The following is a 1,153,433-nucleotide window of genomic DNA, read 5'->3' as shown; positions in this document are numbered from 1 at the left end:
TTTTCTATTTAATCTTTTTTGTTTTAAAATCTTTTGTTCGACACACACACACACATATTAGCCTAGGTCCACGCAGGGTCAGGATCATCAATATCATTGTCTTTCACCTCTACATCTTGTCCCACTGGAAGGTCTTAAGAGGCAATAACACATGAGGAACTATCATCTTCTATGAAAACAATGCTTTCTTCTGAAATATCTCCTCTTGAAGACCTGCCTAAGGCTGTTTTACAATTAACTTTTTTTTAATAAGGAAAAGGAGTACACTTTTAAATGATTAAAAGTATAGTACAGTAAATATCTAAACCAGTAATAGTTGTTTATTATCATTATCAAGTAATATATACTGTACATAATTGGATGTGTTATACTTTGATGCAACTGGAAGCATGGTAGGTTTATTTACACCAGCATTACCACAAACGTGAGCAATGCATTGCATTATCACCTTGTAATGGCTACAGTGTCACTAGGTGATAGGACTTTTTCAGCTCCATTAGAATTTATGGGAACACCCATGTATATGTAATCTGTCAACTGAAACGTCATTGTGATGTTCATGACTGTACTAACAGTGAACTATGCCAAAAAAAACTTAAACCCATGTATTAAACAAAAATACTGAGGAATAATTTAATCGACATGAAAGATCTGTACATTAACAACTATAAAACATTAATGAAAGGAATTGAAGACACAGAAATGGAAAGACAATCCATGTTCATGGATTAGAATAATTAATATTGTTAAAATTTCTATACTACCCAAAGTGATCTACAAATTCAATGCAATCACAATTTCTTTTCTTTTTTTTTTTTTGAGACAGAATCTTGCTCTGTCGCCAGGTGCCAGACTGGAGTGCAGTGGCGTGATCTTGGCTCACTGCAACCTCCACCTCCCAGGTTCAGGTTCTCCTGCCTCAGCCTCCAAGGTAGCTGGGACTACAGGCACGCACCACCATGCCCAGCTAATTTTTTTGTATTTTTAGTAGAGACGGGGTTTCACCATGTTGGCCAGGATGGTCTCGATCTCTTGACCTCGTGATCCACCCACCTCGGGCTCCCAAAGTGCTGGGATTACAGGCTTGAGCCACCGCGCCCAGCCTGCAATCACAATTTCAATGGCATTTTTCTCACAGAGATAGAAAAAATAATTCTAAAATTCACAAGAACCACAAAATAACCCAAATAGCCAAAGCAATCTTGAGCAAAAGTAACAAAGCTGGAGGCCTCATACTACCTGATTTCAACATATACAGCTGTCCCTTGATATCTATGAGGGATTGGCTTCAGGACTTCCAAGGATGCCAAACTCTGAGAATGCTCAAGTCCCTTCTATAAAATGGCACGGTATTCGCATATAACCTATGTGTATTCACCTGCATACTTTAAGTCAAAACAAATTCCCAGGAACATGCAATGGAGAAAGAACAGTTCTTCAATAAATGATGCTGGGAAAATGTGGTATCCACATGAAGAAGAATGAAATTGGACCTATGTCACACTACGGGTCAATTCAAAGTGGATTAAAAACTCAAACATAAGGCCTGAAACTGTAAAATGACTAGAAGAAAACGCATGGAAAGTTTCTTGACGTTGGTCTAGGCCAAGATTTTTTGAATATGACCCCTAAAGCACAGGCAACAAGGACAAAACTAGACAAATAGGTTTGCATCAAACTATAAAGCTCTGGAACAAAGTGACAGAGAATCCATCAAATGGGAGAAGACATTTGCAAACCATATCTGATGACTTCATATCCAAAATAGGTAATAAACTCATACAACTTAATAACTAAAAAATCTGATTTCAAAATGGGCAAAGAACATGAATAGACGTTTTTCTTTTCTTTTGAGACAGGGTCTTGGTCTGTGGCCCAGGCTGGAGTGCAGTGGTGTGATCTTGGCTCACTGCAACATCCACCTTCCAGATTCAAGTGATTCTCATGCCTCACCTCCCCACTAGCTAGGATTACGGGTACATGCCACCATGCCCAGCTAATTTCTTATTTTTAGTAGAGACGGGATTTTATCATGTTAGCCAGGCTGGTCTCAAATTCCTGACCTCAAGTGATCTGCCTGCGTCGGCTCCCAAAATGCTGAGATTACAGGCATGAGCCACTGCGCCAGGCCGAATAGACGTTTTTCAAATGAAGACATAAAAATGGCCAACAGGATATGAAAAGGTGTTCAACATCACTAATATCAGGGGGACGCAAATGAACACCACTATGAGATGTCACCTCACATCTGGCTATTATCAAAAAAGATAAAAGATAACGGGTGTTGGCAAGGATGTAAGAAAAAGAGAACCCTTGGCCAGGTGCAGTAGCTCACACCTGTAATCAATCCTAGCACTTTGGGAGGCTGAGACAGGCAGGTCACCTGAGGTCAGGAGATATAGACCATCCTGGCCAAAATGGTGAAACCTCATCTCTACTAAAAATACAAAAATAGCCAGGTGTGGTGGTGGGTGCCTGTAATCCCAGCTACTTGGGAGGCTGAGGCAGGAGAATCGCTTGAACCCGGGAGGTGGCGGTTGCAGTGAGCTGAGATTGTGCCACTGCACTCCAGCCTGGCAACAGAGCAAGACTCTGTCTCAAAAAGAAAAGAGAAAGAGAGAGACAGAGAGAGAGAGACAGAGAGAGAGAGAAAGGAGAGAGAGAGAGAGAGAGAGAGAGAAAGAACCCTCATACACTGTTAGTAGGGATGTAAATTTGTATAGCCATTATAGAAAACAGTATAGAGGTTTCTCAAAAAATTAAAAATAGAACCATTATATACATAACCCAGCAATCTTACTTCTTCCTGTATAGTCAAAGGAAATGAAATCAATATTTTGAAGAGATACCTGCACCTCCATGTTCATTGCAACATTATTTGCAATAGCCAAAATGTGAAATCAACCCAACTGTCTATTGGCAAATGAATGGATTTTTAAATGTAGTATATACATACAATCAATATTATTCAGCCTTAAAAAGGAAATAAATCCTGTCATTTGCCACAACATAAATGAACCTGGAGGATATTATGCTAAGGGAAATAAGCCAGGCAGAGAGAGACAAAAACTGCATGATCTCACGTATAAGAGAGATCTAAAAAAGCCAAAACTCAAAAAACCCAGAGTAGGATGTTGGTTGCCAGGGCCTGGGGAGAATACAGGAATGGGGAATGTCAATCAAAGGATACAAAGTTTCAATCAGACAGAATTAGTTCTGGAGATCTACTGTAGAGCATGGTGACTATAGTTAATAATAACATATATTTGAAAATTGCTAAGAGAGATCTTAAATGCGCTCACTACCAAAAAAAAAAAAATCCAAACCTTTGTGAGGTGATTTTAAAAATGGTTAAAAAGTAAATTTTATGTTATATATATAATTTGACACAATTTTTAAAATCAGTGGTATTTTTATACAATAGCAACAAACGACTGGAAAATGAAATGATACTTTAAAAAACTATTTCCAGAGGGCAAGGTAGGCAGATCACTTGAAGTCTGGAGACCAGCCTGGCCAACATGGTGAAACCCCATCTCTACTAAAAATACAAAAATTAGCCAGGTGTGGTGGCAGGTGCCTGTAGTCCGAGCTGCTCAGGAGGCTAAGGCAGGAGAATCACTTGAACCCAGGAGGCAGAGGTTGCAATGAGCTGAGATCGTGCCACTGCACTCCAGCCTGGGGTACAAAGCCAGACTCCGTCTCAAAAAAAAAAAAATTTACTATAAAGCTATAGTAATTAAGACAATGTGGCGTTTATTGGATAAACAAATAGATTGACAAACCACAACAGAATCCAGAAATAGACTCACCCACTTATGGTCAACCAATTTAAAGCAAGGGTGCCAGTATAATTTAGTGGGAGGAAAGAGAGTTTTCAGCAAACAATACTGGAACAACAAAATATCTATATGGGTAAAAATACTGACCCCTATCTCACCCACAAAAATTAATTTGAGAAGTACCAAAGACCTAAATCTAAAAACTATAATGTTTCTTTAAAAAATCAGGGCCAGGCTTAGTGGCTCATGGCTGTAATATCAACAGTTCAGGAGGCCAAGGCAGGAGGATCACTTGAGGCTGGGAGTTTGAGGCTGCAGTGAGCCATGATATTGCTGCTGCACTCCTACCTGGGAAACAGAGCAAGACTCTGTCTCTATATTAAAAAGACAGAAAGAAGGAAGGAAAGAAGGGAGGAAGGAAGGGAGGAAGAAAAGAAGGGAAGAGAGAGAGAAAGAAAGAAAAAAAGAAAGGGAGAGAAAGGAAGGGAGGGAGGGAGGGAGGTAGAAAGAGGAGAGGGGAGGGGAGGGGAGGGAAGCGAAAGAGAAAGACTCAGGAGAGAAGTAACATCCATGATAGTGACAGAGTAGGCAGCTTCAAAGACCCACCCCTCCCCAGGCATGCTTAAGTATGGTATCTGCCTGGTTCCCATTGTTGAGTGTGGCTGCCGTGCATGGATGACGGGCATGCAGTCCACATCCCCGGATTAGGAGCAGTGTGCATCGGACCTGCTTGGGCCAGCAGACCCCGGCTTTCCCCAGGAGATGACTCCTTCCATTCACATTGCAAGAAGGTTGACAACACAGGTCTAACTCTCCTCTGATCCCCTGAGACTGAAGGAATGTTTACCTGTGAATGTCACTCCATCCCTTTTCTTAAACTTAGAAGGATCTTTCAAGGAGGAAAAATATCTCGTGGTGCATAAATGTGGAGTTCAAGAATTTCTTGTTTTACTTCTGATTCATTTTCTTCAATTAGAGTCAAGTAAAATTAAATCTTCGCTAAAAAAATAGACATATGGTATGATCCCATTTTTATAAAAGTATTTCTATCTCTCCTTCTATCTGTAAAAAGCATAGAAATATGTTGAGGATGCTGTACCAGAAATGTTAATGATGGTTATATTTGAATGGTAAAACTTGAGGTAATACTTTTATTTTCTTTTTGTACTTTTCTGCAATGCTTAAACATACATTGTTTTCACAGAAAAAATAATTTTTTAAAAAAGAAAAAACTGACCCCCTGGCAGGAGGCCTCAAGTTTTAACACATCCCTATTTTAATTTCCTCCTTCTGCTCCTCGATTCCTGTCCCTCACCCTCAGTCCCCTCCATTTCCCTCTTCTCTTTCTGATTTCTCACACACGTGCACACACACATGCACACACACGTGCACACACATGCGTGCACACACCCTTTTCTCCTTCCCCTGCTTTCCCCACATCTAGCCTCTCCCACAGGCTGAGAAGTCCCATCTCTCAGTGCTTAGCTCCCTGCTGGCTCATGGGGATAGGAGCAATGGGCTCCATTCCTTTTTCTGCTGGAACTTCAGGTGGAGACATCTTGAGGGGGTCTTGAGCCCCTCAGTGGTTCCTCCTTTCCCCTCTGCCTCCCACGACCCCCCAGTCTAGGAGAGGAAAGTGAGCAGCCAGGCCAGGCTGGGAGAACAAGGGAGAGCACTGGCCTGATTCACGTTGCGAAAAGGTTGGTAATACAGGTCTAACTGCAGCTCTGGGCAATGTCTGGCCCCAGGGCTCTGGGGTACAGAGGATTCTGAATCTCATTCCCAGCTCCATGTCATCCCTCAGCTTCACTTTTTGTTCCCAGCCCCTTTGCCCAATGTATCCACTTCCTCTTGGATTTTGGTGTTCTGTCTCAAGGGTCTGCTGCTGGACAGGGCTCAAGTGTGGGAAGGCGGCCATCATCAGACTGCCCTTGTAACATGACTCTTCCCCTCTCCCTTTCCCATGTCAGGACTGGGGGAGCCAAGAGCAGCATGGCCTGAAGCACCCTTGCCCAAGCAAGCTCCCACAGGAGCTCATGGTTCAGTAAGAGTGAGCCAGGCCCACCCAGACAGGGCAAGGGCTACCCTGCAGTCTTACAGGACCAATGCAAGGGACAGGGGAAAGTATAAAAGTGGGCCTGGGAGAGCTTTCAAACACAGCCATGGGAGAAACACCCATGTCCTAGTATAAGCTCTGGCTACCCAAGCAAAGCAACCTGGTAGTTATATGCACGGACAATGAATTTACCTTGATGGGTGGCTCCCTAGGGTGGAAAAGAACCCAAAATGCTGGGCGTCTCTGGCCCTCAGTCCCCAGAAGGGGGAGAGCTTCCTTTGAGGAGTCCAAGTCTGATACAAGCAGAGGGGTCAGTGTTTGTAGGACATGGACTATGGTATTGGAGAGGAAGAGATTCAGAGACATAAAGCCAGACCACTCCATATCCCAGGACTCTCAGCCTTGGGATGGGAAAGCTGGTGGGTCTTCGTAATGGTGCTAAGGACTGAGAGCTGAGGCATGAAGTCAGAGCAGCATCAGACCCAGACCATTCGCTGCCCACAACACGATAAGAATGGGTGCAAGGGATCTGTAATTCAGGGGTGTGGGTCATGGACTGAGGGGCAAAGCCATTGACATAACGGGACAAAAAATAAGGAGGCCACTCTCACAGATGCAGGAGGGGGATATGAGGGGGCGGGTGGAAGAAAAGAGGTGGTAGGCAGATGTGAGGACTGGTCCTTGGGAATTCTTCCTGGGCTTCTTCCCTGGCCCACAGGCCTCTGGCTTTCCCTGCTGGATGGGTGGCAGGGATAGAAGGAGATTCTTCACTGGACGCCCTTTGTACCTTTTTAGCTGTGAACCACGTTCATAAATACTTGTTTTGTTGTTGCTGTTCTTATTTTACATTTTAAGGAAAATACTGCTGAGCCATGTGAAGAAGGGTTGCTTTTTGGGCACAAGGGGTTCAGCACCCTGTCATTGTCTGTCTGGACACTGGGGATGGTGGGCAAATGTCCTCAGAGTCTGGTTTGGCAGGAAGACCCAGAAAAGGCCATACTGGAAGTGTGGGCTGGGGTTGTGGGTACCATGGGGTGCATTTCCCTGGTAACCAGCCACTGGGAGCAGCACCCAGGCCTGAGTTATTAGGGGATCTAGAATACAGACCAGCCCAAAAGGGTTGCAGAAGAAAATACAGGATGTCTAGTTAAAGTTCAATGTCAGACAAACAACAAAAATTTTTAGTGTATGTCTCAAATGTTGTGTGGGACATATTTATACAAAGAGTATTCAGTGTTCATGACATTCAAATGTAACTGCCTGGTCTGTATTTTATCAATCGTACGTCCCAGATGTTGGCTGGAGAGGAGAAGCCATTTCTGCAATTTTCTTTGTTTTTGTTTCTGTTTTTTAAATTGTTTACCCAAATTTCCACAGCCTTGCCAGCCTGTGGATGCAAATGAGCTCACGTAGAAATAACAAACGCCCTGGGCTGCCAGCTAATGTGGGACTTTGTCCCTCTGCGCTATGCAGTCTGGGGACACCCCAGAAGCTGCTGTTTTCTGGTTCGGTGCCCACTGCCTTCTAGGCCACAGGAGGGTAGCGGTTGCCCGGCCAGAGCCATGTACCTTGGCGCCCTCTGCTGGTGAGCCCAGACAGCAAATTCTGGAGATGCCCAAGGGCTCTGGGCTCCTCAACGGGCCCACCAGGCCAGAGCTCCCCCCGGGACTGGAGAAAGGCTTCCTTCTGGGCCTGACAGCAGATGGTGTCTCCAGCTGCTCCGCCTCTGCCCTCCCCGCTTCACCCACCCCCTCTCCCCACAAGCTCATTCTGCCTTTGTAAGTGCCATGTGAACAGGCGACGATCAGTCCATGCCTCCTTTTGGTTCCCTTTGCACCAAATGCTCGGCGTGGTTTCATGCATTTGGAGGAGCCTGTGCCAGGCTGGCCAGCCGTGGAAAAGCCCACCATTCCCGGAGGCCACAGCCAGCTGCCCCTCCTGCTCCACTGCCCACACCATCCTGGAGGCTGGGTCCCCAGGGAAAGCCCTAGACTGCCAGATGAGCCTGTTCATTCATGTCTATCCATTTAAATCCCCAACCCTGACCCCAGGATGCCTGGGCCAGTCTGCAGAGGCTCCTTTTAAGGGAGGATGGCTCATTCATTTTCCATCTTCCCACCAGGCAGGGCTGGGTCTGTCTCGGTGGCAGACAGGTCCTAACATCAGGCAGAGCAGAGCTGACGTTTAAACACTAGCAGAATGATGGCTGCGAGGCTGTGGAGGGTGTGAGGGGCCTAGCTGAGTCAAAGGCAAAGAGTGATTTTTTTAAAATAAAGACACTTTATTTATAGGTAATACAAAATAAACCACAGGACAAACTACTATGCAGGGGGAGGGGCAGCCCCCATGATAACCACCCTCCCCATCCCAGAGTAACTTATATAAAAAATAAAAAAGGCCCTAGATGGGGGAGAGGGGAGGGGCTGGGCTGGAAGCACTTTTGCTGGTTAGGATTGGGGCCTGCCGTCCTCAGCCACTCTGGTCCAGGGCAGAGTGAACCCTGGCTTGCTCCTCTCCACGTCCTGGGCCTGGCCAGGAGGAAACACAGCTACAAGGGCAGTTGGTGGCCACTGCAGAGGCTCCTGGCCAAGGCCCCTGACTTCTGAGTCTGAAGAGTTGGGGTAAGGAGGTGGCTAAGTGACTTTGGGGGCAGACATGGGGTGGGCAATAAATTATTGCAGTGCTCCAGCCAACTTCCTCCTGACCCTGGACACGGGTCTGCGTTGGGTTCTGGCGAGCAGCCGTGTCAGAGCGGGAGTATGGGGTCTTCAAAGCGATGATGTTGTCGAGTCCACCACCTCACGGCCATTGCAAACAGTGGGGACAAACTGGGAGCCAGACCCTAAGAAAAGGAAGCCAGAGGTTGGGGCCAACCCCAAGGTCCTCCATGGAGGGCAAGCAGTGGGTAAGCAGGGCTATGAGGGAAGCCTCCCCTCCCCTCTCTCATCCTCTCCTGCCAGTGTCATTTGGGGGGCACCTCAGCCCCAGATAAGAGAGCTCAGCAACCCAAGGAGCTGGGCAGGGAGAGGGTAACAGGCAGAGATGGCTGCTTAGGACACTGACCTTGGCCAAGGCTGGAGCCGGCCCTGGCAGCGGCACTGCCAAAGCGGCTGGTGGGCGCCCGGTGGCTAACCACGTTCTTCTGCGGCTGGAAGAGGATGATGTGCAGCTTGGGCGCAAAGAGGCAGCCAAGCACCACGGAGCCACTGAGACTGACCGACACGCACATGGTGGTGGTCTGTACCTGAGATGGGTGAGTGGGTGGGCAGGCACAGGTCAAGACCCGGGCCTAACCCCAGGACCCCCTGCCTGGGCTATGGGGGAGGAAGTGGGGGAGATTAAGCATCCAACACTGGGCTATGATCCATTTGCCAGGTCCCAAAGCATTGCTAGAAAAGTTGGGCACAGTCTCAGCATCAGATCCAGACCATTTTCCCAGGGAGACCAGAGTTCCAGCTGAAGGGGAGAACATGCAAGGGTGTGTGTATGCACAAGAGGGTGTGCATTTGAGGGGGGTGCAGGTATGGAGTACATGCATGTAGGTGTGTGTGTATCTGTGTAGGTGCATGTATGTGGGGTGGTGAATTTCTGCAGGCATCTGCGTGAGTGTATGTGAGTGTAGGGTGCATGGCTATGGATTCGTTTGTTGGCAGGAAGAAGTGTGTATGTGTGCCAGTTGTGCCCGGGAATGTGTGTATGTAGGATATGTGTATGTGCATGCATACACGTGCCTAGTGTGTGTGTACAAGTGTGTGTGTCCATGCACGTGTGGGTATGTTGTGTGCCCCAGGTAAGTCCTTAGCTGCCTATGATTGGCATGCAAATGCAAATCATATGCAAATGCAGGCTGAGTCAGAGCAGAGTCCCTCCCCAGCCCTGGCCTCTTCCACCCAAGCAGGTGGCCCAGCAGGTGCAAGCAGAGCAGCCAAACCCGCAGCCCCTGGCCCCCAGCACTGTGCCACCACACCTCTGTCCTGGGAAAGGGGCTTTCGCCTCAATTTTCCTGCAGTTTAGACCCTGCTCTGCACTCCAAAGCTGAGTGACCTTGGGCAAGGGATTGAACCTCCCTGAGTCTCTGTTTCTTCATCTGTAAAACCAGAGAGCCATGGAGCTTACTCAAGTCGTGAAGATTAACCAAGATGATCCTCTTATTCAGAACACAGCTTATCTGTCACTTCCTCAGAGGGAGCTTCCCTGACCACCCTGGCCAAGGCCCCTGACCAAGGCCCCTGACTGCTGAGTCTGAAGAGTTGGGGTAAGGAGGTGGCTAAGTGACTTTGGGGGCAGACATGGGGTGGGCAATAAATTATTGCAGTGCTCCAGCCAACTTCCTCCTGACCCTGGACACGGGTCTGTGTTGGGTTCTGGTGAACAGCCATGTCAGAGCGGGAGCATGGGGTCTTCAAAGCGATGATGTTGTCGAGTCCACCACCTCACGGCCATTGCAAACAGTGGGGACAAGTAGCCATTGCCCCTTGGGGCTGGGGAGACCCATTGAGACACAGTGCCAGTTGGAACCAAATTTGCTCAGAAGCCACCAATGGGGGAACAATTTTCACCTGTTTTAGCTTTTCTCAACTCTTCGTCCTGGACCTCCTCCCCTGCCCACCTTGCTTTATCTTTCCTGGCTTCCCTGGCTTCATCTCTCAACCTCTTCTGCAGCTGACCCCTCAGTGGAGCGGGGCAGAACCCTGTTCATCTGAACATATTTCTGCCCCTCATCTCCTCCCAGGATAGAGGATGACATGCAAGTCCTGAAATCTCAGCTCTCTCTAATTCGAGTTCCCCATCTCCCTGGGCATTTCCCTAGGCCCTATTCAGCCCTCCCACCTTCCTCTTGAGATCCACACAAGCTGTTGTCCCCTGAGTGGCCATTTAACCTCTTGGAGCCCCGGAGCTACCAGTAGATTAAATAAGATATCAGGAAACAGAGGGTCTGGTGTCCCACCTCCCTCCACCTCTATGGCAGGTAGCTCACCCGGTAGTCACTGGAGGTGACATAGAAGATGGGCAGGAATGCCAGCCAGATGATGCAGGTGGTGTACATGGTGAAGCCAATGAACTTGGCCTCATTGAAGTTTTCGGGGCACTTGCGAGTCTTGAAGGCATAAAGTGTGCAGAGCGCGATGAGAAGCACGTTGTAGGCCAGTGAGCCCAACATACTTGCATCGCGGTGGTTGCAACGCAGCATCACCACCTCCCGCCGTTCGGGAGCGGTCTCCTTGCCTGTGCCCGGCGCCTCCACCACCAGCCAGGCGACCACAATAAGCAGCTGGCCCGAGATAAGGGCCAGGCAGATGGCCACCTGTGAGGCAGGACTGATGAAGCGTGGCCGCTGGGCACCCTCCCGGGCCCCACCAAAGATGCGTGCAATGCGGTTGGTCTTGGTGAGCAGGGCTGAGTAGCAGACAGAGAAGGCAGTGCCCAAACCGAGACGCCGTAAGGTACACACTGCCGTGGATGGCTTGGCAATGAAGATGAAGGTCATGCAGTAGCAGAGGAAAACACCACCCAGCAGGATGTAGCAGAGCTCCCGACCTGAGGCCTTGACCACTGGTGTGGCATTGTGCCGCACGAAGACACCCAGCACAAAGAGGGTGGCCAAGGCACCCAGGCAGGCGATGGTGACAGGACCCACGGCCCAGGCATCGCCCCAGTGGATGTACTCCTGGGGCAGTTCGAAGCAGCCAGTCAGGCTGGCATTGGGCCAGTAGCCCAGGCCACAATCGGCGCAGGTGAACTCATCTAATCGGTACTCATAGGGCTGGCACGGGATGCAGAGCCAGCAGCAGACCTCGCCCGGCTGCACACTCTTCACCTCATTCTGGAGACAGGGCTCACTGCAGCGAGAGGCAGGCAGGGGGCCGGCTGAGGGTGAGGCCCATGGGATGAGGCTGGTGTCCAGAGTCAAGCCTTCTGCCCAGTAGCCCACCTTCTGGTAGCGATAGCGCCCACCGCCTGCACGTAGATAGGTGAAGATGTTGTAGCGGCCAATACCATCACCAAAGTGGTCAAAGCGAACCTCGTTGTGGGTGTCAGCTGGACGAAAGGGGGCTAGGATGGGGAGGGAAGGAAGAGACGGTTGGACTGGCGTGCTACCCTGATGTGACCTCAACATCCACCCTAACATAAAACCCAACCACCAGAGCTAAGGCCACCATTAGTCCTTCCAATCCTTAACCCAAAACTAAATCCTGTCTTGACCCCAGTCATTTTTCTAACCGAGAGATGACAACAAAGTCTTACCCCTAAACTCCAACCTCAAACCCCAACCCTAAATGACAAGTGTAATCCCAGCCTTAAAGCCCAGACATCTCCAGAAACCTAAGGTCCACATCAGTTCCAACCGTGACTCCCCAAATTCAACTTTAGTGCTATCGAACACTTTCCAACCCCGGCCCCAAATCCCAACTTCATCAAAACATACACCACAGCGCTCTCCCCAGACTCAGTGCTAAGGCTAAACCCAGTCTCAGTTCCAATCCTGTCCCCACTAACCCTAACAACAACTCCAGCTCCAGCACCCCCAGTTCTTTTTATTTTTAATTTACTTAATTTATTTTAAAAGTTTTTTCTTTTTAAAGATTAAAATACTATACCTAATCCTAGTTATATAGAATAGTATTACTAATGCAGCATTATAGTATTAGGTAGTGAGGAGTTCTACTAAGTTTTCTTTTTTAATTTTACTTTAGGTGTATACTACATCCAGCATTTCTCCCCACGTTATCCCTTCCCACGCCCCCACCCTCCCCAACCCCCGCTGTCCCTCCCCTACCCCCCCCACAACTGCCCCCAGTGTGTGATGCTCCTCTCCCTGAGTTCACATGTTCTCATTGTTCAACACCCACCTATGAGTGAGAACATGGGGCAGCACCCCCAGTTCTAACAGCCACTCTGGTGCAAACTGAATCCCAACCTCAGTGGTCATCACCTGCAACCACTGCCATTCACCAGAATGTGCTCAGTGGCTGGAATATCACTTCCTCTCTCCACCCGCGCTTCATCCCATGAACCCCACATCTCCCAGCCAGGCTCTAGCCAGGATTTACAACCATCCCCAGCCCCAGTGAGAAATCAGAGTTCAAGAAAACAGAAGACGTGCTGAAGGACCAGCCTAGATTCAAACCCAGGTCCCCTCAAGCACCTACTCTTTCTACTCAGCCTCAAAGTTCTCAAAATCCAACTCTAGCCCTACTGTAAATTCCACCCAAGCCAAACAGGCTGAATTTAGCCCTGCTCCAACAACCCAATCAGACCCGAGTCCAACCCTAACCCCTACCCTGATTGTAGCATAAGTCTGAATGTCAGTTCTATTGGAATTGCTCTTCATCTTAACCCTGGGCCAGGGCTTCCAAGCTTTGTCTCCCACTGTTCCCACGGTGATTCTTCCTGAAGCATCATGATGATCTACAGCACTCATTTCTCTTAAAGCTGGTACTTTTGTTAAAATAACTTTTGATTTTGGGAGACTTTCAGGCCACATTGAGTGGAAAACCAAGACTAGGAATAGAAATTTTCCCTGAAGCTAGGCGCAGTGTTACATGCCTGTCATCCTAGCTACTCAGGAGGCTGAGGCAAGAGGATTGCTTGAGCCCAGGAGTTGGAGGCGGTATTGTGCCTGTGAATCTGTCAATAGCCACTGCACTGCAACCTGGGCAATATAGTGAGACCCCATTGAAAGAGAAAGAAAGGGGGGGGAAGGAAGGAAGGAAAGAAGGAAGGAAGGAAGGAAGGAAGGAAGGAAGGAAGGAGAGGGAGAGAGGGAAGGAGGGAGAGAAAGAAAAAAGAGAGAGAGAAAGGGAGAAAGAGACAGAAAGGGTGGGAGGGAAAAGAGAGAGAAAGAGAGAAAGGAAGGAAGGAAATAGAGAGGGAGGAAGGAGAGAAAGAGAAAGAGAAAGAATGGGTGGGAGAGAAAGAGAGAGGAGAAATAGAAAGAAAAAAGAGAAAGAAAGAAAGCAAGAAGGAGGGAGGGAGGGAGGGAAGAAGGAAAGAAGGAAAGAGGGAGGGAGGAAGGAGGGAAAGAGAGAGAGAAAGGGAGAAAGAGAGAAAGAGTGGGAGGGAGAGGGGAAAGAGAGAGAGAAAGAAAAAAGAAAGAAGGAAAGAGGAAAGAAAGAAAGAAAGAGACATTTTCCCTGAATAGAGAGTGTCATCCTGATGCTCACCCTCAAGCCAGACCGATTCTGACTCTCACTGCTGCCTGAGAATGGGCTGCTTGAGGTCTCCTGGTCTCCACCCCTGGCAAGATAATGAGACAGAAGGTAGAAGGCAAGGCCCAGGGAGGAGCCAGAGACCCTCAAAATGGCAGGACCAGGCCAGAGGTCTACTCTGGAAGAAAGTGAACCCTCAGCCCCTGCTTCAGTTGGAGTCTTCTCTGCCTAGCATCCTTGCTCTGGCTCTGATGCCAGCCGCCCCTGGGTGAGTCCTTTACTTTCACTATACTGTTTCCTTAGCAAAGGAATGGAACCTGAAGACCTGCTTCCCCTCATCCTCTGACAGCCAGCAGACCAGTGGACACTGGCCAGCACCATTACCATCAAACTTGACGTTGAGCACAAAGTCCTTGTAGAGGCGGCGCCCATTGACTGGCCGCATGGCGTCACAGAGCCAGGTGGTGTTGGGGCAGAGGGCACGGTGCATGTTGTGCAGCGCATGGGCCATGGCGTACACTGCATTGACCACAAACATGATCTTGGACTCCTGCTCAAAGGGCACAGCCCGTAGAGAGTGGGCTGCACAGTCTCGCTGCCGGAAGCTGCAGCGGAACCTCTGCTCCCAGAATTCACGGAACCAGGGGTTACGGCTGTTGTTCCAAGGGTCCAGGCTCTGGAAGTAGGAGGCAAAGTCACTGATGGGGTAAGAGGCCAGCTCGATGGTGATGGCACCCTCGGCAGCCCTCTCACTGCCGGCCACCACACTCTCCAGGGCCCCCCAGCCATCACTGGCTACCCAGGTGAAGCTGGCATTGAGGCGCTGGCTGGCAGCAAGCAGCTCCCGGGCATCCTCAGAACGGGTGAACAGGACAGCCACGCGGGCACTGGGCTTCTGCAACAGGGCTCGCACCACGCCCTCAAAGGCCGCACGGCTCATGGCACGGCCCACTTTCTCCGAGGTGGCCACGCAGATGTTGCGGGCACGAGCCTCTAGCTCAAAGGCCTCAATGCCTGTCTCACCATAGTCACCCTCAGATGCCACAGTGGATACATAGGTCCAGTTGAAGAAGCGGAGAATCTCAGCCATGGCCTTGGCTTGGAAGAAGTCAGGGGGCACTGTGCGGGCAAAGTAGTCATAGCGTGACTTGTCACTCAGCTTGGCACTGGTGGAGGCATAGCTGATCTGCGGGATCTGAAATAGCCGCAAGAGGTTGGCCACCTGGGGGAGGAGTAGAGAAGGCAAAGATCAGAGGTTGGATTGAAAGCTAGAGACAGGTGCACCCCACACAGCTAGCAGGTCTTGTGTCAAGTGTCTGCAGGCTCAGCCCTAAGGGCTCCCTCTCTACAGGCTGCACCCTAACTTGACAGTCTTCTTTCTGGGGCAGGGAGTTTTTTCTCTCTTCCGAAGGGCTGAGAGAGAGAAGACCCAGGGCTGAGACACCAGGGTCATGAGCCACAGCTGATCCCCTCTGCCAACCCCTTTTAAACACGTGGCAGGGGGGCTGAGGGAAGGCCTGGGTGGAAGGAGATTGGCACCTGTCTACACTGGGGCAGAAGGAGGCGTGAGATGGTGTCTGGCTGCTCAGGGCTCCTCTGCTCTCTACCTATTTGAGGGTAGGTAGTGCTTCCCCAGAATCAATCTGATGGAATGATACAGAAAGAAGAAAAAGGTTCTGCCAAGAAGAAAGACCCAGATCTCAGGGTCCCATAACCCTAATAGTCCAAGGCTTGGTCTCCACTGGATACCCGAGTCTTAAATAAACAAGGTTCCTGATCTACCACTGACTGCCCGGCACCCCATTGCCCACCCTCAGGTCCCACAGGAGTGGGATCTAGCCAAGGGCCTGGTAGAGGGTGGGCAGGCGAAAGCAGAGCATGGCCCAGATTCAGATGGCACATGGCTCATCCCTGTGCCAGGCAAAAGCAGAGCATGGCACAGGGATGAGTCCTGTGTTGCAACTGGATACAGGCTATGGCTCTGACAGGCTAGGGCTCAACGTCTCCCCCTCTCCCACACGTTCTACCTTTGGGCCCCTGGAGTTGGCAAATCTCCCTGAGCCTCAGTTTCATATCCCTGCCCTACAAGGCTGCTGAGAGGATAAAAATGATCATGCATGGGAGGCCACAGTGCCTGGCAAAGGGAAGATGATAGGGACATGGGCAAGAGAGAAGGAGTAGTCATGAGGGGAAATATTAACAGGCAGGTGCAGCCTATGGGTGATGGGCTAGCCTTGTGTTGATCAGGACAAGGGAGAAGCAGACCGTTGCAGAGGCGTGGGCCCTGCTCCAGGAGGCAGGCTGCTCAGGGTGTCAAGGAGATAACTGGACTCCTGGAGATAAATGCATGGGCCCTAAAGAGGTCTGTGGAGAAGACATCAGCAGAGGCCCTGGAAGACAGTAGTAGGTAGGAGGCCACCCACTCATCCCTGCCCCCACCCAGGGCTGCAGATGTAGATGCTAGCATAACCACATCTTCCCAGGCTGCTACCTAGCCATCTCTGGTGACTGGGACTAGCAGGACAGATAATCTACTTCCAGCAGTGGATGGAGCCGCCAGGCCTCCCCAACCCCAGGCCAGAAGCTGACTCCAGTATTCTGATTCCTCCTTTTGCTCCATTTCTCCTGAACAACTGCTGCAGGACAGGGGGCCTGTCCCTCTCCCTGATGGCAATGGCATCAGTCACTCTCCTAAAGGAAGCTGAGGCCCAGCCAAGACCTACCTTATGTCCCCCAGCCCTGATTCTAGTTCCAGCCACATCTTCCAGCAGCCTGTGCTGGGCACTTGGAAAGTGGGAATCTGAGTGAGAGCTAGGACCCAGTCAGAGAGTAAGAGGATCAGAGCTGGGCACAGCCCTGGGAGCAACAGAGGGGTGCCAGTGGGGCCAGCAGCCTCTGCTGAAGCTGAGCCACAGGGCACCCTCTTCTGGTACCTGTGGGAGAGTAGGAGGCAGAGGGCAGGGGAGCTGGCTCCCCACCCTTCCCACACCCTCAAATCCTGTGCCCCTGAAGACTCTCCAGTACCCTCCCCCGACACACATTCTGTTTATCTTCCTCCTGACTCCCCTACCCTGAATTTCTCCTCTGGCCACTCCTGGCTTCTATCTGGCCACCCTTCTCCCTTTCAGGAAGAGATGATTTGACAAACCAGGAGAGGCCCTTGGCCCAGAGCTGATTCCACAGCTCCCCTCCACCAGTGCCTTGAATGTGGCCCCACCTCTCTCTCTCTCTGAGCCTTGGTTTCCTCATCTATAAAATGAGTTAAAAATAATAGCAGCTAATATCAACTGTGCCCTTATGACTTGCCAGGCCCCCTGATACATATTGTGCACGGATCAACTCATTAAATTTCCACGGTAAACCTAAAAGTAGAAAGCGTTATGGGCCAGGCACAATGGCACATGCCTGTAATCCCAGCACTTTAGGAGGCTGAGTGGGTAGATCACCTGGAGTCAGGAGTTTGAGACCAGCCTGACCAACATGGTGAAACCCCCTCTCTACTAAAAATACAAAAATTAGCTGGGCGTGGTGGCATTTGCCTATAATCCCAGCTATTTGGCAGGCTGAGGCAGGAGAATCACTTGAACCCACGAGGCGGAGGTTGCAGTGAGCCAAGATCACGCCATTGCACTCCAACCTGGGAGACAGTGATACTCTGTCTCAAAAAAAAAAGTGTTGTGAATCCAATTTCATAAGGAAGGAACTATGACATGGAAAAGAGAAATAACATGCCTAGGGTCAGGCAGTTAGTAACTGGGAGAGCCAGGATTCAAACCCAGAAGTCTGACTCCAGAGACCTGGCTATAAGGCCCCTCAGGGCTGTTTAACATCAAGGATAAGGGTGTGTGTGTGTGTGTGTGTGTGTAGTGGGAGTGGGAGTAAGATGTTCTCTCTTGCACAGTCTCTAAAAATCAACTGCCATTATGTGATTGGGGCACTTTCTTAGCTTCTGTAAAAGCTACTGCAAGGAAGCTTCTAGTTTCCCTTCCAATGCACAGCAGCCCTGAATCCCTTTTCAGCAGGAATTCTGGGTCACCACCTCTGGCCTCCCTCCCTAGCCCCCACTTGGGGGACCTCCACATACCTGGATGGAGACATCACTGTAGGAGCCACCAATCACACCAGTGATGGCAGTAGGAGCATCACCATGGGTGGCGTAAGAGCCATCGGGGCAGATGTGGCGTGAGCCATCGACACCACGGCTAAGTGAGGCACGCACAAAGTCCAGTGCCTGCTCCAGGGCGTGTGTGTCCTTGGAGCAACTGTCGAGGATATGCGCACCCAGGCGCACGCCAGGCAGCAGGTGCGGGTCACGGTTGATGTGGTCCAGTGCAAAAAGCATGGCCTCCAGGCGCTGGATGCCACGGTGCTCATTGACAGGACCGCAGTCCTCAGCCGGGCCACCCTTCTGGTGCACTGGGAACAGCCCACCCAGCACCAAGTCTCCCTCCATGGTCAGCACCTTCTTGGCTGGGCCCTCAGCCACAGCACCCCACAGTCGCAGCAGTGCCAGGAGCCCAAGCAGCGATCCCATGGCCCCAGAGGGGATGGATGGGTCCAGCAGACCTGGATCTCCAGGGGATGAGATTAGAGGCAGCAAAGGCAAAGAGCGGAGGAAACAGGGACCAAGAAAGGACAGACAAGAAGAGAGATGAGAAGGGACCCAGCTCCTGCAGAGATAGAAACATAGACAAACAGACCAGGAAAAGTGGAACCTGAGAGCAGCTGCCCCTTCTGACTCCACTTCCCCCCAATTGCCTTTCCTAGGTACTCAGGAGCCAGGGACAGGGTGGTTTCATTAACTAGGCTGAGAAGCTCCTGGGACTCCCCTGGGCCTGTCTCTCAGCCCTGGTCTCAGCTGGGCAAGAGATGGGCCCTAGTCCCCTACCAAAACCAGCAGTGGGGAGGGATGCAAAGAGTGAAGGCCCAGGCAGATGACAGGAGACCCCAGGATCACGAAGCCAATACCTTTGGAACAGTCTATGTCAGAGTTACAAACTCAGAGGTCTCCATCCTGAGCCTTGGATTTCCAGACAGAAGGACCCATCAGGGAAGAATCTCTAAGGGACAGTCTCCAACCCATGGGGAGACGAGCCTATGTGAACACCCAAGAGTCCTAGCCTTTGGTTCTTAAAAAGCCATGCCCACAGTGTCCTAACTGAGGAAGGGATAGAGACCCTAAGCCCTGGGAATGAGACAGCAACATAGAAAGGCTGGCCCTAGGGAGGGTACCCAAGTGGTCAAAGGTCATAAGTCAGCAGGGCAAGCAGAGTGTGTGTCAGAGTTGGGGGATAGAGTCTCCAAACAGTGCTGAGGGTGAGAGTGTGCGACTCCCTAGCTCTATGTAGAATGCTGTTTGAGACTTTGTGCCTTTGTTTTCTCTTCACTCCAAACCCAGCAGAGAAAGTCACCATTTCCAATCTCCCCATCCTCAGCTTCAGGGACCTGCCCACCCTAGCCATGACCCTCAGAAACCCCCTCCCTGTCTCTTCCCCCCTGCAGCCTATCATGTGTACTCCAGTTGCCTTCCCAAACACACCCCACAAAGGCTCTCACAATCACACAGGCTTGGAAAGGCTGGGAGAGGGCTACACCTCTTTCCTCAGAACAGGAAAGGAAACTGAGTTTGAAGAAGGGCAGCAACTAATTCAAGGACCCCATGTGCTGGCCACAGAGGCTGAGGCTCCTCACTTTGCTCCCTCAGCTCCCAGGGCAGGGGCACTGGGCTCCTCTGGGGATCAGGAAAGAAGCAGCTCACACAGGCAAGCGAAGGAGAAGCAGGAAGGAAGACCAGCGCAGATGGGGACAGGGACCCAGGTGGGGGCTGAGGCCAAAACTGGTCAAGTCGCAAGCCTCCCACAGGAGAGGCCCAGACGGAAGCTCAGAGGAAGGAAAGGGACAGAAACCCGGAGTCAGGCAGGCAGGGACCTGGGCCACAAAATCTGGGCAGGGACAGAACGAGCCTGAGAGGTTGAGACAAAGACGGAGACACAGACAGAAAGAAGGACCAGAGGACGTTGGAGCAGGAGGAACAGGGAAGCGCTATTCGGAGCGTGCGTTTTCTGGGGAAGAAAGGCGGGACGCCCAGGGCTGTCTTCCCGCTTCCCGGAGCTCCCAGGGAGCGCTGTCTGGACATCCCGGCGTGGGCGCCCCACAACTCAAGGGCCTGCAGGGCCTTGGGACGTGAGGTCAGGGCCAAAAAGGTTAGCAGCGGTAGCGGCACCACCGGCTCACCCTACCTGGTGCGCTCGGCTCTGGCGCGGAGAGAATCGGAGTGGAGCGGGCGGGGGACGCGGGGCTCTGGCTACCGCTCGCTCGCTTGCTAGCTGGCTCTGCACTCTCCGCCAGCTCGCTCGCCCAGCCGCTTTCAATCGCGGCCCGCCCCGCTCCCGGCCCAGGCCCGCCCCCAGCCCCTCCTCCATTCTTCCCGACTCTGACTCCAGGTCTCCAGCTCCCAACCCTGCCTCCGCCAGCCTCTGGACCCTCCACGCTCCAGCTCTTCTTGGGACCTCTGGGTCTGGAGCTGTCCACATCCTGGTGCTGAATCTCCGAGCGCTCTCCCTCTGTGCTGGAGCAAGTGCTTGGTGGCCCACTCCGCCCCATTATCAGACTACCACCTGCAGAGTACAGGTGGGGGAAGGGGGAATGCCATGGGGCAAGGTGTGAGGAAGGTCACTGCGCCCCAACAGGTGCACATAGTGCTACTGCAGAGTGGAGGAGCTGGCCCTAGCATCAAGGGGTACCTCTGGGGAATAGGTAAATGGGCACGTGGGAAACAGGTGGAGTCTATTCTCCCCACCCAATGACCAGCTGGGTCTACATCCCAGGCCTGAGCTGGTGGCATGTGTCCTCGGCCCCTTCTGAGAGCTGGGGCCTGAGCTGGAGCCTCATTAGGAGGAAAAGATTGGGGAAAGGGGAGGTCAGAGGAGAGTGGGGGTCCCCTTCCTTCCTGCAGATGCCCTTTAAACCTGCCACCTTTTTACTCCCATGTAAAAAGGGTATTTAAGCAAGGAGATAGCAACCTGCAGAACCAAGTACTAGGGTCAACCCTTAGGGAGTGTTATGGATGGCAGGGGGATTTGGAAGGGGAGGGGCCTGGGGAAAGACTTCTGGAATTGGCTGCTGCGTAGGAGGGAGTGAAAGCTGGAGCCCAAGCAGAGGGAGGACAGCTCTGAGAAGATGCTCTTGACTCTTCCCTCCCACAGCAGTATGGGGAAGGACACCCCTGGTTAGAGGGTAGTGGGTAAGCTGTAGTGCCAGACTGTGCTGAAGGAATGGGGATTAAAGGGCCTGTGCTATCTGCCCTAACATGTACACATACTAACAAGTGCCAAGGGGCATGGCATCCCTACACACATTCCCCTGACACTGCCCTTTCCTCCACAGGTGTCGGTGGAAGCAAGGCCAGCTCAGATACATGATAAAGAACATGCCAAGCCCAGACCCCACAGGGACACACCCCCACATATGCAAGTGGCAGTCCGTAGGGGGGGCAGGGATGATCACCAAGGACAAGTATTTTCCCTGGACACAGAAACCCAGTGTCCCACTGCTGTGGAAAGAATACAGTTTTGAAACAAAACAGACACATCAAACCCAAATAAACACAAGCCCCATCACTAACAGGAGACAAGGTGGTAGCGAGAGACAGACATGCTGTCTTCCACCTCCAACTCTGCCACCGGCTGCTCTCACCCTCTCTGGCTGCCTCAGAGCAACCACTCCCTGGGGTAGGTGAGCGATGGGCCAGGCCTCTGTAGAGGAGGGGTTGACAGCAGGAGGGCGCTGAGGTGAGGAGTCACACACTCCTCCCAGCCACACTCCCACTAGCCACACTCCCAGCCCGCTCAACACATCAGCCTCACAAAAGGCATGGGGCTGTATACACAGATATGGCTATGTACAGCACCAGCCCAAAAAGCCCATGATGTGGCCTGCAGCAAACAAGCTGCACAATCACAGCACCTGGACATGCAGTTACACACAGCTAGACAGCCACCACTCCCAGCTGTGCACACAGATGAGGACGTAACACTCAGCCTTACACACAGTTGTACATGTAGACATAGCCACATATATAGCACACATAAACATGCAACCACACACAGCTATACTTGCAAACAGCCATAATACAAATGGGCAAACCCTTGCCCCTATGAACATGCCTACACACCACTGCACATGTGGACACAGCCACATATATACAGCTGCTCACATAGACATGCCACAGATAGCTGTAGACCAAGACATGGCCACACGTGCACAGCCATAATCATGGATACACAGCTGCACAGAGCCCCATAGCCTTTATACGCAGACACATAGCAAAACACATAGCTTTTTACATGAACATCATGAACATCACCATACACACAGCTGTACAGGCACCGCCACACACAGCTGTATATGGACAAAGCCCCCACAGAGATGCTGTTAGCCAGCCTCACACACTCCTATAATTCAACCATACACAGACACAAAGCACAGTCATCCACACAGACACAGCCATGCTCAGCTACAAGCACACCCTGAGGCTCACCTGGGCACAGCTTCACCCAAGCAGCCCCATCCGTGGTTACAGAGCCAAATGCATGAGCATGGGTGCACATGCATACAGGTACACAGGCACTGGCAGGCACAATGAGACAGCCTTGCCTGCTAGGGAGGTACCACGTGCAGGCACACTAGAGCCACAGACAGAGAGGCATCCCCTGGAGGCAGACGAAGACAGGCTGTGAGCTCCCCACTCCTGAGTTCTGGAGGGTACCCCGTGCTCAGCTCTCACACAAGCCAGGCTCCGCTTGCTCTCTGGCAGCTGCAATGGAGGGGTAGTTGACCACTGGGGTCACAAAGCAGGACATGGAGGATTTCTAACACCCCAGGGTACCTGCCATGTTCCCTCCATTCCTTGTCCTGGGGAGGGGAGGCTCCTGCCCAATCCCAGCCTATCTGTACGGGGACCCCCCTGCCCACCAAGGCAGAACTAACAAACAAATACACAACCCAAATCTAGGTTAAACAAGTAAATCATTGGCTTTATTCTGGGTCCTGGAAGCTCCAATGTGAGTCTGAAAAAAAGACACAACAGGGGCAGCAGCCCTGGGGGCTGGTGCAGAAAACAGTCCCTGACTTCTTTGGCCCTGGGAGCCAAAAGAGCAGTGAGGAGAAGGCTTAGCAAGAGGCCTGGTACAGGGGAAGTCAGGTCCCTCAGGAACCCCTCCTCCCCCAGGAGAAGGAGGAAGAGGGCTGGAGAGTGCTGGAGAGTCTGCTCAGTTCCTCAGCAATGGCACTGCAGGAGGGTGCAGGCCACAGGTTACTCCTTGCCCTTCTCAGGGGTACTGGCCTGCCAGGGCCACTTGGTAGTCCCCAGGGGCTCAGTCTCAGGGTCCAGCTGTGGCTCCCCCAAGGGCCCCTCGCCCTCCAGGTCCAGCTCCTCAAAAGAGGAGCCGCTGGCACCTGACTCGCTGTAACTGTGCTCGCTGCGGGTGTCACCATCATCCCAGCCACGGCTGCTCGCCCCCGGTGACAGTGTGGCAACTGAAGTCTCCCGGCTGCCAGGGCTCACCTCCAAGCTTACAGAACTCGTGTCACTCATCGTGTCAGCTCCTGTGGCCAGGAAAAGGGAGCACAGGTTAGCCAGGACCACCCCACCCCCTCGTCCAGGGAGAGGCAACTCAGCACACACAGCACACTCATGAATAATGTAGCCTCCTGGGCTCAGGGGGCTCGTTCCTGCTGCCCTCTGCCCTCTGCCCTGACTGGGGCTACACAGACAGGGCAGAGGAAAAGAGTGGCAAGGGAGACAGGGAAGGAAGGAGGGAAGGAAGGAGGGAGAAAGCAGGCAGCTGTGCACTCCTCTCCCCACCCTGAATTAGCCTCAGCTCCCTGTACTTCCACAAAGCCTGCCCTCCCCCCACATTTATTAAGGGCCACTCAGCCCTGAGGTGAGGAGCTGAAGTAGAATAAAGAGACCCAAGTAGTGTCCCCTCCACCTCCCCCACCCCCATTTCAAGCTTGGAGAGAGATGTGTCCAGGGCCAGCTAGAGAACATCGCCCACAGGGCATGAGGACTGCAGAATGCAGCAGGAGGCCCCTCTCCTGCCCTCCCCCACACAGAGCTCCCAGGAGCAGCATCCAGGGAGTCAGCAGGCCCCTGCCTCTGGCCCACACCCAAGTCCCCACTTGAGGAGGGAGCTGAAGTGCCAGTAGGATAAAGAAGGCCTAAGAAACACTCAACCAGCTGCAAGGAGGAGGGTGCTGGGATGAAACAGGTTAAGGGATTTCTCCCCCTATGCCTGGGTCGACTCTGAGAAACCCTTACCCACCCACCCTCAATGACTGGGGCTTCCTGAGACACAAGATGGCAAAAGGGGACCATGAGAGCACTCTGCTGGTGGGTGGGGTGCCCCAAACCAGTGCTGAGCCAGGCTGGGGGCCCAAACCCCTTCTAACCTGCTCCTTCCACCCACAATACATCCTCCAAGTAAGGAGCCTCTTCATCTGTCCTGTTCAGGAGCAACCCCTGGGTTCATCTCCCTGGATCAGAGGCACAGAAAGCAGGTCGGGGTGGTAAGGAGGAACACAGGGCTCAGGCCCGCCGTGTGCAGGAATCCAGACTGGGAGAAAGAGGATCTGCTACCCTTCCTGTGTGAGAGGGAGAGGGGCAACTGTCAAACATCACGGAAGGTGAGGGGTTGGCCAGCTTCCCCAGCTGCTGTCTCCATAGTGATAGAGCCAAGCCAGGTGCAGTTGGGGTCTGCTTGGCACTTGGACTCAGCCTGGGGCTTTCCTTGAGCCTCAACTGGGGCCTAGGTTGTGGGTGGGAGAATTAGGAGGTGGGGGAATTTGGAGTCTCTCCCTATCCCCACCACCCGCTCAGCCCCCAGAATATGCCCTCTGGGCACTACTGGCAAAGGTGAGGTCAGCTGTGGAAGCCCAGCTCTTGCTAAGGCCCCGGGTGTGGTTCCCAGGGCAGAGGCCTGTGAGTGAGGTGGTGGGGGATTTGGGGTAGTTTCTTCTGAGCAGGGGGCAGGATCCCAGGCCCTCACTGCTCTTTAAATGATGATCAGTGCCCCAGGGACTACAGGCCTGAAAAGAGCAAAGGAGGGAGACAGTTTCTTCCTGGCCCTACTAAACTGTATGTTCTGTCTGCTCACCCATCCAATGGCTCTCTTGGGACCCCAGGTACAGAAATGTGCCTGTTTCCCAGCATGCTACCTCCTACCACCCAGCTCCTAGGCTAGGAGTATTCAGAGGAAGGAGCCTAGAAGTGCCTCTTTCCAGCCAGTACAGCCTGCTGAGATGAAGACAGCCCCTGGGGACATATATACACTTCAAGCAAGGGAATCCAGCCAGAGGCCAGCGCAGTGGCTCACACCTGCAATCCTAGCACTTTGGGAGGCTGAGGCAGGTTGATCACCTGAGGTCAGGAGTCTGAGATCAGCCTGGCCAACATGCAGAAACCCTGCCTCTACTAAAAATTCAAAAAATAGTCAGGTGTGGGGACAGGTGTCTATAATCCCAGCTACTCAGGAAGCTGAGGCAGGAGAATCACTTGAACCCAGGAGGCTGAAGTTGCAGTGAGCCGAGATTATGCCACTTCACTTCAGCCTGAGAGAAGGAGCAAAATGCCATTAAAAAAAAGGAATCCAGCTGGGCATGGTGGCTCATGCCTGTAATCCCAACACTTTGGGAGGCTGAGGCAGGAGGATCATTTGAGCTAAGTTCAAGGCCAGACTGGGCAATATGGCAAAACACCATCTCTACAAAAAATATAAAAATTAGCCAGGCGTGGTGGTGCACGCCTGTTGTCCCAACTACTCAGGAGGCTGAGGTGGGAGGACAGCTTAAGCCTGAGAGGCAAAGGTTGCAGTGAGCTGAGATCTCGCCACTGCACCACTCCAGCCTGGGCAATAGAGCCAGACCTTGCCTCAGAATTAAAAAAAAAAAAAAAAAAAAGAGTGCAATGCAGGGAAGTGGCATCCCTATAGCCCCACCAAGATCTACATAGGATGAGGCTCCAGAGTCTCATGCCTGCATCCCTAGGGAGAATATACCAGGTAAGGCAGGGCCCTACCTAAATCCCCATGGCTGCTGAGGCAGGGGATGTGAAGCCACCCCCTTCACCCCAATCCCTCCCTCCCGCTCTGCCCATAGCCAGTGCAAGACGATCAAATATTCATTGCCTCTCTGGAGCTAAATAATACATCAATGTAATAACAGGCACAAGGCAGCTAATCACCCCCTTTCACCTCCCAGCCCAAGCTGAGACCACAGCAGGGAGGCAGGCAGGGACAGGCCAAGCCTTGGGCAGTCAGACCCCCTCCATACATCCACCACCAACTGCTGTGTCAATGGCATGCACCTGGCAGGCAAACACCCAGAGTCCTCCTGGAGTGTCAGGACGGGCCCTGTGAGAAGTGGGCAGACCCCTTGGCCTCAACACCAGGGAGTGGGTGGGGGGCTGGAGGGGAGGAAAATAGGCTGAGGAGCTGGGGAATGTGGGAACTGTGGCTGCAGCCAGCTGTAACGGATGCCAAGCAGTCCTTCAATGCCCCTGGCAGGCAGTGTTTGGGAGGGAAGGAAGCCGGGTGGGTGGGTCAAGGAGGGGGAGACAGGCAGCAGCGGGAGGTCACAGGAAAGTGAATACGCTCTGTCTTCCTGCCCTGGAGGCTGCCTGAGCCTGCTGACCTTGTGCCATGTCCTGTGCCCACAGTGGGGGCACTGAAGAGTGTCTGCCGGGCACTACCAGGCAGAAGGGAGCTGTACCCCATGGAGGTAATTAAGTGGCAGATGAAGTTAACTGTGTTGGACACAGGCCCCTAGGGAGTAGAGACTGCTCCCAGTACCCTCCTGCCCAGCCCCAGCTGACACGTCTCCCTAGGGTGACCTTGACTGCTGAAGACTGGATGGGCAGAGCGTCTGCTAAAGAAGGAGGAGAAGAGGGAGAGTTCCTCTACCCAGAGCCCTGTACCACTCCTAGAAGTCATGGACTCCACATGGTTGGCCAAAGTTATAAGGTCCCCTGGGACCATCTGGGATGTAACCAGCAGACCTCATTGTGCCTGGGACAGCCCAGGGTCACAGAGATCATTGCAGAGAGTTGAGCAACCTGGACCTGGAGCCTTGAGGCTGCCAGCAGGAATGTAGGCTGGCCCTGGAGGAAGGTCCAGGGACTGATCTACTGGCTCCCCTCTGCATGCTCCCTGGTTGCTCCCAGGCAGGGAGAAAGCAGCTGGCTCTGGGCGGGGCCCATACTGAGAGACAAGAGAACTCTTTGCTCCTCTCCTTACTTTCCAGATCCAGTGCCAATCTTACTTCCTGCTGAGCCCCACCCAAGGGACTCCTTTCCTGAGCAGCCTCAGCCCCCTCCCATGAGCACTGAGCTATCTGTGATCTTTGTTTCCAAGGGTACTCCTGCTGCATCTGGAAGGAATCCGGGCAGGGTCTTTGTATCTGTGTTGCCAGGAGGTAATGTGTGTGAATCCACATCTATGTAGATCCACATGTCTGGGAACAGGAAACTCCACATGGGTCCTCAGGTAGGTGGGTCTGCTTCCTCCCTCTGCCAAGCATAGACTGACACCCACAGTGCCAACCCAGAGAGGAAGGAGCCTCCTCAACCAAGCCCCTGAAATCCAGAAGTGAAGAGCTCCAGGAGGGCCCCACACTCATACCCCACCTTCTGTACCTGTGCCATCCACCTGGGCATCAATGGCCTCTGCAAGCCCCCGCCATTTCTGCTCTGTCTCCTTCACCTCAGGAACATAGAAATCTCCCTGCCGTGCCAGTGGGCACATGAAATGGATCTGGTCTTGCTGGTAAATCTCCAGCCGAGGATGGGCACACAGCTTCCGCTCCTAGTAAGAGAGTTGCAAAAGGCAGAATGAGCCCTACAGGGCCCCTGACTCACTTGTCCTTGGGTGGCCCCCGGAACTGGCTATTACCTATTCTGTCCCAGGGGCTGACTCTGCCTCTCAATCTCTTCCAAGTTCCAAAGCCCTGCTGAGGGAGGCATACATAGAGCACCCTAACAGCAGGGCCCCAGACTCCAGAGTGCAATAATAGTCTTAAGACCCAGGATGACACCCTAGGGCAGGTGATAAAAGAACCCAGGAGCCTGGCACTGCTCTCCTATGTGTACAACTGAGACCAAAAGGCTGTTCCAGAAGGCACTGGTCTCACAGAGCCATGAAGCTTGGCACCCCTGGATGACCCCCAGGATAGGGACCCCATGTGCCTAAGCCAAGGTATTCTCACCTGCCAGACTTTCCATCCCAGGACCCCCTGGCCCTGACCTTTGGTCTACCCTGGACGATGCTGACTGATCCACAGATATCAGAAGGCCAGTACCCCCAATCCTTAGGCCTCCATCTCCTGCTCTTGCAGACATGCCTCTACAGACCCTGGACAGGGGTCAAGGCCAGCTAAACCCCACTTCCACTCCCATTTATTCCCCTGCTAGTCTATGTCAACCTCTGAGACTATCAGGTGTAGTTCCCATACCTCCTCACCTATGGGCTCAGGGTTTTTGCTGATGGGGAGGAGGGAGGCCCTATACTGAAAGGGCAGGCAGGACAAGTAGATCTAGCACAGGACATTACCCAATGGGCTGATGTACCACCTTTTTTTTGGGCCCCAAGTTTCTTTTTTTTTTTTTTTTTTGGAAGGGCGGCCGCGCCGGACCCACCTGTCTGACCCCGGCCGCGAGGACGGGAGAGGACTGGAACCCCAGTGGCCGCCCCCTGCCAACCCCTAGGCCACGGGGAGTAAGGCCGTGAGGGAGACGGAAGGGTGGATGGAACACGCCCGCTCTGCCGGGCCCCGGCTCACGCAGACAAACCTTTGTGTCGAGGGCTGATTTTCAATATATCGCAGCAAGGGAGTTGCTCTGCTACGTTCGAAAACCCGACCCAGAAGCAGGTCGTCTACGAATGGTTTAGCGCCAGGTTCCCCATGAACGTGCGTTGCGTGACGGGCGAGGGGGCGGCCGCCTTTCCGGTCGCACCCCGTTTCCCAGGACTAGGAGCACTTTTCACCGGACCCCGGTCCCGGCCCGCGGCGGGAGACGCCCCGCGCGAGGCGGAGCAGCCCGCCAGTGGGCCCCAAGTTTCAACAGGCACTTCACCTCCCTCTGCCTAGACATAGAATCCAATGCTTCCCATCCCCCAATGTATATGGAGGGGCACAGACATGCCTGAGGCAGGCAGGGACAGCCAGAAGAGGGGTCAAGTGCCTCTCGCTCAGAGCCTGCCCCCGTCTTTCCTGCAATGGATGGAGCACAAATACCCACTAAGATGACTGCAAGGCCGCTGCCCTGTCACTGCTCACCGGCCAACCTTCACAACACGGCTATTTATAGCACCTGCCCTGCTCTCACCACAGCTCTGAAATGAGCCTTCCACTTAGCAGTAATGAGAGACTTAACTGCCTTGCAGAGAGAAACCACTCCAGGACTCCACTTGTCTGCCTGCCTGATCAAGCCTAGGGTTGAGGAACCTCCTTCAACTAAAGCAAACAAGCAAAGAAGGGTTAAACACAAGCCTACAGATGATAAAGGGAAACAGAAGTGAGCCTGAAAGGTCTATCTAACTAGGACCCTCAGCAGCCAGCTGAAGGGAGGATGCATCTAGGAGGCCATACAGGAGGTGGTTGGCCTGGCCCAGGTCTGGTTGCGGCTCAGCCTCTAACTCCATGAGCAATCTAGGCAAAGCCTTTCATCCCAAGTCTCCATGTGCTCAACGTCAAGTAGAACACTCCAGCCCTCATGATTCCAAGGTCAGTGAAGGAAAGTCATTATTTTTTAATAGCTGGAGTCAAATCTTCTTTGCCAACCTGGGTGCCCTCTGAGCTTTCTCCATCTCAAGAGTCCATGACCCCAACACCTCCCATTTCTAAACACACAGATGGCTGTCTTTGCTTCCCTACCCACTGACATACCCACTCCAGCCCTGGTCTCCAGGAGGAGGCTAAACAAGATCACAGTGTCAGGAATCAGAAGCTGTCAGGATCTGGGGTCCCTCCAATGCCAGCACTTAGAGGCAGGCATCTGCCGAACCTGAGACCCACTCAGCAAACTGGGCCAGGTCACTGAAGCCAAGGGCAAGGAAGCCCCTGAGGAAGGTCCAGGTCCTTCCCCGGTAGCTAGATGGAAGAAAAGGATTCCCGAATCTAGTCAGGGCATGGCCTTCACCAACATCCTCACACTCTGGGAAAAGGGTCCAAAGGGTAGCAGCTGAGTAGCCATCACAAGAGCAGCAGATATTTGGCTTTTGAAGAATATCCCAAAGGCCAGAGCCTGTGTCCACCCAGAGATTCCAGGGACAATGGGGATCCTAACCCAACCCCTCTCAACACTCAGGCTACTTCCCTACCTTATCTTCTGGAGGAACTTGGCAGCAACAAGATAATAAGAGGGAGTACTGCTCTTTCCACCCTCTCCTCTAGGCTGGGCAGCACCAGGCTGCCACCCTGTGCCACCTGCTCTGCCAGCCCCCTCGTTGGCAGGCAGGAGGTAGCTCTGCGGCTGCTCTGTGCATCTGCCTCCTCCAGAGAGCCCCGCTCTGAAGTTGCCTGGCTGTGGACAGCTCCGTTGCCATGGAAACTGCATCCTCCATCCTTGCCGTCGCCTTCATCTCAAAGCCATTGGGGAGAACAGAGGAACAAGGGAGACAGAGGATGAAGAGAAAACTGTGGCCCTGCCACACAGCCCTTCTTTCTCTGTGCAGCTCTCCCTCCTCACAGCATCCCACACAAGGAGCACCAGCTTCCAGAGCCTGTTTCCAGACCCCTGGAGGCAAAACTAGCCTGGTCCTACCCACTGTTACCTGGGGGCTCTGATCCTCCATACTAGAGGGAGGCATGGAGCTAATTAAAATGCCATGACTGTTCAGCGCCAAATCATTGTAACACATGCACCAGGTACTACCAAAATTCAGACTTGGGCAGAGAAGAGGCAGGAAGAAGGCAAAGGAGCAAACTTCCAAGCCAGGCCCACAGGCAGAGAAGGGTATTGCAGTTGCCCTTTGGCCCTTCCTGGGAGACTGCTCTACCTTCCATGCTCTGCCCACTGAGAAAGAATGAGTCTAGTGAAGGCTGGGGATGGAGGGTGAGGGGCAGGACAAGCTACATGCTCTGTCCCTGAGTGATCAGGCAGAGGACAAACCCTTTCCCTCCCAACCAGGTGCAGCCTCAGAGGGAAGAGAAGGTGACCATGGGCTGGCTCTCAGGTCCTTGCTGCACGGTAGGAATCATGGCCCGGGCAATATGTCAATGAGCCAGTAAATATTGGAAAATGATTGGAGGAAGGTGAGGCCAGCTGCCTCTCCCTCAGCTAGCCCCAGGGAGCCCTTGGAGAGCAGACTGCCAGTGGCCAAGGACACCAGCTCAAGGTCACACTGGGCTGGTCCTGCTGGTGAAGAGCCTGGGTGGGCCTGGAGTCCTCCTAGCCCTGGCACACCCTCTTCCACAGCCCGGACAGCCAGAGGTGTATGGAAGCACTGCCAGGACATGAGAACATGCTCTGTCACTGACACCACTGGCCATCTGACAAACCCACAGCCCAGAGCAGCTCACTCCCACACACAGACCCAAGGAGACTATAAAGCCTCTTTCCAAGATGGGAGAGTTGCAGATGTTCATATTCCTCTCCACCTAACAGGCAAAAGTCAGTGAATCATGCCAAGGTAGCACCAGGGACTGCAAGAAACTGGATGTGGAGTTCCAGTCCCTCAGACATACCTCCAGGCCTTCCGTCCCACCTGGGTCTTCCACATGCAGAAACAAGATGGGGACTGGGGACACCGCCTATGATGCAGGAACTTCTAGGAGACCTCAGTCACCAGCACTTCCCTACCACCATCCCACCCTGACTAACACCTGCTCACCCACTCAGGAGTGCTGGCAAAAAAAGGGAAGCTCGCCCACTCACACAGGCAGCCACAGTGCCTCAGCTACCTTGAGGACACACCACACATTCCCACCTCACCTCAGTCTAAGTTCATCTCCTGGGCAAGGTGCAGGCATTTAGCCCATTCAGCTCAGGGCTCCCATAACAAAAGCAAGACTGATACACCAGGCCAAGGTTTCCCACGGGACCCACAGTGCCTCCCCAGCAGGTCTTTCTGAATCAGGGGAGAGAAAGAAAAGAGGTAAGAGAGAGGATCTGAACTATCCCCATTTAGTGCTTTGCACTCACGACATCGCCCTGTGCCCTGGCTTCAGCCAGGGGTGAGGCGTAAACAGAAGACAGAAGAGGTCAGGCCCAGGATGGAAGTTGACAATGGGTCCCACTCCCAGGCTACCCAGAGGCCGGAGGTTTGCTTAGAGCTAGGTGGTGGCAAATGCCAAAAAGGAGGAGGCAATGTGTGGGCCAAGGACTGGGTCACATCTCCTACATGAGCTCTAGGCCCAGAAAGGGATGAGGTCTGGCTGAGGGGCCCTGGGCCTTGCCTTACTATTCACCCTGAGCTACCCAGTCCTATCCAGCCTTCTATGCCAGGCTGGACACCCAGGCAGCTGCACAGCCAGCAAGCAGCTGTTGCATCCCACCCGAGGTGGTGGCATCTCCTCGCTGGGTGAAGTGATGCGTGCTCATTTTTAATTACAGACACCGAAATGCACCCTCCTGCACACAGTAGTCCCTGCAAGTGGGGGCTCAGACCCTGGAGGCCCCTCAGGCAGCTGGTCTTCATGGCATGTGCGTGCTTGGGGGAGGCATAGCAGGAGGCTGCAGCTAGAAGGTAGCACGTTATTATTCTGCCCAGAAACTTTCCTCTCACCCACACCAGGCTGCCCAAAAGCCCCCAGCCTAGAAGCTAAACCTGTCTGTTGGTGCTTTGGTGGCCTTGCCACAACAGCAGGGAGAGCCTGCAGAAGGGCTGGTGAGCACGTTTCCTTCTCTCTACTCTCCTCTCACACCAGGAGAGCCCAAAACTCTGAAAATGGCAGGGAAAAGAGACAGGGAGTAAGACAGGACTGCAAGGAGAGGAAAGAGGAAGCAGGAAGTGGCAGAGAGCACCCAGGCAAGAACCCAGAGCATTGGCTTGGCTAGACAAACGGGTGGCTTCCCTCTTGACCAAGTATGAAATAAAGGGTCTCCAGCCATACCACCCTGAATGTGCCTGACCTCATCTGATCTCAGAAGCTAAGCAGGGTTGGGTGTAGTTAGTACTTGGATGGGAGACTACCTGGGAGTACCGAGTGCTGTAGGCTTTTGGCCTATCGCTCTCTCCCTCTTTCACTCTTTGGCTAGGCGTGGTGGCTCACGCCTATAATCCCGTCACTTTGGGAGGCTAAGGCAGGTGGATCACTTGAGGTTAGGAGTTTGAGACCAGCTTGGCCAACATGGTGAAACCCCGTCTCTACTAAAAATACAAAAGTTAGCTGGGTGTGGTGTGGGCGCCTGTGATCCCAGCTACTCAGGAGGCTGAGGTAGAATTACTTGAACATGGGAGATGAAGGCTGCAGTGAGCCAAGATCACACCACTGCACTCTAACCTAGGCAACAGAGCAAAACTGTCTCAAAAAAGAGAGAGAGAAAGAAACAAAGGAATTAGAATAGATGATCTCAAAAGAAGTGAGGAACTGGAAAGGATGATTAAAACACCATTATTTGAAGATAAGAAAACTGTATACTCAGAAAACCCAAAAAGAATCAATGGAGGGACTACCACAAACATTAAGTCACAAAGGTAACTCAAGCGCAGCCCATTTTTCTGTACAACAGATCAGCCAAATAGTAAACATAATGGAAATGAGATATAACAGTCCTCTTGGGGTCAGATCCAGCCCAGGGCCAGTCTGGAAGCCCCTGGCTGAAAGGCAGGGAATGGCAGAGGAGCCAGGAAGGCAGGTCCAGGCCTGAGTGGGAACCTGGGGAAGACTGCAGAAGGGGGAAGGTGTGAGAGGTAGTGGGGTGGGAGACGGTATGCTGTGCCTGGCACCCCAGCCTGCTGCGCCTGCTGCCACCACTGCCTGAAGACTTTTCATTTTCACCTCAGAGCCGGCAGCTTGCCACACAATTTACACCTCTGCTCATCTCCCTGGCACGGATGCAGGCCCTGGCTTCCTGGGTGGCCCATGGAGGAGGGCCTAGGCAGCAGTCAAGCACCAGGACAGGCTGCGGTATTGAGGAGTGGGGAAACAATGCTTCCCTCTAAGCAGGCACATGGGACACAGGCTCTTAAGCACCTTAGTGTCCAGATGGACTGGGAAGCCCCTAATCCTGTAGCCATACACAGGCTTGCCTTTCTCTAGGCCCAGAGGGCCAAGATACAACACTGGCTCAGCCCTGCTCTAGCCTTCTCAGGAACAGAGGGTTGGGGAGTGTGGGAGGGAGTACCCCAAGGGGAACACAGCTAGAGTGCTTGGTGAGTCAGCCCTGAGATCCCACCACTCTCCCTTACAAATCTGGGAGGAGAGCCATGGCCTTCCAGATGATGGCCCCACCATCACAGGTGGGGCCTCCCACCCCCTCTCCAAGATCCAGTGCTCTTAGCAGCTTGTCTGTGTAGTCAAGGACCTTGAGCCCTGTCCTGCTCACAAGCTGACAAACTGGTTGCTGATGATTATCCAGCAGCAGGAAGGCTGCTCTGTACAGATGGAGCTGTGAAGCCAAGCACCTGAGAGCCAGAGGAGTCAGGAATTGCCAGAGGGGAAGGACAAGTGGGCAAAAGGAGATGGAGAGGAGACAAGGGACAGAAGAGAGGGAGGGAAAGAGAAGGGCCTGAATTTCTCATCTCCAACTGGTACCTCTGACCTCTGCTCCACTCCTCAGGAAGTCCTTTTCTTCCCACCTGCATAACTAGACAGTTAGCCTCTCTTCATCTGAGGGCTCAGCTGAAGGAGATGTTTTCTGCTGGGGGAAGAGGGATGCACCATGAGTTCTCTCCTTGGAATCTCTTTCCCCTCCCTAATCCCAATCCTAAACTTCCTGGAGAAGAGCAACAGAATTCTTCCTTGCTAAGTAAATTCCATCTGCCTGGGGAAGAAGGCTCCCTCTGGATTGGTGACAGCCCAACCCCACAGCACCAACCAGACAAGCTTCAGCCCCCAGGGTCCTGCAGGGCTGCCAAGCTACAATATCCGAGCTGATTATTTTGAGAGTGGTGGCTCCCACGCCGCCCCAGCAAAGGCTGGCTTTGTGCTTTCATTCCTGGGGGAGGGGCGGGAGGTAGGGTAAAGGCAGAGAGAATAAGGAGCAGGTTCCAGTGCCTAGGCCAACAAAGAGGTGAGGCCTGGCCCCCAACACCTAAGGGGAGCCAGGGAAGCCAAGCCCTGGTGTGGTGGGAGAATCGCCTCTTGGCTTGGGGGCATCTGGGAATGAAAAGTCACTGCTACCTTCAGCTAACTTGCATTATCCTCCTGCAGAATTTGGCTATGGTCTCTGGCTCTTCCTACCCATCTCCCAGGTACTCAAGAGACTTGATCTGAATCCCAGCCTGGATACTGTCACTCATCTGCTCAGAGGCCATCAGTGTCTCCCTAGCACCTGTGGGACCCAGCCTAATCTCTTAGGCCCAAACTTTTGCTCCTCCCCCTGCACTCCAGCCTCAGTGGATACACAAGCCATAACTGCCACCAAGCCAGTACCTCTCCCTGACCTGCCCTTCCCACCTGGGGAATGCTGCCCACCTTATAGGTGCAGCCCAAATGCCACCACCCAACAAGGGTTGTTTTGCCTTTCCCAGCAAATCTATCTCTCCCCTCCCAACCCCCAGGCCTGGCTAGGCTCTGTGGCTGGAGGAGAGGGAGGAGGAAAGAGTGCTGGAGGATTATCACTCAGCTCCAGGTCCTGATGCTGCCAAAAGTGCCCTCCTCCCTGAGCCTGAGCAGGCCACTTAGCAGGTGGCAGCAACAGCAGGTGAACCAGCCCTTGAGATCCAGGGAGAGAAGCCTGGGAATGGAACTGCCTCTGCCTCATTGAGGGTGTGGACATGAGGCCTGATAAGGCGCCTGCAGCAGCTGCTTCCTGTGCCCAGAGCAGTTGCCAAGGCCTGTCTTAATGAGCGCCTGCTGGGCAAGCCAGTACATACCCTCTTCCTGTGCTTGCCTCTGGCTCCCCCAGCAGTCTCCTAGACCTGAAGCCTCAGCCCTCATCTGTGACTACCAGGGTTGGAGAAAGAAGATCAAGTGGGTGTTGGGCCACTGTGCTAGCATCCCAGGCCCACCCTGGGGCACCATCCCAAGTGTACCCCAAATTGATAACAAGTTCTCAGCCTCTTGGTTCCAGCCCCACTTATATACAGGACAGAGTAGCAAAAAGCATGTAGCCATCAGAATGATCCTCAGCCTAGGAGACCCAGTCTGGACTCAGCCACTGCTCCATCCCTTGTCCTTGGGGCACCTTCCTTCCCTAGGCCTCAGTCTCCCCATCTATAAAACAATGGGGATGCTGGCTTTGATTAGGACTCTATGATGCCTCCTAGCTGGTTCCTCCATGCAACAGAACAATGACACACACAAAAGACCTCAGTAAATAACTGCTGAGTAAGTGACTGAGCTAAGATGCCAAGAGGGCCTCCCTTGTTAAAAATAAAGTTTGGAAACCTCCCACGTTAGCTTGGCAAAGGTGACAGGCAGGAAGAGAGAAATGACCACAGATTTCACATTCCTGTTGGGGCTCCCTCACCTGCATTTTTTTTTTTTGAGACAGAGTCTTGCTCCATCACCCAGGCTGGAAGGCAGTGGCATGATCTAAGCTCACTGCAACCTCTGCCTCCTGAGTTTAAGCTATTCTCGTGCCTCAGCCTCCTGAGTAGCTGGGACTACAGGCATATGTCATCATGCCCGGCTGATGTTTGTATTTTTAGTAGAGACAGGGTTTCACCATGTTGGCCAGGCCGGTCTTGAACTCCTGACCTCAGGTGATTCACCCACCTCAGCTTCCCAAAGTGTTGGGATTACAGGCATGAGGCACCGTCCCCCGGCCTCCTCACCTGCATTTTCCCTGCCGTGGCCTTGTTGCTCTGCACTGGTGTTTTGGCACCATTGTGGACTCAGACCCACCCACTGACTCCCTCAGGGTCACTAAGGCAGGCTAAGGGGAAACAAACACAAGGGGTTCTGCAGCTACTGGACAGAATACAGGCTGTTACCAGGCTGCTTTGAGCTTCCTCCCAGTCCACAACTCAACAGGCTTACCCACCTCCACAGGCACCCTGCTTGGGCCCATAGGCCTTAGCTCCAAGCTGGCTGCTCCATGATGCTATCACCCACCACTCAGGAGTTTGGTCACCACAACCCCAGGAGACTTCCAACCTGCTGCTCCCCAGGGTCCCTCCAGGTCCAGCTTCCAATCAATCAGTCATGCTCCCCTCAAAACAAGTGCCTCTCCTTGGAGCCCCTGCCCTACCTGCACAAGAGCTGGGCCCTGGTGCCTCCCAGCTCCATTCACACTACAGTTACAGCATCCTCAGGATGGAGAACAGACATGCAGTGGGCAGGACCGGAGGTGGCACCTCTCTTAGGACAGAGGTTTTCAAACCAGTTGAGCTTCAGAAGCCCCCTTCCAAACAAAAGCTCAAGACACCTGGTTTGTAAAACTTACTGGCAGAACTACTCCAGGTGAAGCAGGTAAGGGTCTGAGTATAGTCCCCCATCCCAGGCCAATAGCCCTAGGGCACCTCAGCACAGCCAGAACAGTCTGAGAACTGTGGTCTGGGGTTCCTGCCTTACTTCCTTCCTTTTACTTCCTTCCTTCTTTTTTTTTTTTTTTTTTAAGTTTCACTTTTATTTTTTTGAGACAGAGTTTCACTCCTGTTGCCCAAGCTGATGTGCAATGGCGTGATCTGGGCTCACTGCAACCTCTGCCTCCTGGACTCATGCAATTCTCCTGTCTCAGCCTCCCAAGCAGCTGGGACCACGGATACACACCACCATGCCCAGTGAAGTTTTTGGGTTTTTTTTCTGTAGAGACGAGGTTTCACCATGTTGTCCAGGCTGGTCTCAAACTTCTGAGCTGGAGTAATCCACCTGCCTCAGCCTCCCAAAGTGTTGGGATTACAGGCATTAGCCACCACACCTAGCTTTGTCCCCTGTAAGCCCCTGGTAAGACAGTCCCAGTCAACCCAGCTGTCCCAGAATTCGGCCACCAAGATTCCCCTCACAGGCACACTATATCCCTCGGTGACCCTTCCCCACATGCTATACTCCAATTTGATGGAGGATGGGCTAACTTCTGAACTCCAGGGCCTACCTGCACTCCCCAGCCAGTCACCACATGAACAATGCCCTGTATAACCCTAAACTTAGGAGAAGAAGCTCAAACCATTTTACAAAGACCCTTCCCTAAAACTCCCTGAAATCAGAGACCACGGGGAAGGAAACTTATGAAAAAGATTCTGGACAGGTCTGAGAGAAGACAGGCATGGGGGCTTAGCTGGACCAGTCTAACACTCTCAATGCCCTTCCTTGCCACGTGTGACAGACAGATATGAGCAAACTGCACTAGGGACCTTACACACACAATCCCATACATGGAATTCCCAGGCCCATCCCTCAGTCCTGGTCTGCCCCATGTGTCCAAAGCCTTCCCTGGACACTCATTATGACTGTGGTGAATTTGGGGGCCTCTGCCCATTGCTCTGGGGTCACATCTGGGCCCCATCTCTCTTCTGCAGGTTTGCAATTTCAAGCAAGCTTTATTCCATCCTGCAGCTGCCAGAAGACACCCCCACTCTCCCCGATGATGGCCAAGCCCACACAAGCATACCTCACAGTCTCCTTCCTGGGACTTGGCAAGTGGTCTCCTCCTCTACTAGAGGCTACCTCCTTGGACTCCAGTGGAGCACCCTGACAAAGCTGAGGCATCTCCCATATGGAGTGATGGTCACACAGTACCCATGGATTCCTGGGGAATGAGTGTTAAGCCTGGGGGCTCTTAACAGTTTATATGGAGAAAGGCAAGAGTTCCAGCCCCTATAGTAGTTTGCCAGGCTGCCAAGCTGAGGAAGGCTGGCCAGAGAGCCAGAGGTTGCCATGCAAACCAGGAAAGCTGAGATGAGCCATCCCTTCCAGAATCCCGAGAGTCTTGACAAGTGCTCTCCTTGGGCCTCTCGCAGTGAACTTCAGGTCCCTCTGTCCCATGGGACTAATCTTGTCCCAGGCTCAGGGACATCTGCAACGGCCAGGACAGCAGCTGCTCTCTACCTCCCAAACCCAAAGCTAAGATCCATTCAACCCTGCCCCTCACCCAGCCTCTGGGGAGGCTGGTGAGCCTGCCAAGTCCTCCCCCAACAACTCCTGGCAGCAAGGCTCCTGGCCTCCCTCACCCCTGCCAAAACAGAAAGCTGACGGCTGCTGTCATTTCATTTGAAGAATCTTTACAGCAGTCCCAGATCCAGAGAGAAAAGCAAGGTGTACACACACGCATGCACACACAGTTAAAGGCAGTCAGCTGTCAGTGCTGCAAGAGTCAGAGGCACCCAGTCTCATTAGTAATCTCCTTTCTCTGACCCCAGGGCAGTGGAGATAAAGGCAGGGATGAAGGGAGCCTTATACTCTCTCCCTGCTGTCTCCTGGGTTGAGAGAGGCACAGGGCCACCCCTGTCCACTACAGGCTGTGACCAGCAAACAGAGATAGCCCTTTCCTCATCTCTCCCCTGGATTTGTTCCCCAAGATTAAAGGTCAAGCTAAACACAGGAGCAGAGGCAACCCCCACACCCTGCTGTCAAAACAAGCCCAGGACCTTGTGCCATGCCTCCTCGGTGGGCAACCGGCCTCTCTCTGACTCTCCCCGCTGATGGCCAAGCCCATACAAGCATGCCTCACAGATGTCTCTGAGAGAAGCCCCTTGCTCTCCCCCATATCCCTGGCTTCCTTGTCTCAACCCCCACTCCAGGAGCACAGCTGACAGGCTCCCATGGGAGGGGGAGGAGGGAGGAAGGGCTTCATCAAAGAGGTGACGTCAAAACCAGGCAACTTGTGAAGCTGTCAGGGGCCGGGAAATTTGGACAAAGGTGTCTAAAAATAAACCCCTGAAGCCAGGAAAAGGCTTTGGTGGCTGAGTTGCTCGCCACCATACCACATGCCACACACCCTGTTCTGAGGGCTGAAATCCAAGAAATCTCTTCCCAGGGGTGCCCCTCCAGATGGGCCCATGAGGTTGAGGATGGCGCAGACAGGACTGGAGAGCCCTTCCTTAGATGAAAAGGACTTCCCAGAGATGGTACACTAAGCAGGCCTATGCACTTGTATCTTCCTTCCTGCCTTCACATCTAGCCAACCTGCCGCCACCTCCAATCCAACCACAGCCAGGCAAGCACATTCTGCCCAGCACTCCTTCTGGCCACCACCCTCCAGCTCTCAAAGAAAACTCCCCTCTATCCTCCCTGTGCCCCTGCCCTACCACCGTGACAGCCCTCCCCTTTCCAGGTCTTCTCACTCCTGATTGTTCAAACCTGTCCTTGACCACCAAGGCCACAGCTGGTGACCCAGGGCCTCATTTATTCATTTCTCAGCCCGACATGAGACTCCAGGGACGTCTGAGGTCCCATTTCCATCATCAATGACCTGTCCCTTTCCCCAAGCTGCTCTGGTGAACAAAGTTGCAAGGATCCTCCAAGTGTACCAAGCTCTCTTGACCCTGGCCACACTGGCCACGTGCTCTGTGCAGCCCTTGCTGCCACAGGCTGTTCATTGCCTACCTGGCCCCACAGAAGCTGGGAGGCACAGGGCAACCTCCCAGGTCAAATACTGCCAACTAGCTGATGTCCTTAAATATATCCACCAGCCTAGCTTTTTCTCAACCCTAGACCACACATACCATTGTTGACTCCACACCCCCCAACTCATATATCTCTCAGGTAGCTCCCCTGACACAGCCCAAAAAGCTACCTTCCCCCTAAAACCAGGGCCTCCTTCAGTTTCCCACGTCAGTGAAATGCATCACTACACTACATGCTTACCCGCCTGCCCAGGCCAGAGGGGAGCAGAGCCCTCTATGACTCCCTCACTGCCTCTCCTTCCCCAACAGCCAATCCACCCGAAGTCCATCAGTTCTATCCCAAAAGTGATTCTAAATCTCCATCCCTGTCCAAATCTCTATAGCCACTGGGCCTCCCCAAGCTGCCACCACTCATACTGGGATTCATGACAGCCTCCTAAGCACCTTCACCTGGCCCCAGATCTGTGGTCCAGTCCTACCCTGCCCAGGGATGGGACAGCCCATGTTGTACAGATGTGGCTCCAACTGCTTTATTTTCCTGGTTGGAATATTGCAGTGTCTTCCTGCCACATTTAGACCAAAGCTCTGCCTAGAATGTTCTCATCTCCTCTCCAAAGGCTCTTCTAGGACTCTGCCTTGAGGTTATCTCCTCTGAGAGGCTATCACTGACCATTCTGTCCATGCCAGTTCCCTGACTTTTCTCACCCTCTTCTTCTTTAGCACATGTCCCATATTTGTCTGACATTTATTATCTATCTTTGCCACCTCACTGTGAATGTCTGTTTCATGCACCGATGACATTTCATACACATTGTGCCCATTATAGCACCTGGCACACAGACAATAAATACAAGTTAAATGAATGAACAATTACTTCCAAGTCTAAACTGGGACCATTTTCCTAGTACCCAAGTTTACAAAATGTTTAGAGGAGATATGTGTAACAGGGCAAGTTTTTTTTGTTGTTTGTTTTAGATGGGGTATCACTCTGTAGCCCAAGCTGGAGTGCAGTGGCACAGTCTTGGCTCACTGCAACCTCCACCTCCAGGGCTCAAGTGATTCTCGTGCCTCAGCCTCCTGAGTAGCTGGGACTACAGGTAAATGCCACCACACCCAGCTAATTTTTTGTATTTTTGGGGTTTCAACATGTTTCCCAGGGTGGTCTCAAACTCCTGAGCTCACATGTCTGCCCACTTCAGCCTTCCAAAGTGCTGGGATTACAGGCATGAGCCACTGCACCCAGCCCAGAGCAAGTTTTAAAATATCTCTATAGACACAGAAACCCCTCTTAGACGAACTGGTGGCTAGCTCTTCTTTCTCCAGGAAGGTTGGGCTGCCAGCATTGCCAGTGACCAAGTCAGGAAGTAAAGGAGACAGAGCCTGCCACTGCTGCCCCAGCTCTGGGCTCAGGGAGCAGGTGTATAACCCCATGCAGAGGCAGGGCCACGGGCAACACGTGATTACCTGGGGCTTACCCAGACACTGGGAGCCTCAGGTCCTTGCTTTGCAGGCCTGCAGCAGTATGAGAATAAAGTGGCCTGTCCATCCATCTGAGCCAGGAGTGTGGGATAAGCACTAAGGATGTCTTTGGTCAAAGCCAGAACCAAACTAACCAGACCAGGTTTATGAACAAATTCTCCATGCTCTTGGGAGATGCTCTGGCTCCCACAAGATCTTGGACATCTGAAAAAGATGCCAACAACCTCTGCCCATCTTCCTATCTCCACAGGTACCTGTTCCATGGGGGTCCCAGGGTGCTGCTCTCCCAAAACCACCTCTTCCTCCCATTCTAGGCAGTCCTCCTCAGCACCATCCAAGGGGCCTGGCTGTCCCCAAAACACACACCCCAGGCCTGTACCTTACCTTGATGTAGGTGTCCAAGGCAGGATGGACACGGCGGGTAGCCAGCCAGATGGACAGGATGGTGGTGTAGGGGAAGGTGGCTGTCACCACATGGCTGGGTGCCGGGAAGGAGAACACCTTGAAACCAAATTTCTGGTAGAGGTCGATGAGCTCAGGGGAGGGTGATTCCTCACCTTCACTCAGGATGCTGCCCACAGCACAACGACACTTATCAGGAGGCACCTGGGGAAGCAAAGCATGGGTGTGAGAATTAGGCAAAGGAAGGAGGCCCTAGATCTCCTTCCTCCTGGGGCTATGCCAGATCAGGCCTGAAAGAACCACCAGCTCTGACAAGCCATGCAGCCCCAGATACCAGGACAGAGCTAGCTATTTCCTCCTAGAACCCACCTATGGCCCCTGCCTGTGGCATCGTACTGCAGGACTCTCATCCATTCCTTCAACAACATGCCATGCCCTGTGGAAACCCAGGGATCATAGTCAGGAGTTAGACTTCTGCCCTCCAGGAGGCCAAGAGAGGGAAGGCCAGAGAAAACCTCTGAACCATCACCCTCCACATGGCTCCACTGAGGAGGCCCTTCTCACCTCCTGATGAGACCCTCTGTCAGCCCCCACTCCCCAGAGCCACCAGCAGGACTGTACAGTGGCTGATCCTGCAGCCTAGGTCCAGTACATCCCTATTAGCTCATTTCCCTCTTATCTCCTGGAGAAGAACAGGCTTCACAAGCAGAGAAATTATGGCAGGCAAGGGAGCAAAAGTGAGGAGTAGGAATAAAGAGCTCAGAGCCCTCCAAGGTCATGCTCTAGGAAAGCAAGAACATGTGTATGTGTGTTTACATACATGCTTGCAGGTCCAGGACCTGGCAAGTGGCTGTGGAGGGGATACAGGAAGCACCTGTCAAGACATAGGATCTGGATCACTGACCTCTGTGTTGCTGATGAGATTCTGTGAAGAGATCATCCTCCCCATCCCTCTGGGAGGGCCAGCTACCATCACCAAAGCCTCTAGACTTCTCCAACCCATGGCTCATCCAGGGACCTATCCCACTTCCCAAGTCCTTTCCTGGCCAATGCCAAGAACCACTGGTTCCCCTCCAAGTCTCCGTAGGTTGCTAGTGTCTGCGTTTCCCATTCTGCTCCCCTCCCTACCAAACTTCCCTCCTCTGGCTCCCAGAAAACTTAGCCAGGTAAGGCTCCTGTGTGAGCCTCCAACACTTCCTAGGGCTGACACAAGGCTGCAAGACCCAGTACTCATTTCTCCTCCTGGCATCCAGGGGCCTCACTTTGTCTCACCTACTGCTACCTGTTTCCCATGTCAGCTTTCCAAGTGCCTAAGTCTATACCAGCCTTCAGGCTGCGCCCTCGGAGGCATATGATCTTGAATCAAAGAGATTCAGCACAGACCTTGTACCCCAATCCTGGGTGTTGCTCAACTCTAAAGCCTCCTTTCTCCCCTTATTGAGGGCCTACTGACTCCTAAGTTTATTTTTTTCTTTTAAAAATAATTTTTGCTAGCAGTTCATGTTCACAGGGATGACCCCTAAGTTTAAACAGGCTACTCCCTCTACCTCCACTTACTCCTCTCTCCAGCCCTCCTTTCCAGCACTGTGAAATCATTATTACCTGTTCTCACCTCTACCTCCCATTACAGCCCTTTCCAAGCCCTCTCCAAAATTCCCTGGGGGTTTCTTAGCCCTGAATGGCCTCCTCTACTCAGGCCAACCTGGCCCTTCCTTTTAGTCACAATTTGCCTGGGACTTTGGCACCTAATCCAGGCTCTCACTTCTAAGCAGACCCTAATGGTCACCCTCAACTGTCTGCAGCTCTGGTCCCCTTGTGGCCCCCTTGAATCCTATGGCATCAAAAACTGAGCTTTAGTAGCAGGCAACAGGGTGTAGTGGTCAGAAACACAGCTTGAGAGAGACAGGCCAGGGTGTGAATCTGAGTTGTGTGATTCTAGACAAGTCCCTTGCGTTCTAGGAGCCCCAGTTTCTTAGTATCTAGTTAAAGAACTGTCATATTAAACAAGCAGCTTCATGAGAGCTTATCCCGGGTCCAGCATTCAGCAAGTGCTCCATAATTGTTGGTTACTGTAGCTATGACACAATCCAAACAACTTTCTGTGGCCTAGAATGCCCAACCAATCAACCTCTGAATGTGCAGCTCCTCCCGCTTGTCCTTCAGGTTCAAATGCCCTCTTGGAGAGCCTTTCAGAATGGCTCAGTAGCACTCTCTTCTCCACCAATATTTTGCTGTAAACTCTCTTGCCCTCCACAAGTCTACGTCGCAGTCACTTCTCTTGGCCTGAAACTCCTCCCACTCCACTCAGAGGCGAAGGAGAGCACTGCAATACCACCTCTTGTCTCTAGATGGTGTAAATGCACTACTTCACACACCAAGACTTGACCAGACATGTAGGAAGTTCTCTGGTGGACCTCCTGCTGACGAGCCAAGGGACAGTGCCTGCCACAAAGCCTATCTTCATGTCCCTAACCCTAGCAACCTGTGCTGTGTAAAAGAAACATCTATATAAATCACATGGAGAAAGAGGTGGACGGTCACTTGATCTCTTCCTTTCTACCCCTGGCTTGCCTGGGTTTGAGTCCCAGAGTCTTTCCTGGGAACACTTCAGCAGCCCTCATTGGACTTGCAGCTCAACATCCTCTTCAGTCACCAAAAGGCACCAGAACACATGTGGTCATATTGCTTAGAACCTCTCTATGGCTCCCAATTTACCTCTAGGATGAAACTAAATTCACAAGCCCAGTAGGCAAGGCTCTTTCAGAGTGGCCCACATAATACTGCATAAATCTGCCCACACACTCACCTTGCACTCCCTTTTTGCAGCCTCAGGCCCCAGCAGGGGCCAGAACCCAAATGGGCAGGCACCAATTGAGTGTCTGCATGGCAGAGGGAGGAACAAATCCAGGCTCTGGCCCAGCCCGCCTTGCCAGCCTCCTCACCCGCCACACCCCCACACACGCCCACAGGAAACTATTTGCAGCTCCCCAAACATGCCATGTCCTCCCATGCTTCCTGCCTTTGCGTAAGCTACTTCCTCTGCCTGAAATGTCCTTCACCCTATTCCAGAGTCCCTTCTGCCTGGGAAACTCCTGCCTATGCTGCAAGACTCAGTTCAACTTTTCCCTTCAAAGCCTTCTGCTGCTTTCCACCAAGCAGCACCTCCTCTCTAATCCCAAGTACCTACCAGGGAGCGAGTCTTCTGCTGCACTGTAATTGACGGCCTCCCCATCTCTCCCCTCCTCTAGACAAAAAGATCGAGGATCCTGTGCACACTTGGGGCATGCTCAGTAACAGCAGATGCATGCACACACAAGCCCTGCACCATAACAAACTTCCTCTCCTTCCACCTGGAGAAAAGGCAGAGCTCTTATCACAGTGGAAGAAGGAAGCTAAGGAGACAGGGCTTCCGGGATCCAGGAGGTGTGTGGGGCACAGCGGCTCCTTTCCTGGCTGAGCAACTCCCTAATTCCACAAATAAGAACATTTCCTACTCCCTCCCCCTGCCCTGGCCTAAGAGGCAGGCTAGAAGGTCCCTCAGCAAGCCTCCTACCCATTAAGCGACCCCATGCAAAGTTGAAGCTGGGAAGCAGCTTAACAAGGCACCAGCAAGGAGGAGATGGCATAGGCTCTGAAATAACTCAGGGAGTGGCAAGGCTGGTTCAGTAGCAGAGGAAGGCTTTCCTGGCCTCCCAGTAAAGCCCAGACCTACCTCCAGGGGAAAGGCCTACTAAGGTTGTCAAGGGCTCAGAAGGTTGGGATGTCCTGATGAGCAAGAGACCCCATCAACCTTGGCTCAAGGCACTATCTTTATTTGGGCCTAACCCTAGGACATAGGCCTGGGCCTCCCAGCTCTACCTGCCTCCTCCTCTTCCTCCCCATATCAGCTATTTCTCTGGGTACCTCTGCCCAGAATAAAAATTGGACTCAGAACTGGCACCTACAAGGGATCACACCCAGGAAACAGGGCAGTGGCCAGAGCCACCACTACTACTTGGGGTACAGACAAGCCCATTCAGGATCTGTCCTCAAAGCAAGAGTACCAGGAAAACTGGTACTCTTGAGGCATGCCAGGCCCCAGAGCATTTCCTTTGGGCTGAGAAGCCTCCTGAGTCCCATCATTGGGAGAAGAGGACAGTCTGCTTGGAACCCGAAGCTTCCAGGTATGAGCTAGTCCTAAAGCTGGCCCCATTGCCTCTTCCTGAGCAGTGTCACAGTGCCCTGCTGACCCTGTTGTGTGAGGCTACCATGAAGACAGCCACCTTAGGGCTGTTGGTGAGCCAAGACCTTGCTGAGTCTGGGAACTGGACAAGACCGATTATCTTCCAGGATGCAGGAAAGAGAAATGGTACAGCTGGCCCACCAAATGTAGTCACTGGGTTCAGGATTAATAGAAACAGCCAACTCCAGGCCCACAACCTACATAACCTGCCAGGGACAGTGCTACCATCTCTCAAACCCAGGCACAGAGGGCTGCCCTTACTCCTCCCATACCAGCCCACTGACCCAGGGCTACCCAAGGTATGGGGGAAAGTAGAGGCAGGGACCTTCATTTGCATTGGTACTTCCAAGGGAATAGAGCAGCTGCACTGGCCCATGACTAGAGGGCTGATATGGGACCTCGTTTGCCCTCCTGGGTGCTGCAGGTCAACACACCAACCCCAACTTCCCTGGGCAGCTTATGCCCAAAGGCACGCAGAGACAGGTAGCAGTCAGGACCTGAGCTGATGCAGATAGCCAGGCCAGAGGACAGGACCCATTCTTCAGGCTCAGGAGGAAACAGAGGAGTCAACAAGATACCAGCCCTCAAAAGTGAGTTTACTTAGAAACCTTTCAGGAACCTTCCTCTATACCCCTATACCATCAAACAGAATCCTAACAACAGACTCACCACTTTCCTTAGTCGCTGCCTTCCAAGCATAAGCTCGTTAAATGCAAATGGCCCTCGTGGTTGGTACTGTTTTCAGCCCTGTTCCTGAGGCCCAAACAGGGCCAAACCCAAGCAGACCAGCTTCAGAGCTGTACCACAAAACCCATAGGCATCCGGGAGTCCGAGAAATTGGCCCTGGTGAGGAGTGGGCTACACAATGGTTTTTCCCTGCACTGTGCCTTTTCACATGGCCCAAACAACCTGCAAGAGGCTGGGACTAGACCAGAGGCAGGCAGGGTCCCTAAAAGTACAAAGTCCCAGTGGCATGAGGTTCTCAGGAAGGACTGGATGTCAAGTGTGACACTCACCTATTAAGGCTGGGTATTGGGCCACATCCTTATTATTTAGCCCCCACAAAACAAAAATCCTGAGGTAGGGATTCTTTTATACTCATGTGACAGATGAGGAGACAGACTCAGGCCAAGTGACTCACCTAAAGTCACAAAGTGGTTAGCAGTGGAGCCCTGATTCAACCTCAGAAGGGCAAATCCAAAGCCCCCTCCTCTCACACCTCATCTCACCTCACCTCAAGGACAGTTCTAGTGGGAAGAGAGAACCTGGTGCTTCCAGACCTGTCCCACACAGTTAACCTGCTACACAGCAAAAGTGCGGACTCCACCTGGCAGAAAATAACTATGGAGTAACTGGGATAGGGGGCGGCCTCCCAGCCCACATTCCCATTGCCCTTGTTGAGGAGATCAGTCCTGGGATATCCTACTGCCTCACTCCTTCCCAGGCTCCATCCAACCTAAGTGCCTCCAGGGAGGGCAGGGAGCCCCATCTCCACACACACTGAGGGAAGAGGGAGTATGACACAGGCCTACACCAGAACTCTCACCACTTCAGCCCTTACAGACTTGGTAGGCCTGGGCATTGGTTCTCATTGGATTAAGAGAAAAGGGGCTTCAGTGGCAGTCTAGCTTACTAAAGGCAGAACCAAGTACCACCAGTTCCCCAACCCACTTCATCCCTGGAGCAAACACCACCTCCTAGGTGCTAGATGTAAGCAGCAAATACCCACTTGGGCCAGGTAAATTGAACCAGCTGTCACACCCCTCTTGCCTCAGTCAGCCTCTCCACACAAGCAAGCAGGCAGGTTGCTTAAGCTCCAAACACAGCAGCGCAGGTGGTGGTGGCACAGGGTGGGGCAGGAGGTAGAGGGCCAACTTGGCAGACAGGATAGGTCCTCAGGCACAGTGACAGCAGCCCAACCACTAGGAACTGTCCACAGGCCAGAGCTGGCCAGGATCAAGTAAGGCACTCAGGGTCATCTCAGCTCCTCCCTTTCCTTCCAACACTGAAGGCTCCCAGAGGGACCAAGCCCAAAAAGGGAGCCTGAAGTCACTTTCCAAGCCCCCAGCACTCACCCCAGAAGTAGGGCTGAGGGCAGAGCAGTTTTTCTAGCCAAGACCCTTCCCCAGCCATGCAAGGGCAGTATGGACCAGTGTGTGTAGGGGAGCAGATCTGTGACTGATATCCACCTACACCTGACCCTTATCTCTGAACTCATCCTGTCTCCCTTGCATACCTTGAAGAGGAATGGCCCAAACTCCATGAATGCTGGGCTCTGACGCAGGTGAGGGCACCCATGAGCCCCTGCCAAGGTCTGTCCAGTTTCCAACAGACTCCTTCCCCACCTTCCCATCCCCAACTATGCCAAGGCCTTCAGGGATGGAGAATGAAATCCTTCCTCCTGCCTCACAGGAATCACTCACCCAGACCTGCTGCCTCTTCCCATACAGGACTCCAGAGCACAGGGCTAACAGCTCCAGCAGCATCTACTGTGAACAGGTCCACAGCAACTGCCACTGTCCCACCTTAGTGGTACCCTCTCTTGTGCTACTTCCTGCGTCCACACCCAGCCCAGGTAGAACCAGCCTCCTCCCTGCCCAGCTGAGGACAGGAAGAGGCATGGCTAGGGAGCAGTCTGTCACACCTCATGGGGACAGGCAACATCTAAAGCCAGGTGGCACCTCTCACCTGGTAACTCACCACCCCACTCACAGAGCCTGACAAAGCCTTACTGCCTCCCCACACTCACAGAGAAGCAGATTCTGGCTCCTGTTGCTCTGGGCTGGGGAAGAAGGACTGAGGAAGAAGGACTGAGGGAGGGACATTCAACAGGTCTGCCTCTATTCGCTTTCTCTAAGAACCAGAGCATGCCCCAGGCTGCGCACGGCTCGTGGAGGAAGCCTAAGGGGCAAAAAGCTTGGGTTCTCAGCCCACTCCAGGACCAGGATGGGGCCTTTTCTCTAGGCTCCTAATACCCACACACTGGGAGGTCCTGATCTCCATGGTACCCCAGTGCCCAACACAGAGCCTGGTACAGAGGAGGTGCTCAAGTATTTGTTAAATGAAAACAACAAAGTATGAAATCAGTACCTTACTCCTACTATCTGAACCTGTTTTCCCCTCCAGAATATGGAGTGAGGACCAGAAGGCTTCAGGTCCTTCTGGACCAGACAGTCTGTGATAGCCATGAGCACCTGAAGCCTGGGGGTCCATGGTTCCCTGAATCTATTACAATCTCTGTCAGGCAGAGAATGCACTGACCAGCTCCCAGAGTAGATGGGGACCCAAGCGTCTCTGAGCCATCCCAGGTGCCAGAGTGTAACCTAGCTCTAAATGGAGACACAGGTGCCTTCTGGACAGACCAAGGACTGGGAAAGGCAGGATCAGAAGGGCCACTTTGACCTGTCCACTCATCCTCTGTGTCAGCCAAATGTCCACAGCCAGACCAAGGGTCTAGGTTTGCTCAGTCTGACCTCTCAGCACATTAGCACAAATGGTTTTCCCACCCATCTTTGTTGTTGTTAAGCATCTGTTGAGGTCTAAGTGCTGGGGTAAATACCTCACCTATATCCCTTATCTCTTCTCAGTCTAACTATGAAGCAGGTATTTTATCATTACTCTGCAGACAAGGAAATAGAGGCTCAGAAAGATTATGTGATATGCCTAATTTCATGCAGCAGGACAGTGATGGGACAGAATCAGAACTCAGGCCTGCTAGCCTCAAAGCTGTGTTCCCAGGTCACAGTCCCCAGACAAGCACCCAAGTCAGACTATGCCCAGCTAACCATGGAGCCCCACCCCATGGGGTCCACCACATCTCTGGGAAAGCTACATGAGGCAGTGGCCATGCCAGAATATCCCATACCAGTGTTCTTTCATCTCATTCCTAGACCAGCCTCTAGCACTGACCCCAAGGTACCCTGCTGCCTTAGCTCTTTCCCATCCAGGAATTAGCACCTTCAACCCAAGAGGCAACATGTTGATTCCAGAACAGGCAGACATGCCAATGAGGAGAGAGGCAGCTGCAAGGACTCTCCTACTTCCCACTGGGGACTTGCAGAAGGCTCTGACTGGGCCAGGTGCAGAAGGAGGGGCAGAAGAAAGTAGAGAGGCAGGGGCTTACACAACAGAGCCCTTGCAGGGATGAGGGTCACACATCTGATCTACGAGCTCCCAAAGCCCACTGTCTATCCCATCCCACTCAGGCTCGTGTGCTCCCACCTTCAGTTAGTACCACCTCCTGGCCATGTGACTGCAAAACCTCAAACTATGTCGACTCATCCCTCAACCAACCCATGGTACCTCTCACCTGGGCCCAGCCCGATCTCTTTTATAGTCTCCTGCCTTATCTCCTTCCGTCCTCCACCTGCCCTTCAGCTAACTTCCTAAAACAAAGGTAGCAAATTGTGCCACACCATTCTTCCCAAGCTGCTGTACCTTCCCACCACCTGGCTAGGCAAACCCTTTGCCTTTCTCCACCCACCACATGTCTATTAGCCACAATTCTCCAGTCATCCCATGTCTCCAGGCTCTTGCTGTTGTAGTTTTCTTAGCCAAGTAACCCTTCCCAACAGAGCAAAACTCTACTTACGTGAGAAGGCCCAGCTGAAATCTACCCCTTCTCTGGGCCTCCCCAGCAGACTCATGGCATCCTCCCTGAACCCACAGCTCACAGTTCTGTGGACATCAAGCACATTTTCTTTTTGGAGAATCACTTGTGTGTGGCTGATGTGTCAGCCACACAGAGCTTCCTGAGGGCAAAGCCAGGTCTGATTCATCTCCAGAGTGTAGGTGTAGAGCAGAACCTGGCACAGAGAGGGAACCAGCACACCCTGTTTCAATTAGTGCCCCAGTGAGCCCAGTCAGCAGACACAGGGTAGGCTGCATGGCTTATCCACTTGAGCTCTCCAGGCAAGGAAATCAGAACTGGGGATTTCAAATGCTTGGTTTGGCATGGCTCAGTATTAGAGGCTGAAGAACCCTTAACAGAACTGCCAGCCCATCCAGCTGTGGGCAGCACAACCCCATAACATAGCAGGAGGCTACATTGGCAAGCTCTGACTCACCATAGGTTGTAAGAACAGCCAGACACCCACATGGTGCTGGTGATGCTGGATTAGTCTTTGACTTGAGCATTCTGAACATTCTAAGTAGTTCATCTGGCTCTACTAGCCCCCCACGCCCTCTCCCAACTAGAAAGCTTGAGGTCTAAGGAAATGCCATATCACTGGGTTGGGGAGCATCAGAATGGCTGAAGAGGAACAATTCCCAGCCCCTCTCACGCCAAGGGGCTGCCCTCTCAACCCTCAAGGGTCTAACACTATGGCAGGAGAGCTGAGGGATGGAAAGCACAGAAACACCAAGATGTAACCCCAAAGAGTGGGCAGAATCTGAATGGCCTGGCCTTAGAGCACCGTCCCCAAATGGAGATGGAAGGAGGGGATGAGAAGAGGCAGCAGGGGACCAAAGTCCTGGCAGAAAGTAGGGACCCAAAGTGGTATAGCTCACTGCATTTGGAAATCCACGAGTAGCCATGGGCACGGGAACCAGAGGTGGGCAAGTAGAAAGCCCAAAAATGGATGCCCAGGGAAGTCCAGGCTAAATCTGGAAGGTGCTTCAAGCTCACAGAGGAGGGGTCTGTAGGACCTGCTCAAAGATTTTCCCACCCTTTCCTCAGCAACCAAAACTACCCTCCCCAAAGAAGCCCTGGCCCACCAGGTCCATCCATGGGACAGAACCCCATGGAGGCTCCTTACCATGTGGGGGTTGTCATAGTAGACAGCGATGGAGCGGAGCTTGGGGGAGATGCTGCAGCTCTCGGTGAAAAGCCGCCCAGTCTCACCATAGGGCCCCATGTGGAACTTGTAGGCTACAGTGATGTTGAGGATGGGGGGTGAGCCGGCACTCACTGCCACCCCAGCCAGCAGCCCTGAGTACCCGGCAAAGGCCAGCAGCGTCAGCAGCAGTAAGAGAGTCAGGCCCCCAATCAGGCCCAGTAGTAGCAGGTCCGACATGGCTCTGGACCCCCCACACTGTACCCCAAGGCAGCTGCAAAGGAGAAAGAAGGGAGAGAAGGCTGGTAGCCTGCTCTGACAATGTGCCCACCTGCCCGCCAACCAGTTCTGGCCCAACCTCCTTGGCCCTGCCTTGAGTGCTCTGACCCAGAAAGGGGAGGGGCCAGAGGTGTTTACACATAGAGTGACCTAGAAGGGAGCTACAAAGGATGACTGAAGCCACAAGCCTCTTCATTTCTTAATCACTGTTGGTGAAGACATCAGAGCAGCTCCACCTGTCAGCTGGCAGCCCTGGTCCCACCTGGGGAAACTGAGTCACAGAGGGGCACAGGAGTGAGTTAGCCAAGGACATACTCCTGGCCCTGACGAGGCTCCCCCAAATAAGCCAGACACCCGCCAACCTGCCTTTCCTTAACATTACCTCTTCTCACCACTGCTAAGCCATGCCAACAGCCCAGCCTCCTCCTCAGTGACTACTGCCAGAGGAAGGACCAGGAATGCCAGGGTCCCAACACTTATTAATAAACAGGAAAACCATAAGGAAAAAAAATTCCTGAGGGAAAATATGCCTCAGGAAAAGAATTTCATAAGAAACTCTACTTTGCAAAGTATACCTGGCCTGCCAGGACCTTGCTATCCAGCAAGCTCACCCATCCAGAACCAGAAGAAAGACCAGAGCAAAACAGCCTGAGCAGCTAGAACAAAGTCCAACACTAAGCTCCCCAGACTTGAACCACCAATGTTAACAAGCTTCATCCCAATTTTCCAGCCATAGAAGAAACAGTGAGGAGTAAGAGGAAAAGCCTGCTGAAAGGGGAATTGCACAGCAGGAAGAAGTAACAATTACCCATAAGGGGAAGAGAAACTGTTCAAGAGCAGGCCCAGGAACATGTATCATAGAAGCCAGTGTGTGAGCTATTCAAGGTAGACTGCCTAGGTCTTCAGGCAGCTTGGGGCCAGAGGCCTAACCCTCTTCCACAGAGGGCTTGACCTGAGTTGCCCGGGGCGGGCGGGAAAAATCACAGCCTATCCCAGCACTTTGGGAGGCCGAGGTGGGTGGATCACAAGGTCAAGAGATCAAGACCATCCTGGTCAACATGGTGACACCCCGTCTCTACTAAAAATACAAAAAATTAGCTGGGCATAGTGGCGCGTGCCTGTAATCCCAGCTGCTCAGGAGGCTGAGGCAGGAGAATTGCCTGAACCCAGGAGGCAGAGGTGGCGGTGAGCCAAGATCGCGCCATTGCACTCCAGCCTGGGTAACAAGAGCGAAACTCCATCTCAAAAAAAAAAAAAAAAAATCACAGCCCAGAGAAAACTACTGTTTAAATAGAAAGGGAAGCATGTGACCCAGTGGGGAAACATTCCCACCCAAATAAAGTATATTTGAAGTTTAAATATACTTTTAAAAAGTATACTTAATAATATATTTAATAATAGTATACTTAAATAATAATATTTATTATTTAAAAGTAATATTTAACATTTAAAAGATTTTGAAGCTGAAAAGGCCATGCTGCAGCTTTGTGGAAAACTTAGCTCTGTACAATTATTTCTTCCCTGTGGGTGCTGGGTGTTGATTTTACGCTAAAAAATTATCTTTGGAGTCAATGAGCACACAGTATTTGCTCACAAAGAGGCAAAGTTAATTTTCTAAACTTTTAGTGTCAGGAAATTGAGGTGCTGCCCACTAGTCTTACCCATTTGTGCTCCTATCCATCAGTATCTCTCTTTTCTGCCTGTTCTACTCATCTTGTCTCCAGTTAATTTCATTCCTATTTTCTTTGATGATGAGAAATCTTCCACTGAACACTTACTATATGCCAGGAACTGTCTAAATGTTGAAACACAGCTTCATTAATCCTCAAAGCAATCCAACGAGGTAGGTATGGCTAAGGGTACAAGTGGTTAGAGGTTAAGAGACTTGTCCAAGGTCACACAGGTATTAAACAGAGCCACGTGGACCAAAATGCAGGCAACACAAGCCCAGAAAGTCTGACTCCAGGCCCCCATTTCCACTTTCTCTCTCTTCTCTGGTGACTGGCTTCCAGAAAGGCTCAAGCATTTAATCCCTTTTGGACATCCCTGAGCCTAAAGCTGGAAAACTCCCAGAATCTAGGTCTACACTTGCCTTGGGAACGACAAGCCTTCACCTTGATCTGCCATCCCAGTTGAACACTTTCTGCCCCCTCAGGGAAACTTAGTATCCACCTTTCTCTTCCTCTCACTTCCCAAACTGCTCAGAAAAGGGGGGTAAAAATGCACCTGTGGGTCCCAGAGTTTTGGTCAGCACCGGGAGGGGCAACGTAAATTTCCCCTATATTCAGGAGAAAAGGAAGAGGGTCTGGGAGCTCACCTGAAATGCCAGGCTCACTTTTAGTAACTCCTGGCATCCAGTGCGGCAGGGGCCGAGCGCTCCAGTGCTGGGAGCTGAAAGAACAGTCACCCCTGCCCAGGAATAACCACTGAGCCAAGCATCGTGCCCTGACTACCCTCTTCAGGGAAAGCCCACCGGGGCCTCTAAAGCACCCTCGTCCCATTCTCAAACCCCTTGGGGAAATCAGAAGCCAAACCTAGCTTTACAATGTCAGGGCTCCTCACTAGAGCCGTGGTCATGCCCCTCTTCTTGGAGGGCTCCAGCCACACCTGGCGCCCAGAAACTGCCGCTGCTGCTGACCTCCGGCAGACTGCACCCTCTCGAGCCTCAGTTTCCTCTACGCTCAGAGGCCCGGGATGGACGCGTGCGGCCGGTGCCGGCGAGCGCCGGGAAAGACTGCCCCCAGCCGGCTTCCTGGTGCTGCTCACGTGCGCGGCGGCAGAGGGCTGGGCCCTTAAAGGGCCCCTGTCACGAGCTAAACTTCGGTTCCAGAGGGTGGGAGGACCCCAGGGGGAGGGGGGGCCGCCGTCTCCCACTCTCGGATTCCAGCCCCTGCTCAACCCAGACCTCGCCTATTTACTCAGAGCCTTTCTCTTCGCCTACCTCCTCTCGGAGCCCCAAGCACATCTGTAACTTAAGGGACGCTAAAGTTTGCAGCCCGGGCTCCGAGGAGCGGCCTTGAGGAACGGGGGCGGAGTTAAAACGTGACTCGCGCCTCTTTCCCCCAGCTCCACGGCCTCGGGGCGTGCCCCGCACCCGTGGCCGCGGCAGTGGACTGCCCGGAAGGGTGGGGGCTGCCCCCAAGGTCGCATCCAGGCCCTCGGACCCGGCCGGGGACAGCTGTGGGCGAGACGAGATGCAAAGAGCGGCCCGGGCCGCGGGGATCACAGAGGGGACACGGAGAGCCCTGAGGTCGCGCCAGAGCGGACAGGGGTCCCAGACCTACGCCCCGGCGGGTAGGCCTCTCCTCTGGCCCGGCCCTCACCTCAGCAGCCGCCCGCTGCGGACGCCGAACCGCGCAGGCGGCTCAGGGCTCGGTCGCCGAGCCTGCGCGCGCCCGCCGCGCACGCTCGCTCCGCCCCATCTCGCGGCGGGACGTGGCCGTGGCCGTGGGCGCTTGCGCGCGGGACCCTGAAGGCGGAGGACTGCCCCGCCCCGTTTCCATGGCAACCGGCGTGCGCCTGGCCCCAGCACCGGCTGGGCAGGAACCTACGGCATACCTTCCTGCCTCCAACAAACTATCCGGTTGCTGAGGTTGATTTAGCAACACCCCAGGGCATCTAGATTGGCAGGAGCACTACAATGACAGCCTGGCCCAAGCTCTGGGACGGGAGGCAGCCCAGTGGCCCGCAGTAGAGGGCCAGGCTGGGGGCCAGGGAGCTGGGGGCTGAGAATTTGTACAGACTAGGGAGGTGCAGCACAGCAGTATCAGCATCTGACATTTGTACTACCTTTAGTCTTGCCACTTTTTCTCACTGGCTTCGCAACAGACTTGGGAACCAAGCAAGGCATAGCTGAGGAAGCTGAAGCCCAGTCTGGGTTCGCAGAAGAAACTGGTGGATCCAACCTTTGCATAGCGCAAATATCTGCTTCCTGCCTCCACCCACCCATCCCTACTTCCGTGAGTACATTCATCCATCAAACATTATCACTCCTTGCCAGGACAGTTTTAGGGGCTGGGGATAGAATGAACAAAACCAAGGATCGGCTTCCTGGAGTCACGTTCCATGGGAATGTCCTTCTTCCACGCTCCTCCCTCAGTGTCCTGGTTGTGGCTGGGGGAGGCTGGTCTACCTTTCTGGTTTAGTGATAATTTACGTGATTCCCACATCAGCTGTAAGCTCCTTGATGATCGGTTCAATCTTCACCTTAAATTTCTGAGGACCTACAAACTACAAAGCACTCTTCTAAGGGCCCAAAGATAAAACGCTCCCCTCTCAACAATGAGTGCTGGACTTCTGGTGGGAGGTGGGGAAGGTGACAACTATGCTCATAAGCTTGGAAACAAGACCAGAGAGGCCAAGAGCTACTTTGGTATCCTGACAAGGACTGATGTTTGGGAGGGGATCGCACAGATGGGAACAGCATGAAGGTGGTGGTGAGAAAAGTCAGCAGTCATAGGATGGTTCATCTTGTGGATCCCACTACTGCATTAGCAGAGAGCAGGCTGGGCACAGAAGCAGTCATAATCCCAGCTTCCTTTCCATCTGCTTCACATTCTCCTTCCGCAGGCAGGGGGAAATTGAACCTCGTCCACAGGGCCAAGCCTGCCCCAGCACTCTAGGCAGACTGGCAGAATAGGCAGCTGGCCCCTCACAGGCACTCTAGGCTGGGCCAGTGCAGGTCGTGGCAGTTGTTGTGAACATCAAGCACATGGTCAAACCCTCAGCTCAGGTGCCCCAAGCAGGCGGGCTATACACTTGGAAGCATGTCCTTTGACACAAGGAGCGGCCATGGCACGGGCCCAGAGACTGCCAACCTCTGCCTGCAGGGTCAGGAGAACTGACCAGTTCTCCTGCTTCTCAGAAGGTGGTAAGCTTTTCCCAGGAAACCATTATAAGAAGGTGCCCATTCTTCATCTTGTCCTCTCTGCTCATTTCCCTTAGCCTGGTTGGGGAACTCTAGAGCCTCACATCAGAGTTCAGCATGTGCCTCTGGAGCTCCAGCACCTCTTTTGTGGAGGGAGAGTCTGCTGGTGACTGGGGCTGCAGGTCATCACATCAGTCAGCCCAGCTTCATCTCAGGCTGCTTCCAACAGTGCCAAATGAAGTCTCTTGGCAGGATCTCTGCAAGGCAGCGGTTCGCCACCAGGAGGCAGCAGCCTACTCTGCAAGGCACTTTATTCCAACCCCCAAACTTTTAACAGGTCTGAGGAAACCTGCTAGCCTAGCCAACTGCCGCAGCCACCCTCCACTCCCAAGCCTATCTCTCAATTGCACAGATTTCCCTATCGCGAGTCCAGACTTGGCCTTCGTCTACTCTTGCCTTCTTTTGTCCAAGGAATCACCACAGAAATTCTTTCTCTACCCTCCTTTGAAAATTTCCAGAGAATTGTTTCCCCAGGGCTCCTCCCCTTGAATAAATTAAACAGAAAGCTGGAGTAGACTGTCCCTTCTTTTCCCCACCTCTCACACTCCAAAGCTCTGGTTAGCTCTGTGGGCCGGTAGCTAGATTCCCCAACACGGATGATGATCAGAGAATACATATGCAATGTAAGACTCTTTCGCTACCACTAGCCACTCACAGACACACTATCTTCCACCCTCTAAAGACACTGTACCCAATCCCCAGCCACTCACGAACACACCATCTCCCACCCTCTAAAGACACTGTACCCAATCCCCAGCCACTCAGTCTAGTCAGGGCTGCCCCTGCAGGACTCACCTTGGCTGAGGACCAGCTAGCTTCAAGCCACTCTGAAATCAGCTTACTGTTTCCCCTGGAGCGTGGTAATACATCCCTCTTCAGGTGAACAAGAGCAGAAAAAGCCCAGTAAACCCCACTGCTACAAAGAGCCTGCCAGAAGTCTTCCTTCTGTTCCTGCCTATCTCTCCACCCAAGGGCCATCCCAGAGCCCACTATATTCTAAGATTTATTCCTTTCACCACCACCCAGCCAAACAGCTATCCAGACAATTCCTTGATCAAACAACACTGCCTTCTTGAGTTTAAATTTTATTTTACAAAAAGAGAAATAAAGAAAACTGATAGGCAGTTATATTGACTTACAATTGTTCTGTTTGCTTTTTTTTTTAAAAAAGTGACATGAAACACAAGTAAAAATAAATACGTCATAGAAACAGCCAGTTGCCCAGTCTCTGGGGCAGGAGCGCCTGCCCTGCTGAGAGGAGGGAAGCCCATGATCACACCAGCAGCTGGATCACCCAGCCACAGATGCTCCTCAAAGTCAGGCACAGGTCCCAGGCCTCAGGGGCATCCTGAGGAAAGAAGACGGAAAACCAAAGCCAGGTGCCAGGACCCTGGGGCCACCTCGTTATCCCCCACTCCTCCTGGCAGCAGTCTGGCCTTAGTGGTTATCCATAGCGACCCCCCTTAACCCACCTGGACCCTCTTCCCCTGACCTCTCTGAAGACGGTACAAGGGAAAAACCTGTCTTGGGCAGGCTGGGGGGGATTCTTCCGATGAGTCCCCAGCCCACCCTGAGTAACAACCAGATAACAGTCATTTTACATCCAGGTGCACATGAGCACAGCATACACATACTGTCTCTCTCTCTCTCTCACACACACACACACAAACACACACACGCACACACACAGCTCTCTTCCAGGGAGGGTCCTGGGTCCAGTCACAGTATGAGGTCCTCTCTCTTCTGAATATCATCCCAGTAGTGGCAGCAGAGAGTACCCAAACCTCCCCAAGCCCTCTGCATTGCAGACTCTGCAGACTGCCTGGCTACCCCTCCCCAATGCACACTAGATTACTGTCAAACAGAACTTCGAAAGGGGAAGGTGCACACTCAGGTCCCTGAAGAGCAAAGAAGTTGGACACTGCCTGCTCAAGAAGTTCATCATCGTAAGACTCAGGTATTCATAAAAGGACTAGGGCCAAGCTAGTAGCACAGAACAGATGTTAAGGGGGTCACAGAATACACAGAGCAGAAGAGAAGAGTTGACAGCAGGGAATGCAGTCTGAAGGTGACCAATGGAGAGCGCAGCATTCTCATATAGTCCTTGAGGTGCTGATTCCTGGGAGCAGTCAGCAGAGGGCCAGAACATCTTGTGGGGGTCCTTTTGGGGAAGGATGACTTCTCTTAGGAATTTTGGTGGGGAAAGAGCCACTGAGCTGTGTGCACAGAAGGCCATGGCTCAGAAGGGAAAGACTGGTCTTCTGAGGAATCAAAAGCAAGTGGGGGCTGGGTGCAGTGGCTCACACCTGTAATCCCAACACTTCGGGAGGCCAAGGTGGGTAGATCACTTGAGGTCATGAGTTCGAGACCAGCCTGGCCAATGTGGTGAAACCCCATCTCTACTAAAAAATACAAAAATTAGCTGGGCATGGTCGTGTGCGCCTGTAATCCCAGCTACTCAGGAGGCTGAGGCAGGAGAATTGCTTGAACCCAGAAGGCAGAGGTTGCGGTGAGCCGAGATCGCGCCATTGCACTCCAGCCTGGGTAACAAGAGCGAAACTCCATCTCAAAAAAATAAATAAATAAATAAACGAAGTGGGAAGCAGGAGGTCATATCCAGAGGAATGTAAAGCCCCCAGAAGACCTTCTCCACAGAAGACTATGTCAGTCTATTCAAGCCTGGCATTGCTCTGAAACTGAGTCCTTATCAGTTTCAGAGCAATGCCAGGCTTGAATAGACTGACACAGAGGGCCCTTCTCTGCTGACAACTTTCGGAGAGAACCAAGCCACTTAAGTTTGGCTAAGTGTTTCAACCAATGTGCAAAACTTTACCCTGCACTTTGCTTCCTGCTTCTGGATTGAGAAAGTTCATATTTAGTTGTGAATCACAGGTATATAGAGACTTCACACACTAATTCCTTGGGAAGAGAGCTCCAAGGACCAGATAGAATTATCCTTAAATTAGGAGATGATGAAATAGATGCTTAAGGAGCATAACTCAAAGCAGTGTGGATTTCATAGATATCCAACCTAAAGAAAATGATATAACCCAACATGGTTCACTTCCTTTCTTAAATAGCTACTTTGTCCCTGTTCAATTTTATCTACAAATATATTAAAAAAATCAAGCATCACTATAAATGGTAAACCTGAATCACTAAATAGTACTGTGTTCCCCAGGCTGAGAACTTGGCTAAACCAGATGGATGGGGCTTGAGAGGCCCCTGAAAACATTCCATGGAAGACAATAAACAGTAAGGGAAAATACCTAGGCCTGATTTTCTGCCCTTCCTCTTATCAGCAGCCCTCCCCTACTCAGGCCTGGATGGTGGGTGAAAGATACCACCAAGTGTTTATGATCAAATAAACTGTAAAACATGGTTCTTACTTCCTTCTTCCCTCTCAAACATGCTCATGCACATTTGCCTACCAGCACACATAAAGAGACAGCGGAAAAGTCAGAAGTGTTTTCAGGTTCTTTAAAAAAAAAAAAAAAACAAAAAACCATGGACCTGGTAGCACTCCAATTTCCCATGATCCCACCCCCACCCCTCTACACAATAGAAACTGCACATGTAAGAGAAAGCCTTCTCTAGTCAGGTCAGCCTCCCAGAATGATGGTCTCTGCTGAGTAGAAGTAAGACCCAGCCCTGGAACACTGGGTAGAGTAGGCATGTGCTACCTCTCAGAATACCCATTTACTTTCTGGCAACTTCAAAAGCCCATCCCTCCAGCAACTGGTTTCAGTTCCCTGCTGGGAAAGTTCCCAGATTCGTGAAGGCTGCTACAGTGATTTCCTAGAAGTGAATACAGAAATACCCCCTTCCCCAACAACAACACACACACACACACACACACACACACACGCATGCACGCATCTCTGGGATCCCAGTGCTCCAGGGCCTAAAAGGCATCAGTGTAACCCAGTTTCTGAGTGTATCCTATAAACTGGAGATTCAGTCTAGCTGACTCCTACTGCACCAGCCTCAACCTGAAAGCCCACTCCAACTAAGTCCCTTCACCATCCATTCTTGGGATGCATCTGAAAGAGAAAGCACTGGTTGGAACTGCTATTTTTAAATTATTAAAATAATTTGCATAGCTAAATTGTAGATCTAAGGCTTCCATGAGAAGAGTTAAGTGTCTGGCAGGGTGCTTATGAAAACACAAAGCTTCTTAAGTTCCACTTTTGGTGTTATTGGACAGCAGACAAACACACATATACACATGCACCCCATCCAACATCTCCGTGTCTCTTCTCTGAGGCAATACCCCAGAGTCTGCTAAGGGCCTCCAAAGATGGAAATGGGCTGGTCAGAAGAGCTGCAGAAGCTCCTACTGGGATGATCTGACTAAGCTGCCTTCTGGGCTGGGAAGAGGCAGGTACAGCACCTGCCCAGTATGGAGGGAGCCATGCGTAGGTGGTAAAGCTCTAAAGCCAAAGTTTGTTCATTATAAAGAACCATGTGAAAAGTCTTGGGCTGGGGGATGCAGAGGGGGTAAGGACACAAATAGGAAGACAGCCAGTGTTCGGGGTTAAGGACTAGATGACCCTCCCCTGGCAGTGGCAATAAGAGGAGACCCAGAATGATTGGCGAGTTTTGTTTTTGTTTTTGTTTTTTTGAGATGTAGTCTCACTCTGTCGCCCAGGCTAGAGTGCAGTGGTGTGATCTTGGCTAACTGCAACCTCCACCTCCCAGGTTCAAGCGATTCTCCGGCCTCAGCCTCCCAAGTAGCTGGGGCTACAGGCGTGTGCCACCACGCCAGGCTAATTTTTTGTATTTTTAATGGAGATGGGGTTTCACCATATTAGCCAGGATGGTCTCAATCTCCTGACCTTGTGATCCACCCGCCTCGGCGCCCCCCCACAAAGTGCTGGGTTTACAGGTGTGAGCCACCATGTCACTGGCGTGCTCTTTTAAGAAAAAGTCCAGACTTAGGGCTCCTACACACAAAGGGCTCCTCCATGTTCCCTCAAAGATGGAGGCAGCAGACACCAGGCCTACATGGAGCACCTAAAGACATTTCCTAACAAGAAATCAATAGTGCCTCAACCCAGCAACCACCTATCCACAGCTTCACTGTTCAGCATAGAGAGCCAGCCTCTAAGGTCATCCCAGGACACAGCTCCAAATCAGGGATCTCTTACTTCCCAGTTACAAACTCCATGATCACAACTTTGAATTTCTGTGGAATGAGTCTCACCCCTCACTAACTATCCAGTCTCAGGATTCCCTGATCTTCCCAAAAATTTTTTCCATCTCTTGAAAATACAGTTGTTTAATCCAAATCTTGGTCAAAACTAACTCTTTCCCTGGTCAATTTACCATCCACCCATGATTGTTTCACCAGTGGCTATGGGGTCTGGGATATCTTAAAACTTCCGTATCTCTAACTCTCCTTATCCCTAACCTCCCCCCCACCCCACCCCTAAAGAAACAAGACGTATGAAAAGTCCAAGTAATAAATAGTTGCCCATAAGAAATAAATTAACATGGAGCTCTCTAAAGGGGAAGGAAAGGAACAGAAAAGACTACCAGGATAGGCAGCTGGGGGCTCAGTTCTACTCACGAAAAATGTCTTTTCCAGCCACAGCTTTCACTCACATACTGCAGTGCTTCTCCCTTCCAGCCTCTGCACACAAACAACCTTCCATGCTGGAAAGGGAGAGCTGCTCAGAGATAACCACCAGGGTTAAGAGACATAGATTGGTAATGCCCATTTTCTCTCATGAATTCCCCCAAATTCTCAAACAAATGTGGCTCTGAAAATCAGGGACTTGAGTCAGCTGGGCCTTCTCTTCACCCAACCAGAAGGAAACTTGTGATCTCCATGGCTCTTCTGGGCTCACCCTGATGTTCAAACTAATAGGTGCCATGAACCACCAAACTCTGATTTCCATTTAAAGAAAGATAAATTCATTTTTCAGTTTCCCTCTTAATTCTTCCCTCCCTCCCTCCCCTCCCACCTTCACCCCTGCTCTGTTCCATACATGTACATACATACATAAACATACATACATACTCACAAACACACATACCTGGTCAGCTTCCTTCCCACCCCCTAAAAACCCCACTTCACATGGGATCACAGTCTGCTCCCCTGCCCACCTCCTTTTCTCACTCATTCTCCCTTCCTTCCCTACCCTCCCCAGGCCAAGCTAAGTCATCCAGTAAGGCAGCTCTCTTGGGAGAGAATGTTCCCAAAGACAGAAATGGGATGTGCGCTTCTACACTCAGGTGGGCGAGCAAGCAAGCAGACAGCATAAGCAAGGCAGGAAGGAAAAGAGGCTGCACTGCCCCTCCATCCCTGTTTTGGGTCCCTGATTTCCTGCTATTGCTGCTCTGTTGGACTTTTTTTTTTTTTTGCCTCTTTTGTTAAACAGCAATAGAGCTCTGCCACTATGGCTAACCACCCTCCTTTATTCTCTTCCTTTTCCCTCCTGCCAAGTGTCCTTTTCTCAAAAAGTCCAAATCACTGCCTTCCAGCTTGGTGGGCAACCTGCTGGGGGCCCCGAGTGAGGTGGGGAGGGGCTCCCCGGCTATTTCCCAGTGACCTCTATCACATCATCATCCTTATCATCATCATCATTGGAGCTGAACCCCACCTCAGCAACCTCATGAGAGTCAAATGGAGGCACCTGGGACCGAAGGAGGCCACCAGCTGGGTAGCCTGCATGTGGGGACATGTAGCCTGGATAGATAGACATGCCCCGCGAAAGGTTGCTGGGCAAGACAGGGGAAGGAAAAGGCGCAAACATCCTTGGCTCGGACAGGAGTGGCTGTGAGAATGGGAGTGAATAGCTGGGTAGTATCCCTGGCACAGAAGGGTTGAGCATGAAGGAGGGGTTGCTGGCAGTGACTGAGGTAGCCGTGGAAGAGGAACTGACGGGGCCTGCTGGCACCAGAGGGTCAGTAGTCACTGGAAACACCAGGCGGGCATCTGCCAGCAAATTGGAGAGCTGGTAGTAGGAGGGGGTACTGCCCATAAACAGGGAGTTCTCCCCAGCCTGGGAGGTGAAGGGGGTGGTGAGGTTATGGTTTAAGGAGACGGGTGGCATGGCAAACCCGCCAGACACTGGATACCCATGTTCATACGGCTGCACAGGGGCTGGCAGATGACCCTTCCTGGACCGCCGGCGGGATGACTCCTGGGCAGCAGGTGGTGTGGCCAACTTTCGCTTGTGGCCCCTTAAGTCTAGCACTGGGTGCCTATCACCACAGGGCTGGCCAGTCACCAAGAGGGAACTATTGAGGCAATGACCCCCTAGTCGAGGCTCAGTTCCAAGAGCTGTCCCAGGAACAGCACTGCTATCCACAAGTTGGGCTGGTTGGCCAGGCAGGGTGGCATTGATGCTTGGGGAGCTCTGACGGGATTCTCGGGCAGCAGCCACATCTGCATACTGCTGAAGCTCACTGATGATCTCTGGGCTGTCAGGAGAGACGGGCCTGGCCAGCCCCTCAGGGTCGGGGGCTTTGGGTGATGAGGCACTGTGTCTGCCGTTGCTTGTGGACTCGCGAGAAGGTCCCTGGGAACCTGGGGACAAAATGTAGGTAACTGAGAACCAGAGTGGCCAGGGACAGAAGAAGGGTAGAGGAGAAAACTTCATTAAAAAAAAAAATCCTATCTTGTAGTCCCCAAAATTCTATTGTTTGATGTCTAAACAACATCACCCAGTCAACCTTTTCCAGTCACAAAGAAAGAAATTCTTTGATCCCAGAAACGAGTCTATCCATGACAAGGAATATAATTTTTCTGTACCCCAGTTCCCCAAACTATAAAACTATACCAAAGTGAATCCTGGCCGGGTGCAGTGACTCACACCAGTAATCCCAGCAATTTGGGAAGACGAGGTAGGCAGATCATGAGGTCAGGAGATCAAGACCATCCTGGCCAACATGGTAAAACCCCATCTCTACTAAAAATACAAAAATTAGCTGGGCATGGTGACACACGCCTGTAGTCCCAGCTACTCAGGAGGCTGAGGCAGGAGAATTGCTGGAACTCAGGGGGCGGAGGCTGCAGTGAGCTGAGATCGCGCCACTGCACTCCAGCCTGTGTGACAGAGCAAGACTCCATCTCCAAAAAAAAAAAAAAAAAAAAAAAGAACCCCCCCCTGCCCAAAATAACCCCAAAGTAAATCCTATGCGATAAGGGATATGAAATGCTAAGAGATTATTCTTAAAACTAATCAGGCATTTTCTGACAGTAAGAGAAAGTGATCAGTGTGGGAGGAAGAGGAAAATAAAGCTAAAAAGCAGTTCATTCTGATTTAAAAAGAAAACAAAATCCATAGCTATGAAAGACAACTGGGACAAATGGGAAATCTCAATTTGGCCTGAATACTAGGTCATTTTATGGAACTGTTAGCGCTTTTCTTTTAGTGTAATAATGATATTGTGGGTAAAAAACAGAATATCTTTCATCTGAACAGATGCATGTTGAAATATTTAGAGAGAAAATGACATGATGAAAGAGATGACATGATGTCTTCAACTTATGAATGACTCAATAGAAAGGGAGGAAGAGAAAGAAGGTTTATGAAAACTAACAATCATTAAATCTAGGTGCAGGGTATATGGGTGCTCATGGTGATATTTTTCAACTTTTCTGTAAGTATGGAAATTTAAAGTTTCCATAATACAAAGCTGGGAACAAGAGCATTCTAGCCCTCTAACATTCTAGCTCATGAGTGGGAGGATAATTGAGAACTACTCCCACTGAGGGGAACTTAGCAAGAGTTCTTAACATTGTTCATGTGCCACACATATACCCTTTGACCTGGCAATCCCACTTTAAGGAACATATCCTATTATAACCACCTTTGTGAAAAAGCACTGTCAGTGATGGTAGAGTAGAATCATCAAAATGTATGTTGACAGGGAACTAGTTGATACATTGTGTTATATAGCTCATCCTGTGAAAACCTTCAATGGAACATTTCTAGAAGAAATCATAAGGAATAAGCTATTACTGCTAAGTGAAAAAAGGAGTAAGTAATATTTTATAGTATGTTAGCATTTGTTTTAAAAAGGAAAAGAAAAGGCCGGGCGTCTTGGCTCACGCCTATAATCCCAGCACTTTGGGAAGCTGAGGCGGGTGGATCACGAGATCAAGAGATCGAGACCATCCTGGTCAACATGGTGAAACCCCATCTCTACTAAAAATAGAAAAATTAGCTGGGCATGGTGGCGTGAGCCTGTAGTCCCAGCTACTCGGGAGGCTGAGGCAGGGGAATTGCTTGAACCCAGGAGGCGGAGGTTGTGGTGAGCCAAGATCGTGCCTTTGCACTCCAGCCTGGGTAACAAGAGTGAAACTCCATCTCAAAAAAAAAGAAGAAAAGAAAATTGGCCGGACACAGTGGCTCACACCTGTAATTGCAGCACTTTGGGAGGCCGAGGTAGGTGGATCACTTGAGGTCAGGAGTTTGAGACCAGCCCGGCCAACATGGTGAAACCCCATGTCTACTAAAAATACAAAAATTAGCTGGGCGTAGTGGCACGCACCTGTAATCCCAGCTAATCAGGAGGCTGAGGCAGGAGAATCATTTGAACCAGGGAGGCAGAGGCTGCAGTGAGCTGAGATTGCACCACTGGACTCCAGCCTGGATGACAGAGCAAGATTTTGTCTCAATTAAAAAAAAAAATACAAAGAAAATGTATGTACCTATTATATATATGCATTGTGCATGTGCGGGTGTGCGGGCGCGCGCACACACACACACACACACACTCATGCACACACAATCCTGTACAATGTAGAAAATATCTCTGAAAAACCAATGAGAACACCACCCACAAGGAGGAGCAATGAATGGTTGCAACCATGATGGAGGAAAAACTTACTTTTCACTTTACCCCTTTCTGTACATTTTGAATTGTGAACCATGTACATATTATCTATTCACAATACCTAACCAAAACAAAGAAAACAAATATTATTTGGAAAGTGAAAGCTATCCTACCTGAGGCAGCCATTCGACCATCTTCAGGAACCTTTGGTTTGCCAGTTGCCCGGACAGCAAAGATCCGTCCATCACTGGTACGGATGTACGTCCCTAAGTACAGACATAAGGAAGACAGTTAGAAGCAGAAATGCAATACAGTCAACCCTGGGAAACTCCAGGCTACATGCCAGGGGCTTGTACATAGCTAAACAATTAGGTAATATACCATCTCCCAAGAACCCTGAAATAAGGAGTGGGGTGACTGAGCTATGGACTCATAATTATTCATTTACTTCACAAATATCAGTTACATGACAACCATGTGCCAGGCACTGTTCTAGACAATAGAATGCACAAGGCAGAAAAAGGCCCCGTCTCATGGAGCTTAGTCTCTTGAGAGGGAGACAGACTTACACCAGAAAATATCAGGAAGGGTTAAATGCAATGGAGAAATAAATAAGAGAAGAAGCTGGCATCCTATGTTCCCAGGTACTCTGGCCCAGGTCCTCCTCTTGATCTGGGAGGAAGTAGCCTTATTGCTTCAATATACTCTCTTCCCTAGTAGGAATAATCCAAGAAAGACCTGCATTCTATTCCCACAAGGCACTAATCTATCTTCTCTCCAGCCTTGGGTATGTCATTTGATCAACCTCCTTGAATGTCAGTGCTGCCTTTAGGCCAGGAGTTGGCAAACTTTTTTACAAGAGCCAGATAGTTTTCATAAGGGCTTTGTAAGCCATATGGTCTCTGTTGTAACTCCTCAATTCTGCTGCTATAACACAAAAATAGCTAGACATGACTGTGCTCCAATAAATCTTTATGGACACTGAAATGCGAAATTCATATAATTTCATATGTCACAAAATATTACTCTTTTGACTTTTTTTCCCAACCAATTGAAAATGTAAAACTCATTCTTATCTTGCAGGTATTACAACAGGTAGCAGGTTGGATTTGGCACATGGGACAGTTTGCTGACCCCTGCTATACACTAGGAAAAGAGCAGTAAAGGGGACTGGGTTTAGACTAGGATGAATCCAGTGAGGAGGCTGGGAATGGTGTTCTCTGTGATTCTGGGTATTTCATGGCACTTTTTCACTAACCTCAAAGGTACTCTAAACCCAATAGAGGCTAGGGCAAAATCTCCTTACTGAATAAAAAGCCTCAAAAAGCCTCACACAATGATGGGGCTTAGAGGCTAATATGTAAAACAGGCTTGGTTAGATATGGGTACAGAAAAGAGGTGGAAAAAACAAGCTTAGACTGTGTCTCAACACTGTTTAGCCCAGATTGTTTATTCCACCAACCTCATATCCCTCTATAAGGAGGACAGAGGCAGATGTGAACGTTTAAAATTACCATATGCAAAAATTCTACCATGCAACCCATGTGTAATTCATCCACATAATATATTTCCTATCAGAGGACCCCCACCCTGCTTCAAGCAAGTGGGTAAATATATGTAGGCTTATAACCCATTCTACCGCTCTTTCCCTCCAATTTTGGTCTCCTTGTATCTACTTGTCCCAAGATTCTCATAAAAATGACAGCAGGATACAGTAATGTAGGGATGCTAATTTCCTTCTTTTAAACCACTGACTAATATCCTATTGGGCTCAACCCAACTCTACTAAGCTCCTACAGATGCTATTTTCTCATTCAGTTCCCAAATGTGATATCCTAATGGGATGATTCCTGTGCCCCGTGTAGCTCAAGCCATATACATTTATTCTTCTTCTCAGCTCAGCACTCTCAACCAAAGGCAGGGGAAAAGTCCTTGGTCAAGCTCTCACCTTTTGTCCCACGGATGATGTGGATGCTCTCACCAGCATTAATTCTTGCCTGTACATCTGTGGTGCTGTTGAGTCCAGGAATAACAATATCTAAGAAAAACACAGATCTTAAATTCAGATTAAACAGGACCTGACTTTAGGAGAAGGGGAAAACTGTGAAGTCCCACATCTACCCCAGTTCTTCATTGGTTTCCCTACAGCCTCTCAGTGGGACAGAGATCCAGAACCAAGGAAGGTGAAGCAAGCAGGGTCTTTCACAATCATCTAAACAAAGGATGCCATGAAAACAGGAACCTTGTCAGAAATCTGAGCTGATCATCTTTGCAATCAATTTCCCTTGATTTAATTAGAAATTCATAGTTTTTGGTGTGAAAAATGTTTTGGTTCAGATAGTTGTTTCTATATATTTTTTTTCCTCCTCCCCAAACTATTTGCATATATCTGCTCCACATCACTTTAGGCTCCAAAAATGGCCTCATCTTTTTCCTGGCTGGCATTATCCCACACCTGGGAAAGAGTATTTTCCCAGAAAGAAAGGGGCTCTTTCATTTGTTTCAATTTTTTTACTTAGAAAAATCAATTAAGACATTTTCATTAAAATTTATGTATTGGCCAGGCACAGTGGCTCACGCCTATAATCCCAGCATTTTGGGAGGCAGAGGTGGGCAAACTGCCTGAGCTCAGGAGTTCAAAACCACCCTGGGCAAAATGGTAAAACCCCATCTCTACTAAAATAAAAAAAAAAAAATTATTCGGGCATGGTGGCGCATGCCTGAATCCCAGCTACTTGGGAGGCTGAGGCCAGAGAATCACTTGAGCCACCCTAGGCAACATTGTGAAATCCCATCTCTACTAAAATAAAAAAAAATTAGCTGGGGTATGGTGGTGCACTCCTGTAATCCTAGCTACTTGGGAGGCTGAGGTGGGAGAATTGCTTGAGCCCGGGAGGCAAAGGTTGCAGTGAGCCAAGATAGTGCCATTGTACTCCAGCCTGAGCAAGAGTCCATCTCAAAAAAAAAAAAGGAAAATTTTATATATTATAAATGTTGCTAAATAACCAGATAAAAACAGGATCACAAAATGTTTTCCTTCCTAATCATACTGAATCACAGAAACAACTCCTGGAGTGGATGGGTTGGCTACCTCCCACCACTGCTGACTAGCTCACATGCTCAATTTATATCAAACTCGAAAAGGAAGAGGCAAGTGACAATTCAGGTCTTCTAATTATGTACAAAGGTTGACAGCTGTCTTTTATACTCAGATGGCTCTACAGTCAGGCAGGGCTCAGCATATTCACACCTCTATAAGAACCTGAGACCAATCCTGAGTTCCAGTGACATTTCAACAATTCCTGCAGTGCTCAGAGTCTATACCACCGACCAAATCCAAGAAAACCCAGTTCTGTGTTGTTATTCTTAAGATATTTCACTAGAATCCAAATTCCTTAAGACCAGCAACTGTTGTCTTCCCTGTTTTTACCAACAGTGCCAAGATAGCAAGGCCAAAAATACAAAAGGTGTTTAATACATTATTTTCTAAATGAACAAAGTAATTTTAAATGGGACAGCACCTCTGCCACAGAACCTAGGAGTTCCCACCTGTTGTGGTGACCACCTTCTGCACAAGGACTCCCGCACGCTGCAAGTAGTTGATTGGAAAGTTCATGGATGGATTTGTGCTGGAAGCAGAGCTTACGCTGCCTCCGAGTGGGACATGCCGGGGCATCATAGGGATGGGGGTGGACTGTACAGGACGAACACTGGCCACAGGCTTTTCATCACCCTTCAAAGTTGGCTGCCTATAAGAGAAAGATAAGGACACTAAGAGAATTTGGCAGAACAACTCTTGCCTCTCTCCAAAGGCTACAGAGCCTCTTCAGACTGCCCCATTCTATACCACCAGTTGCTGCTCAGAGAAGGATCAGAAGAACTTGCAGGGTCTGGTCAACTCAAAAGGAGACTAGAAGGCAGGACTCAGTTGCAGCAAAAGAGACAGAGGGAAAAAGTCTGTCAAAGTCTAAGGAGAATCAGATGTAGGTGGAATAATGCTTTCTGGAGATGGGAGACAATATTTGCTCCTCTAGAATCTGGACTACCTACATTAAAATTTAGTCCCTGAAGGGAAGTCAGGAAGCTGTCAAGATGCAATAAGGCAGGAAAAGCTCTCCAGACCACAGCATATGCTAAGTTGAGATGGGCAGAATTTCCCCCACTCACCCTGGAAAAGGGGGCCATGTAATGCCACAACTTTAACCTCTTTACTTTCTCCCAGAAAAAATAGTCTGTCCCAAATTTAACCATCCTTACTCTCTCCCTGAAACCTTGAGTCTCAATAATAATACAGACACCTCTCTCTCTTCTGCATTACTTTTCATTGAGTTCCTCCTAGCTCCTGCCTGGCCCAACCTCCAAAGTGCCCCTCCAGTCATGATGACAAAAAAGCAGCAGCAGCCAAAGCACTGTGTACAAAAGACAGGCTTTTACTGATTTAAGATTTTTGAAAAGTCCCTGTCTACAAGCTTTCTGAAGTCCGAATCTTTGGTCTTTGGGCCTGGCAGGTGGGGGGGCGGGCAACCCTTGGACTGGTATGTTCTTCCTCATCTGACTAAAGATTGGCACATAAAATAACACTTTTATACCACTCTGCTGTTGGAGCTGGTCTGCAAGACTCCTCAATCACATTTCTCTTAGGTTTTTGAGGGCCCCATTGAGCAGCCCTTGGTCCCTGTGGACCTCCAAGTTCCCAGATGGGCCTCAGACTTGTGCTATCTGGCCTGTTTCCCCAATGTCTTCCTAGAATGGCTTGGCAGGAGTCAGAGGCCCTGGTCAAGTATCAGTGTGACAGAAACCCAGACCATGTCCCATTCCCTACAGGGGCTAAGACTAAGAATTTGGGTAGGAAGTATTCCTTGCATGTACCCATGTGGATAAAAAACTCAGCAGGGAGGCGGAAGAATCACTTGAACCCAGGAGGCGGAGGTTGCCGTGAGCCGAGATTGCGCCACTGCACTCCAGCCTGGCGACAGAGCAAGACTCCGTCTCAAAAAAAAAAAAACTCAGCAGGATCATGATACAACTCATCAAATGCTAGGAGAAGCTGGTGCCTCCATAGGGCCAGAGCTAAGCCAGAAACAAAGCTGACATCTCCTTAAAGCCAGCCTGAACTATTTGTCACATCTTCTCTTCATGTGGCTTTTCTCTCACTAGGCTCAGGTTTAGTCTACTCCTGATGTTACACAGAAAAGCTCAAGAGAAAGAGAGAGAAAAAAAAGGAAGGGTGGAGAAAAAGAGAAGAGACCATTCCCAAGCAATACTATCTTGGGAAATGACAGAAATGAAGTATGAAAGTTTTAAAAGAGAGTGACTTTCTCTTTTGAGATTGTGTCCCACTATGTTGTCAAAGCTGGTCTCCAATTCCTGGACTCAAGCAATTCTCCCACCTCATCCTCCCAAGAGGCTGGGAATATAGGCATGTGCTACCATGTCTAGCAAAACATTGACTTTCTACTTGAAAGCATCTTCAATTTGCTATTAAAAAAGAAAAAAAAAAGCAACAAATGGCTGGGTGTGGTGGCTCACGCCGGCAATCCCAGCACTTTGGGAGGCTGAGGCAGGTGGATCACCGGAGTTCAGGAGACCAGCCTGGCCAACGTAGTGAAACCCCATCCCTACTACAAATACAAAAAAATTGCCAGGCATTGTGGTGTGCACCTGTAATCCCAGCTACTTGGGTGGCTAAGGCACGAGAATCACTTGAACCTGGGATGTGGAGGTTGCAGTGAGCTGGGATTGCACCACTGCACTCCAGCCTGGGCAACAGAGTGAGACTCCATCCCCGAAAAATAAAAAAAAAAAAGGCAACAAATCCACTCATTAAAAATCAGTGTCTTATCTAAAACTTTACATGAGACTAGTGGGCAGAACCTCATTTGGCAAGTTTTCAAAAACTTGCAAAATTTCATTTCCTCTAGAACCAAATTTGTCAAGTTTTTTTGTTTATTTTTAACATGAGGATCTTTTCTTTTTCCCCTCTAAACGTTGGGTATTCATGGAGAGGATCTTAATAAGAAAAAAAAATTTAGGCTGGGCACAGTGGCTCGTGCCTATAATGACAACATTTTGGGAGGCTGATATGGAAAGTTCACTTGAGCCCAGGAGTTCAAGACCAGTCTGGGCAACATAGTAGACATCTCTACCAAAAAAAAAATTTTTTTTAATTAGCCAGGCCTGGTGATGGCACACCTGTAGTCCCAGCTACTCAGAACGCTGAGCAGGGAGGATCGCTTGAGCCCAGTAGGTCAAGGCTGCAGGGAGCTGTGATCACACCACTGCACTCCAGCCTGGGCAACAAAGTGACACCCTGTCTCAAAAAAGAAAAAGAAAATTTAAATCTGTTCCCATCAAGTAAAATAATTATTTTTAATCAAGATAATCAAATAATTAAAAATAGAAAGTATTGAATTAGGTAGCTGATCTGATAAGTAAATGAAGGGTGAGAGCTGTGAGGCACTGTCTTAAAATTAAAAAAAAATTAAACCTAGCTAACTGTTCTGTACTATCTTACAAGGAGCCTCTCTCTCTGCTTAGCAGTTGGCTTCTATTCTGTTAATATTCTGAACAAGTCTAGATGTTGTACTCAAAACAGAAATTTTTTGTTCCGATCACGACACAGTCACTCCATTTAAGAATGAAATCCCCGGGGTCCGAAGTAGCTCCCGCTGGAGGTCATGGCGCTCGCGAAGGCGAGGTCATCAGTTCAAGGCTAACCTGAGCAACCTCATAAGCTCAAACTGATTGGCCAAAAAAAAAAGAATGAAATCCCCTTAGGAGCAGCAGGATTCCCTGACTGTAATCGAGAGAACAGAGTCTTCATCCTTGAACATCACTGCTAAGTGAAGCCGAGGACTAATGTGCTAGGGGTAAGATGCACCTGTGTGGAATGGCTGGGCCTGTGTTTTGGGAAGCTTTATCCCCGACTCCTATCCAGGTGTCCAGAAGGACTCTCCTGGGTCACAAGGCTAGCAGCTCACTCTTCCAGCCAGGGCAGTCAAAACCAGAACCATTTAAAACACCAGGGCTACTGAACTGCTTTCACACCCACCCTAGAGCAGAGCCTGTCAATTCACAGCAGCCAAGGAACAAGTTGTAGGCTCTGCCTTTGTTTAAAATATGAACAAGTTGAAAGGTATTTGTGCCTGGCCCAGCAGTAAACCCTCCCCTTTCAGTGACTCACCAGTTTCTCTGGCTGAAGGCGGGGATGCTGGTCAGGCTCTGATCGCTGGCAGGGTAATACTGCGCATACGATGGGCGGGTATAGGGGACTGATGTGCGTTTGTCTTCCTCATAGCTTTTCTTTGCTGCTTTTTTCTCAGCCTTGGTCAGCTTGTGATCCTTTCGGTTGAGGAGCAATGACTCATGCTCAAAAGGCTCCTAGGGACACAGGAGGATGCTGATTTAGTTATGAATATGGCTGATGGATAATGAGCCTTACTTTAAAACCAATAAAAGAGCTGGTTGTCTCCAGTGCTAGTCAAGAGACTGCTCAGAAATACACAGGAGGGTTTATTATCTTTCTGTCAAGAGTATAATTTATAACTCTAACCTAGTACCAGCTTTAGACATCTAAGCCTGCCTTCCATATCAAAGGAATGCGGGAGTTCAGAGAATTAACAGACTACATTTTCGGAACTTTCCCCCTCTTTCTGCTAAGAAGACTCACACTGGCCAAATTATTACACATGGCTAACCTTAGCATTCCCAGGACCAGATTAGGGGAGGGGGTAAGTGGTTGGGGGCAGGGAGGGGCACTGAATGGGGCAAGAAAGAGAAGCCCTTGAGTCCAAGTCACCTGCATGAAACATCACCTCAGATGAAGAAAACAAGCTTACAAGACAAGCCTCCCTTGACAGAGAGACTGCCATTCTGGGGACTGCATGAATGCCAAGTTCTTACCTTGGTGATGAGGTGAGGGTACTTCAGACAAGCCAGTTGCAGGACTGACTCCTTGATTCCCTTTATGTTCAAGGAAACTTGGGGAGCTGGCTCCTTCTCAACAAAGTGCAGTAGGTTTTCCACCTCCTTCCGGGTGAAGTTCAGCATTGGATTTAGATCATCCACCACCCGATCTAGATAAAGTCATGGAGAAAGTCAAAGTCAGCACATGGCATTAAAAACTGTAAAGGTCAACAGACAGAAGTGGCATAACTGTCAATAATAATGAAAAGTCATCCCATATCTGAAAGTCAAAGACTAAGTCTGAGGTCCTGGTGACATTGGAAACATCATATAAGAGAAACTTGTATAATGAGCTTGGCTGTTATCATTAAACTCATATTCGATTAGTTGAGGTCAATCACCTTTTAAACAATTACTTGAATCAGAATGAGATAGGAGGAAATGTTGGCTTTCTATAATTCGAAGCCTGCCTTTGTTCACATATCCTGTTCCTCCTCTCCCCTCCTTGATACTAAAAGGATGGTAGCCTGTATAGATGTGCCTCTCTGAAGTCTGGAAGATGGCCCACCTGACATGCCCTGCTTGGAAATCTGACGGTCATAGATCTTCTTTTCAAGAGTGTAATCAGCCACAAGTCGATAGATGTAACAGGGCTTTTTCTGACCATAACGGTATACCCGACATACTGCCTGGGCATCATGGCAAGGGTTCCAGGAAGCATCAAACACCACCACTCTGTTGGCACCAATCAGATTCACACCCAGGCATCCAGCCCTTTAAAAGACAAGCAAACAATCACAGAGCCTTTAATCTTAAAAAAGGTTTTCAAATCAGTTTTGCCGTCTATGACTTCTACCCCAATATTACTCTGTCCTAAGCCCTAAGCACAACATACTCAAGGATTTTACTGTCCTGCTGATAAACAGTACATTCCTCAAGCACTGAAAATTGTGCCCTGAAATCTAACATGAAAGTGTCTACCAGCTCAGAAAGAAAACTCACTCTCCTCTTCTCTGTAACAAATAAGGCCTCACATCCTGGCCTTGGAGTGATGTTCCCTGATGAGGGGAAACTTCTGCACACAGATGTTTCCACTATTTTTAGTGTAACAGCTTAGGAAAATGACTGGCTCACACTGTCCCAAGGGCATTATGATGGCAGAAGGCAGCACAGACTTCAAGCTGCTTGGCATGAGACAATGACATCAGCCTTTTACAGTTACCTTACACTTTCTACTTTTTAAAGCACTTTCACATTCATCACATCATCTAAGCCTCAGAACACTCCTGAGAGAAAAGCCAATTAAACCCTTGGGTTTTTTAATTGATGTTGTTTGCTTGTTTTTTTAAAATGAGACAGGGTCTCACTCTGTCACTTAGGCTGGAGTGTAGTGGCTCGATCACAGCTCACTACAGCTATGACCTCTCAGGCTCAGGCCATCCTCCCTCCTCTGCCTCCCAAGTAGCTGGGACCACAGGCACATGCCACCACACTCAGCTAATTGTTTGATGATTTTGTAGAGACAAGACTGTGTTGCCCAGGCTGGTCTTGAACCCCTGGGATCAAGCAATCCTCCCATCTTGGCCTCCCAAAGTGCGGGGATTACAGGCATCAGCCACAACCATTGTTAATGAAGGTCTCAAAGAATTTTATGACTCTATCACAACTGCCCTGCTAACCTAATTTCCTTGTGAAGTCCCCTCTCTGACCCCAAAAACAAGTTACAAACCTGAGCTGATCTCTTCTGATGGAACTTGGATGAAGTTTTGGGGGACCAGCACAGGTGGCCAACTGCCTGAACAGACTCCTTTGACCTCCCCTCTCAGGATCCACTCACCTTGTAGAGAGAAGGAACAGCCAGGTGGTGAGGTTGCTGGGATCATTGAACTGATTAATGAGTCGCTCCCTCTCAAAGGCAGGGGTGCTACCATCTAGCCCTAGGAAGGAAGGAAACCCATAAGTGGATATATTAGAGAAAGGATACACAGCCAAATCACTGGGCAAATGTGTTTTAAAGAGCAAAACAAACAGAAACACAACAGCGCTCAGATCCGACCCCTTGGACATATCATAGGTCTACAGTGAGGCCCAGGCATCTATAATTTGAAAATATCCCCAGGTGATTCTCACATGCACCATGGATTATAAACTGTATTTCTTCCCTTTAGTATCTTAAGTCAATTCTAAAGCCAAGGATCCTAGACCCTGGAGTGTATATTAATCACCTAGGGACTTTGTAAAATACTGGCTCAGGGTGACTTCTCTGCCTCAGCCCTGTGAGTCCTGGTGAGTGAAGAAGGACTAAGGGTTTTGTGTTTTGATACAGATGATGTTCCTCCACCAGGAATCTGCATTTTTAACAAGCTCCTGAGGCTAAGAACTTGCTATAAGGAGATATAAAGAAAATACATCTAGAACAGTAGGATGGAACACATGAATAAAAGGAGGAAACCTCAAAAGAGGGGGAAAAAATAGCCTTCAGGACCAGGCATGTGGCTCATGCCTGTAGTCCCAGCACTTTGGGAGGCGGGTGGATCATGAGGTCAAGAGATTGAGACCATCTGGCCAACAGGGTGAAACCCGGTCTCAACCAAAAATACAAAAATTAGCTGGGTGTGGTGGCACACACCTGTAGTCTCAGCTACTCAGGAGGCTTAGGCAGAAGAATCACTTGAACCTGGGATATGGAGGCTGCAGTGAGCTGAGATCCTGTCACTACACTCCAGCCTGGTCACAGAGTGTGACTCCATCTCAAAAAAAAATAGCCTTCAGTTAAGAAGAAGCATAAATGGTGAGTAAGGGCAACACTTGTCATCTTGAGCAAAGGGCAAAACTAAGGGCATGAAATACCACATGGAAAACTGGTTGTAGGAAGCAATAGTTTAATTGCCTGCTACTGGGGTTCTATGTCAGGACCCCAACCTACCTTTCCAACCTGAGTTCCAACATTTCCAAGCACAGCCTCACCACTGATTCATAGGGCAAGCTCTAAGCCAGACCTTGTGTTGTGGGTCTTCTTGCTACTCCCTGAACCTCCAATTCTCTAAATCCTTCCATCAGGGCAGTGGTTCTCAATTACGGTGATTTCTCCACACACCCACTCCCCACAGGACATTTGGCAATGTCTGGAGATATTTTTGGTTGTCAAAACTGAGAGATACTACTGCCATCTAGTGAGTAGAAACCAGGGATGCTACTAAATGTCCTACAATGTACAGGACAGCCCCTTAAACAACAAAGAATTATCTGGCCCAAATGTCAACAGTGCTGAGGTCTATACTTCTCAACTTTTTTTTCATTACCACCCCACTAAGGAATAATTTTTTCCCCCAATGACACTATGTCCTCCATGAAATTTAATACCACAGATATACTGTATATCTGTTAATATATATCTGTGACTTACACATTTTAAAAATTAAGATTTTCATCCCCACCAAAAAAAAAAAAAAAAAAAAAAAACAAAAAAAAACACCACACACATACAATGTTCATCCCCTTCAAGTATTATCTCCCCCACAGAGAATGCATAATCTAGGCTTGTGCTCACTCTGATCTTTCAGCCTGGAATGATCTTCAGGCCACACTAGACCTGTATATTCAAATCCTCCCCATTTCTGAGAAGCCTTCTCCAATCATCCTTACCACAGTGATTCTATCCTCCTTAGAACCCCAGTTAGAGCATTAAATTGTTCTTGAATTGTCACATTTCAGATGAAGAGAAGGCCTATGCCTTCTATATCTCTATACTCTCCCATCTCTCTCAATCCTCCCAACCCCTAGTACTACAGTACCTTGTACACAACAACTGGTTCTTAGTATCCCCCTGCTCCTTGGCTAATCACAAATATTCCTATGCATTTGATGGAGTGTAGAAAGACAGAGAAGAAAAGGAGATCCTTAAGCAGACCTTGCTTAGGCTTCAAGAACAATGCAGCAATGAACTCACGGAAGTAGCTGACATTTCGAACCCACTTCTGTGCTCCTTGCCCCTCAGCACCAGGTGGACTGGGTACTTCTCGTTTTCCAAGGAATTCCTCAATGAGAGCCAAGGTGGAAAGGCTCTGGCTAAAACAGAAAACGTTTGGTTCAGATGTCTCCCACAATCAAGGGAACATTGTTCCCAATAGTTCCATACTCTTGTGCAACCTTCTGACAATGTGATCTCCCACAACCTACCACTGATAAGAGAAGATAAGAGTCAGCTGTTGGTTGGGCTCGGTGGGCAGATCATCTGAAGTCAGAAGTTCAAGACCAGCCTGGCCAACATGATGAAACCCCATCTCTACTAAAAATCCAAAAATAATTAGCCTGGCATAGTGGCATGTGCCTATAGTCCCAGCTATTCAAGAGGCTGAAACAGGAAAATCGCTTGAACCTGGGAGGTGGAGGATGCAGTGAGCCAAGATTGTGCCACTACATTCCAGCTTGAGCAACAAGAGCAAAACTCTATCTCAAAAAAAAAAAGAGGTAACTTTGCCAAGAACAACCAAGGGTATCCTTCCTAGCACATAATGGGAGCACAGTCATCCACATACTTACTACTACCACCACATTGAAAAAATGCTCTCTTCATTCTTCACTTCTACAATTCAAAATTTCTGGGGTTTAGTTCAATGCAAAGTAACAAATAGCATTCAGCATTAAGTACTACCACTGCATGAATATACATCAGATATGACTGAGTTTTACTAGAGAGACAAAATCACTCAACTGCTTCCAAGATATGCAGAGAGCCAGTGTCCTTAGAAGTGATCCATAAAATCGGCTGGGCACGCAGTGGCTCACACCTATAATCCCAGCACTTTGGGAGGCAGGCAGATCAGGAGTTCAAGATCAGCCTGACCAACATGGTGAAACCACATCTCTACTAAAAATACAAAAATTAGCCAGGCATGGTGGCACAGACCTGTAATCTCAGCTACTCGGGAGGCTGAGGCAGGAAAATCGGTTGAACCCAGGAGTCAGAGGTTGCAGTGAGCTGAGATCCCACCACTCCACTGCAGCCTGGGCAACAGAGCGAGACTCTGTCTCAACAAAACAAAACAAAACAAAACAAAGAAGTGATTCATAAAATCAACACTAGGCTCTCCCCAAGCCAGAATCACTGCTGTCCTCTCAAAGTGTGTCAGATGTGGAAGCCCTCACTCTGAGGTTCCTGAGCCAGGCTTCTGCCACTTGGCTCTTCTTGGAGCATAATCTGGTTAGAATAAAGGAGGAGAAGCAATCAACTTTGTTTTCCTGGGAAGTCAAACCTTAATGAGACTCAAAGTTCTTGCTAGACTGAGAATGTAACTCTGGAGCAAACCACATCACTTATTTGGTCTTAGGGACAAAGCTTAAAACTAAAATAAAAGATTGGGGAGGGACAGAAGCAGATTAGACCAAGGTTCAGCAATCATTTTCTGTAAAAAGATAGACAGCAAATATTTCTTGACCATGTAGTGTCTCTGGTGCATATTCTCTGTATGTTTTCTATAAGCCTTTAAAAATGTAAAAACTGGCCGGGCACAGTGCCTCATGCCTGTAATCTCAGCACTTTGGAAGGCCAAGGAGGGCAGATCACCTGGGGTCGAGAGTTCAAGACCAGCCTGACCAACATAAAAAAAACCCCTTCTCTACTAAAAATGCAAAATTAGCCAGGCATGGTGACTCATGCCTGTGGTCCCAGCTACTCAGGAGGCTGAGGCAGGAGAATTGCTTGAACTCAGGAGGCAGAGGTTGTGGTGAGTCAAGATCATGCCATTGCACTCCAGCCTGGACAACAGCAGCAAAACTCCGTCTCAAAATAATAATAATAATAATAAAACAAAAATAAAAATGTAAAAACTATTCTTAGCTCTCAAAGTGAAGAAAAATAGGCCAGAGTTTGAAGGATTTAACTCCAATGCTAACCTAAGGTTCTAAATTGTTCTCTGTGGAGAAATCAAATTGGGCAATGAAAGGAACTCCAAAGACAGACCTAACATGCAAGAAGGTCCTCACAATAAGCACTTGGTGAGGGCTGGTGGGCCTTAATTGGTCTTGTTCTATGGTGGTTTGTCATTCTTTACCATAGACACACAGAATCAACTGGAAGTTTCTCATCCTACCTAAACACAAGGATCTTGTCCCCAAGCTTTACACTTTCCTCAATCAGGTGGAAAAGCAGTACCATCTTGGGAGAGTTTTCTAAGACTCCAGTCTGGTAATTAGTCAGAAGGTCCTTGGCCTGCAAGAGAAAAACAAGGCAGCTTGGAGCCAGTCCAAGGCCAGATCACTAGAAATAAAATTCTTCCCTTCCAAGGCAGCAGCTCACTGGTACCCTTATAATTACATACAGAGACCCTAGCCATGCATCCCTACCCTCTCCCCAGGTAGGGCTTGTACCATCCCTTCTCTTCAGTAGTTTATGGTTCCTGAAGGATCTGTTTGACTCACCCACTCATATGTGACGATGTTGTTGCCTCGCTCCTGGAAAGGGTTGAAGCCAACACCCTGTAGGAACTTGCTATTGGTTGCCTCTCCCATTGAGGAAGCCAAGGTGCTATCCTCTCCCTTGCCTTTTGTTCCCTGTGTTGGACAGCGGGCACTGGTCCCCGCAGAGCCAAGCTCTTCCACGTCTAGGTCCTGCTCATTGGCCAAGCTCTCCTTCTGAAGGGCTTCATACAGCACATCAGGGTGATTCCAGATCTGAGGTTCAAGGAAAGGGAGGGGAGCCACAGGACAAAGAATACTCTAAGGGTGTCCCAGGGAATCTGGAAACACATACTTGCTTAAATACACACCTCCCACAGCACACACTGTCACATCAAAAATTAGTCAGAGCCCTTCACAGCCAAGGAGCCTGCATATTTGCTTTGATTACCAGTTATGATCACCATGACACATGAATGGGAGCATTCATACCAGGAGCCAGACCAGTAAGTATGTTTGCTACATAATCAAAAAAGCTGTCACAAACCTTTTTGACATTCTTATTCAAATAAGAGCAAGAATGTTCCAGTTTCACAGTGTGGCTACAATCTGCTACTGTATAAAACTATAGACAAAATCCATCTGACTTAAGGCAAACCAATCACATATCATTTCAGGGAGTATTCCTAGCAAGAGTTGAGAACTCCCAGGAGAAGAGAGGAAAGGAATAGGAAGGATGCAGTGACACCAAAGCATCATCACAGACCTCATTTGCCTTAGTTTCCTGGTCCTGATCCAGGACTTTGGCTACAAAAGAAATATTTGGAAACCTCCTGTCCCCAGACACATAACCTCCTGCTGACTTTTTAAAGAAATGGTCAATTAAGAATAATACCTAATAGGTCTGCTGAAGAGTAGCCAGAGGTAGAGGTATAAAGTCAATGAAACAGACAACTGTGTGTACAAATCTCAACAAAAGAATGAGAGGTCTCTATCTGATTAAGTATGGAATGCAATGGAAGGTACCCCTAATAACTTGTCTAAGCTATATATCTCTTTGATTCTGATTATGCTAGCAGTCAAAAATGCTGCCCTACAATACTCTTCCATCAACCCCCTTTTCTAAGTGAAAAAAATCAGTGATAAAGGAACTGATTTTTCAAATTTGGTATAACATGTTATTCAGCTGCAGTGCACACGGCAGGGAGCATCAGTTATATTACACTGTGTGAATGGCACCTCTAGGAGTTGTGTGGTACACCACCAGCACCTCTCTCCTTGGAGCCCCTAAACCTCCAGTGCAGTGAACTGAGGTGGCCCCCTCTCACTTTAGTCTTCCTTTATTGAAGACTCTTAGTAGGAGTAACTCACTTGGGACCATGTGCATCCTTAATCCCCATCTCAATCTTCCCTGAGGCCCCAATGCACCTTGCAACACACGCAGAAAGCCTTAAGGGGGTTCAGCCCCAGCCAGCCACTGGTACCACAGTCCCGAAAGCGATCCATGAACTGTGTGTACAAATCTCGCTGGATCTTGGAGAGCCGCACAAGGATCACGTTTTCTTCCTTGGCAGGGAGATGAATCTTCAGCACAGTGTGGCCTCTCCTACGGAGGCAAACACATCAGAAGTGGCAAGGTAGTGTGACCAGGATGGGTCAGCACAAAATAAAAACAGAGCCCTTTGCACTCCTACCACAGCTCCCTCTTGAGGATCTCAACATGCACTGCAGCCGTGCAACAATGCAGCGAAGTTCAACCACTACCAAGAAGAAACTCACCTGAAGGATGAAAACTAACACTAAGAGGCAGAATGACCTGTCCCAGGTCATGTCTGACTGCATGACAGAGACAGGGGAACTTGAGGTTCTTATTCGAATTTGGGCTGCCTCTCTGAGCTTTTGCAACATATGCCATCTCAAGAAGGGAAAATTAGGGGACTGCTTTAAACTAGCCTAAGGCATACCTACTGAGATACCAAAACTGGTAAGGCCATACCCCTAGAACCACTTCTAGTCTTCCACCCAAGTCAGCAGAATGGTAGCTTTTTCTTGCTTTTCTCAGCAAGTAAGAAAGGTATCTCCAAGACCTTTAAAGATAACTTTTGAGAGAAGCACTTCTCTGCCAAACTTTCAGATAACTGAAACAGTGGATATCCACCATCTGCTAGCTTGTCGCAGGAAGCAAAGTTTTACTACTGCCCCTAGGAAGGGGCCCTCCTATTCCAACACCCCATCCTGTAAAACAGGCTTGGCATGCCTTTGGCAACAGGGCCCTCTGAAAATTCAGGAAGCAAGACCCCGAGGATGGCTCACCTCTGCACAAAGCCCTCCAGAAGACTGTGCAAGACATGGCTCCGGTACCGCATGAGGCGCACATCCTGAGGTGTGCTGTCAATACACTGCCCATTCAGGATAGGGCGTTCAAACATGTTGCTGAACTCCTGCCGAGTGCCAAGGAAGTCTGGGCGCACAAAGTCCACCATGCACCAGTACTCAATGAGGTTGTTCTGCAGAGGGTACCCAGTCAGCACCACCCGGCGGCGAGAGCGGATATTCTTCAGAGCCTGTGAGGTGCTGGCCTGGCAGTTTTTGATGCGGTGTCCCTCATCACAGATTACTACATCAGGGCCAGGGCGGCATAAAGCCTTCTCAAACTCTAGGGAGGGAAGAGGATCCAGAGTCAGAGGGTGACAGGGCCTGCTCTTAGTCAATAATATGAGAAATAGGGGTGCACCCTGGAGGAGACAGAAGAAATGAAGGAAGCAGGAAAGCAAGAGTCAGCCCCCTTGGTGAGAGGGAGCCAGCTATTCAAGCTCCTGCACACTTGGTATGACACTAATCTGGCTGCTGACTCTTGCAATAAATATCGCTTTCCCCTATTCCTTTCCTTATTTTATTTTTCTTTATGTGAAAAGTATAACTGACTTGCATTCCTAGGGCTTAGACTAACTGCGCAGCAGAGAGGGACCTTTCAGAGTGCCAGCCTAGGATTAAAAATGCACCTAGATGAAACCAATGGGAATAGTCCAGACACTTTAGTGGACTCTCACCATTGCCAGCATCTTGACTCCATCTGAGGGCTGGCTGGTAGGAGCTAGCTAAAGGGCAGGGTCTTCCTGAAGTTATTCTCTAGTCATTGCTAAATGGCAAATTCATCCCAGCTCTACCATAGAAGCAAACCTAGAACAAACATAATCTCATAGATGAAGAGACTTATAAAATGAAATGGCCGCTGAACCCTTAAAAACTTTCTTCCCCAAATAAGCAAAGGCCCCTGAGAAGATGGAGTAAAATTAGAACTATGAGAGGAAGGAATGGTTTTCACTAAAAGAAACGGGGATAAATTCTTTTTTATAAATTTACAAACAATAGTATTACTACTTTGCCTTTATATTAGTGATTTAAACACTTTATATTTTCTCAATGCTTTCTCAGAACATCTCTAGAAAGTGGTAAAGGAAATGGTTACTCTTCTAACTGTTCTGTGAGAGAAACGGACAGATGAACAGAGGAATCTCCCTCAAGCCGGTGTGTGGCCTGGCCTCGCCTAACTAGAACTGCATGGCTTGCAGAGAAAGCAGTACCTTCTAAGAGCCAAAGTCATTCTACTCATCTTGGGAACCAGGATTTTCGGTTCATGATAACAATTCACATCAATAATGCACTTTATATCTGACTAGGTGCTATTAGCAGACACAATTACTTTTTTCCTGAAACATCACCAAGAGTATTCCTAGGACAGGCTACCCACCTCTCCGAAACTCCTGCTGCCGATCTTCCTCATCCAGATCAATGATGACTGGGTGAGAACGTTTCTTGGTTTTCTTCGGTCTACCTGTGGCAAATGATTTCTTCAGAGTGAGGAGTCTGTACATTTCATACCCCATCAGCAGCACCCCACCCTCTGACACCCAATCAGCCATCACTTTAGCACGAGATGCCATCGTCCTGTAAGATAAACAAAGAAAACTGTGTGAGCTGTGAATTATATCTAAAGAGTTATTGTTTCTGCTGCTCCCCAAAAAGAATTGCTCACTATCAAAGTCGTGTTGATATACATTCAGAACTTATTACCAAGGATTTCATGTGGCAGCAAGCACAGGGCTGGCCTACTGCCCAAGGACCTCCCATCATCCCAGAGAACTAACTTCACTGAGGATGAACTGGATCATTGATGGCAGTTAAACAGCAAGAAACATAGCAATTCAACTACATAAGGTGAGAGAAAATGACCACCCCCTTGGATATTCAGGCATGACTACAATTCAACATTTGAAAGAGCATTTAATCCCATGATAAATACAAGGTGACAGAAGGAAGGGCAACATTCTGCAGTTCACTTGCCTGTGCTCAAGTGAATAAAGAGCTACAAACAGTAAAGAGGAAAGAGCAGAACAGATCAGATGACCCTCAGTGCAGTCACTCCACTTCCAAACACCCGAGCCCTCACTGTATTTCACTGACCGCATGTGGACTAAAAGTCCTGAAATCTAAGAAAGCAGAGTTGGAGATCAACCGCCTGTGAAGTCAACTCATCATCTCCTCATTTTTATGTGTGCATCCAAACATCACAAAAGGCATCCTTTACAGAAAATACAGTAAAGTCTACTTTCTCAATTATCTACACCAATGAGAGGAAAGGTCAGCATGTAGAGCTGGCTTGTTTGATCAAGAAATAGCTTTAGACTTTTGGAAATCAGGTTGACTTTATGGCATACATATACAAATAATTTTATTTAAATCGTAAATACAGCAAGGCTTACACCTTTCAAAGCTTTGGGAGTTGTACCATTAAAGGTCAAATGCAGACCAGTGCTTAAAAGAAGAGACTGGTTAGGCATGGTGGCGCACGTCTGTAATCCCAGCACTTTGGGAGGCTGAGGCAGGTGGATCACCTTAGGTCAGGAGTTCGAGACCAGCCTGGCCAACATGGTGAAACCCTGTCACTACTAAAAATACAAAAATTAGCTGGGTGTGGTGGCAGATGCCTGTAATCCCAGCTACTTGGGAGGCTGAGGCAGGAGAATTGTTTGAACTGGGGAGGCAGAGGTTGCAGTGAGCTGAGATCATACCACTGCACTCCAGCCTGGGCAACAGAGCGAGACTTTGCCTCCAAAAAAAAGATAAAAATAGACAGTGGAAAGATCCATTTTTTCATGTTGAATTTTACTACTTTAGGCCTGGGAAATACAACCATGCCCACTTATTTTTCAAGATATAAAAGCCTCCTCTGCATTGGAACCGAATCATTTTCTGTGTTACCAGAAAAAAAAAAAGCTTTCTGGCATGGTGGCTCACACCTGTAATCCCAGCACTTTGGGAGGCCGAGGTGGGCAGATCACCTGAGGTCAGGAGTTCAAGATCTGCCTGACAAACAAGAAGAAACCCTGTCTCTACTAAAAATACAAAAGTAGCTGGGCATGGTGGCACATGCCTATAGTCCCAACTACTCAGGAGGGTGAAGCAGAAGAATCACTTGAACCCAGAAGGCAGAGGTTGCAGTGAGTCAAGATCATGCCATTGCACTCCAGCCTGGGCAACAGGAGCAAAACTCTATCTCAAAAAAGAAAAAAAAAGCCTCCTAAAGCAGAACACAAGATATTTATCAAGCTACTTAACTCTGGCTTACCTGAAAAGCTAGGTAGAGAAAAAAATGAGTAGCAAGAACAGAGAAAGTGACACATCAAGAAACCAAAACGAATCTGGGCACACAGGCTACATACTCAAATAGCCTGCCTTAACATCAGATCCCAGGCAGAAGTCTAAAAGGAAAGGGGCAGAGAGGAAAGGGCAGGCCACCTACTTGTGCTCATCATTCAAGATGTGAACTTTAAAGAACCGAGGCTGGACTTCTTCAGGCTTGTTGTCAGCCGGAAGGGCTTCAGGAGGTGGAAGCCACATGTTGAACTCTGCCAGCCAATTCTGAAGAGTATTAACCTATTAGAAAGCCAAGTCCAAAAAGAGTTTTATTGGAACAAACTCAGAGCTAAACTCATCAAGCTTTTTAGTGCCCTGTAAAGGCATCAACCCAGAGCTCTTCAGGAGTGACTTAAGTGGAGCCTTTCCAAAAACTCTTACCGGCACAATGGCAAGGACTGTTTTGGCTGGCGTGTGGCGGAAGAGGACGTCGATAAAAGAGATCACTTGCAAAGTTTTCCCCAGACCCATGCTGTGGGCCAGAATACAGCCAAAGCCACTGCTAGTCTTAAATCTCTCCAAGGACTCCACTAGATTATCGTAAAGGAACCGGATCCCACCAATCTGACAAGGGACAAAGACAAATGTCAGAGTGATTCACAAAGATGAGGGCTCCCGTTTTCACTCACTCTGAAATTAGTAAGAATTAGGTAAATAGGAACGCATTATAATAGACAGCAGGTGTGGATGGCCATAATAGTTTCCCTATACCTTGACTGGTCTATTTGCTGGTGACAGTCCTCTTGGAGAAAACACAGAAAAGCTTTCACTAGTACAATATAATGCCTCATGTAATGCATGAATTGGTAGTGTCAAATTCCTGACAGGATCTTACAATCAGCCTGGCTTCCTTCAGCCTTGGGAAGCTCACCCTCTTAAGGCAGCCCATTTCATAGGAGTAGTTTTGTTGTTGTTGTTTTGTTTTTTCGAGATGGATTCTTGCTCTGTCACCCAGGCTGAAGTGCAGTGGTGCTGTCTCGGCTCACTGCAACCTCCACCTCCTGGGTTTAAGCAATTCTTCTGCCTCAGCCTCCAGAGTAACTGGGACTATAGGCATGTGCCACTATGCCCGGCTAATTTTTGTATTTTCAGTGGAGACAGGGTTTCACCATTTTGGCCAGACTGGTCTTGAACTCCTGACCTGAGGTCATCTGCCTGCCTTGGTCTCCCAAAGTGCTAGGATTATAGGCATGAGCCACTGTACCTAGCCACATAGGAGGAGTCCTTATTGTTAGGAGTTCTTAGGCCTGGGAGTTCAAGATCAACTTGGGCAACATGGTGAAACCTCATCTCTATAAATTAAAAAAAAAAGGACAAAAAATTAGCTGGGTGTGGTGGTGTGGTGGTATAGTCCCAGCTACCTGGAAGGCTGAGGTGGGAGGATCACTTGAGCCAGGGAAGTCAAGGCTGCAATGAGCAGACATCATGCCACTGAACTCCAGCATGAGCAACAGAACAAGAACCTGTCTCAGGAAAAAAAAAAGAGTTCTTAAGCTGAGTCAATGCCTGTCTTCATGGAACTTTTACTCACTAGTCCTGGCTCCAGGCTCTGGATCAACACAAACTACTCTGCTCCCTCCTATCAGAAAGTCCCTCCGTCTTCTGACTCTCACATCTCTTCTAGATCCAGACCTTCCTAATCAAACTGCTGCTTTCCAGAGAGCACCTCAGTCATGGAATCCCACAGAAAGAGACTCAAATTATTAGGTCAAGAGACCCAGTGCTTTCTATGGGGTAGGGCAAACCTAAGGCTTGTTACTTCCCTTTCCCCATCCCTTCCTACTCATCAGGAATCCCGAAGCATCAACTGCTAGAAGGAACTATGAGGTCTTTTCAATAGCTGAACAAGCTGCTCTTGGTACCAAACAAGTACTTCATGGGCTATGACGCTAATAAACACCAGCAGTTAATGTTCACAGCAAGGAAACAGAAAGGAAGAAGAGAAAAGAATCAAGTTTTGCTGTACCTGATGAGGTTTCACAGCCCGTGCCAACTGTGGGGCAAGGAAGACATTTTCCTCCTCTGGAGGGTGGTTTAAGTTGACAAGGACCCGCCCAAGGGTGTCACGCTGGTTTAAGACATCATTGACGTGGGTGCCACCCTTCTCTTCTTCCTCATCCTCTTCACTGACAGACTCACTGCTGTCCACAATGTGCAGAGTGTCCTCCTCTCCAGAGCTCAGTTCAATCACCTCTGAGACAGCAAAACAAAAGTAAAACCAAATATCTAGGGAGTGAAGATAATTAACTACATCCAGTCAGACGAGAAGACTATAGAAACTTAAAGTTAGAACTTGTCATCACTTATTAAAATTTTGATTTTTACTATTTCTCTCTTCCAGCTTCAAGTTAAGACAAGCAAAAAACTTATATTTACCAAGGTGAAACAGGGAAATTTGTCAAAGCCACACCCCAAACTGAATGAGGAAGGACTGGACTCTTCAAAGTACAGCCAATCTCAGGACGAACACCAGGTCAGGAAAAAGGGAGGCACCTCTGGCTTGATCTTACCATCTCGACTGCTTTTTTCATCCTCACTGCCACTGCTACTGTCCAAACAAATGACTTCCTGGGCCAAGACCCGAGGAGGCAGTTGGTGACCATCACTTGCTCTTAAAGCAATTTCCTCTAGAAATGCAAAATGAAAGGGAATGACATCAAGACCACATTTAGCTCTAAAAATATTTTTCCCAAAACAATTTACCGCCCCTTTTCTCTTCTAGTTCTCATGGGGAGTATCCACTGAGAAGAGAAGAAGAGCCCATTCTCAAAAACCTCAGCCCTCCTTCCAAATTCCCTTTCTCTACTGGTTTTTACTTCCTGCTATTCACCTGACCACTAGAAAAGGTCCCAACCACTTGGCAAGTTAAAATCACAGTTATGAGGAAAAAATCTAAATAAAATCTATTTAAAGAGTACATTTTTATTCATTTTAACTTTTTAAATAATCTTCTGATTGTGTGCTCTGAAGAAGCTGAATGACTTTAAAGGATTCCTGAGAGGCCACAGTCTTATTCCAGATCTGTTTTTGACCACTGTGTGCACCTTGGGATTCTTCCTGCTTCAGGAGAGCCTGAAGCACAGGGCCTTCCCTGCCACGTCCACTGCTTACCAGGGAGGAACTCTAGCGGGACAGTAGGAATAGGGGCTGCATAATCTTTCCTCTGCTGCTCCAGGCGCTTCCTTCTTTCCAACTCTTCTTGCTGTGCTGCTTTGGTAACAGGCTCCAGTTGATCTTCCCGGAGTAGCTTTCTAAACATTCACATAAGAGACAGCACTTGGGTTCAATTAATATTTGGGCAATGTAATGATAAGCTAAAGAGAGAAATAGCCATTGCTTATCTCAGAGAGTTGAAATGGGAGAAGGAGAAGCAACATCAGCCCCACCACACCCATGAAAGGAGCAGCATTCAAAAAATAGGACATCAAGCTAGATGGTTCTAGGCTAACATACCTTCCATATTATTTAACTCCCTGACAGATGCCCCTACCAACTCATCTCTCCACATAATAAATCAAGAATAAACTAGAGTAATATTTGATTCACAAAGCTTTTTAAAAGCAGTATAAAAATAGTGTTGTTGGCCAGGTGTAGTGGCTCACGCCTGCAATCCCAGCACTTTGGGAGGCCAAGGCAGATGGATCACCTGAGGTCAGGAGTTTGAGACTAGCCTGGCCAACGTGGTAAAACCCCATCTCTACTAAAAACACAAGAATTAGCCAGGCGTGGTGGTGTACACCTGTAGTCCCAACTACTCAAAAGGCTGAGGCAGGAGAATCCTTTGAACCTAGGAGGCAGAGGTTGTAGTGAGCCAAAATTGTGCTACTGCACTCCAGTCAAGGTGAAAGAATGAGACTTCATCTCAAGGAAAAAAGTGTTGTCATGTAGAAAAGAAACTAGGATTGGCCGGGCACACTGGTCCACACCTGAAATCCCAGCACTTTGGGAGGCAAAGGTGGGTAGATCACTTGAGACCAGGAGTTTGAGACCAGCCCAGCCAACATGGCAAAAGCCTGTCTCTACTACAAATACAAAAATTAGCCAGGCGTGGTGGCAGGCACCTATGGTTCTAGCTACTCAGGAGGCTGAAGCACTAGAATTGCTTGAACCCAGGAGGTGGGGCTTGCAGTGAGCCAAGATCGAACCACTTGTACTCCAGCCTGGGCAACAGAGACTTTATCTAAAAATAAATAAATAAATAAATAAATAAGATATAAAAAAAGAAAAGAAACTACATTTACAGGGATTCTATATTATTTCCAAACTTAGAGTAATACTTTAAGTTGTCATTATTTAAAAAAAAAAAAAGTGGAGGCAGGAGGAGAAAAAGATATCCATTTCCTTTCAATGGCACACACTGTTATCTGATAGAAGGAAGAACAATTGGGGATTCGGATAGTTAAAGCAGTTCACATTTTTGCTCATCTCTTAGGAGTCTTGCTTTCGGTCAGACAGTCCTCTACCATTTGAAGTTGACATCTAAGAAGATGAGAACTCAACTTTGTAAAGTCTCCTCTTGTTTTGAGACATAAAGAAAAATAAAGAAAAAAAAAACGAAAAACCCAGTTCAAAGCACCCTATCATCTTTGGGCTGCCACCTGGGACCTCTAGAGAGTAAAACACCCCCAAGCAGTGGTCAAGGCCTTTCTCATCCTCCCTACAGTCCTCTGAAAGCCCAGATCCAGTGGTCCTGAGCTGCACCTCCACTATTAATGGAGACACACAGCTGGTACTTTTCTCCTTTGGAAAGAGAGAACTCTCCTTCCCAAATCAATCTTTTTGCTATTAATAGCCTTAGGATGAAGGTAAAACCTCTGTTCCCTCCCCTCTCCTCTTACACAGAGCATGGCTCACCGTATGTTTCTTCTCATGTGGGAGGGCTTCTGAGCTCTCTTCTTTTTGGGGTCCTCAGAGGCTAGATTGTTGCCTTGGTGGCGCCTAAGCTTCTCTGAAGGCTCAGACTGAGATGAGGTAGTTGAAGTGCACCGCGGCGGCTGCTGCCCATCTTCTCCCAGCTGGGCATGCTCAGTGCCACACATGCCTTCCAGGGATGGGTCTGAAAAACAAGGGGAAAGACATTGCTTTACAGGGGTAGGGGAATGAATTTTGATGCCAGACACACCTGGGTTCAAATCTCAGCTCAGCAATTTATTAGCTAGTAATCTAAGGCAAATTATTGATACCTCTCTGAACATCAGTGGATGTATCTACAAATGAGGACAGCAAGGCCCACACCTCAGAGCTATTATGAGGACTAAATGTGTGCATGCCTAGACCCAAGCCTGGCCCAAAGTAAGCCCACAATGAATGATCGCCATCACTCTTACTAGAGTTTAGTGCTATGATCAGAGTGAGGAAGTTTCCTGGCCTCAGAATGCTTAGAAAGGGACAGTCTGAGAAGCTAGGTTCCAAATATAGCTCACACTCAGTTGTGTGACTCTAAGCAAGTCCTTTTACCTCTCATCTGCCAACAGGGAGTATATTCCTCCTTTCAGTATCTTAAAGCATTCACTCATTTAACTTGCCAACCATGTAATGAGGGCCTACAATATGGCAAGCCCTGTCCTAGATATTTCAAGAGATATTTGTAAGACTCCTTCCCTTCAAGTAGTTTGTGTTCTGCTTATAGAGACAGGGTATGTACAAATACAGACTCACTATGGCAAGGTGTGCTAAATATCACAGGAAGGGCAGATCAACAGATATAAAGAACTTCAAGGTTGAAGACATCACAGGAATATGAAAGATACTAATTCATGTGATGATCACAGAGGAACCATGGAAGGTAAAATACGAGTCAGGCCTTGAAAGATTTCTAAAGATAATGTCTTAAAAGATAGTTGGGGTTCAGGCACAGTGGCTCATGCCTGTAATCTAGCACTTTGAGAGGCCAAAGTGGGTGGATCACCTGAGGTCAGGAGTTCGAGACCAAACTGGCCAAAATGGCGAAACCTCATCTCTAGTAAAGATACAAAAATCAGCCAGGCATGGTGGCAGGTACCTATAATCCCAGCTAGTGGGGAGGCTGAGGCAGGAGAATTGCTTGAACCCAGGAGGCGGAGGTAGCAGTGAGCCATGACTATGCCACTGCACTCCAGCCTGGGCAACAGAGCAAGACATCTCTCAAAAAAAAAAGGAAAAAAGAAAAGAAAATGAAGAACAAGCAAACTAAAACAATGTCTGGCATACAATAAACATTATATTTTTTAAAAAGAAAAAAACAGCTACTGCTTTTACTATGATTACTATTATTCCAGGCATAAGGTATGGATTTAGTTTTTTACATTGCCTCTTTTCTTCCTTATAATAACTCTAAAATAGTTTTGCTCCCCTAATTCTAAATATGAGGCATTTTTGCTCTCCTAATTCTAAATATGAGACACTGAAGCCCTGAAAAGTTAAAAATACTTGCCCATGGGTATATAAGAAATAAGTAGAAAAACAGGAGTAGGCAGTTAAAAGTATGAGCTTTGCTGGGCGTGGTGGCTCATGCCTGTAATCCCAGCACTTTGGGAGGCCAAGGCGGGGAGATCACCTGAGGTCTGGAGTTCAACACTAGCCTGACCAACATGGAGAAACGCCGTCTCTACTAAAAATACAAAATTGGTGAGGCATGGTGGCACATGCCTGTAATTCCAGCTATTCAGGAGGCTGAGCCAGGAGAATCACTTGAACCCAGGAGGTGGAGGTTGCAATGAGCCGAGATTGTGCCACTGTACTCCAGCCTGGGCAACAAGAGCAAAACTCCATCTCAAATTAAAAAAAAAAAAAAGTATGAGCTTTGCAGTCAGGCAGTGCTGGCTTTAAATCCTGTAGCTCTATGTTTACAGAAGTAACTTCTCTGAGCCATAGTTCCCCACATCTGCAAAACAGGTATGTCAATGGTTCTCTTGTGGAAGACATTATTCTCCAAATCCTTGTTTGCCTAATTCCATGGAACTCCATACTCCCAACCACATTGAACAGTCTGGGAGCATGCAGATCTCTGGGGCCTTAGTCAGCCATGCTGAGTGGCGATAATTGTGTGGAGAACTCAAATCTCAACTACATATTCTAATCAAAGATCAGAAATAAGAAAGCAAAGGGGGAAGCAGAAATGATATCTGCAAACTGTATCTTGTTTTAAAAAAATGAATGTTTCTTACACACACATACCTCCTCCATGAAATTTGTAGACTATACTTTCATGTTAAACCTCTCCATGTGAGACTACTACAAACCTGTCACTGTCGCCTCTCTTGCTCCCTGCTTTCAGTTTAGCCTAACACATATATGAGCATCTGCTAGGTATCAGGCCCTGTGCCAAGGCACAGTGGAATAGACCACATGGGGAAACACATATGCAATGCAGAAAGTGCCTAAGAGCATTAACACTGAAAAAAAAAAGACACCAAATCCAGCTTGACCTAGGGCTGGGCATGGGGGTGCTTCCTTGGGAAGAGTGAGATCCGGGTTTGGTCTCACGGAATGGGTAGGCACCAGCTAAAAGGAAGGAAGTAAAGCAGCAACAAGAAGGACCTTCCAACCTAACAACCACTTCCCTTTCTCTTTCCTGGAGCTCCTCATCCAAGGCAGAATTAGGTGAGAATCCAAGATCCTTCTCTGGATGCTGGTACAGAAGTCAACCCCTGTCCTGAGGAAGATTACTCCCAAACCTCTCCTTCCCAGCACTCTACTTTCCACTGTCCTGGTGTTTGAATGGAGAGGAGAGGCTAATGTGGTTACTGTAAAAATGGACAGATGAGTGGGTCTCACATGTGGATGCCCAGGATGATTCACTACCCCGCAGCAGCACTGGCAGCAACTTCCTTGGCCCTCAACTGAGGTTTGGGTAGACAGATTTCACTTTTTGAAAAGCAAAGGGGAAATGGTCAAGAAAGGCAGCAGACAAGAACTGTTCATGATGGGACACTGCAATACCATTAACATGAGCAAGAGGTTAAAACGTCACACTTCCTTCTCCATTACCAACAGTCTATAGTAGGCCTTTTACGAAAGGCTTCCCAAAGAAAGCAGAGCCCAGGGTGGCAAGAAGCACTAGGAATGTACTGTGTGTGTGTGAGCACTGGCTCATGGACATGTTCTACCTGTTGAGGAAACAAGGTGCCATAGCTTATGTGTCCAGTCAGACATGAGAACTAATAGAGAAGTTTCAAAGAAGAGTTCCAAGTCTGACTAAGCTGCCCTCCCAAATTCACCAGCCTCTTCAAACAGTGCTCTCCAATTTCCATCTGAAACATCATAGGAGCAACTTCAGCAATTCTGTTTTCCTTTAAAAGAACTGTCATTCCTTCAAGCCCCATATCCCTCCAAAGAACTAATACTTCCACAGTATTTTCATTTAATACTGCTGTCAATTTCTTCCTGCTTCACAGCCCTGAATTACTCCCTCCTAAAAGGTGAGGCCATCAAATTCCTCCTCCCAAAGAGTTGGCTGGGCAGCAGACTCCCCAAGAGGGGATACCCACTGCTAAATGACTACTTCCACCAATACTGCAGTTTGGTCTACAACACACCAACTATACTTGGGACTGGGTTGGCACACTTCAATTTAGTGTTTTGCTGGGTCCTCTGGCCTGGTTCTGATAATGACCTCTGATGCTCTCCTGGTCTTTTTTGTTTTGTTTCTATTTCACAAGCAAATTTGTTGAGCAATCACTTGGAGAAGCAGTTGGAGGCAAGGTTAGAGAGTAGGCAGATAGGACAGAGTCAGAAAATAGAGGGCAAGTCCAAGGGGTTTGAAATTGATCTGCTGGGCAGAGGTAACTTTTTGTCAACTGTTGTATTTCCTTGTTCTGGCGTCTGCTTGTGAAGTAGGCTGTTCCTGGGAGGAGAAAGAATAGAACCTGCTGACCTTGCACTATCACCAGCAGATTTATTATCAAACATTCAACCCAAGTTATAAGGCTTGGCTATGAACTCCTGTCTGGCATGGGGCTGAATGTGGCCAAGTGCAGTAACAATTTTCAAATCATCAGGCACAATATATATAATTCTCATGATACAGGTCTAAACCAGCTCCTTATCACCCCTTATTCTTTGAGTGAATCCTCAGCTTCTGGGTTCAACTACTTTTAGTTTATTAAAGAAATTTAGTTTAATAATATTTATTTTATTTAATTTAGTGCTAATAATATACATTTAAAGTTCATTTTCATGTAAACCAATGTCTTTCAAATGCTTCATTTTTGCTGTTTCATGATGATTATGGTTTTTACATAACATTGTAACAAATGCTATACATTTAATAAACCATTCTTAATAATAAATCTGTTATTTCAAAAATTATAAAATTAAATTTCCCTAAGTCAAAATGTAACTTTTCACTGTGTATTCTTGTTTTACCTTCTGAACACTGAATCATGTCAATTCACAACCTAAGCAAAGTAATTTAACTTCCAAAAAATAGCCCTCCCCCAGATTCTAAAATGTAACCTGCCAATAGCTACTGAGAGAAAAGAAAAAAGTTCAGTAAGGAGGTAAAGAGATATGTGCTTTGACAGACAACAAATGTAAGTTAAATTAGTATCTGCATGGCTTAAAAGTCAATGACTATTACCACCATAGTTCAGGATCACAGAATCAGGCCTAGTTGCAAATACCCCTGAACTTTCTCCTTCATGTGAGCCAGCTGTGAGCAGTAACCACAAGAGTTATATAAACACCAAAGAACACTTATATAAGATTCTTGGGAATGAATTATGAACACCACCACTACAAATTTGAATAGGCAAATGAGTAGCTTTGAAAGAAAAACTCCTACATTACGTTCAATGAAGGCACAAACACTTCCAGGGCTCTTTCTCCAGGGGTTCCATCTCTTCTCCTTCCTTTCATATAAAAAAGACCAACCAAACTCCCAAGACATGCAATTTACCTATATAACAAACTTACACATGTACCCTTGAATCTAAAATAAAAGTTTAAAAAGGAAAAAAAAAAAAAGAGAGAGATTACTAGGACTATGCCTGGTGGCTCATGCCTGTAATGTCAGCACTCTGGGAGGCTGGGGTGGATCACTTGACACCAGGAGTTCAAGACCAGCCTGGGCAACATAGGGAGACCCCCATCTCTACAAAAACAAAAATAAAAATTAGCTGAGCATAGTGGTGCAGGCCTACAGCAACCCAGGAGGCTGAGGTGGGAAGATCGCTTAAGCACAGGAGGTTGAGGCTATAGTGAGCCAAGGTCACACCACTGCACTGCACTCTAGTCTGGGCAATAGAGCAAGACTCTATTAAAATTTAAAAAATAATAAAAATTAAAAAATAAAAAAGTCCAGCAGACTCAAAAGTATCACCATATTTCTCTTGATGTGATACAACTAGATGTACACATCACAACCTATAATGTGTGTGTCAAAAACTCTGCACTGGAACCTGAACACATCTTAAGATCTCACTCTTAGTTTATAAAAATACAGAAGACAAGAGCAGAATGCAGTCTCTACAATCCATAATGCACAGAGACCATTATTTAGTCAAAATTAAGTAGATATGCAAAGAAACAGAAAAATATGATCCATAGCCCAGAAAATTTAGTAAAGAGCAATGAAGATAGACTAGCTGTTAGACTGCCAGCCAGGCCCTTTCTGAATTGCTTACTTTCAGAAGCCAAGAGAAATAATAAACATTGTTTTAAGCCACTAAGTTTCGGGGTGATTTATGACACAACAGCAGTAATCGAAATAGAAATTTGGTACATGAGTCCTGCTACACAATAAAAAATGAAACCATGGCATTGTATTTGAGATAAGGTGGTGAATAGAAAACTGGAAAGGCCATGAGAAGACTAGTAGAAAAAGCCTACAGGTCATCAAGGGCATTATTGGTGAAAGTGTTACAGGAAGCTAGGAAAAAAAAAAAAAGAGAGACACACTGCACTGTGTCAGAAACTTTGGCAACTCTGTCGCCTGCAATAACATGAAAAACAGAAATTGAATCCAGAACAGGCCTGTGAGGCCTTCTGTTACAGTCTCAGAAATATTTAAGATAGTGCCTCTTAGACCTTTCAAACAGACAATAGCCCTCCTGAAAATCTTAAAGGCATACCTAGCAGACCTTCTTTATTAAACAGAACTTAGAAAAATAAGTAATCTTAGAGTGTTATCCCACAGTAGCGCCAGGAATTTCTTTCCCACTCACATTCCAGGGAAAATTAGAATCCATCTCTCAATAGGAGGTAGTATCAAGGTCAACTCTAGAAAAGCATGTGGGATAGAAGATATTCTTGTATTCATCTATGTAAAAAAGTCATATTCCACTCTCTGGCCACAGTAATTCACATTCTTTCCATATGCAAAATACACTTCCCTCTCTCAAGACCCCCTGAAGTCATTAGAGCATCAGCTCAAAGTCTAAGATCTTATTGTCTAACTCAAACTGATGTATGGATGTGGCTCTCCACTATAGATTCTTGGATATACTTCTTAAGTATAGTTTCTCTTTCCTTCTTTATTTTTATTTTTTCTTTTTTTTGAGACGGAGTTTTGCTCGTTACCCAGGCTGGAGTGCAACGGCACGATCTCGGCTCACCGCAACCTCCGCCTCCTGGGTTCAAGCAATTCTCCTGCCTCAGCCTCCCGAGTAGCTGGGACTACAGGCGCACACCACCATGCCCACTAATTTTTGTATTTTTAGTAGAGAGGGGGTTTCACCTTGTTGACCAGGATGGTCTCGATCTCTTGACCTCATGATCCACCTGCCTTGGCCTCCCAAAGTGTTGGGATTATAGGAGTGAGCCACCGCGCCTGGCCCCCTTATTTTTTGCTCTGTCACCCAGTCTGGAGTACGGTGGCACAATTACGGCTCACTGTAGCCACCACCTCCAGGATTCAAGTGATCGATCCTCCCACCTCAGCCCCCTTAGGAGCTGGACCACAGGCACATACCATCATATCTGGAAAATTTTATCATAAAGATTTAATAAGTAAGACACAAAAAGCTCAAATCACACACAAAAAAACCCCTGATAAAATGTGCTTCATCAAAATTTAAAATTTCTACTCTTGAAAAGACACCCATAGAAAAAGGAAAATCAAGTCGCAACCTTAGCAAATATATCAGCAATATATATCTGACAAAAGACTTACATATCTAGAAACATACATGTATTAAATACACATTATTTATTATGTACTTAAACTGTGGTGTGTGTGTGTGTGTGTGTGTGTGTGTGTGTATTTATATTTTAGAGATAGGATCTTGCTCTGTTAGGAGAGTTGAAGTGGAGTGACACGATCATGGCTCAGCAGCCTGAAACTCTCAAGAATCAAGTGACACTCCTGCTCAAGTAGTTCTCCTGAGTAGGCAAGCACATCTAGTTAATTTTTAAATTTTTTATACAGACAAGGTCTCACTATATTGCCCAAGCTGATCTTGAACTCTTAGCCTCAAGTAATCCTCCCACCTCAGCCTCCCAAAGTTCTGGGATTACAAGTTACAATTCAGTAAGACTACATGGAATCCAATAAAAAGGGTCAAATAAGGAGAAACCGCCACTTTACAAAAAAAGACATACAAATAGCAAATGAACATGTGAAAAGATGTTCAATATCATTAGAAAAATGCAAATTTACATGAGATGACATATGACACTCACTAGAATGACTAAAACTAATAAGACTGATAATACCAACTGCTAACAAAGATGTGGAGCACCTGCAACTCTCATACACTGCTGGCAGGAGTTAAGAGTGGCATAATCAGGCCGGGCATGGTGGCTCAAGCCTGTAATCCCAGCACTTTGAGAGGCCGACAAGGGTGGATCACGAGGTCAAGAGATCGAGACCATCCTGGTCAACTTGGTGAAACCCCGTCTCTACTAAAAATACAAAAAATTAGCTGGGCATGGTGGCGCATGCCTGTAATCCCAGCTACTCAGGAGGCTGAGGCAGGAGAATTGCCTGAACCCAGGAGGCAGAGGTTGTGGTGAGCCGAGATCGCGCCATTGCACTCCAGCCTGGGTAACAAGAGCAAAACTCCGTCTCAAAAAAAAAAAAAAAAAGAGTGGCATAATCACTTTGGGAAACACTTTGACAGTTTCTTATCAAGATAAACACATCTATTACACAACCCAGCAATTCACTTCTTGGTATTTTATCTAAGAGAAATGAAAACATAGCTATAATTTTGAAAAAAATACCAAACCATCTCTAGATGAATGTTCAGAGCAGCTTTATTCATATGAGTCAAATGTCCATCAACAGGTGAATGGATAAACAAGTTTCAGTACAGTCCTACAGTTGGAATACTATTCAACAATAAAAAGGAACAAACTACGGACACATGTAACAACACAGATGAATCTCACAGACATTATGCTGAGCAAAAGAGACCATACACAAAAGAATATGTATTGTACAATTTCATTTATGTCAAATTCTAGAATAGGCAAAGCTAATCTATAATGACAGAAATCAGTTCAGTGGTTTCCCAGAAAATTAAAGTTCCCAGAAAAAGAAATTTCTGGGACAATGGATGTTTTCTTTTCATTTTTTTCTTTCTTGAGATGAAGTCTTGCTCCATCACCAGGCTGGAGTGCAGTGAGTGGTGTGATCCTGGCTGACTGCAACCTCCACCTTCCAGGTTTAAGCGATTCTCTTGGCTCAGCCTCCTGAGTAGCTGGGACCACAGATGCGTGCCACCACATCCAGCTAATTTTTATATTTTTTAGTAAAGCTGGGCTTTCATCATGTTGGCAAAGATGGTCTCAATCTCTTGACCTTGTGATCCACCCACCTTGGCCTCCCAAAGTGCTGGGATTACAGGTGTGCGCCACGGCGCCTGGCCTTTTTTTTTTTTTTTTTTTTGAGATGAAGTCTCCCTCTGTCACCCAAGCTGGAGTGCAGTGGCATGATCTCCACTCACTGCAACCTCCAACTCCCAGGTTCAAGCAATTCTCCTGCCTCAGACTCCTGAGTGTCTGGGATTACAGGTGCCCACCACTACGCCCAGCTATTTTTTATTATTAGTAGAGACAGGGTTTCACCTTGTTGGCCAGGCTGGTCTTGAACTCCAGAACTCAGGTGATCCACCCGCCTCAGCCTCCCAAAGTGCTGGGATTACAGGCATGAGCCATTGCACCTGGCCAACAGTGGATATTTTCTTTACCTTGATTAGGGTGGTGATTACCTGGATGTATACAACAACCAATAGTCATGTACATGTGAAATATGTGAATTTTATTGCATTTAAATTACACAATAATGCTAATAAAAAAAAAAAACTTTTGATATTGCTAAAGTTATGCTTAGCGGGAAATAGCCTTAAATGAACATGTTTAAAAAGAATAAAAGGTAAAAATCTATGATACAAATTTTCTTCTCAAGAAATTAGAGATACCAGATGCTGGAAGGGTAGGGGAGAGAGGAGGATGAAGAGAGGCTGATTAATGGGCATAAATATACAGTATAATAGAAGAAATAAGATCTAATGGGGATTTTTGGGTTGTTTGTTTGTTTGTTTTGAGACAGAGTTTTGCTCTCGTTGCCCAGGCTGGAGTGCAATGGCGCAATCTTGGCTCATCGCAACCTCCGCCTCCCAGTTCAAGTGATTCTCCTGCCTCAGCCTCTCGAGTAGCTGGGATTACAGGCATGCACCACCACGCTGGGCTAATTTTGTATTTTTAGTAGAGATGGGGTTTCTCCATGTTGGTCAGGCTGTCCTCCAAATCCCGACCTCAGGTGATCTGCCCGCTTCGGCTTCTCTAAGTGCTGGGATTACAGGAATGAGCCTGATAGATCAGTAGGATGATTATACTTTATAATACTCTATTGTATATTTCAAAATAGCTAGAAAGGAATAATTTAAATGTTTCTAGCATAAAGACAAATATTGAAGTTTATGGATACCCCAATTACACTGATTTGATCTTTAAAAATTACATGAATGCGGCCGGGTGTGGTGGCTCATGCCTGTAATCCAAGCATTTTGAAGGCCAAGGCGGGCGGATCACCTGAGGTTAGGAGTTCAAGACCAGCCTGACCAACATGGTGAAACCCCATCTTTAAAAAAAAAGTTAAAAAAAATACATAAATGTATTAAATTATCAGGTGTAATTATCAGGTGTGCCTCCCAAATATGTACATCTATTACGCATCAGTAAAAAAGCTTTCTTTAAAAAAGAAAGAAAGAATTAGAGAAAGAACAGGAAATTAACCCCCAAAATAGTAATAGGAAGAAAACAAAAAGCAGATTAATAAAATAGAAAAATGAAAAATAATGTTAAGAACAAAAACATTATAATATTCTTTAGAAAACAGACATAAGTCTAAAAAAAGAACAAAACCAAAACCAAAAGTTGACTTTTTTGAAAAAACAAGCACAAATGCTGCGTCCTCAGAAGACTCCTGACCATTCTAGCTGAAATAGGCCCTTCCTCCCTACTGCTGGGGCTTAATCCTTATTGTCTACATGGTTCTTACCAAGAGCTTATCAATTTTAGTAATTTGATCAAACACTTGTCATCTGTCTACCCTTCTAGAATGTAGCTCCTTGAGGGCAGGGATTATGCCCATCTCATTCACCACTGTATCTCTAATGCCTGACAAAAATGCCTGTCACAAACAAAAAATAATAATAATAAATGCCTGTCACGGCCAGGCATGGTGGCTCACGCCTGTAATCCCAACACTTTGGGAGGCCGAGGAGAGTGGATCATGAGGTCAGGAGTTCAAGACCAGCCTGCCAAGATGGTGAAATCCCGTCTCTATTAAAAATAGAAAAATTAGCTAGGCATGGTGGCTGGCACCTGTAATCCCAGCTTCTCAGGAGGCTGAGGCACAGAATTGCTTGAAAGTGGGAGGCAGAGGTTGCAGTGAGTTGAGATCATGCCACTGCATCTCAAAAAAGAAATAAGGTTTTCACGTAACAGACATTCAATAAATAATTTTAAATGAGCTTAGTTTTAAAAATTTGCCACTAGAGTAAAATATGTATGAATAAAAACATCCACTGATGTTTTTATATATCAGATCTGAGGTATATCAGAGGTATATTAGATCTTATTTAATATGTTTCTTTATCATCCACAATCACATGTTGATATTCTCTGTGGACTACACTTTCCCTAATTCTACATGTAGATATTCTCTGTGGACCACACTTTCCCTAATTCTACATGTAGATATTCTCTGTGGACCACACTTTCCCTAATTCTTCATGTCATACAAAGCCAATATATTTTCCAAGAGGCCTGAATAAATTAAAAACTCGGCTGAGCACAGTGGCTCACACCTGTAATCCCAGCACTTTGGGAGGTCGAGGCAGGTGGATCCCCTGAGGTGAGGAGTTCAAGATCAGCCTGGCCAACATGGTTAAATCCCATATATACTAAAAACACAAAAAATTAGCCAGGCATGTTGGTGGGCACCTGCAATCCCAGCTATTTGGGAGGCTGAGACAAGAAAATCACTTGAACCCAAGTGGCAGAGGTTGCAGTGAGCCAAGATTACGCCATTGCACTCCAGCCTGGACAACAAGAGCAAAACTCCATCTCAAACAATAAAATAAAATAAAAAAAAATTAATCAATTAACTAAAAACTCATGCAAACCAAAATGTGATTCACCTTCAAAGAGTCATGAAACCAATTTGAGAGAAAAAAAAAAATTCCTCATCATAGTTATACCCTGGGAAGAAAAAAATCATCACAGCATTAACATTGAAGACCATTAGGGGATTCTAAATTAAATACATATTTAAAAATGAGATTAGAGGCCAGCCGTCAGTAGCTCCCACCTATAATTCCAGAACTTTGGAAGACCAAGAGAGGAAGATTGCTTGAGCCCAGGAGTTCAAGACCAGCCTAGGTAACATAGTGATACCTTGTCTCTACTAAAATTTAAAAAATTAGCCAGATATGGTGGCACATGCCTATAGTTCCAGCTACCAGAAGGCCAACATAGAAGGTTCACTTAAGCCAAGGAGTTCGAGGTTACAGTGAGCTATAACTGGACCACTGCACTCCAACTTGGGCAAGATCTTGTCTCAAAAAAAAAAAAAAAAAAAGAAAGAAAGAGAGACTGAAATCTGAGAGGAAGGGGACCAAGATCATTCTGACTGCTCAAGAAACAACTTAAGCCAGGTGTGGTGGCTCAAGCCTGTAATCCCAGCACTTTGGGAGGTCGAGGCAGGAGTATTGCTTGAGGTCAGGAGTTCAAGACCAGCCTGAAGAACATAGCAAAAGCCCATATTTACAAAAAAAATTTTTTTAATTGAGAAAACATTTTTATTATTTCTTACTAATACTACATGAAATCTTATTCAAGAGAGAAAATCAGTTGCATCACTGTATTACTATTAATGCAAACCTTTTAAACAGATCCATCCAATCTCAATCAGCTTTGACACACAGGATTTCCATAAATCTTTTATAACCTCTTATAATTTTCCCATTCACTCCCTTTTTCCAACTTTCTATATCCATTTTCCATCTTTTTTATCTTCATCTTTTTTAAATTGCATTTTAGGTTTTGGGGTACATGTGAAGAACATGCAAGATTGTTGCATTGGTACACACATGGCAGTGTGATTTGCTGCCTTCCTCCCCATCACCTATATCTGGCATTTCTCCCCATGCTATCTCTCCCCAACTCCCCACCCCCAGCTGTCCCTCCCCTATTTCCTCCCGACAGACCCCAGTGTGTGATGCTCCCCTCCCTGGGTCCATGTGTTCTCACTGTTCAACACCCACCTATGAGTGAGAACATGCGGCGTTTGATTTTCTGGTCTTGTGTCAGTTTGCTGAGAATGATGGTTTCCAGGTTCATCCATGTCCCTACAAAGGACACGAACTCATCGTGTTTTTATGGCTGCATAGTATTCCATGATGTGTATGTGCCACATTTTCCCCGTCCAGTCTATCATTGATGGGCATTTGGGTTGGTTCCAGGTCTTTGCTATTGTAAACAGTGCTGCAATGAACATTCCCATGCATGTGTCCTTATAGCAGAATGATTTACAATCCTTTGGATATATACCCAGTAACGGAATTGCTGGGTCAAATGGAATTTCTATTTCTAGGTCCTTGAGGAATCACCACACTGTCTTCCACAATGGTTAAACTAATTTACACTCCCATACAAAAAAATTTTTTAAAAAACTAGCTGGGCATGGTGGAGCATGCCTGTAGTCCTAGCTACTTGGGAGGGTGACATGAGAGGATTTTTTCTTTCTAGAGACAAAAAAAGAAACAAACAAAACATGAAGAAATGGCCTTCCCACTCAGCTCTCACAAGGGATAGGACCAACTACAAACCATTTTTAAAAGATAGCAAGTCTACACAGGGTTTCTCAACCTCAGCACTACTAACATTTGGGATTAGATAATGCTGTGATGGGAGAAGCTATCTTGTGTGCTGTAGGATGTTTAGCAGCAGCCCTGACCTCTATCCACTGGAATCCACTAGATTCCAGTAGCACTAACCTGATTGTGACAACCAAAAATATCCTTAGACTGTCAAATGTCCCCTTGAGGGCAAAAATCACTCTCAGTTGCAAATCACCGCTTTAACAGAATTAAGGCTAAAAAAAATAGTAACGAAACAATCATTCTTAAACACAACTACATGCCTGTTTAACCATCTTAAATTCTATTCCTGTACTGAAGTCAGAATTAATTTTGACTCTGTTTAGCATCATAATGATTTTTGGCCACTGCTGCAATCATAGGCACGAATTACCATGTTCTCAGCAAACCAGCCACAAAGTGGGAATTTCTCAGCTACAGGTAAAAGAAGAAAGACTAAGTCTGATAACTTGAAGAATTCTACTTTAATTTCCAAATAATACAGAGTTATGAAAACATATAGAAGTACATGCCTGGTTCTACTAAAACCTTATCAAGAGTAGTATCAAGAAAAATGTCAAAAAGTCCAAAATTTTAAAATCCAAATTAAAACTGAAGACCATGAAAACTATATTCCCACCTTTAAAGTAAGCCTCTTCTATGTCCTCTTACTTTTTCACTCATGAAATAAATGACTATGAAACAATGAAAAAGATTGCTTAAACTAACTACAATAAAATTACAGGTTTTTTTTTTTTACAACAAAGAATATCATGAACAAAGTTAAAAGATAAGCCACAAACTAGCTGTTACTAACATTGTAAGTAACAAAGGGTTAGTATATCTAGAATACAACAAAGAATACTTACAAACATGTAAAACACTGTTTTCTATCTCACATATCCAAACCTAACATCATTGCTTCAGAAATTTGAGCTGATTTTTTTTTTCTTTTTGGTTTTGTTTTGAGACAGAGTCTTGCTTCGTCACCCAGGCTGGAGTGCAGTGGTGCAATCTCAGCTCACTGCAACCTCTGTCTCCTGGGTTCAAGCGATTATCCTGTGTCAGCCTCCCAAGTAGCTGAGATTATAGGCATCCACCATGCCCAGCTAATTTTTGTGTTTTTAGTAGAGATGGGGTTTCACCATGTCGGCCATGCTTGTCTCAAGCTTCTGACCTCAGGTGATCCACCCGCCTCGGTCTCCCAAACTGCTGGGATTACAGGCATGATACACCTTGCCTGGCCTTGAGCTGATTCTTAAAAGTACTCGCCACTTTCTCCAATCACTCAACTTCATTATTCCATCAGCTATGAGAAAATATCTACTAATTTTATCTCTCTTTAACCAAAATCCTTACATCAAACATATATCCTAAATCACATATTTAGTTTATTTCCCCCATTCCTTCCATCTCCCAGAATTCCAGAAGCAATCTTATACATAGCCATCACCACAAACTAGGGAAAGTAAACTCTACTGCCCAGGGATCAGAGAACATAGAGAGAGCTAGGTACTACTGGAAAATGGCTGCAGCTCATACAAGAGTGTTGTATGAAAGGATAGGTTAACACTCCCCTTGACAAGGATGAAAGAGGCCCTCTGCCTGACAATACACATACAGTTTAAGGCATAGCCATCTACTTTGAGGCATCCAACTATAGTGTTTTTTTGTTTGTTTGTTTTCAGATAGAGTCTTGCTCTGTTGCCCAGGTTGGAGTGCAATGTTCCAGTTTCAGCTCACTGCAACCTCTGCCTCCTGGGTTCAAGCGATTCTCCTGCCTCAGCCTCCTGAGAAGTTGGGACTACAAGCACACATCACCACGCCCAGCTAATTTTTGCATTTTTAGTTTCACCATGTGGGCCAGGATGGTCTCGATCTCTTGAATTCATGATCTGCCTGCCTGATTGATCACACCTGGTCTCCAACCATAGTTTTTATAACTAAAAGAATATAATTGGGCCAGGCACAGTGGCTCACACCTGTAAACCCAGCACTTTGGGAGGCCGAGGCGGGCAGATCACCTGAGATTAGGAGTTCAAGACCAGCCTGACCAACATGGAGAAACCCCATCTCCATTAAAAATCCAAAATTATGTACTCACAAAAATTAAAAAAAAAAAAAAAAGGCAACAGGCAATCCTTGGCCCGTTGACCCATCTGAACCCTTCCTTCCGGTACTGCCAAAGGACTCAAGTGACATAGGTTGACCATTCAAGAACTCCTCTTACAATTTTGCCTCCAAGGGTCTCTCATCTCTCTAAGAAAAAAAAAAAAATCTATTAAAGGAATGGGCTATGTATCTGAATGGGAGAACAGAGGTGATAAAACATGTTCTTGCTTACTTCCCAAAGTATGAGTGACTAAAACATGGGAAAAAAAAAACAGAATTAAAGACTTAAGCATGGGCCAGGCATGGTGGCTCACGCCTATAATCCCAGCACTTTGGGAGGCCGAGGTGGGTGGATCATGAGGTCAGCAGTTCAAGACCAGCCTGGCCAAAATAGTAAAACCCTGTGTCTACTAAAAATACAAAAATTAGCCAGGTGTTGTAGCAGGCGTCTATAATCCCAGCTACTTGGGAAGCTGAGGCAGGAGAATCGCTTGAACCTGGGAGGCAGAGGTTGCAGTGAGCTGAGATCGCAGCACTGCGCACCAGCCTGGCGACAGAACAAAACTCCAACTCAAAAAAAAAAAAAAAAAAAGACTTAAGCATATTATTCTTGGAAACTTCAGAATCACTAACAGGCCAGTGATTCCTCTACCTCCCATTATGCACTAGAAGGAGTAAAATGGTTCCAGACGCTGCAGTTGCCTAATGTGTTGGATCTAGAACTGGTATAAGGGTCATTTCAATCGGTGCTGGGCTTCCTTCCCTTCTTAGAGGCTCTACTTGACAGTCTCTCTCAAGGAGATCCAGAAAGCTCTCTCTTAACATCTCCAGAGAGCCAGAGAGCTAAGAGTTGGAAAAGCAAAAGGAATCTTTTTTTTTTTTTAATAGAGATGGGGTTTTACCATGTTGGCCAGGCTAGTCTTGAATTCCTGACCTCAGGTGATCCAGCTGCCTCAGCCTCCCAAAGTGCTGGGATTACAAGCGTGAACTACCAGATCTTTATATCCCAAAAGGGAATAGTATTTAGGAAGAGTCATTCTTTTTTTTTGAGATGGAGTCTTGCTTTTGTTGCCCAGGCTGGAGTGCAGTGGTTCAATCTTGGCTAACTGCAACCTCCACCTCCCAGGTTCAAGTGTTTCTCCTGCCTCAGCCTCCTGAGTAGCTGGGATTATAGGCACCTGCCACCATGCCCTGCTAATTTTCATATTTTTAGTAGAGATGGGGTTTCACCATGTTGGCTGGGCTGATTTCAAACTCCTGACCTCAAGTGATCCGCCTACCTCAGACTCCTAAAGTGCTGGGATTACAGGCATGAGCCACCATGCCCAGCCCCAAAGATTCATTCTTTAATAATGAATGAGATATAGTAATAATAATGAGAACAAGTCTCTTGATAGCCTTGGGGGATTATGATCCTTCCCTATGGGCTCAGACAGATAAAGCTTCATGTTATAGTGCAGAATCACCATTCTCCCTCCCCAAAATCCATTTTAAATGGTGACGGAGGTATGGAATAGTATACAAATCTCTCCATAACATACAAACTCCTCTAAGCCCCCATGTAGAGGTGGCCATGTCAAGTGAGAAGAAACTAGGAGAGAAAACTACTGTTCCTTTTAAGAAGGAATAGGCAAAAAGGACAACAATAGCTCATTCTGCTTCTTTTATTTGAGAAAGGGCTTGGGTATATACAAACTAAAGCAATAATCATCTCGAATTTGTTACTATTATGTCTGTTACCCTAAGAGAGAAAAAGACAATAAAATTGATCCTACCAACAAACAAAAGCATGCTAGTAAACTGTGGTGTTGAACTCAGTTTACTATTCTATTCTACTGGTAAACACTTTGAACCACACACACACGCGCGCGCACACACACACACACACACACACAGAGAATGATTTGGTAGTTGAGAAAAAAGGACTGAACAAAGACGGGTTTCACAAGCAGAGCATCGGATGTCACAGCAGACATCATGCTGGGAAAGCACAAGAGGCAAGGAAGAATCAAGAAACCTTTACAAAATCCCAAATTAAAGAATATTACGGCCAGCCAGGCATGGTGGCTCACGCCCATATTCCCTGAACTTTGGGAGGCTGAGGTGGGCGGATCACAGGGTCAGGAGTTTGAGACTAGTCTGGTCAACACAATAAAATCCTATCTCTACTAAAAATACAAAAAACTTAGCCAGGTGTGGTGGTGTGGGCCTGTAATCCCAGCTACCCCAGAGGCTGAGGCAGGAGAATCATGTGAATCCAGGAGGCAGAGGTTGCAGTGAGCTGAGATCATACTATTGTACTCCAGCCTGGATGATAGTACTCCAGCCTCTGTCTCAGGAAAAAAAAAAAAAAAAAAAAAAAAAAAAGCCGGGCACAGTGGCTCACGCCTGTAATCCCAGCACTTTGGGAGGCTGAGGCGGGTGGATCACAAGGTCAAGAGATCGAGACCATCCTGGCCAACATGGTGAAACCCTGTCTCTACTAAATACAAAAAAAATTAGCCTGGCATGGTAGCACATGCCTGTAACCCCAGCTATCTGGGAGGCTGAGGCAGGAGAATCGTTTGAACCTTGGAGGTGGAGGTTGTAAAGCTGAGATTGTGCCACTGCACTCCAGCATGTGTGACAAAGCTAGACTCTGTCTCAAAAAAAAATTTTTTTTAATAATAATAAATAAAACAATAGACCAGGTGCGACGGCTCATGCCAGTAATCCCAGCACTTTGGGAGGCTGAGGTAGAAGCATCACATGAGGTCAGGAGTTTGAGACCAGCCTGGCCAACATGATGAAACCCCATCTCCACTAAAAATACAAAAATTAGCCAGGTGTGATGGCAGGCACCTGTAATCCCAGCTACTTGAGAGGGTGAGGCCAGAGAATAGTGAACCCGGGAGGTGGAGGTTGCAGTGAGCCAAGACTGCACCATTGCGCTCCAGACTGGGCCACACAGCAAGACTCCATCTCAAAATAAATAAATACAGGCCGGGCGCGGTGGCTCAAGCCTGTAATCCCAGCACTTTGGGAGGCTGAGGTGGGTGGATTACGAGGTCAAGAAATTGAGACCATCCCGGTCGACAAGGTGAAACCCCGTCTCTACTTAAAAAAAAAATACAAAAAAATTAGCTGGGCATAGTGCCTGTAATCCCAGCTACTCCGGAGGCTGAGCAGGAGAATTGCCTGAACACAGGTGGCGGAGGTTGCGGTGAGCCAAGATCGCACCATTGCACTCCAGCCTGGGTAATAAGAAAGAAACTCCATCTCAAAAATAAATAAATAAATAAAACAAATACATACATACATACAGGCCAGACACGGTGACACATGCCTGTAATTCCAGCACTCTGGGAGGCCGAAGCAGGCAGATCATGAGGTCAAGAGATCGAGACAATTCTGACCAGCATGGTGAAACCCCATCGCTACTAAAAATACAAAAATTAGCTAGGCATGGTGGCGTGTGCCTCCAGTCCCAGCTACTTGGAAGGCTTGACACAGGAGAATCGCTTGAACGTGGGAGGCAGAGGTTGCAGAGAGCCAAGATTTCACCACTGCACTCTAGCCTGGCAACAGGTGACAGAGTGAGCGAGACTCCATCTCAAAATAAATAAATACATACATACATACATACAAAATAAACCAAACTTTTTCCATAGGGTCATAGAAAATTCTAAGAAAATATGTATCTATCTGGGACCACGCTGTAATGTTGCTTCTTGATGGGTGAAAAGAAAGGAACAATGAGGCCAGGTGTGGTGGCTCAGGCCTGTAATCCTAGTGCTTTGGGAGGCCAAGGCAGGCAGATCACCTGAGATCGGGAGTTTGAGACCAGCCTGACCAACATGGAGAAACCCTGTCTCTACTAAACATACAAACTTAGCCAGACAAGGTGGCGCATGCCTGTAATCCAAGCTACTCGGGAGGCTGAGGCAGGAGAATTGCTTGAACCCGGGACAGGGAGGATGCAGTGAGCCAAGATTGCGTGTTACACTTCAGCCTGGGCAACAAGAACAAAACTCTGTCTCAAAAAAAAAAAAAAGGAACAATTTAAAAAGTTGCTAAAACATAGTACAAAGTCTCTAAGCCAGAAGAGCATTCGGCAGTGGCTCTCCCAAGGCCCTACATTCCACAATGTCACCATCAAGGAAAAAAATATCTCATCCTTGTCTTTTCTCTTCTCATGTCCATCACGGACTCTGTACCTAAAGAGTTTACCTTAAAAAAAAAAAAAAAAAAAAAAAAAGAGTATACCTAAGTATCCCAGGCCACTCCTCTCCATATCATTGCTACTATCTGGTCTGGATTCCTACACCAACCTCCACAGAGTCTCCCTGCCTCCTAACTTGCTTCCTCTCCAACCCACAATGCAGAAAGCGTAAGCGGGTGGGTGAAGTGTAAGCGTAAGTGGGTGAAAGCGTAAGCGTAAGTGGGTGAAGTATGTCAGTCTTCACCCACTCAGGATCTTTTAAGACACTAAACCTATCCCTTTTGTGCTTAGGATAAAATCTAAAATGCTTAAGGACTCTTTTGATTGCTCACCTCTAGCCCTCTCTCTCACCACCAACTACCTACCTCCAACCACTTCCACCCACACAGCTTCTGCTCCATGATTTCCAGCCTCAAAAATCACAGTGCTCTCACTGGTCTCTGGGCCCTTGCTGATGCTGTGTCCTTCTTTCCCCACCTCTTTATCCAACAGTTAGATTCGAATGACTTAATTCATGTTCTCATGTTTCAGTTTAATGGTTATTCCTCCAGAAAGCCTTCTCTAGGTTCCTTCCTCTTTATTCATGTTTGCCCAACATTGCCACACTGTAGTGCCTATCAGTAAAACTGAAGAGAGAAAGTCAATAGTTGCTGCTGTCTCTAATTATAAATTACTGTTTGAGAAACTAGATGTATTTAAAACACATAAAATTCAGGCTGGGCACAGTGACTCATGCCTGTAATCCGAGAACTTTGGGAGGTCGAGGTGGGTGGATCACCTGAGGTCAGGAGCTTAAGACTAGCCTGACCAACATTGTGAAATCTCATCTCTACTAACACTACAAAATTAGCTGGGTGTGGTGGCAGGCGCCTGTAATCCCAGGTACTCAGGAGGCTGAGGCAGGAGAATCCCTGGAACATGGGAGGCAGAGGCTGCACTGATGCAAGATCATGCTACTGCACTCCAGCCTGGGCAATAAGAGCAAAACTCCATCTCAAAAAAAAACAAAAATCAAATTAAAGCAAATATAAATTCAAAGCAAATACATCCGTTTCTGCATTCTAAATTGTATCAAAAGCCTCTGCAAGGCCAGGCGCAGTGGCTCATGCCTGTAATCTCAGCACTTTGGGAGGTTGAGGCAGGTGGATCACTTGAGGTCAGAAGTTTGAGACCAGCCTGGCCAACATGGTGTAACCCCATCTCTACTAAAAATACAAAAATTAGCTGGGCTTGGTGGTGGTGCCTGTAATCTCAGCTACTGAGGCAGGAGAATCACTTGAACCTGGGAGGCAGAGGTTGTAGTGGGTAGAGATTGTGCCTCTGCACTCCAGCCTGGGCAACACAGCAAGACTCAGTCTCCAAAAAAAAAAAAAATTAGCCAGGCATGGTGGCTCACGCCTGTAATCCCAGCTACTCAGGAGGCTGAGGCAGGAAAATCACTTTAACCTGGGAGGTGGAGGTTGCAATGAGCCAAGATCATGCCACTGCACTCCAGCCTGGGCAGTGATACTCCACTTCAAAAAGAAAAAGGAAAACCACTGGAAGACTTCAGAAGATAACAATTCAAAAAATACTTAACCAATTTCCCTTCAGGAGGGTTGGCATAACAACTATTGCCTGTAGTCCCAGTCCCAAGTCTGCGGTGAGCCCTGCTAGAGAGGAACCCCACTGTATCCCCAGTCATGTCCAAGGCCATCCAACAACTACTCCAGTCACTTCTACAGGAGCACAGGGTCCAGCCCATGAACAATGCTTATTATCCTTCTTCAGCTATTTAGTCACATTAGGAACATTAACTAATTCAGTCATCAAACAACCCTATTAAGGAGATCATGCTTCAATTGTTTCCATTTTACAGATGCTGACATTTACCTCACAAAGCCCTAAGGAGTAAAGATAGGATTTGATTCCAGGTGGTCAATTTGTCTACATAGTCCATGCTCTAAGCCACCACACTGCACTATCTCCCCTCTATTCATATTTCCCTGAAAGCTATGTGGGAACAAAATAGAGAGTTCAGATCCACACATGGACTACACCTTGGTTTACAAAGGGTACAACAAAAATGCAATGCGAGTGCTGGATCAATTAGATAACCAAATGGGGGCAAAGGAAGATGAACCTCGATCCCTATCTCATATCATAAAAATCAATTCTAGATGGATTACAAACCTAAACGATAAATTCCAAAACCAAACTCCTATCTGCTCCCCATCTGTACCTCCCCAACAATCTTTCCAAGCTCAGAAAATGGCATCTTCCAGCTTATCAGTCCAAATACCATGGAATTCATCCTTCATTTCTCTCATACAATCTATATCCATTTGACCAACAAATCCTATCATCTCTACCTTCAAAACATATCCAGAATCCAACTACTTTCACCACCTCCACCAAGCTATCATCACCACCTGCTTAGATTTCTGCAACATCTTCCTAGCTGGTCTCCCTGCTTTATCCCTTATCCTATACAGGCAGTAATCTCTATATCAGCCAGAATAATCTTTTAAAAGTCAGATTATGTCACTCCTCTCTGCCCAAACTCTCCAATAGCTCTTGCTATTCCACTTGCCTACAATATCTTTTCCCTAGACAACCACCTGGCTAGTCCACTTACTTCCCTCAGATGTAGTGGCTCATGCCTATAATTTGGAAGGCTGAGGTGGCTTAAGGCCAGGAGTTTAAGACTAGCCTGGGCAACAAAGCAAGATCCCACCTCTACCCAAAAAATTATTTAAGTATTATTTATATACTTATTTATTTTTTGGGCAGTCTTCCAAGCCAGGGTAGACTCAGAGACTCCCTATTATTTATTTATTTTGAGGCAGAGTCTCGCTCTGTCGCCCAAGCAGGAGTACAATGGCACAATCTTGGCTTACTGCAACCTCTGCTCCCAAGTTCAAGTGATTTTCCTGCCTCAGCCTCTCGAGTAGCTGGAATTACAGATGCCTACCACCACTAGCGGCTAATTTTTTTAGTAGAGATGGGGTTTCACCTTGTTGGCCAGGCTGATCTCAAACTCCTGACTTCAAGTGATCCACCTGCCTCGGCCTCCCAGACTGTCGGGATTACAGGTGTGAGTGAGCCACTGGGCCCAGCCTATTTATTTTTTGAGACAAAGTCTCACTTTGTCAGTCAGGCTGGAGTACAGTGGCACAAAGATGACTCACTGCAGCCTCAACCTCCTAAGTCAAGTGATCCTTCCACTTCAGCCTCCTAAGCAACTAGGACTATAAGTACTTGACACCATGCCTGGCTCTTTTTTGATAGTAGTAGTACTAGTAATGAGGTCTCACTATGTTGCCTAGACTGGTCTCAAACTCCTGCCCTCAAGCAATCCTCCTGCCTCAGTGTCCCAAAGTGCTTGGATTACAGGCATAAGCCACTAGGCCCAGCCTCTCTACTAAAAATTTTTTTAAATTAGCTATAGTGGTGGTATGCACCTGTAGTCCTAGGCACTTGGAAGCTAAGTACTTGGTACTTGGAAGCTAAAGCAGATGGGCTCCTTTGAGCCCAGGAGTTCAAGGCTGCAGTGAGCTCTGTCTCAAAAAAAAAAAAAAAAGCACCACCACAGACATTATCAAGTCTCCCTTTCTTCATAACACTTACGCCTTCTAGCATATTGTTTATATACTTGTTTACCATCTATCTCTATCCACTAAAATAAAAATCCCATGAGGAGAGGCATTTTTGTTCCCCATTCCCAATGCCCATGTCAATGTGTGGCAAAGAGTAGGTGCTCAATAATTACTACTGAATGACTGAATGAATGTATCTCTTTCCTCTGATGGTCTCACACACTGTTACTACTTTCCTAATGCCCCCTGGTCTGTGAGACACGCCATTTCTCTTTTCGCTCTGTTGCCCAAACTGGAGTGCAGTGGTGTCACCTCGGGTCACTGCAACCTCAGCCTCCCGGGTTCAAGTGATTCTCCTGCCTCAGCCACTTGTGTAGCTGAGATTACAGGTGCACACCACCACACCCAGCTAATTTTTGTATTTTTTTTAGTAGAAATGGGGTTTCACCATGTTGGCCAGGCTGGTCTCGAACTCCTGACCTGGTGATTCGCCCAACTCAACCTCCCAAAATGCTGGGATTATAGGAGTGAGCCACCACAGCTGGCCGAGACATGTCATTGTTTTAGGCAGTGATACATGGCTTTTTAAACAACTATGACCCCAAGCAGACTCTTAACTACCAGGTACCTACCTAACAAGAACTTAATTTAAACTAACACATTTGACAAAGTCAGTTCTGATAGTCCAATACATCATGGTGATCTGTGGGCTGGAGAGTAGTCACGTACATTCACAGACAGATGAATAACCTTATTCACTGAATGATAATGGTTCATCTAAAGAGAGATCTCTAGCAAAGTGCCACTAACATCTATTCTCAGTTTCATCCTATTCCATTTTTTTCCCCATGATGTAGTCAGTCGTGTGACAGAATCCATTATCTAAGCATAACGAAAGCACATGCCCCACAAAGATTTGTACATGAATGTTCATAGTGGTTTTATTTGTAATAGAAAACAAAGAAAAAAAAAAAAACTCCTGGCCAAAAAAAGAAAAAAGAAAACAAGGCTAGGTGCAGTGGCTCACACCTGGAATCCCAGAACTTTGGGATGCCAAGAAGGGAGGATCACTTGAGGTCAGGAGTTCAAGACCAGCCTGGCCAACATAGTAAAACTCCATCTCTATTAAAAATACAAAAGATTGGCCGGGCGCGGTGGCTCACGCCTGTAATCCCAGCACTTTGGGAGGACGAGGTGGGTGAATCACGAGGTCCAAAAATCGAGACCATCCTGGTCAACACGGTGAAACCCCGTCTCTAATAAAAATACAAAAAATTAGCTGGGCATGGTGGCGCGTGCCTGTAATCCCAGTTACTCAGGAGGCTGAGGCAGGAAAATTGCCTGAACCCAGGAAGGCGGAGGTTGCGGTGAGCCGAGATTGCGCCACTGCACTCTAGCCTGGGTAACAAGAGCGAAACTCCGTCTCAAAAAAAAAAAATACAAAAGATTAGCCAGGTGTGGTGGCAGGTGCCTATAATCCCAGCTACTCGGGAGGCTGAGGCAGAGGTTGCAGTAAACTGAGATTACACCACTGCACGCCATCCTGGGTGACAGAGCAAGACTGTGTCTCAAAAAAAAAATAAATAAAGAAAGAAATGGATAAACAAATTGGAAATATATATCCATAAAGTGGAATACTACTAAGTAATGAAAGGGGATGACCTATTCAAACATACAAGAATGAATCTCAAAATAATTACACTGCGTGAAAGCCAGAACTCCTGAGAGAAAGAAAAAGAGCAAGAGAATGAGAGAAAGAATAAGAAAAAGTGTGGTATTATGCCTAAAATATCCATGATGTATATATAGCCATATATATATATATAGGTACTCCTCCACAGTTCTTGGCTTTTGACTCCCACAGTATTTGTTACCGTCTTTTGTTATAATGGTACATGTGTTAGGTCTTGGGGCAGACCTCCGGAAATCTCTCTGACCTACTCCTGCCATCCTTTCACCTGCCCCAGGGCAGGACTCTAATATTCCAAGCCCCCTTTCTAATTGTGGGTCATAAGACCATACACTGGGGGAAGTAATACTGATGTGAAGCTTCCATAAAAACCCTAGAGAAGATAGGCAAGGTGTCACGCCTGTAATGCCAGCACTTTGGGAGGCCCAGTCGGGTGCATCACCTGAGGCCAGGGGGTCAAGACCACCTTGGCCAAGATGGTCTTGTACTAAAAACACAAAAATTAGCTGGGTGTGGTGGCATGCGCCTGTAATCCCAGCTACTTGGGAGGCTGAGGCAGATAACTGCTTAAACCCAGGAGGTGGAGGTTGCAGTGAGCCAAGATCATCAGGCCACTGCACTCCAGCCTGGGCAACAGAGCAAGACTCTGTCTCGAAAAAAAAAAAAAAAACAACCCTAGAAGGGATGGCTCACACCTGTAACCCCAACACTTTGGGAGGCCGAGGAGGGTAGATCAACTGAGACCAGGAGGCCAAGACCAGCCTGGCCAACATGGTAAAACCCCATCTCTATCTACTAAAAAATACAAAAATTAGCTGGGCGTGGTGGCGCACACCTGCAATCTCAGCTACTCAGGAGGCTGAGGCAGGAGAACTGGTTAAATCCAGGGGAGAGAGACTACAGTGAGCCAAGATTGCACCACTGCACTGTAGCCTGGATGGCAGGGTGAGACTCTGTTTCAAATAAACAAACAAACAAACAAACAACAACAAACCCTAGAGGACTGGGTTTGGAGAGTTTATGGAGAGCTGAACACGCCGAGGCTTCTGCAGGGTGTCACACAAAGGGAAGGTATAGAAGCTCTGCATCCCTTCCCTCACCCCTTATCCTAGCATCTCCTCATCTGTATCCTTTGTAATATCCTTTATAATAAACCAGTAAACGTGTTTCTCTGAATTCTGTGAGTGGTTCCAGCAAATTAACTGAACCCAAAAAGGGGTTCATGAGAACTCCCAGCACTTTGGGAGGCCAAGGCAGGAGGATCCCTTGAGCCCAGGAGTTCAAGACCAGCCTGAGCAAAATAATGAGACGCCATCACTACAAAAAATTTAAAAATTAGCCAAGTTGGGCACAGTGGCTCATGCCTGTAAAGTCTAATCATGAGGAACAAATCAGGCAAATCCAAATTGAGGAATATTCTAGGGGGAAAAATACTGGGAAATGTTCTAAAGAAAAAATTTTTCAAAAAATATTAATGTCATGAGAGAGGGAAAACATGCTTTTGAATCATTCTGGAATAAGGGTTGGAACACTTATTCTTTAAGGACCAGATGGGCCAGGCGCCTGTAATCTCAGCACTTTGGGAGGCCAGTGGATCACCTGAGGTCAGGAGTTCATGACCAACCTGACCAACATGGTGAAACCCTGTCTCTACTAAATACAAAAAATTAGCCAGGCATGGTGGAGCATGCCTGTAATCCCAGCTACTTGGGAGGCCGAGGCAAGAGAATCACTTGAACCGTGGAGGCAGAGGTCGCAGTGAGCCAAGATTGTGGGATTGTGCCACTGCACTCCAGCCTCCAACTCAAAGCGATACTCCATCTCAACAAGAGCAATACTCCATCTCAAATAAATAAAATAAAATAAAGTCCTGGTGCAGTGGCTCACACCTGTAATCCCAACACTTTGGGAGGCTGAGCCAGGCGGATCACCTGAGGTTGGGAGTTCAAGACCAGCCTGACCAACATGGAGAAACCCCATCTCTACTAAAAATACACAATTAGTTGGGTTTGGTGGCACATGCCTGTAATCCCAGCTACTCAGCAGGCTGAGGCAGGAGAACTGCTTGAATCTGGGAGGTGGAGGTTGCAGTGACCTGAGATCATACCACTGCACTCCAGCCTGGGCAACAAGAGTGAAACTCCATCTCAAAAAAAAAAAAGGATCAGATGGTAAATATTTCAGGCTTTGTAGGCAAACAATCTCTGTCACACTACCTAACTTTGTCACTGCAGCACAAAAGTAGCCACAGGCAATTAAGTAAATGAATGGGTATGGCTGTGTTCTACTAAAATTCTATCAAAACAAGTGACTAGTACATGGGTTATAGTTTGTCAGTCCTTGTTCTAGAGCAAAACAAACTAAAGAGATGTAACAAATATAACAGCTAAGCATAACAGTGATCCCTGACTACATCTTGGGTCAGACACACAAAAAAAGACATTATTGGGACAACTGATAAAAAATTTGAATGTATATGACATAATACAAGGAAATATATTCCCTCGTATACCAATAAAAAATTGAAAAATTTCCTTGATGAAATAATTGTACTATAATTACAAAGAAAAATGCCTTTCTTCTTAGGAAAGACAAGCTGAAATATTTAGGGGTAAAAAGCTTGATGTCTACAATTAACTCTCAAATGGGTCAGAAAAAAAGTATCTCTGAGGGATAGCCTGGGGAGAGGTGCCAAATGTGGGTGAAGGGGAGAAGGAAAGAAAAGCACACTGCCATGTGTGTTCCTACGCAACTGTCTTGCATGCTCTGCTGATGTACTCCAAAACCTAAAATCCAATAAAAAATTAAAAAAAAAAAAAGTATCTCTGTACCTGTACATGTACATGTATGTATGCATATGGGAGAAGGGAGGGATAAAGCACATGTGGTTAATGTCAACTGGTGGTTGTAAATGATGATATAAGTGTTCATTATACTATTCTTGTAATTTTACTGTAATAAGCACATATTACTCATATTCAGCAAGTGATTGTTATACTACAGGCTCAAATCTGTAATCCCAGCACTTGGAGAGGCTGAGGCAGGCAGATCACTTGAGTTCAAGACCAGCCTGTGCAATATAATGAGACTTTATCGCTACAAAAAATGAAAACAAAGTAGTTGGGCATGGTGGCTTGTACCTGTGGTCCCAGCTACTTAGGAAGCCGAGGCAGGAGAATCGCTTGAACCCAGGAGGTGAAGGCTGCAGTGAGCCATGAATGTACCACTGCACTCCAGCCTAAGAGACAGCGTGAGACTCTGTCCCCAAAAAGAGTGGGAGGACAGGGTCAATAAGGAGTTTGGTATTATAAATTTTGAAATACTATCCCAACTCCAGACATATTTTCCAAAGAATGATCTAAGACATTAGAATATCACAGGGTTTATAACATTTATTTGAAGCTATTCTTAAGAAAATCTGGGTTCAAAACAGGAATGCTTAATATGACAGGCCATAATAAATGGTAAAAACTATAATCTCCATGACCTATGCTGCCTTGTGTTGGGCCCTGGGTTTCCACAGGAGGGAGGAAAATATTGGCTAGGATTCCAACTGGATTCCTGAAACTACTCCTCTCAGAGGCAATTCTTTATGAAACAAAAAACTATCTATTCCAATCTTAGCTAAAACTCTGGGGGTTCCCCTATACTTTTACTGCTTCCAGCTACTCAGAAAGCGTGACTTTTCCTGCAGACTGTTGTTATTTTCTGATATGTCCAGAACTCACACTGAGAGTCTCAAATAACACCTGTTAGAACAAATAACACCTGTTAGAACAAGCAAATAAAACCAGGGTTCTGCTAGACAACTAACTCTCTATACTCTAAGCCACAATGGCCTCGAATTTCCTGATTTTTTTCCTTTTCTTCGTGTGTGTGTGTGTGTGTGTGTGTGTACGCATATACATGTATATGTATATATATATATATACGTATATATGTATTTTTTATCTATTTACCTATCTATCTATTTATTTAGAGATGGAGCCTCACTCTGTCACCCAGGCTTGAGTCTGTCTGTCTGTCTGTCTCCCTATCTATCTATATATTTAAGTAGAGATGGAGCCTCACTCTGTCATCTATCTACTTATTTATTTAGAGATGGAGCCTCACTCTGTCACCCAGGCTTGAGTCAGTCAGTCAGTGTGTCTGTCTGTCTGTCTGTCTGTCTACCTATCTATTTATTTAGAGATGGAGCCTCACTCTGTCACCCAGGCAGGTAAGATCTTGGCTCACTGCAACCTCAACCTCCCGGGTTCAAGCAATTCTCCTGCCTCAGCCTCCCAAGTAGATGGGACCACAGGCGTGTATCACCATGTCCAGCTAAATTTTGTATTTTTAGTTGAGATGCAGTTTCACCATGTTGGCCAGGTTGGTCTCAAACTCCTGACCTCAAGTAATCCACCTACCTTGGTCTCCCAAAGTGCTGGGATTACAGGCGTGAGCCACTGCACCCAGCATTTTTTTTTTTTTTTTTTTGAGATAGGGTCTCACTTTGTCACACAGGCTGGAGTACAGTGGTGGGATCACAACTTACTGCAGCCTCAACCTCCTGGATTCAAACAATCCTCCCACCTCAGCCTCCCAAGTAGTTGGGACTACAGTAAAACATCACCACGCCCAGCTAATTTTTTTGTATTTTTTTTAAGAGATGAGGTCTCACTATGTTGCTGAGGCTGGTCCCAAACTCCTGGACTCAAATGATTTGCCTGCCTCATCCTCCAAAAGTGCCGGGGTTACAGGATTACCTAACCTAATTTCCTGGTTTTTAAACAAGCAAATTTATTCTCACGTAAGGCCTTTGCTTAGAACAATTTACCCGATTCTTCAAATTGCAAGCAAAGAGAACAGAAGGGGGTCAGAGAAAAAACAAAAGCAAACTCCCTACAGGAGAATCAGAAGCCCAGGGTTTGAGAAGGAAACCAGCTTTTCTTACCTAGTGGTCCATGATTAAGGGGGTCAGCCTGAGGCCAAAGTTAACAAAAAAACTAGCTTTTTGTGAGGCAAGTTCTAGAAAGGACTAATCATGCCATGTAACTAGCTGCAATTACATGATCCTAGTATCCTGATATGCCATGCAAAATACACAAGAATAAAATGAAGAAAAGAAGATCTATATGTTCTAAAGATATACCCGACAAGTCAGTCTGGTGACCAGACCTTGATTAACTTAAACTAGTGCTTTTCAAACTTTTCCACCCAAGGAGTCCTAAAAAATGCCAAGAGAAAAGTTCTCTTCCCTTTGAAACTCTTGGGGTACCACCCAAAGCACTCAAATCTTACTCCAATGTTTATTTGAAAAAAATCTTCTTTTTTTTTTTTTTTGAGAGAGAGTCTTGCTCTCTCACCCAAGCTGGAGTGCAATGGCATGATCTCAGCTCATTGCAACCTCTGCCTCTCAGGTTCAAGGGACTCTCGTTCTTCAGCCTCCCAAGTAGCTGGGACTACAGGTACCCATCACCACACCCAGCTAATTTTTGTATTTTTAATTAGAGATGGGCTTTCGCCATGTTGGCCAGGCTGGTTTCTAACTCCTGACCTCAGGTAAACCACCTGCCTCGGCCTCCAAAGGTGCTGGAATTATAGGCGTGAGCCACCACACCTGGATAAAATATTTTACTTCATCTTTAAAAATGTATGTGAATTCTGATTTCTATGTCATAATTTTCATTATAAAAATCATTTAAGGTCAGGTACAGTGGCTCACTCCTGTAATCCCAGAGCTTTGGAAGGCTAAGGTTGGTGGATCACAAGGTCAGGAGTTTGAGATCAGCCTGACCAACATGGTGAAACCCTGTCTCTACTAAAAATACAAAAATTAGCTAGACGTGGTGGCATGCACCTGTAATCCTACCTACTCAGGAGGCTGAGGCAGGACAATCGCTTGAACCCGGGAGGCAGAGGTTTCGGTGAGCCAAGATCGTACCACTGCACTCCAGCCTGGGTAACAGAGCAAGACTAAAAAAAAAAAAAAACCACTTAAATTCTTTACCAATTAAAGTACCGAACCTCCTAACCTTGACACCACTTCACCAATCTTCCAATAAAACTGACATTCCAACAAGTTTGTCAAGTTCATCCTAAAGCTCCATAAATTCCCAGTTACCCCCAACCACAAATGCAGAAACTAAGTTGGGAAATAGCAATCATTCTTAGAATAACCAATAAGTCACTTATGTCTGTAGTTTCTGGCCTGGGCTTTGATTTGTTTTACAATAAAATTCTTGAGAAAAGCCCTACTCTTGTCTTAGCCAAACGTGGCTATCCACAATGCAGGCCAAACAGTTTCGATGAGCAGTGTGTTCTCAGAAGAAAAGAATTGTGGTGGCCCAGAATAACTTCTTAGAGAACCAAAGACCAAATAAACCAGCACAGGTAAGAAAGTAAAAGCACTGGAGGAAAAGAATTGGGACATCTGGCTTTTCCTTGCAAATATCAATGTAAGTAAAAGGGTAGCCTAAAAGAAATGCAAGAGGTAGTGGAGAGGGGAATCTACATTATTAACTATGATTTGATATATATCTGGAAAATAACTGAAAATCTGGAGTGAAACTAGGAACTAGATCCATAAATCTGAATAAATAAGACACATGAAGTTCTTTTTAAACAAAGAAAACATAATAAATTCTTAGAGTCTCCTTTACTCTCCAACCTTTAGTACATATTCAAGCCCAAGTTTCTTCTGGTTATTTTTCTCCCATATTTCCCTGTTGCAGAAGGATAAGAAACTACTTTGGAGAAATAATGTTAGGATTGTTGCCATTTGTACAGACTGACAGACCCTTGGACATCTCTCTTGGTCTGGGCTCCCTATCACAGACAGTTGACAGAGCCATCAACCATTAAGGAAGAGTCTATTGCAGGCTTAAAGAGTGAAGTGAGGCCAGGTACTGTGGCTCAGGCCTGTAATCCCAGTGCTTTGGGAGGCCAAGATGGGTGGATCACTTCAGGTCAGGAGTTTGAGACCAGCCCAGCCGTTTGAGACCAGCCCAGCCAACATGAAACCCTGTCTCTACTAAAAATACAAAAAATTAGCTGGGTATGGTGGTGTGCATCTGTAATCCCAGCTCAGGAGGTTCAGGCAGGAGAATTGCTTGAATTGGGGAGGCGGAGCTTGCAGTGAGCCAAGATTGTGCCCCTGTACTCCAGCCTGGATGACAGAATGAGACTATCTCAAAAAAGAAAACAAAACAAAAAACAGTGAAGTGACATCAAGAAAATAAATGTCACAATGAACCAGCAATACACTGGAAAATCCCTTTACAAAGCCACAAAAACATATGACTCTACCTGCGACATGTATCAACCATTCAGACTTTCATATCCACTGGAACATACATTAAGCAGCAACTGGAAACAAACTTTTTAAAATAAAGGCTGGGACGGGCACGGTGGCTCATGCCTAATCCCAGCACTTTGGCAGGCCAAGGCAGGAGGATCACAAGGTCAGGAGTTTGAGATCAGCCTGGCCAACATGGTGAAAACCCATCTCTACTATAAATATTAAAATTAGCTGGGCGTGGTGGCAGGCTTCTGCAATCCCAGCTATTCAGGAGGCTGAAACCGGAAAGCAGAAGTTGCAGTGAGCTGAGATCACACCACTGCACTCTAGCCTGGGCAAAAGAGTGAGACTCTGCCAGGCGCAGTGGCTCACTCCTATAATCCCAGCACTTTGGGAGGCCGAGCGGGGTGGATCACGAGGTCAAGAGATCGAGACTATCCTGGTCAACAAGGTGAAACCCCGTCTCTACTAAAAATACAAAAGTTAGCTGGGCATGGTAGTGCGTGCCTGTAGTCCCAGCTACTCAGGAGGCTGAGGCAGGAGAATTGCTTGAACCCAGAAGGCAGAGGTTACAGTGAGCCAAGATCGTGCCATTGCACTCCAGTCTGGGTAACAAGAGCAAAACTTCATCTCAAAAAAAAAAAAGAGTGAGATTCCATCTCAAATAAATAAAATAAGTAAATAAATGAGGCCAGGAGTTTGGAGACCAGCCTGGACAACATGGTAAAACCCTGTCTCTGCACAAAAAAAAAATTAGCTAGGCCAGGCTTGGGCTCACACCTGTAATCCTAGCACTTTGGGAGGTCAAGCTAAAAGGACTGCTTGAGCCCAGGAGTTCAAGAGCAGCCTGGGCAACATAGAGAGACCCTATCTCCATTTAAAAAAAATGTTTAAAAAGCCTGTAATTCCAGCACTTTGGGAGGCTGAGGTGGGTAGATTATTTGCTGTCAGAAGTTCAAGACCAGCCTGGCCAACATGGTAAAACCCAGTCTCTACTGAAAAAAAAAAAAGACCCACAAAAATTAGCCAAGTATGGTGACACATGCCTGTAATCACAGCTACTCAGGAGACTGAGGCAGGAGAATCACTTGAACCAGGAGGTAGAGGTTGCAGTGAGCCGAGATCACCACTCTACTCCACTCCAGCCTGGGCAAATGAGTGAGAATCCGTATCAAAATAAAATAAAGTAAATAAATAAAATAATTTTTTCTTTTAATTTTAAAAATTAGCTGGGCATGGTGACGCACCCCTGTTCTCTCAGCTACCTGAGAGGCTAAGGTGGAAGGATCACCTGAACCTGGGGTGCTTCAGTGAGTCATGATCACACCACTAAACTCCAGTCTAGGCAACCCTGGGTGAGACACTGTCTCAAAGAAAAAGAATGAATGAGTGAAAGAAAGAAAAACCACTACATAAGGAAAACCAATCCCAGAGGCATCGAATTTTGAACCTCTATCCTTAATAACAGACCCCAAAGGTGTTAACACCCAATATTCCCTACCATTCCAAAAGAACAGAGAAAGCTAAGCACAGATATCAGGAGAAAAGAAAAAGAGGGGGATGAAAAACCAAATCTAAAATGTCTCACAACATGTCATGGGGTCCTCTAACATGTTATAAACAAAAAAGCACTAGCTTCTCCTCACTTGCAGTTTGGTTTGAAGACAAAGTCATGGAGCTGTTTTCCAACTGCCAAACCTCAGTGTTCTATACGAATCAGTTCTTGCACTCATATCCCACTATTCAACATAAAAAGGTCAGTATCAAGGAGGATACAATGCCCTGATTTATTGTAGCAAAGCCAAAAATAGCTTTAACTCCCCCATCCACTCCCTACCCTGTTAATCTCACCTTTGTAAAAGATCTCATCCTCTTCCTAGGCTTTTTTTTACCTATCCCTCTTCCATCTGCCTACAAATCCAGTAAATCACCAAGTCCTATAAAATCAGATGCAACAGGTCTGACCATTTACTCCTCCTGTGTGGTTAACTGACCCAAACAGTTCCAATCCTCATTACCATTTCCCATAAAGTTCTACTACAGATCTAGTTGATCCTCCCTGTCTATAGGTCATGTCTTTGACACGGTGCTAGAGTAACATTCCTAAAGTCAAAGGTCTGATGGATGCTCCTCAGTAAAAGCACCATCAATTCCGTGTTGCCTATAAAACAAATTCTAAACTACTCCACCCTCTGACCACAGGTCATCTCTCCAGTCTCACTCTGGTGATCCCCCTAATGTGTCCAGTGCTTTAACGAATAAGACAGCTCTTCACTCCTTAGCATTTGCCATACTTTCCCTTCTACTTTGACTTATTCATGCTGTTACTTCTATTTGTCCTTCCATCTCTTCTCAACAAAATCAGCAATCACCTTCTTCCCTCAAAGCACAAACCAGGAAGGAAAGCAAACATATCACAAGAAAGGGAATTAGAAGAATCTATGGTCTCAGAAACAGCATCGGTTTGAAAAAGGAGCACTGCCTTGAAGACCCAAAGTCCAGCTTTGCCACTTTCTTGCTGAGTAAGCCATTCACCTTTATGGGCCTCAGTTTCCCCATCTGTAAAATGTATCTACCCTACCTAACATATAAGATTATCCAGACAATTAAGTATGGGCCGGGCACGGTGGCTCACACCTGTAATCCCAGCACTTTGGGAGTCTGAGGTGGGCAGATCACCTGATATCAGGAGTTTGAGACCAGCCTGGCCAACATAGTAAAACCCTGTCTCTACTAAATACAAAAAATTAACCAGGCATGGTGGTACACGCCTGTAATCCCAGCTACTACTCGGGAGGCTGAGGTGGAAGAATTGCTTGAACTTGGGAGGCAGAGGTTGCAGAGTCGAGATCATACCACTGCACTCCAGCCTCGGTGACAGAGCAAGACTCTGTCTCAAAAAAAAGAAAGAAAGACAATTAAGCATGATAAAGTATGTCAAAATGCTTGTGGGGGAATGGAGCTGAAGCTTATAGGGAAAATTATACCTTTAAATGCTTATATAGGAAAAAATCTAAAAATTAATGAGCTATACACATTCTTAAGAAGTTTGGGCTGGGCGCAGTGGCTCACGCCTGTAATCCCAGCACTTTGGGAGGCCGAGGCGGGTGGATCACAAGGTCAAGAGATCGAGACCATCCTGGTCAACATGGTGAAACCCTGTCTCTACTAAAAATACAAAAAATTAGCTGGGCATGGTGGCGCGTGCCTGTAATCCCAGCTACTCAGGAGGCTGAGGCAGGAGAATTGCCTGAACCCAGGAGGCGGAGATTGCGGTGAGCCGAGATCATGCCATTGCACTTCAGCCTGGGTAACAAGAGCGAAACTCCGTCTCAAAAAAAAAAAAAAAAAAAGAAGAAGTTTGAAAGAAAGCTTTAAATGCTTACATAGAAAAACATCTGAAAATTAATGAGCTATGCACATTCTTAAAAAATCTGAGACCGGGCGCGGCGGCTCACACCTATAATCCCAGCACTTTGGGAGGCCAAGGCGGGTGGATCACGAGGTCAAGAGATCGAGACCATCCTGGTCAACAAGGCGGAGGTTGCGGTGAGCCGAGATAGTGCCATTGCACTCCAGTCTGGGTAACCACAGCGAAACTCCATCTCAAAAAAAAAAAAAAAAAAAAGAAATCTGAAAGGCAAAATAAACCCAAAAGAAATAGAAAATTTTAAAGTAGAAATTACAAAGAAAACAAGCACAATACACCAAAGCCAAAAGACAGTTTGTGAAAAGAACAGGATTGTTCACATGCATGTGTAAACTATGACAAACAATATAAGAGTAAGCTATGGTTATCCAATACAGTTGAAACTTCAAATAGAAAAGACTGAAGCAAGTTTACTTTGTGAAATGGTTTTTCAGAACTCAGTACTATCGACATTGGGGCCAGATAATTGTTGGGGTGGTCTGGGGGCTGTTCTATGCATTGTAGGGTGCTTAGTTGCATCCTCAGCCTCATTCCACTAGATGACAGTAGCATCCCCACCCTAACCCCAAGAATCCTGACAACCAATGTCTTCACACATTATAAACTGTCCCCTAAGAAGCAAAATCATACCAAGTTGAGAACCACTGCTCTAAGAAAACAAAAGGGCCACACCACACGACACCAACTAAGACTAGATTATTCATTGCTATTTTTTTTGTTTTCTTTTGTTCTGAGACGGAGTTTGCTCGTTGCCCAGGCTGACGTACAATGGTGTGATCTCGGCTCACCACAACCTCCGCCTCTCAGGTTCAAGTGATTCTCCTGCCTCAGCCTCCAGAGTAGCTGGGATTACAGGCATGCACCACCACACCTAACTAATTTTGTATTTTCAGTAGAGACGAAATTTCTCCGTGTTGGTCAGGCTGGTCTCGACCTCAGGTGATCCACCCACCTCAGTCTCCCAAAGGGCTAGAATTACAGGTGTGAGCCACCACACCCAGCCTTCATTGCTATTCTTAATGGTAAAATAGCTGGTTGCTTTGTCCATGACTGTGGGATAGCAGCAAGGACAAGATTAAAGAAATAGGAAGGTCTGGGATTTTTCAGGAAAATTGCATAGAGTGCTCAACATGAGAGGAAAAGAAAAGCTTTAAGAGGTAAAATAGGGTCAAAGTTACCATAAGTAACAGAAGTATCATTTTTACTTTTGTGGCTCTTTACACTGTAGTGAAATATAAAAAATGGTCCTTGAGTCGAATTCCAAGAAGTCAGTTAACCTAGCAGAGCACAGCAGGACATAGTTTCTAATGGAATGTTTATCACTCTGAACTTTAATAAAAATAGGTCATTTGAAAAATTTTAAAAAGTATTAATGTGATAATTGCATAAATATTATTTTTAAAAACCCAAATTTAATCTGTCACAGGAGTAATATTTTTAAAAACCAGTTGCACAGCTACACTATTCTGAAACAAATCATAATTAAATTATTGCCATTTCTAAATAAATAATCAAGTCCGTAGAAGCCTACATATAATTTTTGAATAATTAAGAATTTTACAAGGAAAATAGAATACCAAGAAGCCAACAAGAAAGATAGTGGGTATATATCCATTATACTCACCAGAAGTATCTAAAATCCAATCTAAACCTGATGGGAGTTCTAGGGGTATCTGTAAATAAAATTATGAGAACCCAAATGATGAAAAGCAAAAAGTGATGCTGACACCTAGGGACTCTAACATCATTTCAGGAACAGTAAGAGCCAAGTAAACATTACTGTCTTCTATTACTTCCATTCATTCTACTTTCTAGAAATGAGACTCCAACTGAATAAGCTAGCAATGGACAGCAAATGCTATTAAAGGGGATAAAAGTGAATGGTCATTTCCCTGCAGAAATGGAGCAGAGATTTCTGGACAGTATAAAAGAGGGCAAATGGACTCCCAAGTCATATGACAGCTGTTAGGATGAATGAGAAATGAAGATAGTAAACATCAGCAAAGACAGAGGATCAGTGCTCATTCTCCTGGAATCTGGAGAATGGTAGGAGTACATTTTCCTACATTTCTTCAGATTCAAGTAATTAGATAATCTAATGCAACGTTCAGTTCCACTAGGGGGTCTGCTATGAACAGACAAAAACCCTATTCCTCAGTGAGTAGGAAGCTTACAAACAACTAAATCCTATGCCATAAAAGGCTGGAATTAATTGAGAAGCCCTGTAGCTGGTCAAATGACCTAACATTAGAATGAACATTAAAAGAAAAAGTCCAATGCCTTTCAAGAAGCTGAGGGAAAAGGAGGAGTGAGCTGAGCAAACCAAATAGAAGGCATCAAAAGGGGGCCTACCAGTTATGGTGATGTGGTGCCCTCCCAGTAGAAGCAGTTTATGGTCACTGGAATGGCCAAGAGGTGGAGCAGCACTGCAGAAAATGCAGTGAGCTTTCTGAAATTGTGAACCTGTATGAGAATCTCTGCCCATACAATTCCCTCACATACACACAAGCAGAATTGTAACGTATAATTTCAGAAAACTTACAGACCACTCACAGTTACCCTCATGTCTACCTGAAGAGCCCATGGCCTCCTGACTGCAAAGTCTTACCACAGAGACTCTGACACTGACTACTCCATGACCTGGGCAAGTATGCAACATTCTATGATCTCTGGACCTGAGTCCATACATCCGTCAAAGACGAGCTAATGGATAAAGGTTCTTCCAGCAATAAAACAAAGCTTATCTGGAGGAACAATAATCCATTTCCTAGGAACAAACATCTAAATTCATTGCAACTCAGTTCCTGGTCTATGTCTTCTTACTATGGATGGCCTAAGAAATCCAACTGGAAACACCAAGCTTTCCCAGCAAAAATTCCATTGGAGGAAAATATAAGGCAACCTCTGTCACTCAATAGAGCTCACTTACCATCCAGCAGGTCTTCTTCATCATCCCTGTCACATTCCTCCACTGCCACCTCCTCCTCCTCCTCCTCCTCTTCCGCATCCTCCAGCTCCACATCCGGGTCCAGGTCTGGATCGCTCCCTGAGGCAGATTCGTCTGACATGGCTCCCAGAGGTCCTCAGTGGGCATTACCAACTCATGGTCCACTGCAGGGGTGCTAGGAGAGGACAAGAGGCATTAGAATCACCAAGGGTTTTGCTTAGGAGCACAAGTCTTTCAAAGGAAAAAATGCCGGCTGGGCACAGTGGCTCACACCTGTAACCCCAGCACTTTGGGAGGCCAACACAGGTGGATCACTTGAGGTCAGGAGTTTGAGACCAGCCTGGCCAACATGGCAAAACCCCGTCTCTTCTAAAAATATGAGTTAGCAACGCATGGTGGCACACACCTGTAATCCCAGCTACTTGGGTGGCTGCAGCATGCGAATTGCTTAAACGGGGGAGGCAGAGGTTGCAGTAAGCCAAGATGGTGCTGCTGCACTGCAGCCTGAGCAATAAAGTGAGACTCTGACTCCAAAAGAAAAACAAAGAAAAAAAAATGCTGAACATGAATTCCCTGGAACTTCTCTAAGCAAGGCAAGCTAACCATACCCAAATCACAATCTTCCCTATGAGTATACTGGCCCTGAGACAAGTTTTCACGACTCTGTGCAGCTTAAACATCTCTTGGCTATTTTGACAAGAAAATACCTTAAACTAACAATAACAGTAAAACTATAAACCTTGGAATTCCCATTTGTTTATTCCTTCCTGCATCAACTATGTCCTGAGCACCAACTCTCTATATCTATCTATATATATAAATATATATGTATACAGAGAGTCCCCAACCTGCGATGGTTTACCTTACACTTGTGCGAAAATGACACACAATTCAGTAGAAACTGTACTTCAAATTTTAAATGTTTCCCAGGCTAGTGACATGCAGAACTATACTCTCTGGCAATGCTGAGCAGTAGCAACGAGCTGAGGTTCCCAGCCCGCCATGCTATCATGAAGTGTGCAGTTTATTGTGCTGCCAGATGATTTTGACTGTAGACAATGTAAGTGTTCTTTATTTTATTTATTTATTTTTAGGCAAGGTCCAGCTCTGTTGGCCAGGCTGGAGTGTGGGTGGAATGCAGTGGCACAATCATAGTTAGTTCACTGCAGCCTCAAATTCCTGGGTTCAAGCAATCCTTCGGCCTAAAATCTCCTGAGTAGCTAGGATGACAGGCACATATAACCATGCCTGGCTAAGACAGTGTTAAGTGTTCTAAGCACCTTTAAGGTAGTGTAGGCCAAGCTATGATGCTGAGTAGGTTAGGTGCATTAAACAGACTTTCAACTTACAATATTTTCAACGTACAATGCATTTATCAGGTTGTAACCGCAGTGTACATGAAGGAGTAGCTGTATATAATTGCAGGTGCTAGTCTAGGGTTTGGGGACACAGCAGGAAGCAGAACAAAGCATGCAAGGAGTGCTCAGGGCTGGTGTGTGCCAGGAGGAGCTGCTAATTTATATAGGGAGGTCAGTGAAATTCTCACTGAGCAGAAACCAAAAGGAAGAAAGGAAGCCATACAGACATCTGGAGGGAGTGTGTTCCAGGTAGAGTGAGCACCAGCGACAGAGCAGGAGTGGATGGGAGTACTCAGGAGCTAGAAGTATGTTTTACTCAAGTTATTCATTCATTGACATTCAGTCCTTCATTTGCCAACCTGCCATACTATGTCGACCATGTGTCAGGCACTGTGCATGTCTGTCTGTCTCTCTTATCACTTTACTATTAGCTATAAAGGCCATTCCTTCTTGAGGGTAAAATAAAATAAAATTATGGTAAAGAGATGGCTAGTTGGGTAGCTCTGCGATAAAGTACATACAGGAAAATGTTAACTTGCGAATTCACTGACCAATTTTTCTGTATATTTCTAATTTTCTTTCTTTCTTTTTTTTTTTTGAGATACAATCTCACTCTGTCACCCAGGCTGGCATGCAGTGGCGCAATCTCAGCTCACTGCAACCTCCACCTCCTGGGTTCAAATGATTCTCCTGCCTCAGCCTCTCGAGTAGCTGTTATAGGTATGCATCACCACACCCAGCTAATTTTTATATTTTTAATATAAAAACGGGGTTTCACCATGTTTGCCAGGCTGGTTTCAAACTCCTGACCTCAGGTAATCCTCCCGCCTTGGCCTCCCAACGTGCTGGAATTACAGGCATGAGCCACTGTGCCCAGCCTCCAATTTTCATAGTAAAATCACAGAAGAGGTAAATAATCTTTTATAAGACAAACTGCTGCAGATAAATACATCAACAATCAGACCATCCTCAAATTCCTATCTCCCAAAATAAAAACTGAGATACGAGTCTCTAATTATTTAATATAAAATATACTGCAGAACTGCAATCTCTTATCAAGCTTCAGATAATTTGAAACATAACATCCATCTTCTCCTGAACAGAACAGAAAAGAAAAAAAGGAAAGCAAATTAGATTTAGAGTTTTAGAAAACTAGAACTTAGGACTGTTTAGAGTTAGAAATAACAGGAATCAAGAGTGTGTGGCCGGATGTGGTGGCTCACGCCTGTAATCCCAGCACTTTGGGAGGCCAAGGTGGGCGGATCACCTGAGGTCAGGAGTTCGAGACCAGCCTGGCCAACATGGTGAAACCCTGTCTCTACTAAATTATAAAAATTAGCCAGGCATGGTGACTGGCACCTATAGTCCCAGCTACTTGGGAGGCTGAGGCAGGAAAATTGCTTAAAGCTGGGAGGTGGAGGTTGCAGTGAGCCAAGATCATGCCATTACACCCCAGCCTGGGGGACAACAGCAAGACTCCATCTCGAAAAACAGTATGTGTGTCCAGATAGTTCATGTACTTAGCCTCTCAAGACAAAATAAAAAACAGCTGTGAAATGATCTTATAATAAAATTAAAATTTTTGTATTAATAACTCACTTCCAAAAACATCTGCAAAGGGCATTAAGGGACAGGAGAGAAATGTGATTGGCAAATACAAACTCATATAACTAATGCTGAGCTACCATTCACTTAGTAACCTGGCAGATTTCAAATCTTTGTAAAAATGACTATCCTGAAAAAAAAAAAAAAAAAGAAATGACTATCCTGTGTCACTGGTGCATTTAATAGGTTTTAGAAAGGAAGTAGAAAATCAATTAGATATCAACAACTTTGGAAGTAAAATTTACTTTTTAATATTTGTAGCGAAATTTATTTCTGAATGTTAGTATATTCATTAGTAACTACTATGTATTTGGAAGTCAATGATTGTAATCAGCATAACCCCTCGCTTTCATCCTAGACTCCTTGAGATAAGAGTGTTTTAGCCAGGCATGGTGGCTCACACCTGTAATACCAGCAATTTGGGAGGCCTAAGTGGGCGGATCATCTAAGGTCAGGAGTTCGAGACCAGCCTGACCAACATGGTGAAACCCCCATCTGTACTAAAAATACAAAATTACCCAGGCGCACTGGCACATGCCTGTAATCCCAGCTACTTGGGAGGCTGAGGCAGGAGAATCGCCTGAACCAGGAGGCAGAGGTTCTAGTGACCTGAGACCAAACCATTGCACTCCAGCCTAGGCAACAAGAGTGAAACTCCATCTCAAAAAAAAAGACTATTTTCTCTGCAGTATGCTTAGCTGATTTTAGAGAACCATTTTTAATTAGCGAGTACTTTTAGGTAACCTGAATGCCTGTCATCCTAGAGAAGAAATTGTATGGTGGCAATAGAGACTCCTCAAAAAAAGAAAAAACAGACAACAGAGCCTGGTGTGGTGGTTCACACTTGTAATCCCAGCACTTTGGGAGTTCAAGATAGGAGGACTGTTTGGCCCAAGAGTTCAAGACCCAGCCTGGGCAACACAGCACGCCCCACATCTACAAGATACATAAAAACTAGCTGGGCATGGTGGTGTGCAACTGTAGTCCCAGCTATTTGGGAGACGGGGGTGGGAGGATCACTCGAGTGCAGGCAACAAGTGAAAATCGCAGGGGAAAAGCTGGCCTTGGGGGGCAGCAGTCAACTGTATTCTGTCTCTAAGGGGCTCCACCCTCACACACACATACCTCCATGTGGGCATAGCCTTTCAGAACACAAGGCAGCCTTGATTCAGTACTCGGCTCTTAGTAGAACTGTTAGACACACACGGTTGGTGACATGGGGGGAGGGGGGAGTGATAAAGAAAATAATCCGTCTCCCTCATTTGCTCCTCATTCTATGCAAAACACTGCTTCAGTCTCCAGTGACAAGGGGCTCTGTCTCTAATACCAGAAACCAGAAGAGCAATAATGGGTATGTTGCACCTTAATGAGGACCCATGTTCCTACAGAGCAAATTCTGGGAATCAAATTATATTTCAATGAAACTGGAGAACTATTATTTAAAGGAACTCTAAAGAAGACCACTCTGAAAAGCAAATATTCAACCCCTAAGTATTGTACTAAGTCTACAGTTCAATATATTGGGTTTGTTAAAAGGAGGCTATAATTATGAAGAAACCCATAGCCAATCCTAGCCTAGCACCTCATAGCAATCTTGAGAGTAAAGGAAAACACTGTTCTGCCCTGCTAAGTTCAAAGACAACAACACCTGTCAATAGAGTGGTACCTGGCCAAAAATCAGCAGAGTTAATCATGCAGGCACAGCCCTTAAGAGACATGAGGCATGGCAAGGTGGGGATATTAGGGTACACACAGGAGGAAACACACACACACACACACACACACACACAAAGCCTTTGTTCACAAAGCAGACCAGCAGGCTTGCAGAGTTCACACTGGAATCACAAAACTCTGAGCACACACACTGCCTCATCACTGTGAGGCAGCTCATAAAATTTCAAAGACGTCATTATGGTTCTTGAAAGCATCAGGATTATTCCTTTTAAATAAAACGATCCTTCCCAGACTGCCATGTCCTCATTAATTTTGGTGACCCTGAGTAGTACTAAATTCTGCCAAATGGTCTCAAAGCAAGTCCATAGCAAGTGCAAATGACTTGTTTTCTTCTTGAAGAAAATATAAATAAAACACTGTATTTGAGCTAATTTACAAGGAGAAGAAATTCTTTTAAGAGTAGAAAAGCAGGCCAGGCATGCTGGCTCACTCCTGTAACCCCAGCACTTTGGGAGACTAAGGCAGGAGAATCATTTGAGCTCAGGAGTTTGAGATCAGACTGGGCAACATAGGAAGTACTCCATCTCTACAAAATAATACACACACACACACACACACACAAATCAGCCAGACATAGTGGCGTGCACCTGTAATCCCAGCTACTTGGGAGGCTGAGGTGGGAGGATCACCTGAACCCAGGAGGTTGAGGCTGCAGTGAGCCATGACTGGGCCACTGCACTCCAGCCTGGGTAATAGAGCCAGTCTCAAAAAACAAGTAAATAAATATAATTTTTTTAAAAAGAACAGCAGGAAAACATTCAGTCCAAAGCTTTGGTCAATACCCTTTAAAAAAAATTAGTCAAGGAATTTACATAATTCAAAGACAAAAAAAAAAAGAGATCAGTTCACTGTTGTATAGTACTCACTGGGAACTCACAGAATTCTTCCAGTCTGCTTAGAGATCCACTGTGGATTATCAAATTTCTTTCCAAATACCTTCCTACGTAAAACAGTCACACCCAATGCATACCTTCAAACCACCATTTAGCTCAATGCTTTTTGAGTGTCTATCAGTTACTTACATTTAGAAACACATGAAGCAGCCACAGAGCTACACTGACACAATAGCTCAACATTTTACTTGGAAATATAATGTGAATTTTGGCAATTTGAAACTTAAGAGAAAAAAAGAAACAAAAGGTGAACAAATGCATTCAAGACTCGAAGGACCAGGACCACAGGAGACAACTTTCTCCACAGGAGACAACTATCTCCAAAAGATAGTACAACGGAGCCTGGCCCAGGGAATCAGAACCTATCATAGCACTAGAGGCATGTTTACGCAATCACTCAAGAAACCTAATTCCAGCCACAGCTCTATGAGTAACTAGCTAGCTGCATGATTTGGGGCAAGTCAATTCTCCCCTTAGCTTCAATCACTCCTCTTATTCCAACCGAGAGGAGAAATGGGCCTGAGTTAATCTTCAAGATCTCGTCCAGATTCTAAAACAGCAATTCTCAAAGGGTGCTCCGGGAACCCCTGGGAGTCCCCAAGACCCTTTCAATGGAACCACAATGTCAAAATTATGGTTTAAAGAACCTTTCAGGGAGTCTCTGAGCCCACTCTGGCTCAAGAGGCTGCCCCAAATAAGCGGGGAGGGGAAGAGTATAAGAAGGTCCTGAGAGCAAAAAGTTTAAGAACTGCTGTTCTAACACTGTAAGATTTTAAGATCTGTGAAATTTTCAGGGGTCACAAAAAAAGAATTTTACATTTTTAAAATATAATATGCAGAGGACCAAATTACAGTGAACATCATAAAATATTTGAACTGTTCTACACTGTCTTCAAAAAGGCCGGGCACAGAAGCTCACACCCATAATTGCAGCACTTTAGGAATGCTTGAGAACAGAAGTTTGAGACTAGCCTGGGAAGCCCGTGTTTGAGACTGCAGTAAGCTGTGATAGTGCCACTGCCCTCCAGCCTGGGAAACATAGTGAGACCTTCTCTCAGAACAACAACAACAAAACCTAAGATTTATCTGATATAAAAGTGATACATATTTTACAAATTTATTATTAATAGCTTATTTTATTTATTTATTTATTTTTTGGAGATGGGAGTTTCACTCTTGTTGCCCAGGCTGGAGTACAGTGGCACAATCTTGGCTCACCACAACCTCTCCGCCTCCTGGGTTCAAGTGATTCTCCTACCTCAGCATCCTGAAGAGCTGGGATTATAGGCACCCGCCACCCATGCCCAGCGAATTTTTGTATTTTTAGTAGTGACAAGGTTTCACTGTGTTCGCCAGACTGGTCTCGAACTCCTGACCTCGTGATCCGCCTGCCTTAGCCTCCCAAAGTTCTGGGAATTAGGCATGTGCCACCATGCCTGGACTGATAGATTATTTTATAAATGTAAGTAGCCATCAAAGGCAAGCTTTCTCAATAACTTAATGCTGCATTTGCAAAATCAAATTTTTACTTTTACCATTCAATCTCTGCTATCCACACTGGTTTAAAATGGACAAGAGCTGAGGTTCTCTGTGTTCCCCCTCAAGACTTCCCTGGCTTAGGCCCTTCATGTAAAAAGTCATTGAATAGTACATCCCTACAGGATTATTCCCAGATGTTTTGAGTAAATGGAAGTAAAGTTCCAGAAGGTCTCTCTGAGGGGAGCAAATAAAAGGTTCATTTGCTTCTCCATGGAATCATGGCCAGCAGGGAAAAAAAGTTGTTGGGGGTAAAGAGTGGAAAACAATTTGGAAGAGATGAGCTAAAGCAGGGATGACAGTTTAAGCTATGAGAAGCCTGTGTAATACACTGCTCCACCATCTAGAAATCTGAGCTCTGAAAAAGGCACACACGCACACACATACACACACACACACACATACACACACACACACACAAAACAACAACATCAGACCAGTATAATATGAAGGCGATAAAAAGAAGACAAAAATAAGATCTCTGGATACAAAGGATGAGACAAGAATGAGAAAGAAGAGAGGCCGAGGCAGGCAGATCACCTGAGGTTGGGAGTTTGAGAGCAGCCTAACATGGAGATACCCTGTCTACTAAAAATACAAAATTAGCCAGGCATGGTAGCTCATGCCTGTAATCCCAACTACTTGGGAGGCTGAGGCAGAAGAATCACTTGAACCCAGGAGGCAGAGGTTGCAGTGAGCTGAGATCATGCCATTGCACTCCAGCCTGGGTAATAAGAGCAAAGCTCCATCTCAAGAAAAAAAAAAAGAATGAGAAACAAATTCTTTGCTTTGCTTGTGAACAAGGCTTTGCGTGCTGTTACCTTCTGTATATGCAGTATGTTACCATTCGACCTGTGAGTGCTATATCTCTTTCCACACAGCTCTAACTTCTTAAGATTGTGATCACAGGCCAGGTGCAGTGGCTCCTGTCTATTATCTCAGAAATCTGAGAGGCCAAGGTGGGAAGACCGTTTGAATCCAGGAGTTTGAGACCAGCCTGGATAACATAGTGAGACCCCATCTCTACAAAACATTTTAAAATTAGCTGGCATGCTAGTGCACACCTATAGTTCCAGCTTCTTGGGAGGCTGAGGCCAGGGGATCATTTGAGCTTAGGTGTTCAAGGTTCCAGTGAGTCATGACCATACAACTGCACTTCAGCCTGGGTGACAGAGTAAGACTTTGACTCAAAAAAAAACAAAAAAGAAAAAAGAATGGAGACTACAGAAACAAGAGCCCACATGGCAGGGATATGGAGGGCCCACTTTCCTCAGACTTCCCAAAGCCTAAGTCAGCCGAGTTCAGAACAGTTTAAAAGCAGATCAGAACAGACTTAAAGAGAGCCAAATCAAGAACGAACTGCCATTCACAATTGCTACAGAACGAACTGCCATTCACAATTGCTACAAAGAGAATAAAATACCTAGGAATACAACTAACAAGGAACGTAAAGGACCTCCTCTAGGAGAACTACAAAACACTGCTCAAGGAAATAAGAGAAGACACAAACAGATGGAGAAACATTCCATGTTCGTGGTTAGGAAGAATCAATATCATGAAAATGGCCATACTGCCCAAAGTAATTTACAGATTCATCACTATCCCCATCAAGCTACCAATGACTTTCTTCACAGAACTGAAAAAAACCACCTTAAACTTCATATGGAACCAAAAGAGAGCCCGCATAGCCAAGTCAATTCTAAGCAAAAAGAACACAGTGGGAGGCATCACACTTCCAGACTTCAAACTATACTACAAGGCTACAGTAATCAAAAGAGCATGGTACTGGTGCCAAAACAGAGATATCAACCAATGGAACAGAACAGAGGCCTCAGAGGCAACACAACATATCTACAACCATCCGATCTTTGATAAACCTGACAAAAACAAGTCATGGGGAAAGGATTCCCTGTTTAATAAATGGTGTTGGGAAAATTGGCTAGCTATGTGGAGAAAGCAGAAACTGGACCTCTTCCTGACACTTTACACTAAAATTAACTCCAGATGTATTAAAGACTTAAACATAAGACCTAACACCATAAAAACCCTAGAAGAAAATCTAGGCAAAACCATTCAGGACATAGGAGTAGGCAAGGACTTCATGACCAAAACACCAAGAGCATTGGCAATGAAAGCCAAAATAGACAAATGGGACCTAATCAAACTCCACAGCTTCTGCACGGCAAAAGAAACAGTCACTAGAGTGAATCGGCAACCAACAGAATGGGAAAAAATTTTTGCAGTTTACCCATCTGACAAAGGGCTGATACCCAGAATTTACAAAGAACTAAATCAGATTTACAAGAAAAAAACAAACAAGCCCATTCAAAAGTGGGCAAAGAATATGAACAGACACTTTACAAAAGAAGATATACATTAGGCCAACAAACATATGAAAAAATGCTCATCATCACTGGTCATTCAAGAAATGCAAATCAGGGAACGATCCAAGATGGCCGATCGATAACAGCTCGGGATTGCAGCTCTCAGTCAAAGCGCAGAGAACTAGAGGGCACCACACTTTCAGACAAATTCTGGTCGCTCACGGAGCAGATGATCCCCAGTGGAGGAACCACATGGGTCGCCAGCGCGACTCTTGTGGCCGGCGCACCGGTTTCGCCGGCACCTCGGCGCGGCAGCTCTCGGAGCAGAGTAAACAGGGCTGGCTCCCCTTCTGACGGAGGCTTGGAGGACCCACACGGGCCGCCAGCGCAACTCTTGTAGCCGGCACAGTGGCTTCGCTGGCACCTCGGCACAGCAGCTCTCGGAGCAAATAGGGCCAGCTCCTCTTCTGACCCAGGTTTGGAGGACCCACATGGGTCCCCAGCACGACTCCTAAGACCAGCGCAGCGGCTGTGACAGCACTTCAGCATGGCAGCTCTCGGCGAAGAGTAAACGAGACTGGTTCCCCTTCTGACCGAGGTTTGGAACCCGGGAAGGCAGAGTCACCCATTATGGACACAAGAAGGAAGCCAGACAGGAGAATCCTGGGCAGAAAAGCACCATCAGTTTTAACGCCGCCGTTCTGGCCCTGGGAACTAACAACTTGGACGTCCAATCAAGAGACCTAATCTGAAAGTTGCTAATTTCAAAGACGACAGGAGGATAAATTTACAATGATGGGAAGAAACCAGCGTAAAAAGGCTGAGAATACTCAAAATCAGAACACCTCTCCCTCTAAAGATGATCACAGTTCCACATCAACAATGGAACAAGGCTTGATTCAAGGAATGGATAATAAGAAACTTCTGTGAGTTAAAAGAACATGTTGTAGCCCAATGTAAAGAAACTAGGAACTTTGAAAAAAGGTTTGACGAAATCCTATTGAGAATAGACAACTTAGAAAGGAATATAAGTGAATTAATGGAACTGAAGAATACAATACGGGAACTCCAAGAAGTATGCACAGGTTTAAAGACTCAATTGTTTAAGCAGAAGAAAGGATAACAGAGGTCAAAGTCCAACTTAATGAAAGAAAACAAGAAGACAAGATTAGAGATAAAAGGATAAAAAGGAATGAGCAAAGTCTCCAAGAAATGTGGGACTATGTGAAAAGACCAAATTTACGTTTGATAGGTGTACCTGAATGCGACAGAGAGAATGAATCCACACTGGAAAATACCCTTCAGGATATTATTCAGGAAAATTTTCCTGAACTAGCAAAGCAGGTCAATATTCAACCCCAGGTAATACAGAGAACCCCACAAAGATATTCCTCAAGAAGAGCAACCCCAAGGCACATAGTCGTTAAGATTCACCACGGTTGAAACGAAGGAGAAAATACTAAGGGCAGCCAGAGAGAAAGGTCAGGTTACCCACAAAGGCAAGCCTATCAGACTTACAGCAGATCTCTCAGCAGAAACTCTACAAGCCAGAAGAGAGTGGGGGCCAATATTCAACATCCTCAAAGAATAGAACCTTCAGCCCAGAATTTCATATCCAGCCAAACTAAGCTTCACAACTGAAGGAAAAATAAAATCTTTTATGAACAAGCAAGTACTCAGAGATTTTATTACCACCAGGCCTGCTTTACAAGAGCTTCTGAAAGAGGCATTACACACAGAAAGAAACAACCAGTATTAGCCTTTCTAAAAATATACCAAAAAGTAAAGAGCAGCAATATAAAGAAGAATTTTCATCAATGAATGAATCAAACAGCCAGTCAACATCAAATGGCAGTAACCCTAAATTTAAATCGACTAAATCCCCCAATCAAAAGACACAGCCAAAACCCAACGACATGTTACATCCAGACCTGTTTCACATGCAAGGATACACAAAGACTCAAAACAAAGGAATGGAGAAAGATTAACCAACCAAATGGAGAGCAAAAATAAATAAATAAATAAATAAAAAGCAGGAGTTGCAATTCTCGTAGCGGATAAAATAGATTTTAAAGCAATAAAGATATAGTGGTAAAAGGATCAATACAACAACAAGAGCTAATGATCCTAACACCCAGATACATAGAGACTTAGATTCAATGAGGCAGAAAATTAATAAGGATATCAAGGACTCGAACCAGATCCAGAACAAGTAAACTTAATAAATATTTATAGAGCTCTCCACTTCAAATACATAAAATATACATTCTTGTCAATACCACATCACACCTACTCATAGGTTTAAATGAAACATTGATTGGCCATTATTAATACCCATTTTTTTTCAGAATAAAGCAATATTTCCGTTCACCCTCCCTCTCTCTCTTCCTCTTTCTTTCTCTCCTTTACTCATTTTTTTTTCTTTCCTTCTCTCAAAAAAAGAAATCAACTTGTAAACCTCTAGATCCAGGTCGGCAATGTCTCTCTCATTGCTTGAATTCCTTCCTTCCTTCCCTTCCCTTCCCTTCCCTCCCTCCCTCCCTCCCTCCCTCCCTCCCTCCCCCCCTTCCTCCCTTCCTTCCTTCACCCCTTCCTTCCTCCCTCCCTTCCTCCTTCCCTCCCTTCTTGCCTTCCTTCCTTCCTCCTTCCCTCCCTAAAAAAAAAAAAAGAAAAAAAGAAGAAAAGAGAAATGCAAATCAAAACTACATTGAGATGCCATCTCATGCCAGTTAGAATGGCGATCATTAAAAAATCTGGAGACAACAGATGCTGGAGAGGATGTGGAGAAATAGGAACACTTTTACACTGCTGGTGGAAGTGTAAATTAGTTCAACCATTGTGGAAGACAGTGTGGCGCATCCTCAAGGACCTAGAAATAGAAATTCCATTTGACCCAGCAATCCCATTACTGGGTATATATCCAAAGGATTGTAAATCGTTCTACTATAAGGACACGAATGTTCATTGCAGCACTGTTTACAATAGCAAAGACCTGGAACCAACCCAAATGCCCATCGATAATAGACTGGACAGGGAAAATGTGGCACATATACACCATGGAATATTATGCAACCATCAAAAACAATGAGTTCGTGTCCTCTGTAGGGACATGGATGAACCTGGAAACCATCATTCTCAGCAAACTGACACAAGAACAGAAAATGAAATACCACATGTTCTCACTCATAGGTGGGTGTTGAACAATGAAAACACATGGACACAGGGAGGGGAGCACTACACACTGGGGTCTACTGGGGGGAATAGGGGAGGGACAGCAGGGGGTGGGGAGTTGGGGAGAGATAGCATGGGGAGAAATGCCAGATATAGGTGAAGGGGAGGAAGGCAGCAAATCACACTGCCATGTGTGTACCTATGCAACTATCTTACATGTTCTTCACATGTACCCCAAAACCTAAAATGCAATAAAAAAAAATAAAAATAAAAGCAGATCAGGTTTATCTGCTAGAGAGTGAGACTGAGAGGCTTGAAGAAAAGCCAAGTCATGCTCAGTGTCTCATCCTTCCAACTCCTCAGTCACTACTGCCTCCATTCTCCCTTACCAGTCTCAAAGTACAAGTCCTCTGAGGATCCTCCCTCTCCTGAGAGCTCTATCACAGAGCCACAGATCTCAGTCTGGGTGCTTTTATGCCCAGACCAATACAAGCTGTGCACAGAGGAGATTTTGCCCTTTATCACCGCACAAACATTCAGTATGAACTGTGACAAAGACTATATCTAGTCAAACTACTCACCAGACATGATCCCGAAAAGCTCTGTGGAAGTAGCATTTCAACAAAGTCCTTTTAAAGAAACTGTGGCAGGAATCCTATATGAATCCTTTTACAATCCAAATAACCACTGGGCTGGGCACGTTGCCTGATGCCTATAATCCCAGCACTTTGGGAGGCCAAGGTCGGTGGATTACTTGAGGCCAGGAGTTCAAGACCTACCTGGCCAACCTGTCTGTACTAAAAAAACAAAAATTAGCCCGGTGTGGTGGTGCGTGCCTGCAGTCCCAGCTACTTGGGAAGCTGAGGCAGAAGAATTGCTTAAACCCAGAAGACACAGGCTGCAGTGAGCCCAGATTGCGCCACTGTACTCCAGCCTGGGTGACAAGAGTGAGACCCTGTCTCAATAATAATCACCACCAATTTTTCTGAGCTGACACTGGTCACTTAGATTTTCAATTACCAATTCTTTTAAAATAGCTACATTTACATGGTATATAGGTTGTTTCTAGACTACAGTTTTTCCTTATTTGGTATCTACTACAAATAAAAGTTTTAATGAAATCTACATTGTGATATATACTTTTGTATTTTCAAATATTCTACAGAAAATAACATACTATATTGCATTTGTATGGTTATTAATGCTTTTCCACTCTGACTTTGCCAGTGACTTGCACTTAGCTTCAAGACAAGTAAACTCTTTTGGCTCTGCTTCTCACAGTTCTACAATGAATGGTAATGTTAGTCAGCAGCAGGCCCTTTGTGGTGCTTGGGGTATAATACAAAACATTTGGTCTCCGTCCCAGGTTCCTAGCACAGAACTCCTAAAACCTTTGGAATTTCCTAAGTGATAGGAGTGTCTTTTATTATTCACAATCAGCCCATTTTGATCACACGCGTTTATGCTAATAAAGAAACTTAGGGTGGGGCCTCTAGATAGCCTCAGAGTGGGACTGTAAAGACCTAGAAAGACCTGGTCCCTAGAATGACCAGGGACTAGAGGGTGGAACTTTCAGCCCCACCCACTGAACTCTAGGAAGTAGGATGGTGGGGGCTAGAAACTGGGCTCTATAAAAATTCTTTAACAATGAGATTCAGAGCACTCCCAGGTTGGAGAATACATCCAAGTGCTAGGAGGGTGACACCAGAAAAGGGCACAGAAACTCTGCGCTCCACTCCCTCCATATCTTGTCCTTTGCATCTCTTCCACTTCACTGTTCCTGAATTGTTTCCTTTATAAGAAACAGGTAAACCTAAGTAAAGTGTGTTCCTAAGTTCAATGGGCCATTCAGGCAAATTATTAAACCTGAGGCGGGGTCTTGGGAATGCCCTATTCACAGCTGGTGGGCCAAGGCTTAAGACTGGTGTTTAAAGTGAGGGTGTTATCGTAAGACCGAGCCCTTATCCTGTGGTGTCTGCGCCAACTCCTGGCAGTGTCAGAATTGAACACTGTTGAACATCTAGTTGGTGTCCAGAGAATCGGAAAATTGGTTGTCAGTGTTGGAAACACCATGTGCTGTTTGGAGATGTGGTTGTTGGTGTTGGAAATCTAGCCTGGAACCATGGCCCAAAGTGAGAACTTACTTCCTTTTCCCACTCAAATGTTGCCTTTTCCAAAACCACCCATGGCCCATCCTGCCCCACATAAAAACGCCAGGCTCAGCCAGCAGAGAGGGGAAGCAGGTGTGTATCAGAGACTACGGCTGGATGTCAGAGAAAAGTGGCTTGACTTTAGAGGGACAGTTTGATGGTATAGCTTTGGAGAGGAGTCTGGCCGTCCCTGGAAGGAACGGTTCCAGTCCCTGGAAGGAAGATTACAGTCCTGATGGTCTGCTTTTCAGCTCCCCTTCTGGCTGAGAGCCATTTTCATCAGCAATAAAATCCCCACCTTCAATTTGTTCATGTGATCTCATTCCTTCTGGACGCCAAACAAGAACTCAGGTGCAACGAGGGTTGCTATAAAAGGCTGTCACACTGACCCTCCATTGAGCTCTTAACACTTAAGCTATCCACAGATTGCAAACCTAAAAGGGCACTGTAACACTTCCTCTGGGGCTTCAGGGCTCACAGGCACCCTCCCCACTAGATCCTGCCACAAGGCCAATGAAGAGTTTGCTTTGCCAGAACCCAAATGCACTTTCCCTAGCTCCTGTACCCACTCACTTGTGCTCCCCCTCCCACAATGAGTAGAGCTCTGAGTAAGTGGAGTTCACCCCTCCTGGCCCCCATGCACTCCAGTTCCCACCCATGAGGGGGTCAGGGAAATATTCTGCTTCAAAACTAGCAGAACCAATGAAGATCATTAGTGTCTAAGCAGTTCAAAATACATGCACAGTCTAACCATCAGCAGTCTATCTCCTCTCCCTCGGTCAACATACCCCCTGGGGCTACCAAACTTATACTAAAATGCAAAGGAATGAAATTACACAAATGAGTTACATTCAAATATAATCCTTTTCCTCTCAAGGAAGCAGCAACTTTCCCTAGAATGCCATAAGGAAGTCAGGATCAGAGTGAAAATTAGAAGACAAGGATCCTGGGACTAACTGTGTATACCTCAACATATATGTGAAATAATCCTCCAAAAACTGTTTCAGATTAGAAGAGACTAAATGCAATGTGGGATCCTGGGTTAGATCCTGGCCGGGGGTGTGGAGCAGGGAGGAGTGTGGGTGAAAAAACAGGACCGTGGGGGGGAAAAAATAGCTGGGGACAATTGATGCCACTGAGTATAGACTATGAATCAGAAAATAGTATTGTATCAATATTAAATTTCCTGATTTTGAGAATTGGTCTGTGGTTCCATAACAGAAGGTCCTTAGGAAATACATAATAATGTATCTTTGAATATTATAATAATGTATTTAGTGGTAAAAATAAATAACTTTCTAAAAGACAATTACAAGAAAGAAGATAAATATATCTGTTCCTAGTTCTCCAAAGATTTAAACACTTAACAAGTCCCAAAGTATCTCATTTCAAAGTATAGATTTGGGCCGGGTGAGGTAGCTCACATCTCTAATGCCAGCATTTTGGGAGGCCCAGATGGGTGGATCACCTGAGGTCAGGAATTCAACGCCAGCCTGGCCAACATGGTGAAACCTCATCTCTACTAAAAATACAAAAATTAGGGCCGGGCACAGTGGCTCATGCCTGTAATCCCAGCACTTTGGGAGGCTGAGGTGGGTGGATCACGAGGTCAAGAGATCGAGACCATCCTGGTCAACATGGTGAAACCCCGTCTCTGCTAAAAACGCAAAAAATTAGCTGGGCACGGTGGCGCGTGCCTGTAATCCTAGCTATTCAGGAGGCTGAGGCAGGAGAATTAACTGAACCCAGGAGGCAGAGGTTGCAGTGAGCCGAGATCGCGCCATTGCACTCCAGCCTGGGTAACAAGAGCGAAACTCCATCTCAAAAAAAAAAAAAAAATACAAAAATTAGCCAGATCCAGTAGTGGTACGCGCCTGTAATCCCAGCTACTTGGAGGATGAAGCAGGAGAATCACTTGAACCCAGGAGGTGGAGGTTGCAGTGAACCAAGATTATGCCATTGCACTTCAGCCTGGGGAACAGAGCAAGGCTCCATCTCAAAACAAAAGGGACAGATTTGAAATATAACCTAACTGACTATTCTCTATAGTTAGTTAGTAACAAAGTTCCTTTCCTTTAAAACACAATGACTTAGGGTTAAAAAGCATCCCTTCTAAAGGGGTGGGTCTCTTTCCTTCTTCCTCTGAGCCTAGCTGGAACCATCTCTGAGGCAAAAGTCTCACTTGGCCTCTCTCTGGAAGGCTCTAGGCATGATCAATGACATAAATAAATGGCACCCCACAAGGAGGCAGACATTGGACTCACCAGCTTCACCTCCTTCTGTGTGTGGATGTGGCCCAGTTGTGAAGAATCTTGTAAAGAGACTTATGCATCCATCTAGATTACATATTTCACTATTACTTCACAGCCAAAGTTATTCTAACCTGTGCCCACTTTTTCCATTTTAGGCTCCTACACACACACATTATGGAAATACCAGAGCTTAAGATTTGTATCATCTTTTTGTTGTTGTTGTTTTTTGAGACAGAGTCTTGTTCTGTTGCCCAGGCTGAAGTGCAGTGGCGCAATCATAGCTTACTGCAACCTCCGCCTCCCAGGTTCAAGTAATTCATGTGCCTCAGCCTCCCAAGTAGCTGGGATTACACGGGTAAACTACCGCACCCAGCCTTCTTTTTTTTTTTTAAGACTCCAGCTGGGCACAGTGGTTCATGCTTGTAATCCCAGCACTTTGGGAGGCCAAGGCGGGTGGATCATGAGGTCCAGAGTTCAATCAAGACCAGCCTGGCCAATATGGTGAAACTCCTTCTCTACTGAAAATACAAAAATTAGCCAGGTGTGGTGGTGTGCACCTGTAGTCCCAGTTACTCGGGAGGCTGAGGCAGAAGAATCACTCCACCCAGGCTGGAGTGCAATGGCGCAAGCTCAGCTCACTGCAGGCTCCTTCTCCCAAGTTCAGGCAATTTTCCTGTCTCAGCCTCCTGAGTAGCTAGGATTACAGGTGTCCACCACAACGCCTGGCTAGTTTTATATTTATAGTAAAGACAGGGTTTCACCACGATGGCCAGGATGGTATCGAACTACTGACCTCAAGTGATCCACCTGCCTCGGCCTCCCAAAGTGCTCAGATTATAGGCCTGAGCTACCATGCTTGGCCAGATTTATACCACTTCTAACCAGTCACAGTTACTTTTGTATAGCACCCTGTAAATCTCTCTCTAGTCTAATGCTGGGTCATAAATACTGAAGAAAATAGTGATATGTGAATATTAGCAGAGATTAGAAAGAAAGTGTACACTTCACCTAAAACCAAAATAGCAAAGTAGAAAAAAGGCTTTTTTTTTTTTTCGAGATGGAGTTTCATTCTTTTACCCAGGCTGGAGTGCAGTGGTGTAATCTCGGCTCATTGCAACCTCCAAAAAAGGCTTCTTTTAAACTAATACTTCTATAATTTCTCTGGGGAAAAGCATATGGATTCTGGACAAAACACAGACTATAGATTTTGCAAATAAGAAGACCTGCATGGCCGGGCGTGGTGGCTCACGCCTGTAATCCCAGCACTTTGGGAGGCCCAGGTGTGTAGATCAGCTGAGGTCAGGAGTTTGAGACCAGCCTGGCCAACACAGTGAAATCCCATCTGTACTAAAAATATAAAAATTAGCCTGGCGTGGTGGTGCACCTACAGTCCGGTGACTTGGGAGGCTGAGGCAGGAGAATCTCTTGAACCCAGGTGGCAGAGGTTACAGTGAGCCCAGATTGCACCACTGTACTCCAGCCTGAACAACAGAGTAAGACTCTGTCTTTTAAAAAAAAGCAGCTATTCCACAGAGACAACGCCAAATTTATTAGACACCACATAAGAAGTACAAAGACCAAAATAATTCATACATGAACTTTATGGTCAGGAAATATTGTCACAGTAGAGGGAACGAGGGACAAAGTCTGGGATAAAGCTTGAGAAAAAAAATGTTTTCTTGAGATGGAGTCTCACTCGTCACCCAGGTTGGAGTGCAGTGGTGCAATCTCAGGTCACTGCAACCTCTGCCTCCCAGGATCAGCAATTCTCGTGCCTCAGCCTCCTGAGTAGCTGGGATTACAGGTGCCTGCCATCACACCAGGCTAATTTTTGTGTTTTTAGTAGAGATGGGGTTTTGCCATGTTGGCTAGGCTGGTCTCAATCTCCTGACCTTATAATCTGCCCGCCTCAGCCTCCCAAAGTGCTGGGATTACAGGTGTGAGCCACTGCGTCCCGCAGAGAAAATATTTTAATGGAAAAGCAGCTGGCCTTTATTTTGGAGGGAAAAAAAATGATGATCAAAGGGAAAGGCAGAAAGGCTATTTAGTTCAAAGCCTACACATTTTCTGGCAAAGCACGACGGCTTACACCTGTAATCCCAACACTTTGGTAGGCCAAGGTAGGTGTATCACCAGGGATCAGAAGTTCAAGACCAGCCTGGGCAATATGGTAAAACGCTATCTCTTCTAAAAATACAAAAAATAGCTGGGCATGAAGGCACACATCTGTAATCCCAGCTACTCAGGAGGCTCCGGCAGGAGAATTACTTGAACCCAGGAGGTGGAGGTTGTAGCAATCGTGAGTCAAGATTGTGCCACTGCACTCCAGCCTAGGCGACAAAGCAAGAGTCCAACTCAAAAAAAAAACTACAGAAAGTAGCCAGGAGTGGTGGCAGGTGCCTCTAATCCCAGCTACTCAGGAGGCTGAGGCAGGAAAATCCACTTGAACCTCAGAGGCGGAGATTATAGTGGGCCAAGATCATGCCATTGCACTCCAGTCTGGGTGACAAGAGCAAAACTGTCTCAAAAAGAAATAAACAAAAGCCTATGCATTTTCTGCATAAAGACACCATGCCAATGACAAAACATTGATTCTTAAAAATAAAATTTTGCCAGGTGTGGTAGCTCACGCCTGTAATCCCAGCACTTCGGGAGGCTGAGGTGGGCAGATTATGAGGTCAGGAGTTCATGATCAGCCTGGCCAACATGGTGAAACCCCATCTCCCCTAAAAATACAAAAATTACCCAGGCGTAGTGGCAGGCACCTGTACTCCCAGCTATTCGGGAGGCAGAGGCAGGAGAATCATTTGAGCCTGGGAGGCAAAGGTTGCAATGAGTTGAGACCAAGCTACTGCACTCCAGCCTGGGCAACAGAGAAAGATTCCGTCTCAAAAAAAAAAAAATTAAAAAGGCTGGACACAGTGGCTCATGCCTATAATCCCAGCACTTTGGAGGATCACTTGAAGCCAGGAGTTTGAGAACAGCCTGGGCAACATAGTGAGATCCTGTCTTTATAAAAAAACTAAAAAATCATCTGGGCATGGTGGTACAAGTCTGTAGACCCAGCTACTCAGGAAAGTGAAGTGGAAGTATTTTGAGACCAGGAGGTCAAAAGCTTCAGTGAACTGTGATCACATCACTGCACTCCAGCCAACAGAGCGAGACTGTGTCTTGAAAATACAGTAAGATGGGTGTGGCGGCTCATGCCTGTAATCCCAGCACTTTGGAAGGCCAAGGCGGATGGATCACGAGGTCAAGAGATGGAGACCATCCTGGCCAACATGGTGAAACCCCATCTCTACTAAAAATACAAAAATTAGCTGGATGTGGCAGCATATGCCTATAGTCCCAGCTTCTCGGGAGGCTGGACAAGAGAATCTTGCTTTAACCTGGGAGGGGGAGGTTGCAGTGAGCCAAGATCACACCACTGCACTCCAGCCTAGGTGACAGAGTGAGATTCTGTCTCAAAAAAAAAAAAAAAAAGAAAGAAAGAAAGAAAATACAACAAAAGAAATAATAAAACTTTAGCATATTAAAAAAATAATTAATTTAAAAGACACTGTGCCAGGCACTGTGATGTACAACTATATGCATCAAAGAAAAGAACTCAGATACGAACAAAAAGTAGTAAGACTATTTGACTCAAAAATAGAGAGAATCAACAAAAATATCATTTTTGGCATCAAAGAAGTCTACATCATTTTGTAAAAATAAATAAACTTAAAGCTGTCAGAACTTTAAATTATTCTGAGCCTTGAGAGGAATGTGGTTATGATGCCTGAGTGACATAGCATGCAGCTATAACTTCTGGATGTTTTCTATAAATAATTAGGAAGACCAGTGGCACTAGAGCTAACACCTTTCAGATCCCTGCACCTCCTTATGGAGTAATAAAGTAATCTTGCTTGAAATGTAACAATCTGTAACAAATCAAATGGCTGTGGATATGCCCTGGTCCAGTAGGAAGTACCGGAAAATGTTATAAACCTGCTAGAACTTCTTTGTCTCTGCCTATGTAAGTGGAACCTTAACTCCTCCACTTTGGAATGCTGACCCCATTTGTTTGGACTGTTTCCAGGTGGTCATCCTCAAGCTTCGCACTCAAATATTTAACTCCATACTTAATCATATCCCCTGAAATGCATTATTTAAGGTTGACAAGTTGAATAAACACCAAATTAAATCTAATCATAATATAAAATTACATCCCTAATACAAAAATGAAAGATAGCACTACAGTCCCCACCAGGAAATTTACAATGCATTTTCTTCCCTAATTACATGAAACATTCTGCCTGAACACTCCTACACTCTTCAACCTGGTACCCTGCTGCCCAAGGATACTCATTCATCCTGGGGCAGTTAAGAGTACCATATAGGTCTGCATGGTTTCTAACCATGGGGCCGCAGCCTGGAATTAAACCCCAAATCCCTGCCTTACCAGCGCTCACTGTGTCAACCCATAGCAGCTGGCAACTACTGTCTCAGGCAGTCTAGTTGACTGAGAATAAAGAATAAAAGTGGAACACCTAGAGAAAACTGCCAAATCTCAAGCACAGAGACTCTAGGCCTGCATTTACGCAGGAGGGTTAATTAAGTAAAATTTTCTGGTCATTCAGTCAACAAGCAGTTATTAAACATTCTTGTGACCAAGTCTCAGTAGACATTTCACCAGCACTGCAGCCAAAATAAAAATGTCCATCCAAAAAAAGGAAGAGGAGTGAATGACAGAAAAAGGACAGGATGAGGAGCTAATCCTCCCTCCTGCTCACCACAGTATACAAGAATGAGGAGTGCAACTCACTGTTACATAACAGTGAAGCTGAACAAAAGGCTCAACTAAGTCAATGGTGACAGCTGCAGAACACTATAAACCAGGGCTGGAGGCTGCCACTCAGCCATACTAAGTAATTAACTACAAATGCCCCCACACCACAGCCACTTCCATTTCTAGAATCTCATCATCTCTCCCACTAACTAAAGATAAAAAACATGAGATACCATAACAATTTTGAGAGGAGTGCACCATCACATCCAAATGTCCTCATTTTTAAGACAGTCCTGTTCTTTTTTTTGTTTTCGCGACAGGGTCTTGCTCTGTCACCCAGGCTCAAGTGCAGTGGCAGCAGATAGCTCACTGCAGCCTCAACCTACTAGACTCAAGGGATTCTCCTGCCTTATTCCTGCACTAAATTATTTTTTGTGCTAGCTTGGATATGATGTACTAAACAGGGCTCTACTTAGATTTCTGACTACATATTAATACAATACCAACTGGACTTGACTCTTTTTTTTTTTTTTTTTGAGACAGACTTTCGCTGTTGTTACCCAGACTGGAGTGCAAGGGCACGATCTCGGCTCACCGCAACCTCCGCCTTCTGGGTTCAAGCAATTCTCCCGCCTCAGCCTCCCGAGTAGCTGGGACTACAGGCGCGCACCACCATGCCCAGCTAATTTTTGTATTTTTAGTAGAGATGGGGTTTCACCTCGTTGGCCAGGATGGTCTCAATCTCTTGACCTCGTGATTCACCCGCCTCAACCTCCTAAAGTGCTGGGATTATAGGCGTGAGCCACTGCGCCCAGCCTGACTCTTTACAATAAATAAAATGTTAAAATTAAAAAAATAATTACATATTTTGAGCTTGGACAGATTCTGAAAACCACCACTCACATAAAAGGATGAAAAGGGCCCATGCCATTTTACAAACACCTTTAGTGTTGCTACTATCATGATCAATAACTATGAAATATGTGATTTCAAATTTCAGAATTAACACAAACCAAGATTAAGTATGTCATTTTATAGCTTCCCTACTCATTTTTTGCAGCAAACACCTGAAAATTATTATCTGCAAAAACAAAAAATTTGATAAGTTAACAAAAAAAAGTACTGAGAGGAAGTACTTGAATAACTGGTACAAACCAACAAGATAACATAATGAAAAAGATATATCTAACAAGTTGGACAAGAACTTCCTACTTGACACTTTGGCAGTTAAAAGACCCTGCAAATTATCCCACTGCAAAACACCTAGAAATGTGGATAAAATTGTAATAACCATCCTTTTTAAATGATTCACAGCTATGCTTATGAAAAGGTAATATAAACCCCCAAGGACCAAGAATGAAAAACAAACTGAAAACACAGACTAATACTCTTGAGAGCTGACACTGCAGCAGTTCTCCGAGCAGAGGTTTCCAATCTTGGGGAAAAAAATAAAAGATAAGAGATAATGCCTTGGGCTCAAAAAAGCTAAAAAGGAGAAACTATGACCTCTACCTAAAGCCAGCACCTTAAGGAGTTAGACTCTCATGAAAGAGTGAGCTAGAAAAAAAATCTGCCAACCAATACAGAAGACAACATAAAAACCTGGGTTGGAAGATGGAGAAAAATGGGAGCCTGTAACCGTCAGTCAGCCCTCAAACCAGTTTGAGGTTTAAATACATACTTACCTACGCTGTCCAAGAAATTAACCAAAGTTAAAGTGGTCCTAGGCAAATGATACATCCTAGTTGCCTAGAAGTAAATGCAAAACAGTTCAGGTACATATCTCAACCCAGGTCATGTGAGATTCCCACAGATAAAGCCTTGATCACAAAGTACAAACACACGAGGAACTAATCAAGCAGAAGAAAGAGCCAACAGAGTTAGACTCCTGAAATCTTCTAATAATAGACCTACCAGATTAAAGAAAATAATCTACATAACTACCTCTAAAAAATGCAGAAAAGATGGTGGTGCATGCCTATAGTCACAGCTGCTCGGGAAAGCTTGAGCCTGGGAGTTTGAGGCTGCAGTGAGCTGTGATGGCGCCACTACACTCCATCCTGGGTGACAGAGTGAGACTGTCATTAAAAAAAAAATGCAGAAAAGGCTGTGACAAACTTCAGAACCTATTCATGATTACAAAAGCAAACAAACTCTTAGCAAACTTGAGGAAAACTTTCACTGGATAAAGAGAGTCTACTAGAAACAAGCTCCACACAGTATGACTAGGAGCATACCCTTTTTCAGAACAAGATAAGGCTGCGGACTATCAGTCAGTATTTCTCTCAACATTAAATTGGAGCGTCTACAATAAGTAAGATGGAAAAAAAAGGGCAAAGGGACTGAACAAAGAAAGAAAACTGTAGAGTAAAAGATTACATTGTTTCAACATAGAAAATCTATAGTCAAGCTATTAAACATAAAGGGAGCTCATAAAGGTAGCTAGATGAAAGATCAATATAGAAAAATCTATTTTAGGCTGGGCATGGTGGCTCATGCCTATAATCCCAACACTTTGCGGGGCCGAGGTGGGTGGATCACCTGAGGTCAGGAGTTCAAGACTAGCCTGGCCAACATGGTGAAACCCCATCTGTACCAAAAATACAAAAAAATTAGCTGGGCATGGTGGTGTGCACCTGTAGTCCCAGCTACTCGGAAGGCTGAGGCAAGAGAATCACTGAACCCATGAGGCAGAGGTTGCAGTCAGCCAAGATCAGGCCACTGCACTCCAGCCTGGGCAACAGAGTAAGACTGTCTCACCAAAAAAAAAAAAAAAAAAGACATGGAATTTCATGAACAATGATTCAGAGACAAGAAAACAGAATGTTTTTAAGGAAATCCAAAAAGTTTGTATTACTGAAGCACAAAGTAGGAAGTACAGGAAAAGAGTAGAAAATGAGTCTGGAGAAGTAACAGGGCCAAGAACGTAAAGCAACCCCGAGACCTGCTAAGGAGATAGGATTTAGCCTCCAAGCAAGAGCAGAATGATATAAGCAGATCTGTCTTTCATAAAGATCACTCTATAACATAAAATGTTAAGGCTTAAAAGCACAGTTTCAAACTGAAAACAAGTCCCAGCTCATTTTGCTAAACTTCGGGAAGCTACTTAAATTCTTTGGACCAGCTGGGCATAGTGGTTCACACCTGTAATCCCAGCACTTTGGGAGGCTGAGGCAGGCAGATCACAAGGTCAGGACTTCAAGACCAGCCTAACCAACATGATAAAACCCCCTTTCTACTAAAACTACAAAAAAATTAGCTGGATGTGGTGGCACACACCTGTAACCCCAGCTACTCAGGAGGCTGAGGCAGAAGATTCACTTGAACCCGGGAGGCAGAGATTGCAGTGAGCTCAGATTGCGCCACTGCACTCCAGCCTGGACTACAGAGAAAGACTCTATCTCAAAAAACAAACAAACAAAATTCTTCTTTGGACCACAGTTTGTTTTTTAACTTGTAAAATGAAGATATACCCTACCTTCAATTTTTCTTAAGAGGATCAATGGGTGAACACATATAAATTGTACAATGAAGATTTGGCATCAGTATTTGGTGCAGTATATTCAAAACATGGTCTAGAAGAAAAATTTGCTGGAAGAAATGTGGAAGGCAGAATAAAAAGGGGATTGAAAATAGAAGGCCAGTTAAAAAGCCAGAAGAAAGGCCAGATTTGAAAACTATTTGAAAGGTAAAATAAACTACACTAGTAAAGTATTGCTCTTCAACCCTCAATAAAAGAGTAAAAGACACATGAAGTTTATTTTCCAGGTCAAGAGTTCAAGACCAGCCCTACCAACATGATGAAACCCCAGTCTCTACTAAAAATACAAAATTAGCTGGATGTGGTGACACATGCCTGTAATCCCAGCTCCTCAGGATTCTGAGGCGGGGGAATCACACGACCGGGAGGCGGAGGTTGCAGTGAGCCGAGATTGTGTCATTGCACTCCAGCCTGGGCAACAAAATCAAAACTCCGTCTCAAAAACAAAAGATTAATAAACAAATCTACCAATACATGAAATAGATGGCTCTGCCAAAGAGGTTTATGACCTACTGAGATATAGTAGAGCAAATTTGAGAAAGATTTTCACAATATGTTATGTAAGAAGCACAGAAAAACTTACTAACATTTAGACCAAAAAAAAATTTTTTTCTGAGACAGAGTCTCACTTTGTCACCCAGGCTGGAGTGCAGTGGTGCAGTCTTGTCTCACTGCAACCTCCTCCTCCCAGGTTCAAGCAATTCTCTACTTCAGCCTCCCAAGCAGCTGGGATTACAGGTGTGAGCCACCATGCCTGGCTAATTGTTGTATTTTTAGTAGAGATGGGGTTTCACGATGTTGGCCAGGCTGGTCTTGAACTCCCAACCTCAAATGATCTGCCTGCCTCGGCCTCTCAAAGTACTGGGAATATAGGTGTAAGCCACTGACTGCGTCCAGTCTGGTATCATGATTTTAAAAACAAAATTATACATGTGCAAGTATTTATATGTGAATAGGAAAAAAAACACAAGATGGAAACGCATGAAAAGGTTAACCATTTTTATCCATGATTGGAGGTTACAGATAATTTTTTATTTTTTTGCTTTATAATAGATATTACTTTATAAAATCAACATTTTATCTTTATTCTTTCTGTGTAAACTCAAGTCATCAATGAACAAATCCTCCCAGACTAAAATCTAGGTTGGCCTCACCCCCACCCTTAGTAAGCATATTTTTTAGGCTGTGGCTGCACCTGTCCATACCAACACCCGGTAATCAACCCAGGGCAAGTTTGGATACCACCAACAAAGGTTCCTTGCATGTTTGCTATACTACACAGGCCCCATGTCAGCCAGTGCTCACTGGGGGCTTAAAGTCAGCATATGAAAAAAAGATTATTCATAAAGTTATTGTTAAAGCCCGCTTGTTTTTTTATTTGCCTATAAACAGCCCCAGGAGGCCCTGAGAATATGTGCCCCTTGAAAAGCCTTTTGAATTGCTCATATACAGTATAGTTTTATATATGTATCCCTATAGGTATATAAGTACAAAAAATAAATCCAAAATGGTATAATATTTAGAAATTAAGCTCTTTGAGTGCTTTGCTAATTGGATCACTCCAGTGATTTTATAAAGATTCCAGCTTACGGGCTCTCCCTTGCAGGCATTGGAGACTCAACTTCATTATTTCCAACAAATCAACAACTCTTTGTGAGTCAAAAATTCTCTGTAGCCCTCAATTCTTTTCTTTTCTTTCTTTCTTTTTCTTTTTTTTTAACGGAGTCTTGCTCTGTCACCAGGCTGGAGTACAGTGGCAAGATCTTGGCTCACTGCAACCTCTGCCTCCCAGGTTCAAGCAATTCTCCTGCCTCAGCCTCCTGAGTTGCTGGGACTACAAGCACACACCACCGTGCCCAGCTAATTTTTGTATTTTTAATAGAGACAGGGTTTCACCATGTTGGCCAGGTGGTCTCAATCTCTTCACCCGCCTCGGCACCCAAAGTGCGGGGATTACAGGCATGAGTCACCCTGCCCGGCCCCTCCCTTTTAGTTTTCTACCTAAAGACTACTAACCACCCATCACCATCCCCCACTTAACCACCTAAACAATTTTTTGTTAATGGTCAAGAATTCGTTAAATGTATAGGTTTTATCAGTCATATAAACTGTAATGGAATTAAGTGCATTGACTACTTGTGGGGATTCACTCACTGAGTGAAATGGTACCTAAGAATTACCTCATTGCCAGGCGTGGTGGCTCACTCCTGTAATCCTAGCACTTTGGGAGGTTGAGGCGGGTGGATCACCTGAGGTCAGGAGTTCAAGACCAGCCTAACCAATATGGTGAAACCCAGTCTTTAAAAACAAAAAAAAGAATTACCTCATTGTTTAAATCATCTCACTCTCTCCCTCCCTCCCCCTAATTTTTCCCTCCCTTCCTCTTCCTGTCTTTCCTTTTGCAAAGTATATAGTTGAATTTAAGTAACCTGTTAGATGTAATTCCATTATACAGTTACAGCACCTTTGTATGGGGGTATACAAAGAGAGTCTTAGTATTGAAGGGTTTACCATCAATCTACTTAAGGAGACAGTATCAGGCTATATTTATTAAGTGACTAATGAATGATAGAGACCCTAAGTACAACAGAGTTCAGAGAAGGAGGCAATAGAGCTTTAGGATTGGATGCTGTTGGAAGGATTCCTGGAAAAGGCAGTCTTTGAGACAACACCTGAAGCAGGGCAGAATTAGACAAGTAAGAAGAGGAGAGGACATTCCACATAAGGAATCATGGCTTGGATCTGTGAAGTGCTTTTTAAAAAAAAAAAAGCAAGGCCAGGTACAGTGGCTCACGCCTGTAATCCTAGCACTTTGGGAGGCTGAGGCAGGTGAATCACGAGGCCAAGAGATCGAGACCATCCTGGCCAACACGGTGAAACCCTGTCTCTACTAAAAATACAAAAATTAGCTGGGCGTGGTGGTTCATGCTTGTAGTCTCAGCTAATCGAGAGGCTGAGGCAGGAGAATTGCTTGAACGCAGGAGGCGGAGGTTGCAATGAGCCGAGATGGTGTCACTGCACTCCTGCATGGTGATAGAGCAAGACTCCATCTCAAAAAGTAAGTCCAAAAAAAAAAAAGCAGAAGGTATCAGATTTTCTGGAAAATGAGAAAAAATATTCATAATAAAATACTGATTAAGCATTTACAATTAACCAGTACTGTAGGCATTGAAGATACACAGATGAGTCACAAAGTCACAGACCATCACAGAGTGATGATTGAAGCCCTCCAGCAATCACCCAGTCAACACACACAAATATATAAACATATACAGTGAATAATCTGATAAGTACAACAATAATACAAATAATAATATAAACGACTAAGGTTCTGCTTTTTCCAACTGATAAGTAGATAAACAAAATGTACTATATTCATGGAATGAAATGTTATTCAGCAATAAAAAAGAAATGAAATCCTGAGGCCAGGTACAGTGGCTTACACCTGTAATCCCAGCACTTCTAGCACTTTGGGAGGCTGAGGCAGGTGGATCACTCGAGGTCAGGAGTTCAAAACCAGCCTGGCTAAGATTGTGAAACCTCGTCTCTACTGAAAACACAAAAATTAGCTAGGTGTGGCACACACTTCCCAGCTACTTGGAAAGCTGAGGCAGGAGAATAATTTGAACTCAGGAGGCAGAGGATACAGTGAGCCAAGATCTCGCCACTGCACTCTAGCCTAGTTGACAGAGCAAGTCTCTATCTCAAAAAAAAAGAAAGAGAAAGAAATGAAATGAAATCCTGGCCAGACACAGTGGCTCATGCCTATAATCCTAGCACATTAGAAAGCAAAGGTGAGAGGATTATTTGAGCCTAGCTAGGGGTTTGAGGTCAGCCTAGACAACACATCCAGGTGTGGTAGATAATGTTTAAATTTTTTATAGAAATGGAGTCTCACTATGTTGACCCCCTGCAGTCCTCACAGTCCTAACTACTCAGGAGGCTAAGGTGGGAGGATCACTTGAGCCTGGTAGGTGGAGGCTGCAGTGAGCTATGATCGCACCACTCCACCCCAGCCTGAGTAATCAAGCCAGACCCTGTTTCAAAACGAAAGGGAAAGAAAAGAAATGATGTCCTGATATATGCTACAACATGAATGAACCTTGAAAGCATTATGCTAGATAAAACAAATCAGTTGCAAAATGCCACATATTATATGGCATGTCTGGTATAGGCAAATCTATAGAAACAGATAGTAGATTCGTGGTTACCAGGGGATAAGGAGGAGAAGGGAACTAGAAAGTGACTGCTTAATGGGTATGGGTTTCTTTCTGTACTAAGAAAATGTTCTAGAATTAGTGGTGATGGTTGCATATCTTGTGAATATACTAAAAACCACTGAATCAAACAATTTAAAATGGTGAATGTTGTGGTAGGTGAATTATATTTCAGAAAGGAAGGAAGAAAAGAGGGAAGGGGAAGGAAGGAGAAAAACAGACTAAGGTTCCACAGGAAGACAGAGTAGTTAGTAATTTTGCCTGAAAGGCTGATAAAAGCTTCCCAGAGGAGGCAACAGATCTAAGTGTTAAAAGATAAACAGGCCAGGTATGGTGGCTCAAAGCTGTAATCCCAGTACTTTGGGAGGCCAAGGCAGGAGGATCACCTAAGGTCAGGAGTTTGAGACCAGCCTGGCCAACGTGGTGAAATCCTGTCTCTACTAAAAACACAAAAATTAGCCAGGCATGGTGGCATGCACCTATAATCTCACCTACTCAGGAGGCTGAGGCAGGGGAATCACTTGAACCCAGGAGGCAGGTTACGGTGAGCCAAGATCATGCCAACACACTCCAGCCTAAGCAACAAGAGTGAGACTCCATCTCAAAAAATTTTTAGAAAGCCAGCATGGTGGCTCACACCTGTAATCCCATCACTCTGGGAGGCCAAAGCAGGTAAATCACCTGTGGTCAGGAGTTCGAGACTGGCCTGGCCAACATGTTGAAACCCCGTCTCTACCAAAATATGAAAACGAGCTGGGTGTGGTGGTGGGCACTGTAGTCCCAGCTACAAGGGAGGCTGAGGCAGAAGAATCGCTTGAACCTGGGAAGCAGATGTTGCAGTGAGCTGAGATCTCACCACAGCACTATCTGGGGCAACAGAGCAAGACACCACCTCAAAAAAAAACTTAAAAAAAAAATAAACAGAGTTTTCCTTAAGCAGAAAAGAAATCATTCAGGGATAGGGAATGGTATCTGCAGAAGTACAGTTGCATTGGGCTAGAGGCTCAGGTGAGGGGTGGATGGGGAGACCGCAAGAGATGAGAAGTGGACAGGCCAGATCTTGATCCTGCAGTGTCCCGGGGATCTGCTAAGGAATCTGAACTTTGTCCCATATAAGAATTGGAACCCCATGCTGGGCATGGTGGCTCACACCTGTAATCCCAGCACTTCGGGAGGCCAATGAGGGCGGATTGCTTGAGCTCAGGAGTTCTTGACCAGCCTGGGTAATGTGGCAAAATCCTATCTCTATTAAAAAAAAAAAAAAAAATTTCACTTTGGGAGGCCAAGGTGGGCAGATCACCTGAGGTCAGGAGTTCAAGACCAGCCTGGCCAACATGGTGAAACTCTACCTCTACTAAAAAATATATACATATAAAAATTAGCCAGGCACCTGTAATCCTAGCTACTTAGGAGGCTAAGAAAAGAGAATCACTTGAACCCGGGAGGTGGAGGTTGTACTGAGCCAATATCGCACCACTGTACTCCAGCCTAGGTGACAGAGCAAGACTTCATCTCAAAAAAAAAAAAAAAAGAAAGAAAGAAAGAGAGAAAAAGAAAGACTGGCATCTCAAAGATAGCGTGTAAAAAATAATAATCAAAAAAAATAGCAAGACTGGGCGAGGTAGCTCATGCCTATAATCCCAGCACTTTGAGAGGGCAAGGCAGGTGGATCATCTAAGGTCAGGAGTTTGAGACCAGCCTGGCCAACATGGTGAAACCCCATCTCTACTAAAACTACAAAAAATCAGCAGAGCTTGGTGGTGGGTGCCTGTAATCCCAGCTACTCAGGAGGCTGACGCAGTAGAATCACTTGAACTTGGGAGGCGGAGGTTGCAGTGAGCTGAGATCATCCCATTACACTCCAGCCTGGGAAACAAAAATGAAACTCTGTCTCAAAAAAACAAAAAATGAGCAAATACGTGGCACTTACCACCACTTTCCTATCTGCATCTCTGACAGCAGAGATAACTATTATGCCACTGAGTGCTGCTAAGCTCTGAAATGGCTGCCATTATCTGTCCCCATGCAATATCCCCATAACCCGCCTTCCCTCAGTGGATGCCACTGAAGGAGCTCAAGGAGGGAAAAGGCATCATCAGAATTCCCAATTTAAAAAGAAACTGGGGTGCAGTGGCGCACAACTGTAAAAATCCAGCACCTTGGGAGGCTGAGGTGGAAGAATCGCTTGAGCCCAGGAGTTTGAGACCAGCCTGGGCAACATGGCGAGAACTCTTCTCTACCAAAAAAATTAAGAAAAAGAAGCCCAGTGGCTGTGCAGGTACAAAGAGATTAGGTAGGAAGCTGTTCTAACAGTCTGGGCAAGAGGTGAAAAGACCCTGATTTATATTTATGGTACTGGCAATGACAAGGGGAAAAGAAGAAAATATTAAAGACTAAAGAGTTTGGCTGCACGCAGTACCTCATGCCTATAATCCCAGTATTTTGGGAGGCCAAGGCGGATGGATCAACTGAGGCCAGACTTCCAGACCAAGCTGGCCATCATGGCAAAAACCTCATCTCTATTAAAAATACAAAAATCTGGCAAGGCGCAGCGCCTGACGCCTCTAATCCCAACAATTTGGGAGGATTAGGCAGGCAAATCACCTGGGAAACCAACGCAGGAGAATCGCTTGAACTCAGGAGGCGGAGGCTGTAGTAAGCTGAGATCGCGCCACTGCACATCAGCCTGGGTAACAGAGCAAAGCTCCATCTCAAAAAAAAATGTATACAGGCAGGGCACGGTGGTTCATGCCTGTAATCCCAGCACTTGGGAGGCTGAGGCGGGCAGATCACCTGAGATCAGGAGTTCGAGATCAGACTGACCAACATGGAGAAACCCCATCTCTATTACAAATACAAAATTAGCCGGGCGTGGTGGTCCATGCCTGTAATCCCAGCTACTCGGGTGACAGAGGCAGAAGAATCACTTGCCTGGGAGGTAGAGGTTGCGGTGAGCCTCGAGATTGCATCATTGCACTCCAGCCTAGGCAACAAGAGCAAAACTCTGTCTCAAACAAACAAACAAAAAAAAACGTATACAAAAATTAAGGCCAGGCGAGGTGGCTCATGCCTATAATCCCAGAACTTTGGGAGGTCGAGGCAGGTGGATCACCTGAGGTCAGGGGTTTGAGACCAGCCTGACCAATATAGAGAAACTCCATCTCTACTAAAAATACAAAAGTAGCCAGGCATGGTAGTACATGCCTGTAATCCTAGCTACTCGGGAGGCTGAGGCAGGAGAATCACTTGAACCTGGGAGGCGGAGGTTGTGGTGAGCCAAGATCACACCATTGCACTCCAGCCTGGGCAACAAGAGTGAAACTGTCTCAAAAAAAAAAATGTATATAAAAATCAGCTGGGCATGGTGGCACACACCTGCAATCTCAGCTTCTGGAGAGGTTGAGGCACGACAATTGCTTGAATCTAGAAGGCAGAGGTTACAGTGAGCTGTGATTGCACCACTATACTCCAGCCTGGGTGACAAGAGCAAAACTCCGTCTCAAAAATAAAATAAAATAAAATAAAAATAGACCGGTACAGTGGCTCAGGCCTGTAATTCCAGCACTTTGGGAGGCCAAGGTGGGCAGATCACCAGAGGTCAGGAGTTTGAAACCAGCCTGACCAACATGGTGAAACCTCATCTCAATTAATCAATTAATATAAATTCCAGCCAGGCATGCTGGCCCATGCTTGCGATCCCAGCACTTTGGAATGCCAAGGCAGGAGGATTACATGAGCCCCAGTAGTTTAAGACCAGCCTAGGCTACACAGCAAGACACCATTTCCATAAAAATGTATTAAAAAAAAAATATATATATATACATATATTACACACAAATCCTCAGTTCTCACCAATAGTGATTGCTATGGACTGTACTAGGTTATGACAGTGGAGCCTGAATGGGTGGAGGGTAAAGCCTTCATGAGATGGGATTAGTACCCTTAGATGAAACACAAGAGAGATGATCTCTCTATCTGCCACATGAAGAAACAGCAAGAAGCCATCCATCTGTAAATCAGGAAGACTGCCATTACCAAGAACTGAAATAGCCTTCATCTTGAACTTAATCAGCCTCCAGAACTATGAGAAATAAATTTCTGATATTTGAGCCACCTTGTCTATTTTCCTTTCACAATATTTTGTTATTTCAGCCTCAAGTAAGACAGTGACATTGTGTAAGTGACCGTCACCACTTAACTGAAATAATAGCTTCACCCTCATAGTGCTATTGTAAGGGCTTTACATATGCTTTAAAGACACTCTCCAAGTGACTGTGATACTATTAGAAACCTAGCTTTTAGGAACCCCAGCTACAGGAATCATGGAAGGATCTTTAGCTAGAGAAGGATTTCAGAGATGAGAGAATAGAGGAAGGAAAATCAGTTGTCCTAAGTCAGGACTAGGCTGGAAAGCCTGGGTTAAGGTGAAGGCAAAAAAAAAAAAAAAAAAAAAAAACAGAAAGAATAAAGCAGGCATAAGACATCACCAAGGAAAACCCAACAGAAGTTTCTGCATAGGAAGGAAAGAGAGGAATTAAAAATAAGGGTGAAGGCTGAGTAACTGTAAAAATGACAGCCTGCCCTTCACCAAAATCAGGAAGAACAGCAGACAGTTTTGGGAGAATAGAGGAAAAGGGGAGAATAAAGAATTCCATGAAAAATATTTAGAGGGATAAGTGGCCAGGCGCAGTGGCTCATGCCTGTAATCCCAGCACTCTGGGAGGCCGACACAGGCAATCATGAGGTCAGGAGTTCAAGACCAGCCTCACCAATATGGTGAAACCCTGTCTCTACTAAAAATATAAAAATTGGCCAGGCGCAGTGGCACACGCCTGTAATCCCAGCTACTTGAGGCTGAGGCAGGAGAATAGCTTGAACCCAGGAGGCAGAGGTTGTAGTGAGCCAAGATCATGCCACTGCACTCCAGCCTGGGTGACAAGTGAGACTCCGTCTCAAGAAAAAAAAAAAAATTTTTTTTTTATTAAAATTTTAAAAAAATAGACTGGGTGCGGTGGCTCTCATCTACAATCCCAGCACTTTGGGAGGCTGAGGCAGGTGAATCACCCGAGGTCAGGAGTTCTAGACCAGCCTGACCAATGTGGAGAAATCCCGTCTCTACTAAAAATACAAAATTAGCCAGGCATGGTGGTACACACCTCTAATCCCGGCTACTGGGGAGACTGAGGCAGGAGAATTGCTTGAATTTGGGAGGCAGAGGTTGCAGTGAACAGAGATTGCACCATTGCACTCCAGCCTGGGCAACAAGAATGAAACTCCGCCTCAAAAAAAATTAATTAATTAATTTAATGAGGGATAAGTGCTAGAAAATCAATGTATCAATGAGCTAATGAGCAGTAGACATGTTTTCGACAGGAAGGCAGTACACTAGTTATGAGTACAAGCTTTAGGATGAGATGGCCTGGTTCAGAATCCCAGCATTGCCACTTTGTATGTACCAAACATGAAATAAGTTACATAATTTCCCTAAACCTTAGTTCCCTCATTTATAAAATGAGAATAATAATAGTACATATCTCATAAAATTGTTTTATAAACTAAGTTTAAAAAAAACAACAAAGCATTTATGATAGTCCTTAGCACACGGTAAATTAGCTTTCAATAAATGCTAGAGATTTCCTTTAGCTATCCCATGATAAGACTTTTACTAGCTATGCCTTGGAGAAGCAGAGAAGCTAAATAATTTTATCCTAAAGAGTCAGAAAATTTTCTTTGAGTAAACTAGGAGACCAAAGAACTCCTTGAATTTTGAAATCAAGGAATTTGTATCTGAACTAAGACAATTAACATCCCATTTCATATCCTAGGCCTTCTTCATTCCTGTGTATGGAACCATCATGTCCTTAGGACAATTGGCTTTAAAAACATTTGCAGCTGGGCACAATGACTCACGCCTGTAATCCCAGAACTCTGGGAGGCCAGGTGGGTGGATCTCGAGGTCAGGAGATGAGACCATACTAGACAACATGGTGAAACCCCATCTCTACTAAAATACAAAAAATTAGCCAGGCATGCACCACCATGCCTGTAGTCCCAGCTATTGAGGAGGCTGAGGCAGGGGAATCACTTGAACCTGGGAGGCGAAGGTTGCAGAGCCAAGATAACACCACTGCACTCCAGCCTAATGACAGAGCAAGTCTCCATCCAAAAAAAAAAAAAAAACTTGCATAAATGTTCTTACTTAAAACAAAGTCTATTTTTATTTTAGTTCACTCACTTATTGAACTAGTATTTATTGTAAAACTATCAGTACAAAAAATTGTGGGCAAGACATGGTAACTCACGCCTGTAGTCCTAAACACTTGGGAAGCTGAGGAAGGAGGGTCACTTCAGCCCAGGAGTTTGAGGCTGTAGTGAGCAAGGATCATGCCACTGCACTGCAGCCTGAATGACAGAGCAAGACCCAGTCTCAAACAAACAAAACAACTAAAAATTGTGCTAAACGTTATAGACGAAAAAAAAATTTTTTCGTCGACCAGGCTGGGATGAGGTGGCGTAATCTTGGCTCAATGAAACCGCCTCCTCCTAGGTTCAAGCAATTCTCCTGCCTCAGCCTCCCAAGTAGCTGGGAATACAACCTGCACCACCATGCTTGGCTAAATTTTGTATATTTTGCTCAAGCCATGCAGTTGGTGTCAGAGACTGAGCTGCAGCCCATCACCTTTGCTGATCTCGGTGTCCTCAGCAAGAAGCGTGAAAGTGCTAGACTAGAGTCTGAAGTCCTATCCAGCTTTATTTAAAAGCCTGTCAGCTGCAATAAGATGGTTTTAGAAATGTCTTATTCAGCATATCCTGAATAACATCTATCATCCTGCCCCACAGACCACTTTCTAACTCCCCAGCCTGTCCTCTCCTGGGAAATCCAGGGTTCACCTCTATGGTTCTTTCTTCTCTTTTGTCTTCTACATAGGGCCAGTTATTCATGACTAGTTCTTCAGTTAATTCCAATTCCTAGCTCATCCCAGAATACTCTTTTGCCCCCTTTCATCTTTGCATCTGTATTCACATACAAGTAATTTCTTTTGGCTGTATTCAGGGTGTTTCTTCTGATCCTATGTTCTGAGAGACCAGCCTGGGAAATAGGCAAAACCCTGCTCTACAAAATATACAAAAATTAGCTGTGCAGGGTGGCATGCGCCTGTGGTCCCAGCTACTCCTGGGGCTGAGGTGGGAAGATCACTTGAGCCTCGGCAGGTGAAGGTTGCAATGAGCAGGGATTGTACCATTGCACTCCAGCCTGGGCAACAGAACAAGACCCTGTTTAAAAAAAATAAAATAGAATGTTCTTATTAATTAAAGATAAACACTCAGTGTCAATGTCTAGGATCTAGCTTTAAAATATGCCAACAGGCCGGGCAATGGTGGCTCACACCTATAATCCCAGCACTTTGGGAGGCCAAGGAGAACAATCACTTCAGGTCGGGAGTTCTAGACCAGGCTGACCAACATGCAAAAACCCTGTCTCTACTAAAAATACAAAAATTAGCTGGGCGTGGTGGTGCATGCCTGTAATCTCAGCTACTGGGGAGGCTGAAGCAGGAGAATTGCTTGAACCCGTGAGGTGGAGCTTGCAGTGAGCCGAGATTATGCCATTGCACTCCAGCCTGGGCAACAAGAGCAAAAATCCATCTAAAAAAAAAAAAATATATATATATATATATATATGCCAACAACAGCCTGGTGCAGTGGCTTACACCCTGTAATCCCAGCACTTTGGGAGGCTGAGGCAGGATGATGACTTCAGCCCAAGAGTTTAAGACCAGCCTGGGCAATGTGGTGAGACCCCATCTCTCTACAAAAATATAAAAATTAGCTGGGCATGGTGGTGTTCACTTGTAGTCCCAACTATTCGGGAGACTGAGGTTGGAGAATCCTTTGAGCTGGGAGGTCGAAGCTGCAGCAAGCCATGCCACCGCATACCAGCCTAGGCAACAGAGTGAGACCCTGTCTGGAAAAAAAAAAAAGAAAAAAAAGCCAAAAACAACAAAAATTAGGAAATACATTGAAAAAATGGGGCAGTATTGATAACTGTTGAAACTGGGTGACAGATATATGAGGGTTCATGATGCTATACTCTCCACAGTTGTACATGTATGCTACCATATGCGCCAGCCCTCCCAGCAAGGATGATGAGAAAGGGGGAGTTAGTCAGAACAAGAGAGAATAAACAACAGAAAAAGAATCTTTGGTCCAAGCAACTAGGAACTGACCTCAGAGATATTGCCCAGGAGGAATGTAGGACCAGAAGCCAAACAACAAAGGCTTAAGAGATGTATAGATAAAGCACTTGGCTGGCACTGAGCAAGGTGGTCCACACCTGTAATCCCAGCATTATGTGAACCCAAGGTGGGAGGATCACTTGAGGACAGGAGTTTGAGACCAGCCTGGGCAACATAGGGATACACTGTCTCTACAAAATAAAAAAAAAAAAGTAAAACCTAGCCAGCCAAGGTGGCAGCCACCTAAAACAATAGCATGGGCCTGGGAGGTTGAGGCCACAGGGAACAGATCGCACCACTGCACCTATAGCCTGGGTGAAAGAGTGAATCCCTGTATCAGAAAAAAAAAAAAAAAACAACAGTTGGTAAGGAAATGGTAGTAAAACTTAATAAGAAAATGATAAAAATAAACCAAAGGAGGATAGGAAGGAAAAGGCTAGAAGGCACAGAGCTAAGAAATTACTGAGGTCCATGGCCTGGCACAGTGGCTTACACCTGTAATCCCAGCACTTTGGGAGGCCAAGGCAGGTGGATCACAAGGTCAGGAGTTTAAGATCAGCCTGGCCAATATGGTGAAACCTCTTCTCTAAAAATAAATAAATAAATAATTTTTTCAAAAAAATTAAGAAATTATTGTGGTCCTACTGTTTGCATAGGAAAACACAAAAGGGGAGGGGATCAAGGCTAGAAAAGACTATAAGAAGACCTTAGAAAGGATATAATAGATAAATCAAGGTTACAGAAGAAACAGGAATAGATAAAATTCAATTGGGTCTGAGTCACGGCACCAGAAAAAAATTTTTTAAAAAATTCAATTGGAAGTGGTTAGATCAAGAAAAAAAAAAAAATAAAGACCATCTCTTCTGGGAGAATGAACATAAAGAAAGGTAACATTCTGAAACTAGAATGCAAAAGGGGCCACGTAATATCACAGTTAAGGGAGGAGACTGACATTCAACAATTTGACTTTAATCTCAGCTTGTCACTATTATTGAAGGTGACATAAGTAAAGTACTTGTGTCTGGGGGTAAATACAGGCATATGCTGTTTCATTATTGTCAATGAAATAAGTCTAACTGGAAAAGATTTAAGGCCGGGCACGGTGGCTCACGCCTGTAATCCTAGCACTTTGGGAGGCCAAGGTGGGTGGATCACCTGAGGTCAGGAGTTCAAGACCAGCCTGGCCATCATGAGGAAACCCCATCTTAAAAAAAAAAAAGAAAAAAAAATTTAAAGAGATATATTTTGAGACAAAAAAGAATGACCATGGCCTAAGGCATGGTTTCAACAGGTCCTGCTAACATGTGCCAAAGGTGGTTGAGTTACAGTTTGGTTTTATACTATTTTTTTTATTTTGGGAAATGGAGTCTCACTCTGTCACCCAGGCTGGAGTGCAGGGGTGCAATTTCAGCTCATTGCAATCTCCACCTCCCCTGGGTTCAAGCAATTCTCCCGTCTCAGCCTCCAAGTAGCTGAGATTACATGTATGCATCATCACCATGCCTGGCTAATTTTTGTATTTTTAGTAGAGACAAGGTTTTACCATGTTGGCTATGCTGGTCTCCAACTCCTGACCTCAGGTGATCCGCCCACCTCAGCCTCCCAAAGTGCTGGGATTACAGGCATGAGCACCATGCCCAGCCAGTTTTATATATTTTAGGGAAACATACAACATCAATCAATATCTGTGAAGTATACATCAGTTCTGTCCAGAAAGGTAGGACAACTACAGTGGGGGAGGGGAGAGGCATTACAGATCATAGATTAAAAGATTTTCTGGGGCCAGGCACGGTGGCTCACTCCTGTAATCCCAGCACTTTGGGAGGCCAAGGCAGGTGGATCACGAGGTCAGGAGATCGAGACCAGCCTGGCCAAGACGGTGAAACCCCATCTCTACTAAAAATACAAAAATCAGGTGGGCGCAGTGGTGGGTGGCTGTAATCCCAGCTATTCAGGAGGCTGAGGCAGGAGCATCCCTTAAACCCAGGAGGCAGAGGTTGCAGTGAGCCGAGATCGCGCCACTGTACTCCAGCCTGGGCAACAGAGCAAGACTCAGTCTCAATTAAAAAAAAATGATAAAGGCTTTTCTGATTGGCAATTGGTTGAAAGAGTTGTCATCTAAAAACTTGGAATCAATACAAAGGAGTGTCTAGGATTGCCAAAATGGCTCACATCTGTAATCCCAGCACTTTGGGAGGCTGAAGCGGGCAGAACACTTGACGTACATGAATCACTTGAGGCCAGGAGTTTGAGACCACCCTGACGAACATGGCAAAACCCTGTCTCTAAAAAAAATCACAGAAGTTAGCCAGGCATGGTGGTACATACCTTTCATCCCAATAAAGCATTTTAAAATTAAGATACGCACACTTGGAAGGCTGAGGCAAGAGAATCACTCGAAACTGGGAGTTCAAGGAACCTGCCTGTGGGAGGCAGAGGCTGCAACGAGCAGAGATCCTACCAAGAGGCTGGGCGTGGTGGCTCAGGCCTGTAATCCCAGCACTTTGGGAGGCAAAGGCCAAGGTTTAAGCGATTCTCTTGCCTCAGTCTTCTGAGTAGCTGGAATGAAAGGTGTGTGCCACCATGTCTGGCTAACTTTTGTATTATTTTTAGGGACAGGGTTTCGCCACATTGGCCAGGGTGCTCTCGACCTCCTGGCCTCAAGGTGGATCACGAGGTCAGGAGTTCAAGACCAGCCTGACCAGATGGTGAAACCCCACCTCTACTAAAAATAAAAAAATAAAAAATAAATAGCTGGGCGTGGTGGTATGCACCTGTATTCCCAGCTATTGGAGAGTCTGAGACAGAATTGCTTGAACCTGGGAGGCAGAGTTGCAATAGGCCCAGATGGTACCACTGCACTCAAGCCTGGGTGACAGAGCAAGACTCTGTCTCAAAAAAAAAGAAAAGAAATGAGTGTCTGAGTTAAGACCAGGGATAGTGGAGACCAAGGTTCTTATTATGTAGATGAAGTCTTAAAGGTGGCGCCCTTAGAGACAACAGATGGTAAATGTTTCCTATTCAGACCTTTTTTTTTGAGACAGAGTTTCACTCTTGTTACCCAGGCTGGAGTGCAATGGCACGATCTCGGCTCAACCGCAACCTCCACCTCCTGGGTTCAGGCAATTCTCCTGCCTCAGCCTCCTGAGTAGCAGGGATTATAGGCACGCGCTACCATGCCCAGCTAATTTTTTTTGTATTTTTAGTAGAGACGGGGTTTCACCATGTTGACCATGATGGTCTCGATCTCTTGACCTCGTGATCCCAGCCTCCCAAAGTGCTGGGATTACAGGCTTGAGCCACCGCACCTGGCCTATTCAGACCTTTAAAAGGTACTAGACTCAGGTAATCTCTTCAGGACTAGGAGGGCCTGGAAGGGAAAAGATCTAGTTGTGTTCATAGAGATTTTTTTACAGATGCAAATTTTCCACCACAAAAGATGGTTTTGCACATTTCAAAATACTGCATAGAAATATATTTTGGGGTAAAATATTTTGATTTCTTCATCTTTCTTTTTTTTTTTTTTTTTTGAGACGGAGTTTCGCTCTTGTTGCCCAGGCTGGAGTGCAATGGCACCATCTTGGCTCACTGCAACATTCGCTGCCCAGGTTCAAGGGATTCTCCTGCATCCCAAGTAGCTAGGATTACATGCGTACGCCACCACACCCAGCTAATTTTGTATTTTTAGTAGATAGGGTTTCTTCATGTTGGCCAGGCTGGTCTTGAACTCCTGACCTCAGGTGATCCACCTCCCAAAGTGCTGCAATTACAGGTATGAGCCACCACGCCCAGCCTACAGAGATACCTTTCATGAGAGGAAAAGCTGATCAATGCAGCAAACTTCACTGTTGTCTTATTTTTAGAAATTGCCACAGCTACTCCAACTTTCAGCAATCACCACCCTGATCAGTCAGCAGCCATCAATGTCTAGGCAAGACTCTCAACCAGCAAAAAGATTACAAGTCCCGAAGGCTAAGGTGACTGTTAACATTTTTTGGCAATAAAGCATTTTAAAATTAAGGTATGAACACTGCTTTTTTTAGACATAATGCTATTAGGCTCTTAATAGACTATAGCATGGTGTTAACATAATTTTTTTTTCCTCTAAGATGGGATCTTGGTCTGTTGCCCAGGCCGTGCCCATCCCCAAGAGTGCAGTGGTGCAATCATAACATACTGCTGCCTTGAACTCCTGGGCTGGCAAGTGATTCTTCCACCTCAGCCTCCAGAGTAGCTAGGACTAAACAGGTGTACACTGCAACACGCAGATACTTTTTAAAATCTTTTTTGTAGAGACAGGGTCTTGTTATGCTGCCCAAACTGGCCTCAAGTGATCCTCCCTTCTCTACCTCCCAAAGTACTGGGATTACAGGCATAAGCCACTATGCCAAGCCTGTAAACATATGTAAACGTAACTTACATATGTACTGGGAAACCAAAAAATGTGTTTAACAGGCTTTATTGCACTATATGCTTTATTGCAATGGTCTAGAACTAAACCTGCAATATCTGCAAAGCATGCCTATATACAGTATGTGAGCTGCTATAATAATTATTATTAAAGCCAAAGTTAAAATTCCTAACAGTCAAAAAATTCTCACAAATCAACAAAATAAACCAGCCAAAAAGTTGACAAAGGACAAGAAATGAATACATACATGAAATAAACACATGAAAAGATGTTCATCCTCTTCAATAAGGAAATTTAAATAAAAATTAGTTACCTAGGCTTCAAACTGGCAATGATTCAAAATATTGATTCCCAGCCAGGCATGGTAGCTCACACCTATAATCCCAACACTCCAGGAGGACAAGTGGGATCATTTGAGCCCAGAGGTTCAAGACCAGCCTGGGCAATATAGTGAGACTTCATCTCTACAAAAAATGGACATGATGGTGAGCACCTGTAATCCCAGCTACTCAGGAGGCTGAGGTGCGACGATCACTAGAACCCAGGAGACAGAGGTTGTACTGAGCCGTGATTGTGCCACTGCACTGCAGCCTGGGAAACAGAGTCAGATCCTGTCTTTAAAACAAAAATAAATAAATAAATTGATTCCCATTCTAGCAAGTATAGCTAGATACCTAGGTTAATTAATTAATTAATTAAAATATTAAAGTTCAGTGCTAGGTGAGAAATATAAATTGATACAAGCTGTTGAAAGTAATTTCATAATATCTAACAAAATTTTAAACATGCATAACATTGGACACAGAAATTCTACTTATAGAAATGTATCCTACAGGCCAGGCATGGTGGCACAAGCCTGTAATCCCCGGACTGTGAGAGGCTGGCCAACATGGAGAAAACCTGTCTCTACTAAAAATACAAAAGTAGCCAGGCATGATGGCATGCGCTCAGTCCCAGCTACTTGGGAGGCTGAGGCAGGAGAATAGCTTGAACCCAGGAGATGGAGGTTGCAGTGAGCCTAGATCATGCCATTGCATTCCAGCCAGGGCAACAAAGCAAGACATCTCCAATCAATCATTCAATCAATCATTACCCATTCCCAGCAGGTGGCAGCTTACCAGCAGTTGTCTGGATACCCTGTAGCCCAGGCTAACTAGATACTTCTCTACATATGAGGACAAAGCACTCAGAGCAGTCAATGGCCTGTAGAAGCGCAGATAATACCAATGAAGAATTGTCACATTTTTCTCCCAAAGAAAATGTTTGCAAGACATTTTCTCCCAATGAAAATGTTTGCAAGACATTTTCTCCCAATGAAAATGTTTGCAAGACATTTTCTTGTAAAAAAAAAAATAGCAAGTAATAGCCTCCAGCTTCAAAATTATGAACAAATGAATAAGCAACACATTTTCATAACAAAGTGTTGCCTTTAACTACCTGGAAATACAAAGGCAGAGGTACTACTTCAGCCAGGATCAGATGCAGTCATGAAGTCAGAACTCTCATCACACCACTAGCTCCACAACGAATGGTTTCCTGTTATTTCATAAGCAGGGGTCATTCACTTGTTCACTCAACAAACATTTGCCAAGTAGCTACCCTGTGCCAGAAATGGTCAGGTGCTGGGATATAAACAAGACAAGGTCCTGCCTTCAAGTAGATAATAAACTAGGCATGGGAAACACACAAAAATACCAAAACATGGTAAAAAGGAATTTGAGGAAAAAAATAAAAATAATTTTTAAAAAATACCAAAACTTAGCAGGACAGTGTGATTATAAAAGCTTGCATAGACTGCAATGTCATACAGAAGAGAGGCATTCTGCTGAACCTGGAGGGAATCAAGGAAGCCTTTTATTAAGAGAAGGTGGTGCCTAAACTCCTGGTTCAAGCCTTAGAGTCAGCCAAGCTGTAGAATGAAGAGCAAAATTAGCAGAAGAAATAGCCTGAGAATGCTGGGACCTTTAAGGAGGTCAGTAAAACTGAGCCTTAAGTGCCAGAGGAACTGTGGCAGAGAAAAAACTAGAAAGGAAGATAAAGGGGCAAGGTCATAAAGGTCCTTATGAGATGCTGAAGCAGAGACAGAACAGGGTCTAGATGTTTGAGACCCAGAAGTATATTATTTACTCTTAACTGGAATTAAACACCACGGGAATGGAGGGGGCATTTGACTAAGGCAAGACTGGAAAAGCTTAAGGACCAGTTATTTCAAATCACTTCTGGCCTCCACTTATTTTTCTCTTGAATATTAGTGGGACTTTTTTCCCTTTCTTATTGGGAAAAAATAAAACTGAACAATTCTATAACAAAGTCTGTGAGCCGTCTGTTCATCAAAAACATGTCTGAACAGAGTGCTAGATTCTACCAAAGTAGCCCCAATTAAAAAAGATGACAAATCTCTCCTGCATCTGGAGAATTCCTGGCAAAAACACCAAAGCCAGGTCTCTGGTGCTGGCAGAAGAAAGCTAGAGAAATGTCCTGATCAGGGGCAATATAGAACACAATGATGCCTGGTATACACCAGTGTTCTGTCAATGGGAATGCCCATTGTTCCCAAACGAGAACATGCCACACAGTTACCTCCTGGCTTCTCCATACAAACTGTCAGGAAAAAACCTTCTACTGCCAGGAATGACCTTGGACTTTATAGTACGGACTCCTGCCTACCAGCACTGAATAAAGACATCCTCAAAATTCCCTCACCTGTCCAGAGCACCAGGAGGTGCAGACAGTTGCCTTCATCACCTGACATGGAAACTGAGCCCCTGAACCCTGCACAGCACCAAAGCACTCAGCCACATTCCTACTACTACTAATACTACTAAGATTAGAGGTCCTATATAATAATACACATTACTACTAACAGCCAGCACTGACCACCCTCAAAGCTCGAGACCCTCATCTCCATGCCTCAATGCAACCTGCAAAGAACATTATATTAGGCCCATTTTACAGATGGAAAAACAAAACAAAACCAAAGCTCAGAGAGGTTAACAGCTTATCCAGGGTCAAAAATTGAGCAAGAAAAAGTAGGATAACTCCAAAAACCAAGTTCTTCCCAATGGACTAGGCACTTCTCTCAGACTTTTTCTAAAGAAATAGAAAACTCTAAGCCTTATTTCCAAGAGTTTCTGAAGTTGATCCATTTAACTAAGAGGTGGCCAAAAATGTGTCTTTACGCAATCACCTTGCCTACAAGGCAACAAATAAACAAGTTTTTATTTTCTTTGATAAAGTGAAGAGTCCAGATGGAAAATGAGGGATATTTTGAAGAATTTATTTATAATCTAAATACCTTGATTTTACATTTCTTCATTTATTTTTACCCAAGATATATATAGAGAAATAGAGAAGACAGCAAAAGGCAGAATTTCATTTTACTAGATCTTGAATGAAGAGTAATAAAGCAAAAAAAATTCAGATTTATATTATATTTTATGCAGTAAAACTTAAGAGGCAAGTGACTTCAAAAAGACTGAGCCTTACCTCAATCCTTACTCCTTCTTTTCCAAGGGACAGCACTCCAAGTGATCAGCAGACACTCCCAGCCTACATACAGTGAACCAGACATAGGGGATAAGCAACGCCTTCATGCTCCCAAAACCACAGTAGGAAGGAGTGTGATGGCTTCCTGGGGAACCTGAACACATACAGTATTTATAAATCACTGCTCATTGAGACACACACCAAAACAAAATGTTTGAACAAAATGTTCAAACACACTGTGGTTTGTCTACAGGAGTACTTAAATTTAACAGGTGTAAAAAATAATGCAAAAATAATCCCATACTAAAATGAACTCACGGTGATAGCTAAACTTATTCCATGGAAATGTTAGGATAATTGTCACATTAATGTTAACATTAAATGTTAAGATAATTGTTTATAATTAATACATCATAAAAACTTTATTCAATGGTTTTAATGATTAAAAGTTTGATATACCTGAATCACTTCTTTCTTCATAGACCTATAGCAACCTCTAAACCAGGAACTACCACTACCAAAATGTTAAAAATATCATCAGCATTGTGAAGGTGCCCAAAGCAGTGCCTGGCATAATGCAATAAATGTTGGTTTATGAAAGAATGAATGTAGAGAGAGAAAGAATACTACTTTTTTTTTTTCTTGAGTCAAGAGTCTTGCTTCATCACCCAGGCTTGGTGTAGTGACACAGCTCACTGTAACCTCTGCTTCCCAGGTTCAAGTGATTCTTGTGCCTCCCTCAGCCTCCCGAGTAGCTGGGACTACAGGCATGTGCCACCACATCCAACTACTTTTTTTATTTTTAATAGAGACAGGGTTTCACCATGCAGGCTTGAACTCCTGACCTCATGTGATCCACCTGCCTTGGCCTCCCGAAGTGCTGGGATTACAGGTGTTAGCCACGACACCCAGCCAAGAGAGAAAGAATACTACTGAAGAAAAATAATCATTTAAAACTTAAGGAAAAAAAAATGTTTACAGTAATAAGAACTATCAGTCCAACTACAAACAGAATTACCTAACATCACACTTGAAAATTTTTACTAGACTACAGTTAGGCTATACTTCCTACAACTCTAAACTCAGAAGGTACAATGATTCCGATACTGTTTTTGTTTATGTAGCATTCCCTTTAACATCTCACCTACAGATAACCCACCAACTTTTGCCTGAATAATACATACAGAGCTCTGGCCCACAGCTGCAACCCTCAGAGATGGAGTTTGCACACTGTCTTTCAATGATACAGATTGTCACAGGGAGACAGTGTACATCCATTGAAGGTGGATAATACTTCTAGTGAAGACAATGTCCTGTGAGAGTAAACAAGGATGCTGAAACGAGAGTCACTAAGTTTGAGCAGAGTTAACATACTCACTTCATGGCAGTAAGAGAAAATGAAATTTCAAGGATTTAAGGATGGACAGAGCATTTAATAACATAAATGTTAGGGTTATTGTATCCTTCTTTAGTGTTGCATACATTAAACAATGGCTCACAAATTAGTGAAAACAAGCTTTTAAATTAATTTAGATTTATAAGAATTGGACTGAAAATGCCTGGAACTTACATGTATGATGAAGTCTAAGTCTGTCTATCATTACAAACAATAGCCACAGTGCTGAAAAGAAAGTATGAGTCACAATTCAAAAACAACGGAAGAAAGAAAAAACTGAAGAACAGAGAAAAGCTTTGGATCCAAATGCCACAGAGAAATTTCCTTACTTAAAATGTTGTCAATGACAGCCACTATTCAGACTTGGAGTAAGAAAGGTCCACACTGTCCTCTGCATGGGAACAAACTCATCCAGCCTCACATAACCCTTCCAGTTGTATCCACCTCAATGTTCAGCCACCAGTATAGTCAGCCACATTCCCTAGCAAGCAACAGGAATCCTAACAGATCTGAGTCACCCACTCCCACGCAGTAAGAGGTCATTCTCCATCAGGAAGCCCACTGTGCAAAGTTTCCTTGTTCATCTCCTCAGGCTGCCACCACCATGGCCCACATAAAGCTGATTCTCCAATCTTAGTCGACTATCAAGTCTCCTCTACACTCCCCAAACCACAACTCCCACCGGCCTCACCCTAACGACAAGACAGCTAGCACTACTCACCGTGCGTCACTACTCACTCCTGTGATAAGTTCCCTGTCTAGAACCACTCCTCGTCAGGGTGCATCAGAGCCCCGGAGGATCCAGCTCTCTGCTTAACTCTCCTGTGCCCAGCAGAGCTCCTGCCTTTCCAGGAACTAATCACCAGTTACCTCAGAGAAGCTAAACTCTCAATGCCTCTTCTACCCCAGCCCGACCCCTATCTGCCAAATTCCCAGACCTCAGGAGAGGGGGTGGGGGAGACGCAATCCAGATGCGCCTTAGGGATTAGATACACAGAGGCCCCTAAAAATCCATATACTTCCCCTACCCCACACCGCGCTCTGGTCATCCACCCGGCCGCCAGCATCCAGCGCCATGAATGCACAGCGACCACAGTTAAGTCCCCGTGTCCCTATGACTCCCTTCCCCGGCTACGAAATCCTCAAATATCAAGGCACTGAGGCCCCGGGTCGATGCCCAAGACCCCCGCCAAGCCTCCGGCCACTGGAGTTTCCCGGGTTGGACCCCGTGCCCCGAAGGCCCAGGCAGCTGGGTCCATCTAGCTGCCCAGAGCCACTGCATGCCAGGAGCCCAGGCCGCGTCCCCAGTCGGTCCCCATTGTTGCGGGACCCTGCGGCCCTGGCCGGGAACGAGGGACCGGCACCGGCTCTCACCTCCTGCGCCGCGACTCCGGGCCGCGCCGGACCGCACAGGGCCGAGGAACCTCACGTTCCGCTGCGCCCGCCAAGGCAGAGTCTGCGGCGGCGGGGGCGGGGGCGGCGGCTGAGGCGGGAAGCAGCCGGCCAGGCCCGGGCGCCGCGGGCTGGCTCTGGCCAAGCGTCGGTCTCCACCGGCGGCGGCGCTCGCCAGCCTCCGCTCGCGGTCCGCGCCAGAAAGTGTCCCCCTCCCGGCCCGCGCGCCCGACCGCACGGACGGGAACAAGCGCCGCGGAGAGGAAAGTTCCGCTGAGAGCCGACTGAAGGCCGTTCCGCTACGCGGGGTGTAAGGCGATTCCAGACTGGATAGGACAGTTTCTGGAGTGAATGCCGTATGGGAATCCCAAGCTAGAAGCTGCCTGAGAGTGGTTCTACGGTTGGGTCCAACGGAATGGTTTTGCAACTCGCCTGCCATTGAGCGTCTCAATTGAGCCTCAGCTTCTCCTCATTTCTCATTGGGAATAATCTAGGCGGTTTGTTAGGATTGAATGAAGTGATGCAAATACCTGGCGCAGAGATAGGGAGCTCTCACTGAGGTACGATCGTTACTGATGCTGCCAAGGCTCCTACTACTATTGCCTCCAACTTAGGTTGTGCTCAGTCCACAAGGACCCCTGAAATTATGCGCACCATGTAGCTCTTCCTTTTCCACCCTTGGTCCTGTTGGAAACCATCCCGTTTCCTGTTAACTGAAGCGGTCTTCAGAATACTCTGGAAGACAAGCAGAGGAAAAGGGGGGCTTTCTTCATTGTTGACACTCAAGTGGAGGTTAATGATGCAGGTTCTCCTTCCTCAAGCTGGGAATTACTGCCATGTTGGCTCCAGTTACTGTATCAGCTGTCTCCGCTATAGCCTCAGGTTCTCTTCTCCTCCTCCCAAGAAGTGAATATTGACAAAATGATTTTAATTACGAAAGTGTATCTTTCTTTGAAGGTTTTGTATTTTACTCATAAAATCAAGAGGATAACAATTCCTTTCTCGTCCCCACTTCCCTTTTCTTCTAGGCCTTCAACACCTCTAAGATACCAGATGCAGTTATTTTTGGAGCAAACTATAGATGGGAATTTAGATCTGCAGAAGGTGTTTTTTTGTTGTTTATTTTGTTGTTGTTATTTTTTGAGACAGAGTTTCACTGTTGTTACCCAGACTGGAGTGCAATGGCACGATCTCGGCTCACCGCAACCTCCGCCTCCTGGGTTCAAGCAATTCTCCTGCCTCAGCCTCCCGAGTAGCTGGGACTACAGGCGCGCACCACCATGCCCAGCTAATTTTTGTATTTTTAGTAGAGACGGGGTTTCACCTCGTTGACCAGAATGGTCTCGAGCTCTTGACCTCGTGATCCACCGGCCTCGGCCTCCCAAAGTTCTGGGATTATAGGCGTGAGCCACCGCGCCTGGCCCTGCAGAAGGTGTTTAAAAAAAAAAATCATAGTTGGCCGGGTAACTATGCATTCCAGCCTGGGTAACAAGAGCGAAACTCCGTCTAAAAAAAAAAATCATAGTTTTCAGGTGTTCTCAAATTTCCCATTTTTACATATCCCCTTGGCTTCTGAGATACATATATGCCTGAATTTCCATTTATATTATTATTATTTTGCAGAAAGTGATTTATTTAAGTAGAGAAAGAGAAAAAGGAGAGGAAGAGGAAAAGCTTCTGGGAGAGAGGTGGGGGAAGGGGACCCCAGAGGGGAAATCCCTCCATTTATATTATTTTCTGGAGGTAATGAAAGGGCTCTGCCTGTTGAAAGGCACTTTGCTATCTGATATGGATCTGTACCCCCACTCAGATCTCATGTTGAATTGTAATCCCCAGTGTTGGAGATGGGGTCTGGTGGGAGGTGATGGGATCTTGGGGTTAGATCCTTCATGAATGGTTTAGCACCGTCCCTTTGGTTCTCTTCTAGTGATGGTGAGTTCTTACAAGATCCGGTTGTTTAAAAATGTATGGCACTGGCCAGGCACGGTGGCTCACACCTATAATCCCAGCACTTTGGAAGGTTAAGGCCAGTGGATCACCTGAGGTTAAGAGTTTGAGACCAGCCTGGCCAACATGGCAAAACTCTATCTCTACTAAAAATACAAAAATTCGCCAGGCATGGTGGTGCATGCCTATAATCCCAGCTACTTGGGAGGCTGAGGCAGGAGAATCACTTGAACCCAGGAGGCAGAGGTTGCAGTGAGCCGAGATCGTGCCACTGCACTCCAGCCTGGGCAGCAGTGAGACTGTCTGGGAAAAAAAAAAAAAAAGTATATGGCACCTCTCCCCACTTCTCTTTTCCTCCTACTCCAGCCTTGTGAGGTGATCATTCCCCTTTTGCCTTCCACCATAAATGTAAGTTTCCTGAGTCCTCCCCTTAAGCCCAGTGGATGCCAGCATCATGCTTTCTGTACAGCCTGTGGAACCATGAGCCAATTAAACCTCTTCTTTATAAATTACCCAGTGTCGGGCATTTCTTTATAGCAGTGTGAGAGCAGACTAATAGGGTGTCCCTTCTGGAAGCAGCAGGCTCATGGGTTAGAAAGCAGCACAGTCAAAGCCTCTAGACGCTCTCTGCTTCCTCAAGTAAGAGGAACTTCATCCTAGATTCTTCAAAGGCAAAGGGTACCTCAAAAGCTGGTTCCAGCCAAGGGCAGTGGCACATTTCCATAGTCCCAGCTTCTCAGAAAGCTGACGCAAGAGCCAGGCTCACTTGAGCCCAGAATTCAAGTTCAGCTTGAACAATATAGCAAGGCACTGTCTCTTAAAAAAATAAATAAAAATTTTAAAAAGCTGTTTAACTTCTCTCAAGGAACCCGAGGTCAGATTAGCATTCTGACCCCTTCCTGCTTCATGTTTTGTATTTCATCCATTTGGACTCTTAGCTGGGACTCCCTGGGTGACACATAGAGCAGATTTGGCCTCAGCAGTTGAAACAGGTTCACATAAGAGCCCCAGAGACTACCAAAGAGAGGAGAAAGAAACCAGTAAGGTCAGCCAGATATTTTAAAAATATAGTCCTAAAGCCGGGCGTGGTGGCTCACGCCTGTAATCCCAGCACTTTGGGAGGCCAAGGTGGGTGGATCACAAGGTCAAGAGATCGAGACCATCCTGGTCAACATGGTGAAACCCCGTCTCTACTAAAAATACAAAAAAAAAAAAAAATTAGCTGGGCATGGTGGCGCGTGCCTGTAATCCCAGCTACTCAGGAGGCTGAGGCAGGAGAATTGCCTGAACCCAGGAGGCGGAGGTTGCAGTGAGCCGAGATCGCACCATTGCACTTCAGCCTGGGTAACAAGAGTGAAACTCCATCTCAAAAAAAAAAAATATATATATATACAGTCCTATTGTTAATCCCCCCTATGCTCTTCCCCACCCCCTGCCCAATAAAAGACTTAAGGCACAACTACCAAAACATCAGCACTTACCTTTCTCATGTCACTAACTTTGGAGCAACAAAGGCCAGAGCTAGCTCCTCTGGTGATGGAAGCCTGTTCCATTCCCTCCTCTCAGGATGCCATTGCCCTCCTGTAACATCTGTTTCCTTACCCTCCCAGAGTTTCCCTGACTACTTGGATGATGTTGTGCCCTCACAACAACCTCTGAGATTCATGGTACCCCCTAATTCATCTGTAGAAAGATGAGTTCTATTAGCGGGGAAGTCCCAAGAATGATTTATGCATATAACTGCCTATTGACGGCTATACCTTTAAGTGAGTTTAAAAGATCTGGGACTGTCCGTCTGGGATTAGGCAAAACTCACCAGGGACTTGTTGATTAATCAGAAACTAGAACAAGGCTTTCTTCATCACCATGAAAACACACATGAAAAAAACACCATCTTCATTTTATCTTTTCCACCTCCTCTTGATTCCATGAGAGTTAGCTCAATCCTGCATCCACCAGCCACACTTATGGCCCTCTCATACTTCTGAATGCCAAAGCCATGATCACTCTGAACCAGATTCCAAGGTAACAAAGAGTTGTATTGCTTTCTTCAACAGTCATCCCATTCTTGGGACTTTTTTTTACTTTTGCTTGTATACCACTCATCACCCAGTTTATAATGTCCTGGGAGATGTTTTTAAAAATTGACCCCAGTATCTAATGAAGGCCTAGCTTAATTGCTACACCATAAAAGTCCCCATTTAGCAACTATTCACTGGGTATTAATATGTACCAGGCATTGTACCCAATGCTGGGGAATAGTAATAAGACAAGACAGGCATGACCATAGGCATTTTACAGTTTAATCCTCACATTAGCATTCCACTTCAAAGGTAGAAAAATAGGCTGGCGAGTAAGAAGAGGGCTGGGGTTTGAGTGCAGACCATCTAGGTCCAGAGCTCATGTGTATAACCATGCCCAACATGAATGAAGAAGCATGTTCAAAGTTGAGCCTGGAAGAGTGTGGTCTGTAAAGTGTGACTAATAGAAACCCATCCTGGGTGGATGTTCATTCAGATGAACAGATGTTTATTGCTCCCCCGTTATATTTCAGATGCTGATATGCCCTGGGGAACACAGCACTGAACAGGAAGGAACAGGTCTCTGTCCTCAAGTAGCTTACCTTCTAAACAGGGGAGAAAGACAGTACAAAATAATTGCAAACTCTAATAAGTGCTGAAAACACAAAACAGAGACCAGTATGGGAGAGAGGCTGTTGGAAGAGGGAAGGCATTGGGTAAAACCAACCTCATGAGGTGACCTGTGAGCTGAATCCTGAATGCCAAGAATGCAAGAGGGAACCACATAAAGGCTCAGGGAAGAAGAATTATAGGCAGCGGGACCAGAGCTTGGGGGCAACCTGGTGTGTAGGCGTAACCTAGATAACTGCCCTGGGGGGTGGAAAAGTGTTTTGTAGCTCTGCCCAGATTCTACACTTTTGGGGAGATGACAGGGATGACACTGGGGAAGATATGAAAGATGCTATTGATCAAGTATTCTAGGGAAGCAGCACACATTACTGTGATTGATAAATAACCAAGTGTATTTGCCAAGTCATTAGTCAAATGGCATAGAAACATGGGCTTTAAAAAAAATCCTATGGAGGATGGCTGGGTGCGGTGGCTCAGACCTGTAATCCCAGCACTTTGGGAGGCCGAGGCAATCAGATCATGAGTTCAGGAGTTCGATATCAGCCTGGCTAACACTGTGAAACCTCATCTCTACTAAAAGTACAAAAATTAGCCGGGTGTTTGGCATGTGCCTGTAGTCCCAGCTACTTGGGAGACTGAGGCGGAAGAATCGCTTCAACCCGGGAGGCTGAGGTTGCAGTGAGCTAAGACTGCGCCACTGTGCTCCAGCCTGGCAACAGAGCAAGACTCTGTCTCAAAAATAAATAAATAAATAAATAAAAATACAAAAAATTAGCAGGGTGTTGTGCCACCCACCTGTAGTCCCAGCTAGTCAGGAGGGTGAGGCAGGAGAATGGCTTGAATGCAGGAGGCAGAGGTTGCAGTGATCCGAGATTGTACCACTGTACTCCAGCCTTGAAGACAGAACCAGACTCCATCTAAAAAAAAAAAAAAAAAGACCTTATGTTATATTAGTTTTACCACAGTTTTGAAGAAAAGGAAACTGAAGCTCAGAGTGATTGAGTTACATGAGATCTTACAGCCAGTAACTGGTGGAACCAGAAATTGAACCCAGTTCTGTGAATTCAAATAAAGCATATGTTATACAGTGAGAAAGTAGGTGCATTTCTTTACTTACTTCAGGAGTAAATGACTGTTATGCTGGTGCCTTCTCTCTCTCTCTCTCTCTCACTCTCTCTCTCTCTCTCTCTCTCTCTCTCACTCTCCCCATCTCTCTCTCTTTTTTTTTACTTCTTTCTTTCTTTCAAAGACAGGGTCTTCATCACCCAAGCTGGAGTACAGTGGCATGATCATAGCTCACTGCAAGCTTGACTTCTTGGGTTCAAGTGATCCTCTCACCTCAACCTCCTGTGTACCTGGAACTACAGGTGTACAGCACTACATCCAGCTAATTTTTTAATTTTTTGTGGAGACAAGTTCTCATTATGCTGGTGCTGGTGTTTTTCTAAGAGCAGGTGTTTGTAAGGGAGGAGGAAGGATGACTTCTGCATAGTAGGTACACAGTTTCTGTTTTTCTGAGGAAGGAAGGAGCATTGATTCCCACTGGTAAGGCTCTGAGGCCTGGAGAGAACCTAGGATGCTTAGGAGGAGACATAACTCCCTCAAAGCAATGAAAGGATCTTCCTTAGGGATGGTAGGGAGAAACTAGCTCCTTTCACATGTTGTGTGACCTTGGTCAAATTACTTCAGCTCCCTGAGGTAGGTTCTTCATCTGTAAAATGGAATAACATGTTTGCAGTGGTGAAAAATGGGGAAATGCCTATAAACCCTTTTTGTTTTTTAAGATGTAGTCTCACTCTGTCACCCAGGCTGGAGTGCAGTGGCACGATCTCAGCTCACTGCAACCTCCACCTCCCAGGTTCAAGCAATTCTTCTGCCTCAGTTTCCCAAGGAGCTGGGATTACAGGCATGTGCCACCATGCCCAGCTAATTTTTTTGTATTTTTAATAGAGACAGGGTTTCACCATATTGACCAGGCTGGTCTCAAACTCCTGACCTTGTGATCTGCCTGCCTCAGCCTCCCAAAGTGCTGGGATTACAGGTGTGAGCCACCACACCCGCCTATAAACACTTTTTAAAGTGCTAAATGGGCCAAGTATGGTGGCTCATGCTTATAATCCCACCACTCTGGGAGGCTGAGGCAGGAAAATCCCTTGAGCCCAGAAGTTCAAGACCAGCCTGGGCAACATAGCGAGACCCTATCTCTACAAAAAATAAAAATAATAGCTGGGCATGGTGGTGCACACCTGTAGCCCCAGCTACTTGGGGGCTGAGGAGGGAGGATTGCTTGAGCCAAGAAGTTTGGGGCTGAAGTGAGCTTTGATCATGCCACTGCACTCTGAGCAACAGAGCAAGACACTGTCTCAAAAAAGAAAAAAATTACAGATGATAAGCTGGGATTCTCCAGACTCAGCTGTACTTTTGCAGTTATCTAGATTGCAGCATCCCATTCTTACAAGAATTGCCCTAGATGGGACCAGGTAAATCTATCACAGTAGCCCTCAAGTCTGGACAAGTGTTGGCTTCTGTGAGCATGTATTGAAGAGGATAGTAAGGTTGCTACTGCCCACACATTTGCCATCTGGGGATTCAGTTTCATCCAACAGACCCAGGGGATTTGTTATAAAAAGAAGAAAACCTCACAGTCCCTAAGGCCCCTCGGAGAAACAGGTACACAAACGTAATTTTATTTTTTAAGCTGGATTCTAACTCCATTCCCCAGGCTACAGTGCAGTGGCATGATCTCGGTTCACTGCAACCTCTACCTCCTGAGTTCAAGTGATTCTCCTGCCTCAGCCTCCTGAGTAGCTGGGATTACAGGCACTCACCATCATACCTGGCTAATTTTTGTATTTTTATAGAGACAGAGTTTCACCATATTGGCCAGACTGCTCTCGAACTCCTGAGCTCAAATGATTCACCTGCCTCAGTCTTCCCAAGTGCTAGGATTACAGGTGTGAGCCACCATGGCTGGCCAACAAACACAATTATAATACAGACTTAACTCGTATGAGAACAGAGCTATTAGCAGGGGTGTTCAGAAAAGGAAATATTTGGCTCACACACTTAGGAGTCTAATCCCTCCTTTGGCCACTCCTCACCCATTTCCAGGCCTTATCCTACTCCCACAGCAGTCACTCAATGGGTTGGATGCCCAGTAATGTGTGACTGGTCCAGTTCAAGCCAGAGGGTCATCCATCTCTCTTGCTAAACCTCCATTCCCAGCTAATAAATCTACTCCCTCTAAAGCTCAGCCCAAATTTCACCTGTTTTGTGATAGCTCCAAGAACCCGAAGGCCAACTCTTTTTCTGTACTTTCTTTGCACTTCATTCCACAAATACTTACGGAGTAAATTTCATTTTGGACCTGGAGACAGATTTATACAACTTGGCTTCTTTCCTAAGCTTGTATGTCCACTGAAGGAGGTTAAACAGTAGCAGGCAGTGGTAGTTACACCACTGCAAGAGGGGAGCACAGGGTAAATTCTCCCTGAGGGAGCTATAGGAGACATCTTCGGGGTCTTTTAGCCCATCTTCCCCTCTAGACTGCCTACCCACTCAGGATCGAGGCCTGAACACCCTATGTGTCTTATGAGTCTTAGTTCCCTACCAGTAGCTAATTGGCCCAGGGAGATTACCTCATTATAGGTGGGCCAATTAGATTCTATATTCCAGGATTTGGAGTCAAGTTTCAAAGATGCAGAGCTATGAAGCAACCAGACAGAAAGCACTGGGCTAAGAGCCCCAGAGGAGGGAGGGAGGGAAGGACTAGGGGTTCTTGCCTGTGGAGTCTAAAGAACACCCCCATACAATCAGTTCTTTACAATCCTTACAATCAGTTCCTTGTTTTGCCTAAAGGAGTTTCAAGCATTTTGGATACCATCACAATGGTCCTTATTGAGGCAAGAGTAGCCAGGCAGGCTCCCAACCTATGCTGAGGTAAAGGACAGAAGGGAGCAGGCAGGACAGACCAGGGCCAGAAGTTGGGGATGGGTGAAAGACACAGGAGAGGATTCTGAGCAAGGGGAACAGCATAGGCAAAAACCAAGGGATGGGAACTCCAGGAGTAAGATGCAAAGAGACAAGGCTGGAGACATGATCAGGGCCAGGACAACACAGGAACTTGTAAGCTGCATGAAAGTCTAAGACAACTTGCAATTTAAATGGGCCAGAAGGGCACCAAAAGTAGAAGCCTGGGGATGGGGAAATTCTACAATGGCCCCTTCAGGAAGATGGAGGTGGACTAAACTGAAAGTGGGAGGACCGGGCCGGGTGTGGTGGCTCATGCCTGTAATCCTAGCACTTTGGGAAGCCTAGGCAGGCAGATCGCTTGAGTCCAGGAGTTCAAGACCAGCCTGGGCAACATGGCAAAACTCTGTTTCCACAAAGAAGGGAAAAAATTGGCCAAGCATGGTGGCTCATGCCTGCAGTCCTAGTCCCAGCTACCTGGGAGACTGAGGTAGGAGGATCACTTGAAGCCGGGAGATGGAGGTTGCCAGAGGTTGCAGTGAGCCGAGATCTCACCACAGCACTCCAGCCTAGGTGAGAGAGACCCTGTCTCCAAATAAATTAAATTAAATTAAATAATTTTTTAAAGGGGCTGGGCATGATATCTCACGCCTGTTATCCCAGCACTTTGGGAGGCTGAGGTGGGTGGATTACCTGAGGTCAGGAGTTTGAAACCAGCCTGGCCAACATGATGAAACCCTGTTTCTACTAAAAATACAAAAATTAGTTGGGCATGATGGCACATGTCTGTAATCCCAGCTACTCGGGAGGCTGAGACAGGAGAATCACTTGAACCTGGGAGGCAGAGGTTGCAGCAAACCAAGATGGCACCATTTCACTCCAGCCTGGGTGACAGAGTGGGTGTCTCAAAAAATCTATAATAATAATAATAATTTTTAAAACTAAGATGAAGGGAAAAAAAGGAAAGTGGGAGGGCTGGGCACAGTGGCTCAAGCCTGTAATCCAAGCAGTTTGGGAGGCTGAAGTGGGAGGCTTACTTGAGCCCGGGAGTTTGAGGTCAGACTGCAGGACGTAGAGAGGCCCCGTCACTACAAAAAATTACAAAAGTTGGCCAGGCACAGTGGCTCATGCTTATAATCCCAGCACTTTGGGAGGCCGAGGTGGGTGGATCACCTGAGGTCAAGAGTGTGAGACCAGCCTGGTCAAAACATGGTCAAACCCCGTCTCTGCTAAAAAAATACAAAAATTAGCCCGGCATGGTGGCACACGCATGTAGTCCCAGCTACTTGGAAGGCTGAGGCAGGAGAATCAGTTGAACCCAGAAGGTGGAGATTTCAGTGAGCTGAGATCCTGCTGCTGCACTCCAGCCTGGGTGACATACCAAGACTCCATCCCCAACCAAAAATAAAAGAACAAAAGTTAGTTGGGTGTGGTTGTGATGCCTGTATTCCCAGCTACTCAGGAGGCTGAGGTGGGAAGATCGCTTGAGCCCAGAAGGTGGAGGCTGCAATGAGATGTGATTGTGCCACAACACTCTAGCCTATGTAACAAAGCAAGATCCTGTCTCAAAAAAGAAAGAATGAGAGAGAAGAAAGAAAGAAAAAGAAAGAAGGAAGGAAGGAAGGAAGGAAGGAAGGAAGGAAGGAAGGGAGAGAGAGAGAAAGCAGCAAGCAAGCTGGGCATGGTGGCTCACACCTGTAATCCTAGCACTTTGGGAGGCAGAGGTGGATGGATCACCTGAGGTCAGGAGTTCAAGACCAGCCTGGCCATCATGGTGAAACTCCATCTTTAAAAAAAAAAAAAGAAAGGGGCCAGGCATAGTGGCTCACGCCTGTAATCCCAGCACTTTGGGAGGCCAAGGCGGGTGGATCACGAGGTCAAGAGATCGAGACCATCCTGGTCAACATGGTGAAACCCCGTCTCTACTAAAAATACAAAAAATTAGCTGGACACAGTGGCATGTGCCTGTAATCCCAGCTACTCAGGAGGCTGAGGCAGGAGAATTGCCTGAAACCAGGAGGTGGAGGTTGCGGTGAGCCGAGATCGCGCCATTGCACTCCAGCCTGGATAACAAGAGTGAAACTCCGTCTCAAAAAAAGAAAAGAAAAAAGAAAAAAAAGAAAGAAAGAGAAAAAAGAATGGAAGGAAAGAAGAAAGGAAGGGAAAGAAAGTGGGAGACACAAATGGACAAATAAGAGTCAGAGCTGTTCAGAAAGTGGCACTGTGGCATTGTCAGTTCTTGCTAACTGAAAATGAGGATATGGGAAGGAAGGAGTCAAGGGTAATACCTACCTAGCTAATGGTGCCTGTTGCTGAGAGGGGGACTAATCTGAGAAGCAGAGAAGTGAAGCTAGAGAGGGTAAAGCTGTATGGAGCCTCATTGCTCAAAGTGTGAACCAGAACCAACAGTTCTGGAATGGCCTGGGACCTTGTTAGAAATGCAGACACATGCTATACTGTCCACAGGGGGCAAAATGGTTGAAACTATGTTGTCCATAAGAAAAAAAAAAATGTGAGGCCAGGTGCTGTGGCTCACACCTGTAATCCCAGAACTTTGAGAGGCTGAGGTGGGTGGATCACCTGAGGTCAGGAGTTCAAGACCAGCCTAGCCAACATGGCAAAATCCCATCTCTACTGAAAACACAAAAATTAGCCTGGTGTGATGGCAGGCACCTGTAATCCCAGCTACTCAGGAGGGTGAGGCAGGAGAATTGCTTGAACCTGGGAGGCAAATGTTGCAGTGAGCTGAGATCATACCACTGCACTCCAGACTGGGCGACAGAGCTAGACTCCATCAAAAAAACAAACAAACAAAGAAAAAGGAAAAACAATGCAGATACTCAGGGCCCAGTTCAACCTACACATTACATGGCGAGAGGCTCTCACTGACTTATTGCACTGTGAGTTGTGTCTGCCCGTTCCTTCCCTGGCCATACTCTCCACCCAGTTTAACCTTTTAAGATCATTGGGAATTTTAAGTACTTCAGCACCAAAATTTATAAACTGAGATTCTGGGTTTCAGGAACCCATGAAGGTCCTGAAAATATGTATGGCAGTTTCATGGGGAGAGGAAACACAAGATGGTAAGGACCTATAAACATTCATAACCGCTGGGATCCAGTAAAATGTTTTCCCAGTTGGATATGAGGCTTACAAACACAGGACTGGGGCATTCAATACTGTTTAAGAGCAAAGCAAACATTTTCCCCCCATAAAAAGCATTTGCCTCCTATTTAAGTACACCTGGAGTTTAAAAACATTTGGGAGGCCAAGGCAGGAGGGTCTTTTGAGCCCAGGAGTTTGAGACCAGCCTGGGCAAGATGGTAAGACCTGGTCTCTACAAGAAAATTAAAAAATTAGCCAGGCATGGTAGCAGGAATCTGTAGTGGCAGTTACTTGGGAGGCTGAGGCAGGAGGATCTCTTGAGCTCAGGAATTTGAAGCAGCAGTGAGCTATGATTGTGCTGCCGCATTCCAGCCCAGATGACAGAACAAGACCCTGTCTCAAAAATAATAATGGCAGACTGGCTGGGCATGGTGGCTCACACCCGTAATTCCAGCACTTTGGGAGTCCAAACAGGTGGATCACCTGAGATCAGGAGTTTAAAACCAGCCTGACCAACATGGTGAAACCCTGTCTCCACTAAAAATACAAAAAGAAAAATTAGCCAGGCATGGTGACATGCATCTGTAATCCCAGCTACTTAAGAGACGGAGGCAGGAGAATCGCTTGAACCCAGGAGGCAGAGGTTGCAGTGAGCCAAGATCACACCACTGCACTCCAGCCTGGGTGACAGAGTGAGACTCCATCTCAAATAAATAAATAAATAATAGGCTAGGCACAGTGGCTCATGTCTATAATCCTAGCACTTTGGGAGGCCGTGGTGGGCAGATCACCTGAGATCAGGAGTTTGAGACCAGCCTGGCCAACATGCTGAAACCCTGTCTCTACTAAAAATGCAAAAAAGGCAGGGCGCGAAGACTCACCACTATAATCCCAGCACTCTGGGAGGCCGAGGAGGGTGGATCACGAGGTCAAGAGATCGAGACCATCCTGGTCAACAAGATGAAACCCCATCTCTACTAAAAATACAAAAATTAGCTGGGCAAGGTGGTGCGTGCCTGTAGTCCCAGCTACTCGGGAGGCTGAGGCAGAATTGCTTGAACCCAGAAGGCAGAGGTTGCGGTGAGCCGAGATCATGCCATTGCACTCTAGTCTGGGTAACAACAGCAAAACTCTGTCTCAAAAAAAAAAAAAATGCAAAAAAGAAAAAAAATTAGCTAGATATGGTGGCACGTGCCTGTAATCCCAGCTACTCAGGAGGCTGAGGCAGGAGAATCACTTGAAACTGGGAGGCAGAGGTTGCAGTGAGCCAAGATCACACCACTGTACTCCAGCCTGGGTGACAGAGTGGGACTCCATCTCAAAAACAAAGCAATAGTAATAGCACAAAGGGAACCAAGCAAGAAAAGCTAAAAAAAAAAAAAAAAGAAAAAAAAGGAAAACTGAATATGACTAGATGGAGGAGCAGGGGAGAGATCAGGGGAAGAAACCTGTTATAGTCTATGGAGAATCAGGCCTTCTGCTCCAGTAGCTCCAGTCCCAGCCCCAGGCCCCTAAGGAGAGGGTTGAGACATTTTCTTTTTTCTTTTTTTTTTTGTGATGGAGTCTCACTCTGTGGCCCAGACTGGAGTGCAGTGGTGTGATCTCAGCTCACTGCGACCTATGCCTCTCAGGTTCAAGCAATTCTCCTGCCTCCTCCTGAGTAGCTGGGACTATAGGCACATGCTGCTATGCCCAGCTAATTTTTTGTGTTTTAGTAGAGATGGGGTTTCACTGTGTTGCCCACGCTGGTTGCAAACTCCTGAGCTCAGGCAATCCACCTGCCTAGGCCTCCCAAAGTGCTGAGATTACTGGTGTGAACCACCATGACTAGCCTCTTTTTTTTTTGTTTGTTTGTTTTTTTATGACAGAGTCTTGCTCTGTCACCTAGGCTGGAGTGCAGTGATGCGATTTCATCTCACTGCAACCTCCACCTCTGTGGTTCAAGCAATTCTCCTGCCTCAGCCTTCCAAGTAGCTGGAATTACAGGTGTGTGCCATTGCGCCAGGCTTTTTGTATTTTTACTGGCGACTGGGTTTCACCATGTTGTTCAGGCTGGTCTTGAACTCCTGACATCAAGTGATCTGCCCACCTCAGCCTCCCAAAGTGCTGGGATTACTGGTGTGAGCCATGGCACCTGGCTGATACTTTCTCATTCTTACCCAGGGCAAGTGTCCCAACAGACCTGGTGGGAGCCACCAGGATACTCCAGCCCCCCGGGAAGAAGAGGCTGTCCTCTAAGGTGGCCTTTTCATTAGGCTGCTGAAGATGTGGGGTGGGAGAGTGTCCCTGAAATGCTGGTGGAATGTTCACTTCTGTGCCTCCTTCCTGATGGAGGAGAGCAGGAACTCTGCCTGGACTGTTCTTGTAGCTGAGTAGCCTTGGATGTGTAATTCAACTTTTCTGGGTCTCATCTTACTTATCTGTTTAAAACAGAGCATAAAGTCTACCCACCTTGTTGGACTGTCAAGAGAATACTTTGAAGGCTGAACATAGGACCTGACACAAAGTAGGTGCTTACTTCCACTCAGGAGTCCAGGCTGAGTGCAGAATTCTGGCCCCAACAGGGATTTGACAGTCACCAGAGGCCTGGCTTATAGCATCACCAGTTAAGCCATGTGCCTGAGCTAGTAACTCTGATGCTTCAGCATACTGAGATAAAGGGCAAGAGGGACCTGTTCCCACCATCTCCCTCCCATGAATGGCAGCTGAGAGGGAACCATGGGACAGAGACGGCAATAAAAGAAAAAGCCAACTCATATTGAACACTCATCTGGACTAAGCTAAGCTCTTCACATCTCTTAGCTCATGTAATCCTTGCAAACCCTGTGGGATGGATACTATTCTCTGCATGTGTAAGTATTTATTTATAAATATACAGATGACCGTTGCACAACACAACACAGATTTGAACTGTGAGGATTGGCTGGGCACGGTGGCTCATGCCTATAATCCCAGTACTTTGGGAGGCTGAGGTGAGAAGACAGCTTGAGGAAGAAGTTTGAGACCAGCCTGGACAACACAGTGAGACCCCATCTCTACCAAGAAAAAAATTTTTTTTTGAGACAGGGTCTGGCTCTGTCACCCAGGCTAGAGTGCAATGGCGCAATCTAAGCCCACTGCAACCTCCACCACCCATGCTCAAACAATCTGCCTGCCTCAGTCTCCCAAGTAGATGGGACTACAGGTATGTGCCATGACACTGGCTAATTTTGCCATGTTGCCCAGAGTAGTCTCAAACTCCTGGGGTCAAGTCATCTACCCACCTTTGCCTCCCAAAATGCTGGGATTACAGGCATGAGCCACCATGCCCGACCTCTACAGTTGTTTTTTTTTTTTAATGAATTGTGCCAGGCGAGATGTCTCATGCTTGTAATCCCAGCACTTTGGGAGGCTGAGGTGGGTGGATCACCTGAGGTCAGGAGTTGAAGACCAGCCTGACCAACATGGTGAAACCCCGTCTCTACTAAAAATACAAAAATGAGCTGGGCATAGTGACACACACCTGTAGTCCCACCTACTTCGGTGGCTATAGAAGGAGAATGACTTGAACCAGGAGGCAGAGATTGCAGTGAGTGGAGATTGCGCCATTGCACTCCAGTCTGGGAGACAAGAGCAAAACTCTGTCTCAATAAATTAAAAAAAAAAATGAATTGTGCAGGTCCACTTATACAAAAATGTTTTTCAATAAATATGTTGAAAAAATTTTTGGTACAACAATTTTAAAAACTTGCATATAAACCTTACAGGTTAGAAATATTTTTTTTCCTTTTTCCTTTTTTTTTTTTTTATTTTAAAAGAGACAAGTTTTCACCATGTTGGCCAGATGGTCTCAAACTCCTGACCTCAAGTGATCCAGCCCGCCTTGGTCTCCCAAAGTGCTGGGATTGCAGGTGTGAGACACGCCCGGCCCTTTTCCTTTTTTTTTTTTTTTTTTAAAAGATGGGGTTTTACCAAGATGGCCAGGCTGGTCTTGAACTCCTGACCTCAGGTGATCCACCCACCTTGGCCTCCCAAAGTGCTAGGATTACAGGCGTGAGCCACCATACCCAGCAGGTTAGAAATATTTTTAAAAATTAAGAAAAAGGTATGTTATGAATGCATAAAATATATGTAGATACTAGTTTATTTTTTTTATTTACCACCATAACATATTCACAAATCTGTTATAAAAGTTAAAATTTTTAGCCAGGCGTGGTGGTGCACACCTGTGATCCGAGCTACCCCAAAGGCTGAGGCAGGAGAATCACTGGTATCTGGGAGGTGGAGCTTGCAGTGAGCCAAGCAAGACTCCATCTCAAAAATATAAAAAATAAATAAAATTAGGCCGGGCGCGGTGGCTCAAGCCTGTAATCCCAGCACTTTGGGAGGCCGAGGCTGGTGGATCACGAGGTCAAGAGATTGAGACCATCCTGGTCAACATGGTGAAACCCCGTCTCTACTAAAAATACAAAAAATTAGCTGGGTATGGTGGCGCGTGCCTTTAATCCCAGCTACTCAGGAGGCTGAGGCAGGAGAATTGCCTGAACCCAGGAGGCGGAGGTTGCGGTGAGCCGAGATTGCGCCATTGCACTCCAGCCTAGGTAACAAGAGCAAAACTCTGTCTCAAAAAATAAATAAATAAATAAATTAATTAATTAATTAATTAAATTAAAAAACAAAGTTAATGTTTATCAAAACTTACACATACAAGCCTGGGCACGGTGGCTCACGCCTGTAATCCCAGCACTTTGGCAGGCCAAGGCAGGCAGATCACCTGAGGTTAGGAGTTCAAGACAAACCTGGCCAAAGCGGTGAAACCCTGACTCTACTAAAAATACAAAAATTAGCTGGGCATGGTGGTACATGTCTGTAATCCCATCTACTTGGGAGGCTGAGGCACATGAATCACTTGAACCTGGGAGACAAAGGTTGCAGTGAGCCCAGATCACACCATTGAACTCCAGCCTGGGCAGCAGACTGAGACTCCATCTCAAAAAAACAAAACAAAACGAAAATCTTACACGTATACCAACACTTAAAGACTGTACATAGCACCATTTACAGCCAAGATAAATGTGACCCAATGTAAAGATGCAGTGTTAAATCATAATTGGCTGGGTGCAGTGGCTCACGTCTGTAATGCCAACACTGTGAGAGACTAAGGTGGGACGATCACTTGAGCCTAGGAATTTGAGACCAGCCTGGGCAATGTTGACAGACCCCATCTCTACACAGACACACACACACACACATGCGCACACACACACGCACATACAGGCTGGGCTACAGTAACATTGGCTGAGACCTATAGTCTCAGTTACTAGGGAGGCTGAGGCGAGAAGATTGAGTAAGCTCGAAAGATCAAGGCTGCAATAAGCCATAGTTGCACTACTGTACTCCAGCTTGGGTGATAGAGATCCGCTCTCAAATAATTAAATAATAAATAAATAAATCATAACTCCATAAAATTAACTGTAGTCTATACTGTACTACTGTAATAAATTCCTAGCCACTTCCTGTTGCTGTTGTGAGTGGAAGCTTGAAACATCATGTGCTGCTAATCATCAAATGAGCAATTCATCTCTCCAGTAAATTGTGTATAGCACTAAAAAGTGACCTCTCCGGTTCTCTTGTATTTTTCATCCTGTTAAGTGCAATACTATAAACTTCGAATAACGCTATGGGACCCGTATGAAGTGCCACCAGTGATGCTGGAAGTGCTCTCAAGAAGCAGAAAGAAGTCATGACATTACAGGAAAAAGTTGAATTGCTTGCTTGAGGTTTGCAGCTGTGGTTACCCGCCATTTCAGTCAGACATCATTGTAAACAGATAATGTAAACTTAGGGTATTCGTCAATAGAGTACTGTAAATGCATTTTCTCTTATGATTTTCCTCCTTTACTTTTTTTTTTTTTTTTTTTTTTTTGAGACAAAGTCTCGCTGTATCGCCAGGCTGGAGTGCAGTGGTGCAATTCCGGCTCACTGCAACCTCCGGCTCCCAGGTTCAACCAATTCTCCAGCCTGAGCCTCCCGAGTAGCTGGGACTATAGGCTGGTCATCATGCCCAGCTTAATTTTCTTAATATTTTCTTTCTTTCTTTTTGTAGAGACAGGGTCTTGCTATGTTGTCCAGATTGGTTCAAACTTTTGGCCTCAAGGGATCCCCTGCTTCAGCCTCCCAGAGCTCCCATTTTCTTTTCCTTCGTTTTTTTTTTTTTTTTTTGAGATGGAGTCTTGCTCTATTGCTCAGGCTTGAGTGCAGTGGGTTGATCTCTGATCACTGCAAGCTTCACCTCCCGGGTTCAAGCAATTCTCCTGCCTCCACCTCCCAAGTAGCTGGGGTTATGGGCACCCGCCACCATGCCAGGCTAATTTTCGTGCTTTTTGTAGAGACGGGGTTTCGCCATGTTAGCCAGGCTTATCTCAAACTCCTGATCTCGGGTGATCTGCTTGCCTTAGCCTCCCAAAGTGCTAGGATTACAGCACTTTGAGCCACCACGCTCGGCCCCAGCCAGCATTTTGTTTTTTTTTTTTTGAGACGGAGTTTCACTGTTGTTACCCAGACTAGAGTGCAATGGCACCATCTCAGCTCACTGCAACTTCCGCCTCCTGGGTTCAAGCAGTTCTCCTCCCTCAGCCTCCTAAGTAGCTGGGACTACAGGGGCGCACCACCATGCCCAGCTACTTTTTGTATTTTTAGTAGAGATGGGGTTTCATCTTGTTGACCATGATGGTCTCGATCTCTTGACCTCGTGATCCACCCGCCTCGGCCTCCCAAAGTGCTGGGATTATAGGCATGAACCACCACGCCCGGCCCAGCATTTTCTTTTCACTACTTTATTGTAACACTACAGTATACAGGCCAGATGCAGTGGCTCATGCTTGTAATTCCAGCACTTTGGGAGGCTGAGGCAAGTGGAATACCTGAGGTCAGGAGTTCAAGACTATCCTTGCTGACATGGAGAAATCCCGTCTCCACTAAAATTTCAGGCCGGGCTCAGTGGCTCACACCTGTAATTCTAGCATTCTGGAAGGCTGAGGTGGGTGGGTGATCTGAGGTCAGAAGCTCAAGACCAGCCTGACCAACATGGAGAAACCCCATCTCTAAAAAATTAGCTGGGCGTGGTAGCGCATACCTGTAATCCCAGCTACTCAGGAAGCTGAGGCAGGAGAATCACCTAAACCTGGGAGGCAGAGGTTGCGGTGAGCCAAGATTGCACCATTGCACTCCAGCCTGGGCAATGAGAGCAAAACTCCATCTCAAAACAAAAACAAAAACAAAAAACAAAAATTAGCCAGATGTGGTGGCATGTGCCTGTAATCCCAGCTACTAGGGAGGCTGAGGCAGGAGAATTGCTTGAACCTGGGAGACGGAGGTTGCAGTAAACTGAGATCACGTCACTGCATTCTAGCCTGGGTAATAAGAGCAAAGTTCTGTCTCACAAAAAAAAAAAACAACAAAACAGAATATAATACATATAACACAAAAAATATATGTTAACTGATTGTTTATGACATCAGTAAGTCTTCTCGTCAAAAGTAATTGATCAGTAGTTAAGTTTTGAGGGAATCAAAAGTTATACATGGGATCAGGCACAGTGGATCATGTCTGTAATCCCAGCATTTTGGGAGGCCGAGGCAGGCAGATCACCTGAGGTCAGGAGTTCAAGACTAGCCTGGCCAACATGGAGAAACCCTGTCTCTACTAAACATACAAAAATTAGCCAGGCATCGTGGTAGGCGCCAGTAATCCCAGCTACTTGGGAGGCTGAGGCAGGAGAACTGCTTGAGCCTAGGAGGTGGAGATTGCAGTGAGCTGAGACTGCCAATGCACTCCAGCCTGGGCAACAGAGTGAGACTCTGTCTCTAAAAAAAAAAAAAAAAAAAAAAAAAAAAGGTGGCCAGGCGCGGTGGCTCACGCCTATAATCCCAGCACTTTGGGAGGCCAAGGCGGGTGAATCACAAGGTCAAGAGATAGAGACCATCCTGGTCAACATGGTGAAACCACGTCTCTACTAAAATTACAAAAATTAGATGGGCATGGTGGCGTGCGCCTGTAGTCCCAGCTACTTGGGAGGCTGAGGCAGCAGAATTGCTTGAATCCAGGAGGTGGAGGTTGCTGTGAGCCGAGATCGCGCCATTGCACTCCAGCCTGGATAACAAGAGCGAAACTCCACCTCAAAAAAAAAAAAGGTTATATGTGGATTTTCTACTGTGGCAGGGGCTCAGCACCCCAACCCCCACACAACAGTCAACTGTATTCCTTTTTTTTCTTTTTTTTGAGACAGAGTCTCGCTCTGTCACTAGGTACCAGGCTAAAGTGGAGTGGCATGATTTCAGCTCACTGCAACCTCCGACTCCCAGGTTCAAGCAATTCTCCTGCCTCAGCCCCCCAAGTAGCTGGGACTACAGGCATGCACCACCACGCCCAGCTAATTTTTGTATTTTAGTAGAGACGGGGTTTCACCACGTTGGCCAGGATGGTCTCAATCTCTTGACCTTGTGATCTGCCTGCCTCGGCCTCCCAAAGTGCTAGGATTACAGGTGTGAGCCACTGTGCCCGACCAACTGTACTACTTTTTTAGAGCAATCTTAATGGCAAAATTGAACAGAAACTAGAGAGTTGCCATATGCTCCTGCTCCCACATATGCACATCCTCCTCCATTATCAATATCCTACAACAGAATGGTACATTTTTTACAATCAATGAACCCACATTGATATATCATTATCGGCCAAAATCCATAGTCTATAATTAGGGTTCACTCTTGGTGTTTTATATTCTATGGGTTTTGACAAATGTATAGGAACATATATAGGTTTACTTTACTTTTTTTTTTTTTTTTTGGAGACAGAGTCTCACTTTATCCCCCAGGCTAGAGTGCAGTGGCTCGATATCAGCTCATTGCAAACTCTGCTTCCCAGGTTCAAGAGATTCTCATGCCTCAGGCTCCCAAGTAGCTGGGATTACAGGAGCCTGCCACCACACCTGACTAATTTTTGTATTTTTAGTAGAGATGGGGTTTTGCCATGTTGGCCAGGCTGGCCTCAAGCTCCTGACCTCAGGTGATCCACCTACCTCGGCTTCCCAAAGTGCTGGGATTACAGGCGTGAGCCACCATGCCCAGTCTATAGCTTTACTTTTTAGTATAATTTTATTTTTATTAAATTGGTACATGCTCAGCCAGATGCAGTGGCTCATGCCTGTAATCCCAGCACTTTGGGAGACTGAGGCAGGAGGATTGCTTGAGCCCAGGAGCTCGAGATCAGCCTATGCAACACAGTGAAACTTTGCATCCACAAAAAAATACAAAATTATCTGGGCATGGTGGAATGCATCTGTATTCCCAGGTACTTGGGTGGTTGAGATGTGAGGATCTCTTGAGTATGGAGGTTGAGGCTGCAGTGAACTGCAGTTGTGCCATGCACATCACCCTGGGTGACAGAGTGAGACCCTGTCTCAAAAAAGGAAAAAAAACCCATGCATACTCAATGGCTTAAAAGTCAAAGAATACACGGGCATGGGGCTCACACCTGTAATCCCAGCACTTTGGGAGGTCGAGGCAGGTGGATCACCCGAGGTCGGGAGTTCGAGACCAACTTGACCAACATGGAGAAACCTACTACAAATACAAAATTAGCCAGGTGTGGTAATGCATGCCTGTAATCCCAGCTATTCCAAAGGGTGAGGCAGGAGAATCACTTGAATCCAGGAGGTGGAGGTTGTGGTGAGCCAAGATCGCGCCACGGCACTCCAACCTGGGCAACAAGAGCGAAATTGCATCTAAAAAAAAGTCAAAGAATACAAAAAAGGTTTATATGGAAAGCCCAGATTCTCTCTTCCCTGCCCACTCCACCCACTTCTTAACCTCAGCCCAGGCAGAGTGACATCTGCTTATCTAATCATCAGCCTTGGGGTGGCCACACCCTGGCCATCAAGGTAATGAACCTTCTCTGTATCAGGAACATCAAAGGGAACTGAAGCCAAGTTGCCAGACCGGCTGAACACACTTTCTACTTTAAAGATCAATCAGGCATCTCAGATAAGATATCTTATCATCTCAGATAAGATAAGATTTTTAAATTTTATTTATTTATTTTTAAAGACAGGGTTTCACCATGTTGGTCAGGCTGATCTTGAACTCCCGACCTCAGGTGATCCACCTGTATTGGCCTCCAAATTGCTTGGATTACAGGCGTGAGCCACTGCGCCTGGCCTGATAAGATATCCTAAAGGTATTTTTAAATCCCTGCTTGCTGCTTTAGAAGCCCCAGTAGTCTGGTTAGGGTGGCTCACACTGTATTCCGAGCAACACAGTGGGACCCTGTCTCTACATAAAATAAAAAACAACAAAAAACTAGCTGGGCATGGTGGCGTGTGCCTGTAGTTCTAGCTACTTGGGAGGCTAAGGTTGAAGATCTGCCTAAGCCTGGGAGGTTGAGACTGTAGCGAGCTGTGACCGTGCCACTGCAGTCCAGCCTGGGTGACAGAGTAAAACCCTGTCTGGAAAAAAAAAAAGAAAAAAAAGAAGGCCAGGCGCAGTGGCTCATGCCTGTAATCTCAGCACTTTGGGAGGCTGAAGCGGGCAGATAACGAGGTCAGGAGTTTGAGACTAGCCTGACCAACATTGGGAAACCCCATCTCTACTAAAAATACAAAAATTAGCCGGGTGTGGTGGTGCTCGCCTGTAATCCCAGCTAATCATGAGACAGAGGCAGGACAATTGCTTGAACCCGGGAGGCAGATGTTGCAGTGAGCCAAGATCGTGCCATTGCACTCCGGCCTGGGCAACAGAGTAAGACTCCCGTCTCAGAGAGACAGAGAGAGAGAGAGAGAGAGAGCGCCCCTACCCTGTAACTTTAGGAGTTTTGCCAAAAGAGGAAAGCTAAAGTTCAATACAAAAAGACCGCTGTGATTCAAGCCGCTTGAGAGGCAGGAGATTCTCACAGGCTGTGTGTCTGGAGCAAACTTCTCTCCTTTGGATGTTGAGGTCTTCAGGTGAAAAACAAAGGGATTGCGTGGATGTTCATTAGAGCTTTGTCCGAGCTGACAGATGGAGCTGGGGCTGTGGCTGCTGCTGCTAGCAGCTTCATATCTGGAGCACTTCCTGTGATCCAGTGCTTCCCGTTGCCCTCCTTGCAACCACCTCAAAGCAGGTATTACTACCTCCATTTTTTTTTTTTTAATGTTTAGACAGAGTTTCACTCTGTCACACAGACGAGTGCAGTGATGTGATCTCGGCTCACATCAACCTCTACCTCCTGGGTTCAAGCAACTCTCCTGCCTCAGCCTCCCAAGTATCCGAGATTACAGGCACATGCCACCACATCTGACTAATTTTCGTATTTTTAGTAGAGACAGGGTTTCACCATGTTGGCCAGGCTGGTTTCAATCTCCTGACCTTAAGTAATCCAGCTGCCTCGGCCTCCCAAAGTGCTAGGATTACAGATGTGAGCTACTGCACCAGGCCTACTACCTTCACTTTACAGAGAAGGAATTGAGGGTCAAAGGATTGCCAGGGCCACACAACTAGAAGGTTCAGGGTCATCATTTTAATCTAGAGTGCATGCTTCTTCCCCTCCCTGGGGCTGGGTTCCTGAGCCTTCTGTTTTGCTTTCCTACAATAGGTGCTCAGTGTGTGTGTGGGATGTGTGTGGCGGATGTGCAGGTAGATAAGAGGGGGCCCTGTGGCCTCCAGGGGCCCCTCTTATCTGCTCCAGGAGCAGAAGGGTCCAGCTTACTAGACTCCTAACATTTTAGGCCTTGAGGCCCTACCTCAGGGTAAAGGTCATCATGCCCACATCCTGTTTAATGCCAGTCTTTCCTCCTAGACCAGAGGTTCTCTGCCTTAGTGGAGTATTTGTTATCTGGGAGCTTTGGAAAACACTGCTGCCTGTACCCTAGAGATTCTGACTTAATTGATCTGGGGTAGGGTCTTGACCCTAGGGGTTTATAAGGGCACTGTAGGTGATTAGAATTGCAGCCAAGGTTGAGAACCTTGTACTAGCCTGTCAGCTTTTAGTCTCGTTTGTTTACCAAGCCTGGCTCTAGGGAATGTCTGCTCTTCTTTGCCCTGCGTTCCTAGCCACAAGGGGAAGAGCAGCCTTGCTTTCAGCTATAATGCAGCTCCCTACTCACAGCACCATAACTCTGCTCTCTTGACTTGCTTTTAGAATGAGCCAAGGCCATGATGCTTCTCATAAATTCTTTGGAACAAAAGCTCATAGAATTCAGCCATGCATGCCTTGTGGGGTAGCAAGCCCACCTTGCCTGCCTTCCCTGTTTCTTAGGAGAAAAAAAATGGAGAGGGAAGGTTTTGTACTGTACCCTGGCTGTCCTGAGCATCTTCCAGCAGGTGAGATTGGCAGCCCCAGAAAATCAAATATGCCCTGAATCCAAAAAAGGACCAGGACAATTCCAGAGGCTAAAAGGATCTCGGAAGAGAGTTAGGCAAAGATGAATGTTACCTGGAGAAAGCCTCCTGTCTCCTGCCTATTGGATTCAGGTACAGAGAGGTGACTGTTGTACTCCTGACTTAGAACTCACGTGGGCTTTGAGCCCCTAAGGCCTAGATGCTGATTTCAGAGCCTTCAAGAGAGGAGCAAAGGTAGGAGCAGAGGGCAAGGTGAGTGGTGGGCTGGGGACATGCTGGTGGCTGAAAGCAAGCTGAACTGGAACCACAAATGAGAAGTAGTCGTGGGGGAAATAGAGCAGGACTCTTGAGGTGGCCACTATTCTTTGTCCTGTTTCATCTTTCAAAAAGCTGGGGCTTAGCAGTCACAGAGTCACAGCATCTGAAAGGGTCTGGAGCCATGTGGTACATGGTTTTATGGTTTTGTTTTGTTTTTTTTCTTTGAGGCAGAGTTTCTCTCTTGTTGCCCAGACTAGAGTGCAATGGTGCGATCTCAGCTCACTGCAACCTCCGCCTCCTGGGTTCAAGCGATTCTCCTGCCTCAGCCTCCCGAGTAGCTAGGACTACAGGTGCGCACCACCATGCCCGACTAATTTTTTGTATTTCAGTGGAGACAGTGTTTCACCATGTTGGCTAGGATGGTCTCGATCTCCTGACTTCATGATCCGCCCGCCTCGGCTTCCCAAAGTGCTAGGATTACAGGCGTGAGCCACTGCACTCAGTCTGGTGCATGGTTTTTAAACAGCATTCCTTGTAACACTAGGAATTCCTCTGCCACATTATGTCCTAGAATTTCTTGCATCATTCCTTTTCTCTACTTAATGAAGAGGTGTACAAGATTTCACTGGGACCGAAAGGACTCTGTGGCAAAATCATAATACTAATATAATTTGAAAATCATAGATCTAGGCCGGGCATGGTGGTTCACACCTGTATTCTCAGCACTTTGGGAGGCCAAGGCAGATGGATCACCTGAGGTCAGGAGTTCAAGACCAGCCTGGCCAACATGGCGAAACCCTATCTCTACTAAAGATACAAAAATTAGCCAGGTCTGGTGTTGCGCTCCTGTAATCCCAGCTACTCGGGAGGCTGAGACAGGAGAATCACTTGAACCTGGGAGGCGGAGGTTGCAGTGAGCCGAGATGGCGCCACTGCACCGTAGCCTGGGTGACAGAGCAGGACTCTGTCTCAAAAAAAAAAAAAAAAAAATCATAGATCTAGTAAAGCCCTCCTTATGGGGGATGGATGAGGATACTTGCCCAGGGTCACTTGTAGTCTCCTATACCTCAGACCAGGCCTGTTCCACAGGATGTCTGCTGGCTCCATAGAGAAGTTGGCAGAAACCCTTGATGGAGGCATGGCTTGAACTCAAAATGGCCAAGAGGTCTCCTTGGTCTGGAAGAGACACATGGTGGTGAGCAACTCTCCCCGCCTTTTTTTTTTTTTGAGACAGAGTCTTGCTCTGTCACCCAGGCTTGAGTGCTGTGGTGCGATCTCGGCTCACTGCAACCTTTGCCTCTTGGGTCCAAGTGATTCTCCTGCCTCAGCCTCCTGAGTAGCTGGAACTACAGGCACCTGCCACCACACCCGGCTAATTTTTTGTATTTTTAGTAGAGATGGGGTTTCACCATGTTAGTCAGGATGGTCTCCATCTACTTACCTCGTGATCCACCTGCCTCAGCCTCCCAAAGTGCTGGGATTACAGGTGTGAGCCACCATGCTTGGCAATGAGCAACTCTCAACAGAATTAATCACCAAGACCCAGACCTGCAGACCCTGAGAGGCAGTGGGATGCTGTCTTAGCTTAACTGCCAAAGTCAACAGGACTTGGTCTGTTTTAGCCTTCATGAAATGGAGTGCCCTGGACAGGGATAAAAGGCTCTTGGGTTCAAGGCTACCCCTGACTTCTGGGAATAGTAGCCTTCATTTTAAGGGAAGGAGCTGGGCATGGTCAATCACGCCCTAGACTGTGAGCCTTGAGGGCAGGGCCTGTGCTGCATTCTCCTCAACACTGGAGACATAGGGCACAGGGCGAGGGCTCAGGAATCCTAACTGAAAACAGAGGTTTGTTCACTTGTTTTTTTTTTAAATATCTCTGTCCCCCAGGCTGGAGTGCAGTGGCATGATCTCTGCCCACGGCAACCTCTGCCTCTCGGTTTCAAGGGATTCTCCTGCCTTAGCCTCCCGAGTAGCTGGGTTTACAGGAGCATCCAGCTGATTTTTGTATTTTTAGTAGAGACAGGGTTTCACCATGTTGGCCAGGCTTGTCTTGAAATCCTGACCTCAGGTGATCTGCCCACCTCGGTCTCCCAAAGTGCTGTGATTACAGGCGTGAGCCACCCTTGCCCCGCCTTCTGTTTTTAGACAAAGCTTCCATCCAGTGGCTGATCCCAAGCCCCACTTACAAAGTGTGACCTTCCGAGGCAGTAACTGAGTTTCCACATTTTATGGAATGACCCTTTCTTCCCTGAGTGGTTTTCTGTTTTCTCCCCTGGATTGGCTCTTCAGTAGGTGGGATTCTCTACCCTTTGGAGAGAGTAGGCACTGAGCACTCTAGTTTCTTCTGACACTCTTCTTCCTCTGTGTAATCCAGCAGTTAGGGGTTCCAGGCTACCAAGGCTACCAGGGTTGCTTTTCTTCTTTTTTTTTGAGACAGAGTCTGGCTCTGACACCAGGCTGGAGTGCAGTGGCACAATCTCGGCTCACTGCCTCCCAGTTCACCACCTCTGCCTCCCAGTTCAAGTGATTATTCTGCCTCAGCCTCCCAAGTAGCTGGGGCTACAGGTGTGTGCTACCACACCCAGTTAATTTTTGTATTTTTCAGTAGAGATGACCATGTTGGTCAGGATGGTCTCGATCTCTTGAACTCGTGATCTGCCCACATCGGCCTCCCAAAGTGCTGGAATTACAGGTGTGAGCCACCTCGCCCAGCCCAGGGCTGCTTTGCAGCCGAGTTTGGTCTATGTGCTTGCCCAGGAAACAGGTAGGAATGGATAGTCAGGCATGGCTCATACATGTAATCCCAGCACTTTGGGAGGCCGAGGTAGGTGGATCATCTGAGGTTAGGAGTTCGACACCAGCCTGGCCAACATGTTGAAACCCTGTCTCTACTAAAAATACAAAATTTACAGGTGTGGTGGCAGGCACCTGTAATCCCAACTACTTGAGAGGCTGAGGCATGAAAATCGCTTGAACCCGGAAAATGTACATCTCAGTGAGCCAAGATTATGCCACTGCACTCCAGCCTGGGCAACAAGAGTGAAACTTCATCTCAAAAAAGGAAAAAAAAAAAAAAAAAAAAAAAAAAAAAAAGATAGTCATAGAGGGATGGCACTGAGGAGAATATCTGGTCCCTGGATCAGGGGCCTTAACCTCCTCTTTCAATAGATCACCCAGAACATCAGTGATCAGGACACTTATATGTACTCAGCTGGGTCAAGGGTCCTCCTCCTGCCCTAGGGTCTCAAAGGACAGGACAATGGTTAAGGAATACAGGCTCAGACCCCAACCATTCTCATCTTTTGGTGATGACTGAGACCAGAGAAACTGACCCCATCTGGAGTCTCCAACAACCCTTCTCACCCACTAGAGCCTGAGGCTGGTCTGGTGAGCTCCTCCAGACTCTACACCTCTCTCCAGAGTCTACAGGCTGCTTATGAAGTCCTTTCTCCCCCAAAGTCATGCCCACTAGTCCCTGGTTGCCCTGGTCCCTGGTCCTGTGGTGGGGCAGCCAGCTTTGTGACTTCATAGAAGGCTATCTTGTGACAAGTCTGGGCCTGGTGAAGCAGGAGCAGGGCAAAGGGGGCTCCCCTTAGGAATATCATGTGACTTTTCATAGAGAGACATCTCCATCTCTAAGGGATGAAGAAGAGCTTCCCCACAGTAAGAGCCCATGACACCCTCTACACCTAGAAACTCCTCTCCTTGAGGATTTTGGCTCCCAGGCCTAACTGGGTACTCCAGGCTGTATCTGGCAACATCTCCAAGAGGGCCAGGCCCACGGTAGAGGTATTTACTTCAGGTGATGGGTGGATCTCTAACCTCTGAATTTGTCCCATTTGACAAAGCCATTTTTCTCTAGGCCCCCCCTCTCTTTTCTTTAATTTCAAATATTATTATTATTATCATTTTTTTATTTTATTTTGAGACAGAGTCTTGCTCTGTCACCTAGGCTGGAGTGCAGTGGAGCAATCTCGGCTCACTGGGTTCAAGCAATTCTTGTGCCTCAGGACTCTGAGTAGCTGGGATACAGGCGCACAGCCGGATAAATTTTGTACCTTTTTAGTAGAGATAGGGTTTTGCTATCTTGGCCAGGCTGGTCTAGAACTCCCAACCTTAGGTGATCCATCAGCCTCGGCCTCCCAAAGTGCTGGGATTATGGCGTGAGCCACCACGCCTAGCCATAAGAATGATTTTTATTTTTATTTTAAAATTATTTATTTGTTTATTTTTTTTAGATGGAGTCTTGCTCCATAGCCCAGGCTGGAGTGCAGTGGCGTGACCTTGGCCCACTGCAGCTTCCACCTCCAGGGTGCCAGTTCAAGCAATTCTGTGTCAGCCTCCTGAGTAGCTAAAGATCATTCTGGGCCGGGCACAGTGGCTCACACCTGTAATCCCAGCACTTTGGGAGGCCAAGGTGGGTGGATCACTTGAGGTCAGGAGTTCCAGACCAGCCTGGGCAACATGATGAAACCCCATCTCTACTAAAAATACAAAAAACTAGCCAGGTGTGGTGGTGTGCACCTGTAATCCCAGCTACTCAGGAGGCTGAGACAGGAAAATCACTTGAACCCAGGAGGCAGAGGTTGCAGTGAGAAGAGACTGCTTTATTGCCTTTTAGCCTGGGGACAGAGCGAGACTCCGTCTCAAGAAAATACAGAAATAAAAAACAAATACAGGGGTTTCTGAGAGCTTGGAGGCCAGGCCAACACAGACCCTCTCCCCAATGTTAATTCCACTCTTCTTCCTCCTGGAAGGATTTCCAACCCCAGGAACCTGAGGCAAAAGAGGCTGGGTGTGCTTGCTTTTTTATCTCCCCAGTACTTGTGCCCATGGACCATGTGGGCACTTACATTGTTGACTTTGTGGCATCTGTTTCTTTCTCTGTAAAGTGAGAGTGGTGGATGTGAATGTAATCAGACATAATTACACACCCTTTGGGAAATGGAGTGGCATTCCCTCTCCTCATTTTCTCTGGGGGGCTATCAGGGCCACGAGGCAGGAGCAGGGCACCCAGTGAATGACTGGGATTTCCTCTTTGTCTAGGCTGGTGTTCTCAAGGATGGTAACCTTGAGCCTCTAATTGGTAGCTTCTGTGACACTCCTGGACACTTGCAGTAGCAGTCTTGTCTAGCCTAAAGGAGAGCAGGGGTGGATATGGGACAGCTGGCCTCACTTCCCAGCCCTAGGGAAGGGCATTGCTGGAGGAAGCACAGGAATTGTGGGGTGACACCAGGGTAAGGATGAGCTGGTGGGTGCACCTGGGTAAGCCTAGAAGGTGCTGGGAGTGAAAAGCTCGTAGAAGGATGGGAGCAGGAGAGGGAGGAGAGTGAAGGAGAAGACTGAGGCCCAGAGAACCTGCTGCTGTCCACTTTCCTACCCAGGTAGTGGGTGTGCTTGGACGTGGGAGTAGGTAGAGCATGCCTATCTGTAGGCCTTGGTCCTGGGGCCAGGGCTGGGCTCTTCTTGCATTTTCTCTGCTTCTGGGCAGCTCCAAAAGCACTCCTCGCTCTTTCAGATGAGGCTTCTTCTTTCTCAGGCACACTACAGAGCAGGGGGTGGAAGAGGCAGGGCAGGGTAAGACAGAGTCCAAAGATGTCCCACCAAAGATGCCAATAAATCTCCTTCCAGTGATGCAGGACCCATGTGCCAGAACCAAGCCAGGATGTGGCCCTGGATTGTCTGTAGCTTTGTGTGTTCATATGCTTAGATGTGAAAGTATTTGTTGTGAGGACTGGGTGCCTAATGCATGCTTGTGTATCTGGCAAATGTAATACTTGAACAGTGAAATGTGTCACCAAGCACACTTGGAATGTGTGTGCAGTTGGGAAAGCCTGGGTGCTCCCCCTTCTCCTTCCCAGAGGTGGGAAGGAGGTGTTTAGGGGTGTCTGTAGGTGCATGGCTGTGTGCATGTCAGGGAGGGGGAGGTGTTGGCAGGGGTAGAGGAGGCTACAGGAGTTACAGAGTGCAGATTCCTGAGGGTGTGGCTGCTGGACAGGCCCTGCTCATCTTCTGCTCTGCTTCCCCAGCCTCTTAGGCCCTGGGTTCTCCAAAGCCCCTCCTTAATGCTTCTTGCTCCCATCATCAACCCAGGACCCCAGGCTGAGTTTCTGCTTTTTTAAAGAAAATAAAAATAAAAAATTTATTTTGGGTGGCTCATGCCTGTAATCCCAGCACTTTGGGAGGCCGAGGCTGGGGGATCACCTGACGTTGGGAGTTCGAGATCAGACTGACCAACACGGAGAAACCCCTTCTCTACGAAAAATACAAAATTAGCCAGGTGTGGTGGCATGTGCCTGTAATCCCAGCTACTAGGGAGGCTGAGGCAGGAGAATCGCTTGAACCCGGGAGGTGGAGGTTATGGTTGCAGTCCAGCCTGGGCAACAAGAGTGAAACTCTGTCTCAAATAAATAAATAAATAAATAAATTAAATAAATAAAAATAAAATATTTTGTAGAGACAGTGGAGTGGGGGTGGGGGTGAGGGTGTTCCTCTATGTTGCCCAGGCTGGTCTTGATCTCTTGGGGGATCAAGATATTCTCAGCCTCTCAAAGTGCTGGGATTACAGGCCTGAAACACTGAGTGCCAGGTTGCATTTCTGAAAGGAAGCAGTGCCATCTGGTGGTAGGCTGAGGCAGTGCCAGGAGCTGGTGAGCTGGGCCTTGAGCTCCCCTAAGGGCTCTCTGCCTTTTAGGACCCCAGCCAGTGGGGAAGTAACCTGAAGGAGTGTCGGAGGAGAGGCATGTGGTTTCCATTCCTTGATCTATCCCTCTGGGTCCAGATTTCTCATCTGTAAAGGTGATTAGCCATATCTTCCCTGTGTGTGTAGTGAAGTAGTGAGGATTAAATGAGTGTGTGGCAAGAACACTTAGCTCAGAGCCCAACATGCTCTAAAGTTGAAAGAAATGATAGTGGCAATTACTGACAGAGGCAAAGTTCCAGAAGCACAGAGAAGAGAGCTGTGTGTTGTGGCAGGAGAAAGAAGTGAAGAGAGGTGACATGTCTGTGGCACTCCTAGCACACATTCGAGAATCTTTGCTTTGAGCAGCAGCTCCAAGTTGCACATTTAAGAGGAGGATGGTCTCTTTTCTGGAAAGAGGGAAATGGATCTAGTGGGGAATGAAACCAAGGGACCCAGCATTCAGGCTCCTTACTGACTGTGGAACCTGAACACGGCAGCAGGCTTGCTGTGTCTTCTGTTCATGTGACACATTGGCCATGAAAACTCATGGAAATGTACAGAGACTTGCTCAGGATTCCCAGAGAGATAATGAGCTGCTTAAGGCCTTGAAGGTTGGGTAGGATCTTGTCCAGTCAAGATTCTGCTCAATTGTGGAGTCATGTTTATCCTCTATGTCCTCCAAAGGGGACCGCTGGTCAGTGTAAGGAGACTTCTGGTTCTGCTGTTAATTGGTTGTGTGATGTTGGGCAAGTTGCTCACTCCTTCTGGGCCTCATTTTCACCAACAACATGAAGAAATTGAATTAAGTGACCTGTGACGTTAGTCCTGCCTTAATCTACAAGCTTTTGATTTTCACTACTTTTTATCTCCCCCCATGGCCAAGTGCACACTTGAGAATTTTTTTTTTTTTTTTGAGATGGAGTCTCACTGTTACCCAGGCTGGAGTGCAGTGGCGCAATCTCAACCTTGGCCCACTGCAACCTCCACCTCCTGGGTTCAAGTGATTCTTCTGCCTCAGCCTCCCAAGTAGCTGGGATTACAGGCACCGTGCCTGGCCTGATTTTTCATTTCTCTGCCTCATGTATAATACCTGGCAATAATATCTATTGATTCATACAGGCTAGGTCTTGAACAACAACAACAAAAAAAACAGAGGCTGCCAGGTATGGTGGCTCACCCCTGTAATCCCAGCACTTTGGAAGGCTGAGGCGGGCAGATCACCTGAGGTCGGGAGTTCAAGAGCAGCCTGGCCAATATGGCAAAACCGCATCTTTACTGAAAACACAAAATTAGCTGGGTGTGGTGGCACATGCCTGTAATCCCAGCTACTTGGGAGGCTGAGGTAAGAGAATCACTTGAACCTGAGAGGCGGAGATTGTGGTGAGCTGAGATTGCACCATTGCACTCCAGCCTGGGCAACAAGAGCAAAACTTTGTCTCAAAAAACAAAACAAAACAGAGACTGGGTGTGGTGGCTCATGTCCGTAATCCCAACAGTTTTGGGTGGCCGAGGCAGGAGAATTGCTTGAGCCCAGGAGTTCAAGACTAATCTGGACAACACAGTGGATTCCGTCTCTACCAAAAATTTAAAAAATTAGCTGGGTGTGGTGGTGCACACCCATAGTCTCACTTATTTGGGAGGTTGAGATGCGACGATAGCTTGAGCGTAGGAGGTTGAGGCTTTAGTGAGCTGAGATGGAGCCAATGCACTCCAGCATAGGTGACAGAGTGAGGCTGCGTCTCAAAAATAAAAATAAAAATAAAAAATAATAAAAAATAAAATAAAAAGAAGGCCAGGTGTGGTGGCTCAAGCCTGTAATCCTAGCACTTTGGGAGACCCAGGCTGGTGGATCACGAGGTCAAGAGATCGAGACTATCCTGGTCAACATGGTGAAACCTCGTCTCTACTAAAAATACGAAAAATTAGCTGGGTATGGTGGCGTGTGCCTGTAATCCCAGCTACTCAGGAGGCTGAGGCAGGAGAATTGCCTGAACCCAGGAGGCGGAGGTTGCGGTGAGCCGAGATTGCGCCATTGCACTCCAGCCTGGGTAACAAGAGCGAAACTCCGTCTCAAAAAAAAAAAAAATAAATAAATAAAAATAAAAGAAAAAAAAGAAGTGGGGTTCCAAGCACTTTGGGAGGCCAAGGTGGGTGGACCGCTTCTGCCCAGGAGTTCGAGAACAGCCTGGCCAACACGGAGAAACCATGTCTCTATCAAACACACAAAACAAAAACAAAAATTAGCTGGGTGTGGTAGCGTGCACCTGTAGTCTCAACTGGAGGCTGAGGTGGAAGGACTGTTTGATCCTGGGAGGCGGTGGTTGCAGTGAGCTGAGATCTTCACCGTATTCCAGCCTGGGTAACAGAGCAAGACCCTGTCACAAAAAACAAAAAACAAACAAACAAAGGAAAAACTAGTGCCTTCTGTTTAATGAGTGCTGTGATTTCTGATAAGTTTATGAGAAATATTTTCTTAGGTCACTGTATGTTCTAGGTAAGATGGGGCAAATGGTAGAATAAAACAGAGGCTCTTTGCGCACACAGGTCAGAAAAAGATACTAAAAAAGCATCAGGCAACTATACCACTGTCTTGAAAGGACTGGCTCCCTCACTTTTCACTTCCGCCTTCCTAAGCAGCCAATGAGTACTCAGCAGTTCGCATCTATCAAAAAAAAACTACAAATCCCAAAAGTCAATGCGCGGGACGAGGGGCTCATGCATTAATTGGGACTGGTGGGCCCGCCCCTAGACGCGGAACTTCATTTCCCAGGCATCCCCGGGACTCTTCAATTTTCCTCCAATCGCGCGGTCATTCTCCTCCCGCCCCTTGCTCGCGGTCCTCGCGCCAAGTCGGCGCGCGCGCGCGCGCGCGCGGTGCACGTAGCGCGCGAGTGACGCATAATATGTGGGCCGCTGTGGGGCCGTGGTCGCGTTGTGTGTGTGTGTGAGTGGAGCGTGAGTGCGGGACCCGAGGCTGTGTGTGTGTGAACTGTGGCCGCTGGCGGGGTCGGGGGGTGGGCAGCGGCGGAGCCGCCTGGGAAGGTGAGTGGGAAATGGAGGGAGGCGGCGCTCCGGGAGGGGCTCAAGGAAGCGGGGCTCGCGGCCGGCTGGGCGGCAGAGTGGGCGCCGAGCTGGGGGAGGGGCGGCACCTGCTTGGGCCGCTGGCGAGGAGGGGGCGGGCCGGTCTGCCAGGAGGCTGGGCCCCGGGCCTTACAGGACTTTTCCTCCTCTTGATTCTTGTCCTGGGGGCGGGGCCTCCACGTTCTTCCTCCACTCCCCAAGAGAAGCTTCCCGAGAGTAACTCTTCCGCCCGGAGTGGGGGGCGGGGTGTGTCCGCCCCTACCTGGAGGAGGGGCACGGTTTATTTCTCTTGTCATATTGTTCCTTCCAATCCTCTTAGTCTTCGTTCCGTACCGGCCGGGGGGGCTCCATCTTCCGTACTATACGGCGGCCCCCTTCCCGGACTGTGTCTCCGCCTCCAGTTCCAGTCACCTGGGCGGGCTCTCTCTTCTCTCGGCTGTGTGCCACCTTTCCCAGCACCCGGCCGGCTCTTGGACCGTGCGACGGGGGCGGAGCTTTCCGGCCACTCCTCCCATCCCGATGAAGGAGGGAAGCGTTGGGGAGAGAGGTGTGTGGGTGCGGCAGCCTGGAGCCAAACCCCAGAGTGCCCCCCCCAAGCTTCCCGGGAGTCTGTTTCCGAGGGTTATAGTATTTTTCAACTGGGGTGTCAGAAGCGTTTGCTTAACAACTTCTCTTCCTAGACGGTTTTTGTCTGGCTTTCTCTTACTGCAGTGGCAGCGCTCTGGCTTTCCATTTGTTGAGGAAATAGTTTTGGAGTGTTTGTATTAGTTATTTTTTGAGTCACAAATGACTCGTCCTTGGCCATGTCATGTTGGTCTCGGTTTTTCCTTACCCTGTCTTTTCTATGAAGCCTTTTAATTAGTCTACATGTTTTAATATTTTGTTAGCAGCATCTTCCTGTTTAAAATGCATTAACATACAAAATGAGAGATTAATTGGTAATGTCATTTTGCATTTTCTTTTTCCAGCTTACTGGAATTTACCTTTAGTGTTTATGCAGTGTGTCTATTTAGACTTAAGGAATCGATTTAGTATTTTTCTTCTTGATGATGTGAAGATTTGGATTTTTTATATAGCAGTTATTCATTACTCATTTTTGAATGGGGATATATTTTTGGATGTTAAAGAGATAATAGAGAATTTGGGAAATGTTGGGAAATAATTTTGTGCTCAGTATTTCTTGGGGAGTTGCTGAGTACAGTGTTTTACTATTCTGCCTATTATACAGTTTTTAAATTACTTTTTTCACTTTTTTGTAGAGACAGTGGTCTCACTATGTTGCCCAAGCTGGTCTTAAACTCCAGGCATGAGCTACTATACCTGGCCTAAAAGTTGTTTTAGATACAGGATCTTGCTCTGTAGCCTAGGCTGGAGTGCAGTGGTGTGATCATAACTCATTGCAGCCTCCAACTCCTAGACTCAAAGGATCTTGCCTCAGCCTCCTGGGTAACTAGGACCATACGCACAGGCTACCATGACTGGCTGATTTTAAAATTTTTGTGTACACTATATCTCGAACTGTTGCCCAACTGACCTCAAGCAATCCTCCTGACTTGGCCTCCCAAAGTGCTGGGATTACAGGCTTCAGCCAGTGTGCCGGGCAAGTTTTTAAATTTAGTGGACCAGGAATCTCATAGAATGAACCACATATTAGTTTGAAGTGATTGGACTGCTTTATTACCAATTGTCTCTTTTTTTTTTTTTTTTAAATTGTTTTGAGACAGAGTCTTGCACTGTTGCCCAGGCTTGGGAGCAGTGGTGTGATCTTGGCTTACTACCACCTCCACCTCCTGGGTTAAAGTAATTCTCCTGCCTCAGCCTCCCAAGTAGCTGGGATTATAGGCCCACACCACCATGCATGGCTAATTTTTGTATTTTAGTGGAGATGGGGTTTCACCATGTTGGCCAGGCTGGTCTTGAACTCCTGACCTTGTGATCTGCCTGCCTTGGCCTCCCAAAGTGTTGGGATTACAGTCATGAGCCACTGTGCCCAGCCTCTTGTGTTGTTTTAGTTAAGAATGTGATCAAGGAAAGTAATTGAAAGTTATTACAATTAGCTGGGCATGGTGGTGGGTTGAGGCAGGAGAATCGCTTGAACCTGGGAGGCAGAGGTTGCAGTGAGCTGAGATGGCGCCATTGCACTCCAGCCTGGGTGACAGAGTGAGACTCTCGCAAAAAAAAAAAAAAGTTATGGCTGGGCGTGGTGGCTCACGCCTGTAATCCAGGTACTTTGGAGGCCAAGGCAGGTGGATCACCTGAGGTCGGGAGTTCAAGACCAGCCTGACCAACATGGTGAAACGCCGTCTTTAATTAAAAAAAAAATGTTGGCCAGGTGTGGTGGCTCAAGCCTGTATCCCAGCTCTTGGGGAGGCCAAGGCGGTGGATCACGAGGTCAAGACATCGAGACCATCCTGGCCAACATGGTGAAACCCCGTCTCTACTAAAAATACAAAAAATTAGCTGGGCGTGGTGGCGCATGCCTGTAATCCCAGCTACTCAGGAGGCTGAGGCAGGAGAATTGCCTGAACCCAGGAGGCGGAGGTTGCGGTGAGCTGAGATTGCGCCATTGCACTCCAACCTGGGTAACGAGCGAAACTCTGTCTCAAAAAAATTTTTTTTTAATATTTAAAAAAAAAATTATTACAGTATACATGATCTCATATGTCGTAGTAATTATTGAGCAAATTTTTACTTAAAGCTCTAACCTTGGGTTTAAAAGATTTTCTCTGGAAGGCTGGGCACAGCAGCTCACGCCTGTAATCCCAGCACTTTGGGAAGCTGAGGCGGCTGGATCACGAGGTCAGGAGTTCGATACCAGCCTGACCAACATGGTAAAACCCCGTCTACACTAAAAATACAAAAATTAGCTGGGCATGATGGTGTAAGCCTGTAATTCCAGCTACTCGGGAGGCAGAGATTGCAGTGAACTGAAACCGCTCGACAGAGTGAGACTCTGTCTCAAAAATAAACAAATTTTCTTTGATAAGAATACTTAAAGATGTTTGCTTTAGAATTATAACTATAAGCATCTTTTTTTTAGGGGGACGGGGTCTTGCTTTGTCACCAAGCTGGAGCGCAGTGGTGCTATCTTGGCTTACTGCAACCTCCGCCACCTGGGTTCAAGCTATTCGCCTGGCTCAGCCTCCTGAGTAGTTGGGACTACAGGCACGTGCCACCATGCCTGGCTAATTTATTTTTCATATTTTAGTAGAAATGGGGTTTCACTATATTGGCCAGGATGGTCTTCATCTCTGGACCTCGTGATCCGCCCACCTTGGCCTCCCAAAGTGCTAGGATTACAGGCGTGAACCACCGAACCTGGCCAGGATCTGGTTTTTGACATGGACTTTATTTTAGGTTTGGGATAATTTCTGCTTTCTAGGCCACTTAGTATTGTGTATTAAAAGAGGACATATTTTATGACATTTAACAATTTCAGTAGATTACAAAATAGTGGAAAAATGGTAGACCCAGGGTAAAAAAGTATAGTGAGAAATCTCTGTTCTACCTTTATCCTATACCTATAGTAAGTCAGTACTTGCTGTTTATAATAATCTGTTTCTTGTGTATTCTTCCAGGGATATTTTATTCAAGGGGGATTCACACATCATCCTTTTTAATTCTACACTAAGTTCTGCCCTTAGCTTTTCTCACTTGACAGTATATTTCAGAGTTGGTCCAAATTAGGAAAGGAAATGCTTCTCAATTTTTCCAACTTTTTATTATGAAAACTTTCAAGCAAAAGTCAAAAGAATAGTAAAATGAACACTCATTTATTAAGATTAAGCAATTTTTTTTTTTTTTTTTTTTTTTTTTGAGAAGGAGTCTCTGTTGCCCAGGCTGGAGTGCAGTGGCACAGTCTTAGCTTACTAGTTTCCACCTCCCAGGTTCAAGCAATTCTCCTGCCTCAGCCTCCCGAATAGCTGGAATTACAGGCACCCACTACCACGCCCGGCTAAATTTTTGTATTTTTGGTAGAGATGGGGTTTCACCATGTTGGTCAGGGTAGTCTCAAACTCACGACATTAAGTGATCTGCCTGCCTTGGCCTCCCAAAGTGCTGGGATTACAGGTGTGAACCACTGCGCCTGGCTTTTTTTTTTTTTTTTTTTGAGACAGTTCTTCCTGTGTCACCTAACCTGGAGTGCAGTAGTGTGATCTCTGCCCACTGCATCCTCTGCCTCCTGAGTTCAAGCAATTCTCATACCTCAGCCTCTGGAGTAGCTAGGATTACAGGTTTGTGCCACCACGCCTGGCTAATTTTTGTATTTTTGGTAGAGATGGGGTTTTGCCATGTTGGCCAGGCTGGTCTCAAATGTCTGACTTCAAGTGATCCACCTGCTTCAGTCTAACAAAGTGCTGGGATTACAGGCATGAGCCATTGTGCCCGGCCAACAGTTGTTAATATTATGGCGTATTTTCTCTATTTTTGTGTGTGTTATCTATTTATTTATTTTGTGGAATCATTGGAAAATGAGTTGCAGGCGTGTTACTCCTAAATACTCTAGCAGACCCTTGTTAGGATAAGGAAATTTTACATATGTATTTCTTGAGGCTTTATATTATTTCATTATGGGGACAATATTGTCATTTAACCCTGCAAAAGAACTGTTTCCATCTTACAGAAAAGGAAATTGAGATTTGGAGAAGTTAAATAACCAAGACTTCACAGGTATGTCAGCAGAGTTGAGATTTGAATCCTTGAAACCTTTTCTACCTAGTACCAACTGCTTGGTCTTGGGGACCTCTCTGAGCTTGTTTCCTCATGTGTAAAAAAGGGCAAAATAGGCCAGGCACGGTGGCTCATGCCTGTAATCCCAGCACTTTGACAGGCTGAGGCGGGTGGATCACAAGGTCAAGAGATCAAATCCATCCTGGCCAATGTGGTGAAACCCTGTCTCTACTAAAAATACAAAAAGCTGGGCAGGTCAAGAGATCAAGACCATCTGGCCAATATGGTGAAACCCTGTCTCTACTAAAAATACAAAAAGGTGGGTATGGTGGCGTGTGCCTGTAGTTTGTTCCAGCTCCTTGGGAGGCTGAGGCAGGAGAATTGCTTGAACCTGGGAGGCAGACATTGTAGTGAGCTGAGATCATGCCACTGCACTCCAGCCTGGCAACAGAGGGAGATTCCATCTAAAAAAAAAAAAGGCAGGGGGCAGGATGGCTGTGAAAATTCAGAATAATATAAGTATAGTAAATTATTTAGCTCAATGTCTGTCAAATACTAGATATTCACTAATTGGTAACTATTGTGTCATTGGACAAACCATCGTTTCTTCATAGCACTTGAACTCACTTAAGAACTTGAGTAATGCACCCTCACTGTCTTGGGCATAACAAGATAAAGATGACTTTTTTTTTTTCCTTGTGACAGAGTCTCACACTTTTGCTCAGGCTGGAGTACAGTGGTACAATCATGGCTCACTTCAGCCTCTACCTTCTGGGCTCAAGCAGTTCTTTTGCTTCAGCCTCCCTCAGTAGTAATGGTGACATCTTGGCTCACTGAAACCTCTGCCTCCCGGGTTCAAGCAATTCTCCTGCCTCAGCCTTTTGAGTAGCTGGGATTACAGGTGCCTGTCACCATGCCTGGCTAATTTTTTGTATTTTTAGTAGAGATGGGGTTTGACCATGTTGGCTAGGCTGGTCTCAAACTCCTGAAACTTGTGATCTGCCCACCTCGGCCTCCCAAAGTGCTGGGATTACAGGCGTGAGCCACTGTGCCTGGCCTATTCTTTTTTTTTTTTTTTTTTTGAGACAGAGTTTTGCTCTTGTCACCCAGGCTGGAGTGCGAGCTGCGCGCGGTTTCAGCTCCCTGCAACCTCTGCCTCCTGGGTTCAAGCAATTCTCCTGCCTCAGCCTCCCGAGTAGCTGGGACTACAGGTGTGCACCACCGCACCTGGCTAATTTTTGTATTTTTAGTAGAGACAGCGTTTCTCCATGTTGGCCAGGCTGGTCTCGAACTCCTGACTTCATAATCCCGCTGCCTCAGCCTCCCAAAGTGGTGGGATAACAGGGTTAGCTACCACACCCAACCCTCATTGTGGTTTTGATTTGCAGTTCTTTGGTGACTGATGTTGAGTATCATTCCTGTGTTTCTTGGCTTTTTTTTTTTTTTTTTTTTTTTGAGTTGTAGTCTCTTTTGCCCAGGCTGGTGTGCAGTGGCATAATCTCGTCTCACTGCAACCTCTGCTCCCTCTGAGTAGCTGGGATTACAGGTGCCTACCACCATGCCCTGCTATTTTTTGTATTTTTAATAGAGATGGGGTTTCACCTTGTTGGCCAGGTTTGTCTTGAACTCCTGACCTCAGCTCATCTGCCTTAAGTGTTGGGATTACAGGCATGAGCTGCGGTACTCTGCCAATTTTTGCATATACTGTGAGGCAAGGTTCCAACTTCATTCTTTTGCATGATAATATCCAGTTTTCTCAACACTACTGTTTTTGCTTTTTTTTTTTTGAGATGGAGTCTTGCTCTGTTGCCAGACTGGAGTGCGGTGGTGTGATCTTGGCTTACTGCACCCTCTGCCTCCCAGGTTTAAGTGATTCCCCTGCCTCAGCCTCCTGAGTAGAGAAACTGCAGGTGTGTACCTCCATACCCACCTAAGTTTTTATATTTTAGTAGAGATGGGATTTCACCATGTTGGCTAGGATGGTCTTGATCTCCTGACCTTGTGATCTGCCTGCCTCAGCCTCCCAAAGTGCTGGGATTACAGGTGTGAGCCACCGAGTCTGGCCTCGGCACTACTTTTTTTGTTTCATTTTGTTTTGTTGTTTTGAGACAGAGTCTTGCTCTGTTGATCAGGCTGGAGGACAGTAGTGCTGTCTCAGCTCACTGTAACCTCTGCCTCTTGGATTCAAGCAGTTCTCCTGCCTCAGCCTCCCAAGTAGCTGGGATTATAGGCACACACCACCACACACGGCTAATTTTTGTATTTTAGTAGAGATAGGGTTTCACCACGTTTTCCAGTCTGGTCTTGAACTCCTCACCTCAAGTGATCTGTCTTTCTTGGCCTCCTAAAGTGCTGGGATTACAGGTATGAGCCACTGAGCCCAGGCAGCACTACTTATTGAGAATACTTTTTTTCCTATTGAATGGTCTTGGTACCATTCTGGTCTTGTTCATGGCTAGTGTATATGTTTGTTGAAAATTGATCATAAATGTGAGTGCTGATTGCTGGATTATCAGTTCTGTTGTATTTGTCTATATGTTGACCCTTATGTCAGTGTTACGCTGTTCCAGTTACTGTAGTTTTATAGCAGGTTTTGAAATCCCAAGTGTGATTTTTTTCAACTTTGTTTTTTTTTCCCCCCAGTATTGTTGTGGCTATTCAGGGTCCCTTGCAATTACATACAAATTTTAGAATTAACATGTCCCTTTCTGCAAAATATGTCATTGAGACTTTTTTTTTTTTTTGAGACAGAGTCTCACTCTGTAACCCAGGCTTGGAGTGCAAGTACAATGATCTTGGCCCACTGCAACTTCACCTCCTTGGGTTCAGGCGATTCTTGTGCCTCAGTCTCCTGATGAGCTGGGACTACAGGTGCTTGCCACCATGCCCAGCTAACTTTTTTGTATTTTATTTTATTTTTTAAATTGCATTTTAGGTTTTGGGGTACATGTGAAGAACATGCAAGATTGTTGCATAGGTACACACGTGGCGGTGTGATTTGCTGCCTTCCTCCCCATCACCTATATCTGGCATTGTATTTTCAATTGCTAAGGGGTTTCACCATGTTGGCCAGGCTGGTCTCAAACTCTTGACCTCAGGTGATTGACCTGCCTTGGCCTCCCAAAGTTTTGGTATTACAGGTATGAGCCACTGCACCCAGCACCCCCCTCCTTTTTTTTTTTTTTTTTTGAAACAGAGTCTGTCTCTGTCGCTCCCAGGCTGGAGTGCAGGGGCATGATCTCTGCTTACTGCAACCTCCACCTCTCGGATTCAGGCGATTGGCCCACCTCAGTCTCCCAGGTAGCTGGGATTACAGGCGTCCGCCACCTTGGTTGGCTGCTAATGTTTTATATTTTTAGTAGAGACGGGGTTTCACCATATTGGCCAGGCTGGTCTTGAGCTCCGAAACTCAGGTGATCTGCCCACCTCAGCCTCCCAAAGTGCTGGGATTACAGGGTGAGCTGCCGAGCCCCGTCAGTCATTGGGATATTTATTTTTTTTTTTTTTTTCACCCTTGGTGCTAAACCAATCATTGAGATTTTTATAGCGATTGTATTGAATTTGTAGACCATGTTGGAGAGTATTACCTATTACCATCTTGATACTAAGCCTTCTAATCCGTGAACACAGAATATCTTTTTGTTTACTTAGGTTATTTAAAATTTCGGTAATCTTTAATTGACTCCAGCAATGTTTTGTAGTTTTCAGTCTACAAGTCTTATATTTGTGCCTTTCTTGTTGTTGAGACAGGGTTCCACTAACTCTTCCAGGCTAGAGTGCAGTGGTGTGATCTCGGCTCACTGCAGCCTCAACTTTCTGGGTTCAGGTAATTCTCCCACCTCAGCCTCCTGAGTAGCTGGGAGTACAGGTGCACACCACCACGCCTGGCTAATTTTTGCATTTTTTTTAAGACTAAATTTTGCCATGTTGCCCCAGCTGGACTTGAATTCCTGAGCTAAAGCAATCTTTACCCACTTTGGCCTTCCAAAGTTCTGGGATTACAGGCGTGAACCACCCTTCCCGGCCTTGTGCCTTTTAAGTTAAATTTATTTCTAGTGCTATTGTAAATTGTTCTCTTCATTTACTTTCATATGTTTATTGCTAGTGTATAGCAGTACAACTGATTTTTGTGTGCTGCTCTTCTACCCTGCAACTTTGCTGAATTCATTTGTTCTAATAATTTTTATGTGGATTATTTAGGCTTTTCTATATGTAGGATTATGTCATCTGGGAATAAATTTTACTTCTTCCTTTTCAACTTGGATACTTTATATTTCTTTTTCTTGTCTACTTACTCTGGCTAGGACTCCAGTACAGTGTGGTTTTTTTGTTTTGTTTTTTGAGACAGTCTCACTCTGTTGTCCAGGCTGGACTGCAGTGGCGCAATCTTGGCTCATTGCAACCTCTGCCTCTTCAGTTCAAGCAATTCTCATGCCTCAGCCTCCTGAGTAGCTGGGATTACAGGCACGTGCCACCACACCTGGCTGATTTTTATATTTTTAGTAGAGATGGGGTTTCACCATGTTGGCCAGGCCAATCTCTAACTTCTGGCCTTGTGATCCATCTGCCTTGGCCTCCCAAAGTGGTGGGATTACAGGCGTGAGCCACCGTCCCTGGCCGGTTTTATGGTAGATATCTTTAGAAGAGTTCATTTTAGATCAGCTAGTAGTTCGTTTATGGTATGAAACTCTTTTTATGGAATGGTTGCTGTTTCTGAGAAGATACACATTTTGCGTGGCAGAATATGACATTTTGATTTTAAGGCTACTTTTATAAGGAAGTTGATGCTATAAACTGTCAAAAACATTTGCATCTCCTTTATCCCTTTTGGATCTCCTTATAAGCCTCTCTTATGTGGGTGTCTTACATGGTCCTCCAAAGCTCACCTCAGCTCCCTGCCCTACTGCATCCCTGGTTTGACCTCTCAACGCAGCCAACCTTCTCTGCCTCTCTTCTGGCCCCTTCCTGTCAGGAAGTCAGCTGTGGAGAGAGGTTAGGAAACTTGAAGGATAGATGAGGTTATAGTGTTTCTTCTCAACTTTCATGCGGGCAATAGTGTCCATATTTTTTCTTGGCCTTCTCTTAATAATTAACAGGGTTGGGCGCTGTGGCTCACGAGTTTAATCCCAGCACTTTGGGAAACTGAAGTGGGCAGATCACCTGAGGTCATGCGTTCGAGACCAGCCTTACCAACATGGAGAAACCCCATCTCTACTAAAAATACAAAAATTAGCTGGGCGTAGTGGTGCATGCCTGCAATCCCAGCTACTTGGGAGGCTGAGGCAGGAGAATTGCTTGAACATGGGAGGTGGAGATAGCAGTGAGCTGAGATCTGGCCATTGCACTCCAGCCTGGGCAACAACAGTGAAACCCAGTGTCCAAAAAAAAAAAAAAAAAGGAATTTGAGACCAGCCTGGCCAACATGGTGAAACCTCGTCTGTACTAAAAATGTAAAAATTAGCCAGGTGTGGTGGTGGGTGCCTATAATCCCAGCTACTTGGGAGGCTGAGGTAGTAGAATTGCTTGAACCCGGGAGGCGGAGGTTTCTGTGAGCTGAGATCGTGCCGCTGTACTCCAGCCTGGGTGATAGAGTAACACTCCACCTCAAAAAAAAAAAGGAATTAACAGGAGCATGCCGTTTCTTTTTCGTAGAACTTACCTCAAAGGACTAACAAGAGCAAAGTATTTTTGGGAGTAGTTCTGGCCACATTTTGTATTAAAAAAAGTAAGCATTTTCTGGTGGTCGTGGTCTAGGAAAAAAAAAAAGCACAAAGTTTTAGACCTCAGAGATCTAGGCCTGGGATTATTGTATGTATTACAGGTAGGCATTAGGTAAATCTATTTTTTTTTCTTTTTTTTGAGACAGAGTATCGCTCTATCACCCAGGCTGGAATGCAGTGGCGAGATCTCGGCTCAAAGCAGTCTCCGCCTCCCAGGTTCAAGCAATTCTCCTGCCTCAGCCTCCCAAGTAGCTGGGATTACAGGCACCTGTCACCATGCCCAGCTAAATTTTGTATTTTTAGTAGAGATGGTTTCACCATGTTGGCCAGGCTGGTCTCAAACTCCTGACCGAAAGTGATCAGCCTGCCCCAGCCTCCCAAAGTGCTGGGATTATAGGCATGAGCCACCGTGCCTGGCGGTAAATTCATTTTGATGACCGAAAGATACAACTTTTGTCTGATTTTCAACGGGGCTCCTAGAAAGCTTAAGAGTCACCATTTTGATCCAGCTTCTTGCCTCAGTTGAAGCTGAGGCAGAGAAAGGTGAAAGTACTTGTTCATCATGACTGGATGGATGTCTAGGCTTGATGAGTATCCCAGGTTTTCCACTGCACCACAAATAATTCTGAAGGGTCCAAGGTGTTAAATTTCCCTTTTTAATTATTTTTCTTGCTTTCTTATCCCTTTTCTACCCCTTCTTCACTTTTATTTGCTTGTTTTCATTTATTGTTTTTCTTTTTTCTTTTTTTTTTTTTTTTTTTTTTTTGCTTCTTTAGGCAAAGCCATGACTACAGTAGTGGTACATGTGGACTCCAAAGCTGAGCTCACTACCCTGCTGGAGCAGTGGGAAAAGGAACATGGCAGTGGGCAGGACATGGTACCTATCCTTACCAGGTATGAATAATTTCTTTAAAACCTAGTTTAATAAAAAACCTCAGACACAACTCATACACTAGATTTCTTCATACACACACAAACACAAACTAGGTTAAAAACAAGCAAAAAATTGGTGTGGAGAATAGCATAGGAACATTTTTACCTTGACTGTAAATTCTAAATAAGTTCTTTTCTTTCCTCAGATTTAGTGTTTATCTCCCTACTTCCTGAAGCTCTTTAATTTTCTTATTAAAAAAAAAATTTTTTTTTTTGAGATGGAGTTTCGCTCTTGTTGCCTAGGCTGGAGTACAATGGCGTGATCTCAGTTCACTGCAACCTCCGCCTCCTGGGTTAAAGCAATTCTTCTGCCTCAGCCTCCTGAGTAGCTGGGATTACTTGTACCTGCCACCACGCCCAGCTAATTTTTGTTTTTTGTTTTTTTTTTAAGACGGAGTTTCGCTCTTGTTACCCAGGCTGGAGTGCAATGGCATGATCTCGACTCACCGCAACCTCCACCTCCTGGGTTCAGGCGATTCTCCTGCCTCAGCCTCCTGAATAGCTGGGATTACAGGCATGCGCCACTATGCCCAGCTAATTTTTTGTATTTTTAGTAGAGACGGGGTTTCACCATGTTGACCAGGATGGTCTCGATCTCTTGACCTCGTGATCCACCCGTCTCGGCCTCCCAAAGTGCTGGGATTACAGGCTTGAGCCACTGTGCCTGGTTCTAACTTTTGTATTTTTTTAATAGAGACGGGGTCTCACCATGTTGGCCATACTGGTCTTGAACTCTTGAGCTCAGGTGATCCACTTGCCTCAGGCTCCCAAAGTGCCGGGATTACAGGTGTGAGCCACCATGCCTGGCCTATTTAAATTAAATAAATAAATAAAAATTTGACTCATTTCTCAACCGCTTGGTGAATATATCTTTTCCTGGCTCTTCTGGCATTTTTCTTTTTTTTGGAAACAGGGTCTCACACTGTCACCAGGCTGTAGTGGTGTGATCTCAGCTCACTGTAGCCTGGATCTCCTGGGCTCAAGCTGTCTTCCTACCTCAGCCTCCCTACTAGTTGAGACCACTGGTGTGCACCACCACATCTGGCTAATTTTTAAGTTGTTTGTAGAGGAAGAGTCTCCCTGCGTTACCCAGGCTGGTCTTGAACATCTGAGCTCAAGCAGTCCTTCTGCCTCAGCCTCCCAAAGTGCTGGGATTACAGGTGAAACCACTGTGCCAGCCTAGTTGGCCCTTCCACAGACACCTGAAACAGATCACGTCCAAAACAGAGCTTATCCTCATTTCTGTGTCTCTCCCCATTTATTCATAACTTGACACTTTTTCATTCCCTATTTTGGTTTTAAACTAAATGGTTTTAAACTGAAAAGCTTTTGAAATTTTTTTGGGGGAATGGAGTCTCGCTCTGTTGCCCAGGCTGGAGTGTAGTGGCACAATCTTGGTTCACCACAACCTCCACCTCCCAGGTTCAAGCAGTTCTCCCTGCCTCAGTCTCCTGAGTAGCTAGAATTATAAGTGCCTGCCACCATGCCTGGCTAATTTTTGTATTTTTAGTAAAGATGGGGTTTTGCCGTTTTGGCCAGGCTAGTCTTGAACTCTTGATTTCAAGTGATCCACCTGCTTGGGCCTCCCAAAGTGCTGGGATTACAGGCACGAGCCACTGCACCTGGCCTCTTATTTTATTTATTTTTTGAGATGGAGTCTTGTTCTCTCCCCCAGGCTGCAGTGCAGTGGTGTGATCTCAGTTCACTGCAACTCTCACCTCCCGGGTTCAAGTGATTCTCCTGCCTCAGCCTCCTGAGTAGCTGGGATTATAGGTGTGAGCCACCATGCCTGGCTAATTTTAAAATTTTTTTTAGTAGAGACAGGGTTGTGGTATGTTGGCCAGGTTGGTCTTGAATGAACTCCTCACCTCAGGTGATACACTTACCTCGGTCTCCCAAAGTGCTGGAATTACAGGTGTGAGCCACTGTGCCTGGCCTTCATTAGGTATTGATCATGTCTTGACTGGCCCATTAAGCAGTGTGCCTTAAAACTTTGTCTTCCATTTACCCTCTTTTAATACATCCTCCCCCTTGCTGAAAGATTCTTCATTCTCATACACAAATATGATTTTTATATTTCCTACTTGCATTCATAATACTTTTCTGGCTTTCTTTTTCCTACAGAGTAAAATGTAAAGTTTTTAGTGTGGCCTATGAGGTCATTTATGATGTGGCTCACTTTCATAATATTGTAGTTCTTTCTGTATAAAAGTAAGTAGTCAGTGCATAAACAAAAAGTTTTCACGGCTATGATATTGAGGATGGGATGTTGAGGGTTCTCACGTTCTAGTGATCTTAGAAAACCCACGAGCACCTCTCCCTAGCCTTTACTTTTCATTCTCTGTACCTTAACAGATTTTTTTCAATAAAATTGTATACACATAGTTTTTATGTATCAAGCAGTGGGTATATCATTATTTGAGGAAACATCAGTAAAAAGACATGATCTTGGTCGGGCAAGGTGGCTTAACGCCTGTAATCCAGCACTTTGCAATGCTGGGGTGGGCAGATCAAAAGGTCAGGAGATCGAGACCATCCTGGCTAACACGGTGAAACCCCGACTCTACTAAAAATACAAAAAATTAGCTGGGCGTGGTGGCACACGCCTGTAGTCCCAGCTACTCGGGAAGCTGAGGCAGGAGAATCGCTTGAACCTGGAGGTAGCGGTTACAATGAGCTGAGGCCTGGGTGGAGGTTGCATTGAGCTGAGACTGTATCACTGCACTCCAGCCTGGGCGACAGAGCGAGAGACTTTGCCTCAAAAAAAAAAAAAAAAAAAAAGACAGTTTTTACGTTCAAGAAGCTTACAATTTAGTGAGAAAACACGTAAATAAAAACAGTTATAGTACAGTGTGGTATAATGGCAGAAAATTAAAATACATACATATGAATGATAAGAGTATTAAAGAAATCAAGGGGTGCTAAGTGTGGCGGCTCACACCTGTAATCCCAGCTCATCATGAATGGTCTCATATAAATGGCCCCATAGGATGAGAAAAAGGAGGATGGCCTCTTTTTTCTGCCTAATAGTATTAGTCTCTTTCTGTAAGGAGTAACATTTTTTTTTTTTTTTGAGACGGAGTTTCGCTCTTGTTACCCAGGCTGGAGTACAATGGCGCGATCTCAGCTCACCGCAACCTCCGCCTCCTGGTTTCAGGCAATTCTCCTGCCTCAGCCTCCTGAGTAGCTGGGATTACAGGCACGTGCCACCATGCCCAGCTAATTTTTTGTATTTTTAGTAGAGACGGGGTTTCACCATGTTGACCAGGATGGTCTCGACCTCTTGACCTTGTGATCCACCCACCTCAGCCTCCCAAACTGCTGGGATTACAGGCGTGAGCCACCGCACCCAGCCTGAAACCCCATCTTTTTTTTTTAAAAAAGAAAAAAAGAATCATGTTTGTAAAACCTTCACTGATAGGTTTAGGCTCCCCACCATTAAAAAAAAAAAAATTTTTTTTTTTTTTTTTTTTAAAAGAGACTGTCTTACTCTGTCATGCAGGATAGAGTGCAGTGGTATGATTATAGCTCACTGCTAAATTTTTAGTTTTTAATTTTTTTTGGTAGAGATAGGGTCTCACCATGTTGCTTACACTATTCTCATACTCCTCGCCTCAAACGTTCCTTCCATGTTGGCCCCCCAAAGTACTGGGATTACAGGTTCGAACCACCATGCTGGCCACCACTTTAATACTATCATTAATATGTATGTATTTTAATTTTCCCCCATTATAGCACATTGTATTACTATTGTTTTCTTTTTACATGTCTCTTTACTAAAGTGTAAGCATCTTTAAGGCAGAGACTATGTCTTTTTTTGAGACAGAATTTTCCTCTGTTGCCCAGCCTGGAGTGTAGTGTCGTGATCTTGATTTACTGCAACCTCAACTTCCTGGGCTCAAGTGATTCTCCCATCTCAGCTTCCTGAGTAGCAGGGACTACAGGCACATGTCACCCTTCCTGGCTAATTTTTTGTATTTTTAGTAGAGATAGGGTTTTGCCATGTTGCCCGGGCTAGTCTTAAACTCCTGGACTCAAGCAGTCCACCTGCCTCGGCCTCCCAGAGTGCTGAGATTACAGGCATGAGCCACTATGCCTGGCCTATGACTGTCTTTTTTTTTTTTTTTTTTTGAAATAGAGTTTTGCTCTTGTTGTCCAGGCTGGAGTGCAATGGCGCCATCTCAGCTCACTGCAACCTCCACCTCCTGGGTTCAAGCGATTCCCCTGCCTCAGCCTCCTGAGTTGCTGGGATTGCAGGCATTCAGCACTATGTATGCCCAGCTAATTTTGTATTTTTAGTAGAGACTGGGTTTCTCCGTATTGCTTAGCCTGCCTCAAACTCCTGACCTAAGGTGATCTGCCTGCCTCGGCCTCCCAAAGTGCTGGGATTACAGGTGTGAGCCATTGCGCCGGGTCAATATCATAGTTTATAAAAAATATTTTTGTTATGCTGGGCGTGGTGGCTCACGGCTGTAATCCCAGAACTGTGGGAGCCCAAGGTGAGTGGATCACGAGGTCAGGAGTTCAAGACCATCCTGGCTAACATGGTGAAACCCCATCTCTACTAAAAATACAAAAAAATTAGCCGGGAGTGGTGATGGGTGCCTGTAATCCCAGCTATTTAGGAGGCTGAGGCAGGAGAATCACTTGAACCTGGGAGACGGAGGTTGCAGCGAGCTGAGATCGCACCACTGCACTCCAGCCTGGGCAACAGAGCGAGAATCTGTCTAAAAGAAATCTTTTTCTTTGTGCGGTGATCTCTTTTTATGGGGAAAAAACTATAATATTGTGAAAGTTTAAATGGGGATAAATGCACTGTTCCTAACTGCTCTTTTTAAAATATTTTTTAAAGATGGGGTTTCACCGTGATGGCCAGGCTGGTCTTGAACTCCCAACCTCAGGTGATCCACCCACTTCGGCCTCCTAAAGTGCTAGGATTACAGGTGTGAGCCATTGTGCCCAGCCCTCACTGCTCTTAATACATGGGGAATATGTGACAGTACTGAGTTTTGTGTTTTTTTGAGGCAGAATCTCCCTCTGTCATGCAGACTGGAGTGCAGTGGTGCTATCTCGGCTCACTGCAGCCTCCGTCTCCCAGGCTCAGGTGAGTCTCCTGCCTCAGCCTCCTGAGTAGCTTGGATTACAGGTGCCCACCACCATGCCCAGCTAATTTTTGTTTTTTTTTTTTTGAGACGGGATTTCGCTGTTGTTACCCAGACTGGAGTGCAATGGCACGATCTCGGCTCACTGCAACCTCCATCTCCCAGGCTCAAGTGAGTCTCCTGCCTCAGCCTCCTGAGTAGCTTGGATTACAGGTGCCCACCACCATGCCTGGCTAATTTTTTTTCTTTTTTTGGAGACGGAATTTCACTGTTGTTACCCAGACTGGAGTGCAATGGCACGATCTTGGCTCACTGCAGCCTCCGACTTCTGGGTTCAAGCAATTCTCCTGCCTCAGCCTACCAAGTAGCTGGGACTACAGGCGCACACCACCATGCCCAGCTAATTTTTGTATTTTTAGTAGAGACGGGGTTTCACCTTGTTGACCAAAATGGTCTTGATCTCTTGACCTCGTGATTCACCTGCCTCGGCCTCCCAAAGTGCTGGGATTATAGGTGTGAGCCACCGCTCCTGGCTCTTTTTTTGTTTTGTTTCGTTTTGTTGAGTCTCGCTCTGTTGCCAGGCTTGAGTGCAGTGGTGCATTCTCAGCTCACTGCAGCCTCCCCCTCAAGCAATCCTTCTACTTCAGTCTTCCGAATAGCTGGGACTGCAGGCATGCACCACTATGCCCAGCTAACTTTTTGTGTTTTTTCTTTCCTTTTTTTTGAGACAGAGTCTAGCTCTGTTGCTCATGCTGGAGTGCAGTGGTGCGATTTCGGCTCACTGCAACCTCCCCCTCAAGCAGTCCTTCTGCTTCAGCCTCCTGAGTGCCTTGGACTGCAGGTTGGTGCCACCACACCCAGCTAATTTTTTGTATTTTTTTCTTTTCTTTTTTTTTTTTGTCTGTGAGTCTGTAAAGTCAAAAGCAATCTTTTCTTTTTTTGAGATGGAGTCTAGTTCTGTTGCTCAGGCTGGAGTGCAGTGGTGCGATCTTGGCTCACTGCAACTCCACCTTCTGGGTTCAAACAATTCTCCTGCCTATGCCTCCTTAATTTTTTGTATTTTTTTAAATAATCTTTTTTGTTTTTTGTGATGGAGTCTTGCTCTGTTGCCCAGGCTGGAGTGCATTGGCATGATCTCAGCTCATTGCAACCTCTGCTTCCCAGGTTCAGGTGATTCTCTTGCCTCAGCCTGCTGAGTAGCTGAGACTATAGGTGTGTGCTACCGTGCCCAGCTAATTTTTTTATTTTTAATAGAGACGAGGTTTCACCATGTTGGTCAGGCTGGTCTCAAACTCTTGACCTCGTGATCTGCCCACCTTAGCTTCCCAAAGTGCTAGGATTATTATAGGTGTGAGCCATTGTGCTTGGCCAATTTTTTTTTTTTTTTTTAGTTTAAAAGACGGGTTTCACATGTTGGCCAGGCTGGTCTTGAACTCCTGACCTTGTGATCCACCCGCCTTGGCCTCCCAAAGTGCTGGGCTTACAGGTGTGAGCCACAGCTCCTGGCCCAATTGTCAGCTTTTATAATGACAATTAACATTTTTGGAAAATGAGAAGAGAAGGCTGAAAAGAAGAAAAAAAAACCCCACAATTAACACCTAACAAGCTCTCACTTGTCAGGTTTTGTTCTAATTAATTTAAACCCAGGGAAACTCTGTAATGTAGGGACTATTATATTGAGGCACAGAGAGGTTAAATACCCAAACTGTCTCTGTGGAAGAGCTCAGATATGAACCCTGAAAACGTGGCTCTAAAAGCCACTTTTTTTTTTTTGGAGACATGTTATTCTGTCACCCAGACTGGAGTGTACTGTTATCATAGCTCATTGCAGCCTTGAATTTCTGGGCTCAAGTCATCACCCAGTCTCAGCTTCTTGAGTAGCTGGGACTTCAGGGTGTGTTGCCACCATGCCTAACTAATTTTTTAATTTTTAGTAGAGATGGGGGGATTTCACTATACTTCACTATATTTGTTTTGTTGAGTCTTGCTCTCTTGCCAGGCTTGAGTGCAGTGGTGCGATCTCAGCTCACTGCAGCCTCCCCACCTCAAGCAATCCTTCTACTTCAGTCTCCCGAATAGCTGGGACTGCAGGTGTGCACCACTATGCCCAGCTAACTTTTTTTAGGACAGACTGGTCTCTAACTCTTGTCCTCTAGTGATTCTCCTATCTTGGCCTCCCAAAGTGCTGGGATTATAGGCAAGAAACACTGCCTGGCCCAGAGGCTGTATATATGTATGTATATGTATTTATGCATATATACATACATATATATATACAAACACACACATACATATATACACATATATGTATATCACACACAAACATACATATATATATGTGTATATATATATATGTATATATATGAGACTGAGTCTTGCTCTGTCGCCCAGACTCTAGAGTGTACTGGCACGATCTCAGATCACTGCAGCCTCTGCCTCCTGGGTTCACGTGATTCTCCTGCCTCAGCCTCCTGAGTAGCTGGAATTACAGGTGCCTGCCACCACGCCTGGCTAATTTTCATATTTTTAGTAGAGACAGGGTTTCATAATCTTGGTCAGGCTGATCTTGAACTCCTGAGCTCATGATGTGCCTGCCTCGACCTCCCAAAGTGCTGGGATTATAGGCGTGAGCCAACATGCCCAGCCCACATATATATATATTTGAAAACGTAGTCTTTGTTGTCCCTGCTGTTATTTTTAACTTCTCTGCTATATTGCCTAGTTTTAACTGAAGATACTAGTAGATCTTTTTTTTTTGATACTAGTAGATCTTATAATAGTAATTCTACGTATATTTTGTGAAGCTGAGGTGGAAATATTGCTTGAGTCCAGGAGTTCAAGACCAGCTTGGGCAACACAGCAAGACACTGTCTATATAAAAAATTTTAAAAATAGCCAAGTATGAGGCTGGGCGCTGTGGCTCATACCTATAATCTCAGCACTTTGGGAGGCCAAGATGGGCATGTTGTGAGGTCAGGAATTCGAGACCAGCCTGACCAACTTGGTGAAACCCTGTCTCTACTAAAAATATAAAAATTCACTGGGTGGTGGCGTACACGTATAATCCCAGCTACTCAGGGAGCTGAGGCAGGAGAATCACTTGAACTTGGGAGGCAGAGGTTGCAGTGAGCTGAGATTGTGCCACTGCACTTCAGAATGGGCAACAGAGCAAGACTCCGTCTCAAAAAAAAATAGCCAGGTATGCTGGTGCACATCTGTAGTCCCACCTACCTGGGAAGCTGACACAGGAGGATTGTTTGAGCCCAGGAGTTTGAGGCTGCAGTAAGGTACGATTGTCCCGCTACACCATTGCAGTTTAGCCTGAGAGACAGTGAGACCCTGTCTCTTAAAAAAAAAAAAAAAAAAAAAAGGTCTGAGCGCAGTGGCTCACACCTATTATCCCAGCACTTTGTGAGGCTGAGGCAGGCGGATCATGAGATCAAGATCATCCAGGCCAACATGGTAAAACCTCATCTCTACTAAAAATACAAAAATTAGCTGGGCGTGGTGGCATGCACCTATAGGCCCAGCTATTTGGGAGGCTGAGGCAGGAGAATCACTTAAACTTGGGAGGCAGAGGTTATGATGAGCCGAGATTGTATCACTGCACTCCAGCCTGGTGACAGAGTGAGGCTCCATGTCAAGAAAAAATATAAATAAATAAAAATTAATTTAAAAAACCACTAACAAAAAAATATGTATGCATACATTATTTTGTGTGATTGCCCTTTGTGTCAAAGAGAGTTTTCAGAGTTTAGAGGGAAAAGAAGAAAAAGCAGAAATGCTTTTGAAGCTTGATCAGATTGGACCAGTAATTTTTGCAGCGAGTTTAACTCTTAAGGCTAGAAAGGGCCTGGCACAGTGGCTCATGCCTATAATCCCAGCACTTTGGGAGGCCAAGGTGGGCAGATCACCTGAGGTCAGTAGTTCGAGATCAGCTTGGCTAAGGTGGTAAGACCTCGTTTTTACTGAAAATGCAAAAAAATTTGCCATGTGTGGGGGCATGTGCCTTATAATCCTAGCTACTTGGGATATTCAGGCAGGAGAATTGCTTGAACTCCGGAGGGGAAGGTTGCAGTGAGCCAAGTTCGCACCATTGCACTCCAGCTTGGGCAAATTCCCAAGAGCAAAACTCCATTTCAAAAAAAAAATACTAGAAAGGCTGGGTGTGGTGGCTCGTTTCTATAATCCCAGAACTTTGGTAGGCCAAGGTGGACTTGAGCCCAGGACAAGATCAGCCTGGGGAACAAATTTTCCATCTACAAAAAAAATTTAAAAACTAGCTGGGCATGGTGGTGTGCCTGTAGTCCCAGCCATTCAGGAGACTGAAGTGGGAGGATTACTTAAGCCTGGGACATTGAGGTTTCAGTGAGCCATGAGTTGTGCTGCTGTACTCCAGCCTGAGCAACAGAGTGGGACTTCGTTTCCTTTTTTTTTTTTTTTGAGGTGAAGTCTCATTCTGTCACCCATGCTGGGCCCTGTTTATTTAAAAAAAAAAAAAAAGACTAGAAAGTGTAGTGTTCTGGAAATAAGCACATTGGAGAGTTTGACTTAGGACAGAGCGTGTTAGATGGAGAGTATGGTAGACTTGTATTGGTTCTTCATTATAGTAAAGTGTCAGGGCACTCAAATTAGTAATTTTTTTTTTTTTTTTTTTTTGAGAGACGGGAGTTTAGCTCTTATTGTCCAGGCTGGAGTGCAATGGTGTCATCTCAGCTCCCTGCAGCCTCCATCTCCTGGGTTAAAGTGATTCTCCTCCTGAGTTATAGGCTTGCACCACCATACCCAGCTGATGTTGTATTTTTAGTAGAGATGGGGTTTCTCTGTGTTGGTCAGGCTGGTCTGGAACTCCCGACCTCATGGCCTGGCAAAGTGCTGGGATTACGGGCGTGAGCCGCCATTTTTTGTTTCATAAAGAATGCATGAATAAAATAGAACTGTTACATTCAGCAACATGTATTGTTCAAAACATGTTAGGTGAAAGTCAGATGTAAAAGGACTTATATATGATTCCATTTATGTGAAAGTATGGAGCAAACCAAACGTGGTGTTGCATGCCTGTAGACCCAGTTACTTGGGAGACTGAGGCAGGAGGATTGCTTGAACCCAAGAGTTTGAAGCTGTAGTGTGCTATGTTTATGCTTATAAATAGCCACTACACTCCAGCCTGGGCAGTAACATAGCAAGACCCCATCTCTACAAGAAAAAAAGGAAAAAAATTCTGAATCAGGCAAAACTTACCTGTAGTGAGAGAAAGTAGATGGATGGTTACTTAGGGCAGGGGTAGAAGCTTAGATGCTGGGAAGAATATTACAAGCTAAGGTAATAGCACTGTAACCCTGAAATAGGAGTGATCTTGGGCTTTTTGAAGAACAGTGACTGAAGCTTAGTGAAGGAGGGTGGAGGATTGGAAGAAGTGGTCAGGAAGCAGCAGGCAGAAGCCAGATAATTGCAGGCCATGGTAGTACTTGGATTTAATTCAGGGTATTGTGGTAAGTCTTTGTAAGTTGGAGAATGAATTATGTCAGGTCAGACATGGAAGCAGGAAGCAAGGAGACTATTAAGAAGGCCATTGGAAGTAATCCAGGTGGTTGATGGCGGTCTGGATAAGGATAGGAGTGGTCAAGGATCAGAGAAGTGATGTGAGTCTGGAAGTACCTTGTAGTAGAGTAACAAATTGTTGTGGGAGAGGGAGGAAAAAAGGAAGATTTTAAAGATGACTCCTAGATTCTTGCCTTCTGAGGTGAAAGTAATGTTATTTTTTGAGGTAGGGAAAGTTTATATAAGAATGAGTTTGGAAGTGGAAACTGTTTTATGAGATAATAGTTTAAATTTCTTTTTTTTTTTTTGAGATGGAGTTTCGCTCTTGTTACCCAAGCAATGGTGTGATTTCAGCTCACCACAACCTCCGCCTCCTGCGTTCAAGCAATTCTCCTGCCTCAGCCTCCTGAGTGGCTGGGACTATAGGCGCACGCCACCATGCCCAGCTAATTTTTGTATTTTCAGTGGAGACAGGGTTTCACCATGTTGACCAGGATGGGCTTGATCTCTCGACCTCGTGATCCACCTGCCTCGGCCTCCCAAAATGCTGGGATTATAGGCATGAGCCACCGCGCCCTACCAATTGTTTAGATTTCTATGTTCATCAAAAGAAGTAGCCTTTTTCTAACTTTGCTTTTATTTTGTACCTTGACTGTTGAGTTGACTGTTATAGGTGATGTTGCATTTTTTGTATGCTTGTCCAGAGTTGACCTCTTGTTCCCTTTGTGCTAGGATGTCTGAATTGATTGAAAAAGAAACTGAAGAATATCGTAAAGGGGATCCAGACCCATTTGATGATCGACATCCTGGTAAGGCTTGTGCTCTTAAGCGTGGATCTTTTTTTTTTTTAAAGACACTTCTAATAAGTGGTCTTTTTTTTTTTTTTTTAAAGAAAAATTACTTATGGGAATATTTTTGAATTGAAATAGCATCTTTGGTAAGTTTTAAGACCTTTTATTTGTTAAAATGCTGCTCAAGGTGGAGGCAGTGAGGAAAAATAAATTTCTGGAAAAAAATGGAAATATTACTGATCAAATATCACATTACCTAAAGTAACAAAAGTAGGTGTATTTTAGTTAACTCAGTTGGTGTGATGACAAAAAATTAAAAAGAAAAATGGTCTTCCTTTCTGACTTTTTCTTTTTTGGAGACAGGTACTCTGTTGCTCAGATTGCAGTGCAGTGTCATGATCATAGCTCACTACAGCCAGAATAGCCTGGCTTAAGCGATCCTACCATCTCAGCCTCCTGAGTAGCTGGGACTACAGACAATGTGCCATCATGCCCAGCTAATTTTTTAATTTTTTTGTAGAGATTGGGTCTTGCTTTGCTGCCTAGGCTGGTCTGGAACTCATGGACACAAGCTGTCCTCCCTGGGCCTCCCAGAAGTGCTGGGATTGTAGGCATGAGCCACTGTGCCCAGCCAAACTTTTTTTTTTTTTTTTTGAGACAGAGTCTTGGTCTGTTGCCAGGCTGGAGTGCAGTGGCACAGTCTTGGCTCACTGCAACCTCCTTCTCCCAGTTCAAGTGATTCTCCTGCCTCAGCCTCCCAAGTAGCTGGGACTACAGGTGCATGCCACCACGCCCAGCTAATTTTTGTATTTTTAGTAGAGATGGGGTTTCACCATATTGGCCAGGATGGTCTTGATCTCCTGACCTTGTGATCTACCCATCTTGGCCTCCCAAAGTGCTGGGATTACAGGCATGAGCCACTGTGCCTGTCTGCCCAGCCAACTTTTTTAAACCATAAAAGCAAAAGGTGTTCTTTTCTGTGCCTTCATTGTTCTAATAATAATTATCCTTTTACTGTTGGGGAAATCGAGTTGAGAAAACATTCAGTGTCTTGCTTTTAGTTAGGAAGTTGATACTTGGAACCTTGACCTTGATGTCTGCTTTGGTGTCCTGAGAGCTAACGTATGCCTTCTCCTGTTATACATACATACATACATACATACACACACACACACACACACATACATATATACACACGTGTGTGTGTGTGTGTGTGTGTGTGTGTGTATACACATATGTATTTATATATTGAGATGGAGTCTTGCTCTGTCACCCAGCCTGGAATGCAGTAGCATGATCTTGGCTCACTGCAGCCACTGCTTCTTGGGTTCAATCGATTGTTGTGCCTTAGTGTCATGCGTAGCTGGGATTACAAGCATGCACCACCATGCTTGTCTAAGTTTTATATTTTTAGTAGAGATGGGGTTTCACGGTGTTGGCCAAGGTGGTCTCAAACTCCCGACCTGAAGTGATCCACCTGCCTCCGCCACCCAAAGCGCTGGGATTACAGGCATGAATCATTGTGCCTGGCCAATTTTGGGCTAATTTAAATAAAGCCATGCCAGCACCTGCTTTGGCATGAAATTTGCTACAGTGATACACAATTATGAGGGACTTGAGGCTGCCATTTTATGTTTTCTGTAAGGTAGATCACCAGTGGGCAAAACTTAAGTCATACATGGGCCCACAGTGCATGTAAGCTCTATAGCCGGAAGCAATCTTTCGTGGAGAGGAGTCTGAAATTTTGGCCGGGCACAGCGGCTCACACCTATAATCCCAGTACTTTGGGAGGCCGAGGCAGGTGGATCACCTGAGGTTGGGAGTTCGAGACCAGCTTGGCCAACATGGAAAAACCCTGTCTCTACTAAAAATACAAAATTAGTGGGGTATGGTGGTGCATGCCTGTAATCCCAGTTACTCAGGAGGCTGAGGCAGGAGAATCGTTTGAACCCGGAAGGCAGAGTTTGTGGTGAGCTCATTGCTTATTGTGGTGAGATCGCGCCATTGCACTCCAGCCTGGCAACAAGAACGAAACTCAAAAAAAAGAAAGAAATTGTGTGTGTGTGGAAAGAGAGTGTGAATGAATGGGAGTTATAAAAATAAGGACATTGTATATTCACCTGAATGTTCCAGAGTTTATTGCTGTTTCTTATACTTTTGCTCTCACATGTTAGTAAGCTAGGCATTTCAAATTGAGAGTCTAGTTGCTTTATGTGATGTTACCTGCTGCTCTTGTCCTAGACATTCCTACTTGTGACTGCAGAGCAATATTAATCATTAACCCACATCTTTAGTAAAGCAATCAGAGCATGAAGAAGTATGAAAGTGAATTTGAAATTAGAAATGAAGTTAATGCATAGGATTATGAAAAGCATTAAAAGATAGATGATCATGCTCAGTGTCATTGCCTGGAGAAGGATTAAATGGTAGTGAGGAAGAAGGGTGAGATAAAGATATGCCATTTTTCAGTAGAGCTTACAAAGCAGTTTTTTTCTCTCTAACTCTTAATGTTAAGCAGTATTTATCAGTGGCATTATTTCTTCTATTAAAAATAAGGATTTCAGTTTCATGATTTATAAACAGCTAACATTAGGTAATCTAAGGTCCTCGTTTTTATGCTACTTTTCTCTAATATTTCTTGTTGTGAATTACTTTGAGATCTAATTAACAGCTGGGTAAAAACATAGCAGCTCACATCTTGTCTTCATCCTCTATGTTATGACTAAATTTGCCTCTTTAAATGCTCAGAAAGGAAGTGAAATAAAATAGAGGTTTCTGTTTTAAAAACAAACCAGGCCCAGCATGGTGGCTAACGCTTGTAATCTCAGCACTTTGGGAGGCCGGGTTGGGCAGATCACTTAAGATCAGGAGTTGGAGACCAGCCTGGCCAAGATGGTGAAACCCCATCTCTACTAAAAATACAAACATTAGCTGGAGATGGTGGCAGTCACCTGTAATCCCAGCTACTTGGGAGGCTGAGGCAGGAGAATTGCTTAAATCCAGGAGGTGGAGGTTGCAATGAGCTGAGATCAAGCCACTGTACTCTAGCCTGGGCGACAGAGCAAGACTCCGTCTCAAAAAACATCAACAATAACAACAAACCAATAATTCTCCCTTTCATAAACTAATTCTTTTATCATTAGGCTGTGCATTGAGTCGATTACAGGCCCCTGGTCTCCTTTCTTTCCACAAGAGCTAGGAAGTTAAGATGGCCAAGATTACTGTATCTTTTTTTTTTTTTGAGGCGGAGTTTCGCTCTTGTTACCCAGGCTGGAGTGCAATGGCGTGATCTCGGCTCACCGCAACCTCCGCCTCCTGGGTTCAAGCAATTCTCCTGCCTCAGCCTCCCAAGTAGCTGGGACCACAGGCGTGCACCACCATGCCCAGCTAATTTTTGTATTTTTAGTAGAGACGGGGTTTCACCATGTTGACCAGGATGGTCTCGATCTCTTGACCTTGTGATCCACCTGCCTTGGCCTCCCAAAGTGCTGGGATTATAGGCATGAGCCACCGCGCCCGGCCGGTTACTGTATCTTTAGGGTTGGTGATTGCTTGGTGGAATTCACCCTGTTCACCCTGACTCAGGGTATCCTTACGTGTTTGAGGATGCATCTCTGCTGCTGTTGTCATTGTAGTAGAAGGAGAGGTTGGATTTGGAACCTGTCTTCTCCAGGCCACCCATCAATAGAAGCATGCTTCCTACCTTTTTATGGATGGGAAGTCAGAAGTTTCTTTCTCTTAGGTTCCTTTATGATTCTTTTGTAGACATTTTATACTCTTCATGATGCTGGTCTGGATCTAGTGCTCATTTGTTTAATTCAGCAGTGCTGTATAGGTAGTATGCTAGGAGATGGGAAGGCTAGAGAGCAGTGTCTCAAGTTTTTACATTGGGATCTTCAAAGCATGTTTCTTTTTAAATTTTTGTTAATTTTCAAGACAGAGTCTTGCTCTGTCACTCAGGCTGGCGTGCGTTGCGCAGTATCTGCTCGTTACAACCTCTGCCTTCTGAGTTCAAGCAATTCTCCTGCCTCAGCCTCGTGAGTAGCTGGGATTACAGGTGCCTGCCACCAAGCCTGGCTAATTTTTGTGTTTTTAGTAGAGATGGGGTTTCACCATGTTGGCCAGGCTGGTCTCAAACTCCTGACCTGGTGATCTGCCCACCTTGGCTTCCCAAAGTGCTGGGATTACGGTACAGACTGTACCCGGTCTAAAGCAAGTTCTTACGAACTCTAATTTAGCACAGTAATCTTTTGTTTCTGTTTATTTTTGCTGGCATTTTATTAGTACTTATAACAACCCAGGTGCCTTTCCAGAGGTCTAAGTTGCTTGATTGGGATGACTTACTCATTCCTTTGTTTGTTCTTTCCCTCTTCTCTTGGTAGGTCGAGCTGATCCAGAGTGTATGCTGGGCCACTTGCTGAGAATACTCTTCAAGAATGATGATTTCATGAATGCAGTAGGTTTGCTTTTTACTTTTCTCCAGCCATTTTCACCTGTAGATGCTGTATCTTTATTATTTTTTGTAAATAGTTTGCTTTCTCCTAAGGCCTCGACAATGTTGGGAGTAGTGTTTTTTGCCAAAGTCCTGGTTGTGGCCATGATGCTTTCTCTTTGGTGTGTACGTTGAGATTGGTAGGGCCTCCCAAGGTGTCTATGCTCATTCTTGGGCAAGATGATTTTGAATTTGAGAATATAGGGGTCCTCTTGAGTTTTTAAGTGGAAAACTAAGAGCAATGCATACAGCATGATTCTGCACTGACACTGTGGTATACGCATTGGGCATGTAGAGGGATAGAAGGGTGCTTTGCTCTATCTCGAAGATGTTGTGAAGAGTAAATGAGAATATAGGTACATATTTTACTCACCTCCTGAACATAGTAATTACTCAACAAATTGTGGCTGTTTTGTTTTTGGAGGTGGGATGGCATGATGCTTGAGAACATGTGCTTTGGGGGTATCTGTTTTGGATTTAAATCCAACTTTATCGTTAATTGACAGACTTAAGCCCATTTAAGCTTTATTTTCTCCCAGCCTTCTTTTTCTTTTCTTTTTCATTTGAGACAGCGTCGGGCCCTGTCACTCAGGCTGGAATGCAGTGGCACAATCTTGGCTCACTGCAACCTCTGCCTCCCAGGCTCAAGCGATTTTTCTGCCTCGGTCTTCTGAGTAGCCAGGACCACAGGTGCCTGCCACCACACCTGGCTTATTTTTTGTTTTTTGTATGTTTAGTAGAGATGGGCTTTCACCATATTGGCTGGTTTAGTCTCAATCTCCTGACCTCAAGTAATCCACCCGCCTTACCCTCCAAAATTGTTGGGATTACAGATGTGAACCATGGTGCCCAGCTTCAGCATTATTTTTTAAGTCTATATAATGGAGATAATAGTGTTTAAAACCTTTCTTGTAATCCTTGAATGAAGTTAAGCATGAAGGTGCTTGGCAGAGAGCCTGGCACACAATAAAGGCCCGGTAGGTATTAGCTTTTATTTATTTATTTTGAAACAGAGTTTTGCTCTTGTTGCCCAGGCTGGAGTGCAATGGTGGGATCTCGGCTCACCGCAACCTCTGCCTCCCGGGTTCAAGTGATTCTCCTGATTCAGCCTCTCGAGTAGCTGGGACTACAGGGATGCACCACTATGCCCAGCTAATTTTTTTTATTTTTAATAGAGACGGGGTTTCTCCATGTTGGCCAGGCTGGTTTCAAACTCCTGACCTCAGTTGATTTATCTGCCTCAGCTTCCCAAAGTGCTGGGATTACAGGCATGAACCACTGCACCCAGCCAGTATTAGCTGTATTAGTATTATATTGACCCCTAGATCACCAGTGCCTCTTTCTTAGTTTCAGATCACTTTCACCTGCTTTCTAGACATTTCCTTCTGGATATCTCCCATGTATACCTTGAATTTTACATGTCTAACTATTTGCTCCATAATCCATTTCTCTTGTTTTCTAGCTCAGTAATGGTGTCCTTGTCTAGTCAGCTAGAAAGTATTCTTTGCTCCTCCAAGCTCTCTTATACAGTGAATTTACAGATGTTATTATTCCCTTCATCTTAAACTTCACAGATCCCTCTAGTTCTGTCCTTGCACCAGACCCCAGTTTAGCTACACCACAGTTCAACCATTTCTCAGTTGGTTACTGAAATAACCTCTTCACTGGTTTCTTCTTGCCTTGTCCTCCTCTAATTCAGTCTTCATTTTATAGCCCAGAAATTATGGTACCCTCTTGCTTAAAATCCATTAATGGCTTTCTGTTACCTTCAGGTTTAATTTTAAATTCCTTAGTTTGTTATAAAAACCGAATCTGTCTCTGGACTTTGTTCTCTGCAGTAGCATTTCTTGCCTTCTGACCCTCCTCTCCTCCCACATTTCCTTAGATACTTCCTTCTCGTCTTTTACGTCCTGGCTTGGAATCCCTTCTCTGAAGCCTTCTCTGATTTCTCTGCAGGGGTTTTGTGGCCTCCTAGCGGCTTCTGTAGCATCCTGTACTCATGGTACCTGTTTTCCCAATGGTCACCTCTATTGTTCTATTGGATTATAAATCTTTTTTTTTTTTTTAAGATAGATCTTGCTCTGCCACCCAGGCTGGAGTGCATTAGTAAGATCACAGCTCACTGCAGCCTTGACCTCCCATGCTCAAGCGATTCTCCTGCCTCAGCCTCCTGAGTAGCTGAGACCACAGGCATGTGCTACCATGCCTGGCTAATTTTTTAATTTTTTTGTAGAGATGAGATTTCACTACGTTGCCCAAGCTGGTCTTGAACTGCCGGGCTCAAGCAATCCTTAGATGTTGACCACCCAATGTGTTTGGATTATAGGAGTGAGCCACTGCACCCAGCCTGGATTATGAATCTTTGGATGGTGGGACTGTGTCAATAATTATTTACTGTTATATGCCCAGCACAGAACATAGTATTGCCTAATATTAGAGATTCAGTAAATATTAAATAAGTGCTAAATGAAGACTTTTGTTAATACATATTATTAATATATTATATAATTTATTATAAAATTTGAGTTTTTCATTAACCATTGTCAAGATTCTGGGGTTCGTATTGCCCTGCTTATGCTTTTAAAAAAGTGTATATGCAATGGTGTGGGGGCCAGATTTGATGGCTCATGCCTATAATCCGAGCAGTTTGGGAGGCTGAGATGGGAAGATCACTTTAAGCCAGGAGTTAGAGGCTTGCTTTGGCAACATAGTGAGACCCGTCTCTACTCAAGTTTAAAAATTAGCTGGACATGGTGGTGTGCACCTGTGGTCCCAGCTACTTGGGAGGCTGAGTCTGGAGGATCACTTGAGACTGGGAGGTTGAGACTGCAGTGAGCCCTGCTTGTGCCACTGCACTCCAGCCTAAGTGACAGAGTGAGATCCTGTCCTAAAAAAAAAATCAATCAGTCAATCAATCAATAAAAATAAAGTGCATATGGAAGGGGATTGGTTTCTTTGTGGCTTTTTTCTTTTTTGGAGACAGGGTCTCACTGTTGTCCAGCCTGGAGTGCAGTGGTGATTAGGGCTCACTGCAGCCTTTACTTCACTGGGTTCAGGTCATCCTCCCACCTCAGCCTCCCATGTAGCTGGGACTATAGGCATGTACCACTATGCTTGGCTAATATTTGTATTTTTGGTATAGATGGAATTTCACCATGTTGTTCCATTGGTTTCGAACTCCTGAGCTCAAGTGATCCTCCTGCCTTGGCCTCCCAAAGTGCTGGGTTTACAAGTGTGCATTACTGGCACCAGCCTTTGAGCTTTAATTTCTATGATTGCTGAGTTGTTTGGGGGGGATTTGGCTTTAAAACTGTAGAAGCAGCTATGTATGATATCATCATGGCTCAGCAGGATCATAATTTATGTTTATAATAATTAAAGGTTTAATTGGGAAAAGTTTAATTAGTTTCTTACAGTCTTCTTTCATACCCTTAAAGAAAGTAATGGGAATATGTTGAGGTTTTAGTAGATGTCCTTAATTTGACTGGGTTGAATTTTAGATGAACAATATTTCTTTTTTTCTTTATAGCTGGTAAACGCATACGTGATGACAAGCCGAGAGCCCCCTTTAAACACTGCAGCTTGCAGACTCCTACTAGACATCATGCCAGGGCTGGAAACTGCTGTTGTCTTTCAAGAAAAGGTACTAAGTGAAAGGAAAAGTCTTACTTTTATTTTGCAGTTGAATTATGATCTATTTAATGTGTCTTTGTGGTTAAAATCATTGTTATAGTTGTTGTTATTCATATACTAATATATATCATAAAAATTTAAGAAATCCTGATAGGCATTAATAAAAATACTTATTTATTATTATAATTATTATTTATTTATTTTTTTGAGACAGAATCTCGCTCTGTTGCCCAGGCTGGAGTGTAGTGGGGCACTATCTTGGCTCACTGCAACCTCTGCCTCCCAGGTTCAAGCAGTTCTCTGCCTCAGCCTCCCAGGTAGCTGGGATTATAGGTGCCTGACACCACGCCTGGCTAATTTTTGTATTTTTAGTAGAGACAGGGTTTCACCATCTTGGCCAGGCTGGTCTTGAGCTCCTGACCTCGTGATTCACCTCCTGTGGCCTCCCAAAGCACTGGAATTATAGGCCTGAGCCTATAATCATCGTTCCTGGCTTGTTATTATTTTTTAAATTGAAATGGGATCTCACTGTGTTGCCCAGGCTGGTCTTGAACTCCTGGGCTCAAGCAGTCCTCCTACTTCAGTATTTCAGATGGCTGGGATTACAGGTGTGAGCCACTGCGCCCAGCCAAAAATTTAACAATAGTTAATTTTGATGAATACTTGTAGCTTGGGTGCTATAGTATTTATTTATTTTTTTGAAATGGAGTCTCACTTTGTCACCCACGCTGGAGTGCAATGGCACAATCTTGGCTCACTGCAACCTTTGCCTCCTGGGTTCAAGTGATTCTTCTGCCTCACCTTCTCAAGTAGCTGGGATTATAGATGGCCCACCATTGTGCCCAGCTAATTTTTGTATTTTTAGTAGAGACGGGGTTTTACCATGTCAGTCAGGTTGGTCTCAAACTCCTGACCTCAGGTTATCTACCTGCCTCAGCCTCCCAAAGTGCTGGGATTACAGGTGTGAGCCACTGCACCTGGCCAGTATTTTAAATTTTATTTTATTTCCTTTTTTGTTTTTTAGAATGAGTCTCGCTCATTGCCCAGGCTGGAGTACAGTGGTGCAGTCTCAACTCACTGCAACTTCCGCCTGGGTTGAAGCAATTCTTAGGCCTCAGCCTCCTGAGTAGCTGGGATTACAGGTGTGTGCCACCATGCCTGGCCAATTTTTGTATGTTTAGTAGAGGACCGGCTTTCACCATGTTGGCCAGGCTGGTCTCAAACCACTGAAGTGCTGGAATTACAGGCATGAGCTGCCGTGCCTGGCCATTACTGTATTTTTTTAAATTTTTTTTTTTTTTTTTAAAGATGGGATTTCACCATGATGGCCAGGCTGGTCTTGAACTCCTGACTTCAGGTGATCCATCCACCTTGGCCTCCCAAAGTGCTGGGATTACAGGTGTGAGCCACCATACTCAGCCCATGTGTTTCTGGAATGGATTTATGATCTCAGCCAAACTTACTTTTGATGAGTGTTCTTTCCAGTGGTGAAGAGCTTTGTATTTGAGAAAGCCTTTCCTATTCTTCGTGGTATTTAGTATTCACGTAGCTAATATTCGAACACCTCTTTTGTGCTGTGTTTTGGGGTAGGGTTTGGGAATATTTTGTCAGTAACATGAGAGCTTTACATTCATGTAGGAGTTTAGGGGTGGGCATACAAAAGTAAATGATAATTTCAAATCAGAATAAGTATTAGGAAGACAAGCAAATGTTAATTTGATAGTGACTATGCATGTATACTTCAACTATCAAAAATTAGGGACTGGGCATGGTGGCTCATGCCTGTAATCCCAGCACTTTGGGAGGCTAAGGTGGGTGGATCACTTGAGGCCAGGAGTTCGAAACCAGTCTGGCCAACATGGCGAAACCCCATCTCTACAAAAAAATACAAAAATTAGCCAGGCGTGGTGGTGTGCACCTGTAGTCCCGGCTACTTGGGAGGCTGAGGCACGAGAATTGCTTGAACCAGGAAGTGGAAGTAGCAGTGAGGCTAGGTCATGCCACTACACTTTAGCCTGAGTGACAGAGGGAGACTCCATCTAAAAAAGAAAAAGAAAAAAAAATTAGGGCCAGGTGAGGTGACTCATGCTTGTAATCCCAGGAGTTTGTGAGCCTAAGGCAGGAGGATTGCTTGAGCCTGGGAATTCAAGACTGGCAATTTAGCCTGGCAATATAACGAGACTATGTCTCTACAAAAATAAATCATTAGCTGGGTATGGTAGCTCATGCCTGTAGTCCCAGATACTTGGAATGCTGAGACAGGAGGATCACTTCAACTCAGAAAGTAGAGGCTATGATGAGCCCTGATTGTGCTACTGCACTCCAGCCCTGACAAGAGAGTGAGACCCTGTCTGAGAAAGAAAAAAGTATTAGTTGCTCAAGTTTTAGAAGTAATGTAAATATTTCGTCTCTTAGCTTTAAGAATCTATTGTGTGAGTTAGATATGCCCCATAGCTTGCTTTGTTTTTTTTTTTTTTTTTTTGAGATGGACTTGCTGCGTCCATCTCAAAAATGGACATTGGATCGCCCAGGCTGGAATACAGTGGCACAATCTTGGCTCACTTCAACCTCTGCCACCCAGATTCAAGCGATTCTCCTGCCTCAGCCTCCTGAGTAGCTGGGATTACAGGCACGCAACACCTTGCCTGGCTAATTTTTGTATTTTTATTAGAGATGGGGCTTCACCATGTTGGTCAAGCTGGTCATGAATGCCTGACCTTGTGATCTGCCTGCCTTGGACTCCCAGAGTGCTGGGATTACAGGCATGAGCCACCTTGCATGGCCATTTGCTTAATTTTTTTTTCTTTTTTCTTAAAAATGAGAGGGGGTTTCACCATGTTGGCCAGGCTGGTCTTGAACTCCTGACCTCAGGAGATCCACCTGCCTTGGCCCCCCAAAGTGTTGGGATTACAGGCATTAGCCACTGCGCCTGGCCTAGTTTTAAAGCTATTAAAGTTTTAATCTTCTTAAACACTCTGGAAATCTTTTTTTTTTTCTTCTCTTTTGAGACAAGATCTCACTATGTTGCCCAGGCTGGAGTGCAGTGGTACAATCATGGCTCACTGCAGCCTCCTCAGGGTCTCAAACCATCCTTTTGCCTTAGCCTCCCAAGTAGCTAAGGCAAGTGCCACCATGCCCGGCTAATTTTTAAAAAATTTCTTGTAGCAATGGGGTCTCCCTATGTGCCCAGGCTGGTCTTAATTAAACTCTTGGGCTCAAGCAATCCTCTTGGCTTAGCCTCCCAAAGAGCTGGGATTATAGGAATGAATGAGCCACCACACCCATCCTGGAAGTTTTATTATAGTTAAGTATATGACCCAGATGAAAGATCTAGATTTTTATTTAGCTTTTAAGAAGATTCATATTAACTTTTATTACAGAATAATTGTGTCACCTAAAGTATTTTAAAGAATGACATTGTGGGCTGGGCATGGTGGCTCACGCTTGTAATCCTAGCACTATGGGAGGCCGAGGTGGGTGAATCATGAGGTCAGGAGTTCAAGACCAGCCTGGCCAACATGGTGAAACCCCTTCTCTACTAAAAATACAAAAAGTAGCTGGGCACGGTGGCAGGAGCCTGTAATCCCAGTTGCTTGGGAGGCTGAGGCAGGAGAATCGCTTGAACCAGGGTGGCAGAGGTTGCAGTGAGCTGAGATTGAGCTACTTCACTCCAGCCTGGGTGACAAAGTGTCTGAAAAAAAAAAAAAATGATCTTGTGATTAACATTTGCAGTATTGCTTTTCGACTAGATTTTAAAATCTCCAGTTTAACAACCCCTGTGTGAGACTAGAAGAATCTATACCTTTGTAAAAAGAAAAAGCTTTAATACAGATATTTTTGAAAAATCAGGATGATAACATTTATGACAATATATTTAGGTATACAAGGTTTATCTAACATTATAGATTTTTTTTTTTTTTTTTTGAGATGGAGTTTTGCTCTTGTTACCCAGGCTGGGGTGCAATGGCACGATCTCGGCTTACCACAACTTTCACCTCCTGGGTTCAGGCAACTCTCCTGCCTCAGCCTCCCGTGTAGCTGGGATTACAGGCACGCACCAACATGCCTAATTTTTTGTATTTTTAGTAGAGACAGGGTTTCACTATGTTGACCAGGATGGTGTCAATCTCTTGACCTCGTGATCCACCCACCTCGGCCTCCCAAAGTGCTAGGATTACAGGCGTGAGCCACCGCGCCCAGCGATTTTTTTCTTTTAAGATGGGGTCTCACTCTTGCCGCCCACGCTGGAGTGCAATGGCACGATCTCAGCTCACTGCAACCACTACCTCCCAGTTTCAAACAATTCTCCTGCGTCATCCTCCCAAGCAGCTGGGATTATATGTGCCTGCCACCATGCCTGGCTAATTTTTTTGTATTTTTGGTAGAAATGGGATTTTACCATGTTAGCCAGGCTGGTCTCAAACCCCTGACCTCAGGTTGATCTACCTGCCTTGGCCTCCCACATTGCTGCAATTACAGGCGTGTGCCATGGCACCTGGCCCAAAATCTATTTATCTTTATTCATTTTTTAAATTTATTTTTATTTTTATTTATTTTATTTTTTTAAAGATGGGGTTTCACCATGTTGGTCAGGCTGGTCCTGAACTCCTGACCTCAGGTGATATGCCTACCTTGGCCTCCGAAGTGCTTGGATTACAGGCGTGAGCCACCACACCCGGCCCTATTTTTCATTTTTATGTTTTAAATATTGTATGAAAAAATGGAGACAGAGTCTCCTGATGTAGCCCAGGCTGGTCTCCAACTCATAAACTCAAGTGGTCCTCCCTGCTTTTGTTTCCCAAGGTGCTGGCATTATAGCCAGAGCCACTCTGCCTGGCCTAAAATGTATTTTTACTTAAAATTATCTGGCTGCAGACTGCACAACATGGCGAGACCCCATCTCTAAAATATGTGTGTGTGTGTGTGTGTGTGTGTGTGTGTATGTATATATATATGTGTGTGTGTGTGTGTGTGTATATATATAGGCTGAGTGTGGTGGTACATGGCTATAGTCCTGGCTAGTCGGGAGATTGAGGCAGGAGAATTGCTTCAGCCCAGGAGTTCGAGGTTGCAGTGAGTTATGATTATGTCACTGCATTCTGACCTGGGTGACAGGGTGAGACCCTGTTGCTAAAAAAAAAAAAAAAAATTTCCTTTTGTTCATTGCTAGTGTATAGAAATGCAACTGATTTTCGTATGTTGATTTTGTATCCTATACCTTTGCTGAATGTGTTTCTTAACTGACAGTTTTTTTTGATGTATGGGGGCTTTAGGGTTTTATACATATAAGATCATGTCAGCTGCCAAGAGCAGTAATCTTACTTCTTGCTCTCTAATCTGGATTTCTTTAATTTCATTTTTTATGTTTAATTGCAATCACTAGAATTTTCAGTACTATGTTTAATAGAAGTGGCAAAAGTAGATACCTTGACCAGGCGTGGTGGCTCATGCCTGTAATCCCAGTACTTTGGGAGACCGAGGTGGGAAGATTGCTTGTGCTCAGGAGTTTTGAGACCAGATGGCCAACATAGTGAGACCTTGTCTCTTAAAAAAAAAAAAAAAAAAAAAAAGTGGATGTCTTTTTCTTGATCTTAAGGGAAAGCTCTTTTTCTTGATCTTTCATTCTTTTATTGTTGAGTAGATATTAGCTGTGGGTTTTTTATAAATGACCCTTATTATGTTGATGTTTCCTTCTATTCTAGTTTATTGTTTTTTCATTGTAAGATATTGACTTGTCACCATTATTTTGATGTAAGTTGTAGTGATCATGTGAACTGTCTTTGAATTCCTGAGATAGAGTTTATTTAATCATGATGTATAATCCCCTTATTAGGCTGCTGAATTCCTAGTCTTTTGTTGAGTGTTTTTATAACTATAGTCATAAGTGATATTGATATGTTGTTTTCTTTTCTCATAGTATCTTTACCTTTGGTAATGCTGGCATTATAAAATGAGTTAGGAAATGTTACCTCTTAGTCAATTTTTGGGAAGAGTTTTGAGAAGGACTGGTGTTAATTCTTCATTATTTAATTATTTAAAGAGATGGGTCGGGTTTTGTTGCTCAGGTTCATCTCGAACTCCTAGCCTCAAGTGATCCTCCTGCCTCAGCCTCTCAAATTGTTGGAATTACAGGCATAAACCACCATACCTGGCTTTAATTCTTCTTTAAATGTTTCGTAGAATTTACTGGTGAAGTCATCTCGTCCCGGGTTTTTCTGTTTTGGGGAGTTTTTAATTATTGATTCAATTTTCTTACTACTTACAGACCTATTTAGTTTTTCTGTTTCTTTATGAGCCGTTTGGTAGATTTGTTCATTTTTATCTTGATTATCCAATTTGTTGGTGTACAGTTGTTTATGGTATTCTCTTATAAATCTTTTTATTTCTATAAAGTTGGTAGTAATGAGGGCTATTTTGTTTCTGATTCTAGTAATTTTTAAAAAAGTTTTTTGTGTCTTCGTTGAAAGATTCTAGTAATTTGAGTCCTCTCGTTCTTGACCTGTCTTGCTAAAAGTTTGTTAATTTTGTTGATCTTGGCAAAGCACTTTTAGTTTCATTGGCTTTCTGTATTTTTCTATTCTCTATTTCATTTATCTCTACTATAATCTTCATTATTTCTTTACTTTTGCTGGCTTTGAGTGTCTTTTTCTAGCGGCATATGGCATAAGGCATAGGCCTAGTTTCTAATTTGACTTGAGATCTTTCTTCTTTTTTAATTGCATGTGTTTGCAGCTATAAATTTCATTCTGGTTGGGCACAGTGGCTCACATCTATAATCCCAGCCCTTTGGGAGGCTGAGGTGGGTGGACCATCTGAGGTCAGGAGTTTGAGACCAGCCTGGGCAACATGGTGAAACTCTATCTGTACCAAAAATGCGAAATTAGCCAGGTGTGGTGGTGTGTGCCTGTAGTTCCAGCTACTTGAGAGGCTGAGGCAGGAGAATCACTTGAACCAAGAAGGCAGAGGTTGCAGTGAGCTGAGATTGCGCCATTGCACTCCAGCCTGGGCAATAAGAGCAAAACTCCATTTCAAAATAAAACAAAATAAAAATAAATAAATAAATAAATTTCATTTTAACCACTGCCTTTGCTGCATTCCATAGGTTTTGGAATGGTTGTGTTTTCATTTTCATTTGTCTAAAGTGACTTCCTAATTTCCCTTGTGATTTCTTTGACTCCTTAGTTATTCAAGAGTGATGTTTAATTTCCATGTATTTGTGAATATTCTAGTTTTCTGGTATGCTGATTTCTAGTTTTATTCCACTGTGACTAGAAAAGATTCTTTGTGAGATTTCAATCTTCTTAAATTTATTAAGACTTGTACCCTAACATATGGTCTACTCTGGAAAAAAGAAAACTTATGGTCCACTCTGAAAAAGTTCTTTGTGTACTGGAGAAGACTGTAATCTACTCTTGTTGGGTGGAATTTTCTGTGTACATCTTTTAGGTTGAATGGCTTATAGTATTGTTCAAGTCCTCTATTTCCTTATTGATCTTCTGTCTTATTGTCTTAATCATAATTGAAAATGAGGGGTGCTGGGCGCAGTGGCTCACAGCTGTAATCCCAGCACTTTAGGAGGCTAAGGTGGGCAGATCACAAGGTCAGGAGTGCGAGACCAGCCTGGCCATGGCCAATATGGTGAAAACTTGTCTATACTAAAAATACAAAAATTACCTGGGTATGGTGCTTGTGCCTGTAGTCCAGCTACTTGAGACGCTGAGGCAGAAGAATCACTTGAACCCAGGAGGCAGAGGGTGCAGTGAGCCAAGATTGTGCCACTGCACTTCAGTCTGGGTGACAAAAAAAGTTTGGATAATACAGAAGTTCTGAAAATAGATATTATACCTCTATTAGTTATTCAAACCTGTGAATGTACTTAATCTTAATGAATTATACTCTTAAAAGTGGTTGGCTGGGCATGGTGGCTCATACCTGTAATCCCAACACTTTGGGAGGTTGAGATGGGTGGATTACCTGAGGTTGGGAGTTCGAGACCAGACTGACCAACATGGAGAAACCCCATCTTTACTAAAAATAAAAAATTAACTGGGCATGGTGGTGCATGCCTGTAATCCCAGCTACTCAGGAGGTTGAGGCAGGAGAATTGCTTGCACTCTAGCCTGGGCAACAAGAGCTAAACTTTGTTTCCAAAAAAAAAAAAATGTTAAACTACTGGATGTAAAATAAGGAATCAGAACTCTAAGAAAAGTCTTAAGACTCTATGAAAAAACAAAACTTATATTACGGAATTTAAAAACTTAGTAAATGGACTGGGTATAGGGATGCATGCCTGTACTCCTAGCTGCTCAGGAGGCTGAGGCAGGAGGATCCTTTGAGGCCAGGAGTTCAAGATCAGCCTGGACAACAAAGTGAGACCTAAAAACAAAGTGAGACTTTTTTGTCTCTAAAAAAACAAACAAAAGGAAATTAAATAAATTAAAAAAAAAATAAATGAGTTACAGTGAAGTTTAGAGACAGCTAAAGATACAGTTAATGAACTGGAAGATCTGACAGATAACTAATAATGAAGCTCCTAGAAACAAGAGATGAAAAATATAAAATAAGTTGATTTCGTTGTAGGATTGAGGAAAAAAAAAAGACAACAGAAAAAGAAGTTGAAACATGGACTAGAATTAGAAAGTTCAGAATATCTAAACAGAGTTTCAGGTGGAGAGAATAGAGAGATGAGAAAGGACAAAGGCATATTCAAAGAGATGACAGCATTCAGAGAGATGACAATGGGATTTTACAAATTAATGAAAGACGTCACCATTCAGATTCAGAAGTGCAGTGAAGATAACCAAAGACGAAAGATCTTAAAGCCAACTAGAATAAAAAAAACCCTGCAAATAATCAAACAGAGCAAACTGCCACAGTGGCAACAGAGGTCAGAAGAGAGTAGAAAATGTCTTCAGTGTCCTTCTGTAAACCTAGAACTATTTTTTAAATTGAATCAGAGTCTTGCTGTGTTGCCCAGGCTGGAGTGCAGTGGTGTGATGTTGGCTCACTGCAACTCTGCCTCCTAGGTTCAAGCGATTCTCCTGCTTCAGCCTCCTGAGTAGCTGGGATTACAGGCACATAGCACCACATCCAGCTAATTTTTGTATTTTTGGTAGAAACGGGGTTTTACCATGTTGACCAGGCTGGTCTTGAACTCCTGACCTCAGGTGGTACACCTGACTTGGCTTCCCAAAGTGCTGGGATTACAGGGGTGAGCCACCATTCCTGGCCAGTATGTTTTTTTTTTTTTTAATTTAAATTTAAATTTTTTATTTTATTTTATTTTTGAGATTGAGTCATACTTTGTTGCCCAGGATGGAGTGCAGTGGTGTGTTCTTGGCTAACTGCAACCTCTGCCTCTTGGGGTCAAGCGATTCTTCTGCTTCAGCCTACCGAGTAGCTGGAATTACAGGCCCCTACCATTGTGCCTGGCTAATTTTTGTTTTTTCGATTAAGACGGGGTTTTGCCATGTTGGCCAGGCTGGTTTCGAACTCCTGACCTCAGGTGATCTGCCCACCTTGGCGTCCTAAAGTGGTGGGGTTACAGACATGAGCCACTGTATCAGGCCTTTTGTTGTTAATTTTTAAATTTATTTTTAGTTTTATTCTTTTTAGGGATAAGGTCTCACTTTGTCACTCTAGGCTGGAATGCAATGGTGCAGTCCTAGCTCACTGCAGCCTTGAACTTTTGGGCTCAAGTGATCTTCCTGCCTCAGCCTCCCAAGTAGCTTGGACTATAGGCATCCACCAGCACACCTAGCTAATTTTTTTTTTTTTTTGAGACAGAGTCTCACTCTGTCGCCAGGCACCAGGCTGGAGTGCAGTGGCAACAATCTTGGCTCACTGCAACCTCCGCCTCCCGGGTTCAACCAATTTTCCTGCCTCAGCCTCCTGAGTAGGTGGGACTACAGGTGTGCGCCACCACGCCCAGCTACTTTTTGTATTTTTAGTAGAGACGGGGTTTTACCATGTTGACCAGGATGGTCTCGATCTCTTGACCTCGTGATCTGCCTGCCTCGGCCTCCCAAAGTGCTGGGATTACAGGCTTGAGCCACCATGACCGGCCACACCTAGGTAATTTAAAAAAAAATTTTTGTGGAGGTGGGGTCTTGCTGTGTTGCTTAGGCTGGTCTCTAACTCCTGACTTCAAGTGATCCTCCTGCATTGGTCTCCGAAAGTGTTAGGATTACAGGCAGGAGCTACTGCTCCCAGCCTTAAGTATGTCTATATAAAAATTAAGAACTTGGTTGGGTGCGGTTGCTCACGCCTGTAACCCCAGCACTTCAGGAGGCAGAGGCAGGTGGATCACCTGAGGTTAGGAGTTCAAGACCAGCATGGCTAACATGGTGAAACCCCACCTCTACTAAAAATACAAAAATTAGCTGGGCGTGGTGGTGTGGGCCTATAATCCCAGCTACTGGGGAGGCCAAGGCAGGAGAAACACTTGAACCCGGAAGGCAGAGGTTGCAGTGAGGAGATTGTGACACTGCACTCCAGCCTGGGTGACAGAGCAAGACTCCATCTCAAAATAATAATAATAATAATAATTTAAAGAACTTGTATTTAGCAAAAGACAGTGTCAAAAGCAAGAGCCTGAATGGTCAACACAGTAAAGAAAAAATGCTACACTTAATAAGCAAGCAAATTCAAATTAAATGAAATGCTATTTTTACACTTATCAGACTGATAGTGGTAGTGTTGGCAAAGATAGGGAAAAAGGAAGAGAAATTTAATTCACTATTGGTGGAAATGTGAATTGTTGCAATCACTTTGGAAAAGTTTGGCCTTGTCTAGTAAAACTGAGCATGCACATACTCTGTGACCTAGCAGTTCTATTCCTAGGTTTATATGTTAGGTACTTCGCTAGCACAAACATAGTTTATATCATCATTGTTGGTCAAGCCAATAAGATAGCAGTGTATGGCAGTGAAGAGTATTTGTAGGTATACTGTTTAGGTTCATATCCTACCTCCACCACTATCTAGTTTTGTAACTTTTGGTTCATTACTTAGCCTCATTGTGACTCATTTTTCTCATCTGCAAATGTACCCGCCCAATCATAGAGGGTTGATATGAGGATGAGATACATTAATATTTGCAGCCTTTCTTGAGTGCTATTTAAGTGTGCTACATGCAGCAATATAAACGAATCTAAAATACATGTGTTGAGTAAAATATAAGTTGCAGCAAAGTATATACACTATCAAGATTTATCAAAAGCATGTAACACTTAACAAAATTTAACAAGAAAAATCTTAAAATTTAGGTGTGTTTAAAACTCCTTGCAGTAGGTGGTATAAGGAGGGGCACAAGGGAGGTTTCTGTTTCTTTTTTCTTTCTTTAATTTTTATTTTATTTATATATTTATTTTTATTTTCTCTTTTCTTTAACTTCCTGTTGATTTGCATCTATTTCTTTAAAATTTTTTTTTTTAATCTGTGATTTGGAAAATGTAAAAAAAAATCTAATGTATTATTTATTTTTATTTCATGTTTTTATCAAGCTTGGCCTACAAAAGGTTTCTATTTCTTAAGCTGGGTAGTAGGACATAGGTGATTTTGAAGGACCATGCATGTTTATATGTATTATATTTCATAATAAAAGGTAATTAAAAATAATTTGGGGGGCCAGCCATGGTGGCTTATGCCTGAAATCCCAGCACTTTGGGAGGCTGAGATGGGTGGATCACTTGAAGTGAGGAGTTCAAGACCAGCCTGGCCAACATGGTGAAACCCCGTATGTACTAAAAAATACAAAAATTAGCTGGCTGTGGTGGTACATGCCTTTAGTCCCAGCTACTTGAAAGGCTGAGGTGGGAGAATTGCTTGAACCTGGGAGACAGAGGTTGCAGTGAGCCAAGATTTACACCATTGCGCTCTATTGTGGGCAACAGCGAGAGACTTTGTTTAAAAAATAAAATAAATAAATAAATAAATAAATAAATAAATAAATAAATAAATAAAAAGGGCCGGGTGCGGTGGCTCACGCCTGTAATCCTAGCACTTTAGGAGGCCAAGGTGGGTGGATCACCTGAGGTCAGGAGTTCAAGACCAGCCTGGCCATCATGGTGAAACCCCATCTTTAAAATATATATATATTAAATTTTTTTTTATGGGGCTGAAATCTTTGCTTATATTGTTAATCATGAACGTGGGCTTTTTCCAAAATGTACTATTTAATTTCTTTTACTATAGGAAGGAATTGTTGAAAATCTTTTCAAGTGGGCCCAAGAGGCTGATCAACCATTGAGGACATATTCTACTGGTCTGTTAGGAGGTGCTATGGAAAATCAAGACATTGCTGCCAACTACAGAGATGAAAATTCACAGCTGGTAAGGACTGTGTTAGAGTATTAGAGTAAATTTTTGTATAAGATGGGAGAGAATTCACAAGTTCTTTCTTGTTACCTTAATCTGAATGGGTAGATCGTATTGATTACCTTGTACTGGAGTATGGCTATAATTTCAAGATTAGTTTCCATAAGAGTTTTTAAAAATTATTTTAAAAACAGCTATTTTTTTCTTTTTGAGACAGAGTCTCACTCTGTTGCCAAGGCTGGAGTGCAGTGGCGCGATCTTGGCTCATTGTAACCTCTGCCTCCTGGGTTCAGGCAGTTTTCCTGTCCTCAGCCTCCTGAGTAGCTGAGATTATAGGCTTGTGCCACCACTTTGCTAATTTTTGTAGTTTAGTAGGGACGGGGTTTCACCATGTTGGTCAGACTGGTCTCGAACTCCTGACGTTGTGATCTGCCCACTTCGACCTCCCGAAGTGCTGAGATTACAGGTGTGAGCCACCACGCCCTGGCCAAAACTAGCTAGTTTTAATCTTGTCAAGAATAATGACATTGTCTACCAATAAAGAATAGTAACATTCCCTGTTTCCCTTTCTAGCATTTGTGTTATGAAAATTTTCAGGCCAGGCACAGTGGCTCACGCCTATAATCCCAGCACTTTGGGAGGCTGAGGTGGGTGGATAACGAGGTCAAGAGATCGAGACCATCTTGGTCAACAAGGTGAAACCCCGGCTCTACTAAAAATACAAAAAAGCTGGGCATGGTGGTGCGCGCCTGTAGTCCCAGCTACTCGGGAGGCTAAGGCAGGAGAATTGCTTGAACCCAGGAGGCGGAGGTTGTGGTGAGCTGAGTTCATGCCATTGTACTCCAGTCTGGGTAACAATAGCGAAACTCCGTCTCAAAAAAAAAGAAAGAAAATTTTCAAACGTAGTAAAATCGAAAACATTTTATAGTGAACAGTTACATATATACATCACTGAATTGATTGTGAACATTTATAATATCCATCCATCTGCCCTTCCTTTTTTTTCCCCCATCAGCTTTTATTTTAAGTTCTGGGAGTACCTGTGCAGGATGTACAGGTTTATTACAATAGATAAACATGTGCCATGGTGATTTGCTGCATAGATCAACCCATCACCTAAGTATTAGGCCCAGCATCAATTAGCTATTCTTCCTGCCACCACCCCCCCCGCCCCACCAGTGTGTTCATGTGTTCTCATCATTCATTTCCCACTTATAAGTGAGAACATATGATGTTTAGTTTTTTATTCCTGTGTTAGTTTGCCAGGGATAACAGCTTCCAGGTGCCCTTCCTTTTTATGTATCCACTATTCTAATTTAAAAAAATGGAATTCAACTAGAGTGTACACATAATCCCTCTCTTTTTAAAATGAAGCACAGTACCACTTTATAGGGATGGCCCAAAAAATAAGTAATTCAGAAGTTAAAAAAAAAAGACAAAAAACCTTGAAAAGTGATAATACAGTTATGTATAATATAGATGGCAGTATGTAATGGAATATGATCTATAATAGATAAAAGTTCGAGAAACTTTCATGTTTGATTTTCAAAGACACTTTAGAATAATCATGAATATATCTAATTTCTGCCTCTTCAGGTGTGATGGTCCAGCTCAACTTCACCCAGACAGATCAGTTGTCAATGATGTATTTTATGTGCAAATCTTCTGGTTTGGGTTCACTGGAATATTTTATGGGAAACAATATTTAGCTGTTACTTATTTCATCAAGTTATAGGACTGAAAGCAACATATATATCAGATTATTGCTGTTACCAGGCATTGGGCATGAGTCTCCAGTTCTTATCTGGAAATAAGAATTGTTAAGGATTATTTAATCCTTAACCCCCTTTTACTTCAATTATCTGTTGATAGGTAGCAATAGTGCTTCAAAGACTGAGGGAGCTACAGCTACAGGAGGTGGCTTTGCGGCAGGAAAACAAGCGTCCCAGTCCACGGAAGCTCTCTTCTGAACCCCTTTTGCCTCTGGATGAGGAAGCTGTAGATATGGACTATGGTGACATGGCTGTAGATGTAGTGGATGGACACCAAGAGGAACCTTCTGGAGACATGGAGATCTCGTTTCATCTTGATTCAGGCCACAAGACCAGTAGCAGAGTGAATTCAACAACCAAACCTGAGGATGCAGGTTTAAAGAAAAACAAGTCAGCCAAACCGGGTGACAGAGAGAGCTTTAGGAAAGCCAAGCAAAAGTTGGGTTTCTCATCTTCTGATCCAGATCGCATGTTTGTTGAGCTGTCAAATAGCAGCTGGTCAGAAATGTCCCCCTGGGTGATTGGCACCAATTATACCCTTTATCCTATGACTCCTGCTATCGAGCAGCGACTCATTCTCCAATATTTGACCCCTCTAGGAGAATACCAGGAGGTAAGCTCATTGGGAAGAGTACTGTTCATATGTAGGAAATATTGGTATTTTATGGGAGCATTTTATACAATGATATATTCTGACTGCTACAAACAAGGCTTTGCATGAAACTGGTAAAGTCTTATGCAGGTCATTCCTGATATGGTCTGTTCGATTAAGTGCATTTATACGTTTATCTTCATAGGGAGGGAGGAAGAGGTGCTTCTTTTCTTTAGGCTTCTATCCTCAAAGAGTGGAATAGGCAATGCATGAAAATAAAGCCAAAATTTAAGACTTGTATTTGGTCTTCATTTCAGCTACTTCCTATATTCATGCGACACGGATCACGGGAGCTAATGATGTTCTATATTGACCTGAAGCAAACTAATGATGTCCTGCTTACATTTGAGGCACTAAAGGTAAAATACTCACAAATAAATATTAGGTCACTGGGCATTTTTTTAAAACTTTTTTTTTTTAATTTATTTTTTTAAGACAGAATCTCACTGTCACTGAGTGAAAGGGCGAGACCCTGTCTCTGAAAAAAAACAAGCAGACTCAAACTCAGTAAAGGGAAATGATATCCAAGATTGAAAAGAGGCTAAACGTAGAAGGGCAAGTAAGTCTAATTCACAAGGTCCACATTTTTTCAAGATGACTAAGCTGATCTGAATGGAGAGAGTTGAATGAATAATAGTGTAGCTATCATACAGTTCTCCTCAACAGGTAACTACTGAGAGATGAGGTCATTAAGATTACTTTTTTTTTTTTTTTTTTTTTGAGACGGAGCGTCGCTGTCACCGAGGCTGTGGTGCAATGTTGACTCACTGTAACCTCTGCCCCCGCCAGGTTCAAGCAATTCTCCTGCCTCAGCCTCCTGAGTAGCTGGGATTACAGGTACATGCCACTACGCCTGGCTAATTTTTGTATTTTTAATAGAGACAGGGTTTCACCATGTTGGTCAGGCTGGTCTCAAACTCCTGATGCCATGATCTGCTGGCCTTGGCCTCCCAAAGTACTGGGATTACAGGCTTGAGCCACCAGCCTGGCCTAAGATTACTTTTTAAAAAAATGTGTAGTATGAACAATATTGTAACAATTCTGGAAACCCAAAATAAAATAATATTCACAATCTCACAATAAAATAACATTTTATTTTTGCGCTTCATTCTAATCTTTATTAATAGACACAGTTGCTTTAAAAATAATTGTTAGCTAGACTTTACAATTAAACTTCAGTTGTATCCTAAGAATGTTTACATGTGGCTATATAGTTATCCTGTACAAATTAGATGCTCTATGATTTTCTTTAGTTTTGTGAGATTCCTATGCTGTTTCCATTTTTTTGGTTACAAAGGACACTGCAGTGAACATTTTATCATAATTTTAAGGTTATTTTCTTTGAATTTCCACTGCTTAGAACAGGGACTGATATGTGGTAAGCAATCAACAAATAGTAGTCACTTAGTAAGTGAATGAATTCCCTTAATGTTTGTTTCTTGAACCGTGGAAATAAGGATTTTCATGAAAAACTGAAGTTACCCTGCTGGGCTAAAGTTTAATTTTAAAATGAAATTACAGTTAAAGCATAACCAGGCCAAACTTTCAGTGAAATCCTGGGCATGAAGAAGTCAGAAAAGAATGAGTGAATATGTAACAAGTAAAATTTTAAGATGAACCTATAACAGGTATAAAATTAACCAAGATTTGAATGGAACACAAAGATGATAAGTTACTTTGTTATAAGTGAGACTGAATATTACTTTTGTTTGGGTTTCCAGGATTCTGGGATTGTTACAGTGTTTGTGTTTTCTTTCTTGTTTTTTTTTTTTTCATAGTGACTGGATTGGCAACAATGTTGTTTGTGTTATACATTTTATTGTTGTTTTTTATTTTTTGAGAACAGAGTCTTACTCTATCCAGGCTGGAGTTCAGTGGTTTGATCTTGGCTCTGTGCAACCTCCCTGGCCCAAACAATCCTCCTCCCTCAGCCTCCTGAGTAGCAGGGACCACACATGTACATCACCCTGCCCAGCTAATGTTTTGTATTTTTGATAGAGAGTGGGTTTCACTGTGTTGCCCAAGCTGATCTCAAACTCCTGGGCTCAGGCTCTCCATCTGCCACCTTCCCAAAATCCTGTGATTACAGATGCCAGCAACCGTGCCTAGCCCCATTATATATTTTTTTAAAAAGTAATTTTAATGACCTCATCTCTCAGTAGTACCTGTTGAGGAGAATTGTGTGGTAGCCACATTGTTATTCATTCAACTCTCTTGCTTCTTTCAGATCAGCTTAGTCATCATGGATAAGTGAGGACCCTGTGAGTTAGTCTTACTTGCCTTCCCATGTTCAGCTCCCTTGCAACCTAGAAAATAATCTCCTTTTACTGAGTTTGGGGTCTTGCTCTTTTTTTTTTTTTTGAGATGGAGTCTCTGTGACCCAGGCTGGAGTGCAGTGGCGTTATCTCCGCTCACCACAACCTCTGCCTCCTGGATTTAAGCAGTTTTCCTATCTCAGCCTCCCGAGTAGCTGGGGCTACAAGCATGAGCCACTACAGCTAATTTTTGTATTTTTAGTAGAGATGGGGTTTCACCATGTTTGCCAGGCTGTTCTAGAACTCCTGACCTTAGGTGATCTGCCTGCCTCGGCCTCCCAAAGTGCTGGGATTACAGATGTGAGCCACCACGCCTAGCCATTTTGTTTGTTTTTTTTTTTTTGAGAGGGAGTCTCACTCTGTTGCCCAGGCTGGAGTGCTGTGGAGCAGTCTTGGCTTACTGCAACCTCTGCCTTCCGGTTTTAAGTAATTCTCCTGCCTCAGCCTCCTGAATAGCTGAGATTACAGGCATGTGCCTGCCCACCCTGCTGATTTTAGTATTTTTTTGTGGAGATGGGGTTTCACCATGTTGGCTAGGCTGGTCTTGAACTCCTGACCTCAAGTGATCTGCTTGCCTCAGCCTCCCAAAGTGCTGGGATTACAGTCATGAGCCACCACACCTGGTTCTTTCTTTTCTTTTTTTTTTTTTTTAAAGGGACTGATATGTCAACTTTACTGTTTCTCTATACATACCTTTATTTGTACTGAAAATTGTAAAAATAGCACAAAGTTTCCTCTTATTGCAGTCCAAATTTTTTGAAAGCCAGAAAATATGCTGTAGCCAAACTACCCAATGCTCTCTTTATATTCTTTCCCAAGTGACTTTGCTTCAAATTTTTAATGTTGGGTTTCATCTCACTGACTTTAGGCTTCTAAAACACATGGGAATACTTTTGTCCTTCTGGTGCTTCTTTGGGTTGAAGCAAATAGAGCTAAAGTATGTTGAAGTTATTCAAGTATATTCAAACTACACAGATCCTTTATAAATTATTAGTGTCATGGTAGGAAGGAAAAGATACAAGAAGAAAAATACATCCTAGAACTCATTATCAAAATTATTGATAAACTGTCTATCCAAGCATAGGGTAACTTTTTCAACCTGCTACATAAAATTACCAGCAAGAAAGAAAAGTACAAGAAGGTTTATGGCTGAAGTGGCTCGTGTCATATTTTCCTATTCTAGCATTCTCAGAAGGATCCTATTGGTTATACATGCAGAAACTATTCTGAACTCCCTTAAGCCCAGTGTTTGTTAGTTCTCTTTCAAGCCTAGGAACTCTGCCAAGTAACATGTATCTCGATTTTGCCATCCTTTTCTTTCTGCATAGACAGCAATGTTCTTACCCCTTTCCTGTAGAGCAAGTCATCTCCGATTTCCCCGAGGATCATTGCTCCTGTATACTGTTGTTGGGGTGAACCTTCTGGTAGATGGGAAGGGAAATTCGGTACTAGGGTTGATAGTCAAGTTACTAAGGTTCTTTATCAACATCTCGAAGCAGAAGTTTTGAGAGGCCCCTGAATCATCCTGGGAATTTTCTTCAGTGAGCATTTGTAAAGGCTCTGTGACCAAGGTTGGATCAAACTTTTGTGATGTGCCCATTGGCGATCTTGACACAGCTCTCTCTATTTTTGGAGACAGAGTCTCACTCTCTCCAGGCTGGAGTACAGTGGTGTGATCTTGGCTCGCTGCAGCTTCTACCTCCCAGGTTCAGGGGAGTCCCTTGCCTCAGCCTCCTGAGTAACTGGGAGTTGCAGGCGCACACTGCCATGCCTGGCTAATTTTTGAATTTTTAGTAGAGATGGGGTTTTATCATTTTGGCCAAAAGGTTTCTCTTGACCTTTTGATCCACCCGCCTCGGCCTCCCAAAGTGCTGGGATTACAGGTGTGAGCCACCATACCCGCCTTGTTTTTTTCTTTAATCATCCTCTAGTTTATTTTCCCTTTGCTGAACTGATTATTTTACTGACACTTGGCAACTTTGCCGAACATTTATTGACTGCTTTTTATGGGCCAGATATAAGGTTCAGGTACAAGGGATACAAAGAAGCCAATGAATAAATAAATCAGGTCTTTGCCCTTTATGGTTTGGTTAAGAGAGACAGACATATAAACCTATTAATTTTTTTTTTTCTTTTTCGAGTCAGTTTCGCTCTTGTCATCCAGGCTGGAATGCAGTGGTACAATCTCAGTTCACTGTAACCTCCGCCTCCTGGATTCAAGCAATTCTCCTGTCTCAGCCTCCTGAGTAGCTGGGATTACAGGCGTGCACCACCATGCCTGGCTAATTTTTGTATTATTAGTAGGGACTGGGTTTTATCATGTTGGCCAAGCTGGTATGGAACTCTGGTGATCCATCCGCCTTGGCTTCCCAGAGTGCTAGGATTACAGGCATGAGCCATCAAGCCTGGCCTATAATCCTTGTAAATATTACGGATGTTGAGATAATAGTGTGGGGACACAAAGAAGGGAATGGTCTGCTTTTCCTGAGAGATGGCAATTTCCAGAAAATACCTCATAGAAGAGATGATACTTTCATTGAGTCTTAAAGTCAGAATTTCATTATTGATATTACAGAGCTACACTGTCCAATAAAACTTTCTATGATGATGAAAATATTCTATATCTGTGCAGTTCAATACTGAGGCACTAGCCATATATGATTTTTGAGCATTTGAAATGTAGCTAGTGCTACTCAGGCACTGAATTTTTAATCTTACTTAATTTTAATTAGCCACATGTGGCTAGCGACTACTGCATTGGCAAGTATAGTTCCAAAGTATTTTGAAATGGAATAGAAATGAGGAAATTTGCCCTTCAACTTTCAGAAATTTTAAGTTTGGGGGCTGTCAGACATAGAGTATCATGTCTGACTTGGTATGTGTGTATACAAAGTGTGTAAACTCATGGTTATACTTTGCACAGTGGGATGAGGCTGGAGGTAAAAGTTGTCTCCAGTGGCCTATCGATATTGCTTTCAGTTGCAGTTTCTGGTTTTCAACAGGATGCAGTGGAAGAACGGATTGGGCAGTTTCTATTTTTAGGTTTTTGTGTGGAGAATTATAATGGGTGTCACAGTTTAGCTGTGTCTTGAGGGAAGGAGTGGGTAGAAGTGTGATAAGAGTATTGTGTAACAAACAAAAAATAGGGTAATGATAGAAGGGATTTGTCTATATGTGGGTTAGCCTGAGCCCCCTCGTTGAGAGAACTTCTGAAGAGGGCACATCCCTGTTTTTCCGTTGACCTTGGTGAAGTTTGTGCAGATAGCAAATCATGTAATTACCAATCTGTGTGTTGGTACCTGGAAGACACCTTGGCATGGGAAACAGGAGGGGGAGCTCTAGTTTTCCCAAGGCCCTGTCGATGTTGGCCTAAGTTCAGAGACATCAAACAGCCTGCTGCTTGCATTATACTCCCTGCCTGTAACCTTGTCCACCTAGAGAGGCTAGTGGGAATTGAATAGGAAGTTAACCTTAAAAGATAAGAAACACTTTAAGCCATCTATTTAAAATGCATGTGATTAATTCTAAAAATATACTTGTTTCGATGATTTGCTCAAGATTCTTCTTTTGGGGATATATTGAGCAATTTAAAGGAAAGCAGATTTTGGGACTTCATTAGTTGATGAGTCAGTGACTGAGTAAAAGTTAAGACATAGAGCTGTTTATATTAAAAGGATTAAAATGGCAAGGTTAGCAAAAGTCCTTTAGGGAAACTATTAAGTTGATACAAAAGTAATTACGGTGTTTGCTGTTGCTTTCAATGGCAAAAACTGCAGTTTCTTTTGCACCAACCTAAATATATAATAGTAAAATGGTTGTAGGGTTACTGATTGATTGATTGACTGGCAGGGTCTTACTTTGTCACCCAGGCTGGAGTGCAGCATTGCAGTTGATTCTAGCTCACTACAGCTTTGAACTCCCTGGCTCAAGCGATCCTCTTACCACTGCCTCCCTGTAGTAACTGGGACCACAGGCATGCGCCACTGCATCTGGTTAACTTCTTTTTTTTTGAGACGGAGTCTTGCTCTGTCACCAGGCTGGAGTGCAGTGGCGCAATCTCGGCTCACTGCAACCTCCTCTGCCTCCCGGGGTCAAGCGATTCTTCTGCCTCAGCCTCCCAAGTAGCTGGGACCACAGGCGCATGCCAGCACCCCCAGCTAATTTTTTTGTATTCTTAGTAGAGATGGGGTTTCACCGTGTTGGCCAGGATGGTCTTGATCTCTTGACCTTGTGATCCGCCTGCCTTGGCCTCCCATAGTGCTGGGATTACAGGCGTGAGCCACCGCGCCTGGCCTCTGGTTAACTTTTAAATTTTTTGTAGAGATGGGGTTGTGCTGTGTTGCCCAGGCTGGCCCTGAACTTCTGGTTTCCAGCGGTCTTTTCACCTTGGCCTCTCAAAGTACAAGGATTACAAGTGTGAGCCATCCCACCCACCCTTATAGCAATATTTTTCACCTTTATAGAAAAAAATATCAGGCTGGGCGTGGTGGTTCACACTTGTAATCCCAGCACCTTGGGAGGCCGAGGTGGGTGGATGACTTGAGGTCAGGAGTTTGAGACCAGCCTGGCCAACATGGTGAAATTCTGTCTCTACTAAAAAATACAAAAATTAGCTGGGGGTGGTGGCAGGTGCCTGTAATCTCAGCTACTCAGGAGGCTGAGGTAGGAGGATCACTTGTACCCGGGAGGCGGATTTGCAGTGAGCTGAGATCTGCCACACTGCACTCCAGCCTGGGCAACAAGAGTGAAACACCATCTCAAAAAAAAAAAAAAAAAAAAAAATCCTTGATGTTAAGAAGGAAAAGAGGAATGTTAAGGAATCTTAATCTTTTTGTTTGCTTTAAATAGTATTGGGTGTTCTTTTGTGAGGGGTTGGTTTCCTTAGAGGACTTTTGTATTTAACAGCTTAACTGAATATTAAGTCAAAAGATTTTATTAATTTTCTAGATTATTTTGTGGTGATTTGTGTCCTCATTTTTTAGCACCTAGCATCTCTCCTGCTCCATAACAAATTTGCCACAGAATTTGTGGCGCACGATGGAGTACAGAAATTACTGGAAATTCCTCGTCCTTCTATGGCTGCAACCGGTGTATCTATGTGTTTGTATTACCTATCCTACAATCAGGATGCCATGGAAAGAGTAAGTCTCATCTATACAGGTTTGTGGGTTGGGATTAGGTTGGGGACAGCCTCTTGAAAAGATCACATTTGCAGAATGACTTTTGGATAAGAAAAAAATGAATAGTTGAAGGAATACATTTTAATGAAAGAAGCAAGGAGTATAAATGTCTAGTCTTTACAAAGCATTCTAAAAATGTAAAATTGTTTAGAAAGGGTTCTATTTTTTTCTACTGGGAAAATACTGGGTGGATTGGAGTCTGGGAGCTTTATTTAGTTTTTGCCCTTTCTGTGGCATTAAGATTAGTGTTCAGGCACTTTTCCAATGTCTGAGTAGAGTGACATTTATGAGTTACTGTAAAAACAACAGTCTGGCTGCGGTAGCTCATGCCTTTAATCTCAGCACTTAGGGAGGCTGAGGCAGGTGGCTCACCTAAGGTCAGGAGTTCGAGACTGGCCTGGCCAACATGGTCTGTACTAAAAATAAAAAATCTCTACTAAAAATACAAAAATTAGCCAGACATGGTGGCGGGTGCCTGTAATCCAGGTACTTTGGAGGCTGAGGCAGGAGAATCACTTGAACCTGGGAGGTGGAGGTTGCAGTGAGCCGAGACTGCGCCATTGCACTCCAGCCTGGACTACAGAGTGAGATTCTGTCTTAAAAAAAAAAAAAAAAAAAGAAATTCATTGTTTTTGTGCCCACAGGAGCCTTAAAAAAAAAAAAAAGAAGGAAAAAAAAAAACACAACAGACTAGGCCGGGTGCGGTGGCTCAAGCCTGTAATCCCAGCACTTTGGGAGGCCGAGGCAGGTGGATCACCTTGGCCTCCCAAGAGGTCGAGACCATCCTGGTCAATATGGTGAAACCTCGTCTCTACTAAAAGTACAAAAAATTAGCTGGGCGTGGTGGTGCACGCTTCTAATCCCAGCTACTTGGGAGGCTGAGGCAGGAGAATTGCCTGAATCCAGGAGGCGGAGGTTGCGGTGAGCCGAGATCGTGCCATTGCACTCCAGCCTGGGTAACAGTAGCGAAACTCCGTCTCAAAAAAAAAAAAAACACAACAGACCTATTCTTTTACTGATTCATTCACACACACATATTTGTATTGTATAAAAGGATGTGTGTGTATTTTCAGAGAAAAGGTCTCGCCCTATTGCCCAAGCACTCAGCCTGCCAGATAGCTAGGACTACAGGCTTGTGCCACCATGCCTGGCTGATTTTCATACTTTATTTTTTTTTTTTTTTGAGACAGAATCTTGCTCTGTCGCCCAGGTTGGAGTGCAGTGATGTGATCTTGGCTCACTGCAGTCTCTACCTCCCTGCCTCAGCCTCCTGAGTAGCTGGGATTACAGGTGCCCACTACTGTGCCTGGCTAATTTTTGTATCCTTAGTAAAGACAGGGTTTTACCATGTTGGCCGGGCTGGTTTTGAACTCCTGACCTTGTGATCCATCTGCCTTGGCCTCCCAAAGTGCTGGGATTTACAGGCATGAGCCACACAGCCAGCCTTTTTTTTTTTTTTTTTTGGAGACAGGGTCTCGCTCTGTTGTCCAGGAGATAGGCTGCTGTAGTGCAGTGATATGCTTACAGCCCACTGTAACCTTGAACTCCTGGGCTCAAGTCATCTTCCCACTTCAGCCTCGCAAGTAGCTGGGACCACAGACATGCACCACCACACCCAGCTAATTTTTATACTTTTTGTAGAGATTGGGTTTCACCATGTTGTCCAGGCTGGTCTCGAATGCCTGGACTCAAGTACTCCTCCTGCCATGGCCTCCCAAAGTGCTGAGATACAGGCATTAGCTACCACACTCAGCTGATGCTTCTTTTATATTAATAAATAGTTTGTTATGGAGATAATAAAATGATCCCAACTGTTCTTAGGGCTGCAGAGAGGTTTTCCATTTGGTTCTACTGTTCTTTTAGTTAAGATTCTTTAATATATAATAATTATTGTTATTTTTTCAGACATAATCTTGCTTTGTCTCCTAGTCTGGAGTGCAGTGGCAGGATCTGGACTCACTGCAACCTCCACCTCCCAGGTTCAAGTGATTTCCCTACCTCAGCTTCCTGAGTAGCTGGGATTATAGGTACATTTGCCAGCACGCCCAGCTAATTTTTGTTTTTTGTTTTTTAAAATAGAGACAGGGTTTTACCATGTTGGCTAGGCTGGTCCTGAACTCCTCACCTCAAGAGATCCACCCGCCTCAGCCTCCCAAAGTACTGGGATTATAGGTGTGAGACACTGTGCCTGGCCTTGAGATATTTTAGAATTGTGGGTGGGGTTATACATATGTATTGGTTTTTTTGTTTTTGTTTTGAGGCAGGGTCTGGCTCTGTGGCTTATGCTGGAGTGTAGTGGCATGATCTTGGCTCACCGCAGCCTCCGCCTCCTGGGTTCAAACCATCCTCCCAAGTAGCTAGGAAGACAGGGACACACCACCACACCTGGCTAATGTTTGCATTTTTCGTAGAGACAGGGTTTTGCCACGTTGCCCAGGCTGTGGGTTGTACATTTGAAAAGTGATTGGGCCCCTGGCAACCCTTAGGCGAGCAAAGCTCTTGTTACTTCTATGCCTAGAACATTTTTCTAATATTCTTATTTGCTGTGTCTTTTCTGGTAGAGTGAAATGGGTAATTTCTTCTTGAGTATGACAGTATTCATCTATGCTTACTTATTAATAAGATAATCAGTTTTAATTTTTTTTTTTTTGGTGTTTACCTTATGCAAGATAGGCAGGCTTTTGAGAGGAATAAACTAATCTGTGTGTGTACCTACAAAATTACTTAAGGCTAAGATAGAGAAAAAAATATGAAGGAAACCTGGGGATGCTTTACAGTTTCATTTTCTGATCCATAGTAGACATCAAAGTTGTGTGAGTGAATCAGAGAACAAATACTAAACTCCTAGACTTAGGATCAGAAATCTCAGCCACTTTTATTATGTTGGAGAAGTTCCTTATCACGTCCTCTTCTTTTAAATGGAAATCCTAATACCTATATAACAGAGCCCTCGTGAGCATTAAATGATGTAACTATTTCTTGGCACTCACTAAGTATAGGTTGTGTTTACATATTTTTCTAAATTTCGGTCGTTTTAAGGTTTGGAATGGATTGTGTTCTAAAATTGCTATTGTATTACAATTTGAACTTTGTACTAAGAATGACTTGATTGGGCATGGTCATTGTATTCTGCAGATACCTATACTGGTGAATTTTCCATCCTGTTCAGGTCTCCTTTGCCCACAAATTTAAAAGCATTGTTTTATTTTATTTTATTTTTTTGCAGGTTTGCGTGCATCCCCACAATGTTCTGTCTGATGTGGTGAAGTATACCCTGTGGTTAATGGAGTGTTCTCATGCTTCAGGATGCTGCCATGCTACCATGTTTTTTTCAATTTGCTTCTCATTCCGGGCCGTCTTGGAGCTCTTTGACCGCTATGATGGTCTTCGTCGTCTGGTGAACTTGGTGAGGTTCTTTCATTGCTTTTCTCACTAGGATTAAAGGTCCTGCTTGTCTTGGCTGCCCTTTAACAGCACACCTTTGAAGAAGGGAAGCTTCTGATTAAGTAGTTTTGCTGCTATTCCTTTTGTGAAGTCTCTTTTTTCCCTTCATTCATAAATTTCTTTTTTTCTTTAGTAGCTAGAGGACACAGTGCCATTGTAGACTTGCCTTGGATATGGTAATCTTATAAGGGGAGTTGGTGGTTGATGATTTTGATCTTCTTATAAGCAATAGTTATATGCCTGTATATTTTTCAATATGATTAAAAGCTTGTTCATTTTTTGGTATGGGTTTAATGTTTTGCTTTCATATAGCTACTGTTAGCATGTTATATACATAGATATACGTAAATATGCTTTGATATTTGTCGGTCTTGTTAAGCATAAAAAGTTTACTGTTACATAAGCAGAATATGTATGGAGAGGAAAAAAGTTTACTAAAATATTTTATTTTAAAAATCTTTTTATTTAACTCTTACTGCCTTATCTCTTTTGCCCCAATATTTTGCATCTTAATAGATCAGTACTTTGGAGATTCTAAATCTGGAAGATCAGGGTGCACTTCTGAGTGATGATGAAATATTTGCTAGCCGTCAGACTGGGAAACATACCTGCATGGCCTTGCGCAAATACTTTGAGGCTCACCTGGCCATTAAATTGGAGGAAGTTAAGCAGTCACTTCAGAGGACTGAGGGTGGCATTCTTGTCCACCCGCAACCCCCATACAAGGTGAGAGAACCTTGCCTTGAAAGGGAAAATTCTGTTAGCCCTCTCTGTAGCATCTCAGTCCAAAGTCACATTCAGATCAGTGGAATCCCTGTGCTATGTTCATTGTTGGAGTATACTTCCCTGTATGAATGCAGAACAATTGGAAAATGGATATAATAGGTGAATTTCAGGGAATTATTTCGCTTTTAGTTGTAAGTTGCTGGGATACTAAAACTAAAAGATTAACTGAAGTGTGTATAAAAAAATCCTTCTTTTTTTCTTATTGAAATAGTCTCCCTCTGTCACCCAGGCTGGAGTGCAGTGATGTGACCATAGCTCACTCTAACGTTAACCTCCCAGGCTCAAGTGATCCTCCCACCTCAGCCTCCTTAGTAGCTAGGGGACTGTAGGCATACACCACCACACCCAGCTAACTTTTAATTTTTTTGTGGAGACTCCTGGGCTCAAGCAGTCCTCCCACCTCAACCTCCCAAAATACTAGGATTATATGTGTGAGCCATTGCACCTGGCAAAGAGTTTTTTGTTTTTGTTTTTAAATGAAAAGTACTAGATGATTTGCCTTCTGTGCAGAATTTCTTGTCTGAAAATGTGTGTTTATAAATCCACTTCTCTGTCATTTTGGAATTTGATATGTTTTGGGATAAAGATGGGTAGCTGCATGTTTTTTAAAAAATCACAAACTGATCTCTTGAGGCCAGTAGCCTGAGACTAGCCTGGGCAACATAGTGAGACCCTGTCTTTACAAAAGTTAAAAAAATTGGCTGGGCCCTGGGGTGTGCATCTGTAGTTCTAGCTACTTGGGAGGCAGAGGTGGGAGGATCATTTCAACCCAGGAGTCCAAGGCTGCAGTGAGCTATGATGACACCACTGCACTCCAGTCTGGGTGACAGAGCAGAGACTGTCTCAATAAAAAAAAAAGGGGCATAGCAGTAGGCCTGTGGCAGCTACTTGGGAGGCTGAGGTGGGAGAATCACTTAAGTCCAGGAGTTTGAGGCTACATGTGATCGTGCTATGGCGCTCCAGTCTGGGCAACAGAGTGAGGCCCTGTCTCAAGAAAAAAGAAAAGGTCACAAAGTAAAAAGAAATCAGTCACATTATGGTTCTTTTTCTTGAACTGTAACATGCACAAAGGAAACTTGTTATCTTTTTGGGCAAATTGTATTGTGAGTCTAGTTATAAATAAGATAAAAGATTAAGCAATACATTGTCATTATTTCACATATGGGCTTTTGACTCAAGAATTGTGGAATTTGAAAGGTATTATTACTTACTTTATTATTTAAACCTCAGTCAAGCATGGTGGCTCATACTTGCAATTGTAGCACTTTGGGAGGCTGAGGTGGGAGGAGCTCTTGAGTCTAGGAGTTCAGGGCTACAGTGAGCTATGATCATGCCACCGCATTCCAGCTTGGGCAGCAAAGTGAGATGCTGTCTCTATGAAAAATAAAATAATTTTCTGGGCATGGTGGTACACACCTGTGGTTCTAACTATGTGGGAGGCTGAGACAGGAGGATGGCTTGAGCTTGCGAGATTGAGGCTGCAGTGAGCCGTGATCAAGCCACTGCTCTCCAGCCTGGGCAACAAAGTGAGACCCTGTCTCGAAATAAATAAGTAAATAAAATAAAATCTCTTGACCAGTGAGCTGTGCTTGAGAAGGTAGTAGGTAGATGTAGAGTTATATATAATAATAATATATATCTCTCCTTATAGGCATGTTCCTATACTCATGAACAGATTGTGGAAATGATGGAATTTTTGATAGAATATGGCCCAGCGCAACTATATTGGGAACCAGCTGAAGTCTTCCTCAAACTTTCTTGTGTGCAGCTCTTGTTGCAGCTTATTTCTATTGCCTGCAATTGGAAGACCTATTATGCAAGGTGGGACCAGAGAGAGATTTTAGATGAAGTTTGATGCATCTTTTTACTAAAGTTGATGTTGGTTTGCACATGGCTTATGCTTAGCAAAGATTTGTTGAATTGAATTAAAATTTTGAACTTGAATCTGAGAAATTAAGCATGAAAATATGATTTTAATTTATAGCATGCTTATTTATATATACAATCTTGGTGATTGTAAATATTGAATAATAGGCAAGAATCAGCATCTGTCCTGTCAGAGAAGATACACGATTTATATAGCCACAGCTGCAGAGCTGGAGTTAAAGTCGTCTTGAGGCTGGAATCTAGGATTCTTCAGTACTTAGACTTTTAAGTGTCTTGCTACTATTTGGCAGTCATATATAATGTTTATATTGCGTTCATATAAAATTGTACTTTTAGGCCGGTTGTGGTGGCTCATGCCTGTAATCCCAGCACTTTGGGAGGCCGAGGCAGGCAGATCATGGGGTTAGGAGATCGAGACCATCCTGGCTAACACAGTGAAACCCTATCTCTACTAAAAATACACACACACACACACACACACACACACACACACACACACAATTAGCTGAGTGTGGTGGCACTTGCCTATAGTCCCTGCTACTCGGGAGGCTGAGGCAGGAGAATGGCTTGAACCAGGGAGGTGGAGGTTGCAGTGAGCCAAGATGATGCCACTGTACTCCAGTCTAGGTGACAGAGCAAGACTGTCTCAAAACAAAAAAAAAACAAAAAAAAACTGTCCTTTTACTCTTGGAATTCAATACACTGTTAGGATTTTCACAAATTAGTTGAAGGCAGAGCAGGACAAGGCCCAGAAAAGGGTGGCTGATGTAATCAGGAAACTGGGTGGGTTTTATTTGAAGATAATGTAAAAAATAAAACTTCATTTTGAAAAATATGGGGTCTTAAGAGAAGATAGTAACAAAGTTAATAAACAGAGTGCTTGACCTTCTTTTCCTGTTCACTCACTGCCATAAAGATAAGAGAGGGGCTTATTTATTTAGGGAGAATATAGCTTGTTTGTTAAATCCCAGGATTTAAATATAGTGAGGTACTCTTGGAGCAGATGTTACTAAACTTTTTGGTTTAGGATACCTTTACCATATTAATAATTACTGAGAACTCTAAAGGGCTTTTGTTTTTGTGTTGTATCTATCGATGTTTACTGTATTAGAAATTAAAAATGTAAAAACATTTATGTATTAAAAAAAGTGTGGGCCATGTGTGATGGTGGCTCCGCCTGTAATCTCAGCACTTTGGAAGGACGAGGTGGGCTGATCACTTGAGGTCTGGAGTTTGACACCAGCCTGGGCAATGTGGTGAAACCCCATCTCTACTGAAAATACAAAAATTGGCCAGGTCTGCTGGCTCATGCCTGCTGGCTCATGCCTGCAATCCCAGCACTTTGGGAGGTTGAGGTGGGTGGATAACAAGGTCAGGAGTTCGAGACCAGCCTGGCCAATATGGTGAAACCCTATCTCTAATAAAAATACAAAGAAATTAGCTGGATGTGGTGGTGCATGCCTGTAACCCCAGCTACTCAGGAGACTGAGGCAGGAGAGTCACTTGAACCCAAGAGGTGGAGGTTGCAGTGAGCTGAGATCATGCCATTGCACTCCAGCCTGGGGGAACAGAGCAGGACGTTGTCTCAAAAAAAAAAAAATAAATAACGAAAATTAACTGGGTGTGTTGGCGTCTGCCCATAGTCTCAGCTACTAGGGAGCTGAGTTGGAGGATTGCTTGAGCCCAGGAGGTGGAGGATGCAGTGAGCCAAGATTGTGCCACTGCACTCCAGCCTTGGCGACAGAGGGAGACTCTGTCTTCAAAATAAAAAGATGATGACAGCTCACAAGATAACCAGGAAGGGTATAAATACTTTTTTTTTTTTTTTGAGATGGAGTTTTGCTCTTGTTACCCAGGCTGGAGTGCAATGGTGCGATCTCGGCTCACCGCAACCTCCGCCTCCTGGGTTCAGGCAATTCTCCTGCCTCAGCCTCCTGAGTAGCTGGGATTACAGGCACGCGCCACCATGCCCAGCTAATTTTTTTGTATTTTTTTAGTAGCGACAGGGTTTCACCATGTTGACCAGGATGGTCTCGATCTCTTGACCTCGTGGTCCACCCGCCTCGGCCTCCCAAAGTGCTGGGATTACAGGCGTGAGCCACCACGCCTGACTAAATACATTTTTTAACTGGTACATCTGTATTTGTTTTTTGTTGGCTTTGGAGACAGAGTCCCAGGTGGAGTGCAATGTCACGATTGTGGCTTACTGCCACCTCCAGCTCCCAGGTTCAAGTGATTTCTCATAGCTTAGCCTCTGAAGTACCAGGGATTACAGGCGCGCACCACCAAGCCCAGCTAATTTTTGTATTTTTAGTAGAGACACAGGGTTTTGCCATGTTGGCCAGGTTAGTCTCGAACTCCTGGCCTTGAGTGATCTGCCCACCTTAGCCTCTCAAACTGCTGGATTATAGGTGTGAAACACTGTCTGGGCCTGTATTTGGATTATTTTTTTAAAAATCCTTGATTTTAAAAGTTTATTTTTATAAAAGTTAACAAATGTTTCTGCTTTTCAATAGGCAGAATCTTTTAAAGAGAAAAGAAAATTACTCTTAGCCACTGTTAAATTCCTTCCAGTCTTTTTAATATTTGTAAATACACATAATTGATATTAAACTTTTTAATCAAATTCATCTTTTTAATGACTATTCTCAATATATAGAAAGGTACGGAGAATAGTATAACAACTGCTCCAGCATTAACCAGGATTGGCATGTTGTTGTATTTGCTTTCCCTCAATACTTTTTCTGCCTCCCTAGAGTGACCCATCTTCTGAATTTGAACCATATTCTCCCCACTCATGTTTTTATACTGTATGTATCTGTGTTCATAAACAATAACATAGTACTGCTTTACATGTTTTAAAATTATATATTTTCCTAAATTCATCTTTTGCAGCTTGCTTTTTTTACTCTTATATTCTTGAGATTTCTATATGTTCATATTTATTTAAAATGCTGTTGTTTCTATACTGCACTTTATTCTGCCATTGATGGCTAATTTATTGTTTTTGTTTGCTAGTTTATTTGCTATTAAATGGTATCATGAACCTCTTTTTGGAGGCTCTCTTGAGGATATGATGTCTAGCATCTGGTTTGTCGGGTGTCTTGTGTTTTTACCTTTATTGGATATTGCCAAATTGCTTCTAAAAATGTTCATACCATTTTCATCCCCCAGCAACATACAGGATTTTTCATTTCTCTACTTTTTTTTTTTTTTTTTTTGAGGTGGAGTCTTGCCCTGTCACCCAAGCTGAGTGCAGTGGCGCAATCTCAGCTTACGGTAACCTCCACCTCCTGGGTTCAAGTGATTCTCCTGCGTCAGCCTTCTGAGTAACTGGGACTACAGGCATGTGCCACCACATCTCGCTAATTTTTATACTTTTTTTATTTTTGTATTTTTTGTTGTTGTATTTTTTATTTTTGTATTTTTATAGAGACAGGGTTTTACCATATTGACCAGGCTGGTCTTGAACTCCTAATCTTGCGATCTGCCCACCTTGGCCTCCCAAAGTGCTGGGATTACAGATGTAAGACACCACATCCAGCCTTTTTTCCTTTTTAATTACAAAAGACATCCAACATTTCTCTAGTTTCTTGCAAGTACTTGGTATTTTCCGATTTTGAATTTTATATCTTTCATTTTTAATATAATTAATGTTGTATTTTGAACCCTTTCCTTCATTCTTTAGGGTTCTTTGAAAATGATTGTCGGCCAGGCGTGGTGGCTCGCGCTTGTAATCCCAGCACTTTGGGAGGCGGAGGCGGGCGGATCACCTGTGGTCAGGAGTTCGAGACCAGCCTGACCAACATGGAGAAACCCCGTCTCTACTAAAAATACAAAAAATTAGCCAGGCTTGGTGGTGCATGCCTGTAATCCCAGCTACACAGGAGGCCGAGGCAGCAGAATCGCTTGAACCTGGGAGGTGGAGATTGCAGTGAGCTGAAATCACGCCATTACACTAAAAAGAAAAGATTGTCAATGGCTATAGTTTATGAGTGTACTATACTGTAACACATGTGTTGCTCTTGTCTATGTGGGTTGTCTCATTCTTTTGCTACTTTAATAATGTGGCTAATGGACATCTTAATACATAAATGCTTCTGATTATTATTATCGGTTTTTGGTTTTTTTTTTTTTGAGACAGAGTCTTCTGTGTTGCCTAGGCTGGAGTGCAGTGGTGCAATCTTGGCTCACTGCAACCTCTGCCTCCTGGGTTCAAGCAGTTTTCTGTGCCTCAGCATCCCAAGTAGTTGGGATTACAGGTGCCCACCACCACACCTGGCTGGTTTTTGCATTTTTTTAGTAGATATGGAGTTTTGCCATTTTGGCCAGGCTGGTCTTGAACTTCTGACCTCCGCTGATCCCCCTGCCTCGGCCTCTGAAAGTGTTGGGATTACAGGTGTGAGCCACTGCACCTGGCCTGATTATTTCTTTAGGACAGATTGTTAGAGGTGAAATTCCTACCTAGGACAGGTTTATGAATATTTTAAGAATCTTGTTTCATATTTCTAGATTGCTTCCTTTTTTCCTTTTTTTGTTTTTGGAGACAGGCTCGTACTCTTTTACCCAGGCTGGAATGCAGTGGTATAATCACGGCTCACTGCAGCTGCAACTTCCTGGCCACAGATTGTCCTCCCACCTCAGCCTCCTGAGAAGCTGGGACTACAGGCACATGCCACCACACCTGGCTGAGTTTTTAATTTTTTTTTTTTTTTTTGTGTAGAGACAGGGCTTCACCATGTTGCCCAGTCTGGTCTCAAACTTCTGGGCTCAAGTGATCCTTCCACCTTGGCTTCCTAAAGTGTTGGGATTATAGGCATGAGCCACCGTGCCTGACCTCCAGATTACTTTCCAGAAAGAATGTGGTAATTTCTACTCTCACCAAAACTTTGAGAGCATGTGTCTCTATATATTTTCACTAGGACGAAAGGATTATTCTGTTTTTTTATCTTAGAAATTTGATAGGTAAAAATTCCATTGCTTAATTATTGGAAGTAATGTCATGGTGACTATAAAATCCTCTCTCTATGCCACAGCTTGAGATACAGCCACACTGGTAGCGGTTTTGATCTAGTGTGTGTGCGTGCATGTGTGTGTGTGTGTGTGTGTGTGTGTGTGTGTCTGTTTCTCTCTCTGTTTCTCTTGTTTCTTGTGGCTTTATTCTAGTTTCCCTTTGACTAATTATTCTTCCTGTCCAGGAATGATACTGTGCGCTTTGCTTTGGATGTCCTGGCTATTCTTACTGTGGTGCCAAAAATCCAGCTCCAGTTAGCAGAGTCAGTGGATGTGTTGGATGAGGCTGGATCTACAGTCTCTACTGTAGGTAGGTTGTACTTTGTCATTTTTGTTGTTTCTTGGTCTGGATTTTTTTTTCTTTTTTTCTTTTTTGCTACTCTGGTCATGGTTACTTGCCTGACCTAATTTGGGGATTTTAGAACAAAAAGTAGTAGAGGGGGGCGGATTGTCTGTCCTTTGTAAGGAGTACCATTCAGCAGAATACGAACTAATTAAAAAAAAATACAGGCGGGTGGATCACGAGGTCAAGAGATTGAGACCATCCTGGTCAACATGGTGAAACCCCGTCTCTACTAAAAAAATACAAAAAATTAGCTGGGCATGGTGGCGCGTGCCTGTAATCTCAGCTACTCAGGAGGCTGAGGCAGGAGAATTGCCTGAACCCAGGAGGCGGAGGTTGCAGTGAGCCGAGATCGCGCCATTGCACTCCAGCCTGGGTAACAAGAGCGAAACTTCGTCTCAAAAAAAAAAAAAAATACAAATGTAGTACCACACAGATTCATGTAAGAGAGTCATGCTGGTAAACTTAGGTTTTCTGAGTAGTACTGGCATTTCTGCTATACTGGTACATTATAGCTTTCCTGAAAGCTTACATTCTGAACAGTTTTGCACTAAAAATATGTGGGAAACATGAGTTGAGGCAGATAGTAAAAACTTAACAGCTTTCCAGGAATAAAAGGGAGAAAATAACAAAGTAAGCAATTTTGTAACCTGAATCAGTAATTGGCAAGTAGCTCAAAATGGGTAGAAACCATCATACATTTAAAAAAAGGAAAATATACTTTGATAATATGCTTTATTAAGAGCAAGGCTGATCAGGGCACTGCTGGGGTGAGCATGGGAAGTCATGTGACTGGAGACAAGATGCAGAATAGAACTAAGACACAGGCATTTGTATTTAATTTTATTAAAATATAGTGGAAAGGATTCTGCTTCCACAGTAGCAGCCCAACTGAGGGCTTTCTCCTTTCCTAAAGTTTTAGTTTATTAAAATTAATCAACCAGAAAGGCCAGGTGCAGCGGCTCTCACCTGTAATCCCAGCACTTTGTGAGACCAAGACAGATGGATCACCTGAGGTCAGGAGTTTGAGACCAGCCTGGCCAACATGGCAAAACCCTGTCTCTACTAAAAATACAAAATTAGCCAGGCATAGTGGCGGTTGCCTGTAATCCCAGCTACTCAGAAGGCCGACGCAAGAGACTCACTGGAACCTGGGAGGCGGAGGTTGCAGTGAGCCAAGATCGCTCCACTGCACTCCAGCCTGGGTGACAGAGTGAGACTCTGCCTCAAAGTAAATAAATAACCAGAAAAAATTGCACATGAAGCTTGATGACTTTTCCATAATTATGACATCATTTTCCTATTTAATAACTGCATATGAGATATTATATCATAAAAATACATTGTAGTAGAACTAATTGTACTTTAAACAATTCCTTGCAGTTTTTACAAAAGTAATATTTTTTTTTTAAGTAAAACAAAGTGAATGGAACACCAAATTTTGACTTTGGAACAACTATTGAAGTTGGCCATTAGTTTTATGATGAGTGTACATAATTTTTTTCCCCATTAGGTATCAGCATTATTTTGGGAGTGGCTGAGGGTGAGTTCTTCATCCATGATGCTGAAATTCAGAAGTCAGCACTTCAGATTATCATCAATTGTGTGTGTGGCCCGGATAACCGAATATCCAGTATTGGCAAATTTATCTCTGGTACTCCTCGGAGAAAGCTGCCTCAGAACCCCAAAAACAGTGAGCACACCCTGGCCAAGATGTGGAATGTGGTTCAGTCCAACAACGGCATCAAGGTGCTTCTGTCCTTACTGTCCATTAAGATGCCCATCACAGATGCAGACCAGATTCGGGCCCTGGCCTGCAAGGCCCTTGTGGGCCTGTCTCGCAGTAGCACTGTCCGGCAGATCATCAGTAAACTGCCCCTTTTCAGCAGCTGCCAGATCCAGCAGCTGATGAAGGAGCCTGTGCTGCAGGACAAGCGTAGTGACCATGTCAAGTTCTGCAAGTATGCTGCTGAACTCATTGAACGGGTGTCAGGAAAACCACTGCTGATTGGCACTGATGTTTCTCTAGCACGACTGCAGAAAGCAGATGTTGTTGCACAGTCAAGGATCTCCTTCCCTGAGAAAGAGCTGCTTTTGTTGATACGAAACCATCTTATTTCTAAAGGGCTTGGAGAAACAGCAACTGTGCTAACGAAAGAGGCTGACCTGCCCATGACTGCTGCCTCCCATTCTTCTGCCTTTACCCCAGTCACTGCTGCTGCTTCTCCTGTCTCTCTTCCCCGAACCCCTCGTATTGCTAATGGCATTGCAACTCGACTAGGCACCCATGCTGCCGTGGGTCCCTCTGCCCCTTCTGCCCCCACTGCCCATCCTCAGTCACGACCCCCCCAGGGTCCACTAGCTCTGCCTGGCCCATCTTATGCAGGCAACTCCCCTTTGATTGGTAGGATCAGTTTTATCAGAGAGAGGCCATCACCCTGCAATGGCAGGAAAATCAGAGTGTTGCGGCAGAAGTCGGACCATGGTGCCTACGGCCAAAGCCCAGCCATAAAAAAGCAGCTGGACAGACATCTTCCTTCCCCACCTAAGCTGGACAGTATAATCACAGAATATCTTAGAGAACAACATGCTCGCTGCAAGAATCCAGTTGCTACCTGCCCACCTTTCTCTCTCTTTACTCCTCACCAATGTCCTGAGCCAAAACAGAGGCGGCAAGCGCCAATAAACTTTACCTCAAGGCTAAACCGCAGGGCATCGTTTCCAAAGTATGGAGGGGTGGATGGTGGATGCTTTGATAGGCACCTTATCTTTAGCAGGTAAGAAGAGGCCACTTCTTACTCCCTGGGAATTGGAATGATTCTTTTATGTAAATCAAACTATTTGGGCCCTATCAGCATAGTTGGCCTGAAATACCACTGATTGTCACTTTGTATATAATACAGGAACAATGTAGTTGTATCACCTTTTATCGACCACGGGTTCCTTGTGTGCTTGTTGGCAGTATATTGATACAATCCTGTATATCAATATCTTTCTCCTCTCAACTAGTGTATTTTCTAGAATCTAGAAATTACTGTCCATAAGGAGGCTTCCAAACTTGTGCTGGTACAGATTGCTTCCTGTTCTGATTCTTGACAAATCTTACATAAAGGTTATGGGATCTCAGGTTTTAAACATGGGAAGGAATTTTTTTCTTATTTTCAAGACAGAGTCTCTGTTGCCTAGGCTGGAGTACAGTGGTGTGATACTGGCTCACTTCAACCTCTGCCTCCCAGGTTCAAGTGATTCTCCTGCCTCAGCCTCCTGAGTAGCTGGGATTATAGGTGGGCACCACCACATCTAGCTAATTTTTGCGTTTTTAGTAGAGACGGAGTTTTACCATGTTGGCCAGGCTGGTCTTGAATTCCTGACTACCACTCACATCCGCCTCCTAACGTGCTGGGATTACAGGCGTGAGCCACTGCATCTGGCTTAAACATGGGAATTTTTGTTATTTAAATTTGTAAATGGAAATCTTTTTCTTATTTCAAATAAAAAGCAGTGAAAGTCACTGTGATTTTGGAAGAACCCATTTGAAATATTACTGCTTTGTGCTTTTTCTTCCATCCCAGCAGTTTGCTTTTTCTGAGCCCCTGCATATTCTTTGCCTCTGATTCTGTCTTTTTTTGCTTAGATTCCGTCCTATTTCAGTGTTCCGGGAAGCCAATGAAGATGAGAGTGGCTTCACCTGCTGTGCATTCTCAGCACGGGAGCGGTTCCTGATGCTCGGCACCTGCACAGGGCAGCTGAAGCTCTATAACGTGTTTAGTGGACAAGAGGAGGCCAGCTATAACTGTCACAACTCAGCCATTACACATCTTGAACCTTCCAGGGTAAGGGTTCAGTCATTCTTCTAAGATGAATTGATGGACTAGAGTAAAGGAGGCTTACCCTTTATTGAGCTCTCTATTTTAAATGAGTCCTCAACTAGAAAGTCTAGTTGAGGTTGGCTCATATTTCAGATGGAGACTGAGGAATATGGCAGAGTTATTAGGAAGAAAGGAACCATCTTTGGCATCTTCTCATTTTCCCCCCCCTCCCTTTTAACTATTCTATTTTTGTGGCTAGTTCAGTAGAATTTAACATTCTCTGTAGTTATTTTCTAGGAGGACACTATAGTTATATGCATTCAAATCCTAGTGGCCTCTGACCATTTCTTGGTTTCTGGGTGTTTTAAAATTTTCTCTTTAATTCAACAACATTTTTATGCATATATTTAAAAATGCTAATGATAGGTAGTGATATCTACATGTATGTAAATGCATGGTTACCCACCTTGGACCTGCTTCTTTTAGGATGGGTCCCTGCTGCTGACGTCTGCTTCTTGGAGCCAGCCTTTGTCTGCACTTTGGGGAATGAAATCAGTATTTGATATGAAGTATGTATCTGCTTTTGGATCCTGATCTATGCTTTATTTACCTAGTTTATATCCCCTTCATTTGGTTCTTAGACTGGAAGCCTTTTGAGGAAAGAGGAATGCTGTCAGTTATTGTTAACTTCTCTCTTCCTCATCTGAGACTCATGTTTAATAATAAGATGTTATCTTTCTTAATTCCTAGGTTATTTTATGAGGTATGTACATTATTATGCAGCAGACCCTGACCCAGAATTTATGTATTTTCCCTTGTTCACATAGGACATTGTCTTCTTTCTTTCTTTCTCTTTTTGAGACGGCATCTCACTTTGTCAGGTTGGAGTGCAGTGGCACAAGCATGACCCATTGCAACCTCTGCCTCCCAGGCTTAAGTGATCCTTTCACCTCAGCCTGCTGAATAGCTGGGGCCACAGTCGTGTGCCGCCACACCTGGCTAATGTTTTGCATTTTGGTAGAGATAGGGTTTCAACATGTTGCCCAGGGTGGTCTTGAACTCTTGAGCTCAGACGACCCACTTGGCTCAGCCTCCCAAAATGCTGGGATTATAGGAGTAAGCTACCATGCCTGGCCCCTTTACTTCATGTTTCAAAGACACACGTGTGCTATTTGTCATTTCTCTAAGGAATTCCCATTCATTTTATTGTGTCTGTTTGGACAAACTGATAGAAGGAATTTTCTTTTTAATCTAAGTGTATGATTATTTCCTCTTTGGGAGTCCAGGATCTTTAGGTTAGTGTGATTGTGCAAGAGTCTGGGAGTCACCCATATTTCAGTTGGTTGCCAGGAGTATGTCCTGAAGGTCTGTCACTTCAGTGCTCCTGTTGTTTGTCCATAGGCATTCCTTCACAGAAGATCACTATGTTGAGTTCAGCAAGCACTCCCAGGATCGGGTCATCGGCACAAAAGGTGACATCGCCCACGTAAGTACTTAAGAACCACTGTTTTCAAGCTGATTATGCCCATTTGTTCATACTGAAGTCTTCTTGCTAGAATGTGGGGGCCTAAGTCCTTTGGGCAAATAGAAGTTATTCAATTATATTCCTTCCAGTTACAATCTAAAAGTATGATAATATAGTTCTGAGCTGTATGGGAAAAATGTATAAGGGCTAAATGTGACATTGAGAAGGATGTCATTAGCACTGCATATACTTTTTAAATCTTAGTTTTAGATTAGAAATGAAGTCCTGCCTTTATAGACCCTCATTGGGGAGATAATGAACCAAATATATGGTAAATTTAGGTGGTAAGTATTGCAGAGAAAATGAAAGCAGGGTAAGAGTTAGGAAATGCTTGTTGGTGGTGTGGGTAGACTTCTCTTTTATCTGGGATAGACAGCATCACTGATGGGATAATGTTTAAGCAGAGCCTTGAAGGAAATGTGAGGTTCAGGAAGATACCTGGAGGAACAGTGTAAGGTACAGGAAATGGCAAGGGAAAAGCCCTCACTTGGGAGGTAGGAGGAGAGGAGGGTAAGAGCTGAGGTCAGTGAGGGGCCCATATCCAGTAGCATCTTGCAGGTTAGGGCATTTAGCTTTTCTTTTGAGTGAGATGAAGACACTGGAGGGTGAGTAGAGGATACATGAGTGGATATAAAGTTCCTAAAGTATGACTCAAGTTTTTGTGAGAGAAGCAAGAGCAGCCTTCCAGGTTGGAGGGTGATGTACCACCTGACACATGAGAGGAGCTCTGGGTTTGGGCCTGGGTAGGCATGATAGAGGCTGGGAGAAATGAGGGGCCTTGGCCCAGGGATTTTCAACACATGAAGTTTGACATTCTGTTAGACATTCAAGCAGAGAATAGGGTTTGAATACAAAAGTTGGGAGTTGCAGGCATAGTGGCTTGTGTCTGTAATCTTAGCATTTTGGGAGGCTGAGGTGGGAGGATCGCTTGAGGCCAGGAGTTCAAGACCAGCCTGGGCAACGAAGAGAGACTTTCCCCATCTCTACACAAAATAAACAAAATTGGCTGGGCTTGGTGGCACATGCCTGTGGTCCCAGCTACTCAGGAAGCTGAGGTGGGAGGGCTGCTTGAGCCCATGAGTTGGAGGCTGCCATGAGCTATGATTATGTCAGTGTACTCCAGCCTGAGTAACTGAGTGAGACCCTGTCTCTGAAAACAAAAACAACAAAAAATTGGGAATTCAGAAGAGAGGTTTGGGTTGAGAAATATAAATATGAGACTTGTTCACATATTAATAGTATTTATTTATTTGTTTTTGAGATGGGTCTTGCTCTGTTGCCCAGGCTGCAGTGCAGTGGCAGGATCACAGCTCACCACAGCCTTGACTGCCTAGACTCAAGCAATCCTCTTAGCTCAGCTTTCTGAGTAGCTGGGACTACAGGTGTGCACCATCACACCTGGCTATATTTTTTTTGTATTTTTGTAGAGACAGGGTCTTCCTACGTTGCCCAGGCTGGTCTTGAACTCCTGGATTCAAGTGATCCACCTTTCTTGGTTTCCCAAAGTGTTGGGATTACAGGCATGAGTTACTGTCCCCAACTGATTGAATTTAGAGCCACGAACTTATATGAGATCATCAAGGAGACTAGAGAAAAGTTGTAGGTACAGAACCCTGGCATGTGCCAGTATTCAGGAGTTGCCATATGAGGAACTTGGGAAGGAAATCAAATATAGTGACCAGTAAGGCAGAATGGAACCCTGAGAAAAAGAGGTGCCCGGCTGGGAGTTTGGTGGCTCACGCCAGTAATCCCAGCACTTTGTGAGTAGAAGCTGTTTTGGAAGGATGCTAAGAGAAAGCTATTACATTAGCCCTAACCATTGAGCATGATTTGTCAAAAAGTAGGGGAGGGATGAGGATGAGGGCAAGAGAGCTGTGGCAATGCAAACTGAGGTAAGTGTACTTCCCCTGGTCCTGTGATGCCATTGCTCTTCATCCAGAGCATCTCTGTGCTCTTAAAGAGGAGATAATGCTGGCTGGGCATGGTAACTCACGCCTGTAATCCCAGCACTTTGGGAGGCTGAGGCAGGTGGATCACAAGGTCAGGAATTTGAGACTCTCCTGGCCATTATGGTGAAACCCTGTCTCTACTAAAAATACAAAAATTAGCTGGGCGTGGTGGCGTATGCCTGTAGTCCGAGCTACTCAGGAAGCTGAGGCAGAAGAATCACTTGAACTTGGGAAGTGGAGGTTGCAGTGAGCTGAGATCACGCCACTGCCCTCCAGCCTAGGCGACAGAGCAAGACTGTGTCTCAAAAAAAAAAGTGTCCTAGAAGCCAAGGGAAGACTGTGCTTCAAGGAAGGTTTGATCAGCTGGATCAGAAACTGCTAATGAGTTGCATAAGCTGAGAACTGAGAGGTGACCTTTGATTGAACAATGTGTTAACCATGTCAAGAAATAGTTTGGAGGTTGAGATGGGAGTCTGAGACCAGCCTGGGCAACAGAGTGAGACCCCTGCCTCTACAAAAAAAAAAAAAAAAAAAAAAAAAAAATTAGCCGAGTGCGATGATGCGAACCTGTAGTCTTAGGTACTTGGGAAGCTGAGGTGGGAGGATCACTTTGAGCCCAGAAGGTTGAGACTGTGGTGAACTGTGATCATAGCATTGCGCTGCAGCCTGGGTGACAGAGAGAGAGAGGTGTGGGGGGAGAGAGAGAGAGAGAGAGACACGGACTCAAAAACAACAACAAAAACTCTGTACACTGGTGGGGCAATAACCTTGTTAGAATTGTTCATGAGAACAAGGGAGAAATGGACACACAATATGGACAATTTTTTTTAAACTGTTTTACTGAAAAATGAAGCAGAAAAGTAGGGTACTAGCTTGAGGGAGGGATATGAAGTGGTAAAGGGCAGGTTTCCTCTCTGAAAAACCAGACAAACACAAGCAATGGGGAAAGGATTCCCTTTTTAATAAATGATGTTGGGAAAACTGGCTAGCCATATGCAGAAAACAAACTGGATGCCTTCCTTACACCTTATATACAAATTAACTCAAGACAGATTAAAGACTTAAATGTAAAACCCAAAACCATAAAAATCCTAGAAGAAAACCTAGGCAATACCATTTAGGACATAGACATGGGCAAAGACTTCATGATGAAAACATCAAAAGCAATTGCAACAAAAGCCAAAATTGACAACTGGGATCTAATTAAAGAGCTTCTGCACAGCAAAAGAAACTATCATGAGAGTGAACAGGTAGCCTATAGAATGGGAGAAAATTTTTGCAGTCTATCCATCTGACAAAAGTCTAATATCCACAGTCTTAAACAAATTTACAAGAACAAAACAACTCCATCAAAAAAATGGGGAAAGGATATGAACAGACTATTCTCAAAAGACATTTATGTGACCAAAAAACATGAAAAAAGCTCAACATCACTGATCATTGGAATAATGCAAATGAGAACCACATCGAGGGTGGGGTGCAGTGGCTCATGCCTGTAATCCCAGTACTTTGGAGGTTGAGGCAGGCGGATCACCTGAGGTCAGGAGTTCGAGACAAGCCTGGCCGACATGGTGAAACCCCATCTTTACTAAAAATAAAAAAATTAGCTGGGCATGGTGCCGTGGGCCTGTAGTCCCAGCTACTTAGGAGGCCGAGGCAGGAGAATCACTTGAACCCAGGAGGTGGAGGTTGTAGTGAACTGAGATCATGCCACTTGCTGCACTCCATACCGGGTGACAGAGTGAGATTGTCTCAAAAAACAAAAACAAAAAACCACCAATGAGATACTATCTCATACCAGTCAGAATGGCAATTATTAAAAGTCAAGAATAGATGCTGGTAAGGCTGTGGAGAAATAGGAATGTTTTTACACTGTTGATGGGAATGTAAATTAGTTCAACCATTATGGAAGACAGTATGGTGATTACTCAACGATCTAGAACCAGAAATACCATTTGACCCAGCAATCCCATTACTGGGTATATACCCAAAGGAATATAAATCATTCTACTTTAAAGACACATGCATATGTATGTTTATTGCAGCACTATTTACAATAGCAAAGACATGGAACCAACCCAAATGCTTATCAGTGATAGACTAGATAAAGAAAATGTGGTGCATATAAACCATAGAATACTATGCAGTCATCAAAAGGAATAAGGTCATGTCCTTTGCAGGGACATGGATGAAGCTAGAAGATGTCATCCTCAGCAAACTAACACAGAAACAGAAAACCAAACACCATATGTTCTCACTCATAAGTGGGAGTTGAACAATGAGAACACATGGACACAGGGAGGGGAACATCACACACCGGGGCCAGTTGGAGGGTGGCGGGCTAGGGGAGGAGAGCATTAGGACAAATACCTAATGTATGCGGGGCTTAAAACCTAGATGACGGGTTGATAGGTGCAGCAGACCACCATGGCATATGCATACCTGTGCAACAAACCTGCACATTCTGCACATGTATCCTGGAACTTAAAGTAAAAATAAAAAAGTCAACAAGGTCAAGAAATAAAGAAGGCACCTTGCAATCTCTACTTCTGCAACAGGAATTCAGGCTCAGTCAATACTTTTTCCTATTACCAAATGTAATTAAGGTATAAGGCTCTCCCTGATAAAATAAATGATTAAACCTATCAGTAAATAACTTCCCATAGGTCTGGAAGGAAAAAAAAGTGTGTTGGGGGGAGATTTACCCCTTCAACATTTCATTTGAAAATGTTCAAATATACAAAGAAATGAAAAGAATAGTTCATATACCTACTACCTAGATTTATCAATTTGATATTTCGCCCTATTTTCTATGTAAATGTGTTTTTCTGAACCATTTGAAAATTGCAAGCGTCATGACATTTTACGGCTGTCATACAGCATGTGTCTCCTAACAGTGACATTTATTTCACAATCACACTGTTATTAAATCTAAGAAAATTTGTAATCCCCTAAATAATCATCTAATATCCAGTCCATACTCACTCAGTTTTCTCAATTATTCCTGATGTGTTTAGTTTCAGTTTTTCAGTCAATCAGGATTCAGCCAAGATTCACATATTACATTTGGTTGTTAGGACTTACTAGTGTTTTAAAGCCAAGAACCATTTTTCCAGTTTTCATGACAATGACTTTTGAAGAGACCAGGACAGATTTCTTTTCTCATGATCTGGATTTGTTTGATTGTTTCCTCGTGGTGTCTCCTTATTTGTTCCTGTATTAACAGAGAATTTTTTTTTTTTTTAAAGATTGGAAATATTACAGCATGCCTGTCTATAAGCTGATGAGAAAGATCTGGTCTCTGCATGGATTGTACATTATATAGACTTTGGAAACTTTTAATATGGCGGGGCTAAAATATGTACATTGGGAGATTTTTAAGGAGAAAAGGATATTTCATTGATGCCTTTCTCCGAAAAGTAACCCTTCAGGAGTATTCTGTGGTAATCATTGATCCATATGAAGAATTTCTGTGTTAATCTTAGAAACTACTTTGCACATTTTCTCGCTAAATTTGTAAATGGATGGATTGGTCTGATTTTTCTCTTCCTACCCCTTCTTCTCTAAAGATTTATGATATTCAGACTGGCAACAAGCTGTTGACTCTGTTTAACCCAGATCTTGCCAACAACTACAAGAGGAACTGTGCCACCTTTAATCCTACAGATGATCTTGTCTTAAATGATGGCGTCCTCTGGGATGTCCGCTCTGCACAGGCCATCCACAAGTTTGACAAGTTTAACATGAACATCAGTGGTGTTTTCCATCCGAATGGATTGGAGGTGATCATTAATACTGAGATTGTATCCTTTACACTCGTGTCTTACCTTCTTGTCTGGTTTGTTGTGCAGAAATAATTTGTTTTATCTCTCCACCAATACCTGGTTTAAGTATCCACACTGGTAATAATATGGTGCCTGTCCTTTGATTTGAAATGTTAGTGAAATCTCCAAAGCACTGTCGCCAAAGTTAGTAACTACTTACAACTTTCAGTAGCATGTTTTCTATGTATTTGGTAAGAGTGACCAGTTTTCTACTTCCCAATTCTCCAGTTGAATTAGCTTTTAACTGTCTTCAGAAGGATTTTACTTTTGCTCTATAAAAATCAATTGCCTGCTGTGCGCGGTAGCTCACGCCTGTTATCCCAGCACTTTGGGAGGCGAAGGCAGGAGATCGAGACCATCCTGGCCAACATAGTGAAACCCTGTCTCTACTAAAATACAAAATAATTAGCTGGGCGTGGTGGCTGGTGCCTGTAGTCCCAGCTACTCAGGAGGCTGAGGCAGGGGAATCGCTTGAACCTGGGTGGCAGAGGATGCCATGAGCCGAGATCATGCCACTGCGCTGTAGCCTGGGTGACAGAGCAAGACTCCGTCTCAAAAAAAAAAAAAAAAATCAGTTGCCACATAAGAGGAAAATGAAATACTACTGTTGGGAAGAAAAGAGCTCATAAAGCCTTCATGTATATGAGGATACCCTAGGGTATTTTCGGAGACATCATTCAATAATATGCATTCTACATGTATTTGTTTCACTTTGATCTCATCGACTTTTAAAGTATACCTGGCAGAGGGAAAAAAGTGATGTTTTAGAATTTCCTTCCATGAGATTAGATAAGTTTTATGTAAAATAGTTTTCCTTGACCATTCCACTCCTAGTGGGACCTTCGAACTTTTCATCTTTTGCATACTGTTCCTGCTCTGGATCAGTGTCGCGTGGTGTTCAATCACACAGGAACAGTGATGTATGGAGGTAATAAACCTTATACTTCATTCTCTTTCCCTCTCCTCTACCCCTTCACTTAATTTAATACTTCCTTTTTGGAACCATCTCTCACTTGTGAATTAGAAAGCATTTGAAAGTTGTAACATAAAAGATAAAAAATTTATAGTACAAATTGTGACAAAGGAGATGAAAATAAGGTTGATTTAGGGTGAAAGGCAACCGACTTTGAAGATAACGAGGAAATCTTATATGGAAAGAAACTTCATGCAATATTTTCCAGTGTATCATTACGAACTTAAGACCTTGTGCACTTGTCCTCTTGTGGTGTTGTAAGCCTTGTAAGTACTGTAACACTTCTTGGGGGTAGATGAGAAGCTGAGGATATTTGTAATAATAGATGGGATATGCAAGGAAGATGCTCTGAAAGGAGCTAACTAGATGCAGAGTAGATTTATGTACAAGGGAATTTGTATGTACACCTATATACAAGTAGATTGTCTTTATTGGCCATTAACATTTTCTGCATTTCTGAAGAGGGGATGTTTATGATTCTTAATAGTGCTTTCTCCTCCTCTCCCCCCTCAAGCTATGTTGCAGGCAGATGATGAAGATGACTTAATGGAAGAGAGGATGAAAAGCCCCTTTGGGTCATCTTTCCGAACATTTAATGCAACTGACTACAAACCTATAGGTAAGCAGGAAGGGACAGACATTGTTCGTTTTGTCATGTTTTGGTGTTTCTTATTTACGAGCCTTCATTTTCTGGGAGGCTTGTACTTTTCTATTGAAAAACAGAGGAGTTATGGAAATAATTTTGAGCAATCATCCTGAATTCCTTTAGAGGAAAAGCAGGTTTTTTTGTTTTTTTTTTTGTTTTTGATGCCATGACTCGGAAAAGTAGGTTTTAAGATCACCGCAATAATCCAATCCCAAACCTTCTCACATTCTATTTTATAGCAACCATTGATGTGAAACGGAACATCTTTGACCTCTGTACAGACACCAAAGACTGCTATCTTGCTGTCATTGAGGTAAAGGGAGCTTGCAGAGGCCCTGCTCTGTTGTTCTGATGTTTAGGATAATTTTCAAGTTGTACTACAGACATTTAGTCTGATATAAGATGTAAAGTCAATACATTCCTGAAGGTAGATTATTAATAACCTATTCATTTGATTGGTCTTGGGAGATGTACAGTACAAAGAGAATAAGAAAATCCCAATATAACACAGCTTAGAGTGTCCTCTCTCTGTTTTTTCTGGACTCATACTGTCATCCCTTTCTCAGAGGAATCTGGATCTCTCACTAGAGCAAGACTGGTTTGTTCCAAGGATGCTGATCCCTCACTGCCTGAGTCTTTTCATTCTGTTTTTCTTTCCTTTTGTGTCCTCGGTATAACATTTTCAGAGTCAGCTCAAGAATTTGGGGTATCGGAAGCTTTGATAATTACTGGGTCAGGGTCATGGACACCAGTCAGGGCTGAGGTGTGGATGTGGGCCTTCTGAAAACTAACTGCTCTTTGTGCACTGGGTGTTCTATTCCAGAATCAAGGCAGCATGGATGCCCTGAACATGGACACAGTATGCAGGCTGTATGAAGTGGGCAGGCAGCGTCTGGCAGAGGATGAGGATGAAGAGGAGGACCAGGTCAGTGGTCTTTGAGATTTCTTTCTGCTGAACAGTGCTTAATAGAGATTAGGCTCTGCTTTTTGCTATAGAAGGTTTTAAAGGTCTAGTCAACCTTTGCTACCTGTTGCCATACTCATAAGGCCTGTCATGTACCTCTGATCACTGAAACTCAGAAGTTTTATTACAGGATTTTCACCAGTACATGATGATCCTGTAAATTCTGTTTGTGGATCAATTTAAAGCTTAGCAATCTCTGATTTTTGAGAACGAAGTTTCCCTCTTGTCGCCCAGGGTGGAGTGCAATGGCGCAGTCTGGCTCACTGCAGCCTCTGCCTCCTAGGTTCAAGTGATGCTTCTGCCTCAGCCTCCCAAGTAGCTGGGATTACAGGTACCTGCCACCATGCCTATTTTTTTTTTTAAGTTTTATTTTTAGTAGAGACGGGGTTTTACCATGTTGGCCAGGTTGGTGTTGAACTCCTGACCTCAGGTGATCTGCCCACCTTAGCCTCTCAAAGTACTGGGAGTATAGAGTATAGGTGTGAGCCATCACACGCATCCTAGCAGTCTCTGATTTTCATTCAGAGATTTCTTTGTGCCCTGTTCTGGTTTCAGATAAGCATCCCTTTGTATTCCCAATGTCAATAAAAAACAGAACAGTCACTTTGCTGAGATGGATTGTAGAAATGGCTTAACCTGTATAAAATTCTGGTTTGCATTTTCTCAGTTTTATGGCAGTCTATTATTAAGGTAAGAGTTGAACTTATAGGTAAAGATAAGATTTTGATGCTTTTGAGAAATTAAACATACATAAAATGTCGGTAGATAGTATTATGTCCCTCAGTCTTTGCATTTTGTTTTCATAGGGAATTTCAATTTGTGGTTGTATTATGCTAGGCACTCACCTGTGTGATATGTCAGTATGGGTTCTGAAGAGTTTCTTAAACTTTTGAGTTTCAGCAGATTTCTTCCAGTCTACAGGGCTCACACCACCTTTTCTTTCCAAGAGTATGTTTCCAGGGCCGATTCTTTTGTCTTATCTTCTGAGAAATATTTATTGCTGAGTGAGTACTGTAAAGTTGAAAATGAATGACTGGGTTTTGACTTTCTCTTGTTGCAGATATTAAAACCTCTAAAAATGTTTTCTTTCCTGGATCTTGGGTTCATTTCTGTTTGTTCCCCTACTATCTTATTGTTTAGTCTTGGTGTTTTGTTGTTGTTGTTGTTTTTTGAAATGAAATTTTCCTCCTGTTGCCCAGGCTGGATGGAGTGCAATGGCACGATCTCGGCTCACTGTAACCTCCACCTCCCAGGTTCAAGTGATTTTCCTGTGTCAGACTCCTGAGTAGCTGGGATTACAGGCACATGCCACCACACCCACTAATTTTTAAATTTTTTTTTAGTAGAGATGGGGTTTCACCACCTGCCTCGGCCTCCCAAAGTGCTGGGATTACAGGTGTGAGTCACTGCGCCCAGCAAGCATTGTCTCCTCTTTAAGAGCACAGAGTTGCTCTTGATGAAGAGCAGTGGCATCACAGGACCAGGGGAAGTACACTTACCTCAGTTCGCATTGCCACAGGTCTCTTGCCCTCATCCCTCCCCTACTTTTTGACAAATCATGCTCAATGGTTAGGGTTAATGTAATAGCTTTCTCTTAGCATCCTTCCAAAACAGCTTCTACGTAATTTAAAATATTTCTTTAATTGCAAGAATTTTTGAAAATGATTATTTTTGCAAAAGGTAATTTTATAAGGATGCAAGTCTAATACTAGGGCAAAGGACCCACAAGTCCTTTCTCTAATAGGACTTAGTGCTAACTAAGCAAGAGTGTTTTGTTATACTAGTTTGAGATTTTGCTATGTGTTTTACTGTTGGGCTTTACAGGTTATGAGCATATCATTTGTTCTGTAAATCAAATCCTTTGAATACTGTATCACCTGTACATCAAAAGTGACACAGTATACCTAGATCAAATATACCTGGGTAAAAAAGCTAGAACAGAGACTCAACCTGCAATCCTGTGTGTTTGCTCTCTTGGTCTTCAGTGTTCTGACTGCCTAAGCATGTATTTATTTTATTAGAGCTCAGAGATGATTAATGATCTGAAGAAATGGGCTTATGAGCAGAATGAGGAGACTCTTGTGTGAGGGCAGCTGGTGACCACTGTGGGATCAGAACAAAGCCTTCCTCAGGGCCTGGTAAAGGATAAATAGGCTGTAGAGTTTGAAACAACTTCACCAATTGCTGCCAAGCATTTTCTAGTGTAGAAAGGCCTTCCTTTACTGCTTTCTAGCTATATGGGCTCTATAGGAACCTTGGTTTCATGAGTAAGAGGAGCCAGCAGTATCTAAAAGCTCATGTGAGTTATGAGAGATGGGTAGAAGGGAGAGATTTCTTCCCACTACCTCTCGTGCACAGTGTGCCAGCTTGAATTTTTTAAAAACTCTGTTTGTAGGAAAACCAGTCTCTAGTTTTACTTTGCTTTGTAAGCTTCATCTGATTTAAAACTAGAGGCTTTTCATTTTCCTATGAATCATTTGCTATTCAAACTTTTGTCCTAGTCTGGATATCTGTTCTCAGGTCTTCTCAGATGTTCCAGGTATGACTTACACGGCTCAGGGATATAGGCACCTGTGACCAACACCTTTGAATTTGCCTTTTTACCATCGCAAAATAAATTCAGCAGCCTGAATGGTCAGCCACCATCCAATAAAATGGTCTAGCATAAAGAACTTTATTGAGATATAATTGACATGCCATAAGATAGTTGTTCTTTGTCCTTAGGCTAAAATAAGTTGGGAAATTAAGAGGAAAGGATGAAAGGTACAGCTGTATCGATGAATGAAAACCTACACAATGTATGGGACAGCCATAAATATTTGGTTCCCAAGGCTGCTAGTCTGCCTGTCTTCAGGCATTTGATGAAAGCAGAGATAAGCCAGCCACCTATCAACGCTCATTATTATCCATTAGAACTTTGGTATCTGTGTTTTGCACTTTTTTTTTTTTTTGAAATGGAGTCTCACTCTGTCATCCAGGCTGGAGTGCAGTGGTGTGATCTCAGCTCACTGCAACCTCCACCTCCCAGGTTCAAGCAATTCTTCTGCCTCAGCCTCCTGAGTAGTTGGAATTATAGGCATGCATCACCACACCTTGCTAATTCTGTATTTTTAGTAGAGATGGGGTTTTACCTGGTTAGCCAGGTTGGTCTTGAACTCCTGACCTCAGGTGATCCATCTGCCTTGGCCTCCTAAAGTGCTGGGATTACAGGCATGAGCCCTGTGCCTGGCCTGGTGTCTGTGGTTTTAGAAATCAGTTCATCTTTGATTTGGCTTTTAGGAAAATTATCAAACCAAAGATGAGTAATTGATTATTGTTCCTAGATTTTGACAAGCCAATACATTTTAGCTAATTATAGTTAACCTTAAATTTATAAGAAAAAACTCAACAAAAGAATAATGCTCTCTTTTCTCCTCCATTTTGAAATCTGGGACACACTGTGTGCTGTGCTTCCTGTGTGTTCTCCACTGCCTAGAAACGGATGGTAAGAGTCTTTACTGATTACACATACCTGGTCAGGGCTGAATGTGATGATTCCTGAAACGTTCTTTTCCCTAAAGAATTAATATGTAACTTGAGTTAGATTCTGCAAGTGAGGAAATAAAAACACAAGCATTTATGACCCTGAAGTGAACCTGTAGCTTTTAGGGACAGAAAAAGTATTTTTTAAAATGTAGACATTTATACATTTAGCAAAATATGACTTGTTTCATAAATTGTCAAATTATTAGGATCAGATTTGAATGGCTTTTTTTTTATTTTTGAGACGGAGTCTCGCTCTGTCTTGCCTAGGCTTAAGTGCAGTGGTATGATCTCGGCTCACTGCAGCCTCCGCCTTCTGGGTTCAAATGATTCTCCTGTCTCAACCTCCTGAGTAGCTAGGACTACAGATGTGTGCCACCATGCCAGCGAATTTTGTATTTTTAGTAGAGACGGAGTTTCATTGGCCAGGCTGGTCTCGAACTCCTGACCTCAGGTGATCTGCCCACCTCAGCCTCCCAGAGTGCTAGGATTACAGGTGTGAGCCATCGTACCCTGCCAGAATGACTCTCTTAAAAAGCTATAGGGACAGACAGAGCAAGCAAACAAGTGAGCCTGTCATCAAGTGGCAGCTGAGTACCTGGAGGCCAGGAATAGGGTTAGGTCACCCTTTCCAAAAAGTCTATAGGTAGAAGGCATCTGAAGCCTTTATAGATTAAGAGCTTGTTAGGTTTTGGAGAACTGAACCTCTCGGAATAGAAGGTGAGAAGCCAGTGTAAAGGTGGTGGGAGGGTGGGGATGAGAAAAGCATCTGTGGTAACAGGGTCTCAGGGTTGGCTGAGATCCAGAGCAGGAGTGGGCAGCATGCTTCCTCCTTAGACCAGGGCTGAAGGCAGGTTTTGATGTGGAGGGGACCAGAGAGCAGCAGAGGGAGCTTATGCCAGTTGACCTATTCTCTGTAAAGGAGAGGGGTGGGTTGTTTATCTGCAGGGTTTGGGGGCTTTGGGTAACTGTGAAATTGATGTAGGAACTGAGGAGAGAACAGTTTTAGAATTCTTTCTGTAGGGGAATTTATTAGTACCTTAATTTAAAATGGCCTGGCCTTGAATTCCTCTAAGCCCTAAAAGAAGTCTTAGAAAATTGCAAAAAAACCCCCAATATCCCTGGATCCAAAACATTATCTAAATGTTGTCAGAGTTGAGTCAGGATTCTAGCAAGATTTCCTTTTTTTTTTAAAAGACGGGGTCTCGGACAGGCATGGTGGCTCACACCTGTAATCCAAGCATTTTGGAGGCCAAGGTGGGCAGATCACCTGAGGTTGGGAGTTCAAGACTAGCCTGACCAACATGGTAAAACCCCGTCTATTAAAAAAAAAAAAAAAAAAGATGGGGTCTCGCTATGTTGCCCAGTCTGGAGTGCAGTGGCTATTCACAGGCGGGATCCCACTACTAATCAGCACGGGAGTTTTGACCTGCTCCATTTCTGACTTGGGCCAGTTCACCCCTTAGGCAACCTGGTGGTCCCCTGCTCCCGGGAGGTCACCATATTGATGCTGAACTTAGTGCGTACACTTGATTGGCATAGCACACTACAGCCCAGAACTTCTGGACCCAAGCGATCCTCCAGCCTCAGCCTCCCAAGTAGTTGGGACTACACACGTGCCATTGCGCCTGGCTGTTGTTTTTTTTTTTTTTTTTTTTTAAGAGATGGGATCTCGCTCTGTCACGCAGGCTGGAGTGCAGTGGTGCAATCATAGCTCAATGCAGCCTTGAACTCCTGGGTTCAAGCAGTCCTCCTGCCTCAGCTTCCTGAGTAACTAGGTATACAGGTGCATCCCGCTTTGCCCGGCTAAGCTTTGCTTTTCCATTAAATAATTATTTTTCGTTTTTACTTTTTTGGACCTGGTAATTACTGGAAGCTTTATTCATTTTTTTTTTTGAGATGAAATCTCTGTCGCCCAGGCTGGAGTGCAGTGGCGTGAACTTGGCTCACTGCAGCCTCTGCCTCCTGGGTTCAAGCAGTTCTGCCTCAGCCTCCCGGGTAGCTGGGATTACAGGTGTGTGCCACCACGCCCAGGTAATTTTTTGTATTTTTAGTAGAGATGGGGTTTCACCGTGTTAGCCAGGATGGCCTCAATTTCTTGACCTTATGATCTGCTCGTCTCAGCCTCCCAAAATGCTGGGATTATAGGCGTGAGCCACTGTGCCCAGCTGGAAGCTTGCTTCTTTAGCTGAAGGAGAGGGGCTCATGCCACCAACCAGTTACTTGACCAGCAGAGAATGCTCCTAAAATTGCTTCCTAGAATCTCTTTTGGGTTCTACCACAGCATTTTGGATGGGTCTTGTGAGCCTCTGCTTCATGATCCTGGTTGCAGATTTAAAATTTGGAAAGTTAGTTTATGGCCATGTCCATGTACGACAAAATAATGGTGAAAAATCAGCATTGGCCATTAATTACAAAGTATAGACAACAAAGTGAGGTACTCAACTTGAGATTCAGGTAGATCTCTTTCCTACTAATTTCCCCTCCTCTGTCATGGTCACATAGGATGTCCTCGTGGCCTTCTGGGATGAATATATATACATCTGTTTCTTTTGCTATAAAATTAAGTAAAATTTTGGTTTGTGTGCTGCTGAGAGTTTGGAATGGTATATGTAGCTCAGAGCTTAGATCTGCTTGAAATTTTTCCATGATTGCTCATGATTTGGAAGCTTTTTGCTCAGTTCTTCTGGATCAGCTAAGCCTCGATGTTCTTCAAAATGAAAGAGAATTGTCTTCATGAATTTTCTTGCTAGCTCATGCCTATTCGAGCAGTTTACCCTAACCTTTCATGTACCCAACTGTGGACCTTAAAAGTTGTGCTATCTTAAATTTTAAATGTAAGTGTTCTGTCCACAAAGCCTTATGAGATACAGGACCCTGGATACTTTTTTTACTGTACTTTTTTTTAACTGTGACACTTTGTTAGTGGATTAGCTAATTTTGGTCAAGTCTGAAAATATGCCTGGAAGGCCGGGTGCGGTACAGTGGCTCACGCCTGAAATCCCAGCACTTTGGGAGGCTGAGGCTGGCAGATGACGAGTTCAGAAGTTTGAGACCAGCCTGGCCAGGATGGTGAAACCCCATCTCTACTAAAAACACAAAAAAATTGGCCGGGCATGGTGGCACGTGCCTGTAGTCCCAGTTACTCTGGAGGCTGAGGCAGAAGAAGAATCGCCTGAACCCAGGAGGTGGAGGTTGCAGTGAGCCAAGATCGAGCCACTGCACTCCAGCCTGGGTGACAGAGTGAGACTTCTCAAAAAAAAAAAAAAAATGTCTGGGAAAAAAGAGGCAGAAGTTGTAATCTGGTAAGCACTTGGATGATCTGGATGATTTCTCCTGAATTTTGACCCTCCTCTCCTTTCCCAATTATTTGTATGAGCTGATGTGCTTGTAGGGGCTGAGAGCCTGTCTGGGTTTCAGTATCATTGTTGCCTCTAGACACTCACAGCTCCTTTGATTTGAGGGGGGTGAATGCTTAGTAGTTATTCATTCACTCACCTCTGGAGAGGATGTGTGGCCAAGGCTATGGAGTAGTCTCAGGCCTTTTATGTGTGTGTGTTGGCACATACACATACGCTCCCACAAAATCTGGTACAGACCATATACACACTTGCACAAATATAGGATTACTAGGTATTTAAAAGGGGTCAGTTTTTCTAACATAGCTGGCAGAAATTTTGAAGAGTCTAAGTTACTGTATTACACAGTTTATCAAAAAGTCATTAGTGGTGGTTCCAAAATTACCAGAAGTCCAAAAAGCAGAGCTTTCCTGCTGAGTGATCTTAGCTTATGTTACACGCTGGTTACGAGTGGCTGAGTAGGCACAAAATGCTTGTTTTTAAGTGCTTGGCAGGTAGTAACCCCTTTAAAATGAAAAAAGATATAACCATTTGGTATAATTCTTAACATAAAAACCAAAAAAAAAATTTATGCTTATGTTGGACTTACTCTGTCTTGACTGTCATTAGGTTGATGTATATTAAATGAATTTTGCGTTTTCTTATTGTAAGAATTAGAATCCTTTGCTATTGGAAAAGCTGTTTGAGCAGAAAGATAAGTGTCTTGAGTGGCAGCTTCATTTACTTGGGAATGCTTGTCATCCCTGTCCAAGCAAAGCCGTATCTTTGTGTCTTCTCCCTTTTGAAGGGAAACAGTTGGGATTCTGTTGCAAATCTGAAATCTGTGGCAGATGTCAGAATGTACCATTTACAAAGCCCAGGGTCCCTAGAGCAAAGTGTTTCACTGGTTTTCTGGTAATTTTCTTGCCTTTGGGAAGTTCTCATAAGAATGGGAAGAAAGTTTGTCTAGCATACTACTTCTTTTTGGCTTATAGCAGGAAATATGGGTATCTGTTAGTGTTCTGTATTTTAAGTCTTGTGTTGCAATGTTCTGATCAAATGTTTATGATAGCATGGGCTCCTAGAATATTGATGGCAGGGACTTCTGTGAAGCCAGTTGTCTGTTTTCTTGTATAAGGGCTGTGTGACCATTAATCCTTGTCTGAGGGGTACTTTGACAGTCTTGGGGGACATGTGTGCCTATCTCAGCCATCAGTGACAAGTCTGACTGGCTCATCAAGTTGTGCTCGTCCTGGTCTACTGACAGTTTCCTACCCTAACCCTTTGGTTGACTCGCCATGTGGCTCACATGGGTCAAGCCTCTGTGTACTGATGAAGCTTATGCTTTCTCACCAGGAAGAAGAAGAACAGGAGGAAGAAGATGATGATGAAGATGATGATGACACTGATGATTTAGATGAACTTGACACCGACCAGTTGCTGGAGGCAGAGTTGGAAGAGGACGACAATAATGAGAACGCAGGGGAAGATGGGGACAATGACTTCTCACCCTCTGATGAGGAGCTAGCAAACCTTCTAGAGGAGGGAGAGGACGGGGAGGACGAAGATTCTGATGCAGATGAGGAAGTGGAACTGATCCTGGGGGACAGTAAGTATAGGGCAGAGTTCAGGCTGCACCTTGGCACCCAGGGCAAGATCCCTTCTTTTGTGCCCGTACAACTTAGAGAGCAAGCCATACCACAGTTCTGTGCCCCATAACTTGACTTACTTCTCTGGTCTCTTAAGGCAAAGCACCTTTGCATCTCTGTTCTCCTACTCTCCTGTCAGACTGTGGAACCCAATCAAATGGCTGTTATCTCTTATCTTTCAAGTAGAAATTGGCAGACTTTTTCAGTAAAACCAGACGGTACATATTTTATGCAGCCAGGCGTGGTAGCTCATGCCTGTAATCCCAGCTTTGGGAGGCTTAGGTGGGTGAATCACCTGAGGTCAGGAGTTTGAGACCAGCTTGGCCAACATGGTGAAACCCCATCTCTAGTAAAAATACAAAAATTAGCTGGACATGGTGGCACACACCTGTAGTCCCAGCTACTCGGGAGACTGAGGCAGGAGAATTGCTTGAACTCAGGAGGCGGAGGTTGCGGTGAGCCGAGATCGCGCCATTGCACTCTAGCCTGGGTAACAACAGCAAAACTCCGTCTCAAAAAAGAAGAAAAAAAGAAAAAGAAAAAGTAAAAATACAAAATTAGCCGGATGTGGTGGTGCATGCCTGTAATCCCAGCTACTTGGGAAGCTGAGACAGGAGAATCACTTGGAAGGCGGAGGTTGCAGTGAGCTGAGACAGTGCCACTGCACTCCAGCCTGGGCTAATAGAGTGAGACTCCATCTCAAAAAAAATTTTTTTCTTAATGCTATGTAGGCCATATGGTCTTTGTTTCAGCTCTTCAGCTCTGCTGTTGTAGTGAGAAAGCAGTCATAGACAATATGTAAATGAATGATTGTGGCTGTGTTCTAATAAAACTTTTATTTGCAAAAATAGGTGGTGGATTTGTAGTTTGTCAAGTCCTGCTTTAGAGGATTAGCCCTAGAATGTAAGACCAAAGTGTAGCTCTCTTCCGAGAGGCAGGGCTAGAATTGGTCAGAAGCAGCCCCTCATGGGGTGCTGTTCTTTTCAGCGTGAATTATAAAGAAATGCAGGCCCCCTTGTGGAGGAGCCCTTTCCTGTCTCCCTTTGGCTAATCCCTCCTAAAGGTCAAGGGACAAATATTTCCCTTCGGTTTCTGTTTTATTCACTTCCTTTTCTTTACCTTTCTTTCTTAATCCAATTTTGAGGAACGAACTTCAATTTTTCTAGTTCATTCCCATTAGGTTTCTGAAGTCAAGTGTGTCCCCTGACTATGGTAATGAACCCTGCAAAAATCAGCGAATAGTTCAAAGAGCCTACTAGCTCTGTAGCTGTACATGAATCTTCTTACCAAGGCTGTGTGTGTGTGTTTTTTTTTTTTTTTAATGAGACGGAGTCTCACTTTGTCACCAGGTGCCAGGCTGGAGTGCAGTGGCACGATCTCGGCTCACTGCAACCTCCGCCTCCTGGGTTCAGGCAATTCTCCTGCCTCAGCCTCCCAGGTAGCTGGGATTACAGGCACGCGCCACCATGCCCAGCTAATTTTTGTATTTTTAGTAGAGACGGGGTTTCACCATGTTGGCCAGGATGGTCTCAATCTCTTGACCTTGTGATCCAGCTGCCTCGGCCTCCCAAAGTGCTGGGATTACAGGCTTGAGCCACTGCACTCAGCCTTACCAAGGCTGTATTTTGAGGAAGGTTGGGGGTGGGAGGGTAGGGGAGTGTCTTCTGTCTGTTCATCTGCTGTTGATCAGCTTGTTTTTTCATACTTGGAGGCTGAGGTGGTTCAATGGAGCAAGCCCAAGCCATGGTCAGACACAGGGCGAGTTTTAATGAACATTTTTGTCATATGTGAATAGTGAGATGTGGGAAACAAGTTATACCTCCTTTCGATTACAAGTAGTTAGCAAAGCAGGTTCGCAGGGTCAGCAAACAGCAAGCCAGCTGATGGTGGTGCTCCCAGAATAAGAGAGGATCACTTTCATTTTCCACTTTTAATTTGAATATAAAGCCACTCAGTTAATATTCTGTCTGTACAATTACTGCCTTTTTTAGCTGTTTAGGAAATTTCTTCTTTCAAGCTAAAGGTAATCTGGAAAACTTTAACTCGATCCATTGTGAGAATGTTGTTACTTTTTGAGAATACTGTGTGAAAATAATGGATCACAACTTGAGGATGTCTCAGAGTGGACTTCAGAACTGTGATGGAGATGCAGAGGTGGTGTCTGGTGCACACTCCCTTGCTCTTTCTGTGTTTCACAGAAGATCCCAGCTGCTGTCAGCAAGCAGAGCTTTCTTAGCACCCATGGTTTTCCTCACATGAATCCTTTAGAGCAGTAGCTCTAAGAAGAGCCCTTTTAGGATGGGGTGAAAGCCATAGAAACTATAGAAAATCACACCCATGTACCCCTATGTACCTTTACATAGGCCCTGGAGCCTGCAGGGACTCCATGATTCCAGATGCAGAGCCCTGAGCCTAGGAAGAGGCCCATCCTCCAAAACCTGTATGTTGTAGAGCAATAGGTTAAACATTACAGGGATTAATTATATCTAGATTGCCTTTACCTTTGAGACTTTTCAGAATGGGAGATCCCAACCAGGGTTTGGAATTGGGTCACTTCAACACTTGGAGAATGGGGAAAGGCTAAGGAAGGTAGAGAAAGTTGGTGTCTAAGCCCTGGAGGTTTTCTTTCAAACCCTGAGCCTGACAGTTATTTGCTTTAAGAATATTGTGCTGTGATCTTGTTAAGCTGCATTTATAGTCCTTAGATGTGCTACAGCTTAAGATTCTTAGTTCTTAAAAGCTGCACAGCTGCTGGGCAGAAGGGTCTGGCATCGTTGGCTTGCGGAGAACATGAGTCCTGGGGGATGCTGTGGATGCTGCCATGGGGACCAGGCAAGTTTGTGTTGTGGGGGTGTGGACACGGTGCTGGGCTTGGCTCTGAGGAGGACGCCCTACACCCTCCTGTGACACTTCCTCTTGGAGCTCTTACAGCAGAGGAGCTGAGGCTTGCTTTGTTCAGGTGTGTTAGGTAATAGTTCTTTGCCATCTCCATCTTGTTTTCCTATTCACCAATTAAGTCAGGCCACTCTCCTGCACAGTTAGGTCCAGAAACACTGGTTTTGTCAGCCATTTCTTTTGGTTACTTCAAGACTTTCTTGTATAATTGCCATGCTTTTCTTGGTTTTCCTTTGTCTACTTCAGTTTTCTTCCTAAAGGAAATTGTGTTTGGAGATGCTGAATGAAGGAAGCTTTGGGAACATGAATTCTCTGTCCAGGAGTTGATTCTCTTAGGCACTGGAAAAGGCTTCTGAGGGATTCTTTGCATCTAGTAGCTGTCCCTTTCCACATGGGACATTTGCAGGGCTCCAGCTCAGGCTTTGTCTACTTGTCTGGGGACCTGGTTAAAATAGTTTCATAGCCTCCTGAGCTAATAGTAATCAAATTGGGCACTGAGAACTTTCCTTTTCTTTTACTCAGCAAATATTAGAGTCCCTACGGGCTAGTTACCATGTTTCTCTCTGATTTTGATCAGTCAGACATGGTGTATCTACCTTATCTTGAGGGTCCTTTTTGCTGCCACTTAAGTTTCACCCCTTAATAGATCCAGAAGTGTTAATGTGTCCGTGTGCTGCCAGAGAAGGCAGATTGTGAAGCAGAGAGGGGCCTCATCAGAGACAGTGCCGTCTTCCAGGGCATCACATTGTTTCCGCTGGCCTCTGGATGTAGCTGCTTCTCCTATATTGCTGTAAACTGGCCTGCACCTTTTTGGGAATATAATTTGCAGATCATATTCTGAAATGAATCTAGGTTGACTATGTCTGCCTTGGTGCAGTTGGTCTTCTAAGGATTGAGGGGAGTGACTAAGGTGTTTAAGAAAAGATAAATCTCTCACTTTTGCCTGGTCTTAGCTTGCCTTTCTAGTGGTCTCTTGGGGTCAGGCAGGCCTGTGCCCATTTTGGAAGGACACCAGAGGCCAAGGGCCATGGAGGCTCACTTACTGCTCTCCTCAGCTCTGCCCCTTTGCAGCCATTTAAAGTGACATGGGGGGAAGCTTCAGATGGCACTTGCTCGATCCCTTCACTGCCTCCCAGGCAGGAAGCAGGGGTACTTTGTCCAGGCCCATAGGAGAGCAAAAGGTCCCAGGGAGAATACAGTTGCCAGGCAGCAGGAGTGTTCTCCAGAGCCAGCTCCAAGGAGTTAATTGGTGTGTTTTCTTCTTTCTAGAAACTGGTAGTTAACCTTACTTGGGCATAATACATTGTGAGTGCAGGTGCGTGCTTCCTGAAAGCTTCCTATAAGCCTAGCGGGTAATCTTGTCTCTCCCTTTTCTTCCCTTTCAGCTGATAGCTCTGACAACTCTGATTTGGAAGATGACATCATCTTATCTCTGAATGAGTGAGGAGCCATCACTACTTGGAAGAGATTCTTGGCAGGCGAGAAACTGAGTCAAATGAATTCAGAACATATTCCCTTCCCTTTCTCTCAGGGCTGTCTTTTAAGGAACTGCATGCCCTGCATTCAGAGGATTATGACTTAGAAAGTCTCAGTGGCACCTGAGAGTCCTTCCAGAAACAATAACAATCACAAAAATAACAACAGGGACTAGGCCCTCCTCTGTACCCGCCCCCCCATTTCCTAGGATGGACACATCTTTCAAGGGGAAAAAAACATGTCTCTGGGGTATTTCACAATATATTTTCTTTGTATAATGTTCTTTACTTAAAGAACAAGAAATAGTTTTTTATAAAACTTTAAAAAGGAAAAAAAAAAAACACAGGCATTTATAACTGAGGGTATGAACTTATATCCACCAGGTCTCTTGTCCCTACACTTCATTTTCTTTGGAAGAAAATGATGTCTAAAGAACAATATAGAGGCATTTTTACATACGTATTTAAATGAAAAAGGAAAATCGTGGTTTCTTAAATTGATAAGGATTAAGAATATTTTATTATAAATATAATATATGATTTTTTAACCTGTTTTGTTGCCTCATATGCTGTCTGGTTAATTTGTTTTCCTTCGTGCCAGAGGTGGGAACGAAGGCTCTTTATCTGCTGAGTATGCCTGAATTCACCCACCTTCATGGTTTGGGGGCAGCATGGTCATTGTGGATATTGGTTTTGTGGAGTTGAGGGAACTTAAGATACAAGTTCACTCCCTCTATTTTTCTTTGTGATTCAGTTTTTCAAAAAGCTTTTTTTCTTCCCTTTCTCCCCAATGTGGAAATTATAAATCAAAGGCCTTTTTCTTTAATGTAAAGTGTATTTATTTTAAAAAAATACAAAATAAACTACAAGTCTGTCTTTGTTTATGGTCTTTCCCTATTTTCTTTTACCCAAGGGGTGTGTCCCTTTTTTGCAGATCTAGTGAGGCCATAAGGAAGATACCTTCCAGGAGAGGCAGATCAGGATGGTGGGAGAGCATGTTCTGCCTACAGAGACCACTCCAGGGAGGAAAGTAGCTTTGTCACAGTGTCTGCTCCTGTCCTGTAGCTCTCTCACAGGGAGGACCTGTCTTTGTAAGGGTAATGTGGAGAGAGGAGAGCTCAGGGCCTTGGCCACTGTTGTCACAGCTCTCTATCCTTATGTTCTGGATCCAGCAGGCTGCTCCCAAGTATAGATTTGGTGGAGCTGGAACGGGAGGTGTTCTGGGAAGTTTTGGAGGAAGGAGCTGCAAAGCTAAAGAGTGAAAGCATTTCGGCCGTCTGTGTAGCTGGGGCGACGGCCACTAATGGTTTCTGAAAGGGACTGTGACAGTAGACTTGAGCAGTCCTGGCAAGTTAGGGGTAGTGGGAATTGGTCTGTGTTTGTAGAAAGATACTTCAGAGGCCCCTAAAATTGGCCTGTGGTTAAACTGTGTAACCACCAGGCAGAGTACCAGCGGCTTCAACCTTACCGCTTACCCACCCCACCCTGTTTTCCTTCCCACAATAAATATAAGACCATAGTCTCTTTTTTCCTTTGATTTTGCCCAAATAACAGCTGCTCAGTTTCTGTTACGTAGATATTATCCAGCTAAAGTGATGTTTCTCCCTTAACAGAGAGAAGAGGGGACAAATGTGGTTGTGAAGTAAACAAGAAACACAAGATGGCTAAAACTCTCCAGGGGCAGGTAAAGCCCTACTGGGCTCAGAAGCACTGTAGAATATGCTGTACACACTGAGTGGGTCTGTGTCACACAGGTATTTCTTAATCCTCTGGAGAGCAGAGGACTTGGCTCTTTTGCTTCATGCCTTGATTTAATGGTAGTTAACACACCAGTGGAATAGTCTGACTGTTGGTACTGACTGCATCAGAAAACAGGTTAACAACCAAGAAGTAGTGAAAGCACTATATTCTAGTCATTAACTCAGTGGAGCCAGTCTCAACTCTGCTGGGAGCACCCACAGTTCTCTAAGAGGGAGATGGGGACTATAGTAGGGTGGCAGAATTCGGGTTGGCTTGACAACATACCCTTAGGAACATGCCCTAAGGGGCTAAGGAAGCATCAGCCCTCTTCCTCATTCTACCAGGCCTGAAAGTCACCTAGGAGGCAGCACAAGAACAGTGGCACACCACCAGTGAGGCACATTTTGCCTTCTTGTCTTTAAGCAACACCTTAGACAGGACCCAAAGGGCACTGGATGCCTGAAGTAAGAGTTTTCTCATTAGGGCAGGGCATTGACCACCTGAGCTCCCCTTACTAGTACTGGCCAAGGCCTTTCTGAGAGTTCACAGAACCTGCTAGATCTTAAGAACCAAAGGAAGGAAGTGGTTGACCAGGAAAGAGAGGGAAGGTCATGCTAGGGTGTTACTCCTCACCAAAACTTGACAGTTCTTTTTGGGGCCATGGGGCACCTTTCTCTGAAGAGGGGTGGACAAGGCAAAGGTTGAAGTGTCTTCTCCAGGCACGTTTTCTAGCATGTTTCCTTTACTTGGTTCTGTCTCAGAAAGCTGGGAGATAGATTCCGGGTCCTGAGCACCTCCTCCATGAAGGAAGATAGGTAGCCCAGAGAAGTTCTGGACTCACATACCAAGGCAGCTCTGGCCTGTGACTCAGGCTGAAGATCTGCAGGAAAAACCCTGCAGTGTGCCTTCAACAAGACAAGACCCACTCCTGTTTCGGCAGTACCAGCTATCCTGGAATGGTGGCGTGTCCTGCTGTACCTTGCAGCTGTGACCACAGCTCAAAAACAGGCAAATAAATAAGCATGTTTAACATGTCCTTGTGTTGCTGTTTTGTCATCAATGTGCTTTTTCTCTCGTGAGGCACTTTCCTGTCCATTCATCACCCAGGTGTCTACGAGAGCACTGCCAAGTGTTCCTGTGGACTAGCGTGGCCTCTCCACAACCTACACTGAGCCCCAGCCTCTGCACAAGCACCTGCCTCAAATCTCAGCTGTCACTTATGCTGCCTCATCCCAGCTTGGGTAAGAGACCAGACCTGGAGAGGATGCCACGGCCAGCAGAACCCAGAGTTCCTGGTTATCTGGGTGCTCATTCGCTTACCAGAGCTTCCGTTTGCCTCAGCCCTGACAATGATCCCTGTTGGAACATCCAAGCTGCCACACTGACACTCTGAAGAATGGCATTTGGGGTGTTCTATGGTGACAACTGTGTGCTCTGGTTTTCCTCCCCAGCCTGCACTGTCTGTACTACCTTACTGAAACAATGAAGGCAGAATCTCACCCTCCCAGCTAGGGGGTATCTCCTCGTCCCTTTCCTCCCCACCTGGCTTGAGTGGCTTCAAGAGCTCGCACTACCCAACACCTCAGTGACTTGTGACCTTCCCCCGCAAGAAGAATGTTTCCCAATGGTCTCCAACTCAGTAGTAGGGCATAAGGTGTAGGCACATGCTCTGACCTTGCACCTATGGAACTGTCATGTCAGTTACCAAGGACCTCCCCTAGTCTACTGTGTTTCTCTGAGGCTTTGTAAAAGTATTTCAGTCTAGAGGTTCAGTGTCCCCCACAAAGCTCTAGGTACGACTGGGCAGCCTCCTCTATCACCCAACAGCCCTGAATGACCAGAGAAAGCCAGAAATCACATTAAGTTCATGAGTAAATTGAGTAAATCCAGAGAAGGCTGCATCCAACCCTCCATTCCAGTATTTGGACTCCTGGGCCCCTGGGAATCTTAGGCAACTGTTCCAACAGACATGGGATATCCCTGGCTGAGTGAGGCTATAAAGGAGGCTGAATGAGAGGGAGGCCGGACAGATCTGGGGCACTGAGACCCCTTGGCATCAACGTTGCACTGCTTCTCCGTGTACAAGACTACACAGCTGCTGAAGGCTACCTGCTGCCACACAGGCTGAGTGGGCACTCTGTCCAACAGCCACAGCTCAAACTGATGATGGACACATGGTTTAGGGCAGAAAAACAGAAGCCATCACTAGCTGTTGGCCACAGGCCTTGGGCTCATCCCCTCCCTCCCTTTGCAAGGGCTCTACTCAGGCTTTTGTGGCAGGGTCCAGAGCCCAAACTGAAGCTTGCCTGCTGTCGGCCAAGATAAAAATGAACGCGAGTAGAGTCCAGACTCAAGCCTGCAGAAGTGAGGGGCCAAGAGCGACCCCTGCAGCAGTGGTGCTGGAAAGACGACATAGGGCATTTGTGTACATGCACTAGGGAAGTCTTTGATTCGTAGCTTGATTAAACCAGGACTCTGAACAGGTTTAAAAATCCATCCTCTGACAAAGGCTTTACTGACAACTTTCCATACAGTTGGTCAAAAAATAAAAAAATACAGAACCACAGCAGACAGTATCTTGTACACTAGAAATCAACAACCGGAGTCCCTTCTCATTGTTTAAAAAAAAAAAAATCCCCCAAACCTAAGAACTTAGTTTTGGTGGCGGAAAGGACTTTGATCCCCACCCAAATGAACCAAAATAACCCAGGAGAGAATTCAAACCAAACTGGTAGGGTAGAGAGGGGTTCAGATTTTAAAATAACTGCTTTTGTGACACAAACATGACGCTGGAAAAAACAGGCTTGGGCTAGGCAGTGTCTCTGACAATGACTATCACCATGTGTTCTTCTTCTAGCTTGCCCAATGTTCTTAGTGCTGACTGGAGGTACTGCTGGGAAAACTCGCAGGGCGGAAAGGCATAGAGCATGCCTGTGCCATCTCTGCCCTTGGACCCCCCCACTGGCAGGCTGATCACCCCTGCAGCCTGCTTCTGTTTCAAGTAGGAGACCAGGTTCCTGAGAAGTCGCCTCTGCAGACCTGGCTCCACTGTGGGCATCCCCTCAGTGCCAAGCCCACTGGGGGTTGCCTGGGTGGCTAAAAGGACTGCATAGCCGTTGGGGCTCCCCTGCTTGATGCGTCGTGTGACCTCGTCGAGCTTGGGCTGGTCCAGTCGAAGGCGCTGGGCGATCTTCAGCTGGGTCAGCTTGCTCCCAGAAGTGTGGTCTTTGAGGAGACTGCTGATCACTCCCTGATCCCCCTCTAGGATGTGCATAGATGTGGGGAAGCAGCTGTTTTTCAACACCAAAAGCCCATTCCAACCCAGCTGTAATGTCTGAGCGTAATCTGAAAGATTCTTCAGCTTTTTGGTCTCATGTTTTGGCTCTTCAAGAGGCTTGGGCTCAGCCTCCGTGGTCCGGTGATTGCGCTCGCTGTCTCTTGCCTTCTTCCCATGGGAAGAGTCTGCAGCCTCGTGGTGGTGGTGATGGTGGCCCCGTTCCTCGGCCCCATGTCTGCTGTTGCTGAGGGAGTTGCTGCTGGACTCCTTGGTCCCTTCACTGGAGTGGTTCTCCTTGCGGCTGCGCTCAGGGGTGCGGTCCGAGCCCCGCTCTGACTGCTGCCCACTGCCCTTGGTCCTGCTCCGTTCCTCATACGGGGAGTGAGTTGTCCTCCCACGGTCACTGGAAAGGCTCCTCCGTTTCCGCCTCTCTTCCCAGGGCTTGGGTAAACCACGGTCCCCATCTCCCCCCCAACGCTCACCACTCCGGCTGCGCACTGAGCGACTGTAGCCCTCAAGGCTATTTCGGCGGTCGGAGCTTTTACTGGGGCTGGTCCAGTCCCCTTCCAAAAAGGTCCGGTCTCGGTCTGAGTACAAGAGGTGTGGGGGCGTCCTGTCCCGCACCAGGTCGGCGTCCAAGTTGCGGTGCCGGGTATATCCATCTGTTAGCAGCTCATAATGCACAGGGAGCGGTGAGGGCTGGTACTGCTGGGGGTACCGTGTCTCCTCTGCTTTGGCAAAATCCACGCGGAGCCTGCGGTCTGGTCCACCCAAGGGAAAGCCCCTCATTTTAGCACAGGCGGCCTGGGCTGCGTCCAAGCTCTCGTACTGGATATAGGCAAAGCTATCTCCTTTGACATGATCAATGGTCCGAATGCTCCCAAAGCGGTCAAACTCCCGGGCCAGAGCCGCCAGTGAGGTGTTAGGTCCCAGGCCGCCCACCCAGAGACGAGTGGTAGGGTTGGCCTTGCCATAACCTATCTTAATGGGGTTGCGACCAATCACTCGGCCTGACATGGCCACCTTAGCCCTATGGGCCATGTCCAGGTTCTGGAACTTGAGAAAGGCATAGGCACCACCCTGGCCACGGGCAGGCCTCTTGATAACCACCTCCTCGATGATGCCGTATTTCTCAAAGGCGCGTCGCAGCTCCACCTCAGATACGCTGTGGTCCAGGTTCCCGATGAAGAGGTTTCTCGTGGCCCGCTGGTCGTCCTCGGGCATCAGGTCCTCCTCGCACACAGCCGGGTAGCCATAGGGGCGCCCACGATCGTCATACAGCCCGTAGTAGTCCAGGGCCCGCTCGCGGGACAGTCCCACGGCGGCGGCGGCAGCATCCAGGGCGAAGGCTGCGGCGGCGTGGCGGGCGCGGGGCTCTCGCAGGGGCGGGGCAGCGACGGGGGACAGCGAGCGCTGCTTGTACTGGTAGCCTCCGTGCAGCGGCAGGTAGCCGAGCGGGTCGGCGGGAGCGGGCGGTCCTGGGGGAGGCGTGGAAGCGGCGGCGCTGCTGCTGCTGCTTCGCCGGCTGCTCCCGCCGCCGCCGCGCAGGTACACGGGCTCTACCTTAAGCGGGCGATCGTAGAGCAGCAGCTGGCGGGCCAGGGCGTGCTGGCGGGCCTCGCGCGCGTCCTGTGGATGCCGAAAGTTCACGTAGGCCACACGGCCCAGCTCAGGCGTGTGCGACAGGCGGAGGCTGATCTCGCCAAAGCGCTTGAACTGGTGGAAGAGCCGGTCCTCGAGGTGCTCGGCGGGCAGCGCTGGGCTCAGGCTGCTGATGAGGAGCGTCTTGTACTCAGGCGCAGCCGCGGAAGAGCCGGGACCCGTGGGCTCGGCCCCAGGCGGCGGCGGCGGCGGCGGCAGCGGAGACGTGCGGGGCGACAAGCCGGAGGCGCCCGGATCCCCCGAGGCCTTGCCGCCGCGTCCCCCGCCGCCAGCGCCGGAGCTCGAGGAGCGGCCACTGCTCGCACGGTGATTAGCGTCCCCGGCGCCGCGGCTGTCGCGATGCCCGCCCCCGCCGCTTCCGCTGCCGCGGGGTTTGTCGCGGGCCCGCGCTGGAACCGGGTGCTTGGCGCCGCCAGAGGCCTTGTGCGCCGCCCGCCGCCCGCCCGCCTCCGCCTCCCGTTCGCGTTCCCGCGGACGCTTGGCCGACGATGACGAGCCGCGCCCGCTCGGGCTAGAGTCTCGCTCGCTCTGCCGCTTCATGGCGCTGGCGCGGCGGGCGGGCGGCCCGTAGGTTTCTCACAGCGGCGGCGGCGGCGGCGGCGGCGGCCGAGGAGGCAGCGCCCCCGGCGCCGCCATCTTGGACAAAAGGACTCGGCGCGGCGGCGGCGGCGGGGCGGGGCGGGAGCGGCGCCGAGGGGCCTGGCATTGCGTTATCAAGCTGCGCCGACCGTGCCACGTGACTCTGTGGCGGGCGGAGCGAGACACGCGTCGGGCTGCGTCATCGTGCTGCATCGCCCAGTGCCACGTGACCCCCGTGAGCGCCGGGTGAGTGGGCCTGGGCCTCGCGCTCTAGCGCCACCGCGCGGCCCACATGGGCGATGCTTGAGGCTACGCGAAGTGAAGGGAACCCTGAGAGGTACGCAGGACGACCTAACGCTTTGTGCTCCCAGGCGTGCTTTGCCGCTCTGGGTTCAGCTATCTCCTCCCGCAGGAGCTGGAGCCCGCGCTGACTGGAACAGGAAGGAGTGGCGGCTTCCGTGGGCTGTCGGGGTCTGGGGCATTGACCCAGTCAGTGGTGTGTATGTAGTACCCCTCAGCCCCAGGACTAGGCTTTAGCAAACTCCCGTATCACCCTCCTTGGCATCTTCTGCCTGGGATCTGGGGTAACTGCCCCAAGGACAAATGCATGCCCATCTCTAGGCCCTGTCTAGGACCCAAGGCCCACATTCTGGGCATCTTCCACATGTAAGTTCACCTGCTGCAGTCCCCAAAAAGGCCATGAGGACCATGGCTGTGCATGTAGGTAATAACCAAAAGCAGTGACAAGCCTGCAGTTGAAGTTGATGGAGTTGGAATAGACTCTTTAACGCCACTCTTTGGTCCCACCCTCTTCTTTGGCATCTGGGCAGAGAGCAGGCTGGAAAAGTAGAACCACAAGAGCCAAGGATGAAGAGGTCAAATGCATAGATAGTAATGACAGTTAACACAGCTTGCCACACTGACCCCTCACTGGCCAGTACCCTCCTGTTCACCTTCAGGAGGACCTCTTCTCTCCATGTGAGGTGAAGGAAAGGGTGCCCGAGCCCACTGAGGGAGCTTTCATTCATGACAGTTGCTAGAGCCATGGTAGAACCTGATCCAATTTCTGGCACAGAATCCTCGCGATGGGGAAGAGCACACTAAGTCTTCCCCTCTTCCCACAGTGAGAAAGCAGCTCAGGCAGGTGCAGGGGGAAAGGTCTTGGAAGAAAGCAACAAGCTCCATGGCAGCCTGTAAGGCCTCCTACAGGCAAGCTGAGCTTAGGAGACACAGTGAAGCGCTCTGAAGCAAGAGCAGTTCCTTGGAAAGCATTGGGTCTTAGTCCTTCCTTTCAGGTGGTGTCTACAGGCATCTTCACTGAGCCAAGGCTCACACCAACACCTGGGGTTCCTAAGCACCAATGCCACAGAGAGCGGCTTCAGAAGCAGACTCCAGAAAAGACCTGGACCTCAACAATTAATTTAGGGTAAACAAAGGCAAAAAGCAGCTTCCCACCCCCTCTTTTTTACCAGTCTTGTAAAAACTGGAACAGACATCAGAAGTTTGGGATGGACACTAGACCATGAGCCTGAAAGAGCAAGTAGGTGGCCAGGCCAACAGCATCTTTAGAGATGTCAGCACTGACATGCAGTGATCGAAGCCATCCTTGCAAGAAACCCCACTTCACAAACCCTGTCTTGCTTGTACTGAGCCCCAATGTAAGGCCCTCTAGGAGGAGTGTATCCCAGACTCACTCCTCCTAGAGTGTGTGGCCTCCAGCTCTCCTCCGTTAAGGTAGGCACTCTATCAAGGGGCAGGTTATCAAGCCCAGCCCTGCCTCAGGCTCCTTTCTGCTGAGGTGCTTGCTGCCCTCTAGTGGCAGACACCCATGCACATCAGCTGGCCTCGGCCCCCATGTCTTGCACCTGGTATTTTCAGCACTGGTGGGTTGAGGGACAAATGGGAATGAATATCCCCCAAAACCCTGCAACTGGAAAGCATAAACTGGTAGGATCCTCATGGAGCAAAACCCTATTTCAGTACTCACTTTAATTCTTCAAGGACAGCTAGAAATTTTTTTTCCTTTAATAAAAAAATCCCAGACACACTTTGAAGTCCTTGAGTATACCAGCAACAGAAGGAAGGGAAGCCCCTCATTAGGGTACTGTAGAGCCAGCATCATCAGGAAAGCTCCAGGCTTCACATCTGATACAGTATTGTCAGGAGCCCACTTAAAAAATAAATTACAAAAAGGCTGTTTTGGGAACAAACAGTTGAACTGTTTTTTCCCCCTCAGGTGCAACAGAGATTTAGCAGACTACAAATCAGTCCGTGCACTGGCTGCCTTGGGGGCATATTTAGGCATCAGTTCATTTATCTTCCGGATGTAGTCAGACTTTTCTGCACAGCCTTTGCACGTCTCCCCCCAGTCATCCAGAATCTTCTTCAGCTCTTTAACTCGGAGCTTCTTCAGGTCCACTGTGCTCAGGTCGATCTGCTTGTCTGGAGGAGAGAGCAGGGAGTCACTGACTCAGTGGGAGTAGCCACAGTCCCCCAGTCGTCTCAGAATAGATCATTCCCTGCACGGCCAAATTGGCCCTACTGGTTGTAGAGGAAGAGACATTTCCAGACAAATTTACAGGCATGTCAATGCCTACTGCCCCTGAAAGAGAGAACTAACCTCTTCACCAGGAAGGCTGGCCTCATGTTGTCAGTTTCCACTATAGATAGGCAGTGTGGACAAGGATAGGGACAGAGGCCACACTGTCTTTACAGGAGAAATGTGGTTTCCATCTTCCAAGTGCCTCTGACGTAGTCACCACAGACTAACAGTGCCAGGCTGGTGACAGAGTGGCCCTGCTCAGGTCCTTGAGTTAGGAACTTACTCTCCATGATCACAGTAACTTGGAGCCAACTGGACCTGTACCAGGATGACTCTCAGAAGACACAAGTGGGCGAACACAGGTCCTTGGCCATTCAAGTCATAATAAAACATCAATACTGTTAAGTTTTAGAGGCCCTGACTGCTTCTGGACTGGGATTAAGTACAACCAGAGTCTGAGTCAGCAAGAGCGATGCTAGAGTTCCCAACTCCTGGGCTTGCATGCTTGGACACAGCATTTCTTTTCAGAATCATGAAGATCACTGGGCCTTCAGAGCTTGCAGCCAGGACCAGCCTGTTAAACCCAAGTCATACCATGTGCTGTCTCTGCTCAAAAACTCCTAATGCTCCTAACTTCACTAAGACTAAAAGCCCTCACCAACTTGCAAGGCTCTCTGACTTGCCAAGCCACTGCCCACCTTTATCCTGCCTGTATCCTCTGCTTGGAATGCTCTTCCATTAGCTGCCCTCTTGGCTAATTCTCACCTCCTTCAAAGTTTGCTGAAATGTCACATCCTCAATGAGGCCTATTCTCACCTCCACCCACTTCCATGCCTGAGCCCTCCAGCATTTAGCACCACCTGTCATATGTTACGATCCACTCATGACTAGCTCACCGCCTTCCTCTCCCAGATGGGAAATAAACCCAGAAGGTGCACAACATGTGTTAAATAAGGACTGGCCATACTCACCATACTTGAGCTCACAGATCTGGCTGTCCTTCTTCTTAAGCTTCTCACAGATCTTCTCCACAGGGATGTGGTGGGCCAGAGGCTTTGATACCTCATTGATTATTTTGGTGGCTGCATCGTCTGTGGCCCCAATATAGTAGCACTGCAGCAAGAAAGGACAATGCCTTCAGGAGGTGCTGCTTGAGAGCCATCTCCTCCAAAACACACTGACACCTTCAAACATCATCTCCCTGCCAGGGCCTTACTTTTTTTTTTGAGACAGGGTCTTACTGTCACCCAGGCTGGAATGCAGTGGTACCATCACGGCTTCCTGCCGCTTCGACCTGCTGGGTGGTGATCCTCCCCACTCAGCCACCCTGTTGGCTGGGTTTACACGTGTGGGCCACCACAACCAGCTAATCAAAAAAATTTTTTTTTCTAGTTTTGCTGTCACGTAGGCTGGAGTGCAGCAGCGTGATCTTGGCTCACTGCAACCTCCGCCTCCCAGGTTTAAGCAATTCTCCTGCCTTAGCCTCCCAAGTAGCTGGGATTATAGGTGCCCGCCACCACGCCTGGCTAATTTTTGAATTTTTCAGAGATGGGGTTTTGCCATATTGGCCAGGCTGACTGCCCTAAGCTCAAGCAATCCTTCCACCTTGTCCTCCCAAGATGCCTAGGATGACAGGCATGTGCCACTGCACCTGGCCCACAGCCTCAGTTTTTGGTGCCCTGCCTGTATTGGTAGTCAGATTCAGTCAGTGTAAACCCTGGATTCTTTTTTTTTTTTTTGAGACAGAGTTTTGCACTGTCACCCAAGCTGTACTCAGTGGCGCGATCTCAGCTCACTGCAATCTCCTCCTCCTGGGTACAAGCAATTCTCCTGCCTCAGTCACCTGAATAGCTGGGACTACAGGCATGAGCCGTCACGCCCAGCTAATTTTTTTGTATTTTAGTAGAGACAGGGTTTCCCCATGTTGGCCAGGATGGTCTTGATCTCCTGACCTCGTGATCTGCCCGCCTTGGCCTCCCAAAGTGCCGTGATTACAGGCGTGAGTCATCACGCCCAGCCAACCCTGGACTCTCAACACATGCTCAGACTGAGTTGACAGCCACCAAATGAGTTTAACTGTCATCAGGCTTCAAACCTTTAACAGAGAGAGAAACCAGAGACTGTCAGGGAAATTAAAGTTAGAAAACCCATTGCTTCACTAGGGCTCATCTTGGATTTGGCCCTTGCCTATCCTGCGGGCACCCTGTCACCTTCTCCTGTCCGCATACATGCCAAACTCTTTCTGGTCTCTGGGCACTCACCCTGCTGTTTCTCCTCTGTCTGGGATGCTCTTACCCCACTTCAATAACCCTTCCTCAGAGAGACTTCTTGGCCACTCTAATTCAGCACCTGCTGGTCTATTTTCTTCATGACACCCAGCCACTGCATTATTTGTTTGCCCGATTGTCACTTTTTCCTCTGATATTCCCAATGCCCAGCACATATTAGGTGCTTAAAAAATACTAACAGGATTAAAAAAAAAAATCAGTTGCAGAATATATGCCCGCTTGGGGAAGGACGTAAAAGCACTTCAGTCTCACATTAGTTTATGGAGAGAGCAGTTAGCTTCCTGAATAGAGAGGTGGGCAAGGCCTTTTATCTGAAGGCTGATGAAGCCAAGGGTTAACATGAGCCAGGGCCACTTGGGGGGTAACCAGCTACTCACCAACCGATTCTCTTTGCCTCTTGCTTCCCGGCAGAACTTTATAAGTTCATTTTCAATAGTGGCTGGTGAGAATGTGACAACTCTGTCTTTGAGGTCCTGGTAAAATCTTCCCAGGTAAGAAATACAAACTGAAAAAGAGGGACAGGAGATGCTCAGCAATCACCAAGCTGTCCCAATCCACCAGGAAGGAACTCCATCAGCAATTTTACTAGGAGACCCAGAGATGAATCATTAGAGGTGAGCTTTTCCATCACTGATTTTTCTCAGGTGCCTACAGGTAGACAGAATCCGGTTCCAGGTGGCGGGGGTCCCCTGGTACACCCAAAGCATCCAGGGACCAAGCATCACCCAAGTGACCTATAAAAGACCATTCCCTGCTCCTTTCATCAAGTTTAAGACCATGGTGAACACGTGTCCTTGAGAGGGGACTCACTGTGACCTCATAAATGGAAAGACTACAAGGTGAAGAGAAAAACGATCAAAATACTGCTGCTAATTTCCAAATACAAGAGCGGAACGAGAGGTTCGGCTTCGTGATCCCAACAGACCGGGCGCAGCACCCACGGCTAGCCCTGGGGTTTCCGACGGCGGACGGGGCTGCTCCCGGTAACCTCTGGATGGTGGTGGGGACAATAACTCAGGCGTGATGGAGATTTCAGGTCAAGTTTTCAACGGGATCTAGTCTTAACTTCTCCTCGTCGGACCAATGTTTTCTAGAACTGGGAAAGATTTACTAGGGCCGGCGTCGGAGCCTCCTCATGCAGGCTCGGCCGGGACCTGCCGTCGCCGTCGCCCCCGCCCCCGCTCCCGCCCGCTTGGCTCCGGCAGTCAGTGGTTTTGTGGGGTTCAGCGCCGCCGCTAGAACGGCTACGGAGCGCGGACCCCGGTCCCCCGCACCTTCGCAGTCGCCCGGCCGCAGCGCCCGGCTGCCCGGCAGCACGCTCAAAGCCAGCGCCACCGCCAGCCCCTGCGTGGCCCACATCCTACTCCTCCGCCTCCGCCGCCGCCGCCGCCGCCGCCGCCGCCGCCGCCGCCGCCGCCGCCGCCGATCGACTGAACCGCACCCGCCGCGCCGCACCGCCTCCAAGTCCCGGCCGCGCGCCGTAGCTCCTCATTGGCGGAGGGTCCTCCGCGCCCTCCCACATGCCACTAACCCATTGGTCCACGAGCCGCGGAGCCCAGACGGGCGGTTCCACGCTGCCCTCCCTCATTGGCTGGTGGTGTCTCAGCCCTAGATAGTTGTCGGCCGCTGATTGAACCCGGGCCGGCCGCAGGAAGCGGCTACAGCTGCGACGGAAGCGGTGTGGGACGCCATCTTGGGTAAGGGCAGCGACTCTGGTTGAGGCAGAGTGCCGCTGGCTGTTCACCCGACCGCCTTACGTCTGTTGAGTTGGCCCGCTGAGTTGGCCCGCGTACTCCTCGCCCTGGGCCCCAAACTCGCCCGAAAAACCCTGTGGATCTCCTCGCCCGGACCCCGACTCCTGGTGCAGGAGTTCTGGGGTCAGCCAAGACAACAGGTTCGGCAGGCAGGGCCGGCGGCCGCAAGCAGGGCTCAAGAGGTTCTTTTCTTTTTTTGAGACGGAGTTCCGCTGTTGTTACCCAGGCTGGAGTGCAATGGCGCGATCTCGGCTCACCGCAACCTCCGCCTCCTGGGATCAGGCAATTCTGCCTCAGCCTCCTGCGTAGCTGGGTTCCTTTTCTTTTTTCTTTCATTCACGGGGCAGCAGGCCCAACCTTTGGGAGCCCACCTGCTGAACCTCCACCAGACCGGAGCCCGCCGTGTATAGGCTGACAGGCGAGGTGCGAGGTGGACGGCCTGCGGGCCTCCGGAGGAAGGGCTCAAGGCGCGCCAAGCTCAAGGCTGGGCCGCCACTATAGACCGCCAGGGGAAGCGCCAGGGCCGGATTTTCGGTCGAGGATTTGGGGTAGAGTGGGGAGGTGAGGTCGCCCTCACCTCCGCGGACTCTGGCGTCCTTACAAGCTCCGAGGCGTGGCTATGTGGCTGGCCTGCCTCCTGCCTCCCCGCTAGGCCCTCGGGTTATCCCGCTGCCGAGGGGCCTCCTGAGTGGAGTCCCGGGGATCAGCAGAGAAGCACTGGAGGAGGTATCCTTTTCGACTGCCCGCCTTTCAAGTGCCTCCTGGCTGCCTGCCTTAAAGGCAGGACGCGGGAAGGGTTGGCTCTACTCAGCGCAAAAAGGACATGTCTATGGGGCTAAAAAGGGCTTGGAGCCCGGCGACAAGGGTTGGAGAGGGGCACATTCTCTGCACCCATTCAGTGAATTCAGTGGATCAGTATCAGGTATTCATCTTTAATTCACATCACAGCAGTCAAGTAAGTGGGGAAAGGGGGAAAAAATCAAATGGCAGATATTTACATCTAAAATTCACATTACTTGTTGGATTTTGAACATGCTACCACAATATATACAGTAAAATACCTCTTGGGACAATGGTACAAATTTTTTTTCCTTTAACTTTGCTTTTCTGGTACAGGTAAGATCATTTTTAAATTACTTTTCTTTAAACATGAATACACAAAAGAAATGGTTAGAAGTTTTCTTGTTTTAAATAAGCACAGAATGCCAGAGGTTAAAAACACATTTATAGTGCTGAATACCAATTGGACATCACACTCTATACATTTTTTGCTCAAATTCCTGTACAAATACACAGCATTCAAATAGGTATTTACAAATAAGCTTGAAAGAATGAAAATCAGTATTTTACAATCTTTTCAAAGGGTTCTCATCTCTGGCCTCCCATTTCCCCTCAGACTGACTGATTTTCCAACAAAAAGGATTTCAGAATGTGTCCTTTTCATTCAGTTAGGAAAAATGGAGAGGGAAAACAAACGATTACACCTTGCATAAAGTGAAGCGAAATGAACCCATACTCCCCTCCCTACCTTTTGTGCCACCAAGTGGAGAAGGTAGCTTCTTCTGTGATGGCTGCCTTGTCCAGGGATTGAGGTTCAGAAGTGCTTTAGAATCTAAAAAACGCCCTCTTACCTATGAATTAAATCCAAAGCTCACCCTGACTCTCTAACACCTCTGGACACCAAATGGTCCAGAGATTGAAGCTTGCAAATGAATGTACGCTGAGAAGCAGAGGACTGACTCACATCCTCAGCAGCCTTCTGCCCCACTGCCTGGAGTGAGCCTGATGGTATCAGAAGGGACCCACACTGGTGTAAACCCCCAGAAAAACCCTGGAGGTGATTTAGACCTCCATCTTTCTCAGTAGGTTGTTAGCATTTCTGTTAAACAAGTTGGGGTTTGTTTACAAGAGAAAAACACCCTGACCATGGCATTCACTGTCTGGAAAGATTGACATTGGAGAAGGGACAAGGGGCTCGGGCCCAGAGCCTGGCTGTGGAGGTCACACAGGCGAGCAGAAGAGGAACTGGGGGTAACATGCCTGCTTAACAAGGCAGCCTAGTGACCATCATTAAGGTGAACTCAAGCAAATAAAAGAAAAAAAAAATATTTTGTAGGCTTTTTTTCTTTTTTTAAAGTAACTTAAAAGCACCCTGGTAAAGTACTACTATACCCACCTGACCCTATCCCCCCAAATAATAAACTGAGAGGAAACTCGGTGCCCTGACTTGAATGAGTTTCCTCTAAAGACACCACTGCTCTGCTTTACAGACACCAACAGACTGGGGAGAGTAGAGAAACTGCCCTCCTGCCAGTCCCGAACCCTGAGTGGTGGTCCCCAGCCTGGAGCGGGTTGCTGTATGTGGCCACTTGGGAGATGACAGTTCTACCTGCATGGCTATCTGCTTCCAAAAGGAGAAGCCCCTTCCCACCTTCTTTACCCAGGAGCCTGCTGAATCCGACCACATGTCCTCAGGGCCTGGAAGCCTGGCTGGGGAGCCAACCCCATGGCTCAGAGGTAGTGCTGAAAATCCCTGATTCAGGCTGATGGTAGGCATTCTGGATGCTTCTGAAAGCTTTGAGGATTTCCGGTGCCTGCCACACCCCAGACTCACTTTAACAAGTCTCTCTACCACACAGGAAGGGGACCAGCTCCCCCTAGGAGGAAGGTAGCTGGGATAGCCCCTCTAGCTCCACACCTCCACTCAAACCCCAGAGTGTGGGAGATAATCCTTGCAGATCCAGTCACCACTGGGGCTCCTGTGGGGCATGAGGTGTTTCCAAGAATGGAAGGGAGCAAATGGTCAGAAATAATGTGATGCAGAGAAAAATCCAAGGTGGAGTAGGAGACGGCTGGCCCATTGAAGCCTGGCAGTACCCTGGCCATGCATTTAGGCCTGTCACATGCCTGAGCCAGCAGGTTGGTCCAGCCAGCCCCTCAGTAGCACACTCCTGGATGGAAGAGGGGCAGGTGGGCAGGCATTTGTGCAAAATAGGTGGCCCCTTTTTCCACCTGTGATATATCTATGTGGTCCTTGCAATCCCTGAATGCAACCATGAACTCTTCTGTCCACACAGCAAAGGAAGAAGTCCTTAGTGCAATTTCCATTCTGTGCATCTCTACCCTGGAGGGAGGGCCTGGGCTCCTGCTCCTGGGCCCTGCAGTGCGGCAAAGTGATTCTGTCTGTGCAGTTTCTCCATATAGCTCCACATGGTCCAGAACTGCAGGAGGAAGAAAGCATCTACTGCATAAAGGAAAGAAAGGAAAACCCATAGAAATGGAAATGTAAAAAAAATGAAATAAAAAGGGAAGCCACAACCCTTCATGCTGCTGTGGCCTCTACATGGCAACACATGAGTTCACGGCAGTAGAACGGAGACTTGGGGGTGGTTCTCTCCTGAGCGCCAAGCCTCTCTGGCTCCCTGGGGTGGGGCTGGGGGACTTGCTCTTCAGACCTGGAGTGGTTGGCAAGCTGCTTACTGAGGGTGGCATCCCAGCTGCCTCCTTGCCCCTCACTGCTCCCCTCGGCCGTGCTCCCAGGCCATGCGGGCCTGCTCCTCCTTAGTGCTCCCAGGAGGCAATGAAGCCTTGCGGTGCAGGCCTCGAGGCCTCTCAGTCTCTTCACGCAGCAGCACCCCCTCATCGTGCTCCAGGGCTGGCAGGCGGGGGTGGTAGGGCTTGGGTGGCAGCGCAGGCGGGTCCATGGGGTCCTGAGGGATGACGCACCCCGGGGCTGAGTGGCTTCGGCATGGCTGGGCCTTGATGGAGTCCAGGACGGCAGACTCAGAGAGGCTGTAGTGGACAGGGAGGTAGGGTGGCTCAAGATCTTCATCAGCATTCCAGGCCTGGCTTGGCATGGAGTCCATGGTGTCAGTGCGAGGTGGGGCCTCTGAGGAGTGCCCAAAGTTACTCTCACTCAAGGAGGACACGCCGCTGCTGGCACTGCCGGACAGCGTAGAGTTGCTGCCGTCCAGGCCTGACTGGGGGCTTGTGGGGGAGGCTGGGATAGGGTGGAGAGGAGACTGCGAAGGAAAGGGTGGGCATGTTAGAATCCCTCTCTTCAGACAGGCTGACTTGCCTGCCATGGAAAGACCAAAAGCCTCCTTATGAATGAAACTTAAAATAACCCTCATCAACAGCATGTTTCTTGTTTCTTCAGCAACAAGCTCCCAGCTCCTCCCACCACCCTCAAGTAATCCAGTGGAACTCCAGAATCATCTGGATTTCTGTGGCCAAAAAATGGCCTTGCCCTGGCTGCTGGGCATTGGCACCCCCTGGTCTCAGGTCCCAGGCTGCTGTCTGCTGTCTGTTGAGGGGGCAGAAAGAACCCTGGTGGTCCATGGACCAGAGGAATGTGTTCGGCTGCTAAAATCTGTGATAGACTTAGTCTTTTCCAATTTGCAGACAAATTAACAGGAAATTTTACTCTCGTGAGTTTTTCATAAAGTTCTTGCTTTTACTGAATTCTAGTTTGAAATGCTCTCTGATCCACCACAGGAATGTTTGTTTAGCTAGTGAACTATGGTGTGTTGATACCGTGGTGCTGGCTGAGAGCCCCCAGCTTTCCCAGAGCTCACTGCCCACACACTCTTGGTACTGTGTGTTGTTTCCAGGACCCTCTCATCTCCCTGCCCCACCGCATTTGCTGCAGGACCCAAGTGTGCACCTGCAGCTCAAGTGTGGCTCTGGCCACCCTCAGCTTCTGCCAGGCTGGGGAGAGAGGTGAAGGGGAGAGCTCCAGTTCCTCTTGTAGACCCCAAGGGTGGTTCTAGAGCAGACGAGATGACTCATCTCACAGCCTGGTGGGGCTGCTGCTTCAGTACATTACCTTGCGCAGGGTCCGGGCAGGGAGGGCTGGGGGGGTATCACCCAGAGGGTGGTGGAAGGCGTCAAAGTGTAGGGAGTAATGACCTGCAAAGGGAAAAGAACCAGAGCCTCAGCTGGGGGTCCTACACAGGCTTCATGCCAGCACCATCTTGCTGGGCCAACTGGGCAGGCATGAGGAGTCTCCTGGGGACCCCTCAGCGCTGAGGGCTATGGAAAAACCTCTCTTTACATTGGCCTTCTCCAAAACACAGGCTGCTGGGGTAAAAGAAACCCATTCCACACAGGAATTCAGGAACGTTGAGTGCTTCAGAGTCTGTGGAACAGGCTTCAGGCAGCAGCAGCTCTAGCCCACTGCTAGGCGATGACAGTCTGGTGAGCAGTGTACCTGGCACAGTCAATTCCGTTGTCTTCAGCCTCCTGGTTGGGATAGCCTTCCTGAGCTAACCTGCTGTACTCAGAAACCTCACTGACCCCAAAGCCCAGCAGGATCCTTCCTGTGGTGGGAGTGTTTTTGCTTTGGCAGAGTCGACCCAGAGAACGGCCCATCTTCTCAGCTTACATGGCTGTTGCTTTGGCCCTTGAGCAGAGTCTGAGACCAGGGACTATTTGGGGTACCCGCTGGAGGTCTTCTTACCATGCAGCAGGCTTCGGGGAGGCACTGGGGGGACCATGATGCGCCCCATATGGGCAGACAGGAAGGGCTGGGCCTCTTGGGCTCCGCTATCCAGACTCCAGCTGCTGGGGGCTGCTGGCACAGCTGAAGGGTGGAAACAGATGGCATGAAGGGAGGTTACTTCTTGAGCCACCCCGTGGGAGAAGTACAGCTTGTGGCTTCTCCATTGTACACCATGTATCCAGCACATGGGTGGGGCATGCCAGCACTTGGAACTAAAAACACTGGCCAAGCAAGGCACTGTGGTCCACAGGAGAGAGTGGCCAGGGATTGAAGCTGCTTAAGAGGAGGGCAACAGAGTGAGCTTTTGTCTAGAGTATTCAGGATGGGATAGCTGAATGTGCAGCAAGGAGTGAACATCCGCAGCCTCTGGGATCTTCCAGGAAGAGAAAACAGAGAACAGAAGAGAAGAGTAGAGATGAGAATACGGGAATACAGAAAGAGCACAGGACATAGAGCTCCTTGCCAACGTCTAGAGTCAGCTCTCCTACTGCACAGGCTCAGTGGGAAAAGCAGGGAACAAGGACAGGTACCTGTTGGAAGAAAGGAGAAAGCCCAGGAACTGCATCCCAGATCCAGCTAGACCGACTACTTCCTAAGAGAAGGAGGGAGGGCTGTGGAGCCCATGAATGCCCTTGGGCATATAGAGAAGCCCAGTTCCTAGCAACCACATGCCATGGGTTCAGGGTACAGTGGGCCCAAGATAAAGAGAAGCACAGAGTGCCCTTCTATGTTAAAGGAGTCCGTTGCCAGAATACTGTCCCCTCAGCCACAGTTGAGATGCTAGACTTTTAAGGAGGAGAGAGGAATGATGGCTGGACCTTGGGGTCTGAGGATACCACTCTGCAGGAGCAGCAGGGGACATGTGAATTCTCTCAGTCAGCTCTTCCTAGAGAATAAATACCAGCAAAGAGAAATATGCCCTTTCTCTGTTGGAGCCAGGCAACCCCACTCCCCTCTTTGGACTACTAGCAGCAGAGAAGCAGCTCACAATCCAGGTGCTGTCACTGGATTTGTTCTAAGGTCGTGGTAGCTACATTGAGCCTGAGGTGGCTGAGGTTTGGGTTCTTCCTGGTATCAACACAGAGATGGGAACTTCAGGGACTAATGGGAGCTGAGAGGATTTGGAAGGGAAGGAGCTAGAGTCTGTCCTTTGAAAAGGCCAGAGGGTCTGGGCCCCCTCAGCTGTTCAGGAATAAGATTGTGACATCCATCACCCTCTTCTTCCTCATTGCTCAGGAACTGGCGTGGACTTGCAGCAGAACACAGGGTAAAACTCCACTGTCTAAACAGCCTCAGTTCTGAGGAGGACTGCCCAGTCTCTTGGTACAGTTGATGGCTGGTGGCAGGAAGGAGGGGTGTGCCAGTGACTGAGCTATGGGCAGGCACTTAGCTGTTGCCTGAAAGGAGGAAAGAATTCTGCATCTGATGTGCATCAGGTGGATTTCACCAAATGACCTCCTCGGCCTGAGCCATCCCAAGAACAGGTCCACTCACCCACACTCTACAAGATGTAGCATGAGCTTTTTGGTCCTCATCACTGACGTTCTTTGTACCTTCCCCACTCTGCCAAAAAAGCACCTTCTCCATAAAAGCCACCAAAGAAATATCAGAAAATAGGAAGTTTGGAAATGTGTCTGGGCAGCTTCCCTAAAGGGGTTCTGACAGTCCAGGATCTCAGATGCACCCCTAGCCCTGAAGAATTATGGGGCTGTAGATATTCACCCACAAGGGCTCAAAGGACTTCTAGGGCAGGAAGGCTATGGGAGAAGAAAGCTGACAAGGCTGTAATGGTTTACAAAAGGGTGCTTGCCTGAGTAACTCCACGTAAACCAGAGCTCATCAGGTTTGCCCTGCAGCCTGATGTCTGTGAGCAATGGGGCCAGTAGATCTTTGCCATGTACTGCAAGTGCACCGGGGCTGGAGGGAAAGCTAAGATAGAATGACTTATCCTAGGAGAAGAGGGGTGATCCCCACTGTATCCTGTTGCCTCCCTCTCTCATCATTAACAACTGTCCAGCACTGGCCTGAGGGTGCCAGTGCATAGCTCATGGTCCTGAGGGCAGGCTTGCCTGATCTGGGAGTCACTGCCTGGCAAAGAGAGATACCTGTAAGTGAGAGATGTTGTTTTCACAGGACTCAGAACCCTGAATGACAAGAGAATGATGACAAGTATATATACTTCCTGCCTTGGAGGATCCAGGTAGACTTAGGGAGCTACACTCTAGCCTGAGTGTTGCCACTGGGTGGACGTCTGATTAGCTGCCTACTAAGTGCTGGCCTTGTGGTATGGATATGCTTGCTCTGGGCTCAGCCTCTGTTCTGAGACAACCCTCCTTCTGCACCTATGGTTGGCATGTCCAGCTCTTTGATGTTGTCTGGCCTTGGCCTGAGGCCTGAAACGCTCACCTGTCTGGATGGTGTAGGCTTCTGGTCTGGCCACCAGTACCTGTTTGAGCTCTAAGTCTGTCTAGACTCTTGGCTACTTCTGGGATTGCTCTGCATCTCAGCTGAAGAAATGCCACTGTGGATTCTAGCCCTCCAGGCAAAAGGGCACTCTGTTTTGGGTCATAGATGAAGAAGTCCAAAAAGTTGCATGTTTTGGGGATGTATGACCTTGAAGCTATGAAGGCATCTTCAGCCAGTCTCCAGGCTCTTTGTGGCGGGGCACCCAGCTTCAGTGCCCACCAGTGTTTTGTCTCTTTAAAGAGGACACAGAGCTATGTCCTCCATGATGAGCAAAGGAAGACTAGTAACAGTTGGGGACAGCACATAGCACTCGATGAACAGGTACAATGACAATGTGATGATGGCAGCTTTGGAGGGACATGTTCTGATGGAACAGGGGATGACAGGTTGTATTGATGGGAACTGAATGCGCCCTAAACTCCAATAGATGGAGCAGCTAGGCAGAGAACCTTTGAGGAGAGGGGCGGAGATGAGACTAGGTTCTGGGTGGCAGGAAGGCTCAGCACTGTCCCCAATTAGTATTGCTCTCTGTTAAAATTAACTCAGATCTCCATGTCTGGGGTCTGAGTCTGCTTCTTCCATCAGCTTGCAGAGGTGGAACACAGGGTAAAATGCCCACTCTCTAAACAGCCTCAGGTTTGAGGAGGATTGCTCAGTCTTACAGTATGGTTGGTGGCCTTGCAATAAAAGATGGATTCACAGCAGCTGCTGGCCAGAGTGGCTACAGGAGGACTGGACTGCTTTGGGGCACCCTGGGCTTCACTTGGAGAAGCCTGTCTTTGGGAAATCGCATGTCCTTCCCATTCCTTTTGGGGCTTATTTGGCCACAAGCCTGTTCTGAGCTCCACAAAGAGATCCCTGAGGGCCTAAGCTTAGAGGGACCAAAGGGGCCACAAGGCCTGCTGAATTCTGGGGGTGGTTGGGAGGAGTCTTGGGAAGTAGTCCACAGTTTGCATACAGAAACCCAAGTTTCCACAAAGGTGGGCTCAGGGCAGGAGGCAGATGGGGCCTCTTTGAGGGTAGGCCTTGGGGAAGGAGAAATACAGGATGTAAACCTTAGCATAAAGCCAGACAGGTTAAACAGTGAGCACAATAATTGATCAGAATTCTGGATAGACAGACAGACCTGAGTGTTGAAGTATGGTTTAGCCCTGGCCAGCTGTTGCTCAGGGACCAGAGTCAGATACTCAGGATGGGGACAGACATGGGGGGAAGGCACCTGGAGAAGGGGAACAATACCTTTTTCAGCCACAGACAGATTGGGATCACTGCAGGGTTTGCAGGCTCCAACCACTTGCTGGAACAGGGCTCGCTGGAAATTTGGTGGCTGAAGGAAGGAGAAAAACATTATAGAGAGTGAAAACAACCAGTTATATCTTTGGAGGCAGTGTTGTGGGCCACAAGATATAGGACACTCCAAGATCAGACAGGGAAAACAAAGCAATGGTACATCTCACATTTGAGATATGCTGAGAACTCCAGGCCAGCCCTAGGAAAGTCTGCCCAGGGTGTCTGATTCTCAATGCTTCTATACACAATATTTGTGGTACCATCCTCCAGTATCTGGCTGGGACCCAGGCTGTCTTATGTAGGGCCCAAGAAACAAAACATAGCTACCTAGGAGCATCTGTTTGCATCCTTTTGTCTGGTCAGGGAGATTTCCACTTCCCCAGGACCACTGACAGGTTTAGCCTCCTGGAGAGGCCCTGCACAGTCCCATGTTAGCACCAAAGATAGAGGAAAGGACAGCATCAAGCCTCGAGTCACAAACAGGACTTGCTGTTTTGATGGGCAGCTGCCAAGCAGACATCTTCCCTCTACCTGGCAAAGGTGATCAGGCACAGGGAGGTAGCACTAAGAAACTCCTAGCATTCTGAGGCTAGGTAATGGTCACTGGGAGGTAAATTTTACGGACCCTGATAGAAGGGCAGAGGAAGACTGCCCAGGGGAGGGAGTTAATCCCTGCAGCTTCTTAATCAAGGTCCCCAGGCAGAGCATTTGGAGAGCTGTGCAAGTGGTATGTAGAGCAGCCCCAGGAGGTAGTGAGAGACTTCAGTTGGGTGGATGAATAAAAGAGGCAGAGTTTGTTCTAGTGAGGATGCCTCACAAAAGGAGGAAGAACATCTTCCAGACCAATGTGTCCACCACTGCCTTCTCAGGACAGGCTGCAAAGAACCAATTACCTCTGCTAGGCTGTTTAGGGATGAAGAGTCCAGGAATCTGGCCAGAAGGACAGAGAGCTACATGAGCAATGCTGGTTCCAACCCTGTCACCTTTCTACTCAGACCCCACTCTGTCTGGATTGCTGGTCCTCAGGTTCACCGCAGTCCACATCCAGGAGCCAAGCGGCCTTTTGAGGGATCTTACAGCAGAATGAGAGTCATGCAGGACAATGCAGAAGGCCCAGCAAATGCAAGGAGGGAAGCACAGGCTAACTTGCTTGCAGCAGAGGGCAGTCAGTGCGGTGGGTCTATTACCTGTCCATTCTCCAGGATGGCTGCTGGATACATGGCACTGCTTGGGCGGTCCCGGTATGTGGGCAGCAACAACATCATTTCACGGGCATGGCGGTACTTATCTGGCAGAGAGGGAGAGCCTGTAACCAAGTGAGAACAATCAAGCACAGATGACAAGCCACAGATGGAGGGTCTGGCAGTCAAGCATCCTCAGGACTGGGGAACCAGGGTAGGTGTCCCTTGCAGTTGGGGTGAGGATGAGCTCAGCAAGCACAGGAGGAATGAAGCAAAGCCTGGTGGTTAGATGGTGGCAGTGGATGCACCTCATGTCCCAGCCAAGGCTGACACACTGTAGGCTGGGGAAACGCCGATCCGCTGACAGAGTCCCCACCATGCTCAGAAGCAGAGCATGAGGAGAGTCAAGAACTGGAGCAGGGTAGCTAGGGGCTCCCTGCATCCAGCACGCTTAGGAAATGGGCGTGGCCTGTACGCTGGGCTCTCCTGGGATCCAGGCATGGGAATAGGCCAGCTTGCAATGGAGACACTCACAGAGACAGAGACACTCTGATAACGTAGCCACACATTTATTATTTGACATACTGTGTCCTTATGCACTTACCTTCTCCTGACACCACTGGCCCTGTTCTCACCTGGCCCCTACCACCCTTTCTCAGAGGCTTCTCCCTCCCAGATTATAGGCCCCCAGCACCTGGCTTCTGCCTTCCTGCCAGTCCTACTGCAGCTCTAGAGCCAGGCTGGCTGAGGGCCAGGCCTCTGCACACGATTTGCTCTCCAGGGTTTCTGTGAGACTTGCCCTTCTGTGAACCCAGGGTTCATGGAACAATGTGGAAATCATGGAGCTTTAACTCGGGCTCTTTAGTTGACTTGATTCATGTTCTTCTCCTGTGAGGGCTCTGCAGTGACTTCCCCTAGCCTGTTATGGACGGACTGTTATGGAGGCCACACCATGCCACACGTGATGTGACTCAGTCCCCATGGATTCAGGCCATAGCTATAGGTCCAGGAACTTGTCAACCGTGGCCCTTGAGAAGATCTTCCACAGAAGCAGGAAGAATAACTTGCTGGCTTTCCTGGGGGAATGGGTAATTTGGAAGGCCCTCCACATGTGCTCACTGTGCCAGATACTAGCATATCCATGAGAAATCACTGGGGGAATCAGATCCCTCACAGGAGGATCACCTGGACCTCAAGCCTCTGGCTGGCTCTTATGGTTGAAACTACTCTCTGGGGTGTTCTCTGAGTGAAGTTGGGTAGTTTGGACCAACCCATGGGCTCCAGCTGAATTTGCAGCTCCTAGAGGCTCTGTGTCCCTGGAACTCAGGGTCTCTGGGGCTTTCCTTTGAGTGTGCAGTGCCAGCACTGTCAGGACACAGCTAAAAAAAGGTCTTCTTCAGCCAGCTTGCTGCAGGAGTCCTTGAATTCCTCATGGACTCATTTCAGTCTAAGAAGATGAGCCTAGAATACTTTGAAGAAGTTAGCATAATAAATACCAGTAATGTAACTTTTTCCACAGTTGGTCTGAGTGATCCTGTTTGTAGCTGGCTTAAGACCTAGTCTTTTAAAATGTCACTTCACTAGTAAGGGAATGACTAAAGTATGATTTTTTAAACTCAACTTGAATTGCTATTTTGTGATTTTACTGGTTTCTATGTTCTCTTTTAGAGCTTGTATTCTTAGGCAATCTCAAGAAGATGGGCTATGTAAAGAGAAATGAAAAAAGCACCTATTCTCACTGATTGATATAGTGCTTTCCCAGCAAGATACTCAGAATGCTTCTTGAGTCCTGCAGGCCACAGCTCTAGACAGGACTACTCTTTGCTCAGTATGCACAGAAAAACACATAGCACCTTTATACCAACTCAGTAACATCAAACCCATATCTAATGCCCATTCCACACCAAGCATGTGATTGGAACCTGGTATACTGTCTTGCTCAGATTGTCCATGGTCTCTCACCTCATGGAGCTCATACAGAGCCTGGCTCATAAAGAAAACCCCACATCTGCATATTCAATATCCTGACTGGTGTTAGGGAGTTAGCATGGAGAGACAAGCAGCCTGAAGGCCACAGCCAGAGCTCAGGGGCTTTGCTGAAGATTCAGATTCGTGTTATGGTGGCCTCTCTGGGCTATGGTGGCCACAAAGGGGTGCTTGAGCTACTACTAGATGTTTTAACTCTACAAGTCCACTTTCCTCCCCCTGCCCCCTGCCCTGGGCAGCCAATCCCATGGTAGGAGAAGGTGATGGTTACTTTTCATGAAAGCATTTGAACACCACAAGGGTTTCTGCGTTCATGGGACTTCTGAATTCTGTGAATTGTAGTCTAGTAAACCCCAATGTCGCTGAATTAATTATTCAAGGATTATTCAAAATCTGTTTCCTAGCTCCAATCAGCCTTTTGATCAGCAGGGGGAGCTGTCAGTTTACAAGAGTTTAGACTGTACCTTGCAGGCCATTCCTCTCACAGGTTTCCAAAGCAACAGGAATCACAGCAGTATCCATGGGTATGGCAAGGAAGGCCACTGGCCTCATGATCACCCTTGAGAGTAGGGGAAGTAACCCCAGTGCAACTTCCCTCAAGATCACCTTCTTTATGAAAGCTTTCCCTTCCCTGGTAATACCAAAAACAAACCTCAAATTGAGTAGATTCTTACCTCCCTTCTTTGCCCAGAGTGCATCTACTACAACATCTACCACATGCATTTGAAAATATCAGTCTTTCTCTCTGATGCCATGTTTCACAGAGCCTTCTATTTTGTCTCCCAGGGCCTAACACCTTGCTTAACAGACCTGCAACTTTCTCCAGATGAGCCTGCACATGGTTTGTATGGAAGCTGTGGTCTACAAGGAACTTCCTTTCTTTCTCACTACCTCTGATCTTGTCACTATTTAACCATTTTGTTTACTTTTACACTTAATGTTTACCCCCGAAAGGGAAGGGGCCTATCTCAGCCTTCCTTTGTGTGATATTCTGGAGTTTGGCCATAGTGACAACTTAAGACCAACAATGCCTTCCCTTCCAAAACACACATGCCATTCCTTACAACATGAGGTGGAATCTCATTCCCTTCTCTGGTATCTGGGTTGACATTAGTGATTTGACGAGCCGATAGAAAAGTGGGGACTTCCAAGGCTGGATAAAAAGGAGCCTTGCGGCTTCTTCCTGGGTCTCTTGGAATGCTTGTTCTGGGGAAAATCAGCTGCCATGCTGTGAGAAGCCTAAGTCACATGGAAAGGTCATATATAGGGGCTCAAGTTGACAGCCCAGGTACACCAGCTGACCACCAGCATCAATTGCCAGCCATGTATGTGAGCCATGTCGAATATCCAGCCCAGCTGAGCCTTTAGATGACTCCTACCAGTGACATCTGACTCCAAGTGAGAGTTGCTCAGTGAGCCCTGTAAACCCACAGAATGGTAAGAGATGATAATAGGTTGTTTTAAGAAGTTTTGGGGGTGGTGTATTATGTAGCAACAGATAACCAAGCCATTTGAAGTAAAGAGGAGTTATATCTAAACAAGGAGAAAAATATTTTCTCTCTATTCAGCACTGAAGTAGTGCACCACCAGCTGCCCCAGGCAAGAGCCATGCGGATTCTTCACTGAGCATTCAGTAAAAGCTTGGCTAAGTGAACAATAAGTCAATAGCTAGAAGGAAAAGGTGGTAACTGCCAGCCTGTCAGGTCCCGGATAGCAGGGCCTGCTTATTCCCTTTCTTTGTTCTCTTCAGGACACTGAGTATCTATAACAGCCTAGAGGAAGTGTCTGACCAATGTCAAAGAGCAACTGAGTTCAAATGTCCGTCCTTTGTTGCCTTCTGTGTTTATCAAGCATCATGATTCAGAGATCTGTCTTCAGCAAGAATACCAGATAAAGTCTTGGATATGTCTGAGCATACCTTAGAGATGCTTTAGGTTAGGGAAAAGAACAAAACCAGAAGGGATTACAAAATATGTTTCTGCAGCTCTGTTCAGGACTATTTACCTTAAGACACTGTAAATGCTGACCTCCACTGCAGCACTCATGGCCCAGGGTTTCTTTTCTTTTTATTCTGAAAGCCATTTTTCAGTGTGCCTTCTAGATTACACATATCACTGCTCCTTCTTGATTACACATATCACTGCTCCTTCTCTATGTCTGCAGCCTTCACATACTGAAATCTTCAGTATGCACCAATCTTTTGGTTCATTTTTCCTATTTAGTACTAGAAATGTCTGCTTTCAAAGGCTGGCTCCCCTTTTCTGAACCTCAGAGTCCATGTTAGGAAGGCAATATGCACAGTGGAACGGGCATGAGAGTGAGGGCTGGTGAGTGTAAAGATCTGTGCTTCAAACTGGCCATGAACTGGCTAGATGGCCTTTACCCCCTTGCTCTGGAAATGAGGGCTTGGTTTGAATACTTCAGGTGGAAGTCTGACTGTGCCTGCTGCAACCATACACCACTTCCCTCTACAATCTGCCAACGCTTTTCCCAGGTGGTCACTGCCTCTTCACTGTGCCACAAGCCGTCACTCCTGCTGTGGGCTTCATAGGTTTGTGTGCTTTGGAGAGATTCTTTCCTTAACAACTTCCTATGTCATACATTTGTACTATTTTTCTTTGTTTTCAGAATAATGAGAAGAACGAAGAGACTCCCTCCCTCGGAAGCCTGGGAAACAAGAGCCAGTGACTGGCTGGCAAGCTCAGACCACCGTCACTATCCTGCATAGCCAACCCTGGGAAGCACTAGATCTTATTTACCCCAGCTCATTTCCATTCCACTGCAAATGTTTCTATCTGCAAGGACAGAATCATCTTTCACTTGGGAACTAGGATTAGAATGTGAAAAAGATGCTGGCTCTCAAAGAACAATATTTATTCAACTAAACAAAAAATCAAGCAATAATTGGCAAAGTAAATAGGTTTTTACAGAGCCATCTCTCCCGAGAAAGCCTTTCCCAACTGAAGAAAAATTTTTTGGTTGCTGTTACTGTTTTAGAGTAACATTTTTCAGGGTTAATTTGAGCCTCCAGATTTACTTCTCATACTTTGTCATCATGCCTGATTCCTCAAGACAAAAGACTCACTTTTGCCTTGACTTTTTCATCTTTGTTCTAGCACAAATTTCAATGGGAAAGAAGTTAGCTTTCTTCTAAGCTGTGTGTCCTTTCACTGAGGTAGAAATGCGATGGCTGTCTACCTAGGGGCTGCACAGCAGCTCAGAGCAGAATCTAAAGCCAGCCAGAGAAGAGGCCTGGAGGCAGGAACTCTCGAGTCCTTAGTGGTAAAAGCACAGATGAGTATTCTCTAAATCACAGGGCTTCTCTCAGAGACATAGCCACGGACAAAAGGAAGCCGAGTGGGGTTCACGAAGTCCTCTCTTCTCCATTCTGTGAGTAGCAACCTGCCATCCTTACCTCGGGCACTGGAAGGGGCAGAGGTAATCATCTGGGATGGTGCTGAGTGAGTGGAACTCAGGCTGGAGGAAGAAGGGCTTGCCTGGGACGAGGACAGAACAGAGACGTTGGTGATTGAGCCCTGGTACCTGGGGTTGGGATACGCAAGCTGCAAAGGAAGAAAAATCAGCAGGATAGAGGTCTGAATGGCCAGGACTTTAGGGCTGGCATAGAGTTGCTTTTTCATGACGTGCTCTGCCCCAGTGCCTTATGTTATACCCTGAGCCCTGATGGAGGCTAGGCTAATGGCTAGGGACTAGGGGTCACCCACACCACCCATATGGAACAAGGTTGTTGGACTGGCCATACTATAGTGACAATGCAGGACTAAGCAAACAGGAATGCCAGGCAAGGGGGCAATCTGGCAGAGGATGTTTCCCATGGGATATCTGAAAGCAACCAGAACTGAAGCTGGATTTTCTTCTTGGGAAATAAGGCCTGGGAACTGAGACCTAGGATGGTGTGTGGAGGAAAGGTGGCTTTCTAGCTCTGGTGAGGGGTGTTCTGAATTCAGGAGCTACAGAATTAGGCAGGGTTGCCAGCCCTCAGACCAACATTCCAACAGCAAGGTGAATCCTGTAGGCATGGTACCCTGGCCCACTCTCCCTGGACAGCTCTGGTACCTGCATGTGGTGGTACAGGTCCTCGGGAGCATCGCCCATGGAGCCATCGCCCAGCATCACCATGTTTCCTGCTTCACTAGACGCATGTGAGGAGAGAGAGGATGATGAATGGCGGCCTGTGCCCATCAAGTTCATGGGGCTGTGAGAAAGAGTGGGAAACAGGGAGGAGTCAGTCTGATGGTAGGTGGCAGGGGGACAGTAGAGCGGAATGTGTGACACAGTCATCCCTAGTCTCAGCTACCACCAATTTGCAGGGTTCCACAGATAATGCTTATACCCATCTGAGGTTTGGAAGAGTCCTGAGCTATACCCTGCTACTCAGGAGCTCTTGGTCTGGAAGGGACTATGGTGTAGTACACTGGACAAGCCTCTATGTACAGCCACATAGCTTATGGCCACTCAGTTTGATGACATTAGCAGTTTCTTAGGAGAAATACAAGGGAGATATGCCAAATCAGGTCAAAGATCTCAGGTCCCCCTTTCTCTGGGGTATTAGTCTGGGCCAGTGCCCACCACCTGCCCACACCATGATGGCATCTGGTCCTTGGTCCGAGGCTTCTTCCCAGTGTGGAAGAAGCCTAACAGCGGGCTGTGAACTATCTGTGGGCTTCCTTCCACATCTGTGGCCAAAGGTTTGTCAACAGCTCTCCTCTAGAAATACCAGGAAAGCCTCTCATTCCTTTGTTCCTTATTGAGTGCCCACTCTGTGCCGAGTTGCCACTCACACTGGAAAACAAGCCTAAGTGAGGGTCTGTCTCACTGGTCTCCTCTTTGAACCTGGCCTTCCTGCCCTGGAGGCTTTCAGTATTCTCAGTTGAGCCCAGGAAAACCAGTCTTTGAAGTTCACGTCACTATGCTGTTTCTTCCTTAAAACTGATCTGGTGATCCTTAATCTCCTTGGGATCAAGTCCAAAGGCCTGCATGAACAAAAACTGGTCCCAGCCCCTTTCCATGCCCTGGAATCCAACACTCCAGCCACTTAGCTCTACTTAGAGCGCTGACCAGGCTGGCTTGTTTATATCTTGAGGCTTCTGCATGTGTCAGTCAATTTGCCTGGATCTTGCCCTGTTACCCTCCTAACCCCTAGCAAAAATCTACTTATCCTTCAAGACTTACCCCAAATGCCTCCTCCTCCACACTCCCACAATACCATGTATATACTTCTCTTACACAGGACAGTGACTGACTGAATGCAGGGTATGGGCCCTGTGGCAGGAGCCATGTAAGTGTTTGCTGTGTGCATGGGTAAGAGGGAATGTGAATATACACAAGGACTCTTTTCTCTGACCCTTAACAATTTAGACTTACCTCTCTGGAGGGAACTCCCGCCCCCTAAACCCTAAGGCCATACCTGTGCCGGTGGGTCATCTTGATGCTCTCTGGACTCATGGGGCTATGGGATGCCAGGACATTTCCCCGTGGGGTGCTGGTGCCTGAACATGCAGGACTTAGCTTATCCAAACCTGGAAACTCCTGTTGAGAAATGAATGCCCTTTCATAGAGAGTAAAGAATAAATAAGTAACTAAGGGATGGGAGGGAAGAACTGCCTGGTGATCAAAAATGTAAAAGAAACAAGGTTTCAGGTTGGCTGCACCTGAACTGCTAACTTCCTCTGGGCAATGCTCCCTTCACGACTAAACACCCTCCTAACTGCACTGGAACCTAGACCAAAGGCCATGTGTGAGGCCCCAGGTTGACTCCACAATAAGAGAAGCACATCTGGAATGGGCTGAAGTTGGTCTGAGCTCATAGGAGTGTGTTAACAGGTTTTCTCACTATGGAATAAGTAGAACAAGAACTAGGAAGAAGGAGAGAAAGAGCTTATTGTTAGTTGTCAGTCAGTGGGCACTGACTATATAAGGACTGGTGCCAGCTTTTATTAGACTGCTAAATGGCTCAGGTCTTAGTGACCTGGGTTGTCCATGACACAGTCTATGGGGAGACAGGACACAAAGTCCTGATGTATGTAACCGAAAAATAGCACAGCTCTCTTTTAGCTTAATTAATTCATATTAAATATGTAGATTTCTTGGCAGACATGTCTGATCTCAAATGCTGCTGGGTAATAGCATGTTGGTTTGTGTCCCAGTGTGGAACTCAGAGGAAACAACTGTTCAGGTTTCCCCAAGTCCTTCAAAATCTGTAGTGAACCGGGGCCGTAAGTCCACTGGGGATATTTCTGAGCTTGGCCTGAAGAAGCACCAGCGTTTCTACTCGCTTCTTCTAAAGCATGCAGAGGGCTAAAATGTATTTCTGTAGCTGGAGAGAGGATATATGTGCACATGGAATAATTTGAAGTTTATGGGAAAGTGTTTTGTGCTTTCTGCTGCAACCCACATGGCAGAGAACTTCCCTATTGACCAGGCTCTTGCCTGCCTGGGTCATCTGCTGTGATGGGGAAGTTGGCACATAGCAGAGACCAGTCAGACAGGAGACCCTGGAATGAGCGGTAGTGGAATGAATACCCACCAGACTCAGCAACACTGCCCGAGTTCTTAACTAAATGGACACTCCAATTTTAAGGCAGAGATTTAAAAGAGCTTCTCTGCATGTTTCACCTTGAAATGCCATGGGAGAATCATAACAGAAGGGAGAAATTTCAGGATCTCCAGGCTTTCCTCTGGAAAATGTGCCGCCACCTCTCAAACTACAACAAGTTTCTTTTTCTCTTTTCATGCTGTCCACACTTATCCACACAGGCTGAGACCTGCACTGGGAGCCTGGAGGGACAGAGATGACCAGAACCTGCAGCATCCAAGAACAAAGCAGATCCACTCCAAATGGGTCAGGCCCACTAAGTCTAAGTAGTTCAACCTCCCTCAGGGCTCCTGTGGCCATGGTTATTCCTATAACCTTGTACAGCATTGAACAGCTCTACTTCTTGTCTCTCTGCCACTTCTATCCAGTGGTCCTGGGTGATGAGAAGAGAACTTGGCTTGGGTGCCAGGTAGCAGCAGGTAATTGGGCTAATACCCCTTAAGATCTGGGAGCCAGCCTGTTTAGCAGGAAGGCATCTCTAGAAAATATTTGGAGTCAGCCCCACAATTGAAAATGAGGTCTGAATATGTGCATAGGGGGCTCTATCCTCAGCCAATCAGCATTATCTCTAAGGCCCTGCCAAGGAAAACTGGTCCTGGAATATAAGTCCTGTTTGTGTGTATAAATCCTTGGGCTAAACGCTACTGTAGAGGTTGAAGAGCTGGGCCAGAGTTAGGGAGATTTTCAGGAGCCTGGTCCAGCTTAAACAGGAGGGAGATGGGGAGAGAAGGCTGGCTCAGGCCATGCCTGTCTCTTTAGGTTCTTGGGATGAAAAATATCTCCAAAAAGATCCCTACGAAAGGGCCACATACTTTAGCTTTTTTCCTCCACATATCAAAACCTGTTCACTAGCATACTGCCTTGAAAATTGTTCTCTGCCCTTGAATCTGGCTCCTCCTTTGAGAGTGAGTGAGTGAAGGATCCTCAGCATCCTTCCCCTAGATATGGCATCCATCCTTGTCCCCCGTCCCTCTGTAGTGAGGACAGCTTCTCTTCCCGACCCGACCCCTGCCCATGCTCCCTCCCTCCTATTTTCCTTTAGCTTGTGGCATAGGTCTGGAGGAAGTAACACCTGGTTCTACTGCAGCAGGGGCCAGGCAGGACAGGGATCAACTTACGTGGTAGAGACTAGCCCGCATCATCTGGAACTGATCAATTAGCTTCTTATGCAGAGGCCGCATTTCTGGGTGCACAAACTTTTCATGAACTGCTAGTCCAACTCCAAGGACATGAACCTATCAAAGTCACAAACAAGGCCACTCTGTGAAGCATTAGCAGCCCCTGAGAACTGAAGTCATCTTGTAGTGCATGGCTTTTCTTACCTGGCTGCTGGCCCCTAAGCCCTCCAGCACATACCTGCTCCTGCATAAGCTCCTTGAGCTGGGTGATCTTCTCAGCATCTCCTGGGTGCTTGTTGATGTAATCTTTATCAAAGAAGGCCTGTGAAAGGAAAAGCCAGGTCAGGAAGACTCTTCCCAGGACTGCTACTTAGGTGGGGCCCAGGAGACTTGAGTCCACTGATGCCACCTAAAAAGCAGCCAGGCTGTCTCCTTATAGGTACAAACACCAGTCTGACCTGTTTGAACTTCTGGCAATTAGAGGTGTATTTTTTGTCTGAGAAGGATTGAATATAGCCAAGCCATCTAAGACTGGATGCTGGCCCCAGTCCTTCATGGAGCCTGGATGGCCTAGGTGAGGCAGGCAGGACAGATGGGTGGACTGGGAATAGGAGCTAGCCTCTTATCCAGCCTATGACTCACTTTTTATGAAGGGCTGGGCTGCACTCTTGGAGGGCACTTAACATTGTCCCATAATCAGGATTACAGGTTACCCATCTCAGAGTTCAGAGAATGAAAATGAAGAAAAGGCCCTATGAGAACTATGCCAAAGAAATAGTGAGTAATAGGTAGTGTAGGGCCTCATTCCAGGACCATCCCAAGTTAGTTTAGCCAGGAGACAGCATGTGGGGAAGACTACCTAAGGAGATTACAATATTGAGAAGAGAAGCCTGTGAGCCTCCTTCCCAGCCAGGCTACCTGCATGGGTTTGGTCTGTGGCCACAGCTTACCTCCTGATAGCGTGCAACGCCTCCATTGACAGCCGCATCAATGACACCATTCAGGCACATGCTTAGCAGGTTGATGTTGCCATGCACCTGCTTGTGTTGATACTGGCTGATCAGGGAGCGTAGCTCCTGGTTCTTATTCTCAACCACTTGGATGGCATTCTCCAGAGGGCTCACCTCCACCTAGGGGCACACAGCACACAGCACACAGAGTCATCCCAGAAATGATGATAACCCTTCATCATACTTCTGAGAGCTGGAGTCTAAGATCTGTGATATTGATTCCCCTTCCTTGTTCCTGTGAACTTGAGACTCCCATAGTCTTTTCTGATTTATAGGCACTTGGACACTTCTGTTTTCTGATTTATAGGCACTTGGAAGTACAGCAAATGATGAAGAACGTTAGTTCTGAAATCAGAGCACTCTGGTTTCTTGAATCTCAGAGAATAGTTTTCTCATATGTGAAGTGGGAGGCTGAAAATACCTGCTGCTCAGGGGTGTTGTATGGATTAGATGAGAGAAGGTACACAAAGATCCTAGCACAGAGTCGACCTGTGGGAGCCTAGGCCAGGCAGGTGGCCAAAGCTCTCTTTTTCTTCGGTCCTTAGAGAAAGGCCCCCAGAGCTAGAGCTGAGGGAGCAGTTGTGAAGCTCAGCTTCATCTGAGGCATGTCTTACCAGTTCCCTCCTCTCCACTTCAAACCACCGAGAGATGCCAGGCAAGCTGTGGGTCAGAGTCAGCGTGGTACGTTCAATCCACAGGCTCTGCAGGGAGGGAAGAGGCAGGTGTTAGGCAAGTTTTGCCACACTCTGCCTACCTGAGGGATAAAACTGGTGAGTTCCCAAGAAAGTTGGGCTTGCCCCCCCTGTTTTCCTAGATTTGTTCACCTTGAATTCATTCTCCTTGTCCTTGGGGCCTTTGTGAAAAGGCCTGTCGTACCGGAACTTCCTCACATTGTTGACACGATAGAAGCTCTTGACACGATCTGGAACTCTATCCATCTGCAGAACATCCACATAATCTGGAATGGGCGTCACTGCATAGATCTGCAAGTCTGGGCAGGAAGTGAAGGAGAAACCCAGATTTGCCGAAATTAACCTGGGCGGCTGACCCCTGTTATCTCCTCAAATGGGAGAAGAGTACCATAGCCCCTGCTCCTTACTGACAGCCCAGTGGTGAAGGCAGTGGCATCTCTAGGGGCAGATCAGACCCAAGCACAGTTAGGTAAATCTCTATCTGCTCTCTCCCCATCCCTGCTCCAGTAGTGAGTCTCATGAGCACTCAGCCAAGGTGAGATGTCAACAGCCAAGTGTTCTCTGGTGACCCTTTAAGAAACAAAGGGAAAGAGGGGGATGTAGGTATGCACCTCACAGGAGTGAGAGAAGGCTGCAAGGGTCTGGCCTTCCTCCCCATAGGTAAAGTATATTTACTGAAGAACAACTTTTAAATAAAATACCGTTTGAAAGTCTTTTCACATAGTCATGGCAACTGTCATGTGGTCTCCAAGGAAGCTGTGTGTGAAAGGTGAGGGGTAGGGCAGTGTTGGCATTCAGACTTCCAAGTGCCACCAAACCAAAGGAACTCCCCATCCCTTCTCACTCCTCACATCTTTGGGACCCTACCTCAGTCCACCTGACGATGACAAGGGACAATAACAGTACACATGGGAGTGGAGCATGGCACAGTACAGGTGGTATCCCTGTGACAAGAGCCCTGATAGGGCCCCAAGTCACCTTGTACAGTGATTGGCACCTGGCTGCCTGGGCAGACTCCTCATAGGGCAGGATGGGGATATTAAGCTGTTGGAGGAAGCTAGCCTGAGGGATAAAGGCCCTCCTGAAGCCCCACTGATGACTAGGTCACCCATGGGTACAGGCGTACCACTGCTTCCTCTGTGAGGTATTAGTGCCTTGCTAAGTGTGTGCTAAGCAATGAGGACACACTCAGATTTAGAACTATGGGATACCTAACCTGTATAATTGGCAATGTGGTAGGGGCAGCTTACTGGGTGGACCTCACCTCCCAGGGCCCCTGTCCTCCTCCTCCCACCTAGTGTCAAAAGATACACTGGGCATCGCACTGTAGGATGGCATCATCAGGATGGTTGGGGTGCTGCATAGCGACAGCCTGCGGGAACTCGCTGAGCATCCTCTGCTGGAAGGCCTCCAGCCTCTCGTAGTCATGGCCACGGCACACGTATTCTTTGTTCTGCCACAAACATAAGAGCACACTCTATGTATGCCTTGCGTGTAGCCCCCACTTCCACACTGGAGTCAGGAGCTGCATATAGGACAAACATATCTTAGGAGCCTTCTCTGTATCAGGCCCTGGGGCAGGCACAGGGCACTGTACTCAGTCCCCAGACAATCAAGGAGGGAGAAGAAAGATGAAGGGAAAATTACACTGCGGTGTGGCAGCCCCAAGGGAAGGGACAGGCTGCAAGAAGCTTGAAAGAAGGAGAAAAACCTTACCCAGAAAAGAGAGTAATGTGGGAGATGGGATTTTAGAAAAAGCTATGTTTAAAAAAAGTCCTGAAAGGTCCACCTAGGGCCGGGCACGGTGGCTCAGGCCTGTAATCCTAGCACATTGGGAGGCCAAGGCAGGCGGATCACAAGGTCAAGAGATCAAGACCATCCTGGCCAACATGGTGAAACCCTGTCTCTCCTAAAAACAGAAAAATTAGCTGGGTGTGGTGGTGCATGCCTATAGTCCCAGCTACCCAGGAGGCTGAGGCAGAAGAATCACTTGAACCTGGGAGGTGGAGGTTGCAGTGAGCCGAGACTGCACCACTGCACTGCAGCCTGGCGACAGAGCAAGACTCCATCTCAAAAAAAAAAAAGAAGGAAGGTCCATCTAGGTCAGCCTGGTATGGTACGATATGAGTGGGGAAGGGCAATCTATGTGAATACTGTGACAACCAGGGCAACAACAGTCAAGACTGGAAAAGGCAGAGCTGGAAAGAAGATGTTTGTGTAGAGAACTGGTAGAAGGGTGGCTGAGGAGGCTGGCAATGCTACCAAACAGTGATTGCTATGGGTGCCACCAAATAATTTTAAATGAGGGGGTGATCAAGTGTGTGATTTTGAAGGATAACTTTTATTAGTTGAGAGAAACAGTCTAAATGTTGCCCAGTGCCCAGTAGGTATGCAGTAACTGTTTATTGCATTAATAACCCTTTGGCAGCAAATTCTTTTGCAAAGATGTTAGCAGAACAAATACACATAATTTTAACTACATGGTTCTTAAAACTTTATGTTATGTCACATTTAGTTTGGGTTAGGTCTCAGTTTTTCTCTTTGTGGACCGAAGTCTTTTTGTGGACAAGGTACCCCCAACTCTGCTTGCTCTGCCTACTTTATAGCTGGTCATGAGTGGGTGGCTGGAGGAAGACAGTCTGCCCACCCAACTGCCTAACCAGACCCATTTCAACAAAATGGTATTGGGCACTGACAGCCCTTCCTGGCATGTCTTCAAAGGAAGAAAGAGAGAGAGAGGCTTCACAGGGCCAGCCATATGCTTCCCAGGGCAGGGTTAATCACAGGGCAGGCCTTGGAAGATCCTGACCTTCTTGAAATAGGATTTCTGTCACCTTTTTATTTTCTCTCACTATGGGAGAAATTGGCTAAGGCTGGGCCATGTGTCTGTATTGTTTTTTATTTGTTTGTTTATTTATTTATTTTTGAGATAGAGTCTCACTTTCTTGCTCAGGCTGGAGTGCAGTGGTGCAATCTTGGCTCACTAGAATCCCTGCCTTATGGGTTCAAGTGATTCTCCCACCACAGCCTCCCAAATAACTGGGATTGCAGGCATCTGCCACCAAGTCTGGCTAATTTTTGTATTTTTAGTAGAGATGGGTTTTGCCATGTTGGCCAGGCTAGTCTTGAACTCCTGATCTCAGGTGATCCACCCACCTCAGCTTCCCAAAGTGCTGAGATTTTAGGTGTGAGACACCGGCCTGGGCCATGTGTCTGGATGAATCAGAATGGAAGGGCACACTAGAAGTGAAGTGAAGATCAGGAGGAACAGGTTGGCCTCTCCAGTGGAACAGACCAGTAGTCAAAGAACAGAAACATTTCTAAGTCTTTTGCTTGATAAATAAAACTGGCAAAGAAAGTGCTTGTGAAGAACTGGCCTTTTCATATCATTCATATGTACAGCCCTCACCAGTGTCTGTTCATGGGTCAAATGAAGAAAAATAGAAATTCCATCAAGAAGGGAGGGTTGGATGTTTTCCTGACTCTTTGCAGATTAGTAGATAATCACATTTGTGAGGCAAGGCAGGCAGATGGTCCAGAGAAACCAAGCTGACAGAGCCAAAGTAATAGATGGCCTGTGCATTCAGGGATGGTAGGAGAGTAGACTAGCCTTCTGGGGAAGGCCTAGCAGAAAGAATGCACACAGTATTGACCTTGAGGCTGACTGTTGGTTTCATGTTCGCTTGGGTGAGAGCCCCAGCATCCCCACAAAAGACAGATCTGGCGGCCACTGCTTTGTACCTTGTTCTCGCCATCTGCAAGGCAAAGAGCTACCTCCATTGGGACTTATTATGTCTGCCACAGACAAAGCAGCTGAAATAAGGGACAGTAGCATGTGAGTTGGCCAATGAAATTTGTATGCATGAATTATACATGCATTATACCTCTCCTTGAGATTTCATCTTGTGTGGAGATGGGGATGGATTGATGGGTGATATTTCCTAACACCCCTTGTTATTCTTCCTCCATTACCAGGGTCTTTGAAACCACATTCGAACATTTGGACTGTTACTTGTGACCATGACTCGGATGGTTTAGATGCAGGTTTTATGCCAGTTCCTGCTTGTTAGAAAGCTCCAAGAACCCTGAGACACTAATGTGTCCTGTGACATGAGCATGAAAAGGTAGGAAAGAGGGTGGACTGTGATGGAGCATTCCTGCTTGGCAGCAACAGAAACAGGGGACACCAGGGCCTGATTCTGTAATATCCAAAATAATGATGTTTTACAGTGAAATCTCATTTTTGATGTACAAATTGTGGATCTATACAAGAGGAAGAAAATGACAAGAAAGCACAATTTGCAAAGATAAAATGAGAAAAAGGCAAGTTACAAGGCCAGAATCATTAGTTTGTCAAAGGACTGTCTGGAAATGGTTTTGGTTTCTAATTCTTGTACAATAACTTCTACTTCTTTTGCTGACCTCCACCACCTCCATCGTTCCTTTTTTTTGAGGTGGAATCTCACCCTGTCACCCAGGCTGGAGTGCAATGGCGCGATCTCAGCTCTCTGCGACCTCCGCCTCCCAGGTTCAAGTGATTCTCCTGCCTCAGCCTCCTGAGTAGCTGGAATTACAGGCACACACTACCATGCCTGGCTAATTCTTTGTATTTTTAGTAGAGACAGGGTTTCACCATGTTGGCCAGGCTGGTCTCGAGCTCCTGACACCGTAATCCACCCGGCTTAGCCTCCCAAAGTGCTGGGATTACAGGCATGAGCCACTGCACCTGGCCCCAACTCCATTGTTCTTATATGATCTATACTGATGGGGATAGCAAATATGCCACTTCTGAAATGCCTGGGCTGGATGGTCTCTAGAGATGAAGGAGGCCTAGTCCTCTTAAGGAAGCCTCTCTATTCATTTCCATTCTGCTACTAGAAACATTCCTGCAGAATAGAGTTAGAGCCCTCCTGGGGATCACAATTAGGAAGAGTGAGCTTGCTGTCCCTGTCATATTATCAGTGCTCACACAGATCATTTTTCCTTCTAGCCTAGAATCATTACTGCCCAATAAAAGTACAAGTTGACCTGCCTTACTTCTGCAATGTGATTAGCCTGGACTCTGCTGCTAGCATAGTAGCTTTTTTTTTTTTTTTTTTTTAAAGGAGCTATTAATCTCGGTTGACCCTTGATGTGATAACAAGCTTGTTAGGGCTCACTGGCTAAACCAATTTCTCCACGAAGACAGGATCCCTAACATAGCAAAGGGAATTTTCCTAGCTACTTGCTGAGGCTTTGGAGAGTGAACTTTAGTTAAAGATATTGGAACTGGGGGTGATCAGAGATTACGTCTCAACTGCTCCAGGGCCCATGCATTAGGGCAGCTTCATTTAGATCATCTGAGAGCACATCTCTATCGGACTCAGCCTACAGTGTACGTTGACTACTCCTGGAGCCTCTGAATTGTGCTGAATAAATGAGAAAATCACCACTGGTGTCAGTAGATCTAAGCTCAGTCATCCTTTCCATTCTTTTTATATTCCAGCTCAGCCTTCCAGGGAACAATAGAGAGAAAGGGCTGTTGTTATCCTGGGTCAGAGAACTGGCTGCCTAGCAGAGGCCAAACCCAGTGCTTGGCAGCTCCCTCAGGATCCCAGGAGCCAAGTGCTGCGTCCTCCAGGTTCTCTCAAACCAGCAGTTCTCTATCCTGGCTGCAGCCTACTGTTAAGGTCAGGGGTTTATTGGTGCCCAGACTTAGAAGAGTCACAGTGAAGGTTCCAGGCACTGGAAGCAGAAGTTGGAAGGTACCTATGGGACACTCTTAGGCCCTGGTCACTTCCTGAAGAAACTCCAGTGATTTGGTAAGAAAGCCTCCCTCACACATTCCTGGTAGCTACAGAATAACAGAGCAGACTGAAACAGAGTCTGAAGTTGGCAGCCAGTCCAGTCAAATAAAGCCAAATGCCAGTTGTTAACTGGTCCATCCTCTGTAAAGAAGTATTCAGTAGAAGAGGCAAAAAGGGGAAGAAAAGAATACAGGTTTTAAGTGAATTATGTGTAAAATATGTAAGTTCTTGTGAACACATGAATGGACTCACCCGAAGAAAGAAAGGAAACTTCCTTCCATAGAAGCCAACCCGAAAGAACTCAGGCTCCAGGCGTTGCTGCTCCATGATGTTGTCATAGTAGCTGGCCTCCATTTTCTGTGAATGAGAAAGGCTTTCTGGTTGGCTTGACTGCTGTTGGTATCCAAAACAAGTTCTCCCAAGCCCAACTGGACAGTGTCTTCTGGAAAGGGATCATGGCAACTGAATCTAGATAAGATGTATGTGAGCCTCTGGACATGATCAGCCTCTCTCCAGGGAGATGCATCATGGAATAGAAAGCACTCCATCACCACTGTCTGATGGTGGGATGGGGACAGGCCTGCCCACTGCAGTCCTGTGTAGCTGCTCTGAATGTCCTTCCCAGGGAGTAGTCTCAGCCCTGTAGAGATCTGGGCTTCATACTTGGGAGGAACACTTTTAACATGGACTTTTTCTGCCCGGGGATTTCTGGTTTTGACTGATACTTACCACACAAGTTGACCCCTGACTACGTTGCTTATAGCTGGCTCCAAGCAATTCTCACCACTATTTTGCATCAGTCCAACTCTTGTTCATTTCTCATCTGACTAAAGATGCTAACAACTATAGTGAGGAAGGCTCAGATGCCAACAGCACTGGTACTCATTCCAAGTTAGGATATTTTAAATCTGAAAAGATAACTAATATCCGTGATGTCTAGCATTACCAAGGTCTATAACTTTTTCAGGTGTGGCTGACCTGGCTTCACATTCAGAAAAAACTCACTGAAACTTTGATTGGGAAGATAGCTCTAAAGCATTCAATCAAGACAGCCTGCCAGAACTGGTCAAGAGTCACTGCTAGAGGAATAGGCCCAAACACCAATCTGGATCAGGGAACAGGAGAGTCAGACACGAGGATGAGGATGCAGAAAGGGTGAGGTGAGACTTCTAGCCTCTTTTCTGTTGATGAAATCAGCAGCTATTATGATTCAGAACCCAGCACCAGCAACCAAAAAAAATTTGGTGCAGACCTTCAAAGCCCATCAGGCATTTGACTTAATTTTTGAATATTCTGCTTCAAAGAAGGCAGCAAGTACAACATGCTTAAAAGTGACCATAAGCAAAGTGGGGAAAGTTCTTATAAAGATTTTGGATGAAGCATCCATAAACAAAACCATTCCAGGAAAAGCTTCTCTGTGAAGTTGACCTGCCACCTCCTTCTTGAAACCGTCATCCTATCCTGCCTATGCCTGCTTCTCCCTTCTCAGAGCACCAGTGGCTCTTGTGGTCCAGATCATACAATTATTTGTCAGGTGTGTGTTTGGTTTCCTAGTCAGACTGCAAGTGTCTTGAGGGAAGGAGTCTTGGCTTTTTTTTTTCTCTTCTACTGTCCACAGCACTAAACCATAAACCAAGGGCAGGGCCCATAGAGAATGCTTATTTAGAAACTGATGCCAGTCAGGGATGGGGTAGGGGGAGGGGCACAGCTCACCCGAATCCAGCTGAGGCTCTGGTAATCATAGAGGCTCTCATACTGACATGCCAGCTCCCTGCACAGTGGGATCCCAAACTCCCAGCTCTGTGTTAGAAACAGAAACAGGGTTTCAGCACCTCATCCTCGGAATGGCCTAAGCCCACATTAAACACATCACAGGACACAACAAAAGGCCTCCCACCAGCAACAACTCATGTGTCACAAAGTACATTATGCCTCAAAACCAATTTGGGAGCATGACACAGCAGTGTGGCTTTCTAGCTCAAGCATAGTTTTTAGGTCTCAGCTCAAATGTCTCCACCTCCCAGAGGCCTTCCCTGACTACTTTGCAAGAATAGGCACTTCCCTGTCCATTTCTGTCCTGTTACTATGAAGTTATCTTAATTTTTAAAAAATTACTTACTTTTTTCTTCTATTAGTCTCAATTGGATGATAAACAGAATGAGGGAAGGGGCCCTGTTTATTTTATTCTCAGAGACTAGAACAATGCCAGGCATGTATCAGGTACTCAACACAGATTTTTGATGAGTTAATAAAACACTGGTTTTTAGATTAAGATTGTTTAAGCTCAGAAACAAGTATAGAAACTGAAAAGAAAATGCCTACTCAAGGACTTGGCAGTAGATCTGACAATTTCCTTTATGGAACGATTTGACCTTAAATTAGGATTCAGCTGATCCTTGCGTAGTTAGATCCCAGGCTTTCTGTGGTATGGCTCCTGCTATGGCAACATGCCCATGCAACAGCCTGAGGGAAGGCTGCAGTGGCCTTCATTAAGAGGCAATATTATCCCTTTCCTCCTTTAAAAACATATACACCTCTTTTGATTAGCCTGAGAATCATTAGTTTACTTGATATTTTACCCAGGATCCCCAAGTCTCAATACTAATTACAATTTTTTATTATAGGAAATTTCAGCATATAGACAAGTAGAGAGACTAGAAGAATAAACCCCTATCCATCATCCAGCTTCAACAATGACCAACTCACAGCCAATCTTGCATTATTCATACTCCATTCACTTATTCCTCCCCATAGTATTTGAAGAAATCTCAGATATAATTTCACCAGTACTTATTTCAGTAAAAATCATTAAACATAATGACTGCATTTGTAAGAATACTCTTCAAAATAGCATCAGTGAGAAGAAAAACAGTTTCATTTGGGATTGTGTTTCTCAAAAGAGGGTATTTTTCTATCCTTCAAAGAAATTAACGCTATACAGATTGAAGCTGCAGGACCAATTAAAAAGATTAAAACAAACCAAAGAGGGTTTTTGTTGTTGTTGTTGTTTGTTTGTTTGTTTGTTTGTGAAGCAAGCTCTTGCTCTGTTACCCAGGCTAGAAGGTACTGGCATGATCATAGTTCATTGAAACCTTGAACGCTTGGGCTCAAGAGATTCTCCTGCCTCAGCCTCCCGAGTAGCTACAACTACAGGTGGGCTAGGTGTGTGCCACCAAGCCTGGCCAGTTTTTAAAATATTTGATAGAGATGGGGTTTTGCTATGTTACCTTGGTTGATCTCAAATTCCTAATCTCAAGCCATCCTCCCACCTTGGCCTCTCAAAGTGCTGACATTACAGGCATAAGCCACCACACCTAGCCGAAGAGAATTTTAAATAGACCCTGACTTGTTGCTTTCACACAATGCCTGTGCCTCAGTGAGCTAGAAAACCTCTTGTACCCCCATATTACAGCTTTCAAGGGGACATATATCAGTCCTCTCCAAGTGCTGCTTGGGCAGATTTCAGCAATGGACCCACAACAGGGTCTACCTGGCTGGCAGCTTCATGGGGGGTAGCTAAGCAGCTGAGTTGTCTACAGACTTTTGGCATGCCTGCCAAGAGCCACTTCATGGGAGACTGCTCATTTAGGTGATAATAGCTGTATGTGGGGCTAAAGACGCCGTCTGCTAACAGTAGCTTCCAGTAAAAACAGTAGCTCCCAGGTCTTCTCCTCCATTGGGATCAATGCTCATCTTTCTTACTGGCATCTCTGCCCTAGATTGTAACCCTGATGTTCCAAGGCACCTCTCTCCACCACGATTATCCCTAGAATAACCAGGACCAATAATTTTAAGACACTCTGCAAAGCTTGAGGGGTATGCTGGAACACTGGTGAGTCTGGGGGCTTTGAGAGCTGCCTCTGCGCAGAGTTAGTAAATATACTACAGGTGCAATGCATCCCCATCTACATCTTTCACTCTGGTTTCCCTCCTTCAAGCAGGAAGCAAAGCTAACTCTAAAACTCCCTCCCAGTGTCTGAAATCCAGTCACTTCTACCAGCTCCTGCAGATTTGTGCTTTTGTTTGTTTTGTTTTGAGACAAAGTCTCACTCTGTCACTCATGCTGGAATGCAGTGGTGCAATCTTGGCTCACTGCAACCTCTGCCTCCCAGGTTCAAGTGATTCTCGTGCCTCAGCCACCCAAGTAGCTGGGACTACAGGTGAGTGCCACCCTGCCTGGCTAAATTTTGTATTTTTAGTAGAGACAAGGTTTCACCATGTTGGCCAGACTGGTCTTGAACTCCTGACCTCAAGTGATCCCCCCACCTTGGCCTCCCAAAGTGTTGGGATTACAGGTGTGAGCCACCTTGCCTGGCCTGGTATGTGCTTTTATGCATCCTTGTTGCTCCCTGTCAGGAACAGCACAAAAAGTTGTACTGACTTAGGGCTCATTTTACTCAAATTGCAAAGGAAGGGAAAGGCATGGGCTACCAGTCTGGTAGTCTTTGTACCTCTGTTTACACATTACATATTAAAAGTAACAGTCATTCCTTTAAAATGAGAGTGGACCATGGTAAACCCTCAAGCAGGAGAGCCCAAGCCCACTCACACAAAGAAGGCTGGTCTAGCCCTGATGGTCTATTAGCCTCTGTCCAGCTTCCCCTCCTGTCTGCTCCCTCCACCTAGAGATGAAGGACCAGCTCTGATGTTCACACCACCCGTTCCTTCTCTCAACTCTCACCCTGCCACATCCTGAATCTTTGGAGTTTTTCTCTCTCCTTGTCTGGACTGGGAGAGCTGACTCTCTGTGGCCCAGAGCCCAGTCCAACTTAGAGCAGGTTTGTAGGTCAACCACTTCACTATTGGAGAGAATGGCCCAGGGCTAGGCTATGGCCATGTGATTAGTCGTGGCTAATCCTCTTGGGTACCCAGGAAATAAACATGGGACCAAGGGAGACTATATTCTCTAAGGCAGACACCAGAGAGCATGTGCCAGCTTTGAGGGATGTACTGGAACAACGGTGGGTCTAGGGGCTTTGAGAGCTACCTTTGCACAGAGGCAATGAATATACTACAGGTGCAATGTATCACCATCTGCATTTTTTCCCTTGGTTTCCCTCCTTCAGGCAGAAGGTAAAGCTACTCTAAAATGCCTTACCAGTCTCTGAAATCCAATCATTTCTCTTCTACTACTCTTTGTCCTCCTTCATTCTAAAGATAATTGAAGTAAAGGCCTTGGAGTGAGTGCCTTGGAGCAGCAGGGTTACAAACTAGGGCAGAGATGACAGGAAGACAGATGAGCCTTGATCCCAATGGAGGACATCTGTTTCACTGGAAGCTACTGTCAGCAGGCAGGGAGTTTTTAGCCCTACATAGGGCCATCATCACCTAAATGAGCAGTCCCCATGGGGCAGCTCGTGGAGTAGTGTGTGAAAGAAGTCAGGAGGAGCTTGCCTTGTGAGGCAGGTGTGCTGGCAGTGTTGAGGGCTAGAAGCTCACCGCCTGCTCTTCCTTTCTTTCTTTTCCCTTCTCTTGTTGCCAAGATGGCTTTTCTCTTGGTGCCAAACATCCCTGCCCTACAGGAGCATTTTTCCCCCACAGCATCTGGGTTTTGCTTTTCTAGAGCCACAGTTTTCTTCTTGAAAACCCTGAATATTTTCAAGATGAACTGGTTAATCTCAAATAATGGTTTCATCAGGAGCTGAGGCACAGGAACAGATAAGGTAGGCCTTCTGTGTGAGCCTCAGAGAGTGGGTCTGATGACTGCCCCTTTGAGGATGAGTTCATGAGAAGGCTTACTGAGTGGTCTCTATTCAGCATAGACTCTTAGGAGATTCCTAAGAAGGTGGTCTATGGAGCCTCCTGGTCCTTCTTGTACATCTATACTACCCAGGCACGCTTTGTGTTTTACTCCCTAGTCCATGTTAAAGTTTAATCCTGCTTTTATATGGACTACTATAATGTGGGATGAAGACAGGATGCTCATGCGTCCCGCTGGTAAACTCAGTCAGAAGAGGATAACTCTCTGTACTCTGTGCCCATGGAAAAGAAATGAAGAGAATGAACGCACTAAAAGCATACATGCATACTCATACCATGCTTATGTCATTCCCTCTGAGCTAGGAGGGCTGGCTGGGCATGTGGGTGAGGGGCACTCCAGGTTAGCCAGGTATCAGGAAAACAGGTCTAAAACTGCACATGAGGGGCTCTAAGTCAGGCCCTGGATCAGCAAGAAGCAGAGGCTTTGGGTCAGCATTGTGGATCAGTTGCATGGGCTGGCTGAGAGCTGAGCATGGGCAACCTTTCTGGGCTAGGTTACATAAGAGTTTCTGTGCTTTTGGAAAGGTTCTTGCTTACCAGTGCATTCTGTGTATGGGTAAATGTTTTCTGAGTGAATATTTTTGACAAACACAGAAGTCTCTCATGTTATGTAAAACTGAAGAATGTTTTCTGATTTATAGGCAAAAGCCATTAATGTTTAGATCTTTCTTTTTGGTGAAAAAAATCCATCTCAAAAAACCAATTTCCATTCAAGTCAGGGGCTCAGCTACTACAGTTCCCTGAATGACCCTATTTCAGCTTTCTAAAATGTGCTCAAAGATTAGTAATAAGAAAATGGCTTCAACAAGTTTTTCCAGCACATGGGCCACATCCAATAATAAGTAATCAGAGGGAGAGCCCACGTAGAGCTCTTCCAGAGATGGGAGCAGAATGGCTGGGAAACCCCAAGGAAACCTAAAACAGTGCTGACAATGCTGCCAATCCCATAGATGCTCCTTTGATGGAGAATAACCCCAATATGAGAGGAGCCCAGGCTGTGCGGTGGGGAAGGGAAATCCAAGAAAAGAACACATACCAGTAAGAGGCAGTTTAGCCCTCCTTTGGCTATGGTTAAAATCCATTCATTTCTCCCATTCATATTATCTTTTCTTTCTTTTTTTTTTTTTTTTTTGAGAAGGCATCTTGCTCCATTGCCAGGCAGGAATGTAGTGGTATGATCTTAGTTCACGCAACCTCCACCTCCTGGGTTCAAGTAGTTCTCCTGCTTCAGCTTCCTGAGTAGCTGGGATTACAGGCATGCACCACCATGCCTGGCTAATTTTTATATTTTTAGTAGAGCCAGGGTTTCACCACGTTGGCCAGGATAGTCTCAATCTCTTGACCTCATGATCTGCCTGCCTCAGCCTCCCAAAGTGCTGAGACTACAGGCGTGAGACACCACACCTGGCCTCAACCACTCATATTTTCTATGGCAGCTGATTAGAAAGCTGTATCAGTTCTTTTAAGTAAATCCAGTAAAAACAAACAGGGTTCCAGAAGCCCCTGCTGTAGAAGCATTTGTATTTATAGATATGCAAAGCTGGTATGTGGGGTGGTCTCTAACATCTACAATCTGGATATGGCTTTCAAGCCACAGAATTAAGCTGTTGTCTTTTTCTCCTTCAGAGAAAATCATGGTGCCTCCAAATCTCAGGCACATAGATAGGTACTCGACACGCACCACCACCACCACATAGATAGGCATTCACCACACCCACTCACCACACACCACACCCTGCAGCTGCTGTTAACCTTATGGTGTCAAGATGCCATGCGTCACAGCAGAAACTAAGAGGCTAAAAGGCTTGCCTAATGACACATACCTTGCCTTTGTTGAAGTAGTGAATGATCTTCCGGCACAGTCCCTCCTTCCGCTGCCACTCTGTCTGCGATGGGTAGTGGAGGAACTCCCGCAGTGGCCGGTCCTCCCACTGCAGCAGCTCACAGTAAAGGAGCAGGGTAAATGCAGCCTCTGTGGAGACAGGCAGCATGGAGGTCCAGGGGCTTCCCTTGCTCAGGGGCCCAGGAGGAGCCTGGTGTCAGAGGACTATGCTGGGCAGAATGCCAGCACAAGTAATGTGCAGCCCAGGTAAGGGACACTGGATACCAAAGATGACACAGTGGGGCTGCTTAGCAAACCAATAACCCTTGTCCATAGCATGAAGGAGCCAAATACCTTGGTAGACACCTTTCTTCCATGGCCTGGTCACCTGTTCTGGGTTCCAGATAAATAATAAAAAATGGCTCAGTTACCAGAAAGTCTGTGCACAGGTTGCCTTGCTCTGGGAGGTGTTGACACATCAGAGAGAGCTCTTGGGATCCTTTTTGCTCAACTGACTACAGCTTCCTTTCCAACCTTCTCAGAGCTGGCTCTTAGGGCTTCATTACCAGAGCAACCTAAATTGATGCTGGACCCAGAGTGAAGGCCTGGCAACATCTTATTCTATGTGTGGAACAATTAGAGAGGGTTATATAAAACAATAGCAGTGAAATACCATGGCTCCTGACATTCCAAGGGATGAGTCACACTGAATCACAGCCACTGCTCAGGGGCCTCATTACACAGTCTTCTCTCTTCTATTTGTTCATTTTTAGTGGGCATCTCCTACTGGCAAGTTAGTTAGTTCTAGCTTCTGTGCTTCTGCCTGGCTTTCAAGCTTCTACTCAAAACTACTCCCTAATGCTATGAAGAATCTCATTTCTAACCATTTATTGACCCACTTCCAGTTTTAGCTAGGCCCACTCGCCTATGTCCATTCTTTAGGTTCCTCTTCATCTTTGCCTCTTTGCCTGTGCCCTTGCCACTGGAACTGATGTACACACCTCCTCATGGGATTAGGAAGGCTTTTCTCTCTAGGGACAAGCCCTGTGGAACTCAGGGCCTCCCTCTGGAGCTTAGAAAACCATGGAAAGTCTTTCTTTCTTGCCTATTTTCTTTTTGGATGCCATTCCTGAGCCATCGGAGACAAGGCTTAGCACTCTTTCTCTGTTCAAATCCCTGACCAAGCCTCTCAGTCATGGCCCAGTTCTCTAGGAGTTTAGCAAATGCTTCTACTGACACATAACATTTATCAAAGTCTTTTTCACTGCCTTCTCAGAGGGTTGCTGGGATCATGGGTGCAAGTGGATGCAGAGAAGGGCAGACTCAGCCCAGTCATTTTATTTTATTTTATTAGCTGAATTTAAGATTCAAAACCCAGTCATTTTAGATTTAATTCTTGCCAAGCTGTGCTATCAGGTAAGACAGCATCTATGCCAATCACCCTCTAATAGCTAGAGATAAAGAAGGAGGATTCTCTGTTTCTACAAATCTATCTAATTGCAATAGTGTTTGTGGACAAGAATAGCTTAAATTTCCTGGTCTATAACACAAATTCAAGTACTATAGCCTAAGAGCTAAGACATAATGGCTGGTCACCACAGTGGAAAAAATGGCTCTTTTCGGGGAACGCTGGCATAAGGCAATCAGACAGGACACATGTGCATGCATCCAACCTTCTGCTTCAGCATGGTTCTCAGTAAAGAGAGTTGTGACAGCCACTTTGGAATGCTTTAAATTTCTTCTAGTTAGAAAAGGCCTTCTTGTTGGATTAAATTATAGCTACAATGAAAGGAGCCCTGTCTGGCCTATCAAGAAGTCAGATGAACACTCTTCATACGTTACACTGAGAGCTCAAGGTGAGGCTGCTATGCAGTTGCAGGGTCTGAACAGCCTAGCCTGCAAAGAAGGTTGCTAGTGAGTTCTGGAAGTTCCAGAGTTAGGTAGATATTCCTTTGCTGTAGCCTTAGCTCCAGCTTCGAAAGTCCTAAAAAAGGCATTCATAAGGAATGACAGCTTAGGATGCTATGAACCAGTGCACCAGAATTTGGAGGTCACCCTAAAGACTACAGAGCAGTGGACAGTAGGAAAGAAAAGTGAAATGGCTTAAAGTAGTGGAGGACATGGCATAAATGCACAAGTGGAAGTTCTGCCTGGTTTCTTTCCACCATGTGCCACAAAGGAGTTGAGGCAAAGGAATGAGGTGAGGGGATAGCACAAACCCCAACATTCTGCTGAGATCTGAAGCCTTTCTCTGCCAGTTGTATGAATCCCTTCAGTTTGTCCTCATGGTCAGGCATGGCTCTCTCCTCTCCCCACTTACCTGTGTAGTTTTCGGCCTGCAAATGCATGTCACAAAGCTTATGGATGTAGCGGATATACATTTCTTCCTTGTTAATCTCAGATTTGTAAAAATTCTATAATAAAGAGAAGGAAACACACATGAAGACGAGAGAGTCAACTACCTGTGGAAGCCATAGCCAAGCTCTGGGAAGCTGGCGAAAGCCATGGGTGTGCTGGGCAGGAGGGGGACGGCAGGCCCTGGAGGCAGACAGCACCAGAAAGAGAAAGCACCAGCCAGAAGGAACACCTGCTATGGGTGGAACCACTGGTAGGTCTATGGGAGCCCTGGGTAATGTGAAAAAGGAAAAGCATCAGGGCAGATCAGGAGTCAGGGCTGACTGTGAATTGGGGTATGTCAGGGTTGGTGGGTCCTTGCCAAGAGGTCAGGCTAGAGTTCTGTCGAAAGAGAAGCTGATTTCATTCCTTCCCCAAGTAGGACTGTGTTTGGGGAGGTGCAGGCCTTTAAGAAATGTGTTTGGGGAGGTGCAGGCCTTTAAGGAATGTGTTTGGGAGGTGCAGGGCCAAGCCAATCACAGTGCAGGACAGAAACCATTTCAGTAGGCAGAGAGAAGGCAGGGCCCATGTCCTCTCACCATCAGGTTAACAGTGCAGCCGATCTTCTTATTCTCTGTTTCCTCTCCTTTCATGCAGTCCCTGGAAGAGAGAGCACAGATGAGCACCAGATATTAAGTGGTGGTCTTGAGACAACACACAGAACTGTAGTATCACTGGGGCATTAGGATGACCAAATCCCAGATGGAGATATCCTCCAACAGGAACTGCTTCCATAGATGAGGACTCTACTGTGAGCTCCTTCAGCTTTGGACCCACTCTCAGGGCTCAAAGATCTCTGTTCAACTGAACCTCTTATTCTGGTGGCAGAGTACAGAGAGAGCCCAGAGCTATATCAAGTATTAAGTGGCACCGACTAATGTCTTTGGCACAAATCCTTAATTTCCCATAAAGGGAGGAACAGAATTCTCCTTAAAGCGTAGGTTTCATTTTGTAGGCCTGGTAAATAGAAGCCAAGATCCTCCACTTCGGGGCCCTAGCTTCAGGGCTCTGTACGTGTTCACCACCTAGTTGACATTTCTCCCTAGTTTCCTTCCTGTGTGCTAGTCTTTGGAACCATCTCTCACCAGAAGCAGCAGGTCTGGTGCTTAAAGTGTCAGCCAGGACTGAGCTGCATTCGTACCTAGCAGACTCTGGGTATAGGAGGGGTCAGGGATGACCTGTGAGAGACAGGACAATAGGAACACTGAGAATGTATCCTTTCCAAGATAGGGAGAGGGCTGGTGTCAAAGCCAAGGCCCTCTGGAAGGGAGCAGAAGCCTAGCACAAGGAGATAAAGGAGAATGAGAACCAGACTGGTGAATCAAGCAAGAAGTCTTCTATGCACACAGTCAGCCAGAGTGCCATCTGCCTGATGTATCTTCTTCTATAGCAGCCCACACTACTCAAGAGATCTAGTTTCTTGTGCAGCTGTGTATTAGCAGCTCTGGGGAAAAGCTACAGAAAGGGGTTTATATAGCTTTCTAGGGTAAGGTTGGAGAGTGTCTTTGGCTTTGCTCCACTGACAGGCACAGGGCCCAGTGAAGAGCAGTACAGCTGGGAGACAGGGGCCCTAGGCGAAGTCACTGAGCCTCTGGATGGTCATTTGACAAACCTAGTTCTCCCCACCATCCCATCATGCAGAGGACGAGCCCTGAGGTGACTTCTCTGAAAGAAAGGAATGTTGAAAATCCATACTCCTCTCATAGAATTCTGCAAAGCCAAATGTCCTTTCTGTGGAAGTCTCCTGTCAGAGTTGACAGGTTTGTGAGGTTGGGAACCAAGGCCCTCCTTTCTGGGAGGGGTTGACCTATCAGCACATTTCCCACGTAAGACATTTGGTTCCTATGTAGCCAGACATGAGGGTCCTGAACATCCCTCTGCAGAACCTGTCTCTTTAGTGCTAGCAGGGCCAGGAAACTGCTTGACTTTTCAAGAGGAGTGAGCCTGAGGTCAGATGACCAAGTTGTTCCAAGCAACCCACACAATGGTAGAAGGCATCTTGTCTCCCCAGTAAGTTGGCCCCATGAAGGGAAGTAAGACCTTATGTAGCCACTTTGGCAATTAGTGATTTGTATTTTCCATAAAGCAACTGAAATGTTTACCAAGCACTAACTTCTGTTAATAACCAGATCTTTATAGCTAAGTCCATTAAACAGAAAGGGACTGGCCTTAAGACTGTGATATCAGGGGCATTCTACACACTTCTGTGCTCTATGACCACCTCTCCTCTGTACTGCTAACAGCAGGCTCTTCTGTGTCGCTCTGCATCACTTCTGTGTGGCTACTTAATGGTGGATGCCTTTTACAGTCTGACTTAGGTGCAGCTGTTGCTTTCCCTCTTGCTCTTTCTCTGAAGGGTGAGCAGGGAAGACTCCTGAAAGAAGCTTCTGAAGCATCTGGCTCACCTGGGTAGTGGGCTGGCTGGAGACTACATCAGCGACCAGGTGGTCCTCACTGCAACTGGAGGGGCCTGGGAAATGCAGGCTTCATAACCCTCAGTCACCCATTCCAGGTAGAGGTTCTACTTTGAGCTGCAAAGGCTTGGCAACTCTAGCTCTGTTCCTGTCTGTTCCAGGCACAAAGAAAACCCTTTGAGACCTCTGCTTCCTAACTTGGGAGATATAGTTACTACCAATGAGCATCTTCATATCTGACAGAGTGTCTGAGATTCACAAGACATTGATATAAAAGTTGAAGAGGTATTCATTCGAGTATCTAAAGTTTTGCCAATCCAAAATTGAGTCTTACATGACAGGTTCAGGTAATTCTAGAGTACACTCTATTTATTATTTATTTAATCAATGTGTGTGTGTGTGTGTGTGTGTGTGTGTATGTATTTATTTTATTTTAGACAGAGTCTGGCTCTGTTGCCTAGGCTGGAGTGCAGTGGCACGATCTTGGTTCACTGCAACCTCCACCTCCTGGGTTCAAGTGATTCTCCTGCCTCAGCCTCCCGAGTAGCTGTGACTACAGATACGTACCACCTAACCTGGCTATTCTGTATTTTTAGTAGTGACAGGGTTTCACCATGTTGGCCAGGCTGGTCTTGAACTCCTGACCTCAGGTGATTGGCCTGCTGTGGTCTCCCAAAGTGCTAGGATTACAGGCGTGAACCACCGTGCCCAGCCTCAATGTATATATTTTAAAACTTTGAACAATTATTTTTTTCCTTTTTGATGTCCTTTCCTTGAGTCATATCAACAACTATTTTCTTTTATTTTTTGAGACAGGGTCTCACTTTGTCACCCAGGCTGGAGTGCAGTGGCACAATCTCAGCTTACTGCAGCCTCGACCTCCCTGGCTAAAGTAATTCGCCCACTGCAGCCTCTAAAGTAGCTGGGACCACAGGTGCACACCACCACCACACCCAGCTATTTTTGCAATTTTTTCTAGAGATGGGGTTTCGCCATGTTGCCCAGGCTGGTCTTGAACTACTGAGCTCAAGCAATTTGCCTGCCTCAGTTTTCCACAGCGCTGGCTGAGATTACAGGCAGGTGCCACTGTGCCCAGCCAACAACTCTTTAGTTAGTAAGTTCTTGAACTAACTGCATTGAGGCAGAGGAAAATAGTTGCTTGGTTCCTGCATGGTCTTTCCAGCAAGTTTTAACACTCATTATTCACTATGCATCTGCCAGGAGCCAGCCCCCATACAGAGGAACATGGAGATTAAAAACAAGGTTCCTATCCTCAAGGAGCTGGCCCTCTTTTGTAAGGTAAGACAGAAAGATGGTAAATGATCATCATTCATTGTATGCACAGAAAGGTAAGCTCTTGGCTTGGGAAAGCTTCCTTGATAGGGGTGAGCTGGAAGACCACTCTTGGGAGAGTACACAGCATATAGAGAAACCTGAAGGGAAAATACAAGTGGTTAAGTGGTGACAACATGGACAAAGAGATAGGGCATGGTTCTTGAGTCAGCTAGATCTGGCTTCAAATTCTGGCAGTGGTACTTCTTAGCGGTCTTCTTGTGGATAAAAAACATGAGGATGCTTATGGAATTAGAGAAAATGTATGTAGGACCACTCATGTCGTAGATTTTCAATAGAAAGGTGCCATCATAAACATCATGCTGTTTCCTTTCACCTTAGCAAGGAGCAACATTGGGAGGCTGGGGTGAAGGGCATAAGTACCATGGGGACTAGCAGAAGATAGGTCTGGAGAAGTGAGCAAAGGTCACTGAGGCCATATTAAAGACTATGGATTTTTGTAGATACCACCACTGAGACAAAAAATAGAGAATCAAGTTGGTTTGGGGCATGAGTTTGAGCTGCTTGCAGAGGGTGGCTAAAGAAATCAAACAGGCAGCTAGAACAAGCACTGGAGCCTAGGAAATTAATTTCTGCTCCTTCTGTTAGGCCATGGTGAATAAAGCCAAACTTTAGAAAATGTTTTGGTGAGGAGGAGGTGCAGAGCTTTGACCACCTCTCTTCCCTGCCGAATTGCAGCTGCAGGAAAAGCTAGGGACCAGGTGTGAACAAAGAATTCTCCTGCTGTTAAAGGGGCCCCAAGGCCAGCTTTGAACTTGAAAGGCCCAGGAAAAATGGGCTAAAGTTCACACAAGCATAGCTGTGCCACAGAAAGGGTGGATGCTTAAGACATGACCACATTTCTCAGGAATTCCATTTCTGTATCCAGGCCAGTCCATTGGACACCTGAGTCTTTTACATAGCAGCATCTTCTACTTTAGCAGCAACTAGAGGCAGGCTTAACTCTCCCATTTCCTGATCCATGAGCTGAAAATGTTCCCCTTGTTTGGCATTTGCACAGCTTATTGCACAGAGAAGGCAACCATTGCATGGAGCTGGGTTTCATTTATCATTTCTCCTCATCGTTCTCCAGGCTCCCAAAAGGCACCCTTAGCCATCACCTGAACCCTGCTGAGAGAATTAAGGCTGCAGTTCTGGTTTCATTGTCAAGTTTGGAGTAGTTCAAAGCCATGATACAACTGAGAAGGCAGACTTTCATTAAAAAATTCTAATTCTGACTGGGTGCAGCAGCTCAGCCCTGTAATCTCAGCAATTTGGGAGGTCGAGGCAGGAGGATCACTTGAGCCCAGGAATTTGAGACCAGCCTGGGCAACACAGTTGGACCCTATCTCTACAAAAACAAAAAACAAAAACCTAACAAAAAACTAGCTGGGCATGGTGGTGTGTGTTTGTAGCCACAGCTACTCAGGAGGCTGAGGTGGGAGGACTGCTTGAGCCTAGGACTTCAAGGCTACAGTGAGCCATGACTGCACTCCAGCCTGGGTGACAGGGCAAGACTGTCTTATAAAAAAAAAAAAAGAAAAGAAAAAGGAAAAAGAGGTTGGGCACAGTGGCTCACACCTATAATCCCAGTACTTTGGGAGGTTGAGGCGGGCAGATCATGAGGTCAAGAGATCGAGCTGCTCCTGGCCAACATGGCAAAATGCCGTCTCTACTAAAAATACAAAAATTAGCTGGGTGTGGTGGCATGTGCCTGTAGTCCCCACTACTTGGGAGGCTGAGGCAGGAGAATCACTTAAACCTGGGAGGTGGAGGCTGCAGTGAGCCAAAATTGCGTCACTGTACTTCAGCCTGGCAACAGAGTGAGACTCCGTTTCAAAAAAAAGAAAAAATCTAATTCCATATGAACTCCCAGACTGAACATAATATGAAGATCTCTGAGCTCACAGGCTGTTTCCTTTAATCTATTCTAGCAATGACCACGGGACAGAAATAAAGACTTCAGACAAAGAATATAGGCATTGAGAAGTTGGGGTCCCTAGTCCCTGGAAAGGCCAACTTCAAGTCTTCCAGGTGATAACATCTCTGCTCATCTGCCATATGGTTCTGAGGAAGGTCTGCACTAAGGACGTATAGCTGTTCCCTGTCCTGCTCTGAAGATAGCTTTACTCTTTACCTCTTGCTGTGCCCATTCCTCTGAGCCTTGATTTTTCTGGGTGGAAAGCCAGATGACTACATGTCCCCAAGAGGCCTCCTGGGTAAGTGTGCCCATATTGCAGTGGGGAATCCCAGGAGGCCCTAGCCTACCCCTGGGAAAAATCTCTGACTCTCTCTCCTTGGTCATCAGCAGACTCATATTGACTGGTGATAGTACCCAATATCACAACAGTCCTCCTCATGAAGGGGACATGGTCTCAGTTTTCAGGTCAGGGGGATTCCCTTGCTAGAGAGAGTATCCTGAGAAGAGAAGAGGTGGGCAGGTGGCTGAGAAGATACCTGTAGTCAAGAAGACGTTCCATGAGGCGGGTGACTGAGGTCACAAAGGAAATGCCGGTTTCACGCCATGTTTCTTGTTCAACCTTCTCCAGCAGGCTATTGGTGGAGGGGTGGGGGAAGGAAACACAATTCATGAGCCTTCCCTTGGGCATAAGAGTAAAGTCCAAGAGCCCACGGAGGCTGGGATGGATCTGGAGACAGCAGACTTACCACACTGCAGTCTTACCTGGGGTAGGGCCCAAACAGCTGGGTTCTACTCCATGCAGCAGAAAGCAAAGACAAGGAGGTTATTGAACCGGTAGCACAAATGAAAACATCTCCTATTTCCATGTACAAGTTCCTCAGGATGCCACTGAGGTGCAGGGGAAGAGGGGTTTGGCCCCAGCCCCTTAGGCATATTCTGTGAGGTATGTTCTGAACAAGTAGTTGAAGAAGAGCCCACTGAGGGATAAGCCTGGCTTTGCCAATGGCTGGCTGCCTTTATCATTGCTCAGAGCCATCCTCAGCAAACATACAAACCAATCTCTGTTTTTCAAAATTTTAATTTTTTTCTTTTTTTTTTTCAATTTGCCCTTCTTTTATTTCTTTTGCTTCTTAACCACCAGTTCATTGAATTATTATCACCTAACCAACTTCTCTTTGTTCAAGTATCAAACCCTATCTGACAACTGGCATAATTCTTTTTTTTTTGAAAATATTAATATAATTTTATTTTCTTTTTTATTCTCCAATTTTTTTATTGCATTTTAGGTTTTGGGGTACATGTGAAGAACATGCAAGATTGTTGCATAGGTACACACATGGCAGTGTGATGTGCTGCCTTCCTCCCCATCACCTGTATCTGGCATTTCTCCCCATGCTATCTCTCCCCAACTCCCCACCCCCCACTGTCTTCTTTTTCTTTTTAAAGATGGGGTCTTGCTATGTGGCCCAGTCTGGCCTTGAACTCCTAGCCTCAAGTGATTCTCCTGCTTTAGCCTCCCAAAGTGCCTAGATTATGGGCATGAGCCACCATGCCCAGCCTAAACCAATCATCTTCATGGAAACTAAGGGAAAGATTCCCACTAGTCTTGGGGTCCTAACACAGGAAAAAGTGAGCAAGACCAAGAGCTATACTCGGCCATCCTACTGTCACAGGGAATGCTCCCAAGCAAAATGTGCCAGGAGCTAAATGCCCAGATTTTTTTTCTTACTTGACAAACCCATGCTCCTGGTTTGTCAGGGCAGCCACTGGCTTCTCCAAAAGCCTGACTTCTGAGATCCTCTGCCATCCCATAGGTCTCTTCTAGGAGACAATGACTTGAACTCTTTCTGCTTGTTCCAGTGATGAGCCCAGGTCCAGTCTTCACTCCATACAACTCTATTCTTGATTCCTTTCCACACTGTTCCTTGCTTTCTAAGGTCATGAGAGTCTCCTGGAGTGGTAGACCCAGCTAGGGGTCTAGAACTGGAAACTGAAAGCCACAGCCTGGCTGCTGTTAATGCTGCTGCTACAATGATGACTGTCTCCCTGCACAGAGCATACTGCCTAGGCCAGGCTTCTGGGAAAATGAGCGTTTTCCAGGTGACTCCTGTTGTTAGAGAAGGTAAGAACATTGAATCTGACTTCTGTGGCTTTGTCCATTGAGAAATGTACCAGCATTTTTCAATTGTGTCCTACAGAAGTCTCTGTCCTAGAGGACAGGTGGAAATGTTCTGTGAGCACATAAGCATGAGAAATTGGGAAATGCTGATCACTATCCCCTCCTTTTGGAGATTTTTCATATCTTTTTTTTTTTTTTTAGATGGGGTTTTGCTATGTTGCTCAGGGTAGTGTCAAACTCCTGGGCTCAAGCAATCCTCCCACCTTAGCCTCCCAAGTAGCGGGGATTACAGGTGCATACCACTGCACCCAGCTCATATCCCTTTCCCAACAAAGGCTTTGAGAAGTCCTACAATAAAGAGGCTTGTTCAATTTTGATTAGTTGAATCTTTTCTAAACTAACTCACTCATGATTTACTTTTTGTTTTATATAGCATACCTACAAACATCTGAAAGCACAAATTGGAAAATGCTGCTCCATATTATCAGTGGTTCTCAGTTCTTAGACTGATTTTAAAAGAGCTTATAAACATGATTTGGTCAGGTAATTAGTAATTGCAGCTTATTTTTATACTTTTTCCTTTGTAGTAGTCATTTGTTAGTGGCCAAGGAAAGATTTCACTCCCTTGTTTCCACAATTAGAAAACTCTTTGGCAAAAAAAGAAATACTAAAGGACGGACTCATTTTTACAAATTATAATTATTTAAATTTAAAATAAATTTACATTTTACCTCATGACTCCTCAAGAAACAAATGGCATGGTATAGTGGAAAGACTTCCCCATCTTGAAATTGGAAGATCTGGGCCCTCCTTCCAGAGCTACGTCTTACTGATAATGCAACCGAGGGCATGCTGGCACTTCCCTGAGCCAAGTTCTTTACCTCTCCAGTGGGAGGAAGATAATTTCTACTCTGCACACCTGGCACACATGTTGTGAGGATCAAATAAGGTAAGAAATGCCAATACATTTTGTACATTGGAAAGTTCTGATCAAATAAGGTAAGAAATGCCAATACATTTTGTACACTGGAAAGTTCTGATCAAATAAGATAAGGAATGCCAATACATTTTGTACACTGGAAAGTTCTAAGCAAATGTATAGTATTATTACTGAAAAATATGCTAGAGGTTTGTCTTCAAAATGGTACTAAAGCAAAGAACATTTCAAAATTGGAAATAATAAATAAGATGGGGTGGGTACTCTAGAACTGTAAATATCTTACGATTTCATTTTTTAGGAAGATAAAATAGCAACATCACTGTCTACTTGGGAGGGCCATAGTTCCCCTGGGTCTCTCTTTAGGACTCTTGGCCTCCATCAGCTAAAGCCAGAAACCATGGAATAGAGGACCCAGAAGAACCCTGACATCATTCAGTACAACCATCTCATTCCACAAGCATGAAAACTGGCCTGGAAAGCGTGTTGCGGCTTATTCAAGAGCTCACTGCAATGTGTTTCAAGCTGATAGTACTATCTTACAAAGCAGGGCAAATAGGAGCCTGTCTTTCAAAGGGGGATTTATCCCCTCCCTTGAAATGCCAGCATTGAGCCCAGAAATGAGTCTCCATGAACTGTCTGCCCATCCAGATGCAGTGCATGCTATGAAAACATACAATGATCCTTTTCCTGTCAGCAAATCTAGGAGCTCAGAGATTACCTGTTCTCTAACTTTTCAGTCAACTACGGGAATCCCTGAAAGAGCCTGCTTTCTTGTTGACAGAAATTGAGCATTGCTACCGTCAGGAACAACCCAGGTCTTTCTTGATAACCAACCTCTAAAGCCTGCCAGTGCAATTGCAACCTCTACTTTTCATTGGCCCACTTCATCCCATCCCCCAGAGTGATGCGCCTGGGGCTGGAGCAGCTTACAGTAGGCTGAAGAGCTCCCTGTAGCTCTCGTCACCTTTCCCTTCTGACACCATGCTGTCCAGCTTGTCAATCAACTCGGCCTCCACCTAGAAGGAAGCAGATACTTCATAAACCTGAGATAATCTCTGAGGAAAAATTGGAAATCCAGTTCCTGTGGTAGGTGAAGATGGTGGGAAACTACTTCCTGATTTTGTCCTTGCTCCAAAGAAATCCCAGGGAAGATAATATCTTACCTATATTATCTTACCTATAGCACAAGAAACCACTCTGCCTCCCCAAATCAAGAAGGCCTCCCACTCTAGTGGTTTGAATAAGAGGTAAGACTTGAAAGTCTCAGGTACTCTTTCCAATCTAAGGGCAAAAGGCAAGGATTCCCTAAAGAGCAAAGTATTTTGGATTAAAAAAAGGCCTTTTTGGATTTTTTTCCCCTTATAAATATTAATTCAAAAGAATCTGTATGCATAAAATACATTTGATTAGAACCTTACCCTCTAGTCAGCCAGTCCAAAAGGATGCTTTATGGGAGCTTGTCCTCTCTCTAATGGGTGGCATTAAATGGAACTGAATGAGATCTGAGTGTTTCCTCCAGAGATTTTCCTTCAGGATAACAGCCTCCACTGTTTGTACCCACAGAACCTAGAGCCCTCACGGCTGCTGTTCCTATCACTGGACCATCTCTGGGCCCCTGCATTTGTTATTGGATACCTAAATCATAAGGAGCAAGGCTACACTCGTTCCTCCCCTGTGGATTTGCAAGAGCATTCAGCAGTACTCAGTCACTCTTCTTTTTTCTTTCAAGTCTGGGGATACCTGTGCTGGATTGTTTGACTGTTGATTAACTGTTGGATACCTGTGCCAGGTTTGTTACGTGGGTAAACATGGGCCATGGTGGTTTGCTGCACCTATCAACCCATCACCTAGGTATTAAGCCCCAGATGCATTGGCTATTTATCCTGATCTCAGCCATTTTTCTAATAGGCCTCACTGGATTTACTCTGAGGTGAGAAACTGGTTGTAAGTTGTATGATGTAAAATTGTTTTAATTCTTTATTAACCTTTATTTATTTATTTATTTTGAGACAGAGTCTCATTCTGTCATCCAGGCTGCAGTGCACAGGTGCAATCTTGACTCATTGCAACCTCAAGCAATTCTCCTGACTCAGCCTCCTGAGTAGCTGGGATTATAAGCGTGCACCACCATGCCCAGCTAATTTTTTTTTAAATTTTTAGTAGAGAGGGGGTTTCACCATGTTGCCCAGGCTGGTCTTGAACTCCTGACCTCAGGTGATCCACCCTCATCCACTCCCATGCCTATGTTGGGATTATAGGCATGAACTGCCACGCACAGCCCCTTTATTAACCTTTAAACTGTGGCACTGTGATATTATTTATTTAGTATTTCATATAAACAAAAAAGCCACAGCACAGCTGCATGAAATAACGTGCTACAAACAGAAACCTTTCTCACTCCACAGAGGACAAAGAATCCTAAGGCAAAAAAATAATAAAAGAATAACTGAATTAGTAAATTCATTGAAGGCAATTAGGGCCTCTGAAGTTTGATGACCAGAAAATGAGGACAGATCTATAAATATGGCCTTTTTTATAGTGGTCTGCTACATGGCTAAGGCAGGGGTGAGTGAATTGTTTGAATATACATTTCAGAAGAAACAGAAAGTCTGAGACCTGGGGTCCTTAGGGATTGAAGCCATCGCACTCTGTGTAGTGAAGAGGCATAAGCAGGGGCTTGCCTGGGGTCATATGAAGTCAGGACAAGCTGCATCTAGAAGCCAAGGTATATTAGTCCCAGTTCAGAGCATTTCTTGCCTCACTGAGTCAACTTGCTGGCCACGAGGCCCCCAAGAGAAGGACCTGATTATAACAAGGAATCTCTCTTCATACATGATGGTATAGATAGATTGTGACTTCAGAACAGACCAAAAAGGTGGGGAGGGGACCTGGAGCAGCAGAGAGTACAACAATGTAAACAGGGTACAACAGTCCACTAGAATCTAAATGGTTCTCAAAAGGGGTCTCTGGGTGAGCAGCAGCAGTCTCACCAAAGATAGTGTTAGAAATTCAAATTCTCAGGCCTCTTATACTTTGTTGGATCAGAGACTCAGGGTTGGAGTGCACAAGCTGTGCTTTAATGAGTCTTCCATGTGCTTCTGATGCCTATTCAAGCATTTGAACTTTTGTATTGGGCAAAGAAGCTGGTGATGGGGCTGGGTGTGGTGGCTCATGCCTGTAATCCCAGCACTTTGGGAGGTTGAGACAGACAGATCACCTCAGATCAGGAGTTTAAGACTAGCCTGACCAACATGGTGAAAATGTGTCTCTACTACAAATACAAAAAAATTAGCCAGGCGTGGTGGCACCTGCCTGTAGTCCTGGCTATTCGGGAGGCTGAGGCAGGAGAATCACTTGAACCCAGGAGGTGGAGGTTGTAGTGAGCTGAGATCATGCCACTGAACTCCAGCCTCAGCAACAGACCAAAACTCCAACTCAAAAAAAAAAAAAAAAAAGCTGATGATGCAAGAATATGGGGGACATTACTTTATCATCCCTACAGAGCTCATAAAGGAAGAAGTTATTAGGAGAAATCTAGAAATCTAAAACATGGGACACTGAATATCAATGCGTGCAAAATCAACATCTCTAAGTCAAACAAAATAATAAGTTCTTCAAATATACTATGTTGTAATTAGTGACAATGACCATCAGGTTTGCAGAGTTACTTTTATTCCATAGAACCAATATTCCTGAATTGACATCTTTCTTCAACAAATATTTGTCCTGTGACATAATGAGCTGCATAGTTCTGATATTTACCTCTCTAACCCCAAGTTTCTATGTTTGTGAAACAGGAATGGTGGTAACATTCCTCTTTGGTGTCACTGTACCCTGGATCTTGGGAAATAGTAAGTGCTAGTTTTGATTTTCATCTCTATGAGCCTACCAGGTCCCAGGCACCATGGTGGGTTCTGAGAAATAAAATGCACAAGAAATAATCCTGGTCCCTAAGAGTCCATCATCTGGCAGGGGAGGCAGGTAAGACAGCTGACACAGCTCAGCATGGTAACTGCTTAGACAAAACACACACAGAAAAGGTGGTCTGGATTTCAAAAAATCATGCTATAAAAACTTAAATGATTTGCTCCAGTGACTACAGGTTGAGAAATTTACCTAAGAAAATAGGAATAAATGTTTTTATATTAACAACAAAAATTAGGAACAAACATAAGTTTCTAAAATTAGGGGCTGGGTGCAGTGGTTCATGCCTGTAATCCCAGCATTTTGGGATACCAAGGTGGTGGATCACATGAGGTCAGGTGTTCGAGACCAGCCTGACCAACATGGTGAAAACCCATCTCTTCTAGAAAAAAAAAAAAAAAAAAAAAAAAAAAAAAAATTAGCTAGGTATGGTGGCGCATGCCTGTAATCCCAGCTACTTTTAAAGCTGAGGCAGGAGAATTGCTTGAATTTGGGAGGAGGAGGAGGAGGATCTTGCAGTGAGCCAAGATCATCCCACTGCACTCCAGCCTGAGCAACAAGAGCAAAACTTTTGAAAAAAAAATTAAATTAAAATTAAATAAAATTAGGAGCTTAACAAAATATATTACGGTCCAGCCATACGATGGAATGCCATGTAGCCTCTAAACTGACAGGGTGGTATAGGGAAACATTAATTCACATGAAGAGGTAGTCATAACAAGTTACTACCAAAAAAGGGAAATTACAAACCAATATATACAACAATTTCATTTTTTAAGTTAAAAAAGTCTATGTATTGGGAAGAAAAAGTCTAAAAAAGACATTAAAAAAAACCCCTCCTCTTCAAGTTACTAACATGGTACGATTATGGGTTAAAATTTTTCATTATAGTTATTGCATTTTTTTATTATACTTTAAGTTCTGGGGTACATGTGCAGATTGTGCAGGACTGTTACATAGGTATACACATGCTATGATGGTTAGCTATATCCATCCCCCCATCACCAACTTTAGGTATTTCTCCTAATGTTATCCTTCCCCAATCCCCCTACCCCTGCTGTCCCTCCCTTAGCCTCCCTACCCCCAAAAGGCCCCAATGTATGATGTTCCCCTCCCTGTGTCCATGTGTTCTCATTGTTCAACACCCACTTCTGAGTGAGAACATGTGGTGTTTGGTTTTCTGTTCTGGTGTCAGTTTGCTGAGAATGATGATTTCCAGCTTCATCCATGTCCCTACCTGGATGTCCCAGCTTTACCTATGTCCTTTTTTATGGCTGCATAGTATTCCATGGTGTGTATGTGCCACATTTTCTTTATCCAGTCTTCCATTGATGGGCATTTGGGCTGGTTCCGAGTCTTTGCTAAATAGTACCTCAATGAACATATGTGTGCATGTGTCTTTATAATAGAACAATTTATAATCCTTTGGGTATATACCCAGTAGTGGGATTGCTGGGTCAAATGGTATTTCTAGTTCTAGATCCTTGAGGAATTGCCACACTGTCTTCCACAATGGTTGACCTGATTTACATTCCCACCAACAGTGTAAAAGCATTTCTATTTCTCCACATCCTCTCCAGCATCTGTTGTCTCCTGATTTTTTAATGATCACCATTCTAACTGGCATGAGATGGCATCTCATTATGGTTTTGATTTGCATTTCTCTAATGACCAGTGATGATGCCTTTTTTTCATATGGTGTTGGTTGCTGGTTACATACATGTCTCCTTTTGAGAAGTACCTGTTCATATCATTTGCCCACTTTTTGATAGGGTTCCTTCTTTTTCCTGTAAATTTCTTTAAGTTCTTTATAGATTCTGGATATTAGCCCTTTGTCAGATGGGTAGATTGCAAAAATTTTTTCTCATTCTGTAGATTGCTTGTTCACTCTGATGGTAGTTTCTTTTGCTGTGCAGAAGCTCTTTAATTAGATCCCATTTGTCTATTTTGGCTTCTGTTGCCATTGCTTTTGGTGTTTTAGCCATGAAGTCCTTGCCCATGCCTATGTCCTGAATGGTATTACCTAGGTTTTCTTCTAGGGTTTTTATGGTTTTAGGTCTTATATTTAAATCTTTAATCCGTCTTGATTAATTTTCATATAAGGTGTCAGGAAGGGATCCAGTTTCAGTGTTCTGCATATGGCTAGCCAGTTTTCCCAACACCATTTACTAAATAGAGAATCCTTTACCCATTGCTTGTTTTTGTCAGGTTTGTTAAAGATGTGATGGTTGTAGATATGTGGTGCCATTTCTGAGGCCTCTATTTTGTTTCATTGGTCTATTTCTCTGTTTTTATATCAATACCATGCTGTTTTGATTACTGTAGCCTTGTAGTATAGTTTGAAGTCAGATAGTGTGATGACTCCAGCTTTGTGTTTTTTGCTTAGGATTGTCTTGGCTATATGGGCTCTTTTTGGGTCCATATGAAATTTAAAGTAGCTTTTATTTTTCTAATTCCATGCAGAGAGTCAATGGTAGTTTAATGGTGATAGCATTAAATCTATAAATTACTCTGGGCAGTATGGCCATTTTCATGATACTGATTTTTCCTAACCATGAGCATGGAATGTTTTTCCACTTGTTTGTGTTTTCTCTTATTTCCTTGAGCAGTGGCTTGTAGGTCTCCTTGAAGAGGTCCTTTACACCTTTGTTAGTTGTATTCCTAGGTATTTTATTCTGTTTGTAGCAATTGTGAATGGGAGTCCACTCATGATTTGGCTCTCTGTCTGTTATTGGTATATAGGAATGCTTGCACATTCATTTTGTATCCTGAGACTCTGCTGAAGTTGCTTATCAGCTTAAGGAGATTTTGGGCTGAGACAGTGGGGTCTTCTAAATATACAATCATGTCATCTGCAAGTAGAGACAATTTGACTTCCTCCTTTCCTAGTTTCCCTTTATTTCTGGTATGATTGGCCAGAACTTCCAATACTATGTTGAATAAGAGTGGTAAGAGAGGGCATCCTTGTCTTGTACCAGTTTTCAAAGGGAATGCTTCCAGTTTTTGCCCATTCAGTATGATATCGTCTGTGGGTCTGTCATGAAAAGCTCTTGTTATTTTGAGATACATTCCATCAACACCTAGTTTATCGAGAGTTTTTAGCATAAAGGGCTGTTAAATTTTGTTGAAGGCCATAGCATGGATGGTCTTTACAATTTGGTATGTTTTTGCAGCAGCTGGTACTGGTTGTTTCTTTCCAGGTTTATTGCTTCCTTCAGGAGCTCTTGTAAGACAGGCCTGGTGGTGACAAAATCTCTCAGCATTTGCTTGTCTGTAAAGGATTTTATTTCTCCTGTGCTTATGAAGCTTAGTTTGGCTGGATATGAAATTCTGGGTTGAAATTCTTTTCTTTAAGAATGTTGCATATTGCCCCCCGCCCACCTGCACTTTTGGCTTGTAGGGTTTCTGCAGAAAGATCTGCTGTTATTCTAATGGGCTTTCCTTTGTGGGTAACATGTCCTTTCTCTTTGGCTGCCCTTAACATTTTTTCTTTCATTTCAACCGCAGTGAATCTGATGATTATGTGTCTTGGGGTTGCTCTTCTCAAGGAGTATCTTTGTGATGTTCTCTGTATTTCCTGAATTTGAATGTTAGCCTGCCTTGCTAGGTTGGGGAAATTCTTCTGGATAATATCCTGAAGAGTGTTTTCCAACTTGGTTTCATTCTCCGTGAAAGTGACAGGTACACTGATAGGTTGGGGAAATTCTTCTGGATAATATCCTGAAGAGTGTTTTCCAACTTGGTTTCATTCTCCCTGAAAGTGACAGGTACACTGATCAAATGTAGATATGATCTTTTCACATAACCTCATATTTCTTGAGGGCTTTGTTCATTTCTTTTCACTCATTTTTTCTCTAATCTTGTCTTCCCGCTTTTTCTTTCTTACTTTTTTTCTTTTTTTGAGACAGAGTCTTGCTCTGTCACCCAGGCTGGAGTGCAATAGCGTGATCTTCACTCACCACAACCTCCACCTCCTGGGTTCAAGTGATTCTCCTGGCTTAGCCTCCCGAGTAGCTGGATTACAGGTGTGTGCCTCCACATCCAGCTAATTTTTTGTGTTTTTAGTAGAGACAGGGTTTCACCATGTTGGCCAGGCTGGTCTTGAACTCCTGACCTTGTGATCCACCTGCCACAACCTCCCAAAGTGCTGGGATTACAGGTGTGAGCCACCAAGCCTGGCCTGTCTTCTCACTTTATATTGTGCTGATCTTCTGTCTCTGATATCCTTTCTTCTGGTTGATGGATTTGGCTACTGAAACGTGTATGCTTCATGAAGTTCTTATGCTGTGTTTTTAAGTTCCATCGGGTCATTTATGTTCTTCTCTAAATTGAGTATTCTAGTTAGCATTTCATCTAATATTTTTTCAAGGTTCTTAGCTTGTTGCATTAGGTTAGAACATGCTCCTTTAGCTCAGAGAAATTTGTTATTACCCACCTTCTGAAGCCCGCTTCTGTCAATTTGCCAAACTCATTCTCCATCCAGGTTTGTTCCCTTGTTGGTGAGCAGTTGTGATGCTCACCATCACTGTGAGCAGAGATTGCTGCCTGTTCTATCCTCTGGTAGCTTCATCCCAGAGGGGTACCTGCCAGATGCCAGCCAGAGCTTTCCTGCATGAGGTGTCTGTCAGCCCTTACTGGGAGGTATCTCCCAGTCAGGATACATAGGGATCAGGGAGCCACTTGAGGAGGCAGTCTGTCTCTTATCAGAGCTTGAACGCTTGCTGGAAGATCTGCTGGTTTCCTCAGAGCCACCAGGCAGGAATGTTTAAGTCTGCTGAAGCTGTATCCACAACAGCCCCTTTCCCAGGTGCTCTGTCCTAGGAAAGTGGGGTTTTATTTTTAAGTCCCTGATGGTCTGCTTCCTTTTTTCAGAGATGTCCTGCCCAGTGAGGAGGGAGTCTAGTGACACAGTCTGCCTGCAGAGGCTTGCTGAGCTGCCATGGGTTCCACCCAGTTTGAACTTCTTGGTGATTTCATTTACACCGTGATGTTAAAACCGCCTACTTGAGCCTCAGCAATGGCAGATGCCCCTCCCCCCACCGAGCTTGAATGTCCCAAGTTGAGCACAAACTGCTGTGCTGGCTGTGAGAATTTCAAGCCAGTGGATCTTAGCTTGCTGGTCTTCGTAGGGGTGGGACCTACCAAGCCAGATCACTTGGCTTCTGGCTTCAAACCCCTTTCCAGGGTAGTGAATGGTTCTGTCTTGCTGGTGTTCCAGGCACCACTGGGGTATGAAAAAAAAAAAAAAAAAACTGCTGCGGCTAGTTTGTCTTCTCAAACAGCTATCCAGTTTTGTGCTGAAAACCCAGGGTCCTGGTGTTGGGAATCTCTGGTCTGTGGATTGTGAAGACTATAGGAAAAGCACAGTGTCTTGGCCAAAATGCAGGGGCCAGTCCCTAATGGCTTCCCTTGGCAAGGAGAGGGAGTTCCCTGGCCTCTTGTGCTTCCAGGCTGAGGTGACACCCCACCCTGCTTCAGCTCACCTTCCTTGGGCTGTACCCACTGTCCAACCAGTCCTAATGAGATGAAATTGATTTCTTAAGTAGTTGTAAGTGACAATAGTTATATGTATTTATGAAGTATACATTGTAAAATGATTAAATCAAGCTAACATATCTGTCGCCTCACCTACTTTTATTTTGCAGTGAGAAAACTCCATGTCTACTCTTTTAGCAATTTTGAAATACACAATACATTATTATTATTATTTTGAGAGAAGTCTTGCTCTGTTGCCCAGGCTGGAGTGCTGTGGCTCACTACAACCTCCGCCTCCCAGGTTCAAGTGATTCTCCTGCTTCAGCTTCTTGAGTAGCTGGGATTACAGGCACAAATGCCGCCATGACTGGCTAATTTTTGCACAATACATTATTATTAACTATAGTCACTATGTGGTGCAGCAGCCCACTAAAGCTTATTCCTCCTAACTTTGAAACTTTGTATCCTTTGATGGTCAGTTGATTTTTTTCTTTTCTTTTTCTTAAGCGTCTCATTGTCCAAACCTACTTGTTTTTCTTCTGTTACCTGATTTTTGACCAAGGCAGAAAGACAATTGAAGAAAGTATACTCTTTTCAACAAAAGGTGCTGGAATAATTGGATATCTTGTTGCAAAATAAAAAAAGAACCTGAACTATCCTTCATAACTTGTACAAAAATCAACTCAGAACAGATCATAGATGTAAATTTAAAATATAAAATTATAAAATGACTAGAAGAAAACATAGGAGACAAATTTCTGTGGTCCTATGTTAAGAAACAGTTCTTGGAGTATGACCCCAAAAGCATGATCTATAAAAGAAAAACATTTTAAATGATCTATAAAAGAAAAACAAATTGGACTTCACAAAAATGAAAAACTTCCATTCTAAGAAATGCATTGTTCAGTAAATGAAAAGATAAGCTAAAGATATACAGAAAATATCTGTAAATCATATACTCAATAAAAGACTTACATACAGAATATATAAAGAACCCTAAAACTCAATGATAAGGAAAGCAACAACTCAAATGAAAATGAACAAAATCTTTGAACCCATTCACCAAAGAAATATAAGGATGGTAAATAAGCACATGAAAAGATGCTCAAAATCATTAGTCACTAGGGAAATGGAAATGAAAACCACAATGATATACAACTACACTTCAATTAGAATAGCTAAAACAAACAAGCAAACAAACAGATAATACAAAGTGCTGGTTACTATGTGGAACAACTGATTACATACTGCTGCTGGGACTTCAAAATGGCATAGCTATTTTAGAAAAGAGTTTGAGAACTTCTTATAAAGCTAACCACATACTTGTCACAAGACCAACAATCCTATTCCTGGGTATTCACTCAAGAAAAATGAAAGTTTATATGCATAAAAATGAAAGCTTATACGCATACATTTCTGCAAAGAAAATGTTTCTAGTAGCTTTATTTATGTCTTTCAAATGGTGAACGAATGAACTAGATACTACTCAGCATAGAAAAACTACTGATACATGCAGTAACGTGGATGAATTTCTCAAAACATTATGCTAAGTGCAAGGGGCCAGTCTCAAAAGGCTGTACTTTGCTTGATTCCATTTATATGACATTCTAGAAAAGGCACAACTATAGTGATGAAGAACAGACCTATGGTTGCATTCGTTAAGTATAGGGAAAGGGTTTGACTACAAATAGACAGCAAGATCAAATTTTTAAGTGTTCAAAAACTCTTGATTGTGGGGGTGGTTACACGACTATGCATTTGCCAAACACATAGAACTGTAACTCAAAAAGAATAAATTTTACTCTATGTAAATTTAAAAATAAATACCTATTTAAAAATTGCTGTTTGCCTGGTCTGCTTCTCACTGTTACTGTTACCTATTCTAAGACCACTGGTTCATCCCAGAATCACAGGCTTGGAAGGAGCTTAGTGGGGAACTGGTACAATTCCCAAGCCAATGCAGAAAATTCCCCTAGAGGTTTCCTGGGAGCTTCTGCTTGAAGATCATCAGCAAAGACAGAAAATCTCTATCTCCCAAGGCAGGCCTGCTTACAGTGGGCAGTTTTTGCTGTTAGCAAGTTATTTCTTTTATTAGCTAAAATCGGCTTATTCACCATTAGCCCCATTGGCCCTAGTACTATTCCCTGGAACTACAGATACAAAGGCAGAGGCCATCTCTGACACCTTAGTGGTGGCAGAAGTACTGCATGGGAGGACAGCCTGAAGTCACTCCGAAGCCAAGGGGCTTGTATCTCCTGGACCAATCCCTCTGTGCAGTAGTCTGTAAAATGCTGGGTGACCCTGAGCCATGAGAAGTCATCTGGTTTGGGTTGCAGCCCTAGAAATTCCTGGACTGTACAGTGAAAATTCTCTGTAAAGGAAGGATACCAACACTCTCAGGGCCCTTTCCTGAATGAAACTGGGAGGCAACAGTCTCACTCATTCTCTTCTTGATCAGAAAGTTACAATGATGTTCATTCCTTTCCTGGCCTCATTATTTTCTGACCTCTAACTTCATGAAGAAAATCCACAAATCAATTTCGGCTTGCAAGTAAGGGAAAACCCCTGAACAGGATTCAACTTAGACAAGCTGAATCCCCACTAGAATCATGGTTTGGTCATCTAGGCCACCTGCCTAAGCAGAAGGGATCAATTCCAGAGAATACCCCAAACACTGCCAAGTGTCTTACCTGTTTGAAGTTGCCATTTTTTCTCTGCTCCCAGTCCATCATATCATGAAAGATGGGAATCATGATATTCCGCACTTCTGGCTGTGGGACAAGTGTCACACCCAGAAAAGGACCGATCATTCCCGGAATAAAGTGGATCTTATGTTCACCTGAACAACAAAACCCAACAGATATTAGTTTATGCCTTCTTTGCTCTTTCCATAGAAGATTCCCAAGTGGGGCCACAGCACACGCTATAATCTATACTGCAAGCTTCCAAGAGCAAAGCAACCTTTCCCCTATGGTTTTCTGAGACACTCCCTCTCAACTTTTTAGAGTTCATAGATAAAACTGGCCTAGCCCAGTTAAAGCAAATGCACGATAATCACAAAACTGCTTTTCCAAAGAATTTCCTGAAAGGTCCCGAACTACCTGAAAATCTCCCAGAGATGAAGGAACAGAGTTTGCTACTCTAAACAGAATGGGTTTCTAAGTAACTTATGAGTTTCTGAGTAACACTGTGGTCTATTCACAGTGTTTATTTAACAAGAAAATCCTATACGTTTCTGCTTAAATACAATGCACTCTCCTTGGAGTTTCTAGCTGTAGCCCAGAGACATTTAAGTGATAAGGATATGCAGTCCCTGGTCTAGCCAGCAGAGATCCAAAGTCCATGGGCCTTTTCACTGCCTATGTTCATGTATGCCAAATAAGTCCTCCTCCTGAGCTAGCAGGAGCCTCCTGCACAGCCCTACCCTAACAGGCTAGCTTAGAGATTCTGTCTTTACCCACCTTGAACTCCTTTTGTGTTCATATTGCATTTCTGATAGTACCACTACACCTATATGGCTCAGCTCAACACTCAACTTCCTTAATGAGGCATATCCATTCCAAGAGAGTGATGTGGGTTTTCCTCTCATTGGCCTGCCAATGAGAAGCCAGAGCCAGCCCTGTGGATGATGGACTAGGATATTTCTTTTTCCTTGCAATGGTGAAACAGAATGAACCATCTTTCAGAGTTCTGCTCCCAGTCCGTCAGAGACTAAGGAGGAGATAAACTGTGGGTCTTTGCAACAATTGCTACAGCCAAGTAAACCCATTTCTTGGGGACCAGAGAATGTCATTTCCACCAAAAGCAATGAGGCAGAAAAGGCTTTATCAGGCATTTAAAATATTTTCCATTTTGAAAACCTGTCTAAGAAGCAAATGTTAGCCCTGAGGCTGGTTCTTCATATTCCAGTTTTGGTACTTGGTGCAGCTGCCAGTCTCTTGCCTTCCTAGGAATTTCAGAATGAACTTCAGGGTTAAAATCCATATCCAAACTCTGCTGGATATAGGGAACCAGAGTGCTGGAAAGTCTGCTTGGGGAAATGCATGCCTACTCATGAATAGAAGGCCCTCCTGCTGGCAGAAATACCTCACATCTTGCTTGCTGCCTGTAGGTTAGTGGTGGAGGTAGTTAACAGAGGACTGAAGATTTTATGACCATAATTCCTACAGCTTCAGAGCCACTATAACAATAGTCGCTTCTCTAGCATCCTGACAGGTCACTCAGAACTCTACAATATCACGGGATGGCCCACTCAGTCACCAGGACAACCCAGAAATTCTACCAAAACACTGATCGGACAAATTTAGATTGAAAGTAGTGGCTATTTTCAAAGCATTCGAGGCAGAAGCTGTGCAAGGAAGGGAAGCCAAAACCGATCTCACTCAGAGGTTGCAGTTCTCTTCTCGTATGTTATTCCATGCAGTTGGTGGCAAGTATCTGATCTGGATGCATGAATACCAGAGATCTAAGAAATGTTTCAGTCTTTATTAAAATTAATAGCCACCTTTGCTCATGTACTGGGCATCTCAGATCTAAGCTTTTGAGCCTGCAACATCCAGACAGGGAAGTGAAGAGCATGGAGGATCTTACAGGCATGGGTTCTCAAACTGGAAAAAAATACTAGAGCCCTCCTCCTTTCTTCCTTTTGATTTTAGTTCCTAAAAAAAGGGATTGTGCATATGTATTACTGAGGTCTTATTTCTTAGCCAAACTCTCCTTGCCAAGGGCTTTATGCACATGTGCTACACCATCCATCTGAGGTGTTATGTGAAAGATATGTAAGGCTCTCTTGGGTCTGAATTAACATTCATAAAGCCTGGGAGACATTATTAGTCTTGTTACTTTCTATTTGGCTATGCAATATGTAGAAGGGAAGAACAGGGAGAAAAAAACCTACCCAAATTCTGCCACATGCTGAACAGTTCATAGGCCATCATTACACGCATGTCCCCATACCTAAGAATAGCAACACAGGAGCCAACCGTTAGTGGGAGAAGGTTCAGGAACAAAGGGCTGCAAACTCATGAGGCCAGTACTTCAGCACTGTTTGTTTCTAATGCTTCCCAACGTGCTAAGCCGTTAGGCTCTCAACTGAACTCCCACACTTGGCCCCCTGGGAAACCACCCAGCTGAGAACCTCGTGGACTTCTAAAGGAGCTGCTCATGGAAACATAGCCCTATTTGGCCAAGTGGTAGGGAGATGAACAGAAGACATTTATCTTACTTATCTAGAATCTTCTTCCTTTTGGCTGAGGTGATAATTTCTAGCTGAAGGCTTGGCTGATTTATGAATAGAACTGCCAGGCTAAAATAAGAATTCCACACCTAGAGAGACAGAGAAAGACAAAACGTGACAGTCTAAGAACTTAATCTTGTCAGGAGAGGTACTAAATACATGCATGTAGCACAGAACCCATTTTATGATCTTAAGATCCTCATTTTTTCCCCTTTTAAATATCTTTGCAAACAGGAATTTGTTTTTCCTTTTTTCCCTCTTGACTCCTTCTGAAGCCAATCATGTTGATTCTGGACTAGAAAGCATACTCATGGAAGTTTGGCTACCAACACTTTCAACAGGGGTATCCCAAGCCATATTCTAATCATCATCAGGCTTGGAAGCTGTTTGATATTATGAATATACTAATAAAGCAAAAACAAGTGAGCTTGGTTTTCGTTTTCTAAGGTTATTGCAATAATAGTGATGGATTTCAGGAGTGCCTACCTTAAAGTCAAAGTCAGTCTCTGTGAAATTCTTGTGCAGTGCAGAGGACAGGTACTGGACGGTAGTGACTATAATACTGCAGTAAGGAAACAAGGCATTGGCAGAATTAAGACTAACAATCGCATATGATGGCTTAGCATCAGTTGTTTATATCCTGTGTGCAAAATTCTTGAGTACAACGTGTTCCCATTTAAAATGTGACTATAAAGGAAAGAGAAAATGGGACAAACTCTTTAGAAAAAAAACTCCATAGAAAACCAGTCTTGGAAAAGTACCCCATAGTTGGCAGGACAGCATAGGACATCAGTGGGTTCTAGACCTAGTTCTGCCATTACCTGGCCTTCATACTTCTCTCTGGGTTTTATTTTCCCTGCCTACAAAAGGTGGTAGGAGTTCAATGGTTCTCCCAGTTCAGAATAGTTCTAGTATTTTGGGTACCTCTGGGTTATCAACAAATATTATGATAACTTTGTAGGACTTAGAACATAATTTTATTACATTTGATAATAGGAGTTTATATAGTTAGTAACTCTTTGCTTTTGTCATACACTATTATTTTCATCTTTGTGTCATTTGAATTCAGCTCGTTTGGTCTAGCTATAGTAATCACTCTCAGTCTTGGCCCGGGCACATAGAAGGGACAATAGGAGGCTGTCCTGCTGGAAGAAGAGAATAAAGTGGAGAGGAAGTCTAGTGGGATAGTCCGTTTGATTACACAGGGCCTTGGCTACCTGGCAAGAGACTTATGGCTAACAGTGGCCGCCTGTGTTTAGATGCAGATGAATGTGACAAAAACAGTACATTAGAAAGACTAGTCTACCAGTAGAGGGGGTGAAAAATCTAGGGTAATAGCTCTGAAAGAAAAGTCTGCTCATGATTTGGAGACTGGCAAGATTACTGATTCATCAGATTTGACACTGTTAACCTGTGTATGGTGACTGGAGGTGCTAACGTGGGAATAATTGGTGTGATTACCAACAGAGAGAGGCAACCTGGGTCTTTTGATGTGGTTCATGTGAAATATGGCGACAGCTTTGCCACTCAACTTTCCAACATTTTTGTTATTGGCAAGGGCAATAAACCACGAATTTCTCTTCCCTGAGGAAAGGGTATCCACCTCACCATTGCTGAAGAGAGACACAAAAGACTGGTGGCCAAACAGAGCAGTGGGTGAAACGGTCCCTGGGTCACATATTAGATCTTTGTACATAATCAAAAATAATGTGGTATTATGATTAATAGCAAAAAAAGAAAGAAAGAAAAGCCGGCTCCTGCAGGACAGGCTGGGGAGCTTGAAGTGCTCTGAATGGAGCTAAGAGATAGAAACAAGAAGGATTCAAATGGAAAAGTCACTATTTGAGGAAGTATCTGTGCAACTTTGTTCATAAACATTCTTCTGTTCTTTATAAAACATGTGTATTTTGGGGAAAGTTACAGTGCTCTATAAAAAGCATAAAGTGGAAAGACCATGCTATTATCTTGCTAATATATCTAACAAAATTTTCACTACATTTTCTCTGTCAATATAAATGGCAGATCAGTGGGAGGAGGCAATGGGTTAGAGTGTGGAGGCCAAGCAGCCTTCTCCTGAGTAGAGGGAGACTAGACGAGCCAGCCCCTTACCCATGTATCATTTGTCTGATTTGCCAGGAGGAAGCATAGGCTAGAAATAGGAATGATGCAGTCAGGTTAGGGTTATCTTTAGAGTAAATTCTGTCAGTAATCAGAATTGGTCAGAGCCTTAAAACCAGGTCTCGGGTGGGTAACTGGCACTGTCTGTGGGAGGTAAGCACTACCTGGTAGACAACATAATTCAAGTTGAGAGGAAGGCTTGGGACAATTCCTAAACCTACAGAGCAGCAGAGGCCAGTGGGCCACTGAGCAGACCATCCTTAAGGAAAAATCCTTCTCTGAATATTGTATTTCACATCCTAAAAATTTCCTTCTCTATCCTTACTGTGCCATCATCTACCAAGCACAAAAATGTTTTTCCCATTTGCCCTCTCCTCTCTGTTCCCATGGCCCTGGACTTCATTTGTTTTGCCTATGTGCTCCCTGTCTGAAACACACATACTCTTCTTATTCTGAGACCAGCTCAGTGATGCTGATGCAGAGCCCTTCCATACTCACTTGCTTGTGAGCAGTCTCATTACCATCCAGTCCCGAGGGAAGACACTCATCTTCATCAGGTTCCGGAACACACAAAAAATCTTCAGCAGAAATTCCTGACAGCAGAAAAAAGCTGACGTGAGATACCACCATCACAATATGCATCTCCTCAATAGGCCTCTCCTGGCCACTTGATCATGAGAATAGGTGCGACCAGTGAGTTAAATCTCGTTCTCTCTGTGAGTTGTTTCTCTCTTAGATGGCTACATAAGAGTGAGTTCTCGGTACTCTCACAGGCCAGATGGAAGCAGACCTAAACTGAGCAGAACAGAGGCAGCTCTATACCCACAGTGCCCAAAGTAGCTCTATACCCACAAAGCCCAAAGCATGGGACAGACTAAGGTCTGGCCAAACTGGTATCTGACTGAGTCCATGGGCTTCATTTTCTGGGGCATGGCCCCTGGGCGGTTTGATTGTAAGAACATGCTTTTTTGGTTATTAAGAACACAATGATGAGAAGCACTTTAGGCCTGGCAAAGAAAAGACCTCTGAAAATCTGCTTGTCCCTGGAAGCAGTGGGGTGCCTAATACTGGTTAACGAAAGGCTTGCAACAATCCAAGAAGTGTTTACTCAAGAAAAATGGATGAATAAGAACAATGAGTTTTGTTGCATTTTAACTTGCACTATTCCCACCCCCTCTAATCTAGACAGTAGCCTTAAAAACAAGCTGCTGTAGAATCATGAAAGTCATGAAAACCAGTCCCCCCACTAGAAGGGACAGAATGGTTTTGAACTCCTTAAAAAAAACCCCCAACCCCTAGAATTGTTATTATTTGACCTGTTTGGCAGCTTCCTAGAAAAGCTGCATTCATAGGGCTTGTCTTAATTTAACCTGACTCAGAGCTCACTCAATGAGGAAAGCTCTATACCCAAGGCATTTGTTGAAACAAACAAACAAACAAAAAACCAACCATATAATTTAACATCCCAGCTGCATGAAGCAGCCATGTCATTTAAGGCAAACAAGAGAATGGCTAAAAAAAATTAACAAGAAAATCAGAGGAATGAAAATATCCATAGGGGGCCCTGAAAAGCTCTGACATATTCCTGGGAATCTAGAAGGTCCCACATGTGTGCAGGGTTGTATACATTCCTAGGGAAGGCCTGAGAAGGCTTAATCTCTCACCTGTGACTGACCTTGAGGCTCTAGGAAAGCAGGAAGTGAAGGCTAAAGCCGAACTGAAAAGTGCTGGAGCAATGACAGTGAGCCCCAACACATACATATAAAAAAAAAAAAAACAACTTAACAAAATGTGGAGAGTTATTGATTTAAGGCATTTAAGAAAATTTCTGTTTAGTTATTAGCTGACCACTAATCTAACTGAATGGAGACTTTAGTGACTGCATATAATAAAAAAATACAGATATTAAAGAATAGGGTCAGGCATGGTAGCTCACACCTGTAATCCCACTGCTTTGGGAGGCTGAGGCAAGAGGAACACTTGAGGCCAGGAGTTTGACACCAGTCTGGGAAATGCAGTACGATCCCCATTTTTACAAAAAATTAAAAAGTTATCTGCATGTGGTGGCACATGCCTGTAGTCCAGGCTATTCAGGAGGTTGAGATGGGAGGATCTCTTGAGCCCAGGCAAGGTTGTAGTGAGCTAGGGTGACATCACTGAACTCCAGCCTGAGGAATACAGCAAGACCCTGTCTAAAAATAAACAATCCAAAAAACAGAGAGTCCAGTAATGACACTAAAAAAAAAAAAAGCATCATCAACAACATGAAGCACAAAAAGCAACAATAACAAGCCCTGGGGATGTGAGGAAGGGATCTGATGTCCAGGGTTGCCAAGTTATTTAAAATGTCCAGTTTTCAACAAAAGATTATAAGATATAAAAAAAATAGCAAAGTACGGCCCATAGACAGGCAAAAGGAAGTAAATAAAAACTTTTCCTGAGGTAGCTCAAACATTGGACTTGCTTGGGAAAAACTTTAAACAAAGAACTGAAGGAAATCACACTTAAAGAACTAAAAGAAAGTATAAGAACAATGACTAACCAAATAGAGGACATCAACAAAAAAGGTAGAAATTACTTAAAGTACACCAAATATAAATCCTAGAGTTGAAAAATACAATAACTGAAATGAAAAATTCACTAAAGGGACTTAGCAGCAGATCTGAGCTAGCAGAAGAATTAGAATATTTAAAGCCAAGTAAACTGAGATTATCTCAAGTAGGAAGAACAAAAAGAAAAAAGAATAAAGACAAATGAACAGAGCCTCAGATACCCGTGGGACATCATTAAGGGTATAAACATACGCACAGTGGTAGTGCCAGAAGGAAAAGAGAAAGAGAAATGGGAAGAAATAATGGCCAAAAACGTTCCACATTTGATGAAAAAATCTACACAGCCAAGAAGCTCAAAAAACTCTAAATGGGATAAAATCAAAGAGATTCACATACAGCCACATTAGAATCAAACTGTCAAAAGCCAAAAAATAAAGAGAATCTTGAAAGCAACAATATAAAAACAACAAATAACCCTCAATAATATTAACAGGTGTCACCATCAGATATAGTGGAGGCCAGAAGGCAGATAGAAAAAATATGCAAAGTCTGAAATGAAAGCCCATCAACAAAGAATCCAGCAAACCTACCATTCAAAATGAAAGAAACTGCGAAGCACAGTGGCTAATGCCTCTAATAGTAGCACTGTGAGAGGCTGAGGCAGGAGGTCAGCTTGAGCCCAGGAGCTTGACACTGGCCTGAGCAACACAGCAAGACCCCATCTTTACAACAAATAAATTAAAAACAAACAAACAAACAAACAAACAAACAAACTAGCTGGTCTGGTGGTGTGCACATGTGTCCCAGTTACTTGGGAGGCTGAGGTGGGAGAATCACTTGACCCTGGGAAGACTAAAGTGGCAGTGAGTTATGATTATGCCACAGCACCCTAGCCTGTGTGACAGAGCAAGACCCTGTGTCCAAAAAAAAAAAAAAAAAAAAAATCAAGACATTCTAGGGTAAAAACTGAGAGAATTTTCTACTTGTAGACCTGCCCTATAACAAACACACACAAAAAATGAGGGAATTAAAATGGCGTACTAAATACATTTAACACAAAAGAAGGCAGTAATGAAGGAAAAGAGGAACAAAGGTGACATAAGACCTATCTATATAAAGCACACAGCAAAACGGCAGGTGCAAAACCTACCAATAACCTTTATCGGCAATTACAGTACACATAAATGAACTAAACACTCCAACTAAAAGGTTTGGGAAAAATTAATTTTAAATGTGATCCAACTATGTCTACAAGGTACACACTTTAGATTCAAAGGCACACATACGTTGAAAGTAAAAGAATGGAAAAATATATACCATGAAAATAGTACCCAAACAAGAACTGGTATGGCTATACTAACATCAGACAACATAGACATTAAGACAAAAATTTTTGTTACAGATACAAAAGGGCTTTTTATACTGATAAAGGGGTCAATCTGTCAGGAAGATGTAATTTTTTTGTAGTCTTTTTTATTGCATTTTAGGTTTTGGGGTACATGTGAAGAACATGCAAGATAGTTGCATAGGTACACAAGTTGCAGTGTGATTTGCTGCCTTCCTCCCCTTCACCTATATCTGGCATTTCTCCCCATGCTATCTTTCCCCAACTACCCCACCCTCCACTGTCCCTCCCCTATTCCCCCCAACAGACCCAAGTGTGTAGTGCTCCCCTCCCTGTGTCCATGTGTTCTCATTGTTCAACACCCGCCTATGAGTGAGAACATGCAGTATTTCATTTTCTGTTCTTGTGTCAGTTTGCTGAGAATGATGGTCTCCAGGTTCATCCATGTCCCTACAAAGGACATGAACACATTGTTTTTGATTGCTGCATAATATTCCATGGTGTATATGTGCCACATTTTCCCTGTCCAGTCTATCATTGATGGGCATTTGGGTTGGTTCCAAATCTTTGCTATTGTAAACTGTGCTGCAATGAACATTCGTTGCATGTGTCCTTATAGCAGAACGATTTATTGTCCTTTGGATATATACCCAGTAATGGGATTGCTGGGTCAAATGGAATTTCTATTTCTAGGTCCTTGAGGAATCGCCACACTGTCTTCCACAATGGTTGAACTAATTTATACTCCCACCAGCAGTGTAAAAGTGTTCCTATTTCTCCACATCCTCTCCAGCATCTGTTGTCTCCAGATTTTTTAATGATCGGCATTCTAACTGGCGTGAGATGGTATCTCAATGAGGTTTTGATTTGCATCTCTCTGATGACCAGTGATGATGAGTATTTTTTCATGTTTGTTGGCCTCATGTATGTCTTCTTTTGTAGAGTGTCTGTTCATATCCTTTACCCACTTTTGAATGGGCTTGTTTGTTTTTTTCTTGTAAATCTGTTTGAGTTCTTTGTAAATTCTGGATATCAGCCCTTTGTCAGATGGGTAAACTGCAAACATTTTTTCCCATTCTGTTGGTTGCCGATTCACTCTAATGACTGTTTCTTTTGCTGTGCAGAAGCTGTGGAGTTTCATTAGGTCCCATTTGTCTATTTTGGCTTTTGTTGCCAAAGCTTTTGGTGTTTTGGTCATGAAGTCCTTGCCTACTCCTATGTCCTGAATGGTTTTGCCTAGATTTTCTTCTAGGGTGTTTATGGTGTTAGGTCTTATGTTTAAGTCTTTAATCTATCTGGAGTTAATTTTAGTGTCAGATGTCAGGAAGGAGTCCAGTTTCTGCTTTCTGCACATAGCTAGTCAGTTTTCCCAACACCATTTATTAAACAGGGAATTCTTTCCCCATTGCTTATTTTTGTCAGGTTTATCAAAGATCGTATGGTTGTAGATATTTTGTGTTGCCTCTGAGGCCTCTGTTCTGTTCCATTCGTCTATATCTCTGTTTTGGTGCCAGTACCATGCTGTTTTGATTACTGTAGCCTTGTAGTATAGTTTGAAGTCCAGTAGTGTGATACCTCCCAGAAAGACATAATTGTAAACACATATGCAACCTAAAAACACAGCCTCAAAATATATAACGCAAAAATTGACAGAATGGAAAGCAAAAGTAGACAATTCAGCAATAGTTGGGGATTTTGATATACCACTAACAGCCAAACAACTAGACAGAAGATCAGCAAAGAAATAAAAAACTTGAGCAATATTATGAACTATCTAGCTCTAACAGACATCTATAGAATACTCCATCTAACAACAGTAGAATACACAGGTTTTCCTCAAATGCACACAGAAGGAAAAATACGTGCATTCTCTTCTCTAGGATAGATCATATGTTAGGCCATAAAGAAAGTCCCAATACATTTAAAAGAAATAAAATCAGAGGGGTGAAGATGGCCAATGAAAAAGAACTGCAGTCAGGGGCTCCCACCAAGAAGAACCAAAACTGTGAGTGAAACTGCAGCAGCAACCAAGGCATCCAGGTTCTCTCACTGGACTGACTAGGCAGTTGGCATGACCCATGGAAGGTGAGGAAAAGCAGGGTGGTGCAATGGCCCACCTGGGAGCCACATGGGGTTAGAGGGCCCCCACCCCCAGTCAAGGGAGGTGGTGAAGGATCATGCTACCCTGCCTGGGAAACCATGTTTTTTCCACAGATCTGTGCAACCCATAGATCAGGAGATTCAACTCAAGAGCCCACACCAACAGGGCCTTGGATCCCAAGCACAGAGCTGTGCAGATTCTCAGTGGCCACTCAGCTGGAGGCTGCCTAAAACTACTAAGTTCCTAGGAAGAGGGGCAGCCATCATCACTGTGTTTGCCTGCTGCCTAAGAAAACTGAGCTCCCTGGGAGAGGGGTGGCAGCTATCACTGAAACTGTCTGCTGTCTAAGACAATTGAGCTCCTGAGGGAGGGGAGGCCACCATCACTATGGCTGCCTGCTGCCTAAGAGGTCTGAGCTCCCCAGGGGAGGGGTGGCAGGCATCACTATGGCAGCCTGCTGCCTAAGATTACTAGCTCCCTAGGGGAGGGGTGGCAGCCATCACTGTGGCTCCAGTCTGTTGTCTCCCCCTGCTGGTGTTGAGGAGACTGGATGGTTTAGACCCAAACTGCCACACTGGCTGTGGCAGATTGTGGCCAGACTGCCACTTTAGGCTGGACCCTGAACCATTCCTCTTCCCTACCTGGGGCCTCCCTGCAGGTATTTCAGCAACTCCAGCCAGGGTTTTAGGGACAGAACTTTGATCTCCCTGGGACTGAGGGCAGCCATAATCTCCAGGGACTGGCAGACCTAGTCTTTCCCCTGCTTGCTCTGAGGAATCCAGGCAGCCCAGACAAGTGGGATTCTCCGCAGCACAGCACACTCCCTCTGCCAAGGGGCAGCCCGAGTGCTTCATTAAGTGGGTCCCAGATCCTGTGTCCCCTGACTGGGTGAGACACTCAAACAGGGGATGCCAGACACCTTATACAGGAACATTCCCACTGGCATCAGGTCAGTGGTCCTTGGGGACAGAGGAGGAAGGAGCAGGCACCCATCTTTGCTGTAATGCAGCCTCCTCAGGTGACACCTCCAGGTGTGGGAGGAACCCAGGTGAATAGGATCTGGAGTGAACCCCTAGCAAACCACAGCAGCCCTACAGAAGAGGGGCCTGATTGTTAAAAGAAAAACAAACAGAAAACAACAACAACAGCATCAACAAAAAAGTCCCCACAAAAACCCCATCCAAATGTCAGCAGCCTCAAAGATTGAAGCTAGACGGACTCATGAAGATGAGAAAGAATCAGTGAAAAAACACTGAAAACTCAAAAAGGCATAGTGCCTCTTCTCTAAATGATTGCCACAACTCTCCAGCAATGGCAAAGAACTGGGCAGAGGCTGAGATGAATGAACAGAAGTAGGCTTCAGAAGGTGGGTAATAACTAACTTCACTGGGCTAAAAGAGCATGTTCCATCTCAGTGCAAAGAAGCAAAGAACCATGATAAAACATTACAAGAGCTGTTACCAGAATAACCAGTTTTAGAGAGGAATATAAATTACCTCACGGAGCTGAAAAACACAACATGAGAACTTCGCAATGCAACCACAAGTACCAATAACTGCATAGACCAAGCAGAGAAAAGAATTTCAGAGCTTGAAGACTATCTTTCTGAAATAAGGCAGACAAGATCAGAGAAAAAAAAATGAAAAGGAACAAACAAAACCTATGAGAACTATGAGAATGTGTAAAAAGACCAAACCTATGACTTATGACTGATTGGGATACCTGAAAGAGACAGGGAGAACAGAGCCAAGTTGGAAAGCATACTTCAGGGTATCATTCAGGAACTTCCCCAACCTAACAAGACAGGCCATCATTCAAATTCAGGAAATCCGGAGAACCCCAGTAAGATGCTCCATGAGAAGATCAACCCCAAGACACATATTCATCAGATTCTCCAAGGTCAAAATGAAGGAAAAAATGTTAAGGGCAGCCATAGGGAAAGGCCAGGTCACCTACAAAGGGAAGCCCATCAGACTAACAGCAGACTTCTCAGCAGAAACCCTATAAGCCAGAACAGATTGGGGACCAATACTCAACATTCTTTTTTTTTTTAATGTTTTATTGGATTTTAGGTTTTGGGGTACATGGGCAGAGCATGCAAGACAGTTGCGTAGAAACACACATGGCAGTGCGCTTTTCTTTCCTTTTCCCCTTCACCCACATTTGGCACTTCTCCCCAGGCTATCCCTCCCCACCTCCCCCTCCCACTGGCCCTCCCCTTTTCCCCCCAATAGACCCCAGTGTTTAGTACTCCCCTTTTCCCCCCAATAGACCCCAGTGTTTAGTACTCCCCTTTCTGTGTCCATGTGTTCTCATTTTTCATCACCTGCCTATGAGTGAGAATATGCGGTGTTTCATTTTCTGTTCTTGTGTCAGTTTGCTGAGGATGACGTTCTCCGGATTCATCCATGTCCCTACAAATGACACAAACTCATCATTTCTGATTGCTGCATAATATTCCATGGTGTATATGTGCCACATTTTTCCAATCCAGTCTATTATCAATGGGCATTTTGGTTGATTCCAGGTCTTTGCTATTGTAAACAGTGCTGCAATGAACATTCGTGTACATGTGTCCTTATACTAGAACAATTTATAGTCTTTTGGATATATACCCAGTAATGGGATTGCTGGGTCAAATGGAATTTCTATTTCTAAGGCCTTGAGGAATCGCCACACTGTCTTCCACAATGGTTGAACTAATTTACACTCCCACCAACAGTGTAAAAGTGTTCCTTTTTCTCCACAGCCTCTCCAGCATCTGTTGTCTCCAGATTTTTTAATGATCGCCATTCTAACTGGCGTGAGATGGTATCTCAATGTGGTTTTGATTTGCATCTCTCTGATGATCAGTGACGATGAGCATTTTTTCATATGATTGTTGGCCTCATATATGTCTTCTTTCGTAAAGTGTCTGTTCATATCCTTTGCCCACTTTTGAATGGGCTTGTTTGTTTTTTTCCTGTAAATCCGTTTGAGTTCTTTGTCAATTCTGGATATCAGCCCTTTGTCAGATGGGTAAACTGCAAAAATTTTTTCCCATTCTGTTGGTTGCCGATCAACTCTAGTGACTGTTTCTTTTGCCGTGCAGAAGCTGTGGAGTTTCATTAGGTCCCATTTGTCTATTTTGGCTTTTGTTGCCAATGCTTTTGGTGTTTTGTTCATGAAGTCCTTGCCTACTCCTATGTCCTGGATAGTTTTGTCTAGATTTCCTTCTAGGGTTTTTATCGTGCCAGGTCTTATGTTTAATTCTTTAATCCATCTGGAGTTAATTTTAGTGTAAGGTGTCAGGAAGGGGTCCAGTTTCTGCTTTCTGCACATGGCTAGCCAGTTTTCCCAACACCATTTGTTAAACAGGGAATCCTTTCCCCCTTGCTTGTTTTTGTCAGGTTTATCAAAGATTGTATAGTTGTAGATATGTTGTGTTGCCTTTGATGCCTCTGTTTTGTTCCATTGGTCTATATCTCTGTTTTGGTACCAGTACCATGCTGTTTTGATTACTGTAGCCTTGTAGTATAGTTTGAAATCCGGTAGTGTGATGCCCCCCGCTGTGTTCTTTTTGCTTAGAAATGACTTGGCTATGCGGGCTCTCTTTTGGTTCCATATGAAGTTCATGGTGGTTTTTTCCAGTTCTGTGAAGAAAGTCGATGGTAGCTTGATGGGGATAGTGTTGATTCTGTAAATTACTTTGGGCAGTATGGCCATTTTCACAATGTTAATTCTTCCTAACCATGAACATGGAATGTTTCTCCATCTGCTTGTGTCCTCTCTGATTTCGTTGAGCAGTGGTTTGTAGTTCTCCTTGAATAGGTCCCTTACGTTCCTTGTGAGTTGTATTCCAAGGTATTTTATTCTTTTTGTAGCAATTGTGAATGGCAGTTCGTTCTTGATTTGGCTCTCTTTAAGTCTGTTATTGGTGTAGACGAATGCTTGTGATTTTTGCACATTGATTTTATATCCTGAGACTTTGCTGAAGTTGCTTATCAGTTTCAGGAGTTTTTGGGCTGAGGTGATGGGGTCTTCTAGGTATACTATCATGTCGTCTGCAAATAGAGACAATTTGGCTTCCACCTTTCCTATTTGAATACCCTTTATTTCTTTTTCTTGCCTGATTGCTCTGGCTAGAACTTCCAGAACTATATTGAATAGGAGTGGTGAAAGAGGGCATCCTTGTCTAGTGCCAGATTTCAAAGGGAATGCTTCCAGTTTTTGCCCATTCAGTATGATATTGGCTGTTGGTTTGTCATAAATAGCTTTTATTACTTTGAGATACGTTCCATCGATACCGAGTTTATTGAGGGTTTTTAGCATAAAGGGCTGTTGAATTTTGTCAAATGCCTTCTCTGCGTCAATTGAGATAATCATGTGGTTTTTGTTTTTGGTTCTGTTTATGTGATGAATTATGTTTATAGACTTGCGTATGTTGAACCAGCCTTGCATCCCCGGGATGAATCCTACTTGATCATGGTGAATAAGTTTTTTGATTTGCTGTTGCATTCGGCTTGCCAATATTTTATGGAAGATTTTTGCATCTATGTTCATCATGGATATTGGCCTGAAGTTTTCTTTTCTTGTTGGGTCTCTGCCGGGTTTTGGTATCAGAATGATGTTGGTCTCGTAAAATGATTTGGGAAGTATTCCTTCTTTTTGGATTGTTTGAAATAGTTTTAGAAGGAATGGTACCAGCTCCTCTTTGTGTGTCTGGTAGAATTCGGCTGTGAACCCGTCTGGACCTGGGCTTTTTTTGTGTGGTAGGCTCTTAATTGCTGTCTCGACTTCTGACCTTGTTATTGGTCTATTCATAGTTTCAGCTTCCTCCTGGTTTAGGTTTGGGAGGACACAGGAGTCCAGGAATTTATCCATTTCTTCCAGGTTTACTAGTTTATGTGCATAGAGTTGTTTGTAATATTCTCTGATGATGGTTTGAATTTCTGTGGAATCTGTGGTGATTTCCCCTTTATCATTTTTTATTGCATCTATTTGGTTGTTCTCTCTTTTCTTTTTAATCAATCTGGCTAGTGGTCTGTCTATTTAGTTGATCTTTTCAAAACACCAGCTCTTGGATTTATTGATTTTTTGAAGGGTTTTTCGTGTCTCAATCTCCTTCAGTTCAGCTCTGATCTTAGTTATTTCTTGTCTTCTGCTGGGTTTTGAGTTTTTTTGATCTTGCTCCTCTAGCTCTTTCAATTTTGATGATAGGGTGTCAATTTTGGATCTCTCCATTCTCCTCATATGGGCACTTATTGCTATATACTTTCCTCTAGAGACTGCTTTAAATGTGTCCCAGAGATTCTGGCATGTTGTGTCTTCGTTCTCATTGGTTTCGAAGAACTTCTTTATTTCTGACTTCATTTCATTGTTTACCCAGTCAACATTCAAGAGCCAGTTCTTCAGTTTCCATGAAGTTGTGCGGTTCTGGGTTGGTTTCTGTATTCTGAGTTCTAACTTGATTGCACTATGGTCTGAGAGGCTGTTTGTTATGATTTCAGTTGTTTTGCATTTGTTGAGCAGTGCTTTACTTCCAATTATGTGGTCAATTTTTGAGTAGGTGTAATGTGGTGCTGAGAAGAATGTATATTCTGTGGATTTGGGGTGGAGAGTTCTGTAAATGTCTATCAGGTTTGCTTGCTCTAGGTCTGAGTTCAAGCCCTGGATATCCTTGTTGATTTTCTGTCTGGTTGATCTGTCTAATATTGACAGTGGAGTGTTAAAGTCTCCCACTATTATTGTGTGGGAGTCTAAGTCTCTTTGTAAGTCATTAAGAACTTGCCTTATGTATCTGGGTGCTCCTGCATTGGGTCCATATATGTTTAGGATCGTTAGCTCTTCTTGTTTTATCGATCCTTTTACCATTATGTAATGGCCTTCTTTGTCTCTTTTGATCTTTGTTGCTTTAAAGTCTATTTTATCAGAGATGAGAATTGCAACTCCTGCTTTTTTTTGCTTTCCATTAGCTTGGTAAATCTTCCTCCATCCCTTTATTTTGAGCCTTTGTGTATCCTTGCATGTGAGATGGGTTTCCTGGATACAGCACACTGATGGGTTTTGGATTTTTATCCAATTTGCCAGTCTGTGTCTTTTGATTGGTGCATTTAGTCCATTTACATTTAGGGTTAATATTGTTATGTGTGAATTTGATACTGCCATTTTGATGCTAAGTGGCTGTTTTGCCTGTTAGTTGTTGTAGATTCTTCATTATGTTGATGCTCTTTAGCATTTAGTGTGATTTTGGAATGGCTGGTACTGGTTGTTCCTTTCTGTGTGTAGTGCCTCTTTTAGGAGCTCTTGTAAAGCAGGCCTGGTGGTGACAAAATCTCTGAGTACTTGCTTGTTCGCAAAGGATTTTATTTTTCCTTCACTTCTGAAGCTCAGTTTGGCTGGATATGAAATTCTGGGTTGAAAGTTCTTTTCTTTAAGAATGTTGAATATTGGCCCCCACTCTCTTCTGGCTTGTAGTGTTTCTGCCGCGAGATCTGCTGTGAGTCTGATGGGCTTCCCTTTGTGGGTAACTCGACCTTTCTCTCTGGCTGCCCTTAGTATTTTCTCCTTTATTTCAACCTTGTTGAATCTGACAATTATGTGCCTTGGGGTTGCTCTTCTTGCAGAATATCTTTGTGGTGTTCTCTGTATTTCCTGCATTTGAGTGTTGGCCTGTCTTGCTAGGTGGGGGAAGTTTTCCTGGATGATGTCCCGAAGAGTATTTTTCAGCTTGGATTCATTCTCTTCGTCCCCTTCTGGTACACCTATCAAACGTAGGTTAGGTCTTTTCACATAGTCCCACATTTCTTGGAGACTTTGTTCATTCCTTTTTGCGCTTTTTTCTCTAATCTTGGTTTCTCGTTTTATTTCATTGAGTTGGTCTTCGACTTCAGATATTCTTTCTTCTGCTTGGTCAATTCGGCTATTGAAACTTGTGCATGCTTCACAAAGTTCTCGTATTGTGTTTTTCAGCTCCTTTAATTCATTCATATTCCTAAGTTATCCATTCTTGTTATCATTTCCTCATATCTTTTTTTAAGTTCCTTAGTTTGTTTGCATTGATTTAATACATGTTCTTTTAGCTCACAAAAGTTTCTCATTATCCACCTTCTGAAGTCTAATTCCGTCATTTCGTCACAGTCATTCTCCGTCCAGCTTTGTTCCCTTGCTGGTGAGGAGTTTTGGTCCTTTCTAGGAGGCGAGGTGTTCTGGTTTCGGGTGTTTTCCTCCTTTTTTCGCTGGTTTCTTCCCATCTTTGTGGGTTTATCCACTTGTCATCTGCGTAGTTGCTGACTTTTCGATTGGGTCTCTGAGTGGACACCCAGATTGTTGATGATGAAGTATTTCTGTTACTTGGTTTTCCTTCTACCAGCCTAGCCCCTTCGCTGTATGACTGCTGAGGTCCACTCCAGGCCCTGCTTGTCTGGGGTGCACCTCTAGCAGCTGTGGCACAGTGAGGGATGCTACCCGTTTCTTTTTCTGCTATCTTTGTCCCAGGATGATGCCTGCCAAATGTCAGTCTTTTGGATATAGAGGGGTCAGGGAGCTGCTTGAGGAGACAGTCTGTTCTTTTTAGGAGCTCAATTTCTGAGCTGTGAGCTCTGTTGTTCATTCAGGGCTGTTAGGCTGCTATGTTTGATTCTGCTGCAACAGAGCTCATTAAAAAAACCCTTTTTTTCTCAAATGCTCTGTGTTGGGGGGTTTGGGCTTTATTTTTCAATGTCCGTTGAGGTGTCCTGCCCAGCTAGGAGGCAGACTAGCCACTGTTTGCCTGCCGAGTCTCCGCCCTGCTGTTGTGTGATTAGCCCTGTTCCTGCAGGCTCTGCTGTGGTCTCCGCCACGCCCTGCGGCGGAGTCTCTTCCTTGTAGCGTGTTGCCTCGGCAACGGCAGGCTGCGTCAGCAGAGGGCGTGTATCTCAGTAGGGACGGGTTGCCTCGGCAACGGGAGGCTGCGTCCGCAGTGGGCGTGTATCTCAGTAGGGATGGGTTGCCTCGGCAATGCCTGGCTGCGTCAGCAGTGGGCGTGTATCTCAATTGGGGCGGGTTGCCTCGGTAGTGGTGGACTCAACATTCTTAAAGAAAAGAATTTCCAGCCTACAGTTTCATATCTGGCCAAACTAAGCTTCATAAGTGAAGAAGTAAAATCCTTTTCAGACAACCCAATGAGGAGGGAATTTGTCACTGCCAGACCTGCCTTGCAAGAACTCCTGAAGGAAGCATTAAATATGGGAAGGAAAAACCATTACTAGCCAGTTCAAAAACACACTGAAGTATAAACGCCAAAGACACTATGAAGCAACTACATCAAGTTTGAAAAATAGTCAACTAGCATTATGATAACAGAATCAAATTTATACATAACAATATTAACCTTAAATGTGAATAGGCTAAATGCCTCAATTAAAAGACACAGAATGGCAAACTGTACAAAAAGTCAAGACCCATCAGTGTGCTGTATTCAAGAGACCCATCTCACATGCAAAGACACACATAGGCTCAAAATAAAGGGATGGAAGAAAATTTAACAAGCAAACGGAAAACAGAAAAAAAGCCAGGGTTACAATCCTAGTTTCTGACAAAACAGACTTTAAACCAACAAAAATAAAAAAGACAAAGGTCATTTCATAGGGATCAATTCAACAAGAAAAGCTAACTATCCTAAATATATATGTACCCAATACAGAAGCACCCAGATTCATAAAACAACTTCTTAAAGACCTATAAAGAGACTTAAGACTACCACATAATAGTGGGGGACTTTAACACTCCACTGTCAATATTAGACAGATCATTGAGACAGAAAATTAACAAGGATATTCAGGATTTGAACTCAGCTCTGGATCAACTAGACCTGATAGATATCTACAGAACTCTTCACCCAAAAATAAAAGAATATACATTCTTCTCAGCACCACATGCCACTTACTCTAAAGTCAATCACACAACTGGAAGTAAAACACTTCTCAGTGAATGCAAAAGAACTGAAATCATAACAAGCAGGATCTCAGACCACAGTGCAATCAAATTAGAACTCAAAATGAAGAAACTCACTCAGAACGACACAACTACAGGGAAATTGAACAACCTGCTCTTGAATGATTCCTGGGTAAATAATGAAATTAAGGCAGAAATCAAGAAGTTATCTGAAACCAATAGGAACAAAGAGATAATGTACCAGATTCTCTGGGATGCAGCTAAAAAAGTGTTAAGAGGGAAATTTATAGCACTAAATGCCCACATCAAAAAGCTAGCAATATCTCAAATAAATCTTTCTAATGTCACAACTAAAAGAGCTAGAGAACCAAGAGCAAACAAACCCAAAAGTTAGCAGTAGACAAAAAATCACCAAGATGAGAGCAGAACTGAAGGAGACAGAGACATGAAAAACCATTCAAAAAAAAAAAAATCACTGAATCCAGGAGCTGGTTTTTAAAAAAATTAATAAAATAGACTGCTAGCTAGATTAATAAAGAAGAAAGAGAGAAGAATCAAATAGGCACAACAAAAATGATAAAGGGGATACCACCACTGACCCTATAGGAACACAAACAACCATCAGAGAATACTATAAACACCTATATGCACATAAACTAGAAAATCTAGAAAAAATAAATAAATTCCTGGACATGTATAGCCTCCCAGGAAGAAGTTGAATCCCTGAACAGACAAATAACAAGTTCTGAAATTGAGGCAGTAATAAATAGCCTACCAAACAAAAAAAGCCCAGGACCAGACAAATTCACAGCTGAATTCTACCAGAGGTACAAAGAGGAGCTGGTACCATTTCTTCTGAAATTATTCCAAACAATTGAAAAGGAGGGACTTCTCCCTAACTCATTTTATTAGGTTAGTATCATCCTGTTACCAAAACCTGGCAGATATACCACAATAAAAAAGAAAACTTCAGGCCATTATCCCTGATGAACATTGGTGTAAAAATCCCCAATAAAACACCAGCAAACCAAATCCAGCAGCACATCAAATAGCTCATCCACCATGATGAAGTGGGCTTCACCCTTGGGATGCAAGGCTGGTTCAACATACGCAAATTAATAAATGTAATTCATTTACTGATGAACAGAACTAAACATAAACAGAATTAAAGACAAACACTTGATTATCTCAGTAGATACAGAAAGGCCTTTGATAAAATTCAATATCCCTTTATGTTAAAAACTCTCAATAAACTAGGTATTGATGGAACATATTTCAATATAATAAGAGCCATTTATGACAAACCCACAGCCAATATCATACTGAATGGGCAAAAGCTAGAAGCATTTCCCTTGAAAATTGGCACAAGACAAGGATACCCTCTCTCACCACCCCTATTCAACACAGTATTGGAAGTTCTGGTCAGGGAAATCAGGCAAGAGAAAGAAATAAAGAGTATTCAAATAGGAAGTGAGGAAGTCAAACTGTTTCTGTTTGCAGATGACATGATCCTATATCTAGAATATCCCATCATCTCAGCCCAAAAGTTGATTGAGCTGATAAGCAACTTCAGCAAAGTCTCAGGATACAAAATAAATGTGCAAAAATCACAAGCATTCTTTTTTTTTTTTGAGATGGAGTCTCGGGTTGTAGTACAATGGCACGGTCTTGGCTCACTGCATCTTCTGCCTCCTGGGTTCAAGCAATTCTCCTGCCTCAGCCTCCCACGTAGCTGGGATTACAGGTGCACACCACCACACCTGGCTAATTTTTTGTATTTTTAGTAGAGACAGGGTTTCACAAGAGAGGGCACCCTTGTCTTGTGCTGGTTTTCAAAGAGCCAGACTAGTCTCAAATTTCTGACCTCGTGATCTGCCTGCCTCAGCCTCCCAAAGTGCTGAGATCACAGGCGTGAGCCACCACGCCCGGCCCCTTACACCTTATATAAAAATTAACTGGGCTGGGTGCGGTGGCTCAAGCCTTTAATTCCAGCACTTTGGGAGGCCGAGGCGGGTGGATCACGAGGTCAACAGATTGAGACCATCCTGGTCAACATGATGAAACCCTGTCTCTACTAAAAATACAAAAACTTAGCTGGGCATGGTGGCACATGCCTGTAATCCCAGCTACTCAGGAGGCTGAGGCAGGAGAATTGCCTGAACCCAGGAGGTGGAGGTTGCGGTGAGCCGAGATCACGCCATTGCACTCCAGCCTGGATAACAAGAGCGAAACTCCATCTCAAAAAAAAAAAAAAAAAATTAACTGAAGATGGTTTAAAGACTTAAAGGTCAAACCCAAAACTATAATAACCCTAGAAGAAAATCTAGGCAATACTACTCAGGACATAGGCACTGGCAAAGACTTCATGATAAAAACATCAAAAGCAATTTCAAAAAAAGCAAAAATAGACAAATGGGATCTAATTAAACTAAAGAGCTTATGCACAGCAAAAGAAATTAGATCGGAATAAACAGACAACCTACAGAATGGGAGAAAAGTTTTACAATCTATCCACCTGACAAAGATCTAATATCCAGAATCTACAAATAACTTAAACAAATTTATAAGAAAAAAACAACCACATTAAAAAGTAGGCAAAGGATATGAACAGATACTTTTCAAAAGAAGACATTTAAGCAGCCAATAAACATATGAAAAAAGCTCAACATCACTGCATTAGTGAAATGCAAATCAAAACCACAATGATAAAACATCTCACACCAGTCAGAATGTCAATTATTAAAAGGCAAGAAACAACAGATGCTGGTGAGGCTGTGGAAAAATGGGAACACTTTTACACTATTGGTGGGAATGTAAATTAGTTCAATCATGTGGAAGATAGTGTGGCAATTCCTCAAAGACCTAGAAGCAGAAATACCATTTGGTCCAGCAATCCCATTACTGGATATATGCCCAAAGGAATACAAATCATTCTATTACAAAGATACATGCCTGTGTATGTTCACTGCAGCACTACTCACAATAGCAAACACATGAAATCAACCCAAATGTCCATCGATGTTAGACTGGATAAAGAAAATGGGGTACATATACACCATGTAATACTATGGAGCCATAAAAAGGAATAAAATCATGTCCTTTGTGGGGACATGGATAGAGCAGGAAGCCATTATTCTCAGCAAACTAACACAGGAACAGAAAACCAAATACTGTATGCTCTCACTTATAAGTGGGAGCTGAACAATGAGATCACATGGACACAGGAAGGAAAACAACACAGACTGGGTCTTGTTGGGGAGTGAGGTGAGGGGAGGGAGAGCATTAGGAAAAATAGCTAATGCATGCTAGGCTTAATGCCTAGGTGATGAGGTGATAGGTGCAGGAAACCACCATGGCACACATTTACATATGTAACAAACCTGCACATCCTGCACATAACCCTATAACTTAAAATCAAAATTGAAATTTAAAAAATTGATTCTTTGAAAAGATCAACAAGATAGACAAACTTTTAGTTACATTGACCAAGAAAGAAAAAGAGAACTCACATTAATAAAATTAGGAACAAAAGAAGTGACATAATTACCGATGTTATAAAATCAGAAAGGATTACATGGTTCTACTATGAACAAATGCATGCCAACAAATTATAGAACCTAGATGAAATTGACAAATTCTTAGGAAGTTACAAGCTACCAAAGTTCATTCATGCAGAAAATCTGAGTATACCTATTCACAAGCGAAAGATCAAATAATTAAAAAGCTTTTCACAAAGAAAATTCTAGGACAAGATGGTTTCACTACTAAATTCTATGAAATGTTTAAAGAATTAATTCCAATATTTGTCTTCTTCATTGTATCTACTTTTTATGTTTTTGAGATGGGGTCTCACTCTGTTGCCCAGGCTGCAGTGCAGTGGCACAATCATAGCTCACTGCTGCATTGGCTCCTGAACCCAAGGGATCCTCCTGCCTCAGTCTCCTGAATGAAGAAAGTCTCAATAAATTTAGCTGGGACTAAGCTGGGGCCACAGGCATGCACCACTACACTCACCTAATTACATTTTTTTTTTTTTTGGTAAAGATAGAATCTTGTTCTATTGTCCAGGCTTGTCCCAACTCCTGACTTAATGCCTCCTGACTTAACCTCCCAAAGTGCTAGGATTACAGGCATGAGCCACGATGCCTGGCCTATTAAATCTCCTGTCAGTGTGAAGTGCTATCTTGTGGATTTAATTTGCTCCACATTATTACTCTAATGAGTAATAATGTGGAGTATCTTTTCTCGTGCTTATTGGCTATGTGTCTGTCAAATCCTTTGACCATTTTTAAATTGGGTTTTCTATCTTTGAGTGGTAGGTGTATTTTTGAATATATTCTAGACCACAAGTCATTTACTAGATGTATGACTTGCAAATATTTCCTCCCATTCTGTGGGTTATCTTTCACTTTTTTGATGGCATCCTTTGAGGCAAAAACATTTTTAACTTCGATGAAGTCTAACTTACCTATTTTTTTCTTTTGTTGTTAGCACTTTGGTTTCATATCTATGAAATCTCTGCTTAATGTGACAAGATACACTACTATGTTTTCCTCCAAGAGTTTCATAGTTTTAGCTCTTACATTTAGGTCTTAAATCCATTCCAAGTTAATTCTGTATATAGTATAAGGTAGAGATGCAAATTCATTCTTTCATGTGTAGATTTTTTTTTTTTCTGAGACAGAGTCTTGCTCTATCCTTCAGGTTGGAGTGCAGTAGTGCAATCTTGGCTCACTCTAACCTTTGCCTCCTGAGTTCAAGCGATTCTCATGCCTCAGCCTCCTGAGTAGCTGGTATTATAGGTGCCTGTCACAATGCCTGGCTAATTTTTGTATTTTTAGTAGAGATGGGGTTTCCCCATGTTGACCAGGCTGGTCTTGAACTCTTGACCTCAGGTGATCTGCCCACCTCGGCCTCCCAAAGTGCTGGGATTACAGGCAAGAGCCACTGTGCCCAGCCGGAAGTTTTAAATTATTAACTTGATGTCACTATTTGTGATAAGTCTTTTTAAGATGGATATAATCAGAAACATTAAATTGTACACTTTTAAAAGTATAAATTTTATGGTATGATAATTATATCTCAATAATGCTGTCATAAAAAAAGAAAACACATACAAAGCTTCATATTCAGTGTGGCAGACAGAATATGTTCCCTATCATGGCTTCTCCTCAAATTGTCTAAAATAATAGTCAAGAAAGAGAAATGCACAGACCCACACAGACAGAGAAAACAGGAGGGGAGAAGACAGTAAGCAAATGCAGTCAACAAATACTGAAAACTTAAAAAAAAAGGAGAAATTGTGGTAATTGACTTAAGAGACCTGGGAACACCAATAGCCAAGGGCCTTTGGGAATGAGAACAATAAGAAGCCAGGCACACAAATTGAAGCACCACTAGTCACTTCCCATAATCTAAGGTGTGAGGGCTAAGAATAGGAAGCTTAAAGTCTAATATCCCCTCTGCCAACTCATGTCACTAGCTAATAAGCCTCTGCTTACCCTGCCAGAGTACTGAGGGCTACTGTCTGGAGGAGTTGATCACTGAGGATCTGTCCTCAAGGATACATTAACAGCTGAGGGCTGAGGTGCCAAAATGAAAAAAAGCATTTAGAGAAAGTTTACCTGAAGAACTGAAGACTCACAGTCTCTTTTTGCTATTTGGTTCCTAAAATATTGGCAGGTTACTCCATTTCCAGGAGGTGTGAAAGACTCCTCTCTGGGGAATGTACAAGTCCAATTCCTCCAGATATAGGAATCAGGGAACGCTCTGATCAAAAGGCCAGATCCTCTTTGGCCATCTACAAGGAAGCCTGCTAGAGAAAGCCCTGCCTATACATAGAATTTGTAATCAGCACAAAAGAACTTCATTTTTAGATACACACTGTCATCTAGGAGTCTCTACAGGAAAGTCTGTAGGAGGAGAGTCTCCAACACAAAAGACAGATACTGAAATAAATAAAAGCAGTAGGGGAGAAAATCTCCAGGAAAAAAAGTGACCTGACATCTGACAGATTTGCCCATAAGGCAAGCTGGAAGAAGAGGGATATTAGAAAGAAGATAGCAAGAGTGGGAAATGCTTGCCAATATGAAGACCAAAACATAAGGAAATTAAAAAAAGAGGCAATTTTTACAAAAACAGTAAGTTGTATAACAAGCTTGTCTAACTCATGGCCCATGGGCTGCATGCAGCCCAGTATGGCTTTGAATGCAGCCCAACACAAATTTGTAAACTTTCTCAAAACATTATTTGTATGTGTGCGTGTTTGTGTATTTTTTTTTTTAGCCCATCAGATATTGTTAGTGTATTTAATGTGTGACCCAAGACAATTCTTCCAATGTGGCCTAGGGAAGTCAAAAGACTGGACATTACTGTTCTACAAGAAAAATATAATCCCAGGACAGTCTTGGCTCACAAGAGTTCTTATTTAGCTGTAATAAAGAAAAGATAACAAATGTAAACAAAAATATGTGAAAACAACATTGAGAGGATGGAAGGAAGGATGTGTGTGTCAGAGAGGATTGATTCTGGAGAATCGTCCTTATTTTCCATAGAAAGAGGAAAATAGATAATAACTAACAACAGCTAAAAAATAGAAGAAGCTTCCTGAAGAATAGCAAATAAATTGAAAATGGCTGCCTTTGCGGAGTAGGGACTGGATCTGAGTCAGGCTGAGTCAGATAAAACATTGAATTTAAAAGAAAAATTACTCCTAGGCTCAATCGGTCCTCTCACTTCAGCCTCAAGACTATCTAGGACTACAGTTTTATATTATGAATTTAGTAGTATGCTTTGGCTTTTTAAATTATGTATAGCAACCTGTGAAAAAAATAAGCCCCTCAGTGCTCCAGACCCAGTGTTTGGCAGCAAATGAGCAGTGTATACCCTTGCTTTCTAAAGGTATCTTCCACAAATATATTTACATGAAAAAGTTGTCATCATCATTATTATTAAAGGTATTAAAACAGCAAATCCTAATTTGCAGGTAGAAAATATAAGGGTAACTGCCAATTTCCTAAGAAAGGAAGGAGTCCTGGTTTTCTGACAACCAGTGTGGGTCAGAGTAGCCTCTAATAGAGGCACATGATCACAGGGTCGCTAATAGTCAAGAAAAACTTGTCTGTTACCAGGGTCCAGCTATGTCAGGACACTGCTGGCTTTCAGCTTCTGGAGGCCAATACTTAGCTGTAAAGTAGGACTGGTGAATCCTACACTAGTAGTCACTTGCACTCATCTCCCTGACAGGGAAAAGCTCTTGGGGAGTGTTGGCTGCATACTTACTCTCCCAGATGAAAGGTGTTCTACTGCCTACCTTGAGTTCATCTTTGCTCTGGAAGTTGTCCAGGAGGTGTTGGAAATGCGTGTCACACATCTGGCGGAGCAGTGAGAGAAGGCAGGACACATACTCACCCTAGGAAACAACCCAAAAAAACACTTAGCATGGTCAATTGCAAGGGCTGTGTTCCCCCAATCCACATAGGGCAAGGAGAGAAGGGTGGGTCTGAGATGGCCCCAGTGATCATGGAAGAAAGATGACAAGTCCGGCCTTCAAAAGCTTTCTTTTCTGCTGAGGAAAGCCTGGAGGGAATGTGGGGAATAAGGCCTCTGCAGCATGGGGCTATTAAAAAACCTTAAACTATAATAAAATAATACAGCAAAGTGAGACAAATATTATCCCTTTTTTTTTCCTAGGTAAGTTTTGGCTAAATAGCTTTTTGTTGCAAAGGCACTGTACAGAAGTCTATAGAAGATACTTGGAACAGGGGAGAGCTTGACCTTCTCTGGATAGAATTTGTACTCTTCCCATTCTGCTGGGCTAGAGCAGCCCTTCTACAATGATTTCTTTGGAACTTCCTAGAATTTACACAGGGTTATTGGACTGGGGAAACAAAACACAGCAGATCAATATGCCTGTCTGAAAGGCAGAGGAGCTAAAACTGACCTTTTTGAGGGGACAAGCTATGGGCTTTAAGACAAGTGGAAATTAAAGGACAAGTATCAATGTTGACATGTCTTCAAGTTTCAACTGGGATTCATGGTATAAAATCCTGCTTTAAGGACTTCAAAAACTATCTTACAGCAACTTTGGCATGGGGCAGACAAGCATGGCCTCCTCTTAAATGCCTCCTTAAAAAGGAGGGGAGAACATTTACTTCAGTTGGGCAATGTTTATAAACTCATGAGAAAGTGACAACAGTTTTTAGTCTCTCAAACCCTTTCTAGGTTGTCTGAAATTATTGTTGCCCAGTCTAGAGTGCAATGGCATGATCTCAACTCACTGCAACCTATGCCTCCTACGTATAAGCAATTCTCCTGTCTCAGCCTCCAGAGTAGCTGGGATTATAGGCACCCACCACCAAGCCTGGCTAATTTTTTTTGTATTTTTAGTAGAGGGGGTTTTGCCATGTTGGCCAGGCTGGTCTCAAACTCCTGACCTCAGGTGATCTGCCAGCTTGACCTCCCAAAATGTTGGGATTACAGGTAAGAGCCACTGTGCCCACACTGAAATTATTAAAAATACATGCATGTAAAATATATATGTACATGAATCTCATTTTTATCTGAAAAATGGGCATGATAAGCTATAATTTGTCATGAGGGTCAGATGGGTTAATGTACATAAAGCATTTAAGAACACAGTCCATTATGTAAAAAGGTACTGAATAAATTGCAATTATCATCATCCTCATCATAATCTATATAAAATGAATCACTTCCTTAGTACTGCCAAATGAGCTAATACTGGACAAGTGCTTAAAGCAGGGTCTGGCAGACAGCAGGCACTGTGTAAATGTTGGTTAGAAGGCTGGGTTACCAGGAAACGCCAGGGATTTCCTGGTAAATACATATATATTTAAAGAAAAGGAATAAAGAATGGCTTCCATAGGCAGAGCGGCCCAGATGTTTTTTACTTACAGTGAGAATGCCTTCAACAGAGGCTCCTAAAGGAGCAGACACTCTTTCCAAGCCCAGTGCTCCAGAACACATAGGCCTGTTCCCTGAGTGCTCCCTGCTTTTCCTAGCACACTGTAGCTTGGCTTGCTCCCACAGAGGGTTTTCTTCAGAGAGATCACTGTAATCTCCCATCTGCCAATGGAAAGATTCTGTGAAAACTGTTTATCATGTCCTCACCTCAGGGCTGTGAAGTCTACTCTGGGTACAGGAGCTGGGAGGGCATGAGAGGTCCAAGGCATTGTCTCTCTAACCCTCCTGAGAAGCCTTTCCAGTTTGTTTTTCTTCTAATTAGATCACAGAAAAATCATTATTCAGTAATGCCGGTGAAATTTACCTCATCGCACTTTCCCAAATGCTAAAAATTTAGATCCAAAAAAAATTTAGATACAAACACAATGGGCAAAAACAGCTAATCTGTAGATAGAAGCCAATTCTAAGAAAATTATTCTGCTCTGTGCATCATTTAGGAGAACCTGTATCAGGGGGTTCCTAGAAGAAATAGTTTGTTTTTCACCTTCAACCTCTTACTACCTCTTTCATACATCCCTGCTTCATACCACAATATAGAGAATGACTTGGCTCAAAGTATGGAGGAAAATAGGACAAGAAACATTCCCTGGATCTGCCCTAAGGAAGACTCCTGGGAATATGAATCTAGAGCTTTCAGAGTGGAGAGGAGAGTCAGATTCAAGATGGGAAAAGGGAGCATGCTGACAACCATGCAGGAGGGGAGGCTGAGATGAAGGTGGTGGGATGGTAAGATGGAGGGGGAGTGCTGTGGAGAAGCCCCAGGTTAGAAAAGAAGGCAAGAAAACCTGGATGTTAGTTACTAACAGTGATCTCGGCTGTGCACTGCGGGCACCGCTGCCCTCTTACCGCCTCCTGAGCGTGCGATTTGCTCATGATGGTGAGCAGAGTCTGCAAGAGCACGTCCAGGAGGCTCTCCACCATCATCTCTACTTCCTCCATGACATCTGCCTCCTGGAGTGAGCAGCAAGAGAGCACACCATTAGCACCAGGCCAGGCTGATGTACAGCTGGCAGCACTTACTAGGTCAGCCACGGCAGCAGTAGTCTTCTGGATTCCCAACACCAAGCTCAGTCTCACCAACATGCAGTGTCAAGGAACCCAGGACAATGGCTTTCAGAGGAGGTGAGGCACAACTGCCACAGCTGCCCAGGCATGGTAGCTGGGGCCTTACCCTAACTCAACACCACCTGAAACTTTGAATCTTAAGCAGATACATTAATTTTGATATACAGGGCAGAAGCAAAGATCCTGAGTTAAATGTTTTCTTTGATTTCCTTAGACTTGTCAGGAGAAAGCACAACTCTGCTGACACTTTCGGAAATGATAAAGTTTGAGAAATGGTGATGAATTCACACAACAGGGTGTGGCAGTGGCACCTTCACTAGTACACAGCACTAATGCACATAGAAGTAGCTCATCTTTTTGAGTGCCCGGTTTTCTCCTCAGGGTTTTCTTATTGGGTGCCTTCAATTTTTGCCAGCCCTGACTGCTGCCTAGCTATGCCTGAGCCCATTTCTAGCAGCTCTCTTGCTTCTGTTACAGGGTCTATTTGAAGGACTCCAGCCTTTCTCTGGCTGCATCTTTCTCTGGCTATCTCACAAAAACAATGAACCATGTGTTCTCACTGAGGGCCATTTCCTAATTTTGGAAGAGCCTGTTAACCTATTATAGACCTCTCACATTCATCTCAAATTCTGTAGCATGATTTTAATTACCTCACAAAGAGATTCCTGTTGACCCTTGTCTAAGATCTTTACACTATCACTGGTCCTAATGTCTATCCTTTACCCATCCATCAGTCTGTCATTCACTAAACATTTACCATGTGCCAGTCACTGTTTGAGAACCTGAATATATAGAGGTGAACAAGAAAGATAGTATCTCTGCTCTCATTGGGCTTAAATTTCATCTTCCCTTTTCCCATCCATCAAATATAATTATACTCTGCCCCATTCCACATGAAGAATTTGAGCAGCTCTTGAGACCAAAGTCATCTTTCCTATCTGTCAAACTGATGATAACACTTATCAGTGATGTATCTTTGAGTGGTTACAAGCAATTAATGACACTGACTCTAGCCCCACAAACACAACCAAATCATCACCTCCAGGTTTTTACTGGTTCCATTCCTATTCCATTTCTCTTTCTTTTTTTGCTTCAATTTTTCTCCTTCCTTTAGCAATAAGCTGCCCACCCCCTCAAATATGGCCTTGGGCTACAAGTAGATCTTATGTGCTTGGTGTGGCTTCTCTGAGGCCTGGTGGGAAGAAGAGCTGCCAAGTCTTACCTGGAGCCAAGAGCAAATGTTAGGGCCATTATCACCATCACAGTCACTCTCTGCCAAGTTAGACCCCTGTCACCAGATGGTACTTTAAGTCTGAACATTAGAGTATCCTACTGACTCCCTGTCCCTGCTCAAACAAAATATATTCTTTTTTTTAGGTCCTCTCCCACTCCATGTGGATAGCCTATCCTTATATATTCTTATCACCTGACCACTGCCCTTCATTTTAAATGCATGTAAAGTTCTATTCTCTAGCAGCTTAATAACATGGTATAATTTAAAAATCCATTTTGTTCTACATTTCTTTCCTTACACTTTCCTATAGTTTCCAAATTTCCTGTAATATGCCTTTCTTCTATTGTCAAAAGTACATGATACAAGTATCATTAAAATAAATTCCTACCCTCACCCATGACTGATTCATGTCTTTCCTTCTCTCTTTCCCTGCCTCAATTCATCCCCTCCCACCACTGATCTCTTTTAAAAAGAAAATATAAGGAGTAAAGAAAATGGGTCAAAGCAGTGTCAGTTGAAACCTGATCCCTATCTGTCACAATTCTACCATCTTCTGAGGCTCAGAGCTCTGATGGGCAACATTAACCTCTTGTATACCCTGACCTAATCTGGCACAGTATAGATATGGGTGGAATCAAGCTATCAGAAGAGCCTGAATAAGCAAGCTACCTCTCAAGTCTGGGTCTGCCTCCCTGTGCTCATGCCTGAATATTCTCAGAAAACTCCTAAGAATCTAGAATTAAAACCTTTTGATGGAAACAGCATGACACAGAATTGGGCTTTGTGGTACTATAGATAACTATATTTCTGGGTAGATTTATGGTGGTGCAACCTTTAAAAATAGCAAGAGTGTGTTGTATTGAGAAACCTGCTGGGAACACACAGGCCTCCAATCACTTGGGCACCTTCCTGTCACTGATGAAAGCATCTATGACTGAAAAGTGTACAAAGCCATCTTTGTTGGTCTGCCCCTTGCTAAAGTAACACAAGACTCGGGAAGAGCTGAGCAGGGTGGAGTGGGTGTGGGGCCACTACCAGAGAGCTGGTCTTGACGATGGAGAAGATGCTGCCGAGAATCCCTGAGCAAATCAGCAGCTCTTTCTGCTGCCTCAGGTGAAGGTGAATGTGATGGAGAACCACAGGAAGCAGGATGCGGCGGGATTCTGGGAGAGAAAACACAAAGGTGAAGAAGCCTTTAGAGAAGAACTAGCTACTGTGGGAAGCCAGTGGAATTGTGGGACTTAGTTATTCTCAAAGCAGGTGGGGTTGAGACTAGAGCAAAAGTGAAGGTGATCTCCAGCTGGGTGTGATGGCTCACACCTGAAATCCCAGCACTCTGGGAGGCCAAGGTGGGTGAATCACAAGGTCAAGAGATCGAGACTATCCTGACCAACATGGTGAAACCCTGTGTCTACTAAAAATACAAAAATTAGCTGGGTGTGGCGGTACATGCCTGTAGTCCCAGCTGCTCGGGAGGCTGAGGCAGGAGAATCATTTGAACCAGGGTGGCAGAGGTTACAGTGAGCTGAGATTATACCACTGCACTCCAGCCTGGTGACTGAGTGAGACTCCATCTCAAAAAAAAAAAAGTGAGGGTAATCTCCTTTCCTTACAAGGGCCTAAAAGCCCACTGCCTGGAGTATAAAAGCCATCACATGACATTATTCTTCCATCTTTCTTTCCTTTGTTTTCAAGACCAAGCATCCATGGCATTTCGTGCAGGATGAATGTTAGGAGTCTGCTTCCAAATGAAGTCTCTTTTTTTGGTAACAGGGTCTCTCTCAGGCTAGAGTGGAGTGGCATAATCATGGCTCCCTACAGCTTAAACCTTCTAGGATTGCCAAAACAATCCTTCTACCTCAGCCTCCCATGCAGATAGGACCACAGGTGTATGCTACCACACTCAGATAAGTTTTTAATTTTTTGTAGAGATGAGGTCTCACTATGCTGCCCAGCTAGTCTTAAACTCCTGGGCTCAAGCAATTCTTTTTCCTTGGCCTCCCCAAATGCTAAGATTACAGGTTTGAGTCACCACACCTGGTCCCAAATGAAATCTCTCTAATGATTAGATTCCATATTAAAAGCACAGTTTACAGTGACAATTCCATTTAAATGGTATACTTAGTATGAACTACACTGACCGAACTTGCAGACTTGCAATGGATTATAGATCGTCCCTCTTCATGCCCTGGCTAGGTAGGTAGTCTGACACTTCCACTCCTGTGAGCATTTACCTTGCCACAGCCATCAGGCCTATTCCCTCTCTCCCATAGGCTTGTTAAATTGCTTCTCAGTCGTACACAGCAATGAACAGAATTGAAGCATGACCTTTGTCTTGTCATAAAACTTTGATAATTAGCCAACATCTACCACCAATCCTACTGTACACTTCAAATGATTTCCTTTTCTTTTCTCCCAATGTTACCGGAATAGCACTTTCATCAAGAGGTGACTATATTTAGAATCCTAAATTCAGGAAGGCTGAGTCCTACATCAAGCTCCCTTTTTAACTCAATCTGAGACCTCAGGCAAGTTGACTCCTCTCATGAGCTTTATTTTCCTCATCTGTAGAATGAGGTTTAATGGCCTCTTCTATAATACATGTACTTCACAAAGGTGGTTAGGAGACAAAGTGAAATACAAGTGTGAATGCATTTCTGGCACCCTGTACTCCTACGTGGTCAGTGATTGTGTACTCTGCAGGTCCCATCATATCTGGCCAGCATGATATAGTCACAAAAAAGCTGTGGCATTTGGGATTGATCATTCATATCTGTCCTTAGTTAAGATTTCCACCTGAAATTCAGACAGAAAATCTTTTTCAGTCAAAGACAAATTACATGACATATAAGAGATTTGGGCACTACCTTGTCAAATACTTAGAATATGTTCAAACAGAATGGAATACTAGCTAGTCTAGATTTAAAAGGCTGCTTGGAAAAAAACATTGATACTACACTGTATAGACAAAATACCAACATACTTAGTATTTGTAACAACCAATAGCTCCTTACAGAAGGAACCCGTAGTTCGTTATTAGAACCTGATGAAGAAGAGACCAAACTTATATTTTGAGAATATTAGTGCTGGTTAAAGGACAACACTGGTAAAGAACTTTTTGCTTCAGAGAAGATGCTGCAACTCAGGCATTCAATGAAAGTGAGATGCAAATGAAATTTTGGTGGTGTTTGTCATCTTAAATCCAATTATGTAGTCCAATGCCACATAAATATTAAGAAAATTTTTCTGAAGTATTTGTGTGAAGCAGCAAGTACATGCAGAAATATTAGAAATAAAGTATGTCAGTGAAAGCAGTCTGCTACTCCCCTTCCCACATATTTTGAAAGCATTTTCTTTAGGCAGTGCACAAAGCTCGAGTGTGTACAGTGGCTTCAGTGACAGTGTGCCCAAACCATTAATAAAATCTTCAGTGTAGGAGCTGGAGAAGATAGAACTATTTACCAGCATAAACAGTTCCTGGTGGAAAAAAGATTACTTTCCTAGTGGCAGCTTTACTTTTAGCAATACTATACATTGGCAGAGCTAAGTCAAAGGGAACATCTATTTAGTATTACAAATGTGTGTGGCACTGGGCTGAGAAATTTTTGTTCTTATACTTTAAAAGTCAAACCTAAAAAAATTAGCCATCAAAAATTATAATTATAAAAATTCTAATAATTGTTTTGCTGGTGTTTCAGATTTATGTGTGTGCCTCAGAAGTTTATGCTAGCACACTGATATTATACTGAAAGGATCAGGCTCATATTGATCTTAATATATGGCCATTGAGTATCTGGTTGTCCCTTCAAGGCAGAACTTGATCATATATGATGTGGCTTCAGGAATGAAACGAGAAGTTCTTTGTGAAAGGCAGACTAGTTATATTATATTATATTATAATCTAATATATTAGTTAGATTGTTCTGACCCTGTGGAGAGAATAAAGAGCTCTCTGTCCATTTCTCTCTCTAATCCTTAGTTGGTTCTCCAAAGACTAGAAAAAGAATCGACTGGTATGGCAAAGAAACAAGAAAGCATAGGGTCCTCAGGGCCCCCTTTCAGGGCCTCTTTTATTTTCTTGGCTTATCTTTATCCCCTTGAGATAGTCCCTCCTTTTTTCCTCTCCTGAGGGTATTCTTCTGTTCTTGGAAGCTGTGAGCCTGGAGGCAGGGCCCTCGTCAATGGGATTAGTGCCCTTTTAAAAAAGAGACCCCAGAGAGCTGCCCTGCCCCTTCTGCCATGTGGAAGTGGGCCTCACCAGACACTGAATCTGCTGGTGCTTTGATCTTAGACTTCCCAACCTCCAGAACTGTGAGAAAGTTTGTTGTTTACATGCCACCCAGTCCATGGCATTTGTTACAGTAGTCTGAATGGACTGACACCACCCCAGAGACATGCCTCCATGTGTGGATTCCTAGGAATAAACTGTAAGGCAGCATGTGTAGGTCTTCCCTATTATAGCTTACCAAAAATTCTGCATCTTAAGGGTCACTGGTTTCTTGCATAATGGTTGAGGAAACTGATCTTCTGATTACCACCTGGCTACCACTCCTGGAAGGGAGGAAATATGAGTCTGACTCTCATCCCAACTTAATTTACCTGAGAAAGAAAACAGGCGGCTGTCCACTGTCCTGGCAATGGACTGAAGCTTGACCACGTCCATTGACTGCCCAATGTGCACAGTGCTGGGCATACTCCCCAGTGTCCCTCTCACAAACTCTGCTACCTCTTGCACGGTGAACATTTGAAGCAGCTCGTCAAAGATGGTTGGGAAAGAATTGAGGAGTGCAGCCTGCAGAAGCAAATGAAGCTGTGGTTAGCACAGAGTTAGGGTGTGTGTCAGGGTGTATGTCTATCTTTCATGCTCAATAATACAAGGTGGTGAGAGGCTGAAAGGGCATTGTAGCATTTCTGCCTTGGGTAGGCTCCTCCCTGGCCATTGACTGTGCACTCAGGCATGGAACAAGAAGAACCAAAAAGGAAACCAAACAAAGATAATTTACTGGGGTCCAGGGAATTTGAGGCTTTTGTAACTTGCATTTGGCATTTGCTGGCAAGAGAATGGGGTATCAAGAGAAATCTGCTCAACGTGGCTTAAGATCCACAACTGTTTTCATTCATAAAATGGGTTTATATTTTTTATTTGTCTCTATGATCAAGTTCTTGACTTTCCAATTTTGGTTCCAAACTCAGGAAAGTATGGTGAGAGAGCTGAGTTCCTTCAAGCAGCACCAGTTGAAATTTGCTCACAGCCCTGCAGCCAGTGACCCAGTTCTGAGAGCTGTACCATTTCCCCAGAACAGAGAGCTCATTTGCAACCATGAAATCTGAAGACTTCATAATTATTTTCTTCATAAGTGGTGTCTGGTAGTCTCAAGAGTAAATTTAAGAGGATGGGAAATGTGTGTATTTAGTTAGCCATAAACTCTTGAGGACCGTTGATGTGGGCTTAGAGTTCGGCAACCTAGACACCCAAGCAAGGGCAGTGGGAGTGTGTGTGTTAGGCTTTTCTTCCAGGATGTAAGCTCTGGCAGGACCATAAGGTAGTGTCTTGAGAACAATCTGATAACAGTACGCAGAGCACTGCAGGAGAAAGAGAATGGGTTTTGGAATTAGATACAAGTTCAAACTCAAGCTTTAAGGCTTACCTGCCACATAAACTTTGGCAAGTTACTGCCTAATTCTCTGTTTCCAAATCTAAAAAATGGGGACGACACTATTACTTATTTCTTAATTCTGGTATGAGGGAAAATTTAGGTACTTTACGTAAAGTTTCCAATGGAGTTCCTGGAACACAATAGGCCTTTGATACATGCTGATTCTCATTATTTTCTCTTGTCTAAGTGGAAGCAGCATGAGGACTTGTTTCACTTATTACTCTCTTTATGCCATTAACTCAAGATTTACAAAGAAAAATGAAGTGCTATCTTGAGACAAAAAGATGAGAACGCACCCTTCCCAAATGGCAGATTGGGGAGGAAAGGCTGTTTTCTTGACGCTACGTCAGGCAAAAGACACTGGCTTAGAGTGAGTGAAAATTTATGCCATGGGAAACAGGCTTGTGCTGTGGTCTTTGTTCAGGCCAGGCCCAAGTGCAGAACTTATATGATTTCTATCTATCTATCTATCTATCTATCTATCTATCTATCCATCCATCCATCCATCTATCTATCTGAATTCTATCAGGGATTTATAACTCCCTGGAATATAAAAAAATACTGTTTTGGAGTAATTAAAACCAGAACAAAACATATTGTTAGCAGCTTGGGAGTGGTGAAGTAGGTGCTTTATAATCAATAACTCATTTGCTCTCTTAAGTAGTAAAATTTCCTGTACTTAGATATCAGGACAGAAAAACTCTCACACCCTGATGTCTTCTAGTGGTCATAATCAAAGATATAAAGTCTAACTGAATAATATATATATTGAGAGTTGTGAAACTCAGGAAGCATGAGCCTTGCACCAAGAAGGTCTGATCTTCACACAGGTCTTAGCTGAGGCCAGATGTAAGCTATTTATCTTGATATGGTAGGAATGTGTCACTCAGTACAGAACATTACTGTGTTACCAAATTTCCAGAAAGCATATCTGCATTGCTTTGCTAGCTACCTCTAATCTCTCCATATTTTGGCTGTAGGAAGGGAATGGAAGAGGAAAATGAATGGCTTAAGGTACTTAGGAGGGGAGATTACAGAAGGAGTCTTCCTTACAGAGGCACCTGGAAGCCCTGAGGTACTCCCTTATAGAGTCTCTTATCAAGGAAGCCTTGAGGTACTCCCAATTGATCACCTGTCCTCTGGGCTGAGAAACCTACAGGCAACTGGTATCAAAAGGCAACACAGAGGCAAGTGGAAAACAAAAAGTAGACTATTTTAAACTTAAATAAGACAGAGTTTAAATATATACTTGGGCTAACAATATACTTGGCAGTGCCTGAATGACGGGGCATGAGAGAGGCTGTCTGATCTTTGCTGACAGGTTGGCATAATATTTAGCTTCAAAAAGTTGAAGAACTATAATCCATTAGATAAAAACTCTGACACTCATCTTGTAAGAAAAAATGCCTCCCTTTTAACTGGGGAAATGAATTCTTGATTTATTCTAGGGGAAGGCTGGGTGGAAAGGTAATGATTAGCTGGCCCAGGCAGTTTTATTTGTTTTTGAGACAGGGTCTCACTCTGTGACCCAGGCTGAAGTGCAGTAGTGTAATCACAGCTCACTGTAGCCTACTTCTGTCAATTCATCAAACTCATTCTCTGTCCAGTTTTGTTCCCTTGCTGGCAAAGAGTTGTCATCCTTTGGAGGAGAAGAGGCGTTCTGGTTTTTGGAATTTTCAGTCTTTTTGCACTGGTTTTTCCGCATTTTCATGGATTTATCTATTTTTGGACTTTGATATCTTTGAAGTTAGTGGCAAAAGGATGGTGACCTTTGGATGGGGTTTCTGTGTGGATGTCCTTTTTGTTGATGTTGATGCTATTCCCTTCTGTTTGTTAGTTTTCCTTCTAATAGGCCCCTCTGCTGCAGGTCTGCTGGGGTTTGCTGGAGGTCTACTCCAGACCCTGCTTGCCTGGGAATCACCAGCAGGGGCTGAAGAACAGCTAAGATTGCTGCCTGTTCCTTCCTCTGGAAGCTTCATCCCAGAGAAGACACCTCCCAGCCAGAGCTCTCCTGTATGAGGTGTCTGTTGCCCCCTGCTGGGAGGTGTCTCTCAGTCAGGAGGCATGGGGGTCAGGGACCCACTTGAGGAAGCAGTCTGTCCCTTAGCAGAGCTTGAGGGCTGTGCTGGGAGATCTGCTGCTAGAGAGTTGGCAGGCAGGAACATTTAAGTCTGCTGAAGCTGTGACCACAGCCGCCCCTTCTTCCAGGTGCTCTTTCCCAGGGTGATGGGAGTTTCAGCTATAAGCCCTTGACTGAGGTTGCTGCCTTTCTTTCAGAGATGACCTGCTTGTAGAGGAGGAATCTAGAGAGGCAGTCTGGTTACAGCGGCTTTGCAGCCCTGCAGTCCTAACCTCCTGGTGGCTTTTTTTATACTGTGAGCAGGGAAAACTGCCTACTCAAGCCTCAGTAATGGCAGATGCTCCTCCCTCCACCAAGCTCAAGCGTCCCATGTTGACTTCAGACTGGTGTGCTGGCATAAGAATTTCAAGCCTGTGGATCTTAGTCTGTTGGGCTCCATGAAAGTGGAATCTGCTGAACTAGACCACTTGGCTCCCTGCCTTCAGCCCCCCTTCCAGGGGAGTGAATGGTTGTCTCACGGGCATTCCAGGTTCCACTGGGCTATGAAAAAAATCTCCTGTAGCTAGCTTGGTGTTTGCCCAAATGGTTGCCCCATTTTCTGGTTGAAACCCAGGGCCCTGGTGGTGTAGGCACCTGGGAGAATCTCCTGGTCTGTGGGTTGCAAAGACTGTGGGCAAAGCATAGTATCTGGGCCTGAATGCACTGCTCCTCATGGCACAATCCCTCATGGCTTCCCTTGGCTTGGGGAGGGAGATCCCCAACCCCTTGTGCTTCCCAGATGAGGCGACACCCCACCCTGCTTCAGCTCATCCTCCGTGGGCTGCACCCACTGTCCAGCCAGTCCCAATGAGATGAGCCGGGTACCTCAGTTGGAAATGCAGAAATCACCCACCTTCTGTGTTGATCTCGCTGGGAGCTGCTGACCGGAGCTGTTCCTATTCTGCCATTTTACCAGCCCTCTGATCCTAATCTAATCTTAATTCTTAGCCAAAGCTTCCTAGTTATTCCTACTGTTTTTCAAATTATTTCACTCAATTTCTGAAATGAACAAATACTAATCTAAATTTTCTTTTTTGTTTGTTTGTTTGAGATGGAGTCTTGCTCTGTTGCCCAGGCTGGAGTGCAGTGGTGTGATCTTGGCTCACAGTAACCTCCGCCTCCTGGGTTCTGGAAATTCTCCTGTCTCAGCCTCCCTAGTAGCTGGGACTACAGGTGCATGCTGTATAATGGGAGGCTGAGACAGACCGTACCATGCCCAGCTAATTTTTTGTATTTTTAGTAGAGATGAGGTTTCATCATGTTGCCCGGTCTGGTCTTGAACTCCTGAGCTCAAGCAATCTGCCTGCCTTGGCCTCCCAAAATGCTAGGATTATAGGAGTGAGCCACTGTACCTGACCAATTTTCTTTAATACAATGATTAATCAGGAAATAAAATTCCCTATACATTCTGAATATCTCCTGTGAATAGGATGTTCATGAAAAACTAAGTAGTGGTAGCTAAGTAAATTTGGTTTAAAGGCTGTTCACAAGAACAAATTGGTGCTGCTTCTCCAACATAAAGCCACTGAGCTGTTTTACATCTGGCAGCTGTGGCACAGCCAGCTTTGCAGTAAAAGTAGCATTTTGTTGTATCAAGTATTTCCTTGTAAATCACCCCTTACCCAATACACACGATCCTGGCAAGGCTTCTTCAACGCTGAAAACCAGAGGACAAAGAAATTATGGCTAAGAAAAAGAAACCCAGGAGCAAAGCTTCCCTGAAGCATACGAACCTGAGTAAAAAGGAGTGTTTCTGAGTTTCTGCTGTCCAGACTTAGCACAAACCGGATGGACTGGAAAAGTTCTTGGATACTGGATCTAAACTGTTCCTCTTCCATTCCACAAGTAGCTCGTGAGTATAGGATTCGTGACTGCACAATGAACTTGAAAAGGTACTCCAAGGCCTGGAAAGTGCACAAGAAAAAGTGATGGAGAGGTGTTGAACATGCCTAGGAACTCACAAACAGAAAACAAAGGGCAAAGTAACAGTAGTTTCTACAATAAAATCAGGTGATGGGCAATTCTAACTATGGAGATAGGCACTTTATTTTTTAAAACTTTTCCCCAAATATCCAAATTGTCACCAAGCAGCAGCTATCTTCTTATTGAAAGAATCATCAAATAATTTCACAACTGTTTTCTGAGATTCTGGAATTAAGGAGCCACAGACTGTTTTAGAAATAGTTGAATTCAAGAACATTCAGAATTAAAAAAAAGTTTATCTGTATTTTTTTTCAGGTTTGGAAATAAAAGGATCAAAAGACAAGGATGTAAGAAACATTCAGGTTTATTGCAAGAAGTAAGGGTCCTAAAGGACTCAGGAGTCCTCAGCCTTAGGAGTCTCCTGCATCTTTAAGATATAGCTGGGGCTTGACGCAGTTTCTTCTTTTTCACCAGGGATCACAGAAATCTGACTAAAACTTGTCCCAAGCTGCACAGCAGCTGACAGGCCTGATATACCCACTATCTACTGTCTTCTCACCAAGACATCTGCCATAGACAGTTCATAAATAGTACAAGATGAAGCTTCTGCAAAAGTCTGGGAGCAGAATCTGATTCTGAGGAGTTCCTGCTACTTGGCCCATGCTTACAGAGTAATTCTCTTTTAAGAGAACAAATTCAAGACCCAAGACTATGTTTTCTAATCAAAGAAATGCCACAAATTCCCCACACACTGAAAAGGCAGGCATAATGAAGAGAAACTCATGCTAGGATAAAACGAACAGATGTTAGGTACTTGAAATATAAAACAGAAAACAATTCCCAAACTACCTTTCGTGATCTATCCATCTGTTAGAAGGTTTGGAAAAGCAGAAGAACTTAATATTTTGGGGCACATACAGAATTCAGGTGGCACTGGGGAATGCCAGTTTAGAATAATGTATCTTCCAGGGCTTATACCAGAAGACTCTGTAGAAGAAATTACTGTGCAGAAGAAATTACTCATTTCCATAAATGCTACACCCTCTGTTCTAGTAGCTTTTTAATGCCTAGTCTATAAAGAGCTTGAAAGATCTGTTAATTTCTAAACCCAGACACTTGCAGGCCAGACTCTGCCCTGCTCTAATATGTCTATACTGTGGTGACATTCTAGAGCAGGGGCAGAGTCAGGCCTGCAAGTGTCTTCAGGCCCATGAAGCAGAAAGTATACACTTCTGAGCCAGCTTCAGTTGTTAGGTTATTCCAGTTTGAAGTCACTGAAGTAGGAGGTATTTTCTATCAGAACAAAGAAAATAAACATTTGCATTTCCCAAACCAAATGGCTCGGTAGCATGTCTGACCTTCCCCTTTAGGTATTTTGGTTTTGTATGATTAAGATGGCTTGCTGGGCTCAGCAGAGGACAAAAGAGGGACAGGGTCAAGACTGAAACCCTAGAATCCTTATAGATAGGGATTAGAATCCTTGTAGGTAAAGAACAGAATAGATCTCCTTGGAGCAACCTAAAACAGCCAGGATGGCTTCCTCAGTCAAGTCATACAGAAAATGAAAAGTATGCTAAGACCTGGAAAGATTCATGAAAAATGGATTATGCATAGAATTAGAACATGAACTTGTTGAGCATCTTATTGTCATATGCCCAAGCCCAGAAAGATGCAGGAAGGATCAGCAATTACGTGGAGCACTGAAATAAAGACAGGAAAATAAACTAGATTTTTTTTGAAAAAGTGAAATCTTAGGACACCTGTGAGGTAGGCAAATCTAATTATGTGCTCCATACTACTCCTCTAATTTTAAAAAGGTATTTTTTGTTTGTTTTTTAAGTTTGAAACAGCTACCACAAGAGATGTAATGAGTGGCATGAAACATCCACCAGTTTCAGGGAGGCGGAACCAGACAGCCAACTGACTTGCACCTTTTGGGCATGAGAGCTTGGTTCCTCTATTAAATGGTCACATAATATAAGACAACTAGCATAGGAGCACAGGGCTGGTGTCAGAGAAGTCTCCACGCAAACCTAGATAAGGACATGGAAAATAAGCCCACTTCCAGTCATCTCTCAGTACCTGACTTCCCTCTTCACCACTCCTCTTGATTTTTTGGATCAGCACCATCTTGGTCAGGACCAGATGATGCTGGCCACCTCTGACAGATTCAACTGGGGAAGGAGAGTGGGGCAGAAGAGTGTAATAGAAGGTGAGGGGTAGAGCCTGTGGAATTTGTTCAAGGTTTAAAGGTGCTCCTAATACTGTGTAGAGACAATGGAGCACTTAACTGTGGCTGAAGCAGTTGCCCTGTCCATTTTTGCTTAAGTTAATAAATCTGTAAAAAGAAGAGATCCTAAAAGTTATTACCATGTTTGTATCAACAAGAAGATCCACCGTGCCCTCTCTTTCCTCCTTGTGGCTACTTGATAAGGAACTGATACAGCTCAGCATTGTAAGGTGTGCTGTTGTTCTAGGTGTGATGAGCCACCCTAAAACCCGTAATGACACCTCCTAGATGCCTCTCACATTGTGAACAAACAATATAACCAAGAAAGAAATAATGAACTTTTTATTTTCACCTTCTTTAATAGAACTTGTTTTAAGGTTATGATTCTGAAGGTGAAAGGAAGAGATAAGATTATGAGTGACAAGATTATAGTGAATCAAAGGTATTAAAGAAGTTTCCTGGTCCATAGTTTTTGATATTGGAATAAGAAGTATCAGGCCAGGAGCATGTATCCTATGAAGAAGGGGGTAAACAGGATTAGATGGAAACTTACTATTTGGATGAAGGAGACTTGTAAACTGCAATCTGATGAAGAAGGGGAAATGGCCTGATAGAACCTTAGTGTTGGATGTATTAGAGAATAAGTTTGAAGTGGTGAGAATACATATGAAAACACCTCAGAAAAATGCTCACCCAAAAATGGCCTGATAGAACCTTAGTGTTGGATGTATTAGAGAATAAGTTTGAAGTGGTGAGAATACATATGAAAACACCTCAGAAAAATGATCACCCAAAGGGAATTCTTCCTTCTCCCCACCCAAACCTTATATTTCCCAGAATTCTGTACCTCCATAAATGGCCCTGTCATCAACTCAGCTGATTTAGCAAGACCCTTTGGAAATAGGCTCAGTTCTCCCTTATTATCTTCTTCTACATCCAATCTAGCATTTGAAAGCTCCTGCTTTAGTCCTATCAGTTGCCTTTTGGTTCCTTAAAAACCCAAGCTCTTGGGGCTAGCGTGGTGGCTCATGCCTGTAATCCTAGCGCTTTGGGAGGTGGAGGCGGGTGGATCACCTGAGGTCAGGAGATTGAGATTAGCCTGGCCAACATGGTGAAACCCTGTCTCCATTAAAAACACAAAAAATTAGCCAGGTATGGTGGCACACACCTGTAATCCCAGCACTTTGGGAGGCCAAAGCAAGCAGATCACCTGAGGTCAGGGGTTCGAGACCAGCCTGGCCAAAACGGTGAAAGCTCATCTCCAAAAAAAAACTACAAAAATTAGCTGCATGGTGGTACATGCCTGTAATCCCAGCTGCTCAGGAGGCTGAGGCAGGATAATTTCACTTGAACCCAGGAGGCAGATGTTGCTCTGAGCAGATATCGGACCACTGCACTCCGGCCTGGGCGGCGGAGTAAGTGAGACTCACAAAAAACAAAACAAAACAAAACAAAACAAAACAAAACAAAACCCAAGCTCTTTCCCATTTAGGCTTTTAAACATTCTGTTTCCTCACCCTGGAGTGCTCATTCTCCAACTCTTAATACTGACTTCAGCTCAGAGATCACATCTTTAAAGAAGCTTTCCCAAATCCTTGATCTGAAGTAAACCCTCCTTTCCAGCCAGTCTGTTCCATGATCTTGTTTATTTCCTTCATAGTACTCATCAAGTTGTTTTGTTGTTGTTGCTGTTTTTCTTGAGATGAAGTTTTGCTCTGTCACCCAAGCTGAAGTGCAGTGGCACCATCTCAGTTCACTGCAACCTCTGCCTCCCAAGTTCAAGCAATTCTTGTGCTCAGCCTCCCGAGTAGCTGGGATTACAGGCGCATGCCACCATGCCCGGTTAATTTTTGTATTTTCAGTAGAGATGGGGTTTCGTCATGTTGGCCAGGATGATCGTGAATTCCTGAACTCAGGTGATCTTCCTGCCTCAGCCTCCCAGAGTGCTGAGATTATAGGTGTGAGATGCCATGGCCAGCCCAGTTTTTTTATTTTTTTTAAATTGATTTGCAAACCAATGTTGGTGGCAACATTAGAATTAGGATAAATACATGTATTTATCTGTTTTACATATATTGTATGTCTTTCCCCACTTGAATGAAAGTACTATGAAGCCCTAACCATTTATGTTTGGGCCCCTGCTGAATCTCCAGTGGTTAGTACAGTGTCTGAAGTATGTTAAGTATCAAGCAACATTGACTGAATGAATGAATAAATGAATGATTTTTAGGAGAAAATAACTTCTGTGTTGCTTTCTCCAGTATGCTTAGGCAATTATTTTTTAGACTCATATAGAATCTTTTGCATTTAACTCAACTTTTATCCCTTCAAATATTGTGTTAGGCACCTGACAGGTGCTAGGGTTCTGAGAAGAGAACCCAGGCCCTTTCCTCACATGCCTCAGCACCCTGCTCTACACTTGTGTTTGTGCCTGCCTCCCCTTAGGACACTGCAGATGTGTTCTTCAAGAAGATGGGCTGGTCTTATTCATCACTGCATCTTAGCCCCAGGACAGATAGTAGTGCTCAGTAGACATTTGTATGAAAGAAGACAGAATGAGCCTTGTAGCCTCAGATTTTTTACAGAATGTGCAAAGAATAGGCAGAGTAAATGCAAATCTATGATTTGATTTTGCTCCTTCAGTTTTATAATGCTTGAGAAAACATTCTGTTATGCTAACGATGTGAAGAATACAAAAACACAGGTCCAGTACTTTGTGCAGATGACGTGATATTAAAAGAGGACAGAAATAAAGCAAAACTACTTTGCTTTTCTTTACAGCAGAAGCAATAGCCATGAAAAGACGTTACCAGACAGTGGGGTTAACCCACAATGAGAACAGTTCCCTGTCAATTGGAGCTATGTAGCAATGCAAAGGGCTGCCTTGTCAGGGAACCTGTCCAAGCAGGGATGCTGGCAATGGTCACGACCACGGAAGACCAGAGGTTCTTCCTAAGGCCACAATTTTAAGATTGTATTGTTCGAAACAAATCCACATACAGTGCATCCGCTCAGCTCTTTTTGCATAAAACAGTTCAAAAAATTAATGCTTAGTAACTACCAAAAAAGATAATACTATTAGAATATCCTAATTTAATCAATGTTGCCACCAACATGGGCTTAGAAGGAGTTACAATATTTTAGCCAGTGGAAGGAAGGACTGACACTATGGGTAAAAAATCAGGCAGGGGAGGATGGACAGGAGCCATGCGCACATCATCCCTTCCTCCTTCTTCAAGATAAAATTATCAGGAATAAAGGCTTTCTGGGACAAAATCAAGGTGAGGAAAGAGAAATTATGTGGATCAAGATAGTTGTTCCTGAAAGCAGGCCAGTGTACTGTGATGTAGACATTTGTCCTGCACATTATATCACTGAGATTACTCACAAATAATTGCAGAAGTGGGCCTCTTATGCATGTAGAGTTTAGTACATTACCCGCATAGCTTCTTGAATGTGGTCCTGCCGAATCAGTTCTGCTGAGCAGTCCATATACCACTTCAAACAGCGGATGAGCTCCCTGGGAAAGAGAAAAGTTCCAGAAACCCCACTTTAATTCAAAAGTAATGCAGCTTGAAATGTCTGTAGCCCTGAATTAGGCAAATAGGAAGTAATATTCTGCTGATGAGCTACAAAGGAGTGATAGGTCCATTACAGCTTTGGAATATTCAGGTCACCTGAGACCAAACAACACTCTTTGCCCATAGGAGTTGCCACATTTTAATTAGCAACTAAAATCACTGGTGGCATGTGCTGGTAGTCCCAGCTCATCAGGAGGCTGAGTCAGGTGGATCAATTGAGTCCAGGAGATAAAGGCTGCAGTGAGCCATGATTGTGCCACTGCACTCCAGCCTGGGCAACAAAACAAGACCCTGTCTGAAGAAAAAAAGTTTTCCTAAAGACCTGAACTGGATGTATATTTTTGTCTTGTCTTAAATTGCTAGGGTTTCAGAACATCCAACACCAGATAGTTAATAGTAGACTCTGAATAAAAGTATGCAGTCCCAACCCCTGCTCTAGCCCATCTATCTTATTTCCTTAGGACTAAGTCATCTGAATGGAATGGGATTACTGGGTCAGAAGTAACATTTATATGGCAACCGAGCACAGAGGTCAGGAGTATAGGCCATGGTCACATCTGGGGCCTATCAATATCTAGTTTTATATCCGTGAATGAGTTATTTAATCCCTCTCTGTCTTGTTCTCTTCAATTAAAATACGGGGGAACAGTATATCTCAAAGTTATTGTAAATACTAATAGAATGATGCATATAAAGCACATAGAACATTTTGCTCTCCAAAGTGACATCAAAGTATCAGATTTCCAGTGACACCACAGACTTGCCACCACTGGGTTTTATTTATATTTTCAATAATTATGTAAATTCCATATAAGAAAATGGTGATTTCTGGTTGGGTGCAGTGGCTCACGCCTGTAATCCCAGCACTTTGGGAGGCTGAGGCAGGTGGATCATGAGGTCAGGAGTTCAAGATCAGTCTGGCCAACACAGTGAAACTCTGTCTCTACTAAAAATACAAAAAATTATCTGGGTGTGGTGGTGTGTGCCTGTAATCTCAGCTACTTAGGAAGCTGAGGCAGAAGAATCGCATGAACCTGGGTGGCAAAGGTTGTAGTAAACTGAGATTGCACCATTGCACTCCAGCCTGGGTAATGAGCAAAACTCCGTCTCAAAAAACAAAAACAAAAACAAAAACAAAAAACAGTGATTTCTTATTGCTTTAATGGTCTTATTTGTTTTTTCTTTTCTTTCTTTCTTTTTTTTTTTTTTTTTTTGAGACAGACACTTGCTCCATCGCCCAGGCTGGAGTGCAATGGTGCAATCTTGGTTCATTGTAACTTCCACCTCCAGGGTCCAATCAATTCTCGTGTCTCAGCCTCCCAAGCAGCTGGGATTACAGGAGTGCACCATCATGCTTGCCTGATTTTTGTATTTTTAGTAGAGACGGGGTTTCACCATATTGGCCATGCTGGTTTCGAACTTCTGGCTGCAAGGGATCCACCCACCTCAGCCTCCTCAAGTGCTGGGATTACAGGCATGAGCCACCATGCCTGGCTTGCTTTAATGGTCTTAGATAACCTGTGTTTCTCATATTTGTTTGCTAGTTATATAATCTCTTATGAATTGTCTTTCAATATTCTTCGACTTTTTTGTGGGTGCTATTTTAGCTATTCAAATGTTTCTCATGGAAAAAGCGAGACATTTTTAGCAGCTTTACCATCATTTCCTAGAAGTACAAGTATGGCAACTATGTAACAAACTATAGTTTGAAATATCAGCTGAAAGCCCATAGCTAACATCAAACAGAATGGTAAAAGACTGAAAGCTTTTCCTCTAAGATCAGAAACAGCACAAGAATGCTCACTTTTGGCACTTTTATTCAACATAGTACTGAAAGTCCTAACCAGTGAAATTAGGCAAGAAAAAGAAATAAAAGACATTTAAATAGAAAAGGAAGAAGTAAAATGGTCTGTTTTCAGATGACATAATCTTATATGTAGAAAATCCTAAAGAATCCCTCCAAAAGCCTGTTGGAACTAATAAATAAATTCAGTAAAGTTGCAGAACACAAAATCAACACAAAAAATTGAATGCATTTCTAATGCATTTTTACACACTAACAATGAACAATCTGAAATTAAGACAATTCCATTTACAATAGCATCAAAAAGAATAAAATATTTAGGATACATTTAACTAAGGAGACAAAAAAGACTTTTATACATGTTACTGAAAGAAATAAAAGATACCGATAAGGGGAAATACATCTTGTATTTATGAGTTAGAAGGCTTAATATTGTTATTAAAGATGTAAATGCTACCCAAAGTGATCTACAGATTCAATGCAATCCCTAACAAAATTCTAATGGCATTTTTTTGCAGAAAAGAAAATCCATCCTAAGATTAATATGGAATCACAAGTGAGCTGGAATAGCCAAAAACATCTTGAAAAAGAGGAATAAAATTGCAGGTCTCATACTTGCTGATTTCAAAACTTACCACAAAGCTACAGCAATCAAAACAATGTTGAATTAGTATAAAAACAGATTTATAAAACAATGGAATAAAATAGGCCAGAAATAAAGCCTCACATTTATGGTCAAGAGGCCAAGGTGCCATCCTCTTGACAAGAATGCCAAGACCATTCAGTGGGGAAAAGGCAGCTTCAATAAACAGAACTGGGCAATTAGATATCCACATGCAAAAGATAAGTGTCTGAAGTAGACACTTATCTTACACAATATAAAAAAATCAACTCAAAATGGATCAAAGACCTAAATATAAGGGCCAGAATAATAACACATTTAAAAGAAAAGATAGGAGAAAGCTTTGTGACATTAGGCAATGATTTCTTGAAAATGACACCAAAAGCATAGGCAACAACAAAAAGTAGATAAGGTAGACTACATCAAAATTTTAAAAACTTCTGTTCCTCAAAGGACACAATAAACAGAGTGAAAAGGCAACCCAGTGACTGGGAAAAATATTTATAAATCATATAACTGATAAAGGGTTAATATCCAGAATATATAAAGAACTTCTACAACTCAACAATAACCTCTTTTAAAAAAATGGGTGAAAGACTTCAATAGACATTTCTCCAAGGAAGATAATTAAGGAAACACAGATAGAAAACATAAAACAATAGCACTTTACACCCATTGGGGTGGCTATTTTAAAAAAAATAATGACAGAAAATAACCTGGCCCTCAATTGCTCTGGAGGAAAGGTGAGTTGAACTATTAAGAAGCAACTTGCTCTTACCAATGGCCTCTAGAACCCTGGCAGAAGGAGAGCCCTTGACCTGGCAGGGAGAGCTGCTCAGAGAAGTCATAGGGGTGGCAAGCCGGCTGATGTGGAGCCCAGGGGGTTTGGTGTGGGAGCGTCTGTAGTGGTGCACAGCCAGGGATGGCCATTCCCATGCTCCCATGGGAGACTTCAGTCCTAGGGGAATTGTTGATCCTGAACTCTGCAGGGTGGTCTTGCCCATCAGATGGGGCTGGTCTAACTTGAGCACCCCTTGGTCAGCTGGCCTCTCCTGGGGCCCGAGTGTGGCCATGCCCGTTTGCAAGGTCATGAGGCTTCAGGTGACCTGGGGGCCCCACACCATAGTTTCTACACAGATTGTGCTTGACTTGGGGAGAGCTCCACTGGGGCAACCCTATGCCATGCACCAGCCCACATGCTCCCTCCCCTTACTTCAGCTTTACCAGGACCCATGGCAACTCCCCACAATGCTTTACTGGCTTGTGTCTGCATTGGAAGGTTTTGCTTTCATTTTTTCATTAAAAAGGGCTAGGATGTGGGAGGGCAGGTGGCCCCCTGCTCCCACTGCCATTGCAGATGGGAGCCTTGGCAGTCACAGAGCCAGCCAGCCCTGCCCTGCCAGTGCCCCACCCTTACCCTGACACTGTGCAGAGAACAGCAGATCCTCCTCTATCCTGAGTGATCACTTCTGCTGGCAGGACACAGAGAAAGCACCCAGGCCTGTGCCCACCAGTGTCCCAACCCAGCACTAACACTATCTCCACTGTGACTGTACAAAAGTTACCAGCAGGGGCCATAGCCCTGCCCAGCTGTGTTGCCTCTGTCATGCTGGTGAACACCTGCAGGGAGGCAGGTTCCTGCCACCTGCTTGCACTCTGGCACAGCTACGGTACCCACTGCTACTGGCACATGTGAATGGGGACAGATCCTGCTGTCACTGCACTATGAAACCCTTTGGCTTACAGCACCCAGACAAAGTGGAGTGGCCAGCAGTCTGGGAGCATCTCCCGCTACCCAGTACAGTGGATTCCTAACCTTGAGGAGCCAGAGAACAAAGTTGGGGCCCAATACAAGTCCCCAAGTTGTGTTAGAATGCACAGTCCAGAAATTGGGAGCTGAGCACTGTCCCCTAAAATGTTCCAGAAATTAATCCAGTTGGCTGAATCCACCTTATATTACAATCAAACACTCAAGGCCATCAAATAGGATAAAGGGGAAAAAAACCCATCCAAAGGGCAGCAACATCAAACATTGAAGAGTAACAAGCCTGTAAAGATGAGAAAGAACGAGCACAAGAACGCTGACAACTCAAAAAGCCAGAGTGCCTCCTTTCCTCCAAATGACTGCATCACCTCTCCAGCAAGGATTCTAAACAGGGTCGAAAAGGCTGAAATGACAGAAATAGAATTCAGAATATGGATAGGAATGATGATCATTGAGCTACAGAAATATGCTGAAAGCGAGTCCAAGGAAGCTAAAAATCATGATAAACAATGCAGGAGCTGACAGACAAAATAGCTAGTATAGAAAAGAATGTAACTGACCTGATAGAGCTGAAAAACACTCTATAGAAATTTCAGAATGCAATTGCAAGTATTAACAGTAGAACAGACCAAGTTCAGGAAAGAATCTCAGAGCGTGAAGACTGGCCTTCTGAAATATGACACTCAGACAAGAACAGATAAAAAAGAATGAAAATAAATGAACAAAACCACTGAGGAATATGGGATTATGAAAAGAGACCAAATCTACAACTCACTGGTGTCCCTGGAAGAGACAGGGAGAAAGGAGCCAACTTACAAAACATATTTCAGGATATCATCCATGAAGACTTCCCCAGTCTAGCTAGAAAGGCCAACGTTTAAATTGAGGAAATGCAGAGAACCCCAGAAAAATACTTTGCAAGAAGATCATCTCCAAGACACATAATCATCAGATTCTCCAAGATCAAAATGAAAGAAAAAAATGTTAAAGGCCATTAGAGAGAAGGATCAGGTCACCTACAAAGGGAAGCCCATGAGACTAAAAGCATACCTCTCAGCAGAAACCCTACAAGCAAGAAGAGATTGGGGGCCAATATTCAACATTCTTAAAGAAAAGAAATTCCAACAAAGAATTTTTAAAATTAATTTATTTTACTTTAGGTGCATACGATATCTGGCATTTCTCCCCATGTTATCCCTCCCCACCCTCCACTCCCTCCCTACCCCTGCTGTCTCTCCCCTACCCCCCCAACTGCCCCCAGTGTGTGACACTCCTCTCCTTGAGTCCACGTGTTCTCATTGTTCAACACCCACCTATGAGTGAGAACATGTGGTGTTTGGGTTTCTGTTCTTATGTCAGTTTGCTGAGAATTATGGTTTCCAGATTCATCCAAGTCCCTACAAAGGACACGAACCAATTGTTTTTTATGGCTGCGTAGTATTCCATGGTGTATATGTGCCACATTTTCTTTGTACAGTCTATCATTGATGGGCATTTGGGTTGATTCCAGGTCTTTGCCATTGTACACAGGGCTGCAATGAACATATGTGTGCATGTGTCTTTATATTAGAATGATTTATAGTTCTTTGGGTATATACCCAGTAGTTGAATTGCTGGGTCAAATGGCATTTCTATTTCTAGGTCCTTGAGAAATTGCCACACTGTCTTCCACAATGGTTGAACTAATTTACACTCCCACCAACTGTGTAACAGTGTTCCTATTTCTTCACATCCTCTCATCCTCTCCAGCATCTGCTGTCTCCAGATTTTTTTTTTTTTTTGAGACAGAGTTTCACTCTTGTTATGCAGGCTGGAGTGCAATGGCTCAATCTTGGCTTACCACAACCTCTGCCTCCTGGGTTCAGGCAATTCTCCTGCCTCAGCCTCCTGAATAGCTGGGATTACAGGCATGTGCCACTATGCCCAGCTAATTTTTTTGTATTTTTAGTAGAGACGGGGTTTCATCATGTTGACCAGGATGGTCTCGTTCTCTTGACCTCGTGATCCACCCGCCTTGGCCTCCCAAAGTGCTGGGATTACAGGCTTGAGCCACCGCACCCGGCTGTCTCCAGATTTTTTAATGATCGCCATTCTAACTGGCATGAGATGATATCTCAGTGTGGTTTTGATTTGCATTTCTCTGATGACCAGTGATGATGAGCATTTTTTCATGTTTGTTGGCCTCATATATGTCCTCTTTTGAAAAGTGTCTGTTCATATCCTTCGCTCACTTTTGAAGGTTTTTTTTTTTTTCCTTGTAAATCTGTTTTAGTTCTTTGTAGATTCTGGATATTAGCCCTTTGTAAGATCAGTAGATTGCAAATTTTTTTCCCATTCTGTTGGTTGCTGATTTATTCTAATGATGGTGTCTTTTGCTGTACAGAAGCTCTGGAGTTTAATTAGATCCCATTTGTCTATCTTGGCTTTTATTGCCATTGCTTTTGGTGTTTTAGTCATGAAGTCCTTGCCTATGCCTATGTCCTGGATGGTTTTGCCTATGTTTTCTTCTAGTGTTTTTATGGTGTTAGGTGTTATGTTTAAATTTTTGATGTATCTGGAGTTAATTTTAGTGTAAGGTGACAGGTAGGGGTCCAGTTTCTGCTGTCTGCACATTGCTAGCCAGTTTTCCTAACACCATTTATTAAACATGGAGTCCTTACCTCACTGCTTGTTTTTGCTGGGCTTGTCAAAGATCAGATGGTTGTAGATGTGTGGTGTTTCTTCTGGGGTCTCTGTTCTGTTCCATTGGTCTATGTATCTGTTTTGGTACCAGTACCATGCTGTTTTGATTACTGTAGCCTTGTAGTATAGTTTGAAGTCCAGCAGTGTGATGCCTCCAGCTTTGTTCTTTTTGCTTAGGATTTTCTTGGCTATGCAGGGTCTTTTGTGATTCCATATGAAGTTTAAAGTGGTTTTTTCCAGTTCTGTGAAGAAGGTCATAGGTAGATTTATGGGGATAGCATTGAATCCATACGTTACTTTGGGCAGTATGGCCATTTTCACGATATTAATTCTTCCTATCCTTAAGCATGGAATTTTTTCCATCTGTTTGTGTCCACTCTTGTTTCATTGAGCAGTGGTTTGCAGTTCTCCTTGAAGAGGTCCTTTACATCCTTTGCTAGTTGTATTCCTAGGTATTTTATTCTCTTTGTAGCAATTGTGAATGGAAGTTAATTCTTGATTTGACCCTCTGTTTGTCTATTATTGGTATATAGGTATATGTGCTTATGATTTCTGCACATTGATTTTGTATCTTGAGACTTTGCTGAAGTTGCTTATCAGTTTGAGAAGATATTGGGCTGAGACAATGGGGTCTTCTAGATATACAATCATGTCATCTGCAAATAGAGACAGTTTGACTTCCTCCTTTCCTAACTGAATACCTTTTATTTCTTTTTCTTGCCTGATTGCTCTGGCTAGAATTTCCAATACTATGTTGAATAGGAGTGGTGAGAGAGGGCATCCTAGTCTAGTTCCTGATTTCAAAGGGAATTCTTCCAGCTTTTGCCATTCAGTATGATATTGGCTGCAGGTCTGTCATATATATAGCTTTTATCATTTTATGATATGTCTGCCAATACCTAGTTTATTGAGAGCTTTTAGCATGAAGGGCTGTTGAATTATATCGAGGGCCTTCTCTGCATCTATTGAGATAATCATGTGGTTTTTGTCTTTGGTTCTGTTTATGTGATGGATTACATTTATGGATTTGCATATGTTGAACCAGCCTTGCATTGCCAGGATGAAGCCTATTTGGTCGTGATGAATAAGCTTCTTGATATGCTGTTGCAATCTGTTTGCCAGTATTTTATTGAAGATTTTTGCGTTGATGTTCATCATGGATATTGGCCTGAAGTTTTCTTTTTTTAGTTGAGACTCTGCCTGGTTTTGGTATCAGGATGATGTTGGTCTCATAAAATGAGTTAGGGAGGATTCCCTCCTTTTTTATTGTCTGATACAGCTTCAGAAGGAATGGAACCAGCTCCTCTTTGTACGTCTGGTAGAATTCGGCTGTGAACCCGTCTGGACCTGGACTTTTTTTGGTTGGTAGGCTATTGATTGCTGCCTCTACTTCAGCCCTTGTTATTGGTGTATTTAGGGTTTCAACTTCCTCCTGGTTTAGTCTTGGTAGAGTATAAGTGTCTAGGAATTTATCCATTTCTTCTTGGTTTACTGGTTTATGTGAGTAGAGCTGTTTGTAGTAATCTCTGACAGTAGTTGGTATTTCTGTGGGATCAGTGGTGACATTCCCTTTATTGTTTTTTATTGCATCTATTTGATTCTTCTTCCTTTTCTTTTTTATTAATCTGCCTAGTGGTCTATATTGTTGATCTTTTCAAAAAACCAGCTCTTGGATTTATTGATATGTTGAAGGATTTTTTTGTGTCTCTATCTCCTTCAGTTCTGCTCTGATCGTAGTTATTTCTTGTCTTCTGCTAGGTTTTGAGTTTTTTTGATCTTGCTCCTCTAGCTCTTTCAATTTTGATGATAGGGTGTCGATTTTAGATCCTTCCTCTCTTCCCTGGCAGGCCTTTATTGCTATAATTTTCCCTCTTGACACACTTTAAAGGTGTCCCAGAGATCCTGGTAAGTTGTGTCTTCATTCTGGTTGGTTTGAAAGAACATCTTTATTTCTGCCTTCATTTCATTGTTTATCCAGTTGACATGCAGAAGCAAGTTGTTCAGTTTCCAAGTGGTTGTGTGGGTTTCAGTGTGTTTCTTGATCCTGAGTTCTAGTCTGATTGTGCTGTGGTCTGATAGACTGTTATGATTTCTGTTCTTTCACATTTGCTGAGGAGTGATTTGCTTTCAATGATGTGGTCATTTTAGAGTAAGTGCAATGTGGTGCCAAGAAAAATGTATATTCTGTAGATTTGGGGTGGAGCATTCTGTATATGTCTATTAGGTCTGCTTGTTCCAGCTCTGCATTCAAGTCCTGAATGTCCTTGTTAATTTTCTGTCTTGTTGATCTGTCTAATATTGACAGTGGAGTGTTGAAGTCTCCCACTATTATTGTGTGAGAGTCTAAATCTCGTTTTAGGTCGTTAAGAACTTGCTTTATGTATCTGGGTGCTCCTGTGTTGGTGGCGTATATATTTAAGATAGTTAGCTCTTCCTGTTGGATTGATACTTTTACCATTATGTAGTGTCCTTCTTTGTCTCTTTTGATCTTTGTTGAAGTCCATTTTATCTGAGACTAGGATTGCAACCCCTGCTTTTTTTTGTTCTCCATTTGCTTGGTAAATCTTCTTCCATCCCTTTATTTTGAGTCTATGTGTGTCTCTGTATGTGAGAGGGGTTTCCTGAATACAGCACATTGATGGGTTCTGACTTTTTATACAGTTTGCCAGTCTGTGCCTTTTGATTGGGGCGTTTAAGCCACTTACATTCCATGTTAATACTGTTTTGTGTGAATTTGATCCTGCCATTTTGTTACTGGCTGGTTTTCTTTCCCATTAGTTGACTCATTTTCTTCACTGCAGTTTTGGTCTTTGCCAACTGGTTTGGTTTTGCAGTATCTGGTATTTGTTCCTTTCCATGTTTAGTGTTTTGCAGGTCTGGTGGTGACAAAATATCTCAATAATAGCTTGTCCGTAAAGGATTTTATTTCTCCTTCACTTATGAAGCTTAGTTTGGCTAAATATGAGATTCTGGGTTGAAAGTTCTTTTCTTTAAGGATGTTGAATATTGGACCCCACTCTCTTCTGGCTTGTAGGGCCTCTGCTGAGAGATCTGCTCTGGGTCTGATTGGCTTCCCTCTGTGGGTGACCTGACCTTTCTCTCTGACTGCCCTTAGCATTTTTTTTCCTTCATTTTGACCCTGGTGAATCTGATGATTATGTGCCTTGGGGTTGGTCTTCTTGTGGAAAATCTTTGTGGAGTTCTCTGTATTTCCTGAATTTGAAATTTGGACTGCCTTGCTAGGCTTGGGAAGTTCTCCTGGATAATACCCTGGAGCGTGTTTTCCAGCTTGGATTCATTCTCTCCATCATATTTGGGTACACTGATCAAGTGCAGATTAGGTCTTTTCACATAATCCCATATTTCTTGGAGTCTTTGTTCATTTCTTTTCACTGTTTTTTCTCTTGTCTTGCCTTCTTTTTATTTCATTGAGTTGATCTTCAATCTCTGATATCCTTTCTTCTGGTTGATCGATTCAGCTATTGAAACTTGTTTTTGCTTCATATAGTTCTCATGCTGTTTTTCAACTCCATCAAGTTGTTTATGTGCTTCTCTAAGCTGGTTATTCTAGTTAGAATTTTGTCTAACCTTTTTTCAAGGTTTTTGGTTTTTTTTTGCTTTGAGTTAGAACGTGTTCCTTTAGCTCAGAAAAGTTTGTTATTATCCACCTTCTGAAGCCTGTTTCTGTCCATTCGTTGCACTCCTCAGTCAAGTTGTGATCCTGTGTTGTTGAGGAGTTGTGATCCCTTGAAGGAGAATAGGTGGTCTGGTCTTTGATGGTTTCATCTTTTTTTTTTTTTTTTTTGATGGTTTCATCTTTTTTTGCACTGTTTCTTTTCCCATCTTTGTGGATTTACCTGGCTGTGGTGTCAGGGAGTTACCTGATGAGGTCGCTTGTCCGCCTGTGGAGGCCCTACTGGGTTTCTAGGGACTCCTTCAGGTTACTAGGGAAACTTTTTTCTTTATACTCAGAGATTAGGCCCGCCTCTTCTGCTGACCTGTAGGCACTGCTGGGTTGTCATGAAGGCTGTCCCGTTGCTACATAGGCTTCCCATGTTTTTTATTAAAACATGTAGCCCAGTCCCACCCCTCTAGTAGTAGGTTGTGCCCTTCCTCCACTGGGCTGGATCATTCTGGGTCCATCTCAGACTGTGGCACAGGCTATGCAACCCACTAGAGTCAGAGCTTCAGCCCTCTGGGGTTTATGGGGGAGGGTAGGGATCCGCCCAACCACACCCTGCCATCTCCCCCTTTCAGCTTCTTCTCTCTCTGATCATGGGCTAGGGGCCTGCCCAGCTGCTCCTGCTTACAGCTCCCTCTCTCTCCGGGTCGGGGGGAGAGGGTAATAGCTCAGTCTGCAGGCTCTTATTCAACTCAGTGCTTGTAATTCCTGGTGCTTGACTGGCGAAGATCCCCTGTTCTGTGTATTGCTGAGGCTTTGGGGGAAGCGCTGTATCTGGACCAGAGTGCCAGAGGGGGAGCCTCCAACTCACCGGTCAGATGCACTTTCTGAATGAAGCAGCACCCCTCCCTGCCTTGGTCTGCCCTGAGTAGGCTTTGCTCACGATCGGACCAGACCCATTGAAATGCACCTGGTACCTTGGTTGGAGCTAGGAGATCTCTGAATTTCTGCATCTCTCTCGCTGAGTGTTGTATGCTGCAGTTGTGTCTAATTGGCCATCTTGTATCTCTATATCCCAACAAAGAATTTAATATCCAGCCAAACTAAGCTTCATAAGCAAAAGAGAAATAAGACCCTTTAAGAAAACCAAATGCTGAAAGAATCTGTTACCACGAGACCTGCCTTATGAGAGCTCCTGAAGGAAGCACTAAATACAGAAAGAAAAGACCATTCCCAGCCATGACAAAAACACACAAGTACACAGACCAATGACATTATAAAGCAATTACATAAACAAGTGTGCAAAATAACCAGCTAACAGCATGATAAAGGATCAAATCAACACATATCAATACTAACTTTGTAAATGGGCAAAAATTCAAAATTAAAAGGCACAGAGTGGCAAGCTGGATAAAAAACCAAGACCCATTGGTATGCTGTCTTCAAAGAGACCCATCTCACATGCAGTGACACATATAGGCTCAAAATAAAGGGATGGAGAAAAATCTACCAAGCAAACGGAAAATGGAAAAAAAGTAGGGCTTGCAATCCTGATTTCAGACAAAACAGATTTCAAACCAAAAAAGATTAAAAAAGACAAAGGGCATTACAGTATACATGCACCCAACACAGAAACACCCAGATTCATAAAGCAAATTCTCATAGACTTTCAAAGAGACTTAGACCCCTACACAACAATAGAGGGAGACTTCAACACCAACACTGACAGTATTAGACAAATCATCAAGGCAGAAAATTAACAAAGATATTCAGGACCTGAACTCAGCACTAGATCAAATGGACCTGATAGACATCTACAGAACTCTCCATTCAAAAGCAACAGAATATACATTTGTCTCATTGCCACATGCCACACAGTCTAAAACTGACCACACAATTGGGACAGAAAACACTCCTCATCAAAATAACTGAAATCATACTCTCTCAGACCAGAGCACAATCAAATTAGAAATCAAGACTAAGAAATTCACTCAAAACCATAAAATTACATGGAGATGGAATAACCTGCTCCTGAATAACTTCTGAATAAATAATGAAATTAAGGCAGGGCAGAAATCAACAAGTTCTTTGAAACTAATGAAAATAAAAATACAACAAACCAGAATCTCTGGGACGCAGGTAAGGCAGTGTTAAGAGGGAAATTTATAGCACTAAATGCCAAATCAAAAAGTTTGAAAGATCTCAATTTAACAACCTAATATCACAACCAAAAGAACTAGAAAATGAAGAGCAAACCAATTCCCAAAGTAGCAGAAGACATAAAATAACCAAAATCAGAATTGAACCAAAGGAGACTGAGACACACACACACAAAAACATTTAAAATATCAATAAATCCAGGAGGGTTTTGTGAAAAAATTAACAAAATAGATAGACTGCTAGCTAGACTAATAAAGAATAAAAAGAGAAGATTCTAATAAATACAATCAGAAATGAAAGGGGGATACTCCCTTTGACCCCACAGGGATACAAATAACCATCAGAGAATATTATGAACACCTTTATGCATATAAACTAGAAAATCTAGAATAAATAAATAAATTCATGGATACAAACACCCTCCCAAATGGGAACTCAGAAGAAATATAATCCCTGAACAGACCAGTTATAAGCTCTGAATTTGAGTCAGTAACAGCCTACCAAAAAAAAAAAAAAAAAAAAAGCCCAGGACCAGACAGATTCACACCCGAATTGTACCAAACACACAAAGAAATGAGGCCAGCATCATTCTGATACCAAAACCTGGCACAGATACAACAACAACCAACAACAACACAAAGCTTCAGGCCAATATCCTTGATGAACATTGATGCAAAAATCCTCAACAAAATACTGGTAAACCAAATCCAGCAGCACATCAAAAAGCTTTTCCACCACAATCAAGTAGGCTTTATCACCCAGCTGTGGTGGCTTTCGCCTGTAATCCCAGCACTTTGGGAAGCTGAGGCGGGTGGATCACTTGATGTCAACAGGTCGAGACCAGCCTGGCAAACATGGTGAAACCCCTCCGTCTCTACTAAAAATACAAAAATTAGCCAGGCCTGTAGTCCCAGCTACTCGGGAGGCTGAGGCAGAAGAATCCTTTCGAACCAGGAGGCAGAGGTTGCAGAGTGCCAAGATTGTGCCACTCCACTCCAGCCTGATTCTATAGCTAGAAAACCCCACAGTCTCAGCCCAAAAGCTCCTTAATCTGATAAACAACTTCAGCAAAGTCTCAGGATACAAAATTAACATGCAAAAATCACCAACATTCCTATATACCAACAACACTCAAGCCAAGAGCCAAATCAGGAATGCAATCCCATTCACAATTGCCCCTCTCCCCTCAACACACAATACCTAGGAATACAGCTAACCAGAAGGTGAAAGAGCTCCACAAGGAGAACTACAAAACACTGTTCAAAGAAATCAGAGATGACACAAATGGTAAAACATCCCACACTCATTGATAGAAAGATTCAATATCTTTAAAGTTGCCATCCTGCCCAAAGCAATTTATATATTCAAATGCTGTTCCTATTAAAATACCAATGACATTCTTCACATAACTGGAAAAAAACTATTTTAAAATTCATATGGAACCAAAAAGGAGCCTGAATAGCCAAGGCAATCCTAAGCAAAAAGAACAAAGATAGAGGCATCACCCTACCTGACTTCAAGCTATACTACAAAGCTACAGTAACCAAAACAGCATGGTGCTGGTACAAAAACAGACACATAGACAAGCAGAACAGAATAGAAAGCCTAGAAATAAGGCTGCATACCTACAACTATCTGATCTTCAACAAAGCTGACAAAAACAAGCAATGGAGAAAGGACTCCTTATTCAATAAATGGTGCTGGAATAACTGGCTAGCCACATACTGAACATTGAAACTGGACCTCTTCCTTATGTCACATACAAAAATCAACTCAAGGTGGATTGAAGACTTAAACATGAAACCCAAAACTATAAAATCCTGGCAGACAACCTAGGCAATACCATTCTGGATGTAGGAATGGGCAAAAGTTTCGTAACAAAGACACCAAAAGTAATTGCGACAAAAGCAAACATTGACAAATCAAATCTAATTAAGCTAAAGAGCTTCTGCATAGCAAAAGAAACTGTCAACGGAGTAAGCAGACAACCTATAGAATTGGAGAACATTTTTGCAAATTACACATCTGACAAAGCAACTAAAAGGTACTTAAATTTATTTTTAAAAAAACTCAAATGTGGGAGGACTCAAGATGGTGCTGTGAGAACAACCCAGGATTGAAGCTCTTGGTGAATGCGTGGAGAGGTGAGTCAGGGCCGCATTTCCAGACTGATCTTTGTTGCCCACAGAACGGGGAAATTCCCAGGTATAAAGGAGACGCGGGACGCCAGGCAGAGGTTTTGGCTGGTGCAGCCAGCAGCCGGGGTGGTGGCGGCTGGCCCTACACAGTGCTCCGCACAGGGCACGCTTGTCTGGATGCCCTGTTGAACCGGCAACCTGAGACTTGAGAGGGCTGAACTTGAGACTGAATGGGACTTGGACAGTGGGCCAGCCCAGGGGATTGCAGGGACACAGCGTTTGGGGTACTGCAGTAGGACAGACAAAACGGCGATTCCAAACGCTCCTGGTGGAGACGGTCCCTGAAAGCGCAGCTCCGTGGGGGGGGGCGTCCACCATTACCGAGGCAATCCGCCCCTACTGAGATACACGCCCATTGTGACGCAGCCTGCCATTGCCGAGGCAACCTGATACAACAGACAGACTCCGCCGCAGGGCGTAGCCCATGGCAGCAGGGTGGAGACCGCAGCAAAAGGGCAGAGCCTGCAGCAACAGGACGAACCTCACACCAGCAGGGCGGAGCCTCGGCAGGCAAATAGTGACTAGACTGCCTCCTAGCTGGGCAGGACAGTGCAACGGACATTCAAAAATAAAGCCCCAAACCCCGCAGACAGAGCATCTGAGAAAAAAAGGGTTTTTTTATGAGTTCTGTTGCAGCAGAATTAAACATAGCAGCCTAACAGCCCTGAATGAACAACAGAGCTCACAGCTCAGCACTTGAGCTCCTATAAAGTACAGACTGTCTCCTCAAGCAGCTCCCTGACCCTTCTATATCCAAAAGACTGACATTTGGCAGGCATCATCCTGGGACAAAGATAGCAGAAAAAGAAACTGGTAGCATCCCTCACTGTTCCGCAGCTGCTATAGGTACACCCCAGACAAGCAGGGCCTGGAGTGGACCTCAGCAGTCATAGAGCGAAGGAGCTAGACTGGTAGAAGGAAAACCAAGTAACAAAAATACTTCATCATCAACAACCTGGGTGTCCACTCAGAGACCCAATCGAAAAGTCAGCAACTACACAGACGACAGGTGGATAAATCCACAAAGATGGGAAGAAACCAGCGCAAAAAGGAGGAAAACACCCGAAACCAGAACACCTCGCCTCCTAGAAAGGACCAAAACTCCTCACCAGCAAGGGAACAAAGCTGGACAAAGAATGACTGTGATGAAATGACGGAATTAGACTTCAGAAGGTGGATAATGAGAAACTTTTGTGAGCTAAAAGAACATGTATTAAATCAATGCAAAGAAACTAAGAACCTTGAAAAAAGATTCGAGGACATAATAATAAGAATGGATAACTTAGAGAGGAATATGAATGAATTAAAGGAGCTGAAAAACACAATACGAGAACTTCGCGAAGCATGCACAAGTTTCAATAGCCGAACTGACCAAGCAGAAGAAAGAATATCTGAAGTCGAAGATCAACACAATGAAATAAAATGAGAAACCAATATCAGAGAAAAAAGCACAAAAAGGAATGAACAAAGTCTGCAAGAAATGTGGGACTATGTGAAGAGACCTAACCTACGTCTGATAGGCGTACCAGAATGTGACGAAGAGAATGAATCCAAGCTGGAAAATACTCTTCAGGACATTATCCAGGAAAATTTCCCCCACCTAGCAAGACAGGCAAACATTCAAATGCAGGAAATACAGAGAACACCACAAAGATATTCCGCAAGAAGAGCAACCCCAAGGCACATAATCATCATATTCAACAAGGTTGAAATAAAGGAGAAAATTCTAAAGGCAGCCAGAGAGAAAGGTCGGGTCACCCACAAAGGGAAGCCCACCAGGTTCACAGCAGATCTCTCGGCAGAAATACTACAAGCCAGAAGAGAGTGGGGGACAATATTCAACATTCTTAAAGAAAAGAACTTTCAACCCAGAATTTCATATCCAGCCAAACTGAGATTCAGAAGTGAAGGAAAAATAAAATCCTTTGCAAACAAGCAAGTACTCAGAGATTTTGTCACCACCAGGCCTGCTTTACAAGAGCTCCTGAAAGAGGCACTACACATAGAAAGGACCAACCAGTACCAGCCATTCCAAAATCACACTAAATGCTAAAGAGCATCAACATAATGAAGAATCTACAACAACTAATGGGCAAAACAGTCAGCGAGCATCAAAATGGCAGTATCAAATTCACACATAACAATATTAACCCTAAATGTAAATGGACTAAATGCACCAATCAAAAGACACAGACTGGCAAATTGGATAAAAATCCAAAACCCATCAGTGTGCTGTATCCAGGAAACCAATCTCACATGCAAGGATACACAAAGGCTCAAAATAAAGGGATGGAGAAAGATTTACCAAGCAAATGGAGAGCAAATAAAAGCAGGAGTTGCAATTCTCATCTCTGATAAAATAGACTTTAAAGCAACAAAGATCAAAAGAGACAAAGAAGGCCATTACATAATGGTAAAAGGATTGATACAACAAGAAGAGCTAACAATCCTAAACATATATGGACCCAATACAGGAGCACCCAGATACATAAGGCAAGTTCTTAATGACTTACAAAGAGACTTAGACTCCCACACAATAATAGTGGGAGACTTTAACACTCCAATGTCAATATTAGACAGATCAACCAGACAGAAAATCAACAAGGATATCCAGGGCTTGAACTCAGACCTGGAGCAAGCAAACCTGATAGACATTTACAGAACTCTCCACCCCAAATCCACAGAATATACATTCTTCTCAGCACCACATCACACCTAATCTAAAATTGACCACATAATTGAAAGTAAAGCACTGCTCAGCAAATGCAAAACAACTGAAATCATAACAAACAGCCTCACAGACCATAGTGCAATCAAGTTAGAACTCAGAATTCAGAAACCAACCCAGAACCGCACAGCTTCATGGAAACTGAACAACTGGCTCTTGAATGTTGACTCGATAAACAACGAAATGAAGGCAGAAATAAAGAAGTTCTTCGAAACCAATGAGAACGAAGACAGAACATGCCAGAATCTCTGGGACACATTTAAAGCAGTCTCTAGAGGAAAGTATATAGCAATAACTGCCCATATGAGGAGAATGGAGAGATCCAAAATTGACACCCTATCGTCAAAATTGAAAGAGCTAGAGGAGCAAGATCAAAAAAACTCAAAATCCAGCAGAAGACAAGAAATAACTAAGATCAGAGCTGAACTGAAGGAGATTGAGACACGAAAAACCCTTCAAAATATCAATAAATCCAAGAGCTGTTTTTTTGAAAAGATCAACAAAATAGACAGACCAGTAGTCAGATTGATTAAAAATAAAAGAGAGAACAACCAAATAGATGCAATAAACAATGATAAAGGGGAAATCACGACAGATTCCACAGAAATTCAAACCATCATCAGAGAGTATTACAGACAACTCTATGCACATAAACTAGTAAACCTGGAAGAAATGGATAAATTCCTGGACTCCTGTGTCCTCCCAAGCCTAAACCAGGAGGAAGCTGAAACTATGAATAGACTAATAACAAGGTCAGAAGTCGAGACAGCAATTAAGAGCCTACCACTCAAAAAAAGCCCAGGTCCAGACGGGTTCACAGCCGAATTCTACCAGACACACAAAGAGGAGCTGGTACCATTCCTTCTAAAACTATTCCAAATAATCCAAAAAGAGGGAATCCTTCCCAAATCATTTTATAAGACCAACATCATCCTGATACCAAAACCCGGCAGAGACTCAACAAGAAGAGAAAACTTCAGGCCAATATCCATGATGAACATAGATGCAAAAATCTTCAATAAAATATGGGCAAGCCGATTGCAACAGCAAATCAAAAAACTTATTCATCATGATCAAGTAGGATTCATCCCAGGGATGCAAGGCTGGTTCAACATACCCAAGTCTATAAACGTAATTCACCACATAAACAGAACCAAAAACAAAAACCACATGATTATCTCAATTGACGCAGAGAAGGCATTTGACAAAATTCAACAACCCTTTATGCTAAAAACCCTCAATAAACTTGGTATCGACGGAACGTATCTCAAAGTAATAAAAGCTATTTATGACAAACCAACAGCCAATATCATACTGAATGGGCAAAAACTGGAAGCATTCCCTTTGAAATCCGGCACTAGACAAGGATGCCCTCTTTCACCACTCCTATTCAATATAGTACTGGAAGTTCTAGCCAGAGCAATCAGGCAAGAAAAAGAAATAAAGGGTATTCAAATAGGAAAGGTGGAAGCCAAATTGTCTCTATTTGCAGACGACATGATAGTATACTTAGAAGACCCCATCGCCTCAGCCCAAAAACTCCTGAAACTGATAAGCAACTTCAGCAAAGTCTCAGGATGATGTAAAAACAATGTGCAAAAATCACAGGCATTCGTCTACACCAATAACAGCCTTAAAGAAAGCAAAATCAAGAATGAACTGCCATTCACAATTGCTACAAAAAGAATAAAATACCTTGGAATACAACTCACAAGGAACGTAAGGGACCTATTCAAGGAAAACTACAAACCACTGCTCAATGAAATAAGAGAGGAAACAAACAGATGGAGAAACATTCCATGTTCATGGTTAGGAAGAATTAATATCATGAAAATGGCTATACTGCCCAAAGTAATTTACAGAATCAATGCTATCCCCATCAAGCTACCATTGACTTACTTCACGGAACTGGAAAAAACCACCATGAACTTCATATGGAACCAAAAGAGAGCCCGCATAGCCAAGTCAATTCTAAGCAAAAAGAACACAGCGGGGGGAATCACACTACCGGATTTCAAACTATACTACAAGGCTACAGTAATCAAAACAGCATGGTACTGGTACCAAAACAGAGATATAGACCAATGGAACAAAACAGAGGCACCGGAGGCAACACAACATATCTACAACCATACAATCTTTGATAAACCTGACAAAAACAAGCAATGGGGAAAGGATTCCCTGTTTAACCAATGGTGTTGGGAAAACTGGCTAGCCATGTGCAGAAAGCAGAAACTGGACCCCTTCCTGACACCTTACACTAAAATTAACTCCAGATGGATTAAAGACTTAAACATAAGACCTGGCACCATAAAAACCCTAGAAGGAAATCTAGGCAAAACTATCCAGGACATAGGAGTAGGCAAGGACTTCATGAACAAACCACCAAAAGCATTGGCAACAAAAGCCAAAATAGACAAATGGGACCTAATGAAACTCCACAGCTTCTGCACGGCAAAAGAAACAGTCACTAAAGTGAATTGGCAACCAACAGAATGGAAAAAATTTTTGCAGTTTACCCATCTGACAAAGGGCTGATATGCAGAATTGACAAAGAACTCAAACAGATATACAGGAAAAAAAACAAACAAGCCCATTCAAAAGTGGGCAAAGGATATGAACAGACATTTTACAAAAGAAGACATATATGAGGCCAACAATCATATGAAAAAATGCTCATCGTCACTGGTCATCGGAGAGATGCAAATCAAAACCACATTGAGATACCATCTCACGCCAGTTAGAATGGCGATCATTAAAAAATCTGGAGACAACAGATGCTGGAGAGGATGTGGAGAAAAAGGAACACTCTTACACTGTTGGTGGGAGTGTACATTAGTTCAACCATTGTGGAAGACAGTGTGGCGATTCCTCAAGACCTTAGAAATAGAAATTCCATTTGACCCAGCAATCCCATTACTGGGTATATATCCAAAGGACTATAAATCATTCTACTATAAGGACACATGTACACGAATGTTCATTGCAGCACTGTTTACAATAGCAAAGACCTGGAATCAACCCAAATGTCCATTGATGATAGACCGGATTGGAAAAATGTGGCACATATACACCATGGAATATTATGCAGCAATCAGAAATGATGAGTTTGTGTCGTTTGTAGGACATGGATGAATCTGGAGAACATCATTCTCAGCAAACTGACACAAGAACAGAAAATGAAACACTGCATATTCTCACTCATAGGCGGGTGATGAAAAATGAGAACACATGGACACAGGGAGGGGAATACTAAACACTGGGGTCTATTGGGGGGAAAAGGGGAGGGCCAGTGGGAGGGGGAGGTGGGGAGGGACAGCCTAGGGAGAAATGCCAAATGTGGGTGAAGGGGAGAAAGGAAGCAAAACACACTGCCATGTGTTTACCTACGCAACTGTCTTGCATGTTCTGCTCATGTACCCCAAAACCTAAAATGCAATAAAAAATAAAAAAAAAACCCAAATGACCCCATAAAAAAATGGACAAGGGACCTGAGTTTTCAAAGGCCAACAATCGTATGAGAAAAGGCTCAACATCACTGATTATTAGAGAAATGCAAATCAAAACCAGAAAATACCATCTCGCACCAGCCAGAATAGCCATGATTAAAATGTCAAAAAAATAACAGACGCTGGCGAGGTTGCAGAGAAAAAGGAATGCTTATATACTGTTGATGGGAGTATAAGTTAGTTCAACCATTGTGGAAAGGAGTCAAAGATGTAAAAACACAACTACCATGTGACCCAGCTATCCGAATACTGCATATAAACTCTAAGGAATATAAATCATTCTATCATAAAGACACATGCGCTCATAGGTTCAATGCAGCACTGTTCACAATACCGAGACATAGAATCAAGCTAAATCCCTATCAATGATAGACTGGATAAAGAAAATGCGGCACATATACACCATAGAATACTATGCAGCCATAACAAAGAGTGAGATCATGTATTTTGCAGGAACATGGATGAATCTGGAGACCATTATCCTTAGCAAACTAACAAAGCAACAGCAAACCAAATGCCACATGTTCTCACTTTAAAGTGGGAGCTACAAGATGAGAACACATGGACACATAGAGGGGAACAAAACACACTGAGGCCTATCAGAGGGTGGAGGACACGAGGAGGCAGAGGATCAGGAAAAATAACTAATGGGTACTAGGCTTAATACTTGGTGATGAAATAATCTGTACAACAAACCTCCATGATACAAGTTTACCTATGCAACAAACTTGCACAGGTACCCCTGAACTTAAAATAAAATTAAAAAACAAATTAAAAAACAAAAAAACAAAATAGGCTGGGTGTGGTGGCTCAATACCTATACTCTCAACACCTTGGAAGGCTGGAGCAGGAGGACTGCTTGAGGCCAGGAGTTTGAGACCTGCCTGGGAAACATAGCAAGGCCCCTTCTCTGCAAAAAAATGTTAAAAAAAATTAGGTAAGCAGGTGGCATGTACCTATAGTCTCAGCTACTCAGGAGGCTGAGACATGAGACAGGACGATTACTTTATTCTAGAAGTTTGAGGCTGCATTGAACTAAGATCATGCCACTGCACTCCAACCTGGGTGACAGAGTGAGACTGTCTCAAAAAAAAAAAAAAAAGAAAAAACCCCAGAAAATAACAGCCAGTGTTGGTGACATATGGAGAAATTAGAACCCTTATGCACTGTCGGGATGTAAAACAATGCAACTGCTATGAAAAATACTATGATGTTTCTTCAAAAAGTTAAACATAGAATGACTATATGATCCAGCCATGTCACATCTCTGTATATACCCAAAAGAAGTGAAAGCAGGATCTTGAAGAGATATTTGTATGCCAATATTCATAGCAGTATTTACAATGGTTAAAAAGTAGAAGTAACTCCAAGTGTCCACAGATGGGTGAATGGATGAATTAAAAAATGTGGTAAACATATACAATGGAACATTATTCAGTTTTACAAAGGAATGAAATTCTGACCCATGCTAAAACATGGATAAGCCTGGAAGACATTATGCTGAGTAAAATAAGCTACTTACGAAAGGACAAATACTGTGATCACACTTAAATGAGGTTATCTAGAGTAGTCAAATTCATAGAGACAGAAAGTAGAATAGTGGTGGGTGCCAGAGGATGGGAAGGGGAGAATGGGGAGTTATTATTATTTTTTATTGCATTTTAGGTTTTGGGGGGAGTTATTTTTAACAATTAACAATGTTTCAGTTTTGCAACATGAAAAGAGTTCTGGAGATGAATAGAGTTCTGGTGATGGTTGTACAATGATGTGAATATACTTAATGTCACTGAACCCTACACTCAGAAAATAGTTAAGATTGTCAGTTTTATGTTATGTGTATTTTATCACAATTAAAAATATAAAGTTTAAAAAGAGTTAGCTGAATTTTTTAAATGGTGGTTGCAGCTAAACTTTTTAAAAGCCTGTATTTCTGCTCAAACACAAGATTTAATGATGATAAAAGAAACTTACTTGTATGCTAGAGCTCCAGCAAAGTGCTTCTGGATATATGTGTCCATCACAGGTCGAAAGTGAAAATACTTGATGTCTCGGAGCAGGTTGATGATGAACACCTGGGAGATATGGAGAGCAAGTCATCAGGGTTCACTGGAGGCCTCAGATCTATTCCCAGTAAGAAACAGAGTCTTCCTTCTTCAAAGAATGGCAAATTGTCAGTGTTTTTTTTTAACATTCCCTACAGGTAGTGAATGTAAGATTTCCATTCTATGTCTGTATTTCTGTCTTGTCTTTTCTCTTTCAAACACCCCAGCCTCCTAATTCAGACCCGGGCTCATCAGTTACTTTCTGTGTTTACTGTGAGCCTCTCCCTTCACAATAACGTTGGGTGGTACAATATAGATCAGGGAAAGGCAAAGTAACATGTGTGTAGATGGCATAAACAATAAAGTATCCCCAAAAACTTGGAAAAGAGAGGAAAAAAAGCTTGTTCTCTGAGCCAAATCAGACTATGAAAGGCTGTGGCCTTCAGAAATGGGGCTGGTAGACAGGGAAATTAGGAAGAAGAGCTGGAGGGGCAAACTATGCAAGTACCCATTGCAACTCTCACCTCTGCTCCCTATCTATCAGGCCAACTGGAGTATCTAACTCTCCTTGAATGTATGGCTTTCCGTGGGACTGGATATATTAACAAAACGCACCATCTATTTTCATTAACCAATCTTCTGAGACTGGTTCTGAAGCAACTGCATAGACTCTGGAACTCTCTTCATGATGGTTATATCCTACTTTGTAAGAGAAAAAAATGGGGCATTTGATTTCTTCTATTACTCTCTGGGTTTCTGACCTCATGGAAGTCACCATTTCAGGGGCCAGGCAATACTGCAATAGTGATGAGACTGAAGATCCAGAAACTACAAAGCCAAGGTCTGGACTTGATTATGCTAGATTTTTCAAATTTGATTTGCCTGGTAGGTTGGTTTGTCTTCCTGGGGCAACAACACTCATTCCCTTTTCTATTAGAAATATCTATATCTTGTGCTGATTCACTCTAATAAATTGCTTCCCTTAAGTTTTCTGAAATATATGACAGGAATAATTAATAAAAATAAAGAGTCAGGAAAGTGACTTACCAGTGACTGAAAAACCAACAGGCCATATTTCTCTGTATTATCATCCAAAATGACAAAGAGTGTATCTAAGATGTCCTGCAGAAACTGAAACAACATAAAAAGCAGAGGGCTCAGGTCTCAGGACCCTATATGCACAGTCAAACTTCCACAAACCAAAGAATTTAACTTCCAATAAAAAGGTAAAAGATCTCTTAGGATCTCAAAATACCACTTAAAAATCATCTAGTACCCAGAGCCTCCACCTAGCTAAGTGATAACTAGGTGGACTTGAGGTGTTGGCTTATAGCCCAAAGGGCCCCAATAAAGACTTCAAGCTGAGAGCCAAATCAAGAATGCAACTGCATTTACAATAGCCACACCCACAAAATACTTAGGAATACATCTAACCAAGGTGGTGAAAGAAACTACAAGCATAGCTACAGAATACTGCTGAAGGAAATAATAAATGACACAAACAAATGGAAAAATGTTCAATGCCCATGAGTTGGAAGAATCAATATTGTTAAAATGCCTATACTGCCCAAAGCAATCTACAGATTCAACATATTCCTATCAGACTACCAACATTACTTTTAACATTATTAGAAGAAACTATTCTAAAATTAATACAGAACCAAAAAAGAGCCCAAATAACCAAAGCAATCCTAGGCAAAAAGAACAAAGCTGGAGGTTTCACATCACCCACTATATTACAAGGCTACATAGCAAAAATAAATCATACAGGTACAAAAACAGACACACAGACCAATGGAACACAACAGAGAGCCTCAAAATAAAATGGCCTACCTACAGCCATCTGATCTTTGACGAAGTCAACAAAAATAAGCAACAGAGACAGGATTCCGTATTCAATAGATGGTGCTGGCAGCAAAAGAGATATCAGCAGAGTAAACAGACAACCCTCAGAGTATGATAAAATATTTGAAAACCATGCATCCAACAAAGGACTAGACCCTAGAATCTATGAGGATCTCAAACGAATCAGCAAAAATCCTAAATAATCCCATGAAAAAGTGGACAAAGGAAATGAAAAGACATTTCTCAAAAAGAAGATATATGAATACACCTAACCAAGGTGGTGAACCAATAAATGTATGAACAAAATGTTCACCATCATTAATCATCAGGAAAATGCAAATTAAAACCACAATGAGATACCAGCTTACTCCTACAAGAATGGCCGTAATTGAAGAGTCAAAACGCAACAGATGTTGGTGTGAATATGGTGAAAAGAGAACACTTTTATACGGCTGGTGGGGATGTAAATTAGTACAACCACTATGGAAAACAGTATGGTGACTCCTTAAAGAACTAAAAGTAGATCTGCCATTCGGGCAATCCCACTACCAGGTATCTACCCAAAGGGAAAGAAGTCATTATATGAAAAAGATACATGCACGTTCATGTTTATGGCAGCACAATTAGCATTTGCAAGGACAGAGAACCAACCTAAGTGTGCCCACCAACCAATAAGTGGATAAAAAAAGTGGTATATATATATATATATTCCATGGAATACTGCTCAGCCATAAAAAGGAAATAAAAAACCAAATACTGTATTTTTTCACTTATAAGGGGGAACTAAGCTATGAGGATGCAAAAACATACAAAGTGATATAATGGACTGTGGGGACCTGAGAGGGAATGTTAGGAAGGTGATGTGGGATAAAAGACAACATACTGGGTACAGTGTACACTGCTTGGGTGATGGGTGCACCAAAACCTCAGAATTCCCTATGAAAGAGCTCATCCATGTAACCAAAAACCACCTGCATCCCAATAACTATTAAAATAAAAAAAAACATGAAAGAGAGTGTGATAACTGGCAAAACAATAAATGGTGCTGAGATAGCTGGCTAGAAGCAGTTAAGGTGAAAGTAAGAAACATTCTTCCTCAGGCAGTATATTTACATTGTGTGGAAGTGAACAATTTCCTTCCCACTGATATGCTGCAGCTAGTACATTATTCATGCTGAAGAATAAAACTGGACCCCTACTTTCACCATTAACAGAGATGAACTCAAGACAGATTAAAGATTTAAATGTAAGATCTCAAATTATAAGAATTCTAGAAGAAAACCTAGAAAACACCCTTCTGGACATTGGCCTTAGGAAATAATTTATCACTAAGTCCTCAAAAGCAATTCCAACAAAAACAATTGACAAATGGAATTTAATTAAACTAAAGAGTTTCTGTCCAGCAAAAGAAACTAACAACAGAGTAAACAGACAACCTACAGAATGGGAGAAAATATTTGCAAACTATGCATCTGACAAAGGACTAATATCCAGAATATATAAGAAACTCAACTCAACAAGCAAAAAACAATTCCATTAAAAAGTGAACAGAAGACATGAACAGACACTTCTCAAAAGAAGATATACAATAAAGTGGCCAATAAATATGTAAAAAATGCTCATTATTACTAATAATCAGTGAAATGCAAATTAAAGCCACAATGAGATACTATCTCGCACTGGTCAGAATGACTATTATTAAAAAGTCAAAAAGGCTGGGCACAGTGGCTCACGCCTATAATCCCAGCACTTTGGGAGGCTGAGGCAGGCGGATCACTTGAGATCAGGAGTTTAAGACCAGCCTGGCCAACACGGCGAAACCCCGTCTCTAGTAAAAATACAAAAATTAGCCAGGCATTGTGGCTCACACCTGTAATCCCAGCTATCTGGGAGGCTGAGGTAGGAGAACCGCTTGAACCCAGGAGGCAGAAGTTGCAGTGAGCTGAAATAGCACCACTGCACTCCAGCCCAAGTGACAGAGCAAGACTCCATCTCAAAAAACAAACAAAAAAGTCAAATAACAGATGCTGGCGAAAACTGCAGAGAAAAGGGAACTCTTACATCTTGTTGGTGGGAATGTAAATTAGTTTAGCTCCTTTAGGAAGCAGTTTGGAGATTTATTTTAAAAACTTAGAACTACCATTCGATCCAGCGATCTTATTACTATGTATGTATCTGAAAGAAAAAAAAAATCGTTCTATCAAAAAGACCATGCACTCATATATTCATCCCAGTACTATTCACAATAACATAAGACATGGAGTCAATCTAGTCCCCATCAATAGTGAACTGGATAAAGAAAATGTACATAGGCCGGGTGTGGTGGCTCATTCCTGTAATCCCAGCACTTTGGGAGGCCGAGGGGGATGGATCACGAGGTCAACAGATCGAGACCATCCTGGTCACCATGGTGAAACCCCGTCTCTACTAAAATTACAAAAAATTAGCTGGGCATGGTGGCACGTGCCTGTAATCCCAGCTGCTCGGGAGGCTGAGGCAGGAGAATTGCCTGAACCCAGGAGGCGGAGATTGTGGTGAGCCGAGATCGATCACGCCATTGCACTCCAGCCTGGGTAACAAGAGTGAAACTCCATCTCAAAAAAAACAAAAACAAAAACAAAAATTAGCCAGACATGGTGGCACACACCTTTAGTCCTAGCTACTCAGGAGGCTGAGGAGGAGAATCACTTGAACCCAGGAGGGGGAGGTTGTAGTGAGTGGAGATAGCGCCACTGGACTCCAGCCTCAGTGACAGAGCAAGACTGTCTCAAAAAAAAAAAAAAAGAAAAGAAAAGAAAAGAAAAGAAAATGCGGTACATATATACCATGGAATACCATGCAGATAAGAAAGAGGAAAATCATATCCTTTGCAGTAACATGGATGCAGCTGGAGGCCATTACCGGAACAGAAAACCAAATACTGCATGTTCTCACTTTTACGTGGGAGCTAAACATTGGGTACTAATGGACATAAAAATGGTAACAGTAGACACTGTGGACTACTAGACTGGGGAGGGATGGGGGCAAGGGTTGAAAAACTCTTAGGTACTATGCTCGCTATTTCAGCGATGGGATTATTCATATCTCAAACCTCAGCATCACGTAATATATCTATGTAACGAACCTGCACATGTACCCACTAAATCTAAAATAAAAGTTGAAAACATAAAATAAAAAAAGAAAACATGGCATATATACATGATGGAATGGTATTCAGCCTTACAAAGAGAGATCCTGTAATTTGTGACAACATGAATAGAACTGGAGGACATTAAGCTAAGTGAAATTAGTCAGGCATAGAAAGACCACATGATTATACTTATATGCAGAATATAGAAAATTGAACATATAGAAGCAGAAAATACAATGAGGAATACCAGAGGCTGAGGAAAGGTTGTGGTTGGAGAAAGGGGAGATGTTGTTCAAAGGGTACAATGTCTCAGTTACATGGGAAAAACAAAAAGCTTTAGCGATCTATTGCACAGTATGGTGATATAATAAATGCATTGTATACTTCAAAATTGCTAAGAGTATATTTTAAATATTTTCACCACAAAAAAATGATAAGAATGATAAGAATGAAAATGATTGATATATTTGCTAATTAGCCTGATTCAATCATTCTGCATTGTGAACATATATTCTACATTGTTAAAATGTCACATCGTATCCCATAAAGATAAAAAATTATTATTTGTCAGTTAAAAATAAAAGTATTCAAAAAGAGGAAAAGGAAGCTAACAACAACAACAACAACAACAACAACACTCTGTTGAAACAGTCTCAGAGGGTTACTGGCAAAAATCATGATGAATGAAGTAGGATCTTCTGCCCAGATTCTTCCTCGTTCAGTATGTTTAAATTATGTGGAAGACATACCTTAACAATTTCCTCCCCACTGACATGCCGTAGCCGCCCTAGTACATCCATGATCCGGTCTGGGAAGGCCTTCCACTTCAGCAGAGCTAGGAGGTCCACTAGAAAGCAAGCCCAAAAGATGATGAACCCTGGCTACTCTTCTTTTTTTCTTCCTTTGAAACAGAGTCTCACTCTGTTGCCAAGGCTGGAGTGCAGCTGTGTAACCTCGACTCACTGAAACCTCCATCTCCCAAATTCAAGTGATTCTCTTGACTCAGCCTTCTGAGTAGCTGGGATTACAGGCATGCACCATCATGTCTGGCTAATTTTTGTATTTTTAGTAGAGATGTTATCTCATCATGTTGGCCAGGCTGGTCTGAAACTCCTGACCTCAAGTGGTCCACCAGCTTCAGCCTCCCAAAGTGCTGGGATTACAGGCATGAGCCACTGCACCTCACCGTACCCTGGCTATTCCGAGGTCAAGCAAGGCCCAGACTCTCCCAGTCAAGGACAGGTGGAATCTAGAGGGACAGAATTAGCTGCAAGCATCAACACAGACTGAGATCAAGGCCAAAGACACATCTACGATGTGTACTGTGAAGCTACTAAAACCGTGGGAAATCTTGTAGGCTGCTGTTGCTGAGTGAATCCTTCAACTTCAAATGAAAAGAAGCCCATTATTATGGCATGAAAAAAGAATGATTTCTGACTCCCTTCACACGCACTAGTAATGTGGAGTGAACAACGGAGGAAGGTGGAGGGCACCACCCTGCAGGCACTATCACCTACCATTCTGCGTGAGTTTGGTAGAGGAGAGCTGAGTGGAGATGAAGAAAGATTCTTTGGTGCTGCGCTGGAAGATGAGGCTAGAAGGGATATTAGGACAGCCATTGTAGTCCTCCTTGCAGCAGGGCAGGCCGAGGTACAGAGCATGGTTATTAAATGTGCTATTCTCATCACACTGTAGGCAAAAATGTAGAAAAAAATGTCCCCTGAGCCATGCAACATGCAAAAACCAGGTCCTAGGGAATTTCTGGGCTGATATTTGCTCTCATCTTCCTAAGGCTTAATGTTGGGCTTCAGGTCCTCTTGGAAGAGTGCTTTCTATTCAGAAACTCCCTAGAACAGCTCATGTGCCTTTTAAACACAATATGGTGGGGCAATGTGGTTGCCACCTGATGTGCAAGTAATCTTGAGTGGTAGCTATGCTGTGACAGCTGACAGTACCATGATCTCAAACAGCAGGTCTAAGAATATACTAAACAAGACCACAATGGCAATGAGGGGTTGGTGATGGATTTCCATCCAGTAAGTGAGAAGTAGAAAACAAAGAACTTGCTGACATTACTTGCGGGAGGAAGGCCACTGCTCTTAGAAGACCTGCCCACAGATGTCCCAATGTCACCCATCAGTGCACTTCCCTGGGTTCTTTGGCCTGCCCAGTGAAAACCACCTAACTGAGAACCATGTGAGAGAGTGGCCTCAGTGGGGGTGAGGGGTGGGGATAAAAGACAGCCAGGCCTCATACCTTGTACACATAAAGCTCGTGAATATCATCTGAGAGGGTGGTGCCATCATCACGCATCAGGGGTGAGAATGCAAAGCCAAAGAGTTTCTTTTCCCCCTTGTCCTTTGCTGCAATCAGAGCCAAGTATTAATTGTTTTTTGCCTTCCACTCTGTTTCCTCATTGAAATTCTCCTTGTGCTTATTACCTATGCTCTTTTGTCCCTCACCTCTTTCATTAACTAGGTGGAAACCTGACTGCAGGAATGATAAGAAATGCACTGAAATGAGCTTCTATTCATACTCATGGCATATAGGCTACCTAGACCCAAAAAGAAGCTAAATTGCTGGTCTTGATGACGAGGGTCTCTTTAATAAGCAGTTTAATCATGGTACAAAAGGATATTCAAAGGAGAATGACAATGGGCAATAATCTCAGACACTAGGAAGGGCCAATACAACACTTTGTGGTTTTGAATCACTGCTTTTACAGTCCCAAAAATAGCCTCTGGTGACATCCCATCTCTGAATATCTGTTTATTCCCAACTCCTCATTTTCTTGCCCAAAGAAGAATCCACTTAATTCTGTTCCAGAGAGGAGAGACTTATATTAATATTCTCAAGGGAATGTCGGGGGAAGTCTAACTTACTGGAACAATGTCTGAACTCGAAGCGCAGGTGGGAGCCCCGGAACCGGTCAATGGGGATGGGCAATTTGATAATTTCTCCCCAGCGAGGACTATTACTGTGGTAGAGGACAAAGGAATGGTAGGAACTCCTATTTGTCTCTCCTGAACCTAAGCTGATGCAATCCTGGAAAAAAGAAACAAAATAAGATGTCATCTTCCTGGTAGCAATGTCTGGATTTCTGTGTTACTAGGACACTTTTCTTTCTCCTGTTTAAAGGTCTCATTTTTGCACTAAGCAAAATCTATGAGATGAGAAAATGCATTTTACTTAAATTCAGTACTTTTTGAAGCAGTTATGTGGATGGTATATGAAATCAGCAGTCACGATTCTCCTTGTTTTCTTTGGGGTGAAAGTAACTACACGTACTCCTCAACAAAATGGGAGAGAAGCAGGGTGGTGCATTAAATCACTAAGGTAGGCTCTTCATCCTCACTAAGAAGAGAAACAACAAGCTACATGAGAGAAGTCAACTGTATGTAACATTTTACCAGATCAGAAGAAAAATTGAATTACAAAGTGGAGAGAGCCTGTTTTCTAACTGTCCTGAGTCCTACACTTGGACTGGCATTTTAGGTCACTCCTGGCTGAATTTCTTTGGATATAAACAAGTTAGGCCAGATTTAACTTAACCCATCTCCCAAATATTGCCATGAAGATGAAGTCTCAGTACTACCCATGCCCTTGTCTGGACAACAGGAAGCTTTGGGCCACATAATCAGGAGTAGGTCCCAGTCCACACAGGAGTGACGTGATCAGCTGACCATTCTCCTGTCACTGGCACTCTCCTTGCAAATAGTGAACAGACTTAAGTTCTTGAGTTTTTTAAATGGCACACAAATCACTGTTTCTACTGCTGTTTCAACATTCTCCTCTATTTTTGTCTTGATTTGGGAAATGATTTTGACTAATTTTACCTTTTTCTGTCAAATGGGAATGATCATTCCTGTTCTATCTCACAGGGTGGTGACCAACACACAGAAGCAAGGTTTGCACAACACTGACTTGCCTTCTACCAAGTGGGAGGCAAATGATGCCTTGTTATTCACTGCAGACTTTACCATGACATGACTGAAGAGAAAACTCACATGCAACAGGAAAACAGCACTCCAAGTCTTCACTTTCGGTGGAGAATAACAGAGGATACTTGTACTACATTGGCTCTAATCTTCTAGGGCCTGAGTCTGCTGTTCTTTGTCTTATAACTTGGTACCAGAAAGTGACTAAGTTCCACCCTTGACCAAAGTGTAAATATAACTTTCTGTATTAGCTCAAGGAATAAAAAGGCGGAATGGGACCTAATAAGTTACCAAAAGTAGGCAGCTCTATGCTAGGTGGAATGGCAGGAGAGGCAACATGTAGGACAGAACTAGAGGGAATAGGTCTAAAATGGAGCAAGAGGGATTCGGGTCAGATAATAGGATAAATTTCTGCAATGGCTGTACAACACTGGAAGTCATTATCAAAGCACACTTTAGGGTTTCCTAAAGAAAGAAAAAGGCAGAGAAAAAGACATATGGGGCGATTTTAATCCTGCTTGAAGAGAATGGGCCTCTGGATAAAGTCCACAGAGAATTATCATAGGATTATCCTCCAGCCCAGTTGACTGACTGGCAAGCCTTACCTTCAAGATTTCCCCATCTGCATAAAGCACATACATGGTCACTTCAATATTCTTTTGTACACTCTTTCCTCCTCTCTCGAAATCTCCCTTCTCCAGGGTTAGGTACAGGTCATTGCGGATATCACCTATGGAGAAAGAAATGCCACATCCTTATGACTCTAGAAGCCATACTGCCCCATTTTCACAGAGAACTAGGCTAGCATTTGGATCTTCTGGGGTGGGTGGGTGCTCAGGGCATTCCAAGCTTGGTTAATAATGATGGACATTTTACCATTATCAGTGCAGCAGCACTCAGGTTGGTTAGTCAAGTGTTCTCGAAGTCCGAATTCTAAAGATGTTCACCACACCCTGTCAAGGGTGGAGAATCTTTCAGATTGTAGACGCTCAGACCATTCAGTCTGTCTCCCTCCAGGAGAATGGCTGTAATCTAAGCCTCCCAAAGAGGGAAGATTCTAGAATCAACAGGAATAACATTTTAACATGCCTGTGTCTTAACTACTAATCCTTCTTCTTTTTCCTCAAGAAGGGGTTCTCTTTGATAGATTTATACTTTTTTTATGTTTTCTTTTTGCACTCCCCATCCTTTCTGAGTCTGACTAGAGGATACTACTTTTCCTTCCAAAGATTTGGAGACTTTGTTCCAAATCTCATTCCCTGCTGGAGTGACACGTACAGGTCACTGGACTACTTGTTGCTTTTTCTTCTTTTTGTTTGCAAGTGTGCTGGGAGATCACTTTCCAGAAGCATAGGTAGTAAGGCAATGAGGTAACATGTGCTTTTTTGCTTCCCTGTGCTCTGACTCCAGCCCATTTTGCCTATCTCTTTCTCTCTTTCTTTTTTTTTTGAGACAGAGTTTCACTCTTGTTACCCAGGCTGGAGTGCAATGGCGCGATCTCGGCTCACCGCAACCTCCGCCTCCTGGGTTCAGGCAATTCTCCTGCCTCAGCCTCCCGAGTAGCTGGGATTACAGGCGTGCGCCACCATGCCCAGCTAATTTTTGTATTTTTAGTAGAGACGGGGTTTCACCATGTTGACCAGGATGGTCTCGATCTCTTGACCTCGTGATCCACCCGCCTCGGCCTCCCAAAGTGCTGGGATTACAGGCTTGAGCCACCGCGCCCGGCCTAAGAAGGGCTTTTGACTTTCAAAAAAAAATAATAAAAGCTGTGGGAGCAACAAACTTCAAAGGAAGAAAATGGCAAAGGGAAATAGGAAAGACCAAAGTGAAGATGTGTTAGCAGTCTGAAGAAACCAAATGAGAGATAATGAGACAACTTGCAAAACATGCCAGTTCAGAAACTAGGTATTTTTTTCTACTTCAGTTCTTGGAAAAACTGGGACATTAAAACATGTTATTACTTGGAATCACAGTGATAGAGGCAGGGTTTGCTTTCGGTTAGCATGTGGGCTTTCTGGTTTGGTCAGAGATAAATGACAATGCTCTCTTTTTTGCACTGACTACCTCTCTAATAATGGAAGCATCTGAGTTTCTCTCATGCATGAAACAGGAATAGACCAGGACTAGCATATACTTGAGGATTTCAGGGTCTTTGTGACTAGTCCTTCCATTATTCAGGTCATTTTCCTATCCCAGGTACAACATCTTGAAATCATGGTATTTGGCTGCATAATGAAGGTTCTTAAAATACTATGGCTAAAGTGGGGAAGAAAAGTCATGACAAACAATTAACTATTTCTTGAGAGCCCTGAGATCTTTCCCTAATGTGTGAAAGCCATCTTCTTTCCCAAACAAGCAACCTTGATGTTACCATGAAGGAAGAAGAAAATGTATCTTGAAAGTCATATTAGAATGTCACTGTTGCATATGTGGGATGGCCTGGAGGACCACATCTACACAGCCCCTTGGGTTAGGAAGTGCCTCTGCTTTGAATTCTAATGTCTAGAATCTTAGTCCGCTTCCTTTGGATGTTGCTGCTTGGGGCCTCCTAGTACACTATTTAGAGCGCTCAGGTGTACAGGGTAGGTTTGGGTGGGGAAGACAGGTAGAACAAGAAAGGAAGCTCAAATTTATCAGTTTGCTACTGTCAGGACAAAGGTTGAATAAAGTCAGTCCTGAAAGGAAAAACCAAACTTAACGGAGAACTTTACTATGGCTCATTGCTATTTTTCTTCATTTTAACTTTCTCCTTTAAAATCAGATTATTGCTATTACAGTGGGATAAATCAGAGTTAGCTATACCTGAATTTTAAACAATTGAAACAGGCTTCTTAGAAAAGTCTTAACTGCATATTAGTTTTTCTGTGGAATTTAAGTAATACTTAAATTTAAATTAGCACAAAGTGAATAGTCTAGAATTTTTAAATTAATTTTTAAATGTTTATTTTTATCCTTTTCTGAGTCAAATAGTTTAGAAAATTTTAATGCTTAATCTAAGAATAGGTGCTTGGCTGCATGTTCTCACTCATCGGTGGGCGTTGAACAATGAGAGCACATGGGCACAGGGAGGGAAACATCACACACTGAGGTCTGTTGGGGGGTGGGGGACTAGGGGAGGGACAGCAGGGGTTGGGGAGGGATAACATTGGGAGAAATGCCTGATGTAGGTGATAGGGGCATGGAGATAGCAAACCACCATAGCATGTGTGTACCTATAAATGGTCCTGCAAGATCTACATGTGTACCCCAGTACTTAAAGTATTAAAAATAAAAAAAAGAATATCTCATCCAATAAATGGTTACAATTTTTGTTTAAAAAAGAATAGGTGCTTGGTTTAAATATCACCCTAGTTTGAACTCTCTGGAAGTCATTCTCAAAATAATCTATGTGGCTTTTAAAATGTTACCTGTTGGCTACCAGAAACATTATTCTAGGTTGTACAAACATTTTTAATCTCTGTGGCTCTATATACAGGTTAACCAATAACATGTCCTTCAAATGAAACATTTTTGAATTTTCCTAGTTTTATACATATATAGAATACTAATAAAAAACTAGGAGCTGGGCATGGTAGCTTATGCCTGTAATTCCTGCCTTGGATTATAAGGAGGCTGAAGTGGGGAGACTCTTTGAGGCTAAGAGTTCTAGACTAGCTGGGCAACACAGTGAGGCTCTACAAAAAAATTTTTTTTTAATTAGCTAAACATGGCAGTGTGCACCTATAGTCCTAGCTAGTCAGGAGGCTAAGGAGGGAGTATCACTTGAGCCCAGGAGTTTGAGGCTGCAATGAGCTATGATCATGCCAGTGTACTTAAACCTAGCTGACGGAGTGAGACACTGTCTTTTAAAAATAAACAAATAAATAAAATTAGACAGTGTCTTGGAGATTACTAATGAAAGAATTTGATCTGTGTTGATTATACAGAGTATGCTCACAGTTTCTGGGCAGGGCACTTTAAGGTAAAATGCCAGTTTCAAGAATGGAAGGATTAAGTTATATATTCCTATAGTTTTCATTTTTTTAAAAAAACAGAATGCACTTGGTGATCATCTAGCTGAAAAAATTTATCAACACAAGTAATTGTACCCTCTGAGTTACAGACTGAAGTAGTTTATTTTTGTCAGGTCTTTAGCTGCTCTTTATTTGGAGAACAGGCCTGCCTAGACTATTCTAGAACTATTCTCAGCCAGGTTAGGTATTAGGCTATTGGGCTTATGGGTTGCAATTATGCAATTACGGTTTTAATTTCAAGAATGGCAATTTGTGAAAATTAATGTTTCTGAGATGGAGAGGCTTCCTGTCAAAATCTCTCTGGGGGATCATTTCAATTAAGCTCTCCACTAATTCTCTTGGAACTAGAAGAAAACATAAGCAGCAGCAAATGTGAAAAGCTCCAGGGATCTAATGACCCAGGCCTACCTGTCTGCCTGCCTTACAGATAGACTTCCGTGGTTCCCCGGCTCCTCAGCTGTCCCTATTGCATGTTACGAGTTCATAAAACCTATCAGTTGGATCATGCCTTTGGGTTAAGGCTCTGTTTCCGAGAGACTCCTGTAAACTTTGGCACCAACTTCCAGGAAATATTATCAGGAGAGAAAGGCATGAGGGCAGGCACATTACAATGAAGATGAGAAAGAAAAAGCTGGAGCAGTGGATGTTAGTTTGCAGACCACTGCCTGGCTGGTTGTATTCGAACCACCTGGGGAATTTGTTGAAAACAGTTTTCTAGCATTCACACCTTGAGATTCCAGTGGGTCTTGTGTACATCTATTTTTTAAAAAATCACCAAGTGATTCTGATGTTCTTCATTGTTTAACACTAGGAGGTCTGCTGGGAGGACACTGATGGAGTTTGGCTAGGGGCGGGGGACTGGGCAGCTCTTAGGCAGCATGGAGGAGTGCTGAGAGGGAGAGTCTCTTGGGCAAGAAGTAGGAGTAGGTATTTCTGAGGGTAGCCCTGATGATGGATCTCCTTTTTAGGAAGGGAGGACCTTGGGCAGCCCTGACTCCCTTTGTTAAGTGCCCTCTGCTTCCTAAGGTTGGCAGAGCACCTTACAGCATCAGTAATGCCTTACATTGAGTGCTTAGTGCTTGGGGGACATCCAACGGAATTTCTTGAATGAAGTGGAATGATTTGAGTTTTTCTTATAAAAGGGCCTCAGAATAAAATATCTACCCCTTTCACATGCTCACAGGATCTGTTGGTACAGCTGCACGCAGGAAACTGGGCACTTAAGTTTCTAGCAGTTAAGAAACCTTTTCTGTAAAAGACTAAATAATAAATGTTTTAGGTTCTGTGGGCTATATGTGTGTCTGGCAGGTATTCTTTCTTTTTACAACACTTTTAAAATGTAAAAAAAATTCTTAGCTAGCAAGAAGTACCAAAAGAGACTGTTGGCTGGATTTGACCCACAGGCTATAGTTTACTGATACCTGGCTTGGATGTTTATGTGTGAAGAACAGCTGCACTACACATCAAAAATACAGATTCCTGTGTGCCTAAATAGCTACTGGGACAAAGCAAGGTAAGGAACCTAAGGCTATCTTATTATGATAGGGATTGGCCTGAATACTCTGAGGTCCTTATGATGTGTGTGGTCTTAAGAGTAAATAGTGCTGTTCAGCCACCAGAAATCTTAGTGGGATAGATTAGGGAGCACTGTGACAGACAGTGACAGGTCTGACCCTCTGAAGGCCTGCTTACTAGTGACTCTGGAGAAAGAGGGTTCATGATGTGTTTGAAAGTTTCTTTTGAGAGCAGTCTCAGAGGTCTCCCAACCTCTGAAGTCCAGCCAGGCATCAGAACATTTGTTAGCAAGAGAGTCTCAAGCACTACTTGGAATTTGGGGCCAAACGTTTCATTAGTGCTAGCCTATGTGGAATTCCATCCCAGCAGAAATAATCTGGGAAGGCCCAAACAAGTTTGGCCAGTCAAAATCTGACTTGGCCTCTTTATTATATTCACATTCCTTCTGTATAAATTACTCACATTTCATATTAGGAGGCTCTGGGTTCAAGTATAAAAATATATATGTGTGTGTATATATATATATATATATATATATATATATTTTTTTTTTTTTTATGAGATGGGAGTCTTGCTCTGTTGCCCAGGCTGGAGTGCAGTGGTGCAATCTCAGCTCACTGCAACCTCTGCCTCCTGGGTTTTAAGTGATTCTCTAGCCTCAGCCTTCCAAATGGCTGGGATTACAGGCACCCCCGACCATGCCGAACTAATTTTTTGTATTTTTAGTAGAGATGGAGTTTCACCATATTGGCCAGGCTGGTCTGGAACTCCTGACCTCAGGTGATCTGCCTCCCAAAGTGCTGGGATTACACATGTGAGCCACCATGCCCTGCCCAATAATACTTAATACTATATTATTTATACCTTGTCTACTTCTAGACAGGATTAGGAGAGGCTTCTACAGATATGCTTTCTCTTCCTCTCATTTTTTTTTTTTTTGAGACATAGTCTCACTCCGTTGTTCAGGCTGTAGCATAGTGGTGCAATCTTGGCTCACTACAACCTCCGCCTCCCAGGTTAAAGCTATTCTCCTGCCTCAGCCTCCGGAGTAGCTGGGATTACTGGCACCCGCCACCACACCTGGCTAAATTTGTATTTTTAGTAGAGACGGGATTTCACTATGTTGCCTAGGATGACTTCAGTGATCTGTCTGCCTTGGCCTCCCAAACTGTTGGGATTACAGGCATGAGCCATCGTGCCTGGCCACTTCCATAAGATCATGTAAGATAAGAACCTTTCTTTCCGTACAATTGGAATGAGGCCAAGCCTATCTCTTGGAAGAATAGAAGGAAGTCTCCTAACAGTATACATGGAAATGTAGAGATGTTAGAGATGTTAGCTACCATTCAACCTGGATGGTGTTAGGTATGTGACCAATGGAGTTCTTATTTTCTTGAGGAAGAGACTAAAAGAAAAAAAAAGACTCTTGAGAGGAGTTCTTTAGAGTACACAAAAAAGAAGGATTCTTTCTTTTTCTCATCATGTCTTTGGTGTCACACTTCTGGTTTCTACTGCAACAAAGTCAGCTCTAATAGGATGAGAGGTATGGGCATAGTGTGACATCACTATATATAGTTTTTCCTTTCTTGAGTCAGGGATGTGATGATCTTCCAATGTCTTTTGGGACTAGATGTGATAATTCTTAAACCATCCTTTAGATACAATGCCATAGCTTCATCTGACACTCAGATTGACCAGTGCTGTTAACCCACTTGTGGTAAATAATGTCATTACTCTCCTTGAGGAAAGCTTTCTTCCAAAAACCATGTCTCTCTTTGTTTGTCTTTTCATGAGAACTGTGTCCCAAGAAAGCCAAAAAGGGAAGCTTTCTGCCTTTCTGATTCCTTGTGGCTTGGAGTAAGCATGATTCCTTTTCTTTTCAATGAATGTAACTGATCAGTCTCATAAAAAATCTTTTCCTATATCTATACACCTTAAGCTTGTTAAGATATTCTAAACATTCCAATATGTCCCAAGTTTCTCCAGATCTTAAGTGAATATTCAAAGTAATACACAGTGTTATTGATGGGCTGGTAGCCTTTCTTTTAATGTCTTGTCAGTTACCCAAGAAGGTGAGGCTGATGAGGATTATTAATATGTACATGATACCCCACCCCAGTATCGCAACATTCCATGAAACAAATGAAGATGAGAACAAAGCAGGCAATAAGCAGACAGAACACACAAAAGCGAACTTACACCCAACTATCTTCATCTCTGCATCAGAAAGAAAGGGGCGAAAATGAAGGGACAGCACAGAGAAAAACAAGAACAATTAAGACCAACAGGAAAAGAAAGAAACATCACTTGAAGGCCAGTGATGAAACATGCACATTTTTTGTCAGGTGTCAAAGAAAAGGACAGAGCACAAGGGCAAGAGTTAGAGGGTCCTCTAAAAGGATGCTATGCTTGCATAGCTGCCTTCTAATAGATATGTTCGGGGTAATCCAGAGGGGAGCAGTAATTGAGAAAAGGGAATCAAGAAGGGGAAAAACATCCATAAGCAGAGAACTTTCTTGGACCTGGTTCCCAAAGGGGGTCCCAGAACAGCAGCATCACCATCACTTGGAAGCTTGTGAGAGATGCAAATTGCTGGGTTCCACTACAATTTTACTGAATTAGAAACTCTTAGGGTGGGCCAGAAATCTGTGTTTTATAGGCCTTGCCAGTGATTCTGAAGCACACTAAGGTTAGAGAACCACTGCTTTAGGAAAAACCTTAGTCATCTGTTAAAACAACATTATAAATCATAGATGGGCTTTTGATGACAAGACAGAAGACCATTTAATATGAAATTTGGCTCATATCACCTACAGTCAATGATAACCTTAGAAATTCAAGGCTTAGAAAATGGGTTAAACCATTGTACTACCCAAAGAACCATGACAAAGCCCTTTATTTGCACTGACTACAGGGTACAGACTTTCCAGGAAAGCAAAGAAAGAGAGCCATAGCAGGTGGTGGCACATCTCTGCTGGTTTAGACATGGTCTGAAGAAGGGTACAGTCCCTTCTTGAGCAAGAGGTTTTTTGTTTTGTTTTGTTTTTGTTTTTGAGACAGAGTCTGCTCTGTCACACAGGCTGGAGTACAGTGGTACGATCTTGGCTCACTGCAACTTCCACCTCCTGGGTTTAAGCAATTCTCACGTGTCAGCCTCTCGAATATCTGGGACTACAGATGTGTGCCACCATGCTCTGTTAATTTTTGTATTTTTTTTAGAGATGGGGGTCTCACCATATTGGCTAGGCTGGACTTGAAAGTCTGGCCTCAGGTGATCTGCCTGCCTTGGCCTCCCAAAGTGCTAGGATTACAGGTGTGAGCCACCATGCCCAGCTGAGTGAGAGGTTTTATTTTATTTTATTTTTTTTGAGACAGGGTCTCTCTGTGTCACCCAGGCTGGAGGGCAGTGGTGCCATCTTGGCACACTGCAACCTCTACCTCCCAGGTTCAAGCGATTTTCCTGCCTCAGTCTCCTGAGTAGCTGGGATTACATGTGTGCACCACCGCACCCGGCTAATTTTTGTGTTTTTAATAGAGATGGGGTTTCACCATGTTGGGCAGGCTGGTCTCGAATTCCTGACCTCAAGTGATCTGCCTGCCTTGGCCTCCCAAAGTGCTGGGATTACAGACATAAGCCTCTGCACCTGACTTGAGCTGCTAGAGGTTTTAAATCATTCCTTTCATGTTATACTCTTTGGCTAATGGCTTTCTTTAAAGTTTTGTCATAGTTAATTCTGACACAGGAGTCACAGGAAACAATGTTAACATCAATTTGTTTACCTGTAACACTTGTCCTTGTCTTTCTTGCCCATCTTCTTAAAAAAAAAATCTAGGAAAAAACTAAAAATGTGCCATAGAGTTATTTTAGCTTTTGTACTTTACTAAAATAAGTTTAGAAGGAAAGAAAAAGTATCCACAGAAATATGGTGATCAACTAACAAATGTTCAGTTTTTAAAAAAAGGCTAAATTTCCCATATTTATTTGTTCTTCTATAATCTAAGATGGCATTTCCTGGGTTGCTCCCAAAACACCAGCAATATCACTGTTGCCTCTTGCTCATTACCATGGGTCATGAGCAGAACTCATGTGTAGTCATGGCCTCAGTTATGGCAGAGCAGAATATCTCATGCTGACAGCGCCCCTATGTTATGTATGTACACTCCCATGGAAAGCAATGGTAGAATGCCAAAAAGATCTTTTTAGAAACTGCATGTCAGTTACTGGTGTGGCTAGAGCCTGTCTGAACTCTCCCTTACAGCTCTGCCAGTATGCTTTGACAAGGACCTATCTGGGCCACCCTGACCAAAAAAACAAAGACTTTTCCAAATGAGTGCTTGATAGTTTCTGAAAAAATGCTGGATAGTTTTAAAATAAGGATCACAGTTTATGAATACTTCTAATTTTTCAATTTACTTTATCAGACTTATCACACTGTCATGGTCACAGTTACTGACATTTCTTTCCTTGTTATTTCTCCACATGTTCATGGGTCAAGAAGATGAAGTTGCCATTTCTTATAACTTGGTCACACCAGCACTGTGAGAGCTGAGGGACTGCTGCAACTCAAGTAGCCTAGCTGCAGGTAGAGGTGTGGCCAAGGTTTGAGAAAGACTCCCCAAAGGGCTTCTTAACACAGTCACTGTTTCCCAAGATAGGCTGACCAAAATGTAAAACATTCCTGCATACTTTTCCTGTTGCTCCAATAGGACCTGCAGGTACAGTCCTATCACTTTGCCCAGGGACTGAAAACCTATTCTGACAGTATATTGGGGCATATTTAGGGGGAATGCCAGTTGTTAACTGCTCACAACGCTGAGAGTGGCCATCGGTGCAAGAGCTCTTTCCTCAGGAAAAGAAAGGGTGGAAGAGGGGGCAGATTATGCAAAAGGGCTGCTCTGCCTATGAATCAGTCTTTACTTTCAGCTATGGCACTTTGTACTTTAAAAGCAGGCTCACAGCCCCATCGTGGGCCTGCCAGGAATGCCCATATTTCTGCCTTGTGGGGAAAATCATATGATGGTCCCTTAGCTGACCACGGGAGGGAAAACACCCTCAACCTCAGCTTGCTTCACCAATGCTTGAAATTGCGTATTTCCACAGTCATGTCCAGCTGTGTGCCAATAATATGAAGAGATGCAGAGTACCCTAAAAAGATTTTTTTCCATAGATGAGGTTTTGACAATGTAACTTAAAATCACATTTTGCTGAAATACATTTCTGACTGAAGCCTGTTCCTTTCTAGTCTCTGATCACTTGGTTTTAATCCAATGAGTATGTGAAGACTATCAGGAAGGTAATAATCAAATCTTGGAAAAGTTCTTAAGGAAGTACTTTAAGTATATCTTTTGGAATATACTCCACCACATGAGCCTAAATATCTAATTTTTAAAAGATTACCAGGTCAATTTTGGTAACAATTTATTCTTTTTCAATTTTGTAACTTCTTTTTTTCATGATCAAGAAGCCTGACTATGCTTGGGCTCATTTCCTAATTACCAGCACAGAAAGAGCTAAGAAGCATGTCATAACAGGGAGGTAGAAGCATCCTGTGGTGGTCATTACCCCTGCAACAGCTTTCATAAGCATGAAGTCTTCCTAGCATTTAGAGAAAAACATAATTGATCCTACTATCCTATGTTTCCAATCCAAAAGACTCTCCTGTGTGCCTGAGTAGAAGAGGAAGGCTGTGCATAGCAGCTTCCTCTGCATTTATATATATGCCTCCCATATACTTGGAGGCTTTGTTCTCTGTGGGGAGAGAATGAAGGTGACAGAAAATAAATCTGGGCATAGCCTGGAAAGTTGGAAGGCAGCTGGAGCCCATCACATAGACCTCTATGCCCAGGCTACCCAACCCTTTGTGTATGTGCTGGCAAATGCTTTCAATGAGAGAATTTAGTGAACCACCATGAAGAACTCCAAATAAGTGATATTTAAAGTGATCATCATCAGTTCGGTCTAGCCTGGCCTGGCCTGGCCCTTTACAACGAAAGCAAATAAGCTTTTAACAGAGCATTAAAATTCAACTGAGGCCAGGCACAGTGGCTCAAGCCTGTAATCCCAGCACTTTGGAAGGCTGAGGTCAGGAGTTCAAGACCAGTATGCCAGTACTGGGTCACCTGAGGTCAGGAGTTCACGACCAGCCTGGCCAGAGTGGTGAAACCCTATCTCTACAAAAATTAGCCAGGTGTGGTGGTATAAACATGTAGTCCCAGCTACTTGGGAGGCTGAGGCAGGAGAATCACTTGAACCTAGTGGGTGGAGTTTGTAGTGAGCCAAGATCACGCCACTGCACTCCATTATGGGCAACAGAGTGAAACTCTGTCTCAAAACAAACAAACAAATGAGATGGGTTTCCTGAATACAGCACACTGATGTGTCTTGACTCTTTATCCAATTTGCCAGTCTGGGTCTTTTGATTGGGGCATTTAGCCAGTTTACATTTAAGGTTAATATTGTTATCTTTGAATTTGATCCTGCCATTTTGATGCTAGCTGGTTGTTTTGCCCATTAGTTGATACAGTTTCTTCACAGTGTTGATGGTCTTTACAATTTGGTATGTTTTTGCAGTGGCTGGTACTGGTTGTTCTTTTCTATGTTTAGTGCTTCCTTCAGGAGCTCTTGTAAGGCAGGCCTGGTGGTGACAAAATCTCTCAGCATTTGCTTGTCCATAAAGGATTTTATTTCTCCTCTGCTTATGAAGCTTAGTTTGACTGGATATGAAATTCTGGGTTGAAAATTTTTTTCTTTTTCGAGACAGAGTCTCGTTCTATTGCCCAGGCTGGACTACTGTGGCATGATCTCAGCTCACTGCAACCTCCACTTCCTGGGTTCAAGTGATTCTTCTGCTTCAGCCTCCTCAGTAGCTGGAGAGTATAGGCATGTGCCACCACACCCAGCTATTCTTTTGTGTTTTTAGTAGAGATGGTATTTCACTATGTTGGCTAGGATGATCTTGATCTCTTGACCTCATGATCTGCTTGCCTTGGCCTCCCAAAGTGCTAGGATTACAGGCATAAGCCACCACACCCAGCTGAAAATTTTTTTCTTTAAGGATGTTGAATATTGACCCCCTTCTGGCTTGGAGGGTTTCTGCTGAGAGATCTGCTGTGAGTCTGATGGGCTTCCCTTTGTGGGTATCCTGACCTTTCTCTCTGGCTGCCCTTGGCATTTTCTCCTTCATTTCAACTCTGGTGAATCCAATGATTATGTGTCTTGGGGTTGCTCTTCTTGAGGAATATCTTTGTGGTGTTCTCTGTATTTCCTGAATTTGAATGTTGGCCTGCCTTGCTAGGGTGGGGAAATTCTCCTGGATAATATCCTGAAGAGTATTTTCCAACTTGGTTCCATTCTCCCCATCACTTTTGGGTACACTGATCAAATGTAGATTTGGTATTTTCACATAATTCCATATATCTTGGAGGCTTTGTTCATTTCTTTTCACTTTTTTCTCTCATCTTGCCTTCTCACTTTATTTCACTGAGATGATCTTCAATCTCTGATATCCTTTCTTCTGCTTGATCGATTCAGCTATTGAAACTTGTGTATGATTCATGAAGTTCTTGTGCTGTGTTTTTCAGCTCCATCAAGTTGTTTATGTTCTTATCTACATTGGTTATTCTAGCTAGCATTTCATCTATACTTTTTCAAGGTTCTTAGCTTCCTTGCATTGGGTTAGAACATGCTCCTTTAGCTCAGAGAAGTTTGTTATTACCCACTTTCTAAAGCCTGCTTCTGCTAATTTGTCAAACTCATTCTCCATCCAGTTTTGTTCTCTTGCTGGTAAGGAGTTGTAATCCCTTGGATGAGAAGAGGTGTGCTGGTTTTTGGAGATTTCAGCCTTTTTGCACTGGTTTCTTCCCATCTTTGTAGATTTATCTACCTTTGGTCTTTGAAGTTGGTGACCTTTGGATGGGTTCTCTGAGTGGATGTCCTTTCTGTTGATGTTGAAACTATTTTTTTTCTGTTTGTTAGTTTTCCTTCTAACAGTCAGGCTGCTGCAGGTCTGTTGGAGTTTGCTGGAGGTCCACTCCAGACCCTGCTTGCCTGGGAATCGCCAGTGGGGGCTGCAGAATAGCAAAGACTGCTGCCTGTCCCTTCCTCTGGTAGCTTCGTCCCAAAACGGTACCTGCCAGGTCCTAGCCAGAGCTCTCCTGTATGAGGTGTCTGTCAGCCCCTACTGGGAGGTATCTCCCAGTCAGGATACATGGGGGTCAGGGAGCCACTTGAGAAGGCAGTCTGTCCCTTATCAGAGCTTGAATGCTAACAAACAAAAAACTCAACTGAGAGGGTAGGTCCACTCATCCTAGAATCTATCCAGACAACCAGACATTTGCCTTTTCTAATCTCCTTCTCCTTATTTGCATCTTCTCTGGTTTTAGACCACCTACCATCCATCTGAACCATGCCTCTACCCCTTCTTCACTCCCAATAGTCCCCTTGGCTCTGATGCCCCATCTGGATTCACTTTTCCAGCCCTACCCATGTCTGCCTAATTAGGAAACATAAACCTAATATTGACCTACTGGGACCACAGTTGAGGGTCAACACATTCCCAATTTATGCCCTGGCTCACCACTGGGCCTTAGGTGAAATGGATGAGACAATTCCTGAGAAGCTTTTGGCCAGGTAGTGCTATATTCACAATGTCTAATTTATACCATTTATCTGATCTACTTTTCTGATACATAAAATTGGAAATGTATCTGCTATTCCTACACAATTGGGATTCACTGATACTATAGGCATATATTTTGATATATTCTTTCCCTTAAGCAGGAAGTTGTTGTGAGATATTTATCTTCTAAGAAATGTGATGGAAGAATAGAGTATAAAAATCTCTCCATGAAGGGTTCCATATTCTCTCCTACCATTCAGCCTTCATAGGAGACAATAAAGCCTCTGCTGGATTGTCACGTTGCACTGGTGAATGTAATGTAGGGGTTTCTAGAAAAGAACAAATGCCTATAAGAGCCAAAGAACCATTGGCTTCAGACTGCAGTAAGCAGCCTGACTTGGTATGTGGAAGATTTTAATAGCTGTAGGTCTCCTCTATAACACAGTTCACCTCCTGTTCAGGAGAGGAACACTAGATTCCATCCTAACCCATTTTCCTTCCCAGCCCCAAGAAGTTCTGCATACCTGGCATAATAACATCAGGAAATCCCAATTTTCTTGTAATTGCCAATCCCCTATTAAATACCATGGGATTTTCTCTCCGAATCTGTTCCATGTCTCCACGAAGAAGCTGCAGAGATATGATAAGACCTGCAAAAACAAAAGCATTTTCTTAGAACCACAGTTCTACCCTGTTACATAGTACTAGAAAAGATATAGTCACATTTTCCATAAGAAAATGTGCCAAGGGAGGGAGGGAAGAAAAAAAAGTGCCAAGTTCAGCAATTTCTTGAGAAAAACCTTGATGCAGAAAGTATAAGTTATTTTGAAGAAACATTTGGGAAAGCTAAAGAAATGTAAGTCAAAGTGACCCTAATAACCGAGAGAACTAGTCTATTAAAGACAGACTGAAGTCTGGGAGATTGAGTTGTCTTTCCCTCTGTTCCCCAGCATCCAACTCAGGTCCAGCTGACTCTTTGGTGAATACTGAATAAGAGGGTTGAACTATGTAATTTGTATATTTAAGAATCTAGAGAAGTCTATAGACTAGAAACAAACATGGCCAAAGAAGACCTTCAGTCAGGGCATCCCACATATGAGAGATGAGCAAGCTAAGATGTGCTGTGTTTTATGCTAGGAGTATGCCAAAGTATGTGAAGTAACTTTCTGGTTCATCTTTGCACTGGCTTGCAACAGAGGAGACATTCTGCAAAGAAAAGAGTGTGCTTTGTGGGACTAGCTAAGCCTTAAAGACTTCATGAGGATTTCAGATCCTTCACATATCTTCAATCAAAACTTGGGAATATTTGTAATATTCCCTCAGATGAGCTGCTTTCTGGCTCACTACTTACACACTTGGAGTTTTGCACAAAGTTAGAATCTCCTGAAATTTCCCCCTCCACACTACTTCCCTGAGGGTCCCCACTGCAGCTACTGGCTAGAAGGCTCTAACAGTCAAGCCTCTATGGAATTAGGAAGTGTTACCTCTATAACTGTGAATGGGTTTAACTATTAACAGGATGAATAATTTAGATGCTAATCTATGGGTTGACAGGAGGCACCCTCAGTGGTCTATAAACTTGTAGCAGATGAACAATTATAGAAACGAGGGAATAAGGTGTTATGATAATAAATACAATTAAAAGAGTAGTAGCTGGAAGGGAAACGGTAGCAATAATTGTAAAATAAGAATGGCCTAGGAATGGGAAGGCAGGAGGAATGGAGGAGACAAAGACAGAAGTCAGAAGAGTTACAGATATTTTATCTGGCAAGTAAAAGTATGCCAGTACCAGGAATATGTACTCTTAGAGCTGGGCCAAGGGAGGAAATACGGTTCTATTACAGCCTGGACAGACCTCAAGATTAACTCACTGCTTCTACTGAACTCATGCTTCCCAAGAAACCTTGGTATCTTAAGTGTCATTAACACCAGGATCATAGTGTCCTGAAAAGGCAAACATAGGGTATTCCAGTTGGCATTCTGGTTAGATAATCAGTGTTTGGGATTTCAACCACACTAAAGTAATTATTTTACAGCCTAATCACTGGTGGACTAAACTGCAATTAGTTTATGAACCTGAAAAGCTGGGGGCCAGAACCAAAACCACAATAATCTTTGTAGAGAACAGCTTGGGATATATCTGCTCTCACTTCGTAACCCTAACTTACTCATCTTTGTTGTCTTTACGTAGCTAAGAGACATCCACTGACTTAGGAGATAGCCCAGCATGAAGCAAATAGGATGAAAGTCTCTATAATTTGAGGGGGTTGTGGTTGGTGGGCAAAAGCAAAAAAAAAAAAAAAAAAAAATCAGTAGGTATACTTTAACCATTCTGCATTGACAAGGATTGATTTAAGTATTCACTGACTGCCTTTTGTCTATGCATTTTCTGAGCAACCAAAATGGCCTACAGATGCAAAGTGATACTCATGAAGATGTTGAATAAAGGTGCTGAGAGAGTTACAGTTAGTTTTTGAGCTACCCAAAGGAATCCTAAATAGCTGCTCTCTACCTCTAAACATAACAAATAAGAGAAAAACTTCAAGTTAATGCAAGATATCAAATGAAAAGACATGCAAAGAATAAAATCAATCACCAATGGAGGCTATAAAAACCATCTCCTTTTGTAGGGTTGGGATCCTGGAACTTCTGGGTTTCCGTTCTAGTTCTGAAACTCTGGGTGACTGAAGCACATACCAAATAATGCTAAGGCATGGTTCTAAGCACAAGAGAGCCTTCATGAATAGTTCAGAAAAGTGACCCACTTGCTCACCCAGTATGCAACCAGTCCCTTGGCAACACTTGATGTTCTACGGGCCTATCATCTCAATGGAGCCCTCAAATCAAAGAATTTGAAAGTAGCAAAGTTTATACAATTTCTGCTAATCTGGTCCTGCTGATTACCTAACACAAGAAAACCATTTTCTTACTGAACCTCTTATCAGATTAAAGAGTGACCCATAAATAAGTAACTGGACAAATTAAGACCTATGTAAAATATCAGACGCACCAACTTCACTCTGTTCTTGTGTCCCACCTCCCCTACCCTTCCTTGTGGAAATGCTGGATGAGGATTAATTATATAAATTAATGGCAGCCTAAGATGTGGAAATAAATTGTAGTTAACAGTCATTTTAAAATAAATAGAAAACTTGTATGTCAACTGCTTTATCTTCACTTGTCCTTATGCTCTTCATACTACTGGAACTGTTAAAAGTTCAGTTTGTATCTAAGAGGCCAAAAATGGAAACGAAGAGCCACATCTATTAAAGTTAACATAAATGAGTTACTGCTGGATGATACATTTACTCTCAGCACTCAAACCCAATGTAGCAATTGCTTCTGCATTTTTAAATTATGTGACTTGAAGGAAAAGCACTAGTGACTTCTGAAACAGAACTGGCAAGGCAATGAACTGCCCATGACATTTAACAAAGATGGGTAAAAGTTTATAGCAAAGTAAAGTAATTTTTAATAAAGATGTGACCGGGTGTGGTGGCTCACGCCTGTAATCCCAGCACTTTGGGAGGCTGAGGCGGGTGGATCAGTTGCAGTCAGGAGTTCTAAACCAGCCTGTCCAACATGGTGAAACCTGGTCTCTACTGAAAATACAAAATTAGCCAGGCATGGTGGTACATGCCTGTAATTTCAGCTACTCAGAAGGCTGAGGTAGGAGAATCGCTTGAACCTGGGAGGCAGAGGTTGTAGTGAGCCAAGATCGTGCCACTGTACTCCAGCCTGGGCAACAAGAGCAAAACTCCATCTCAAAAAAATAAAAATAAAAGAAATAAATAAAGATGTATCTTTAATTAAGCAGATTAATAACCACCTAAAATATTCCTTGAGCAATCTATAAAATTCTCTGACACAAAGACCCCAGAGTCCAGCAGAAGAAAACCCATGCTCAGAAGCTTGGCAACTGAGTAGAAAGGCCAAGGCCTGGAGTCTGGAGACCGGGTTCTACCCTTGTTTAGTCACGAAGTCTTTTTGTTGAGCTTCAGTTTCCTCATTTATTTAATGAGAGTGTTGAAACAGGTAATTTCCAAGGTCTCAATCAGCTTCTAACAAACTTCAAAAAGAAGCAGCCTATTCCTCATACTGACTTTTCCACAACTACACAGAGACCTCTTTTCACTAGACCCATCCTAACTGAAGCTTTCTGAAGTCTGTGGTGCCTTACAGAAATGTCTTTCTAACACTGTTTAAATGGCAAGTGTCTGTGAGTTCTAGACAAAAATCAGACACGAAATAGGGCACAGTTCCTGCTTGTTCTGGGGAGCAAGACAAAACTCATCATCTTAACCTGGTGAGGCAATGATAGAAATTGCTCTTTCATGAATTGGTACTACCATCTCTCTTTTTAAATATTTTCTATATGTTTTAATCATATTATGCCCCAAAACGTGTGTCAAGGGCACCTCTTTATAAATCAAATAATAAAGCAAAGGACATAAATATTGATGTGAGCGGTAGTTTCCCAAACTGCTAGTAACTTTCCTGTATTTTCAAAACAAAATTTTCTTTGTCTCTTGCTTTAGCCTAGATTTAGTGCACTGCATGGAACTACATGGCATCCAGGCACATGGATAAGGGAAAACTGTCCTTTAAAAATAGTGAGAGGCTCTCAGATCTCCCCTAAACCTCCATTAGAGTTTTAGAGGAATCAAGTTGTTACAGTTAAAGGTCTCAATCTTGGCAGCCTCTGTTGTGGATCTCCTCTAAGGATCTTCCTAGTTGAGTATCTGCTCACCCCAATAGAGAAAAAACAATGTTCTTTACAACATGTACTATTCTTTAGAAACTGCTTGCCTCTCAGTGACTTAATGCTGTCACTTAAAGACAACTTATAATTTCCAACAAGGTCTATGAAAATTAAAACAAAGAGGATTATGTAAAAGAGGTTATAAAACAATTTAGTGGTAAAAATTGTCAGGAGTAACATGGTTCTGTGTACATTAGATAGCTATCTGTAAGGGTCTATAAAGGCATACAGGCTTTTAAATAATGCTTCTAATTTAATCAAGCATTAATATTTAACTTAGAAAACAATTTAACATGTAGAACTGAACTGAGATTTATAGAAATTATTTACACAAAGTTGTTAAAGAAAGGAAGGGAAAAGGAAAAGGAGAAGTTCAGCTAAGATGATGCTTCTTTGAAATAAAGATTTTCCATTCTAATTTCAGAATGACTGATACTGGCGACTAATCACTGATTCTCATTATGATCAGTCTTTCAGGAATAAAAAGAGAAGTGTGTGATGTCTGTATCTATGTTGATATCTATCTGTATACATACAGAGATATTTATTTGGCTGAGTATAATCTTTGTTTAGGCAAACAGACTTTTTTTTTTGTTACATTACAATGTAACAAACCCTGCAATACTTTTGCTCACTCTGGATTTGAAATGGAACTCAATTTACCTATCAAAGAATATGGAACTGATCATAGAAAAAACAGAAAATGTATTTTGGTCAGTAGATATTAGGGAAGGCCTCAAATTATTACAAAAATAATTAGTAGGAAATGCCTGGGCAGAAGCATAAATGTCCGTAGGGAATACAGCAGCCAATCTGCACCAACCAACTGAAGTGCTGTATGATTAGAAACTACAAATGCAACACAAAATGTTCTAGCCAGAGAGGTACCTCACCATGGCTGGCGCTGGGGGCAGAGTACTTGGCACTGGACTTTCGGATGATGTTCTCGTGGATCTGGGACCACTCACTCTCGTTGTTGCACCTGTAACAGAAGGACAGGTGTTATGGCACTCAAGTATTTTAAACACTTGGTCTGATATTACAATGTGTAACACTTAAGTTCAAAGGGAAAAGGATCTCTCACTTTTCTAAAGAAATAGTGTTATATTTTACTAAATTAAACAAGGCTCATTTCCTATTAAGCAGAAAAGACATACTTGGGCAAAGGGTAGAAACTCTAAAATGAATTTATACATATTTTAATTGGCAAAATTCTTCCTCTCAGAAGTAGCACTATCCCACATGAAAAGTTGTTTTTTCTCTAGTACTACACTGCACACGTGTACACACACATATACAAAGGCCACAGAGGAAAGTTCCTGATAGAAGAAAAACATTTCCTCTCAACAAGTACTACTGTTTACAACGGCTATATCATTGGCTTTTTACTGTCATACAACTGTCATTATTACTGGCCCAAAAGGAAAGCCCTGCTAAGCTAAGGGCCATGTAGATACCATTGCATTTAGCTATGTTTTAACCAACCAAGTAAAGAAGAAAAGCATGGGAGAGCAGTGGGCTTGATTTACCATGAAGTCTTCTGTGGTCAGGGAGAAGTTAGCAGAGAAAGCTGGAGGCCTAAATGTGTAAGCATAAAGTTCCTACCTACGAATAAAGCTCCTTCCTAGGAACTATGGGATGGAGACAAAAGAATGGAGACAGAACAGTGCACTTCTGTCAAATTCTGATGTCTTATTGTCTTCCTTCTAAAGGTCAATTCCTGGAGAACTGCTACCACATAACCATTTGGAACACAGTTTAGGAACAGAGACTAGGAATTCCTTATCCTAGTACAGATACCTTGACAAAACAATTGAAAAAAGATGAGGGTAGTCTCTTGAAAGTTCCATTTGACACTCAGAGAGTCCCCACAGTCCTGGTTCTACCCTCTCCCCTATTGGTTAGGAAAGTATAAATCTACCTGTTTCAGAAAACAGGACCCATGCAAAAAGGAATAACCCATGGAACTCTCCATGTGTTACTCAGAAGTGTCCAGTTCAGCATGGCTACTTCCAGGAGGAGACCCCAATAAGTTATAGAATGTGCCATCCAATAGTATGAAGCATTTCAGATCTCTAAATAAAAGGGTTGGAATAGAGTCTACTCAGAGATAAGGGGGGTCAGTTACTAGCTTAATTAATTCTGCTAATTAATTACCCAGTCAGTGACATTTTGGATTCCTTAGCCATACAAATAAGCCTCATTTACTCAGAGCTGTTGTGATGAATTGTTAAAGGAAGTTCTCCCAGTTCAGGGCTCTAAGAATAACTTTCTGCCTATAGAATTCCTTCTAAACAAGGAAAGAGGGAAGAGTAATCTTTAAAACAATCACTTGTGATTAAGCAACTCAGCAGGAAATTAAAAGCCTTGAAAATTACCTTCCCTACTGTATGGGGCAATTTCAGTTTTTCTCTAATAAAATACTCACTGGTCCCTTGGTGGTATAGCAAAGCTGAAGCTTTGTCAGTCATACCAACAGTGGCAATCTTATTATTTCACTCACATCTACCCCTCCACCCAACACATACAATTCAGATGCTAGACAACTGACAGTCTATTCCTGACATTCCTTTCCCCTTACATGTCCTTACCTATATTGGTGACCTTCATAATTCTGCCTTCAGCCAATTTCCTTCTTACCATACAAACCTTCCTGCGCAATCTCATCCATTCCCATAGCTTCAACCACTACCAGAGGTTGCCAAGCTCCAAAGCCTTGTCTCCAGCCCAGACTCATCATAAGCTCCTGATCTATATGGCCAAGAAGATTCATTTCTCCCCAACCTGTCTGTTCTCAGAGATGCCCTCTCACTGAGAGAAACTCTCTTACTCTTCCATTATTTTAACAGCTTCCTTGTGTTATACCTGATGTAGTTATTAAAGGCATGTTTAGGTAAAATTGCTTTCTAAACCCTTAAACCTCATTCTGTGGTGATAGATGTGCACCTTCTTCCTTTTTCCTTTTTTTTGCATCAGGGTCTCACTCTGTCATCCAGACTGGAGTGCAGTGGCACAAATTTGAATCATTGCAACCTCCACCTCCCTGGTTCAAGTGATTCTTGTGCCTCAGCCTCCCAAGTAGCTGGAATTGCAGACACCCACCACCATGCCTGCTAATTTTTGTATGTTTAGTAAAGACAGGGTTTCACTATGTTGGCCAGGCTGGTCTCAAACTCCTGACCTCAAGTGATCCGCCCACCTCAGCCTCCCAAAGTGCTAGAATTACAGGTGTGAGCTATCACGCACAGCCTAGATGTGCACCTTCTAAGGCTATTCTTACTAGTCTTTAGTTTGAATTAGTATAAAAAGCAAGTGGGTTTTCAAACCCACAGAAATGCACAAGGATTGTATTAGTCACAGTTTCACTAGTTCCATTCCTCCGCTTCCCTGTTTTGTTTTGTTTTTTTTTTCCTGTAAGGCTACAAACGACCTCTCTGTCAGTGAATGATAGATAATACTACATTCGAAAGAAACTTTTGAATGTCATCACTGAACATCAAGAAAAAATATATTTCTGCAAGCTCATGATGGAAATAAAATCCAAGTCAGCCTTTGTCTCTGGCCTGTTCACTGAGCTGGGGGAACTACCTCACTGTTCTGTATCCTCTGTTCTAAGAGGCCCAAGTGGTGCTGTTATAGTCTCTGTCACTCTTTGACTTGAAGTTAGTGGGAGATCCCTAGAAAGATGTTGGGACACCCTGGAAGCTGGGAAATGAGGCCAGACATGTCTGCTCTTCCCTGCTGGGCTTTGTCACTTTGCAAACAATGTCCAGAGCATTTTCCCCGAATCTCAGAACAAGGAGGCAAAGAGAACAGAGTAAAAAGCACCCATGGTTAAGCAGCTCCACAGGTGTGCAAGGTGAAGAAGCAGGTTCACCAAGAGGCAGAGAACTTTCCTGGGTCTGTGTGCTTCTCCAACCTCCCCTGACATCTCGGCTCTGAAATGTCTGAGGAGCAAGGCATCATTTTCAAACCTAGCCTTTGACAGACTGTGTGCTGTCCTGCAGCCCAGCAGTGCCAGAACTGAGTCATGACAGAAACTTGAGCTGTTGCCACTGGGACTGAGGAGTATGCTGGAAGCATATCTACAGGCAGAGCTAAGAAGAAAGTAAGGCATGGGCTGCAGCTGCTGGTGCTGAGAAATGAGTGCCACCAGGATGGAGACTGGGATGCAAGTGGGATAAAAGTTGCTACTGGGACTTGATCACTACTGGTTGGGGCTCCTGCAGCTGGGGTGGGATCACAAGCTGGGCGTGGGTTACCACTGCCAGGGCAAGGGAGCAAGCCCTTTTGGCACTAGGGTGTGAGGAATGTGCATTCCCACCCACTTGCCCAGGCTCTGGTCACTGAGGATGACCTCACCCTCTATTGTGACAGGGTGTTAGCAAAGCTGCTAACACCCCTCACCTGAACACTCCACCTGGGGCCTCAGGAGTGCCTTGTCCACCATAGCTGGTGCCTGTTCTCACCATTTGAAGGTCTGAGCACAAGCCTACCTAGTCCAGCTTCACTCTCTGCTCTGTGACAGAGAACTCAGCCCAGGGTCCTGGCAAATACTCAAACCAACTACTTTGGGCACCTGGGTACTTCTTCTGGGAACCTAAACTCCTGGCTGCTATCACCTCACCTGGCACCTACCTGCATGTGCCACCTAAGTTCCTGGAGATTGGACTACCCAACCCATCAGGGCCACCACCAACATCATTGCACATCACTTGGGACCCAGAGAGTTGTCCCACTAGTGTTATTGCTATCACTCATGCCATGCAGTTGCCCAGGAACCTGAGAACCTACCCACCTGTACGATCCAACACTGCCACTACCATCATTTGAGCAAGTTGGTGAAGGCCCATCAACTGACCCACCAATAATTGCCAACATGACTTCCAGCATACACTGCCCAGTGACACTATCACTACTAAGGCCTGAAGACTGGCCCACCTGGCGTCCTACTCCCAGAACACAACTTCTCCACAGCTACTAATGCTGTTTGTAGCCAAGGAAATCATACAGAGATGACACTACTGCACACATCACAGTCAAAGCCAAAGCACCCTACCCAACCAACACCACAGATACACCTTTAGGAAAAGGTCTTCCCCTACTAAATTCAAAAACAGGAAGAAGTGACTGTTACTCCAGATGCAGAGATTTCAACATAGTGACACAGGAAACATGAAAAAGCAAGGAAATATAACATTTCCAAAGGAATTTAAGTCTCCAAAAATAGATTTTAATCAAAAAAATTTTTCTGAAATCCCAGATAAAGAATTCAAAATTTTGATATCACAGAAGCTCAGTGAGATACAAGAGAATTCAGAAAAACAATTCAGGATATGAATGAGAAGTTTACCAAAGACATAGTCTTTAAAAGTACCAGATAGAAATTCTGCAATTGGGAGGAGGACTCAAGATGGCGCTGTGAGAACAACCCAGGATTGAAGCTCGCGGTCAATGTGCAGAGGGGGTGAGTCGGGGCCGCATTTCCAGATGGATCTTTGTTGCCCACAGAATGGAAAAAATCCTAGGTATAGAGGAGATGTGGGACGCCAGGCAGAGGTTTTGGCTGGTGCAGCCAGCGGCTGGTGCGGCGGCGGCCCGCGCTGTGGCGGCGCTCCACAGCGCTCCCCACAAAGCGCGCTCATCCGGGTGCCCTGTTGAGCTGGCAACCTGAGACTTGGGAGGGCTGAACTTGAGACTGAATGGGACTTGGGCAGTGAGCCAGCCCAGGAGATTCCAGAGTCACAGCATTTGGGATAGCACAGTGGGACAAACAAAATGGCGATTCCAAATGCTCCCCGTGGAGGGGTTCCCTGAGGCCGCAGCTCCGTGAGGGAGGGGCGTCCGCCATTACCGAGGCAAACCACCCCTGCTGAGGTACACACCCATTGCTGACGCAGCCTGCCGTTGCCAAGGCCACCCGCTACAACAGAGAGACTCCATCGCAGGGCGTAGCCCATGGCAGCAGGGTGGAGATCGCAGCAGAAGGGCAGAGCCTGCAGCAACAGGGCGAACCTCACACCAGCAGAACAGAGCCTCGGCAGGCAAATAGTGACTAGACAGACTCCTAGCTGGGCAGGATAGCGTGGCGGACACTCACAAGGAAAGCCCCAATCCCCCTCAGACAGAGCATCTGAGAAAAAAAGGGTTTTTTATGAGTTATGTTGCAGCAGAATTAAACATAGCAGCCTAACAGCCCTGAATGAACAACAGAGCTCACAGCTCAGCACTTGAGCTCCTATAAAGTACAGACTATCTCCTCAAACAGCTCCCTGACCCTTCTATATCAAAAAGACTGACATTTAGCAGGCATCATTCTGGGACAAAGATAGCAGAAAAAGAAACTGGTAGCATCCCTTACTGTTCCGCAGCTGCTATAGGTGCACCCCAGACAAGCAGGGCCTGGAGTGGACCTCAGCAGCCGTACAGTAAAGGGGCTAGACTGGTAGAAGGAAAACCAAGTAACAAAAATACTTCATCATCAACAATCTGGGTGTCCACTCAGAGACCCAATCGAAAAGTCAGCAACTACACAGATGACAGGTGGATAAATCCACAAAGATGGGAAAAAACCGGCGCAAAAAGGAGAAAAACACCCGAAACCAGAACACCTCGCCTCCTAGAAAGGACCAAAACTCCTCACCAGCAAGGGAACAAAGCTGGATGGAGAATGACTGTGACGAAATGACGGAATTAGACTTCAGAAGGTGGATAATGAGAAACTTTTGTGGGCTAAAAGAACATGCTTTAAATCAATGCAAAGAAACTAAGAACCTTGAAAAAAGATATGAAAAAAGATTCGAGGACATAATAACAAGAATGGATAACTTAGAGAGGAATAGGAATGAATTAAAGGAGCTGAAAAACACAATATGAGAACTTCGCGAAGCATGCACAAGTTTCAATAGCCGAATTGACCAAGCAGAAGAAAGAATATCAGAAGTCGAAGATCAACTCAATGAAATAAAATGAGAAACCAAGATCAGAGAAAAAAGCGCAAAAAGGAATGAACAAAGTCTCCAAGAAATGTGGGACTATGTGAAGAGACCTAACCTACGTCTGACAGGCGTACCAGAATGTGATGAAGAGAATGAATCCAAGCTGGAAAATACTCTACAGGACATTATCCAGGAAAATTTCCCCCACCTAGCAAGATAGCCCAACTCTCAAATCCAGGAAATACAGAGAACACCACAAAGATATTCCGCAAGAAGAGCAACCCCAAGGCACATAATCGTCAGATTCAACAAGGTTGAAATAAAAGAGAAAATACTAAGGGCAGCCAGAGAGAAAGGTCGGGTCACCCACAAAGGGAAGCCCATCAGACTCACAGCAGATCTCTCGGCAGAAATTCTACAAGCCAGAAGAGAGTGGGGGCAAATATTCAACATCCTTAAAGAAAAGAACTTTCAACCCAGAATTTCATATCCAGCCAAACTGAGATTCAGAAGTGAAGGAAAAATAAAATCCTTTGTGAACAAGCAAGTACTCAGAGATTTTGTCACCACCAGGACTGCTTTACAAGAGCTCCTGAAAGAGGCACTACACATAGAAAGAAACAACCAGTACCAGCCATTCCAAAATCACACTAAATGCTAAACAGCATCAACATAATGATAAATCTACAACAACTAATGGGCAAAACAGCCAGCTAGCATCAAAATGGCAGTATCAAATTCACACATAACAATATTAACCCTAAATGTAAATGGACTAAATGCACCAATCAAAAGACACAGACTGGCAAATTGGATAAAAATTCAAAACCCATCAGTGTGCTGTATCCAGGAAACCCATCTCACATGCAAGGATACACAAAGGCTCAAAATAAACGGATGGAGGAAGATTTACCAAGCAAATGGAGAGCAAATAAAAGCAGGAGTTGCAATTCTCATCTCTGATAAAACAGACTTTAAAGCAACAAAGATCAAAAGAGACAAAGAAGGCCGTTACATAATGGTAAAAGAATCGATACAACAAGAAGAGCTAACGATCCTAAACATATATGGACCCAATACAGGAGCACCCACATACATAAGACAAGTTCTTAAAGACCTACAAAGAGACTTAGACTCCCACACAATAATAGTGGGAGACTTTAACACTCCACTGTCAATATTAGACAGATCAACCAGACAGAAAATCAACAAGGATATTCAGGGCTTGAACTCAGACCTGGAGCAAGCAAACCTGATAGACATTTACAGAACTCTCCACCCCAAATCCACAGAATATACATTCTTCTCAGCACCACATCACACCTACTCTAAAATTCACCACATAATTGGAAGTAAAGCACTGCTCTGCAAATGCAAAACAACTGAAATCATAACAAACAGCCTCTCAGTGCAATCAAGTTAGAACTCGGAATTCAGAAACCAACCCAGAATCGCACAGCTTCATGGAAACTGAACAACTGGCTCTTGAATGTTGACTGGATAAACAATGAAATGAAGGCAGAAATAAAGAAGTTCTTCGAAACCAATGAGAACGAAGACACAACATGCCAGAATCTCTGGGACACATTTAAAGCAGTCTCTAGAGGAAAGTATATAGCAATAAGTGCCCATATGAGGAGAATGGAGAGATCCAAAATTGACACCCTATCATCAAAATTGAAAGAGCTAGAGGAGCAAGATCAAAAAAACTCAAAACCCAGCAGAAGACAAGAAATAACTAAGATCAGAGCTGAACTGAAGGAGATTGAGACACGAAAAACCCTCCAAAAAATCAATAAATCAAAGAGCTTGTTTTTTGAAAAGATCAACAAAATAGACAGACCACTAGCCAGATTGATTAAAAAGAAAAGAGCGAACAACCAAATAAATGCAATAAAAAATGATAAGGGGAAATCACGACAGATTCCACAGAAATTCAAACCATCATCAGAGAATATTACAAACAACTCTATGCACATAAACTAGTAAACCTGGAAGAAATGGATAAATTCCTGGATTCCTGTGTCCTCCCAAGCCTAAACCAGGAGGAAGCTGAAACTATGAATAGACCAATAACATGGTCAGAAGTCGAGGCAGCAATTAAGAGCCTACCACACAAAATAAGCCCAGGTCCAGACGGGTTCACAGCCGAATTCTACCAGACACACAAAGAGGAGCTGGTACCATTTCTTCTGAAACTATTCCAAATAATCCAAAAAGAAGGAATCCTACCCAAATCATTCTACGAGGCCAACATCATCCTGATACCAAAACCCGGCAGAGACCCAACAAGAAAAGAAAACTTCAGGCCAATATCCACGATGAACATAGATGCAAAAATCTTCAATAAAATATTGGCAAGCTGATTGCAACAGCAAATCAAAAAACTTATTCATCACGATCAAGTAGGATTTATCCCGGGGATGCAAGGCTGGTTCAACATACGCAAGTCTATCAACGTAATTCACCACATAAACAGAACCAAAAACAAAAACCACATGATTATCTCAATTGACGCAGAGAAGGCATTTGACAAAATTCAACAACCCTTTATGCTAAAAACCCTCAATAAACTCGGTATCGAGGGAACGTATCTCAAAGTAATAAAAGCTATTTATGACAAACCAACAGCCAATATCATACTGAATGGGCAAAAACTGGAAGCATTCCCTTTGAAATCCAGCACTAGACAAGGATGTCCTCTTTCACCACTCCTATTCAATATAGTACTGGAAGTTCTAGCCAGAGCAATCAGGCAAGAAAAAGAAATAAAGGGTATTCAAATAGGAAAGGTGGAAGCCAAATTGTCTCTATTTGCAGACGACATGATAATATACCTAGAAGACCCCATCGCCTCAGCCCAAAAACTCCTGAAACTGATACGCAACTTCAGCAAAGTCTCAGGATATAAAATCAATGTGCAAAAATCACAAGCCTTCCTCTACACCAATAACAGACTTAAAGAAAGCCAAATCAAGAACGAAATGCCATTCACAATTGCTACAAAAAGAATAAAATACCTTGGAATACAACTCACAAGGAATGTAAGGGACCTCTTCAAGGAAACCTACAAACCACTGCTCAGCAAAATCAGAGAGGACACAAACAGATGGAGAAACATTCCATGTTCATGGTTAGGAAGAATTAATATCGTAAAAATGGCTATACTGACCAAAGTAATTTACAGAATCAATGCTATACCCATCAAGCTACCATTGACTTTCTTCACAGAACTGGAAAAAACCACCATGAACTTCATATGGAACCAAAAGAGAGCCCACATAGCCAAGTCAATTCTAAGCAAAAAGAGCACAGTGGGGGGCATCACACTACCGGATTTCAAACTATACTACAAGGCTACAGTAATCAAAACAGCATGGTACTGGTACCAAAACAGAGATATAGACCAATGGAACAGAACAGAGGCATTGGAGGCAACACAACATATCTATAACCATACAATCTTTGATAAACCCGACAAAAACAAGCAATGGGGAAAGGATTCCCTGTTTAACAAATGGTGTTGGGAAAACTGGCTAGCCATGTGCAGAAAGCAGAAACTGGACCCCTTCCTGACACCTTACACCAAAATTAATTCCAGATGGATTAAAGACTTAAACATAAGACCTGGCACCATAAAAACCCTAGAGGAAAATCTAGGCAAAACCATCCAGGACATAGGAGTAGGCAAGGACTTCATGAACAAAACACCAAAAGCATTGGCAACAAAAGCCAAAATAGACAAATGGGACCTAATGAAACTCCACAGCTTCTGCACAGCAAAAGAAACCATCACTAGAGTGAATCGGCAACCAACAGAATGGAAAAAAATGTTTGCAGTTTACCCATCTGAGAAAGGGCTGATATCCAGAATTTACAAAGAACTCAAACAGATTTACAGGAGAAAAACAAACAAGCCCATTCAAAATTGGGCAAAGGATATGAACAGACACTTTACAAAAGAAGACATATATGAGGCCAACAATCATATGAAAAAATGCTCATCGTCACTGGCCATCAGAGAGATTCAAATCAAAACCACATTGAGATACCATGTCACACCAGTTAGAATGGCGATCATTAAAAAATCTGGAGACAACAGATGCTGGAGAGGATGTGGAGAAAAAGGAACACTCTTACACTGTTGGTGGGAGTGTAAATTAGTTCAACCATTGTGGAAGACAGTGTGGCGATTCCTCAAGACCTTAGAAATAGAAATTCCATTTGACCCAGCAATCCCATTACTGGGTATATAGCCAAAGGACTATAAATCATTCTACTACAAGGACACATGCACATGAATGTTCATTGCAGCACTGTTTACAATAGCAAAGAGCTGGAATCAACCAAAATGCCCATTGATGATAGACTGGATTGGGAAAATGTGGCACATATACACCATGGAACATTATGCAGCAATCAGAAACGATGAGTTTGTGTCGTTTGTAGGTACATGGATGAATCTGGAGAACATCATTCTCAGCAAACTGACACAAGAACAGAAAATGAAACACCGCATATTCTCACTCATAGGCGGGTGATGAAAAATGAGAACACATGGACACAGGGAGGGGAGTACTAAACACTGGGGTCTATTGGGGGGAAAAGGGGAGGGCCAGCGGGAGGGGAAGGTGGGGAGGGATAGCCTGGGGAGAAATGCCAAATGTGGGTGAAGGGGAGAAAGGAAGCAAAACACACTGCCATATGTGTACCTATGCAACTGTCTTGCATGTTCTGCACATGTACCCCCAAACCTAAAATGCAATTAAAAATTAAAAAGAAAAAGAAAAAAAAAAGAAATTCTGCTATTGAAGAATTCACCGTAGGAACTACAAATTACAGTTGAAAGCTTCTGCAATAGACTAGCATAGCAGAAGAATCTCACAACATGAATACAAATCTTTTGACATAATCTCATCAGAGTAAAGAATAAAGAAAAAGAAATAAAAAAGAATGAACAAAGCCTTTGTGATGATTAAACATTAAAATTGTTGATATCCACCAGGTCAAAGAGACAAAGACAGGATTGGAAAACACATTTAACCTAATAATAAATGAAAATATCTCCAGTCTAGCAAGAGATTTAGACATTTCGGATAATAGAGGCTCAGCAATCCCCAGGAAAATATAATGCAAAAAGGTCTCTATAGCACATTATAGTCAGACTGCTTAAAGTCAAACATAAAAAGTAAACGCTAAAAATAGCAAGAGATAATCATCTATTCAGATATTCACAGGCCAGAATAGAATGGGATAATATATTTAAATAACAAAAGAAAAAAAAATCTGGTGAATACAGTGGCTCACGTCTGTAATCACAGCACTTTGAAAGGCTAAGGCAGGTGGACTACTTGAGTCCAGGAGTTTGAGACCAGCCTAGGCAGCATGACAAGAATCAATCTCTGAAAAAGAAAATATTAGCCGAGCATGGTGAAGTGTGCCTGAAGTCCCAGCCATATGGGAGGCTGAGGCAGGAAGATTACTTGAGCCTGGGAGGTTGAAGCTGCAGTGAGCTGTATTTATACCACTGCACTCCAGCCTGGGTGACAGAGTGAAACACTTTTTTTTTTAATTGTACTTTAGGTTCTGGGGCACATGACAGATCATGCAAACACTAATAGGATTCATTGCCACTGGATTGGATCTACAAAAAAATTCTCATGAGAGTCTAAACCTGGAAGTGAAAGGATAACATTTACCAAAATGAAAACACACAAAATGGCCAGGCACCGTGGCTCATGCCTGTAATCCCATCACTTTGGGAGGCTGAGGTGGGAGGATCACCTGTTAGGAGTTTGAGACCAGCCTGGCCAACATGGTGAAACCCCATCGCTACTAAAAACACACAAAAAATAGCTGAGCATGATGGCACACATCTGTAATTCCAGCTACTTGGGAGGCTATGTCAGGAGAATCACTTGAACCCGGGAGGCGGAGGCTGTCATGAGCTAAGATCACACCATTGCACTCCAGCCTGTGACAGAGTGAGACTCCATCTCAAAAAGAAAAGAAAAGAAAAGAAAACACACACAAGGATAAATTTATTTGGTAAAGTAATCACACAGAGGAAATAAAGAACTCGAATGGTACCACTGCAGAAATCAGGCAAACCACAACAAACTACAAAAGAAAAAGGAACCAAAACTATATTAAACAATCAGAAAACAATTAAAAAATGATGGAAATAAGGCACCACATATCAACAGTAACACAAATAAATTTTCCACTTCAAAAATACAGAATGGCTGCATGGATTTTTAAAAACCCACAATCCAACTATATGCTGTTTACAAGAAACTCACTTTAGCAGTAAAGACACATAAAGACTGAAAATAAAGAAATGAAAAAAGATATTCCTTGCAAATGGAAACCAAAAGCGAACAGGGATGGCCACATTTATAGCAGAGAAAACAGACTTTCAGTCAAGAACTGTAAACAGAAAAAAAGAATATCTTTATATAATGATAAAGAGATCAATCCAGCAAGATAATATAAAAATTCTAAATATATATGTATCCAACATTGGAACACCTGGATTCATAAAGCAAATATTAGAACTAAAGAGAGAGATAAACTGCAAAATAATAGTGGGGGACTTCAACACTCCACTCTCAGCATTACACAGATAATCTAGACAAAAAAAATCAACAAAGAAACAATGGATTTAAGTTGTACTTTAGACCAAATGAAGCTAACTGACATTTCAGAACATTCTATCCAACAACTGCAGACTATACATTCCTTTCATCAGCACAAAGAACATCCTTCAGGATAGACCAAATGTTAGCCCACAAAAAAGTCTCAACACATTTAAAAAATTCAAAATCACATCAAGCATCTTCTTGAACCACAATGGAATAAAACCAGAAATCAAAGCCAAGAGGAACTTTGGAAACTATATAAATACATGGAAGTTAAACAACATACTCCTGAATGGGTTAACAAAGACGTTAAGATGGAAATAAAAAATATTGAAACAAATGAAAATGGGAACACAACATACAAAAACCTGTAGGACATAGTAAAAGCAGTGCTAAGAGGGAATTTTATAGTAATAAATGCCTACATAAAATAGTTGACAGAGTATAAATTAACAGTCTAACAATGTATCTCAATGAAACAAAAAAGCAAGAATAAACCAAACCCAAAACCAGCAGAAGAAAAGAGCAAAATGAGATAGAGACTGAAAAGAAACAAAACAAAGTATCAACAAAATGAAAAGTTGGTTCCTCAAAAAGATAAAAAAAAGCTGATAAACTTCTAGCTAGACTAACCAAGAAAAAAAAAAAAAAACAAAAAAAGAGAGAAGTCCCAAATAAAATCAGAAAGAACAAAGAAGACATTACCATTGATACTACAGAAATACAAGGAATCATTAGAGACTATTATAAACACCTATATGCTGACAAACTGAAAAACCTAGAGAAAATAAATAAATTCCTGGAAACATACAATCTACCAAGATTGAATCGGAAAGAAAGAAAAACCTTGAAAAGACCGATAATGCATAGCAAGATTGGATCAGTAATAAAAAAGTCTCCTGACAAAGAAAAGGCCAAATTCTTGATAAATACACAGCCAAATTCTACCAAATGTAAAAAGAACTAATAACAATTCTCTTGAAACAACTCCAAAAAATTGAAGAGGACAGAATTCTCTCTAATTCATTCTACAAGATCATAACCACTCTGATACCAAAACCAAAACCAGGCAAGAATACAACAAAAAAAGAAAACTACACACCAGTATCCCTGGTAAACACAGATGCAAACATCCTAAATGAATTACTAGCAAACCTAAACTAAGAACTAATCAAAAAGTTAATACACCACAATCAAGTGGTATTTATACCAGGGATGAAAAAATGGTTCAACATAAGTAAATCAATAAACATGATACATCACACCAACAGAATAAAGGAAAAAAATACGATTATCACAGCAAACGAAGAACTGATAAAATTGAACGTTCCTTCATAATAAAAACTCTTCCAAAACTAGGCATAGAAAGAGCATATTAGAAAATAATAAAGGCCATATACAACAAATCCATAACTACCATCACACTAAATGGGGAAAATCTGAAAGCCTGTCCTCTAAGAACTGGAACAAGACAAAATTGTCCACCTTCACCTTCCTATTCAATGCTGTACTGAAAGTCCTAGTCAGAGCAATCAGGCAAGAGAAAAAAACTAACAGGCATCCAAGTTGGATGAGTTAGCCTGAGTCAGCTAGTAGACTTCCGTGAAGTCCCCTGGGATGTAGAATCAGGAATAGTTTCCTTGGTCCAAGCTGGAGACTAAGAGTGACCACAAGGCTGTGCACCTGGCTCCTGCACTTGTAGTTACAGCACACTTCCCACTTTCCCCCTGGTTCTGGCCAAGAGAGTTCACCCCACTCAACACTATATCACAAATTTCAGTTGGGAGCTTCTCTAAACCTGTGACTGCTGCCTAAGTTAACTAGCAGACTTCCATGAGGTTCCCTGTGACATAGAATGAGGAATGGCTTCCCTAGGCCCAAGCTGAAGACTGGGAATGCTCCCAAAGTTATTCCCCTGCTGCTCCTACTTTTATATTCTTCACCACTCCCTAAATAGTTCTAGTGCTGGGTGGGGTTAAGGCCTTCCTCTGTGGGCTGAATTGTGAGGCATTAGCATCTGTGTTTATCAGGGATATTAACCTGTAGTTTTCTTTTTTTGAGATGGAGTCTCACTCTGTCACCCAGGCTGGTGTGCAGTGGCACAATCTCAGCTCACTGCAACCTCTGCTTTCTGGGTTCAAGTGATTCTCCTGCCTTAGCCTCCTGAGTAGCTGAGATTATGGGCGTGCACCCCATGCCTGGCTAGTTTTTGTATTTTTAGGTGAGATGGGGTTTCACCATGTTAGTCAGGCTGGTCTGTAACTCCTGACCTCATCCACTTACCTCAGCCTCCCAAAGTGCCGGGATTACAGGCATCAGCCACCATGCCCGGCCTCTTTTTTTCTTGTTGAGTTATTGCCTGGTTTTGATATCAGGGTGGTGATAATCTTGTAGAATGAGTTAGAGAAAGTTCTGTCCTCTTCGATTTTTTTGGAACAAGCAGAAGAATGCAACTGGACCGCTATCTCTCACCATATACAAACAAATTCAACTCATAATGGATTAAAGACTTAAAAATAACACCTGAAACTATAAACATACTAGAAGAAAACCTAGGGAAAACACTGCTGGACTTTGGTCTAAGCAAAAAGTTTATGACTAAGATTTCAAAAGCATAGGCAACAAAAACAAAAATAGACAACTGGTAATATATTGAACTAAAAAGCTTCTGCACAGTAAAAATGTCATGTAAGTGGTTTGGAAATACTTTTTCCCTTTCAACAGATTGTCTGTTTACTCTAGCAAACCAGAAGCAAACTTGAGTAAACAGACAACCTGTTGAATGGGAAAAATATTTCCAAACTACTTATATAACAAGGAACTAATACTTCCAAACTACTTATACAACAAGGGACCAATATTCAGAGTATAAAAGAAACTCAAACAACTCAGCAGAAAAAATAAACTAACAATCCCATAAAATGTGGGCAAAGGGTTTTTGTGTGCTTTTCTTCCCCCAAAAGGGCAGACTGGAGGTAGTGTCAGCATGTCTCTTCTACTTGGAAAGACAATAGTGTGTAGAGATTCACAATGTGAACTTTTTCTCAAGCAGCAACATAGGAACTGAACAGGAAAACTTAAAGAAAGCACAGACCCCTTCAAAGTGGCAACCTGCAAATTATATCATGAGCCAGGCATAATTGATGCCAAATCCCCAGAGTGTGAGGGGGACACACTGCCTTCAGGATATACAACACCACTAGGAACCTGGCAATTCAGCCCACAGGGGAAGGCTTTAACCCTACACAGCACTGGAACTGACTTAGGGAGTGGTGAAGAATATAAAAGTAGGAACAGCAAGGAAAGAGCCTTCTGAGCATTCCCAGTCTCCTGTTTGGACCAAGGGAAGCCATTCCTTATTCTACATGACAGGGAACCTCACAGAAGTCTGCTAGCTAACTCAGGCAGTAAGCTCAGGTTAAGAGAAGCTCCCCACTGAAATCTGTGATATAATCTTTAGTGGGCATAAACTCCCTTGTCCAGAACCAGGGGACAAGTGGGAAGTTTGCTGTAGCTATGAGTGCAGGAGCCAGGTGCCTCAGCTTTGTGGGAGTGGACTGGGAGGGGTGTAACGTGAAGGCTCCAATTGCTGTCTCCATGCGGAAGACTTATAGCCCTGGACAGTTTTGAATTCTGAATGTAGGCTGCCTGGAACTTAGCTAGCTACTGCTAATGGATCACTGCAGGTGTGAGACCTGCCTTGCCAACTGTGTGAGAGCTGGGTAAGGCTTACTCCCACCTACTACTTTCCACTTCCTCTGCAAACTCTTCTGTGCAGCAGAGGCAGCTACGCTCCTCCATGAAACATTACCTTAGTGTCTAGTAAATCACCCATAGAGGTGGTGATCTCCACAGGGGCCAGTGCTTGCCCTGCAAGTGAAGAGCCAGAATGTGGACCTACTTGACCCAGCTTACAGCTGGCTTTGTCCTTCCACCCGCTCTGGTAGCATAACATAAAAGACAGAAACTTCTGGGAGCTCTCTAGCCCCACCCATCACCTGAGAAACCAGAATACCTCTCCTGGGCAATATGAGGCAAGCACAAATCCCACTGCTACTACAGCAGGTGGTGTTCTTTTCCTAGTGCCATCTCCTAGCTGGGAGGCCAAATGACAGTTCATTGCAGCATCTGCAGCTAGAATACTGTGTCCAGAAAGGAGAAAACCTGTATAAGACCTCAGCTATCACCACTGCCTGCACCACCCTGGCTAACCAGAAGGTCATGAATCTGCCCAGGTGATCAGTTCATTACTATTATAACTGGAATCTGAGAAGGTCAACATATGAAGGCGATTTATAACTAAGGAATCTCACAGAGTCTACATCACTCCTCTGCCACTCCTATCAGAGTTAGTGCTGATAGTTGCTGATGGGAGACTTGAGTACAGGTCATATCACTGGATCTCTTGAAGATGTTCACCAGCACCAGCCTGCAGTGTGGCAGCCAGACATAGAAAAGCAGTAGCATTCACAGCAATCTGGCTCTAGAGGACTCCTACTCCTAAGGAAAGGGGGAATGCATCACATCAAGAGAACATCCCATGGGACAAAAAAATTGAGATGGCAGGCCTTGAGTCTTAGATCTTTACAATGGTGAGAAGTTTCCTTTAGCACAGGCAAAAGCTTTAGTGCTGGGCTTGGTAGGGAAATTCTGTGGCTGTACCCCAACAGTCAGAAAGCCCTTGCACTTGTGAAGGGCCCTGGAGAAGGGTACATCGTTTCCCCCTCATCACCACTGCAGACACCGCTGAAGCTTCTCCCTTAGGAGCTCAGTGTGGGTGCACCTACTGAAAGCCTTTCTGGAACATTTCAGGGTACCACATCTCCACAGTAGGAGCACCCTCCAAGTGCAGGTTTGCATGAGAGTTAGAGTCACAATTTCTCTCTACTTGGAACATCAATATTCCTGCAGATGAAAAGAGGTGCCTGCATGATCTGGGTAGCCAGAACATTGGGTCAGGAGTGCATTGGAAGTGGACTGCTTTCTTACTGGCCTGGCAGGGGAGCTGAGGTGGCTCCCACCTTTCCCCTGATAAGACATCAGTGTGTTTCACTGAGAGCTCCCCCAGCCACCTCTCTTAAGACTGGAACCTCTGCCCACCACTGAATGTTACATTTACCTACCTGTATTAGCCACAACTGGTTTCTACCAAGGGAAACCTCCTCCCTTGATGACCTGAAGCCTGAACTGTTAACCCAGTAAATAGAATACTGAGGAAAAAGAAATGAAAAAGTACACACCAAGGGGGAATAAGATAAGCTTTAAGAGATCTCTGCTAGTCCAACCCCATAGAGACAGTGAACTTGCTCACACACCTTGCACACTGCTACTACAACCAGGATCTGAGAAAGCTATCATACAAAGATTCTCTATAACCAAAAAAACTCATATAGAGTATTCACCCCTGAAAGAACCAAGAGCTGAATAGGGTACAACAAACTACAGACTTTAAAGTAACATCCTTAAGGGGGAGACAAAGGAAAAAAACCCAGTTATATCAAAAGTAAATCCAAGAATAATTAGAAAAAATTGTCTATCCAAATGAGAAGAAACCAGAAAAAAATAATTCTGGTAATATGACAAAACAGGATTATATAACACCCCCAAAAGATCATGCTAGCCCTCCAGTGATGGATCCAAACCAAGATGAAATTTTTGAAGCACTAGATGAATTCAGAAGGTTGATTATTAAGCTACTCAAGGAGATACCAGAGAAAGGTAAAAACATAAATAAATTTAAAAAACAAGTTAGGATATGAATGAAAAATTATGTAAAGAGATAGATAGTTTAAAGAAAAAACAATCAGAACTTCTGGAAATGGAAGACACATTTAGGGAATTACAAAATGCAGTACAGAATTTTAACAATAGACTAGAATAGGTAGAAAAAATTCAGAGCTCAAGACTAGGCTTTTAAATTAATCCAACCAGATAAAAAATTTTTTAAAATAAGGATCAAAAGAAAGGAACAGAGTCTAATAAATATGAGATTAGGTAAAATGGCCAAAACTAAGAATAACTGGTGTTCCTGAGGGAAAAGAGAAAGGAAAATGTTTGGGAAACTTATTTGAGAAAATAACTAAAGAAAAATGCCCTGGCCTTGCTAGAGATTTAGATATTCAAATACAAGGAGCTCAAAAAACTTCTGCTGAGAGTTTCACTGCAGAAAGGACACTACCAAGGCATATAGTCAGCAAGCTATCTAAAGTTAATATACAAAAATTCTAAGAGCAGTGAGACAAAACCATCAGGCAACCTATGCAAGAAGAGCTATACAGACTAAAAGCAGGCTTCTTAGCAGAAACTTTACAAGCCAGAAGAAACTAAGGTCCCATCTTCAGCCTCCTTAAACAGAGTAACTGTTAGTCAAGAATTTTGGATCCTGCAAAACTTCGTTTCATAAATGAAGGAGAAATAAAGGCATTTTCCAACAAACGAACACTGAGGAAATTTGTCACTAAGGAAATTTGTCACTACCAGACCAGCCCTACAAGAAATGCGAATAGGAGCTCTAAATCTTGAAACAAAAGGTCAATATGCACCAGAATAGAACCTCTTGAAAGTATAAAACTCACAGGGTTGATAAAACAATAACACAATAAAGAAAACAAAGTATCTAGGTAACAATTAACATGATGACTGAAAGAGTACCCTGTACCTCAATATTAACACTGGCCATAAATGGCGTCAATGCTCCACTTAAAAGATAGATTGGCAGAATGAATTTAAAAAAAAAACAACAAAACAAACTAAATACCTGCTGGCTGCTATCTTTAAGAGTCACCTAACATGTAAGAATTCATATAAACTCAAGATAAAGCGGTTTAAAAATGATATTCCATGAAAATGTAAACCAAAAACAAGCAGGAGTAGCTATTCTTGTATCATATAAAACAGATTTTAAAGCAACAACAATAAAAAAGGACATTATATAATAATAAAAAGATCAGTCGAACAGGAAGATATTACAATCCTAACACTTGAACTTCAAGATTCATGAAAAAATTACTACTAGATCTAAGAAATGAGATAAATAGCCACAAAATAATAGTGTGAGACTTCAACACACCACAGAGAACACTAGACAGATCACTGAGACAGTAAGTCAACGGAGAAACAACAGACTTAAACTACACAGAACAAATGGAAGAAATATTTACAGAGCATTCTACTTAAGAACTGCAGAATATACATTGTTCTCATCAGCACATAGAACATTCTGCAAGACAGATCACGTGACAGGCCACAAATTAAGTCTCAATAAGTTTAAAAAATCAAAACGATATCAAGTATCTTCTCAGAACACAGTGGAATAAAACTAGAAATCAACTCCAAAAGAAACCCTCAAAACTATACAAATACATGCAAATTATACAATCTTTTCCTGAATGATTTCTGGGTTAACAATGAAATCCAGATGGAAATTTTAAAATTCCTTGAAATTAATGACAATAGTGACACAAATTATCAAAACCTCTGAGACACAGCAAAAGTAATGCTAAGAAGAAACTTTATAGTGCTAAATGCCTACATCAAAAAGTCTAGGCTGGGGGCAGTGGCTCATGCCTGTAATTTCAGCACTCTGGGAGGCCATATCAGGTGGATCACTTGAGCTCTGGAGTTTAAGACCAGCTTGAGCAACATGGTGAAACTCTGTTTCTACAAAAAATAAAAAAAATTCCTGGGCATGGTGGTGTGTGCCTGTAGTTCCAGCTACTCAAGAGGATGAGGTGGGAGGCTCTCTTAAGCCCAGGTGGTGGAGGTTGCAGTGAACTGAGATTGCACCAATGCACTCCAGCCTGGGTGATAGAGTGACACCTTGTCTTAAGAAAAAAAAAGTCTGAAAGATCAGTAGAGAAACAAACTAAACCTAAAGCTAACAGAAGAAAAGAAATAACAAAAATTAGAGCAGAACTAAATGAATTTGAAACAAAAAAATACATTATGATCAATGAAACACAAAGTTGCTTCTTTGAAAAGATAAACAAGAACAAAAAATCAAACACTGCATGTTCTCACTCAGAGGTGGGTGTTGAACAATGAGAACACATGGACACAGGGAGGGGAGCATCATACACTGGGATCTGTGGGGGAGAACTAGGGGAGGGAAAGCAGGGTGGGGGAGTTGGGGAGGGATAACATGGGGAGAAAGCCAGATATAGGTGATGAGGAGGAAGGCAGCAAACCACATTGCCATGTATGTACCTATGCAACAATCTTGCATGTTCTTCACACATACCCCAAAACCTCAAATGCAATTATATATATGTACATATATATAATTGCATTTTATATTTATATTTTATCTTTTCTTTCATATGAAAGAAAAGATAAACAAAATTGATAGACCATTAGGTAGATTAACCAAGAAAATAAGAAAGATTCAAATAAGCTCAGTTAGAAATAATAGTGGAAACATTACAACTGATGCCACTGGAAAAAAAAGATCAGTTGAGACTACTATTAACACCTTCATGTATACAAACTAGAAAATTTAGAGGAAATAGCAAAATACCTAAAAACATGCAACCTTCGAGATTAAACCTGAAAGAAACAAAAACCCTGAACAGACCAATACAAGCAGTGGGGCTGAATGAGTAATTAAGAAAAAAAAAATCATTCTCAGCAAACTGACACAAGAACAGAAAATCAAACACCACATGTTCTCACTCATAGGTGGGTGTTGAACAATGAGAACACATGGACACAGGGAGGGGAGCATCACACACTGGGGTCTGTTGGGGGGCCGAGGGAGGGACAGCAGAGGGGTGGGGAGTTGGGGAGAGATAGCATGGGGAGAAATGCCAGATATAGGTGAAGGGAAGGAAGGCAGCAAATCACACTACCATGTGTGTACCTATGCAACAATCTTGCATGTTCTTCACATGCACCCCAAAACCTAAAATCCAATAAAAAAAGAAACAACCATTTAAAAAATGCCAACAACAACAACAACAAAAAGCCCAGGACCAGATAAATTCAAAGCCGAATTCTACCAAAGATTCAAAGAAGAATTGGTACCAATCTTAGTGAAACTATTCCAAAAGATTGATGAAGAGGGAATCCTCCCAACTCATTCTATGAAGCCAGTATCACCCTGCTACAAAATAAAAAGAACAAGAACTACAGACCACTATTCCTGATGAACAGAGATGTCAAAATCCTAAACAAAATATAAGTAACTGAATCCAATAGCATATCAAAAAGATAATACACAATGATCAAATGGGTTTCATCCCAGGAATGCAGGGACGGTTTAACATACATCAGTCGATAAATGTGATACATCATACAAACAGAATTAAAAATAAAAGCCATATGATCATCTCAATAAGTGCAGAAAAAGCATTAGATAAAATCCAGCACTGCTTTATGATAAAAATCCATAATGAATGAAGTGCAGAAGGGACTTAATCTCAAAATAATAAAAGCCAAATGTGACAGCTAATAGCCAATATCATACTGAGTAAAAAGAAAAGTTGAAAGCATTCTCCCTGAGAAAAAGACAAGGATGTCCAATTTCACCACTTCTATCAGTACCAGAAGTCCTAGCCAGAGCAATCAGGCAAGAAAAAAAAATAAAGGGCAACCAAATTAAAAAAAAAAAAAGAGGAAGTCAGACTTGCTGTTCACTGATGACATGATCATATGCCTTGAAAACCCTAAAGCGTCCTCCAAAAGACTCCTAGATTTGATCAATGAATTCAGTAAAGCCTCAGATGACAAAATCAATGTATAAAAACAGTATCACTGCTATATATTAACAATAACCAAGCTGAGAATCAAATTAAGAACTCAATCTGTTTTTTAACAGCTGTAAAAAAATTATGTGCTTAAGTTATTAATATACTTAACCAAGGAACTAAAAGATCTCTACAAGGAGAACTATAAAATGCTGATAAAAGAAATCACAGATGACAGAAACAAATGAAACATATCCCATGCTCATGGATGGAAAGAATCAATATTGTGAAAATGACCATACTGTCCATAGCAATCTACGGGTTCCTGCAATTCCTATCAAAATTCCAACATCATTTTTCACAGAATTAGAAAAAAAATCCTAAAATTCTTATAAAACCAAAAAAGGCCTTGAATGGCCAAAGCAATACTACACAAAAACAAACAAAGAAAAAAAAAAACACTACAACAAATCTGGAGGCATCACATTACCAGACTTCAAATTATACTACAAGGCTATCATTACCAAAACATCATGGTACTGGTATAAAAGCAGACATGTAGACCAACTGAAGAGAATAGAGAACCCAGATTTAAAGTCAAATACTTACAGCCAACTTATCTTGGACAAATCATACAAAAACAAACTGGAGAAAGGACACCTTATTCAATAAGGTGCTAGGAAAACTGAATAGCCAAATACAGTAGAATAAAACAGAATCCCTATCTCTCACCGTAAACAAAAGACAATTCAAGATGGATCAAAGACTTAAATCTATGACCTGAAACCATAAAAATTGTAGAAGATAATCTAGGAAAAACTCTTCTGGCCATTGAACTATGTAAAGAATTCATGACTAAGACCCCAAAAGCAAATGCAACTAAAACAAAAATAAATATATGGAACCTAATTAAACTAAAATGTTTCTAAAAAGCAAAATAAATAATCATCAGAGTAAACAGACAACCCATAGAACAGAAGAAAATATCTGAAAGTATGCATTTAACAAAGGACTAATAGCAAGAATCTACAAGAAACTCAAACAAATCACGAAGAAAAAATTACATTAAAAAGTAAGCAAATGACATAGAGATTTCTCAAAAGATCTACAAATGACCAAAAAACATGAAAAAATACTCAACATCACTAATAATTTGGGAAATGCAAACTAAAACCACAAAGAGATACCACCTTACTTCTGCAGCAAGAATGGCCATTATTAGAAAGTAAAAAAAAAAAAAAAAAATAGACATTGGCATGGATGTGGTGAAAAGGGAATGCTTACACACTGCTGGTAGTATTGTACAACTTCTATGGAAAACAGTATGGAGATTTCTTGAAGAACTAAAAGTAGATCTACCATTTGATCAAGAAATTCCACAACTGGGTATTTACCCAGAGGAAAATAAGTCAATATACCAAAAAGATACCTGCATATGTGAGTTTACTAAAGTACAATTCACAACTGTAAAGATATGGAACCGACCTAAGGGCCCATAACCCAATGAGCGGGTAAAGAAAATGTATATATATGCCAAGGACTACTACTCAGATATAAAGAAATGAAATAATGTCTTTTGCAGCAACTTGGATGGAGTTAAAGCCCTTATTGTAAATGAAGGAACTCAGGAATGAGAAACCAAATACTGTATGTCCTTACATTTTTTTTTTTTAATTTTTATTGCATTTTAGGTTTGGGGATACATGTGCAGAACATGCAAGACAGTTGCATAGGTACACACATGGCAGTGTGTTTTGCTTCCTTTCTCCCCTTCACCCACATTTGGCATTTCTCCCCAGGCTATCCCTCCCCACCTCCCCCTCCTGCTGGCCCTTCCCTTTTCCCCCCAATAGACCCCAGTGTTTAGTACTCCCCTCCCTGTGTCCATGTGTTCTCATTTTTCATCACCCGCCTATGAGTGAGACTATGCGGTATTTCATTTTCTGTTCTTGTGTCAGTTTGCTGAGGATGATGTTCTCCAGATTCATCCACGTCCCTACAAATGACACAAACTCATCATTTCTGATTGCTGCATAATATTCCATGGTGTATATGTGCCACATTTTCCCAATCCGGTCTATCATCGATGGGCATTTGGGTTGATTCCAGGTCTTTGCTATTGTAAACAGTGCTGCAATGAACATTCCTGTGCATGTGTCCTTATAGTAAAATGATTTATAGTCCTTTGGATATATACCCAGTAATGGGATTGCTGGGTCAAATGGAATTTCTATTTCCAAGGCCTTGAGGAATCGCCACACTGTCTTCCACAATGGTTGAATTAATTTACACTCCCACCAACAGTGTAAAAGTTTTCCTTTTTCTCCACATCCTCTCCAGCATCTGTTGTCTCCAGATTTTTTAATGATCGCAATTCTAACTGGCGTGAGATGGTATCTCAACATGGTTTTGATTTGCATCTTTCTGATGACCAGTGACGATGAGCATTTTTTCATATGATTGTTGGCCTCATATATGTCTTCTTTCATAAAGTGTCCGTTCATATCCTTTGCCCACTTTTGAATGGGCTTGTTTGTTTTTTCCTTGTAAATCTGTTTTAGTTCTTTGTAAATTCTGGATATCAGCCCTTTGTCAGATGGGTAAACTGCAAACATTTTTTCCCATTCTGTTGGTTGCCAATTCACTCTAGTGACTGTTTCTTTCACTGTGCAGAAGCTGTGGAGTTTGATTAGGTCCCATTTGTATATTTTGGATTTCGTTGCCAATGCTTTCGGTGTTTTGGTCATGAAGTCCTTGCCTACTCCTATGTCCTGGATGGTTTTGCCTAGATTTCCTTCTAGGGTTTTTATGGTGCCAGGTCTTATGTTTAAGTCTTTAATCCAACTGGAGTTAATTTTAGTGTAAGGTGTCAGGAAGGGGTCCAGTTTCTGCTTTCTGCACATGGCTAGCCAGTTTTCCCAACACCATTTGTTAAACAGAAAATCCTTTCCCCATTGCTTGTTTTTGTCAGGTTTATCCAAGATTGTATGGTTGTAGATATGTTGTGTTGCCTCCGATGCCTCTGTTTTGTTCCATTGGTCTATATCTCTGTTTTGGTACCAGTACCATGCTGTTTTGATTACTGTAGCCTGTAGTATAGTTTGAAATCCGGTAGTGTGATGCCCCCCACTGTGTTCTTTTTGCTTAGAATTGACTTGGCTATGCGGGCTCTCTTTTGGTTCCATACCAAGTTCATGGTGGTTTTTTACAGTTCTGTGAAGAAAGTCAATGGTAGCTTGATGGGGATAGCGTTGATTCTGTAAATTACTTTGGGTAGTATAGCCATTTTCATGATATTAATTCTTCCTAACCATGAACATGGAATGTTTCTCCATCTGTTTGTGTCCCCTCTTATTTCGTTGAGCAGTGGTTTGTAGTTTTCCTTGAAGAGGTCCCTTACGTTCCTTGTGAGTTGTATTCCAAGGTATTTTATTCTTTTTGTAGCAATTGTGAATGGCAGTTCGTTCTTGATTTGGCTTTCTTTAAGTCTGTTATTGGTGTAGACGAATGATTGTGATTTTTGCACATTGATTTTATATCATCCTGAGACTTTGCTGAAGTTGCTTATCAGTTTCAGGAGTTTTTGGGCTGAGGCGATGGGGTCTTCTAGGTATACTATCATGTCATCTGCAAATAGAGACAATTTGGCTTCCACCTTTCCTATTTGAATACCCTTTATTTCTTTTTCTTGCCTGATTGCTCTGGCTAGAACTTCCAGTACTATATTGAATAGGAGTGGTGAAAGAGGGCATACTTGTCTAGTGCCGGATTTCAAAGGAAATGCTTCCAGTTTTTGCCCATTCAGTATGATATTGGCTGTTGGTTTGTCATAAATAGCTTTTATTACTTTGAGATACATTCCATCGATACCGAGTGTATTGAGGGTTTTTAGCATAAAGGGCCGTTGAATTTTGTTGAATGCCTTCTCTGCATCAATTGAGATAATCATGTGGTTTTTGTCTTTGGTTCTGCTTATATGGTGAATTACATTTATAGACTTGCGTATGTTGAACCAGCCTTGCATCCCCGGGATGAATCCTACTTGATCATGATGGATAAGTTTTTTGATGTGCTGTTGCAATCAGCTTGCCCATATTTTAATGAAGATTTTTGCATCTATGTTCATCATGGATATTGGCCTGAAGTTTTCTTTTCTTGTTGGGTCTCTGCCGGGTTTTGGTATCAGGATGATGTGGGTCTCATAAAATGATTTGGGAAGGTTTCCTTCTTTTTGGATTATTTGGAATAGTTTCAGAAGGAATGGTACCAGCTCCTCTTTGTGTGTCTGATAGAATTCGGCTGTGAACCCATGTGGACCTGGGCTTTTTTTGTGTGGTAGGCTCTTAGTTGCTGCCTCGACTTCTGACCTTCTTATTGGTCTATTCATAGTTTCAGCTTCCTCCTGGTTTAGGCTTGGGAGGACACAGGAGTCCAGGAATTTATCCATTTCTTCCAGGTTTACTAGTTTATGTGCATAGAGTTGTTTGTAATATTCTCTGATGATGGTTTGAATTTCTGTGGAATCTGTGGTGATTTCCCCTTTATCATTTTTTATTGCATCTATTTGGTTGTTCTCTCTTTTATTTTTAATCAATCTGGCTAGTGGTCTATTTTGTTGATCCTTTCAAAAAACCAGCTCTTGGATTTATTGATTTTTTGGACGGTTTTTCGTGTCTCAATCTCCTTCAGTTCAGCTCTGATCTTAGTTATTTCTTGTCTTCTGCTGGGTTTTGAGTTTTTTTGATCTTGCTCCTCTAGCTCTTTCAATTTTGATGATAGGGTGTCAATTTTGGATCTCTCCATTCTTCTCATATGGGCACTTATTGCTATATACTTTCCTCTAGAGACTGCTTTAAATGTGTCCCAGAGATTCTGGCATGTTGTGTCTTCGTTCTCATTGGTTTCGAAGAACTTCTTTATTTCTGCCTTCATTTCATTGTTTATCCAGTCAGCATTCAAGAGCCAGTTGTTCAGTTTCCATGAAGCTGTGAGATTCTGGGTTGGTTTCTGAATTCCGAGTTCTAACTTGATTGCACTATGGTCTGAGAGGCTGTTTGTTATGATTTCAGTTGTTTTGCATTTGCAGAGCAGTGCTTTACTTCCAATTATGTGGTGAATTTTAGAGTAGGTGTGATGTGGTGCTGAGAAGAATGTATATTCTGTGGATTTGGGGTGGAGAGTTCTGTAAATGTCTATCAGGTTTGCTTGCTCCAGGTCTGAGTTCAAGCCCTGAATATCCTTGTTGATTTTCTGTCTGGTTGATCTGTCTAATATTGACAGTGGAGTGTTAAAGTCTCCCACTATTATTGTGCGGGAGTCTAAGTCTCTTTGTAAGTCGTTAAGAACTTGTCTTATGTATGTGGGTGTTCCTGTCTTGGGTCCATATATGTTTAGGATCGTTAGCTCTTCTTGTTGTATCGATTCTTTTACCATTATATAATGGCCTTCTTTGTCTCTTTTGACCTTTTTTGCTTTAAAGTCTATTTTATCAGAGATGAGAATTGCAACTCCTGCTTTTATTTGCTCTCCATTTGCTTGGTAAATCTTTCTCCATCCCTTTATTTTGAGCCTTTGTGTATCCTTGCATGTGAGATGGGTTTCCTGGATACAGCACACTGATGGGTTTTGGATTTTTATCCAATTTGCCAGTCTGTGTCTTTTGATTGGTGCATTTAGTCCATTTACATTTAGGGTTAATATTGTTATTTGTGAATTTGCTACTACCATTTTGATGCTAGCTGGCTGTTTTGCCCGTTAGTTGTTATAGATTTATCATTATGTTGATGCTCTTTAGCATTTAGTGTGATTTTGGAATGGCTGGTACTGGTTGTTCCTTTCTATGTGTAGTGCCTCTTTCAGGAGCTCTTTTAAAGCAGTCCTGGTGGTGACAAAATCTCTGAGTACTTGCTTGTTCGCAAAGGATTTTATTTTTCCTTCACTTATGAAGCTCAGTTTGGTTGGATATGAAATTCTGGGTTGAAAGTTCTTTTCTTTAAGGATGTTGAATATTGGCTCCCACTCTCTTCTGGCTTGTAGTGTTTCTGCCAAGAGATCTGCTGTGAGTCTGATGGGTTTCCCTTTGTGGGTGACCCGACCTTTCTCTCTGGCTGCCCTTAGTATTTTCTCCTTTATTTCAACCTTGTTGAATCTGATGATTATGTGCCTTGGGGTTGCTCTTCTTGCAGAATATCTTTGCGGTGTTCTCTGTATTTTCTGCATTTGAGTGTTGACCTGTCTTGCTAGGTGGGGGAAATTTTCCTGGATAATGTCCTGAAGAGTATTTTCCAGCTTGGATTCATTCTCTTCGTCACATTCTGGTACACCTATCAAACCTAGGTTAGGTCTCTTCACATGGTCCCACATTTCTTGGAGACTTTGTTCATTCCTTTTTGCACTTTTTTCTCTCATCTTTGTTTCTCATTTTATTTCATTGAGTTGATCTTCGACTTCTGATATTCTTTCTTCTGCTTGGTCAGTTCGGCTTTGAAAGTTGTGCCTGCTTCACGAAGTTCTCGTGTTGTGTTTTTCAGCTCCTCAATTCATTCATATTCCTCTCTAAGTTATCCATTCTTGTTATCATTTCCTCGAATCTTTTTTCATGGTTCTTAGTTTCTTTGCATTGATTTAATACATGTTCTTTTAGCTCACAAAAGTTTCTCATTATCCAGCTTCTGAAGTCTAATTCCATCATTTCATCACAGTCATTCTCCATCCAGCTTTGTTCCCTTGTTGGTGAGGAGTTTTGGTCCTTTGTAGGAGGCGAGGTGTTCTGGTTTCAGGTGTTTTCCTCCTTTTTGCGCTGGGTTCTTCCCATATTTGTGGATTTATCCACCTGTCATCCGTGTAGTTGCTGACTATTCGATTGGGTCTCTGAGTGGACACCCAGATTGTTGATGATGAAGTATTTCTGTTACTTGGTTTTCCTTCTACCATTGTGGCCCCTCCACTGTACAACTGCTGAGGTCCACTCCAGACCCTGCTTGTCTGGGGTGCACCTATAGCAGCTGCAGAACAGTGAGGGATGCTACCAGTTTCTTTTTCTGCTATCTTTGTCCCAGAATGATGCCTGCCAAATGTCAGTCTTTTGGATATAGAGGGGTCAGGGTGCTGCTTGAGGAGACAGTCTGTACTTTATAGGAGCTCAAGTGCTGAGCTGTGAGCTCTATTGTTCATTCAGGGCTGTTAGGCTGCTATGTTTAATTCTGCTGCAGCAGAGCTCATAAAAAAACCCCTTTTTTCTCAGATGCTCTGTCTCAGGGGGGTTGTGGCTTTCTTTGTGAGTGTCTGTTGTGCTGTCCTGCCCAGCTAGGAGGCAGACTAGTCACTATTTGCCTGCCACAGCTCTGCCCTGCTGGTGTGAGGTTCGCCCTGTTGCTGCAGGCTCTGCCCTTCTGCTGCGGTCTCCGCCCTGCTGCCATGGGCTATGCCCTGCGGCAGAGTCCCTCTGTTGTAGCGGGTTGCCTCGGCAACGGCAGGCTGCATCAGCAATGGGCGTGTACCTCAGTAGGGGCGGATTGCCGCGGTAATGGCGGACGCCCCTCCCCCATGGAGCTGCACCATCCTGGGTTCAGCTGTGCCCTCAGGCATCCTCTCCACCCAGAGTGTTTGGAATCATTGTTTTGTTTGTCCCACTGCGCTACCCCAAACGCTGTTTCCCTGGAATCTCCTGGCATGGCTCACTGTCGAAGTCCCGTTCAGTCTCAAGTTCATCCCTCTCAAGTCTCAGATTGCCGGTTCAACAGGGCACCCGGACCAGTGCCCTTTGTGCGGAGCGCTGTGTAGCACCACTGTGCTGCAGCACCGGCCGCTGGCTGCACCAGCCAAAACCTCTGCCTGGCGTCCCGCGTCTCTTTTATACCTGGGAATTTCCCCATTCTGTGGGCAACAAAGATCCATCTGGAAATGCAGCCCTGACTCACCCTCTTTGCGCATTCACTGAGAGCTTCAATCCTGGGTTGTTCTCACCGTGCCATCTTGAGTCCCCCCTCCCTGTTCTTACTTATAAGTGGGACCTAAGCTATGGGTATGCAAAGGCATAAAAAGTGATATAATGAACTTTGGAGACTCAGAAAGGGGAGGGTGGGAGAGAGATGAGGACTAAAAATCTACATATTGGGTACAATATACACTACTCAGGTGATGGATGCACTAAAATCTGAGACTTTACCATTATACAATTTATCCATGTAACCCCAAACAACCCCTACTCCAAAAGCTATTGAAATAAAAAAAATTAAAAGTGGGTAAAGAATCTCAACAGAATTTCTCAAAAGAAGACATCCAAATGGCCAACAGATAAATATAAAAATGTTCAACATCACTAATCATCAGGCAAATGCAAATGAAAACCACAATGAGCTATCACCTTATCCCAGTCAGAAAAAAGAAAAAACTAACATATGTTGGCATGGATGCAAAGAAAAGGAAACTCTTATACATTATTGGTGGGTATGTAAACCAGTACAGCAACTATGGAAAGCAGTATGGAGATTTCTCAAAAAACTAAAAATAGAATTACCATTTGATTCAGCAATCCTACTACTGTCTACCCAAATAAAAAGATATCAATATATCAAAGGGATATCTGAACTCACACGTTTATTGCAGTACTATTCATAATAGTGAAGATATGGAATCAATCTAAGTGTTCAATGGATGAACAGATAAGAAAATGTGATACACCCCCCAACACACATACACCCACACACCCACAAAATACAGCCATTAAAAAGAATAAAATATTGTCATCTTTAGTAACATGGATAGAACCAGGCATCATTGTTTTAAATGAAATTAGGCATGAAAAAACATTCTCACTAAAATGTGGGAACTCAAAAATGTGATCACATGGATGTAGAGAATGGATAAAACAGAAGCTGGGAAGAGTAAGTAGCAGGAAAAAAGCTGATGAAGAAAACTGTGTTAAAGGATATAAACACACAGTGAGGAAAATAAAATTCAATGTCTCAAAGTTGAGTAGGTTCCCTATACTTAACAAAAATGTACTGTACTTGGGTGGTGGACACCCTACATACCTGACTTGACCACTTATGCATTATATACATGTAACAAAATTCCTTATATACCTCATACATTTGTAGAAAATAAAACCTACATAATTTTAAAAAACAATTACTATGTTTAACCTATGCCATCTTCAGTGAAATCTAGTTAAATAATATTGTTTTAGCCTTACAATGTTTAGCATAATTAATATATTTCATTTACTCTTAGAATAACATTAATTTTCTGCTTTCCACTTGGTACTAATGTGCCTCCAAGATATGAGGGCATCTCATGAAGGAATTTTAAAAATGAAAATAATTTAAAATACACATGAGAAAAAAGGAGCACAAAATACTTTGTTGAGCATTTCTCTAAGGAATAGATAAAGAAAGGCTTCATTGTTCATCCTGAGTCTCCCTCTTTCCTCCCATAGTCTATTAAGTCACTAATGTACACTCTGGTATGTTCTCTACCACAATCATATTACATGAAAGCACATCTTGAGAAATCGTTCTGTATTATAGTCAGTATATTTGTCAATTTTCACACGATTGATAAAGACACCCGAAACTGGGCAATTTACAAAAGAAAGAGGTTAAATTAGACTCACAGTTCCATGTGGCTGAGGAGGCTCCACAATCATGGTGGAAGGCAAGGAGAAGCAAGTCACATTTTACATGTATGGTAGCAGGCAGAAAAAAGAGAGCTTGCGCAGAGAAACTCCCGTCTTTTAAAAGCATTAGATTTCAAGGGACCCATTCACTATCATGAGAACAGCACTGAAAGACCCACCACCACGATTCGATCATTTCCCACTTGGTCCCTCTCACAATACATGAGGATTATGGGAGCTACAAGAAGAGATCTGGGTGGGAACACAGAGCCAAACCTTATCGTTCTACCCCTAGCTCCTCCCAAATCGCATGTCTTCACATTTCAAAACCAATCATGCCTTCCCAACAGTCCCCCAAAGTCTCATTTCAGCATTAACTCAAAAGTCCACAGTGCAAAGTCTCTTCTGTCACAAGGCCAATGAGCCTATAAAATCACAAGCCCTTATGCCAATGAGCCTATAAAATCACAAACAAGTTAGTTACTTCCTAGATATAATGGAAGTACAGACATTGGGTAAATACAGCCATTCCAAATTGGAAACATCGGCCAAAACAAGGGGCTACAGGCCCCATGCAAGTCAGAAATCCAGAGAGGCAGTCAAATCTTACAGTTCCAAAATGATCTCCTTTAACTTCATGTTTCACATCCAGGTCATTCTGATGTGAGAGGTAGGTTTCCATGGTCTTGGGCAGCTCCACCTCTGTGGCTTTACAGGGTATAGCCCCTTGCCTAGGTACTTTCACAGGCTGACATTGAGTGTCTGTGGCTTTTCCAGGTGCTGGATGCAAGCTGTCTGTGGATCTACCATTCTGGGATCTGGAGGATGGTCGCCCCCTCCTAACAGCTCCACTAGGTGGTGCCCCAGCAGGGACTCTGTGTGGTGGCTTCAATCCCACATTTCCCTTCTGCACTGTACTAGCGGAGTTCTCCATTACAGCCCTGCCCCTGAAGCAAACTTCTGCCTGGACATCCAGGCATTTCCATACATTCTCTGAAATCTAGGAGAGAATAAAATACCTAGGAATTCAACTAACAAAGGATTTAAAGGACCTCTTCAAGGAGAACTATAAACCACTGCTCAATGAAACAAGAGAGGACACAAACAGATGGAAAAAAATTCCATGCTTAAGGATAGGAAGAATTAACACCTAACACCATAAAAACACTAGAAGAAAATGTAGGCAAAACCATTCAGGAAATAGGCAAAGGCAGGGATTTCATGACTAAAACACCGAAAGCAGTGGCAACAAAAGCCAAATAGACAAATGAAATCTAATTGAACTCCAGAGCTACTGTACAGCAAAAGAAACCATCATTAGAGCAAACTGGCAACCAACAGAATGGGAAACAATTTTTGTAGTCTACCCATATGATAAAGGGATAACATTCAGAATCTACAAAAAACTAAAACAGATGTAAAAGAAAAAACCAATAACCCCATTCAAAAATGGGCAAAGGATATGAATAGACACTTTATAAAAGAAGACATATATGAGGCCAACAAACATATGAAAAAATGCTCATCATCACTTGTCATTAGAGAAATGAAAATCAAAACTACATTTAGATACCATCTCACACCAGTTAGAATGGTGATCATTAAAATATCTGGATACAACAGATGCTGGAGAGGATGTGGAGAAATGGGAACACTTTTACACTGTTGGTGGGAGTGTAAATTAGTTCAACCATTGTGGAAGACAGTGTGGCGATTCCTCAAGGACCTAGAAATAGAAATACAATTTGACCCAGCAATCCCATTACTGAGTATATATCCAAAGGATTATAAATCATTCTACCATAAAGACACACGCACATGTATGTTCATTGCAGCCCTATGTACAATAGCAAAGACCTGAAACTAACCTAAATGCCCATCGATGATAGACTGGACAAAGAAAATGTGGTACATATACATCATGGAATACATATGTATTCCATGCATATGCAGCCATAAAAAACGATGAATTCCTGTCCTTTGTAGGGACTTGGATGAATCTGAAAGCCATCATTCTCAGCAAACTGACACAAGAACAGAAAACCAAACACCACATGTTCTTATTCATAGGTGGATGTTGAACAATGAGAACACATGGACTCAGGGAGAGGAGCATTACACACTGGGGGAAGTTGTGGGGGGGTAGGGGAGAGACAGTGGAGGTTGGGGAAGTTGGGAAGGCTGGGGGAAATAGCATGGGGAGAAATGCTGGATATAGTATACACCTAAAGTAAAGTAATTTAAAAAAATAAAACAAAAAAAGAAATAGAGAAGCTCACTATATGGAAATGTGGAAAAGCAAGCTATATAGTTAAGTAAAAAATATAATTTGTTATACAGTATATAAAATATAATAAAATAATGCAAAAATGTCTAATAAAAAGAATACTTATTGCTATAATAATTTGTTAATGGTTACAATGTGTCAATATGTAAACAGTGACATAAAAATATAAACTGTGGGTGGGGGAACTAAAAGTGTAGAGTTTTCATGAACAGTTGCTATTTTATCAACTGAAATTGTCATAACTATAAAATGTTTTATGTAAACCTCATGGTAAACAAAACACCCAGTAGTTACACAAAAGGTAGAGAAAATAAATGAAAGCATATCAGTATAAAAATTCAACAAATTTCAAAGAAAGGGAAGCAAGAGAGGAAGGAAAAAAAACTACCAAACTACCAAAAAAATCATAAATTAGTGAACAGAATGGCAATAGTAACTTTTACCTATTAATTACTTTAAGTAGAATTGGACTAAATTCTCCATTTTATGACTGAATACATAGAAATGCAAGATCCATCAATATGCTGCCTACAAAAGATTCACTTTAGCTTTAAGGATATATATAGGCTAAAGGTGAAGTGATGAAAAAAGATATTCCACTCAAATATAACCAAAAGAGAGTAGGAGTGGCAATACTTATATTAGACAAAATAGATTTTCAGTCAAAATCTCTCACAAGACAAATAAGGTCTCTCTGTAATGATAAAGAGCAAATTCATCCAAGTATATAAGTTACAAATATTTGTACCTATTAGAACATATAAACATATAAAGCAAATATTAGTAGTTCTAAAAGGAGTAATATAGAACAATACAATAATAGTAGGGGACTCCAGGATCTCAGTTTGAACAACCAAGATATCATCCAAACAGAAAATCAATAAGGAAATAGCAGACTTGAGTTACACTGTAAACCAACTGGACCTAATAGACATATACAGAATATTTCATCCAAGAGCAACAGAATACACATTTCTCTCAAGCACACATGGAACATTTTCCAGTATACAGAAATACAGCATACATTAGGCCACAAAACAAATCTTAACAAATTTAAGAATTAAATCTCAACTATCTTTTCTGACTACAATGGTATGAAACTAGACATCAATAACATGAGGAAAACTGAAAATTTCACAAATATGTGGAAAATAAACAACATTCTCTTGAACAACCAATGAGTCAAAGAAGGAAAATCATGATATACCTTGAGACAAATGAAAATGAAAACAAAACCTATCAGGACTTATGGCATGCAGAAAAAACAGTTCTCAGAGGGACATTTACTACAATAAATGCCTACATGCAAAAAAAAGATCTCAAATAATGCAATGTTACAGCTCAAGGAACTAAAAAATAGCAAACTAAGCTCAAAGTTAAAAGGATGAAAATAATGAACGTTAGGGCAAAAATAAATGAAATAAAGACCAGAAAGACAACAGAAAAGATCAATATAACTAACAGTTGGTTTCCTGAAAAGCTAAATGAGCTTGACAAATCTATTATTATTTTTTGAGATGGAGTGTCACTCTGTTGCCAGGCTTGAGGGCAGCTGAGTTCAAGCCATTCTCCCATGTCAGCCTCCCAAGTAGCAGGGATTACAGGCATGTGCCACCAAACCCAGCTAATTTTTGCATTCTTGGTAGAGACAGGGTTTCACTATGTTGGCCAGAGTGGTCCTCACCTCCTGACCTCATGATCCGCCCCCTCGGCCTCCCAAAGTGCTGGGATTACATGTGTGAGCCACTGCACCCAGCCAACAAATCTTTAGTTGAATTGACAAATAATAAAAAGTGAAAAGACTCAAACAAATAGAATTATAAATGAAAGAAGAAACATTACAACTGATACTATAAAAATACAAAGTTATAACAAAGGTATATAAACAATTATATATTAAGAAATTGGATAACCTAAGAAAATGGATAAATTTCTAGAAACATACAACTTACCAAGATTGAATCATAAAGCATAAAAAAAAGATCAATAATAAGAATACTGAGGTAGTACTCAAAAATCTCCCAACAAAGAAATTACCACAACCAAAAGCTGAAAATACTTTTCAAACTTCTCCAAATAAATGAAGAGGAAGGAGCATTTTCTTTCTCCTTCTTCTTCTTCTTCTTCTCCTCCTCCTCCTCCTCCTCCTCCTCCTCCTCCTCCTTCTTCTTCTTCTTCCTCCTTCTTTCTTCTTCTCCTTCTCCTTCCTTCTTTCTTCTTCTCCTTCTCCTTCTTCTTCTTCTTTTTCTTCTTCTTCTTTCTTCTTTCTTCCCAGAATTTGATATCCAGCCAAACTGAGCTTCATAAGTGAAGGAAAAATAAAATCCTTTGTGAACAAGCAAGTAGTTAGAGATTTTGTCACCACCAGGACTGCTTTACAAGAGCTCCTGAAAGAGGCACTACACATAGAAAGGAACAACCAGTACCAGCCATTCCAAAAACATACCAAATGCTAAAGAGCATCAACAAAATGAAGAATCTGTATCAACTAACAGGCAAAACAGCCAGCTAGCATAAAAATGACAGTATCAAATTCACACATAACAATATTAACCCTAAATGTAAATGGACTAAATGCCCCAATCAAAAGACACAGACTGGCAAATTGGATAAAAAGCCAAAACCCATTGGTGTGCTGTATCCAGGAAACCCATCTCACATGCAAGGATACACAGAGGCTCAAAATAAAGGGATGGAGGAAGATTTACCAAGCAAATAGAGAGCAAAAAAAAGCAGGAGTTGCAATTCTCGTCTCTGATAAAATTGACTTTAAAACAACAAAGATCAAAAGAGACAAAGAAGGACATCACATAATGGTAAAAGGATCGATACAACAAGAAGAGCTAAGGATCCTAAATATATATGGACCCAATACAGGATCACCCAGATATATAAGGCAAATTCTTAATGACTTACAAAGAGACTTAAAGACTCCCACACAATAATAGTGGGAGACTTTAACACTCCACTGTCAATATTAGACAGATCAACCAGACAGAAAATTAACAAGGATATCCAGGACTTGAACTCAGACCTACAACAAGAAAACCTGATAGACATTTACAGAACTCTCCACCCCAAATCCAAAGAATATACATTCTTCTCAGCACCACATCACACCTACTCTAAAATTGACCACATAATTGGAAGTAAAGCACTGCTCTGCAAATGCAAAACAACTGAAATCATAACAAACAGTCTCTCAGACCACAGTGCAATCAACTTAGAACTCAGAATTCAGAAACTAACTCAGAACCACACAGCTTCATAGAAACTGAACAACTGGCTCTTGAATGTTGACGGGATAAACAATGAAATGAAAACAGAAATAAAGAAGTTCTTTGAAACCAATGAGACGGAAGACACAACATACCAGAATTTCTGAGACACATTTAAAGCAGTCTCTAGAGAAAAATATATAGCAATAAGTACCCACATGAGAAGAGTGGAGAGATCCAAAATTGACACCCTATCATCAAAATTGAAAGAGCTAGAGGAGCAAGATCAAAAAAACTCAAAACCTAGCAGAAGACAAGAAATAACTAAGATCAGAGGAGAACTGAAGGAGATAGGGACAAGAAAAACCCTTCAAAAAATCAGTAAATCCAAGAGATGGTTTTTTGAAAAGACCAACAAAATAGACAGACCACTAGCTAGACTGATAAAAAACAAAGAATAACCAAATAGATGCAATAAAAAATGATAAAGGGGAAATCACCACAGATTCCATAGAAATTCAAACCATCATCAGAGAATATTACAAACAACTCTATGCACATAAACTAGTAAACCTGGAAGAAATGGATAAATTCCTGGACTCCTGTGTCCTCCGAAGCCTAAACCAGGAGGAAGCCGAAACTATGAAAAGACCAATAATAAGGTCTGAAGTTGAGACAGCCATTTATAGCCTACCACACAAAAATAGCCCAGGTCCAGATGGGTTCACAGCCAAATTCTACCAGACACACAAAGAGGAGCTGGTACCATTCCTTCTGAAATTATTCCAAATAATCCAAAAAGAGGGAATCCTTCCGAAATCATTTTATGAGACCAACATCATCCTGATACCAAAACCCGGCAGAGACTCAACAAGAAAAGAAAACATCAGGCCAATATCCATGATGAACATAGATGTAAAAATCTTCAATAAAATACTGGCAAGCTGATTGCAACAGCAGATCAAAAAGCTTATCCACCACGATCAAGTAGGATTCATTCCGGGGATGCAAGGCTGGTTCACCATATGCAAGTCTATAAACGTAATTCACCACATAAACAGAACCAAAAACAAAAACCACATGATTATCTCAATTGGTGCAAAGAAGGCCTTTCACGAAATTCAACAGCCCTTTATGCTAACAACCCTCAATAAACTCGGTATTGATGGAATGTATCTCAAAGTAATAAAAGCTATTTACGACAAACCAACAGCCAATATCATACTGAATGGGCAAAAACTGGAAGCATTCTCTTTGAAATCTGGCACCAGACAAGGATGCCCTCTCTCACCACTCCTATTCGATATAGTACTGGAAGTTCTAGCCAGAGCAATCAGGCAAGAAAAAGAAATAAAGGGTATTCAAATAGGAAAGGAAAAAGCCAGGTTGTCTCTATTTGCAGATGACCTGATAGTATATCTAGAAGACCCCGTCGTCTCAGCCCAAAAATTCCTGAAACAGGTAAGCAACTTCAGCAAAGTCTCAGGATACAAAATCAATGTGCAAAAATCACAAGCATTCCTATACACCAATAGTAGACTTAAAGAGAGCCAAATCAAGAACGAACTGCCATTCACAATTGCTACAAAAACAATAAAATACCTAGAAATACAACTAATGAAAAACATAAAGGACCTCTTCAAGGAGAACTACAAACCACTGCTCAATGAAATAAGAAAGGACACAAACAGATGGAGAAACATTCCATGTTCATGGTTAGGAATAATCAATATCGTGAAAATGGCCACACTGCCCAAAGTAATTTACAGACTCAACACTATCCCCATGAAGCTACCAATGACCTTCTTCACAGAACTGGAAAAAACTACCTTAAACTTCATATGAAACCAAAAGAGAGCCCGCATAACCAATCAATTCTAAGCAAAAAGAACACAGCAGGAGTCATCACACTACTGGACTTCAAATTATACTACAAGGATACAGTAATCAAAACAGCATGGTACTGGTACCAAAACAGAGACACACATCAATGGAACAGAACAGAGGCACTGGAGACAATACAACATATCTACTACCATACAATCTTTGATAAACCTGACAAAAACAAGCAATGGGGAAACGAGTCCCTGTTTAATAAATGGTGTTGGGAAAACTGGCTAGCCATGTGCAGAAAGCAGAAACTGAACCCCTTCCTGACACCTTACACTAAAATTAACTCCAGATGGATTAAAGACTTAAACATAAGACCTGGCACCATAAAAACCCTAGAAGAAAATCTAGGCAAAACCATTCAGGACATAGGAGTAGGCAAGGACTTCATGACCAAAACACCAAAAGCATTGGCAACAAAACCCAAAATAGACAAATGGGACCTAATCAAACTCCACAGCTTCTGCACGGCAAAAGAAACAGTCACTAGAGTGAATCGGCGACCAACAGAATGGGAAAAAATTGTTTCAGTTTATACATCTGACAAAGGGCTGATATCCAGAATTTATAAAGAACTAAAACAGATTTACAAGAAAAAAACAAGCCCATTCAAAAATGGGCAAAGGATATGAACAGACACTTTACAAAAGAAGACATACACAAGGCCAACAAACATAGGAAAAAATGCTCATCATCACTGGTCACTAGAGAAATGCAAATCAAAACTACATTGAGATAACATCTCATGCCAGTTAGAATGGCGATCATTAAAAAATCTGGAGACAACAGATGCTGGAGACGATGTGGAGAAATAGGAACACTTTTACACTGCTGGTGGGAGTGTAAATTAGTTCAACCATTGTGGAAGACAGTGTGGCGATTCCTCAAGGACCTGGAAATAGAACTTCCATTTGACCCAGCAATCCCATTACTGGGTATATATCCAAAGGACTATAAATGGTTCTACTATAAGATCACATGCACACGAATGTTCATTGCAGCACTGTTTACAATAGCAAAGACCTGGAACCAACCCAAATGCCCATCAATGATAGACTGGACTGGGAAAATGTGGCACATATACACCATGGAATATTATGCAGCCATCAAAAATGATGAGTTTGTGTCCTTTGTAGGGACATGGATGAATTTGGAGAACATCATTCTCAGCAAACTGACACAAGATCAGAAAATGAAATACTGCATGTTCTCACTCATAGGTGGGTAATGAACAATGAGAACACTTAGACACAGGGAGGGGAGCACTACACACTGGGGTCTATTGGAGGGAATAGGGGAGGGACAGTGTGGGGGGGAGCTTGGGAGGGATAGCATGGGGAGAAATGCCAGATGTGGGTGAAGGGGAGGAAGGCAGCAAATCACACTGCCACGTGTGTACCTATGCAACTATCTTGCATGTTCTGCACATGTACCCCAAAACCTAAAATGCAATAAACAAAAAGAATATATATAGTTCTTTGAATAATAAAGAATATATAATTATGTATAATAAAGAATATATACAATTACAATGAGAATTGACAGATGAATTAGGAATTATATATTTTCTTTATTATTCATCTGTCAATTCCCATTGTAATTATATTTACTTATGATGACCTTTGAGATAAATACATCCATTTTATCTTTTGAAATGTAATAAATAATAGTATAAAATTAAAAAATATATATCTGTTATACATATAACAGATTATTCAAACATAATAAAAAAGAGAATCCTGCTTTTGTGTCAACATAGACAAGCCTGGGGGCTTTAGGCTAAGTAAAATAAGGCAGACATGGAAAGACAAATATGTAATCGCTCACTTATATGAGGAATCTAAAAAAGCCATTCATAGAAACAGAGTAGAACGGTGGTTGCCAAGGGCTAGAAGATAGTGTAAAGATGTTCATCTTAGGATACACACTTTCAGTTTTAAGATAAATAACTTCTGGAGATTTATGTACAGCACGGTAGGTATAGTTAATAATACTACATTATATATTTGCTAAGATGTTAGATCTTAAGTAAATAAGAAAAGTACATCTGTTTATTTTTCACCACAAGAAAAGTAAATATGTGAAGTGATGGATATATTATTTAGCTTGAATGTGGTTATCATCTAACAATGTTTATGTATATCAAATCATCATGTTGTACAATTTAAATGTGTATAATTTTTTATTTGTCAGTTATACCTCAATAAGGCGGGGGGATAAAAAGAGGATGGCCCTATGGGCCTCTACCCATTTAAGAACATTCTTCCATTTAAGAATGGCTCCCGGCTAGGTGCAGTGGCTCACGCCCATAATCCCAGCACTTTGGGAGGCTGAGGCAGGTGGATCACAATCCCAAGAGATCCGGACCATCCTGGCCAACATAGTGAACCCTGTGTCTTCTAAAAATACAAAAATTAGCAGGGTGTGCCAGCACGTGCCTATAGTCCCAGCTACTCAGGAAGCTGAGGCAGGAGAACTGCTTGAACCCAGGAGGCAGAGGTTGCAGTGAGCTGAGATCGCACCACTTGCTACACTCCAGCACAGGCAAAAGAGGGAGTAATAATCTATCTCAAAAAAAGAAAAAAATGGCTCCTAAACAAGTACCCTTAAGGCAGTTTCATGGATAAGGTAGCTCTGAAGCAAAGAATCCAAAGACGGTATTCTCAAAAAATGCCTGATTAGGCCTAGTGTCTATCCCAAGAATGAGGAACAGTTCCCTTCTAGTCATTACTCATAGAAGAGGTTGCCACCTAATATTGCTTTAATTAAAAAACTGTTCATTTCTTTAAATGTTTAATTTTTGTGAGTACAGAGCAGGTATACGCCACCTGATATTCCTGTTCTCATAAAGCCTTTCACGATAAGGGGCATTTTCTGAATCTCTTCATTTTGAACATCACAGCACTGTCTAGGTAAATTGTATTAACCTGAAATTACCTCCAGTTGTTAGATGCTTATGAAGGCTATCTGGCAGAATTGGTTGAAATACATTTTTTTTAAAAGGAGCAAAGCTACACAGATTTAGTAATTACGGTTGGGGTATGATCACCAAATTGAAGTGTTAAATGCTATTGTGAATATCACCATAAAAGTAGCATAGTAAGTGGCTGTATCATCTTATGCCTCCAGATAAATTTCCAGTGTGAAAGCATCAGGAAAGAGTCAAAGAATGATGCCTCAAAGCCAATCTGATGAAGTAAAAATAATGTGCCTTGGAAAACTGTGTCAGATAATTCAGAAAGTGGCTCAAGTGATGACAAAGACCTGATGGCATGGCTGCATATGAATAATTTGAATAATTTTTTTCATGAAATTTGAGAATCAAGAATAAGTAATATATCTAAATTTTACATAATATGTGATTGGTACATAATTTATAATAAGTATTTTATAATATAAAATATATTGTAACCCAAATTAAAAATTTAATATTCAAAACACATATTTATCTGTTTCACTAAGGTTGGCCTAAATATGTTTATTTGGATATTTTTCATTGTAAAATTGGACAGCGATCATCACATATTCAAAGCCGTCTTGTATTTGGTTACATGCATTATTTATGGACATCCACCCCCTCCAGTATTGGCTTTGGTTCCTGGCACTCCTCTCCTTTTGTGTCCTGGGTTCTAAGTACAGTGTGCCCTGTGCCTGCTTGAGACCCCTTGTCCTTCTGGCCAAGAAAAATATGCTATCTGTATCAGACTGAAATGCACATATGGTTATTTATTTGTGAGTTTTAAGGCATATGACTCATTTGGAAGTGACCTAGTTTTCATGCCTCAACTTCTTATGGCAATTTTCTTAAAAGAATGTGGTGCCTTTTAAGAAAATTAACAAACATATAAAAACATAATACAGCAGAGTAGTGGCCTTGGCAGAGACAGACAGGAGTTTGAATCTTCTCTGGTTAGGGCTAACAATGAACAATGAAAGAAATAATGAGAATGTGAAGAACTAATCAGATATTTGCCAACTCATTGATTAAAACTGTGTAAGAGGTTTTTATCATTGTAAAATCCTGTCCTAGCAAAGGCTAAAGCACTATCAATAGCAATTAGTAAACTCTTTAAGCTTCCAATTCAATCTAACCAACAAAAACATTGCCTGAAATTTACTGGAAAATATTGCTTCTCCTGAGGGCTAGATTCACTGTGCTGATGTGGATTAAAATGACTAATCCTAGATACTGCACACAAAATCAATTTTACAAACATGCATTTGAGAGTCTATCTGAAAGTATGGTAATGTTTTCCAGTAGAAAAATTATTGTACATTTTACCTCTGTTAATCTTTCAAAACAAATTCTGAAAAAACTATCTTCTCTATAAACATATTTTTCTTCAGTTTTTTAGAACTGTTATATTAGATACAGCCCATAAGAAGGAGCTAAGAAAAACATATATGTGAATCTCATTTCGCACAGAAAGCTGTTGCTTTAAAAGCAATTAGGCCAATTAAGCCTGACAGCATGATTTCAGGAGAAATGCTGTGCAAGCTCCTATGTGTAATGAAAATTTGCACTGAAACAAGGAAGAGATAATACATGCAAAGAGATAACAATTCTAGAGCGCTATCTATAAATCCCTTACCCTTGAAAAAAATTCAGTGGAGTAAGATGATAATAATGATGATTCTGGATTTCTGTTTAGTTCTTTTCAAAGAAAGGAAGGCATACAAGCAGGTTCCACCACCCATCAATGTGGGGATTTGGTAAATGGAGAAAGCCTATGATTGATGCATGGAAGGTGGAGAAAACCAGCCAAAATTTTCTTTGTAAGTTATGATTCCAAAGGAAGATCCTCATCCCATTAAGTATACAACTCTGAATAGAACAAAGCTGAAGAGAAAATAGGTAATGAGGATATTTGGGTTTTATTTTGAAATTAATCAAATGTAGCTTAATAGAAATTGTGAATTAAGTTTATTTCATGCCCAAGTTAGACAGCAACAGATAATGCAGAAAAATCTCTATACAATATTATGGTAAAGATACATTAACATGGTGATTGGCAGTATTTGATTTAATTTGGATAAACAATATTGGGTTAAACTGAAAGATGAGTTTCAAAAAATTCTCACAATTTTAAGTATACTTGCTTTAAAAACTTACTAAACTCACCACTTATTTTTTAGCACTACTCTGTGTGTGTAAGCCTATATGACCAAAGATGGTGTACATGACTGAATTCTACATTTGTTTTCATTATGTTTTTCCTATTGTTTAAAAAGCTAGAAAGAGATGGACTGCTTATCGAGGACAATATCCCTTGGCTGAAGAACACTACAAATAATGCCATGCCTGGTTGGATGTGACTTATTGATCTCTGGTGGCACAAGTGAAGAATGATATCTCAGTTCCTCAGAGAAACTGGCTTTCTTTCAAAGATAAAGAAACTTGACTCGTGATCATTCTTTTCAACAATCTTGATCATTAGCAGCTCAGTTAATAATAACTTGTGGGCAAGCACTAGACACACAAGACTCTCATAGCCAAGAAACATGAGAAGTGTATGGTTAGCTTTTCTGCAAATATGTAAGACTGGTTAATTCTGGAGAGAAATGGAAATGTATACTACCAGATTTTCATTTTAGGATAGAAGGTCCCAAATGAAGCTGTTTCAGAATTACCTGGGAACCTTATTAAAAATAATACTGTGTGGGCTCCACCCCAAATCTTAGATCAATCTTCTGCATTTTCAAGAACGTCCCTATCCTACATCCTGGTGATTCTGTGTCCATAAGGCTTTTTTTTTTTTTTTTGAGATGGAGTCTTGCTCTGTCGCCCAGGCTAGAGTGCAGTGGTGTGATGTTGGCTCACTGCAACCTCTGCCTTCCGGGTCTCAAGCCACTCTCCTGACTCAGCATCCCGAGTAGCTGGGACTACAGTGCGTGCCACCATGTCTGGCTAATTTTTTGTATTTTTAGTAAAGACGGGGTTTCACCATGTTAGCCAGGATGGTCTCCATCTCCTGACATCATGATTCACCTGCCTCAGCCTCCCAATGTGCTGGGATTACAGGCATGAGCCACTGTGGCTGACCCATGTCCACAAGGTTTGAGCACCGCTGCTCTCAAGGGCAGTGCTAAGATGTCTTATGCTACACGACATTAATATTCCTGATGTCCATTACTCACGTGTAAACCTTAAGAACAAAATCCTTTTCTTCCTTTACTTCTGTGAGTGACTGTAGGACATCCAAGATGCTTAGGACTGCACAGCCATATGGTCGCCTGTAGTGCAGGTGAGGAGGACCTTTCTTTGAGTCATTCAGGAGCATCCGGCCTTGGGCACAGCAGAAAACACCAATCAGACTGAGAAAAGCATACTTCCTCTCCAGTATCACCTAATTGTCATAAAAGGATGCCTGAGCTATAGGCACTTAGGAAATCTTCTAAGTTGGAAGACTACAGGACTGAAGGGAGTCATCCAAGGATATTTATCTGGAAAATCACCAAACAGGCCTCTAGCCAGAGCTCTTCCCCTTACTGCATTCAATCAATCATTCTTATTGTCCTCTAAACCAATATCAACAGTCCATTTAATAATCACATAAGAATAAAAGTGATTTTATGAATTTCTTAGAAAAACCAACGTGCTAATAATAGTTTTAAACTTGTCAGGTATATTATAGATACAAAGTTTAGTATTTAGGTGCCAGGTATAAACTACATATGCAGAGACAAGAAGGATGCTGTGTTCTTTCAACCAAATTCTGCTGTCAAAGGTCATCCTGAACAATTGTGGGACCATAAGTAGTCTTAGTAAGTGGATGAGTGTTTACTTTTCCTGCTTTCCAAAGCTGTGCGTACAGTGGCAAAAATACTTGCAAATGCTGTAACCTTAAAAAACACTTTATTAAGCACAGCAAAATAGCTCTTTTGTTGGCAAGGGATTAAAAAATATTCTTTGATAAAAATGTACATGATATGCCAGAACTCAAACCTATAAAGGAGGCCTTGGTTCACCATAGCCCCAAAAGTTATGTCATAAACCTGAAATAAGTTCTGAGCAAACCAACGACAGAACAGTAGCAAAAATCACTTTTTCATCTTGGGTGGGGTTGAAGTGAAATGCCATCCGTCTTCTGGAGTGACGACAATAACTCTAATTTTGTGGAGAGTACCGCAGATACATAATCTCAAACACAAACAATTGGTGGTGAATAGCCTTTGCTGTGAAGTTGGCACCCCTGGAAACTTGCTATAAAATCTCTGAGTGTAGGGTGGGTATAGAGGCAACGTCAATAAGCAGATCATTTGAAATAAAAAGTTTGGGTCTAAAAACAGATAGGGAGCAGAAGGTTTTAAGTGATAAAAAACACAAACAAAAGGACCCCTCTGAATCCATTTATATCAAACCAAGCTACCATAGCAGTTAAGTTTAGGTATAGCTTTAATTCAAGCTGGACTCTAATCCCAAGACCTGAAATTACAGGTAAGATCTAGGGAGAAAACAAAGGTCATGCACAAGACAGACTTATCCCAAGGTGGGTCAGTCTTAGTCATGTGAATAGGTAAGATGAACAGTACCTATTCGGATCACATGGGCAACAATATACAAATCTCTCTTCATATCTTTGCTGCTCAGATCCTGAGAAAAGAGAAAAAACAAGTAAATTCAGGCAAAGAATACATAGAAAATAATTAAAAATTCATTTTGAAGCTCTACTCATTTGCTTCTATTATGTGTTACAGGTAGGGGAAGGGAGACTACAGCACATAGCACTTCAGTGTTTATAAGATGCTTCAATGTTTATAAACATAGCACTTCAATGTTTATAAGATGCCTGCAGAGAAAGTCTGGTTATCTTATATGCCTTTGGATGTTTATTTTATTGACAATATTTTTCCAACTCCCATTTAGATCAATTAACAAATAAAAAGTCTATAAAAGTTCTCACATCAGAAATATTCATGATATTGCCTTATTCCATGTCCACTCTAACATCATGTAAAAACATTCTGTACAGAAGGAATAAATGTTCAATACAGAAAAAAATTGGGAAAACACCAAAAAGCTCAGTAACTGAAATCCTAAAAGTTTGCTTTCCACTAATTTTACATTGATTTCTCTGTTCACAAATGATTATTACACATGAAGTATGTTCCACATAAAAGAGATTAATTTGGTATCAGTGAAACCTCAATCATTTGATTTCCATTTCTAAATTCTGATATTTATCATTTATACTAAATTATAAAGTTGAAAATAATCTTATTTTAAAAAAATTAAGGATTTCCTTTAAGTAAACAGATATGATCTAGAATCAGAAAATTTCCAAACCAAAGCATTGTGAAAATCATTCCTTTTTCTTTCTTTTATTTAAAAAATAAGGTCTTGCTCTGACACCAGGATGGAGTGAGGTGGCGCAATCACAGCTCACTGCAGGTTTGTCTTCTGTGCCAAGCCATCCTCCTAACTGAGCCTCCCAAGTAACTGGTACTACAAATATGCACCATCATGCCCAGCTATTTTTAAAATTATTTGTAGAAATGGGGTATTGTTATGTTGTCAGAGCTGGTCTCGAACCTCTAGGCTCAAGCAGTCTTCCTGCCTCAGCCTCCCAAAGTGTTGAGATTACAGGTATTACCATGCCCAGCCTGATAATCATTCTATTTGTGTTTAGAACACATGTTGAAATGTTTGTTAATGAATATGCATTATGCTTTTTAAATGCCTTGTACTTGAAATAACAAAAATTCATTTAATATATATTCTGTTTCAGATTTTTCACCAGGCTGTCAACTTGCTGCTCACTCTGTCATTATTGTGAGTTAATAATACTTGATGAATGACCTTTGTCCTTAATGTGACAGGTTTTCTGTGATCTTTCTAGGAAAGGTTCCCTTAGTTCTAGATCCTTTTCCTCTTTTATCTTTTGATTGATCCCAGATGCCTGTCTTTCTTCAATTAAAAAAAAAAAGGTATAATCAAATGGCAGTCATGATTTGGAATGAGCTTTGAGATTCAGAGTGTAAGGTCTGATCCCGCCTTGAATGGCATGGCCTCTGGTTACCAGGCTTTGCCCTCCTAACCAAACCACTTTATAAACCTACAAAAGGAAACTTAGCTGACCTCATAGGCCAAAAATCCTTCCTTCACTCTTCCTTCCGTTCTCTAAAAAAGACCTTCGGGACTGCTCCTACTTTAGCACTCCCCAACTCCTCTCAACCCTTCTCTACCTACTCAGCAGAAATAAAAGGCTGTGCCATTGGCACCCTTATTCAGGATCCAGGCCCATGACCTGTGGCATTTTTATCCAAACAACTTAACCTCACAGTCCCGGGCTGGCCCTCATGCCTATGCGCGGCAACAGCTGCCACCCTGATACTCTCAAAATCACAGGCTATGCCCCATCTACCCTCTATGGCTCTCACAAACTCCAAAGTTTAGTTTCCTCTTTATACCTCACACACTTACTTTCAGCCCCTTGCCTTCTTCAGCTTTATGCACTCTTTATTGAAACCCCCAAAGTAACCATTGCTCTTGGACCTGACTTCAACTCAGTCTCTCACAAAATACCTAACAAAAACCTGAACCTCATGACTATATCTCCCATCCTCTTTGTGTTCCTTTACACTTCACCTCAAGAGCCCTGCTACCCACATTAGAGCCCTGCTACCCACATTAACCAAAAAATAGGAGCATACGAACTGCACATTACAGAAAGGCCCTTCTTTATTGCTAGCAGTCTTAAAACGTCAATAGCAGATTTTGCCTAGGTAAGCATTTATCCTGTCTCTCACTCTACCCTTGGCTACCCTACCCTTGCTCCTCAGACTCTCCTCTAGACCCCTATTCCTGTCTGCTCATACCCAATCTTGTTAATAAAAGTGTATGGTTACTTAAAGATATCACATGCTTCCTCATATACCATGAAAAAAAAAGCTCTCTCTCCACACAGTTTACCCTATCAAACCCCGCTACAACTTTTAACAGCTGCAGTCCAAGACCACAACACTGCCTCAGACCACTTTCTTACTTTTTCAGTTTACACTTCCAGTTCTGTCTAAGCCAAGGACTTTTTCTCCTCTGTGGTTCTTCTTCTTACATCTGCCTTTCTACCAACTGGACAGGCACTTGTACCCTTAGTTTTCCTTACTCCCAAAATTCAGTTTGCCAATGGAGACGAAAGCTTCCCTTTGTGGTCCCGACACGACACAAGTGGGTCATTCCATTAATCCCCTTACTTGTAGGGTTAGGAATTACTACTGCACTTGGCACAGGCATAGCAGGCCTTACCACTTCAGTGGGCACCTTCCCTAGCCTCTCTAATGATTTCTCTGCTAGCATTGCAGAATCAACGCAATCACTATCCTTTCTTCAATTTCAAGTAAATTTCCTAGCTGCAGTTATCCTCCAAAACTGCAGAGGTCTTGATTTACTGACTGCTGAAAAAGGAGGTATTTGCCTATTCCTAAATGAAGAATGTTGTTTTTATGTAAACCAGTCTAGGCTCGTATATGATGCCATCAACAAATTAAAAGAGCCCAAAAGCCCGCTAATCAGGCAAATGTTTGTTCTGGACCTGGCTGGACTGGCTGGACACTCTCTAACTGGAAGTCATGGCTTCTTCCAATCCTTCGTCCTCTCACACTAGCTTTATCCTTCTGTTATTTGGACCCTGTGTTTTCTGATTAATCTCTCAATTCCTACAAAATTGTATGCAAGTTATAACTGATCAGTCAATACGACAAATGCTTCTTCTAACAACCCCACAGTATCACCCCTTGCTCCAAGATCTCCCAGCAGTCCAAATTGCTTTCCATTTTAGGTTTTCATGCCACCCCCAATCCCACTCGAAGAAGCCCTGAGAAACATCGCCCCATCACCCTCTCTTGCCAGCCTTCCTAACATTCCACTGCCCTCCACTCTTCATTTTTCCTTTATATTACTATTATGAAAAGACAGAAATGTAAGGTCTCACTATGCCTTGGATGGCATGGCAACCCCCATGAACTGCACATACACCTCTGGAGGGCCTTCCAGAATTAGAAAACCTAAAGTAGCTGGAAGGAAGAACCATCAACCCCTGCAGGGCCTAACTAACCTGAGACATTCTTTTATTGTTTCTTATTCTGGCTTCAATTGACAAGGCCATTTGTAACTGACCTTGGCCCAACCTCCTGACTCCCCACCCTATGATCCCCTCCCAGCTTGCAAAAAGCCACCAACTGTAACTTCTGTAACTTTCCATTTTTCACCCCAAATCTATAAAACCCAACTTATATCACACCCCCCTTTGCTGATGCCCTTTTTGGCCTCAGCCTGCCGGCACCCAGGTGAATAAACAGCCATGTTGCTCACACAAAGCCCGTTTGGGGTGTCTCTTCATTCAGAGCACACGTTTTAACAGAGTCTCTTTGTTTCTTAATTTGCAAACGCTATTGCAGGGTTAGCACTAGGGTGAGGCAAGAAAGGCACCTAGGTGCAAAATTTAAGGACACACTCACTCTCAGGATCCTGTGCTTTGCTTGTCTTAGCCTAGTCCCAGCCCTGCCCTGGGACTAATGGGATAATGATAAATGGCCCTGAACATATGAAAGAAAATGAGACATAAAGTAATATGTGGGCCAGGTGTGGTGGCTTATGCCTGTAATCCCAGAATGTTGGGATGCTGAGGTTGGAGGATTACTTGAGGTCAGGAGTTCAAGACCAGCCTGGCTAACATGGTGAAACCTATTCTCTACCAAAAATACAAAAATTAGCTGAGTGTGTAATCCCAGCTACTCGAGAGGCTGAGGCAGGAGAATGGCTTGAACCTGGGAGGTGGAGACTGTAGTGAGCTGAGATCATGCCACTGCACTCCAGCCTGGGCAACAGGGTGACAATCTGTCTCAAAAAAAAAAAAAAAGAAGTAATATGAAATGATGAAACTGAAGCTTTTAGATGGTTGTTAATATTTTGTCAAGTTCTTATAGTAATAAAGTATGTTTATAATTAAATAGGTTATAAAATAAACATAAATTGATATCTGGAATCACAAAGATATGTTTTCACATGAAAGTCGTGTTTGATATTGAAAAAGGGTGTTTCAGGCCCCATTTCATGAATTCTTTCCATTAAAAATGGAATTTAAAATATTATTATTAATATAGTGCTATATTTTGACACTAAACAAAACTAAAAACCATGTTACCATTTTAAAATACTTTTTAGATTAAAAGATGTTGATTACTGAAGAATACAGAAATGTCCAACACATTTCAAAGTAAAATGGTTCCTCCTATACAGCCTAGATTGTGTATATCCAAACTATCAAATGACTAGTATAATCACTGACTCCAATATGCCTATAGAATTTAAGCCAGTTTCCAAAGATGTCCAAATAATAATTAGATGGGTTGTACACAAGAATACTAAATGTTTTCCTTGGCTCTGCTGAGTGAATAAAAGAAGACTTAAGTATAATTTATGGTATTTTCCAAGTGGTTGAGTAGGGGCTCTTTTTGATCATCATGTACATAGCACCCAGAACTCTCAGTGGTATTTATTTAACATAAATACAAATAAGACAATAATAATTAGTGCAAAAATATTTTAAGCAAAATTATTATTTGTGAATTCCACAGAATTTATATATAAAAGCTATCCTATTAAATGTAAGTGCATGGCTAAACACAGTTACCCACAGGGTTTGTTAAACATATATTCTTTAAGACTAAGCACCAAGGTTATCTATGTTATATTACTCACATGACCTGTAAAAGCAAGATGAGAAGAAGGGTGATGTACCTACCATTCATCTGGTGAGCAGGATTTCAATCCTGATCACATGGCAGGAATTAGATTTGTTCACTGGTCTCTCTAATCCTACTTAACTAGGAAGCTGGTCCCAACTAAACAGAGTGTAGAAGAGACAACTGAGGACAGTGACTTAGGGTCCAGCATTTTAAACTCACTCATTTGAAACGTGAAAAAGTTAATTAACTTCCCTGTGTCTGGGATTCTCTTTTCCTATAGAGATAATGGGATTCACGAATTCAAAATAAAACCAGCTTATTGATACTTAAGTTGCAGAAAAGAAGGTAGTATTTTAATGCATGATGTTATTATAGTAATAAGTTTGAACTCTAAGAAATCACTACTTAAAATTCTATCTTGGAATGTAGAAGAGTATAAATACATATATAAAAATGCCAACGAATGCATGGATAACTGCACAAATTCATTCTCTCAGTTGGTCATTTGAATATGACAGCAAATAAACATATACATATATTCATTTGTTTATATAACAAAACATTACTGACATATTGCCAGGCAGTGTGTATGAGGTCCTGAATATCTAGGAATGAGTACATACAAATAGACATACTTTCATACATTTGTACACACAGCCATTGTTTAGCATGAAAGTCAGCAAAATCATCATTGTTATGGCCATCCACATAACTATAAAACACATTCTCCTTGGATAAAACTTTTCCTTTGTAGGAAACCCTAAAATCTAACCAAGTCAGAAAAAATAAGCCCTCAAAGAGAATAAGGCTGTGCCAAATAATGTGACTTTAATGTGGCTCTGAAGTGTGCTGAGGAACCTTGTAATATGCTCAGTTTGTATGAGCATATTCCCTATTCTAAGGTAAGCTAACAGGTCAGCATTGACCATAGTTGTGGCTATATTTTCTGGCATTTACTCTGAGACTCTGTAGCACATACACCAATCTAGGAAACTCCTTTAGCTCATAGGAGAAACTCAAGTCTTAGATAATGAGAAAACAGGTCCCACATATATAATTTCATATAGCTTAAAGTACAACATAACAATCCTGGCTAAGATAATCTTGTTGAGAAATCTTGTATGCTTTGTAAAAATTCCTCAAATCATGTTTGGGACCTTTTTAAAAAATCTAGGGCTGGGCTGGGTGTGGTGACTCATGCCTGTAATCCCAGCACTTTGGGAGGCTAAGGTGGGATGGTTGTTTGAGGCCAGGAGTTCAAGACTCGCCTGGGCAAAATAGCAGGACATCATATATTAAAAATAAAAATCACCTAGAGCCCAGGGGTTCAAGGTTTCTATGTGAGCTATGATCAGGCCATTGGACTGAAGGGTGGGCCACAGAGAACCTGACTCCATAAAAAAAAAATCTAGGGCTGTACTGCAAATACAATTATGAATTATGAAGTATTAATAGGATATTTAATACCCTGTACCCTCCCACTGTGGCAGAACAAGTGCACATCTTGAGTGTTATGTGCAATAAAGTTGGAGCTACAGTTTTGGCCTCTGGGCTCATATGAATAATTAACATGCTAAATGAAAATTATGATTTACTGTAATTACATTAAAATACCACACTAATTAAGTTCATTTTTCAAAAGACAAGGACTGTACTCATCATATTTAAGAATTCAAGGAAAGTATATGCATGCAGCTCTGTTCCCACAAATCCAAGAAACAAGGAATCAACAATTTCTTTTGATGCTTTACCAGGTAATATCAGAGAATCAGAATTTAGAAAAACCTCCTAAGGTTACTGAGATATTCTAGAAGGTGGGTGTCTCTTACTAATTCTGTTTCAGAAAGGAGGTCCTACAAAACCACCTCAGTGTTCAGGCACTCTCACTTCAGAAGCTCTCACTCAATAGACTAACCTAAATCCCATTTATTAAAATTTAGATCGTTTCTTCTGTTCTTTTACAATTGAAGAAAGAGTGCTGATCTTCCTAGACAAAGACATCTCAACTCCTTTAAGTGCCATCATGGGTCTGCTTTTCCTGTTCTTTCTCCTTGCATTATCTCCTAAGCCTTGACTGCTAAGTTCAAAGATGGACAAAATATTATTTTAGCTTAGCTAGATTTATAAATCTTTCTGTACATCTGGAGCATTACCAATAAAAGTGATCCCTGTGAAAGTGGCTTCTGATTCTGTAGTAACATCAAATAATGTTTTGAAAGATAAAGTTGCAGTAAATGAACTAAAAAGTGAGGTAAATAAATATAATTGTTTCTTTCAGAGAAAGTCACATATCAGATCTCCAGATAAATCTCATTTGCATTTAAGAGGCACAATGTAAGCTTTAAGGTATCTATCATCTGTCAATCACACACCATAAGCAAGGTCAGTGACACTGTGAAACTATCACAATAGGTTTTGATGTATCTCAGGATCACTGAAACAGATCAAAGAATCAACAATAATCAAAACTGGTTTAAAATGGTGACAGTCTTGTCTTCTTCTACAGTAAATAAACTATCAAATAAAGACAGTTGGAGAGTGTTTTTAACTAGGTAAAAATGAATTAGTAAATCAGAATAAACTTAAAGAACATACATGGCAAGATGGCATTGTGAGGTTTGGTATTTTCTAAAAGGCAGATTACCAAACCTTTTTTTAAGTTGATTCGTCCATGGTTGTAGAGACCATGAACAACAGTATAGTTTTTCAGAAAAAACTGTAATATAGATCGTAGTAGAAATAGATCCTCCATTTGGTATTTAGAAGAAGACCATTTAGTCTGTCTTGCTGTATATGAACTCACTAACAAACCACAGAGCTGTAAACGTGGATATCTTTAAAATAAATTATGCATCAGAAATTGTCCACCTCAGAGAAATTCTTAGTAGTCTTGGATAAGAACAGTAAGAAAGACCTACATCAGATTTTTTTTTTTTTTTTTTTCAGATAGGGTCTCACTTTGTCACTTAGGCTGGAGTTAAGTGGTGTGACCTTAGCTCACTGCAGCCTCAACCTCCTGGGCTCAAAGGGTCCTCCCGCTTCAGACCCCCAAGTAGCTGTGATTACATACACATGCCACACCTGGCTTATTTTTGTATTCTTTGTAGAGATGGGGTTTTGGCAGGTTGTCCAGGCTGGTTCTGTAAGATTTTAAGTGTCTGTTATGCAATAGCTTATAAAACCTACATCAGTGAAAGGTACTTTATATTTCTTTAATAAAAATTCAGTTTAAAACTGTATATAATTTCAGTTTTCTACGTATATTTCATTAATACCTAACAGAACCATAAATCAAGTCCTATTCTCCCCAGTTTGTGTGAAAATAAGAATAAATGTTTGTTTCCAGGGTGACAATATCCACATAGCAGGCCACTGGTTAGAGTCAACAGCAAAGAAGGAAAAGATAATTTATACATACTGTAAAAAGGGCACACATTCGTTCTATCTTCTCTGGGTTCCTTGGCCCACCATTCTTGTTCAGTCTTACCAGAAACCGTTCACTGAAATGTAGGATAGAAAGATACAGAGAAATGTGAGTAACACACTCCAGAACAAAGAAAAAGGGCAGATATAGAGAAACAATAAACATATTTACATAACAGCTTGCAGTGACAAGCAAGGACAAAAACACATGTCTAGTGGCAGGACATCCTCTTTTTCCTGCCAAGTAACATAAAAAGAATACTACAAACTGCCTAATAGGTGCTGCTGTTTACCTGCTGGTTGTAGCTGTGTATTTTATCTGTTTGAAGATGTGTGCTCCCTGAGGGCAGTAAGGAGAACTGTATTTTATATTTCCCCCAGATAACCCCAAAGTACCAGCATAATGCTAAATTCATAACAAGCATATAAGTTCTTTAATGTGAGCACTCAGATCCTCTTAAAAATGTTCCTGATATTAGATCCAAATGAATCTATATCACTCAATTTACATCTTCTATATCAACCCACAGGCTGCAGACTGGTATAGGCCTGTGGCCTGAGAGGAACTGGGCTGCACAGCAGGTGATCAGCAGATGGACAAGCATTACCACCTGAGCTCTGCCTTCTGACAGATCAGCAGCAGCATTAGATTTTCACAGGAGCACAAACCTTATTGTGAACGGAACGTGAAGGGATCTAGGTTATGTGCTCCTTATGAGAATCTAATGCCCGAAGATCTGAGGTAAAACAGTTTCATCCCCAAACCATCCCACGCCACAAGCTCCACCCCCCAGTCCATGGAAAAATTGGCTTCCACGAAATTGGTCCCTGATGCCAAAAACATTGGGGAGTGCTGTTCTATACAGCTCTTGAGAATCACTCAAGGGCAGTGGTATCCAATCTTTTGGCTTTGCTGGATCACATTGGAAAAAGAATAATTATCTGAAAGAGGGGATCCTAGATGGCCGAGTAGGAGCAGCTCTGGATTGCAGCTCCCAGCGAGTGCACAGAGGATAAGTGGTTGCTGCATTTCCAGATGGATTTTTACCACACACAGACCAGAAGATTCCTGGGCGGAGGAGCCCCACAGGTCACCAGTGTGGCTGTTTTGGCCAGTGCAGCTGGTCTGCACACAAGAAGCTTACACGGGTCTGGACACTGTTTCAGCTGGTGACTGGAGCACCTGGGAGACAGAGTCACCCATTCAACTGATAAAAAGGGGACTGAAATAGGGAGCTAAGCCAGGAGATTCCTGGGTGAAAAAGTGCCACGCGTCTCCAGCATGGCTGTTTCAGGTGGCACAGCAGGTCTCCACACAAAATCTCATACAAATCTGGATGCCTTTCTAATAGGCTACTGGAACGCCTGGGAGACAGAGTTGCCCATTCAACTGATAAAAGGGGGATGGAAACAGGGAGCCAGGCCAGGGGATTCCCAGGTGGAAAAGTGCCTCCAGCATGGCTGTTTCAGTTGGTGCAGTGGGTCTCTGCACAAAATCTCACAAATCCGGGTGCCTTTTCAACTGGCAACTGGAATACCTGGGAGAAAGAGTCACCCATTCAACTGAAAAAAAGGGGACTGAAATAGGGAGCCAGGCCAGGAGATTCCCGGGTGAAAAAGCACCACGAGCCCCCAGCATGACTGTTTCAGCCAGTGTAGGACGTCTCCACACAAGAACTTACATAAATCCGGGCACAATTTCAACAGGTGACTGGAATGCCTGGGAAACAGAGACACCCACTCAACTGAAAGAAAAGGGGTCTGAGGCAGGGAGCCAGGGAGCCAGGTGATGAGGCATGGCTGGTCCCACCCCCACAAATACCAGCAATCTAAAATGCTCTGGATTCAGAGATTCATAGCAAGCACAGGTGAAGCCAGGACAGTACAGCTCTGTGAAGGAGTGGCATCCACCATTACCGAGGCAGTCCACCACTGAGGTAGTCTGCCCTTGCTGAGGTGGTCCGCCATTGCCAAGGCAGTCCGCCATTACTGAGGCAGCCCACCATTGCCAAGACAGTCCGCCATTACAGAGGGAGTCCACAATTACAGAGGTAGGATGCCAATACAGAGGCAGTTCTAACTATACCCCTATAAACAGGACTGCAGGTAAGTTCACACAGCAACTGGGCAGACCCCACAGCAGATCAGCAATATCTCTGCTGGCAGACTGTGACCAGGCTGCCACCTCGCTGGACAGGGCATCCCTGAAAAAAGCATGACAGAAACTTATAAATAAAGCCCTATATTTCCGGGACAGAGCACCTGGGAAAAAAGGCTCTTATGAGTTCTGCTGCAGCAGACTTAAACGTACCTGCCCAGCAGCTCTGAATGGAACAATGGAGCTCACACCTCAGCAGTTGAGCTCCTGTAAAGGACAGACTGTCTCCTCAAGCAGCTCCCCGACCCTCATATATCCAAAGAGTCACCTCATAAAGGAGACCTCAAACTGACATCTGGCAGGTATCCTGGGACAAAGATAGCAGAAGAAGAAACTGGCAGCAACCCTTACTGTTCTGCAGCTGCTGCAGGTGAGCCCCAGGCAATCAGGTCTGGAGTGGAACTCAAGCAGTTCTACAGCAGAGGGGCCTGACTGTTAGAAGGAAAACTAAGAAACAGAACGAAATAACTTCATCATCAACAAATGGGATGTCCTCTCAGAGACACCATCTGAAAGTCACCAACTAGAAAGATGACAGCTATTAAATAAATCCACAAAGATGGGAAGAAACAAGTGCAAAAAGGGTGAAAACACCCCAAACCAGAACACCTTTCCTCCTCCAAGGGATCACAACTCCTCACCAGCAAGAAAACAAGGCTGGATGGAGAATGAGTCTGATGAATTGACAGAAACAGGATTCAGAAGATGGGTAATAAGAAACTTCTTTGAGCTAAAAGAACATGTTCTAACCCAATGCAAAGAAACTAGGAACCTTGAACAAAGGTTTGATGAAATGCTAACAAGAATAAACAGCTTAGAGAGGAACATAAATGAATTGATGGAGATGAAAAACATGACATGAGAGCTTCATGAAGCATACTCAAGTTTCAATAGCCTAATCAACCAAGCAGAAGAAAGGATATCAAATCAACTCAATGAAAGAAAATGATAAGGCAAGATTAGAGAAAAAAAGAGTAAAAAAAAAAAATCCCTCCAAGAAATATGGGATTATGTGAAAAGACCTAATCTATGTTTGATAGGTGTACCTGAATGTGATGGAGAGAACAAATTTGCATGTTCTTCACTTGTACCCCGAAACCTAAAATGCAATAAAATATATATTTAAAAAAATTATCTTGAGCCACACATAACACTAATGGTATCTAATGAGCAAAAAAGAAAACAGAAAAAGAAAAAGATCTCACCATGTTTTAAGAAAGTTTATAAATTTGTGTTTGGCCATATTCAAAGCCATTGTGGGCTGCATGCAGCCTGTGGACCATGGGTTGAACAAGTTTGCTTTTAGGTCTTAAAAAATATTAAAGCAACTTATAAAAACTCTGGTGGAAATTAAAAAAAAATGTGTTATAGCTAAAGCTACAATCAGAACTTAATAGAGCCACTAAATATTTTATTCTCCAAATAATATAGGTAAATTTCAGAAGGAAATTACAATTACTGGAATAAAAAACCTTAGAAACAGTGTTTGTAACATTTGAAGAAATGTCTCTTTACTCTTGCATCTCCTTCCTGCCCCTGCACAGAATCTTATTCCCATCTCTTTATCCTAAGATTCACTACCAACAGTAAAAGAAAACTGTGGCATGGTGAACACAAAGTATGTGATTCCAAAAGTAATTTACTTCTTTTGTGTCTCCAGTCATGTACTCACTGAATATGTGTGGTATCAGTTTAGTTTGTTCATGTATTCATTTGATCATCTAGTCTACAAATTATTAAGTTCTGTGTGCTAAGCTTGTGAATACAAATGTAAACAAGACATATATAAGGTCCTTCTTCCTCATACAGCTACAGTCCTGGTAGGCAGTTGGATATGCAAAAATGAATCTCAGAAAGATCTGGGTCAGATGTAAATTTGAGATTCTTCAGCCAGGGGAACAAATGGGAATAAGCAGAGAACATGCAAATAATAAAGAGAAAAATGGGCTTTGGACAGAATGCTGAAGGACCATGACATTTAATAGATGGGCAAAAGAAAAACTATCAAAGTAGGCACATGAAGCAGATGGAAAAACAAGAAAAATATAAAGGATGGTGGGATGCTACATTGGTCAAGTGAAGAGTGTCTGAAAGAGGGAGGGGTCAACAAAGTCCAAGGCCATTGAGAGTCACATGAAACAAGGACAAACCTCTCTACCTAAATCAATGGTGATTCTGGAAAGAACTGTTTGAAATGGTAGAGAAAGATGCCAGTGTGAGGAGTAAGAAAAAAATGATGAGGCACAGTCTAATAGCACTTCAACGCATGGTGGTGAACAATCCATATCAGAAAACTGAGTCTTGACCCTTGCTTATAAATTAACTCGAATGTAACACAGTCTCAAATATAAGAGCTAAAACTATAAATGAAGAAAACTCAGGAAATAATGAAATCAAGTGTCTTGTATATCTTGTTAACCTTTGTTTCCACATTTAGCACATAGCAGAAAACTTTCTGTGGCCTTAGATTATTAAGCATAGATCAAAAATCACAACAAAATGATAAATTAGATTTTAATGAAATCAAAAGTTCTCTTTTCAAAAGGCACTGGTAAGAAAATGAAAGGAAAAGCTATAGACTGAGATAAAATAATTACAAAACACTCACCTAAGAAAAAATTTTATTGAAAATATATAAAATGCCCAATATGATAAACACTCAAATAAAAAATGGATACAAGATTTGAACAGACCCTTTACCAAAAAATGTACAAAAATAACAAATAAGCCCAATAAAATATCATTAATCACTAGAGAAATGTAAATTAAAAACACAGTGAGGGCTGGGTGTTTTTAATTTACATTTCTGTAATCCCAAGCACTTTGGGAGGCTGAGGAGGGTGGATCACCAGAGGTCAGGAGTTTGAGAGCAGCCTGGCTAACATGGTGAAACTCCCTCTCTACAAAAAATATAAAAATTAGCTGGGGATGGTGGCATGTGCCTGTAATTCCAGCTGCTCTGGAGGCTGAGGCAGAAATATCACTTGAACTGGGGAGGCAGAGGCTGCGGTGAGCTAAGATTGTGCCAATGCACTCTGCCTGGGCAACAAGAGAGAAACTCCATCTCAAATAAAAATAAATAAATAAGTAAATGAATATACCAAAGGTTGTTAAGAATGTCAAGCAACTAGAACTAGAACTCTCATTAACTGGTGGTAAGAATACAAAATGGTACATCCATTTTGGAAAAAAGCTTGACAGTTTCTTATAAACATATACATATTAAATGACCCAGTAATTCTCCTCCTAGGTGTTTACTAAGGAGAAATGAAAAAATATACCAATGGAGGGAAATCCAAGATGGCCAAATAGAAACACCTCTGGAGTGCAGCTCCCAGTGAGAAGAATGCAGAGGGTGAGTGATCACTGCATTTCCAAACTAGTTTTTACTGCCCACAGACCAGGAGATTCCCAGGCTGAAAAGAGCCACAAGTTTCCACCATGGCTGTTTCAGCTGGAACTGTGGGTCTCTGCACAAAAACTCTCAAAATTCCGGGCGGCTGTTTCAACTGGTGCCTGGAATGCCTGAAATACAGAGCTGCCATTCAATGAAAAAAACAAAAAACAAAAAACGGGGCTGAAAGAGGGAGCCAGGTGATCTGGCTCAGTGGGTCTCACCCCTGACAATGACTGACAATCTGAAATGCTCTGGATTGAGAGTTTCCCAGCAAGCACAGCTGAACCCAGGATGGTCCAGCTTGGTGGGGGGAAGGGCATCACCCATTACCAAGGTAGTCTGCTATTACCAAGGCAGTCCACCATTACCAGACCAAGGCAGTGAACCATTACTGAGGCAATCCACCTTTACTAAGGCAGTCTGCCATTACTGAGGCAGACCACCATTACCGAGGCAGTTCTAACTGCACCTATGTAAACAAAATCACAAGGAAGTGCATACAGCACCTGGGCAGAGTCTACAGCAGCTCAGCAATGCTTCTGCTGGCAGACTGTGACTAGACTACCTCCTTGCTGGGCAGGGCATCTCTGAAAAAAGGCAGCAGCATATCAGGAGCTTATAAATAAAGCCCCACATTCCCAGGACAGAGCACATCGGAAAAAAGGTGGTTATGAGCTCCACTGTAGCAGACTTATACATACCTCTCCAGCACCTCTTAACAGAACAAAGGAGCTCACAGCTTAGCACTTCAGCTCCTATAAGGGACAGACTGTCTCTTCAAGCAGCTCCCAAACCCCTATATATCTAAAGAAACACCTCAAATATGAGAGCTCAGGCTGACATCATACAGGTACCCTCCTGGGACAAAGACGACAGAAGAAGAAACCAGCAGTATCCCTTAATGTTCTGCAGCTGCCACAGGTGATCCCCAGGCAAGGAGGGTCTGTAGGAACCTCCAATAGTCCTACAGCAGAGGGGCCTGACTGTTAGAAAAAAAAAACTAAAAAACACAAAGAAATAACTTCAACATCAACAAAAAGGACATCCACTCAGAGATCCCAACTGAAAGTCACCAACTACAAAGACCACAGGTAGATAAATCCATAAAGATGGGAAGAAACCAGCACAAAAAGGATGAAAACACCCAGAACCAGAATGCCTCTCCTCCAAGACATCACAACTCTTCACTAGCAAGGGAAGAAGGCTGGATGGAGAATGAGTCTGATGAATTGGCAGAAATAGGCTTCAGAAGGTGGGTAATAACAAACTTCTTTAAGCTAAAAGAAAATGTTCTAACCCAATGTAAGGAAACTAAGAACCTTGAAAAAAGGTAGATGAAATGCTAACCAGAATAAACTGCTTAAAGAACAATATAAATGACTTTATGGAGCTGAAAAACAAAACAGGAGAACTTCACAAAGCATACAAAAGTTTCAATAGCCAAATCGACCAAGCAGAAGTAAAAATATGAGATTGAAGATCAACTCAATGAAAGAAAATGAGAAGGCTAGATTAGAGAAAAAAGAGTGAAAAGAAATGAACAAGCCTCCAAGAAATATGGGTTTATGTGAAAAGATGTAATCTACGTTTGATAGGTGTACCTGAATGTGACGAATAGAATGAATCCAAGCTGGAAAACACTCTTCAGGATATTATCCAGGAGAACATCCCCAACCTAGCAAGGCAGGCCAATATTCAAGTCCGGGAAATACAGAGAACACCACTAATATATTCCTCAAGAAGAGCAACCACAAGGCACATAATCAGCAGATTCACCAGGGTTGAAATGAAGGAGAAAATGCCAAGGGCAGCCAGAGAGAAAGGTCGGGTTACCCACAGAGGGAAGCACATCAGACTCATAGTGGACCTCTCAGCAGAAACCATACAAGCCAGAAAATAGTGGGGGCCAATATTCATCATCCTTAAAGAAAGGACTTTCAACCTAGACTTTCATATCCAGCCAAACTAAGTTTCATAAGAAAAGGAGAAATAAAATATTTTATGAACAAGCAATTCATCAGAGATTTCCTCACCACCAGGACTGCCTTACAAGAGCTCCGGAAAGGAGCACTAAACATAGAAAGGAACAACAAGTACCAGCCACTTCAAAAACATGCCAAATGTTAAAGAGCATTGACACAATGAAGAAACTGCATTAACTAACGGGCAAAGCAACCAGCCAACATCAAAATGGCAGGATCAAATTCACACAAAACAATATTAACCTTAAATGTAAATGGACGAAATGCCCCAATCAAAAGATACTGACTAGCAAAATGGGCAAAAATTCAAAACCCATCGGTGTGCTGTATCCAGAAAACCCATCTCAGGTGCAAGGACATACATAGGTTCAAAATAAAGGGACAGAGGAAGATTTGCCAAGCACATTAAGCACAAAAAAAAAGTAGGAGTTGCAATCCTAGTCTCTGATAAAATAGACTTTAAACCAACAAAGATCAAAAGAGACAAAGAAGGGCATTACATAATGGTAAAAGGATCAATTCAACAAGAAGAGCTAACAATCCTAAATATACACGCACCCAATACAGGAGCACCCCAGATACATAAACCAAGTTCTTAACAACCTACAAAGAGACTTAGACTCCCACACAATAATAGTGGGAGACTTTAACACCCCATTGTCAATATTAGACAGATCAGCCAGACAGAAAATTAATAAGGATATCCAGGACTTGAACTCAGACCTGGAACAAGCAAACCTAATAGACATTTATAGAACTCTCCACACCAAATCCAAAGAATATACATTCTTCTCAGCATCATATCACATCTACTCTAAAATTGATCACATAATTGGAAGTAAATCACTCCTCAGAAAATGCAAAAGAATGGAAATCATAACAAACAGTCTCTCAGACCACAGCGCAATCAAATCAGAACTCAGGATTAAGAAACTAACTCAGAGCTGCACAACTTCATGGAAACTGAACAACTGGCTCTTGAATGTTGACTGGATAAACAATTAAATGAAGGCAGAAATTAAGCTGTTCTTCAAAAGCAACAAGAATGAAGACACAAAGTACCAGAATCTCTGGGACACATTTAAAGAAGTATCTGGAGAAAATATATAGCAATAAATGCCTACATGAGAGGCAAGGAAAGATCTAAAATCAACACCCTATCATCAAAATTAAAAAAGCTAGAGGAGCAAGATAAAAAAAAAACTCAAAAGCTAGCAGAAGACAAGAAATAACTGAGATCAGAGCAGAAATGAAAAAGATGGAGACACAAAAAAACCCTTCAAAAAAATCAATAAATCCAGGAGCTGGTTTTTTTTGAAAAGATCAACAAAATAAACAAACCATTAGCCAGATTAATAAAAAAGAAAAAAGAGAATAATCAAACAGATGCAATAAAAAACGATAAAGGGGAGATCACCACTGATTACACAGAAATACAAACCATAATCAGAGATTATTACAAACAACTCTATGCACATAAACTAGTAAACCTGGAAGAAATGGATAAATTCCTGGACACCTGTGTTCTCCCAAGCCTAAACCAGGAGGAAGCTGAAACTATGAATAGACCAATAACAAGGTCTGAAGTTGAGGCAGCCATTAATAGCCTACCAACCAAAAAAAGCCCAGGTCCAGATGGGTTCACAGCCGAATTCTACAAGACACACAAAGAGGAGCTGGTACCATGCCTTCTGAAACTTCCAAACAGTCAAAAAATAGGGAATCCTTCCAAATCATTTTATGAGACCAACATCATCCTGATACCAAAACCCGACAGAGACTGAACAAGAAAAGAACTTCAGGCCAATATCCATGATGAACATAGATGCGAAAATCTCCAATAAAATATTGGCAAACAGATTGCAAGAGCACATCAAAAAGTTAATCCATCACGATCAAGTAGGCTTCATCCTGGGGAGGAAAGGCTGGTTCAACATATGAAAGTCTATAAACTTAATCCACCCCATAAACAAAACCAAAGACAAAAACCACACGACTATCTCAATAGATGCAGAGAAGGCCTTCGACAAAATTCAACAGCACTTTAGGCTAAAAACTCCCAATAAACGAGGTATCAAAGAAATGTATCTCAAAATAATAAAAGCTATTTATGACAAACCCACAGCCAGTATCATACTGAATGGCCCAAAACTGGAAGCATTCCCTTTGAAATCTGGCACTAGACAAGGATACCTTCTCTCTCCACTCCTATTAAAGAGCATTGGAAGTTCTAGCCAGAACAATCAGGCAAAAAAAAGATATAAAGGGTATTCAATTAGGAAAGCAGAAGTTAAATTGTCTCTATTCACAGATGACATAATTGTATATTTAGAAGACCCCATCATCTCAGTCCCAAATCTTCTGAAACAGATAAGCAACTTTAGCAAAGTCTCAGAATACAAAATCAATGTGCAGAAATCACAAGCATTCCTATACACCAATAACAGACTTAAAGAGAGCCAAATCAAGAACGAACTGCCGTTCCCAGTAAAAGAATAAAATACCTAGGAATACAACTAACAAAAAATGTGAAGGACCTCTTCAAAAAGAACTACATATCACTGCTCAGGGAACTAAGACAGGACATAAACAGATGAAAAAACATTCCATGCTCATGGTTAGGAAGAATCAATATCATGAAAATGGCCATACTGCCCAAAGTAATTTACAAATTCAATGCTATCCCCATCAAGCTACCTATGACCCTCTGCACAGAACTGGAAAAAACCACCTTAAACTTCATATGGAACCAAAAGAGAGCTCGTATAGCCAAGTCCATTCTTAGCAAAAAGAACAAAGCTGGAGGTATCACGCTACCTGACTTCAAACTATACTGCAAGACTACAGTAATCAAAACAGCATGATATTGGTACCAAAACAGAGATACAGACCAATGGAACAGAACAGAGGCCTTGGAGGCAATGTTACACATGTACAATCATCTGATCTTTGACATAAACAAACCATGGGGAAAAGATTCCCTGTTTAATAAATGGTGTTGGGAAAACTGGCTAGCCATGTACAGAAAGCAGAAACTGGATTCCTTCCTGACACCTTACACTAAAATTAACTCCAGATGGATTAAAGACTTAAACATAAGACCCAATACCATAAAAACCCTAGAAGAAAACCTAGTCAAAACCATTCAGGACATAGGCATAGGCAAAGATTTCATGACTAAAATATCAAAAGCATTGGCAATAAAAGCCAAAAGAAACACATGGGATCTAATTAAACTCCAGAGCTTCTGCACAGCAAAAGAAACAATCACTAGAGTGAACCGGCAATCAACAGAATGGAAAAAAATTTTGCAAACTACCCATCCGAGAAAGGGCTAATATCCAAAATCTATAAAGAACTAAAAGAATTTACAAGAAAAAAAGAAAACAAAGAAACCCATTCAAAAGTGGGCAAAGGACATGAACAGACACTTTTCAAAAGAAGACATATATGAGGCCAAGAAACATATGAAAAAATGGTCATCATCACTGGTCATTAGAGAAATGCAAATCAAAACCACACTGAGATATCATTTCATGCCAGTTAGCATGGCGATTCTAAAAAAATCTGGAGACAACAAATGCTGGAGAGGGTGTGGAAAAATAGGAACACTTTTACACTGTTGGTGGGAGTGTAAATTAGTTCAACCATTGTGGAAGACAGTGTGGAAACTCCTCAAGGACCTAGAAAGAGAAATTCCATTTGATCCAGCAATCCCATTACTGGGTATATATCCAAAGGATTACAAATAGTTCTATTATAAAGACACATGCACACGTATGTTCATTTAGGCACTGTTTACAATAGCAAAGGCCTGGAAGCAACCCAAATGCCCATCCATGATAGACTGGACAAAGAAAATATGGTACATATACACCATGAAATACTATGCAGTCATAAGAAATTATGAGTTCATGTTCTTTGTAGGGACATGGATGAATCTGGAAATTGTCATTCTCAGCAAACTGACAGAAGAACAGAAAATCAAACACCACGTGTTCTCACTCATATGCAGGTATTGAACAATGAGAACACATGGACACAGGGAGGGGAGCATCACACACCAGGGACTGTTGGGGGATTAGGGGAGGAACAGCAGGAGGCAGTGAGTTGGGGAGGGATGACATGGGGAGAAATGCCAGATATAGGTGATGGGAATAGAGGTAGCAAACCACATTGCCATGTATGTACCTATGCAACAATCCTGCATATTCTGCACATGTACCGCAGAACCTAAAGTGCAACACATGATTTTAAAAAATAACTATTTTCATATAAAGTGATTTTACTGCCAGAACTGGTCCAAACCAAATTTCTCCAGCTATGACTATATTAGTCTCCCTACTGGTCTCCCTGTTTTTGCCTGCATTTCCCACAATCCACGTAAACATGGCTACTATGGTGAACAGAATAAAACCCAAGTCAGAATGTGTCTGTCTTCTGAGAAATCTTCAATAGTCCCAATTTCACTTAGAGTAAAATCCAAGCATTACAATGGCCTTAAAAACCCACAGTTCTCTACTACTCCCTTGCCAAGGCCAGACATTTTTTTCTCTGACTTCATGGTCTACTTTGTTCTATGTCCTTGCTCACTTTGTTTCAATGACGCTGGCCTCCTTGCTGTCCTCCTTGCTGTCCTCAAGCTCATTCTTCAGCCTAAAGCTTCTGCATTTGCTGTGGTTCCCCGAACTTGGAAACTTCTTTTCCAAAATATTCACCTGATTGTTGTCCCAATTCTTTTAGGTCTTTACTCAATTGTCATTTTCTGAGTGTCATTTTGCCTCCTCATTTATCCTATCAAAAATTCCTCTTTTTCCATGTTGTGGCTCCTTTTCTGCTTTACTTTTCTCCTAATACATACAATATCTGAATATAAACAATTGAACACACTGCATATTTTACTTACTCATCTTTTTTTTAATCTGCTTCTCCCTCATCTCTCATGATAGGTAGAAATATTGCTCTCTAGCTCCCTAGTATATCCCCAGGACCTTAGAATAGGGCTTATCCCATTGTATAGTTGGATAAGTGAATATCCTCCCAGCTTTTTTTCTTGAAGGACGAACATAGCTCAGGAAGCTCACAGGGTCCAACTTGGCCAAAGAAATGTATCCTTCCTTTATATACAAAAAGCAATAGATTCTGCAGGAGCATGTCACCTACTTTGCTCTGTAGTCTCATTCTAGCACAGGCTCCAGCTCTTGGGCCTATACCATCAAGGTTTAGTGCATCTGCTATATATTTCTCTCTGTTCTATGTCTTGGGTGCCGAAATATTTATAGGTTCCATTAAAGGCCCTTGAAAGAAAAGGATATCTTTTCTTATTTAGGTTCAAAATTTAATAGCAACAATCAGGTAGACATTTACTAAAGAGTGTTACAATTTTGATTCGAATAGTCTATATAAAGTATATTGTGGCTTTCCTGCAGTAGGAGGGGAATAGCAGTTTTAATGATAATTGAGTTCAAGGTAAACAACTGGCAGAATCTATTTCCAAGGGAGTCTCTGTTCTAAATGTGCTCAGAGGGAAAGCTATTTGGAGTGCCCCTTCTCAGAAAGCAGCAGCCATATCTCTAGATGCCATTAAAAATTTATACATAGGCACAATATTCTTCCTTTTCTAAACAATAACTGATTTTTAAAAACTCATAATTGTATATGTTTTACATTTGAAATTTCCTATTTTTCTCTCATACCATTTAACTTTTTCTAATGAGTCATAATTATTGGACTCCTGGTTCCCATGCACGGCAAACAATCCATCCAGTCTCAGGGCTACCTTTTGTTTGTGGTATTTCTATATCACTATTTCTTCCGTTCTTTTGTAGCTAATTTCTAGTTACCCTAACAACAGCCACCCTGCTTACTCCATGGACAACAAGTGTACATATATGTCACTCAATTTTCCATTCTCTCTCATGAGTCTCCAGACTTTGTTTTTAAACACCACTTAGCACATTCGTCAAAATATAAATCCTGATGTACTGATCCAGACTTTGTTTCTAAATGCCATTTAGCATATTCCTCAAAATACAAATCCTGATATGCTGGTTGATTTGCTGACAGGATCCAGTACCTTGTGTTATTCCATTTCCATGTGAAGATTAAAATGTCCAGTTTTTAAAATCTTGCTCTGTTTTGGGATGATCTTTAATAAATCCTGATTCACAGCCAGGCAGATGTTTTACATTGCTTTGTGAAGGTAGAGAGAATAATCCTGTTTATGAAGAAATGCCTCTGGCTCTGACAGAAACACCTCCAGTCACTAGAAATGTGTGTGAGAAAACAAAACCTCACAGACACTCAATGATTGTGACTCCAAAGACACCAGCCACAGGCCTTGCAGTTAATTTGTTTCTCCAAGTACCATGTTTTCAGAGAAACACAAGTTAGTTAAAATTTCCCCAGCTAAATATATTTTAACAATAACAAAACGTTTTAAAAGAAGCGCAGGAAATGTAGTGAACTTCAGTCTTGTATTTTCTTCTATTTCTTTATATTTTCCTTTATCCCAACCCTGGAAAAGCTTTAGTGGTATTTTGCAAAGTTGGGATTTAGCCAGTTGGATGCTGGGATCACAGTGGAAGTGATTGTGTAAATCACCATCTCTGTGAGCCTGGCTTTGAGGCAAGAGTAGAAGTGGGAGAAAGCATAGAATGCCTTAACCTGAATTCAGCTAGATTCTACATAAAGTCTTTTTTGCAACTATAGACTTAATGCTGGAACCCCATCTTGTGAGTTTATTTTATTTATTTATTTTTTCAATATCATTCCTTGGAAGGATTTTATTTTTTTAATTGACAGTCACTCAATTTTCCTGGGTAACTCATTTCAGGAATTTACCATTATTTAATTATATTTACAAATGAAATAATTTAAACATAAATTTAACTAACATCACAAACACACCATTCAAAAGAGATCCTTATTTTTATTTGGAGCTCCTAAAAAATAATTGACCTTCATAAAACGTGTTCTTTTTTTTTCCCCTCAAACTTGAAACTACTACAACTTTTGTTTTGACAGGGTCTACATTGTGAAGGTTTTTGTTGTTGTTCATCTGGTTTTCTTTTCTTTTCTTTTTAACTTATAAAAGGGACAATTTAATTTTTTAGAACAAATTTTATATTTTATTTATTTTTTAAATTTTTATTTTTTTTATTGCATGTTAGGTTTTGGTGTACATGTGAAAAACATGCAAGATTGTTGCATAGGTACACATGTGGCAATGTGATTTGCTGCCTTCCTCCCCATAACCTATATCTGGCATTTCTCCCCTTGCTATCTCTCCCCAGCTCCCCGCCCGCTGCTGTACCTCCCCTATTTCCCCCAATAAACCCCAGTGTGTAGTACTCCCCTCCCTGTGTCCATGTGTTCTCATTGTTCAACACCTGCCTATGAGTGACAACATGTGGTGTTTGATTTTCTGCTCTTGTGTCAGTTTGCTGAGAATGATGGTTTCCAGGTTCATCCATGTCCCTACAAAGGACACAAACTCATCGTTTTTGATGGCTGCATAATATTCCATGGTGTATGTGTGCCACATTTTCCCTGTCCAGTCTATCATTGATGGGCATTTGGGTTGGTTCCAGATCTTTGCCATTGAAAACTGTGCTGGAATGAACATTCGTGTGCATGTGTCCTTATAGTAGAATAATCTTTTGTATATATACCCAGTAATGGGATTGCTGGGTCAAATGGAATTTCTATTTCTAGGTCCTTGAGAAATCACCACACTGTCTTCCACAAAGGTTGAACTAATTTACACTCCCACCAACAGTGTAAAAGTGTTCCTATTTCTCCACATCCTCTCCAGCATCTGTGGTCTCCAGATTTTTTTTTTTTTTGAGACAGAGTTTCACTCTTGTTACGCAGGCTGGAGTGCAATGGGGCAATCTTGGCTCACCGCAACCTCCGTCTCCTGGGTTCAGGCAATTCTCTTGCCTCAGCATCCTGAGTAGCTGGGATTACAGGCATGCGCCACCATGCCCAGCTAATTTTTGTATTTTTAGTAGAGACGGGGTTTTGCCATGTTGACCAGGATGGTCTCAATCTCTTTACCTCATGATCCACCTGCGTTGGCCTCCCAAAGTGCTGGGATTACAGGCGTGAGCCACTGTGCCCGGCGCCTCCAGGTTTTTTAATGATCGCCATTCTAACTGGTGTGAGATGGTATCTCAATGTAGTTTCGATTTGCATTCCTCTGATGACCAGTGATGATGAGCATTTTTTCATCTGTTTGTTGGCCTCAGGTATGTCTTCTTTTGTAAAGTGTCTGTTCGTATCCTTTGCCCATTTTTGAATGGGCTTGTTTTTTTCTTGTAAATCTGTTTTAGTTCTTTGTAAATTCTGGATATCAGCCCTTTGTCAGATGGGTAAACTGCAAACATTTTTTCCCACTCTGTTGGTTGCCGATTCACTCTAATGACTGTTTCTTTTGCCGTGCAGAAGCTGTGGAGTTTGATTAGGTCCTATTTGTCTATTTTGGGTTTTGTTGCCAATGCTTTTGGTGTTTTGGTCATGAAGTCCTTGCCTACTCCTATGTCCTGAATGGTTTTGCCTAGATTTTCTTCTAGGGTTTTTATGGTGCCAGGTCTTATGTTTAGGTCTTTAATCCATCTGGAGTTAATTTTAGTGTAAGGGGTCAGGAAGGGGTCCAGATTCTGCTTTCTGCACATGACTAGCCAGTTTTCCCAACACCATTTATTAAACTGGAAATCCTTTCCCCATTGCTTGTTTTTGTCAGGTTTGTCAAAGATCTGACGGTTGTAGGTATGTTGTGTTGCCTCCGATGCCTCTGTTTTGTTCCATTGGTCTATATCTCTGTTTTGGTACAAATTTTATATTTTAAACTCACATACAAGATTATATATTGCATTTTATATTTCTCTAGAAGTAGAAGGCCCCATTTAGCTGTATTACCTTGGGTATACTAGAAAATTCTGTACCCATCATAGAAATACAATAGTGTCCTTAACAGAGCACGTTATAGTCATTCAGTCTGTATCATGAAGAATAATAATCATTTATATGATTTGTGAGAAAGCACACTCTTGTGTCATTTAAAATCATTTCCTTTCTTTCCTCGCCAACTTTTATTCTAGAGTCAATGAGTACTTTTACTTCATGGATTAATGAGGGAAATTTTTTTAACATTCTTCTGCTGGTTTCGCCACTAACATGACACTCTGACTTTTAAAATTAATTTATTATTTTTAAAATTAATGATGTGTTTGTCACTCAGTCAGATACAGGATTTTGATCTGCTAAGTAATAATGAACATGAAAGATTTTGTTAGAGCAAAGGTCAAAGTGGCTAGGCAAATGTTGCCTTGAAGTTGTAACTATAATTTTTTGTGTTTCAACTTTCATTTTTTTAAATTTCATTTGAGGTTTTGGGGTACATGTGCAGGACATGCAAGATAGTTGCATAGGTACACACATGGCAGTGTGATTGGCTGCCTTCCTCCCCTTCACCCACATTTGGCATTTCTCCCCAGACTATCCCTCCCCGGTTTCCCCCCACTGTCCCTCCCCTATTCCCCCCAATAGACCCAAGTGTGTAGTGCTCCCCTCCCTGTGTCTATGTGTTCTCATTGTTCATCATCTGCCTATAAGTGAGAACATGCAGTATTTCATTTTCTGTTCTTGTATCAGTTTGCTGAGAATGATGTTCTCCAGATTCATCCATGTCCCTACAAAGGACACAAACTCATCATTATTGATTGCTGCATAATATTCCATGGTGTATATGTGCCACGTTTTCCCTGTCCAGTCTATCATCGATGGGCATTTGGGTTGGTTCCAGGTCTTTGCTATCGTAAACAGGGCTGCAGTGAACATTCGTGTGCATGTGTCCTTATAGTAGAACCATTTATAGTCCTTTGGATATATACCCAGTAATGGGATTGCTGGGTCAAATGGAATTTCTATTTCCAGGTCCTTGAGGAATCGCCACACTGTCTTCCACAATGGTTGAACTAATTTACACTCCCACCAGCAGTGTAAAAGTGTTCCTATTTCTCCACATCCTCTCCAGCATCTGTTGTCTCCAGATATTTTAATGAACACCATTCTAACTGGTGTAAGATGGTATCTCAATGTCGTTTTGATTTGCATTTCTCTAATGTGACCAGTGATGATGAGCATTTTTTCATATGTTTGTTGGCCTCAGGTATGTCTTCTTTTGCAAAGTGTCTGTTCACATCCTTTGCCCATTTTTGAATGGGCTTGTTTGTTTTTTTCTTGTAAATCTGTTTTAGTTCTTTGTAAATTCTGGATATCAGCCCTTTGTCAGATGGGTAAACTGCAAAAATTTTTTCCCACTCTGTTGGTTGCCGATTCACTCTAGTGACTGTTTCTTTTGCCGTGCAGAAGCTGTGGAGTTTGATTAGGTCCTATTTGTCTATTTTGGGTTTTGTTGCCAATGCTTTTGGTGTTTTGGTCATGAAGTCCTTGCCTACTCCTATGTCCTGGATGGTTTTGCCTAGATTTTCTTCTCGGGTTTTTATGGTGCCAGGTCTTGTGTTTAAGTCTTTAATCCATCTGGAGTTAATTTTAGTGTAAGGTGTCAGGAAGGGGTCCAGTTTCTGCTTTCTGCACATGGCTTGCCAGTTTTCCCAACACCATTTATTAAACAGGGAATCCTTTCCCCATTGCTTGTTTTTGTCAGGTTTATTAAAGATTGTATGGTAGTAGATATGTTGTGTTGCCTTCGATGCCTCTTCTTGTGAGTTTATAACAAGCCATTTGTTCATTGGATAAATGTTACCAACTAACTTCAGGCTTTGTAGCATGTTTGCTTATACAAGTAATATTTGAAGGAAAAGGAACAGAGTGAGGAATTAGTGTGTAATACTATGGCAATTTTCTAGTTTTCACGGTAAGTTGAAAAACATGTTCAAAAGTTTACCATCACTTTATTCACAATGGAGTATCATTCTACCACAAGTTACCTATTTTCTTTTTCAGCATGCTGATGATCTCTACTGCCCTGCAATTTTCTAAAAAAGACTGAGCTGGGCGTGGTAACTCATGCCTGTAATCCCAGCATTTTGAAAGGCAGAGGTGCAAGAATCACTTGAGGCCAAGAGTTTGAGACCAGCCTGGACAACATAGCAAGACATTATCGCTATGAAAAAAAAAATTAGCCAAGCACGGTGGCATGCACCTGTAGTCCAAGCAATTCAGCAGGCTGAGGTAGGAGAATCACTGGAGCCCAGAAAATCGAGGCTGCAGTGAGCCATGATTGTGCCACTGCACTCCAATCAACCTGTGCAAAAGAGCAAGATCCTGTCAAAAAAAATTAATTAAATGCAGCTATTGGCTTTGTTGAAGTAACTAATTATTCTGGTTATCCCATAACTTGTGGATTTTATCCTGGACCTTGTAAATGTTATGTTGTAGAGAATCTCAAATCTGTTATGTTCTGAAGCAGGTTAGTATTTTTGTTTTAATGGGGAAATAACTTGATTAGACTTAATCTATAATCTCTCTTTCTCCCGTGTTGGGTCAAATTACAGTTTTCTTTTAGACTTAGTTGCTAGCTGCTTTGAATCCACCTTGGATATGCATGGTTCAGAGGTGAGCCAGTGACATGGGCAGAGTTCATACACAGAATTTGAGATTCTCATTTCCTGCTCTCTTCTCTCCAGAACTCCCTCTAGGGGCCATACTTGCCCCAGGCTCCATCTCTTGGTTCCTCAGGCTAAAAATATGTCAGGTTTTCTAATGGAGTTTTAGACACTCTATACTATGCTAGGACTACAGCTCACTTTCAAATCAAAACCACAAAAATGGAAAATTCACCCTATGTTGGTCCTTTTCTCCAACTTTTACTGCCTTACAATATCTGCCTGGTTTATTCATTTGGCAGAACTGTCAGGTAGTTTTTGGATTTTGCCCAGTATTAACTGCAGGAGGGCCAGACTGTCAGGGGTTTACTCCACCATACCAGAAATAAAATAAGCATAGTTCTACTTTTAAAAGATAGCCAGAATCCAAGCCATCATAGTCTGTCATGTGGTCACTGCAAGTCTTTCTATCTAGTTTATTTATTTATCCTTAAGTAACTAAGAGTGACATGGCTGCCTGTAATTTGATCCTTTGGTTCCACCTCATTAATTTGGAAATCATTTAGAGATCAAAGGATGAGAGGATGGGAGAAATGAGGTCTCTTTCCTGGAAAGTAGCCCCATTGTAGGTTTACCTTCTCTGTAAGGCCTACCCTGACAATCTTATTTAGCATAGCAAATCTCCCTTATACTGTACTTTTTCTATTCCTTAACACTTATCCCTTCAAATATAATATAATTTACAAATTTTTATTTACTGTCTCTTCCTATTATGTAAGTGTCATGAGAACATGAATTTTTGTGTGTTTTATCACTGGAGCCCATAACAGCACAAGCAAATAGCAGGTATAAAAATAAACATTTGGTGCATAAATAAGTGACTTTACTAAACACGATAACTTCTACCTCTGATCTCATTTAACTCTCCACATTCCTCTCCTGACAGAGGATTTTTTGATATATCAGAAGTATCAGTCATTCTACTCTGTTTTGTCCTATGTATTATGCTTTAGGCAGAGAGGAAGTCAAATTTCTTGTAAACAATGTGAAACTTTCTAAAGAACCTGATCATTTCTTTCATTGTTTTTCCCAGACTGTAGGACAATACATTAAAAATTTTCTACAGCCTAACAGCTAGACTCAGAATATAATGAGAGATGGCATAAATAGAACAGCAGTTTCTGATCTTATTCTCAGATGAAAAAGGCAGATTTGATCACAGGCCAAAGTATATATCTAAAATAAAAGTTTCACCTTGTCATCTCTCAAAAGACTTTCACTTTAATGCTTCCGAGTAAGAATTGATGTGTTGGGCATATATGTAGAAGCATGTCAAGATAGCTTGACCAATAGTATGAAATATTCATTCTATCTATATTTTCAGTTTTGAGTTATGTAAGAAAATATACTGATGAAAAACTTTTCAGGGCAACAGGATTATGAAGTTTCACTTAAGCATCCATTTGTTGGTCTCCTTATCCATAGGTCACAGAAATCGTTAGCTTTCTTTGTGAACATGTGAGAAACAGAAAAGAAGAAAGAACACTAATCTTTAATTTCTCTAGACCCTTGCAATATTCAGGGAATGTATGTATACTGATAATGACAGACCAGAGAGCAGGGTAGAAAGAGAAAAAGATAGTGATGTTAACAGTCACCAGAGATAAGGTACTAGCTCCTCTCTTATTTCTGCTGAGACTCACAGAAAATCCTTGTGAAAATGTTGGTTGGTGAGCTGGAGTCTATATCCTGGACCAAGTTAAGACAGGCTAGACTATATCATGGAGTCTTGCTTCAAAGGACTATTAGTGGACTGCTTAAGCTCCTGCAGGTAAGCTCCAGCTGCATTACATACATAACCACTCTTGCAGAGGGACACAAAACTCATTGCTCTAATAAAAAAGTGCTCACTCATCCTTTTAAAATGAAATTTATCTCCAGGGCCCCTGAGATTTTCACAGAGGCAGATTATCTCATTTGGGTAGAATGCTTGACTCTCAGGTAGAGCCCTCTATTTCAATTATAGAAGCAGCTGAGTTTCAAGAAAAAGTTTATTTTAAACAATGGTATATTGAATGCTGAATAAATTCCAAGAGAATAAGAATGGGAGTTTGGCCGGGCATGGTGGCTCACGACTGAAATCCCAGCACTTTGGCCAAGGTGGGTGGATTATGAGGTCAGGAGTTCGAGAACAGCCTGGCCAACAAGGTAAAACCCCATCTCTACTAAAAATACAAAAATAAGCTGGCCATAGTGCCAGGCACCTGTAATCCCAGCTACTTGGGAGGCTAAGGCAGGATAATCGCTTGAAACCAGAAGGCGGAGGTTGCAGTGAGCTGAGATCTCACCACAGCACACCAACCTGGGCAAAAGAGCAAAACTCTGTCTCAAACAAAAAAGGAATGGGACTTTGTAAGCTTGCTCTGCATATCCATGCAAATAAAATTGTGTTGGCTAAATAGTGTTTTTATGTGATAATCAAGAAAAGTAAGTTTTTGAGGACAACTTTGTACCCTCAAGACATAGCAGAAAAAAGCCTGGCATAGAAGAGACTACGTGGGGAAAGTTAGTTGAATGCTGAAATCAATCATCAGAGCCCTGAGGCTTTAGAAGTCTGCTAAACTTGTAGTGGTCCAGAGAGAAAGCCATATACATTAGCAGGCACACCAGTGGTATAGAGAAAATAAGTTAGTTACACAATATTCCTTTTGTGAATAAGAAGATTCACATAATAGAACAGAGGTCCTGGAAGGCAGCACATGAAGCCAAAGAGGATTATTCTCAACTTTTAAAGATCTCATGGAGTTTGCCTTGCTAGGTTTTGGTCTTGCTTCAGAGACCTCCCACCCCTTCTTTCTTTTCTATTTCTCCCTTTTGGAATGAAAATGTCTATTCTGTTGCCTGTCTCACCATTTTATTTATTTTTTTTTTGAGATGGAGTTTTGCTCTTGTTACCAAGGCTGGAGTGCAATGGTGCGATCTCGGCTCACTGCAACCTCTGCCTCCTGGGTTCAGGCAATTCTCCTGCCTCAGCCTCCTGAGTAGCTGGGATTACAGGCACGCACCACCGTGCCAAGCTAATTTTTTGTATTTTTAGTAGAGATGAGGTTTCATCACGTTGACCATGATGGTCTTGATCTCTTGACCTTGTGATCCACCCGCCTCGGCCTCCCAAAGTGCTGGGATTACAGGCATGAGCCACCGCGCCCGCCCGGCCTGTCTCACCATTTTTGAAGCATATAACTTATTTAGTTTCATGGGTTCACAGCTGGAGGAGAATTTTTGCCTGAGTAAGAACTGCATTTCGAATCTCACCTACAAGTGAATATAGATTATATTTAGATAAGACTTTGGACTTTAGACTACTGAGTTGACACTGGAAAACATAAGACTTCTGGGGTTCTTGAGATAAAATGAATGTATTTTTTATTGAGAAGGACATGAATTTTGGGAGGCCAGTGGGAGAATGATGAGGGACTGAATGTTTGTGTCCTTCCCATATGCTGAAATCCTAACCTCCAAAGTATTAGGAGGTAGGGTCTTTGGAAGGTAATAACATCATGAGAATGTGACCCTCATGAATAAGATCATAACTCTTACAAGAAGAAACATGAGAGAGATTATTTCTCTCTTAGCCATGTAAAAATACAATGAGAAGATGGCCATATGAAAACCAGGAAGAATGCCCTCACCAGACACCATTTCTGCTAGCACCTTAACCTTGAACTTCCCAGCCTCTTGAACTGTGAGAAATAAATGCTTGTTGTTATGCAGTCTATGATATTCTGTTTTAACAGCCTAAACTATGACACTAATAAATGTCATTTAAAAAAACTATTTGCCTAGAAAGTACTCCAATAGTTCAACTCTACACATTCCTTTGGTCACGTAAATTTCCTCTCCTTTCAATACATCTAAACAAACCAGGTGTTCTACCAGTTTCATCTTCTCAAAAAAATATTTTCCAGTGCATTTTAACCCTGTTCAAATATTGACCAGTCAATCCCAAGGTATGGTACTCAGCAGAAATCTTTGAGATTTCTTTTCACCATCATCCTGACATATCTTTTTTCCTGGATCTCAAGTCTTTTCTATTTCTTAATTTATTCCTTTACTATTGGAAGATCACATCCTCCAGCAACTCCCTGAGAAGGAATATTTGAGAAATAAACTTTTAAAAGCTTTGTGTGTCTGAAAATGTCTTTATTTTACCTTTACACTGATATGATAGATAGTAAAGAATTCTAGGTTAGAAAAATTTTTCATCAGGATTTTAATTGATCTCCTATCATTTGCTATTGCTGTGTAAAAGTTTGATAGTGTTTTGATTATTGATGCTTTGTATAAAACCTGGGTTTTCTTTTTTTCTAAGTTTTGAAGCCTATAGTATTTGTCATCAGTGATTTAAAATTTTATGCTACATGCCTTGATGTGGATGTATTTTTATCCAATGTCTGCATACTCAATGAGTCTTTAGAACTGAAAATCTGCATCTTAAAAGTCTAGAAAAAACTTTTTAAATTTTTATTTTATATATATTTATTTATTTTTTATTGTATTTTGGGCTCTGGTGTACATGTGCACATCCTGCATCCTGCAGGGTTGTTGCAAAGGTACATACGTGCCATGGTGGTTTGCTGTATCCATTCCCCCTGCCCACCCCCAACTCCATGGTCTACATCAGGGATTTCTCCTGGTGTTATCCCTCCACACCCTTCCAGCCCCACTCCCCGCTGTCCCTCCCCTCTCCTCCACTCCCCCACCTAGCCCAGTGAGTGTTGTTCTCTTCCCTGTGCCCAAGTGTTTTCATTGTTCATCACCTGCCTATGAGTGAAAACGTGGTGTTTAGTTTTCTGCTGTGTATCAGTTTGCTGAGAATGATGGTTTCTAGATTCATCCATGTCTCTACAAAGAACACAAACTTGTCATTTTTATGGCTGCCTAGTATTCCATGGTGTATATGTGCCAAAATTTCTTTGTCCAGTCTATCACTGATAGGTATTTGGGTTGGTTCCAGGTCTTTGCTATCCAGAACAGCACTGCAACAAACATACTTGTGCATGTGTCTTTATAATAGAGCAATTTATAATCCTTTGGGTATATACCCAGTAACGGGATTGCTGGGTCAAATGGAATTTCTATTTCTAGGTCCTTAACGAATTGCCACACTGCTTTCCACAATGGTTGAACTAATTTACATTCTCATCAACAGTGTAAAAGTGTTCCTTTATCTCCACATCCTCTTTGGCATCTGTTGTCTCCAGATTTTTTAATGACCACCATTCTAACTGGCGTGAGATGGTATCTCAATGTGGTTTTGATTTGTAGTTCTCTAATGACCAATGATGATGAGCATTTTTTCATATGTTTGTTGACTGCATATATGTCTTCTTTTGAAAACTGTCTGTTCATATCTTTTACCCACTTTTGAATTGGTTTGTTTTTTTCTTGTAAATCTGCTTTAGATCTTTGTAGATTCTGGATATTATCCTGGATATATATCCTTCAGGATATATATCCTTTGTCAGACGGATAGATTGCAAAAAATTTTTCCCATTCTGTTGGTTGCCGGTTCACTCTAGTGATTGTTTCTTTTGCTGTGCAGAAGCTCTGGAGTTTAATTAGATCCCATTTGTCTATTTTGGCTCTTGTTGCCATTGCTTTTGGTGTTTAGTCATAAAGTCCTTGCCTGTGTCTATGTCATGGATGGTGTTACCTATGTTTTCTTCTAGGGTTTTTATGGTGTTAGGTCTTATGTTTAAATCTTTAATCTGTTTAGAGTTAATTTTTGTATAAGGTGTAAGGAAAGGGTCCAGTTTCAGCTTCCTGCAGATCGCTAGCTAGTTTTTCCAACACCATTTATTAAACAGGGAATCCTTTCCCCATTGCTTGTTTTGTCAGGTTTGTCAAAGATCAGTTGGTTGTAGATGTGTGGCAATGCCTCCGAGGCCTCTGTTCTGTTCCATTGGTCTATAGCTCTGTTTTGGCACAAGTACCATGCTGTTTTGATTACAGTAGCCTTGTAGTATAGTTTGAAGTCAGGTAGCATGATGCCTCCAGCTTTGTTCTTTTTGCCTAGAATTGTCTTGGCTATGCAGGCTCTCTTTTGGTTCCAAATGAAGTTTAAGGTGGTTTTTTCCAGTTCTGTGAAGAGGGTCATAGGTAGCTTGATGGGGATAGCATTGAATCTATACATTATTTTGGACAGTATGGCCATTTTCATAATATTGATTCTTCCTAACCATGAGCATGGAATGTTTCTCCATCTGTTTGTGTCCTCTCTTATTTCCTTGAGCAGTGGTTTGTAGTTCTCCTTGAAGAGGTCCTTTACATCCTTTGTTAGTTGTATTCCTACTTGTTTTATTCTCTTTGTAGCAATTGTAAATGAGAGTTTGCTCATGATTTGGCTCTCTGTCTGTTGGTGTATAGGAATGCTTGTGATTTCTGCACACTGATTTTGTATCCTGAGACTTTGCCAAAGTTGCTTATCAGCTAAGGAGATTTTGAGCTGAGATTATGGGGTTTTCTAAATATACAATCACGTAATATGCAAATTGGGACAATTTGACTTCTTCCTTTCCTAATTGAATGCCCTTTCTTTTTCTTGCCTACTTACTCTGGCTAGAACTTCCAATACTATATTGAATAGGAGTGGTGAGAGAGGACATCCTTGTCTAGTGCCAGTTTTTAAAGGGAATGCTTCTAGTTTTTGCCCATTTAGCATAATATTGACTGTGGGTTTATCATAAACAGCTTTTATTATTTTGAGATACATTCCATTGATACCTAGTTTATTGAATTTTTAGCATAAAGCGCTGTTGAATTTTGTCGAAGGCCTTCTCTGCATCTATTGAGATAATCATGTGGTTTTTGTCTTTGGTTCTGTTTATGTGGTGGATTACGTTTATAGATTTGTGTATGCTGAACAACCCTTGCATCCCCGGGATGAAGCTTACTTTATTGTGTTGGATAAGCTTTTTGATGGGCTGTTGTATTCGGTTTGCAAGTATTTTATTGAAGATTTTTGCATCAGTGTTCATCATGGATATTGGCCTGTAGTTTCCTTTTTTAGTTGTGTCTCTGCCAGGTTTTGGTATCGGGATAATATTGGTCTCACAGAAAGAGTTAGGGAGGATTCCCTCATTTTGTTTGTATTGTTTGGAATAGTTTCAACAGGAATAGTCCCAGATCTTCTTTGTAAGTCTGGTAGAATTCAGCTATGAACCCAACTGGACCCAGACTTTTTTTGGTTGGTAGGCTATTAACCGCTGCCTCAACTTCAGACCTTGTTATTGGACTACTCAGGGTTTCAACTTCTTCCTGGCTTAGTCTTGGGAGTATGCAAGTGTCCAGGAATTTATCCATTATTTCAAGATTTACTGGTTTATGTGCATAGAGCTGTTTGTAGTAATCTCTGATGGTAGTTTGTATTTCTGAGGAATTGGTGTTGATCTCCCCATTATCATTTTTTATTGCATCTATTTGATTCTTCTCTCTTTTTTTTTAGTCTAGTTAGCAGTCTATTTTGTTGATCTTTTCAAAACACCAGCTTCTGTATTTATTTATTTTTTGAAGGGTTTTTCGTGTCTCTATCTCCTTCATTTCTGCTCTGACCTTAGTTATTTCCTGTCTTCTGCTTGCTTTTGAGTTTTTAAAATCTTGCTCCTCTAGCTCTTTCAATTTTGATGATAGTGTAGATGTTAGATCTTTCCTTGTTTCTCATGTGGGCATTTGTTGCTATAAATTTTCCTCTAGACACTGCTTTAAATGTGTCCCAGAGATTCTGGTACATGGTGTCTTCATTCTCATTGGTTTCAAAGAACATCTTTATTTCTGCCTTCATTTCCCTGTTTATCCATTCGTCATTCAGGAGCAAGTTGTTCAGTTTCCATGTGATTTTGTAGTTTTGAGTGCTTTTCTTAATTCTGAGTTCTAATTTGATTGCTCTATGATCTGAGAGACTGTTTGTTATGATTTCTGTTCTTTTGCATTTGCTGAGGAGTAATTTACTTCCAATTATGTGGTCAATTTTAGAATAAGTGTGATGTGGTGCTGAGAAGAATTTGTATTTTGTGGATTTGGGGTGGAGCATTCTGCAAATGTCTATTAGGTCTGCTTGGTTCAGATCTGTGTTTAAGTCCCGGATATCCTTGTTGACTTTCTGTCTTGTTGATCTGTCTAATATTGACAGTGGAGTGTTAAAGTCTCCCACTATGATTGTGCGGGAGTCTAAGTCTCTTTGTAGGTTGTTAAGAACTTGCTCTATATATCTGGGTGCTCCTGCTTTGGGTGCATGTATAGTTAGGATAGCTCTTCTTGTTGCATTGATCCTTTTACCATTATGTAATGCTATTCTTTGCCTTTTTTGATCTTTGTTGGTTTAAAGTACATTTTATCAGAGACTAGGATTGCTACCCCTGCTTTTTTTTTTTTTTTTGCTTTCTATTTGCTTCGTAGATCTTCTTCCATCCCTTTGATTCTATGTGAATCTTTGCAGGTGAGATGGGTCTCCTGAATACAGCACACGATTGGGTCTTGACTGTTCATCCAGTTTGCCAGTCTGTGTCTTTGAATTGGGGCATTTAGGCCATTTACATTCAACATTAATATTGTTATGTTTCAATTTGATCCTGCCATTTTGAGAAAAAACTTCTTAAATCATTTCATTGACAATATCTTTTATTTTCCATGTACCCCAAAACCTAAAATGCAATAAAAAATTAAAAAAACTTTTATTTTCTTTGTTGTCAACCTCTAAACTATTATTCAAGGCTAGATCTCCTACACTGTTTCTCCAATTACCTAGTTTTCCTTATTATTTTGTTCCATTTTCTGCTACATTTATTCAATTTACCTACTAACTCTCAAACTGAAATTTTCATTTCAACCACCACATGTATTCATATCAAAAAGCTCTTTTTTGTTGTTCTTCTCTGCATGGTTCATTTTATGTATGACAGACATCCTATTCTTTCTTTGTGAATGTAGAATTGAGTTATCTGATGTCATTTCATTTCAGGTTGAAGAGGCTTCCTTTAGTATTTCTTGTAAAAGAGGACTGCTAGAAATACAATTGCTGCACCATCCTTCTTTTAATTCTGATAAAATATACATAACAAAAAATTCACCATCTAACCATTTTTAAATGTGGGTCAGCAGTGTTAAACAAATTCACATTATTGTGCACCAAATCTCCAGAACTGTTTTCTAAGATGAACTCTTTTCATCTTAGAAAAGTGAATATCTATACCCATTAAACAATAACTTTTCTTTCCTTTCCCCCTTCCTCAAACCTTGGCAACCATAGCAACCACCACTCTCCCTCCCTCAAACTGTGGCAACCATGGCAACCACCATTCTTTTATTGAGGGGTGGGGTGAGGTGGGAACAGGGCCTTGCTCTGTCATCCATGCTAGAGTGCAGTGGTGCAATCTCAGCTAACTGTAATCTCTAACTCCCAAGTACAAGCGATTTTCCTGTTTCAGCCTCCTGAGTAGCTGGGATTACAGGCACGTGCCACCACATCTGGCTATTTTTTTTGTATTTTCAGTAGAGATGGGTTTTTGCCATGTTGACCAGGCTGGTCTTGAACTCCTAACCTCAAGTGATTACAGGGGTGAGCCACTGCGCCTGGACTTTTTTTTTTTTTTTAAAGATAATGAATTTTATTTTGTAAATGATCTTTTTATTTTGGAATGATTTTAGATTTATGGAACATTTGCAAAGACAATACAGACAGTCCCCATATGATAATGAGTTTTTTTACACAGTCATTGCTTCAAGTCCGAGTTCTGCCATTTATCTACTTTGTGTCCTTGGACCAGTTATTTAAACATTCATATTCTTAGATGTGGTTTCCTTGATTGCAATATGGCACAATAACACTTGCTTTAGAGGATTGTAGGAAAGAAAAAAAATGAGAGAATGTGTGTTAAGTGCTTGCATATGCTTAAGCTACCTAAAAAACATACATATTTGTGTGATAATGCTGATTACATACCTAATATTTTTATTTTTATCATATTTATATTTTTATGAATAGATATTTTAAAATAAAAATATTTATTTTATATTTTATAAAACATACTTTTAAAAAATAACAAAAATGTTACAATACCTTTAAATGGCCAATGTCTCCTATTAATAACTACAGACATGCACTCCTCTCTCCTTTTCTCTCTCTCTCACAGAGAGAAGTAACAGTAAGTCACAGAGTTGTGACTCTAGGTCAAAAGCAGTTGCTTTTTTTTTTTCATGTTTCTTCAACTTTCATTTTAAGTTCTGGGGTACATATGCAGGATGTGCAGGTCTGTTAAACAGATAAATGTGTGCTATGGTTGTTTGGTGCACAGATCATTCCATCACCTAGGTACTAAGCCCACCATTCATGAGGTATCATTCCTGATGCTCTCCCTACCCCAAACCCTGACAAGTGTGTGTTGTGTTGTTCTCCCCCATGTGTTCAAGGGTTCTCATCGTTCAGCTCCCACTTATAAGTGAGAACATTTGATGTTTGGTTTTCTGTTCCTGCATTAATTCGCTGAAGGTAACAGCTACCAGCTCCATCCATGTCCCTTCAAAGGACATGATCTCATTTCCTTTTATGGTTGTATATATATCCTGTGCTGCATGTGTACCACACTTTCTTTATCCAGCTATCACTGATGGGCATTTGGGTTGATCCCATGTCTTTGCTATTGTGAATAGTGCTGCAGTGAACATACATGTGCATGTATCTTTTTAATAGGATGATTTATATTCCTTTGGGTATATACCCAGTAATGGGGTTGCTGGGTCAAATTGTATTTCTGCTTCTATATCTTCAAGGAATTGCCACGCTGTCTTCCACAATGGTTGAACTAATTTACTCCCACCAAATTAGAGTGTAGAGTGTTCTTTTTTCTCCAAAACCTTGCCAGCATCTATTGTTGACTTTTTAATGATCACCATTCTGACGGGCATGAGACAGTATCTCCTTGCAGTTTTGATTTGGCATTTCTCTAATGATCAGAGATGATGAGTTTTTTTTTTCATATGTTTGTTGGCTGCATGTATCTCTTCTTTTGAAAAGTGTCAGATTCTGTTTTTGCCCACAACGGGGTTGCTTTTTTCTTGTAAGTTTTTTTAAGTTCTTTGTAGACTCAATATTAGATCTTTGTCAGATGGACAGATTGCAAAAATTTTCTCCCATTTTGTAGGCTGTACACTCTGATGATAATTTCTTTTGCTGTGCAGAAGCTCTTAAGTTTAATTAGATGACATCTGTCAATTTTTGCTTTTGTTGCAAAGGCTTCTGGCGTTTTCGTCATGAAATCTTTGCCCGTGCCTATGTCCCAAATAGTATTGCCTAGATTTTCTACAAGGGTTTTTATAGTGTTGGCTTTTGCATTTAAGTCTTTAAGCCATCTTGAGTTAATTTTTGTATATGGTATAAAGAAGGGGTCCAGTCTCAATTTTCTGCATATAGTTAGCCAGTTCTCCTAGTACCACTTATTAAATAGGGAATCTTTCCCCCATTGCTTGTTTTTGTCATATTTGTCAAAGATCAAATGGTTATAGGTGTGTGGTCTTATTTCTGAGCTCTCTATTGTGTTCCATGGGTCTGTGCGTCTGTTTCTGTACGAATACTGTGCTGTTTTGGCTTCTGTAGCCTTGTAGTATAGTTTGAAGTCTGGTAGCATGATGCCTCCAGCTTTGTTCTTTTGCTTACAGCTGTCTTCGCTATTCGGGCTCTTTCTTGGTTCCATATGAATTTTTAAATAGTTTCTTCTGGCCGGGTGTGGTGGCTCACATCTGTAATTCCAGGACTTTGAGAGGCTGAGGTGGGCAGTTCACCTGAGCTCAGGAGTTCAAAACCACCCAGGTCAACATGGTCAAATCTCGTCTCTACTTAAAACACAAAAAGTTCACTGGATGAGGTGGTGTGAGCATGTAGTCCCAGTTACTTGGTAGGCTGAGGCAGGGGAATTGCTTGAGCCTGGGAGGCAGAGGTTGCAGAGAGCCAAGATTGTGCCATTGCACTCTGGCCTGGGTGTCACAGCAAGACCTTGTCTCAAAAAATAAATAAAATAAGATGAAATAGTGTCTTCCAATTCTGTGAAGAATGGCAATGGTAGTTTAATGGGAGTAGCACTGAATCTATAAATTACTTTGGTCAGCATGGACATTTTCATGATACTGATTCTTCCTATCCATGAGCATGGAATGTTTTTCCATTTGTTTATGCCCTGTCTGATTTCCTTGAGCAGTGGGGCAACCACCATTGTACTTTCTGGCTCTATGAATCAGACTACCCCAGGTACCTTATATAAGCAGAATCATATAGCATTTGTATTTTTGTAACTGGCTGCTTTCATTCAGCATAATGTCCTCAAGGTTCATCCATATTGTAGCATGTCAGAATTTCCCTCCTTTTTAACACTGAATAGATTTCATTATATCTATGTATGTACATGTGTGCCTAGATACACACATGTATATAGATATGTATATATACACACATGTGTATATGTATACACAGATATCACATATATGTGTATATGTATATATATACACAGACACGTGTATAATTTTTTTTTTTTTTCAGATGAAGTTGCCAGGGCTTGAGTGCAATGGTGCAATCTTGGCTCACTGCAACTTTTGCCTCCCAGGTTCCAGCAATTCTCCTGCCTCAGCTTCCTGAGTAGCTGAGATTACAGGTGCCCACTACCACACCTGGCGAATTTTTGTATCTTTTTTTTTTTTTTTTTGAGACTGAGTTTCGCTCTTGTTACCCAGGCTGGAGTGCAATGGCGCGATCTTGGCTCACCGCAACCTCCGCCTCCTGGGTTCAGGCAATTCTCCTGCCTCAGCCTCCTGAGTAGCTGGGATTACAGGCACGCGCCACCGTGCCCAGCTAATTTTTTGTATTTTTTTAGTAGAGATGGGGTTTCACCATGTTGACCAGGATGGTCTTGATCTCTTGACCTCGTGATCCACCCGTCTCGGCCTCCCAAAGTGCTGGGATTACAGGCTTGAGCCACTGCACCCGGCCGAATTTTTGTATCTTAAGTAGAGATAGGGTTTCACCATGTTGGCCAGGCTGGTCTCGAACTCCTGATCTCAGGTCATCCACCTGCCTTGGCCTCCCAAAGTGCTGGGATTACAGGCATGAACCACTGTGCCTGGCCAATAATTCTTTATATATATTATGAATACTAGATTCTTATATATCAAATATATTATTTACATATATTTTTTATAATTTTGTGTTTTGTTTTTTCACTTTCTTAATTGTTTAATAAATTTCAACTTTGATGAAATCCAACTTACCTTTTGTTGTTGTTGCTTATGTTTGATATCATATCTAAGAATCTTTCACCAGATCCAAATGAGGAGGAGTCCATGAGGAGGATTCAAACAGGAGGAATGAAGATTTATTCCTTTGTTTATTTCTAAGCATTTTATAGCTTTCACTCTTACATTCAGATATTTGATTCATTTTGAGTTAATTTTGTATTTGGTGTGAGGGAAGGGGTACCATAATTTTTTTAAAAAACTTTTATTTGATGGGGTGTTGTTATGTTGACCAGGCTGATCTCAAACTCCTGGCCTCAAACAATTCACCCACCTCCGCCTCCCAAAGTACTAGGATTACAGGTGAGTCACCATACCCAGTACACCCATTTTTTTAGGCTGAAGTGCAATGGTGTGATCTCAGCTCACTGCAACCTTCACTTCCTAGGCGCAAGTGGTTCTCCTGTTTCAACTTCATAAGTAGCTAGAACTATAGGTTCCACGGCACCTGGCACCTTCATTTTTTAAAAAAACTTTAATTATTTTTTTATAGACATGGGGTTTTGCCATGTTGCCCAGGCTAGTCTCAAACTCTTTAGCTCAAGTGATCCACCTACCTTGGCCTCCCAAAGTGCTGAAACTACAGGCATGAGCCACCATGCCTGGTCCACCTTCATTTTTGTAGGTAACAGTTTTACTGACTACAGGATTCTTTGTTGACAGTTCTTTTCTTGCAGCCTGTTGTATATAATCATTATATTTCCTTATGTTTTCCATTGCTTCTTATAAGACATCAGGCATTAATTGTATTGTTCTCCTGCACATGATAAGTCATTTTTCTCTTGCTGTTTTGAAGAATTTCTGGTTTTGGCTTTTGAGAGTTTGACTATGATGTGTCTAGGTATTGATACTTTTGTATTTATCCTACTTGAGGATCACTGAATTTCTTGGATATATAATATTTTTCAACAAACTGGAGAAGTTTTCAGTTATTATTTATGAAAATATTTGTTAAACTCCTTTGTATCTCTTTTCTTTTTCTGGTCCTAGATTCCTACATTTGTACTCCTAGGCCTATGAAGCTGTCTCTAGCTTTTGTTTTATGATCAAATATTTACTGAGCTCTTTGTGTATTCAAGGGACTGTGAGCAGTCAAACATAGATAAGAAACAGATTCAGGCCCTGAAGTCTATTGTTAACACATTTTCCTAGCTCCAGTAGCCTCTCCTATTTTTTGATACACATATATTGCTGTCCTTACTGTTTATGACTCCTGCTTTGCTTTTGCTACTTCTCATGTTTGAGTATCTTCTCTTCTTGAACTTACAATAAAATTCAAAATTCTTCAATGGCTATAGAGACTTGCATAATCTAGGTCCTGCGTATCAATTGCCTTTGGGACATACTAGCCTTCTCTCATTTACAACATCCCAGCTACACTGACTTCCTCTATGTTTTCTGTATGTATCAAGTTTTTCCCTGCCTCTAGACCTTCTTCTGCCTAGTTCACATTATCTACTCTTTTTGCTTACTCATAATTTAGGACTTAGCTTGAACACCAGAACAACATTCCCTCACTCCACTCTACATAAGGTCTTCACAGAACCCTTGAGAATTTTCCTTTATAACACTTATCATAATTTTTAATCTACATACTTATTTATGTGATCAGGTATTTAATATTGGTCTTTCTACTAGCCCATGAAACTCCAGGAAGATAAGAAGATATGTCTCTTTCTCACCTCATTATCCCTGGCATCTATCACAATACCTGGTAGATATTTAATAAATATTTGTTGAACAAGAGATTTAATACCCCATCTATCCTGGCCACTCATTAACTCAGCTTTTATTTTCTTTATAAGTCTTTTCTGGCTTTTTTGTCCCTTAATGAGTCTTTTTCTTCCCTGACTTCTCATTGTGCTTAAAGCCTGGTCACATGTTAACAAGGCATCTTCCTCTTTGACTTTTGAACTCAACTTGTTTGATACTTAAATACAGGAATATGTTTCCCATCTTTTGGGACCTCCTGTTAGACCTCCTCAGGGACAGGGGTATTTCTTTTTAATCTCTAGATTCCTAGCAGCTATTGAAGAGGCCGACAAACAAGAGAATTTCAGTAAATACTTGTAAATTATTAAATTAAATGAAAATGTCTTCATTCACAGGTGATTGATTGGTATTTATTTGATAGATGTACTTACTTAATGTTCCAATATCCCAGGTCCTGTGCTTAGTACTGGGAAGAAAACAGTACAAACAACAAACAAGGAAGTTCCCATTCTAGTAGGAGAAATCTTTAAGCATGTACACAATCATAATACGATACCTAGTAATGGGATATAGTTAGGAATAGTGTGTCTTAATGGGCACAGTGAAGTCCCAGGGCTTGATTCTACTCATGAATATTCAAGGAGGTTTTTCATAAAGTTGAATTTTAAAGAATGCACAGGAGTTTATCAAATCAAAAAGGGTAGGGAAGCATGAAAGAGCAAGGCATGTTTAGGAAAAGCCAAATTAGTCACTGGGATAAAGTAAGATGCATAAAACAAGGTTGGAGAAATAGGCAGAATCATATACCAGTTCAGGCTTTTTATGCCATGCTAAGTAGCACGTGCTTTGGGATAAGTGGGAGCTGCCCCTAACAGTTTGCCTTTTTTAAAAAAAGTATAATGGTGGTATAGATAGTAATGTAGGGTGAGAAGACAGTAGATTCTGGAAGTCTGTGTTTGAGGAGAAAAGTGAAGGACCTGGGGGTACAGTGGAGATGGAGTGAGAGTGGTAATTGATAATTAGGAGGTAGAAGTTGTCAGGACACAGTGCTCAATGCAGAGGAGAAGGAGAAAGTATAAAAAAGGATGTGAAACCTGAAGCTCAGGGAAAAGGTCTCAGTTGTAGATATTTAGATTTCATGGCTAAATATTTATGATACTGTTCTGAATGATAAAATGTCAAAAAAGCTAGTCAGAGCTACAAAGACTCTGCCAGCTGCTGCTTCCCTCCTTGTAGATCATTTAATACTCACCAGTCAACATATATCAGGATGCACTATGTAGGCTTGCAATATGTCATTCATTTTAGCCCCTCTAGATATCCCTGTGGAATCAGCAAGGAGACTTTAAGTGGAGGAATATCTGCTCTTTCTTTTAACATGCTCCCCCTGCTCACAAGCACTCTTTGGCATGAGATGAGAGTGTCTTAGCAATACTGAATACTAGACTAGCACCATTTAATTTGGAGATTGGACTAGCAATGTTTGATTAGAAAGACAGTCACTCTAGGAGACGTTTTGATGAGAAAACACAGTGAAACCAATTGCTCTGTGTCAATACTCTGCACACATGATATAATACCTCCCTAACCTTTGGTGATATCTGATAACTTCTTCAAGAAAGTAATATATATCCTGGTAGTATAGTGATTAGGAAAAAAGAAAAAGAATAAAGTAATACCTGACAATTTAATACCTAATCATAATAAAAGCAGAATTCTCTGGTGATTCAATGACTGAAAATTTTTGAGGGTTTATATAACTACACAAATTCTAATAGAAAGAATAAAAAACATTTATCAATTTTAGATCTAGAGTTTAAAAAAATTATCAATTTTAGATCTAGATCTAAAATCTTCTTATTAGTTTACTCTTTAAAGAAAGTAGATATTTTCAACTAAAAAACTTATAGCTTTCTTATCTGAATGGAAAGACCATACAGTTCTCTTTAATATCTAGGAATTTTTAAATGTCCTAAACATTTTCAGAAACTCTACAAATAAAATGTTTTTTACACTTTTTAAAAAATGCTTTATAGTTTTTTGAGGCTAAAGTCTAAAGACAAAATAGTTGGTGAACTGATGATCTCCTGACAGATTCCAAACCAGAGCAGTGAGGTGGTTATGCTGGTGCTGGATCTTTTCTATTCAGCAAGCCTGATAAAGTATGTACTGGGCACAGGTACTGTATTAGGTGCTGGGATTATGGAGGGAGAAGACACAGTCCCTGCATTCAAAGGTGACAAAGCAGTATGCTCTGGTTTTCAAACAACAACCCACAGACTTTCAGTGGTCCCACATACTGGGTGGGTGTAGGAAGACAGTGACATTCCTGTTATCTTTCCTCCCCCCTCAATAATGGAACAGTTTTATCTGTTTCATATATTGGACTTTCTCATAAAATTTAGCTTGAGGAAAGGATTCTTACACACACATACACACACACTTGTACACACACATGCATACAAATAAAGTTTATAAACCTCTGGCTAGGAGGAAAGTAAGAGCAGCCAGAATCTATATTCACACACCCCTGGGCTGTAATCTTGTCTATGTGCAACAGTTTTAGCTGTCATCAATACCACTACTACCTTCTCTACAATAACTTTCCCAAAGGCACATACTAGGAGCTATTGGTGATAAGAAAAATCCATATGTGTATCATTTTATTCCTATGCCAAAGTAAAGCATAGTGTATTAATATTTTTGTCAAGATAAGAGGCACTGTGGGGCATGCAAATTAACTGTTTTTCTTTTGCATTCTGTTGTAACTTCCATTTTTAATTTTCCCACATGGAATGTATAATTGAAAAGTGAAAAAGCTGCTTTCAAATTTTAAGTATTAAAATGAAGCAAGTAAAAGCCATAAAGCACTCCTAACACAAGAAGTTCCCAAGTAATATAAAAGAAACCCAATATTTATTTTTCTTTCTGCCCCAATTAGAAGATCACAGAGAAATATTTGGACTCTAAAATTCCATGTTGGCCACAAAAATCATCCGGCATGATCAGAGCCTTGCTGACAGGGAGGTAAGCCTAGAGTCTCTTTAATTCCTCCCCTCCTCTAGAAAGGAGAAAGCACTGCTGAAGTTGCTTATGCTTAAGAGCTTTACTGTTCTGCCAAGATACACTGCCTACTCCATGTTAGCCCCTTCTGTTGCCTCTCTTCCAATCCAAGGCAAAGAGACAAGACAAAGGCAGCCCAGCCTTCCCTTCTGCCTATAAGATGCTCTCCTTTCATGGGCTGCCCAGACAAGACACCATCAGCCCCTTTCTCTGCAAACCTTCTCTTCCATATGCAGCAAGCCAAGGCCCAGGACTTTCTGCACTCTGGAGCTGGGTGTCTCTGCTGCATTTGCTTGGGTCTATGTTTTTTCCTATGCCTTTTCTGTGGCATTAAATAGATGCATCCTTTTCTTTGTGAGGTGGTGATAACCAAGACTCAGTTTTGAGCTTTTATGTGGAAAAGGCATAAAAAAGGGGGCCACCCATTCATTGTATGGTTTAGATGACTTAAGGGCACACTGGAAAATGGGGCCAAACTCTTAGCTAATGAGATGAAGTTACTTTATCTTATTTTGCCTCCTTCTCTACCTTCTCTGACGGCCACAGATACCTATGATCCATATCATCCTAACAGAATCACATTCACCAGAATTTCTAGTGACTCTCACCTGATCTGCTTGCCTTCCCTCATGTCATATAAGGAAAAGAAGACGTCAGTATCTTCCCCAATAGTATTGTAAGTGAAACTCTTCAGGCTGAGGAAGAAGTGATGTGGCACTGGCATCCGACAGGTTTCCCCATGACGTGGGCGCATTGTATCTACCTAATGAGGAAGAAAAAAGACCCAGTGATTTCTATGTTAGTTATTTTCGATATTGATCATTAAAAGGTGGAAACTAAATTACAAACTCTTTTCACACTACTGAAGGAAACTTTGAGAAACTCAGATGTTTTCTCTGCTTGTATGTGATGCTGCATCATCAGACTTGGGTTGAGGTGGGCAAGCAAGCAGCTGGGAGTAAACAGGGACATTAATTCCAACTTACAAGTGAACTAAAAATTCAGATAAGAGCCTGTATTATCTTTATTTGTCTCACCAGGTCAGACAAACATCTTAATTCTCTAAGAAACCATGTTCTTTTTTCTTTTTCTTTTCTTTTTTTTTTTTGGGAAAGACTCTCACTCTGCTACCTAGGCTGGAGTGCAGTGCCGTGATCTCAGCTCACTGCAACCTCTGACTCTGGGTTCAAGCAATTCTCCTCCCTCAGCGTCCCAAGTAGCTGAGATTACAAGCACCTGTGACCATGCCCAGCTACTTTTTTGTATTTTTAGTAGAGATGGGGTTTTACCATGTTGGCTAGGCTGGTCTCATACTCCTGTCCTCAGGTTATCTGCCCACGTTGGCCTCCCAAAGTGCTGGGATTACAGGCATTAGCCACCATGCCTAGTCCAGGAAACCATTTTCAAACTCATTTTTAAGAAATGCCATCATGACCCCAATGCACTTGGTTTACACTGTTACCTGGTAATAGTTACCATTCTAAATAATATTTTTATTTTCTTCCAGACTGATTCATTTTAGTCTCAGTCTGCTTTAACTGTGCTTATGCAAATTTACACAGAAGTACAGTCTGGCCAAATCTGTTTAGAGGTCAAGGTTCCTCAGATAAAGACACCACACAGTAAAGAAGTAAGTAGTGTCTGTCATTTCCTGGTGTATTCATATGTCATAATCTCTTAATAGAAAAAGTTGAGAGGAAAGACTGGAAGGCCCAGGAAAGCCACTTACCTGGGATGTGCTTTGTTGTACACTCTGCCGGCTAGATAAATGCTATGGAAAGAAGGAAAGAAAAATAAACTCTTCCGGGAAAGAAACTAAATTTTATTAAGAACTTTCTATATGCTGGGCAGTCTGCTATGCCTTTTGTATTCATGATCTCATTTGATTCTGATAACTTTGTAAAGTAAGTGTTATTCACATTTGGTGGAGACAACTAAGACTTAGAGTAAGGAAGTGATTTGCTGAAGGTCAGATAGCAAGAAAGTGGCAAAGTCCAGATTTAAACCAGAGCCCTTCCAGATCTGACTAACAGACAAGCCACAAATGGGTGCCTGCTACTAAATTTCTGCTTTGCCACTGTCCTTTCCACATACTATACCACTTTCTGAGCTGCCTGATCCAGCTTCTTCAGACTTTCCACACTGATGCCTTTTAACAATAAAGGGCTCCCTCCAAACACCTCTCCATGCTGTTCCTTTGCTGCTGACTGGCTGAAATTAGAAGAAGCAGATTCTAATTCAAGCTATCCCACTCAAAGATTGTGAAATTTCAAATAAATTACTTAATCTTTCTAAGAGATACTCTCCTGAATGTAAAATTCAGATAAGCGCCTGTATTATCTTTATTACAAAGTTATTGTAAGGCTCAAATTACATAATGAGCATCAGTATGATATAGAAGTTAGGGACCTGAGTGCAGAAATGAGGATACCAGATTTCTGAATTTTAAAAAAATGGTTAAATTAATACATATTTTGAAATATTTATGAAGCATATGTGATATTCTGATACATGCATACAATGTATAATTTTCAAATCAGGGTATGTAGGATAGTCATTGCCTCAAACATTTATCATTTCTTTCTGTTGGGAACATTTCAAATCTCTTCTAGCTACTCTGAAATGTACAATAAATTACTGTTAACTACACTCACCCTACTGTGCTATCAAACACTAGAAGTTATTCCTTCTAACTGTATGTTGTACTCACTGACCAACCTCTCTTCAACCCCATCATTCTCAACCTTTGGTAACTATTATTCTATTCTCTATCTCCAAGATATCCACGGGTTTTTTCTTTTATTCTGTTTTTGTTTTTAGTTCCTATATATGAGAACATGAGATATTTGTCTGTGACTGGCTTATTTCACTTAACATATTGACCTCTAGTTCATTCTTTTTATGGCAGAATAGTATTCCATTGGCATATACGCCACATTTTGTTTATCCCTTCATCTATGAATGATCAGTTAGATTAATTCTATAGTTTGGCTACTGTGAACTGTGCTGCAATAAACACAAGGGTGCTGGTGTCTCACTGATACACTGATTTTTCTTTCTTTTTTATAAATATCCATTGGTAGGATTGCTAGATTGAAAGGTGGTTCTTTTTTGTTTTTTTGGGAAGTCTCATACTGTCTTCCATAATGGCTGTACTAATTTACATTCCCACCAACAATGTATAAGGATTGCCTTTTCTCCACTCTTTGTCAGCATTTCTTATTTTTTGTCTCTTTGATAATAGCCATACTAACTGCGGTTTTGATTTGCATTTCCTTGATGATCAGTGATATTGAGCATTTGTGCATTTTTTCATATAGCTGTTGGCCATTTGTATGTCTTCTTTGGAGAAATGTCTATTCAGGTCCCTGGCCCACTTTTTTACTTTTTTTTTGAGATAGTCTTGCTCTGTCTTCAGGTTGGAGTGCAGTGGTGTGGTCTCAGCTCACTGCAACCTCTGCCTCCTGGGTTCAAGCATTTCCTCTACCCTTTTCCAAGTAGCTGAGCCTACAGGCACACACCACCACACCTGGCTTTTTTTTTTTTTTTTTTTGGTATTTTAGTAGAGATGAGGATTCACCATGTTAGCCAGGATGGTCTCAATCTCCTGACCTCATGAACCGCCTGCCTCGGCCTCCGAAAGTGTCAGGATTACAGGCGTGAGCCACGACAACTGGCCCCTTTGCCCACTTTTTAATGGAATAATTTGGTGTTCTGCTGTTGAGTAGTGTGAGTTCCTTATATACACTGGATATCAGTCCCATGTTAAATGAATAGTTTGCAAATGTTTTTTCCCATGCTACAGATTATCTCTTTATTCTGTTATTTCCTTTGCTGTGCAGAGCTTTTAATTTAATATGGTCCTCTTTGTCTATTTTTTTGTTGCCTGTGCATTTGATGTCTTAGCCATAAAATCTTTGCTTCGACCAATGTCTTGAAGCTTTTCTCCTATGTTTTCTTCTAGTACTTTTATAGTTTTGTGTTTTATGTTTAAGTCTTTAATCCATTTTGAGTTGACTTTGGTACACAGTGAGAGATAGGGGTCTAGTTTCATTCTTCTGGATATGGGTATCCAATTTTCTCAGCATCACTTATTGAAGAGGGTGTCTGTATGTTCTTGGTACATTTGTCAAAAATCAGTTGGCTGTAAACAGTTGGATATATTTCTCATTATTCTGTTCCATTGGTCTATGTGTCTTTTTACACCAATACCACGCTGTTTTCATTAATCTGAATTTGTAGTATGTTTTGAAGTTAGGTAGTACAATGCTTCCAGCTTTGTTCATTTTGCTCAGTATTGCTGTGGCTAGTTAGGGTCTTTTGTGGTTCCATACAAATTTTAGGGTTTTTCGATTTTTGTGAAGATTGTCATTGGTATTTGGATAGGAGTTGAACTGAATCTGTAGATTTCTTTCTGTAGTATGGTCATTTTAACAGTATTAATTATTCCAATCCATGAGCATCAAATGTCTTTATGTTTGTGTCCTCTCTAATTTCTTTCAATAATGTTTGATAACTTTTGTTGTAGGGGTCTTTTATCTTCTTGCTTAAGTTTATTCCAAAGTATTTTGTTTTTCTGTAGCTATTGCAAATGGGATTGCTCTCTTGATTTCTTTTTCTGCTACTTCATTTTTGCTGTATAGAGACACTACTGATTTTTGTATGTTGACTTTGTATGCTACAACTTTCCTGAATGCATGTATCAGTTCTAAGTCTTTTGGCAGAGTCTTTAGGTTTTTCTATATATAATATTATGTCATCTATGAAGATGAACAATTTGACTTCCTCCTTTCCAATTTAGATGCTTTTATTTCTTTCTCCTGTTTGCTTGTTTTGGCTGGGACTTCAAGTACTATGTTGAATAGGAGAATTAAAAGTGGTATCTTTTTCTTGTTCCAGTCTTAGAGGAAAGTATTTCAGCTTTTCCCCATTCAGTGTGATGTCAGCTCTGGGTGTGTCATGCATAGCATTTATTTGAGGTATTGTCCCTTTATGCCTAACTTGTTTAGAGATTTTTAACAAGAAAAGATGTTAAATTTCATCAAATGCTTTTCCTGTGCCTATTAAAATGATCATATGGTTTTTGTTCTTAATTCTGCCAATGTGATGTATCACGCTGATTGATTTGCACATGTTGAACCATGCTTGCATCACTGGGATAAATCCCACTTGATTATGGTTCATATCTTTTTGACATGTTGTTGGATTCAATTTACTAGTATTTTTTGCTGAGGATTTTTGTGTCTGTGTTGTATTTATCAAGGATACTGGCCCATAGGTTTTTTTGTTTTTGTTTTTGTTTTTTTCCTGTGCCCTTGTCTGACTTAGTATCAGTGTAATGTGTAATGCTGGTCTTGGAGAATGAGTTAGGATGAATTCTCTCCGCCTCAACTTTTTTTTGAATAGTTTGAGAAGAACTCATGTTAGTTCTTCCTTATAAGTTTGGTAGAATTCAGCAGTAGAGCCATATAGTTCTGGGTTTCTCTTCACTGAAAGACTTTTTATTACTGATTTGATCTCTTTGCTTGTTATTGGTCTATTCAAGCATTTCTTTCTGGTTCAATCTTGGTAGACTGTGTGTGTCTAGCAATTAATCCATTTCCTCTAGGTTCTCCAACATGTTTGCATATAATTGCTTATAGTCTCTAATGATCTTTTGTATATTATTATTATTATTATCCAAGACACAGTCTCACTGTCTTGCTCAGGCTGGAGTACAGTGGCAGAATCTTGGCTCACTGCAACCTCCACCTCCTGGGTTCAAGTGATTCTCCCACCTCAGCCTCCTGAGTAGCTGGGATTACAGGTGTGTGCCACCATGCCCAGCTAATTTTTGTAGTTTTAGTAGAGATGGGATTTCCCCATATTTGCCAGGCTGGTCTTGAACTCCTGACCTCAGGTGATCCACCTGTGTTGGCCTCCTAAAGTGCCGGGACTACAGGTGTGAGCCAGAATACCAGGCTTATACTGTGTATTTCTGTGGCATCAGCCATAATGTATCCTTCTTTGTTTCTGACTTTATTTGGATCTTTCCTCTTTTTTCTTGATTATTCTAGTAGTTTATCAATTTTATCTTTTCAGAAAACCAACTTTTTCTTTTGCTGATCCTTTGTATTGTTTTTTCAGCTCTATTTTGTTTAGCTCTGCTCTGATCTTTATTATTTATTTCTACTAACTTTAGGTTTAGTTTGTTTTTCATATTTTGGCTCCTTAAGGCACATAATTAGGTCATTTATTTGAAATCTTTCCAATTTTTATGTAGGCATTTATTGCTGTAAACTTCCCTCTTAGTACTGCTTTTTCCATATCCCATAGGATTTTGATATGTTGTGTTTCCATTTTCATTTGTTTCAAGCATGTTTTTATTTCCTTTTTAATTTGTTCACTGACTCATTGCTCACTCAGGAGCATGCTGTTTAATTTCCATGTATTTGTACAGTTTCCAAAGTTCCTCTTTTTATTGTTTCTAGTTTTATTTCCCTGTGGTCCAAGAAGATACCTGACATAATTTCGATTTTTCAAAATATGTTGAGACTTGTTTGTGGCCTAATATGTGCTGTACCCTGGAGTCTGTTCCATGTGCTGATGAGAAAAATATGTACTCTGTAACTGTTGAATAAAATGTTTTGTAATGTCTTTTAAATACATTTGTTCTATAGTGCAGAGTAAGTCTAATGTTTATTGATTTCCTGTCTGAATAATCTCTCCAATGCTGCAAGGGTGATCCTGAAGTCCCCAACTATTAATGTATTGGGGCCTATTGAACTCTTTTGCTCTAATAATATTTGCTTATATGTCTTGGTGTTTCAGTATTGGATGCATGTATATTTGCAATTGTTATATCCTCTTGTTGAATTGATCCCTTTATCATTACAAATGACTTTCTTTATCTATTTTTATGTTTTTCAATATAAAGTCTATTTTCTCTAAGTATAGCTATTCTTGTATGCTTTAGGTTTCTATTTGCATGAAATATTTTTTCTATCCCTTCATTTTCAGTCTGTATGTATCTTTACAGGTAAACTGAGTTTCTTGCAGAGAACATAAAGTTGGGTCTTGATTTTTAAAATCAATTCAGCCAGTCTATATTTTTTAATTGGCGAATTTAAACAGTTCACATTCAAGGTTGTTACTGATAGGTAAGGACTTATTCCTGTCATTTTGTTAATTATTTTGTGATTGTTTAATACATTCTTCCTTTCTTCTTTCCTCATTTGTTGTTTACCTTTAGGATTTCATGGGTTTTTTTGTGGTGGTAATGTTTAAGTCCTTTCTCATTTGTGTATGTACTGTTACCAGTAAGCTTTATACTTTTGTGTGTTTTCATGATGGTAGACATTGCCTTTCCATTTCTAGATGTAGAAGTCCCTTAGACATTTCTTGTAGGACTGGTGTAGAGATGAACTCCCTCAGTTTTTGCTTGTCTAAGAAAGATTTTATGTCACTTCCATTTAAGAAGGATAGCTTTGCTGGGTATGGTATTCTTGGCCCCCAACTAACCCCTCATTCCAGAACTATGAATATGTCATGCCACTCTCTCCTGGTCTAGAAGCTTTCTGCTGAGAAATGTGTTGTTAGTCTGGTGTAGATTCCCTTATATGTGATATGATGCTTTTAAACTGTTTTTTAGAATTCTTTGTCTTTGACTCTAATAGTTTGACTATAATGTGCCTTTAAAATCTTATTAGATTAAATCTATTTGGGGATATTTGAGTTTTTTGTACTTGGATGTTTTTATTTCTTGCAAGACTTGGGAAACTTTTAGGTATTATCTCATTAACCAGGTTTTCCATATCTTTGCCCATCCCTTCTTCTTGTGAAACTCCCCAAATTTGAATATTTATTTGCTTCTGGTATCCCGTACATCACATAAGCTTTTTTTACTTTTTTTCTTTTCATCTGATTGATATAAAAAAAAAACTGTCTTCAGATTCAGAAAGTCTTTTTTTTTTTTTTTTTTTTTTTTTCTGAGATGGGAGTCTCGCTCTGTTGCCCAGGCTGGAGTGCAGTGGCATGATCTCAGCTCACTGCAACCTTCACATCTCAGGTTCAAGTGATTCTCCTGCTTCAGTGTCCCAGGTAGCTGAGACTATAGGCACACATCACCATGCCTGGCTAATTTTTTTTATTTTTTAGTAGAGACAAAGTTTAAGAATGTTGGTCAGATTGGTCTTGAACTCCTGGCCTCAGGTGATCCACCTGCCTTGGCCTCCTAAAGTGCTGGCATTACAGTCATGAGCCACTGTGGTTGGCTGGAAAGTCTTTCTTTTGCTTTGATTTAGTCTACTGTCAAAGCTCTTGATCATATTTTTAATTTAATTCATTAAATCTTCAGTTCTAGGATTTCTGTTTGGTTCTTTGCTATGATGCATATCTCTTTGTTAAACTTCAGCTCATGAATTGCTTTTCTGATTTTTAATTGTTTATCTGTGTTCTCTTGCATCTCACTGAGATTCTTTAATATTATTATTTTGAATTATTTTTCAGAAGTTGCATACATTTTCTTTTCTCTGGGATCTGTTACTGGAGAATTATTGTCTTCCTTTGGAAGTGTCATATAGCCTTGCTTTTTTATGTTTCTTGTGTCCTTACCCTGATATCTGGACATCCAGTGTAACAGTTGCTTGTTCTAATTTTATAGACTGGTTAACATAGGGAAAGACTTTTTCCTATAGACATATATTTAGTGTTAGGTAGGGTGCTTTGGGTTTGATTCTAGGTGAGTGCAGTAGTGGACTCTCCATATAATTTCTTTAGCTATAATCAGTGTCAGTGGTGTTTGTGAGTTTTCTAGTGACTTAGACTGTGGTTGTTATTGGAGGCTGTGGTAAGGCTAAGCTAGGAACAAGAATGCCAGGTGGATTGGTCCTCAGGTCCCCAGGTGGTATATGTGGGCCCCCATGGTGGGAGGTCAGTCCTTGGGCCTCCAGGCAGCACACTTGGGTGCTAGTAATAATAAGCAAGTAAGTACTCAGGCCCCCAGGTGGTACATGTGGCACTGGTAATGGCAGTAGCAGTGGTGTGCTACCTCTCAGTGCATAAGCAACAAACAGCTACGGCTGTTTCATCAGGCTGATCACCAGGCCCCTGAATGGCCCATGTGGACAACAGCTGTGGGTAGGATAGTTTGTCCTCTGGTTCCCAGGTGGTAAACACAGGTGTGATGGCAGGGGAAATGCTAGTCAATACCCAGGTCCTGAAAGGCATGTGTGGGTACTGGTAGTGATAGGTGAGGTGAATCAATCTTCAGTTCCTTGGATTATGCACTTATGTGTCTGTGGCAGTGTATGGGGCAGACTTGTCCTCAGGCCCCAGGACAATGCACACAGGTGAACCAGTCCGAGGACGCTTGAATGTGCTGAATGTGTGTGCAAGTATGCAGTGGCTCTGCCACTGGAGGAGGCAGGGTTGCTATCAGTGGCATTGGCCCCAGACATGCAGCTCTCAGGCTCTGGGGAGCACAAGCTTTAGCTTTCTTTGTCATAGGGGCAGTCTCCTAGGTGTGCTGCACTACCCATTCCTCAGGGTATAAGTCACTGTGTGGGCTAAAGTACTGGAGACCCAGGTACAATGCTGAGTCCAATATGTATTGTGATGCTTCAGCCCTTTGAATTGACATAGGAGGATGTCAGCAGGGCTCCAGGGATGTGGAAATTTGCGTGTGTTGGACCCAAGGGCAGAAGAATGTAGTCTGGTAGGAGCTAGGCTCTCAAAATGACACTGTGCTGTAGTTGCTTCAATGTAAGAGGTGGTGTGAGGACCAGCGCAAACTCTCTCTCTGGAACAATGCCTTTTCCCCACAATGGGGAGTACCTTCTGGCTCCAAGCTTATCCTGGTTGGGATGGCTGCTTTGCTTCCCTCTCCTTCCAGGACTCTGAAATTTCTTGTCACTTTCCTGATGAATTCCAGTATACTCTCTTAGATGCTCTATTCAATATGTATTTACTCACTGTTTTGGTCCTTCTTTGTGTAGAAGGCAAGTGCCAGGTCCTTCTGCTAAGCCAACCTGATGCCACCCCCTGCAACCTCTAGTTTTGAATCTTGACTCACACTTTTATCTGTGTATCTGAAAAGTAAGTATACAATTTTATGCCTAACTCAACTTCTCAGAGTTTGAGCAGATTGACTCAACATATTACCTATCATACTGTAAGTGGCTGATAATTATTATCCATAATTGGTATTTTTATTAGTATAATTGTTATTCTTTTTTATAATTAGTTATTATAGAAAGTCATTCACATTTAGAAGTAAGCCCTGGCCAGGAATAATGGTGAATTTACAAATGTTCAGTGCCTGGTGTTGTTAAACTCAGCAGTGAGAGATTTCATCCTGCTTCCTTTTGGACCCTAGAGGTATGGTACCACACTCATTTGTTGAATTGCTCCACATCACAAGGGTAAGAAGAATTGTTGTGGCAGTGAAAGAGTTTCTACTTATTTTGTAAACACATATATTTAATCCTACATAAAAAACAGTAAAATTAAATATTAATTTAAATGTGTCTGACCAGCTATATTTGCTTATTATTAAATATCCATGTGTATTATTAGCAATATTACTAATTGAGTATTGATGTTCATTCATAGGAATATATGTTCCCATGATATATATGAAATACAAAAAAATCAAGTCTCCACCAGCTGGGCAAAATATCATATAGAACGTATATGCACAAAAGAAAAATTCACATATAAAACAGGTTTTAAAAAAAATAAAAAAAAATTTCAAGCATTCAGAAACAAATCAGGTTTCCTGTGGTTTACTGACCATATCTCACTGGAAGGTTACTAGACTGAAATAAATTCCACTGGTTTATTTTACATCTAGGAGCTGCACTAAGCCATTTTTCTCAAGTAGAGTTGCTCTTAACCCATTAAAAGGACTACCAATCTTGGTAGTCATAAATTTTCAGTTAGAAATATATACGGAAGAAGTTTATAAAACAGCTAATTTCAGTATGAAACATCCCTGTTGACAATAACAAAACTCATTTTTTATTTCAGTCATTAAATTTTGAGACAACTATTTACTCTGAAAGCACATCACATGGGCAGCCAGAGAAAGGCATTGGAACTGGGATTCTGAAATCTCTTTCATGGCACTCTTATCAATTAGCCTTCAGCTGGCCAGCCAACATCTCGCTTTTCAGTGCAATCATCACCTCTGTTAGGGTTATAATGCATTATTTCCATGTTTGCCACCTAGCTCTAGACTTTGCACTTCCAGGGAGCAAAGTACTGCCTTATTTATCTTTATATTCCAAGTGCCTAGCAATGTACATCAAAAATATAAATTAATTAAGAAATGCATGGAACATATTACTGCCTCTACCAATTTTTCCCCAGGAGAGAAGTCATTTTTAACCCTATAAAGTCTCTTGTTCATTTAGTCTACAGAAGTCTAGCAATATGGAAAGAAACTATGCAGCTTTGGATATGCTAGCCAACTGAATAAAAAAATTAATTGCCCGCTACATATGTTGGGTATTGTGTTAAGTATTGTGAGTCTTACAAGGAAATAAAGGAATATTTAGTCAGAATCTATGAAAGGATGAAGCTATAAAATTAGTCTTGATTTTTAGCAAATAGTCTAATTGACTGATTTATTACAGAAATGAATGTATAAACATTGAGCTACTAAAAATACTAACTAACACAAGAAGACAACAGGCAAACACAATTCCCAATACATGCTAATGTGGACACATAATAACGAAGGAGGGGGCTGTAATGCGAGCATTCTGTTAGAGCTTGCCACAATTTAGAAACTCTCATGTAATTTTTGAGTGTCACATTTCACAAAGACGCATGACTAATTAAGATTAACAAAACTAGTCTGTGGTACCTTTTGAAATACTTTTTATTTTCAGCAGCACCAATTCTCTATTGTTTAAAATGGATATAGCGTTATTATGATACAGAACTGAAGAGCACTAAGGACTTCCTCTGGTTTTCATAATCAAGAACTTAGCAAAATCCTGCTAAGTGCAGTGGCTCATGCCTGTAATCCTAGCATTTTGGGAGGCCAAGGTGGGAGGATCACTTGAGCCCAGGCGTTGAAGACTAGCCTGGGCAACATGGCGAAATCTCGTCTCTAACAAAATAATAATAATAATAATAAAATAAAAATGAGCTGAGTGTGGTGGCACACACCTGTACTCCCAGCTACTTGGGAGCTTTAGATGGAAAGACTGCTGGAGCCTAGGAGGTGGAGGTTGCAGTGAGCCCGGATCAAACCACTGCACTCCAGCTATGACAACAGAGAAAGACTCTGTCTCAAAACAAACAAACAAAATGCAAAATCCAACTATATTTAAAGGGACTTTTATAAATCATTATTATTTAACATTTGCATGGAGGCTTCATTTTTTATTAAAAAAATGCTATGAGTGCCAACTTTAAGTATAATCTTATTCACATAGGATTTTTTCCCTAAAATCAATGTCAAGGAGTATTACAATCAGAAAGTTTCATATAAAGTCTTTATAATTTCCAGTAATATGTTAATACAAAAATGTTTGAAAAGGATTATTTCTTTGAATCTTGAACTTTAAGATTTAACCAAAACATTTACTGTGCAATTTAACATATGAATCCTAAGTGTTTTTTAATAAATTTGTAGACTCTTGTAATTGTTTATCATATCTAATTCTTTGTATAAAAAAGCAAATACATGAGACAAAAAGGAACTTTAGCAGAAAATAAAATAAAGAGGGCTTTCATTGAGACAGAATCCCTTTCCCAGATGACAATCAGTAGACCTTTTAGTTTACTCCTTCATTTTAAAAGGAATAACTTACTCTTCAGTAGTTTCCTGAAAAGAAGTTACAGAGCATTGTAATTATTGTTGTTTTGAGACTCTGAGTGACCAAAATTCTCTTTAGGTGACTCTCCCACTTGATTTATAATGTGACTGAGTAAATACAGGATTCTGGGTTGAATTTTATATTCCCTCAGAATTTTTAAGATAATGCTCTTGTGTTCTCTATTTTTAATGCTGCTATCAGGAAGCCAAATGTTTTTCTTACAACAAATCCTTTGTATGTGATCCTTTTGTTCTTTGGAAGTTTTCATCTCTATCTCTAGTGAACTGAAATTTCATAATTACATTAGGCCCTTTAAATCTGGAGACTCATATCCATGTTCTGAGAAAGTTTTGAATATGATTCCTTCAGTAATTTTATTTCTTTGTTTCTTTATTCTATCTTCTGAATACTGGGCTTCTTAAATTGAATCTCTAAATTTTTATACCTGTTCTCTCCTACTGTTATTTAATTTGTTGTTGTTCTGTTTTCAGGGAGATTTTTCTCTATCTTCTAATTTTTATTCCAAATATATTCCCATTATCTGATTTTTAATTTTGTAACACTCTTTGGATTGTTGTACTCTGTTTCGTAACTGTTTCCTCATTTATCTCTGCAGACAGCAATCATCATTTTCTTCTGCTGGGCTGTCTCCTTCTTCCAAGTTCCTTCCATATGTTGTTCATTTTGGTTCCTCTCTGTCTCTGTTTCTCTTTTCTCTCTGTCTGCCTCTCTCTCTTTTTTTAAGATTCAGATTTGTTGTATGGATATTGCAAAATTGTGAGGTCTGGGCTTCTAGTGTACCCATCACCCAAATAGTAAACATTATGTGAGAGTTTTGTCTATTGATGCTTGGTTGTCTGGAAGTGCTGTGTGGCCACTGGGTTTTACCATATGAAAGTCTGGGCAAGGAGGTGGTCATCTAATTCAGTCCTATAGCTTTATATACCATATGTAACATGGTGACTCTAAATCTGTTTTATCTGAAGTTCACTGATGAGCTCCAGACTTTCAACATCTCTGGTGGAATGTCTAAAAGGCATCTCAAATGTGAAAAGAAAATCAGAACTACAGATCCTTATTGCTTCACTCCTCAAACTGCTTCTTCCACAATGTTTCCCATTTTGCTTTTATTCAATTGGGCAGGTCAAAAACATAGGTGTAATTCTTTTCTGGCCTTTCTCTTTCTTGTACACACATATGCCAATTTAATCTATTAATGACTACAGTTCTACCTTCAAAATATGTTCAGAATCTAAAAACTTCTTACTGGTTTCACTCTTCCAGCTATGGCTCAAGCTACCAAAATTAAGATCTCCTGCTTGAATGACTGCTCTCTACTTCTATTCTTGGTCCAGTCCTTTTTCCACACAGCAATCAGAGCTATCTTTTAAAAAAGAAGCCAGATCATGTGATTCTTCTGCCCAATTACCTTCACAAGCTTACTGTCACACTAAGAATAAAATCCAAAACCCTTACCAAGAAAACAGCATCCTCCAAGCCACTATTCCAAAGAGAATTCTTAGTTTCAAACTCTCATTCTCTCTTCACTTTCCATATCTAATTGATCATCAAAATTTATCAATTTTAAATCTAAACATCTACATTCTTACTATATTTCTTCTCCATTGCTGCCTAGCCATTTCTTACCTGAATTACTACTGTGGGTCTCTTTTCTCCCTCATTCTAGTCTTTTGCATTTTATATTCTCTATAGACAGAGTCAATGTTTGAAACTAATATCTGCTATGTAACTTTCATGCTTCTTCCAGACTACTGGATAGAGTCCAATTTGAGACATAAAAAGCTCTTCATGGTCTGACTTTTGCCTCCTTCTTGGCCTCACTCCCACTCACTAACATGAGTTAGTGGTACTACATGCCAAAGTTATGAAATATCTTAGTCTCCTGGAACAGCCACTTCCATAGGCTGTGTGCCTTCCTGGGATGTCTTTCCTTCTCTTTTCCTACTTCCAGGAAAAAGTCACTACCTCTAAGAGCATCAGTGTATACTTTAATTATGTTATGCAGCACATATATGGCAACTGTTTGACTGTGGTCTATTGATTCCACCAGAGTAGAGTTTCTAACATAGGGTCCATGCATGGCCTTTAGTGCAAGCATCAGGAGAAACTATCCATCAATTCTCTAAAACTGATTATAAAACTTTGTATGCAAAGCATACTTACATTGTCCTAGGAAAAGTTTCACCTGATCTTCTATGTCCCAAAAGGCATTAGGAACCAATACCCTAGATAGTGAGATTCTTTAGGGAATATAAAAGTCTTGTTCATACTTTCTGTTTTTTAAAGAGACAGGTCTCACTATGTTGTCCAAGCTGCTGTCAAAATTCTGAGCTCCAGTGATCCTACCACTTCAGCCTTCCAAGTAGCTGGCTGTATTTACAGGTGCATGCCTCCACATCCAGCTATCTTTAATCTTTATATCTCACACTTAACCTATTGTACTAGGTAGAGCATAAAGCAACTTTATACAATTGCTTGGGTATATCAGTAAATACACATAAGCAAATATGTAGAAGCAATTGAAATGTTATTTGTTTATTACTTAGGCAAATTTCCTTAAGTCCTTGTCCAGGCAACATACTTGGTACCCTCTAGGTTCCCTAAAGATATTATGTTTTCTTAAATAGACTCAAAAACTTATAAATACCACCAATATATACTCATCAAATACATACTCTTCGAAATGAGTTCTTACCCAGTCTGTTAGTCTAAGCATAACTGTCACCACCTAAGCTTTTTTCTGTTTATTTATTTTACTTTAAAATATTGTACCCTTCAATTTTTTACTGTGCATCTAGACTATAAAATGTAATCTTGATTAGTTGACCCAACAGATTTTTATAATAACTAACAGATAGCTAAGTATCTATCAGGCTCTGTCTCTCTAGAAAGACTGGTACATTATTTCCAGGTTCAATTTCTGTAATACCTAATAATTGGCTATTTTCAGCTTTAACTACTTTTTCCTTTAAAAGGTGAGAGTAAAGATACATTTACTTTAGTTATGCTGCAGGCTGAAGGAGCTCTGATTCACCAGGAAAATCAACAAAGAAGTAACACTTAGATAGTTTAGTAAGCCCAGAATCCCATTTGGAAAGCTAGTGTGATAGATATAGATAAGACCAGAATCAGAAATATCACTTAAATACACTGGGAAAGAGGCAAAAAAATTTTTTAGCAATGTAGTTTTATAACATTAGAGAAAATAAGCAAAAGAAAATAAATGAGGTATGCAGGAACAAACTACCTCAGGTTAGATTTCTTACCATCTTATAGAGATCTGAGACACTAATCTGGTCTGAGTCCACTACTTCAAAGTCCTTCCGAGGTACCAGGTCCAGGCCCAAATGTCTAATAAAGAGAGAGACCACACTCAGTATGTTATGTATTCAGATTACCTATCTCTCTTTATGTGCCTGAGAACCCCTATCTGCCGCATCTTGTGGACAGAGGATCAGATACCGTCCCACAGGAACATGTCTTTATATAGCAACATCTCATTGTGTTCACTTTTGGTTAAATAAATGAGACTAGGGATTTTAAAGTCGACATGATTCCAGTTCAGGCAGATCTACTCGTGATGGTAAGTCATTCAGTATCACACTGTATCAGCATGCTTGAGTTCCTTAAGGATAGGTTTTCTTTAGATCATTAATAAGTCATGTTTATTTTTCTATTTCTCCCCATCTGACAAGTATGCTCAAGGTAAAATTCACCTCTTAAAAGTTACTAAACTCAAAGAGATGTATCTTTTTTCTTTATTCATTTATTTTATTTTTTATTTTTATTTTAAGTTCTAGGATACATGTGCAGGATGTGCAGGTTTGTTACACAGGTGAATGAGTGCCATGGTGGTTTGCTGTACCTAACAACTCACCACTTAGATATTAAGCCCAGAATGCATTAGCTATTTTTCCTAATTCTCTCTCTCCCTCAACTCTACCCCCAAAGAGGCCCCAATGTGTGTTGTTCCCCTCTGGGTGACCATGTGTTTAAAAAGATGTATATTTTGGCTAAGTTTTATCTCATTTGCAATTTAATTAATACTGAACTGGTAAAGACCTAGCTATGTATTAGCACCAATACTTTAAGAAACATTAGATAGAAGTTTAATCAGTGAGTACTACTACTCAAGAAAACAGTATTTGGAGGATCGTTGGGGCAGGAAGAAGAAATGATGGCAATTAATGATTGACTGGGTGGCAGTATTAGGCAGTAGAAATAACTCCGGACACCGTCAGAACTTAGGTTCAAAATGGCATGTAATTTATGGTCAATAAATGTTATCTCCTTTCTCACACTCTAAGACAACAGCTCTAAACCAGGAATTCAATGAAATTTACAGGGTTGTTGACCTCAAAAATTGCTTATGACACTGTATGAGTGTGTGTGGGTTCATTATACATTTTTTCTGAGGAGAGGGTCTATAACTCTCATCAGAATTTTGAAGATGCTCTGTGATTACCCTACTCCAAAACAAGGGTTATGAATTACTGTGTCTGGCAAAAGCATTTCAAGGGATTATAGAAGAAATTTTTTTTCTCTTCAACTAGACTATGAACTATTTTAGAACATGTGAGCACAGCTAAATCTGTAAGCTCTTTCTTTACATAAAACTCGTCACTGAAAATGAAATCAGGTGCACATCCAAAATTCAGATTCATTTATAATTTACACCCTGTTTATAGCAAAATATCTGATAAAATTATACTGCAATAAGATTGATAAAATAAAAATGGAAAATCAAACTTATATGGAGAAGGTATTATAGAAGCAAAAAATGGAAAATCAAACATATGGAGAAGGTATTATAGAAGCAGTGTACTAATAGTATATGTTAAAATGATTACTAGGATTGAGAATTAAAATTTAGATGTATACTTTCTAGCAGGCAAGAAAAAAACATTTTCCTATTAAAGGATAAAAACATGTTTTTCTATTAGTGTTTTTTTCTATTATCTACTAATTTTAAAAAACCACAAGTTTTTAAAGAGAAAAAATTTTTTGAATCAAATGCTAAAAATAACCCACAGTTTGGCATAATGAGAAGATCAGTAATAAACTTGGCCTTTTCCACAATGGTTTATACTTTAATGATAAAACTATGGCAATTGAAACGAATGCATTTTAATCTATGAAATTTTACTTTTCTACCATTGGTATCCTGACTTCTTATGTCACAGAAACACTCCGTTCCATCCCCTCTTATTAGTTATTCTTTATTTACCTGAAACAATTTCAGGCCTCTGGCTTCTAACACTTACAGCATGTAAAGGCAGTAGTGTTCATAAACTGCAAGAGAGAGGTACAGTACATCCCTTCTACTACCCCTCTTCTTAAAAAAAGTAACTGACATTATAAAGACAATTTTGTAGATACAATCTCAAATATTTAAAATACTTTTATAGGGTGTGGAAAAACAGTAGAAAGATCACAAGAACGATATTAGCATTTGTATTAGAAAACTAAAATAGTGATCTTTAAAACACTTTCCAAATTTTCTGTAGTCACACTATTTAAACTTTTTAGAATAATAAAAAATGAAGAGACAACATTTCATACATATTCTTTAATCATCTGAGGTCTCAGAATATACGTGGAATAGTCTATAATTACGAAACAACAAAAAACAACAACAAATGAGTAAATAATATAATCAAAATAGATGTTTTTATGGCCAGGTGCAGTAGCTCATGCCTATAATCCCAGAGCTTTAGGAGGTCAGGAAGAGAGGACTGCTTGAGACCAGGAGTCTGACACCAGCCTGGGCAACTCAGTGAGACTCCATCTCTAATAAATAAATAAATTAGCCAGGTATGTTGGCATGTGACTGTAGTCCCAGCTACTCAGGAGGCTGAGGTGGGAGGATCACTTGAGCCCAGGAGTTTGAGGCTGCAGCGCATTATTATTGTGTCACTGCACTGAGGCCTCAGTGACAGAGTGAGACCCTGTCTCAAAAAAAAAAAAATTTTTTTTTTCAGCTGGGCCTGCTGGCTCACGCCTATAATCCTAGCACTTTGGGAGGTTGAAGTGGGTGGATCACCTGAGGTTGGAGTTCAAGACTGGCTTGGCCATCAAGGTGAAACCTGGCTCCACTAAAAATACATAAATTAGCTGGGCATTGTGGGGTGTGTGCCCATAATCCCTGCTACTCAGGAGGCTGAGGCATGAGAATTACTTGAACCTGGGAGGAGGTGGTTGCCATGAGCTCAGATCATGCCACCACACTCCAGTCTGGGCAACAGGGCAAAAATCTGTCTCAAAAAAAAATGTATCAGATACAATAGTTTAAAAAATATCCAGATGGCACCTAGGTCATTAGGTCTGGAATTGAGTGTATGTGTTCCTCTGTGGTAGTGCACCACACAGTGATGGCCGTGTCTGGAGACCAGCATTATTAGAACTCTATTTTAGCATCATGGCACAACTAGCTTGCTTGTACAGTCAGCTGCCCACCCATATAAAGATCCATCCACACCACAGAACTTTCTGAGGACCTATCATGTATCCTACCAACGGTGTTAGACATAGAGAATACAGTAGCTTTGAATCATGCAAATGCTCATATTCTTCATGCTAATCCTCTTGAGAGCAGAGTGCTTTCTCCCTCCTAGAAGTAACTAGAGCACAGTAGCTTTCAGTTTTGTAATTTATCTTGAGAAATAAGAGAATAATTAATGGGTGATCTAGTAAAAACCAAAAAGAGTTCCTCCTACTAAGACCATCTTTTTTTTTTGAAATGTAGTCTCACTCTGTCGCCCAGGCGGGGAGTACAGTGGTGTGATCTTGGCTCACCACAACTTCCACTTTCCGTGTTCAAGTGATTCTCCGGCCTCAGCCTCCTAAGTAGCTGCGACTACAGGTATGCGCTACCATGCCAGGCTAATTTTTTTTTTTTTTTGTATTAGTTGAGATGGGGTTTCACCATGTAAGCCAGGAAGGTCTCAATCTCCTGACCTTGTGACCTGCCTGCCTCAGTCTCCCACAGTACTGGGATTACAGGCATGAGTCACTACACCTGGCCTAAGCTACCATGTCTGGCCCTAAGATCATCTTTAATGGAGAAAGGATAGTTTGCAAAAGTTATATTAGTGACTGTCTTCATTTCAAAAAGGTAGAGATGTTGCAGAGTGAGGAGCAAACCTGCTCACTACAAACTTCACTCTCAAAAAGAGGCTACTGGCAATTTTTTTCTATGGTTTACTCCAAGAATAGTGAACAATGAGTGTAGGGAATGGTCAACATGATCTACATCTTCACAGCAAAAGATGCATTGCATTATATTATTCAGGAGCATGGGTTCTGATGTCAGATCACCTGGTATGTATCTTGGCTACTCCACCAAGCCACATTGTCTAAAATCTACTATGATAGGCTGTTGTAAGGATTAATCCACATAAAGGACCTGGCACAGTACCTGGCATTGTAAATTGCTACTGTTGTTTTATTTATTATCCCTATGTTACATTTTTAGCCAAAATATGGCTTAAAGTATAGGGATCGTGATCAAAGAAGTATGATGTCTGAATAAGAAACTTTTTAAACAGATGAACACAAGCAGGGGGCAAACGAGCTAAGTTTTCAGAAATGGTCTTACCAATTGTTTAGGTAAATAGTCTTCACAAAAATACTTGGTCTTCTCTCACCTATCATTGATAATTCATTCATTAATTCCAATAATTCAACAAATATATATTAGAACCTACTCTGTGCTAAGCTCATGTTGAACCTAGGGACATAGCAGCTAGTAAGGGACATAATCCTGACCCAATATTCTTTCAGGTGGAGCTCTCTGAGGCCCTGAATCTCTATTTCTTTTAAATGCTCTATATTCTATTCTATGTTATATTTTATCTTCTTCTTCTCCTCTTCTGAACCACAGAATATAGAAAATAATCTGAAGTTAACTAATTATATACAATGGACACTCTAAGGCAGTGGTCCCCAATCTTTTTGGTACCAGGGACTGATTTCAGGGAAGACAGTTTTACCATAGATGGGGGAGCAGCGTAGGGGTAGGATGGTTTCAGGATGAAATTGTTCCACCTCAGATCATCAGGCATTAGATTCTCATAAGGAGGGTATAATCTAGATCTCCTGCATGCACAGTTCACTCTAATAGGGTTCACACTGATTTGAGAGGAGGTGGACCTCAGGTGGTAATACTGGCTCATCCACAACTCACCTCCTGATGTGTGGCCTAGTTCCTAACAGGGGTCTGCAGCCCAGGGGATGGGGACCCAGTATTAGTTGAGAAGCGATGGAGATGTTAAGATCTCTTGTGGGGCAGTGCCCTTTTCTAATGCTTACAGTAAAAACAGCATACAGATAAGAACTGTACTAATGAAAACCTAGCATATTTATATTTATATAACATATATAAATATATAATTAGTAATTACTACCCTTTATCAAACATTTACTTGGGCTAGGCACTTTACATCATCTCTAAGCACTTCGGGAAGTAGATAGTTTTAGACTCATTTTATAACTGAGGAAGCTGAGGTTAACTAAGTGGCCTATTAAAGGAATGGAGCTGGGTTTGTCTCAAGCTGGGTTGTTCTCATTCTGAACCTATGGTATTTCCATTATACCTGCTGTCTTTTTACAAATAACTTTGAAAGTTATAATAACTACTAATAACTACAAGTGATTGTAAAATCAATTTAGTCATAATTGTTTGAAAGATGATTCTGTATCAAACATCAATCCAGAAGGAAACAAATATCAATTGGTTAATGAGTGTCCACCAGGCATGAAAACAAACCCACTTTATTACTCAATACATTTACATAGTGCCTACCAAGTGCTGAGTGCAGGTTATAATGATAAGCAAAAATGCTGAAAGAGTGTCAGTGTGAGTGTAAGTGTGCGTGTAAGTCAGTCAATTGAACATAAACTTGACAGGACTTTGACCATACATACTTTAAATGTAGCCAAGCTATCCCAAACTGTGAACAGGGCAAGACACAGTGAGCATACCACCAGGTATGGGAAGAACCCTAACTGATAAATCATTGAAAATTTCTGCTAATTTCAGGTGTCCTAAAGCTGGAAAATATCCATATGTCCTTAAGGGTAAAGTACTAAGCCATGAACCTTTCTGGATCCTGGCTAAAAATCTACTTAGAGGAAATTCACTGGGGGATATTTTCTGCATATAACAAACTAACCTACTGCTTGTGTATCTTACTCCAAAAGCAATTCCCTTAATGAGAGACATATACTACATAGGAAGAAAGAGATATAGATGGGTCAGAATATGTAAAAAGATAATAAAGCAGAAAAGGGGAGGAGTAAGAAAAAAATGACAGAGGGAGAGAAGAAAATGAAAGAACCATAATGATATAAAAGTGATTTGTGTTAACTTATTGCTCTAAGAATAAAATATTTCTTAGGTATTTTTCTAAGGCAGAGATCAATTAGGCTACGTGAGTTCTGGGTTAATGCAATTTTAACTTAGCTACTGTAGTGATGAAATCAGAGACAGAAGAAACTTTAGCATCTTTAGAGAAGATGTTGAAACTATTAAATTAAATTAAAATTATATCACTAGACAAATTATTTTAAAACCTTTGGGGTAGATATAATTAACTGACTTATTCTCTATGTAAGACACTTGAGCAGAGATGATGACTAATTTGGATACAACTTTATGCCCTTACTGTATTGCAGTCCCTAAAAGTATAAGAACACAATGTAGTAAGTGCTGGTTTCTATCTGATATAATTTAATAATTTTTACTTATGGAGTGTCTACATATAGGCCAGTAAATTTAAGTCACATAAGTTTAATATCTGAATATTTAAATGTTGGGCCAAATAAATAATTCCTAATCTCAGGAAACAAAATAAAAAATGGTTATGTAGATGTGGAGAGTTCCTCACTAAATTAAAAATCTAAATGAAAGATTACAGGACCAGTTCAGTTTCTGTCCTTTCAAGTTCTAACTGAATGTTACTCAGATATGCATCACAGTATATAACAGTATTCAAACTTGCAGAACAGAACAAAGATCAAATAGCCCAATGACCAGAAATACTGGCAATAATGTACCCGGTTTTAAGACTCGCAAATAATTAGAGAGATCGTAAGGTTCTGCATAAAGCACATGGGCTTTGGGATCAGTTCTAGGTACAAATGCCAGCTCTATCCACCCACCATACAACACTGGAAAGAAGTGTCTTTGAGCCTTGGTTTCCACACTGGGTAAACAGAGCTCTTAACCTGGAAAGGCATAGCAGCATTTCACTATAACAGTGCATGAAGTGAGTCCATATACTTGCCACAGTGATGCAGACATATATAATCAATACACTATTAATAACTATATTAGTTCCTAAAATTGATTTTGAAAAGGCAGAGCTATACTGTTTGTGTATAGAAAAGGCATAAGAATTTAAAATCATATATTTAATTACATCAATTAAAACATTAAAATACATTTAGCAAACACTGATTGTGAATCTACCACGTGTTAACATGTGCTAAACTTCAATATTTAATGGCATTTATAAAATTGTGGTGGAACAAGAAGTGTGGAACTATCAGAATAAAATGGGAACAATGGATATGGTCATCTGTTCCTATCTTTTGTGTGGAATAGCCTGTTTTACATAACCTAATGTGATGAAATGACTTTGTTTTTACAATATACCATCTTTTCTTTCAAAATAGGAAGAAAAATGTTAAGAGTGAGCTCAAGGAAGAACCAGAAAGAACAGTCCTATCAGTTTTGGTGCAACATGTCTTTTCCTTTTAATAATGACAGACCTGCAAAGTTCTTATTTACATTTTTAAGTGACTATATTTTCCCCTGAAGGAAAGGAGAAAAAAAAAAAGGAAGAGAAGGGTGGAGGGAAAAAAGTGCAAGGCGGGGAAGAAAGGAGAAAAAAAGAAAAGAAGGAAGAAAAAAAGGAGAAATAGAAAACCATTTTTTTGGCCGGGCGCTGTGGCTCACGCCTGTAATCCCAGCACTTTGGGAGGCCGAGGCGGGTGGATCACGAGGTCAACAGATCGAGACCATTCTGGTCAACATGGTGAAACCCAGTCTCTACTAAAATACAAAAAATTAGCTGGGCATGGTGGCACATGCCTGTAATCCCAGCTACTCAGGAGGCTGAGGCAGGAGAATTGCCTGAACCCAGGAGGCGGAGGTTGCGGTGAGCCGAGACCGTGCCATTGCACTCCAGCCTGGGTAACAAGAGTGAAACTCCGTCTCAAAAAAAAAAAGAAAACCATTTTTTTAAATAGAAAAAAGAAGAAAAAAAGAGAAACAGGAAAGAGGGAGAAGAGAAGTAGGGAAGGGAGAACTGTGTTTCTTACTTTTGCTTATTAAAATATGCATATACATACCCCTCCAACACACACACACACACACACACACACACACACACACTCTTCAATGAGAAGAAGTTAGTAACGTAGTTGGAATAGCTCTGTAAATTACTGACAGGTATTTATAATGCTCTGAGCCTTTTTCAAGTACAATTTGAACTTGTTTCTAACCTATCATTTATATATTTTCAGATTTGATTGTAATATCAGATTCATTTGTTTTTCAAAGTTTTATAATAAAGAGGTTTAAGTACTGATAGCTCAGAAATAATTCTATTTACTAGAATCTATACAGTTGCGCTTAAACTGCAACATAATGAATTACACATTTATTAGTATCTTCAGTTCAAGTGTGACCAATTTGCTTGGCACACAATAATGTTATATTTGCAATTACTGTATTTCTATCATTGACTTAAAAATAAAAACAGTGATACCATTTTATAACATTAAAATGTTTGGGTTTGAAGAGGTAGAATCAGTAGTTATGCTATACATTAACGTATTGTATTTTACTAAGTTTTTACTGTCCAAAGTTAGATTTAGAGAACACTGATCTATGGTACACCGAAATTCATGCTAAACACTATTATAGAAGGTAGTCTGTGGTATGTTCCAAGCAGTCCTACTAACAGTCAGTCATGAGAGGGTGCAGTTAAACAAAACAAATGAGGATGGGATGTTGTGGCTTTAAAAAGGTCACAAATAACCAATTTAGGGTTATATTTTCCCTTTTCTACTGATGAACAATGCCACTTTGGGTTTGATCCACTGTTTATTAGATTTCTTGTTGTCTCTTTCTGATTTATTCTTCTACTTTGCAGGAACACATCCTCAAGTCCTTTCTTAAGAAAGGGGTCATGAGAGGTAACTTTTGTGCATCCCTGAATACCTAAAAATGGCTTATGATTTTATTTGCCCTCTCACTTAATTAGATGGGTAGGTTTTTTTTTTTTTTAAATAAAACTCTGGCTGGCAAATCATTTCACCACAGAACTCTTGAAGATATTATTTCATTATCTTCTAGTACCCAGTGTTAATGATAGAACTTTTGAGGATAGTATGATTCTTATTCTTTTGTGAGAGGAACTGTTTTTCTGTCCAAAACCGTTAAATGGTCTTCTATTCATTACTAGAATATTAAAATATCTTACTATGCCTCGGTGTGAGGCTGTTTGTTTGTTTTGTTTTCCTGTTCATTGTAAGTATTTGATGGGGCCCTTTGAATCTTAAGATTCCTGTTCTTTGGCTCTGATAAATTCTCTATTATTCCTTTAGAATTTCCTCTGTTCTTTTTCTGGAAGGCATAATGTTTAATATCAGACCTCCCTGGGTAGAGCCTTTGTATTGAACTTCATTCCTCAAGTTTTTCCTATATATTTGTTTTATTTTCCTAGAGATTACATAAAATTTATCTTCTCTGAGTATTTTATTTTGGAAGTTACATTTTCCATTTCTTTTTATATGGTATCTTATTCTACATAATGGGTCTTCTAGATTCTATTTGAGGATATTAAAATGTTTTTGTTTTGTTTCGTTTTCAAGTACTTTATCAATCTCAATTTGCTCTAAGGACAGGTTACTTTCTTTGGGTCCAGGTGTTTTGTTCATCTTGATCTCTCTCTTTCCTATAGAAGGGTTTCTTCAAACATCTGGTGATATTTGATTGTCCATTCAAACTTAAAAGATAGCAGAAGAAATGCAGAATTTTTTTGTACATAGGTAGGTGACTGGCAAGTTCCCCCCTTTCTGGTAAGTGGGAGAAATCTGCTCATTATGCTTTAAAGTCCTTAAATGCCAGAATGCAGAGGGTTTTGCAAGAAAGTCCCAGTTCACAATCCTATTGCCCAGTTTCCCCCCAGATAGCTGTTTTTTTGTATTTGTTTATCTAAAGAGGAAATACCTCGCCAGGCTTTCTCCTCATTGACTGGGGTAGGCTGTTCCTTAGTCACTCTTTTAAACCAAGTCATTTTTTTTTTAATTTTTAATTGCATTTTAGGTTTTGGGGTACATGAGCAGAACATGCAAGACAGTTGCGTAGGTACACACATGGCAGTGTGTTTTGCTTTCTTTCTCCCCTTCACCCACATTTGGCATTTCTCCCCAGGCTATCCCTCCCCAGCTCCCCCTCCCACTGGCCCTCCCCTTTTCCTCCCAATAGACCCCAGTGTTTAGTACTCCCCTCCCTGTGTCCATGTGTTCTCATTTTTCATCACCCGCCTATGAGTGAGAATATGTGGTCATTTTTAAAGCTTTGAGGCCTATTCCACCTTCCATGATTCTGGGAGCTGTCGGGCAGACTGACTTTCTCATTAAATAAGGTTTCTTTCACATATACTGGGCTTCCTAATCTTTAACCTCCTTTCCGGCTTCCAGAAATGGGCTCATAGGTCTCATTTATTGATGGGCCTCTCCCATTCTTTTTGATTTCTATCATTTCACTGATGTGTTAAAAGGAAAAGGAACTAAAGACACATACTTAAATATACTTAAGGTATTTGTATATTTTAAGTAGGAGGCAACCTGGTTACTTAAAAGTTCAATGGACCCAATTTTAAAAGAATGAGACAAAAGCACCTGAAATTTCTATCAATTATAAAATTATATCAATTATTATATCATTTATATAATTATATCAAGAATTGATATAATCTATCAATTATATATATTCTTGATATATCAATTACATCACTTATTAAATTGAGGAAGAAAGAAATTCAAATACTATCTACCATAACTTCGCATACCAAAGTCTTCAAATTGTACTTGTATGGCAATAGCAAATCATAGTCACTACATAAATGTAAGACTATTACTGAATTATAAGGTAGTTAAAATATTCTGAAGTACAAATGTAGCCAGTTTCCATTTGTAGGTTATGCTCATTCAGATTCCATTGGATGGCTATAAAATGTAAAGGACAACAAATTCACATCTGAAGAGAGCACAAAGATTTTTTTTAAGTATATTGTGATTAGTAGGAGTATAATCAAGAAATCTGAGGTCAAAGAAATTTAACTTCATCGGATAATCTAGTCCTATTATTTAGCTCTTCTTTCCAGGAGCAAAAACAGAGGCTGAAAGAGGTTCAGCAACTAGAACCAGTGAATATCCTTTGCTAACTAGGACAAATAACTGTTCCCAGCAAAAATGATGAAAGCTTAGTGAAGAATATAACATTGTCTTTGAATCATTAAAGAGAAGCTTTATATAGGTGTGAACCCCTGAGGACTGAGTTATCATAAATGAAACTGAGAGATACGCAGTTTTCATACTTACTCATTACCCCAGTCCAGGCGCACGGTGATATGCCGCTTAACCTCCCGCACCTGATCCTGAGTCAGGTGACCAGACAGTAGCTGCCTTCGCAGGTCAATAAGTTCATTCATCACATGGCGTAGTTTGTAGAAAAGATCTACTTTGTGTTTCTGAAAGGGCATTTTTGGTGTTGGGTGAAATACAAAAGAGATATGAAAAAGGAATAAAAAGAAAATGATAAATAGTTAAACTACGAAAGTACTCATTTCTCTGAACAACTAAGGCAATATAAAGAGGACCTTAATTTGAAAGTCTGAAAGTCATTACCTCCTTCTATCCAAAAATCACTACATAGTGACATCTAACAAAGTAACATAATTGATCTGGATCATGCAGAAGTCTACTCATCCTAGGTTATTCATTTCTTTAGTAAATCAAAGTTAGTAAACTTAGAACAGAATGTTACACAGGAGCCCAGAGCTGTCTTCTCTCACAAAAGTTGCAGTTCACATAGAAACAAAAATTTCAGCAATAACTCTGGTTTCTCCAGGAGGGATATCCAAGTTGGGAGAGGAAGAATCATTTGCCCTATTTTGAAGCAACTAAAGTTTCAATATAAAGCCATAGTCCCTGGAGTTAAATTCACTCCTGATTTCTAAGCCTCATCTAATTTTCTAATCAGCTTTTCTAAACAGTGTGTTGTCCCCTACCTCCCTCTGGTACAACAGATTTCCAGTCTTTTCAGTTTAGTAAAAATTGTCACCTTTGTAAGAGTTAAATGGAAACATCTTAACAAACTTAATTAAGACCATTATAGTGGTTTTAACCTTAAAAGTAGAAAAATGTAAGTGTCATGAGAATAGATGCTTCAGAAAAAAGATGTAGTTAAAAATATTGTATAAATTAAAAAACAGAAGTGCTATTTGCTGATATGTGAAATTTTGATTTTTAGAATCTAGGTTTCTGTATAATAATGAAAATTCTTAGGATGTAACCTATCTATAAATAATGCTTCTAGAGGCAGATTAAGATGTTAGTAAAATATCTATAGGAGATTTACCCTAAAAAATATGTTTGCCAAAATAAGCTCAAGTCAAAGTAAAATAAAATTAGGTATCCAGCAAATCACAAAACAGTAGAATCAGCTAGTGTTTTGAGGTAGTAGTGATCTTATGGTTAAAACATTTGGAACATCATAGTACTTAGAAATTATCTAATGTGACTTTTTTCTATTAAGAAACAAGATCTCACTCTGTCTCCCAGGCTGGGGTGCAGTAGTATAAACATAGCTTACTGCAGTCTCCACCTCCTGGGCTTGAGCAATCCTTCCAACAGCCTCCTGAGTGGCTGGGATTATAGGCCTGGCTAATTTTTTAAAAAATTATTTTTATTTTTTTAGAGACAGGGTCTCAATATGTTTCCCAGGCTGGTCTCAAACTCCCAGGCCCAAGTAATCCTCTTGTCTTGGCCTCCCAAAGTGCTGGGATTGGAGGCATGAGCCACCATGCCTGGCCCCATTAGACTTTTAAAGATCCACCTTAAAGATAAATTATTTTTAACTAGAAGATGTTAGGAATCGTACACTCTAACTTCTTCTTCTTCCCCTTTTTTTAGTTGATGAACCAAAGAAGAAAAGTTAAGTGTCTTGATGGTACACAATGCTGGCAAAAGCTGAGAACTCACGAATTCCTGCCAGCTCAAAAACCAGCAAAGCCTAAGCAAACTATACCGTCTGGAAAATTAGATCTTAAAGATTAAGCAATAAAGGCAATGTGATATTTGTTTCCAACACTTACATTTCTTATTGCTAAAACAAAGCCACCTGTTTAAGTGTAAAACAGAAAGTCTGAATTATTATTTTCCCATCAAAGCCTATATGATAGTTTATTGCATGTATACATCCACAAGCATTCATTCATCCAATTAACAAATGCTTGTGCAGCACCTGCTGAGTGCTAACACTTTGCTGTGATCAAAAGTCCCTGCTCTCATTTGTTCTAGAGAGCAGGCAATAGGCAAATCATTAATAATGGTAATATATTATAAAAAAAAAAAAAAGAAAAATCAGAGTGGCCAAGGGCAGGCTGGCTAGGGCATTGGGGAAGGTACCGCTTTAGGTGGAGTGGTCAGGGAAAGACTTTTTGGGAGCTGAACTCTGAGAGTACACCTAAGTGAAGTAAGTTGGCAAAATTTAAGAAAACCTGGGAAGTTTTTCAGGCATGAGAAACAAGTGCAAAGGCCTTGAGGTGGAAGTAAACTTGGCATGTTCAGGAAGAATAGAATCAGTGTGCCGTGAGGAAAGTGATGCAGAGGAGGCAGCAGGGACCATATTAAACAGAGATCTTGTAAACCACCTTTAGGACTTTGGCTTTTATTCTAAACAAGATGGGAAGTCACTGGAGATTTGGAGCAGAAGAGTGATGTGATATGACTTAAGTCTTGAAAGCATCACTCTGAGTGCTGTTGAAGAAAAACCATAAAAAGGCAAAGAGGAGGGCAGGGATTCCAATCAGGAGGCTATTTAGTGCAAGAATTCATAGCATAACGGCTGCTTGGATGAAGCTAAGAATGGTGATATTAAGAAGGGCATGGAGTTTTGGCTAGGTGCAGTGGCTCATGCCTGTAATTCCAGCACTTTGGGAGGCCGAGGCGGGTGGATCACAAGGTCAGGAGATTGAGACCATCCTGGCCAATATGGTGAAACCCGGTGTCTACTAAAAATACAAAAATTAGCTGGGCATGGTGGCGCGTGCCTGTAGTCCCAGCTATCAGAGGCTGAGGCAGGAGAACAGCTTGAACCCAGGAGACAGAGGTTGCAGTGAGCTGAGATCATGCCACTGCACTCTAGCCTGGGTGACAGAGCAAGACTCTATCTCAAAAAACAAACAAACAAAAAACTCAACAACAACAACAACAACAAAAGCTTTGAAATGTTTTATAGATAGAGGTGCCAGAATTTGCCAATAGACTAGATGTGGGTTATAAACAGAGTAAAGTATCACTCTTATTTTGTGGCCTGGAAGGCATGTCCAGAAGAAGAAACTAAGTTTAATTTTGCACATGCTAAGTCTGACACTGATTTCCAACATTCAGAGGTTAGGAAAGTGAGAAGTATTTAGCAAAGGAAACTAAGGAGTAAGCAGTGAGGCGAGAGGAAAAGCAGGAGAGTATGTGTTATGAAAGCCAAATGAAAATTGGATTCTAAGGACTTTGTCAAATGCATTGGGGGGGTATTAAATAAATATGGACTGAGAATTGGCCAGGAGATTTGGCATTGTGGTGGTTGTCACTGACCTCTACAGGAATAGTTTCAATAAAATCATTGGAGTGAGTTTCAGTGAGACTGTGAGAGGATAAAGTAGAAAAGCAAACAGACAACTCTCTTGAAGAATCTACAGTAACTAAAAGCAGAGAAATGAGGTAGCAGAATACAACTGTGTGGTTAAAGGAGGGTTTTTATAAAAAATATTTGATAAAATTTCAAACTATATTTTGAAGGGAGTAATTTAGTGGAGGGAGAAAATTTGATGATGTAGGTATTAAATCCTTGAGTAGCCATGAAGAGACAGATCCTGGGAAAAAAGGGGAGGGTTTCATTTAGGTAAGAGGCTTGATACTCTGTATCACCTATCTATTTCCTCACAGAGAGGAAAGGTACAGAATATGGGTAATGATGCAGGTAGCTGGTAGATGTGGCAATAAGAGAACGAAAATTTTCCTCTGCTCTATTCTCAGAGAAATAAAAAGCAACATGATCTGCTGAGTGAATAGAGCTGGAAGGGGTATTTGAGGTTTGAGAACAGAGAAAACAACATATAACCATCTCTTACAGTGCTGGTGATTCGAATTGACTGGAAAGTTAGTTCCATTGCTAGGTAGTTTTGAGATTTGTGAAAACTAATTAAAAGTGATGTGTGTGTGTGTGTGTGTGTTTTGCAGCCAAGTCTAAGGAAGTGTACTGATATTGAATCATCATGTGTATTTATATACATGTGTGCTATGGTCCAAATGTCTGCACTTCCCCCCACACACAAATTCATATGCTGAAATCCTAACCCTCAAGGCAGTGGTATTAGGAAGTGAAACTATCTGGGAGATGATTAGGTCATAAGGGCTGAGAATGGGATTAGTGCCCTTATACAGCCAGCTCAAGGCCATTAACCTAAGAAAATTAATGCAGAAACAGAAAACCAAACACTGTATGTTCTCATTTACTAGTGGGAGCTAAACACTGGGTACTCATGAACATAAAGATGACGATAGACACTGGGGACTATTAGAGAGTGGAGGGAGGGTGGGATACAAGGGTTGAAAAATTACCTGTTGGGTACTATGTTGACTACCTGTGTGATGGGATTATTCATATACTAAATGTCAGAATCATGCAATATACCCATGTAACAAACCTACACATGTGCTCTCAGATCTAAAATAAAAGTTGAAATTATTTTACACATATGTATGTATACACACACACACAGCCAAATTTCCTATTAAGCCTTAATTAAATATTTGTATTCATTACCTTAAAAAATAAAATAGGCCCAAGGGGAAGGTCCTTTCATCCCTTCTCCCATGTGAAGCCATAGCAAGAAGGTGCAAACTATGAGGACCTGGACCCTCACCAGACCTGAATCTGCCAATTGCTTGATCCTGGACTTCTCAGCCTCCAGAAAAGTGATAAATTTCTGTTGTTTATAAACTGTTCAACTTATGAAACTTTGTTATAGCAGCCCAACAAACTAAGATGGTATATATGTATTATGTATGCATATATTTATACATATATATGTACATGCGTATGCCACACATGCACACATGTACATGTATACACATGAACACATAATATATAGATAAATGTACAATACACATATAGGGTATCTGTGCCATACACACACACTCACAGTATCTATGCAAGATTATACAAATGTAGTTTTTTAAGGCATTGTACATGTTTTTTTTAAATTACAAGTTTCACAGATTGCGTTTTCCAAAGATAACTATAATATCTCTGATGCCAAGTTGTCTTTTGCAATAATCTGACTTTGATACTCCTCCAGCACGACGTAGAGTCTATTTCTCCATAGTTTGAATCTGTGCAGGCCCTGAGAATGCTCTGACGAACAGACATGACAGCAGTGAACTAGGCCAGCTCTCAGCCTTTAACTAGTCTGGCTATATCTGCTTCCTGCATTTTGGAATGCATGTTATTGGGAGCTACATGCTGAGGCCATAAGTATGGAGTCTCAATGGTGTGAGTGAGCAATCTTGGATACCTAGCCCAGCTAAGCCTTCAGAGGGCTACAGCCCCTACCAATATCCAATTGCAAAAGAATAAAAAGTGCCTGAGTTCACTCTATCCAGGAAAGAATGAAATATATAGTTATTTTAAGCCACTAAGCTTTCGATGGTTTGTTATATAGGTAATTGAAACAATTACATAATTTTTTTCAATAGAAAATCAGTTGTTTCCAAATATATAAAAATGAAATTACTTACCCTACACCAATTATAGTAGCACCAAGTAAAGCATCACTGTTATTATAATCAATGTGGCGTTAATTTATTTTTCCAGGCCAGGCTAATGACCTCTCTGACCAGAGACCCTAGCAGTAGAGGCTCCACCAACATTGCTCTGACACCACACTGTGCTCTTGGGTTTAGTGTAAGGCAGCATTGTGTAAGACACCACTCAAGGTGACCAATCTGGGTGACTGGTACCAGAGCACACAATTCACCTAGAATCATTTGATACCACAAAACAGCTGAATACCTGACTTAGGAAAAATAATCCATTTCAACTTAGAGACCTGCTCCTTGGTGGATTAAAATAACAGTATAATCAGGTTGGCACTACAGGTTTTGTTTTCTGGCACAATCATCCCTATTTCCTGGCAGTGCTAAAAGGAAAATTCCATGAGGAGGAGGGTGGGTAGAAGAAACCTCTATAGTTCATCTTAGCAACACATCCAGCCTCTCCAAAAGCTCTACAGGCTAATATGTGTCAGGATCAGTCACAGATTATTTGGAAAGTACACTGAAGAGTCAGCAGAAACCATACATTTAGAATGATTAAACTACGTTACAAACATGCCAAGTAAAATTTGCCTCATTGTTGTGAAACAATTCTTGAAACTTTGGAGAAAAATAGAATAAATTTTAGTACTCCTGTTTTAAATATAATTTTTGCTAAATTATTTTTAACCCAGTAAGGAAAGAAAGGTTGTGCCACAGTGATGCCTCTAAGTTAGTAAATGAGAAAAGTTGTAGGGCATTCACCAGAAAGTATATTACCTTTCTTTCAAAACTATATATGCTTAAAGACCAATTAATATAAGCTAACACAGCATCATAAAAATCTGATTAAGGGAAAATTACCTCAGAAATACTGCTCTCCTCTAAGAGAATAATGTGCTGCCATGAGTACTAAAAGCTTTACATCAAAATCATTTCATGGAAGTTAAACATTCCATTTAAATATCAAGTTGTGAGAAGATTACCAGATCTCCCCTATTTTACATCTTCTTTTTGAATATTCCTTTATTTATACATATGTACATGATTTTTTTCTCACTTTCTTTCTAACAAATTAACCATTAAAAACTTGAGTTTATTCAAAACTCCCAAAACAGTATTCTTTTTGCCATTAATACTAATAATCAAGTCTCTTCCCATGAAGTAACGTCTAATCCTATTCTAAATGTTTTCTTATATTCCCAAACTCATCCCAATATAATGAAAAAATTACAGTACTTGCAACCCTAATGACCTTTAGGTCAAAAATACCTTTAAACCCAGGAATCTAAACTTTATTTTAGGTTGCTGAACAACATAGTTAGCAATGGAGTACAAAAGATAGAAATTTTTGTGGAAAAAAACAGTATCTAAACCAAAGCTAATTCACACTGATTTGAACACACGAAATGCAAAGAAGCAATATGAAAATTCTTTTTCTCTTCACTAATATGAGGAAGTGCCTATACAATATCTATTTCCTTGGCACATGCATCTAACACTTCCACCTCTCAAGGGAGACAATGCCATCCTCACTCTACCCCTAACCCCAATACATCCTCTATTACAAACTTGATATTCCAAATAACAAAGACCTTTATAGCTCTAATCCTCTCTTACAACACACATATTTGCAGGAGAAAGATCTGTAAAAGTCTTTCTATTCCATAGAGCACATCTTCATAAGAAGGGAATGAAGGTAGAAAAGTAGAAAAAATATTAGAGCTATGAAAATGGAGGCTGTAGTTGCTGAAGTCATCCATTCATAGATGAATAGATGCCAAGTGAAGGGCATCCCTTCACAATTCTGAACAAGGTAGACTTACCTACCAGTGGGCAATGGACAGCTGAGGCATTCTCAGGCCACAGACACTCCTACTACACAAGACACATCAACTCTCTACTTAAAGTCAGTCCTTAATGTGTCCATAGGCATCTCTTCTTAGGGAGACTAATAAAAAGCCAACCTCAATCCTTCCCATGTATATTTACCCCTTCCACCAAACATTAAACGTGAAAGCTGGAAAGTAGATGACTTGTCAGAGAATGGAAAACTGAAAAGCCTTATGGGTAGGGTGGAGGAAGGTAAGTCAGGAGAGTGGGAAATAGGGAAGAAATCAGTATGAAGCAAGCCTCTGCAGAAAGGCTCTAGGATTGGAGGTACCAGAAACCTTTGAAGCATAGAGGTATTCTCCCCTTTTACCCCAAACACCTGCCCAGTGCCCTTTCCACACTGAGATCTCCAAATGTTAACAACCAGGCTGATATCTTCATATTAAAAAGAATGGAGAAGATCCCTTTTTAGGAAAACTCAGCCTAAGGGAAAGGATCCAGAAATATTAACAGCTGCTCTACTTTTTCCATGGAAAGCTATATTAATATTAAATGTAAATGGGCTAAATGCCCCAATCAAAAGGCACACACTGGCAAATTGGATAAAGAGTCAAGACCCATTGGTGTGCTGTATTCAGGAGACCTATCTCACATGCAAAGACACACATAGGCTCAAAATAAAGAGATGGAGGAAGATTTACCAAGCAAATGGAGAGCAAAATAAAGGAGAAGTTGCAATCCTAGTCTCTGATAAAATAGACTTTAAACCAACAAAGAACAAAAGAGACAAAGAAGGGCATTACATAATGGTAAAGGGATCAATGTAACAAGAAGAGCTATCCTAAATATATATGCACCCAATACAGGAGCACCCAGATACACAGGGAAAGTTCTTAATGACTTACAAAGAGACTTAGACTCCCACACAATAATAGTGGGAAACTTTAACACTCCACTGTCAATATTAGATAGATCAATGAGACAGAAAATTAACAAGGATATCCAGGACTTGAATTCAGATCTGGACCAAGTGGACCTAATAGATATCTATAGAACTCTCCACCCAAATCCAGAGAATATACATTCTTCTCAGCACCACAACACACTTATTCTAAAATTGAGCACGTAATTAGAAATAAATCACTCCTCAGCAAATGCAAAAGAACAGAAATGATAACAACCAAATGATCAGACGACAGTGCAATCAAATTAGAACTCAGGATTAAGAAACTTACTCAAAAAACTGAAAAACCTGATCCTGAATGACTATCGGAAAAATAATGAAATGAAGGCAGAAAAAGAGATGTTCTTCGAAACCAATAAAAACAAAGACACAACATACCAGTATCTCTGGGACACATTTAAAGCAGTGTCTAGAGGGAAATTTATAGCAATAAATGCCCACATGAGAAACAAGGAAAGATCTAAAATTGATACCTTAATGTCAAAATTAGAAGAACTAGAGGAGCAAGATAAAACACATTCAAAAGCTAGCAGAAGATGTGAAGTAACCAAGATCAGAGCAGTACTGAGGAGACAGAGACAGAAAATACCCTTCAAAAAAATTAATGAATCCAGGAGTTGGTTTTTTGAAAATACCAACAAAATAGATAGATTGCTAGTCAGACTAATAAAAAAGAAAAGAGAGAAGAATCAAATATATGCAATAAAAAATAATAAAGGGGATATCACCACCAATTCCACAGAAATACAAACTACCATCAGAGATTACTACAAACACCTCTTTGCACATAAACCAGTAAATCTAGAAGAAATGGATAAATTCCTGGACACTTACATCCTCCCAAGACTAAACCAGGGAGAAGTCGAATCCCTGAATAGATCAATAACAAGGTGTGAAGTTGAGGCAGCAATTAATAGCCTACCAACCAAAAAAAGTCCAGGTTCAGATGGTTTCACAGCCGAATTCCACCAGACATACAAAGAGGAGCTGGTACCATTCCTTCTGAAACTATTTCAAACAATACAAAAAGAGGGAATCCTTCCTAACTCATTTTATGAGACTAACATCATCCTGATACCAAAAACTGGTAGAGACACAACTAAAAAAGAAAACTTCAGGCCAATATCCATGATGAACACTGATGAGAAAATCTTCAATAAAATACTGGCAAACTGAATCCAACAGCACATCAAAAAGCTTATCCATCATGATCAAGTCGGCTTCATCCCAGGGATGAAAGGCTGATTTGACATATACAAATCTATACACGTAATCCATCACATAAACAGAACCAAGGACAAAAACCATATGATTATCTCAACAGATGCAGAGAAGGCCTTCAACAAAATTCAACAGCCCTTTATGCTAAAAATTCACAATAAACTAGGTATTGATGGAACGTATCTCAAAATAATAAAAGGTATTTATGATAAACCCACAGCCAGTATCATACAGAATGGGAAAAAAACTGGAAGCATCCCCTTTGAAAACTGGCAGAAGATAAGGGTGCCCTCTCTCACCATTCCTATTCAACATAGTATTGGAAATTCTGGCCACAGCAATCAGGCAAGAAAAATAAATAAAGGGTATTCAATTAGGAAAATAGGAAGTCAAATTGTCTCTATTTGAAGATGACACGACTGTATATTTAGAATACCCATTGTCTCAGCCCAAAATCTCTTAAGATGATAAGCAACTTCAACAAAGTCTCAGGATAAAATAATAAATGTTCAAAAGTCACAAGCATTCCTATACACCAACAACAGACAGAGAGCCAAATCATGAGCAAACTCCCATTTACAATTGCTACAAAGAGAACAAAATATCCAGGAATATAACTAACAAGGGACATGAAGGACCTCTTCAAGGAGAACTACAAACCACTGCTCAAGGAAATAAGATAGGACATAAACAGATGGAAAAACCATTCCATGCCTATGGTTAGGAAGAATTAATATCATGAAAATGGCCATACAGCCCACAGTAATTTATAGATTCAATGCTATCCCCATCAAGCTACCATTCACTTTCTTCACAGAAGTGAAAAAAACAACCTTAAACTTCATATGAAACCAAACAAGAGTCCGCATAGTCAAGACAATCCTAAGGAAAACAAAAAACAAAGCAGGAGGCATCATGCTACCTGACTTCAAACTATAATACAAGGCTACAGTAATCAAAACAGCATGGTACTGGTACCAAAACAGAGATAAAACCAATGCAACAGAACAGAGACCTCAGAAATAACACCATACGTCTACAACCATCTGATCTTTGACAAACCTGACAAAAATAAGCAATGGGGAAAGGATTCCCCTTTTAATAAATGGTGTTGGGAAAACTAGCTAGCCATGTGAAGAAAGCTGAAACTGGACCCCCTCCTTACAGTTTATATAAAAATTAACTCCAGATGGATTAAAGACTTAAACATAAGACCTAATACCCTAAAAACCCTAGAAGAAAACCTAGGCAATACAGCAACCAGCAGAATGGGAAAAAAATTTTGCAATCTACCCATCTGACAAAAGGCTAATATCCAGTATGTACAAAGAAATTAAACAAATTTACAAGAAAAAAACCAAACAAGCCCATTCAAAAGTGGGCAAAGGATATGAACTTTTCAAAGAAGACACTTTTCAAAAGAAGACATTAACGTAGCCAACAAACATATGAAAAAATGCTCATCACCACTGGTCATTAGAGAAATACAAATCAAATCCACACTGAGATACCACCTCATGCCAGTTAGAATGGCGATCATTAAAAAATCTGGAGACAATAGATGCTGGAGAGGATGTGGAGAAATTCGAACGCTTTTACACTGTCAGTGGGAGTGTAAATTAGTTCAACCATTGTGGAAAACAGTGTGGTGATTCCTCAAGGATCTACAAATAGAAATACCATTTGACCCAGCAATCCCATTACTGGGTTTTTACCCATAGGATTATAAATCATTCTATTATAAAGACACATGCACACATATGTTCATTGTGGCACTGTTTATGATAGCAAAGACTTGGAACCAACCCAAATGCACATCAATGATAGACTGGATAAAGAATATGTGGCACATATATACCATGCAGCCATAAAATGGATGAGTTCATGTCCTTTGCAGGGACATGGATGAAGCTAGAAACAATCATTCAGCAAACTGACACAAGAACAGAAAACCAAACACCGCATGTTCTCACTCATAAGTGGTTGTTGAACAACGAGAACACATGGACACAGGGAGGGCCACATCACACACTGGGGCCCATTGGGGGTAGGAGAGCTAGGGGAGGAATAGTAGGGCGTGGGGTGATTGGGGATGGATGACATTAGGAGAAATATTTAATGTAGATGGTGAGGGGATGGATGCAGCAAACCATCATGGCATGTGTATACCTATGTAACAATCTTGTACAATCTGCATATGTACCCCAGAACTTAAAAGTATAATTTAAAAATAAGGAAAATAAAAATAAAAGAACTAGAAAAAAAAGTTATGCCCTCTTCTAATCACTCTATAGTAATGCTCACCAATTGATATATACTAGCCCATTTCGCAGAGCTTTGTTTCAACATTTTAATGGCTCATTCTTAAATATGAATGGACAAAGAACACCATTTAATAAGGAAAGCTTCCAACATGAAGGAAAGAGACCAAAACATTCAGAAAAACAGATATTGGGAGAAATGAACAGAACAACAGGAATAAAAGAAAATTTCAAAGAAACAATAATTAATATTTTACAAGAGCCAAGAAATTATAGCACATCTATCCAAAGAAGAATAGGGCAAAATAGAGGGCTAACCCAAAAGGGCTTTTGGAAGATAAAAGCAAGATAGTTGTAATCTAATATAAAAAAAACAGTAAAATAATAGAACACAAAATTGAGGAATCCTCCCTAAAATTAGATTCAAAAGGTAACGCAATGCAATGGATAAATGGGATAGAAATGTAAGAAAATCAGTGAATCATTCAAAGATGTCCAACTCTAATCAAACGGTTCTAGGAAGAGAGAACTGTGAAAACAAAGAGGAGGAAACCATCAAAAAACAAAATACAAATAAAATGTCCCAGAATTGAAAGAAATTAGTTTTTAGGCTAAAAAATTTGATTGATTAGCCAGCATTATCAATGACAACATATATAACTATAGCAAATCACTGTAAAATTTCAGAATACTGGGGATAAAGAGATAATATTACATTTTTCATAAAAAATAACTTGTCAATAAAAGGATCAGGAACTAGAAGGGCACTGGGACAGGACATGGAATATCTCAACAACACTGGAAGTGACAAAATAATGAACCAATGCTTTTATAACAGTCTTCATCTTATTTGTAACAAAGAGGTATATATCCAGCCAAACTATCAATCAAGGATAAGGGTAAACTAAATACATTTTAAATATATAAAACCTCAAAAATAAAAATTCTCCACATATTTTTTTTTCAGGAAGCTGCAGGGCAAGTGCTTCACCAAATGAAGTTAACCAAGAATTAAGGCAACACTGACTTAACCTAAGAGACAAAGGGACGTAGGAGAGAAGCAAAGAAAATTCTCAGTTAGATTAACAAAGAAGGTGGCAGGGTTCAATGCAGGATACAATTGAGAAAAAAAAATCAACTGATAAAATACCTGAAATGCTTGAACATACTGAAAGATTTTCATTTATGCCACAAGACTGAAATGTAGAAAACAGAGGAAATAAAGGAAATTAAAAAGGAGAAACAATTATTAACTATAAGAAAAATAAAGTTACACAAAAAAAGAAATGCAACCTTAATTCACTATATGTGAAAGTGGCTACACAGACAAAGTAACAACTAGACATTGATTCAAATGGTGATACAACTAGCTTGGAAGTATTGAAAAAGGGGTACCTATGGAGGAATAAGAGCATTTGGAGCTTAATTCTTATCTTCTATAATAAGGAGATAACTAAACTATAACTTAAGTAGAAAAAATCAAGGTATTAATTAAAATAACATTATTTAGAAATATAAAATACCAGAAGAAACAGCTAAAGGGCTTTAAAAAAATGTGGAGTGAGAATCAGGAATGGGGAGAGATAGGGCCAGGAATTTAAAGCTACTTTTTTGTTCAATGCCCAGTCGTCTTTAGTATATGATTTAAAAATCCATATACACACATATCTTTGACGTTTTTAAAAGATGAAACTGAATAATCCTTACTATAAAGGGCCCTCCTCCATCCTCCACACCAACTGGGTTGCTATGGGTCACAAAGTTAAGCAGAGTCTCAATTTAGCCCTCACAGCTATTTATTACTTTAAATAAATAGAACCAGCGAAACATGTACTAGTGCAATGATCCCTCTCAGAATCAACACAAAAGCTAGACAGTTTATGTATCTCATTCCTAAAGTGGATGAGAAATGAAACACATTCTACAACAAAAGAATGCCGTAGGGAAAGCTCCGTCTCTTGATTACATATAGCATCTGTCCCTTCACAGCTTTCACACTGGTGACAGTGCATACAAGGCAGAAATTATAGTAGCTACCCTGCCAACTAAGCCCCTTCAGGGTCTGAGTCACCCTGCTAAGGCAAAGAAAGGAAAAAAGCAGAAGAAGCACATTGGCATGCAAACTGTCTAGAGACGCAGCAGGCTCAGTCCTTTCACATTGTAAGAGCTGAAATGGCAAGGGCATCCAGGAATTCTCTATTAAAGGCATTATGTTGCATTAACTACTACCTCTAGTTTACTCTAGTCCATTCAATCATTCATTTTTGAGACAGGGTCTTGCTCTGTTTCCTAGGTTGGAATACAGTGGTGCAATCATGGCTCACTGCGGCCTTAACTTCCCAGGCTCCAGTGATGCTGCCACCTCAGCCTCCCGAGTAGCTGGGACTATAGACACACACCACCATGCCCAGCTAATTTTTCACATTTTGTAGAGACCAGGTATTGCCATGTTGCCCAGGCTGGACTTGAACTCCTAAGCTCAGCCTATGCACCAGCCTTGGTCTTTTAAAGTGCTTGGATTACAGGCATGAGCCACTGCACCCAGCCTACCATAATCCTTTTGAATGACTCTGTCTTACCTATTGGAATAAAAAAAGCTGAGAATTAAAAAAAAAAAAATCTGTGAAATTTATCCAGATAATTTCCTGCCTTCCTACTATTCATCCTTCCTCTGGAGTTTTATAATTCTTTAATATAGGGATAATACAGCATAGTGGGTGATATAATTAAAATGCCCCCTCCAAATCTCATGTTGAAATGTAATCCCTAGTATTGGAGGTAAGGACTGGTGAGAGGTGTTTGGATCATGGGTGTATCCCACATGAATGGCTTAGCCCTACCTCCTTGGAGATGAGTGAGTTCACACAAGATCTGGTTGTTTAAAAGTGTATGGCATCTCCCCACCCCTTGCTCCCACTCTTGTCATGTGATGTGTCTGTTCCCACTTTGCCTTCTGACATGAGTAAAAGCTCTGAGGCCTCCCCAGAAGCTGAGCAAATACAAGGCCATGCTTGTACAACCTGCAGAATTGTGAGCCAATTAAACTTCTTTTCTTTATAAATTACCCAGTCTCAGATATTCCTTTATAGCCGCACAAGAATGGCCTAACACAATGGGAAAGGGTATTGGCTTTAGAGTCAGAATAGTTGGTTTTCCATCTCAACTCTGCCACCTATAGTACCTTAGGAAAATTTACTAACTGCTTATGTGCCTCAATTTGCTCATCCTTTTACAAAAAGAAAAAAGAATAAGGTAATCTGCCAAGGATTATTACAGGGTTTAGCTGTGCCTGGTACCTAGTAAGGGCTCTGGGATTGTAACTGTTACCAGAGCACATTCATTGCCTTCCCTCTAAAAGACACTCTGCTCTGATCCTGGCTCCCAAACATCATCAAGTCTTCTAGTTATGTTTCCAAACAATGACCAAGGCACCTCTGCCAGGACACCATATCTGGCCATTGCTCTTGAGTCTTATGTGTACCTCTGTAATAATAATCCTTTTCAACCTCCCACAGGTAACCGTGTTTTTAATTTGTATCCTTTTGTTCCTTTAAATTTAACTACTTATATATCTCTTTTAAAAGTACTGTTTGGTTTTATCTATTTTTAAAAGCTTTATATGAAGAAATTCTGTATCTCTTGACTAAGTTAATCCTACTTATCTATTTTTTAAAAACTTCATATGAAGAAATTCTGTATCCTCTTGACTAAGTCAGTCTCTACTTTTGAAGAACGAATTACTCTGAATAAGGTAGACAGAAACCACTTACAATATTTTTTCTCAAAAGTGAGACACATAAATTGAGCATTTCTTTTTTTTTTTTTTTGAGATGGAGTTTCGCTCTTGTTACCCAGGCTGGAGTGCAATGCGCGATCTTGGCTCACCGCAACCTCTGCCTCCTGGGTTCAGGCAATTCTCCTGCCTCAGCCTCCTGAGTAGCTGGGATTACAGGCACACGCCACCATGCCCAGCTAAGTTTTTTGTATTTTTAGTAGAGACGGGGTTTCACCATGTTGACCAGGATGGTCTTGATCTCTTGACCTCATGATCCACTAGGCCTCCCAAAGTGCTGGGATTACAGGCGTGAGCCACCGTGCCCGGCCCTAAATTGAGCATTTCTAAGTCCTAGACCTGAACCCAATGAACTGACATCAAACTGTTATATCACGAAGTGTAAAATCAAAAATTTAATAAAAGTCAAAATATTTTTCACTTGTTATCTTCATTAAAATACATGTGCTTACCTATAATCATATAATGCTATCTGTGATCGTTAATATGTTAACTTGACTGGGCTAATGAATGCACAAATATCTAGTAAAACATTATTTCTGGGTACCTCTGGAAGAGATCAGCATTTGAACCAGTAGACTGATAAAGAAGAACTAATATGGATATTACACAACATGCTGAAGGCCTGAGAAGAATAAAAAGGCAGAGGAAGGTCAATTCACTCTCTGCTTCAGCTGAGCCATTTATGTTCTACTGCCTTCCATTTGCCTCTCAATTCTCAGGTTCCGACTCAGACTGAATTATATTACCAGCCTTCCTTGTTTTCCAACTCACAAATAGCAGATCATGGGACTTCCGGCCCTCTATAACAGTGTGGGACAATTTCTAGAATAAATCTTCTTTTATGCATATATCTATATATGTCCTATTGATTCTATTTCTCTGGAGAACCCTAATGTGCTATAATTCTATAAATCTCATATATCGATTGACCTGCTGACATTCACTGAACAGAATATTAGTTTTAGGCCATGTAAAAATATTACTACTTAATCTAGACTGGACTGTAGTGGTTCACAGTACACTGTAGCCTCAAACTCTTAAGCTCAAGTGATCTTCCCAGCACCGCCTCCTGAGTAGCTAGCACTACAGGTGGGTACAACAATGTCTGGGTAATTTTGTTTTTGTTTTTGGTAGAGACAGGATCTAGCTAGCTGTGTTTCCCAGACTAGTCTCAAACTCCTGGCCTCAAGTAATCCTCCCACCTCAGCCTCCTGAGTAGCAGGGATTACAGGTATAAGCTACCACACCCAGCCAATTTTGTCAATCCATTAACATGAAATGTCTTTCAATTTCTTTAAATTTTTTTCATCAACGTTTTCTGTATGTATATATTTTATTGTAGAGATCTTCAATTTCCTTGGTTAATTTCACTCCTAAATATTTTTTGATGCTATTGTAAATGGGATTTTCTTAATTTCAAATAGTTCTTTGTTAATACACACATGTACAAGTGATATTTGTGTGTTGATTTTCTACCCTGCAACTTTATGGAATTTGTTTATAGTTCTAATAGTGTTTTCTTGGTGTGCATCATTGTGGACACATTAGGGCTTTCTACACATAAAGTTATGTTTTCTGAAAACAGGACATAATTTTTCTTCTTCCTCTCTGATGTGAATACTTTTTATTCTTTTTCTTGTCTATTTTTTCTGGCTAGGACTTTCAGTATAGGTTGAGCATCCTTAATCCAAAAATCCAAAATGCTCCAAAATTCTAAAATTTTGAGTGCCAATATGACATTACAAGTGAAAAATTCCACACCTAATCCCATATGAGGGGTCACTGGCAAAACACTCAACCAGAACAGTTTATTTAGTGTCTCCAAAAGTAAACTGACCCATAAAGTTAGAAAAAAAAAAAAGAAACCAGCATAATGCCTCATCATTGCTAGAGGACCAACCTCCAGGTCCCTCAACAGCTTCTGATATTTCTTCTCACAAAATAATTTAAAATACACTGTAATTTTTTTTTTTTTTTTTGAGATAAGGTTTCCCTCTTTCACCCAGGCTGGAGTGCAGTGGTATAATCTCAGCTCACTGCAATCTCTGCCTCCCAGGCTCAGGCTCAAGTGATCCTCCTGCCTCAACCTTCCAAGTAGCTGGGACTATAGGCGTGCACCACCATGCCTGGCTAATTTTTGAATTTTTTGTAAAGACAAGATTTTGCCATGTTGCCCAGACTGGTCTTGACTTCCTGAGCTCAAGCAATCTGCCTGCCTGGCCTCCCAAAGTGCTGGGATTACAGGTGTGAGCCACTGCACCTGGCCTGCAGTAAACTTTTAATCAAAACACAGTATTGTGTAGAGACTAAAAGCCTGCCACTGTTTGCTGTTGCTGTTGTTTAAAAGCTGATCCAGGTATTCTGATCTGTGCTGATCAGTTACCCTGAACATACTATTTTCCATTGTATTAACAGCATGTCATATTTTTTGCTGTTAAATACTTATGTGTGAATAAGTTTAAGAAAATAATTGCTTATTGCCAGCATATAATCAGAGTCAGGAATGATGATGACACCAAACAATCACAGACTACCCACATGGGTGGCTGAGATAATGGCACTTTCACTTCATGATGGTTTGATGTACAAAAACTTTGTTTAATGCATGAAATTATATAAAATATTATACAAAGTTACCTACAGGCTATTTGTATAAAGTGTATACTAAACATCGATGAATTTCATGTTTAGAAATTCTAAAATTTCTTGAGGTCCTATCCCCAAGATATCTCATTACATATATGCAAGTATTTTGAAGTCCAAAAAATTCCGAAACACTTGTAGTCTCAAGCATTTCAGATAAGGGATATTCAACCTGCGCTGTGTTGAATAGTGGCAAGAGTAGACATCCTTGTCTTATTCCTGATCTTAGAAGAAAACTATCAGCTTTTCACCACTGAGTATGATGTAAGCTGTGAGGAGGTTATACACGTAGCCTTTATTATGTTGAAGTACATTCACTGTATACTTAATTTGTTGAAAGTTTTTTTAATCATAAAGGGATGCCAGATTTTGTCAAATGCTTTTCCCCATCTATTGAGATGATCATATGATTTTTATCATTAATTCTGCTATTGTGGTATATCACATCAATTAATTTGTGTATGTTGAACCATATTTGCATCCCAGGATTACTTGGTTTGATGTATGATCCTTTTGGTGTGCTGCTGAATTGTTTGTGAATATTTTGTTGAGGGTTTCTGCAACTATGTTCTTGGAAATAGTGGCCGGAAGGTTATCTTTTCTTGTAGTGTCTTTGTCTTGCTTTGGTATCATGTTGATGCTGGCCTCATAAAATAAGTTGGAAGTGCTCCTCCTCCTGTTTTTTGTAAGCATTAACAAGGACTGGATTAATTCTCTAAATATCTTGTGTAATTCAGCTGTTAAGCCATCTGGTCCTGGGATTTCCTTTGGTAGGAGATTTTTAATTACTTATTGAATCTCCTTATTTGTCATTGGTCTGTTCAGTCTTTATCTTTCTTCTTTATTAGTCTTGGGAAGTTGAATATTTCTAGTAATTTATCCATTTCTTCTAGGTTGTCAATTTACTGGTATGTAATTATTAATAACAGTCCTTATGTCATTTCTGTGGTATCAGCTATGTTTCCTCTTTCAGTTCTGAATTTATTTATATAAATCTTTTTTCTTAGTCTACCTAATAGTTCATTGACTTTATTTTTCTTTTCAAAAAACCATCTTTATTTTTTCTATTGTTTTCCATTATCTATCTCTGCTCTAATTTTTATTATTTCCTTCCTTCTGCTAACTTTAGGCTTAGTTCTTCTTTTTCTAGTTTCTTGAGGCATAAAGTTATACTATTATTTAAGACATTTTTAAAGTGCAGATATTTATCACCATAAATTTATCTCTTTGTACTGATTCTTCTGCATCCTATAAACTTTGGTATGCTTTTATCCATTTTCATTTACCTTGAGATACTTTCTAATTTCCCTTTTAATTTGCTCTTTGACCTAATAATTATTCAAAAGTGTTGTTTAATTTTTGTGTATTATAAATTTTCCTGTTTTGTCTCTATTATAAATTTTCATTTTCATTCAACTATTATTAGAAAATATATTTAAAATGATTTCAAACTTCTTAAGTTTGTTAAGACTTATTTTGTGATCTAGCACATGATCTATCCTGGAGAATGAACTTGGAAAAAGATTGATTCTGTTGCTATTGGGTGGAATGTTCTTTATATGACTATTGGGTCATTTGGTCTACAGTGTTGCTCAGGACTGCTGTCTCATTGATTTTCTGTCTGATCTATCCATTATTGAGAGTGGGGTACTGAAGTTTCATACTATTATTGTATTGCCGTCTATTTCTCTCTTCAGATATGCCAATGTCTGCTTTATATATTTAGGTGTCAAGATGAGAGCACATGTATTTATAATTGTTCCATTTTCCTGTTGAATTGACTCTATCATTATGCAACAATCTTCTCTGTCTCTCACAACACTTTTTGACTTAATATCTATTTTGTCTGATACACAGATAGCTACCCTTGTCCTCTGTAGGTTACCATTTTTATGGAATATTTTTTCCATCCCTTCACTTTTAGCCTATGTGTCTCCTAAAGCTAAATGAATCTCTTATAAACAACATATTGTCAGATCTTGCTTTTAAAATCCATTCAGCCACTCTATATATTTTGCTTAATGAGTTCAATGTCTTTACATATAAAATATTCCTTGAGTTAAAGACTATTAACAATTTGTTAACGACTCTCTCTGTTTTGTATTTATGTTGTTCTTCCTCCCTTCCTTTGTGATTTAATAATTTTTTGTAGTGATATAATTTCATTCTTTTCTCCATATGTTTAAAAAAATCTATGACAGGTTGTTTTTCTTTGTGGTTACCATTAGGCTTTTGTAAAACTTCTTATAACAGTCTTGTTTAAGCTGATAACATGTTACTCCAATTGCATATGAAAACTACAGTGCTGCAGGCCTGCTGTCAGGGTCCATGAGCAGGAGAGCTGCTGCCCACCTGCACTGATTATTAAACTGCTTGGAAATCTGTACTTATCTCAAAATAAAAAGTATAACCTAAAAAATGTAAGACAATAAAATAAAATGCTCATGGTAAGAATGACTTGATATTTTAAATAAATTAAATATCTCCAAATTAATCCTTAATTTCAATGTGATTCCACTATAAATTCCAGCAGGTTTTTTTAAATAAAGAAATTCTATAAACCAAAGTATGAATTAAGACCATGAATAGCTACATCAACTTTGCAAAAGAAGAGAAATAAAAGTAGACCTGCCCTACTAAATACAGGCATACCTAGTTTTATTGTATTTCACTTTATTGAGCTTCACAGATACTGCATTACTTACAAACCGCAAAACTGGGCAACCCCGTGCCAAGTGAGTCTGTCAGCTCCATTTTTCCAAGGGCACGTACTTATTTTGTGTCTCTGGTAATTTCGGTAATTCTCATAATATTCTGACGGCATGTATTCTCTTTGTGTCTCTGGAATTTTGGTAATTCTTGCAATATTTCAAATGTTTTCATTATTATATCTGTGAGGATGAACTGTGTGTGATCAGTAATCTTTGATGTTATTATTGTAATTGTTCTGGGGCATCATATACCATACCCATATAAGATGAAGAAATTAATCATAAATATGTGTGTTGTCACCACTCTACCAATCAGGCATTCTATCTCTTTCTTTCTCCTCAGGCCTGCCTATTCTCTGAGACAAATAATATTGAAATTAGGCCAACTAATAACTCTACAATGGCCTCGAAGTGTTAAAGGGGAAAGAAAGAGTCATGCATTTGTCACTTCAAATCAAAAGCTAGAAACGATTAAGTTTAGTGGAAAAGGCATGTTGAAAGCTGAGACAGCCCAAAAGCGAGGCCCGTTGCACCAAACAGCCAAGTTGTGAATGCAAAGAAAAATTTTCTTGGGGGAAATTTAAAGTTGTACTCCATTTGTAGGGACATGGATGAATCTGGAGAACATCATTCTCAGAAAACTGACACAAAAACAGAAAATGAAATACCGCATATTCTCACTCATAGGCGGGTGATGAAAAATGAGAACACATGGACACAGGGAAGGGAGTACTAAACACTGGGGTCTATTGGGGAGAATAGGGGAGGGACAGTGGGGTGGGGAGCTGGGGAGAGATAGCCTGGGGAGAAATGCCAAATGTGGGTGAAGGAGAGGAAGGCAGCAAAACACACTGCCATGTGTGTACCTATGCAACTGTCTTGCATGTTCTGCACATGTACCCCAAAACCTAAAATGAAAAATATAATAAATAAATAAATAAAAAGTTCTACTCCAGTGAACACAAAAATGATAAGACCGCAAAACATCCTCATTACTGATATAAAAAAACATTTGAGTGGTCTGGGTAGTTCATCAAAATGACCACAATATTCCCTTATGCCAAAGTCAAATCTAGCACAAGGCACTAATTCTCCTTAATTCTATGAAGGCTAAGAGAGGTGAGGAAGTTGCTGAAGAAAAGTCTGAAGCCAACAGAGGTTGGTTCATAAGATTTAAAGAAAGATGCTATCTCCACACTTAAAAAATGCAAGGTGAAATAGCAAGTGCTGATTGAGAAGCTGCAGTAAGTTATTTAGAAGACCTAGCTAAGATTACTGATGAAAGTGGGTACAGTAAACAACAGATTTTCCCAGAGCAGCCTTCTAACAGCATTCTATTAAAAGAAGATAAGAAGATGCCATTTACAGCTTTCTTTTTTTTAAAGTTTTTTATTTTATTATTATACTTTAAGCTCTATAATACATGTGTAGATCTTGCAGGATTGTTGCATAGGTACACACATGCCATGGTGGTTTGCTGCCTCCATCCCCCTGTCCCCTACATCAGGCATTTCTCCCCATGTTGTCCCTCCCCAGCCTTCCTACCACTGCTATCCCTCACCTAGCCCCCACTCTGCAACAGACCCCAGTATGTGATGTTCCCCTTCCTGTGTCCCTGTATTCTCATTGTTCAACACCCACCTATGAGTGAGAACATGTAATGTTTGGTTTTCTGTTCTTGTGTCAGTTTGCTGAGAATGATGGCTTCCAGATTCATAAATTAGGTATCGATAGAACACATCTCAAAATAATAAAAGCTATTTATGACAAACCCACAGCCAATATCATACTGAATGGGCAAAAACTGAAAGCATTCCCCTTGAAAACTGCCACTAGACAAGGGTGCCCTCTCTTACCATTCCTATTTAACACAGTATTGGAAATTCTCTCTCACCACTCCTATTTTACACTGTATTAAAAATTCTAGCCAGAGCAATCAGACAAGAAAAAGAAACAAAGAGTATTCAATTAGGTAGAGAGGAAGTCCAATTGTCTCTATTTGCAGATGACACGATTGTATATTTAGAAGACCCCATCATCTCAGCCCAAAATCTCCTTAAGATGCTAAGCAACTTCAGCAAAGTCTCAGGATAAAAAATCAATGTGCAAAAATCACAAGCATTCTTTAAATTTTTTTAAACTTTTAAGATCAGGAGTACAAGTGCAGCTTGTGACATAGGTAAATTTGTGTCATGGAGGTTTGTTGTACAGATTATTTCATCATCCAGGTATTAAGTATAGTACCCATTAGTTGCTTTTCCTGATCCTCTCCCTCCTCCTACCCTTGACCCTCTGAAAGACCCCGGCATGTATTGCTCCCCTCTATGTGTTCATGTGCTCTCATCATTTAGCTTCCACTTATAAGTGAGAATGTATGGTATTTGGTTTTCTGTTTCTGTGTTAGTTTGCTAAGGATAATGGCCTCCAGCTCCATCCACGTCCCTAAAAATTACATGACCTCATTCTTTTGTATGGCTGCATAGTATTCCATGATGCATATGTACCACATTTTCTTCCTCCAGCCTATCACTGATGGACATTTAGAATGATCCCATGTCTTTGCTACTGTGAATAGTGCTACAATGAACATATGCATGCATGTGTCTTAATCATAAAATGATTTATATTCCTTTGGGTGTATACAAAATATTGGGATTGCTGGGTCAAACAGTATTTCTGTTTTTAGGTTTTTTAGGAATTGCCACACTGTCTTCCATAATAGCCAAATTAACTTACACTTCCAACAACAGTCTATAAACATTTCTTTTTCTCCACAACCTTGCCAGCATCTGTTATTTTTTAACTTTTTAGTATTAGCCATTCTGACTGGTGTTAGATGGTGTCTTGCTGTGGTTTTGATTTGCATTTCTCTAATGATCAGTGATGCTGGGCTTTTTTGCATGTGATTATCGGCCGCATGTATGTCTTCTTTTGAAAAGTATCTGTTCATGTCCTTTCCCCACTTTTTAAGGGGATTTCTTTTTCTTGTAAATTTGTTTGAATTCCTTATAGATACTAGACATTAGGTTTTCGTTGGATGCATAGAATGCAAAATTCTTCTTCCATTCTGTGGATTGTCTGTTTAACCTGTTGATAGTTTCTTTTGCTGTGCAGCTCTTTAGTTTAATTAGATCCCATTTGTCAAATTTTGCTTTTGTTGCAATTGCTTTCGAGGTCTTCATCGTGAAACCTTTGCCCGTGCCTATGTTCTGAATGGTATTGCCTAGGTTGTCTTTCATGGTTTTTGTAGTTTGGGGTTTTACATTTAAGTCCCTTATCTATCTTGAGTTAACTTTTGAATATGGTGTAAGGAAGGGGTACAGTTTCAATCTTCTGCCTATGGCTAGCCAGTTATCCCAGCACCAGATATTGAAAAGGGAAACCTTTCTCCATTGCTTGTTTTTGTCTGTTTTGTTGAAGATCAGATAGTTGTATATATGCAGTCTTATTTCTGGGTTCTTTGTTCTGTTCCATTGGTCTGTGTGTCTGTTCTCATACCCTGTTTTGGCTACTGTAGCCCTGTAGCAGTTTGAAGTCGGGTAGCGTGATACTTACAGCTCTTTTTTTTTTTTTTTCTTATTTTTTTTATTGCATTTTAGGTTTTGGGGTACATGTGCAGAGCATGCAATACAGTTGTATAGGTACACACATGGAAGTGTGTTCTGTTTGCTTTCACTTCTTCACCCACATTTGGCGTTTCTCCCCAGGCTATCCCTCCCCACCTCCCCCTTCCACTGGCCCTCCCGTTTTCCCCCCAATAGACCCCAGTGTTTAGTACTCCCCTCTCTGTGTCCATGTGTTCTCATTTTTCATCACCCACCTATGAGTAAGACTATGCGGTGTTTCATTTTCTGTTCTTGTGTCAGTTTGCTGAGAATGATGTTCTCCAGATTCATCCATGTCCCTACAAACGACACAAACTCATCATTTCTGATTGCTGCATAATATTCCATGGTGTATATGTGCCACATTTTTCCAATCCAGTCTATCATCAATGGGCATTTGGGTTGCTTCCAGGTCTTTGCTATTGTAAATAATGCTGCAATAAACATTCATGTGCATGTGTCCTTATAGTAGAATAATTTATACTCCTTTGGGTATATACCCAGTAATGGGATTGCTGGGTCAAATGGAATTTCTATTTCTAAGGCCTTGAGGTATCGCCACACTGTCTTCCACGATGGTTGGACTAATTTACACTCCCACCAACAGTGTAAAAGTGTTCCTTTTTCTCCACATCCTCTCCAACATCTGTTGTCTCCAGATTTTCTAATGATCGCCATTCTAACTGGTGTGAGATGGTATCTCAATGTGGTTTTGATTTGCATCTCTCTGATGACCAGTGACAATGAGCATTTTTTCATATGATTGTTGGCCTCATATATGTCTTCTTTCGTAAAGTGTCGGTTCATATCCTTTGCCCACTATTGAATGGGCTTGTTTGTTTTTTTCTTGTAAATCTGTTTGAGTTCTTTGTAAATTCTGGATATCAGCCCTTTGTCAGATGGGTAAACTGCAAAAATTTTTTCCCATTCTGTTGGTTGCTGATTCACTCTAGTGACTGTTTCTTTTGCCATGCAGAAGCTGTGGAGTTTGATTAGGTCCCATTTGTCTATTTTGGCTTTTGTTGCCAATGCTTTTGGTGTTTTGTTCATGAAGTCCTTGCCTACTCCTTTGTCCTGGATAGTTTTGCCTAGATTTCCTTCTAGGGTTTTTATGGTGCCAGGTCTTATGTTTAAGTCTTTAATCCATCTGGAGTTAATTTTAGTGTAAGGTGTCAGGAAGGGGTCCAGTTTCTGCTTTCTGCACATGGCTAGCCAGTTTTCCCAACACCATTTGTTAAATAGGGAATCCTTTCCCCATTGCTTGTTTTTGTCAGGTTTATCAAAGATTGTATAGTTGTAGATATGTTGTGTTGCCTCCGATGCCTCTGTTTTGTTCCATTGGTCTATATCTCTGTTTTGGTACCAGTACCATGCTGTTTTGATTACTGTAGCCTTGTAGTATAGTTTGAAATCTGGTAGTGTGATGCCCCCCGCTGTGTTCTTTTTGCTTAGAATTGATTTGGCTATGCGGGCTCTCTTTTGGTTCCATATGAAGTTCATGGTGGTTTTTTCCAGTTCTGTGAAGAAAGTCAATGGTAGCTTGATGGGGATAGCATTCATTCTGTGAATTACTTTGGGCAGTATACCCATTTTCATGATATTAATTCTTCCTAACCATGAAAATGGAATGTTTCTCCATCTGTTTCTGTCCTCTATGATTTCGTTGAGCAGTGGCTTATAGTTCGCCTTGAAGAGGTCTCTTACATTCCTTGTTAGTTGTATTCCAAGGTATTTTATTCTTTTTGTAGCAATTGTGAATGGCAGTTCGTTCTTGATTTGGCTTTCTTTAAGACTGTTATTGGTGTAGACGAATGCTTGTGATTTTTGCACATTGATTTTATATCCTGAGACTTTGCTGAAGTTGCTTATCAGTTTCAGGGGTTTTTGGGCTGAGGCGATGGGGTCTTCTAGGTATACTATCATGTCGTCTGCAAATAGAGACAATTTGGCTTCCACCCTTCCTATTTGAATACCCTTTATTTCTTTTCCTTGCCTGATTGCTCTGGCTAGAACTTCCAGTACTATATTGAATAGGAGTGGTGAGAGAGGGCATCCTTGTCTAGTGCCAGATTTCAGAGGGAATGCTTCCAGTTTTTGCCCATTCAGTATGATATTGGCTGTTGGTTTGTCATAAATAGCTTTTATTACTTTGAGATACGTTCCATCGATACCGAGTTCATTGAGGGTTTTTAGCATAAAGGGCTGTTGTATTTTGTCAAACACCTTCTCTGCGTAAATTGAGATAATCATGTGGTTTTTGTTTTTGGTTCTGTTTATGTGGTGAATTACGTTGAAAGACTTGCGTATGTTGAACCAGCCTTGCATCCCCAGGATGAATCCTACTTGATCGTGATGAATACGTTTTTTGATTTGCTGTTGCAATCAGCTTGCCCATATTTTAATGAAGATTTTTGCATCTATGTTCATCATGGATATTGGCCTGAAGTTTTCTTTTCTTGTTGGGTCTCTGCCGGGTTTTGGTATCAGGATGATGTGGGTCTCATAAAATGATTTGGGAAGGATTCCCTCTTTTGGGATTATTTGGAATCGTTTTAGAAGGAATGGTACCCGCTCCTCTTTGTGTGTCTGGTAGAATTCGGCTGTGAACCCGTCTGGACCTGGGCTTTTTCTGTGTGGTAGGCTCTTAACTGCTGCCTCGACTTCTGACCTTGTTATTCATCTATTCATAGTTTCAGCTTCCTCCTGGTTTAGGCTTTGGAGGACACAGGAGTCCAGGAATTTATCCATTTCTTCCAGGTTTACTAGTTTATCTGCATAGAGTTGTTTGTAATATTCTCTGATGATGGTTTGAATTTCTGTGGAGTCTTTGGTGATTTCCCCTTTATCATTTTTTATTGCATCTATTTGGTTGTTCTCTCTTTTATTTTTAATCAATCTGGCTAGTGGTCTGTCTATTTTGTTAATCTTTTCAAAAAAACAGCTCTTGGATTTATTGATTTTTTGAAGGGTTTTTTTGTGTCTCAATCTCCTTCAGTTCAGCTCTGATCTTAGTTATTTCTTGTCTTCTGCTGGGTTTTGAGTCTTTTTGATCTTGCTCCTCTAGCACTTTCAATTTTGACGATAGAGTGTCAATTTTGAATCTCTCCATTCTCCTCATATGGGCACTCATTGCTATATACTTTCCTCTAGAGAATGCTTTAAATGTGTCCCAGAGATTCTGGCATGTTGTGTCTTCGTTCTCATTGCTTTCGAAGAACTTCTTTATTTCTGACTTCATTTCATTGTTTACCCAGTCAACATTCAAGAGCCAGTTGTTCAGTTTCCATGAAGCTGTGCGGTTCTGGGTTGGTTTCTGAATTCTGAGTTCTAACTTGATTGCACTATGGTCTGAGAGGCTGTGTGTTATGATTTCAGTTGTTTTGCATTTGCTTAGGAGTGCTTTACTTCCAATTATGTGGTCAATTTTAGAGTAGGTGTAATGTGGTGCTGAGAAGAATGTATATTCTGTGGATTTGGGGTGGAGAGGTCTGCAAATGTCTATCAGGTTTGCTTGCTCCAGGTCTGAGTTCAAGCCCTGGATATCCTTGTTAATTTTCTGTCTGGTTGATCTGTCTAATATTGACATTGGAGTGTTAAAGTCTCCCACTATTATTGTGTGGGAGTCTAAGTCTCTTTGTAAGTCGTTAAGAACTTGCCTTATGTATCTGGGTGCTCCTGTATTGGGTCCATATATGTTTAGGATCGTTAGCTCTTCTTGTTGTATCGATCCTTTTACCATTATGTAATGGCCTTCTTTGTCTCTTTTGATCTTTGTTGCTTTAAAGTCTATTTTATCAGAGATGACAATTGCAACTCCTGCTTTTTTTTTGCTCTCCATTTGCTTGGTAAATCTTCCTTCATCCCTTTATTTTGAGCCTTTGTGTATCCTTGCATGTGAGATGGGTTTCCTGAATACAGAACACTGATGGGTTTTGGATTTTTATCCAATTTGCCAGTCTGTGTCTTTTGATTGGTGCATTTAGTCCATTTACATTTAGGGTTAATATTGTTATGTGTGAATTTGATACTGCCATTTTGATGCTAAGTGGCCGTTTTGCCCGTTGGTTGTTGTAGATTCTTTATTATGTTGATGCTCTTTAGCATTTAGTGCGATTTTGCAATGGCTAGTACTGGTTGTTCCGTTCTATGTGTAGTGCCTCTTTCAGGAGCTCTTGTAAAGCAGGCCTGGTGGTGACAAAATCTCTGAGTACTTGCTTGTTCGCAAAGGATTTTATTTTTCCTTCACTTCTGAAGCTCAGTTTGGCTGGATATGAAATTCTGGGTTGAAAGTTCTTTTCTTTAATAATGTTGAATATTTTCCCCCACTCTCTTCTGGCTTGTAGTGTTTCTGCTGAGAGATCTGCTGTGAGTCTGATGGGCTTCCCTTTGTGGGTGACCCGACTTTTCTCTCTGGCTGCCCTTAGTATTTTCTCCTTCATTTCAACCTTGTTGAATCTGACGATTATGTGCCTTGGGGTTGCTCTTCTTGAAGAATATCTTTGTGGTGTTCTCTGTATTTCCTGCATTTGAGTGTTGGCCTGTCTTGCTAGGTGGGGAAATTTTCCTGGATAATGTCCTGAAGAGTATTTTCCAGCTTGGATTCATTCTCTTCCTCCCCTTCTGGTACACCTATCAAATGTAGGTTAGGTCTTTTCACATAGTCCCACATTTCTTGGAGACTTTGTTCATTCCTTTTTGCGCTTTTTTCTCTGATCTTGGTTTCTCGCTTTATTTCATTGAGTTGATCTTCGACTTCAGATATTCTTTCTTCTGCTTGGTCAACTCGGCTATTGAAACTTGTGCGTGCTTTGCAAAGTTCTCGTATTGTGTTTTTCAGCTCCTTTAGTTCATTCATATTCCTCTCTAAGTTATCCATTCTTGTCATCATTTCCTCAAATCTTTTTTCAAGGTTCTTAGTTTCTTTGCATTGATTTAGAACATGTTCTTTTAGCTCATGGAAGTTTCTCATTATCCATCTTCTGAAGTCTAATTCCGTCATTTCATCACAGTCATTCTCCGTCCAGCTTTGTTCCCTTGCTGGTGAGGAGTTTTGGTCCTTTCTAGGAGGCGAGGTGTTCTGGTTTCGGGTGTTTTCCTCCTTTCTGCGCTGGTTTCTTCCCATCTGTGTGGATTTATCCACTTGTCATCTGCGTAGTTGCTGACTTTTCGATTGGGTCTCTTAGTGGACACCCAGATTGTTGGTGATGAAGTATTTCTGTTACTTGGTTTTCCTTCTACCAGTCTAGCCCCTTCGCTGTACGACTGCTGAGGTCCACTCCAGGCCCTGCTTGTCTGGGGTACACCTATAGCAGCTGTGGAACAGTGAGGGATGCTACCAGTTTGTTTTTCTGCTATCTTTGTCCCAGGATGATGCCTGCCAAATGTCAGTCTTTTGGATATAGAGGGGTCAGGGAGCTGCTTGAGAAGACAGTCTGTACTTTACAGGAGCTCAACTGCTGAGCTGTGAGCTCTATTGTTCATTCAGGGCTGTTAGCCTGCTATGTTTAATTCTGCTGCAACAGAGCTCATTAAAATACCCCTTTTTTTCTCAAATGCTCTGTCTTGGGGGGTTGGGGCTTTGCTTTTGCATGTCTGTTGAGGTGTCCTGCCCAGCTAGGAGGCAGTCTAATCACTGTTTGACTGCCGAGGCTCCGCCCTGCTGTTGTGAGGCTTGCCCTGTTGCTGCAGGCTCTTGCTGTTCTGCCGCCCTGCAGCGGAGTCTCTCTGTTGTGGCAGGTTGCCTCGGCAACTGCAGGCTGCGTCAGCAGTGGGCGTGTGTGTCAGTCAGGGCGGGTTGCCTCGGTAATGGTGGACGCCCCTCCCCCACGGAGCGCCACAGGGACGGTCTCCACGGTGAGAACATTTGGAATCGTCGTTTTGTCTGTCCCACTGTGGTATCCCACACGCTGTGTCCCTACAATCCCCTGGGCTGGCCCACTGCCCAAGTCCCTTTCAGTCCCGAGTTCAGCCCTCTCAAGTCTCACGTTGCCATTTCAACAGGGCACCCATACAAGCGCGCCCTGTGGGGATCGCTGGGTAGGGCTGGCCGCCGCCACCCTGGCTTCCGGCTTATCCAGGCAGAGCCTCTGCCTGGGGTCCCGTGTCTCCTTTATACTTTGGAATTTCCCCGTTCTGTGGGCAACAAAGATCAGTCTGAAAATGCAGCTCTGACTCACCTCTCCGTGGATTAACCGAGAGCTTAAATCCTGGGTTGTTCTCACAGCGCCATCTTGAGTCTCCAGCCCACTTCCAGCTCTTTTTGCTTAGGATTGCCTTGGCTATTCTGGCTTTTTTGGTTCCATGTGAATTTTAAAACAGTTTATCCTAGTTCTGTGTGGAACGTCAATGGTAGTTTAATGGACTAGTATTGAATATATAGTTGTTTTGGGCAGTATGGACATTTTAATGATATTGGTTCTTCCTATTCATGAGTCTGGAATGTTTTTTTAAATTTGTTTTTGTCGTCTCTGATTTCTTTGAACAGTGGTTTGTAGTTCTTGCAGAGATCTTTCAACCTTCCTGATTAGCTGTACTTCTAGGTATTTTATTCTTTTTGTGGCAATTGTGAATGAGAGTTTGTTCGTGATTTGGCTCTTGGCTCTACTACTGTTGATCTATAGGAGTGCTAGCAATTATTGCACAGTTATTTTGTATCCTGATATTTTGCTGAAGTTGTTTATCTGCTTAAGAAGCTTTTAAGCTGAGATGATGATGCTTTTCTAAATACAGAATCATGTCATCTGCAAACAGACAGAGTTTGTCTTCCTTTCTCCCTATTTGAGTACCCTTTATTTTTTTCTCCAACCTGACTACCCTGGCCAGAACTTCCAATACTATGTTTAATAAAAGTGATGAGAGAGGGCATCCTTGTCTTTCAACCTCCCTGATTAGCCAGGTTTCAATGAAAACGCTTCTAGCTTTTGCCCATTCAGTATGATGCTAGCCATTCAGTATGTGGGTTTGTCATATATAGCTCTTACTATTTTGGGGTATGTTCTTTCAATACCTAGTTTATTGAGAGTTTTTAACATGAAGGGGCACTGAATTTTATCAAAAGCCTCTTCAGTAACTATTGAGATTATTATGTGGTTTTTGTCTTAAGTTCTGTTTATGTGATTAATCACATTTATTAATCTGCTTGTATTGAACCAACCTTGCATCACAGGATGAAGCTTACTTGACTGTGGTAGATTCACTTTTTGATGTGCTGCTGGATTCAGTTTGCCAGTATTTTGTTGAGGATTTTTGCATTGATGTTCATTAGGGGTATTGGATGAAGTTTTCTTTTTTGTGTGTGTCTCTACCAGGTTTTGGTATCAAGATAATGCTGGCCTCATAGAATGAGTTAGAGAAGAGTCCCTCCTTTTCAATTTTTTGGAATAGTTTTCAGTAGAAATAATACCAACTCTTCTTTGTACATATGGTAGAATTCAGCTATGAATAAGTTAGGGCTTTCATGGCTAGGGATGAGTCAGTGCCTGGTTTCAAAGCATCAAAGGACAAGCTGGCTCTCCTGTTAGATGCTAATGCAGCCAGTGGCTTTAAGTTGAAGGCAATGTTCATTTACCATTCCAAAAACCCTGGGGCTTTGAAGAATTATGCTAATTCTACTCTTCTTGGGCTCTAGTAAGTGGAACAATAAAGACTGGATAACAGCATATCTGTTTATAGCTGGTTTACTAGATTATTTTAAGCCCACCATGGAGACTTATTGCTCAGAAAAAAAAATTCCTTTCAAAATATTACTCCTCTTTGACAGTACACCTAGTTACCCAAGATCTCTGATGGAGATGTAAAAGGCGATTCATGTTTTCAAGCCTGCTAAAACAAAATCTATTCTGCAGCCCATAGATCAGGGAGTAATTCCCATTTTCAAGTCTTATTACTTAAGAAATACCTTTTGTAAGGCTGTAGGTGCCATAGATAGTGATTCCTCTGATGGATCTGGGCAAAGTAAACAAAATCTTCTGGAAATGAGTCACTATTCTAGATGCCATTAGGAGCATTTCTGATTCATGGGAGGAAGTCATAATTTCAGCAGTAACAGAAATTTAGATGTTGATTCCAATCCTCATGAATGACTTCAAGGGGTTCAAGACTTCCATGCTGAAAGTAACAGCAAATGTGGTGGAATTAGCAAGAGAACTGTAATTAGAAGTGGACCCTGAAGACAAAACTCAGTTGCTACAATTTCATGAAAAAATTTGAACAAATGAGGAGCTGCATTTTATGGATGAGCAAAGGAAGTGGTTTCCTGAAATGGAATCTACTCCTGGTGAAGATACTATGAACATTATTGAAATGACATAAAAATATTTAGGATATTATATAAACTTTATTGATATAGCAGTGGCAGGGTTGGAGAAGCCTGACTCCAATTCAGAAAGAAGTCTATGGAGAAAATTCTATCCAACAGCATTGCATGCTATAGAGAAATCTTTGTTGAAAAAAAGTCAACTGATGCAATGAATTCTATTGTTGTCTTACGAAACTGCCACAGCTACGGTAACCTTCAGTAATCACCACGCTGATCAGTCAGCAGCCATCAATACTAAGAATCCACCAGAGAAAAGATTATGACTGGCTGAAGGCTCAGATGATAGTTAGCATTTTTTTTAGCAATAAAGTATTTTAAAATTAAGGTACGTATAGTGTCAGCATAATGTTTATATTTACTAGGAAACCAAAACATTCACATGACTTGCTTTACTGCAATATTCACTTTGTTGCAGTAATCTGGATCCACCTTTACTCTGAGGTATGCCTGTAGTAAAATATGCCTTGTCATATACTAAGACATATCACAAAGTCATTTTGATAAAAAACCAGCACATTTCAGACAATAAAAGAAGAGCCTACAAACAAACTGAAGTATACATGAGAATCTGGAATTTGGTGGAGACAGCACTAGAAGTCAATAAAGTACAAACAGATTGATTACTAGGTGGCATAGAGAAAACTGGCTTATCATATTGACAAAAGTAGAGATTACAAAATTCCATCTGGACAGTGAGTCCCAGATAGTTGAAAGATACAAATATAAAAAGCATAATTATGGAGATAATAATATAAAAGGTAGTAGAAATATCTTTGTGACTTTGAGATGAGAAAACAAATAAGATGAGGTCTTATTTGTTAACAAAAATAAAAAATAAGAAAAGACCTCAAAGCACAAGCTATAATGCAGAAACCTGAGGGTGATTACATTACTATTAAAAATTTCTGCAGCATGAAAGAATCACAAAGGTAACAGAGAGATTGATAGATTAGGGGTAGAGAGAATACATATAGACTGGAGGTAGATATATATGTAACAGCCAAAACTGACAATGAGATATCTAAAAAATTCTAAGAAGAAGAAAAAAACCCAAAAGAAAAATAGATAAAAGATAACAAATAATAATTCAGAGAACGAGAAATCTTAACAAATAAAGCAATGGTCAACACTACTACCAATCAGAAAAATGCAAAGGAAAAAGTAAGACGCTTTTATATTCTAGAATTGCAAAAATCATAATAAAAGTACAGTTTAGACAGCAATTTGGGGAGTGAAATGGTAAAATTAAATAGGCATGTACTCTACGATCAAGCAACTCCACTCCCACTAATATCCCAGAGGAATTCTCACAGTAGTCCTTGAGAAAACATTTATAAGGATGTGTATTTCAGAACTTTTTATCCTAGCAGAAAATTGGAGGTAAACAAGAAGTAAAAATAAAAAATAGGCCAGGAGTGATGGCTCATGCCTGTAATCCCAGCACTTGGGAAGCTGAGGAGGGCAGATTACCTGAGGTGAGGAGTTTGAGACTAGCCTGGTCAACATGGTGAAACCCTGTCTCTACTAAAAATACAAAAATTAGCTGGGTGTAGTGGTAGATGCCTGTAGTCCCAGCTTACCAGGGATACTGAGGCAGGAGAATCACTTGAACCCAGGAGGTGGAGGTTACATTGAGCTGAGATCACGCCACTGCATTCCAGCCTGGGTGACAGAGTGAGACTCCGTCAAAAAAGAAGAGAAAGAAAAAGAAGAAGAAGCAAAAGAGGAGAAGGAGGAGGAGGGGGAAGCAGTAGCAGCGGTGGACAAGGAGGAGGAGGAAGAAGAAGGAGGAGGAGAATAAGAGGAGGAAAAGAAGGAGGGGGAGGGAGGAGAAAGGAGGGAGAAGGATGGGGAGAAAGGAGGGAGGAGAGGGAGGGGGACAGGAAGGAAGGAGGAAAGAGGAAAAACGAAGGAGGGAGGAGAAGAAGGAGATCGGGCATGCGGGCTCACACCTGTAATCCCAGTACTTTGGGAGGCCAAGGCAGGTGAATCATGAGGTCAGGAGTTCCAGACCAGCTTGGCCAACATGGCAAAACCTCATCTCTACTAAAAGTACAAAAATCAGCCAAACGTGGTGGCGGGCACCTGTAATCCCAGCTACTCTGGAGGCTGTGGCAGGAGAATTGCTTGAACCCAGGAGGTAGAGGCTGCAGTGAGCCAAGACCGCTTCATTGCACTCCAGCCTGTGTGACAGAGTGAGACTGTCTCAAAAATAATAATAAACAATATGTATATAACATTATACTATGTAGAGAAATATTGTTTCAATAACTTTTACATAAATTAAACACATATGTAAAATATTTTGGAAATAACTGCATATCCAAAAAATACATTAGAACATGTGCCTGTACTCATCTTAACATATGTGTGGGAGAACAGGAGACAGGATATGGAATAAAGAGGAAAAATAGCCATATATAAGTAAGATTAGAGAGGAGCCTTAAATTGACTGATGACACTGATGTGCCATGAACCAGGGAATATGATTACCTAAACCCTTCCTTGGGGTCCAAAAGAAACTATAATGAACAAAACCAAAACAATATGCCAAGTTATCACTAATAGTAAGAAACAGTAATAGACCCAGATGTTAGCACTGGCCTTACCACCACTGTCCACAGAGTTAAAACATCAAAATCTTACTCATTTGAAATAAACCTCAACAATGGGAACTGTGTATCATTTAAATGTTTAAAGAAGTCACAGTGCAATAGTCTGATGTATTAATCTCCACCGTGTATTGAAACCATATCTCTCTGCTATACAAATGCCTCTCTTTCATGAACTAGGGCACATGAAATCTCCACTGGATATGATTATTATGAACAGATGGTTTGTACCATAGTACCCGGCTTTTATCTTTTTCTAGCCCAGTCTTAAATTCCATTTCATTTCATAGCTGACTCCTGATACCAGTTCTCTCTTGCCTAGGTTCTAAAACCCTGCCTACCTACCACATATATACCCTATGCATCCCCTAACTTACCAGCAGAGATGTGCCCTAAAAATTGTAGTAGGTGGCCAGATTAATAGGGCTCCATTTTCAGTAAAAAGTATCTAAATGGGAAATACTAGCATTTGACTCTGTGATTTTTATCCAAAAGAACTGCAAAAGTCATGGTAAAAGTACAGCTTAGCCAGCAATTTCGGGAATGATTTGGTAAAATTAAATAGGCATATACCCAAAAATCCATCAATTCCACTCCCAGTGATATCCCAGAGGATTCTCCCTTATATTTTCTATGTTTCAATTGTTTAAAAATTACACTTCTGGCTGACACATTTTTCTTTAGACGAATTCACAGTGATTCCTGTACAGTCTGGCAGGCTGCATTGTCTTTCTAAGATGTCTTAGTCAGCTCCAGCTACCGTAACAAAATACCATTAACTGGTAGCTTTGACAACAGAAATCTATTTCTCATAGTTGTAAAGACTGTGTTCTAAGGCATAACACACTTCCTTTAAGTACTGAAGAACTATTTGATTAATGAATAGAACAACAAGACAAAGAAGAAAAAACACTTGATTATGCTACATAGATATGAACATACTCAATAAACAAATCTTCTTACAGGTTCTCTGTGAGGTAATATAAAGAAATTAACTATAAAAGTTCTATCACTAAACTGTAAAGTCCATGAAGGCAAAGGTAGTGTATATTAATTAACTGTTACACCTCTAGAACCTGTAACAATGCGGAGTATGTAATAAATGACTAATATTTCTGGAAAGAATGAATTAATAAAAACCTCATGAGGTATTCACATAGGAAGAAAACTATAAAGAAAAAAAGCAAGGAAATGATTATCACCAAAACCAAAATCTCACAAATCACCAATAAGAACTAACTCATGTAACCAAATACCACCTGTTCCCCGAAAACCTATGAAAAATTTTTTTAAATTTTAAATAAACGTAATGGTTGTTTCAGTAGAAAAAGGAATATACAAAACTTCTAACATACTGGTAACGATTCATTTCTTATTTTATATTTATTTTTTTTCTTTTTCATTTTTTAAAATTGCATATTAGGTTTTGGGGTACATGTGAAGAACATGCAAGATTGTTCTATAGGTACGCATGTGGCAGTGTGATTTGCTGTCTTCCTCCCCATCACCTATATCTGGCACTTCTCCCCATGCTATCCCCCAACTACCCATCCCCCACTGTCCCTCTCCTATTTCCCCTCAACAGACCCCAATGTGTAGTGCTCCCCTCCCTGTGTCCATGGGTTCTCACTGTTCAACACCTGCCTATAAGTGAGAACATGCGGTATTTCATTTACTGTTCTTGTGTCAGTTTGCTGAGAATGAAGGTTTCCAGGTTCATCCATGTCCCTAGAAAGGACACAAACTCGTTTTTGATGGATGCATAATATTCCATGGTGTATATGTGCCACATTTTCCCAGTCCAGTCTATCAGCGATGGGCATTTGGGTTGATTCCAGGTCTTTGCTATTGTAAACTGTGCTGCAATGAACATTCCTGTGCATGTAACCTTACAGTAGAAAGATTTATAATCCTTTGGATATATACCCAGTAATGAAATTGCTGGGTCAAATGAAATCTCTATTTCTAGGTCCTCGAAAAATCGCCACACTGATTTCCACTATGGTTGAAGTAATTTACACTCCCAATAGTGTAAAAGTATTCCTATTTCTCCAAATCCTCTCCAGCATCTGTTGTCTCCAGATTTTTTAATGATCACTACTCTAACTGGCGTGAGATGGTATCTCAATGAGGTTTGATTTGCATTTCTCTAATGATCAGTGATAATGAGCATTTTTTCATCTGTTTGTTGGCCTCATGTATGTCTTCTTTTGTAAAGAGTCTGTTCATATCATTTACCCACTTATGAATGGGCTTGTTTCTTTCTTGTAAATCTGTTTTAGTTCTTTGTAAATTCTGGGTATTAGCCCCTTGTCAGATAGGTAATCTGCAAAAATTTTTTCCCATTCTGTTGGTTGCCGATTCACTCTAATGACTGTTTCTTTTGCCATGCAGAAGCTGTGGAGTTTGATTAGATCCCATTTATCTATTTTGGCTTTTTTTGCCAATGCTTTTGGTGTTTTGGTCATGAAGTCCTTGCCTACGCCTGTGTCCTGAATGGTTTTGCCTAAATTTTCTTCTAGGGTTTTAACAGTGTTAGGTCTTATGTTTAAGTCTTTAATCCATCTGAAGTTAATTTTAGTGTAAGATGTCAGGAAAAAGTCCAGATTCTGCTTTCTGCACATGGCTAGCCAGTTTCCCCAACACTATTTATTAAACAAGGAATCCTTTCCCCATTGCTTGTTTTCGTTAGGTTTGTCAAAGACCGGATGGTTGTAGATATGTTGTGTTGCCTCCGATGCCTCTGTTTTGTTCCATTGGCCTACATCTCTGTTTTGATACCAGTACCATGCTGTTTTGATTACTGTACCCTTGTAGTATAGTTTGAAGTCCGGTAGTGTGATGCCTCCTGCTTTGTTCTTTTTGCTTCGAATTTACTTGGCTATGCGGGCTCTCCTTTGGTTCCATATGAAGTTTAAGGTGGTTTTTTCCAGTTCTATGAACGTCATTGGTAGCTCGATGAGGATAGTGTTGAATCTGTAAATTACTTTGGGCAGTATGGCCATTTTCATGATATTGATTCTTCCTAACCATGAATATGGAAGGTTTCTCCATCTGTTTGTGTCCTCTCTTATTTCGTTGAGCAGTAGTTTGTAGTTGTCCTAGAAGAAGTCCTTTACATTCCTTGTTAGTTGTATTCCTAGGTATTTTATTCTCTTTGTAGCAATTGTGAATTGCAGTTCATTGTTGATTTGGCTCTCTTTAAGTCTGTTATTGGTGTATAGGAATGCTTGTGATTTTTGCACATTTGTATACTGAGACTTTGCTGAAGTTGCTTATCAGTTTCAAGAGATTTTGGGCTGAGATGATGGAGTCTTCTAGATATACAATCATGTTGTCTGCAAATAGAGACCATTTAGCTTCCTCCTTTCCTATTTGAATACCCTTTATTTCTTTTTCTTGCCTGATTGCTTTGGCTAGAACTTCAAGTAATATATTAAATAGAAGTGATGAAAGAGGGCATCCTTATCTAGTGCCAGATTGCAAAGAAACTGCTTCCAGTTTTTGCCCATTCAGGATGATAGTGGCTGTTGGTTTGTCATAAATAGCTTTCATTATTCTGAGATACGTTCCGTCAATGCCGAGTTTATTGAGGGTTTTTAGCATAAAGGGCTGTTGAATTTTGTAAAAGACCTTCTCTGCATCAATTAAGATAATCATGTACTTTTTGTCTTTGGTTCTGATTATGTGGTGAATTACATTTATAGATGTGCATGTGTTGAACCAGCCTTGCATCCCTAGGATGAAGCCTGCTTGATCATGGTAAATAAGCTTTTTTTTTCAAATTTTTTATTGCATTTTAGGTTTGGGGGTACATGTGCAGAACATGCAAGACAGTTGCATAGGTACACACATGGCAGTGTGTTTTGCTTCCTTTCTCCCCTTCACCCACATTTCTCCCCAGGCTATCCCTCCCCACCTCCCCTACCCACTGGCCCTCCCCTTTTCCCCCCAATAGACCCCAGTGTTTAATACTCCCCTCCCTGTGTCCATGTGTTCTCATTTTTCATCACCCACCTATGAGTGAAAATATGCGGTTTCATTTTCTGTTCTTGTGTCAGTTTGCTGGAAATGATGTTCTCCAGATTCATCCATGTCCCTACAAATGACACACACTCATCGTTTCTGATTGCTGCATAATATTCCATAGTGTATATGTGCCACATTTTCCCAATCCAGTCTATCATCGATGGGCATTTTGGTTGATTCCAGGTCTTTGCTATTGTAAACAGTGCTGCAATGAACATTCGTGTGCATGTGTCCTTGTAGTAGAAAGATTTAAAGTCCTCTAAATATATGCCCAGTAATGGGATTGCTGGGTCAAATGGAATTTCTATTTCCAAGGCCTTGAGGAATCGCCACACTGTCTTCCACATGGTTGAACTAATTTACACCCCCACCAACAGTGTAAAACTGTTCCTTTTTCTCCGCATCCTCTCCAGCATCTGTTGTCTCCAGATTTTTTAATGATCGCCATTCTAACTGGCGGGAGACGGTATCACAATATGTTTTTGATTTGCATCTCTCTAATGATCAGTGACAATGAGCATTTTTTCACGATTGTTGGCCCCATATATGTCTTCTTTCGTAAAGGGTCTGTTCATATCCTTTACCCAATTTTGAATGGGCTTCTTTTTTTACTGTAAATCTGTTGGAGTTTTTGTAAATTCTGAATATCAGCCCTTTGTAAGATGGGTAAACTGCAAACATTTTTTCCCATTCTGTTGGTTGCTGATTCACTCTAGTGACGGTTTCTTTTGCCATGCAGAAGCTGTGGAGTTTGATTAGGTCCCATTTGTCTATTTTGGCCTTTGTTGCCAATGCTTTTGGTGTTTTGTTCATGAAGTCCTTGCCTACTCCTATGTCTTGGATGGTTTTGCCTAGATTTTCCTCTAGGGTTTTTATGGTGCCAGGTCTTATGTTTAAGTCTTTAATCCATCTGAAGTTAATTTTGGTGTAAGGTGTCAGGAAGGGGTCCAGTTTCTGCTTTCTGCACATGGCTAGCCAGTTTTCCCAACACCATTTGTTGAACAGGAAATCCTTTCCCCATTGCTTGTTTTTGTCAGGTTCATCAAAGATTGTATGGTTGTAGATATGCTGTGTTGCCTCCGATGCCTCTGTTTTGTTCCATTGGTCTACATCTCTGCTTTGGTACCCGTACCATGCTGTTTTGATTACTGTAGCCTTGTAGTATAGTTTGAAATCCGGTAGTGTGATGCTCCCCGCTGTGCTCTTCTGCTTAGAATTGACTTGGCTATGCGGGCTCTCTTTTGGTTCCATATGAAGTTAATGGTGGCTTTTCCAGTTCTGTGAAGAAAGTCAATGGTAGCCTGATGGGTATAGCATTAATTCTGTAAATTACCTTAAGCAGTATATCCATTTTAACGATATAATTTCTTCCTAGCCATGAACATGGAATGTTTCTCCATCTGTTTGTGTCCTCTCCGATTTCGTTGAGCAGTGGTTTGTAGTTTTCCTTGAAGAGGTCCCTTATGTTCCTTGTGAGTTGTATTCCAAGGTATTTTATTCTTTTTGTAGCAATTGTGAATGGCAGTTCATTCTTGATTTGGCTTTCTTTAAGTCTGTTATTGGTGTAGAGGAACGCTTGTGAGTTTTGCACATTGATTTTATATCCTGAGACTTTGCCGAAGTTGCTTATCAGTTTCAGGAGTTTTTGGGCTGAGGCGATGGGGTCTTCTAGGTATACTATCATGTCATCTGCAAATAGAGACAATTTGGCTTCCACCTTTCCTATTTGAATACCCTTTATTTCTTTTTCTTGCCTGATTGCTGTGGCTACAATTTCCAGTACTATATTGAATAGGAGTGGTGAAAGAGGGAATCCTTTTCTAGTGCCGGATTTCAAAAAGAATGCTTCCAGTTTTTGCCCATTAGGTATGATATTGGCTGTTGGTTGGTCAAAAATAGCTTTTATTACTTTGAGATACGTTCCCTAGATACTGAGTTTATTGAGAATTTTTAGCATAAAGGGCTGCTGAATTTTGTCGAATGCCTTCTCTGCATCAATTGAGATAATCATGTGGTTTTTGTTTTTCGTTCTGTTTATGTGGTGAATTACGTTTATAGACTTGCATATGTTGAACCAGCCTTGCATCCCCGGGATGAATCCTACTTGATCATGATGGATAAGTTTTTTGATTTGCTATTGCAATCGGCTTGCCAATATTTTATTGAAGATTGTTGCATCTATGTTCATCATGGATATTGGCCTGAAGTTTTCTTTTCTTGTTGGGTCTCTGCCGGATTTTGGTATCAGGATGATATTGGTCTCATAGAATGATTTGGGAAGGATTCCTTCTTTTTGGATTATTTGGAATAGTTTCAGAAAAAATGGTACCAGCTCCTCTTTGTGTGTCTGGTAGAATTCGGCTGTGAACCCGTCTGGACCGGGGCTTTTTCTGTGTGGTAGGCTCTTAATTGCTGCCTCGACTTCTGACCTTGTTATTGGTCTATTCATAGTTTCAGCTTCCTCCTGGTTTAGGCTTGGGAGGACACAGGAGTCCAGGAATTTATCCATTTCTTCCAGCTTTACTAGTTTATGTGCAGAGTTGTTTGTAATATTCTCTGATGATGGTTTGAATTTCTGTGGAATCTGTGGTGATTTCCCCTTTATCATTTTTTATTGCATCTATTTGGTTGTTCTCTCTTTTATTTTTAATCAATCTGGCTAGTGGTCTATTTTGTTAATCTTTTCAAAAAACCAGCTCTTGGATTTACTGATTTTTTGAAGGGTTTTTCGTGTCTCAATCTCCTTCAGTTCAGCTCTGATCTTAGTTATTTCTTGTCTTCTGCTGGGTTTTGAGTTTTTTTGATCTTGCTCCTCTAGCTCTTTCAATTTTGATGATAGGGTGTCAATTTTGGATCTCTCCATTCTTCTCATATGGGCACTCATTGCTATATACTTTCCTCTAGAGACTGCTTTAAATGTGTCCCAGAGATTCTGGCATGTTGTGTCTTCATTCTCATTGGTATCAAAGAACTTCTTTATTTCTGACTTCATTTCGTTGTTTATCCAGTCAACATTCAAGAGCCAGTTGTTCAGTTTCCATGAAGCTGTGCGGTTCTGGGTTGGTTTCTTAATTCTGAGTTCTAACTTGATTGCACTATGGTCTGAGAGGCTGTTTATGATGATTTCAGTTGTTTTGCATTTGTTGAGCAGTGCTTTACTTTCAATTATGTGGTCAATTTTAGAGTAGGTGTGATGTGGTGCTGAGAAGAATGTATATTCTGTGTATTTGGGGTGGAGAGTTCTGTAAATGTCTATCAGGTTTGCTTGCTCCAGGTCTGAGTTCAAGCCCTAAATATCCTTGTTGATTTTCTGTCTGGTTGATCTAATATTGACAGTGGTGTGTTAAATTCTCCCACTATTATTGTGTGGGAGTCTAAATCTCTTTGTAAGTCATTAAGAACTTGCCTTATGTATCTGGGTGCTCCTGCATTGGGTCCATATATGTTCAGGATCGTTAGCTCTTCTTGTTGTATCGATCCTTTAACCATTATGTAATGGCCTTTTTTGTCTCTTTTGATCTTTGTTGCTTTAAAGTCTATTTTATCAGAGATGAGAATTGCAACTCCTGCCTTTTTTTGCTCTCCATTTGCTTGGTAAATCTTCCTCCATCCCTTTATTTTGAGCCTTTGTGTATCCTTGCATGTGAGATGGGTTTCCTGAATACAGCACACTGATGGGTTTTGGATTTTTATCCAGTTTTCCAGTCTGTGTCTTTTGATTGGTGCATTTAGTCCATTTACATTTAGGGTTAATATTGTTATGTTTGAATTTGTTACTGCCATTTTGATGCTAGCTGGCTGTTTTGCCCATTAGTTGTTGTAGATTCTTCATTATTTTGATGCTCTTTAGCATTTAGTGTGATTTTGGAATGGCTGGTACTGGTTATTCCTTTCTATGTGTAGTGCCTCTTTCAGGAGCTCTTGTAAAGCAGGCCTGGTGGTGACAAAATCTCTGAGTACTTGCTTGTTCGCAAAGGATTTTATTTTTCCTTCACTTATGAAGCTCAGTTTGGTTAAATATGAAATTCTGGGTTGAAAGTTCTTTTCTTTAAGGGTGTTGAATATCGGCCCCCACTCTCTTCTGGCTTGTAGTGTTTCTGCCGAGAGATCTGTTGTGAGTCTGATGGGCTTCCCTTTGTGGGTGACCCGACTTTTCTCTCTGGCTGCCCTTAGTATTTTCTCCTTTATTTCAACCTTGTTGAATCTCACGATTATGTGCCTTGGGGTTGCTCTTCTTGCGGAATATCTTTGTGGTGTTCTCTGTATTTCCTGGATTTGAGAGTTGGCCTGTCTTGCTAGGTGGGGGAAATTTTCCTGGATAATGTCCTGAACAGTATTTTCCAGCTTGGATTCATTCTCTTCATCACATTCTGGTACGCCTATCAGACTTAGGCTAGGTCTCTTCACATACTCCCACATTTCTTGGAGACTTTGTTCATTCCTTTTTGCGCTTTTTTCTCTGGTCTTGGTTTCTCATTTTATTTCATGGAGTTGATCTTCGACTTCTAATATTCTTTTTTCTGCTTGGTCAATTCGGCTATTGAAACTTGTGCATGCTTTGCAAAGTTCTCGTATTGTGTTTTTCAGCTCCTTTAATTCATTCATATTCCTCTATAAGTTATCCATTCTTGTTATCATTTCCTCGAATCTTTTTTCATATCTTTTTTCAAGGTTCTTAGTTTCTTTCCATTGATTTAAAACATGTTCTTTTAGCTCACAGAAGTTTCTCATTATCCACCTTCTGAAGTCTAATTCTGTCATTTCGTCACAGTCATTCTCCATCCAGCTTTGTTCCCTTGCTGGTGAGGAGTTTTGGTCCTTTCTAGGAGGCGAGGTGTTCTGGTTTCGGGTGTTTTCCTCCTTTTTGCGCTGGTTTCTTCCCATCTTTGTGGATTTATCCACCTCTCGCCTGTGTAGTTGCTGCCTTTTAAATTGGGTCTCTGAGTGAACACCCAGATTGTTGATGATGAAGTATTTTTGTTACTTAGTTTTCCTTCTACCAGTCCAGCCCGTTTGCTGTACGGCTGCTGAGGTCCACTCCAGGCCCTGCTTGTCTGGGGTGCACCTATAGCAGCTGCGGAACAGTGAGGGATGCTACCAGTTTCTTTTTCTGCTATCTTTGTCCCAGAATGATGCTTGCCAAATGTCAGTCTTTTGGATATAGAGGGGTCAGGGAGCTGCTTGAGGAGACAGTCTGTACTGTATAGGAGCTCAAGTGCTGAGCTGTGAGCTCTGTTGTTCATTCAGGGCTGTTAGGCTGCTATGTTTTATTCTGCTGCAACATAACTCATTAAAAAAACCCTTTCTTTCTCAGATGCTCTGTCTTGGAGGGGTTGGGGCTTTCCTTGTGAGTATCTGCCATGGTGTCCTGCCCAGCTAGGAGGCAGTCTAGTCACTATTTGCCTGCCGAGGCTTTGCCCTGCTGATGTGAGGTTCACCCTGTTGCTGCAGGCTCTGCCCTTCTGCTGCAGTCTCCGCCCTGCTGCCACGGGCTACGCCCTATGGCGGAGTCTCTCTGTTGTAGCGGGTGGCCTCGGCAACAGCAGGCTGAGGCAGCAATGGGCGTGTACCTCAGTAGGGGCAGTTTGCCTCAGTAATGGCGGACACCCCTCCCCCACGGAGCTGCGGCCTCAGGGAACCCCTCCACGGGGAGCGTTTGGAATCGCCGTTTTGTTTGTCCCACTGCGCTATCCCAAACACTGTGACCCTGAAATCTCCTGGGCTGGCTCACTGCCCAAATCCCTTTCAGTCTCAAGTTCAGCCCTCCCAAGTCACAGGTTGCTGGCCCAACAGGGCACCCAGACGAGCGTGCTTTGTTGCGAGCTCTGTGGAGCGCTGCCACAGCACGGGCCGCCGCCGCACCAGCCGCCAACTGTGCCAGCCAAAACCTCTGCCTGGCGTCCCGCATCTCCTCTATACCTAGGAATTTCCCCATTCTGTGGGCAACAAAGATCCGTCTGGAAATGCAGCCCTGACTCACCCCCTTCTTGCATTGACCGCGAGCTTCAATCCTGGGTTGTTCTCACAGCGCCATCTTGAGTCCTGGTGGATAAGCTTTTTGATCTGCTGTTGCAGTCGGCTTGCCAGTATTTTATTGAAGATTTTTGCATCTATGTTCATCATGGATATTGGCCTGAAATTTTCTTTTCTTGTTGATTCTCTAGTAGGTTTTGGTATCAGGATGATGTTGGTCTCATAATCTGATTTGGGAAGGACTCCTTCTTTTTGGATTATTTGGAATAGTTTTAGAAGGAATTGTACCACCTCTTCTTTGTAGGTCTGGTAAAATTTGGCTGTGAACCCATCTGGACCTGGGCTTTTTTTGTGTGGTAGGCTCTTAATTGCTGCCTCAACTTCAGATCTTGTTATTGGTCTATTCAGAATTTTGACTTCTTCCTGGTTTGGGCTTGTGAGGAGGCAAGTCTCCAGCAGTTTATCCATTTCTTCCAGGTTTACAAGTTTATGTGCATAGAGTTGTTTGTAATATTCTCTGATGGTCTGAATTTCTGTGGAATATGTGATGACATCTCCTTTATCATTTTTTATTGCATCTATTTCATTATTCTCTTTTCTTTTTTATTTATCTGGCTAGTGGTTTGTATATATATTTTTTTTTTTGAGCTTTTCAAAAAACCAGCTCCTGGATTTATTGATTTTTTGAAGGTTTTTTTGTGTCTCTATCTCCTTCAGTTCTACTCTGATCTTAGTTATTTCTTGTCTTCTGCTAGGGTTTGAATTTTTTTGATCTTGCTCCTCTAGCTCTTTCAATTTTGACAATAGGGTGTCAATTTTAGCTCTCTCCTTGCTTCTCATGTGGGCACTTATTGCTATATATTTTCCTCTAGTGACTGCTTTAAATGTGTCCCAGAGATTCTGGTATGTTGTGTCTTCATTCTCATTGGTTTCAAAAAACTTCTTTATTTCTGCCTTCATTTAATTGTTCATGCAGTCAATGTTCAAAAGCCAGTCGTTCAGTTTCCATGTAGCTGTGTGGTTCTGAGTTAGTTTCTGAATTTTGACTTCTAACTTGATTGCAATGTGGTCTGAGAGACTGATCGTAACGATTTCCATTCTTTTGCATTTGCTGAGGAGTGATTTACTTCCAATTATGTGGCCAATTTTAGAGTAGGTGTAATGTGGTGCTGAGAATAATGTATATTCTGTGGATTTGGGGTGGAGAGTTCTGTAAATGTCTATTAAATTTGCTTGTTCCAGGTCGGAGTTCAAGTCCTGGATATGCTTATTAATTTTCTGTCTGGTTGATCTAATATTGACAATAAGGTGTTAAAGTCTCCCAATATTATTGTTTGGGAGTCTAAGTCTCTTTGTAAGTCATTAAGAACTTGCCTTATGTATCTGGATGCTCCTGTATTGGGTGAATATATATTTATGATTGTTAGCTCTTGTTGCATTGACCCTTTTACCATTCTGTAATGTCCATCATTGTCTCTTTTTATCTTTGTTTCTTTGAAGTCTATTTTATCAGAGATGAGAATTGCAACTCCTGCCTTTTTTTGCTCTCCATTTGCTTGGTAAATCTTCCTCCATCCCTTTATTTTGAGCCTTTGTGTATCCTTGCATGTGAGATGGGTATCCTGGATACAGCACACAAATGGGTTTTGGCTTTTTATCCAATTGGCCAGTCTGTGTCATTTCATTGGTGCATTTAGTCCATTTATATTTAGGGTTAATATTGTTAGTGTGAATTTGATACTGCCATTTTGATGCTAGCTGGCTGTTTTGCCTGTAAGTTGATGCAGATTCTTCATTGTGTTGATGCTCTTTACCATTTGGTATGTTTTTGGAGTGGTTGGTACTGGTTGTTCCTTTCTATGTGTAATGCCTCCTTCAGGAGCTCTTGTAAAGCAGGGCTGGTGGTGATGAAATCTCTGAGTGCTTGCTTGTTTATAAATAATTTTATTTTTCCTTCACTTACAAAGCTTAGTTTGCCTGGATATGAAATTCTGGGTGAAAAGTTCTTTTCTTTAAGGATGTTGAATATTGGCCCCCACTCTCTTCTGCCTTGTAGGGTTTCTGCTGAGAGATCTGCCCTGAATCTGATGGGCTTCTCTTTGTGGGCAACCCGACTTTTCTCTCTGCCTAACTTATCATTTCTCCTTCATTTCAACCCTGGTGAATCTGACGATTATATGTCTTGGGGTTGCTGTTCTTGAGAAATATTTTTCTGGTGTTCTCTGTATTTCCTGGACTTAAATATTGGCTTGCCTTGCTAGGTTGGGGAAGTTTTCCTGGATAATATCCTGAAGAGTATTTTCCAGCTTTGATTCATTCTCTTCGTCACATTCAGGTACACCTATCAAACGTATATTAGGTCTTTTCACATAGTCCCGTATTTCTTGGAGACTTTGTTCATTCCTTTTTACCCTTTTTTCTCTAATCTTTCCTTCTCATTTTACTTCATTGAGTTGATCTTTGACCTCTAATATCCTTTCTTCTGCTTGGTCATTCGGCTGTTGAAACTTGCACATGCTTCGCAAAGTTCTCATGTTGTGTTTTTCAGCTCCATCAATTCACTTATAATCCTATGTTGTCCATTCTCATTAGCACGTCATCAAATCTTTTTTCAAGGTTCTTAGTTTCTTTGCATTGCGTTAAAACATATTCTTTTAGCTCACAGAAGTTTCTTATTACCCACCTTCTGAAGCCTGATTGTGTCATTTCATTACACTCATTCTCCATCCAGCCTTGTTCCCTTGCTGGTGAAGAGTTGTGATCCCTTGTAGGAGGCGAGGTGTTCTGGTTTCGGGTGTTTTCCTCATTTTTGCGCTGGTTTCTTTCCATCTTTGTGGATTTATCCACCTGTCGTCTGTGTAGTTGCTGACTTTCTGATTGGCTCTCTGAATGGACGTCCAGTTTGTTGATGATGAAGTTATTTCTGTTTCTTAGTTTTCTTTCTAACAGTCTGGCCCCTCTGCTGTAGGACTGCTGAGGTCCACTCCAGGCCCTGCTTGCCGGGGGATCACCTGAAGCAGCTGCAGAACAGTAAGGGTTGCTACCAGTTTCTTCTTCTGCTATCTTTGTCCAAGAAAAATACCCGCCAAATGTTAGTCTGATCTCTCCTTTATGGGGTGACTCTTTGAATATATGGGGGTCAGAAAACTGCTTGAGGAGACAGTCTGTCCTTTATAGGAGCTCAAGTGCTGAGCTGTGAGCTCCGTTCTTCATTCAGAGCTGCTGGGCAGGTACGTTTAAGTCTGCTGCAGCATAACTCATAAACCCCCTTTTTTTCCCAGCTGTTCTGTCCTGGGGAGTTAAGGCTTTATTTATGAGTTTCCATTGAGCTGCTGCCTTTTTTTTTTTTTTCAGCGCTGTCCTGTATATCAAGGAGGCAGCCTGGTCACTGCCTGCAGAGACTTTGCTGAGCTGCTATGAGCTCCACCCAGCTGCCATGTTAACTTCACTGCAGTCCTGTTTATATGGGGGTAGTTAGAACTGACTTGGCAATGGGGGCCCACCTCTTTAATGGTAGACTCTCTGTAATGGTGGGTTGCCTCAGCAGCAGTGGGCTGCCTCAACAATGGCGGACTACCTCCGTAGTGGTGAAGAGCCTCGGAAATGGCAGATGCCCCTCCCCCACAGAGCTAACCTGTTCCAGGTTCAGCTGTGCTTGCTGTGAAACTCTCAACCCAGAGCGTTTCCAGTTGCTGTTTTTTGTGTGTCGGGGTGGTGGGTGGTGGGACCATCCAAGCCTGATCACCTGGCTCCCTGCCTCAGAGGCTATTTTTTTTTTAGCTGAATGGTCGACACTCTCCCAGGTGTTCCAGTTGCCTGTTAAAAAGGCGCCAGGATCTGTGTAATATTCTGTGCAGTGACCCACTGCACTGGCTGAAACAGCAGCACTGAAATTCGTGGTGCTTTTTTCCTGGGAATCTCCTGGCCTGGATTCCTGTTTCAGTCCCCTTTTAAATCAGATGAATGGGTGACTCTGCCTTCCCAGAGCTCCAATCACCAGTTAAAGGGCACCCAGACCAGTGTATTTTGTACAAAGAACAACTGTGCTGGCCAAAACAGCCACACTGGCGACCTGTGGGGCTCCTCCGCCTGGGAATCTCCTGGTCTGTGGGCAATAAAAATCTGTCTGGAAATGCAGCATCCACTCACCCTCTGCGCTTTCACTGGGAGCTGCAATCCTGAGCTGCTCCTAATCAGCCATCTTGGATCTAGCTCCTCATTTCTTAATATGAGTGGTTGTTACACAGCTGTTTGTATTACATTTTTTAAAACTGTACCTATATTTATGTACTCTTTCCTATGTATATTTTTAAGTCTTAAAGGTAACCAAAAATATAAAACATATAAATAGGTGTCTATTAGTCCATTTTCATGCTCCTGATAAAGGTATACCCAAGACTGGGAAGAAAAAGAAATTTAATAAACTTAACAGTTCCCCATGGCTGGGGAAGTCTCACAATCATGGCAGAAGGCAAGGAGGATCAAGTTACATCTTACATAAATGGCAGGGGGCAATAAGAGAGAACTTGTGCAGAGACATTTTCATTTTTAATACCATCGGATATCAAGACTTATTTACTATGAAATGGGAAAGACCCACTCCCTGGTTCCTCCCATGACATGTGGGAACTGTGGGATTTACAATTCAAGACAAGATTTGGGTGTGGACACAGCCAAACCATATCAAGACATGTGGTTAAAATATGTTTAACCAAGTGATGACTCCAAATACATCTAAAGTAAAGAGAAATAGAGCTTTAGCTGGGAAGAGAGCTAAGGGCACAGAGTAAGACATAGTATGAAGTCCAGTATTCTGTCCTTTAAGATATATTAAACCTTTAAGGTAGCATTTTAGATATATGACCTTGTGAGAGTAATGGGTGTAAGACTCACAGCATAAAAAAACTACCTAAAGGTAGAATGTTCACCCATTTAAATTAAGTGGGTCTCTCAGACTGTCAGGCAGCAAGTATTTTGATCTCTACAATCAGCAATTAACAGGAAAGATAAATTTTATGAAAGGTTGACTATATTATAGCCATAGGGTACCAGGTATCAAGGTTCTGCAGATCACAGCTGTAATTCATTACATTCTCTCAAAAAGAAATATAGTATTGGAGGTCCAATCCCCAGAGGGAGGAGTATCTAGCAAATTGATTCTCCTATAAGTCACAGCTATAAATTCTGGGCAAAATACACAACACCAATCATATGAGAGTTCTGAAGACTGAATGAAGGCAGGCAAATTTTGAAAGGGAGTATAAGGCAAGTGACAACTATGAAGTATCACCACAACCCCAGTGACCTTTACAATTTTTTTTAAAGATTTTGCCCTAAGGGCATTTACAGTCTTTGTATCTGCTAAAGCTTTGATAAAAAGCCAGTCACCTTTCCAGCGAAAGCAATAAGAATAAGATTATAGGCAACCCAGGAACTAGAAATGGGAGAAAAAAATAGTAAAAAGGAGAAGGCCTGATAAGGATGACTTTGACTTCTGTTGATATGCAGACCAAGTCTTTGTCTGATTCCTGAGTTATGCATGCACAGAGCAAACTCAAAGCAGCTTGTACCTGAGGTTAAGAGAACTGAACTGAGATCTAAGCCACTGCCTGCCATAGGCATAACTGAGTAGTTTCAGTCTAGCCAAATTAACCAACTGCAACAACAAAAACACCAGTATTCTCAGGAGCACCAAAAAAGAATCTAGATTCTCTAAACATCTACAATGTCTAGGATACAATCCAAAATTAACCAATATCCGATGAACCAGAAAAAGCTTACCCGGTCTCAGGGGAAAGGACAGTCAACAGATGTCAACCCCAAGATAATAAAATGTTGGAGTTATCGAATACTTTAAAGGAGCTATTAAAAGTACACTCAGGTAGAAAATGATATGCTCTTAATAAATGACGAAGTAAGAAACCTCAAGAGAAAAACTGAATTATAAAAAAGAACTATTTGGAAATTATAGAACAGAAACACAATATGAAAAATGTAAAAATCATGGAACGAGCTTAATGGCAGAAGAAAAATTACAAAAAAAAGTTGGTAAACGTGAAAGATCAACAGAATGAATTTCATTTGAAAAGACAAATAAAAAGAAAGAACCTTAGACACTTGTGGGAAAAATTCAAAATATCTAACATAATTAGAATCTGAGGGTTGGGAGATATGAGAAAAAGGAAATGAGGCAGAAAATATTTGTATAAATAATGACAGACAATTTCCCAATATTGGTGAAGTATGTAAATTTAGAAATTACAAACTATAAGAAATGTGTAATATATATTCAATAATAAGCACAATGAATCTGCAAACAGACTAAAGGAATTAATACCTAGGTATACTACCACAAACTACTAAATATACAAAAAATCTTAAAAAGTGAGATTAAAAACAAAAAATCACATAGAGCAGAACATGATCACTGATATCAACTGATCATCAGAAACTGAGGCCAGATCACAATGGAATAACATATTTAATGTATCAGAAAAGAAATCACCTCAGAATTCTAGATATAGAAATAAAGACCATTAAAGAAATGAAGGTGAAATAGGGCATTTGCAGAAAAAGAAAACTGAGAGACATCACCAAACTCACACTGAAAGAAATGCTAGTTTTCATACTGAACTTTCCCAAGGGGAAACTCCTAAATCTATAGAAATGAATAACATCAGAACCAGTAAATGTATGAATAAATATTGAGGACTATTTTTGCTATTGATCTCTTTAAAATATAATTGATTAAAGAAGAAACTATAACACTGTCTAAAGAAATCATAACATATAAAGATATAATAGAGATGACAAATGTAAGAAAGAATAGAATAGGATGTATATTTACAAATATACTCATCATACAGTTGTAAAATATCCATATTTCATGTGAAGTGGAACAATACTAACTCCAAGTAGACTACAAAAAGCTATGTATATATAACTCCTAATGTAATAACAAAAAATAATGCAAAGAAGTATATATATTTTTTGCAGCTCCCTTTGTCCCTCCCCAGGGTTGGCTGTGGGTGCAGAAAACTGTCCTTTGTGTGTTGGCTCGGTCTGCCATGGGGCTGAGCCCAAATCTGAAATAAGAAAAACCCGAAGCCCAGAAGTCATTTTCAGTGCCAGTGTGAACTTGCTGGACGAGCTCAGCTACAAGAACCCTGCTGAATCACCTCCAAGAGCCAGTCTCAGGGACCCTGAGGTCACCTGTGGAACAGCTGTCAACGTGGCTTTAAAATGGTCAGCCATATGAAGAACACTGGCAGCCCCTGCCTGCTGAGGCACACACAGCTGTGGTATTTTTCTTTTTCTTTTTTTTTTTTTTTAGGAAGAGAAAACAAAGGAAGAAAAAGAAAGAAAAGAAGAAAAAAATGAAAGAGAGAAAGAAAGAGGAAGAGAAAGAGGGAGAGAGAACGGGAATCTTGCTCTATTGCCAAGGCTAGAATGCAGTCTAAAAATGGTTATTAAAAACCTCTTTTATGCCAATAAATGTGCTTAACAATGGAGACAGGAAAGAATAAGGGAGGAAAATAACAAACAAGCAGCCAACCAATATTTCATTTAAACCCATGAAATGCTATGCAATTGCTGAGGAGTGATTTACTTCCAATTTTATGGTCACTTTTATAATTGGTGTGATGTGATACTGAGATAAACGTATGTTTTGTGGATTTGGGGTGAAGAGTTCTGTAAATGTTTATTAAGTTTACTTATTCCAGGTCTGAGTTCAAGCCCTGGATATCCTTGTTAATATTCTGTCGTGTTGAACTAATATTGACAACATAGTGTTAAAGTCTCCCAGTATTATTATGTGGGAGTCTAAGTCTCTTTGTAAGTCACTAAAAACTTGCCTGATGTATCTGGGTGCTCCTGTATTGGGTATGTATATATTTAGAATCATTAGTTCTTGTTACATTGATCCTTTTGGCATTATGTAATGTCCTTGTCTCTTTTGGTCTTTGTTGCTTTAAAGTCTATTTTATCAAAGACGAGAACTGCAACTCCTGCTTTTTTCTCTCTCTCTCCATTTGGTTGGTAAATCTTCCTCCATCCCTTTGTTTTGAGTCTTTGTGTATCCTTGCAGGTGAGATGGGTCTAAATGCAGCATATCAATGGGTTTTGGCTTTTTATCCAATTTGCCTGTCTGTGTCTTTTGATTGGGGCATTTAGTCCATTTAAATTTGGGATTGATATTGATATATATGAACTGAATACTGCCATTTAATGCTAGCTGGCTGTTTTGCCCATTAGTTGATGTAAATTCTTCATTATGGCGATGCTCTTTACTTTTTGGTATGTTTTTGGAGTGGCTGATACTAGTTGTTCCTTTCTAAGTGTAATGCTTCTTTCAGAAGCTCTTGCAAAGCAGGCCTGGTGGTGATGAAATCTCTGAGTACTTGCTTGTTCACAAAAAAATTTGACTTTTCCTTCACTTATGAAGCTTAGTTTGGCTGGATATGAAATTCTGGGTAGAAAGTTCTTTTCTTTAAGGATGTTGAATATTGGCCCCCACTCTCTTCTGCCTTGTAGGGTTTCTGCTGAGAGATCTGCTGTAAGTCTGATAGGCTTCCCTTTATGGGTAACCCGACCTTTTTCTCTGGCTGCCCTTAGTATTTTCTCCTTCATTTCAACCCTGGTGAATCTGACAATTATGTGTCTTGGGGTTGCTCTTCTTGAGGAATATCTTTGTGGTGTTCTCTGTATTACCTGGAGTTGAGTATAGTGCTGCTTTGCTAGGTTGGGAAAGTTTTCCTTGATGATATCCTGAAGAAAAATTTCCAGCTTGAATTCATTCTCTCTGTCACCTTCAGGTACACCTATCAAATGTAGATTAGGTCTTTTCACATAGTCCCATATATCTTGAAGACTTTGTTCATTCCTTTTTAGCCTTTTTTCTCTAATCTTGTCTTCTCGTTTTATTTCATTAAGTTGATCTTCGACCTCTGATAATATCCTTTCTTCTGCTTGATCAATTTGACTGTTAAAACTTGTGTATACTTTGTGAAGTTCTCGTATTGTGTTTTTCAACTCTATTAATTCACTTATATTCCTCTCTAAATTGTCTATTCTCGTTAGCATTTCGTCAAACGCTTTTTCAAGGTTCTAAGTTTCTTTGCATTGGGTTAGAACATGTTTTTTAGCTCACAGAAGTTTCTTATTATCCACCTTCTGAAGCCTGATTCTGTCAATTCATCACACTCATTCTCCATCAGGCCTTGTTCCATTGCTGATGAGAAGCTGTGATCCCTTGTAGAAAAAGAGACATTCTGATTTCAGGTAGTTTCAGCCCTATTGTGCTGGTTTCTTCCCATCTTTGTGGATTTACCCACCTGTCGTCTTTCTAATTGCTGACATTCAGATTGGGTCTCTGAGTAAATGTCCAGCTTGTTGGTGATGAAGTTTTTTCTGTTTCTTAGTTTTCCTTTGGCAAACACCCCTCCCCCACAGAGCTGGACCTTCCCAGGTTCAACTGTGCTTGCTGTGAAACTCTCAATCTTCAGCACTTCCAATTGCTGTTTTATTTTGTGGAAATGAAACCCGCTGAGCCCAATCAGCTGGCTTCCTGTCTGAGCCTCCTTTTTTTTTTTTTAGTTAAACAATTGACTCTCTCCCAGGTGCTCCAGTTGCCTGCTGAAAAGGCATTAAAAACTGCATAATTTCGCCTGTGGCAAAACACTGTGCTGGCTGAAACAGCAGCATTGAGATTTGTGGTGCTTTTCTGCTCAGGAATCTCCCAGTCTGGCTCCCTGCCTCTGTCTGCCTTTCCATCAGCTGAATAAGTGACTCTGCCTTCCTGAAGCTCCAAACAGCAACCAAAAGGGCACCCAGTACCATATACTCCATACTGAGAACTGCCACGCTGGGGTGCTGGCAAAACAGCCACACTGGCCAAAAGAGTCATGCTGGCGACCCATGGGGCCCCTCCACTGGCAATCTCCTGGTCCGTGGGAAACAAAAATTCATCTGAAAGTGTGGCATCCACTCACGTTCTGCACTTTAACTGAAAGCCACAGTCCTGAGCTGCTGTTAATCGGCCATCTTAGATCTCTCTCCCAAATCTTTTATTTTTTTTGTAAATTTTGTAAATTGCATTTTATGTTCTGGGGTACATGTGAAGAACATGCATGATTGTTGCATAGGTACACACACGGCAATGTGATTTGCTGCCTTCCTCCCCATCACCTATATCTGGCATTTCTCCCCATGCTATCTCTCTCCAACTCCCCACCCACTGCTGTTTCTCCCCTATTTTCCCCCAACAGACCCCAGTGTGTGATGCTCTCCTCGTGTCCATGTGTTATCACTGTTCAACACCTATGAGTAAGATCATAAGGTGTTTGATTAACCATCATTCTCAGCAAACTGACACAAAAAAAGTATATCTTAAGAGCCAATAAATAAATTATAATAGAATGCTTAAAATTATTCAAATAATCCAAAAAGAGCTAAAAAAAAAAAAGAAAAAACAAATGGAACAAACTAACAAAATGGTAGGCATACAAAGAATATCAATAATTGTATTAAATCTTATCATAGAGTAAAAATTCCAATGAAAAGGCATTTAAATGCCACCTATAAGAGATGTACTTTAAATATGAACAAAAAAAGTTCACAGAAAATGCATACTATGAAAAAACTATACAGGAATTAAAAAATCTTTTGCACCAAAATAAACTCACACTAACATAACAAGCTAGCATGACATAACGAGTCAGAACAGGAACTAGTCTGAGGAACTAAGAATAAGACATCAATTTGAAAAGACCTGCAATCAGAGCAACCTGAATTCTGTAAAACCAAAGCAAGAACAAACATCAAACTTATTGTGAGGCTTAAGTGGAAGAATGGCGAAATCACTCTTATGCTTTACAAAAAGTTTATAAAGATTTTTCCCAAAAACTTTTGGGCCCCAAGGAAATAAGCAGTTGGCAAATAGAAAACTTGTTTTAAGAAGAAATGAGGTGATGTTGAAGATGAAACCTACAGCCTCAGACTATCCAAATCAATTTGTGAGAAAAAAATTAATTTTCTTCATGCCCTAATGGAAAAGGACCAATGATTAACAGCACAAACAAAAGCCAACACCACAGATATCTCAATTGGTTCAACTTACACAATTATAACTAAAAAATTAAAGTTGAGCAAATGTTCCACTCAACGGCTGCCAAAACTGTTGGGTTGAGTCCAGATTAGCTGCAGACAAGAGCAGAGGTTTCAATAGAAAATTTTAGACAAGTATGATCAAGATCCTAAAGAACTGCTTCCAATAATTGTTAACGGATGAAAGATGGCTTTATCAGTATGATCCTGAAGACAAAGCACAATCAAAGCAATGGCTATCAAGAGGTGAAAGTGGGCCAGTCAAAGCAAAAGTGGACCAAATGAGACTTGCAGCAGTTTTAAAAGAGGCTCAAGGAATTTTGCTTGTTTACATTCTAAAGAGCTGAAGAAGTAACATCAGCTTAATATAAGATTGTTTTGAGAAACTCAGCCAAAGCTTTAGTAGAAAAATGCCTGGAAAAGTTTCACCAGAGTCCTTCTCCACAATGACAAGGCTCTTGCTAATTCCTCTCATCAAACAAGGGCAATTCTGTTGAAGTTTTCATAAGAAATCAATAGGCATCACCTTACACAGTCCAGATTTGGCTCCTTCTGACTTCTTTCCTAATTTTAAAAGAGCTTTAAAGGGCATCCACTTTACTTCAGTTAATAATTTTAAAAAAAACTGCATTGACATGGTTTAATTTCTAAGACCCTCAGTTCTCAAAATGAAGTAAATGACTGATGTAAAAGAGTCCTACACTTGATGACACTTATTTTGAAAAGTAAAGTTCATATTTTTATTTTATTTATCAGACAGGCACTGGCTTCTCATGGCTGCCTCAAAGTCCTGGACTCAAGCAATCCTCCCACCTCAGCCTCCCAAGTAATTGGAACTATAGGAAATGTGCCACCAAACCTGGCTAATTTTTTTTAATTTTTAGAGATGAGCTCTCATTATGTTGCTTATACTAGTCTTGAACTCCTGGCCCCATCAATACTTCTGCCTCAGCCACCTGAGTAGCTGTGATAATAGATGTGAGCCACTATACTCAGTTTCAACATTTTTTATTTTTATCTATTAAAAGAAAAAAGTCATTTTTTTCCATGAACTTTTAAAAGTTTCCTCATACAGGAACACAGAAAGATTGAAAATAGTTGGAAGAAAAAAAAATAATGATGCAAACACAGTAAGCATAAGAAGGTTAGAGTGGCTAAATTAAAAGAAGATAAAATAAACTTCAAAACAAGAATACAATTGTCAAAATTAATAAAAACTGAGGGGAGGGATCCAAAATGGCCGATTAAGAGCAGCTCTGGATTGCAGCTCCCAGCAAGAGCATGGCAGGTAAGTGGATGCCGCATTTCCAGATGGATTTTTATTTCCCACAGACCGGGAGATTCCCAGGCAGAGAGGCCCCACGGGTCACCAGTGTGACTGTTTTGGCTGGCATGGTGGGTCTCTGCACAAAATACTCATATGGATCCAGGCACCACTTGAGCTGGTGACTAGAGTGCCTGGGAGACAGAGTCACCCGTTCAACTTATAAAGAGGAAACTGAAACAGGGAGCCGGGCCAGGATATTCCAGGGCAAAAAAGCACCACGAATCTCCAGCACAGCTGTTCCAGCTGGTACAGTGGGTCACTGCACAGAAAATCACATAGCTTTGGGCGCCTTTTCAACAGGTGACTAGATTGCCTGGGAGACAGAGTCACCCATTAAACTGATAAAAAGGTGACTGAAACAGGGAGCCCCGCCAGGAGATTCCTGGGCAGAAAAGCACCACAAGTCCCCAGTGTGGCTGTTTCAGCCAGGGAAGCCGGACTCCACAAAAAATCTCACACAAATCAAGGCACCTTTTCAACTGGTGACTGTAAGGCCTGAGAGACAGAATCACCAACTCAAGTGAAAAAAAGACTGAAACAGGGAGCCAGGCCAGGAGACCCGCCAGAGAAAAAGCGCCACAAGTCTTCAGCAGCTATTTCAGCTGGCACAGCAGGTGTCTGCACAAAAAATCACCCAAATCCGGGGGCTGTTTCAACTGCTGACTAAATGCCTGGGAGACGGAGTTGCCCGTTCAATTGAAAAAAAAGGGGAGTCTGAGAAAGGGAGCAAGGTGATCAGGCTCAGCCAGTCCCACCCCCACAAAAACGAGCAATCTGAAAAACTCTGGATTGAGTTTCACAGCAAGCACAGCTGAACCTGGGATGGTCAAGCTCTGTGACAGAGGGGCAACTGCCATTACTGAGGCAGTCCACCACTACCAAGGTAGTTAATCATTGCTGAGGTGGTCCGCCATTGCCAAGGCAGTCCACCATTACAGAGGGAGTTCGCCATTACAGAGGTAAGCCACCATTGCTGAGGCAATTCTAACTATACCCCTATAAACAGGACAACAGGGAAGGTCACACAGATGCTGGGTGGAGCCCAAAGCAGCTCACCAAAGGCTCTGCTGGCAGACTGTGATTAGGCTGCCTCTGCACTGGGCAATGCAGCCCTGAAAAAAAAGCAGCAGCATGACAGAAACTTATAAATAAAGCCCTACCTTCTGGGGACAAAGCACCTGGAAAAAAAAAAGGCAGTTATGAGTTCTGCTCCAGCAGATGTAAACATACCTGCCCAGCAGCTCTGAAAGGAACAACAGAGCTCACAGCTCAGCACTTTAGTTCCTATAAATGACAAACTGTCTCCTCAAGCACTTCCCAGACTCCTGTATATCCAAAGAGTCACCTCATAAAGGAGAGCTCAGATTGATATCAGACGGATATCCTGGGACAAAGAGAGTAGAAAAAACTGGAACCAACCCTTACTGTTCTGCAGCCGCTACAGGTGATCCTCAGGCAAGCAGGGCCTGAAATGGACCTCCAACAGTCCAACAGCAGACGGGCCTAATTGTAAGAAAAAAAAACTATGAAACAGAAATAACTTCATCATCAAAAAACAGGATGTCCACTCAGAGACCCCCCCACCTGAAAGACACCAACTACACAGACCAAAGCTAAACAAATCCACAAAGATGGGAAGAAACCAGCACAAAAAGGATGAAAACACCCAAAACCAGAACGCCTCTCCTCGTCCAAGGGATCACAACTCCTCACCAGCACGGAAACAAGGCTGGATGGAGAATGAGTCTGATGAATTGACAGAAACAGGCTTCAGAAGGTAAGTAATAAGAAACTTCTTTGAGCTAAAAAAACATGTTCTAACCCAATGCAAAGAAACTATAAACCTTGAAAAAAGGTTTGACAAAATGCTGATGAGAATAAACAGCTTAGAGAGGAAATAATTGATGGAGCTGAAAAACAGAACATGAGAACTTCACAAAACATACACAAGTTTCAATAGCCAAATTGATGAAGCAGAAGAATTTCAGAGGTCGAAGATAAACTCAGTGAAATAAAATGAGAAGGCAAGATTAGAGAAAAAAGAGTAAAAAGAAATGAACAAAGCCTCCAAGAAATATGGGACTATGTGAAAAGACCTAATCTATGTTTGATAGGTGTACCTGAATGTAATGTAGAGATGGAATCCAGGCTGGAAAATACTCTTCAGGATATTATCCAGGAAAACTTCCCCAACCTAGCAAGGCAGGCCAATATTCAAGTCCAGGAAATACTGATAACACCACAATAATACTCCTCAAGAAGAGCAACCCCAAGGCACATAATCGTTAGATTCAACAGGATTGAAATGAAAAAGAAATGCTAGGGGCAGCCAGAGAGAAAGGTCAGGTTACCCACAAAGGGAAGCCCATCAGACTCAGGGCAGATATCTCAGAAGAAACCTGCCAAGCCAGAAGAGATTGGAAGCCAATATTCAACATCCTTAAAGAAAAGAACTTTCAACCCAGAATTTCATATCCAGCCAAACTAAGATTCATAAGTGAAGAAGTAAAATCCTTTACGAACGAACAAGTACTCAGAGATTTCATCACCACCAGGCCTGCTTTACAAGAGCTCTTGAAAGAAACACTAAACATACACAGGAACAACCAGTACCAGACACTCCCAAAACATACCAAATAATAAAGAGCATTGACACAATGAAGAAACTGTGTCAACTAATGGGCAAAACAACCAGCTAACATCAAAATGGCAGGTCAAATTCACACATAACAATATTGACCCTAAATGTAAATGTACGAAATGCCCCAATCGAAAGACACAGACTGGCAAATTGGATAAAAAGCCAAAACCCATTGGTGTGCTATATCCAGAAAACCCATCTCTCATGTGAGGATGCACAAAGCCTCAAAATAAAAAGATGGAGGAAGATTTACCAAGCAAATGGAGAACAAAAAAAAGCAGAAGTTGCAATCCTAGTCTCTGATAAAATAGACTTTAAACCAACAAAGATCAAAAGAGAAAAGACCATTAAATAATGGTAAAAAAATCAAAGAAACAAGAAGGGCTAACAATCCTAAATATATATGCACCCAATACAGTAGCACCCACATACATAAAGCAAGTCCATAACAACCTACAAAGAGACTCAGAGTCCCACAAAATAATAGTGGGAGAATTTAACACTCCACTGTCAATATTAGACAGATCAATGACACAGAAAATTAACAAGGATATTCAGGACTTGAACTCAGACCTGGACCAATAAAAGCTAATAGACATTTACAGAACTCTCCACCAAAAAAACACAGAATATACATTGTTCTCAGAACCACATCACAGCTACTCTAAAACTGACCACATAATCGAAAGTAAATCACTCCTCGGCAAATGCAAAAGAACAGAAATCATTAACAAATAGTCTCTCAGACCACAGTGCAATCAAGTTAGAACTCAGAAGTCAGAAACTAACTAAGAACCACACAGCTTCATGGAAACTGAACAACTGGCTCTTGAATGTTGACTGGATAAACAATGAAATCAAGGCAGATGTAAGGATGTTTTTTGAAACCAATAAGAACGAAGACACAGCATACCAGAATCTCTGAGACACATTTAAAGAAGTGTCTAGATAATAATATATAGCAATAAATGGCCACATGAGAAGCGAGGAAAGACCTAAAATTGACACCTATTGTCAAAATTGAAAGAGCTAGAGGAGCAAGATCAAAATAATTCAAAAGCGAGTAGAAGACAACAAATAACTAAAATCAGAGCAGAATTGAAAAAGATAGAGACATAAACAACCCTTCAAAAAATCCATAAATCCAGGAGCTGGTTTTTTGAAAAGATCAACAAAATGTACAGACCACTAGCCAGATTAATCAAAAAGAAAAAGAGAAGAATCAAATAGATGCAGTAAAAAATGATAAAGTGAATATCACCACAGATTCCGCAGAAATACAAACCACCATCACAGATTACTACAAACAACTCTATGTAAATAAGCTAGTAAACCTGGAAGAAATGAATAAATTCCTGGACACTTGCACCCTCCTAAGCCTAAACCAGAAAGAAGTAGAAAACCTGATTAGACCAATAACAAGGGCTGAAGTTGAGGCAGCAATTATAGCCTACCAACCAAAAAAAGCCCATATCCTGATGGGTTCACAGCCAAATTCTACCAGACATACAAGGAGGAGCTGGTACCACTCCTTTGAAACTATTCCAAACAACCCAAAAAGAAGAAATCCTTCCCAATTCATTTTATGAGACCATCATCATCCTGATACCAAAACCCGGCAGAGACTCAACAAGAAAAGAAAATTTCAGGCCAATGTCCATGATGAACATAGATGCAAAAATCTTTAATAAAATACTGGCAAACCAATTGCAACAGCACATCAAAAAGCTTATCCATCACCATCAAGTAGTCTTCATCCTGATGGTGCAAGGCTGGTTCAACATAAGCAAGTCTATAAACGTAATTCACCACATAAACAAAACCAAAGACAAAAACCACATGATTATCTCAATTGATGCAGAGAAGGCCTTTGACAAAATTCAACAGCCCTTTATGCTAAAAACTCTCAATAAACTATTTATTGACAGAACGTATCTCAAAATAATAAAAGCTATTTATGACAAACAAACAGCTAATATTATACTGAATGGGCAAAACCTGGAAGCATTCCCTTTGAAATCTGGCACTAGACAAAGATGCCCTCTCTCACCACTCCAATTCCATAGAGTATTGGAAGTTCTCACAAAAGCAATCAAGCAAAAAAAAGAAATAAGGGGTATGCAATTAAAAAAATAGGAAGTAAAATTGTCCCTATTTACAGATGACATGTTTGTATATTTAGAAGACCACAAGGTCTCAGCCCAAAATCTCCTGAAACTGATAAGCAACTTCAGCAAAGTCTCAGGATACAAAATCAATGTGCAAAAATCACAAGCATTCTGATACACCAATAACAGACTTAAAAAGAGTCAAATCAAGAACGAACTGCCATTCGCAACTGCAACAAAGAGAATAAAATACCTAGGAATACAACTAACAAAAAATGTAAAGGACCTCTTCAAGGACAACTACAAAGAACTGCTCAAGGAAATAAAAAAGGACATAAACAGATGAAGAAACATTCCATGTTCATGGTTAGGAAGAATCAATATCGTGAAAATGACCACACTGCCCAAAGTAATTTATAGATTCATCTCTATCCCCATCATCAAGCTACCAATGACCTTCTTCACAGAAAGGGAAAACCACCATATGGAACCAAAAGACAGCCTGCATAGCCAGGTCCATTCTAAGCAAAAAGAACAAAGCTGGAGGAATCACACTACCAGACTTCAAACTATACTACAAGGCTACAGTAATCAAAACAGCATGGTACTGGTACCAAAACAGAGATATAGACCAATGGAACAAAACAGAGGCCTCGGAGGCAACACCACACATCTACAACCATCTGATCTTTGACAAACCTGACAAAAACAAGCAATGGGGAAAGGATTCCCTGTTCAATAAATGGTGTTGGAAAAACTGGCTAGCCATGTACAGAAAGCAGAAACTGGACCTCTTTCTGACACTTTACACTAAAATTAACTCCAGATGGATTAAAGACTTAAACATAAGACCTAACACCATAAAACCCCTAGAAGAAAATCTAGGCAAAATCATTCACGACATAGGCATAAGCAAGAACTTCATGACTAAAACACCAAAAGCACTGGCAACAAAAGCCAAAATAGACAAATGGGAACTAATCAAACTCCAGAGCTTCTGCACAGCAAAAGAAACAGTCAGTAGAGTGAATTGGCAACCAAAAGACTGGGAAAAAAATTTTACAGTCTGCTCATCTGACAAAGGACTAATATCCAGAATCTACAAAGAACTAAAACAGATTTACAATAAAAAACAAGCCCATTCAAAAGTGGGCAAATGATATGAACAGACACTTTACAAAAGAAGACATATATGAGGCCAACAAACATATGAAAAAATGCTCATCATCACTGGTCATTAGAGAAATGCAAATGAAAACTACATTGAGATACCATCTCATGCCAGTTAGAATGGCGATCATTAAAAAATCTGGAGACAGCAGATGCTAAAGAGGATGTGGAGAAATAGGAACACTTTTACACTGTTGGTGGGAGTGTAAATTAGTTCAACCATTGTAAATGACAGTGTGGTGATGCCTCAAGGACCTAGAAATAGAAATTCCATTTGACCCAAGCAATCCCATTACTGGGTATATACCCAAAGGATAATAAATCATTCTATTATAAGGACACATGCACACGAATGTTCACTGTGGCACTGTTTACAATAGCAAAGACTTGGAACCAACCCAAGTGCTCATCAATGACAGAGTGGACAGAAAAAATGTGGCACATATACACATGGAATACTATGCAGCCATAAAAAAATCCTGAGTTCGTGTTCTTTGTAGGAACATGGATGAACCTGGAAACCATTGTTCTCGGCAAACTGTCACGAGAACAGAAAATCAAACATTACATGTGATCACTCAAAGGTGGGTGTTGAACAATGAGAATACATGGGCACATGGAGGAGAGTATCACACACTGGGGTCTTTGTGGGGGAATTAGGGGATGGACAGTGATGCGTGGGGAGTTGGAGAGGGATAACCTGGGGAGAAATGCCAGATATAGGTGAAGGAGAGGAAGGCCACAAAGCACACTGCCATGTATGTACCTATGCAACAATCTTGCATGTTCTTCACATGTACCCCAAAACCTAAAATGCAACAAAATATATATTAAATAATTAATAAAAACTGTATATTTAAATGTATACAATATATTCCAAGTAAATTCTTTCTCAGTAAAAAAAAATTTAATATCAATTTAGGGTTTGGGGGCACTAACATGAAACTTAAGCTGTAGGGACTAAATGATGGTCTTACTACAACTACCAAAGTAAGCAATTTTCTTTTATCAAGATTCCAAACTAGTTTGGAATGGCAGCTACCTTTCCCAAAATAAAGTCTGGGAAAACCACTTAAGTGAGAAATAAAGTAGAGATTCTTGGAAAAAACATGGACACTTGTATACACACACACACACACACACAGGGAGGGAGGTACTTGGGTATACTCAAGAGTGGCTTAAACTGATGTATATGTAAAAGGCAATGTCTTAGTTTAATTTAATTTGTGCAGCTGTAACAAAATACCTTAGACTTTGGTACTTTATATACAATTAAAATTTATTTTATACAGTTCTGGAAGCCAGAAAGTATAAGATCAGGGCACCAGTACACTACACTCATTATCTGATAAAGGATGCTTTCTGCTTCCAAGGTGGTATCTTGTTGCTAAATCCTCTGGAAGGAATGAATGCTATGTTCTTATATGCTGCAAGTTCCTTCTAGAATTTTTATGAGGGCATTAATCCCATCCATGAGGGCAGTGCCCTCATGGCCTAGCTACCTCCTAAAAGGAGGTACTTTGTTTTAACTCCCAATATTTCTGCATTGGAGATTAAATTTCAACAGCAATTTAGAGGTGAATACAAACATTCAAATCATAGCAGGAAGGTAACTAGTATAAAGCATTATTTTGAAAACTGCTTTTGTCCCTCCAAAAATAGTAAGAACATTATTGCTGGTTCTTTCACCATAGAATCAGTAGCAACAACTAGGGTTGCCATATAAGCATGGTAAAATTAGGATAAAGGGTAAGCTTTGCTGGTACAAAGTGCTGATGAAAGTAAGTGCTTGTATAGACTCCTCTATCCTCTTGCTCCCCATTCAGAGACTCTAAGGCTGGTGGATTAAAACATAAGGTGACAGCTTTCTCCTGATGCTGCTTATCTCTGAGAGTTTAAAGGTATAATCACGGGCCAGAGTTTTCTTGGAGAAAATACAAAAACTGCAATGATCAATATATGGTTTTATGATCTTGTACTCTCTTCTCTAAGGTTCAACCCTTAAAACTGATCAGGATAGATATACAATAAAGCTTAGATTTCACCTCTAACCTACACAAAATGTGTTACCAACAAAGTAGCTGATCAAAAAATTATGAAAATAAAATATAGAAGGAAAAGGTAACTGATTATAGACATATCAAATTGAAAAGTATAAAAATTGGGCTGGGCGCGGTGGCTCAAGCCTGTAATCCCAGCACTTTGGGAGGCCGAGGCGGGTGGATCACGAGGTCCAGAGATCGGGATCATCCTGGTCACCATGGTGAAACCCCGTCTCTACTAAAAATGCAAAAAAATTAGCTGGGCATGGTGGTGCGTGCCTGTAATCCCAGCTACTCAGGACGCTGAGGCAGGAGAATTGCCTGAACCCAGGAGGCGGAGGTTGCGGTGAGCCAAGATTGTGCCGTTGCACTCCAGCCTGGGTAACAAGAGTGAAACTCCGTCTCAAAAGAAAAAAGAAAAAAAAAAGTATAAAAATTTTCGTGTCCTAGTGATGATAGTTTCCAGCAGCCTAAAGCTCCTGTGAGTACAGATAAAAAACATAAGGAAGTACAGAGCATACCTTTTTGAAGTTGAAGGGTGTTCAAGACAGCCAGCCAGGCCTTACAAGGCAAAGATCAAGGAAAAAAGGAAAACTCAGTGGGGGCCCACATTCTGCATGCCATTTTCCCAATCAGAGATTTAATAATGCTTGGGTTGGCAAAAAAGCTAAGAAGCTAGAGAGAGGATGGTCACTAATAGCTGATAACTTTTGGCAGTCATACAAGATGTGGAAGACAAATATTGAAGTTTGTGCTGTCAATGTTGCCAAAATTTGAGGGGCTAAGATTTAAAAAAAAAACAGAAGCCTACTTAGGTGTGCTCTATGCTCTTGGAGATATTACTCCTCTTGACACATTTGCTACTTCATTTTTTATTTCTTCAGGTTTTCAATAGCTGAGCCTTACCACAATAACCACAATATGAGCAGCTATGGGAAACACAACAATAAGGTCAACATGTAGGCCAAAAGAATCCATCAATCAAATGGTCTTCTTCTCAAAACACAGCTATCTGTGTTTAGCTAGAGTTAAGTGCTTTGTAACAAGTCTTTGTTCATCCCAGCAGCTTCATAGATATAAATGAAGCTAGTTTGCCTGGATTGAAATTCATTTTTGACATGTCATTAAAGTTTTGTAAGTAAATTATTTGCTAATAACCTCAGAAAGAATTCTATTTCAATTAACCTGATATTTGATCATGCTGTATATTCTAGAAGACCCCAAGTAATCTGTTATGAAAGCCTAAAAATTAGGAAAATGTGCATTTCCCAAGAGGCTTGGCATGCCTTGTTTTAATTATTTTACTCTAAGCTCTGGGGTACATGTGCAGAATGTGCAGGTTTGTTAAACAGGTATACACGTGCCATGGTATTTTGCTGCACCCATCAACCCATCATCTACAATAGGTATTTCTCCTAATGCTATCCCTCCCCTAGCATCCCACCCCTCAACAGGCCCCAGTGTGATGTCCATGTGTTCTCCCCTGTGTCCATGTGTTCTCATTGTTCAACTCCCACTTGTGAGTGAGAACATGCATTGTTTGGTTTTCTGTTCTTGGGTTAGTTTGCTGAGAATGATGGTGTCCAGCTTTATTCACGTCCCTGCAAAGGATGTGAACTCATTCTTTTTTATAGCTGCATAGTATTCCATGGTGTATATGTGCCACATTTTCTTTATCTAGTCTATCACTGATGGGCATTTGGGTTGGTTCCAAATCTTTGTTATTGTTAACAGTGCTGCAATAAATATATGTGTACATGTGTCTTTATAGTCAAATAATTTATAAGCCTTTGGGTATATACCCAGTAATGAGATTGCTGGGTCAAATGGTATTTCTAGTTGTAAATCCTTGAGGAATTTCTACACTGTCATCCACAATGACATTCCCACCAACAGTGTAAGAGCATTTCTACTTCTCCACATCCTCTCCAGGATCTGTTGCTTTCTGATTTTTTAATGATCACCATTCTAACTGGTGTGAGATGGCATCTCACTATAGTTTTAATTTGCATTTCTCTAGTGACCAATGATGATGAGCTTTCTTTTCATATGCTTCCTGGCCACATAAAGGTATTTTGAAAAGTGTTGGTTCATATCCTTTGTCCACTTTTTGATGGGGTTTTTTTCTTGTAAATTTGTTTAAGTTCTTTGTAGATTCTGGGTATTAGCCCTTTGTCAGACGAATAGATTGCAAAAAGTTTCTCCCATTCTATAGGCTGCTTCTTCACTCTGCAGATAGTTTCTTCTGCTGTGCAGAAGTTATTTAGTTTAATTAGATCCCATTTGTCAGTCTTGGCTTTTGTTGCCATTGCTTTTGGTGTTTTAGTCATGAAGTCTTTGCCCATGCCTATGCCCTGAATGGTATTGCCTAGATTTTCTTCTAGGGTTTTTATGGTCTTAAATCTTATGTTTAAGTTTTTAATCCCTCTTGAGTTAATTTTTGTATAAAGTGTAAGAAAGAAGTCCAGTTTTAGCTTTCTGCATATGGCTAGCCAGTTTTCCCAATTCCATTTATTGAATAGGGAATCCTTTACCCATTGCTTGTTTTTGTCAGGTCTGTCAATGATCAGATGATTGTAGATATGGGGTGTTATTTCTGAGGCCTCTATTCGGTTCCATTGGTCTATCTTTTTTAGTACCAATACCATGCTGTTTGGGTTAATGTAGCCTTGTATAGTATTCTCTGATTGTAGTTTGAAGTCAGGTACTGTAATGCCTTCAGCTTTGTTCTTTTTACTTAGGATTGTCTTGGCTTTGAGGGCTCCTTTTTGGTTCCATATAAAATTTAAAGAAGTTTTTTCTAATTCTGTGAAGAGAGTCAATGGTAGCTTGATAGAAATAGCATTAAATCTATAAATTACTTTGGGCAGTATGGCCATTTTCATGATATGGATTCTTCCTAACCATGAGTATGGAATGTTTTTCCATTTGTTTGTTTCCACTCTTATTTCTGTGAACAGTGGTTTGTAGTTCTCCTTGAAAACGTCCTTCACATCCCTTGTTAGTTGTATTCCTAGGTATTTTATTTTATTCTCTTTGTAGCAATTGTGAGTGGGAGTTTACTCTTGATTTGGCTCTCTATCTGTTATTAATGTACAGGAATGCTTGTAATATTTGCACATTGATTTTATATCCTGAGACTTTTCCGAAGTTGCTTATCAGCTTAAGGAGATTTTGGGCTGAGACAATGGGGTCTTCTAAATATGCAAACATATTGTCTGCAAATAGAGACAATTTGACTTCCTCTTTTCCTAATTGAATATCTTTATTTATTTTTCTTGCCTGATTGCCTGGCCAGAATTTCCAATACTATGTTGAATAGGAGTGGTGAGAGAGGGCATCCTTGTCTTGTGCCGTTTTCAAAGGGAATGCTTCCAGCTTTTGCCCATTCAGTATGACATTGTCTGTGGGTATGTCATAAATAGCTCTTATTATTTTGAGATACATTCCGTCAATACCTAGTTTATTAAGAGCTTTTAGCATGAAGGGCTCTTGAATTTTGTTAAGGACCTTTTCTCAATCTATTGAGATAATCATGTGGTTTTTGTCATTGGTTCTATTTATGTGACGGATTACGTGTGTAGATTTGTGTATGTTGAACCAGCCTTGCATCCCAGGGATGAAGCCAACTTGATCGTGGTGGATAAGCTTTTTGATGTGCTGCTGGATGTGGTTTGCTAGTATTTTACTGAAGATATTTGTATTGATGTTCATCATGGGTATTTGCCTAAATTTTTCTTGTTTTGTCTCTGCCAGATTTTGGTATCAGGATGATACTGGCCTCATAAAATGAGTTAGGGAAGATTCCCTCTTTTTCTATTTCTTGGAATAGGTTCAGAAGAAATGGTACCAGTTCCTCTTGTTACTTCTGGTAGAATTCAGCTGTGAATATGTCTGGTCCTGAGCTTTTTTTGGTTGTTAAGCTATTAACTGCTGCCTCCGTTTCAGAACTTGTCATTAGTCTATTCAGGGATTTGACGTCTTCCTGGTTCAGTCTTGGGAGGGTGTATATGTCCAGGAATTTGTCCATTTATTCTAGATTTTCTAGTTTACTTCCATAGAGGTGTTTACAGTATTCTCTGATGACAGTTTGTATTTCTGTGGTATCCATGGTGTTATCCTCCTTATCATTTTTTATTTTGTCTATTTGATTCTTCTCTCTTTTCTTCTTAATTAGTATGGCTAGTGGTCTATTTTGTTGGGGATCTTTAAAAAAAATAGCTTCTGGATTCATGTGAAGGGTTTTTCATGTCTCCATCTCTTTCAGTTCTGCTCTGATCTTAGTTATTTCTTGTCTTCTGCTAGCTTTCCAATTTGTTTGCTCTTGCTTCTCTAGTTCTTTTAATTGTGATGTTAGGGTGTTGATTTTAGATCTTTCCTGCTTTCTCTTGTGGGCATTTACTGCTATAAATTTAACTCTATACACTGCTTTAAATGTGTCCCAGAGATTCTAGTATGTTGTGTCTTTGTTCTGATTGGTTTCAAAGAACATCTTTATTTCTGTCTTAATTTCATTATTTACCCAGTAGTAGTTCAGGAGCAATTTGTTCAGTTTCCATGTAGTTGTGCGGTTTTGAGTAAGTTTCTTGATCCTGAGTTTTAATTTGATTGCACCGTGGTCTGAGAAACTGGTTGTTATGATTTCCATTCTTCTGCATTTGCTGAGGAGTGTTTTACTTCCGATTATGTGGTCAATTTTAGAAAAAGTGTGATGTGCTGCTGAGAAGCACATCTGTTGATCTGGGGTAAAGAGTTCTGTAGATGTCTGTTAGGTTGGCTTCGTACAGAGCTGAGTTCAAGTCCTGGATATCCTTGTTAATTTTCTTTCATTGATCTGTCTAATGTTAATAGTGGGGTATTAAAGTCTTCCACTATTATTGTGTGGAAGTCTAAGTCTCTTTGTAAGTCTCTAAGAACTTGCTTTATGAATCTCAGTGCTCCTGTATTGGAGGCATATACATTTAGGATAGTTAGCTCTTCTTGTTGTCTTGATCCCTTTACCATTATGTAATGCCCTTCTTAATCTCTTTTGATCTTTCTTCGTTTAAAGCCTGTTTTATCAGAGACAAGGATTGCAATCCCTACTTTTTCTTACTTTCTATTGCTTGGTAAATATTCATTCATCCCTTTATTTTGAGCCTATGTGTGTCTTTGTGTGTGAGATGGGTCTCCTGAATACAGCACACCAACGGGTCTTGACTCTTTACCCAATGTGCCAGTCTATGTCTTTTAATTGGGGCAGGTAGTCCATTTACATTTAAGGTTAATATTGCTATATGTGAATTTGATCCTGTCATTATGATACTCGCTGGTTATTTTGCCTGTAAGTTGATGCAGTTTCTTTATAGTGTCATTGATCTTTACAATTTGGTATGTTCTTGCAGTGGCTGGTACTGATTGTTCCTTTCCATGTTTACTGCTTCCTTCAGGGGCTCTTGTATGGCAGGCCTGGTGGTGACAAAATCTCTCAGCATTTGCTTGTCTGTAAAGGATTTTATTTCTCCTTTGCTTATGAAGCTTAGTTTGGCTGGATATGAAATTCTTGGTTGAAAACTATTTTCTTTAAGAATGTTGAATATTGGTTCCCACCCTCTTCTGGCTTGTAGGGTTTCTGCTGAGATATCCACTGTTGGTCTGATGGGCTTCCCTTTGTGGGTAACCTGACCTTTCTCTTTGTCTGCCCTTAGCATTTTTTCCTTCATTTCAACCTTAACGAATCTGATAATTTTGTGTCTTGGGGTTGCTCTTGAGGAGTATCTTTGTGGTATTCTCTCTGTTTCTGGAATTTGAATGTTAACCTGCCTTGCTAGGTTGAGGAAGTGCTCCTGGATAATATCCTAAAGAGTGTTTTCTGACTTGGTGCCATTCTTCCTGTCACTGTTAGATACAGCAATCAAACACAGATTTAATTTTTTCACACAGTCTCAAATTTCTTGGAGGCTTTGTTCATTTGTGTTAACTCTTTTTCCTCTAATATTGTCATCTCACTTTATTTCACTGAGTCGATGTTCACTCTCTAATATCCTTTCTTCAGCTTGATCACTTCTGTAGTGATACTTGTGTAGGCTTTATGAAGTTCTCGTGTTTTTTTCAGCTGCATCAGGTCATTTATTTTCTTCTCTAAACTGGTTATTCCAGTTAACAATTCATCTAACCTTTTTTCAAGGTTCTTAGTTTCCTTCAGTTGGTTAGAACATGCTCCTTTAGCTCAGAGGAGTTTGTTGTTGCCCACCTTCTGCACCCTACTCCTGTCAATTCGTCAAACTCACTCTCTGTCCAGTTTGATCCCCTTGCTGGGGAGGAGTTGTTAGATCCTTTGGAGGAGAAGAGGCATTCTGGTTTTTGGAATTTTCAGTCTTTTTGTGCTGGTTTCTCCCCATTTTCCTGGATTTATCTACCTCAGTTCTTTGATGTTGGAAACCTTCTAATGGGGTCTCTGAGTTGAGGTTGATATTACTCCTTTCTGTAGGTTAGTTTTCTTTCTAATAGGCCCCTCTGCTGCAGATCTGCTGGAGTTTGCTGGCAGTCCACTCCAGACCCAGTTTGCTTGAATATCACCAGCAGAGGCTGCGTAACAGTGAAGATTACTGCCTATTCCTTCCTCTGGAAGCTTCATCCCATAGAGACACCCACCAGATGCCAGTCAGAGCTCTCCTGTATGAAACATCTGTTGCCCCTTCTGGGAGGTGTCTCCCAGTGAGGATACACAGGGGTCAGGGACCCACTTGAGGAGGCAGCCTGTCCTCTATCAGAGCTTAAAAGCTGTGGTGGGAGAACCACTGCTCCCTTCAAAGCTGTTAGACAGGGACGTTTAAGTCTGCTGAAGCTGTGCTCACAGCCACCCCTTCCCCCAGGTGCTCTGTCCTAGGGAGATGGGGGTTTTATCTATAAGTCCCTGACTGGGGCTGCTGCCTTTTTTTCAGAGATGCCCTGCCCAGAGAGGGGGAATCTAGACAGTCTGGTCACAGAGGCCTTACTGAGCTGCAGTGGGCTCTGCCTAGTTCAAACTTCCTGGCAACTTTGCTTACCCTGTCAGGAGAAAACCACCTACTCAAGCCTCAGAAATGGCAGATGCAACTCCCCCAACAAGCTCAATTGTTCCAGGTTGACCTCAACCTGTTATGCTGGTAGCAAGAATTTCAAGCCAGTGGATCTTAGCTTGCTGTGCTCCGTGGGGGTGGGACCCTCTAAGACCTCTTGGCTCCCTGGCTAACCCCCCCTTCCAGGGGAGGGAAGGGTTCTCTCTGACATTTCAGGTGCCACTGGGGATAAAAAAAATTACTGTCTTTGGCTTGCTGTCTCCCTTAACAGCCACCCAATTATGTGCTTGAAACACAGGGCCCTGCTGGCATAGGCACTGTAGGGAACTCTCCTAGTCTGCTAGTTGTGAAGACTGTAGGAAAAGCATGGTATCTAGGCTGGAATGCACCATTCTTCCTGGTACAGTCTCTCACAGCTTCCCTTGGCTAGGGGAGAAAAATTCCCTGACCATTTTGGCAGCCCCAATCCCAACTGAAAGCCAAGTACATGCTAAGAGAGACAGCTTTTCATGCTTTTATGGCAGCTTCAGCCATGCAGAGGGTGAGCAAGCAAGAGCTGAGTAAAAGCCTACCTGCTGGCTCTTACTCTTAAGCACCAACTACCAGACTGCAGTCTGAATTACACAACCAAACAAAAATGCATCATTGCAAGTAACATCTGAGAAAATGACTACATAAACCTATCTGAAACCAAGGAACCCATGCAAAACCTTGGCCCTCTGAAAGCATGCAGAAAGGAAGAGAAATGATCATATACAACTATGGCACAGCTGTACCCGCAAAGGAAAGAAGAATAAAAAATCAAAAACCCATTAAAATAAAAGCAAATTTTTTAGAAAAGAAACAGCTCTCTCAGATGAACAGGGATCAGCACCAAAACTCTACAAAAAGCCACTGTTTCTTCACCTCCAAAGGATCACATTAGCTCTCCAGCAATGAAGGCCAACCAGAATGAAATGTCTGAAACAACGATATAGAATTGAGAATATAGATGGCAAGAAAACTCAATAAGATCCTCATGGAAACTGAAATTCAATGCAAAGACACTAGAAAACTGATCAAGATATGAAAGACAACACAGCTATATTAAAAAAGAACCAACCAAAACTGGAATAGAAAAATTCATTATAGGAATTTCAAAATACACTGGAAATCTTAACAACAGACTAGACTAATTAGAAGAAAGAATTTCAAAGCTTGAAGACCAGACTTTTGAATCAACCCACTCAGATAAAAATCAAAGAAAAAACAATTTTAAAAAACAAAACCTTAAAGAAATATGGGATTATGTATAGCAACCAAGCCCAAGACTTATTTTCATTTCTGAGAAAGAAAAACAAAAAGCAATTAAGAAAATCTATTTGAGGGTGTAATTCAAAAAAATTTTCCCAATCTTGCTAGAGATTGACACACAGCTATAGAAAATTCAGAAAACAGCTGCAATATGATATAAAAGACAACCATCACAAAGTTACATAGTATTCTGATTATCCAAGGTCAATGTGAAACAAAAATCTTAAAAGCAGCTAGAAAAAAGGGATAAATTATCTATAAAGGGAATTCTGTCAGACAAACAACAGACTTCTCAGCAGAAACTTTACAAGTCAGAAGAGATTGGAAGCCTATTTTTAGCATACTTAAATAAAAGACATACCATCTACGGATTTCATATATTGCTAAGTTAAGCTTCATTTCTTTCCTAGAAAAGCAAATGTTAAGAAAATTCATCACCACCAGTCTGACCCAACAAAAAGTGCTTAAGAGAGTTCTAAACATGAAAATAAAGAACAATACTTGGTACCACAAAAAAGTAGAAAAACCACAGAACCTATAAAGTAACACATTCAAGACTACAAAGCAACTACTTAACAACACTATTATAGAAACAAAATCTCATATATCAATACCAAGGTTGAACATAAACAACCTAAATGCTCCACTTAAAAAAAACAGAGTGGTAAATTGGATTTTAAAAATGAGCCCAAACTTTCTCCTGTATTCAAGAGATACATCTCTTATTTTTGATCGGCATGACCTTTATCTCTTTACATTGAGCCTATAAAGATGATGCCAATGAAAAATAAAAAGAGAGAAAGGGGGTGCTATTCCTATATCAGCTACAACAGATGTTAAACCAAAGACAATAAAAAAGGACAAAGAAGAGCATTACATAATGATAAAGGGTTAAATTCATCAAGAAGAGCTAACTATTTTAAATATATATGCACCCAAAAATGAAGTACCCAGATTTATAAAACAATTACAACTAGACCTAAGAAAACAGCTACAAAGCCACACAATAATAGTGAAAGATTTTGACACCCCATTCACAGAATTAGATAATCATCACGGCAAAAAACTAACAAAGAAATTCTGGACTTAAATTGAATACCTGACAAATAAGATTAATAGACATCTATAGAATACCCCACCTAAAATTTGCAAATATACAGTTTACTCATCTACACATAGAACATACTCTATGATTAACCACATATTCAGCCAAAAAGTGAGTCTCGTAAACTGAAGAAAAAAAAAAAATTAAAGTCATACCACACATCTTCTTAGACCACAGTTGTATAAAATTAGAAATCAATACCAAAAGAAACTCTCAAAACCTCACAAATACATGAGAACTAAACAAGTTGCTTCTGTACAACTTCTGGGTAAAAGACAAAATTAAGGCAGAAATGAATAAATTATTTCAACCAAATAAAACTGAAATACAACATACCAAAACCTCTGGGATGCAGCAAAAGCAGTGCTAAAAGGATTTTATATTACTAAATGCCTACACTGAGAAAATAGAAAGATCTAAAATTAACAACCTAATACCACAGCCAAAGGAGCTAGAAAAACAATAACTAAATAAAAATCTAGCAAAAGAAAAGAAATACCTAAAATCAGAGAACTGAACAAAGCAGAGACCAAAAAGCCATACAAAGGATCAAAAAGAAAGTTGGTTCTTTGAAAAATAAGATTGATAGACTGCCAGATTAACTAAGTAAAAAGAGAAGATCCAAATAAGCACAATCCAAAATGATATTACAACTGATGCCACATAAATACAAAATATTCCCAGAGATAACTATGAAGATCTCTATATGCAAAACTAGAAAATCTAGACGAAATGAATAAATTCCTATAAACACACAATATCCCAAGACTGGACCAGGAAGAAACTGAAACCCTGAACAGACCAGTAGTAGGTCACAAAATTGAATCAGTAATAAAAAGCCTAGAAACCAACAGAAGCCCTAGACCAGATGGATTCATAATAGAATTCTACTAGATATACAAAAGAAGGCTGGTACTAGCCGTACTGAAACGATTTCAAGAAAATTGAGGAAAAGGAATTCTGTGAAACGAGTATCATCTTTATACCCAAAGCTGACAAGGACATAATACAAAAAGAAAGAAAACTATAGGCCAATATCCCTAATAAACATAGATGCAAAACTCCCCAACAAAATACTAGAAAACCAAATTAAGCAGTAGATCAAAAAACAATTCAACATGATGAAATAAGCTTTATTCCTTAGATGCAAGGATCATTAAACATACACAACCCAATAAATATGATTAACCACATCATTGAAATTAAAAACAAAACCATATGATCATCTCAATAGACTCATAAAAACCATTCAATAAAATCCAACATTGCTTCATAATACTTCATATTTTCATTTTTTATTTTTTCCAAATGGCAGATTGGAGGCAGTGTTAGCTTGCCTCTACCACTTAGAAGAACAAAATAGTGAATAGAGATTCACTCTGTGATTTTTTTTTAACCAAGAACCACTGCAGGAACTTAATAGAAAAATCAAAAGAATCCACACACCCTTTGAAACAAGTGCAAGGCTGCAGTCTACTCCATGAGACAGGTGAAAAACTGTAAGTACTCAGAGTATGAAAGGGGAGAGTCTGCCTCTGAGTCCATAAAGTGGCATAAAATATAAAAGTAGAAGCAACAGTGGGAAGGGCCTTGCAGGCATTCCCAGTCTCCAGTGCAAACCAAGGGAAGCCATTCCTGACTGTATCTCACAGGGGCCCTTGCAGAAGTGGGTCAACGACAGAAAAGTCATAGGGTAAAAGTAGCTCCCAACTGAATTTTGTGACATAATCTCAAGTGGGGACAAACTCCCCTAAATGAAACCTGGGGAGAGAGCAGGAAGTGAGCAGTAGACAAGAGTGTGAGCTGGGCACTTGACCTTGCAGTAAAAGTGGAAGGGGCATGGCCTGAAAGCTGTGATAGCTATCTCTGTGGGGAAGTTTAGAGCCTGGGGTAGGTCTGAGTTCTGTGTGCAGACTGCCTAGATCTAAACCAGGTGCTGACATCAGAGGACTGCAGAAGTAAAACTGATCTTGAAAACTGTGTAGGGCCTAGGTAAGGCTCACTGCTGCTCACTACTCCCCATTCCTTTTGCAAATTCCTCTGTGCAGCAGAGGCAGTTATACTCCCCTGTGGAACATTACCCCAGCGACCTGAGAACCACCTTTGACTTTTACAGGGGCCTTAGCCTGCCCTGCAGAAGGAGAATCAGAGCTCAGACTCACCTGACCCTAACCCAACTTGGTGAAATTTCTCAACCTGCCCCGGAGGCTTAATATAAAAGACATAAACTTTCAGGAAGTTTGTAGCCCCACCCATCACCTGAGAAACCAGAATATTTCCCTAAGACAACTTAGGGCAAGCTCAAATCCTACTGTTACTACTTCAGTTGATGCTCTTTGAAAGCAGCACCTCCTGGCTGGAGGTCAACCACCACTGACCTTTACACCATCTCTTAACAGAATTACACTGTGCCCAAGAAGGAGAAAACAGCCGCATGACCTCAGTAATCACCACTGCCTGCAACACTCTGGCAAACTAAAGGTCCTGAGTCGGTCCACATGACAAGTTCACTACCAGTATAAACAGCATTTGAGAAAGGCAGCACTACAAAGCCTATCTACAACCAAGGAATCTCAAAAAGTCTATGTCACACCACTGGATCCCTTGCAGACATTGCCCAATTCCGGGAACAATTCAGGGTGACTGCAGCCCCACAGGAGGAGCACTGCCCAGATGCAGGCCTATACAAGAGGTAGAGTCACAATTCCTCCCTACCTGGAACATCAGTATTCCTACAGAAGAGGTGCCTATCTGATCTGAATAGCCAGAACTCTGGGAAAAGAGTGAAGGTGTGAAGCAGAAAGCTTTTCTGCTGGCCTGGCAGGAAGCTGAGGTAGCTCTCACCCTTCACCCTGAGAAAACCTCAGAACATCTAATTGAGAGCTACCCCTGACCGCAGTTGTCTTCATCAAGGCTGGGACCTCTGTCCACCTTTGCATATTACATCTACCCACCTCCTTTAGCTGCAACCAATGTCTACCCAGGAATACCTCCAAAACTGGCCTGAAGCCTGAATCATCAATTCAGTTAATAAAATAATGGGAAAAAAATTGAATAAATAAATTGCACACCATGAGAGAATGAGATAAGCTTAAAAGAATCCGTGCCATTCCAACGCAATAGGAGACAGTAAACTGGCCACACACCAAGTACATATCTACTATAACCAGCATCTGGGAAAGGCATCGCACAAAGACTTTCTATAATAACTAAGGAACTCAAACAGTCTTAACCAAGCCCCAAGAATCAAAATAGGCTAAAGCAATTTATTACAAACATTAAAAAACACAGTCAAAAATAAATTCAAGAACAATCTGAAAAAAATAGCCTACCTAAATTATAAAGAGAGCCAGAAAAGTAATTCTGGTAATATGACAAAACAGGGTTCCATAAAACCCCAAATGGTCACAATAGCTCTCCACATATGGATCCAAATAAAGACAAATCTTTGAAATGAGACAAAAATAATTCAGAAGGTTGATTATCAAGCTACTCAAGGAGATATCAGAGAAAGGTGAAAAATCAACAAAAATAAAATTAAAAAACAGTCAAGAATATGCATGAAAAGTTTTCCAGAGAGATAGATATCATAAAGAAAAACCAATCAGATGGCTCATGCCTGTAATCCCAGCACTTTGGGAGGCTGAGGCAGGTGGATCACCTGAGGTCAGGAGTTTGAGATCAGCCAGCCCAACATGATGAAACCCTGTCTCTACTAAAAACACAAAAATTAGTCAGGCATAGCGGTGTGCACCTCTAGTCCCAGTTACTCAGTAGGCTGATGTGAGAGAATTGCTTGAACCTAGGAGGTGAAGGTTGCAGTGAGCTAAGATTGCATCACTGCACTCCACGGCACAACAGAGCAAGACTCTTTCTCAAACAACAACAACAAAAAAAAAAAAAACCAATCAGATCATCTGAAATGAAAGACAAACTTCGGAAAATACAAAATACAGTGGTAAGTGTCAACAACAGAAAAACAAGAAGAAAGAATTTCAGGGCTCAAAGACAGGCTTTCAAATTAACCCAATCAGATAAAAGATAAAGAAAAAAAAGAACCAAAAGAAATGAAGAAAGTCTCCGAGATATATGAGATTATATAAAATGGCCAGGTAGGTTTCTAAAGTGTCTGACTCCAGGCCCCAGCTCTTGGAAAGCATCTCTAGACCATCCAGAGCTCAAAGGAACTCACTAACCTCAAGGGAAGGACACAGAACTGGCTGGCTTTGCCACCTGCTGACTGTGGAGCCCTAGGGTCTTTAGTGAACAGAGATGGTAGATGGGTAGTGGTTACAGTTGACCATGGACAAGACATAGGGCTGTGCTAGTTTCAGGTCTGACCAAGGGCAGTCCAGTGGTGATAAATGCAAGAGTATTTGTGTTATCCCTCCCTCAGGTTCGATGCAGCTGAGCAGAGAGAGAGAGAGAGAGAAAGAGAGAGAGATAGAGAGAAAAAGAGAGAGAGAGAAAGAAAGAGAGAGAGAGAGAGAATCTTGCTTGTTTCAGAGAAAGTAAGGAAATGGAACAAGAGCCTCTCCTTGGTAATTCAGAGGAATTTTCTGAATCTTATCCAAGACCACTAAAGTGGTACCTCTATGAGTCTATAAGAACCACAATTTTACTGGGCTTCGGGTGCCCCCCAATACAGATATGGCTGCAGTGACCTTAAAATATCTGAAAAGCCTCTCCAAGAAAAATGGGTATGAACAAACCCAAATGCAAAAATTACAATAAATACCTAACTCTTCAGTGCCCACACAGAAACAAACATCTGCAAGTATCAAGATCACCCAGGAAAATATGATCTCACCAAATCAACTAAGTAAATACCAGAAATCAATCCTGAAGAAACAGATATGTGACCTTTCAGACAGAGAATTCAAAATAGCTGTTTTGAGTAAACTCAAAGAAATTCAAGATAACAGGAAGAAGAAATCCAGAATCCTATCAGATAAATTTAACAAATAAATTAAAATAATTTAAAAAGTTCAAGTAGAAATTCTGGCATTAAAAAATACAACTGATATACCGAAAAATGCACCACAGTCTCTTTAACAGCAGAATGAATCAAGCACAAGAAAGAATTAGTGAGCTTCAAGACAGGCTATCTGAAAATATACAGTCAGAGGAGACAAAAGAAAAAAGGATACAAATTAAAGCAAGCAGGGTTTACAGGAAAGAATCTATTTTCTATAATTTTTCTACAGGGTCTAAAAAATACCCTCAAATGGAAAAATCTAAGAGATGCTGGCCTTAAAGAGAAGGCAGAAGGAGACATGGGGTGAAAAGTTTATTTGAAGGGCTAATAACAAAAACCTATCAAACCCAGAAACAGATATCAATATTTGAGAATGAGAAGGTTAAAGAACACTAAGCAAATCTGGCCCAAAGAAGACTACCACAAGGCATTTAATAATCAAACTCACGAAGGTCAAAAATAAAAAATGGATTCTAAAAACAGTAAGAGGAAAAAAAAATGTAATGGAGTGCCAATACATCTGGCATAAGACTTTTTTGTGGAAGTATTACAAGCCAGGGGAGAGTGCCATGACATATTTAAAGTGCTAAAGGAAAACAACAAAAACTTTGGCCCTAGAATAGTATGCTGGATAAAGTATCCTTCAATCATAAAGAAAAAATAAACGTTCCCAGCCAAATAAACACTAATGGATTTTATCAGCACCAGACTAGCTTTAAAGAAATGCTAAAAGGGTATACACATTCAATGCTATAAACTTTCCTCTGTGTACCATGACTTTTGCTGTGTCCCAGAGGTTTTGATAAGTTGGACCACTATTATCATTTGGTTCAAAGAATTTTTAAATTTCCATCTTGATTTCACTGTTGACCTAAAGATCACTCAGGAGCAGATTATTTAATTTCCATGTATTTGTATCGTTTTAAAAGTCCATTTTGGAGTTAATTTCCAATTTTATTCCACTGTGATCTGAAAGGGTTCTTGATATAATTTCAATTTTCTAATGTGTTGAGACTTGTTTTGTGGCCTATCATACGATCTATCTTAGAGGAAGAGAAGAAATGCACAACCTAACATCACACCCTAAGGAACTAGAGAAACAAGAATAAATCAAACGCAAACCAAGCAGAAGAAAAGAAATAGCAAACAGAGCAGAACAAAAAAAGATTGAAATAAAAAAATTAACAAAAAACTGGTTATTTGAAAAGATAAACAAAATTGATAGACCATTAGTGAATTAACCAAATAAAGAAGAGAGAAGACCTAAATAAGCTCAATTAGTAATGCAATAGGAGGCCAATCATGGTGGCTCACACCTGTAATCCTAGCTCTTTGGGAAACCAAGGTGGGTGGATCACTTGAGGTCAGGGGTTTGAGACCAGACTGGCCAACATGGTGAAACCCTGTCTCTACAAAAGAAAAATACAAAAATTAGCTGGGCATGGTGGTGCTTGCCTATAATCCCAGCTACTCAGGAGGCTGAGGCAGGAGAACTTTTTGAATCCAGGAGGCAGAGGTAGTAGCTGTAATCCCAGCTACTCAGAAGGCTGAGGCAGGAGAATCTCTTGAATCCAGCGAGCCAAGATCATGCCACTGCACTCCACCTGGGTGACACAGCAAGACTACAACTGACACCAAAAGATTACAAAAGATCATTTGAGGCAACTATGAACACCTTAAAGCACACAAACTAGAAAACCTAGAGGAGATGGATTAATTCCTGTAAATATTACAACTTTCTTAGATAAAATCAGGAAGGTAGAAAATCTGATGACACCAATAACAAGGAGTGAGAATGAAACTGTGATTTAAAAACAGCCAAGAAAAAAGAACCCTCCAGGACTAGGTTAATTCACAGCTGAATTCTATCAGGATTTCAAAGAAGAATGGGTACCAATCCTATTCACACTATTTCACATGATAGATAAAGAGGAAATCCTCCCGAAATCATTCTATGAAGCCAGTGTAATCCGAATATCAAAACCAGAAAAGAACATAACAACAAAAAAGAAAACTACAGACCAATATCCCTGATGAACATAGATGCAAAAATCCTCAACAAAATACTAGCTAACCAAATCCTACAGCAAATCAGCAAGAAAATACACCATCATCAACTGGGTTTCATATTAGTAATGCAGGGACAGTTTAACATATGCAAGTCAATAAATGTGATACATCACATACACAGAATTAAAACAAAAATCACATAATCATTTTAATAGAAGCAGAAAGAGCATTTGACAAAATGTAGCATTGCTTTATGATTAAAACCCTCAGCAAAACTGGCATGGAAAAGACATACATCAAGGTAATAAAAGCCATCTAGGACATACTTACAGCCAACATTATACTGAACAGAGAAATGTTAAAAGCATTTCCCCTGGGAACTGGAACAAGGAAAGGATGCCTACTTTCATCATTATTCTTCAACATAGTACTGGAAGTCCTAGCCAAAGCAATCAAGCAAGAGAAAGAAATAAAGGGAATCTAAATTGAAGAAGAGGAAGTCAAACTGTTGCTGTTCACCAATAATATGATCATATACCTAGAAAACTCTATAAAGACTCATCCAAAAAGCTCTCAGATCTGATAAACAAATTCACATAAAGTGGACAGAACACACCCTATTCAACAAATGATGCTGAAATAATTAGCAAGCCACATGTAGAAGAATGAAGCTGAATCCTCAATCTTTCACCTTACACAGAAATCAACTTGAGATGAATCAAAGACCAAAATTAAGACCTGAAACCATATAAATTCCAGAAGATAACATCATAAAACACTGGCTTGGGTAAAAAGTTCATGACTAAGAATCCAGAAGTAAATACAACAAAAACAAAGATAAATAGATGGAACCTAATGAAACTAAAATGCTTCTGCAAAGAAAAATAATCAAAAGAGTAAACAGACAACACACAGAGTGGGAGAAAATCTTTGCAAACTATGAATCTGGCAAAGGACATATATCCAGAATCTACAATAAACAGAAACAAATCAGCAGGAAAAAAAATCCCACCAAAAATGGGCAAAGGACATGAACAGACAATTCTCAAAAGATATACAACGGCCAAGAAACATATTCTAAAATGCTCAATATCACTACTTATCAGGAAAATGTAAATCAAAACCACAAGAAATCAAAATCCCTTATTCCTGCAAAAATGGCCATAATTTAAAAACAACACCATAGATTGGTGTGGAAGTGGTGGGAAGGGACTACTTTTATACTCCTGGTGGGAATATAAATTAGCATAACCACTAGGAGAAACAATATGGAGATTTTTTAGAAAACTAAAAGAACTACCATTTGATCCAGTAATCCCACTACTGGATATCTACCCAGAGGTAAAGAAGTCATTATATAAAAAAGACACTTGGACATGCAAGTTTATATAGCACAACTTGCAATTACAAAAATATGGAACCAGTCTGAATGGCCATCAAACAATTAGTGGACAAAGAAAATGTGGAATAGGCTGGGTATGGTGGCCCACACCTATAATGCCCACACTTTGGGAGACCGAGGCAGATGGATCACAAGGTCAGGAGTTTGAGACGAACCTGGCCAACATAGTGAAACCCCATTTCTACTAAAAATACAAAAATTAGCTGGGCATGGTGGCACATGCCTATAATCCAGCTATTCAGGAGGTTGACAAAGAAGAATTGCTTGAATCTGGAAGGTGGAGGCTGAAGTTAGCCAAGATCACACCACTAACCTCCAGCTCTAAGTGACTGGGCAAGACTCTGTGTCAGGAAAAAAAAAAGTGGTATATATATACATGTACATAAAATATGTATTTTTAATATATATATATATATCATGAAATATTACTCACACATAAAAATGGACAAAATAATGGCATTTGCAGAAACCTGGATGGAGCTGGAGACCATTATTCTAAGTGAAGTAACTCAGAAATGGAAAGTCAAACATCATATGTTTTGACTTATAAGTGGGAGCTAAGCTATAAGGATGCAAAGGCATTAAAAAATGGTATGATGGACTTTGGGGACTCCAGGGAATGGTGGAATAGGGTAAAAGAAAAAAGACTATATAATGGATACAGTGTACACTGTTTGGGTGATGGGTGCACCAAAATCTCAAAAATCACCACTAAAGAACTTTTCCATGCAACCTGCTGGGCCTGGTGGCTCATGCCTGTAATACCAGCACTTTCGGAGGCTGACATGGGGAGATCACTTGAGGCCAAAAGTTTGAGACCAGACTTCCAAACATGATAAAACTCCATCTTTACTAAAAATACAAAACTTAGCCAGGCATGGTGGTGCATGCCTATAATCTCAGCAACTCAGGTGGCTGAGGAAGGAGAATTGCAACAGGCAGGGGTTGCAGTGAGCTGAGATCATGCCACTGCAATCTAGTCTGGGTGACAGATCAGATCAAGACAAAAAGAAAGGGGAGGGAAGGGGAAGGGGAGGGGGAGGGGTGGGGGAGAGGGGTGGAAAAGAGACAAAAAAGGAAAAAAAGGAAGACAGAAAAGAAAAAGATGGAAAGAGAAGGGAGAAGAGAAGGGAAAAGGGAAGGGAAGAAAGAAGAGAAGAGAAGGGAGAAGGAAAGAGAAGGGAGAAGGGAAGGGAGGGAGAGGGAAAAAGGAAGGGGGAAGGGGAAGGGGGAAGGGGGATGGGAAAGAAAGAAAAGGAGAAAGGAAAAAGGAAATAAAAGGGGGAAGAAAAAAGGAAAAAGGAGAGGAGAGGAGAAAAGAGAAGGGAGAAGAGAGGAGGGGAAGGGAGGGGAGAGGGGGAGGGAAAGGGGAAGGAAAAGTGGAGAGAAAGGGGGAGAAGGGAGGAGAGAATGCTAAACGGAGTTCTTCAATTTGAAAGAAAAAACCCTTAATGAGCAAAAAGAAATCATTTGAAAGGTACAAAACTCACTAGTAATAGCAAGTACACAAAAAAACATGGACTATTATATCACTGTAGTGTTGGTGTGTAAATTATTCCTACCTTACAGAGAAAGATGAAATTTATTCCTACCTCATGTAGAATGATGAACCAATAAAAAACAACTACAACTTTTCAAGACACACACAGTACAAAAGAGATATAAATAGAAACAACAAAAAGTAAAAAAAGCAGGAAGATAAAATTAAAGTATAGAATTTTTATTAGTTTTCTTTTTGCTTATTTGTTTATGTAATCAGTGTTATGCTGTCACTAGTTATAAATAACAAATTATAAGGTGTTATTTGTAAACCTAATGGTAACCTTAAATCTAAAAACATAAAATGGGTACCCAAAAAATAAAACATGAGAAATTAAAATACACAACCAAAGAAAATTACCTTCACTAAAAGGCAAACACAAAGGAAGAAAAGAAGAAGAGAAGACCTCAATGCAACTAGGAAACAAATGACAAAATGGCAGGAATATACAAGCCAAATGTTATTAGAGCTAAAAAGAGAGGCAGAGTCCATTAGATAATACTTAGATATTTCAATGCCTCACTTTCAGCATTAGACAGATGCCCCAGAGAGAAAATAACACAGAAACATCTGACCTAATCTGCAATACAGATCAAATGGATCTAATAGATATTTACAGAACATTTCATCCGATGGCTGCAAAACACATATTTTTTTCTCAGCATGTGATCAGTCAAGGGTAGACCATATGTTAGGACACAAAACAAGTCTTAAAACATCAAGTATCTTTTCTGACCACAATGGAATAAAATCAAAAATCAATAACAGAAATTATGGAAACTATACAAACACATGAAAATTAAACAACATGCTCCTGAATGGCCAATGGGTCAATGAAGAGGTTAAGAAGAAAATTGAAAATTTTCTTGAAACAAATGACAGAAACACAACATACCAAAACCTATTGGATACAGCAAAAGCAGTACTAAGAAGGATGTTTACAGCTACAAGTAGCCACATCTAAAAAAAGAAAAACTTTAAACAAACAGCTTAATGATATATCTTAAAGAATTGAAAAAGCAAGCACAAACCAAGCTCAAAGTTAATCAATGAAAAGAAATAACGAAGATCACAGCAGAAAGAAAGAAAATAATAAAAATGATCAATAAAACAAAAAGTTGACTTCTTGAAAAGATAAACAAAACTGACAAACATTTAGCCAGACTCAGATAAAAAGAGAAGACTCAATCAGAGATGAAAAAGGAAGCATTGCATATCAGAGAAAAATCCAAGGATCATTAGTGGCTACTATAAAAAAACTATATACCAATAAATTGAAAAACCTAGAAGAAATGAATAAACTACTAGACACATACAACCAAATAAGATTGAACCATGAACAAATCCAAAACCTGAAAAGATTAGTAATAAGTAAATGAGATCAAAGCCATAATAAAAAGCCTCCCAGCAAAGAAAAGCCAGAGACCCAATGGTTTTACTGATGAATTTACCAAACACACATATATATATGTAATAATATGTATATTATATATATATATAAAACTAATTCCAATTCTTCTCAAACTACTACAAAAAATAGATGTGAAGAAAATATTTCCAAACTCATTCTACAAGGCCAATATTACCCTGATACCAAAAGCAAAGACACATCAGAAAATAAAAACTACAGGCCAATATCTCTGATAAACTTTGACATAAAAATCTTCAACAAAATACTAGCAAACCAAATTCAACAACACATTAAAAAGACCATTTGCCATGACCAAGTGGGATCTGTCATAGAAATTAAAGTATGGTTCAGCATATGCAAATCAATATGATAAATCACATCAACAAAATGGACAAAAACCATATGATCAACTGATGCTGAGAAAGCAATTAATAAAATTCAACATCCCTTCATAACAAAAATCTTCAAAAAACTGGGTACAGAAGAAACATACTTCAACCCAGTAAAAGCCGCATACGACAGATCCACAGCTGGTATCATACTGAATGAGGAAAAATCTGAAAGCCTTCTAAGATCTGGAACATGACAAGGACGGTCATTTTCACCACTGTTATTCAACATAGTATTGGAAGTCCTCGCTGGAGCAATTAGACGAAAGATATAAAGAAAGGGCATCCAAAGTGGAAAGAAACATGTCAAATTTTCCTTGTTCACAGATGATATGATCTTATATTTAGAAAAATGTAAAGACTCCATCAAACAACTATTAAAACTGATAAACAAACTCAGTAAAGTTGCAGGATACAGAACCAAGATATGAAAATCAGTAGCATTCCTTTAGTCAAGAGCGAACAATCTGAAAAGAAATTTAAAAAAAAATCTCATTAAGAGTACCTACAAATTAAATACCCAGGAATTAATTAAATCAAAAAAGTGAAAGTTCTCTACAATAAAAACTACAAAACATTGGTGAAAAAAATTGGGGAGGACACTAAATCGAAAGATATTCCATGGATTGGAAGAACTGATATTGTTAAAATGTCCATGCTACCCAAAGCAATCTACTGAATCAATATAAAAATACCAATGACATTCTTCACAGAAATAGAAAAAGCAATCCTATCCTAACATTTGTATGGAACCACAAAAGACACAGAACAGCCAAAACTATCCTGAGCAAAAAGAACAAAACTCAAGGAATTACATTAATAATAATAATTTGATACATAAAAGATTATGAAGTTTGTACACCATGTCAAAGAATCTGGGATGCATTCTATAGATGACAGCAAATCATTGTAGGTATTTAACCAGAAAGTAATACAATCAAATAGATGGAGGAAAGTAATCCTGAAAGCACTATACAGAATGATGGGTATAAGTGTTAGAGGAGGTAAAGAATGCAAGAGAGAATTAATCTGGAACAGAAAATCTAGATAGGAAGCTTACACAGAAGTCCTGTTAAGAAATGATGAAGGTCGTTCAGAGCTTGAGAGGAATGGGTAGATTTACAAGTACAAGTACAATTGATGAACAAGTACAACTGATGAGTCTCACTCTTCTGAAGGAGTGAAGGAAGGGTAGAAGGCTTTGGCAACTTCCAGGTTTGTGAAAATTCTGAAGAAATATTTGGGAGTACAGGAGAAGCATTTTAAAGTATGCTGATTTGAAGTATCAATCTACTAGAGAGGTGCTGTGGGTAGCAGGCTGTAAGCAACACACAAAACAACTTTTAAAAAATCCCTTTTCTCAGCAAGATGACACAAGAACAAGAAATGAAATACCGCATATTCTCACTCATAGGTGGGTGATGAACTATGAAAACACATGGACACAGGGAAGGGAGCACTACACACTGGGGTCTATTGGGGGGGTAATGGGGAGGGACAGCAGGAGGGGGAGCTGGGGAGGAATAGCATGGGGAGAAATGCCAAATGTGGGTGAAGGGGAGGAAGGCAGCAAAACACACTGCCACGTGTGCACCCATGCAACTATTTTGCATGTTCTGCACATGTACCCCAAAACCTAAAATGCAATTTAAAAATACCTTTTCTCATGAAGTTTACATTATAGGGGAAAGGAAAGATAAAGATAAAGAAGATAAGTCAGCAGAAAAACTAGATTACATCTTAGAGGTAATAAGTGCTACAGAAAAAAACAAAAAGCAGAATTGGGAAATAAAAAGTGTCAGAGGAAACATTTATAATTTTAAACACAGTGACCAGGAGATTGGCTGAGACTGTAACATGAGCAGAGACATGAGGGAGACAGCATGACTTGTCAAGATAACTAAGTGTGGAGCATTCTAGGCAGACAGAACTGGAAGAAAAAAGGCTCTGAGGTCAATGCTTGCTTGGCAATGACATGCTTAAAGAATATAAAAGAAACTAGGGTAGCTGGAGTGAACTAAAGAAAAGGGGCAGAAGATAAAGTCAAATATGTAACCAAGGGCAGATCCACTGGGACCTTAGAGACCATTTTCTAGACTTCTGCTTCTACTCTTGATTAAATGATAGCTATTGGAGGTTTTAGGAAAAAAGAGTGACATCTGGTCTTTGATTTTAAAACATTTCTCTGGATGTTAGTTGGGGAGAAAAACAGAAGGAGCAAGGGAGGGCGGGAAAACAGGAGATTATTGCAGCCACCACATAAATGACAATGATGGCTTATATGTGGGTGAGAACAGCTGAGGTGGTAAGTGCTCAGATTTAGATGTATTTTGCAAGTAGAGCTGACAGAACCTGTTAAACATTTGACTGGAGGTATAGTATAAGAAATTCCAGATGTCTTTGGCCTAAACCACTGATTGAGATAAATACCAAGAAAGAAACCATTTTCGTGATGCAGTATGAAATTCTGTTTGGGATCTACTGAGTTTAAGGTGCTTATGAGACATCAAAACAGAGATAAAGTTTAGTTAAAAGTGTGGATTTCAAGGGTGTAATATGCACTGAGATTAAGTTTGGAAGTCAATGGTGATAATGGGGAGAGGGGACAGTGGCAGGATTGAGTATACATGGGAAAAAAAAGGTCAAAAATTAAGTCTGGGGGCTTCTCCAGTGTTAGAAACAGAAATATGAAGAGGAACCAGTAAAAACAAATTGATAAAAGTTACTGATGACTCAAAAGAAAAAACCTACCTTAGTGCAGTGTTCTAGAAGTAGAGAAAAGAAAATCTCAAAGTGAAGGGAGCAATCATCTATTGGAAAATGTTAAGATTTCCCACTAGGCATCAAGTCTATTACTAACAAATAGGTTCAGTAAGACCATCATGCATGCATAATCATTAGGGTAAGTGTATGTCTTTCACTTGAAGCTCTGTAAATTGTTTTGGTAAACAGTAAACTGTACTATAACTAAAAATTTATCTCTAGATGTTTTTAAGTTTTACCAATATAGAGATAGATGGATTAAGAGATTCTAGAATTTCACTTGTAAATTGACCTTCTCTCCTTACCCGTTTTGCTGTATGGCTCTCTGCTTCTATTCCCAACCAACCTACAGATTACCGAGTAATGTATTGCTCGGGCTGGATACATTTTCTGCTAAAAGACTGACCAGCAGCTCTTTAAAAAATGTGAAGAGCCACTAAGATCTATTTGAGGATTTCTTCTCATCTTCTCTACCCTTAACTACTTTGAAATAAATCAATAGGAAAATGCAAAACGCTGAAAAGAAGAGAGCTACAAAGAGAGTCTGGCTATCTGAAACATCATTTTATGTTAGGAATATATATTCACATTTCTTTTTTTATGTTTCTAGACTCTTTGCTCATATCTAAGGAGTAATGTCTTTATTGTATTTGACGAGTCAGAACATACCACACAGATTTAAATAATGCTTTCCAGAATAAATAATAATCATTTAAAACTAATCACATACATTTATACAGAGTTAGCAGACCAGCTTTTCTTTTCACATACTTTGAGGTTAAAAGGGTCATTTGACTTAAGAAAAAGGGTCATTAGCCTAAGAAAAAGGGTCATTAGCTTAAGAAAAATGTCATACCAAGTGGAAATGTAGTCTAAGATCATTAAGTGGGTCAGAGAGGAGCTACAATCTTTTTATCCCAAATGACAAGGAAATAAACAAGTAAGGGTTGATAAATCTGAGTGCAAAGAACAATCCTTTTAACAAATTAAATTTGTCAAATTCAAGGCTTTTAAAACAAATGTGGTTTTGAAACAACTACATATCCAAATGCCACTGCCCCCCCGAAATAAACCTTGAACTGACATAAAAATTAGCTTAAACTGGATCACAGTTATAAGACTATGCAACTTACAGAAGAAAATATAGGAGAAAAATATAAGTTGTGGATAGGCTAGGAATTCATAGTCATGATATCAAAAGCATAATCTATAAAAGATCACTAAGTTGGATTTAAAATTTAAAATTTTTGCTGTGTGAAGATACAGCTAAGAAATGAAAAGATAAACTACAAACAGAAAATATTGGCAAATGAAATTATCTGACAAAGGAATAATATCTAATACAAAAGAAAACTATAATCTCAATAAACAAACTAATTTAAAAATGAGTGAACAACTTGAACAGATAGTTCACTAGAGAAGATATAAAAAGGAAAAATCAGCTGAGTACGATAGCTAATGCCTGTAATCTCAGCACTTTGAGAGGCCAAGGTGGGAGGATCACTTGAGGCCAGGAGTTTGGTATCAGCTTGGGCAATACAGTGAGACCCTGATTCTACCAAAAAGAAAAAAAATTAGCTGGGCATGGTCATATGTACATATAATCCTAGCAGCTCAGGAGGCTGAAGCAGAAGGATTCCTTCAGCCCAGGAGTTCAAGGTGACAGTGAGCTATAATTGCACTACTGCACTCCAGCCTGGGTGACAGAGTGAGACCCTGTCCCTAAAAGAAAAAAAAAGTCATGAAAAGATGTTCAATATCATTAGCCACTAGTGAAATGTAAATTAAAACAATGATGAGAGACACACATATCAGAATAGCTAAAATAAAATGCACTGACAATGATAAGTACTTTGAGAATGAAGTATAACTGGTACTCTCATATGTTACTGGTGGGAACGCAAAATGTGACAACTTTGGAAAACAGTCTGGCAGTTTCATAAAGTAAACATATACTTACAGTATGATCTAGTGATTCCACTCTTATTTACCCAAGAGAAATAAAAAGATATATCTACATAATACATACACATGATATTCATGATTGTTATATTAGTCAACATTCTCCAGAGAAACAGAACCAATGAGATGTCTATATATAGAAAGAGATGTATTACAGGATTTGGCTCATGCACTTAAGGAGACTAAGAAGTCACAAGATCTACAGCTGGCAACTTTGATACCCAGGAGAACCAACGATGTAGTTTCAGTCCAACTCCAAAGGCCCAAGAACAAGGATAGACTATGGTGTAAGTTTCAGTATGAAACCTAGCAGGTTTGAGACTCAGGCAGATCCAAATGTTTTTGAGTTAGAAGACAGAAAAAAAACCAATGTCCCATATCCATAAGTCAACCAGGAAGAGTTCCTTCTTACAGGAAAGTCAGTCTTTTTTGTTCTATTAGGCCTTCAACTAATTGGATGAGAGCCACCTACATGGGGAGGGCAATATGTTTTACTCAGTCTATTAATTCAAAATGTTAATACCACCCCAAAACACCAAATAAATATCTGACCAAATATTTGGCAGCCCAATCAAGTAGATAAACAAAATTAACAATTACAACTGCTTTATTCAAAATATACCAAAATTGGGAACAATCCAAAAGTTTCCCAACAGGTAGATAAACTGTGGAATTTTCATCAGATGGAATGCTACTTAGGATAAAAATAAATTAACTGGGTGATATCAGAAAATAGCAGAATAGTCTGGGTGTGGTGGCTAACACCTATAATCCCAGTACTTTGGGAGGCCAAGGCGGGTGGATCACCTGAGGTCAGGAATTTAAGACCAGCCTGGCCAACATGGTGAAACACCTTCATTACTGAAAAATACAAAAATTAGCTGGGCATGGTGGCAGGTGCCTGTAATCCCAGCTACTCAGGAGGCTGAGGCAGAGAGAACTGCTTGAACCTGGGAGGTGGAGGTTGCAGTGAGCTGAGATAGTGCCCCTAAACTCCAGCCTCGGAGACAGAGTGAGACTCTGTGTCTCACTCAATTAAAAAAAAAAAAGAAAGAAAAGATAAAGAAAATAACAAAATAGGCACCTCCAAGTGCTTGTTCCTTTACAGAAACCCTGAAATATAAGCAGAAACTATTAGAACCAACATTGTCAGAATTCTGAAAACCAAGTGAACGCTAAACTAAGAAAAAGGCAAAATGAAAATAGAAAGTTTTGTGGTTTATATATATATATATAATTTCGTTTTAGATTTTTTTAAATTGCATTTAAGGTTTTGGGGTACATGTGCAGAACATGCAAGATGGTTGCTAGGTACACATATGGCAGTGTGTTTTGCTGCCTTCCTCCCCTTCACCCACATTTGGCATTTCTCCCCAGGCTATTGTTTTAGGTTTTGGGGTACATTTGAAGAACATGCAAGATTGTTGCATAGGTACATACATGGCAATGTGGTTTGCTTTCTTCCTCCCCATCACCTATATATGGCATTTCTCCCCAGGTTATCCCTCCCCAACTCCCAACACCCCACTGTCCCTACCCTAGTTCCCCCCAACAGACCCCAGTGTGTGATGCTCCCCTCCCTGTGTCCATGTGTTCTCATTGTTCAACACCTGCGTATGAGTGAGAACATGCGGTGTTTGATTTTCTGTTCTTGTGTCAATTTGCTAAGAATGATGGTTTCCAGGTTCATCCATGTCCCCACAAAAGACATGAACTGATCATTTTTTATGGTTGCACAGTATTCCATGTGTATATGTGCCATATTTTCCCTTTCCACTCTGTCATCAATGAGCACTTGGGTTGGTTCCAAGTCTATGCTATTGTAAACAGTGCCACAGTGAACATTCGTGTGCATGTGTCCTTGTAATAGAACGTTTTATAATCCTTTGGATATATACCCAGTAATAGGATTGCTGGGTAAAATGGAATTTCTATTTCTAGGTCCTTGAGGTATCATCACACTCTCTTCCACAATGGTTGAATTTACACTTCCACCAACAGTGTAAAAGTGTTCCTATTTCTCCACATCCTCTCCAGCATCTGTTGCCTCCAGATTTATTAATAATCACCATTCTAACTGGTGTGATGGTATCTCAATGTAGTTTTGATTTGCATTTCTCTAATGACCAGTGATAATGAGTATTTTTTTCATATGTTTGTTGGCCTCATATATGTCTTCTTTTGTAAAGTGTCTGTTCATATCCTTTGCCCACTTTTGAATGGGCTTGCTTGTTTCTTGTAAATCTGTTTTAGTTCTTTGTAGATTCTAAATATCAGCCCTTTGTCAGATGGGTGGACTGCAAAAATTTTTTCCCATTCTGTTGGTTGCCAATTCACTCTAATGATTGTTTCTTTCACTGTGCAGAAGCTCTGGAGTTTAATTAGAACGCATTTGCCTATTTTGGGTTTTGTTGCCAATGCTTTTGGTGTTTTGGTCATGAAGTCCTTCCCTGCGCCTATGTCCTGAATGGTTTTGCATAGATTTTCTTCTAGGGGATTTATGGTGTTAGGTCTTATGTTTATGTCTTTAATCCATCTGGAGTTAATTTTAGTGTAAGGTGTAAGGAATAAGTCCAGTTTCTGCTTTCTGTACCTGGCTAGCCAGTTTTCCCAACCACCATTTATTAAAAAGGGAATCCTTTCCCCATTGCTTGTTTTTGTCAGGTTTGTCAAAGATCAGATGGTTGTAGATGTGTGGTGTTTCCTCCAAGGCCTCTGTTCTGTTCCATTGGTGTATATCTCTGTTTTAGTACCAGTACCATGCTGTTTTGATTACTGTAGCCTTGTAGTATATTTTGAAGTCAGGTAGCATGATGCCTCCAGCTTTGTTCTTTTTGCTTAGGATTGTCTCAGCTATAAGGGCTCTCTTTTGGTTTAATATGAAGTTTAAGGTGGTTTTACCCAGTTCTGTGAAGAGGGTCGTTGGTAGCTTGATGGGGATAGCATTGAATCCATAAATTACTTTGGGCAGTATGGCCATTTTCATGATACTGTTTCTTCCTAACCATGAATATAGAATGTTTTACCATCTGTTTGTGTCCTGTCTTATTACCTTGAACAGTGATTTGTAGTTCTCCTTGAAAAGGTCCTTTACATTCTTTGTTAGTTGTATTCCTAGGTATTTTATTCTCTTTGCAACAGTTGTGAATGGCAGTTCATTCTTGATGTGGCTCTCTTTAAGTGTGTTATTGGTGTATAGGAATGCTTGTGATTTTTGCACATTGATTTTGTATCCTGAGACTTTGCTAAAGTTGCTTATCAGTTTCAAGAGATTTTGGGCTGAGACTATGGGGTCTTCTAAATATACAATGATGTAGTCTGCAAATAGAGACAGTTTGACTTCCCCCTTTCCTAACTGAATACCCTTTATTTCTTTTTCTTGCCTGACTGCTCTCGCTAGAACTTCCAATACTATACTAAATATGAGTGGTGAGAGGGTATCCTTGTCTAGTGCCAGATTTCAAAGGGAATGCTTCCAGGTTTTGCCCATTCAGTATAATATTGGCTGTGGGTTGGTTGCAAATCGCTTTTATTATTTTCAGATACGTTCCATCCATACCTAGTTTATTGAGAGTTTTTAGCATAAAGGGCTGTTGAATTTTATCAAAGGCCTTCTCTGCATCAATTGAGATAATCATGTGGTTTTTGTCTTTGGTTCTCTTTATGTGGTGAATTACATTTATAGACTTGCGTATGTTGAAGCAGCCTTGTATCCCCGGGATGAAGCCTACTTGATCGTGATGGATAAGCTTTTTGATGTGCTGGTGCAATTGGTTTGCCAGTATTTTATTGAAGATTTTTGCATCTATGTTCATCATGGACATTGGCCTCAAGTTTTCTTTTCTTGTTGAGTCTCTGCCGGGTTTTGGTATCAGGATAATGTTGGTCTCATAAAATGATTTGGGAAAAATTCCCTCCTTTTGGATTGTTTGGAATAGTTTCAGAAAGTGGTACCAGTTCCTCTTTGCATGTCTGGTAAAATGTGGCTGTGAACCCATCTGGACCTGGGCTGTTTTTGCATGGTAGTCTATTAATGGCCACCTTAACTTTCACCCTTGTTATTGGTCTATTCAGGGTTTTGACTTCTTCCTGGTTTAGGCTTTGGAAAGTACGAGTGTCCAGGAATTTATTCATTTCTTCCAGGTTTACTGGTTTATGTACATAGAGTTGTTTGTAATAATATCTGATGGTAGTTTGTATTTCTGTGGAATCTCTGGTGATCTCCCCTTTATCGTTTTTTATTGCATCTATTTGATTCTTCTGTTTTCTTTTTTATTAATCTGGCTAGTAGTCTGTCTACTTTGTTGATCTTTTTAAAAAACCAGCTCCTGGATTTATACATTTTTGAAGCGGGTTTTTTTGTGTCTCTATCTCCTTTAGTTCTGCTCTGATCTTAGTTATTTCTTGTCTTCTGCTAGCTTTTGAGTTTTTTTAATCTTGCTCCTCTAGCTCTTTCAATTTTGATGATAGGGGTTGATTTTAGATCTTCCCTTGCTGCTCATGTGAACATTTATTGCTATAAATTTCCTCTAGCGGCTGCTTTAAATGTGTCCCAGAGATTCTGGTATGTTGTGTCTTCATTCTCATTGGTTTCAAAGAACATCTTTATTTTTGCCTTCATTTCATTGTTTACCCAGTGAACATTCAAGAGCTAGTTGTTCAGTTTCCATGAAGTTGTGTGGTTCTGAGTTTCTTAATCCTGAGTTTTAATTTGATTGCACTGTAGTCTGAGAGACTTATGATTTCCATTCTTTTGCATTTGCTAAGGAGTGATTTACTTCCAATTTATGTGGTAAATTTTAGAGTAGGTGTGATGTGGTGCTGAGAAGAATGTATATTCTGTGGATTTGGGGTGGAGACTTCTGTAAATGCCTATCAGGTTTGCTTGTTCCAGGTCTGAGTTCAAGCCCTGGATATCCTTGTTGATTTTCTGTCTGGTTGATTTGTCTAATATTGACAGTGGAGTGTTAAAGTCGCCCACTATTATTGTGTGGGAGTCTAAGTCTTTTTGTAAGTCATTAAGAACTTGTCTTATGTATGCGGGTGTTCCTGTATTGGGTCCATATATGTTTAGGATCGTTAGCTCTTCTTGTTGTATCGATTCTTTTACCATTATGTAATGGCCTTCTTTGTCTCTTTTGATCTTTGTTGCTTTAAAGGCTATTTTATCAGAGATGAGAATTGCAACTCTTTTTTTTTTTTTTGCTCTCCATATGCTTGGTAAATCTTCCTCCATCCGTTTAGTTTGAGCTTGTGTGTGTCATTGCACATGAAATGGGTTTCCTGAATACAGCACACCTATGGGTTTTGGTTTTTTATCCAATTTGCCAGTGTGTGTCTTTTGACTGGGGCATTTAGCCCATTTACATTTAAGGTTAATATCGTTATGTGAAAATTTGATCCTGCCATTTTGATGCTAACTGGCTGTTTTGCCCATTAGTTGACGTAGTTTCTTCATTGTGTCCATGATCTTTACCATTTGGTACATTTTCAAGTGGCTGGTATTGGTTGTTCCTTTCTATGTTTAGTGCTTCTTTCAGGAGTTTTGTACGGCAGGCCTGGTGGTGAGGAAATCTCTCAGCAATTGCTTGTTCATAAAGGATTTTATTTCTCCTTTGCTTATGAACCTGGGTTTGGTTAAATATAAAATTTTAGGTTGAAAGTTCTTTTCTTTAAGGATATTGAATATTAGCCCACACTCTCTTCTAATTTGTAGGGTTGCTACTAAGACATCTGCTATGAGTCTAATGGGCTTCCCTTTGTGGGCAACTCGACCTTTCTCTCTGGCTGCACTTAGCATTCTTTCCTTCATTTCAACCCTGGTGAATCTGAAGATTATGTGCCTTGGGTTTGCTCTTCTTGAGGAATATCTTTGTGGTGTTCTCTGTATTTCCTGGGCTTGAATATTGGCCTGCCTTGCTAGGTTGAGAATGTTCTCCTGGACAATATCCTGGAGAGCATTTTCCAGCTTAGATTCATTCTCTCTGTCACATTCAGGTACACCTATCAAAAGTAGATTAGGCCTTTTTACATAATCCAATATTTCTTGGAGGCTTTGTTCATTTCTTTTCACTCTTTTTTTCTCTAATCTTACCTTCTCATTTTATTTCATTGAGTTGGTTCAATCTCTGATATCCTTTATTCTGCTTGGTCGATTTGGCTACTGAACTTGTGCATGCTTTACAAAGCTCTTGTGTTGTGTTTTTTAGCTCCATTAATTCATTTGTATTCTTCTCTAAGCTGTTTATTCTCATTAGCATTTCGTCTAACCTTTTTTCGAGGTTCTTAATTTCTCTACATTGGGTTAGAACATGTTCTTTTAGCTCAGAGGTTTGTTATTACCCACCTTCTGAAGGCTGTTTCTGTCAATTCATCAGACTCATTCTCCATACAGCTTTCTTCCATTGCTGGTGAGGAGCTGTGATCTCTTGGAGAAGGAGAGAAATTCTGGTTTTGGGTGTTTTCATCCTTTGTGCACTGGTTTCTTGTGGATTTATCTAACTGTGGTCTTTGTAGTTGATGACTTTCAAATGGGGTCTCTGAGTGGACATCCTTTGTGTTGATAACAGTTATTTCTTTCTGTTTTTAGTTTTCCTTCTAACGGTCAGGCCCCTCTGCTGAAAGACTGCTAGAGGTCCACTTCAGATCTTGCTTGCCTGGGGATCACCTGCAGTGGCTGCAGAACAGTAAGAGTTGCTGCCAGTTTCTTCTGTTATCTTCATCCCAGAAGAATACCCACCAGATGTCAGCCTGAGCCCTCCTTTATGAGGTGTCTCTTTGGATATACAAGGTTCAATGAGCTGCTTGAGAAGACATTCTTTTCCTTACAGGAGCTGAAGTGCTGAGCTGTGTGGTTCATTGATCTCTTCAGAGCTGCTGGCAGTTAAGTTTAAGTCTGCTGCAGTGGAACTCATAAGTGCTTTTTTTCCCGGGTGCTCTGTCCTGGGAAGGTAGGGCTTCATTTGTAACTTACTGATGTGCCGTCTGCCTTTTTTCAGAGATGCCCTGCCCAGCAAGGAGGTAGCCTAGTTACAGTCTGTCAGAAGAGGCGTTGCTGAGCTGTGATGGGCGCTGCCCTGCTTCTATATGAACTTCCTTGCCATGTTGTTTACAGAGGTACAGTTAGAACTGCCTCAGTAATGGTGGTCTGCCTCAGTAATGAAAAACTGTGTCTGTAATGGCGGACTGCCTCACTAATGGCAGATTGACTCGGTAATGGTGAACTGCCTTGGTAATGGTGGACTGCCCCAGTAATGGCGGACTGCCTCAGAAGTGGTAGACTGCCTCAGTAAAAGCAGATGCCCTTCCCCATAAAGAGCTGGATCATCCTGGGTCCAACTGTGCTTGCTGTGAAACTCTCAATCCAGCATTTCAGATTGTTGGTCTTTGTGGGGGTGGGACCCGCCAAGCCAGATCACGTGGCTCCCTGTTTCAGCCCCCCTTTTTTAGTTAAATGGGTGGCTCTGTCTCCCAGGTGTTCCAGGTTCCAGTTGAAACACTGCCAAGATGTGTGAATTTTTGTGAAGACTTGCTGCACCAGCTGAAACAGCCATGCTAGAAACTCACAGTGCTTTTCAGCCTGGGAATTTCCTGGTCTGTGGGCAGTAATAACTCATTTGGAAATGTGGTAATTACTCAACCTCTACATTGTTCTCACAGGGAATTGCACTCCAGAGCTCTTCCTATTTGGCCATCTTGGATTGATCCCCTGAATTTTTAAAAAACTATTTGAATACTGAGAGTATACATGGATTTATTTGAGCTCTAAGAAAAAAAAACTGATGTAAACCATTGTTGCTCTTAGAGTGAATTAGCTCTCTACATCTACTTAGGACTGTAACTGTGATCCATAGCAGATATCTAAGGTCTCTAGTCTTTATGAAAACTGGGAAGTGAGAAACAGAAGTCCACAGAAAGTAATGCTACAGTGCCTCACAAGATTTGCCTAGATATAAGAAGTCAAAAGAATTACCTTAATACGAAAATCTGGGAACTAAATCACAGCACTTTAGATAGATATCAGAAGAGGAACTCTCACTTCAATATGAATTATAAGCCATCATAACTTTTGTAAATATACTTTTATATCTTTTGTTGTAAAAATGTGGTTCATCTCATAAGTGGGGGTTCAACAATGAGAACACATGGACACAGGGAGGGAAACATCACACAATGGGGTTTGGGGGGTGGGGGGCTAGTGGGGGGATAGCATTAGGAGAAATACCTAATGTAGATGATGGGTTGATGGGTGCAGCAAACCACAATGGCACATGTATACCTATATAACAAATCTACATGTTCTGCACACGTATTACAGAACTTAGAATATAATTTTTTTAAAAGTGGTTCATGTTACATGAATGGTTTGGTAACTTCCAGTAGTTGTTTTGATCTATGAACTAAGCAAGATTATGTATGATTTTTCCCCATAAGAAGGCTGAAAAGGTATTTAAAAATTAATAGTTTCTTTCTATTAAAATTATGAAGCCATTTCATACATACCATACTGAACCAATCAGAGATTTAGTAAAACCAAGGAGCAAACCAAGATGGGTAAGGGGATATAATATATTATGTAATGGTTGCATTGTCTTTGGAAGAATCATATTCTCCCTATAAGTATTCGTTGACTTTTATTTCATGTAACCTTTAGAGAAATAAGATTCAAAGGTCTAATTAAAGTTCTCTTACCTCATTTACCACTTTCTCCCATCAATTCCTCAAAGCTACACATATAATGATCTAATCTTTGTTCCTGAAGTAAGTCCAATATGTTCCTAACTCAGAGCCTTTGAATTTGTTCTTCCTCTGCCTAAACCACTTTCTCCCTATCATCAAGCTTCAACTCCTCATCTTCTTCAGGACTCTGCTCTAAAGTCATCATATCATGAAGGACATCCCTATTTATTCTGTTTATAAACTAGCAATGCAACACCAGCCCTAGAACTTCCTATATTCCTTTCACTGAATTCTTTCTTTTGCATGTATCCTCATTGTATATTTTACCATTTCCCCCTCAATGTAAGATATTATTCAGTGTAACATCATAAACAAAAAAAGATCCCAATTATAATTGTAAAAAATCTTATAATTATAAATGTTTCCCATATTTTTTGACAAGCTGATCCTAAAACTTATATAAAAATGTAAAGGACCAAAAATAGCCAAAGCAATTTGGAAAAAGAAGAATAAAGCTGAAAGACTCACACTTGCTAACCGGTTTTCCAATTACTATAAAACTATACTTACCTATATTTACCTACAAAACTATAGCATAAGTAATCAAGAAAATGTGGTGTTCATATAAAGACAGAAATATGAATCAATTGAACAGAATTGAGAGTTCACAAATTTCTCCTTATATTTTTAGTTAATTAATTTTTGACAACAGTGTCAAGACAACTCAATGGGGGAAAGAATAGTCTTTTCAACAAATGATGGTGGAACAACTGCACATCTACATGTAACAAAATTTAGATGTTTATCTCACACCACCACAAAAGTGAACTCTAAATGGATTACAGTTCTAAATATGAGAGCTATTACTATAAAACTCTTAGAAGAAAATAGAGTAACTTGGAGTTAGTCAGAGTTACTAAGTAAAACACCAAAAGCACAATACATTAAAAAAATGGATAAACTAGGACTTTCTCAAAATTAAAAATGTCTCCACTTTAAAATATATAAGAATGTGAAAAGAACAGCCACAAACTGGGAGGAGATATTTTCAAATCATACCTCTGTTAAAGGGCTTATCTCCTAAACATATAAAGAACTTTTATAACTAAGACAAAAAACCTAATAAACAAAAATGGGTGAAAGATTCAAGTAGACATTTCACCAAGGAAGATACATGAATGGCAAATAAACAACTGACAAGATGCTGAACATCATCAGCCATTAGAAAAATTCAAATAAAAACTACAACATACCATTTCTTACACAGAGAATGGTTATGATTTAAAAAGGGAGACAACAATACGAGATGCCAGAGATGTGGAAAAAATAGGTTCCTCACACATTACTAGTGAAAATGTAAAATGGTACAACCATTTTGGAAAACATTTTGGCAGTTTATTTATAAGTTAAAAATAAATTTATTACATGACCTAGAAATACTACTCTTAGATACCTACCCTCACAAAAGGAAAACATGTTACACAGATTTGTACACAAATATTTGTTGCAGTATTATTCATAATAAAAAATGGAAACAATCGAATGAGTGATAAAATTTTATCCAAAGAGTAGAATACAATTCAGCAATAAATGAATATGAACTACTGATTCAGGCAATGAACACCAATAAACCTCAAAAACATTATGCTAAGTGAAAGAAATCAAAGTGAATGAACCTAGAGGACATTATGCTAGCCAAACACAGAAAGAAACATTGTATGAAATCACTTATATGGAAATCTTAAAAATAATCAAATTCATAGAGCAAAATGTGATTACTAGGGAGGAAAAATGGGATGATACAGTTCAATGGTAGAAAGTTGTATTTATATAGAAAGAATAAGTGTAGAGATATAATGTACAACATGAGGACTATCATTAATGATACTGTATCTTATACCAATAATTTGTTAACAAATTTTAGATATTCTCATTATTAAAAAAATGCAGAAAGGTAACTGAGTAAGATGGAAAGTATGTTCATTTGCTCAACAAAAGTAATCTCTTCACCCTAAATGTTTTTAAAAACATCGTGCTGGACACTTTATATACAATAAAATCAACCCATTCATCAATAAATGCAACAGTATTATTTAAAAAGATGCTAGATATAAAATACTGCATATTTTATTAGTTTATTTACATAAAATGCACAGAAAATGTAAATCTATAGAAACAGAAAGCAGATTAATGGTTGTTTGAAACTTGGCAAAAGTGAGGGCAAATGGGCATGACAGATCTTTTTGGGGTGATGGAAATATTCTAAAGCTAGATGTGGTGATAGTAGCCCTACTTTGTAAACTGACTAAATATCATGTAACTCTATACTCAAAATGGATGAATTTTATGGGTAGGTAAATTGCAAAACTGTTTTGTAAAAAATGCTTCCCCATGTCTAACATAAATCAGAAATGTGAAAGCTTATGTAACTCACAATATATTAAAATCCATTTTTTTCTGGCTCACTGAACTTTTATTTTTTAAATACATTTCTTTTATCTGTTTTCCCACACTAAAAAGTTAGCTACAAAAATACAGATTTTCTTTTTTATTTTCTGTTGTATCCCAGCAGCAATGTAAAGCAATCTTCTAAGGTACTGAAAATAGAAAGCATTCAATATTTGTTGAATGAAAAAAAAAATCTTTTTTTCATTGTTCTTTGAAAAGAAAATAAATTTCACACTTGTTTTATGCTCATCACTGCCCATCACTAATTGCATACCCTTTTACAAGTGCATCTGGAGCAATGATTATCTAGGGTTTACACATGTATTATTGTAGTTGATCCTTGCAAGAACACATTGACATAAAAAAGAAGAGAGATCACAGAGGCTGAAAAGACATGGTGGCCTTGAGCCACCTATGGAACATGCAGGCAGATATAACTAAAAAGCCAATAGGTAGCTGGAAATAGGAGGATGCTGCTTAGTGGAATGATTTGACTCATCATACTTCAGGAATCATAATTTTTGTGAAACTACAAGACTGAGCAAGCAGAGGCAATCAATATAGAATGAGAACTGAAGGTGAAGCCATTCTTTCTGCAGAAGACAACCATAGTCAAGGATGACTTATGAGCAGAAGAATAACATAATAATAGAAGAGTGACATGAAACAGTTTGGAGGAAGAAACAAACAAAATCTTATCAGAGGAGATGAATATCTAGACAATAGCAGTGGGACGAGATGAAGAGAGGAGAAATTAAAAGACATATCATAAAAAAAATTGGCATAGGTGAGAAAATATATGTTGTCTGCAGGGTAGGAGAAAAAAAAAGGAATCAACAGAAAGAAACCAAATTAAGAGGTCAAAGAAACAAAAAACACTAAATTAAAAAATAAGCTTTCAAACAGAAAAAATAGAATAAGAAAGTTGTAAAGTGAAAATTTTGGCTTTAGTTAATATAAATAATTTAACAATCTTTGCTTCTAAATTAACCTAGTGAAATCAATGAACAAATGAAGAGAACTAGAATTATTCTAACACTTGCTAGAGAATAATACGAACAATCTATCATGCATCCAGGTTTCTGGATGAAAACTCATCTGATGTATTCTTGCTGGTGTTCAACAGTGTAAGCATTCCTTACAATATTTACCTGAGTGTCACAAATTTAGTAAACAGAAATGTTATTCATCTAAAAAAAAATTCTTCCATAAAATGTTTGGTTCTACTTTAACAAAGTATTGTTATATAAGGACACAGAATGATGAAACAAAAAAAGCTGGCACTGTGTCTAGAGGTAGTAATATCCAATGAAAGTCTTCCAGCATTTGGTTTTGATAGATTAGCAGAATAACGTTCAGAGTAAGGGAGTCCTAAGAATATTAAAGATCTGGAATAGCAATTACATAGTTATAGATTACAGAAGCTAAAGGAGTAATAAGAAATAAAATCTAATGCTCATTAAATGTCTCTTTTTTAAAAAAAGTTATTTTATCTTAAATATCAATTTGAAACCGAATGAACTCCAATATCAGTACCCGGCTCTAAATGTTTTCCTCTTTGATGGCAAAAAAGTATTGCTTCTATATTTAGACAACAGCTATTTATTTGCAATATTATGAATAGAAATGGCACACTGCACTCCAGCCTCATCAACAAAGCAAGACTCTGTCTCAAAAATAAAATATTCGTCAACTTTTCCATTTTAAAATCTTTACACTTAATGGTTAACAAGTACTGCAAATTTGTTCATTTCAATTCGATCTAACTTTCTTAAAATGAAAACCTTGCAGTCAAAGCAAGACACGTAGATTCCACTTTCATTTTGCCTACTCAGCTAAAAAAATTTATGTCCTTCAGGTTGACCATGACACTCCTCTTCTCTAGTCTTCTATTTCCTTACCTATAAACAGAGAATGAGAAAAAGCAATCTTCCCTGCCCACCTTCTGGGATGTAGTGAAGATAAAATGGAATAATGGAGATGTCAAAGCACTGAAGTTTCCAAAGTAGGTAGTGGTATTAATCATTACCAAAATTCAACCTGTAGTTCATAAAATTTAAATACTAGGCTTCTTCTTTTAAATCAATCTTATAAACAGTCAAAATAAATTAAACCCAATACTGTGACTCACAAGGTAAAAATAAAGCATCTAATTATACAAGGAATTGCAGTGAAGACATGAGAAACCCTGATTTGACAATCTGTAGTTCTTAAATATCTGTGCTTCTAAAAATTGGTTCACTGGTACTAAACTTTCTTATTTCTTATTGGAGTTACTCTCCAACCATAGACTTTTTCCTATTTTCAAATCTTTCTTTAAAATATCTTCTACAAAATGCAACATGAAGTTTAGATAGACTTGATATATGGCAGAATGCTGAGAAATCAGTCGACTTCTCAAATTCTGAACTAAATGCAAATGAAACAATGATTGGTGGCTGACCAGCTTTTTTTTTTTTTTATGGCACACAGAAACTAAGAAGTAGTTGACCTCAGTAAAAACTTAGCATCCTGTAATCCCAGCAGTTTGGGAGGCCGAGGCGGGTGGATCACGAGGTCAAAAGATCAAGACCATCGTGGTCAACATGGTGAAACCCCATCTCTACTAAAAATACAAAAAATTAGCTGGGCATGGTAGTGCGTGCCTGTAATCCCAGCTACTCAGGAGTCAGAGGCAAAAGAATCGCCTGAACCCAGGAGGCAGAGGTAGCGGTGTGCTGAGATCATGCCATTGCACTCCAGCCTGGGTAACAAGAGTGAAACTCCGTCTCAAAAAACAAAACAGAAAAACCTAGCATCACAGTTCAGGTAGGCTCTGCTGTAGGTAAAGAAAAAATTCCAATAATATCTAAACACTGGTTTGAAATGGTAATTTAAATACAAGTGCCATCATCCTCAAAGGACATAAAGAGGACCAGGCATACATAAGAGTCTTCATGTAGAGTTCCTGGTAAGCAATCAACTGTTATTTTTTTAACTTTTATTATAGGTTCAGGGGTACACATGCAGGTTTGTTACATAGATAAACTCATGTAACAGGGGTTTGTTGTACAAATTATTTCATCACCTGGGTTCTAAGCCTAGTACCCAATAGTTATTCTTTCTGTGCCTCTCCTTCCTCCCACTCCCCACCCTCAAATAGGTCCCAGTGTCTGTTGTTCTTCTTTGGGCCCATGTGCTATCATTTAGCTCCCACTTATAAGTGAAAAAATGTGGTATTTGGTTTTCTGTTCGCACATGAGTTAGATAAAACTGATATCCACCTCCATCCATGCTCCAGTAAAAGACAAGATCTCATTCTTTTTTATGCTGAACAGTATTCCTGGTGTATATGTACCACATTTTTTTTATTCAATTTGTCATTGATGGGCATTTAGGTTGATTCCATGTCTTTGCTATTGTAAATAGAGCTGCAATAAACATTTGTGTGCATGTGTCTTTACGGTAGAATAACTTATGTTTCTCTGAGTATATAACAAGCAATAAGATTGCTGGGTTGAATAGTAGGTCTGTTTTTAGCTCTTTAAGGAACTGCCATACTGCTCTCCACAATGGCTGAAGTAATTTACACTCCCATCAACAGTGTATAAGTGTTCTCTCTTCTACACAACCTCATCAGCATCTGTTATTTTTGGACTTCTTAACAACAGCCAATCTGACTGGTGTGAGATGGTATCTAATTGTGGTATTTATCTGCATTTATCTAATGATTAGTGATACTGAGGACTCCCTATTCAATAAATGGTGCTGAAATAATGAGCTAGCCATATGGGCAAGACTGAAAATGGACCCCTTCCTTACACTATACACAAAAATCAACTCAATATGGATTAAAGACTTACATGTAAAACCAAAACTACAAAAAACCTAAAAGACAACCTAGGCAATACTATGCTGGACATAGGAATGGGTAAAAATTTCATGACAAAGAAGCAAAAAGCGACAAAAGTAAAAAATTGACAAATGAGATCTAACTAAACTTAAGAGCTTCTGTACAAAAAAAGAAAAAGAAACTATCGACAATGTAAACAGACTACCTATAGATTGAGAGAAAAAAACTGCAAACTATATATCTGAAAAAATTCTAATATCCATCAATCTACAAGGAACTTAAATTTGCAAGAAAAAAACAACCTCCTTAAAAACTGAACAAAGGACATGAACAGGCATTTTTCTAAAAAAAAATATACATACAGGGGGACTGCCAAGATGGCGCAGTAGGAGCAAATCAGGATTGCAGCTCTCAGTGAAGACGCAGAGGATGAGTTCAATCCACATTTCCAGACAAATCTTTGTTGCCCACAGAACTAGAAAATTCCCAGGTGTAGGAGAGACATGGGATGCCAGCGCAGCTGTTAAGGCTCACGCAGCCTGTTTCAGCTAGCGCCGCAGCGCAGCAGCACTCCTCACAGAACGCACTGGTCTGGATGCCCTGTTAAACCGGCAATCTGAGATTTGGGAGGGCAGATTAGCATATCCATCTAATTAAATGACAGTGAGCCAGACCAGGAGATTACCAGAAAGAAACAACTGAGCCGGCGCAGTGGGGAGCTGCATGAGAAATCACACAGATCCTGGTGCCGTATCAGCAGCAGACTGAAACACCTGGAGAAGAGTCTACCGTTACATTTAGAAGAAAAACAAAAAAAAGCTCTGAGGCAGGGAGCCAGGTGATATGGCTCGGTGGGTCCCACCCCAACAGAAACAAACAAAATGGCAATTCGAAATGCTCAGGGTTAAGAGTTGCACTGAAGGCACAGCTCAACCCAGGATGGTGCAGCTCAGGACAGTGCAGCTCAGTGGGAAAGGGGCATCCGCCATTACCGAGGCATACCGCCCCTACTGAGGTACTGCCCATTGCTGACGCAGCCTGCCATTGCTGAGGCAACCCGCCATAACAGAGAAACTCTGACAACAGGGCAAAGCCCATGGCAGCAGGGCAAAGCCTCGACAGGCAAATAGTGACCTGCCTCCTAGCTGGGCAGGAAGGTGCAATGAATACTAACAAAGAAAGCTCTAACTCCCCGAGACAGAGCATCTGAGAAAAAAGAGGGCTTTTATGAGTTCTGCTGCAGCAGAATTAAACGTACTGGCGTAACCGCCCTGAATGATCAACGGAGCTCATAGCTCAGCACTTGAGCTCCTATAAAGTACAGACCACCTCCTCAAGCAGCTCCCTGACCCCTGTATATCCAAAGAGAAACCTCAAAAAAGACTGATCAGACTGACATTTGGCGGGCAAAATTCTGGGACAATAAGAGCAGAAGAAGAAACTGATAGCACCCCCCACTCTTCTACAGCTGCTACAGGTGTACCCCAGACAAGCAGGGCCTGGAGTGGACCTCAGCATTCCTACAGCAGAGGGGCTAGATGGTTAGAAAAAAAAACTAAGTAACAGAAATACTTCATCATCAACAACCTGGGCACCCACTCAGAGACCCAATCGAAAAGTCAGCAACTACTCAGACAGGTGGATAAACCCGAAAAGATGAGAAGAAACCAGCACAAAAAGAAGGAAAACACCCGAAACCAAAACAGCTCGCCTCCTACAAATAACCAAAACTCCTGACCAGCAAAAGAACAAAGCTGGAAAAAGAATGAGTGTGATGAAATGACGGAATCAGACTTCAGAAGGTGAGTAATGAGAAACTTCAGTGAGCTAAAAGAACATGTTCTAAATCAATGCAAAGAAACTAAGAACCTTAAAAAAAGATTTGAGAAAATGATAACAAGAATGGACAACTTGGAGAGGAATATGAATGAATTGAAGAAGCGGAAAAACACGAGAACTTCGCGAAGCATGTACAAGTTTCAACAGCCGAATTGACCAAGCAGAAAAAAGAAATTCAGAAGTCGAAGATCAACTCAATGAAATAAAACGAGAAACCAAGGTTAGAGAAAAAAAGCGCAAAAAGAAATGAACAAAGACTCCAAGAAATGTGGAACTATGTGAAGAGACCTAACCTACGTTGGATAGGTGTACCAGAATGTGACAAGACAATGAATCCAAGCTGGAAAATACTGTTCAGGATATTATTCAGGAAAATGTCCCCAACCTAGCAAGGCAGGCCAACAGTCAAGTCCAGGAAATACAGAGAACGCCTCAAAGATATTCCGCAAAAAGAGCAACTCCAAGGCACATAATTGTCAGATTCGCCAGGTTTGAAATAAATAAGAAAATACTAAGGGCAGCCAGAGAGAAAGGTCAAGTCACCCACAAAGGGAAGCCCATCAGACTCAAAGCAGATCTCTTAGCAGAACTGCTACAAGCCAGAAGAGAGTGGGGGCCAATATTCAACATCCTTAAAAAACAGAACTTTCACCCAGAATTTCACATCAAGCCAAACTGAGCTTCATAAGTGAAGAAAAAATAAAATCCTTTGCGAACAAGCAAGTACTCAGAGATTTTGTCACCACCAGGCCTGCTTTACAAGAGCTCCTGAAAGAGGCACTACACATAAAAATACAATTAGTACCAGCCATTCTAAAAACATACCAAATGCTAAAGAGCATCAACAAAATAAAAAATTTGCATCAACTAATGGGGAAAACAGCCAGCTAGCATCAAAATGGCAGTATCAAATTCACACATAACAATAGTATCCCTAAATGTAAAAATGGGCTAAATGCACCAATCAAAAGACACAGACTGGCAAATTGGATAAAAAACCAAAACCCTGGCCGGGCACAGTGGCTCACGCCTGTAATCCCAGCACTTTGGGAGGCCGAGGTGGGTGGATCTTGAGGTCAAAAGCTCGAGACCATCTTCGTCAACATGGTGAGACCCTGTCTCTACTAAAAATACAAAAAATTAGCTGGGCATGGTGGCTCATGCCTGTAATCCCAGCTACTCGGGAGGCTGAAGAAGGAGAACTGCCTGAACCCAGGAGGCAGAGGTTGCGGTAAGCCAATATCACGCCACTGCACTCCAGCCTGGGTCACAAGAGCTAAACACCACCTCAAAAAAAAAAAAAAACCAAAACCCATTGGTGTCCTGTATCGAGGAAACCCATCTCACAGGCAAGGATACACAGAGGCTCAAAATAAAGGGATGAAGAATGATTTACCAAGCAAATGGAAAGCAAAAGAAAGCAGGAGTTGTGATTCTCATCTCTGATATAATTGACTTTAAAGTAACGAAGATCAAAAGACACAAAGGAGGTCATTACATAATGGTAAAAGGATCGATACAACAAGAAGAGCTAAGGATCCTAAATATATATGGACCCAATACAGGATCACCCAGATATATAAGGCAAATTCTTAATGACTTACAAAGAGACTTAGACTCCCACACAATAATAGTGGGAGACTTTAACACACCACTGTCAATATTAGACAGATCAACCATACAGAAAATTAACAAAGATATCCAGGGCTTGAACTCAGACCTGGAACAAGCAAACCTGATAGAACTCTCCACCCCAAATCCACAGAATATACATTCTTCTCAGTACCACATCACACCTACTATAAAATTGACCACATAATTGAAAGTAAAGCACTCCTCAGCAAATGCAAGACAACTGAAATCATAACAAACAGTCTCTCAGACCATAGTGCAATCAAGCTAGAACTCAGAATTCAGAAACTAACTCAGAACCGCACAGCTTAATGGAAACTGAACAACTGGCTCTTGAATGTTGACTGGATGAACAATGAAATGAAGGCAGAAATAAAAAAGTTCTTCGAAACCAATGAGAATGAAGACACAACATACCAGAATCTCTGGGACACATTTGAAGCAGTCTCCAGAGGAAAATATATAGCAATAAGTGCCCACATGAGAAGAGTGGAGAGATCCAAAATTGATACCCTATCATCAAAATTGAAAGAGCTAGAGAAGCAAGATCAAAAAAACTCAAAACCTAGCTAAGACAATAAATAACTAAGATCAGAGCTGAACTGAAGGAGATAGAGACACGAAAAACCCTTCAAAAAATAAATAAATCCAAGAGCTGGTTTTTTGAAAAGATCAACAAAATAGACACACCGCTAGCCAGACTAATAAAAAAGAAAAGAGAGAACAACCAAATAGATGCAATAATAAATGACAAAGGGGAAATCACCACAGATTCCACAGAAATTCAAACCATCATCAGAGAATACTACAAACAACTCTATGCACATAAACTAGTAAACCTGAAAGAAATGGATAAATTCCTGGACACCTGTGTCCTCCCAAGCCTAAACCAGGAGGAAGCTGAAACTATGAATAGACCAATAACAAGGTCTGAAATCGAGGCAGCAATTAAGAGCCTACCACTAAAAAAAAGCCCAGGTCCAGATGGGTTCACAGCCGAATTCTACCAGACACACAAAGAGGAGCTGGTACCATTCCTTCTGAAACTATTACAAATAATCCAATAACAGGGAATCCTTCCCAAATCATTTTATGAGACCAACATCATCCTGATACCAATACCTGGCAGAGACTCAACAAGAAAAGCAAACTTCAGGGCAATATCTATGACGACCATAGACGCAAAAATCTTCAATAAAATACTGACAAACCGATTGCAACAGCATATCAAAAAACTTATCCATCATAATCAAGTAGGATTCATCCCGGGGATGCAAGGCTGGTTCAACAAATGCAAGTCTATAAACGTAATTCACCACATAAACAGAACCAAAAACAAAAACCACGATTATCTCAATTGATGCAGAGAAGGCATTCCACAAAATTCAACAGCCCTTTATGCTAAAAACCCTCAATAAACTCGGTATTGATGGAACACATCTCAAAGTAATAAAAGCTATTTACGACAAACCAACAGCCAATATTATACTGAATGGGCAAAACTGGAAGCATTCCCTTTGAAATCCGGCACTAGACAAAGATCCCCTCTTTCACCACTCCGATTAAATATAGTACTGGAAGTTCTAGCCAGATCAATCAGGCAAGAAAAAAAAATAAAGGGTATTCAAATAGGAAAGATGAAAGCGAAATTGTCTCTATTTGCAGACAACATGATAGTATACCCAGAAGACCCCATCGTCTAAGCCCAAAAACGCCTGAAACTGATGAGCAACTTCAGCAAAGTCTCAAGATATTTATGTGATTAATGTGCAAAAATCACAAGTATTCCTCCACACCAATAGCAGACTTAAAGAGAGCCAAATCAACAACAAACTGCCATTCACAATTGCTACAAAGAGAATAAATGCCTAGCAATACAACTTACAAGGAATATAAGCAACCTCTTCAAGAAAAACTACAAACCACTGCTCAACAAAATGAGAGAGGACACAAACAGATGGAGAAACATTCCATGTTCATGGTTAGGAAGAATCAATATTGGGAAAATGGCTACACTGCCCAAAAAAATTTACAGAATCAATGCTATCCTCATCAAGCTACCAATGACCTTCTTAACAGAACTGGAAAAAAACACCATGAACTTCATATGAAAACAAAAGAGAGCCTGCATAGCCAAGTCAATTCTAAGCAAACAGAAAACAGCAAGAGGCATCACACTACCAGACTTCAAACTATACTACAAGGCTACAGTAATCAAAATAGCATGATACTGGTACCAAAACAGAGATATAGACCAATGGAACAGAACAGAGGCATCGGAGGCAACACAACATATCTACAACCATACAATCTTCGATAAACCTGACAAAAACAAGCAATGGAAAAAGGATTCCCTGTTTAATAAATGGTGGTGGGAAAACTGGCTAGCAATGTACAGATAGGAGAAACTGGACCCCTTCCTGACACCTTATACTAAAATTAACTCCCGATGGATTAAAGACTTAAACATAAGACCTGGCACCATAAAAACCCTAGAAAAAAATCTAGGAAGAACCATTCAGGACATAGGAGTAGGCAAGGACTTCATGAACAAAACACCAAAAGCATTGGCAACAAAAGCCAAAATAGACAAATGGGACCTAATCAAACTCCACAGCTTCTGCATGGCAAAAGAAACAGTCGCTAGAGTGAATTGGCAACCAACAGAATGGGAAAAAATGTTTGCAGTTTACCCATCTGACAAAGGGCTGATATCCAGAATTTACAAAGATCCAAAACAGATTTACAGGAAAAAAACAAACAAGTCCATTCAAAAATGAGCAAAGGATAGGAACAGACACTTTACAAAAGAGGGAATACATGAGGCCAACAAACATATGAAAAACTGCTCACCATCACTGGTCATTAGAGAGATGCAAATCAAAACCACATTGAGATACCATCTCACGCCAGTTAGAATGGCGATCATTAAAAAATCCAAAGACAAGAGATGCTGGAGAGGATATGGAGAAATAGGAACACTTTTACACTGCTGGTGGGAGCGTAAATTAGTTCAACCATTGTGGAAGACAGTGTGGCGATTCCTCAAGGACCTAGAAATAAAAATTCCATTTGACCCAGCAATGCCATTACTGGACATATATCCAATGGATATATGGATTATAAATCATTCTACTATAAGGTCCCATGCACACGAATGTTCATTGCAGCACTGTTTACAATAGCAAAGAGCTGGAATCAACCAAAATGCCCATTGATGATAGACTGGACTAAGAAAATGTGGGACATATACACAATGGAATATTATGCAGCAATCAGAAATGGTGAATTCGTGTCCTTTGTAGGGACATGGATGAATCTGGAGAACATCATTCTCAGCAAACTGACACAAGAACAGAAAATGAAATACCACATAGTCTCACTCATAGGCAGGTGATGAAAAATGAGAACACATGGACACAGGGAGGGGAGCACTACACACTGGGGTTTGTTGGGGGGAATAGAAGAAGGACAGCTGCGGGGGAGCTAGGGAGGGATAGCCTGGGGAGAAATGCCAAATGTGGGTGAAGGGGAGAAAGGCAGCAGAACACACTGCCATGTGTGTACCTATGCAACTATCTTGCATGTTCTGCACATGTAACCCAAAACCTAAAATGCAATTAAAAAAAATAAAATATACATGCAGCCAACAACGATATGAAATTTTACTCTTAATTGTTTTCCTTGGGCCAGTCACAATATTGGGTACCTTATATAAATAATATAACTTATACAAAAGTCCCATCAGAAAGGCTTTATTTTCATTATTTTATAGATAAGGAATCTGAGATTCACAGAAATTACAAATCTCCATCAAGGTCAGAGAGCATTTGAGTGACCTGGATAGGATTTAAACCCAAGCATACATATTTAACTCCCAAATCCTGGTTCTCTCTGTATTATTATATAAATGAAACTCAGATTCCACTGACACTGTACATAATATAGAATATTTTTCACCCTTAAAAAGGGAGGAAATCCTGACAAGTGGTGAACTCAAATGGATAAACCCTGAAAACATTATGCTAAGTGAAATAAACCAGTCACAACAGGACCATCTGATTCTACTCATATGAGGTACTTAGAGCAGTCAAATTTATAGAGGCAGGAAGTACAATGGTGGTTCCCAGGATATCTGGGAGGGAGAAATATGGAGTCAAAGTTTAATAAGGATAGAATTTAAATTTAACAAATGAAAAATATTCTAGAGATGGATGGTGGTGAAGGATGCATAAAAACGGTGGGAATTGCATAACAGTGTGAATGTTCTTAATGCCACTGAACTATACACTTAACAATAGTTGAAATGGTAAATTTTAAGTCATATTTTAACCACAAAAAATAACTTTTAAAAATTAGAAAATAGGTATATAGTTGTTTTACTGTGTGAGAGTTCAAATATGTATAGAGAGTGCATGTGAAAGCTTAATAGTCAAAAGAATGAACAGTGTTAGTTACCAATTTGTGGCCTCTCACATCCAAATTGACTTTCTTTGCCCACTCTGCAAAAATCAATGTGAGGAGGTGAAATTTTAGCTGAAAATTAAAGAATGACAATAGCCAGATGAACTTTAACATATCTTTTTCATTTTTCCCAAAATAAACCTATCTATGTATTTGTATACATAATTATATTTATTGTATTTCCAAAGAAAATACACTCTTCAGTTGGGAGTCATTCACATGAATTTTATGTTCAATGTGCTAAATTTTCTGAGGTTTCCAGCCATCTAGGAAATAAACCTTTCCTGTTCCTATGAGATCTCAATTGGCAGGCTGTATAACGAGGTGTGGAAAGTAGAATGAGACAATTTACAATAGGTTTCAATGGTTCTTTTAGAAGCTGGAAGGACACAAGCCCTGCTATGTCCACTCTGAGAATACTGCTCTAATGTGAAGACTATACCTTCTTCACTTTTTTGGTTTTGGGAAATTTAGTAGATCAACTAGCCATTCATTCGCTTGTGAACTATCCTAGAAACCAAACATCATTTTCTAAATAGTAAGAAATTTGAATGTTTAAAATTACATTTTAAGACTGTAATCTTTTTCTTTTCCCTACAATCTGCTTGATTCTGCTTAATTTCAAGAGTGTTTATTCTAAAATTAGATAAGAAAGATTAATGAGATTTCAAGAAAACAATGTGCATCAACTCTGAAAAAAACTTCTAGTTTAAATAACTGTGACATCATCTGAGGAAGATAAGAGCACATAAGCAATTAGCAAAAATCTTAAGAAAATCATGTTTCATCAACCTTCAGTACTTTGCACATGCTAGATACTCAGAAAACAGCCTTCATGTACTGTTATTTGTTATTTACCTTCACAACAACCCAACATACTGGCTCTTGTCGCAGCTTCACAAATGAGAAAACTAAAACCCAGTGTTTAATTAATTTGCACTAACACACAGAGCTAGAAATCTGGGGAGTTGGGATCCAAGCAGAGGTGTATAATATAAAAGCCTATGTACTTTCCACTCCTTCCAACTATTACATACAATTAAACTGGTACTGTGCCTGATAATTATGACCTCTTATGGAACCCAGTGACACTGATTCTCCTGGGTGGAAGTTGTGACAAGGGAGGATGAAGAAGCTGGCCATTCTAGGAGGCACTACCAAATCCTTTACATAATAAGTTAATAAATACACATTTATTTAGCATGAAAATAAATGGTATTTCTAAAAGCAGGTTTCTAAAAACCAGGTCCTTTCTTAGGAGAGAATTTTAAGAAAAGCAGACATTTGCTTTCTTTGAAATACTTTCTTTTTTCCCCTATGAACAGTTTCCTAGTTTCCCAGCCCTAATTTCATCTTTTGGTTAAAAAAAAAAAAACAGATTAATACTCTTTGAAGCATTTCTAAACACTGCTGTACTCCTGCATGTTTTTGACCCAAAGTTTTAGAACATTTGACATCTAAAACAATCACTTTCAGGCCTTGTTAGGTAAAAATATTTCCCAGGAATTAGGAAAGTATTATGCTATTCCAATCTTTTTAATATGCTGCTGTCATAATTCAGATTTAGAGATCAAGCCTCAGAGCTGGCTATGTCTCACTGAAAGAATGTCCTTGGGTATAATTTGCTCTTCCAGTTCTCTGCACACAAATATAATAGGACATGCAACTCCATTGGGGTGGCTTCTGAGAGAACTAAAGCTCCCTAGTCAATCCATCACTGTTTGTCTGAAATATTAAGTGCATTTTTAATGAAAGTGTTCTTAAAAGAAGCCTAATAAGTTGGCCCAAACTACACTTACACAGAAAGATACCCTCATTTTTAAAGAATATTGGAAATGAATGTTGTGATATAACTGCCACAGCTCATAATGGCATTGAAAGGAAAGTTACATGAAATCAAGTGCATTATGCCATCAAGAAGGTACTGAGGTCTTATGTATTATATATTTTTTCCATCTTAGCATTGTATAATCTCCTTTAGCAGTGTTTTCTCTCAAGATCATTTTAAACCAGAGTTAACAGTCTAAAACATGATTGCTAAAATTAAAAATAATTATGAGAGAACTGACAACCCAAAACAGTCTGAGTAATCCTACTATAAATGAAGGGAAAGCTCTACAAGCAAATTAGAAAGAACCATGCAATTATAAATACTATTTTATGTCCCTTGTTTTACTGATGTAGATGAATCAGGACCAAAAGCTTGCCTGTGAATCAAGATTTCAATATCATTTTTACACTGATATTGCCTCTAAATGAAATAGAAAAAAAAAATTTTAAAGAAAAGCCATGATGTAGCAAAGAATTCATATAAAAAATGCTGGTTTTTCATTTATGAACTCACAGAAAGCCAAATGTCAAAAAAAAATGAGGGTTAATCAATGTAGCAATATATCAAATCTTCCTGGGAACTTGTTGGAAACAAGGTTTGAGGCAAAAAGAATAATCTGTATTTATTCATCCATCCACTGTTATCTAGTGAAATCTCATTGATAAGAGAGAAAGGAGTGAGTGTGTTATCAAGTCACTTCAGTTACTTCCTAGATGTAAGACTCACCTGTGCTAAATGAGAATATCAATGCCCATCTCACAAGTTTACTGTGAGAACAAAACAGCTATATATGTATAAAGTGCTGTGTCCATGGTAAATCATGAATAAATAAGGGGTATTTCTTATTAACAGAGGTAAGAAACCACTTTCAGAGATTTGTTTTAAAAGAAATAGGAGCTTTCAAAAGCAAACAGTAGTCTAAGATATAGGAGTATCACAGATGAGAGCAAGAGAGCAAAAGAGGGAGAAGGGAAGAGAGATAGAGAGAGACAGAGAGAAAAAAAGAGTCCTTCCACGTAAAGTATATTGGCAAATGTTGGCTAACATCAAAATGAAGGTAAAACTTATTTAATACAGGGGTGAGTAGAAAGTAAGATCAAAACAACAACATTGCAATAATGAGGAGTGCATGTTGGCATCATATTTCCACTTGTTCTGTAAGCAACTGCCAATCCTTGGGTTTTGGGTAAAGTGGGTCAGGAGGCCAAGTCTTAGGCAAAAGCTAAGCAGCGGGTGGTATCAAACCCTGGAAGGCTGGAATTCTAGAAGGTAGACACACTACTAGAATTAAAAGAAAAAAATTCCACAAGGCATAGAGGCACTGAAGCTAGCTATGGGTCTATGGTGTAAAGGGCAAAAAGAAATATTAACTTCAAATGAGTACTACTATGCGTTTTAAGAAGAAACTCACACAACTACTTTATGGCCTAAAAAACTTCAAACTAAATTTTATTGTGTTTCAGGTAGGTAACACTCCAGGCACTTGGCAAAACCACCAAATGTAAATCTTCCCTGGAGAAATGTTTCAATTCTAGTTTCAAGGAATTAATATACTTAGAGTTCCAAGGGACATTAGCTCAAAATAAAACATGCCAAAAAAAAAAAAGGTGAACAAAAGCAAGAGTCAGTAGATTTTTAAAAATTTGAAACAAAACAACAAAACCTGAAGATATTGAAATAATCAGATAAAGGAAATAAAATGGGTATCTATCATATGTTTAAAGAAATAAATGAGGACACTGAACGTATATAATAGGCAGAAAGGACTGTCAAAATGAATTGGGCAAACTTGAAAAATAAACAAACAAAATTTCCAGAAATGAAAAGTGTAATAAATAAAATATGAACTTATGGCCCTTTAAACAGCAGACTAGACATGTCTGAAAAAAAATAATGAAAAATAAATGAGCTAAGTATTCAAACTTATAAGCTGGAAAAAAAAACTGGATAAACCCACAAAATGTAGAAAGAAATAAAGAACAGATATTAAATAAAAAATAAAACTATAAGAAAAGATCAGCAAAGCCAAAAGATATTTCCTATATAGGTTACTAAAATAGACAAAAGTTTAGCAAGAGCAAGAAGAACAAATAAACACTAGCAATGTAAAGCAATTAATATAAAGAAAACACAATCTTAGATAGCTTAAAGGTGAATTTTTTTTTTTTTTTTAGATGGAGATTCGCTGTTGTCACCTGGGCTGGAGTGTAATGGCACTATCTTGGCTCACTGCAACTTCTGTCTCCCTAGCTCCAGCAATTCTCCTGCCTCTGCCTCCTGAGTAGCAGTGATCACAGGCGCCTGCCACCACGCCAGGCTAATTTTTGTATTCTTTAGAAGACACAGGGTTTTACCATGTTGGCCAGGCTGGTCTCGAACTTCTGACCTTAGATGATCCACCCACCTCGGCCTCCCAAAGTGCTAGCACTACAGGTGTGAGCCCCCGCACTGGCCTTAAAGGTGAATTCTACCAAATGTTGAAGGAACAGATAATCACAAATGTAAAACTGATTACAAAAGCAGACAAAGAGTTTGAAGAATGGGAAATTACAGACCAATCTCAATCCTAAATATGGGTAAAGACTGGAATTAATGTCAAGCAACAATGAAATAGATATATTTTTAATTTACATTTCCCTGATGACTAAGGATGCTGAGTATCTTTTCATTGGTCATTATTTTTTTTCTTCAGTAAACTGTATTTAAATCATTTGTCTTTCTTTGTTGCATTGTTTTATTACAGAGTTGTAAGAGTCAAGAGTTCTTTTCTTTTGATGTGACTCCTAATATATGAAACATAATTCTCCAACTCTGGGTCTAGTTTTCATTTTCACTGTAGTATATTCCAAAGAACAAAAGTTTTCTTTAGAGAGTCCAAAACATCAGCTTTTTTCTTTTATAGTTTGTGCTTCAATGTCCTAAGAAACCTAGCCTATCCTAAAGTTAGGAATTCTTTGGTTCTAATACATAGTGTAAGGTAAGAAATGGGTTCATTTTTTTCTCCATATGAATATTCATTTATCCTCATATGTTAAAAAGACTTCCTTACCCATCTGACAAAGGGCTGATATCCAGAATTTACAAAGAACCAAAACAGATTTACAAGAACAAAACAAACAAGCCCATTCAAAAATGGGCAAAGGATATGAACAGACACTTTACAAATGTAGAAGACATTTTACAAAAAGAAGACATACGAGAGGCCAACAAACACATGAAGAAATGCTCATCATCACTGGTCATTAGAGACATGCAAATCAAAACTACATTGAGATACCACCTCACACCAGTTAGAATGGCAGCCATTAAAAAATCTGGAGACAACAGATGCTGGAGAGGATGTGGAGAAATAGGAACACTTCTACACTGCTGGTGGGAGTGTAAATTAGTTCAACCATTGTGGAAGACAGTGTGACGATCCCTCAAGGACCTAGAAATAGAAATTCCATTTGACCCAGCAATCCCATTACTGGGTATATATCCGAAGGATTGTAAATCATTCTACTATTAAAACACATGCACACGAATGTTCATTGCAGCACTGTTTACAATAGCAAAGACCTGGAACCAACCCAAATGCCCATTGATGATAGACTGAACTGGGAAAATGTGGCACATATACACCATGGAATATTATGCAGCCATCAAAAACGATGAGTTTGTGTCCTCTGTAGGGACATGGATGAACCTAGAGACCATCATTCTCAGCAAACTGACACAAGAACAGAAAATGAAATACCGCATGTTCTCACTCATAGGTGGGTATTGAACAATGAGAACACATGGACACAGGGAGGGGAGCAGTACACACTGGGGTCTCTTGAGGGGAATAGGGGAGGGACAGCAGGGGGTGGGGAGTTGGGGAGAGATAGCATGGGAAGAAATGCCAGATATAGGTAAAGGGAAGGAAGGCCAGAAAATCACACTGCCATGTGTGTACCTATGCAACTATCTTACATGTTCTGCACATGTACCCCAAAACCTAAAATGCAATAAAAAAAGAAAAAAAAAACGTGAAAAGAAAAAAGAGTTCCTTTTCCCCATTTAGGTGCCATCTCACTTTTATCTAAAAATAGCCATATCTGTATTGTCTCTATTCTGATTCGTTGATCTATACGTCAATCCTTTTGTTAATACCACAGTCTTGATTACTATATTTTATAGTCTTGAAATCACATACACAAAGACCTCCAGCTTTGTTCTTCTGAGTTTTCTCTGAATATTCTAGTCATTTACTTTTTCCATATACATTTTAGAATCAATTTATCAGGGCAGGTATGATAGCTCATGCCTGTAATCACAACACTTTGGAAGTCCAAGGCAGGAGCTCACTTGAAACTAGTAGCTTTCAGTGCAGCCTGGCAACATAGCAAGATTTAGTCTCAAGAAAAAAAATGAGCCAGGTTTGGTAGTCCCAGCTACTCAAGAGGCTGAAGTGGGAGTATCTCTTGAGTCAAGGAGTTGGAGCTTACAGTGAGCTGTGATTGTGCCACTGCATTCCAGCCTGGGAGTCTGAGAGAGATTCTGAGTTAAAAACAATAAATAAATAAAATAAAACAATCGATATCAATTTCCACACGAAAAATACCAGCTGAAATTTTGATTTTCATTAGGATTATGTTGACACCACACATCAAACTGGAGAGAACATCTTAAAAATACTGAGTCTTACACTCCATATGCATGCTATATCTCCTCCTTTTATTTTCAGATCTTTTAAAAATTGTTTTCAGTACTGCTGTGTAGATTTTAGTGCGCAGGTATTTCACATATTTCATTAAATTGACCTAATGCTAATCACACATGCTTCAGTTTATTATCATATCTTGCTTGGAAAGTGAGAGTAGTTCAGAAACCCAGAATAGGATTTGTGAATATGTGAGATACAATTTAATTTTAATATTTTGTTCCCATACAACTATCCTGATGCTATTTTATTATATTAACACAATTCCTCAATGATGACATAAAAGTAATCTAAGAACCCTGATAAATTATTTCTCCTGAAAATGCTTTCAACAAAAACACTGAAATAAAAATTTACTTATACCACAAATCTAGTCAAGTAGAAAAGGCATATAATCACTCTAAATAATATTACTACTAGGCTGGGTGCAGTGGCTCGCACCTGTAATCCCAGCACTTTAAGAAGCCAAGCCGAGCGGATCACGAGGTCAAGAGATCAAGACAATTTTGGCAAACATAGTGAAACATGGTCTCTACTAAAAATACAAAAATTAGCTGGATATGGTGGCACATGTTTGTAGTCCCAGCTACTCAGGAGGTTGAGGTGAGAGAATCGCTTGAACCTGGGAGGCAGACGTTTCAGTGAGTTGAGATCACACCACTGCATTCTAGCCTGAGTGACAGAGTGAGACTCTGTCTCAAAATAATAATAAAAATAATAATAATAATAATTTGACTACTTAGGTTATCTTTTCTCTAGTTACCATGTCTTCTTGGTTACTAAAAGTTTTCAAACTATTACAAGTTGACTATGTCTGGTGTGAAAGCTATATATTAAAAAATTTAAATGAATCACAATTTGAAGAAGTTTTTAAAATATCTACACAAATCATTTTAAGAATCAATTTTTATTTCAATGGATACAGACAGCAGTGAAAGTAAGCTCGCTATATTACATAAAAACAAACATAATCAGTAAATTAAAAGTAGTGGGGATTAAATTAAAAATTTTAACAAAGTTTTAACATTGTACAGTCACTGTAAAAATGAAGACATGGTAACTAGAGAAAAGATAACCTAAGTAGTCAAATTATTATTATTATTTCATTATAATTATTATTTTGAGACAGAGTCTGACTCTGCACTCAGGCTAGAGTGCAGTGGTGGTGATCTCGACTCACTGAAATCTCTGCCTCCCAGGCTCTAGCGATTCTCCCACCTCAGCTTCCTGAGTAGCTGGGACTAAAGACATCTTCCATTGTTCTGTCCTGACACCCCTGGAATATAATTTTTAACCTTGTAGTTGTCATATCCTGGTAATAAGATGGCAACCCTACCATAAGCTTATCCAAAAGTAAAAGGAGAGAAGGATGAAGGACGATGGGCTAGAAGAACATGCTAATGTAGTCACAAGAATATAATCTTGTGACAATACAATCTGCTACAAGAAAAACAATGGCATTTCCAGAAATCCTTTATACAAACTACTTATTTCTTATAGCCAGAAGTGTATCACACAACTTTTCCTAGCTTCAGGAAGTCCTTAAAGAGGAATACTTTTTATCTGTACACACTGCCTACCTAAACAGTTCTGATATTTTTTAATAAGAAGAGTCTGGATACTGGACAGCCACTAGGGTGTCTGCCAAAAAATGCTTTTAGATTGTAAACCTAAGATGAAATATACTAAAAGTTATTTTCAAAAAACAAGACAGTCTTACATAATTAAAACACAAATTTTAATTACATTGAGAAAAAATCTTTGAAACTTCCTATCTTGTTATGTATAAAATATATCTTTAATGCAGCAAAAAATGGGCATGACTGTCCAAAGATTCAAAGATTTAGGGTGGGGTGGGATAGTGAACTAGTATATATTTGAAAAATAGTAGAACCAAAACAGGTCAAAGACATTCTTTAGCAACAGACTCCTACAACAGTAAATACCCATTACAACAAAAGTCAAATATGAGTAAGCATTTAATCACGGAAAATACACAAGGCATAATAAGCATTTTTTTTTTCTTTTTAAGAGACAGGGTTTCACTGTTTCCCAGAGCTTGAACAAAGTGGCTCAATCATAGCTCACTGCATCCTCAAACTCCTGGACTCAAATGATCCTCCTGCATCAGCTTCCCAAGTAGCTGGGATTACAGGAAGGAGCCACCACACTGCCCCTAAGCTTTTTATATCATTTAAACAACATGACAACCCTGGAAAGTAGGTACATTATCCCCTGAAATGAAGCTAAAGTGCTCAAAATCATGCAGCTAGAAAATTGTGATATTAGAATCTGAATTCACGAATCTGTTTCCAAAGCCTATGCATTTAGCCACTACATATTCCTCTAAATTACTCTTATGTATAATCTGAATATATAAAGTTGTGGGAAGAAAGTTGCCCAGGTGCCAAGGCAAGAGACTGAAGGCAGAGTCTGTCGCAGCATAATAAATGATTACTTAGTAATAGCAATGATATATTGACTACTTAGATATAGCAATGATACCAAATATATTTACTGATTACTTAGTTATAGCAATGAAATACTTACTGATTCCTTAGTTATAGTAATGAAACCAAATAGATTTAGATACAATCACATAATTCTATAATCAATCTTATTATATCACTATTCTCTATTGTTAGTCTTTGCTTGAATATTACAGTCTAGGAACATCTTTAGTCTTACAGTATACACATAATCGGGTGAAATATAATTAGGAACTGAAGGGACACTGTGATAAATGATCTGGAGGCAAACATAAAAGCCTTGTGGTAATGCTAGCGCCTGGGAAGGTGCCCATTACTTAGCAGGCAGGCCTTGCAGTAGCGCCAGTGCCTGGGAAGGCACCCGTTACTTCCGTGAAGCAGGCCATCAAGGGGAGTTTCCTTTTCACTGGGGGAGTTCAGAGAAAACTCTGCTCTGTCTGGCTCTTGAGGAAAGCCTGATATTAGCCAGGCTGGCCCGCAGACAACCAGGGGCTTAAAGACCTCTCCGTGGTGCTCTTAGAAGTCGTGAGAATAGAGGAATCCCAAAAGTCTTTGATCTTTCTGATAAGTGCATATAAAGATATTGATGTATGTGCCTCCCCTCCTTTCAGTGGCTACCTGATAGGGAGAAGGCCCTGTGCTATACCCACATGACCCCCCCGTATTGGAAGTATGTGATTTGCTTGACCCCTACCAATCATGTCAGATGAGTCGCCCTCCTGGCCCTGCCCCTCTGCCTTGTATACAATAAATATCAGCACATCCAGGAACTCGGAACCACTACTGGACTCCGCACCTTGGGAGTAGTGGTTCCCCAGGCTCAGTTGAATTTTTCTCTTATCTCTGAGTCTTGTGTCTTTCTTTCCTGAGATCTACCATCTTCAGACACAAAAAAAACACCCACTAGACCCTGCGGAGCTGGACCCTACATAAAGGTACAAAAACATATGTTCTTAATCCTTGTCAAATCAATATTCTTGGGATAACCATAAGAATAAATAATGAAATTTTGCATATTTTGTTCTTCATAAGGAGTCCCCATGTGATATGCCATCTTCCATTTACAAACTCAATCTTTTAGGGATTTAAAGGAAGGGATTATACAGCAGAATTTGGAGAACTGTGCTTTGTTTCTCATAAAATCTAGAAATTGTTCATTTCTTAGAGACTCTTTAAAAAATAAAACATAATCTCTTATAGCAATACAAAGTAGAACTGTTACAAAGCATGTCACCTTCAGTAATTATGCCCTAGTAGAAATGTATTTAATCGCTTCCTATAAAGTGAAAACACTGCTTTAATTATGTTTTGTTACAAAAAACAAACCATATGGTAAACTTCATCATACATACCCACTTAAATAAAGGTCAGTTTTTACTAGGAAAGCAAAAATTCTAATAATATTGTCACCCTAAGGTAGTATACGTAAATGACTGAAGCAATTTATCTACAATTATAAAATGCTTCAGTTGTGTACTTGAGAAAAAATGCATAGTCAAAATTAGTTCAAACACACATACCTTTACTTTTTAGTTTATCCTGTTATTATTATCATCTTAACAGGATACTCTAGTTGAATGTTAAATCTACTCACAGAAACTATCATGTTTAAGTTGATAGAAAACAACTACGAAGCATTTTTGGTTTTTTTGTTTGTTCGTGTTTCTGTTTTTTGTTTTGTTTTTTTTTTTTTTTTGAGATGAAGTTTCGTTCCAGGCAGAAGTGCAATAGCGTAATCTCACTTCACTGCAGCCTCTGCCTCCCAGATTCAAGCAATTTTCCTGCCTCAGCCTCCTGAATAGCTGAGTTACAGGCTACCGCCAGCATGCATGGCTAATTTTTTGTACTTTTGGTAGAGATGGTGTTTTGCCATGTTGGCCAGGATGGTCTTCAACATCTGGCCTCAAGTGATCTGCCCGCCTCAACCTCCTAAAGTGCTGGAATTACAGGCTTGAGCCACCTCACACCTCCTACAAAGCTTTTTGATGATTTCCTAGTTGATGGAAAATTCTTTTTCTTATTGCTAGAATAACTGTAAAAATGAAGAATGATGATGATTCTGGTTAATAAATTCCTTTTGTAGCTTATATTAGTATTTGGCCTGAATTACTATCTTGGCACAGGGAAAAATATAACTTCTCTGTGTGACCTCTAATGTGCTTTTGGCTTTTAAAGATAGTATTTGAAACATAAATAACTATTTTAAATATGACAGTCTTTTTCTTTTTTATAAGACTAGTCAAGTACAGAATTGAGAAGAGGGGAAGAGGAGAACAAAGAGTTCAATCTGTAACAACAAATCCTGTTCTGACAGGAATGCATAATACAATGTCAATATTTTCTACAAATGATAGTTCTCAGATAATCTTTCGCATCAAAACAAGATTACTGGATAGGGAGATTATGGTTTTAACTGCCTCACAGGGATGGCGTTTTTCTATTCTTGTTTAAATACATGTAATTCACTCTCTTCCAAACATCCCATTATACAAATGAAATCCATTTCATTGCCTCCGTTTATTTCTATATACAGAGAAGCTTCAGTAAATGAAACTGCTAACATGATAGATATCACCTACATCAGCAAATAGAGATCAATTATGCATATCTGGAGAGATATACAATTCATATCAAACACAGAATAATGCAACAAATATTCATTGACCAAAGATTTTTTCATTTAATCTCTAACAACTCTTGGTAGTACGTTTATAACATCCACTTATAGCACAAGAAAATAATACCTAATAACAAGCCTAACATAGAAAGTGATAGACCTAGATTTCACCCAGTTTTAAAGCCCTTTTCTATTCCACAAAACCATCAAAGAATTGAATAAATACTTGTTGATAATGTGATAAAAGATAAACATCGCAAATTAAGTAGTATAATCCCTTACCTTAAACACTTGTATATACTACTTAATCACTTAATACTGATTATTCTATAGTATCACTGTGTTCATTATTTAAAGTTTTATTTTTCCTCATGATTAAAATAATAAATATTCACAACTGAAAAATTTAAAAATAGATTAAAAAAAAGAACATCTAACACATTACCCCCTTTATCTCCATTAATACTTTGGTACATTATCTTAATCTTTTTCCAAATATATTTTTAGAATACAGGTAAAATCATACTTTACATATAATCTGTACATACATTTTCACTCTATTATAAAACATACTACTTTAATTTTTTCTAATGGATCATCACATGTAAGCACTAATTCATCAATGCCTTAACTGGACCATAGCCTTAATATTTAAAGAAATTTATTTTTGCTACTACAAACAGGGCATCAATATAGATACTTACAAAATGGAGATTCACCACAAGACAATTTACTGTCTTCAAACAAATTCCAAGAATTAGAATTACTAGAGTCTGAGGATTTTAAGGCTTTTCCAGACATGCTAACCAACACCTAATATATCCACCAGCCAAGAACAAAGGTATCCACTTTCTTATCAGTTAATTTGAAAGGAGAAATTATTATCTCATGGATTTAATTTGCATCTCTTTGATTATTAGTAAGACTGAACATTTCCCAGGTTATTGCTTTTAGAAGACTTAATTAACCTGTGCTCCTTATTATTGGGGTCTTCACTGGCTTTCTTATTTATTTTGTGCATTCTTTATACAAAAATCCTTAGGCAATATTAATCTTTATAGTCAGGTATGTTGAGATTTCTCTCTCATACTATGCTGTTTTGTCTTTTATTTACATTATTTCCTTTTGTTATCAAAATCAGAGAAATTACACTTCAGAACTTGTCAGGTAGATTCATTCCAGCTCTGAAGTATGCCCATTCTCAGAGGACAGTCAGGTAATTAATTGCCTTTAAGTGAAGTTTGATTAGAAAGAATTATAAAGTCTGGATTTAAATAGGGAAAACAAAGGAAGAACTGTTAAGTTCTCTGACTGATTTTAGTATTATAACAAATTTTTGTTCTATTCAAGTAAATAGAGTAATCTGGAGATGACTTCTATTCACTTAAGTCACTTCTTGTACTACATTAACTCATTTAAAATGTTACTGCTTGGTAATTTCCATATCCTGTCCAGTGACATTTGAAATATTAAAAGAAATCTAAAGATGTCCACCAGCTGAAGGAATTTTTGGGCCAGAACTATCAGATGTTCTAGATATAGAATCATGTCATCTGTAAACAGGGATAGGCTCTTTGTATTTGGATGCCCTTTATTTCTTTTTCTTGTCTGATTGCCCTACACAGAACTTCCAATACTATGTTGAATAGGAGTGGTAAAAGAGAGCATCCTGTCTTGTGCTGGTTTTCAAGCATCACAAATACTTCCAGCTTTTGCCCATTCAGTATGATGTGGGCTGTGGGTTTGTCAGAGATGGCTCTTATTGTTTTGAGGTATGTTCCTTCAATGTACAGTTTATTGAGAGGTTTTAACATGAAGGAATGTTAAATTTTATCAAAATCTTCTCCTGCATCTATTGAGATAATCATGTGGTTTTTGTCTTTAGTTCTATTTACGAAATCAATCACATTTATTGATTTGCATTATGTTAAACCAACCTTGCGTCCCAGGAATAAAGCCTACTTGATTGTGAGGGATTACCTTTTTGCTATGCAGCAGGATTTGATTTTCAAGTATTTTGCTGAGGATTTTTGCATCAATGTTTTTCAAGGATATTTGCCTGAAGTTTTCTTAGTTTCAGTATACAAAATCAATGTACAAAAATCAGCAGCATTCCTATACACCAACAACAGCCAAGCCAAAAGCCAAATTAGGAATGTGATCCCATTCACAATTGACAGAAAGAGAATAAAATATCTAGGAATACAGCTAATAGGGAAGGTAAACTATCTATACAAGAATTACAAAACACTGCTCAAAGAAATCAGAGACGATACAAACAAATGAAAAAACATTCCATGCTTATGAATAGGAAGAACCAATACCATTAAAATGGCCACACTACCAAAAGCAATTTAAACATGCAACACTATGCCTACTAAACTACCAATAACATTCTTCACAGAACTAGAAAAAAAACTATTTCAAAATTCATATGGAAACAAAAAAGAGCCTGAATGGTCAAGGCAATCCTAAGCAAAAGGAACAAAGCTGGAGGTGTCATTTTACCACACTTCAAACCATACTACAGGGCTACAGTAACCAAAACATACAGTACTAACACAAAAACAGGCATATAGACCAATAGAACAGGACAGAGAGTCCAGAAATAAGGCTGTACACCTACAACCATCTGATCTTCAACAAGGCTGATAAAACCATTCAAAAAATTGTGCTAGGATAACTGGTAAGCCATATGCAGATGACTGAAACTGAACCCCTTTCTTAAGACCATACGACAAAAATCAACTCAAGATGAATTAAAGAGTTAAATGTTCGGCCAGGTGAGTTGGCTCATGCCTGTAATCCCAACACTTTGGGAGGCTGAGGTAGGTGGATCACTTGAGCTCAGGAGGTTGAGACCAGCCAGGGCAATATGGCAAAACCCTGTCTTCACCAAAAAAAAAAAAAAAAAAAAATTGCTGGGTGTGGAAGTACACACCTGTAGTCCCAGCTGCTTGGGAGACTGAGGCATGAGCACCACTTGAACACAAGAGGAGGAGGTTACAGTGAGCCAAGATTCCACTGCACTCTAACCTGGGTGACAGAGCGAGATTAGACTCTGTCTCATAAAAAGAATGAGACACGTCCTTTCACAAAAACATGAACAGAGATGAACATCATCATCCTTACCAAATTAACACTGGAACAGAAAACCAACTACCACATATTCTAACTTACAAGTGGCAGCTAAATGATGAGAACACATTGACACAAAAAAGGAAGCAGATACTGGAACCTATTTGAAGATGGAGGATGTGGTGGAAAGAGGATCACAAAGAAAAAACTACTAGGTACTAGACTTATATATGGGTGATAAAATAACCTGTACAACCAACTCCCATGACACAAGTTTAACAAGCTTGCAAATGTACTCCTGAACTTAAAATCCTTAATGAAAAAAAAAAAAAGAAATATGCTTAGGTTGGGTGCAATGGCTCGCACCTACAATCCTAGCACTTTGGGAGGCCGAGTCAGAAGGATCACTTGTACTCAGGAGTTCAAGACCAGCCTGGGTAACAAAGTGAGACATCGATTCACAATATTTTTTTAACTAGCTTGGCATGGTAGCATGTACCTATTCTAGACGCTGAGGTGGAAGCATCACTAAAGCCAAATGGGTCGAGGCTGCAGTGAGCCAAGATCACACCCCTGTACTCCAGGCTCGATCCTGTCTTAAAAAAATAAAAAAGAAGAAAGGAAAGAAAAGGAGAAAAAAAAGAAGGAAGAAAAGAAAAAGGGAAAAGCAGGGGAGTGAGAAAGGCAGAGAGGAAAAAACTGCTTAGAGTTTTCATCTTTTACTAGAATTCAATACTAGAATGAAAATGTTCTGTTTTGAAAATAGTTGATTATATGTCTGACCTCCCACAAGACTAACAATAACAACCATTTGGCATTAGGCATATTAACAACAGGCTAAAAATATTTAATGAAATATATTGAGATTTGTTAAAATGGCTCACTACCAAAACAACAAAATTACACTCACCAGTAAATAAAAATTTTTTAAACTATAAAGACAATTTCAAACCTCTCTTTAAAAGTATAAAAATTATTGTTGGCAATAGTCTATTTTCCAATACAGGCTCCTACGTTCAAGTTTTTTCACATCTCCAGAAATAATAAATAAATATATAAGCCTCACAGCACACCTAAAAATTTTTTCAAAAGTTAAAGGTTCTAAAACTATTACATCAAATAGCAGCTCTACTTTATTCAGAAAAGTTTTGAATAATATCAGCTACTAAAACAGAAGACATCACATTGGTACAATCTTAACTTTTAGGTGTAATGTACTTATCCTCACAAATGCATATCTAGTTACCAAAAAGAATTTAAAGGCAAACTTGGGCAATTCTAATAATCTTTATCAACACTGTATTACTTTTTACTTGAAACTCATTTTCCACATAAGTAATACACTCAAGACTCAAGATGGTGCTGTGAGAACAACCCAGAATTGGAGCTCTCGTTCAATCCGCAAAGAGGTGAGTCGGAGCTGCATTTCCAGACTGATCTTTGTTGCCCACAGAACGGGGAAATTCCCAAGTATAAAGGAGATGCGAGACGCCAGGCAGTAACTCTGCCTGGCGAAGCCGGCAGCCGGGGTGGCAGCGGCCGGCCCTACCAAGCGGTCCCCACAGGGTGTGCTTGTCCGGGTGCCCTGTTGAACCGGCAACCTGAGATTTGAGAGGGCTGGACTTGAGACTGAACGAGACGTGGACAGCAGGCCAGCTCAGGGGATTGCAGGGACAGAGCGTTTGGGGTAGCCCAGTGAAACGAACAAAACCGTGATTCCAAATGCTCCCAGTGCAGATGGTCCGAGACGCTTTGTGGGGGGAGGGGCGTCCACCATTACCGAGGCAACCCGCCCCAACTAAGATACACGCAAACTGCTTATGCAGCCAGCTGTTGCCGAGGCAACCCGTCCCTACTGAGATACACGACCACTGCTGAGGCAGCCTGCCATTGACGAGGCAACACACTACAACAGAGACTCCACCGCAGGGTGTGGCAGAGACCACAGCCCAACAGAAGAGCCTGCAGCAACAGGGCAAACCATACAACAGCAGGGCGGAGCCTTGGCAGGCAAACAGTGGCTAGTCTGCCTCCTAGCTAAGCAGGACATCTCAACAAACATCCAAAAATAAAGCCCCAACCCCCCAACACAGAGCATTTGAGAAAAAAAGGGTTTTTTTAATGAGCTCTGTTGCAGCAGAATCAAACATAGCAGCCTAACAGCCCTGAATGAACAACAGAGCTCACAGCTCAGCAATTGAGCTCCTATAAAGTACAGACTGCCTCCTCAAGCAGCTCCCTGATCCCTCTATATCCAAAAGACAGACATTTGGCAGGCATCATCCTAAGAAAATATAGCGGAAAAAGAAACTGGTAGCATCCCTCACTGTGACACAGCTGCTATAGGTGCACCCCAGACAAGCAGGGCCTGGAATGGACCTCAGCAGTCGTACAGTGAAAGTGCTAGACTGGTAGAAGAAAACCAATTAACAGAAATACTTCATCATCAACAATCTGGGTGTCCACTCAGAGACCCAACCAAAAAGTCAGCAACTACGCAGACAACAAGCAAATAAATCCACAAAGATGGGAAGAAACCAGCGCAAATAGGAGGAAAACACCAGAAACCAGAACACCCTGCATCCTAGAAAGGACCAAAACTCCTCACCAGCAAGGGAACAAAGCTGGATGGAGAAGGACTGTGATGAAATGATGAAATTAGACTTCAGAAGGTGGATAATGAGAAACCTTTGTGAGCTAAAACATGTATTAAATCAATGCAAAGAAACTAAGGAACTTGAAAAAAGATATGAAAAAAGATTTAAGAGCATGATAACAAGAATGGATAACATAGGAATATGAATGAATTAAAAGAGCTGAAAAACACAATATGAGAACTTCGCGAAGCATGCACAAGTTTCAATAGCCGAATTGACCAAGCAGAAGAATATCTGAAGTCGAAGACAAACTCAATGAAATAAAACGAGAAACCAAAATTAGAGAAAAAAGCGCAAAAAGGAATGAACAAAGTCTCCAAGAAATGTGGGACTATGTGGAAAAACCTAACCTACGTTTGATAGGTGTACCAGAAGGAAACGAAGAGAATGAATCCAAGCTGGAAAATACTGTTCAGAACATCATCCAGAAAAATTTCTCCAACCTAGCAAGACAGGCCAACACTCAAATGCAGGAAATACAGAGAACACCACAAAGATATTCCGCAAGAAGAGCAACCCCAAGGCACATAATCATCAGATTCAACAAGGATGAAATACAAAAAAAATACTAAGGGCAGAAAGAGAGAAAGGTCGGGTCACCAACAAAGGGAAGCCCATCAGACTCACAGCAGATCTCTCGGCAAAAACACTACAAGCCAGAAGAGAGTGGGGGCCAATATTTAACATTCTTAAAAAATAGAACTTTCAACCCAGAATTTCATATCCAGAAAAACTGAGCTTCAGAAGTGAAGGAAAAATAAAATCCTTTGTGAACAAGCAAGTACTCAGAGATTTTGTCACAATCAGGCCCGTTTTACAAGAGCTCCTAAAAGAGGCACTACACATAGAAAGGAACAACCAGTACCAGCCATTACAAAATCACACTAAATGCTAAAGAGCATCAACATAATGATGAATCGACAACAACTAACCGGCAAAACAGCCAATTAGCATCAAAATGGCAGTATCAAATTCACACATGACAATATTAACCCTAAATGTAAATGGACTAAATACACCAATCAAAAGAAACAGATTGGCAAATTGGATAAGGATCCAAAACCCATCAGTGTGCTGTATCCAGGAAACCCATCTCACATGCAAGGATAGACGAAGGCTGAAAATAAAGGGATGGAGGAAGATTTACCAAGCAAATGGAGAGCAAAAAAAGGCAGGAGTTGCAATTCTCATCTCTGATAAAATAGACTTTAAAGCAACAAAGATCAAAAGAGACAAAAAAGGCCATTACATAATGGTAAAAGGATCGAAACAACAAGAAGAGCTAACGATCCTGAACATATATGGTCCCAATGCAGGAGCACCCAGATACATAAGGCAAGTTCTTAATGACGTACAAAGAGACTTAGACTCCCACACAATAATAGTGGGAGACTTTAACACCCCACTGTCAATATTAGACAGATCAACCAGACAGAAAATCAACAAGGATATCCAGGGCTTGAACTCAGACCTAGAGCAAGCAAACCTGATAGACATTTACAGAACTCTCCACCCCAAATCCACAGAATACACATTCTTCTCAGCACCACCAAACCTGCTGTAAAATTGACCACAAATTGGAAGTAAAGCACTGCTCAACAAATGCAAAACAACTAAAATCATAACACACAGCCTCTCAGACCATAGGACAATCAAGATAGAACTCAGAATTAAGAAACCAACCCAGAACCGCACAGCTTCATGGAAACTGAACAACTGGCTCTTGAATGTTGACTGGGAAAACAATGAAATGAAGTCAGAAATAAAGAAGTTCTTCGAAACCAATGAGAACGAAGACACAACATGTCAGAACCTCTGGGACACATTTAAAGCAGTCTCTAGAGGAAAGTATATAGCAATAAGTGCCCATATAAGGAGAATGAAGAGATCCAAAATTGACACCCTATCATCAAAATTGAAAGAGCTAGAGGAGGAAGATCAAAAAAACTCAAACCGCAGCAGAAGACAAGAAATAACTAAGATCAGAGCTGAACTGAAGGAGATTGAGACACGAAAAACCCTTCAAAAAATCAATAAATCCAAGAGCTGTTTTGAAAAGATCAACAAAATAGACCACTAGCCAGATTGATTAAAAATAAAAGAGAGAACAACCAAATAGATGCAATAAAAATGATAAAGGGGAAATCACCACAGATTCCACAGAAATTCAAACCATCATCAGAGAATATTACAAACAACTCTATGCACATAAACTAGTAAACCTGGAAGAAATGGATAAATTCCTGGACTCCTGTGTCCTCCCAAGCTTAAACCAGGAGGAAGCTGAAACTATGAATAGACCAATAACAAGGTCAGAAGTCGAGGCAGCAATTAAGAGCCTACCACTCAAAAAAAGCCCAGGTCCAGACGGGTTCACAGCCGAATTCTACCAGACACACAAAGAGGAGCTGGTACCATTCCTTCTAAAACTATTCCAAACAATACAAAAAGAGGGAATCCTTCCCAAATCATTTTATGAGACCAACATCATTCTGATACCAAAACCCGGCAGAGACCCAACAAGAAAAGAAAACTTCAGGCCAATATCCATGATGAACATAGATGCAAAAATCTTCAATAAAATATTGGCAAGCAGATTGCAACAGCACATCAAAAAACTTATTCATCATGATCAAGTAGGATTCATCCCGGGGATGCAACTCTGGTTCAACATACACAAGTCTATCAACGTAATTCACCACATACACAGAACCAAAAACAAAAACCACATGATTATCTCAATTGACGCAGAGAAAAAATTTGACAAAATTCAACAGCCCTTTATGCTAAAAAAACCCTCAATAAACTCGGTATCGAGGGAAGGTATCTCAAAGTGATAAAAGCTATTTATGACAAACCAACAGCCAATATCATACTGAATGGGCAAAAACTGGAAGCATTCCCTTTGAAATCTGGCACTAGACAAGGATGCCCTCTTTCACCACTCCTATTCAATATAGTACTGGAAGTTCTAGCCAGAGCAATCAGGCAAGAAAAAGAAATAAAGGGTATTCACATAGGAAAGGTGGAAGCCAAATTGTCTCTATTTGTAGACGACATGATAGTATACCTAGAAGACCCCATCACCTCAGCCCAAAAACTCCTGAAACTGATAAGCAACTTCAGCAAACTCTCAAGATATAAAATCAATGTGCAAAATTCACAAGCATTCGTCTACACCAATAACAGACTTAAAGAAAGCCAAATCAAGAACGAAATGCCATTCACAATTGCTACAAAAAGAATAAAATACCTAGGAATACACCTCACAAAAAATGTAAGGGACCTCTTCAAGGCGAACTACAAACCACTGCTCAACGAAATCAGAGAGGACACAAACAGATGGAGAAACATTCCATGTTCATGGTTAGGAAGAATTAATATCGTGAAAATGGCTACACTGCCCAAAGTAATTTACAGAATCAACGCTAACCCCATCAAGCTACCATTGACTTTCTTCACAGAACTGGAAAAAACCACCATGAACTTCATATGGAACCAAAAGAGAGCCCACATACCCAAGTCAATTCTAAGCAAAAACAACACAGCAGGGGGCATCACACTACCGGATTTCAAACTATACTCAAGGCTACAGTAATCAAAACAGCATGGTACTGGTACCAAAACAGAGATATAGACCAATGGAACAAAACAGAGGCACCAGAGGCAACACAACATATCTACAACTATACAATCTTTGATAAACCTGACAAAAGCAAGGGGGAAAGGATTCCCTGTTTAACAAATGGTGTTGGGAAAACTGGCTAGCCATGTGCAGAAAGCAGAAACTGGACCCCTTCCTGACACCTTACACTAAAATTAACTCCAGATGGATTAAAGACTTAAACATAAGACCTGGCACCATAAAAACCCTAGAAGGAAATCTAGGCAAAACTATCCAGGACGTAGGAGTAGGCAAGGACTTCATGAACAAAACACCAAAAGCATTGGCAACAAAAGCCAAAATAGACAAATGGGACCTAATCAAACTCCACAGCTTCGGCACGGCAAAAGAAACAGTCACTAGAGTGAATCGGCAACCAACAGAATGGGAAAACATGTTTGCAGTTTACCCATCTGACAAAGGGCTGATATCCAGAATTTACAAAGAACTCAAACAGATTTACAGAAAAAAACAAACAAGCCCATTAAAAAGTGGACAAAGGATATGAACAGACACTTTACGAAAGAAGACATATATGAGGCCAACAATCATATGAAAAAATGCTCATCGTCACTGGTCATCAGAGAGATGCAAATCAAAACCACATTGAGATACCATCTCACGCCAGTTAGAATGGCGATCATTAAAAAGTCTGGAGACAACAGATGCTGGAGAGGATGTGGAGAAAAAGGAACACTTTTACACTGTTGGTGGGAGTGTAAATTAGTTCAACCATTGTGGAAGACAGTGTGGCGATTCCTCAAGGCCTTAGAAATAGAAATTCCATTTGACCCAGCAATCCCATTACTGGGTATATATCCAAAAGACTATAAATCGTTCTACTATAAGGACACATGTACACGAATGTTCACTGCAGCACTGTTTACAATAGCAAAGACCTGGAATCAACCCAAATGCCCATTGATGATAGACTGGATTGGAAAAATGTGGCACATATACACCATGGAATATTATGCAGCAATCAGAAATGATGAGTTTGTGTCGTTTGTAGGGACATGGATGAATCTGGAGAACGTCATCCTCAGCAAACTGACACAAGAACAGAAAATGAAACACCGCATATTCTCACTCATAGGCGGGTGATGAAAAATGAGAACACATGGACACAGAAAGGGGAGCACTAAACACTGGGGTCTATTGGGGGGAAAAGGGGAGGGCCAGTGGGAGGGGGTGGTGGGGAGGGATAGCCTGGGGAGAAATGCCAAATGTGAATGAAGGGGAGAAGGAAAACAAAGCACACTGCCATGTGTGTACCTACACAACTGTCTTGCATGCTCTGCTCATGTACCCCAAAACCTAAAATCCAATAAAAATTTTTTTAAAAAAGTAATACACTCAAGTGTTGTGAAGGAATGATTCCACTATTTCACAGAAGTAGCAAAAGAAAATACATTAAGCCTTTACATGGAAACAATTTTCAATAGTCACTGTGGTAGAGATTGCTAGAGGTCTCTCAGTATGGATTCTTTTCTTTTTCTACAGTAATAGGAACCCTGATTTTTTGGCTACTATACAAATAAATAGAATAGGAATCAATTTTCAACCTCTGTTTAATCTAGAGGTTACTCTATATTTTAATTTTAACTAATAGAAAGTAGACAGTAAATGTTTTATACAACTTCTAAAAAGTGTCCTTAATAGAAAAGAGCATGCCTTTTTTCTTTTTTCCTTCCTTTCTTCCTTCTTACTAGCCAGAATGTAGATGTGCTATCTAGAACTAATCATCTTGGGTTACAAAGTTGCAATATTATAATGAGGAAGATAGAGAAGAACAGAATGAAGCTGAATTCTTCTTAGAGCTACCAAACCAAACCACAACAGCCCATGCTTATTTGAAAAATAAATATATATTTTGGTTAATAAATTACTATATTTGAGAGGTCATTTCCAGATATTCTTCATCTTAATAAATGCAATTTCTGTATCAGAAGACAGTAATAAGCAACTACTAAAATCAAAATAAATTATATGCTAGGTATGTTAAAGGATTTAATTCAGATGCCAAAATAATGTATTAAAGCCCTAAAGAATCTACTGAGGGAGGAAGATCCAAGATGGCCAATTAGGAGCAGCTCAGGATTGCAGCTCCCCGTGAAAGTGCAGAGGGTGAGTGGATGCCACATTTCCAGACGGATTTTTATTGCCCACAGACCAGGAGATTCCCAGGCAGAAAAGTCGCATGGGTAGCCAGGTCGGGGATGCAAGGCTGGTTCAACATATGCAAGTCTATAAATGTAATTCACCACATAAACAGAACCAAAAAAAAAACCACATGATTATCTCAATTGATGCAGAGATGGCCTTTGACAAAATTTAACAGCCCGTTACGCTAAAAACATCAATAAACTAGGTATTGACAGAACGTATCTCAAAATAATAAAAGCTATTTATGACAACCCCCCAGCCAGTACCATACTAAATGGGCAAAAACTGGAAGCATACTCTTTAAAATCTGGCACTAGAAAAGGATGCTCTCTTTCACCATTCCTTTTCAATATAGTACTGGAAGTTCTACGCAGAGCAATCAGGCAAAAAAAAAATAAAGAGTATTCAAATAAGAAAAAAAGAAGTCAAATTGTCTCTATTTGCAAATGACATAATTATATATCTAGAAGACCCCATCATCTCAGCCCAAAATCTCCTGACACTGATAAGCAACTTCAACAAAGTCTCAGGATACAAAATCAATGTGCAAAAATCACAAGCATTCCTATACATCAAAAACAAACTAAAAGAGAGCCAAATCAAGAACGACCTGCCATGCACAATTGCTACAAAGAGAATAAATTACGTAGCAATACAACTAACAAGGAACATAAAGGACCTCTGCAAGGAGAACTAAAAACCACTGCCCAACAAAATAAGAGAGGACACAAACAGATAAAGAAACATTCCATGTTCATGGTTAGAAGAAATCAGTATCGTGAAAATGACCATACTGCCCAAACTGATTTACAGATTCAACACTATCCCCATCAAGCTACCAATGACCTTCCTCATGGAACTGAAAAAAAAAAACACCTTAAGCTTCATATGAAACCCAAAGAGAGCCCGCATAGCCAAGCCAATTCTAAGCAAAAAGAACAAAGTGAAAAGCATCACACTACCGGACTTCGAACTATACTACAAGCCTACAGTAATCAAAACATCATGGTACTGGTACTAAAACGGAGATATAGACCAATGGAACAGAACAGAGGCCTCGGAGGAAACACAGTCATCTGGTCTTTGAGAAACCTGACAAAAACAACCAATGGAAAAAGGATTCCCTGCTTAATAAATGCTGTTCGGAAAACTGGATAGCCACGTGCAGAAAGCAGAAACTGGACCCCTTCCTGACACCTTAAACTAAAATTAACCCCGATGGATTAAAGACTTAAACATAAGACCTGGCACCATAAAAACCCTGGAAGAAAATCTAGGCAAAACCATTCAGGACCCAGGCGTAGGCAAGAGCTTCATGACGAAAAGACCAAAAGCATTGGCAACAAAAGCCAAAATAGACAAATGGGACCTAATCAAACTCCACAGCTTCTGTTCGGCAAAAGGAACAGTCATTAGAGTGAATCGGCAACCAACAGAATGGGAAAATTTTTTTAAAGTTTACCCATCTGACAAAGGGCTGATATCCAGAATCTACAAAGAACTCAAACAGATTTACAAGAAAAAAAAACAAGCCCAATTAAAAGTGGGCAAAGGATATGAACAGACACTTTACAAAAAAACATACGTGAGGTCAACAAAATATGAAAAAATACTCATCATTACTGGTCATTAGAAAAATGCAAATCAAAACTACACTGATATACTATCTCATGCCAGTTAGAATGGCGATCATTAAAAAATCTGGAGACCACAGATGCTAGAGAGAATGTGGAGAAATAACACATTTACACTGTCAGTGGGAGTGTAAATTAGTTCAGCCATTGTGGAAGACAGTGTGGCGATCCCTCAAGGACCTAGAAACAGAAATTCCATTTGATCCAGCAATCCCATTACTGGGTATATAGCCAAAGGATTGTAAATCGTTTTACTGTAAGGACAAATGCAACGAATGTTCATTACAGCACTGTTTACAACAGCAAAGACCTGGAACAAACCCAAATGCCCATCGATGATAGACTGGACAGGGAAAGTGTGGCACATAAACATCATGCACTATTATGCAGCCATCAAGAACAATGAGTTTGTGTCCTTTCTAGAGACATGGATGAACCTGGAAACCATCATTTTCAGCAAACTGACACAAGAACAGAAAATGAAATACCACATGTTCTCACTCATAGGTGGGTGTTGAACAAGGAGAACACATGGACACAGGGAGGGGAGCACTATACACTGGGTTCTGTTGGCAGAAATAGGAAAGAGATAGCATGGGGAGAAATGACAGATATAGGTGAAGGAGAGGAAGGCAGCAAATCATACTGCCACGTGTGTACCTATGAAACAACCTTGCATGTTCTTCACATGTACCCCAAAACCTAAAGTGGAATTAAAAAAAAGAATCTACTGAATCTACGTTTGTCTTCTGGCTGGGCATTCTCCAGTTCTATGACTTTGTACACATAGACTTTGTTTCCTTTCTAAGGCTCAGCTTCTAAACTGCAATGTAAAAATAATAGTAATAGTAGTGATAATTTTAAAAAGATAATGTGTTCATGACCAGTCTGGCCAACAGAATGAAACCCTGTCGCTATTAAAAATACAAAAATTAGCTGGATGTGGTAGTGCATGCCTGTAATCCCAGCTACTCAGGAGGCTGAAGGAGAAGAGTCACCTGAATCTGGGAAATGAAGATTGCAGTGAACCAATGTCGCAACACTATACTCCAGCCTGGGCGACAGAGCCAGACCCTGCTGCCAAAAAAAAAAAAGAAAAGATAATGTATGTAAAATGTAAAATATAAAGAATACATACAAGCATTAAATATATGCTAGATAGAAATCTTCAATATGAAATTAATAAATTCCTCAACTCTATTTTTAATGAATTAACATGAGTCATATGAAATGTATCACTCTTCAACAACAAAGCCCTCTTTTCAATTAATCAGATTTACTGCCAATGTGCTTGTCATCTTGAAGAATAAAGAAAAATTAAGGAGACTAATAGTGCATCTGTAAAATGGGTATAGTTCCCATTTCATATAGTTACTATGATTTAAGAATAATACCAATTTGTTAGGTTGTTTGTTAAAATTCTTGGTCTCAATTTTACAAAGTGTTAATGCATAATGTACATGTACCTATGTATTTACCACAAAGTATTTCACAAAGTATTTTCACTGCCCTTAAAATCCTCGGTGGTCTGTCTAGTCATCCATTCCCATTTACCCACCAACCCCTGGTAACCACTAATCTTTTTTTGATCTCTGTACATTTACCTTTAGCATTATTTTCTAAAGTTGTTAACTAATTTTCCCTGGGGATTTTATTTATTCTAATTTTTAAAAATTATTTTCCTTTATAAGCTCAACAAAGTATATTTAAAATATATGGCCTATTTCTTAAATGTTATTGACACATTTTATATAATCTAATATGCACAAAATATCACCATTTCAACATATAATCAATATAATAAATAATAATGGAATATTTTCCATTCGTTTATTTGTATGAAGTCTCAAAACTCCAGTATGTATTTTATACTTACAGCATATCTCACTTCAAATGCTAAATTTTCATAACAAATATTTGATTTATCTTTTAATTTCAATAAATTTGAAATTGAAAAGTGGATTAACATATAAAAGTTATTTCAAACATACCTAAAAGCTTTCCAAAAGCAAAAAAAAAAATGATTCTCCTTTAATATTCACATTCTCAGTAACAAAATTAGTTCATCTCTTTTAAAATAATTTTACTTTATAGATAATTTATTTTGCAGTTCTCGGTTTCAAAACTACAGCCAAATAAATTCAGACACTCTTATGTTAACTCTGTAGCATTAACATCGAATCCAAAAACAATTCTTGAAATTTAGGTTACAGTTTTTAGAGTCAATTTAGTTAACACTGTCAATCATAATTAAAATCTCATGCATAAATAATAGCATATAATAGCTATTCATAATATAATAGTATAATTCATGCTAAAAATGTAGAAAACTATTATTTATTTTTATTATAAAAAGTTTTTAGTTTTAAAAATAATTTTTGTGATCTTCTATGTCACAAATAAGCTATCTCTTTCCATGAAGCTTCAAATTTAACTTTGTTCATATGGAATGTGATATCAGGAAGAAAATGTTGATCACATTGACAATTTTTGTCCTAAATTAGTAAATATATGGCAAACATTCCTTTTTAAACTTCTGGTGTGTATGACTTTTTGATATTCACCAGAACTTGCCTAAAACATATAGAGAATTCCATATACTATTTATCCAGCTTCATCCATTGGTAAGATCTTACATATCCACAGTACACTGTCAAACCACAAAACTGACATTTTTGCAATATTATTAACTCCTTTACAAAGAAATCAAATGTGTAAATTCGAATAGCTATCACCACAATCAGAATTCAGAACTGTGCCATCACCATAAAGAAACTCATATTAAGCCTTAATAGTCACACGCTGACCTCATTCCCAACTCTTCGCAAAAACAAATCTGTCTCAATTGCTATAATTTTGTCACTTTGAGAATGTCATATAAATGGAATCACGGAATATGCAACCCTTTGAACTTACATTTTCTTAAGTAGCATCATGCCCTTGAGATCTATCACTCTAAGGTGCTGGATGTATTCATCATTTACTCCTATTAGTTTCCAAGTAGTATTCCATAGTTTATTCTTCTACATACCTACTGAAGGATATTTGGATTGTTTCTAGTTTGTGCTATTACAAATAAAGCTTCTATAAATATACATGTAAAAGCTATTATGTGAACAGAAGCTTTCAATTCTCTAGGATAAACACACAGAAATGTGATGGCTGGGTCATATGTTAAGTATATGTTTAACTTTATAAGAAAAGTCCAAATTTTTCTGAGTGGCTGTGCCATTTTTCACCAGTAATGTATGAGAGATCCAGATCCACATCCTTACTATCACTTGGTATTAGCAGTAATGTTTATTTCAGTATTTCTAACAGGTATATATAAGTATCTAATTTTATCAATTATTTGCATTACTCTATTGGCTAATGATATGAAAAATATATTCATGTGCTTACTGGCTAGCCACATAACCTCCTTGAACCTATTCAAGTATTTTAACCAATTCCTAATTGAGTTGTTGTATCACTGTTCCATTTACAAAGTTTCATAAATATTCTAAATATAAATCTTTTGATGGATATATAATTTTCAAATATTTTCCTTCAGTATATGACTTATATTTTCATCCTTTTAACAGGATCATTCAAGAGCAAAAATTTTGATTCTGATGAAGTCCAGTGTATTACCTTTTTACTTTATGGATCATTTCCTTTACTGCCATATCTCCACTTGAGTGAGACTAGGTCATGAATGTTTTCTCCTAAATCTTTCTTCTGAAAGTTTTATAGTTTCACATTTTACATTTGAACCTATATTCCACTTTGAGTTAACTCTTTATAAAAAGGATGAGATGGGGGGGTTTCAAGATGGTGCAGTAAGAACAACTCAGGATCGCAGCTCTCAGTGAATGGTCAGAGGGTGAGTCAAAGCCGCATTTCCAGACAGATCTTTGTTGCCCACAGAACGGGGAAAGTCCCAGGTCTAGCAAAGACATGGGAGGCAGGCACAGCCGGTTCGGCTGTTGCGGCCGCTTTGGTGGGTGCCACAGCGCAGGCACTCCCCAACAATCCACACAAAACACACACGGCCGGGCGCCCTGCTAAACTGGCAATATAAGATTTGAAAGGGCAGATTAGCATATCCATCTGATTAAACGGGACTTGGACAGTGAGCCAGACCAGGAGATTCCTGGGAAGTGGTGTTTGAGCCAGCGCAGTAGCTAGCTGCATGGGAAATCACACAGATCCCGGTGCTCTAAAAACGGGCGACCAAAACACCTGGGGGAGAGCCATCCGTTCAACTTAAAAAAAGAGACAAAGAAGGTCATTACATAATGGTAAAAGGATCAATACAACAAGAAGAGCTAACGATCCTAAACATATATGGACCCAATACAGGAGCACCCAGATACATAAGGCAAGTTCTTAATGACTTACAAAGAGACTTAGACTCCCACACAATAATAGTGGAAGACTTTAACACTCCACTGTCAATATTAGACAGATAAACCAAACAGAAAATTAACAAGGATATCCAGGGTTTGAACTGGGACCTGGAACAAGCAAACGTGATAGACATCTACAGAACTCTCCACCCCAAATCCACAGAATATATATTTTTCTCAGCACCACATCACACCTACTCTAAAATTGACCACATAATTGGAAGTAAAGCACTCCTCAGCAAATGCAAAACAACTGAAATCATAACAAACAGTCTCTAAGACCATAGTGCAATCAAGTTAGAACTCGGAATTCAGAAACCAACTCAGAAACTCATAGCTTCATGGAAACTGAAAAACTGGCTCTTGAATGTTGACTGGATAAACAATGAAATGAAGACAAAAATAAAGAAGATCTTCAAAACCAATGAGAACGAAGACACAACATGCCAGAATCTCTGGAGAACATTTAAAGCAGTCTCCAGAGGAAAATATATAGCAATAAGTGCCAATATGAGGAGAATAGAGCAATCCAAAATTGACACCCTATTGTCAAAATTGAAAGAGCTACAAGAGCAAGATCAAAAACCTCAAAACCTAGCAGAAGACAAGAAATAACAAAGATGAGAGCAGAACTGAAGGAGATAGAGACACAAACAACCCTACAAAACATCAATAAATCCAAGAGCTGGTTTTTTGCAAGGAGCAACAAAATAGACAGACCACTAGCCAGACTGATTAAAAATAAAAAAAGAGAGAACAACCAAATAGATGCAATAAAAAATGATAAAGGAAAAATCACCGCAGATTCCACAGAAATTCAAACCATCATCAGAGAATATTACAAACAACTCTATGCACATAAACTAGTAAACCTGGAAGAAATGGATAAATTCATGGACTCCTGTGTCCTCCCAAGCCTAAACCAGGAGGAAGCTAAAACTATGAATAGACCAATAACAAGGTCAGAAGTCGAGGCAGCAATTAAGAGCCTACCACACAAAAGAAGCCCAGGTCCAGATGGGTTCACAGCCGAATTCTACCAGACACACAAAGAGGAGCTGGTACCATTTATTCTGAAACTCCTCAAAATAATACAAAAAGAGGGAATCCTTCCCAAATCATTTTATGAGACCAACATCATCCTGATACCAATACCCGGCAGAGACTCAACAGGAAAAAAAAAACTTCAGGCCGATATCCATGATGAACATAGATGCAAAAATAAAATATTGGCAAGCCGATTGCAACAGCACATCCAAAAACTTATCCATCATGATCAAGTAAAATTCATCCCGGGGATGCAAGGCTGGTTCAACATACGCAAGTCTATCAACGTAATTCACCACATAAACAGAACCAAAAACAAAAATTATATGATTATCTCAATTGATGCAGAGAAGGCATTCCACAAAATTCAACAGCTCTTTATGCTAAAAACCCTAAATAAACTCAGTATCGATGGAATGTATCTCAAAGTAATAAAAGCTATTTACAATAAACCAACAGCCAATATCATACTGAATGGGCAAAAACTGGAAGCATTCCCTTTGAAATCCAGCACTAGACAAGGATGCCCTCTCTCACCACTCCTATTCAATATAGTACTGGAAGTTCTAGCCAGAGCAATCAGGCAAGAAAAAGAAATAAAGGGTATTTAAATAGGAAAGGTGGAAGCCAAACTGTCTCTATTTGCAGATGACATGATAATATATCTAGAAGACCCCATCGCCTCAGCCGAAAAACTCCTGAAACTGATAAGCAACTTCAGCAAACTCTCAAGATATAAAATCAATGTGCAAAAATCACAAGTATTACTCTACAAAAATAACAAACTTAAAGAGAGCCAAATCAAGAACAAACTGCCATTCACAATTGCTACACAAAGAATAAAATACCTAGGAATACAACTCACAAAAAACGTAAGAAAACCTCTTCAAGGAAAACTACAAAACACTGCTCAAGGAAATAAGAGAGGACACAAAAAGACAAAGAAACATTCCATGTTCATGGCTAGGAAGAATTAATATCGTGAAAATGGCTATACTGCCCAAAGTAATTTACAGAATCAATGCTATCCCCATCAAGCTAACATTGACTTTCTTCACAGAACTGAAAAAAACCACCATGAACCTCATATGGAACCAAAAGAGAGCCCGCATAGCCAAGTCAATTCTAAGCAAAAACAACACAGCGGGGGGCATCACACTACCGGATTTCAAACTATACTACAAGGCTACAGTAATCAAAACAGCATGGTACTGGTACCAAAACAGAGATATAGACCAATGGAACAAAACAGAGGCATCGGAGGCAACACAACATGTCTACAACCATACAATCTTTGATAAACCTGACAAAAACAAGCAATGGGGAAAGAATTCCCTGTTTAATAAATGGTGTTGGGAAAACTGGCTAGCCATGTGCAGAAAGCAGAAACTGGACCCCTTCCTGACACCTTACACTAAAATTAACTCCAGATGGATTAAAGACTTAAACTTAAGACCTAACACCATAAAAACCCTAGAAGAAAATCTAGGCAAAACCATCCAGGACATAGCAGTAGGCAAGGACTTCATGAACAAAACACCAAAAGCATTGGCAACAAAAGCCAAAATAGACAAATGGGACCTAATGAAACTCCACAGCTTCTGCATGACAAAATAAACAGTCACTAGAGTGAATCGGCAACCAACAGAATGGGAAAAAATGTTTGCAGTTTACCCATCTGACAAAAAGCTGATATCCAGAATTTACAAAGAACTCAAACAGATTTACAGGAAAAAAACAAAAGAGCCCATTCAAAAATGGGCAAAAAATATGAACAGACCCTTTTACAAAAGAAGACATATATGAGGCCAACAATCAGATGAAAAAATGTTCATCATCACTGGTCATTAGAGAAATGCAAATCAAAACCACATTGAGATACCATCTCATGACAGTTAGAATGGCGATCAATAAAAAATCTGGAGACAACAGATGCTGGAGAGGATGTGGAGAAAAAGGAACACTTTTACACTGTTGGTGGGAGTGTAAATTAGTTCAACCATTGTGGAAGACAGTGTGGCGATTCCTCAAGGCCTTAGAAATAGAAATTCCATTTGACCCAGCAATCCCATTACTGGGTATATATCCAAAAGACTATAAATCGTTCTACTATAAGGACACATGTACACGAATGTTCACTGCAGCACTGTTTACAATAGCAAAGACCTGGAATCAACCCAAATGCCCATTGATGATAGACTGGATTGGAAAAATGTGGCACATATACACCATGGAATATTATGCAGCAATCAGAAATGATGAGTTTGTGTCGTTTGTAGGGACATGGATGAATCTGGAGAATGTCATCCTCAGCAAACTGACACAAGAACAGAAAATGAAACACCGCATATTCTCACTCATAGGCGGGTGATGAAAAATGAGAACACATGGACACAGAAAGGGGAGCACTAAACACTGGGGTCTATTGGGGGGAAAAGAGGAGGGCCAGTGGGAGGGGGTGGTGGGGAGGGATAGCCTGGGGAGAAATGCCAAATATGGGTGAAGGGGAGAAGGAAAGAAAAGCACACTGCCATGTGTGTTCCTACGCAACTGTCTTGCATGCTCTGCTCATGTACCCCAAAACCTAAAATCCAATAAAAAATTTAAAAAAAAAAAGAAAAAATTATTCATGATATAATGACATATTATTAATATAATTACCGTTTTTTCTTTCATGAATGTTTGCATAGCATATATTTTTCTATCTTTAACCTTTAGCCTCCCTATAGCATCATATAGACAAACGAGTTTAAAGTGAGTTTCATATAGACAACAAATAGTTTTATTTTTCAATTCTGCTGAACTCAATATTGTAACTATTCATATATTAGGATCTAAGCCTGCCATTTTAGTATTTACTTTGTGCTTACTCCCTCTATTTTACCTGCCTCTCTTTCCCCTTTCTTATTTTTCTGTAGGTTACTTGAACATTTTTAGCATTCCATTTTAACTTATAGTACTTTTTATTATATCACCTTATGTAATATTTTAATGATTGCTCTAGACATTGCAATATACATGTGTAATTGCATAGCCTACCAATATGAACGTTTTGATACTTATAGTGCAATGTAGTTACTCTATCATAATTTATGTCCCTTTCCCTCTCCACTTTATAAAGGTTTTCTTTTCCTTTTTTTTGAGATGGAGTTTCACTTTTGTCACCCAGGCTGGAGTGCAATGGTGCCATCTCAGCTCATTGCAACCTCTGCCTTCCAAGTTCAAGTGATTCTCCTGTCTCAGCCTCCTGAGTAGCTGGGAATACAAGCATGTGCCACCACACCTGGCTAATTTTTCTATATTTAGTAGAGACAGCGTTTCCCCACATTGGTCAGGCTAGTCTTGAACTCCTGCAGTCAGGTGATCCGCCCGTCTCAGCCTCCCAAAGTGCTGGGATTACAGGTATGAGCCACTGCACCCGGCCAACAGTTTTCTCAAATATTAACTGAATATACACTGAGAACTAGATCATTATAATTTTTGCTTTGTATTATTAAACACAATTTAAAAGACTGTAGAGAGAATTAACCCTTTCCCTTGCTTTATTCATTCTTAATGTTCCAAGCATCCAGTTATCACTTCCTTTCTTTCTGAACAACCTCCTTTATAGTCAGTCACTCTTTTAGAACCAATCTGCTGTCAACAAATTTTCTTAGCTTTCCTCTTTCTGTTATGGGCTAACTACCCCTTCATTCTTGAAGCATATTTTTGTTGAATACACAATTCAGGGTAATCTGTTGTTGTTTTCTTTTAACAGTTGAAAAATGCTGGGATATTTCCTGTCCTCCATACTTTCTGATGAGAAACTTGTTATTCAAATTACTGACATATGTAATGTGCTAATGTCCTCTATATACTTTGAAGATTTCTTCTTTGGCTTTAATTTTCACAATTTGGAATATGATGTGCCCAAGTATGGATTTCTTTGGGGTTTTCCCATTTGAAGTTCACTAAGCTTCCTGAATCTGTAAGCTTATGTCTTTTGCCAAATTGAAAAATTTCATCCATTATTTCTTAAAAAAAAAAAAAATATATATATATATATACATACACACACACACACATATATATGTGTATGTATATGTATATGTGTGTATATATATAGGCTCCACATCCTGTCCTCTGTATCCAGACGTTTGAGACTATAGTGCCACATCTTATGTTATAGTCCCACAAATCTCTGGAAGCAGAGCTCATTTTTTCTATTTTTCTCTCCATTATTTACATTGAAGAATTTCTAGTGAACTATCTTCGAATTGACTAATTCATTTCTCTATCATTTCTATGGGCTGCTATTGAGCCCATATAATAATTTTTTTTAATTTTGGTCATTGTATATTTCAGTTCTATCATTTTCATTTGGTTATTTATAGTTTCTACTTTGTTCCTAAGGTCTTCTATGTTTTTGTTTGTTTCAAGAGTGTTTGTAATTGCTTGTTCAATCATTTTTACAAAAGCTGTTTAAAAGTCCTTGTTGATCATTCCACAACTGTGTCATCTCAATATCGGCAACCGTTGAGTTTAGATTTTCCTGATTTTCATATGACAAGTAATTTTGGGCCATATTCTGGGCACTATTAAACTATGATACTCTAATTCCTATTTGAATAATCTATTTTAGCCAACAGTCAACCTGCTTAAAACTGCAACCCTCTCACCCTTATAGGCTGTGGTTGAATGTCAATTTAGTTATAAAAATCTCCAAGGGGTTTTCTGATTTCCTTCATTTGTATTACCTAGATAACATAACTTCACCCCACTATCTCCTCAGCTTGACTTTGGGTGGGGACAAGCACTACCTCATTTTAGCAGGGCAAGGATGGAAGACAGGGTACTATCCCACAGGGTCTGCCTCTTCAGTACAGTGGAAAAGGGAGGGTGGAAGTCAGAGTCTTGCCCAGAGGTTTAGCAGAGAAGAGCACAACAAAGAAGAGTAGAAGTCAAGAGTTCCAACCACAGGTTTCTCCATGGAAAGTTACCCCCTCCTTATTTCATATTCCACTGAGGTGGGACACCACTTAATTACTATATAATAGGGGGTGAAAGTTTAATTGTCTGGGTTCCTCCCTGCCACCCCCAACATTTTTCCAGTTCATTCTACAGGCTCCACTGGAAAGGGGCATCCCCTTGTTACTGTAGGATGGGGAGGAAGTATGTTTAAAATAGCATTGGTTGTGAATTCCACTGCTGAAATGCCTATTAGGCTAGGAGAAAAATACAGCTTTTAATTGTGCTGTTCTCTTAGAGAACAGTAAAGTAGGAATAAAAAAGTTTCTCCCTTTGGGGCTATCCTTCAGCTACAGAGAACAGGCTTTCCTTGGCACTACTTTGCCTTTGTTTGTTTGTTTCTACCCACTGGCATTTCCAAGTTGTGTGCTTCTCTAGAGACCAGGTCAGGATATATGAAGGTAAAGAAAGGAAAAAAAGAGAGAGAGAATTCATTTGATCCTTGAGCCTCCAAATCCCTTGGCAATTTACTCCCTTTTTTCTAACTTCCAGAGTTTTTCAGTAGGTGAATTATGTGTTTTACCCAGGGCTTTTTGGTGTGATTAGTAAAAGTAGTAAAATAAAATGTGTTTACTCCATCTTGTCCAGAGCCCAAACCCTGTCACTTATTTTTAGTGTACATATTATAATTATTTCTATACCCTATTACTCTCCATTTTCTAAATTTCCTAAAAACTTTATTAGTTTTTTATTAGGTTTCTATTACTTTTTTGAGGTGGAGTCTCACTCTGCCACCCAAGCTGGAGTGCAGTGGAACAATCTGAGCTCACTGCACCTCCGCATCCTGAGTTCAAGCAATTCTCCTGTCTCAGCCTTCCGAGTAGCTGGGACTACAGTTGCATGCCACTACACCTGGCAATTTTATTATTATTATTATTTGTATTTTAGTAGAGACAGGTTTTCAGCATGTTGCCCAAACTGGTCATACACTCCTGAGCTCAGGCAATCTGCCCCCCTTGGCCTCCCAAAGTGCTGGGATAACAGGTGTAAGCCACCATGCCGGGCCACTTTTTTTTTCTTTTTAAGAGACAGGGTCTTACTCCTTAGTCTCCCTAGCAACTAGGACTACAGGTACACACCACCACACCCAACTAAATTTTTAATTTTGTGTAGAGATAGAGGTCTTGCTATAGTCCCCAAGAAGGTTTTAAACTCCTGGCCTTAAGCAATCCTCCTGCCTCAGCTTTCCAAACCATAGGATTACTGATGTGAGTCACCATGCCTGGATTTTATTACATTTTCTGTTAATTTGTTGGCCCATCAAAGTGTCAGATATGACATATCCTTGAAGCTTAGAAGCTATTAAAAACTGTTAACAAAATTTATTGGCCTTTATACCCGCATTTAGGTTTACAAAGGTAAAAATAAGTAATTCTCAAGTTGGTTCATTTGATCTGTAAATATCTGTTTTATGAAAGCATCTGGGGACATAACAATGAATAAGAGAGCTAAGATCCCTGGTATTATGTAAATTTGGAGCAGAGAAACTACAGGCATATAAATAATAATGCGTTCTCTTGGGGTTGCAAAAACCCAGTCTACCATGCTTCAGTAAATATTTAGAACATACATTTCATAAACTATAAATATTTGGAAATCTAACACTGCATACAGCTAGGTTAACTTTTTTACTTGGCACACTAAACTTTAATGAATTCCAATAAACTAGTAATCCACTACTTACCACATATAACTGTTTCCACAAACTTGCCCATTCTTGTAGAGTTGCTGTAACCTCAGTCACAATGGAATCTTCAAGTGGAACCACAGTTTCATACTGCCTAGAACCAGAACCACAAAAGACAGCCACATTATCTCTGAAACAAAATCTCAGCAAACTGTCTCCTCCTTTTTCTACTTGCTTAACTCAAATTTTAAATTAATGCAAATAAAAAAGAAGTGTATCTAGTTGATCAAAGACCTTTTTATAATGATATACTGCAACAGTAAAAGTGAACTTAATTAAGATAAAGAGATTTGGGTTTTACTATATAAGTCCTCGATTTGACTTTTATAAATACTATCCTGGCTGGGCGTGGTAGCTCATGCCTGTAATCCCAGCACTTTGGGAGGCTGAGGCGGGTGGATCACGAGGTCAAGAGATCGAGATCATCCTGGTCAACATCATGAAACCCTGTCTCTACTAAAAATACAAAAATTAGCTGGGCATGGTGATGCGTGCCTGTAATCCCAGCTACTCAGGAGGCTGAGGCAGGAGAATTGTCTGAACCCAGAAGGCAGAGGTTGCGGTGAGCCAAGATCGCACCATTGCACTCCAGCCTGGGTAACAAGAGCAAAACTCTGTCTCAAAAAAAAAAAAAATACTATCCTGAAAACACACCTTTTTAAGAACAGTCTCTAAGCTTTTTTCCTTCAAGAAAAAACCATGATACTACCCAAGTCTTACTCAGATTAATTTTTAAATTATGTCCTTTAACATTTTTCTGTATGAAAGTTTGCTCATACCCTTGGTTAAAAAAATCTGGAAAAATGTTGGGGGTGGCGGCAGGGAGGAACCCAGACAATTAAACTTTCAAAAATTTGATGCATACTCCCTTATGTTGGTATTGTATTTTCTTGCAACGTAATGTCAGTAGAGGAATACTAAGTCTGGTAGAGGAATTCTGAACCTGGTAACAGGTGCTTGGATTCTCTCTGAATATTTCGTAAGCAACATCCACTATAATACCAGTCCCTGTACTGTCAAAAATTTATCAATGAATAAAAATGGACAGGATTTCTATCTCCAAAAAGCTCTTGGTCTGGACAGGGAATCAAACAGACATGGACAGCAATAAATCCAAAATGAAAACGAAAAGGTACTGATATGATTTGGCTGTGTCCCCACCCAAATCTCATCTTGATTTGTGGCTTCCATAATTCCCATGTGTTGTGGGAGAGATCCAGTGGGAGATAACTGAATCATGGGAGCAGGTCTTTCCCGAGCTATTCTCATTTTAGTGAATAAGTCTCACGAGATCTGACGGTTTTATAAAGAGGAGTTCCCCTGCACATGCTCTCAAATATGCCACCATGTAAGGTGTGATTTTGCTCCTCCTTTGCCTTCTGCCATGATTGTGAGGTCTGCCTAGCCACATGGAACTGTGAGTCCATTAAACTTCTTCTTTGTAAATTAGCCAGTCTCATATATGACTTTATTAGAAGCATGAGAACAGACTAATACAAATAAGATGAAAGATTTTAGCTGGACACAATTTATAATGAGAAGATCAATGAACTCTTCTCTGAAGAAATGTCAAGGTCCAATACATGCAAAAAAATCATGACATGAAAAGTATGTGTGGGTAGAAAGAAGACCAGTTATAATGCCACCTGAAAATGGGCAAAGTATGCAAGATGTCAGTGAGTTGGGAAATAATTTCACAAATCCAAGATGAACAAAAGTTGATATGACTGGGACCTTTTCAAAAGACAGTAAAAATTCCAAATCTTAACAAAAGTAACCTGAATGAAAAGTTATTGAAAGCAGGGAAACTAACTTTATAATATTCCTATAATGACTATACTAATGTTGAGGGTTAATAAAATACTTTCTATGACCCAAGATTTAATATACTGATAAATTGAGGATACTTGTACCCATTTATTAGCCAAGGAGAGTATAATCCATCTGAAAAAAAAAAGTCCAGGAAAATGTATTCCACAAAATTAGCATCAAACATTATTTCTTTCCATAAGAAGATAAGCTGACAAAGTACCACTGTGTTCAAAGATGTCTCAGTGCATTAATACTGAGCATCAAAGAGTATATGTTATCTGATTATGCCTTATGGTTTTACTGTGTTCTAATTTTGTGTGACTTACTCCAGGAGATTACAAAAAGTCACTTTGAAATAATGCCATGGTATTATCTATATAAATCAAATTTATAAGCTCATTAAAATAAAAGCTTTCATCAAGGGCCTGTTAAGAGTAAAATGTGGCAAAGGTAATACCAGCAAGATGGAAGAAGAGGTGCCTTCTACTGTCATATGCCCCCAAGAAGCATAAATTTTGACAACTTATGGACAAGAGTACCTTTGTGAGAGTCTAGGAATCCAGCAGAAAAGTTTCAGCACACTATGGAGGCAAAAAATCCAGAACAGACGCAGTGAATAGGGTAAGAAGTAAATTTCATTTTACCTGCAACACTCCTCCCACAAGGCAGCAAAGCTCAACAAGAGAAATAATCTAACGCTGCAGCTTTCTCTCACAGTGGAAAGTGAAAGCACAATGATTAGGCACCCAGCTCCACCAACTATGTAGGACACTGCCCAAGAGACTCACTTTTCTCACCCCACCCCAAATATTGTGGTGATAAGCATGGCTGAGTATTTGGGAAGATTGGGAGTAGAAAAATAAGTATGGTTTCATTTACTTTAATTTTTTGAAATAGGTCATACTGATCTCAGATGAAAAAAATATGCCAGTAATAAATGTGATAAATGTCATATCTGAGAAGAAAGTCATAATTACTACAGCACAAACAGGTGCTAAATGTGTGACATCAACTATAACATCTAATGTTCTCAAGAAGGAGGTTCACTGTAAACTGTTGCAGTCAGATAAAAATTCATAAAGAAAGTTAAGTTCCTAAAAGAGGTTGTTTCTGAAAGGCAAGGAGGTGGAGAGAGAGCCCTAAACACTGTACTGTGCTATAAACAGTGGTATAGAGAGAAAATAATGAGCAAGGCATAATACAGAGAATTCATGCTAGTAATGGCAGCAGCAGGCCGTCTGCAGTGGGAGGCATAAACGGTGGTGGCAGGAGTGGCTACAGGATCAGCAATAGCTGTGGTGAGTCTCCTGTGCCCTACCTCAAGGAGGCAGCCGACTACACTGCCCTCAGCCTTACACAGCCGCGCGGGACCCATCCCAAGGCCTGGAGTATCTGCGGCTCCAGACTGTCCCCATATCACTGCTCTCTCCTGCCACTGCTGCAGGGAGGGCGAAGGGAGGAGGCAGTGCTGGGGCCATGCTTTGGGGGCCAGGGACAGGAAGTGAGTGGTGCTCACTTCAGGGACCAGCCAGCAATGCGGTCGCCATGCCCACCCCACAGAAAGCACTGGGTTCCTGCACCTCAGAATGAGGCTTGCTGCACAGGCCCGCCCAGGGTCACATCCCCAGGGTCTGCCCCATATGGATACCACAGTATTACTCCCAATGGCTGGCTCCAGGCCTGCAATCCACTCCCAGAGGTGCCCACTCTGGGCAGACCCCCAAGCCCGGTGAGGGGGAGTTCTGGGCCACCCCTGATGAGTGCTGGAGCCACCAAGGGACCCTGCCCTAAAAAAATGGCCTGGGCTTAGCAAGGACCTCTGCCCCAAGCAGTGAGGGAATGCGGCTGGGGCTGCATATTCCACCAGCCAGGAGCAGGCAACAGCTCCACCGTCCTGGACATGGCTGCAGTCGCCCAAGCCAGGGCTGTGGACCTGGGCCTCCCTGTGCTCTTGGTGACTGGGAGTAGGCAGGAGCCCTGCACCAAAAAGGCTGCAGCTGCCCAAGTCAGGGCTGTGGGTCTGGACCTCTCTGCACTCAGTGCAAGGATGTGAGATTTTTGAACTTGACACTATGGAAATAAGGAAACATGAGTGACGTTAAAGGAGTGTTGTGTTTTAGTAAGATTAATGCAGAAATAATACACAAGACAAAGTAAAATATAATTTCCTTGAAGTTTCATCTATTAGGTCTTCAGCTACTTTAATCATTAAGATCTATGAAAAACTTAGATTGTTCCTATTTTAAGGTTCTAAAACAAAAGACTTACAATAATTTCGCCTCAAATGCTAGTTTCCCCACTTCCTAGCTAGGCTACTTTGGTAAAGGTATTTGAACTCTCAAAGCCTTACCTTCCTCATTGGAAATAAGTGGATAATTCCACCATAAACCTGGAATACCAAAGTGTATTAAGTGTGAAGTGTCAAAATGGTTAGTATAGAGGATATTTAATAAATGGTAGCTATTGTTGATTCCTAGTCTTTCATTTTCATTGCTTACGATTAAGCAGAGTTTCTAGAATAAAATGTCAAAATCAGCTAGATTTTATATAATACTTTAAATATTTTTCAGACATCTTATCAAAATAGCTCAATAAGTTCTTATTTTAATATATTTCCTCAGCTCCCAAAACACAGCAATTATAGGTAAAATATAAATATTTTTGAGCTCCAAAATAAAATAAACATCTCAGCATAGCAGCAACAGAACAATAACAACAACAAAAAAAACAACAACAGTGAACCAGGGTGAAATCACAGGTCTTCTAGACTCTGGAGTCAAAAGCCAGCACCGATGACTAGGAACTTAAAATTAGAGGGATGACAATGACAACAAAGTACTCAAAATGAGATGGGAACCAAGGTCAGATTCACTGGCTGAAGTTTCTCAAAAGAAGGCCAACATAGGGCACAACAACTGCTATTAAATCTCACTTGAAACTATGGTTTTTAACAAGCTGCAAGACTAAAAAGATTGGACCTCAAGCAGCCCCCTCTCCACTTCAGCCAAGGGTCAGAATCTACCACAGCCCCAATGTCACTGTTGGAAGGAAGCTCTAAAATACTGTTGAAGAACCTGGTTCTATACTGGAGGTTAGGAGACAGATAGCAGTAACTGCTCAAGCACTAGACAGATATGCTGAGAGAGAGAGATGGAGAGGGGAAACAAAATCTTCCATTTCTAAAACCAAAATTCTGCAACGCATGAAGACTCTAATGTTCAAAGGCTTAAAAATAACACAAATGGTGGTCGACTTACAATGGGATTACATCCTTTGAAACCATTTGTAAGCTGAAAATATCATGAAGTCAAAGATGGATTTAATTCACCTAACCTTTCGAACATCCACTAGCTTAGCCTATCCTCCCTTAAACGTGCTACACAGTGAGTAACAAACAATGTTACCCTATTATTTGGCAGAACCATCTAACAAAAAGCCTATTTTATAAGAAATTGTTAAACATTTCAAATAACTTGTTGCACACTGTACTGACAGTGAAAAACATAATGGTTGTTGTACAGGTACCCTAAGTATGCTTTCTACTGAATGCACATCACTTTTGCACCACTGTAAAGTCAAAAAATCTTCAGGCAAACCATCATACATTGAGGAGGATCTGCAAATCCTTTTCAGATAAAATTATCTTTATGAAATGGCCAGATAAACATTGTTACATGTTTAGGATACTCAGAGGAATGAAAGAATCACTTCGAATTCAGAAAGGAAAAAGTATGAAATAAAACCAAGCACAAATAAAACAAGAACTAATGATATACAACAGCATCAACTAGGAAACTAGCAAATAAAAAGCATTAACACTCAAGTGTCCATCAATAGATGAATGTAAAAATGAAACGTGGTATGTATAAGTGCAATGGAATATTATTCAACCTTAAAAAGGAATTAAATTCTAATACATAATATAACATGGATGAATCATGAAAGCACTATGCTAGTGTAATAAGCCAGATACAAAAAGACAAATAATTCCATTTATATGAGGTACCTAGAATATGAAAATTCACAGAGACAGAAAGTAGAATAGAGATGACCAGGGGCTGGGTAGAGGGAGAATAAGAAGTAACTATTTAAAGAGACAGAGGTTCTTTTGGTGATAATGAAAAAGTTCTGGAGATGAATTGTGATGATGGCTGCACAACACTATGACTTTATCTGATGCCACTCGGTTGTATACTTAAAGAGTTAAAATGGTAAACTTCATATTACATATTTTACCACAATAAAATCACATAAAAATATTGCCAGCGAAAACAGAAAACCTCAATAAAGAAGATACGTGTTAGAAAGAATTCAAAAGAGAACAGCTGTAAGACAGTACTGATGAAATCTCTCTAGAATGCAGATCAGGGAAAAAAAGAGACCCAAAGTATATAAGAGTACTTAAGAGTACATGGGAAATAGGTGGAAAAACTCTAATCTACTGCTAACAGGAATCCCAAAAGAAGTAAATGGCAGTGCTACAGACAATTGTGGGATATTTTTTTCACTGCTGTTTTGCTTCATAATCCCATTCCCCTAGGTGAAATGTAGAGACAGACTGTCTCCCATTATATGAGTGTAAAATGATGGATGCTTGATTTATCAACCTTGCTGCATCTCGAGGGCTATGACCTAAGCTCCTTTCAACACAGACTCAGAAAAAAAACCTAATGACTTAAAGAAGCAAAGACTGAACAGATGACAACTTGATAGCAGCTACAGTCAATTTCCAAAGACAAGCAGTCTTTTTAAAAATTTCCCATGCAGTACTTAATTTTTTATTGTTTTTATTTTTCATGGATAGATAATAGTTATACATATTTTGGGGTAAACGTAATATTCTGATATAAGCACATAATGTATGATGAGAAAATCTTGGTAATTGGAATACCCATCACCTCAAATATCATTTCTTTGAATTGAGAACATTCTAAATCTTCTCTTCTAATGTATACTTTGAAATATATAATAAATTATTATTAACTATAATCATCCTGTTGTGCTATCAAACCACTAGATCTTATTCTATTTAATTGTATTTCAGTACCCATTAACCAATCCTTCCTCATCCCCCATTGCCCACTGACCTATGGGAGCATCCAGTTTTGAGTTAGTGAGAGGGAAGGAAGGAGGCAGAAGTAAATACTGTAGTCAAGGTATGTTAAACTGAGAGTATTTGAGAAAAGGCCTAAAGGAAGTGACAAAGCTAATCAGGCACAGTATCCCGAGCCTAAGAAACAGCATAAGCCTTAAAACAAGAGCATACCTGAAATAACTGAATAAAAGCAAAAAAACCAGTGTCACTGAAGATTACAGGGTGACAGGAAGCCACATCATAAAACTTGCAAGCCTTTGTAAGAACTTTGGTGTTTGGTCTGAGTGAGATGGGAGTCGCTGGAAGGTTTTAAGCAGAGGAGTAACATGATCTAACATATTTTTAAAGAACAACTCTGGAAACTATATTGAGCTATAAACTGCAGAGGAACATGGATAAAAATAGGGAGACCAGTTACAAGGTAACGGTATAACAAAGGCAAGAAAATGTAACCCCAGGAAATCCCTGTTTTTCATTCCATGCCATAATGTGACAATTTAGGACACCGAGTTTCTCCTTCCTCTCAGCCATCTAATGCTGTACAACCTCCGCCCCATAGTCCATAAGATGCTCACATCTCTCCTATTGGTCTTTGGCAGCTGATGCTAAATAATTCTCACAATCTTGCTATAGTAGGCACCTACGCTAATTCCTTTTCAATTCCCACTTTAACCACTTTAAAGCCCAAGATCTCTAACCCTCTCTGGTTATGATAATATCAAGGTTCCTATAACACTTATAAATATAATATGCATAACTAGAAGCAGAGTCTAATATTAATATTGTCTCCATCCTAGATGAAAGTGTGAGATTGAGTTTGAGAAAAGCTTTGCTAAATAGACCAAGAATGAGGTCACAGAATGAATAAACAGATGAACAAATAAATAGGCAAACTTTAAAAAAAAAAAAAAACCCTTAGGCATAAAAGGGTAACTTGCCCTGAATGCTCAAAAGGAAGAAATCTTACAAGTACTGGTGATCTACTGATTCTCCCTTTAACTCTAATCCAAACAAAGAGTTAAACAAATCTAGCAGATGTAGAATAAATAAATAAAAATTAATTACATTATTTAAATTATCTTGGCATACTCAACTAATGTCAAAGACCAGGTAGCGGGGAGGGGGAAGCACTCAGGCACAAAGCACCTTTCCAAGAATTATATCACAAGCCAGCTGCCAAAATGGCCTGCTATAACTTTGAGAGGCAGAGGGGGATGGATAACCTGAGGTCAGGAGTTCAAGACCAGCCTGGCCAACATGGTGAAACCCCATCTCTACTAAAAATACAAAAATTAGCCAGCTATGGTGGTATGTGCCTGTAATATCAGCTACTTGGGAGGCTGAGGCAGGAGAATTGCTTGAACTTGGGAGGCAGAGGTTGCAATGAGCCGAGATTGTACCACTGAATTCCAGCCTGGGTGACAAAGTGAGACTTTGTTTCAAAAAAAATAAAAAAGACTAGTTTAACCTAGTAGCTGCTGAAATGAACTGCCGTGACTCTAAGAACAGTTTTACCTATTGCCATCACTCACCCACAAATCAGAGCTTGCCAGCTCCCAAAAACTTCACTAGTCCTAGTAAGTTTTCTTTGAAGACAATACATAACATTTATCTTCCTAATAAAACCCCAACCTTCCCTTTGTTTTTGAGACACAGAAGACTACCCTGCCTGGCAGAAGCAAATATTGTAGTCAAGGTATGTTTCATTGAAAAGATGAATGGCAATTTGCTTTCCTAAATAAAACTTTTTTTGGTGTTAAAAAAGGCAAGTCTTGCTATGTTTCCCAGGCTGGAATACAGTGGTTATTCACAGGCATGATCATAATACACTACGGCCTCAAACTCTTGGGTTCAAGCAATCCTCCTGCCTCAGCCCCCCTAGGAGCCAAGATTATAGGTGTGTGGAACTATGCCTGACCTTCCAAATGAAACGTTTTGTTTTGAGATTTGTCTCTATATTTTTATTCAACTTTAACATATGGATGAGACAATTTGATATATACAAAATAATATGTGGAAGGATAATCTCATCAGAAAATCAGGACTGGAAAAAGCTTAATCCTCACTTTTCTGATGCTCATGCTCATTTTTCTGATGCTCATTCATTTTCTCCTTCAACTTCAGCACTCATATAGCCAAAAATCAAACTCAAGTTTTGATCCTGAGAATTGCTGAATTATCAGATCAGTTGAATTAATGGCCTTTCATTAAAATTAAGATAAAAGGCAGGGTAGTGACATAAAAAGAACGGTAACCTACATATCAGAATAAAGAAGAAAGACATGGGATAACTTAGGAAAGTCTGAGCTCCACCCCTAATAAACCACCCTTTGGAATCAGAAAAAAAAATCCCTTCTTCCTGAATGATGAGGGTATCCTTGCCTTGCTTACAAACCCAAAGATTACCTCACCTGAGTGAATTATCTTGCAAAAAGAAGCCCATTTTCCTTAGGCCCTATATGGGGACCAGTGTCCTGTAAATTCAATCTGTTTACTTTCCGAGCCATCCTGAAAAGAACACTGTGAAAGAAAGAACAGCTATGCAGAAGCTCAACTCCATAAACTTTCCCTCACCAAGGCTGATCTGAGACCACAACTGCTGAATCAGAACTGGCCAGTAGTAGTGGTGCTAGGAATACTAATATATTCACAGATATATATAGATATATAGATAGATTATATAGTTATCCCTATATATATAATAGGGATAACTTCTCTTATCCCTAACAAGCCTATATAATTAGTGTATATAGTATTACGTTAGTGCCTAAAATGATTGTTGGTAAAATAATTTTTAGCATTGAAGTAGATTTAAGTTTTGTACATAATCTAAGCCGTACAGGTTAGAGATTAAAATTAATAGGGCTAGGCCAACGGCAGCTTCGCATGCGGTGAACACTAGAAGAATAATGGGTATCATATATATTAATATTAAATGAATATTTAAAGTTGTTAGTGTGGTTATAATGAATAGTGATAATATTATGCCCTCCAAACATAGTAGTAATCACATTAGATGAGATTGGTAAAGTAGTAACCCTAATAATAATATGAAGTATGCTAGTGTGACATTGATATAAATGAAAGGCATTATTGGTAAATATGAGTTTTCATAATCTAATGAGTCTAAATCATTTGTTTTAAATAAACTATATACCAATTCAACTCAGTCTAACCCTTTTTGAGTCCATTCATAGGCTAACCCTAACACTAGAATAATAAGTAGGGCAAAAATCATGTTGATTGTTAGCATTAGGTTATTTGTTTGGGTTGCCCATGGTAGAGGTAATAGTAAGGCGATTTCTAGGTCAAACAGAAGGAATGTAATGGCAATTAAGAAGAATTTTATACAGAAAGGTAGGTGGGCGGAGGTTGTAGGGTCAAATCCACATTCATAGGGGTTGTGTTTCTCTGTGTATGTGTTTAATTGTGGGAGTCAGAATGTAATAGTAATTAGAAGTAAAGCCAGGAGGATATTAGTTATTAGGGTTAGTGCTAGATTTATTACTCTCTCTCTCAAGCTTATTGAGTATTATTGATTGGAAGTCAATAGTACTGTTTATACTAAAAGAGTAGGATCCTCATCAATAGATAGAAATATAGAGAAATAGTCATATCACATCTGTGAAATGTCAGTATCAAGCAGCGGCTTCAAAGCCAAAGAGGTGGTTGGATGTAAAGTGGTATGGTTGTTGGTGAAAATAACAGGTGGCGAGGAAAGTAGTTCCAATGATAATGTGAAGGCCATGAAAGCCCGTAGCTATAAAGAATGTGGACCCATAAATTCTGTCGGAAATAGTAAATGAGGTTTCAGAGTATTCTGATATTTGTAGGTAAGTAAAGTAGATTCCTAGTGCAATAGTTATGGATAGTGCTTGAGCTGATTCTTCTCGATTAGCTTCTATTAGGCTGTGGTGTGCTCAAGTAATTGTGACTCCTGATGCAAGTAGTACAGCTGTATTTAGGAGTAGTACTTCTATTGGGTTAAGAGGAAAAATACCTGCAGGGGATCAATGTCCTCCTGTTTGTGGAGTTGGGGCTAAGCTAGAATAAAATGCTCAGAAGAAACCAGCAAAGAAGAAAATCTCTGAGATAATAAATAGGATTATCCCATATCGAAGGCCCTTTTGAAAAGGAGTAGTATGATAACCTTGATATGTGCCTTCTTGGACTACGTTGCATCATCACTGAAATATTGTTATTGTGCTAGCTAGTAGCCCTGCAGTAAGGAGGAGAGTATAATAGAAGTGGAGTCATATAACTAGGCCAGATGTAAGTAAAAAGGCTGACAAGGCTCCTGTTAATGCTCAAGGGCCTGGGTTAACTATGTGATAAGTATGAGTTTGGTGTGTCATTATGAGTTATCGTGTAGGTATAGGCTTATTAAAAGTGTGAATAAATAGGCTTGGATGAGAGCTACACCTAATTCTAGGGTGATTAATAAGATAATAATGATGATAGTAATTGTGGAGGAGGACAGATAGATGGATATGAGAGTTAGTGTAGTGTCTCCGAGTAAGTGCATTAATAGGTGACCTGCTGTGATGTTAGCTTTTAATTGTACAGCTAAAGCTACTGGTTGAATGAAGAGGCTAATTGTTTCAATAAAAATTAATATGGGAATAAGTGGGACAGGTGTTCCTTGCGGTAGGAAGTGGGCAAGAGATAATTTTGTTTTAAATCATAGTCCTATGAGTACAGTTGCTGCTCACAGAGGAATTGCTATACCCAGATTTATTGATAATTGAGTGGTTGGTGTAAATGCATAGGGTGTAAGTCCAAGAAGATTATTAAAGGCAATGAAAGTAATTAGGGCTAGAAGCATGAGGAATCAAGTTCTCCCCTTAGTAGTGTGAGTTATTATTATTTGTTTTAGTGAGAGTTGAATTAGTCATTGTTGAAGAGAGGAAAGTCGGTTGTTAATTAGGTTGTTAGAAGATGTAATTAATACAGTAGGAAATATAATGATTAACATTACAAAAAAGAATTCCTAAGATTGTGGGGATACTGAAGGAGGCAAATAAATTTTGGTTCATTTTAGTTCTCAAGTTGTTTTATGTTTTTGTGTTTTGGTTAATTTTGGCAATGAGGTAGTGTGGAAAGTAAAATTCAATATTTTTAATTGGATAATATAAAATAAGGTTACAACTATTGATAGAATCATCATTGGTCATGGTGAGATGTTTAGTTGAGGCACTCACTGTAGAGAGGAGGTTCTCTCAATCTTTAACTTACAAGGTTAATGCTAAGTTAGCTTTACAGTGATACAATGTAAAAGTATGAGGCTCAATACTTCAAAATCTTGGAAAAAAATGAATTCTAGGACAATGGGAATAAAGCTGTGATTAGATCCGCAAATTTCTGAGCATTGTCCATAAAATAGACCTGGTCGTATGGAGGATAGTATGGCTTGATTCAAACGTCCGGGGATTGCATCTGTTTTTACACCTAGTGATGGTACAGCTCATGAGTGTAGGACGTCTTGTGATGAAATTAGCATACGAATATCTGCTTCTATGGGCAAAGTTTTTGGTTGTCTACTTCAAGGAGTCAAAATTCTCTGGGCTCAAGGAAATATGTTGGCATAATATAAGAGTCAAATGCTAAGTCTTCATAGTCAGAGTATTCATAGCTTCAGTATCATTGGTGACCAATTGCTTAAAGGGTTAAGTAGGGTTTATTAAATTCGTCTGTTACATATAAAATACGTAGGGATGGGAGGGCAATTATGAGAATTATGGCAGGCAAGATGGTTCAGATTATTTCGATTTCTTGAGCCTTCATGGTACTGGTGTGGGTGAGTTTTGTAGTAAGTATTAGAGAAATGATATATAGAACTAGTGAGCTAATTAAGAAAATGATTATAAAAGCATGGTCGTGGAAGGCGATAAGTTCTTCTATAATGGGGAATGTGGTGTTTTGTAAGCCTAATTGAGCTGGTGTTGCCATTAAGATATATAGATACTTAGTCTATGATTTAACTTTGACAAAGTTATGTAATTATCTTACTAATATCTTATTGCAAAAGTCATAGGGTCTATTGGATTGGCTTGAAACCAATTTTGGGGGGTTCAAATCCTTCCTTTTCCATTTAGGGCTTTTACATAAGTAGCTTCTTCAAATGTGTGGTAGGGAGGAGGGCAGCCATATAGTCATTCCAGATTGGTAGATAGTTGTTCAATGATCAAGACTTTTCGCTTTGAGGAAAAGGCTTCTCAAATTATAAAAATCATTAGAATAACTGCTGTTAGTAAAATGAATGAGCCTACAGATGAGATGATATTTCATGTAGTGTATGCATCAGGGTAATCTGAGTATCGTCGAGGTATTCCAGATAGACCAAGAAAATGCTGTGGAAAGAAAGTTAGGTTTACACCTACAAACATAATGGTAAAATGAACTTTAGCATAGGTTTGATCAAGCGTATAGCCTGATAATAGTGGAAATCAGTGAATAAAGGCCCCTATAATAGCAAATACTGCCCCTATAGATAATACGTAATGAAAAGTGGGCTACTACATAATATGTATCATGTAATACAATGTCAAATGATGAGTTGGCTAGTACAATTCCTGTTAATCTGCCTACAGTGAAAAGAAAAATAAAGCCTAAGGCCCATAGTATTGTGGAAGATCATTTAATATTGCCGCCATGTAGCGTAGCTAATCAGCTAAAGACTTTTACTCCAGAAGGGATTGCGATAATCATAGTAGCTGATGTGAAATATGTGCGAGTGTCTACATCTATTGGTACTGTGAATATATGATGGGCCCATATGATAAATCCTAGGAAGCCAATAGATATCATAGCTCAGACTATACCCATATATCCAAATGGTTCTTTTTTGTTAGAGTAATATGTTAAAATAAGTGAAATTATTCTGAAACCCGGTAGAATAAGAATATATACTTCAGGGTGACTAAAAAATGAGAATAGGTGTTGATACAGAATGGGGTCACAGCCACCAGAGGGGTCGAAGAAGTGGTGTTAAGATTATGATCAGTTAGTAATACAGTAATTCCGGCAGCTATAACTGGGAGGGAGAGTAGAAGAAGGACTGCTGTAATTAGGACAGATCATACGAATAAGGGAGTTTGATATTGGGTCATGGCTGGGGGTTTTATGTTAATAATTGTAATAAAGTTAATAGCCCCTAGAATAGAGGATACACCTGCTAGATGTAATGAAAAAATAGTTAGATCTACAGAAGCCCCTGGGTGTGATATATTCCCTGCTAGGGGTGGGTAAACTGTTCAGCCAGTTCCGGCACCAGCCTCTAAAGTTGAGGATGCAAGTAAAAGAAGGAGTGATGGGGGTAGAAGTCAGAAGCTCATGTTGTTTATTCGAGGAAATGCTATATCGGGAGCACCAATTATTAAAGGGACAAGCCAGTTTCCAAAGCCCCCAATTATAATTAGTATTACTATGAAGAGAATTATAATAAATGCGTGAGAGGTAACAATAACATTATAGACATGGTCATCTTCTATTAGGCTACCTGGTTGGCCTACTTCTGCTCAAATTAGGAGGCTTAGGGCTGTTCCTACTGCTCCTGCTCATGCACTAAATAGTAAGTATAGTGTTCCGATATCCTTGTGGTTGGTTGAAAATAATCAGCGATTTATAAACATAGGTAAGAGGTAAAATGGCTGAGTAAGCATTAGACTGTAAATCTAATGACAGAGGAGTAGCCCTCTTTACAAGCTCTGAGGTGATTTATCATATTGAATTGCAAATTCAAAGAAGCAGCTTCAACTCTGCCGGTGCTTCTCCCGCCTCTTTTCCCCCAGTGGCGGGAGAAGTAGATTGAAGCCAGTTGATTAGGTTGTTTAGCTATTAACTAAATTTTTGTGGGTTAAAGTCCCATCAATCTAGGAAGAACTTAGCTTAATTAAAGTTATTGATTTCCGTTCAGTTGATGCAGAATAAAGTTTTGCAGTCCTTATGGTAGTGCAGAAATTAAGTAAAGTTTACTTACTAAGGGCTTTGAAGGCTCTTGGTCTCATTAACCTAAATTTCTAGATTACTAATATTAGCAGGGTTAAAGGTAGGAGGAAAGTGGAAGAGACTATAAGGGGAGATAGAAGTGGTATTGGCTTTATATGTTTTAGTTGTCAGTTAATTTTTGTATTATTGGATGTAAGAAATATTGTTATTGAGATGAAGTATGTCAGGCATATATAAAAGCATAGGTTTATTAGTGTTAGTATGGCTATTGTGAGGGGGATAATTAGGTTATTATATTTTGTAAGTTCTTGTATAATGGCTCATTTAGGAGAAAAGCCTGTCAGTGGGGGTAAACCTCCTAGGGACATTATTATTAGTGGAACTATAGGTATTATTCATGTGAATTTGTTTCAGGTATGTGATAGTGATAGGGTTGTTACATTTGAGTTTAGGTAGAAAATTATGAATGTAGAGATTGTTAAGAAGATATAGATGACAAGGGTTAGAATGGTGATGTTTGGGTTGTAGTACAATACTGCTATTATTCATTCTATGTGGGTGACTGAGGAGTAAGCTAGGATTTTGCGTAGTTGTGTTTGGTTGAGTCCCCCTCAGCTGCCAATTATAATTGATAGGATTGAAATTATTAGGATAATGTTCATGTTTATTGATGGGAAGATTTGGAATATAATTGATATGGGGGCAAGTTTTTGTCATGTGAGAACGATTATGGCTGGGATTAGGGGAATTCCTTGGGTTACTTCTGGAAGTCAGAAGTGAAAAGGGGCTATTCCTAGTTTTATTACAAAGGCAATTAATATTATGGTGGATAAAATTTGGTTATGGGGTGGGTTAATTGTTCATTGTCCAGAAGTTAGGTTATTAAGGAAGATAGCTATTAGGAGAATTATTGATGCTGTTGCTTTAATTAGGAAGTATTTGGTGGATGCTTCTGTGGAGCGGGGGTTTGTGTTTTTGGCTAAGATTGGTACGACGGCTAATATATTTAACTCTAGGCCTATTCAGACTAGAAACTAATGTGAGCTTAGAATTGTGATTGTGGTTCCTATTAAAATAGTGAAGGACATAATAAGGTGGGCTAGGAAATTAATGTTAGTACGGGAAGGATTAAACAAACATTTTTGGGGTATAGGCCCGATAGCTTATTTAGCAGACCTTACTGTTTAGAATATGATGTAATAGGTAGCATGGAGAATTTTGAATTCTCAGGTATGGGTTCAATTCCTATAATTCTAGAAATAAAAGGATTTAAACCTCTATGATTTACTCTATCAAAGTAACTCTTTTGTCAGACATATTTGTTATGTTTGGGGTGGGATGCCAGATGTTAAGATGGGTATTGAGATATATCATATGCATAGTGCTAGTGTAAGTGGTAAGAAATTTTTTCATAGGAGATATATTAATTGGTCATAGTGGAAGCGAGGATATGCTGTTCGAATTCATAGGAATAGGGAGGTTAATAGGAGGGTTTTAGTTATAAAGTTGATTGTGTAGGTTTCTGATATGGTTATACTGCAGGATGTTGCTAGGAAGATGGTGGTTAGGGCATTTATTATAATAATATTAATGTATTCTGCTATGAAGAATAGAGCAAATGAGCCTGCAACATATTCAATATCAAAGCCTGAAACTAGTTCTGATTCTCCTTCTGTTAGGTCAAAAAGGGCTCAGTTGGTTTCTGCTAATGTGGAGATGAATGGCTAGGGGTCATGATGGGAGTAGAAGTCAATAGTGTTCTTGTGTTGTAATAAGTGATTGTAGGCTGAATGAGCTGCTTATTAGTAGAATAGATAGAAGGATGATAGCAAAAGTGACTTCATATGAGATTGTCTGGGCTACGGCTCGTAATGCGCCAATTAGTGCACAGTTTGAGTTGGATGCTCATCCAGATCATAGAATTGGGTAAACAGCTAGGCTTGATGTTGCTAGAATAAATAGAAGGCCTAGGTTGAAGTTGATTAGGGGATATGGCATAGGAAGTGGTGTTCATAAAAAGAGGGCGATGAAGAGGGCTAGGGTTGGGGCAGTTAGATATAAAGTTGTGGTGGATGTAGTGGGTAATAAAAGTTCTTTTGTAAAAAGTTTTATGGCATCGGCAATTGGTTAGAGTGTCCCGTAGGGACCTACAATGTTAGGGCCCTTTTGGAATTTCATATAGCCTAAGATTTTTTGTTCTATAAGTGTTAAAAATGCTATAGCAATTAGGGCAGGTACGACTAGTAAGAGTAAATTAATTATAAACACGTTGTTAAGAAGAGGAGTTGAACCTCTGATTATAAAGTTTTAAGTTTTATGCAATTACCGGGCTCTGCCATCTTAACAAGCCCTGTTCTTGGGTAGAAAAGTAGTTTATAAGATTGAGATATTAGTCATCTAATTTTTGAGGGCACTTTATGAAGTGGGCCCAATTTCTCTTGTCCTTTCATACTGGAAGGAATATTTAATAAATAGAAACCAACCTGGATTGCTCCAGTCTGAACTCAGATCACGTAAGACTTTAATCGTTAAACAAACAAACCCTTAATAGCATCTTCACCATTAGGATGTCTTGATCCAACATCGAGGTCATAAACCCTATTGTCGATATGGACTCTAAAATACAATTGCGCTGTTATCCCTAAGGTAACTTAGTCCGTTGATCAAGTTATTGGGTCAATAGCTGTGTTTTTACTTAGACTAGCAAGGTCTTAGTATGTGTTTTTCGGCGGCTATGCTGTACTCTGAGGTCACCCCAACCAAAATTCATGATACATTGATGATAGGTTAATGCCTATTGGTTTAAAAGATTTTAGTTTGTATCATTAAATTGAAGCTCCATAGGGTCTTCTCATCTTATTTAGGCATATCCGCCTCTTCACGGATAGGTCAATTTCACTGATTAAAAGTAAGAGACAGTTGAACCCTAGTGTGGCCATTCATAAAAGTCCCTATTTAGAGAACAAGTGGTTATGCTACCTTTGCATGGTCAGGGTACCGTGGCCGTTGAATATGTGTCACAGGGCAGGCAGTGCCTCTAATACTGGAGATGCTAGAGGTGATGTTTTTGGTAAACAGGCAGAGGTAGAGTTTACTGAGTTCCTTTTACTTTTTTTAATCTTTCCTGAGTGCATGCTTGTGTTGGGTCAACAGTTTAGTTAATTGGAAAGCTAAGCTATAGTATATGGTGATTAGGCTGTTAACTAACAGTAGTTGTTTCGGTCTGAGATAAGCTTATGGAGGGAGAATAATTTCATGTTACTTATATCAACATTATTGCTTCTATTAAACAATAGATTAGTCCAATCTGTTTTAGGAGTTCGGTAGGGTTAGTAAAATTAAGAGTAAGTAAGTATTGAGCTTAAACGCTTTCTTGATGGCTGCTTTTAGGCCAACTATGGTAGTTAGATTATTTACTCTCTATAAAAGATTATTTCCTAGGCTCTAAAGAGCTGTCCCTCTTTAGACTAACAACTAAACTTACAGAAAGATTATATAATTCTGTAGGTAAATTTAAAGTTGAACTAAGATTCTGTCTTGGATAACCAGCTATCACCAGGCTCGGTAGGTTTGTCACCACTACCCATAGATTTTCCCACTGTTCTGCCACATAGACAGGTGTGCTCTTTTAGATATCCTTGGGTAGCTCGCTTGGTTTTGGGGAGCATTGTTTAAGTTCTCTTTATAAAGTTATTTCTAGTTGATTCATTAGGCAGAAGGTAAAAGGATTTATCTTTGCTTTTTTGTGCTCTACTAGGTTTTGTCTTTCCCTTGCGGTACTATATCTATTGCACCTAAAATGTAATTTCTATCGCCTATACTTTTGTAATAGGTAAATGATTTAATTAGTGTAATTAAGTAGTATATTTTTAATGAGGCTTGGGCTAGGGTTCGCTCAAAACGATCATCTGTTATGAGATCTTCCGGGTGTAAGCCGGATGCTTTAATTTAAGCTACGTTTTGATTCGTCCAAGCGCACTTTCCAGTACGCTTACCATGTTACGACTTATCCCCTCTATATCAGTATGTAGTGGTTTATTGTTAGTATACTTTTATGTGATGTTTAAGGAGGGTGACGGGCGGTGTGTGCATGCTTAATGGCCTTGTTTCAATCAAGCTCTCTATTCTTGGTTTACTAAATCCACCTTAGGCCCTTAAATTTCATAAGTGTTATCATGTAGTTTTCTGATTTAGAAAATGTAGCCCATTTTTTCCCACGTCATTGGCTGCACCTTGACCTAACGTTTTTATGATGATACTTCTACTTACTTTACAATCATTTAGGAGTTTGCTGAAGATGGCGGTATACAGGCTGATGGCAACAGGTGGTGAGGTTTCTCGGGGTGTATCGATTACAGAAAAGCCTCCTCTAGATGAATGTAAAGCACAACCAGGACCTTTGAATTTCAAGCTATTGCTTGTAGTGTTCTGGCGAATAATTTTGTTAATTGGGTTATTGAAGTTTAGGACTAAGCATAGTGGGATATCTAATCCCAGTTTGTACTTTAGCTATAGTGTGTTCAGAATACTAAAGCCAATTTCATAGAGTATTTCACTATAACCGGGGTTTTCTACGACTTAGTTATAGGTTAGCTTTATTGGGGTTAGGTTAAAATCATAAACACTTTTTAGGCCGGGCTCTATTAACTTGAACCAATCATATGGCTGTGGTGGCTGGCACGAAATTGACCAACTCTGATTGTCAGTATAACTTAGTTAAACTTTCATAAGAGTGATATATATATATATAACTATATCAGGGATATATATTATATATCAATAAAACTAGACATCATCTTTCACCAGATAAAAAAATCAACTTGAAATGGATAAAAGACTTAAATGTTAAAACTTAAAACTATATCACTAGAAGAAAACATTAGGAAAACTCTCAGCACATTGGTCTAAGCAAAGATTATTGGAGTAAGACCCTAAAGGAACAAATAACAAAAGCAAAAACAAACAAATGGGATTGCATCAAGCTAAAAAGCTTCTACACAGAAAAAAAGGCAATCAAGAAAGTGAAAAGACAATGTATACAAAGGGGAAAATATCTACAAACTATTCATGTGAAAAAGGATTAATAACCACAATATATATGAACTCAATTCCACAGCAAAAAGACAATCCAAATGAAAATGGAAAAATGAGAGAACGCATAGCAAGATGGCCAAATAGAACCCTCCAGCAATCATCCTCTGCAGGAAAACTAAATTAAACAACCACCCATGCACGAAAGCACCTTCTTAAGAACTAAAAAATATGTAAGTGGACAGAGTACCAGGTTTTAACATGGTATCAAGGAAAGAAGCATTGAAGAAATAAGACTGACTCACATTGCCTACATCGCCAATCCCCATCCACCATCAGCATGTGGAGAGATAATATGTGTGCCTGGGGAGGTAGAACAAAGTGACTATGGGGCTCTGCATTGTAACTCAGTGATTTCAGTATCACAGCAGAACATAATACAGGGCAGAATTTGGCCAGTGCCCATGGAGGGGGCCCTTAGAACAGCTTGAGCAAGAGGGTAAACTTACAAACCAGCAGTAAGAACCTGAATGGTACCTAGCACCCCACCAGTGCACTGAAGTGCCCTTGGGTTCTAAACAAATTTGAAATGCAGTCTAGGCGACAAGGACTGTGGTCTTTGGGCAAGTACTAGGGCTGTGCTGGGCACAGAGCAGGCGGACTTGGGATGTACCTGACCCAGTAAAATATGAGACTAGGCAGCCAAAGGAATGCTTGTGTCACCAGTGGAAGAGATTTCTCCCTGAGCTGCACTGCCTAGAGTGAGGAGGAGTGACGCTAAAAACTCAAAAAGCCAGAGTGCCTTTTCTCCTCCAAATGACTGCAATACCTCGCCAGCAAGACCACAGAACAGGGCTGAGGCTGAGATGGCTGATCTGACAGAAGTAAGCTTTAGGAGGTGGTGATAATAAACTTCACTGAGATAAAGGAGCATGTCCTAATCCAATGAAAAAAAGCTAACAATAATGAAAAAACAATACAGGAGCCGATAATGAGAATAACCACGTTAGAAAGGAGCATAACTAACGTGATGAAGCTTAAAACAGACACAGACACACACACACACACACACACACACACACACAATTTACAATGCAATCACAAGGATCAATAGCAGAATAGATCAAGCAGAAAAATAATCTCAAACCCTAAAGACTATCCTTCTGAAAAAACACAGGCAGACAAGAATAGAGGGAAAAAAATGAAAAGGAATAAACAAAACCTCTGACAAACATCGGATTATGTAAACACATCAAACCAAATGATTGGGGTACTTGAAAGAGATAGAGAGATCAGAACCAGGTTAAAAAACATACTTCAGGATATCATCCAGGAGAACTTCCCCAACCTAGCAAGAAAGGCCAACATTCAAATTCAGGAAATCCAGAGAACCTCAATAAGATACTTCATGAGAAGATCAACCCCAAGACACATAAGCATCAGATTCTCCAAGGTCAAAATGAAAGACAAAAAGGTTAAGGGCAGCCAGAGGAAAGAGAGGTCATCACAAAGGGAAGCCCCTGAGAGTAACAGCAGACCTCTCCATGGTAACCCTATAAGCCAGCAAAGACTGGAAACCAATATTCAACATTCTTAAAAAAATTTTCAACCCAGAATTTCACATCAGGCCATACTAAGCTTCATAAGTGAAGGAGACATAAGATTCTTTTCAGAGAAACAAATGCTGAGGGAATTCATCACAAGCCCTGCCTTGAACGGGCTCCTAAAGGAATCATTCAATATGGAAAAACCATTACCAGCCATTACAAAAACGCACTGAAGTACACAGAGCAGTGACACTGTCAAACAACCACATGAACAAGTCTGCAAAATAACCAGCTAACATCATGATAAAAGAATCAAATTCACATAACAATATTAATATTAAATGTAAATGAGCTAAATACCCCAATTAAAAGACACAGAATGGCAAGATGAATAAAAAGACCATGAACTTCATATGGAACCAAAAGAGAGCCCGCATAGCCAAGTCAATTCTAAGCAAAAAGAACACAGCGGGGGGCATCACACTACCGGATTTCAAACTATACTACAAGGCTACAGTAATCAAAACAGCATGGTACTGGTACCAAAACAGAGATATAGACCAATGGAACAAAACAGAGACACCGGAGGCAACACAACATACATACAACTATACAATCTTTGATAAACCTGACAAAAACAAGCAATGGGGCAAGGATTCCATGTTTAACAAATGGTGTTGGGAAAACTGGCTAGCCATGTGCAGAAAGCAGAAACTGGACCCCTTCCTGACACCTTACACTAAAATTAACTCCAGATGGATTAAAGACTTAAACATAAGACCTGGCACCATAAAAACCCTAGAAGGAAATCTAGGCAAAACTATCCAGGACATAGGAGTAGGCAAGGACTTCATGAACAAAACACCAAGAGCATTGGCAACAAAAGCCAAAATAGACAAATGGGACCTAATGAAACTCCACAGCTTCTGCACGGCAAAAGAAACAGTCACTAGAGTGGATCGGCAACCAACAGAATGGGAAAAAATTTTCGCAGTCTACCCATCTGACAAAGGGCTGATATCCAGAATTTACAAACAACTCAAGCAGATTTACAGGAAAAAAACAAACAAGCCCATTCAAAAGTGGGCAAAGGATATGAACAGATACTTTACGAAAGAAGACATATATGAGGCCAACAATCATATGAAAAAATGCTCATCGTCACTGGTCATCAGAGAGATGCAAATCAAAACCACATTGAGATACCATCTCACGCCAGTTAGAATGGCGATCATTAAAAAATCTGGAGACAACAGATGCTGGAGAGGATGTGGAGAAAAAGGAACACTTTTACACTGTTGGTGGGAGTGTAAATTAGTCCAACCATTGTGGAAGACAGTGTGGCGATTCCTCAAGGCCTTAGAAATAGAAATTCCATTTGACCCAGCAATCCCATTACTGGGTATATATCCAAAAGACTATAAATCGTTCTACTATAAGGACACATGTACACGAATGTTCATTGCAGCACTGTTTACAATAGCAAAGACCTGGAACCAACCCAAATGCCCATTGATGATAGACTGGATTGGAAAAATGTGGCACATATACACCATGGAATATTATGCAGCAATCAGAAATGATGAGTTCGTGTCGTTTGTAGAGACATGGATGAATCTGGAAAACATCATCCTCAGCAAACTGACACAAGAACAGAAAATGAAACACCGCATATTCTCACTCATAGGTGGGTGATGAAAAATGAGAACACATGGACACAGGGAGGGGAGTACTAAAGGGGAGGGCCAGTGGGAGGGGGAGGTGGGGAGGGATAGCCTGGGGAGAAATGCCAAATGTGGGTGAAGGGGAGAAGAAAAGCAAAGCACACTGCCATGTGTGTACCTACGCAACTGTCTTGCATGCTCTGCTCATGTACCCCAAAACCTATAATCCAATAAAAAATTTAAAAAAAAAAAATAAATAAATAAAATTTAAATAGTCAAAAAAAAAAAAAAAAAAAAAAAAGACCATTGGTATGCTGTCTTCAGGAGACCCATCTCATATGCATAGACACATATAGGCTCAAATAAAGAGGTGGAGGAAAAGTTACCAAGCAAACACAAAACAGAAAAAAGCAGGGATCACTATCCTACTTTATGGCAAAACAGACGTTAAACTATCAAAGATGAAAAGAAAAGACAAAAAAGGGAATGACATAATAATAAAGGGTTAAGTGCAACAAGAAGAGCTAAATAGCCTAAATATATATACCACTAATACAGGAGCACCCAGATTCTTAAAGCAAGTTCTTAAAGACCTACAAAGAGACTTAGACTGCCACACAATAATAGTGGGAGACTTTAACACCCCACTGACAATATTAGACCGATCATCAAAACAGAAAATTAACAAAAAAGTTCAGGACCTGAACTGAGCTCTAGATCAAGCAAACCTGATAGATATCTACAGAACTCTCCAATGAAAACAAACAGAATATATACTGCTCTGAATGCCACATGGCACTTACTCTAAAAAAGATCACATAAGCAGAAGTAAAACACATCTCAGCAAATGCAAAAGAACTAAAATAAAACAAACGGTCTCTCAGACCACAGCACAATTGAATTAAAACTCAGTTAAGAAACTCACTCCAGGTCAGGCACGGTGGCTCATGCCTATAATCCCAGCACTTTAGGAGGCTAAGGGGGGAAAATCATAAAGTCAAGAAATTAAGACCATCCTAGCCACCATGATGAAACCACATCTCTACTAAAAATACAAAAATTAGCCAGCTGGGGTGGCACATGCCTGTAGTCCCAGCTACTCAGGAGACTGAGGCAGGAGAATCACTTGAACCCGGGAGGCAAATGTTGCAGTGAGCCAAGATTGCACCACTGAACTCCAGCCTGGTGACAAAATGAGGCTCTGTAGAAGAGAGAGAGAGGAAGGAAAAAAGGAAGGAAAGAAGGAAGGAAGGAAGGAAGGAAGGAAGGAAGGAAGGAAGGAAGGAAGGAAGGAAAGAAGGAAGGAAGGAAGGAAGGAAAGGGAGGGAGAAAAGGAGGGAGGGAGGGAGGGACAGACAAACAGAGGAACTCCAACCCTGAAAACTGCATGGAAACTGAACAACTTGTTCCTAAATGACTACTACTACTTTTCAAGAAGCTCTTTAAAAATAATGAGAACAAAGAGACAATATAACAGAATCTCTAGGATACCACGAAAGCAGTTTTAAGACACAAGTTTACAGCACTAAATGCCCACATCAAAAAGCCAGAAAGATCTCAAATCAGCAGCCTAACATCACAACCAAAAAAACTACAGAACCAAGAGCAAATAAACCCGAAAGTTAGCAGAAAGCAAGAAATAACCAGAATCAGAGCAGAAGTGAAAAAAATGAGATTTAAAAAAAAAAACTTCAAAAGAAAAATCAATGAATCTGGAAACTGGGTTTTTGAAAAAATTAATAAAATAGACTGCTAGCTAGACTAATAAAAAAAGAGAGAAGACTCAAACAGACTCAATCAGAAATGATAAGTGAGATATCACCACCGACCACACAGAAATACAACCATTAGAGAATACTATAAACATGTCTATGTATATAAACTAGAAAATCTAGAAGAAATGAATAAATTACTGGATGCATATGCCCTCCCAAGACTGAACCAGGAACAAACTGAATCCCTAAATAGACCAATAACAAGTTCTGAAATTGAGGCAGTAATAGCTTATCATCCAAAAAAGGCCCAAAATCAGAAGAATATACAGCTGAATTCTACCAGGGGTACAAAAAAGAGCTGGTACCATTTCTACTAAAACTATTTCAAAAAATTGAAAAGGAGTGACTTCTACCTAATTCATTCTTGAGGCCAGCATCATCCTGATACAAAAATCTGGCAGAGATACAACAACAAAAAAACTTGAGGCCAATATCCCTGATGAACATCAGTGCAAAAATCCTCAACAAAACACTGGCAAACTGAATCCAGCAGCATATCAAAAGCTTATCCATCACTATCAAGTCAGCTTCATCCCTGAAATGAAAGGCTGGTTAAACATATGCAAATTAATAAATGTAATTCAGCACATAAACAGAACTAAAGACAAAAACAACATGATTATCTCGATAGATACACAAAAGCCCTTCAATAAAAGTCAACATCCCTTCATATTAAAAACTCTCAATAAACTAGGTATTTAAGGAACATAACTCAAAATAATAAGAGCCACATAAGACAAACCTACAACCAATATTATATTGAAAGGGCAAAAGCTGGAAGCATTGCCTGTGAAAACTGGCACTAGACAAGGATGCCCTCTCTCACCACTCCTATTCAACACAGTATTTAAAGTTCCAGCCAGGGAAATCAAGCAATAGAAAGAAATAAAACTATTCAAATAGGAAGAGTGGAAGTCAAAATACCTTTGTTTGCAGATGACATGATCCCGTATCTAGAAAATTCCATCATCTCAACCCAAAAGCTTCTTAAGCTGACAGGCCACTTCAGCAAAGTCTCAGGATAAAGTCAATATGCAAACATTGCTAGCATTCCTATATACCAACAATAGGCAAGCAGAGGGCCAAATCATGAATGAACTCTCATTCATAATTGCTACAAAGAGAATAAAGTACCTAGAAATACATCTAACCAGATAGGTGAAGGTCCTCTCAAAAAGAACTACACACCGCTGCAAAAGAAAACCAGAGGACACAAATGGAACAATATTCCATGCTCACGGACAGGAAGAATCAATACCATGAAAATTGCCAGACTGCCCAAAGTATTTTATAGATTCAATTCTATTCCCATACACCTATAATTGACATTCTTCACAGAATTAGAAGAAACTATTTCAAAATTCCTAGGAAACAAAAAAAAAAAGCCCCAAAAGCCAAGACAATCCTAAGCAAAAAGAACAAAGCTGCAGGTATCACTACCCAACATCAACTATAGTAAAAGGCTACAGTAACCAAAACAGCATGGTACTGGTACAAAAACAGACACACAGACAAATGGAAAAGAACAGAGAACTCAGAAATAAGACTGGACATCTACAACCATCTGATCTTTGACACACCTAATAAAAAATAAGAAATGGGGAAAGGATTCCCTATTTAGTAAATGCCATTGGAGCTGGCTAGCCATATGCAGAAAACTGAAAATGGACCACGTACAATCTTACACAAAAATTAATTCAAGATGGATCAAAGACTTAAATGCAAACCCAACACTATAAAAACCCTAGAAAAAAATCTAGGCAATATCATTCAGGACATAAGCACAGGCAGAGATTTCATGACAAAAATGCCAAAAGCAATTGCAACAAAAGCAAAAATTGACAAATGGGATCTAATTAAACTGAAGAGCTCTGCATCACAAAAGAAACTATCAGCAGGGTGAACAGACAACCTACAAAATGGGATAAAATGTTTGCAATCTATCTATCTGACAAAGATCTAATACCCAGAATCTACAAGAAACTTAAAGAAATTTACAGAAAAAACAAAAACAAAAAGTGGATTCCTCTGTAGAAACCCTACAAGCCAGAAGAGAGTGGGAGCCAATATTTAACATTCTTAAAGAAAAAAAATTTCAACTCAGAATTTCATATCCACAAAAACTAAGCTTCATAAGTGAATTTACAGACAAGCAAATGCTAATTTTGTCACGACCAGGTGTGCCTTACAAAAGCTCCTGAAGGAAGCACTAAATATGGTAAAAAAAAAAAAAACTGGTACCAGCTAGTGCAAAAACATAACAAATTGTAATGACCATCGAGTCTATGAAGAAACTGCATCAACTAATGGGCAAAATAAGCAGCAAGCATCATAATGACAAAATCAACTTCACACATAAAAATATTAATATTAAATGTAAATGGGATAAATGTCCCAGATAAAAAGCACAGACTGGCAAAATGAATAAAGTCAAGACCCATCAGTGTGCTGTATTCAGGAGACCCATCTCGTATGCAAAGACACACATAGGCTCAGAATAAAAGGATGAAGGAATATTTACTAAGCACATGGAAGGCAAAACAAAACAAAACAAAAAAACCCCAGGGCTGCAATTCTACTCTCTGATAAAACAGACTTTAAACCAACAAAAATCAAAAAAGACAAAGAAGGGCATTACATAATGGCAAAGAAATCAATGTAACAAGAAGAGCTAACTAACCTAGATGTATATGCACCCAAAAGAGAAGCACCCAGATTCATAAACCAACTTCTTAGAGACCTAAAAAGAGACTTAGACTCCCATACAATAATTGCAGGAGATGTTAACACCCCACTAATACTGATCTGTCAATATTAGACAGATCAGAGACAGAAAATTAACAAAGATATTCAGGAATTTAACTCAGCTCTGGACCAAGTGAACCTAATAGACATCTAAAGAACTCTTTACTCCAAATCAACTGAATATATATTCTTCTCAACACCACATCACACTTATTCTAAATTAACCACATAAATGGAAGTAAAAGACTCCTCAGCAAATGCAAAAGAAATCATAACAAACAGTCTCTCTGACCACAGTGCAATCAAATTAGAACTCAGGATTAATAAACTCACTCAAAACTGCACAACTACATAAAAACTGAACAATCCACTCCTGAATGACTACAGGATAAATAAGGAAATTAAGGCAGATGTGAATAAGTTCTTTGAAAACAATGAGAAGAAAGACACAACATACCAGAATCTCTGGGACACAGTTAAAGCTATGTTTAGATAGGAAATTATAGCACTAAATGCCCCACAAGAAAAAGTAAGAAAGATCTAAAATCAACACCCTAATATCACAATTAAAAGAACTAAAGAAGCTAGAGCAAACAAATTCAAAAGCTAGAAGAAGACAAGAAATAACTAAGATCAGAGCAGAACTGAAAGAAACAGAGACTTAAAAAAAACCCTTTAAAAGAAGATCAATGAATTCAGAAGCTGGATTTTTGAAAAGAGTAATAAAATAGACCATTACCCAGACTAATAAAGAAGCAAAGGGAGAAGAATTGAATAAACACAATGAAGAATGATAAAGGGGATATCACCACTGATCCCACAGAAATACAAACTACCATCAGAAAATACTACAAACACCTCTATGCAAATAAATAAACTAGAAAATCTAGAAGAAATGGACAAATTCCTGGACATATACACCCTACCAAGACTAAACCAAAGAGAAGTCAAAGCCCTTAATAGACCATTAACAAGTTCTGAAACTGAGGCAGTAATTAATAGCCTATCAACCAAAAAAAAAAATGCCCAGGACCAGATGGATTCACAGCTGAATTCTACCAGAGGTACAAACAGGAGCTGGTACCATTCCTTCTGAAACTATTTCAAACAATAGAAAAAGAGGGACTCCTCTCTAACTCATTTTATGAGACTGGCATTATCCTAATACCCAAACCTGGCAGAGAGAACAATAAAAGAAAATTTTAGGCCAATATCCCTGATGAACATCAATCCAAAAATCCTCAATAAAATACTGACAAACCAAATCCAGCGGACCATCAAAAAGTTTATTCACCACAATCAAGTTAGCTTCATCTCTGTGATGCAAGGCTGGTTAAACATATGTCAATCAGTAAATGTAATCCATCACATAAACAAAACCAACGACATAATTATCAAAATAGATGCAGAAAGGCCTTCAATAAAATTCAACACCCCTTCGTGCTAAAAACTCTAAGTATTCATGGAATGTATCTCAAAATAATAAGAGCTATTTATGACAAACCCACAGACAATATCATATTGAATGGGCAAAAGCTGGAAGCATTCCCTTTGAAAACAAGCACAAGGCCAGGATGCCCTCTCTCACCACTCCTATTCAACATAGTATTGGAAGTTCTGGCCAGGGCAATCAGGCTATAAAAACAAATAAAAAAATATTCAAATAGGAAGAAAGGAAGTCAAACTGTCTCTATTTGCAGATGACATGATTGTCTATTTAGAAAATCCCATTGCCTCGGCCCAAAATCTCCTTAAGCTGATAAGCAACTTCAGCACAGTCTGAGGATACAAAATCAATGTGCAAAACTCACATGCATTCCTATACACCAATAATAGAGAGTCAAATCATGAGTGAACTTCCGTTCACAATTGCTACAAAGAGAATAAAATACCTAGGAATACAACTTACAAGGGATGTGAAGGACTTCTTCAAGGAGAACTAACCACTGCTCAAGGAAATAAAAGAGGACACAAATAAATGGAAAAACATTCCATGCTCATGGAAAGACGAATCAATATCATGAAAATGACCGTATTGCCCAAAGTAATTCATAGATACACTGCTATCCTCATCAAGCTACCATTAACTTTCTGCACAGAATTGGAAAAAACTACTTTAAATTTCATATGAAACCAAAAAAAAAGCCTGTATAGCTAAGACAATCGTAAGCAAAAAGAAGAAAGCTAGAGGCATCACACTACCTGACTTCAAACTACACTACAAGGCTACAGTCATGAAAACATGGTGCCGGTACCAAAACAGATACATAGACCAATGAAATTGAACAGAGGCCTTAGAAATAACACCACATATCTACAAACCATCTGATCTTTGACAAACCTGACAAAAACAAGCAATGGGAAATGGATTCCCTATTTAATAAATAGTATTGGGAAAACTGGCCAGCTCATATGCAGAAAACTGTAACTGGATACCTTCCTTATATAAAAATTAACTCAAGAGGAATTAAAGACTTAAATTTAAGACCTAAAACCATAAAAACCCTAGAAGAAAACCTACGCAGCTTCATTCAAGGCATAGGCATGAGCAAAGACTTCATGACTGAAACACCAAAAGCAATGCCAACAAAAGCCAAAATTGACCAATGTGATCTAATTAAACTAAAGAGCTTCTGCACGGCAAAAGAAACTATCATCAGAAAGAACAGGCAACCTACAGAATGGGAGAAAATTTTTGCAACCTATCCACCTGACTAAGGGCTAACATTCAGAATCTATAAAAAACTTAAACAAATTTACAAGAAAAAAATAGCCCCATCAAAAAGTGGGCAAAAAACATGAACAGGCACTTCTCAAAAGAAGACATTTATATGGCCAACAAATACATGAATAAAAGCTCATAATCGCTGGTCATTAGAGAAATGCAAATCAAAATGACAATGACATAGCATCTCATGCCAGTTAGAATGCTGACAATTAAAAAATCAGGAAACAGATGCTGGAGAAGATGTAGACAAATAGGAATGATTTTGCACCATTAGTGGAAGTGTAAATTAGTTCAACTATTGTGGAGGCATTGTGTTGATTCCTGAAGGATCTAGAACCAGAAATACCATTTGACCCACCAATGCTATACCCAGAGGATTATAAATCATTCAACTATAAAGACACATGCACACTTATGTTTATTGCAGCACTGTTCATGATAGCAAAGATTTGGAACCAGTTCAAATCCCTATCAATGATAGACTGGATAAAAACAATGTGGAACCTATGTGCAATGGAATACTATGCAGCCATAAAAAATGTGGTGGTCATGTCCTTTGCAGGGACACGGATGAAGCTGGAAATCATCACTTTCAGCAAACTAACACAAACACATTATCAGCAAACTAACTAAAGAGCTTCTGCACAGCAAAAGAAAATATCATCAGAGTGAACACAGGAACAGAAAACCAAACACCACATGTTTCCACTCATAAGTAAGAATTGAGCAATGAGAACACATGGCCACAGAGAGGGAAACATCACACACCAGGGCCTGTAAGAAAGGTAGGGGTCTAGGGGAGAAATAGGATTAGGAGAAATACCTAATGTAGATGACAGGTGAATGGGTGCAGCAAACCACCATGGTACATGTATACCTATATAACAAACCTGCATGTTCTGCACATGTATCCCAAAACTAAAAGTATAATTTTAAAAATTAAAAAAAAATAAATCTTTGTATCCCCTTACCTCCCTGAGCATGCACATAGGCACACAGTTTATGATGGTATGTGTATTACCATTGCAATGCTCATTCCCAAATAAATATAATTTGTTTAAAAAAACAAAAGAATAGCTAATGAATACTGGGCTTAAAACCTAGGTGATGGGTTGATCTACCACTGTGGCACACATTTACTTATTTACCTCTAGAGTAAACCTGCCCATCCTGGACATGTGCATCTATGTATACCTATGTAACAAACCTGCATGCTCTGCACATGTATCCCAAAACTTAAAGCATAATTTTAAAAATTACAAAAAAATAAATCTTTGTATCCCCTTACCTCCCTGAGCATGCACATAGGCACACAGTTTATGATGGTATGTGTATTGCCATTGCAATGCTCATTCCCAAATAAATATAATTTGTTTAAAAAAACAAAAGAATAGCTAATGAATACTGGGCTTAACACCTAGGTGATGGGTTGATCTACCACTGTGGCACACATCTACCTATTTACCTCTAGAGTAAACCTGCCCATCCTGGACATGTGCCCTGGAAGGTAAAGTAAAAGGTGGAAAAAAAGTTTTTCAATATTTTCTTTTTTGAGAAACAGTTTTGCTCTTGCTGCCCAGGCTGGGGTGCAATGGTGTGATCTTGGCTTGCTGCAACCTCTGCCTCCCAGGTTCAAGTGATTCTCCTGCCTTAGCCTCCTAAGTAGCTAAAATCAAAGGTATGTGCCACCACGTCTAGCTGATTTTGTATGTTTAGTAGAGATGGGGTTTCTCCATGTTGGTCAGACTGGTCTCGAACTCCCGACCTCAAGTGATCCACCCAACTCAGCCTCCCAAAGTGCTAGGATTACAGATGTGAGCCACTGTGCCTGGCTAGTTTTTCAGAGTTCTAAAAAAATAATAATAAAATAAAATAAAACATTAAAGTTAACTAAGCATTTCATACAGCTAGGGAAATAAAAACTAAGATTACTCTTTCATGAGCTTCATTACTGTTTTTTGTTTGAGGCTTTTATCCCAATTGCTTAAAAAAAGTCATAAAATTTCCTTTAATTGAAGATTAAGTGGTAGAAACTAAATCTTTAACATTACTGGAGCAATACTTTGAAAGTAAATCACTTAGCAGTCAGAATAGCAATTTGGAATTGTGACCAAAGAGTCAAACACAGCTGGGAGACCTACAATTCAACAGGACATTGCTTTAACACTTAAGAGCTGTGTGACCTAACAGATGGGAAGAATATACAAGAATAAAGCTTAATTAACCAACTACTTAAATAGAACCAATCATTATTCATAGTTTTAAAAGTAATTAAGATTTACTAAACTTAAAAAATTTGTATGATGTAAAAAAAAACAAAAAAAAAACCTGACAATTTTAATTCCCTTCACATTTTATTAATGACACAATTTACATATTTATTATGCATCAATTAATAAGTTTTTAGTTATATTCTTAATATTTGTGTCTTTTCACTCATAATAAAATTATTTATATACTATCTTTACAGTATTCAAATATTCTGTATATGTCTATATATTTGCCTTTGCCTGTTAATTTTATACTTTTGTACCCTTTCATGTTGCTGTTTAGCATCCTTTTGTTTCAACTTAAAGAACTCCTTTTAGCATTTTTTAAAAGGCAGGTCTAAAGGTGAACTCCCTTTCTCTCTACTTCATTTCTGATGGACAGTTTTGCTGAGTATTGGCTCACCGAGTTTTTTTGTTTGTTTCCTTCAGTATTTTAAATATATCATCCTGCTCCCTTCTCGCCTACAAGGTTTCAACTGAGAAATCTGCTGAGAGTAAATTTAGGGAGGCTCTCTTATATAAGACAAGTCCTTTTCATCTTGCAATTTTCAAAATTCGATTTGACTTTTGGCAATTTGACTACAATGTGTCTCAGCGTGGATTTCTTTGGATTCCTCTTAAAGGGGGCTGTTTGGACTTCAAGGATTGATGTTAATTTCCCTCCCCAAATTTGGGAAGTTTTCAGCCACTGTTTTTTTTAAATAAGTTCCTGCTCCTTTCTCTTCTTTGCTCTCCCTCTTCCGCTCTTTTTTTGCCCCATTCTGGTAATCCCATATTGAGCATACTGGTTTACTTGATGGTGTCCCATAATTCCTTAGGATTTCTTCACTCTTTTTCCTTTTTGATTGTCTGAATGAATCATTTAAAATCGCCTGTCATCAAGATGATTCAACCCTCTATTTGATCAACAATGCTGTTGATGTTCTCTATAGAATTTTCTTATTAATAACTGTATTTTTTAGCTCCAGAATTTGTTTGGTTCTTTGCTTTCTTATGGTTTCTATGTTGATATTCTCATGATGTTCACATTTCATTTTCCTCATTTAATTTAGTTGTGTTCTTTTGCAACTCACCGAGTAAAGTAATCTTTAAGACTATTATTTTGAGTTGTCTTGCAGGCAATTCATAGAACTCATTTCCTTTAGGGTCAGTTATTGAATATTTATCTTGTTCCTTTGGCAGTGTCATATATTCCTGATTCTTCATCTTCCTTGCTGCTTTGCTTTGGGGCCTGCACATGTGAAGGAACAACCACTTCTCCAGGTCTTTATGGACTGACTTCAATAAACAAAGACCTCACCAATCAGCCCAACTCAGATTCTGAAAACCTCTCAAACCTTTCCTATAAATGCATGCACTTCGTTCTTCCAACCATCCCGAGAATCTCAGGATTGTATGCCTTCTCCCAAAATCACAAAGAAATGATTGGCCACAGTGAGCTGCCCACCTCTTTTCCCTAGGGCAGTACTCTAAAATGCCAGAATGCATGCTTCATTCTTCTCATTCCCTTCTGAGGGAGAAGACTCATACATATGCACCTTCTCCCAACCTTGCAAAACTCTACTAGCCACAAACAGCCCTCCACTTTTCTCTAGAGTGATGCATTGAAGTAATGGAATACTGCTCAAACTCCTCTCCCTCCTTCCTGCAGAAGTCTTAGGGTTGTGTACTTCTCCCGATCTTGCGGAGGCAAGCCAGCCTCAGTGTGCCTCTCACCCCTTTTCTTTGTTCTTAGCTTTCCTCACGTTTAAATTATTCTGGCTATTCCAGCACACTGTGTGAGGTGGAATAGAAAGAGATAATTCAAGCAGCACCAAAAAATGCTAGAGATGTTTGATGTACCACCCACTTTTTCTTTGTCCCATTGGAAGAGTCAAAGTGTGAGACAAATTCTCTCTTAACCACCTGAGGGAAGGGACTGACAAAGGTAAAAGTGAAATTGCTCTTAGCTATTTCAATGTGTCTATTTTCTGTTTTCTGCTCCTGTGGAGTACTGCAACTTCTTCACTGGATTCTGGACCTCTTATAAAGATATTTTTCTTGGTATATCATTGTTAAATCAGTGTTTCTCTAGAGGCATGAGAGCTGAAACTTCTTATTCTGCAAACCTGCTGATGTCAGGAAAGACTACTACTTTCTGGTTGGGCTCTATTTTACCATAACACAGTAAAATGAAAAATTTTCTGGAGAAAAAGGCCAAAGTAAACATGAAGCTCTCCTTGTGTGCATTCATTCCTCCAAGGATCATACCCCTCAAAATCTTGGCCACACCAATTGTTCTCCAGTGTCTGCGGACAACTGTTGTTTAATATATTCTCCAGATTTTCGAATTCTTATTCTGTATCATCAACTTATTAAACCTTTGAATTTGAAAGTCAATTCCAAATAGCTTTCTAAAATTTATATCCTGCTTCCAGCAAATATAGCTGCCCTGTGTAATTTTTTGTACAGCCACATCATCTCTACTTTCCTGAGGCAATGTAAATCCAAGTAAGAATTATTCTGCTAGCAAAGTGTTCCCCAATTTCCTTTGTAACTATTATAAATAGAACATAAGACTCATGAACTTAGAATATGTTTCTTATCATGAGAAAGCGTATGATTTTGCTGGTATTTTCTAAGGCACTCTATTTCTGCATCTCTAGATATCATCTCCATCTCCTTTTCTCATCTTGACCGCTGGCAGTTTCTGCCCACTTTCAGCTCTGATCAGCCTCATTACTGATAAATCAAGGACATCATTTCTGCATTCTACGATAAGCAATTCACATTCAAAAAATATTTTAGTGCTTTCCAAAATTAATTCACTAATCCCAAGTCTAAATACTCTTTTACAGTTCCCATACTTCTAACTAGTCTTGCTGCTTTTGATAGTCCATACATATAATCTTGAGATGACAGATTATTTGTTGCAAAGGTTCATAAACATGAGATGTATAAGTTGTTTTTCTTCTTTATGTCCTTATGGCTTTACCTGTTTTGTAAAAGAAATCTTCTAAGTTATATTCTTACTATTTCCCCCAACACAAATGTTATACTGGGAGGCATACAAGACAATTAATTTATAATAATAACTATCATTTCCAAATCTATATTTCTAAGTACTGATCATGAGGCTGCAATCTACAAACTGTATTTGGCAGTCTCCTTTGCCAGCTGGGGGCATTGGAAAAATACTGAAAAAAGAAAGTAAAGAGGTGTGTTTCCTGCTGTTCCTGTAAACAATTTCTTTCACAGTAAAAATTGGTTACAGCCTCCAGTTGCCTTTGGCATTCCCCAAAACAGCCTCACATAAACACCTTCTTTATACATACCAACAGTAGTGGTATTCCCTCCTCAAATTTCTGAGCTCCAGTGTCTCAAGATCTAATTTCCGAGTTCCTGGGTTTTGGTATCCCCAACTCACTATCTTTTGTATCCCCACCATTAAAGTGTACACTGCTTCAGGCATTTATAATCTATGGGTTACATCAGTATTCTTTTGTTCTTTCACTCTTCAAACGTGTGTATTTTCCAACATTAAATTCTACCTCATAGAGTGACTAATGTTTCTATTTTCCTGAACAAAACCTAACTGACCAGAAGGTTATTCTGATGCTTACTCACCCTCCAGTCAAGAACAGTATTTCTACTTTAGGAAGCTATCTTGGTTAAACATTATAGAGTACCTAAATTTTATGTTTTAAGATAATAAATTATAAAAAATATAACTGAAACTAAAATACCTATTATTTTTAAATACAGAACATGAACAGAAATTTTTCAAAAATCATGCATATTCCCAACATGCAACAAGTATTAACATTTTGATATATTTTTTGTCTTTTTTATGCAGATTGCTTTGTTTTTGAAATTTGTGATCAAACTATATATGCATTTTGTATATTGTCTTCTTATGCTTAAGGTATATCTTTAAACTTTTTCAATTTCTACTTGCAAATAAAAGATTTTAAAAGCCTCTTACACTTTGTAAAAACAAAATGACATATTATCTCTAACTCCTATCCTATGAATAACTATGCTAAAAATAGTACATCATTTGTTAAAACATACTGCATGCCTAATTGATTTTATGAAATTGACAAGTGACCTCTCCCATATATAAGAAAACAGATTAAAGTTGTCTGTATTTTAAGAAAGCATTAGGCCCTGAGAATTACATGATAAAGCATGTATATTTATGCCAGGAAAACATATCAATTATATATATTTTACTATGAACCAAAAATGAAAACAATCTTCCTCTGTAGCCTATAAAAGTTGTAAATAAATTTAGGCCAATTACTCACCCCCTGTTACTGACAATTGCCTTTTTCAGGTGAATGTAATTTGCAGGGAAGATCCCCTATAAAACACAAAATATTTTCCGTTAGAGAAAATAAATTGTGATTAACATTTCATATATACAAAAATAACAATCAGATTTCAGCACAGAAACATAGTAGATCTTCTGCTATAGCAACCACTTTGCATATTAAGTATGCAGAGCTGTACAAAGCATATTATGTAGGAATTTCATGGCCTTATGCTATAAAAATCTATCCTCAAAAGACAATTGTGAACTTTAGCACTGAAAAAATAAAACTTTAAATCTTAATTTTAAAAAAGTTATAGATTAGAGATGGTCCATCCACTCACTCTCCAGATATAGTATTATGTACAGAATTTGTCATGTATCTCGAAAACTAATATCATCTAACCAACAACTTACAGATTACTAGCTCTGAGCTGGAGAAACAATTCTTAGACTCTGGCAAACATTAATGTTCATAGGAATGAATCAATTCAAGAACTTCTAAAATAGGTCTTCTTTTACTCTTTCCAGTTTTACTAAAACTGTTTCTACTTTGGTAATTACCATAATTTGATTTCAATTCCTAAATAAGCAGTGTATTCAAACAAACAAACAAAAAAACAAGTCAGTTTTCCAATCAATGTCCCACCCCATCTTCTGATGCATAAAACGTTCTTCAAATAAAAGATGAATGGCTTACAGGTTTGGGGACTCACGTTTGTAATCCCAGTACTTTGGGAAACTGAGGTGGGAGGACTGCTAGAGTCCAGAAGTCCATGACTACACTGGGCAACACAGTAAGACCCTGTCTCTAAAAAAATTTTTTTTAATTAGCCAGGTGTGACGGTGCACACCTGTAGTCCTGGCTACTTGGGAGGCTGAGATGAGAGGATGACTAAAGCCCAGGAGTTTGAGGCTACAGTGAACTATGATAGCACCACTATACTCTAGCCTATGTGACACAGCAAAACTCTGTCTAAAAATAGAAAAACAAAAACCAAAACACACAAACACAGACAGACAGACACACACACACACACACACACACACACAGATGGCCTAAATTTTTTAGACTCTTTATCTGACCCACACTACCACCAATAATCACCTCAATAAAGGCTGTAAGCAATTGGACCACAGTAATGAATGTCTATATTGTCTCATAATAAAACCATACACAAATGCAAAATCATAATATGGGAGAATACAGGGACTTAACAAAGGATTTTAAAAAACAACTGCATGTAACCTTAGCTAAATGATGACTATTGTTTATTTTTTTAAAAAAGAATTGATAGTAAAAAACTTTAAAATATACATACACAGCATACACTTCTGGAAGATGAGGAAACATACTTTTCACTATTCCTCCAAATAAACACCTAGTTCACACCTAAAACCTCTAGACGTTATATACATAACCAAAATAAAAATATTCCAAAAGGAGGACAGAAGAAGGCAGACCGACTAGGGAATATGGGACACACAAAATAACACAGTGGTGAATTATCTAGTTCATCTTTTTGCCATATGTATCAGGCTATTTGAAGCTGAAGAAGCTGAAAACATGGCAACACCAACAGAAATAGACAGAAACGAACTGCAAAAAGATTACTCTCTCTACCCAAAGGACCAAAAAAAGGTCATCCTATTAAAACAGAAAACGTTTAAACAATAACCACTATACTGCTTGTCAAACAGCAGCCCCCTGCCCCCAACCCAAAAAATCTGTAACCTAATCTCCACCCACATGAGCAAGGTCAATTGGAGATACTAGACTTTCACCCTCATCAGGCAGTAATGAAGCAATGAATCCCACCTTGAAATAATGTAAGAGGTGGCTGGCTGTTTAGGGTCCCAAGAACCTTCTACTCCAGTAGCTAGTAACAAGCTACCACCACACAATGGCAGTGTAGATTGTTTGGATTTTCTGGACTTCCATCCCTAGCCAGGATTAATAGGACCCCCTTCATCAGCCTTCTCAGGTGGCATCAGAACTGCCCAATGAAAGAGTTGGACTGAAACAGTACATGAAGAAATAATGGCATACTAGTGAGGATGTGAAGCAACAACCTCATTCACTGCTGGTAGGAATACAAAATGGTAGTCACTTTCAAAGACACTCTGGCAGTTTCATACAAAACTAAAAACAGGCTTACCATATGATCAAGCAATTATACTCCTAGGTATTTAGGCAAATGAGTTGAAAATTTGATGCCCATACAAAAAACCTGCATAAAAGCTTATAGCATTTTATTCATAAATGCCAAGGCTTGGCCGGGCATGGTAGCTCACACCTGTAATCCCAGCACTTTGGGAAGCCAAGGCGGGCAGATCACTAGGTCAAGAGATCAAGACCATCCTAACCAACATGGTGAAACCCTGTCTCAACTAAAAATACAAAGAGTAGCTGGGCGTAATGGCATGCGCCTGTAGTCCCAGCTACTCGGGAGGCTGAGGCAGGAGAATTGCTCGAACCAGGGAGGTGAATGTTGCAGTGATCAGAGATCGCGCTACTGCACTCCAGCCTGGTGACAGACCGAGACTCCGTCTCAAAAAAAATAAATAAATAAATGCCAAAATTTGGAAGCAACTACAATGTATTTCAACAAGTGAATGGATAAACAAACTGCAGTACATCCATACAATAAAATACAATTCAGCAATAAAGAGAAATGAGCTGATAAAGCCACCAAAACGTGGGAAAAATTTTAACTGCATATTGCTAAGTGAAATAAATCAATCTAAAAAGCTACATACTGTATGATTCCACCTATATGATATTCTACAAAAAGCAAAACCATACAGACATTAAAAAACACAGTTGTTGCCAAGGTTCTTAGGGAAGGTGGGAAAAGGATAAATAAATAGCACACAGTGCACTGTTAGGGCAGTGAAACTATTCTGTATGATACTGTAATGATAGCTACATAACATTGTGCATTTGGTAAAACACTTAGAACTGTACAACACAAAAAATAAACCATAATGCAAATAATGAATATTAATAGTACATCAATAATGGCTCATCCATTATAACAAATGTCCCACACTAATGCAAGATGTTTAAATAGGAAAAACTAGGAAGGAGAAGGGTAAGGAAAATCCTGTACTTAATGCAAAACATTCTTGGAAACCTAAAACTCTTTATAAAATAAAGTCTAATCTGAATTGTAAAATTTTTAAAATGAAACAAAACTTTCCAAATTTGGAAAAAGATATAAACTTACATACTCAAAAAACTGAATGAATCCCAAGCAGGAAGAAAACCAAAAAAATGCACATCACGTTACAACATAGTCACTTTTGAATACTATGGTCAAAGAAACAATTAGAAAGAGAGAAACAACATCTTACCTGTAATGAAACAACTATTTTAATTATTAGCAAAATTTTCATCAAAACCATTAAAGAAAACGGCACCAGTAACAATAGCCAAAAGCTGTTTAGAACCCAACTGTCTATCAACTGATGAATAAGTAGATATTCCATTCATATTATTGAATGGTATAACCAGCTGGGCCCAGTGGCTTATGCCAATACTCCCAGCACTTTGGGATGCCAAGACGGGTGGATCACCTGAGATCAGGAGTTCAAGACCAGCCTAGCCTACATGGTGAAATATTGTCTCTACTAAAAATACAAAAAATAGCTGGGTGTGGTGGTGGGCACCTGTAATCCTAGCTACTTAGGGGGCCGAGACAGGAGCCAAGATGGTGCCACTTCACTCGGGGGGGGGGCAATAGAGTGAGACTCTGTCTCCAGGAAAAAAAAGAATCGTATACCCTTACAGTGTAATATTATTTTGCCATAAAATGGAATATACATGAATGAACTCAGAAAACACTATGCTGAATTAAAGAAGCCAGATGTAAAAGATACCTATTTATATAATTTCATTTACATGAAATATTCAGAATAGGCAAATCCCTAGAGACAGAAAAGAGGAAAATGGTTGTCAGGAGCAGGAAGATGAAAAAATGTGACCGCTTAATGGGCTTGGTGGTATCTGTTTGTGAAAATGAAAATGTTCTGGAACATAACAATGGTGATGTCTATACAGCCTTATGAATGTATGAAATGTTACTCATGGTAAATATTATCTTTATTTTACATTCTACACATTTAAAAAACATTTAAAATATAAATTCCTTAAAATTTTAATGAAAAATATAAAAGACAGAAGAAGGTGGAACATTTGTCAAATGCTGAAAGAACATCACTGTCAATCTAGAATCTTATACTTACCAAAAATATATTTCAGGAATGGAAGAGAAATCAAAACATTTTCAGATGAAGGAAAATGACAAGAATGTATCACCAACAGAAATACCCCCAATAATGGTGAAGGAAAATTCTCTAAGCACAAAAAAATTATAAAACAAAAAACCATGAAACTACACTAAAAAATAACTAAGTAAACTCTTGAGTAAATACAATAGACTTTCATTTTTCTCTTGATTTTTCTTAATTAGGTTTCATGGTTGAAGCAAACATTATAATACTAACATGATTCTTAATTTATGTAGAAAAATAATTGATACTAACAAAAGCAGAATACGCATTCACTTCAAGTACATACAACAAGGACATATACCAAGAAAACATACAAAAAGAAAGATCCTATCTTGAGAAAAAAATAAAGAAGATTAAAAGAAATGAAATCACATATGGAATATTTTCTCCAATCACAATGCATTGAAACTACAAATCAGTAACAAAAAAATAACTAAACAATTAGAAACAAAACAATGTACTTCTAAGCAACACATACAAAAAGAAATTCTCAACGAAAATAAAAAAATACACCAAATTGAATGAAAACGACAATACAATAAAACAGAATTTGTGGAACACAGGTAAATCGGTACCCAAATGAAATTTTATGACAGCTAAATATATTATTAAAGAAAAGTTTCAAATCAATAATCTAGGCTCCAACCTCAAGAAATTGAAAAAAATAGAGAAATATAAAAAACTGAAGCAAATTTGATACTGCCATTTTGATGCTAGCTAACTGTTTTCTCCATTAGTTGATGCAGATTCTTCATTTTGTTGATGTTCTTTACCATTTGGTATGTTTTTGGAGTAACTGATACTGGTTGTTCCTTTCTATGTGTAGTGCCTCTTTCAAGAGCTCTTGTAAAGCAGGCCTGGTGGTGACAAAATCTCTGAGTACTTGCTTGTTGGCAAAGGATTTTATTTCTCCTTTATTTATGACACTTAGTTTGGCCAGACATGAAATTCTGGGTTGAAAGTTCTTTACTTTAAGGATGTTGAATATTGGCCCCCACTCTCTTCTGGCTTCTTGGTTTCTGCCGAGAGATCTGCTGTGAGTCTGATGGGCTTCCCTTTGTGGGTGACCCGACCTTTCTCTCTGGCTGCCCTTAGCATTTTCTCCTTCATTGCAACCCTGTTGAATCTGACGATTATGTGCCTTTGGGTTGCTCTTCTTTAAAAATATCTTTGTGGTGTTCTCTGTATTTTCTGGACTTGAATATTGGCCTGCCATGCTAGGTTAAGAAAGTTTTCCTGGATAATATCCTGAAGAGTATTTTCCAGCTTGGATTCATTCTGTTCATCAAATTAAGATACATAACTAACAAGGAATGTAAAGGACCTCTTCAGGGAGAACTACAAACCATTGCTCAACAAAATAACAGAGAACACAAACAGATGAAAAAACATTCCATGTTCGTAATTAGGAAGAATCAATATCGTGAAAATAGCCATACTGCCCAAAGTAATTTACAGATTCAACGCTATCCCCATCAAGCTACCAATGACCTTCATCACAGAACTGGAAAAAACTACCTTAAACTTCATATGGAACTGAAAGAGAGCCCACATAGCCAAGTCAATTCTAAGTAAAAAGAACACAGCAGGAGGCATCACACTACCAAACTTCAAACTATACTACAAGGCTACAGTAATAAAAACAGCATGGTACTAGTACCCAAACACAGATATAGACCAATGGAACCGAACAGAAGCATCGGAGACAACACAACATATCTACTACCATACAACCTTAAAAAAACCTGACAAAAAACAAACAATGGGGAAAGAATTCCCTGTTTAATAAATGGTGTTGGGAAAACTGGCTAGACATGTGCAGAAAGTAGAAACTGGACCCCTTCCTGACATCTTACACAAAGATTAACTCCAGATGGATTAAAGACTTAAACATAAGACCTGGCACCAAGACTCTTAGAGATAACGAGGTAGGAGCAGCTCAGGTTTGCAGCAGCTCAGGGTTGTGGCTCTCAGTGAAGGCTCAAAGGGTGAGTCCAAGCTGCATTTTCAGACAGATCTTTGTTGTCCACAGAACAAGGGGATTCCCAGGTGGAGGAGAGACACGGAGTACTGCCACAGCTATTACGGCTGGCATTGCCATTGCGGCCAGCACAGCAGTGCAGCGGCACTCCGCAAAATGCGCACTGGTCTGGATGCCCTGTTAAACCGGCAATCTGAGATTTAGGAGGGCAGATTAGCATATCAACCTGATTGAACGGGACATAAACAGTGACCCAGACCAGGAGATTCCTGGGAGGCAACACTTGAGCCAGTGCAGTGGGTCACTACATAGAAAATCACACGGATCCCAGTCCCCAATCAGTGGATGACTGAAATACCTGGGAGAGAGTCAACCTTTCAACTTAGGGAAAAAAGGCTCTGAGGCGGCGAGCCAGGTAACCAGGCTCGGCAGGTCCCACCCCCACAGAGACAAGCAGGGCGGCAATTCCATATACCCGGGATTGAGAGTTTCACTGTGGACACAACTGAGCCTGGGAGGGCACAGCTCAGTGAAGGAGAAGCGTCCCCCATTGCCAAGGCAATCCACCCCTACAGAATTATACTCCAATTGCTGTCGCAGCCTGCTGTTGCCGAGGCAACCTGCCATAACAGAGAGACTCTGCCAATACATAGGCAGAAAAGCGGAGCACCCAACAGCAGGGCGGAGCCCTCAGCAACAGGGCGAAGCCCAAGGCAACAGAGCAGAGCCCGCCACGGTAGGGCGGAGCCAAGGCCAACAAGGTGAAGCCTCAGCAGGCAAATAGTGACTATACTGCCTCCTAGCTGGGCAGGAAAGTGCAATGGATACTCATAAAGAAAGCCCTAACGCCCCGAGACAGAGCATCTGAGGGGGGAAAATAAGGGTTTTATGAGTTCTACTGCAGCAGACTAAAAGTATCTGCCGAAGAGGCCTATATGAACAACGGAGCTCACCGCTAAGCACTCGAGCTCCTATAAAGTAAAGACCGTCTCCTGAAGAAGCTCCCTGACCACTGAATATCCAAAAAGTCACCTCAAAAAAAACTGATCAGACTGACATTTGGTAGGCACCATTCTGGGATAAAGATAACAGAAGAAGAAATTGGTAGCATCCCTCACTGTTCTGCAGCCGCTATAGGTGCACCCCAAAGAAGCAGGGCCTGGAGTGGACCTCAGCAGTCATACAGAAGAAAAGTTAGACTGATTTAAAAAAAAAACTAAGCAACAGAAATACTTCACCATCAACAATCTGGGCGTCCACTCAGAAAACCAACCAAAAAGTCAGCAACTAATCAAACCACAGGAGGATAAACCCACAAAGATAAAAAAAACCAGCACAAAAATGAGGAAAACACCCGAAACCAAAACACCTCGAATCCTACAAAAAACCAAAACTCCTCGCCAGCAAGGAAACAAAGCTGGATAGAGAATGAGGGTGATGAAATGATGGAATCAGACTTCAAAAAGTGGATAATGAGAAACTTCCGTGAGCTGGAAGAACATGTTCTAAATCAAGGCAAATAAACTAAGAACCTTATAAAAAGATTTGTAAAAAGATTTGAGGAAATGATAACAAAAATGACCAACTTAGAGAAAAATATAAACGAATTGAAGGAGCTAAAAAACACAACTCGAGGACTTCACGAAGCATGCACAAGCTTCAACAGCTGAATTGACCAAGCAGAAGAAAGACTATCAGAAGTCGAAGATCAACTCAATGAAATATGACGAGAAACCAAGATTGAAAAGAAAAGTGCAAAAAAAAATGAATCAAGTCTCCAAAAAATGTGGCATTATGGGAAGAGACCTAACCTACGTTTGATAGGTGTACCAGAATGTGATGAAAAGAATGAATTAAAGCTGAAAATACTCTTCAGAATATTATCCAAAAAAATTTCCCCAACCTAGCAATCCAGGCCAATACTCAAGTCCAGGAAATATAGAGAACACCACAAAGATATTCCACAAGAAGAGCAACCCCAAGGCACATAATCGTCAGATTAACCAGGGTTGAAATAAAAAAGAAAATACTAAGGGCAGCCAGAGAGAAAGGTTGGGTCACCCACAAAGGAAAGCCCATCAGACTCACAGCAGATCTCTCGGCAGAAACCCTACAAGCCAGAAGAGAGTGAAGGCCAATATTCAACATCCTTAAAGAAAAGAACTTTCACCCAGAATTTCATATCCAGCCAAACTGAGATTCATAAGTGAAGAAAACATAAAATCCTTTGCAAACAAGTACTCAGAGATTTTGTCACCACCAGGCCTGCTTTACAAGAGCTCCTGAAAGAGGCACTACACATAGAAAGGAACAACCAATACCAGCCATTCCTAGAATATACCAAATGTTAAAGAGTTTCAAAAAAAGAATAATCAGCATCAACTACCAGGCAAAACAGCCGGCTAGAATCAAAATGGCAGTATCAAATTCATATATAACAATATTAACCCTAAATGTAAATGGGCTAATGCACCAATCAAAAAACACAGACTGGCAAATTGGATAAAAAGCCAACACCCATTGGTGTGCTGTACCCAGGAAACCCATCTCACACGCAAGGATACACAAAGGCTCAAAATAAAGAAATGGAGAAAGATTTGACAAGCAAATGGACAGCAAAAAAAAAAAGCAAAAGTAGCAATTCTCGTCTCTGATAAACAAGACTTTAAACCAACAAAAATCAAAAGAGACAAAGAAGGTCATTATTTAATGGTAAAAGGATCGATACAACAAGAAGAGCTAATGATCCTAATTATTTATGGACCCAATACAGGAGTACCCAGATATATAAAACAAGTTCTTAATGATCTACAAATAGACTAAGACTCCCACACAATAATAAAGGGAGACTTTAACACTCCACTGTCAATATTAGACAGATCAACCAGACAGAAAATTAACAAGAAAATCCAGGACTTGAACTCAGACCTGGAACAAGCAAACCTGATAGACATTTAAAGAACTCTCCAACCCAAATCCACAGAATATACATACTTCTAAGCACCACATCACACCTACTCTAAAATTGACCACATAATTAAAAGTAAAGCACTCCTCAAAAAATATCAAGCAACTGACAAAATAACAGTTTCTCAGATCATAGTGTAATCAAGTTAGAACTCAGAATTCAGAAACTAACTCAGAACTGCACAACTTCATAAAAACTGAAAAACTGGCTCTTGAATCTTGACTGGATAAACAATGAAATGAAGGCAGAAATAAAGAAGTTCTTTGAAACTGAGAACGAAGACACGAAATACCAGAATCTCTGGGACTCATTTTAAGCAGTCTCCAGAGAAAAATATACAGCAATAAGTGCCCACATGAGAAGAGTGGAGAGATCCAAAATTGACACCCTATTGTCAAAATTGAAAGAGCTAGAGGAGCAAGATCAAAAAACTCAAAACCTGGCAGAAGGCAAGAAAAAACTAAGATCAGAGCTGAACTGAATAAGATAGAGACACGAAAAACCCTTCAAGAAAATCAATAAATCCAAGAGCTGGTTTTTTGAAAAGATTAACAAAATAGACCACTAGCCAGATTGATAAATAAGAAAAGAGAGACCAAAGAGATGCGATAAAAAATGATAAAGAGGAAATCACCACAGATTCCACAAAAATTCAAACCATCATCAAAGAATATTACAAACAACTCTATGCACATAAACTAGTAAACCTGGAGAAAATGGAAACATTCCTGCACACCTGTGTCCTCCCAAGCCTAAACCAGGAGGAAGCTGAAACTCTGAACAGACCAATAACAAGGTCTGAAGTCGAGGCAGCAATTAAGAGCCTACCACACGAAAAAAGCCCAGGTCCAGATGGGTTTACAGCCGAATTCTACCAGACACACAAAGAGGAGCTGGTACCATTCCTTCTGAAACTATTCCAAATAATCCAAAAAGAGGGAATCCTTCCCAAATCATTTTATGAGACATACATCATCCTGATACCAAAACCCGGCAAAGACTCAAAAAGAAAAGAAAACTTGAGGCCAATATCCATGATAAACCTAGATGCAAAAATCTTCAATAAAATACTGGGAACCCGATTGCAAACGCACATCAAAAAAACTTATCCAACATGATCAAGTAGGATTCACCCCGGGGATGCAAGGCTGGTTCAACATACGAAAGTCTATAAATGTAATTCACCACATAAACAGGAACAAAAATAAAAACCACATTATTTCAATTGACGCAGAAAGGTCCTATAAAAAAATTCAACAGCCCTTGATGATAAAATCCCTCAAAAAATTCGGTATTGATGGAACATATCTCAAAGTAATAAAAGCTATTTACAACAAACCCACAACAAATACATACTAAATGAACAAAAATTAACACATTCCCTTTGAAATCTGGCACTAGACAAAAATATCCTGTTTCACCACTCCTATTCAATATAGTACTGGAAGTTCTAGCCAGAGCAATCAGGCAAGAAAAAGAAATAAAGGGTATTGAAATAATACAGGAGGAAGCCAAATTGTCTCTATTTGGAGACGACATGATAGTATACCTAGAAGACCCCATCGTCTCAGCCCAAAAACTCCTCAGACTGATAAGCAACTTCAGCAAAGTCTAAGGATACAAAATCAATGTGCAAAAATCACAAGCATTCCTATACACCAATAACAAATTTGAAAGAGAGCCAAATCAAGAACGAACTGCATTCACAATTCCTACAAAACAATAAAATACCTAGGAATACAACTTACAAGAAATATAAGAGATCTCTTCAAAAAAAACTACAAACCACTGATCCACGAAATCAGAGAGGACACAAACAGATGGAGAAACATTCCATGTTCATGGTTAGGAAGAATCAATATCGTGAAACTGGCTATACTGCCCAAAGTAATTTACAGATTCAACGCTATCACCATCAAGCTACCATTGACTTTCTTCACAGAACTGGAAAAAACCACCATGAACTTCATATGGAACCAAAAGAGAGCCCGCATAGCCAAGTCAATTCTAAGCAAAAAGAACACAGCAAGAGGCATCATACTACCAAACTTCAAACTATACTACAAGGCTACAGTAATCAAAACAGCATGGTACTGGTACCAAAACAGAGATATAGACCAATGGAACAAAACAGAGGCATCGGAGGCAACACAGCATATCTACAACCATACAATATTTGATAAACCTGACAAAAACAAGCAATGGGAAAAAACTCCCAGTTTAATAAATGGTGTTGGGATAACTGGCTAACCATATTGAGAAAGCAGAAACTGGACCCCTTCCTGACACCTTACACTGAAATTAACTCCAGATAAATTAAAGACTTAAATATCAAACCTGGCACCATAAAAACCCTAGAGGAAAATCTAGGCAAAACCATTAAGGACATAGGAGTAGGCAAGGACTTCATGACCAAAACACCAAAAGCGTTGGCAACAAAAGCCAAAATAAACAAATGAAACCTAATGAAACTCCACAGCTTCTGCATGGCAAAAGAAAGAGTCACTAGAGTGAATCAACAACCAACAGAATGAAAAAAAATGTTTGCAGTTTACCTATCTGACAAAGGGCTGATATCCAGAATTTACAAAGAACTCAAACATATTTACAGAAAAAAAAACAAGCCCCATTCAAAAATGGGCAAAGGATATGAATAGATACTTTTCAAAAAGAAGACATATAAGAGGCCAACAAATATATGAAAAAATACTCATCATCACTGGTCATTAGAGAGATGCAAATCAAAACGACACTTGAGATACCATCTCACGCCAGTTAGAATGGCGATCATTAAAAAATCTGGAGACAACAGATGCTGGAGAAAATGTGGAACAATAAGAACACTTTTACACTGCTGGTGAAAGTGTAAATTAGTTCAACCATTGTGGAAGACAGTGTGGTGATTCCTCAAGGACCTAGAAATAGAAATTCCATTTGACCCAGCAATCCCATTACCGGGTATATATCCAAAAGACTATAAATCATTCTACTATAAGGACACATGCACACAAATGTTCATTGCAGCACAGTTTACAAAAGCAAAGACCTGGAACCAACCCAAATCCCCATCAACGATAGACTGAATTCGGAAAATGTGGCACATATACACCATGGAATATTATGCAGCAATCAAAAAGGATGAGTTTGTGTCCTTTGTAGGGACATGGATGAATTTGAAGAACATCATTCTCAGCAAACTGACACAAGAACAGAAAATGAAATACCACATATTCTCGCTCATAGGCGGGTGATGAAAAAAGAGAACACATAAACGCAGGGAAGGGAGTACTACACACTGGGGTTTACTGAAAAAAATAGGGAAGGGACAGTGCAAGGGAAAGAAGGGAGGGATAGCCTAAGGAGAAATGCCAAATGTAGGTGAAAAGAAAGATGGCAGCAAAACACACTGCTATGTGTTTACCTATGCAACTATCTTGCATGATCTGCACATGTACCCCAAAACCTAAAATGCAATATAAAAAAAAAAAAGACCTGGCACCATAAAAACCCTAAAAGAAAATCTAGGCAAAACCATTCAGTACATAGGAGTAGACTAGGACTTCATGACCAAAACACCAAAAGCATTGGCAACAAAACCCAAAATAGACAAATGGGAACTAATCAAACTCCACAGCTTCTGCACGGCAAAAGAAAAAGTCACTAGAGTGAATCGGCAACAAACAGAATGAGGAAAAATGTTTGCAGTTTACCCATCTGACAAAAAGCTGATATCCAGAATTTACAAAGAACTCAAACAGATTTCCAAGAAAAAAACAAACAAGCCTATTCAAAAGTGGGGAAAAAATATAAACAGACACTTTACAGAATAAGACATATGTGAGGCCAACAAACATATAAAAAAAAGTTCATCATTGCTGTTTGTTAGAGAAATGCAAATCAAAACGACATTGAGATACCATCTCATGCCAGTTAGAATGGCAATCATTAAAAAATCTGGAGAGAGCAGATGCTGAAAAGGAGGTGGAGAAATAGGAACAGTTTTACACTGATGGGAGTGTAAATTAGTTCAACCATTGTGGAAGACAGTGTAGTGATTCCTCAAGGACCTAGAAATAGAAATTCCATTTGACCCAGCAATCCCATTACTGGGTATATATCCAAAGGACAATAAATCATTCTACTATAAGAACACATGCACACGAATGTTCATTGCAGCACTGTTTACAATAGCAGTAACCTGGAACCAACCAAAATGCCCATCGATGATAGACTGGACTGGGAAAATGTGGCACATATACACCATGGAATATTATGCAGCCATAACAAACAATGAGTTCATGTCCTTTTTAGTAAGGAGGATGAACCTAGAGACCATCATTCTCAGCAAACTGACACAAGAACAGAAAATGAAATACCGCATGTTCTCACTCATAGGCAGGTGTTGAACAATGAGAACACATGGACAGAAGGAGCACTACACACTGGGGTCTGTCAGGGAGAATAACAAAGGGACAGCAGGGGGTGGGGAGTTGGGGAGAGATAGCATGGGGAGAAATGCCAGATATGGGTGAAGGAGAGGAAGGCAGAAAATCACACAGCTACATGTGTACCTATGCAACTATCTTGCATGTCCTTCACATGTACCCGAAAACCTAAAATGCAATTAAAAAATAAAAAAATAAAACTTAAGCAAGCAGAAAGAAGGAATACCAAGCAGAAATCAATAAAATTGAAAACAGAAAAGCAATAGAGAAAAATGAATGAAATATAGAAATGGTATTGGACAATATACATAAAATCAACTGATTTCCAGTCAGTCAAAGAAGAAAATAGAGAATATGTAAATTATTAGTGTCCGGATAGAAACAGGGTATCATTATAGACCCCACAGACATCAAAACAATTTTTAAAATACTATAAAAATCTCCACACACATAAATGTGACAACTTAAGAAAATGTACCAATTCCTTGGAAAATACCAACTACCACAACTCACCTAATCTAAAATAGATAATTTGAACAGTCCTATACTATTAATAAAATTTAATTTACATTTTGAAAACTGACAAAAACTCTGCAGTCCCAGATGGCTTCACTGCCAAATTCTACCAAATGACTGCAGAAGAATTAGCACTAATTCTACCAAATCTCTACCATAGAATAATAGAAGAGGGCAAGGCACAGTGGCTCATACCTGTAATCCCAGAACTTTCAGAAACAGAGGAAGAGGGATGGCTTGAGCCTAAGAGTTTGAGACCAGCCTGGGCACTTTGTGGAAACCATATCTCTATAAAAAAGTATAAAAATTAGCCAGGTATAGGGCATATGCCTGTAGTCTCAGCTACCTGTGAGGCTAAGGTGGATCACTGGAGCCCAGGAGTTCAAGGTTGCAGTGGGGTATGATCACACCACTGCACTACAGCCTGGATGACAGAGCGATACACTATCCTAAAAAAAATTTTAAAAAGAATAAAAGAAAACAATACTTCTCAATACATTTTTAAGTTGGTTATTACCTTGATACCCAAATCAGACAATATAAAAAAATTATAGACTAATATTCTTCATAAATATAAGTAAAAATATGCCTAATCAACTATTACTAAATGTAATTCAGTAATACATAAGAAGAGTTAGGCACCGTGAGAATTATTCTAAGGATGCAATGCATCTTCAGTATTCAAAAATATCAATGTAATCTACTATATTAATAAAAAGAAATCACATAATCATATCAATTAATGTAGAAAATACATAAAACAAAATTCAACAGCCATTCATGATAAAAATAAAACTCTTGGAAAAACAAAAATTTCCTCAATCTGATAGTAAGCATCTACAGAAAAAGCTACAGCTGACTGAGTGTGGTGGCTTACTCCCATCATCCCAGCACTTTGGGAGGCCAAGGTGGGTGGAATCACTTGAGACCAGGAGTTCAAGACCAGCCTGGCCAACATGGTGAAGCCCTATCTCTACTAAAAATAAAAAAAAATCACCAGGAATGCTGTAATCTCAGCTACTCGGAAGGCTGAGGTTAAAGGACTGCTTGAATTCAAGAGGCAGAGGTTGCAGTAAGCTGACATCATGGCACTGCACTCCAGCCTGAGGAACAGAGCAAGACTCTGTCTCAAAAACAAACAAACAAAAACCCTATAGATAACATTATTTTGTGGTAAAAGAATGTATATTTTCCTCCCAAGATCAGAAACAAGGCAAGGTCCACTTTCACCATTCATATCAATATACTGCAAAGAACTCTATCCAGTTCCATAAGGTAAAAATGTAAAAAGGAAATAAAAAGCATACAAGATTAGAAACAAAAAATTTAAAATGCCCAATTTGCAGATGACATGATTGTCTATGAAGACAATCTCAAGTAATCTGCAAAAGAAAACAAAACAAAAATACCGCCTAGAACAAGAGAATTCTGAAAGTTTACAGATACAGATACAAATAAACATACAAAAAACAAACATACTGCTATATGCTAGATATAAATTCTGAAACTATAAACACAACACCACTTACACTCACTCGAAAAGAGTGATTTAGTTAGGTATAAATCTAACAAAACAGATACACAACTTGTATGTAGAAAAACTAAAAACACTAATAAAGATATCAAATATCATATTATGCTTATCGAAGACTCAATAAAAATGCAAATTCTCCCCAAATTAGTAAACATGTTTAATATAATTCCTATAAAAGTGACTTCTATGGAAAGGCAGAGTAATCAAAAGAGCTAAAAATAAATTTGAAACAAAATAAAGTAAAAATAACACTCTACTTGATTTTGAGAATTATATAACTATAGTAATCAAGACTGTACAGTATTGGCAAGGGAATTTACATGTAGATCAATGAAACAGAGAACTCATAAACAGACCCATACAAACATATGCCACTAATCTACAAAGATGCAGTAGCAATTTAATGGGAGAAAAAAATAACCTTTCCAATAAATGATACCAGAGCAAATAAACATCTATAAACAAAACTATAACCCTCAACATGAGTTAAAAACATTCTATAAAAATTAACTTATGATGGATCACAGACTTAATTGTAAAACTATAAAACTTTCAGAAATAATTAAAAATTTCAACTTCTAGGTTTAGCCAAGAAATCATAGACTTGACACCAAGTGGACAATTCATTAAAGGAAAAATTAACAGATACAAATTCATCAAAATTAAAAACTATTTCTCTGTTAAAAAAAAGAAAACTGTCGAGTATAAAAAAACAAGTTACAGAATGAAACAAAATATTTTCAAACCACACATCTGATACAGACTAGTATCTGGAATATGTAAGGAACTCTCACCCCTTACTATGCACTCAAACTGAGCCAGCATCTGAACCTGTCATCAAGTTACACCTTCCTCAGCCACACCTTCTGCATCCTGATCACTGACCAAAGTGAGCAAACTTCATGCCTTCATGTAAACGTGAAAGCAGAATCAAAACATTCTGCATACCAATAAAAAATGTGCTCTCTGAGGATGTGGGTGGAGAACAAGGAGACTAAAGTACTACCTGCTTTTTGCAAAGCTGAATCAGAGAAAAAATCAAGAAAAAAAAAACAGTAAGAAGGTGAAAAGAACATAAAGACAAATGAATCATAAAGCAAGGAAATGTGATCTAGAAATCAACAGTGAAGATGTAATTGAACAAGACACTGATGCCTCTCGAAAAATGGAAAATGAAATGCAAAGATAACCATTAAGATGATAGATCAGATAAGCAAGTAGCTGCCATTGAAGCTCTAGATAATGCTGCACTACAGAAAGCCACTATTTTGTTCACAAATGCCAGGGATGAAAATGGAGACATCACAACTGATACTGCAGAAAAACAAAGGATCATTAGTGGCTACTATGAGCAAGTATATGCCAATGCCAATAAATTAGAAAATCTAAAAGAAATGGACAAATTCCTAGGAAATCTAGAAAAAATGGACAAATTCCTGATCTTGTCACTGGTCTTTTCAGGATTTGGATTTCTTCATTGTTTAATCTTTTACCAAGATTAATTTACCAAGATTAAACAACGAAAAAATCCAAAACCTGAAAAGACCAGTAACAAGATCGAAGTCATAATAAAAAGTCAGCTTGGTGCAGTGGGTCATGCCTAAAATCCCACTACTTTTAGGGGCTAAGGAAGATGGATCACTTAAGCCCAGGAATTTAAGACCGGACTGGGCAAAATGGTAAAACACCTTCTCTAAAATATATAAAAATTAGCAAGGTGTTGTGGTATGTGCCTGAAGTCCCAGCTGCTTGGGGATCTGAGGTATGAGAAATGCTTGGGCCCAGGGAGGCTGAAGCTGAAGTAAGCCATAATCATGCCACAGCACTCCAGACTGGGTGACAGAATAAGATTCTGTCTTCGAACTGGAAAAAACCACCATGAACTTCATATGGAACCAAAAGAGCCCGCATAGCCAAGTCAATTCTAAGCAAAAAGAACACAGCGGGGGGCATCACACTGCCGGATTTCAGGCTATACTACAAGGCTACAGTAATCAAAACAGCATGGTACTGGTACCAAAACAGAGCTATAGACCAATGGAATAAAACGGAGGCACCAGAGGCAACACAACATACATACAACTATACAATCTTTGATAAACCTGACAAAAACAAGCAATGGGGCGAGGATTCCATGTTTAACAAATGGTGTTGGGAAAACTGGCTAGCTATGTGCAGAAAGCAGAAACTGGACCCCTTCCTGACACCTTACACTAAAATTAACTCCAGATGGATTAAAGACTTAAACATAAGACCTGGCACCATAAAAACCCTAGAAGGAAATCTAGGCAAAACTATCCAGGACATAGGAGTAGGCAAGGACTTCATGAACAAAACACCAAGAGCATTGGCAACAAAAGCCAAAATAGACAAATGGGACCTAATCAAACTCCACAGCTTCTGCACGGCAAAACAAACAGTCACTAGAGTGGATCGGCAACCAACAGAATGGGAAAAAATTTTCGCAGTTTACCCATCTGACAAAGGGCTGATATCCAGAATTTACAAACAACTCAAGCAGATTTACAGGAAAAAAACAAACAAGCCCATTCAAAAGTGGGCAAAGGATATGAACAGATACTTTACGAAAGAAGACATATATGAGGCCAACAATCATATGAAAAAATGCTCATCGTCACTGGTCATCAGAGAGATGCAAATCAAAACCACATTGAGATACCATCTCACGCCAGTTAGAATGGCGATCATTAAAAAATCTGGAGACAACAGATGCTGGAGAGGATGTGGAGAAAAAGGAACACTTTTACACTGTTGGTGGGAGTGTAAATTAGTTCAACCATTGTGGAAGACAGTGTGGCGATTCCTCAAGGCCTTAGAAATAGAAATTCCATTTGACCCAGCAATCCCATTACTGGGTATATATCCAAAAGACTATAAATCGTTCTACTATAAGGACACATGTACACGAATGTTCATTGCAGCACTGTTTACAATAGCAAAGACCTGGAATCAACCCAAATGCCCATTGATAATAGACTGGATTGGAAAAATGTGGCACATATACACCATGGAATATTATGCAGCAATCAGAAATGATGAGTTCGTGTCGTTTGTAGGGACATGGATGAATCTGGAGAACATCATCCTCAGCAAAGTGACACAAGAACAGAAAATGAAACACCGCATATTCTCACTCATAGGCGGGTGATGAAAAATGAGAACACATGGACACAGAAAGGGGAGTACTAAACACTGGGGTCTATTGGGGGGAAAAGGGGAGGGCCAGTGGGAGGGGGAGGTGAGGAGGGATAGCCTGGGGAGAAATGCCAAATGTGGGTGAAGGGGAGAAGAAAAGCAAAGCACACTGCCATGTGTGTACCTACGCAACTGTCTTGCATGCTCTGCTCATGTACCCCAAAACCTATAATCCAATAAAAAAATTAAAAAAAAAAAAAACAAGTAAAAAAAAAAGATTGTCTTCAAAAAAAAAAAACAGAAAAGTCTCCCAGTAACGAAAAGCCTGGGACCGAATGGCTTCAGTGCTGAATTCTACCAAACATTTAAAGAAGAATGAATACCAATCCTCTTTAAAATTTTCCAAAAAATAGAAAAAGAGGGAACACATCCAAACCCATTCTATGATGCTATTACCCTAATACTAAAATCAACCAATGACACATGAAAAAGGAAAACTACAGGCCAGTATCCATGATAAACATTGATGCAAACATCCTCAACAAAATACTAGACTGAATTTGACAATATATTAAAGAGATCATTCATCATGATCAAGTAAGACTCATCCCTGAAATACAAGAATGGCTGAACATAAACAAATCAATGTTATACATCATTATAAACACAATAAAAGCAAAAACTATATGATCATTACAACTAATTGTGAAAAAGCATTTGATAAAGTTCAAAATCCCTTTATGATAAAAACCCTAATAAAAACAAATATACTAAAAACACACCTCAATATAATAAAGGCCATATATGACAGACTCATAGCTAGTATAATACTGGATGTGTAAAAGCTGAAAGCCTTTCTCTGTGATCTGGAAAATAAGAAAAATGCCTACTTTCACTGTTTCTCGACATAGTACTGGAAGTCCTAGCTATAGCAATCACTCAAGAGAAAGAAATACAGGGCATCCAATCTGGAAAGAAAAAAGTCAAGTCATTCTTGCAGACAATATAATCTTATATTTAGAAAAACCTAAAGACTCCAAACCAAAAAAAATTTAGAACTGATAAATTCAGTAAAGTCATAGGATATAAAGTGAATATATAAAAATCAGTAGTATTTCTATACTTTTAAAATAGGTCAACAGTGAAATATCTAAAAAAGAAATTCAAAAGTAATTTTCTTTACAATAACCACACATAAAATTAAATCTATAAGGTAACCAAAGAAGTCAAAGATATCTACCATAAAAACCATAAAAACACTGATTTAAAAAAATTTAAAAGACATAAAAAAATTTTTTTTAATTTCATGTTCATGGACTGGATGCATCAATACTGTTTGTCTATACTTCCAAAAAAAAAATCTACAAATTCAATGAAATCCCTACTAAAATACCAGTGACACTATTCACAGAAACAGAAAAAACAATTCTAAACAATATTTGGAACCACGAAAGACATAGCAAAAAGAACAAGTCTGGAGGAATCACATTACCTGACTTCAATTACGCTACAGAGCTATGGAGCATGTATATTAGCATAAATATAGACATATACACCAAAGGAAAACAATAGAGAACCTAGAAACAAATTTACAAACCTACAGTGAACTCATTTTCAACAAAGGTGCCAAGAACATACACTGAGAATAAGATCTCTTTAATAAATGGTGCTGGGGAACCTGAGTATCCATATGAAGAATGAAACTAGACCCCATCACTCACTATATACAAATGTCTAATCAAAACGGATGAAAAATTTGAATATACCCTGAAACTACAAAACTACTACTAGAAAAAAATCCTGAGGAAACTCTCCAGGGCATTGGTCTAGACAAAGATTTCTTAAGTAATACACCAAAAGCAACAGGCAATTAAAGAAACATAGACAAATCAAGTTAAAAAGCCTCTTCATGGCAAAGAAAACAATCAACTAAGTGAAAAAACAACCCACAGAATAAGAGAAAGTATTTGTAAATGATCTACTTGAAAAGAAATTGAAGACCAGAATATATAAGTAGCTCAAAATAAACAATCCAAGATGGCTGATCACTAACAGCTCGGGACTGCAGCTCTCAGTCAAAGCGCAGAGAACTAGAGGACGCCAAACTTTCAGACAAATTCTGGTCACTGACGGAGCAGAAGATCCCCAGTGGAAAAACCACATGGGGCGCGAGCACGCCTCTTGTGGCCAGCAAAGCGGTTTCGCTGACACCTCAGAGCGGCAGCTCTTGGAGCAGAGTAAACTGGGCTGGCTCCCTTCTGACCGAAGTTTGGAGGAGCCACATGGGTCGCCAGCGTGACTCTTGTGGCCAGCAGCGGCTTTGCTGGCAGCCCAACGCAGCAGCTCTCGGAGCAGAGTAAACAGGGCCAGATCCCCTTCTGACCAAGGTTTGGAGGACCCACACGCGTCCCCAGCATGACTCCTGAGGCCAACGCAGCATCTCAGATGGCATCTCAGTGCGGCAGCTCTCGGTGCAGAGTTAACGTAACTGGTTCCCCTTCTGACCGAGGTTTAAAGCCCCAGGAAAGCAGAGTTGCCCATTCTGGACACAAGATAAAAGCCAAACAGGAGAATCCTGGGCAGAAAAGCACCATCAGTCTTAACGCCACCATTCTGGCCCTGGGAACTAAAAACTTGGACGTCCACTCAAGAGACCTGATCTGGTAATTTCAAAGATGATAGGTGGATAAATTTGCAGTAATGAGAAGAAACCAGCGCAAAAAGGCTGAGAATACTCAAAATCAAAATGTCTCCCTCTAAAGATGATCACAGTTCCATATCAACAATGGAACAAGGCTTGATAAAGAACGAGTGCATCCCAATGACAGAATCACTCTTCAGGGAATGAATAATAAGAAACTTCTGTGAGTTAAAAGAACATGTTGTAGCCCAATGTAAAGAAACTAGGAACGTTGAAAAAAGGTTTGACAAATTCCTATTGAGAATAGACAACTTAGAGAGGAATATAAGTGAATTAATGGAAGTGAAGAATACAATACAGGAACTCCGAGAAGTATGCACAGGTTTAAAAATTCGAATTGTTCAAGCAGAAGAAAGGATATCAGAGGTCAAAGTCCAACTTAATGAAAGAAAACTAGAAGACAAGATTAGAGATAAAATGATAGAAAGAAATGAGCAAAGTCTCCAAGAAATATGAGACTATGTGAAAAGACAAAATTTACGTTTGATAGGTGTACCTGAATGCGATGGAGAGAATGAATCCAAGCTGGAAAATACTCTTCAGGATATTATTCAGGAAAATTTTCCTGAACTTGCAAAGCAGGTCAATATTCAACCCCAGGTAATACAGAGAACACCACAAAGATATTCCTCAAGAAGAGCAACCCCAAGGCACATAATCATTAGATTCACCAGGGTTGAAATGAAGAAGAAAATACTAAGGGCAGCCAGAGAGAAAGGTCAGGTTACCCACAAAGGGAAGCCTATCAGACTTACAGCAGATCTCTCAGCAGAAACTCTATAAGCCAGAAGAGAGTGGGGACCAATATTCAACATCCTCAAAGAACAGAACCTTCAGCCCAGAATTTCATATCCAGCCAAACTAAGCTTCACAACTGAAGGAAAAATAAAATCTTTTATGAACAAGCAAGTACTCAGAGATTTTATTACCACCAGGCCTGCTTTACAAGAGCTTCTGAAAGAGGCATTACACACAGAAAGAAAGAACCAGTATTAGCCCTTCTAAAAATATACCAAAAAGTAAAGAGCAACAACATAAAGAATTTACATCAACGAATGGATCAAACAGCCAGTTAACATCAAATGGCAGTAACCCTAAATTTAAATTGACTAAATCCCCCAATCAAAAGACACAGCCAAAACCCAGTGGCATGTTACATCCAGACCTGTTTCACATGCAAGGATACACAAAGACTCAAAACAAAGGGATGGAGAAAGATTTACCAACCAAATGGAGAGCAAAAATAAATAAATAAAAAGCAGGAGTTGCAATTCTCGTATTGGATAAAATAGACTTTAAAGCAAAAAAGATATAGTGGTAAAAGGATCAATGCAACAATAAGAGCTAACGATCCTAACACCCAGATACATAGAGACTTAGATTCAATAAGATAGAAAATTAATAGGGATATCAAGGACTCGAATTCAGATCTGAAACAAGTAAACTTAATAAATATTTTTACTTTGTTTTGAATAAACATTTTTATTTTGTATTTGAAGCTCTCCACTTCAAATACAAAAAATATACACTCTTGTCAATACCACATCACACCTACTCATAGGTTTAAATGGAATATTGATTGGCCATTATTAGTACCCATTTTTTTCCAGAATAAAGCAATATTTCCGTTCACCCTCCCTCTCTCTCTTCCTCTTTCTTTCTCTCCTATACTCATTTTTTTTTCTTTTTCTTTCCTTCTCTCAAAAAAAGAAATCAACTTGTAAACCCCTAGATCCAGATCAGCAATATCTCTCTCATAGCTTGATTCCTTCCTTCCCTTCCCTCCCTCCCTCCCTCCCCCTTCCTCCCTTCCTTCCTTCCTACCTTCATCCCTTCCTCCTTCCCTCCCTTCCTGCCTCCCTCCCTTCCTCCTTCCCTCCCTTCCTGTCTTCCTCCCTTCATAAATAAATAAATAAAAGAATAAGAAGCTCAAACAACTCAATAGGAGAAAGAAAAATCTAATCATCTGATTTTTAAAATAGGGAATAGATTTAAATGGAAATTTTTTAAAAGAAAATATACCAATGGCAAAACAGACACATGAAAAGGTACTCAACATGACTGATCATCAAAGAAATACAAATCAAAAATACAATGAAATCTCATCTCACCCCAGTTAAAATGACTTAAAAAGACAGACAATAACAAATGGTGAGGATGTTGTGAAAAGGGAACCCTTGTACATTGTTGGTGAAAATGTCAACTAGTACAACCACTATAGAGAACAGTTTGGAGGTTCCTCCAAAAACTAAAACTAGAGCTACCATACGATCCAGGAATCCCACTGCTAGGTATACACCCAGAAGAAAGAAAATCAGTATATGGAAGAGACATCTGTGCTCCCAGATGTTTTTTGCAGCACTGTTAACAACAGCCAAGATTTGGAAGCAATCAAAACATCTATGAACAGATGAATAAATAAGAAAAATGTGGTACACATATACAATGGAGTCCCTTTCTGTCATAAAGGAGAATGAAACCCTGTTATTTGCAATAACATAAATGAAACTGGAGATCATTAGGTTAAAGTGAAATAAACCAGGAACAGTAAGAAAAACATCACAGGTTAACACTTATTTCTGAAATCTAAAAACCACAACAACTGAACTCATAAAGAGAGAATAATTCTCAGAGAATAGGAAGAGTAGTAGGAAAATGGGGAATGAGCTGGAGATGGTTAATGTGTACAATAAACAAGAATAATGTATAAGACTTAAAATTTGAAAGCACAACATGGCGACTACAGTCAATAACAATTGTATTGTACATTCAAAAATAACTAAAAGAGTGTAATTGGACTGTTTATAACACAAAAGATACAAGCTTAAGGGACAGATACCTATTACTCCATGATGTGATTACTACACATTGCATGCCGGCATCGAAGCATTTCATGAACTTCACAAATATATACATCTACTATGTACCCACAAAAATTAAACACTAAAAAGAGAAAACCTGTGACACTCTTCACAGAAAGAAAAAAAAAAACCCTAAAGTATATGTGGCACCAGAAAGACCCCAAATAGCTACTGTTAAGCATAAAGAACAAAGCTGGAAGCATCATAATGCCTGACTTCAAAATACACTACTACAAAGCTGTAGTAACCAAAACAGCATGATACTGGCATGAAAACAGACACAGATCAGTAGAAGAGAATAGAGAACTCAGAAATAAGTCCACATACTTACAGTCAATTCATTTTCAACAAAGGAACCAAGAAAAATACTAAAAAAGGAATCCCTTTAATAAAGGTGCTGCAAAAACTGGATATCCATATATAGAAGAATGAAACTAGATCCCCATCTTCAACCACATACAAAAATAAACCCAAAATGGATTAAAAACTTAAATATAAGACCTGCAACTATTAAACTAAAAAAAAAAACAAAATTATAAAAACACTACAGGACACTGTTTTCAGCAAAAATTTTCAGGAAAGACCTCAAAAATCACAGGCAACAAAAGCAAAAATAGACAAATGGGATTACATCAAACTAAAAGTTTTTCAAAGCAAAGGAAACAATAAATAAAGAGAAAACCTACAGAATAAAAGAAAATAATCTGCAAATTATCCATCTATCACAGGATTAATAACCAGAATATATGAAGAACTCAACTCAATAGCAAAAGAAGAAAAAATCCAATTTTAAGATGGGCAAAATACCTGAATGAGTATTTATCAAAAGATATACAAATGGCAACAGTATATTAAACAATGCTCAATATCACTAATAATCAGGAAAACGTAAATCAAAACTACAATGAGATACCCATCTCACCCTAGTTACAAAAGCTATTACTGGTAAGACAAACTATAACAAATAGTGGCAAGAAATGTAGGAAAGGGGAAAGCACATACACTGCTGGCAAAAATGTAAAGTGACATAGCCATTATAGAAAACAATATGAGGGTTCCTAAAAAAAAACAAAAAAAAAACTACCATATAATCTAGCAATCCCCTGCTTGGTACACACCCAAAGGAGAAGAAATAAGTGTGTGCAAGATAGAGCTGCACTCACATGATTTTTGGAGCATTATTGGAAATAGCCAAGATATGAAATCATCCTAAGTGTTCATCAACACATGAAGGGATAAAGAAAATATAATATACATACAAAATTGAACATTATTCAGTGATAAAAACAAATGAAATTCTGTCATTTGCAGAAACATAAAAGAAACTGGTGGTCATTAGGTTAAGTGAAACAACACAGTCACAGAGTTTGCTTGTTCTCAAGATGGCTGACTAGAGATGTCCAATGCCAGCTCTTCTTAGAAAGATCAGTTACTGATGAATAAACAAATCCCAAAGGAAAAACTGAGAAGTAGCCAGGACTTGTCAGAATAGCCATGGGAAGAACATGGATGCAAAAAGAAAAGCATCAGGAGTCTAGCAAAGATCAGTCCCTGGAGAACTGAAGTCTTATGGAAAGGGACAGTGGGAGTACTTCTCTGTTGCATTCACCTGTATTATGACTGTTAAAAAGCCCCTCTAGAGTCTTTGTAACCCAGAGCAATGCTATTGACAGTGATTTGGGAACTTCTCAAGGACAAAGAAGCGGGTAGCCAGCGCACCCAAGCTGCCTGCATTCTCCTCAGACATGAACAGAGAAAGACCAATGCCACACAGGTTCTGCACTTGTTGCAGGCCACTACCATGTCCAGGGAATCTCTGCCCTTGAGTCACAGCACTACCAGATCCCCTGCAAATATACCCCACAACCCATTCTGACTTTGACAAACAGAGAACCATCAAGTCCCTGGGGAGCTGCAGAATCCCTGGAGATCTAACTCTCAGTGTGGGCCACCCATAAGAAAGAGGGTAGTGCAGCACACCAAAGCCCTGGTTGACACAAATGAAACATAGGAGTAGTGCCAATCACTGCAGGGGCCAGCACCAAAGCCCAGAAATAGCTGTGAAGAACAGGTATTCTCCCAGCCTAACTGCTCCCATCCATTCCTACAGAAAAAGCAGTAGTTCTCACTGGAGGATGACACACAGCATTATTTGTGCTTTTTGTGGTGAATGTGAGCCCATGCTACCTGGGCCTAAATGAAGGAAAGAGCCAAGCTCCACCTCCCTACACAAAATGGCAGTGTCCTGGCAATAATGGACAGATAATTTATGGAGTTACCTGCTCTGGACTAGAGAAAGAGGCTCTGCCCAAGGCTCATTTTGGTGGTAACCATCAGAAGAGCATATCCACGGCCTGTAGCCACACTGCGGCCAGAAAGGAAAAGACAAAGTTTTTATGAAGTGAAGGTAATAAACCCTACAACAAAAGCATGATAGGGAAGCATACTGCATTCCTACTGAATAATGACAAGGAGCTGATGCACTCCTAAATCCCTCCCCTAAGAACTAAGCACACTCCAACAGGATCACTTTCCCCCACCTCCACATCAGAGCCGGTGCTTCCACTTATGAGAGACCCAGCTCTTTCTCTTAAGCACCACCTAATGGATTTCATCCTGAACTGTACCATCAAATAAGACATCTGCTACCTGAAGGGCTTGGCGCTAGTCTGTAAAGTAAACTTCCTGAGTTCTCCGCATTCTCAGCCCTGAAGGATGTATGTAAACTAATTCACCTGATACACTGCTACAACAAACAGTACCTGGGAAAGCCACCACACAGAAGATATCCATAACCAAGGAACCCATACAAAGCCTTGGCCCCCCAGAAGCACCCAGGAACTAAGCAAAACGATTATGCACAACATTGAGAAAAGCAACTGCTAAAAGAAATCACCACCAAATCAATCACACAAGAAATGCTCAAAGGAGTTCTAAAGATGAAAATGAAAGATACTTGCTACCATAAAAGCACATGTAAGTATAAAGCTCATGTATCATATAAAGCAATTAGGCAATTGAGACCATAAAGCACCTAGCTGACAATACTTCACAAGGACAAAACTTTACATACCAATATCAACCTTGAACATAAATAAATGAAATGGCACATTCAAAAGACACAGAGTGGCAATTTGTATTTAAAAAAAAAAAAGACCTAACCTTCTGCTGCCTTCAAAAGACCCATCTCATATGTAATGACACCCAAAAACTCAATATAAAGAAAAAGAGCAATATCACATGAATGCAAAGCAAAAAAGAGAAAGGGTTGCTCTTATTCTATGAGATAAAACAGACTTAAAAACAGCAACAGGAAAAAAAAGACAAAAAAGGCCATTTTGCAATGATAAAGGGGTTCAATTCAGAAAGAAGATTTAACTATCTCAAGTATATACACACCCAATATCACAGCACCCAGGATATAAAACATATACTACCAAAATTACAAAAATAAACAGCCATGCAGTAATAGTGGAGAACTTCAGTGCCCCACAGACAGAACTAGACACATCACTGAGACAGAAAACAAGTCAACTGTGCACTTAAACTCTTCACCAAAGGACCTAATAGACACCTGAAGAATACTCCAAACAACTACCACAGAATATACCTTTTTCTCATCTGTGCATGGAATATTCTCAAAAATTGACTGTTGGAGAGTGGCAAAAATGGCTGACTACAAGAAGCTAGTGTATGTGGCTTTCATAAAGATGAACAAAAGGGGTGAGTAAATACAACACCGTCAACTGAAACATACAGGTACTCACTTTGGGATTAATCAAAAAAACAACTTGACCACAGAGAACAAAGAAAAAAAAGATAGGAAAATGACCCACCTGGGAGCAACATGGAGCCAGGAGGTCCTCCACCACCCAGGGAAGTGGTGAGTGAATGAGCAAACTTAAAAAGCCATGCTTCTCCCATAGATGTTTGCAACCCTCTGATCAGAAGATCCCACTAAACCAGGATCTTCAGTCTTTCAGACTGTGAGACAGAGCTACATAGAGTCTCAGCAGACAGCCACTCAGGCATGCATGGAGACCCTGGAGCCCTAGATACTTCAGCATTCCAGCAAAAGTAGCTACAGCTACAGCAAAGTGGGAGGTTAGACTGCTGTGTATACCCCTAGGAAAAAGACTGAATCTTGAAAGCTGAGCAGCAATGGCCTGCAGGCCCCCCTTCCATAGCACTCCAGAAGGTAAGACCCACTGGCTTGGAATTATAGCCGGCTACCAGTAGTAGCACTCCAGGGGAAAAAGCAGTCTGCCATCTTTGCTGTTTGAGCGACCTAGTCATTCCAGACTTTAGGCTTTGGAGCCTCTGAAGTGAGCAGAAACTGAACAGGACCCCAAGGACAGCACAGCTGCTCTACCAAAACATGGCCTGACCACTTTTTAAAGCAGGTCCTGATGTGTTACTCCTCACCAAACAGAACCTTTCAACAATGGTCTCCAGCCACTTCCTACAAGGGGCTTAAGGCCAGCAGCCAGTCCATACCTCCCTGGGACAAAGCTCCCAGAAGCAGGGCAAGGCTGCCATCTTTGCTGCTTCACAGCCTTCACTGATGAAACCTACAGGTACTGGAAAGTCTAAGGTGACTAGGAACTAGAGTATACCCCAAGCATACCATAGCAGTCCTTTGGAAAAGTGGGAAGACTGTTACATAAATGCTTCTTTCCATATCTCCTCACTGGGCAAGTATTCCAGGTGTAAACCTTGAGCCACCCCACACAAGAACTATGAGAACCGGTACCAATTCAGCAACTCCCTGGATATATCCTCCAAGAGCAACTGAAAACCTGAGTGTCACTGCTTCAGCAATGGAACTGCCCTTCCTACCCTGAGAATAATGAAAAGAAAAGACCCTAAGGGCCATATACATACCTCCAACAAGCTGTAGTCAACCCAAAAAGAGGAGGCCATTCTATCACCCACAGGTCCTATATAAATCCCACGGCACATCACCAAAAAAAAATACCCCTGACTTGGGCCCACAGCACAACCCTTCATCATGGACTGACTGCACTGAGCACATTCTGACCTGCATCACTCTGGGGTGGTGCCCTCAAGAGTCAAGCAGACAACCCTTGGCAACAACCAGTACTAGCTCTCTTCCGCTGCTGCCTCTAAGCTGGAAAAAAACATAAACACTCAGAACAGAGCTTCAGTGGGCAGCCAAGAAGTGTAAAGTCATAAGTTACAGCCAGCACTCAAGAAAGAGAGGAACCCACACTTTCACAGAATTGAGAGGGAACATGGTTGCAACTGTGAGAAAATACAGAGAAGCCACAAAACCGAGCAAGAGTCTACCAACTGACCAATGAGCCTAAGTGTCATCTTCTGGATTACACCCCAAAGCTTCAACACCAAAAATACTTCACTAATATAACCCCCTCTGAAACCAGAGGCAAGAAGTAAGCTTCAAAAATAACCCCTGCACAAAGCTTCACCTTGGTGAAAACATCCAGTAAAGTCTATTGACTTTACTCAATCTATACTGTACCTAGAGGATCACCCACATGCAGAGATGAAAAATAAAATGCAAGAACTCTGGTAACTCAAATGTCCAAAGTGTCCTACATCCAAAAAAAAAAACCATACAGTTCTCCAACAAGAGTTCTTGACAAGGCTTAAATGGTTGGAATGACAGAAACATAATTCAGAATATATAAAGAAACAAAAATAATCAAGAGACAGGATGATGATGATATGAAACCGAAGGAAAATAAGAACAGCAGTAAAGTGATTCAGGAGCTGAAGAATAAAATAGCTGATAAAAAAAAGAACCTAAAAGGTCTGACAGAGCTAAATAACATAATACAAGAATTTCAGTGTAATCACATGTATCAACAGCAGAATAAACCAAGCTAACAAAACAATCTCAAAACCTGAATACTGGTTCTCTGAAATAAGACATAGAAAAATAAAGAAAACAAAAAATTTTTCAAAATAAACAAAACATCTGAGAAGTACAAAATTATGTAAAAAGGCCAAATCAATGAATCATTGGCATCCCTGAATAAGACAGAAAGAAGGCAAACAACCTGGAACATATATTTCAGGATATCCATGAAAACTTCCCAAACCTTACTAGAGAGAGCAACACTAAAATATAAAAAATATAGAGAACTCTTGCAAAATTCTAACAAGATCATCCCCAAGACATATAACTGTCAGATTTTTCAAGGCTGAAATGAAAGAAAGAATGTTAAATGCAGATAAAGACAAAGTGCAGGTAACAAACAAAGGGATCCCAATCAGAACAACAGCAAACCTCTCAGCTGAAACCCTACAATCCATAAGAGACTAGGAGCCTACATTAAACATTCTTAGGACTTCCTTACCGTCAGACCTGCCTTTCCACAGATCGATAAAAAGCACTAAATATGTAAAGCAAAGACCATTATCAGCTAATACAAAAACATGCTTAAACACACAAACCAGTGTCATTGTAAAGGAACCACACAAAGAAGTCAACATAATAACAACCTAACAGCACAATGACAGATCAAATCCACATATATCAATATTAACCTTGAATGTAAATGAAATAAATGCCCCCCCCTTAACAAGCAGAGTGACAAGCTGGATAAAAAATCAAGACCAATGTTATGCAGTCTCCAAAAGACCCATCTCACACATAATGACACTCCTAAGCTAAAAATAGAGATAAAGAAAAAAAATCTAATAAGAAAATTTAAAAACACACACACACAGAAAAAAGAAGGGGTTGTAATGCTAATTTCAGACAGAACAGATTTCAAACCAACAAAGATTAAAAAAAAAAAAAGACAAGGAGGGCATTACGTAATGGTAAAGAATTAAATTCAACAAGAAGACTTAACTAATCTAAATACATATGCACCGAAAACAGGAGAACCCAGATTCATAAAGCAAATTCTTTGAGACCTACAAAGAGACATAAACTTCTACACTATAATAGTGAGAGACTTCAATACTCCACTGACAATTCTAGAAAGATCATCAAGGCAGAAAAATAACAAAAATATTCAGCACCATTGGACCAAATGAATCTAATGAACTTTTACAAAAGTCTCCACCCCAAAACAACAGAATATACATTTTTCTCATGGCCACATGCCACATACTCTAAAATCAACTACATAGGCCGGGCGCGGTGGCTCAAGCCTGTAATCCCAGCACTTTGGGAGGCCGAGGCGGGGGGATAACAAAATCAAGAGATCGAGACCGTCCTGGTCAACATGGTGAAACCCTGTCTCTACTAAAGATACAAAAAATTAGCTGGGCATGGTTACACATGCCTGTAATCCCAGCCACTCAGAAGGCTGACGCAGCAGAATTGCCTGAACCCAAAAGGTGGAGATTGTGGTGAGCCAAGATTGCACCATTGCACTCCAGCCTGGGCAACAAGAGCGAAACTCCATCTCAAAAAAAAAAAAAAAAAAAAAAAAAAGCCAAAATAATCACGACAATCCTAAGCAAAAAAAACAAAGCTGGATAAATCATGTTACCTAACTTCCAACTACACTACAAGGCTACAGTGACCATAATATCATGATACTATTACAAAAACAGGCATATAAAACATTGAAACAGAATAAGGAGCCCAGAAATAAGGTTGCACATCTATTAACAATCTTTGACAAAGCTAACAAAAACAAGCAAGGGGCAAAAGCTCCCCATTCAATAAATGGTGCTGGGATAACTGGCTAGCCATAAGCAGAAGATTAAAACTGAATCCCTTCCTTATACCATAAATTAAAATCAACTCAAAATGGTTTTACTTAACTGTAAAACCAAAAAATACAAAAATCCTGAAAAACAACCAAGGCAGAACAATCCTAAAACTAGGAACATGCAAAGATTTCATGGCAAAGACACCAAAACAATCACAACAAAAGAAAAAAAATAGACTTATCTAATAAAAACTTAAGAGCTTTTGCACAGCAAAAGAAACTATCAACAAAGTAAAAACAACCTAATGGATGGAGAAAAGTATTTGCCAACTATGCATCTGACCAAAATCTAATATCCAGCATCAATTAGGAACTTAGATTTATACAAGAAAAGCAACCCCATTAAAAAGTAGGTAAAGGACACGTCTTAAAAGAAGACATGCATGCAGCCAAGAAGCATATAAAAAAAGTTCAGTATCACTAATCACTAGAGAGGTGCAAATCAAAATGACAATAAGATACCATCTCCTACCAGTCAGTATGGCTATTAAAAAGCCAAAAGTGGCTAGATCTAGCAAGATGGCCAATTAGGAACAGCTCACAAAACAGGCACTACACATAGAAACAAACAACCAGTAACAGCCACTCCAAAAACATACCAATGGTAAAGAGCATCAAAACAATGAAGAATCTGCATAAACAGGCAAAACAGCCAGTTAGCATCAAAATGGCAGTATCAAATTCACACTAACAATATTTACCCTAAATGTAAATGGACTAAATGCCCCAATCAAAAGACACGAACTGGCAAACTGGATAAAAAGTCAAAACCCATTGGTGTGCTATATCCAGAAAACCCATCTCACATGTAAGAATACACAACCGCTCAAAATAAAGGGATGGATAAAGACTTACCAAGCAAATGGGGAGCAAAAAAAAAGCAGGAGTTGCAATTCTCATCTCTGATATAATAGACGTTAAAGCAACAAAGATCAAAAGAGATGAAGAAGGACATTACATAATGATAAAAGGACATTAAGTATTTAGAAGAAAAAAAACTGGTAGAAACCCTTACTGTTCTGCAGCTGCTGCAGGTGATCCCCAGGCAAGCAGGGCCTAGAGAGAATCTCAGCAGTGCTACAGCAGAGGGGACAGACTGTCAGAAGGAAATCTAAGAAACAAAAATAACCTGATCATCAAAAATCTGGACGTCCACTCAGAGACCCAATCTGAAAGTTGAAACTACAAAGATGACAGGTAGATAAATCCACAAAGATAAGAAGCAACCAGTGCGAAAAGGAAAAAAACACCCAAAACCAGAACACCTCTCCTCCTACAAGACATCACAACTCCTCACCTGCAAGAAAACAAGACTGGATGAAGAATGAGTGTGATGTAATGACAGAATCAGACTTCAGAAAGTGGTTAATAAGAAACTTCTGTAAGCTAAAAGAATATGCTCTAACCCAATGCAAAGAAACTAAGGACTTTGAAAGAGGATTTGACAAAATGCTAACAAGAATTGAAAACTTAGAGAGAAATATAAGTGAATTGATGGAGCTGAAAAACACAACACGAGAACTCAAAGGCCCAAAATTAAAAAATGGAGAAAGACTTACCAAGCAAATGGAGAGCAAAGAAAAGAAGGAGCTGCAATTCTCATCTACGATAAAATAGACTTTAAAGCAACTAACATCAAAATAGACAAAAAAAAAATATTACATAATGGTAAAAAAATCAATGCAACAGGAAAAGCTAATGATTCTAAATATATATGCACTCAATACAAGACCACCCAGATCCATAAGGCAAGTTCTTAATGACTTACAAAGAGACTTAGACTCCCACACAATAATAGTGGGAGACTTTAACACCCCATTGTCAATATTAGATCAACAAGACAGAAAATCAACAAGGATATCCAGGATTTGAACTCAGACCTGGAACAAGCAAACTTAATAGACATTTACAAAACTCTCCACCCCAAATCCACAGAATATACATTCTTCTCAGCACCACATCACACCTACTTGAAAATTGACCACATAATTGAAAGTAAAGCACTCCTCAGCAAATGCAAATGAATGAAAATCATAACAAACAGTCTCTCAGACAACAGTGCAATCAAGTAAGAACTCAGAATTCAGAAACTAACTCAAAACCGCACAGCTTCATGAAAACTGAACAACTGGCTCTTGAATGTTGACTGCATAAACAACGAAATGAAGGCAGAAATAAAGAAGTTCTTTGAAACCAATGAGAATGAAAACAAAACATACCAGAATCTCTGGAACACATTTAAAGCAGTCTCCAGAGGAAAATATATAGCAATAAGTGCCCATATGAGAAGCAAGGAGAGATCTAAAATTGACACCCTATCATCAAATCTGAAAGATCTAAAGGAGCAAAATCAAAAAGACTCAAAAACTGGCAGAAGACAAGAAACAACTGAGATTAGATTAAAATTGAAAAAGAAACACAAAAAACCCTCCAACAAAATCAATAAATCCAGGAGCTGGTTTTTTGAAAACATCAACAGAATAGACCACTAGCCAGATTAATAAAAAAGAAAAGAGAGAATAATCAAACAGATGCAATAAAAAATGATAAAGAAGATATCACAGATTCCATAGAAATTCAAACCATCATCACAGATTATTACAAACAACTCTATGCACATAAACTAGTAAACCTGGAAGAAATGGAAAAATTCCTAAACACTTGCATCCTCCCAAGCCTAAACCAGGAAGAAGTCGAAACCCTGAATAGACCAATAACAAGGTCTGAAGTTGAGGCAGCAAATAAGAGCCTACCACCCAAAAAAAGCCCAGGTCAAGATGAATTCACAGCTGAATTCTACCAGACACACAAAGAGGAGCTGGTACCATTCCTTCTGAAACTATTCCAAATAATCCAAAAAGAGGGAATCCTTCCCAAATCATTTTATGAGACGAACATCATCCTGACACCAAAACCTGGCAGAGGCTCAGCAAGAAAAGAAAACTTCAAACCAATATCCATGATGAAAATAGACACCAAAATCTTCAATAAAATACTGGCAAACCAACTGCAACAGCACATCAAAAAGCTTATCCACCATGATCAAGTAGGCTTCATCCCGAGGATGCAAGACTGATTCAACATACATAAGTCTATAAATGTAATTCATTACATAGACAGAACCAAAGACAGAAAGCACGGGATTATCTCAATTGATGCAGAGAAAACCTTTGACAAAATTCAAAAACCCTTTATTCTAAAAACCCTCAATATACCCAATAGGTATTGACACAACCTATCTCAAAATAATAGAAGCAATTTATGACAAACCAACAGCCAATATCATACTAAAGGGGCAAGAACTGGAAGCATTTTCTTTGAAATCTGGAACTAGACAAGAATGCCCTCTCTCACCACTCATATTCAATATAGTACTGGAAGTTCTAGCCAGAGCAATCAGGCAAGAAAAAAAAATAAAGAGTATTCAAATAGAAAAAAAAAAGAAGTCAAATTGTTTCTATTTTCAGACAACATAACTGTATATCTAGAAGACCCCATCGTCTCAGCATAAATCTCCTGAAACTAATAAGCAACTTCAGAAAAGTCTCAGGATATACAATCAGTGCGCAAAAACCACAAGCATTCCTATACACCAATAACAGACTTAAAGAGAGCCAAATCAGAAATGAACTGTCATTAACAATTGCTACAGAGAGAATAAAATACCTAGGAATACAACTAACAAGGAACGTAAAGGACCTCTCCAAGGAGAACTACAAACCACTTCTCAACAAAATAAGAGAGGACACAAACAGATGGAGAAAAATTCCATATTCATGATTAGGAAAAAACAATATCGTGAAAATGGCCATACTGCCCAAAGTAATTTATAGATTCAACGCTATCCCCATCAAGCTACCAATGACCTTCTTCACAGATATAAAGAAAACCACCATTAACTTCATATGGAACCAAAAGGGAGCCTGCATAGCCAACTCAATTCTAAGCAAATGAACAAAGTGGGAGGCAACACACTACAAGACTACAAACTATACTACAAGGCAACAGTAATCAAAACAGCATGGTACTGGTACCAGAACAGAAATATAGACCAATGGAACAGAACAGAGGCCTCAGAGAAAACACAAAATATCTACAACCATCTGATCTTTGACAAACCTGACAGAAACAAGCAATGGGGAAATGATTCCCTGTTTAATAAACGCTGTTGGAAAAACTGGCTAGCCATGTTCAGAAAGCAGAAACTGGACCCCTTTCTGACATCTTACACTAAAATTAACTCCAGATAAATTAAATATTAAGCATAAGACCTAACACCATAAAAACCCTAGAAGAAAATCTAGGCAAAACCATTCAGGACACAGGCATAGGCAAGGACTTCATGGCTAAAACACCAAAAGCATTGGCAACAAAAGCCAAAATAGACAAATGGGACCTAATCTAATACCCAAGCTTCTGAATGGCAAAAGAAAGTCTTTTTTTTTTTTTTTTTTTTTTTTTTTTTGAGGATTTAACAGATTTCTAGAAGAAATGAATAAATTCCTGGACACATACACCCTCGAAAAATTAAACCAGGAAGAAGTCAAAATCCTTAACAGAACATTAACAATTTCTGAAATGAAGGCAGAAATTAATAGCCTACCAACCAAAAAAGCCCAGGCCAAACAGAGTCACAGCTGGATTCTACCAGAGGTACAGAGAGGGACTGTTACCATTCCTTCTGAAACTATCCCAAACAACAGAAAAAAAAACTCCTCCCTAACTTATTTTATGAGGCCAGCCTCACCTTGATATCAAAACCTGGCAGAGACAACAAATAAAGAGAATTTTAGGCCAACATCCCCGATAAACATAAATGCAAAAATCCTCAATAAAATGCTGCCAAACTGAATCCAGCAGAACATTAAAAACTTACCTACCATGGTCAAGTCAGATAAATCTCTAAGATGCAAGGCTAGTTCAATATACACAAATCAATAAATGTGATCCATCACATAAACAGAACTAATGACAAAAACCACATGATCATCTCAATAGATGTAGAAAAGGCCTTCAATAAAATTCAACACTGCTTCATGCTAAAAACTCTCAATAAATTAGGTGTTGATGGAATGTATCTCAAAATAATAAGAGTTATTTATGACAAACCCACAGACAATATCATACTGAATGGGTAAAAGCTGGAAGCATTCCCTTTGAAAACCAGCACAAGACAAGGATGCCCCCTCTCACCACTCTTATTCAACATAGTATTGGAAGTTCTGCCCAGGGCAATCAGGCAAGAGACAAACAAGGGGTATTCAGATAGAAAGAGAGGAAGTCAAATTATCTCTGTATAAAGATGTCATAATTGTCTATTTAGAAAACCCCATCATCTCAGCCCCAAATCTCTTTAAGCTGGTAAGCAACTTCAGCCAAGTCTCAGGATACAAAATCAATGCACAAAAATCACAAGCATCCTATACACCAATAATAAACAGAGCCAAATCACGAGTGAATGACCATTCACAATTGCTACAAAAAGAATAAAATACCTCAGAATACAACTTGCAAGGGATATGAATAACCTCTTAAAGGAGAACTATAAACCACCATTCAAGGAAATAAAAAAGCACACAATGAAAAAAAATTCCATGTTCACGGATAGGAAGAATCAATATCATGAAAATGACCATACTGATCAAAGTAATTTGAAGATTCAATGCTATCCCCATTGAGCTATCATTGACTTTCTGTACAGAATTAGAAAAAACTACTTTAAATTTCATATGGAACCCAAAAAGAGCCCAATAACCAAGACAATCCAAAGCAAAAAGAACAAAGCTGGAGGCATCACACTACCTGACTTCAAACTATACTACAAGGCTACAGTCACCAAAACAGCATAGTCCATGGTACTGGTACCAAAACAGATATATAGACCAATTAAATGGAACAGAGGCCTCAGAAATAACACCACACATCTACAACCATCTGATCTTTGACAAACCTAACAAAAATGAGCAATGGAAAAAAATTCCCTATTTTAAAAATGGTGGAAAAATTGGCTAGTCATACACAGAAAATTGAAACTGAAAACCTTCCTTTTACCTTATACAAAAATTAACTCAAGAGGAATTAAAGACTTAAACATAAGACTTAAAACCATAAAAACCTTAAAAAAAAATCTAAACAATACCACTCAGGACATAGGCATGGGCAAAGACTTCCTGACTAAAAAACCAAAAGCAATGCCAACAAAAGCCAAAATTGACAAATGGGATCTAATTAAACTAAAGAGCTTCTGCACAGCAAAAAAAAAACTATCATCACAATGAACAGGCAACCTACAAAATGGAAAATTTTTTCGATCTATCCATCTGACAAAGAGCTAATATCCAAAAACTACAAAGAACTTAAAACAAATTACAAGAAAAAATAAAACAAATTAAAAAGTGGGTGAAAAATATGAAAAGGCACTTCTCAAAAAAAGACATTTATACAGCCAACAAACATACAAAAAAAAAGTTCATCATCACTGGTCTCTAGAGAAATGCAAATCAAAACCACAATAAAATACCATATCACGCCAGTTAAAATGGCAATCACTAAACAGTCAGGAAACAACAGATACTGAAGAAGATGAGGAGAAATAGAAACACTTTTATACTTTTAGTGGGAGTGTAAATTCGTTCAAGCATTGTGAAAAACAGCTTGGCATGTCCTCAAGAATCTAGAATGAAAAATACCATCTGCCCCAGCAATCCCATCACTGGGCATATACCCAAAGGATTATAAATCCTCTACTATAAAGACACATGCACACATATGTTTACAGCAGCACTGTTCACAAGAGTAAAGACTTGGAACCAACCCAAAAACCCATCAGTGATAGACTGGATTAAAAAAAACATGGCACATATATACTATGGAATACTATGCAGCAATTAAAAAAGTAATGAGTTCATGTCCTCTGTAGTACATGGATGAAGCTGGAAACCATCATTACCAGCAACCTAACACAGGAACAGAAAACCAAACACTGCATGTTCTTACTCATGAGTGGGAGTTGAACAATGAGAACAACATGGACACAGGGAGGTGAACATCACATACAGGGGACTGCCAGGTGGTGGGAGCAAGGGGAGGGAGAGCATCAGGACAAATAATGCTTGTGGGGCTTAAATCCCAGATGATGGGTTGACAGGTGCAGCAAACCCCCGTGGTACATGTATACCTATGTAACAAACCTGCACACTCTGCACATGTATCCCAGAACGTGAAGTAAAATAAAAATAAAATAATAAGTTAAAAAATAAAAGATGCTGACGAGCTTGTGGAGAAAAGGGAAAATTAAAGTGTTGGTGAAAGTACAAATTAGTTCAACCATCATGGAAAGCAGGCAATTCCTCAAAGTGCTTAAAAAAAAACTGCCGGAGAAAGATCCAAGATGGCTGGTTGCTAGCATCTCAGGATTGTAGCTCCCAGTGAAAGTGGAGAGAATAAGAGGACGCCATATTTTCAGACAAATTTTTGTTGCTCACGGACAAGGAGATTCCCAGTGGAGGAGCCCCACGGGTCGCCAGTGTGACTCTTGTGGCCGGCGTGGCGGTTTTGCTGGCGCCTTGGTGTGGCAGTTCTTAATGCAGAGTAAACGAAACTGGGTCCCCTTTTGGTCGACGTTTGGAGCTCCAGGAAGGCAGAGTCACCTATTCAGCTGATCAAAAAAGAAACTCAAAAAGGAAGCCAGACCAGAGATTTCCAGGCAGAAAAGCACTATGAATGTTAATGCCGCTGTTTTAGCCGGCACAGTGGGTTGCTCAGATTCCAATGCTGGGAACCAACAAGTTGGACGTCCATTCAGACCTAATTTGAAAGTACATAATTACAAATACAACAGGTGGATACGTTTACAGTGATGGGAAGAAACCAGGATAAATAGGCTGAGAATACCCAAAATCAGAATGCCTCTCCCTCTACAGAGGATCACAGTTCCTAATAAACAAGGGAACAAAGCCTGATGGAAAATGAGTGCATTCCATTAAAAAAATTAGGCTTCAGAAGGTGAATAAAAAGAAACTTCAGTGAGTTAAAAGAACATGTTCTAGCCCGATGTAAGGAAACTAAGAACCTTGAAAAAATATTTGATGAAATCCTAACGAGAATAGACAATCTAGAGAGGAATATAAGTGAATCAATAAAAATGAAGAATACAATAAGAAAACTCCACAAAGTATGCACAGGTTTTAACACTCGAATTGATCAAGCAGAAGAAAGGATATCAGAGGTGGAAGACCCACTAAATAAAATAAAATGAGAAAACAAGATTAGAGAAGAAAAAGTAAAAAAAAATGAGCAAAGTCTCCAAAAATATGAAACTATGTGAAAAGACCTAATTTACATTTACTAGGTGTACCTGAATGTCATGAAAACAATGAATCCAAGCTGGAAAATATTCTTCAGTATATTATTCAGGAAAACTTTCCTAACCTATTAATGCAGGACAATACTCAACTCCAGGTAATACAGAGAAACACCACAAAGATATTCCTCAAGTAGAGCAACCCCAAGACACACAATTGTTAGATTCACCAGGGTTGAAATAAAGAAGAAAATTATAAGGGCAGCTAGAGAGAAAGGTCAGATTACCCATAAAGAAAAGCCTATTGGACTCACAGCAGATCTCTCAGCTGAAACCCAACAAACTAGAAGGGAGTGGGGGTCAATATTCAATATGCTAAAAAAAAGTATTTTCAACCCAGAATCTCATATCCAGCCAAACTAAGCTTCATAAATAAATGAAAAATATTTTTCGTGAACGAGCAAGCACTCAGAGATTTCATCACCACCAGGCCTGTTTTACAAGAGCTTCTGAAAGAAGCACTATACACAGAAAGAAAAAAACAGTATCAGTCATCCCAAAAACTTACCATAAGGTAAACAGCATCTCCATAATGAAGAATCTATATCAACTAATGGGCAAAATAGCCAGCTAGCATTAAACGACAATATTAAACTCATGAATATCAATATTAATCCTAAATTTAAATTGATTAAATGCCCCAATCAAAGACACAGACAGGCAAATTGAATAAAAAGTCAAAACCCATCGGTATGCTGTATCAGATCCATCTCATAAGCAAGAACACACAAACACTCAAAAAAAAAAAGTTGGTGAAAGACTTACCAATCAAATGGAGAGAAAAAAAAAAACAGGAGTTGTAACTTTTGTCTCTGACAAAATAGATTGTATTAGTAACAAAGACTAAAAGAAACAAAGAAGGACATTACATAATGGTAAAAGAATCAATGCAACAACAGGAGTCAATGATTATAAAAAATATATGCACTCAATACAGGAACATCCAGATACTTAAGACAAGTTATTAATGACTTATAAAGAGACTTGGACTCCCGCACAATAATAGCGGAAGACTTTGACACCACATTGTTAATATTTGACAAATCAATGAGATAGAAAATTAACAGGGACATCTATGATTTAAACTAAGACCTGGAACAGTAAACTCAGTGAATATTTATAGAATTCTTCACCCCAGGTCCACAGAAAATACATTTTTCTCAGTATCGCATTACACCTATTTTGAAAGTGACCACATAATTGGAAGTAAATCACTCTTCAGCATTTGCACAGCATTTCACAAACTTAAATGAAATATTGGCTGGCTGTTTATGTCTTCCCTTATTCCTTCCTGTCTCCACTGTAAAGCACAATTATTGACATAAAAGAGGTTTTTAATACCTATTTCAGATTGCATTCCAGCCTGGGCAATAGAGCAAGACTCCTGTTCTCTCTCCCCCTTTCTCTTTCTTTCTTTCAAAAAAAAGAAAAAAAAAAGAACTGCGATATGACTCAGTAATGACAGACTAGACAAAGAAAATGTGGTAGGTATACACCATGAATTATGCAGCCACAAAAAATAATGACATCATGTCTTTTGCAGGAACATGGATGAAGCCGGTGGCTTTAATCCTTTTCAAACTAATGCAGAAACAAAACCAAATACTGGATGTTCTCCCTTATAAGTAGGAGTTAAAGGATAAGAACTTATGAACAAAAAAAAAAATAAATAAACTCTAGGGTCTACTTGAGGAAAGAAAGTGACAGGAGGGAGGGTACAGAAAAGCTAACTATTGGGTATTGAGCTTAATACCTGCATGATGTAATAATATGTACAACAGACCCCCACAACATGTTTACCTATGTAACAAACCTTTGCATATACTCTCCAATCTAAATAAAAAGTTTATAAAAGACATAAAAGAGATTTGCAAAAAAAAAAAACAGTAAAACAAAAATTTGACAATATGCTCAGTCACAAAACAAGTCTCAATAAATTCAAAAAAACCCGAAATCATATCAAGGGTCTTCAAAAACAACAGTGGAATAAAATCACAAATTAATACCAAGAGAAACTCTCAACAGCACACAAGTACATAGAACCTAAGCAACTTGTTCCTGAATTACTTTAGGGTAAAAAGTAAATATAAGGTAGAAATAAAAAAAGACTTCAGCAATAAAAATAGGAAACACACTAATTCAAAACTTCTGAAATATTGAAAACGAATGTTAACAGAAAAGTTATCATTAAATGCCTGTATAAAAATAATAAAAATGTCAAAAATTAACAACATAACGTTGCATCTAAAGAAATTAGAAAAATAAAAATCAAACCAAAGTTAGTATAAGAAAAAAATAACAAAGATCAGAGCAAAGCTAAAGAACATCGTGACCAAAAACCATACAAAGAATTAAAAAAATTAAAAGTAGATTATTTGAAAGGATTATCAAAGCTGATAAAACATTAAACAAAAAAGAAAATTCAAAAAAAAGCACGATTTGCCAGGCGCATTAGTTCATGTCTGTAATCCCAGCACTTTGAAAGGTCAAGGCAAGTAAATCACTTGAGCTCAGGAGTTTGAGACTAGCCTGGACAATATGGTGAAACTGAATCTCTAAAAAAAAAATACCAAAATTAGTCTGGCACAGTGTCGCATGCCTGTAGTGCCAGCTAGTTGGGACACTGAGGTGGGAGCATCACTTCAACCCAGAAAGTGGAGGTTGTAGTGAGCCGAGATTATGCCAGTACATTCCAACCTGGGTGACAAAGCAAGACTGTCTCAAAAAAAAAAAAAGCATAATCAAAAACTATAAAGGTAACATTACTACAGCAGATACCACAGATACAGAAGAGATCCTCAAAGACTAAATGAGCATCTCTATGTGCACAAACTAGAGGAAATAAATAATTCCTGTAAACAATCTCCCAAGATTGAATCAAGAAGAAACTGGAGCCCAGAACAGACCAATTTCATGTTTAGATATTGAATCAGTAATAAAAAACCAACTAACAAATAAAGCCCTGAACCAGGCAGATTCACAGCTAAATTCTACAAGACGTACAAAAAGAGCTGCCACCAATCTTACTAAAACTATTCCAGAACATCAAGGAGGAACTCCCCCATAACTCTTCTACTAAACCATTATCATCCTTGAACCAAAATCTGGCAAGGACAAAACAAAAATAGAAAACTATAGGCCAATATCCCCGATAAATATAGATCCAAAAATCCTCAACGAAATACTAGCAAACTAAAGCAGTGCATCAAAAAGATAATTCATCACTATCAAAAGAATTTGATTCCTGTGATGCAATGATGGTTCAACATATGATTATCAATAAATGTGGTTTACCACATAAACTTATTTTTTAGAAAACATACCATCATCTCAAATAGATGGAGTAAAAGCATTCAACAAAATCGAACATCCCTCATGATAACCCTCAACAATCTAAACATCAGATTAACATATCTCAAAATATCAAGAGCCATAGATTAAAAACCCACAGCCAACATCATAATGGGCAAAAGTAGAAAGCACTTCTAAGAACTGAAACAAGGCAAGAATGTCCCCCCTCACCACTCTATTCAACATATTACTGGAATTCCCAGCTAGAGAAACCAGATGAGAGCAAGAAATAAAAAACACTGAAGCAAATGAAATTATCATCAGAATAAGCAGACAACCTACAAAATTTTTATAACCTATTTATCTGACAAAAGATCTAATATCAGAGTCTACATGGAGCTTAAACAAATTGACAAGAAAAAACAACCCCATTAAAAAGTGGGCAAAGCACATGAACAGTAATTTCCCAAAAGACATTCATTCAGCCAACAAACATGGAAAAAAGCAAAAGCTCAACATCACTGATCACTAGAGAATGCCAAATCCTAAGTACAATGAGATACCACCTAATGCCAATCAAAATGGCTTTTAAAAAATCAAAAAACAACAGAAGCTGGCACAGTTGTGGAGAAAAAAAGATTTTTACTTGTTAGTGGCAGTGTAAATTACTCAACCATTGTGAAAGACAGTGTAGTGATTCCTCAAAGACCAAAAGACAAAAATATTAATTGATCTAGCAACCCAGTTACTGGGTATATACCCAAAGTAATATAAATTATTCTATTATAAAAATACATTCAAACATGTGTTCATTGCAGCACTATTCACATTACCAAAGACATGGACTCAACCTAAATGTCCATCAATGATAGACTGGATTAGAAAAAATGTGATACATACACACCATGGAATAAAAAGCCATAAAAAGAAATGACATGTCCTTTGCAGGGTCATGGATAGAGTTGGAAGCCATTATCCTTAGCAAACTGAAACAGGAACAAAAAACAAAACACTGTGGGTTCTCACTTATAAGTGAGAGGTGAATAATAACACATGGACACATAAAGAAAAACAATACACACTGGGGCCTGTCGGGGTGGAGTAAGGAGTGGGAGAGCATCAGGAATAATAGCTAATAAATGCTGGGCTTAATATGTAGGTGATGGGATGATCTGTGCAGCCAATCACCATCACACATGTTTACCTATGTAAAAAAACGTGAACATCCTGCACATATATCCCTGGATTTAAACGTTAAAAAATAAAGTTAATGAATAAAAAATTAAACGCATCCAAATAGCAAAAGAAGTCAAATTATCTGTTCACTTACTACATGACACTAACCCTAAAAGATTCTAAAGATTCCTCCAGAAGTCTCCTGGTCCTGATAAATAAATATCAATAAAGTTTCAGGATACAGAAATCAATGTACAAAAATCAGTATACTCCAACAGCACTCAAGCTGAAAACCAAATCAAGAACTCAATCCCATTTACAACTGTCATAAAAATAAAATACCTAGGAATACATTAACCAAGGAGGTGACAGATCTCTACAAGGAGAACGACAAAACACTAATGAAAGTAATCACAGATGACAAATAAATGAAAAACGTTCAAGGCTAATTCAAAAATCTACATCATCAAAATGACCATGCTGCCCAAAATGATCTACAGATTGAGCACAATTTCAATCAAATTACCAACATCATTTTACACAGAATTAGAAGAAAATAACTGAAAAATTTTTTTAAAACCAAAAGCAGACCTGAATAGTCAACAAAATACAAAGCAAAAAGAACAAACCTAGTAGCATCACATTACCTGAATTCAAACTACATAAGGCTGTAGTAATAAACCGCATGGCAATGGTGAAAAAATAGACACATAGATTCATGAAACATAGAAAACCCAGAAATAAAGCCACGTACCTACAATCAACTGATCTCAGACAAAGTTGAGAATAGTAAACAATGGAAAGAGGACACCCTATTCAATAAATGGTGCTAAGAAAACTGGCTAGCCCTATGCAGAATGATACTGAATAGATCTCTCTCACCACATACAAAAGTTAACTCAACATGAATTAAAAATTAAATGTAAGATCTGAAACTATAGCAATACTAGAAGAAAACATAAAAAAGGCCCAGCACAGTGATTCACAACTGAAATGTCAGCACATTGAATGGCCAAGACAAAGAGGACTACTTGAGGTCAGGAGCTCAAGACCAGCCTGGGCAACACAGTGAAATGAATAATGGAAAAAAAAAAAAAAAACATAAAAACAGCTGGTGTGATGGTGTTCATCTGTAGTTCAAGAAACTCTGATAGCTGAGACAGAAGTATCACTTGAGCCCAGGAGTTCAAGGCTGCAATGAGTGATGATAGCAACACTATACTCAAGCCTGGAAGTCAGAGCAAGACATTGTTCACCAAAATTTTTTTTAAAAGGTAGAGGAAGGAAGGAAAAGAGAGGGGAGGGAGAGGGAGATATGACGGAAGAGAAAGGGGGAGATGAGGGGAGGGGTGGCAAGTAGGGGAAAGGGGAGGAAACAACTTCTACACACTGGTGTAGGACAATAATTATAATTTTATAACTAAGACCTCAAAAGCAAATAATGAAAAAAAAAAAAAAACAAATGGAGTTTAATTAAACTAAATAGCTTCTACACAACAAAAGAAACAAGAGTCAACACAAGATCTAAGGGCGGATCCAAGATGGCTGAATAGGAACAGCTCTGGAGTACAGTTCCCAGTGACAACAACACAGAAGGCGAGCGATCACTGCATTTCCAAACAACTTACTACTACCCACAGACCAGGAGATTCCTAAGCTGAAAAGCACCACAAGTTTCCAGGCTGTTTCATCTGGCACAGAAGGTCTCTGAACAAACACTCACACAAATCTGGGTGGCCATTTCAACTGGTGCCTGAAATGACTAAGAGACAGAGCTGACCTTTCAACAGAAGAAAAAAAAGACTGACACAGAAAGCCAGGTGATGTGGCTTGAAGTTAAAACATTAAAACAAAGATCAGCACTCTGAAACACTCTGGATTGAGAGTTTCACAACAAGTGCAGCTGGACCTGGGATGGTCAACCTCTATGGGAGGAAGGGTATCCAACATTACCAAGGCAGTCTGACACTACCGAGGCAGTCTGTCATTACTAAGGCAGTTCTAACTATACTTCTGTAAACGAAACTGCAAGGAAGTTCACATAGAAGCTGAGCAGAGCCCACTGTAGCTCAGCAATGTCTCTGCTGGCAGACTGTGACTAGGCTACCTCCTTGATGGGCAGGGAATCTCTGACAAAAGGCAGCAGCATTTCAGGAAGTCATAAATAAAGCCCCACCTTCCCAAGACAGAGCACCTGGAAATAAAGGCAGTTATAAGTTCTGCTGCAGCAGATTTAAACATGCCTGCCCAGCAGCTCTGAACAAAACAATGGAGCTCACACCTCAGTACTTGAGCTCCTATATGGAACAGACTGTCTCCTCAAGCAGCTCCCCAACCCCTGTATATCCAAAAAGACACCTCATAGAACAGAGAACAGGCTGACATCTGGCGAGTATCCTTCTGGGAAAAAAATAATAGAAAAAGAAACTGGCAGCAACCCTTACTGTTCTGCAGCCAACGCAGGTGATTCCCAGGCAAGCAGGATCTGAAGTGGACCTCCAGCAGTCCTACAGCAACAAGGCCTGACTGTGAAAAGGAAAACTAAAAAACAGAAAGAAATAACTTCATCATCAAAACAAAAAATGCCCACTCAGAGACCCCATTTGAAAATCACCAGCTACAAAGACCACAGATAAATAAATCCAAAAAGATGGAAAGAAACAAGCACAAAAAGGATGAAAACACCCCAAACCAGAATGCCTCTCCTCCAAGGGATCACAACTCCACAAGGGAAGAGACCTGGATGGAGATTGAGTGTGACGAATTGACAATAACAGGCTTCAGAAGGTGGGTAATAACAAACTTCTCTGAGCTAAAAAAACATGTTCTAACCCAATGCAAAAAAACTAAGAACCTTGAAAAAAGGTTTGAAGCAATACTAATAAGAATAAAAAGCCTAAAAAAGAATATAAATGACTTGATGGGGCTGAAAAACACAACACGAGAACTTCGTCAAGTATATGTAAGTTTCAATAGCAAAATCGACCAAGCAGAAGAAAGGATATCAGAGATGGAAGATTAACTCAATGAAATAAATCAAGAAGGCAAGATTAGAGAAATAAGAGTAAAAAAAAAACAAACAAAGCCTCCAAGAAATATGGGATTATGTGAAAATATCTAATCTGCATTCGATAGGTGAACCTGAATGTGATGGAGAGAATGAATCCGAGCTGGAAAACACTCCTTATAATATTATCCAGGAGAACTTCCCGAACCTAGCAAGGCAGGCCAATATTCAAGTCCAGGAAATACAGAAAACACCACAGAGATATTCCTCAAGAAGAGCAACCCCAAGGCACATAATCGTCAAATCCACCGAGGTTGAAATAAAGGAAAAATGCTAAGGGCAGACAGAGAGAAAGGTCAGGTTACCCACAGAGAAAAGCCCATCAGACTCACAGCAGATCTCTCAGCAAAAACCCTACCAGCCATAAGAGAGTGACACCAATATTCAACATCCCTAAAAAAAATAACTTTCAACCTAGAATTTCATATCCAGCAAAACTAAGCTTCATAAGTGAAGGAAAAATAAAATCCTTTATGAACAAGCAATTGCTGAGAGATTTTGTCACCACCAGGCCTGCCTTACAAGAACTCCTGAAAGAAGCACTAAAAATAGAAAAAAACAACCAGTAACACCCACTCCAAAAACATACCAAATGGTAAAGATCATAGGTACAATGAAGAAACTGCAGCACCTAATTGGAAAAACAACCTGCTAGCATCAAAATGGCAGAATCAATTTCACACGTAACAATATTAACCTTAAATGTAAATGGGCTAAATGCCCCAATCAAAAAACGCACACTGGCAAATTGGATAAAAAGCCAAACCCATTGGTGTGCTGTATGCAGGAAACCCATCTCATGTGCAAAGACACACATAGGCTCAAAATCAAAAGATGAAAAAAGATTTATCAAGCAAATGGAGAGCAAAAATAAAAAACAAAGCAAGAATTGCAATCCTAGTCTCTGATAAAATAGACTTTAAACCAACAAAAATCAAAAGAGACAAAGAAGGGCATTACATAATGGTAAAAGAATCAATGCAACGAGAAGAACCAACGATCCTAAATACATATGCACCCAATTGAGAAGCACCAGATAAATAAAGCAAGTTCTTAAAAACCTACAGAGAGACTTAGACTCCCACAAAATAATAGTGGGAAACTTTAACACTCCACTTCAAGATAGAAAATTAACAAGGCTATCCAGGACTTGATCTCAGAATTAAACCATCCAAACCTAATAGATTTCTCCAACCCAAATCCACAGAATACACATTCTTCTCAGCACCACATCACACCTTCTCTAAAATTGACCACATAATTGGAAGTAAATCACTCCTCAGTAAATGCAAAAGAATGGAAATCCTAACAAACAGTCTCTTAGACCACAGTGCAATCAAATTAGAACTCAGCATTAAGAAACTAACTCAGAACAACAAAACTTCATGGAAACTGAACAACTCGCTCTTCAATGCTGACTAAATAAACAATGAAATAAAGGCAGAAATGAAGATGTTCTTTGAAACCAACAAGAACAAAGACACAATGTACCAGAATCTCTGAGACACATTTAAAGCAGTGTCTAGAGAAAAACTGAGAAAAATAAATGCCCATATCAGAAGCAAGGAAAGATCTATATTCAACCCCTTACCATCAAAATTGAAAAAGCTAAAGGAGCAAGATCGAAAAAACTCAAAAGCTAGCAGAAGACAAGAAATAACTAAAATCAGAGAAGAACTGAAGGAGATAGATAATTTTTTAAATTAGAAGTCCTACTGTCTCTGAATGAGAAAAAACCAGGGCAAGAATTCTGACACCATGAAAAATACAAATATAGTGACACCAACGAAGAATTGCACAACCTCTCCAACAATGATCCCTAAACAAAATGGAGACTCAGAAAAGACAGATAAAAAATTTAAAGCATGGACTGTAAAAAATCTCAACAAAACCAAAAATGAGGTTAAAAGAAAACACAAAAAAAATTCTAAAGCAATTCAAGCAATGGCAGAACATATAAACATCTTAAAAGAAAATCCATCAGAGCTTCTAAAATTCAAAATTCAAAGAATTGCAAAATACAATTGAAAGCTTTATCAGTAGACTGACCTAAGCAGAAGAAAGAATATCAGAGTTTAAATACTGGTTTTTTTGGTCATGCATCATGGCTCCAACCTGTAATTCCAGCACTTTGGGAGGCTGAGACAGGAAGACTGCTTGAGCCCAGGAATTTGAGATCAGATATGGCAACATGGCAAAACTCTACCTCTACAAAAACATTAAAAAATTAGCCAGGCATGATAATATGTGCCTGTGGTCCCAGCTTCTCAAAAGCCTGAAGTAGAGGAGCCACTTGAGCCTGGGAGATCAAAGCTGCAGTGAGCCATGATCACGCAACTGTACTCTAGACTGAATGACAGAGCAAGACCCTGTCTCAAGAGGAAAAAAAAAACTTCGAGCTCATCCAGACAAAAATAAATAAATTTTTTTAATGAACAAAGTCTTCAAAAAATATTAAAAATGTAAAGCAACCAAACATATAAATTATTTGCATTTCTGAGAAAGAAGAAAAAAGGTAAACAATCTGGAAAATACATTTGAGAAAATAATTCAAAAAATTTTCCCTAATCTTACTAGTGGGGAAGACATCTAAACACAAGAACTCCAGAGAACACCTGTGAGGCACAATATAAAATAAAAATCACCTGTATCACCAAGGCATATAGTCTGCAAGACTGAACGAAGTCAATGCTAAAAAAAAAAATCTGGACGACAACTAGAGAAAAACATCACATAACATACAATAAGAAATCCCATCAAGAAAACAGTGGACTTCTCAAAAAAAAAAAAAAAAACTTATAAACCAGGAATAACTAGGGGCCTGTTTTAGGCATTCTTAAAGAAAAAAAAATCCATGGTGGCTCACGCCTGTAATCCCAGCACTTTGGGAGGCCGAGGCAAGTGGATCACAAGGTCAAGAGATCGAGACCATCATGGTCAACATGGTGAAACCCTGTCTCCACTAAAAATACAAAAAATTAGCTAAGAACGGTGGCACGTGCCTGTAATCCTGGCTACTCAGGAGGCTGAGGCAGGAGAATTGCCTGAACCAAGAAGGTGGAGGTTGCAGTGAGCCAAGATCGCACCATTGCACTCCAGCTTGGGTAACAAAAGCGAAACTCCATCTCAAAAAAAAGGAAGAAAAATTCCAACCAAAAATTTGATATCCTACCAACTAAGCTTCATTAGCAAAGGGGAACTAAAATCTTTCCCAGACAAGAAAGCACTAAAATAATTTGTTAGCACTAGACCAGCCTTACCGGAGAGTTCAAAACACAGAAACAAAAAGAACAATACCTGCTGTCACACAAGCACATTTAAGTACATAGCTTATAAAGCAACTGCACATTAGAAACTAAAAACAGCCAGTTAACAACTTCATGATAGGATCAAAACATCACGTATCAGTATTAATGTCGAATGTAAATAAACACTCCATTTAAAAGGCAAAAAGTAGAAACTTGAACAACAAAAAAAGACCCGTCTGTCCATCATCTTTAGATCTATCTCAGATGTAGCAACACCCATAGGCTCAAGGTAAAGGGCTGAAGACAGATTTACTATGCAAATGAAAAACAAAAACAATCAGGGGTTACTATTCTTATATCAGATAAAACAGACTTTAAATGAACGACAATAAATAAAAAGAACAAAAAAGAACATGACATAATGATGAAGGTTCAACTGAACAAGACTTAACTAACCTAAATATCCATGTGTTCAACATTGAAACATAAAGATTCCTAAAATAAGTACCTCTAGATATACTAAAAGACTTAGACAACCTAACAATAACAATGGGGTTTTGTTTTTTTTTTTGAGATGGAGTCTTGTTTTGGCACCCAGCCTGAAGTGCAGTGGCACAATCTGAGCTCACTGCAACCTCTGACTCCGGGTTCAAGCAATTCTCCTGCCTCAGCCTCCTGAGTAGCTGGGACTACAGGTATGCACCACCATTCCCAGCTAGTTTTTGTATTTTTACTAGAGATGAGGTTCCAGCAGCACATGAAAAGGTAATTCATCACAGACAGTTACCACAATACCTTTTCCCCTTTACTGATTTTTTATTTCATGGTAATAATTCATAGCTGTGTGTACACACAGCTCCTATTCATTACTCATTCTACTCCACAGTACTGATAACCATTTATTACCCCTATTTTTAAAAACTGTCATCCTTAGCCAACTATCATCCCATTGGTCTTTTTTTTTTTTTTTGCCACGTCCTCATTCTCTGTCCTCCAAGGTGTTGGCAGTCTTCACAGTCTCATTCTTTAAATAGTAAGAGGCAACAGTGCAAAAGAATTATCATGCACTTAAATGCTAGGTACTGCATTAAAAGTTTCATAAACACTCATTGATTCATCATTACAATTTTATGAGATATCACCCATTTCATAATCCCCATTTCAAATACACACAAAATTAGACAACAGTATAATAAATCTCTATGAATCCATCACTCAGCTTCAACAATTACCGACATTTTGCCAGTTTAACTCATTAATCTACACACACACATTTTACCCATTATAGTATTTTTAGAGAAAATTTCAAAAATTATTCATAAATACTTTAACATTTACCTTAAATATTCTAAAAAATTCAACTGCTTGAACCACTGCCTCCCAGGTTCAAACAAGTTTCCTGACAGTAAATACCTTCAAGATTTACTTTTTGATTTTCTGATAAACCCGATTTTATAGCTATACTGTATGAAAGTAAAGGTTTCATGTCTGTTGAACGACAGATTTCCTGTTGCCAAAGTCTAAATTCCTTAGATTTCTTTGGCATATAACTCTAAATATATCAATTCAATACCTTTTCTGCCTTACCCATCCATCACTCATCACTCTCCTACACTATGCCTTACCCAGCTTAAAATATTTACTATTCCCTGAACACGTCCTGTAACTTCTTTGCTGTGCAAAATGTTCTAAAAGGCCCTGTTCCTATCTCACAGAATGCTGCAAAACCTATTAACAACTATTGTGTAATAGCTGAAAATGAAACCATAAAATAAAAGTAAATATAAACTGTACCGAATTTCATTATTCCTCTAGAGCACATATTATATAAAAAGCACAAAATTAAAATCAACTATTATCTTTTTTTCTCAATTATATTTCTTATTCCTTAATTCTTCATGTATGCCCTTAAGTTTTGTGTTTGTTGTTGTTGTTTGGTTTTGAGGTTTTTTTGAGACAGAGTCTCCCATTATTGTCCACAAGATCTCAGCTCACTGCAATCCCTACCTCCGAAGTTAAAGCAATTCTCCTGTCTTTGCCCTCCAAGTAGCTGAAATTACAAAAGTGCACCACCAAGTAAGGCTAATTTTTGTGTTTTTCATAGAGCGTTTCTCCATGTTGGCCAGGCTGGTCTCCAACTTCTGGCCTCAAGTGATCCACCTGTATAAACCTCACAAAGTACTGCGATTACAGGCAAGAGCAACCATGCCTGGCCAAAAAGTTAGTATTTCGATAATTCTAACAAATGGAAAACATGGCATTTCACCAGTGGAAATAACACTATGTCTCAAAACCTTGCTTTGGTCTCTAAAATTATAAAACCAAAGTAAGTTCTACTATACAAGTGTATGCAGAAAAAACAAAGTCCTAAAAATATGAAAAGACAATAAACTATCATTCTTAAAATCATCTAACATAAAAAACAATAAAAAAAATCACCACAGATTCCAAAGAAATTCAAACCATCATCAGAGAATATTACAAACAACTCTATGCACATAAACTAGTAAACCTGGAAGAAATGAATAAATTCCTGGACACTTGTGTCCTCCCAAGCCTAAACCAGGAGGAAGCCAAAACTATGAACAGACCAATAACAAGGTCTGAAGTTGAGGCAGCAATTAAGAGCCTGCCACACAACAAAAAAAGCCCAGATCCAGATGGGTTCACAGCTGAATTCTACCAGACACACAAAGAGGAACTTTTACCACTACTTCTGTAACTATTCCAAATAATCTAAAAAGAGGAAATCCTTCCCAGATCATTTTATGAGACCAACATCATCCTGATAACAAAACCTAGCAGAGTCTCAACAAGAAAAGAAAACTTCAGGCACATATCCATGATGAACATAGATGCAAAAATCTTCAACAAAATACTGACAAGCCGATTGCAACAGCACATCAAAAACTTAAAAAACAAAATCAAGTAGGATTTATCCCAGGAATGCAAGGCTAGTTCAACATACACAACTCTAAAAACGTAATTCACCACATAAACAGAACCAAAAACAAAAACCACATGATTATGTCAATTGATGCAGAGAGGCCTTTAACAAAATTCAACAGCCCTTTATGGTAAAAACCCTCAATAAACTCAGTATTGATGGAACATATCTCAAAATAATAAAAGCTATTTACGACAAACCCACAACCAATATCATACTGAATGGGCAAAAACTGGAAGCATTCCCTTTGAAATCTGGCACTAGACAAGGATGCCCTCTCTCGCGACTCCTATTAAATATAGTACTGGAAATTCTAGCCAGAGCAATCAGGCAAGAAAAAGAAATAAAGGGTATTCGAATTAAAAAAAAGAAAGCCAAATTGTCTCTATTTGCAGACAACATGATTGTATATCTAGAAGACGCCATCGTCTCAGACCAAAAACTCCTGAAACTTATAAGCAACTTCAGCAAAGTCTCAGGATATAAAATCAATGTGCAAGAATCACAAGCATTCATATGCACCAATAACAAACTTAAAGAGAGCCAAATCAAGAATGAACTGCCATTCCCACTTGCTACAAAGAGAAAAAAATACCCAGAAATACAACTTAAAAAAAACGTAAGGGACCCCTTCAAAAAGAACTACAAACCACTGCTCAATGAAATAAGAGAGGACACAAACAGATGGAGAAACATTCCATGTTCATGGTTAGGAAGAATCAATATCATGAAAATGGCCATACTGCCCAAAGTAATTTAAAAACTCAATGCTATCCCCATCAAGCTACCATTGACTTTCTTCACAGAACTGGAAAAAAACACCTTGAACTTCATATGGAACCAAGAGAGAGCCCGCATAGCCAAGTCAATTCTACGCAAAAAGAACACAGTGGGAGGTATCACACTACCAAGCTTCAAACTATACTACAAGGTTACCATAATCAAAACAGCATTGTACTGGTACCAAAAAAAAGATATAGACCAATGGAACAAAACAGAGGCACCAGAGCCAATACATCATATCCACAACAATACACTCTTCAATAAAGCTGACAAAAACAAGCAATGGGGAAAGGATTCCCTGTTTAATAAATGGTGTTGGGAAAACTGGCTAGTTATGTGCAGAAAGCCGAAACTGGACCCTTTCCTGACACCTTACACTAAAATTACTCCAGATGGATTAAAGACTTAAACATAAGACGTGGCACCATAAAAACCCTAGAGGAAAATCTAGACAAAACCATTCAGGACATAAGAGTAGGCAAGGACTTCATGACCAAAACACCAAAGCATTGGCAAAAAAACCCAAAATAGACAAATGGGACCTAATCAAACTCCACAGCTTCTGCACAGCAAAAGAAACAGTCACTAGAGTGAATCGGCAACCAACAGAATGGGAAAAAATGTTTGCAGTTTACCCATCTGACAAAGACCTAATATCCAGAATTTACAAAGAACTCAAACAGATTTACAGAAAAAAAAAAAAAAAAAAAGCCCAATCAAAAGTGGGCAAAGGATATGAACAGACACTTTACAAAAGAAGACCTACATGAAGCCAACAAACATATGAAAAAATGCTCATAATCACTGGTAATCAGAGAAATGCAAATCAAAACGACATTGAGATACAACCTCACACTAGTTAGAATGGCGATCATTATAAAATCTGGAGACAATAGATGCTGTGAAGGATGTGGAGGAATACAAACACTTTTACACTGCTGGCGAAAGTGTAAATTACTTCAACCATTGTGAAAGACAGTGTGGCGATTCCTCAAAAACATGGAAATAGAAATTTCATTTGACCCAGCAATCCCATTAATGGGTATATATCCAAATAACTATAAATTGTTCTACTATAAAAACACATGCACACGAATGTTCACTGCAGCACAGTTTACAACAGCAAAAATCTAGAACCAACCCAAATGCCCATCGATGATACACTAGACTAAAAAAATGTGGCACACATACATCATGAAATATTATGCAGCAATCAAAAACGATGAGTTCGTGACCTTTGTAGGAACATGGATGAATCTGGAGAACACCATTCTCAGCAAACTGATACAAGAACAAATAAAATACCACATATTCTCACTCATAGGCGGGTGAAGAACAGTAAGAACACATGGACACAAGGAAGAAAGCACTACACACTGGGGTCTCTTGAGGGAAATGGGGGAGAAACAATGGTGGGGAAGCTGGGGAGAAATGCAAGATGTGGGTGAAGGGGAAAAAAACAGCAAATCACATTGCCACGTGTGTACCTATGAAACTATCTTGCATGTTCTGCCCATTTACCCCATAACCTAAAATGTAATTTAAAAAAATTTAGTTATATTTCCTGGCTATCATGCTTCTCTTAAACTGTAAAATTTTAATATGTAGTCATAAAAAAAAGAATAATAGTCACCCCAGTTTTTCCTTCTAAACATTTTACTACAAAATAATACAGAAAACAAAAAGATTAACCTTTGTAAAATTTTTAAAATCTTTTTTTTTTAATTTTTTATTGCATTTTAGGTTTTGGGGTACATGTGCAGAACATGGAAGACAGTTGCATAGGTACACATATGGCAGTGTGTTTTACTTCCTTTCTCCCCTTCACACATATTTGGCATTTCTCCCCAGGCTATCCCTCCCCTGCTCCCCCCCTAGACCCTCCCCTTTTCCCTCCAATGGACCCCAGTGTTTAGTACTCCCCTCCCTACGTCCATGTGTTCTCATTTATCATCACCCGCCTATGAGTCAGACTATGCGGTGTTTCATTTTCTGTTCTTATGTCACTTTGCTGAGAATGATGTTCTCCAGATTCATCCATGTCCCTATAAACGACACGATCTCATCATTTTTGATTGCTGCATGATATTCCATGGCATATAAGTGCCACATTTTCCCAATTCAGTCAATCATCGATAGGCATTTGGGTTGATTCCAGGTCTTTGCTATTGTAAATAGTGCTGCAATGAACATTCGTGTACATGTGTCCTTATAGTAGAACGATTTATAGTCCTTTGGATATATACCCAGTAATGGGATTGCTGGGTCAAATGGAATTTCTATTTCTAAGACCTTAAGGAATCACCACACTGTCTTCCACAATGGTTGAACTAATTTACACTCCCACCAACAGCGTAAAAGTGTTCCTTTTTCTCCACATCCTCTCCAGCATCTGTTGTCTCCAGATTTTTTAATGGTCGCCATTCTAACTGTCATGACATGGTATCTAAATGTGGTTTTGATTTGCATCTCTCTAATGACCAGTGATGATGAGTATTTTTTCATATGATTGTTGGCCTCATATATGTCTTCTTTTGTAAAGTGTCTGTTAATATCCTTTGCCCATTTTTGAATGGGCTTGTTTGTTTTTTTCCGATAAATCTATTTGAGTTCTTTGTAAATTCTGGATATCAGCCCTTTGTCAAATAAGTAAACTGCAAAATTTTTTCCCATTCTATTGGTTGCCAATTCACTTTAGTGAATGTTTCTTTTGCCATGCAGAAGCTGTGGAGTTTGATTAGGTCCCATTTGTCTATTTTGGCTTTCGTTGCCAATGCTTTTGGTGTTTTGGTCATGAAGTCCTTGCCTACTCCTATGTCCTGGATGGTTTTGCCTAGATTTTCTTCTATAAATTTTTATGATGTCAGGAATAATGTTTAAGTATTTAATCCATCGGGACTTAATTTTAGTGTAAAGTGTCAGGAAATGGTCCAGTTTCTGCTTTCTGCACATAGCTAGCCAGTTTTCCCAACACCATTTATTAAACAGGGAATCCTTTCCCCATTGCTTGTTTTTGTCAGGTTTATCAAAGATTGTATGGTTGTAGATAGGTTGTGTTGCCTCCGATGCCTCTGTTTTGTTCCATTGGTCTATATCTCTGTTTTGGTACCACTACCATGCTGTTTTGATTACTGTAGCCTTGTAGTATATGCTGAAATCCGGTATTGTAATGCCCCCCGCTGTGTTTTTTGTTTTTTTTTTCTTAGCATTGACTTGGCTATGCGGGCTCTCCTTTGGTTCCATATGAAGTTCATGATGATTTTTTCCAGTTCTGTGAAGGAGTCAATGGTAGCTTGATGGTGATCGCATTGATTCTATAAATTACTTTGGGCAATATAGCCATTTTCATGATATTAATTCTTCCTAACCATGAACATGGAATGTTTCTCCATCTGTTTGTGTCCTCTCTTATTTCGTTGAGCAATGGTTTGTAGTTTTCCTTGAAGAGATCCCTTACGTTCCTTGTGAGTTGTATTCAAAGGTATTTTATTCTTTCTGTAGCAATTGTGAATGGCAGTTCATTCTTGACTTGGCTTTCTTAAGTCTGTTATTGGTATAGAGGAACGCTTGTGATTTTTGGACATTGATTTTATATCCTGAGACTTTGCTGAAGTTGCTTATCAGTTTCAGAAGTTTTTCGGCTGAGGCGATGGGGTCTTCTAGGTATACTATCATGTCGTCTGCAAATAGAGACAATTTGGCTTCCACCTTTCCTATTTGAATACCCTTTATTTCTTTTTCTTGCCTGATTGCTCTGGCTAGAACTTCCAGTACTATATTGAATAGGAGTGGTGAAAGAGGGCATCCTTATCTAGTTCCAGACTTCAAAGGGAATGCTTCCAGTTTTTGCCCATTCAGTATGATATTGGCTGTTGGTTTGTCATAAATAGCTTTTATTACTTTGAGATACGTTCCATCGATACCGAGTTTACTGAAAATTTTTAGCATAAAGGGCTGTTGAATTTTGTCAAAGGCCTTCTCTGCATCAATGGAGATAATCATGTGGTTTTTGTTTTTGGTTCTGTTTATGTGGTGAATTATGTTTATAGACTTGCGTATGTTGAACCAGCCTTGCATCCCCGGGATGAATCCTACTTGATCATGATGGATAAGTTTTTTGATGTCCTGTTGCAATCTGCTTGCCAATATTTTATTGAAGATTTTTGCATCTATGTTCATCATGGATATTGGCCTGAAGTTTTCTTTTCTTGTTGGGTCTCTGCCGGGTTTTGGTAACAGGATGATGTTGGTCTCATAAAATGATTTGGGAAGGATTCCCTCTTTTTGGATTATTTCGAACAGCTTCAGAAGAAATGGTACCAGCTCCCCTTTGTGTGTCTGGTAGAATTCGGCTGTGAACCCATCTGGACCTGGGCTTTTTTTGTGTGGTAGGCTCTTAATTGCTGCCTGGACTTCAGACCTTGTTATTGGTCTATTCATAGTTTCAGCTTCCTCCTGGTTTAGGCTTGGGAGGACACAGGAGTCCAGGAATTTATCCATTTCTTCCAGGTTTACTAGTTTTTGTGCATAGAGTTGTTTGTAATATTCTCTGATGATAGTTGGAATTTCTGTGGAATCTGTCGTGATTTCCCCTTTATCATTTTTTATTGCATCTATTTGGTTCTCTCTTTTATTTTTAATCAATCTGGCTAGTGGTCTGTCTATTTTGTTGATCTTTTCAAAAAACCAGCTCTTGCATTTATTGATTTTTGAAGGATTTTTCGTGTCTCTATCTCCTCCAGTTCAGCTCTGATCTTAGTTATTTCTTGTCTTCTGCTAGGTTTTGAGTTTTTTGGATCTTGCTCCTCTAGCTCTTTCAATTTTGATGATAGGGTGTCAATTTTGGATCTCTCCATTCTCCTCATATGGGCACTTATTGCTATATATTTTCCTCTAGAGACTGCTTTAAATGTGTCCCAGAGATTCTGGCATGTTGTGTATTCATTCTCATTGGTTTTGAAGAACTTCTTTATTTCTGCCTTCATTTCGTTGTTTATCCAGTCAACATTCAAGAGCCAGTTGTTAAGTTTCCATGAAGCTGTGCGATTCTGGGTTGGTTTCTGAATTCTGAGTTCTAACTTGATTGCACTATGGTCTAAAAGACTGTTTGTTAGGATTTCAGTTGTTTTGCATTTGCTGGGGAGTGCTTTACTTCCAATTATGTGGTCAATTTTAGAGTAGGTGTGATGTGGTGTTGAGAAGAATGTATATTCTGTGAATTTGGGGTGCAGAGTTCTGTAAATGTCTATCAGGTTTGCTTGTTCCAGGTCTGATTTCAAACCCTAAATCCCCTTGTTGATTTTCTGTCTGGATGATCTATTATTGACAGTGGAGTGTTAAAGTCTCCCACTATTATTGTGTGGGAGTCTAAGTCTCTTTGTAAGTCATTAAGAACTTGCCTTACATATCTCGGTGCTACTGTATTGGGTCCATATATATTTAGGATTGTTAGCTCTTCTTGTTGTATCAATCCTTTTACCATTATGTAATGTCCTTCTTTGTCTCTTTTAATCTTCGTTGCTTTAAAGTCTATTTTATCAGAGATGAGAATTGCAACTACAGCTTTTTTTTTTTGCTTTCCATTTGCTTGGTAAATCTTCCTCCATCCCTTTGTTTTGAGCCTTTGTGTATCCTTGCATGTGAGATGAGTTTCCTGGATACAGCACACTGATGGGTTCTGGTTTTTTATCCAATTTGCCAGTCTGTCTCTTTTGATTGGTGCATTTAGTCCATTGACATTTAGGGTTAATATTGTTATGTGTGAATTTGATACTGCCATTTTGATGCTAGCTGGCTGTTTTGCCCAGTAGTTGATGTAGATTCTTCATTATGTTGATGCTCTTTAGCATTTAGTGTGATTTTGGAATGGCTGGTACTGGTTGTTCCTTTCTGTGTGTAGTGCCTCTTTCAGGAGCTCTTGTAAAGCAGGCCTGGTGGTGACAAAATCTCTGAGTACTTGCTTGTTAACAAAGAATTTTATTTTTCCTTCACTTATGAAGCTCAGTTTGGCTGGATATGAAATTCTGGGTTGAAAGTTCTTTTCTTTAAGGATGTTGAATATTGGCCTCCACTCTCTTCTGGCTTGTAGAGTTTCTGCTGAGAGATCTGCTGTGAGTCTGATGGGCTTCCCTTTGTGGGTGACCCGACCTTTCTCTCTGGCTGCCCTTAGTATTTTCTCCTTCATTTCAACCCTGGTGAATCTGACGATTATGTGCCTTGGGGTTGCTCTTCTTGCGGAATATCTTTGTGGTGTTCTCTGTATTTCCTGCATTTGAGTGTTGGCCTGTCTTGCTAGGTGGAAAAAATTTTCCTGGATAATGTCCTGAAGAGTATTTTCCAGCTTGGACTCATTCTCTTCGTCACATTCTGGTGCACCTATCAAACGTAGGTTAGGTCTCTTCACATGGTCCCACATTTCTTGGAGACTTTGTTCATTCCTTTTTGCGCTTTTTTTTCCGATCTTCGTTTCTCATTTTATTTCATTGAGTTGATCTTCGACTTCTGATATTCTTTCTTCTGCTTGGTCAATTTGGCTGTTGAAACTTGTGCATGCTTCGCGAAGTTCTCGTGTTGTGTTTTTCAGCTCCTTCAATTCATTCATATTCCTCTCTAAGTTATCCATTCTTGTTATCATTTCCTCGAATCTTCTTTCAAATCTTTATTCAAGGTTCTTAGTTTCTTTGCATTGATTTAAAACATATTCTTTTAGCTCACAAAAGTTTCTCATTATCCACCTTCTGAAGTCTAATTCCATCATTTCATCACAGTCATTCTCCATCCAGCTTTGTTTCCTTGCTGGTGAGTAGTTTTGGTCCTTTGTAGCAGTCGCGGTGTTCTGGTTTTGGGTGTTTTCCTCCTTTTAGCGCTGGTTTCTTCCCATCTTTGTGGATTTATCCACCTGTCATCTGAGTAGTTGCTGACTTTTCGATTGGGTCTCTGAGTGGACGCCCAGATTGTTGATGAAGTATTTCTGTTACTTGGTTTTCCTTCTAACAGTCTAGCCCCTCCACTGTACGACTGCTGAGGTCCACTCCAGGCCCTGCTTGTCTGGGATGCACCTATAGCGGCTGTAGAAAAGTGAAGGATGCTACCAGTTTCTTTTTCTGCTATCTTTGTCCCAGAATTATGCCTGCCAAATGTCAGTCTTCTGGATATAGAGGCGTCAGGGTGCTGCTTGAAATGACAGTCTGTACTTTATAGGAGCTGAAGTGCTAATCTGTGAGCTCTGTTGTTCATTCAGGGCTGTTAGGCTGCTACATTTAATTCTGCTGAAGCAGAACTCATTTAAAAACCCCTTTTTTTCTCTGATGCTCTGTCTCGGGGGTTTGGGGTTTTCTTTATGTGTCTATTGCACTGTTCTTCCCAGCTAGGAGGCAGTCTAGTCACTATTTGCCTGCCGAGGCTCTGCCCTGCTGGTGTGAGGTCCACCCTGTTGCTGCAGGCTCTGTCCTGCTGCTGCAGTCTCCACCCTGCTTCCACAGGCTACACCCTGTGGCAGAGTCTCTCTGTTGTGGAGGGTTGCCTCGGCAATGGCAGGCTGTGTCAGCAATGGGAGTGTACCTCAGTAGGAGCGGGTTGCCTCAGTAATGGCAAACGCCCCTCCCCCACCGAGCTGCGCTGTCCTGGGTTCAGCTGTGCCCACAGTGAAACTCTTCACGTGGTGCATTTGGAATCGCCATTTTCTTTGTCCCACTGCCCTGGCCCAAATGCCATTTCCCTGGAATCTCCTGGCCTGGCTCACTGTCCAAGTCCCGTTCAATCAGATGGATATGCCAATCTGCCCTCTGAAGTCTCAGATTGCCGGTTCAACAGGGCACCTGAACCAGTGTGCTTTGTGTGGAGCGCTGTGAATCACCGTTGCGCTGCAGCACCGGCCTCCGGCTGCACCAGCCACCGGCTGCACCAGCCAAAACCCCTTTGCTGGCATCTCACGTCTCTTTTATACCTGGGAATTTCCCTGTTCTATGGGCAAAAAAGATCCATCTGGAAATGCGGCCCTGACTCACCCTCTGCTTGTTACCTGATAGCTTCAATCCTGGGTGTTCTCACCACACCATCTTGAGTCAGTCAAAAACTTTTATAGGAAGAACTGTTTCATCATTTACTAATATATCTAAATGCTGGTCAGGCACAGTTGTGCCTGTCTGTAATCCCAGCACTTTGGGAGGCTGAGGCAGAAGCATCACTTGGGCTCCAGAGTTCAAGACCAGCCTGGGCAACACAGAGATACCCCATTACTACAAAAAGTGTGTGTGGGGGGAGTTATCTGGGTGTGGCAGTATGTTTCTGTAGATCCAGCTACTCAGGAGGCTGAGGGATGAGGACAGCCTGAGCCCACAAGTACGAAGCTTTAGTGAGCTATAATCATGACACTGCACTCCAGCCTGGATGACTCTCCATCTCATTCATTCACAAATAAATAAAATTCACTGTCTAGTTCAGATATTATTTTGAGCTATTTTGTTTTAGTTTATTAGTATAAATCATATATGACTAAAAAAAAACTTTGATAAGTCATCCTTATTTTTTCTTTAACCACTAATAGCTATGAAAAGCCTATAAAAAATTTTACATATTGTGACTAAAATAAGATCACTTCTTAGCTTTCTGGCTAATATCAAGCATAGTAGGACCATATTAGCACAAATAAAGGATATACAGAAATGCATTTATTTTTGTATCATTTTAAGTATGTTGTATCCCTAAATGATTACATTTTACAAACATTAAATAACTGGTTCCATAAATCACTGACACAGGATGAAATTCAGTTAGTAATACTGTCTTTCCGTATTTTTTTAAGTTTAAGAATACAGATACAAGCTATTAAAAATATATAGATACATGTTGCTAATAAATGCTATAACCTAAGATTCTAGAGTGGAGATATTACCAAAATATACAATCTCTGAATACTGCATTAGCCCTCAAAGTGATAAAATTAAAGGAGTATAGACAAAAAGAGCTCTAACATTCTTTGGAGTAGCATAAGTTAGGTTCATTTTATTTAGCTTGTGAAAACATTGCTAAGAGTAATCACAAAATGCCCTCTCCCACAGAGTTCAAAAACTTTTTCTGTAGGAAAGAGAATTTGGAACTAAGTATGAGGTTCCAAGTACTTTTCCTTGATTCTAAAATAAAACTCAAATTACTTGCTGGAGAAACCATATGAAGCCACATAAAATTAGAGAAACCCTGAGTCTACACAGAGAAACCTGGTTATGTTGGTGGTCTAGCTGAAGACAAGTCTTCCAGCCATCCCTGCCAAGATGCCAGACATATGAGTAAACTCTCTTGGACATTCCTAACAGAATGTCCTGGACACTGAGACCACAGTTGACTGTTGCCACAGGTAACCTTACACATCTCAGAATAACTAGCTACCCAGCTGACCCAGTCAACCCATAAAATCATGAGAGAGAAAATGTTTGTTAATTTAATCCATTAAATTTTGGAGTATGTTGTTGTGTAGGAAGATATAATAAAAACTGTTATGTTTAAGATTTTAAGGGTATCATCATTCCTGTCTCAATAATGTTTTCAAACCACACACTTTACATCAATTTGATGCTTTAATCACAAATACACAATAATTTTAATGAGCACAGTCTATGCACTGATCTCCAAACACTTGTATTGAAAATAAGGTAATGGGGAGGTGGTCAAGATAAGAAATATTACTAAAAATAAATACATAGCATGTGATATCAAAAATTACAACTATTCACCTATAAGAATGCTCACTTATTCTAGTTCTAACTTTTCAACAATTTTAAATCAAAATTTAAGAAATAAACTACAAGTAGAAACTATTCCCACATAGGCATTCATGAATATATTTCAAAATTAGAAATATAAGAAAAATTACCTATATGCAGTGGTTCTCAACCAGAAGTCATTTTGTCCCCAAGACAAATTCGACAACGTTGGAAGTTCTCTTTTGTTGTCACACTAAGGGACAGAGTGTTGCTGACATCTAGTAGGTAGAAGCCACATACTCTGCTAAACATCTCACAATGCACAAGACTGTCTCCCACAATAAAAAATAATCTGGCCCAAAATGTCAACAGTGCCAAGAAATAGAAACCACAGCTAGGAGACATTAAAAGGTAAAAATATTGTTTCTTTATAATAATTACCTTAAAACTAATCAAACTGAATGATTCTACTGGCAAAACTGAGTATTAGAATTCTAAACAATTTTCTTTTGGAATGAAAAAGTGATAATTTTGGTATTTTTTCTATACAAAGAAAAGAATACTGCATCAAATATTAAGCTACATAAACATACAATAAAAGCTGACAATATTAATTACATGAAAAATATGCAGAAAGAAGTATCTGCAACTATATTACTGGGGAAGATTATTCCTAATTGTATTATAACTGCTAATTAACTATATTTTGTTTCATAAATATTAATTGTGATAAACAAAATCTAGCACATAAAATTACTATTCTACACTAATAATTCTTATTTAAATTCATTTTCAATAACATGATCAGAGAAATATCTAATTGGATTATTTGAAAATATTTTTCATTGGGCATTTTAGAAACAATTCATATAATTATATGGTTTCACAGGAGTAGGCCTGTGAATAAGTCAATTTACTTTTTGTCAAATACCTTAAGGAAAAAATATTTAAAAGCCTGAATAGGCTTTTTCAAGATAAGCTTCGCATCTATGATGACATCTGCATTTCCTGTCCTTTTAGACGAAACATTTTAATATGCTGAGACAGAGAAGAGTTTGTTGCAGTTTTGTAACAAAAATAATCATTGTGACTACTGTAAAAGGTTAAAAGAGGAAGCACTAACAGTTGTTATATGAAACATACAAGGCAGTTCTTTCCCACATTAGAAAAGTTAATAAACTTTTAGTTACCTTCACATTTGGCTTCTTTGTTGAAACTCCTCTGTACCAACCTAAAACAAAGCATAAGAGAATATTAAAATCACACTGTCTTGTTCAATAAGAAACATATAAGTATTTTTTGAAAGAAATAGATAAGTGCACATCTTTCCTTAAATTACACACATGTAATTCAACAGCACAAAAATTCCTAGAGTTGCCCTAGTAGCTTACTCCAAAAGAAACAGTCTATAATGAATAAAACATTTCTAATTTTCATCACAAGGCATAACATTCTTTCAACTGAAGGAAATGCAATTACAAAAGACTTCGGAGGACATGTAATTCAACAGCACAAAAATTCCTAGATAAAGGTATTGGGGTAGAAAAATGCTAAAATCTATCACTTTTTCATGGCAGATAGGAAGTACAACTCAGACTTTCTGTTTCCTGGTCTCTTTCAATCTTCCATACAGTATATTAAACACTACTCTCATTTTTTTGCCTTCCAGCTGCTTAAGTCAATATCCTTGCTAGTGCAGATCACCTTCTTGATTTATTTCCTTTCATCATTCACACACAGCAACACTAATAAAATTTTCAATTACACAATAAAAAACAATTTTCAGAGAAAGAAAATTTTACTGCCAACTTTTCTCAATTTCAATGTATTATTTTCAGAGCTCTTCTATAGTTTCTTTATCTGAATATAAAAGAAAGAAGGTCCAGTGGGTAGAAGAAAAACTCAAGAGTTGTATTTAAAGAAGGAAGATAAAAAAGAGATTGTTGATTGCTAAACTAATTGAGAGGTTACTGTTAAGAGTTTGTCCCACATGTTAACTTTTAAAATAACAAAGCTATGAGAAAAAAAGAATCAACTTTTTTCACCTGAGAAATAACAAACAACAAAAGAGATGAGCCTGTCTCTGTTTAGAACAATAGCTGAAATAATAAATTTCATTAACTCATTTTACACCTTGAGTCACAATTTCTCCATTTATTTAGGAAAAATGGTGATAACTTACCAATTTGATACTTTACAGTATTTTAAGAAACATAACAGAAAATGACATCAGGAAGTATGGCAGTTAAGTCTCTTCAAAAAGCCTCTCCTCAATAAAAGCAATGAGAACACTGTAAAGCTAAAGTAATCAAGACAGTAATGAATACTGGTGAAAGATTAGACAAATAGATAAATGAATAGAGAATCCAGAAATAGACCCACATAAATACAGTCAACTGATCTTTGAAAAAGAAGCAAAAGTAATAAATAGAAAAAAAGTTTTCAACAAATGGTGCTGGAACAACTGGACATCCACATGCAAAAAATAAACAAACTTATATACAGACCTTACCCTAGTCACAAAAGTCAAAATGGATCACAGACCTTAATGTAAAATGCAAAACTATAAAACTCCAACAAGATAACATAAGAGAAAATGTAAGTAACCTTGAGTACAGCAATGACTTTTTAACAACACCAAAGGCATGATCCATGAAGGAAATAATTGATATACACAGTTTCATTAAAATTAAAAACTTCTCTGGGAATGGTATTGTTATGAGAATAAAATGACAAGCCACAGACTGGGAGAAAAATATTTACAAAAGACCTATCTGATATAGGAATGTTATCCAAAATATACAAAGAACTCTTAAAACTCAATGATAAGAAAATAAACAGCCCACTAAAAAATAAGCAAAATGCCAGGCATGGTGACTTACGCCTGTAATACCAGCACTTTGGGAGGACAAGGCAGGTGGATCACGAGGTCAAAAGATCCAGACAATCCTGACCAACATGGTGAAACACTGTCCCTACTAAAAATACAAAAATTAGCTAAATGTGGTTGCATGCCTGTAGTCCTGCTTACTCCGGAGGCTGAGGCAGAAAAATCGCTTGAACCCGGGAGGCAGAGGTTGCAGTGAGCTGAGATCACGCCATTGCACTACAGCCTGGTGAGAGTGAGATTTCGTCTCCAAAAATAAAAATAAAAATAAATAAGCAAAACATCTAAACATACACCTCACCAAAGAACATACAAATATGACAAATAAGGATATCAGAAAATGCTCAACATCATTAAGTTATTAGGCAATTGCAAATTAAAACAACAATGAGCTACAACTCCATACCTTATCAGAATGGCAAAAATCCAGAACACTGACCCAAAACAAATGCTGGTGAAGATGTAAAGCAAAAGACACTCTCATTAACTGTTGACAGAAATACAAAATGGTGGGAACGATCCAAGACAGCCGATCGCTAAGATCTCGGGATTGCAGCTCCCAGTGAAAGCTCAAAAAACGAGAGGATGCGACACTTTCAGACAAATTTTCGTCGCTCATGGAGCAGAAGATTCCCAGTGGAGAAGCTCCACGGGTCACCAGCGCGACTCTTTTGGCTGGCGCAGCGGTTTCACCGGCACCTCAGTGCAGTGGCTCTCCATGCACAGTAAACGGGACTGGTTCTTCTGACCGAGGTTTGGAGGAGCGACACGGGTCACCAGCGCAACTCCTGTGGCCAGCGCAGCGGTTTCACCGGCACATCGGCGTGGCAGCTCTCAGTGCAGAGTAAATGGGACTGGTTCTCCTTCTGACCGAGATTTGGAGAAGCCACACGGGTCGCCAGCACGACTCTTGTGGCCAGCGCAGCGGTTGTGCTGGCACCTCGGCATGGCAGCTCTTGGTGCAGAGTAAACGAGACTGGTTCCCCTTCTGACCGAGGTTTGGAGCTCCAGGAAGGCAGAGTCGCCTATTACAGACTCAAGAAGGAAGCCAGACTGGAGATTCCCGGGCAGAAAAGCACCATCAGTCTTAACGGCGCTGTTTTGGCCGGCGCAGTGGGTTGCTCATATTTTGGCCCTGGGAATTAACAACTTGGACGTCCACTCAGAGACCTAATTTGAAGTTGGTAATTACAAAGATGACAGGTGGATAAATTTACAATGATGGGAAGAAACCAGCGTAAAAAGGCTGAGAATACTCAAAATCAAAACGCCTCTCCCTCTAAAGAGAATCAGTTCCTCACCAACAAGGGAACAAGACTTGATGGAGAACGAGCGCATCCCATTAACAGAATCAGGCTTCAGAAGATGGATAAGAAACTTCTGTGAGTTAAAAGAACATGTTGTAGCCCAATGTAAAGAAACTAAGAACTTTGAAAAAAGGTTTGACGAAATCCTAATGAGAATAGACAACTTAGAGAGGAATATAGGTGAATTAATGGAACTGAAGAATACAATATGGGAACTCCGAGAAGTATGCACAGTTTTAAACACTCGAATTGTTCAAGCAGAAGAAAGGCTATCAGAGGTCAAAGTCCAACTTAATGAAATAAAACGAGAAGACAAGATTAGAGAAAAAAGGATAAAAAGGAATGAGCAAAGTCTCCAAGAAATGTAGGACTATGTGAAAACACCAAATTTACGTTTGATAGGTATACCTGAATGCGACGGAGAGAATGAATCCAAGCTGGAAAATATTCTTCAGGATATTATTCAGGAAAATTTTCCTAACCTAGCAAAGCAGGACAATATTCAACCCCAGGTAATACAGAGAACACCACAAAGATATTCCTCAAGAAGAGCAACCCCAAGGCACATAATCGTTAGATTCACCAGGGTTGAAACGAAGGAGAAATTACTAAGGGCAGCCAGAGAGAAAGGTCAGGTTACCCACAAAGGGAAGCCTATCAGACTTACAGCAGATCTCTCAGCAGAAACTCTACAAGCCAGAAGAGAGTGGGGGCCAATATTCAACATCCTCAAAGAACAGAACCTTCAGCCCAGAATTTCATATCCAGCCAAACTAAGCTTCACAACTGAAGGAAAAATAAAATCTTTTATGAACAAACAAGTACTCAGAGATTTTATTACCACCAGGCCTGCTTTACAAGAGCTTCTGAAAGAAGCATTACACATAGAAAGAAACAACCAGTATTAGCCTTTCTAAAAATATACCAAAAAGCAAAGAGCATCAACATAAAGAAGAATTTACATCAACGAATGGATAAAACAGCCAGTTAACATCAAATGGCAGTAATCCTAAATTTAAATCGACTAAATCCCCCAATCAAAAGATACAGCCAAAACCCAACAGCATGTTAAATCCAGACCCATTCACTTGCAAGGATACATAAAGACTCAAAACAAAGAGATGGAGAAAGATTTACCAACAAAATGGAGAGCAAAACTAAATGAATAAATAAAAAGCAGGAGTTGCAATTCTCATATCTGATAAAATAGATCTTAAAGCAACAAAGATATAGTGGTAAAAGGATCAATGCAACAAGAAGAGCTAATGATCCTAACACCCAGATACATAAGACCTATAAAAAGACTTAGACTCAACGAGACAGAAAATTAATAAGGATATCAAGGACTCAAACTCTGATCCGGAACAAGTAAACTTAATAAATATTTATAGAGCTCTGCACTTTAAATACACAAAATATACATTCTTGTGAATACCACATCACACCTACTCATAGATTTAAATGAAACATTTATTGGCCATTATTAATACCCATTTTTTTTAGAGTAAAGCGACATTTCCCTTCTCTCTCCCTCTTTTTCTTCCTCTTTCTTCCTCTCCTTCACTCCTTTTTTTTCTTTCCTTCTCTCAAAAAAAGAAAAAAAAGAAATCAACTTGTAGACCTCTAGATCCAGGTCGGCAATGTCTCTCTCATTGCTCGATTTCCTTCCTTCCCTTCTCTCCCTCCCTCCCTTTCTCCCTCCCTCCCTCCTTTCCTCCCTTCCTGCCTTCCTCCCTTCCTCCTTTTCTAAAAAATAAAAAAAAAAAAAAGAAATACAAAATGGTACAATGGCACTCTGAGAGACAGTTTGGCAGTTTCTTACAAAACTACACATATGATTGAGCAATCCATTCCTTGATATTTACCCAAAGGAATTGAAAACTTATATCCACCAAAAAAAACTACAAATGGATATTACAGCAACTTTATCACAATTTCTGCCAAAACTCAAAAGCATCTAAGTTGTCATTCTTCAAAAGATGACTGAAGAAATAAACTGTGGAGCATCCATTTAATGAACTGTTATTCAGTGACACAAAGAAATGAGCTAACAAACCATGAGAAGACACTAAATGAATCTTAAATGCTTACTGTGGATACATTTAATGCCATATAGTGATAATGCAAATGTGACACCATACTCTCTCGCAGTCAACTCTCCTCCCCAACCTCCTTCCCCAGCCCTGTCAACGATTGATCTAAGTAGTTTCAAAACTACATTATCATCGCTAAGTGATGACACCATTATAAGGTGCACATGAGAAATCTGCTCAGTGAACTTCAGCCATCACCTTTTCTTAAAACTGAAACTCTGCTACAAGGTCTGCTACAAGCTTTGCCAAACATACCCATTCCATGACTGAGAAGAATTGAAGACAGTAAGGAAAAGAGAAAAGGAAGAACAACTCTTTATTTTTACGTTTCTTACATATGAACCAAAAAAAGCTCTCAAAGAAACAAAATATCTCCAAAATCATTATGAATCAATAGGAAATATATGTTGTTAATGAACTAGTACAATGAAGTATCTTCCAAATGTCAATTTACATATTGTCCAAGAATTCTGGACAATCTACCTTTGCAATTATATTCTCCCATTTCATTTTTATCATTAATATTCTGACTTTCCAAGATTTCAGAATACTAGCAAATGAAGTGAAATTCCCCCTTGATGTTCAGATTGTCTGAGTCTTCATCAATTTCAATGTTATAATATGCATTTAACTGAAGAACACATCAGAGTCTCATATGGTGAATAAAACATCTGCTGGTTTGATTACTACTAGGAACTTAAGGTTAAGGCAAAGTTTTATACTCTAAAGTTTTCAGAAATAAATTTTTGTAGAAAATTAAATAAAGAAAGGAAGGCATTCTTACAACACTCAAGTTTATAATTTAAAGATTTATGTCTAACTTTAAGTCAGAAAAATATAATTGAATTCTATGAAATGCTTACCAAGTATTGCCTCCAAAAGTTCTCTGTTGGTCTTCTATTCCTTCTACCTATAAATACCAGCTCTTCCCTTCCTCAGTAACCTGCTGCAACTCTCCAAGTTCTAAGCTAGGGGCATGTTACTCTTACTTAGCATGATTGTAAGAAACACAGACTTTTTCCACTTCACCCAAATGTATGCAAATGAAAGAATTATTGGAAATGGTTTGGGTATCAACTTCAGATTCCAAAAGAAAAGTTTAGCATTTTAAGCCTCAGTTACTCCTCTGCTCTAAACTCTCCAAAAGCATCCCAGTTCAAAACAAAATCCAAAGTCTTTATTAAAGCCTCTGCTGATCTCAACTTCCAACACTCTCTCTGCTTCTCCCCATCCCATCCATCCACTGCAGCCATAATAGTCTCTCTGCAATTCTTTCAACTTACTAAGCAGGTTGGTACCTCAGCACCTTTATACTTTTTGCACCATATTTCTGGACTGTTCTTCCCCTCCCTACACCCTTTCCAACTAGAGTATCTCAGGATTCCTTCCTCATTTCTATCTGTTCTCTGCCCAAATGTTATCTTCTCAGAAAGGCCATCCACAGTCATCCTACATAAATACACAGAAGACAGAAGTTTCCCCTGACCCACTTCCCCACTAATATGGTATGGCTCTGTGTCCCCACCCAAATCTCATCTTGAATTGTAATCTCAATTCTAATCCACACATGCTGGGAAAGGGACTTGGTGGGAGGTAACTGAATGTGGTGGTGGTTACCCTCATGCTGTTCTCATGATAGTGAGTTCTTACAAGATTTGAAGGTTTTATAAGGAGCTTTTTTCCCTTTGCTCAGCACTTCTCTCTCCTGCTGCCATATGAGGAAGGATGTGCTTGCTTCCCTTTCCACCAAGACCTCCCCAGCCATGCAGAACTGTAAGTCAATTAAACTTCTTTTCTTTATAAATTACCCAGTTTTTGGTATTCCTTCATAGCAGCACGAGAGCAGACTAATATAGTAAATTGGTACTACAGGGCATAGGGTTCTGCTATAGGTTCCACCCAAAAATGTGGAAGCAACTTTGAAACTGGATAACAAGCAGAGGTTGAAACAGTTTAGAGGGCTCAGAAAAAGACAGGAAAGTGGGGAAAAGTCCAGAACTTCCTAGAAATGAGGGCTCAGAAAACAGAAAGATGTGAGAAAGTTTGGAACTTTCCAGAGACTTCTTAAATAATTTTGTCCAAAATACTGATAGTGATATTGAAAATTAAGTCCAGGCTGAGGTGGTCTCAGATGGAGATAAGGAACTTGTTGGGAATTAGAATAAAGGTGACTCTTGCTAAGGTTTAGCAGAGACTAGAGGCATTTTGCCCCTGTCCTAGAAATCTGTGAAACTTTGAACTTGAGAGAGAGAATGTAGGGTATCTGGTGGAAGAAATTTCTAAAGAGCAAAGCATTTCCAAGAAGCAACATAGCATAAAAATTTGGAAAATGTGCAACCTGACGATGTGGTAGAAAGAAAAGAAATATTCATTTTCTTTTCTACCACATCGTCAGGTTGCACACTGAATTCAAGCCTGCTGCAGACATTTGCTTAAGTAATGAGGAACCAAATGTTAATCACAAGACAATATGGAAAATGTCTCTAGGGCATGTGGGAGACCTTCATGGCAGACCCTCCCATCACAGGTCAAGATGTGAAGGAGGGAAAAATGGTTTCCTGGGCAAGGTCCAGGGCCCCCCTGCTGTGGGCCTGAGGATTTGGTGCCCTGTGTCCCAGCTGCTTCAGCTCCAGCCATGACTAAAAGTAAAGCTCAGGCCATTGCTTCAGATGATGAAAGTTACAGCTCAGGCCATTGATTCACAAGGCAAAAGCCCCACACTTTGGCAGCTTCTATGTGGTATTGGTCCTGTGGATAAAAGGGAGACAATAATTGAAGTTTAGAAATCTCCACCTAGATTTCAGTGGATGTATGAAAATACTTGGGTGTCCAGAAAGAAGTCTGCTGCAGGGGCAGAGCCCTCATGGAGAGCCTCTGCTAGGGTAGTTCAGAAGGAAAAAGGTGGGGGAAGAGCCCCCACAGAGAGTCCCCCGACTGGGGCACTGCCTAGTGGAGCTATGAGAGGACATCATCCTCCAGAATGGGAACTCCAAGAATTAGAAGTAGATAAATTCCTCTCAAAATCTAAGGTTTTGTTCTGTTTTACATTGTGTAATCTGATGTTTTTTACTTTGGGGGTATCAGAAATTACTTTACATTATGAGAGAACTTCGGTGTGTAATAGCCAAAATATACTTCAGTAGGAAATATATTTTAGTGATGACTATTGGCAGTTATGGGGGGAATACTGGCTCTTTGCATGCTCGCTTCAGAAAAGCATGCTCTTGGCCACATGAAAGGAATGAAGATATCCCTCTCCCATCACAGAGAGATAAGACTCCCATGGGGGAAGAACTAATCACAAAATGGGCTGATTGGCTTTGGGTTGCTTTGCAATAACATGCACAGTAAAATTATTGCACTGTCTTGTTCCATAATGTTTCTCTTTTGGGGATCCATAATCTATAAAAATGAAACCCTTAATTTTGGGTTTTGTTAATCTGTTTTGTGTTCCACTTGTGCCTGCTTATTAGGCCCTAAAAACTGCATATTTTAAAGAGAAACTTAAAAACTGGCAAATGAAAAATCTTACAAGTACTGGATCTTCTTCTGTCTGTGTATTCATATGTGTTATATGTGTGATATGAGGCTTTAATAGAGGCTATCCTAAGAAATTTTCTCATCCACAGGCAACTGTTGTCTTGTTATGATCCTCTTCAAAATGGTTTATAGTCAGCTATATAACTTTTATGGGTACTCTTAAATGCAGGTTTCTGGTAAGTTTGAAGATCATGATTTTGATTAACTGGTTTAAAGGTAATAAGCACTTATATATTTTGTCAGAAAACTAAAAAGTGTAATGCCTTTTAGTTCATGTGACTTAAGTAATCTTTGGGAAATAAAAACAGTTTTGCATGCAAGACATGTAAAAAAAAAGTGAAATGTGTTTTTGGTAAAAGATTATAAAAAGGCATGTGAATGTGAGGTAGATTTTTTGCCTAAAGTGTTAAATGATTGTTATAAGTTTAGGATATAGCTGAAGGTTTGTGCAAGTTGTAAAAATCTTGTTTGTGTGAACAATGGAATAAAAATACAACAGGGTTCCCTTAGAGCACTAATCTGCCTTTGTTAACAAAAATATGTAAAGGGTTATAAAGAAAGTTTATGAGAATCTTACCTTATGGTCAAAGTGATTAACACTGAATAAAAGTGTCTGTAAGGCTTTAAGAATTGGGTGTGACATTCATAGTATACTAATGCAAGGGTGAAATATGGCTTTCTCTCTTGAACAAGGTTTTCAGTTACATTAAAAAAAAATGAAGGATTTTTGTTTGCCTTTTGAATACTATAGGAGAAAAGGGAAAGAAAAAGTACACTTCAGAAAGCTAAGTGAGTGAAGGTTTTTCCCTTTTTAAAATATTTGAGTTATCATTTTGGCTAAATGACTTATGGTGACATGGAATTCTATTTTATAATATCGAGTGTCTTAAATATTTGATATTTGCCAAACTTTCCAAAATTAAATTATAAAATATGACTTTCTCTGACAACATTTTAGGTATTAGGTCATCTAAGGTCCAAATATGACATATTCAGCTTATTTGGTATACAAATAATACAAAAGCATTGTCAAATATGAAATACTGTTTGGCTTTCTTTGGGCTGTATTTGCGTAAATGTTATTGGTATGTGTTTCAAAATTATGAAAAACTCCTATAATTCTGATATGACAGTGTGTTGTTAATAATTATAATTGTTATATAAATTGTTGTATGCCAAAGAAGTAACTAAAACTCCTACTCATTTGTGGCTTTAATGGGGTTTCCCTAAGAAATTTGGTCATCCATGAATAATTGTTTTCTTACTTTGCTCTTCTTCAAAAACAACTATTTCCTTGTTTTGATCCCTTGAAAAACACCTCTTTAAGGTTTTTAATCAGCTATAGACCTTTGACAGGTGCTCCTGAATGCAGGTTTCTGATAAGTTTGAAGGTTGCGACATCAAAATGCAGGAAAAACCTTCAGGACTCTCCTGGAGAGAAGAAATCTTCATGAATATCAAGTAGAAGAGGACTACTTCTGCATGGACTAAACTAATAATAGCTCAAAGTAATCTTTTTGACTTTGCTTAAAACGTTGCTGATCCTTTGTTTTGTTTTTCAGAGTCAAGAACCCTTTCCTTTTGAGCTACTTACAGCTATTAACAAGTAAATAAGGTATACTCCTGTGAAGAAAATTTGGAGGATATTTGTTTCTCTCTACCTAATTTCTCCAGAATTTGGAAACTGTCCATGAGTATTCTTAATGTATGGCAATACAGTTATTTGCATAAGTGCAGTAAGAATGTTTCCTTTTGCAACAGGACACCAATGGAGCCTGGTTATTTTACCAAAGCTTTGAATGGAATGGTGTGCTTTGCTTTAAGGAATCAAACTTGACTTGTAGAGCAATAAAAGCCCCTTGGGAAAACTGACCTCATACCTAATCTACATAGTCCCTATACAGGATTTCTGACCTGTAGTAAGTAAAGAATGTCACTTTCTGAAAGGCCCAGGAGCCTCAAATAGTCTTGAGACCTCAAGAGAAGATGAATTTACCAAATTCATAGGTATTTGAGGGTACAAACACATGGCTGGGTTTGGCTTCAAAAAAAAAAAGTCTTATCTGAGATTCCTTGTCAAAAGAGTTCCATCAAAGCCTATTTTGAAAGCATATGTGAAAAAAATAATTACTCTTGCTACACTTTAAACAAATAATCAAGCAAAGTATAAGACTAAGGCTTATTTCTGCAAACAAACTGCTCCTATTATGATTTGTCTTTAGTAAAAATGGAAGACTGAAGAAAAAAATTATGTTTCAAGAATTATGGTCCACCTATTAGATTCTAGTCTCATCGGCTGTTTCTAAGTTTTCTCTGCATTTTAGACTAACCCTGCCTATCCTGTGAACCAACCAGTGATGGCTGACTGCTGGCTCAGAAGAAACAGAAGGATGAGTAATGTAAAAATTTAGATCAATATTCTAATTCTAGGCACATATTGGGATCGGTTAGCAACCCTGTATCACCTTGGTTCCTACAATTGCCCAGTTCATGAACTTTCTTAGTTTACTTGGGATAATTTTACTTATTTTGCTTTACTGTTGTGAAATATATTGCTGTTATACTCTTTGTGTAGGAATGCAGGATAAGCTTACTGAATGGTTTCTTAAATTGAACACGTATTAATCTTCCAGATATCAGCTTTTGTTGGAACTCAGAGTTATGACTGGCCCTCGACCTACCAACACTTTCTGACTGAGCTCCTCTATACCTTGAATACAAGAGACCCTGGTAGTTAGGCAGGAATATCACCACTCCTATTCAGCCTGAACAAGTAAGTTACGGAAGATGGATCTTCATCCCTCTACAACCCTTAAAAACGGGAGAAGGAAAATACATTTGAATAAGAGCAACCCCATTTGAATAGGGGTTGAGTAAAATAAGGCTGAGACCTACTGAGCTGCATCCCCAGGAGTTTAGGCATTCTAAGTCACAGGATGAGATAGCAAGTCAGGACAAGATACAGGTCACAAAGACCTTGCTAATAAAACAGGTTGCATTTTTCTTGCAAATTTGTTTAAGTTCCTTATAGATTCTGAATTATTAGCCCTTTGTCAGATGGATAGACTGCAAAAATTTTCTCCCATTCTGTAGGTTGTCTGTTCACTCTGATGATAGTTTCTTTTGCTGTGCAGAAGCTCATTAGTTTAATTAGATCCCATTTGTCAAGTTTGTCTTTTGTTGCCATTGCTTTTGGTGTTTTAGTCATGAAGTCTTTGCCCATGCCTATGTCCTGAATGGTATTGCCTAGGGTTTCTTCTAGGGTTTTTATGGTTTTAGGTCTTACGTTTAAGTCTTTAATCCATCTTGAGTTAACTTTTGTATAAGGTGTAAGGAAGGGGTCCAGTTTCAGTTTTCTGCATATGGTTAGCCAGTTTTCCCACCGCCATTTACTGAATAGGGATTCCTTTCCCCATTGCCTGTTTTTGTCAGGTTTGTTAAAACAACCTGATCAAAAAGTAGGTGAAGGATATGAACAGACACTTCTCAAAAGAAGGCATTTACGTAACCAACAAACATATGCAAAAATGCTCATCATCACTGGTCATTACAGAAATACAAATCAAAACGATAAAACAACTGCCAGTTAGAATGCCAATCATTAAAAACTCAGGAAACAACAGATGCTGGAGAGGATATGAAGAAAGAGAAACTCTTTTACACTGTTGGTAGATGTGTAAATTAGTTCAACCATTGTAGAAGACAGTGTGGCAATTCCTCAAGGATCTAGAGCTAGAAATACCATTTAACCCAGCAATCCCATTACTAGGCATATACCCAAAGGATTATAAATCATTCTACTATAAAAACTACTCTACTATGTACACATATGTTTCCTGAAGCACTGTACACAATAGCAGAGACTTGGAACCAACCCAAATGCCCATCAATGATAGACTGGATAAGGAAAATGTGGCACATATACACCATGGAATATAATGCAACCATAAAAAAGGATGAGTTCATGTCCTTTGCAGGGGACATGGATGAAGCCGAAAACCATCATTTTCAGCAGACACAGGAACAGAAAACCAAATATTGCATGTTCTAACTCCTAAGTGGGAGTTGAACAATGAGAACACATGGACACAGGGAGGGGAACATCACATATCAGAGCCTGTCAGGGGGTGGGGAGACAGGGGAGGAATAGCATTAGGAGAAATACCTAATGTAGATGACAAGTTGATGGGTGCAGCAAACCACCAAAGCATGTGTATACCTATATAACAAAGCTGCATATTCTGTACATGTATTCCAGAACTTAAAAGTATAATTTTTAAAAATTAGAAATTTTTTAAATAAAAATATAAAAATTAAGAAAAATAAAATGGGTTGCAGTAAAGAGGCCAACCAAAACCCACCAAAACGAAGATGGCAATAAAACTAACCTCTGTTCATCCTTACTGCTAATTATATGCTAGCTATAATGCATTAGCATGGTAAAAGACATGCCCACCAGTGCCACGACAGTGTACAAACATCATGGCAATGTCAGGAAATTACTCTACATGGTTTAAAAAGGGGAAGAACCCTCAGTTCTGGGAATTGCCACCCCTTTCCTGGAAAACTCATGAATAAGCCAACCCTTGTTTAGCATATAATCAAAAAATAACCACAAAAACAGCCAACCAGCAGGGCTGCTTGCCTGTGGAGTAGCCATTCTTTTATTCCTCTATTTTCCTAATAAATTTGCTTTCATTTTAAAGAAGTAAAAATAATATAGATTCTTAGATTGTGAAGTGTCCTCGCCAGTCACCCAATGCAAGTGAAGCTATACTATCCTAAAGAGCCAACAGTACCACTACAATTAGTACTGATAGAGAAGCTGCAGAACACTGTCAGCAGTGTTAACCCAAAAGAATGAAGCCTTTATACAGATCAGGCCATGTGACAGTCAACAATCAGCAATCCTGTACAAAGATTCCAGGTGCAAACTAATCAAACCAGATCAAAAGCATTAAATACAGTCCAACAAAAAAATAGCCCTTTGATAAGAAGTTCCAAAGGTGAAAGTTTTTTATTCCAAAGGTGTAATATATTCCTCACTGATGAAAGGAAAGATGAAAATTTATTTATACCCAATACCTGACTAATAGCTACACAGGAAGTAGACAGGTAGAAGATAAGCAAAGTTTCTCTTCCATTCCATACCATGATTAAAAATAGTTTAATAACAAATCATGCTTCTTAGTACAGACTTGCATGAGGACCCACTTTAGAGATCATTTAAGCAATCAATTTTAAATTCCAGAGCCAAAAACAAAATCTAAAACCTTTTAAAAATACTGATTTTTTTTTCCTTTGGTGCATCAATAAAAATATATGGAGTTCACCCAGTTCTGGATCCCTTTTCCAGTTATGTAACTAATAATGGACAGGACACAAAGTGCCAACCACTTGTAAAAATAGGAAACATATACAACAATTCAGCCCCAAAATGGAAAAACATAATTATTCAGAAGGTCTATATTCAAAATTCTCTTTCCATTATTTGCACTGAAAAATTTACACAATAATCATCTGCATTTATTTGTACAGCTTAAAGTTATATTAAATCTTCATTGGTGAACTGTAAATTTAAAGATAATAATTACTAATAAATAAATGTACACTTAAAAACTGAGAATTTTTACTTGCAAATGAGTCATTATTTCCTTAAAATTAGTCACTCTGGAGGGCCATAAGCAAATATCAGTAATACTGCCACTGATCAAGATATTTTTAAACTCTTTTAGAATTAAAATACTATATATTTGTGAACTGCTGGGTCTAGTCCTGACAAAATACAAGCACTAGCTGTGTAAGGATTGGAAAACAACTATCATTGACAGAACTTGAGACACTATAATCTCCAACAGAAGGAAACCACATCAAGTTGAGCTCCTCATTCACCTGACCTTTTTTTCTGAGGGCATACCAGCAGAAAAACGATAGTTCCACTGAGATAAGGAGAAAATTGTTGACACCGAGGACTACCAAAGTAACTAAGCCTTTAAGGACAAAAATCTCAGAAAGAAGTGAATCACAAGCAAATCCAAAATTTTATATATAGTCTCCACTCCTAAGATTGCCCAGTTCCCAATATGGCATACACGGCTCCAAGAAACCCCACAGAAAAGCACCAGCTGAGAGGCTGAATCGCTGAGCAGAGCCACATTACATTTAGGGGAAATCAGTAACACAGTAACTTTTCAAAGAAATTATGCAAGTCAAATATTAACTAAAACAAATCTTTAAAATGCTAAAAGAAAATACATATCAACCTAAAATTTTATATTGAGGGAAAATAATCATTCAAAAATGATGACAAATTTAAAAGATTCATATAAGCAGAAGCTGAAACAATGCACAGCAAACCGGTGCTGAAAGAAATACTACTAAAAGGTATATCTAAATGGCAAAAAAAAAAAAAAGAAAAAAAATCCCAGATAGAACCATGTAAAAGTATAGTAAAAAGATAACTGAAGGCCAGGCGTGGTGACTCACACCTGTAATCCCAGCAGGTTGGGAGGCTGAAGCGGGGGGATCACAAGGTCAGGAGTTCAAGACCAGCTTGGCCAAGATGGTGAAACCCTGACTCTACTAAAACTACAAAAATTAGCCAAGTGTGGTGGTGGGCGCCTGAAATCTCAGCTATTCTGAAGGCTGAGGCAGATAATTGCTTGAACCTGGGAAGTAGAGGTTGCAGTGAGACGAGATCACGCCACTGCACTCCAGCATGGGTGACAGAGTAAGACTCAGTCTCGAAAAAAAAAAAAAAAAGATAACTGAAAAGGGTAAAAGTCTGGGCACAGTGACTCATGCCTGTAATCCCAGCACTTTGGGAAGCCGAGACGGGCAGATCATTTGAGGTCAGGAGTTCAAGACCAGCCTGGCCAAGATGGTAAACCCCCATCTCTACTAAAAATACAAAAATTAGCTGGGCGTGGTGGCAGGTGCCTATAATTCTAGCTACTTGAGAAGTTGAGGCAGGAGAATCACTTGAACACAGAGGCAGAGGTTGCAGTGAGCCACAATCACACGACTGTACTCCAGTCTGGGTGACAGAGTGAGACTCCATCTCAAAAAAAAAGAAAAGAAAAGGGTAAAAAATGTGGGCAAATGAATGAATATAGCCAGAAGTAAAATATATGACAATAGTTGCATAAAAGACAAGACAGAAACAAATGTAGTTAAATCCTTGTAAAGTTCATGCAATCTGGGGAATGGTAAAAGAACAAATTTAAGGTAGACTCTAATAAGAGTGCATGTTTTCTGGTAGGTGTGGTGGCTCACACCTGTAATCCCAGCACTTTGGGAGGTTAAGGCAGGCAGATCACTTGAGGTCAGAAGCTTGAGACCAGCCTAGCCAACATGGTGAAACCTTGACTCTTCTAAAAATACAAAACTTACCCATGGGTGGTGGTGCATGTCTGTAGTCCTGGCTATTCTGTAAGCTGAGGCTGTAGAGGCAGAAGCTGCAGTGAGCCGAGATCGCACCACTGCACTCCAACTCAAAAAAAAAAAAGTTATCTTCTCTAATTTTCTATGACTTTGTCTTTTTTCTCTATTTTCTAGGAAATTCTCTCAACTTTTTCTTCCAACCCTTCTACTAAGATTTTTATTCCTGGTATCATATTTTTAATTTCCAAGAGCTCTTTTGCACTGTCTGAATGTTTCTTTTTCTACAGTATCCAGTTCCTGTTTCATAGATGTAATATCTTCCTTTATCTCTCATAAGATATTAATGGTAATCTTTCTGCACATGCTGTGCAATCTGTTCCCTACAAAGTGATTTTTCATTTTGGGGGGCAGGGTGGAGGACAGTGAAATGTGGCCGTCTTTCATGTTACAGGCATCCTCAAATACCCTGTATCCTTGGTTGCCAGCTCATACTTAAGGAAAAGGAAAGAAAAAGTTATTGGAAGCTCCAAATAGATGGGTGAAGCTTGCTGACCTTATGATTCACTGCACAGAGATCTTAATGTATCACTTGTTGTGGAAATCCAGACTTCAGAGTATCAAGTGGGGTAAAGTCAGGAGACAGAAAATTTACCAATCATTCAAACAGGAAAATTTTACTATAAAAAACATTAAATAGGTAAAAGATGGTAACCAACTGAAAATGGAAGAGAACATATAACAGAGGTAGCCAACTACAGAAAGTAGCTGCCACATTTAAGGCTGAGGGAGGGAAAAGTAAACAAGGAAAAAAAAAAAGGCTTAGCAACTTACAAAAGGGGCCCCAAAAGGCTAAGATACAGATCTGTGAGGAAGTGTTAGACTACTGCAGAAATGTGCTATCCACTGACTGCTCAGTGAGAAAGAATGTTGCTGAAAGTCATGCATCAGAACAAAGACCACTGCTTGCCATGAGAAATACTGTGGGAATCAACTACCTGCAGAGCAGTCTGCCACTAGGTTAAAACAAAAACATAAAGAACCACATCCCTACTTCTTCTTCCAATAAATCTCCCTACTACACCCCTTATTGGCAGTGACTAAAATAGATTTAGCTGACAAAGAAAAAATGTAGTTTGCAGAGTCCAGCTTCAGCATCATAAGGGTTAATAAGGGTGAATCTGGAACTCAAAGGAAACAAATAGCTGGCATAGTTAACATCTTTAGGGCCTTCCCCTTGTCTTGGATTGCCCATACAAAAGTCTTCTAGTCTCCAGCTTGAAAGGGGAAAGGTCTGGCTACCAGGATTTTGAGAGCCAAGTACAGGATGAAGGCTGTAAGTTTGTCTTCAATATTCAGTAGGTATAATGTCACTTAAGCACCGCCCCCACCCCCAGTCTTAATATGAAACCCTTTTCCTCAAATGTGAATGAAGTCTCCCAATCCAGATATGCTCTATTTTAACCCTCCATTGAAAATAAACTCAAAACTTCTACCAGGATGAGACAAGAGTGGCCATCAAATTAGATGAAGTAAAGGAGAACCACTTAAAAATATATCCATCCTCAGTTCCAAAGGTATCTGGTGCTAAAATTTCCTATCCCGTTTGAGGATATGCTGTGTAAACAAAGTTAGTTCTCAGCTATTCCTGCTACCACTTTAGGTTTCAGCTATTTTAGCTCTATTAAGTGAGTTTCAATTCTTTCAATGCCTTGCCAATTTTCTTGTCCTTATGGATATATGACATTTTATAATCTCTGTATTTTCTTGTTTGTAGTGTTTAATAGAGAAGTAAAATTCAATGCAGATATTCAATACTCCATCGTAACCCCAAAGCTTCAAAATATTATTTTCAATGTAGTAGCAAATTTCTATCCTTTAACACTTTGTAAGCTTACTCTGAGGGAAATTCCAAATATTTTTTATTAAAGCCCAATATTGGTCAGGCGTGGCAGCTCATGCCTGTAATCCCAGCACTTTAGAGGAGGCCGAAACAGGCGGATCCCGAAGTCAAGAGATAGAGACCATCCCAGTCAACATGGTGAAACCCCGACTCTACTAAAAATACAAAACTTAGCTGGGTGTGGTGGTGCACGCCTGTAGTCCCAGCTACTCGGGAGGCTGAGGCAAGAGAACTGCTTGAACCTAGGAGGTTGAGGTTGCAGTGAGCTGAGATCACGCCACTGCATTCCAGCCTAGCAAGAGCCTGACAGAGCGAGACTCCCACTCAAAAAAATTAATTAATTAAAATAAAAGACCAATATTATTAAAATAATTATATAATCTGCCAAAGTGCTTTTTATAGGTACAACATTCATCTAGATGTACATGCTGTAACATGTTTTTAAACTGTTTGCTAATTTATATTTAATATTAAACAAAATTTCAAGAAGGATTAAAGATTAATATAAAGATACACATTCTTTTTGAGTTCTAACAGTAGCAATGAAATAAATGTAAGAGAAAAACTAAAAGGAACACCAACCATGGCACAGATATGACCTTCCTAGTCATAGCTCAAAGATTATTAGTTCATTCATCCACCTAAAATTTACATGAAAAAAAAGGCTATGTTGCAGAAGATAACTTAAAGCATCAGAAAGGCATGCTCACTATGATAAATCATCCACAACAGAGCTAGAAATAGACTCTGGCCCAAAATCCTCTCTACTAAGCCAATAATCTATCTAGAAAAAGGTACACTAGGAAATGGAAATGAACAGGCAAGACTTGAGAACACAAGGAAAAGATACATAACAGTTTGAGTTGCCTGTGGGCCATTCATCAAAAGCCATGAGAGACTTCGGTTATCTACATAATTTTGACCCCCTAAATAATTTGGTTTCAAATATGTATATAAAACCAAAAAACAAATTACGACTCTTCTCTGCCTACCACAGGCAATCTTCAAGACCCAGGAGTAGGCAAAAACATGTCAATATAAACCTTCAAACCCTGAGGCTTCCTTTTCCAATAGCCCCACAGTCTATTATTAACTTAGCAAACTCTTATAAAAATTCCCCATGAATGAAAAACTTTTCAAGTGACCGGAAAACTATAGTTCAAAGTTACCTCTATTGCTCATGTGCCCATAAATAGAAAACCTCATAAACATATGTTGTATTCATTTATTGACTAATTCAATAGCCTACAAGGGTAAAGAGCAAGCCCATACAACCCAATAGACTTTGTAAATGGCTCTCAAAAAATACTGGTCTAGATTATCAGTGGTCTTTCTAAACCTAGTCACTCAGTGACTAGCTTAATACTCAAGGCAGAGCAGGACAGTGGCCATGGAAGTCGGAATCCGCTAAGGAGTGTGTAACAACTCACCTGCCGAATCAACCAGCCCTGAAAATGGATGGCGCTGGAGCGTCGGGCCCATACCCGGCCGTTGCCGGCAGTCGAGAGTGGACGGGAGCGGCGGCACGGGGGGCGCGGGGGGGGGCAGCAGCGGCGGCGTCGGTGGGGTCCGCCCCGCCGGCACATGTCGCGTCCCGGCCCGCCCCACCCGCACCGGAGCCAGGAAGAATTAGTATTGTGAAAATGGCTATACTGCCCAAAGTAATTTACAGAATCAATGCTATCCCCATCAAGCTAACATTGACTTTCTTCACAGAACTGGAAAAAACCACCATGAACTTCATATGGAACCAAAAGAGAGCCCACATACCCAAGTCAATTCTAAGCAAAAAGAACACAGCAGGAGGCATCACACTACCGGATTTCAAACTATACTACAAGGCTACAGTAATCAAAACAGCATGATACTGGTACCAAAACAGAGACATAGACCAATGGAACTAAACAGAGGCACCGGAGGCAACACAACATACATACAACTATACAATCTTTGATAAACCTGACAAAAACAAGCAATGGGGAAAGGATTCCCTGTTTAACAAATGGTGTTGGGAAAACTGGCTAGCCATGTGCAGAAAGCAGAAACTGGACCCCTTCCTGACACCTTACACTAAAATAACTCCAGATGGATTAAAGACTTAAACATAAGACCTGGCACCATAAAAACCCTAGAAGGAAATCTAGGCAAAACTATCCAGGACATAGGAGTAGGCAAGGACTTCATGAACAAAACACCAAAAGCATTGGCAACAAAAGCCAAAATAGACAAATGGGACCTAATCAAACTCCACAGCTTCTGCACGGCAAAAGAAACAGTCACTAGAGTGAATCGGCAACCAACAGAATGGGAAAAAATGTTTGCAGTTTACCCATCTGACAAAGGGCTGATATCCAGAATTTACAAAGAACTCAAATAGATTTACAGGAAAAAAACAAACAAGCCCATTCAAAAGTGGGCAAAGGATATGAACAGACACTTTACGAAAGAAGACATATATGAGGCCAACAATCATATGAAAAAATGCTCATCGTCACTGGTCATCAGAGAGATGCAAATCAAAACCACATTGAGATACCATCTCACACCAGTTAGAATGCCGATCATTAAAAAATCTGGAGACAACGGATGCTGGAGAGGATGTGGAGAAAAAGGAACACTCTTACACTGTTGGTGGGAGTGTAAATTAGTTCAACCATTGTGGAAGACAGTGTGGCGATTCCTCAAGGCCTTAGAAATAGAAATTCCATTTGACCCAGCAATATATTACTGGGTATATATCCAAAAGACTATAAATCGTTCTACTATAAGGACACATGTACACGAATGTTCACTGCAGCACTGTTTACAATAGCAAAGACCTGGAATCAACCCAAATGCCCATTGATGATAGACTGGATTGGAAAATGTGGCACATATACACCATGGAATATTATGCAGCAATCAGAAATGATGAGTTTGTGTCATTTGTAGGGACATGGATGAATCTGGAGAACATCATCCTCAGCAAACTGACACAAGAACAGAAAATGAAACACCGCATATTCTCACTCATAGGCGGGTGATGAAAAATGAGAACACATGGACACAGGGAGGGGAGTACTAAACACTGGGGTCTATTGGGGGGAAAAGGGGAGGGCCAGTGGGAGGGAGAGGTGGGGAGGGAAATAGCCTGGGGAGAAATGCCAAATGTGGGTGAAGGGGAGAAACAAAGCAAAGCACACTGCCATGTGCGTACCTACACAACTGTCTTGCACACTCTGTTCATGTACCCCAAAACCTAAAATCCAATAAAAAATTAAAAAAAAAAAATACTCAAGGCAGACCAGAAGAGCCCTAACACATTCTGTAACATATCACCCATGTTCTATTCAGCCACTTGGTTTAGTTTCCTCAACTAAAAAATGGAGGTAGTAATATTTCACAAGACTACTGTGAGATTAGCTAAAATAATTAATGTATAATACCAACTACTGGTGCCTAAGACATGGTAATTAATGAGCAAATGATAACTATTATAAAATTCCAATTTACTTTTAAACATTGACTTAAGTTGCAAGTATAATAAAAAATCTGTCAAAGGCATTTAAAAGTAATAGTGTTAAGTGTTTAGAACTGTATTTTACAAATGCTTACTAAGTACCAATTTCAAATTCTGTGACAATATTCAAACATAAATCAGTTCCCAGAGCTAACAGAAACTAAGTCTTTATAGCTACAAGAAGTCTTTTTTTCTTATCAAAAAGATTAAAATGTCAATTCTTCATATAATCTCATTAAAATTTAAAATGTTAAGTGTCATTAGTAAATGGCAGGAATATTTATGCATCAAAGTACAGTAGAGACTAATAAAAATGGTACCCAAGGCCAGGGACAAGTGGCCTATGCCTGTAATTTCAGCATTTTAGGAGGCCGAGGCAGTGGGATCACTTGAGCCCAGGAGTGTGGTACCAGCTTAGGCAACATAGCAAGACTCTACAAAACCTTTTTAAAAATTAGCTGGGCATGGTGGCACATGCCTGTAGTCCTAACTATTCAGGAGACTAAAATGGGAGGATCATTTGAGCCCAGGAGTTTGAGGCTGCAGTGAGCTATGATTGCACCACTGCCCTCCAGCCTGGGTAACAGAGCAAGAATCTGACTCTTAAAAAAGTATCCAAGCTAGGGCTGGGTGCAGTGGCTCATGCCTATAATCCCAGCACTTTGGGAGACTAAGGCAGGCAGATCACAAGGTCAAGAGATAGAGACCATCCTGCCCAACATAGTGAAGCCTGGTCTCTACTTAAAATACAAAAATTAGCTGGGTGGGGTGGCAAGCACCTGTAATCCCAGCTACCTGGGAGGTTGAGGCAGGATAATCACCTGAATCTGGGAGGCAGAGGTTTCAGTGAGCCAAAATTGTGTCACTGCAGCCTGGTGACAGAGTGAGATTCTGTCCCCCCCCCCGCAAAAAAAGTATATGAGCTAGAAATCTCCTTAATTCTTTCTTGTATAATTTCTCAATAACATTCTGATGATGTCATTCTATACCTACAAAATCCTAGACTCTGCCAAAAGACTCCTGGAACTGATAAAACACTTTAGTAAAGTTTCAGGATACAAAATCAAGGTACAGAAATCAATAGGATTTCTATACACCAAAAACATCTAGGCTGAGTGTCAAATCAAGAACACAATTCGACTTACAATAACCACAAAGAAAATGAAATACCGAGGAATATAGCTAACCAAGGAGGTAAAAGATCTCTACAAGGAGAACTATAAAATAAGGCTGAAAGAAATCAGAGATGACACAAATAAATGCAAAAACATTCCATGCTCACAAACTGAAAGAATCAATATCATTAAAATGGCCATACTGCCCAAAGCAATCTCCAGATTCAACACTATTCTTATCAAACTATCATAATTTCTTGTAGAATTTAAAAAATAATTCTAAAATTCATATGGAATTAAAAAAGAGTCTAAAGAGCCAAAGCAATCCTAAGCAAAAAGAACAAAACCAGAAGCAACTCATCCTAGACCTTATACTATACTATAAGGCCACCGTTACCAAAACAGCATGGTACTGGTACAAAAACAGATACATAGACCAATAAAACAGAATATAAAACTCAGAAATAAAGATCAGCTACAACATAGCAACCAGCTATGATTTTTAGCAAGGCTGACAAAAACAAGCAATGGGGAAAAATCTCCCTATTCAATAAATGGTGTAGGAATGGCTAGCCATATGCAGAATAATGAAACTGGATGCTTACCTTTCACCATATATAAAAATTTACTCAAGATATATTAAAGATTTAAATGTAAAACCTCAAACTATAAAAATCCTAGAAGAAAACCTAGGAAACACCTTCTTGGCATTGACTGTGGCAAAAAAAAAAAAATTGTGGCTAAGTCCGCAAAGAAACTGCAACAAAAAAAACCGACAAGTGGGACCTAATTAAATTAAACAGCTTCTTCTACACAGCAAAAGAAACTATCAGCAAAGTAAACAGACAACGTATAGAATGGGAAAAAATATTTGCAAACTATGCATCTGATTAAGGACTAATATCTAGAATATATAAAGGAGCTTAAATCAATAAGTAAAAAACAACCCCATTAAAAAATGGCCAAAGGGCATGAACAGATACTTTGCAAAAGACAACATACGAGCCGCCAACAAACATGAAAAAATGCTCATGATCACTAATCATCAAAGAGATGGAATCAAAACCACAACAAGATACCATCTCTCACATGGGTCAGAATGGCTATTGTCAAAAGTTAAAAAAAAAAAAGATGCCACCAAGGCTGTGGAGAAAGGGGAACATTTATACACTTATTAGTGGGAACGTATATTAGTTCTGCCCCTGTGGGAAGCAGTGTGGTGACTTCTCAAAGAACTTAAAGCTACCAATCCCATTACTGAGTATATTTCCAAAAGAAAACAATTCTATCAAAAAGACACATGTACTTGCATGTTTATCACTGCACTATTCACAATAGCAAAGACATGGAATCAACCAGGTTCCCATCCATGGTGGATTAGATAAAGAAAATGTGGGGGAGGGGACTCAAGATGGCGCTGTGAGAACAACCCAGGATTGGAGCCCGCGTTGAATTCGCAAACGGTGAGTCAGTGCTGCATTTCCAGACTGATCTTTGTTGCCCACAGAACGGGGAAACTCCCAAGTATAAAAAGACACGGGACGCCAGGCAGTAGGTCTGCCTGGCGAAGCCGGCAGCCGGGGCGGCGGCAGCCGGCCCTACCCAGCAATCCCCACAGGGCGCGCTTGTCCGGGTGCCTTGTTGAACCGGCAACCTGAGACTTGAGAGGGCTGGACTTGAGACTGAACGAGACTTGCACAGTAGCCCAGCCCAGGGGATTGCAGGGACAGATCGTTTGGGATACCCAGTGGGACGAACAAAACCGCGATTTCAAACTATCCCGGGCAGACGGTCCGAGACGCTCTGTGGGGGAGGGGCGTCCACCACTACGGAGGCAACCTGCCCCAACTGATATACACGCCCACTGCTGAGGCAGCCAGCCGTTGCCGAGGCAACCCGCCCCAACTGATACACGCCCACTGCTGACGTAGCCAGCCGTTGCCGAGGCAACCCGCCCCAACTGAGATACACGCCCACTGCTGACGCAGCCAGCCGTTGCTGAGGCAACACGCTACAACGAAGAGACTCCGCCGCAGGGCGTGGCGGAGACCACAGCAGAGCCGGCAGGAACAGCGCGAATCACACAACAGCAGGGCGGAGCCTCGGCAGCCAAACAGTGGCTAGTCTGCCTTTGAGCTGGGCAGGACATCTGATCGGACATCCAAAAATAAAGCCCAAACCCCTCAACACAGAGCATTTGAGAAAAAAAAAAAAGGGTTGTTTAATGAGCTGTGTTGCAGCAGAATCAAACATAGCAGCCTAACAGCCCTGAATGAACAACAGAGTGCACAGCTCAGCAATTAAACCCCTATAAAGTACAAACTGTCTCCTCAAGCAGCTCCCTGACCCCTCTATATCCAAAAGACTGTCATTAGGCAGGCATCATCCTGGGACAAAGAGAGCAGAAAAAGAAACTGGTAGCATCCCTCGCTGTGCCACGGCTACTAGAGGTGCACCCCAGACAAGCAGGGTCTGGAGCGGACCTCAACAGTCGTACAGCAAAGGGGCTAGACTGGTAGAAAGAAAACCAAGCAACAGAAATACTTCATCATCAACATTCTGGGTGTCCACTCAGAGACCCAAACGAAAAGTCAGCAACTACGCAGACGACCAGCGGACAAATCCACAAAGATGGGAAGAAACCAGCGCAAAAAGGAGGAAAACACCCAAAACCAGAACACATCGCCTCCTAGAAAGGACCAAAACTCCTCACCAGCAAGGGAACAAAGCTGGACGGAGAAAGACTGTGACGAAATGACGGAATTAGACTTCAGAAGATGGATAATGAGAAACTTTTGTGAGCTAAAAGATCATGTATTAAATCAATGCAAAGAAACTAAGAACCTTGAAAAAAGATTTGAAAAAAGATTCGAGGAAATGATAACAAGAATGGATACCTTAGAGAGGAATATGAATGAATTAAAGGAGCTGAAAAACACAATACGAGAACTTCGCGAAGCAAACGCAAGTTTCAATAGCCGAATTGACCAAGCAGAAGAAAGAATATCTGAAGTCGAAGACCAACTCAATGAAATAAAACGAGAAACCAAGATCAGAGAAAAAAGCGCAAAAAGGAATGAACAAAGTCTCCAAGAAATGTGGGACTATGTGAAAAGACCTAACCTACGTCTGATAGGTGTACCAGAAGGGGACGAAGAGAATGAATCCCAGCTGGAAAATACTCTTCAGGACATCATCCAGGAAAATTTCCCCCACCTAGCAAGACAAGCCAACACTCAATTGCAGGAAATACAGAGAACACCACAAAGATATTCCGCAAGAAGAGCAACCCCAAGGCACATAATCGTCAGATTCAACAGGGTTGAAATAAAGGAGAAAATACTAAGGGCAGCCGGAGAGAAAGGTCGGGTCACCCACAAAGGGAAGCCCATCAGACTCACAGCAGATCTCTCGGCAGAAACACTACAAGCCAGAAGAGAGTGGGGGCCAATATTCAACATTCTTAGAGAAAAGAACTTTCAACCCAGAATTTCATATCCAGCCAAACTGAGCTTCAGAAGTGAAGGAAGAATAAAATCCTTTGCGAACAAGCAAGTACTCAGAGATTTTGTCACCACCAGGCCTGCTTTACAAGAGCTCCTAAAAGAGGCACTACACATAGAAAGGATCAATCAGTACCAGCCATTCCAAAATCACACTGAATGCTAAAGAGCTTCAACATAATGAAGAATCTACAACAACTAACAGGCAAAACAGCCACTTAGAATCAAAATGGCAGTATCAAATTCACACATAACAATATTAACCCTAAATGTAAATGGACTAAATGCACCAATCAAAAGACACAGACTGGCAAATTGGATAAAAATCCAAAACCCATCAGTGTGCTGTATCCAGGAAACCCATCTCACATGCAAGGATACACAAAGGCTCAAAATAAAGGGATGGAGGAAGATTTACCAAGCTAATGGAAAGCAAAAAAAAGCAGGAGTTGCAATTCTCATCTCTGATAAAATAGACTTTAAAGCAACAAAGATCAAAAGAGACAAAGAAGGCCATTACATAATGGTAAAAGGATCGATACAACAAGAAGAGCTAACGATCCTAAACATATATGGACCCAACACAGGAGCACCCAGATACATAAGGCAAGTTCTTAATGACTTACAGAAGGACTTAGACTCCCACACAATAATAGTGGGAGACTTTAACACTCCACTGTCAATACTAGACAGATCAACCAGACAGAAAATCAACAAGGATACCCAGGGCTTGAACTCAGACCTGGAGCAAGCAAACCTGGTGGACATTTACAGAACTCTCCACCCCAAATCCACAGAATACACATTCTTCTCAGCACCACATCACACCTACTCTAAAATTGACCACATAATTGGAAGTAAAGCACTGCTCAACAAATGCAAAACAACTGAAATCATAACAAACAGCCTCTCAGACCATAGTGCAATCAAGTTAGAATTCAGAATTCAGAAACCGACCCAGAACCGCACAGCTTCATGGAAACTGAACAACTGGCTCTTGAATGTTGACTGGGTAAACAACGAAATGAAGGCAGAAATAAAGAAGTTCTTCGAAACCAATGAGAATGAAGACACAACGTGCCAGAACCTCTGGGACACATTTAAAGCAGTCTCTAGAGGAAAGTATATAGCAATAAGTGCCCATATGAGGAGAATGGAGAGCTCCAAAATTGACACCCTATCGTCAAAATTGAAAGAGCTAGAGGAGCAAGATCAAAAAAACTCAAAACCCAGCAGAAGACAAGAAATTACTAAGATCAGAGCTGAGCTGAAGGAGATTGAGACACGAAAAACCCTTCAAAAAATCAATAAATCCAAGAGCTGGTTTTTTGAAAAGATCAACAAAATAGACAGACCACTCGCCAGATTGATTAAAAATAAAAGAGAGAACAACCAAATAGATGCAATAAAAAATGATAAAGGGGAAATCATCACAGATTCCACAGAAATTCAAACCATCATCAGAGAATATTACAAACAACTCTATGCACATAAACTAGTAAACCTGGAAGAAATGGATAAATTCCTGGACTCCTGTGTCCTCCCAAGCCTAAACCAGGAGGAAGCTGAAACTATGAATAGACCAATAACAAGGTCTGAAGTTGAGGCAGCAATTAAGAGCCTACCTCACAAAAAAAGCCCAGGTCCAGATGGGTTCACAGCCGAATTCTACCAGACACACAAGGAGGAGCTGGTACCATTCCTTCTAAAACTATTTCAAACAATCCAAAAAGAGGGAATCCTTCCCAAATCATTTTATGAGACCAACATCATCCTGATACCAAAACCCTACAGAGACCCAACGAGAAAAGAAAACTTCAGGCCAATATCCATGATGAACATAGATGCAAAAATCTTCAATAAAATATTGGCAAGCCGATTGCAACAGCAAATCAAAAAACTTACTCATCATGATCAAGTAGGATTCATCCCAGGGATGCAAGGCTGGTTCAACATACGGAAGTCTATAAACATAATTCACCACATAAACAGAACCAAAAACAAAAACCACATGATTATCTCAATTGACGCAGAGAAGGCATTTGACAAAATTCAACAGCCCTTTATGCTAAAAACCCTCAATAAACTCGGTATCGATGGAACGTATCTCAAAGTAATAAAAGCTATTTATGACAAACCAACAGCCAATATCATACTGAATGGGCAAAAACTGGAAGCATTCCCTTTGAAATCTGGTACTAGACAAGGATGCCCTCTCTCACCACTCCTATTCAATATAGTACTGGAAGTTCTAGCCAGAGCAATCAGGCAAGAAAAAGAAATAAAGGGTATTCAAATAGGAAAGGTGGAAGCCAAATTGTCTCTATTTGCAGACGACATGATAGTATACCTAGAAGACCCCATCGCCTCAGCCCAAAAACTCCTGAAACTGATAAACAACTTCAGCAAAGTCTCAGGATATAAAATCAATGTGCAAAAATCACAAGCATTCGTCTACACCAATAACAGACTTAAAGAAAGCCAAATCAAGAGCGAACTGCCATTCGCAATTGCTACAAAAAGAATAAAATACCTTGGAATACAACTCACAAGGAACGTAAGGGACCTCTTCAAGGAGAACTACAAACCACTGCTCAACGAAATCAGAGAGGACACAAACAGATGGAGAAACATTCCATGTTCATGGTTAGGAAGAATTAATATCGTGAAAATGGCTATACTGCCCAAAGTAATTTACAGAATCAATGCTATCCCCATCAAGCTACCATTGACTTTCTTCACAGAACTGGAAAAAACCACCATGAACTTCATATGGAACCAAAAGAGGGCCCGCATAGCCAAGTCAATTCTAAGCAAAAAGAACACAGCGGGGGGCATCACACTACCGGATTTCAAACTATACTACAAGGCTACAGTAATCAAAACAGCATGGTACTGGTACCAAAACAGAGATATAGACCAATGGAACAAAACAGAGGCACCGGAGGCAACACAACATACATACAACTATACAATCTTTGATAAACCTGACAAAAACAAGCAATGGGGCAAGGATTCCATGTTTAACAAATGGTGTTGGGAAAACTGGCTAGCTATGTGCAGAAAGCAGAAACTGGACCCCTTCCTGACACCTTACACTAAAATTAACTCCAGATGGATTAAAGACTTAAACATAAGACCTGGCACCATAAAAACCCTAGAAGGAAATCTAGGCAAAACTATCCAGGACATAGGAGTAGGCAAGGACTTCATGAACAAAACACCAAGAGCATTGGCAACAAAAGCCAAAATAGACAAATGGGACCTAATGAAACTCCACAGCTTCTGCACGGCAAAAGAAACAGTCACTAGAGTGGATCGGCAACCAACAGAATGGGAAAAAATTTTCGCAGTCTACCCATCTGACAAAGGGCTGATATCCAGAATTTACAAACAACTCAAGCAGATTTACAGGAAAAAAACAAACAAGCCCATTCAAAAGTGGGCAAAGGATATGAACAGATACTTTACGAAAGAAGACATATATGAGGCCAACAATCATATGAAAAAATGCTCATCGTCACTGGTCATCAGAGAGATGCAAATCAAAACCACATTGAGATACCATCTCACGCCAGTTAGAATGGCGATCATTAAAAAATCTGGAGACAACAGATGCTGGAGAGGATGTGGAGAAAAAGGAACACTTTTACACTGTTGGTGGGAGTGTAAATTAGTTCAACCATTGTGGAAGACAGTGTGGCGATTCCTCAAGGCCTTAGAAATAGAAATTCCATTTGACCCAGCAATCCCATTACTGGGTATATATCCAAAAGACTATAAATCGTTCTACTATAAGGACACATGTACACGAATGTTCATTGCAGCACTGTTTACAATAGCAAAGACCTGGAATCAACCAAAATGCCCATTGATGATAGACTGGATTGGAAAAATGTGGCACATATACACCATGGAATATTATGCAGCAATCAGAAATGATGAGTTCGTGTCGTTTGTAGGGACATGGATGAATCTGGAAAACATCATCCTCAGCAAACTGACACAAGAACAGAAAATGAAACACCGCATATTCTCACTCATAGGTGGGTGATGAAAAATGAGAACACATGGACACAGAAAGGGGAGTACTAAACACTGGGGTCTATTGGGGGGAAAAGGGGAGGGCCAGTGGGAGGGGGAGGTGGGGAGGGATAGCCTGGGGAGAAATGCCAAATGTGGGTGAAGGGGAGAAGCAAAGCACACTGCCATGTGTGTACCTACGCAACTGTCTTGCATGCTCTGCTCATGTACCCCAAAACCTATAATCCAATAAAAAATTTAAAAAAAAAAAAAAAAAAGAAAATGTGGAACATACATACCTTGGAATACTATGCAGCCATAAAAAGGAATGAAATCATGTCCTTTGTAGCAACATGGATGCAGCTAGAGGCTATTATCCTAAACAAATTAACACATGAAAACCAAATACACATGTTCTCACTTGTAAGTGTGAGACAGGAAATTGGCAGGACTGGTTTTGCAAGGTACAGGTCACAAAGACCCCCACTGATAAAATGAGATGTGATCACTCCTACTTGTCACAGGGCCAACCCCAAAACTTGGGTTTAGCTGGGAGGCCATGTGGGTTGTTGGCTTCATACAGGAACAAATTCAAGAGTAAACCAACAGAGTAGAGTGAAAGCAAGTTTATTAAGGAAATAAAGGAATAAAAGAATGGCTACTCTACAGACAGAGCAGCGGCATGGGCTGCCTGCCTGAGTATAAGACTCAGTAATCTTATGGTTATTTCTTGGTTATATGCTAACCAAGGGGTAGATTATTCATGAGTTTTTGTGAAAGGGGTGGGGAGTTCCTGAACTAAGGCTTTCTCCCCCTTTCAGACATATACTGTAACTTCCAAACATTGCCATGCATTTTTTGTTTGTTTTTTATTTTGAGATGGAGTCTCCCTCTGTTGCCCAGGTTGGAGTGCAGTGGTACGATCTTGGCTCACTGCAATATCCACCTCCCAGGTTCAAACAATTCTCCTGCCTCAGCCTCTGGAGTAGCTGGGATTACAGGTGTGCACCACCATGCCTGGCTAATTATTGTATTTTTAGTAGAGACTGGGTTTCACCATGTTGGCCAGGCTGGTCTCAAACTCCTGACCTCAAGTGATCCGCCCACCCTGGCTTCCCAAAGTGTTGGGATTACAGGCGTGAGTCACCAAACCCAGCGTGTCATGGCATTTATAAACTGTCATGGCATTGGTGGGAGTGTTGTTTAGCATAGTAATGCATTATAATTAGTATGTAATTATAATAAAAAATGAGGCCAACTAGAGGTTGCATTTGTTGTCATCTGGTTTTGGTGGGCTTTGACTAGCTTCTTTGGGATTACAGGCATGTGCCACCATGCCTAGCCTAGATTGTTATTCTTAAAACTTTGGCTAATCTAAAGAAGACTGTGTTCAATACACTTTAAAAGAGAAATCTGCTATCAAATATGTGAAACTATCGATATCATTCAGAAAAAAAATCAGATTTATACTCCCTAGCTTGATGGTAGAAATGTTCTTACAGAAGAGCCAACATCAGTGTTAGTGCTACAGGCAGCACAGGAATCAGCAGCTAAGTCAAATCACACTAAGAGAACAAGAAAGAGGAGGTGGAAGGTAGAAATGCTCCAGGTAAACTGGAAGCTGGAATCAAGCAAAAAATCGAAAGCAAAAGTACATGCAAGTGCGAAAGCCAAAGAATGATACAAAACACAAGTGTAGACAGTAAACTAGGCCATGAAAAAGATGGCCTTGGGGAGCTATATGTAGAACAAATCAAGAAACTGATGCAATTTGGATCATTGGCACCAGTCTTCCAGCACAAAGCATTTATTTTAAAAAACAAGTAGTATCTCAATATTTAAGCTAGAGAATATTTTACATACTTCTGTTTAGAAGTATGAGCCCAGAAAGTACATATTAAGAAGAATCCTGGCTTAAAGGTAATGTAATGAAGACAAGGTACCCACTTGAAATGTCTCTTGAAACGAAGAGATTCTAATACTAATTAGGACAGGGAAAATGACATTAACCAACAAACATCATGAAATGATCTGAGGATACCTGACTGCCACCACAAACACTTTTTTTTTTTTTTGAGATGAGTTTCTCTCTTGTTACCCAGGCTGGAGTACAATGGCACAATCTCGGCTCACTGCAACCTCTGCCTCCTGCATTCAGGCAATTCTCCTGCCTCAGCCTCCCGAATAGCTGGGATCACAGGCACGCGACACCATGCCCAGCTAATTTTTTGTATTTTTAGTAGAGACGGGATTTCACCATGTTGACCAGGATGGTCTCGATCTCTTGACCTCGTGATCCACCGGCCTTGGCCTCCCAAAGTGCTGGGATTACAGGCTTTAGCCACTGCGCCCGGCCCACAAACACTTTCTAAATTCTCTAAATACCATCAAAGTCTAAGACATGGTAAACTTTTCTTTCAAGGCAGCTTAATACCAAATAATTTCTAAAATCTTCCCTGCTCTTCTCCCCTATCCTTTCCTGTCCCAGTGAAGCCAACAGCTAAGACCCTCTGTGTAGTAACCATAATACACTGTACTTGACTTCTACCTAACATGTTCAAATATAAATATGTGTTCATATATCTATTACCCCAAGGATTTACACATGGTAGGTATCAGGCATCTGCCTAGGGCAAGATAATTTAGATGACCACAAACAAGAACTACTAAAAACATTTGGAAGTCAAAGACCCAAAAGACAAATACTGAAATCTAAGCCCACACAGAGAGAAGTCAAAAAGAGTCAATCCCCGTTAAAAAAACCCAGAAAATATCAGGAATTCAAGGCATCAGACAATTCAGGAGGCCTGGGTATGGTATAGGGCTGAAAACAAAAGGACTAGTTGAAACTATTCAAGAAAACAATCAGAACTCTAGAGTTCTTCCTCTGTCTAGCCACCAAGTAGGGCTAGACATCTGTCCATCACCACACTATCTGAAAATAGAAGAATCACTCCTAGAGAATTTGGACCAGGCAGGCTCAAGGTTCAGGGACCCAGGTTTTGCTAAGTATCAGAGATGAGCACCAATCTGAAAACAGATCCCAATCCCTATTCCTACTAGGCAGCCAGCACAATGGCAGAGGCATCTACCTCCATGAATAATACTGAAAGATAAGTCCTCAAGATAACTAGGTAAAGAGAAAAACACAAAGATAGTAGCAGTTGGGCTGGGGGTGAAGCAAAAACTTCAAATGAAATGAAAATGTCAAGGTAGCTAATCAAGTACTAGCATAAAGCCCTCTTCTCAGCCTCACACTTGTACAACAAAGGCTCAGCAGCCATTTAAACAAAGCCTTTACACAAAGCACAAAAGTCAAAACATAAAGAGTTGAGGAAGAGAAAAAAAGTAAGATAGTGAGAAAATGCTCTTAGAAAATGAAAATACAGCCAGGAGCAGCAGCTCACGCCTATATTCCCAGCACTTTGGGAAGCCATGGTGGGAGGATCACTTGACCCCAGGGTTTAAGACTAGCCTGGGCAACACAGGGGAAACTCCGTCTCTACAAAGAAAAAAAAAAAAGTAATTAGCTGGCATGATGGCAGATGCCGGCAGTCCCAGCTACTTAGGGGGCTGAGGTGGGCAAATAGCTCAAACCTGGGAGGTTGAGGCTGTGTCAGAGATGTGTGAACAAGAGCAACTCAATCTTAAATAGGAGCTGGGCAAAATAAGGCTGAAACCTACTGGGCTGCATTCCCAGACGACAAAGGCATTCTAAGTCACAGGATGAGATAGGAGGTTGGCAAAAAATACAGGTTATGAGAGTGACTTTTGGTCATACCATGACAGTTTATGAACGCCATGGCAACATCAGGAAGTTACCCTAAATGGTCTAAAAAAAGTATGTATAAATAATCCACCTCTTGTTTAGCATATCATGGAGAAATAACCATAAAAATGACAGCAGCCCTCTGGGCTGCTCAGTCTATGGAGTAGCCATTCTTTTATTCCTTTACTTTCCTAATAAACTTGTTTCATTTTACTCTATGGACTCGCCCTGAATCTTTTCTTGCCCAAAATTCAAGAATCCTCTTGGGGTCTGGATTGGGACCCCTTTCCTGTAAGAGCTGCAGTGAGCTGTGATCATGCCACTGCACTCCAGACTGGGTGATAAGCAAGATCCCATCTCAAAAGAAATAAAGAACAAAGAAAGGACATGAGAAACAAAAATCTAACAGAAGGCTTGGGAGATATTACCTATATACACCAGAACAAAGAACAAAAAGATAAAAACATAGAAAAGATTAGGGGGAAAATGATCAATTACAAACTCAGCCTAAACAGGAGAGGCACCATTGAAGTAACAGGAATTACAAGAGGCTGGCCACGGTGGCTCACGCCTGTAATCACAACACTTTGGGAGGCTGAGGCAGGTGGGTCATCTGAGGTCAGGAATTCAAGACCAGCCTGGACAACATGGCAAAACCCCATCTCTACTAATAATACAAAAATTAGCTGGGCGTGGTGGTGGGTACCTGTAATCCCAGCTACTCAGGAAGCTGAGGCAGGAGAATCACTTGAACCTGGGAGGCAAAGGTTGTAGTGAGTCAAGATCACACCATTGCACTCCAGCCTGGGTGATAGACTGAGACTCTGTCTCAAAAAAAAAAAGCGGGGGTGGGAGGGTGGTTACAAGAGCAGAAAAAAACATTAAGGAAGAAAATAATCCTAAAAAGAATGAAAAAAAAAATCTGAGCATGGAAAAACATTAGTTTCCAGATTGAAATGGTTCAATGAGTACTCAGCACAAAAAATAATAACTAAGAAGAAAAATAATACCTGTTAAAAATAAATCATGTGAGGCCACTGCTTTGTACTGAGCTCCGGCACTAGGCCCCAGCAGATCAACCAAACCAAAATAAAGTCACTCATGTTAAATGCCACATAATCAAACTGAAACTTCAAGGAAATAGGCAGATCTAAAAAAAAGATCAGTTTTTCCTGAACACAGGAGATTCCAATCTACCTTAGTCAGTGTTTAATAAAAGTCCTCTCTGCTTTAAGCCTTACAAAAAAAGTAAGCTGATGTAAAGCAGTCAAGCGTTTTTTCTATTTTTCCAAGTCTTTGTTCTGACCTTACAAAACGTACATTCCACTACTGCCCAGTGGGAGCTCCCATTCTATTTTGTAGAATGAAGGCTACCCCAACTCATGACTCACAAATAAAAGTCAAAGAGCTCTATTAGTAAATCTGTTGTAATTTTGTCTTTTGACACACCCAAAATCGTATCATAGTAAAATATCAGAATCCTGCAAATAAAAACAGTCTAAATAGCTTCCAGGTAATAAAAGGATCAAAAATCAGAATGCCATCTTATTTATGTAACAGAAATGAAGCAATGCCTTGAAATGTAGGATAAATAATTCCCAACCTAGGATTCTATACCCACGGAAATTATCAATCAAGCATGAGAGAAAATAAAAATCTTTTCAGGCATTCAAATAAAAAAAAAAATGCCTTCCATGACATTTTTTCCTCAGGAAACTCCCAGAGGATTTTCTCCACAAAAATTAGAAAATTGACCAAGAAAAAGTTTAGAACAAAACCTAGGAAGCAGAGAGGGTCCAACATGAAAAGAGACAAAATTCTATTTCAGGATTATGAAATGAACTACAAAAACCAAAATCCAAAATATTTTAATGGTCTAATAATTTCAATTCTAGCGAAGAATTTTGGAGGAAATTGATAAGTACATGAAAAACTAGGTAAATGAAAAAATAAGTCAAATATTAATTTCAAAGAAAACAAAAGTAATACAAGATATCATAATATGCTAAATAGATAAGCTATGAATTAATCATGATCTATAAGTCAAATAGTAAATTAACAAAAAAAAGTAAATATATTGGAAGAATGAAAGGAGAAATTTGTTTGGAATAGGAAATAATAATAGAGCAGAAGTCCTGATTTCTACTACAGAGTGAATATATAAGAATAAAATGAGGCCAGGCGCAGTGGCTCATGCCTATAATTCCAGCACTTTGGGAGACCGAGGTGGGCAGATCACAAGGTCAAGAGATCGAGAGCAATCTGCCCAATGTGGTGAAACCCCATCTCTACTAAAAATACAAAAATTATCTGGGTGTGGTGTTATGTGCCTGTAGTCCCAGCTACTTGGGAGGCTGAGGCAAGAGAATCACTTGATCCCAGGAGGCAGAGGTTGCAATGAGCTGAGATCACACCACTGAACTCCAGCCTGGTCACAGAGTGAGACTCTGTCTCAAAAATAAAATAAAATAAGAAATAGAAATATAAGTATGTTATTTTAAGTATATCCCAGCAGAAACAAAAAACTAAAAAATACTTGACTTTTGAAATATAATTCTTTAAGATAAACAAAGAAAAAAGGCATTTTATAATCCAGTTTTAATGCCTCTTCAAAAATCTGTCATCCTGGACTGGATTATAGAACAGAAAAGAAAACACTAGTAAGCAAATTCAAACAAAATATGTGGTTAAGTTCACAATGCTGTACCAGGCTAGGTGTGGTGGCTCATGCCTGTCAATCCCAACACTTTAGGAGGCCAAGGCAGGCAGATCACTTGACCCCAGGAATTCAATACCAACCTGGGAAACATGGTAAAACCCTGTCTCTACCCGAAAAAAAGAAGAAAAAAAATGTCTGGCATGGTGGCATGTGCCTGTAGTCCCAGCTACTGTGGAGTCTGAGGTGGGTGGATGGCTTGAGCCTGGGAGGCAAAGGTTGCAGTGTGCTGAGATCGTTCCACTGAACTCCAGCCTGTGCGACAGGGCTACAACCTGTCTCGATAATATAATTTACAAATGTTAATTTCTTCCTTTTAATAATGTTATCATGGTTATGGAAAAAGTTAACATTTAAGGGAAGCTGAGTGAACAAGAATATTCAGGAACTATGTACTATCTATATGATGGTTATGGAAACATTTAAGGAAAACTGAATGAACAAGGATATTAAGGAACTATGTATTATCTATATAACTTCTGAAAGTCTAAAATTCCAAAGTAAAAAGTTTTATTTTAAAATCTATCATAAAGTATTTGGAAAAGAAAAGGTATGAAATATTAGTATTATAATAAAACTGTGTACTCACCTCACAACTAAGAAACAGTATATTTTGTATCCCATACCCAGGTACATTGCACTTGGCATTATTATTCTTATGTGTTATTTCTACTTTACTACATAGATATAGCCTTCATAAATACACACAGTATTCTTTTGCATGTTTTTACACTTTATAGAAATAGCTTCATATGGTGAATGTTCTGCACACTTAGTTTCTGATTGATGTTTATGAGATTTGTTTACATTGGCATGTAAGCTACGGTTTATTCATTTTGTTTTTGAATACGATTTCATTGTAAAATATATCTCAGTATTCACAGAGATGCCCTGACTTAAGGTGGTTTCACTTACAATTTTTCAACTTAATGATGGGTTTATCAAGATATAACCCCATCATAAGTCAAGAAGCATCTGAACTTAAGGTGGTTCAACTTAAATGATTTTTCAAATTTAAAATGGATTTACCAAGGTATCAAATGCATTTTCTTTCTTTTTTTTTTTTTTTTTCTTTGTTTCTTTTTAAGACAAGGTCTCACTCTGTCACCCAAGCTGGAGGCAGTGATAATCACAGCTCACTGTGGCCTCAAACATCTGAGTTTAAGCAGTCCTCTCATCCCGGCCTCTTGAGTAGCAGGAACTACTGACATGCTCCACCATACCTAATTCTTGTTTATTTTTTGTAGAAACAGGGTCTCACTATGTTCCCTAGGCTGGTCTCAAACTCCTGGCGTCAAGCAATCCTCTCTCGCCTCACTGTGCCAAAGTGCTGAAATTACAGGTGCGAGCCACTACACTTAAATACACTTTTGACTTAATGATATTTTCCATTTACCATGCACTTACCAGGACATAACACCATTATAAGTCAAGAAGCATCTGTAGTTCTCCAACTTTGTCTTCCTGGTAGACATTACCAATTTTTTGCTACTACAAACAATTCTGTGGATGTCTTCATGTGTACATGTGTAGAAGTTTCTCCATATCGATGGCTTTTGTATATTTTTTCTTACCATGCCCCAGACTTAGAAATATGTTTTACAGCATAACTCCACACACATAAAATTGAAGCAAATCTCATGAAGAAAAAAAACTTAATGATGCTACATGCGATTTGTGCCAGTTACCAATTTATTGCCCCTCAGTACTAAACTCACCCTTCTTTGCCCTGGTTAGTAATACTGGAGTTGGAGCCTGTGATGGTTACTATTATGCATCAACTTGACTGGGGCCACAGGATACCCAGATATTTGATTAAACGTTATTCTGGATGTGTCTGTGAGGGTGTTTCTGGATGAGATTAACACTTGAATCAGCAGACTGAATAAAGCAGATAGCCCTCACCAATGTTGGTGGCCCACAACTGATCTTTTGAAAGCCTGAATAGAACAAAAGGCAGAGTAAGAGAGAATTTGCACTGCCTGCCTGATTCTCTGTGAGTTGGGACATTCGTCATCTCCTGCCCTTTGGACTTGGACTGGAACTTACACTGTAAGCTTTCCTGGGTCTATAGCTTGCTGACTGCACATCTTGGAACTTCTCAGCCTCCATAATATCTTTCATTTATATATATAGATGTATTAGTCTGTGTTCCCATAGAAACAAATATTCCAGAGTACCCCCAGTGGACTAGCATGCTGGAAGCCCAGTAGTGCTTATCTTAGCCACCTTCACAGCCTAGCTATGACCCTTATTCTTTAGCAAGTTTCTCTACCACCTGAAGAGCCACACCTATGAAACTGCTCTAGCTCATTAATTCCTTTCCACAAGTTTCTCTACCACCGAACAGGCTGCTCCTATAGACCAGCTCCAACACATGCCCTCTAGCAAGTTTCACTGCCACCAGCAAACTACACATTCCTATGGCATCCATGAATTTTCCCACAAATTCTGAATCTTAGCTTTGAAGCTAATCCACTATCAGCCCTACAGGCAGTAGCTGATTTCTGCATTTGCTATCCCTTTGAGTCTTCTTTTAGCCCTTTTAGCAGTTAATTACTTTTTTACTAGTTACCAATTATTTATATGAAATATTCTCTATTCAAATTAATGTGATTTCTCCCTCTTGATTGGATCATAGTTGTTATAGCAATATATTTAGATATTTCTTATTCTATTCTTTTTTATTAATGCAGATTGTGAGCCACTAAATGTAATTTGTAACTCCCTAATGATTTGATAAAGATAGCTTGAAAAACATTTCTCTAAGGTATATACTTAAAAATTACGGCCGGGCGCGGTGGCTCACGCCTGTAATCCCAGCACTTTGGGAGGCCGAGACGGGTGGATCACGAGGTCAAGAGATCGAGACAATCCTGGTCAACATGGTGAAACCCCGTCTCTACTCAAAATACAAAAAATTAGCTGGGCACGGTGGCGTGTGCCTGTAATCCCAGCTACTCAGGAGGCTGAGGCAGGAGAATTGCCTGAACCTAGGAGGCAGAGGTTGCCGTGAGCCGAGATCGCGCCATTGGACTCCAGCCTGGGTAACAAGAGCGAAACTCCGTCTCAAAACAAAAGGATTACATGGCTAGGTCATAAAATATAAACATCTAACTTCAAAAGTTACAACCAGCATTTAAGCATTCCAATGAAAACATATCTGTGCCAATATTATTTGAGTATGTCAGACACTTCCATTTTCTCAAACTGATGTTTGAGAACATATTCATCATTCTGTTCATCATTCTGGTTTTAACTTGATATTCTATGAATTGCTCTTTTTCTTTCTTTTTTCTTTTCTTCTCTCCCTCCCTCCCTCCTTTCCTTCTTTCCTTCCTAACGGGGTCTCATTCTGTCACACAGGCTGGAGGGCAGTGGTGCAATCATAGCTCACTGCAGCCCTGACCTCCTGGGCTCAAGTGATCCTCCTGCCTCAGCCTTCTGAATAGCTGCAACTACAGGTACATGCCACCACACCCACCTAATTTTTTTCTTTTCTCTTTTCTTCTTTTTGTAGGGAGAGAGTCTCTCACTTGTGGTCAGGCTTGTCTTGAACTTCTGGCCTCAAATGATCCTCCCATCTCAGCCTCCACTGAGGATTACAAGCCTGAGCCACCAAACCTGAGATTAAAATCATGAGCCACCATACCCATTACTATTACTTATTATTTATTCTTATTGGTCTGTAAGAGGTCTTTTTATATTCTGACTGTTTATCTTTGTTATGTCACTGCAAAAATGTTTTATCTGTGACTTGATTTATCATTTTTAAACATTTAATCCAGTTCATTGATACATTCATATTAAATATTAGTAAAAATATGTATTTATATATAGTAAAAAATATAGACCATGTACAGTACAATGAGCTTTGACAAATGTAATAACCATGTAACCCACATTTCATTCCGATATAAAACTTTGTAATCACCCTGAAACTTTCCTCATACTTCTTTCCAGTCAACCATTTCCAAAAAGCAACTATTGTTCTGGTTTCTATCACCATAGATTTGTAGTGTTGCTTATTCTTGAATGTCATAGAAATGGAATCAATACAGAATGTAAGCTTTTATTTGAGCTTTTTTAACATATTTTTCAGATTCTTCCATAGATGAGTTTTATACTTGTGTCAACTTTTTTACAAAGTTGTTTTACTTTTTAAATAATCTTTTTATTAATATATAACATCCATTAGTGTGAAAACCATTAGTGTACAGCTAAATAATTCTTTTATAGAGACAGGGTTTCAACATGTTGGCCAGGATAGTGTTGATCTCCTGACCTCGTGATGTGCCTGCCTCAGCCTCCCAAAGTGCTGGGATTATAGATGTGAGCCACCTCGCCCAGCAATAATTTTTTGTTTTGAGACCAAGTCTCATTCTGTTTCCCAGGCTGAAGTGCAATGGTGCAATACCAGCTCACTGCAACCCAGGTTTCAAGTAATTCTCCTGCCCCAGCCTCCCAAGTCACTGGGATTACAGCTGCCCGCCACAATGCCCAGCTAATTTTTGTGTTTTTAGCAGAGATGGGTTTTACCATGTTGGCCAGGCTGGTCTCAAACTCCTGACATAAAGTTATCTGCCCACCTCAGCCTCCCAAAAGTGCTAAGATTACAGATGTGAGGCACCACACCTACCAGCTAAATTTTTAAAGAGTATACATACCTGTCTGCCCACCACTCTGATAAATAAAACAATAGCAGTATCCTAAAAGCCATTTGTATCTCCTCCAGTTACCAACTCAACACACATACCCTTAAAAAAACACGTGTTCCTCCTCCAGTTATCAACACAACATACACACCCTTATAAAGATTTTTTGAGACAGGTTCTCACTCTGTCGCTACACCAAAGTGTAGTGGCACAATCATAGCTCACTGCAGCCTAGAACTTCTAGGCTCAAGCAATCCTCCCACCTTAGCCACCTGAGTAGCTAAAACTACAGGCATACACCACCATGATAATTTTTTAATTTTTTTGTAGAGACAAGATCTCGTTACGTTACCCAGGTTGTTCTCAAATTCCTGGCCTCAAGTGATTCTCCTGCCTTGACCTCCCAGAACGCTGAGATTACAGGCACAAGTTACCATGCCTGGCCAATAACTCTGGCAAATATCACCTGATTCAGTTTTGCCTAATTCCTTCCTTTGTGTACATAAAATTATAATAATACTAATTCTCATATCTTTCTTTTTTTATAATATGTCTGTGATGGATCATCTTATTGTATGTAGCAATAACTAACTCATTTTCCTTTCTATATCACATTCAATTGTATGAATATATAACAATTTCTTTGCGCATTCTACTGCTGATGAACATTTTCATTTTTTCCAGTTTGAGCTATTATGAACAGGGCTGATACTAATATTTTTATAGGTATTTTGCTATTGGGTTCACATTTATGAGTAGAATTGTTAAATTACAAGGTATGTGTATATTCAGCTTTAGTAAATAGTGCCAAAGAGTCTTCCAAAGTACTAATAACATTTTCCCCACCATCAGTAATATCTGGGAGTAACAATCAATCCACATTCTCACTAGAACTTGCTATCATGTTTTAATTCTTAGTCATTCTAGTGTCCATCTGATGGTAGCTCACTATAGTTTTAATACGCATTTCCCTGATGACCAAGATTAAGCAACTTTCCATATGATTTTGAGCCACTAGGATACGTGATTTTTGAGGTCCCTATTCAAGCCTTTGCCTGTTCTTCTATTAGATTATCTTTTAATTTTTGATTTTTAGTCTTTGTTGTTGTTTTTGAGACAGAGTCTTGCTCTGTCACCCATGCTGGAGTGCAGTGACTGGTGCAATCTCGGCTCACTGCAACCTTCACCACTCAGGTTCAAGTGATTCTCCTGTCTCAGCCTCCTGAGTAACTGTGACTACAGGCATCCACCACCATGACCAGTAAATTTTTGTATTTTTAGTAGATACAGGGTTTCACCATGTTGGCCATGATGCTCTCTATCTCTTGACCTTGTGATCTGCCCTCCTTGGCCTCCCAAAGTACTGGGATTACAAGAATGAGTGTAGTCATTTTTTAGATACTCCGAATACAAGCCTTTTGAAAATAACTCATTATGACTTTCTTTTCCCTCTACTTAATAAATTTGAACAAGAAAATTTTTATTCTAATAAACTATAACTGGTCAATCTTTTCCTTTATGGTTAGTACTTTTTGTATCTTTTTTTTTTTAGGTTTTTCTTATTGCATTTTAGGTTTTGTGGTTTAGGAATTGAGCATGGAGTATATTCTGTGAGGCAGGAATCAATATTCATTGCTTTCAGTACTGATCCAGTATCATATATTGGATAGGTCATAATTTTCAATTTCAGTTGGCATAGCATCACTTATTGTAAAGGGCATCATTTCTCCACTGTACTACAATGTCACTTATTTCATACATCAGTGGATGATATATGTCCATGGAGTGGACATGCAAGAAACGTAAGAACATTTTTGTTTTTTCTGTTTAACTTTTCTTTTTTATTTTTTATTGCATTTTAGGTTTGGGGGTATATGTGAAGAACATGCAAGACAGTTGCATAGGTACACACATGGAAGTGTGCTTTACTGCCTTCCTCCCCTTCACCCAGATCTGCCATTTCTCCCCAGGCTATCCCTCCCACAGTCCCCCCGCCCGCTGTCCCTCCCCTATTTCCTGCAATAGATCCCAGTGTTTAGTACTCCCTTCCATGTGTCCATGGGTTCTCATTTTTTATCACCCACCTATGAGTGAGACCATGCGGTATTTCATTTTCTGTTCTTGTGTCAGTTTGCTGAAAATAATGTTCTCCAGATTCATCCATGTCCCTACAGATGACATGAACTCATCATTTTTTATTGCTGCATAATATTCCATGGTGTATATGTGCCACATTTTCCCAATCCAGTCTATCATCGATGGGCATTTGAGTTGGTTCCAGGTCTTTGCTATTGTAAACAGTACTGCAATGAACATTCGTGTGCATATGTCCTTATAGTAGAATGATTTATAGTCCTTTGATATATACCCAGTAATGGAATTGCTGGGTCAAATGGAATATCTATTTCTAAGGCCTTGAGGAATCGCCACACTGTCTTCCACAATGGTTGAACTAATGTACACTCCCCCCAACAGTGTAAAAGTGTTCCTTTTTCTCCACATCCTCTCCAGCATCTGTTGTCTCCAGATTTCTTAATAATCGCCATTCTAACTGGTGTGAGATGGTATCTCAATGTGATTTTGATTTGCATCTCTCTGATGACCAGTGATAATGAGCATTTTTTAATATGTTTGTTGGCCTCATGCATGTCTTCTTTTGTAAAGTGTCTGTTCATATCCTTTGCCCATTTTTGAATGGGCTTGTTTTTTTCCTGTAAATCTGTTTGAGTTCTTTGTAAATTCTGGATATAAGCCCTTTGTCAGATGGGTAAACTGCAAAAATTTTTTCCCATTCTGTTGGTTGCCGATTCACTCTAGTGACTGTTTCTTTTGCTGTGCAGAAGCTATGGAGTTTGATTAGGTCCCATTTGTCTATTTTGGCTTTTGTTGCCAATGCTTTTGGTGTTTTGGTCATGAAGTCCTTGCCTACTGCTATGTCCTGAATGGTTTTGCCTAGATTTTCTTCTATGGGTTTTTATAATGCCAGGTCTTTGTTTAAGTCTTTAATCCATTGGGAGTTAATTTTAGTGTAACATGTCAGGAAGGGATCCAGTTTCTGCTTTCTGCACATGGCTAGCCAGTTTTCCCAACACCATTTGTTAAACAGGGAATCCTTTCCCCATTGCTTGTTTTTGTCAGGTTTATCGAAGATTGCATGGTTGTAGATATGCTGTGTTGCCTCCGATGCCTCTGTTTTGTTCCATTGGTCTATATCTCTGTTTTGGTACCAGTACCATGCTGTTTTGATTACTGTAGCCTTGTAGTATAGTTTGAAATCTGGTACTGTGATGCCCCCCGCTGTGGGTTTTTTTTGTGTTTTTGTTTTGTTTTGTTTTTTTGCTTAGAATTGACTTGGCTATGCGGCTCTCTTTTGGTTCCATATGAAGTTCATGGTAGTTTTTTCCAGTTCTGTGAAGAATGTCAATGGTAGCTCAATGGGAATAGCATTGAGTCTGTAAATTACTTTGGGCAATATAGCCATTTTCACGATATTGATTCTTCCTAACCATGAACATGGAATGTTTCTCCATCTGTTTGTGTCCTCTCTGATTTCGTTGAGCAGTGGTTTGTAGTTTTCCTTGAAGAGGTCCCTTACGTTCCTTGTGAGTTGTATTCCTAGGTATTTTATTCTTTTTGTAGCAATTGTGAATGGCAGTTCGTTCTTGATTTGGCTCTCTTTAAGTCTGTTATTGGTGTAGAGGAATGCTTGTGATTTTTGCACATTGATTTTATATCCTGAGACTTTGCTGAAGTTGCTTATCAGTTTCAGGAGTTTTTGGGCTGAGGCGATGGGGTCTTCTAGGTATACTATCATGTCGTCTGCAAATACAGACAATTTGGCTTCCAACTTTCCTATTTGAATGCCCTTTCTTTCTTTCTTTTTGTTGCCTGATTGCTCTGTCTAAAACTTCCAGTACTATATTGAATAGGAGTGGTGAAAGAGGGCATCCTTGTCTAGTGCTGGATTTCAAAGAGAACGCTTCCAGTTTTTGCCCATTCCGTATGATATTGGCTGTTGGTTTGTCATAAATAGCTTTTATTACTTTGAGATACGTTCCATCAATACCAATTTTATTGAGGGTTTTTATAAAGGGCTGTTAAATTTTGTCGAACGCCTTCTCTGCATCAATTGAGATAATCATGTGGGTTTTATTTGGTTCTGTTTATCTAATAAATTACCTCTACAGGCTTGCATATGTTGAACCAGCCTTGCATCCCTGGGATGAATCCTACTTGATCATGATAAATAAGTTTTTTGATGTGCTGTTGCAATCGGCTTGCCAATATTTTATTGAAGATTTTTGCATCTATGTTCATCATGGATATTGGCCTGAAGTTTTCTTTTCTTGTTGGGTCTCTGCCGGGTTTTGGTAACAGGATGATGTTGGTCTCATAAAATGATTTGGGGAAGATTCCCTATTTTTTGATTATTTGGAATAGTTTCAGAAAAAATGGTACCAGCTCCTCTTTGTGTGTCTGGTACAATTTGGCTGTGAACCCATCTGGACCTGGGCTTTTTTGTGTGTGTGGTAAGCTCTTAATTGCTGCCTCGTCTTCTGACCTTGTTATTGGTCTATTCATATTTCGGTTTCCTCCTGGTTTAGGCTTGGGAGTACACAGGTGTCCAGGAATTTATCCATTTCTTCCAGGTTTACTAGTTTATGTGCATAAAGTTGTTTGTAATATTCTCTGATAATGGTTTGAATTTCTGTGGAATCTATGGTGATTTCCCCTTTATCATTTTTTATTGCATCTATTTGGTTGTTCTCTCTTTTATTTTCTATCAGTCTGGCTAGTGGCCTATTTTGTTCATCTTTTCAAAAAAAAACAGCTCTTAAATTTATTGATTTTTTGAAGTGTTTTTCGTGTCTTTATCTCCTTCAGTTAAGCTCTGATCTTAGTTATTTCTTGTCTTCTGCTAGGTTTTGAGTTTTTTGGATCTTGCTCCTCTAGCTCTTTCAATTTTGACGATAGGGTGTCAGTTTTGGATCTCTCCATTCTTCTTATATGGGCACTTGTTGCTATATATTTTCCTCTAGAGACTGCTTTAAATGTATCCCAGAGATTCTGGCATGTTGTGTCTTTGTTCTCATTGGTTTCGAAGAACTTCTTTATTTCTGCCTTCATTTCATTGTTTATTCAGTCAATACTAAAGAGCCAGTTGTTCAGTTTCCATGAAGCTGTGTGATTCTGGGTCAGTTTCTGAATTCTGAGTTCTAACTTGATTTCACTATAATCTGAGAGACTGTTATGATTTCAGTTGTTTTGCATTTGCTGAGGAGTGCTTTACTTCAAATTAGGTGGTCGATTTTAGAGTAGGTGTGATGTGGTGCTGAGAAGAATGCATATTCTGTGGATTTGGGGTGGAGAGTTCTGTAAATGTCTATCAGGTTTGCTTGTTCCAGGTCTGAGTTCAAGCCCTGGATATCCTTGTTAATTTTCTGTCTTGTTGAACTGTCTAATAGTGACAGTGGAGTGTTAAAGTCTCCCACTATTATTGTGTGGGAGTCTAAGTCTCTTTGTAAGTCATTAAGAACTTGCCTTAAGTATCTGGGTGCTCCTGTATTGGGTGCGTATATATGTAGGATCATTAGCACTTCTTGTTGTATCGATCCTTTTACCATTATGTAATGGCCTTCTTTGTTTCTTTTTTATCTTTGTTGCTTTAAAGTCTTTTTTATCAGAGACAAGAATTGCAACTCCTGCTTTTTTGCTCTCCATTTGCTTGGTAAATCTTCCTCCATTCCTTATTTTTTGAGCCTTTGCGTATACTTGCATGTGAGATGGGTTTCCTGGATACAGCACACCGATAGGTTTTGGTTTTTTATTCAATTTGCCTGTCTGTGTCTTTTTATTGATGCATTTAGCCCATTTACATTTAGGGTTAATATTGTTATGTGTGAATTTGATACTGCCATTTTGATGCTAGCTGGCTGTTTTGCCTGTTAGTTGATGTAAATTCTTCATTTTTTTGATGCTCTTTAGCATTTAGTGTGTTTTTGAAATAGCTGGTACTGGTTGTTCCTTTCTATGTGTAGTGTCTCTTTCAGGAGCTCTTATAAAGCAGGCCTTGTGGTGACAAAATCTCTGAGTACTTGCTTGTTTGCAAAGGATTTTATTTTTCTTTCACTTATGAAGCTCAGTTTGGCTGGATATCAAATTCTGGGTTGAAAGTTCTTTTCTTTAAGGATGTTGAATTTTGGCCCCCACTCTCTTCTGGCTTCTCGGTTTCTGCCGAGAGATCTGCTGTGAGTCTGATGGGCTTCCCTTTGTGGGTGACCTGACCTTTCTCTCTGGATGCCCTTAGTATTTTCTCCTTCATTTTAACCCTGGTGAATCTGGCGATTATGTGCCTTGGGGTTGCTCTTCTTGCGGAATATCTTCGTGGTGTTCTCTGTATTTCCTGGACTTGAATATAAGCCTGCCTTGCTAGGTTGAAAAAATTTTCTTGGATAATATCCTGAAGAGTATTTTCCAGCTTGGATTCAATCTCTTTGTCACCTGCTGCTACACCTATCAAACGTAGGTTAGGTCTCTTCACATAGTCCCACATTTCTTGGAGACTTTGTTCATTCCTTTTTGCATTTTTTCTCTAATCTTGGTTTCTCGTTTTATTTCATTGAGTTGATCTTCGACTTTTGATATTCTTTGTTCTGCTTGGTCAATTTGGCTGTTGAAACCTGTGCATGCTTCGGGAAGTTCTCATGTTGTGTTTTTCAGCTCCTTCAATTCATTCATATTCCTCTCTAAGTTATCCATTGTTGTTATCATTTCCTCGAATCTTTTATCAAATCTTTTTTCAAAGTTCTTAGTTTCTTTGCATTGATTTAGAACATGTTCTTTTAGCTTACAGAAGTTTCTCATTACCCACCTTCTGAAGTCTAATTCTGTGATTTCTTCACAGTCATTCTGTCCAGCTTTGTTCCCTTGCTGGTGAGGAGCTCTCGTCCTTTGTAGGAGGCGAGGTGTTCTGGTTTCGGGTGTTTTCCTCCTTTTAGCGCTGGTTTCTTCCCATCTTTGTGGATTTATCCACCTGTCGTCTGAGTAGTTGCTGACTTTTCGATTGGGTCTCTGAGTGGATGCCCAGATTCTTGATGATGAAATATTTCTGTTACTTGGTTTTCCTTCTACCAGTCTAGCCCCTCTGCTGTATGACTGCTGACGTCCACTCCAGGCCCTGCTTGTCTAAAATATTCCTGTAGCAGCTGCAGTACAGTGAGGGTTGCTACCAGTTTCTTCTTCTATCTTTGTCCCAGAATGATGCCCGCCAAAGATCAGTCTGATCAGTCCTTTTTGAGGTGACTCTTTGGATATACAGGGTCAGGGAGCTGCTTGAGGAGAAGGTCTGTACCTTATAGGAGCTCAAGTGCTGAGCTGTGAGCTCTGTTGTTCATTCAGGGCTGTTAGGCTGCTACTTTTAAGTCTGCTGCAGCAGAACTCATAAAACCCCTTTTTTTCCTCAGATGCTCTGTCTTGGGATGTTGGGGCTTTCTTTATGAGTGTCCGTTGTACGGTCCTGCCCAGCTAGGAGGCAGTCTAGTCACTATTTGCCTGCCGAGGCTCACCCTGCTAATGTAGGGTCCACCCTGTTGCTGCAGACTCTGGCTTGCTGCAGCAATCTCCGCCCTGCTGCCACAAGCTCTGCCCTGTAGCAGAGTCTCTCTGCTGTGGCGGGTTGCCTCAGCAACAGCAGGCTGCATCAGCAATGGGAGTGTACCTCAGTAGGGGCTGATTGCCTCGGTAATGGTGGACGCCCCTGCCCCACCGAGCTGCACCATCCTTGGTTCAGCTGTGCCCACAGTGAAACTTTCCACCTGGAGTGTTTCGAATCACAGTTTTGTTTGTCCCTGTGGGGGTGAAACCCACTGAGCCTGCTTACCTGGCTCCCTGCCTCAGAGCACTTTTTTTTTTTTTTTAAGTTGAACGGGCACCGGGATCTGTGTGATTTCCCATGCAGTAACCCACTGCACTGGCTCAAACGCCGTTTCCCAGGAACCTCCTGGTCTGGCTCACTGTCCAAGTCCCGTTTAATCAGATGGATATGCTAATCTGCCCTCCCAAATCTCAGATTGCCGGTTTAACCGGACACCTGGATCAGTGCATTTGTGCGGAGTATTGCGGAGTGCCCCTGTGCTGCGGTGCCGGTCAAAGCAGCCGCCCCAGCCAAAACAGCTGTGCTGGAGTCCTGTGTCTCTCCTACACCTGGGAATTTCCCCATTCTGTGGGCAACGAAGATCCGTCTGGAAATGCGGTTTTGACTCACCCTCTGCGCGTTCACTGAGAGCTGCAATCCTGAGTTGTTCTTACCGTGCCACCTTGAATCCTCCAAAATGTAAGAACTTAAAAGAACCTCTTTTCCTTCAAGGCTAAGATCCAGAATCTGCAGAAAAGAGAATGGCTTCCCCAAAAACATGGAGCCTGCTGGTGATGGCAAAACTTTCCAGGGTGCTCGGATTGGAGCTGGTCTTTAGTAACAATCTGCTGACTGACAGAGGAACTTTTGGAAACACATGAGTGAGCCAGAGTTAGTCGATAAATGTGGCTCTTCAAGGTCTGGATTTGGCCCCTCTATTCTGTTTCAGCAGTCCGTCTTTTACCCCAAATCACAGTCTTAATTTATAATAAATCTTGATTTCTGGAAGCATAAGTTCTCTAGTTTTGATAATCTTCAAGATTTTCATATTCTTTGTAACCTATTGCATTTTCATATGAAAGTCATAATCAGTTTTCAATTTCCATATGCCAGAAAATGTCTGCTGGACTTTTACTGGGACTGCATTAGATAACTAGAATAACTTGGAAAGAATTGGTATCTTTATGACAGTCTTTCAATTCATAAACATAGAAAAATTTTCCGTTTTAGATTTTTAAATTCTATCAATATGTTTGTAGTTTTCAATATGAACGTCTTGTATTTTTTATTAGACTAATTCCTTAGCCTTTGATACTTTTGATGCGACTATAAATAGCATTGTTCCTTTTATTCATTTTCTAATTCTTCTTTGCAAACAGAGAAAAATGGTATGTTTTAACAATATTGACATTATAACTAGGTGCAGTGGCTCATGCCTGTAATCTCAGTACTTTGGGAGGTCAAGGTGGGAGGATTGCTTGAGACCAGCCTGTGCAACATAACAAAATCCTATCTCTATAAAAAGACTTAAAAATTAGCTAGGCATGGTGATGCACATCTGTAGTCCCAGGTTAAATAATTACTTGAACATAGGAGGACCAAGACTACAGTGAGCTGTGTTCGTGTCACTGCACTTGAGCCTGGGCAACAAAGCAAGACTTTGTATCTATTGATCAATCAATATAATTCAGAAATTGTAGCCATCAAAGTCCCTTAGTTATTCTCAGTATTTTCTATGGATTATATTGGACATTTTACACTTAAAATTATGTCAAATACATGTGATTATTTCAACTTTTCCTTTCCACTCTGTATGTTTCTTACCTTACTGTACTAGCTAATACATATAACACTATGTTCCAGAGATGTGATGATAACAGGTGCTAGAGTTTGAATGTTTGTACTCCCAGGCATCATGTTGAGATTTGATCCCCAATGTTGGAGGTAGACAATAATGGGAGTTGTTTGGGTCATGATCTCCATGAAGAGATTAATGCACTTCAGGAGACAAAAGGTGAGAGAGAGCTCACTCTGTTAGTTCCTAGAATAGCTGGTTGTTAAAAGATTGAGCCCAGGAGTTCAAGGTTACAATGAGCTATAATTGTACTACTGCACTTTAGCCTGGGTGACAGAGCAAGATCCTGTCTCAAAAACAAAAAGCTTGGCAAAGCAAGATGGCTGACTAGAAACACCTGGTGCTTGTCTCCTCTATAAGAATCAACAAAAGTAAAAAATAAATAGCTAAGATTTGACTGAAGTGTTGAAGAAAGAAAAGTGAAATGTAGCAGGGAAATGAAGACTCACCTGTGGTGACTAGAAATCCAAGAGGGCAGCATAAAGACATCTGACCTCTGCAGCACCATCTCCCCAAAACAGATCAGACTAGGGCCTGGAAACAGGAGGGACTTCCCATTTACGGAAAAAAAGTAAGCAGAAGATCCCCACCATCCCCCATAACCACTGCAAAAGCCTACAGTCCTTACATGCCCTGAACCCAGTTCAGAAAGCTGCCAGAAACTCAAGCAATTATACTGCTCCAGATTGGGAACACAAGGTATGCTAACTCACCCCTTGTGAGCCAAGGTATTGTAGCAAGACACTATTTTGAAACTAGAGCCACCTCTGAAATGCTCCCTCCTCTGGGGTTACAGCAGCCACCTCAGCTCTCCAACACCGGGGCTCCATCTTCATTACGCCAAACCCAAACAGGTGGCTAAATTCCACAACCCCAGATGTACAAAGCTTGGGCTCAGGATTGCCTGTCACTCTGGTCCTGCACAGCAGGGAAACCAATTCCTGTTGTAAGACTTCCAGCCTAAAGCACAGTCTGCCATGCCCACCCAGGGTGAACATGCCCTTGAGAGCCAGCCATGTCCTTGCCCACCCTCCCGAAAGCAGAAGAGGTCCCTAAGCCTACAAGGAGCCAATATTCTCTGGAGCCAGTGGCTACACACCACTCAGAACCTGAGTAACAGGCCCAAAGCACTCCCGCCCCACCACAAACATGCCCCTACACTACCTAAAGGTCCCATGCTCCCAATAAGGGCTCAAGTAAAGTCCCACAGGTCGCCCTCACAGGCATGCCCCCAGGCCAGCAAAGCAGTGAAAAGCTCAAGTCTTAGATCAAAAAATAGCTCTGCAGGCCACAGCCAGTAAGCTAAGCACACCCCTGAGCTGGCTGAGCAGCCTTACACCTGCATCCCAGACCTGAGAAACAGCCTCACAAGCCACCCTTGGCAGACACAACCCCAGGCCTGCTAAGCAGTTATGTGTACTCACATCCGACGCTCAAGAAATGGCCCTGCAGGCCACCTCTAGCAGACATGTTTCCAGGCCAAAAAAGCAATCCTGGGTCTGAATCTCAGGCCTATGAAACAATCCTGTGGGCCACCCTCTGCAGAAGTACACCCAGGCCAGCTGAGCAGCTGCAACCACGTCACAGGTTTGAGAAACAGCCCTAAGTCTGCTGCCTCCCTACCCCTAGGTGTTCCCCCAGCTCAGGCAAGCAGCCTTGCACCTACATACCAGGCCTCAGAAATAGCCCTATAGGTTGCCAATGGCAGACACAGACCCAGGACAGCCAAGCAGGTGCACAACCACATCATGAGCCAGAGAAACCCTGTGAACCACATCCAGCAGACATGTACCCAGGAAAGCTGGGTCGCCACTTGCCCACATATGAAGCCAAAGAAATAGCTCCACAGGCTGTCCAGGGTGGGCAAAACCCTAGATTAGATGAGTAGCCTTGTGCCTGTGTTCTGAGCTGGAGAAAAAGCCCTGTGGACTGCACCTGATAGATAAGACCACAGGTTAGTCAAGCACCCTTGTGTCCACATCCAGAGACAAAGAAACGGCCCTGCAGGCAGACCCTGGCAGATACAACCCAGGGCCAGCTAAGCAGCTGCATGCCTGCATCCTAGGCCTGAGAAACAGCCCCACAAGCCATTCCTAGAAGGCATGTTCACCGACCAGCGAAAGAACTGTATACCTATGTTCAAAGGCAGAAGAATGGCTCATGGCCCCAATCCCAGCTGACCATACCCCAAGTTGGCTGATCCACCGTGGATACACACATGTCCCCACCCAGAGAAACAGCATGACCAAGCCCACTCCTAGAAAACCTGTACCAACATTACCACAAATTCTTTCAGCCTAGGCCACTCAGAAACATGAAAATTCCATTAGTATGAGTTACAGCTAAAAAAACTACCTGGAGTTTAGGTCGACACACCCCATCAAACAAACACCCAAGACTCATTCATACAAATAGAATTTCCCTATGAAACCTACTCCATAAAATTGGAAGAGGCCACTTTTTCACTAGATGGAAACAAATCAACATAAGGACATATCAACCATGAAAAAGCAAGGAAACGTCACCTACAAAGTAAAACAAACCATCAAATAACAGATCCCAATCATAACAAAATATAATAAATCCTCTCCTATCAATGATAACTTTGAATATAAATGGATTAAATCTACATTTAGAAGATACATAGGTTGAATGTATAAAAAAGAAACTCTATGATATACTGCCAACAAGTAACTCACCTCACCTATAAAAATAAAAAGGATTCAAAATATTAATTTTATAAAAACTAAGTGCCATACAAGACAGTCAGACAATTCAACAAAATTGGGGAAATCAATACATAATCTGAATAACAAATTTTTTAAAAGGCAGATAAACCAAACAAAAATCCTACAGCTGAAGAATTCAATGACTGAAACAAAATATAAAACCAAGAGCTTCTAGAACAAACTAGACTAAGCAGAAGAAAGAATTTCTGAACTTCAAGACAGGCCTTTTGAAATAACATAGGCAGATAAAAATTAAATTACAAAACTGAAGAAAGCATGAGCACTTATGGGACACCATTATGTGAATAAAGTATTACAGAAATTCCAGAAAAAGAAAAGAAGGGAAAGGTAGAAAAAACATATTTAATAAAATAACAGAAAGAATTCCCCAAGTATTGGGAGAGATATGGACATCCAGGACTAAGAAGCTCAAAGAATCCCAAAAGATTAAACCCAAACAGGTCCTGACAGAGGTATATTATCATTAAATTTTCCAAAGTCTAAGACAAAGAATTTTAAAAGGAGCAAGAGAAAAGTGTCAAGTCACATATAAAAAAAAACCCAAAAAACTGACAGTAAATTTCTCAGGAGAAAACGTACAAGCCAAGAGATAGTGGGACGATATATTCAAAGTACTGAAAGAAATAATTAAAATTAAAAATGGCAATGAGGAATATTATACCAAGCAAACCTACACTTTAAAGATAGATAAAAATAAATAAAATCTTTCATAGACAAGAAAAACTAAGAAAATTCATCACCACTAAATTGATCTTACAAGAAATACTCAAGGGAGTCTTACTTCTGGAAGTAAAAAGATGAGAACCACCATCAAGAAAACAAAAGAGAGAAAAGAGGTATGATTCAAGATGGCGCAGTAAGAACAACTCAGGATAGCAGCTCTCAGTAAGGGCGCAAAGGGCGAGTGAAAGCCACATTTCCAGACAAATCTTTGTTGACCACAGAATGGGGAAATTCCCAGGGGTAGGAGAGACATGGGATGCCAGCGCAGCTGTTTTGGATGGCAGGGCCACTTCAGCTGGCGCCACAGCGCAGCGGCACTCCGCACACTCCTCACAAAACACACTGGTCTCGGTGCACTATTAAACCAGCAATCTGAGATTTGGGAGGGCAGATTAGGATATCCATCTGATTAAACAAGACTTGGACAGTGAGCCAGACAAGGAGATTCCTGGGAAGCAGCGTTTGAGCCAATGCAGTGGGTCGCTGCAAAGAAAATCACAGATCCTGGTGCCCTATCAGCAGGCAACTGAAACACCTAAAAAACAGTCAACAGTTCAACTTTAAAAAACAAAACAGTGCTCTGAGGCAGGGAGCCAGGTGATCAGAATCGGCGGGTTTCACACCCACAGAAAAAAACAAAATGGCGATTTGAAATGCTCGGAATTGAGAGTTTCACTGCAGGAACAGCTGAACCCAGGATGGTGCACTCGGTGGGGAAGGGACGTCCACCATTCCCGAGGCAATCAGCCCCTACTGAGGTACACTCCCATTGCTGACGCAGCCTGCCATTGCCGAGGCAACCCAACACAACAAAGACTCCACCGCAGGGTAAAGCCCATGACAACAGGGCAAAGCCCACAATAGCAGGGCTAGGCCCATGACAACAGGGCGGACCCCATGCCAGCAGGGCAGAGCCTTGGCAGGCAAATAGTGACTAGACTGCCTCCTAGCTTAGCAGGACAGTGCAACGGATACTCATAAAGAAAGCCCTAACTACCTGAGACAGAGCATCTGAGGAAAAAAAGGGGTTTTATGAGTTCTGCTGCAGCAGACTTTAAAGTAGCAGCCTAACAGCCCTGAATGAACAACAAAGCTCACAGCTCAGACTTGAGCTCCTATAAGGTACAGACCTTCTCCTCAAGCAGCTCCCTGACCCCATATATCCAAAGAGTCACCTCAAAAACAACTGATTAAACTAACCTTTGGAGGGCATGATTCTGAAACAAAGATAGCAGAAGAAGAAACTGGTAGTAACCCTCACTGTTCTGCAGCAGCTACAGAAGTACTCCAGACAAGCAGGGCCTGGAGTGGACCTCAGCAGTCGTACAGTGGAGGGGCTAGACTGGTAGAAGGAAAACCAAGTAACAGAAATACTTCATCATCAACAATCTGGGCATCCACTCAGAGACCCAATCAAAAAGTCACCAACTACTCAGACGACAGGTGGATAAATCCACACAGAAGGAAAGAAACCAGCACAAAAAGGAGAAAAACACCCAAAACCAAAACACCTCGCCTCCTACAAAGGACCAGAACTCCTCACCAGTAAGGGAACAAAGCTGGACGAAGAATGAATGTGACAAAATGACAGAAAAAGACTTCAGAAGGTAGCTAATAAAAATATTCTGAGCTAAAAGAACATGTTCTAAATCAATGCAAAGAAACTAAGAACCTTGAAGAATGATTTAATAAACAATTCAAGAAAATGATAACAAGAATGGACAACTTAGAGAGGAATATGAATGAATTAAAGGAGCTGAAAAACACAACATGAGAACTTCACCTAGCATGCACAAGTTTCAACAGCCAAATTGACCAAGCAGAACAAAGAATATCAAAAGTCGAAAATCAACTCAATGAAATAAAACAAGAAACCAAGATTAGAGAAAAAAGTGCAAAAAAAATGAAAAAAGTCACCAAGAAATGTAGGACTATATAAAGAGATTTAACCTCCGTTTAATAGGTATACCAGAATGTGACGAAGAGAATTAATCCGAGCTAGAAAATACTCTTCAGGACATTATCCAGGAAAATTTCCCCAACCTAGCAAGGCAGGCCAATATTCAAGTCCAGGAAATACAGAGAACACCACAAAAATATTCCGCAAAAAGAGCAACCCCAAGGCACATAATCGCCAGATTCACCAGGGTTAAAATGAAGGAGAAAATACTAAGGGCATCCAGAGAGAAAGGTCGGGTCACCCACAAAGAAAAGCCCATCAGACTCAAAGCAGATCTCTTGGCAGAAATGCTACAAGCCAGAAGAGAGAGGGGGCCAATATTCAACATCCTTAAAAAAAGAACTTTCAACCCAGAATTTCACATCCAGCCAAACTGAGGTTCATAAGTGAAGGAAAAATAAAATCCTTTGCAAACAAGCAAGTACTCAGAGATTTTGTCACCACCAGGCCTGCTTTACAAGAACTCCTGAAAGAGGCACTATACATAGAAAGTAACAACCAGTACCAGCCATTCTAAATACACACCAAATGCTAAAGAGCATCAACAAAATGAAGAATCTGCATCAACTAATGGGCAAAACAGCCAGCTACCATCAAAATGGCAGTATCAAATTCACATATACCAATATTAACCCTAAATATAAATGGGCTAAATGCACCAATAAAAAAACAGACTGGCAAATTGGATAAAAAACCAAAACCCATTGGTGTGCTGTATCCAGGAAACCCATCTCACATGCAAGGATACACAAAGGCTCAAAATAAAGGGATGGAGAAAGATTTACCAAGCAAATGGACAGCAAAAAAAGCAGGAGTTGCAATTCTCGTCTCTCATAAAATAGACTTTAAAGCAACAAAGATAAAAAAAAAAAACAAAGAAGGACATTACATAATGCTAAAAGGATCGATACAACAAGAAGTGCTAATGATCCTAAATATATATGGACCCAATACAGGAGCACCCAGACACATAAAGCAAGTTCTTAATGACTTACAAAGAGACTTAGACTCCCACACAATAATAGTGGGAGACTTTAACACTCCACTGTCAATATTAGATCAACCAGACAGAAAATTAACAAGGATATCCAGGGCTTGAACTTAGACCTGGAACAAGCAAACCTGATAGACATTTACAGAACTCTCCACCCCAAATCCACAGAATATACATTCTTCTCAGCACAACATTACACCTACTCCAAAATTGACCACATAATTGGAAGTAAAGCACTCCTCAGCAAATGCAAAACAACTGAAATCATAACAGTCTCTCAGACCATAGTGCAATCAAGTTAGAACTAAGAATTCAGAAACTAACTCAGAACCCCACAGCTTCATGGAAACTGAACAACTAGCTCTTGAATGTTGATTGGATAAACAATGAAATGAAAACAGAAATAAAGAAGTTCTTCGAAACCAATGAGAACGAAGACACAACATACCAGAATCTCTGGGACACATTTAAAGCAGTCTCCAGAGGAAAATATATAGCAGTAAGTGCCCACATGAGAAGAGTGGAGAGATCAAAAATTGACACCCTATTGTCAAAATTGAAACAGCTAGAGGAGCAAAATCAAAAACACTCAAAACCTAGCAGAAGACAAGAAATAATGAAGATCAGAGCAGAACTGAAGAAGATAGAGAAACAAAAAAACACTTCAAAAGATCAATAAATCCAAGAGCTGGTTTTTTCAAAAGATCAACAAAATAAACAGACCACTAGCAAGACTGATAAAAAAGAAAAGAGAGAACAACCAAATAGATGCAATAAAAAACGATAAAAAGGAAATCACCACAGATTCCACAGAAATTCAAACCATTATCAGAGAATACCACAAACAACTCTATGCACATAAACTAGTAAACCTGGAAGCAATGGATAAATTTCTGGACACCTGTGTCCTCCCAAGCCTAAACCAGGAGGAAGCTGAAACTATGAATAGACCAATAACAAGGTCTGAAGTCGAGGCAGCAATTAAGAGCCTACCACACAAAAAAAGCCCAGGTCCCCATGGGTTCACAGCCAAATTGTACCAGACACACAAAGAGGAGCTGGTACCATTCCTTCTGAAACTATTCCAAATAATCCAATAACAGGGACTCCTTCCCAAATCATTTTATGAGACCAACATCATCCTGATACCAAAACCCGGCAGAGACTCAACAAGAAAACTTCAGGCCAATATACATGATGAACATAAATGCAATAATCTTCAATAAAATACTGGCAAACCGATTAAAAAAGCACATCAAAAAACTTATCCATCATAATCAAATAGGATTCATCCCGGGGATGCAAGGCTGGTTCAACATACGCAAGTCTATAAAAGTAATTCACGACATAAACAAAACCCAAAAAAAAACCACATGGTTATCTCAATTGATGCAGAAAAGGCATGCGACAAAATTCAACAGCCCTTTATATAAACCCTCAATAAACTCGGTATCGATGGAACATATCTCAAAGTAATAAAAGCTATTTATGACAAACCAACAGCCAATATCATACTGAATGGGCAAAAATTGAAAGCATTCCCTTTGAAATCCGGCACTAGACAAGGATGCCCTCTCTCACCACTCCTATTCAATATAGTACTGGAAGTTCTAGGCAGAGAAATCAGGCAAAAAATAGAAATAAAGGGTATTCAAATAAAAAAGGTGGAAACCAAATTGTCTCTATTTGGAGACAACATGATAGTATACCTAGAAGACCCCATCACCTCAGCCCAAAAAATCCTGAAACTGATAACTTCAGCAAAGTCTCAAGATATAAAATCAATGTGCAAAAATCACAAGCATTCCTCTACACCAATAACAGACTTAAAGAGAGCCAAATCAAGAACGAACTGCCATTCACAATTGCTGCTAAAAGAATAAAATATCTAGGAATACAAATTACAAGGAACATAAGGGACCTCTTCAAGGAAAACTACAAACCACTGCTCAACAAAATAAGAGAGGACACAAACAGATGGAGAAACATTCCATGTTCATGGTTAGAAAGAATCAATATCATGAAAATGGCCATACTGCCCAAAGTAATTTACAGATTCAATGCTATCCCCATCAAGCTACCATTGACTTTCTTCACAGAACTGGAAAAAACCACCACGAACTTCATATGGAACCAAAAGAGAGCCTGCATAGCCAAGATAATCCTAAGCAAAAAGAACACAGCGGGAGGCATCACACTACCAGACTTCAAACTATACTACAAGGCTACTGTAATCAAAACAGCATGGTACAGGTACCAAAACAGAGATATAGACCAATGGAACAAAACAGAGGCATCGGAGGCAACACAACATATCTACAACCATACAATCTTCGATAAACCTGACAAAAACAAGCAATGGAAAAAGGATTCCCTGTTTAATAAATAATGGTGGGAAAACTGGCTAGCCATGTGCAGAAAGCAGAAACTGGACCCCTTCCTGACACCTTACACTAAAATTAACTCCAGATGGATTAAAGACTTAAACATAAGACCTGGCACCATAAAAATCCTAGAAGAAAATCTAGGCAAAACCATTCAGGACATAGGAGTAGGCAAGGACTTCATGAACAAAACACCAAAAGCATTGGCAACAAAAGCCAAAATAGACAAATGGGACCTAATCAAACTCCACAGCTTCTGCATGGCAAAAGAAACAGTCACTAGAGTGCATCGGCAACCAACAGAATTGGAAAAAATGTTTGCAATGTACCCATCTGACAAAGGGCTGATATCCAGAATTTACAAAGAACTCAAACAGATTTACAGGAAAAAAACAAACAAGCCCATTCATAAATGGGCAAAGGATATGAACAGACACTTTACAAAAGAAGACATATATGAGGCCAACAATCATATGAAAAAATGCTCATCATCACTGGTCATTAAAGAGATGCAAATCAAAACTACATTGGGATACCGTCTCACGCCAGTTAGATGGCGATCATTAAAAAATCTGGAGACAACAGATGCTGGAGTGGATGTGGAAAAATAGGAACACTTTTACACTGTTGGTGGGATTGTAAATTAGTTCAACCATTGTGGAAGACAGTGTTTCTATTTCAAGGCCCTAGAAATAGAAATTCCATTTGACCCAGCAATCCCATTACTGGGTATATATCCAAAGGACTATAAATCATTCTACTATAAGGACACATGCACAGAAATATTCATTGTAGCACTGTTTACAATAGCAAAGACCTGGAACCAACCCAAATGCCTATCGATGATAGACTGGAGTGGGAAAATGTGGCACATATACACCATGGAATATTATGCAGCAATCAAAAATGATGAGTTCGTGTCATTTGTAGGGACATGGATGAATCTGGAGAAAATCATTCTCAGCAAACTGACACAAAAACAGAAAATGAAATACCACATATTCTCACTCATAGGTGGGTGACAGGACACAGGGAGAGGAGTACTAAACACTGGGGTCTATTGGGAGGGAATAGGGGAGGGACAGTGTGGGGAAGAGCTGGGGAAAGATAGCCTGGGGAGAAATGCCAAATATGGGTGAAGGGGAGGAAGTCAGCAAAACACACTGCCATGTTTGTACCTATGCAACTATCTTGCATGTTCTGCACATGTACCCCAAAACCTAAAATGCAATAAAAGAACATTGTTATGTTCTCCCTCATAAGTGGGAGCTAAGCTATGAGGATGCAAAGGCATAAGAACGATACAATGGACTTTGGAAAGTCGGCAGTGGGGAGAAGGGTCGGAGGTGGGTGAGAAATAAAAGGCTACACATTGGGTACAGTGTACACTGCTCAGGTGATTGGTGCACCAAAATTTGAGAAACCACCACTAAAGAACTTACTAATGTAACTAAACACCATGTGTTCCCAAAAAAAACCTATTGAAATTAAAAAATAATTTTAAGAAGAATTTTTTTAAGAAAAGCTATACAAAAAGGAACTAAAATAACAGGTGCTAGTGAGACTGCTGAGAAAAGAAATGCTTAAGCACTGTTGGCAGGAGTGTAAATTAGCTCAACCATTATGAAAAACAATGTGGGAATTCCTCAAAGACCTAAAAACAAAACTGACATATGACCCAGCAATTAAAATATTGCATATATACCCAAAGGAAAATAAATCATTATATCATAATAACACACGCACGTGTACTTTCACTGCAGCACTATTCACAATAGCAAAAACATGGAATCAACCTAAACGCCCATCAATGGTAGACTACAGAAAATGTGTAACATATATACTATGGAGCACCATGCCACCATAAAAACGAACAAGATCCTGTCCTTTGCAGGCACATGGATGGAGCTGGAGGCTATAATCCTTAGCAAACTAACACAGGAACAGAAAACCAAATACCACATGTTCTCATTTATAAGTGGGAGCTAAAAGATGAGAACAACATGGACACATAGAGGGCAACAACAGACACTGGGGCCTTCCAGAGATGGAGGAAAAGGAGAGGATCAGGAGAAATAACCATGGGTACTAGGCTTAATACCTGGGTGATGAGATGATCTGTACAACAAACCCCCGACACGAGTTTACCAATATAACAAATGTGTACATGTACCCCTGAACCTAAAACAAAAATTAAATATTTCAAATTTTAAAAAAAATACTATAAATAGAACTACTATATGACTGAGTGTGCTACCTCATGCCTCTAATTTCAGCATTTTGGAAGGGTGAAATGGGCAGATCACTTGAGCCCAGGAGCTCAAGACCAGCCTGCCTGAGCAACGTGGTGAAATCCCATCTCTAAAAGAACATAAAAAAATTAGTCAGGCCTGGTGACATGGTGTGCCTGTAGTCCTATCTACTCAGGAGGCTGAAATGGGAAGAGCATCTGAGCCTAAGGAGGTCAAGGCTACAGTGAGCCATGATTGTACCATGGCACTCAAGCCTGCTAACAAAATAAGACTCTGTCTCCGAAAGAAAAGAACTACTATATGATCTACCAATCCCACCCCAGTGAGATTTTTTTTTTTTTTATTTTTTACTTTTCGGTCTTGAGATCTCTTTGTAGAACCACTGGAATTTTATCCAATAAAACAGAAGTCATTATACTGAAGAGACATCAGCATTCCTACGTTTACAGCAGCACTATTTACAACAGCCGAGATATGGAATCAACCTAAGTGTCCAATAACAGATGAAAAAAATATGTAGTATCTACACAATGAAGTACTATTCTGCCATAAAAATTACTGAAATCCTGCCATTTGTGATAATGTAAATGGAACTAGAGGACATTATGTTAAGTGAAATAACCCAAAAAAAGAAGTTAAACACCTCATATTCTTACTTACATGTGTAAGTTAAAAAAAAAATAAACCTGAATGAAGGATACTGGGAGGGAAAGGGTAAGAAACAATTTCAAGAGATTTGTCAAGAAACACAAAATTACAACTAGATAAAAAGAATCGAATCTAATGTTCTATCCCAGGTAAGATAACTATAATTAATAATAACATATAGTTTCAAAAAGCTAGAAGGAAAATATTAAACTTTCTCAATCAAAAGAAAAGAAAATGTTTGGAATAATGTATATTCTAGTTACCCTGATCTGATCACTATATATTATATGTATCAAAAAATCACTATGTACCCATAAATACAATTATTATTTGTTGATTAAAAAATAAAATGGTTAAAAACAGCCTGGCACCTCCCCTCACTCTTCCTTTCTCTCTTGCCATGTAATCTCTGCACATACACACTTCTCTTCAACTTTTGCCATAAGTGGAAGCTTCCTAAAGGCCTCACCAAAAGCAGAAGTTGGTATCATGCTTCTTGTACAGCCAACAGAACAATGAAGCAAATAAACCCCTTTTCTTTATAAATTAAACACCCTCAGGTAATCCTTTATAGCAACACATAAACAAAATAAGACAGCAGGTATTTTTGTCTCACTTTAAAATTTCAGTGAAAACTCTCTCAATATTTTATGACGGAATATGATGCTTCCTGAAGGAATTTTAGAAGCTATCCTTTATTAGATAAAAAAAATTACCTTCTATTCTTAGTTTCCTTAGAGTTTTTTTCATAAAAGAGTGCTGATTTATATTTACATTTTAAGAAAATATAAAATGAGTGTAGCTCCCTTTCCAGAAAAGCACACTCTTAAATATATGAGACTCCTGGGTCATGGTAGGTTACATGTCCTCCCATATCCCTCTTAACAATAACCCACCTAGAATAAAGCTCCACTCCATATACATTGGCTCTATACCCACACTGCAACAGTTCTTCATTATATTATCTGAGATAACTTGTAATCATGCTGAACTGTTAGTCTAGGCTATCCAAGTTATTCCTCATGGCATCAATTTTGCATTTGTTAATACTCTGATTTTGTGTAATTTCTCCCAAAATTTAGTTTTCTGACAAATCTTGATTTAAAGTACAGATTTTGAAGAACATGATCCACCTCAAGAATGTGTAAATGTTACAACAAAAGTACCCATATATGCCACAGAAGAGGATAGTAGTGAAGCCAAACTACATTTAAACATATTAAAGGCTTTGTTTTAATTATGACTAAAGATGCCCAGGCAATCAGATGAAAACATACAAATGAATGGACTGTAACGCAGTTCCATTCAAAGACAGCTAAGCATGGGTAGATTATCTACTTGTAAAAATAAATAGTAGGGCACAATACATAGATACAATGAATAAGATCTAGTATTTGATAGCACAATAGGGTGACTACAGTCAGCAATAATTTGTAGTACATTTTTGAATAATTGAAAAAGTACAATTAGAATCTTTGCTATACAAAAAATGATAAATGCTTGGGGTGATAGATACTATAGTTACCATAATGCGATTAATGCATATTGTATACCTGTACCAAAGTACCTCATGTACACCATAAATATATGTTTAAAAACATGTTCTGACAGCAAAAAATTACTTATCTAATTGTTGCTATTACATTAGAATCAAAAAAACTCATACCATTATGCTGAACATAGATCAAAAACATTTTATATAACACTGTTTCATCATGTCACTAATTATGGCTCCAGAATTATTGCTTATAATATTAGCACAAAAAATGTACCTAATACTGCAAAAAAATGATCCCAATTTATATGCCTTGTAAGTCCATACTCACCTTCACATTTTTCAAGAATCTGGACTGTTTCTCCTATTTCTAACACCAACCCTTGAGGGACAGATCCTCGAAAGCTGCATATCACTACAAAAGCAAAAATAAACACACCAATTAGCATTTTTAAACATTAAAACAGGGTCAGAGTATATCAATTAAGCACTACATTTTCTTAAAGGTATACCCTCCCTGCTTTACTAATTCCTCTTTATAAAGTGTAAGCCTCTTTCCACTTAATCTACATTTTGAAAAATAGTATTAGAAATTTGAAACACTAAAATACATGTGACAAAATTACTATCCATGACTGGTGGGTGCATGTGTGCTTGTATGAAAACATTTTTATTTACAGAGTCTCTCTGTCTCTCTGGATATCCTGTGTTCAAGTGTCCTTTTTGAACAAGGTTGTATCAATTACTAAAGAAAATATTAATATTAGGAGCTTCTTATCTACACAAGCAAACAGATACTTTTTAAAAGAATCATCACCACATTGTCACTACAGAGAGGGTCCGCCACTACAGAAATGGGCTGGCTTTGTCAAGGCAGTTCTAACTACACCTGTATAAACAGGACTGCAGAGAAGTTCACAGGGCAGCTGGGCAGAGCCCACAGCAGCACAGCAAAGCCTCTGCAGGCAGACAGTGACTAGGCTGTCTCCTTGCTGGGCAGGGCAGCCCTGATAAAAAGTCAGTGGAACAAATGGAAATGCATAAATAAAGCCCTAACAACCCGGGACAGAACACCTGAAGGAAAAAAAAGGGAGGGTTTATGAGTTCTGCTGCAGCAGACTTATACGTACCTGCCCAGAAGCTCTAAATGAACAATGAAGATTACAGCTCAGCACTTGAGTGCCTATAAAGAATAGACTGTCTCCTCAAGAAGCTCTCTGACCACAGTATATCCAAAGAGTCACCACATAAAGGAGAACTGAGACTGACATTTGGCGGGCAACCTTCTGAGACAAAGATAGCAGAAGAACAAACTAGCGGCAACCCTTACTGTTCTGCAGCTGCTGCCAGTAATCCCCAGGCAAGCAGGGCATGGAATGGACCTCAGCAGTCCTAAAGCAGAGGGGCCAGACTGCTAAAAAAAAAAAAAACTAAGAAACAAAAGAAAATAACTTCATCATCAACAAACTGGACATCTACTCAGAGACCCAATCTGAAAGTAAACAACTTCAAAAATGACAGGTGGATAAATCCACAAAGATATAAAGAAACCAGAGCAAAAAAAATGAAAGCACCCAAAACCAGAACACCTCTCCTCCTCCAAGAGATCACAACTCCTCACCAGCAAGGGAACAAGGCTGGATGGAAAATGAGTGTGATGAATTGAAAGAATCAGGCTTCAGAAGGTGGGTAGTAAGAAACTTCTGTGAGCTAAAAGAACATGAAAAAAAAAAAAAAAAAAACTAAGAACCTTGAAAAAGATTTGATGAAATCCTAACGAGAATAGAAAACTTAGGGAGGAATATAAGTGAATTGATGGAGGTGGAAAACCATGTGAATTTTGCGAAGCATGCAGAACTTTCAACAGCCGAATTGACCAATCAGAAGAAAGGTTATCAGAGGTCGAAGATCAACTCAATGAAATAAAACCAGAAGCCAAGATTAAAGAAAAAAGCAAAAAAAGGAATGAACAAAGTTTCCAAAAAATATGAAACTATGTGAAAAGACCTAATCTACGTTTGATAGGTGTACCTAAATGTGATGGAGAGAATGAATTCAAGTTGGAAAATACTCTTCAAGATATCATCCAGAAAAACTTCCCAAACCTAGCAAGGCAGGCCAATATTCAAGTATAGGAAATACAGAGAACACCACAAACATATTCCTCAAGAAGAGGAACCCCAAGGCACATAATCTTCGAATTCACGGGGTTGAAATGAAGGAGAAAATGCTAAGGGTAGCCAGAGAGAAAGGTCGGGTTACCCACAAAGGGAAGCCCATCAGACTCACAGCAGATCTCCCAGCAGAAACCCTACAAGCCAGAAGAAAGTGAGGGACAATATTCAACATCCCTAAAAATAAGAACTTTCAACCCAGAATTTCATATCCAGTCAAACTAAGCTTCATAACTAAAGGAAAAATAAAATCCTTTTTGAACAAGCAAGTACTCAAAAAAATTTCCTCACCACCAGCCCTGCTTTACAAGAGCTCCTGAAAGAGGCACTAAACATAGAAAGGAACAACCAGTGCCAGCCACTCCGAAAACAAACCAAATAATAAAGAGCATCAACACAATGAAGAAACTGCATCAACTAATGGGCAAAACAGCCAGCTAGCATCAAAATGGCAGAATCAAACTCACACATAGCAATATGAACCCTAAATGTAAATGAGCTGAATGCACCAAAAGACACAAACTGGCAAATTGGATAAGAAGCCAAAGCCCATCAGTGTGCTGTATCCAGAAAACCCATCTCACACGTAAAGACACAAAGGCTCAAAATAAAGGGATGGAAAATAATTTACCAAGCAAACAGAGAAAGAAAAAAGCAGGAGTTGCAATTCTCATCTCTGATAAAATAGACTTTAAAGAAACAAAGATAAAAAAAGACAAAGAGGGATATTACATAATGGTAAAAGGATCAATGCAACAAGAAGAGCTAATGATCCTAAATGTATACGCACCCAATACAGGAGCACCCAGATACATAAGGCAAGTTCTTAATCACTTACAAAGAGACTTAGACTCCTACACAATAATAGTGGGAGACTTTAACACCCCATTATCAATATTAGAAAGATCAACAAGAAAGAAAATCAACAAGGATATTCAGGACTTGAACTCAGACCTGGAACAAGAAATCTAATAGACATTTACAGAACTCTCCAACCCAAATTCACAGAATTTACATTCTTCTCATAACCACATCACACCTACTCTAATATCGACCACATAATTGGAAGTAAATCACTCCTCAGCAAATGCAAAAGAACGAAAATCATAACAATCTCTCAGACCACAGTGCAATCAAGTTAGAACTCAGAATTCAGAAACAAACTCAGAACCACACAGCTTCATGGAAACTGAACAAATGGCTCTTGAATGTTGACTGAATAAACAATGAAACAAAGGCAGAAATAAAGATGTTCTTCGAACCAACGAAAATAAAGAAACAACATATCAGGATCTCTAGGACACATTTAAAGCAGTCTCTAGAGGAAAATATATAGCAATAAATGCCCACATGAGAAGCATGGAGAGATCTAAAATTGACACCCTATCGTCAAAATTGAAAGAGCTAGAGGAGCAAGATCAAAGAAACTCAAAAGCTAGCAGAAGACAAGAAATAACTAAGATCAGAGCAGAACTGAAGAAGATATAGACCCGAAAAACCCTTCAAAAAATCAATAAATCCAGGGGCTGGTTTTTTGAAAAGATCAACTAAATAGACCACTATCCAGATTAATAAAAAAGAAAAGAGAGAATAATCAAATACATGAAATAAAAACCAATAAAGGGGATATCACCACAGATTCCAGAGAAACACAAACCATTATCAAAGATTATTACAAACAGCTCTATGCACATAAACTAGTAAACCTAAAAGAAATGGATAAATTCCTGGACACTTGCATTATCCCAAGCCTAAACCAGGAAGAAGACAGAACCCTAAATAGACCAATAATAAGGTCTGAAGTTGAGGCAGCAATTAAGAGCCTACCACACAAAAAAACTCAGGTCCAGATAGGTTCACAGCCGAATTCTATCAGACATAATAAGAGGAGCAGGTACCATTCCTTCTGAAACCATTCGAAATAATCCAAAAAAAGAAAATCCTTCCCAAATCATTTTATGAGACCAACATCATCCTGATACCAAAACCCGGCAGAGACTCAGCAAGGAAAAATAAAAAAGTCAGACCAATATCCATGATGAACACAGATGCAAAAATATTCAATAAAATACTGGCAAGCCAATTGCCACAGCACATCAAAAAGCTTATCCACCATAATAACGTAGAATTCATCCCGGGAATGCAAGATTGGTTCAACATATGAAAGTCTATAAACGAAATTCACCACAAACAGAACCAAAGACAAAAACCACATGATTATCTCAATTGATGCAGAGAAGGCGTTTGACAAAATTCAACAACCCTTTATGCTAAAAACCTTCAATAAACTAGGTATTAATGCAACATATCTCAAAATACTAAAAGCTATTTATGACAAACCCACTGCCAATATCATACTGAATGGGCACAAACTGGAAGCAGCTCCTTTGAAATCTGGCACTAGACAAAGATGCCCTCTCTCACCACTCCTATTCAATATAGTACTGAAAGTTTTACCCAGAGCAATCAGGCAAGGAAGAGAAATAAAGGGTATTCCAATAGGAAAAGAGAAAGCCAAACTGTCTCTATTTGCAGACAACATGATTGTATATATAGAAGACTCCATCGTCTCAGCCCAAAATCTCCTGAAACTGATAAGCAACTTCAGCAAAGTCTCAGGATACAAAATCAATGTGCAAAAATCACAAGCATTCCTATACATAAATAACAGACTTAAAAAGAGTCAAATTAAGGACGACCTACCATTCACAACTGCTACAAAGAGAATAAAACACCTAGGAATACAACTAACATGGAACGTAAAGGAACTCTTCAAGGAGAACTACAAGCCACTGCTCAAGGAAATAAGAGAGGACACAAACAGATGGAGAAACATTCCACGTGCATGGTTATGAAGAATCAGTATCATGAAAATGGCCATACGGCCCAAAGTAATTTACAGAATCAACACTATCCCCATCAAACTACCAGTGACCTTCTTTACAGAACTGGTAAAAAACACCTTAAACTTCATATGGAACCAAAACAGAGTCCACATAGCCAATTCAATTCTAAGCAAAAAAAAAACAAAGCAAGAGGCATCACACTACCAGACTTCAAACTATACTACAAGGCGATAATAATCAAAACAGCATGGTACTGATATCAAAAAAGAGATATAGACAAATGGAACAGAACAGAGGCATCGGAGCCAACACAACATATCTACAACCATCTGATCGTTGACAAACCTGACAAAACAAGCAATGGGGAAAGGATTCCCTGTTTAATAAATGGTGTTGGGAAAACTGGCTAGACACGTGCAGAAAGCAGAAACTGGACTTTTTCCTGACACCTTACACTAAAATTAACTCCAGATGGATTAAAGACTTAAACATAAGACCTAACACCATTAAAACCCCTAGAAGAAAATATAGTAAAACTATTAAGGACATAGGAGTAGGCAAGGACTTCATGAACAAAACACCAAAAGCATTGGCAACAAAAGCCAAAATAGACAAATGGGACCTAATCAAACTCCACAGCTTCTGCATGGCAAAAGAAACAATCATTAGAGTGAATCGGCAACCAACAGAATGGGAAAAAATGTTTGCAGTTTACCCATCTGACAAAGGGCTGATATCCAGAATTTACAAAGAACTCAAACAGATTTAAGAGAATAAAAAACAAGCCCATTCAAAAGTGGGCAAAGGATATGAACAGACACTTTACAAAAGAAGACATACGTGAGGCCAACAAAAAGAAGAAAAAGTGCTCATCATCACTGGTCATTAGAGAAATGCAAATCAAAACTACATTAAGATACCATCTCACGCCAGTTGGAATGGCAATCACTAAAAAATCTGGAGACAACAGATGCTGGAGAAAAAGAAATAGGAACACTTTTACACTGTTGGTGGGATTGTAAATTCAACCATTGTGGAAGACAGTGTGGCGATTCCTCAAGGACCTAGAAATAGAAATTCCATTTGACCCAGCAATCCCATTACTCGGTATATATCCAAAAGATTGTAAATCGTTCTACTATAAAAACACATGCACACGAATGTTCATTGCAGCACTGTTCACAATAGCAAAGACCTGGAACAAACCCAAATACCCATCAATGAAGACTGGATAAGAAAAATTTGGCACATATACACCATGGAACATTATGCAGCCATCAAAAACAATGAGTTCGTGTCCTTTCTAGAAACATGGATGAACCTGGAAACCATCATTCTTAGCAACCTGACACAAGAACAGAAAATAAAACACTGTATGTTTTCACTCATAGGTGGGTGTTGAACAATGAGAACACATGGACACAGGGAGGGAAGCATCACACACTGGGGTCTGTTGGAAATAGAGGAGGGACAGCAGGGGGTGGGAAGTTGGGGAGAGATAGCATGGGGAGAAATGCCAGATATAAAGGAAAGAAAGGCAGCAAATCACGCTGCCATGTGTGTACCTATGCGACAATCTTACGTGTTCTTCACATGTACCTCAAAACCTAAAATGCAATAAAAAAAGATCATAAAATAAATTTGATTATGCTTTGAAAAGCAGAATTCTCATAATAAACACAACCAGAACTTAATGAAATAAAAAGCAAATATATAAAAGAAAAACATCTAGAGATAACAATCAGAATCCCATAAATTTTTCAAGAAAATTGACAAAGCAATTTCAAAATTCATAAAGGAATACAAAAAATAAAGAAAAGCCCATCTTACCTCAAAATAATAAAAGAATATATGACAAACCCACGATCAAATGACATGGAATGGGGAAAGTTGAAAATATTCCCCTTGATAAATGGAACAAGACAATGATGCTCACTTTCACCACTTCTCTTCAATATAATACTAGAAGTCCTAACCAAAACAATCAGGCAAGAGAAAGAAATAAAGGGCATGCGGATTGGAAAAGAGGAAGACAAATGTCACTATTCACTGATTATATAATCATATACATAGAAAACTAAAGATTCATAAAAAGATTCCTAGGTCTAATAAATTCAGTAAAGTAAGGTCTCAGGTACAAAATCAGTGTACACAAATCAGTAGCACTGCTATACACCAAAAACCAAGCTGACAATCAAATCAAGAACTCAATCGCTTTTACAACAGCTGAAAAAAAATAAAAACAAAAGAACTTAGGAATATACTTAACCAAGGAAATGAAAAATCTTTACAAGAAAAACTACAAGGCTGCTGAAAAAGTCACAGATGACACAAACAAATGAAAACACATCTCTCTGATGACCAGTGACGATGAGCATTTTTTCATATGATTGTTGGCCTCATATATGTCTTCTTTCGTAAAGTATCTGTTCATATCCTTTGCCCACTTTTGAATGGGCTTGTTTGTTTTTTTCCTGTAAATCTGCTTGAGTTGTTTGTAAATTCTGGATATCAGCCCTTTGTCAGATGGGTAGACTGCGAAAATTTTTTCCCATTCTGTTGGTTGCCGATCCACTCTAGTGACTGTTTCTTTTGCCGTGCAGAAGCTGTGGAGTTTCATTAGGTCCCATTTGTCTATTTTGGCTTTTGTTGCCAATGCTCTTGGTGTTTTGTTCATGAAGTCCTTGCCTACTCCTATGTCCTGGATAGTTTTGTCTAGATTTCCTTCTAGGGTTTTTATGGTGCCAGGTCTTATGTTTAAGTCTTTAATCCATCTGGAGTTAATTTTAGTGTAAGGTGTCAGGAAGGGGTCCAGTTTCTGCTTTCTGCACATGGCTAGCCAGTTTTCCCAACACCATTTGTTAAACATGGAATCTTTGCCCCATTGCTTGTTTTTGTCAGGTTTATCAGAGAGATGCAAATCAAAACCACATTGAGATACCATCTCACGCCAGTTAGAATGGCGATCATTAAAAAATCTGGAGACAACAGATGCTGGAGAGGATGTGGAGAAAAAGGAACACTTTTACACTGTTGGTGGGAGTGTAAATTAGTGCAACCATTGTGGAAGACAGTGTGGCGATTCCTCAAGGCCTTAGAAATAGAAATTCCATTTGACCCAGCAATCCCATTACTGGGTATATATCCAAAGGACTATAAATCGTTCTACTATAAGGACACATGTACACGAATGTTCATTGCAGCACTGTTTACAATAGCAAAGACCTGGAATCAACCCAAATGCCCATTGATAATAGACTGGATTGGAAAAATGTGGCACATATACACCATGGAATATTATGCAGCAATCAGAAATGATGAGTTCGTGTCATTTGTAGGGACATGGATGAATCTGGAAAACATCATCCTCAGCAAACTGACACAAGAGCAGAAAATGAAACACCACATATTCTCACTCATAGGTGGGTGATGAAAAATGAGAACACATGGACACAGAAAGGGGAGTACTAAACACTGGGGTCTATTGGGGGGAAAAGGGGAGGGCCAGTGGGAGGGGGAGGTTGGGAGGGATAGCCTGGGGAGAAATGCCAAATGTGGGTGAAGGGGAGAAGAAAAGCAAAGCACACTGCCATGTGTGTACCTACGCAACTGTCTTGCATGCTCTGCTCATGTACCCCAAAACCTATAATCCAATAAAAAATTAAAAAAATTAAAAAAAAAAGAAAACACATGCCACGCTCACAGATAAGAATAAATATTGTCCAAATGTCTGTACTGCCAAAAGCAATCTAAAAATTCAATGCAATTCCCATCAAAATATCAACATTTTTCCCAGAACTAGAAAAACCAATCCTAAAATTCATATGGAACCAAAAGAGAACCTGAACAGCCAAAGAAATACTAAGTATCATATTATGGGACTTTGAATTATACTACTAGGCTATAGTTACCAAAACAGCATGATACTGGAATAAAAATAAGCAGTTAGACCGAACCCAGAAATAAAGCCAACTCATGTTCAACAAAGCATACAAAACTTATTAAGCTAAGTAAAAACACTGATATGCTTTGGCTCCATGTCCCCACCCAAATCTCATCCTGAATTGTATTTCCATAATATTCATGTGTTATAGGAGAAACCTGGTGAAAGATAACTGAATCGTGGGGGCAGTTTCACACATATCATGGTCATGGTAGTGAATAAGTCTCACAGACCTGATGGCTTTATAAGGGGAAACCCCTTTCGCTTGGCTCTCATTCTCTCTTCTCTTGTCCGCAGCCATGTGAGAAGTGCCTTTCACCTTCCACCATTGTGAGGCCTCCCCAGCCATGTGGAACTGTAAGTCCAATGAACCTCGTTCTTTTGTAAACTGCCCAATCTTGGGTGTGTCTTTATCAGCAGCGTGAAAATAAACTAATATAACACCTTATTCAATAAATGACGCTGGGGAAACTGGCAATTCACATGTAGAAGAATGAAACTGACTCCCCATCTCTCAATATATAAAAGTCAACTCGAGATGGATAAAATACTTAAATCCAAGACTTGAAACCACAATAATTCTTCAAGATAACATTGAAAAAAACTTCTGAACACTGGCTTAGGCAAAGAATTCCTGAGTAAGACCCAAAAGCGAATGTAAAAAAAAACAAAAACAAATAAATGGACCCTAAACTAAAAAGCTTTTGCAGAGCAAAAGAAATAATCAACAAAGTAAACAACTCACCAAAAAAATACCTGCAAACTATGCATCTGACAAAAAACTAGTATCCAGAATCTAAAAGGAACTCAAATCAACAAGCAAAAAAAAAAAAAAAAAAAAAAAAAAATCACATCAAAAAAGTGGGCAAAGGACATTATTGGCAGTTCTCAAAAGAAGATATACAGCCAACCCACACACGAAGAAAATGCTCAACATCATTAATCATCTGAGAAATGCCAATTAAAACCACAATAAGATACCACCTTACTCATGTAAGAATGGTCATAATTTAAAAATCATAAAACAAGATGTTGGTGTGGATGTAGTGAAAAGGGAACACTTTTACACTGCTGGTGGAAGTGTAAATTAGTACAACCACTACAGAAAACAGTATGGAGATTCCTTAAAGAATTAAAAGTAGAAGATAGCCCTTTAGGAGCAGCTCAGGATTGCAGCTCCCAGTAAAAGCATAAAGGGTGAGTAGACACCACATTTCCAGATAAATCTTTATTGCCTACAGACCAGGAGATTCCCAGGTGGAGGACCCCACGGGTGGCCAGTGCAGCTGTTTTGTCCAGCACGGCTATTTCGGCTGGTGCAGCTGTTTTGCCGGCGCCCCGAAGCAGCAGTTCTCCATACAAAATACACTGGTCTGAATGCCCTTTTAAGCTGGCAATTGAAGCTCCAAGAAGGCAGATTTGCCCATTCATCTGATTAAACAGGGGTCTGAAACAGGGAGCCAGGCCAGGAGATTCCTGGGCAACACCGTTGTTTCAGCCAGCACAGTGGGTCGCTGCACAGGAAATCACACAGATCCCAGTGCCCTTTCAACAGATGACTGGAAAACTTGGGAGACAGTTACCTGTTCAACTTAAAAAAAAAAAAAAAGCCTCTGAGGTAGGGAGCCAGGTGATCAGGCTTGGTGGGTCCCACCCCCATGCACACACACAAAAAAAACAACAATTGGAAACGCTCAGGGTTGAGAGTTTCACGGCAAGCACAGCTGAATCTAGCCCAGCTCTGTGGGGGAGGGGCGTCTGCCATTACCAAGGCAATCCACCCCTACGGAGGTAGTCCACCAATGCTGAGGCAGCCTGCCATTGCTGAGGCAACCCATCATAACAGAGAGAGTCTGCCATTAAAGAGGATGGCCACCATTGCTGAGGCAGTTCTAACCACACCCATATAAACAGGAATGCAGGAAAGTTCACAAGGCAGCAGGACAGAGCCCACAGCAGCTCAGCAAAGCCTCTGCAGGCAGGCAGTGACTAGGCTGCTTCCTTGCTGGGCAGGGCAGTCCTGAAAAAAAGGAGCAGCACAACGGATACTCATAAATAAGGCCTAATGCCACGGTACAGAGCACCTGGGAAAAGGGTGGTTTATGAGTTCTGCTGCAGCAGACTGCAATCTACCTGCCTAGCAGCTCTGAATGAACAACGGAGCTCACAGCTCAGCACTTGAGCTCCTATAAAGAACAGACTGTCTCCTCAAGCAGCTCCCTGACCACAACATATCCAAAGAGTCACCTCACAAAAAACTGATCAGACTGACATTTGGAGGGCATCATTCTGGGACAAAGATAGCAAAAAAGAAACTGGTAGCAACCCTTACTGTTCTGCAGCAGCTGCTGCAAGTGATCCCCAGACAAGCGGGGCATGGAATGGACCTCAGCAGTCCTACAGCAGAGTGGCTAGACTGTTAGAAGGAAAACTAAGAAAGAGGAATAACTTCATCATCAACAATCTGTACATCCACTCAGAGACCCAATCTGAAAATCAGCAACTACACAGATGACAGGTGGATAAAGCCACACAGATAGGAAGAAACCAGCGCAAAAAGAAGGAAAACACCTGAAACCAGAACACCTCTCCTACCCACAAGGGATAACAACTCCTCACCAGCAAGGGAACAAAGCTGGATGAAGAATGAGTGTGATGAAATGACAGAATTGGACTTCAGAAGATGGGTAATGAGAAAATTCCCTGAGCTAAAAGAATATGTTCTAACTCAATGCAAAGAAACTAAGAACCTTGAAAAAAATTTTGACAAAATGATAACAAGAATGGACAACTTAGAGAGAAATATGAGTGAATTCATGCAGCTCAAAAACACAACACGAGAACTTCACAAAGCATGCACAAGTTTTGACAGCTGAATTGACCAAGCAGAAGAAAGGATACCAGAAGTTGAAGATCAACTCAATAAAATTAAATGAGAAGGGAAGATTAGAGAAAAAAAATTATAAGGAATGAACAAAGTCTCCAAGAAATAGGGGACTATGTGAAAAGACCTAATCTATATTTGATAGGTATACCTGAATGTGATGAAGAGAATGAATCAAAGCTGAAAAATACTCTTCAGAATATTATCCAGGAAAACTTCCCGAAACTAGAAAGGCAGGCAAATATTCAAGTCCAGGAAATACAGAGAACATCATAAAGATATTCCTCAAAAAGAGCAACCCCCAGAAACATAATTGTCAGAATCACCAGGGTTAAAATAAAGAAGAAAATGCTAAGGGTAGCCAGAGAGAAAGGTCGGGTTACCCACAAACAGAGGCCCATCAGACTCAGAGCAGATTTCTGAGCAGAAACCTGACAAGCCAGAAGAGAGTGGGGGCCAATATTCAACATCCTTAAAGAAAAGAACTTTCAACCCAGAATTTCATATCCAGCCAAACTAAGCTTCATAACTGAAGGAAAAATAAAATCCTTTACGAACAAGCAAGTACTCAAAGATTTTGTCATCACCAGGCCTGACTTACAAGAGCTCCTGAAAGAGGCACTAAACAAAGAAAGGAACAACCAGTACCAGTCACTCCAAAAACATACCAAGTGGTAAAGAGCATCAACAAAATGAAGAATCTGCATTAACTAACAGGCAAAACAGCCAGGTAGCATCAAACTGGCAGTATCAAATTCACAAATAACAATATTAACCCTAAATGTAAATGGGCTAAATGCACCAATTAAAAGACAAAGACTGGCAAATTGGATAAAAAGCCAAAACCCGAGAGGACTCAAGATGGCACTGTGAGAACAACCCAGGATTGAAGCTCTCAGTGAATCTGCTAAGAGGTGAGTCAAAGCTGCATTTTCAGACTGATCTTTGTTGCCCACGAAACAGGGAAATTCCCAAGTATAAAGGAGACGCAGGACACCAGGCAGAGGCTCTGCCTGCTGAAGCCGGCAGCCGGGATGGCAGCAGCCAGCCCTACCCAGCACTCCCCACAGGGCGTGCTTGTCCGGGTGCCCTGTTGAACCGGCAACCTGAGACTTGAGAGGGCTGAACTTGAGACTGAACGGGACTTGGACAGTGGGCTAGCCCAGGGGATTGCAGGGACACACCGTTTGGGGTAGCGCAGTGGGACAAACAAAACGGCGATTCCAAATGCTCCCCGTGGAGACGATCCCTGAGACACTCTGTGGGGGAGGGGCGTCCACCATTACCGAGGCAACCCGCCCCTACTGAGATACACACCCACTGCTGACGCAGCCTGCCATTGCCAAGGCACCCCGCTAGAACAGAGAGACTCTGCCGCAGGGTATAGCCCGTGGCAGAGACCGCAGCAGAAGAGCAGAGCCTGCAGCAACCGGGCGAACCTCACAACAGCAGGGTGAAGCCTCAGCAGGCAAATAGTGACTAGACTGCCTCCTAGCTGGGCAGGACACCTCAACGGACATCCAAAAATAAAGCCCCCAACTCCCAAAGACAGAGCATTTGAGAAAAAAAAGGGTTTTTTAATGAGCTCTGTTCCAGCAGAATCAAACATAGCAGCCTAACAGCCCTGAATGAACAACAGAGCTCACAGCTCAGCAATTGAGCTCCTATAAAGTACAGTCTCCTCAAGCAGCTCCCTGACCCCTCTATATCCAAAAGACTGACATTTGGCAGGCATCATCCTGGGACAAAGATAGCAGAAAAAGAAACTGGTAGCATCCCTCACTGTTCCACAGCAGCTATAGGTGCACCCCAGAGCCTGGAGTGGACCTCAGCAGTCGTACAGCAAAGGGGCTAGACCGGTAGAAGGAAAACCAAGTGACAGAAATACTTCATCACCAACAATCTGGGTGTCCACTAAGAGACCCAATCGAAAACTCAGCAACTACACAGACGACAAGTGGATAAATCCACACAGATGGGAAGAAACCAGTGCAAAAAAAAAGGAAAACACCCGAAACCAGAACACCTCGCCTCCTAGAGAGGACCAAAACTCCTCACCAGCAAGGGAACAAAGCTGGATGGAGAATGACTGTGATGAAATGACGGAATTACACTTCAGAAGGTGGATAATGAGAAACTTTTGTGAGCTAAAAAAACATGTATTAAATCAATGCAAAGAAACCAAGAACCTTGAAAAAAGATATGCAAAAATATTTGAGGAAATGATAACAAAAATGGATAACTTAGGAATATGAATGAATTAAAGGAGCTGAAAAACACAATACGAGAACTTCGTGAAGCATGCACAAGTTTCAATAGCCGAATTGACCAAGCAGAACAAAGAATATCTGAAGTCGAAGATCAACTCAATGAAATAAAGCGAGAAACGAAGATCAGAGAAAAAAGCGCAAAAAGGAATGAACAAAGTCTCCAAGAAATGTGGGACTATGTGAAAAGACCTAACCTACGTTTGATAGGTGTACCAGAAGGGGAGGAAGAGACTGAATCCAAGCTGGAAAATACTCTTCAGGACATCATCCAGGAAAATTTCCCCACCTAGCAAGACAGGCCAACACTCAAATGCAGGAAATACAGAGAACACCACAAAGATATTCTGCAAGAAGAGCAACCCCAAGGCACATAATCGTCAGATTCAACAAGGTTGAAATGAAGGAGAAAATACTAAGGGCAGCCAGAGAGAAAGGTCGGGTCACCCACAAAGGGAAGCCCATCAGACTCACAGCAGATCTCTTGGCAGAAACGCTACAAGCCAGAACAGAGTGGGGGCAAATATTCAACATCCTTAAAGAAAAGAACTTTCAACCCAGAATTTCATATCCAGCCAAACTGAGCTTCAGAAGTGAAGGAAAAATAAAATCCTTTGCGAACAAGCAAGTACTCAGAGATTTTGTCACCACAAGGTCTGCTTTACAAGAGCTCCTGAAAGAGGCACTACACATAGAACGGAACAACCAGTACTAGCCATTGCAAAATCGCACTAAATGCTAAAGAGCATCAACATAATAAAGAATCTACAACAACCAACAGGCAAAACGGCCACTTAGCATCAAAATGGCAGTATCAAATTCACACATAACAATATTAACCCTAAATGTAAATAAACTAAATGCACCAATCAAAAGACACAGACTAGCAAATTGGATAAAAATCCAAAACCCATCACTGTGCTGTATCCAGGAAACCAATCTCACATGCAAGGATACACAAAGGCTCAAAATAAAGGGATGAAGGAAGATTTACCAAGCAAATGGAGAGCAAAAAAAAGCAGGAGTTGCAATTCCCATCTCTGATAAAATAGACTTTAAAGCAACAAAGATCAAAAGAGACAAAGAAGGCCATTACATAATGGTAAAAGGATCGATACAACAAGAAGAGCTAACGATCCTAAACATATATGGAACCAATGCAGGAGCACCCAGATACATAAGGCAAGTTCATAATGACTTACAAAGAGACTTAGACTCCCACACAATAATAGTCAGAGGCTTTAACACTCCACTGTCAATATTAGACAGAACAACCAGACAGAAAATCAACAAGGATATCCAGGGCTTAAACTCAGACCTGAAGCAAGCAAACCTGATAGACATTTACAGAACTCCCCACCCCAAATCCACAGAATATACATTCTTCTCAGCACCACATCACACCTACTCTAAAACTGACCACATAATTGGAAGTAAAGCACTGCTCAGCAAATGCAAAACAATTGAAATCATAACAGACAGCCTCTCAGACCATAGTGCAATCAAGTTAGAACTCAGAATTCAGAAACTAACCCGAAACCACACAGCTTCATGGAAACTGAACAACTGGCTCTTGAATGTTGACTGGGTAAACAATGAAATGAAGGCAGAAATAAAGAAGTTCTTCGAAACCAATGAGAACGAAGACACAACATGCCAGAATCTCTGGGACACATTTAAAGCAGTCTCTGGAGAAAAGTATATAGCAATAAGTGCCCATATGAGGAGAATGGAGAGACCCAAAATTGACACGCTATCGTCAAAATTGAAAGAGCTAGAGGAGCAAGATCAAGAAGACTCAAAACCCAGCAGAAGACAAGAAATAACTAAGATCAGACCTGAACTGAAGGAGATTGAGACACCAAAAACTCTTCAAAAAAATCAATAAATCCAAGAGCTGGTTTTTTGAAAAGATCAACAAAATAGACAGACCACTAGCCAAATTGATTAAAAATAAAAGAGAGAACAACCAAATAGATGCAATAAAAATGATAAAGGGGAAATCACCACAGATTCCATAGAAATTCAAACCATCATCAGAGAATATTAGAAACAACTCTATGCACATAAACTAGTAAACCTGGCAGAAATGGATAAATTCCTGGACTCCTGTGTCCTCCCAAGCCTAAACCAGGAGGAAGCTGAAACTATGAATAGACCAATACAAGGTCAGAAGTCGAGGCAGCAATTAAGAGCCTACCACACAAAAAAGCCCAGGTCCAGACGGGATCACAGCAGAATTCTACCAAACACACAGAGGAGCTGGTACCATTCCTTCTGAAACTATTCCAAATAACCCAAAAAAAAGGAATCCTTCCCAAATCATTCTATGAGACCAACATCATCCTGATACCAACACCCGGCAGAGACCCAACTAGAAAAGAAAACTTCAGGCCAATATCCATGATGAACATAGATGCAAAAATCTTCAATAAAATATTGGCAAGCCGAATGCAACAGCAAATCAAAAAACTTATTCATCACGAACAAGTACAATTCATCCTGGGGATGCAAGGCTGGTTCAACATACCCAAGTCTATAAACGTAATTTACCACATAAACAGAACCAAAAACAAAAACCACATGATTATCTCAATTGATGCAGAGAAGGCATTTGACAAAATTCAACAGCCCTTTATGCTAAAAACCCTCAATAAACTCGGTATCGATGGAACGTATCTCAAAGTAATAAAAGCTATTTATGACAAACCAACAGCCAATATCATACTGAATGGGCAAAAACTGGAAGCATTCCCTTTGAAATCCGACATTAGACAAGGATTCCCTCTTTCACCACTCCTATTCAATATAGTACTGGAAGTTCTAGCCAGAGCAATCAGGCAAGAAAAAGAAATAAAGGGTATTCAAATAGGAAAGGTGGAAGCCAAATTGTCTCTATTTGCAGACGACATGATAGTATACCTAGAAGACCCCATCACCTCAGCCCAAAACTCCTGAAACTGATAAGCAACTTCAGCAAAGTCTCAGGATATAAAATCAATGTGCAAAAATCACAAGCATTCCTCTACACCAATAACAGACTTAAAGAAAGCCAAATCAAGAACAAACTGCCACTCACAATTGCTACAAAAAGAATAAAATACCTTGGAATACAACTCACAAGGAACATAAGGGACCTCTTCAAGGAGAACTACAACCCACTGCTCAATGAAATCAGAGAGGACACAAACAGATGGAGAAACATTCCACGTTCATGGTTAGGAAGAATTAATATCGTGAAAATGGCTAAACTGCCCAAAGGAATTTACAGAATCAACGCTATCCCCATCAAGCTACCATTGACTTTCTTCACATAACTGGAAAAAACCACCATGAACTTCACATGGAACTAAAAGAGAGCCCCCATAGCTAAGTCAATTCTAAGCAAAAACAACACAGCGGGGGGCATCACACTACCGGATTTCAAACTATACTACAAGGCTACAGTAATCAAAACAGCATGGTACTGGTACCAAAACAGAGATATAGACCAATGGAACAAAACAGAGGCATCAAAGGCAACACAACATATCTACAACTATACAATCTTTGATAAACCTGACAAAAACAAGCAATGGGGAAAGGATTTTCTGTTTAACAAATGGTGTTGGGAAAACTGGCTAGCCATGTGCAGAAAGCAGAAACTGGACCCCTTCCTGACACCTTACACTAAAATAACTCCAGATGGATTAAAGACTTAAACATAAGACCTGGCACGATAAAAACCCTAGAAGGAAATCTAGGCAAAACTATCCAGGACATAGGAGTAGGCAAGGACTTCATGAACAAAACACCAAAAGCATTGGCAACAAAAGCCAAAATAGACAAATGGGACCTAATCAAACTCCACAGCTTCTGCACGGCAAAAGAAACAGTCACTAGAGTGGATCGGCAACCAACAGAATGGGAAAAAATGTTTGCAGTTTACCCATCTGACAAAGGGCTGCTGTCCAGAATTTACAAAGAACTCAAACAGATTTACAAAAAAAAACAAACAAACAAACCCATTCAAAAGTGGACAAAGGATATGAACAGACACTTTACGAAAGAAGACATATATGAGGCCAACAATCATATGAAAAAATGCTCATCGTCACTGGTCATCACAGAGATGCAAATCAAAACCACATTGAGATACCATCTCACGCCAGTTAGAATGCCGATCATTAAAAAATCTGGAGACAACGGATGCTGGAGAGGATGTGGAGAAAAAGGAACACTTTTACACTGTTGGTGGGAGTGTAAATTAGTTCAACCATTGTGGAAGACATTGTGGTGATTCCTCAAGGCCTTAGAAATAGAAATTCCATTTGACCCAGCAATCCCATTACTGGGTATATATCCAAAAGACTATAAATTGTTCTACTATAAGGACACATGTACACGAATGTTCGTTGCAGCACTGTTTACAATAGCAAAGACCTGGAATCAACCCAAATGCCCATTGATGATAGACTGGATTGGAAAAATGTGGCACATATACACCATGGAATATTATGCAGCAATCAGAAATGATGAGTTTGTGTCGTTTGTAGGGACATGGATGAATCTGGAGAACATCATCCTCAGCAAACTGACACAAGAACAGAAAATGAAACACCGCATATTTTCACTCATAGGCAGGTGATGAAAAATGAGAACACATGGACACAGGGAGGGGAGTACTAAACACTGGGGTCTATTGGGGGAAAGGGGGAGGGCCTGTGGGAGGGGAGGTGGGGAGGGATAGCCTGGGGAGAAATGCCAAATGTGGGTGAAGAGGAGAAAGGAAGCAAAACACACTGCCATGTGTGTACCTATGCAACTGTCTTGCATGTTCTGCTCATGTACTCCAAAACCTAAAATGCAATAAAAAAATTTAAAAAAAAAAAAAGCCAAAACCCATCAGTGTGCTGTATCCAGGAAACCCATCTCACATGCAAGGATACACAAAGGCTCAAAATAAAGAAATGGAGGAAAATTTTCCAAGCAAATGGAGAGCAAAAAAAAAGCAGGAGTTGCAATTCTCGTCTCTGATAAAATAGACTTTAAAGCAACAAAGATCAAAAGAGACAAAGAAGGAAATTACATAATGGTAAAAGGATCAATATAACAAGAAGAGCTAACGATCCTAAATATATACGCACCCAATACAGGAGCACCCAGATACATAAGGCAAGTTCTTAATAACTTACAAAGAGACTTAGACTCCCACACAATAATAGTGGGAGGCTTTAACACTCCACTGTCAATATTAGACAGATCAACCAGACAGAAAATCGACAAGGATATTCAGGATTTGAACTCAGACCTGGAACAAGCAAACCTGATAGACATTTACAGAACTCTCCACCATATACATTCTTCTCAGCACCACCCCATACCTACTCTAAAACTGACCACATAATTGGAAGTAAATCATTCCCCAGCAAATGCAAAAGAACGGAAATGATAACAAACAGTCTCTCAGACCACAGTGCAATCAAGTTGGAACTCGGAATTCAGAAACTAACTCAGAACCACACAGCTTCACGGAAACTGAAAAACTGGCTCTTGAATGTTGACTACATAAACAATGAAATGAAGGCAGAAATAAAGAAGTTCTTCAAAACAAACGATAATGAAGACACAACATACCAGAATCTCTGGGACACATTTAAAGCAGTCTCCAGAGGAAAATATATAGCAATAAGTGACCACAGGAAAAGAAAGGAGAGATCCAATATTGACACCCTATCTTCAAAATTGAAAGAGCTAGAGGAGCAAGATCAAAAAAACTCAAAAGTTAGCAGAAGGCAAGAAATAACTAAGATCAGAGCAGAACTGAAAAAGATAGAGACACGAAAAACCCTGCAAGAAATCAATAAATCCAGGAGCTGATTTTTCAAAAACATCAATAAAATAGACCACTAGCCAGATTAGTAAAAAAGAGAGAATAGACAAATAGATGCAATCAAAAATGATAAAGGGGAAATCACCACAGATCCCACAGAAATTCAAACCATCATCAGAGAATATTACAAACAACTTTATGCACATAAACTAGTAAACCTGGAAGAAATGGATAAATTCCTGGACACTTGCATCCTCCCAAGCCTAAACCAGGAAGAAGTTGAAACCATGAATAGATCAATAACAAGATCTGAAGTTGAGGCAGCAATTAAGAGCCTACCACTCAATAAAAAGCCCAGGTAAGATGGGTTCACAGCCAAAGTCTACCACACAAAGAGGAACTGTTCCCATTCCTTCTGAAACTATTCCAAATAATCCAAAAAGAGGGAATCCTTCCCAAATCATTTTATGAGACCAACATCATCCTGATACCAAAACCTGGCAGAGACTCAACAAGAAAAAAAAACTTCAGGCCAATATCCATGATGAACATAGACGCAAAAATCTTCAAAAAAAAATACTGGCAAGCCAATGGCCACAGCACATCAGAAAGCTTATCCACCATGATCAAGTAGGATTCATTCCAGGGTTGCAAGGCTGATTCAACATATGCAAGTCTGTAAACGTAATTCACCACATAAACAGAACCAAAGACAAAAACCACATGATTATCTCAATTGATGCAGAGAAGGCCTTTGACAAAATTCAACAGCCTTTATGCTAAAAATCCTCAATAAACTCGGTACTGATGCAAAGTATCTCAAAATAATAAAAGCTATTTACGACAAACCAACAGCCAATATCATACTGAATGGGCAAAAACTGGAAGCATTCCTTATGAAATCTGGCACTAGACAAGGATGCCCTCTCTCACCACTCCTATTCAATATAGTATTGGAAGTTCTCCCAAAGCAATCAGGCAAGAAAAGGAAATAAAGAATATTCAAATAGGAAAGGAGGAAGCCAAAGTGTCTCTATTTGCAGACGACATGATTGTGTATCTAGAAGACCCCATCGCCTCAGCCCAAAATCTCCTGAAACTGATAAGCAACTTCAGCAAAGTCTCAGGATATAAAATCAATGTGCAAAAATCACAAGCATTCCTCTACACCAATAACAGACTTAAAGAAAGCCAAATCAAGAACGAACTGCCATTCACAATTGCTACAAAAACAATAAAATACCTAGAAATACAACTAACATGAAACATAAAGGACCTCTTCAAGGAGAACTACAAACCACTGCTCAACAAAATTAGAGAGGACACAAACAGATGGAGAAACATTCCATGTTCATGGTTAGAAAGAATCAATGTCATGAAAATGGCCATACTGCCCAAAGTAATTTACAGATTCAACGGTATCCCCGTCAAGCTACCAATGACCTTTTTCACAGAACTGGAAAAAAACACCTCAAACTTCATATGGAACCAAAAGAGAGCCTGCATAGCCAAGTCAATTCTAAGTAAAAAGAACACAGTGGGAGGCATCACATTACCACACTTCAAATTATACTACAAGGCTACAGTAATCAAAATAGCATGGTACTGGTACCAAAACAGAGATATAGACCAATGGAACAGAACAGAGGCATCGGAGGCAACACAGCATATCTACAACCATCCGATCTTGGATAAACCTGACAAAAACAAGCAATGGGGAAAGGATTCCCTGTTTAATAAATGGTGTTGGGAAAACTGGCTAGCTATGTGCAGAAAGCAGAAACTGGACTTTTTCCTGACACCTTACACTAAAATTAACTCCAGATGGATTAAAGACTTAAACATAAGACCTAACACCATTAAAAACCCTAGAAGAAAATCTAGGCAAAACCATTCAGGACATAGGAGTAGGCAAGGACTTCATAAACAAAACACCAAAAGCATTGGCAACAAAAGCCAAAATAGACAAATGGGACCTAATCAAACTCCACAGCTTCTGCACGGCAAAAGAAACAATCATTAGAGTGAATTAGCAACCAACAGAATGGGAAAAAATGTTTGCAGTTTACCCATCTGACAAAAGGCTGACATCCAAAATTTACAAAGAACTCAAACAGATTTAAGAGAATAAAAAACAAACAAGCCCATTCAAAAGTGGGCAAAGGATATGAACAGACACTTCAGAAAAGAAGAGATACATGAGGCCAACAAATAGATGAAAAAATGCTCATCATCACTGGTCATTAGAGAAATGCAAATCAAAACTACATTAAGATACCATCTCACACCAGTTAGAATGCGATCATTAAAAAATCTGGAGACAGATGCTGGAGAGGATGTGGAGAAATGGGAACACTTTTACACTGCTGGTGGGAGTGTAAATTAGTTTAACCATTGTGGAAGACAGTGTGGTGATTCCTCAAGGACCTGGAAATAGAAATTCCATTTGACCCAGCAATCCCATTACTGGGTATATATCCATAGGACTATAAATCATTCTACTATAAAGACACATGCACACGAATGTTCATTTGTAGCAAAGACCTGGAATCAACCCAAATGCCCATCGATGATAGACTGGACAGAAAAAATGTGGCACATATACACCATGGAGTATTATGCAGCAATCAAAAACAATGAGTTCATGTCCTTTGTAGGGACATGGATAAACCTGGAGAACATCATTCTCAGCAAACTGACACAAGAACAGAAAATGAAATATCGCATGTTCTCACTCATAGGTAGGTGTTGAACAATCAGAACACATGGACACAGGGAGGGGAGCACTGGGGTCTGTCAGGGGGAATAGGGGAGGGTCAGAGTGGGGTGGGGAGTTAAGGAGAGATAGCATGGGGAGAAATGCCAGATATAGGTGAAGGGGAGGAAGGCAGCAAATCACACTGCCACATGTGTACCTGTACAACTATCTTGCATGTTCTTCACATGTACCCCAAAACCTAAAATGCAATTAAAAAAATTAAATAAAATAAAAAAAGAATTAAAAGTAGATCTACCATTTGATCCAGGAATCCCATTACTCAATAGCCACTCAAAGGAAATGAAGTTATTATATTAAAAAAACACATCTACATGCATGTTTTTAGCAGCACAATTCGCAATTGCAAGGACTTGGAACCAACCTAAATGCCCACTGACCAACAAGTGGATAAAGAAAATGTGGTATATGTATACCATGGAATACTACTCAGTTATAAAAAGGAACAAAATAATGTCTTTTGCAGCAACTTGGATGGAGCTGGAGGCCATTATTCTAAGTGAAGAAACTCAAAAATGGGAAACCAATTACCATATGTTCTCATTTGTAAATGGGAGCTGTGAGGACACAAAGACATATAGAGTAATATAACAGACTGCAGACTTGGTGGAGCGAGGTTGGAAGGGGTTGAAAAATAAAAGACTACATATTGGATACAGCGTATACTGCTCAGGTGACAGGTGTTCTAAAATCTCTCATTTCATCACTAAAGAACTCATCCATGTAACTAAAACCTACCTGTACCCTCAAAACTATTGAACAAAATAAGAAGAAAAGCCCTGTCAATCTTGAAGAACTTACACTACCGTAAACCAAGCCTTATAATCTAAAAACTGGTTCTTTGAAAACACTAACACTGATAGACATCTAGAAAACCTAGGAAAAAAGAAAAACAAATTATCAATATCAGCAATTAAAACATCAAAGTCATCATAAAAGGATATTACACAAAAAACTTTACCAATTAATTTGAAATTTTACATGAGTAGACGAATTTATAGAAAGACAAAATCTACAAACACTGGCAGAGAAGTTAAAAATTCAAATAGTCCTATATCTATTAAAGAAAAGTGAATCTGTAATTAAAATCTTGCCACAAATGAAATACCAAGTCCTGATGACTTTTTCAGTCAATCTGTTCAGACATAAAAAAAAAAAAACCACCAATCATAAATAATCTCTTCCAAAGAGGGAATTCATTTTGATCTCAGCATGATAGCAAAGCCTGAGAAGGACATGAGAAGAAAGGAAAATTACAGGCTGATCTTTCTCATTAATATAAACAAAAGTAATTTTTTAACAATACAAAGCAAATAAAATCTATGCATAAAAAGGATGATGCATTATGACCAATTGCAGATTATTCCAGGAATGCAAGATTGGTTTAATATTAGAAAATCAATGAAGGAAAAAAATCATACAATCATCTTTATAAAATAAAAAGCTGATAAAATTCGAAGTCCACACATGACAAAAATTCTTAACAAAGTAAGACTAGAAGGGAACTTTCTTCATCTGATAAAGGGCATCTATAATGTGTCTATAGTAAACATCATACACACTGGTGATATATGAAACATTTTATCACTAAAGCTAGGAACAAGAAGAGGATGTCTACTGTTACCATTTCTACTCAACACTGTATGCAGGACCAGCCAATGCAAATAAGGCAATTAAAGGTATAATAATTGAAAATAAGGAAATAAAACTGTCTTTATCAGGTCTGACTGTGTATGTTAAAAAAATCCAAAAGAATATAGACATAAACTATTATAACAAACACATGATGTAGCAAGGTCACTAGATACAAGGTGAATATTTTTAAGTCTATATATATCAATAAAGAATTAGAAAATGCAATGTTTTGAAAATACACCATTTATAACAACATCAAAAAATGCCATGTAACTGAAAATAAGTCTAATGGGATATGTGTAAGAACTCTATACAGAAAGCTACAAAATATTAGAAACAATTAAAAGCCCAATAAATAAAAGCATATATCATAATGGATTAGAAAACTCAATAGTGTAAAAATATATATCTCCCCGAATTGATCATTAGAGTCTCTGCAATCCCAATCAAAATCTTAATAAACTTTTTTATAGAAATCAATGAACTGATTCTAAAATGTGTATAAAAATGCAAAGGCTGAAGGAGGGGGACATATACTGAGAGAGATCAAGCCTTTCAGTTGAAAAGAAAACAAGCTGTAAAAATATATATACAGCATGAATCTATCTGCATGTGTATATATGTGCATATTTATATCTGATCGTTGCTGAAGACATCAAACCTGCTATTGGTAATCTGTATAATCTGGGAATATTTGGCTATATTTGCAAGTAATTGTAGCATTATAAATCTGTAAATATTTAAAATTCTAAATGGAAAGTAAATTCTGAACAAAAACTTTTCAAATTTTTTAAATCTTTAAAAAGCAGTTATACCAAGCTCTATTACTTCATATTGTACAGACTTGGGAATTGTTAAGAAACATCAAATACTCATCAGTATTACTCTGACTACCAAGTGAGAAAGAAATGGTCTACCTTAGGATTTACTACATTGAACCCTCCAACGGGGGGGCGGGAAAGCATTAAGTTCCATAATCTCAAGTCATTGCAGGCAGCCACAAATTAACAATGATATAGGTGTCTAAGATCAAAAATATATTCTAAGCATGGTGTATAAATAAAACTACAGTGAACTGCATGAGCCCTCAAGAATTTAATATCAGCAGTTCTTCTACCCTTTAACAAACTCTTTACCAAGGCCCTTACTATTAAATTTCAATCTCAGGAGCCCTCACCACTCCTGTCTTCTTAATCTACATTACTAATTAACAAGAACGTGTAAATTAACAGCACCCTTCATTGTTTAAAATTGAGTGTTTCATGTATATTCAGAGAACCTATGTAAACTTCCCATTTCAATAACTATCTTCCTTCTAGATTGGCTTTCAAATTATTTTTTTAAAATTAATATAGATCAGTGTCATGAAATGCTTCCCATTTTCTTCTATGGTTTTATAGTTTCAGGTGCTACATTTTAAGGCTTTAGTCCATTGTGAGTTGATTCTTGTAAATGGTAAGTGAGAGGATCCTAGTTTAATTCTTCTGCATGTGAATATCCAGTTTTCCCAGCATAATTTATAGAAGAAACTATCCTTTCCTCAATGTGCATTCTTGGCACTGTTGTCAAAAATAAGTTGGCTGTAATTATGGACTTATTTTGGGTTATCTATTCTGTTCCATTGGTCTATGTGTCTGTTTTTATGGGAGTATCATGCTGTTTGGGATACTGTTGTTTTGTTGTATAGTTTGAAGACAAGTAGTATGACGCCTCCAGCTGTGTTCTTTTTGTTCAATATTACTTTAGCTATTCAGGGTCTTTTGTGGTTCCACACTAATTTCAGGATTTCTTTTTTCCTATTTCTGTGAAGAATGTCATTAGTACTCTGATAGGGACTACACTGAATCTGTATATCATTTAAAATAGTATGGACATTTTAACAATATTAATTCTTCAAATCCATCAGCATGAGATCTTTCCATTTATGTGTGTTCTCTTCAGTTTTTTTCATTAATAACATTAGTTTATCATTGTGGAAATCTTTCACCTCTTTAAATTTATTCCTAGGCCTTTTTTGTTTTAGCTATTGTATATGAGATTTTTTTCTTTATTTCTTTTTGAGACTGAATATTGGTAGCATATATAAATGTTACAGATTTTGTATGTTAATTTATGCTTATTTTTAATTAGGTTTATATACTTATGGAGTACATGGGATGTTTTGATACAGGCATGCAACGTGAAAACAAGCATATCATTAAGAATGGAGTATCCATCCCCTCAAGCATTTATCCTTTGGATTACAAACCAATTACACCCTTTATTTTAAAACGTACAGTCACTGACCAAAGTCACCTTGTTGTACTATCAAACAGTAGGTCTTGCTCATTCTTTGTAACTATTTTTTGTACCCATTAAAAAATCTCCACCTCCTCTCACCCAGCCACCCACTACCCTTCCCATCCTCTAGTAACTATCCTTCTACTCTGTCTCCAAGAATTCAGTTATTTTGATTTTTAGATCCCACAAATAGTGATAACCTGTGATGTCTGTCTTTGTGTGCCTGGTTTAATTTCACTTAACATAATGATCTCTAGTTTCTTCCATGTTGTTGCAAAGAACAGAATCTCATTCTTCTTTATGACTGAATAGTACTCCATTGTGTATGTGTACCACATTTTCTTTATCCATTCATCTGTTCATGGATGCTTAGATTGCTTCCAAATCTTGGCTATTGTGAATAGTGCTGGAACCAACAGGGGAGTGCAGTTAACTCTCCAATATACTGATGTCCTCTCTTTGGGGTTTATACCCAGCAGTGGGATTGCAGGATCATATGGTAGCTCTAGTTTGGAGAAACCTCCAAACTGTTATCCATAGTGGTTGTACTAATTGACATTCCCATCAACAGAATACAAGGGTTCCCTTTTCCCTACATCCTCACCAGTATTTGTTATTGTCTGTCTTTTGAATATAAGCCATTTTAACTGGGATGAGATAATATTTCATTGAAGGTCTGATTTTCATTTCTATGATGATCAATGATGTTGAGCACCTTTTCATATGCCTGCTTGCCATTTGTATAACTTCTTTTGAGAAATGTCTGTTCAAATTTTTTGCTAATTTTTTAATCAAATTATTAGATTTTTTTTCCAATAGAGTTGTCTGAGCTCCTTATATATTCTGGTCATTAATCCTTTGACAGATGGGTAGTTTGCAAATATTTTATCCCATTCTATGGATTGTCTGTTCACTTTGTTGATTGTTTCCTCTGCTGTGAAGAAGCTTTTTAACTTGATGTGATCCTATCTGTCCATGTGTGCTTTTGTTGCCTGACCTTGTGGGGTATTGCTCAAGACATTTTTGCCCAGTGTGCTGGAGATTTTCCCCAGTGTTTTCTTGTAGTAGCTTCATAGTTTGAGGTCTTAATCCATTTTGATTTGATTTTTGTATATGGCAAGAGATAGGTGTCTAGCTTCATTTGTCTACATATGGATATCCAATTTCCCCACCACCAGCTATTTAAGAGACAGTCTTTTCCATAGCATATGTTCTTGGCACCTTTCGTGAAAATGAGTTCATTGTAGGTGTGTTAACCTTAACTCTAACCCTAACCAGCCAGTTAAGGTTATGGTTAGGGTTAGGGTTAGAGAAACCCTATTTCTGGGTCCTCTATTCTGTTCCATCAGTTTATGCATGTATTTACAGCATAATCTGAAGTCAGGTAAGATGATTCCTCCAGTTCTGTTCTTTTTGCTTAAGAATGCTCTGGCTACTCTGGGTCTTTTGTGGATTCCATATAAATTTTAGGGTTTTTTTTTCTATTTTTGTGAAGAATGTCATCAGTATTTTGAGAGCCAGTACCTTGAATCTGTAGATTTCTTTTGGTATAATGGACAGTTTAACAATATTGATTGTTCCAATCAATGAATATGAAATTATTTTTCATTTTTTATGTGTGTCCCCCTTAATTTCTTTCATCGATGTTTATAGTTTTCATTATGGATATCTTTCACTTTTTTGTTAACTCCTATTTAATTTTAACTGTAACTATTTTAACTGAGATTACTTTTTTCTTTTTCAAATTGTTCACTCTTGGCATATAGAAATGCTACTGACTTTTGTATGTTGATTTTGTATCCCGCAACTTTACTGAATTTATCGGTTCTAATTGTTTTTTGTTGGAATCTTTAGGTTTTTCCAAACATAAGATAATATCATCTGCAAACATGGATAATTTGAGTTCTCCCTTTTCAATTGGGATGCTATTATATCTTTCTCTTGTCTGATTGTTCTGTCTAGGACTGTGTTGAATAACTGGTGAAGGTGGGCATCCTTGTCCTGTTCCAGGAAAGGCTTTGTATGTTGATTTTGTAAACTGAAATTTTACTGAATTCTTCTATTAGTTTTAATACTTTTTAATGAAGTTTGTAGTTTTCAATATATAAGATCATGTCATCTACAAACAGGGACAATTTGACTTTCTCCTTCCCAATTTAGATACCCTTTATTTCTTTCTCTTGCCTAACTGCTCTGGCTAAAACTTTTTTTTTTTTAGACAGAGTCTTGCTCTGTCGCCCAGGCTGGAGTGCAATGACATAATCTGAGCTCAATGTCACCTCTGCCTCCCAGATTCAAGCGATTCTCCTGCCTCAGCCTCCCAAGTAGCTGGGATTACACACACCCACCATCACACCCAGCTCATTTTTGTATTTTTACTAGAGACGGGTTTCACCATGTTGGCCAGGCTGGTCTCGAACTCCTTACTTCAAGTGATCCACCTGCCTCAGACTCCCAAAGTGCTAGGATTACAGGTGTGAGCCACTGTTCTCAGCCAAGACTTCCACTATTGTGTTGAACAGGAGTGGTTAAAGTGGGCATATTCATCTTGGTCCATATTGTAAAGGAAAAGCTTTTAACTTTTCCCCATATGATGTTAGCCATGGGTTTGTCATATACTGACTTAATTGTACTGAAGTATGTTCCTTCTATTAATACATCTAACATGTTCAGGGTTTTTACCATGAAGGGATATTGAATATTATTGAAAGCTACTACTAAAGACCATAGGAGAAACAATTTATAACATTAGTCTGGCAAAAGCACAGGCCAAAAAATGTTTAATGGAAAGAATTACATTAAACTAAAAAGGTTCTGAACAACAAAGAAAACAACAAAAATCTAAAGAATGGGAGAAAATATTTGCAAACTATGCATCAGACAAGGGATGTTAATATACAGAATATAAGGAACTCAATAGCAAAAAAAAACAAATACTCCAATTAAAAACATACTAAATATTTCCCAAAAGAAGATGTACCAATGATGAACAGGTATATGAAGAAAAGCTCGACATCATTAATCATCAGAAAAATGTAAATTAAAACCACAATGAGTTATCAACTCAATTCCAGTTCAGATGGCAACTATCAAAAAGACAAAAAAAAATGCAGATGAGAATGTAAAGAGAAAGGAAATTCTCATACATTGCTGGTGGAAACGTAAATCAGTACAGCCATTCAGGACAATGGTATGGGGGTTTTTCCAAAACTTAAAAAATATAACTGATGTGGATCCAAGATGGCCGATCGATAACATCCCGGGATTGCAGCTCTCAGGGAAGGCGCGGAGAACTAGACGAGGCCACACTTTCAGACAAATTCTGGTCGCTCACGGAGCAGGAGATCCCCCAGTGGAGGAAACACACGGGTGGCCAGCGTGACTCTCATGGCCGGTGCAGCGGTTCCTCCGGCACCTTGGCGCGGCAGCTCTCGGAGCAAAGTAAACAGGTTCGGAGGACCGGCCCGGGTCCCCAGCAGGACACCAGAGCCTGGCAGCGCCTGTGACGGCACCTCAGCACGGGAGCGCTCGGCGCAGAGTAAACAGGACCGGTTTCCCTTCTGACCGAGGTTTGGAGCCCCAGGAAGGCAGAGTCGCCTACTACCGACACAAGAAGGAAGCCCGACAGGAGAATCCTGGGCAGAAAAGCACCATCAGTTTTAAGACCGCTGCTCTGGCCCTGGGAACTAACAACCTGGATGTCCACTCAAGAGACCTAATCTGAAAGTTGGTAATTTAAAAGAGACAGGAGGATAAATTTACAATGATGGGAAGAAACCAGTGTAAAAAAGCTGAGAATACTCAAAATCAGAAAGCCTCTCCCTCTAAAGATGATCACAGTTCCACATCAACAATGGAACAAGGCTTGATGGAGAACGAGCGCATCCGAATGACAGAATCACTCTTCAAGGAATGGATAATAAGAAACTTCAGTGAGTTAAAAGACCATGTTGTAGCCCAACGTAAAGAAACTAGGAACTTTGAAAAAAGGTTTGATGAAATCCTATTGAGAATAGACAACTTAGAGCAGAGTATGGGTGAATTAATGGAACTAAAGAATACAATACAGGAACTCCGAGAAGTATGCATAGGTTTAAACACTCAAATTGTTCAAGCAGAAGAAGGGATATCAGAGGTCAAAGTCCAACTTAATGAAATAAAACGTGAAGAAAAGATTAGAGAAAAAAGGATAAAAAGGAATGAGCAAAGTCTCCAAGAAATGTGGGACTATGTGAAAACACCAAATTTACGTTTGATAGGTGTACCTGAATGCGACAGAGAGAATGAATCCAAGCTGGAAAATACCCTTCAGGATATTATTCAGGAAAATTTTCCTAAACTAGCAAAGCAGGTCAAAATTCAACCCCAGGTAATACAGAGAACACCACAAAGATATTCCTCAAGAAGAGCAACCCCAAGGCACATAATCGTTAGATTCACGAGGGTTGAAACGAAGGAGAAAATACTAAGGGCAGCCAGAGAGAAAGGTCAGATTACCCACAAAGGCAAGCCTATCAGACTTACAGCAGATCTCTCAGCAGAAACTCTACAAGCCAGAAGAGAGTGGGGGCCAATATTCAACATCCTTACTTAACAATGATGTATTGTATATTTCAAAATAGCTAGAAGAGAGGATTTTGAATATTCTCACCAGGAAGAAATGACAAGTGCTTGAGGTGATGGAAAACCTAACTGCCCTGATTTGATTATTGCACAATGTGTACATGTATCAAAACATCACACTATACCCCATAAATATGCATATTAGGTGTCAATTAAAAATAAAACTTTAAAAATAAATTCAATTTTTTAAATTAATATAAAAAGAGGAAGAAAGAAAAATAAATTATACCTGCTAGAAAAGCAGGAAGCCTAAAAGAGAGGAGAGCTTTCTCCCTGTAATCATGGATCCATTTTCAGGCCTATACTTTATTTTCAGGCATATCATTAAGACTAAACCTATTAGTTAATAGATTGTTTGGCTCTGTTCCCCACTGTGTCTGTCAGGTACTTGATAAATTCTAAAAAAAGGCAGGGCGCAGTAGTTCATGTCTGTAATCCCAGCACTTTGAGAAGCTGAGATGGGCAGATCACTTGAGGTCAGGAGTTCAAAACCAGTCTGGCCAACATGGTGAAACCGTGTCTCTACTAAACATTCAAAAAAATTAGCTGAGTATGGTGGTATGTGCCCTTGATCCCAGCTACTCAGGAGGCTGAGGCAAAAGAATCGCTTGAACCCAAGAGGCAGAGTTTGCAGTGAGCCAAAATTGCACCACTACACTCCAGCCTAGGCAACAAAGCAAGACTGTCTCAAAAAAAAAAAAAACATCTAAGAAAGCAGCAGCTTCAAAACAAATATGCCTTTGGTCAGGCGCAGTGACTCACACCCATAATCCTAGAACTTTGGGAGGCTGAAGCAGGCAGATCACTTGAGGTCAGGCATTCGAAATCAGTCTGGCCATTATGGTGAAATCCCATCTCCACTAAAAACAAATCAAAACAAATATGCCCTTTAACATTACTCCTTTAGACTTGTACCATTGTTAACCATATAAAATTAATAATTTATCCATGTTACCATGAAGACTTTTGAAAAACAACATATTAGGAAGAAGATATACTTTTTCAACATTTAAAAAAAAATTTTTTTAAGAGATAGGGTCTCATCATGTTCCCCAGGCTGGTCACAAACCCTTGGCTCAAGTGATCCTCCTGCCTCTCCCAAGGGGCTGGACTACAGGCATGTGTCATCATGCTGAGCTGCTAATTCTTAAATTGTGTAGATATTTATTAACTTCAAATTTTTTCATTCATACTATGTTAAGTAGAAAGGGTTATGAACAGTACTTACAGCATGATTCCATAATACTCATCCCTCAGTGTTCACAGAAGATGGATTCCAGGATCTCCTACAGATACCAAAATCTATGGATGTTCAAGTCCGTGATATAGAATGATGTAGTATTCGTATATAACCTATACACATCCTCTTGTATACTTTAAACCATCTCTAGATTAGTTATAAATCGATTGACCTTTAACCAGGTTGACTGAGAAAAACAGAGAGAAGACTTAAATTACTAATATCAGGAATGAAAGTGGAAACATTACTACCAACATTAAAAAAATTAAAAATATTTTAAAAATACTTTGAACAGTTGTGTGCCAAAATTTTAGATAAACTAGATTAAATATACAAATTTCTAAAATGAAACATAGGATCAAAACTAAGTCAAGAAGAAATAGAGGCCAGGTGCGGTGGCTAATGCCTATAATCCCAGCACTTTGGGAGGCCATGCAGGTGGATCACCTGAGGTCAGAAGTTTGAGAGCAGCCCAGCCAACATGGCAAAACCCTGTCTCTACTAAAAACACAAAAATTAGCCAGGCGTGGTGATGCACACCTGCAATCCCAGCTACTCAGGAGGCTGAGGCGGTAGAAACTGCTTGAACCCAGGAGGCAGAGCTTGCAGTGAGCGGAGATCACAACACTGCACTCCAACCTGGGCAACAGAACGAGACTCCATCTCAAAAATTATAAATGAAAAAGAAAAAATAAATAGAATAATCTGAATTTATCTCCAATATGAAGAGATTAAAGCAATAATCACAATGCTGCTCATAGGTCCAAGACCAGACAGATGGTCCCTGACTTAACAATGGTTAGAAATATAATTTTCAACTTTACAATGATTTACTGAGATATAACCCAGTTATAAGTTGAAAAGCATCTAAACTTACAACTTTTTGACTTTACAATGGGTTTATCAGGGTATTATTAAATGGATTTTCAACTTATGATATTTTCCATTTATGATGAATTTATTAAGATATTAAGATACAACCCCATTGTAATTCAAGGAGCATCTCTCCTAGTGAACTTTACCAAATGCTTAAAAAACAACACTAATCCTTCAAAAAAACTTTCAATAAATAAAAAAAGGAAGGAACAACTAACTCCCAAGGCAATGTTACTTACTCTCATGTCAAAACCAAACAAACATATTACAAAGGAAAAAATTCTTAACATATAAAGATTACACATGATGAAGTGGGATTTATTCTGGATGCAGAAATAACATTTGACAAAATCTAACACCCTTTCATGATTAAAAAAAACTCAGAATATTAGGAATACAAGATAACTTCCACAACCCATACATACCATCACACTTACTAAAGAAAAACTGAATGCTTTATAAGATCAGAATCAGGAAGTGGGGTACAAAACTACTTCCATTTAAAGATGACAAGATCTTGTGTATATTTTTGTTTAAGTAAGGAATTCACATGAAACTATTAGAGATAGAAAATGAGTTTAGCAAGGCTGCAGAATACACAATCTGCACAGATGCTCCTCAACTAACAATGTGGTTACATTCTGATAAATCCATTGTAAGTTAAAAATATCTTTAGTTGAAAATGCATTTAAAATATCTAACCTACCAAACATCATAATTTAGCCTAGCCTATTTTAAACATGCTCAGAACACTTCAATTAGCCTACAGCTGCACAAACTCATCTAACACAAAGCCTATTTTAAATGATGTTCAATGTCTCATATAATTTACTGAGTATTGTACTGAAAGTGAAAAAAGAGAATGGTTGTATGAGTACTTAAGGTAAGATTTCTACTGAATTTTGATCACCTTCACACCACAGTAAAGTCTAAAAACCATAAAACAAACCATCATAAGTCAAGAACCATCTGCATATAAAAATCAGTTGTGATCTTAGAAACAAACCCTCACATAAATGATCACTTGATTTTGGACAAGTGTGCCAGAACCATTCAACAAAGAACTGACAGTCTTTTCAACCAGAGGTGGTGGAAAACTGGATACCACATGCAAAAGAACAAAGTTGGATGGACCCTTATCTCACATCATATACAAAAATAAACTAAAAATGGCTCAAAGACTTAAAAGTAAAAGCTAAAACTGTAAAATTCTTAGAAGAAAACCTAAGGGAAAAGCTTCATCATACTGGGTTTGGATATGATTTCTTCATGACCAAAAGTGCAGGGAGAAAAAAAAGAGTTTGCCTTCATCAAAATTAAAAACTTTTATGCAACAAAGGATACATCAACAACAATCCATAGAATGGGAAAAAATATTTTTAAATCATATATCTGATAAGGAATTAACTGAGAGGATAAAGAACTCCTACATATCAGCAATAAACAAACTGATTTTTTTTTTTTTTTTTGAGACAATATCTCACTCAGTTACCCAAGCTGGAGTGCAGCGGCAAGATGATAGCTTATTGTAGCCTTGAACTCCTGGGCTCAAGCAATACTCTCACCTCAGCCTCCAAAGCCTCCCTATAGTTGGAACTACAGCATGTGCCACCATGCCCAGCTAATTTTTTCCATTTTTTTATACAGACGGGGTCTCACTTGTCACCCAGGCTGGTCTTGAACTCCTGGGCTCCAGCAATCCTGCCTTGGTTTTCCAAACTGCTGGGATTTGGTGTGGGTCAATACACCCAACCCAAACTGATTCTTAAAAATGGGAAAAAGACTTGAGTAGGCATTTTTGCAAAGAAGATATACAGATGCTCAACAGGCACATATAAAGATGTTCAACATCACTAATCATTAGGGAAATCCAAATCAAAGCACAAATGAGATGCCACTTCACACCCATCTGGATGGCTATTACCAAAAAATAAAAAAGAACAAATGTTAACCACGATGTGGAAAAATCAGAACCTTTTTGCATTGCTAGTGGGGATGTAAAATGGTGTGGCTGCTGTGGAAAACAGTGTATCAATTCCTGAAAATATTACACAGAATAATTAAATATAGTTATTTTAATTTAAAAAGAATTTAAACTAAGTATTTAATTTAGTGAATTAAATATCTAATTTGATTTAACAAATTTAATTTTAATTTGATATTAAACAGAATTATATGATCCAGGCATTCACTTCTAAGTATATATCCAAAAACAGGGACAAGGACAGATATTTGTATACCCATGTTCATAGCACGATTATACACAATAGCCAAAAAGTGAAAGTAATCCAAGTGTCCACCGACAGATTAACAGATAAAATATGGTATGTCCCTACAATGGAATATTATTCAGCCTTACAAAGTAACAAAGTGTTGACATGCTACAACATGGATAAACCTTGAAGGTACTACACTAAGTAAAATAAGTTAGTCACAAAAGAAAAATTTTGTATGATTCCAGTATAAACGATCCTCAACTTATGATGGTTCAATTTAACGATTTTACAACCAGCTTTTTGGATGTACCCTCATCATAAGAGGAGGAGTATCTGTAATATAATGTTCCTAGAGTACTCAAATTCATAAAGAAAAAAGGAGAATTTTGGTTGCCAGGAGCTGGGAAAGCATGGAATGAAGAGTCAGTGTTTAATGAGTATAGAGCTCAAGTTGAGGAAGATGAAAAGTTCTAGATATATATGGTGGAGATGGTTATTACACAACAGTGTATATGTACTTGATGCTGCAGAACTATACACTTTCAGACGAAATCAGGCATGTTCAGGATGATATGGCTGTAGACAGAACTATACACTTTCAAATGGCTAAAATTGCAAATTTAATTATATATCTTCTTTTTACTGTGGTAATATATAACCACAATAAAAAAATGTGGTTATATTTTGGATATTCTGGATCTATCTCCAGAGATCCAGAATATCCAAAAACAATCTTGAAAATGAGGACAAAATATAAATAATCCACACTTTCCAATTTTAACACTTATACAATAAAGCTACAACTGTGAAGATACTGTGGTAATGGCATAAGGATAGACAAATGTCAATGGAAAAGAACTAAGACTCTAGGTAAGGAAGATAATCTTCAAATTTATGTCCAATTAATTTTCAATAAAGGTGTCAAGACAATTCAATGGGGTAAAGAATCATCTTTTCAATAGATATCCATAGGTAAAGTATGAACTTGGATTCTTCACACCATACACAAATAATCATCTCAAAAAGTTTAAACCTAAATACAAGAGCTAAACTACAGAATTTTTAAAAGTAAATATTTATAGCCTTGAATTTGTCAATGGTTTCTTAAATGTGAAACCAAGAACATAAGCAATAAAATAGAAAATTAAACTTCATCAAAATTCAAAACTTTTGTGCTTATAGAGACCCGCAAGAAAGTAAAAAGGAAACCTACAAAATGGAGAAAATACTTCTCTATTACATATCTTATAAGGGACTTGATTCTAGACTATATAAAGAACTTTTGCAACAAAACAATAAAAAGACAATCTGGGCTGGGCATGGTGGTTCATGCCTGTAAACCCAGCACTTTGGGAGGCTGAGGCAGGTGGATCACTTGAGGCTAGGAGTTCAAGACCAGCCTCACCAACATGGTGAAATCCCACCTCTACCAAAAATTAGCCAGGCATAGTGGTACATACCTGTAATCCCAGCTACTTGGGAAGCTGAGGCAGGAGAATCACTTGAACCCAGGAGACAGAGGCCACAGTGAGCTGAGATCATGTCACTGCACTCCAGCCTGGGTAAGAGAGCAAGACTCAGTCTCAAAAAAAAAAAAAAAAAAAAAAAGACAATCTGGGAACAATGGCTCACGCCTGTAATCCCAACACTTTAGGAACCCAAGACAGATGGATTGCTTAAGCCCAAGAGTTCAAGATCAGCCAGGGAAATATGGCAAAACCCTGTCTCTACGAAAAATTAGCCAGGTGTGGTAGCGTGTACCTGTAGTCCCAGCTACTCAGAAGGCTGAGACGGGAGGATTCCTTGAGCCTGGGAGGGTGAGGCTGTAGTGAGCCATGATCCAGCCTGGGCAACAGACTGAGATCCTGTCTCAAAAAAAAAGAAAAGAAAAAAAAACACAATTTTTAAATAGGCAAAGGATCTGAATAGATATTTCTCCCAAAGAAGATATACAAATGGCCAATAGGAACCTGAAAAAATGCTCCACATCATTAGTCATTAGTGAAATGCTAATCAAAACCACAAGATATCAGTCTGCATCTGCTAGAATCAAAAAGACTGACAACAAAAGTGTAAGTGAGGATACATTGTTGGTGAAAAGGCAAAATGGTGCAGCTCCTGTGAAAAATAGCTTGTTCATTCCTCAAAAGCATATAATTACTATATGATCTAGCATTTCCACTTCTAAGTACATGCTAAAGAGAACTAAAAACATATGCTCTTATAAAAACCTGCATACACATGTTCAATGTGTGTTTTGCAAAAAAAAAAAAAATGTATGTTTTGATAAACAAAATGTGATGTATCAGTCAGGTATGGTGGCTCACGCTTGTAATCCCAGCACTTTGGGAGGCCGAGGCATGTGGATCACCTGAGATCGGGAGTTCAAGACCAGCCTAACATGGAGAAACCCCATCTCTACTAAAAACATAAAATTAGCCAGGCATAGTGGGACATGCCTGTAATCCCAGCTACTTGGGAGCCTGAGGCAGGAGAATCAGTTGAACCCAGGAGGCGAAGGTTGCAGTGAGCTGAGATCACGCCATTGCACTCCAGCCTGGGCAACAAGAGCAAAACTCCATCTCAAAAAAAAAAATGTGATGTATCTGTTAGAGTAGGCAGACAGACATAAGCAGGGCAGAAGAACCCCTCCCATTCTCTCCTCTGGAATGTCAGGCAACCACAGAAGACACCTGGAAGATGGTGATCAGCAGTTTCCCAATGAGATCACAGGAATTGGACAAGCAGTCTCAAGCATGCACATTATGAGGCAAAATGGCAGAGTTTAACTAGTATATGACCTTCCTCTGGAAACACTCTACTGGTAAGGGGGAGATGCCCCCAAATTAGCATGTGTACAACTTCCATAAACACACTGTGCATGCGGCCCCTCCCAAGTGCTGGCAGGCCACTGTACATGCAGACAGCCACCCCAGTGGAAAAAATCAAGGGAAGAGAAAAAGAAACTCCAGAATGATACCAGTAAATAACACCTCAAGTCCAAGGCTAAACAGGGCATCTGGATCTCTCAACTAACCCACCTGGCCCTCTTCCAAGTATACTGTTGCTTCCTTTACTCCTGCTCTAAAACTTTTTAATAAACTCTCACTACTGTTCTAAAATTTGCCTTGGTCTCTCCCTCGGCCTTAAACCTACTTCTGCCCCTCAGCGGAATTCTTCTCTATACAGAAGAAAACTATTAGTCTAGAAAACTAATAAAATGCTGATACATGCTACAACACAGATGCACCTTGAAATCCTATGCTAAGTAAAAGAAGCCATACACAAAAGGTTATATATTATATGATTCCATTTATATGAAATGTCCAGTACAGGCAAATACATGGACACAGAAAATGGATTCACTAATCTATTTTCTAGAGAAGGGAATAAGAATTGATTGCTACTGGGCACAGAGTTTCTTTCCTGGGTGATGAAAATGTTCTGAAATTAGATGATGATGGTTGTACAACCTTCTGAATATACTAAAAACCAATGTACTGTATATTTTATCAAAAGGCAAAGTAACTCAAGAGGTTCTCTTTTACATCAACAGATATTACTGATACTGTTCACTTATATTCAAGGAGTCACTTGCAAGTCCAAAGTGACTAAACACGTTGAGACACTAATTCATTATAACCTGAAGTGGTATCTGCTGAGGTGTTACAACTAACACAGGTGAAACTATACATGGAACAGAAAAAGGTTGAGTTGGATGAATTTACAAAGCTTATAAAAATGCAAGATGTTTAAAACCTATGGTGTTATTCATCAAGAAGTACTCTAAAAAATTATTTGACTCTACAACCATTAGTCAATAATGAACTTCAATCACTCTCGTGGACTTAAAAATCTTCACTTCCGTGAACCTCTGTGAAAAATACAAACTAAATATACTGACTTGCTCAAGTACACAGTAAGATGGCTTAGCAGTGGTCATGTTTTTGCAATTTTTTGAACTTAGAAGGTTAAACTCAAATTTTTCTGAATGAGAACTGCCCTCAACCACTATTATCAAATAATAAATGGTTTTGGAAACTAGCTTTTGCTGCAATTTTGATATTTTTTAATGAATGCAACTTAAAAAACACACTTATTTGTGAAACTCATAACTGCTATAAAGTCACTTCGACAACAACCTGAATCACAAGTAATACCAAGCTGCTTTACTCACTTCCCATGCTGTCAAAAGTAAAAAGAAGCAGGGAGTGGTGGCTCACACCTCTAATCCTAGCACTATGGAAGGCTGAGGCAGGTGGATTACCTGAGGTCAGGAGTTCAAGACCAGCGTGGCAAACATGGTAAAACCCTATCTCTACTAAAAATACAAAATTGGCCAGGCATGGTGGCGCACACCTGTAATCCCAGCTACTTGGGAGGCTGAGGCAGAAGAATCATTTGAACCCAGGAGGCAGAGGTTGCAGTAAGCTAAGATCACACCATTGCACCCAAGCCTGGGCGACAAGAGCAAAACTCCATTAAAAAAAAAAAAGTTGTTAAAACAAAAAGCAGTCTCTCCATTCTCATTCAGATTTGCAGCAAATATGTTTTTGTGTTCAAAGTACAACTCCTGCAACTTTTTTTTTCAATTAAAAAGTTTTCTTATTTATTTCAACTTTTTAGATGCAAGGAGTACATGTGCAGATTTGTTAAATGAGAATATTGCATGATGCTGGGTTTTGAGTACAAATCCCATCAACTGATTGTTAGCATAGTAGCTGGTAAGTAGTTTTTTTACCCATCCCACTCCCTCCACCTTCTAGTAGTCCACAGTGTCTATTGTTCCTCTATTTATGTCCCTGTATGTTCAATGCTTAGTTCCTACTTATAAGTGAAAACATACACTATTTGGTTTTCTGTTCCTCCTGCAGCATTTCTTTCTTTCTTTTTTTTCTTTTGAGACAGAGTCTCACTCTGTTGCCCAGGCTGGAGTGCAATGGCAGGATCTCGGTTTACTGTAACCTCCACCTCCCAGGTTCAAGCAATTCTCCTGCCTCAGCATCCCACGTAGCTGGAACTACACGTACATGCCACCAAAGACTGGCTAATTTTTGTATTTTTAGTAGAGACAGGGTTTCACCATGTTGGCCAGGATGGTCTCAAACTCCTGACCTCAGGTGATCCATCCTCCTTGACCTCCCAAAGTGCCGGCCTGCAGCATTTTTTAAACTTCATGCAACTGCCAAGGAAAATGCTGCAACTTCAAAGGAAATATATGTATTTCACAATCCATTTAACAGTACAACTGATGAGCTGCCACCTAACCATCATTGGAAGTACTTTAATCTGCAAGGTAATAATATGTTAAGTGGCAAATAACAAGAAAAGACTTGAATAGATTCCCGTAAATGCCTTCTAAGTGACAAATATTCTCAAATTAAAATATTTGCCTATGGGCGAGACATGGTGGCTCACGCCTATAATCCCAGCAATTTGGAAGGCTAAGACAGAAGGACCATCTGAACCCAGAATTTTGAGACCAGCTTAGGCAGCATAGTGAGACCCTGTCTCTAAAAATTAAACTAAAATTTTTTTTTAAATTATCCAGGTGTGGTGGCACATGCATAGTCCCAGCAACTTGGGAGGCCAAACTGGAAGAATCACTTGAACCCAGAAACTTCAGACTGCAGTGAGCCATGATCACGGCCCTACACTCCAGCCTGGGCAACAAAGCAAGACCATGTCTCAAAAAAAAAAAAAAAATTCACCTTTGGAGTGACGCCAGCATTTGGCAATATCTATTTACATGAAAAGGTATTTCTACAGATAAAATACATAAAATCTCATTAAAGATCAGCACTGACAGATGAAAATTTATAAATTATTTTTATCACAGGGAACAGTGAACACGAAGTAACTAAAATGTTATTCAAAAAAGATTCTATTCTTCTCATTAGTAGACATGTATTATAAAACATCATATTCAACTATTATATTTTGAATTTCATCAATAAAAATGTGTAGGTTTTTTCTCCTCTACTGTTATCTAAGTACCTATGTAATATCCTCAAATTTTCCTCATGACCCATGAAGTATAAAGTACTTACTATTTAGTCTTTTAGAGAAAATATTTGCAAACTCCCAGTCTAAAGCAAAAATAGTACCAATGTCATAATTTATAGTATTTTGAAAAGTAAAATTTGTAACAAAAGTAGCACAAAGTATGGGAGAGAGGAATTTATAGTGTTGTAGATTATCACACTAAATGAAAGTAATTTTTCTTTTTTCTTTTCTTTTTTTTTGAGACAGAGTCTCGCTCCATTGCCAGGCTGGACTGAAGTGGTGCGATCTTCTCTCCTGCCACCAGGTGAGAAGGTCCAAGCTTGCTTCTCCTTTGCCTTCTACCATGACTCTAAGTTTCCTGAGGTCTCCCCAGCTACGTGGAATTATGCGTCTTTAAAACTCCTCTCCTTTATAAATTACCTAGTCTCAGGTAATATCTTTATAGCAGTATGAGAATGGAATAATACATGGGGTTTACTTCAAACTATCAAAACATAAGCTATATACATGCTATAATACATGTAATTAGCTGGTGCTATTTCGTGGTACCATAATAAGATCAATATGGAAAGATTACTATGAATTTCAGTTAACACTCACAAAAGCTGTAATACCTACGCATTCACTGCATTACAACTGCTTATAAAAAGTCTGTTCTTCAATGTGAATACGTGGATACAGGGAGGGGAACATCACACACAGGAGCCTGTCGGGGAGATGGGGGGAAGGGGAGGGAGAGCATTAGGACAAATATCTAATGCATGTGGGGCTTAAAACCTAGATGACAGGTTGATAGGTGCAGCACACCACCATGGCACGTGTATACCTGTGCAACAAATTTGCACATTCAGCACATGTATCCCAGAACTTAGAGTTAAAAATAAAAAAAGTCTATTCTTTTTATGTCACGGGGTTGAAGGACATAGAAAAAGTAGTTTTAATCCAACAAGTAGACCTATTATCACCTAATACTGCTTTAGATACCCACAAAAATATCAGTCCTATACATACTTATGCCCTTTTTTTATTCCTAGGTTAAAAAAATATCAAAATTGTTTGCATTTGAAGCATTATTGCATTATTACAATTATTACATTAAATGAGAAGCTATTTTAGTAAGTTACTTCTATATTATCCATACAAATGAAAAAGAAAAAAAAAATATGGCTCACCCAAAAAAAAATTTGTTTGGGTTTGGCAAGATAATCTCTTAGAGCATATCTGTCTTCTTAATTATGTTTTGCTTGGGCCAATTATGAAATTAATTTACATTCTAGAGCACACACCAGCTGGATAGTCGAGTAACACACCCTGGGAGCAAATGGACAGCAGAGAAAATCTAGCTTAAAGCATTCAAAACTGGCCATGAATAATGCCAAAGCAATCCACACTTTTTTCCCAACTGATAATTAACTATTATTTTAGCACTACCTCATGCAAAGCAAGTGAAGCACTGCAATGCAAAATCAAAAGCAGACTATAAACTCTTTAAGGCAGAGGTTCCTAACCTTTTTGGCACCAGGCACCAATTTCATGGAAGACAATTTTCCATGGTCCTGGAGCCAGATTGGGGATGATGTTCTGGGGATGAAATTGTCCTGCCTCACATCATCAGGCATTAGTTAGATTCTCATAAGGAGCACACAATCTAGATCCCTCACATACACAATTCACAATAGGGTTTGCATTCCTGTGAGAATCTATTGCCCCTGCTGATCTGAAAGGAGGTGGAGCTCAGGTGGTCGCACTGGCTTGATCGCTGCTAACCTCCCACAGTGAGGCCCAGTTCCTAACAGGCCAAAGACTGGTAGTCAGCGGCCCAAGGGTTGGACAACCCTGCTTTAAGGGACACTAGGGAACTGGGCAAAGGCAGAATATATAATGAATTTGAGAATAGTAATGAAAGACAGAAAATTAACTAAGGAGTTAGGCTACACCCTAAAGAAAATACTGTCAGTTAAACACTATCTTACAGTATCTGAAATGACATTTACATAAATGGCCCAAGACTTTTTTATCTGACAAATTATTAGAGAGTAAATACACCAAATTAACTGTCATTTGCATCTAGATAGTCTTTCCTACCTTTCTTTTCAGAATACAAATAGCTGATAAGAAGTCTCTATGATGGAATTTTTCTGTGAGACATGCTTAATCCAAAGAGGCAGTGAAAGGTGATGTCCACTAACAGGATTTTAAAAAATAGGTATAAAAGCAAGTTTGGGAAGGATGTTGACTGTGGATTGACTCATAAAAATATCTATCCTTACTAAGCCACCTCAGCCTTAAACCAAACGAATAAGCTCATTATCTGAAGCTATTTTATATGATAAGGTAGAGAAGAAAATCATTTACTGCTTTTACTTCCTCTTACTTATTTTCTTTTACTTCTTTTCCTCCCCATTTGCCTGAAACTTAATCCTTACTTCCCAAGTTCCCATTCTCCCATGCCATACTATACACTACAAATGTACTTGCAACAGAACATAGTGACAAAAAGCATGTTTCACCTACAGCTATGTAAACATTAAATGCTAAATTTGTACCAGGATACAGAAGCAAAACAAAGTTTTGATTAACTATTTGAAACACAGAAAGACAAGTTAAAGGTATACCTAGAAAAACTATAAAGAGGAGGTAAGTGCTGATAGAAAGAAACTAATTGATGAATGCCTGCTCTTATCTCAAGCACTTTCCTAGGCATGCCACACACACTATCCAATCAAATCTTAATTTTGGGGGAGAGAGGAAAGAAGGAAGGCAGGCAGGAAGTATCATCAGGAGAAATCTAGATGGCAATTTTCTAACAGGTCTAAAAGACAGCATTATTTGTTACGATAAATAAGAAGGCATTTCAAACAGAGTTCATCTGACCCATAAAAGTCACCGCAATACTCACTAAGAATCAATTCTAAGAAATAACTCAGTATGTAAATCAGCCTACTAAGTAATTAAATTTTCAGTGAAGAACATTCTTTTCCAGAATCCAAGATGCTGATGTCCTCTATTCAATGTAACCTACTACTGGTAGCACAGTATACTATAGTGCAACATAAGGTAGTTTGGTAAGAAACCACGATGAAGAGGGGAATAGAGTTTGGAGAAAATGTTACATCCAAGCCATGCAAATCCTAAAAGTACCAACTTGTCCCACCATAAAGCACTGTTTTTCAGAGATTGTATTTAGTTTCAAGAAATTCATTTCCTTCTTCCTTGAAGAGCGGGCAAACATTACCAACAACAGGCACTTTAGAGCTCTTTTTTCCATACTTTTAACTGACTATTCATTGCTTCCCCAGCTGTGACCAAATCTGTCTTTGCTCTCTAGAGAGAACACCCACAACTCTGGCATCCTACACAGTTCCTTGTCTTTCCCCACCCAGTGTTTACTTATATTCACTGTAGGAACTCACTAGTTTAAGAAATCAACTTTACAAGACAGAATCCTTTCCCTCTAAGATCACAAACAATAGGGCCAAGCACACTGGCTCACACCTGCAATCCCAGCACCTTGGGAGGCTGAGGCGGAAGGATCGCTTGAGGCAAGGAATTCAAGATCAGCATGGGCAACATAGCAAGACCCCATCTCTAAAAAAAAAGATCAGAAACAATAAAGAATGTCTACTCACATCACTTTCAAAACTGTACTGAAGGTTGTAGACAGGGCAGTCAGGCAGGCAGAAAAAAAATAAAAATAAATGGCATACAAATTGAAAAGAGCTGAACTCTACTTGCAGATAACATGATTTTCTTTTTCTTTTTTTCTTTTTTTTTTTTTTTGAGATGGAGTTTCATGCTTGCTACCCAGGCTGGAGTGCAATGGCGATATCTCGGCTCATGGCAACCTCCGCCTCCTGGGTTCACGCAATTCTCCTGCCTCAGCCTCCTGAGTAGCTGGGATTACAGGCATGCGCCACCATGCCCAGCTAATTTTTTGTATATTTTTTAGTAGAGACGGGGTTTCACCATGTTGACCAGGATGGTCTCGATCTCTTGACCTTGTGATCCACCCGCCTCAGCCTCCCAAAATGCTGGGATTACAGGCTTGAGCCACCGCGCCCGGCCGATAACATGATTTTCTAATTTGAAAATCAAATGGAATCTACCAAAACAGTTACTAGAATAACAGAGTTTAGCAATGTCATACAAGATCACTAAGCAAAAATCAGCCACATTTCCATACACTAGTAGAAAACAAAATGTGTTTAAAAACAATACCCTTTTTTTTGAGACAGACTCTTGCTTGCTCTATTGCCCAGGCTAGAGTTCAGTGACACAATCTTGGCTCACTGCAAACTCTGCCTCCAAGGTTCACGTGATTCTCCTGCCTCCGCCTCCTGACTAGCTGGGATTACAGGCATGTGTCACAATGCTGGTAATTTTTGTAATTTTAGTAGAGATGGGGTTTCTCTATGTTGGTCAGGCTGGTCTTGAACTCCTGACCTCAGGTGATCCGCCCACCTTGGCCTCCCAAAATGCTGGGATTATAAACATGAGCCACCACACCTAGCCAGAAAAATGCCATTTAAACTAACATAAAACCTATGAAATACTTAGTGGTAAATGTCAAAATAAATGAAACATCTGTATACTGAGAACTAAATATTTCTGAAAATAATTAAATAAATGGATATGCCTTGTTCATTGGTCAAAAGACTCCATACTGTTAAGATGACAATTCTCTCCAAATTAATTAACAGATTTAATTCAACCCCAATCAAAATCCCAATTATAGACATAGACAAATTGATTTTAGAATTCATATGGAAATGCAAAGGACTTAGAATAGCCAAGACAACACTGAAAAGAAAAGAAAAAGTTCAAGCTAACACTACCTGATTTTAAGAATTATTATAGGCTGGGAGCGGTGGCTCATGCCTATAATCACAGCACTTTGGGAGGCCAAGGCAGGTGGATCACAAGGTCAAGAGATCGAGACCATCCTGGTCAACATGGTGAAACCCCGTCTCTACTAAAAATACAAAAATTAGCTGGGCATGGTGGCGTGCACCTGTAGTCCCAGCTACTCGGGAGGCTGAGGCAGGAGAATTGCATGAACCCAGGAGGCAGAGGTTGCGGTGAGCCGAGATCACGCCATTGCACTCCAGCCTGGGTAACAAGAGTGAAACTCCGTCTCAAAAAAAAAAAAAGGAATTATTACAAAGCTACAATAATCAAAATAGTGTGGTACTGAAGACTAATGTATGGTAAATGCAGACTAACAAGAATGGAAGAGAATTAAAAGTCCAAAAATAAACCCAGGCATATAAAGACAGTTGATTTTTAACATAGATGCAAAAACAATGCAGTGGGGAAAGGAATGCCAATTCAACAAATGGTGTGGGAACAAATGGATATCCATATTAAAAAAAAAAGTACTTGAATCCATGCCCTGTACCATATTAAAAAGAAAACTAAAAATGGATAATAGATGAGATAGTTTGGATGTCTGTTCCCGCCAAATCCCATATTGAAATTATTGCCCAATGTTAAAGGTGAGGTCTGGTAGGAGGTGTTTGGGTCATGCAGGCAGATGTTTCATGAATATCTTGGTGCTGCCCTCTCAACAGTGAGTGAGTTCTTGAAAAATCTGCTTGTTTAAAAGTATGTGGTACCTCCCCCACCCCTTACTCCTGCTCTTGCCATGTGATGTACTAGCTCTCCCATTGCCTTCTGCCATGCCTGTAAGCTTCCTGAGGCCCTCACCAGAAGCAGATGCCAGCACTATGCCGGGTGTACAGCCTGCAGAACTGTGAACCAATTAAGCCTCTTTTCTTTATAAATTACCCAGCCTGAGGTATTTCTTTATAGCAACACAAGAATGGACTAACACAACCTAACTGTAAATCTAAAACTATAAAACTTCCAGAAGGCATTATGAGAGAAAATCTTCATGACCCTAGGTTTAGGCAAAGATTTCTCAGATAAGATACCAAAAGCATAATCCATAAAAGAACCAACTGATAAATTAGACATCATCAGCTGGGTGTGATGGCTCACACCAGTAATCCCAGGACTTTGGGAGGTTAAGGTGGGTGGATCACCTGAGTTCAGGAGTTCAAGACCAGCCTGGTCAACATGGTGAAACCCCACCTCTACCAAAAATATGAAAATTAGCCAAGCATGGTGGTGGGTGCCTGTAAAACCAGCTACTCAGGAGGCTGAGGCAAGAGAACTGCTTGAACCCAGGAGGTGGATGTTGCAGTGAACCAAGATTGTACCATTGCACTAAGGCCTGGGTAACAAAGTAAGACTCTGTATCAAAAAAAAAAATTAGACATCATCAAAATTTAAACTTCTGCTCTTTGAATGAAACTGTAACGAGAATGAAAACATGAGACATGAACTAAAAGAAAATCTATATATCTGATAAAGGACTTGTGTCCAGAATATATGAAGAACTCTCAAAACCTAATAAGAGTGAAGTGACACATAATGGCAGAACAGGAAGCTCTAGGAGGGAGTTGGTCCCTCCCCTGAAAAGAAAACAAACAAACAGCAAACTGGAATAAAAACCAGAATCAATTCTCTTGGAACCCTGGAGCCCAGCTGGACACTTACAACCACCAGCAGGGATGAACCCTGATACAATCTGATTAGGGAAGAGGTTAATAAAGTTGATGTTGGGTAAGAGAAAAATGTATGCAAACCAACTATCATTGCTCATTCCTCATCCCCTCTGCAACAGTTAAGATAGTAGCTCATATTCCTGAAGTAGTTGCTTGGTATCCAGACAGGCAGTGGGGCCCTTGTCCTCCAAAAATTCAGTGTTACACATTTTGTTTGGTCTAAAGGAACCCTGAAGGATCGGCACAAACATCTGCCTTGGTTTTGATCAAACTCCATTTACGGCAGCATGAAAGAGAATAAAACAATAAGGAATGAATTTAACCATGGAAGTTTAAGACTTGCATAATGAAAGCTACAAAACATTACTAAGTGGAAGGACATCCATATTCATGAATTGGAAGACTTGATGTTGTTAAAATAACATTACTACCCAAAGCAATCTATAGATTCAAAGCAACCCCTATCGAAATCCCAAAGGCACTGGGCATGGTGGCTTAGCCTATAATCCCAGCACTTTGGGAGGCTGAGGTGGGCAGATCACCTGAGGTCAGGAGTTTGAGACCAGCCTGGCCAACACTGTGAAACCCCACCTCTACTACAAATACAAAAATTAGCTGGACACAGTGGCACATGCTCAGCTACTTAGGAGGCTGAGGCAGAAGAGCAACATAGTGAGACTGTCTTTAAAAAAAAATCCCAACAGCATTTTTTTACATGTAGAAAAATCCACGCTAAATTTAATCTGGAAGCTCAAGGGACTCTAAATAGCCAAAAACTCTTGAAAAAGAATAAACTTGGAGGACTCACACATTCTGGTTTCAAAGCTTACTATAAAATTATAGTTATCAAAATACTGTGATAGTAACATAAGGGTAGACATATAGATAAATAAAATATAATCAAGAGCCAAAAATAAACCATGACACATTTTTAACAAGGGTACCAAGACCATTAAATGGGAAAAGAGCAGACTGTTCAGCAAATGGTGCTAGAAAAACTAGATATCCACAAGCAAAAAAATTCTTAAAAGATGAGGTTGGACCTTTATCTACCAACATATGCAAAACTCAACTGAAGGCCAAGCTCAATGGCTCACACCTGGGGAGGCCAAGGGAGGCAGATCACTTGAGCCCAGGAGTTCAAGACCAGCCTGAGTGACATGCCAATACACTGTCTCTACAAAAAAAATACAAAAAACTAGCCAGGTATGGTGGCATATGCCTGTAGTCCCAGCTACCTAAGAGGCTGAGGTGGAGGATAACCCAAGCCTGAGAGGTTGAGGCTGCAGTGAGCTGTGATAGATAGCACATTGCACTCCAGCTTGGGTGACAAAGCGAGGCCCTGTCAAAAAAAAAAAAAATCTTAAGATGGATCAAAGAGCTATACATAAGAGCTAAAACTATAAGTCTCCTAGAAGAAAACATAAGGGCAAATATTCATGACATTAGATTTGGCAACGGTTTCTAAGTTATGACACCAAAAGCACAAACGAAAGAAAATATATAAATTAGACTTTATCAAAATGAAAAGCTTTTGTGCCTTAAGGTACACTATTAAGAGAAGGACAAGCCCACAGCATGGTATAAAATATCTGCAAATCATATGTTTTATAAGATTTTCATACACAGAATATATAAAGAAGGCCTACAATTCAACAAAATACAAACAATTTTAACCTGATTGAAAATGGGCAAGGAACTTCAATAAAAGATATACAAATGAACAACAAGCATATGAAAAGATGCTCAGCATCATTACTCATTAGGAAAATGCAAATCTAAGCCACAAAATACCACTTCACACATACTACAATGACTGTTACTTTCTTTTTTAAAAATATAGAAAATAGTAAGTGTGGCAAGAATGTGGAGAAATTGGAACCCTGTGCATTGCTGGTGGGAATGTGAAATGCTACAGCTGCTTTATTTTCCATAAACAGCTTGGCAGTTCCTCAAAAACTTAAACAGAAAATTACCATATGCTCTACGAATTCTATTCCTAAGTACACACCAAAAAATAATAATAATAATCTCAGAAAACAGAAGATACTTGTATATCAATGTTCATAGATTATTCACCATAGTCAAATAAACATAGTGAATAAATAAAATGGGATATATATATATATATATAACTATTCATCCATAAAAAATAATGAAGCCCTGGTACATGTTATAACATGGAAGAACCTTGAAAGCACTATGCTAAGTGAAACAAGCCAAACACAAAAGAACATGTATTCTATAATTCCACCTATATAAAATACCTAGACTTGGGGAAGGGGAGAACAAAGAGCTATTGTCTCACAAAGATACACTTTTGGTACAATAAAGAAGTTCAGGAACTAGATGCTGGGAATAGTACACACTGTGAATATACTTAATACCACCAAATTGTACATTTAAGAATTGTTAAAATGGTCACTATGTGTTATATATATTTTACCACAATACTTTAAAAAGTATTCTACTATTGTGGCAAAAAGTAAAACCCAAACACGAGGCATGAAATTTTAAGGTCAATCAAATGCATGACAATAAATTAATTATTCCATACTACAACAACTTTAAAAAACCAACAATGAGAAAAAAATCTAATTTTAAAACAAAAAAAGAATATTCACTTCAAAGATGGTAAAACAGCTGTCACATAAAAAAATGCTCAACATCATTAGTCACTAGGAAAATCCAAATTAAAGCTACAATGAGATATCACTACACACCTATAGATTATCAAAATTAAAAAGACTAGCCATACCCAATGTTGGTAAGGATGTGGAAGAACTGGAATTCCTATACATGATTAGTGGCAATGTAAAAATGATACTATCGTTTTTGAAGAAAGTTTGGCAGTTTCTAAAAAAGATAAGTATATACCTACTACACAATTTAACCATTCCATTCCTAGGTATTTTCTCAAGAGCAATGAAAAAAATGTGATGATACCAAGACTTATTCATTGGTGTTCACAGCAGCTTTATTTGATTAGCAAAAATTGGTAATAATCCATATATCTATCAACAATGAATGAACAAATTTTGGTATGTCCATACAATGGAATACTATTCTGCAAAAATAAAGAAAGAACTATTGATACAGGCCACAGAGATAAATCACCAAAAAATGAGACAAGTGTATGAGAAAAGTAGTCAAAAAGAGTACATAGAGTATGACCAATTAATTTAAGATTTTACAAGATGCAAAGTAATATACAGTGACAGAGAGCAGGTAAGTAGTTGTTCGGAGATGGGGGATAAGGCAAGAGGAGAAAAGAGAGATGAAAGAGTAGGATTAAAAAGGGGCTTAAACTTCTGGGAGTGATTACCTTGATGAATTCATGGATGAATACATATGTCAAAATTTATCAATGTACACTTTAAATAGGTGTAGATTACATCAATTATAAAGGTTTTTGTTAATGTCAAGGTGAATTGAGATGGCTCACTTTCATATCCAACAGGTATAGTTGCCAGTCTATAGAGAATGCAATGCCTGAGTATGTATTTGTAGTTCACAAAGAATAGTTAAGTCGGCTAAGCAAGGTGGCTCACGCCTGTAATCCCTGCACTTTGGGAGTCCGAGGCAGGTGGATCATCTCAGGTTGGGAGTTTGAGACCAGCCTGTTCAACATGGCAAAACCCCATCTCTACTAAAAATGCAAAAATTAGCCAGGTGTGGTAGTGCATGCCTGTAATCCCAGCTACTAGGGAGGCTGAGGCAGGAGAATCGCTTGAACCCGGGAGACGGAGGTTGCAGTGAGCCGAGACTGCACCACTGCACTCCAGTTTGGGCAACAAGAGTAAAACTCTGTCTCAAAAAAAAAAAAAAAAAAGTAGTTAAGTCATTCCCCTTACCTGTAACAGGTCAATGAGACAATAAGACAACAAGATGTTGCAAAAACTTGCAAGAGATGTGTCTCGGAGGAAACTAGTAGATTAGAGAATATTTTTTAAAATCTATTATACCTAAATCTAAATAAAACCCCCAAAAACTCAAGCGGAAGAATATGACCCAAAATGTTAGTACAATAATCTTAGCACACAGTATGAACCTGCTGCTTATTTAGCTGGAAAACTGCTATTATGCAGTAGCAAAATTATAAAGAATTATTTCTTTGTAATTGTTTCCAGACCTACAAAAATTTAACAAAAAAAACCTAGCAACTGAGATATGAAATATGACAGTTTAAGACTATTGATACTAAGTCACAAACCTAGAAAATTAACACAAACAGAGCTCATTAGGCACAGTAGATAAACTAAAGATAAAATAAAGTGACATTTTATTTAAGGCAGGGAAAAAAAAAGATGAAATTTTCCATTGTGATTTGGGAACAGTCTCTCACCATAAAAGATACTGACAAAATGCTAGGTGTCAAAGGGTGAACTTAATCTTCACCTGTAACAGGAAAAAGAATAAAGCCTTTAAATCACTTCTCTTTTTTTCCTTTACAACCTAACTTCATGCCACAGGCACAGAAATTTCCCTTACAATTTGATGAAAGCAGAGGCCATTCTTTAAGAAAATGCACATAAATTCATTGAAATCCAAAGAAAAAAACAAATATTGATTTCTAAAATGACTGCGAGCATGCGGGCCGGACAACCACGTTGCCAGGCCAACCCTAGTTCCAGGTCAGCTCCCATGGACTCAGGCTCCTGGACAGGCCCTACAAACCCTGGCCTCAGGCCTGCCATCATGGACCTGTGGGCCTGGACTCCAAGCCATTCCCTCAGGATCCAATTGCCAATTTGGTGCCTGGTAACTCCAGCACCAGGCTGACTCTCCATAAACCCCAGGTGGAGACAAGCACCCATATATGCAGGCTCCAAGCCCACCTCAGAATACCAAGACACAGTGCCAGCCCCTGTGAACCCAGGGGCCAGGCACACCCACCTTCTGCCCAAAGCACCAGGCCATCCCACCCAAGGACTATACCATTAAGCCTGCCTGTAGAACCCATTAGCTGGCCTACCCAGAATCTCCAGGCAGAATGACTATAAAAGGCTTGCCCTGCCAAAACCAACCTGTAAAGACTAAAAGAGGTGCCTATTTTTTCAAATGCACAGACATCAATACAAGGCCAAGAGGATCACAAATAATCAAGAAATTATGACACCACTAAGGAAAAAAATAAATCACTAGTAACTGACCCTAAAGAGAGATCTAGAAACTATATTAACAATTCAAAATAATTGTCTTACAGAAGTTCAGTGAGCTACAAGAGAACACAGACAACTGAATGAAATCAGGAAAATAATACATGAACTAAATAAAAATCCAACAAAGAAACTCCATGAAAAAGAACCAAACAAATTCTGCAGCTGAAGAACACAATGAACTGAAGAATTCTATAGGGAGCACACTAAAACAAGCAGAAGGAAGAATCAGTGAGCTCAAGGACAGGTCATTTGAAATTACCCAAAGAGGACAAAAAGGAAAAAAAAGAGAATGAAAGGAATGAAAAAAAGCCAAAGGAATTTATGGAACACAACCAAGTAAACTAATAAATGCATATGTATGGGTGATATAGATTGAATCTGTGTTACCACCCAAATCTCACATCAAATTATATCCCCAATGTTGGAGGTGGGGCCTGGTAGGAGGTGACTGAATCATGGGGGTGGATCCTTCAAGAATGGTTAGCACCATCTTTTGGTGCTGTTCTCGTGATGGAGTTCTCACGAGATCTGGTTGTTTAAGTGTGTGGCACATCCCCTCCTCACCCTCCGTCTTGGTCCTGCTCCTGCCATGTAAGCTGCCTGCTCCTGCTATGCCCTCCACCATGAGTACAAGCTCCCTAAGGCCTCCCCAGAAGCAGAACCCACTATGCTTCCTGTATAGCCTGCAGAACCATGAGCCAATTAAACCTCTTTTTTATGCATTACCCAGTCTCAGGTATTTCTTATAGCAGTGCAAGAACAGACTAATATGATAAGAGTTTATGAACAGCACAGAAAAAGGGCAGATACTTTATTAAAAAAATAATGACAGAAAATTTCCCAAATCTAGAGAAATAGGCTGGGTGCAATGGCTCATGCCTGTAATCCCAACATTTTGGGAGGCCAAGGCAGGCAAATCGCTTGGGTCAGGAGTTCAAGACCAGCCTGGACAACATGGTGAAACCCTGTCTCTACTAAAAATACAAAATTAGCTGGGTATGGTGATGTACCTGTATTCCTAGCTACTTGAGAGGCTGAGACAGAAGAATTACTTGATCCTGGGAGGCAGAAGTTACACTGAGCTGAGATCATGCCATTGTACTACAGCTAGGTGACAGAGTGAGACTCCATCTCAAAAAATAAACAAATAGAGAAATAAATCCAGATCCATGAAGCTCTAAGAACCTCATACAGATTAAACATAAAGAGATCCTCATATAAAGATTATAATGTGCGGCACATTATAATCAAGTTCTCAAAAGTCAAAGAATGTTGAAAGCAACATGAGAGCACTCATCACAAACACAGCATCCCCCATAAGACTATCAGAAGATTTCCCTCCAAGTTCTGGCAATTATGAATAAAGCTGTTATAAACATCCATGTGCAGAAAAAAAAAAAAGATTTCCCAGCAGAAGCTTTGCAGGCTAGGAGAGAATGGAATACTATAATCCAAGTTCCAAAAGAAAAAAAAAAAACCTGACAGCAAAAAGTACTATACTTGGTATAGCTGTCTTTCAGAAACAAAGGAGAGATAAAGATGTTCTCATACAAAAGCTGAGTCAGTTCATCAACACTAGACGTACCTTACAAGAAATGGAAAGGAAGTACTTCAAAGTGAAATGAAAGTATGCTAACACACACATGAAAATATATTAAGTATAAAAGTCACTGGAAAGGCAAGAATATAATCAAATTCAGAGTACTCTAAAAATGATACATAAGTCACTTTTAACTCTAACATTAAAGTTAAAGACAAAAGAAAAATAACTACACCTATATTTTGTTAGTGAATATACAATATAAAAAGATGTCAATTGTGACATGAAATGTGTAGAGGAGAAGTTACAGTTATAGTTTGGGGTTATTTTATTTTTTTTGAGAGAGTCTTGCTCTCTTGCCCAGGGTGGAGTGCAATAGCACAATCATGGCTCACTATAGCCTCAAGCTCCTGGGCTCAAGTGATTCTCCCACCTCAGCCTCCCAAGTAGCTGAGACTACAGGTGCATGCCATACTCATAATTGGCTAAATTTTTTTTTTTTGGTAGAGATGGGGTCTCACTATGTTTCCCAGGATGAACTCCTGGGATCAAGTGATCCTCCAGCCTCAGTCTCCCAAAGTATTGGCATTACAGGCATAAGTCACTAGGCCTGGCCTGAATTTATTACATATTTACTGTTTATAACATTTTGCTTTGAAAGTTAGGTAGGTAGGGAGGTAGACAGAAAGTGGAATGGCTAAATTGAGCTAATTAACATATGTATTATCTCACATACTTATTTTTCCATAGTGAAAACAATCTGCTCACTCACCATTTTTCAAGAATACTATACATTGTTATTAGTTATAGTCACAATGTTGTGTCAAGTTCTTTAGATGTAGAGTTGAGTTGTTATCACATATAAACAGCTGTTACCATGATAAGATGTATTAAAGACTCAGCCGACCACAAAGCAAAAGCTTATTGTAGATACATAAATGATAAAATGGAAAGAAATCAAACCATACCACTACAAATAATCATCAATCACAAAGGAAGACAGAAAGAAGAGGAAAAAACAATAGAACTACAAAACAGTAAAAAAAAAAAATTTAACGAAAGGTTACAGTAAGTACCTACCTATCAATAATTGCTTTAAATGTACATAGATTAAATTCTCCAATCAAAAGACAGAGAGTGGCCAAATGGATTTTTAAAACATGATCCAATTTTATGTTGCCTATAGGAGATTTGACCTAGACTTAAAAGCACACATTGCCTGGAAGTGAAAGGTGAAAAAAAGATATTCCATACAAATGAAAACCAAAAGAGAGCAAGAGTAGCTATATTTATATCAGACAAAATAGACTTCAGTGAAAAACTGTTGTAAGAGACAAATATGACCATTATATAATGATTAAGGGATCGATTCATCAAGGGAATGTAACAGAAGTAAATATATATGCATCCTACATCAGAGCATCTTAACACATAAAACAAATATTACAGATCTAAAGGGGAGAATAGACAGAAATACAATAATGGTAGAGAACTTGAATACACCACTTTCAACAATAAAGAGACCATCTAGACCAAAAATCAGTAAGAGAACAGTGGATTTGAACAGCATAATAAACCAAACGGACCTAAGAGACATACAAAACATTCTATCGAACAGCACTAGAATACATATTCTTTTCAAATGTACAGAACATTCTCTAGGATATACCATATATTATTTTGATGATTCTGGACCCATATAAATTTTTGAATCAGTTTACCAAGTTATACATATATTTTAAGCCTGCACTAGGCATGATGGCTCAAGTCTGGAATCTCAGCACTTTGGGAGGCCAAGGCAGGAGGATCACTTGAGCTCAGGAGTTCAAGATCAGCCTAAGCAATATATTAAGACCCCATCTCTAGATTAAATTAATTAATAAAATGCCTGGTAGGATATTGACTGGAATTATAATATTGAGTCTTCTAACTCATGAATACATTATCTTTAAATTTATTTCAATCTTTAATATCTCAGTTTTGTTATTTTCAAAACATAACTACTACATATCCTATATATTTGATTATATTTACCCTTAGGCATTCAATATATTTGATACTACTGTAGAGCATGTTACATAATTTCACCAAACGTTCATTAGAGGAACACAGAAATATATAATTCATTTTTTATGGCCAGGTACAGTGGTTCACACCTGTAATCGCAACACTTTGGGAGGCAGAGGTGGGAGAATAGCTTGAGCTATTCTCAAAAAGAATAAGGCCAGCCTGGGCAACATATAGGTAGACACTGTCTCTACGAAAAAATAAAAAACATTACCAGGCATGATGGTGCACACCTGTAGTCCTAGCTACTCAGGGGGCTGAGGCAGGGGGACCTCTTGAGCCCAGGAGTTCAAGGTTACTGTGAGCTATGTATCATGTCACTGCACTCCAGACTGGGCAACACAGAGAGACCTTGAGTTTTTTGTTGTTGTGGTTCTGGGGTACATGTGCAGGATGTGCAGGTTTGTTACATAGGTAAACATGTGCTATGATTGTTTGCTGCACCTATCAACCCATTACCTAGGTATTAAGCCCAGCATGTATTAGACATTGCTCCTAATGCTTTCCCTCCCCCCACCCCACCACCCAACAGGCCCCAGTATATGTTGTTTCCCCTCCCTGTGTCCATGTGTTCTCAGTGTTTGGCTCCCACTAATAAATGAGAACATGTGGTGAATATATATGTGGTATTTGGTTTTCTGTTCCTGCTTTAGTTTGCTGAGGATAATGGCTTCCAGCTTCCTCCATGAAGGAAATGGAATGCTCAAACAGGGACTTGAACCCTGGACTTTGTTCTGTTGTTTGTTTTACATATATTGACCTTGTTCTCAGACTTTACCAAACTCCATAACTAATATTAGCCATTTCATTGTGGATTGTCTACAGTTTTCTAATAAGATAATCATGATCATCTGCAAATCTGAATTTTACTTCTTTAATTCCAATATTTATGCTTCCTACTTCATTTCTTGTTTTATAGTAATTAACTAAGATCCCAAAACAATGTCAAATAGAAGTTGTGAAGGCAGATATTGCTTTTTTTCCTAAGCTTACGAGAGAATCATTCTAGGTTTTATTATTTAAAATGATGTTAGCTGTGGGTTCTTCATAGATGTCCTTATTAGACTGAGGAGATTTTTTTCATTCTTGGATAATGGGACTCCTTTCATAATAAATGGTGATAAGTTTTACCTAATGTTTTTTCTGCATATACTATGACTGAATCTCTTTATTCTGTTAATGGTGAATTACACCAATTTACTTTTTTAAGAAATACCTTTCTTAAAAAGCTGTTTAAGAATCCCATGAAAATTTTTTTGAAAAAGGTATAGTGATTTCTCATATATCCTTTCCCCTATATGTGTATAACTCCACTCAAGATCAACATCCACCCACCAGAGAAAACAAATGTTACAACTGATGAAGCTACATTGACACATCACTATAATTACACAAAGTCCATACTTTAGGGCTTACTCATGGTGTTACATATTCTTACTTTTTTTTTATTGCATTTTAGGTTTTGGGGTACATGTGCAGAACATGCAAGATAGTTGCATAGGTATACACGTGGCAGTGTGATTTGCTGTCTTCCTCCCCTTCACCCACATCTGGCATTTCACCCCAGGCTATCCCTCCCCAGCTCCACCCCCCGCTGTCCCTCCCCTATTCCCCCAATAGGCCCCAGTGTGTAGTACTCCCCTCCCTGTGTCCATGTGTTCTCATTGTTCATCACCCACCTATGAGAATATGTGGTATTTTCATTTTCTGTTCTTGTGTCAGTTCGCTGAGAATGATTCTCTCCAGATTAATCCATGTCCCTACAAAGGACACAAACTCATTGTTTTTGATGGCTGAATAATATTCCATGGTGTATATGTGCCACATTTTTCCAGTCCAGTCTATCATCGATGGGCACGTGGGTTGACTCCAGGTCTTTGCTATTGTAAACTGTGCTGCAATGAACATTCGTGTGCATGTGTCCTTCTCGTAGAACAATTTATAGTCCTTTGGATATATACTCAGTTATGGGATTGCTAGGTCAAATGGAATTTCTATTTCTAGGTCCTTGAGGAATCGCCACAGTCTTCCACAGTGATTGAACTAATTGACACTGCCACCAGAAGTGTAATAGTGTTCCTATTTCTCTACCTCCTCTCCAGCATCTGTTGTCTCCAGATTTTTTAATGATCGCCATCCTAACTGGAGTGAGATTGTATCTCAAGGTAGTTTTGATTTCCATTTCTCTGATGACCAGTGATTATGACATTTTTTCATATGTTTGTTGGCCTCATCTATGTCTTCTTTTGTAAAGTGTCTGTTCATATCCTTTGCCCATTTCTGAATGGGCTTCTTTTCTTCTTGTAAATCTGTTTGAGTTCTTTGTAAATTCTGGATATCAGCCCTTTGTCAGATGGGTAAACTGCAAACATTTTTTCCCATTCTGTTGGTTGCTGATTCACTCTAATGACTGTTTCTTTTTTTTGTTGTTAATTTTTTATTGCATTTTAGGTTTTGGGGTACATGCGCAGAACATGCAAGACAGTTGCATAGGTACACACATGGCAGTGTGTTTTGCCTCCTCTCTCCCCTTCACCCACATTTGGCATTTCTCCCCAGGCTATCCCTCCCCAGCTCCCCCTCCCACTGGCCCTCCCTTATCCCCCCAAATAATCCCCAGCATTTACTACTCCCCTCCCTGTGTCCATGTGTTCTCATTTTTCATCACCCGCCTATGAGTGAGAATATGCGGCATTTCATTTTCTGTTCTTGTGTCAGTTTGCTGAGGATGATGTTCTCCAGATTTGATTGCAGCATAATATTCCATGGTGTATATGTGCCACATTTTCCCAATCCAGTCTATCATCAATGGACATTTGGGTTGATTCCAGGTCTTTGCTACTGTAAATACTGCTGCAATGAACATTCGTGTGCATGTGTCCTTATAGTAGAACGATTTATAGTCCTTTGGATACATACCCAGTAATGAGATTGCTGGGTCAAATGGAATTTCACTCTAGTGACTATTTCTTTTGCCGTGCAGAAACTGTGGAGTTTCATTAGGTCCCATTTGTCTATTTTGGCTTTTGTTGCCAAGGCTTTTGGTGTTTTGGTCATGAAGTCCTTGCCTACTCCTTTGTCCTAGATAGTTTTGCCTAGATTTCCTTCTAGGGTTTTTATGGTGCCAGGTCTTATGTTTAAGTCTTTAATCCATCTGGACTTAATTTTAGTGTAAGGTGTCAGGAAGGGGTCCAGTTTCTGCTTTCTGCACATGGCTAGCCAGTTTTCCCAACACCATTTGTTAAACAGAAAATCCTTTCCCCATTGCTTGTTTTTGTCAGGTTTATCAAAGATTGTATGGTTGTAGATATGCTGTGTTGCGTCCGGGGCCTCTGTTTTCTTCCATTGGTCTATATCTCTGGTACCAGTACCATGCTGTTTTGACTACTGTAGCCTTGTAGTATAGTTTGAAATCCGGTAGGGTGATGCCCCCCGCTGTGTTCCTTTTGCTTAGAATTGACTTGGCTTCAGGCCAATATCCATCCTGAACATAGATGTAAAAATCTTCAATAAAATATTGGCAAGCCGATTGCAACAGCAAATCAAAACACTTATTCATCATGATCAAGTAGGATTCATCCTCGGAATGCAAGGCTGGTTCAACATACGCAAGTCTATAAACGTAATTCACCACATAAACAGAACCAAAAACAAAAACCACATGATTATCTAAATTGACGCAGAGAAGGCATGTGACAAAATTCAACAGCCCTTTATGCTAAAAACACTCAATAAACTCGGTATCGATGGAACGTATCTCAAAGTAATAAAAGGTATTTATGACAAACCAACAACCAATATCATACTGAATGGGCAAAAACTGGAAGCATTCCCTTTGAAATCCGGCACTAGACAAGGATGCCCCCTTAAACCACTCCTATTCAATATAGTATTGGAAGTTCTGGCCAGAGCAATCAAGCAAGAGAAAGAAATAAGGGGTATTCAAATAGGAAAGGTGGAAGCCAAATTGTCTCTATTTGCAGACGACATGATAGTATACCTAGAAGACCCCATCGCCTCAGCCCAAAAACTCCTGAAACTGATAAGCAACTTCAGCAAAGTCTCAGGATATAAAATCAATGTGCAAAAATCACAAGCATTCATCTACACAAATAAAAGACTTAAAGAAAGCCAAATCAAGAATGAACTGCCATTCACAGTTGCTACAAAAAGAATAAAATACCTTGGAATACAACTCACAAGGAACGTAAGGGACCTCTTCAAAAAGAACTACAAACCACTGCTCCACGAAATCAGAGAGGACACAAACAGATGGAGAAACATTCCATGTTCATGGTTAGGAAGAATTAATATCGTGAAAATGGCTATACTGCCCAACGTAATTTATAGAATCAACGCTATCCCCATCAAGCTACCATTGACTTTCTTCACAGAACTGGAAAAAACCACCATGAACTTCATATGGAACCAAAAGAGAGCCCGCATAGCCAAGTCAACTCTAAGCAAAAACAACACAGCAGGAGGCATCACACTACCGGATTTCAAACTATACTACAAGGCTACAGTAATCAAAACAGCATGCTACTGGTACCAAAACAGAGATATAAACCAATGAAACGAAACAGAGGTATTGGAGGCAACACAACATATCTACAACTATACAATCTTTGATAAACCCGACAAAAACAAGCAATGGGGAAAGGATTCCCTGTTTAACAAATTGTGTTGGGAAAACTGGCTAGCCATGTGCAGAAAGCAGAAACTGGACCCCTTCCTGACACCTTATACTAAAATTAACTCCAGATGGATTAAAGACTTAAACATAAGACCTGGCACCATAAAAACCCTAGAAGGAAATCAAGGCAAAACTATCCAGGACATACGAGTAGGCAAGGACTTCATGAACAAAACACCAAAAGCATTGGCAACAAAAGCCAAAATAGACAAATGGGACCTAATGAAACTCCACAGCTTCTGCACGGCAAAAGAAACAGTCACTAGAGTGAATCGGCAACCAACAGAATGGGAAAAAATGTTTGCAGTTTACCCATCTGACAAAGGGCTGATATCCAGAATTTACAAAGAACTCAAACTCAGATCTACAGGAAAAAAACAAACAACCCCATTCAAAAGTGGACAAAGGATATGAACAGACACTTTACGAAAGAAGACATATATGAGGCCAACAATCATATGAAAAAATGCTCATCGTCACTGGTCATCAGAGAGATGCAAATCAAAACCACATTGAGATACCATCTCACACCAGTTAGAATGCCAATCATTAAAAAATCTGGAGACAACGGATGCTGGAGAGGAACATTTTTACACTGTTGGTGGGAGTGTAAATTAGTTCATCCATTGCGGAAGACAGTGTGGCGATTCCTCAAGGCCTTAGAAATAGAAATTCCATTTGACCCAGCAATCCCATTACTGGGTATATATCCAAAGGACTATAAATCGTTCTACTATAAGGACACATGTACACGAATGTTCACTGCAGCACTGTTTACAATAGCAAAGACCTGGAATCAACCCAAATGCCCATTGATGATAGACTGGATTGAAAAAATGTGGCACATATACACCATGGAATACTATGCAGCAAAAAGAAATGATGAGTTTGTGTCGTTTGTAGAGACATGGATGAATCTGGAGAACATCATCCTCAGCAAACTGACACAAGAACAGAAAATAAAACACCGTGTATTCTCACTCATAGGCGGGTGATGAAAAATGAGAACACATGGACACAGGGAGGGGAGTACTAAACACTGGGGTCTATTCGGGGGAACAGAAGAGGTCCAGTGGGAGGGGGAGGTGGGGAGGGATAGCTGGGGAAGAAATGCCAAATGTAAGTGAAGGGGAGAAAGGAAGCAAAACACACTGCCCTGTGTGTACCTACACAACTGTCTTGCATGTTCTGCTCATGTACCCCAAAACCTAAAATGATATAAAAATTAAAAAAAAAAAATTGCCTTGGCTATGCAGGCTCTCTTGGTTCCATATGAAGTTCATGGTGGTTTTTTCCAGTTCTGTGAAGAAAGTCAATGGTAGCTTGATGGCGATAGCGTTGATTCTGTAAATTACTTTGGGCAGTATAGCCATTTTCACGATATTAATTCTTCCTAACTATGAACATGGAATGTTTCTCCATCTGTTTGTGTCCTCTCTGATTTCGTTGAGCAGTGGTTTGTAGTTTCCCTTGAAGAGGTCCCTTACATTCCTTGTGAGTTGTATTCCTAGGTATTTTATTCTTTTTGTAGCAATTGTGAATGGCAGTTCGTTCTTGATTTGGCTTTCTTTAAGGCTGTTATTGGTGTAGAGGAACGCTTGTGAGTTTTACACATTGATTTTATATCCTGAGACTTTGCTGAAGTTGATTACCAGTTTCAGGAGTTTTTAAGCTGAGGCAATGGGGTCTTCTAGGTATACTATCATGTCGTCTGCAAATAGAGACAATTTGGCTTCCACCTTTCCTATTTGAATACCCTTTATTTCTTTTTCTTGCCTGATTGCTCTGGCTAGAACTTCCAGTACTATATTGAATAGGAGTGGTGAAAGAGGGCATCCTTGTCTAGTGCCGGATTTCAAAGGGAATGCTTCCAATTTTTGCCCATTCAGTATGATATTGGCTGTTGGTTTGTCATAAATAGCTTTTATTACTTTGAGATACGTTCCATCGATACCGAGTTTATTGAGGGTCTTTAGCATAAAGGGCTGCTGAATTTTGTCGAATGCCTTCTCTGCATCAATTGAGATAATCATGTGGGTTATGTTTTTAGTTCTGTTTATGTGATGAATTATGTTTATAGATTTGCGTATGTTGAACCAGCCTTGCATCCCCGGAATAAATCCTACTTGATCATGATGAATACGTTTTTTGATTTGCTGTTGCAGTCGGCTTGCCAATATTTTATTGAAGATTTTTGCATCTATGTTCATCATGGATATTGGCCTGATGTTTTCTTTTCCTGTTGGGTCTCTGCTGGGTTTTGGTATCAGGATGATATTGGTCTCATAAAATGATTTGGGAAGGATTCCCTCTTTTTGGATTAATTGGAATAGTTTCAGAAGGAATGGTATCAGCTCCTCTTTGTGTGTCTTGTAGAATTCGGCTGTGAACCCGTCTGGACCTGGGCTTTTTTTGTGTGGTAGGCTCTTAATTGCTGCCTCTACTTCTGACCTTATTATTGGTCTATTCATAGTTTCAGCTTCCTCCTGGTTTAAGCTTGGGAGGACACAGGAGTCCAGGAATTTATCCATTTCTTCCAGGTTTACTAGTTTATGTGCATAGAGTTGTTTGTAATATTCTCTGATGATGGTTGGAATTTCTGTGGAATCGGTGGTGATCTCCCCTTTATCATTTTTTATTGCATCTATTTGCTTGTTCTCTCTTTTATTTTTAATCAGTCTGGCTAGTGGTCTATTTTGATGATCTTTTCAAAAAACCAGCTCTAGCATTTATTGATTTTTTGAGGGGTTTTTCGTGTCTCTATCTCCTTCAGCTCAGCTCTGATCTTAGTTATTTCTTGTCTTCTGCTGGGTTTTGAGTTTTTTTTTGTCTTGCTCCTCTAGCTCTTTCAATTTTGACGATAGGGTGTCAATTTTGGATCTCTCCATTCTCCTCATATGGGCACTTATTGCTATATATTTTCCTCTAGAGACTGCTTTAAATGTGTCCCAGAGATTCTGGCATGTTGTGTCTTCATTCTCATTGGTTTTGAAGAACTTCTTTATTTCTGCCTTCATTTCATTGTTTATCCAGTCAACATTCAAGAGCCAGTTGTTCAGTTTCCATGAAGCTGCGTGGTTCTGGGTTGGTTTCTGAATTCTGAGTTCTAACTTGATTGCACTATGGTCTGAGAGACTGTTTGTTATGATTTCAGTTGTTTCGCATTTGCTGAGGAGTGCTTTACTTCCAATTATGTGGTCAATTTTAGAGTAAGTGTGATGTGGTGCTGAGAAGAATGTATATTCTGTGGACTTGGGGTGGAGAGTTCTGTAAATGTCTATCAGGTTTGCTTGCTCCAGGACTGAGTTCAGGAGCTGGATATCCTTGTTGATTTTCTGTCTGGTTGATCTGTCTAATACTGAAAGTGGAGTGTTAAAGTCTCCCACTATTACTGTGTGGGAGTCTAAGTCTCTTTGTAGGTCTTTAAGAACTTGCCTTATGTATCTGGGTGCTCCTGTATTGGGTCCATATATGTTTAGGATTGTTAGCTCTTCTTGTATCGATTCTTTTACCATTATGTAATGACCTTCTTTGTCTCTTTTGACCTTTGTTGCTTTAAAGTCTATTTTATCAGAGATGAGAATTGCAACTCCTGCTTTTTTTGCTCTCCATTTGCTTGGCAAATCTTCCTTCATCCCTTTATTTTCTGTAATCTTGCATGTGAGATGAGTTTCCTGGATACAGCACACCGATGAATTTTGGTTTTTTATCCAATTTGACAGTCTGTGTCTTTTGATTGGTGCATTTAGTCCATTTACATTTAGGGTTAATATTGTTATGTGTGAATTTGATACTGCCATTTTGATGCTAGCTGGCTGTTTTGCCCATTAGTTGTTGTAGATTCTTCATTTGGTTGATGCTTTTTCGCATTTAGTGTGTTTTTGGAATGGCTGGTACTGGTTGTTCCTTTCTATGTGTAGTGCCTCTTTCAGGAGCTCTTGTAAAGCAGGCCTGGTGGTGACAAAATCTCTGAGTACTTGCTTGTTTGCAAAGGATTTTATTTTTCCTTCACTTATGAAGCTCGGTTTGGCTGGATATGAAATTCTGGGTTGAAGGTTCTTTTCTTTAAGGATGTTGAATATTGGCCCCCACTCTCTTCTGGCTTGTAGAGTTTCTGCTGAGAGATCTGCTGTGAGTCTGATGGGCTTCCCTTTGTGGGTGACCTGACCTTTCTCTCTGGCTGCCCTTAGTATTTTCTCCTTCATTTCAACCCTGGTTAATCTGATGATTATATGCCTTGGGGTTGCTCTTCTTGTGGAGTATCTTTGTGATGTTCTCTGTATTTCCTGGATTTGAGTGTTGGCCTGCCTTGCTAGGTTGGAAAAATTTTCCTGGATAATATCCTGAAGAGTATTTTCCAGCTTGAATTCGTTCTCTTCGTCACCTGCTGGTACACCTATCAAACGTAGGTTAGATCTCTTCACATAGTCCCACATTTCTTGAAGACTTTGTGCATTCCTTTTTGCATTTTTTCTCTAATCTCGCTTTCTCGTTTTATTTCATTGAGTTGATCTTCGACTTCTGATATTCTTTGTTCTGCTTGGTCAATTCAGCTGTTGAAACTTGTGCATGCTTCGCAAAATTCTTGTGTTGTTTTTCAGTCCTTCAATTCATTCATATTCCTAAGTTGTCCATTCTTGTTATCATTTCCTCGAATCTTTTTTCAACGTTTTTGGTTTCTTTGCATTGAGTTAGAACATGTTCTTTTAGCTCACAGAAGTGTCTCATTACCCACCTTCTGAAGTCTAATTCCGTCATTTCGTCACAGTCATTCTCTGTTCAGCTTTGTTCCCTTGCTGGTGAGGAGTTTTGGTCCTTTCTAGGAGGCAAGGTGTTCTTGTTTTGGGTGTTTTCCTCATTTTTGCACTGGTTTCTTCCCATCTTTGTGGATTTATCCACCTGTCGTCTGAGTAGTTGCTGACTTTTCGATTGGTTCTCTGAGTGGACACCCAGCTTGTTGATGATGAGGTATTTCTGTTACTTGGTTTTCCTTCTACCAGTCTAGCCCCTCCACTGTACGACTGCTGAGGTCCACTCTAGGCCCTGCTTGTCCAGGGTACACCTGTAGCAGCTGCAGAACAGTGAGGGATGCTACCAGTTTCTTCTGCTGCTATCTTTGTCCCAGAATGATGCCTGCCAAAAGTCAGTCTGATCAGTTCTTTTTGAGGTGACTCTTTGGATATACAGGGGTCAGGGACCTGCTTGAGGAGACGGTCTGTACTTTATAGAAGCTCAAGTGCTGAGCTGTGAGGTCCATTGTTCATTCAGGGCTGTTAGGCTGCTGTGTTTAAGTCTGCTGCAGCAGAACTCATAAAACCCCTTCTTTTCCTCAGATGCTCTGTCTTGGGGAATTGGGGCTTTCTTTATGAGTGTCCATTGTACTATCCTGCCCAGCTAGGTGGCAGTCTAGTCACTATTTGCCTGCTGAGGCTTTACCCTGCTGGCGTGGGGTCCGCCCTGTTGCTGCGGGCTTTGCCCTGCAGCCGTGGTCTCTACCCTGCTGCCACAGGCTCCACCCTGCGGCAGAGTCTCTCTGTTGTAGCGGGTTGCCTCAGCAATCGCAGGCTGTGTCAGCAATGGCAGTGTACCTCAGTAGGGGCAGATTGCCTCAGTAATGGTGGACGACCCTCCCACACCGAGCTGCACCATCCTGAGTTCAGCTATGCCCACAGTAAAACTCTCCACCCGGAGCATTTTGAATGGCAGTTTTGTTTGTCCCTGTGGGGGTGAAACCCACCGAGCCTGCTCACCTGGCTCCCTGCCTCAAAGCGCCTTTTTTTTTTTTTTTAAGTTTAACAGTTGGCTCTCTCCCAGGTGTTTCAGTCACCCGATATTAGGGCACCAGGATCTGTGTGATTTCCCGTGCAGTGACCCTCTGCAATGGCTCAAACGCCACTTCCCAGGAATCTCCCGGTCCGGGTCACTGTCCAAGTCCCATTTAATCAGATGGATATGCTAATATGCCCTCCAAAATCTCAGATCGCCGGTTTAACAGGGCACCCGGACCAGTGTGTTTTGTGCGGAGTGTTTTGGAGTGCTGCTGCACTGCAGCACCAGCCAAAGCGGCTGCACCAGCCAAAACAGCTGTGCTGGCATCCCGTGTTTCTCCTACACCTGGGATTTTCCCTGTACTGTGGGCAACAAAGATCCGCCTGGAAATGCGGCTTTGACTCACCCTCTGTGCATTCACTGAGAGCTGCAATCCTGAGTTGTTCTTACCATGCCATCTTGAATCCTTAGTCCTCATGATCTCTTAGTGATGAAACAATAATTTTGAGAAAATTTCATCAAAAAGAGAGCTGACAATGAGCACCAAATAAATTTAATAGCTGAACTAAGAATAAAACAAATATGGAGATTAGAGCGACAGAATATAAATGTTATATGCCCTGATGATGTGAAATGACACACAAAAGAAAATACTGAAAAGGAAAAAAGGTGAGAGGCAGATTAAAGGTGCTGATGGAATCATCTGTAACCAATGGAATTAAAAGTATATCATTCAGACATTCTGATATACTTGATATATACTGTGTATGTTTAATATAACACAAAATAAGAAGTATAAGATTATTTAATAATGAAAAAGTAAACACAAACCTAGCTGGGCTCATGTCTGTAATCCCAGCACTTTGGGAGGCCAAAGTGGGGAGATCACTTGAGACCAGGAGTTCAAGATTAGCCTGCCCAACATAGTGAAACCCGTCTACTAAAAATACAAAAAAATCAGCCGGGTATGGGGGCATGTGCCTGTAATCCCAGCTACTCGGGAGGCTCAGGTAAAACAATCGCTTGAACCAGTGAGGTGAAAGCTGCAGTGACCTAAGATTGTGCCACTGTACCCCAGCCTGGGCAACAAAGTGAGACTCCATCTCAAAAAAATAAGTAAACACAAAGATACTTTGTTATTAATATCAGGTGTTGACAGAAAGGGAAAAAATAAACACTATTCTGTAGGTGATTTCACATCCTCAAAATACCCAAGATAATGAACTAGAAAAAAAATAAGAGTAAGGTATATATGTATATAGACATATACACACACACACATGTATACACACACACACACAAATATATGTAATCAACAGAAATACAATCATAGAAAAGATCCCATTTATAACGACTACAAAAGGTAACTACCTAAGACAAACTAAGAAATGGGCAAGATAAGAGGAGAGAGATCAAAAAAACTCAAAACCCAGCAGAAGACAAGAGCTGAACCGAAGGAGATTAAGACAAGAAAAACCCTTCAAAAAATCAATAAATCCAAGAGCTGGTTTTTTGAAAAGATCAACTAAATAGACAGACCACTAGCCAGATTGATTAAAAAGAAAAGAGAGCACAACCAAATAGATGCAATAAAAAATGATAAAGGGGAAATCACCACAGATTCCACAGAAATTCCAACCATCATCAGAGAATATTACAAACAACTCTATGCACATAAACTAGTAAACCTGGAAGAAATGGATAAATTCCTGGACTCCTGTGTCCTCCCAAGCCTAAACCAGGAGGAAGCTGAAACTATGAATAGACCAATAATAAGGTCAGAAGTCGAGGCAGCAATTAAGAGCCTACCACACAAAAAAAGCCCAGGTCCAGACGGGTTCACAGCCGAATTCTACCAGACACACAAAGAGGAGCTGGTACCATTCCTTCTGAAACTATTCCAAATAATCCAAAAAGAGGGAATCCTTCCCAAATCATTTTATGAGACCAACATCATCCTGTTACCAAAACCCAGCAGAGACCCAACAAGAAAAGAAAACTTCAGGCCAATATCCATGATGAACATAGATGCAAAAATCTTCAATAAAATATTGGCAAGCCGATTGCAACAGCAAATCAAAAAACTTATTCATCATGATCAAGTAGGATTCATCCCGGGGATGCAAGGCTGGTTCAACATACACAAGTCTATCAACGTAATTCACCACATAAATAGAACCAAAAACAAAAACCACATGATTATCTCAATTGATGCAGAGAAGGCATGTGACAAAATTCAACAGCCCTTTATGCTAAAAACCCTCAATAAACTCGGTACCGATGAAACGTATCTTGAAGCAATGAAAGCTATTTATGACAAACCAACAGCCAATATACTGAATGGGCAAAAACTGGAAGCATTCCCTTTGAAATCCGGCACTAGACAAAAATGCCCTTTTTCACCACTCCTATTCAATATAGTACTGGAAGTTCTAGCCACAGCAATCAGGCAAGAAAAAGAAATAAAGGGTATTCAAATAGGAAAGGTGGAAGCCAAATTGTCTCTATTTGCAGACGACATGATAGTATACCTAGAAGACCCCATCGCCTCAGCCCAAAGACTCCTGAAACTGATAAGCAAATTCAGCAAAGTCTCAGGATATAAAATCAATGTGCAAAAATCACAAGCATTCCTCTACACCAATAACAGACTTAAAGCCAAATCAAGAACGAACTACCATTCACAATTGCTACAAAAAGAATAAAATACCTTGGAATACAACTCACAAGGAACGTAAGGGACCTCTTCAAGGAGAACTACAAACCACTGCTCAACGAAATCAGAGAGGACACAAACAGATGGAGAAACATTCCATGTTCATGGTTAGGAAGAATTAATATCGTGAAAATGGCTATACTGCCCAAAGTAATTTACCGAATCAACACTATCCCCATCAAGCTACCATTGACTTTCTTCACAGAACTGGAAAAAACCACCATGAACTTCATATGGAACCAAAAGAGAGCCCGCAGAGCCAAGTCAATTCTAAGCAAAAACAACACAGCGGGAGGCATCACACTACCGGATTTCAAACTATACTACAAGGCTACAGTAATCAAAACAGCATGGTACTGATACCAAAACAGAGATATAGACCAATGTAACAAAACAGAGGCAGTGGAGGTAACACAACGTATCTACAACTATACAATCTTTGATAAACCCGACAAAAACAAGCAATGGGGAAAGGATTCCCTGTTTAACAAATTGTGTTGGGAAAACTGGCTAGCCATGTGGAGAAAGCAGAAACTGGACCCCTTCCTTACACCTTACACTAAAATTAACTCCAGATGGATTAAAGACTTAAACATAAGACCTGGCACCATAAAAACCCTAGAAGGAAATCTAGGCAAAACTATCCAGGACATAGGAGTAGGCAAGGACTTCATGAACAAAACACCAAAAGCATTGGCAACAAAAGCCAAAATAGACAAATGGGACCTAATCAAACTCCACAGCTTCGGCACGGCAAAAGAAACAGTCACTAGAGTGAATCGGCAACCAACAGAATGGGAAAACATGTTTGCAGTTTACCCATCTGACAAAGGGCTGATATCCAGAATTTACAAAGAACTCAAACTCAAATCTACAGGAAAAAAACAAACAAGCCCATTCAAAAGTGGACAAAGGATATGAACAGACATTTTACGAAAGAAGACATATATGAGGCCAACAATCATATGAAAAAATGCTCATCGTCACTGGTCATCAGAGAGATGCAAATCAAAACCACACTGAGATACCATCTCACGCCAGTTAGAATGCCGATCATTAAAAAATCTGGAGACAACGGATGCTGGAGAGGATGTGGAGAAAAAGGAACACTTTTGCACTGTTGGTGGGAGTGTAAATTAGTTCAACCATTGTGGAAGACAGTGTGGCGATTCCTCAAGGCCTTAGAAATAGAAATTCCATTTGACCCAGCAATCCCATTACTGGGTATATATCCAAAGGACTATAAATTGTTCTACTATAAGGACACATGTACACGAATGTTCACTGCAGCACTGTTTACAATAGCAAAGACCTGGAATCAACCCAAATGCCCATTGATGATAGACTGGATTGGAAAAATGTGGCACATATACACCATGGAATATTATGCAGCAATCAGAAATGATGAGTTTGTGTCGTTTGTAGGGACATGGATGAATCTGGACATCATCCTCAGCAAACTGACACAAGAACAGAAAATGAAACACCGCATATTTTCACTCATAGGCGGGTGATGAAAAATGTGAACACATGGACACAGGGAGGAGAGTCCTAAACACTGGGGTCTATTGGGGGGAAAAGGGGAGGGCCAGTGGGAGGGGCGGTGGGAAGGGATAGCCGGGGGAGAAATGCCAAATGTGGGTGAAGGGGAGAAAGGAAGCAAAACACACTGCCATGTGTGTACCTATGCAACTGTCTTGCATGTTCAGCTCATGTACCCCAAAACCTAAAATGCAATAAAAAATTTTTTTTAAAAATTAAAAAAAAAAAGTAATGGGCAAGATACATATATTGCATATACTCAGAGATTCGACACATCCAACAGCCGTAACTTTATCTTACAGGTATATTTGCACAAGTGTCAATGAGGATGGGCAAATATATACAAGGTCATTCACGGAAGCATTGTTTCTATTAGCAAAAAATGACATAATTCAAATATCCATTAACAAAGGACTGGTTAAATTATGGCATATCCATGTACTAAAACACTATGCAGATTTTTTAAATAAGGATGCTCCCTATGGATTTTATGAAAAGATCTCCAAGAATTATTAAGTAGCAGCAAAAATCTGCTGAACAGTGAATATAGCATGCTATTTTAGTACAAAAAAAGTAAAAATATGCATTAATATTTGTTTAGTATTGTGAATGCATAGAGAAACTCCCCAAAAATACATAAGGAACAACTGTGGATATAGAACTGAAGGGGTAAGGGAAGCATCACAGTGATTTATAACCTATCCTGGGATTTAAAGCCTTTATTAATTATGCAAATATATAAATTAGATCCAAATAAAAAATAAGTTAGAATTAGAAACTAAAACAGTTTAATAGGAATAAAGATTAAAATCGCTAATTTGCGCTCCAAAGATCAACCACAAGTAAAAAATATCTTAAAAGTAATTCATGTAGAAAGTTTGATAAGTTTTAGTGAGTAAACAGAAAATGACTACACCCAAAAATATTAATGCCATTATCAATTTCATTAACAAAGCAGAGAGCAAGGAACACAGGTAGTAAAAGTTCTATTCTACAAGATTCATCTGGTACACTGGACTCATTTTAAAAGAAGCATTGATAACAATATCAACTAACATACTCAATTAATATCACTGAGTATATCAAAACTTTACCAAAAATGACCCAAGTGGGATCATTTTTGTGGGATATAGAGAAGTATAATATACAAAATCTGATTTCAAAGAATAATGATCTTGCTTAGGATATAATTATAAATACCTAGTATATTAGGATAAATAAGATACCAGCCTTCACTCACTTCATATGAATCACAGCTGAGAGAAAGAAGACGGTTGTGTTAAATGAGATAATATATTTTTAGAAAAAAACCTAAGATATTAAAAAAGTTTAATAAATGTTAATACATCCTCCTTAACATGAATGGCTCCTAATGCCAACCAGAAGACAATGACCTTTAAGGCGCTCCATGATCTTGTCTCTTCTTCATCATCTAGTCCCATCTCTCAACAATTACTCAAATTCACACTCTACCTGGTTGGAACTATAGGCAGTCAGCTGCCTAATGTCCCGTGCTTTTTCATATTTTTATGCCTTTACAAATGGTGTTCTGTCCTCCCAAAATGCTTGTCCCCTCATCACCCTCATTCTCACCCCAACATCCTGAAAACATCTACTTGTTTTTCTTTTCTCTTTTTTTTTTTCTTTTTTTTTTTTTTTGAGACAGAGTCTAGCTCTGTTGCCAGGCTGGAGTGCAGTGGTACAATCTCAGCTCATTGCAACCTCTGACTCCCAGGTTCAAGCGATTCTCTTCCCTAAGCCTCCAGAGTAGCTGGGATTACAGGCACGTGCCCCAATGTCCAGCTAATTTTTGTATTTTTAGTAGAGACATGGTTTCACCATATTGGCCAGGATGGTCTTGATCTCCTGACTTCATATTCCGCTCACCTCGGCCTCCCAAAGTGCTGGGATTACAGGCGTGAGCCACTGAGTCCAATCTTTTTTATTTTTTTTGAGATAGCATCTTGCTCTGTTGCCCAGGCTGTGGTGCAGTGGCACAATCATGGCTCACTGTAGACTCAACCTCTAGGGCTCAAGTGATCCTCCCACCTCAGCCTCCCAAATAGCTGGTACTACTAATATGCACCACCACGCCTGACTAATTTTTGTATTTTCTGTTGACACACGGTCCTACTATGTCACCCAGGCTGGCCTCATACTCCTGGGCTCAAGTGATCCACCAACCTCAGCCTCCTAAAGTACTGGGATTACACCACCATGCCTGACCCACAAACTCATTTTTCAAGCCCCAACTCATGCATTACATCATCTCTCAAACATTTCCTGACCCATCCAAGAAAAGTGAATTATGATAGTCATTTCTCAACATTTAGTAAATATGCACTGAGCATTTTCCACGTGTCTGGCAAAATTCCAGGTGCTGGAGATACAGTGTAAACCAGGCAGACCCAGATGCTATCCTTGCAAAGCTCCCAGTTCTGTGGAGAAGAAAAACAAGTAATCCTTATAAAATAAATTGAGCGCAATTGCTAAAGCACATAAAAGGTTCAGCGGGTACATGCAGCAAAAAAAATCAAACCTGGTCTAAGGCGTTAAGAAAGGCCTCCTTGAACAAACAACTTAAAATCTGAAGTATGAATAGGAATAAGACAAAAATGGGTGAAAAGAAGTATAAGTATTAGAAAAACGTGCAAATAGTCAAAAGGCAAGAGGAAGAATAACTCTCTTAGGAACTAAAACATACTTGATTGGTTGGATGATACAGCTGGAGAGAGGGAGACTTAGAGAGGTAGTTAGAAACTGGGTGCAGTGGCTCACCCCTGTATCTCAGCACTTTAAAAGGCTGAGGCAGAAGGATTGCTCGAGACCAGCCTAGGCAACATAGTGAGACACCATCTCTACAAAAAAATTTAAAACTTAGCCAGACGTACTGGCATGCACCTACAGTCCCCTGAGCCCAAGAGGTCAAGGTTGTAGTAAACCATGATCACACCACTGCACTCCAGCCTGGGTGACAGAGTAAGATCCTATCCAAACCAAAAATAAGTAAGTGAATAAAAGAAACAGAAACACTAATCAAGACAATATCTGCAAGAATAGAAGACTACAGAGAATACGTCACATTTTAAACAACTAAAAAAGTTCAATATGGCAGATTAAAAGCTTGGTGACAAAGGATGAAACTAGAGAAGTAAGCAGGAGCCAGAAGTCCAAGTTGCTTTTAAGCCATTTTAAGAAATTTGGACTTTATCCTAAAAGATGCAATAAAAAGGTTTTAAGCAAGGCAGTGCCAAGGCATGGTTTGTTTTTATTAAAATCACTATGGTGGCTCATGCCTATAATCCCAGCACTTTCGGAGGCCGAGGCAGGTGGATCACAATGTCAAGAGATGAGATCATCCTGGTCAAAAAGGTGAAACCCCTGTCTCTACTAAAAATACAAAAATTACCTGGGCATGGTGGTGAGTGCCTGTAGTCCCAGCTACTCAGGAGGCTGAGGCAGGAGAATTTCTTGAACCCAGGAGGCGGAAGTTGCAGTGAGCCAAGATTGTGCCATTGGGCACTCCAGTCTGGGTAACAAAGGCAAAACTCCATCTCAAAAATAAATAAATAAATAAATAAATAAATAAATAAATAAATAAATAAATAAAATCACTTGAGAAGTTACAGTGTAGAAAAGGAAGACAAAAAAATAGCAAAACTGCATGCAGGATGGTTCAGCCCGGCATGGTGGTATACGCCTCTATTTCCACTTGAGAGGCTGAGGCAGAAGGGATCACATAACCCCCAGGAGTTTGAGGCTACAGTGTGTGATGACCACTCCTGTAAACTGCCTCTGCATTCCACCCTGGACAATATTGTGAGAGCTCATCTAAAAGGAAAAACAAATTTGACCCAGCCGTCCAAAAAGAGATAATGGTGGCTTGCTACACTTACCTCAAAAGATATTTAGCACCATTAATACTTGGTGACTGAATATGAATTTGAAAAATTGTAGCTTCATCTGGCTAATATCATTTATTGAGGCAAAAATGCTAAAACAAGAATGACTGGAGATGACTAAAGATCATGATTTCTGGGAGAGGGACTCAAGATGGCATGGTGAAAACAACCCAGGATTGAAGCTCTTGGTGAATGCACGGAGGGTAAGTCAGGGCCGCATTTCCAGACGGATCTTTATTGTCCACAGAACAGGGAAATTCCCAGGTGTAAAAGAGACGCAGGACGCCAGGCAGAAATTTTGGCTGGTGCAGCTGGCAGCAAGTGCAGCTGGCAGCAAGTGCAGCCTGCGGCCAGCGCTGTAGCGCAGCAGCACTCCACAGCTCTCCGCACAAAGCGCATTGGTCAGGGTGCCCTGTTGAACAGGCAATCTGAGACTTGAGAGGGCAGATTGGCATATCTATCTGACTGAACAGGACTTGGACAGTGAGCCAGGCCAGGAGATTCCAGGAAAACGGCATTTGGGGTAGTGCAGTGGGACAAACAAAACTGCGATTCCAAACGCTCAGGGTGGAGTTTCACTGCGGGCACGGCTGAACCCAGGACGGTGCCGCTCGGTGGAGGAGGGGCATCCGCCATTACCGAGGCAATCCGCCCCTACTGAGGTACACGCCCATTGCTGGCGCAGCCTGCCGTTGCCAAGGCAACCTGCCACAACAGAGAGACTGTGCCGCAGCACGTAGCCCATGGCAGCAAGACGGAGACCGCAGCAGCTGGGCAGAGCCTGCAGCAACAGGGTGAACCTCACACCAGCAAAGCAGAGCCTAGGCAGGCAAATAGTGATTAGACTGCCTCCTAGCTGGGCAGGACAGTGCAACAGACACTCACAAAGAAAGCTCCAACCCCCCAAGACAGAGCATCTTAGAAAAAAAGGGGTTTTTTGTTAGTTCTGTAGCAGCAGAATTAAACGTAGCAGCCTAACATCCCTGAATGAACAACAGAGCTCACAGCTCAGCACTTGAGCTCCGATAAAGTACTGACTGTCTCCTCAAGCAGCTCCCTGACCCTTCTATATCCAAAAGACAGACATTTGGCAGGCATCATCCTGGGACAAAGATAGCAGAAAAAGAAACTGGTAGCATCCCTCACTGTTCCACAGCTGCTATAGGTGCACCCCAGACAAGGAGGGCCTGGAGTGGACTTCAGCAGTCATACAGTGGAGGGGCTAGACTGGTAGAAGAAAAACCAAGTAACAGAAATACTTCATCATCAACAATCTGGACGTCCACTCAGAGACCCAATCGAAAAGTCAGCAACTACTCAGATGACAGGTGGAAAAATCCACAAAGATGGGAAGAAACCAGCGCAAAAAGGAGGAAAACACCCGAAACGAGAACACCTCGCCTCCTAAAAAAAACCAGAACACCTCGCCTCCTAGAAAGGACCAAAACTCCTCACCAGCAAGGGAACAAAGCTGGATGGAGAATGACTGTGATGAAATGACGGAATTACACTTCAGAAGGTGGATAATGAGAAATTTTGTGAGCTAAAATAACATGTTTTAAATCAATGCAAAGAAACGATGAACCTTGAAGAAAGATTTGAAAAAAGATTCGAGGAAATGATAACAAGAATGGATAACTTAGAGAGGAATATGAATGAATTGAAGGAGCTGAAAAACACAACACGAGAACTTCGCGAAGCATGCACAAGTTTCAACAGCCGAATTGACCAAGCAGAACAAAGAATATCAGAAGTCGAAGATCAACTCAATGAAATATAACGAGAAACCAAGATTGGAGAAAAAAGCGCAAAAAGCAATCAACAAAGTCTCCAAGAAATGTGGGACTATGTGAAGAGACCTAACCTACGTTTGATAGGTGTACCAGAATGTGACGAAGAGAATTAATCCAAGCTGGAAAATATTCTTCAGCACATTATCCAGGAAAATTTCCCCAACCTAGCAAGACAGGCTAACACTCAAATGCAGGAAATACAGAGAACACCACAAAGATATTCCACAAGAAAAGAAACCCCAAGGCACATAATCGTCAGATTCAACAAGGTTGAAATAAAGGAGAAAATACTAAGGGCAGCAAGAGAGAAAGGTCAGGTCACCCACAAAGGGAAGCCCATCAGACTCACAGCAGATCTCGCGGCAGAAACACTACAAGCCAGAAGAGAGTGGGGGCCAATATTCAACATCCTTAAAGAAAAGAACTTTCAACCCAGAATTTCATATCCAGCCAAACTGAGCTTCGTAAGTGAAGGAAAAATAAAATCCTTTGCAAACAAGCAAGTACTCAAAGAGTTTGTCACCACCAAGCCTGAAAGAGGCACTACACATAGAAAGGAACAACCAGTACCAGCCATACCAAAATCACACTAAATGCTAAAGAGCATCAACATAATGATAAATCTACAACAACTAACGGGCAAAACAGCCAGCTAGCATCAAAATGGCAGTATCAAATTCACACATAACAATATTAACCCTAAATGTAAATGGACTAAATGCACCAATCAAAAGACACAGACTGGCAAATTGGATAAAAAAACCAAAACCCATCAGTGTGCTGTATCCAGGAAACCCATCTCACATGCAAAAATACACAAAGGCTCAAAATAAAGGGATGGAGGAATGTTTACCAAGCAAATGGAGAGCAAAAAAAAGCAGGAGTTGAAATTGTCATCTCTGATAAAATAGACTTTAAAGCAACAAAGATCAAAAGAGACAAAGAAGGACATTACATAATGGTAAAAGGATCGATACAACAAGAAAAGCTAACAATCCTAAACACATATTGACCCAATACAGGAGCACCCAGATACATAAGGCAAGTTCTTAATGATTTACAAAGAGACTTAGACTCCCACACAATAGTGGAAGACTTTAACACTCCATGGTCAGTATTAGACAGATCAACCAGACAGAAAATCAACAAGGATATCCAGCTCTTGAACTCAGACCTGGAGCAAGCAAACCTGATAAACATTTACAGAACTCTCCACCCCAAATCCACAGAATATACATTCTTCTTAGCACCACATCACACCTACTCTAAAATTAACCACATAATTGGAAGTAAAGCACTCCTCAGCAAATGCAAAACAACTGAAATCGTAACAGTCTCTCAGACCATAGTGCAATCAAGTTAGAACTCAGAATTCAGAAACTGACCCAGAACCTCACAGCTTCATGGAAACTGAAAAACTGGCTCTTGAATGTTGACTAGATAACAATGAAATGAAGGCAGAAATAAAGAAGTTCTTCGAAACCAATGAGAACGAAGACACAACATACCAGAATCTCTGGGACACATTTAAAGCAGTCTCTAGAGGAAAATACATAGCAATAAGTGCCCATATGAGGAGAATGGAGAGACCCAAAATTGACACCCTATCGTCAAAATTGAAAGAGCTAGAGGAGCAAGATCAAAAAAACTCAAAACCCAGCAGAAGACAAGAAATAACTATGATCAGAGCTGAACTGAAAAAGATAGAGACACGAAAAACCCCTCAAAAAAATCAATAAATCCAAGAGCTGGTTTTTTGAAAAGATCAACAAAATAGACCACTAGCCAGATTGATTAAAAAAAAGAGAACAAGCAAACAGATGCAATAAAAAATGATAAAGGGGAAATCACCACAGATTCCACCGAAATTCAAACCATCATCAGAGAATATTACAAACAACTCTATGCACATAAACTAGTAAACCTGAAAGAAATGAATAAATTCCTGGACTCCTGTGTCCTCCCAAGCCTAAACCAGGAGGAAGCTGAAACTATGAATAGACTAATAACAAGGGCAGAAGTCGAGGCAGCAATTAAGAGCCTACCACACAAAATAAGCCCAGGTCCAGACGGGTTCACAGCCGAATTCTACCAGACACACAAAGAAAAGCTGATACCATTCCTTCTGAAACTATTCCAAATAATCCAAAAACAGGGAATCCTTCCCAAATCATTTTATGAGACCAATATCATCCTGATACCAAAACCCGGCAGAGACCCAAAAGGAAAAGAAAACTTCAGGCCAATATCCATGATGAACATAGACACAAAAATCTTCAATGAAATATTGGCAAGCCAATTGCCACAGAAAATCAAAAAACTTATCCATTATGATCAAGTACAATTCATCCCGGGAATGCAAGGCTGGTTCAACATACGCAAGTCTATCAACATAATTCACCACATAAACAGAACCAAAAACAAAAACCACATGATCTCAATTGATGCAGAGAAGGCATGTGACAAAATTCAACAGCCCTTTATGCTAAAAAACCCTCAATAAACTCAGTATCGATGGAACGTATCTCAAAGTAATAAAAGCTATTTACGACAAACCAACAGCCAATATCATACTGAATGGGCAAAAACTGGAAGCATTCCCTTTGAAATCAGGCACTAGACAAGGATGCTCTCTTTCACCACTCCTATTCAATATAGTACTGGAAGTTCTAGCCAGAGCAATCAGGCAAGAAAAAGAAATAAAGGGTATTCAAATAGGAAAGGCGGAAGCCAAATTGTCTCTATTTGTAGACGACATGATAGTACACCTAGAAGACCCCATCGCCTCAGCCCAAAAACTCCTGAAACTGATAAGCAACTTCAGCAAAGTCTCAGGATATAAAATCAATGTGCAAAAATCACAAGCATTCCTCTACACCAATAACAGACTTAAAGAAAGCCAAATCAAGAACGAACTGCCATTCACAATTGCTACAAAAAGAATAAAATACCTAGGAATACAACTCACAAGGAATGTAAGGGACCTCTTCAAGAAAAACTACAAACCACTGCTCAGTGAAATAAGAGAGGACACAAACAAGTGGAGAAACATTCCATGTTCATGGTTAGGAAGAATTAATATCGTGAAAATGGCTATACTGCCCAAAGTAATTTACAGAATCAACGCTATCGCCATCAAGCTACCATTGACTTTCTTCACAGAACTGGAAAAAACCACCATGAACTTCATATGGAACCAAAAGAGAGCCCGCATAGCCAAGTCAATTCTAAGCAAAAACAACACAGCGGGGTGCATCACACTACCGGATTTCAAACTATACTACACTGCTACAGTAATCAAAACTGCATGGTACAGGTACCAAAACAGAGATATAGACCAATGGAACAAAACAGAGGCATCAGAGGCAACACAACATATCTACAACCATACAATCTTCGATAAACCTGACAAAAACAAGCAATGGGGAAAGGATTCCCTGTTTAATAAATGGTGTTAGGAAAACTGGCTAGCCATGTACAGAAAGCAGAATCTGGACCACTTCCTGACACCTTACACTAAAATTAACTCCAGATGGATTAAAGACTTAAACATAAGACCTGACACCATGAAAACCCTAGAGGGAAATCTAGGCAAAACTATCCAGGACATAGGAGTAGGCAAGGACTTCATGAACAAAACACCAAAAGCATTGGCAACGAAAGCCAAAATAGACAAATGGGACCTAATCAAACTTCTGCATGGCAAAAGAATCAGTCACTAGAGTAAATTGGCAACCAACAGAATGGGAAAAAAATGTTCGCAGTTTACCCATCTGACAAAGGGCTGATATCCAGAATTGACAAAGAACTCAAACAGATTTACAGGAAAAAAACAAGCCCATTCAAAAACGGGCAAAGGACATGAACAGACACTTTATGAAAGAAGACATATATGAGGCCAACAATCATATGAAAAAGTGCTCATCGTCACTGGTCATCAGAGAGATGAAAATCAAAACCACACTGAGATACCATCTCATGCCAGTTAGAATGCCGATCATTAAAAAATCTGGAGACAACGGATGCTGGAGAGGATGTGGAGAAAAAGGAACACTTTTGCACTGTTGGTGGGAGTGTAAATTAGTTCAACCATTGTGGAAGACAGTGTGGCGATTCCTCAAGGCCTTAGAAATAGAAATTCCATTTGACCCAGCAATCCCATTACTGGGTATATATCCAAAGGACTATAAATTGTTCTACTATAAGGACACATGTACACGAATGTTCATTGCAGCACTGTTTACAATAGCAAAGACCTGGAATCAACCCAAATGCCCATCGATGATAGACTGGATTGGGAAAATGTGGCACATATACACCATGGAATATTATGCAGCAATCAGAAATGATGAGTTCATGTGCTCTGTAGGGACATGGATGAATCTGGAGAACATCATTCTCAGCAAACTGACACAAGAACAGAAAATGAAACACCGCATAGTCTCACTCATAGGCGGGTGATGAAAAATAAGAACACATGGACACAGGGAGGGGAGTACTAAACACTGGGGTCTATAGGGGGGAAAAGGGGAGGGCTAGCGGGGGGGAGTTGAGGAGGGATAGCCTGGGGAGAAATGTGGGTGAAGGGGAGAAAGGAAGCAAAACACACTGCCATGTGTGTACCTATGCAACTGTCTTGCATGTTCTGCACATGTACCCCAAAACCTAAAATGCAATAAAAAATTTAAAAAAAAAAAGATCATGTTCTCCATCTAGACATATAGTTAAGGTGCCTGGAAGACATCCAAATGAAGAAATCTAGCCGAGTTTGGGGTATCTGCATCCAGAGCTCAGCATACATACCTGAAAATATATATATATTATTTATCAGACTATAGACAGTAACTATTCTTGTGCCACCACCATACCTAAGACATACCAAAATTACTGTACTTGAAACACTCACTGTGATTGTGAATTCCTGAAGAGGAGGAGCTCAGCCCATGCCTAACACAAAGCAAGTTCTCAACAAGTTTTTAATGAATTGAATGTAAATTTCTTTCTGCATAAATTCTAAATAGGCTCCACAGTTCTAGTCTCTTCTTCCCATTATCCATACTACAAATTAACCTCACAAAAAAAATTTTTTTTTGACTTCCTAAAACTTCAGTCGTTTCCCAATGCACATAAAAGCAAATCCTTAACTTTAACTTTTTACTACGAGATCCTTTCAATTTATCTTCAACCTAGGGCTTGCACACCCCTGAAGAAAAATAAAGTCCTACTAAAAGATAAAGAATTACAAATGGTTTTAAGATAATCCATTTCCAGATCCTTTGTCTCCTTTATACACTTTCTTAAAACAAATCTGCCTGAGAACACACTTAAAGTTAAGGCACCAAACTAGGTCCTGCTTTCTCATCTCCCTTTGCACACTAATGCCACTTCACCCATCTTCAAACTAACCAAGGTGCACTGCCCTGATGCCCCATCCTGGGCGTCAAAGGGATCATTCTAAAAAACAGGGAAAGAACCAGAGACCTACACGTTTCTTATTAAGGGCAAAACATTTTCTGTTTTATGCCTAAGAGACAATTACAAAACATTCCACCGAACAGCAACAGGATAGTTATCAAGTGCCCATAAAACACTTGATAGAGCCTGTTATGCCACAAACAAGCTTCAGTAAATGTAAAAGGGCTGAAATTACACAAACTATAATCGATCTCCTATAACAGCAGGAAAATTAAAGAATATACAAATATGTGTAAGTTAGACAACACACTCCTAATTAACCAGAGAGTCAAAGAGGAAATCACAAAGAAAACAGAAAAGTCGTTGAGATAAATAAAAATGAGACTGACACCTGTTAAATCTTACAAGAGGCAGCGAGGCATGGTGGTGCACATATGTAATCCCATCACTCTGGGAGGCCAAGGCAAGTGGATAAGTTGAGGTCAGGAGTTCAAGACCAGCCTGGCCAACATGGCAAAACCCCATCTCTACTAAAAAATACAAAAATTAGCCAGGCATGGTGGCAGGTGCTTATAGTCTCAGCTACTTGGGAGACTGTAGCAGGAGAATTGCTTGAACATCAGAGGCAGAGGCTGGAGTGAGCCAAGACTGCACCACTGCATTCCAGCCTGGGCAACACAGCGAGACTCCATCTCAAAAAAATAAAATAAAAATAAAAATCTTACAAGAGGCAGCTAAAGAACTGCTTAGAGGAACATATATTGCTATAAATATCTCTATTTAAAAAGAAGAAAAATTTCAAATAACTTAAACATCCACCATAAGAAACTGGAAAAAAAATAGAAAATTAAGGCAAGCAGAGGAAAAAATGACAATGATTAGAGTTGGAGTAAATGAAACAGAATGATCAAAAACAGAGAAAACTGGCAAAACTGAAAGTCTGTTCTTTGAAAAGGTCCACAAATGTAACAGACCTTTAGTTGCATTGACCAAGATTTTGTTAAAAGATTTAAATTACTAAAGTCAGGAATAAGAGATGGAACATCATCTACCTTATAAAAGTAAAAAAGGATTATAAAAGAACACTATGAACAATAGTACACCAAATTAGGTAATTTACATGAAATGGACAAATTCCTAGAAAGAAACAAATTACTGAAGAAATAGAAAATCTGAATATGCCTGTAACAAGTAAAAAGATCAAATTAGTACTTTTAAAACTTCCTACAAAAAAAGGCACAGCCCAGAAAAGCAAAGCCCAGATGGCTTCTCTGGAGAAATCTACCAAACATTCAAAGAATTAATATAAATCCTTCATAAACTCTTCCAAAACAAAAGGAAAGAACATTTCTCAACTAATTATATGGGGCCAGTATTACCCTACTATAAGAAGAAGAAAAAGACATCAAACAAAAATTACAGAGTAATATTTTTTATTAATACAAACACAAGAATCGCCAACAAAATATTACCAGCAACATTAAAAAGAACTAAGCAACATTACAAGTAGGATTTATTCCAGGAAATGTAAGGTCTGCTCAACATATGAAAATCAATTAATGTACTATGTAATATTAACAAAGAACAAAAACCATATCGTCATCACAATACATGTACGCAAGGAAAAAGCCAGTGACCTTTTTTATTTCAATAGTTTTTGGGGAACAGGTGGTTTTTGGTTACATGGATAAGTTCTTTAGTGGTGATTTCAGAGATTTTGGTACACCTGAGCAGTGAACGCTGTATCCAATATGCAGACTTTTATTCCTCTTTTTATGCCTACATCCTCATAGCTTAGCTGCCACTTATAAGTGAGAACATATGATATTTGGTTCTCCATTCCTGAGTTATTTCACTTAGAATAATAGTCTCCAACTCCATCCAGGTTGCTGCAAATGGCATTATTTTGTTCCTTCTTATGGCTGAGTAGTAGTCCATGCTGTCCATATCACATTTTCTTTATACACTCGGTTAATGGGCATTTTGGTTGGTTCCATATTTTTGCAATTGCAAATTATGCTGCTGTAAACATGCATCTGCAAGTATCTTTTTGATATAATGACTTATTTGCCTAAGGGTGGTGGGACTGCTTGATCAAATGGTACTTCTACTTTTACTTATATAAGGAATCTCCAAACTGTCTTCCACAGCGATTTATACTACTTTACATTCCCATCAGCAATGTAAAAGTGTTTCCTTTTTACTACATCCAAGCCAACATCTATTTTTTTTATTTTTCACTTATGGCAATTCTACCAGCAGTAAGGTAGTATCTCACTGTAGTTTATATATGTATATATAGATATATCTCTATATACAGAGATATATATATATATATCTATATATAGATATATAAACTACTACATATATATGTATATATATTTCTAATGGCAGTAAGGTAGTATCTCATTGTAGTTCATATATATATATAGATATCTAGGTATATCTATATATATATATAGATAGATATATAAATTACAATGATACCACATTGCTGGTAGAAATATAGATATATATTTTTATATATACACCTTACTGCTGGTAGAAATATATGTATGTATTTATATATAAGTACATATATAATAATACAAACAAGTACACATATTTCTACAAGCAGTAAGGTAGTATCTCATTGTAGTTTATATATCTATATAGATAGAGACATATACAGATAGATATATATAGATAGATAGATAGATATCTATATATATATATATTTTTTTTTTTTTTTGCACTTTAGGTCCTGGGGTACATGTGCAGAACAAGTAGGATTGTTGCATAGGTACATACATGGCAATGTGGTTTGCTGCCTCCATCTCCCTGTCACCTATATCTGGCATTTCTCCCCATGTTAATCCTTCCCAACCTCTCTACCCCTCACTGACCCTCCCCATTCCCCCCTCACAGACCCCAGTTATGTCATGCTCCCCTCCCTGTGTCCATGTGTTCTTATTGTTCAACAGCTGCCTATGAGTGAGAACATGTGGTGTTTGATTTTCTGTTCTTGTGTCAGTTTGCTGACAATGATGGCTTCTTGATTCATCCATGTCCCTAAAAAGGACACAAACTCATCGTTTTTATGGATGCATAGTATTCCATGGTGTATATGTGCCCCATTTTCCTTGTCCAGTCTATCATGGATAGGCATTTGGGTTGGTTCCAGGTCTTTGCTATTGTAAACTGTGCCACAATGAACATAGGTGCTCATGTGTGTTTATAAAATGATTTATAATCCTTTGGATATATACCCAGTAATGGGATTTCTAAGTCAAATGGAATTTCTATTACTAGGTCCTTGAGTAATTGCTACACTGTCTTCCACAATGGTTGAACTAATTTACATTCCCACCAACAGTGTAGAAGTGTTCCTATTTCTTTTTTTTTTTTTTTTTTTTGTAGAAAGTGATTTATTTAAACAGAGAAAGAAACACGAGGAGAGAGAAACAAACAGCTAACTCTTACACTGAGTGAGAGAATCCAGAAAGATGGAATCCAGGAGAGAAAAGCAGCTTCCACACTGAGTAGAAGGGAATAGAGAGAGAGAGATGGAGTTTAGGAGGGTAAGACAGGTTTCCATGAGAAAGTGTGGAAAGGGAGAAGTGTTCCTATTTCTCCACATCCTCTCCAGCATCTGTTATCTCCAGATTTTTTAATGACTGCCATCCTAACTGGCATGATGTGCTATCTCAATGTGGTTTTGATTTGCATTTCTCTAATAACCAGTAATGATGAGGATTTTTTCATGTTTTTTGGCCTCATATATATCTTCTTTTGAAAAGTGTCTGTTCATGTCTTTTGCCTACTTTTGAATGGGTTTGTTTGTTTGTTTCTTGTAAATCTGTTTCAGTTCTTTGTAGAATTTGGATATTAGCCCTTTGTCAGATGGGTAGATTCCAAAAATTTTTTCCCATTCTGTTGGTTGCTGGTTCACTCTACTGATTGTTTCTTTTGCTGTACATAAGCTCTGGAGTTTAATTAGATCCCATTTGTCTATTTTGCTCTTGTTGCCAATGCTTTTGGTGTTTTAGTCATGAAGTCCTTGCCTATGCCGATGTCCTGAATGGTTTTGCCTAGGTTTTCTTGTAGGGTTTTTATGGTGTTAGATCTTATGTTTAAGTCTTTAATCCATCTGGAGTTAATTTTAGTGTAAGGTGTCAGGAAGGGGTCCAGTTTCGGCTTTCTGCACATGGCTAGCCAGTTTTCCCAAAACCATTTGAGTCCTTTCCCCACTGCTTGTTTTTGTCAGGTTTGTCAAATATCAGATGGTTGTAGATGTGTGGCATTGTCTCCAATGTCTCTGTTTGGTTCAATTGGTTGATATCTCTGTTTTGGTACCAGTACCATGCTGTTCTGACTACTGTAACCTTGTAGTATAGTTTGAAGTCACGCAGCGTGATGCCTCCAGTTTTGTTCTTTTTGCTTAGGATTATCTTCGCTATGTGGGCTCTCTTTTGGTTCCATATGAAGTTTAAGGTGTTTTTTTCTACTTCTGTGGAGAGGGTCATAGGTAGCTTGATGGGGATAGCGTTGAACATATAAATTAGTTTGGGCAGTATGGCCATTTTCATGATATGGATTCTTCCTAACCATGAGCATGGAATGTTGTTCCATCTGTTTGTCTCCTAATTTCCTTGAGTAGTGGTTCGTAGTTCTCCTTGAAGAGGTCTTTTACATCCTTTGTTAGTTGTATTCCTAGATATTTTATTCTCTTTGTAGCAATTGCAAATGGCAGTTCGCTCTTGATTCGGCTCTCTTTAAGTCTATTACTGATGTATAGGAAAGCTTGTGATTTCTGCACATTGATATTGTATCCTGAGACTGCTAAAGTTGCTTCTCAGTTTAAGTAGACTTTGGGCTGAGACGATGGGGTCTTCTAAATATACAATTATGTCGTCTGCAAATAGAGACAATTTGACGTTCTCCTTTCCTAAATGAATACCCTTTAATTCCTTTTCTTGCCTGACTGCTCTGGCTAGAACTTCAAATACTATATTGAATAGGAGTAGTGAGAGAGGGCATCCTTGTCTAGTGCCAGATTTCAAAGGGAATGCTTCCAGTTTTTGCCCATTCAGTATGATACTGGCTGTGGGTTTGTAATAAACAGCTTTTATTATTTTGAGATATGTTCCATCAATATCTAGTTTACTGAGAGTTTTTAGCATAAAAGGCTACTGAATTTTGTTGAAGGCCTTCTCTGCACCTATTGAGATAATCATGTGGTTTTTGTCTTTGGTTCTGTTTATGTGGAGGATTACATTTATAGACTTCTGTATGTTGAACCAGCCTTGCCTCCCCAGGATGAAGCCTACTTGATTGTGATGGATAAGCTTTTTGATGTGCTGTTGCAATCGGTTTGCCCATATTTTATTGAAGATTTTTGCATCTATATTCATCAGGGATATTGGCGTGAAGCTTTCTTTTTCTGTTGAGTCTCTGCCAGGTTTGGGTATCAGGACGATATTGGTTTCATAAAATGATTTGGGAAGGATTCCCTCTTTTTGGATTATTTGGAATAGTTTCAGAAGGAGTGGTACCACCTCCTCTTTGTAGGTCTGGTAGAATTTGGCTGTGAACCCATCTGGACCTGGGCTTTCTCTGGTTGGTAGGCTATTAATGGCTGTCTCAACTTCAGCCCTTGTTATTGGTCTATTCAGGGTTTGACTTCTTCCTGGTTTAGGCTTGGGAAAGTGCAACTGTCCAGGAATTTATCCATTTCTTCCAGGTTTACTATGTGCATAGTAGTGTTGTTTGTAGTAATCTCTGATGGCAGTTTGTATTTCTGTGGAATTGATGGTGATATCCCCTTTATCATTTTTTATTGCATCTATTTGATTCTTCTCTCTTTTCTTTTTTATTAATCTGGCTAGTGGTCTATTTTGTTGATCTTTTCAAACGAACAGCTCCTGCATTTATTGATTCTTTTAAGGCTTTTTTTGTGTCTCTATCTCCTTCAGTTCTGCTCTGATATTAGTTATTCTTGTCTTCTGGGAGCTTTTGAGTTTTTTTTATCTTGCTCCTCTAGCTCTTTCAATTTTGATGACAGGGTGTGAATTTTACGTCTTTCCTTGCTTCTCATGTGGGCATTTATTGCTATAAATTTCCTCTAGAGTCTGCTTTAAATATGTCCCAGAGATTCTGGTATGTTGTGTCTTTGTTTTCATTGGTTCAAAGAACATCTCTGTTTCTGCCTTCATTTCATTGTTTATCCAGTCAGCATTCAAGAGCCAGTTGTTCAGTTTCCATCAAGTTGTATGCTTCTGAGATAGTTTCTTAATCCTGAGTTCTAATTTGATTGCACTGTGATCTGACAGACTGTTTGCTATGATTTCCATTCTTTTGCATTTGCTGAGGAGTGATTTACTTCCAATTATGTGGTCAATTTTAGAGTAGGTGCAATGTGGTGCTGAGAAGAGTGTATATTCTGTGGATTTGGGGTGGAGAGTTTTATAGATGTCTATTAGGTTTGCTTGGTTCAGATCTCAGTTCAAGTCCTAGATATCCTTGTTAATTTTCTGTCTCATTGATCTGTCTAATATTAACAGTGGAGTGTTAAAGTCTCCCACTATTATTGTGTGGGAGTCTAAGTCTCTTTGTATGTCATTAAGAACTTGCTTTATTTATCTGGGTGCTCCTGTATTGGGTGTGTATACATTTAGGATCGTTAGCACTTCTCGTTTCATTGATCCTTTTACCATTATGTAATGCCTTTTGACTTTTTAACCCAATTTGCCACTGTGTGTCTTTTGATTGGAGCATTTAGCCTGTTTACATTTAAGGTTAATATTGTTGTGTGTGAATCTGATCCTGTTATTTTGATGCTAGCTCGTTGTTTTGCCCATTAGTTGATGCAGTTCCTTCACTGTGTCAATGCTCTTTACCATTTTGTTACATTTTTGTAGTGGCTGTAATAAACTTTCCATGTTTAGTGCTTCTTTCAGGAGCTCCTGTAAGGCAGGCCTGGTGGTGACGAAATCTCTCAGCAATTGCTTGTTCATAAAGGATTTTATTTCTCCTTTGCTTATGAAGCTTAGTTTGGCTGGATATGGAAATTCTAGGTTGAAAGTTCTTTTCTTTAAGGATGTTGGATACTGGCCCCTACTCTCTTCTGATTTGTAGGGTTTCTGCTAAGAGATCGTCTGTGAGTCTGATGGGCTTCCCTTTGTGGGTGACCCGACCTTTCTCTCTGGCTGCTCCTAGCATTTTCTCCTTCATTTCAACCCTGGTGAATCTGATGATTATGTTCCTTGGGGTTGCTCTTCTTGAGGAATATCTTTGTGGTATTCTCTGTATTTCCTGGACTTGAATATTGGCCTGCCTTGCTAGGCTGGGGGAGTTCTCCTGGATAACATCCTGGAGAGTGTTTTCCAGCTTGGATTCATTCTCTCTGTCACATTCAGGTACATCTATCAAACACAGATTTGGTATTTTCACATAATCCCATATTTCTTGGAGGCTTTGTTCATTTTTCACTCTTTTCTCTCTAACCTTATCTTCTTGTTTTATTTCATTGAGTTGATCTTCCATCTCTGATATCCTTTCTTCTGCTTGGTTGATTCAGCTATTGAAACTTGTGTATGCTTCACCAAGTTCTCATGTTGTATTTTACAGCTCCAGCTCCATTAAGTCATTTTTTTATATTCTTCTCTAAGCTGTTTATTCTTGTTAGCATTTTGTCTTTCTTCGAGGTTCTTAGTTTCTTTGCATTGGGTTAGAACATGTTCTTTTAGCTCAGAGAATTTTGTCATTACCCACCTTCTGAAGCCTGTTTCTGTCAATTCATCAGACTCCTTCTCCATCCAGCTTTCTTCCCTTACTGGTGAGGAGTTGTGATCCCTTGGAGGAGAAGGGGTGTTCTGGTTTTGGGTGTTTTCATCCTTTTTGCACTGGTTTCTTCCCATCTTTGTGGATTTATCTACCTGTGGTCTTTGTAGTTGGTGACTTTCAGATGGGGTCCCTGAGTGGACGTCCTTTGTGTTGATGATGAAGTTATTTCTTTCTGTTTTTCAGTTTTCCTTCTAACAGGCAGGCTCCACTGCCGTAGGACTGCTGGAGATCCATTCGACCCTACTTGCCTGGGGATCACCTGTGGCAGCTGCAGAATAATAAGGGTTGCTGCCATTTTCTTCTTCTGTTATCTTCGTCCCAGGATACCCGCCAGATGTCAACATGAGCTCTCCTTTATGAGGTATCTGGATATACGGCACTCAGGGAGCTGCTTGAGGAGACAGTCTGTCCCTTATAGGAGTTCAAGTGCTGAGCTGTGAGCTCCATTGTTCTGTTCAGAGCTGCTGGGTAGGTACATTTAAGTCTGCTGCAGCAGAACTCATAACTGCCTTTTTTTCAGGTGCTCTGTCCTGGGAAGGTGGGGCTTTATTTTTAACTTCCCGATGTGCTGCAGCCTTTTTTCAGAGATGCCCTGCCCAGCAAGGAGGTAGCCTAGTCACAGTCTGCCAGCAAAGGCATTGCTGAGCTGCCATGGTCTCTGACCAGCTGCTGTGTGAACTTCCTTGTGGCTTTGTTAACAGAGGTATAGTCAGAATTGCCTCAGTAATGGCAGATTGCCTCAGTAAAGGCAGACTGCCTCAGTAGTGGGAGACTGCCTCAGTAGTGGTAGACTGCCTCGGTAATGGTGGACACCCTTTCCCCAACAGAAATGGACCATCCAGGGTCCAGCTGCAAAACTCTTAATCCAGAGTGTTTCAGATTGCTGATCTTTGTTGGGGTGGGACCCATTGAGCCAGATCACCCAGCTCCCTGTTTCAGTTGCCATTTTTTTCAGTTGAATGGGTGGCTCTGTCTCCCAGGCTTTCTAGGCACCAGTTGAAATGGCCGCCCAGATTTGTGTGAGTTTTTGTGCAGAGACCCGCTGTACCAGCTGAAACAGCCATGCTGGAACTTGTGGTACTTTTCAGCCTGGGGATCTCCTGTTCTGTGGGCAGTAATAACTCGTTTGGAAATGCAGTAATCACTCACCCTCTGCATTGTTCTCGCTGGGAACTGCACTCCAGAGCTGTTCCTATTCAGCAATCTTGGATCAAGAACTATCCTCTAAATCCTCATTATAGTTTTGATTTGCATTTCCCTGATGATGTTGAGCATTGTTTCATGTTTGTTGGACATCTGTATATTGTCTTTTGATAACCATTTATTCATGTCCTCTACCAACTTTTTTTTTTTTTGAGATGGAGTTTCGCTCTTGTTACCCAGGCTGGAGTGCAATGGCGCAATCTCAGCTCACCGCAACCTCCGCCTCCTGGGCTCAGGCAATTCTCCTGCCTCAGCCTCCTGAGTAGCTGGGATTACAGGCACACGCCACCATGCCCAGCTAATTTTTTTTGTATTTTTAGTAGAGACGGGGTTTCACCATGTTGACCAGGATGGTCTCGATCTTTTGACCTCGTGATCCACCCGCCTCAGCCTCCCAAAGTGCTGGGATTACAGACTTGAGCCACCGCGCCCAGCCCTCTACCAACTTTTTGATGGGATTATTTGTTTCTTTTCTTGCTGATTTGTTTGAGTTTCTTGTAAATTCTGGATATTAGTCCTTTGTCAAATGCATAGTTTGCAAAGATTTCTCTCCCACTCTCTGGGTTGTCTGCTTACTCTCCTGATTATTTATTTTGCTGTATTGAAGCTTTTTAGTTTAATTAGGTCCCATCTATTTATTTTTGTTTTTGTTGCATTTGCTTTTGGGTTCTTGGTCATTAACTCTTTGGCTAAGCCAATGTCTAAAAGAGTTTTTCTCATGTTACCTTGCAGAACTTATTGGTTTCAGGTCTTTCTTTCTTTTTTTCTTTTTTTTAAGAGATGGGCATTTCACTATGTTACCCATGGCCACAAACTCCTGGGCTCCAGTGGTCCTTCCACCTCAGTCTCTCAAGTGTCTGGAACTATGGCAAACATCAGCATTTCCAGCTTCCACCATCCTTTTGCAATAAAAACACTAAACAAATTAAAATAGAACTGAACTTCCTTGACTTGATGAAGCCCACCAGTTTATTTTTGAGATAGAGTCTCACTCTTGTCACCCAGACCCCTGCAGTGCAATGGTGCAATCTCAGCTCACTGCAACCTTCCAACTCCTGGGTTCAAGCAATTCTCCTGCCTCAGTCTCCTGAGTAGCTGAGATTACAGACACCCACCACAACTTCCAGCTAGTTTTTGTATTTTCAGTAGAGATAGGGTTTCATCATGCTGGCCAGGCTGGTCTGGAACTCCTGACCTTAGGTGATCTGCCCATCTCAGCCTCCCAAAGTGCTGGGATTACAAGTGTGAGCCACCACACCCAGCCCCACCTGTTTAAAAAAAAATCATGGCTAATACTATAATTAATGGTGAAGTACTGAATGCTTTCCCCTGAAGATCAGGAACAAAAGTGTTTACTATTGTTGGCTCTATTTAACATTACAGTGGAAGTAATAGCCAAAGCCATTTGATAAGAAAAAAGAAATTAAAAGGCATACAGATTGGAAAGAAAGAAGTAAAACTAACTCTAGTAGCTGATAGTATGAGTGTCTATACAGAAAGTTCTAAGGAATCCACTAAAGAAAACTATTATAAACAAGTTCAGCAATGTTGCAGGACACATAATCAATATACGAAGTCAAGTATATTTCAATAAATTAGCAAGGAACAATCCAAAAATAAAGTGAAGAAAACAGTTCCTATTATAAATAGAATTCCACTAACAAATGCCTAACAAGTGACATCTCTTGACTATTATCAGGAGCAGAAGTCTCAGCACTTCTGTCCACATCTTGATATCACAGTTGCCATGGAAAACACAACAAAGTCGAGCACTGGATAGAGCAATGCTTTACTCACATAAATCAAAAACAGAACAGAGAGATGATGGTGGGCTTCAAGATGGCTGACTAGAGATGACTAGGGCTCACTTCCTTCACAAAGAACGACCAAAACACTGAGTATATAACCACACATCAAATAAAGCTTCTAAGAAAGAATACTGAAATCCAGCACAGAAGTAAAGAAAGCTCTGAGGCATGAAAGGAGAGGAAAGCAAAGCAGTCAGCCAGGTTTGGTTCAGTGCCAGGAGGCACTCCTCATCATGGGAAAAATGATAAATGAGAGATCCCAAAGTGATATACATTCCTACTGCAGACTCCACAGTCCTAGCCATGGGAGAGCCCCTAGGCCCTTGTGGACCCTGAGACTATTAGAGGGAGATCCTGGAAGCCCACACAACAGCACTGCTTCAGAGAAGGCATCACTGCTGGATCCTACATACCCGCTAAAGACACAAGCAGCTGTAGCATAGTGCCATTTTGAAATTGCAGCCTCCACTAGACTACATCCTCCACTAGGGCCCTACAACCCTTGAATCTCCACATCCCTAAAGCCCCAGTGACACCCTCCCATGTCCATCGGGAGCATCATGACACACAAGCTGGACCCAGCAGAGCAACCAGGTCCCCTGCACTATAGCCAATGCACTGCCCTACAACCTGGGAAATGGGCAGCACAGCACACCAGGGAGGCTGCCCCAAAGACAAGAACAGAAGCATGCACTCCCCACAGCCTGAGAGCCACCTACATAGGGCCACTGCCAATGACAGCAACCTCAACCCCTCCAGCAGCAGAGTTCCCATAAATATACAAGGGCCTTTAGGGTGCCTGGAGACCAGTCTGCCTGGATGCCATCCCAGGAACTGAAAATAGGTCCACACCACCCACCACCACCTGTATGCACCATTAGCAGGGCCAGAGGACTGCCCACACTACTCACTGCCACCAGTGTCAGCACCTGCACATGCTATCCAAGTGTGTGTGGATCAGCCACTCTGCCCACCACTAGCAATGCAGAGGCATAAAAAAGGGGCCACCTCATCTAGCTGAAAATACCTATGTGCATCCCATGGGGGCCAGGAGATCAACATATCAAGACTGCCACTACCACCACCATAAACATAACCCACCCGAGGACCAGGAAACTGTCTTGCCCAGCCCAACAACACCACCATTGGCATTCATGCATACCAATCAGGGCCCAAAGGTGGCCCACCACTGCCACTGCCACCACCACCAGGCACACCACCCAGGGGCATATGGCAGGGCCCAATCAGCCCACCACTGTAATCACTACCACCAGAGCATGATGCCTCAAGAACTGACCCAGCTCAAACCCACAACCACAGGTGCCCATATACACCACCCAGTGACCCAAGGACAAGCAAATCTGACCCACTACCACCAGTGCCCAAGGACCAGCCCATCTGACATTCCCCCCACCAAAGACTCACCACAGTTTCCACTAACAATCACAGCATAAGCCACTGAGAAATTCAGACAACACTGACACTCATTACAGCCAAAGAAATCATACAGGAATGTACTGGGCTGTTCTTGCATTGCTATAAAGAAATACCAATAACTGGGTAATTTTTTTTTTTGAGACAGAGTCTTGCTCTGTTGCTCAGGCTGGAGTGCAGTGGCATAATCTTGGCTCATTTTAACCTCTGATTCCTGGATTCAAGTGATTCTCATGCCTCAGCCTCCCAAGTAGCTGAGATTTCAGGTGTGTACCACCACATCAGCTAATTTTCTGTATTTTTAGTAGAGACAAGGTTTCATCATGTTGGCATCATGAGCCACCATGCCTGGCCAAAACTGGGTAATTTTGAAAAGTTTCAAACTGGCTCATGGTTCCACTGGCAGGACAGAAACCACAGCAACATCTGCTTCTGGCGAGGCCTCAGGGAGCTTTTACTCATAACAGAAAGCAAAGCCAGAGCAGGCATCTTCACATGGCCAAAGCAGGAGGAAGAGAGAGAGGGAAGAGGTACATAATACATATTTTTAAACAACCACATCTCACAATAACCACTCACTCACTATCATAAAAACAGCACTGAGGGGACTCACTCACTGCTAACTCATTCATAAAGGACCACCCCTATGATCCAATCACCTCCTACCACCTCCAATACTGGGTATTGCAATTCAACATTAGATTTGGTGGGGACACAGAAAAAATTCAGAACTTGTCTCTTTTCAAGTCGGACCAAAAAAGAAATATATATATATAGATATATATATATATAGATAGATATATAGATATATATACATAGATATATATATAGATATATATATATATATATTAAGCCTATGAGACATACAAGACACCATCATAAAGCAAATAATTGAATTTTGAGAGTTCCAGAGAAGAGATGGGCAAAGGTATAGAAAACCTGCCTTACAAGATAATAACTAAAAACTTCCCAAGTCTTACAAAAGACAAACATATCCAGACACAGGAAACTTAAAGATCTCCATATAAATTCAATCCCATAAGGTTTCTCCAAAGCACATTTTATCCAATAGTCAAAGACAAAGAGATTCTAAAAACAGCAAGAGAAAAGCAGCAAATAGCATATAAGGGAACCTTCATCCGACTAACAGCAGCTTCCTCAGCAAAAACCTTACAGACCAGGAGAGAACAGAATGAAATATTCAAAGTACTGAAAGAAAAAAACTGCTAGACAATACTATATTCAGCAAAGGTATCCTTCAATATAGAAATAAAAGTGTTTCCCAGAGAAGCAAAAATTGAGACAATTCATAACCACTAGACTTACTCTAAAGAAATGAATAAGGGAGTCCCACATCTGTATTAGTCCATTTTCACACTGGCTGGGGGCGGTGACTGATGCCTGTAATCCCAGCACTTTGGGAGGCCAAGGTGGGTGGATCACAAGGCCAGGAGTTCAAGACCATCCTGGCCAACATGGTGAAAACCCCATCTCTACTAAAAATACAAAAAATTCTTTGGGAGGCCGAGGCGGGTGGATCACAAGGTCAACAGATCGAGACCATCTTGGTCAACATGGTGAAACCCCGTCTCTACTAAAAATTACAAAAAATTAGCTGGGCACGGTAGCACGTGCCTGTAATCCCAGCTGCTCAGGAGGCTGAGGCAGGAGAATTGCCTGAACCCAGGAGGCAGAGACTGCGATGAGCCGAGATCACGCCATTGCACTCCAGACGGGGTAACAAGAGCGAAACTCCGTCTCAAAAAAAAAAAAAAAAAAATACAAAAAATTAGTGGGGCATGGTGGTGCAGGCCTGTAATCCCAACTACTCGGGAAGCTGAAGCAAGAGAATCACTTGAACCTGGGAGGCAGAGGTTGCAGTGAACCAAGTTCATGACACTGCACTCCAGTTTGAGTGACAGAGCAAGACTCTGTCTCAAAAATAAATAAATAAATAAATAACTTCCCTGAGACTGGGTAGTTTATATAAAGGAAAAGGGTTTAATTGACTCACAGTTCCACATGGCTGAGAGGCCTCAGGAAACTTATAATCATGGCAGAAGGCAAAGGAGAAGCAAGCACCTTTTTCTTAAGGTGGCAGAAGGAGAAGTAAGAGCATGGCAGAAAACTGCCACTTTTTTTTTTGAAACAGAGTCTCATACTGTCACCCAGGCTGGAGTGCAGTGGCACAATCTTGGCTTACTGAAACCTCCACCTCCCAGGTTCAAGCAATTCTCATGCCCCTCAGCCTTCCGAGTAGCTGGAATTACAAGCGTGTACTACCACACCCGGTTAATTTTTGTATTTTTTAGTAGAGGTGATGTTTCACCATGTTGATCAGCTGGTCTTGAACTCCTGACCTCAAGTGATCCACCTGCCTCAGTCTCCCAAAGTGCTGGGATTATAGGTGTGAGCCAATGCACCCAGCCAGAAAACTGCCACTTTTAAAATCATTAGATCTCAGCCAGGTGCAGTGGCTCATGCCTATAATCCCAGCTCTTTGGGAAGCCAAGGCAGGCAGATCACAAGGTCAGGAGTTCCAGACCAGCTTGACCAGCATGGTGAAACCCCATCTCTACTAAAAATACAAAAAAATTAGCCAGGCATGGTGGCACATGCCTGGGTTTCAGCTACTTGGAAGGCTGAGGCAGGAGAACTGTTTGAACTGGCAGGTGGAGATTGCAGTGAGCCAAGATTGCGCCACTGCACTCCAGCCTGGGTGACAGAATGAGACTTCATCTCGAAAAAAGAAAATAATAAGATCTCATGAGAATTCATTCACTATCAAGAGAACAGCATGGGGAAACTGCCCCCAGGATCCAATCACCTCCCTCCCTCAACACATGGGGATTACAGTTCAAGATGAGATTTGGGTGGGGACACAGAGCCAAATCATATAACATCTCAAAGCAAAAGGTGATACATACCATCATAAAAACACACGAAAGTATAAAACTCACTGGTAGAGCAGGATACACAAAAGAGAAGAAAAGTGAAACATTACCACTACAGGAAACCACCAAATTGTAAAGGTCAACAATAAGAGAGAAAGAAAGGAACAAGGAATAGACCCAAAAAATTCAGAAAACAAGTAGCAAATAAACAGGAATAAGTCCTCAACTATCAGTGACAACCTTGAATGTTAACAGTTTAAATTCCCCAATTAAAAGACATAGAGGCCAGGCATGGCAGCTCAAACCTGTAATCCCAGCACTTTGAAAGCCCAAGGCAGATGGATCACTTGAGGTCAGGCATTTGAGACCAGCCTGGCCAACATGGCAAAACTCTGTCTCTACTAAATATACAAAAAAAATTAGCCAGGCATCATGGCACATGCCTATAATCCCAGCTACTCAGGAGGTTGAGGCAGGAGAATAGCTTGAACCCAGGAAGCAGAGACTTCAGTGAGCAGAAATTGTGCCACTCTACTCCAGCCTGGGCAACAGAGTGAAACTCCATCTCATAAAAAAAAAGATATAAACTAACTAAATATATTTTTAAAAAAAGAAAAGACCTAGAAATATGCTGCCTACAAGAAATACACTTCATTGGGTGGGTACAGTGGCTCATGCCTGTAATCCCAGCACTCTGGGAGGCCAAGGCAGGTAGATCATGATATCAGTAGATTTAGACCAACCTGGCCAACATGGTGAAACCCTGTATCTACTAAAAATATGAAAATTAGCTGAGCATGGTGGCACACACCTATAGTCCCAGCTACTTGGGAGGTTGAGGCAGGAAAATCGCTTGAACCCAGGACATGGAGGTTACAGTGAGCCAAGATCCCACCACCAGACTCCAGCTTGGTGACAGACCAAGACTCTGTCTCAAAAAAAAAAGAAATGCATTTCACCTATAAAGACACACATAAACTGAAAGTGAAGACAAGGAAAAAACATGTTTGTAAGCATACTGGAGTAATATTAGTTACAAAATAAACATTAAGTCAAAGAACAAAGTAACAAAGTCATTATATGGTTACTTTATACTTATATAACGAGAATAAAACAACTGTAAATAAAATGCATCCAACACTGGAATACCCAGATACATACAGCAAATAATAGAACTAAAGAGAGAGATACAATACAATAATAGCTGGTGAATTCAACACCCACTTTTAGCACTGGACAGACCATCTAGACAGAAAATAAACAAAGAAACATCAGCCTTAACCTGCACTATAGAACAAATGGACCTAACACATATTCACAGAATATTTTATCCAACTGCTGCAGAATACACATTCTTCACATCAGCACATAAAACTTTTCCTAGGGTGGGACAGGCTCGTGGACTCCTGGGCTGTGGAGCCCTGGGGGCAAAAGTTCAACTAGGTGTCTCCCTGGTGAAGCATCAGATTGGAAAATCCAGCAGTGAGTGTCTTTCTGACTTCCCAACAAGGTCCAAGTTCAGTTCCATATTAGGCATAAAACTCCTAAGATCCAAGACGACCGATAGGAGCAGCTCAGGATTGCAGCTCCCAGGGAAAGTGCACAGGGTGAGTGGATGCCGCATTTCCAGATGGATTTTTATTGCCCACATACCAGCAGATTCCCAGGCAGAGAAGCCCCACAGGTTACCAGCATGCCTGTTTTGGCCAGCGTGGCTGTTTTGCCAGCACCCTGGCATGGTGGTTCTCCGTACAAAATACACTGATCTGGTTGCCCTTTTAGCTGACGATTGGAGCTCCAGGAAGGCAGAGTCACCCATTCATCAGGTTAAAAAGGGGACTGAAACAGGGAGCCAGGCCAGGAGATTCCCGGGCAAAAGAGCATCACAAATCTTAGCACCTCTGTTTCAGCCAACGCAGTGGGTCGCCGCACGGGAAATCAAACAGATCCTGGCACCTTTTCAACAGGCGACTGGAACACCTGGGAGAGAGTTGACTGTTCAACTAAAAAAAAAAAAAGGCTCTAAGGCAGGGAGCCAGGTGATCAGGCTCAGCTGGTCCCACCCCCACAAAAAAAAAAAACAGCAATTGGAAACGCTCTGGGTTGAGAGTTTCACAGCAAGCACGACTGAACCCGGGACAGTCCAGCTCTGTGGGGGAGGGGTATCCACCATTAACAAGGCACTCCGCCACTATGGGGGTAGTCCGCCATTGCTGAGGCAGCCCACCATTGCCAAGGCAACCTGTCATTACAGATTGGGTCCGCCATTACAGAGGTGAGCCACCATTGCTGAGGCAATTCTAACTACACCCATAGAGGACTGCAGGGTGGTTCACACAGCAGATGGGTGGAGCCCACAGCAGCTCAGCAAAGCCTCTGCAGGCAAACATTGACTAGGCTGCCTCCTTGCTGGGCAGGGCAGCCCTGAAAAAAAGGCAGCAACATAATAGAAACTCATAAATAAAGCCCTAACTCCCTGGGACAGAATAGCTGGGGAAAAAAATGGGTTTATGAGTTCTGCTGCAGCAGACTTCTAACATACCTGCCCAGCAGCTCTGAATAAACAATGGAGCTCACAGCTCAGCACTTGAGCTCCTATAAAGGACAGACTGTCTCCTCAAGCAGCTCCCTGACCGCCATATATCCAAAGAGTCACCTCATAAAGAAGAGATCAGACTGACATTTGGCATGTATCCTTCTGGGACAAAGATAGAAGAAGAAACTAGTAGTAACCCTTACTGTCCTGCAGCTGCTGCAAGTGATCCCCAGGCAAGGAGGACCTCAGCAGTCCTAAAGCAGAGGGGCCAGACTGTTAGAAAGAAAACTAAGAAAAAGAAATAACTTCATCATCAACAAACTGGACATCCATTCAGAGACCCAATCAGAAAGTCAGCAACTACACAGACAACCGGTGGATAAATCCACAAAGATGGGAAGAAACCAGTGCAAAAAGGAGGAAAACACCCGAAACCAGAACACCTCTCCTCCTACAAGGGATCACAACTCCTCACCAGCAAGGGAATAAGGCTGGATGGAGAATGAGTGTGATGAAATGACAGAATCAGGCTTCAGAAGGTGGGTAATAGGAAACTTCTGTGGGCTAAAAGAACGTGTTCTAACCCAATGCAAAGAAACTAAGAACCTTGAAAAAAGACTTGATTAAATGCTAACGAGAATGGACAACTTAGAGAGGAATATAAGTGAATTGACGGACCTGAAAAACACAACACAAGAACTTCACGAAGCATGCACAAGTTTCAACAGCCAAATTGACCAACCCGAAGAAAGAATATCAGAGGTCGAAGATCAACTCAATGAAATAAAACATGAAGGCAAGATTAGAGAAAAAAAGGGTAAAAAGGAATGAACAAAGTCTCCAAGAAATAGGGGACTTTGTGAAAAGACCTAATCTACATTTGATAGGTGTACCTGAATGTGATGGAGAGAATGAATTCAAGCTGGAAAATACTCCTCAGGATATCATCCAGGAAAACTTCCCCAACCTAGCAAGGCAGGCCAATATTCAAGTACAGGAAATACAGAGAACACCACAAAGATATTCCTCAAGAAGAGCAACGCCAAGGTACATAATCGTCAGATTCACCAGGGATGCAATGAAGGAGAAAATGCTAAGGGCAGCCAGAGAGAAAGGTCGGGCTACCCACAAAGGGAAACACATCAGACTCACAGCAGGTCTCTCAGCAGAAACCCTACAAGCCAGAAGAGAGTGGGGGCCAATATTCAACATCCTTAAAGAAAAGAACTTTCAACCCAGAATTTCATATCCAGGCAAACTAAGCTTCGTAACTGAAGGAAAAATAAAATTATTTGTGAACAAGCAAGCACTCAGAGATTTCATCACCACCAGCCCTGCTTTACAAGAGATCCTGAAAGAGGCACTAAACATAGAAAGGAACAACCAGTACCAGCACTCCAAAAACAAACCAAATGGTAAAGAGCATCAATACAATGAAGAATCTGCATCAACTTACAGGCAAAACAGCCAGCTAGCATCAAAATGGCAGCATCAAATTCACACATAACAATATTAACCCTAAATGTAAATGGACTAAATGCCCCAATCAAAAGACACAGACTGGCAAATTGGATAAAAAGCCAAAACCCATTGGTGTGCTATATCCAGGAAACCCATCTCACATGCAAAGACACACAAAGGCTCAAAATAAAGGGATGGAGGAAGACTTACCAAGCAAATGGAGAGCAAAAAAAAAGCAGGAGTCACAATTCTCACCTCCGATAAAATAGACTTTAAAGCAACAAAGATCAAAAGAGACAAAGAAGGTCATTACATAATGGTAAAAGGATCAATGCAACAAGAAGAGCTAACGATCCTAAATATATACGCACCCAACACAGGAGCACCCAGATACATAAAACAAGTTCTTAATGACTTACAAAGAGACTTAGACTCCCACACAATAGTACTGAGAGACTTTAACATCCCATTATCAATATTAAACCAACAAGAAAGAAAATCAACAAGGATATCCAGTACCTGAACTCAGACCTGGAACAAGCAAACCTAATAGACATTTACAGAACTCTCCACCCCAAATCCACAGAATATACATTCTTCACAGCACCACATCACACCTACTCGAAAATTGACCACATAATTGGAAGTAAATCACTCCTCAGCAAATGGGAAAAAAAGGAAATCATAACAAACAGTCTCTCAGACCAGAGTGCAATCAAGTTAAAACTCAGAATTCAGAAACTAACTCAGAACTGCATAGCTTCATGGAAACTGAACAACTGGCTCTTGAATGTTGACTGAATAAACAACGAAAAAGAAGTTCTTGGAAACCAACGAGAATGAAGACACAACATACCAGAATCTCTGGGACATATTTAAAACAGTCTCTAGAGGAAAATATACAGCAGTAAGTGCCCACATGAGAAGCAAGGAGAGATCTAAAATTGACACCCTATTGTCAAAATTGAAAGAGCTACAGGAGCAAGATTTTAAAAACTCAAAACCTAGCAGAAGACAAGAAATAACTAATATCAGAGCAGAACTGAAGGAGATAGAGACACAAAAATCCCTTCAAAAAAAAATCAATAAATCCAGGAGCTGGTTTTTTGAAAAGATCAACAAAGTAGACAGACCACTAGCCAGATTAATAAAAAAGAAAAGAGAGAAGAATCAAATAGATGCAGTAAAAAACGATAAAGGGGATATCATCACCAATTCCACAGAAATACAAACTACCATCAGAGATTACTACAAACAACACTATGCACAGAAACCAGTAACCTGGAAAATATGGATAAATTCCTGGACACTTGCACCCTCCCAAGCCTAAACCAGGAAGAAGTCAAAACCCTGAATAGACCAATAACAAGGGCTAAAGTCGAGGCAGCCATTAATAGCCTACCAACCAAAGAAAGCCCAGGTCCAGATGGGTTCACAGCCGAATTCTATCAGACATACAAAGAGGAGCTGGTACCACTCCTTCTGAAACTATTCCAAACAATCCAAAAAGAGGGAATCCTTCCCAAATGATTTTATGAGACCATCATCATCCTGATACCAAAATGTGGCAGACTCAAAAAAAAAAAAAAAGCTTCACGCAATATCCCTGATGAATATAGGATGCAAAAATCTTCAATAAAATATGGGAAAACCGATTGCAACAGCATATCAAAAAGCTTATCCATCACGAACAAGTAGGCTTCATCCCAGGGGGGCAAGGCTGGTTCAACATACACAGGTCTATAAACATAATCCTCCACGTAAACAGAACCAAAGACAAAAACCACATGATTATCTTAATAGACACAGAGAAGGCCTTCAACAAAATTCAACAGCCCTTTATGCTAAAAACTCAATAAACTAGGTATTGATGGAACGTATCTCAAAATAATAAAAGTTATTTATGACACACCTACAGCCAATATCATACTGAATGGGCAAAAACTGGAAGCATTCCCTTTGAAATCGGGCACTAGACAAGGATGCCCTCTCTCACCACTCCTATTCAATATAGTACTGGAAGTTCTAGCCAGAGCAATCAGGCAAGAAAAAGAAATAAAGGGTATTCAAATAGGAAAGGAGGAAGTCAAATTGTCTCTATTTGCCGACGACATGATTGTATATCTAGAAGACCCCATCGTCTCAGCCCAAAATCTCCTGAAACTGATAAGCAACTTCAGCAAAGTCTCAGGATACAAAATCAATGTGCAAAAATCACAAGCATTTCTATACATCAATAACAGACTTAAAGAGAGCCAAATCAAGAATGAACTGCCATTCACAATTGCTACAAAAAGAATAAAATACCTAGGAATACAACTCACAAGGAACATAAAGGACCTCTTCAAGGAGAACTACAAGCCACTGCTCAACGAAGTAAGAGAGGAGACAAACAGATCAAAAAACATTCCATGTTCATGGTTAGGAAGAATCCATATCATGAAAATGGCCATACTGCCCAAACTGATTTATACATCAACACTATCGCCATCAAGCTACCTATGATCCTCTCCACAGAAGTGGAAAAAAACACCTTAAACTTCATATGGAACCAAAAGAGAGCCCGCATAGCCAAGATAATCCTAAGCAAAAAGAACAAAACTGGAGGCATCATGCTGCATGACTTCAAACTATACTACAAGGCTACTGTAATCAAAACAACATGGTACTGGCACCAAAACAGAGATATAAACCAATGGAACAGAACAGAGGCCTCGGAGGCAACACCACCATCTACAACCATGTGATCTTTGACAAATCTGACAAAAACAAGCAACAGGGAAAGGACTCACATGTTTAATAAATGGTATTGGGAAAACTGGCTAGCCATATGCAGAAAGCAGAAACTGGGCCCCTTCCTGATACCTTATACTAAAATTAACTCCGGATGGATTAAAGACTCAAACATAAGACCTAACACCATAAAACCCTACAAGAAAACCTAGGCAAAACCATTCAGGACATCGGCATAGGCAAAGACTTCATAACTAAAACACCAAAAGCATTGGCAACAAGAGCCAAAAGAGACAAATGGGATCAAATTAAACTCCAGAGCTTATGTACAGCAAAAGAAACAATCAGTAGAGTGAACTGGCAACCAACAGAATGGGAAAAAATTTTTGTAATCTACCCATCTGACAAAGAGCTAATATCCAGAATCTACAAAGAACCGAAACAGATTTACAAGAAAAAAACAAACAAACCCATTCAAAAGTAGGCAAAAGACATGAACAGACACTTTTCAAAAGAAGATATATATGAGGCCAACAAACATATGAAGAAATGCTCATCATCACTGGTCATTAGAGAAAGGCAAATCAAAACTGCATTGAAATACCACCTCACTCCAGTTAGAATGCCAATCATTAAAAAATCTGGAGATAACAGATGCTGGAGAGGATGTGGAGAAATAGAAACCTTTTCACACTGTTGGTGAGAGTGTAAATTAATTCAACCATTGAGGAAGACAGTGTGGTGATTCCTCAAGGACCAATAAATAGATATTCCATTTGACCCAACAATCCTATTACTGGGTATATATCCAAAGGATTATAAATCATACTATTATAAAGACACATGCACAGGTATGTTCATTGCAGCATTGTTTACAATAGCAAAGACCTGGAACCAACCCAAATGCCCATCCATGATAGACTTGACAAGGAAAATGTGGCACATATACACCATGGAATACTATGCATCCATAAAAAATGATGAGTTTGTGCCCTTTGCAGGGACATGGATGAATCTGGAAGCCATCATTCTCAGCAAACTGACACAGGAACAGAAAATCAAACACCACATGTTCTCACTTATAGACAGGTGTTGAACAAGGAGAACACAAGGACACAGGGAGGGGAGTATCACACACTGGGGTCTGTTGGCAGGGAATAGGGGAGGGACAGCAAGGGAGATTGGGGAGGGATAATATGGAGAAATGCCATAGGTGACAGGGGGATGGAGGCAGTAAACCACATTGCCATGTATGTACCTATGCAGCAATCCTACATGTTCTGCACATGTACCCCAGAACCTAAAGTGAATATATATATATATATGAAGGACAACAATAAAGAAAGTTACATTTAAAAGAAAATATCGGCTGGGTGTGGTGGCTCACACCTGTATCCCAGCACTTTAAGAGGCTGAGGCAGGCAGATCACCTGAGGTCAGAAGTTTGAGACCAGTCTAGCCAACATGGCGAAACCCTGTCTCTACTAAAAATACAAAAGTTAGCAGGGAGTGGTGCATGCACCTATAATCCAAGCTACTTGTGAGGCTGAGGCAGGAGAATCACTTGAACCCGGGAGGTGGAGGTTGTAGTGAGCCAAGACTGCACCACTGCACTCCAGCCTGGGCAACAAAGTGAGACTCTGTCTCAAAAAATAATAAATAAATGAAAATAACAAGAGCCCTACTTAAATTACTGGTTCACTGCAATAGATGATTCACATTCTCCAAGCACTTTGTATATTATGTGGCAACCAGCTATCCAACAAAGCCATGAATCCTTCAAAACTGTTTCACCACATGGAGACCAAGCACCTTGCATTAAAAGACAAGGCTTTGGAGATTTTCAAAAGAAAAAAATAGTAAACACGAAGAACAGAAGCAAGTATGAAGGTCACCACTTCATCAAATGTGTCTGCACTTGAGACCATCATTCTTAGTGGCTAACCACATCACTAAAACTAAGAAGCCCTTTACTAATGGTGAAGAGTTGATTCTGCCTGCTGCTGAGGACATTTGTCAGGAACTTTTAGGAGAGGCTGCAGTTCAAAAGGTGGCACATGCTCCTCTTTCAGCTAGCACCATAATTAAGACAAATTGATAAAGGAGCAGAAGATATTGAGGTACAACTGTTAGAGAGGATTAATTAGTCACTGTGGTACACAATCCAGGTTGACAAATATAGCAATGTTGACAAGGCAACAATGCTTGTTTTTGTGCAATATGTTTTTCAGGAAGATGTACATAAGGATATGTTGTGTGCACCTTTGCTGCCAACCAGTACCACAGCTGCATAACTATTCAAGTCTTTGAACAATTACATAACAGGAAGACTGAATTAGTAATTTTGTGTCAGTATATGCGTAGATGGAATGCCTGCCATGACTGGACAGCTTACTAGTTTCACTACTCAAGTCAAAGAGGTCACTTCTGAATATAAGTCTATAAACTGTGTCAAAAAATGTTGGCTGAGGCAGGAAAATTGCTTGAACCTGGGAGGTGGAGGTTGCAGTGAGCCAAGATCATGCCACTACACAACAGCCTGGGCAACAGAGCAAGACTCCATCTCACAATAAATAAATTTTTTTAAAAAAGACAAAATATGCCACCTGAACTTAACATTTTGCAAGACGTGATTAAAATTATCAACCACATTAAAGTACATGCCCTTAGCTCATACCCATTTGTGTAGCTCTGTGAGGAGATGGACACAGAGCATACATGTCTTCTCTTACATACAGAAGTGAGATGGCTTTCTAAAGGTAGATCACTGGTCAGAGTTTTTGAGTTATGAGAGCAACTCCAATGATTTCTTTTAGAAATACAGTCAGTCACCACTGGCAGCATATTTCAGTGACACAGGATAGGTCACAAACTGCTTACTTGTGTGACATATTCAACCCACTCAATGTGTCACTTCAGGGGCAAACAACACTGTGTTCAAGTCAGCAGATAAAGTGGCTGCATTTGAACCAAAACGAGAATTATGGGGGCGATAAGTGAACATTGGGATTTAGCAAAGAGTTTTTGTTTTGTTTTGTTTTGAGACGGAGTCTTACTCTATTGCTAAAGTGCAGTGGCGCAATTTCAGCTCACTGCAACCTCCGCCTCCCAGGTTCAAGCAATTCTCCTACTTCAGCCTCCCAAGTAGCAGAGATTACAGACACACACCACTATGCCCAGCTAATTTTTTGTATTTTTAGTAGAGATGGAGTTTCACCGTACCACTATGCCCAGCTAATTTTTTGTATTTTTAGTAGAGATGGAGTTTCACCATCTTGGCCAGTCTGGTCTTGAACTCCTGACCTCAAGTGATCCACCCACCTTGGCCTCCCAAAGTGCTGGGATTATAGGCATGAGCCACTGCACCCAGCCTTTTATTTATTTGTTTGTTTGTTTATTTGTTTGACTATCGAGTCTCACTCGGTTGTCCAAGCTGGAGTGCAGTGGCACAATCTCGGCTCATTGCAGCCTCCATCTCCCAGGTTCAAATGATTTTCTCCTACCTCAGCCTCCCCAGTAGCTGGGATTATAGGTGTGCGCCACCACATCCAGCTAGTTTTTGTATTTAGTAGTGATCGTTTTCACCACACTGGCCAGGCTGGTCTCAAACTCCTTACCTCAGGTGATCCACCTAACTCGGCCTCCCAAAGTGCTGGGATTATAGGTGTGAGCCACCACCCTCTGCCAGCAGAGATTTTAAGATACTGAGCTAGGGCCTTCTTTCTTCCAGCTGGTGCGTGATCACCTATCTCAGCTTTCCAAAGAGTCTGAGCATTACTTCCCAGCCACAAAAGACCCCCAAATGGGGAAGGAATGGATCCATGACCCATTTGTGAATAAACCAGGTGAATCGACTTTCTCCATGGTAGAAGAGGATCAGCTGCTTGAGATCACAAATGATGGGAGCATTAATAATATGTTTGGGGCCGGGCGCAGTGGCTCACACCTGTAATCCCAGCACTTTGGAAGGCCAAGGCAGGTGGATTATGAGGTCAAGAGATTGAGACCATCCTAGCCAACATGGTGAAACCCCGTCTCTACTAAAAAATACAAAAATTAGGCCGGGCACAGTGGCTCACGGCTATAATCCCAGCACTTTGGGAGGCTGAGGCGGGTGGATCACGAGGTCAAGAGATCGAGACCATCCTGGTCAACAAGGTGAAACCCTGTCTCTACTAAAAATACAAAAATTAGCTGGGCATGGTGGTGCACGCCTGTAGTCCCATCTACTCAGGAGGCTGAGGCAGGAGAATTGCTTGAACCCAGGAGGCGGAGGTTGCGGTGAGCCGAGATCCTGCCATTGCACTCCAGTCTGGGTAACAACAGCGAAACTCTGTCTCAAAAAATATATATATATACAAAAATTAGCTGGATGTAGTGGCGCACATCTGTAGCCCCAGCTGCTCAGAGGCTGAGGCAGAAGAATTGCCTGAACCCGGGAGTGAGACTCTGTCTCAAATAATAACAGTATGTTTGGGATAACTTCATACATTCTGGATTAAAATCTCCATACATTCTGGATTAAAGTCAAGGCGGAATATCCTGAGATCGCCACAAAAGCACCGAAAAGCCTGCTTCCATTTCCAACATCCTATCTTTGTGCAGCAGGGTTTTCTGCAGTGACAGCAACCAAAATGAGATTAAGGCACAGACTGGACATAAGCAACACACTTCTGGTGTCACCGTCTTCCGTCATCCCCAGATGGGACCATCTACTCGCAAGAAAACAAGTTCAGGGCTCCCACTGATTCTACATTATGGTGAGTTGTAAAATTACTTCATTATATATTAAAATGTAATAAAAATAGAAATAAAGTACACAATAAATGCAATGCACTTGAGACCGATCCAAGATGGCCAATCACTAACAGCTCAGGATTGTAGCTCCCAGTGAAAGCTCAGAGAACGAGACAACACCACACTTTTAGACGAATTTTCGTCACTCACGGATCAGCCGATTCCCAGTGGAGGAGCCCCACGGGTCGCCAGCGCGACTCTTGTGGCAGCCGCAGCGGTTTTGCCGGCGCCTCGGCACAGCAGCTCTTCCTGCAGAGCAAACGGGACTGCTTCCCCTACTGACCGGAGTTTGGAGCTCCGGGAAGTCAGAGCCGCTTGTTGCGGACTCAAGAGGGAAGCCAGACCAGAGATTCCCAGGCAGAAGAGCACCATCAGTTTTATCGCTGCTATTTAGGCCGCCACAGTGGGTTGCTCAGATCCCAGCACTGGGAATCAATAAATTGGACGTCGACTCAGAAACCTAATTAGAAAGGCAGTTCATCTACAATGAAGGGAAAAAAACAGCCTAAGAAGGCCGAGTATACTCAAAATCAGAACCCATCAGCAACGGAAGAAGCCCTGATGGAAAAGGACTCATCAGCAACCGAACAAGCCCTGATGGAAAAGGACTCATCAGCAACAGAACAAGTCCTGATGGAAAAAGACTGTGTTCCATTATCTGAAATAGGCTTTAAAAGGTGGATGATGAGAAACTTCTGGGAGTTAAAGGAACTTGTTCTAACCCAATGTAAAGAAACTAAGAACTTTGAAAAAACGTTCGATGAAATGATGAAAAGAATAGACAATATAGAGAGGAATACAAATGAACTTATGGAGTTGAAAAATACAACACGAGAACTCAGTGAAATATGTACAAGCTTAAATAGCCGAATGGATCAAGCAGAAGACAGGATATCAGAGGTTGAAGACCAACTCAATGAAATAAAACGACAAGACAAGAATAGAGAAAAAAGGATAAAAAGGAATGAGCAAAGTCTCCAAGAAATATGGGACTATGTGAAAAGACCTAATATACATTTGATTGGTGTACCTGAATGTGATGGAGAGAATGAATTCAAGCTGAAAAATATTCTTCAGGATATTATCCAGGAAAATTTTCCTAATTTAGCAAAGCAGGACACTATTCAACCCCAGGCAATACAGAGAACACCACAAAGATATTCCTCAAGACCAACCCCAAGGCACATAATCGTTAGATTCACCAGGATCGAAACGAAGGAGAAAATATTAAGGGCAGCCAGAGGGAAAGATCAGGTTACCCATAAAGGGAAGCCTATTAGGCTTACAGCAGATCTCTCAGCGGAAATCCTACAAGCTAGAAGAGAGTGGGGGCCAATATTCAATATACTTAAAAAACAGAACTTTCAGCCCAGAATTTCATATCCTGCCAATTTAAGCTTTACAATTGAAGGAAAAATAAAATCTTTTAGGAACAAGCAAGTACTCAGAGATTTTATTACCACCAGGCCTGCTTTACAAGAACTTCTAAAAGAAGCATTATACCTAGAAAGGAACAACCAGTATGAGCCTTTCTAAAAATACACCAAAATGTAAAGAGCATTAACATAAAGAAGAATTTACATCAACGAAAGGATAAAATAGCCAGTTAATATCAAATGGCAGTAATCCTAAATTTAAATCGACTAAATCCCCCAATCAAAAGATACAGACAAAATCTAACGGTATATCTAAAGATATACAAAGACTCAAAATAAAGGGTTGGAAAAAAACTTACCAATTAAACGGAGAGCAAAAATAAATAAATAAAAAGCAGGAGTTGCAATTCTCACAATTAAAAAAATAGATTTCAAAGCTACAAGGATACAAGGGTAAAAGGATTAATGTAATAATAAGAGATCTTAACACCCAGACACATAAGACCCATAATGAGATTTAGATTCAACGAGACAGAAAATTGATAACGATATCCAGGACTTGAACTCAGATCCAGAACAAATAAACTCAATAGAGCTCTCCATTTTAAACACATAAAATATACATTATCCACTTTAAACACACAAAATATTGATCAGCCATTATTGATACCCATTTTAGGAATGAAGTAATATTTCTTTTTCCCTCTTTTTCTCTTTTTCCCTCTTTTTTTTCTCTATTTCCCTCTTTTTCTTTCTCTTTCTTCAGAAAAAAAAGAAAAAAAGAAAATCTAAAGGGATTTAAAAAGCAAAAACAAACAATAAAAACCCTGTTAGATGAAAAATAAGTGGGATGAATTGCTGGGTGCTAAGTAGTTATTTTAAAAATATTCGAAAGACATGATCATTTTAAAAGAGAGTTTCTATTCCCAATTGCTACAAAAGTATAAAATACAGAAGATCAATGAGAATTCATGATAATTCATCAATGTCCTCAAAAAAAAATAAAAGATAAATGCAATGCACTTGAATCATCCTGAAACCATCCCCCCATCCCTTCTATGGAAAAACTGTCTTCCACAAAACCAGTCCCTGGTGTCAAAAAGGTTGGGGACTACTATATAAAGGATTAATATTCAAAAACTATAAAGAACTCCTACAACTCAACAACAAAAGAACAAACAACTCAATTAGAAAATGGGGCAAGACAGCTGGGCGCGGTGGCTCACTCCTGTAATCCCAAAACTTTGGGAGGCCGAGGTGGACGGATCACCTGAAGTCGGGAGTTTGAGACCAGCCTGTTCGACATAGAGAAACCCCATCTCTACTAAAAATACAAATTAGCCATACGTAGTGGCACATGCTTGTAATCCCCACTACTCAGGAGGCTGAGGCAGGAGAATCGCTTGAACCCAGGAGGTGGAGGTTGCAGTGAGCCAAGATCACACCATTGCACTCCAACCTGGGCAACAGGAGCAAAAGTCCATGTCAAAAACAGAAAATGGGCAAGGTTTTGCAGACGCCACTACCCCCCAGACCTCCCTGCCACCAGCCATGGTCAACCCCACCATGTTCTAGGCCACGGACAGCCCTTGAACCACTTCGCCTTTGAGCTGTTTGCAGACAAAGTTCCAAAGACAGCAGAAAACTTTCATGCTTTAAACACTGGAGAAAAAGAATTTGGCAGTAAGGGTTCTGCTTTCATAGAATTATTCCAGAATTTTTGTGTCAAGGTAGTGACTTAACACGCCATAATGGTGTGACAAGTCCAGCTACAAGGAGATTTGACGAGAACTTCATCCTGAAGCATACACTCACTGGAACTAACAATTTTCCTATGGATGTCAGTGAGGAAGAAACAAATATCCCTGTATTAACATCATAATCGTCATAACCACTTATTTGTATTAATAATGTCAAATCACTAGAAATTCAGTTAAACAATTGATACTCAAGAAGCGGTAGTAGGGGACCTTTTACTTTTATCATGCTTGAGGATTTATTCCTCTCAAGCATGTATCAATTTTGAAATTTTTCAAAATGCAAGTATGTGGAGGAAATAATGCCCAATGCTAACAAAGATGCAGAAAACAAGTACCCTCACTGTCCTAGAGGACAATTTGGCAACAGTTAATTCCAAACACCCAACTGCTCAAAAGTAGGAAAGTAAGTAAAGGACAGTATATCTGTATTACAGAACAGCAGTCTTAAAAGAGTGAAGAATCCAGATATAAGAACATGTTCAAAGTATGACAGATTTAAAATAAAAGTAGATGGCAAAACAATATAAGCAGTATAGTTCTAAATTTATTTTAAATGCCTACTTACACATATATACAAAAAAAACTAAAAAGATATGCTAATGTGTTAAGAGGGGTTAACTAGGTAACAAAAATAAGAGATCACTTTTATGTTCTTTTCATGTTTTTCTACATTTACTGAGATTTCTGTAATGATATATATCTTATGTAATCAGACGGAAATGTTACATAGAAAAATAAAAAGCTCAAATGTATTCAAGATATTGAATTCACAATACAGGAAAAACTAGATATGTCATATTTTAGAAAAAATTCTAACAAAAATAGACAAAATATCTTCTTGGTGCTCTTAAAGGTTTAACTTTGAGTTCCCTGGAAAAGTCACTCATCTAAAACACAGCATTCCCCAAAGATGTCAAACAAAAGGGGTATTGTCGGGATAAGTTCAAACTGCATCCTAATTACCTGCTGTAAGAGTTCTGGATCACTGTTGCGATGACTGTGAAACTGTAGGTGAGAGAGTGGGATTCGTACTGGAATCCTAAGGCTCCCACTCAAAATCTGTCATTTGAATTTAGCCATCGGCAGTAAATCTCTCTGACAGGCTCAAGAAAGAGAAAGGCCAAGAGAAAAAAAGAAGTATACTCATGATGTCACAAATTTCTAACAATCAAATATTATTAGATTTACAGCCTGCCTTTTAAAATACTGTAAGGATTAATAAAGCAAAATAAAATTCTTCACTAAGTTGGACTCCTAATTAAGCATTCACCAGTCACTCACTATGAACTAGGTTCTGATGATACAAACATGAAGACAAAGTTCCTTATCCTCAAGAAACTCAGTCCCTGAGGCAAAAATGCAATTAAGTACGATGTAAAGGGACAAATACCATACTAGAGGTTGGTACCAACTGCAGTAGAAGCAGCAATGCTTATTTATATCAGGCAGAATTGGGAAAGGCATAAAAAAGAGATGATGTTTGAGCTTTTTTTCAGTTGACATTCCCCAAGCAGAGAAAGGGAATCATAGGATTCCAATGATATAACAACACCCTGAGTACAGCAATAAAGGTAGAAACATTATAGGATTCCAATGATATAACAACACCCTGAGTACAGCAATAAAGGTAGAAACATTATAGTCCCGTCTGGAAAAAGGTGAATTATCCAGTATATCTAGAGTGTAGAAAATGTGGAGAGAGCCTGGGCACAGTGGCTCATGCCTATAATCCCAGCCCTTTGGGAGGTCAAGGCAGGCAGATTACTTGAGGTCAGGAATTCAAGCCCAGCCTGGCCAACATGGTAAAACCACATCTCTACTAAAAATACACACACACACACACACACACACACAAAGTTAGCTGGGTGTGGTGGCATAGGCCTGTAGTCCCAGCTACTCAGGAGGCTGAGGCAGGAGAATCACTTGAACCCAGGAGGCAGAGGTTGCAGTGAGCCAAGATTGCACCACTGCACTCCAGCCTGGGTGACAGAGCGAGATATTGTGGGGAGGGGTGGGGAGGGGTGGGGAGGGGAGGGGAGGGGAGGGGAGGGGAGGGGAATGTCAGAAACGAAACTCAAGAAAAGTTTAGCACCACCCTTCCTCCTATAGAGGAACATGAAAATGGAAGTTAACATCTTTCCAATGCTGGTATTTCTTTCTCACTCGCCATGCTTTAATAAGTCCACACAGACCTTTTAGCAGCATCTTTCCCCCTTAAAACATCATAGCCATGAACTAAGGCTAAGGAGCCCAACCTAACCCCAAACATTATCTAGTTCACAAAGGTGCCACAGCTGGCACAATCACAAAATGTCATACAAATAGTCTGCATCCAAATCACAATACTGCAAACACTACTTATTTACACACTTGTTTATTAGCCACTTGGAAAAACACAGAAGACACGCTTATCAATTGCGTAAAAGTTCAAAGAAAAGATGGTAAAATCTTGAATCACAAATTTAAGCTTCAAAAAGATTTGACAGGTTGTACTCATAAGCCAAATACAGTGGTTAAAATGTTAACAGAAATATAAAATATTTTTAAATAAAACTAAAATTGTATATTTCTGTTTAATATCAATCACAGAAGTTCAAGATGGAGGGGATATAGCTTGACTTCAGTTCATATGAAATAAAACCTAGAATTTAGTTGTTATAAATTCAATATGAGCAATCAGTGTGAAATGGCAGCTCAAAAGTCTCCAAAAGTCCGTCTTCATGCCACATTAACAAAATGTCCAATTTGATGCTACAAATGTGTGTGTAAAACCTTCTACAAGTCTGGGTCTGAGGTATATCTGCCAAGAATACAAAGATGGGCTGGGTGCAGTGGCTCACGCCTGTATTCAACACTTTAGGAGGATCACTTGAGATTAGGAGTTCAAGACTAGCCTGGAACACATGGTGAAATCCTATCTCTACTAAAAACACAAAAATTAGCCAAGTATGATAGCATGCACCTGTAATCCCAGGTACTTAGGAGGCTGAGGCACAAGAATCGCTTGAACCTGGGAGGCAGAGGTTGCACTGAGCCGAGATTGCGCCACTGCACCCCATACTGGGGTGACAGGGCAAAGCTCCATCTCAAAAACATAAAACAAACAAACAAAGATAAGCATCACATAATCCCTACTTTTCTTTATTTTTTTTTTTTAATGGAGTCTCACTCTGTTGCCTAGGCTGGAGTGCAGTGGCACAATCTTGGCTAACTGCAGCCTCCCCCTCCCCGGTTCACATGATTCTCCTGCCTCAGCTTCCTGAATAGCTGAGATTATAGGCACACATCACCACACCTGGCTAATTTTTGTATTTTTAGTAGAGACAGGGTTTCACCATGTTGGTCAGGCAGGTCTCGAATTCCTGACCTCGTGATCCATCCTCCTCCGCCTCCCAAAGTGCTGGAATTACAGGCATAAGCCACCACATCTGGCCCCATAATCCCTACTTTTAAAGCATGTTTTTTTAAACCATGGCTCACAAAATCAATTGAGTTGTCACCAATATTTTTTAATAAAATAAAAATAAACAAAATATTGGCATATACTGCACAAGGACACAGTAAAAGTACCATATCATTAAACTTTTAACTTTTCACACATATGAATAAATGCACATAATATACACATATAAAATAACAATTTTTTTTTTAGATGGAGTCTCACTCTGTCACCCAGACTGGAGTGCAGTGGCACGATCTCAGCTCACTGCAACCTCCCCATCCTAGCTTCAAGCGATTCTTCTGTCTCAACCTCCCGAGTAGCTAGGATTACAAGGGTACACCACCACATTCAGCTAATTTTTATATTTTTAGGGGAGACAGGGTTTTACCATGTTGACCAGGCTGGTCTCGAACTCCTGATCTCAAGTGATCCACCCAACTAGGCCTCCCAAAGTGCTGGGATTACAGACGTGAGCCACCGCGCCCAGCCCAAGATAACAATTTTAAATGTATTTCTTATTGTAGGTCATAGTCAAAAGTTGGAAAGACATTAGTCTAATGGAAGAGGATAAGGTAAATGTAACACTATAAAGTACAAAGTATAACAAGATTTAATACAGAATAAAATATATCTGGTTGAAGAAAGAGAGGAGTAGGGCCAAGAATCTAGGACAGGATTTACAGAGATAACAATATATGAGAGAAGTCTTGGCAGGCTGGAAATAATTTAAGAAATGAAGACATGGGGGAAAGGCACTCTATGTAGAAGTAACAATATGAACAAAGACATGATGCAGCAAATAAGTGTTTAACAATTCTGGCACATGGCAGCACTAGTTTTAAGTAAAGTACAAACAGAAGAACCTGGGGAAAGTTCAGTTTGGCTAAAGGGTAAAGTATAAACAGGTCAGTGGATGAGGCTGAACATGCAAATTTGAATCATAACAAAATTACTAGACGTGTTAAACACTCAATAAATGCTAGCTATTCTAACTAGTCTTAGCTCTAGAGCCTTAAACTATATCATCTATAAGATTTCTTAGAGTTCTAAAATGTATTACTTACTGAAGAGCTATGATGCAAGTTATTTATATGCAAGCACAGAACAAGGACTTATAAGAAACTACAGGGAGTCATTATTGTACTCAATAAGAATGTTCTCACACAGCTAACAATAAAATGGACTGTCCCAAAAAGTGGTGAGGGCACTGGCAATAGATATGTTTGAATATAGGCCAAATACATATCTGTTGAAGGTATGGTACTAAACAGTACTATCAAGTTCTGTTCTATCACACTCTAATTCTTCTATCATGTTGGTTCTCATTTATTAGCAAGAGCTCATGAATGAGTTCCAAAGGGATAGGGAGAATCAGATTGAAGCAGGAGGATGTGGTTTTAATCCATTGTAGGTAAGCAGGAAAACAGGAAGCTTCTGAATGACATTTCCCAACATAGTAATTATCTTTACTAGACTATCCTAAGGGGTGATAGAGCAAATCAACTGCAAGTACTTAGGCCATAGCTAAAATAATTTGGTAATGTATGAAAATTTTTTTAAGGTTTCCAGAGCCTTTATATGAAAAAAAAACTTGCTTTCCATGCAAAAATCTGTCAAGAGGGGGTATGCAAGACACTTAAATGCATAATCATAAACAGATTTGTTCATTACATTAAAAGCATAACACTGGAATTCAAATCATAATACAGCATACCCAATAACGTTTACATATTGGGAATAATTTCAGATCATTCTTAAAGAATAAAAACAAAAATTCAAAACAATTCAAAATATAAGCTATTAAAAATTAAAATTTAGCACCAACGTAAAAATATGGTATGATGTTAAAGTACTTTCAACCTCAATGACCATTCTTTTGAGACTGTTGTACGTCAGAATGTATCTAATAATACTACACAGAAATAGGTGCCATGTTTACAATTTAGCTTAATGTTTCTAAAGCATATTCTAACACTGCATGATAAAATGAACTAGAAATCTGAAGTCTACTCAACAGACTTAAAATGATTAAAAACTTTAACATAAGACCCAAAACTATGTATCTACTAAAAGCAAACATAGGGAAAATGCTTCAAGACATTCATCTAGGCAAAAATTTTATGACTAAGACCTCAAAAGCACAGGCAACAAAAACAAAAAAAGACAAGTGGGGCTACATTAAACTAAAAGCTTCTGTACAGCAAAGGAAACAACCAGAGTAAAGAGACAACCTACAGAATGGGAAAAAATATTTGCAAACTATTTATCTGATAAGGGACTAAGATGCAAAACATACAACGAACTCAACAGCAAAACCAAATAATCCCATTAAAAAGTAGGCAGCAGTATGGGCGCAGTGGCTCATGCCTGTAAACCTGCCACTTTGGGAGGCCAAGGAGGGAAGGTCTCTTGAGACCAGGAGTTCAAGACCACCCTGAGCAAAACAGCGAGACCCAGTCTCTACAATAAATTTAAAAATTAGCTGGGTGTGGTGGCGTGGGCCTGTTTTCCTAGCTACTGGAAAGGATGGCTTGAGCCCAGGAGTTCAAGGTTACTGTGAGCTATGATCATGCCATGGCACACTAGCCTGGGTAACAAAGCAAGACCCTGTCTTAAAAAAAAAAAAAAAAAAAAAAAAGAGCCAGGCATGGTGGCTCATGCCTGTAATTCCAACACTTTGAGAGGCCAAGGCAGGTGGATCACTTGAGGCCAGGAATTCAAGACCAGCCTGACCAATATGGTGAAACTCCGTCTCTACTAAAGACAAAAAAATTAGCCAGGCATGGTGGTGCATGCCTACAGTCCCAGCTACTCAGGAGGCTGAGACAGGAGACTCTCTTGAACCCAGGAAGCAGACGTTGCAGTGAGCCGAGATTGTGCCACTGAACTCCCCCCGGGGCATTGCAGCAAAACTATCTAAAAAAAAAAAAAGACAAAGAAAAGAAAAAAAAGTGTAATACAGAAATATAATTCCTAAGTATGTCTCATCTTTCAAGCCAGAGGCATATACTACTGACAAATTCCTTTCAGAGGACATGGTATAATAAAACAATCTGTGGCTTAGAATCTCAAAGTCCTAGGTTCAAATCTCAACTCAGCACCTACTATCAAAGTACCTTAGATCAGTCTCTTAATTTCTCTTACATAAGGCTTCTTTCTCATCTGTTTACAAAAGAAGGGAGAGGTGGCAATAGAGTGTAAAGCTCAAGTAGAATCATGAATGTGGAAGTTCCCCATGAACAGAAAACATAAACATAAGACATCAAGCACTTCCTCACTTTTCAGAACAAAATTAAGTGATGGGTATCTTTCCTACCCTTGTGGATGTCTTGACCTCTAAAGGAATATTGGGGCCCTTCCAGAGGTTGTAAAAGTTGGGCTTCCCTCATTGAATTAATAACTAAACAGCACATTGCCTTCAGACTATTTTGGGGAGTTCTAGTCCATTTGCCAACAAATTTACTCAAATTCTGTGAACACTCGTTCTTTCAGATCTGATTTCAAGGATCTATTCCGTCCCACCTTCAGATTCTTTCCCTGTACCACAGGATCTTTACAAGTTTCTTTTAAGGACTCAGGGTTTTGTTGTTTCTGACTTTTTTTAAGTGCTTTTCTTCCCTTTCTGGGGAAACCCAAGCAAAAGGAAATTAGGCAAAAGTAATATATAAAATATGTATTACTTTTTTAAATAGGAAAAAAAAAATATAATATTACAAAACTAAAATGTAACATCTTCAGATTGGTAACAAGAAAAATTTTTCATGTTCTATTCAAATGGATTAAGAAAAAATAAGCAATAAATGTCCTGAATTATTTAAACATTTGCCGTAGCTGGGCACAGTGCTTGAAGGTATAATCCCAGTGACTCAAGAGGCCAAGGTGGAGGAGAGCTTGAAGCCAGCAGCTTGAGGCCAGCCTGGACAACATAGCAAAACCGTATCACTAAAAAATATTTTTTTAATTAAAATTTTAAAATTAGCCAGGCAAGGTGGTAAACACTTGTAGTCCCAGCTACTTGGGAGACTGTGGCAGGAGGATCACTTGAGCCCAGGAGTTCAAGGCTGCAGTGAACTATGATCATGCCACTGCACTCCAGCCTGGAGGGTTGACAAGAGCAGGACCCCATCTCTCAAAAAAAATAACTGCCTCATGACAGCAGCAGAATAAACAAGATAACCTTCTGAAGCAGCTTCCACTTTTAAGACATCAAACTAATACATACGTACTCAAACCTTTATGCTTTTCTATTCAAGGAGTTTAATTACAAATAATCTTGTTTTAAAAATTGTTGGTGTTTGCTGTTCCTATTAGAGGGTGAGAAAATAATTTTCTTGGTTTTCGTTTTCTACTTTTGGTACTTTGGGTACAGTCAGTATAGAGAAAGACAGGTGTTTCACGAAAATACCTGGATTTTTCTCACCTAATACACTTTAGAGCAGGAAGCTTCTTGGAAAGGTAGAATAAAGAATGAAAGGATGCAGGACTTTCCAAGCATTCATGGCAACAGAAAAGAAAGCAGAGATTCTCTAAGAGGGAAAGAAACATGAGAAGTCAAAACATGAGTGAACGAGTTCAGTAAAGAACAGTCCCTTACAACACCAGAGAAAGAGAGCAAGACAGTCAAGTATATCACAAAATACTGCCCACTACCAAGAAGAAAATTAAGGGAAACATACAATCGCTGAAGGACAAAAAAAAATTAACAACGTTTGGGATCCAGTTTCTTCATCTGTGCGATAATGATAACATTAAGACTACTCTGGGAATTGACATGGGGTTACCTAAGTGAGAGTCCCTGGCACACTGACAGACTTATCATTGACCCTCAGAAAAGGATACTGTCCTCCCCACTGCCTAAAGTCACTCACAGAATATTACAATGGAAAGGGGAGCTCAGTCATCACCTCATCCTAAATGAATAAATCAAATAATTCAGTCATGTTATAACTGGTACAGAATTCCTATATTATAAAAAATTGAATAAGATACCACAGGATCTCAAATACAAATGAACAGCTGCAATGGAAAAAACCCTTTGTACTGCTGCAACAGGGGACTCCTTCCCTCACTAAAATCAGGGCAAAAGGAGGCCTTCCACAAACTTCTCCAAATTGGTAGGAAGTGAAGGCTAAGGGGTTTCCCTCTTTGCTGTACAATTGATTACAGGTTGACAAACAGAGACAGAAATCTGTGCTCCCAGTTAGTCATAAAAATCAAAGCTGAAACTCAAAACATTTTCTCACAGGAACAATGATAATGGTTACATTTTCAAGCTAGCCCTCATAGCAATTAAATGATGCAGCAAAATGCCATTTTAATTAACTATTTTTCTCATAAGCATAATGTATAAGCCACCTTATAAAGTGGATTTTATGAAAAGCCCTAGAAGTGTAGCCCTAACATCCTTATGTAAAAAAAATGTCTACTGAGTTTTAAACAATTTACAGAAAAACTTTTAGATCATAACTAAGGAAGGGACAGTAGAAGAAGACTGTGAGATAAATAGGAGAGAGAGTTGCTTGGTTTGGTAGAAAGGGCATCTAAATTATACTAAACCAGAGCTTCTATGAAAATGCCTTCTGTGTAACTGTCTCTCTCATTTAGCAAGCATTTAAGCTCTGCCCTGAGCCCAATGCTGTGGCCCTCCAAAAGGAATAACAATTTTTTTTAAGCTAAACACACAATCCTAGGAATGTAAGAATTGCATTGCATCTTCCCGAGTAAATAACATACCAAACCTAGGGCTTTGGGATTCACATATACCTATCTTGACTACCTTGCATTGGCTCTGTCTCAGAACGAACACACTTAGTGTTATTAGTCTAAATACTAAGGGGAAAAGAAGAAACGAATGCTTATTAAGCATTCAGTATGTTCTCATTTCACTTTCACAACCCTGTAAGATAGGTAAACATTATCCCCAATTTACACATTAAGAAAATGATGTTAAATTACTTGCCTACAACACCAGTAAAGAGAAGCTAGGACTCTGGATTCCACTTTGTTCACTACTCAAGGGCTTCTCCCCCGCTAAAAAATCAATCATAGGGTGCCACTGGAGAGTTGACCACTCACATCAGTTGCTTGTTATTCTAGTTAAGCAGTTCTGGGAGTGAGTTATGGAGAAGATAAACCACCAACTCCTCATTTCACAAAATCAACTCAGTATTCAGGGAATACTCTAAGAAAAGAGGTAAAATGTCCCCAGAGGTGAATACCAGCTCTTCGCATCATTTCCCAATTCCTTCTCAATAGAGACTCTAGGACTAGAGCTCCCTTTATCACCACCATCCTAGCATAGCTAATTGTTTCAGAAAGTTACCTTTTAAAACAAGATTTTCTACTAGAATAGAAGACCTCTCTGCTGGTCCTTAAATTTAAATAAATTCCATTTTCGCATGATAACCTGCCTGATAGCATTCCAAAACATTCGTTGCCACTGCAGTTTCAAGTTATTTTGCAGTGAATTGTGAACTACATCTTGATTAAATTGCAGTAAAGATGGGAAACAAAAAATCATGTTTAGAATAATTTCCTATCTAAAATTTTCCATTATGAGCTGAGGAAAAATGAAACCTGTACACTCAACATTTTAAATCTGTTTCTAACTAAACAAGATGATAGGTGATGCAATGAGGCTTAACTCTATCATGTAATTACCACAAAACACTAACACTGCAAAAGTAAAACATTCAATACTTTACTGAATATTCTTTTTGAAGAAGTTTAATATTGTAAGAATTATTTAGCTTCTAGAGTTTAACACTTACAACTGATAAAAAGGGGTTTCTAAGAGGAATAGGGTCTCTCATCTGAAAACAAGGTTTTTTTGAAAACAAAACCATGTGATAAAATACCTAAACTTAACATTCATACATGTCCAAAAACATTTCCCATTGTAAAGTATTACTTCTAATACTAAAGGCAAAAAAAAAATTAAAACAGATCAAATATTTGCAGTCAAATGCCCAATTTTTTGAATTGGGAAAATGATGTCAACGTTTTTCATCCGTTTTCTTGTAAGGTTCCAGTACAAAAATAAACAGTCATCGGGCTCATCAATTCAGGTGCGGAAACTCATTAAAATCGAGCTTTTGGAGCGAAGAAAACACATTCCTAGAATTTGTCTTCTCTGGTAAAACTGCCCGATGGCCCACACCAGAAACCTCAGGCAACTGCCCGGGCCTTGCCCACCCCTCCCGCGGGCCGCACCTGCCAAGGCCGCACCGCCAGCGCCCCCTGCCGCCCTCTCTGCACACAGAGACCCGAGCCCACCCCCGCACCCGCCCCCACCCCGCGCTCGCCCAGCGCAGAGGCCGCGCAGCCTGCGGGCAGGGGCGGGGGCACGAGGGTGCGAATCCAGGCGTGGCCGGGAGCTGGGAGCGTCCCCCAGAACCTCCGCCACGGCCAGACCGGAGCCTCACCTACCTACGCCGTATTTCTCCTCCTCCGTGGGGGTCCACATGGCCGGGCCGGGCACGGCCCCGCGGGCGCGGCGACCGGGCGACAACGCGGCGGGGACGGCCGCGGGCCAGGCTGTGGCGCACCGCGAGCCGAGGCGGGGGCGGTCAGGCGGCGCGGGGCAGTGGGCGGCGCATCCCTCACAGGCCGTACGGGATGCCGCCGCCACCCCCGCCACGTCTGGACCGCTAGGATCCGCGGGTGGCCCAGCAGCCCCAGGCGGCGCGGGCGAGGGCTCGCCACCTGTCCGTCGCCGCTGCTCCCGCGCCGCCGCTAGCTTCCTCACAGCTCCGCCGCCTGGCTCCCGGCGCCGCCGCGGCTCGGCTCGCCCCAGCGGGCTCGCAGGACGGCGGCGCATGCGCCACTCCCTGCCGCGCAGGGGCTCGCGCCACCCGGGCTCGCGCCGTCCCGAGCCCGCGCGCGAATCCACGAGCAGCTGCTGCGCGCCAGCGGAGGGAAATCTGCGAGAGGCGATTGGGCTGGCTGGCCCGGGACAGGCTTCTCCCCCGATCTGGTGCCCTCAGCTGCAGCAAACTCCGGAGGGGGCGAGGCCGGTCAGGTGGGGGACTCCCTCTACCCGGACTCCCCACTCGCTTCCGCTTCCAGTGCCTCCTTCCTGCGCCCGGAGATGGCCACGGGCCTCCTGGTCAGAGAGGGGAGATCTGGAGAAGGAGGAGACGACACCATTTTCAGACCCATCCCAGTTTCACCCACAGTGCTGTCGGAATGGTCCCCGGACCCACCCTGTGCATTCCCAGGGCCCGCAGGGTGGACTCGCCACGAGGGAACCAGGTGGGGTACAGTCGTGCCCCTCTCTCCTGGATGCCGTTTGGTCTAAGGCCGCTGACACCTCCTGGGTTCTTGCTTCTCTAAGTTGGCCTGAGTGGGGAATGTTTGGGGCCAGAACAATCACAGCTGCCTTGCTTTTAAGGAGCACTTCATTGGGCCCTGGGGATTCCTACCTGGGACTCGGCCCCTGCTGCTCCTGGGTGTCTGCCTCCCTTGGAGCCCTGAGTACTGACTCCTACTGGAAACTCACCTTCTCTCTCCTCCCAAAGAATCCATTCATTCTGACGCCTGTAAATGTCACCCTGTGGCCCCCAAGTCAACCACTTACCAAAGGCCAGGAACTGCAGGACTTCTCCTTTGCGCCGACGTTTGAACCACAATGTGTTCCCAACTCTAATCCCAGCAGATTCGCTCATCTCTGTCACTGGCACTTCTAAGTCAAAACCCTGGTGTCATCCTTCACTAGCACTCTGGGACACCCCCACTCTTCAAAGCCCAGCTCAGCCGCTCACCTCCAGGAAGCCTGCCCTCACCCATAGCCTCCTTTCCTTCTTTGTATGGAATTGGAGCTATGTTCAGTTTGTCTTATTTCCCTTGTAAGAATCCCAGAAGGCAAGCTCCAGACTAATAACAAGAATACCTTGTAATCAATAGAGCTTGTTGACTCTTCTTTCAAAGTGTTATGATTGGTAACTCCTCTCAGGCCTGATTGTGCTCCCCTAGGTTATGGCCACCACTTCCCACCTTCCAATCTTTAGGCTTCTCCCCTCACTAATCATAGCATTTTCTCATGCCCAGAAAATGTCCGTTCTGTGAATGATAGAATTTCTCAATAGCTAGATACACTTCTTTTCCAGGGTGGCGGGGGTGTCCAAGAACATAACGAAAGAGGTAAGAAAGAAATAGATGTTTGTCAATGTGAGAGGCAGACCCGTTTGATCTCTTGGAGAAGGGTGGAATGAATAAGTGCTACAGGAAAGGACATAATGGGTGCGAAAAAGCCAGCAGAACTGAGGTCAGTTGGGGAAGACTTCCTCAGGAAAGTTGCCCTGAGATAGCTCTTGGAGTGTGATGCAGATCTGTGGGTTTCAAGAGAGGAGAGGACATGGCCGGAGGGACACTGTATGCAAAGGCCCAGCCAGAACCAGGCAATGGTCTGATGTTGGGATGGCCGTGGGGAATTCTGGGAAAGTAGTTTCCAGGAGTGACAGGGTCAGAACGCAGACCTTTAGGTTCTGGAAAGATAGACCCCCCTGCCCAGTGGCCACCATGAACGTATACTGTGGAATTAAGCCACATTCTTACAAAACTCTCTCCAGGGAGCTATTCAACAAGTGGGGCTACTCTACACAGGCCTTCAGGGAACAACCTTGAAGCTCATTTCATCCTCTAATTTCACTCCCTTGTCTGCTGTATGTGATGACAGTCACAGAACCTAAAGGCCTGTTCTTCCTAAGTTTATACTCGTGTTCCCAGTCTGAATCCATCTTAGATGATGGCTTTCCCAGATGAAGAAAATTCTCCATGATTGCACACTATACCCAGGGTGGAAGAGGCATTAAACCCAACCAGGAAAGGGAAAAGAAGGGACCAAAGTGAGAAGGAAGGGATTTACTAAGCCTGGACTTTTACACCCTTGCTGTTTGTACTAAATTTAGATTGTTGTTGTGAGTTGAAGCAAAAGGGCATAGCACACACTGGTCTTCAGCAGGACCATGCCCCTGCTCTCTTATCCCCCTACCATCTGCTCTGATCCTTTCCTTCCTCAGGCTCTCAGTCCACTCAACACACCACACACAGCATATGAGCTGCCTTCCAGCTTGCTTCTGAAAATCAAGACCCTCAACACAGTAACCTCCCCTCCTCTCCAACCACTCTTCTTTGTGTTCTCGCCTGCTATTTCTCAGGATCCCCAACTATCATTGTCCCCATCTCCCATTTTCATCCTGACCTTGCTCCAGAGACTCCTGCAGTCCCAGGAAGACCTGTTCTGTTGGTACCCTCATTCCCCCATTCCCTCTCTCTTCCTCCTCTCTCCGTCTGACCACAAAGGAGAATCATCCACTCCAAATCCTTTTATTTCAATGTAATTTATTTGATTCTCAGCACCCAAACTACTTTCCCAGAATTCCCCAGGGCCATCCCAACGTCAGACCATTGCCTGGTTCTGGCTGGGCCTTTGCATACAGTGTCCCTCCGGCCATGTCCTCTCCTCTCTTGAAACCCACAGATCTGCATCACACTCCAAGAGCTATCTCAGGGCAACTTTCCTGAGGAAGTCTTCCCCAACTGACCTCAGTTCTGCTGGCTTTTTCGCACCCATTATGTCCTTTCCTGTAGCACTTATTCATCCCACCCTTCTCCAAGAGATCAAACAGGTCTGCCTCTCACATTGACAAACATCTGTTTCTTTCTTCAGTGACAAGGATTGTGCTTCAATTATTTTTACCCTACGCAGAAACTAACACAGTACCTACCACCTAACATGAATTTAACATACACTCTTGGGTGAATGATCTTGCATGTTTTCTGAGACCATAATGAAACAGGTTGGAAGAAAAAGTGAGATATTTACCTCAGCAAGTCACAGATCTCCAAACTCAGAAAATCTAATTAATTAGAGTTAATTTCTTTGTTGTAGACATACTGGTTTTAAAAATTCATTGCAGTGTTTTCTTGAGTAGCTACCTAAAGATGAACATGATAGAGCAGTTTATCTAAGAAACAAAGAAGTCTGCAAACAGTTTGACTTATCATGTCACTGTTACTTTTGGGTTTAACTCATTACCTTACATGATAAATTGCAACTCAATGAGCAAGGAAGGAATCAAGTTTTCTGCAGGAAATTTATTAAGACTGGTGGGTATTAAAAATAGCCTATAACCAAACAAATTTTGTAAATAATTTACAAGAAATGCAGACAGCATCATCTTTTTCTCCTACATAGAGTTTAAGTTGATCAACAATTTTTTATCATGAGCAAACTCCGTAACGGTAAATCCCCCAACACCTTTGGTGAATGATACTGGCTCTCTACAAAGCTCAATGAGATACACTTCGTATCTTCTCTCCTTGTTTTCTGCTGCCTAGAGAATCAGACAGCAGCATTTAAGGAGCCAGCCAGTCTGATGACTCAGCTCATAAAACAATGTGTGGCCACAAAGATGATGTTTATCCATGAGCATTCTGAAGGCTCTTGCTACTGAAGTCGGCAAGCAGTGGGTAAGTGGCACACGATGCTCATTCTCAAGAGTTTCTGGCAGTGGTGCCAATGCAGCACTCACTTCCCTCTCTCAGCAGTTGATCTCATCTGATGCTCTGTACAAACAGAATGGTAGAAAAAAACTTCAGAGAAATGCAGTGGGTATAGAGGCAATTTCAAACAAAATGCAGGAGATAGTGGTAACCTTCTGCTTTCTCTTGATCAGGAGGTGCCAGCAGCTACAGCTTATGTCCATATGAAGCCCAGGGTCAGGTAAATGGAAAGCTCAAGAACATGTTACCCAACTCATCTCTGCCCTTCTGGGTTCCTCAAGTAGTGGGTCTGCTGTTGTTAGTAAAACAGTTGCAGAGCTAGTTTTCTTCATGGCAGAGAGAGACACCCAAGCTAGTCTCACTTCACCACCACCTTACTTACCCCAAAGCAACACCTTTTAGGAAGCCTTCTTTCAGAAGACAGCACTGGAATAAGGGGCCAATTCAAAGTGGATTAACACAAAGTCTGGGCACAGTGGCTTACGCCTGTAATCCCAGCATTTTGGGAGGCTGAGGCGGTGGATCACTTGGGGCCAGGAGTTCAAGACCAGCCTATCCAACATGGTGAAACGCCAACAAAAAATACAAAAATTAGCCTAGTGGTATGCGCCTGTAGTCCCAGCTACTTAGGAGGCTGAGACAAGAGAATCACTTGAACCCAGGAAATAGAGGTTGCAGTTAGCTGAGATTGCTCCACTGGACTCCAGCCTGGGTGATAAAGTGAGAACGTGTTTGGAAAAAAAAAAAAAAGACAAAGTAAGTTAACACAGAGATGGCTGACAACGTTAGAACCCTTTCAGGTGAAGAGACCTTGTGTCCAAGAAGATACCAGTATTTTGCTTTAAGTTTGGTTACATCTGAGTATCCTTTCAGTAGGGAGGGGATAGGGAAGAGTGTGACAGGAAGACAGATTAAGCAGTGCAATATTTCATTATTTTCCCTAAAATAAAAAACTTTAACCATCTGTTCCTATTTTATCAATCCATTCAAAATATTATTAAAATGTGGATTTCTTTCAGTTAGCCAAGATCTTCAAATGAGAAATGGCCAAAGCTCCCCTGATTGTAATTCCTGGAGACTGATGTGGCACTTCTGGATGTGTTCTAATAAACAAGACCCACCATGAGAAACACCCCCAGATGTGTCCAGATGTGTCAGAGAATTCTCAGCACTTTCTTCCTGCCCACTCAAGACTGTGATCTACCTGGAGATAGCACCATGCTATATTCTTTTTATTTTTAGTCCCTAGCATGCAGGACCTGACACATAATAGGTGTTCAGTAAATATTGTTTGAATGAATACATTAGTAAACGAGTGCTTTTAATGTTTTCCAGAAATTTCTATTTTTGTTCCAATAAGGTTTTTGTTTGCTTGTTTATTTTCTGTCTAGAAACAAAAAGGGATGAGATAGAATCCAAAACAAGTTAGCCCCTGGAAGGAAGGGCAAATACATAGAAACTTGGCATTACCTAGTTCTCTTTCCCTTGAGGAGAAATAATTATGTCCTTAAATTTCTGCACTAAGTCACCAAGGAGGGATTGAAATTAAAAACCTTGGAGAGTAATTAGCAACAAAACATTCTGATGTCAAGAAGCAAATTTTATGGGACCATATTTGTAATATTAATTGAGCTTCTGCATAGCCAAATGGTGAAATTATTGCTCCAATACAAATAGGCCCCAAAGAGAAAAACAGCCCAAAATAGTACAGATACTGCAAATCAGGACAGAGGTTATTTCGCTACACATAAAAAGCCACCAACTGAAATGCCTTCACCAACCCACTTGAGTTAAATAAGTTAAAAAACAAGTCTGTTGTGTAGTGTAGCACCACCTACCCAGTCTCGGAAATGCTGTGGGACTGGGGCTAGGAAGAGAGCTGACACTTCATTCCCACCAACTTTTCATACCTTTTATCCTGAAGTGTGAGAAATTTGAATCGTTCACTTACCAAAAATTTACTGAACACCTATTAGAGGCCAGGTCCAGAGCAAAAAGAGGTTCACAGTCTTTCTCTTCATGGAGTTTGTTCGTTTGTTTAGAAACGGAGCCTTGCTCAATAGCCCAAGCTGGAGTGCAGTGATGCTCATTGCAGCCTCAGCTTATTGCAGCCTCCACCTCCTGGGTTCAAGTGATTCTCCTGCCTCAGCCTCCCGAGTAACTGGGAGTACAGGCACCTGCCACCACACTCAGCTAATTTTTTGTATTTTTGGTAGAGATGGGGTTTTGCCATGTTGGCTAGGCTGAACTCCTGACCTCAAGTGATCTGCCCGCCTCAGCCTCCCAAAGTGCTGGGATTACAAGCGTGAGCCATTGTGCCCAGCCTCTCTTCATGGAATTTAGCCTCTAGCTGGAGGAAGAGACATTGAACCAATTATCGCACAAGCAAATCTCTAATGAGAGACACAAGGCCAGGCATAATGGCTCACACCTGTAAATCCCAGCACTTTGGGAGGCTGAGGTGGGCTGATCACTTGAGGCCAGGAGTTTGAGACCAGCCTGGCCAACATGGTGAAACCCCATCTCTACTAAAAATGCAAAAATTAGTTGGGTGTAGTGGCACGTGCCTGTAATCCTCAGAGATTGAAGCTACTCAGGAGGTTGAGGCAATAGAATCACTTGAACACAGGAGGCAGAGGTTGCAGTGAGTTGAGATTGCAAGATTGCACCACCGCACTCCAGTTTGGGTGACAGAGCAAAGCTCTATCACAAAAAAAAAAAAAAAAAAAAAAAAAAGAACGGACAGAGACACAAGTACTAGGAAAGAAGAGAAAGTATACATTTACAGAGGGAGCCTCAGCCAGGGGCCCTGACCTAGTTTGCAAATAGGTAAGACTTCCTGGAGGAAATGATATTTAAACTGGAGGCTGACAATACATACAAATCAGCCAAATAGAAGAGAAGAGTGTTCTAGACAGAGGGAGCAGCGTTTAGGGGAAGTGAATCTGGTGAAGAAGGAGCTAAACATATCCAAGGAATGGAAATGCCAGTGTGACCAGGACGTGATGTGTGAGCGAGCAAGTGGGGAGTGGGGAGAAATGTGACTAGAGTGGGAGACGAGCAGGCATTGGAGCCTTGCCACATCCCATGATATTACCATTGACAGGCCTTGGGTCAGAAGCAGAGATAAGAGACATGAATAAGAACACAATCTCCCCTCAAGGAGATTCTGGGCTTGTTGAGGGAACAGCCTAGGAAAAGGCCCAGCCCCTTGAGTGCACCGCTGCATGTTCCTCAATTCTCTGAGCACCAACAAAGTCTGCAGAAGCATCTAAGACCACTGCTCAGACAGGACCACTCCCAGCTTCTTTCTCCTCCGTGAGCCAATCTTTCCTTTATTCTCAAGACGGAACACCTGTGTCAGGCTCCAGTACTCATCTCCCAAGTTTGGAGGGGAAGGACAGCTTACCTCCCTACACAGCCCACTCTCCAGGTTCTGTGACCCACTACTTCAGCTGTGGTCTCAATACCTTGCTTGTCACTCCCACCCCTGACCATGCTAAGCGTCCAAGGAAAGAATATTGCCAAGGGTGCCAGCAAGCAATCGGCCATGAACCTGATCAAGGATCACTGCTAATCTCTTCCTTGAGGAACATTTAATAGAGGATGCCAAAAAAAAAAAGAGAGAAATCTTTAGAGAATTCTCTCACAAGATCATACCTTAGGACATGTATTCAGAACATGCAGGGCTCTGACCCAGGGAGCACCAGGAATAGTACTCACCCTGTCACCACTGAGGAAGAGCAACTCTAAGAAATGGGGATTATTCTGTTCTCCAGTTAGCACTGAGGGTGATGGATCAGAATTTATAATATGCAATCATGAATTATGGAACAATCAGAGAAGTGATCCTGATTCAGAAAATTGCCATGCCAGGAGCCATGGCAATTTTTCATGAGAACTCATCATGGGGTGGCCTCTGCCAAAACCTCACTTGCACCCAGCCTGTCCCAATCCCAGTCTGTCACTCTAGCCCACTGACAGCCTCAGGCTTTTTCAAGTTTCAGGTGACCTAGCAACAGAGAATAGAGCTTGAGGCCTCTGGTGTCAGAGCTGGGTTCACATCCAGCTCCCTATAGATACTTCCTAGCTGGTTTACCCCAGGCAAGTAGTTTAATCTCTCTGAACCCAATTTCTTCCTGTCAACTGGGAATCAGAATGGCTTCTACATCAGGGATGCTTCTGGTGATAAAGCCTACAAAGTTCTCAACACAAGGTAAATGTTCACAAAACTTTGGAACTTTGCTCCCCTCCTATGGGCTCAAATTGCTTCCCAGAAATGCTAGGTCTCTTTACATTTGTGGAATCTACTTCTCCAAGCTCACCTGAGAGAGCTGGTTTGGTCACCCTTGTGTTGCTAGGCTGGCCTCCTGCGTCCACCTCTTACCAGCCAGCACTTAGCTCAGCATGAGTCTCTTCTATTTAACACCAAAAGGTATTGATTTCCCTAAGCTATTTCCATCATGCAGCACCCCTGATAACTACATGTTGCATCAGTTCTTCTTTATGGCCATCAACCCCCTGCTCACAGACACTCTTCCTAGAGCCACAGGGTCCTCAGCTGCCAAGGCATAGATCTGTTTCATTTTGCACTTGCTTAAAAGTCAAACATGAATTTCTCCCAATTATTGTACTGTGTCTTGTCACACAGACTCTCTGTTTCATGGATTAGTCATAGTCTTGCTATCAAATTAAATATTCCTTGGTAGTTATTTTTAGAGAACTCTTTTTCTAATTCTACGTGGTGCAATGATGTGTGTGCACCCACAGCTCTGGAATCGAGGCATTATCAGGTGGGTTTCAAATTGTGTAAGAAGTTCACATTCCTCTGGAAAGCAACAGCCAGTGGAGCAGCAGAGTTTGTAACCTGGCTCTATCTGTGTACTCTTCTGTCCAGCCCAAAATAATTAATCCCCCATGCCTTGGATAATCCAATCACTTATCATCTGTCCAGTAAAAGCCCAAAAGAGGCTCTTGACACACTTACGAGTTAAGCAAAACATGTCTATGCCATCCCAATTTCTTGTTTGATTCTCTCCTTGATCTTAGTACAGTGGCACCAAGGGCAATTGTGCCTTCATGTCCTGCATCCCCATGAAAGACTGCCCTCAGGAAAAGCCCTGTCCCTCTCCTGACTGAGGCCTGGGTGAATGATAGTGGTTATATCCCTGCCTGCTCCCATAGGTTCTGCCTGTACACTCAGACCAGCATCCGTAGGGAAATGAGGTCCTCAGAACAGAATTTTAGACTTTACCAGGGTGAGTTTGTGTGCAGAAGTAAGGGCTTGCTAAGAGGGAGTCCTCTTCACCTGCTTGAAGGCACTGTAAAGATCAGAAGCTGTACATACCTTGGGTCTTAAGGACCTCCTAAAGTTGGTCCAGCATAGTTGAGGCAACAAAACTCATAGTGACTCTATTAATTCAAGACAGGATTTAGCATTTGCCCCTGGAGTATGGACTGTGAGGAGTGGGCAGATTTCCCACTTTAGTGCTTTCTTCTATGTGTGGGTCTCCACTGGCTGGGATGTGTGGGGCCTCACTTACCCAAAGCAAGTGAGACTAGGGAAAGGGGGAAAGTCAGCCCAGCACAGACCCATGTGACCTTACCTTAAGCCACTTCCTTCTCTAAGCCTTCTTCAGTAAAGAAGATAATCCTTTGTCCTCCATCTGAGTTTTATTTCTTCATTGTTCAGAACTTGAAGAACGAGGACTACTTATTGGGGACCCTCTCAGAGAGCCCCTATAGACTATAAATGCTTCAGCCATTCAGAGGCAGGGGAGGCTGAGTGGGTTGGAAAAATCTGGGAAGGCTCGGCTGAGGAGGCAAGGTCTCAGAGGATGAGTTTAAGTGGACATGATTCTTAGGAGCAGTCTCATGAACCAAGCACAGAGGCAGAAAGAAGCAAGATGAGTGGATGCAATGAGGCCCAGGTGAGGCCAGCATGACCGGAGCCCAAGATTTCCTTGGAGGTGGGTGCAGGGTGGCAGGCGGATAGATGCAGACTTTGAAGAATTCTGAGTAATCAGTAGAGACTAAACTCATCAGTGGGTCAAGGTATATTTTCTGAAGGCTCTTCAGGGTCCAGGGGAAGTGGCTGGGAATAGTCAATATCAGCTTAGAGGAGAGCCTGTGGGGCAGGCCAAGAGGCTGCTATGGGCATTTAGGAAGAAGAGTGCAACTGTGATGACTGGTTGAAGGCATGGAGACAGTGCAGGAGGACATAGAGTTTTGACCTTGGATCACTCCAGCTGGTGAGGACAGCCCTAGCAGGGCTGATGAGCCATTCAGAGAGCCCACGGGGAAAGGTACAAATTTGGGTCACCCAATGGAAACTGCTTCCTCCCGTGAGGAGAAATAGAATAGTAAATGAACAGATAGGAAAATGAACATCTTCTTTAACTGTCAAAGAAAGACAAATTGAAGTTCAAGAAGACCCCTTCTTTTTATTTATTTATTTTTTTTAAAGATGGAGTTTCACCATGATGGCCAGGCTGGTTTTGAACTCCTGACCTCAGGTAATCCACCCACCTCAGCCTCCCAAAGTGCTAGGATTACAGGCGTGAGCCACCGCACCTGGCGTTTTATTTATTTTTATTTTTTGTTTTTATTGTTTTTTTGAGATGCGGTCTTGCACTGTCACCCAGGATGGATTACAATGGCACCATCTCAGCTCATTGCAACCTCTGTCTCCCAGGTTCAAGCAATTCTCTGTCTAAGCCTCCTGATTAGCTGGGATTACAGGAGCATGCTACCACATCTGGATAATTTTTCTATTTTTAATAGAGACGAAGTTTCATCATGTTGGCTAGTCTGGTCTCCAACTCCTGGCCTCAGGTGATTCACTCGCCTCTCAAAGTGCTGGGATTACAGGCGTAAGCCAAGACATTAGGCCCAGATAAAAAAAGGTTAATGACTATGTGAGGTAGTTAGTGTAATAGTGGGCTACTTATTTCAAGTAGGGTGGGTCCAGGTGACCCTCCCACCAGCACTATGGCAAGTGGGTATCAAGAATCCTCCCCCCAGAAAATGTTATTTCTGTGAAAATGGATTGAGATAAGTTTCGTTTATATAGATATCCAATGTAATATTGTCCATAAATATTGGACATAATCCAAATGACAACCAGTAGGGGATGAAGTGATTGAAATGGGGCATTACTCCATGCAATTGTATGCAACCAATAACAACCATGAAATCCATCTATCAATAAAGAGAATGTCTAGTATGTCACATTCAGCAAAAAATAATCAGGCCCAAAATTCTGTTCACAATGTGGTCATAATTATGCAAGAATAATCCCATGTAGATACAAACCAGAATATAATATACCAAGAAGTGACCCTTTCCTCCTTTCTACAATTTCCCAATGATTATGTGTTGCTTCTATGACAACTTTACCTGTATACAGCAGTACCACTTTCTCAGGAGAACAATATACAGAGACGGGACATGGAGCTGGGCAGCACCGGCCACCTGTACTCTGGAGCCCACCCTCTTTGGAGCTAATAAGCAGGGAGTCTTTCTAAAAGCTAGGCTCTTGTGACAGACAGCTGTGACAGCACTGAGCATGGATTTTTGTACCTGATTCATCCTTCCCAGCCTAGCTCATCTACTTTTCCACTCTGGCCAACCCAGGCCCTGACTTCCGGGGCATAGGACACATTTTTGTCTTTCTCTGTGGCCACTGAGGGTGTTGGTCTGTTAGAAGAGAAGCCCAGAGCTCAAGGCTCCTCATGGGGTGCTTGGAAAAAGGCTGTCACTCCCCTTCACTGCACTCACTGCCTCTACCTCCATATCTACAGCAGTTCCCACTTCCCCCTGCAATAATGGGGCTTCCAGCCCTATTATTCCACTGAAACATCCATGCCAAGACCACCAAGGATGTCTGTGGTGGCAAATCCGATTACTGCTTCTCTGTCTTCATCCTATTTTCCTGCATAGCAGCATTCAACACAGTGACCATTCCTTTCTTATAATATTTGTTTTTAGAGGCTTCTGATAAACTATACTCTCTTGGTTTTTCTCTTAGCTGGCTGCTCCCTCTCAGTCTACTTTTCTGAATCTTTCATGTCTCCCCAACCTCTGCCACAGGATTGAGTCCCCTTTTTGTCCCTCTCCACATTTTCTCCTCTTGTCTGATCTTGCAGCTTTGGACTCCATTGAATCATGATGTCTCCCAAAGCTGTGCCCCAAGCTCCATCATTCCAACTGCCTTCCTGACACCTGGAATGTCTAATAGTGTCTTGAAATGAGAGTGGCCAATACTGCAAACCATCCCCTCTACACACAGTCTCTTATCTTAAGAGACAGCACCTCCATCTCTCTAGCAGCCCAAGGTAACACTCTAACAGTCACCTTGGTGCCTCTCTCTCTCTTACATCTCCATCTATGATGAAATGGTTTTGATGTTTGTCCCTGCCAAAGCTCATGTTGAAATGTAATCCCCAGTGTTGGTGATAGGCCCTGGTGGGAGGTGTTTGGATCATGAGGGTCGATCCCTCGTGAATGGCTTAGTGCCATCTCCTTGGTGATGAGTGAGTTCACTTGATATCTGGTTATTTTAAAGTATATGAAGTCCAGGTGTGATGGTTCATGCCTGTGATCCCAGTGATTTGGGAGACTGAGAATCACTTGAGGTCAGGGGTTCCAGACCTGGCCACTATGGTGAAACCCTGTCTCTACTAAAACTACAAAAAATTAGCGGGGTATGATGGTGGGCACCTGTAATCCCAGCTACTCAGGAGGCTGAGGCAGGAGAATCACTTGAACCCAGGAGGTGGAGGTTACAGTAAGCCAAGGTCACGCCACTGCACTCCAGCCTGGGCGGCAGGGCGAGACCCCTTCTCAAAAAAAAAAAAAAAGAAATCATCCGTGTGTGGTGGTGCACCCCTATAATCCCAGCTACTTGGAGGCCGAGACACAAGAATAACTTGAACCCGTGAGGCAAAGTTTGCAATGAGTTGACATGGTGCCATTGCACTACAGCCTGGGCAACAGAGTGAGTGAGACTCTGTCTCAAAAAAAAAAAGGGTATGACACCTCCCCCTTCTCTCTCATGCTCCCACTCTTTCCATGTGACATGCTGGCTCCTTTTGGAAACTACTTGTTTGACCATGACAATGACCAATGGACAAACCTACGGTGCTGCCGTTAGAGTCCATCACAGACCTGAACTGTTGAATGCTATTCCACATGGAAACTGACTCATGGACATTTCTGTAGCTCCTCCTTGGATATGGGCTGGAGGAGTTGGAGAAATCAGGCCTGGGAGCATACAGCATGTATTTGATCCGATTCATTCATCAGGTTCAAGTCAGGCCTTGACTTCTGGGCTTACAAATCTGCCCCTGGGGAGCATGAGGCATGTGGATCTGTGCTCAGTAAGATCCTGGACCAGGACTGCCAGGGGATGAGGTCTGAAAGCATGCCTTCCTTGGGCCTGGAACCAGGTAGAGCCCTCAGAGTTTATCTTTTGCTAGGAAACCTTCTAATTCCTTTTGGATTGTCCCCCTAGCACCCATGGCCTGAGGCATAACTCAAGTACGTGAGCATAGGTGTGGCCTTTAGAAAAGAGCACTGTGTCTCCAGCTCCTTCCACCGACTCTCTTCTTCTACCAGGCTGGCCACTGGCCTCCCAATACTGGCTCCTTCAACCCCAAGCTTTTGACTATTATAAACTCTTCTAGGTAAATAGCAGACTGTCCTCAATGTCTGCAGAGCAGGGATGTACATCAAAGACCTCAGCATGGCATAGGAGGTCCTGGATGCATATAACTGCTCTGGACTTCTCTGTCAGATCAGATGCTACCTGCCCTCCAGCTCCTTTTCACCTCCCCATTCTGTAGAGCTGCTCCAGGGCGCCCTTGCTCCCTCAACCTGAAGTAATTCTACTCTTAGAGTACCAGACTCTGTAATTATGGTATTTTCTCATGTGTTCTCACATGAAATGCTCCCAATAATCCTGTGAGCATAATTTTGGCCATTTTACAGTCAAGGGAACTGAGATCTCAAAGAACAGAAGAGACTTGTTCAAGATCACCCACAGCAGCTAGCCCCAGAGTTCTGGGGAGTTTCCAACACCAAAACCCCTTCTCTACATCCAGGGAAAGCAACAGCCACAATCTTTGAGAGGCTGACCTTCAAACTATTGCAGAACCTAGAGTGGGCAGTACCAAATCTATGACTGTGACACTGCACGGTGACAAGTCTGGAAGCTGTGGAAGATACTTTGGAGAAGAGGAAAGTAGGAGAGCCTTTGCCCTATCCCCTGCCCACTTCCAGGATATAGCCTATGTTTTTGTGCTTTTTTTCTAGATGCAGAGAATCCCTGAGGGCTTCTTGAATGGTGGGGAAAGTGATGGTGGTTCTTGCTGCTGGCAACCACCAGCCAGAAAGAGCCCACTAGAGGTGGCCACCTAGGGCCAAGCTCCCCAGACCCAGTTGTGGAGCAGTGTCACCCAAGGAGCCTACGGTAAATGCAGGCACCATCCAGGCTCAGGCAGGTTCTCAAGATGGAGGCCCCAGAGAGGTGCTGACGGGGCCCAGAGCCAGGGAAACCCCAGAGTCAAGGGACCAGCAGGGACTGTGGAGTCTCAGAAGACTTGGCTCATCAGGAGGTGTTAGGGATAAAATGGGTGAGAATGGCACCTGCCTCTGAGCTGAGGGGTTCAGGATCCATCTGTCAATAATGTGAGTTTTCCTTTTCTTTCCATTGGACAGGAAGTCCCAGATTGTGGGGAACCTCAGGGCCAGCAGCATGAGAACTGCTCGGCTTGCCTGGAAAACATACCTGGTGCTGGTTTAAGAATGCCCCAGGGAGACCTTGTCAAGGAAGACTCTAACCAAGGGTGGGTGTGAGCCAGGGGTTGACGGTGATTCATGTGGGAATCATCCTAGGCTGTCTCTGAGCATCCAGCCACAGTCCCAGTCACCCTGGGAGAGGAACGTCTGCCCTGAGGCCATGCCACTTGCATCTGGGAGAAATTGTGAGGAGAGTTCCTCCACTCCTGCTTCGTTATTGCCAATTCCCAGACGAAGCTGCCCCAAACCACTCTCTTGTCACTTCTCTTCAGTCCAAGGGTCCCTAATGGCTCCCTGCTGCCTCCACAGTAGTGTCCATACTCAGCCTGGAATTTATCTTTCCACCCCAGGCTGGGCACTTACAGCTTAAGAGAGGACCTTTCCTAGCCACACTCCCCACACCCAAATCAGCAAGAGCATTCCCAAGCCGTGCTGTGCCCTCTCCTTTGACCTTCCATCTTCCTTCCAAACCCACCTCAAGTCCCAAGGCCGAGCAAAACTACCACTCTCCTCTCATGATCTTCATAGCCCTGATTCTCTGAAAGACATCCTTATGCTGAAGAGCCTATAGTCAATGGCCACATTTCAAGCCAGAGAGTAGGGACTTCAACTCAGACAAGCCATGGCTTCCAACATTTCCACAACGCCACCCATTCACAAGATGCAGCCAGGAAATCCCTGTGTGTGTCTGGCCTTTGGGCAGTTGTAGTCCTGAGAGTGGTAGGGAGGGGGACATCAGCAGCCAGCCCAGGAGCCAGGGGTCTCAGGCTTGAAGGGCTTCAGGGTTCCAGCAGAACCTGCATGGGATGGGGTCTGAAAAACCCTCTTCAGGCCTCCAGGCTCTCTTGGACCCCGTAATTCAGCACCAGCCTCCCTGCACATCTGCCCTTCTCTCCAGGCCATGGGCAGGGCCCCTTACACTGATCCCATTGCCAAATACTGATGCTCTTTTCACTCAAAGCCTTCTGGGATGGAGGCCCAAGGAAGCTTAATTAAGAGCTATGGATGCCACAAAACAATCACTGATAAAGTCCTCTTCAGGAATAAGCAAAAATGGAAAAGAGCTCCACAGAAGGTGAGAGCTGGAAGGACCTGAAAGGGAACTCTAAGGCCAGGGAAGGCAAGGTGGCCCAGCCAGTGGACAGTCCCCCACTGGGCTGCACATGTTGGCTGAGACAATCTAGGCTGGGTAACTGGCTTCTGAGCCTCAGTTTTCTCACTTATAAAATGAGAATCAAATGGTACTTTCCAGCTCTGACCTTCTTGGAGTCTATTTAGAACTGCTCGTCCATTCCAAATCTCAAGCTGTTTCTGAACCATACCTGTGTCAACTTTCATTTTTCCTGGATCCACTTCCCTCCTTGAAGGACTGCTTTTGGCCAGTCCAAGAAGACAAACATGGAGGCAAGAAAGTGCACAGGCCCAAGAGGTACCACCCTTTTCTAAGGGTAATCGGACTCTAAGGAGGAAACATTGGAAGTCCTGAAGCTAGACGTACAAGCTCTTCTAAGTCCCTCCAGTCCCAATGCCATCTTCTTCTTCTCCTACATTTCAGACTATCTCCAGGGAGCCTTCTTTTGTTCACAGCTCCAACTACTAACCTTCTGGGCACCCTTGGACAATTCAGCTGACCTCTGGCTATCTTCCCTCCAGAGCATGAAAACTGGCTGCCTCCTCCTTCCCTATACCCCTCTCACACATGCACAGCATCCTCCTTCAGGCAGCCCTCTCAGCTTCAGGTGGGAAGTATTTACTCCAGGAAACTCATTTAACTTCTAGAGCAACAAAAGGAAGAAAAACTTCTCAGGGCAGGCCGGGAAAGGTGGGCATAGGAGGAGGACGACTGTCCCAGGAAGAACACCTTGAGGTCCCCTCATCCCTTGGCAGTGCTCCCAGCCCAGGCCCCTAGCCTGCATTGACTTATGGGCTAGAGGGAGGAGGGGCTTGTCTCTTGCTGGCTGAGATTAGAGTGTATGACTATGGCTGAAAATCTCTGCTCACCCCTACTCCAGGATCTCCCTTCCAAGCATTCATATAACTGTAATAATATCAAGCTTAGTTACAGGAGCTCACTAACAGAAATCGACCCTCTCTCTTCCAGGCCCAAAGTGCAGGGCCCTATCTCTATGTAATCTATCTCCAGAGATGAGTTGTATCTTATTGCATCTTGGTGTGAAAACAGACACAGCCACTGACTTTGCTGATGTTAACAGCCCCAGTGAGCCTTGCATCCTCGGTTTTGTGGGTTTAATTTATTGCCAGCAATTAGATATCAAAGCCATCTCAGGAGCTAGTGTTCCATATGTAGTCAAGGGCCAGGTGAGGGCTGATTCACATCTGGCTGATCCATCCTGAGCCCTGGACTCATTCTGTTCTGGGTGGTCAGTGGCAGGACCTAGAGAAAGGTACCTCCAAAAAGCTTGACTTCCTTGGGTCCAATAAGGGTGTCCACATGCTCACTTCTGTCCAGGGGAGGCTGGACGAGATTAGCACTCTCTATATTGTGCTCTTTTCTGCTCTTCAGATTCTCAGAGGCTTTTTCTGCTATAAGGCCTTTGCACCTGCTAGTCTCTCTGCCTGGGATGCCCGTCTTCTTTTTTTCTCTTTTCTTTTTTTTTGTGACAGAGTGTCACTCTTTCACCCAGGCTAGAGTGCAGTGGTACGATCTCAGCTCACTGCAACCTCTGCCTCCCAGGTTCAAGTGATTCTCCTGCCTCAGCCTCCAGAGTAGATGGGATTACAGGCGCCCACTACCATACCTGACTGATTTTTGTATTTTTAGTAGACAGGGTTTCACCAAGTTGGCCAGGCTGGTCTTGAACTCCCAACCTCAGGTGATTTGCCCACCTTGGCCTCCCAAAGTTCTGGATTACAGGTGAGAGCCACCCAGCCTGACCTCTTTTTTTTTTTTTTTTTTTTGATAACCAACTTCTTGTAATTCATCTTTGGTTGAGCGTCCCCTTCTCAGACACCCTCTCCCTGACCCTTCTGTCCCTGTCTGTCACCCCACTGTTTGGCTGTAGGCTCCATCATTGTAGAAGGAGTCCTGTCTGCTTAACTTGGCTCAGCTAACAGCACAGGGACACCTGCCCACAGGAGGCATGCTGGGCCAATCCATCCCCTCACCAGCTGGTACAGTGCCCCGCAGTCTCTGGCTCCCTTCCTGACCCTGTAAGGAGGGGTTCTCTGGACCTGTCTGATGCCACTGAGCAGAGCCTCCCCTGCTTCATCTGTCTTTCATAGCAGCCCTGGCCAGCCCCACCACACAGCTTACTAGGCCCTGGCCTGGCAGGAACCAGGGAGGCAGAGGTTGAGAGAGAGAGAGAGAGAGAAGCCTCAAAGGCAGGTAGGTGGCTCAGTTAGACAGGAGCTCTGACTGCTCCCAGGAAGTCAGCCTCCTTTCTGAAGGCTTTAACCTGTGACTCAATATTTCCTTGAACACCATTACACACCACACAGTCTCATATGTAAGGTGAATTTTTTCAGGGTCTATGACATGCTGGGAGCTCAGCAGACTGTCATGCTTCACCTCTCCCAGTCTCTCATAGTCTGGGGGCAGGCATTGCTATATCTCTATGTTCTAATGAGGAAATGGGCTCAGAGAGATTAAGGGAGTTGTCCAAGGTCACAGAGTGGAGTCAGGAGGGGATCCTAAGCTGTGTGACTCAGATCAACATCTGTCTCCTCTGCAGGGAAGCACTCTGACTTTAAAGCATCCTGAGAGGTGCCAGGCACTCCTTGCCCAAGTTCAGGGCCAGAGGTCATGGAAGGTCACCCCCAAGAATCCTTCCTCTGGCATCCAGGGGCATAGAAAATCAGGGCAGAGGAGGAATGGGTTTGTGACAGCTCCAGGTAGACGGGATTCGGGAACGGGTCAGATAACACTGGAACTCTTCGGTCAGGAACAGCCTTCCTATTAGGAAGGGGATTGTGAAGTTCCATGCCCTGGCTTCAGACCCTGGTCCTGCCACACACCACTCATAGGAGCCTGGGATGTTTCTCCTGTTACCATTCAAATTTCAGTGACTTCATCTGCAAAATGGGCATAACCTCTGTCTGGGAGGGCTACTGGAAGAACAGAAAAGTAAACAAAGTCAAGTACAAGATATGTCTGGCACACACTAGGTGTTAAAACATGAGCTCCAAGGCATGACTCAAACAGGCCAGACCCAGAGCTAAGAGCCCAGCCTCTCACTTACCTGGGCCTTTTCAGTGGGCCCTGAGACCCTCCATCCAGCCCTAGTAGCCCACATGGGAAAACATGACCCATGAGTCAAGGTCCCATCACCTCAAAGGGAGGCTGGGCTGGGGAGAGTCCCCACACTGGGGGTGCTGCTTCAAGAGGTGGCTGAGGGGCCTGCCTCATTCTCACACAGAGCATCTCTGTCAGGTCTGAGAGTTGATTACTCCCTGGCTTGCTGTGAACACAGATCAAGGTAAGGAATGGGAATGGGGGTGTCATCTGCTTTATCCACACAGCCTCTACACAGGGGCAGGGTTTATAGTCTAAGGCAGGTTTCCTAGTGCTTCAGTCCTACCACCCACTCTTTGTCCCAACTTTCTCTGTCCATAGTGAACTCTCCAGAAAGGGAAAGCAAGCCTGCCTAAGACAGCCAGAACCATGTAGTCATCTCCGCTCCCCTTGTCAGCACCAGTGGTGGCCCACCAGACAATGCTGACAGGTGCCTGTGTCCATGGAATATAGACTCTCTAAGGGCAGGAACCATGGGAGAAAGGACAACCTTATAGCCATTTTGCCATGTCAGAGCCCTGCCTCCTGTCCTCGCCAGCCATAAACCTTGGCCAGCCACTTAGTAACTCCAAACCTTGGTTTCCCATCTGTAAAATGGGGATTGTAATACCTGCCTCGAAAAATTTGAGATCAATTTTGTTAATGTCTAGTTCAGTGCTCCATAAACTTTTTTTAATGCATGTGAACTTGTTCAAATTAAATCTCAGGACACCAATCTATAAAACAGTGCACTGGAAGCCAAAATGGAGGGCCCTACGACTCCTTCACCAAATCCTGGGGGGTTCAGGGAGTCAAGTGTGAAAAGATCTGGACCCAACTCTGACAGCCAACTCTTAAGTCAACCAGAAATGCTACAGCAGTAAGAGGAGATGTAGATTGACACATTGGCTGGGTCTATCTCCAGAGGAGGCAGAGGTGCACATGTAGAGGGGGAATGCACCACGCATAGGAGAACTCTGGGGGCTCTAAGAGGGAGGAGCTGTTACCAGAGGCCCACTATCTCATCCGTGAGCACCCATTCTGACTTCCTACAGGAGGTGAGATGAGGAAATGAGAGACCCCTGTGCCATGGCTGCCTCTCACCCAGTAAACAGACTTGTTCTCCATTCTTCACACAAAATGCCTTGCCTCCTCATGTACCTACCAGCTAAATTCCTAAATGTTTGACTATCAAAATCTGGCTTTCCATTTGGATTCACATTGTCAACCGACTGGAAGTCTTCTGTGATTGCCCTCAGCCAAAAATAGCATTTCCTTCCTTTGACCTCCTCTAGCGCACAGAGCAGCAGTTAAGAGCTTGGGACTCAGTTTCTCTATCTGTAAGATGAGAATGTGAGGACTAAGTGAGATGATCCATGTAAAACCCTAGCACAGTCTTGGCACACAGTAGGCACTCAATAAATGTTAGCTATTCATTTTAATGCTGCGGTCTCTCCCCTGCCCCACAGCTCCTTCAGGCTGTGGCACACAGTAGGTGTCCACTGAATGCTTACCCAGGTGACCAGCAGGTGGCCCCACACCCCAATTAACCTCTCTGCCAGCTCCTCTGAGCCCCAGGGAACTGGTTCCCTTGAGTCACCAGCTGCCTTCTCCTCCTGGTCAGGGGACACAGAGGAGGTAGAACTGGCAGAGTGCCAGGCAGCTTAGCGCATCACCTAGCAGCTTAGCGCAGACACTTGCGCTGTGCTGGTGACCAAGGCCTTTGGGCTTGGCCACCTTTCTCCATCTTCACTGCAGCCCTGCCCCATCCTTATGAGGATCACTCTAACAGGTAAGAAAGCTGAGATCTGGAAAAATGCATGATCCACCTGAACATAGAGCATTTCTCACAATCCATCAACTTGCAGTGATAATGTCTGTCAAAGGTGCTGGAATAATCTGGTCCTGTTAATTCAGTGTTTCATTTTACTAATGGGCAACTGTAAAAATAATAACTGCCTTGCTCAAGGCTTCATATAAACCAAGCTCAGGTCTCCTGGCTCTAGACACCCTACTCCATCCCACACACAGCAGGGGGAGGTGGGCTTGCCAGACCCTTCCTTGCCTGCTAGTTAAGCATGCTGGCTGCTCAGCAGGTCAAAAGGAAGAATTTTACCCTGCCAGGTTTGTGGGCAGCTGTGAGAACACACTAGGGATGCAAAGGCTAGGCCCAAAGCAGTCAGGCCCAAGGCAGCTAGGTCTGGAGACAGCCACACATGGCCTATCTCCCCCGCCCTCCCTATCCCGGCCAGAAAGAAAGTTTCAAGCAGGCTTGGAAGCACTGAGACGCCTGCAGAGGCTGTAGCAGGCTGCATTTTGAGGCTCAATTGTGACACGGCAGTGGAGGGGCTGAATTGAGGGCAGAGAGGGGCTGGTGTAGAATAGCAATGAGCCAGGTTGTTGGAAGCAAGCCAGCATCAGGTTCAGAGGACAGAATCAGGGCTGTTGGCCAGGTCAGGGGGAACATCACTGGGAAGAGATGTCTCACACACACAAACACACACACACACACATCTATCTTTCACGGAATTTTTTTTTTTTTTTTGAGACGGAGTCTCACTGTGTCGCCCAGGCTGGAGTACAATGGCATGATCTTGGCTCACTGCAACCTCTGCCTCCGGGGTTCAATGGATTCTCCTAGCTAAGCCTCCCGAGTAGCTGGGACTACACTCATGTGCCACCACGCACCACTAATTTTTGTATTTTTAGTAGAGACAGGGTTTCACAATGTTGGCCAGAATGGTCTCGATCCCTTGACCTTGTGATCTGCCTATCTCGGCCTCCCAAAATGCTGGGATTACAGGTATGAGCCACTGCACCCAGCCTTTTTTTTTTTTTTTTAAGAGACAGAATCTTGCTTTGTTGCCCAGACTGGAATGCAGTGGCACAATCATGGCTCACTGTAACTTCGAGCTCCTGGGCTCAAGCTATCCTGCCTAGGCCTCCCAAGTAGCTTCTTAGGAAATTCTTTACCAAAAGCTGCCAGGAAAGCTATCATAGAGCTCGTGCAAATGCCTGTGTGTCTGGACTCGCTGATGAGAACGAGGGGCCACTTGGCTTCTTAGCTCACCTAAATCTAGCTGATTGTCAGAGATTTGCTCCCATTTCACAGACAGCCACACTGAGGCCCAAAAAAAGTATGACTTGGTCAGGCATCCAGCCTCCCGGTCCTGGCTTGTAAGAGCAACACCTGATGCTGGAGATCATGGAGCCAGGCCCTGGGATGGGCTTGCCGGTGTCCCAGGCTCCTCATGAGCTCTTGAGAAGTGGCCAAACAGATGTGGGAGATAATGGGGCAATCCTCTGGGGCACCCCTCCCCACCTAGTTACAGGAAGGGCTTTACCCCCTCCCCCACAACAGCAAGGGGCCAATGTGACCAATAAGAATCTTCCCCTGAAACTGACATGTGGACACCTGTGCAGATGACCTCCCCAGCTAGGACTTCCACAGTTCTAGTTTTGCCTGTGGAGAAGGCAAAAAAAAAAAAAAAAAGGCCAGTGCAGGGAGAGGATCAAGGCCAGCCCCAGGGAGAAGCACAGACTGGCAGAGACAAATGGCAGATGGAGTCCTAGAGCATGGAATCCCTCTGTTCCCGAGGCCCTGCTCCTGTACTTCTGCCTGCAACCCTGTAACCTATCAGGCATCCTTCTCAGCACTGGGATGCATACATTCTCTCTTTGACTTAAACTGCCCCATGACACCTCCTTCTCCTGGAGCCATGTTCTTCCATCACAGACCACATCAAGACCTTGATTCAACATTTTCAACGTGTTATGTTTTCACCTTCTCCGTCATAAATGTAAACACCTTGCGGTGAGCCCCCTGTCTGAAGTTCTCACTGTAGCCTTCCTTGTACCCAGCATAGCTCTCAGGTACTGGATGCTTGGCAGCCAAGCAAGGGAGGCCATCTCTGCCTCCACAGCTATGTGACTAGACAGCCTACATCTACCTTTGTGTCTGGCCAGCATTCCTCCAGACACGGAGTACACTAGGAAAGCTAGGCTGGACCACAGTCTCCATGGGATCTCTTGAACTTATCTGGTCACTCTCCTGGAAGCCCAGAACTGGAACTGAAGCCCAGGAGGCCCATATGATGCTGCTCTAGGGAGCAGGCCCTTGGAAATAAAACCCCATGATTTTCTGGACAGAAAGTTACTGAGGTAGATTTGGGGCTGCTTTTTCCTCTAGAGACTTCTAGATACTCTAGATGTAACTCTAGATAGTTCTCTCCTTCCTGATGGCTAAGGATGTTGGAGTAGCTAATGGGTGTGGGGCACAAGCCATGCACCTGGCACCTCACTAAGTATTTCACACACATCATCTGCTCAAACCCCCCACATGACTCCATGAGATGGGCACTATCATCACTAGGACACAGCTGAGGAAACTGAAGCCAAGAAAGCTACCCAAGGTCACCAGGCTGGGCATCTCAAGCCTGTTTGCCTGTCCCCTGCCTTCCAGCATCTCTGCACCCTCCCCCATGCCCTAAGGGAAGAGGGGCGGAGGAGCCAGCACTGCAGGCAGCAGATGAGCTCTTGGAAAACTGGGAGGTTTCAAGATAGGAGCTGGAGGAGAAATGCCAGTTAGAGCCCTCCTTGAGGCTGCCCGCAAGAGCTCCTAAGGGGTGAGAGTGCTCTGTTACTAGAGTAGTCAAAAGACAGTCTTGCAGCATCCCACCCCCTCCCCTCCTCGATATTTTCACTGCCAAATGAAATCTGGCAGCTTCTGAAAATAGCTCAGTGCTGCAGCAGGCACTCTGCCCGCCCTTCAGCAGGCTGGCACACAGCTGGGGGTGGCCACTGTGGGCAGACACTGGCACACACAGGGCCGGGGGTAGGTGTCACACACACTGCACAGGGGCGGCACAGAGCTGGGAGGTATGTGGCAGCTGCCATCCCTCAGCTCCTCTGACCTTTCTATGCCTAGCAAGGACTCAGTGGCCTTGGAATTAGCATGGCATGCTTACCAGGCCTGAAGCACCCCCTCCAACTGGGGCAAAATCACTAGAGAATGTGAGAAGCTGCCCTTGGGCCACTTTTGTCCACCCCTGTAGACAAAGAGTAAACCAGGAGCCAAGAGGAAATGATGAAATGGTGTTTATTACGATCTGGATGTAAAATCCAGCAGTGTTGTCCTATCTGACATGGTCTAGGGTTTCCCAGCCAGTGAGACAGGGGCCAGGAAGGAACTAGGCTGGGTGTCAGGCACTTGTCAGGCAGTATTAGGCACTTGGCACCCTGAGGCTACCATGATGGGGTGGGGCTGGGTAAGCCTTGATCAGCCAGGCAGGTGTCCCTGCCCCTACTCAGGCCCAAGCCAGGACCAGACTTCTGAGCAGAGCTCGGTCACATTCCCCAACCTCAGGTCTGACCCAGAGTAAAGAAAGAGACCTCAGGTTAATGGGAAGCCTCTTTAGCCCTGCTCCCAACCAGCCACTTTCACACAAGTACACCAAAATGTAGCCCCTGACATCAACAGAATGGGTCTTTCCTGCCTGAGATCTGGTGAGCAGGTGGGTACAGGGGAAGTATACTGGCTTTTGTCACAGTGACATTTTCCAAAGTGGAAAAAGGTTAAAAATATCCCTCACCTTAAGTTGAGATGAAAAGCCACCCTTTGGGGTAAAGAGTAGCGACGGGATGGCAAGGCCCAGGGATTCCCTCAGGAGAGAGCGCTGAGTGCCGTCCGGGCTGGGGATGCAGCAAGGCAGGGCTGGACTGCACAGGGAGACAGGCAGACTAGCCCCTGCAGCCTCAGGGAGCCCAAGGAGGAGACTGAGGGGGCAGCCAGTGTGCGAGAAACCAGCCTCCCCAGTAAGGCAGAGGTGAACCTTGGATTGCCCTTCTTCCCTTATTCGCTCATTCAGCATTCACAGACAGCAATGTGGTCCCTGGTCACCATGACAACCAATGGCCAATGCCTTTCTCAAGGCCAGGCCCATCTGCCCACCCCGCAGGGGGATGTCTCCGTGGAAGACGTGGAAGATGGGAAGTTCAGCCACAACTCCCAGTGGCCTAGAAGGCTAAGGCCATGTATCAGGGCAGGACAGTGCAGAGGCCTCACTCGGGCCACCCTGGCTAAAGGTGCTGCTGCAGCAGCAGGCAGCTTCCAGGCCATAGGCCCTGCCCCTCTCTAGGGCTTGAGCCTGGGCCAGAGATCTGAAGGAGGTTTAGGGTCAGGGTCCTCCATCCTGAAGTTCCAAGTGACACATTAAAACACAACAAAATCCTTTTGTTAAAGGAATGACCCTGGGCCCTCCTGGCCGGGGCCTCAGCACACTCCAGTCTGCCATGCAGGCTCAGAGGCCCGGCTCCTCCAAGTCCCCATCAGCTACTGGTTGTTGCAGCCTTGTGTGGCAGAGGAGCTGCCTGCCTGCTTTTTCCTCCTCTTGTTGAGGAGCCGGTTGTTAGAGGTCTTCAGGTCCTTGATCTTCACCTGGTCGTAGTCTACCCGCATAGTGGCCAAAGCACTGGTCATCTCCTCCTGGGGACAGACAAGATTAGGGGGGCACTAAGAGATCAGGATGTACTGACCTTTGGAGTTATCACCCCCTGCCTGGGCAGCCTCTTAACACATCAGTGACAGGCTGTGCTGCCTTTGTGCCTGCTGTGTGCCCAGCACTGGGACAAGCCGTTTGCATCACATGATCCTCACTGCAGTCCTCTGTGGTAGACACTAAGCTTATTCACTAAGGCACAAAAGGATAGTGATTCCCTGGGACCACACAAAGGGTAAGTGGGATAGTGAACTAAACCAGTTCCACCACAGAACCACTAGACCTGCAGACAACACCATCTCGCTAGGTAAGCAGCGCACTGGGGCCTGGAGATTGTACTGCTGGAGCTGCTACCCCATGTGTTCAAACGTGGCCTCTGCTGGGTCTAAAACCAGGCTGACCACCCTCCCAAATGTTTTGGTTATGAGGTTGTCATCCAAGCTCGGTACCAAAGCCCCATTCACTGAGGAAGTGAGCCAGGAGCAGCACATTGAATGGAGTAGTGTGGCCCAGTCCTTGGAGTGCCATGGTTGGACCACTGCGACAGTCACCGACACCCAGTGCTCCAGGCATAGAAAGGGCCCAAAGACCCCAGACCCTGGGTAGCTACAACCCTGAAGTCCCTTTTGCCAAAATCCTGGAACCTGCAGTAAGAGACAGAGACTGAGGCGGAGCCCACCCACCTTGACTTCATCCCAATGATCTTTGTCCTCCTGCAGCACTCGGGCCGTGTGGAGTGGGGTCTGCGGCACCACCATCGATTGCTGGAAAAAGTCCCACGCCCATGGATTAGAAACTGGAGGCACCTGGGATAGCACTGGCTTCCCCTACTCCACCCCCTTCTCCCAGTCTCATATGGGAAAACTAAGGCTCAGAGCAGGGAAGAAGCCTCATTGGGGCAGTGGCAAAGCCAGGTTGTAGGTGAGGCCCTACTATCTACCTATGTGCATTGGCCCATTCCAACCCTGTATCAGGGCCTCAAGGCAGAGCCACCACCCTCCTGCCCTGCAGCCCCGCTCCTGCTGGACACCCTGCCTGCTGTGGGAGGAGGAGGGGCTCACGTTGATCCAGGGATGGTTCATGAACTGAGTGATGGTCAGCCTCTCTGTGGGGTCTGTCTTCAGGAGGAGGCGGATCAGCTGCTTGGCTAGGGAGGCCAAGGGAAGAGAGGGGAGAGGTAAGGTTGCAGAATTCCTCAGAGCCGGTCCCCCACCCTTCCCCACAGGCCACATGCTCTGCTGGGACAAGGGCTGCATGTGCTCCCAAATTCCCAACCCACAGAAATAGTGAGCTAACAACTATTTCTTGTTTTAAAGCACTAAGTGTTCAGGATAATTTGTTAAGAAGCCGTAGATAACTCATACAGGAGAGCCTGGTTTGTGGTCCTCAGAGGGGAGAATATGAATGAGGAGTAGGGGTCAGAATTTTAAGGAGGCAAGTTTTGGGCCTGTTTGGCAGATGTAGAAACTGAGGCTCAAGAAGCTTAGGGGACTTGCCTAGGGTCCCATAGCTGGGAAGAGGGGGAGCCAGGATTTGAACACAGGTCAGTTTGACACCAAAGATTTCCCAGAATGAAAGCCACAGGGGCCAGGTAAGGCAGGCCGGGGCAGAGAGGTTCACTCACCATCCTCAGAGACCTCTGACCACTCAGGATTGGGGAAACCATACTGGCCCAGGCGGATCCTCCTCTTCATCCCTGGGGAGATGGCCTGGCCCGTGTTGGAGTAGAAGGGTGGGAAGCCACAAAGGCTGGGGGAAGGGGGAAGTCATTTGGCATAGGGTAGGGGCAGTGGCAGGGTGAACCCATTTCCCCTCAAAAGCCCCTGACTGGGGAGAAAGGCAACCAGACACCATGACAATACAGCCCTCCGGACTCCCAGGCACATCCCAGGAATGCCATCTGCCCTTGGCATGGGGAGACCCTCAGGCACCTAAAGGAGTGGTATCCCATGACCAAAAGGGAAGGGCAGCCTGCATGAGGAGTGACACATACAAACCCCTCACCAAGGACATAGGGGTAGGGGACAGAAATGGTCCTGAGGGCTCAAAGTGGGGGTGAGGGCAGGAGATGGAGGCAGGGGGTGGGGAAGGTACTCACAGGATATACATAATGACACCCAGGGACCACATGTCGCATGACTTGTCATACTTCTCTGGACCCAGGACCTCAGGGGCTGCCAGGGCAGAAGGACAGCAGGGCTTTCAGCCTCAAGGGTCTTGGAGCCCAGGCAGGAGCCTAAAGCTTGGGCAAGGTGGGGAAGAGGTGCCTGGGTTGGGAAGTAGGACAGAGCAGACTGGCGTCTGGCACCTTTTGGAAAGGCAGCATGGGTGTGAAGTTGCAGGAGGAGAAAGCTCCCAGAGAAAAACAACCACTTTCAGACACACCCCCAGCTCCCCTGGGCCTGAGCCCCTCTGCCAGTCTCAACCTTGGTGAGAGAAGAGAAAAGAAGGCCAGTCTGGGCCTAATGGGAAACTGCTGTGGGTGAGAGGGCCTTGGCCTGCCAGCCGTTCTGTGTTCCTTGCCTCCCTGAATGCACAGCCTAGGTGACAGGCAAGGAGGAACCAGGGCAGGGCTCTGCATTCCATCATTGGCTTGGCTACCAATCCATGGGGCCTTTGTCTTCCCTGTGCAATGAGGTGAGTAAGCTAGAAGATTTCTAAGTTAAAATACTGCAAAACACATCCTGGTTAACAGAGTGCCATTTAAACTGTCTCAGGGAGCTTCCCACCGCTTCAGCAGCCCTCTAGGAAGACGTGTTCTAAGGGAGAAAAGCCCTTTGTCATCACCCCACTCTCAGGTTAGGGGGCAGTTTTGGCAAGGAGCTTTTTCAGATCTGGGCGTTGCCCACTTGAAGAAGGGCCGGGAACTTTTCCAGGAAGCATGAGTATGTACACACTTCCAAGCCCTGGCTTAGGCGACCCTCTCTCACAAGGCAGGTGACTGGTACCCTTTGTCCCTCCAATGTAGGAAGAAATGCCTGCCCACTTTCTGAATATGAATCCTAGGAAGACAAAAACTAGAGAAAAACAACCGCAGTTGGGCTCCGTCCCGAGCTGATGGCAGCCTTTTATCACATATATATTTAGAGCTGCTGTGATGTCATTCAGCTCACAGGCCACAGCCAGAATTTTCCTGGATCTATTTTCAAAAGCAGAAGCTGAAGTTTGGGAGAATATTTTTGCAGCCTCCGGACCCCCACGTCACCCGCCTCCATGCAGACAGAATTCTCCCCCTCCCTCCTTGCTGGGCTTTAACCCTTTGGTTTCTGCAACCCACTAGCTACCCCACAATACAGCTGTATACGTTGGGGTGGGGAGTTACAAATCATGTCCCAAGGACTCACCCACATAATAGGGAGTATAGCAGGGTGTCTGCAGGGCATTTTGGGTGGTCTCCTTAGCAAAGCCAAAATCGGTGAGCTTAAGTACTGCGTCTTTCTCCTTAGATGTGTAGAGCAGGTTTTCAGGCTAGGCCAGGAAAAGAAAACATTGGTTTGGAGTTAGGAACCAGGCAGGGGCAGAGTCCCAAGGTGATCTTCAGCCAGACTCCCCAACTCCAGCCCAGTACAGAAGGAGCCAGGTCCATTTATAAAAAGACCTGGGCCTTGCCCACCAATATGGGCCAAATATAGAGAAAACCAAGGTGCTACCTTCATTCACAAAAGGGAAAGCCAAGGCAGGTGTTCAGCCAAGGCTGTTAATGACCAAGTGCCATAGAGAGCCTAGGGGCAGGAACTTCTGATTCTGAGTTGGTGACACTGCCATGAAATGCCAGAGCAAGGGTGCTAGGAGAACGTAGCCTGCTCATAAGCTAGTGTTTCCAAGCACATGTCCCATACCCAGCCTAGAGTGAAGCCTACAGGGCCAGAAGGACAGCCCCATTGAGGTTGCTCAGGTGAGAATGCCTGGGTTGCTCAGACCCCAGGAGCTGCACGGAGGCAATCTTCCTGTGTCCCGGGAGTAGCCAGGGGCCTGGCAGATGAGGGCAGTGGGGAGGTCTGTCCCTGAAACTGGTTTTTAGTGAATGGGTAGGATGTAGGCCCATGGAGAGAAGCAGAAGAGACCCCCAAGCAGAGTGGGGTAGAAGGATGGGGTGCTGGATAGAGCTGTCATTTAGAACCAATAGAAGCTATTTCTCAGGTTCCATCTGAGAAGATCTGACCTTCTCAATTGTGATAAAAACAGAAAAGCAGTTTTAGTTTATCCAAGGGAATCTCCTCTGCAGAAGGCTTTTCTCTCTTTGGGAAAATAAAAGAAGCCAGGGTCCAAGTAAAGCAAAGATTCAGAAGGTATGTCTGTCTGTGGCTCCACATGTATCCAGAATCAAAGAATAACTGTGCAGCGCGGGGTACTCAGCCAGAGGGAGGACCTGATGCAGCAGCTGGAACCTCAGCTTGCCTCTGTCCAGTCTGAGGAAGAAATAAGCTAAGGAGGGTAATGTTCAAGGCTTGGGGCAGAGGGCCCAGGAGGAACAGACTCTGCTCTGATCGTGCTTACGTAGGCTGATGTGTGCACGTGCATGTGTGTGTTGTACATGCAGAGCTGCCTCGGTTTGCATTTCATCCATCTGATCCAGATGACCTCTAAGACCCAGTTTTCTCAGGATAGAAAATTTGGAGAGCTGAGCTTCCAGCTTCAAGACTGGAAGGTGACCCAACAACTAGCACTACCTCCTCCAGTGCCTTCCTTCCTCCAGTGCCCAGAAAATGGCTTCTTTCCCTCAAAATACTGGTATTAGAGGGCCTGATCTGTCAAAACTAAGGCTGTGACTTCACAAAAGCCCCAACGGGGCCAGGCACGGTGGCTCACGCCTGTAATCCCAACACTTTAGGAGGTTGAGGGGGGCGGGCGGATCACCTGTGCTCAGGAGTTCAAGACCATCCTGGCCAACATGGAGAAACCCTGTCTCTACTAAAAATACAAAATTAGCCAGCTGTGGTGGTGTGCACCTATAGCCCCAGCTATTTCGGAGGCTGAGGTAGGAGAATCGCTTTAACCCAGGAAGCAGAAGCTGCAGTGAACCAAGATTGCACCACTGCACTCCAGCCTGGGTAACAGAGTGAGACTCCATCTAATAAAAAAAAACAAAACAACGGCATCCGGCAGCCACTGCCTGAGGCCTGGCACATTGTGTATACACAAAATTTTTTGCTGAACAAGTGAACAAATGAATGAATGAATCCCAGTGCAACAACAACAGAGCCCTGGGCAAGTCACTTAATCTTTCTCTGAGCCTTGTTTTCCTCATCTGTAAAATGGGTAATGGCATTTATCCCACAAGTCTGGGTCAGAATGAAATGAGATGCTTGTCAGAACCTGCTGGCTTGAGGCAGGCACTCAGTTATTCTTATTACTATTGGGATTACTCAGTGTTTGAAGGAAACAAGGACACCCATCTGGTGAGAACAGAATGAGTATGCTGAAACTAGAGAAGAGGCTGAGAAGAGCAGTCCGGAACACATAGCAGAGGCTTTGAATGTGACTAAGAAGCCTAGCCTGCATCCAGTGGGTTCTGGATGCCACCAGGGATTGTGGAGTGGGATAGTATCCTCTTCCCTGGGCCCCCAACCTGGTTCCTGGAGCCTCACCTTGACATCTCGGTGGGCGATGTTATGGCTGTGCAGAAACTGGATGGCAGTGCCGATATCCCGCATTATCTCTGCAGCTTCTGCAGAAACAGACAGGGGAGGAGGGGGTCAGTGATGCCAGTCAAAGGTCAAGCTCTCACCCTATCATCCCTCCCAGACACAGTCTAGCACCTGATCAGCAAAAGACAAGAAGACAGTGACAGCATTCCTGCTACCCAAGATCTCTATCCTGGACCCCCACCCCAGACACCCCAGTTTCCTGCAAGAATACCCTCAACCCATCTAAATCTCTTTCATCAGTCCGGAGCTACTTCTCCCCAGCTCAACTCAAGGCAACACTTCCATCCCAAAGCCACAGAGTCCATCTTCAACAAAGTGTCCCAGATTCAGAGAGTCCCTTGTGGGGATGGACGTTGAGTCCCACCCTTTCTTGTTCAGTTGGGAAGACTGAGGCACAGAGAGGGACAGGGTCTTGCCTAGCATCACACACAACTCTCTGGTCCATACCTCTCACCCTGAATCCTCCTGCTGGTCCAGCTACATGCACATACCTCTCTCAGTGAAAGCCTGGTCGCCACGCTCCTGAATCCTGCTGAACAACTCACCACCTTCCATGCTGTAAAAGAGGTGATATAAGCAGAGATGAGGGGGAAATTGCATATCATCCTATCCCTGCCCCTGCCCTGAATCATAGGCCCAGGCTTCAGGCCCTACCACACTGCTCCTCCCTTACTAAACAGCCTCTGTCAGCCTCCCTGTCCCTTGGAGAATCTGGTACATGGCGGATTGTCAGCTTGTCAGCTTGGGTGGGCTGAACTGAACTCTTGGAACTAGAAGAGAGTGGTGGGCTCTGATCCCTGCCAAGAAGCCTGTGTGTTCCCAGTGGCACTGCCCCTACCTGACTGTGAGACCTTGGGTACTCCCAATCCCTTTCAAGTCTCTATTTCCCAAATGTGGGATGAGATGTTAATTATCATCATATGGCCACTGTTCTCTGGGCAACTATTTTGTGCCATGCCCTGGGATCCATGTTTTATGAGCACTGCTGTGTGATCTTGGGCTGGTTCTTTCACCTCTCTGTGCCTCAGCTGTCTCTTTTGTATAATAGGGATGACAGCACCAACCCCATAGTCATGAAGATTGAATATGAAATACACATGGGCCACTTAGAATGGAGTCAAGCACAGGGCAAATGCTACATTAAGATCTTGCCCACATTGTCATGCGAGTTACAGAGATTCAGAGAGGTTAAGAGCTGCCCATGGTCACACAACTAGTGGGTAGCAGAGGCAGGATCTGAACCCCAAATCTGAAGAACTGGCTAACTGGTACAGGAAGGGGGGACTTGAAAGGCAGACAGGGAGGAGCTGGAGCCCCAGAGTCTAAGGAATGCTGGTGCTGAGCCACAGTGTTACAGGAATAAGTCCAGAGCGGAGAAGGCCGCTGGCTCCGGGTTCTAGGCTGCAAGCACCCAATTCCTAGTAGGACCATGGGAGCACATACCCAGGTAAAAAGAAGAGAAAGTTGAGGGAAGTGTGTGGGTCCTGTTCTTCCCCAAATCCCCCATCTATCCACATTCAGGGATTGGGATCCTTCTCTAACAGCTCTTCCAGTCCTCCTCACAGGGTGGAAATCACACCCAGGGAGGCCATATTAACCCCTATGGTTTCTTCCCCACCCTTGAGGGAATGTTCTCACAGCCAACTCCATATATCCACAGGCAGGGCCTGCAGCTGCCTGCTCCATTACCCCTCAAGGGCTAGAGAGGCACCCAGATCTGCTACCTGAAAAACAAAGAAAGCCTCTAGAAGCACGGCAGGGAGCCTGGGGGCCACAGGGATGCCAAGGGGGTATGGAGACAAAGTGGGCCAGCATACCATTCCATGATGATGAGGAGACAGCGCTTGCCATGGTGCATGTTCTCATACACATCCAGGATGCGGACAATGTGGGGGCCACCAGAGGCCTGCCAGTGATGGTCCACCTCCTGCCGGGCCTTGGGGCTATCATACAGGAGCTGTGGGTGGGTGGGCATAGAAAGCATCAGGCTCAGAGCCCTCTACCCTCACTTTGCAGACAAAGACATATAAGCTCTGAGGCCTGTGACTTGCCCCAGGTCACGCAGCTTACAAGGGGCAGAATGAGAATTTGAATCCAGGTTTCCTTGACTTGTGGTCCAATGAGGCTCTGGACTTGAGGGTCAGTCCTGGGCTCAAGCAGCTTGGCAGGTAGTTCAAGGAGTCCCTGGGAGGTGGCTGACTGCTTCAAGGAACTTAGAGGCCAAAGAAGCCCTTGCCTCCCTTCTCAGGGGCAGCAAATAAAATGGAAATTGAGTGGGTTTTATAACCCATTCAAATCACAGAGCAGCCAGAAGACCCCAAGTCAGGGGCCACACATCCCTTGAGCCTCATTTTTATAGTGAAGATGACAGAGTTGTTCTGTTTCACAGGCTAGGGTTGGAAACTGTACATGTAAATTGTACAGGATGGCACCTGGTACATAGTAAGCCCTTGATGCTTCCCTTGTGATTCTCACCCAGCACATCTGTGAGAAACAAAGTAGAAGGTGCTGGGGAAAGGCTGGGTGGGGGAGAGGGTGCACTAACATGCAAATCTGCTCTACACACCTCAGCATGACCAGGAGAGTGCTGGAATAGGAAGGAAGACTTCCTGCAGGAGGGGTTGAGGCCTGTGTCTGTCAATCTAGCTCCCACAAAGAAACTGGCCCAGAGTGGAAGGAGACAAGGCCACACTCCTGCAGAGGCGAAGGTAATTAAGATTTCAAATTCTCCAGGAGTAGGCGCGAGAACAAAACTGTCACTACCAAGAAAAGTGCTTCTAAAATGAGTTGCTTGGTCATGACCGCCCAGTCAGTCCCCAGCTTCCAAGGTAACTTTGTAGCCTGCCTGGGAGCTGCTATGCAGTATCAGGGCGACAATGTCATCCCACCGTGAGAGAGGTGGGGCCATCTCAAGATGACCTAGCTGCCCAGCCTCCACCCTTATCCCATGCTTACAGACCAATGGTGAGGACCCAGAGGTAGAGACTGGGGGCAGGGAGGACCCTAGTTGAGGGAGATGACAGCCGAGTAGAGTGAGATGTGGGTTTGGGATGGAATTCCTCCAATGACTCGGTGTGACCTCAGGCAAACATTCACAGCTCCAAGCCGCAGCCCACAACTCTGTAAAATGGAGTAATAGAAAAGTCATCCCCACAGGGTGCATCCTAGCAAGGCAAGCATCCGGTGGGCAGGCATCAGGATCCTTGCTCAGGTTAGCTCAGCCCTGGACTGTGGCTGCCAACTAGCACCAGAAATGAACAAGGCCGCCCAGTGGCTCTGCTGTAGGGGGAGAAGGAGAAGTCAACATACAGGAGGAGATGGCCCAGAATGGGGACAGCAGGGACAAGACACCCCCCAGAAGGGTTGCTCACTCAAGGCCCAGCCAGTGACATTGTGTTTCCTAACGGAGGAGGGCTAGGGACCAGGGCTCGGATCAGCCCTGCTCAGCACCTGTAGGACCCTGGGCTGCCCCAGCCTTAATTTCCTCTTCTGCAGGATGGGGAGAATCAGGCCACTTTACACAGGGCACTGTGTGGGGCAGGCTCTGGGGCCGCACTTTCTACATAAAGGTAACCTGAGGCAGGGCAATGTCCCAGAGAGGGGAGAGGCAGGCAATGGTTTCTTGAGCCTGCTGCCCCTGGCTGTCCCTCTTTTCTGGAGCTGCTCCCCTCAACCCTAGCCTGGGAATACAGATAGTGCATGGAATACAGAGAGTCAGGGGCTGGAAAAGCCCTCCAGCAGCTCTGGGCCCCTGCTCCATTACCCAGAGCAGGCTGGGGGTATGTGTCAAGGCAGCTGCGGGCAGATGTTGCTGCCTGCACACCAAGGACCCTTGCTCACACTGCCCTTGCCTGCCAGAACACCCCTCAGGTCGGTGCCCATACAACTCCCAATCACCAGCTTCTTGCTCAACACTGGGCCCAGAAAGCCCCCACTCGCCTCCACCATGTCCTGGGGAGGCTATAGCTGGGAGTACCCCAGTCCTCAGCCACAGGAGACAAGATGCACCATCCTCCCTCCCTGCACCTGCTTCCTTCTTTGCCTCCTCCCCCTCCCTCTGCCAGGTCCCCTCCTCCCAAGCCTGACCTGACCATCTTCCTGTCAGGCCTCCCAGGCTGGCTCCCATACCCTCTCCTCACTGCCCGCCTTGTGGCATCTCACTCCCACACCAGAGTCCTCCTCCTCTCTCTTAAAAGCCCAAGCTACAGCTGGAATGCTTTCAGTGAGGTCCTCAGCCCTGCCTCTCCCCTTAGGACTTTAATCTACCTGTGGCCACAGACACTTCCTCACATCTTCCAGATAAATGCCACCTCTTCCCCTAGCACGCTGGGCTTGCCTTTTTTCCCCACTTCACTTCCTGCCACCTCTGGGCCAAAATCACTTTGTTCTGGCCTGAAAAATGTATGAGCTGTTCCCAAACAGGTCTCCCTCCCCAGGTCTGCATCTATGCCTGTGCTACTTCCTGTTGTGTACATTCTTGCCTCATCTTCTCCATTGGGTCAACTCCCTCTTTTTGAGGAAACTTCAGGGCTCAATTCAGATCTCTCCCCCACCCCGCCGGTCTTTCTCTCTTTCTTTCTATCTTTGGAAAGTCCTCCCAGCACCTTTCATACTGTTTTTGCCTCTGTTCCTCCTTGGAACCAGCTTGGAAGCAGCTTGAGGGCAGAGGAGGGGCAGGTTCACTTGGGGTTCCTGGCTGGGGCCTGGCAGGAAAAACTGGGCTCCTGAGCAAAGGATGGGAGGATGGGCCTGGGACTGGAGGTAGATGGAGGCAGTGAGAGGGAGAGAGGGAGGGAGGGAGGGCCAAGGAGGGGCCAGAGAGCCTTCCAGCCTGGGCCTGCAGCCTGTGCTTCACTGAGGTGGAGAAGCAGGTGGAGCTGCCCTGAGCTGGAGCCTCTCATGGCTTCCTGCCCCACTCAGTCCATATTTAGGAACCCATTTCCCACATGGATTAAAATAGTCCTTCTACAAGTGCCAAAGCCCTGAAAATAGGCATGGGGTGCGGGGAGGGCTGTCCCCAGAAAATATAATAAATGCCCCACTGGCATCTCTGCAGAGCACAGGAGCCAGAGCCCTCAGCCTGGACCCACGCAGGTCCAGCTGCAAAGAAATCCCTGAGCTGTCTCTCCTGACCCTTTGAGTTAACCCTGAACATAGCCCAAAACCTCCTAGACCCTCAGTTTTCTCATCGTCCTTCCCCATAGCCAAAGCCTTCTTCTCCTCCAGGCCTCCCCTCAATGTCACCTCCTCTCAGAAGCCCTCCCTAACCACCCTGTCTAAAAGAGACCTCAAGAGTCCTTCACTCTCTATTCATCATTTGTTTTTCTTTCTTTCAATATGTCCTTTGTTTATTGAGGTGTAGTTGGCATATAGTAGAATGTACAGGTCTCAAGGGTCCAATTCAATGAGTTTTGATGATTGCACACACCCTAGGGACCCAAACTTCCATCAAGACAGAAAACATTCCTAGCTCCCCAGAAAGCTCTCATGTCATTGCCCTTTTCACTTCCTGTGCAGCACTTACTCACAACCTGCAATTAGCTTGTTCCTTTGATAACTCTTTTTTTTTTTTTTTTTTTTGAGACAGAGTTTTGCTCTTGTTACCCAGGCTGGAGTGCAATGGCACGATCTCGGCTCACCGCAACCTCCGCCTCCTGGGTTCAGGCAATTCTCCTGCCTCAGCCTCCCGAAGAGCTGGGATTACAGGCACGCACCACCATGCCCAGCTAATTTTTTGTATTTTTAGTAGAGACGGGGTTTCACCATGTTGACCAGGATGGTCTCGATCTCTTGACCTCGTGATCCACCCGCCTTGGCCTCCCAAAGTGCTGGGATTATAGGCGTGCCTTTGGTAACTCTTTAAGCAAACACACACATACAGATATTGTACTTCCAATGTGCCTGGCTCTGTTTGGGGTACTTTATAAACATTAGGAGGAAAGGACTTAATTATCACCACTTTTTGGATGAGAAATTGAGGCACAGAGAGGGGAAGTAACTGGCCTCGAATCACATGGCTGATCCCCCAGACAGGCCGATACCAGCAGCCTCCCTGATCAGACTGTGGGCCCACAGGGCGGGGCCAGTCTGCCTGGCCACCTCTGGGTCCTAATACTGGGGCACAGGGCCTGGTGCAGAGCACTGACTCAGGTTATAGTTGTAGATTTTTTTTTTTTGGAGACATAGTCTTGCTCTGTCACCCAGGCTGAAGTGCAGTGACACAATCACAGCTCACTGCAGCCTCGATCTCCTAGGCTCATGCGATTCTCCCACCTCAGCCTCCCAAGTAGTTGGGACCACAGGTGCATGCCACCATGCCTGGCTAATTTTTTTTTTGTACAGATCGGTTTTATCATGTTGCCTAGGCTGGTCTCAAACTCCTAGGCTCAAGCCATCCTCCTGCCTTGGCTTCTGAAATGCTGAGACTACAGGCGTGAGCCACTGCACTTGTCAGTATTTGTAGATTTAATAAATCTATAGAGTAAGGGTGAGGGGAAAAAACTCTCACAACCCATCATGAGAACAAGATAAGATTAAAGGAGGCCCTAGTGAGGCTCAACAAATGGCAGACATGACAACCTGGCCAAACTTTCTCCCTGCTGCCCATGCGTAGCCTGTACCTCACCTACACTCTATGTTGAACCAGGCTTTACCTCGTCTTCCAGGGAGCCCACCATGACTACTCCAGTCCACAAGGCATTGCTGCAAGTTGGCCTCCTTCACATAGGTACATGACTCCACACTATTCTTCACAAAAGGTGTCCCAAAGTAAGAGCTCCATCTTCCCAGGCATGAGAATGAGCACAGGGTCAGGACACAGGAGGCCCAGGCTCTATCCCTATTCTTAGTATGACCTTAGGCCAGTCCCTTTTCCTCTCTAGGCCTCTATTTCCCCAATGTTAAGCTGTAGGGCTTAGGCTATACAGGGTAAAGAAGAGAAGAGAGCAACAAGGGGGACTTCTAGACAGGGGTTCCTTGCAAAGTGCCTACCATAGTCCCACTCCCATATCACTGCCCCCATGGAGGGCCTCTGGGTCCCCATGGACTCCATATCCACATGCCTAAGCCCACTGGGGGCTACCTGGAATGAGCAATGATGTCGTGGTTCCCAGTCACAGCTGGGAAGACAAGAAGATAGGAGGGGGCTGGGCACAGTGGCTCACGCCTGTAGTTCTAGCACGTTGATAGGTCAAGAGGGAAGGATCACCTGAGGTCAGGAGTTTGAGACCAGCCTGGCCAACATGTCAAAACCACATCTCTACTAAAAATACAAAAAATTAGCTGGGTGTGGTGGCAGGCACCTGTAATCCCAGCTACTTGGGAGGCTGAGGCAGGAGAATTGCTTGAACCTGGGAGGCAGAGGTTGCAGTGAGCCAATATCTCATCATTGCACTCTAGCCTGGGTGAGAAAGTGAGAGAAGAAGAAGAAAGAAGAAAGAAGAAAGAAGAAAGAAGAAAGAAGAAGAAGAAGAAGAAGAAGAAGAGGAGGAGGAGGAGGAGGGGGGGAGGGGGAGGGGGAAGGGGAGGAAGAGGAAGAGGAAGAAGAAGAAGAAGGAGGAGGAGGAGGAGGAGAAGGAGGAAGGGGACTTCTGACAACCCAACAGACCCCCACCCTTGCCTCACTCCTCTCCTATGTTCCCTGAGCTCCCCAGGGGTCCACCAGAGCTGGAGGGTCTGTGATGGCACTTGGGCAGTTACACAGCTCCAGCTAGTATCCAATAGGTGCACACACACACACACACACAAACACACACACACACACCCCTGTGAGGCAGAAACTGGGCTTCTTCCTGAGGAAGGGGATTACTGACTATGCGCCTGAGGTGTGGGTCCCCACTGAAGCTCAATGAGCATTGAATTTGAGATGACATTTCCTTTAATGAGTAACCTTAGGCCTCCAACTTTGATGTACTGGTTTTCACTTCCTCCTTTTCCCCTCATCCTCCTTTGCCAAATTTTCTCTCTTGCCCCCAGAGCCAGCAGCCAGAAGGCAAAGACCCCTACTGACTTCACGAGCTAGTGGGCTCCAGTAAAATTTGAGAGCAGAAGGGCCCGTGCCCCTCTAGCAACACCAGGTAGAATGTGGGGGCCTCAGAACAGGCCAGGCACCTCACTATTGCCACACTATGTCCCTTCTCACCCAAGGACAGGGCTTATTTGTGGGTAAAGGACTTCTTGAGTTCCATAGCTGGGAAAACAACAGCATCATTTGCCTGTTTGAAAAACAATTTGCAGTTTACACAACACTCTGCTGTCCCTTATCTCATGAGAATGCTTGGTGCCACCCTGTGAGGCAAGCAGGGTGGGAACCATTAGCCCCAATTTACAGATTGAGGAAACACAGGCTGGGGAGGATGAAGTCATTGCCCTGTGGCCACCTGGTTGCAGGATGGCAATGCTGCAGGAGGAAGGAAAACAGGACTGTTGAGAGAGAACCCAGACAAGCCCTCCCTGAGGGGAGATGAGAGGAGGGGGTGGCCCCAAGTTGGAGAGGCACTGGCCAAATCCACAGCTTGCAAAAGACTTGGGAAGTTTGTTCTGAAATAAATGCGTGCATCAGTGCGTGGGTGTGTGCATATGTAGGGGTACGAGGAGGGTACGTAGGGGCATGTGTGTGTGTGGGAACATCAGTGTGTGCATACATGCATACATCCATGTGTATGGGTGTGTTCATGGGTATATGAGGGTGGGTGTGGGGGCCCATGAGCATATGTGTGTCTCCAGTCTCTGTAATGTTGACTTTGAACTTGCAGAGACCAGGATTTATCCATCTGTCCATTTGTTTATCTAATATTTTCTACTTCTCCAAAGTACCTAGCAGAGAACTGACCACAGAGAGCTGCTTAAGAAACACTGGGGGGTCTTATTGCCACATCTCAACTTGGGACAGCCTTGTGCAAGGTGACCAAGCCCAGATGCCTTCATTCAGACCTCCTCTCCCACTGGACCCCATCTTCATGGCAGAGCCTAACACTTCTTGTTACTCAAAACTAGAAAAGCACTCTGTCGTCCTAGAGATGAAACAAAGCTGGGATGTCCGCAGTGACTCTTGGAAACCAGTCCCCAACACCCGCCTCCAGCCACCTCCTCACCCAGGAAGGACACATGGATGGCCCCATCCGGCTCACCCCAGCGCTGGGCTCTTCTCAAGTAAAAGTGCCCACAGTATCTCCATCTGTCTCTCACATACAGGAAGCGCCGAGGCTACCAGCCTGGGCAAGCAGTTTGCCCACCACCCCCTGCAGCCAAACCCCAACTTCCATACCCCTGGCCAACTAACCTGCAGCACTGGCCAGGCTGCTCTGTGGCCTCTGCCAGAACACCCACTCTTTCCGGGGGAAGACAGCTGACTTCTCTCTCCTATCAACGAGGCAGTAATAAATTAAGAAGCTGAAGCTCTGGCTTTTGTGATAACTCACAATATGAGAGACATCAGCCCTACCAGAAAGGGAACTTCCTCCTGGAGGCCAGGGATCTAGTTCCTCTCACCATCCCTTGAGGCCTCCAAGCTCCATTATTTCTACAAGCCTTGCTTGTAGAAAGTAACAACAGTACTTTCAGACATTTTACAATTCTAAAACAAGACAGAAGCCAAATAAAAACAGCAGATTCTCTTTAGCATGAAGAGAAAGATAAAATGCACCAGAAACCCATGTAAGTTCACAACTATAAATGAGGAAAAGTTTTAATTCTGAGCTTCCTGGAGGTCTTGGCAAAGAAGGAAACCAGTTAGGCTCTGCTGCTTTTATTATCCCATGAAGAGGAGCACAGACATTCACTGAACATTTTCTAAGACGAGATTCTAAAAGGGATTTCACATCAAACCTTATATGGGAGAAGAGCTTCTGGCAACACTTTCAACAGCAATTTTGCAAAAGATACAGACAAACTTAAATGAACATATGTAATATGGATTTCCCCATGAAGACTGAAGCCAGCACATGGGCCTCAGCTATCGCCTGGCATGTGGGCTGGGAATGCTGGAATAACATCACCAGACCTTTATTTTCTTGGGATTCCAGCTTTGTTTTGTGCCGGAGGACAGAGAGGAGAGGAGCAGCAGGGACCAGCATGTCTTTCAACACCTTCTCTCCCACCTAAGGGTCTCATCCCAGCCTCAGGCAAAGGCAGGCCGGGATGCTGAAGATTACATAGCAGTAGCACATGCCTAACACCAAATCTCAGGCAGCAGAATTGTGGAAAATGTTATAGGGAAATTTAGTTTCATTGTGGGGAACCCCAATTCTTACAGAGGCAGGCCATGAATAAGACAAAGCACTCTGAACCTACCATACTCCCTCCTTGACAAGTCTTCAAGTCAGCCATCTCTAAGATCTCTCCCAGCTCCCAGTTGTATGATTATTTGGGATTATTTCCCAGGGGATCACATCTCAAATGATATGAGACACCACTGGAATAGCAGAATTCATTTTACAACCAGTTGTTGAAACCCCTGCCAGCGCTGCTGGCACCCGTGCGGGCCATTAACACACTCGGCCCTGCCAGCCAGTGTGACCCTTGCAGGCTGCTTTGCCCACTCAATGGGTCACAGCCTCAGCCTCTGCTCTGGGAGGAAGATGTCAGGATGGGACTGACCCTGAATTCAAAGTTCCAAAGCAGGCTTTTCCTTCTTAAGGCCTCAGTATCTTCCTTGCAATCCCAGAGCCCCACTACTGCCCCCCATGTCCTCCCTCTCCCTTCCCCCAAGGGCATCAGTGCTATTTGGAGAGCTGGAAGTAGTATCATATCTAACTTTTTAGCCACAGTTTCAAATCAGAGCTGCAGGCATGCACCATTATTCTCTCACACACTCATTTTCCCAGCTTTCATAGCTCATTAAGGGAGCTAATGGAAACAATTTTGCAGCTATGGATAAGTTGGCCTCCTGCCAGATGAGACCTCGCTTCATTAAGTTCTGACCACATCCTGTCCTCTGTCTCACCCTGTCCATTTACCTCTCCTCTTCAAAGGCTCGGTTCCAGAGAAGGGGGTGGCTCACATGATACCACTGACCCCAAATGTCCAGGCTCCACCTGGGTGCTGAGGGAATGATGGAGTCAGGCAGGATTAGCGCTCCCTACATGACAACAGGCTGTCCCTGGTGCTGGGCCAGTACTGTGCTGAGGCCACCTCATACAGTGCTCACCATATCCCAACAAGCATCAGCAGCACCCTTCTACCCGTGGGGAAATGTCCCTCTGGGAGGTTAAGTGACTTGCCCAAAGTCACACAGCGGGGTAGTGAGAGTCAAGACTTGAACCCGGACCTGTGCCCTGCAGTGGGGACCATGTGACAGCTGCTTCATCCCTTTTCCATGCAGCTTCAAGGCTTGGAGTAGGCACTCATTCCCACAACACCGGCCTGGGGAAAACAAACTGAGAAGGCCCCACCACTCCTTCAGAGAGCTTGGCCCACACCCCTGGTCTGGACCAGGCCCTGCTGTTTGGTGGCTGTTACAACAATGGCAGCTGTTCACGGAGCCCCGCCCTATACCAGGCATGTCACACCCATTAGCTCTTGCCCTTCAACAACTGCATTGTTAGCTACCATTTTCAGATGAGGAAAGTGGGGCTCAGGGATGCTTTGTGGATTCTCTGGGTCACATGGTTTGCACATGGCTACCTCTGAGTCAGAGTTCTTTGGGAACCAGGATTCAACTTTCATCCTCAAGGAGGCCTGCCCATGTACAGATCCCCTCCCAACTCCTGCAAACTGGCCCTGTCTGGGGGCCGGGCCTGGGCTGGGACTGGGAATGCTGCCATAGGCACTCTGTCCTCAAGGATTTGGAGGTCTATGGATGAGTAGATTGCGATGCTTGACGAGGACATGTACACCTGGGAAAACTGGTCTTGGCTCCTTCCCTTCCCTTCTCCTTTCTTTCCAGAACCAGACCTGGCAGAATATGCAAGATGGGAAGGGCCAGCCCCTTCTGAGGGAACTCATGAGGAAGGAGGACTCCCGAACAACCACTCCCCTTCTGGGTCAAGGCCAAGACACCTGATGTGGGACAGGGTGGCCGCTGACAGGCTGGGAATCTCCATCTGACTACTTCCCACCAGAGTCCTGGGAGGGGAGGGAGGAGCTAAGCTTCCAGGTCTAGTGTCTTCTCAGGAAGCTCTGCTGATGGGACAGCTAACACAAATTTTAAAATCATCAAGTCTTAGGAAGGCAAGGTTCCTCTGATTTACTAAATTTTGATGGCCTTGGTCAGTCTGCTTCCTGCCAGCCCCAGACAACCTGGAAACAAAGGCTGAAATGCTAGACTGGGGGATGGGAAGAATGAAGGGAAATGCTTCTAGAAAGAGGAACCTGAGGGAAGCTCCCAGGCAGGAAGAGGGAAGAACAGTGGGAACGTGAGTCCTTGCTGGGGTGGGCTAGGGGGTCCCAGTGCCCCAGACCAGGGACCACACACAACAGGACCAGCTGCAGCCACAGGGGTCCAGGTCAGACAGACCTGGATGCAGAAGCCAAGTCTATCCCCAACTCCCCTGTGGCCTTGGGCAGGCCATTCAGGCTTTCTGAGCCTCATGGGCCCAATCTGGAAAGTGGGGATGGTGCTAACACTCCTGTTCCCAGGGAGCCATGAGGAGGGGATGAGGGCACGTGCAAAGAGCTCAGACAAACACAGTGTCAGGTGCACACTGAAGGTGTTGAGGGGCCACCACAGCACAGGTAAAATCAGTCTCCAGGTTTGCTTGGGGACTCCTGGTTTCAGAATTCCCCTGGGTCTTCCTGAAATGGTCTTACACTCCTCCCTCCCTGTTTCCCAGAACTCAGAGAAAGCTAGGTGCAGCCTTGGGGACCCGGGGGAGGCAGAACCCCTCCAATCCAGCAGGTCACAGAAAATGGTCTCAGATTCTCAGCGGGGCAGGGCCAGACTCGGCTTTTCAAAGGTGGACCAAGAATCTTGAGTCTACGAATCCTGTTTTTCTGTGAAAGGCTCAGTAAGGAAGGAGATGACCCTCCAGGGTGGGGAGAAGGTGGCTGATCTCAGAGGAAGGACCTTGGGAAATGGGAACCATGGTTGAAAGGACAGAGACCCACACCAGGGAATTCACCCAGCTCTCAGGCTTGGCCAGCTACAGGAGGGGACCCATCCTCACTTCTTTGTGGCAGTCCCCCACTCTCCCAGGTAGCAGATACCTCTACACCCCTTACAACTCGCACAGCCTTTTGAACAATGTCCCTCCTGCAAAGTATGTGGCCCTGGCCAGTCCCTTCACTTTCCTGAGCCCTAGCTTGGATCTGTGAACTGGGCACCCACTCTCCTCCCACATGGCACCTGTGTTACAGGTGGGGAAAGAGGCCCAGAGACAGCTATGGCTTCCTCCCCTCCCCCAGAGGTTCTACAGTTAGAAAGTAGCAGGATTAGAACTCCCTCTACCCCTGACAGGTGTGGGATCCCAGCATTCTGCCCACGGCCTTCCCACAGAAGGCCAGGGGAGGCTGCAGAGACCACTTACGAGCCCCCTGAGTATATACTGAGAAGATCCAGGTTCTGGTATCTTCCTTTAACTTCAAAGAGGGAAAAGGAATTTTTGTATCAATATCAGCTACATAATCTGTGAAACTTTACCCTGGTTCTATTTCTTCTATGACAGTGTAAAAATAGGACATTTTCATCATAAGACTGGAACATTTTAGCTAATGCAAGTGTTTTGTAATCTCAGAAATAATGTCCCATCAGCGGTCTCTCTTTGTGAAGAGACCCCTCACCAGCCACGAAATATGTGCTCCCAACTGGCCAATTGTGTAGCAGTGATGCCCACATAGCTGGCACAGGGTTACAAAGGGCCGTGCAACCCTCCCTAGCTGGGGGTGGCCAGGGCAAGTGAGGTCATGCCTAGGTGACCCCTGCTGAAGCACCCAGCAGGCCATGCCACTGGCCAGCTCTGGAGAGAGGGGAACCAACACCCTCTAGCTTTCAGAAGAATGACAGCTGGTCTCTCTTGCCTGGAGGAGACATCACAGAGATGACAAAGGAATTGGAAGTGGGTGTGGGAAGATGCACTGGCTCACCCCCATAGACATGGCACAGAGGCCCTAGGGAACCTTCCATCCCCACCCCCGACACTGACCTTCTACCTTATATCTGCTCAGCATCTCTCCCTCATCCTTTGGCTTCATTCACGTCCCTGCAGTTCTCCATACAGGCCTGGGTGAGCACAGGCAGCCATCTCTCTCCTCAGACTCCTCCCAAAAGTGGCAGGGGCACTGGCTGTCCAGGCTTCTAGTTTCCCTCTGTCCTGGTCCCTATCCCTTCCTGCTCAAGTTCAGCCAGATGGCTCCCAAGGCATCAACACCCAGCTGGCTCCCGGAAGGCTTCCCTAGTCTCTGATCACACCGTGGAGCCATAGCTATGAGGAAGAGGGGGAGGCCATGCCCTCTAGGGGATCAGGGTGGTGGCCTGGCAGCTCTGAGGGACACTGCTTGTTCCTGCCATGGGAATAGCTGCAGTGACTCACTCCCTGTCTCCTGGGCCTGCCTAGAGTAAGGACACACCCTGGTGCTGGCTCAGCCTGACTCAAACACTTAATTAGGCCATGAAGTACAGCAGAAGGGGTCCCGAACCTGAGTCATAACCCCCAGAGCTCCTGTCCCTGGCAGAATACAGCCTGTGACGGTGGCATCACCACAGCCAACTGTTCCCCCTGACAATACCATTTGCTGACTGGCATGGGAGAGGCATCCTGGGGCACCCTCTGACCAGTCTCCATGCTATCCACTTGCAAGAGCTGCCCCAGCAGTGGGCAAGGCAGGTCCCCCCAACCTACCTGCTTCCCTGGCACTGCCCATGGTCACTGACCACCTAACATGTCTGCACAGTCAAAAGGAAGGCCTTGACTAAGCAGAACACCCAGGCCCTCTTTTCTTTAATTTTTTTAGACAGAGTTTTGCTCTTGTCACCCAGGCTGGAGTGCAATGGAGCAATCTCAGCTCACTGCAACCTCCACCTCCCAGGTTCAAATGATTCTCCTGCCTCAGCTTCCCAAGTAGCTGGTATTACAGGTGTGTGCCACCATGCCTGGCTAATTTTTTTTTATTTTTAGTAAAGATGGGGTTTCACCATGTTGACCAGGCTGGTCTCGAACTCCTGACCTCAGGTGATCCACCCGCCTTGCCCTCCCAAAGTGCTGGGATTATAGGCGTGAGCCACTGCACCTGGCCCAGGCCCTCATTTTGCAGATGAGCAGACTGTGGCTCCTGATCCCCAGTGGAGCTGGCACACACGGAAGAATGGCTGAGAGCCAAGCCTGGGTTCCAGCACAGGGCCATGTCCCTACTATGTGACCCTGGGTGAGTTACTCTGCCTTTCTGAACCTCAGTCTCTGCATCCATGACATGGGGTTGATAACCCATTCTGATTCTGCCATGTTTGTGCCTGGCACGTAGGAGGTACTCAGCAAGTGGGTGCCTTTATTTCCATCCCCCCGTCCTCTGTGCTGCTGCCTGCCAGAGAACACAGAGAGCACCTGCTAGTCCCTCTGCCACATCCTGAGAAGGGGGCTGTAATGTTAAATGAGCATCTATGGATGAGCTATGGGTCCCTTGTAGAGGCTGAACCCTTAGGAATGGGACAACGAGTGTGGCAGCTCAAGGTCCTGGTCCCTCAGGCCCCTGAATGTAGCCTCTGAGCCTTAGCAGGGTAAGGATGGTCAGGTGCAGGGTGCTGGCTAGAGAGTCTGGAGTGTTCACCCCAGCTAGCCAGGTGCAGCTCACACTCAGTTCTGCCCTCTGTAAAATGGAAGCAGGTTACACTTCACAACTTAGCCCTCCCAGACTCCTACCAGCTCCTCTGGCTGACTCTAAGACTCTGACTCAGGTCAGAGCTCAGCCCCATCCATCCCTGATTGTGGCCAAGGAACCCTTGGGGGTCATACTGTGCCTGGTTCTACACCATTGTCCCAAGCAAAAGTCTCAGACCATTGGACTGTAAAAGGAGACACAACAGCAGAGACTGCAGCTGAAGCTGACGTCCCACAAGCCATGGGGTTGGTGGTGGGGGACCTTCTCAGGTTACAGCTCAGCCCAAGAACTACTGACTCCACTGTTCTGACTGCCAAGGCTGCTGACACTTGGTCAAGGCGGGCAGGAGGAGGGGACACTGAGTGACATGGGTATAGCAGGCCCTCCTTCTTCCTGCCCAGCCCCCACCTTCCCCTGGCGTGGTGGCGGGGGAGTAAGCTGCAGCTTGACCAGGATGAATCCTCAGCACCTGACCTGACCCTGCTCTGTCCTCTGCCTGCCCTCAGCCTGCCGGACTGCAGAGAAGAGGCCTTCAGGCCTGAAACACATGAGACAGGTAGACTGGCAAGGCCCACGAGGGTGGGACAGAGTGACAGCAGGAAGAACAGGTGAAAAGAAGAAATGAGAGGGACAAGCAGGCAGAGGACAGGAAGATCACTAGTGTCACGAGAAGGCAGCAAAGACAAAGACTGAGTCTAAAGAAATAGGCAACCCTAATCCCAAACCCGCCTCAAAAACAAAAGCCATCTTTTCAGCATCTCCCGCCTGTCCAGTGCTGAAAGGGCCTCCCAAGGCTCCTTGTTCGCTGAACTCCTAGGAGCCTCATGTTCCTGCTCTAAGCAAAACCTCCACAGTTCCCACACAGCAGGATTTTAATCACAATGGCACAGGGCCTAATCTACTTAGTTCCAAAAGGGCAGGAGGGTGGGGAGGAGCCCAGGACCCAGAGCTCCCTGCACACCATTCTTTCCTGTCCCTCAAGGGGCTGGCGTCCCCAGGTGCAGGGCGAACCCAAGTGAGTCCTCATAAAGAGCAATAATGTTTCACCAGCAAATGCATCCAGGCCCCAAAGGAGCCCTGCCATCTGAGAGTGTCTGCTGGCCTGTGTTGTCACATAGCATGAATGCAGGGATAGTAACAGTCACCAAAACTGGATCCCACTCCCCGCCACATATTCAAACTCAGGGTTCAACTATGCCACAAAGATGATGGTTTTGCAAAGGATTATGAAACTACCTTTTGTCCGAAGTCACTTGGGGAGAATGTGGCAGAAAGGATTTTAAGCCCAGAGCTCTGGTCCTCTCTGAACCCCAGATGGGGCCTCTCATCTGGGACCACACAAGATCTCAAATAGATGGAGGGAGAGCATTAGAACTAAAGTTCTCCTGGGAAAACCCCAGCGCTCGCAGGATGGTCTCACTATCCTGCGAGCAGCAGAGCCAGCTCTCTAGGAAGCGCTCAGTGTGCACTCTCACGGCACGGTTCTGCTTGGAATGCCCCTCTCACCTAAGGATGTCCTCAGCTCTTACCTGGGACTTCACCATTAGACATGGCAACCTGGAGCCAAGGGAGGTTGGGGGCTTACAAAACCAGATGTTCCAACCACTGCCTCCACGCAGGGGTCTCTCATGATGATGTCCCCAGTAGAGGAATATGAGGGATCTAACTCTACTTCCTCAAGTGTGAAGCTCAGAAGAGATATAACAGACTTGTTGCAATGAAAACTGGGTCCTTCCCACACAGTCTGAACAATAGCCCAGTTGACCCAGAAGTCCCTGCAGCACCCTCAGCAATAGTGCTCTACCCTTCAAGGCCCTACACAAACACCTCTTCCTTTACAGATTCCTCCGGTCCTTCCTCAGCTTCCCAGGCTTTGTCAGGACTTTGACACTGGCCCTACTGAGGTCAACCGCATCCTGCCAGAACACAAGTCTGCGAGCAAGAAACTGGTATTCCACAGCAGATGCTGAGTGTCTAAACACACACACACACACCCTGTGCCTTCGTCTGTCATCCACATCCTTCTCAAACCAGAGGTCTGAATTAAACTGGCAACCGCTTCCAAGAAGCCTCTCCTAGCTGGCCCAGCCCAGATAGTTTCCACTCGCCCACTCACCAGTCTGACTTCCTGCCCACAGTGCTCTGGGCTTTTCTTGGCTGCACTTGTCTGAGACTCACAAGGCCTGGGAAAAGGCACACCTTTCTGAGGTGGCCTCTACAGACATCATGGTCCTTGTGTGCTGGCCTCATTGGACTGCCGCCTGTCCAATCACTGGCATAGAGTTCCATACAGTGGGGAGAACTGGGCAGATGTAGGCAGACACTGGCAGTAACTCTCAGGGCCCAGCTGGGGCTGCCAGGGCTACCAGTGGAGCCAGAGAGGACAATGCCAACATCCTTCCAAGGGTCAAGTCTCAGAGACCCTCCTATGTCCCCACAGATTTGCATGAGGAGAGAGATGACTTAGCTGCTAGGACGCCGGCATCAAGCTGCCTAGGCTCGCGTCTCAGCCCTCCTTCCCACCAGTTGTGCACTTTGGGCAAGTTGTTGACCTCTGAACCTCATCCATATAATAGGAGTGATAAGAGTTAGATAACTCATGCTGTGCATCGTTGTGCACTGCGGACAGGGCCTGCCAGGCAGAATGCTCTGAAAAACTGTTAGCCATTTATGTGAGTATCAGGATCCACAGCACCAAGGCCTGAAGCTTGGAGAGCTGACATCAGCTCCTAGATGGGATGGGAAAAGATCCTAAAAGACCCAGCAGAGAGTGATCCTGAGAGAAGGCTGGGAGTGCAGCTTCAAAAACAGTAAGCAAGGCCAGCCAGGCATGGTATGAAGCATCTCAGAACAATCAACGTCTGCCTAAAATTCCTCTATTTGCATTTTGTAGGGTTTGATGCCCTCCTCAGGATCCCCATGAAAAAGGAAATTGCCCATCCCTGGCAGTTAATACTCCAGCTCCTCAGACTCTTTTCTTCCAAGTGAGGAGCAGCGCTGGGAGAACCCAGGGGGCAGGGACTCTGTTATACTGGGCTGCCAGTCCCACCAGGTGCCTCCTGATTTGTTGACTCTAACAAGTGGCCCTGCAGAGGCTGATGTGACCAGTCTGGAGATGGTAGGTGAGGGGTTGGTGGCTGCCAAATGAAAAAGGGCCTGGCCTGCCTGGCAGCTTCACCCAGCTTCAAATCCAGCTCGACAGCACCAGCCCCAACAGGCCAGCCTCACCCATGGAACAGTGGGCACCATGCCCCCAGGGAGGGTGAGGCATCCAGGGTACTGGGCTCTGGATCCACTGCTTCCCAGTCTCTGCATCCATTACGTTCTATCTTCCTTTCAGCATTCTGGTTATACAGAGTCCCTCTGTCTACTAAGAGGTGCAGACTGGACAGCAGGCAGAGAGCAAAAATGGTCTCATGAATGGGTATTTCCTTTCTCCCAGGAATTCCCCAAGAGGTCTGTTGGGGCAGTGGAACTCTTAGATTCCATTGTGAATTCCCAGACCTTAGAAGAGGAGAAATAGCATTTTTCTGTGGCTTATCTCTGAGCTGGAATCAAAGAACCCCTCTCCTGTGGAGAAAGAGTAACCTGGAAAAAGTCCAGCTCTTGATGCTCCTTCCAAAGCTCAGAGAGGTCAGAGCCTGGTTATTTTCATAAGCATTCATGAGTCCCTGATATTGCCAGGTTTTGGGCCCAGATACTGTAAGGGAGATTTGAGTCAAAGGTAGGTATTATGGCTTTAGGAGTCAAAAAAGATTGCATTGCCCCAAAGCCAGGAACTCTGGGCAGCTTCCTAGAAGAGGTGACACTGGGGCTGAGTCTTAACAGATGGGAAGAAAGTCCTCAGTGCTGGAGAAGGAAAGATGTCACCTAAGGTAGAAAAGCGAAGTGGGCTGGACTGCAGAGGCTTCGAATGCCACAATTAGAGCCTCAGAACTATACAGTCAAATCCCCAAATCCCTGTGTAACCTCAAATCCCTGTGAGATCCTCTCCTCAGGGTCTCCAGAGTTTACTTTCCCATCTGTCAGGAGAAATATGCCCTCTTCTGTGTTGTGCTTTGAGGCATCACTGAGATACCACAGGCAGAGCAGCCTGGGTCCCGGCAGCCATCTGGCATCAAGGGGAAGGAAACTGTCCCAGAGACAGCAGCCCCAGCAACCTCCCCGGATTCTGGGAACCAGAAGGAAGATGCTTGCTACAAAGACTTGACCCAGAGGACTCTGCAGGGGTCTCCTGGATATGTGGATCCACCACCCTACCATTCCACTTTCCTTAACAAACAAGGGACGAAGAGGGCACTGGGAGCCCAGAGGAGGTTCCAACATGCTCTAGGGGTCAGAGGGGAAGGGCCCCCAGCCCTACAGTCTAGAACACAGGGGCAGGAAAGAAGACTCTACCTGCAGACCCCATTATGTCTCCATAGGGCCTTTTATTACTTTTTTCTTTCTTTCTTTCTTTCTTTTTGAGATAGGGTCTCACTCTGTCACCCAGGCTGGAGTACAGTGGTATGACCAGAGCTCACTGCAGCCTCAAACTCCTAGGCTCAAGCAATCTTCCCACCTCAGCCTCCTGAGCGGCTGGGACTACAAGCATGTGCCACCACATTTGGCTAATTTATTTTTACTTTATTTTATTTTATTTATTTATTTATTTTTGAGACAGAGTCTTACTCTGTCGCCCAGGCTGGAGTGCAGTGGCATGATCTCAGCTCACTGCAACTTCCACCTCCTAGGTTCAAGAGATTCTCTTGCCTCAGCCTGCTCAGTAGCTGGGATTACAGGCACCCACCACTGCGTCCAGCTAATTTTTGTAATTTTAGTAAAGACGGGGTTTCGCCATGTTGGCCAGGCTGGTCTCGAACTCTGGACCTTAAGTAATCAGCACCCCCTTGGCCTCCCAAAGTGCTGGGATTACAGGCATAAGCCACCGCACCCAGTCCTAATTTTTAAATTTTGTATAGACATGGAGGTCTTACTATATTGCCAGGACTGGTCTTAAACTCCTGGATTCAAGTGATCCTCCTGCCTCATCCTCCCAAAGTGCTGGGACTACAGGCACGAGCCATCGCATCCAGCCTATTGCTTTTATTTAGAGATTCTAAGTGTCATGGTCACTTCTGCCTGCTAAGAGGCCAAAGCAGGAAGTCAGGAAGGGAGAAAATTCTGGCTTCTGCTATACCCCCCACTTCAAGCCATGTGACTTACTTTGGGTCCCAATTTTCACATGTGATAAAGTTTGAGGGCTGGGTCTTGGATGTGGTGGGGTAACTGATATGTGACAAATCTGCAGGGCTGTGCCCAGTTAGAGGTAAAACTGAAGGGTACTAATTAACTAGTTAAGCCTGGGAGAGGGCACAAGCAAGAGGTCAACAGGAGGAGCAGAAACTGGAGGACTGCCTGGCCCATACACCCTCTCCAAGAAAGGCTGTCCTCCAGTTCCTGCCAAGAGGACAGCAATGAGTGCTTGGGGTAGAATGGAGTAGAATGGCTGCACTGGCAGCAGAAGGTGGCCTTGGGAGGGAGCCACTGGGTATGACCGAGGCCAAGAGGAACCAAACAGGTGGTCAGGGGCTAAGGGAAAGCGGAAGAGGTCCAGCTCCCTGGGAGGGAGGGACCTGCTCATCTAGGGCCTCCACAGAATAGCAATAGTTACAGGGATAGTGGCCACAGCTCTTCCTGTTTTATGAGTGCTTGCTGTGTTTCAGGCTTCCTGTTAAGCACTATCTGCCATCTTGGGCAATAGAGCCAAGAGGATGAGCATGATACAAAAGGGCAGAGATGGCCTGAACAAGTTCAGGTTTTAAGACAAGGAAAGGCCAGCCTAATACCCTGGTAACCAGGGAGGCAGAAAGACATGGAGCCCATGACTGTTGCCTAGGCTGAGCTGGGGCAGCTGCAGGGAAAAGGCTAGGAAGATGCAAGGAGACGTTTGTGACCCATCATGAGCTGGCTAAGCTCCCTAGGCCCAGGCCTGCCCATGTACTGAGATTCCTAGGTCCTGGCCCTCCTGGGCAATGGGCAGAAGCTATAAGTGGGCAGGTGCCACCTCCTCCCTCATGGCCACAGCTACCACTCACAGGACAGGTAAAATGTCTATAACAGAGGTTGTGCTAGCCCAATATTGGGAGGTAGTAAATGTCTACTTAGCTGGATAGAAACTTCTAGGCTTGGTCACTAGGGATACTAAGAACAGGAAGGTCCTGGAGTGGGAGCCCATCTAATCCATGTCCCCTTTGAGGGCCAATTTAGGGCCAGATCCTGAAGGTCCCAAGCTAGTAGCCCCAGCCATGCTCGCCCATAAAGGGGTACAGAGGGAAACCCACTCCAGGCCTGACCCAATTCCCAGTCCAGAACAAGGAGACCACTGATGAGGTGCTGTAGAAGTTCTTGCAGTCAGAAGTTCCCCCAAGTCACTCATCAGACAAAGCATCTATGGGGAAGGGGTTAAGTCTACCTTTACTTAAAGCTGGCACTGTATGAAGCCACAAATTCTGGCCTCCCACCCGATCCCTGACTCACCCGCAGCATCTAGACACCACAGGGACTGGTCAGAGCTCAGTCTTGGCCCATGGGGCCAAAGCCTTGGTATTGAGAAGTGGTTCTCTGGCTTCACCTACCCAGACTGCCCTCAATCCTAGCACAGGTGGAAGGGCTAAATGGTGCCCAGAGAGGGATGAAGACTCTCATTCCTCATCCCTTTATGCCCACCTGCCCTCAGAAAAGCCACTTTTTCCCTAAAAGACTCAGAGAATCCCATTCCTGAGACTCTGGAAAGCTCCCCCACCCTATTCAACTGCTGGGTTAGTAGGCAAAGCAGCTATACCTGGGGCCCAGCCCCACCAGTCCAACCTTGATCCTCTCCTGGACCCACCTGCATGATCCCCTCCAAGGCCACTCTGGGGAGACAACCTCCTCTGTTGGCACTAGTGGTCCTGGGAAAGGCACAGAGAGCTGGGCCCAGGTCCCTGTTCAGATGCTTTAAGATCATATGCCTTAAATAAATCCTGTAACCTCTCCAGACCTGTACAGGTATCAGGTCCTGTACCAAGTGCTTTACATGGATAATCTCATTTCAAATTCACAACTCCTTATCTTTCCCCATGAATAGACATAGAAGCCTAGCTTCAAGAGTCTAGAATATCATCCAAGGTCATGAAACTGGCAAACACAGGATACCTATTGGCCATATCTTGAGGACTCTGCACTTGGACTCATAATTTAAATTTTTGTAAAATGAGAAGAGCCTTTGCTGTACTTTTAGTCTCCAGGAGCCACTATCCCTGCCATGCTCTACCTATCTAGGTGGCCATTGGCACAAGCTACAAATGAGTAAAGACCCCAGAGATGACAGATTCAAGGGATTCTGGGTATGGGGTATGACCCTAGGCCCAGAACTGTATGCCTTAAGCCAGAACCAGGTACACACCTGTAGCATCCCCACCACCCCCACTATGCCACTTATATCAGCGGGCCAGGTCTCCAGGGAGCCTATAGGCTGAGGTGGTTAGATGGCTGGTCCACCCTCTGCCCAGGAATCAGGGATGGGTTGGAGCAGGTCCTTTCAACATAGGACCAGCGACTCATCAGGAGTCCATCAGCAGCTTCCTGAGGCTCCACAGGCGCAATGGGCATCAGCCTTGTCCTCTGGCCAGCCCTGGGAGACTCACACCACTCCAGCCCAGACAGGCAGGGGCCACAGGGAAGAAGCAGCCCCACCCCAAGCCTTGGTGGGGTCTCAGCTTCCGGCAAAGGGAAACAGATCCATTCCAGTCAGAGAAGCTTCACATGGAAGGGGCAGCCAAGCTGAACAAGAGACCTCCTTTGGGCCTGAACACATGGATCCAGCCAAAACCCCAGAGTCAGGAGTGGACCCTCCAAGACACCCCAGGCCTCAGTGAAGGCTCACTGACCTTCAGAGCACACTTCTGCCCAGTGCACCGATGGAAGCACTCCAGCACCTTGCCGTTCACACCAAGGCCCAGCACCTGCTTGGACAACTTGTAGTCGTCGGTCACTGCGTACTTCTTGGGCTCCCGCCGCCCCCCGGGAGCACCGCCCAAGCCGGGTCCGCTGGGTGCAACTGGTGGGGGCACAGGGCCCTCCTGCTCCTCTGCTGTTTCACCATCCATGGCCCCCGCGGGGCGCTCAGAGGCGGCCCCAGCCTGGTGCTTCTAGTGGCACCTGGGGGAAAGGGGAAGAGTGAGTCCCTCCCAGACTTTTCCAACACACCCCAGCCTTGGAGCCTCTGACCAGGCTGGGCTGCCGGCCCGGGGCAAGCTGGGAGTGCGGGACGAACGCCTGGGAGTACAGACGTGCAGCAGGGGGCGGTAGTCGCGTGGCCCGGTACAAACGAGTATCGCCCGGGCACGTGTCAAGAAGGGAATGGGCCGAGCGCCTAACGGCCGCGAGGACCCCGTAGGAGGTCGCAGAGGGGGCCGGGGAAGGCGTACCTGGCGAGGGCTTACCTGGCGGCAACCCACCTTGCTGAGGCACCAGCGAGGGGCAGGGGCGGCGGTCGCGGGAGCTGGCGGCCTTGGAGCGCCCAGGGCGGAGAGTAGCGCTGCCGGCGCCCACGTGACCTCCCCCCCCCCCACTCCACCCCTCGCTCCCCGCGCGTCATCCCAACTTGGGGCCTCACTAGGTCCGCCTTAAAGGGCCAGGCGGGACCCAGTTGGGTCCCGCCCCCGAGCCGGAACAAAATCGGAGGCGTGGCTTCCCGAGGAGGCGGTAACTTCCTCGGTTTCCAGGGACACCAAGGGAGACCCCTGTACTAGCAGGAAAGTGGCATCTCGTCGTTGTTGAATTCGCCACTCTCTAGCCTCTGGTGGCTCTGGGAGTCTCTCTAGCACTAGCGACTGCCCTCTTTTGTGCAGCTCCGGCTCATGCTTCCGTTTGGTATATACGGCGTCCTGGGGCCCAGGAATCCCGAGTTGCCATTTAGTCAGATCTGCCAACTTTTCACCTTATGGTTTGGGCTTTTGGCGTCGTGTTTAAAAAGTCTCTGCCTCACATCAGAGTGGCAGACATTCCCCATTAGCTTTGTAGTTTTGCCTTGTACCTTTAAATCTCTATCAAGCCCATCTTAGACTACCTCAGCTATTTGAGCCAGTGTTCCCAACACAGGCTGTTAAACAACTCTCATTTCACAGATGAGGAAACTGGGGCCCCTGGGGAGAAAACAACTTGTCTAGAGCCATAGGGAGGGTGGTTGTCTCCTGGGACAGATCTGAACTACTCGGGCACATCGCTCCCCCAACCCAAGCTGAGAGATATTAGCTAGCTGGCTTGGCACACTTGGGACTGGGAAGGTGCGGCTCAGGGCAGGGGCTCTGCATGGGCCTCTGCTGTCATCTACAGGCCATCTGCAGGACTGCAGGTACCACGACCTCGGTCCCACTCAGGCGTCTCCCAGCCATCCTACTCCTGGCTGCAGAACTCGGACCCAGTGAGTGCCTCCCCTCAACCCCACTCGTTAACAAACGCACACTCACAGACACCTGGGCTGCATGTCCAGACTCATCAGAGCAGGAGCTCTTGGAGAGGTGGTTCTGTAAATGAATGAGTGAGCGAAAGGGCGCTACAACTTATTGGTGGGTACCCACTGTGTGCAGATGTTCAGTGGGGATGGGGGATGGGGCTCTGCCCCCATTCCTTCCAGGCTATCTTCAAGCTAGCAGTGTTCAGTGAAGCAGGAGGCTCCAGATAGTGAACACTTCTTGCAGACCAGATGCTGGGTAAGTGCTCTCCCTGGAACCCCCTGACCTTACAGAGACTGGAGGAGGTCACACTATCCCTTCTGGCCCACACTACAGACACACAGGGCAGAAAAGCACAGGGAGGTTAAGTAACCTGAGGTCAGCAGCTGTCATGACAGAACTCCCATTCCAACTCCAAAGCACAACTTCAGGGCTGGGCTCTTATCTTCAAACCATGACCTCCTCTCCTGGTCCTTTCTGGCTCCTCACACAGCCACATATACAAACATACTCTCATACATGCACACATGCACTCACAGCTTTACACATGTGCACATACACATGCTTACACATAGGTATGCATATACATAAACACACATGCGTATAATACTCATGCACACAGATACACATGCATATGTGCACACACACATGCATTTATGCCTATCTGGACTAGGATTGATGCCCCTGAGCCCAACCTGAGAATCTAATTCACGATCTCAGAGCCTTGGAGAAAACCTATCTGGAAGCTTCTACTGTTGGGGAGCTGAAGAAGGCTCTGCTGTCTAAAGGCAAATGATTTGAGCCTGGTGAACCTGAGGCTGAGTAAGATGTCATTCCGGATGAGCAAAAGGCTAGGCAGCTGAGGGTGGAGGCTGGCTCCTTGCCCCAGCCAAAGGCATCTCACTGAATATTCTGTGAAGATGTTTCTTTCTTTAAAATGGATTACATTACAATTGCTTTAAAATTTTTATAATTTTTTTTTTTGAGACGGAGTTTCACTCTTGTTACCCAGGCTGGAGTGCAATGGTGCAATCTCAGCTCACTGCAACCTCCGCCTCCTGGGTTCAGGCAATTCTCCTGCCTCAGCCTCCTGAGTAGCTGGGATTACAGGCACGCGCCACCATGCCCAGCTAATTTTTTTGTATTTTTAGTAGAGATGGGTTTCACCATGTTGACCAGGAAGGTCTTGATCTCTTGACCTCATGATCCACCCTCCTCGGCCTCCCAAAGTGCTGGGATTACAGGCTTGAGCCACCGCACCCAGCCATAATTGTATTTTTTAAGCTTATCTCTTTTTATTAAAATTTTAAGTTGCATAACTAAGACTTGTTCATTGTAATTAATTCAAATTATACAGAATTATGAAAAGTAAGCAAAGGTGCTGCTTCTCCCCTCCCAGTCCCTATAACCAATGTCCATACTTCCACAGGCACACATGTCCCCCACGTGGGTCCATCAGAGAGATGCCATGCAACTACTCACTTAGCCCAGGAAAGTCAGAATATGTGGTTTTCCCTTAGTGCTCATGTTCTAGCATCCACCTGCCACATCCCCTCCAGACTGATGGGAGGATTCAGTATGCGGGATGGCTGGACCTGGTCAGGAGTGGATTTGTGGTGGCAGACTCTGCCACACAGCCCTTCATATAGCTGTGTATCCAAGGGGACAGAGACTTTAATATAGCTTAAAGTGAGAGTCAGGGCTGAAAAACTCTCTCTTTTTCTCTCCCTTCCTGGAGAGGGGAGGCTGTACATGGTGAGAGGATAGAGGCCAAATGAGCCAGACTTTGGGGAAGTCACTGCTGTGTATTCTTGTGATGCATCTGTTGATTGTTCTGGGAGGGAGGGGCAGGGGAATCTTGCAGTAAGGTCAATCCCTGGGGTGCAGAGGAGGGATTATCCTGGAAGAATCTATGGAGATTTGGCTAGTGAGGGCATGAGAGAGGGCACCACTAGGTGGCAGTGTGGGCCCAGCAATCAGAATGGGGGCTTCTGGGGAGCAGCCAGGGCAGAATTAAGTACTAAGATGGCCAGAGAGACCCACAGTGCCTGAGGCAGGGAGGCACTTGGGGCAAAACAGGGGCACATCACTGTTCCCAGCACGCAGATGAGGTGCACAGTGCTGTCATATTCACACACACACACACACACACACACACTCACACACACACACAAAATAGTTGGAAGACCAAAACCCTTGGGACCCTTTGGTTTACACATAGACCACATAATCACTGACCTCTGTAGGGGATGCTTTCAAAGGGACTTCCATCGTGCTCCAACATTTACTGGCCTAGGGCAGAGAAACTTCACTGAGAACCTTACAACTGGATGTCTAGGAGTTGGTGGATCACCAGTACCCACAGAGGAAGTAGGAGGAAGTGTGTAGGCTCTTGGCTTCAACCATTACTTGCCAGCTGGGAGACCTAGGGTATATTGTAACCTCTTCATGACTTAGTTTCCTTACTTGTAAAGAGGAGATAATATGTGATAGTTGTAACAATGACATGAGGCTGCAAATTGCTGAGAGTGCTTGGCACATAGTAAGTGTTCAGTTGAATAGTCATGGTGAGAGGGAAGAAATATAGTTTTGATAGAGACCTTGAGATTTGGTCCCATAAGAGACCTAGGTTCAAAATTTTAACTCTGTTGCATGGCACCTGCAAGTCCTTTTGTCTTCATAGTAATGAGACAGTGGACCGTCCCTACTGGCAAGACAGTGGTCCACACAGGGGCCCCATACCAGGCTCTCCAGCAATCCCAACCCTCAAAGTGGGTTATGAAGTATCCATCTCCTCTACCCTCATTCCAAGAAACTGGCTTCTGACCAACTCAGGAGGGGCTGTCAGGGTTACATTGATGAAGCCCCACTTCCCTTCAGGAAAGCTACAGAGAAGTGGCTGCCCTGAAGTCTGAAACGTAACCATTTTTTCCCAGTTTCACAGGGTTTTGCTTTCAGATCTCTTTGCCCTCTGCCATTCTGGGCAGAGCAAGGTGAGCCCTGTCTGCCCTGGATGCTATCGTTAGGCCCTTCAACACCACCAGGGGCCTGTCATCCCTGCCCAGAATCTCAAAGCTAGCCTTCTTTCTGGGCACCCTGGGAGCACACACTGGGAGGGGGGTAGGGGTGGGGTAGTGGACCCTGCCACCGCTCCCAATCCCACAGTTCTTCTGGCCCAAGGGTTTGGAGAAGATTCACATAGACCCTATAGTCCTTCAAGATGCTCCATAGTGAATTCAGTGAACTGAAAAAAGGTGGAGAGAGTCCTGGTAGGAGTGTGGGCTTCTGATTCAGAGCTGGAATCAAGCTCTTACCCTGCCATTTCCTAGCATTTGTTCCCTGGGGCTCTGTCTTCCTTCTTCGTAAAGGGAGTAACACCAGTTGTAGAGGATCAAATGCATCAAGTTCTCCCTGTAGATAAGAGGGAGTGTTACTCCTCTGCCCTCACCACCTGGCCCCAACTTCTATCACCCTACTCCCAGATTATTGCTGAATGTTTTGAGGTACAAGACTCTCTCTTCAACATTTTGTATGTGTTGGCGGGGTGGGGGGTGGGGCGGAAAGTGGGGAAGGAGGCCACCAACCCAGAGTCCGGGTCATCTGGGGCCGTCTATGCTTGCCTCCTCAAATCTGCAGTCTCTTCCCCTGACTAGCAGGGCCGTCCAGAAACCAGTGCCAACAGAGACTGGCTGGTCTGCCTGATTCGAAAAGTTGGGATGTGCTTTCTCCTTCAACTTTTTCAACGGAAACGTTCTTGTCTGGATCGTTCTGGCTGTGGTGGCCGCCGGCTTGACCCTCAGAAATGAGAGTGGACCTACTCATTTCTGGAGCTGTCCTCTGCAGCCCGCCCTGCCCTAAGTCCCGCTCCAGACCTCACCCATGCCACCTAACCCGACACCGGTCACACAGAGTCCCAGGGTCCAGGAGCGGCCGTCCCAACACGGGGCGCTTGCACAAGCCGACAGACCTCCTTGGGGGAGCGGCTAGCAGGGAGGACAAGCCCGGGACTCCGCCCCCGCCCTGCCACGGGTTCCACGGAGAGATAAGGGGGCCCTTACCCAACGACGCAGAATGCCAGAAAGCAATCTGGGCGCGGGTTGCCAAGGCCCGGCCGCTCCTTAACTTCCCCCACCCGGCTTTCCCTACTGATCTCTCAGACCTGTCCCGCTGGGTAGCGTAAGTCCCGGGTCTACGCGCTGCTATTGGCCCTTCCCGGCCACTCGGCTCCACCCTCAGCGTCGCGATTGGTCGGCTCGCGGGGCCCCGCCCCGTTTTCCTGGAAAGTTCTTGGAAATCTGTCAAAGTATTTCCTTTCGCTGCCCAGGGCCCCAGAGCCCGCGACGGCGCCCGCGCACCCCGCCCGAGCCCCACCGGTTAGCCCACGGTTCTAGGAAGACGCCGCTTCCCGGAAGGGCTGGGACGCGGTAGACAAAAGATTAGGCGGCAGCTCGCCCCGCCCCGCTCGTCCGGCCCGGCCCCCTCGCCCTCGCAGGCGGTCCGCGCCTCTGCTTCTCAGTCCCTGCCCTGCGCCCGCGCGCTCCGGGAGCCTACCCTGGACGCGCTCCGCGCCCAGTGGCTCCCTCCCGCTGCCGCCGTCCAGCCGAGTCCCCACTCCGGAGTCGCCGCTGCCGCGGGGACATGGTCCTCTGCGTTCAGGGGTAAGCGCAGCTCTCTGCTCCCTCCTGGCCACCACGCGGGGCGCACGGGAGAACAGGGGCCTCGTGCTAGCTGCTGGGTATTGGGAGGGCTTGACGGGCCAGAGGTGACTGAGTACGGAAGGGCCTCCGGAGCGAGGCTCTGTGTGGAACTGTGACACTCCCACCCCACCCCACCCCAACACACGCACACTCGCCTCAATTCCCACTGTGGACTGGGAAGAGGGGGGCTGGCTACAGGAGGAACTCACAGGGTGGACTTAGCCTGGGTTCTCACTGAAGCAGATGGACGCCAACGGCAGGGGTCTCCCAAGATGTGGCCAACAATGCCAGATCTTCTTCTGGGCCCAGAGCACTCTGTGCTAGCCTGCCGGCTGCCCTGCCTGCTGATGACCTTGGACCAGCCCCTGGCCGGCTCTGTCCTGGTGTCCCCTCTCCTGCCCTAGTCTAGCAAGTAGTCTCTTCTTGGGAAGCCAGCCTGAGATCCTTGCCTCTCCTCAGGTTGGCACCTGAAGGTCAGCAGCTCTTGAGAGGCCCTGGGTTTAGCCTGGTCCTGTCTGGGGTACCCCCACAATCGTCTCACAACCCTGTCTCAGCCCAGTCTGGGATCCCAATGTCAGAAGGACCTTGGCTCCTGTCTCTCATCTTCAAATTTCCCAGACTTGAGGTGGGGACAGTGGAGAGGGGACGTTGATAAGCCAGAGTCTTGACCTCTGCTAAGCATTCTTGGCCATCCACTCTGTTCTGAACCTCAGCAATCCCTTCAACCAAAGGGTCTGATGCTGGCCACGGTGATCTGACAGGAGCTCAGGAAGCTCCAAGAAGAGAGGAAGGAGATATAAATGGGTGTTCTGCTCTCAGGGAGAACTGGGTGGCCCAGTGGCTGTGCTTATCACAACTGGCCTGGTGCCAAGTGAAGGAGGGTGGAAGGTGAGGCGAGGGAAGAGGACACAGAGGTGCTGGGAAGACTACTTCTCCCTTGCTGTCTCCAGCAAGTTCCTCCCTCCTGCCTGCATTCTGGGACTCCCAAACACCTACCCTACCACTGCCTTCCTCCCCAGGAGCCTCCCCCTACATTCTGGGGTCTCTTTCACTTTTTACCCTAGCCTCTTTCACTTTTTTAACCTAGCTGAGGGCCCCCTTGTAAGCTCAGGGCCAGTGTTGGATGTTGGGGAACAAAGCTTTTAACAGACTGCTGGGCTCCAAAGCAGGCACACACATGTACCTAGAACACGCCAGCCACTGTCCCCACCACGACAATGACACAGCCATGGACACACCCTGCCCATGTACACAGTCACTCACCAGGAGTTTGTGGTGATCAACACAGCTGCTCACACACCCACATGTGAGATGTGTCGGAGGACTGGCTAAGCTATCTGGAGGTGGCCACCTGCAGAAGTTCTAGCCTGACTTTCTAGGTACCTACCAGGCTCCTGGGAAGGTAGCTCTGGGCCCCAGCAGGCAGATCATCTCAAAACTTGGCCTCCAGCTCTCCAAGAGGGATTTCCGAGCTCCCACAGTACAGCCAGAGTAGGTGTGGAAAAGTTTTTGGCAGGCTGTGGGGTGCCAGAGTTGTGTGGCCCTTTCTCCCTTTGAGTGGTCACAGGGCCATGGTTTGTTAAAACCTAGAGGGTCACCTGTAACCTACACAGGAGTCAGCTCTGGCTCCTGCCACTGGTTCCTGCCTACCCCTCCCTGCCTGACAAGCAATATGGGCACTGTTTGTCATGCTGTCCTCTCTGCCTGGGGTCCCTTCCCCCAGCTCCTTCCTTTGGCCTGGCAGACTCAGCTCAGGAGCAAGCAGATCCTAACTATCCCATGACACCTGCACTTTTATGACTTTGCATTATAATTACTCTTAGTGCCATCTTCCCCAGCTAGTCTGGTTCTCCTTGAGGGCAAGGCCATGGTTTCATTAGCTCCATGTCCTGAGGCCCAGCCAGGGACTAGACCCAAAACTGAGGCCTAGAGATGTATTTTGTAAGGAGTGAGAGAGGAGCAGCAGTCTCTTCCTGGGGAAGTAAAGCCAGTCCCTGCTGCTCTCCCAAGGGGGAAGCCCTAGTATTGCCATGCTGGGTGGGCTTCCCCCAGGAGGAAGCTACTACTCAGATTTTGGTCAGCTCAGTTCTCCCAACCCCAGCCATCCAAGAATATGATGTTACTGAACCTCTCAGTGTATGGATTGGTGGGACCCCTTATGGGGGTAAGAGAAACTGAAGCCCGGTGACAAGCAAGCTTTGTGCAAAATCATAGAGCCTGGTAGGACTGGCTTGTCAGAGTGGGATCTGGAGTGTGGGTTAAGAACCCTGCCCTTTGGTGGGAGCTCATATCCACAGGAGGTGAGACTTGCCAGTGCCTTCAGAGGCCATTGTTCACCCCAGACCTTCCACTGGGAGGAGCAGAGGCCAGGATAGGCTGACTTGTATGGGTAGGGGATTATTTCAGTCTCTAAGTCCTGGCTAGTGTGGACTTAGGTCCTTCTGAGAGACACTCCTATCCATGGGGAGATAGCGTGTGACCTCAGGCAGCCTACTATAATCCTGGGGCTTCTCTGGAGGATTCCACACAGATCTATCCTACACTCAACTAGGACTGTTCAATCAGTGGGCCATTTAATCAGCCCACCTCAGTGAGGAGGGCACAAACATGAAGCTACTTTGCACTGGATTCTATGAGTGTGGTGAGAATACTAGAAATGCTTATAGGGAATGATCTGTGGTTTTGGCTGATACAAAAGACAGCGATTAATTACTGTTTAGTAAATGCAGGGGAGTAGAGAAGCATCTTTCAGAAGACAACCCACACGTGGAAACAATCAAGGGGGCTTTTGTGATGACAAGTGGGAAATAAGATACTGGACTAATTGAGCCCATGGCTGGGTAGAAGGGAAGCTGAGGCTCATAGTGAGATGGGCCAGCCAGAGGTCATGCAGCTAGTCTGGGGCATGGGTGGGGAGGCTCTGGAGATGGGGAAGCATGGGTCCTCCACTCACTGCTCATCCACTGCCTTCTAGACCTCATCCTTTGCTGGCTGTGGAGCAGACTGGGCAGCGGCCCCTGTGGGCCCAGTCCCTGGAACTGCCCGAGCCAGTCATGCAGCCCTTGCCTGCTGGGGCCTTCCCAGAGGAGGTGGCAGAGGAGACCCGAGCCCAGACAGAGAGTGAGCCCAAAGCGCTGGACCCCGAGGAGGATCTGCTGTGCATAGCCAAGACCTTCTCCTACCTTCGGGAATCTGGTGAGTCTGAGGGGGGAGGCAGGCCTTTTCCTGGGTAGTCTGATGACAGAAGCTTATTTCTGCCATTGAGTCTGATTTTGGAGGCATGGCCCTGCCCAGGTGAGTCTGATGGGAGAGGCACAGGCCTCTCCCCAGAAGTGTAAAGCGGGAGGGACTGCCTTGACTTGCCCTGGATTGGTACCCCCAGCTAATTTCCACTATGTCCCTTGGCCCCCTCTGCACTTGCCTAGGTTGGTATTGGGGTTCTATTACAGCCAGCGAGGCCCGGCAACACCTGCAGAAGATGCCAGAGGGCACGTTCCTGGTACGTGATAGCACCCACCCCAGCTACCTGTTCACGCTGTCCGTGAAAACCACTCGTGGCCCCACCAATGTGCGCATTGAGTATGCCAACTCCAGCTTCCGTCTGGATTCCAACTGCTTGTCCAGGCCACGCATCCTGGCCTTCCCAGATGTGGTCAGCCTTGTGCAGCACTATGTGGCCTCCTGCGCTGCTGACACCCGAAGCGACAGCCCCGATCCTGCTCCCACTCCGGCCCTGCCTATGCCTAAAGAAGATGCGCCTAGTAACCCAGCGCTGCCTACTCCTCCAGCAGCCACTGCTGTACACCTAAAACTGGTGCAGCCCTTTGTGCGAAGAAGCAGTGCCCGCAGCCTACAGCACCTGTGCCGCCTTGTCATCAACCGTCTGGTGGCTGACGTGGACTGCCTGCCACTGCCCCGGCGCATGGCTGACTACCTCCGACAGTACCCCTTCCAGCTCTGACTGGGCCAGGCACTCTGCCCAGCCTCACCCAGTTGCACCCTGGAGGGGACACCAGCCCCAGCTGGACTTGGGCTCCCACTGTCCCTCCTTCAGGCATCCTGGTGCCTGCATACCTCTGGCAACTGGCCCAGGAAGAGCCAGCAAGAGCAAAGCTTGGGAGAGGGAACATGTCACACAACTTGGAGGTGAATACCCCCAGGTCCCACATGGCTTCATTACACTGAGCCATGTGTCAGAGGAGGGGGAGACAGGCAGGACCTTGTCTCACCAGTGGGCTGGGCCCAGGCCTCCACTCACTTGCCTGCCCTGGCCATCTGAACTGTATGGGCACTCTCAGCCCTGGTTTCTCAATCCCCGGGGTCAATAGCACCCCTACCTGCAGCCAGCCTCTGTTTCTAGGAGTTTGACAGGCAGAAGAACTGAGGTCAACAGTGACAATCCCCTTGTTGAGGGGTAAGCCAGGCTAGGGGACTGCACAAGTATACACTATTTATTTATTTATTCTCCTTGAGGTTGGTGTCAGGGGTGAGCCAACCCCACCTCTGTGCCCTGAGCCCTGGTAGTCCAGAGACCCCAACTCTGCCCTGGCTTCTCTGGTTCTTCCCTTGGAGAGCCCTGAGACAAGTTGCTAAAACCAAGGCAATCCTGGATGTCCTGGCACTGATCCACCCATCTGTGAATGTGTCCACTCTCTTCTCCCCCTAGCCCTATTTGGGGAGGATGGACAACTACAGTAGATAAGAAAATGCAGCTGGAGCCTCAGTCCCCAACAGAACCTGTGTCTCACCCCCTCACAGGACAGAGGTGTATCTGCATAGAGCTGGTCTCATTATGGCACAGGCCCCGGAAGATTGCTTGTGCTGTCAGGAAGAGGGGTTGCTGGTTTGAGGGCCACCACTGCAGCTCTGCTGGGTCTGCTTCCTTCCCAGGAAGGTGCCTGCACATGAGAGAAAGAAAGAAATACACTGATATTCTTTCTTTCATGAAATCTGATAAGACTTCATGAAGTAATAATTCTGACAAAGAACAATTTGGTGGTCTTTTCTCTTCCACTGATTTTTCTGTAATGACATTTACCTTTATTACCTCTTTATTTTATTACCTCTATAATAAAATGATGCCTTTCATGTATGGAGCCCTCACTGGGGCCTCTTTTGAGTTGTGTACACAATGTGTCCCCTTTGATCTTGTTATCAATATTCTCCATTTGATATCTGAGCAAGTGGAGAGACCCAGAAATCCTATGTGGCTGAGCAGTCCATGCTGGGGACTCATTGAGGAGTGAAGGAGACAGGGGCAGCCTCTCTCCTCTCATCTGTCCCCTTGGAAAATGGGAGCTAGGGGATGAAGGCCAGTTGGACTGCCTGCAGGGTGACTGTCCAGGGCACTGCCAGGTGGGACCTGGGGGGAGGATGGCAGAGGTGCACCAGCCCTGAGAGATGTGTAAACAAGAAATGCCAATTCCAAATCACAAGTGGAGAATACCCAGTGGGGAGACAGTTATGGACCACTCCTGGGGTCAGTGTTTTTTGAGATGAGAAAACCAGTAGTCAGAGAAGTCAGGGCCAGTTCTCCCAGGAAGAAGGCACAGTGGTGCAAAGGCACCAAAGCATGACTGGGAGGGGCACATTGCTGACAGTGACCTGAGGAGGGCTTGTTCTGTGCAGTGGAGGGCAGGGTAGTTGAATCAGGGTAGGGGCCAGTGAGGGGCCGGGGTGTCCAGGTTCTGGTCCAGGCTGGATGGGATTGGGGGATCCCTTCTTCTCTCTCAAGGTTCAGCACACCAGAAGTGTATGGAAGAGCAATTAAAATGAAAGCACCATTACTGGACAGCCTGACTGGAACACTAGCTGCTGAGATCTCCCTGTATCCCGAAATTTCCTGTACCTTTGCTTGAGGGACCCACAGGAAAGCTTCTCTAAACTTTGTTCATAGCTTTCTAACCTTTATTCTGGAAACAATCCTAACCTTCCTGTTGTCTTAGCCCTCAAGCACTTAGAAGTCTTAGAGTAGAAGAGATACATCCTGGCAGGTTGAGAGCAAGGGTGAGGAGTGACAGGCTGATGACAGGGAGGAGTGAGAAAGAGGATAGACAGCAAGAACCATGGAGTTCACACGAGACCCTGGGGACACGGAGGCAGTCATGGCTAAGAATAGGCATGATGTTGGGTGAAAGTGAGCAAGAGGTGGGTGATGGAGGGAGGGCTGTCTTTCCTGGATGTGGCACCCAGGCCCAGGAGGCCAGCCATGTCCCTGCCTTCCCTGTTGCTGGCGGCGGCCTGGGCCCTTGGCTGTCGGTGGGGCCAGACGGCACGCCTCCTCCAGGTCACCATGACCCAGCCAGGGGTATTTGCAGTTCCTCATTCCTTCAGTCTGGATTTCAACTGCTTCACGGCTTCCAGAATGCCTGAGGTAACCCCTCTGTCTGCTCCATCCCTAGATCTGAGTCACCTAGCAGACAAGTAGTGGACACAGAGGGGCCAGCGCCAAGTTCTTCCCTACCTTATGCCGCAGCCTAGACAGAAAGCTGCTGTGGCGAGAGGAAGCACAGAGAACTCTGCTTTGTCCACAGAGGGAAATGTGTCAAGGTGCCTGCCAGGTGCTAGGCATGGGGCGGGGACCTGCACCTCATGCAGCACTCACCACAACTTTGGGAGTGAAGTCGAAATATTACCGACACTCTACAGATGAGGAAACCGAGGCTCAGAGGGGGCAAGCGGCTGACTGAGGCCACTCAACAAGTGGGGCTCAGAGCAGAGCTAACCCTGGGGGTGCTGACTGCCTATTTGTCCCCTGTATTGCTACATGAGGTGGGGAGGACAGGGATGGTAGCTTCAGGCAAGTTGCTCTTGGACGTCATTTTCTATCTCCTGGTCTCCCTGCCTGCTGAGAGCTCTTGGCGGCCACCAAGGTCCTATCCTCTTCACCCTGGCCTCAGCTCAAGCCAGGGCCCAGCTCCTGTCTGGGGAGGGGCTGCCAGCTACTTCTGACTCCCAACATGTTCCAGGTTCAATCTTCTTTTCATGTTTCCCTACCAGGGTAGCGAATGACACCTGCCCAGACCCCAATTAGAGATTCACTCTAACAGATACTGAAGGTCCTCTGGCCAACATAATCACTGCTGGATGGTCCTGGCCTAGTAAAAGGAACACACATGCTGACGCTAGCCAGGGACAAAGGGATGAGCCTTCTGGTGGGTGCAAGGACCCTGCACAACAGACAAACAGTAACTAAGGTCACGCTTTACCTTTTTTTTTTTTGAGACGGAGTTTCGCTCTTGTTACCCAGGCTGGAGTGCAATGGCACGATCTCGGCTCACCGCAACCTCCGCCTCCTGGGTTCAGGCAATTCTCCTGCCTCAGCCTCCTGAGTAGCTGGGATTACAGGCACGTGCCACCATGCCCAGCTAATTTTTTGTATTTTTAGTAGAGATGGGGTTTCACCATGTTGACCAGGATGGTCTCGATCTCTTGACCTCGTGATCCACCCGCCTCGGCCTCCCAAAGCGCTGGGATTACAGGCATGAGCCACAGCACCTGGCATGCTTTACCATTAAGTCCATCACCAGCACATGTGCTCCAAAGACATCAACTGGGCCAGACTCCATCTAGGTCCTGGGGACAGCAGGGAACAAGACAGACATGGTCCTCATCCTCATGGGGCTCATGGGCTATTGGGAGGGAGAGAGAGAGTGGCCTGGTGAACAAATGAGTACATCGTACAAGCTTTGAGAGTGTAAAGAAAGAAAAGGGGGGGTGGGGAGAGTAGCTTTGGGTACAAGAACACCCTGCAGCCAGGGGCAGGGGGCGTCGGGGATAGCTCTGCAGCTTTGGGTGGCAATGAGCCTGGAGACCAGGCAAAAGCAGGAACTGCCCATGCAGACAACTTGCGGAAGGGATGTACCAGGTGAAGGGAACTACAGGAGCAATGTCCCTGAGGCAGAAACCTAGAGCCCAGAGGGGCTGCCCAGGAGTGGTGGGAAGGGTGAAGGAAGCACGTGGATTTTATTTAAGGATGGCAAGGCACCTCTTCAGAGCTTAGCAGGGGAGTGCTGGGATCTGACCCTCATTTCTAAGGGAGGTATCTGTATGCATGAGGACCTGGAGGCAGGAGGCCAGAAAGAAGGTTGAAAAGTATGGGATCTGGAGGATAGAGTGTGGGAGCAGGGGCAGGAGGAGGTGAGGGCAGCAATTTTGTGACTCTGGGCAGGGTTCCTGCCCCACTGGCAGAGGTTGTCCCCATCTACAGCTGAAGAGAGAAAGCTGAGAGGGGTGGTGAGAGGCAGAGCCAGCGTTCACATCCTGATTCCAGACCTTGTTTGTGTAACCACTGCTCTATTCTGGCTCCAAGGGGCTGGCTTGCTAAAGCCCAGGCACCCACAGGTTCAGAAGGCATACAGAAAGGTGGGGAGATTCAGGAGGCCTTTCTGGAGGAGGGGGTCTGGGGTATGAGCCCTAGAGGATTCTGCCTCTAGGTGAGATGGAGATTGACCCTGTGTAGTGTCCCTTTCTGGTTTCACAAGTCTCCCTCTGGAACGCCCTTGGGACAGAGATGCTACTAAGCCATGCAGGCATTTCCTGTTGCCCCCAAAAACTATTTGCTAGATACCACCCTCCCCTCCAGCCACGCCACTGGGGTATCATTGGTGCCAGCGTACACATCTCACTAGTCCCTGCACCTAGGCTGGACTTTTAATCCACTGACTGAGTAAATCTCTCCTGGCCAAGGCTGGACACACGTCTGAGTAGGGCTGGGGCCCATGACTAGGCATACCTCACTCTCAGGTGGGGACCCTCCCACCCTGCCCAGTTGCCCACAGTGAAGTGGAAGGGTGGGGGGCCAGGGCCTAAAGGCCTAGAGGCCTGGCGAAGAAGGCAGGAAGACTCAGGGTCTGTGCACAGGACATCCCAGACTTCCTAAGTTCTCATAAAGGCCCTCTTCCTTCAGAAGTGGACCCTGGGCAAGCCTGGGCAGCTTTTGACACCAACCTGCTAGACCAGTTTTAATATGAAGTAGGCTTAAGCTTTGCCAGAAATTCGACAGCCTCTCATGGTGGATGTGTCCTCCTCCCTACCCCTCCCTGGCTCACATGGGCCACCCAACGGGTCACTCCAAGAGTCACTCTGGGCAGTAGGCTGGGGTTCCCATGTCTGAGACTCAAGATAGAGGAGGTCCCTGGAGGTTTCATTTTGACCATAATGCAGACCTCAGGGTGGTTGGAGAGTGGCTGGGCCTGGATACTGGGGAATGGGGAGTAAACAGAAACTGATGCTCATCTCTGAGCAGGAGACATAGCAGGCCCAGGGCAGGGAGCCTTGTGATGTGGCCAAAGCTTCCTGTTCAGTGGAAAGACAGTTGCTTCCATGACCCAGGCCTGGTTGGAGCAGGCAGGGCCAAGTGCCAGAGGTAGCCTCTGAGGGCTTTGGGAACCTAGGACTGCCATAACTCCTCCAGGCAACCTCCAGCACTGTGTCACCCACACAGACCCTAATAGTGAGATGCTTACGCTGGCACCAATAATGCCCAATGGCATGCCTCAGGGGCTGGTGTCCAGAAAATGCTCCTCAGGGCAGAGTCCTGCTCCAGGGACTCTCTCTACACCAAGCACCCATGAGCCAGATGGGGCCCTTCTTGTCACTGGAGCTGGGCTCCTCCCCCAGAGTGGGGTTTGCACTCATAGTCCAGACTGGGCCAAAGCTCTGTTCTTCAAAACACCTCTCAGCCCTCAGCCTCCTCCCAGGAAGCATTTCACTGCTCCCATCCCTGCCAGCCCCAAGTCAAAGACATCACTCGTGTGTGTGAGTGTGAGTGTGTGTGTGGCGCACGCATTGACCTTTCCACTTGGCCAACATTCCTTTGTTTTTCTCAGCTCCTTCAAGTGGATGACCATGGGAGGAGGTGCTGCTGGGAGAGTAGCTTCTCAGGAAACATTTCCTCCAAAGCCCCAGAGACATGGACACGAGAAAATGAGGCTTATCCAGAAGGAGAGGTGTTCCAAGGGTAGTTTGAGGGGTGTGGGTGAAAGACTAGGAGGGACTCACTGGCAGAAGCACTGTTAACCCTGGCATGCGAGTGCCTATGAGGATGTGCTCCCGGGCATCCTTGCCAGGTCAGCACCATCAGCCTGGCACCTGGGGGCAGGCTGAGCTTATAAGGGTAGGCGAAGCTGGGTGGCCCTGGGCTGGTTGTTGCTTCTCTCCAGGACATATATGGCTCGGAGTAGGCCAGGGTCCTGGGTTTGCTGCTGTGGGATCAGTTCACTCCCTCTCCTACCCAGAGGTGCCCGCTTGGGAGCTGTGGACTTTGGGGGCAGGAACACCCGCTCCCAGCACCTTCACAGTCATCCCCTTTTTCTTCTGGGTCTCAGTGAGTAACCAAAGTGGGTGCTAGAGCCAGAGGATCCCTGGGCCTTGAGGAGGGCAGAGAAGGCCTGGTGTGGGCACCCCCCACCCCCAGCCTGGGTGAGGTGTTTTCGCCAGAATTGCAGCAGCTGCGGCTGGAGGCCTCTTCCCAGGAAGAGCAGAGCGCCTCTTCCAAGAACTCAGAGGAGGCCGCAGGCGGGAGGGGGAGCGGGGGAGTTAATTTTAAACCACACTGCCTTCAACGCTTCTCAGGAACCGGTTGCTCAACGTGATCTGGCAGGTCCCAGGCAGCTGGGCAGGCCTGGTGCCAGCTCAGAGGTGGCGGGTGGAGGACACGCCCCAGGGGGAGGCCCGGTGACCTTGAGGGAAGTTGGGCCCTGTCCTTGACCAGTTATCATGGCCTGTCCCCCATTCAGCCGACCCAACTCACTGAGGGTGTGTGAGGTGGGGTGATTCATTCAGTTCTAACCAGGCAAGGTAAAATTATAACAGGACTAATAACACAAGTGTCACAGCTTTCCAAGTCCCCCAAGACTGATGACCCCATCCCACTTCTGTGCTCAGAACTTGCTGCCTGTCCTGCACCCTGGCCTGTCCTCTGGAGGTTATCTGATGAGGGCCTACTTTGAGGGTAAGGCCTGTGCTGATTCCCTATGGGATGGGACCCTGATGCCAGGCTAGTGGGGGGAGCGGGAAGTTGGAGGGTGGAGTGTGGCAAGCTGGCAAAAGTTCTGGACCTAGGGAGTGGGCCTCCTTTGTGGGCAGGGAGAACTCATGGGCCCGCAGCCCATGGCTGACTGGAAGTCAAAGTGCCTGTATTTCACCAACCTCCTGTCTCCCACCCCAGTGTGGCCACCCACTCCTGCTGACAGCCTAGGCCCACTGCCCAGTGTCTGCTCCGTGGGATGTTCTCCCTAAGGAGGAACCCCCGGAGCACCCCCTTCCCCACTACCCCGACTGGCTGCCCTCTAAGACCCCAGCAGTCTGGGCGGAGCAGGCCCTGAGTTCTAGGAAAGGATCTGAGCAAATGCCAAAAGCTGCAGTTCTTGGAACCAGGACTGCAGGGTGAGGGGATGCTTCCTGGAACCTGCTGGCCCTTCCAGGGAGTGAGGCTCAGAGGACAGCCAGTGACCTGGGGTAAGTTGGGGGAGAGGGTGCTGAGCCCTTAGCTTGGGTCTCTGCTTCCAGGAAGCCCTCCCTGACCACAAGGGCCTCCTTAGACTCCTCCATCCCGGTGCTAGGTCTAGCATGAACTCTGGTGTGCCCAGTGTCCAGCCTAGCACAGAGTGGATGACCAGAAACAGGTGTTAGTAGAGAAAAAAAGGGCATGTGTACCTGTGGAGGCAGTGTGTGGGTGTGGGTCCAGAGTGAAAGCAGGAGGTTACACAGGAGTGTCCTGCCTGGGCCAGTGGGCAGCTGGGGGTGTGAAGAACCAAGGGAGAGTAAGAGGGGAAGCAAGGTGGGGTCAGCAATGCCAGGCCCTACTCACTGAGCCCCCTTTGCTGGTGGGCAGGCAGCCTCTGGCTCTAGTCACTCCTTCAAGCCAGCCTTGTCTTGCCCACAGTTCCCTGTCCCACAGCAGGGGGCCCAGGCCCAGCTTTGGCATCAGACCACCCATGACATGCATCTGGCTTGTTGGAGGTTTGGTTTGTCCACCTGGAGAATGCAGAGGAGAGGCTGCAGTGGGTGGGCACTGACACCTGTCTGGGACTGGATTGAGGTCTGGCCACATTTCAAGGGAATGGCTATGAGTGTTCCCATCACAGGATCCCAGGGGCAGCACTGTCAGAGCAGGGGCCTGGAAGTCTGGCTGAGGGTGCTGAGTGAGCTGGTCAGGGTCGGCACAGCTGGGAGGCACTAGGACAACCTTTTAGCCACTCATGACCCATTTACCCTCAGAATGAGGAACCTCCCCTGGCCAAGGCAGGACAGGGGTATCGGCAAGAAATTGCCTTTCTTCTCCCACCCTCAGGTCACTCCTTGACCCTCACTGAGCAGAGCTCCAAGCCTCCTACCCACCCACCCCCATGTCACAGAGAAGGTGGGGTCGATGCTGGGGTACAGAAGAGCTAGGACCCAGTGTATGGGTGGCAGCTGTGAGGTGGGGCTATGGCAGAGAGGTCCTTCCACCCCTGTAGGAGGGCAGTGGGGGCAGCCCAGGGACACAGGTCATTGCTGTGCTTGTACTTTGGAGAGGCAGCTCTCAGAGGCTGCCTGGGGCAGCTGGCAGTGGGTGGGAATGCTGCATTCTCTGTCACTTAAAGGCCCTGGTGCCTGCACCCAGGTCAGGCTGGCTGTGGCTGGAAAGAGCCTGGTGTGAATGAAGCTGACTTGGGGCCCACCTGACCTGAGTAGAAAGAGCTATGGGTTTGCAGGGGACACCAGTGTCCTGCTACAGATGGTTCTAGAGCTAGATGTCCTGTGCCATGACTTGAGCAAGTCATGAACCTTCTCTGAGCCTCAGTTTCCTATTCTGTTTTTGTTTTATTTTGTTTTGAGACAAGGTCTCACCCTGTTGCCCAGGCTGGAGTCTAGTGGCACAATCTCGGCTCACTGCAGCTTCTACCTCCTGGGCTCAAGCGATCCTCCTACCTCAGTCTCCCAGGGAGCTGGGATTACAGGTGCCACCACACTCCACTACTTTTTTGTACAGTTCTAGTTTGATCATGTTGCCCAGTGTGGTCTGAACTCCTGGGCTCAAGCGATTCTCCTGCCTTGGCCTCTCAAAGCACTGGGATTACAGGCGTGAGCCATGGCGCCTGGCCTCCCCCTCTGTTTTGGGGACAATGTTATCACTTGCCTTACGAAATCGTTGAAAGGAGGAAATGTGTAGACTTGGTGATTTTTGTTTCTCCCCAGCATCTTCCCCTGGATCTTACCTCACCCCTCCAGCTCCCACTTCACCATGATCCCATGGAGACATGAGTCCCAGGAGAGCTCTTTCTCTGGTCCCTCTCCTAGCAAGAAGTACCTGTGGGCACACCTGGAGCATAGGCCTTGATGTTTGCAGTGCTCTGGGCAAAAGGACAAATGGAGGTCCACAGACCAGAATCTAAATATTAAATAACCATAAATCAAGCTGCTAATAAAATGTGTTCTATCCTCCTACTGAACAAATAAACTTTCATAGCAGTAAAAACATCCATAAATCTATGGTTTTTTTAATGTCTGAAAGTCAGCATATACCCAAAATGATGAAATGTAATGATTATCACTTATGTCCAGGTGTTCAGTGACCTGAGGTTTAAGTGAGAATAGAGGCTTGCCTGGTTCCTGAGGTATTCTGTATTTATTCTGTAACATCAATTCTCCTTGTCTTTGTCCTAGTAAAATGATTATGTTGTTGCAGTTAAGACTTCTACACTGTTACTGTTCTTTTGGTAGTAATAATTTAAAAGATTAAAATAAGGCTGGGCAAGGTGGCTCACACATCCCAGCGCTTTGAGAGGCCAAGGTGACAGGATTGCTTGAGGCCAGGAGTTCAACTTTACAGTGAGCTATGACTATGCTACTATACTCCAGACTGGGCAACAGAGAAAGACCCTGTCTTTAAAAAATAACAATAATAATAAGTTTTTAAAAGACTAGAATAAAATATTGGCCAGACATGGTGGCTCATGCCTATAATCCCTGCACTTTGGGAGGCCAAGGTGGCTGGATCATCTGAGGTCAGGAGTTTGAGACCAGCCTGGCCAACATGGTGAAACCCTGTCTCTACTAAAAATACAAAAAATTAGCTGGGTGTAGTGGTGGTCTCCTGTAATCCCAGCTACTTGGGAGGCTGAGGCAGGAGAATTGCTTGAACCTGGGAGGCAGAAGTTGCAGTGAGCTGAGATCACACCATTGCACTCCAGCCTGGGTGACAAGAGTGAAAATTGGTCTCAAAAAAATAAATAAAATATTATATTCAAAGAACACAAAAATATGTTAGATTAAATGAGATATATCTAAATTTTAAAAAATGTTATAGTTTAAAAAGTTATTTTTATTCTTAATTTATTATCATTATCATTATTATTATTTGAGACAAGGTTTCACTCTTTTGCCCAGGCTGGAATGCAGAGGCGTAATCTTGGCGCACTGCAGCCTTGACCTCCTGAGCACAAGTGATCCTCCCACCTTAGCCTCCCAAGTAGCTGGGACTATATGTGTGTGCCACCACAGTCCACTAATTTTTTGTCATTTTTCATACAGATGGAGTTTTGCCATGTTTCCCAGGCTATCTCAAATTCCTGGGCTCAAGTGATACTCCCACCTCGGCTTCCCAAAGTCCTGGGACTTCAGATGTGAACCACTGTGCCTGCCCTTAATTTTAATGATTTTTGGGGGGTCTTGCTCTGTCACCCAGGCTGGAGTGCAGTGGTGTGATCATAGCTCACTGACACCTCAAACTTCACCGACCTCCTGCCTCCCACCCCAGTGTGGCCACCCACTCCTGCTGACAGCCTAGGCCCACCGCCCAGTGTCTGCTCCATGGGATGTTCTCCTCCCACCTCAACCTCCCAAATTGCTGGGATTACAGGAGTGAGCCACTGTGCCTGGCCTAAAAAGTTATTATTATTATTATTTTAAACAGGGTCTCAGGGGCTGAGTGTGGTGGCTCATGGCTGTAACCCCAGCACTTTGGGAAGCCGAGGCAGGTAGATCACGAGAGATGAGGAGTTCGAAACCAGCCTGGCCAAAACACCAGGCAAAACACCATCTCTACTAAAAAAATACAAAAATTGGCTGAGTGTGGTGGCATGTTTCTGTAGTCCCAGCTGCTTGGGAGGCAGAGGAAGAAGAAGAGCTTGAACCCAGGAGGCAGAGGTTGCAGTGACCCAAGATCACATCACTGCACTCCAGCCTGGGGGACAGAGTGAGACTCCATCTCAATAAAAAAAAGGCAGGGTCTCACTCTGTCTCCCAGGCTAGAGTACAGTGGCATAGTCATGATTCACTGCAGCCTCGACCTTTCCCAGGCTTAGGTGATTCTCCCACTGTAGTCCCCTGGAGTGCACTACAGGCACCCTTCACCACACCTGGCTAACTTTTGTCATTTTTATAGAGACAGGGTTTCACCACATTGCTCAGGCTGTTGTTGAACTTCTGAGCTCAAGCAATCTACCCACTTCAGCCTCCTGAAGTGCTGGGATTACAGACGTTAACTACCACACCCAGCCTGAAAAGTTATTTAAGTAATCAAAATCACCTAATAAAATTGAGGCAAAACAGACAAACTATAAATTATAATCATATTGCAATTTAAATTAAGAAGATTTTAAACTAAAATTTTACTTAACTTTTTGAAATTGTTATTAAATATTGCTAAATGTTTTTACAAAAAGAAATCTTAGCAGAGTGCAGTGGCTCATACCTGCAATCCCAGCACTTTGGGAAGCCAAAGTGGGAGGATCACTTGAGTCCATGAGTTCGAGGCCAACCAGGACAAGATAGTGAGACCCTTTCTCTACAAAAATTTTTTTAAATCAGCCAAGCACGGCAGTGCATATCTGTAGTTCAGCTACTTGGGAGGCTGAGGTCAGAGGATCACTTGAACCCAGGATTTTGAGGCTGCACTGAGCCGTGATTGCACCATTACACTCCTGCCTGACAGAGCAAAACTCTTCTCAAAAAGACAGAGAGAGAAGAAAAGAAATCTTCACTACTCACGGTCAAATTCTCTGCAAAGGCTGAAGTAGTGTTCGCTCTGCAGTCAGCCGAAGCACCTCCCTGCGTTGCCCTGGAACCTGAACGGTGTTATCACAAAATGGGTGTTCAGGTTTGTCTCACACTGCACCAGCACTGTCAAATCACAGTGATGGGAATGCACATGAATTCTTTAATCAATTTATTGGAAATTAGTCTCTTGTATGTTTGTGATATACTCTAGGGAACAGGTCACAGGCAGATTAGAAGAGAGTGGTGGGTCAGGCACTGTGGCTCACGCCTGTAATCAGCACTTTGGGAGACAGAGGCAAGTGGATCACGAGGTCAGGAGATCAAGAACATCCTGGCTAACATGGTGAAACCCTGTCTCTACTTTAAAAAAAAATACAAATATTAGCTGGTTGTGGTGGCACATGTTTGTAATCCAAGCTACTTGGGAGGCTGAGGCAGGAGAATAGCTTGAACCAGTGAGTTGGAGGTTGCAGTGAGTCAAGATCACACCACTGCACTCCGGCCTGGCGACAGAGTGAGACTTTGTCTAAAAAAAAAAGAGAAGAGGAGAGTGGTAACGGAGAAAGTGGACCAAATATTAAACATTAAAAATGAAATTCTAAGAGTCCTTTAAAGCACGTGCCCTGGAGTCCCAGCAGTATTGATCCTAGGTGAGGAAACCTCTTCCTTTGCATGGCTTCCCTGTGTTATTTGCAGGACAGGTCCAGAGGAAAGAGAGTCACCCCAGAAATACACAGACGCCCATGTAGTGTTGTCTCTCTATCTTGAGTTTCTCCCCAGAAACAGACTGAGACAAGCATCCAAATGCAAACAGATTATGTGGGAGGTGATGCCAAGAAGCACCATTGGGGTATCCACAGACAATTCCCCACAGTTCTCTCCTATTTCTGAATACCTGCCAGTGGAGGCACTGGTTGCCCTTGTTTTAAACAATCTTTACAAGGGTGATTATTATAGTGAGTGGCCTTAGCAGACAAAGGGCAAAAGGCAGATTTGTTTATTGTCCCATATTCCTAAAAATAACATCTCCCAGCTGGGCAGGTTTGCTTGCAGATTATCATAAAAGATGTGGCCCCCTAAATTCAGGGTTCTCCACTATAATGCAATCCAATGCATCCACATGCATCACCGGGCCATCATCACATCACTCTGTGGGAACTGGGGTTCAGGGAAGTGGTGCCAGAAAATGCTTTTACCCTGTCTACTGCTGTTACTGTAAACAATAATCTGTTCTCTGTTTCTGAACCAGGAGTTCTGTGCCCTCTGCCATGATCCTTGAGAATATGATAGACTACCTTGTTTGCCTGAAAGTTGGGTAAAACCTCAACCTTCACAGTTCTTGATATAAAATGGGAGCGGGGGTGAGACAGGCAAGGAAATGAAACCAAAGGAGGTTAATGAGTGGGTTCCTTCTGTAGTCAACGGAGGCTCAGTCTTCAGTTGAGAGCTGAAAGCAAACACAAGCCACGGTTGTCCCACCCAAGGGGTGAGGGAGCTGGGCATGTGTCTACCGACTCTTCCTCTTCCTTGGTTTCAGGCTGCTCCAGGGGATTAACTCTCAGGCACTTTTGGTTACATACCCACCTGGCCTCTGCAGCAGAAAAACCTCAGCTCAGCATTGCAACTACTTTGTGGGAACTTGAGTGGAGGGACTGTGATGGGGGCCTGCCTGAATAGTGCCCATCCTGGTGCCCAGCACAGTGCCAGCAGATAGTGATTGAATGCATGCCCCATGGCCTAAGGATAAGGATCTATTTGCCTGCCTCTGTCCTCCAACAGGCCATGAACTCCTTATGAGTAGGGACCATGTCAACTTTTCTTTCATACCACAAAGTCCTGGCAATCAGCTCACTCAAGGTCTGTTGCATGAATGAAAGATTCTAACAACAACAAAAAAAGCCTCTAAAATAAACAAAAATCAGAGTCAGCCAGAACTAGACTGAACCGTTTTTAAGTAGAAAAGGGCCATCTATCCAAAATTAATAGCAAGTGCACTCGACAGGGAGAGGCCAGAGGCACCCAAGTGAGAAACAATATGCAAATGCTCTAGTCATTACTGTTTTTCAATATTGTATTGAAGATCTCAGCCAAGCTATTAAACAAGGAAAATAAATAAGACCTATAAGTATTAGAAAGGAAAAGACAAATTTGTCATTACTTTCAGTGGTAAAATGTCAATGTAGAAAAACCAAGAGAAGCAACAAACAGCAAATCCTGTAAGAGAAACCAAAAAGGTGTAAAGTTATAAACCCATGTAAATTGACAGACTGCCCATGCAGCAGCAAAAACCAGTTAGGGCATCTCTCTGTATAATATATAACAACAAAAACAGCAACACCTGAGACTAGATAAGCAGGAAAGTGAAGCTTCCATTAGGGGCATGGCTCTGGTGCAGCCAGGGTAAGAGGAAATGAGAATTAGGGAGCTGAAGCACCTTCCTTTTGGCTGTGAGTTGTATTCTCCTGCCCACCCTTAGCCCACCAAATCTCCTCAGGGACCCTGAGCCAGGTGCACAGGCAAGGTCCTGATGTCCTTCCCTAAACTGGCCCCTCTGCACTTGGGGCTGGACACAAGCTGGCTGTCCCAGAGTGTGGATTGGCTGTGTTCATTCCCTATAGCAAAGCCAAGGGCATCAGTGCAGCTATGGGCAGGGTTCTTAAGCTGGGCTGGAGGCTCCCATCGGGAGTGGGAGTGGGTGGTGAGAGGATGAGGGAACAGCCAGATAGGAGAGGGTTCAGAGCTCATGGGGTAAAGGCAGCTTTTTGGCCCCTCCTCAAGACCAAGCAGAAGGGAAGAGCTCTACAAAATGGCAGAGAACTCAGTCTGGGGCCCTGTAGTGGAGGGGCAACACCCCAAAGGGTTCTCTACAAATAGTTGAGGCTTCTCTACTATTTGTTTGGCTCCCACCCCTCACCCTGCCAAATACAGGCACAGGCCTGGCACCCAGTTGATGGTGCTTAAGGTACAGAGGAGTAAATAAAGGCTGGAATGGCAAACTCAAACTCCACAGGGCCAGCTTTGCCTTGAGCACAGTGCTCCAGGCCACCTCTCACAGCCACAGCCAACAGCCTCCTCTGCCCTTGGAGGGCACACAGGACCTTGCGGGGCCTTCAGAGGAGAAGCAGGTGGGGGCAGGTGGAGACTCTGGTGGAGGCTCTGTTTCCTTTTCCAGCTCCAGCGCCTACCCCGCTGTGACTGGCAGAGTCTGAAGCGCTGGGCTGGCCTGGGTGTGGCCCTAGCCACGAAGATCCTCCACCCTGAGTCTTGGGCTCTAGAGGTCAATTTTTGGCTTTTGTGGGGAGGTAAGCAGAGCGTGGGAATGAGGGGACAGATGTTGGAGGGAGGCTGGTAACGGGAAAGTTCCAGGGGTTGGAGAAAGTAGAAGCATTTGAGTAAAATTTGGAAAGCTGGATTTTATTCAAGGAATCAGGGAGGGAGAGTGGCAGGAAGAATTTGTTCCAGGTGCCCAGCACAGCCCAAGCAAAGCACTGGTGTTGTGGGAAATCCTGGGGTTGGTCAGTGAAGCTTGGGAGGAGCCTGTGGTTAGTTCCCCAGGTGGGTCTGCTGGGAGGATCACCAGCCTCTATTTCCCAGAGGTCAATGGAGTGTGGTTCTCAGGGGGTGCCAAGCTCCAAACACGAAGCCAAAAAGGACAGGGATGTGGATACGCTCTGGTTCATTTCCCTCCCAGACCTTCCCCACCTTGCTGCATGACTGGGCAAGTCATGGGCCCACTCTGATCTCTGACCCTCTTTTCTATGAAATGGGGCACAGTGTTTGAGTTCACATGGGCTCTGCACTCCCATGACTTGGAGACAGTGGTTGGGCTTCTAAGGCAGGGTGATACCACACACACACACACACACACACGTGTGTGTGTGTGTGCATGCAACCCTGACCTGGTTTCTAGAGCCTGGAGCTCCCCCATGCAAGGGAAGCCCTGCTTGGACACCTGTGATTATAGACATGGACCATGAGGGGTGTACATGGTATCATGAGGGGTGATACTCCCATGGCTCTCCACTGCTGACCAGAAAAATCGGAAGGACCCAGCCACTCATGAGGAACCTGTTAGGAGGAGTCTATGTCCAAGTCCATGAGTTCTGCAAGGGCAGGGCCCCACCTGAACCATCTGACCTCCTGGGACTGGCTTACAGTAGGTACTCAAAAAACGACTGTGCAGGAGTGATGGGCCTGCAGATAGGAGGTGAGACAGGTCAGATGAGAGCCTCAGTTACCCCTTTCCCAACACTGGGAAGGTGGTCTCAGCCCTCAGCAATCCCAGGACCCCTCACGGTGGCTGTTGACAGGAAAGGAGGACTCGTTCCAGATATTGTGTCCTTGCCTGACCTTGAATTCTGCCCCACCCAGTGGCCCTAAGGGAGGCTGAGGTACTGAGCTCTGGGCTGTGACAGAGGAAGGAAGACAGAAAGGAGGGGTGATACTGGGGCCCTAGGGTTTGCTTCTCATTTCTTTTTCCAAAGCACAATCAGTTCCCAGAAATGAAGGTACCCAGAACCAGAGAAACTCCGGGCTTTCAGGGGCACAGGGTTCCCCAGTCTTTCCACCCCTGGAGGCACCACCAACAGCCTGGGGAAGCCCCTAGCCCATGTCTACTGCTTGGGGCTTCCCCCTCTGCCCCAGATCCAGGATGGAGCACTTAGAGCATCCATACTGGAGTCAGGTGGGGCTCCCAGGAGCATGTAGCCCAGATTCATTTGCTGTGACAGATGCTGGGTGGGAGTGCTGGGAGCCTTAGACTGTGGAGGCTGGAGCTGTCAGGGCAGACCTCCGGGGAGGAAATGGTCATATGGGGCATCAACCACCTCACAGGAGTTCCATCCCTTTCTTTTCTTCTTCCTTACTTTCACTTCCCTTTTTTTGAGACAGAGTCTTGCTCTGTTGCCCACACTGGAGTGCAGTGTCACGATCTCAGCTCACTGCAACCTCCGCCTCCCGGGTTCAGGTGATTCTCCTGCCTCAGCCTCGTGAATTACAGGCATGAGCCACCACACCCAGCTAATTTTTGTATTATTAGTAGAGACAGGGTTTCACCATGTTGGCCAGGCTGGTCTTGAACTCCTGACCTCAGTTGATCCACCTGCCTCAGCCTCCCAAAGTGCTGGGATTACAGGTGTGAGCCACCGCATCCAGCCCTTTCTCTCTTTCTTGCTTCCTCCTCCCTTCTTCCTTTTCTTTTCTTTCATTTTTAAAATATATTTTTTAAAATTATTATTATTGAGATGGAGTTTCATTCTTGTTGCCCAGGCTGGAGTGCAATGCCATGATCTCAGCTCACTGTAACTTCCGCCTCCTGGGTTCAAGTGATTCTCCTGCCTCAGCCTCTGAAGTAGCTGGGATAACAGGCATAAGCCACGACACCTGGCTAATTTTTGTATTTTTAGTAGAGATGGGGTTTCACCATGTTGGCCAGGCTGGTCTTGAACTCCTGACCTCAAGTGATCTGCCTGCCTCGGCCTCCCAAAGTGTTGGGATTACAGGCATGAGCCACCATGCCCAGCCTAAAATTACTTTTTTAGAGACAGGGTCTCACTCTAATGTCCAGGCTGAAGTGCAGTGGCAAGATTATAGCTCACTGCTGTCTCAAACTCTTGGGCTCAAGTAATCCTCCTACTTCAGTCTCCTGAGTAGCTGGGACCACAGGCATGCGCCACCATGCCCAGCTCATATTTTTAATTATTGAAAACCCAATTTTGAAAACCACATACAGACTCAAATGGGCACAGAACCAAATTATGACACATTAGAATCCTTCCTATGTGCGCAGAGAACAGGGTTTGTGCTAAGCTTGAAATAAGGCTTCTCTTACTGTCTCTGTAAATCAAAAAGACTGCAAGGTGGGTTTCAGACACAGAGCTAGGAATTGTAAACACTCACCTGTGAGAATGAGCAGTCACTTAGTCCTTTGCCACCAAAATCAAACACTGAAAGAAACTGGACATTGAGACCAACATAAGACTACAACTCCCATCCCAGCCCCGAGTTCAAACATTTGTGTTCACTGCTTTTTGCCTCTCACGCTAAGAAAGAATTTGCACTTACAAAATACATTTATGCTAACGAGATGCTCACTTTATCTTTTTTAAAATACACATTTGAGTTGCACATGAAATGTGCTTTGAAAGAAGGAGCTCCAAAGCTCTATGGGGCTGAGGCAGGAGGGCTGAGCAGAATGATGAAGAAACAGTGGCTTTCAGTGCAGGCCAAGAGAGTAGGGAGCAATGGTCAGTTCTTGAGCTGTGGAGTGTCTTCAACAAGGGTTTTTAGACTCATTCATTTGGTGCCTCATCCCAGAATCTCACAGGCCTAGGGACCTAAAATGCTCCCCCAGACAAGGCAAACTTCATATCCTCACATGCTGAGATGCAGTCAACTTTCAGTGTGGAACTGGGCTGGGTGTCTGTCAGTCCGTGCCACCATATCCGGAGTACATCAGAGTCTGGGTTCAGCAGCAAGCACTTTCACTACCCTCTCCTGCCCCACACCTAGCGCTCTGCCTGGCCCTTTTACTGTGGGCGTGAAAATCTGGTGCCTGGCCTGCTGGGGAGAGAGCTCATCTGCATCTGCTGCTTTCTGTTTGATTCATCACTTTTTCCTTCACCCTGAAGCCCACGTTGGCTGTGGGGCACCTCACTAGATCCTGTGGCCCCTGTGGGGGTTGAGGTTCTGGGCTGCATTTGGCCTCTGCAGCCTGCTCACCCTTCTCCTGGCTGGGATGTCAGAGGACTAGGTTCAAAGTCCAGCACAGCCAGTTGCTAGCTGTATGTAACCTTGGGCAAGTTGATGAAGAGCTCAGTCCCTTCATCCGTACAATGGACCAAACAAGGGGTCCCTGATGTGCTCAGATGGATTTATGACAGTGTGTAAACTAGTGCCAGGTGCCCGGTACTGTTGTTGCCAGCACTAAGGCCCAGGAGAGTGGTCTTCCCAACTCCACTTCAAGGGCTGCCTTTGGACTGTGTCCCCACATGGTCACATTTGCATCTCCAGATGCCCTGACACTGCCTCTAGAATATTCTGAAGGCATCCCACACTCAAACTCCCAACTCTCCCCAGCACCCAGTCTCCAACTCAGGATGGCCCCATTTACCCCAGGTCCCAATCAGATAACTGGGCCCATTCTGGTCCTGGCCATCCCCCATCCAACCCCTCAGCAATGGTTTTGAGTCACTTATGCCCCAGAATATCTGATGCCACTACTACAGATCCCAGCTGCCTCCACACCCTGGACAGTTGCAGCCTCCTGCCCCAGCCCCCTTTTTCTGACAGCCAGAAAGAGCAGCCTCAATGTCTCTCTACCCCTGTAACTCAGCTCAAAAAACCTCTTTAGGTCCCTGGGCCCCAGAAAGTCATTCAGAGCTCAGCCAAGGGCACCCACCCCCCCCAGCACTACCTCAACCCTACACATCCCTACCCATGTGTCTGCAGGACTCCAGGCTTTTGCCCAGACTGTCCCTACTGCCTGGTATATGGCTGTCCTGTCTACCCCTCCTCAAGCCTGGTGTGATGACCAAGGCCTCCGGCTCCAGGTCACTCAACCTGTGTCAGAACCACAGCTCAGCCAGCATATGAGCAAGTTTCTTGGCCTATTTGTTTCCTTTTCAGTATAATGAAGGGGTTCACAGCCTCCATCTCTCAGGATGTCATGGAGGTTGAGTAAGATAACCCTGGAAGTACTTGGCACAGGATGCACCATATTCTACAGGACCCTCCACTTGGTATCATTCCCCTGGTGCCTGACACATAGTAGGGCTTGAGAGATGCACCCAGGAGCAACTGCAGGTCGTCTAGAAAGCCCTCTAGGGACAGCCCTGGAAACCCCTGCTCCTGTTCCAAGGGTCCACAAGCCCAAGTGACCTCTGCACTAAGCTCTGCAGGGGACAGCCCAAGACCTAGTTATGTTGGCCTCAGTGTCTCTGAGAGTCAAATGGGCACCAATGGCAGCCTCATCCTCCCTTCCAGTCCAGCTGTGCAACCTGACCCATAACTGCTCCCTGCTCAGTGTTGGTATCCTCAACTGCAATGTGGAGACAATTTAAAAGCCCATGTGTCAGCCTGGCAACATAGCAAGACCCCGTTTCTACAAAAAATAAAATAAAAATTAGCTAGGCAGGGTGGTTCACACTTGTAATCCCAGCTACTCAGGAGGCTGAGGTGGGAGGATTGCTTGAGCCTAACAGTCGAGGCTACAGTGAGCTGAGCTATAATCATGCCAAAGTACTCCAGCCTGGGAGACAGAGTAAGACCCTGTCTCAAAAAAACAAATAATGAACAAAACCCAAACCCCCATCTGTCGGGTACAGTGATGGGCACCTACAGTCTCAGCTTCTTGGGAGGCGAAGGCAGGAGAATCACTTGAGCCCAGGAGTTTGAGCCCAGTCTGGGCAACACAAGACCTCATCTCTAGCAAAATCAAAATAAAATAAAATAAAATAAAATAAATAACCCCTAACTATAGGGTTGTGTGAGATTTAAAACCAATAAATGCAAAGCAGCTGCTTGTGGCCCAGTGCCTAGCAGGAGCTCAAAAGGCAAGGAGGTGGAGGAAGGCCAGGCAGGGCTGCCCAGATCCCTCACCTAGCTTTGAGGTACGAGAGCAACGAAGGCTCATGTAGTGCCAGCTCAGGGTTTGCTCTGCTAGCTCACAAAGCTTAGCCTCACATTGATTTCCAGGAACAGCAGAGGGACTTGGCCGCCTCTCCAGGCAAGCCAGCCTATTCCTGGAAAGCAAGGTAGGGTGGGGGTCTTCAGGTGGCAAAGGACGGACTGGCAGCTTCCTTTCTGCCCTAGCCCTGCCCCATCCTGCTAAGCCTCAGTTTCCTCATTTGTAGCACAAGGATCTCTGAGTACTTCAGGTACCAACAATCTGATCCCTCCATTTCCCAAGCCACATGCCCCAGAAGAGGGCTGCAGACCTAGTACAAGAGGGGGCAATAAGGTGACATCCTCTGCTCTGAGAGGCAGAGCGTCTGGAAAAGACCACAGCCCCTGGGAAAGGGGCCACTTAGCCAGGCCTGTCTACCATGGGGCAGGGCTACTCTGAGCTCTCTCACTCTCCCGCTTTAGGCATGGCTGGAGCAGGTACCTAAAAGGTCAGCTCAGTTCAGGGCTTTCAGTGACACTGAAGTAGGCTTCCCTGCCTTTCCCACTTTGTGAGCTGTAAAATTGGCCTTTCCTGTCCATTTTCCTGTAGGACTGTTGTATGTGTGAGGTGGTCTTTGGAAGAAAAGGGGGCCCTAGAATTGGAAGCTTCTGATTCCTGGTTATGAGGCTAAAGATCCCAAAGGTCTTTCCAGATACCTCAGGAGGGCCCTGGGGGGCAGAGGCTGGGGGCTGTACAGCCAGTTCCCTCAAAGGGTAAGGCACCCACTCATTCTGCAAGAGGGAAATCCTGCTGTCCTCCCACAGCTACCAGAGCTTCAGATGGGACCCAGATCTGTCCACACACCCAGGGGCTACAGTTGGCCTAATGTGGCTGTTATCTGCCCACGAAACTAGCCCAGTGGGCTTTATGGGCCAGAATCCCTGGGTTTAGTAGCTACATGGACAGCCATATAAGCACCCCCTAATTAACTCAATTAACTAACCACAGGCCGTTGGAAGCAATGGGAGATGAGAGCACAATATTGGGAGTCAGGAGTCAAGTGCTGTGTTACTTCAAGTAAGCCCCATTCCTCACTGGGAAAAAAAGATCAGGGATTGAACATACATCTTGCCATGATCCACCCATTCCAGTATACATAGGCCCTCCTGGCTTCATCCAAAGTGTATTCAGGTGATTTAGGCCAAGCCTGAACACAGGTGTCTATGCTGTCTGTCTCCTAGCTTCTGTTCTGAAACCCAGCGTAAGACCCATGTCTGGCCTCCCAGTAGCTCTCCATGTGACTCCTGGGTTAGGACTGGCTTTAGGAGCCCCAAGCCTTGGCCAGGTGGGATGGTGTCTCCAGAGTCCCTTAGTACCCCTGGAGAGGGAGGTCCTAGTCCCAGCCTGGACAGGGACAGGGCTGAGGGCACCAGTTGGCCGCTTCAGTTTTGGGGACCAGGAGATTGAGAACCCCAGGGATGGCCCCATTCCACCACAGGAGCAGAATAGTGACACAGCTCTGCTCAGGCCTATGGCTTACACGGAGGGGCTAGGCCCATCAGCTCAAAATCAGGGGCTGCTGTGCTCATTTCACAGATGCAGTACCTGCAACCCAGAGAGTACAGGGCCCCTGCCCATCCTCACACACCCAAGGGGTCCTGGGCCTATCACATAACTCCACAGGAGAGCAGGAACAGGCTTGGTCCCAGTCTCTGAGGTCCTCTCTGGACCCAGTCTCTGGAGATGGATCATGGAGGCCAGCCTTGCACTTTCTCCTCACATCCCAGTCCCATTCCTCACCCACTCCCTTCTGGGGTCCATACTGGTCAGTCTTCCAGTCTTCTCACTCTGGGAAAGGGACACCTATCTCCAAATATTAGTTTAAAAAGGTGGCCTGGGCAGTTTAGGCCTGAAGGTTGAGGAAGTGTTCCCCTGGCCACACCACCTATCAGAGAAGAAGTGGTTGAGGCAATTTATCATGATCCTCAAAATTCTTCCAGCCTCTGCCCATTTCCATAATGCAATTCCAAAGCCATTTCAATTTGTAGGCATGCGTTACAGCAGCACTCACTTTAGGCCCCACAATCTGCATTTGTTTCCTGTGGCTGCTGTAACAAATTATCACACATTTAGTGGCTGAAAATAACAAACAACACAAATTTATCATCTTACTATTCTGGAGGTCAGCAATCTGAAATCAGTTTCAAATTAAATTCAAGGTGTTGGCAGGACTGCGTTCTTCCTGAGGCCCCAGGGGAGAAGAGGCTGTCTGCATTCCTTGGCTCATGGCTCTTCCTCCAACAATTGCATCACTCTAACCTCTGCTTCTATTGTTACGTTTTCTTCCATCACTCTGACACTCCTGCCTCGTTCTTTACAGAGGCCCTTGTGGTTATACTCAGTTTACCTGAAAAATCCAGGATACTCTTTCTATCTCAAGATCCTTAATCACAACTGAAAAGTCCATTTTGCTATGTGAAGGTAACAGTCACATGTTTCAGTTTAGGTGATTAAGACACTGCCATTTTGGGGGCGGGGGGGTCATTGTTCGGCCTACCACAGCAGGGGTTGATTTGCTTTGACAGTCCCAAATCCAGTTTCAGGGGGCTTGTCCACGGCAGAAGGTCATGAGGGGGAGATCAGGTTGCTGTCCTAGCCAGCACTCTGGCTGGGGGCTGGCTGAAGCCAAGAGCTCCAGGAAACCTGGCGCTTGCCCCTACGGCCGCCAAGGACAGCCTGTTCTGGTGTGGCTGCCGCACAGGGATCAGGTGCACTTGAGTCTTCGAACCAGCCATCGCTCAACTTGAACAGCTGCCTGGGTTGGGCAGAAGGCCAGGTCCTCATGGCTCTCTCTCCCTAATGACCGGAATACATGGGCCGCCAGGTCAGATGTGGGCCACATGGGAAGTCTCAGCTCTATTCTAGAAAATGCATGCAGTCAACTTACTGGTAGACATTTACTAAACCTGGGTATGCCAGACCCACAGGGGCCTCCAGAGATGAGGGGGATAAGAAGGTTTCTGAAGGCATGGGACAGAAAGTCACTGGTGCAGGGGAGGCAGGGAAAGCCCACAGCAGGTGTCCTAAGGGTGGCAGTGTCTGCACTGCCTGGGCAAAGGGAAGGTGTGTGCTCAGGGCATGAAGAGTGTTGCACAAAGGCTGAAGCCCAGGGCAGTAGAGAAATTAAACCATTCAAAAGGAGCCTATAAAGAAAAAAGGAGAGAAAAAGAAGTGAAGGCGGACAGGAAAAGACATGCTGCCCCGCAGAGGTTAAAGGGGTTCCCAGCGCAAGCCGGCAGTTCTCAAACCTTGTCCACGGTGCAACCCTTTGTTATGATGGCAGCCTACTCAGAGCACTGATGGGGCCTTGTAAGGGATGCCCAGGGCTTTTCCCACAGTTGTCCTCCCCAACCTCCTCAGAACTGGATTCCGTAGGACACAGGAGAACACACTTAAGTCATGGGAAGCCAGCCAAGTGTTTAGAGAAGGGATTGGGAGTAGCTATTGGCCCAGAGTCCAGGTAGGGATGAGGGAGCAAAAAAGAGTATATTCCTTGCATTTAGGGGGTTGGGGGCATATTTTAATAAGGCAGCTGGATGAGTCCCATAGAGAAACCCACTGACAACTGGGAAAAGCATCCAACTGTGAGACATGGCCTGTTTCCCCAACTATCTGAAGAAGAGATAGAATTACGTTCCCAGAGTACATCAAATGGAAGCCTACACTCCTGTCTATGCTCTGGGCTCTGGCTGAAGGAGGCTACATGGGCAGTAGGCACATATCTCAATACCTCAGCAGCCTGCACAGCCTGGACTCCACCATCAGTTTCATGTCCTCCTCCCATTCTACCTGCAAGTGCTCCTGGACACATGCTGGGGGTCAGTTCTGAGTCACTGGCTTTGGCCTCAGGAGCAAGGGAGGGGATAGGGTAAGTGAGCCTAGCTTTCCCTGAGCTGGAGCCACTGGTTTCCCTGGTCTCGGCCTCAAGACACTGGGGCCCTAGTGAGGAGGGGCTGAGGGGAGATGTGGGGTGCCAGGCTACCAGCCTGCTGGCTCCATCTCTAGATAACAGTGAGGATTCAAGAGCCCAAGACTGAAACCCCTGCCTTCCCTCCTTTCAAGACTGCTTTGTGTCCCTGCCTGCCTTATGTTTGTCCCAAGCATCAGACGGACGCCCGAGGGCACTGGGCCCTCCCTCTCTGTGTCTGCCCTCCGAGGAAGGCAAGAAGAAGTGCCACAATGTGACAAGCCAGGCACATTCCATGGGCTCCTCAAATGCGTCCTATAAAATAAAGCATTTAGTCCCATTTCTCAGCCTTAGAAGCCAAGGCTGAGTGAGGTGAAGTCATCTGCCCAAGGTTACATCTTGGTGAGGGGCAGTTCCTGGGACATGAATCTGGTGTGGCTCCAACATCAGGGCTCAATGTCCAGGACCCAATCAAGCCGGTGTCTGCAGGCTTCAGGGCCCGCCTGCCAGTCCACTTGGCTTAGACATTTTCCCCAGCAGAGTCAAGCCACACGTTTTTCTGGGCAGAAAGTTGCCCCCAAGGATGGCTTCTGCTCATGGCCCCAGCTTCCCCGACACTGTCACTCCCCAACACTGTACTCTCTTCCAGTGTAACATCCACAAGCTTGCCAAGGCCCTTCCTCAGGAATGGGCCTGAGGCCAGGAGGGTGAGACCATCAGGGATGCCAGGACTGGCTGAGGTGTGGGGGGCGACAAACTGCTCTGGGATCAGGGAAGCTGCCCTGAGATGCTGCTGAAGACAGCAAGAGCCGAAGGGCACATGGAGGAAGAGAGAAGGGGCAATACTGGTGAGGACCATAGCAGGCAAAGGTCTGTGGGCACGGGAGGCACAGGAAGTGGGGAGCCTCACCCTGGTTGCGTATCCTCTTTGCCCTCCCCACCCAGGTTCCTTCTGGATCAGCCTTCTCAAAGGAAGCCACGGGCAGTTCAGGGTCCATGCAGCTGGGGCTGGGCACAGGGCAGGACCCTGGGGCACTGCAAGCTGCAGCATGACCTCTGCCAAATGTGTCCTCCAGCCATAGTGCAGGGCAACACTCAGGCGGGGTAGGACTCCAGCAATACAGGCTCCGCAAAGGCAGGGATCTAACCTACTGTCTCCACTTGGCCACTATCATGGGACCTCAGGCAGGCAACACCTTCTGTTGGTCATGCTGGTGTCTGAATGTCCATTCTCTCTGGAGAATTCAGACACCAGCATGCACATCCCACTTGGCTAAGAGTAAAGAGGCTGTCACTTGGCATTGGCCTGGGACTCAGAAGAGCCAGCTTCTCACAGGGAAAGGAGCTGCCCAAGGTCCCACTGCAGGACACAGCCCTGGAACTCAGCTCTCCAGCTCCCACAGAGAATGCTGCCCATAAGACTATACTCCCAGGCCCCTGGAAGTGCTGGGGCATCAGGAGGCAGTCTGGTGGAATGAGCCAGCCTGGTTTGCCATGCTCCTTAGGACCCACCCTGATGCAGACTCACAGCATCAGCACTCACCAACCTAGAGATTTCCTGTCGCTGTTGACAGGAAGGCTGGATCTTCAGGCCTCCTGGTGACCATGAGTCTGCACAGACCAGAGCTGTGGTGGAGGCCAAAACCCTGTTCCCCATCTCTCAGCTTCTCATTCTCCCCAGCCCCAACCAGGGACACAACAGTTATCTGAAACCCCAGGGGGTCAACTCGGAAGGGATGTTTTAGCTAAAAGCAACGTGGATAAAAAGAAAACAAAAGCCCTGCTCATTCCTCACTGGCTCAAGCTTCAGTTAAATGAATGTGGATGTGTGACCCAAGAACCGTGCAGCAAGGACCTCCAGGCCCTCCCCTCCAGAAAGCAGGCAGTCATCCCTGAGGCGACGGGCAGATGAGCTTCCTGTGCTCAGAGCCAGACTTGGCCAGGGAAGTGTGTGTGCATGCACCCAGGGCAGGGGAGGACTTATCAACCCCTGGGAGTGAGGTGCTCTACACCAGGCCCCATGGTATGCAAGGCCAGGAGTGAGCACATGTGCCTTCCTCCACGCTGCACTCCCACACCTCTACCAAGCCAGCCCAGCTGGGGCAGAAGAAAACTCTCACCCCAGTGCTACCTGAGAGTAAGGGGTCAGGGGACCTGCAAGTCATGGAACAAAATATTAAGTCACCATTTGTTATTCTCTCAGTACTTTACCGACTATATCCCCTGACACCCCCACAGCAACTTCACCAACACAGAGCAACCCTCGGCCACCCTGATGTGATGGAGCCAGACTGAGAACTTGGGTCTACCCAGGTGTGGTAGGAATGTCCTAGAAATGCAGAACATGGAGAAATCACAGAACCATGGAAAATACCATAAGCACCTGGGTTCTGGAAAGTGCCATCCACCTCCCTCTGGTCAGGCTGGGGGCACTGACAAGGCATCCACAGGGCAGCCATGCTATGGCCCAGACCTCCGGATATGCAGGAACCGGGGCCTGAGGAGACAGTGACAAGGGGCTGGTTACTGCCTGGGCCTTGGGGAATGAGCAGGGAGTGGGAACAGCATACTCTACCCACAGCCGGGGCCGAGGATGGCCCCAGTGGAAAGACTAGTGTGCTACAGGGCTAAAGGAGGGTGGGACCTCACCTCCCACAGAAGTCCCTGCGCACAGCCACAAGATTAAGGTACAGCTCAGGCCGGCTCTGAAGCCAGCTGCTGACAAGCTCCAGGTGCCTCGGGTCCACTTCCAAGAAGATACTCCTGCATGGGGGAGAAATGGATGGGCTCAGAAGGACAGGGCTGGGACCTGCCATTCTGGGCAACTTGGGCTGGTGAGGTGAGGGTCCTGTGCTCACTTCTGCTAGGGCCTGCCCAGTACACACTAGGAGAAGAGGTGGCTGCTGGGGGCAGACCTAGGAGGCCCATCCCATTCATACCCACAGTCCTTCAGGAGCCGGGGTGCCAGGGCTAGGATGTGGGTAATGATGTCCATGCCCTCCTCCCCACCGTCCAGGGCTGCAGGGTCTTCATAGCTGAAAGGGAAAGCAGTGGGATGTGACAGCCTGAGGGAAGGGTATTCGAAATGCATGGAGGGTGTGGGCAGAGTTTCCACGAATGGGGCCGCATGGAACTTACACTCTGGGCTGAAGGGCAAGTCTGAGGACCCAGAGAAGGTGGCCCCCAAATGGGTGGCAGTTCCTCTTCCCTTCCTCCCATGGGCAGCACCCTACCAGGCAGTGCCAGGTGTGCTTGCTGAATCCCATGGGCTGTCAGGGCATGAGTGCCTTCCCACAGGCTGCTCCTCTTCTTGGTCTAGATCTAGAGCTAGCCCTCACCACTCCTGTGAACCCAGAAAGGGAGAACCAACACCCCAACCCCATCCCACATGACTGCTGCCCCATCCAGGACTCCTGGGCTGTTCCTGGTTCTCAGCCCCTGTGTAAGGTGAGGATGCCCTGGTGCAAAGCCAAGTTTAGTCCCAGCTTTCCCACTAAGCCCCCATGTGACCCTAGACAAGACACCTTCCCTCACTGGGCCTGTCTTCTGTAAAACGACATGCCTATCTACTGAGTCACCCCTATGGGCCCTGCACTGTGTCTGATGCTTTCAAGTCACCACTGAATCCTCTCATAGCCCTGCAGAGCACTACCTCTCTTTTTTCAGAGGCAGGAAATAGGCCCAGAGATTCGGTGGCTGTCCAGTAGTCTTAAGTAGGAAGGTAGAGGTGGAATCTAGGTAGGATTGTGGGCTCTGGAGTGCATCCACTTAACACCACACCTGTTTCAGCACCAGCCGCCCTGTCCCTCCAGATGGTGTGGTCCTCGAGGGCAGACCAATTCCATTAGGCCTTCTCAAGCCTGGCCTCCCTGGACCACCCTGTTTAGCACCTGCCTGTGGATCTCAGGGGCCAGCTGTTCCATGTCCTGGTGGAAGACATAGGGAGGGTTGCTGACGACCAGGTCCACGGGGCCCCAGGGCAGGTGTGTCCAGCTCCCTTCTGTGGCCAAAGAAGAAAACCCATAGTAGGGACTAACCCACTGGGAAGTAAAGGATAATAGCTCCACCTGCCACCATGTCCCTCTCATCAAGCCACACTTTGGGCCTGCCTCTAGATCTGATAAGCCAGACTTGCAAATTAGTGCCCAGGGTCCCTGGCTGACAGCCTAGTGGGGAATGTGTGTGCTTTAACATGGCAGCCCTTCATTTCAAAACCTAGAAATTTACCAAAAATCCTCCTTGTTATGCAAGACTCCATTCAAGACTTCCTCCCTGATTGCCTAGGCAGGAAAGAGCCTTTCTCTTCTGTAGCTCCACTAGCCTTATAGCCAACACAGACTGAGAGTACATGGAGGGCAGGCCTGGCCTCATCAGCCAATTCCTGATGGTTCTGACTACTGGTTTCACCCTCTGCCAGGTGCTATACCAAGTATATCATACTCCATGGAGGGGGCACATGAGGCTCAAGGACCCCATGGGTAAGGCGATGGAGCCAGAACTGGAGTTGGAGGTCTGCAAACATTATGAAGGCTACGGCTGAGCTGGACACTGTAAAGGCTATGGCTGAGCTGGACACTCTAAAGGCAACAGCTGAGCTGTGCAGTGCCAGGCCAGGTGGGGGAGAAGGGCACTCAATTATTTGGTCCCAAAGCATTATTTTAAGCTTTTGCTTATCTGTTGCCAACAGGCAAGGCCTTAACTCACTAGTTATGATGAATTCATAAGTTCTCTGTGACTGGTCCCTTATGGGTCTGGTCAGCCTAGGAGGCTGTCCTCAGCAAGGCCTAGTTTGGGCTGCCACACATGTGTGTGGTCGAGTGGCTTTTGGGGAAGCCCTCCTTCCATCTCTGCAGAGTGCCTCATCCACCCAACAGCACCTATATCTAGGCTCCCACCTGAAGGAGCATGCAGGGGAGAGTACCTGAGGTCATGTCAAGGTGGATGATCCAAATCCTGTCCTGCAACCGAAGCCTGGACAGATGGAGAGAAAGGGGTGAGCACAGGGGCAGACCCCTACCCTAGGCTACAAGAGTGAGGTATTGTGGCCAACCCTTCTTGGACTGGCAAGATGCTCAGTGCCCACTACCCATACAGAATCCTGTGGGACCCGTGCCAGGCTACTCCCACTGCTTCCTCCTTCTTTGGAGTAGAAATCAGACATTGGTTAGATTGAAATCTGAAAAGGAGTCAAGATCAGGCCCCAAAGTACAACTCTTCCACCTACCTCTGAGCATTCTCATGGGTCAGAGAGATGGCCGTTTCCCCCTTATCCACAGCAATCACTCGGCTCTGTCCCAAGAACAAACAGAGGGTATGTGGAAGGCAATGCTGGGAGATGCTGGGCCTGGGGGACCCTCCTCCAACCCCCCACCAGAAGAGAAGGGAAATACCCAACAGCCTTTTCTTCTTAGCCAAAGTCTAGCCAGACAGATGTGGTAGGAGTTAAGAGTCTGTGAACCACACTGGGCTGGGGGCAGCCCTGTCCTCCCTCATCTAACTGCTTCCCCTCAAGTGCTCCTAGCAGAGGGATGTGGGGGAAACACTAATGGGAGGGACAGTGAGTGTCAGTCACAGTCTACCCAGAGCAGGTGGAGGGGCTCACCTGGGGAAGCTGGCTCAGCAGGCTGAGGGAAATGGCTCCCGATCCACAGCCCACCTCCAGAATGAGGGGGCTGCCTGGGGATCCCACAGCATGGGACCTCTGGGCCACCTCTTCCAGCACCCACTCAACCAGTTCCTGTGAAGCAGAGGGGTCTGGATCAGAGTTGGTGCCAACATGGCTCCTGGGAGTCTTGATACAGAGGACCAAGCAGTTAGCCCTGTGTGGACGTAGATAGGGGAGGTAGCCAAAGCCAGACTGAACTTCACGGCAGCTGGGCCATGGCTAAGTCACCCTTGGCCCTCCAGGCCTCAGCTTTCCCATCTGTACAACTGAGCCCAGCTGAGGATAGCCCACCTTGTGGGGATGTGGTAGGGATTAAATGGACTAATCTGCACCTGTTTCATGGTAAGTGTTCAATCAACTCCAACTAAACCCTTACAGACATCCTCCCATTCTGTGCTTACAGAAATGCTAAGAACCAGCCAGGAGTGGTGGCTCATGCCTGTAATCTCAACACTTTGTCAGGCTGAGGCAGGCAGATCACTTGAGGTCAGGAGTTTGAAACCAGCTTGGCCAACATGGTGAAACCCTATCTCTGCTAAAAGTGTGAAAATCTGCTGGGTGTGGTGGCAGGTGCCTATAGTCCCAGCTACTCAGGGGCTGAGGTGAGAGAATTGCTTAAGCCTGGGAGGTAGAGGTTGCAGTGGGATTGCGCCACTGCACTCCAGCCTGGGAGCCAGAGCAACACTCCATCTCAAAAAAAAAAAAGCTAAGAACCATATCTGATAGTTCCTGGCCACTGCCTCTGGCCTGACTCTGCTCCCAGAGCTTTTCCTGTGTAATCTGTTAAATCCTCACAACTGTCCCATGAGGAAACTGAGGCCTAGGGTCAAGGCCCCACCTGACCCTGGCCTGTGGTTCATGGTGGCAAGCAATCTCCTCACAGAGCTGAGCTTGAGAGGCCCCCAGGGAGGCTCCTAGCCAAAGGGACAGGAAATCCCCTCCTTTGGAGGGAATGGGCCACGGGGGACATGGTCCTGACTAAGTTCTATACCTGATGAGGGCTGTGGCACACAGGCACGGATCCACAGGCACGGGTGCAGAGGGAGGTGCCTGACTGCACTGTACCTGCCTTGGCAGCAGGAGGACATTTTCAGACACTGTCACTTTGGAAACAAGAGGGTTTTGAGCCTTGTTCACCAAGCCACTGCCTGCAAGGACTATGCCTGGAAACCAACATAGGGTACGGGTGAAGGGTGGAGGGCTCCTGCTGTCCAATGGCCGAAATGTTTCTAACCAGCAATGGAGTTGGACACCTGCGTACCCAGGTGTGGAGCAAGGAAAGGGCAGTGTAGCCCCATCTCAAAGGCATCCCTTTGGATGTCGGCAGAGGGGCCCCCCAGAGGGTCAGGACTCCTGTGATCCCAGTTCTCAGGGAAGACTGGCTCAGGGAACTGGGGACAGTGGGCAGCAAGTGGGTGCTTCCCTGATCTGAAAAGAGGACCACCTTTTCCAGAAAATCTTCCCCAAGCCTGGGCCAGGCTCTCTCTACCACAGCTTTCCCCACCCTGAGCCTAATGTCTAGGATGGGGTTTGCCTCTCCCACCAGACTCCATAACGGGAAGACCCCCAACTCATGGCAGTACGTCCCACACTGGCATGGCTTGGCCCACAAACACACCTCTTGGCTACTTTCTAAGTGCTGGGCAAGCTCTCTGTGGCACCACCCTCTGTGTCTCATACCCCCAGGTCTCCCCTACACCCCAAAGCTATCAGCCAGGCTCAGTGGAACAGAGGGCTCCAGATCACTCACACTTACTTTCCATATAAGTTCCCCAGTGCTGGGTTCCAAAAAGCATCTCACCCTTCCAGGCCCCCAACCCAGCAACAATTTTCATCCACCCAGAAGGTGGCAAGTCCAAGGCAGGCAGAACTTGGCTAGCAGGTCCATCCCTCCCTGTTCCAAGCCTCTTCTGCACCAAACAAGTGATTGCCTGCAGGTGAGGGGTCCCAGCTCCAGCAGGAGAGGGCGTGTATTCACTAGCTCTCACCAGCCCTGTGCCAGGCACTACTGGAGACCACTAGGGCACCTGTGGCAAGCTAGGCCTGCAGGGTTGGGACAGGTACAGAGTGAGCAATGTAGGGCTGTTGCCTGAGAGCCTGTGGTCTCAGTGGTGAGGCCACATGCTGAGAGGTTGGTAGGGTGACCAGGACTTGCCAGGTGTGTGAGCCTCTCTTGGTTTCCTGGCCATAGACAGACCTACTCTGGCTGGAGAATGACCCCTCAGCCAGCCACACTGACCAGCCACCTCACAGAGATACTCACGACCTCAAAGACACACACCACAAATGTGGATGGCCACCTTGGGGAGGGTGAGAAACTGAGAGACTGAGCTCCTGCCACCACTAGTGGCCTCTTCCTTGCCATAACACTCCAGACCACAGGAGGCTCATCTTGGTTTTTGTGCCCCATCTTGGGGCAGGGGTAAAGAACAGCCTAAGAAGTCCAGAAACTTTGTCTTCTTTGCCCAGTGAAGAGCCTCCCACAGCCTGATACCAGTGGCTCTTTTGGGGAGACTGAAAACCAAGCTGGTCACAGGCTCAGGGCACCCCCTCCAGATGAATATGGGAAGAATCAAGAACAGGATGGGGCCAAGGAGCAGGGGCATGCAGGAAGGAGGTGAGGGGCAGGCAGCTGTCGGCTCTGCCTAGAACTGCTGCCCCAACACAGACTCCATACCCCATCAAGAGGTTGGCCCAAGGCCTCAGCAAAACCTGAGTGCCACGAGTACCCTCTATGGTGGGGCAGCCCCAAGAAAGGCAGCATTGCCTCCTTCAAGCCAATCACAGACAAAACACTGAGCCTCCCACACCCTGTACAGCCTCACACCAGGCTGCATGAGAATGGCTCACACCCCCAACCCTGAGTTTCCTACTGTATGCACTGCGAGGCCTGGGGCTGAACCACTTTCTCACCCCTAGGGAAAATCCAACTCACTGGGCCACATGCTTCCTGCAAGTTTGCACTTCAGACTCCCCTTCATCAGAAACCATCTCCCACACCCATGCTCACCACTCCCTGCCACAGGCCACGTCCTCTTGACTTCTTGGTAAGGCATCCCCCAATGTGGCCTCAGAAATGTCTGCACAGTGAGATGAACACCTGGCCTCCTAACCATAGCATCTCCCCTCACTCCACCCCTTGCAGTAGAGCTGCTCTCTTGGCCCAGACTAACCCAAGAATCAGGGTACATAGGAGCCAAAGTCCACACCTGATACTCAGAACCCTGCCACATATGGCTGGTGCCAGGTCAGCTCTGAAGGAACGCAAAGGTCACCATGCCCTGATCCTGGGCAGCCGAAGACAGCAAATGATCTCACCAGAGATCACGTTTTCGGGAGCCACAGGATGGCCTCTCAAAGCCTGTAGGTGGCAGGCCACACCTTGCTCTCCATACTGCATCCCAGGTCATGCCAATTGCAGATGGGGCAGCCCCATGTGAGGGATGGGGCTCTGACCTGGGAGTCAGGAAATCCAGGTGCTGCCCCAATGCTCCCCTCCTTGACAGTCCTGTGACTTCAGCAAGGCCTCAGATTCTCTACTGTCCCCACCCTGACACTGGGCAGTGAAGAAAGGACTTGGCCTCCCAACCACAAGATATGGAGAGGAGAGGGGTCAGAGAGTTTCTTGGCTAGGGGACAGAAGCTAGGAAAGTGAAGGAAGGGTTTGGGGCCCCTAGCTGCAGCAGGTGAATGGAAACTAACCTTTCCCAGAAATGTTTGTGTGCCTGGGTCTTTCTAGAAACATTTCTTCTCAGAACCTAGTGCCCTCTGGCTTGCCCATCAGCTCTCACCCAGTTCTACTCCCTGGTCTGCGCCATCTGGCTCCCAGCTATGCCACCTACAAGGTCAGAGGGGAGTCCAAGAAGGGCCATAGAAAGCATCTTTTCCAGGACCAGTGTGCCTTACCAAGGGATAGCACACTTGTGCCACACATCCCTAGTCCTAGGAATTTGAGGGATGACACAGGTGATTACCAGACCAATCAGTAGACCTAAGAGGGCCACCAGATTCTCTGGTCTGGAGGTCTAACCCTCTCATCATCTGGGTCCAGAGAGGTCTGGAGGGCAGTGACCTACCTGAAGTCGCATAGCTGATACCAGAGTCTCCAGCTGTCTGGCTGGAGCCCTCTCCATTTCCTCCATGCCTCCTGAGAAGCTGCTGGAGGGCACTGGTTCTCTGTGGGTTGGGTGAGCCATGGGCCCACAGGACAGCTCCCAGAGAAATAGCAGGAACAGGCTGAGTACTTGGGCAGCACTATTTGAGGCACTCTGGGCCACTGCCAGACCTGGAGGCTGGGGTGGCAGCTTGGAACATGAGGATAGTCAAGGGGACCAACAGAAATCCGGTGTTTTCTGGGCTCTGCCAATACAGTCAGCAAGGAGATATATGTCTAGAAAGGCACTGTCCCTTAAGATAGCAGTCATGGGGCCCCAGTGCCCCCTGGAGGAAGCCTGGGGCAAGACTGGTGCCCTAAACGCCACTCTCATCTCAATCCTGCCTTGCCCTGGTGGCACACCTACCTCTGTTTCTGGCCGAGGAATAAACACGGGAGGCATCATCTTCAGGCTGAGCCCCTGAAAGTCCCACTCTCCAAGGATGTACTGCACGGGCATCCTGCAGAGGGGGCAGCCAGGTGGTCATCAGTGACAGAGCCAGGACCAACAGGACCATGCCTGGGTTGAGAAACACCACTTGCGGCCAAAGTATCAGGCAAGACCATGTCTACAGCGCCTTGGGACTCCTGGGGCAAAGCTTTCCCTTGCTCCCTTCTTCCTATTTACTACCCGGGCCCCACTCTTGTCACTCCTGTACTCCAATACCTCCCTAGTCCTTGGACAACTCCTCCTCCCTTGGCGGGGATGGAGGAGGCTGGACTGCTGCTCTCCAAACACATCCTTCAGGTCTGATCCATGGGTGCTCACCTCTGTAATCGACGGCTACTCAGCTCCTGGATACACTGTAGTTGCTGAGAGGTCAAGGGCTGCGTCCGAAGTGCTGGCCTCAGGCTCTGAAACTGTCCCCACAGAGAATGTAAGTAGCTGGCTCACTGGGACCAGGAGCCCCAACCCAGGTGTCTTATGTGGATAATGCCTGTCCAGCACTGGTATGGAGGCCCAACCCTCTCATCATCTGGTCCCAGAGAGGGGGCAGCATCTTGCCCAAGGTTAAACAGCTAATACCAGGCCTCCAGTTGTCTATCCCTGAAAACTTAGGCAGAGATTTATTCATTCATTCAACAAACTGTTCTAGTGTGTGACAGGCACTAAGATGTTCCTCCAGAAAAATCCTATCAGTTTTAGCTAAGCACTCTTAGTGGGCAGAAAACTTGGATACCTCTCCCCTGAGGTCCTCCCTCCTCCCTCTTCCAGCCTTCTTGATAACACTGAACTTAACTGTTTTGGCTCCAAGGACATGAGCCACGATGTACTCACTGGATTCCCGGGCCTCAGGGACACCTTTCTTCTCAAAGACCCTTGTCCAGTGGTTGACCAGTTCTATGGCACTGGATAACCCAGCCAGAGGTGGATGGGGTTGCCATGAGCTGAAGGCCCAGCCCCGGATACCTCCCCTCCTCCCTGGGCCAGACAGGAGGGGCCATAGCATTCGGCCCCAAAGCTCCATGTCTCAGGAAAAGGTTCTCCAGAGTGCTTCCAGGTTCCCAAGTCTGCCTTGATGTCAGCTGCTGAGGTGGGTGCTGAGAGTGGTCCCTGGCCCCAGCTGGGTAGAGATGAAGAGGTTATAAGCTCTGGTGCCCCAAAATGGTGCTGGTCCTCATATGTAGTTTTGGTTGCCACCCTGGGAGTGAGAGGAACCAGGAAAGCAGATGAGCCTTGTATGACAAGCCCCTTCCACCAACACGTTGCCTGAGAATGGGTGTGCTCTTGCTCTGTCACCACCTTGACTCCCATTTAGAGCCTCACACGTGACCTGTTTGATCATTCTTGTCTTGACCACTTAGGTTTTCTTCACCTTTTTTTTTTTTTTTGAGATGCAGTCTCACTCTATTACCCAGGCTGGAGTGCAGTGGTGCGATCTCGGCTCACTGCAACCTGTCGCCAAGGTTCAAGCAATTCTTCTGCCTCAGCCCCCCAAGTAGCTGGGATTACAGACGCCTGCCACTGTGCCCAGCTAATTTTTGTATTTTTAGTAGAGACAGGGTTTTGCCATCTTGGCCAGGCTGGTCTGAACTTCTGACCTCATGATCCACCTGCCTCCAAAAGTACTGGGATTATAGGCATGAACCATCGCACCTGGCCGTTTTCTTCACATTTTTAGCTGGAGTGGGCTGAGCCCATAGCTCAGTCTCTGCTAATTCAAACGGGCTGGTGGTAGGTTAGGGCACATATTTGGGCATAGGACTGATCTGTGTCTAACTCAGCATGTGTGACCTTGAGCAAGTCATTATTTCTGAATTTCACTTTCTTAATCCATAAGATGGGGGGAAATCACACCAAACTCATGGCAAGCAATGCATTAGTCTATGAATATCAAAGGCTTGGGAGGCAGCTCAACATACAGCAGGGACCGGATGTTACATGATCTTAACTGATGTTACAAGGGACAGATGATTGCCTTTGTGAGTTTTGCATCTGACATTTTGCATGTACTGTCATTGATTTGTATGCTGAAACTTTCCTTCTAATTTAACCCATAATCCAGGACATCAGCATAAACTGCCAACTAAAAAATTTACAATTTTATATTTAAAGATGTCACAAGCAAGTTTAACTGAAGGTTTAAAAATCAGTGGTCCCTCTCGGTGGCTCACCCCTGTAATCCCAGCACTTTGGGAGGCTGAGCGGGTGGATCACAAGGTCAGGAGTTCAAGACCAGCCTGGCCAAGATGGTGAAACCCCGTCTCTACTAAAAACACAAAAATTAGCTGGGCGTAGCCGGGCGTGGTAGCAGGCGCATGTAATCCCAGCTACTCAGGAGGCTGAGGCAGAGAACTGCTTAAACCCGAGAGGCGAGGTTGCAGTGAGCCGAGATGTCGCCATGGCACTCCAGCCTAGGCGACAGAGCAAGACTCTATCTCACCACCACCACCACCAACAACAACAACAAAAAATCAGTGATCCCCTTTACTATCCCTTGGATAAAAGTCCAAACTAGCGGCTATTGAGCTACTGAGCTCCTTCTAAGTGCCACGTCTTCAGATACAAGTAGGATCCGAGAAGGGAAGCGACTTGCCCTATGTCACTCAGGTAGAAACTGTTCCAGGCAGGATACGAATCCGAGTCCACCGAACTTCAGAAGCGGCTCTGTGCACCAGTGCAACATTCCAGGAGCCACGGCCCGAAGTCAGGGGCTAAACTCCCTCCCAGCCACTCACCGCACCGTTAACGACCCAGACGAAGTCCCCTCCCTCCAACCCTGTTTCTCCATCTCACTATGGAGAATGGGACTGGCCAGGTCTCCAGTCTGTTGCAGTCAAAACACCCGGTTCCGATTCCCGCTTCCCGTTCATACCTGCCTGAGAGGCTACCCCACCCGCCCACCTGCCGGAGAAGATGCCCTGAACTCGACGCCCGGATGTGCGTGACCCGCCGCGCGTTCCGCCCCGCTTCCGGAGTCTGCGCATTTAAGAAAGGGCTCGGGCGGACGCCGTAGCCCAACTTCAGGGTTCCGGTCGTGGATGGGTTTCTCCCAGATGACATACCCTTGAGGATGCAAGAGGAGGCTGTGAATTCCAAGCCCTCTACGCCCGCAGGCCCACGGGCAGGAAGTGCGAAGATGTGGGTGTGGTTGACCCCTGGGGCCCGGACCTGCTGGTCTTCCTTAAAGTCACAGCAGGGATATGGTTCCAGTCCAATGGGATTTGCCCTGAGCTGCCCTTTAGGGACCGGGCCCGGGCGGTGTGCGGGCGGAGCCCAGTAGCCAGCTGAAACGGACCCTTGTCACCAGGAGGCCCAGGAGTTCGAAGGCGGGGACCAGATGTCCGGGGGCGTGGTCTATCTTAGTCGGGGGACGGGCGGAGCTGTGCGTGGGCGGGTTTCAGTGTTAAAGAGGGGACCAACTTTGGGGTCCGGTCCCATTGTCGTGACCCTACCGAAGGCAGTGGCCCGAGCCCACCAGGCGGGGCCGGGTGGCGACCAGAACCCAGAGGCCGCTGTTTTCCCTCCCGCTCCGGTTTAGGATTTGGAACAGGAAGCCAGATAACTGGGTTCGAATCCTGACTCTATTGGCAACTCAGGAGACTGTCCAGGTGTTGGGACCCCTCTGGACCTCAGTTGCGCCTTCTATAAAATTTATGGCAGCGTCTCGCAAAGTGTGTCTTGTCAAAATCCCCCCACCAGAATTTACTGTTAATAGAACACTGTTAACTAAACTACATTTTTTTTTTTTAGACGAAGTTTCACTCTTGTTGCCCAGGCTGAAGTGCAATGGCACAATCTGTGCTCACTGCAGCCTCCGCCTCCGGGTTCAAGCGATTCTCCTGCCTCAGCCTCCCGAGTAGCTGGGATTACAGGCGTGAGCCACACCTCGCCCGACTAATTTTGTATTTTTAGTAGAGACAGTGTTTCACCGTGTTGGTCAAGCTGGTCTAGAACTCCTGACCTCTGTGATCCACCGCCTCGGCCTCTCAGAGTGCTGGGATTACAGACGTGAGCCACGACGCCCCGCCTTAAACTGCTATTAAACATGCTATTTCCCTGGCTCCTTCCCAGTCCTTCCACAGGGGCATTTGCATTTGTACCAGGCTGCCCGGTGATCCTCGTAAACTCCTATGAAAACTGGTGGATTAGGAGTATCTGAGGGCTCGTTCCCTGAGCTGAGCATGCCGTGGATGGACGCTATTGTGAGGATATATGTAGGCTTGCCTGGGTCGGGGTGCCCAATAATAAATCCTCCACACTGTCAAATTCTCTAGACGAACATTCCCCATTTCTAGCCCAGGGTTGGAGTCATTTACCAAGAACCCTCACACCAGAGGACCCAACTGAGTAGAAATCCAAAGCTCAAGAAAGGAAAGCAGCTTCTTCAAGGTCACAAAGTTAGCTAGAGTTCAGTGTAGGCCCAAGGACTCCCTGTCCAGTGTTCTCCCCAAGTCTCCTCTGTACATCTGCATTTTGGGGGCGTGAGTCTGTCCCGGCACGGGTAGCTGGCAGGGATCCCGAGTTCTAGCCCAGGAAGGTTCTGGCCACCCACGGTCCCCTGCCTAACTTCAGCGCAGGCCACAGGGTGAGGTGCAGTCGCTGTAAAAACTGCGACCCGGCTCCAGGCTCCATCTGAGGGTGGAGTCAGACCCGTGCGACAAGCGAACGGTCCAATTCTGGGCGGGCTCTAGGCCCGACAGCCAATCAGGGGCCGGGGGCGCGGAGCGTACGGGGAGGCAAAGTACTGTAGCTTCGGGAATCCCCCGGGGCTGCTGGGCCCGGCCCCACCCCTGCCGTGGGTCCCGGGCCTGCCCACCCTTGCCCAGGCCGGCAGAGCCAGCGCTCGCGGCTGCAGCCGGTGCGTAGTAGCGGGCCTGGCCTGCGGCTCGGAGCGTGCAGGGAGGGCGGACCTCGGATTGGACCCACTGCCCCACAAGCCGGGCTTGGGTGTTATTACCCCCGCCCGGGCCTCCCACCAGTCACCACCACCCCTAGCCTCTCCAACTGAGCTCGGCGCCCAGAGAGGATTAAGTAAGTGCTGAGGTCGCTGCTCCTGTGCAACAAGGGAGGCATCGCAGGGTCGCGGAGGCGGGCATGGGGATTGGGGCAGGGAGGACTGAGAGACCTGGGGGAGAACGGCTTGTGGGTTCTCGAAGGTCGCAGTGCCGACCCCTTTCACCCCGGTTTCCTTCCCTGCTTTCCCTTTGGACCCTGAGGCTGGCCTGGAAAGTGGTCAATAGGGCTCCTTCTATCCTTTGGAGGAGAAGTAAACAGAGCCCCAGAGCACGAGTTAAGGGTTTGGCCCAAGGTCACGCCCGGGATCAGTTGCAGAGCCAAGAAAAGAACCCAGTACTTCCCTGTGTGCCCAGCCTAGCTGGAGGGAGAAGGCAAAGAGGGATGAGCCTTTCTACCCCTTAACCCTCTGCCAGCCTTGCCCTTTCCTAACGGCCCATCACAGATGTGTGCATACCTCATACACACCCACGCATCTTTACAGGGAGGCACCCCCACAAATGGGCCAGCCCGGGGGGGCATGTGTGCAACCATGAGCTAGGTTTCCCTCCTCTCCCTAGACCTTCCCTTCTGCAGCTTGGCTGGAACCTCTTCCCACCCTTCCTTAACCAGGGCCCTCTGCACTGGGCAAACCTCTCACCCTCTGCTTCCAGGGGAGGAGAGTAAAGGAAGAGAAGGCACCCAAACTGGGAGCTCCATTCCTACCTCTGAAGCTATGTTCTCCGCTTACCTTTCTCCTTGACTCTAGCAGTCCCTCTATTGACAGTGGTGAGGGAAGGCAGTCCAATGTCCCCAAGAGCCTGCAGAGAAGCCCTGCCAGAGAACCAGAGCCTCTCTCTCCTTCTTGTCTTCTGGTCTTTCCACGTCGGCCTGCACTCACACTCCAAGCATAGCCTGGACCACACAATGGCCTGGGTCCAGGGGCTCCTGTGGCTCCCCTTTGTAACTGGGTTGGCCATGGGGAGAAAACCTAACATGTATTGGATGTTTACTGTGGATGGGGCTTGTGCTGAGCTAAGTCTTTCTTAGAGACCTGTTTGTTCTGCCATTTCTGTAACCCCACGACCCTGTGGGGATGTTCTCAATATTCCCACCTTAGACTCAGGAAAACGGAGACACAGAGAGGTGGAGTGACTTGCCTGGGGTCATCTAGTTAAGTGGCTGAGCTGGGATCAAAGACTGGCCTGTCTGACTCTTGGGCAAGTGTTTCCCTCCAGGAGAGGAAAAAGCTGTGGCATTTTTTTCCCCAAGCAGGATGAGGGATGTGGGAGGGAGGGAATGAGGAAGTGGATATGGGGATGCAGGTTGGGGGTGGTTTTTGATCAGGGGATGGAGAATTTTTCTTTCAAAATCCCCGCTGCCTTTCATATCTTCCAGGTATGCTCACTGTGATCTCCTTATCACAGACAGAGGATGCAGGGCTTAATTTTTGTTCCTAAAAACAAGGGCACCGTAGATATATAAAGTACATGTCCTAACTTCTCCTGAACTTGCCCTCATCCTTGCCCTCAAACCTTTATCTCCCCAAGGCTTTCAGAACCTAGAGAGACTTCATCTCACTACTGAGCCCCTGTCCTTAGCCTCATGTTTTTTATTCTTTCCTTTCTAGCACCCAGGAAGGCAGGGGGCTCCCTTTATCCAAGGAGGTGGCTGTGCAGGTGGCCACCACAGGTGGCAGGAACCACAGGCTGGGGCACTCCGGAGTCAGGAGTGAGTGGGCAGGTTGACTGGCCTCAGGCAGCCTCTCAGCCAGGGCCCTCTCCGCATCAGCATGAACTCCAGGACTGCACCTGCTAGGGGCTGGTTCAGCAGCCGCCCACCCACCTCTGAGTCTGACTTGGAACCTGCCACAGATGGTCCAGCCTCCGAGACCACTACCCTCAGCCCAGAGGCCACCACCTTTAATGACACCAGAATCCCTGATGCGGCTGGTGGCGCGGCCGGCGTGGGTACCATGCTTCTGTCCTTTGGGATCATCACGGTGATAGGCCTGGCCGTGGCCCTGGTGAGAGCTGGGGTAGGCTGGGGGAGGATAATCAGTGTTTAAATGTGTAGAGAACCTAATCAATCAGAAAGCAATCTGTTTTTTTGTTTTTTGTCATTGTTGTTTTGAGATGGAGTCTCACCCTGTCCCCCAGGCTGGAGTGCAATGGTGCGATCTCAGCTCACTGCAACCTCCGCCTCCCAGGTTCAAGTGATTCTCCTGTCTCAGCCTCCTGAGTAGCTGGAATTATAGGTGCATACCACCTCACCTGGCTAATTTTTGTATTTTTAGTAGAGACGGGTTTCACCATGTTGATCAGGCTGGTCTCGAACTCTTGACCTCAGGTCATCCACCCGCCTTGGCCTCCCAAAGTGCTGGGGTAACAGGCGTGAGCCTCTGCACCTGGCCAACAATCTGTTAATGAGAGTGCTGTCCTCCCTTCCCACAGAGATTTGTCCATTGGGGCCCAGAGATCAGAGACCAGAGAAGCAATGCTTTTAATTGGAAGAAACAGAAAACGTTCTCAGGAATACATGGTGTCTTGAGCCAGGTCGTGAAGGATACCTAGGAGTCAGGGAGTTTCAAGTGGAGGGTCCTGATGGGCAAAAGTTTGGAGGCAGACAGAAGGTTCTGTAAGCAGCGAGCAGGACAGTTAGGGCAGTGGGTGTGGGGTTGCAATAGAAGAGGCTTAAAGCTGTTTGGCATGGACTGTAGGTTGCAGAGTCTGGGTGAGATAACCTGCACACGGGAGGCTGTTGGCAGTGAACATTCATTTATTCACTTGGCAGTTATTTACTGAGTGCCTGCCCTGGGACAGGCCTTTTGCACCAAATAGAGGCTGGGAAGACAAGGTCCTGCCCTGTGGTTCTTACAGGGAGTGGGAAAGAGATAAAAACCAAGGATTGCAAGGGAAGCCTGCAGGGACTGACGTGGGGATTCAAGCAGGAAAGCAGGGGTGCTTTCCAGGCTAGGTGGTTAGGAACAGCTGAGAAGCAAAATTAGAGCCGAGACCTCAAAGTGGAAGCCTGGCCTCCATTTCATGAGAAGGGGTGGAGGTGGGCAGCCATCAGGAAGGAAGGGGGCTGGGGAGGGGGCTGCAAGAATCCTCTAGTAGTGAGTGGGGTGCCTCCTGATCTGGTGTCAGTCCCTAAGGATATGGGTGTCCCCTAAGATGATATCTGGACACTGAGAATGTCACTGAGGGACCACTGGAGATTGTGCAGGCTGAGACTAGGGAGAATGGGGTGCCCCTGAGGTTCCCCAGTGTTCCTGGCAATGGTAGGATCCGCCTACTGCTCCTCAGATGCTCTGAAGGCTGGCCTTGGGCTCAGGAGCATGTCGCTCTGACAAATAGGGCTGTGGATGGTCCATCATGGCCTGGTTGGAGCTTCTGTTAAACCAGGGTTGCCATATGGGCCCTGCAGGCTCTGGATTGCTGCCAGGGAGCAACTGCCGGCCAGCAAGCAGGCCGAGGGTGCAGCACATGCAGAATGAGGCCAGGGCCTGAGAGGTCTCCTGGATGGGGGTGGGGTAGGATGCCAGCATTTTCCCTTGGCACCCATGCAGTGGCTAAGCAGATGGAGGCACCCTTAGGGACAGAATGGGGCCTAGAAACTGCCCTCGTTACTCTCAGTGAAAGATTTTTTTCCTTGGAACTTGAGAACGGTCTCTTACTCTTTGTTCTAGAGGAACTTTCAGAAGGCCTGGGTGGATGGCCCTCTTGCCAAAATCAGAGAGGTGGGAAGCTTATAGGACAAAGGCAGTGGAGAGCAGAAGATAGCTCCTAGGGACCGGAGACAATCCCAGAGGTGCTCTCTGAGTGCTGCTTCCTCTCCCCAGTGCCAGCCTCGAGCAGGGCCATGGGTACAAGGAGGAGCAAATCTGCACAAGGCTTTCTGCCTTATCCAGCAGAGAAAAGTGCTTAGTACACACAGACCAGGATCAGTGGTGGGGGAGGTTCCTGGAGGAGGTGAGGCTGCAGCTGCTGGACAGTGAGGGGTAGGGAAGATTTGGGAAGGAAGGTGTGGGGGTGGGTGTTAGCTAAGGAAGAGCCGCAAGGGCATGGAAACTGGGTAAAGGTTCTGGCCTTTTCTGTAGATCCTTCTGAATCACAGGGTCTCAGGGGAGGAAGGAGGGCTTGAGGCAAGGGCTGAGAGGTGGGTACCACAGGGGCTGGGGCTGGGGCTGGACCCACATGCTCAGGGTGGCAGGGGCTGGGCCAGGAGACCCCAGAGTTCCTGTCACAGCCTACCCACAGGAGAGCAAGGGGGCACCCCACATGTGACCCTGGAGGGGAGGGGTGAGTGAGGATCGATACCCCAGTTTCTTTTCAGGCTTTTGGGGTCCTTCAGGAGGAGCTCTGGGCCAGGCTGGAAACCAAACCAGATTCAAGCTGTGAATAGGGCACAAAGAATGTAGAAGGATTTGAGACAAACCACAGGGTTGTGCTTTCCCCAGGCAGAGGTGGCCATGCTCCTGGTAGTCAGAAACTGCCAGTTCAGGGAAGAGCAGGATGATGGCAGAAGTCCCTGGATTCCCTGCCCAAGGTGGTCCCCCAAGTCTTACCTGCTTCCTCCCTCTCCTCGGTGCATTGTATACAGTTTCTTGCTCTGGCCTGGAGGTCCTAGATGTTTTCTCAGGCTGCCTAGGCCCTCATCTTCAAGGTTGTACAATGGGAGACTGGACCTAGGGGCTTTCTTAGGTTCCTCTGGCATCAGAGCTTTGAGGAGTTGACCTGGGCTGATGCCTAGGGGCTCTGGTCCCTCTCCCCCACCTTGGTCCACTGGGGGCCGTAAGCCTCCCATAGGAACTCCAGAGACCACCAGCTCAGGGCCTTGCCTAGAGTTGCTGTTCTACATGCTACAGAGTCTGGCCACTGCCTGTCCCTGGTTCTTTTTGTTGTTGTTATAGACACAGGGTCTCACTATGTTGCTCAGGCTGGACTCGAACTCCTGGGCTCAAGAGATCCTCCCATCTCAGCATTTTGAGTAACTGGGGACTACAGGCATGCGCCACCTTGCCTGGTCCCTTTTCTTTTTGCCTGCATGTAGCTTTGGGGAGAGTTGCGGGGAGGGGATGTGCTGAAGCCTTCCCTTTCCCCTTCAGCCCTGGGGAGCCACAGGCAGGTGCTGAGTGGTTGGAGCTGCAGTTAATACTGGCAGCCCAGCCAATAGGTGAGGACCACGAGTCCCCAGGATGGGCCTAACTGTGTGGTCTCCCAGGCTGGGATCCTTGAGGGAGCCTCTCAGTCCCTAAACTCAGTCTAAACACTGTCCGCAACTAAAAACACCAAAGGAGGGCATGAAGGGGGGGATGTATGTGTCATTAGGATGGGGGCCCACAGGTCTCTTGTTCATCAGCCTCAGCATGTCCCCATCCAGAAGCGCTGCTGGGTTCCTCAGGGCCTCCTATCCTTGCCATTTGATGCTGCTCCTTCTCTTGCAGGTTTTGTACATCAGGAAGAAGAAGAGGTAATTCCCCACCCAAACCCAAAACCCAAGCCCATGGGCAGTGCTGGGCTGGGCTCTGAGGGAAGCAGATAGAAAGCTGATCAGGGAGTCAGGGCCTCTTCTACCCACTCAAGGTTGGGGGTGACCACTTTCCTTCGGGGATGGTTGAGGGCCCCCCTCCACAAGGATCTCACACACAAGACAGGCAGGTGTGAGGATTCTAGATAACTAGGTATAACTCTGGGATGGGGGATGGGCAGGGAGGGGGAAGGCTGGAATTACTCCTACCCACTGCCCAGCCACCCTTGCCCTGCTGCTCTGAGTTGACTGCTACTGGCTCCCCAACCCCACCTGAGCTCCAGACACTGTAGATTACAGCAAGGCCCTAGCCTACGTGATCCCTGTAGGGCCCATAGACAACAGCTACTTGGCCTATTTAACTGCTGCCTCCCTGGCTACTCATCTAAGGTGTTGAGCTGGTACTATAGGTACAAAAATGTCTGTCATTTAATGCCATTTCAAGGGAAATCTTAAGGCCCTAAGCATGGTTGTGTGCTGTGGCTCAGCTAGTCAGCAGGCAGGGCCTGGAGGGCTGCTGGGAGGGGAAGGGCCTGCCCTGCCCCCAGCAGCCTCTGCCCCCATCCCCAGGCTGGAGAAGCTACACCACCAGCTCATGCCCATGTACAACTTCGACCCCACGGAGGAACAAGATGAGTTGGAGCAGGAGCTGCTGGAGCATGGGCGGGACACCGCCTCCATGCAGGCTGCCACCGCTGTGCAGGCCATTCAGGGCAAGGTGGGCACTGACCAGGCTCCCCACCCCACCTGCAGCATCCTCCATCCTCTACCCTTACCCTCCCTCCTTTCTCATGCAACTTTTTTGCACCTGCCCTGTGGTAACATAGCAGGTATTGGGTACATGACTTTTGCCAGATTTGTTCAGAAAGCGGTCAGATTGCTCGGGGACCACCTGTAAACTCCCAGTGCAAAGCCAGGCTGGGCAGTCCTGGGAACAAGCCTGGCTCTGCCCCATAGCCTAGTGATCTTGGGAGGCCCACTGGCATCTCTGAGCCTCAGTGTTTTCACCCACAAATGAAAATCCTAGTTCATGCTCCGTGTGCCTCCACGTACTGGTTAGGAAAGTAGAAAAGGACTAATGGGGGAGATTGTTGGTCACTGGGACCCTGGGTTCCTCTGTTTCCTGAGGATCTCTGGTGCTGAGTGGGTTGTGGATGGGGTCAGACTCTCAGGCAGCAGTTCCTCTGAATAGGCTGGTGGATTCCCGGTGACTGACAGACCCAGGATGGAAAGATCCCAGCAAAACTTGCCTCCTACATCCAAAGGGATGGGACCTGTGTGGTCATCCTGCTGTAGCCACTGAGCTGCCTGACCACTTGCCACCATTTCCCCAAATTCCCAAAGGCCAGAGCATCATGAGCAGGCCTGGGCTGCCCCTGACTCATCCAGCCTCTTTGCATCTTCTTGGGGTCAGAAAGAATCCAGGCTGGGAGTCTGAAGATCCTTTGGTTTTGCCACCAGTTCTGCCTGACCTGGGTCAGGATATATTGCCCTCTTGGGATATTCAGGAACTCATACAGAGAGCCTTGGTCCACTCAGTCCCTGGGACTGCTGGCCGCTTGATACTTGTATCCTCTGGTCTTCCCTTGTGCTGCCCCTGTGCTAGGGCCTGGGGTTGCAGAGCCAGCCCTCTGACTCCCCTGCTGGGAAAAGACGATGCATGTATAATTAAATCAACACAGTAAGTGCCACCAAGGTGACTGGGCAAGCTGGGAATGGCTTTCATGGGGAGGAGTCATCTGAGCCAAGTCGTATTTCTAGGCTGAGCTTGGAGGGAGTGCATTCCAGGCAGAAGCCATTGCTGGTGCCAAGCATAAGCAGGCACCAGGAAGTGAGGGTGGAGGTGACCGGACCAGCGAGTGCATGGCCTTGGTCGTGGTCTCTGATGCCCCTGCCTGTCTTCCTGCAGACTACTCTGCCCTCCCAGGGCCCACTGCAGAGGCCCAGCCGGCTGGTGTTTACCGACATGGCCAACGCCATCCATGCATGAGTGGCCTGAAACAAGCCTGGACTTCTGGTAGAGACCTGCCATGGTGCCCACAGAGCTCCCCACTCCCTGATTATCAAGATCTACTCTGAGGACCTGCCCAGCGAAGACATGAGAGGGCCAAGCCAGGCCCCAGCAGTTCTGCAGACCTACATGCTGACTCTAGGCTCTAAGAGAGGGCCCTGACCAGGCTGGACATCTGACCACTGACTTCTGACTTGAGGGCCCTGGCATGGAGGCCATCCCTCATGCTGAGAAGGTCGAGAGCTACTGCCAGCTTCCTTATCCCTTGTCCAAATCCCTCACATCAGGGTCTGCCCCTCTAATGTGGAGGAAATGGGGAAAGATACAGAGTGGGAGGGACTGGGGGAGGAGAGGGGAAGTTCCCCTTTATCAGGAAGATACCTGTTTTTTAGAATCTGGAGCCTCTTCTGAGGTGGGGACAGGAAACCACCCAAGTTATAGGGATGGTAGGTCAGCACCTGTTATGGGCCCTGAGAAGCCCAGAGATGGAGCTGAAACTGCCCAGGATGCAAGGATGCCCGGAGAAGGGCAATTCACACCCAGGGTACATCCATACTACAGAGGGTCTAGGAGGTCTCCCAGCCACACATCCCTGGCAGCCAGATATTACTGGGCCCAAGCTAGGATGGGAGCTAAGGGGGAAGGAAGTAGGGGAATGGAAGTGGAAGAGAGGCCTCATGCATATGCATGAGTGTTCCCATGGGGAGACATGTGCCTGTCCCAGATGGGGCAGGATGGAGATTGTCACATTGGCCCCACCCTCTAAGTTGACCTCCCCACCATGGTACGTAGCAGAGCATCAGGGTAGACTGCCTTCTCTGCCTTCAATCTTCAGGGACTGCCAGAAAGAGGGAAGCACGGCAGGGTTCCTCTCTCCACTGCATTGCTTCACTGGTCACAACTGCTTCTGAAAATGGCTCCCTGTCTTGGGCTCTACTGGGGATCTGGGGTTGGGAGAGGCTGTTGGTCTGAGGGCAGTAATCACAAGCTGCAGGCTTGGGGGGCACTTATGACTGCCTGAAAGTGGATGAGGGATTGCCCCTCAGAAAAAGACCTAAAAAACCTAGTCCATGTGTGAATTCCCCACCTCCATCCCATCTATGGGAAGGGCCGTTCAGTGTTACAGAGTGGGGAAACCGGTCCCTGCACTTGGCTTCTCCATAAGTCTTGCAGGATCAGGGCTGATGCCAGGGGTCCTGGCAAAGCATTGGGCAGAGACAGACCCCAAGAGCGGGGCTTTTTTTCTATGCTGGGCATACATATGCACACAAGCATGCACAGAAGCATGTCCCATGCCCATCCTTGCCACTGTCACTGGCCGCTGCTGGTCGGAGGGGATGCAGGGGTGGTGTATACAGACCTTCCTTTGGGCAGATGCCCCATGTCAGGAGGTATGGGCCTAGGAAGCCCCCATGGGGAAGGTTCTGGGTTTATTCTCTCCTCTAAATGCTATAAATACATTAGCACTTGAGCTGACTGGAGACTGCCAGGAATTCAGGATGCATACAGCTGTAATTGAACCCAGAGCAGCTCCATGTGAGAACATTAAAGATGTAATGAAGATGTTTATATGGAGAGAGTGTGAGCCTGTGACACTTGGGGTATGGAACCCCAGGAGGGGCAGGATGGGTGAGGGGCTGTGGGGGCCTGGGGATAGTTGCTTGCATCACAGCTAGGAAGTGGCAGCCCAATTGGTTTCTCTTGAGCTGTCTGAAGCCCCTGGCCCTGAGTTTGAGGTTGCCCTGGGGCTTCGTGTCTCAACTGTGAATTGGGGTTACAAGGCCTGCCACCCCCTAGGATGGAGAGGTCAAGTGGACAGGACCTTGTGGGACTGGGGGAGAAAGGGGCCTTGAGCCGAAGGGCCTGGGGAAGGTATGAGGCCTCAGGACCCACCGGAGCTGGGTCTGAAACACGAAAGGAGCAAAATAGCATGGCTTTTTCTGGAGCACAAGGGTGCAGGGAAAGGGTTGGGGGGGAAGCCATTAGGGTCATCTGTGTGGAACCCATCTGCAGGATTCAGAAGGGTTTGGGGGAGAATGATACTAGGGTGACCAGCCATCCTGGTTTTCCCAGGACTGTCCCAGTTTTAGCCCTGAAAGTTCCACAAACCAGGGCTCTAAGTAACATCCAGACCCTCCCCAGAGAGCTGAGCCTTCAGGCCAGTATCATGGAAATAAGGGGTGGAAGAGCCCCCAGGTTCCACGATGGGAGGGCTGAGCTAGAGGAAGGGGCTACGGGACAGGGCCTTAGATGAGGGGAGGGCCACTCACCCAGGCCAACTGGGGTCATGGCTCACCCTGTCAGTGATGCCCTTGGTCTTGGCAAGGAGTCTCATTCCCTCAGCAGATTGGCAGAATTCTTCTGGAGGGGCATGGAGTGAGAAGAGGGGTGGTGGTGGGCATCCTCCCACCCTTTTGGATGGTACTTCAGCCCAAGGATTTGGGAGCAGCAGAAGACCCAGCGTCTGGGGGATCCTGAAGAAATGGGGCCTATGAGATTCCCAGGGGCCAGGACCTGGACGGTGGCTCATCCACTTCTGCTGTCTGCCCCATGCCCCTCTTGCAAGGCAGGCTAGGTGCCAGGGCCCATGTCTGCAACTCTTGTGCCCTCACAGGCACTGCCTCCCCCTTCCACCCACCTTCTTCTCTCTAGGTCTTATTCCCAGTCCTGCAGGAAAGTAAGTCCCCAGGTCTTCCAGAGCGTGGGATCAATAAATACTGGGGTGAAAGTTTCTGGTTGGCATGTCCTCCTTGAGGCCTTGAGCCTGGTTCACTTATTACCCTCAGCCAGGCAGCGGAATGAGATGGAGTCCCCTGCCTGCCTCACTGCTCCTGAAATTGACTGTTAAACAGGGCCCTTTGAGAAATGTCCCCCACCCCACAATACCCACAGACACTCTCTCTCTCTCTCTCTCTCTCTCTCTCTCTCTCTCTCTCTCTCTCCTCCGTAAGTAAAACCCTTCCTCTGGAATAGCACCCAGGGCTTGGGCTCAGAAGCTGCTGTAGTTTGTGGTAGGTGGTATCTGGGTGGACACGGCTCGGTGCCTTCAAGAGGCCATCTTGTTGTTTAATAAAGTAAAGTGTCACCTTCGAGCCAAAGTGAGTGAAATAATCCCATTGCCTGGCTGCAGGCAGACACTGGAGATGCCTACAGATTGTAAAGGAAAGTTCTTGTGGGGGAGGGCCCAGAAACTCCAGTAGTGTAGCCTGACCTTGCTGTGGATTCCTTCCAGAAACATTGCTAAGCGTCTATCATGAGCCTGGCACCACCGTCCTGTCGGTGAACCAACCTAGACTGCATTTCCATTCTAGATGGAGACAGATGTCAAATAGGAAAAAAGGTATGTGTGTGTTTGTTGGGTGTGTTACAGCTGTAGGAAAAAGAAGGTGAGGTGCAGGCAGAGTGTGCCTGGGAATTTTATAAGCTGGAGGCAGACATCCCCACCCCATCCTGCCCAGCTGCACCCCTCAGCAGGCCTCAGTGTGGAGAGCCACAGCCAATGATATGTGGGGGAACCCCCAGGAGACACTGTTTTGACGTTCCCATCCACCTTGTCCTCTGAGGGCTCAGGATGGGGCCAACAGCAGGTGAGAAAATCTGGTCACCCAGAGGACACTCTGAAAGGCCAGAGTTGCTGAGAAAGGAACAAGAAGTGTGTGGACATCAGCTGCAGGGAAGGGAGGAAGGGAGGGGAGAGCATAGAGACCCCTTAGGCAGGGTGAGATCAGGATGCCAT

At 42.4% G+C, this 1,153,433-nt stretch overlaps 11 protein-coding genes, 2 long non-coding RNA genes, 1 other non-coding gene and 1 pseudogene across 145 annotated transcripts; 7 read left to right on the top strand and 8 right to left on the bottom strand.

Moving 5' to 3' along the window:
* Nucleotides 1-8,098: 8,098 nt before the first annotated feature.
* On the bottom strand, nt 8,099-20,555 carry GRM2 (glutamate metabotropic receptor 2). Of its 6 annotated transcripts, none has more exons than XM_035275682.3 (6): nt 20,228-20,357; nt 18,073-18,658; nt 14,373-15,210; nt 10,817-11,892; nt 8,902-9,082; nt 8,099-8,680 (listed from the first exon to the last, which is right to left on the bottom strand). In XM_035275682.3, exons 2-6 carry the CDS (start codon nt 18,520-18,522, stop codon nt 8,607-8,609), a joined length of 2,619 nt encoding a protein of 872 aa, XP_035131573.2. In that variant the 5' UTR covers nt 18,523-18,658; nt 20,228-20,357; the 3' UTR covers nt 8,099-8,606. The 6 variants fall into 6 exon arrangements, with proteins under 6 accessions (XP_035131573.2, XP_035131570.2, XP_035131571.2 ...); XM_035275679.3 differs by having other exon boundaries at nt 18,073-18,560; XM_035275680.3 differs by having other exon boundaries at nt 18,073-18,554.
* Nucleotides 20,556-22,998: 2,443 nt separating this feature from the next.
* On the bottom strand, nt 22,999-56,235 carry TEX264 (testis expressed 264, ER-phagy receptor). Of its 20 annotated transcripts, none has more exons than XM_078351037.1 (6): nt 55,752-56,235; nt 54,589-54,663; nt 52,514-52,805; nt 42,518-42,739; nt 27,679-27,847; nt 22,999-23,594 (listed from the first exon to the last, which is right to left on the bottom strand). In XM_078351037.1, the coding sequence occupies exons 3-6, from the start codon at nt 52,769-52,771 to the stop codon at nt 23,302-23,304; spliced, it is 942 nt and encodes a 313-aa protein (XP_078207163.1). In that variant the 5' UTR covers nt 52,772-52,805; nt 54,589-54,663; nt 55,752-56,235; the 3' UTR covers nt 22,999-23,301. The 20 variants fall into 20 exon arrangements, with proteins under 20 accessions (XP_078207163.1, XP_078207164.1, XP_078207161.1 ...); XM_078351038.1 differs by having other exon boundaries at nt 56,134-56,235; XM_078351035.1 differs by having other exon boundaries at nt 54,472-54,605; nt 56,134-56,235.
* Nucleotides 33,082-33,200, top strand: LOC118148252 (5S ribosomal RNA; annotated as a pseudogene).
* A 5,675-nt stretch (nt 56,236-61,910) lies between the features above and the next one.
* RAD54L2 (RAD54 like 2) lies at nt 61,911-179,705 on the bottom strand. Of its 3 annotated transcripts, none has more exons than XM_002758396.6 (23): nt 179,508-179,705; nt 176,738-176,891; nt 131,037-131,229; nt 92,382-92,583; nt 90,639-90,778; nt 90,038-90,154; nt 89,494-89,720; nt 87,909-88,091; nt 87,634-87,767; nt 85,582-85,778; nt 84,144-84,486; nt 83,259-83,436; nt 81,855-82,106; nt 81,527-81,645; nt 79,384-79,502; nt 77,272-77,371; nt 76,003-76,208; nt 75,432-75,604; nt 74,713-74,909; nt 71,079-71,278; nt 69,478-69,567; nt 67,703-67,795; nt 61,911-65,274 (listed from the first exon to the last, which is right to left on the bottom strand). In XM_002758396.6, exons 3-23 carry the CDS (start codon nt 131,173-131,175, stop codon nt 64,280-64,282), a joined length of 4,404 nt encoding a protein of 1,467 aa, XP_002758442.3. In that variant the 5' UTR covers nt 131,176-131,229; nt 176,738-176,891; nt 179,508-179,705; the 3' UTR covers nt 61,911-64,279. The 3 variants fall into 3 exon arrangements, with proteins under 3 accessions (XP_002758442.3, XP_035131569.3, XP_017820424.3); XM_035275678.3 differs by having other exon boundaries at nt 176,738-176,800; XM_017964935.4 differs by lacking the exon at nt 176,738-176,891.
* Nucleotides 107,361-107,483, top strand: LOC118148197 (U6atac minor spliceosomal RNA). Its single transcript, XR_004734973.2, has one exon. It is a non-coding gene; the product is annotated as a U6atac minor spliceosomal RNA (small nuclear RNA).
* A 27,697-nt stretch (nt 179,706-207,402) lies between the features above and the next one.
* On the top strand, nt 207,403-307,508 carry DCAF1 (DDB1 and CUL4 associated factor 1). 21 transcript variants are annotated; one of them, XM_054246204.2, is made up of 27 exons: nt 207,403-207,471; nt 224,739-224,856; nt 236,271-236,347; nt 240,712-240,785; nt 244,351-244,464; nt 256,649-256,786; nt 258,644-259,156; nt 259,453-259,554; nt 266,493-266,651; nt 269,917-270,096; nt 270,651-270,860; nt 272,572-272,741; nt 278,006-278,130; nt 279,677-280,940; nt 281,798-281,996; nt 282,459-282,541; nt 283,374-283,458; nt 289,016-289,249; nt 290,105-290,198; nt 290,758-290,862; nt 291,129-291,202; nt 291,713-291,814; nt 300,070-300,322; nt 304,643-304,697; nt 305,646-305,758; nt 306,346-306,416; nt 307,238-307,508. In XM_054246204.2, exons 2-27 carry the CDS (start codon nt 224,747-224,749, stop codon nt 307,289-307,291), a joined length of 4,758 nt encoding a protein of 1,585 aa, XP_054102179.1. In that variant the 5' UTR covers nt 207,403-207,471; nt 224,739-224,746; the 3' UTR covers nt 307,292-307,508. The 21 variants fall into 21 exon arrangements, 15 of the variants coding, with proteins under 15 accessions (XP_054102179.1, XP_078207151.1, XP_054102180.1 ...); XM_078351025.1 differs by having other exon boundaries at nt 207,403-207,597; nt 305,667-305,758; XM_054246205.2 differs by having other exon boundaries at nt 207,403-207,597.
* A 1,448-nt stretch (nt 307,509-308,956) lies between these two features.
* On the bottom strand, nt 308,957-312,054 carry RBM15B (RNA binding motif protein 15B). The gene has a single exon (XM_008981735.4). The coding sequence runs from the start codon at nt 311,949-311,951 to the stop codon at nt 309,282-309,284; it is 2,670 nt and encodes an 889-aa protein (XP_008979983.3). The 5' UTR covers nt 311,952-312,054; the 3' UTR covers nt 308,957-309,281.
* A 1,937-nt stretch (nt 312,055-313,991) lies between these two features.
* Nucleotides 313,992-318,252, bottom strand: MANF (mesencephalic astrocyte derived neurotrophic factor). The gene is made up of 4 exons (XM_002807583.5): nt 318,095-318,252; nt 317,198-317,325; nt 315,504-315,645; nt 313,992-314,432 (listed from the first exon to the last, which is right to left on the bottom strand). Exons 1-4 carry the CDS (start codon nt 318,177-318,179, stop codon nt 314,248-314,250), a joined length of 540 nt encoding a protein of 179 aa, XP_002807629.3. The 5' UTR covers nt 318,180-318,252; the 3' UTR covers nt 313,992-314,247.
* Nucleotides 318,253-319,492: 1,240 nt separating this feature from the next.
* DOCK3 (dedicator of cytokinesis 3) lies at nt 319,493-1,037,544 on the bottom strand. 37 transcript variants are annotated; one of them, XM_035275648.3, is made up of 55 exons: nt 1,037,171-1,037,544; nt 914,057-914,140; nt 849,832-849,872; nt 783,889-783,944; nt 749,337-749,378; nt 746,983-747,079; nt 595,392-595,540; nt 584,042-584,126; nt 569,675-569,716; nt 568,554-568,708; nt 530,720-530,801; nt 522,148-522,208; nt 520,753-520,900; nt 475,232-475,320; nt 470,101-470,226; nt 456,033-456,157; nt 454,372-454,534; nt 453,746-453,852; nt 453,007-453,178; nt 452,239-452,336; nt 447,562-447,645; nt 446,444-446,544; nt 423,240-423,321; nt 417,382-417,552; nt 412,472-412,664; nt 408,908-409,035; nt 406,378-406,524; nt 403,901-403,999; nt 382,176-382,270; nt 380,046-380,121; nt 379,548-379,648; nt 379,221-379,279; nt 377,014-377,162; nt 365,855-365,940; nt 362,628-362,654; nt 362,402-362,497; nt 356,738-356,798; nt 356,125-356,218; nt 353,806-353,954; nt 347,936-348,022; nt 346,475-346,579; nt 341,748-341,889; nt 340,569-340,735; nt 340,359-340,445; nt 339,685-339,864; nt 338,973-339,056; nt 338,735-338,851; nt 336,429-336,550; nt 335,078-335,216; nt 334,416-334,563; nt 329,021-329,139; nt 327,783-327,870; nt 324,036-324,158; nt 323,403-323,485; nt 319,493-322,596 (listed from the first exon to the last, which is right to left on the bottom strand). In XM_035275648.3, exons 1-55 carry the CDS (start codon nt 1,037,205-1,037,207, stop codon nt 322,087-322,089), a joined length of 6,258 nt encoding a protein of 2,085 aa, XP_035131539.2. In that variant the 5' UTR covers nt 1,037,208-1,037,544; the 3' UTR covers nt 319,493-322,086. The 37 variants fall into 37 exon arrangements, with proteins under 37 accessions (XP_035131539.2, XP_035131540.2, XP_035131542.2 ...); XM_035275649.3 differs by having other exon boundaries at nt 329,021-329,121; XM_035275651.3 differs by having other exon boundaries at nt 406,420-406,524.
* On the top strand, nt 577,615-597,104 carry LOC144579533 (uncharacterized). Its single transcript, XR_013527337.1, has 3 exons — nt 577,615-577,686; nt 577,920-578,019; nt 596,985-597,104. It is a non-coding gene; the product is annotated as an uncharacterized LOC144579533 (long non-coding RNA).
* A 23,814-nt stretch (nt 1,037,545-1,061,358) lies between the features above and the next one.
* MAPKAPK3 (MAPK activated protein kinase 3) lies at nt 1,061,359-1,092,726 on the bottom strand. 10 transcript variants are annotated; one of them, XM_078350977.1, is made up of 13 exons: nt 1,092,636-1,092,726; nt 1,092,081-1,092,351; nt 1,070,990-1,071,543; nt 1,070,241-1,070,380; nt 1,068,915-1,068,979; nt 1,068,364-1,068,443; nt 1,066,120-1,066,243; nt 1,065,625-1,065,792; nt 1,064,874-1,064,949; nt 1,064,400-1,064,524; nt 1,063,837-1,063,922; nt 1,063,459-1,063,539; nt 1,061,359-1,062,762 (listed from the first exon to the last, which is right to left on the bottom strand). In XM_078350977.1, the coding sequence occupies exons 4-13, from the start codon at nt 1,070,279-1,070,281 to the stop codon at nt 1,062,610-1,062,612; spliced, it is 999 nt and encodes a 332-aa protein (XP_078207103.1). In that variant the 5' UTR covers nt 1,070,282-1,070,380; nt 1,070,990-1,071,543; nt 1,092,081-1,092,351; nt 1,092,636-1,092,726; the 3' UTR covers nt 1,061,359-1,062,609. The 10 variants fall into 10 exon arrangements, with proteins under 10 accessions (XP_078207103.1, XP_078207106.1, XP_078207104.1 ...); XM_078350980.1 differs by having other exon boundaries at nt 1,092,651-1,092,726; XM_078350978.1 differs by having other exon boundaries at nt 1,071,379-1,071,543; nt 1,092,651-1,092,726.
* A 5,434-nt stretch (nt 1,092,727-1,098,160) lies between these two features.
* CISH (cytokine inducible SH2 containing protein) lies at nt 1,098,161-1,103,433 on the top strand. Of its 4 annotated transcripts, none has more exons than XM_008981707.5 (3): nt 1,098,161-1,098,304; nt 1,101,318-1,101,538; nt 1,101,793-1,103,433. In XM_008981707.5, the coding sequence occupies exons 1-3, from the start codon at nt 1,098,285-1,098,287 to the stop codon at nt 1,102,302-1,102,304; spliced, it is 753 nt and encodes a 250-aa protein (XP_008979955.2). In that variant the 5' UTR covers nt 1,098,161-1,098,284; the 3' UTR covers nt 1,102,305-1,103,433. The 4 variants fall into 4 exon arrangements, with proteins under 4 accessions (XP_008979955.2, XP_002758438.1, XP_002758439.2 ...); XM_002758392.6 differs by having other exon boundaries at nt 1,101,769-1,103,433; XM_002758393.7 differs by lacking the exon at nt 1,098,161-1,098,304 and adding an exon at nt 1,099,345-1,099,597 and having other exon boundaries at nt 1,101,769-1,103,433.
* On the bottom strand, nt 1,102,779-1,140,490 carry HEMK1 (HemK methyltransferase 1, mitochondrial release factors N(5)-glutamine). 38 transcript variants are annotated; one of them, XR_013527320.1, is made up of 12 exons: nt 1,140,035-1,140,122; nt 1,137,959-1,138,360; nt 1,137,487-1,137,578; nt 1,137,085-1,137,178; nt 1,132,502-1,132,636; nt 1,132,124-1,132,188; nt 1,131,821-1,131,870; nt 1,130,794-1,130,899; nt 1,129,839-1,129,934; nt 1,129,549-1,129,662; nt 1,129,283-1,129,396; nt 1,102,779-1,103,241 (listed from the first exon to the last, which is right to left on the bottom strand). XR_013527320.1 is itself a non-coding variant. In XM_078350998.1 (11 exons), the coding sequence occupies exons 4-11, from the start codon at nt 1,137,175-1,137,177 to the stop codon at nt 1,129,360-1,129,362; spliced, it is 696 nt and encodes a 231-aa protein (XP_078207124.1). In that variant the 5' UTR covers nt 1,137,178-1,137,237; nt 1,137,487-1,137,578; nt 1,137,959-1,138,360; nt 1,140,225-1,140,490; the 3' UTR covers nt 1,129,087-1,129,359. The 38 variants fall into 38 exon arrangements, 18 of the variants coding, with proteins under 18 accessions (XP_078207119.1, XP_078207111.1, XP_078207115.1 ...); XR_013527316.1 differs by lacking the exons at nt 1,102,779-1,103,241; nt 1,140,035-1,140,122 and adding exons at nt 1,114,481-1,114,853; nt 1,140,225-1,140,490; XR_013527328.1 differs by lacking the exon at nt 1,102,779-1,103,241 and adding an exon at nt 1,114,481-1,114,853 and having other exon boundaries at nt 1,137,085-1,137,237; nt 1,137,997-1,138,360; nt 1,139,756-1,140,122.
* Nucleotides 1,108,483-1,111,663, top strand: LOC108588417 (uncharacterized). Its single transcript, XR_001907327.5, has 3 exons — nt 1,108,483-1,108,670; nt 1,109,231-1,109,297; nt 1,111,526-1,111,663. It is a non-coding gene; the product is annotated as an uncharacterized LOC108588417 (long non-coding RNA).
* Nucleotides 1,140,491-1,141,916: 1,426 nt separating the features above from the next.
* Nucleotides 1,141,917-1,151,266, top strand: C15H3orf18 (chromosome 15 C3orf18 homolog). The gene is made up of 5 exons (XM_054245693.2): nt 1,141,917-1,142,193; nt 1,143,785-1,144,180; nt 1,147,604-1,147,629; nt 1,148,257-1,148,404; nt 1,149,596-1,151,266. Exons 2-5 carry the CDS (start codon nt 1,143,947-1,143,949, stop codon nt 1,149,674-1,149,676), a joined length of 489 nt encoding a protein of 162 aa, XP_054101668.1. The 5' UTR covers nt 1,141,917-1,142,193; nt 1,143,785-1,143,946; the 3' UTR covers nt 1,149,677-1,151,266.
* The last annotated feature ends 2,167 nt before the right edge of the window (nt 1,151,267-1,153,433 follow it).

The sequence above is a fragment of the Callithrix jacchus genome, chromosome 15 (genome assembly GCF_049354715.1).
Source record: "Callithrix jacchus isolate 240 chromosome 15, calJac240_pri, whole genome shotgun sequence".
Classification (NCBI taxonomy): Eukaryota; Metazoa; Chordata; class Mammalia; order Primates; family Cebidae; genus Callithrix; species Callithrix jacchus.
This window is presented reverse-complemented; position numbering and strand designations above follow the sequence as displayed.

Bases quoted from the DNA above. Each gene is read 5' to 3' on its own strand.
- GRM2 (XM_035275682.3), bottom strand. From the start codon at position 18,522: ATGGGATCGCTGCTTGGGCTCCTGGCACTGCTGCGACTGTGGGGTGCT. The intron at 11,893-14,372 runs GTAATGGTGCTG...TCCCCATCCTAG, and splicing joins GCTCAACGTCAAGTTTGATG to CCCCCTTTCGTCCAGCTGAC. The intron at 8,681-8,901 runs GTCAGTGTCCTA...TCCTTTTCTTAG, and splicing joins CGGCTCCAGCCTTGGCCAAG to GGTCTGGCTCCCAGTTTGTC.
- TEX264 (XM_078351032.1), bottom strand. From the start codon at position 55,387: ATGACCACGGCTCTAGTGAGGAGCCCTGACATT. The intron at 42,740-52,513 runs GTAAGGAGCCTC...TTGCTTCCCCAG, and splicing joins ACTATGACAACCCCCACATG to GTGCCTCCTGATAAGTGTCG. The intron at 23,595-27,678 runs GTACAGAAGGTG...TCCTGGCCACAG, and splicing joins TGCCCAGGTGGATGGCACAG to GAGCTGACACGATGAGTGAC.
- RAD54L2 (XM_002758396.6), bottom strand. From the start codon at position 131,175: ATGTCAGACGAATCTGCCTCAGGGAGCGATCCAGACCTGGACCCGGAT. The intron at 89,721-90,037 runs GTAAGATCAAGC...TTGCTGTCTCAG, and splicing joins TGAAAAAAGCAGTCGAGATG to AGGTGATTGAACTGAGCTCT. The intron at 67,796-69,477 runs GTGAGAGCTTGA...GTCTGTACTTAG, and splicing joins CATCATCCGTGGGACAAAAG to GGACGTACATCCGTACCAGT.
- DCAF1 (XM_054246204.2), top strand. From the start codon at position 224,747: ATGACTACAGTAGTGGTACATGTGGACTCCAAAGCTGAGCTCACTACC. The intron at 224,857-236,270 runs GTATGAATAATT...CCTTTGTGCTAG, and splicing joins ATGGTACCTATCCTTACCAG to GATGTCTGAATTGATTGAAA. The intron at 278,131-279,676 runs GTAGGTTGTACT...TTTCCCCATTAG, and splicing joins ATCTACAGTCTCTACTGTAG to GTATCAGCATTATTTTGGGA.
- RBM15B (XM_008981735.4), bottom strand. From the start codon at position 311,951: ATGAAGCGGCAGAGCGAGCGAGACTCTAGCCCGAGCGGGCGCGGCTCG.
- MANF (XM_002807583.5), bottom strand. From the start codon at position 318,179: ATGTGGGCCACGCAGGGGCTGGCGGTGGCGCTGGCTTTGAGCGTGCTG. The intron at 317,326-318,094 runs GTGCGGGGGACC...CCTCTTTTTCAG, and splicing joins GCGGCCGGGCGACTGCGAAG to TTTGTATTTCTTACCTGGGA. The intron at 315,646-317,197 runs GTGAGTAGCTGG...TTCTTGCTGCAG, and splicing joins GAGGCAAAGAGAATCGGTTG to TGCTACTATATTGGGGCCAC.
- DOCK3 (XM_054246195.2), bottom strand. From the start codon at position 988,918: ATGGAGTTTTGCCTTTGTTACCCAGACTGGAGTGCCCAATGGCACAAT. The intron at 569,717-584,041 runs GTAAGAAATCTA...TTCTTTCCATAG, and splicing joins TCTCAGATCTCTATAAGATG to CATTTATCTAGCCGGCAGAG. The intron at 446,545-447,561 runs GTAAGTCACTTT...CATATCTCCCAG, and splicing joins TGTTGGTTTTTCAGTCACTG to GTGTTCATCATCAACCTGCT.
- MAPKAPK3 (XM_078350974.1), bottom strand. From the start codon at position 1,092,299: ATGGATGGTGAAACAGCAGAGGAGCAGGAGGGCCCTGTGCCCCCACCA. The intron at 1,070,381-1,092,080 runs GTCAGTGAGCCT...ACCCACCCACAG, and splicing joins GGCAGAAGTGTGCTCTGAAG to CTCCTGTATGATAGCCCCAA. The intron at 1,065,793-1,066,119 runs GTGAGTCCTTGG...GTTTTTCTCTAG, and splicing joins CTATACTCCCTATTATGTGG to TTTTTGTCTTCCTAGGATTC.
- CISH (XM_002758393.7), top strand. From the start codon at position 1,099,467: ATGTTGGGGAACAAAGCTTTTAACAGACTGCTGGGCTCCAAAGCAGGC. The intron at 1,099,598-1,101,317 runs GTCACTCACCAG...ACTGCCTTCTAG, and splicing joins ACACCCTGCCCATGTACACA to ACCTCATCCTTTGCTGGCTG. The intron at 1,101,539-1,101,768 runs GTGAGTCTGAGG...GCACTTGCCTAG, and splicing joins CTCCTACCTTCGGGAATCTG to GTTGGTATTGGGGTTCTATT.
- HEMK1 (XM_078350985.1), bottom strand. From the start codon at position 1,138,186: ATGGAGCTTTGGGGCCGAATGCTATGGCCCCTCCTGTCTGGCCCAGGG. The intron at 1,132,637-1,137,084 runs GTAGGTGTGCCA...TCTGCTTCACAG, and splicing joins TTCCTCGGCCAGAAACAGAG to GAACTGGTTGAGTGGGTGCT. The intron at 1,129,397-1,129,548 runs GTGAGGTCCCAC...CTGTCTCCTCAG, and splicing joins CGCAGGGACTTCTGTGGGAG to GCCCCGGTTCCTGCATATCC.
- C15H3orf18 (XM_054245693.2), top strand. From the start codon at position 1,143,947: ATGAACTCCAGGACTGCACCTGCTAGGGGCTGGTTCAGCAGCCGCCCA. The intron at 1,147,630-1,148,256 runs GTAATTCCCCAC...CCCCATCCCCAG, and splicing joins TACATCAGGAAGAAGAAGAG to GCTGGAGAAGCTACACCACC. The intron at 1,148,405-1,149,595 runs GTGGGCACTGAC...GTCTTCCTGCAG, and splicing joins TGCAGGCCATTCAGGGCAAG to ACTACTCTGCCCTCCCAGGG.